The following is a 1,153,433-nucleotide window of genomic DNA, read 5'->3' on the forward strand; positions in this document are numbered from 1 at the left end:
TGCCAAATTGGAAGGTGCCATACAAGGAAAGGTTATGAAAAAGGAAAGGGGTGCACGGGGTTGTTACATCATAATATGCATCACTAATAGAGCAACCCTGTCCTTCTTATTATTGTGTCGACAACCGCCGGTGCATGAGAACCTCACCATTTGGTCCGCCTCACCATAGTGAGCAGGGAAATGGTTCTCTTTATCTGACACCCTTGGTATAGATACTGTCATCAACATAACCGATAGGTCGGAACTGTACCATGCCTTGCTCATGTCATTGCATAAAGGATCATCTGCTCGTAACACTCGATGCCTTGGAGGACCGGAAAATATCGACGGGATTACAAAGAGAACAAAAGACCCTGTCCAACGACAACCATGGAGAACCACCTTCATCGACAGCTCACCAGTTGAGAAGCTATGAGGGACTCATTCCAGCTCAACCCGAGTCATTTCAACAAACAATATTAAGAGACATAGCGACAACTAAAGAAGACCCAGAAGATTGAACGGACTCCTCTCCAAGACACGAAGTAAGCACGACTATCGAGTCTGAGAACCCCTAGGGTACGATGAGTTGTGTATCCCTTATGCGAAGTCGAGTCCGTCTGATGGTTCGAATGGAACCATATTGTGTGTTGCTTGTTTTTGTCTTGATATGAGTCGCACGTTTGCCCCAGGCAACAAGTACATGACTATATCACCAGCCTCATCTTGATGTTTGTGTTTGGCCTTCCGACACTTGTTTGATTACACTTGCACTATACCACCCCCTTAGGCACCCCCTGTGCTACTTTTCTCTCTCTCACCTTTCTCGACAACTGAAGACCAGCAAGACAAGATGCACCAAAGATCCACTGCGACACACAACTGGCACTGAAGACTCTGACTACAACATACTCAACCATACGCAACCCTGTAGAGTTATGCTTTTGTCTCAAGATTGGAAACCCTCCCTAGGCCAACCTAAACCCCACAAGTTTCCCCAACACAAACCTCAGATCTCATGTTTAATACATGGGTTTTCCAGAGCACCTGTTGACCTCCGATAACCCTTGCTTAGCACTGGGGTCATTATGGAACAAGTGATCACAGTGAACAAGTATCCTTCATTCTTAAGCTAGCACCGGAACCTTGATGCCATAGGAAGGATCATTTCAAGGATATACAATTGTAGACATTGATTTAAGGAGACTACAATAGGTGTATTGAGGATGTAGCGCACCCCCTCGGTGGATTACGGGGATTTTCATGTTGATGGGTGACTTGGTGGAACGAGTTTATAAGGTACCATAACCTACATATCCCTGGAGTAAATTTGGATTTAGTAGGACGATTATGATCACGAGAAAAAAATTCTTGGTGGTATGATAACTTGATTCTGTCGACTAGTGTCATGAATTGATGATGCTACAATAATGACTTAGAGTGACGAGTACGAGTTCTCCTTAGGGTTGCGATCTGGATTTAAATGGGTAGTCTTAATAGAGTGTCGATGGTAAATAAGATCACATGGTTCGAAGTAAATTGGATTTAGTCTGATAATCTTGATCATGATACCATGTTTCCCGGTGGATGACAAAGTAGAAGTAACTAGATGATGTCAGGATTGATTTAAGAATCAATATAAGCTTGACCTTGGAGTTTAGTTGGTCATGATATTGGCGGTTGGGGGATATACTGTGATATAGTCCGTTCAATAATTTGTGGACCATAGAAACTCTAGGTGATTATGTACAACCACATTGATATTGTATTTGTAGGAATGATGTGTCATGTAACGATTGATGGGATTGGTGAACCCCTTGATTGGATTTGTAAGAAGGAAACAAGATCTTAGATTGATGTACTACATATTTTCTTAGTATAGGGATATGTCAGCTGAGCCCTTGGATTGTAGTATCTTAGACAAGCTTAGTAACTTGCATGTTTCCCGAGGATTTTTACATAGGGATACACATGAGCTAGTTATAGTATACTTATGGGATTTTGGTTCAAATCCTCTTCCAAACCTCGTATGTGGATAGCATAAGTGATGTTGGAGATGACTTATATGACGTGGTACCTTTCGTGATAATTGATGCTATTGTTTGGTGGAATAGGTGGGACTATTGGCATCTACGAACTCTGCTCAAGGATAAGAGGATAAACGTTCACTCACATCCTAAGTTCCTTGAAACCTCGAAGCTCCACCGAGCCACAATAAGGTGGATTATGACCATAGGTCTTGACTCTAAGTCATTAGACTATGACCAATTCTCCACCATGAGCACCACCAATCATGTCGATGAGGAAGTGGGCATGAAGCACTAGATTATGTTGGACCTCCAAACCCCTTCACAAGTGACTACCCGGAACAAATCCTCGCTCCTTTTGCATATCCCATGATCAAGGTGCTTAGGTGGTGCTTGGAGAAATACGTTGTTGTCCTCAGGGATGGCATACTTATTTACCCAAAAGGAGAAGGATAAGCCGTCAATGTGTGATCACCTGGGCTGATTTCCAGCAAGGGTTCCACACTGCTCACATCCTTTCTGGGCTAACGGATATCAAGAAGCTAGAATTTCGAGCGTTGAAGCAAGGAAGTAGCTCTGTCAAGGAGTACATGCAGAAGTTCAACCTTCTGCCAAGGTATGCACCTGAAGACGTCAACACTGAGCCCCCAAGATAGAACGCTTCATGGAAGGGCTCTAGCAAGCCGTGTAGTATCAACTTGTTGTGTGTGACTGCCGGGCTTTCTCCGAGCTGGTGAACAAGGCTCTTATGCTTGAAGAGAAGCGTCGTGCCATGTAAGACACATGCAACGCAAGACGTGGTTCCAGCAACCAGAAGGCTCGCCCCTCGCAATCGGCCCAGCAAAGTCAACTTATTAGCCTCAACAAGTCAAGACTCGTGCGCCTCGTCCAAGCTACCGGCATCAGCAGTATGCCGGCCCCAGGCCAGCAGACAACAATCCCAACAACAGTAGTGCCAACAACTGCAACTCAGGCCAAGTCGCCTGCTTTGGTTGTGGTTAGCCAGGGCACTACTCGAGTTCGTGCCCGAATGAGAAGCCCAATGCGTTGTGCCCCAATGCACCAAACCAATGTAGCTTAGGCTTATTTGGATAAAGCTCCAGAAGCTCCGATTGCCACTGTTCTCAAGTGTAAAGTTTTTACCTTGAGAAGGTGGACCACCCCACTTGCCAAGCCATAGACCTTGGGGATTGGATGGCTCGTCTACACTTTTTTTGGGTAGCCAGCTGATCCAGGACCCTCAAAGACTCCCCTTGGTGGCAGAACCCATTCTAACACCGAGTCTTTAAGCTTATACATATGTTTGAGACCCAACCTTGAATTCCTCACAAGGAGCTACGAAGAGGCTAGAAGACCAAGCATCCGAAGACACGCCGAAAGTGTGCCTCCGTGATGGCAAAGATGAAGGGTTGATGACAAAAGAAGAACAGACCAGACCAGTGCTCAAGCAGAAGATCTCTATGAAAAGCCTACGACAACACACTTCTACACTCTTGAGGATGAAGACGACGTGCGACCGTAGCTTGCGTGCTATAAGGGAGTCAAGGACTTCCTCGTCGGCTGGGAGCTACACAAAGACCTTGTCCCTTCTATTCTAACACAAGACATATAGGTGTCACTAACCAAGGTGAGAAACCCTAGGACCAGCACCCAGACACACTACCTTGCCATGTATTCCGACTTTGGAGTACTCATGCAAGCTAGACCCTTGTCCAAACTTCAATCACCAAGCCCTTGACCCATAGTCAAGCCTAGCGTGTTGCAAGAAACCATTAACATTCAGACGAAGACGAGCGAACATTCGAAGCTATATCATCAAGCACTTTAAGACCCATAAGTTCAACCACATGGAAGACTGAGCAACATGGGAACGTGAAGACTACCTCAGACCCAAAGTTCTATATCTCTCCAACACCTAGCCTAGGAATCTCGGGGATGAGATTCTTGTAAGGGGGTAGGTCTGTCATACCCTGTGTTTTCTCTCCTTTGCTAAGTCATCATAGCTTGAAAATTAGGACCAATTAAAACTTTTTGTGTGTGATGTGACGCTTGAACTGAATGATGTTTGCTTGTGTTTTAATTCACTAAAGTTCCTACTACTCTCTAGACTCATCTCCTTGTCCCAAACCTTTGTACAATGACCATACCATGTGTATAGGACTAAAAACTATTTTTTACCAAATATTATTTTGACCAAAAGCAATTATTTAATTTAAGCCTTCAAAATCGCATGAGTTTAGATTTGTACTACAAGTCGTCAAATTAGGGAAGTTGTTTTGCCCCAAAAAAATTATTTGGGTCCTAGTATCAAAAAGACTTCCCAAATTTACAAAGTTATTATTTTAAAAGTTATTTTCCTTTTTTATTTAAATACCTTTTTTTGAGGCCAGAAATGTTCTTTTGTGGAAAAAAATATTTTCTTGCTTTGAAAATATTTGAGAAAATTAGGGAAACTCAGTGGACATATATATTCAATATATAAGGGTTTCAACACATGGTCATGTTCAAAATATTTGACAAAACCCTTCAAAATATTTTCTGCCTATTTTAAGCTTTTGAAATACTTCTACAAGAAATATTCTCAATAAATTCCAAGAAAATTCTAGCAAGTCACACATGATATTTTGATGATATTGCCAAGTTTCATCTCTATCCAAGTTCACTTGATTCACCTAAATATTCCAAAACCCTATATGTCCAAAACCAAATTTGAGCAACTCAACACTACCAGGTGTCTCCATTTGTGCTCAAATTTTGTGAACATGTTCTAATTACCCAATAATGCATCCACACCAAGTGGTGCATCAAGGCGAACATATGAACTTGCCCCAAGCCCGTGAAAACCACTTCTGGTAATTTCTAGAATTGGGAAATTTTACATCGTGAAGTTTCTCCAATTGATCCCAAAAGTTTTGGGAATGCTCTAGTACTCGAATAATGTCATCACACCAAGTGTTGCATTAGTGGGAATTAATTTGCATGGGTTTATCTTCAGAAAGCCATTTCTGCCCATTTATAAGGTTTTTCAAGTCTACATTGGAAATTTTCTCCAACAAATCCCAAATTTGGTGTCCAACCTTATTTATCACCACCATTTGATCCTGTTAAGTCTTAAAACCAATGGAACACTAGAGAGCCCAACGAGTGATCAAACACCTTCTGGTGGAATTCAAAGTCCAATAATAGAGGCCCCAAATAACTTCTCCTTGGCCTCCATTTTTTACCACACTTCACGCTGACCCCCACCTATCTCCAGTAAGTTTCCCAACGGCTAGATCCATGATTGAAGTGGGGGGGTGGAATCCCCACTTGCACCCCGTGGATAGCAAGATTTCCATCTTCTCTCTCTGCTCTCTCCTACCCATGGCCCTTCGAGAGCATCAAAATATCTTTCCTAATTATTTATGACCTCCTACGGTTGCTAGACACAAGTGACCGCACCCATCCTACTAAAGGCATGCATGGGCATGCAAAGTTCATGCTCTGGAGCATCCAAGAGTGGAGTCCCACACTGTAGCTTGCCATCCCGAGGCTACCGACATCTTTGGGAAGAGGGGTGGTGTCACCTCGAGACGCCCTCGACGTCTAGGACACTCCTCTCTGTCGCCCCCTCCTCTCTCTCTCTCTGATGGCCTCCCATGCATGCGCACCATGAGTGACCGAGCACTCCCATAAGTGCATTCGCACGCGCGCGCCTGTGGTGATTCCCCGCTCCCCTCTCTCTCTCCTTGGGCGTAGGCCATGCCCACGAAGCCCATTGACACACCCCCGTGCCCCCCGGTGTCCCCTAGTAACAACTCACCATGGTCATGGGCATGACCTACGGTGCACCATTGGAACGCTCATATAAGCCCTTCCCTGAGCCCCTCCTGCACCCTATGCACTCTCTCCCCCTCCCTTCAACCTCATGGAGCTCCCAATTGATGTTCTCATGTCCTCCATCGACGTCCATGGATGAATCCTTGCTGACGATCACTGCTCTAATTCAAGTTAACCTGGGGCCTTCCTATCCCACAGCTGTGCCAGGACCTCCCTTGAGCTTCCGCTCTCCTCCCTGTTCCGCTTATCCTCCTCCCGGTGGTTGGAGCGCCGTCCCCAAGACTATTCATCGTTTGTCTCCCCGCGGCCAAGGGCCCCCTCTTACCATCACTCCTTGCTAAGGGTTGGTCCCCTGTATGGGTGCGGGGCTTCTTCCCGAGCACTCCGATCGCCAGAGCTTCACTGGAGGTGGCCTAAGCCACCGATACAGCGCCCGCGAGCGTGCGACCGCGTCTCCCCTGTTTCTCCCCTGTCCGAGTGGGAGGTGGGGGATCAACCCAACAGGGGGGCGCCTATAAGCCTCCCGCCGGTCGGGTCGAGCACATAAGTGGAAACGGCTTCAACCGGCGTGCGTCTCCCCCACAGTGGAGGCACCTTTCCTAAAGACGCCTTCGACGTCACCCGCCCCTCGCGCGTGCAGCCGTGCAACTGGGATGACCCAGTGCGTCGCGACACTATATCTGCAACACGCTGATGCATGCATTTACAAGATTGATCATGTCATTGCACTCAAAATTAGCTTTCTGCAAATTACCTACTTAGTGTTATATTATGCTTTGCTATTGCCTTGATCCGAACATGGGTTGCTTGCGAGTACATTAAAAGTACACATTGGCTTGCCACTGGTTATTTTATTGGCGAGGCATGAGAGAAACAGGATATGATGAAGATTACCCCAATGACGAACGTGCGAGCTAGGACACTTCCCAGTCAGAATGCTTGTAGGGTTAAGGCAGATGGCATGGGTTAACACTATCGATGAAGACTTTTCGCTGCTATTTATAACAATACTTGGCCATGCATTCCACATCCGAGCTAAGTAGTACGTAATGGAAGTAAGACTCTTGTTATTTAGTTTCTGTGTGTTTAGTGAGCATTGATCTCTAGGATCACTATGCACGCTCATTTGGTGACCATGACATATGAGTTGGGCACTACTAGGAAAAGGCCTGCTAGTGGCGCACCTGTTTTGGCTACTAATGGCGCACTACAGGTGTGCCACTAGCATCACGCCATTAGAATTTTTTACTAATGGCGCACCACAGATGCGCCATTAGTATCTGGTATACTAATGGCGCACCAGGCAGTGCGCCATTAGTATAGCCCAGGGTGCTTCATTAGTATGCCTCCCAGGGGGCCATATTTATCCATGTGCTCTGGCTTACTAATGGCACACTAGTTGACGATGCGCCACTAGTGTGCTTTTTGCAGTGCGCCACTAAAGTGCTGAGTGGTGCGCCACTAGTATGAAATCTTTGCTGAGAGCCCCATGACATCAAAGATTATGGCATATATATGTTTTGTTTCAAAACCACAAATTCAACAGCACATAACATATATATCAAATATATAATACATAATATGTGCCCAATAGTTTTACTGATCCACAACACATAACATATATGCAAAGTTGCATAACAAATTTCATGATCCATATATCAAAATTCCATAGCATCCATACATCCAAAATTCCATAGCATCCATATATACATATAGTTCCATAGCATCCATACATACATAGCTCCATAGCAAATATAATACACAACGATACTTTGCGGGCATTTGTAAGTAATATTTGGCACTAAAACAAATGCCTTCATGTCCATGTCGTAGTCCAAAGAGCATCCGTGTGGCAACCTACAAGATGAAATCATGAACATGTCAAATTTAACACTCTAAATCATGAAGATTACGTGGCATCCGTGGAACATGAGAACAACAGTACAAAAGAGAGTTCACTTTTTTAGCTTAGAGTATATGACAAACGTAATATCTTGTTCAATGGCATCAACCTAAAAGTGTTACCAAATCTACGGTGAAATGAATAGAATAAAAGATGCATGATGTAAAATGAATAGATTTCATAAGGTTCTTTGGTGACAGTGGTAAATAGTTGCTCTCTACATGATAACCAGACTCGCAGGTTATGCTTAAAGATGTAAGATTAGTCAAATCATTATCAACTACAAAAGTTCCACATGAGCTTGCAAACAGAAAGGTAATACAACATGAAGTTCTCTTGAAGTAAATGTTTAGATGCATATTTTAAGTAGTCGAGAGAATAAGAGAAATGCTACGAAGACTACCTTTTTGCAAATGTCTGGACGATTTTAAGCCTGTGGAGACCATGTCATCAGGAGATGGTATATCAAACTTGAAAGGCATTGTAAACATAAAAATAATGCAGTCATGTTCCAGGTGTCTCCATAATTTATCCATGAGACAGAACGATAACAAGCAAACAGGATAATAATTAAGTACTCCATATCCTAACACATATTATAAAACTATAAGATATGGACCTCTTATGAGAGAACAACTAGTCCATTATATGAATGTTTACCCAAATTCCAAGCAACAAAATTAAACATTCACATTGATATTGAAATTATTCTAAAGGCCTAGAGGAAGCATATTTCATAAGTTGTGTATTAGACATAAAGCTCATATGTTCAATCTGCTAAGTTACTGTGTACCCTCTGAAGAAGTTCTGACAAATTTATCAAAAGAACCATAAACCACCACCCAGTTTCTTGCTACAACTCGTGTAGAAGAGGTAAGAAGGTCTGGCTTGAGCTGCTAGCTATAATCCAGAGCACATGACAGTATTAACACATAGACACACACATATGAAGCAGTCGTCATGGACAAGCAACAAATTTAGCAAGCTCAGATTTCTTTGTTCCTGAGAAAACTTCTCATAAGAGAGAAGAACATGTAGGGCAACTTTACCACGTAAAAGTGATAATTCTTCCTATTCAATTGGGAGTGCTTAAGAATGTAAGCTTCAAAACGAAAGAAAGTATCCTAGAACATGTTTATATGGTACACTATACTTCATATCTCAGATTGACTGATTCCCTATGAGATATGGCTTGTCCAGCACAGTATTCACCAAAGTTGTTCATGCTTTCACAATGATATCTCAAACACATTCTATTACTCTATGTAGTTATAAGTTGCCTAGGTGCTAGACTCCAACAGAAGTACTGAACCAAACATAAACACTTTTACTTGAAGGAAAGGACCTGGATGTACGAAAGCCAACAGAAATATTACTTATTTCGTTAAGATGCCTAGATGCTAGACTCAAGTGGAAGTATTGAACTAACAGAGACACTTTTGCTTGAAGGAAAGGTCCTGGATGCATGTATGAACACCCTCAGAAATATTTTCAAGTGTATGTACAAGCTAAGCCCACAAACACATTCGAAAGCAGGCAGGGAAATGGTATGTAAGGAAAATAAAATGATGCATTAGCATTAGCAGACCAAGATGGTGTGTATCTCATTGAAAACAGTGCAAATAAATAAGTCTTACGTGTAAAGCAGTCATGTCATCATTCCCAGGTAGAACACTTGTTCGGGAATCCTATATATTGAGTAAATGATATGTAAGCTGATAACTCAGCAGATAAGGAAATAGCATACTGGTATTGTATACATATGTGTATGAGATTACAACAGATCAAGCCATCAAATGTATCGACATCGACCAAGCCTTGTATCACTTGATCATATAATGTACAATCCTTTATGAGATTACAACAGAAGAGCGCAGGCAATGACGTGATCTATTCAAGTGCAAGATTGTACATTACCCACCACTGCGCATTGATGGGTGAAAAGCTAGAAGATAGATCAAGATCTCAAGGATAAAATTGCACAACATACCATGTTGGTTAATTTGTCATGTTGACCATTTGATACAGTTACCGAGGAAGCCGAAATATGGCGTGTTTGATCAACCGTCTTTGAGCCACGCCCTCGTCCTGTTCCACCACGTCCCCTTCCACGGCCTTGCTTTTTCCTGCTTGGGTTTTCTGAAGGCAGTCGTGCATCCATGACATCTAGTACTTTTGCTGCCGCATTAGCTGATCCCTGGAATTCACAATCATGAAAGAACGCACCAGACATAATTGTTATTACAAGTAATGGAAAGCAAGTGCAAAATAGAATTGTCCGTGTTTAATTCTATCCAATTCATGCCAGAAGATAACACCTCAAAATTTCCAAGAGCTAGGCCATGGTCATCATCCGGGGATCTCGGACGCTTCAATGTGTTCTTCTGTATCAAGAACTCCTCGTCATTCTTCTCAGCAAATACAGCAAACATTAGTCTAGGTTACATGAAATAGAATTATGAACTGAAATGCTCAACTAACCCGTAGTTAGCTATAGTTTGAAGCGACATGTGCAGGTTTACCGAAAGAGATATTAGAAATAGTTCTAACGAGCATGATTGTACCAACATAGGTAATATACAGGTTACTTGAGCAGTAAAAGGCGGAGCAAGAACAGGGGGTACGAGGTTTAGGGCTGACATCATCATCCGAAGAGGAGGAGGACTCAGGCAGCTCCTCCTGCTCCATGAAGGTGGGGGCGGAGGCGGCGGAGACCACCGGGTGGTGCTTCTGCGAGGGGGGCGGCACCGAGACGGCCTTGCCGGCCATGCGCGCCTCGAGCTTGGCGAGCTTGGACGAGGACGGGTTGGAGTTGGACGAGAGGTCCTGCACTATGTCCTCCCCCGCGGCCGACATTGCCGCCGCCTGCTCCCGGACCAAACCGGATCGGGCCGTGCCCACCGAAGCTTCGAGGAGAAGTAACCGCCGCAGGCACGCACGCGCCGGTCAGTGCGCCCTCCTCACCGCACGGAGCAGGCAAGCTCGCGGGTCGATCTATCATGGTTGCGTGGATCTGGGCATGCCATGGCCGCCGGCTGACCTGCTGGTTCGCGGTCGCGGTGGAACTCCCTCCCTCCTCTCTTCTGATGACGGGACGGGAGGAGGAGAAGGTGGTGGAGACCATGGCCGGCGGCGAGCTCCGTCGGAGGATGGCGGCGACGGCGATGTGCGTTGGGTGAGATGCCCTCCTGAATGGAGCTGGATATGCGTTGGGTGTCGACGGAAGAAACAAACTTGTTGGTTTGTTGCAGATCGATCCGTCCCGTCTGGTTACTAATGGCGCACCAGCTAGTAGTGCTCCATTAGTAGTTTTGCAAAAAAAATATAGTAGTGGCACACTGGGTGAGTGGTGCGCCATTACTAGTTAAACTAGTAATGTCGCACTCTGCCCTGGTGCGCCATTAGTACTTTTGGAAAAAAAGTTTGTTAGTAGTGGCGCACCGTGTGTGTGGTGCGCCGTTAGTGTCCATCACACTAATGGCGCACCTGCACATGGTGCGCCACTGCTATATAGTAGTGGTGCACCACCTGTCTGGTGCTCCATTAGTGTCTATATTATCTATAGCCCTTTTCCTAGTAGTGGGGGTCCCCACATGGATCCAATGTGGAACTTGCACATGCAAAGGCCTATGCGCCAGAGTTAGAGACAACAACTATGGAAGGCGGCTTCCCAAAGAGTATAAGATTGATAGCTCAGAGTTTTCGGAAATGACTATGCTTTGTGCATAAGGGAGACCGAGATGTTGGCGACTCAGCTTGTTGATGAGTTAGATTTGGCCAAATATCAATCCATCTACCCGAAGGAGAACAAACGCCTTAACCCACCTGAAGATAAACCCTTTGAGCTTGTCCCTCCATGTCGTAAGCAAACCATGGCTCCTGATGTTGACCCATCTCTTATTGTCCATGGTGATTCAAATTTTAAAGCTTTGACAACCATCCAGTGGACGCGAAAGGACCTCCAGACCTATAATGATGATCCAGGTCAGACAGATCCAGAAGCCACTATTGTAGAGGGCCATCAAAAGGAAACAGACCCGGAGGGTGCTCGTGGCGGCTTGCAGGAGTATTCATTTGTCCTTGTCAAAATTGTTTTGATGATTTTGTGGCCCTAATATGGGCTTGTAATAGGAGTAGAAAACTTGGGTCATCTGTCATCCATCGCGCATGTAATACTTTTGAGTTGTTATCCTTCACATATCGTGAGTTTGTGACGGTGCATAAATAGATTTGCTTTCCATATTTGTTCTTTAGATCTGAAGATAATAACCATCTCTCTACTATGTACCATGAGCCATCATAATGAGATCATGCTAAGATGTAGCAAAGTTCGTGATAGTTTTACCAAGAAAAAGAACTGGTCATCGTGTGACGTGGTGCCATAATTTTTCATAGGGAAAAATAATGTGTTTGGCTAGTGTTGATCCGACAAAATAATAAAAAATTGTACCAGCAAATCAGGATATATAGAAAGATATTTAATTTTGAAAATAAATTGTATAATTTATAAGTCGGCTTTTGAGGCTGAGCATTGAGAATGGCTTTCGAGGCTCAAGTATTGCTTCAATGAAGCTGGCGTGATAGCCCATGGTTTATTCTCGCTCTCTGTAATCGACTCTCACATGACTTAAGGCGATGTTTTAACCTCGATAAGTTCAGCGTCCATATGGATTGACTTATCGAGGGTACATCGGGTCACCTTTTTGGAGTAGCATCTTGCAAATAGGCAGGTTTAACCAAGTGTATAGTGGCATTTAGCTGAGTCAAGTGGTATATTATCGGCTAAATCGTTGAGTCGAGAGCCCACAAGTGACTTATGTTCAAAGAATAAAAACTCATGCACAATGTTTTTAGATGAAATGACAGAGACCCCGAGATTCATAGGTGTCGGCTTTATTATATTGAACACGAAGGTATATACATATGTATGTACAATTAGTTGGAGCCAATGTCTCTAAGTATAATAAGGCCGAAGATGAGCGATATTCCAAGGCTTGTTGGTCTCCTCTTGAGAGGTGTGTGATTTCTTGTGTTCACGTGTGTCAATCAGGTAATATGACCCTTTGTTGTGATTTTTGCTGATGACAAAAGGCCCTTCGCATGGTGGCAAAATCTTATGCATGTGTGTTGGTCTTGAATCAAACAGAGCACTAAGTTGCATTCCTGGAAAGTCTCGATGCAAACTCTATAGCTAGGATAGCCACATAGGTCTTGTTGGTAGATAGCTTATCGTGAGGCTGCGAGATCACGTTCCTCCTTCAACGCATCCAAGGAGTCCTGATGGGCTTGCTCATTATCAGCCTCGACATATGCGGTAAACCTTGGGGAGTCATGTTTGATGTCACTTGGTAAAACAACTTCTGCTCCGTAAACCAGAAAAGATGACATGTAGCTCGTTGATGTCTACTACACAACTTTATTCTTGTAGACTCGTGTTGGGCCTCCAAGCGCAAAGTTTTGTAGGACAGTAGCAATTTTTCCTCAAGTGAATGACCTAAAGTTTATCAATCCGTGGGAGGTGTAAGATGAAGATGGTCTGTCTCAAGCAACCCTGCAATCAAATACAAGAAATCTCTTGTGTCCCCAACACACCCAATACAATGGTAAATTGTATAGGTGCACTAGTTCGGCGAAGAGATGGTGATACAAGTGCAATATGGATGGTAGATATAGGTTTTGGTAATCTCAAAATGTAAAAACAGCAAGCTAACAAGTGGCAAACATCGAGAAAAACATTGTATTAATGCTTGTAAATAAGGCCTAGGGTACATACTTTCACTAGTGCAATCTCTCAACAATGCTGACATAGTTGGATCCCTCAACGTGCAACAAAGAATCACTCCAAAGTTCCTATCTATTGGAGAACAATAAGATAAAATTGTGTAGGTAGTAGAACCACCTCAAAGTTATTCTTTCCGACCAATCTATTCAAGAGTTCATATTAAGATAACATCAAGCTATCCTTTCAATTCAATCTATTCAAGAGTTTGTACTAAGATAACATCAAGCTGTCATTTCTGTTCGATCTATCTAAGAGTTCATACTATAATAACACAAACGACACATATCAATCGATCCTAATGTCACCTAGATACTCCAATGTCACCTCAAGTATCCGTGGGTAAATTATGCGACATGCATCAAACAATTTCAGAGCTATCCTATTCAATCCAAACAAAGAATGTGAAAGGAGCACCCCAAGATTTCTATCGGAGAACATGGTATGAGAATGTGCAATCAACCCCTACGCATAGATCCCCAAGTTCAACGGAACGCGCAAGTTGATGCCTCAACATATATCAAGTGTTGCCATACCAATATGCTCAATCCAACATGACGATATCTTAAAGGAAAAGACTCAATTCATCACAACTAGATGGTAAGGGACATACATCATATAATCCAACTTTGTTAACAAAGCCCATGTTCTTGAGATCGTGCCATCTCAAGAACACGAGAGAGATAGAAAGAGAGAGAGAGAGAGATAGAGAGAGAGAGAGAGATTGAACACATAGCTACTGGCATATACCCTCAGCCTCGAGGGTGAACTACTCCCTCCTCGCCACGGCCTCCACCGGGATGATGAAGATGGCCACCGATGATGGTTTTCCCTCTCCGGCAGGGTACTGGAATCGCTCGAGATTGGGTTTTTAGCGATACAGAGAGTTGCGGCAAAGAAGCAGAAGTTCTCCTTTTGTTTCTAGGGTTTCTGGGATTTATAGGATTCTTCAACGTTGGAATCATGCGCAACGGAGCCACATGGCCCCACAAGCCATCAGGGCGCGGCCAAGGCCTAGGCCGTGCCCTGTTGGCTTGTGCCTTTGTGGCAGCGCTCCTGCGGTAGTTCTTCGCTCCAATGTTGGTCAGATGTTCTAGAAAAAAATCATGAAAAATATTCGGGCGATTCCGAAAACTTCCATTTTGTGGACAAAAAACAACACCACGGTAATTCTGCTGAACACAACGTTAGTCCGGGTTAGTTATAAATAAATCATATAAAGTGCATCAATATCATATCAAGTTATTATAAACATAGGCAAATATGGCATGAATACTTCATAACTTATCGATACGTTGGAGACGTATCAGCATCCCCAAGCTCAATTCCTACTCGTCCTCGAGTAGGTGAAGGATAAAAGAAATAATTTATGAAGTGTCAATGCTAGCACAATGTATAATATTGATCAAGGATAATTTCAGCCATTTTTCTAGCATCATAACGAGCAAGTATTTCTCATAAAGCTTCCCAAGATCGAGTAGCAAGTTATTCACATGTTAAAGTATGGACCATAAACTTTGTTGAGAATTAGCAAACTTTGTTTTTAGTCATCAAACAATTACAATTCATCTTATTTTCAGGAAGGGTCTATGTAAGAGCTTTGGTTCAGCAAATTCCACTTACTCAACTATCATTTAGTCTTCCATGATTGCTGACACCCAAAATATATTTTTAGAACAAATAGTTTCAGTTAAACACAAGGAAGATAGGGGTTTAAAGTTTCGCCTCCCAACTTATTTATCTTGGGGATAATGTCAATAAATAATGAATCATGATCACCTATATTAAATTGGATATATCTGTCTGGATCTTTCCCCACCACATGATGCTTGCCAACTAAGGAATTAATAGATTGGAATAATAATTTGACTTGACATGAAAAGTAAAAGATAGGCCCTTCGCAGAGGGAATCAGAGGTTGTCACTTAATATTGCCCCTTGTGATGGCAACCTTTATTATGTAGTCCGTCGCTTTTATTTCTTCACCATATCAATTTTTTCCAAAGCTTATTTTCCCTTCCAATAAAATATCATACATATTTAGGAGTAATTTTTATTTCTTTTTGCACCGACGACAACTTACTTGAAGGACCTTATTCAATCCATAGGTAGATATGGTGGACTTTCATGGTAAGAAACTAGGTTCAAGGATTTGGATGCACAAGTAGTATCTCTACTTAGTATAAAGTTTTGGCTAGAAAAAGGTTCTAAACAAGCACCACATGTTAGAGGATCCATGACAATATAACTGCTATGCGAATATAAACAAACATAACCATTAAGTTGTCTTCCTTGTAAAATGTCAACTACTTGATCAAGTTTGAAAATAATTAATGGGGCTCAGAATCATAGATGATGTCCAAGATAGTATATCTATATGTGAAACCTCTCTTCCTTCAATGTTCTTTCATGAGTCGTTTAAATGACCAATGTTATGTTTGCTAACTTCCAATAAATTTTACCGCTTATACTCCTAGTATGTGATGTCACTACTCCCCATCGGATAAGCATATGAAGCATATTTCACATTTATGATATTCAATTCATTCAACGTTTTACTCTTAGGATATAAGTGAAGGACAAGAGTAGACATCAAACTACTCTCAAAAGATATAAGTGAAGATCAATGAGTAGTCAAACAATTAAGTAGCTATATGAGGACTTTCTCTCGGTAAAGATTTATAGATCCTGGTATTTTATTCAAACAACAAACAAAACAAAAATAAAACTCCAAGAATAGCATATATCATTTGAACGAATAAAAATTTAGGCTCAACATAGGCTAACCGATAGTTGATGAAGAGGGGTGGGATGCGTAGCATCCCCAAATTAGATGGTTGAGACTTCTTGTAATATTGTCTTCGGGTGGCTTGGGCATCCCCAAGCTTGAGATTTTGTATCTCGTTTAATCCTCTCATGTACAGGTTTCACCTATGTCTCAAAAACGTCATCCACACAAAACTTGAAAAGACCTCGTGAGATAGGTTAGTACACATAAGAATAAATCAACGCTTCATGTACTAACAAGACAAGTTGCATAATAATTCTCAAATATTATCTACTATATACTATCATTTACACAATTTATATCTACCAATAGAAGTCATGAAAGCTATAGAACAAGTAGATAACAAAATATGATAGCAATCTGTCTAAACAGGATAATCTGTAGTAATTTATTAAAATAGTGTACTTATGTATCTCCAAAAATTATGCAAACTTAGAACGCGATAAAGAATGTGTATGAACCTGCTGTGTAAAAATTTCAGAAACTTTCCACATACGAGTAAAATTACATAATTCAAATACTACAACAACATCTCTTGTTTTTATACATCACAAATCACACATGCAATTCAAGCATTATAGAGGTAATTCTTGGAACTTTTTTTATTGAAAAGCAATATTATAAAAAATATCTAACAGAGAACAAAAAAATAAAATGACGCTCCAAGAAAAACACATATTATGTGATGAATAAAAATATAGCTCCAAGTAAGATATATCGATAGTGTCGAAGGCGAAAGAGGGGATGCTTTGTGGGGCATCCCTAAGCTTAGTTTCTTGGGTCTTCCTTGAATATTACCTTGGGGGTATCTTGGGTATCCCCAAGCTTAGGGTCTTTCCACTCCTTATTCTCCTTATATCGGCATCTCACCCAAAACTTGAAAACTTCAATCACAGAAAACTTAACGGAACTTCGTGAGATGGGTTAGTATAATAAAGATAGATCATTCACTTAGGTACTATCAAGACATGATTAATAATTGTTAACACATGATACCTATTGTATTCTATCATTCCTATAATTTATATCAGTCAATATAAGCTATAGAAACACTAAAACAAGCAAACTATGCATGCAAAACAGAATCTATCAAAAACCGAACAGTCTGTGAAGATCTGACTGAACACCATACTCACCTAACTATAAAAATTATGGAAATTAGGACAACTCATATAATTTGCATATAAAAATTGTGTAACAATTTCAGAAGTTTTTGACTTTCTAGTAAAATCACATAATTCATATACTGGAGGCAAAAGTTTCTGTTTTTGCACAGATTCAAACTAACAAGTTTCCACACTATCCCAAAGGCTTTACTTGGCACTTTATTGAAATAAAATACACAAAACATGATTAATAAAGTAGATTAATCATGTTAACACACAAGAAAAGAATGTAAAAGTGTTGGGTTGTCTCCCAACAAGTGCTTTTCTTTAAAGCCTTTTTTGCTTGGCATGATGATTTCAATGATGCTCACGTAAAAATATTGAATTGTAACACAATGGGAGCATCATGAAGCATATGAAAAGCACATTTAAGTCTAACACTCTTCCTATGCATATGTATTTTTTGAGGAAACAATAAGAATCAACTAGCATAGGAAGGCAAAACAAGCAAAACTTCAAGATTTTGAACACATAGGGAGGAAACTTGATATTATTGCAATTCCCACAAACATAAGGTCCTCCCTCATAATAATTTTCAGTAGCATAATGAAGGAATTCAACAATATAACTATCACATAGATCATTATCTTCACGATGCACAAGCATATAATTTTCTTTATTCTCCACATAAGTAATTTTCTCCCCATTCATAGTAGTGGGAGCAAACTCAACAAAATAACAATCGTGAGACAATTGATTGACATAACCAAATTGAATATTAAAATCATGATGACAAGTTTCATGGGTATCATTACTCTTTATAGCATACATGTCATCATCATAATCATCATAAATAGGAGGCATGCCATCATCATAACAAATTTGCTCATCAAAACTTGGGGGACTAAAAATATCATCTTCATCAAACGTAGCATCCCCAAGCTTGTGGCTTTGCATATCATTTAAATCATGGACATTTATCAAATTCAAACTAACTAGATTGCAATCATGCTCATCATTCAAGGAATTCTCATTAAATATTCTCACAATTTCTTTGTCTAACAACCGAGCACAATTTTCCAAACCATTATTTTCACGGAATACATTAAAAAGACTAACCAATTGAGGCAATGTAAACTCCATTTTTTTAGTTTTATTTTATAAAACCAAACTAGTGAGAAACAAGAAACTAAAAGATTTATTCCCAAGATCTAAAGATATACATTCAAACACTCACCTCCCCGGCAACGACGCCAGAAAATAGTTTGATGTCTACTACACAACTTTATTCTTGTAGACTCGTGTTGAGCCTCTAAGCGCAGAGTTTTGGAGGATAGTAGCAATTTTCCCTCAAGTGGATGACCCAAGGTTTACCAATCCGTGGGAGGTGTAGGATGAAAATGGTCTCTCTCAAGCAACCCTGCAATCAAATACAAGAAATATCTAGTGTCCCCAACACACCCAATACAATGGTAGATTGTATAGGTGCACTAGTTCGGCGAAGAGATGGTGATACATGTGCAATATGGATGGTAGATATAGGTTTTTGTAATCTGAAAATATAAAAACAGCAAGGCAACATGTGGCAAACAGTGAGCAAAAGATTGTATTAATGCTTGGAAATAAGGCCTAGGGTACATACTTTCACTAGTGCAATCTCTCAACAATCCTAACATAGTTGGATCCCTCAACGTGCAACAAAGAATCACTCCAAAGTTCCTATCTAGCGGAGAAAAATAAGATGAAATTGTGTAGGTAGTAGAACCACCTCCAAGTTATTCTTTCCGATCAGTCTATTCAAGAGTTCGTACTAAGATAACATCAAGCTATCCTTTCCGTTCAATCTATTCAAGAGTTCGTACTAAGATAACATCAAGCTATCATTTCCGTTCGATCTATCTAAGAGTTCGTACTAGAATAACACCAATGATATATATCAATCGACCCTAATGTCACCTAGATACACCAATGTCACCTCAAGTATCCGTGGGTAAATTATGCGACATGCAATAAATAATTTCATAGCTATCATATTAAATCCAACACAAAGAACATGCAAGGAGCACCCCAAGATTTCTATCGGAGAACATGGTATGAGGACGTGCAATCAACCCCTATGCATAGGTCCCCAAGGTCACTGGAACCCGCAAGTTGATGCCTCAACATATATCAAGTGTTGTCATACCAATATGCTCAATCCAACCTTACGAGATCTTAAAGGAAAAGAATCAATTCATCACAACTAGATGGTAAGGGAAATACATCATATGATCCAACTTTATTAACAAAGCCCGTGTTCTTGAGATCGTGCCATCTCAAGAACACAAGAGATATAGATAGATAGATAGATAGAGAGAGAGAGAGAGAGATTGAACACATAGCTACTGGTATATACCCTCAGCCTCGAGGGTGAACTACTCCCTCCTCATCATAGCCTCTCCCCGATGATGAAGATGGCCACCGGTGATTGTTTTCCCTCTCCGTCAGGGTACTGGAATCGCTCCAGATTGGTTTTTCTACGATATAGAGAGTTGCAGCAGTGGAACGGAAGTTCTCTTTTGTTTCTGGGGTTTCTGGGATTTATAGGATTCTTCATCGTTGGAATCACGCGCAATGGAGCCACACGGGCCCCACAAGCCATCAGGGCGCGACCAAGGTCCAGGCCACGCCCTGTTGGCTTGTGCCTCTGTGGCAGCCATCCTCTGGTGGTTCTTCGCTCCAATGTTGCTCATATATTCCAGAAAAAATCATAAAAAAGTTTCGGGCGATTCCGTGAACTTCCATTTTCTGCACAAAAAACAACACCACAGTAATTCTACTGAAAACAACACCAGTCCTGGTTAGTTCTAAATAAATCATATAAAGTGCATCAATACCATATAAAGTTATTATAAAGATAGGAAAATATGGCATGAATACTTCATAAATTACAGATACGTTGGAGACGTATCACCTCTGGCTCTTTTAGGAGTAGTCCGTATGCTCCAAAGTAACGCGGGAAGTTCCTCAACCTAGTAGCCAGGGGTTCGCCCAAGGGGAACCATAAGCTTGGGTTTGATTCCACTTAGTATCTCTTGATTAGCTCGTTCGACTTGTCCAATAGACTGTGGGTGGGCAACTGAGGCTATGTCAAGATGGATATGTTTATGTTGACAGAACTGTACGTTGCTCCTTTGGATAAGTTGGTGCCATTATTTGTGATGATGCTAAGTGGATACCCAAAACAGAAAATCAGCTTTTTTAAACATTTCAACGCTATCTCAACATCACAATTACTCATTGGCTCCGCTTCAACCCACTTGGTGAATTTATCAACTACCACCAAAAGGTTGGTCTTCTGAGGACAGTTTGAACGGACTGGCCATGTCAAGCCCCCAAAGTGCAAATGGCCAAGTGATTGGGATCATCCACAATTCTTGAGCCGACACATGACCTTGTCGAGCATTTTTTTACAACCATCGCACTTGTGCACAATGTCTTTGGCATCAGCATGTGCGGTAAGCTAGTAAAAACCATGTCAGAAAGCCTTGGCAACCAATGATCTTGAGCTCACATGACGACCACAATCTTCCGCGTGGATTTCATTAAGGATGTCATGGCTTTCTGCATGGGTAACACAACATTGAAACACACCCGTAATGCTTCACCGGTGTAAATCGCCATTGACAATAGTCATAGATTTGCAACGCCTAATGATCTATCAGGCGATGATTTCCTCATTACGGAGCTCACCACGGGTCAAATAAGCCAAGTAGAGAATTGTCCAATCAGGGATAGCATGAAGATCCACCACCAGTTGTGCCTCTGGGTCAGGAATAGCTATATCTTCCCCTGATAGCAACTTGATAGAGGGGTTATGAAGCACATCAAGGAACACATTGGGAGAAACCAACTTACGTTGAGAGCCGGGTCGTGACAAAGTATATGATGCCTCGTTCTGCCGACGATCAATATGATCAACCTCGTAACCCTGAATAGGACCTGCAATGTTAGTAAGTGCACGCCGATAAGCCCCCATTAGAGGGTTCTTTGAATCCGAAGTCCCTGATACTTGTCGAGCCACCAAATCTGAGTCGCCCAAACATCTGACCTGGCTTAAGTTTATCACCTTAGCCATTGTGAGCCCATGAAGGAGATCCTCATTCTCAGCTTCATTGTTAGTACAAGGGAACATGAGCCATAAAACAGAACAAGATTTTTCACCTCGCAGGGAATATAGAATAACTCCAGCCCCCGAGCCCTCCAACTGCCTGGAACCATTGAAGTGTACTGTCTAGTATGTGTTATGTGGCCTCTCCTCTCGGATTTGTAGTTTGGTCCACTCATTAATGAAGTCCACCAATGCCTGAGATTTGATGGTTGTTCAAGGCACATACTTTAATTGGTGTGGTCAAAGCTCGACTGCCATTTAGCGCTCCGGCCAATAGCCTCTCGATTTTGTATGATATCTCGAAGAGGAGCTAAACTGACCATGGTGATTGCATGTTCTTGGAAATAATGCTTCAGCTTACGACTAGCCATGAAGACGCCAAATACTAGCTTCTCCCAATATGGCTATTGTTGATTCGATAAGGTCAAAACTTCGCTGACATAATTGACAGGCCGTCATATTGGATACTCTTTCCCTACCTCCTTGCGGTCCACAACGACTACTACAATCAATGACTTTTTATTTGCAGCGATGTACAGGAGCATAGGCTCTTTGTTAATTCGGGCAGCAAGGACGGGCAGCTCGATCAACTACTTCTTAAGAGCTTCGAAGGCATCGTTGGTGGCATCTATCCAAACAAAATTTTCAGTATTCTTCAATAACTGGTACAGAGGGATTGCCTTCTCCCCAAGGCAAGTTATAAATCGGCTTAATGGTGTTATGTGACCCGCCATGCGCTGAACGTCATTGATGTTGACCGGGTTAGCGAGCGAGGTTACTGCTTTTATCTTTTCCGGGTTAGCCTCGATACCATGCTCTGAAACCAGGAACCCCGACAATTTGCATGCAGGAACACCAAAGACACATTTGGCAAGGTTAAGTTTCATCCTATACACGTGAAGGTTGTCGAAAGTCTGCTTGAGGTCATCCAATAGAATCTCCTTCGTCTGGGATTTGACCACAATATCGTCGACATAAGCATGAACATGGTACCCAATCTGTTGGTGTAAGCAGCTCTCCAAACATCGTTGATATGTAGCTCTTGCGCTCTTAAGCCCAAAAGGCATAGAAAGATAGAATAAAGCTCCAAAGGGGGTGCTGAAAGTCGTCTTCTCTTGATCCTCAATAGCCATCTTAATCTGGTGATAGCCGGAGTAAGCATCCAAGAAACACAAATGCTCACAAGCAACTATAGAGTAAATAATATGGTCAACGCGAGGAAGAGCAAACGGATCCTTGGGACAAGCTTTGTTGAGATCTGTGTAATCAACACACATACGCCAAGTGCAATTCTTCTTCAAGACAAGCACTGGATTTGCCAACCACTCTGGGTGGAAGACTTCAATGATGAACCCGGAAGCTAGGTGTGAGGCCACCTCTTCGTCAATAGCCTTTTGTCCCTCCTTGCTAAAACAACGAAGGTATTGTCGGACCGGTTTCATATTCGGATCCACATTGAGGTGGTGCTCAGCGAGTTCTCTCGTCACACCAGGCGTGCCAGAAGTTTCCATCCAAATATGCCCCGATTCTCACGAATGAACTCGATGAGCCCGCTTTCCTATTTGGGATCCATGCATGTCCAAATGGTGAACTGTAGGGACGAATCAACCGGAGTAAAATCAACTTACTTGGTATCCTCGTTCGGCTTAAATATGAGCAAAGGGCCAGACTCCATGGTGGGTGTCACATCCTGTTTTCACTACACTTTTACTGTAATTCAAAAATCTGAGTTTATTAAAACTTTTCCAAAATCAATAATGTGAGTGCCATGGTTGTCTTTGTATGCTTGTATGCTTGATTGTGTATTATCAAAACCATATTTTTCATAACTTCAATATTCTCAAAATCCTTTTCTCATTTCTCGTTATTTCAAAACCCTACTTTGGGTTGCACTAGTAGTACTTGATGGCAAGAGAGTGCTCTTACCCAAAGTTGGTGATTTGGTTCTAAAATTATTTTAGTTTACCAAAACAATAAAATAATTATTTTATAAATTATTTTCCTATTTTATTTGCATATCCATTTCTGAGGATAGAATTGATATTCCCATATGGAAAAATACTTTTTTGCCTTAGAAAAATCTGAGAAAATTTGAAAATACTCACATGACATATATTTTCCATACATAAGATTTTAAACCCCTATTTATGTTGTAAATAATTGAGTAAAACCGTGAAAACCTATTCTGTCAGTTTTGACCTTTTGAAATATTTCCAAAGGAAATATTCTCAATAAATTCGTAGGAAATTCCAGTGACCTCCCTAAGCCATATTTGGTGCCCATATAAAGTATCACCTTGATCCAAGGTGGTTAGGGTCACCAAATAATTCCAAAACCCTTTATGTCCAGTAAGAAGTTAGAGCAACTATACATACCAAAGTTTATCCAATGGAGCTGAAACTTTGGAGGAGGGCCTAATACCTCAATTGAGGACTCCCTGCCAAAAATAGGATTTGTGGGACTTGTTTTGCCCACACTCCCTTTGGAAGGAACAAATCTAGCCATTTAGGAGTGATTTCAAGTTTACATAGCTAAACTTGTCCAATGGAGCCCAAACTTGGTGTAGCCTTATGTTTTTGCACCAAACCTAGTCCTGTTATGTTTCATAGCCATTGATGGGGCGTAACCACCCCAAACTACTGTCGAGCACCTTCTGACAGTTTGGCAAAACCCCTCTTAACCCCAGCTATATCCATTCCCTTTCTCTGAAACTCCTAAATTAGGTGGCCAGCATCAATGCCCAACTCCAATCAAGTGGCTCTTCTCTGGTTCTAAGTAGAAAATCCAAAAACCCCAATCTAAGCTTCCGCCCAAGGCTGACAGCATCTGGTTTCCACCCCACCTTTGACTAGCTAATGCTCCCACGGGATTCAAACGGCTAGGCATCTCCAAGCAAGGGCCCAGGACACGCCAGACGCGTCCAAGGCGCCTCAAAGCGCGCCAGCATGTCGTGGCATGCCAAAGTTGCGCTCTGGGCGCGCTAGAGAGAGTAACCGAGTGGAGGTGACCTCCCACGACCAGTTCCAGCCTCACTTCTGTGTCTCTCCTCTCCCCCGATAGCTCCTCTACATCACGCAGCCCCCAGGGTCCCTCCTTTCCCGTGCTAAGAGCCGGTGCGATGCGTGCCAACGCGCACCAGTATCGGCCAGAGGAACGCGGCGACGCAGGCGCGTCACTCCTCACTTCCCCCTCTCCCGCAGTGAGCTCGGAGGTCCAAAACCATGTCTTGAGACCTTGGTTTCGACCCCAGCCTCTCTCTTTGCTCCCGTGCACGCCACGGTGAAAACACTGAACCTTCCCGCCCGATGCACCGTCGCTGGCCTATATAAGGCCACCCCCTCGCTCCACCACCCCCCACTCCACTCCAACTAGACCCCAATCACCTCCCTATCCACCCCATTGAGCAAGCAGAGCCCTGGTGCTCGAGATCGACCGAGACCCCTCCGCCTCGGAGCTCTGGTCGATCTCCGGCTACACGTCGGTTCTCGCGACCCTCTGCCCACCTACTCACTCCCCATGACCCCAGCAACCTTTCCCCTCACTTCCCTGAGCGATTTCATGCATGTAGCCACCATCTCCACCGTTGACCGAAACGTCTTTGCCGCGGCCACCTTGTCGCTGGTGAACCAGGACCCCCCCCCCCCCCGTTGTCGACTCGACGACCAGCAGGTAGCTAACAACAAGATGGACCCATTCCCGCCGTTGTTAATGCCTGAGGACGTCGGTAGCCACGCCGACGTTCTCCTCCTCCTCTCTGTCCAGAGGTAGGAGACGACCCCGACAGGTGTGGCCCACCTGTCGGTGGCCCATCCACCTCTCTCTCGCTCCCCGCAGCCGTTGACCGCAGGGGCCCGCGCGTTAGGTTCAAATCTGACGGCGCACGCGCTTGGGCCGACTAGCTGGCGGGCCATCTGGGCCGGCCCAACGCCATGCCGAGCCAGGCCAGGGCTGTTGCCCTTTTTCTTTTCTTTTTAAAACTTTGTTTCAAATGATTTTTATAAAAAGATTTACCCAGTGGAAATTAATGATTCTTCCACCATTATTATTTTAAAAATGAGGAGTATTTAATAGAACTGTTAGAAATATTTTTAGGACAACTTATCTGTTTTATAATAATTAAAAATGCTATTTGGAATAGTTTTCTTATGTTAAATTGATTTTAAAAATATTCCTTTCACTAAAACGAGAGACACATATTTTTAAAATAATAATATGGACTTATCAGAATTAAACAACATTTTTGAAGTGACTTTGTGATATGTTTTTGAGTGAGCTACTTATTGCTTTTATTTACTACGACGATAGAAACCACGTTTGACGAAGGAGTTGGACTTGAAGTCCCCGAAGACCCCGAATACTTAGCTGACCAAGGCAAGCAGCCCTTTGACCATGTTTGAGCATATGTTATATTGCATGCTAGTGTAGCAAATATTTCCGTTGCATGTGATCATAAGTATCGGTAAATCTTTCAAGTGATGTTACCGATGGCTCCTTTGGAGCACTTACATTTTGAGCATGATCCTACCACCTATGAGGGTCACGCTAAATCATGTTGACAGCAGAGCTAAGCATAGTAGAAGCATGAGCACGATGTTGGTATAATTCAAAGGTTTATGAAAACCCGGTCGATTGCCACTAATGCCCGAGGGTGATGATGAGTTAGGTGGCCACTTTTGGTGAAGTGGTGCACCGGGCATTTCGTGTGTGTATTGTTTCGGAAATGGGATTAGATTTATGATGTGTCGACCGTCCCAACCTTACATGTGCGACCACATTACCCCTTTATGGGACGGGGCTTTGTTGATTACTCTGGTCGGTGCTAGCAAAGATCCACATTACTAGTGGCGGGAGTGATGTGTGGTCACTCTCGTGACGGGGTCGTGCCAGGTAGGACGACTATGCCGTTTTTACGTGTTCCGGGCACACCGTTGGTCCCCGCATGGTCGCTACTGTCCAAAGTCGGTGCTCGTAAGACGTACAACATGTGGGCTGGGTACCAATCGAGTGGACCTCTTTGTCTTGTATCGTCAAAGGAAAGGCATCGATTGGGTACTTACCTCGGGTATGTTATATACCACGAGTTGTGGATGACACAAAAGTTTCCCGGATCTCGTGGGTACAGCGTACAACCTCTGCAGAGTGTAAAACTATTTGCATAGCCGTGTCCACGGTCAAGGACAGTTGGGTAATCCTGCTTAAACTACGTCCAGTCGTTTCCGCATAAACCAAGTGTCTGTGTTTAATGGTGTTAATATGAAAGAGTTGATATGACCAAGTTTGGTGACTTGGCATATCGGGTGAACCCGGAATGTTCTGCCCTTAACAGATATATTGATATCTGTAACATGTTCTTCTAAACAACATCTAGCTTATGTTGCATATCCATGAACATGTTTATTTACAGTTAAGTTGCTATCCACCAAACTGCATAGTACTTGTCGATCTACCAATTGCATTGTTCATATCATGGGTTGTTTGCGAGTACATTCAAAGTACTCATTGGCTTTTCACTGGTTATATTATTTACCAGACATGGAAGGACCGGATTTTGGGGAAGAGTACATCTTCGGAGATGGCCCTGCGAACTAGGACGCTTCCCAGTCAGAATGCCTGTTGGTGTAGGATTATGGTATGGGAACCCGCTTAGCCCTAAGATTTCCGCTACTAGTTGTATCAATGTGATTTGGCCTTATAGGCCCTACCTTGTGAACTTGACCATTCGGTCATGAGTTGTAATAATTCGGTACTTGGATGTAAGACTCTTAATATTCAGCATATGTGTGTTCGGTAAGCATTGATCTCTGGGATCACTAAGCACGTTCATTCAGCGATCTCGACTCATAATTCGGGGTCCCCACAGTGGGCTTCTTGAGGGGGTCATGTCTGCCGGGTTGATACATCTTCAACGTATTTATAATTTTTCATTGTTCCATGTTGTTATATTATCATTCCTGGATGTTTTATAATAATTTTATAGCAACTTTATATCATTTTTTGGGACTAACCTATTGACATAGTGCCTAGTGCCAAATTTGTTTGCTATTTTTTACTTCACAGAAAATCCATATCAGATGAGGTCCAATTGCCACAAAACTTTACGGAGAATTTTTTGGACCAGAAGGAAACTTGGGATCAAACAATGAGCAACAGACGGGGCCCCACTAGACATGAGGGCGCGCTAGAGGCCCCTGGCACGACCTGGTGTCCAGTGGGGAGCTCGGGAACCTTCTCCACCGCCTCTGAGCTCTATAAATACCCCAATATTCACAAAACCCTAGAGGAGTCGACGAAAAATCATTTCAACTGTTGCAAGTTCCAAAGCCACGAAGTCCAATCTAGAGCCCATTCCGGAGAGGAACAAGATCACGGAGGGGCTCACCATCCTCATTGGTGCTCCTCCGATGATGTGTGAGTAGTTCATATCAGACATATGGGTCCGTAGGCACTAGCTAGATGGCTTTCTCTCTCGTTCTGTTTCTCAACACAATGGTCTCTTGGAGATCCATATGATGTAACTCTTTCTTTTACGCTGTGTTTGTTGGGATCCAATGAATTATGAGTTTATGATCAGATCTATGAAAACATATTCATGCTTAAATATTATAGCCTCGTATTTCTTCTCCGATATTTGGTTTTGGTCTGGCCAGCTTGATATTTTATCTTGCAATGGGAAGCGGTGCTTTCTGATTGGTTCGATCTTGCGGTGCTCAATCTATGTGACAGAAAGAGACATGACACGCATGTATCGTTGCTATCAAGGATAAAACGATGTGGTATATTCCTACATGCATAGATATTGTCTACATCATGTCATCATTTTTAAGGCATTACTCCGTTTCTCCATGAACTCAATACACCAGATGCATGTTGGATAGTGGTCGATGTGTGGAGTAATAGAAGTAGATGTAGGCATAACTCGGTCTACTTGTCTTGGACATGATGCGTATATACATGATTATTGTCTATCAATTGCCCATTAGTAATTTGTCTACCCACCGTTTGCTATTTCTCGAGAGAATCCACTAGTGAAACATACGCCCCCGGGTCTACTTCACGTCATCTATTTGCAATATCTACTTAGCTATTTGCGTCTCTACTTTATTTGCCCTTTTGTTTTTAGATCTATATTATCAAAAAACCCAAAAATACCTGGTTGCATTTTATTTTCTATCACTCTTATTTGCATCTACCAAACCCTCCACGTGTTGGGTTGCGAGGATTTGCTATTTGTGTGCACATGCTGCTTACATAGTCTTATGCATCTTCCTACTGGATTGATACCTTGGTTTCTTAACTGAGGGAAATACTTATCGTTATTGTGCTACATCATCCTTTAACCTTGGAGGGAAACCAACACATCAGCGAGGAGTAGTAAGACTTATGGCGCCGTTTCCATGGAAGATCAAGTCAAGATCTATCAGGTTCCTACACACAAATCTCATCTCCTTGCAATTACATTATTTCCCATTTGCCTCTTGTTATCCTCTCCCCCACTTCACAAAAAAATCCCTTTTTATTTTCCTTCTTTCCGTTTGCCGTTTTCTTGCCGGATCTCTTGTTTGCTTCTGTTTTTGCTGGGATAAGGGAATGTTATGGGAAAAGAAGCTATCCAAGAATTCTTTAATTGTGTTGGAACTTTGACTTGTGATAATACACCTTTACTTAAAAGAACCAAAACTTATGCGGAAGCTATGTCAGCACTAGTTCTGAAACTTGAGAATATATTTATCCATACTCATCCTACTTTGCAAAGATTGTTTTATGAACTACCTATTATAAAGGATCCTAAAGCTAAGAAGATAGCCACCCTTGCTCTTATGGATGGATTTGATCATATAGTACGAGAAGCTTGGGAAATCTTTCATTTTTATGTTATGAACCATGAAAAGCCGGTAGTAAATGAAATTCTCTATAATAGTGATTATGTTTTGACATATTTTCTCGGTGATAATAAAAACTTTGATGATAATCTTAAAATGGAAATTCCTCTTTTAGATATGATCCAACAAGTTTTCAACAATGTTAATCAACAATATTCTTGGATTGTTGCCGGTAATCGAAGGGGATACGTAGATGGGAAACCTGATAATGCTAAAAATTCTTTTGTATAATGTGTTTCAAATTATTTTTCATAAATCTCCTGATCAGAATGCATCTATGGAGACTAAAGATGACAATACTTAAAATCTATGCTATATGCCTAGCTAGGGGCATAAAACGATAGCGCTTGTTGGGAGGCAACCCAATGAATAAAAATTATTTTGACTTCTGCTTTTAGTTCTTGAGTGTTTATTTAATTATGCTACTATTATAATTGTGTTTGTGTTTTATTTAGAGTTTGTGCCAAGTAAATCCTTTGTGATCATGTGGGGTGTTAGTTGCTTTAATCTTGTTGAAAAAAACATAAACTTTTGCGTCCAGTAGAAAAATACTAAAAATCACAGAAACGTCAAAATTGTCTGAATATTTTACACAACATTAACATACAAATTCCCTATGTTTTCCAAAATTTTAAGAATTTTTTGAGCAACAAAAGTATAAGTAAATTTTGAATCTTTACATGTTGTTCTGTTTTTAACAGATTCTATTTTCTCTGTGTTATGTGTTTTTTAATGATTATATGGTCTATATCGGGGGCATAAGCCATGGTAAAGTTATAATGCAGTAGGAATAATGCAAAAACAAAATTGGAATAGGTTTATAACACTACCTATAGTATAGTTTGTTTTTTTTATACTAAGAGATCTCATGAAAATTTTGTTGATTTTTGTGTGATTGAAGTTTTCAAGTTTTGAGTGAGATCACGATGGATGAAGTAATAAGGAGTGTTAAAAGCCTAAGATTGGGGATGCCCCATGGCACCCCAAGGCAATATCTAAGGAATACCAATCAGCTAAGCTTGGGGATGCCCCGGAAGGCATCCCCTCTTTCTTCTAAAAATCATCGGTAATTTTACTTGGTGCTATTTTTTTATTCATCACATATCATGAGTTTTGCTTGGAGCATCTTGTATCATTTGTTTCTTTGCTTCCTTTGCTGGTTAGTTTGTCACAATAAATCTTGCTGAACAGACCCATTTGAGAGAACTAAATTATGTTATGATTTGCTAGAATCGCTCTCTATGCTTCACTTAAAACCTTTGAGCCAAGGAATTGCTGAAGTACTTCACTTATATAATTCTGAGCATGGTGGTGATATTATTTTGAAGAATTTTTCTCTCATGCTTCACTTAGATTATTTTGAGAGTTGCTGAAATTTTGAAGAAATTCTCTCTTGCTTCACTTATATAATTTTGAGAGTTGAAAATTTAAAGAAACTTGTGCTCTCGTTCTTCACTTATATTTGTTTGAGAGCTTGTTATTTGCATTGGCAATTTTCTTTAAATGAAAATTAGTTCCAAAGTGATGAATGTCCAGGAAAGATACAATAAAAACTTTCATCAACATCATAGGATATTAAGCTTGATTCTTTGCAATATTTTTGCGATAAGAGGATAGTGATATGTGAGTTATGCTGATGAGTAATTACGCTCTAGTAAGAATATTGGTGTTAAGGTTTGTGATTCCCTATGCATGCACATGAAGTCAAGAATTATGCTATGAAATTACATCCTACTTGTGTTGCATTATTCGGTGTTAATTATGTTTAATGTTCACTTATGATGATTTTCGTTCCTTGGTTGGGCGCTTCTCAATCCATTTGCTAGCCTTCACTTGTACTAAGCGGGAATACTGCTTATGCATCCAAATCCTAAACCCAAAAGTTGTGCCAAATGAGTCCACCATACCTACCTATGTGCGGTATTTCAATGTTGTTCCAAGTCAATTGGTATGTGCCAACTCTAATGTTCAAAATAAATTTCTGTTTTGTGTGCCCGTTCCGCTCATGAAGCGGCAAGGGGCGACTGGTATCTTCTATGTTAAATAGGTTATTCTCAAGATGAGTGTTTATTCACTTATCATTGCATGAGAGTATGGTGGTAATAGGGATACCCAGTCCCTAAATGCAATAAATAAATAAGTTTATCTTATGTTGTTAAATAATAAATTCCTTGGGAAGTGTTGGTGTAGACGGTACACGTGGATACGGCTAGCCGTGGCAGTAGCTAGATGGATTTCTCTCTTGTTTTGTTTCTCAATACAATGGTCTCTTGGAGATCCATATGATATAACTCTTTCTTTTGTGGTGTGTTTGTTGGGATCCGATGAATTGTTAGTTTACGATCATATCTATGAAAACATATTTATGCTTGATTATTATAGCCTCGTATTTATTCTATGATAGTTGGTTTTTATCTCGCCAACTTGATATTTTATCTTGCAATGGCAAGAGGTGCTTTGTGATGGGTTCGATCTTGCGGTGCTCCATCACAGTGATAGAAAGAGACATGTGTGACAGCCCGAGACCGACGTTCTAGAAGATTCCCCTTTATTTCCGTTTCCGTCGTGTGGTTACTTTATTTTGTGGCCTCTTCATTTAGTTTCCATCGTCGCATCATGCATGGCATCTTGCATCGTCTGTCACGTGTGGTGTGTTGAGTGTTGTGCTTCGAGTGATCACCGAGTCGTAGAGCGATAGTAGGTCCCTCTCTCTCCTCTTATTTCATTTTGTGGTTTTGCTAAAGTTTCCGTTTTATCCCCTTTTAAAAAAAGCTTCTTCTTTAAAAAAAAGGTCCTTATATTAAATGTGGGGGTAACCCTTGTGTTTTCTTTATTTTCTCCTTTGGTTTTATTTTAAAACCGTCTCATTTTATTTTCTCTTTTAAAGGGCTTTAATTTTATTGTTTAAATAAAGGAGGTTTTATTTTATTCTTCAAACGGGTTTAATTTTTAATTCTTCAAAATATTTTATTTTATTCGTTTGAGAAAAACGCCCGACTATTTCTTATAGTTGGGAATATTTGTTTTCAAAAGAGGTCAAAGGCATTTATTTTATTTTATTTTTGTTAAAAGCCTTTCTTTATTTAAAAATTTCTGTTTTAAAAGTTGTAAAAAAACCAAGGGGAGAGAGGCCCAGCCGGCCCAAGGCCAAACCAGGCCTCCAACCCTAGCGGCAGGGAGAGCCAGGCTTGATCCCATCTCCCTCCTCCCCGTCGTCCTCCCACCGCCTCCTCCCGTTCTGCCCGATCCCCCGCCGGCTAGTTCCCTGCGCACCGCCAGCCCCGCGCTTCGCCGCCTCCAGCGCGCCGCCATGCGCCGGGTCCCCTCGACCTTGCCTCTTCCCCGCCGCGCTCAACCCCGTTCCCTGCGTGCCGCTGCGCCGTCAGCCCGTGCCCAAGCCGCTGCCCGTCGTGGTGCCATGCCAACCTGCCGCCGTGCATGGCCCTCGCCGCGTTGCCGTGGCCTCGCCATTCCCCATCGCCCTGGCCTCCCGCATCCCCGCCGCGCTGCACTGCCATTTCCCCGCTCGCGGTGCCGCGACGCCGCGCTGCTGCCTGCCGGCCGGTAACCCGCGCCCCGTCGTGGCCCCTGCGCCGTTCGCTGCCACTCGGCCTCGCTTGTTGTCGCCGTGTTACTTGCCTGCTGGGGCTGATGCGTGCCCAAGCCGCCGTTGTAGCTGCTGCTCGCTGTTGCCATGTTGTTGTCACTGCCTGAAGATTGCTGTTGCTCCTATTGCTTGCGTGGCAGATGCTGCCGCTGATGCTAGTGCTATTGCCACTGTTTTGCTTGTTGTGCCTTGCTGCCCATGTCGTTGCTTGCTGCTATTTGTGCCTGCCTACCGCTGTATTGCTGCTGCTGCTATTAGCTAGTTGTAGCTTGCTGCTAGCCTGCTGCTCTTGCTAGTGCCTTCCTGCCGCCAATGCTAGATGCTTGTGTTGCTTGCTGCTATAGTTAGTTGCTGCTTAGCTGCTGTGTGATGATGCTTGATGTCGTCGTAGTTATGGTCCGCTAGTTGGCGTAGCGTGTTGCTGTTGCTATTCCGCCGTTGTTGCTAGCTGATGCTGTTGTGTCGACTACCATCTCTGCCTACCCTGGATCTGACAAGATCGGCGAGTACCACGACGTCCTCGACGACCCTCGGACCCGTGTTCGACTACCGTCGCCGAAGACCCGTCTTCCGACGCCTACTGCACGACTACCGACGAGAAGACCGGTGTACCGACGCAAGAGTACGACTACCGTCGACGAGGCCGTGTACGACTACTTCCACGACGTCCACGACTTCCACGACGTCCGCTACGAACCGAACCGCTCTGATGTTCACGCTCCGAAGGTATAACATTGAGACATTGTCGTGATCGTGTGCATGTGATGTATGAGTTGTATCGTGTGTTGCACCGTATGTATGCCCGTTGCACGTTGTCTTCTTTCGTCGTGCCTCGACACATGGGAACCCGAGATACGGGATCACCCCATCTTTATTTACCGTTGTCGCGCACGCTCCCTATACGTTGGCATGATATCTCGATGAGTTATCGGGATAGGAACGTTGTCGTAGCATCGTTTCCGTTTTTCCGTGGTGTTGATGAACTCGGATGCATGACGCATTCATGGCATATAATCTTGTGTTGCATGTCTCTTGTGCCGTAGCGTCCGTTCTAAGCCCCTCGTGTTAACCGACTAGGATGCCATGTAGGATCATCGCTTCACCCCTTGCCAGGTTAACCACACTTAATATTGCCGTGTAAAATAATCAACAGTGAATTAAATAATTTAATCGTGGAGTTTCGTCGATATGCAACCCACCCGTTGCATATTGAGCTTCACTTAATGTGTAGTGTTGGTGTGAGGTGAACTGCCATGCGATGCCTTGCATCTTCGAACTGATCATGCATCATATTAGGTTGTGCATCATGTTGTGCATTGTGTGGTTAATATGTGTGTTGATGTTTGTTTCCGGTTTGTTCCGGATCAATAGAGCTCCGCAAGCGTGTCGGAATGTGAGGACCCGTTGAACTACGTTGGTTCGCCGACTTCACGGAGTTGTTCTTCTTCCAAGCGGGATCTCAGGCAAGATGACCATTTCCCCAGATACCATTACTATCATTTCCATGCTAATTTTACCGTTTCTACCATTTACGTCTCGTTGCCTACCACTTGTTATATATGATCCTCTCAACAATGCCATGTTTACCTTCAACCTGTTCGACCTAGCAAACCACTGATTGGCTATGTTACCGCTTGCTTAACCATGTTGTTAGTGTTGCTAGTTGCAGGTGCAGATGCTTCCATGTGATAACATGGGCCCTTGTCATATCACCATATTTAAATGCTATTTAATTTAATGCACCTATATACTTGGTAAAAGGTGGAAGGCTCGGCCTTTCTAGCCTGGTGTTTTGTTCCACCTTTGCCCCCTTAGTTTTCAGCTAGCGGTGTTATGTTCCATAAATGAGCGCTCCTAACACGATATGGGTTGTTATGGGGACTCCCTTGATAATTCCTTTTAGATTAAAGCTTGTCTGGCAAGGCCCAACTTTGGTACTACATTTGCCTAATAACTAATGAACTACATAGGGAGTAATTAATCCGAGGAATTTAATCAACCCCCGGGCCAGTGCTCCTCATGAGTGTTGGTCCACCCACCTAGTAGTCGGCGGTGCCACCACGGGGCTACTCGAGGTTTGGTTCCCGTCCACTTTGCATAGACGGTGTGTCCTGAGAACGAGATACGCGGCTCCTATCGGGTTTGTCGACACATCGAGTGGCCTTACTGGATTAGTTTTACCTTTGACGAGATATCTTGTGCATCGGGATTTTTGTGATGCTTTGGGTAATCTCAGAGTTGAGGTTTTCCACTAGGGAATCCGACGAGATCGCGAGTTTCGTGATTGAGGATTTCTATGCGGCTTGTGGTAATTTGTGATGGACTAGTTGGAGAACCCCTGCAGGGTTAAATCTTTTCGGAAAGCCGTGCCCGTGGTTATGTGGCAACGTGGAAACTTTCTTTAACACTGGTTCTAGATAACTTGAATTTAACTTAATTAAAATATGCCAACTGAGTGCGTAACCGTGACTGTGTCTTTCGTGAGTTCCTTCTCCGATCGAGGACACGGTGGGGTTATGTCTGACGTAGGTAGGTGTTCATGATCATTCATTTGATCAACCGTAGTTCACGTCCGTTATGCATAGATCATCCCCCTCTTTATTCTTGTACTCGTAAGTTTAGCCACCAAATACATGCTTAGCCTATGATGCAACCTCACCACTTACCCATGCCTCGCCCATTAAGCTTTGCTAGTCTTGAAACCTTTGGAAATGAGATTGCTGAGTCCCCTGTGGCTCACAGATTACTTCAACGCCAGTTGCAGGTACAGCTAAAGGTTACTTGACACGAGCGCGTTGATTGTACATTTGGAGTTGCTTCTTCTTCTTCTTCATCATTGATCTAGGATGGGTTCCAGGCCGGCAGCATGGGATAGCAAGGATGGACGTCGTTCTTCTTTTCTCGTTTGTTTTCGTCCGTAGTCGGACCCTATTCTTCTTCATGATGATTATGTACGTACTGTTGTGACTCTGATGTAGCTTGTGGCGAGTGTAAGCCAATTCTATTATATATCTCTTCTTTTCAGTACATGTACTTGTAACGATATCCATTCTTGCGACACGATGAGATGTGCTTCTATCCCTGATGAGGCCCTCGTGCCAAATTGAGGATAGGGTCGCATCTTGGGCGTGACAAGTTGGTATCAGAGCAGTACCGTCCTAGGAGCCCCCTTGATTGATCAAACTTGGCCGAGTCGAGTCTAGTGAAAAACTATTTGAGTTTAGTTATATATCGGAGAGTAGGATTCTTTTTTTTCCTCTTCTATGCTCTAGTGAGGAATCTTGACATAATATTTTAATTCTACTTCTCTTCTCACTCAAATTTTTTTAGGATCACGCGGATATTTTTGGAATCTATATGATGCCGATGTGACGGAGTTCTGTATTGGTGCCTCCTATCTGCTTTGAGTTTCAGGGGAGTTGAGCTCCAGGGGATTCTTGAGCACATCGTTATCATTCAGATTTCTAAGTATCTCAGAACGAAGGATGTTCGTAATTGCTTCAATACTAGTAGTGGCGAGATAACCCCGATGTCCCCAGTACTGGTGCAGATTGTTCGGGAGTACTGCCATACTTTGTATCGTTGTTATCACGAGGGTCTGTTGTAGATGAAGGTCCGAGATTCTAGTTGTGTGTTGACGGATGTGATACAGGTGATAGGTTAGTAGTTGAGTGATATTACTCCTTGTATCCCTGTACCAGATTGCATGACCAGATATTTCGGGAATTCTTAGGTGGGAATTCAAGTAGTTGCTTATAGGACAATCTTCTAACAAAAGCATGATGTTAGGTTGGGGTTCAACATCTAGTGGATTCGTTGTTCACGGTCGACTTACAGCGGTACACGTTGTGTCTTAAAGAGTCCTTGTAGCTTGCTACGATTTGGGGACGCTTCGTATGTCGGGTGCACTGCCTTGCACTTGATGGCTACTGTAAAATCGAGCCCGTGCGATCCTGTCCACGAAAATATCGGACGAAATCTTTCTCATGAGTTTGTTCTTGCTTGTTTCATAAGCCTCTCCCTTTGTTTTGTTGATTTTGGTAATTCATGTTGCTTCGATGTGAAGTGGTGATTTCAGATCATTTCTAAGAGGTGTTCTCATATTTTTATGAGAGTATTAATTCTTTTGCTCTATCAATTGTCTTATCAATTCCTTTTCAACCGGAGTCATCGTATCAATTCTTTTCAACCGGTGTGCTTCTCTTCAACTGAATTCAATCTTATCTAATTTTGCAAGATCATTCTCTCTTTTATGCCGGAGTTCATCTCATCTGTTCCATGTTGTCTTTGTTTTCCCCCGCCCTCCCACCCTTTTCTTCAGTGATTCAATTTTCATCCAAGAGTTTTCTTTTCATTGTGCTTTCGGTATCTGTTCTTTTCTCTCTTACCCGGTGAATCATTGTGAAGATTCTCAGGAGCTTCATGTTCATCTTTATTCATTCTTGTCATCTTTTCCGATGAACTCAATTCAGTTACCCATGGTCATCATATCCTTTTCAACCATTAAATTCTTTCCGACGTTGGAAATTCTTTCAGCCTATCTTGTTTATTAATTCCTCTCTCTTTCTATACGGAGTGTTAAAGATATTTCAGAAGTTCTGGTTTTCAATCCTTCAGTTATTTCGAGGTGCTAACTTCATCTAGTTCTCTTCATACCGGTGCAATATCACTCTTCTAAGCAATATTTTCAATGGTGGTTTCTTTGAGTGGGTCGATAACCCACAGGTTCTTTCCCAGGATCTTTCCTGACGCTTTTAATATTTTCCCGGAGATCTCTAATTCTTTCAGCTATGACGTAAGTATGATTTCCATCAGTCATATTTAATTCTTCAAGTTATATTCGAATTAATTCTCATATTTGGCTCAACCTTTCATTCTTCTCTATTCCTGAGTGTCTCATTAATTCTTGGTGTTGTTCTCGTCATCATTCTCAGCTTGCAGTCTGAAGGAGTGTTTTCTCGAATCTTGGTCCGTTCTCTTGAAGATTTCATTTCAGCCTTGTGGCATCATCTTGAATTTTGTCAATCATGAGTGATCCCTTTCTTGCTATCCGGTGCATTTCTGAGTTGTTTTTATTTCTCGTTCCTCCGAGGGCCATCATTTTAGAAGATTCTTCGTTCTCAGCTTTCAGCTTTCATCCTCAATTCTTCTCAATTGTTGTCTCTTCGTTCGTCTCTCGATTATCTGGTGCCTTGTTCTAGTTTTCTCTCAGGTGGCTTGTGATCTCTTCGTTATCTTGCATCTCCATTAATTCTTGGTATTCCCATTCAATTATGAATTCTGACTGGTGCTTCCGTCAATTTTGTCTCAAGTGGTGTTTATCTCTCTATCTCTTCAAGATTCTTTCAAGAATAATAAGTTGTACGCTAAATCCGTTGTTTGTCATCAATTAAACTTGATGAAGGATGAGCATAACATAATTCTTATTCTTGTTCATAGTAATCTGAATTCTTCTTCCGGAGTGTCTCATGATATCAATTCCTTTTTATCAAGTGTTTTTTATCTTTTCTTTTCGGGAGTTCCAACTTTTATCAAGTATCTCTTAGTGAACCTTCATCTAAATCTTTGCAAGGCTTCAATCTTATTCTTTTCTACCTTCATATCTTTGCGTCGTTCATTTGTATACGGAGGTCCTTCTTGGTGGTTCATCAAGATTTCATTCATTCTCAAGTGTTCTTCAACATTCCTGTTGGTAATCTCAAGTATCCTTTCTCTTGCATTCATATCTGCAATTGTTCTCCTATATCCTTTGTGGTGGTATTATAGTATTCTTGTTAGTGTAGGAGCCTCGAAGAGTTTCCCTTTCAGGAATGAGATAATTAAATCCACCAATTCTATGATCATGAGACATTTTCCAACCCATGATTTCTTCATTGAGCTATCTTGGTTTGGACTTCACCTAAAGCTTTTCCTATGGATTGTGCTATCATGGTGCTGTCCTGAGAACGAGATACGCGGCTCCTATCGGGTTCGTCGACACACTGGGTGGCCTTGCTGGATTAGTTTTACCTTTGACGAGATATCTTGTGCATCGGGATTCCGGTGATGATTTGGGTAATCTCAGAGTTGAGGTTTTCCACTAGGGAATCCGACGAGATCGCGAGTTTCGTGATTGAGGATTTCTATGCGGCTTGTGGTAATTTGTGATGGACTAGTTGGAGCACCCCTGCTGGGTTAAATCTTTTCGGAAAGTCGTGCCCCCGGTTATGTGGCAAGGTGGAAACTTTGTTTAACACTGGTTCTAGATAACTTAAAGTTAACTTAATTAAAATATGCCAACTGAGTGCGTAACCATGACTGTCTCTTTCGTGAGTTCCTTCTCCAATCGAGGACACGGTGGGGTTATGTCTGACGTAGCTAGGTGTTCAGGATCATTCATTTGATCAACTGTAGTTCGCGTCCGTTATGCGTAGATCATCCCCCTCTTTATTCTTGTACTCGTAAGTTTAGCCACCAAATGTATGCTTAGCCGCTGCTGCAACCTCACCACTTAACCATGCCTCACCCATTAAGCTTTGCTAGTCTTGATACCTTTGGAAATGAGATTGCTGAGTCCCCTGTGGCTCACAGATTACTACAACGCCAGTTGCAGGTACAAGTAAAGGTTACTTGACGCAAGCGCGTTGATTGTACATTTGGAGTTGCTTCTTCTTCTTCTTCTTCTTCGATCTAGGATGGGTTCCAGGCCGGCAGCCTGGGATAGCAAGGATGGACGTCGTTCTTCTTTTCTCGTTTGTTTTCGTCCGTAGTCGGACCTTGTTCTTCTTCATGATGATTATGTATGTACTATTGTGACTCTCATGTAGCTTGTGGCGAGTGTAAGCCAATTCTATTATATATCTCTTCTTTTCAGTACATGTACTTGTAACGATATCCATTCTTGCGACACGACGAGATGTGCTTCTATCCCTGACGAGGCCCTCGTGCCAAATTGAGGATAGGGTTGCATCTTGGGCGTGACAACATGAAACGCATGTATTGTTTCTATCAAGGTTAAAATGATGGGGTCTATTCCTACATGAATAGATCTTATCTACATCATATCATCATTCTTAAAGCATTACTCTGTGTCTCCATGAACTCAATACGCTAGATGCATGTTGGAAACTGCTATCATGATGTGTGGAGTAATAGAAGTGGATGCAAGCAGAAGTCGGTCTACTTATGTTGGACATGATGCCTATATACATGATCATTGTCTTGAATATCATCATAATTATTTGATCTTCTATCAATTGCTAACAATAATTATTCTACCCACCGTTTGCTATTTCTCGAGAGAAGCCACTAGTGAAGCCTACGACCCTTCGGTCTACTTCTCATCATTCATTAGCAATCTCGACTTTGCTATTTTTGTTTCTACTTTATTTTTCTTAATTTTCCAGATCCATATTATCAATAAAACGCAAAAATACCTTGCTGCGTTCTATTTGATATCACTTTTATTTGCATCGATCAATCTATCCTTACTTTACACACGAGGGATTGACAAGCCCTCCACGCGTTGGGTTGCGAGGATTTGCTATTTGTGTGCAGGTGTTGCTTACATAGTCTTGCAGATCTTCCTACCGGATTGATACATTGGTTTCTTAACTGAGGGAAATGCTTGTCGTCACTGTGCTACATCACCCTTTAAGCTTGGAGGGAAACCAACACATCAGCGAGGTGTAGCACGGGTCAACATTAGTAGTGAAAAATTTCAACTCTTTTATTGCACAAGCTGACTCGGTGTAGGCTGCATCTCCTTCCTCACATTCCTCAGCAATTTTCCGACTACAATGAACAATAACGGTTCCATTTGGCCCGGGCATCTTGAGCTTGATATAAACATAACAAGGTCGCGCAATGAAGCGTGCATAAGTCGGTCATCCGAAGAGGGCATGCTAAGGGCTCTCGATTTTGACCACCTCAAAGGATAGAGAATCGCATCAGTAATTAAATATAATACCAAAAGTGACTTCAAGCGTGATCCACCAAATAGGATATGCTAACTTCTTAGCGAAAATTTTGTGTAAAACTGTGTAAGAGGGCTGCGATTTTCTCTCAGAGAGATTCATCTGTCGGAACATGTCATAGTACAAGATGTTGATACTGGTTCCCCCGTCCATGAGTACTTTTGTGAGCGTATAACCACCAACTTGAGGCGCCACCACTAAAGCAAGACCACCTAGGTTGTCAACCCTGGGAGGATCATCCTCTGTGCTCCAAGTCATTGCGTGCTCAGACCAGTTTGAATATGTCGGGATAGTCGGCTCGACCATATTGATGGCTCTATGCTGAATCTTGTGATCATCCGTGCAAGTGCTAGTGGTGAACACATCGTACTCCCCGCTGTTCAACTGCTTTGGATTGCTTTGAAAACTGGCTTGATCGTTCTTTTGCTAATTACCATGCCCGGAGCATTGATGACCACCATTATTATTGTCGTGATACTAAAAACTAGCTCCTAAGCCGCCCGATCCGTGGAAACCGTACCTGCGAAACCACAAGATGAGCCGGCCCCATACCCACCAGCGCCGGGATGACTCGGATTTCTGCCACCGCCACCTCTATGGCGACTCTGATATGCATGTTTGCAGAATTACTGCATGATGTAACAATTCTCCCAAGAATGAGTGGTCGGCTTATTTGCGAAACTATGTTTTGGACAAGGGGATTTAAGTGCTTCTACATAGTAGCAAGGCTTGTTCCCATTGTAAACCTCCATAGTTGTTCTGCCATTGATTCTTGAAGACAGTATGGGTGTTAGCAACAAAATTTGACCCGCTTTTAGGATGCTTGCGCTTACCACCGTTACCTTGATTGTTATAATTTTCGTTGTGTCCAGAGTGGTGTTGCTGGTGACCCTTACCACCGTTACCTTGAGCTTGCGTTGATTTTTCCCTTGAAGAGGAAAGGGTGATGCACCACAGTAGCAGTAAGTACTTCCCTTAGTTTTGAGAAACAAGGTATCAATCCAGTAGGTGAATCAAGCCAAGTGTCCAGAGTACCTGCGCAAACACAAACGAGCTTGCACCCAACGCTATAAAGGGGTTTTCAATCCCTTCAAGATTGATTGCAAAGTGAGATCTCAAGGCGGAAAGTGCAACGAAGTAAAAGTGTAAGGCTCAAAATATGATGTGAAGTAGACCCGGGGGCCATAGTGTTCACTAGAGGCTTCTCTCAAAATAGCAAATATAACGGTGGGTGAACAAATTACTGTCGAGAAATTGATAGAACCGCGCAAAGTCATGACGATATCTAAGGCAATGATCATACATATAGGCATCACGTCCGAGACAAGTAGACCGATACTTTCTGCATCTACTACTATTACTCCACACATCGATCGCTATCCAACATGCATCTAGTGTATTGAGTTCTTGACGATCAGAGTGACTCCTCAAGCCAGATGGCATGATGTAGAGGGATAAACTCAAACCAATGATGTAAACCCCATCTTTTTACCCTTGATGGAAACAACACGATGCATGCCTAGCTACGCCTTCTGTCACTGGGTGAAGTCACCGCACGGTATGAACCAAAAACCAAGCACTTCTCCTATTGTAAGAATCATAGATCAAGTTGGCCAAACAAAACCCACAACTTGAAGAGAATTACAAGGATATGAAATCATGCATATAAGAGATCAGAAGAAACTCAAATAAGATTCATAGATAATCTGATCATAAATCCACAATTCATCGAATCTCGACAAACACACCGCAAAAGAATATTACATCGGATAGATCTCCATGAAGATCATGGAGAACTTTGTATTGAAGATCCAAGAGAGAGAAGAAGCCATCTAGCTACTATCTATGGACCCGAAGGTCTATGGTGAACTACTCACGCATCATCGGAGAGGCAATGGTGTTGATGAAGAAGCCCTCCGCATCCGAATCCCCCCTCCGGCAGGGCACCAGAACGTGCCCCAAATGGGATCTTGCGGAGACAGAAGCTTGCGGCGGCGGAAAAGTATTTTCGTGGATCTCTCCCATAGTTTTGGATTTTTCGGGAATTTATAGGCGGAAGAGGTAGGGAGACGAGCCACAGGGGGGCCACAAGCCTACTAGGCGCAGGCCCCCTGGCCGCGCCTAGGGGGCTCGTGGCCTCCCCTGGTGGCCTCTGCCTTGGTTCTCACATCCCCTGCGTATCTTCTGCTCCGGAAAAATATCTTTTCCGAAGTTTTATTCCGTTTGGACTCCGTTTAATATTCTCCTCTGAAAAGGGTCAAAAACGCGGAAAAACAGGAACTGGCACTTGGCACTGAGTTAATAAGTTAGTCCCAAAAAAGATATAAAAGGCATACAAAACATCCAAAGTTTGACAAGATAATAGCATGGAACCATCAAAAATTATAGATACGTTGGAGACGTATCAAGCATCCCCAAGCTTAACTCCTGCTCGTCCTCGAGTAGGGAAGTGATAAAGATTGAATTTTTGATGTGGAATGCTACCTAGCATATTTGTTCTTTGTAATTTCTTTCATGTGTCATGAATGTTCAGATCCGTGAGATTCACAACAATAGTTTGCTATTGACATGAAAACAATAATACTTCAAGCAAACTAGCTAGATAATCATGAAATTTTGAAATAATAAGGCCTATGGCAATTTTGAGGAAGCCCATCATTGGAATATACAAGCCAAGTTATATAATGAAGATTCCCACTAGCATATGGTGGTGACAAAATGAGAGGCTCTCAGTCATGAAGAACATGGTGCTATTATGAAGCACAAGTGTGGAAAGAAATAGTAGCATTGTCCCTTCTCTCTTTTTCTCTCTCTTTTTTTTGTTTGGGCTCTTTGGCCTCTTTCCATATCTCTCCCCCCTTTTTTGTGTGGGCACTTTGGCCTCTTTTTTTTATTTCCTCACATGGGACAATGCTCTAATAATGATGTTCATCACACTTTTATTTACTCACAGCTCAAAGCTTAGAACAATGATGACTCTATAGGAAATGCCTCTGGCAGGGTACTGATGACACACAAGTATAGGAGATTTATCGTAGCCCTTTCAATAAGTAAGAGTGTCGAACCCAACGAGGAGCAGAAGGATCTGACAAGTGGTTTTCAGCAAGGTAATCTCTGCAAGCACTGAAATTATCGGTAACAAGTAGTTGTGTGACAAGATGATTCGCAGCAAGTAACAAGGAACAAAAGTAACAACGGTGCAACAAAGTGGCCCAATCCTTTTTTTAGCAAGGGACAAGCCTGGGCAAAGTCTTATAGGAGGTAAAGCGCTCCCGAGGACACATGGGAATTTCTGTCAAGTTAGTTTTCATCATGTTGATATGATTCGCGTTCGCTACTTTGATAGTTTGATATGCTTGTGGACCGGCGCTTGGGTACTCCCCTTACTTGGACAAGCATCCCACTTATGATTAACCCCTCTCGCAAGCATCCGCAACTACGAAAGAAGAATTAAGACAGAGTCTAACCATAGCATTAAACTAGTGGATCCAAATCAGCCTGATGTCCCACAAGCGTATGGGATCACAACAGTTTTCAAGGGTAGAGTATTCAACCCAAATTTATTGATTCGCTCACAAGGGGAAGCTAACGGATATTCTCAAGTATTAGCAGCTGAGTTGTCAATTCAACCACACCTGAAAGATTCGTGTCTTGAAGCAAAGTATCAGTAGCAAGGTAGTATGATAGCAACGACACCAGAAAAAGCCTTGGCAATTCCCAGCAATGGCGTCAGAAAAAGGCACGTTGACAGGATGTTAGCGCCAACAAAGTCTTGCAACAAGTAACAGTGGAGTAGAAAGGAATAGTAGTAGCAGCAGCAGCAAAGTAACAAGTAACAGCAGTAGCGACAGTAGCAGCAAAGTAACAGCAGTAGTGACAGCAGCAAAGTGGCCCGATCCCTCTTGTAGCACTGATCCTTGGGATCATTGGGCACGGCGATCTCGATTTACCAGTCGGGGTCCCCACAGAACTGGTATCACAGCCATCCTAACTATAGGAAGCCTTAGGTAGCATGGACGTTAGCCAAAAACGATTAGTACACCAGCCTTACACGATTTTGCACCTAAAACCTTCTGATTCTCTCTCTCCTATATCTTGTAGATGGCCGCCGTACCTGAGACGCTTCTGGAGACCGGCTTTCCCCTACTCCTAGCGGATAGTCTCGAGAAGTGCCACGTACGCCGCATGCCCATCTTCCTCTACCACGAGCACTGGGTCAACGCCGACACCAAGGAATATCACGTGGACGTGATAGTGAAGGCTAATGACTCCCCGTCTAGTTGGTTCTTTGAAGGACCACAAATGCGGGAACTCATGCTGGCAGTGGAGGCAGCCGCACGAGAGGCGCTCGTGCGTCTCCACGATATCCTCCCTGAGATGGCTGATGAGCCCTCTACTTGTCACCTACCTTTTCTTAAGGAAGGAGTGTACGGGAGTTGGATCCTCACCCCATCGTCTGAGGACGGGATGCCATTAAGGTTTCAGACCTACTCCAGTCTCTCATCCGACACCCTGGCACACCTTCTGGTTAAGGAATCAACGAAGCTTTGCCAAGAACTGCAGCAAGTCAAGGTCCTACTTCACACCGAGAAGATGAAGAATTGCAAGGTGAAGAAAGCAGGCACACCTGAAGGAAGGGCCGGTGTCGCTACCAGGGGTGGTGTGCTACCAATCCAGGCTGTCCCTCTTCAGAGTCGCCTCCTAACAGCGGAAGAGTATACTGAGCTCTTCGCCGCCTCACCTAAGATATGCCGTGATGTACTGCTTCTTTCTTCCACTCCTTTGAAGGAAGAAGACACCGACGAAGACGAAGATCCTGCCGAACCCACCTATGAGACCGAGCAGTCCGCCGCGTAGGATTTCAGCGTAGGCAACTAGGAGTACCCCTAAGCGTAGTGTATCCATGTATCCGATCTTTAAAATTATGAGTGTGTATGATGTAAGCTGCATTCTGCCTTAGGCAGCCTGTACGCGACTACGTCACTTGTTTTCAATGAATGCAAATTCCGTTTCCAGGATTTTGGTTTTAAAAACTCGCACTAGCACACATTTGGATCCCCCTCTTACTAGAGAAAACCCTTGTGGTTTCAAGCAAGGTAGATTTTTGACCTGTATGTTTCCATGACAGGATGGTGAACGCAACCCGCAACAGCAACCCCGGCGCCGCCTCCTGAGGTCAGCTGCAGGGAACTGAAGCTGAAGCTCACGTTGGAGATCACCATGAGCAGCCTGGCAATGTTCCTCTGCCACTTCCTGCCGAGAACTTGACTATGGCTCAGTTCCTTCATGCTCTTCGCGAGGAGCGTTAAGCCAACAATGCCGCTATTCAGCAGCTGGCTCAAGTCCTAGTGAACAACCCGCCACAGAACGGGAATGGCAATGGCCGCTCTACTCTATCAGAGTTCATGCGGACTACGCCTCCCATATTCACGGAGACGACTGAACCATTGGATGCCGATGACTGGATTCGCACTATTGAAGACCTCCTTGCGCTGGTCAAGTGCACTGATGAACGTGAGAAGGTCCTTTATGCCTCTCAGTGTCTCGGAGGCACCGCCAGGGCTTGGTGGGATGGTTTCCAGATCATGCGAGCTGGGCAAGTCATCACTTGGGCAATGTTCAAGGAAGGATTCCGCGCGGCTCATATTCCGCCAGGAATGATGACCATCAAGAAGCGGGAATTCCGAGCCTTGAGGCAGGGCAGTGGAACTGTTAAGGAATATCTGCAAAAATTTAACCTCTTGTCGAGGTATGCCCCTGAGGATGTTAACACTGAGACTGCTAAGGTGGAACGCTTCCTGGAAGGGTTGCAGCAGTCCTTGCAATACCAGTTGGTAGTTTGCGACTCCAAGACCTTCAGCGACCTGGTTAACAAGGCACTTATGCTGGAAGACAAGCGTCGTGCAATGGACGACACCCGCAAGCGCAAGCTGATAGGCAGTGGCGGACCCACTAATGCAAGACCGAGACCAAGGCAGTCAGCACCTCTGAGGCCCAACTATCAGCAGCAGCAGTACAAGACCCCGGTATTCCGTCAGAATTATCAGCCTCAAGTCAACACCAAGCCAGTTTCCAACCCGCTGAATAACTGTGGAGTCAAGACCAACCCTCCGGGTCAGGTCACTTGTTTTGGATGTGGACAAACCAGACACTATTCCAGGCAGTGTCCCAACAAGAAGCCCGATGCACCGCATCCCAATGCACCCAACCTAGGTCAAGGAGCACCAGGAAGAAACCAAGTTCTCCGCAATCAGCAGTTCAACAGCAGGGGCGGATCAACCTCATCACCGCCGAAGAGGCGCAGGAAGACCCGGACTTCATTCTGGGTACGTTCCTCGTCAACTCCACCCCAGCTACAGTGTTGCTTGATTGTGGTGCTTCCCATTCTTTTGTTACTCAAAGGTTTGCGTAGAAGTGTGGTTTAAAACCCACTCTGCTTTGCGGGCAGATGGCAATTCAAACCCCGGGAGCAGTGTTGAGGACCAATCTAGGGTGTAGAAGGGTCGAGATAGTTATCAATGGGACGAGCTTCTTGGCAGACCTCATTGTGCTTAAGTCACAAGGTTTAGAAGTAATTCTCGGCATGGATTGGCTGGCCAAGCACCAGAGTCTCTTGGACTGTGCCAACAGGGCCATTACCATGACAAGCGACCAAGGGGTCAAGGTCAAGTATGTCTCTGAGCCAGTATCAGCTCAAGTACCTCAAATCAACAACCTATCCGAGGTAGAGCTCGACCAATAGCCTTTAGTCTGTGAGTACCTGGATGTCTTTCCTGACGAGCTACCAGGAATGCCTCGTGACCGAGACATCGAGTTCATCATCGAGCTCATGCCCGGGTCAAGGCCTATTTATAAGAAGCCTTACACGATGGGATCCGAGGAGCTAGCAGAGCTGAAGAAGCAGTCGGATGAGCAACTCAGGAAAGGATTCATTCGACCGACTGCATCACCTTGGGGATCACCTGTTCTGTTTGTATCAAAGAAGGATGGTACCATTCGACTCTGCGTCGATTACCGTTCTCTCAACAAAGTCACAATCAAGAACAAGTACCCTCTCCCCAAGATATAAGACATGTTTGACCAGTTAAATGGAGCTAAGCTATTCTCCAAGATCGATCTTCGATCCGGATATTACCAGTTGAAGATTCGACCCGAGGACATACCCAAGACTGCATTCGTGACCCGATACGGTCTCTATGAGTGCAATGTCATGCCCTTCGGATTGACAAATTCCCCAGCTTACTTCTTGTACCTCATGAACAAGGTCTTCATGGAGTATTTGGATAAGTTTGTCGTCGTATTCATCGATGACATATTAATCTTCTCAAAATCCGAAGAAGAGCATGAGAAACACTTGAGGTTAGTTCTGGGAAGGCTTCGAGAGCACAAACTGTATGCCAAGTTCAGCAAGTGCCAATTCTGGCTGAGCGAAGTTGGATTTTTGGGTCATATCATGACGGCAAGCGGATTGGTACTAGATCCGTCCAAGATTACCACAGTGACCAACTGGGAATGGCCGAGAGACGTGAAGGATGTCAGGAGTTTCCTCGGACTCGCGGGATACTACCGCAAGTTTATAGAGGGATTCTCCAGCATCGCTCGACCTATGACTCATCTTTTGAAGAAAGGCCGGAAGTTTGAGTGGACACCGGCGTGTGAATCGAGCTTCCAAGAGTTGAAGAAAAGACTGACTACCGCCCCGGTACTAGCTACCCCGGACATCAACAAGGAGTTTGTGATTTACTGTGATGCCTCCGGAACCGGACTCGGTGGAGTCTTAATGCAAGATGGCAGAGTCGTGGCGTACTTGTCATGGCAACTGCGTCCGCATGAGGAGAACTACGCCACCCATGACCTCGAGTTAGCAGCCGTGGTGCATGCCTTGAAGACATGGCGAAATTACCTTCTGGGAAGCGATGTGAAATATACACGGACCACAAGAGTCTGAAATATATCTTCACCCAAACGGAGATGAATATGAGGCAACGAAGATGGCTTGAGTTAATCAAGGATTACGACCTCAGCATTTAGTACCACCCCGGTAAGGCAAACGTGGTAGCCGATGCTTTAAGCCGGAAGGCTGGCACCTTGAACGTCATGCTCAAGGAAAGGTTGCCCGCCTTGTATGAAGAGATGGAAAGCTTCGGGCTGGAGTTAGTCGAACCAGGATACCTGGTCAACTCGAAGTCAAACCAACTCTGGCTGATGATATCAAGGAAGCCTAGAAGGGACACAAGAGTATTGAAGGCCTCAAGAGGAAGATACGGGAAGGCAAGGCCCCAGGGTTCTCGGTTGATGATCAAGGAGTGGTGTGGTACGGGAAACGCTTATGCGTGCCCAACAAGGCCGAACTCAAGGACTTGATCCTGCAAGAGTCACATGACACGCCATACTCCATCCATCCCGGTGGTACCAAGATGTATCAAGACCTCCGAGAATGATTCTGGTGGCATGGCATGAAGAGAGAAATAGGTTCCTACGTCGCTAAGTGCAATGTATGCCAGCTGGTCAAGGCTGAGCATCAGCGACCTGTTGGGCTGCTACAGCCTCTTCAAGTGACAGAATGGAAATGGGACAAGTTCGGAATGGACTTTATCATCGGACTGCCCCGATCAAGCAGGGGTCATGACTCCATATGGGTCATCGTCGACCACTTAACTAAGGTGTCTCATTTCATTCCGGTCAACACCACCTACGGGGGCGACAAGTTGGCTAGCCTCTACATTGAGCGCATCGTTAGCCTCCATGGAGTTCCTAAGGAGATCGTGTCCGACTGCGGCACGCAGTTCACCTCAAGATTCTCGAAGAAGTTTCAAGAATCTCTTGGAACCAAGCTCTCTTTCAGCACGGCTTTCCACCCGCAGACGGGCGGACAAAACGAGAGGGTAAACCATATACTCGAGGACATGCTCCGCGCATGTGTCTTGGTTCATGGTGCCAAATGGGAAGAATGTCTGCCATTTGCTGAGTTATCATACAACAACAGCTACTAGTCCAGTCTTCAAATGGCCCCATTTGAGGTGCTATATGGGCGAAAGTGCCGCACCCCACTCAATTGGTCCAAAACCGGAGAAGGACTAGTTTTTGGGCCAGAAGCGTTGCAGGAAGCGGAAAGAAAGGTGCAGCTTGTCCAAGAAAACCTGAAGGCAGCTAAGTCACGACACAAGAGCTATGCAGACTCCCACCAAAAGGATGTGGAGTTCGTTCCCGGAGACCAGGTGTACCTGCGCGTTACGCCTCTTAAGGGAACCAAGCGTTTCCATGTCAAGGGTTAGCTAGCCCCAAGGTTTATTGGACCCTTCAAGATCGCGGCAAGGCGCGGGGAAGTGGCTTATCAGCTGGAGCTACACCCAGAACTTTTGGGTGTACACTACGTGTTTCACGTGTCACAACTCCGGAAGTGCTTACAAGTGCCGAACCTTTCCGATCCTTGCAAGGACATTAACCACCAAGCTGTTGACCTTCAACCGAACCTTACCTATCGCGAGAAGCTGATTCGCATTCTGGATGAAGCAGAGCGTTGCACCAGAAGCCGCACCATCAAGTATTTCAAGGTTCAGTGGAGAAACCATACCGAAGCAGAAGCAACATGGGAACGTGAAGACTATCTCCGATCAGAATTTCCAGAGCTATTTGACGCCTAGCTTAGGAATCTCGTGGACGAGATTCTTGTAAGAGGGATAGGTCTGTCACACCCTGTTTTTCACCACCAATGTTTTAAGTTGCAAAAATCAGAGCTTGTTAAAACTTTTTCTAATGATGTTGTGAATGCTATGAATGCCTTGTATGAATGTATGATTGTTTGCTTGATGATCCAAAACCCATGATAAATTTATTTATTTTTAAAATGAATTTCCAAAACTCATTTCTTTGACATCAGATCACCTCTGCCTTGCTTGGGTTACACTACTAGCTCATGCTGCCTAGTAGCACTCCCAACCAAAGTTGGTGATCTGAACTCAAATACTATTATTATTTACCAAAAACATTATTTAATGATTTAAAAAATTATTTTTCTATTTTAAATACATGTCTGTTTCTAAGGCCAGGAAAAATGCTTGTGTGCCTTAGAAAATTCTGAGTAAAATCATGGAAACTCAGAAGGACATATATTTTCCATATATAAGATTTTCAACCCTATTTTATATTATGTTTATTTGAGTAAAACCCTAAAAACCATTCCTGTCTGTTTTAACCTTTTTAGATATTTCCAAAGGAAATATTCTAAATAAAATCCCATTAAATTACAGGAGCCTCCCCAAGCCATATTTGGTGCCCACATAAAATCTCACCTTGATCCAAGGTGGGAAGGTCACCAAATGAGCCTAAAACCATCTCTGTCCAGAGTAGAGTTGGAACAACTCTACATAGCAAAGTTTGTCCAATAGGGCTGAAACTTTGCAGGGGTGTTTGGCACCTCAAATGAGGACTCCACACCAAAAATGAGATATGCTAGACTCTGTTTGGTCACACTCCCTTTGGAGAGGACAGATCTGGGCACTTTGATGCATTTTCAAGTTTACAAAGCTAAACTTGTTCAATGGAGCTCAAAATTGGTGGAAACCCCTACTTTAACCCCTAGACCAAACCTGTTAAGTTGCAGTTCCAGTGGTGGAGTGGAAGCACCCCAAGCCACTATCAAACACCTTCTGGCAGGAAGGTAAAAACCCACCTAGCCACTATTTTACCCAACGTCAAAGCCTCAAACTTGGTGTATTAGTGCCTCAGACCAACCTAAACACCCAGTCAACTGGCCCCTCCCTAGTTCAAAGCACAAGTGACAAGAACCCCAATTTGTGCCACAGATCAGGGCTCACAACACTAGTCAAGCCTGTCCCCCTTGACCAGTCAGTGCTCTCAGTAGCACACAATGGCTAAAACACTCCCAGCAACACCCAGGACATGAGGGACACATCTAAAGTACCCCAGAGCGCGCCGGCATGTCGTGGCATGCCAAAACTGCGCTCTGGCGCGCTACAGGGAGCAGCCGAGAAGGGGACGACGCTCCCGGCCGGTTCCAACCTCCCCCGAAGTGTCCAAGACCTCCCCCCACAACCCCTCTGTGTAAAGCAGCCGCCAGGGACCCTCCCCCACGCTAGAGCTCGGGCGACGCCTGCCCGCGCGCACCCGACTCACCTCGACCCCACACCTTCTACCTCTGCGGCCGATGCTTCAGAGTGTCCCAAACCACGTCCGCAGACCGTGGTTTCACGGCCAACACCCCACTGTGCATGCACGCGCGCCACGGTGAGTTAGTGGCGCACCGAGTCGGCACACCGTTGCGATCCTATAAATAGGCCTCCCCGGCACCTCAGCACCCCTCCAGCAGCCTCTGCACGACCACTAGCTCCCCCTAGCCACCCAATCGAGCTTGCAAAGCCCCGGTGCTCAAGATCGACCGAGGCCCCTCCGCCTCGGAGCTCCGGTCGATCTCCGGCTACACGCCGGCTCCTGCGACACTTGACCCACCAGAGCGCTCCCCTCGACACCAGGAGCCTTTCCCCCAACTGCCCCGAGCGATTCCGTGCCCCTAGCTACATGTTCAACCACATCCCGAAACCCCTCCGCAACGGCCACCTCGTCGCCGGCGACTCCGAGCCTCTCCGGCACTGTCCCGACCACCTAGAGGTTGGCGGAGGCACGCTGAACCCATTCCTGCCCTTAGCTATGCCCAAGGACGACGGTAGCGTCGTCGGAGTTCATCTCCTCCTCCCTGGCCGGAGGTAGGGGAAGAACCCGACAAGTGGGCTCCACCTGTCGGCGTCCTGGAGCAGCCCTGTGCGCAGCCACAGCCGCTGACCCCAGGGGCCCGCACGTGAGGTTCAAACTTGGCGCGCGCGCGCATGGCAGCCTGTTAGCTGGATGGGCCGGCCTGCTTCCCAGGCCAGGCTTTGGCCTTTTTATTTTACTTTTAAAATAGAGACCAAAATGATTTTTGTAAAAATAACTACCAAGCGGAAAAATATAATTCTTCCACTGATATTTTTCTAAAAATGAGTAGTATATGGTTCTACCATTGTTGACATTTTTCAAAAACAGAATCTGTTTTATAATAATATAAAGGCATTAAAGGCAATAGTTTGCCCCAGTTTAGTAATTATTAAAAATGCTTAGCTAGTAAAAACTAAGAGAAGATATTTTTCAAAGTAACAACCTGAATTTAACCAAGTTTTGCAACATTTTCAAAAGTGATTTGTGATCTGTTTTTGTGTGAGCTATTTCTTATTTATTCTATTCTCGACGATAGAATTACCGAGTGACGAAGGATACGGAGCGGAAGACCTCGAAGACCCCGGATACCTAGCTGACCAAGGCAAGCAACCCTTTGACCATGACTGAGCATATGTTACCTTGCATGTTATTAATAGCAAGTATTCCCGTTGCATATGATCATAAGTGTCGGTAATCATCTCATATTATTTTACTGAAGGCTCCCCGGCAGCAAATGCATTGAGCTTGACCCTACCCCTTGAGGGTCATGCTAATACCATGTTGACAAGTAAAGATAGAAGCATATTATCATGAGCATGTTGTTGTCATAAAACAAGAGTTTATGAAAACCCCGTCGGGTGCCACTAATGCCCGAGGGTGATGATGAGTTGGTGGTCACTTTTGGTGAAGTGACGCACCCGGTGTTTTGTGTGAGTAAGGTTTCGTAAATGGGATTAGATTTATGAAGTGTCGACCGTCCCAACCTTACTAGTACGACCACGTTACACCTTATGGGACGGGGCTATGTTAATTACTCTGGTCAGTGCTAGCAAAGAGCCACATTACTAGTGGCGGGAGTGATTGTAGTCTCTCTCGTGATGGGGTCGTGCCGGGTAGGACGACTATGCCATTTTTATGAGTTCTAGTCACACCGTTGGTCCCCCCATGGTCGGTACGGTCCAGAGTTGGTGCTCGTAAGATGTACGACATGTGGACTGGGTACCAATTGAGTGGACCTCTTTGTCTAGTATCGTCAGGGGAAAGGCATTGATCGGGTACTTACCTCGGGTATGTTAAATACCGCGAGTCGAGGATGACACGGAAGTTTCCCGGATCTCGTGGGTCCAGCGTACTACCTCTGCAGAGTGTCAAACTATTCGAATAGCCGTGTCCACGGTCAAGGATAGTTGGGTAATCCTACTTAAACTACGTCCAGCGTTTCCGCATAAACCAAGTGTGCCTGAGTGTGTGTGTGTGGTGTTGGAAAAGGTGTTTTTATGAGAGTAATCATATTGTGACCAAGTTCGATGACTTGGCATATAGGGTGAACCCGGATGGTTTAGCCCTCGACTGATATATTGAGGATATGACCAAGTTCAGTAACTTGGCATATATGGTGAACTCGGATGGTTCAGCCCTTAGCAGATATGTTGATATCTATAACGTGTTCTTCAAAAGTAATTCTTTAACTTGATGCATATTCATGATCATTCCACCCAGATGAGTTATACTAGAAAATGCATGATATTGTTATCCTTCACTTTCATTGTTCATATCATGGGCTGTTTGCGAGTACATTCAAAGTACTCATTGGCTTGCCACTAGTTATATTATTGACCAGACAAGGAAGGACCGGAGTTTGGCGATGAGTACGTCTTCGGAGACGGACCTGCGATCTAGGACGCTTCCAAGTCAGAATGCCTGTCGGTGTAGGCTTGATGGCATGGGCACCCACTTAGCCCTTATGAGTTTCCGCTACCCATTGTACCCGTTTTATTTGGCCTTAGGCCCTGTTTGTTAACCTGACCCTTCGGTCATCTGATGTAATATTCGGTATTTGGATGTAAGACTCTATTATTCAGTATCTTTGTTTAGTGAGCATTGATCCTGGGGATCACTGGGCACGGCGATCTCAACTTACCAGTCGGGGTCCCCACACAGATGAACTAGGGTTTGGAGATGAGATGGTGCCGATGAAGATGTTGATGGTGATGAGTCCCCTCCGCTGAGATGAGTGTTGGTGATGACGATGGCGATGATTTCCCCCTCCAGGATGGAAGTTTCCCCGACACGACGACCCTGTTGGAGCTCTAGATTGGTTGTGCTCAAGTTCCACCTCGTGGCGGCGGCGATTCCTCGCGAAAGCCTCCTATCGATTTTTTCGGAACGATACCCTTCTTGTAGACAAAGAGGGGGGGGCAGAGGGCCACCAGGGTGCCCACAAGCCCCCTAGGCGCGGCCAAGGGGACCGCGCCTAGCAGGCTTGTGGCCTCCTGCTGGCTCCCCTCTGGTACTTCTTCGGCCCAGTATTTTTTATAAATTCCAAAATAAATCCTCGTTGATTTTCACGGCTTTTGGAGTTGCGCAGAATAGGTATCTCAAACTTGCTCCTTTTTCAGGCCAGAATTCCAACTGCCAGCATTCTCCCTCTTCATGTAAACCTTGCAAAATAAGAGAGAAAAGGCATAAGTATTATACCATGAAGTGTAATAACAACCCATAAAGCGATAAATATCAACATGAAAGCATCACTACTGGAATCCAGAAATTTGCCGTCAGCCAGTTCTTTACCGTCTGCTGGCTGACAGCAAAGAACCTCTTTGCCATCAGTTGACACAATACAGACGGCAAAGAACTGACACATGGCAAAAATACTATTTGCCATGTGTGGGTCCTTTGCCGTCTGCCAGCAGACGGCAAAGAGCCCCAGGGCAGACGGCAAAGGGGACGCGTGGGTCCCATGCCTGCCGTGTCCGAAATCCGGGGGCCTTTGCCGTCCGCGGGCCTTTGTCGTCTGCCATACGGCCCTTTGCCGTCTGCCATACGGCCCTTTGCCGTCGGGGGGCGGACGACAAAGGGGCAGCCCTATAACAGCCGTTACCCCCCCCCCTCACTCACTGTCTCTCTCTCTCTCTCACCCCGACCACTCTCTCTCTCCACGGCGGTGACCCCCTCCCCGCGGCGAGCCCACCCCCCCCCCCCGGCGACCCCCTCCCCGTGGGATCCCCTCCCCGAGAGGGCACCTCCCCTGCGGCGCGCCCCCTGCCGCCGCCGCCCCCTGCCGCGCGCCCGCGCCACCTGCATTGCGCCCCCTGCCGTCGCCGCGCCCTGCCGCCGCCGCCCCTGCTGCGCGCCACCTGCATTGCGCCCCCTGCCGCCGACGCCCCCTGCGGCGAGCCCATAGCCGCGCGCCCCCTGCCGCCGCCGCCCCCTGCCGGTGAGTTTTCCTGTTTTTCTTTTTAAAAAAGTTAATTACTTTAGTTAGTTTATTAGGTTAGTTTTTTATTATATATAGGGTAATTTAGTTAGTTTATTTGGTTAGATTATTAGGCTAGTTAGGTTAGTTAGTTAGGTTAGAAGAAAAAAAGCACAAGGAAAAAAAGCAGGAGAAGAAGAAGAAGAAGAAGAAGAAGAGGAGGAGGAGGAGGAGAAAAAAGAAGAAGAAGAAGAAGAAGAAGAAGAAGAAGAAGAAGAGGAGAGGAGGAGGAGGAGAAAGAGGAGGAGAAAGAAGAAGAAGAAGAAGAAGAAGAAGAAGAAGAAGAAAAAGAATAGAAGGAGAAAAAGAGGAGGGGGAGTAGGAGGAGAAAAAAGAAGAGGAAGAAGAAGAAGAAGAAGAAGAAGAAGAAGAAAAAGAGGAGAGAGGAGAAGAAGAAAGAAGAGGAAAAGGGAACCCCGGCACCCCGAAACTGACCCTCGACCCCCAACCCCTGACGCCCGACGCCACTGACCCCCGACCATCGACCTCCGACGCCACTGACCCCCGACCCCCGACGCCACTGACCCCCGACGCCAATAACCCTCGACCCCCGACGCCACTGCCCCCGACCCAGACCCTCGGACCACGACTCCCGACTCCCGCTCCTTCTCCTTCTTCTTCTCCTTCTTCTCCTTCTTGTTCTCCTCCTTCTCCTTCTTCTTCTTCTCCTCTTCCTTCTCCTTCTCCTCCTCCTCCTCCTCCTCCTTTTTCTTCTTCTTCTCCTCTTCCTTCTCCTTCTCCTCCTCCTCCTCCTTGTTTTACTTCATCTTCTCTTTCTCTTCTCCTATAGTTAGCTAGGGTTCCACCTAAATGACATAATTAGCTTAGTTAGCTCCTAAATGGTCTATACTTAGCTAATTTCTCTCCGAAATAACCTATATATACACTACTTCATCTAGTATTATTTTTCTAACTTTCTTATTTGTCATTTTGCAGATTACCTTCACTTCACGGGAAGCTTGGTTGATGGAATGCTTGAAGATGATTTCTTGTACCATGGGTTGTATTGAAACTATTGTAGTATATGAATATATGAAACTTTGTATGCACGTGGATGAAACTGGTGTAATATATGGTTTGGTACGGATGTAACTTCCATAATATGTATGCACTATGGATGAGAGTTATTTTAATATGGTTATGAGTACGGAAAGAAATTTATTTATGTCAAATATATATATATATCTTGATTATTGTTAAAAATGCTGGATATAACAAAAAATAAATAAAAAAGGGGCTGGTTCCCCTCTTTGCCGTCTGCCAACACATGGCAAAGGGGTGGAGGCAGACGGCAAAGGGAGAATCTGCCCCCTCTCTCTCCGCTCTTTGCCGTCTGCCCCCACATGGCAAAGGGGGGAGGCAGACGGCAAAGAGAGAATCTGCCCCCTCTCTCTCCCCTCTTTGTCGTCTGCCCCCACATGGCAAAGGGGGGGAGGCAGATGGCAAAGAGAGAATCTGCCCCCTCTCTCTCCCCTCTTTGCCGTCTGCCCCCACATGGCAAAGGGGGGGAGGCAGACGGCAAAGAGAGAATCTGCCCCCTCTCTCTCCCCTCTTTGCCGTCTGCCCCCACATGGCAAAGGGGGGGAGGCAGACGGCAAAGAGAGAATCTGCCCCCTCTCTCTCCCCTCTTTGCCGTCTGCCCCCACATGGCAAAGGGGGGGAGGCAGACGGCAAAGAGAGGAGGCCTGCCGTTAACACTTAACGGGGACGTTGCAATATATGCCGTCCCACTTATTTTGCCGTCTGCCCCCCCATGGCAAAGATTCTTTGCCGTCCGCTTTGTGAAAGCAGACGGCAAAGGGCCTCTTCACCGGATTTTTTTTTACCGTCTACTTTGCCATGAGGGGGCAGACGGCAAAGCCTTTGCCGTCCATGGTTGCCCCCTTTGCCGTCCGCCTTGGCAGACGGCAAATTTCTGAATTTCAGTAGTGCATGATGCAAAATGGACGTATCAACTCCCCCAAGCTTAGACCTCGCTTGTCCTCAAGCGAAAACTAGATCAATAAATATGTCCACATGTTTAGAGAGAGAGGTGTCAACAAAAGAAGATACGGACATGCAGGCATCATGATCATAGTCAGAACAACAATACCATCATATGTACTCTTATGCTAAAGTGGCAATTCCTTCACAAGGTAAATTATGGATCAAGAACCTTACCGAGAATTAACAACTGATAGCCTTTAGTCATTGAAGCAATTGTAATTTATCACAACATCGGAAAGAGTCAAATAAGAGCTTGTAAAGCAAATCCACATACTCAATCATCCTTTTGTCTTCTACAATTACTACAACTCACGTGGTACTCATGAGATCAAAGTTTCAGTCGGACACAGAGAAAGATAGGGGCTTATAGTTTTGCCTGCCAACCATTTACCTCAAGGGTAATGTCAACAATAATAATTCATGAATACTTACTTCCAAGTTGACATATGAATATAGATCTTTCCCTAGCCTATGACATTAGCCAAGAAAAAGGTGAAATAAGGAATTGGTGTAGGTCACCATGACTCTTTCAAAGGCAAAAAGTAAAGGTACAAGATAGGCCCTTCGCAGAGGGAAGCAGAGGTTGTCATGTGCTTTTGATGTTTGGATGTGCGACCTCGAACGTCACTTAATATTGATTCATGTGATAAAGAACTTTATTATGCAGTCTGTCGCTTTTATGTCTTCCTCATCACAGGTTCGTACAAAGATTATTTTCCACACATAATAGATCATACATATTAGGGAGAAATTTTTATTGCTTGCACCGATGGCAACTTACTTGAGGGATCTTATTCAATCCATAGGTAGGTATGGTGGACTCTCATGGCAAAACTGGGTTGAAGGTTTATGGATGCACAAGTAGTATCTCTACTTGGTGTGGGAGTTTTGGCTAATATGAGATGGAAGCAATCGTCACATGCTAAGGGATCTCTAGTCATATAACATTGTTAGGAACCAAGAAAACACAATTCATTATGTTGTCTTCCTTGTCCAACATCTACTTCTAAGCATGTAATAGTTTAGTCAGTGTTCACAATCATAGATGGTGTCAAGGATGATATATTTATATGTGAACCTCTCCTTCTTTATCACTTCCTATTAATTGCAACAATGACTAAGGTCTACGTTTGTCCACCCTCAGCAAGTTTCAATCAACATTCTTTTTATATATGAAGCCATCACTTTCCATAAGATCATTACATGATCTTTCATGCTTTTGTTCTTTTATCATTCTCTTGATCATGGCATGAGGCAAGGCCCTTAACTAAGACACTCTTTATTATATGACTCACGAACTCGAATACATCGGGGGTGACACAAAGCAAAACCCAAGCCTAAAGCACTAAGAACTTTAATCTACTAGAGAAAGATAAAACTGAAAAGGAACAAACTAAGAAAGGTAAAGGAAAGAGATGTGATGATGATACGATATCGGGGCAATTTCCCCAAGCTTGGCATAAGCCAAGGGGATTGCCCATACCCGTGCTAAGTTGTCTTCCTTTGGAGGTGATGGTGGTGGAGTTGTTGCAACATGGGTTTGATCCTCCGTCTTCCAAGGCATAGGTGCTCCATCATGGAAAGATGAACGAGTCTCCGGAATCCTCAACTCTGCAGCCAACCGTATTGATTTAAATCTATACTCATACTCATAGTTTTGATTCTGCAAGTCATAGATCTCGGCTTAGAGGTGATCAATTCTGTCATAGAGCCTGGAGAGGTGCTTCCCGATGTCATTGGATCGATCTTGTGCTTGTTGGTGAACTCCGTGATCAGCATGTGGTTCGCATTGAGTAGACATTCCACCATCCCTTGGCACTTGAAGACTTGTTGCTCCATTGCTTCGAGCCTCGCCTCCATGCTTTCGGTCTTCTTGGGCCCCTCAACATCACGGATGTGCAGCATCCCCTCACACATCTCGATAAATTGAGGGTGTTGCAGCACTCCCGCGAGGTAGGGATTGATGACCTTCTCGAAGATCTTGTACTTTGGAGCTTTTGGGGACGCCATAACGATCTAGATCTACAACAGAAACAGGCTTGAAACGAAAATAGAGGAAAATTGCGTGATACGAGGGTCAGACCTTTCGGGAGAATATATAATGATTTTTTCCCGACTAGAAGGAGTACTCCGCAAGAAAACGGAGTCCGGGAGGCACACGAGGTGGTCACAAGCCCCACGGGCGCGGCCAGGGGGGTGGCCCGCGCCTGGCAGGCTTGTCGCCTCCTCGTGCGCTTTCCGGACTGCTTTAAATTTTTCTATTTTTCAAAAATTCCAAAACAGAGAAAAATTCGTACTGGAAAAGTTTTGGAGTCAGTTTACTTACCGAATCACATACCTCTTCGTTTTCGGAGTCTGAAACAGGCTGATAAATATCCCTTATGTACTCCTCCGGAGTTATGGTATTGATAATATTGCTGTCAACAATTATGGGAGTACCTGAGATATAATGCTTGATTCTTTGCCCATTTACCACTCTCGGAAAATTACCTTCCGTGTTGTTGATCTTGATGGCACCGGAATGATATACTTCCTCAACAATGTAAGGACCTTCCCACTTGGAGAGAAGCTTGCCTGCAAAAAATCTTAAATGAGAACTATATAGCAAGACATAATCACCTACATTGAACTCACGTTTTTGTATCCTTTTATCATGCCACCTATTAACCTTTTCTTTGAACAACTTGGAATTTTCATATGCCTGAGCTCTCCATTCATCAAGTGAGATAATATCAAATAACCTCTTCTCACCAGCAATTTTGAAATCAAAGTTGAGATCTTTGATTGCCCAATAAACCTTATGCTCTAGCTCAAGAGGTAAATGACATGCTTTGCCGTAAACCATTTTGTACGGAGACATGCCCATGGGATTCTTATAGGCAGTTCTACAAGCCCACAGTGTATCATCGAGCTTCTTAGACCAATTCTTTCTAGACCTATTGACAGTCTTTTGCAGAATTAGTTTAATCTCTCTATTGCTTAGCTCTACTTGACCACTGGACTGAGGGTGATAGGGAGATGCAATTCTATGATTGACATCGTACTTATCAAGCGTTTTACGGAAAGCACCATGAATGAAATGTGAACCACCATCAGTCGTTACATATCTAGGGACTCCAAATCTAGGGAAAATAACTTCTTTAAGCATCCTGATAGAGGTGTTGTGATCAGCACTACTAGTTGGGATAGCTTCTACCCACTTAGTGACGTAATCAACAGGAACTAGGATATGAGTATACCCGTTGCATTTTCGAAAAGGTCCCATATAATCAAAGCCCCAAAAGTCAAATGGTTAAATGACAAGTGAATAATTCATAGGCATTTCCTGATGTTTACCGATATTACCTATTCTTTGACATTCGTCACAAGACAAGACAAACTTACGGGCATCCTTGAAGAGAGCGGGCCAATAGAAACATGATTGCAATACCTTGTGTGCAGTTCTATCTCCCGCATGGTGTCCTCCGTAGGCCTCAGAGTGACACTTCTGTAGGATCTTTCCCTGTTCATGTTCAGGTACACAACATCTAATAGCACCATCTACTCCTTCCTTATAAAGGTGAGGATCATCCCAAAAGTAATGTCTCAAATCAAACAAGAATTTCTTCTTTTGTTGGTATGTGAAACTAGGTGGTATATATTTGGCAATGATATAATTTGCATAATCAGCATACCACGGTGCACTACGTGAAGTATTGATGGCATTCAGTTGCTCAGCAGAGAAGCTATCATCAATAGGTTGTGGGTCATCAAGAACATTCTCCAACCTAGACAAGTTATCTGCTACTGGGTTCTCAGCACCCTTCGTGTCGACAACATGCAAATCAAATTCTTGTAGCAAGAGAACCCATCTAATAAGTCTAGGTTTAGCATCGTTCTTCTCCATGAGGTACTTAATAGCAGCATGATCAGTGTGAATAGTGACTTTGGAATCACATATGTAAGATCTGAACTTTTCACATGCAAACACGACTGCTAAAAATTCCTTTTCAGCAGTAGCATAGTTTCTTTGGGCACTATCTAGAGTTTTACTAGCATAGTGAATAACATTCAACTTATTATCAACTCTTTGTCCTAGAACAGCGCCAACAACATAATCACTAGCATCACACATGATTTCAAAAGGTAAGTTCCAATCAGGTGGTTGAACAATAGGTGCAGTTATCAAGGCCTTCTTAAGTATTTCGAAGGCTTCCTCACAATCATAGTCAAAAACAAAAGGATTATCCTTTTGCAAGAGATTGGTAAGAGGCCTAGAAATCTTAGGGAAGTCTTTAATGAACCTTCTATAGAAACAAGCATGACCAAGGAAACTTCTTATACCTTTTATATCTGTGGTGCATGGCATTTTCTCGATCACATCAACCTTAGCCTTATCAACTTCAATACATCTTTTAGAAATTTTATGAACTAAGACGATGCCTTCATTGACCATAAAGTGGCACTTCTCCCAATTCAAGACAAGGTTGGTGTCTTCACATCTCTGCAAGACTCGATCAAGGTTGTTGAGGCAATCATCAAAAGAAGACGTGTAAACGGAGAAGTCATCCATGAAAACCTCAACAATCTTTTCACAAAAGTCAGAGAATATAGCCATCATACATCTTTGAAAGGTAGCAGGTGCATTACATAAGCCAAAAGGCATACGTATGTAAGCAAAGGTACCGAAAGGGCTGGTGAAAGTGGTTTTCTCCTGATCAGATTGTGCAACAGGTATTTGGGAGAAACGAGAATAACCATCTAGAAAGCAGAAGTCTGTATGTGTTAGATAGTCTTTCTAGCATTTGGTCGATAAAAGGCAAAGGGTAATGATCGTGTCTAGTGGCTTTATTCAATTTCCTAAAATTGAACACCATCCTATAGCCAGTAATAATCCTCTGTGGGATCAATTCATCCTTATCATTAGGGACAACGGTAATACCTCCCTTCTTAGGGACACAATGCACCGGACTTACCCAGTCACTATGAGCAACAGGATAGATAATACCCGCTTCGAGGAGATTTAGTATTTATTTTCTTACTACCTCTTTCATCTTAGGATTTAATCTCTGTTGATGATCGACAACAGGTTTGGAATCAGGATCGGTTTTAATCTTGTGCTGGCATCGAGTGGGACTAATGCCCTTAAGATCATCAAGAGTATATCCAATAGCAGCACGGTGCTTCCTCAGAGTTTTTAGTAACTTCTTTTCTTCATGCTCTGAGAGACTAGGGCTAATTATAACAGGATATATGATACTTCTCCGTCGTATCTACTTTTCCGAAATCTTTTGCCCTTGTTTTGGACTCTAATTTGCATGATTTGAATGGAACTAACCCGGACTAACATTGTTTTCAGCAGAATTGCCATGGTGTCGTTTTTGTGCAGAAATAAAGGTTCTCGGAATATCCTGAAAATTTAAAGAGAATTTTTCTGGAATAAAAGAAAAATGCCTGCGCAAAGATCCACCGGAGGGGGCGTGCCAGTGGGCCACATCCTGTTCTTCATCTGGAGGGCAGATCTGGGGTCCGTTTCGGGCTCCGGAGAGGGGAAATCGTCGCCATCGTCATCATCAACCTTCCTCCATCGACAATTCCAAGATGCTCTTAACCGTTCGTGAGTAATCTCATCATAGGCTTGCTGGACGGTGATGAGTTGGATGAGATCTATCATGTAATTGAGTTAGTTTTGACGGGGATTGATCCCTAGTATCCACTTTGTTCTAGATTGATGTTGCTACCACTTTGCCATGCTTAATGCTTGTCACTAGGGCCCAAGTGCCATGATTTCAGATCTGAACCTATTATGTTGTCGCCAATATATGTGTGTTTTAGATCCTATCTTGCAAATTGTAGTCACCTACTATGTGTTATGACCCGGCAACCCCGGAGTGACAATAGCCGGAACCACTCCCGGAGATGACCATAGTATGAGGAGTTCATGTATTCACCGCGTGTTAATGCGTTGGTCTGGTCCTTTATTAAAAGGGAACCTTAATATCCCGTACTTTCCATTAGGACCCCGCTGCGACGGGAGGGATGGACAATAGATGTCATGCAAGTTCTTTTCCCTAAGCACGTATGACTACATATGGAATGCATGCCTACATTAGATTGACGAATGGGAGCTAGTTACTTATCTCTCCGTGTTATAGCTGTTACATGATGAATCACATCCGTCATACTCATCCATCACCAATCAACTGCCTACGAGTCTTTTACTACTGGTCCTTTCTATGTTACTTTGTCTAGGCTTGTCCCTTTCTACAAAAGGGATTGGGCCACTTTGCTACTGTTGTCACTTTGCTGCTACTGTTGCTACTGCTGTTACTCTGCTATTGCTGCTGCTGCTGCTGTTCCTTGCTACTTCGCTGTTACTAGTTGCAAGATCCTTTTCCGACAATGTTGTCGGGGAAGAATAGTTACCCGCTCACGTGCAACCTACTAGCGCCATTGATACAACAGTTAGGAATAGTCTGTCGTCAACAGATCGTTTCTGGCACCGTTGCTATCATACTACTTTGCTACTGATACTTTGCTTGCAGAAAATAATATTTCAGGTGTGGTTGAATCTGACAAACTTAGCTGCAAATACTTGAGCATATTCTTTTGCTTCCCCTTTGGCGAACCAACAAATTTGGGTTGAATACTCTACCCTCGAAAACTGTTGCGATCCCCTATACTTGTGGGTTATCAAGACCTTTTTCTGGCGCCGTTTCCGGGGAAGCACATCTATATTCTCTGAGTCACTTGGGATTTTTGTCTTTTGGTCACTATGAGGAATCCAAAAGAACCAAGAACTAAAATCTTGCCTTCCACTACGAGGAGAGGTAAGGAATTGCCATCTAGCTTTGCACTTGATTCACCTTCAGTTTTGAGTAAGTTTGCGACTTCGCCTCCTGCTAGAAATCTTGATATGTCGTCTGTGCTTGATGATGCTACTTCTGCTGCCCATGATGCTTATGATGATGCTAAGCTTGATACTATGACTGATGATGCTATGCTTGATACTGCTTTGCCACTTGGTGCATTCCTTGATGCACATATTGCTAGAGTTGCTGCTAGATGTGATGATACTTCTGAAACTGCTGATGCAATTGAAGTAGAACCTACTGTTATGCCTGAATTGCCTGTTATGCCTGATACACGCTATGTTATGGAGGGAGAGATAGCTGACAATTTTCTTGTGTGTAAGGATAGCTATGATGTTGAGAAACTACTGCACAAGTGGAAAGAAAAATCTCTGAACGCTAGGATGAAATACGACCCGAAGTTTGCTACTTCGGCTATCTTTGTGACCGATAAGGATTATGAATTCTCTGTCGACCCTGAGTTAATCACTTTGGTCGAATCTGATCCTTTTCATGGTTATGAGTCTGAAACGGTTGTAGCCCATCTTACCAAACTGCACGATATAGCCACCCTATTCACTAATGAGGAAAAGATCCGCCACTACTACGTGCTCCAGCTGTTTCCTTTCTCGCTAGAGGATGATGCTAAGACCTGGTTCACTTCTCTTGCTCCTGGTTGTGTGCGTAGCCCCCAGGATATGGTCTACTACTTCTCTCAAAAATATTTCCCTGCCCATAAGAAGCAAGCTGCCTTGCAGGAAATATACAACTTTGCTCAAGCTGAGGAAGAGAGTCTCCCACAAGCTTGGGCGAGGCTCATCCAGCTACTGAATGCTTTGCCTGATCACCCTCTTGAGAAGAATGAAATACTTGATATCTTCTATAATGGACTTACTGATGCTTCCAAAGACCATCTAGATAGTTGTGCCGGTAGTGTTTTTAGGGAACGAACCATAGAACAAGCTGAGATTCTACTGAATAACATCTTGTGCAATGAGAATGCTTGGACCATTCATGAACCACCTCCTAATCCAACTCCGAAGAAAAGAGGTATTCTATTCCTCAGTCCTGAAGATATGCAAGAAGCCAAGAAATCTATGCGAGAGAAAGGCATTAAATCCAAAGATGTCAAAAATCTACCACCTATCGAAGAGATCCATGGTCTCGATAACCCGATACAGGTAGTCGAAGTAAATTCTCTGCGTAGGTTTGATGAGAGTGATATTCCTTTTGCTAAACCTGCTAGCCTATGCATGGATGAATTTGATAACTTTGTTGTCAAACAACAGAGTTTCAATGATTGTGTTAGCAGACAATTGGAATAGAATGCTCGTACGCTTAGTCATTTAAGTGCTTGTGTGGACACAAACGTGAATGATCTTAAGCTCTTGAGTAAACATGCCTCTATGGTTACTACTCAAGTAGAACAAGTACTTAAAGCTCAAAATGACTTGCTCAATGAGTTGAATGATAATTCTATCAGAGTCGTCACTAGAGGCGGTAGAATGACCCAGGAACCTTTGTATCCTTAGGGTCATCCGAAGAGAATTGGACAAGATTCTCAAGGAGTTAGCACTGATGCACCTAGTCATCCTAGAAAGAAGAAGAAAGATGATAGGAACCTGCACGCTAGCAACCCTATTGCTGCTACCCCTGAGAGTCTAAACGATGCCTCTGTTTCTCATGATGAAACACAATCTGGTGATGAACATGAGCTTAATGATAATATCAATAGTGATGTTCATGAAGATGCTCAACCTAGCAATGATAAGGATGTGGAGATTGAACCTGTTGATCTTGATAACCCACATCCTAAGACTAAGAGATACGATAAGAATGACTTCACTGCTAGGAAGCATGGAAAAGAAAGAGAACCATGGGTTCAGAAACCCATGCCCTTTCCTCCCAAACAATCCAAGAAAAAGGATGATGAGGATTTTGAGCGATTCATTGAAATGATTAGACCTGTCTTTTTGCAAATGCGTTTGACAGATATGCTCAAGATGTCTTCGTATGCTAAGTACATGAAAGATATTGTGACTAATAAGAGGAGGATACCTAAGGTTGAGATTTCCACCATGCTCGCTAACTATACCTTCAAGGGTGGAACTCCTAAGAAACTAGGTGATCCCGGTGTGCCCACTATACCTGGCTCCATTAAAGGCAACTACGTTCGAACTGCGTTATGCGACCTTGGCGCCAGTGTTAGTGTTATGCCTCTCTCTCTTTATCGTAGACTTGAACTGGATAAGTTAACACCCACTGAAATCTCTCTGCAGATGGCGAACAAATCAACAGCTTTCCCTATCGGCATTTCCAAGGATGTGCCTCTTGTGGTTGCTAACACCACTATCTTAACATACTTTGTTATCTTGGATATTCCCGAGGACGATGACATGGCTGTCATCCTCGGAAGACCCTTTTTAAACACTACAGGGGCTATTATAGATTGCAACAAAGGCAATGTCACTTTCCATGTCAACGGTAATGAGCATACGGTGCACTTTCCGAAGAAACAATATCGAGTACATTGCATCAATGCTATCGAACAAAATTCATCGGTTCTTATTAGGAGCTTTGAATGCCCTATTCCTCCTATCAAGATGAAGTATGATTTGCTTGTTGGGGAAATACACATCCCCATTGAGGTGACCTAGTGACTATTCGAAAATTCTCCGTTCTTTTTTGCGAATCGAAAAGGTTTGTTAAAGAGGCTTGATCAACCTCACTGACGGATTTCTTTCGATGACCATGAGATGGTTGAATCGAGGAGTCACAAACCTCTGTTCCAAGCTTTCACTTTAGGTTGCTTAGAAGAAAAATGATAGATTTAGTTTAGTTTTCCCTGTTTTCTGTTTTAGCGTCCGGTAGAAAAGTACCCCGAAAATAAAAGTTCTCCGAACGTCCTGAAAATCAAGTATGATTTTTTCAAGATTTTTTGAAAAATAGTGAGACGAAGAACTTATCTGGGGGCTGCACCAGTGGGCCACAAGCCCTTGGGGCGAAGGCACCCCCCTGGTCACGCCACCTAGGCTTGTGGGGACCACAGGCACCCCCTCCACTCATTCTTGCTCTCATCTGGTTCTCCTACCTCCAGAAAAAATCGTTTCGCAGCTCAAACCCGTGTTCTTGCTCCTCTTGCTGGGATTTTCGATCTCTTTGCTCAAATCACCATTCTCCGAACTGTTTTGGGGAAATTACTCCTTGGTAAGTGACTCCTCCATTGGTCCAATTAGTTTTTGCTCTAGTGCCTCATACTCCGCGTATTTTTGCTGCCTTGGTGACCCTGCTCTTGAGCTTTGCATGCTGATTTTAGCTGGTCCCATGTAGTTTTGATGCATAATATGGCCTCTAGGCACTTGTGGGAGTAGTTGCTACGAGTTTAGTTGAGCCTTATTCACTTTTCCTTAGATTTACTAAAAAATTCAAAAAAATTCAAAGATAGAAAAGGGAAAAGATGAGGAGGTTTTTAAGAGGCTCGTCAAGCCATGACCCCAAGGATGATGGGAGTGAGAAGAAGCCCAAGTATCTGGTCCCTCGGGTCGTAGAAGTTCGAGCGTGCGAGTGGCCAAGCGACGTGTTCTTACGCGCCGCTGGAATTTATGAGGACTTTTATCACTTGGTGGAAAACGCAGACCTTACCGCCTTCGTCAAAGATAAGTGTCCGCAATACCTCCTCCTCACTAATATCTTCGTACAAAGCTTTAACTTCTATCCGAGGAAGAATCCTCCTATGGTTGAGTTTAACTTTATGATATTCCCCAGCGCATGTCACTCCAGGATTTTTGCAATGTTTGCAAATTGCCTTTTGTTGGGGATATTCATGAACCTCGTCCACGGGACTTGGAAGCTTTCATCGGTACAATTGTTGTAGGAGAGGAGAGAGGAGTGTCTTGCGCTAGAGCTGCTAGCATTCATTTTCTCGTGCTTCGGTACTTCTCACTATTCGTGGGAAAACGTTTGATTGGCCGTGGGAAAGCTGGGTCACTTAGTTCCCCAAATCTTGCGGTCTTGCGCGAAGCCCTTTATAATGATAAAACTTATAGCTTGGATCTATAGTAGCTCAATGGTTGAACCTGAACCGTTCTAAAGGTGTTGTCTATGGAGGTATCTATGCTACTCGTCTTGCTAGACACTTTGAGATACCTATTAGACTGTAGGAGGAAGAAGAGGTTCTTCTTCCCGAGAGATATCTCGATTACGATAGCATGGTTCGCCATGACTTTCTTGATAGAGATATAAGTACAAGGATGATTTATAACATGGTATTTAGTCAAGGTACTCGTGAGACTATTACTTTGCTTGGTCCTTCTTTGTTCAATCTTCATGCAGGCAGGTACATTATTATGCCCTCGGACATCTACGCATATTGGGGCTTGGCCCAACCACAGGTGCCCGTGCCCGAGCCACCAGTCGAGTACCAAACACCAGTTTATCAGTGGGAGCCAGAGGAGCTCACACAGCAGTGGCATCCTCAGTCCACTCCGGAGTACCCTGGAGCTGGTTATTTCCCTCCTTGGAAGTAGACCAAGTTAGGCCAAAAGCCTAAGCTTGGGGGAGTACGTGTTCTCACCGACTTTACATTCTTGCTTATGCTTTCACTTTGTTAGCCGGTGTTCACACTTTGCCACTGTACCATCCATGCTAGTTTATTTTCTTTTTATCGTTTTCTTTTCGTGTGTCTATCTAGTTTGAGAAAAAACAAAAAAGATTTTCTTTTTCTTCTTTTTCTAGTTGGGAGCTTTCCCGTGTAAATAGTTTTCTTTTTCTTTGGGTCAAGGTAGAAGACCATGGTTACAATGTTTAGTGGCTCTTGCATGCATACCTGTTTAGCTTTCAAAGAGCCATATTACTTTGTCTTCACCTTTGTGTTTGCCTGTAGATTCCAGCATAGTCCAATGCACGAGCACACATATTATTGTTCACATCATTCGGTCGTGTAAGTGAAAGGCAATAATGATGATATATGATGAAGTGACTGAGCCTGGAAAAGTTGGTATGAACTCGATCTATTTTGTTTTTGTAGATATGACTAGCTCATTGTTCCTAGTTCAGCTTTGTTGTGAGAGAAACATGTTTGCAATGACAACTTAGAGATTATAGTTTCTTATGCCATGCTTACTTAGCTAGGAGCTTATAATGGTCTGTCCTGGTTGCCAACATGAATGTTGAGATGACTATGATGTAGTATGATAGGATGGTATCCTCCTTTGAATGTTTCAAGTGGCTTAACTTGGCGCATGTTCACACATCTAGTTGAAACAAAATCAACATAGCCTCTATGATGTTCATGTTCATGGTGATTTATGTCCTACTCATGCTTGCACTCAATGTTAGTTAATCTCAATTCATTTTGATGACTGTTGCTGCTCTCTAGTTGGTTGCTTCCCAGTCTTTTACTAGCCGTCACTTGTACTAAGCGGGAATACTGCTTGTGCATCCACTTCGATAAACCCGAAGTTGTTCCATATGAGTCCACCATACCTACCTATGTGCGGTATCTACCTGCCGTTCCAAGTAAATTTGCATGTGCCACTCTCTAAATCTTCAAGAAATAATCTGTTTTGCATGCCCGAACTGCTCATGTGGTGACAGGGGGCTATTGATATCTTCCATGCTAGGCGTGTTATCCTCGATATGTGTTTATTCACTATCATTCACGAGAAAGGGGCCGGTAATTGGAATTCCCAGTTCCATGCTCAAATCGAAAAGATAATTGCAAACAAAACTCCCCCAGGATTGATGTTGGTATGGACGGTACCCGAGGATTCGGCTAGCCGTGGATTGTGATTGATTGGTGGTGGGGAGTCAAAACTTTACTTTTCTGTTTGGGAACCGCCTATAGCATGTGTAGCGTGGAAGATGTTGAGAACTCTTAGTCATTGCGTTGACAATGAAAGCATGCCACCCAAAATTATTATCTCTGTTTTCAAAGCTTGAGCTCTGGCACCTCTGCAAATCAATGCTTCCCTCTGCGAAAGGCCTGTCTATTTATGTTCCTGTTGAGTCATCCTACTCTTATAAAATCACCAATTAGAGAGCACCTCTGTCATTTTTATGCTTTGCTTTTAACTGTGTTGAGTATGACTATTACTGGATCTTCATTGCCTTGAATTACAATGTTTAGTCAGCCCTTGTTCTTTGAAGGTGCTCTGCATTTATGTTTTGCCGTCTCACAAAGAGCTAGCGAGATACAATCTATTCGTACTGCTTCATGTTGTTTTGATTGAAGTGTTGACATTTGAGGCTTATTATTATTTGCTCGCTAGTTGATTATGCCATTGATATGAGTTTACCGTGAGACCTAGATGTCATTTGCTTATGTGGTTTGCTTGTGATCTTGCTGAAATTCTGGTTGTGAGTTAGACATAGTTGCAACAACAAGATCAAACAGAGTTCGCCAAAGTTTTTCTTTTGTCTCTTTCAGTTTGTCAACTGAATTGCTTGAGGACAAGCAAGGCTTTAAGCTTGGGGGATTTGATACGTCTCCGTCATATCTACTTTTCGGAACTCTTTTACCCTTGTTTTGGACTCTAATTTGCATGATTTGAATGGAACTAACCCGGACTAACGCTGTTTTCAGCAGAATTGTCATGGTGTTGTTTTTGTGCAGAAATAAAAGTTCTCGGAATGTCCTGAGAATTTACGGATAATTTTTCTGGAATAAAAGAAAAATACCTGCGCAAAGATCCACCAGAGGGGGCGTGTTAGTGGGCCACAAGCCCATAGTTCGCGGCCACCCGCCTAGGCGCTCTATGAGGGCTTGTGGGGACCTCGTGGCACCACCGCCCCCAATCTCAGCTCTATATCTTCCGTCTCGCTCGGAAAAAAAATCAGAGAGAAGGTTTCATCGCGTTTTATGATACGGAGGCGCAGCCACATCCTGTTCTTCATCTGAAGGGCAGATCTGGAGTCCGTTTCGGGCTCCGGAGAGGGGAAATCGTTGCGATCATCATCATCAACCTTCCTCCATCGACAATTCCATGATGCTCTTCACCGTTCGTGAGTAATCTCATCATAGGCTTGCTGGACGGTGATGAGTTGGATGAGATCTATCATGTAATCGAGTTAGTTTTGACGGGGATTGATCCCTAGTATCCACTATGTTCTATATTGATGTTGCTACTACTTTGCCATTCTTAATGCTTGTCACTAGGGCCCGAGTGCCATGATTTCAGATCTGAACCTATTATGTTGTCGCCAATATATGTGTGTTTTAGATCCTATCTTGCATGTTGTAGTCACCTACTATGTGTTATGACCCGGCAACCCCGGAGTGACAATAGCCGGAACCACTCCCGGAGATGACCATAGTATGAGGAGTTCATGTATTCACCGTGTATTAATGCGTTGGTCCGGTTCTTTATTAAAAGGAGAACCTTAATATCCCGTAGTTTCCATTAGGACCCCGCTGCCACGGGAGGGATGGACAATAGATTTGATTCAAGTTCTTTTCCCTAAGCATGTATGACTACATACGGAATACATGCCTACATTAGATTGACGAACGGGAGTTAGTTACTTATCTCTCCGTGTTATAGCTGTTACATGATGAATCACATCCATCATACTCATCCATCACCGATACACTGCCTACGAGTCTTTTACTACTAGTCCTTGCTACGTTACTTTGTCAAGGCTTGTCCCTTGCTACAAAAGGGATTGGGCCAATTGGCTACCGTTGTCACTTTGCTGCTACTGTTGCTACTGATGTTACTCTGCTGCTGCTGCTACTGTTGTTCCTTGCTACTTCACTGTTACTCATTGCAAGATCCTTTTCCGACACTGTTGTCGGGGAAGAATACTTACCCGCTCATGTGCAACCTACTGGCGCCATTGATACAACAGTTAGGAATAGTCTGCCGTCAACACATCGTTTCTGGCATCGTTGCTATCATACTACTTTGCTACTGATACTTTGCTTGCAGACACTAATCTTTCAGGTGTGGTTGAATCTGACAAACTCAGCTGCTAATACTTGAGAATATTCGTTCGCTTCCCCTTTGGCGAACCAACAAATTTGGGTTGAATACTCTACCCTCGAAAACTGTTGCGATCCCCTATACTTGTGGGTTATCAATATATCTCTTTTTCATCAAGATAAACATACTTAAGAGTATCATGCAACTGTTTAAGCTCGAACACAGGATCACCCTTTGGTGGGGGTGGATCTCCAAGCAGTTCAACAAGCAAATTATTCTTAAGGATAGGATATTGTTCAAAGATAACTCTATCTATCTCATCCCTTTCATCCATATGCATATCATTTTCATGCTCAAGCAAGTATTGCTCTAAAGGATCAGTAGGAGGCACAACAATAGAAGCTAGGGCAATAGTTTTGTCCTTACTAGACAACTCTTTTTCATGAGGTTGTCTACCAAACTTGGAGAAATTGAACTCATGTGACACACCTTCAAAGCCAACAGTGACAATTTGCTTCTCACAGTCAATATGAGCATTGACAGTATTGAGGAAGGGTCTGCCAAATATGTTGGGACAAAAGCTATCTTGGGTGGTAGCAAGAACAAGAAAATCAGCAGGATATTTTTTTTACCACACAAGACTTCACCATCTCTAACAATTCCCACAGTGCAGATAGTATCTCTATTGGCAAGCTGAATAGTGACATCAATAGGTTCCATCTCAACAGGTGCAATCTCGTCTTTAATTTCATCATATAAGGATTGAGGTATTGCACTAACACTAGCACCCACGTCACATAAACCATGATAACAATGATCTCCTATCTTAACAGAAACAACAAGCGTGCCAACAACAGGCCTATGTTTGTCTCTAGCGTGAGGTTTAGCAATTCTAGCAACAGGCCTATGTTTGATAATATCAATGCTAGGTTCAACTCTAATTTTCTCAGGGGGTGTAGATATTCTAATGTAGCCTCTATGTATCACAGTTGAAGCTTTAGAATGATCCTTTATCCTAACAGGGAAAGGTGGTTTCTCAATGTAAGCACTAGGAACAATAGGATCATTATAGGCAATGACTTTCTCTTCAACTGGATTGGGTTTAACTACATTGACTTCTAAGGGAGGATGATATTTAAACCACTTCTCTATGGGGAGATCAATATGAGCAGCAAATGATTCACACAATGAAGCTACTATCTCAGAGTCCGGTCCATACTTAGCGCTAAAATCACAAAAAGTATTTGTTTTGACAAAGGATTTAACGCAATCAAACTTGAAATTCATACCTGACTCCTTACCTTCATCAAGCTCCCAATCTTCAGAGTTGCGTTTAATTCTTTCCAATAAATTCCATTTGAAGTCAATATCTCTCTTCATAAAAGAACCGGTACAAGAAGTATCAACCATGGTGCGATAATCATGAGAAAGCCGAGCATAGAAGTTCTGAATGATAATTTCTCTCGAGAGCTCATGGTTGGGGCATGAATATAACATTGATTTAAGCCTCCCCCAAGCTTGAGCGATGCTTTCTCTGTCACGAGGCCAAAAATTATAAATATAATTCCAATCACGATGTACTAGATGCATAGGATAAAACTTTTGATGACATTCCAATTTCAACCGGTTGTAGTTCCATGATCCAGTATCATCACATAGCCTATACCATGTCAACGCCTTATCGCTCAAAGATAAGGGAAAGACCTTCTTCTTGACCTCATCCTCGGGCAAACCTGCAAGCTTAAATAAACCAGCATAGATTAGATGCAAGTCGGGATGTCATGTTCCATCTCCTGTAAAAGGATTAGCCAGCAGTTTCTCAAGCATACCCGGAGGAAATTCATAGCAAATACTTTCATTAGGTGCAGAAAGTTGAGGAGAAACTCCTTGTGCTTCCGTTCGAGGTGAAGATACCCCGAACAAGCTCCTCAAAGGATTAGTTTCCACAGTGACAAGTGACAATAAATTTCAGCACACTATATAAATGTTTCCTTACCAATTTCCACTTACCAAAGGGGCTTCACTCCCCGGCAACGGCGCCAGAAAAGAGTATTGATGACCCACAAGTATAGGGGATCTATCGTAGTCCTTTCGATAAGTAAGACTGTCGAACCCAACGAGGAGCAGAAGGATCTCACAAGTGGTTTTCAGCAAGGTAATCTCTGCAAGCACTGAAATTATCGGTAACAAGTAGTTGTGTGACAAGATGATTCGCAGCAAGTAGCAAGTAACAAAAATAACAACGGTGCAGCAAAGTGGCCCAATCCCTTTTGTAGCAAGGGACAAGCCTGGACAAAGTCTTATAGGAGGTAAAGCGCTCCCGAGGACACATGGGAATTTCTGTCAAGCTAGTTTTCATCATGTTCATATGATTCGCGTTCGCTACTTTGATAGTTTGATATGTGGGTGGACCGGCGCTTGGGTACTGCCCTTACTTGGAAAATCATCCCACTTATGATTAACCCCTCTCGCAAGTATCCGCAACTACTAAAGAAGAATTAAGACAAAGTCTAACCATAGCATTAAACTAGTGGATCCAAATCGGCACCTTACGAAGCAACGCATAAACTAGGGTTTAAGCTTCTGTCACTCTAGCAACCCATCATCTACTTACTACTTCCCAATGCCTTCCTCTAGGCCCAAATAATGCTGAAGTGTTATGTAGTCGATGTTCACATAACACCACTAGAGGAGAGACAACATACAACACATCAAAACATCGAACGAATACCAAATTCACATGACTACTTATAGCATGACTTATCCCATGTCCTCAGGAACAAAAGTAACTACTCACAAAGCATAATCATATTCATGACCAGAGAGGTAATGAGTAGCATCAAGGATCTGAACATATAATGTTCCACCAAGTAATCCAACTAGCATCAACTACAAAGAGTAATTAACACTACTAGCAACATTACAAGTACCAATCGGAGTGGCGAGACAGAGATTGGTTACAATATATGAACTAGGGTTCGGAGATGAGATGGTGGTGATGAAGATGTTGATGGTGATGAGTCCCCTCCGATGAGAGGAGTGTTGGTGATGACGATGGCGACGATTTGCCCCTCCGGGAGGCAAGTTTTCCTGGCAGGATGACCCTGTCGGAGCTCTAGATTGGTTATGCTCAAGTTCCGCCTCGTGGCGGCGGCAATTTCTCCAAAAAGCCTCCTCTCGTTTTTTTCGGAACGAAACCCTTCTTGTAGCAAAAGAGGGGGCCAAAGGGCCACCAGGGTGCCCACAAGACCCCTAGGCGCGGCCAGGGGGACGCGCCTAGCAGGCTTGTGGCCTCCTGCTGGCTCCCCTCTGGTACTTCTTTGGCCCAATATTTTTATAAATTCCAAAATAAATCCTCGTTGATTTTCACGGCTTTTGGAGTTGTGCAGAATAGGTATCTCAAACTTGCTCCTTTTTTAGGCTAGAATTCCAGCTCCCGGCATTCTCCCTCTTCATGTAAACCTTGCAAAATAAGAGAGAAAAGGCATAAGTATTGTACCATGAAGTGTAATAACAACCCATAAAGCATGATGCAAAATGGACATATCAGGTACCGGGATGTGCAACGGTCTAGCTTGGCGTATGACGTTGAAACATCTCGCTAGATATCTAATGATCATGCAATGGCAATATGAGAGTGACGGCACAAGTCATGAGACGGAACGGTGGGAGTTGCATGGCAATATATCTTAGAATGGCTATGAAAATGCCATAGTAGGTAGGTATGGTGGCTGTTTTGAGGAAGGCATATGGTGGGTTTGTGCAACGGCGAAAATTGCACGGTACTAGAGAGGTGAGCAATGGTGGAAGGTGAAAGTGCATCTATACCATGGACTCACATTAGTCATGAAGAACTCACATACTTATTGCGAAAGTTTTATTAGTAATCGAAACAAAGTGCTAAACGCATACTCCTAGGGGAAGGGTTGGTTGGTGTTAACCATCGCGCGATCCCGACCGCAACGCAAAGGATGACAATCAATAGATCAATTATGCTCTGACTTCCTAACATAGCGGTTCACCATACGTGCATGTTACGGGAATCACTAACTTCAACACAAGTATTTATAGATTCACAACACCCTACTAACATAACTCTTAATATTACCAAATCCACGTCTCAAAACTAATTGAGAGGAATCAAACTTCTCTTTCTATCCTCTTTGGGTACCTATCACCTTTGGGACTACTTCCATAGCACAAGCCAACTACCAAGTTACGTACCGCCGTGCTCTAAAACATCTAAGTGAAGCACATCAAGCAAAATTATCTAGCTCAAAAGATATAAGCGAAGCTCAACGAGTATTCTAGCAAATTCACGATGAGTGCATGTCTCTCTCCAAAGGTGTGCAGCAAGGATGATTGTGACACAACAAAAGGAAAAGACTCCTACGATACAAGACGCTCCAAGCAAAACACATATCATGTGGTGAATAAAAATATAGCTCCAATTAACCCTACCGATGGATTGAAGACGAAAGAGGGGATGCCTTCCCGGGGCATCCCCAAGCTTAGGCTTTTTGGTGTCCTTGAATTTGGCTTGGGATGCATTGGGCTTCCCCAAGCTTGAGCTCTTTCCACTCTTTATCCCTTTGTCCATGAGAACATCACCTAAAACTTGAAAACTTCACAACACAAAACTTAAACAGAAACTCGTGATATCATTAGCACAAGAAAACAAACTACCAGCTCTTGAGGTACTGTAGAAAACTTGATTTCTATTTATATTGGTGTTAGATTACTGTATTCCCACTTTTCTATCGCTAGTACCCCCCCGATACTATCCATAGTTTCCTCAAAACAAGCAACCAACACAACAAATACAAAATCTGTCAAAAACAGACCAGTTTGTAGCAATATGTATACTTCGTATACTTCTCGGATCTCACAAATTCTGAAAAGTTACGACAGCCTGGGAAAATGGCATATCAACCAGCAGCAAAAAGAATCAAATCAAAAGCTCTTTCTGGATAAAAATGAAAAATAATTTTATGAGCGAAAAGTTTCTGTCTTTTTCCAGGAGGATCAAACAACCATCACCAAAACTAGTCATAAAGGTTTTGCTTGGCTCAAACACAAAAGGAAACACAAAAGACACAATCATAACAGAATTATGATGGTGTGGACGCAACAAAACAGAAAGCAAAAGATAAATTCATTGGGATGCCTCCCAACAAGCGCTATTGTTTAACGCCCTTAGCTAGGCATAAGGTGATGGAATCACGTATCATCGTCTTTGGTACTCAAACCATAAGTAGACCTCATCATGGATTCATAAGGCAATCTTATTTTCTTTCTAAGAAAATGCTCCATGCCCTTCTTTAAAGTAAAATGAAATATAATATTCCCTTCCTTCATATCGATGATAGCACCAATAGTCCTTAGGAAAGGTCTACCAAGAATGATAGGGCATGTAGGATTGCAATCAATATCGAGCACAATGAAATCCACGCGTACATAGTTCCTATTTGCAATAATAATAACATCATTGATCCTTCCCATGGGTTTCTTGACAGTAGAATCCGCAAGATGCAAATTAAGAGAGCACTCCTCAATCTCATTAAAGCCTAGAATATCACATAAAGACTTTGGAATCGCGGAAACACTAGCACCCAAATCACACAAAGAATTGCATTCATAGTTTTTTATTTTGATTTTGATAGTAGGTTCCCACTCATCATGAAGCTTTCTAGGAATAGAAACTTCCAACTCAAGTTTCTCTTCAAGAGATTTTATCATAGCATCGACGATATGATTGGTAAAGGCCTTGTTTTGGCTATAAGCGTGTGGAGATTTTAACATGGATTGCATCAAGGAAATACATTCAACCAAAGAGCAATTATCATAATGGAACTCCTTGAAATCCAAAGTAGTAGTTTCATTACTACTCAAAGTTTTGATATCTTCTACTCCACTTTCAATGCTTTTAGCATCAAGATAGATGGACTCCGAATCATTTGGACGTTTTTCAACCAAAGTGGATTCATATCCAGCCCCATCATCATTAGGTTTGACACTAGAAAACAAGGATTCAATGGGAGTCACACCAAGCACTTTAAGATCTTCGTGATTCTTATCACGAGAACACGCCTTTTTAAGCCATTCATGTCTAACACGAATTTGGGCCATTCTTTCTTTGCTCTCATTCATGAAAACAGGTGTAGTTTTCGAAGTTTCATCCATATTGATCTTAGGAGGAGCACATCTAACTTTCAAAGCATCAATATCAATAGACATTCTATCAACGCTCCTAGCCAAATCATCAATTTTGAGTAGTTTTTCCTCTATGGACGCATTTAAAATCTTTTGCGAGTTGATAAACTCTTTGATATTACTCTCTAGATCATAGGGTAATTTATTGTAATTTCCATGAGTATTATTGTAGGAGTCGCCAAAGTTATTAGAGGGATTACTAGGAAAAGGCCTAGGAACATACTTTCCTCTTAAAGCATTGTTGTTGCCAAAATTATTCCTACCAACAAAATTAACGTCCAAGCTCGCGTTCCTACTCTCAATCAAGAAAGACAAGGCCATATCATTAGGATCTAAAGGAGCACCTTTACTAGCAACCAATTTCATTATATCCATCTTAGCACTCAGCGAGTTAAATTCTTTTATAGCGTGTACCTTTTTACTAGTAGGTGACCTTTCAGTATGCCACTGAGAGTAGTTTGTCATGATATTGTCTAGGAGTTTTGTGGCTTCTCCTAATGTGATTTCCATGAACGTCCCACCTGAGGCGGAGTCCAAGATATTTCTAGATGCGAAATTCAAACCAGCGTAGAAGATTTGTATAATCATCCAAAGGCTCAGGCCATGAGCGGGGCAATTTCTAATCATCAATTTCATTCTCTCCCAAGATTGTGCAACATGTTCATGATCAAGTTGCTTAAAATTCATGATATCATTATGGAGAGAGATAATCTTAGCTGGTGGAAAATACTTGGATATATAAGCATCTTTGCACTTGTTCCAAGAATCAATACTATTTTTGGGCAAAGATGAAAACCAAGTTTTTGCTCAATCTTGCAACGAGAACGGAAAAAGCTTCAATTTAATCACGTCATTATCCACATCTTTCTTATTTTGCATATCGCAAAGCTAAATGAAGGTATTAAGATGGGATGCGGCATCTTCACTAGGAAGGCTGGAGAATTGCTCTTTCATAACAAGATTCGGCAAAGCAGCATTGATTTCGTATGATTCCGCACTAGCGGTGGGAGCAATCGGAGTACTAATAAAATCATTATTATTAGTATTCGAGAAGTCACAAAGTTTGGTGTTTTCAGTCATGGTGACTTCAGCAAGCAAACAAGCACACAAGCGAACAGAAAGCAAGCGAGAGAAAAGGGCGAACAAAAAAGGAAAATATTTTTGTAAATTTTTGTTTTTCAGAAGTGGGGGAGAGGAAAACGAGAGGCAAAAAAGTAAATGCAAGAGATGAGTTTGCGACACTTACTTGGATGAGCTTCACTTAGAATAATCCCCGGTGCCGGAGATTGACACGTTGACGGGAGACTATTCTTGACTTGATCCTCCCCGGCAATGGCGCCAGAAATACTTCTAGCTACCTCTTGAGCTTGTGTTGGTTTTTCCCTTGAAGAGGAAAGGGTGATGCAGCACAGTAGCAGTAAGTATTTCCCTCAGTTTTGAGAACCAAGGTATCAATCCAGTAGGAGAATCAAGCCAAGTGTCCATAGTACCTGCGCAAACACAAACGAGCTTGCACCCAACGCTATAAAGGGGTTGTCAATCCCTTCAAGATTGATTGCAAAGTGAGATCTGAAGGCGGAAAGTGCAACGAAGTAAAAGTGTAAGGCTGAAAATATGATGTGAAGTAGACCCGGGGGCCATAGTGTTCACTAGAGGCTTCTCTCAGAATAGGAAATATTACGGTGGGTGAACAAATTACTGTCGAGCAATTGGTAGAACCGCGCAAAGTCATGACGATATCTAAGGCAATGATCATACATATAGGCATCACGTCCGAGACAAGTAGACCGATACTTTCTGCATCTACTACTATTACTCCACACATCGACCGCTATCCAGCATGCATCTAGTGTATTGAGTTCATGACGAATAGAGTAACGCCTTAAGCAAGATGACATGATGTCGAGGGATAAACTCAAACCAATGATGTAAACCCCATCTTTTTACCCTTGATGGCAACAACACGATGCGTGCCTCGCTACCCCTTCTGTCACTGGGTGAGGTCGCCGCACAGTATGAACCCAAAACCAAGCACTTCTCCTATTGCAAGAATCATAGATCAAGTTGGCCAAACAAAACCCACAACTCGAAGAGAATTACAAGGATATGAAATCATGCATATAAGAGATCATAAGAAACTCTAATAAGATTCATGGATAATCTGATCATAAATCCACAATTCATCGGATCTCGACAAACACACCGCAAAGAAGATTACATCGGATACATCTCCATGAAGATCATGGAGAACTTTGTATTGAACATCCAAGAGAGAGAAGAAGCCATCTAGCTACTAGCTATGGACCCGAAGGTCTATCGTGAACTACTCACGCATCATCGGAGAGGCAATGGTTTTGATGAAGAAGCTCTCCATATATGAATCCCCTCCGACAGGCCACCAGAACGTGCTCCAGATGGGATCTTGCGGAGACAGAAGCTTGCGGCGGCGGAAAAGTATTTTCATGGATCTCTCCCGTAGTTTTGGATTTTTTGGGAATTTATAGGCGGAAGAGGTAGGGCAGACGAGCCACAGGGGGCCCACAAGCCTGCTAGGCGCGGGCCCCCCTGGCCGCGCCTAGGGGGCTTGTGGCCTCCCCTGGAGGCCGTTACCTTGGTTCTCACGTCCCCTGCATATCTTCTGTTCCGGAAAAAATATTTTCGAAAGTTTTATTCCGTTTGGACTCCATTTAATATTCTCCTCTGAAAAGGGTCAAAAACACGGAAAAAACAGGAACTGGCACTTGGCACTGATTTAATAAGTTAGTCCCAAAAAGATATAAAAGGCATACAAAACATCCAAAGTTTGACAAGATAATAGCATGGAACCATCAAAAATTATAGATACGTTGGAGACGTATCAACCACCATCATGTTTCTTTCCCTTGCCATACTTCTCATCGTCTGAACTAGGATTTTTCATGTTGTCCGACTGAGCATACCTAGTGAGGACATCCACGAGATCTCCCATGTCTTGAACCTTTCACTTAAGGTGCCCAAGATTTTGAACAAGAGGCTGGAAGTGACAATTCTTCTCCAAAATTATAATAGATTAGGCAGCTATCATACCTTCTAAAGAGTGAATAATCTCTGCAACCTGATGAGTCCAGTGGTGGGCAGACTCATCCTTACATTGAATACAATGTTGTAGATCAGTGATCATCATTGGCCATTTGCAGCTTCCTTGAAAGTTTTTGATGAAGCACTCCTTCAGCTCCACCCAAGTATTGATTGAATTGGGAGGGAAGTTTTTCAAACATGTGTGAGCCAGTCCCACCAACATCATGCTTAGGTATTTGGCACACACCGCATCACTAACATCCCGCATGTCCATGGCTATATCGTAGATCTATATCCATGCACACGGCTCGAGATTAGCCGTGTAATTCACGACCTTGCGAGGACCCTTGAAATCCTTAGGCATATGCTTGTTGGGTAGAGCCGGTGCAAGGCAGGGTATTTCGATCGTCCTTCTACTTAGACCTGCCCCCGAAAAAACCGACTGGGTGTGGATGGTGGTACCTCACCCGCTATTGCAGCGGTCGCTTCTGCCTCGTGTCAGGCTCGAGCTGCATCGGCAATTGTCTACGCATTAGACACCATCGGCCGGTTTGGAGAATTCTGAGCCCGCTTCCTACAACCACTGCTAGAAACTACGGGGGACTCAGCGCCAACTTTTGCTGCAGCTTGCATAAGGGGTGGAGTGAACCCGGTCTTGACTATAGGAATATTGCGCCTGTTGGGTGATTGCGGTTTTCGATATCTCATTGGCGTTCCTGGCTTCAACTTTAATCGGAGTGTTTCTCATGATCGGGAGTGCCTCGAGGTTACGAGTCGCCACCAGCATATTATCCACGGGATTGGAGAAGTGGCCCGCCGGTGTCTTGAAGCGACGAGGCAGTGATTGAGCTGGCGGTGGTCGTACCGACTAGTGTTGTTGGGCCGGTTGAAGAACTTGATCCTCCTGTGATTCTCCGGTCCCTGGCGTGCATTGCGGAGTATCAAACAAACATGTCAGCTCAGGACTATGGGGTAGGTGGCTCTCGTGCCTCCTATGATGAACTACCTCTCACGCATCTCAAAGAAGACCTTGCTGCCAAGCTTCTGCCTTCAAGTCTTTAGCCTCATTGTGGATGCGAGCGTGTAAATCCACCATACGAGTATTCTCGATGTCGATCTCCTCCTGAACTTTAATAATCTGCCTGTGAAGTCTGGTTAACTCTGTGTTACGTTCCCCCTAATTTTCCGCGGTTATTGGCATCTCCAAAAGCTTCACCATCTCCACCAGCAAGCAGGCCATGGCTTGAGTCGGCGTCTTCCTTGACCCGACCGCATTTGGTGCTGGCGTCGAGCCGCTAGAACTGTTAGCCGCTCTAGCCAATGTGGACTCAATAGCCACCATGGTCACTATCATGTAAACAGTGGCCTCTCGAGGCGGCTCGAGTGACCCTAAGCAATATCACCACCAGCATAGCCCCAAAGCCTACCATCGAAAAGCAAGAAAATTGACTCGGTGTCTCCAACCAAGGACTCGCTATCAGAGTAGATGGAAGTGTCTTTGCTAGACGCAAAGTTACCCGCAAGTCGACCCCCTGACCGAAGCCAACGAAGACATGCCTCCGGCCGGCTTGGACCCGGTCGGATCGAGTGCGCCGAGTTGGCTCGACGATGTTGGTGCAGTTGTTTGGCTCGAGCCCTGACTCGCCAATCTAGCTGATGAAAACATGGATCTTGTTGAAGGGGACCCGGTACCCGTACTCAATTGAACATGACTTACCCATAATTTATCATTAGGAACAATAGTTATTCATCCTTTCTTAGGAACACAATGAACATGAATTACCCATATACTATCAACAATAGGATAAATTATACCTGCCTCCATAATCTTTAGTATTTCAGTTCTTACCACTTCCTTCATCTTAGGATTTAAGCAGCGTTGATGATCAATGACATGTTTAGCATCTGTTCCATATTAATCTCGTACTCTCATAGAGTGGGGCTTATGCCTTAAGATCATCAAGAGTATATCCAATAGGAGCCCACTGCTTCTTCAGAGTTTTAAGTAATCTCTTTTCTTCATGCTCTGCAAGGTTAGCACTGATAATAACATGATATATCTTCTATTCATTAAGATAATCATATTTCAAAGTATTCGGTAATTTCTTTAGATCAGACATGGGATCTCCCTTGGGTGAAGTAGGATCCCCTAAGATATCAACTGGTAAGTTGTGTTTAAGAATAGGTGTGTGTCTAAGAAATATATCATCTTTCTCATTTCTTACATTCGTATGCATATCATTTTCATGCTCTAGCAAATACTGTTCTGATGGATCGGTGGGAGGCACGACAATAGAAGAAAGACCAATTATTTCATACTTACTCGGTAATTCTTTACCATGTTGTTGTCCAACAAACTTAGATAAAATAAATTCATGAGACACATCACCAAAGCTTACTTTGACCTTGTGGGTAGCACAATTAATTTCAGCATTAACAGAAGTAAATAACCTTCCATCAATATTATCAACTAAGAGAACTTTAACCATTGTAATATTAGGCTCAAGATTTATTTTCTTAGAGGCGTTAGGTGTTCTAATCTAACTTTTATTAATCACGGTTGCAGCTTTAGCATGTTCATTAATTCTAATAGGAAAAGGAGGTTTCTCAATATAAGCAGTAGGTACAACTGAGTCAATATGATATACAATTGTTTCCTCTTTAACTTTAACATGTTCCTCCAATGGTTTTCCAATAGGTGTTCGATATTTAAATCACTTCTCCATAGGGAGATAAACATGAGTAGCAAATGATTCATAGAAACAAACTACTATCTTGGAGTCAAGCCTATATTTATTGCTAAACTCGTGGAAAGTATGAGTCTCCATAGAAGATTTAACACAATTCAACTTAAGCTTTATACCCAACACTTTACCTTTGTCAGATTCCCAATCTTCAGAGTTGCGTTTAATTGTTTCCAAAAGATCCCATTCGAATCCGGTAGTCCTCTTCATGCAGGAACCAGTAGAAGAAGAATCGAGTAGTAATTGACCATCATGAGAAAGCCAAGCATAAACAATTTGTATAATCATTTCTCTTGAGAGCTCATTGTTGGGGAATGTGTGCACCATAGATTTAAGCCTCCCCTGAGCTTGAGAGATACTTTCTCCTTCACGAGACCAACAATTATATGTAAAGTTCCGATCACGATGGACTAGATGCATAGGATAAAATTTGTGATGAAATTCCAGCTTCAAGCGATTCCAGTCCCATCATTCAATATCATCCAATAGCATGTACCATATAAATTCATTTCCCTCTAAAGCTAAATGGAAATCCTTATTCTTAAATTTTTCTCTCGATAAACATGCAAACTTAAATAATCCACAAATCTCATTGACATATATCAAGTTGGAATCCGGATGAGTTGTACCATCATAAGGACTAGCTAGTAGTTTCTCTACCATACCTAAAGGAATCTCATAGTAAATATTTTTAGTAGGTTCCGTAGGTTGAGATACAACCATTTCCACTTCCGTTTGAGGTGAATATGCCTCGAACAAGCCACTCAAAGGGTGACCGTCCATAGTGAAAAGCAACAGTAACTTTAGCACGGACCAAAAATGTTTCCTTACAAATTTCCACTTACAAAGGTACTTCACTCCCCGACAACAACACCAGAAAAGATTCTTGATGACCTCCAAGTATACCGGATCAATCGTAGTCCTTTCGATAAGTAAGAGTGTCAAACCAAATATGGAGCAGAAGGAAATGATAAGCAGTTTCAACAAGGTATTCTTTGCAAGTGTTGTGAGTAACAATGATAGATAGTTTGGTAGCAAGATAATTCATAACAAGTGACAAGTAAAAATAGTTGCAAGAATTTTGTATACCAAAGAACATGCCTCAAGGTACTCTTATATGAAGCAAGCGCTCCCGATGACACATGTGAATTTCTGTCTAGTCATGTTCATCATGTCGAGTTGATTCGCGTTCATTACTTTGATAATTTGATATGTGGGTGGACCAGTGCTAAGTGTTGTTCTTAATTAAACAGGAAACCCACTTACGATTACCCCCTTTCCCAAGCATCCGCAACTACACAAGAATAATTAAGATAAATCTACCATGGCATGAAACATGTGGATCCAAATCAGCCCCTTATGAAGCAATGCATAAAGTGGGGTTTAAGCTTCAGTCACTTCCGCAACCCATCGTCTACTTGTTATCCACAATTCTTTCTAGTCCCATAGCATGGTGAAGTGTTGTGTAGTTGACATTCACATGGCACCACTAAGAGAAGCAACATCATACACATTATCAAAATATCGAAAAAAATTCAACTTCACATGATTACTTATAACAGGACTTCTCCCATGTCCTCACTCCTCAGGAACAATAGTAACTACTCACACCTTATAAACACGTTCAAGATTATAGGTATAATAATGGTTATCAAGGATCTGAAGATAATATCTTCCACCAAGTAAACCAACAAGCATCAACTACAAGATGTAAACAACACTACTAGTAACCCATAGGTACCAGTTTGAGGTTTTGAGATAAACATTGAATGCAAGAAATGAACTAGGGTTTGAGATGAGACTGTGCTAGTGAATATGTTTATCAATATTTGTCCTCCCATGAAGGAGGAGCGTTGGTGATGATGATCGCTCCGTCCCCCTCCCGGAGGGAAGTTTCCCCGACAAAATCTCTCTGCTAAAGATCCAAAGGGCTTTTGCTCTGGTTTCTTCCTCAAGATGGCGATGCTTCGTCGTGATAGTATCCATAAGATTTTTTCTAGGATAAAACACGCCATATACGAGAAGAGGGGGGAGACCTGCTGCCCCCCATAAGGCAATAGGGCACGCCCAAGGGGTTGTCGCGCCCTGTTGGATTGTGGCCAGCGGGTGGCCCCCTATGATACTTGTTTGTCCCAATAACTATTATATATTTCATAAAAAATCTTTGTGAAGTTTTAAGTCATTTGGAGTCTAGTGAATTTTCAGCCATTTTTCTTGATTTTGAGGTCAAGAATTCCAATTTGTAGTATTTTTCCTCTTTGTGATGTACCTTGCATATTCACAAAGAAAAAGCATAATAATTGTATCATAATGAGGATAATGGACAAGAATAACATAAATATCAATAAGAATTCATCATACGAAATGGACGTATCAACCCTCTCTGACCCTACTGTTCCTTCTGTGTGCTAAGGGTTTCTCGTCTATGCTATATGAAGCTGAGAGGAAGGGCATCTTGTGTGGTATTAAACTTTGTAGAGAAGCACCAAGTGTGAGTCACCTCTTGTTCACACGTGATTTACTACTATTTTTCGAAGCTAATGTGAGCAATGCTAAAGTTGTGAGCTCCATACTGGGTAAATATGAAGCTTATTGAGGGCAAGTTATTAATAAAGAGAAATCATCTATCCTTTTCAGCAAGAGCACATATCCAAGTCATAAGAAAGAGGTGATGGAAATTATGCATATACTATGTGAATGTCTCAAAGGAAGATATTTGGGAATGCCGTCTTATGTAGGGAAGGCAAAGAAAAGAACTTGCATTTATACGGGGTGGAAGGAAAAAATACTTTCAAAGTCTGGTAAGGAGGTACTTGTGAAAGCGGCGGCCTAGGCTATAGCAGTGTACACAATGTCCTACTTCGATGTAACTAAATCATTATGTGAGGATTTAGTTCCATGATCTGCAAATATTGGTGGAGCCAAATGAATAAGGGTAATAAGATACATTGGGCAAGCTGGGAGAAGCTATCTAAACCGAAGATGGTGGAAGGTCTGGGTTTCACGGATCTACATCATTTCAACATGGCAATGTTCGCAAGACAAGCATGGCGCCTCCTCCAATCTCCTTCCTCCTTGTGTGCAAGAGTACTTGCATCAAAATATCATCTAGAGAGCAGTATAATCAAAGAAAAACTAAAGAACAAAATGTCGTACACATGGCGTAGCATCCTAAAGGAGTTGACCTTTTGAAAAAAGGATTTATTTGGGGAGTGGGATATGGTAGACGTATAAATATATGGTCAGATCCATGGATACCAAGAGGAAACACTAGAACAGTTACCTCTATGAGACACCTCGTCATAAGAGTTGTAGAACCCATTCATCCAGCAACATACACTTGGGATAAGAAGTTGGTGCAACAAGCCTTCAATATTGAAGACGCAGAGATAATTCTACAAATTCCAATCCAGGAGCACACTAGTGATTTCATCGCTTGGCATTATGACAAGGAAGGGATATTTTTGGTGAAATAGGCTTATAAGGTGGCTATGGACTATGCAAAACAAGAATCATCGTGAGGACATGCATCTAATACATCGAGTAATAATGAAGGTACAAATTTCAACTGGAAAAACTTTGGGCCCTACCCTTGCTAGGTAAGATCTTGCACTTTTTATAGTGTCTGGCAACTCACAAGTTTACTCTTGAGAATGACACTAAAGCAGCTGGGTTTGGAGGTTGCCCAGTTTGCTTTAGATTTAATGAGGATGGAGGGCATTGCTTCCTAAAATGCAAAACTATGAAAAATGGGGTTTATCCCAAATGGAACATATCATACTGAATTTGTTGTTGTGCATGAATACACTATGTCTACTGGAAGAGTGTTTCAACTGAATGGGTAGGAATTTGTGAAGGTTAGTACCTTACTTTGGTTAGTTTGGCATCAAAGAAACAAAGCCAATGCTAGAGATAAAATAAAATGCCCAAATGACATATTATCTTCTGCTCCCTCCGTTCCTTTATATAGGGTGTATTTGTTTTTTGATAAAATTCCACAATGTAAGGTGCATTTCTTGTAAATCCTTGTAATTCCCTTATTAGCCCTCCAGAAAAAGAAAAATATCTCTCTCACGATTGCATGTATCTTTAATTGCATCAGAAAAAGGAAACTATCTCTCTCTCGATTGCATATATCTCTTATTTTTCTAGACTCATTGATTTACTTGCCACTAACCAATAAATTTATCAAGGGTAAATTTGTCCTAACATCTTTATTATTATGTTCCTTGATCACCGTGCCAAAAATTATACACCTTACATAAAGGAATGGAGGGAGTATTAATTACCATACTTATGAATGGAGGAACCTGAAGAAGCTGAGGATGACCCCAAAGCAGACAAACACCCAAAAGTGGAATCCTCGACCAAGTGAGTTTTTGAAAGTAAATACTAATGGTGCATTTCACAAAGGAACACATGCTCGAGGGTGGGGGCTTACTGTAAGAGATGATATGGTATACTTTTGGTTGCAAATGCAGGAAACCTAGAAAACATATCGGATGCCCTTCATGTTGAAACACTAGCACTACTAAATACGCTCAATGCAACAGTGATACGTCTCCAACATATACTAAACACTAGCAGAAGTATGACCTCTAACTTGCATGTTTTGAATGAAACTAAGCCGGAGTGATGTTGTTTTCAGTACAACTACCTTGGTGTTATTTTTCTACAGATATAAAAGTTCTCAGAATTGGACGAAACTTTTTGTGAATTATTTATGGCATTTATAAGGAATTATGGAGCGAATACCTCTCGGAGAAAAGCTATCACGGGGCCACAAGACAACTAGGCACACCCCCCAAGCCGCGCCCTGATGGCTTGTGGGGCCGACGTGGTTCCTCCGACCCTAATTCTAGTCCTATAAAACCACATCTTCGGATAAAAAATCAGGGAGAAGGTTTATCACGTTTCATGAGACACAGCCGCCGCCACCTCATGTTCTTCCTCCGGAGGGCTGATCTGGAGTCCGTTTGGGGCTCCGTAGAGGGGGATTCGTCGCCGTCGTCATCACCAACCCTTCTTCATCAACACCATCATGATGCTCACCATCGAGAGTGAATAATTCCTTTGTAGGCTTGTTGGACCGTGGTGGGATTGGATGAGATTGATCATGTAATCAAGTTAAGTTCGATGGGGCTTAATCCCTAGTATCCACTATGTTCTGAGATTGATGTTACTATGACTTTGCTATGCTTAATGCTTGTCACTAGAACCCGAGTGCCATGATTTCAGATCTGAACCTATTATGTTTTCATGAATATGGGTGATTTGGATCTTATCTTGAAAGTTTTAGTTACCAATTATGTGTCTTGATCCGCATACCCCAAGGTGCCAATAATTGGGGTTCTTTCCGGTTATCGTGGCTTGAGGAGTTCATGTATTCACCATGTGTTAACGCTTTGCTCCGATTCTCTATTAAAAGGAGGCCATAATGTCCCTTAGTTTACAATAGGACCCCACTGCCACAGGAGGGTAGGACAAAATATGTTATGCATGTTCTTATCACAAGCATGTATGACTATATACGGAATACATGCCTAGATTATATTGATGAATTGGAATTAGTTCTGTGTCGTCCTAGTGTGTGATTGTTACATGATCACTGTCATCTAAATCATTATCCATCAACAATCCACATGGGTATGCTTTACATATATTGAATCTTGCCAAGTTACTATTGTTCTTGGTGCTGTCACACCTCCTACTCAATTGTTACTGTTACTACTATTACCAAAATTGTTCCTATCATTGTTACTGTTACGCCTACCATTTGCTGTGCTACTAAATCCTTGCTGCAGAAAGATATCCCAGGTGCGATTAAACTAACAACTCAACTGTTACGGTCGATAAATATTCTTTGGCTCCCTTTGTGTTAATCAATAAATTAGGGTGAAATACTACCCATGAGACTGTCACGATCCCCTATACTTGTGGGTTATCAAGACTTTTTCTGGCGATGTAAGTGGGGAGCATAGCTTTATTGTCTTGGCTTGAGAATGTCCAATTTCCACTATGAAGAAATTGAAATATAATCGAACTAAGATCATCTCCTCTCACACGAGAGGAGGTAAGGGACTGCTATCTAGCTCTGCTTTTGATTCACATACTGTTCTGAATCAACTTGTTACACCACCACTTGTTGATCGTTCTGGTATGTCGCATGAACTTGAAGATGCTACTTCTGAAATTGATCATGATACTATTGCTAGACATGTTGAAACTAAAACTATGCCACTGAGTGAATTACTTGATGCTCATATTGCTAGAGCTAGCAAAGTTGAAAATGCTGAAACTAATGAAGATTTTGGATCACCTCATACACCCATCCTCCTAATAGATGTGAATAAGCTTATGTACCTGAAGGTTATGTTATGGATGGTGAGGTAGCTAGAGACTTTCTTCTTGCAAAGATAGATAGATTTTAAAAAGTTACTAATTAAGTTGAAAGAAAAATGTATGATGGAGAAAATGAAACATGATCCTAAATTTGCTACTTCTCCTATATTTGTCACTGATAAGGATTATGAATTTGCTGTAGACCCTGAATTAATTCCTATAGTATAGTCTGGTCCTTCTCATGGTTATGAAAATGGAACTATGGTCGAACACATTATGAAAGTGAATGATATAGCTGCTTTGTTCACCAATGACGAAATGATACACTACTATTATATCCTTAAACTTTTTTTCCTTTATCGCTGAAAGACGAGGCCAAGGAATGGTTTCTTTCGCTTGCTTCTGGTTGTATGCATAGTCCCCAGGATATGCTTTATTACTTTTCTGAAAAATATTTTCCCGCTCATAAGAAAGAAGCTGCTTTAGAAAGAAGCTGCTTTGGAAGAAGAGAATCTCCCTCAAACTTGGGGGAGGCTTCTCCTGCTACTTAGAGCTTTGCATGATTACCCTTTTGAGTAGAATGAAATTCTTGATATCTTTTATAATGGACTAACCGATGTTTCTAGAGATTTCCTAGATAGTTGTGTTGGTTGTGTTTTTAGGGAAAGAATAGTTGCACAAGCAGAAGAGTTACTAAATAATATATTGCAAAATGTTGATGATTGGACACTCCATGAACCACCACTAGAACCAATTCAAAAGAAGAGAGGTATTCTATTCCTCAGCCCTCAAGATATGCAAGAAGCAACAAGATCTACGAAAGAGAAAGGTGTTAAAATTGAGGATGTCAAGAAATTACAATCGATTGAAGAAATACACTGACACAGGTAGTAGAGGTAAATTCTCTCCATTCCTTTACTAACAATGATATACCTTATGGTAAGACTCCTGATCAATGCATGGGAGAATTTGAAATTTGCATTGTGAAACAAGAACACTTCAATAACTATGTTAAGGATCAATTGAGTAATAATGCCATGATGATAGACCTCTTAAGTGACTTAATCTTTAGAATTGCTAATTATGTGAAGGGTCTGGGTAAACTTGCCTCTATGGTTCACACTCAACTAGATCAAGTAGCTAAGTCACAAAATGATTTGCTTGCTGATATGAATACCATTAATGATCATGTTGTTAGAGTAATGACTAGAGAAGGTAAAATGACTCAGGAACCCCTTTTTCCCGAAGGTCATCCTAAAAGAATAGAACAGGATTCTCAAAGAATTAATGATGATACTCCTAGTCCCACTAAGAATAAAAATAAAAATAAAAATGATAGGACTTTGCATGCCCCTGGTGAACCTGATATTGAGAAACCTACTAAGAATCATAATGATGTTTCTATTTCTGATGCTGAGACACAATCTGGTAGTGAAAATGAACTTAATGATAATGACAATGATAATAATGATGTTAATGTAGAAGACCCACCATGTAGTAATAAGGAACCTAATAATGATGTTGAGGTAAAACCTGTTAAGGGTCTTGATAACCCACCTTCTAAAATAAACATTATGATAAGGGAGACTTTGTTGCTATAAAACATGGAAGGGAAAGAGAGCCATGGGTTTAAAAACCCATGCCATTCCCTCAAAAATCTTCTAAAAGTAGGGACGATGAAGATTTTGAACGATTTTCTCAAATGATTAGACCTGTCTTTTTGCGCGCTCGCTTTACTGATATATTGAAAATGCCTCTATATGCTAAATACATGAAGGATATTATTACCAATAAAGGAAAGATACTCGAAACTGAAATTGAGACTATGCTTGTAATTACTCTTTTAGTGGTGGAATGCCTAAGAACTTGGGAGATCCGGGTCTACCCACAATACCTTGCTCTGTTAAAATAAATTATGTTAAAACCGCTTTATGTGATTTAGCAGCCGGTGTTAGTGCTATGCATTTCTCCTTGTATAAAAGACTTGAATTGGACAAGCTTACACCCAATGAGATATCTTTGCAAATGGATGATAAGTCTACTACTTTACCTATTGTAATTTGCGAGGACGTCCCCGTTGTGGTTGCAAATGCTACTATCTTAACATACTTTATTATTCTTGATATGCCTGACGACAAAAATATGTCTATCATCCTTGCTAGACCCTTTCTAAATACTGCAAGGGGCTGTTATTGATTGCAACAAAAGCAAGGTCACTTTCCATGTTAATGGCAAGCAACATACGGTGCATTTTCCGAAGAAGCAAACTTTCGCTAACAATATTAATGTCATTGAGCCTATTCTCACGGTCATCATTGGAGATTTTACCATTCCTCTACCTACTTCCAATAAAAAGAAACACTATAATCTTATTGTGGGTGATATGAAAAGCCCCATTGAGGTAACCTAGTGATATACAAAAATTCTTCGGTTTCATGTTTATAGAAAGCGATTGTTAATAAGACTTGATCAACCTTATTAATGGATCCTTTTTGAAAGACATGTGATTGGTGGATTGGGTATTCACAACTCTCTGTATCCCAATTTTATTTTCCGCTCTCTTAGTTAAATAAAAGCAAAAAGCCATGATTAATGTGTTTTCTGAGTTTTTTGTAACATAGAGAAATGACCAAAAAATAAAAGGTCCAGAATGCCATAAAAATTTAACATGATTTTTTCTCGAATAAATAAGAATTTTTGTCATAAAAATCATAGGAGTGAGACACACGTGTGGGCCACAAGGCTTGTGGAACCCATAGCCCCCCTACCTTATCCCTTTAGCTCACATCACCTCTACCTCCAGAAAAAATTTCGTAGATATCTCTCTCCCGTGTTCTTCCTCGAGGAACTGAAATTTTCAATCTCCTTGCTCAGAAACTCGTTTCCGAAACGGTTTTGAGGAAATTGTTCCTTGGTATGCGACTTCTTCTCCATCTCTTCAGTTAGTTTGTGCCTTAGTGTTCTATATCTCGCATAAATTGTTGCACTTGGTGCTACAAAAAATGAGCTTGTATGTTAAATTCTTTAAGTTTCAAGCAACATGAAGGCCTGATATAGCTTCTAAGTATCCATATGAGTAGTTGATATCATTCTCATAAAGTTTTATTGACATATTTTTGTGGTCCAAAATTTTCAGAAATTATGTGTAGGAAAATGAATTTCTTGAGGAGATGTTCTTCAAGGAAGGGTTCTTCGAGACGAAGCCCCAAGGGAGTTGCGAGGAAGGATTCACGATCGCAACATCAAGATCCTTCGCAACACGGAGGTTAGGCCTTGTGAACGGCCACATACACACCTCATGACTAAAGCTGGGTTTTATGAAGAATTCATGCAATTCGTTGCAAATGTCGGCCAGCCCAACTTCCTTACAGATAAATGTGATCAATAATACCTCCTTACTAATTCCTTCGTTCAAAATTTCTATTTCATAAACCCGCCCGATGCTCCCAAGTATGTTTTGAATTATATGCAACAAACTATGAATTGCTTGTGAATAGATTTTGTGAAATATGCTTGATTCCCCTGATGGGGGAATGTGTGATCCTAAGCATGACGAATTTGAGGACTTCCGTCTCACCTTAACTGTGGGGGAGACTAGGGGCGTATCAAACGCCACGTCCACTAGTTTGCATTTTCCTTCTATGCATTATTTCTATTTGTTTATAGGAAAATGCATAACTGCTATGGAGCAAGGTGGTGGTCTCAGTACCCCAACTCTGGCTATTTTGCCCCGCACACTTTATGGTGATAACACTACAACCTAGGAACTATTGTCGCACGCCGCTTGCATCTTAATCGAAGCAAAGGCAAGATTCATGGTGGTATTTATGCCACAAACCTAGCTAAGTATTTTCATGTGGCTATATGCCCCACTGATTATTTGTTGCCCCCGGTTTATCTCGACCACCAATCTATGATAGAACATCAATTCACTCATGAAACTGATATATTGTAGGGCATTCACTATAACATAGTATACACCAAGATTACTCGCGATATTATTGTGTTGCATGCACCCTCTTTCTCTTAACTTTCATGCGAGGAATAGGTGCACCGTCATGCCAGAGGACATAATAGCATACCGTGACAAGTTGGCTGTTGCGGAGGCCGAGGCCCAAGATTGGGTTGCTCGGGTGCCACCGCATGAGCACTTCCCTTGACCTGATGGTTACTACCAGTGGTGATTACCAAGCTAGGTAAAAGCCTAAGCTTGGGGGAGTACGTATTTCTCACCGACATTACATTCATGTTCACACACTTCATATAAATTGTCGGTGTTCATCCTCTTTCATTGTGTATCCATGTTAACTTTATTTTTCCGCTTTCTTCTTCTGTGTTTGAAAACTTTAGAAAATCCAAAAATATTTATCGCTTCTTTTTGGTTTTTATTTCTCGTTTAGTTAGCTGTAGTATTAGAAGAAAACCCAAAAATAGTTCATTTTGCTTGTCGTGAGCTTTCCCGTATAAATATTTTTTTCATTCTTGTTTTTTCTTAGTTTATTTTGTTTGCTTTAGAAAAACAAAAACTTTAAAAATATTTAGTGTGTTTCTCTGAATTTCTTTTCCTTCTATTGATTAATGCAAAGGGAAGACCACGATGAAAATAATGAGTGTCTCTCGTATGCTTTGTTGCTGACCTAACGAAGAGCCAATATTACCATGTCTTCCCCTTTGTTTAAAATCGCCCTGCAGATTCCAGCTTAGTCCACAACACCCTTGCACTTTTGTTATTATCACATCATTCGGCAATGCAAGTGAAAGGCAATAATGATGATATTTTATGAAGTGATCATGGAAAAAGAAACGGGTATGAACTATTCTTGTTTTTCATTTTTTGTAAATATGTTGGCTCATTCGATCTTGATTCAATATATCAATAGTGAACATGCTTGTGTTAACAATTAGAGATCATAGATTTTCAAGGCATGCTTAAATAGCTAGGAGTTGATAATGATTTACCTTGTGTGTCAACATGCATTAAAATGGTTACGACGTGCTATGGTAGTATGGTATTTTCCTCTTAGTGATTCGAGTTGTCTGACCTGGCCCATGTGCAAACATGTCACTACAGAAATCAGAGACTTTGTCCTCTGCCATGGCAGACGGCAAAGGGGAGCACCTCGGACGGCAAAGGCCTTTGTCGTCCGTCTGCAGACGGCAAACTGCACGACAAAGAAAAATCCGGTAAAGGGGTTCTCTGCCATCTTCCTTGGGCCTGCGGACGACAAAGAAACTTTGCCGTGAGGGGGCACACGACAAAGAACATGGACGGCAGATCCGCAGGGCAGAGCCGTCAAGTGTTAACGGCAGCCTTTGTCGTCTGCTAGGCCCACCGTCCCTTTGCCGTCTTCCCTCGCCCCCCTTTGCCGTCTGCCATGTCTGTGGGCGGACGGCAAAGGTGGCATCCAGTCTGCTGCAGTCCACGCATGTAGAGCCTTTGTCGTCTCGTGCAGCACCTTTGCCCTCTGCTGCATCCCCTTACCGTCTGTGGGTGGACGACAAAGGCTCCAAAATGCCCCTATTTATTTTATTTTTTATTATATCCAAAAAATTTCACTGGAATCAGGGATATATATATATATATATATATATATATATATATATATATATATATATATATATATATATATATATATATATATATATCAATGTCTTAAATAGCGGGCTACGGCAAATAGCGTCGAGCCTCTAAATCAGCTATAGCAAAGCTATAGCGGGCAATAGCGGCATATTTGTACATGATACCATTTAGCGGCACCTTGCTGAAAAGGCTATAGACAGGCTCTAGCGGGCTATTTAAAACTATGATATATATATATATATATATATATATATATATATATATATATATATATATATATATATATATATATATATATATAGGGATTGACTATTCGTCACCCTCGGTGAGAAATATATTTTATGTTTCGTAAATTTTGTCTTATTTCATACGTAAAAACAGATCGTAAAAAATATATAGTCACCGTAAAAAATATTGTATGTCATGTAAAATTACAAACACAAAAACATAGTGTAAAATAAACATAAAATGTGATTTTTCTGGTCTTACGACTTATATTTTTGTTTTTTTATGTCAAACTTTACGTAATGAATCAATATAAATGTAAATATTTGCATTCCAAATGTAATTTATTTATAAAACGATCGTAAGATTACCTCGGATGATGAATAACTTATTCTGCACCCTGAATGATGAATAGACTTTCTATATATATATATACAAATTTTATCTACCACCAGTGGTAGTTACCACCCCTTATGTTTTGTATGTTGTATGTAGTATCTATCAAATTGAAGAGTATGTAGGCGTAGCATGTAGTATATAATAATATTTAGGTAGTATATATACTATTTTTTGGTAGTAGGTATCATATTTTGTGTATGCTCTTTTTTATGTACAAATATATATGTATTTCACAAATATAATAAAAACTATGGATTAACTTGTAATTTTTTCATGTAACTAAATTTTAAAAATATTATATATAATATTTGAACATAATTAATATGATAAATTAGTATATATACTATCGCATGATAGTATATGAAACATGTGGAGTAACTACCCCTGGGTGGTAGGATTTATTTTTCCTATATATATATATATACACACACATATATATTTGACAGAAATAATGTTGTTGCCATACTGATAACCATATTAAAATAAGTTTCATCCATACATACATACATATTATGCAAGTTTCATCCGTACCAAACCATATATTACACTAGTTTCATCCATACATACAAAGTTTCATATCCATTGTCACATCCCTCACACCTTAAGCAAGTTAGTCTTGTGCCCATGTCTTCTTTGCATTGCATCTAAGAAATTGTCAACAAGAACAAAGAAAGAGATGAAGGAAAAAACTCAAACCCTAGCCACTTCTTCAAATAAAGGAAATCTCAAAACTAGTTAAAATCAATGAACCCAAAATGGCCTCAAGAAAAGTTCAAACTTTCTGATAAATCATGAAAGTAAATGAGCAATGAAGAAAACCATTTTCTTAACATCTTAAGCATTTTAAATAAATGCAAAATCTACTGGTTTCAAGTTTTTAATTTGAAATCAGAAACTTTAAATTTTCAAAAATGTTGAAAACATTGGAAATGGTTGGAAATATTCCAACAAGTATTTAGGTGTGTTTAAAATAGTTTTTACAAACCATTTTGGAGCTGAAATAAATAGCAAAACAGAAACAAAATAGAAAAGAAACAAGAGAAAGAAATGACTTACCTCTATTTGTCGCCGGCCCAGCCCACCAGGGGCTCCCCGGTCATCTTCCTCCTCCTGCCAGAAGGCAGGGGAGAAGATGAGCACGCGGCCGAGCCAGCCACCTCCTGCCTGCCTGCTCGCTGCTGGAGGCCTCCAGGAGCGCCAGCGCGACGCCTGCGTCTTCTTATCCTCCTCCCCGCGGCTCTATCCTCTCCCCTAGGCCTCTCGATCCCCTTTCCCTCTCGGATCTCTCTCTCCCCGAAGCTCCGATCGCCGTCGATCTGTCGTCTCCCGGTCCTCCCCGACCCTGCCGGCATCCTCACAAGATCCGCCGTGAGCTCCTCTTCCTGTTCCCCCTCTTCCCGAGGCCTTCCCCCTCCTTTAACCACGTTAGCCGCCGGAGCCCGACGGACCTCGTCGCCGGCCATGTCATTGCCGTCGTTGTGGTACTCGGCTCGCGAGGCCGAGCTCAGGAATGAGCTCCTCAAGCTCTGTAGATGGCATAGGGCCTCTCTCCGAGCTCGCTAGCCCCTGCATCGGCACTTTCATCGAAGCCCGAGCCGCAGCCGCCGCTGGCCTCATCGCCGGCAAGGATTCCGGTGACCACCGGGTCCAGCTCCACCCCAGATAGATGTGGCGTTTCACCAGCTGCCTGTAGCTCTCTTCTGCGCCCAAAACCGACGGCTGTAGCGCTGTCTGGCTCTCTCCGGCGAGCCCTCCGCCGCGCCCGTGGTCGCCGCCGGCCATACTCCGGTGGGGGCCGACGTGGCCAAGTTAATCCAGTACCTTAGAGGCTTAAACTCTCGCTTACAGTGGGCCCAAGGCCAAGTCAACTAAGTTAAGGGGCTGGTCAGCGCGGGATTAACCCCAGAGAGGCTGACCAGTGGGTCCCCCCTGTCAGGTTTGACCTGAACAGGTCGATTGTCCTGCAGATGTCAGGCTGACGCAATAAAGAGATTTTTCAGTATAAGAATAATTCCAGAAATGTTTAAAACTTCAAAAAATCATAGAAATTAATCTCTAACTCCAATGAAAATAATTTATATATGAAAAAGTATCAGAAAAATTCAAGGAATCTGAATATGCTATTTTCAACCATGTTTAAAAAAGTTATAGAACCCAAACATGTAGATTAATGAATAAGTCAATTCTTATAATTACTTTATAAATGGAATTTGGAAAATATTCAAATTTCATTATGAATGACATGATCACACACTGTCCTAATTACAAATCAGTACCTTAACATGACATCTCATGCATGTTAACATCAAGTTGATCTGAGCATCACGTCGAATCAATTAAATCGGTATCCGAGAATACCTCGTTTGAGGTGATATTTGAATTTAATTCAAATCAACTTCAAACCTAATAGATGTTGATTATAATAGTATATCACCTCGCATTCTCATGCCATGCTCATGCATCATCTTGATTACATATGCTTGATATTGATTGTTGTCATTTCCCTCGGTAGGCTCCGCTTCCCCGGATTCCACCGAATATCCGTCTGACGGATATTGTCCCTCCTCTGAGCAACAAGGCAAGCAACCATTTTGATCATCCCGATAAATCCCATGTTCTTGTCCCTGCACTTAATTATTGCATTAGGATCAAATGCTTCAGCTGCTTTTGCCACGTTAGTTGGACCCACTTCCTTTGCATGACCTAACTTTGTCACAGTAAATAGCCGAACCTTGCAACCTAGCATACCTGGTAGTTGCTTGAGCTATGTTGTGCCTTACCCTGCTATGCATGCTATGCTTAGAGTTGTGTATGGTCTGTCATCTGGGAGATGAACAGAATTGTGAGAATGTGTTCGGTAAGCAAAGGTTGTGTGTTGAACCTGATTTGGTAAAGGTACCGGTGAAAGGCTGTGTAGGAGTACATGGCGGGTTGTTTCATTGGAACCGTCCTTAGGAACTGAGTTCCGTGTATGTAATCCAAGACTAGATACTACCACACGTTGGGATACTTAATTGACCCTCTCGACTTATTAATCGCTTAGTACTCGGTCCAGGAGTTGCAAGTAGTTTCTGGTGTTTATAGTAATGCTGGAGGCCGTGCATGGTGCTGACCTGAGAGGTGGGCCGTGATGCGGTAGGCAGTGGCACGGTGTACCAAGTGGCACCCGGATGGTGGGCTTGGGAACCCTGCGCACATCGTTTGGGGCCGTGGCAGAAACCTCGGCCGGACTTCCGTACGGGTTACTCTCAGATAGGCGATAAACCTGGACTAGGCACTAGTGTGGTTAACGCTCGTGGCCGACTCCCTCGCTGGGCTTCCGCTTGAAGGTTGCCGAGGTGCATGACGTGCACATGGCGATAAGTGGCGAGAGCGTGTGTGACGAGGTACACCCCTGCAGGGTTGTGATCTATTTGAATAGCCGCGTCCGCGGATATGGACTACTTGGAGACATATGTTGTTCATAGATAACTTCAATGGCTACTCATAAAATTGTCAAGATAAGCGTGAGTGCCGTGGACGGCAATTCCGTATGGAGACGGAATGATTCCACGATAGTGTATTGTTGTGGTGTTAGTGGACTCGTGTGCGAGAAATCAAGTTGTCAAAATTATTTAAAAATGCAAGTTGTCTAGCCACGAGTCAAATGCTGGCTTTCCGCATGAAACCCCACCATACTCTTTTGATACCTTGCATGAGTAGTTAGATATCCTAAAGTCTTGCTGAGTACCTTCGTACTCATGTTTGCTTAATAAATGTTGCAGAGGTTGCTAATGACCCTAATGGAGGGTTCTTCGTAGACATCGACGACGACGAGTAGCTGGTGTCCCAGCTACGATCTGGCCCTACGTTGGATCTGTAGTATAGTCAGGCCATGTGCCTTCTAGTTGCCCTGTCTGTACTCAGACAGTTTAAACTCTTCCGCTGGCTTGTAACTGAATGACTGCTATTGTGGGTCGTGAGACCCTTAATGTGTAATATTATGTGTGTGGCTCTTCCGAGCCTCTTAAATAAAGCTTGTATGTTTATGGTTATGTTGTGATGCCATCGATGTATCTATACATATCGGTATGCCATGCGTACGTGTGTCGTACTTGATATGTATGGGGTTCGATTACCTAGTCGTGGACTTTAGTAGCACTCCTCACAAGGAAATGCCCCTTTGTGATCCAATGAGCCTTGGTAGTTCGCTACTGCTCCGGACACATTGGTTGACCGGCATGTGTCCTTCTTAGCTGTTGTGTCTGTCCCCTTGGGGAAATGTCACGCGATGTAATGGAGTCCTTGTAGCTTGCTACGACTCGTCTACACTCGCTGGTGACCGACACCTGCTTTGTTGGGTCATGTATGCCTGTCCTTGTGCGGTACTGCCACTTTGGTTTATGCCTACACATGTCGATCCGGGTTCTTTGACATTGGAATACTAGCGACACTATTGCATACGTGAGTCAAAAGACGCAAACGGTCCCGGCTAAGGTAAGGCTGCAGCCGTGGAGTTAACCGTGCGTGAGACCGCAAAGAGATGCGATGTGTTACAGGCTGGATTCCTATGACTTAGGATCGGGGTCCCGACATCCATATATTACAATAGTTTCATCCATACATATTATCCAAAAAAATACAAGTAACCCAAGCACTCCATCAATCCAAGCTTCCGTGAAGTGAATGTAATCTGCAAAATGGGAAATAAGAAAGTTAGAAGAAGAAGACTAGATGAAGAAGAGAAGTATAGGTAATTTCAGAGCTAATTTAGCTCACTATATCATTTAGGAGGAAACTAAGCTAAGTATATGTTATGTTGGAGCTACTTAGGTAAAAATAGGTCATTTAGGAGCTAACTATGCTTATTAAGCCATTTTGGAGCTAACTAAACTAATTATAGGCCATTTAATAGCTAAGTTAGGTACAATAGGTCATTTTGTAGCTATGTAAGCATATTATGTCATTTAGGAGAGAACTTAGCTAAGTATAGGTCATTTTTGATTAAATAGGCCATTTTGAAGCTAATTTAGCTTACTAGATCATCTAGGAGGAAACTAAGCTAAGTATATGTCATTTTGGAGCTACTTAGGTAAAAAAAATAGGTCATTTGGGAGCTAACTATGCTTATTATGCCATTTTGGAGTCAACTAAGCTAATTATAGGCCATTTAATAGCTACGCTAGGTAAAATAGGTCATCTTGGAGCTACATAATCTTATTATGTCATTTAGGAGAGAACTTAGCTAAGTATAGGTCACCTTTTATTAAATAGGCCATTTCAGAGCTAATTTAGCTTACTACATCATCTAGGCAGAAACTAAGCTAAGTATATGTCATTTTGGAGCTACTTACGTAAAAATAGGTCATTTAGGAGCTAACTATGCTTATTAAGCCATCTTGGAGATAACTAAGTTAACTATTGGGCATTTAATAGCTAAGTTAGGTAAAATAGGTCATGTTGGAGCTACATAAGCTTATTATGTCATTTAGGAGAGAACTTAGCTAAGTATAGGTCATTTTTTTATTAAATAGGCCATTTCGGAGCTAATTAAGCTTACTACGTCATCTATGAGGAAACTAAGCTAACTACATGTCATTTTAGACCTACTTAGGTAAAAATAGGTCATTTAGGAGCTAATTATGCTTATTATGCCATTTTGGAGCTAACTAAGCTAATTATAGGCCATTCAATAGCTAAGTTAGGTAAAATAGGTCATCTTGGAGCTACATAAGGTTGTTATGTCATTTAGGAGAGAGCTTAGCTAAGTATAGGTCATTTTTTATTAAATATGCCATTTAGGAGCTAATTAAGCTTACTACATCATCTAGGAGGAAACTAAGCTAAGTATATGTCATTTTGGAGCTACTTAGGTAAAAAAAATAGGTCATTTGGGAGCTATCTATGCTTATTATGCCATTTTGGAGCTAACTAAGCTAATTATAGGCCATTTAATAGCTAAGTTACGTAAAATAGGTCATCTTGGAGGTACATTAGCTTATTATGTCATATAGGAAAGAACTTAGCTAAGTATGGGTCATTTTTTTATTGAATAGGCCATTTCTGAGCTAATTAAGCTTACTACGTCATCTAGGAGGAAAATAAGCTAAGTATATGTCATTTTTGAGCTACTTAGGTAAAAATAGGTCATTTTGGAGCTAACTATGCTTACTAAGCCATTTTGGAGCTACCTAAATTAATTATAGGCCATTCAATAGCTAAGTTAGGTAAAATAGGTCATCTTGGAGCTACATAAGCTTATTTTGTCATTTAGGAGAGAGCTTAGCTAAGTATAGGTCATTTTTTATTAAATAGGCCATTTCGGAGCTAATTAAGCTTACTACATCATCTAGGAGGAAACTAAGTTAACTATATGTCATTTTAGACCTATTTAGGTAAAAAAAAAATAGGTCATTTAGGAGCTAACTATGCTTATTATGCCATTTTCGAGCTAACTAAGCTAGTTATGTCATTTAGGAGGAAACTAAGCTACGTATAGGTCATTCTAGAGCTAACTTGGGTAAAATATGTCATTTTGGAGATAAGGTAAGGTAAGTAAACATCATTATGTGGTTGTTAAGCAAAACACTAGAAAAGACATACCATTCTCATCATCACGACGGTGAAGCACGGTGGCTCTGGCTTGTTTCACCCGGAGAAGGCTGCCTTGGAGAAGGCTCCGCTGTAGAAGGGTCGTGCGATGCGTTTCAGGGGATATTCTGCACCAAACATCATTTGCAATGTGTCGTTAGCATGATGACACTCAAAAGATCACTTCATTGAAATGAAACTCACCGTCCCGCCATATTAATGACTGGCATCGCCGGAGGGACGTGGCCGGTCTTCTCGCACATAGACTATACATTAAGTTTCGACAAGTCAAACTTTTTAGTTATTAATGAAACAAACATTAAAATGCAAGATTTGACAAATATGAAGAAAAAACTTACCACGAAGAGCTCGTACATGGCCCTATTAGATGCATCATTCCGTGCCCTCTCCGCCTCCACCAACGCAGTCGTCCTCTCCTCTAGCTCCTTCATCTCCTTATCCTTCTCCACCAAAAGCGCATGCGTTGCCTCTCTCTCTCTCTCTTTCAGAATAGCTGCCTGCAACACAACTCAATGTTAGCACTGTAATCATATTGGTTCACACACACAATGTAATGCGGAAAGATAGTTGAGTCCATTAAACTAACCTCGATGGCGAGCTCGACTGACCATGGACGACGTGTTATCTCAGGACATGAGCTCGTTTGGCGTGCCTTTATCTGTCGGAGAGTGCTAGCACAACGTATAAAGCCATCTCCTATGGCGATCGAGCCATGGGGCCTCCCGTTGCCAGCTATCATCACCAGCTCTGGATCAATAGGCCCCTGGCTCGGGTTAAAGTCCTCCCCTTTCCTCACCTTCCCGTAATCTATGTACTTCACGAGCTTGTGGTGGGAGGAGATGTTGGTGAAGTTTTTAGGATGCTCCAGGTCAGACTCAGAGAATGCCTTGACCTTCTTGTACGAGGCAGTATGGGCCATCACATAGAGGTCGTACATCTGTGGCACCTCCGTCTTATTATGACGCGCCTAAAAGAGAGAAAGGGGAAAAATGTATTAATAAACGGCTCAAGCTAGCATTAAGAATGAATTGCATGATTCATGAAGCAAACCACATACCAAGTTCTCACCAAATTGGATTAAGTTGACACTCCCTTGATGGTGTGGCACACCAACCATTTTTCCACGCCTCTCCTTGGCGTTGTTGTGGTTGGCCTCCCACTTTTCGGAGCACCGCTGATCCACCAAGGCCTCCCAACAATCCATCTTATCCACACACCATCTCGGGGGCACCTAAGTTAATAAAGAGAAATTTGAGTGTTATGCATAAGAATCAAATCAAGGAAACTAACCACAAGGCCTTAATAATATGTAATTACCTTCATGTAATGATCCTTCTCCATCTTAGAATCGCGAAACTTTGCCTTTTCCTTCCTAATACGTCGCAAGGCGTAGTAGTTTCGAACAGCCTGCACCCGAGCCTCGTGCCGGAAGTTTTGAAGTAGGTGGCGGCATTCAGTTTCGATAACCTTTGCCACGTTCTCCTCATATCCATCCTCACACTTGTAGAAGGTGTGCAAACGAGACAACACTGATTAGTACAATAACTAGCTAGTGTTGATTTTTAAATGTGTAAAGGAGAAATTACCCAGAACTGTCTGATCACCATGTCGGCCTTCGTGTGGCACAAAACACCGTTGACCTCCACCTCCAGCGGGGCGAGGACAACTCTTCCATTTCATCTAGCATGCTAGGCGATAGTTCTTTCGCACAAAGAGAACGAAAGAAATAGCTCAACTCTGCCAGTACTAGCCATTCATCCTGAGGGATAAAGCCACGCAACATCACCGGCATTACCCGCTCAATCCATATGTGCCAATCATGACTCTTGAGACCAAATATTTTCAATTTCTCAAGACTCGATCCCCTCTTTAGTTTCGCAGCATACCCATCGGGGAACATCAACCGCATTTTCACCCACAATAGCATTTCCCTCATAGCTGGCCTTCCAAGATTGAACCATGCCATTGGCTTCGCTACGCTTTGCTTTCCTTTCCGTTGTCGCAAGTTTTGTAACGGTCTATCACATAGAGCCTCCTGGTCTATTCTAGCCTTAGGATTATCATTCGACTTCCCCTGTATGCCGAACAATGTACCAAAAATGGCCTCCGCAATATTTTTTCAGTGTGCATCACGTCGATGTTGTGTGGGAAAATGAGGTCTTTGAAGTAAGGCAGATCCCATAAGCATGACGTGTGAGTCCAGGCGTGTTCCGTATTATACCCTTTGAAATACCCTGGACGCAAAGGATCAGGCTCAAGAACGTTTAACTGATCAAGGGTCTGTTGGCCTGTCAATGCAGCTGGTCCAGTGTTTTTGACAACTCTACCTTTGATGAAATTCTTCTTGTATTTTCTGAACTTATGGTCAGGATCCAGGAACTGTCTATGCATGTCGAAGCAAGAAATCTTGTGAACCATCTTCAGCCAACGGAATTGAAGAGCTGCATTGCATGTGGTGCACGGGAAGCTTCCATGCACACGCCAGCCAACGGATAGCGCATACGCCGGATAGTCATGCGTCAAGTACATGTACCACACATGCATTTTGAACTTTTTTTGGTAGCGACGTCGTATGTCTTGATCCCATTATCCCAGGCTTCTTGCAATTCATCCTTAAGCAGATGCATGTACACATTCATATTCTTCCCCATATAGTTGGGCCCTGGAATTATCAACGTCAGCAAAATGTTCTTTATTTTCATAATCTCTCTCGGGGAGATTGAGTGGAATGACAAACACAAGACAACAACTATATTTTGTTGCCGTCATACCATACACATTGAACCCATCTGTGCTGATGGCAACTCGAGGATGCCTTGGATCTGTCTATTTATCCTTATGTAATGCATCGAAGTGCTTCCACGCAAAAGCATCTGAAGTGTGTACCAACATCTTGTTCCCATCCGCATCTAGTTCGTTTCTTTTGCCCAATTTGTGCCATGTCATATGTCTGGCCGTCTCTTCAACCATGAAAAGATGTTGAAGTCTTGGTACGATTGGCAGATACTGAATAACATTAATGGGGATTTTGGTCTGAATCTTCTCACTCATACCATTGTCTACCACAATATACCTAGAAAAATTGTAAATGGGGCAATAGTTCAAGGACACATACTCAAGCCTAAATAAGGCACATCCATTCTCACACGCACGTATCTTCTCATAGGGCATCTTAAGTACACGAAGGATTTTCTCTGACTGGTACATGTTTGCAGGCAGTACATGGCCTTTGGGTAGAAAGCATCCAAATATCGTCATCATCGCGTCGTAGCATTCTCTGCCTGGTTTGAATTGAGCCTTCAGAGCCATTACTTGCGCGATGGCATCCAGCTGACAAAGCTCAGTGTGCTCGTGGAGAGGACGTTTTGAAGACTCCAACATTTCATAGAAGGCCTTTGTAGATTCCTCCATCTCATTGTCCGAACCCCGAGCATCATCAAAGTCTTGCACCATGTCTTTGATCCCGGTACCATGCTCGTCGGTGCGACGACGAACCACCTCAGCTCTGGCACGTTGGTCCGACTCACCATGAAAAGTCCACACCGTATAATTAGGCGTAAAACCCCACTTCTGCAGGTGTTTACACATTTCAAACTTTGTCTGCTTTTTCCAGTTGTCAGAGTTGGGACAGTGGCACCATGTTTGTTGCTGGCCATTTGCAAATGCGGCTATCACAAACCCCCTGGTTTTTGCTACCCATTCATTGGTCATGTCTTTCTGACTAGGCTGACCAGTGTACATCCAAGCACGATTACTCATCTTGCCTAGCTACCTATGGGCCCACAAGAAATATGTATATAATTCATCATCTATATTCATCCGCTAATCAAGTTTGTCAGTTTTATTACGTCCATGCAACCTACACGCTGATAGGTAAAGATAGATCCTAATCCCTCCCCCCCCCCCCCCCGAGTATGTGTAGATTGGGTTCGTTTTCCCATGCTCTGCTCCAGATCCGACGCACAATTTCGGCAGCACCTTGCTACGGCAACATACAACAGCGCCAGAAATTGACACGTTGACGGAGACTGGACTTGCGTTGGTTTTTCCCTTGAAGAGGAAAGGGTGATGCAGTATAGGAGTAGTAAGTATTTCCCTCAGTTTGAGAACCAAGGTATCAATCCAGTAGGAGAATCTAGTCAAGTCCAGAGTACCTGGGCAAACACAAAAGAGCTTGCACCCAACGCTTTAAAGGGGTTGTCAATCCCTTCAAGATTGTTTGCAAAGTGAGATCTGAAGGCGGAAAGTGCAACGAAGTAAAAAGTGTAAGGCTGAAAATATGGTGTGGAGTAGTCCCGGGGGCCACAGTGTTCACTAGAGGCTTCTATCAAAATAGCAAATATTACGCTGGGTGAACAAATTACTATCGAGCAATTGATAGAACCACGCAAAATCATGACGATATCTAAGGCAATGATCATACATATTGGCATCATGTCCGAGACAAGTAGATCGATACTTTCTGCATCTACTACTATTACTCCACACATCGACCGCTATCCAGCATGCATCTAGTGTATTGAGTTCATGACGAACAGAGTAACGCCTTAAGCAAGATGACATGATGTAGAGGGATAATCTCAAACCAATGATGAAAACCCCATCTTTTACCCTCAATGGCAACAACATGATGCATGCCTCGCTACCCCTTCTGTCACTAGGTGAGGTCATCGCACGGTATGAACCCAAAACCAAGCACTTCTCCCGTTACAGGAATCATAGATCTAGTTGGCCAAACAAAACCCACAACTCCAAGAGAATTACAAGGATATGAAATCATGCATAAGAGAGATCAGAAGAAACTCAAATAAGGTTCATATATAATATGATCATAAATCCATAATTCATCGGATCTCGACAAACACACCGCAACAGAAGATTACATCGGATAGATCTCCATGAAGATCATGGAGAACTTTGTATTGAAGATCCAAGAGAGAGAAGAAGCCATCTAGTTACTAGCTATGGACCCGTAGGTCTATGGTGAACTAGTCACGCATCATCGGAGAACTCATGGTGTTGATGAAGAAGCCCTCTGTATCCGAATCCCCCTCCGGCAAGGCACCAGAACGTGCCCCAGATGGGATCTTGCGCATACAGAAGCTTGCGGCGGCGGAAAAGTACTTTCAATGATCTCCTGATTTTTTGTGGAATTTTTGGGGATATATAGGCGCAAAACCTAGGGCAAAGAGGCCTAAGGGAGCCCACAAGCCAGGTGGGCGTGGGCCCCCCTGGCCGCGCCGTGAGGGCTTGTGGGGTCCATGGTGGCCCCCTGCCCTGATTCTTCGGCTCTCCGATCTTTTTCTGTTCCCGAAAAAATCTTTTTGGCAGTTTCATTCCGTTTGGACTTCGTTCAAAATCCTCCTCTGAAAGGGGTCAAAAACATGGAAAAAACAGGAACTGGCTCTTGGCATTGAGTTAATAAGTTAGTCCCAAAAAATATATAAAAGGCATACAAAACATCCAAAGTTTGACAAGATAATAGCATGAAACCATCAAAAATTATAAATATGTTGGAGACGTATCAAGCATCCCCAAGCTTAACTCCTGCTCGTCCTCGAGTAGGGAAGTGATAAATAATGAATTTTTGATGTGGAATGCTACCTAGCATAGTTGTCCTTTGCAACTTCTTTCACGTGACATGAATGTTCAGATCCGTAAGATTGAAAACTATAGTTTGCTATTGACATGAAAGCAATAATACTTCAAGCAAACTAGCAAAGTAATCATGAACTTTCAAAATAACAAGGCCAAAGAAAGTTATCTCTACAAAATCATATAGTCTGGCTATGCTCCATCATCCTCACACAACTAATGTAAATCATGCACAACCCTGGTATTGGCCAAGTAATTGTTTTCGCACTCTTACTTTCTCAAACTTTTTATAACTATCACGCAATACATGAGCGTGAGCCATTGATATAGCACTATAGGTGGAATAGAGTGTGGTGGTGGTTGTGGGACAAAAAGGAGAAGATGGTCACATTGACTCGGCGTATCAAAGGTCTATGGAGATGCCCATTAATAGATATCAATGTGAATGAGTAGGGATTGCCATACAAGAGATGCACTAGAGCTATAAGTTATGAAAGCTCAAGAGGAGAACTAGTGGGTGTGCATCCAACTTGCTTGCTCACGAAAACCTAGGGCAATTTTGAGGAAGCCCATCATTGGAATATACAAGCCAAGTTATATAATGAAGGTTCCCACTAGTATATGGTAGTGAAAAAGCAAGAAGCTCTCAATCATGAAGAACATGGTGCTATTACAAAGCACAAGTGTGGAAAAAGATAGTAGCATTGTCCCTTCTCTCTTTTCTCTCTTTTTTTTGTTTGGGCTCTTGGCCTCTTTTTTTATTTGGGCTCTTTGGCCTCTTCTTTTTTTCCTCACATGGGACAATGCTCTAATAATGATGATCATCACACTTTTATTTACTCACAGCTCAAAGCTTAGAACGATGATGACTATATAGGGAATGCCTCCGGCAGTGTACCGGGATGTGCAACGATCTAGCATGGCGTATGACGTTGAAAACATCTCGCTAGCTATCTTAGAATTATGCAATGGCAATATGAGAGTGACGGCACAAGTCATGGGACGGAACGGTGGGAGTTGCATGGCAATATATCTCGGAATGGCTATGAAAATGCCATAGTAGGTAGGTGTGGTGGCTGTTTTGAGGAAGGCATATGGTGGGTTTGTGCACCGGTGAAAATTGTGCGGTGCTAAAGAGGCTAGCAATGGTGGAAGGTGAAAGTGCATCTATACCATGGACTCACATTAGTCATGAAGAACTCACATACTTGTTGCGGAAGTTTTTATTAGTAATCGAAACAAAGTGCTAAACGCATATTCCGAGGGGAAGGGTTGGTAGGTGTTAACCATCGCGCGATCCCAACCTCAACACAAAGGATGACAATCAATAGATCAATTATGCTCTGACTTCCTAACATAGCGGTTCACCATACGTGCATGCTACGGGAATCACTAACTTCAACACAGTATTTCTACATTCACAACACCCTACTAACATAGCTCTTAATATTACCAAATCCACGTCTCAAAACTAATTGAGAGGAATCAAGACTTCTCTTTCTACTCAATGCACATGAAGATGGAGGTTTTTGTATCCTCTTTGGGTACCTATCACCTTTGGGACTACTTTCATAGCATAAGCCAACTACCAAGTCACGCACCATCGTGCTCTAAAAGATATAAGTGAAGCACATAGAGCAAAAGTATCTAGCTCAAAAGATATAAGTGAAGCACTATGAGCATTCTAACAAAATCACGATGAGTGCATGTCTCTCTCTCTCAAAAAGGTGTGCATCAAGGATGATTGTGACACAACAAAAAGAAAAGACTCCTACGATACAACACGCTCCAAGCAAAACACATATCATGTGGTGAATAAAAATATAGCTCCAAGTAATGTTATCGATGGATTGAAGACGAAAGAGGGGATGCCTTCCCGGGGCATCCCCAAGCTTAGGATTTTTGGTGTCCTTAAATTTGGCTTGGGATGCCTTGGGCATCCCCAATCTTGAGCTCTTTCCACTCCTTATCTCTTTGTCCATGAGAACATCACCCAAAACTTGAAAACTTCACAACACAAAACTTAATCAGAAACTCATGATAACATTAGCACAAGTAAACAAACTACCACCTCTTTTTGTACTGTAGCAAACTTGAATTCTATCTATATTGGTGTTGGGCTAATGTATTCTCACTTTTCCATGGCTAGTACCCCCCGATACTAACCATAGTTTCATCAAAACAAGCAACCAACTCAACAAAAACAGAATCTGTCAAAAACAAACCAGTCTGTAGCAATCTGTATACTTCGTATACTTCTGGTACCTCATAAATTCTGAAAAATTATGACTGCCTGGGAAAATGGCATATCAACCAGCATCAAAAAGAATCAACTCAAAATCTATTTCTGAATAAAAATGAAAAATCATCTCGCGAGACAAAAGTTTCTGTCTTTTTCCAGCAGGATCAAACAACCATTACCAAGACTAGTCATAAAGGTTTTGCTTGGCTCAAACACAAAAAGAAACACAAAAAACGGAATCATAACAGAATTATGATGGTGTGGACGCAACAAAACAGAAGAAAAAAGATAAATCCATTGGGTTTCCTCCCAACAAAGTGCTGTTGTTTAACGCCCTTAGCTAGGCATAAAAGCGATAGAATCACGTATCGTCGTCTTTGGTGCTCAAACCATAAGTGGCCCTCATCATGGATTCATAAGGCAATCTTATTTTATTTCTAGGAAAGTGTTCCATGCCCTTCCTTAAAGGAAATTTAAATCTAATATTCCCTTCCTTCATATCGATGATAGCACCGATAGTCCTTAGGAAAGGTCTACCAAGAATAATAGGGCATGTAGGATTGCAATCAATGTCAAGCACAATGAAATCCACGGGTACATAGTTCCTATTTGCAACAATAAGAACATCATTGATCCTTCCCATGGGTTTCTTGACAGTAGAATCATCAAGATGCAAATTAAGAGAACACTCTTCAATCTCATTAAAACCCAGAACATCACATAAATACTTTGGAATCGCGGAAACACTAGCACCCAAATCACACAAAGCATTGCATTCATAGTTTTTGATTTTGACTTTGATGGTTAGTTCCCACTCATCATGAAGCTTTCTAAGGATAGAGACTTTCAATTCAAGTTTCTCTTCAAGAGATTTTATCATAGCTTCGACGATATGATCGGTAAAGTCCTTGTTTTGGCTATAAGCGTGTGGAGAGTTTAACATGGATTGCATCAAGGAAATGCATTCAATCAAGGAGCATCTACCATAATTGAATTCCTTGAAATCCATGGAAGTAATTTCATTACTACTCAAAGTTTTAACATCTTCTACTCCACTTTCAATGCTTTTAGCATCAAGATAGATGGACTCCGAATCATTGGGGCACTTTTCAACAAAAGTGGATTCATATCCAGCCCCATAATCATTAGGTTTGACACAAGAAAACAAAGATTCAATGGTAGTCACACCAAGCACTTTAAGATCTTCGTGATTCTTATCACGAGAACACGCCTTTTTAAGCCATTCATGTCTAGCACGAATTTGGGCGGTTCTTTCTTTGCTCTCAATCATGGAGACACACATAGCTTTCAAAGTTTCATCCATATTGATATTGGGAGGAGCACATATAACTTTCAAAGCATCAACATCACTAGACATTCTATCAACGCTCTTAGCCAAATCGTCAATTTTGAGTAGTTTTTCCTCTATGGACGCATTGAAAATCTTTTGTGAGTTGATGAACTCTTTGATATTACTCTCTAGATCAGAGGGTAATCTATTGTAATTTCCATGAGTATTGTTGTACGAGTTGCCGAAGTTATTAGAGGAGTTGCTAGGAAAAGGCCTAGGAACATAGTTTCCTCTAAAAGCATTGTTGTTCCCAAAGTTATTCCTACCAACAAAATTAACGTCCAAGCTAGCGTTGCTACTCTCAATCAAAGAAGACAAGGGCATATCATTAGGATCTAAAGGAGCACTTCTACTAGCAACCAAATTCATTAACTCGTCCATCTTAGCACTCAACGAGTTAATTTCTTCTATAGCATGTACCTTCTTACTAGTAGGTGACCCTTCAGTGTGCCACTGAGAGTAGATCGTCATGATGTTGTCTAAGAGCTTCGTGGCTTCCCCTAACGTGATTTCCATGAACATTCCACCTGTGGTGGAGTCCAAGATATTTCTAGAAGCGAAATTCAAGCCAACGTAAAAGATTTGAATAATCATCCAAAGACTCAAGCCATGGGCGGGACAATTTCTAATCATTAATTTCATTCTCTCCCAAGATTGTGCAACATGTTCATGATCAAGTTGCTTGAAATTCATGATATCATTACAAAGAGAGATGATATTTGCCGGCGGAAAATACTTGGATATATAAGCATCTTTGCACTTATCCTAAGAATCGATACTATTTTGGGGCAAAGAAGAAAACCAAGTTTTTGCGCGATCTCGCAACTAGAAAGGAAAAAAGCTTCAATTTAATCACGTCATTTGCCACATCTTTCTTCTTTTGCATATCGCAAAGCTCAATGAAGGTATTGAGATGGGATGCGGCATCTTCACTAGGAAGGCCGGAGAATTGCTCTTTCATAACAAGATTCAGCAAAGCACCATTGATTTCATATGACTCCGCACTAGTCGCGGGAGCAATCGGAGTACTAATAAAATCATTTATATTAGTCTTCGAGAAGTCACAAAGTTTGGTGTTTTCATTCATGGTGACTTCGGCAAGCAAGAAAGCACGCGAGCGAACAAAGAGCCAGCGAGAAAAAGGGTGAACGAAAAGGCAAACAGAAAAGGCAAACGAAAAAGGCAAATTGTGAAGTGGGGGAGAGGAAAATGAGAGGCAACTGGCAAACAAAGTAAATGCAAGAGATGAGTTTGCTTCAACTACATGGATGAGTTCTTCACTTGATCCTCCCCCGCAACGGCGCCAGAAATTCTTCTGCTACGGCAACACACAACAGCGCGAGAAATTGACACGTTGACGGAGACTGGGCTTGCGTTGGTTTTTCCCTTGAAGAGGAAAGGGTGATGCAGTACAGGAGAAGTAAGTATTTCCTTTAGTTTGAGAACCAAGGTATCAATCCAGTAGGAGAATCTCGTCAAGTCGAGAGTACCTGCGCAAACACAAAAGAGCTTGCACCCAACGCTTTAAAGGGGTTGTCAATCCCTTCAAGATTGTTTGCAAAGTGAGATCTGAAGGAGGAAAGTGGAACGAAGTAAAAAGTGTAAGGCTGAAAATATGGTGTGGAGTAGACCCGGGGGCCATAGTGTTCACTAGAGGCTTCTCTCAAAATAGCAAATATCATGGTGGGTGAACAAATTACTATCGAGCAATTGATAGAACCGCGCAAAATCATGAAGATATCTAAGGCAATGATCGTACATATAGGCATCACGTCTGAGACTAGTAGACCGATACTTTCTGCATCTACTACTATTACTCCACACATCTACCGCTATCTAGCATGTACCTAGTGTATTGAGTTCATGACGAACAGAATAACGCCTTAAGCAAGATGACATGATGTACAGGGATAATCTCAAACCAATGATGGAAACCCCATGTTTTTACCCTTTATGGCAACAACACGATGCGTGCCTCGCTACCCCTTCTGTCACTGGGTGAGGTCACCGCACGGTATGAACCCAAAACCAAGCACTTCTCCCATTTCAAGAATCATAGATCTAGTTGGCCAAACAAAACCCACAACTCGAAGTGAATTACAAGGGTATGAAATCATGCATAAGAGAGATGAGAAGTAACTCAAATAAGATTCATAGATAATGAAAGGACGTGGATGTCGCCTAGAGGGGGGTGAATAGGCGCTTTAAAATAATTATGGTTTAGGCTTGAACAAATGCGGAATAAAACTAACATTTAATTTGTCAAGCACAAAACCTACAACAAATAGGCTCACCAACGTGCACCAACAACTTATGCTAAGCAAGATAAACAACTAAGTGATAGCAAGATATATGACCATAAACAATATGGCTATCACAAAGTAAAGTGCATAAGTAGAGGGTTCGTGTAAGAGATAACCGAGGCACGCGGAGAAGATGATGTATCCCGAAGTTCACACCCTTGCGGATGCTAATCTCTGTTGGAGCGGTGTGGAGGCATAATGCTCCCCAAGATGCCACTAAGGCCACCGTAATCTCCTCACGCTCTCGCACAATGCAAGATGCCGTGATTCCACTAAGGGACCATTGAGGGCAGTCACCGAACCCGTACAAATGGCAAACCTTGGAGGCGGTCACCAATACCCGTACAAATTGCTCGGGGCAATCTGCACAACCTAATTGGAGACCCCGACGCTTGCCCGGAGCTTTACACCACAATGATTGAGCTCCGAGACACCACCAAGCTTCTAGGACGCCAAAGCATCCACGAAGAACAATATGTAGGGTACTAAGTACCAAAGGTAATAAGCTTCTCAAACTTCACTTCCACGTATCACAGTGGAGAACTCAAACCGATGCAACTAATGCAATGGCAAGGGCACACGGAGTGCCCAAGTCCTTCTCTCCCAAATCCCACCAAAGCAACTAATGCTAGGGAGGAAAATGAGAGGAAGAACGAAGAAGAACACGAAGAACTCCAAGATCTAGACCCAAGGGGTTCCCCTCACTTAGAGGAGAAAGTGATTGGTGGAAATGTGGATCTAGATCTCCTCTCTCTATTCCCTAAAGAACTAGCAAGAATCACTGGAGGGATTGAGAGTTAGCAAGCTCGAAGAAGGTCAACAATGAGGGAAGAACACGAGCTAAAGAGATAAGGTTCAATGGGGAAGAAGACCCCCTTTTATAGGTGGGGAAAAATCCAACCGTTAAGCCTCACAGCCCGCACAGAGCGGTACTACCACTCATGGAGCGGTACTACCGCTCGGTAGGTTCACCAACCATGCTGAGGCCAAAAAGGATGCAAAAACAGTCCGACGGAGCGGTACTACCGCTCCCGGAGCGGTACTACCGCTAGGGAGCGGTAGTAAAAAATTACTACCGCTCCGGGGGCGGTACTACCGCTACACGAGTGGTATTACCGCTCGCACCAGGAGCGGTACTACCGCTGGATACTGAAACTGTTGTAACTTTCGCATACGGACTCCGAATTCAACAAAACCAAGTTTGTTGGAAAGCTAACGACATGGGCTAACACAATACTGATAGAAATATCAATAAGAAGCAAGTGACAAAAGTACCATAAGAAACTGGTGAGAACCCTTCTTCAAATAAGACCGGTAAAAACTCCCAACATCAAAAACATCATAGAAGATGCATATGGACTCCGTTTTCGATGAACTCGAGCGTGTCATGAAGATGACCATAAGCTATAAAACTCACAAAGAGAAATACCAAACAAGAACCAAGAAGTATGATGCAAGGATGCAAATGGTTTGAGCTCTCAACGAATGATATGATCAAGCTACTCACTTGAGATCCCCCCTTGACAGTACGACAATCTATCCTAAAACAGAAAACCTATCAAGGGCAAACCTATACCTTGCACCTCGTCCTCTTGACCTAGATGACGATGATCTTGGCTTCCTCAATATGGACCACCTTTCTTGATTGTGTTGGCTTGATGAAGACTAGTTGTTTGCTCCCCCATACACACTATGGGTGAGCCGCTCTTCAGCATATCTTCACAAGTCCATTGCCACCATCCTCCACCACTTTACGTCATCCTCCATGGGTTGTATGAGATCTTTCTCTTGACGCAAGCCCATGGAAACACACCTAACCCTACATAGAACTCTCACGAAGACCATGGGTTAGTACACAAATACGTAATGGGCAATGCTTACCATACCATGGGATCACTTGATCCCTCTCGGTACATCTTGTACGCTTTGTGTGTTGATCATCTTGATTTACTCTTTGACTGACGATCTTGATCAACCTTGTGTCCCTATGTGACGCCCTCGATTTAATCGTACGCTAACCATACACGCAAATGCGTACGATCAAACCCAAGGACTCACGGGAAGATATCACAACACAACTCTAGACACAAATAAAATAACATCAGCTTCATATTACAAGCCAGGGGCCTCGAGGGCTAGAATACGAAAGCTCCATAAACACACGAGTCAGCGGAAGCAACAATATCTGAGTACAGACATAAACATGGGGTGCCTTAGAGAAGGCTAGCACAAAAGATACAACGATCGAACGAGGCGAGGCCTCCTGCCTGGGAACCTCCTAACTACTCCTGATCATCAGCGGCCTCCACGTAGTAGTAGGCACCGTCGGGGTAGCAGTCGTCGGCGGCGGGGACCTCCATCTCCTAGGCTCCATCATCTGGCCGCAGCAAACGGATCGAGGGAACAAGGGGGGATCAAAGCAGCAGTGAGTACTCATCCAAAGTACTCGCAACTCTTACATCAGAACTATTCTAAATATGCATCAGTATCAAAGAAGGGGGTTATATGTGGACTGACTGCAGCAATGCGAGAATAGAGAGAGAAGGCCTAGTCCTATCGAAGACTAGCATCTTCAGGGGTCTTGCAGCAATAGACGAGAGTAGAACAGGGGTAACACGTTAATAATCATATTGTTGCAGCAATATTAAAGTGAGGTCACACCTAAGGATCCTCCCTCGACTCCCTGCGAGGAAGCAATCCCGAGGCAAACTAATTCCAGTTAAGTAACAATTGTAGTTGTAAAAGATCGGGGCACAACTCCAAGTCGTCCTGTAACCGTGGACACAACTATCCGAATAGTTAATTTTCATCCCTGCAGGGGTGCACCACATGTCCCGTCACGCTCGATAACACTCTGGCCGGACATACTTTTCTGGGTCCTGCCCGGCCTCGGAATATCGACACGTCGCAGCCCCACCTAAGACTAATCAGAGAGGCCAGCCCGCCGGTCTAACTCCTAAGCACAAAGGGTTCGTGAGCCCAGTTCCCCTTCACGCTCCTGCACGTGGCGTGGGCGGCCGACGTCAGTCCTAGCATCCCTTAATCACAAGCGCGATGCATCTCGGGACCACTCGGGCGTGCGCCGCTACATTGCTGGCATCTGAAAAGCTTCGGCTGATACCGCGACGCCGAGTACCCATAATTCTTCCCGCGTAGCCGGTTAGTGCGAAAAGGTCTCCGACCAACCCAGATCAAATACCCAAATCCATTAGCATTTTAATTAGGCCATCAACACAGTCTCACGGGAATCCACCCGTCTTACAACTAATCACCAATGATCCCAGTAACATGGTCGAGTAACTGTCTGGTTGTAACATCGGGGGGAATCCGAGGTATCACCCTCGTTGGATTCCGAACGATGTACCCGTCAAGGTGGGCTTAGAGGAATCACCCTCGGGGGTCCCACACTCGCGGGGTGGCACGACAGAGGCGTCATCGGGAATGGTGAAAGAGGAATCACCCTCGATAACCACGACCGACCAGCTATACTACAGAGATATCATCAGGAGTACTTAGTGAGGTGTCACCCTTGGTACCCGATAGTATCTCTGTAGCATCGTACAACGAAGGGGGTGAATGTGATGTGTCGGGTCTGGCTCGTCGATCAGAGATCGAGATTTGAAAACAAGCGGGGCAACTGAACTACGGGGTCAGAGGGGATGACTGCTCCACCTATACTAAGCAGACTAAAGGTACAAGACTGAAAGTAGCAGTTCATCAAAAACAGGCTATGCATCAGATATAGGAGCTAGCTACAACAGTAGCAAAATACTAATGCAAGCAGTAGGAAGAAAGACATAGGTGATATAGGAATGATCAAGGGGGGTTTGCTTGCCTTGCTGCTCTGTGGCAAAGGACTGATCGGCAGGGTCGTAGATGTACCCGGCAGCAGCGTCAGTCTCGGGGTCTACCAGTAAGAAGAGGGGGAAGAAACAATAAATAATACCACCGATGCAACACAAAGCATGACATGGAAAGATGCAGGCTAAACATGAGCTAACGCAGCAACATCCGTCATAGACGGGTCGGAAGAATATCTGACGATATTTTTCCGGGTCTCGGGCTACTACCGGTAATACTGGAAACGATGGAAATGTTCCATGTTTGCTATGCTAGGGACGCGTGACAGACGAATGGACCGTGTATCCGGGTTCATCTCGTTCTGCTGATCAACTTTCATGTTGAAATTATTTCGATCTGACTTACGGATTATTAAATATTAATTTTTAAAGTTTTATTCAATAATTAGGAATTAAAAACAGATTTAAATATTTTAATAAAATCCTATTATGACATCATCGCGATCTCATGCTAACATCAACATTTGACTGGTCAACTGACCAGCGGGTCCCGAACGTCATAGGCACAAGTTTTAATTAAGACTAAATATTATTTAATCAGATTAATTTAGTGGGGGACCCACGTGTCATACTCTAATTATTCTAATTAATTAATTTAACTAATATATCTATTTATCTATTTAATAAAAACATTAACATTATTTTTATTATTTATATTATCTATCGCGTGGGGCCTCCCTCTCATAGACAGCGGGTGCGTTGGCCCCACCGGTAAGTGACCTAAGGCTATTTACTCATTTTTTTATAGATACCTAACCGTGCAAATATCGTATTCCTCCAAATATCCATATACGCAAATACATACATCGCATGTCATACATACATACATTCATACGCATCTAATACATCATATATTTTATTTCTTTTAACTCAACAACACTCTCATCTCTCTCCCTGTTAACAAAGAGACACAGAACACAACTCCCTGCTAACTCAACATAGGAGAACACGTTCTTCAAATCCTCCTACCGGCCACTACCGTCGACGGATCGGGGTCCCGTTTGCCGGAACGGAACCGGGACGGTGAGGGGAACGCGACGGTGGGAGGAGCCCGAGGAGGGGCTCACCAACGTTGACGGGATGGCCCGATGAAGCCGGAGTTCGCGGGAAGCGGAGGTGACGGCGGTGATGACGTGGTGGTGGTGATGCCGGTGAGGACGGTGGTGATGGTGGTGACGCGCCGGCGAGGGCCTCCCGGAGCCGTGGTGGTGGTGGTCGCCGGAGTTGGTGAAGGGGGGCCGGCCGATGGTGGTCCGGGGGATGGCCGGCCGAGGTGTGGGGGCTCGGGTTGGGGCCGAGAGGGGCCGGCCGACGGGATGGGGAGGGCCCCGGCCGCCGGATCCGGAGGGGTGGTGGCCGGCTCTAGGGGTGAGGCGAGGTGGCCGGTCGGGGTGGGGATGGAAGGCCGGCGAGGAGGGAGGCCGGTGGAGTGGGGAGAGGAGAGGGAGGCCGGCGGTGGAGGCGTAGGGGAGGGTCTCGCCGGCCCGGGGTAGAGGGGCCGACGGGGGGGCGCCGGCGGGAGGACCTGGGAGGGAGGAGGCGACGTGGGAGTGGAGGCCTCGGTGGGGGAGGGAGTTACGGGAGAGAGAGAGAGAGCCCCTCGTGGGGAGCTGTCGGTGGGGGGGGATCGAGAGGCAGGGGGTCGTGGGGGGTGGCGGCGCTAAGGGGAGGGAGGGAGCGAGGCAGAGGGAGCTCCCTCGCCTAGGGTTTGAGGGGTGGGGGCACGGGGGCCTGGCCGGTTGGGCCTCTTGGCCCAGCTGGGCCAGGGGGGTGGGGGTCCCTTTTTTTGTTTTTTTTTGTTTTAGGTTTTCTTTTTCTATTATTTCTAAGTCCTTTTAGTACCTAATTTTATTTACTATCTCTTATAATTTACTCTATATACTTTTACTTCTTTCTTTTATTTATTTATTTTACATTTAATATATTTCCTTTATTTATCTTATTCAAGATCCACTTTTAAATATATAACGTTTACCGATAATTCCTAAAGTGCCTGATTTGATATTATAATCTGCGAGGAAATTTTTATAACTCCCGAAGTTATTATTTCAACAAACGAATTATGTTCTCGTTCGACTTAATTTTAAAGCTTCGAATTTGATTCGGTTTCAACCAACACGAGATCATTGATATTACTTGCGATGACGTGGCATCATTAGCACGGGATCAGTGTCGCTTAATTACAATCATTAGTGTAGCAAAAGTCGAGGATGTCACACCCTATGACCATTCTTTGGATAATACCTTTAATACCACCTTGGTCATCATATAAACTCCTTGAACCCAACAGATGGACTTCAAGAAGTGCGTATGGACAAATCCTATAAATATAACTTAAAGCAACCATTAGTCCATAGGAATTGTCATCAATTACCAAAACCACATATGGAGATATATGCTCTAATAATCTCCCCAATTTTGGTAATGGATGACAACCACTTCAAGAGAGTTTATATAAGGAAATAGGCATAACCAAGCGCACACATACAAAGCAGTAATGCATGCGTGCAAGATGTAAATGCTTACGCAATAAAAGAAAAACCCTCTAAACATATCCAAAGTAAACTCTCTAAACTTATCCCCCATTGGCATCGATTGCCAAAATGGACGAAAAGTTTAGAAAGCCCATATATTTGGTGGTCCTCCAAAAGTGTGTACTTATCAACAAATGAGTGCAAAGAAATACACAAATACAATGATAAGAAGTTGGAGGAAAACAAACTATATTGAGGACCCAAAGATTGCAAATAAAAGGATCATATGACACAAAGACATACAAAAATAGAGGCAAGCAATCAAAAGATACCAGATGGAACAAACAACCATATGGTCCTTCGAACCACATGAATAAAAGATATTATGATAAAAGCAATAGAGTGTTTTATCAAAACTAGAGAAGCTCCCCATGATTTGTGCACTAATAAGAGATTTTTGTATTTGATACAAGTGCACAAAATAGGATCGTTGCTCCCCCAAAATTAATGAAATTACACAACGAGTGCAAGAAGATAAATGAGACAATAAGCATATCACTTGCACAAAACAAATGGTTGAGCAACATGTAAAGGAAGCAACTTAAGAATAGGCTCAACCAAAATAATGTGTGTGAGTCATGGCAAAGCACTTGAGAAGACTAAGATAAGGATGAGCATTACTCATCAACATAGTCTTGATGAAATGAGACACAAAGTGCAAGACATATCATTCCCACACACACATACTAGAAAATGGGTTCAGAAGCTTACTAGTAAACAAAATAAGAACCAACGCTTGTGACAACCCATGGTGAAGATAGGAAATAAGAACCTTCTCAAGAGGAGGGATACCAATCGAAATGGCAAAACCCTCATCAAGACAAGCATGAGGAAAAATAATCTTCACGGCCAAAGAGTGCATCAATATGTAGGAAAATAAGATACGCACTCAAGACAAATCCTTTCATGAAGCCACCAAAAACTAAAAAAGGAAATGCAACAGTGGACGTGAAAGAAAACAGGATATCAATTAGAGATGTAACTTCTCTCATGTGTAAAAGATTCTAAGTAGAAGACAATCATGATGATATATATCCACAAAGAAGGATGTACACACGAAATGGTTACAAGAAGGAACAAACAAGATATCCAAAAGGAAGTCATAAATATATCAATAAGATCTTTGTTTGGAAGCATAGCACATGGCCTAATATTTTGATTGTACAATATGAACTTCCAACATACGAACATCAAAGACATCCCAACTAGCAATAATACATCATCTTTCGGATGCTTTGAGAAAGGAAACAAGTACTACAAGGATGAATCAAGAGATTCATGACATGATGCAACCTGGAAAAGAAAAGACAGGTTTAGGCATTTGCAAGAAATGAATGCATGAAGTAGATACTTGTTACCGAGACAACATTGGATTGATGTAGTAGATAGTTGTTCGTTGATCATCCTAACTCGGCTCCAATAACCACATGGTCTCAACACCTTCCTTATAGGTGAGCCGAGCATCCAACGCATCTCCAATTGTTCCTGGAACAACAAAACAAACAAAATGGTGCCCAAGCTCATTGGGACCAAAGAGTTAGAAAACCAACAATACATGGGACAAACTCCACGTACATATGTGCACATATATATGAATTTGAATTTCATGCACACTTTAGCCAATATATGACAAGGTGGAGTTTCCCCTATATATTGGGTCAAAGAAAGAAAGCAAGCAAAACAAGCTATATATAGTAAATATGCATGCTCAAGGCTTTCAAGAATCAACTCAACACAAAGTTGATAATGCACCAAAAGACAAGGTATCAAGTGATAATAAGGTACCAAACGAAAAACTATCACTTGAAGGATATCAATTAAAAGATACCTCAAGGAATGAGATATCCATTTACGCATGCCAAATAAAAGGAAACAATATACCAATTGAAGGAAAACAAACACGAGGTATCTAGTTTCCAAAAGAGAGCTAGGTTCCAACAAACCAAACCCTCAACAAATTTTCTTGATGGCACAAAGCATCATAAAGAGCAAGACTTGCCTCCAATCAACACTCACTTGATGGGGATCAAAAGATTTTATGATGGGCGAATAAAGAGAGTGTTCTAAAGAAAATAGGATAGCTCCCCCAAGGGATGTGCATTATATAGAATTTGCATTTAAATACAAAATGCACAAGATGGGATCATCACTTTCTCTATATCTATAAAAACACTAGACATGTTAAAATAGATCCACAAGAGGCAAGGAAGACAAACAAAACACAAAATCCAATGTAAAGACGATTAGCAATTCCTACCACATGATGGGAATACCAATTGTCAAGGACAAGAAGTATTTTGGAAATGATACTCATTGGTAGATCGCAAATATATCCAAGATCATCTTTACCCATAAAACGCAAGCAAATGACACTTTTAGAGCAAACTTGCCACCTAGGAACAAGATAATTTATAACATCAACACTAAGTGGCAATACCTCAAATTTACACATTCTCTAGGCTTGTAATATGCACATAGCATATTACTCCCCCATAATGTGATAACCCCACAATATTAACAAGTGGCAAATTAAAACTAACAAGAGATAATTAATGGACCATATAGACTTTGAATTTCTCATGAGTAAGACATACCACATAGAAACTAGATAATCTTGAAATATCAATCCTAAGTGGTATTCCCCATGTATACACATTTATAGGATTGTGAGGTGTGCAAAGCACATAACTCCCCCACAATGGGATAATCCATTAATCTCTCACAAGAGCCAACAAAGATACAAACAAGATGCAAAAAAGGCTCAATACAAGACTCACATGTACATGATATGCAAACCAACATACACATACTCGATTACACAACATAAGCAAGTTGGAAGCACAACATGTACAAAAACATGCAAGGTACAAAACCACAACATGCAAAGGGCAAGCAACTAACAATGTAAATAGTTTAAGTACAAGTTACCCTAAGGAGGCACATTGGATATAAGATAGAAACTCGATAATCCAAATGACTTGGCTTGAGAAAATATGAGTGATGAAGACCCCTTAATTCTTCATTATGTATCCAATTCTCTAATGTCCTCCACAAACACCTATTGATCAAGTTTGAGCTTGTTGGTCCCCAACCACGTTGGGTCCTAAGAGGTTAGTCACAATAGGCTTGGCAACCCAAATGGTACTTTTCTTGACACCACTTTGAGTACCAACAAACTTGGCAAACACATTGCCAACCTTATCCTTCCCAAGTGAATAGATATCATCAATAATGATTGGGTTGGATAAATTACCTCTCGTGCAAGAAGAAGCGAAGTGACCCTTCTCACGACATAAGTAGCAACATCTACCCTTTAATTTCTTCCCTATTGATTTCTCAACATGAGAAGTGTTGGCTTGGGTCTTCTTGGGAAGGGGCCTTTCCTCAACTTGTAGTTGAGTATGTGAGGGCACTTGTGGCCTCTTCCCTTGTTGCTTGTGACTTTGGGGCTTCTTATTTAGTGGGCAAGATCTAACATGGTGCCCTTCAATTTTGCACTTGAAGCAAATAATCTTGGCTGAATTCTTGACTTGTTCTTGGCCCTTCTTCTTGAAGCTTTTGGACTTATTCTTCTTGTTGGAGTAGAATCCAAGTCCATATTTGTCATTTGGGGATTTTTGCCCACACAAGACATTGTTGAGTGTGGACATTCCTTCATGATTCTTTTCCAAGTCTTTCTTCAAGGAAGTGACTTGGGCCTTGAGCTCTTTGATTTCCTCTACATGGTTAGTATCAACACAAGTACTAGAGGAAGTATAAGCTTCATTGTTAGAGCAACAAGGCATGGAAAGTAATTCATCACAAGATGTAGCAACATTGTGAGTAGATGAATTACGAGGACTAGCACATGGCAATATAGCTTTTTGACTAGAAGTAGTGCTAATGTCCACATGAGGCTCACTCGATGTTACCTTGGTAGTAATAGCCTCATGAGCTAATTTTAGCACATTATGGGATACTAGAAGATCATCATGAGAGCTTGTGAGCCTTACATGACTTTTTTCCAATTTCCCATAATTTCTAGATAGCAACTCGAGTTGAGCCCTTAGCTCAACATTCTCCTTTAAAATGGATGCTTCACAAGAAGTAGAATTAGTAGCACAAGCATCATTATTAACAATAAGAGGAGAAGGCAACTTGTCAAGCTCTTTAGCATATGAAGCTTCAAGTTGAGCATGAGACTCAGTGAGTTCGATGAGCGAACTCTTAATAGCCTTTGAGCCATTTTCGAGGTGCTCATAATCCTCAACGAGTTTAGCATGTGCTTTTTAGTTCTAAAATCATTAGCCACCTCGAGAGTTCTATCATGGGATTACTTTAATCTAGATAATTCTATAGCAAAGGTTTCCTCAAGAGATTCCTTGGTGGTTTGTTCATTTTCAAGAGCTTGAGATATCTCCGCGATCTCGTTAGCGTATTCACGTTCATAACCTTCCATTGTCTCAATGGTGGCCTCATGCTCCTTGAGATGAGCTTTCAACTCGATGTATTTCTTGCCCTCAGTGGCAATAGACATGATTTCCAAGAAGTTGGAACAAGCAAGTTTATTCTTATAAAGAGATTTAAAAATCATTTCACCCTTAATTTTGAAGGATGCAATATTATCACTCTGTTCATCATTATTCTCATCCCCATTATCATCAACATCATCATCATGAGATATATTGGCATTCAAAGTAGGAGATACCTTTGAAGCCTTAGCCATAAGGCAAAAGTGAGTCACAATAGATGATGATGTAGGATCCCTTGAAGCATCATTCAAGGCCACATCTTGTTCCATGGAGTGATGAATTTCCTCTACATTGTTAGCAGAACAACTCGAGGAAATATATACATTTTTATCATGGCAACAAGATATAGGAAGCATATCATCATGATATTTAGTCAAGCAGTTTTTACATGATATGCAAGGACTATCAACACAAGCATGTAAAACATTTAGAGTGCTCGAAGTGTTAATGCCCAAAGATGAAGCATTGCAATAATATAGTGATGAAGGATCATCAACAATAAACCCACTATCATCGTTGCAATGATCACCACTACTCACCATATCATTACCTTGTGGCAATCGACATGTAAGTGAAGTAGATGAAGTTGAGAAGACCACACGACCGGAGGTGGAGGGAGAACAATCATTCCCACAAATCTTGGACATACCATATTTATCTTGAAGCTTTGTCCACAACTCATGAGCATCCCGGAATAGCATGAGTTGAAATATAACTACATTGCTCAAAGCATCAAAAAGCACATTAGAAGCTTGAGCATTGAGATAAGAGTTTTTCTCATCCTCTAAAGATATATTTTGACAATCCTTTGGCGGATAAAAACCCATATCTACAATTCGCTCTAAATTTGGGTCCAAGACCCGAAAATGATTAAGCATGCGAATTACCCAAACATCAAAATTTGTGCCATCGAAACTAAGAGTGTCAGTGAATCCTAAACCCCTAGTCGATATCCTTACTCTCTAGGTGGTTAAACCTAATAAAGAGAGACCTAGCTCTGGTACCAATTGAAAGGACGTGGATGTCGTCTAGAGGGGGGGTGAATAGGCACTTTAAAATAATTATGGTTTAGGATTGAACAAATGCGGAATAAGACTGACGTTTAATTTGTCAAGCACAAAACATACAACAACTAGGCTCACCTATGTGCACCAACAACTTATGCTAAGCAAGATAAGCAACTAAGTGATAGCAAGATATATGACAATAAACAATATGGCTATCACAAAGTAAAGTGCATAAGTAAAGGGTTCGGGTAAGAGATAACCGAGGCACGTGGAGACGATGATGTAATCTCCTCACGCTCTCGCACAATGCAAGATGTCGTGATTCCACTAAGGGACCCTTGAGGGCGGTCACCGAACCTGTACAAATGGCAAACCTTGGGGGCGGTCACCGATACCCGTACAAATTGCTCGGGGCAATCTCCACAACCTAATTGGAGACCCCGACGCTTGCCCGGAGCTTTACACCACAATGATTGAGCTCCGAGACACCACCAAGCTTCTAGGACGCCAAAGCATCCACGAAGAACAATATCTAGGGTACTAAGTACCAAAGGTAATAAGCTTCTCAAACTTCACTTCCACGTATCACCGTGGAGAACTCAAACCGATGCAACTAATGCAATCGCAAGGGCACACGGAGTGCCCAAGTCCTTCTCTCCCAAATCCCACCAAAGCAACTAATGCTAGGGAGGAAAATAAGAGGAAGAACGAAGAAGAACACGAAGAACTCCAAGATCTAGACACAAGGGGTTCCCCTCACTTGGAGGAGAAAGTGATTGGTGGAAATGTGGATCTAGATCTCCTCTCTCTTTTCCCTCAAGAACTAGCAAGAATCATTGGAGGGATTGAGAGTTAGCAAGCTCGAAGAAGTTCAACAATGGGGGAAGAACACGAGCTAAAGAGATAAGGTTCAATGGGGAAGAAGACCCCCTTTTATAGGTGGGGAAAAATCCAACCGTTAAGCCTCACAGCCCACACGGAGCGGTACTACCACTCATGGAGCGGTACTACCGCTCGGTAGGTTCACCAACCATGCTGAGGCCAAAAAGGATGCAAAAAACAGTCCGACGGAGCGGTACTACCACTCCCGGAGCGGTACTACCGCTAGGGAGCGGTAGTAAAAAATTACTACCTCTCCGGGGGCGGTACTACCGCTACACGAGCGGTACTACCGCTGGATACTGAAACTGTTGTAACTTTCGCATACGGACTCCGAATTCAACAAAACCAAGTTTGTTGGAAAGCTAACGACATGGGCTAACACAGTCCTGATACAAATATCAATAACAAGCAAGTGAGAAAAGTCCCATAAGAAATTGGTGAGAATACTTCTTCGAATAAGACCGTAAAAACTCCCAACATCAAAAACATCATAGAAGATGCATATGGACTCCGTTTTTGATGAACTCGAGCATGTCATGAAGATGACCATAAGCTATAAAACTCACAAAGAGAAATACCAAACAAGAACTAAGAAGTATGATGCAAGGATGCAAATGGTTTGAGCTCTCAACGAATGATATGATCAAGCTACTCACTTGAGAAAACCTATCAAGGGCAAACCTATATCTTGCACCTCGTCCTCTTGAGCTAGATGCAGATGATCTTGGCTTCCTAAATATGGTCCACCTTTCTTGATTGCGTTGGCTTGATGAAGACTAGTTGATTTCTCTCCCATACACACTATGGGTGAGCCGCTCTTCAGCACATCTTCACAAGTCCATTGCCACCATCCTCCACCACTTTACGTCATCCTCCATGGGTTATATGAGATGTTCCTCTTGACGCAAGCCCATGGAAACACACCTAACCCTACATAGAACTCCCACTAAGACCATGGGTTAGTACACAAATACGTAATGGACAATGCTTACCATACCATGGGATCACTTGATCCCTCTCGGTACATCTTGTATGCTTTGTGTGTTGATCATCTTGATTTACTCTTTGTCTGACGATCTTGATCAACCTTGTGTCTCTATGACCATTCTTTGGATAATACCTTTAATACCACCTTGGTCATCATATAAAATCCTTGAACCCAACAGATGGACTTCAAGACGTGCCTATGGAAAAATCCTATAAATATAACTTAAAGCAACCATTAGTCCATAGGAATTGTCATCAATTACCAAAACGACATATGGAGATATATGTTCTAACCGATAATCTGATCATAAATCCACAATTCATCGGATCTCGAAAAACACACCGCAAAAGAAGATTACATCGGATAGATCTACATGAAGATCATGGAGAACTTTGTATTGAAGATCCAAGAGAGAGAAGAAGCCATCTAGTTACTAGATATGGACCCCTAGGTCATGGTGTTGATGAAGAAGCCCTCCATATCCGAATCCCCCCTCCGACACGGCACCAGAACGTGCCCCAGATGGGATCTTGCGGAGACAGAAGCTCGCAGCAGCGGAAAAGTACTTTCGATGATCTCCTGATTTTCTGTGGAATTTTTGGGGATATATAGGCGCAAAACCTACGGCAAAGGGGCCTCAGGGAGCCCACAAGCCTGGTGGGCGTGGGCCCCCCTGGCCGCGCCGTGAGGGCTTCTGGGGTCCATGGTGGCCCCCTGCCCTGATTCTCCGGCTCTCCGATCTTTTTCTATTCCAGAAAAAATCTTTTTGGCAGTTTCATTCCGTTTGGACTCCATTCAAAATCCTCCTCAGAAAGGGGTCAAAAACATGGAAAAACCGGAACTGGCTCTTGGCACTCAGTTAATAAGTTAGTCCCAAAAATATATAAAAGGCATACAAAACATCCAAAGTTTGACAAGATAATAGCATGAAACCATCAAAAATTATAGATACGTTGGAGACGTATCACACCTCCCCGTTGTTCTCCTGATACACGTCTCGGCAATAAGCAGAGAGGATGTGTACCCAGAGAACAATAGGGAGGCACTGAAGAAATTCCACATCGGATCCGGAGCAGAGCATACAGGAAAACGAACCCAATCAACACATACTAGGGCTGTCCATGGATAATGTTGAACAATCCGAAAGGACGGTGGTTATAAATATGCAAGGACATGCATATTTAGAGATGTCGCCCTTTTGAACGGGAGATGCATACTGGTCACACATACTGATGATTGAAGAAACCTATAGCTAGCAAGTTTCATCGGCACGAAGACCGGAACAGAGCAAATTAAGGGGGTAGGAGGAGAAGTCATTTGTGCCCACCAACAAACGCAGGGGCGGAGCTCGTCCAATGCACAGGGAGGTCATCGAACAACTGCACATTGAAATTCACCCGATCAATATGTTTTTATAACATAATCGGAAAATATGTGACCTAACTCATAATTTAGAAAAATATGACCCCGTCGGCCTCTGGAAGACCGAAAAGCACCTTCTCGTTTAACAGTTAGAAGAAGAGGTGTCGGGGTTCGGGGGTTAGCGGCGTCGGGAGTCAGTGCCGTCGAGGGTCGATGGTGTCAGGTGTTGGTGGCGTCGGGGGTCGGGGGTTAGTGGCGTCAGTGGTCGGGGGTCAGTGTCATCGGGGGTCAAGGGTCAGTGGCCTTAGGGGTTGGGGGTCGGGGGCCATTCAGGTCAACAAGAGGCCGAATAGGTGTTGGGGGTCGGGGCTTGGGTGTCAGTGGCGTCGGGGGCGGCGTATTAACAGGTGCGCGGAGTTTTCTATCGGGGTGTCGCCAGGATGTCGTGTCGGGGCGTCGTGTCGGGGTTTCGGGGCATCGTGTCGGGATGCTGTGGTGTTAGGGTGTCATTTTCTTCTTCATCATCTTCTTTTTTTCCTCTTCTTCCTTTTATTCTTCTTCTTCTTCCTTCTTTTCCTTTTTCCTCTTCTTCTTCTTCTTCTTCTTCTTCCTTCTTTTCCTTTTTCCTCTTCTTTATTATTCTCCTCTCTCCTCTTTTTCTTCTTCTTCTTCTTTTTCTCCTCCTCCTCCTCTTCCTCTTCTTCTTTTTATTCTTCTTCCCTTATCTACTTATTCTTCTTTTATACTTCATCATTTTTCTACTTATTTCAATTATGACTATGTAACTAAACCTAGCACTAAACCTATCGCTAAACATATATAGCACTAAACAGCAAAAAAATAACAAAAACAGAATCTACCAATCATTAACTAAAAAAGAATCTACCACTAATTAACAAAACAGAATCTACCTCTAAATTAACAAATAACAAATAACCTAGCACTAATTAACTAAACCTAGGTCTAAATATACTATTTAACTAAATCAACTAACTAAACTACCACTAAATCAACTAACTAAATCTAATCAAATAACAAAAAAACAAACTCACCTAGCTTGAACCAGAGAGGACGGCAGTGGACAGCCGGGGCGGTGGGGGACCGGGCCGGTGGTGGTGGAGGGCGAGCTCCAGCAGCGCTGGGAGAAGGGGAAGCCGAGCTCCGGTGGCACGGGGAGAAGGGGAGGGCGAGCTCCGGCGGCGCGGGGAGGAGGGGCGTGGGGAGGAGGGGAGGGTGAGCTCCGGCAGCGCGGGGAGGAGGGGCGCGGGAGGAGCAAAGGACGAGCTCCGGTGGCGCGGTGGGGCGAGGTAGGAATGGGGAGAGAGAAGAGAGACGTTATGGGGGAGGGAGGGGTGGGGTGGGGCGACGACCGTTAGGGTTGTTTCTCTCTTTGTCGTATGCCCCTGACGGCAAAGAGGTGTAACGCAGACGGCAAAGAGAGAGGCCGTTATGGGGAGAGAGGGGTGCGGGGTGGGCCGCCCCGTGTTCTTTGTCGTCTGCCTGCATGCTCTTTGTCGTCATCTCGCACACGGCAAAGAGAAGACTGATGGCAAAGACCATCTTTGCCACCAGTATACTCTTTGTCGTTTGTTTTTTGGTAACTGACGGCAAAGAGGGTATTTGCGGTCTTTGCCATCAGCCAGCAGACGACAAAGAAGAGGCTGATGGCAAATTCTCTGATTCTAGTAGTGTGTAGTTCATTCAAAACCAATGCAGCCTTCATGATATTTAAATTCAAAGTGTTTATATCCTACTCATGCTTTCTCCAAAGTTGATTATTTTCAATCCATGTTCATGACCGTTGTTTCTCTCTAGATGGTCGCTTCCGAATATTTTACTAGCCCCCACATGTACTAAGCGGGAATGATGCTTGTGCATCCAATATCCTTAAAACCAAGTTATTCCACATTAGTCCACCATAACTACCTATATGCGGTATTACCCTATCATTCCAGGTAAATTTGCATGTGACACATCTAAAACGTTTAAATAAACATCCATTTTGTGCACTCATATAGCTCATGCAGTGACGGGGCAATCAATATCTTCCATGCTAAGTAAATTACTCTCACGATGAATGTTTATTCGCTGTCATTGCACGACAGAGATTTGTAACTAGGATGCCCATTGCTGCTTAATCAAAATTGAATTAATGCAAAACTCCTTGGGAAAGTTGATATGTTGGAGGGCACCTGTGAATTAGGCTAGCCATGGTTGACTACGGATGGTGGATAGGAGAAAAAGTGTACAATTCTGTTTGGGAACCACCGATGATGAGTTTAGCATGGAAGATATAGAAAACCTTTGTCGTAACATTGACACTAATAGAGCACCACTCAAAACTATATTTTCAATCCTGCTTTAAAAACTTGAGATCTACAACCTGTGGAGATCAATGCTTCCCTCTGCGAAGGGCCTATCTATTTACTTCTATTTTGAGTCATCACCCTCTTACTTACAACACGAGAGTGGAGAGAACTATTATCAATTTTATGCATTGAGTCTAGACAATGTTGGATATGAGTGTGACTAGGATCTTTTCTATTCTGAATTAAAATTTATATTCACTACTTGAATCTCAGAGGTGCTCTGCATTTATGTTTTGCGGTCACACAAAGGGTTAGCGAGATACCATGTCACGATATTATATCGTGATTGTTTTGACAAATTGTTGGCATGTGAGATATCTTATTATTGCTTTCTAGTTGGTTATGTATTGTCATGATTGGATATGATGCTTAAATTTTTATCATGGATGTATTTATGTATGATATATGCTGAAAATTTGAACACTAGCTAAGCATATGTATAACGACGAGAACAAAAGAGTTTGTAAAAGTTTTCTTTATCACTTTCAGTTTATCAACTGAATTGCTTGAGGACAAGAAATGACTTAAGATTGGGAGAGTTGACATGTATCCAACGCATCAACTTTTCCAAACACTTTTGCTCTGGTTTTGACCTCTAACTTGCATGATTTAAATGAAACTAACCCGCACTCGCACTGTTTTCAGCACAACTACCTCGGTGTTATTTTTGTGGGAAAATAAAAGTTCTCGGAATTGGACAATAATTTTTGTGAATTATTTCTAGCATTTATAAGGAATTGTGGAGTGAAGACCTGTCGGAGAAACGCTGCCAGGGGGCCACAAGCCAATAGCCCCCCCCCCCCCCCCGGCCGCACCTATTTGGTAACGTCGCATGGGAAACAAAAACAATTCTACGCTCACCAAGATCAATCTGTGGCGACCAACATCAACGAGAGGGGGTGTATCTATATACCCTTGTACATCGCTAAGATGAAGGGTATATAACGCGATTGATGTAGTCGTACGTCTTCGCGATCCAATCGCGATCCATCCCGATCAAGCGCCGAATGGGTGGCACCTCCGCGTTCAGCACACATGCGGCTCGATGATGTCTCCGCCTTCTTGATTGTAACATCCCAAATTTTGGAATGTTAATATAATTATTATATTGTTTGTTTGTTTGCTTGAGTGATTGAAACTTGAGTGAAATTTGAAACTTTTCAAAAACTTTTGAATGAGACATAATAAAATGACTTTCCCCATCTCCGATGAATTCAAATTCAATCTTTTAAAAGCAAAGAGAGAAGATGACATGACTTCTTCAACTATAAAGAATTTGAACAGAGTTTGCATTTGAATCCTTTCAAAATATTTGCCCTTGCTTCTATATTTTTCTTCCCCGAGAAAATGCCCCAAAAAAATGTGAGGCATTTCTGAAATATTTTGAGCCAAGAAGACCCAAGTTTATGGGGAAAATATTTTGCCAAAAGAAAATTTCGCATAAGGGGTTTTCTGAAAAAACATTTTTAAAAAGTTCTTATTTTGGTTTTGGATAAATGATAATCAATTAGGAAATATTTTTTGATCGATTTGGTATATAATACCCCATATTAATTATTTTGTTTCCTTTTATTTTCCTTCTCTTACTGTTTTAAAAAAATCTTTTAATAGGAAACCGCCCTAGGGCGTTTTTTTTCTTTTCTTGGGCCAGGATCCACCCCCCATCGCTGGAGAGATCTCCTACCCACCAGCGCACCCCCCACTTCTCTTTCTTTTTTCCTTTCTTTCATTCCTTCTTTCTTCTTCCTCCTACCTTTCTTCTCCCGTGCCATTCCTTCCCAGCGCCACTGCCCCCTCAGCCATGGCGTGACCTCCTGCCACCCAATGGATCACAGGATCACCTCCCCGATCTCGCCTCCCCTTCCTTCCCCCACGCCCCCTCGGCCCCCTATATAAGCCTCGCCTCCACCGCCGCCCCGTCCCCCCCCCCCCTCGACCCCTCGCTCCACGTCACCTCACCCACCCACTGTCCCTCGCCGGAGCAACATCGCAGAGCCGCCCCCGCCACCCTACCGCGCCACCGCCCGCCTCCTCACCCCAACCGAGACCACCATCGAGTTCCCCTCGTCCACCGCGCTCCATTTTCCCCCTTAGACAGCCCCCTCGCCGCTCCTCACCTCGCCGGAGACCGAGCTCCACAAGAACTTCCCCGACCGCCCCTCCTGTTCCCCGGCCACGAAGCACCCCGCCATCGCCGCCATCCGACGGAGGAGACCCGCCGCCGTCCTCCTCACGCCTCGGACACGCCGGATCCTCGCCGGAGCCACGCCCCCGACCACCGCCACTTCTCTGCCTTGCCGGAGAAGCCCCTGCAGACCCTCCCCATGGTGAGCCATTTTGTTTTTCTTTCAACCGTCCGATCTGCTCTAAACGGTATAGATTAGACACTAGGTACCCCTTCGGTTCTTCTAAAAGAACCGGCGGTTCTTTTTATTTAATTAGTAAGCCAACGCGGTTTGTCTAGTTTGCGGCCGTTCGCCAATTAGCACCGCAGCGCACACCTTCCTGACCAATCAGGAGCTCCCACCTACCCCCCGTTGACTAGTTAGTTCTTTGTTTTTTTCTGTTTAATTCAAAAACAGAGAAAGTTTTAATATTGTTTCCCCTATACCTTTTCATCTAGAGATCCAACGAGGTTGATTCTTTTTCGAGTAGTTCACAATTTTTCTGTAGTTTTCAAAAACATATAAATTGTCTATGTTTGAAAATTTCAAATTTGAATTAGATCAGATTTAGTTTATACCTTGTTTTGCTTATTCCAGGAGTTTAAAATAGATTTTAATTTAATTCTTTTTGCTACTGATCACTAGTTATCTTAATTATCAGTGGTAAAAATTTCAGAATTATTTGAGTATTTTAGCTCATTGTTTCTTGTGAAACAATTTCTGTTTCACCACTTTTAGGATTGTGACTAATTTCCTTTCCTTAGTTGTTTTTTTAATTATTTTTCTTTTATATTTCAGAAATATTATGTTTTGTTTCTGTTAGTTAACAGTAGGTTTGCAACAAGTTTTGATTTTTATTTTTATTTTTATATGTTATCATGAAATCAATTCTAGTTCTCTAGTAAATTGCAATTGGTTTCTCCACTGTTTCAAATCCCGTTTGGAAATAATTTCAAATAGTTTTGTGAAAAATACTTTATTTTATCTTAGCTAAATTTATATCTTAGTTCCCTGTTATTATTTTCCGTTGGACAAAAACTAATTAGTGTTTGATGTAGTAGAAGACTCCCTAGTCTTATTTGAAGTTTCCTTCGGATTCTTATTCACTCTCTCTTTTGTTTTGATTGCTAGAATGATTGATAGTATGAGTGCTTATGTGAATGATATGTTTGTTATATAGATTTCATCGGAGAGTGACGAGTAGTCTATCACGTTATTTCTCAAGAAATTCTTCTTCATCAACCTCACTAGGCAAGTCATTTGATCATGTATCACCTATGTTTTATGCATCGTAGTTCTACCATCCTATGCCCAATTGCATGCTGAGTAGGTACTTGGAAATTATGGTTACATATTGTAGTATCATGTGGTAGGAACCCAACAACCCCGTTACTTGGCCCGGGACGACAAATTTCATATTGCTATGCTTGAGTAGACGGGATTCTGGTTGAGAGTTTAGCACGAGTGATGCGAGAATAATTTAATAACCAAGACCGGTTAAGTCAAGACTTTTCAAGACCTCGTGATCCAATGCAACTCTGGGTGAAGGACGGTTGATCGGCTCCCTTGAGAAACCAATGGATGACCCGCGATGCTGGAGACGGCCATGACATCTTGCAGAAAGCTTCACCCAGGCTCAAAGAGACGGACGGAGATTTTCAAGACCCAAGGCTTACCTGCACAGCCACAAGTCATTATGGGCTCTGGCTTGGTTGGACAACGCGGCGACTCTGGATAGGCGGTGCTAGCAGATGTAGAAGAACAGTAGGAATGGATGGGCACCGACAGGGATTCAGAGGGACCCGTTGAAAGATCATGTTTTGATCATGCGGTCTTCAAACAGCCTGAAGTGCGAGGACATACACGGAGGCGATCAAATCTTGTGGGGAACGTGTGCAAAACTTTGCAGAGTACTCAAACCTAATCGATTAGCCGTGTCCATAGTCATGGACAACTTGAGCCAAAGGAACTGAAGTAATCTGAAATTCTCAACACAAATAATAATATTGATGTGGGTAATATTAATAACTTGGGTATGAGAACTGGTTGGCGGAACCATCTCATTAACAACCAACTATGTAGTAATATTTTGCTTTTAGCCCCTCTCTTCATGTAGGAGAAAAACTTGCTTTTTGTTAAAAACTTATAGCCCCACCTGGCATATATGCATATAGTATAGATGATTACTTTTCACCCCTCTCTTTTGTGACTTGCCGGCATATTCAATATGCTGACCTACACGGCTGCAACGTCTTATGTTGCAGATATTTTTCTTCGACGAGTAAGAGTACGATTCAGGGTTACGGTCTACACTCAACTTGCCGTTGGTGTTTATTGGGACTCCACTCCCTTGACTGCTTCCGCTGAGATATTTAAGGTATATATCAGTTTTACGCGATTTACATGTGATTGCACTTTGATATATACATTGATGTACTGTGTGTGCCAGCATACTGATCCAGGGATGGAACAGAAACACAGAGGCTTGACTCGTTTTGTGTCGGGTCGCTACAGAAATGGTATCAGAGCACATGTTGACTGTAGGACGTGACCCTAGAAACTGGAAATTTCTTAGGATAGGATCTCTCAAAAATCTCATTTTCGAAAACACCTTTCCCTTCTCATCTCTTCTGATTTCGTCGAATGTTCTCTCTCACCTCAAATAGTTATCAAATCCCCTTACCCCTTTGACCACATGAAGGATCAACTGAGTCCCACTTCATAGTAAAGAGGATTTCATCATGCATTTGAAGAATTGAAGCTGCACCAATTGAAGACTCTCAAGACCCAAAGAATTCGAAGACCTTGAAGCGTTCGAATATTTATATGACCATTAGAAGTCCAAACCCCTGTTATATACCCACGTTAGATACGATGATTTGTGAGCCGTCATTGGTGTGTGTTTTCCGACGGCCACAACTAAAACCTATTCTCAAAAATATTGTTTGTATTGTGTGTATCTTCCTCCCTCTCTTAACCGTCTCATCCCCAAAACCGCAACCCTACCAGATGGAGTATGAAGCTGGACTTGTAGTCTCTGGACCAATGACCCAGCTGGAGGCTGAAATATGGATTTAGAACATGGAGAACCACTTCGGGAGCAACTTGATCTCAAGGAAGTATGAAGTGGAACACGCTCTTCAATACTTTACACAAAGTGCTGCAATCTGGTGGAAAATGCACCATGTCATACAAGGATTTAGTGGAGCAGAAACTTGGGACAAATTCAAGAACACTTTGTTAAGATCCCGTCTTATTCAGAAGTGCTATGATAATCCGAAGGAGAAGACATGTGCATGCAAGATCTGTGGAGAAATAGGACACACCCAGGAAGAACACAAGGATGGATGCACTCATTGTGAAGAAAATCACCCGGCTGAGGAGTGCCCAAGTAGTCAGGTGACTTGTTTCCTTTGTGAAGGAACCACCCACTACCCAGCTCAGTGTCACATTTACCCCAAGGTGCAAAAAGTTGTCAAGCACCAGAAAGATGCAGTGAAGGAAACACTCAAGAAGAAGATTCTAGAAGAACCGGTGATGAACGAAAATATTGAAGACCCTGATGGACAAGGTCTGACCAGATTTTTCTCCAATGCATGCTACTCATGTGGAGAAGAAGGACATTATTCACATGATTGCACGAAGGGAAGCCAAGAGTATCTAGGAAACTTCCCGACGGAAAAAGTGGAGATTGATCCACTTGAAATAGAAGAACTCGCCAAAATAAAGGAGTCCGGAAAGAAGAAAAAGTACCCTCGGAAGAGCCAAATCTCTGTAGATATAGACCTGAGTCATTTCAGATGTTACAAGTGTATGGAATTTGGCCACCACAAATACATGTGCTCAGGAAGGAAGCCGAAAACCCAAGGAGCAAAAGCAAACACTAAGATGCCTCGAGACTTGTCAGAACTCATTTGCTTTCGTTGCAAGGAATAAGGACATTTTGCTAGCGATTGTCCACAAAGGAAGAAAGCTAAAAAGGAGTAGTTAAGTTTTGACCGCGGCAATTAGTGTAATCTGAAGAACTCTTGTTTTTCATGAGATCATGGAGTGAAATTTTTTGTAACAGAAGTCCCTGAGATTGTAATAACATCATAAATAAATGGAATTTATTGTCTCATGATTGCCTATGTTGAAACTGTATGCGTTGTTTCTCTACGAGAAAATATCTCTGAACATTTATGAGGATAAGAGAAAATATGGTCTATGCAGGCATGAGTATAATTCATTTTTAGTGTGGTAGTAATCGGTAAACCCACAGGATCCACTGAGTAGGAATGTACCATGATTACCAACGAGACACATACATTCCTCTGAGTACCTATTTACTGACACCTGTAGATGACAACTCTCTACGAGTCATTCCTCAAGGGCCCAGAAACGATCATGACCCTGACCAGTGATCATGATTACCCGAAAATCCTGAAGGACATGATGAAGCAAATTCATCTTGAAGGAGATGCAGTCTACAAAGGCTACCCATTCATGGAAAGTGGAGTAGAACTTTGGTATGTGGAAGTACACCTCCACCATGTGAAAGGAGTTTGTCCAAAGACTATGGGGCAATACTTTTTCATTTCACGTGTACCACGAGCAACCTTCTTTGATGTTGTTCGTGAAGCTGCCATGGAAGCCATACGTCAGATTGGAGAAATACTTGAAGCAAGACTCCGTCATACCCAGGAATACCTGAGTGAGGTACGTGCGGAGATGATGGAGATGAAGCTCATGGCCACCATGATGAAGCAAAAGATGGATGATTTCAAGGAGCACCTCGGAAAGTTCGAGTGGAACTAAAGTACCTCCAAGAGAGACGAATGAATAATACTGGCAGAAATGCTCGACCATACCGAACAATGTGGATGGCAGCATTTGTAATAGAGTAGTTTTGAATTGGAGTTTTTAAGAAGAAATTAAGGATGTAATAAAGGATTGATTATGAAATGAATATGATTTATGGATGAACCAATACATTTTCATGGTAAACACACCAGCGGAAAGCATCCCACCGAGTGGAGTGTGTACCAAAAATAGGTATGAGGATTTTTATTATATGATGGTTACCCCAAGAGTATGATGGAGGAAACACTATAGGATTTAAGGCGTAGTGATTCCAAGTATGCCTGCAACCCACAGACCCTGGGACTAATAAGGATCGAGTACTATCTTTTTGGAGAAGGAAACTTGTTTCAGCAAAAGTTTTCTTAGGAGCATACGAAAACCTGAGAGTTGTGAAGAAACGATAGATGTTTGTTCAGCTTGCAGAATCATTGGATTTATCTGAACTTTGTTCGTGGACAAGAGAAACTCTGCAACGCTTGTGAGGATGCCCAAGTGTTGGAATACGAGATTCACTAAACCTTATACAAGGTAATGATTTCAATGTGACATGGTTTGGCCACCATGACGACTTACTATTATCATTCTATTGCTATTCGGAATGGTAAATCTGAGAGACTTACCCATAGTGAGAGTCGACGCTCTTTGAAGCTTTTGTTTAAGCCTTAGAATGGTATGATGAAAGCCCCATGTACATGGCATGTGTTGTCACGCGTAGGAAATTTTACGGTGAGGATGAAGACAAGACCCCTCTCTCTGCAGGATAGCCACAACTGGTAGACCACCATGAGTATCATCGATAGGTTATTTAGAATTGATCACGAGACTGTCAGTTGAGAAGACCCAGTAACGGAAGAAGCTTGTATCAACAGAAGAACCCTCGATTTTGATGAGAACGTTATGAGCATAACGAAAGAGCTTCACTAGAGGAGTTAGTATGAAGACTGTGAGGACTCAGATGCCAAAACCCGAGAGGATTTCAAAATTTTGAGGGACCAGTAATCTTCATTTTAATTGTGGTAGCATCCCACCTTGCCGAAGGATGGATTTGACCCCAAACCCTAACCTTTCTTTCTAGCCCCTCCGAATCTCGAGGACGAGATTCATTTTAAGTGTGGTAGGTTTGTAACATCCCAAATTTTGGAATGTTAATATAATTATTATATTGTTTGTTTGTTTGCTTGAGTGATTGAAACTTGAGTGAAATTTGAAACTTTTCAAAAACTTTTGAATGAGAGGGAATAAAACGACTTTCCTCATCTCCGATGAATTCAAATTCAATCTTTTAAAAGCAAAGAGAGAAGATGACATGACTTCTTCAACTATAAAGAATTTGAACAGAGTTTGCATTTGAATCCTTTCAAAATATTTGCCCTTGCTTCTGTATTTTTCTTCCCCGAGAAAATGCCCCGACAAAATGTGAGGCATTTCTGAAATATTTTGAGCCAAGAAGACCCAAGTTTATGGGGAAAATATTTTGCCAAAAGAAAATATAGCATAAGGGGTTTTTCTGAAAAAAACATTTTTAAAAAGTTTTTATTTTGGTTTTGGATAAATGATAATCAATTAGGAAATATTTTTCTGATCGATTTGGTATATAATACCCCATATAAATTATTTTGTTTCCTTTTATTTTCCTTCTCTTGCTGTTTAAAAAAAAATCTTTTAATAGGAAACCGCCCTAGGGAGTTTTTTTTCTTTTCTTTTCTCGGGCCAGGATCCACCCCCCATCGCTGGAGAGATCTCCTCCCCACGCAGCGCACCCCCCACTTCTCTTTCTTTTTTTTCCTTTCTTCCTTTCCTTCTTTATTCTTCCTCCTACCTTTCTTCTCCCGTGCCTTTCCTTCCGAGCGCAACTGCCCCCTCAGCCATGGCGTGACCTCCTGCCACCCCCTGGATCACGGGATCACCTCCCCTATCTCGCCTCCCCTTCCTTCCCACACGCCCCCTCGACACCCTATATAAGCCTCGCCTCCACCGCCGCCCCGTCCCCCCCCTCGACCCCTCGCTTCACGCCGACTCGCCCACCCACTGTCCCTCGCCGGAGCAACACCAGAGAACCGCCCCCGCCACCCTACCGCGCCACCGCCCGCCTCCCCACCCCAACCGAGACCACCATCGAGTTCCCCTCGTCCACCGCGCTCCATTTTCCCCCTTAGACAGCCCCCTCGCCGCTCCACGTTGCCGCTCCTCACCTCGCCGGAGACCGAGCTCCACAGGAACTTCCCCGACCGCCCCTGCTGTTTCCCGGCCACGAACCACCCCGCCATCGCCGCCATCCGACGGAGGAGACCCGCCGCCGTCCTCCTCACGCCTCGGACACACCGGATCCTCGCTGGAGCCACGCCCCCGACCACCGCCACTTCTCTGCCTCGCCGGAGAAGCCCCTGCAGACCCTCCCCACGGTGAGCCATTTTGTTTTTCTTTCAACCGTCCGATCTGCTCTAAACGGTATAGATTAGACACTAGGTACCCCTTCGGTTCTTCTAAAAGAACCGGCGGTTCTTTTTATTTAATTAGTAAGCCAACGCGGTTTGTCTAGTTTGGGGCCGTTCGCCAATTAGCACCGCAACGCACACCTTCCTGACCAATCAGGAGCTGCCACCTACCCCCCCCCCCCCCCGGTTGACTAGTTAGTTCTTTGTTTTTTTCTGTTTAATTCAAAAAGAGAGAAAGTTGTAATCTTGTTTCCCCTATAACTTTTGATCTAGAGATCCAACGAGGTTGATTCGTTTTCCAGTAGATCAAAAAATTTCTGTAGTTTTTAAAAACATATAATTTGTCTATGTGTGAAATATTCAATTTTGAATTAGATCAGATTTAGTTTAAACCTTGTTTTCCTTATTCCAGGAGTTTAAAAATAGATTTTAATTTAATTCTTTTTGCTTCTGATCACTAGTGATATTAATTATCAGTGGTAAAAATTTCAGAATTATTTGAGTATTTTAGCTCATTGTTTCTTGTGAAACAATTTCTGTTTCACCACTTTTAGGATTGTGACTAATTTCCTTTCCTTAGTTGTTTTTTTTAATTATTTTTCTTTTATATTTCAGAAATATTATGTTTTGTTTCTGTTAGTTAACAGTAGGTTTGCAACAAGTTTTGATTTTTTTTATATGTTATCATGAAATCAATTATAGTTCTCTAATAACTTGCAATTGGTTTCTCCAGTGTTTCAAATCCCGTTTGGAAATAATTTCAAATAGTTTTGTGAAAAATACTTTATTTCATCTTAGTTAAATTTATATCTTAGTTCCCTGTTATTATTTTACGTTGGACAAAAACTATTTAGTGTTTGATGTAGTAGAAGACTCCCTAGTCTTATTTGAAGTTTCCTTCGGATTCTTATTCACTCTCTCTTTTGTTTTGATTGCTAGAATGATTGCTAGTATGAGTGCTTATGTGAATGATATGTTTGTTATATAGATTTCATCGGAGAGTGACGAGTAGTCTATCAAGTTATTTCTCGAGAAATTCTTCTTCATCAACCTCACCAGGCAAGTCATTTGATCATGTATCACCTATGTTTTATGCATCGTAGTTCTACCATCCTATGCCCAATTGCATGCTGAGTAGGTACTTGGAAATTATGGTTACATATTGTAGTAACATGTGGTAGGCACCCAACAACCCCGTTACTTGGCCCGGGACGACAAATTTCATATTGCTATGCTTGAGTAGACGGGATTCTGGTTGAGAGTTTAGCACGAGTGATGCGAGAATAATTTAATAACCAAGACCGGTTAAGTCAAGACTTTTCAAGACCTCATGATGCAATGCAACTCTGGGTGAAGGACGGTTGATCAGCTCCCTGGAGAAACCAGTGGATGACCCGGGATGCTGGAGACGGCCATGACATCTTGCGGAAAGCTTCACCCAGGCTCAAAGAGACGGACGGATATTTTCAAGACCCAAGGCTTACCTGCACAGCCACAAGTCATTATGGGCTCTGGCTTGGTTGGACAACGCGGTGACTCTGGACAGGCGGTGCTAGCAGATGTAGAAGAACGGTAGGAATGGATGGGCACCGACAGGGATTCAGAGGGACCCGTTGAAAGATCATGTTTTGATCATCCGGTCTTCAAACACCCTGAAGTACGAGGACATACACGAAGGCGATCAAATCTTGTGGGGAACGTGTGCAAAACTCTGCAGAGTACTCAAACCTAATCGATTAGCCGTGTCCGCGGTCATGGACAACTTGAGCCAAAGGAACTGAAGTAATCTGAAATTCTCAACACAAATAATAATATTGATGTAGGTAATATTGATAACTTGGGTATGAGAACTGGTTGGCGGAACCATCTCATTAACAACCAACTATGTAGTAATATTTTGCTTTTAGCCCCTCTCTTGATGTAGGAGAAAAACTTGCTTTTCGCTAAAAAGTTATAGCCCCACCTGCCATATATGCATATAGTATAGATCATTACTTTTCACCCCTCTCTTTTGTGACTTGCCGGCATATTCAATATGCTGACCTACACGGCTGCAACGTCTTATGTTGCAGATATTTTTCTTCAACGAGTAAGAGTACGATTCAGGGTTACGGTCTACACTCAACTTGCCGTTGGTGTTTATTGGGACTCCACTCCCTTGACTGCTTCCGCTGAGATATTTAAGGTATATATCAGTTTTATGCTATTTACATGTGATTGCACTTTGATATATACATTGATGTACTGTGTGTGCCAGCATACTTATCCAGGGATGGCACAGAAACACAGAGGCTTGACTCGTTTTGAGTCGGGTCGCTACATTGATCCAGCAAGCGAGGGTGGAGAAGTAGATGGGATCTCACGGCATAGTCGAGATGGTGGTGAAGCAGTCCCACGAGGGCTTCACCAAGCGCCTCCGGAACTACGAACGAGGAAGAACGGGAGAGATGGGAGGGAGAGGGCTGCCTCAAGGGAGAGGCATTGTTGTGTTCATCCCTCCCATCCCCTCCACTATTTATAGGAGTCAAGGGTTAGTAGGGGGCACAACCCTAACCCCTCCACCAAGGGAGGGGGCCGCGGCCAAGAGGGAGGAGTTCTCCCTCCCCAAGGCACCTCCTAGGTGCCTTCCCCTTTAGGGTTTCTTACCCCTTAGCCGCATGGGCCCTTGGGGGCTTACCCAACAAGGCTTGGACACTCCCTTACAGCTCATGGACGTCCTAGGGGCTGGAGGAACCCTTCCGGAATCCTCCACAACACTCTGTAACGTTCCGAAACCTTCTGGAAGCTTCCTGGTACAATACCGATAAAACCCATAACTTTTCTGGTAGCCAAAATATGACTTCACACACACACACACACACACACACACACACACACACACACATATATATATATATATATATATATATATATATATATATTTACCTATGGACCATTCGAGAGCTCCTCGTGACGTCTGGGATCTCATGTGGGACTCCGAACAACATTCGGTCACAGACGTACATATCCCGATACTACTCTAGCATCACCGAACGTTAAGCATGAGGACCCTACGGGTTCGAGAATGGTCTAGACATGACCAAGACACCGCTCCGGTCAATGAACAATAGCGGGACATGGATGCCCATATTGGTTCCTACATATTCCATGAATATCTTCATCGGTCAAACTACGATGGAAAGGATTCAATCAATCCCGTATGCAGTTCCCTTTGTTCAACGGTATGTTACTTGCCCGAGATTCGATCATCGGTATCTCCATACCTAGTTCAATCTCGTTATCGGAAAGTCTCTTTACTCATTTTGTAATACAAGTTCCCATGACTAACGCCTTAGCCACATTGCTTGCAAGCTTATTGTGATGTTGCATTACCGAGTGTGCCCCGAGATACCTCTCCATCATGCGGAGTGACAAATCCGAGTCTTGATCCATGCCAACTCCACAAACACCCTCGGAGATATCTATAGAGCATCTTTATAGTCACTCAGTTACATTGTGATGTTTGATACACACAAGGCATTCCTCCGGTGTCGGGGAGTTACATGATCTCATGGTTATAGGAACAGATACATTGATATGGATAAAGTAGTCGCAATAAATAGTACAATCAGATGATATGCTTACGATTGGGTCTTTTCCATCACATCATTCTCCTAATTATGTGACTGTTATAAAATGACAACTCATGTCTATGATTAGGAAACCTTAACCATCTTTGATCAACGAGCTAGTCTAGTAGAGGCTCACTAGCACACGGTGTTGTCTATCTATCCACACATGTATTTGAGTTTCCAATCAATGCAATTATAGCATGGATAATAAATGATTACCATGAAAAAGGAAATATGATAATAACTAATTTATTATTGCCTATAGGGCATATTTCCAATAGTCTCCCACTTTCACTAGAGTCAATAATCTGGTTCACGTCACCATTGGATTAACACCCAACAAGTGTTGGGGTGTGGGGACCCCGACTAGCAAGTCGAGTTCGCCGTGCCCAGTGACCCCAGGGATCAATGTTCACTGAACACAGATACTGAATAATAGAGTCTTACATCCAAGTACCGAATTATTACATCAAATGACCAGAAGGTCGGGTTCAAGAGCAAGGCCTAAAGCCAAATAAAACGGATACATCGAGTAGCGGAAACTCGTAAGGGGTAAAGCGGTGCCCATGCCATCAAGCCTACACCAACATGCATTCTGACTTGGAAGCGTCCTAGATCGCAGGTCCATCTCCGACGGCGTACTCATCGCCAAACTCCGGTCCTTCCATGTCTGGTCAATAACATAACCAGTGGCAAGCCAATGAGTACTTTGAATGTACTCGCAAACAGCCCATGATATGTATATGATAAGGAATAACAGTAACAGTTATCTTTAGTGGAATGCAATGTGGTGGTATGATCAAGTATGTGCAACAAGTTATAGAACTACTTTTGAATAACAGGTTACAGATATTGACATATCTGTCAAGGGTTGAACACACCGGGTTCACCCTATCTGCCAAGTCATCGGACTTGTCATATCTTAATGTATTAATGAGGGCTAAACCGTCCTGGTTTACTCTATATGCCAAGTCATCGGACTTGTCATAATCTTAATGTATTAATGAGGGCTAAACCGTCCGGGTTTTACCCTATATGCCAAGTCATCGGACTTGTCATAATCTTAATGTATTAATGAGGGCTAAACCATCCAGGTTTTACCCTATATGCCAAGTCACCGAACTTGGTCATAAATTATCATGATTATAACAACACCTCTTTAACACCACACACACACACACACACTTGGTTTATGCGGAAACTCTGGACGTAGTTTAAGCAGCACCACCCAACTGTCCTTGACCGTGGACACGGCTATTCGAATAGTTTACACTCTGCAGAGGTAGTACGCTGGACCCACGAGAAACGGGAAACTTCCGTCTCATCCACGACTCGCGGTATATCACATATACCCGAGGTAAGTACCCGATCATCATCTTTCCCCTGACGATACTAGACAAAGAGATCCACTCGATTGGTACCCAGCCCACATATTGTACGTCTTACGAGCACCGACTCTGGACTGTATCAACCATGCAGGGACCAACGGTGTGCCTGGAACTCATAATAATGGCATAGTCGTCCTACCTGGCACGACCCCATCACGAGAGTGACACCGATCACTCCCGCCACTAGTAATGTGGCTCTTTGCTAGCACCGACCAGAGTAATCAACTGTTGGGGAACGTCGCATGGGAAACAAAAATTTTCCTACGCGCACGAAGACCTATCATGGTGATGTTCATCTACGAGAGGGGATGAGTGATCTACGTACCCTTGTAGATCGTACAGCAGAAGCGATGTGAGATCGCGGTTGATGTAGTGGAACGTCCTCACGTCCCTCGATCCGCCCCGCGAACAATCCCGCGATCAGTCCCACGATCTAGTACCGAACGGACGGCACCTCCGCGTTCAGCACACGTACAGCTCGACGATGATCTCGGCCTTCTTGATCCAGCAAGAGAGACGGAGAGGTAGAAGAGTTCTCCGGCAGCGTGACGGCGCTCCGGAGGTTGGTGATGATCTTGTCTCAGCAGGGCTCCACCCGAGCTCCGCAGAAACACGATCTAGAGGAAAAACTATGGAGGTATGTGGTCAGGCAGTCGTGAGAAAGTCGTCTCAAATCTGCCCTAAAAGCCCCATATATATAGGAGGAGGGAGGGAGACCTTGCCTTGGGGTCCAAGGGACCCCAAGGGGTTCGGCCGAGCCAGGGGGGAGGACTCTCCCCCCCCAAACCGAGTCCTACTTGGTTTGGTGGGAGGGAGTCCTTCCCCCTTCCCACCTCTCCCTTTTTTTTCCTTTCCTTTGATATTTTCTCTTCCTTGGCGCATAGGATTTGGTGGGCTGTCCCACCAGCCCACTAAGGGCTGGTGTGACCCCCCCAAATACCTATGGGCTTCCCCGGAGTGGGTTGCCCCCCTCCGGTGAACCCCCGGAACCCATTCGTCATTCCCGGTACATTCCCGGTAACTCCGAAAACCTTCCGGTAATCAAATGAGGTCATCCTATATATCAATCTTTGTTTCCGGACCATTCCGGAAACCCTCGTGACGTCCGTGATCTCATCCGAGACTCCGAACAACATTCGGTAACCAACCATATAACTCAAATACACATAAAACAACGTCGAACCTTAAGTGTGCAGACCCTGCGGGTTCGAGAACTATGCAGACATGACCCGAGAGACTCCTCGGTCAATATCCAATAGCGGGACCTGGATGCCCATATTGGATCCTACATATTCTACGAAGATCTTTATCGTTTGAACCTCAGTGCCAAGGATTCGTATAATCCCGTATGTCATTCCTTTTGTCCTTCGGTATGTTACTTGCCCGAGATTCGATCGTCAGTATCCGCATACCTATTTCAATCTCGTTTACCGGCAAGTCTCTTTACTCGTTCCGTAATACAAGATCCCGCAACTTTACACTAAGTTACATTGCTTGAAAGGCTTGTGTGTGATGTTGTATTACCGAGTGGGCCCCGAGATACCTCTCCGTCACACGGAGTGACAAATCCCAGTTTTGATCCATACTAACTCAACTAACACCTTCGGAGATACCTGTAGAGTATCTTTATAGTCACCCAGTTACGTTGCGACGTTTGATACACACAAAGCATTCCTCCGGTGTCAGTGAGTTATATGATCTCATGGTCATAGGAATAAATACTTGACACGCAGAAAACAGTAGCAACAAAATGACACGATCAACATGCTACGTCTATTAGTTTGGGTCTAGTCCATCACGTGATTCTCCCAATGACGTGATCCAGTTATCAAGCAACAACACCTTGTTCATAATCAGAAGACACTGACTATCATTGATCAACTGGCTAGCCAACTAGAGGCATGCTAGGGACGGTGTTTTTGTCTATGTATCCACACATGTAAATGAGTCTTCATTCAATACAATTATAGCATGGATAATAAACTATTATCTTGATACAGGAATTATAATAATAACTATACTTTTATTATTGCCTCTAGGGCATAATTCCAACAGTCTCCCACTTGCACTAGAGTCAATAATCTAGCCCTCACATCACCATGTGAATTACATTGTAATAAATCTAACACCCATACAGTTCTGGTGTCGATCATGTTTTGGCCGTGGAAGAGGTTTAGTCAGCGGGTCTGCTACATTCAGATCCGTGTGCACTTTGCATATATTTACTTCCTCCTCCTCGACGTAGTCGCGGATGAGGTTGAAGCGTCGTTTGATGTGTCTGGTCTTCTTGTGAAACCTTGGTTCCTTTGCTAAGGCAATGGCACCAGTGTTGTCACAGAACAAGGTTATTGGATCCAGTGCACTTGGCACCACTCCAAGATCTGTCATGAACTGCTTCATCCAAACACCCTCCTTAGCCGCCTCCGAGGCAGCCATGTACTCCGCTTCACATGTAGAATCTGCTACGACGCTTTGCTTGGAACTGCACCAGCTTTACTGCACCCCCATTAAGAATAAATACGTATCCGGTTTGCGACTTAGAGTCGTCCGGATCTGTGTCAAAGCTTGCATCAACGTAACCTTTTACGGCGAGCTCTTCGTCACCTCCATACACGAGAAACATCTCCTTAGTCCTTTTCAGGTACTTCAGGATATTCTTGACCGCCGTCCAGTGATCCACTCCTGGATTACTCTGGAACCTGCCTGCCATACTTACGGCCAGGCTGACATCCGGTCTAGTGCACAGCATTGCATACATGATAGAGCCTATGGCTGAAGCATAGGGGACGGAGCGCATATGCTCTCTATCTTCATCAGTTGCTGGGCACTGAGTCTTACTCAATCTCGTACCTTGTAACACTGGCAAGAACCCTTTCTTGGACTGTTCCATTTTGAACCTCTTCAAAACTTTATCAAGGTATGTGCTTTGTGAAAGCCCTATCAGGCGTCTTGATCTATCTCGATAGATCTTAATGCCTAGAATGTAAGCAGCTTCTCCTAGGTCCTTCATAGAGAAACTTTCATTCAAATAACCTTTTATGCTCTCCAAAAGCTCTACGTTGTTTCCAATCAGTAATATGTCATCCACATATAATATTAGAAACGCCACAGAGCTCCCACTCACTTTCTTGTAAATACAAGATTCTCCAACCACTTGTATAAACCCAAATGCCTTGATCACCTCATCAAAGCGCTTGTTCCAACTCCGAGATGCTTGCACCAGTCCATAAATGGATCGCTGGAGCTTGCACACTTTGTCAGCATTTTTAGGATCGACAAAACCTTCGGGTTGCATCATATACAACTCTTCCTTAAGGAAACCGTTAAGGAACGCCGTTTTGACATCCATCTGCCAAATTTCATAATCGAAAAATGCAGCTATTGCTAACATGATTCTGACGGACTTAAGCATCGCTACGGGACAGAAAGTCTCATCGTAGTCAATTCCTGGAACTTGTGAAAAACCCTTTGCCACAAGTCGAGCTTTATAAACGGTCACATTACCGTCAGCGTCCGTCTTCTTCTTAAAGATCCATTTGTTCTGAATAGCCTTGCGGCCCTCAGGTAGTATCTCCAAAGTCCACACCTTGTTCTCATACATGGATCCTATCTCGGATTTCATGGCTTCTAGCCATTTGTTGGAATCTGGGCCCACCATTGCTTCTTCATAATTTGCAGGTTCATTGTTGTCTAACAACATGATTGTCAAGACGGGATTACCGTACCACTCTAGAGCAGCGCGTGATCTCGTCGACCTGCGTGGTTCAACAGAAACTTGACCTGGAGTTTCATGATCATCATCATTAACTTCCTCCTCAACTGGCGTCGCAATCACAGGGGTTTCCCCTTGCCCTGCGCCACCATCCAGAGGGATGAGAGGTTCGACAACCTCGTCAAGTTCTATCTTCCTCCCACTCAATTCTCTCGAGAGAAACTCCTTCTCGAGAAAAGTTCCGTTCTTAGCAACAAACACTTTGCCCTCGGATTTGAGATAGAAGGTGTACCCAACTGTCTCTTTTGGGTAGCCTATGAAGACGCACTTTTTCCGCTTTGGGTTCCAGCTTTTCAGGCTGAAGCTTTTTGACATAAGCATCACATCCCCAAACTTTAAGAAACGATAACTTTGGCCTTTTGCCACACCACAGTTCGTATGGTGTCGTCTCAACAGATTTCGATGGTGCCCTATTTAAAGTGAATGCAGTTGTTTCTAATGCATAACCCCAAAACGATAACGGCAAATCAGTAAGAGACATCATAGATCGCACCATTTCTAATAAATTACGATTACGACGTTCGGACACACCATTACGCTGTGGTGTTCCAGGCGGTGTTAACTGCGAAACAATTCCACATTGTTTTAAGTGAGTACCAAACTCGAAACTCAGATATTCACCCCCACGATCAGACCGCAGGAACTTGATCTTCTTGTTACGATGATTTTCTACTTCACTCTGAAATTGCTTGAACTTTTCAAATGTTTCAGACTTGTGCTTCATTAAGTAGACATAACCATATCTACTCAAATTGTCAGTGAAGGTGAGAAAATAACGATATCCGCCGCGTGCCTCCACGCTCATCGGACCACACACATCGGTATGTATGATTTCCAATAAGTCACTTGCACGCTCCACTGTTCCGGAGAACGGAGTTTTAGTCATCTTGCCCATGAGGCATGGTTCGCAAGTGTCAAGTGAATCAAAGTCAAGTGACTCCAAAAGTCCATCAGCATGGAGTTTCTTCATGCGCTTTACACCAATATGACCCAAGCGGCAGTGCCACAAAAATATGGCGCTATCATTGTTTACTCTTACTCTTTTGGTCTCAATGTTATGTATGTGTGTATCTCTATCGAGATTCAATATGAACAATCCTCTCACATTCGGTGCATGACCATAAAAGATGTTACTCATAGAAATCGAACAACCATTATTCTCAGACTTTAAAAGAGTAACCGTCTCGCAATAAACAAGATCCGGATATAATGTTCATGCTCAACGCAGGCACTAAATAACAATGATTTAAATTCATCACTAATCCCGATGGTAGTTGAAGTGACACGGTGCCGACGGCGATTGCATCAACCTTGGAACCGTTTCCTTCGCGCATCGTCACTTCGTCTTTCGCCAGCCTCCGTCTATTCCGCAGTTCCTGTTTCGAGTTGCAAATGTGAGCAACAGAACCGGTATCGAATACCCAGGCACTACTACGAGAGCCGGTTAAGTACACATCAATAACATGTATATCAAATATACCTGATTTTTCTTTGCCCGCCTTCTTATCTGCCAGATACTTGGGGCAATTGCGCTTCCAGTGACCCATACCCTTGCAATAGAAGCACTCTGTTTCAGGCTTAGGTCCAGCCTTGGGTTTCTTCGGCGGATTGGCAACAGGCTTGCCACTCTTCTTCGAATTTCCCTTCTTGCCTTTGCCGTTTCTCTTGAAACTAGTGGTCTTGCTCACCATCAACACTTGATGTTCTTTACGGAGTTCAGACTCTGCGACTTTCAGCATCGCAAACAACTCGCCGGGAGACTTGTTCATCCCTTGCATGTTGTAGTTCAACACAAAGCCTTTATAGCTTGGCGGCAGTGATTGGAGGATTCTGTCAGTGATAGCTTCTTGCGGGAGTTCAATCCCTAGTTCAGCTAGACGGTTTGAGTACCCAGACATCTTGAGCACATGTTCACTGACAGACGAGCTTTCCTCCATCTTGCAAGCATAGAATTTATCGGAGGTCTCATACCTCTCGATCCGGGCGTTCTTCTGAAAGATAAACTTCAACTCCTGGAACATCTCAAATGCTCCATGATGCTCAAAGCGACGTTGAAGTCCCGGTTCTAAGCCATACAAGACTGCACATTGAACTATTGAGTAGTCCTCCTTACGTGCTAGCCAAGCGTTCTTAACATCCTGATCAGCCGTAGCGGGTGGTTCATCTCCTAGCGCAGCATTAAGGACATAATCCTTCTTTCCAGCTTGTAATATTAGCCTAAGATTACGAGCCCAGTCTACAAAGTTGCTTCCATCATCTTTCAACTTAGCTTTCTCTAGGAACGTATTAAAATTGAGGATGACACTTGCGTGAGCCATGATCTACAACACAAATATATTCAAAGTGGACTTTAGACTATGTTCAAGATAATTAGAGTTCAACTTAATCAAATTATATGCTAAACTCCCACTCAAAAAGTACATCTCTCTAGTCATTTGAGTGGTTCATGATCCACTTACGCTATCCCAAGTCCGATCATCACGTGAGTCGAGAGTAGTTTCAGTGGTAAGCATCCCTATGCTAATCATATCAACTATATGATTCATGATCGACCTTTCGGTCTCATGTGTTCCGAGGCCATGTCTGCACATGCTAGGCTTGTCAAGCTTAACCCGAGTGTTCCGCGTGCGCAACTGTTTTGCACCCGTTGTATGTGAACGTTGAGTCTATCACACCCGATCATCACGTGGTGTCTCGAAACGACGAACTGTAGCAACGGTGCACAGTCGGGGAGAACACAATTTCGTCTTGAAATTTTAGTGAGAGATCACCTCATAATGCTACCGTCGTTCTAAGCAAAATAAGGTGCATAAAAGGATTAACATCACATGCAATTCATAAGTGACATGATATGGCCATCATCACGTGCTTCTTGATCTCCATCACCAAAGCACCGGCACGATCTTCTTGTCACCGGCGCCACACCATGATCTCCATCATCATGATCTCCATCAACGTGTCGCCATCGGGGTTGTCGTGCTACTTATGCTATCACTACTAAAGCTACATCCTAGCAAAATAGTAAACGCATCTGCAAGCACATATGTTAGTATAAAGACAACCCTATGGCTCCTGCCGGTTGCCGTACCATCGACGTGCAAGTCGATATTTCTATTACAACATGATCATCTCATACATCCAATATATCACATCACATCATTGGCCATATCACATCACAATCATACCCTGGAAAAACAAGTTAGACGTCCTCTAATTTTGTTGTTGCATGTTTTACGTGGTGACCAAGGGTATCTAGTAGGATCGCATCTTACTTACGCAAACACCACAACGGAGATATATGAGTTGCTATTTAACCTCATCCAAGGACCTCCTCGGTCAAATCCGATTCAACTAAAGTTGGAGAAACCGTCACTTGCCAGTCATCTTTGAGCAAAGGGGGTTACTCGTAACGATGAAACCAGTCTCTCGTAAGCGTACGAGTAATGTCGGTCCAAGCCGCTTCGATCCAACAATACCGCGGAATCAAGAAAAGACTAAGGAGGGCAGCAAAACGCACATCACCACCCACAAAACCTTTTGTGTTCTAATCGAGAAGACATCTACGCATGAACCTAGCTCATGATGCCACTGTTGGGGAACGTCGCATGGGAAACAAAAAATTTCCTACGCGCACGGAGACCTATCATGGTGATGTTCATCTACGAGAGGGGATGAGTGATCTACGTACCCTTGTAGATCATACAGCAGAAGCGATGTGAGATCGCGGTTGATGTAGTGGAACGTCCTCACGTCCCTCGATCCGCCCCGCGAACAATCCCGCGATCAGTCCCACGATCTAGTACCGAACGGACGGCACCTCCGCGTTCAGCACACGTACAGCTCGACGATGATCTCGGCCTTCTTGATCCAGCAAGAGAGACGGAGAGGTAGAAGAGTTCTCCGGCAGCGTGACGGCGCTCCGGAGGTTGGTGATGATCTTGTCTCAGCAGGGCTCCGCCCGAGCTCCGCAGAAACACGATCTAGAGGAAAAACTATGGAGGTATGTGGTCGGGCAGCCGTGAGAAAGTCGTCTCAAATCTGCCCTAAAAGCCCCATATATATAGGAGGAGGGAGGGAGACCTTGCCTTGGGGTCCAAGGGACCCCAAGGGGTTCGGCCGAGCCAGGGGGGAGGACTCTCCCCCCCCCCCAAACCGAGTCCTACTTGGTTTGGTGGGAGGGAGTCCTTCCCCCTTCCCACCTCTCCCTTTTTTTTCCTTTCCTTTGATATTTTCTCTTCCTTGGCGCATAGGATTTGGTGGGCTGTCCCACCAGCCCACTAAGGGCTGGTGTGACCCCCCCAAATACCTATGGGCTTCCCCGGAGTGGGTTGCCCCCCTCCGGTGAACCCCCGGAACCCATTCGTCATTCCCGGTACATTCCCGGTAACTCCGAAAACCTTCCGGTAATCAAATGAGGTCATCCTATATATCAATCTTCGTTTCCGGACCATTCCGGAAACCCTCGTGACGTCCGTGATCTCATCCGGGACTCCGAACAACATTCGGTAACCAACCATATAACTCAAATACACATAAAACAACGTCGAACCTTAAGTGTGCAGACCCTGCGGGTTCGAGAACTATGCAGACATGACCCGAGAGACTCCTCGGTCAATATCCAATAGCGGGACCTGGATGCCCATATTGGATCCTACATATTCTACGAAGATCTTTATCGTTTGAACCTCAGTGCCAAGGATTCGTATAATCCCGTATGTCATTCCCTTTGTCCTTCGGTATGTTACTTGCCCGAGATTTGATCGTCAGTATCCGCATACCTATTTCAATCTCGTTTACCGGCAAGTCTCTTTACTCGTTCCGTAATACAAGATCCCGCAACTTTACACTAAGTTACATTGCTTGCAAGGCTTGTGTGTGATGTTGTATTACCGAGTGGGCCCCGAGATACCTCTCCGTCACACGGAGTGACAAATCCCAGTTTTGATCCATACTAACTCAACTAACACCTTCGGAGATACCTGTAGAGTATCTTTATAGTCACCCAGTTACGTTGCGACGTTTGATACACACAAAGCATTCCTCCGGTGTCAGTGAGTTATATGATCTCATGGTCATAGGAATAAATACTTGACACGCAGAAAACAGTAGCAACAAAATGACACGATCAACATGCTACGTCTATTAGTTTGGGTCTAGTCCATCACGTGATTCTCCCAATGACGTGATCCAGTTATCAAGCAACAACACCTTGTTCATAATCAGAAGACACTGACTATCATTGATCAACTGGCTAGCCAACTAGAGGCATGCTAGGGACGGTGTTTTTGTCTATGTATCCACACATGTAAATGAGTCTTCATTCAATACAATTATAGCATGGATAATAAACTATTATCTTGATACAGGAATTATAATAATAACTATACTTTTATTATTGCCTCTAGGGCATAATTGCAACATCAACAAAGCCCCATCCCATAAAGGGGTATCATGGTCGTACTGGTAAGGTTGGGAGGGTCGACACATCATAAATCTAATCCATTTCCGAAACCATACTCACACCAAAATCACCGGTGCATCACTTCACCAGAAGTGATCACCAACTCATCATCACCCTCGGGCATTAGTGGCACCCGACGGGGTTTTCACAAACTCTTTATTTAACCCGACATTATGCTTGAGATAATATGCCTTAACATTACTTGTCAATATGATAATATCATGACCCTCACGGGGTAGGGTCAAGCTCAATGAAGTGATTATACTCTACTAGCCAACATGACAGTAGCATGATCCCCGTAGATGGTAGGGTCAGCTCATCATGTTTGTGCTCCGAGGAGCCATGTCAATATCACTACTATCAATGCAAGTGCTTCGAAGAAGCCTTCGGTACCATCACATCAATGATGAACCGGCATCGTGATCACATGCAACGGGAAATACTTGCTATTCTAGCATGCATCATTTTATATACTTAAGTCATGGCAAAAGGGCATGCTTGCCTTGGTTAGCTAGGTATCAGGGGTCTTTGAGGTCTTCCGCTCCGGATCCTCCGTCACTCGGTAACTCTACCGTCGAGAAAGGAATAAATAAATACTAGCTCTCACTAAAACAGATCACAAAGTGCTTTTAAAAATATTGCAAGGCTTGACTAAATTCAGGATATTATTTTGAAAAATGTTTCCTATTGTTTTATTAGCTAAGCATATTTATTTAAAAGCAAACAAAAGAAAACAAGTGCTTTTTAATATCATTTTATTATACCAAAATAGTTTCTATTTTTGATAAATGTCAACTATTACAGAATCAAATACTACTCATTTTTAGAAAAATACTGGTGGAAGAATTATATTTTTTTACTGGCTAAATCTTTTTATAAAAATCATTTATTTTCTGGATTTAAATAAAAGAAAAAGGTCAGGGGAAACAGATCCAGCCGGCCCAGCCAGCACGCCTGGCCACCAGGCGCGCGCGGGCCAGGCTCAAACCTGACCTGCGGGCCCCTGGGGTCAGCGTCAGCGGCTGCGCGCGCTGGCTGCCCTAGGAAACCGACAGGTGGGCTCCACTTGTCGGGTCCTTCTCCTACCTACAGAGAGGTGGAGATGGACGCCGGCGAGGCTGCCGTTGTCCTCAGGACTAGCTAGGAACGGGAACGGGTTCCTCGTGCCTCCGCCTACCTGCTCGTGGTCGGGACATGACCGGAGGTGGCCTGGGTCGCCGGTGACGAGGTGCTCGTGGCGGAAGGGTTTCGGGTTCATGTTGAACTAGGGGCTAGGGGTATGGATTTGCTCGGAGAGTTAGGGGAAACGTTCCTGGTGTCGAGGGGATTGTAATGAGAGGTCGGGCAGCGCAGGAGCCGACGTGTAGCCGGAGATCGACCGGAGCTCCGAGGCGGAGGGGCCTCGGTCGATCTCGAGCACCGGGGCTCTGCGAGCTCGATTGGGCGGCTAGGGAGTGTCTACTGGTTGTGCTGAAGCTGCTTGGAAGGTGCTGGAGTGTCGGGGGGACCTATTTATAGGCCAACGACGGTGACCCTACTCGGGGGCGCCGGTGACTCACCCTGGCACGCGTGCAAGCACAGTGAGGTGCTGGTCGCGAAACCACGGTTCCGGGACGTGGTTTAGGGCCTCCTGGTGCAACGGTCGCAGAGGGAAAGCGAGTGGGGACGAGCTGCAGCGACCGTGCATGCTCGGCCCTGTCGGGCGCGCACGGGCACGCGTCGCCTGAGCTCTTGCGCGAGGGGGAGAGGGTCCCTGGGGTAGCTTTGCACTGAATGGTTGTCGGGGGAGCGCTTGGACATAACTGGGGAGGCTGGGACCGGCCGGAGCGTCGGCCTCTTGCGGGTGGCTCTCTGCAGCGCGCCCAGAGCGCAGTTTTGGCATGCCACGGCATGCTGGCTCGCTCTGGGGCACTTGGGACGTGTCCTCCATGTCCTGAGTGTTGCTGGAAGTGTGCCAAGCCGTTGTGGTTTAGTGGGAGCTCGAGCTGGTCAAGGGAGCAAGGAACACTAGTGTTGCCAGTACTGCCCTGCAGCTCAAATTGGAGTTCTTGTCACTTGTGCTTGGAGTTGGGGAGGGGCTGATTGACTGGGTGTTCACGGTGTTCTGGTGCTCTAACCCACCAAGTTTGGGGCCTTGACATTGGGTAAAACAGTGGCTAGGAAGGTTTTTACCTTCCTGTCAGTAGGTGTTCGACAGTGACTTGGGGTGCTTCCACTCCACCACTGTAAATGAAACTTAACGGGTTTGGTCTTGGGGTAAAAACATGGGGTTCCACCAAATGTGAGCTCCATTGAACAAGTTTGGCTTTGCAAACTTGAAAATGTCTCAAAATGACCAGTACTGTCCTTTACAAAGGAAGTGTGGCCAAACAGAGTCTCACAAATCCCATTTTTGGTGTGGAGTCCTCATTTGGGGTGTTAAACACCTCTACAAAGTTTCACCTCTATTGGAGAAACTTTGCAATGTAGAGTTGTTCCAACTCTACTCTGGACACAGAGGGTTTTGGGCTCTTTAATTGCACTTACCCACCTTGGATCAAGGTGAGATTTTAGGTGAGCACCTAATATGGTTTGGGAGGGCTCCTGTAATTTTATGGGAATTTAGTGAGACAATTTCGTTTGGAAACATCTCAAAAGCTAAAACAGACAGAAATGGTTTTCAGGGTTTTACTCAAATAATATTAATATAAAATAGGGTTGAAAATCTTATATATGGAAAATATATGTCCTTCTGAGCTTCCATGAATTTACTTAGAATTTTCTAAGGCAGGAAAGTAATTTTCCTTGTGGAAATATCATTACTGGCCTTAGAAATAGACATAGATATAAAATAGGAAAATAATATTTTAAATCACCAATTAATGTTTTTAATGAATGAAAATAATATTTGGATCAGATCACCAACTTTGGTTGGAAGTGTCACTTGGCTTCATGAGCTAGTAGTGTATCCCAACATGATGAAGGTGATCTTGATATAAAGGAAAAAGGGTTTTTGAAGAGAGCAAAATAATAAGTTTTTCATGGGTTTGAGTCATCAAACAAGCAAGCATACACTCAAACAATGGCTGACATTGCACTCACAACATTATTTGAAAAAGTTTTAACTAGCTCTGATTTTTGCAACACAGAAAACTTGGGGTGAAAAACAGGGTGTGGCATGGGGTTTGATCATGTTTTGCTTGTGAGAGAGGTTTTAGTCAACGGGTCTGCAACATTCAGGTCCATGTGTACTTTACAAATCTCAATGTCATATTGTAGATGCTGATACTATGCTCCACTTGGAACAATTCCAAATGACTACTCCACTATACGAATTCGGTTTGCTACTCATAGTCATCTGGTTTGGTGTCAAAGCTAGCATCAATATAACCCTTGTCGACGAACTCTTTAATCACCTCCATATTCGAGAAACATTTCCTTAGTCCTGTAGTTTCTCAGGATAATTTTGAACGTTGTCCTGTGATCCACTCCTAGATCACTCTTGTACCCCTTGAGAAACTCATGGCAAAGCACATACCAGGTGCGGTACACAGCATGGTATACTATAGAGCCTACGGCTCAGGCATAGGGGACGACCTTCGTCCTTTCTCTTTCTTCCGTCATAGTTGGGCTTTGAGTCTTACTCAAATTCACACCTTACAATACATGCAAGAACTCCTGCTTTAACTGATCCATTTTGAAATACTTCAAAATCTTGTCAAGGTATGTATTCATTGAAATCTTTATCAAGCGGCTTCATCTATCTCTATAGATCTTGATGCCTAATGTTCAAGTAGACTAATCCATGTTTCCCTTTGAAAACTCCTTTCAAACAACCCTGTATGCTTTCAAGAAATTCTACATCATTTTCGATAAACAATATGTCAACCACATAAACTTATCAGAAATACTATAGTGTTCCCACTCACTTTCTTGTAAATACAATTTTCTTCATGAACTCTGTATAAACCAAAAGCTTTGATCACTCATCAAAGAACTTATTCCAACTCCGAGATGCTTGCATCGTTCCATAAATGGATCGCTAGAGCTCACATGCCTTTTAGCATCCTTAGGATCAAAAAAACATTCTCGTTGTATCACATACAACCTTTCCTCAAGGAAACCATTAAGGAAACAATGTTTTGACATCCATCTATGAGATTTCATAATTGAAAAATGCAGCAACTGCTAACATAATTCCAATAGACTTTAGAATCGCTATGGGTGAGAAAGTCTCATTGTAGTCAACTCCTCGAACTTGTCGGAAAACTCTTTGCAAAAAGTGGAGCTTTCTAAATGGTGACATTTACCATCACCATCTATCTTCCTTTTAAAGATCCATTTGTACTTAATTGCCTTACAACCATCAAGTAGTTCTTACAATGTCTACACTTTGTTTTCGTACATAGATCCTACCTCAGATTTCATGGTCTCCAGCCATTTGTCGAAATACGGGCCCACCAGCACTTCTTCATAGCTCGTAGGTTCATTGTTTTCCAACAACATGACCTCCAAGACAAGATTACCGTACCACTCTGGATAAGTATGTGTCCTTGTTGACCTACAAGGTTTGGTAGTAACTTGATCTGAAGCTTCATGATCACCATCATTAGCTTCTCTTCAACTGGTGTAGGCACGACAGGAACATCTTCCTTCGCCCTACTACTATCTGGTTGAAGTGACGGTTAAATAACCTCATCAAGTTCCACCATCCTCCCAATCAATTCTTTTTAGAGAGATGTTTTCTCGAGAAATGACCCGTTCCTAGCAACAAACACTTTGCCTTCGGATCTGAGATAGGAGGTATACCCAACTGTTTCCTTGGGTATCCTATGAAGATGCATTTATCCGCTTTGGGTTCGAGCTTACGAGGCTGAAGCCTTTTGAGAAAAGCATGGCAGCCCCAAACTTTATGAAACGACAACTTAGGTTTCTTGCCAAACCATAGTTCATACGGTGTCATCTCAACAGAATTTTATGGTGCCCTATTTAAAGTGAATGAGGTTGTCTCTAATGCATAGCCCCAAAATGATAGTGGCAAATCGGTAAGAGATATCATAGTACGCACCATATCTAATAGGGCATGACTACGACGTATGGACACACCACCACACTATGGTGTTCCCGGTGGCATGAGTTGTGAAACAAATTTCCACACTGTCTCAAATGTATACCAAACTTGTAACTCAGATATTCACCTCCACGTTCACATCGTAGAAATTTAATCCTATTATCACGACGACCTTCAACTTCACTCTGAAATTGCTTGAACTTTTAAACATTTCAGACTTGTGATTCATCAAGTAAATATACATGTATATACTCAAATCATCTGTGAGGTAACAAAATAACAATATCCAGTGCGTTCTTCAACACTCATTGGACTACATACATCAAAATGTATTATTTCCAATAACTCACTTGCTTGTTCCATGTTACTGGAAAATGAGGCCTTCGGTCATCTTGCCCATGAGGCATCGTTCGCATGTCTCAAGTGATTCAAAATCGAGTGAGTCCAAAGATCCATCAGCGTGGAGTTTCTTCATGCATTTTAAACCAATAGGCATGGTTTGCATGTCTCAAGCGATTCAAAATCGAGTGAGTCCAAAGATCCATCAGCATGGAGTTTCTTTATGCGTTTTACACCAATATAACCTAAGCGGCAGTGCCACAAGTAAGTGGTACTATCATTACTAACTTTATATCTTTTGGCATCAATACTATGAACATGTGCATTACTATGATAGAGATTCAATAAACCATCCATCTTGGGTGCATGATCATATAAGATATTATTCATGTAAACGGAATAACCCATTATTTTCTAACTTACATAAATAATCATCTCACAATAAACAAAATCAGTATAATGTTCATTCTCAACGCAGACACCAAATAACATTTATTTAGGTTTAATACTTATTCGAAGGTAGATGGAGCGTGTGATGGTGATCACATCAACCTTGGAAACACTTCCAACACACATCGTCACCTCACCCTTAGCTCAACTCCTGTTTTGAGTTACTAATGTTAACAACTAACCGGTATCAAATACACAAGGGCTACAACGAGCACTGGTAAGGCACACTTCAATAACATGTATATAAAATATACTTTTGTTGACATTGCCAGCCTTCTTATCTGCCAAGTATCTCGGGTAGTTCCTCTCTCAATGATCGTTTCCCTCACAACAGAAGCACTCAGTCTCAGGTTTGGGTTCAACCTTGGGTTTATTCATTGGAGAGACAACTGACTTGCCATTCTCAAAGTTTCCCTTCTTTCCCTTGCCTTTCTTGAAATTAGTGGTTTTATTAACCATCAACGCTTGATGCTCCTTCTTGATTTCTACCTTTGTGGTGTAAAACATCGAGAATAGCTCAGGGATCATCATCTCCATACCTGGCATGTTATAGTTCATAACGAAGCTCGAGTAGCTTGGTGGCAGTGACTTGGAGAACTATGCCAATCACTATCTCATCTGGAAGATCGATCGACTCCCACTTGATTCAAGCGATTGTAGCACCCAGACAATCTGAGCACATGCTCACCGATTGAGCTATTCTCCTTCATCTTGTAGGAAAACAATCTTGTGAGGTCTCATACCTCTCAACACGGGCACGATCCTGAAATCTCAATTTCAGCTCTTGGAACATATCATATGCTCCATTACGTTCAAAACATCTTTGGAGCCTCAATTCTAAGTCGTAAAGCATGATGCACTGAACTATTAAGTAGTCAACAAAACATGCATGTCTGATGTTCTCAACACCCAAAGATGATGTATGAGGGGGTGGCGCGCCAAGCGGTGCATCAAGGACATAAGCCTTTTGTGCATCAACTAAGGACAATCCTCAGATCACGGGCCTAGTCCGCATAATTGCTACCATCATCTTTCAACTTAGTTTTCTCTAGGAACGTATCAAAAATACAAGGGGAGCTACAGTGTGAGCTATTGATGTACAACATAATTTGCAAGTACATTTCGACTACGTTGATGATAATGAGTCTAGTTAATCATATTACTAAAGAACTCCCACTCAAATCAACATCCCTCAGGTTGTTCTAGTGTGACATGATCCAAATCACCAACCCAAGTCCGATCATCACGTGAGATGAGGTGGTTTTAATGGTGAACATCTCCACGTTGATCATATCTAGTATATTACTCGTGTTCTACCTTTCGGTATCTTGTGTTCCGAGGCCATGTCTATAGATGCTAGGCTCGTCAAGTTTAACCCAAGTGTTCTGCATTTGCAAAACTAGCTTACACCCGTTGTATGCGAACGTAGAGTCTATGGCACCGATCATCATGTGGTGCCTCGAAACGATGAACCTTCGCAATGGTCCACACTTGGGGAGAACACAATTTTATCTTGAAATTTTAGTGAGGGTTCATCATATAACGATACTGTTGTCCTAAGCAAAATAATATGCATAAAAAGAATTAACATCACATGCAAATCATAATAGTAACATGATATGGCCATCATCATCTTGTGCTTTTGATCTCCATCTCCAAAGCACCGGCATGGTCTCCATCATCACCGACATGACACCATGATCCCCATCATCATGATCTCCATCATCGTGTCGCTATCGGGGTTGTTGCACCAACTATGCTTTTACCACTATTGCTAACTCACAGCGATCAAGTAAAGCAAAAAAACGCACAAATAATTAAAGAAAACCATATGGCTCCTCGCGGCTGTCGTACTCATCGACATGCAAGTCGTGATAATTCTATACAAAACATGATCATCTCATACATCACATATATCTCATCATGCCATTGGCCATATCATATCACAACATACTATGCAAAAACAAGTTAGAAGTCCTCTACTTGTTGTTGCATGTTTTACGTGGATGCTATGGGTAACTAGCAAGAACCATTCTTACCTATGCAAATCCACAATAGTGATCTTCAAGTTTCTACTAAACCTTCTACAAGGACCGCCACTGTCGAATCCGATTCAACTAAAGTGGGAGAGACACACACCCACCAGCCATCTTTATGCAACAAGTTGCATGTCAGTCGACGGAACCGGTCTCTCGTACGTGGATGAGTAAGGTTGGTCCGGGCCGCTTCATCCCACAATACCGCCAAATCAAAATAAAACTAAGGAAGTAAGCAATCTGAACAACAACGCCCACAAACTCTTTTGTGTTCTACTCGTGCATGTTATCTACGCATAGACCTTGCTCATGATGCCACTGTTGGGTAACGTCGCACGGGAAACAAAAATATTCCTACACTCATCAAGATCAATCTATGGAGAACAGCATCCACGAGAGGGGGAGTGTATCTACATATCCTTGTAGATCGCTAAGCGGAAGCGTATATAGCGCGGTTGATGTAGTCATATGTCTTCACGATCCAATTGCGATCCGTCCTGATCTAGCGCCGAATGGACAACACCTCCGTGTTCAGCACACGTGTGACTCGATAACGTCTCTGCCTCGTTGATCAAGCAACTGATGGCGCAGAAGTAGATGGGATCTCGACCAGCACGATGACATGATGGAGATGGTGGGGTAGTAGTGCCAACAGGGCTTCGCCAAGCATCTCTGGAACTGCGAACGAGGAAGAACAGGAGATACTGGAGGGAAAGGGCTACCTCAAGGGAGAGGGATTGTTGTGTTCAGCCCTCCCCTCCCCTTCACTATTTATAGGAGGCAAGGGCTTGTAGGGAGGGCGCAGCCCTAACCCTTCCACCAAGGGAAGGACGGCAGCCAAGAGGGAAGAGTCCTCCCAACCCAAGGCACCTCCTAGGTGTCTTCCCCTTTAAGGTTTCTTATCCCTTAGCCGCATGGGCCCTTGGGGGCTGGCCCAACAAGGCTTGGACTCCCCCCTTTAAGGCCCATGCACGTACTAGGGGCTGGAGGGACCCTTCCGGACTCCTCCGGAACCCTCTCGAACCTTCCGGAAGCTTCCCGGTACAATACCAATAAAACCCAAAACTTTCCGGGTAGCCAAAATATGACTTACTATATATAAAACTTTATGTACGAACCATTCCGGAGCTCCTCGTGACGTCCAGGATCTCATGGACTCCAAACAACATTCAGTCATCAACGTACATATCCCAGTACTACTCTAGTGTCACCAAACATTAAGCGTGCAGACCCTACGGGTTCAAGACTCATGTAGACATGACCGAGACACCTCTCTAGTCAATAACCAATAGCGGGACCTAGATGCCGATATTGGTTCCTACATATTCCACGAAGATATTCATTGGTCGAGCCACGATGCTAAGGATTCAATAAATCTCATATGCAGTTCCCTTTGTTCAGTGATAAGTTACTTTCCCGAGATTCGTTCGTCTGTATCTCCATACCTAGTTCAATATTGTTACCGGCAAGTCTCTTTACTCGTTTTGTAATACAAGATCCCGTGACTAACTCCTTAGCCACATTGCTTGCAAGATTATTGTGATGTTGCATTACCGAGTGGGCCCCGAGATACTTCTCCGTCATCAGGAGTGACAGATCCGAGTCTTGATCCATGCCAACACCACAGACACCCTTGGAGATACCTGTAGAGTATCTTTATAGTCACTCAGTTACGTTGTCACATTTGATACACACAAGGCGTTCCTCCGGTGTGGGTGAGTTGCATGATCTCATGGTTATATTAATAGATACACTGACCTGGATAAAGCAGTAGCAATAAACTAATACGATCAGATACTACGCTTATGGTTGGGTCTTGATGGGGTTATAGTCCTAGGGGGGTCATAGGCCTGCCTTATAGGTCCTACCCAAGGACTACCCTTCATAAGGGACATGGCCCTTAGTCAGTTCCGACTGAACTAAGAAGTTCCCTTCATCCAGTCGGTAACACACCGTCGACCATCCAGTCGAAGACGAGCATTCGGAGCGTGTCGAACTGACCGACTGGATTCCACTCTGTACATCGTAACCCCCAGGAGGGAAACGGTCGTACGTTTCCACATGCCTTTATAAGCATTTAAGACGCACGTTACCTGTAACGTAGGCATTTATTCGCCACTACTCCACCCCTGCGCACCAAACCGTTGTAGAGGGTAGCGCACTCTTTATAAGCCACCCTCCTCCACTCGTGCAGGGGTTAGCAACTCATTGTATTCTATATTCTACTCGACAACAAGCTCCCAGAGCACTGAGACGTAGGGCTATTACCTCCACCGCAGAGGGGCCTGAACACATACAACCTCGCCGTAGCTAAGGCTCTGCCCATCCTTTTCGTACCCTACACATCTCCTGTCAGGCTTATACCCACGACAGTTGGCGCCCACCGTGGGGCAGGCGTCTAAGCGACTTCCCGCGAGTTTGCGACTACTTCCTTTCGTCATGTCGCCCGGTGGAGGTTCGAGCATGGGTCACCAGATCTTCGGCGCTCTCTCCTTCATCGTCGACGATTCGGCGTGGCTTCGGGATGCTCCTCTCGACGTCGAGGCGCTTCCCCGTCGTGGGGCTACGCACTTCCGTGCCGGCGCCCGCGGCATTCTTCTTCTCCAACAGTCGGCTCCGGTGTCGACCTGCACCACCGTCACGCGCCACATCAAGCGGTCTCGCCGTCCGCGGCTCCAGCGTTGGGTGCAACACGCCCAGGCGTGCCAGAACGCGTCTTCACAAGTGGCGGTTCTAGAGTCCGTTGTGGTTGCCCCGCTTTCCCAGCACTCGGACTCGGTTCTGACTGAGTTTCCTTCCGAGTATGCGAGTCACGGGCCCGCAGCAAAAGTACACATGGCCAACTCCCATGAAGATCCCCGTCAACCTGGCCGACAGCGAAACGTCCAGCGCGCGCCGTCCACCTCGTCGTTCTGCCAGTCGGCACACTCGGCGGAGCAACGTGGAGTTGTTCCGCACACCCCTCCTCAACTTGGCTGCGGCTGCCAAGATAGCCGATTCCCTCCAGCCGACTGATTCAGAGGCTGGTACAGCGATCGAGCAGATCCGAGCCCTGTTGCACACGGCGCAGCAGCAGAATTCGGCAGTCTCCCAGTCGCATAACAGGATCCATAATAGTTATGTTCATGCGAATACGCATCGGTCGGTTCACAGCCCTGGTTCCCATCAGCGGCACAGGGGAGGCAGTCGTTCCATAAATCACGAAGATCGCCGCCGTTCACGCACCCCTCCGCGGGGTGGGCCCTATGGGCCCCGACATCAGGATGATCGGCGTTCAGTCGGCGACACTTACGACCCAAGGCCCGACGCAAGAGGGCGTATCGCCTAGCGAAGGGTCGACAGGGGCCGAGCCCACCGCGATGGTCACGATATGGACCGTCCGAGTGGAAGCAGGACCATCGTGTCTGGTCCCGAGTGTTTCAGTCGAGCCATCCGTTCGGCTGACATCCTGCCCGACTTCCGATTCGCGACGGGAATCAGCAAGTTTACAGGAGAGTCCAAGCCGGAAACATGGCTAGATGACTACCGAGTGGCAGTCCAGATCAGAGGAGGAGACGACCATGTCGCCATGAAGCACCTCCTTCTGATGCTCGACGGCTCGGCGCGAGCGTGGCTAAATCAGTTGGCCCCCTCAAGCATCTACAGTTGGGCAGATCTGGCCCGAGTGTTCATCAAGACCTTCGAAGGGACGTGCAAGCGCCCTGCAGGCCTCTTGGAGCTCCAGCATTGCGTCCAGAAGCAGAATGAGCCCCTGCGTGACTTCATTCAGCGTTGGACAACTCTCTACCACACGGTGGAGAACGTCACCGAGCATCAAGCAGTCTGCGCCCTGAAGGCAAGCGTGCGGTACAGAGATCTGTACCTAAAGTTCGACCGAACAGGTGACATCTCCATGAGCAAGATTATGGAGATAGCAACACGCTACGCAAATGGCGAAGAAGAGGACCGCATCGGAAGCGGCAAGCACAAGACAGTCGGCGATGGAGATGGAAGCAACACTCGGAAGCAAAAGCAAAAAAGCTCCATCCACTTCACAGGCAGAAGCTGCAGTCGTGACCAATGCCAAGTTCAAGGGCAAAGGGAAGGCGCAGTTTACCCCCAAGAAGAAGCAGTTCAATAATCCCATCCTGGACCAGCCATGTCCGGTTCATACGAAGATGGACGAAGAGGGCAACCCCATATATCCAAAGCATACCACTCGACAGTGTCGCCTCCTGATCCAGGGGTTCGGCGAAGGGCAACCGAGTGAAAAGGTCAATGAACAGGATGAGGAGGATAAGGAGGATCCGTTCCCTCAAGTCCATGCGACACTCATGATTTTTGCTGACGTTGAGAGCAAGAGTCGACTGAAGCTGGTGAACAGGGAGGTGAACATGGCCACCTCTACTAGCCCCAAGTTCCTCAAATGGTCTCAGACTACGATCACCTTTGACCAGTCGGATCATCCAGCACACGTACCCACCCCAGGAAGACAAGCTCTGGTCGTCGACCCGGTGGTAGAAGGAGTCCGACTGCGCAAAGTCCTCATGGACAGCGGCAACGGTTTGAACATCATGTACGCCGACACTCTCAAGGGGATGGGCATTCCGATGTCCAAACTCAGCGAGAGCAGCATGCAGTTCCATGGAGTCGTCCGTGGACGGAAGGCCAAGTCACTCGGCCAGATCGCGTTGGACGTCGTTTTCGGCTCCGACAAGAACTTTCGCAAGGAAAAGCTCACGTTTGAGGTGGTGGATTTCCAGAGCGCTTACCACGCAATTCTGGGCCGCCCAGCGTATGTGAGTTTCATGGCCTGTCCATGTTACGTATACTTGAAGCTGAAGATGCCAGGCCCGAAAGGCGTGATCACCATCACGGGCAATCGACAGCGAGCCGAAGAGTGTCTGCAGCAGGGATCAAGAATCACCGACCAGCAGATGGCTGTCCTCGAGCTCGACGAATACAAGAAAACAGTCGACCCCGCCGACCTGATGCGCTCAAAGAAGCCAGCTTCAGAGTCCGCATTCCAGTCGGCGGGAGAGACGAAGAAGGTCAGCATTCACCAGACGGACGACACTGCTGCCCCGACGAACATCTCCACCACCCTCGATCCTAAATAGGAAGCCGAGCTCACCCAATTCCTCCGTGAGAACTGGGACATCTTCGCATGGAAACCCTCTGACATGCCAGGTGTACCTAGGGAGTTGGCTGAGCACCGACTGCATGTGGACCCCGTCGCTCGGCCCGTCTGAGAGCGCCTGCGCCGGTCTGCCGCGCACAAGAGGAAAGCAATCGGGGAGGAGGTGGCCAAGCTGCTGGCAGCCAACTTCATTCGCGAGGTTCACCACTCCGAGTGGCTTTCCAATGTTGTCATGGTTCCCAAGAAGGACAAGTCGCTCCGAATGTGCATCGACTTCAAGCATCTCAATAAGGTCTGCCCGAAGGACCATTTTCCGCTCCCCCGCATAGATCAAATTGTCGATTCGACTGCGGGTTCCGAGCGTTTCTTGATGCCTACTCGGGTTATCATCAGATCCGTCTGTATGGCCCCGATGAATTAAAGACAGCCTTTATCACCCCATTCGGGTGCTTCTGCTACATCACTATGCCATTTGGTTTGAAGAATGTAGGAGCTACCTTTATGCGCATGATCCAAAAATGCCTTCTCGACCAGATCGGTCGGAATGTGGAGGCATATATGGATGATATCGTAGTCAAGTCACACAAAGGTTCCGACCTGCTGACTGACTTGGCACAAACATTCGCCAACCTATATTCTTGTTATGATACCTATATGCTAAGTGTGAAAAGACAGTGCAAGCTCAATCCCGCCAAATGTTCATTCGGTGTTCCCAGCCGAAAGTTACTCGGCTTCTTCGTTTCCGAACGAGGGATCGATGTCAACCCCGAAAAGATCGGGACCATTGTCCGAATGGAGAGGCCGGTCAGAATACACGATGTTCAACGGCTCACAGGTTGCCTAGCGGCTTTGAGCAGGTTCATCAGTCGACTCGGCGAGAAAGCACTTCCTCTGTACCGACTCATGAAGAAATCAGATACTTTCGAGTGGACAGACGAAGCCCAAGTCGCATTCGACGACCTCAAAGTCCTACTTTCCACCCAGCCGGTTCTTACTGCTCCGCTCAGTAAAGAGCCCCTTCTTCTGTATATCGCGGCTACAAATCAAGTCGTCGTTACTGTTCTTACAGTCGAACGAGAAGAAGAAGGGAAAGCATACAAAGTTCAGCGGCCAGTGTACTACGTCTCCGAGGTCCTGACTCCTTCCAAGCAGAGGTATCCCCACTATCAAAAACTTATCTACGGGATTTACATGACTGCGAAGAAGGTGGCCCATTATTTCCAAGACCACTCGGTGTCTGTCGTTTCTGATGCTCCGTTGTCGGAAATTCTCCACAATCGAGACGCGTCAGGCCGAGTGGCGAAGTGGGCAATGGAGATGATGTACTGCGATATCAAGTTCGAGGCCAAGAAAGCTATTAAGTCTCAAGCTCTGGCTGACTTCATAGCAGAATTGGTAGAACAACAGCAACCGACCCACATCTACTCGGCCCATTGGACAATGTTCTTCGATGGGTCCAAGATGTTGAATGGCTCCGACGCTGGCGTTGTGATCATATCGCCAAAGGGCGACAAACTCAAGTACGTGCTACAGATACACTTCGATTCCTCCAACAACGAGGCAGAGTATGAAGCTCTCCTCTACGGATTGCGCATGGCCATCTCACTCGGCGTCCGTCGCCTGATGGTCTACGGCCATTCGGATTTGGTGGTCAATCAAGTGATGAAAGAGTGGGACGTCAGGAACCCCACCATGACCACATATTGCAATGCAGTGAGGAAGCTTGAGAAGAAGTTTGAAGGTCTAGAACTTCATCATGTTCCAAGACTGAAGAACCAAGCAGCTGATGAGTTGGCAAAACTCGGATCCACTCAGAGACCTGTCCCGAGTGACGTCTGCCTCGAGCACCTTCACCTTCCCTAAGTCAAAGAAGATCCTTTCACGGAGAAACCAGTACAACCAACGAGTTCAACAGATCCTATTGAAGTTGATGTACCTGCTGTGGTTGATCTGGTCATGGAGATTCTCGCTGTCATCCCCGATTGGACTGTGCCGATCATTGCATATATCCTGAGGCAGGAACTTCCAGAAGACAAAGTCCAGGCCAGGCAAATAGTCCGCAGGTCGAAGTCATTCACTGTCATTGATGGCCAATTGTACAAGGAGAGCGTTTCAGGCGTACTTCAACGATGCATCTCCCCAGAGGAGGGGCAGCTAATCCTGGAGGATATTCACTCGGGGACCTGCGGTCATCACGCCTCTTCGAGAGAAATCGTCGCCAAGGCATTCAGGGCTGGTTTCTTCTGGCTGCAGGCAAACGAGATGGCTAAAGATATGGTCGACCGATGTGAGGGCTGTCAGTTCTACTCCAACAAGTCCCACAAGCCGACATCAGCGTTGAAGACAATCCCTCTTGTGTGGCCGTTTGCAGTATGGGGATTAGATACAGTCGGTCCATTCAAGACAGGCCAAGGTGGATACACACATCTGTTGGTGGCAGTCGACAAGTTCACAAAATGGATTGAAGCCAAGCCCATCAAGAAGCTCGACGCCCTAACAGCCATCAAGTTTGTCAGGGACATCATCTCCAGATTTGGTGTGCCTCACAGCATAATCACGGACAATGGAACAAACTTCGACTCGGACAGATTCAAAGGTTTCTGTGCAAGCCAAGGTATCCGAGTGGATTTTGCTTCCGTAGCACATCCTCAATCCAATGGACAAGCAGAGCGGGCGAATGGACTTATTCTGCAAGGTTTGAAGCCCCGACTCCTGCGAGAGGTGGGACATGCCGCTCGCGCATGGGTCACTGAGCTACCTTCAGTACTTTGGGGTCTCCGCACAACCCCGAACAGATCTACAGGGCGATCACCGTTCTTCCTCGTTTATGGAGCACAAGCGGTCCATCCGAGTGACTTGCTTCACAATGCGCCTCGAGTCGAACTCTTCTTCGAAGCTGAAGCAGAACAAGCAAGGCAAGATGGAGTGGATCTTCTAGAGGAGGAGCGCGAGATGGTACTGACTCGCTCAACCATATATCAACAAGATCTTCGGCGCTTTCATGCACGCCACGTCAGGAGTCGCACGTTCCAAGCAGGCGACCTGGTGCCCCGAGTGGATCAGCAAAGACCCCCAAGTTGGCTCCTGCCTGGGAAGGACACTTCATCATCTCCAAAGTGTTGAACAACGGAGCATACAGACTACAACATCGACAGGGAGATAGACGAGCGCGAGCATGGAACGGAGATCTCCTGAAGCGCTTCTACACGTGACCGTCGGCTGAAGCAATGTAAAGAACAAGTATTGATGAAATAATATAAAGCAGAGTGAGCTTTTGCAGATTCAAAATTCGTCCGCGGTCGCAGACTCCGGTCTCAAAAAAAAAACTTAGCTGCGATCCAGAATCGCCTAAGTTCTAAATTTCTTCGAGTGTGCACTAAACGTCGCACTCGGGAACTTAGCTGCGATCAAGAATCGCCTAAGTATTAAATTTCTTCGAGTGTGCACTAAACGTCGCACTCGGGGACTTAGCTGCGATCAAGAATCGCCTAAGTATTAACTTTCTCCGAGTGTGCACTGAACGTCGCACTCGGGGACTTAGCTGCGATCACAAATCGCCTAAGTATTAACTTTCTTCGAGTGTGCACTTAACGTCGCACTCGGGGACTTAGCTGCGATCAAGAATCGCCTAAGTATTAACTTTCTCCGAGTGTGCACTACACGTCGCACTCGGGGACTTAGCTCCGATCAAGAATCGCCTAAGTATTAACTTTCTCCGAGTATGCACTAAATGTCGCACTCGGAGACTTAGCTGCGATCACGAATCGCCTAAGTATTAACTTTCTTCGAGTGTGCACTTAACGTTGCACTCGGAGACTTAGCTGTGATCAAGAATCGCCTAAGTACTAACTTTCTTCGAGTGTGCACTAAACGTCGCACTCGGGGACTTAGTTGTGATCAAGAATCACCTAAGGAATAACTTTCTCCGAGTATGCACTAAACGTCGCACTCGGGGACTTAGCTGTGACCAAGAGTCACCTAAGTAATAACTTTCTCCGAGTGTGCACTAAACGTCGCACTCGGGGACTTAGCTGTGTCCAAGAGTCACCTAAGTAATAACTTTCTCCGAGTGTGCACTAAACGTCGCACTCGGGGACTTAGCTGCGATCAAGAATCGCCTAACTAGTAACTTTCTTCGAGTGTGCACTTCACGTCACACTCGGGAACTTAGATGCGATCAAGAATCGCCTAAGTATAAACTTTCTCCGTGCGTGCACTCGGAAGTTTAGTTGCGATCCAGAATCGCCTAAATACAAGAGTAATACACCCTCATTAAGGCTCATGTGGATGTCAAGACTACTGACAATTACATGAAGTACCAACTCGCTTCGAGTGAGGCATGTCCGACGCACTCGACGACTTAGCTGCGAGCATGAATCGCCTAAACACTCTATTGCCCTCGAGTGTACCCTACAGATCCACTCAGAGACCCTGCAAGACCCTCACAGAGGCTCATGCAGATGTCAAGACAACTGACACTTACATGCTACGCATGTTTGCCATTGGCTTCACCAAGAAACGCCAAACAGAAAACTCGAGGCAAAATTGCAACACCAGAGCGAACGATTTGATTCAGATTCAAAAATTCAAACAAAGATAGTTCACTCGGTGCGGATCAAGCTTACCCGCACCGATCCAACAATGTGACGGCCAACAGCAGTGCCCAAAGTTCCTTACAGATCAACACTCGGCATACCGAGGATAAAGAATTCTTACGCATCATCTGGATTAGCGCCAGGACTGGAGGGCTCTACGAACGTATCCAGATCGATACCGTCGGTGATGCGGGTTGCACTCTCAAGGAAAGTTTCCATGAAGTCTTCGAATCAAAGTTTCTTCGTGTTGGCGACCTTCAATGTTTTCAGCTTCTCCTCGCGCACCTCCTTGCAATGAACTCGGACCAGGGAAAGAGCAACATCTGCACCACAACGAGCTACCGATTTCTTCCATGACTGCACTCGGTTCGGGATCTCCTCCAGTCGAGTCATCAAGTTTTCCATCTCTTGTCGCGACTCATCTTCTGGCCAAAGCTCCTTGTCGATTCGGCCGACGACTTCTCTCAGTCGACCGATGAAAGGGCCAACTTTGCACACGCGGATGTGCGCTCGGAGCAGATCTCGATTGGCGTCCTTGCCGAGTGGAGCGTTCTCGCGAATGGACCGATCCACGTCAACTGCTTCAGCTTCAACATCAATGCAAAAATCTGCAACAAAAGGACAAGCAAACAATAAGCGCCGAGTGTGACGCACATACCACAAGCACTCGGACAAAGCAGGACTTACCAGCCAGACGCGTCATCATCTGCCGAGCCCAGTCGCTGACGTATTTCTCCTGAGCTATGCACCGTTTGTTCAGCACGTCCATCTGTCCCATCAAAGCAGTCCTCTGTTTCCCCATCTTCTCGACTTCCTCAGTCAGCACTTTGTTCGCTTCACGAGCCTGCTCCAATGACTTCTCTCGTTCCGCCAGAACATCCTTCATGCCAGCCATTGCAAGCAGCGCTGCATCAAGCTCACCAGCTAATTGATTCCTCTCCGCCCTGAGAGTCTCATAGGCTGTCCCCATTTCACAAATTTTCTGCCAGCCAACACCAAGAGACAATCAGACAATTCAACAATAAAAGTCTAAGTTCTTCAGACCCCTGCCGACGCAAGCAGTCGGCAGCGGTCTCGGGGACTACACCCAGTGGGTTCACTAAGAGTGACCCCACTGGCATGCAACTCAAGCAGTCCCGCCCTATTGAGCTACATGTTACAACCTACGCCTACGAGGCTAATACTACCCGACCTGAGTACAAATTACTCTCGGGGACTCTTACAGTAAGTGCACCCCGAGTGCCACAACTGTTCGCAGTCGGTCATATTATTTACAGATCTGACCAAAGCAAAGACAATATGTATAAAGACAACTTCCGGTGCAAGCACTCGACAGAAGTCTCGGGGACTACACCCATTGGGTTCACTCAGAGTGAACCCATTGCAAACGTCATACGGTATCCAAGAACACCCAGTGGGTTACAAGAGAAAAGTAAATACTTACTAGCACACTTACTCGGATATCATCCCGCAGCTCCAAGCTCCGCTGGTACAGGGATGCGATGGAGTCATATGCCTTCTTGGCTTCTCCCGCCATCAGCTCCGCCTGCACCATGGCCCCCTTGGCCCCTCCCACCTGCTCCTCCGGGAGACGCTGGATGTTGAACTCGACATTCGACGAGCCTGGCATCGTCGGAAGTTCCTGGGGCATCCCAAGACCCGCTCCAGTCGGTTCATCAGCCACCAGCGCCGTTTCAGTCGGCAGCATCGCCTCAGTCGGCAACACGTCTGCGGCCAGAGCAGGGACTGGTGGGGCAGCCTCAAGAACGGGCTCCGCGGCTTGTTCAGCTCTCCCCTGGTCACCGTCGTCCACGCAAATCGCCCCTGATAGACCGAACGGCGCGGGATCTCAGAAAAAGAAAGAGGCAAGGCCTAAGATAGAATTTGCGACGCGATAATATAAAACTCTCGGGGTCACTACAACGCACCTGGCTGGGACGAGACGAAGTTGTCCGTGTCCATGGGGTCATCCTCCTGGCGGGCCGGAGAGGTGGCGGAGGTAGCGACTCTGTCGAGTGAAATCCATTCGACCAATAAATAGGAGTCCAATCGGGTATCAGAAGAAATTAGAAGATTATGGCACTTACGTGGAGGTGACGGGAACAGTAACCCTCATCCGCGGCAAAGCCTTCCGAGGTTTAGACCCACTCGGTTTGGCCGCCTTGGAAGACTGACCCGCAGGCTCAGCAGCAACATCCCTGGCCCTCTTGGTGCTCCGAGCACTCGGGACCACAGGGGCAGTGGGCGGAGCACTCGAGGATGCCGGAGGGACCGAGGGAACTGCAGGTTCATGTCGGCACTTGGTCCGATGCTCTAACTGCGGAGGCGGCGAGTCCTGCTCTTCATTTTCCTTCTCTTCCTCGCTAGTCTCTTCCTCCGATTCCCCGCTGTCGGAGACATACTCAGCGCTCTCCACGCTGCCTTCCTGGCTGCCTTCCTCCTCCTCCTCGGTCGGGTTCCCGTTCGAGACAGGAGAAAACCAGTTGGTCCACTTCTGCATAAAATTCAGTCGGCGACATCAGACGTCACACAGAGATTCAAGCAAACAATAAGATTAAGACAGTTACGTGCACTCGACAAATGTTACTCACCTGATTCAGAGGAGGATTATCCGCGCAGAAAGTCTTCACTCGCCGGGATCCTCTGGGATTCTCGCAGGGGCCTGTGATCTGGAGCACCCACGAGTCACCTTCTCCTCAGTCACGCCCACAACGATGGTCCGACTGGAATCTTCGGGCCCCGTATAGTGCCACATGGCGTGGTCGCGAGCCTGCAGGGGTTGGATGCGCCGACCGAGGAAGACCTCCAGCAAGTCTATGTCGGTGACCCCCCTCCTGACGACATCCACGAGTGCCTCGACCAGAGGCTGGATGTCGTTCTTCTCTGCCCTCGTGAGCGCAAGCTGCTTAGGTGGAGCGGGCCGATCTAAGCTAAAGGGAGGCAGCCCCGTCGCGGCATTCGGACAGGCAACGTCCTGGCAGTAGAACCACGTCGACGTCCAGTTCCTGACCGACTCACTTAGCTGAAGGGAAGGATAACTACTCCGACTCTTTCTCTGGAAACCTAAGCCCCCGCAGAGCTGGAGAAGATGTGTCTTATCGTCCGACTGGCTGAGTCGTTTGATGGTTTGAGATCTAGCAGAGAATATGTGCTTGAACAGCCCCCAATGGGGAGGACAGCCAATGAAGCACTCGCACAGGACTATGAAAGCAGAGAGATGGGCAATAGTGTTCGGGGGAAAGTGGTGGAGCTATGCCCCGAAGTGATTCATAATGCCCTTGAAGAAAGGATGCGGGGGCAAGGAGAAACCTCGATAGACGTGGCTGAGCAGCAGGACGCGCTCCCCCTCCCGGGGCGCCGGCTCGACCTCATTCTCCGCCGGCAGCCTCCAAGACTTGTGCACGATCATCCCGTGCTCCACCAGCTGTAGCAGATCCCCCTCCGTCACCGTGGAGGGGACGAAGTCGCCTCGAATCCATCCCGCCGGCAGCGGTCGCTGCCGCCGCTGAGCAGGAACCGCCGCCTTCCCCTTCTTCTTCCTCGCCTCCATCTTGCTGGTCTGACCCATGGTCATGGCGGAAGCTACGGATCCGCAGGGAGGAAGGAGGAGGAAGAAGTGTAGGTGCGCTGGAGGTGACGAGAAGGACAGAGCATGCGAAGGCAAGAGATTCGGCGAGCGTAACGAAAAACCCTCGCCGCCGAGATTTAAGTAAGGTTCCGACTGGGACGCTGGCAGGTGGCCCCGAAACCTTATCCCCCGACCAACCGCGGCGATATTAGTGGAGAGGTTGAAGGCGCGAGGATCGAGGCGTCAGGCGCTACTCGAGCGCGATGGCGTCATCCCCGTTGGGCGTGCGGTAACCGAAATTTGAGGATCCCGAAAAATCCGCCGCTGTCAGTTGACCGGTCACGTCAGAAGATACCGCGGAAGTACTCGGTTTCCGACAGTCGGTTTCACAAATACTTCCACTCGGATCGTTGATCAGAAAAGATAAAATGGATCGAGGCAAGCAACGCCAAAGTCACATCCGTGCCAGTCGGATCCAAACTTCAAGTGTCACTTCGTCGTTCCAACCCCAATCCATTCGGGGACTAGTGATGGGGTTATAGTCCTGGGGGGGGTCATAGGCCTGCCTTATAGGTCCTACCCAAGGACTACCCTTCATAAGGGACATGGCCCTTAGTCAGTTCCGACTGAACTAAGAAGTTCCCTTCATCCAGTCGGTAACAGACAGTCGACCATCCAGTCGAAGACGAGCATTCGGAGCGTGTCGAACTGACCGACTGGATTCCACTCTGTAAATCATAACCCCCCAGGAGGGAAACGGTCGTACGTTTCCACACGCCTTTATAAGCATTTAAGACGCACGTTACCTGTAACGTAGGCATTTATTCGCCACTACTCCACCCCTGTGCAACGAACCGTTGTAGAGGGTAGCGCACTCTTTATAAGCCACCCTCCTCCACTGGTGCAGGGGTTAGCAACTCATTGTATTCTATATTCTACTCGACAGCAAGCTCCCAGAGCACTAAGACGTAGGGCTATTACCTCCACCGCAGAGGGGCCTGAACTCATTCAACCTCGCCGTAGCTAAGGCTCTGCCCATCCTTTTCGTACCCTACACATCTACTGTCAGGCTTATACCCACGACAGGTCTTGTCCATCATATCATTCTCCTAATGATGTGATACCGTTATCAAATGACAACTCATGTATATGGTTAGGAAACCTTAACCATCTTTGATCAACGCTCTAGTCTAGTAGAGATTCACTAGGGACACAGTATTGTCTATGTATCCACACATTATTTGAGTTTCCAAGCAATACAAGTATAGCATGGATAATAAACGATTATCATGAACAAGGAAATATGACAATACCTAATTTATTATTGCCTCTAGGACATATTTCCAATAGTACCCTGATGGCTTGTGGGGCCCACATGTCTCCTCCAACCCTAATTCCAATCCTATAAAATCACATCTTCGGAGAGAAAAATTAGAGAGAAGTTTTCATCATGTTTCACGAGACGGAGCCGCCGCCACCTCTTGTTCTTCTTCCGGAGGGCTGATCTGGAGTCCGTTTGGGGCTCCGAAGAGGGGGATTCGTCACAGTCGTCATCACCAACCCTTCTTCATCAACACTGCCATGATGCTCACCATCTGGGGTGAGTAATTCCTTTGTAGGCTTGCTTGGATGGTGGTGGAATTGGATGAGATTGATCATGTAATCGAGTTAAGTTTGATAGGGCTTGATCCCTAGTATCCACTATGTTCTGAGATTGATGTTACTATGACTTTGCTATGCTTAATGCTTGTCACGGGCCCGAGTGCCATGATTTTTGATGTGAACCTATTAAATTTTCATGAATATGAGAGTGATTTGGATCCTATCTTGCAAGTTGTCGTTATCTATTACATGTCTTGATCCGCACAACCCAAGGTGACAATAATTCGGATTCATTTTGGTGATTGCCGTAGTTTGATGATTTCATGTATTCACCATGTTTAATGCTTTGAACCAGTTCTCTATTAAAAGGAGGCCTTAATATCCCTTAGTTTCCAATAGGACACCGCTGCCACGGAAGGGTAGGACAAAAGATGTCATGCAAGTTCTTATCGCAAGCATGTATTACTATATACGGAATACATGCCTACATTATATTGATGAATTGGAGCTAGTTCTATGTCGCCCTAGTATGTAAGTGTTACATGATCAATGTCATCTAAATCATTATCCATCACCGATCCATGTGCCTACACTTTACATATACTGAATCTTGCTAAGTTACTACTGTTGTTGTTGCTGTTGCACCTGCTACTCAATTGTTATCGTTACTACTATTACCAAAATTGTTGCTATCACTGTTACTGTTACTACTACCATTTGTTGTGCTACTAAATCCTTGCTGCAGAAAGATATACCGGGTGCGGTTGAACTCAAAACTCAACTGTTACGGCCAATAAATATTCTTTGGATCCCCTTATGTCGAGTGAAATACTACCCGTGAAGACTGTCGCGATCATCTATACTTGGGTTATCAAACAACCAAGATGGGTTTCAAGCAAGTCATCTTTCAAATGGATTCTGCGATGCTGAAGCAAGTGATTTCAAGCGAGGACTACGACCTAGCGCCACTCGGAGCCATGTTCCAAGAAATAAAATTTCAATCGAGATTCATTTTTGAGAATGTAAAGCTTTATGTTTAACCTAGGTCTTCTAAGAATGTAGCGGATGTCTTAGCAGCACATGGAGCTAGCTTAGGGGATGTCAAGTATGAAATCTGCATAGGACAATTTGTTGAACTTGTAATGAACTTTGTAGCTCGGGATCTAACCAACAGGTCTCCATAATGGAATAACAATTCTTCCCTTAAAAAATTGTGCTCGTTCAATGATGAACTGACATGCCTCTTGCAAATCGAGTCTGGTTCAAAAGTCGGTACGCCATCAAACCGCAACCTGAAGCGAAGGCGTGGACAAGGTTGGGCAAACCCACTCACGCGCGCTTAGATTGGTGGCACATATCGAACGGCCACAAAATCCGACCTAAAGCCAAATAAAAAATAGACGACTTGTGATAGATATTAATTACACTCACTTTCCCTACCATCAACGAAAGTTATCCGATCTATAAAACACAACTGCCTCCTAACCCTAAGCCACCGTCATCGCCACAACTCCTGCCACCGCCTCCCCCCCCTCTTCCATGTCCGGTGGCCTCGTCAGCAGCAAGAGGAGTGGGGACCCGTCCGTCTTGTTTTATTTTTCTTAGGGTTTTTTCTCCGATGACATCAACGAGGTGGTGGCGACGACGATTTTTTCGAATAAGGTCTCTCCCTACCTCGACCACGTCTGATCCGGTGTCGGGGAAGGGATAATGAGAGTTTGTGTCCCCATATCAGTTGATTTCCTTCCGATATAGGCACTTTTTGCGTCTTTCATGGAGCGCTTTTGGCTGGCATTTGGTGTGGCAACTTTGACATCTTCTTTTGTGTTATTATGTGATTTAACCCAGGTTCTTCAACTGTTTGGACTGGTGGTGGTGGATTTCAAGCCTATTCTTCTTGGGGTGATACTCGAGTCGATGTTGTTTCAATGATTTTTAGATCTCGTCTCAAGGGGTGAGTGGTTGTTACGGTCTTCAAAGCCTTGTATGGCTAGGGCGTTTACAAATGTCGTTTTCGTTGCTATTGGTTCAGTGCATTTTTCAATCTCCGGCAAACGGCATACAAAATTGAAGAAGAAGACCAATATGCTTTTAATGTAGTTTTATTTCGGGAACGACTATGTATCTGAATGATCATCCCACTTGTCCTGCTCCATTGATCCTTTCACTCGTCCTGCTTCCTAATTTTCTTCCCATCGACTCTTATTCCCTCCTCGGTTGACAGTTTTTTTACTAGTCCGGTGTTATATTAGTTAGTCTAGATAGGAAAGAAAATAAATAAAATACATAGACGGGGAATTGAACTTAGGCCTCCTCAAAAGCTACTAAACTCCCTAACCAACTCATCCACCTTTTCTTGTCGCACACAATACATAAACGAGGGGATTTCAACCCTTCTTCTTTCCACCATATTAGTAAAAAATAGTATTGATAACTTTGACATAATCAACGTGATAACTATGACATGACCATCCTAGTAAGTTCAACATTAGCGCCTTGATAAAAAATAAACATGATAACTATATCGTTAGAAGGCTGATAACTAGAACACGAGAAGCATGGTAATTTAGCATGATAAGGTTGATGAGTTCAACATTAGCACCCTCGTAACAAATAACACGGTATGGTTGATAACTATACCGTTAGAAGGTTGGTAACTAGAACGTGAGAAACATGCTAAATTTAGCATGATAAGATTGATAAATTCAACATTACCATCCTGGTAACAAATAGCATGGTAAGGTTGATAACTATATCGTTGAAAGGGTGATAACTAGAGCGTGAGAAGCATGGTAAGTTTAGCATGGGCAACATGATAACTTTATAGAGAAATTATCGGGCTATATTTCAATAACTATTTTCCCTATGAAAAATTACCATGGTGTTTGAGTGCAAGTTATTAGGTATATGATGTGAAAAAATACCATTCTTTCTACACATAACTTATCGGTGTAAGTTTTTAACTAATTATTTCCCTGGGTCAAAAGTTACCACGGAGTTTATACGTAAACTATCATGTTTACGGCACATATATTAGCATGTTATTTATATAGAAGTTATGAGGGTATATTTCAAAGGAAAAATATTCCAATCAAAGTTACTGTGGTGTTTATTATGTAAGTTTTTAGGTATTTATAATGTGTTTACAATGTTATTTATAAAGTTATTACAGTGTTTATATATAATCTATGAGGTATGTGACGTAAATCCATTTGTGAGCCTGGGCTCATCTCCATCCGTACTGAATACAAAAATCAAAACAAATACTAAAAAATTCCAAAAATAAATATGTGTGGTAGACAATTTGATGTGTGAGGTCCCCTCCAATTTTTGAATCATTTGGACATCTGAGCAGCTCTCGGCAAAAAAGGTAAATTCGGAATCTCTAAAAAAGTTTACTGTTCATGCACTTTTTTATCTAATTTGTCTTTTTTGCTGAGAGCTGCTCAGATGTTCAAATGATATCAAAATTGGAACAAACCTCACGCATCAAATTGTATACCACCGAAAAATGGAATTTTTTTAATTTTTCTAGTATTTATTTTGATTTTTTTAATCAGGTGCATATGAGCCTGGACAGTGAAACGCTGCACTAGGTATGTGATGCATGAATTACCATACTATTTACACAAAAGTTACCGACGAATGTTTCCAACTTCTTTCCTAGGTCAAAGCTATCACGGTGTCTGTGTTTGTTATCAGGTCTATGGTGCATAAATTATCATGTCATTTCTATTAAATTATCAATCCTATACTGAACTGGTATGGATCATGCAAAAAAGATGAAATTTATCCATATAGTTATTAAAACCATGAGGTTGTTGGTTCAAAATTTCACTGGAATTTTTTTTCAGTCTTATTTTAAGAAAGGTATAAAGAAAGTATAACTTGTGTCTAAACAACAAAATCACCTAGCCTAGCTACAGGAATTCATGCATGAGGTTGTGGGATCGAATCCATCCCAACATGCTAATTGTTGTCGTTTAAAACAACAGCATGCGGAGATAAAATCACGATGTTGATCGAGCGGTTGTTGGGTTGTTCGGATCTATATCTAAGATCTGAACGTTTGGAAAATACAAATTTTATTTTATTTTTAGGTGTCGGATCTATACCTAAGATCTGAACGTTTGGAAAATATAAATTTTATTTCATTCTTAGGTGTCTAGCTCTCAGCTAGATGAGACTTAACAAAGTTAAGTATAACTCCCACACCGTTTGATTTTGATGAAAATTTGTACGGGTTTATTATTTTTATTTTTTGTTTGATTACTCAAATGATGTATGTGAGTTATATGAGACTTTGTTATTTCTCGCCTAGATAATAAGATTTAGCAAATGATGTCCAATTGTCTATCCATTATACCGTTCTTTTCTATATTTATATTAATTATTTTAGCATCTTTATTAAAAAATTGAATTATCTAAGAAATAGCACCTCGGGGAAAGCTAATTTTTTTAATATTGCATTTTTTATTCTTTTTGAAAAATAATGCACCGAATTGAAAATTTTCAAAACTAAGCCGGCCTCGGCCACCCTCTAGCCGACTGGAGGATGTCGGCTTTGGTGCGGCCGACAGGAGGCAGTCGACCGGGCCTAGGCCGACTAGTTGCTCTCGGCCACGTGGGAGCCGACTAGTGGCCAGGCCACTGCCTGTTGACCTTGGGGAAGCCGATAGGGCAATCGGCCTAGCCGTGGCCGACTAGTGGCCAAGAGGCAACCCCAGCCCGGCCCTTCCCCCCTCTCCTTGTTCCTCCTTCCTTCTCCTTTCTCTATTTCTTATCTCCTTCCTTCTCCCATTCGACCTTATCTCCTTTCTCTATTTCTTTTCCTTCTTTCTCCCCCCACACAAAAATTCTTCCATTTCCACATTTTGAACCGTACATTTGTTGTGTAAGGAGGAGGGCATCCAAACTATCCGTCTCACTCGCGATGATATTTTATGTAAGAAACTTATGTGTATTCTATGTATCGAGTACTTTTATTTTGAAAGTTAGCTATTTTCCCAACTCCATTTCCCGCCCATATTCCCCCAATCGGCCACGCCATTTCGTTCCTTCCTCCGTTGCCGCAAATATTTTCACGTCTCCATTCCCGCCTAATTTTTTGCACCACCTTTCCCACCAAATTTTGCCCGTTTCTTTTCCCGTCACCTTTCCCGCCAACTATTTACCCTCTTATTTCCCGCCAAATATTTCCCGCCTCATTTCCCTCCTCGTTTTCCCACCATCTTCCTGGTCATCTAAGTCTATAAAAGGAGGCATTCGACTGCCTTCCTCCATCATCCAGCCTCAATTGAGAACACTAGCACTGCCTTCCTCCATCATCCAGTCAATATGAGTTTGCCTTCCTCGGATCAGAGCTTCAGGCCTAAGAAAATGCGGAGTGCGAGTTTGCCTCGGGGCCTGGAAGCAGTTCGATGTTGGTGCGGTGATCTCTGCAAGGTGAAGGAGGTGACAGATTTTTCAGATTGGTTGGGCATGAAGTTTTTCATGTGCGCCAATTATGAATCTGATCCGCCTGAATCTATTTCTGCATACCTCAGGCCTCTGGTATGCTCAAGTTATCCAGAGTAAATATGTTGTTGATATTATTATTTACTTGATATTTATATATATATATATATTGTAGTCTCCTCCTCCTCTCTGCATGTACTATCGTTGGATTGACACGGAAATGCCGGACTGGGCGGTGACCGAGATTCGTGAAAGAGGTCGCCGTGCATGGGCTAGCTTGGACTTGGAAGAGCGCCGCGCGAAGGCTGAAGCAGAGGAGAAAGCAGAGCAGAAGAAAGAATGGGAAGATTACTGTGTGGAGCAGAGGGCTTTTATTGATGAGATGAAAAGGAAGAACCAAGAAGAGAAACTTTGGTTGGAGGAGGTTTACAGACAGCGGGAACATGCCCGTGAAGTTGAGAGGGAGAGAAAGAGAGAAAGGGCTCGTGCGGCCAAAGCAGTAGAAGAAGCCGGTGATGGAAAAGGCAAATATCCACGGTGGACTCAGTAGATTTATTTTAATTTCAGCAAGTTGTATCTTAATTTCAGCAAGTTGTGTCAGCACGTTGTATCTTAATTTCAGCAAGTTGTATCTTAATTTCAGCAAGTTGTGTCAGCACGTTGTATCTTAATTTCAGCAAGTTGTATTTTAATTCTGGCAAGGTGTATCTTAGTTTGTCTGTAATCTCAAGTTATTGGTAGTATATGTGTTATCCACGAAGAACCAACTGAGCATTTTTGTTCCCGCCTTGCTTTCCCGCCATTTTGTTCCCGCCTTGCTTTCCCGCCATTTTGTTCCCGCCTCGCTTTCCCGCCATTTATTTCCCGCTCTTCGGCACCTATAAAACCCTCTCCACAGCAAGGTTGGTAAGGAATGTGCTCAAAATGTCTCATTATCCTTTCGATCGTAGTTTTCACAATGGTATGTCCAAGTGTCTTCTACGCTTGGCTAGCAATTTCAAGATAGACAATAGAATAGTTTCATGGGACGAACTCCTCAGTAGTGACACGCTACTGAATGAGGTTGCTCATGCATTAGCTAGGAAGGGGTGGCCTGCAAGGACATATGAGGAGATTCGGAAGGAACTTCTGTGGTTGAATGAAAGATGGAAGAAGAAAGCCAGCACATACGCGGTGGAGGTGGAGTAAAACATCCCTTTTTATGGATTGACGATAGCAAGGACGAAGACGATATCTTCATGCTGAGTAGCAAGGACAAGAGGGCAGCATCAATGAGTGCCAAGAGTATCGCTTCGTCGATGGGCCAGAGCTCTGCATCATCGAAGGATGACGACGACTTTATGTAATTTTTGTATGAACTCTGCATCTTAATGTATCTTATTTTATGTATCTTATTTCATGTATCGTATTTTATGTATCTCCAGAATCTTACTTTGTTTGTAATCTCAATTTATTGGTAGTATATGTGTTATCCACGATGAACCAACTGAGCATAGAAATAGATAGGAATATGTCTCATAGATAAAATACACATAAGTCTCATACATAAAATACACATAAGTTTCTTACATAAAATAGACATAAGTCTGAAGTGATACATAGCAGGGCAAAGAGTTTGCTTCACTCACAACGTCTCGGTTGGCGCTCTGGGGGTGTGGGGGTGTACTCCATCCCCACCTTTGGGGGGCCTAATTTTACGAGGAGGAATCTCGGATCCACCCTGGTCATACTGTGTATCTTGTGTGGGCCACGGTGGAGGAGTCGAAAACATGTCCAACCACATGTTTTGTTGCGATGGTGGCTCGTCTGGTTCACTCCCTAACCCGGATCCGGATGCCGACACATCATGATATGCAGGAGGGACCATACCTGTTGGATGTGGATGAAACATGAAACCAGGAGTAGGATTGTGATGTTGCGGAGTTGGCTGAAACATGAAGCTCGATGACGAAGCGTGGTGCTGTGGCTGATGCCACGCTGAACTGCGAGGCTGGTCAGGTGGGTTGGATGTGGCGTCGGTTCCACTCCTTGTAGACGTGGACGTGGCTGGTGTCGATGCACGGAGTGACGCGGCACCGGAGTAGGCTGCGGCTGGTGATGCACAACATCCGAAGCGCGCGTGCACGTGATAGCTTTATAGATATCTCTTATCCTCTGCTCGAGCCTCGTGAGCCATGGTTGAATCTGAGACCGGGGTACCATAAGAGGTGCAGATGACAATTGTCGATCAAAGTTCATCACGTCAGTATGAAGACTGTATGCCAACTCACCCTGAAATTGTCATTAAGAATAATAAGTACCGACGATGAAGCAAGTAACAACAACTTAAATGACGTAAAGAGAATAAATATTACCGCATACTGCCTGGAGCGAGAAGTATCATACGTCGGGTACGTATCAGACGTATGCGGGTCCGGAATCTCATCTATATTGGAGTGCTGAACAATGCGTAATCGTGTTCGTCTCATGTACCCCTCCAAATATGCATTGTATTCAGCAAGATCAAATGCTTGTTATTCATGCCACCTACGTTCAGTGGCAGTTTCCCATTCTAAAACGTACTCTTCAAGCCTTTGTAGCCACTGAGCCCGTGTCCTATTGGTTCCCTTCCTTGTCATCCTGTAATTTATGATGATGTTTAACCATAGCCCATAGAGAAAAAAATGTGATATATATAGTTAGCATAACATACATGTGGACTACTACTGACAGCAGGTTCTCTGTGTTGGGCGGAGGAGTCAACTGCCGAAGACCGAACTGTCTCATAATGCGCTGCTGCGCCATCTCCTCAACAAATACATCGAAGATAATCTTCGATTTCTTCATCCAGTAACCCTGATCTCTCGTGCATACCACAGAAATACCACCGGGATATCTAGAAATTCTGGCTGCTTCCGTGTACGGTTGCTAAATAACTCCCGTGTACGTATCAAACTGCTCATTTAGTGCAGTGTAGGCTCGCCTAGTCTGTTCACTAGCATACTGTCTCTGTGCAACACATAAGTTAGTTTCAACCATAGTGTAAACTAAGAAGGTGGATAACATTATACCAGGGGACATACCTTGCGACGCGTCCAACACAGGCCGAAAGTTGGCAAGTCGATGTCATCACCATCAAGCATGTTGCCCACATGATAACTGTGGTCCACATCTATGTTTGGTCGTCCAATAGAGAACCTCTCCCAGGACCACAGTTGTAAAAACAGCGGGCAACCAAGAATGGCCGACTTGGCCGTGGAAAGCTGACAACCGTTGCACATACCTCAGTAGGTAGCAGCTAATACCGCAGATCCCCAACTCCTCGGTGTGATCTGTTCAGCCAACTCAGCAGTCGCGATTTCCAGTGCAATGGGGATGTAACGCGCACTCAAAGTAGTGACATGGTTCTCTGTGAACATCACCTTCCCGAGAAGCCACAATAGGTACGCCTCCAGGCTACGAGTAATTTGTATAGCACTCAAAGGGACTTATGAATAACCTGGAAATCTCTCGATCTGCAATCATGTAAGGAGAAAGGGACTTGTGAATAACCTGGAAATATTGCAACTTGAAACATTTACCTTTGATAGATATGCGAGGTAAGAACTAACCCTGAAATGTTGTAACCAGCCATACTTAGGTCCGTGCGCCTCTGACGCCAGTATTGGAGCCCCATCATATATATTGAAGAAACGTGCTGCCAAAGTTTGTTGCCAATCTTGCGGGTCCTCCAACGGTCCTATCGCATTTCCCGCCAACGGAAGTCCGAGCAACATTGAGACATCTTCCAGAGTAGGAGCCATCTCACCCCATCTGAAGTGGAACGTGTGGGTCTCAGGCCTCCATCGGTCCACTAAGCAAGTGAGCAAAGAAGAGTCAATGCTGAGGTGTCGCGACGTCTCAGTGGCCTCAACTACACGTGCGAACGGTAAAAGCCCGGCCCATTTGAGTCTGCATATCCACCAATCATAAAATTTATGTTACTTACAATGCATATTTAATACAATGATTAAAGTTTAAGATAAAAACATTTACCTTTCAACCCATAGCGGATGTATACTCCAGTCCACCTTAGCAGTATGAGTGACTAGTGGTACGAGCTTCTGCTCAGTTAATAGCGAAGCACGATGCTTACTATGAACGTCCGGATTAAGAAGATACATTCCCTCCATTGCTATACAATACAAAACGTAGTGCAACACATAGTATAAAATTAAAACATAGTGGTAGTCCAAAATTAAAAATAGTGATAGTACAAACTTAAAACATAGTGATAGTACAAACTTAAAACATAGTGATAGTACAAACTTAAAACATGGTGATAGTACAAACTTAAAACATAGTGCTAGTCCAAAATTAAAACATAGTGATAGTACAAACTTAAAACATAGTGATAGTACAAATTTTAAACTCTTCCTCCTCCTCTTGCCCTCCCTCTTCCTCCTCTTCTTCCTCGGCTGCCTCGTCCACGCCTAGTGCCCCTTGCAGTGACGAAGCTGGGACAATCAGGATCCCTATGCCCAAATTCATTACATAGAATGCATTGCACGGTGCGCCCGCCGGCCTCATATTCATCCATGTCATTCCGGATGCGCTGACTCTGCAGCCTCCCTCTACTTGTACGCATATGCGCAGGATGTGGAATGTATCGCCTTTGAGCAGGCCCAACAGTGTTGAAGTTACACATTGATCGGAAACCCATCAACTCACCTGTCCAGGTATTGAGGACAGCCTCTTTCAGAAAATACGGAGACACAAAAGAGATTGCGTCAAGACCTATGAGCCCGCAAGCAGCAAGTACATGCGAGCAAGGTAGGTGAAGCAACTTTGGTTTGTTGCATGTGCATTCGCACGTTGGCCACAATTCATTTCCAATTTTCACCTCGTGTGTTCTCATCTCATTTGCACATCCGAATTTGTTGTTAGCTAAGCGAACCTCGAACCTTCGCTCTAGATTTCCAATGGCGACAACGTTGTGTGACCGGGCTTTCTTCGTCTTTTCATCCATGTACTTCATAACCCTTTCACAGTAACGTGTGTTCGGATTGTTTGTCATATGCTCCACAGCAATTTGACGTCTTTCCGTGAAATACTTCAATGTGCCATAGAAAATGCCCTCAACGATCGATGTAAGTGGCAAAGCTCTATTTCCTCTTAGGACAAAATTATATGTTTCAGCCAGGTTGGTAGTCATGACACCGTACCTGGCTCCATGTGTGTCATGCAAGAGAGACCACCTCTCCAATGGCTCATGCTCTATCCACTGATCGAAGGTTTTAATCGTCCTCGCTAGCCTTCTCCATGTACTAGGAGGGTCAAATCCTGGCAAGTCACAAAGCCCAATCGGCTCTTCCTCCACGGTAGCAGCTCCAGTTGCTAATTGTGCAGCTACTGCTTCAACATGTGCCCTGACAGCAGCATCTCTTGCAGCTCTCCTGTCCCTAACATGTCTCTGTGTGCAAACATTTAGTCTATTACGTATCAGCTCATATTTCCATTGTTGGTTCTGCTTGCAGAGTTTCTTGACTAGATTCATGAGGTTCTTATTTCTAAACTGCGAGAAGAAATTTGCCCCTAGATGGTGCATGCACCAACGACTCTGAATGTCCTGCCAAGGAGCTTGTTCACCGGGAGCAGGGTTTGACAATGTCTTGATCGCGCTGAGTATACCTGCATGCATATCATGAAGGATGCACACATTATGCTTATCTTGCACAACAGCTATTTTCAACTGCCTGAAGAACCATGTCCAACTCTCGATGTTCTCGCTCTCCACAAAAGCAAATGCAAGTGGGATGACTTGATTTTTCCCATCTTGACCTATGGCTGTGAGGATCTGACCCTTGTACTTGCCAATGAGAAATGTGCCATCAACACATATCACCGGTCGACAATGTCTGAAAGCTTCAATGCAGGCACCGAAAGAGAAGAACAACCGATGCAACACCCTAACCGTTGGGAACTCTAGTAGGTACAACTCTTGGATGTCAACATACGTGCCAGGATTCCGGTTCTGCAGTGTCTGCACGAGCCGAACAACAGAGTCATATGCATCAAAATATGAACCAAATCTGGTCTCCAGTGCCTTCTGCTTAGCCCTCCAAGCCTTGCCATGTGATATGTTGTACTTTAACCTGACGAAGACTTTTTTCTGGATAGCCTTCACTTCCATCGCCTTGCACTCCACAATCTCGTTGTAAAGCAAGCGAGCTATCACAGTGGAAGTAAGGTTGGGATGATCTTGAGGGATGCATGGAATAACACAATTATGACTAACTAAGTCACTTATGACCAAGCTTGTGTCGTACTTAGGAAGATATCCATGCACCCTTGCGGGACAACCCTGATTTCTACAAACCATTGTCAACTTATCCGGACAAGAAATTTGAGCTACAAATACCCTTTGAGTGGACATTGCCCAATTAAGGATGGCATCCTTCAGAGCTTGTTTGTTCGGGTAGAGGGCACCTGTTGCAATGTTGTTCTGGTGATACTGCCAGGCAGAATCATGACCGTCGTTCGCCAACATTGCAGATGAGAAGTCCTGATTCCATGATGCAGGAATAGGCACTTCATGTGCGTGCTCTTCTCCATCTGATTCGGCGGATTCATCGGAAATATCACCCGCTATATCTTCTTCATGCATCTCGTTTTGCATGTGCCCATCTATCTCGTCGGCATCCGCCTCACCGCTGAGATAATCATCTGCATCTCCCCCTTCTGCCTGACTACTCTGGCCTGCTTCGTAAAAATCATCCCCAGCATGGGACGCATGAATTGACTGCGACTCATGCATCCCTACACTGCTCTCACCATATTCATAGCTACGTTCCACTTCACGTTCAGTCACCGGCTTTAGCACAGGGAGAAGTAAGGCCACAGGATGACATCCCCTACGCTCGCAAGATTGTAACAAGTGCACCCACTGGTCGTCCCGCTCTATGTGCTTCAAATACCAGAAAATATTACCAGTGGACCGGGTCCATAATGCATGAACACCGACGGTGTGTGTTTCAGTATTGAACCCTAAACATCGCGCAAGCCATTCTATCAACTGACTAACAGACCATGTTTTAGGGGAGGACACCTGCACCTCTGTGTACTGAAATTCACTAAGATCAGCTCCCATCTCATTTATTTGAACGGTACCACGACCATAGTGCAAACATAACGTCACTAAATCAGACATCTCTGCTGACCTAACATATTATTCAACAAGGAAAAAAATTAGAAGAGCGACAAACCGAAATATATTTTCCAAATCTATCGGAGAACCTAAAAATAATTAAACTATTTCATTTACTAAACTAAATTTATACTAATCTACCGGAGCACCTAAAACTAGTTAAACAACTAAATTTATACTAATCTACCAGAGCACCTAAAACTAGTTAAACAACTAAATTTATACTAATCTACCGGACCACCTAAAACTAGTTAAACAACTAAATTTATACTAATCTACTGGAGCACCTAAAAGTTTAGAAACTACTTCATACACTAATCTACAAAAATATTTTACCCTTGAAGCGTGCGCGGAAATGATGAACGACGAACGACTCTTGACGAACACCGAGAATAATCCCACACCACCACCTCCAACTCCACCAAAACAACCAACTTCACCCACACCACCACCACCACCACCACCACCACTACAACCTCCACCACCACCACCAAAAATAGCTTCAAAACAAGCACCACAAACTACCCCCATCGCGAGTGAGACGGATAGTTCGGATGACCTCCTCCTTATACAACAAATGTACGGTTCAAAACGTGGAAATGGAAGATTTTTTGTGGGGGGGGAGAAGGTAGGAGGAGAAAGAGAGAAAGGAGATAAGGTAGAATGGGAGAAGGGAGAAGGAAGAAAGAGGAAGGAGGAAGAAAGGAGGAAGAGAGGGGGAAGGGGCTGCCTCGGCTGGCTAGTGGCCACTAGTCGGCCTCCCCCAGGCCGATAGCCTTATCGGCTTCACCAGGGCCGACAGGCAGAGCCGACAGGGCAATCGACGTGGCCTGGCCACTAGTCGGTCGCCACGTGGCCGAGAGCCACTAATCGGCCGGGCCTAGGCCGACTGGTCTCCTGTCGGCCACGCGAGAGCCGACAGCCTCCTGTCGGCCACGCCAGGGCCGAGGCAGGCCTATTTTTAAAAATATTCAAATCGGTGCATTATTTTCAAAAAAATAAAAAAAATGCAATATTAAAAAAAATTAGCTCGGGGAAAAGGGTGGCAAACCCCATCCGTCCGTCTCCGCCGGTGGTACCAACTCCGAGCAGATCTCGCATTCTTCCTTGGATTCGTGTGTCGAATTCGGTTCCGGAGCGGCCTTCTAACGATCATTAGAATCCCTAAGGTAACGAACTCGTCGCCGGATCTCCCCCGCCTCTATATGTATATCCCCGCCTCTCTCTCCCCTCACCTCATCCATCCCCGATCGACTCGTCTGATCTGCAGATCGCTTCTAGCTAGCTTTGTTCGTTCCCACCTCCACTCCAGCAAGCAAATGGAGCCTCTGCGGACAAGCCTCAAGCCTGGATCTTGCGATGACGGGCGCAGAAAGATGATGGAGGACTATGCGGCTGGACATGCCGACCACTTGGAGTTTCTCGCGCGCGAGCTCGAGATGCGCAAGCTTGTCCCCACAGCGGCCAGCGCAGCCGCGCTCCTGGCCACTCCAAGGGTGGGTGATACCAGGGAGACCTCCTGCCATGTCTGCCAGGATGATTTCGAGGAGGAAGACAAGCTGAGGGCGATGCCCTGCGCCCACACTTTCCATCAGCGCTGTATCTTCAGGGTGCTCAGTGTTAACCGTCTGTGCCCAGTCTGCGGCTACCAACTTCCGGCGGACGACGAGATGCCTTGAAACCGGTCATGAAAGATTGTTTCGTCTTATGCAGCCTTATATGTATAATTCATAATTGTGTGCTGCTTTATCTGTCCCTAGTGCAGATCAGCAACTTCTGTCATCTCGTTGGAGAATATTAATGTTACAACATTTAGGAAGTTCCTTTCTGCATAGACACCCTCCCAGAAGTTAGTGGCCTTTGTCTGCATTGGATCAATCAATTTATCTCAAGTAATGCTGGCAATTAAAAGTTTAAGTTCTGACTCAAGGTATCAAAAATTTTAGGTGTTTGTTAGCTATCTCAAAATTGAAGAATATATGCAGCTAACTAGTTTCTGTGCTAACATTATGCAATTAAAACATATCACATTTGTACTTCTCTTTTAGGGCATATCACGTTTGTACTTGAGCTACCCAAATCATCTTATCTTGCAAGTGTTGGACCAGAGCACCTATGCACTCAAGCCTATGCCATCTCTTATTAATATCTATTCCGCATCAGCTATTGCGTTTGTGAAATTATGTAGATAATGTACTTTGATGTTTTGCCATCGGCTGTTCTTGAAGCCTGCACTGGAGATATCTGGTGCAGAAAACCTTCTTATTTGCACTCTAGTCGAGACCCCTTGGATCAGTAAATAGTTCGGAGTATCTGTTCAACTAGAATTAGATGCAGGCTTTTCATCCAGCTTTGAAAGTTAGATGCATCCGGGGGTGATGGTTTCTATTGGAAATCTTCTCCTGGGGATGATTTAACTAGAGATTGGGGCGCGCAAAGGCGCACAGGATGTTACGTGTTGATCATATTACACCTCTTTTAAATCCAATGATGCTTCATTCCTTCATCTCAGGTTCTTCTAAAATCACCTTGAAGGGTTCCTTCACTTTTTCTTTATGTTGCTCGACAACTTGTTGCACCTTGGGGTAAATTTGGCACTAAGCTGGGTAGTGGGTGGTTCCTTGACACAAGAAACAAGTCACCTCACTAGTTGGGCATTCCTCAGCTGCGTGATTTTCTTCACAATGAGGGCATCATCCTTGTGTTTTTCATGTGTGTGTCCTATTTCTTCACAGATCTTGCATGCACAAAGTTTCTTCATATCGTTGTCACGAGACTTGGTGTTGGTGACCACATGAGATTTTTGCACAATCATCTTGAATTCTTCCCAAGTGATTTCTCCTTGACTTCCATGAACAACTTCATACATCTTTCACCAAGTTGCAGCACCTTTTGAAAAGTTCTAAAGAGCATGCTAAACTATCTTCTTTCTTTCGATATTGGTATTCCTCATGTGTTTCTCCATGTTCTTAATCCATTGTTCTGCCTCCAAGTAGGTCATTGATCCAGAAAATACAAGTCCACCTTTATTCATCATCTATTGGGTCCAAGGGTTTTGGGATGAGTTAAGAGAGATAGATAGAGGGAGATACACACAATACAAACAATAGTTTGAGAATAGGTTTTGTGTGTGGCTGTCGGAAAACACACACAAACGACAGCTCACAAATCATCATATCTAACGTGGGTATAATACATGGGTTTGGTCTTCTAAAGGTCATATAAATGGAAGTCTTCCGGGTCTTCAACTTCTTAGGGTCTTCCGAGTCTTCAATCATTGTAGTTTGAACTCTTCTAATGCCTGGTGAAATCCTGAAGTGGACATCATTTGTGTGATGTTTTCTCCTTCTCGGAGTTGTTTCAATTGATCCTCAGCATGGTCGAAGGTGAAAGGGTATTGTCTAACTATTTGAGGTAAGAGATATATTTTTTTATAAAGCTCGGATAAAATGAGAACTAAAATATCTTTTGTAAACAAAGTTTTTTGAGAAATCCTTTCATAAGGGCTTACAATTTCTAGGATTACGTCCTACAGTCAACATGTGATTTGATACCATCTCTGTAGCGACCCAACCCAAAACGAGTCAAGCCTCTGTGTATTTGTGTTATCCTTGGATCGGTATGCTAGCACACACACAGTACATCAATGTATACATCAAAGTACAATCACATGTAAATAACGTAAAACTAGTATATATACCTCATGAGTCTTAGTGGAAACAGACGGGAGTGGAGCCCCGCCAACGGCAAGTACAGTGTAGACCGTAAACCTATAACGTACTCTTACTTGACGTGGAAGTATCTGCAACATGAGACGTTGCAGCCGTGTAGGTCAGTACATTGAATGTACCGGCAAGATCACAATAGAAAAGAGATGAAAAGTCTATACTATCTCCAATAAGGCTTTGTGGCTCTATGTCTGAGTTTTTGCATAAAAGCTGATTTTATTTTCATTTTCCTACAACAAAGGAATGTCACGAGACTTCACTAGAGAGTTATCTAATATGACATGGTTTCACCAACCGATTTATCATATCCCACAAGTATCATAAGTTGGCCACAATTAGTTTTCAATCATGTGTTGAGAGTTCAATGATAGATCCAAGTTCACACGCTCAAATTGTCCCTACCCGGGGACACGGCTAATCTATTAGGTTTAACTCTGTAGAGTGTTGTGCAATTTACCCACAAGATTCGTTCCCACCTTGTAAGTCCTTGCATCGTCGGGTGTGTGAGAACAGGACGAACGAAACATGGACTTTCAAAGAGTTTCCCTAACCCACGCCAGTGCCCATTCAATCCTAACATCGACTACATCTCGTAGCACTGATCCGGCCAGAGTCACAACAAAGATCAACCAAGCCAGAGCCCATAATGACTTGTGGGTGCACAGGTAAGCTTCCGAGCATGAAGTATTCTTCCGTTTCTTTGAGTTTGGGTGGAGCTTTCCTCATGATGACTGGCCAATACCCAGCTCACTAGGCTAATCCCACATGGTAGATCTTCGGGGGTACCGTGGCAATCCCACATGGTAAATCTCCGGGGTGTCTGTTAGAGCATATCTCTCCATATGTGGTTTTGGTAATTGATGACAATTCCTATGGACTAATTGTTGCCTTAAGTTATATTTATACGATTTGTCCATAGGCACTTCTTGAAGTCCATCTATTGGGTTCAAGGAGTTTATATGATGGCCAAGGTGGTATTCAAGGTATTATCCAAAGAATGGTCATAGAGACACAAGGTTGATCAAGATCGTCACACAAAGAGTAAATCAAGATGATCAACACACAAAGCGTACAAGATGTACCGAGAGGGATCAAGTGATCACATGGTATGGTAAGCATTGTCCATTATGTATTTGTGTACTAACCAATGGTCTTCGTGAGAGTTCTATGTGGGGTTAGGTGTGTTTCCATGGGCTTGCGTCAAGAGGAAGATCTCATACAACCCATGGAGGATGACGTCAAGTGGTGGAGGATGGTGGCAATGGACTTGTGAAGATATGCTGAAGAACGACTCACTGATACGTCCATTTTGCATCATGTTTTCATGTTGATATTTATCGCTTCTTTGGCTGTTATTTCACTTCACGGTACAATTCTTATGCCTTTTCTCTCTTATTTTGCAAGGTTTACATGAAGAGGGAGAATGCTGGTAACTGGAATTCTGGCCTGAGAGTGCAGCAAAGTTGAGATACCTATTCTGCGCAACTCCAAACGCCGTAAAAATCAACAAGGATTTTTTCCCGATTTATCAAAAATACTGGGCCGAAGAAGTGCCAGAGGGGCACCAGGGGGTGCCCACAAGCCTGCACGGCGCGGCCACCCCCCCCCCCAAGCCGCGCCATGAGGGCTTGTGGGCAGCCCACTGGCCCACTTGCCCTCCTCTTTTGCTATATGAAGGGTTTCATCCAGAAAAAAATCGAGGAGGAGCTTTTTCGTGGATTCGCCGCCGCCACGAGGCGGAACTTGAGCAGAACCAATCTAGAGCTCCGGCAAGACGATCCTGCCGGGGAAACTTCCCTCCCGGAGGGGGAAATCATCGCCATCGTCATCACCACCACTCCTCTCATCGGAGGGGACTCATCACCATCAACATCTTCATCATCACCATCTCATCTCCAAACCCTAGTTCATCACTTGTAACCAATCTCCGTCTTGCGACTCCGATTGGTACTTGTAAGGTTGCTAGTAGTGTTGATTACTCTTTGTAGTTGATGCTAGTTGGATTACTTGGTGGAACAGTTTATGTTCAGATCCTTGATGCTACTCATTACCTCTCTGGTGATGAATATGATTATGCTTTGTGAGTAGTTACTTTTGTTCCTGAGGACATGGGATAAGTCATGTGAATTTGGTATTCGTTCGGTAATTTGATATGTTGTATGTTGTTTTTCCTCTAGTGGTGTTATGTGAACGTCGACTACATAACACTGCACCATTATATGGCCTAGAGGAAGGATTGGGAATTAGTAAGTAGATGATGGGTTGCTAGAGTGACCGAAGATTAAACCCTAGTTTATGCGTTGCTTCGTAAGGGGCTGATTTGGATCCACTAGTTTAATGCTATGGTTAGACTTTGTCTTAATTCTTCTTTCGTAGTTGCGGATGCTTGGGAGAGGGGTTAATCATAAGTGGGATGCTTGTCCAAGTAAGGGCAGTACCCAAGTGACGGTCCACCCACATATCAAACTATCAAAGTAACGAACGTGAATCATATGAACATGATGAAACTAGCATGACAGGAATTCCCGTGTGTCCTTGGGAGCATTTTTCCTCCTATAAGACTTTGTCCAGGCTTGTCCCTTGCTACAAAAGGGATTGGGCCACTTTGCTGCACCGTTGCTACTTTTGTTACTTGTTGCTTGCTACGAATCATCTCACTACACAATCACTTGTTACCGACAATTTCAGTGCGTGCAGATTTTACCTTGCTGAAAACCACTTGTCAGATCCTTCTGCTCCTCGTTGGGTTTGACACTATTACTTATAGAAAGGACTACGATTGATCCCCTATACTTGTGGGTCATCGGTATCTCAACTTTGCTCCATTTTCAGGCCAGAATTCCCATTGCGGCATTCTCCCTCTTCATGTAAACCTTGCAAAATAAGAGAGAAAAGGCATAAGAATTGTACCGTGAAGTGAAATAACACCCAAAGAAGCGATAAATATCAACATGAAAACATGATGCAAAATTAAATAACAGCCCAGCATCAAGTCCATTTTGCATCATGTTTTCATGTTGATATTTATCGCTTCTTTGGCTGTTATTTCACTTCACGGTACAATTCTTATGCCTTTTCTCTCTTATTTTGCAAGGTTTACATGAAGAGGGAGAATGCCGCAATGGGACTTCTGGCCTGAAAGTGGAGCAAAGTTGAGATACTGATGACCCACAAGTATAGGGGATCAATCGTAGTCCTTTCGATAAGTAAGAGTGTCGAACCCAACGAGGAGCAGAAGGATCTGACAAGTGGTTTTCAGCAAGGAAATATCTGCAAGCACTGAAATTGTCGGTAACAAGTGATTGTGTGGTGAGATGATTCGTAGCGAGCAACAAGTAACAAAAGTAGCAACGGTGCAGCAAAGTGGCCCAATCCCTTTTGTAGCAAGGGACAAGCCTGGACAAAGTCTTATAGGAGGAGAAATGCTCCCGAGGAAACACGGGGATTTCTGTCATGCTAGTTTCATCATGTTCATATGATTCGCGTTCGTTACTTTGATAGTTTATATGTGGGTGGACCGGCGCTTGGGTACTGCCCTTACTTGGACAAGCATCCCACTTATGATTAACCCCTCTCGCAAGAATCCGCAACTACGAAAGAAGAATTAAGACGAAGTCTAACCATAGCATTAAACTAGTGGATCCAAATCAGCCCCTTACGAAGCAACGCATAAACTAGGGTTTAAGCTTCTGTCACTCTAGCAACCCATCATCGACTTACTACTTCCCAATGTCTTCCTCTAGGCCCAAATAATGGTGAAGTGTTATGTAGTCGACGCTCACATAAAACCACTAGAGGAAAAGCAACATACAACATATCAAAATACCGAACGAATACCAAATTCACATGACTATTTTTAGCATGACTTATCCCATGCCCTCAGGAACAAAAGTAACTACAAACAAAGCATAATCATATTCATGATCAGAGAGGTAATGAGTAGCATCAAGGATCTGAACATAAACTCTTCCACCAAATAGTCCAACTAGCATCAACTACAAAGAGTAATCAACACTACTAACAACCTTACAAGTACCAATCGGAGTCGCGAGATGTAGATTGGTTACAAGTGATGAACTAGGGTTTAGAGATGAGATGGTGCTGATGAAGATGTTGATGGTGACGAGTCCCCTCCGATGAGAGGAGTGTTGGTGATGACGATGGCGACAATTTCCCCCTCCGGGAGGGATGTTTCCCCGGCAGGATCGTCCTACCGGAGCTCTAGATTGGTTCTGCTCAAGTTCCACCTCGTGGCAGCGGCGAAACCACGAAAAAGCTCCTCCCTAATTTTTTCCTGGACGAAACCCTCCATATAGCAAAAGAGGGGGGAAAGTGGGCCAGCAGGGTGCCCACAAGTCCCCATGGCGCGACCTGGGGGGTGGTCGCGCCGTGCAGGCTTGTGGCCACCCCCTGGCGCCCCTCTGGCGCTTCTTCGGCCCAGTATTTTTAATAAATTGGGAAAAAATCCCCGTTTATTTTCACGGCGTTTGGAGTTGCGCAGAATAGGTATCTCAACTTTGCTCCACTTTCAGGCCAGAATTCCAGTTGCCAGTATTCTCCCTCTTCATGTAAATCTTGCAAAATAAGAGAGAAAAGGCATAAGAATTGTACCGTGAAGTGAAATAACAGCCAAAGAAGCGATAAATATCAACATGAAAGCATGATGCAAAATGGACGTATCAACTCCCCCAAGCTTGGACCTCGCTTGTCCTCAAGCGAAAACCTAACTCAATAAATGTGTCCACGTGTTTAGGGAGAGAGGTGTTGACAAAACAAGATACGAACATGCATGCATCATGATCAAGCTCAGAACAGCAATACCAACATATAATCTCTCATGCTAAAGTGATAATTCCTTCACAAAGTAAAGCATGGATCAAGAACCTTACGGAGAAGTAACAACCGATAGCCTTTAGTCATTGAAGCAATTGCAATTTATCACAACATCAGAAAGAGTCAAATAAGAGCTTGTAAAGCAAATCCACATACTCAATCATTCTTTCATTCTCTACAATTGCTACAACTCACGTGGTACTCATGAGATCAAAGTTTCAGCTGAACACAGAGAAAGATAGGGGCTTATAGTTTTGCCTCCCAACTACTTACCTCAAGGGTAATGTCAACAATAATAATTCATGAATGCCTACCTCCAAGTTGACATATGAATATAGATCTTTCCCAAGCATGTGACGTTAGCCAAGATAAAGGCGAAACAAGGAATTGGTGAAGATCACCATGACTCTTTCAAGGGAAAAAGTAAAGGTACAAGATAGGCCCTTCGCAGAGGGAAGCAGAGGTTGTCATGCGCTTTTGAGGTTTGGATGCGTGTCCTCTTAGTGCGGAGGAACGTCACTTTATATTGCCTCCTGTGATCAAGAACTTTATTATGCAGTCTATCGCTTTTATGTCTTCCTCATTACAGGTTTGTATAAAGCTTATTTTCCACACACTAATAGATCATACATATTAGAGAGCAATTTTTATTTCTTGCACCGATGAAAACTTACTTGAGGGATCTTATTCAATCCATAGGTAGGTGTGGTGGACACTCATGGCAAAACTGGTTTGAAGGTTTATGGATGCACAAGTAGTATCTCTACTTGGTGCGGGAGGTTTTGGCTAATATGAGGTGGAAGCGATCGTCACATGCTAAGGGATCTCTAATCATATAACATTGTTCAGAGCCAAGCAAACACAACTCATTATGTTGTCTTCCTTGTCCAACATCTACTTCTAGGCATGTAATAGTTTAGTGAGTGTTCACAATCATAGATGGTGTCAGAGATGATATATTTATATGTGAATCTCTCCTTCTTTATCACTTCCTATTAATTGCAACCATGACCAAGGTCTATATTTGCCTACCCTCAACAAGTTTCAATCCTCATTCTTTTTATATGTGAAGCCATCACTTCCCAGAAGATCATTATATGATCTTTCATGCTTTTGTTCTATTCGCACTCTTTTGATCATAGCAAGAGGCAAAGCCCTTCAACTAAGACTCTCTTTATTATATGGCTCACGAGCTCGAATACATCAGAGGTGACACAAAGCAAAACTCAAGACTAAAACACTAAGACTTTTAAACTACTAGAGAAAAAGAAAACTGAAAAGGAAAACTAAAACAAAGGTAAAGGCATAAGATGTGATGGTGATACGATACCAGGGCAACTCCCCCAAGCTTGGCACAAGCCAAGGGGATTGCCCATACCAATGCTCAGTTGTCTTCCTTTGGTGGTGATGGTGGTGGAGTTGTTGCAACATGAGTTTGATCCTCCGTCTTCCAAGGCATAGGTGCTCCATCATGGAAAGATGAACAAGTCCCCGGAATCCTCAAATCTGCAGCCAACGTATTGATTTAAATCTATACTCATACTCACAGTTTTGGTTCTACAGGTCATAGATCTGGGCCTGGAGTTGATCAATCCTATCATAGAGCCTGGAGAGGTGCTTCCCAATGTCATTGGCATCAATCATGTGCTTGTTGGTGAACTCCGTGATCATCATGTGGTTGGAGTTGAGTCCACGCTCCACCATCCCTTGGCACTTGAAGACTTGTTGCTCCATTGCTTCGAGCCTCGTCTCCACGCTTCCGGTCTTCTTAGGTCCCTCAACATCATGGATGTCCAACATCCCCTCACGCATATCGATAGATTGAGGGTGTTGCAGCACTCCTGTGAGGTAGGGATTGATGACCTTCTCGAAGATCTTGTCCTTCGGAGCTTTTGGGGAAGTCATAGCGATCTAGATCTCCAACAGAAACAGGCTCGAAATGAAAAACAGAAGAGATCTGCGTGATGCAGGGGTCAGACCAAACGGGAGTATATATAATGATTTTTTCCAAACCAGAAGGAATACCCTGCACGAAAACGGAGTCCGGGAGGCGCAAGAGGTGGCCACAATCCCTCACGGCGTGGCCAGGGGGTGGGCCCGCGCCGTGCAGGCTTGTCGCCTCCTCGCGCACTTTCCGGACTACTTCCAATTTTTGTATTTTTTCAAATATTCCAAAACGGAGAAAATTTCCTACTAGAAAAGTTTTGGACTCTGTTTTCTTACCGAATCACATACCTCTTCGTTTTCGGAGTCTGAAACAGGCTGATAAATGTCCCTTAGGTATTCTTCCGGAGTTATGGTATTGATGATACTGCTTTCAACATTTATGGGAGTACCTGAGATGTAATGCTTGATTCTCTGCCCATTTACCACTCTCGGACAATTACCTTCCGTGTTGTTGATCTTGATAGCACCGGAACGATATACTTCCTCAACAACATAGGGACCTTCCCATTTAGAGAGAAGCTTGCCTGCAAAGAATCTTAAACGAGAGTTATATAGCAAGACATAATCACCTACGTTGAACTCACGCTTTTGTATCCTCTTATCATGCCACCTCTTAACCTTCTCTTTGAATAGTTTGGCATTCTCATATGCCTGAGTTCTCCACTCATCAAGCGAGCTAATATCAAATAACCTCTTCTCACCGGCAAGTTTGAAATCAAAGTTGAGCTCTTTGATTGCCCACTAAGCTTTATGCTCTAGCTCAAGAGATAAGTGACATGCTTTCCCATACACCATTTTGTACGGAGACATGCCCATGGGATTCTTATAGGCAGTTCTATAAGCCCACAGTGCATCATCGAGCTTCTTAGACCAATTCTTTCTAGACCTGTTGACAGTCTTTTGCAAAATCAGTTTAATCTCTCTATTACTTAGCTCTACTTGACCACTGGACTGAGGGTGATAGGGAGACGCAATTCTATGGTTGGCATCATACTTAGCAAGCGTTTTATGGAAAGCTCCATGAATGAAGTGTGAACCACCGTCGGTCATTAGATATCTAGGGACTCCAAATCTAGGGAAGATAACTTCTTTCAGCATCTTGATAGAGGTGTTGTGATCAGCACTACTAGTGGGGATAGCTTCTACCCACTTAGTGACGTAATCAACAGCAACTAAGATGTGAGTATACCCATTAGATTTTGGAAAAGGTCCCATATAATCAAAGCCCCAAACATCAAATGGTTCAATGACAAGTGAATAGCTCATAGGCATTTCCTGACGTTTGCTAATATTACCTATTCTTTGACATTCGTCACAAGACAAGACAAACTTACGGGCACCCTTGAAGAGAGTGGGCCAATAGAAAACCCATTGCAATACCTTGTGTGCAGTTCTATCTCCCGCATGGTGTCCTCCGTAGGCCTCGGAGTGACACTTCTGTAGGATATGTCTGTGTTCATGTTCAGGTACACAACGTCTAATAACACCATCTACTCCTTCCTTATAAAGGAGAGGATCATCCCAGAAGTAATGTCTGAAGTCAAAGAAGAATTTCTTCTTTTGCTGGTACGTGAAACTAGGTGGTATATATTTGGCAACGATATAGTTTGCATAATCAGCATACCACGGTGCACTACGTGAAGCATTGATAACATTCAGTTGCTCATCGGGAAAGCTATCATCAATATGTTGTGGGTCATCAAGAACGTTCTCCAACCTAGACAAGTTATCTACTACTGGGTTATAAGCACCCTTTCTGTCGACAACGTGCAAATCAAATTCTTGTAGCAAGAGAACCCATCTGATAAGTCTAGGTTTAGCGTCCTTCTTCTCCATGAGGTACTTAATAGCAGCATGATCAGTGTGAATAGTGACTTTGGAGTCAACTATGTAAGACCTAAACTTTTCACATGCAAACACGACTGCTAAAAACTCCTTCTCCGTAGTAGCATAGTTTCTCTGGGCGCTGTCTAGAGTTTTACTAGCGTAGTGAATAACATTCAACTTCTTGTCAACTCTTTGCCTAGAACAGCACCAACAACATAATCACTAGCGTCACACATGATCTCAAAAGGCAAGTTCCAATCAGGTGGTTGAACAATAGGTGCAGTTATCAAAGCCCTCTTAAGTATTTCGAAGGCTTCCTCACAATCCTCGTCAAAGACAAAAGGAATATCCTTTTGCAAGAGGTTGGTAAGAGGCCTACAAATCTTAGAGAAGTCTTTAATGAACCTTCTATAGAAACCAACATGACCAAGGAAAGTTCTTATCCCTTTGATATCTGTGGGGTATGGCATCTTCTCGATTGCATCGACCTTAGCCTTGTCGACTTCAATACCTCTTTCAGAAATTTTATGTCCTAAGACGATGCCTTCATTAACCGTAAAGTGGCACTTCTCCCAATTCAAGACAAGATTGGTGTCTTTACATCTCTGTAAGACTCGATCAAGGTTGCTGAGGCAATCGTCAAAGGAAGACCCGTAAATGGAGAAGTCATCCATGAAAACCTCGTTCACAAAAGTCAGAGAATATAGCCATCATACATCTTTGAAAGGTGACAGGTGCATTACATAAGCCAAAAGGAATACGTCTATAGGCAAAGGTACCGAAAGGGCAGGTGAAAGTGGTTTTCTCCTGATCAGATTGTGCAACTGGTATTTGGGAGAAACCAGAATAACCGTCTAGAAAGCAGAAGTGTGTGTGTTTGGACAGCCTTTCTAGCATTTGGTCGATAAAAGGCAAAGGGTAATGATCTTTCCTAGTGGCTTTATTAAATTTCCTAAAATCGATTACCATCCTATAGCCAGTAATAATCCTCTGTGGGATCAATTCATCCTTATCATTAGGGACAACGGTAATGCCTCCCTTCTTAGGAACACAATGCACTGGACTCACCCAATCGCTATGAGCAATAGGATAAATGATACCTGCTTCCAGGAGCTTTAGTATTTCTTTTCTTACCACCTCTTTCATCTTAGGATTCAATCTCCTTTGATGATCAACAACTGGTTTGAAATCAAGATCGGTTTTAGTCTTGTGCTGGCATAGGGTAGGACTAATGCCCTTAAGATCATCAAGAGTATATCCAATAGCAGCACGGTGCTTTCTCAGAGTTTTTAGTAACGTCTTTTCTTCATGCTCCGAGAGGCTAGCACTAATGATAACAGGATATATCTCTTTTTCATCAAGATAGGCATACTTAAGAGTATCAGGCAACTGTTTAAGCTCGAACACAGGATCACCCTTTGGTGGGGGTGGATGCCCAAGCAGTTCAACAGGCAAATTATTCTTAAGGATAGGATTTTGTTCTAAGACAACTCTATCTATCTCATCCCTTTCATCCATATGCATATCATTTTCATGCTTAAGCAAGTATTGCTCTAAGGGATCAGTAGGAGGCACGACAATAGAAGCAAAGGCAATAGTTTCATCCTTACTAGGCAACTCCTTTTCATCAGGTTGTCTACCAAACTTAGAGAAATTGAACTTATGTGACACACCTTCAAAGCCAACAGTGACAGTTTGCTTCTCACAATCAATATGAGCATGACAGTATAGAGGAAGGGTCTGCCAAATATGATGGACAAAAGCTATCTTGTGCGGTAGCAAGAACGAGGAAATCAGCAGGATACTTCGTTTTACCACACAAGACTTCAACATCCCTAACAATTCCCACAGGGCAGATAGTATCTCTATTGGCAAGCTGAATAGTGACATCAATAGGCTCTATCTCAATAGGTGCAATCTCATCTTTGATTTCATCGTATAAGGATTGAGGTATTCACTAACACTAGCACCCACGTCACATAAGCCATGATAACAATGATCTCCTATCTTAACAGAAACCACAGGCATGCCAACAACAGGCCTATGTTTGTCTCTAGCGTGAGGTTTAGCAATTCTAGCAGCATCTTCACAGGAGTGAATATCATGTACCTCAACTTGTTTAGACAGAAGATCTTTGATAATAGCAATGCTTGGTTCAACTCTAATTTGCTCAGGGGATGTAGGTGTTCTAATATAGCCTCTACGTATGACAGTTGAAGCTTTAGAATGATCCTTTATCCTAACAGGAAAAGGTGGTTTCTCAATGTAAGCACTGGGAACAACGGGATCATTATAGGCAATGACTTTCTCTTCAGCTGGAGTGGGTTTAACTACATTGACTTCTAAAGGAGGATGATATTTAAACCACTTCTATTTGGGGAGATCAATATGAGAGGCAAAAGATTCACACATTGAAGCTACTATCTCAGAGTCAAGTCCATACTTAGCGCTAAAGTCACAAAAAGTATTTGTCTCAACAAAGGATTTAACGCAATCAAACGTGAAATTCATACCTAACTCCTTACCTTATTCAAGCTCCCAATCTTCAGAGTTGCGTTTAATTCTCTCCAATAAATTCCATTTGAAGTCAATATCTCTCTTCATAAAAGAACCGATACAAGAAGTGTCAAGCATGGTGCGATCATCATGAGAAAGCCGAGCATAAAAGTTCTGAATGATAATTTATCTCAAGAGCTCATGATTGGGGCATGAATATAGCATTGATTTAAGCCTCCCCCAAGCTTGAGCGATGCTTTATTTGTCATGAGGCCAAAAATTATAAATATAGTTTCGATCACGATATACTAAATGCATAGGATAAAACTTTTGATGAAATTCCAATTTCAACCGATTGTAGTCCCATGATCCAGTATCATCACATAGCCTATACCATGTCAACGCCTTATCCTTCAAAGATAAAGGAAAGACCTTCTTCTTGACCTCATCATCGGGCACACCTGCAAGCTTAAATAAACCACAAACTTCATCTACATAGATCAGATGCAAGCCTGGATGTGATGTTCCATCTCCTGTAAAAGGATTAGCCAGCAGTTTCTCAAGCATACCCGAAGGAAGTTCAAAGCAAATATTTTCAGTAGGTGCAGCAGGTTGAGGAGCAACTATTTGTGCTTCCGTTCGAGGTGAAGATACCCCGAACAAGCCCCTCAAAGGATTAGTATCCATAGTGACAAGTGACAATAAATTTCAGCACACTATATGAATGTTTCCTTACCAAGTTCCACTTACCAAAGGTGCTTCACTCCCCGGAAACGGCGCCAAAAAAGAGTCTTGATGACCCACAAGTATAGGGGGTCAATCGTAGTCCTTTCGATAAGTAAGAGTGTTGAACCCAACGAGGAGCAGAAGGATCTGACAAGTGGTTTTCAGCAAGGAAATATCTGCAAGCACTGAAATTGTCGGTAACAAGTGATTGTGTGGTGAGATGATTCGTACCGAGCAACAAGTAACAAAAGTAGAAACGGTGCAGCAAAGTGGCCCAATCCCTTTTGTAGCAAGGGACAAGCCTGGACAAAGTCTTATAGGAGGAAAAACGCTCCCGAGGACACACGGGAATTTCTGTCATGCTAGTTTCATCATGTTCATATGATTCGCGTTCGTTACTTTGATAGTTTGATATGTGGGTGGACCAGCGCTTGGGTACTTCCCTTACTTGGACAAGCATCTCACTTATGATTAACCCCTCTCGCAAGCATCCGCAACTACGAAAGAAGAATTAATACAAAGTCTAACCATAGCATTAAACAAGTGGATCCAAATCATCCCCTTACGAAGCAACGCATAAACTAGGGTTTAAGCTTCTGTAACTCTAGCAACCCATCATCTACTTACTACTTCCCAATGCCTTCCTCCAGGCCCAAATAATGGTGAAGTGTTATGTAGTCGACGTTCACATAACACCACTAGAGGAAAACAACACACAACATATCAAAATACCGAACGAATACCAAATTCACATGACTATTATTAGCATGACTTATCCCATGTCCTCAGGAACAAAAGTAACTACTCACAAAGCATAATCATATTCATGATCAGAGAGGTAATGAGTAGCATCAAGGATCTGAATATAAACTCTTCCACCAAATAATCCAACTAGCATCAACTACAAAGAGTAATCAACACTACTAGCAACCTTACAAGTACCAATCGAAGTCGCGAGACGGAGATTGGTTACAAGTGACGAACTAGGGTTTGGAGATGAGATGGTGCTGATGAAGATGTTGATGGTGACGAGTCCCCTCCGATGAGAGGAGTGTTCGTGATGACGATGGCGACGATTGCCCCCTCCGGGAGGGAAGTTTCCCCGGCAGGATCGTCCTGCTGGAGCTCTAGATTGGTTCTGCTCAAGTTCCGCCTCGTGGCGGCGGCGAAACCACGAAAAAGCTCCTCCCTAATTTTTTCCTGGACGAAACCCTCCATTTAGCAAAAGAGGGGGGCAAGTGGGCCAGCAGGGTGCCCACAAGCCCCCATGGCGCGACCTGGGGGGTGGTCGCGCCGTGCAGGCTTGTGGCCACCCTCTGGCGCCCCTCTGGCGCTTCTTCGCCCCAGTACTTTTTATAAATTGGGAAAAAATCCCCGTTGATTTTCACGGCGTTTGGAGTTGCGCAGAATAGGTATCTCCTCTTTGCTCCACTTTCAGGCCAGAATTCCAGTTGTCGGTATTCTCCCTCTTCATGTAAACCTTGCAAAATAAGAGAGAAAAGGCATAAGAATTGTACCATGAAGTGAAATAACAGCCAAAGAACCGATAAATATCAACATGAGAGCATGATGCAAAATGGACGTATCAGATACCTATTCTGCGCAACTCCAAACGCCGTAAAAATCAACGAGGAATTTTTTCCCGATTTATCAAAAATAATGGGCCGAAGAAGTGCGAGAGGGGCACCACGGGGTGCCCACAAGCCTGCACGGCGCGGCCACCCCCCAGGCCGCGCCATGAGGGCTTGTGGGCAGCCCACTAGCCCACTGGCCCCCCTCTTTTGCTATATGAAGGGTTTCGTCCAGAAAAAAATCGAGGAGGAGCTTTTTCGTGGATTCACCGCCGCCACGAGGCGAAACTTGAGCTGAACCAATCTAGAGCTCCGGCAGGACGATCCTGCCGTGGAAACTTTCCTCCCGGAGGGGGAAATCGTCACCATCGTCATCACCAACACTCCTCTCATCGGAGGGGACTCGTCACCATCAACATCTTCATCAGCACCATTTCCTCTCCAAACCCTAGTTCATCACTTGTAACCAATCTCTGTCTCGCGACTTCGATTGGTACTTCTAAGGTTGCTAGTAGTGTTGATTACTCTTTCTAGTTGATGCTAGTTGGATTACTTGGTGGAAGAGTTTATGTTCAGATACTTGATGCTACTCATTACCTCTCTGGTCATGAATATGATTATGCTTTGTGAGTAGTTACTTTAGTTCTTGAGGACATGGGATAAGTCATGCTAATATAGTCATGTGAATTTGGTATTCGTTCGGTAATTTGATATGTTGTATGTTGTTTTTCCTCTAGTGGTGTTATGTGAACATCGACTACATAACACTTCACCATTATTTGGGCCTAGAGGAAGGCATTGGGAAGTAGTAAGTAGATGATGGGTTGCTAGAGTGACAGAAGCTTAAACCCTAGTTTATGTGTTGCTTCGTAAGGGGCTCATTTGGATCCACTAGTTTAATGCTATGGTTAGACTTTGTCTTAATTCTTCTTTCGTAGTTGCGTATGCTTGCGAGAGGGGTTAATCATAAGTGGGATGCTTGTCCAAGTAAGGGCAGTACCCAAGCGCCGGTCCACCCACATATCAAACTACCAAAGTAACGAACGTGAATCATATGAACATGATGAAACTAGCATGACAGAAATTCCAGTGTGTCCTCGGAAGCGTTTTTCCTCCTATAAGACTTTGTCCAGGCTTGTCCCTTGCTACAAAAGGGATTGGTCCACTTTGCTGCACCGTTGCTACTTTTGTTACTTGTTGCTTGCTACGAATCATCTCACTACACAATCACTTGTTACCGACAATTTTAGTGCGTGCAGATTTGACCTTGCTGAAAACCACTTGTCAGATCCTTCTGCTCCTCGTTGGGTTCGACACTCTTACTTATCAAAAGGACTACGATTGATCCCCTATACTTGTGGGTCATCACTCACCCATAGTGTGAATGGGGAGCAATCAACTATTCTTCATCAAGCCAACGCAATCAAGAAAGGTGGTCCATCTTGAGGAAGCAAAGATCATCGTCATCTAGCTCAAGAGGACGAGGTGCAAGGTATAGGTTTTCCCTTGATAGGTTTTCTGTTTTAGGATAGATTGTCGTACTGTCAAGGGGGCTCTCAAGTGAGTAGCTTGATCGTATCGTTCGTTGAGAGCTCAAACCATTTGCATCCTTGCATCATACTTCTTGGTTCTTGTTTGGTGTTTCTATTTGTGAGTTTTAGAGCGTATGGTCATCTTCATGACAAGCTCGAGTTCATCGAAAACGGAGTCCATATGCATCTTCTATGATGTTTTCGATGTTGGGAGTTTTTACCGGTCTTATTCGAAGAAGGGTTCTCGCCATTTTCTGATGGTCCTTTTCTCACTTGCTTCTTATTGATATTTCTATCAACATTGTGTTAGCCCATGTCGTTTTATTTCCAACAAACTTGGTTTCGTTGAATTCGGAGTCCGTATGCGAAAGTTAGAGCAGTTTCAGTATCCAGCGGTAGTACCGCTCCTGGTGCGAGCGGTAGTACCGCCCCCGAAGCGGTAGTAATTTTTTACTACCGCTCCCTAGCGGTAGTACCGCTCAGCATCCTTTTTGGCCTCAGCATGGTTGGTGAACCTACCGAGCGGTAGTACCGCTCCCATGAGCGGTAGTACCGCTCTGTGTGGGCTGTGAAGCATAACGGTTGGATTTTCCCCACCTATAAAAGGGGGTTTTCTTCCCCATTGAACCTTATCTCTTTAGCTCTTGTTCTTCCCCCATTGTTGACCTTCTTCGAGCTTGCTAACTCTCAATCCCTCCAATGATTCTTGCTAGTTCTTGAGGGAAAACAGAGAGGAGATATAGATCCACATTCCCACCAATCACTTTCTCCTCTAAGTGAGGGGAACCCCTTGGGTCTAGATCTTGAAGTTCTTCGTGTTCTTCTTCGTTCTTTCTCTCATTTTCCTCCCTAGCATTAGTTGCTTTGGTGGGATTTGGGAGAAAAGGACTTGGGCACTCCGTGTGCCCTTCCATTGCATTTGGTGCGTCGATTTGAGTTCTCCATGGTAATACGTCGAAGTGAGAAATTGAGAAGCTTATTACCCTTGGGTACTTGGTACCCCTAGAAGCTTCGTGATGCCTCAGAGCTCAATCATTGTGGTGTAAAGCTCCGGGCAAGCGTCGGGGTCTCCAATTAAGTTTTGGAGATTGCCCCGAGCATTTGTGATCACCTCGAAGCCATACGCCATTGTGGTGAAGCTTCGTGGTGTTGTTGGTAGCCTCCAATTAAGTTGTGGAGATTGCCCCAACCTTGTTTGTACGGATTCGGTGACCACCCTCAAGGGTCCCTTAGTGGAATCACGGCATCTTGCATTGTGTGAGGACGTGAGTAGATTACTATGGCCTTAGTGGCATCTTGGGGAGCATTGTCCCTCCAGAGAGCTCCAACAGAGATTAGCATCCGCAAGGGTGTGAACTTCGGGATACATCATCGTCTCCGCGTGCCTCGGTTATCTCTTACCCGAACCCTTTACTTATGCACTTTACATTGTGATAGCCATATTGTTTCTTGTCATATATCTTGCTATCACTTAGTTATTTATCTTGCTTAGCATAAGTTGTTGGTGCACATAGTTGAGCCTCGTTGTTTTAGGTTTTGTGCTTGACAAATTAAACGTTAGTTTCATTCCGCATTTGTTCAAGCCTAACCTGTAATGATTTTAAAGCGCCTATTCACCCCCCCCCCTCTAGGCGACATCCACGTCCTTTCAGTGTCGTTCGATACATTCCACCCAGTAGTGTGTATTGAAATCTTGTCTTGAGTCTTGAAGCCTTGAGGTCCTGAAGATGGAAGCTTTGAAGATCCCATCAAAAGTTGTCGTCATTAACGTAGAGTCCTCCTTGTCACACTACTCACGAACACTCGTACCAAACCCCGTCTACTTTAGTGTAGCATTAAAATAAATAACATTCCCGGGGCTTTAGTAACAAGGGGTGGGTTCCTACCTTATGCATTCTACTCAACTACAAGAACTCATTATCACTACTGGAGGGATTTGTTGGTTGGTGTCACTAAATGCAATAAAACATAGGTATGAAAATATGGTCAATGTGAACTTGCCTCGTAAGTTGATGAAGATAATATCGCTCTCAAAATAATAACTTGATAGAACTATTCGTCACTCCAAGAAAATCTATAATCAAACATAGTATTCACATAAGCAAGCAATTCTAGCAATCAATACTAATAGTCAAGAAGCAAAAACAATTACTAAACACTCTAGTATGGAGATGAAGGAAATACTTAAAACAAAAGTTAAAACAACAAAACTTTGTCAAAGCAACCAAGAATAGTTTTTCTTCTGAACAAACTATTATCAACATCAACAAAACATCAAAAACAAATACCTAACAGAAAATATATTAGTAAATATTTTACTAGCAAAAAGAATTACTTTTGAGGAACAAAAATAAAGAAACTATGAAAAGTAACACCTTAAACAATATAAGTTTTTGTCCTAACAAAACAAAATAGCAAATAAAACACTAAGGTAGTAAAATAACAGAAAACAAAATATAAAACAACTAAGATAACATAAAGTATTTTTCATAAAATTGTGTTAGCAAAAGGAACTAATTGAAAAGCTTTTACCAAACCCTACTTATGATCCAAACAAGATTAACCTTGAATTAAATAAAAAAATCAACTTTAATACAAATTGTTTCTAATCTGAAATAAAGTTAATAGAAAATAAAAACTTATAAAAATATTTATACAAAGTATTTTCCAAAAGGAATTAATTTAAGAATGGAATCGGTTGCAAACTATCATTAAACTAGAATTAATTCGATGCAATCAAATGATAATAAAAGAAATAAAAAAAAATCTTTGAAATACTACTACTAACTAACACAAAACAAAACTTGTCAACAAATACAAAAGAAAACAGATTAAAAACAACTGAAACAAAAGAAATGGCAATAACCCTAAAAAGAACTAAAATAGATTTTGTTTTGCTTAAAACGCAAATTTAAAATATCCAAATTTTTTCCCAAAACCTATTTATAAATTCAAATTATTCACAAAACAAGATTAAATCAAATCTATTTGAATTCAAATTTAAACTTCACAAATATGGACAAACTTGGTAACTACAGAAACTAGATAAAATTTGTGACACAATGGAAAAAAGAATTACTCAAAAACAATTAAATATATAAAATATATAAGAAATCTAAAAGAGAAACTATTTTTGAAATTAAAATGGAACTGAAAAAAAGCCTACGAATCGGACAGAGGGCGATGTGGAATGATGTGGTTGGCTGAGGCGTGTGCGTGCGCGAACAAAAGAGCGGACGACTGATAACTAACGGATACCGTTTCGTTTCAAAAGAACTTCTACTCCTAGACGTTGATCTAAGATCTAACGGACAGTGAGGGTTTCCGGTGACTTAAAATTGCGGGGTGCAACTCCAGTGAGGTCTGCAGCGAGGCTGAGGCGACGAGGTAGTGCGGGGCGGCTCTCTCGTGGCTCTCCGGTGATGGAGAAGAGCTCAGGTGATGCAGGCGAGCATGGAAAAGACAAATATGGCGTCGGCGAGGCACGGGGATGACCGGAGGGACGACAGTAAGCTTCGGGGCGGCGGTGGCGTTCGGGTGACGCCGGCGAGGTTGCTCCGGTGAGTGTGGGGCTCGGGAGAGGGCACAAGGAGGTGCAGGCGACGGTGGTGGGGCGAATGGTGGTGTTTACGAAGCTCAGCAGTAGTAAGATGGAGGGAATCGACGGCAATGGCAGAGATGGTCGGTGTCTGCTTCGACAAGGTTGCTCCGGTGGTTTCGGGCGTCGTTTCTTCGGTGTGAAAGGAAAAACGAAGGCGGCTGAGGCTGGGCTATTTATAGCCGAGGTTGGATCGAGAAAATAGGAAGGAAGTGATTCGGAATCGAGGCGAAAATGGCAACATATCGGGTCCGGCGAGCGCAAGGATGGAGATGATCTCCTCGAGACGATGATCGATTCGAGAGCGGCTTCGGTCGGGTGGGATCAGCTTGTCAGCGGGAGCGGAGGAAGGAAAGAGGGCGAACGACCGGGAAGGAAAGAAATCGGGCGCTAGTGCTGTCGGCTCGGCTCGCTGGCGCGGTGAGCCGTGGTGTTGTGCTGTTGGGCTGGTTTGTCGGCCATTTTTTTGAGAAAACCTTATTTCCTTTTTTTATTATAGAGAAAACAAAATTAATAAAAGACAATAAATGAAAATCATAAATATGCATATTATATATCAAAAATTTCATAAAAAGATACTGTACAGGGTGAACATATTTTCAATAATTTTAAAAATACTTTAAAAATTAATATTTTCCAAAATTTCCAAAATTACTTTGATCCAAAGATCAAATATTTTCCAAATATTTTCTGAGTTTATAAATTCAAATGACATTCAAAATTGCGTATGGTTTGAAGGTCATGTTGCTCCACTCACTATTTTTGAAATTGTTCAGAGCATTTGAATTCATCCAAACTTTAAAAAAGAACCAGCTATGAAATAAATTCCAAATATAAAATTTCAGTGGTTTTCAAATCCTTTATTTGAAGAAGTCGTGTCATCTTCTCTCTATGAAATTGGATTTTGAATTCAAAAGAAAGTTTTGGAAAAGTCCTTTTATTCCCACTCTTTAAAAGTTCCAAAAAAATCAAACTTCACTCAAATCCAATCAATCAAACAAGCAAACAATCATTCAATTAATTAATACTCCAAACACTCGATCAGATACTACGGCACTCAGGATTTGGGATGTATAAATTCAAAATTTGGGATGTTACAATGAGGCGAGATACCTACAGGCGGTCATCTCCAAACACTCGATGTCCTATCGATCTATAGCAATAACCTCAGACTTTTTGTCCCCCATCGAGCATTCCATGTACAAACAATTCAGATACTACGGCACCAGCGGATGGGGCAAAGGAACATCACCATGAACTTGAAAGGGTGTGTATGTACTACTCGGTGATTGCTGAAACTGTCTTCGGTTTCTGGGTATGGTTTGGAGCATTGTTTTTTTGGAAGATGGGGAGGCTTGCTTTCTTCAGCTGCGTCGATGCGCTGCACCAAAAGCTTTTACTAAAGACGAAGGGCACCTGAGAGTATGCTTGTCCTAGCGCTAGAGCGCCTCTTGAAGTTTCCTCAGACTTGCAGTACCTGCAATGGACATATATTGTATTGTCCATGATCCTGCTCTGTGTTTCTTATAACTTGTAATGATCTGTTCCTATGTGAGCAGAAGTTGCTTATATTTGTTCTGAGCTTCTCATGAGGCAGTTTTCTAGAGACTTGCGGTCATGTATGTTTCACTGTTCGTCACGTGTGTTAAAAGGTGTAACATATATCCGTGTAATATAAACGGTATATGATTGTGTTTAAGTTAGTTGTTGGAGATATGACTTGTATAGCAATCCAACAACTAATCTTGTAGATCTTTGTAACAACCTGGCCGGTGGCCTATATTAACATGTAAAGCGCCCCTGCAAGATGCAAGCGTTTATCTCATATTTTCCACATGGTATACAAAGCCTAAACTCTTCCAATCACATCTATGTATTCCTCCTCCACCGCCGCCGTCGCCATGGCCCTCCCCTCCATCGCCTCTCTCGGCCACACCATCGCCGAAAAACTTAACAGGGAGAACTTCCTTGTCTGGAGGGCGCAGGTGCTGCCCCATGTCCGGGCTGCCGGCATGATGGGTTACCTTGATGGTTCCCTCAAGGCTCCTCCCGCCGAGCTCATCTTGGAGAAAGATGTCGCCGGGAAGAAGGAGCTTACCGCCATGCCAAACCCTGAACATGCTGTTTGGGTAACGCAGGACCAGCAGGTGCTTACGTTCTTGCTTGCGTCCCTCTCCCGTGACATCCTTCTCCAGGTCAGCAACTGTGAGACGGCTGCAATAGCGTGGGAGGAGATTCTCCAAAGCTTCTCCTCGCAGTCACGGGCGCGCATCATCCAACAACGATCTCTGATCGGGAGTACCCGCAAGGGTGACTCCTCCGCCGTCGCCTACTTCACCAAGATGAAGGGCCTCGCCGACGAACTGGCAGCAGCCGGGAAGCCTCTAGACGAAGATGACGTCGTCTCGCATATTCTCCAGGGGCTGATGCACGAGCCTGAGTACAACGGGTTCGTCTCCGCCATCACCACTCGCACCGTCACCGACCAACCCATCGGCCTCGGTGAGCTCTTTTCCCTCCTCCTCGCAGCCGAAGCACGGATCACCTCCCAAACCAGCTTCTACACCGCCAATCTCGCTGCTCGAGGAGGTGGTCGTGGCCGTGGTGGCTACAACAACAACGGCTCCCGTGGTGGCTACAACAACAACACCACGGGAGGCCGCTTCCCTGACAACAACAACAACAACAACAACGCACCACGCCAAGGAGGAGACCGCGGTGATCGCAAGTTTAAGAACTGTCAAATTTGCAAGGAAAGTGGACATGGGGCATGGCGTTGTGCGAAGCGCTTTGATCGCAACTACAACAACAATGTCCGCAATCCAGCAGGGGGAGGAGGTGCCGGTGGACGTGGACAAAAATCTGCTAACGCCGCCCACTCCTATGGGATAGATACCAACTGGTATCTCGACACTGGTGCAACCGACCATGTCAATGGCGAACTTGAGAAGCTGGCTGTCCACAATCGCTACACCGGCAACGAGTAGATCCACACCGCCAATGGTCAAGGTATGAGCATTGCCCATGTTGGTCATTCAGTTTTATCTACCCCGCATGGTTCCCTCAGCCTTAACAACATCCTCCACTCTCCACAAGCCGAAAAAAGCCTTCTTTCCGCCTCGCAACTCATGCTTGATAACCATGCCTTTCTCGAAGTTTACCCTGAAATTGTTTTTGTTATGGATCGGGACACTCGGAGAACCATTCTTCAAAGCAAGAGTAAGGTTCGTTTGTTCCCAGTATCTGGTCATCACGAAGCCCCACATCCACAAGCTCTTGGCGCTGTCAAACCTTCCACCTCGCGATGGCACAAGCGCTTAGGACATCCAGCTTTACCGATGGTCCAGAAAGTTCATAGTAATTTTTCTCTCCCAGTGTCAAATAAAAAGGATCACTTGTTAGTTTGTGATTCCTGTCAAAAGGCCAAGAGCCATCAACTCCCATACTCTCGGTCTAGTAGTGTGTCGCATTTTCCTCTAGAACTTGTTTTCTCGGATGTGTGGGGTCCTGGACCCGTTTCTGTTGGCAGACAAAAGTATTATGTGAGTTTTATTGATGATTTTAGTAAGTTCACCTAGATTTACTTGCTCAAAAACAAGTCTGACGTCTTTGAGAAATTTCATCTCTTTCAACAACTTGTTGAGCGCCAGTTTGATCGCAAAATTCTAGCCATGCAAACCGACTAGGGTGGAGAGTATCAACACCTCAACACCTTCTTTGAGCGCATAGGCATTATCCACCATGTCTCCTGCCCTCACGCTCACCAGCAGAACGGATCCGCTGAACGTAAACACCGACACATTGTCGAAGTTGGTCTTTCCCTCCTTGCTCATGCGTGCATGCCCTTGAAATTTTGGGATGAAGCCTTTACTACTGCTGTGTACCTTATTAACCGTGTCCCAAGCAAAGTCATCCATGACCAAACACCTCTTGAACGCCTCTTTGACATTAAACCCAACTACAATTTCCTTCGTATTTTTGGTTGTGCGGTTTGGCCAAATTTACGTCCTTTCAATAAACACAAGCTTGAATTTCGGTCTAAGCAATGTGTTTTTCTAGGGTATAGCTCGTTGCATAAAGGTTACAAATGCCTTGATGTGGCCTCTGGTAGGGTTTATGTGTCTCGTGATGTGGTGTTTGATGAGAAAATATTTCCCTTCTCGCAATTACATCCAAATGCTGGTGCCCAACTTCGCAAAGAGCTTATTGTGCTGCCACCACATCTCCTTCCACCATCCCTTCCCTCCCCACGCGGTGGCAATAATACTGATGCTAGCATGACAATGCCTCATACTACTACACTTGATCATATCTCAGCTGAAAGTGTGCAGGAAAACAGTGCAGAAATTGGTGCAAAAACGGCTGCAAACAGTTGTGATTTTATGCTCTCCCACGGTGCAGAAAATCCGGCAGAATCCTCCTCGGGATCGGGCGCAGCAGGCCGCCCTGGCATATTGGGATCCGGCGCGGCAGGCAGATCCCCCTCGGGACTTGCGGCGCCAGGCGGGCCAGCAGCGGGCGCGTCTTCCCCGGGATCTGCGGCGCCAGGCGGGCCAGCAGTTGGCGCACTTTCCTCGAGATCCGACGTGCCGGGGCCTGCTTCGCTACGTGGCGTACCCAACACGACGCCAGGCGGGCGCACGGTTGGCGGCTCCTCGGGCGCGGGGCTGGGTGCGGGGACAGGAGGGTCCCCCGCACGTGACGCTGCGCCAGCCTCGGCCTCCCAGGCGCGGTCGATGTCGGTCGCGCCGACCGACGCTAACTCCCACGATGATGCTGGCGATTCTGGCGCTGACTCCCACGACGACTCCCATGCAGCGCATGCAGCTGTTGATGGTGCCGACACTGCCGCCGCCGCCTATCCACGGGAATCTTCCTCGGGATCAGGTTCTGCTCCGTCAAATCGCCTCCAACTGCAGCTCTCGCGCCCTGCGCCACCTCCACCTGCGCGTGCTCACACCAGGTCCCAGGGTGGTGTCATCAAACCAAAGGTATATCACGATGGTTGCATTCGTTGGGGTTCTTTTTGTGCCACAGGTGAACCACAAAACGTGACAGAAGCCCTTACCTCACCTCGGTGCAAAGAGGCCATGGATGAGGAGTATGGTGCCCTTATGCAAAACAAGACTTGGCGCCTAGTTCCTCCAGCTCGGGGCAGAAACATCATCGATTGCAAATGGGTGTACAAGGTAAAGAGGAAAGCTTATGGCAATGTTGATAGGTATAAAGCACGCCTGGTTGCCAAAGGTTTCAAGCAGAGGTATGGGATTGACTATGAGGACACATTTAGTCCTGTAGTTAAGGCTGCTACTATTAGGTTGATCCTTCCTGTTGCAGTCTCTCAAAATTGGTGCATGAGACAATTAGATGTGAAGAATGCGTTTTTGCATGGTGTTCTGGAAGAGGAAGTGTTCATGAGACAACCTCCTGGGTATGAGAGTTCTAACTCACCTAGACATGTGTGTAAACTTGAGAAGGCACTATATGGGCTCAAGCAAGCACCTAGAGCTTGGTACTCTCGGTTGTCCTCAAAGTTGCAATCCCTTGGTTTTGCTCCATCCAAAGGAGATACCTCACTTTTCTTCTACCATAAGCATGGTGTTACTATTTTTATGCTAATTTATGTTGATGACATCATAGTTGCAAGCTCCTCTCCCCAAGCGGTTGAGGCTCTCTTGAAGGATCTTGGCAAGGAATTTGCACTCAAGGATCTTGGAGGTTTGCATTTCTTTCTTGGCATTGAGGTAAAACAAGTACATACTGGAATTCTTTTGTCCCAAGAAAAGTATGTGCAGGAAATCCTTCAACGCATAGGGCTGATGGGTTGCAAACCCTCTCCCACACCATTGTCTACCTCTGAAAAATTGTCTCTTTATGATGGGGAAGTGTTAGGAGCAGAGGATTCGACAAAGTATAGAAGTATTGTAGGAGCATTACAATACTTGACCCTTACCAGGCCTGATATTTCATATTCAGTTAATAAAGTATGCCAGTTTTTGCATGCTCCCACTAGTGTGCATTGGACTGCAGTAAAAAGAATACTGAGATATCTGCAGGGAATAAAAAGTCATGGACTTAAGATTAGCAAAACTGATTCTATGCTGGTAAGTGCATTCTCAGATACAGACTGGGCTGGATGTCCTGATGATAGGAGATCTACTGGAGGCTTTGCTGTGTTTCTTGGAGGCAACCTTGTTTCATGAAGTGCTCGCAAGCAACCTACAGTTTTCAGGTCAAGCACTGAGGCTGAGTATAAAGCCTTAGCAAATGCAACTGCTGAAATTATTTGGGTTCAGAACTTGTTGACTGAACTAGGTATACGCCATCCAAAGGCAGCCTCGCTATGGTGTGATAATCTTGGTGCTACCTATATGTCTGCTAACCCTGTTTTTCATGCTAGAACGAAGCACATTGAAATTGATTATCATTTTGTTCGTGAACGAGTGGCAGACAAGTTGTTGAACATCAGGTTTGTACCAACTGGTGATCAAGTTGCAGATGGCTTCACTAAGCCACTCACCATTCGGCAGCTAGGAGCATTTAGAAACAATCTCAACTTAGATAGTTGTGATTGAGGGGGAGTGTTAAAAGGTGTAACATATATCCGTGTAATATAAACGGTATATGATTGTGTTTAAGTTAGTTGTTGGAGATATGACTTGTATAGCAATCCAACAACTAATCTTATAGATCTCAATCCAACAACTAATCTTGTAGATCTTTGTAACAACCTGACCGGTGGCCTATATTAACATGTAAAGCGCCCCTGCAAGATGCAAGCGTTTATCTCATATTTTCCACAGCGTGTATATTTTTTTGAACCTTACTAGTACCTATGATACAACTTCAATCTTTTAAGTAGTGCATAAACATGTCATATCTTTCCTGTTCATAGTTAACCTGCAGACTCAGTTATTCTACCACCATTCTCAACAAAAATATGATCAAAATAACGCTGGTTACAGATCACCAAAGAATAAGTTCAAAATCACATCATCCACCAGCAGTTTCCATACTCGCTGCGTTCAATCTAGCTGTTGACGACGGCGCAGTGCTTCCTGATCTCCCCCTGAGAGCCGGTCATGACCTGCACGGCGCCCAGCCTCGCCATGGACCGCGCGAACACCTGGAAGAACACCTCCGGCGGGCTGGCCACGACGCCGGCGATGTCGGCCCGCGCCGCGGCGTCGGTCACCAGCGCGGCGTCGGACCGGAACAGGGCCCTGTGCTTGAGCACGGTGTGGTAGTAGCCGAGGTCGAACGTCAGGTAGCTGCCGGGGTCCATCTCCACCGCGGCGTCGCGGCCGCCCATCCTGCACTTGCGCTGCCGCAGGTTGGCGGCGTACGCGGCGTCGAGGGGCGGGACGGCCCCGGTGCCGTTGCCGTTGCCGGCGGCGGGGTAGCTGTAGAGGCGGTCGGCGAAGGACGAGCAGTGGGCGATGCCGATGGTGTGCGCACCTGCATTTTTTTTAAGGACTTTTTTAGTGTGGAGTTTTAGTGGGGGGGGGGGGGGGGGGGAGGGGGAAGAGATGGTTTCTGGTGGATTCTCAGCATAGGGTTGGTAATAAAGTGTATTTCAAAAGTTCCCTAAAACAAAGTGTATTTCAAAAGTTGGCCCTACTATAAATATTAAAGTGTGGAATATCGGTTTGGACTTGATTGATAATACAGGTGAAGTAGAAGTAGACATGTAAGTGGTATGAGCTTGCCACCGTCAGAAAATGGATGCCGTTCATAGGCAAGCATCAGTGACTCGAACGGCTTCTAAAATTAGAGGAAGCAAAGGACAGTTAGGAGCAGGGTTTACATTTTACTGAAGTCTGGAAAGTGTCTAATTAGGCGTGGCAGTGTTCAGAAACTACGGTTGTTGGTGAGGGAATATCAGCCCATCTGGTTTGAGGCCGACAGATAAAAGCAACGATTCTTCGTGCTGCTTTGCTATGCCCGATCGTCACACAAAGAATGGGCGATAATTGACAGCCTTTCATCGTGTCGGTGGCTATCACTTCTTCATATAACACCGCAGATTGATTAGTCTGTAGCTAGTCGTTTGTCTCTGTTCTAGTATCTTTTTTGGAGATGTTTGATTTAATTATTCGTATGATCACGTACTACGTGCATGCAGAAGTGGTTGGTTGGTCTACGTGGCATGTGATTATTAAGCGTGTGTGTGTGTATGTTGTGCACGGACCTGACAGCCAGACGAGGTCGCGCACGTCGAGGCCCTTGCCGGCGAACAGGGCGACGAGCTGCGGGAAGGTCATCGACGGCGACGGCAGCTCGCGGACGGCGTCCTGCATGGTCGACACCGTGCCGTCCCTCCTCCCCGTCGGCACGCGCCACGACGGCCCGCCCTGCACCGGAGTACGTGTGCACGTCAGTCAGTGCTGGCTACAGATTGAGATGACTAGCTAGTCAGCAAGAGCTGAGCTGAGCTAATTAGCGGGGGCATACAATGGCGGCGACGGCGTCCCGGGCGGCGAGCGCGAGGACGTCGGCGCAGGAGACGACGCCCGGGCAGGCCTCCTCGACGAGGCCCTTGACGCGGTCGACGAGGTCGAACCCCCGCAGCGACAGGTTCGGCGGCGCGTCCTTCTCCGCCGCGCCGGCGGCCGTGGAGTTGAGCAGGATGGAGCCGTCGCAGCCCTGCATGCATGCATGTGCACCGACGCGGCGCGCGGTAAGTAAATCGACGTGCGTTGAGTGACCCGCACGCATGGTATGGAATGCTGGTGCGTGCGCGCGCGCGTACCCTGACGAAGCAGTCGTGGTAGTGCGTCCGGAGCAGCGCGGGCGCGACGGTGGGCACGCGGTGGACGTGCTGCCGGACGTAGTCGCCGACGATGCGCTCCGCCGCCGGGCAGCTCTTGTCGTAGAACCCCACCCTCAGCTGCCCCTGCCGCCGTCCGCCGCGCACCCCTGCCGCGCCGGCGCCGGAGCCGACGAGCATGACGGCCACTCCGACGAGGAGCATCACCGGCAACGGCACGGCGGATGCCATGGCGCGTCTGCCTGTTGATCACCGCTCACTCCGTTCCGTTCCCCAGTACCCTGCTCGAATCTCTGAAGTGGTGCAGTACAGTAGAGCCGGGTGAGTACGCCGATCGACGCTCGACTTGGGCTGCGTTATATACGCATACGCATGGCAGTGGAGGCAGCAGTACATCTGACTATCCGAGGGCATCGTTGTGTTGTGTAGGTCCCTTGGTTACTTGGGACTGAAACCAGTGGCGTGAGGCCAAGCATGGCGACGCGGCAAAGCGTGCGTGCTGCAAGCCTGCAACTAGTGTGTTGCACACATCCACCACTTGAGCCAATATCCAGTATCGGTGGAACCTTGAAATACAAGGAAATTCGAACTTGCTTGGCACGGCGAACAAAACCTGGCGATTAGTTCAGAATCATGCAAATGGAGGCTAAGCATCGTGATCTTATCTTCGTTAATTAAGATTTGATTGATCACATTGCGGAAACTGAAGGCCCATCTTAAGATTAAGACATTCTCGTGGTTGGCGCTTAAAAGTACAAGTAGCGTTTTAACCGAAGACAACTTTGCTTACGAGCGTTGATCTTATGTGGGCATTAGAGCATCTACACCCGGACTGGTTAAATTCCATCCCTTATACGTTCGCCGACGCGTTCGGACACACTCAGATGCATTGGGATGGTCCCTTTTAAGTCGATTCGTACATTCACATATTTCATATTCGGACTTTTAAATATATACAAAGGCATGCACATCGATCATGAAAACATACCATTGTCGAATGTAAATAACAAATGTTAGGTCTCGAACATAAATAGTGTTTACACAAAATTGTTTTAAGTGCATAATTAATTATATGCTCTTTGATTTTTATTGTGTGTCCATGTATGCTTCCCCAGATCATTTGGTAGTTACGTGTGCTTATCATGATCTCGAAGATTCTGATGCATCTGCATAAAGTTCATAAGTTGAGTTGCATCTTATTTTTTCGGGATTTTATAACTTGTTCGCTAGGTGCTTCAAAATCATTGGTTTGGGCAACATCATCACCCTCATCCTCGACAGTCATATCGTGCAAAATAACATAACATGTTATCAACTGCCACAAAGTTTCTGATTCCCACACAACTGTATCTTCACGGACAATTCTCCAACGCGCTTGCAACACTTCGAATGCCCTCCCCATATCCTTCCTAACTGATTCATGCATTGTTGCGAAGTGCTTTTGTTTTCTGTCATGTGGTTCGGATATGATCTTCATAAATGCAGTCCACTGAGGATATATGACATCGGCAAGATAGTATTCCATGTTATAGTCTCGGTCTTTCACGGTTTAGTTGCATGGAGGTGATTCCTCGTTGCAAAGCCTGCTGAACATCGGAGATCGCTAAAACACATTAATGTCGTTGTGAGAACCCAACATTCCAAAGAAAGCATGCCAAATTCATAAGTCATGTGATGTCGCTGCTTCTAGTATGATGGTGTCATCTTTGGTGTGACTTTGATGCATTTCATGCAAACCTTTGGACAGTTTTTTCATTGCCAATGCATGCAATCAATTGATCTGAGCAATCCTGGAAATCCTCTTGTCTCTTCAATAGCCAACAACTTCTCAGTGTCTTGCACATTTGGTTCTCTCACATAATCTGTTCCAAACAACTCGACCACAACACAAGCAAAATTGATAGTAATCTTCAGGCATGTGCTTTTCCCCATCCTGACCATCACAGCGCAGTATCAAGTGCAAGCATTCTCATAGCAGCCATGCACTTTTTTTTGGTACAGAAAGAGAGTTAACCGCAGCAATCCCTTGTCAGCTTGAAGTAGTCGTCGTGTGCCTCCACTGCCTTCACAATGCACAAAAACAATGGTTTTCACATGCGGAGAGAACGATGAAATCATGGATCATCCAAGAAAATTAGGTTCGGAGCAAAGTAATCCTTCTGCAGTAGCTTTGCTCCGGATATACTACCTCGATTGATCACTCTTCTTCCTTTGATTGAGCCCTTGAAATTGAGAATATGCTCCACTTGCCAGTTCATTTTCTCTTGTATGTCCATGAGCATGATCATGTCCGGTTCTCGTCCGAATCCGATGAATCGAAGAACTTGTGTTCAATCAGTTGGTCAAGCTCTGTCGGACCATACTCCTCGTCGGATGAAGCATCGGAATCCATCGTTTCCCTTAAAAAAATGTCCCAAAAAATTCGGTCAGACAAGAACAAATCCATCGCAAGACAGAGACAAAGAGTACTCCGAACGTACCGCGGTATCTTCCGGGTTGGCAAGGACGAAAAAGAAAACTCCTCTAACGGAGCTGGTGCCTGGTGGGGTATAGGCAACGAACGGCGGTGGGGCTGCGAGACGGACGACGCGAGGAGGAAGAAGAGAGGAAAACAACAAATGGGTTCGACTGGTTTGCGGGATGAATTTGGTCCAATTTGTGTTGGGGTCGGGATGTCGGGTCGGTCGTGACGGGCAATGCCCGGGCGCGCCTGAACTCCCTCATATCCATTCTATATTTGTGCTGGATATGAGAGGTGTCGGTCAGTCCGAACGTGTGAGACCTGTTGGAGGGGTCCGGTTGGGTCGCAATTTTGTGAGATGTTTGAGACAGATATATGATGTGTCCGGATATAGATGCTCTGACAGACTCCAGACGGGTTTTGTCCTATAGCCAAACGGATTTGGCAGGTGCAGATGTGAAGAACCAGCTTGGGGGCTCGGATCGGTTCGTTTCCAGCTTCCCGGAGAGAGCTGATGCTCTGCCGGGGAGCAAGAGCAACGCTCTGTTGGACGTTCAAGGAAACCAGAAAATGCGCCTTGTTCGAAATGCATGATTAGGCATGTTGTAAAGATGCATGCATGACAAGATCAAAGATATGGCCTAGATCAAGATGGTGACCTGGGAGCGACATGCTCCTGGCCCATGTCTTGCTCGGTTTAGATCCCCTGCGGCGCACAGCGGTGGCGCACCGAGAGCCCAAACCACGCAGCGGGGCGACCAATCATGTGAGGAGGAAAGGGGAGAAGCCAGACGCGACGCGCGGCCCGGGCGCGCACCAAGGGCATCGCCGTGCGCCCGCCTGCAAGAAGCGTGTGCGCGAGAGATTTCCTTCCATGTCCTCCGGATTCGCGTGCCCCCCATCCCCTTTCTTTCACCATCTTCCGCTTCCTTTCCATGTCTCTGTTGGTGCGTCGGCTTCGCTTTCCGTGGCGATGATTGACGCATCATGCCATGCCATGCCAGTCCCGGCGTCCGTCCGCGGACGCGAGCGTGGATGGCATGGGGCCGTGGACGGATGGAAGAAAATGCAAGGAAAGAACATATGCTTTCCCGCCTTCGCCCGAAAGCTCTCAGGCCCGGCCTCTGAAGCTTCCTCCCTTGCAAAGGCTTCGTTTAAACTTTTACAACTAGTAGTAGTAGGATAGATTCTCCTTCTTTTATTATGCTTCTTGGGCTCTATAGGGAGCGCGCTTTCACCGACCACGTACCTACCTACCTCGTGCTTCAGGTGTTACTAGCTTGTGTTCCTCATCAACGAGGCCGTGTTACTGTTTGGCATGTCACCGAAGATTCCAGTGGTAACATCCATTGCTGTCACTTGCATGTTGAGTTGGATTGCCGAACAAGCTTCACTGGAGTGGGGAAAAAAGGGGAAGAAGAGTGAGCTCAACAAAAGCAAAGATGTCCCTCCTCTTGCGAGTTCTGTTTTAGTTTAGGAAGCCTCTCCTGCAAGGAAAATGAACATCTTGGATGACTTGCTCCGAGGAGAAATGGATGAAGAATTTTGTGTATATATATATATTTTTTAGCCATCCAAAGGACAATTGGTTGCTAGCCTCACGCTCATGGAAAATACTCTTTGGCTTCCGTGTATAAAGGCATCTGATATGAAAAAGATAGTAATTTCTAAAGAAGTCAAAAAAATATAATGTACTCACATAAAAAGTTTCGCAAAGGAAAAAATAAAATCAAACATCAAGGAAAAAAAGGCGTAAGAGTGAAAAAGCATCTACAGACGAAACTTGCAAATCAGGTCCCTTAAACACCCGCGGACGCGTCCGTTCAATGATCAGACGTGTCCCTTATTTATTCGTTCGTGCAGCCACACTCCTCATTTTCTTTCTCATATGTCAGGTGACTTACACGTGATTGATGTAGAGGAAAAGAGAGAAAGAAAAAAATAAATAAATAAAAGAAAAAGGACAACCCGAACATATAGGGACGATACGATGGGTCATGTTAGGTCACTTTTTTCTTATCTCTCGTGACCGGACGCGTCCGCGTACGTATGAGAGGTCATTTGAGGGATCCGATTATAGATGCTCTTATATTGTTGTTGTTTTTCACCAACAACAGCATGGAATATTTTTCCTTTGCCAACTTTTTGTACGAATACAATAGAAGGTAATTTCTCCTTGGCCAACCTTTTTGTACTAATACAATAGAAGGTCAAGTATATTTTAGAAAGAACGCCGAAAACCATCACATGTGTGGTGGGGAGCAACAACTGACCACACGCTTCATGATTATATATTGGATCATGTCATCGCATACATGTAAGTAACGAAATTGATGATGTCAAGATGAATCTTTCGTCTTTTTAGTTTTTAGAATATTTTATCTTTTAATTAAAAATTCGATTGAAAAACCGTTTTTACCATTCAATTCGTTGCGATAAGATCTTCAAAATTAGATCTCATATCGATATGTTTTCGACGACTTTTTTGGGAGGATTAAAAGTTATCATGCTATTGCACATAAATTGTCATCATCATTACACTGAAGTTGTCATGGTATATTTGAACTATTTTTTTCTTCTACGTTTAAAGTAAATATTGATTTGTTATAAAAAGGAAATTAAGAAACTAAACTTGTCATTATGAGTTATTAAAAATTTCCATGATCAATGAGATAAATTTAACATGGTTCATAAGTAAAATAAAATATGTCGTCAATTACTTTAAAAGTGCGTTGTCAATGGATCAAATTTGTCATGAATCATAAACTAAAATTGTCATAATAAATTACTTAAATTTGCCATGATACATGGACTAAATTTTGCCATTATGGCAACTTTAGTGTAAACATCATGATAACTTTTAACCCTAAAAAAATCATCAAAACATATCAATATGGACCTAGTTTTGAAGATCTCATTGAGACGAATTTAATAATGAAAACATATTTTTTATTTAAAAGATAAAATATTTAAAAATTTAAAAATCCAAAAAGATTATGCTAAAGTCATATGTTTGATGTGGCAAGATGGATGGTTATAGAGCCATGTGGGTCATGTTGTCTCGTGCCACACGTGTTGACATTATCATTTAGATTTAAAAAAAATTATGATCTTTCTTGACATTTTTTTGTAATTACTAAAAGAATGCACACATGGTGTGTATATGTGCAAGAACCAATCAGCTTATATAAGTGCAATGTCCAAGTAGGATAAGAAGCTAGGAAATGAGTTAGAAGTTAGAACCTCTACATCAACTCTAGCAAGCATCTGCGAAATGAGCTCAAATGGTTAAGCTCAGGTGAAATCAGTCTAACTAGGGTTCAAGTACTAGACTTGGTATTGATGCTCACATATCGAAGTAGAATAAGAAGCTAGGAAATGAGTTAAGACCACGATAATTCAAGTCTGCTCCCAGGCTTATCTGCTCCCGCTGCTTAAAACCACTACTTCAACTAGCACGCATCTGCGAAATGAGTTCAAATGGTTAGGCTCAGGTGGAATCAGCCCTTCAGGGCTCAAGCACTTACTGGTGCTCATATTTTAAGTAGAATAAGAAGCTAGGAAATGAGTCACAACTTTTACATCAACTAGCACGCATCTGCCAAATGAGCTCAAATGTTTAGGCTTGAATTCAGCCCATCATGGGTGCTCACAATTTTTCTGCATGCGTGCGGTGTTCAAGAAAAAAAAAGTAGCGCATCTAACACGGACTACTTAGCTATCATACTTGTGCTCCAAAACAGAACCATCGGACGTCTATCTTTGCAGATACAACATCCAGATATTCAGCTCATGACAGTCCTCCCATTTCAAGAATAAACAGTTCTTCTCTCCAAAGAATCAGAAGAATTTACCACAAAAAGAGAGAACAAGCTGCCATAATTTCAAGAAAAGAATACTAGAAATGTAACAAGTAACAAAATTTGAATGAAACTTGCATCATAAAAATCTGATCGTTTCAGATACAGTATCGAGAAGACAGAAGTTGCATCATCACCTAACAAGTCCACATCAACATTCATGGCCCAGTTCTTTTCACCTAGGATTCTACAGAATCCGGATTCTAGAAAATTCTCTCAGAATCTGCTTCTCCCAGAATTTGTCCTCGAGTTCTTTTCGTAGATTGTAGTTTGAGATTCTAGAAAGTGTTGTGTGTTGAAATGTCAATACTACCCTTAGAATAATCTCAAGAGCTGGTGAGGTCGTCGGTGGCGGGCAGAGACAAACTCGAGCTCGCTGGTGAAGCCGCCGATGAAGGTAAAGGAGGTGATGGAGGGAGAGAAGGCCGACAGCGGCGGGAACCTGGCCGACAACGTAGGGCCGTCGGTGGTGGGCGGAGGGAGAGAACGCCGGCGGGGGCGGGGACCTGACCGGCAGCGGAGGGAGAGAAGCCCGCCGACGAAGGGAGATAACGCCGGTGGGGGCGGGGACCTGACCGGCGGCGGCAAAGGGGCTGGCGGCCGCGGCGCAACCCTAGCCGACGCTGCAACCCTGGCCCCCATCGCTGTGTTCCCTTGATGCGAACAGGACGGGTCCAGCGCTGGAGCCCTCGGTGGCATTTCGGCTGTAATTAGTTGATAGGATAGGGGTACACTTCCAATTCGAAACGTTTTCTTTTGAGGGACTCTCCATAATCTCGAGATTCTGGGAAAAACCAGGTATTTGAAGATTCTGAGATTGCACTAGGATCTCTGAGATTGCACTAGGATCTAGAGAATCTGACAGAGATTTTGGAAGCCTAGTCGAGTTCTTTTGGCTCAAGATTCTGAGACGGAGATTCTCCATAATCTCGTGAAAAGAACTGGGCCTTAGAATCCAACGTACACTAGGATCTACAGCCCAGAAAGGCAATCATAAAGCCACGATCATTAGCCAGATAATAAAACTGCAAAGGCAAAAAACAATTCAACAGAAAAATGAGCACAGGCAGATTACTTCAAAGTTGACTTATTCATACTTAACGGCACAGATGTACCAGAAACTGTTTGCACAAAACCACACATAAGGATGACTCGATGATCCATCAAACCAGACACAGTACGACTTCACTCAGACGAGACGACACTTGAACAAAGAGGCACACCCACCGGACGACACACGGCAATTACTGACCACCACGGAGGCGGAGCACCAGGTGAAGGGTGGACTCCTTCTGGATGTTGTAGTCCGCAAGGGTGCGACCATCCTCCAGCTGCTTGCCGGCGAAGATCAGGCGCTGCTGATCCGGGGGAATGCCCTCCTTGTCCTGGATCTTGGCCTTGACATTGTCAATGGTGTCAGAGCTCTCAACCTCCAGAGTGATGGTCTTCCCAGTCAGGGTCTTGACGAAGATCTGCATGCCACCACGGAGGCGGAGCACCAGGTGAAGGGTAGACTCCTTCTGGATGTTGTAGTCAGCAAGGGTGCGACCATCCTCCAGCTGCTTGCCTGCAAAGATGAGCCGCTGCTGGTCCGGGGGGATGCCCTCCTTGTCCTGGATCTTGGCCTTGACGTTGTCGATGGTGTCTGAGCTCTCCACCTCCAGAGTGATGGTCTTCCCAGTCAGGGTCTTCACGAAGATCTGCATGCCTCCCCGAAGGCGGAGGACAAGGTGGAGGGTGGACTCCTTCTGGATGTTGTAGTCAGCGAGGGTACGGCCATCCTCGAGCTGCTTGCCAGCGAAGATCAGGCGCTGCTGGTCCGGGGGGATGCCCTCCTTGTCCTGGATCTTGGCCTTGACGTTGTCGATGGTGTCGGAGCTCTCAACCTCAAGGGTGATGGTCTTGCCAGTGAGGGTCTTCACGAAGATCTGCATGCCACCCCTAAGACGGAGGACAAGGTGGAGGGTGGACTCTTTCTGGATGTTGTAGTCAGCGAGGGTACGGCCATCCTCGAGCTGCTTGCCGGCGAAGATGAGACGCTGCTGGTCCGGAGGAATGCCCTCCTTGTCCTGGATCTTGGCCTTGACGTTGTCGATTGTGTCAGAGGATTCCACCTCAAGGGTGATGGTCTTGCCCGTCAGTGTCTTCACAAAGATCTGCATGCCTCCGCGAAGACGGAGAACAAGGTGGAGTGTTGACTCCTTCTGGATGTTGTAGTCAGCGAGGGTCCTCCCGTCCTCGAGCTGCTTGCCAGCGAAGATGAGACGCTGCTGGTCCGGCGGGATGCCCTCCTTATCCTGGATCTTGGCCTTGACGTTGTCGATGGTGTCAGATGACTCCACCTCAAGGGTGATGGTCTTGCCCGTCAGTGTCTTCACAAAGATCTGCATCTGCAAAGAAGAATTACAGACAGGATGGTAAGCATAAAGAAGCAGATCACAATGATGGAACAACAAATAGTAATGCATGGACAAGCTTCTATGGCAGCAGCATATTTTTTCATTGAAGATATGTAAGACCATAGGTCCTTGTGTATATATAACAAAAAAGTCTACAGATTTCATTGATCTAATGATTCCACATAGGTGCCAGACATGCTTATTATCTATGAGAAACCTAGCTTCAGGGTAGTAAATCAAGCACATCTGACACTAATCTACATGTATTTGCTATCTCAATGATTCCACAAGCTTCAGGAGAAAAACAATCTACAATCCCAGGCCTATTAGGACGATCTTGGTACAAGAGCAATCTGATAAAGAGCGACAGATCAGGCAGTATCTGTGTCTGGAGAAAATTTTATCACACAGCTCACAAAATTCTTGTCTTAAATTTGTCTAGGTATGAATGTATCTAGTCATGTTTTAGTATTTAGATACATCCATTTCTAGACAAACCTACGACAAGAATTTTGGGATGGAGGGAGTACTATTTTGGTCCATAAAGATTTACCCAGAACTGTAATAGATGAAACATGCATAGGTTAACATATGAGACCATATGGCATCAGGAATTCACCCAGAAGACGGATAGACCAAACCCTTCAGTAAATATTAGTAAATAATCACAAAATCCCTACGATATTCGCTAAAGCTTAACCAATATAACAACGCAAAAGGATAAGCTTATACATCAGGCCACAGACTCAACAGACATATTTTCTTCATCAAAGAGATGCCAGCGACCAAATAGGTTCATGCACATCTAGATTATCAATTATCTCACGGATCCCCATATAGCCGTTGGCCATGCTTATCATCTAAGCAGAAAAGAAACCTATCTTCGGGTTAAAACCAATCTACAATCCTAGGCCTATTAGGGCGATCATGAGCGACAGATCAGGCAGTACACGGGTTTGAGAGAAAATTTTACATGGCATACAAGCTACATAGGCGAATCTATCAAGCAGGAACTGACGAACTAGTACTACATAAAACATGCATAGATTAACATACGAGACCACAAGTCATCAAGGAACTACAAATTAGTACACGCGAAATTCCTACGAATCCGCACAAGCATCACCGATCTAACAACAGATCGGAGCCAAATTCCACGGTAGTAGACGACCAATTATCACGGAGCACCACAGAAACGCAGAGGTGAAGGGATCGCCGTACCTTGAGGCGGCGGGGAGGGAGGATTCGACGAGCCTCGGGTCGATTGGAGACGAGATTGGTTGGGGATTTGTTGGTTCCGTTGCTTTGCTGGGAGCGGTGGTGAGGATTGGAGGCTGGGAGGGGGTCGGTATTTATGGCGACTGGACGACTAGGCACGGGCCCGGGTGGAGAAGGAATCCCGTGCCGTGACGGGTACCGTCTCCACAACGCGATCCGCACGAAATATCCGACGGGCGGAGGGTTCGAGAAAGGACGGCCGACTACCTCGCGTTTGCTTGGTGGCCGTTAGCCACCCGTTCACGCCGTTAGATGGATCGTTTAGGCCGTGTCCATGACGTGTATGACCCGTTGAGATTGGATGTATAGGTGCCCGTGCTTTGCTACAGAGTGCAAGGCACATACATTTTAATCGTAAGAGTAATATAACTACAAGTTTGTCAATGCAATGAGTAACACTAAACACTTGTTTAGGTTATAATTACGTTATCAATTGCCGTTGATTTTCTTTATATAAAACAATTATAGATGAAACACGTTTAATAGTCAAACGATATTATACCGCATACAATAATTTCCTTGGGAAGAATTGACGCTTGATAAAGAGATAAATCATTGAAATGCCTTGTTTCACTGCTCTTTGGAAATGGTGAAAAATGATTTGAGAAGTGAGATAAATAGTCATTTGATACTTCCTCATTTTACCATTGTATTGTATCTCAATTCTTTTTTCCACCCGTCCCGGCGAGTCAGTCTCCGGCCACGGTGTTCCTCGCCTTGGCTCGTCCCGGCGCCGCCCGCCTCGCCTCCGCCGCGTCCCAGTGCTGCCTTCCGGGCCATGCATGCAGTGGAGAAGCCTTTGATCGTCCGCCCCGACCGTGCGCTCCTTGTCGCGCCCGACCGTCCCCTATTTGAGCCCGGCACTGCCCGTCGTCGCGCGCGTCCCCTGACGTGGCCGCGCGAGCTCCCCCACCCCTGCCTCGCTCTTCTCCGGTGTGGCCCCATCCTGATTCGGGTCGTCGGTGGCCTGCTCCGCCCTGCCCATGGACGGCCTCGCCTCGGCAGTGGAGGTCGAACGGACCGCAATTCTGTCCGGCGGTGGAAAATTCTGGCATGAAGTGACCTCTTCCAACGTGCAGCGACGGATTCAGGTGAGTTTCTGGTACATTTCGGCCAGTTCGACGGCGACGCGTCTGCTCCGAGGAGGTTTCACCGGTTTATGGGTTGAACTGTATATAGCCTTCAAAATCATACATGTAAGGTTTTTGTGAATGGAATTACCGTGCCCCTTAAAAAGTTTAAGGGTCGAACAAGTTTTACGGGTCTGCTAGACGTCGTTTTTTTCGACCAAAATTACAAACACCTCGTTTTTACGGGTTTGACCAGTTTATGGGGGTCTGCTAGACGTCGTTTTTTCGACCAAAATTGTAAACACCTCGTTTTTTACGGGTTTGATCAGTTTATGGGGGTCTGCTAGAGACGTCTTAGCTAGCTTCGTGCGCCCGTCGTGTGGCTTGTTGTGGCGTGATGGGAGGGACTAGGCCGGGCTGCATAGAGGACTTAGAGCATTTATAACTAGACACATCATATCCATCTCAAACGTCTTGACAAGCCGTTTGATCGGTGACCGGTCACAAAAACGGGATTTAACCGGACCGCTCAAATCCATCTCAAACACCTCGACTGATGAACATCCCTCATATTCATCTTAAATATGAGGACGATATAAGGGCTTGCGGACACCTCCGCACATGTCCGGTCAGTCTGCCATTTAGAACACGATCCTATCTCGGACCATCTTTTCTCTCTTTATATTAATTATTTTCTCTCTCTTTTCTTTTCATCAATCACGTGCAACTAACCGGACATATAAAATTATAAAAAGTGCAATCACACAAAAAATAGGGGTTTAAAACGGACACGCCTCATCATTGACTGAACGCGTCCGCGGACGTTTGAAGGGCCAGATTTACAAATTCCGACTGTAGAGCTTCACACGACGGCATAGTGACGAACGGAATGTAGCCGAAATGACGAATGTTGCAAACGTATAGTCGGGATCTAGTTGTCCCGTTAGAGCTCACGTTATCACTAGAATGGGCAGGTGGAAAGGAGCTAGGACTGTTGGTTCTCGTCACACATACACGAGAGATTAATTAACAAAAGCAACGCTTGGTACTTGGAAGACGAGGAGGTTTTGGTCGGGTGGGAGCATTGTGACGTCCCAGTAGTTAAGCTACAATAATCACACGTTGATGGTGCCATGTCATCGAGATCAACTAAGACAAATTGCTACTTGTTAAAAACCAGAGCGAAATTTCAAATTTAAAAATAAAGTAAGATAAATGTTTTCTTCAAACTATAAAAGAAAATCTTGGTTAGGTTGCAAATATTGATTAACTAATTTTCATGTTAAACCCAACATTATTTCGCCCACCAAAAACATTGCACTATATAATAACAAACAAAAATAAAAGTAAGAAAATTACACAAGTATCTATCTAAATCGTACTAAGTAAGAACTTTTTTTTAGAAAGAAGATAAGAAGAAGAGGCTAACCACGGTGGTGCCGGCGCCGAGATGGGCGCGGGCGATCGACGGCAGTGAGGACGGGGACGGGATAGGACGGACTGCCAAACCTAGAAAAATCTTGAGAAAAATGGAGCTTGGACAAGAAGCTTCGAGAGGAGAAAGCTTAACTGTGACTCAAACATTTCATCGAACACGTCATGTGCATAGGAGGTGAGCTAGAGCACCACAAAGCTCTTCCACGGCCGACCAAAAAACAGAGTAGTGCACCACAAAGCTCGCGGACAGGGGCTATATATAGGCCAACCATTAGTCCCGATTTGTGATTGGAACTGGACTAAAGGACACCATTTGGTCCCGGTTCCAGACACAAATCGGGACCAATGATCGTGCGCCAGGAGCAAGGTTCATTGGTCCCGGTTCGTGTCTGGAACCGGGATCAACGGGGTCAGAAGAACCGGGACCAATGACCTACGAGGTCTGGCCGACGCCCTGTCTTCACGAACCGGGACCGGTGCCACTATTTGTCCCGGTTCATGAGTTTACCGGGATTAATGAGATTTTAGGCCTGGACCAAAGCTCTGTTTTCTACTACTTCAAATATTATTTTGGTGCTTCAAAACCACTCGACATCATATCACGAATATATTACTCCTATTTCTCCTAAGTTGATTATATTTTTGTATCTCTCACAAAAAATACAAAATTGGCAGGACTAGCACATACATGAATTATATTTGACTGAACTTTATGTTTATGAAGGAACGGATATCTCGTAGAGCAGAACATTATTTTGATCGGGACAGGAAGCTGCAATGTACTCCCTCCACAAAGAAATATAAGAATATTTAAATTATTATTTTAATAATCTAAACGTTTTTATATTTTTTTTCAAAGAGAGTATTCTAGAAGTAACGGTTTGGACTTTGGACCAACCGATGCACTGATGCTGACCATCTGGTGCTATGGACAGCTCAACTAACTATATGGGGGAAAATTAGCAGCCGGCGGCTAGTGATTGCCACTTGTTGGCAGCATAGACCAATGCGATAATAATATTCAAAAATTAATGCGTACTTTATGCGTGATATCTTTCCTAATAATAAAGCGCGGAGCGCTTCTGTCGTCCGTCGCGGTTATTTTACAAAAACACCCCTCGCTTTTCCAGTATTCAACCCGCAGTCCTTTTTGAGTCAAAAAACGAATCGTTTTTTGCATTTTACAGAAAACCCCCTTATGTTCTCCACCACCGGTCCCTTATCCGTGCGCGTTCTCCACCACAGGGGGCGGCTGGCCGCGGCGGGGGAGCTGGGCCACGCGCTGGAGGCCGTGAGCTGGCGCACGCCCGCCCCGACGTGCTCTACGTCAACGTCGGCGACGGTGACTCGGACCACGCGGGCGAGGGATGCGGCGCGCCAGAAGGCCCTGGTGGCCGGGTCGCCGAGGATGCGGCGCACGCCCCATGGCGCGCGGAAGGCGGCCTCCAACACGGCGCGGTCGGAGGTGATGGCGCGCTAGAGGCGGCAGACGCAGGCCGCCCGCGCGACGTCCACGGGCGGGAGCCGGTGCAGGACCGCCCGCAGGAGGTCGGGCAGGAAGTCGTGAGCGCTCATCGGGGACGGCACCTACGGATCGGGTTTGGCCGGGAGGGCGCGGTCTCCGGCGCGGCTGGTCATGGCGACCGGAAGGAGGAGGAGGAGGATCGCGCGGGTGGATGGATGAGGGGGAAGAAGGCGGCGTGTGCGGTGGCGCGGGGCGTGGTTGATTGGTTGGCAGGGGAGACGGAGATGTGGTTGGTCCTCAAGAGCGGTGCGTGAACAACTCCCGGACCGCCTGCTGCTGGCCACGGAGAGGCTCCAGGAGGGCGCCACTTCGGAGAGCAGTGCGGGCTCCCCGCTGTACACCTCCCTGAGGGCCATCATACTGTTGGGGAACGTCGCATGGGAAACAAAAATTTTCCTACGCGCACGAAGACCTATCATGGTGATGTCCATCTACGAGAGGGGATGAGTGATCTACGTACCCTTGTAGATCGTACAGTAGAAGCGTTAGTGAACGCGGTTGATGTAGTGGAACGTCCTCACGTCCCTCGATCCGCCCCGCGAACAATCCCGCGATCAGTCCCACGATCTAGTACCAAACGGACGGCACCTCCGCGTTCAGCACACGTACAGCTCGACGATGATCTCCGCCTTCTTGATCCAGCAAGAGAGACGGAGAGGTAGAAGAGTTCTCTGGCAGCGTGACGGCGCTCCGGAGGTTGGTGACGACCTTGTCTCAGCAGGGCTCCGCCCGAGCTCTGCAGAAACGCGATCTAGAGGAAAAACCGTGGAGGTATGTGGTCGGGCTGCCGTGGAAAAGTCGTCTCAAATCAGCCCCAATACCTCCGTATATATAGGTGGGAGGGAGGGGACCTTGCCTTGGGGCTCAAGCCCCAAGGGGGTCGGCCGAGTCCAAGGGGGGAAGGCTCCCCCCCCAAACCGAGTTGGACTTGGTTTGGTGGGTGGGAGTCCTTCCCTTCCTTCCCACCTCCCTTTTTTTTCTTTCTCTTTGATTTTCTTTTGTATGGCGCATAGGGCCCTTTTGGGCTGTCCCACCAGCCCACTAAGGGTGGTGCGCCACCCTCATGGCCTATGGGCTTCCCCGGGGTGGGTTGCCCCCTCCGGTGAACTCCCGGAACCCATTCGTCATTCCCGGTACATTCCCGGTAACTCCGAAAACCTTCCGGTAATCAAATGAGGTTATCCTATATATCAATCTTCGTTTCTGGACCATTCCGGAAACCCTCGTGACGTCCGTGATCTCATCCGGGACTCCGAACAACATTCGGTAACCAATCATATAACTCAAATACGCATAAAACAACGTCGAACCTTAAGTGTGCAGACCCTGCGGGTTCGATAACTATGTAGACATGACCCGAGAGACTCCTCGGTCAATATCCAATAGCGGGACCTGGATGCCCATATTGGATCCTACATATTCTACGAAGATCTTATCGTTTGAACCTCAGTGCCAAGGATTCATATAATCCCGTATGTCATTCCCTTTGTCCTTCGGTATGTTACTTGCCCGAGATTCGATCGTCAGTATCCGCATACCTATTTCAATCTCGTTTACCGGCAAGTCTCTTTACTCGTTCCGTAATAAAAGATCCCGTAACTTACACTAAGTCACATTGCTTGCAAGGCTTGTGTGTGATGTTGTATTACCGAGTGGGCCCCGAGATACCTCTCCGTCACACGGAGTGACAAATCCCAGTCTCGATCCATACTAACTCAACGAACACCTTCGGAGATACCTGTAGAGCATCTTTATAGTCACCTAGTTACGTCGCGACGTTTGATACACACAAAGCATTCCTCCGGTGTCCGCGAGTTATATGATCTCATGGTCATAGGAACAAATACTTGCACGCAGAAAACAGTAGCAACAAAATGACACGATCAACATGCTACGTCTATTAGTTTGGGTCTAGTCCATCACATGATTCTCCTAATGATGTGATCCCGTTATCAAGTGACAATACTTGCCTATGGCCAGGAAACCTTGACCATGTTTGATCAACGAGCTAGTCAACTAGAGGCTTACTAGGGACAATGTTTTGTCTATGTATCCACACAAGTATTGTGTTTCCAATCAATACAATTATAGCATGGATAATAAACGATTATCATGAACTAATAAATATAATAATAACTAATTTATTATTGCCTCTAGGGCATATTTCCAACACATACCCGCGGGGGAGCAGCAGCAGCAGCAGCAGGCGGTGGCGGCAACAGCGGCCTCTGTTGGAGATGACGCAAAGCGGAAGAGCGGGACGCGAAGCCGGATGATGGACCTGGGGAAGAAGATGGGGGACAAGCTGGAGGAGTTCGCGCCTTCGCTTGTGTCGGCCTTGACATCGACGGGGACTTCGGCGAGCTCCGCCTCCGTGTTCGCGACTTCGCCTGTGTCGTCCTCGACATCGACGGGGATTCTGGCCAGCTCCGCGTCTACTATTTCCTCCGTGCCCTTGGCTTCTGTGCTAGCTCCATCCTCCTACTCCGTGTCCGCGACTCACGCGCAGACATCCCCGGGATTGGCTTCCCCCTCTTACTGCTCGCCAGCACCCACCACGGTGGCGTTTTCTGCGCCGGCATCCACCACGGTTTCTAGGGCCGTCGTCGTCGCTCCCTTGGTGCCCGAGGCGTCGATATCCTTACGCCCCTCGACGACGCCCTTGGCTGCCCAAACGTGCTCGTCGTCCATGGCTTCCTCGGCCGCGGAGACACCGCTGATCACCTCGTTTGCGCCTCTGTCGTCCTGGACGGGTACTTCGGCAACCTCCGCTTCTGCCCTCGCTCCGTCAGCCTCTTCTTCTTCAGGTATGCTTTCTTGTTCCACCGAAAGAATCTGGTCATGCTCTGCTACTCGTGCTGTACTCTGTTTATTTTCCAGAAAATGGATGTGTTGCATTGTATTTGTACCAAGTATGCCTATTGCTTGCCTTGTTCTGTAGCCAAGGAAAACATATAACTGAATGAACTTGGGTACTAAAAGGAGAAACCAGTTCGTGCTTTGGTTATCGTCAGACTTTAGCTTGTGGGTTGGTAATAACTATACTGCTGTTAATTTGCCTTGTCTGATATTCCACTTGTAATTACTTGCCAACCTGTAGTGCTGGATTGCCTGCCTTAATTACATGATGTCGATCATATCTAATCAGTATACAACTATACATACACTGTTTTTCTGCAGTTATGCTACCAATTGGATTGGAAATGAACATAAATCAACCAAGTAGTATATGTTGACATGGCTTTATACTGCTTTTCAGCTAGGCAAGTACAAATCAGTGTCATCGTCATGCATGGAAGAAGCACTCGACCGACCTTAATTGCAGGCTTACACTAACATGTAAATGTTGGGGAACGTCGCATGGGAAACAAAAATTTTCCTACGCGCACGAAGACCTATCATGGTGATGTCCATCTACGAGAGGGGATGAGTGATCTACGTACCCTTGTAGACCGTACAGCAGAAGCGTTAGAGAACGCGGTTGATGTAGTGGAACGTCCTCACGTTCCTCGATCCGCCCCGCGAACAATCCCGCGATCAGTCCCACGATCTAGTACCGAACGGACGGCACCTCCGCGTTCAACACACGTACATCTTGACGATGATCTCGGCCTTCTTGATCCAGCAAGAGAGACGGAGAGGTAGAAGAGTTCTCCGGCAGCGTGACGACGCTCCGGAGGTTGGTGATGACCTTGTCTCAGCAGGGCTCCGCCCGAGCTCCGCAGAAACGCGATCTAGAGGAAAAACCGTGGAGGTATGTGGTCGGGCTGCCGTGGGAAAGTCGTCTCAAATCAGCCCTAAAACCTCCGTATATATAGGTGGGAGGGAGGGGACCTTGCCTTGGGGCTCAAGGAGCCCCAAGGGGGTCGGCCGAGTCCAAGGGGGGAGGACTCCCCCCCCAAACCGAGTTGGACTTGGTTTGGTGGGAGGGAGTCCCCCTTCCTTCCCACCTCCTCCCTTTTTTTTTCTCTTGATTTGTTCTTCTTGGAGCATAGGGCCCTTTTGGGCTGTCCCACCAGCCCACTAAGGGCTGGTGCGCCACCCTCATGGCCTATGGGCTTCCCCGGGGTGGGTTGCCCCCTCCGGTGAACTCCCGGAACCCATTCGTCATTCCCGGTACATTCCCGGTAACTCCGAAAACCTTCCGGTAATCAAATGAGGTTATCCTATATATCAATCTTCGTTTCCGGACTATTCCAGAAACCCTCGTGACGTCCGTGATCTCATCCGGGACTCCGAACAACATTCGGTAACCAACCATATAACTCAAATACGCATAAAACAACGTCGAACCTTAAGTGTGCAGACCCTGCGGGTTCGAGAACTATGTAGACATGACCCGAGAGACTCCTCGGTCAATATCCAATAGCGGGACCTGGATGCCCATATTGGATCCTACATATTCTACGAAGATCTTATCGTTTGAACCTCAGTGCCAAGGATTCATTTAATCCCGTATGTCATTCCCTTTGTTCTTCGGTATGTTACTTGCCCGAGATTCGATCGTCAGTATCCTTATACCTATTTCAATCTCGTTTACCGGCAAGTCTCTTTACTCGTTCCGTAATACAAGATCCCGCAACTTACACTAAGTTACATTGCTTGCAAGGCTTGTGTGTGATGTTGTATTACCGAGTGGGCCCCGAGATACCTCTCCGTTCACACGGAGTGACAAATCCCAGTCTTGATCCATACTAACTCAACTAACACCTTCGGAGATACCTGTAGAGCATCTTTATAGTCACCCAGTTACGTTGCGACGTTTGATACACACAAAGCATTCCTCCGGTGTCAGTGAGTTATATGATCTCATGGTCATAGGAATAAATACTTGACACGCAGAAAACAGTAGCAACAAAATGACACGATCAACATGCTACGTCTATTAGTTTGGGTCTAGTCCATCACGTGATTCTCCTAATGACGTGATCCAGTTATCAAGCAACAACACCTTGTTCATAATCAGAAGACACTGACTATCTTTGATCAACTGGCTAGCCAACTAGAGGCTTGCTAGGGACGGTGTCTTGTCTATGTATCCATACATGTAAATGAGTCTTCATTCAATACAATTATAGCATGGATAATAAACGATTATCTTGATACAGGAATTATAATAATAACTATATCTATTATTGCCTCTAGGGCATAATTCCAACAGTCTCCCACTTGCACTAGAGTCAATAATCTAGCCCTCACATCACCATGTGAATTACATTGCAATAAATCTAACGCCCATACAGTTCTGGTGTTGATCATGTTTTGGCCGTGGAAGAGGTTTAGTCAGCGGGTCTGCTACATTCAGATCCGTGTGCACTTTGCATATATTCACGTCCTCTCCCTCGACGTAGTCGCGGATGAGGTTGAAGCGTCGTTTGATGTGTCTGGTCTTCTTGTGAAACCGTGGTTCCTTTGCTAAGGCAATGGCACCAGTGTTGTCACAGAACAAGGTTATTGGATTCAGTGCGCTTGGCACCACTCCAAGATCCGTCATGAACTGCTTCATTCAGACACCCTCCTTAGCCGCCTCCGAGGCAGCCATGTACTCCGCTTCACATGTAGAATCTGCTACGACGCTTTGCTTGGAACTGCACCAGCTTACTGCACCCCCATTAAGAATAAATACGTATCCGGTTTGCGACTTAGAGTCGTCCGGATCTGTGTCAAAGCTTGCATCGACGTAACCTTTTACGGCGAGCTCTTCGTCACCTCCATACACGAGAAACATCTCCTTAGTCCTTTTCAGGTACTTCAGGATATTCTTGACCGCTGTCCAGTGATCCACTCCTGGATTACTCTGGAACCTACGTGCCATACTTATGGCCAGGCTAACATCTGGTCTAGTGCACAACATCGCATACATGATAGAACCTATGGCTGAAGCATAGGGGACGGAGCGCATATGCTCTCTATCTTCATCAGTTGCTGGGCACTGAGTCTTACTCAATCTCGTACCTTGCAGAACTGGCAAGAACCCTTTCTTGGACTGTTCCATTTTGAACCTTTTCAAAACTTTATCAAGGTATGTGCTTTGTGAAAGTCCTATCAGGCGTTTTGATCTATCCCTATAGATCTTAATGCCTAGAATGTAAGCAGCTTCTCCTAGGTCCTTCATAGAGAAACTTTTATTCAAGTAAACTTTTATGCTCTCTCAAAACTCCACGTTGTTTCCAATCAGCAATATGTCATCCACATATAATATTAGAAATGCCACAGAGCTCCCACTCACTTTCTTGTAAATACAAGATTCTCCAACCACTTGTATAAACCCAAATGCTTTGATCACCTCATCAAAGCGTTTGTTCCAACTCCGAGATGCTTGCACCAGTCCATAAATGGATCGCTGGAGCTTGCACACCTTGTTAGCATTCTTAGGATCGACAAAACCTTCGGGTTGTATCATATACAATTCTTCCTTAAGGAAACCGTCAAGGAACGCCGTTTTGACATCCATCTGCCAGATTTCATAATCGAAAAATGCAGCTATTGCTAACATGATTCTGAAGGACTTAAGCATCGCTACGGGTGAGAAAGTCTCATCGTAGTCAACTCCTTGAACTTGTGAAAAACCCTTTGCCACAAGTCGAGCTTTATAAACGGTCACATTACCGTCAGCGTCCGTCTTCCTCTTAAAGATCCATTTGTTCTGAATGGCCTTGCGGCCCTCAGGCAGTACCTCCAAAGTCCACACTTTGTTCTCATACATGGATCCTATCTCGGACTTCATGGCTTCCAGCCATTTGTTGGAATCTGGGCCCACCATTGCTTCTTCATAATTCGCAGGTTCATTGTTGTCTAACAACATGATTGATAAGACGGGATTACCGTACCACTCTGGAGCAGCACGTGGTCTCGTCGACCTGCGTGGTTCGACAGAAACTTGAACTGGAGTTTCATGATCATCATCATTAACTTCCTCCTCAACCGGCGTCGCAATGATAGAGGTTTCCCCTTGCCCTGCGCCACCATCCAGAGGGATGAGAGGTTCGACAACCTCGTCAAGTTCTATCTTCCTCCCACTCAATTCTCTCGAGAGAAACTCCTTCTCGAGAAAAGCTCCATTTTTAGCAACAAACACTTTGCCCTCGGATTTGAGATAGAAGATGTACCCAACTGTCTCTTTTGGGTAACCTATGAAGACGCACTTTTCCGCTTTGGGTTCCAGCTTTTCAGGCTGAAGCTTTTTGACATAAGCATCACATCCCCAAACTTTAAGAAACGATAACTTTGGCCTTTTGCCATACCACAGTTCGTATGGTGTCGTCTCAACGGATTTTGATGGTGCCCTATTTAAAGTGAATGCAGCTGTTTCTAATGCATAGCCCCAAAATGATAACGGCAAATCAGTAAGAGACATCATAGATCGCACCATCTCTAATAGAGTACGATTACGACGTTCGGACACACCATTACGCTGTGGTGTTCCAGGCGGTGTTAACTGTGAAACAATTCCACATTGTCTTAAGTGAGCACCAAACTCGAAACTCAGATATTCACCCCCACGATCAGACCGTAGGAACTTGATCTTCTTGTTACGATGATTTTCCACTTCACTCTGAAATTGCTTGAACTTTTCAAATGTTTCAGACTTGTGCTTCATCAAGTAGACATAACCATATCTACTTAAATCGTCAGTGAAGGTGAGGAAATAACGATATCCGCCGCGTGCCTCCACGCTCATCGGACCACACACATCGGTATGTATGATTTCCAACAAGTCACTTGCACGCTCCATTGTTCCTGAGAACGGAGTCTTAGTCATCTTGCCCATGAGGCATGGTTCGCACGTGTCAAGTGAATCAAAGTCAAGTGACTCCAAAAGTCCATCAGCATGGAGTTTCTTCATGCGCTTTACACCAATATGACCTAAGAGGCAGTGCCACAAAAATATGGCGCTATCACTGTTAACTCTAACTCTTTTGGTCTCAGTGTTATGTATATGCGTATCGTTATGAAGATTCAATATGAACAATCCTCTCACATTCGGTGCATGACCATAAAAGATGTTACTCATAGAAATAGAACAACCATTATTCTCTGACTTAAAAGAGTAACCGTCTCGCAATAAACAAGATCCAGATATAATGTTCATGCTCAACACAGGCACTAAATAACAATGATTTAAGTTCATCACTAATCCTGACGGTAACTGAAGTGACACTGTGCCGATGGCGATTGCATCAACCTTGGAACCATTTCCTACGCGCATCGTCACTTCATCTTTTGCCAGCCTTCGCCTATTCCGTAGTTCCTGTTTCGAGTTGCAAATATGAGCAACAGAACCGGTATCGAATACCCAGGCACTACTACGAGAGCTGGTTAAGTACACATCAATAACATGTATATCAAATATACCTGATTTTTCTTTGCCCGCCTTCTTATCTGCCAGATACTTGGGGCAATTGCGCTTCCAGTGACCCATACCCTTGCAATAGTAACACTCCGTTTCCGGCTTAGGTCCAGCTTTGGGTTTCTTCGTCGGATTGGCAACAGGCTTGCCTCTCTTCTTCGAATTTCCCTTCTTGCCTTTGCCGTTTCTCTTGAAACTAGTGGTCTTATGCACCATCAACACTTGATGCTCTTTACGGAGTTCAGACTCTGCGACTTTCAGCGTCGCAAACAACTCACCGGGAGACTTGTTCATCCCTTGCATGTTGTAGTTCAACACAAAGCCTTTATAGCTTGGCGGCAGTGATTGAAGGATTCTGTCAGTGATAGCTTCTTGCGGGAGTTCAATCCCCAGCTCAGCTAGACGGTTTGAGTACCCAGACATTTTGAGCACATGTTCACTGACAGATGAGTTTTCCTCCATCTTGCAAGCATAGAATTTATCGGAGGTCTCATACCTCTCGATCCGGGCGTTCTTCTGAAAGATAAACTCCAACTCCTGGAACATCTCAAATGCTCCATGACGCTCAAAGCGACGTTGAAGTCCCGGTTCTAAGCCATACAAGACTGCACATTGAACTATTGAGTAGTCCTCCTTACGTGCTAACCAAGCGTTCTTAACATCCTGATCACCCATAGCGGGTGGTTCATCTCCTAACGCAGCATTAAGGACATAATCCTTCTTCCCAGCTTGTAAGATTAGCTTAAGATTACGAGCCCAGTCTACAAAGTTGCTTCCATCATCTTTCAACTTAGATTTCTCTAGGAACGTATTAAAATTCAGGATGACTGTCACGTGAGCCATGATCTACAACACAAATATATTCAAAGTGGACTTAGACTACGTTCAAGATAATTAGAGTTTAACTTAATCAAATTATTCGCTAAACTCCCACTCAAAAAGTACATCTCTCTAGTCATTTGAGTGGTTCATGATCCACTTATGCTAGCTCAAGTCCGATCATCACGTGAGTTGAGTATAGTTTCAGTGGTAAGCATCCCTATGCTAATCATATCATCTATATGATTCATGATCGACCTTTCGGTCTCATGTGTTCCGAGGCCATGTCTGCACATGCTAGGCTCGTCAAGCTTAACCCGAGTGTTCCGCGTGCGCAACTGTTTTGCACCCGTTGTATGTGAACGTTGAGTCTATCACACCCGATCATCACGTGGTGTCTCGAAACGACGAACTGTAGCAACGCTGCACAGTCGGGGAGAACACAATTTCGTCTTCAAATTTTAGTGAGAGATCACCTCATAATGCTACCGTCGTTCTAAGAAAAATAAGGTGCATAAAAGGATTAACATCACATGCAATTCATAAGTGACATGATATGGCCATCATCACGTGCTTCTTGATCTTCATCACCAAAGCACCGACACGATCTTCTTGTCACTGGCGCCACGCCATGATCTCCATCAACGTGTTGCCATCGGGGTTGTCGTGCTACTCATGCTATTATTACTAAAGCTACATCCTAGCAAAATAGTAAACGCATCTGCAAGCACAAACGTTAGTATAAAGACAACCCTATGGCTCCTGCCGGTTGCCGTACCATCGACGTGCAAGTCGATATTTCTATTACAACATGATCATCTCATACATCCAATATATCACATCACATCGTTGGCCATATCACATCACAAGCATATCCTGCAAAAACAAGTTAGACGTCCTCTAATTTTGTTGTTGCATGTTTTACGTGGTGACCATGGGTATGTAGTAGGATCGCATCTTACTTACGCAAACACCACAACGGAGATATATGAGTTGCTATTTAACCTCATCCAAGGACCCCCTCGGTCAAATCCGATTCAACTAAAGTTGGAGAAACTGACACTTGCCAGTCATCTTTGAGCAACGGAGTTACTCGTAACGATGAAACCAGTCTCTCGTAAGCGTACGAGTAATGTCGGTCCAAGCCGCTTCAATCCAACAATACCGCGGAATCAAGAAAAGACTAAGGAGGGCAGCAAAACGCACATCACCGCCCACAAAAACTTTTGTGTTCTACTCAAGAAGACATCTACGCATGAACCTAGCTCATGATGCCACTGTTGGGGAACGTCGCATGGGAAACAAAAATTTTCCTACGCGCACGAAGGCCTATCATGGTGATGTCCATCTACGAGAGGGGATGAGTTGTAACGACCAAGATGCGGTCCTTTCCGATCTGGGGGTCGAGGCCCCCAAATAGGAAAGAAGCACATCTAAGTGTTTCGCAAGCAAGTAAACATAGCATATAATAATACTTACAGTAGACAATCTGGGATTCAACTGTCTTCTTATTAAAATACAGAGTACAACGCAGATACAAACAAGGTAGTTCCGGTACGGACTACAAAACAAGGAAAATGCTATGCTACCCGCTGCAGGCCCACGATCACGACCACGGCTCAGTCCTCTGGATAGTTCACGTAAAGGCGATCTGTCTCCTCGTCGTACTGCCACGCCAGCTGGGTGCCGTCGGGATCATCTGCCTCTGGGGTACCTGTACCTGCTGGGAGTTTCGGAGGAATCCGTGAGCCACGGGGACTCAGCAATCTAAGACCTTGGTGCCAGAACTAGTCATGTTATTTGGGTAAGGAAGGGGTGAAATGTTTCAGGCTGCTGCATCCTAAGGTTGAATAAGTGGCTAGCTTACGCAAAGGAGAATGGACAGTGTTCTATGCTAACGATCGTGAATACTTGATCAGAAAGTGATCCTGAACACCTACCTACGGCATTCATAACCCCACCGTGTTCCCGATCGAAGAGAGATCTTCGAAGGGACAGTCACGGTTACGCACACAGTTGACATGTTTTATTAGTTTATGGTTAAGTTTTCTAATACCGGATGTTAACAAAATATTCCAAGTTGCCACATAACCGCGGGCACGGCTTTCCGAAAGATTAAACCCTGCAGGGGTGCTCCAACTAGTCCATCACAAACGAACACAGGCCGCAAAGGCATCCTCTAACACGAATCTCGTGATCTCGTCGGATTCCTTAGAGGAAAACCTCGACTCTGGGGAAAACCAAAGCTTCACCGGAATTCCTATACGCAAGATATACCGCTAAGGCAAGACAAGACTAGCAGGACCTCCCGACGTGTCAACGACCCTGATAAGAGCCGCGTATCTCAGTCTCAGGACACGCCGGATGAGTCACACTACAGGTATACCAAACCTCAGGTTGCCCTGTGGTGGCCCCATAGTCTGCCCAGTTTGGACCAACACTCATGAAGAGCACTGGCCCGGGTTGTTGATTAGAATCCTCGGGGTAGCTATTCCCTATGCAGATTATTATTAGGTGATTAGCAAATAGTACCAAAGTTGGGTCCTGCCGGACAAGCCTTAACACTACGTGATTTATCAAGGGGGTCCCCATAACAACCCCGAACGTGTTAGGAGCGATCATTATGGAATCAAACACCGGTAACCGGTAACTAAGGCGGCAATAACGGAACAAGACACCCGGCAAAAGGCTAGGCCTCCCGTCATTTACCAAATATATAGATACATTAATTAAATAACAGAAATTAATATAATGATATCAAGCTCATGGCAACTCATGAGTTATAAACACCTGCAACTAACAATACTAACATTAGTAGCTGAGCAAGCCTACCTAGCCATGCAAATTTGCTAGGAAAGAGTAAGGTGTTTGGCCTCATGGCATATGAAGAGGCAATATATTTTCAATGGTAGGCCGCGAGCAATATGACGTGGAATTGAAACTAACATAACAAGTCTAGATATGGGATCAAGGTCATGTCATCTTGCCTGTGATATCCTGAGCTTGGAAAGGTTCTGGATCGTCCTGCACGTACTCTCCTGACTCCACGTATTCGGTCTCCGCTCCCTGTGCTACCCAACACAAGAGTAACAGCCAATGAACAGCAGCACCACAAAATGCAACAATCACATGATGCATGAGATGAAAGTTGAGCATGCACCACTATTTCTAACACTAGCACAAGCAAGATAAACTACAACAAGTTCCTGGACAGAACTTTGCACTAAACTATTTGGACATGCATGGGAATGATATGAACAGATGCATCTCGTAAAAACGGTGCAAAACCATGTAAAGAACTTTGCAAACGGAGCTACGGATCAACGGGAACCAACGAAACACGATATGAAGCCCTACGTGAAAGATTCATCACCACACACACCATTGGCACAAATCTGGTGTTCCCAGGTTGCCAAGACATATATTACCCCAACATGAATGAAATGGAGCAAGGTAGAACACCCCAACAACAATTAAACACAAACTTTGAACAAAATGGCAAAACTACGCAATCTGCCAGTTTCTGCATCTTAGCTGTTTGTGAGCCACATGCAACATAGCTACAAGTCTTCAAATATGACAAATAATATATGTGGCTGTTGCCAACAAAGAACACTACAAGCTCCAGAAAGAATCACAGCAAAAGGAATTAAACTCTAGAAGATACAAGGCCACAAACTTTCCCAAAACCATCAGTTCTCAGGGACTTGGTGAAAATTCCTGCACCTGAGATTCTGTTTCTGTTCTGAAGCTTTTTGACAGCAATCAAAACACAAGTTACTGGACTCCAAATGACTTGAAAATTGACAGGAAGCTTCACAAACATACCAGGTTCAAAACACTAGCACTGAACTAAGTCCAGTTCTCAACAGAATGACCAGCACATCCTTGTCTACAGGGGAAGAAAATGTTTCCAGCATTCCAGACTTAGTGAAATTTTCAGAGTTCAAAAATCTGGAATTTTTCAGCCACATGCCCACTTTGTCTAGGCATAGTTTGCACACACATGTCACCAAGAGGTGATTTACACCACTATGGTGTTGAGCACAAACCCCTACTACTAACACACAAAATTCATGCCCTTGGGCTCCATCTATACCATGGAAACAAAGCCCAAACTTTCAACAAAATGTAATGCAAATCCATAAGGTATGCTTCTAAGATGACAATTACATAGGAGGGTTTCATGTGCACAATGACAAAGTGACATGGGGGTTTGAACCCCATGTTTGTGTCATGCACATCAACAACACCAACACCCATATCACAATACTACTAGATTTCAAACACAACACAATGGGACTCTAAGCTAACAAGAGAGTATGCACACCCCCACATATGGGCATGTGATGGTGCACACTCTCACAAGCATCACTAGGATCTTCCTAGTATCCATGTCATCCTCAATATGCAACCACCACAACAATCCACACCCTCACATGCTAACATAGAGCTATCTAGAACATCACTTCACACCAAAACATGTGATGAGGGGGAGGCACCCACATCCCACTAAATCATTGCAAACAAATAAAACTACAAGATCACTTATCCCACACCAAAGTTCAAAAGTTGGGGCTATACAAGAGTGGCTAGTGCATCTTATCACCTCCAAGCACAACACACACAATTGTCAAGGCAGCTAGCATCATCCACTTATCAAGGCTAACTCCTCTATCACTAAGGTGCACCCACCAAAACCATCACAAGTATAGCAAGATCACACATCACCTCTTAGTGTGCAAAACACACACATAACTAAATCTACCCTATCTATATTAGCAGGAACAAAATCACCCCCACTGTGTAAAAGAGTTAGTTATCAGAAGAATTCACAAAACTAACAAACCACTTTGTATGGAGTTAGGGAAACAAAAATTAAAAGGCAGGAAAAGAAAAGAAAGCAAAAAAATAGAATCAGGGGCTGCTGGGATTCGAACTCAGGCCCCTGGTGTCCAGCACCACTATCTCACCACTGCGCTGCTGCACCAGTTGTGGTCAAGAGAAGAGAAAAGGCAAGGTAAGCTACCTGCAGGAATAAATCAAAACAAAAGGATAAAAAGCGCCGAGGGGGGGACTCGAACCCACGCCCTCCTACAGGCGCTAGAATAAGCCATCACAACACTACCATCGGGCTACGGATCGAGAACTGGTTTAGACAAGAAGGTAAAATAGAAAACCACTCCACTCACGAGATGAACTCCGCCGGCGGCCGGACCCGAGGGCGCTGGCGGCACCACTTCCGGCCACCACCGGCAGGGGAAACTATCGGCGGGGCCCGCGGGAATCTCAGGGGCTCCATTCCCGCCCTGAGCACGGGAAAAGGTTCCTCCTTTGGCTGCCCGGAACGGCACCGACGTTCCCTGCCGCTGCAGCTGCTAAGTTGCACCGGCTAGCTGCTGCTGCTACTGCTAGCGCCTGCTAGGCTACCGTCGAACTGCTACCAACACAAAGCTACACCACTACACCTCGCCTCTCCTCTCGACAACGCACGCACGAGCTCGGCACAGAACAGCCGCTACTACTGCTCCTCTAACATGCTGCTGCTACGAACAGAGGAAGCATGCGCCCGACGGGACCGAGCCGATCCGCGGCGGAGGAAGGACGGGGAGGACGCGGCCTCACCTTGGGAGAAGATGGGGCGCCGAACGGGGCGGAGGACGCCGAAGAAGCTCCTCCGACGTAGACCGAAGCAGGGAAGGAGACTCCCGGTTCGCCCCGTTGACGAGGACGAGCTCGACGGGGGGGGGGGGGGGGGGTCGCTCCTCGGGGTCCTAACGCCGGGAATGGGACGCGGGGAGGCGCCCCGAGGCCCCGGACATGGCGGCCGGTGCCGGGGACGACAGAACGGCGGGTTGAAGGAGGAGGCGCTGCACTCTCTCTCTCTCTGCTACCTCACAGAAGCTACCAGGGAAGAACGAGGACAGGAGGGAACTGGCGGCGCTGGGGGGGGGGAACGGAGAGGGAACCCTAGGGCGGAGGAGGCCCCGGGCTCCTTTTATCGTCTCGGGAGGCGAGCTCGAGCCGCTGGATTAAGGGAGAGGCGATCGAGAGGTGGAGCGTAGGTCGTACAGCATGACGTCGGGAGGAAGAAGGGAATGGCTCGCCAGCGGGCTCTGTCGCCAGGGGTGGAGTCCTACTGGGCCGCACGGGAGAAGACTTAATGGGCCAGGGAAAGAAATAACACACAGGAGGCTTAACCAATTAGATTAATTGAAAAACAATTGCACCCAGGGAAGGGAAAAAATATATTACCCAAAATAACTACTGGGTTAAAAAAATAAAAGGAAAATCCTGCTAGACATAAGAGATACTGGCCCAATAGGGAAAAATAGGAAAGCAATATTTGGTGATGTTTGAAATAAATGCAAAACAGTAATTAACCTACTGTTTTGAGTTTATTTGCACCTCTAAAAATCATAGAACAAACCAGAAAAATTGCACCCCCTCATAAGCACATTTTTATCTAACCACCAGACATTTTAGAATCATTTTTGGGAAGAGACATGAATAAAAATAGGAGGGAAAAGGAGTTTAAAAGGCAAGAGCTTAAAATGACTAGCACTCACTCCTACATCACACACACCATTATCACATGCATCACAAGGTAGTGCAAAACCACCACTTAACCCTAGCAAGATCACATGCACTCTCAACACCACAACACTACTCCTAGTAAATTCAAATGCAACATGATCATGGCATGCAATCATAAGGAATGGCAAGGAATGATATGCTATGCATGCATGCAAAGGAAGTAAGCACTAAGGAACACACATGAAATCATGGCACAAAATGATATCATCAAGATCTCTGACAAGGTGGCCCCACATGGAAGGTTACAAAAAGAGAAAGACCTACACTTGGGGCTTTACATGAGTGATCTACGTACCCTTGTAGACCGTACAGCAGAAGCGTTAGAGAACGCGGTTGATGTAGTGGAATGTCCTCACGTCCCTCGATCCGCCCCACGAACAATCCCGCGATCTGTCCCACGATCTAGTACCAAACGGACGGCACCTCCGCGTTCAGCACACGTACAGCTGGACGATGATCTCGGCCTTCTTGATCCAGCAAGAGAGACGGAGAGGTAGAAGAGTTCTCCGGCAGCATGACGGCGCTCCGGAGGTTGGTGATGACCTTGTCTCAGCAGGGCTCCGCCCGAGCTCCGCAGAAACGCGATCTAGAGGAAAAACCGTGGAGGTATGTGGTCGGGCTGCCGTGGGAAAGTCGTCTCAAATCAGCCCTAAAACCTCCGTATATATAGCTGGGAGGGAGGGGACCTTGCCTTGGGGCTCAAGGAGCCCCAAGGGGGTCGGCTGAGTCCAAGGGGGGAGGACTCCCCCCCCCAAACCGAGTTGGACTTGGTTTGGTGGGAGGGAGTCCCCCTTCCTTCCCACCTCCTCCCTTTTTTTTTCTTTTCTCTTGACTTTTTCTTCTTGGCGCATAGAGCCCTTTTGGGCTGTCCCACCAGACCACTAAGGGCTGGTGTGCCACCCTCAAGGCCTATGGGCTTCCCCGGGGTGGGTTGCCCCCCCGGTAAACTCCCGGAACCCATTCGTATTCCTGGTACATTCCCGGTAACTCCGAAAACCTTCCGGTAATCAAATGAGGTCATCCTATATATCAATCTTCGTTTCCAGACTATTCCGGAAACCCTCGTGACGTCCGTGATCTCATCCGGGACTCCGAACAACATTCGGTAACCAACCATATAACTCAAATACGCATAAAACAACGTCGAACCTTAAGTGTGCAGACCCTGCGGGTTCGAGAACTATGTAGACATGACCCGAGAGACTCCTCGGTCAATATCCAATAGCGGGACCTGGATGCCCATATTGGATCCTACATATTCTACGAAGATCTTATCGTTTGAACCTCAGTGCCAAGGATTCATATAATCCCGTATGTCATTCCCTTTGTCCTTCAGTATGTTAGTTGCCCGAGATTCGATCGTCAGTATCCGTATACCTATTTCAATCTCGTTTACCGGCAAGTCTCTTTACTCGTTCCGTAATACAAGATCCCGCAACTTACACTAAGTTACATTGCTTGCAAGGCTTGTGTGTGATGTTGTATTACCGAGTGGGCCCCGAGATACCTCTCCGTTCACACGGAGTGACAAATCCCAGTCTTGATCCATACTAACTCAACTAACACCTTCGGAGATACCTGTAGAGCATCTTTATAGTCACCCAGTTACGTTGCGACGTTTGATACACACAAAGCATTCCTCCGGTGTCAGTGAGTTATATGATCTCATGGTCATAGGAATAAATACTTGACACGCAGAAGACAGTAGCAACAAAATGACACGATCAACATGCTACGTCTATTAGTTTGGGTCTAGTCCATCACGTGATTCTCCTAATGACGTGATCCAGTTATCAAGCAACAACACCTTGTTCATAATCAGAAGACACTGACTATCTTTGATCAACTGGCTAGCCAACTAGAGGCTTGCTAGGGACGGTGTCTTGTCTATGTATCCATATATGTAAATGAGTCTTCATTCAATACAATTATAGCATGGATAATAAACGATTATCTTGATACAGGAATTATAATAATAACTATATCTATTATTGCCTCTAGGGCATAATTCCAATAGTAAACAGTTGTGTTGCTTTCATACTTTGATCAGGAAGTTAGTTGATTAGCCGGGAGCAGCAAGCGTGCATCATCTTATTCTTTCATGCATGCGCTGGAAATCCCGACTGAAAACATTTCCTCTACTTTGAGTTGCAGGTTTCCGATTCGCAAGTAGGCGGTATGTCTTGTTTCGCTCTTGATGATCTCACATTGTTGTAAATGGGGCTAATTTTGTGCTGTTTTTAACATGTGAACCGGATCGTCCATTTATGCATGCAGATCTAATGATCCGGAGGAGGAAATCGCTGCGCGATGCCACTATACATGTGCTTGTGTGGATGACGCAATCTTCAAGCTCAGTGATGATGTCTATGTGAAGGTGAACCATTTGCACTGAGTTCTAATGGTTATTACTTAGTTCGTTCACTATATTTATTACTTGTACCGATTATTAATGTACTGCCATTATCTTCTTAGCTAGAAGGTTTGTACATGATTGCAGCGTATTAACATGATTAATACAGTTTGTGTTGCCATTTTGGCTAAGTTGATTGATGAAATGTTGTGCTTCTTCTGTTTCTGGCATGCTGTTAGCTTCCACATTCAATTTGTGACAACAAAATGCATTCACTCAGGATACTGTACTATGTATACCAATAAAATTTGCATATAAACTAAATTCTGTTAGATGATGCATGGTGCGTGATTAAAGACGTGCATGTAATAAATCAACTTCTGAATTTATTGATTGTTGATTGTCAAGGTTCTAGGTTAGTACATTAGGACTACAAGTTTGTCTTCTCTGGTCTCTCTTGCACCATATATACCGAAAGGCTTTATCATTTACTCTGAAAGATTTTGTTAACCTTTTTCACGTGTTTGAATTCACTCTATGGTCATGTGTTCTTAAATTATATCTTGATCCTTCTAGCTATTAAGTGGTTTCTTCCTGATTTCGCACCATACAGCTCTCTTTTCTCGTGTTCATCCTTCATTTAAAATGTTTAAATTTATTCTCCCATATTAGTATGTGTGAATCTGATCTGTGTTTCTTCGAATTTTAAGAAATGTCATGTATAATGTTCAAGTTTTTTTTTTCGTTTGCATGAACGGTATAGTTCAAAATAGTTTGTATGCTATCATTTTCTCTGCATTCGCCTTCTAACAAGCTCTGTTTTAACGAAGTTTTCTAATCATGCTATTATTTTGAGTGACTGCAGGCTGGTCCGAATGAGGAAAACTACATTGGCCGGATTACAGAGTTTTTTGAAGGGACAGATAATGGATTATATTTCACATGCCGTTGGTTTTTCCGTGTGGAAGATACGATATGTGTCATGGAGGTGTTTTTTTCCTAAACAACAATTCAGAACCTGCCTAAGGCAAATTTGCAGGTTATCTCACAGGAGTTGCTGGATGTCCATGATCATAATCATGACCCAAAGCATGTATTCCTTTCAGAGGAAAAGAATGACAATGTCATTGAGTCAATAATTTCTAAAGTAAATATCATTTATGTTGATCCAAGCGTAAGTTATTTGTTCTTTCTTTCAAGCAAAAGAATTTTTACCACATAGTAGTTGTCATGCTACTACTGATCTTTTTGTTGTTATTTTGTGAAACATTTACAGAAGACACCTCAAGAAAGAGATCAGTTAATATCAAATTCGATTTGTATTACGAAATGTCTTACTCGGTTGCATATTCAACATTTGAAACTATTCCAGCAGGTAACCATCTCTGGAATTACTTAGATCTGTTGCAATCATAATATGTATACCACTTAGTTTATTTTTTATTACTTGTAAGCATCTTAAAAGATATATAGACTTGGATGGCGTGATCATGAACTTAACTGAACTTGTACAGGACAATACTGATTTAATACATCTCAATTAGTACAACTTGTACAGGACAGTATTGATAAACATTGTATACCATGAAAAATCATGTCATTTTTATTCTGTTGTAGAAAATGATGGTGCAACAGATAGTGAAGTAGCATCAGATATTTCCTGTGAAGAGGGGAAACCAGTGGCTGACCCTGCGGCATCATCTGGTGCATGAAGGGAAACAACAACTCTGCTGGATCTTTACTCTGGATGTGGTGCCATGTCAACCGGGCTTTGCCTGGGTGCTGCATTGTCCGGCATAAATATAAATACTGTACGTTTTGTGACTACGACGTCTTAATACTTTAGCTGACCCTGAAGGTATCATAACTGACAATCTTAATGTTGTTCTTGTGCAGAAATGGGCTGTGGACATGAATGAATATGCTTGTGAAAGTCTAAAGCATAACCATCCTAGCACCCAGGCGCCTAATGCAAACATATAGATACAAGTTCATAAGTCAGGAGCAAATCCTTTTTCCGGTCCTAAGATAAAATGTATATTTCCAATTGTTGCATCTATTACTTCTTCTTAGTAAGTTGTTGGTTATTTCCAAGAAGCAGTTTAAGTAGCAAGTTTTCTCGTTTGTTGGTTGTACAACACTAACACTAATTGACAGCCAGCCATGACCATCGATTTAATTTTATTTTTAGTTTCCTATTATTTTTCTAGCTAAGTGAAATATATCTAAAGCTATTTACACCCGACGCAACGCACGAGATCATTGCAATGTGGTTTTTAGTGGTATTATTTCAGGTGTCTAAGCCTATATTTATTTTTTTACACCCGATGCAACGCACGAGCCCTTTTGCTAGGATTGCAGCACTATGTTGTATCACCTATGTGTGAGATTGTAAATTTCCCTATTTTTCGTGACATTAGTTTAAAAACATTCATGGTTTTACACATGTTCACACAATTGTGTTTCAAAAAAAATATGTTTGCACTTGTTTTAAAATCATAAGAATTCTAAAAAATCCATTTTTACTAAAAATATATTTTAAAATGTACAAAAAAATTAAAACATTCTTTAAAGAAAAAACATATGTTGAAGGATGTTTTTTTAGAGAAATGTTCTGCTTTTCATAAACATTTAACATTATTAAAGAAGTGTTCCAATTTTGATGTAAACCTTAACTTCTATTAAAAATAAGGAAATTTTCATGTTTACAAAAAAAAACATTGACAAACTATTCCATGCAAAACTTCTCTTCCATATGATGAAGAACGCTAAGTTGGCTTCTTCACGTCCAAACTTAATTCTACAAAAAGCAATAATCACTTTTACCTTATTACCAATGTCTATTAAAATTGGATATATAAAATGGTGCACAATGAAATATAAAGCTGGTTGTGCCTCTTTCTTCGCCCGGTGCAACGCACGGGCATTTGTACTAGTATATAATAATAAAACATCAGCTTCTGTCGTCCGTCGTCGGCAGTATTGCACAAAAGCCCCTCTGTTTCTGGATATTTAACCCGCCGTCTAGATTTAAGTGAAGAAGAAAAACGTTTCAGTTTTATTAAAAAGAAAAACACCCCAGCTCACCTTACCCACCCCGTCCTCCACCGCGGGATCCTCTCTCCGGCGATTCGCCGCGCCGCCCCTTGCCATCGGCGTCCACGCCGCAGGAACAAAGGAATAGAAGGCGTCGTTGCGCCTCTTGCCGCCGGCGTCCCGCCGCAGCAGCCAAGGAAATGGGGAGGCGACACGGACAACCTCCTCCATCCCAGTCTGTGTCCAACACATCTCGATTTGGATGGCGACGGGCCGACGACGGGCGAGGAGGCGATGGACCGGCGACTGCCCGACGACGGCGCACGGAGGCGACGGGCCAGAGACGGGCCGGCCACTGCCGGCGCAATCTTTTGATAGCGAAGGCGGCGTGGAAGGCGCGGGTCTCTGCCCACGCGAGCATCCATTAGATCGGGGAGCGGCGGCGCGCTTCATTCCGGCCGTCTTCCCGAAGGACGGCGTCGTTCTTGTCGTGGCGAGCACGCACTGTGGTGGCCATGGTGAGCACGCACGGCGGCCGGCATCAACAACTTAAGTCACAACCCCTCTTTTCTTGAATCTCAACATTTTGGGCTTCGGATTTTCAGGGATTTCGATTTGCAAATTTTGGGGAAATTTCTAGGGTTACGGTTCTGGCCGAATTGGGGAAAATTTGGAGTTTTGCTTAAACATTCGACCCCCTACCTCTGAATCCATGTCTGAATCCTCTAATTCTGATTCTAATCCGATGGACCAAGTCAAGTAGATTTCTTTTTGGTTCAGTATACTGCCATGGTTACAAGTACATCTCTGAACTATAAAATTTTGATGCTAATCTGATGGACCAACTCGAGTTGATGCATGCATAGAGTTAAAAGTTTCAGTCAAATATTGCTCCATGCGTAGAGTTGATACTCTCTTCCAACTTTTAATGGGTTTGGTGGTGGTTTATCTATCTGATGCATGGCTTTATATCACTTGTCCGAAATCCATGTTGGTAATTTACCATGTGGAAACTACTTACTCTCAGAAACTGAACGCTTCTTTTGATGTGTGTGCAATGTTGTTGTGGACATGCTGATTCTGAATTTTGGCATTGATAGAATTCCTTGCAAGTTATATACAAGCAAAATATCGTGTGTTCTGAATTTTCTGAATTTACTCTGCGGCGTTGCTCTATTCTTTAATATATGTGTCTGAACTCAAGCAGCCAAACAATAGTATTGAGCGGCAGGAAGAAAAGCAAGATCCAACTTACTGATTAGCCTGATGGAATTGGACTTGGTAAATCGATCTTGGTTACCAGTTTGTCCGATGTAATCAATGAAGGACATGACATTGTCAGGAGCTACCCTACTCACAATGTGCATGGTGAGCAAATCCTTTTGTTTCTCAATGTGCTGGTTAAAAAAGCACAACCCTCTTATTACAAGGTTAAGATCAACTCGACGCCAACAATAACGGCTTGTAATGAGCTAGGTTGGCCAAGACTGGACATTATAGATTTGGTAGTGCATAACTATATACTGAAAAATGGTAGCATAATCATTATAAGCTTATTTTTTGAATCGACTACACTCTTACAGTGTTGGTGCTTAACTGTTGCTTTCGAATATTTGAATTGCATATTAAACTAAAGTTTCGTTGTTGAAATTTGACACCTTGCATCCGAGAGTTAAACACTAGACAACAATGTCACTTTGCTGCAAGCTAACTGTTTACATCAGGCTTCAGCGATTTGGATTCCAACTTACTTTGATGTTTACATGAGGCTATTTTCCAGCTTACCTAATCTAATATTTGTTGATTGTAGTGTGAGCCAGTGAAATCAGATGATGTTTCTCAATGGGGGAAATTTGGATGTTGTGTGTTATCTGTTGTTTCTTCATAACACACAGCTAAATTTCAGATTATCTTCATTGTATAGCTAATCCTTTTACCCCTCTGTATTAAGTCTAGAATCTGAATATTTTTTACTTTGATAGTTTAGCATATACCATCTTCTTACATTTCTTCTATTAATGTTAATAGAGTGTATAATCGTTTCCTAATCAGAATTAAGAGATGTTCCCGGCCAAAATTATTAAGCCCATATGTTCCATGCTAAGTAAGAGAGAAAATTTATATATAAAACAGTTGTTGGAAGGAGGCTTTGGTCTCCCTAGAGAGACACAGTAAAAAAAAACTGCTTGAAATCAGCCTAGCACGGAAATAGATGAAAATAAATAAATAAACAAAGGTTTGGAGAGAATAAGGAAGGAGAGGCTTTTGGTTGCCGATAAAGCGTTGGAGTACCAGTAAACACACTGCTAGGATAATGAGCGTGGTACGACAATATACGGGTAAGGAAGGAGGTGCTTTCTTATTTGAAAACAAGACGTGGCGAAGCAACGAAAATCAACCCGTAGCGCAATGGACCAACGAGAACAGCAGGACATCGCAAATCAATTGTTGATGATGCGGTGAGAGGGAAAGGTCCTTGCCAATGGTATAATCCTTTTTTTTATAACTGATGAAGCTCGTTCAGAGAGTGGAGAATTTTTGAGAACTGGTTGTTATTTAATCTCTTTGCAGCTAATGTTAAAGAGAAAGCAAGAAAAAAGTGTTGAGGTTTTAATCCTGTAAGTGTTATATTTGCCGATACACATGAGTTGTAGTTAGTTTTACTTGACCAAGAAGTTCTAGATGAGTTCCAGTTAGTTTTACTTGACCAGTTAGTTTGCTTCAGTTCCTTTGAGTGCACTGCGTGCTTATATTTTCTAGGAAATTATATCTGAAGCTGTGAATCGCCAACACTTCTGAACTCTGGTGCAATGTAATCAGATATGTTGCCACTTTCAAGGAATGTGTCAAGGATAAGACATGGTAGTTCTATGAAGTGAAAGAGTTACAATCTCTCTTTGCCATCTTTGAGGAAGGGCTTTTGCTGAACCATTTTATGTGGAAATGCCTAACGACCACCATGACAGTTTTTAGTCATGTAGGATAAGATCAATTACATTCTTAGCGAGTGCGTGCTCACAAGTTCGGCAGCTAACTTATGCCCCAGAACTATGGTGGTAACAAAATTAGTTTTCAGTGAACTACTGTGTCTGTCAATGATCGTTTATTGGACAAAATAATACAAGAAAGTGGCTTGTGATTTTGGTATATACCACATGCTTCTGTAACAATTAAACTTATTATTTATAATTTGGACATATCATATACTCATGTGAGTATACTATAAATCATGTTTCTGAGCTAGCTTGTAAATAAGGTATAAAATGACATCTTAAATGAAAAAAACACGATGTTTAATATCATTTGACAAGTTTTGTGTATGCAAGATTTGAACAGAAGGCTAAATGAATTACTTATCAAATGTTGAAGGGCTAAATAATTTGTTTCTTCCGTAGGAACCGTGCATGTTTGTCATCGGATGTCATCACCGTGCACCATGATATGTTCCTTTCAAGAGGCATCACCCATTAAAAATAGTCTCATAGCCCAAAAAAGATACTGTCAATTAATCACCATTTTTTCATCATCGAACTTATCCTTAACATGGCGAACATGGTTCATGACAATTGATATTAACTTCGCAACGAAAAATATATATTTTTCCGTTGCAACGCACGGACATATGTACTAGTTAAACCAACGTGAATAAGATGTGTTGTTGTTTTATAATTTCAGTTCGGTGCTCAGGCTGAAGCATTCTATATTCCCGCCTGTATAAATTCCTGGGGTGGAAATCCGTATTGCATCCCGCAAATATAAGTTAAGTATCTTTTACAATGACATGGAATATAAATTAAGTAGTATTTTTTATAACAACATAGATTCATGATGTTCCTGCAAACAAAAACATAGATTGATGTCGTGTTAATGTGCTAATTTTCTTTTCACTGGATTTATTTAGAAAAGGAGGCTCACTTTCAGTCTCTACATCACAAAGATGCATACGACCTTTTTATTAAAAATATGAAACGAAAAGTCTGCAATCCACTACAAGCTTACGATGAAGCTCCGACATAAAATTGTTTTTTTTGCCATGACCCGCGTAAAATAGGACTATAATCCTATCCATATATTTTACTATTGGATCGTCATCCAAACCAGTTGTAGATATCCTAAGCTACCATCTTTCATCGGGTAGATCTAGTAACCATAGGCCCTCTATTGTCCGCAGAAGTGACTAACGATCATGTACGGATCAAAGAGGTTGCCCTGTATAAAACCTGCAAAAAATTGGTATGATTTTGTGTGTTAAAGACCATGTCATTTCTGCAATTCCATATGGCCCAAAGTAATGCACATACTCCTATACGAATATGTCTCGCCATAAAATGGTCTACTCCATCTAGCCACGTTCCAAATAACGTGTGAATGCTATTTGGAGGTGTGATATTAAAGGCTATGAATAGATCTCCAAAGAATTCTTGCGAAAGGGCAGTTGAGAAAGAGGTGTTTGACAGTCTCAAGTTGATCACAGAAGCTACATCTTGTGTTTCCCGTCCAATTACGCTTTGCCAAATTATCCTTAGTGAGAATCACTTCCTTGTGAACAAACCACATGAAAATTTTGATTCTTAAAGGAACTTTGATATTCCAAATATGAATCGATTTGGAAATTGATCTAGAGTCAATGAGGTACAAATACATCGATTTCACCGAAAAGATGCCTCCTGACTAGATCAAGCCAAGTCAACCATCGATCTCCCAACAAAGTCCTTCAGAAATGTATGTTCAGAGAAACAGTGTCATGCCCAAGATGCGACCCTATCCTCAATTTGGCATGAAGGCCTCGTCAGGGATAGAAGCGCATCTCGTCGTGTCGCAAGAATGCATATCGTTACAAGTACATGTACTGAAAAGAAGAGATATATAATAGAAATGGCTTACGCTCGCCACAAGCTACATTAGAGTCACATCAGTACATTTCATAATCATCAAGAGTAAGAGCAGGGTCCGACTACGGACGAAAACAAACGAGAAAATAAGAACGACGTCCATCCTTGCTATCCCAGGCTGCCGGCCTCGAACCCATCCTAGATCGATGAAGCAGACGAAGAAGAGGCAACTCCAAATGAACAATCAATGTGCTCGCGTCGAGTAACCTTTACCTGTACCTGTAACTGGTGTTGTAGTAATCTGTGAGCCACAGGGGACTCAACAATCTCATTTCCAAAGGTATCAAGACTAGCAAAGCTTAATGGGTGAGGCATGGTTAAGTGGTGAGGTTGCAGCAGCGGCTAAGCATATATTTGGTGGCTAAACTTACGAGTACAAGAAATAAGAGGGGGAAGATCTACGCATAACGGACGTGTCTACTGATGATCAAATGAATGATCCTGAACACCTACCTACGTCATACATAACCCCACCGTGTCCTCGATCGGAGAAGGAACTCACGAAAGAGACAACCACGGTTACGCACACAGTTGGCATATTTTAATTAAGTTAACTTCAAGTTATCTAGAACCAGTGTTAAACAAAGCTTCGACGTTGCCACATAACCGCGGGCACGGCTTTCCGAAAGATTTAACCCTGCAGGGGTACTCCAACTAGTCCATCACAAATTACCACAAGCCGCATAGAAATCCTCAATCACGAAGCTCGCGATCTCGTCGGATTCCCTAGTGGAAAACCTCAACGCTGAGATTACCCAAAGCATCACCGGAATCCCGATGCACAAGATATCTCGTCAAAGGTAAAACTAATCCAGCAAGGCCGCCCGACGTGTCGACGATCCCGATAGGAGCCGCGTATCTCGTCCTCACGACACGACAGATAAGCGAAGCGTACGGTGGCCTGATAGACATCATCCGAGTTGCCCCGGGTTGGTCCCGCACGGTGCTCTGTTTTGGACCAGCACCATCAGCACTGGCCCTCCCTGAATTATGTGAAATTACTCCTCGGGTTCATGACGCCCTATGCTTTCAGTATTAACAAAATTATTATGTTGGGCAAATGTAGTACCAATGTTGGGCCTTGCCAGACCAGCTTTAATCTAAAACAAGTTATCAAGGGGGTCCCCGTAACAACCCCGATCGTGTTAGGAGCGCTCAATTATGGAACATAACACCGGTAGCCGAAACTAAGGGGGAAAGGTGGAACAAAACACCAGGCTAGAAAGGTCGAGCCTTCCACCTTTTACCAAGTATATAGGTGCATTAAATTAAATAGCAATTAAAATGGTGATATGACAAGGAACCCATGTTATCACATGGAAGCAACTACACCTGCAACTAGCAACGCTAACAACATGGTTAAGCAAGCAGTAACATAGCCAATCAGTGGTTTGCTAGGTCGAACAGGTTGAAGGTAATCATGGCATTGATGAGAGGCTGATATTTAACATGTGGTAAGCAACGAGACATAATCGATAGAAGCGATAAACTAGCATGGCAATGATAGTAATGGTATCTGGGGAAATGGTCATCTTGCCTGAGATCCCGCTGAGAAGAAGCAGGACTCCGTGAAGCAGACGAACCGACGTAGTCGACTGGTTCCTCACTTTCTGACACGCTTGCGGACTCTAACGAGACGAAGCAAACCGGAAACAAACATCAACACAAATATTCACCAAATGATGCACAACATGATGGAAACCTAATATGATGCATGGTCAGATCTATGATGCAAGGGATGGCATGGCAATTCACCTCACGCAAACACTACACATTAAGTGAAGCTCGATATGCAACGGGTTACATATCGATGAAACTCCACGATTAATCATTTAGTCCACCCCCGATTATTTACACGGCAATATTTAATTGTTGTTATCATGGCAAGGGGTGAAGCGGTGATCCTACAAGTCATCCTAGTCGTTCAACACGCGGAGCATAGAACGAAGCTACGACACAAGAGGCATGCAACACAAGATCGTATGCCATGAATGTGTCATGCATGCGAGTTTCAAACATCACGAGAAGAAGAGAAAGAAACAAGTGTCGCCATGGCGAGCGAGAGGGAACCATGGCGGCAAGATGGAAACGATGCCACGGCAACGTTCCTATCCTGATAACTCGTCGAGATATCGCGCCAACGTTTAGGAAGCGTGTGCGGGAACGCTAAATAAAGATGGGGTGATCCCGCTACCGGGTTCCTATGTGTCGAGGGCACAATGAAAGAGGAACACAACGTGCAACGGCCAACATACGGTGCAACACACGATACAACTCATACATCACATTCGTTCGTTACACGACACGTCTCATCGGTATACCTTCGAAGCGTGCAAATGGAGGGGTTCAGTTCGGTGAAGGAGAACAACGGTCGTCGTGGTAGTCGAGGTCATAGTGGAAGTCGTTGTGGTACACGGTCTTGTCGATGGTAGTCGTACTCTTGGCGTCGGTACACAGTCTTCGGCGTTGGTAGTCGAACATGTTTCGAAGATGGCCGGGGGTCGTCGAGGACGTCGTGGTCGTCGTGAGCTTGTCGACTCCACGGCGGCGGGGCTGGTGCACGCGGCGACGCAGGCGGCAGCACGAGCAAACAACACGGCAAGCAGGGCAAGCAAGCAACTAAACCTATCTGGTAGCCACAGCAATAAGCAGCGGCAACTTGCATCAGCCAGCCAAGGCATCGGGCAATAGCAAAGCAACTACCTAGCGGCGGCAGGAAAGCTTAGCAGCAGCTAAGCTAGCTGGCAGCGGCAGCACCAAGAGCAACAACTACACGCAAGCAAGCAATAGCATCTACATCAACTAGCTAACTAGCCAGGCAAGCAGCAGCTACAACTAGAACTGCTAGCAACAACAACTAACACATCTAGCTACAGCAAGCATGCACAACAGCTAGCAACGGCAAGCATTAGCAGCAAAGCAACAAGCAGCTATCGGCACAGCCGACGGCATAGCGCAGCAGCGGAACAACAACTACAGCAGCGATGCAGCAAGCATGCAAGCAGACAACCTAGCAGTCTAGCAGCAGCAATCGACCACGGCACAAGGTAAAGCGGCAGCAAACAGCAAAGGCAATAGGGCAAGCTATAGCGACTAGCGGCAACATAGCATCAGGCAAGCAAGGCAGCAACACTTGGCAAGCAGCTAAGCAACGGCAACTACAACAAAGCAGCTCGGCAGCAGGGCAACGACACGGCAACAACATGCATCGGCTGGTAGGCTTCAGACCAGCAAGCAACACCACAGCGGGCAAGCAACAGCGCAGCAAGCAGCAGCTAGCGCAAGGCAGCAGCAACGACAACGCGGCAACAACAGTTACAACGAGCAAAGGAGGCCCCGGCGCGGGAGCTTGGCATGCACGGCGGGGCCCTCGCGGCAGGCGAGGCTGTGGCGCACCGGGACGAGGCGGCGGGGACGCGAGCTTGGCAAGCTCCTGCGGCAGGGAGGCAAGCACACCGGCGGGGAGGCTCCGGCGAGAGGAGACGGCCGGCGGGGCTTGGCGGCCAAGGTGGGTGCGGCGACGGGAGGCGTGGGCGACTGTGACCACGGCGGGGCGGCGCCGGCGAGCAGCGAGGCGAGGTCGAGGCCATGGCATGCGTTGACGTGGGGAGGGGCGAGGTCGAGGGGCAAGGCCGAGGGGAGGTTCCGGCGCGGGAGGCGGCTCGACGGGGCACAGCGCGGGGAGGGCAGCTCGATGGCGGGGCAGGAGGGATCGGGGTGAGAGGCTAGGGAAGAGGAGGAGAGGAGCGCTGCGGGAGGAAGAACGAGAGGGGAAGACGACGCGAGGCGGATGAAAGGGAATGGGGTGGTGGGCGCTCCCTCATCCCTGTCGCTAGTGCAGGGGAGGGAGGCCGAGTGGGCACTTGGGCCGGTTGGCACAAGCTGGGCGTGGGCAGGCTCCTTTACTCTTTTGCTTTTTTTCAGAACTTGGTTTTCTTTTTTTTGAACAGAAAACAACCCCAAAAGAAAGGTTTTAACAAAAATAAAATAAATGCTTTTGACCCCTTTGAAAAAAATATTCCCAACTATAAGAAACAGTTGGGCATTTAAAAGAAATAAAATAAAACCTTTTGAAGAATTAAAATTAAAACCCATTTATAAAAGAATAAAAAAATCAAACCCCTTTTATAAATAAAAGGGTCTCTAGTTTTAAAAATAACAAAGGAAAAAATAAAGCAAAACCTAGGGGTTGCCCCCACATTTAATAAAATGATTTTCTTTAAAAGAAGACGAATCTTTATTTTTAAAATAGGGGTTAAAACTAAAGTCTTTAGCCAAACCACAAAAAGGAAATAAGAGGGGAGAGAGGGGGAGCTACTATCGCAATACGACTCGGTGATCGCTCGAAGCACAACACTCAAAACACCACACGTGACAGACGATGCAAGATGCCATGCATGATGCGACGATGCAAACTACATGATGATGCAACAAATAAAACTAACCACACAACGAAAACGGAAATAAAGGGGAATCTTCTGGAACGTCGGTCTCGGGCTGTCACAACTCTCCTACACTACAAGAGGATCTCGCCTCGAGATCCAAGAATGAAAGGGGGAAGAGGATGAGAAATAACAAGAGGTAAAAACTTAGTCGCTTCTTTGACAAACGAGTGAAACCAACGATCTTTGAAGGTTGCAAAGCGATGAGGAATGATATGAGAAAGACGCAAGAATTCAAGGAAATTTTCGGCAGCACTCCGGTAGGAAAATGGGACAAAAAAATTCGATTAGAAGAGAGAATTAGACAATATTCATAACAAACAAGTAAATAGAACAAGGGAACACCACAATCTTGACAGAACAAGATAATAGACCCAAAGGAGCAACATCATCATGCCTCTGGAACAAGAGAATATGAAGTAGCTCAAGCGGAAGAAGAGAATGAAGAAACAAATGACAACTATCATCACAATGGAATAGAAGAGCCTCCGGATAGAAGAATAGACGGGGTAGTTGGAAAACCCACAACGAAGAACAAGATAGTAGTGGGCTTATGAAAATCATATCAGCATTTATGAGGTGACAACCAACCACTAAAAAAACAAGGATAGATTGGGGGCAACAAGATATGAACAATTTCTTACACCAAGAGGGTGCATTGAGAACTAGGATTAATGACAAGCACCATGATAGCATAACCCATAGGAAAAGCTTTAGGTGAAAACCAAACCAAGATAGCTCAATGAAGAAATCATGGGTTGGAATATGTCTCATGATCATAGAATTGGTGGTTTTAATTATCTCATACTTGAATGGAAGTCTCTTCGAGGCTCCTACACTAACAAGAATGTTATAATACCACCTCAAAGGAAAAGGAAGAACAAATGCACTTGGAAATGCAAGAGAAGAAAACTTGAGGTTCTCCAATAAGATTCTTGAAGAACACTTGAGAATGAATTGAAACCTTGATGAACCACCAAGAAGGACCTCCATATCAAAAGGATGATGCAAAATATGAAGGATGAAAGAATAAGATTGAAGCCTTTCAATGATTTAGATGAAGCTTCACAAAGAGATACTGATAGACTTGGAACTTCAAAAAAAAGAAAGATAAGCACTTGAGAAAAGAATTGATATCATGAGCCACTCCGGAACAAGAATTGAAACCACTATGGAGAAGAATAAGAATTATGTTATGCCTATCCTTCATCAAGTTAAATTGATGACAAGCAACGGACTAATCATACCACTTATTCTACTAGAAATGAATCTTGAAGAGGCAGAGAAATAAGCACCACTTGAGGCATGTTTGAAGGACGCACTGGTAAGAATTCACAACTGAATGTGAATTCCAAGAATGCATGGAAACACATGAGAATGAAGAGATCATGATCCACCTAACAGAAAACTTGAATAAGGCACCGGAATAATCGAGAGACGAACGAATAGGCAACAATTGAGAAGATTTGAGGATGAAAGCTGAAAGCTGAGAACGAAGAAGTCTTCTAAAATGATGGCCTTCGGAGGAACGAGAAATAAAAACAACTCAGAAATGCACCGGATAGCAAGAAAGGAATGCTCATGATTGACAACAATAAGATGATGGCACAAAGCTGAAATGATGAATCTCCAAGAGAATGGACAAAGATTCGAGAGAAGCACCCCTTCGAATTGCAAGCTGAGAATGAAGACGAGAACAACACCAAGAATAACTAAGACACTCCGGAATAATGAAGAATGAAAGGTTGAGCCAAATTTGAGAATTAATTCAAATTGATCTTGAAGAAGGGATATGACTGATGAAATTCATACTTACATCATAGCTGAAAAGAATTAATGATCTCCGAGAAAAGATTACAAGAGCCAGATAAGATCCTGGGAAAAAATGGTGGGTTATGGGCCCACTCAAAGAAACCACCGTTAGAAAAGATTGCTTAGAAGAGAGACATTGCACCGGTATGAAGAAAACTAAAAGAGGTTGAGAACCTCGAAATAATGAAAGATCTGCAACAAGAAACTCTGAGATATCTTCAACACTCCGGATAGAAAGAGAGGAATGAATAAACAAGATAGGCTGACAAGAATTCCCAACATAGGAAGAATTTATAAGGATGAAAAGGATATGATGAACACAGATAACTGAATTAAATTCACCGGAAAAAGATAACCAGGTTGAATAATTATGAACACGAAGTTCCTAAGAATCTTCACAATGAATCACCGGGTAAGAGAGAAAAGAACAGACGGCGAAAGCACCATGAAAAGAAAACTCTTGGATGAAAATCCAATCACTGAAGAAAAGGGTGGGAGGGCGGGGAAAAACAAAGACGACTTGGGACAGATGAGATGAACTCCGGATGAAATGAGAGAACGATCTTGCAAAATTAGAAAGGATAGACTACACTTGAAGAGAAGCACACCGGTTGAATGGAATTGATACGATGACTCCGGTTGAAAGGAATTGATAAGACAATTGATGGAGCAAAAGAATTAATAATCTCGGACCTCCATCTACAACAGACCCTCGTGATCACAATTATACAAACTATGACAGTACTCCCGAACAATCTGCACCAGTACTGGGGACATCGGGGTTATCTCGCCACTACTAGTATTGAAGCAATTACGAACACCCTTCGTTCTGAGATACTAAGAAATCTGAATGATAACGATGTGCTCAAGAATCCCCTGGAGCTCAACTCCCCTGAAACTCAAAGCAGATAGGAGGCACCAAGACAGAACTCCATCACATCGGCATCATATAGATTCCAAAAATATCCGCGTGATCCTAAAAAATTTTGAGTGAGAAGAGGAGTAGAATTAAAATATTACGTCAAGATTCCTCACCAGAGCATAGAAGAGGAGAAAAAAGAATCCTACTCTCCGATATATAACTAGACTCAAAGCAGTTTTTCACTAGACTCGACTCGGCCAAGTTCGATCAATCAAGGGGGCTCCTAGGTCGGTACTGCTCTGATACCAACTTGTCACGCCCAAGATGCGACCCTATCCTCAATTTGGCACGAAGGCCTTGTCAGGGATGGAAGCGCATCTCGTCGTGTCGCAAGAATGGATATCGTTACAAGTACATGTACTGAAAAGAAGAGATATATAATAGAAATGGCTTACACTCGCCACAAGCTACATCAGAGTCACATCAGTACATTTCATAATCATCAAGAGTAAGAGAAGGGTCCGACTACGGACGAAAACAAACAAGAAAAGAAGAACGACGTCCATCCTTGCTATCCCAGGCTGCCGGCCTGGAAACCATCCTAGATCAATGAAGCAGAATAAGAAGAGGCAACTCCAAATGAACAATCAACGTGCTCGCGTCGAGTAACCATTACATGTACCTGTAACTGGTGTTGCATTAATATGTGAGCCACAGGGGACTCAGCAATCTCATTTCCAGAGGTATCAAGACTAACAAAGCTTAATGGGTGAGGCATGGTTAAGTGGTGAGGTTGGAGCAGCGGCTAAGCATATATTAGGTGGCTAAACTTACGAGTACAAGAAATAAGAGGGGGAAGATCTACGCATAACGGACGTGTCTACTGATGATCAAATGAATGATCCTGAACACCTACCTACGTCAGACATAACCCCATCATGTCCTCGATCGGAGAAGGAACTCACGAAAGAGACAGTCACGGTTACGCACACAGTTGGCATATTTTAATTAAGTTAACTTCAAGTTATCTAGAACCAGTGTTAAACAAATCTTCCACGTTGCCACATAACCGCGGGCACGGCTTTCCGAAAGATTTAACCCTGCAGGGGTGCTCCAACTAGTCCATCACAAATTACCACAAGCCGCATAGAAATCCTCAATCATGAAGCTCGCGATCTCGTCGGATTCCCTAGTGGAAAACCTCAACTCTGAGATTACCCAAAGCATCACCGGAATCCCGATGCACAAGATATCTCGTCAAAGGTAAAACTAATCCAGCAAGGTCGCCGGACGTGTCGACGATCCCAATAGGAGCCGCATATCTCGTTCTCAGGACACGACGGATAAGCAAAGCGTACGGTGTCCTGATAGACATCACCCGAGTTGCCCCGGGTTGGCCCCGCACGGTGCTCTGTTTTGGACCAGCACCATCAGCACTGGCCCTCCCTGTATTATGTGAAATTACTCCTCGAGTTCATGACGCCCTATGCTTTCAGTATTAACAAAGTTATTATGTTGGGCAAATGTAGTACCAATGTTGGGCCTTGCCAGACCAGCTTTAATCTAAAACAAGTTATCAAGGGGGTCCCATAACAACCCCGATCGTGTTAGGAGCGCTCAATTATGGAACATAACACCGGTAGCCGAAACTAAGGGGGCAAAGGTGGAACAAAACACCAGGCTAGAAAGGCCGAGCCTTCCACCTTTTACCAAGTATATAGGTGCATTAAATTAAATAGCAATTAAAATGGTGATATGACAAGGAACCCATGTTATCACATGGAAGCAACTACACCTGCAACTAGCAACGCTAACAACATGGTTAAGCAAGCAATAACATAGCCAATCAGTGGTTTGCTAGGTCGAACAGGTTGAAGGTAATCATGGCATTGATGAGAGGCTGATATTTAACATGTGGTAGGCAACGAGACATAATCGATAGAAGCGATAAACTAGCATGGCAATGATAGTAATAGTATCTGGGGAAATGGTCATCTTGCCTGAGATCCCGCTGAGAAGAAGTATGACTCCGTGAAGCAGACGAACCGACGTAGTCGAACGGTTCCTCACTTTCCGACACGCTTGCGGACTCTAACGAGACGAAGCAAACCGAAAACAAACATCAACACAAATATTCACCACACAATGCACAACATGATGTAAACCTAATATGATGCATGGTCAGATCTATGATGCAAGGGATGGCATGGCAGTTCACCTCACGCAAACACTACACATTAAGTGAAGCTCGATATGCAACGGGTTACATATCCACGAAACTCCACGATTAATCATTTAGTCCACTCCCGATTATTTACACGGCAATATTTAATTGTTGTTACCATGGCAAGGGGTGAAGCGGTGATCATACAATTTATCCTAGTCGTTGAACATGCGGAGCATAGAACGGAGCTACGACACAAGAGGCATGCAACACAAGATCATATGCCATGAATGCGTCATGCATGCGAGTTTCAAACATCACGGCAAGAAGAGAAAGAAACAAGTGTCGCCACGGCAAGCGAGAGGGAACCATGGCGGCAAGACGGAAACGATGCCACGACAACGTTCCTATCCCGATAACTCGTCGAGATATCGCGCCAATGTTTAGGAAGCGTGTGCCGGAACGCTAAATAAAGATGGGGTGATCCCGCTACCGGGTTCCCATGTGTCGAGGGCACAACGAAAGAGGAACACAACGTGCAACGGCCAACATACGGTGCAACACACGATACAACTCATACATCACATTCGTTCGTTACACGACACGTCTCATCGGTATACCTTCGAAGCGTGCAAACAGAGGGGTTCGGTTCGGTGAAGGAGAACAACGGTCGTCGTGGTAGTCGAGGTTGTAGTGGAAGTCGTTGTGGTACACGGTCTCGTCGATGGTAGTCGTACTCTTGGCGTCGGTACACGGTCTTCGGCGTTGGTAGTCGAACATGTTCCGAAGATGGCCGGGGGTCGTCAAGGACGTCGTGGTCGTCGTGAGCTTGTCGACTCCACGGCGGCGGGGCTGGTGCACGCGGCGACGCAGGCGGCAGCACGAGCAAACAACACGGCAAGCAGGGCAAGCAAGCAACTAAACCTATCTGGCAGCCACAACAATAAGCAGCGGCAGCTAGCATCAGCCAGGCAAGGCATCGGGCAATAGCACATCAACTACCTAGCGGCGGCAGGCAAGCTTAGCAGCAGCTAAGCTAGCTAGCAGCGGCAGCACCAAGAGCAACAACTACACGCAAGCAAGCAATAGCATCTACATCAATTAGCTAACTAGCCACGCAAGAGCAGCTACAACTAGAAATGCTAGCAACAACAACTAACACATCTAGATACAGCAAGCATGCACGAAAGCTAGCAACGGCAAGCATTAACAGCAAAGCAACAAGCAGCTACCGGCACAGCCGGCGGCATAGCGCAGCAGCGGAACAACAACTACGGCAGCGACACAACAAGAACGCAAGCAGACAACCTAGCAGTCTAGCAGCAGCAATCGACCACGGCACAAGGTAAAGCGGCAGCAAACAACAAAGGCAACATGGCAAGCTACAATGACTAGCAGCGACATAGCATCAGGCAAGCAAGGCAGCAACACTTGGCAAGCAGCTAAGCGGCGGCAACTACAACAAAGCAGCTCGGCAGCAGGGCAATGACATGGCAACAACATGCATCGGCTGGCAGGCTTCAGACCAGCAAGCAACAACACAGCGGGCAAGCAACAGCGTAGAAAGCAGCAGCTAGCGCAAGGCAGCAGCAATGGCAATGCGGCAACAACAGTTACGGCGAGCAAAGGAGGCCCCGGCGCAGGAGCTTGGCATGCACGGCGGAGCCCTCGCGGCAGGCGAGGCTGCGGCGCACCGGGACGAGGCGGCGGGGACGCGAGCTCGGCAAGTTCCTGCGACAGGGAGGCGAGCACACCGGCGGGGAGCCTCCGGCGAGAGGAGACGGCCGGCGGAGCTTGGTGGCCAAGGCGGGCGCGGCGACGGGAGGCCCGGGCGACGGCGACCACGCCGGGGCGGCGCCGGCGAGCAGCGAGGCGAGGTCGGGGCTATGGCACGCGCTGACGTGGGGAGGGGCGAGGCCGAGGGGAGACTCCGACGCGGGAGGCGGCTCGACGGGGCGCAGCGCGGGGAGGGCAGCTCGACGGCGGGGCAGGAGGGATCGGGGTGAGAGGCTACGGAAGAGGAGGAGAGGAGTGCTACGGGAGGAAGAATGAGAGGGGAAGACGGCGCGAGGCGGACGGAAGGGAATGGGAGGCTGGGCTCTCCCTGATCCCTGTCGCTAGGGCAGGGGAGGGAGGCCGAGTGGGCACTTGGGCCGGTTGGCACAAGCTCGGCCTGGGCAGGCTCCTTTACTCTTTTGCTTTTTTTTCAAAACTTGGTTTTCTTTTTTTTTTAAACAGAAAACAACCCCCAAAAGAAAGGTTTTAACAAAAATAAAATAAATGCTTTTGACCCCTTTGAAAAAATATTCCCAACTATAAGAAACAGTTGGGCATTTCAAAGAAATAAAATAAAACCTTTTGAAGAATTAAAATTAAAATCCGTTTACAAAAGAATAAAAAAGTCAAACCCCTTTTATAAATAAATGGGTCTCTGGTTTTAAAAATAACAAAGGGAAAAAATAAAGCAAAACCTAGGGGTTGCCCGCACATTTAATAAAATGATTTTCTTTAAAAGAAGACGAATCTTTATTTTTAAAATAGGGGTTAAAACTAAAGTCTTTAGCCAAACCACAAAAAGGAAATAAGAGGGGAGAGAGGGGGAGCTACTATCGCAATATGACTCGGTGATCACTCGAAGAACAACACTCAAAACACCACACGTGACAGACGATGCAAGATGCCATGCATGATGCGACGATGCAAACTACATGATGATGCAACAAATAAAACTAACCACACAACGAAAACGGAAATAAAGGGGAATCTTCTGGAACGTCGGTCTCGGGCTGTCACAAACAGACTGTAAGACAGTACAACATAGGCCTCCTTACGCTGCACAATATTATATAGAGCCGGATATTGCATGGCTAGCGGTGTCTCTCCCAACCACGTGTCTTCCCAAAACCTAGTAGACTCACCATTACCAACAATAAATTTAGATTTATGAAAGAAAGTTGTTTTCGTTCTCATTAGTCCTTTCCAAAAGAGTGAATCGTTGGGTTTCATAGTGACCCGAGCCAAGGTTTTAGCATGTAAATACTTATTTCTTAAAATTTGTACCCACATGCCTTCAGACTCCACACACAGTCTATACAACCATTTTCTAAGTAGGCATTTATTCTTGACCTTTAAATTCTCAATCCCGAGACCGCCCTGCTCTTTGGGCCTACAAATAATATCCATCGAGAGAGTCTATAATTTCTTTTGAACTCATCACTATTCCAAAAGAAACGGGATCTATAGAAGTCCATTTTTTCCGTACCCCAACAGGTATCTCAAAAAAGGAAAGAAGATACATTGGCATGCTTGTGAGTACTGAATTAATCAATACCAACCTACCTCCATAGGACAACAACTTGCCCTTCCAGCAACTCAGTTTTTTTCTTGAATCGGTCCTCTATACACTTCCACTCCTTGTTAGATAACTTTAGATGATGTATTGGTTTTCCTAGATAGTTGAACGGCAGGCTACCTAAAGCGCACCCGAACAGTTGTTTATACGTATCCTGCTCTTCTTTGACCTTTCCAAAGCAAAACAGTTTGCTTTTATGAAAATTTCAGCAACTCAGTTTTTTCTTGAACCGGTCCTCTATACACTTCCACTCCTTGTTAGATAACTTCACATGATGTATTGGTTTTCCTAGATAGTTGAACGGCAGGCTACCTAAAGCGCACCCGAACAGTTGTTTATATGTATCATGCTCTTCTTTAGCCTTTCCAAAGCAAAACAGTTTGCTTTTTTGAAAATTTATCTTCAAACCAGACAACTGTTCAAACAAGCAAAGGACTAATTTCATATTCCTAGCCTTTGCAACATTATGTTCCATAAACAGAATAGTGTCATCAGCATATTGTAGTATGGACACACCATCATCAATTAGGTGTGGCACAAGACCTCCTACTAGGCCTTCCTCTTTTGCCCTCCCAATCATAATTGCCAACATACCCACAACTATATTGAAAAGGATATGGGACAATGGGACCCCCCTTGCCTTTTTGCGTTTGGAAATAATGTCCAATGTCATCATTCCAACACTTTCCTTTTGTACAAAGGATTCAACGTGTTTCCTCCAAATGTCGTCAAAACCCTTCATACAAGGCGCTTCCTGAAGGAAAGGCCACTTTACTTTGTCATACGCTTTCTTAAAATCCACCTTGAAGTTAACTCCATCTAGTTTCTTTAAGTGAATTTCATGTAAGGTTTCATGAAGGATAACCACATCCTCAAGTATGTTTTTGCCCGACATGAAAGCCGTCTGACTTGGTTGCACAACCTCCTGTGCAATCCGTGTCAATTTATTCATGCCAACCTTAGTCAATATCTTGAAGCTCACGTTAAGCACACAAATATGAAAAAAATGTCTGATACACACAATCCCCTCCTTCTTTGGCAACAACGTGATTGTCCCGAAGTTAATGTGGAACAACTATAAGTGCCAATTAAACAAATCATGAAACATCGAAAGTAAATCATCTTTAATTATATGCCAACATTTCTTATAGAATTCGGCTGGGAACCCATCCGGTGTCGGTGCCTTGTTATTTTTCATTTGCGCAACAGCTTCAAACACCTCCTTCTCCGTGAAAGGCGCCGAAAGAACCTCATTCTCAGCCTCACCTAGCTGAGGTATATGTCCTCGTAAGCCTCGAACAACTGTTTATAATAATTAGAGATATACAATTTTAGGTTCTCGTGTCCTATGATTATACCCTCATCATATTCAAGCTGAAATATTCTTTTCACTAGATGCATAGTATGCACCATAAGCACCGGTGTACGTGCACGACAGCAGAAACTGCAAGAAAAGGACATACACGTATCATCCTCCTTCCCGAAAAGTCAAGCATGTATGAACCTTCTTTGCAAAAGCTTCGTACGTCCAGTATTAGTAGTAATTACTTTCACTTATATTCCCTTATTTTAAAATATGAAGTTTTAGGTTTATCCTAAATCGATCACCTCTAAGTTAATAGAAATAGAAGTATACTAACATCAACAATATCGAATTAGTCCCATTATATTGATCGTAAGCATATTTCTATTGTATATCTAGTTGTTACATATCCTTCCCTTCCGTCCGATCAAGGTCTTACTACCCCCATGCCGTCCCCGCTAGGGTGACTCGGCGGCGTCTAAACTCTAGCCGTCGGAGGCACCACTCCCTCCTCCCCTTCCTCTGTCGTCGTCCGGTTACGCCCGAGGGTCGAAGGTGGTGGCGGGGGACTCCCTCTCTCCCGCGTCTCAGCGGTGGTGCGGGGCCCCTACACGCATGGAGGCACGGCCGATCTAGCGGAGCAGTGGCGATGGTTACATCAACGATGGCTGTGGTCGGCCCTGCCTCAGGCGACAGCGACTGTAGGCTTGTAGGGCAGCCGGTCACCGGCAGAGGCGTGCGGCGGTTGGACTGGTTCGGGTGACGGCGTAATGCGGCCGGCAGTGGCGGCGCGCCATCTGTTTTTGGATCGGTGGTGGCATGGTGGGCCTGGTGGACAACTCGGCGGTACCTCCGGTTAGATCTGTTCAAGCCAATGCAGCCGACGATGGTGTTCATCTCCGTCAGAGGTGGTCGACCTAAGGCTGGATGGTCGGATCTCGTGATTGGTCATCTAGTCCCGGGTACGAGTTGGGGAGACATAGTTGCCGGTGAAAACCGAGCCGACAACAGGCGATGGAGGCATTCTGTGTTGTTACCTTGATGAAGGCATCATCATGTAACTATTATCGACCTGCTCGTGCTGCTCCGGGAGAAACCCTAGGATCTGGTATGCCATATCGGGCGATGGCGGTACTACGGTGTTGCTTCTCTCTTGAGAGCATCGTTTTTGGAGCAGGGCTTTAAGAAAAAGGAAGGAGGTGCAGTGGCTTCGTCTTAAATGGAGCTTCAATGGAGATGTCAAGTCATACGTGGCCGACATGTGCTACAATGTGTCATGCTTGTTCAACACGTGGTACACACGACAGATCTTCTAGAGTCTCCGTGTTGGGATGGACGAACGCAGGGCGGTGGCGCCATGGTGGCATGGACGGATGGCCGAACTGACAAGGATGATGCAGATCTCTCGTCTGAAGATGGGACAACGACTCGATGATGATGGCATCTTCTAAAACGTGTGCATGTGGTGTACACATTAGGTCAGCTGCTCCGGTTGTTAGAGCCGATATGTTATATGGATGGATCGGCGACAACATCGATTTTAGATACGGAGAGTGAGAGCACTCCACATGATGAAGGTTGTAGGTGTGAGTGATGGGTTTAGATGGCTTGATGTATGTTCTTGTTAGACCTTTATCGAATATTTAATAAAGGTGGTTGTATGCATCAATTGATGCAGAGGCTGTGGGATTAACCTCCATTTCTAAAAAAAGAAGTAGACCTCTTTTTCAATAGACTTGGTTAAACTTAAAATGGATTTAGAACAAACCAAATAATTTCAAATATTTAAAATGGAGAGATAAATGTATTCCCCTCATGAAATATATATGATATATAAGCTGGCAATATGCTTATATTTTGGTTTGATGAGAACGACGAGCATATTTTAAAACGGAGAGACAAATGTATTCCCCTCCGGTTAAAACGGGGTCACCCTCGATGACATCATGCCCCCGCAGTGTCGACCGACATGATTGCCCCTGCCTGAGGTGTCGTGCTCACCACAGTCATAACCACTCAATAAAAGCATCTCTAGCAGACCTCGTATAAAGCTGACCCGCAAAACTCGTTTGCAGTTCGTGGAAAAACGGTTTTGCGGGCCGATGTGGACGCGGACTGAGTCAGACCCCGCAAAACGGACCCGTAAAAAGGATATTCACAGAAGATGCTCTTTTACGGGTCGGCTAGGCGGGGTCTGCTCGGGCGTCGCCGCATCGCCCCGCAAACCGAGAACCCCGTAAATCAGAATTACTAATGTGCAATATAAGAAAAATGTTAATATTACAATACAATAATCATCCAAAGTACAATAATTATTCAAGTTATCGAAGCAAAATAAATAATTCAATACAAAACTTGTCACGTATACAAATCACACATGAATGAAATGAAAATGAATGGAAATTGGAATGTGTTACTGCCCAGCCCTTTGCCAATGGAGCTCAATGAGATCCTTCTGAAGTTGAGAGTGGTTCTTTGCATTTTCAATCTCCTTTTAGGTATGAAGAAAAGCTCTAATTCTGTTAGGGTGTCTACATGATTTGACACGACTACCCACATTGTCGTAGAAGAACTCCAAGTTCATGCCTCTCGCATCTTCGATAATCATATTGTGAAGAATAACACAACATGGCATGATGTTTTTCAAGGATAGCTTATCCCAAAACCGAGCAGGACCACAAATAATGGCAAACCTAGATTGCAAAACCCAAATTCTCTTTCAATGTATTTTTGGTATGCCTCTTGTGCCCTTGCGAATTCACACTCTTTCCTAGTTTGGGGGTCTTTGATGCTCTTGACAAATGTGCACCAAGAAGGGTATATACCATCTGCAAGATAGTACCCCTTTGTGTATTCATGCCCATTGATAATGTAGTTGCAAGTAGGAGCATCACCACTAGCAAGCCTAGCAAACAAATGAGACTGTTGTAACACATTGATATCATTGAGAGTACCCGACATACCAAAAAAGCAATGCCAAATCCATAAATCCTTAGATGCTACGACCTCTAGCACAATTGTTGCATCACGAGACTTGCCACAATACATTCCCTGCCATGCCTTTTGGCAATTTTTCGAAGTCCAATGCATACAATCTATGCTTCCTCGCATGCCAGGCCAACCTCCTCTATCATTAGATGCCATCAAGTTTTTTGTGTCTTCCTCGTTCGGTGGCCGAAGATATTCAGGACCAAAGAAACGTATGATCACTTTGGCAAACCTACGCACTGACTCAATTGTAGTATCTTCACCAATGCGAAGGTACTCATCGGCATAGTCAGCCGGAATGTCGTATGCAATTACCTGCATAGCTTCCAAGATTTTTTGATATGCACTAAATGCCATCAAGCCCGCGACATTTCTTCTTTGAGTAAAATATCGACAATTGGCCTCGCAAGGTTGAACAATTTTCACAAAGAGGGATCGACACATACGATACCTTCTCCAGAATAGGTGCGGTGGATATGTTGGATTGTCCGTGAAGTAGTCTTGCATCAACATCTCGTTCCCGAGATGGCGATTTCAAGGAATGCCAAGACAACCGACAGTCAATCCTCGCCGCCTCTTTCGGTTCTTGTCTTTATGCTCCATCACGGCAAGGGGCATCACCAACGTCTGCTCGCGAAAAGTGAGAAGCATCGTCTCAACATCCGAGTCGTCCGAATCGGATGAACCGTCGAGCAAAAACTTCTTGCACGGGCTCAATTCTATCTCTGGCGGTGGCTCTCCGGCCGCGGTGGATTGGCGAATCTGGGGAGCCGGTGCAGCGGCTCGGTGGAAGAGGTTAGGGGCGCCCCACCGGCGTGATTCTGCCCGTAGATTTGGCCAGAATCTTCGGCAACGGACTAGCGGAACCAATGGCGGGCGGGCGGTGCAAGGGGGTGGGGAAAGGGCGCGGGATGAAATGTCCATCCCGCTGATACGTCTCAAACGTATTGACTTTTCCAAACACTTTTGCTATTGTTTTGGCCTCATTATTGCATGATCTGAATGAAACTAACCCGGACTGACGCTGTTTTCAGCAGAGCTGCCTGTATGGTTTTCTTGTGTGCAGGAAAATGGATATTTAGACGTCTCGGAAAATTCCAATAAAAATAGAGAAAATCCATGCACGGGGAGGAACCTTGGGCCAGAAGATGGGCCAGAGGGGGGCCACAGGGCCTCCAAGCGACCTATGGGCGCGGCCTGCCCCCTGGCCGCACTGGGAGGCCGCCTGGGTGGGGTCCACCTCCTCTGGTGCCCTAATTTGGCTCCTATTTTTACCCGTGATGAGAAAATCCGAGAACAGAAGTCGTTTTGCGAGTTCTCGATGCGGAGCCGCCACCACCCTCGGTTCTTCTCCGGGAGAGCTAATCTAGAGGCTGCCTTGGCCTCCGGAGAGGGGAAACCGTTGCCATCATCATCACCATCACCACTCCATCATCCTCCATGGCTTCCCCCATCACATGTGAGTAATTCCCTACTGTAGGTGAAGGGGATGGGAGAGATTGGACGACTTGGATCATGTAATAGTTCGTCGGATTGTTGGGGGCATGTTGCCTAGCATCTACTATGGTGTTTATCATCTTTGCTGCTACTTGTTACTCTTCATGCTTGTCACTTCGGGCCCAAGTGCCACAATTTCAGATTTGAATTCATTATGTTTTCACGAATATATTTGTGTTCTAGATCCTATCTATGAGTAGTATGCACCTATTATAGTCCGGAACCGGCGATCCTAATGGTGACAGCTTGGGACATCAAAGGGGATAGACTATAGTTTGTGGATACCATGTATCCATTGATTGTTAATGCTTTGTTCCAGTGATCTTTGACACGAGCACCTTAATCTCCATAAGTTACTTTTGGTCCCATTGATAGCGAGATGGTTGGACAAAAGATGTTGTACAAGTTCTTATTGCAAGCATGCACAAGTACCTCGAGATTCATGCCTAATGTTTTATATTTTCCTAGATTATCATTACTTTTCTATGTGCCTTGCCCCAATTTAAATACATGATATCTCTCATCCATGACCAACCATCCATCTCCCTAGCCAACAATGTTTTAATCTTGCTAGTTACAAGTTGCTTTAGTTTGGCAGTTTTACTTTTGTTGCTTTGCCACTATTACTTCCGTTGCCACCATCACTTCCATATCACCGTTGCTACTAATACTTCATTGTCAAGCAAGTATCTTTCAGGTGTGGTTGAATTGACAACTCAACTGTTAAAGCTTATAAATATTCTTTGGCTCCCCTGGTGTCAAATCAATAAATTGGGTTATCTTACCCGCGAAGACTGTTGCGATCCCCTACACTTGTGGGTTATCACCCGCCAACCGCTTTCCTGGGATACGGGGAACCGTAAGGGCGAGGCAAAAACATGTGTTTTCGCGGGCTGGGGATGGGATTTTGCCGCGCCCCTCAATTTTTTTACGGTCATCACGTTAACTTGCAAGACCGATAAAATGGCATGTTAGACCGATTAATCGGTTATTAGGCCGATTAATCCTTATTGACCCGTTAACTCGTGGGCAAACAAAGCCCTATTATTTGGCCAGTAACCCCTCCCACACCTCCCCCACTTCTAAATAGCCAGGGTTTGGTCCTCCTTCTGTCCCTCCTGCTCAATTAATCTCCTCCTATCCTAGATGGAGTGGTCAGGTCCTCATTGGCCCACCATTGCTTCCCCTCCTCCTCTGACTTTTCATCTTCCTTTACGACCTCCCACATTTTGCAACCGACATATTTTAGATGCCCCTCATGGCTGAAAACACTTTTCCACTATGCGTTGCAGTTGCGTGGCCACCATCTCTCAGAGTTGCAACCCACACGGAAATCAACAAAAAGATGTTGTCATATACTCCCTCTGTACCTAAATACTTGTAGTTGTAGTTCTCCCCAACTAAGAATATTTAGATACAAAGGGAGTACCTGTTTGTTAATGATTTTCAACGCCCACATGGATGTTTGTTGACGATTGTTGTTGTATACATGCTCGTGGTCTATTGAGAAAAGAAAGCAGTGGCATTTGCTTCACATTTGTAATTTAGATTATTTTTATTATTATTATAGTTCTATTGTCTCAAAAAAATTCCTATTGGGTTTAATATTCCACTGGTTAATGGTATCCAATAGGTAGATTCACTGATTAATCGTTACTCTCAAGCCGAGCAAGCAGCTACCCGTTACCAATTTTCTCAACATTGGCAATGACAATGCAGTTTCCAAGAGAATGGTGTTGACAACTTATTTGCACATTCTCTCTAACTTTATGATACTATGTCTTCCATGTGAATCACATGGATTACTCATCATGGATACGCCCTGTAAAACAAATCATATGTCATATCAGGTGGCGTTATTCAATGTTTTTTGCATAACTAATTTTATACCCATATCATTCAAGATCAGTATGATACCCTTTTCTAAATGCAAAAGCAAAGCTCATATTATTTGCACATAGTATGATGCCCTAAGACCTAACCCATTTTCTAATAGACTTGGTCAAAGATAAGAAACTTTGACCTGCAAGAAAGCTAGAACTTCAACTAATATATATGGAGCACATAGAGTAATTCAAAATTATGCAATATACTCGAAGCATGTATGTTGGGTGTTTGCAAAGTGACTATTATGCAACTGGCAATTATATATGAGCTCCTTGGTTATATTAAAAGTAGATGCTTCGGACATCTACATATGCACTGCTATATGATTCCTAATACATTAATTGGGTGTTTGCAAAGTTACTATTATGCAACTGGCAATTATATATGAGCTCCTTGGTTATATGAAAAGTAGATGCTTCGGACATCTACATATGCACTGCTATATGATTCCTAATACATTAATTGAGTATAATTTAGGCTTCTAATATCTAATGTATGCATCAAAGCTTGATTTTGAACACATATATACAATTAAATACTTCATCCTTGATATGGGCAGCAACATGAACCGGAAACTGCACAACTTGTTGGAGATGAAGACTTTAGATATCTTGGTTACCTGCTGACCGTCATGTTCCTTTGCCCATGTTTGTGGTGGCGCTTCCCCTTCCCCTCCGCTCCCTGCTGTGCTAGATGTCAAACCATGTATATGATCAGAAGACATATAAATTTGCCATAGTAATATAGTCTTTTCATGTGAGAAACTAGGAAAATGATACAAAAATTAATCATAAGTAATTGAAAATGACATATAATAAAGAAGAGAGAGGTGTTGCTGCTCCGTGGTATAGGTGCACCTGGAATCCTGGATCAATAATAAATTCAAAAGAAAAAATACATGTTGCTAGCATTATTATCATGTATGAGGGGCAAAATTCACGAGCAACACATCAACCTATAGCAGCTTAACAAAATTACATCATGCATCTGCCCATGGACATAGTGTGACAATTGAGTTTACCAACAAGAATAAATCAAAAGCTAAGGCATGGTATTCTTACAGTTTTCAATTATCTAGGTATTTTCGTATTGGAAAAACACGAATTGCTTAACTCTTTTTTACTATAAATTACCTAATGCAAGCACGACCAACCTCCTATGCATCCATAACCTAAAGCCATTGTTGAATTGTCTGCATTGTTTTAGTGGATAATCCAATAAATTAAGAATTATTACATACAATCCTTAATTATTTCTACTACCATATCCATTTGGAGATTCTACATAATTAGCTCCATAGTGGCAGGAGCAATCTTAAGCCATGTTTTTTACTTGAGATTAGCTCTGGATATTGATGAGGTGATTTAATAAAGGTATCGCTTCAAATATAGAATGTAAGAAGACGAGATGGTTTGGTTTTAACATTGTTAACAATATTTTACAATGTTCGGCTTCTTTGTTTCAGTTGGACAGATATATGACCAAGGTGCAGCAAGTTCTTATAGAAAATGACTGTACAAGGCAATTCTTGATTCCTCTATCGAAATTCAAGGTTGAATATCTAGGAATACAAGATCAAAGAAGATATGAGAATTTATGGGAGCTTTTAGCAGATCGTTCGCGGTTTTGCTAGAACTCATCTAGCTGAGTTTTAGTTACGTCTCATTCACCTTTTTATAGCCATTGGATGTGATACTTGGAGATGAGTCTGTGCTGATGTGGTTGTATCTATTTTTGTTTTTCATGTGAATGAGACCAAATTATATCTAATCTAGATAAGTTCTAGGCACTACCATAGACTCGATATATATTTTGCGGAAGAATAGATTCGATATTTTGCATTGTGATATGCAAGGAAACTTCAGAATGATGTCTCCAGGGTTCAGGGTTACTACAATCATAATTTCAATCTTTAAGAGGTTCAAACACATAATGTCGCCGAGAAGATGATATTTTGCAAACTAAAATGTATGTTGTTTGGTTTTCGTCTGGTTTTTCGTTAATTAATTGGTCAATTCTTTTTTTAATTAATCGATGAGACAAAACTTTTGCCTCTGTTTTGAAAAAAAGTATGTTATAGTTTTCTATTTTGTGGGAAATGTATGTTGTAGTTAAAGTCACTTCTCTAATGGTCATTTTCAATTTCCAAGATGAATAGTGCATGGTTTTTCATCCAATTGTTCTATTTTCTTTGAGTGTTTATGTGTTACATGCTTACTACTAAGATTTTTTTTACCAATATTATCCAACTAATTCATGCAGTATCAATCTATGTAGCAAAGAACTCTTTCAACGTTAGTTGCTCTAGATTTTGTTATGTTTACTACTATTTTTTCTCTAGATTTTTCTAGCTATTCCTAAATTAGGATGATATACTATTTCATGTTGAATTGTTCTACCAGTAATATACATGTTTTGTCACACAAAATTGTGACATTAAAATAATTTTTGAAGGTGATACGGTTTGCTTGTCCATATCCCGAAAACATGAAATCTGTCGCATGACCATAACTAATTCCTAAATTATGTTCAGACTTCATGTTCGTTTGTTATTTTCCTGCCAGCAATTGCCGCAACGTGCCGCCACGCCTTCTGTCTGATGAAGAGTGCTCGGCTGAAGAACACGTGGCTAGCCACAAGTGCAATGTCGAATGGCAGTAAGCTACATCAACGAGATACTCCCTCCATCCCGTAATTCTTGTCGCAACGACATTCTTACAAAAAGGTCCTTCAGGTTTGTCCGACCAAACCCGCGGTCCAGTCGTCTCTGTAACTGCTCAGCTCCACCACTGTAACACCCAAGATGCACTAGTAGAAAATGGCTCATTTGTCCCAGTTACAAAGGCCCATTAGCCCCGGTTCTGTAACCGGGACTAAAGGGTCGGGACTAAAGCCCAAAACCTTTAGCCTCGGTTCACTTACCAACCGGGACAGAAGGGTATCCACATGGCCGCTGCGAGGAGCCCACGCAGGAGGAACTTTAGTCCCGGTTGATCACACCAACTGGGACCAAATGGAATCCACGTGTCAGCATCTGGCCGGAGCTGGGTTTTTTTTGAATGGGGTGGGGGGTTTTGGAGGGTTAATTTAGGGGGTTTTGGAGGTTTAATTTAGGGGGTTTCTCCGTGCTTGGTCGAACAACAAGTTTTTGTAAATATATCCAACGCTACTGCATATATACAATATAACATCTTTTACAATCCCTAACATCATCTAATTAAGATCCAATCACAAATCCACATGGTATTCTCCGTCTTTAGGTATGACCTGGTCAAGAAAGAATCCCGCCAATTCCTCTTGAATTTCTCGTATGCGATCATATGGTAGGAGTTCATCCCGCATCTGGCAGATCTAATTTAAAGAAGGGGCTCAATACATGCATATATATGAATAAAACTTAACACAATTGATGGTAATATATAAAATAATTTTTTGAATATTATTTACGTACTTCAAATAGTTCCTTAGAGAAGCACCGCTCACAGGTCGAGTGGCGAATGAACTCACATACGTAGTATCCACATAAAAAGTCCCTTCTTCCTCGTACATATACTTGACGAGAATAGAGTTCAATAAAACTGATAAGGAAGCATGGTGACGATATATTGATGAACATTTGAATCAATTAGAGATGCGCGGAACTAGCTAGTACTACTTACGTTGGGGTGCATAAATCACAACTCTTTGTTTAGACCGGGAACCTTATTGGCGAACTTCTTCCAAACCCTACGAGTCAAAGAAAATGATTACTTGATATCAGGAAATTAACGAAAGTTGCATGCCGATATGGTCCCGGTATTGACTGAACTTACTTCTTGAGCATTGCAGTCATGTCTGCATAATCCTCTTCGACTTTATGTTCCGAGTCTAAGACAGTTACTAATGCCCTCCAACATCAATGGATAGCAGAATAAAGTGGTATGTGCGCATGCATATATAACTCATCAATTACATTACTTAACCTCGAGTAAGCGAAACTGAGTATACAGAGACAACAACAGCACTCACTTGAAGTTGTAAGGAAAGATTATTTCCCTTTTGTTTTGATGTATAGGAATGAGTTTAGAAAGTTCTCCTTGGTCTCTTTGATTGAGTTTCGTACCGTCAATTCATTTATGACATTTGGGCTAATGAACCCAACGTCAATGATTCCTGCTTTTTTTAACTCGACGATCTTTAATCTGTATAATATATATAGTGAGGATAATTATATATACATGCAATGAACGAGCTGAGCTAGAGACTTAACTATAGAAGTATTACTTACACAGTAGGAAGTCTTGAGTTGCTTGTCGAGGGCCAGTTGATTGTATAACTGAAATAACTCGTGAAATTGAATAGGAATCACGGGAAGTCCAATGAATTCATTCTCTGGTTTCACTGCCACATACATAGTATCTTTCTCAGACTCCCTGCAGGTTTTCATGTACCACTCATGCAATTTGTGCATCATCGTTATTAGAGGAGGATGACCAGGTTTGACGAGAGGCTTCCCACACACATATTTATATTGTTCTTTTGTTACCTCAGCCGTTTCAAAAATCACATCATCCCCCAAGTAATCATCAGGATTGGTACTGGGCATCATCCCTGGATGATTAGCAACGACGATATCGCTAGACACCTTGAGCGGGGGGGGGGCATGATTGCTTCTCTTATTGCCCAAGATGGGGAATTGTTTTCCCACTTCTCCTTGCATCACTGGAAGTAGTTCCCGATTGCCGCGCTTGTGCATATGTCTTTTTTAAGAATGCGGACAATGTTGGAATCCGGCGGAGGCGGTGGTGGTCGCTTCAGTTGATTGATAGTTGATACGTCTCCAACGTATCTATAATTTTTGATGGTTCCATGCTATTATCTTGTCAAACTTTGGATGTTTTGTATGCCTTTTATATCTTTTTTGGGACTAACTTATTAACTTAGTGCCAAGTGCCAGTTCCTATTTTCCCGTGTTTTTGACCCTTTTCAGAGGAGAATATTAAACGGAGTCCAAACGGAATAAAACCTCCGAAAAGATTTTTCCGGAACAGAAGATATGCAGAGAGCGTGAGAACCAAGGCAGAGGCCACCAGGGGAGGCCACAAGCCCCCTAGCCATGGCTAGGGGGGCCGCGCCTAGCAGGCTTGTGGCCCCCCTGTGGCTCGTCTGCCCTACTTCTTCCGCCTATAAATCCCTGAAAAATCCAAAACCATGGGAGAGATCCACGAAAATACTTTTCTGCCGCCACAAGCTTCTGTCTTCGCAAGATCCCATCTGGGGCACGTTCTGGTGCCCTGCCGGAGGGGGGGATTCGGATACAGATGGCTTCTTCATCAACACCGTTGCCTCTCCGTTGATGCGTGAGTAGTTCACCATAGACCTTCGGGTCCATAGCTAGTAGCTAGATGGCTTCTTCTCTCTCTTGGATCTTCAGTACAAAGTTCTCCATGATCTTCATGGAGATCTATCCGATGTAATCTTCTTTTGTGGTGTGTTTGTCGAGATCCGATGAATTGTGGATTTATGATGAGATTATCTATGAATCTTATCTGAGTTTCTTCTGATCTCTTATATGCATGATTTCATATCCTTGTAATTATCTTTGAGTTGTGGGTTTTGTTTGGCCAACTTGATCTATGATTCTTGCAATGGGAGAAGTGCTTGGTTTTGGGTTCATATCATGCGGTGACCTCACCCAGTGACAGAAGGGGTAGCGAGGCACGCATCATATTGTTGCCATCAAGGGTAAAAAGATGGGGTTTATATCTATTGCATGAATTTATCCCTCTACATCATGTCATCTTGCTTAAGGCGTTACTCTGTTTGTCATGAACTCAATACACTAGATGCATGCTGGATAGCGGTCGATGTGTGGAGTAATAGTAGCAGATGCAGAAAGTATCGGTCTACTTGTCTCGGACGTGATGCCTATATGTATGATCATTGCCTTAGATATCGTCATGACTTTGCGCGGTTCTATCAATTGCTCGACAGTAATTCGTTCACCCACCGTAATATTTGCTATTTTGAGGGAAGCCACTAGTGAACACTATGGCCCCCGGGTCTACTTCACATCAGATTTTCAGCCCTACACTTTTACTTTGTTGCACTTTCCGCCTTCAGATCTCACCTTGCAATCAATCATGAAGGGATTGACAACCCCTTTGTAGCGTAGGGTGCAAGTCTGCTGTTTTTGCGTAGGTACATCGGTGCTTCATCTTGATACTCCTATTGGATTGATACCTTGGTTCTAAAAACTGAGGGAAATACTTACTGCTACTGTGCTGCATCACCCTTTCCTCTTCAAGGAAAAAACCAACGCAAGCTCAAGTGGTAGCAATAAGAATTTCTAGCGCCGTTGCCGGGGAGCATCAAGTGAAGCTTATCCAAGTAAGTGTCGCAAACTCATCTCTTGGATTTACTTTTTTTGCCTCTCGTTTTCCTCTCCCCCACTTCTGAAAAACAAAAATTTACAAACATATTTGCCTTTTTCGTTCGCCCTTTTCTTTCGCTTGCTTTCTCTTCGCTTGTGTGCTTGTCTGCTTGCTGAAGTCACCATGGCTGAAAACACCAAACTTTGTGACTTCTCGAATACTAATAATAATGATTTTATTAGTACTCCGATTGCTCCCGCCACTAGTGCGGAATCATATGAAATCAATGCTGCTTTGCTGAATCTTGTTATGAAAGAGCAATTCTCCGGCCTTCCTAGTGAAGATGCCACTTCCCATCTTAATACCTTCATTGATCTATGCGATATGCAAAATAAGAAAGATGTGTATAATGATGTGATTAAATTGAAGCTATTTCTGTTCTCATTGCGAGATCGAGAAAAAACTTGGTTTTCATCTTTGCCCAAAAATAGTATTGATTCTTGGAACAAGCACAAAGATGCTTATATATCCAAGTATTTTCCGCCGGCTAAGATTATCTATCTCCGTAATGATATCATGAATTTTAAGCAACTTGATCATGAACATGTTGCACAATCTTGGGAGAGAATGAAATTGATGATTAGAAATTGTCCCGCTCATGGCTTGAGTCTTTGGAAGATGATACAAATCTTCTACGCTGGTTTGAATTTTGCTTCTAGAAATATCTTGGACTCCGCCTCCGGTGGAACCCTCATGGAAATCACATTAGGAGAAGCCACAAAACTCCTAGACAATATCATGACAAACTATTCTCAGTGGCACAGTGAAAGGTCACCTACTAGTAAAAAGGTACACGCTATAGAAGAAATTAACTCGTTGAGTGCTAAGATGGATGAGTTAATGAAATTGTTTGCTAGTAAAGGTGCTCCTTTAGATCCAAATGATATGCCCTTGTCTTCCTTGATTGAGAGTAGCAATGAAAGCTTGGATGTTAATTTTGTTGGTAGGAATAATTTTGGCAACAACAACGCTTTTAGAGGAAACTATATTCCTAGGCCTTTTCCTAGTAATCCCTCTAATAACTTTGGCAACTCTTACAACAATGCTCATGGAAATTACAATAAATTACCCTCTGATCTAGAGAGTAATATCAAAGAGTTTATCAACTCGCAAAAGATTTTCAATTCGTCCATAGAAGAAAAACTACTCAAAATTGATGATTTGGCTAGGAGCGTTGATAGAATGTCTATTGATATTGATGCTTTGAAAGTTAGATGTGCTCTTCCCAAGATCAATATGGATGAAACTTTGAAAGCTATGCATGTTTCCATGAATGAGAGTAAAGAAAGAACCGCCCAAATTCGTGCTAGACATGAATGGCTTAAAAAGGCGTGTTCTTGTGATGAGAATCACGAAGATCTTAAAGTGCTTGGTGTGACTCCCTTATAATCCTTGTTTTCTAGTGTCAAACCTAATGATGATGGGGCTGGATATGAATCCACCTTGGTTGAAAAATTCCCCAATGATTCGGAGTCTATCTATCTTGATGCTAAAAGCAATGAAAGTGGAGTAGAGGATATCAAAACTTTGAGTAGTAATGAAACTACTACTTTGGATTTCAAGGAATTCAATTATGATAGTTGCTCTTTGATTGAATGTATTTCCTTGATGCAATCCATGCTAAACTCCACACGCTTATAGCCAAAACAAGGCCTTTACCGATCATATCGTCGAAGCTATGATGAAATCTCTTGAAGAGAGACTTGAATTGGAAGTTTCTATTCCTAGAAAACTTCATGATGAGTGGGAACCTAATATCAAAATCAAGATAAAAAACTATGAATGCAATTCTTTGTGTGATTTGGGTGCTAGTGTTTCCGCGATTCCAAAGTCTTTATGTGATGTTCTAGGCTTTAATGAGATTGATGAGTGCTCTCTTAATTGGCATCTTGCAGATTCTACTGTTAAGAAACCCATGGGAATGATCAATGATGTTCTTATTATTGCAAATAGGAACTATGTACCAGTGGATTTCATTGTGCTTGATATTGATTGCAATCCTACATGTCCTATCATTCTTGGTAGACCTTTCCTAAGGACTATTGGTGTTGTCAATGATATGAAGGAAGGGAATATTAGATTTCAATTTCCTTTAAAGAAGGGCATGTAACATTTTCCTAGAAAGAAAATAAGAATGCCTTATGAGTCCATGATGATTTCTACTTATGGTTTGAGTACCAAAGACGACGATACGTGATTCTATCACCTTATGCCTAGCTAAGGGCGTTAAACAGTAGCGCTTGTTGGGAGGAAACCCAATGAATTTATCTTTGATTTTTTGCTTTTTGTTTTGTTGCGTCCACACCATCATAATTCTGTTATGATTGTGTATTTTTTGTTTCTTTTTGTGTTTGAGCCAAGTAAAACCTTTATGACTAGTTTGGTGATGGTTGTTTGATCCAGCTGGAAAAAGACAGAAACTTTTCGCTAACGAAATTATTTTTCATTTTTATCCAGAAAGAGCTTTTGAGTTGATTATTTTTTCTGCTGGTTTATATGCCAATTGCCTAAAATTTCGTATTTTTTCAGAATTTTTGAGATACCAGAAATATACGAAGTATACAGATTGCTACAGACTAGTCTGCTTTTGACAGATTCTGTTTTTGTTGTTATGATTGCTTATTTTGATGAAACTATGGATAGTATCCGGGGGGGGGGGGTATTAGCCATGCGAACGTGCGAATATAGTAATCTTACACCAATATAAATAGAAGCGAAGTTTGCTACAGTACCTAAAGAGGTGGTAGTTTGTTTTCTTGTACTAATGATATCACGAGTTTCTGTTTAAGTTTTGTGTTGTGAAGTTTTCAAGTTTTGGGTGATGTTCTCATGGACAAAGGGATAAAGAGTGGAAAGTTCTCAAGCTAGGTGATGCCCAAGGCATCCCAAGCCAAATTCAAGGACACCAAAAAGCCTAAGCTTGGGGATGCCCCGGGAAGGCATCCCCTCTTTCGTCTTCAATCCATCGGTAACATTACTTGGAGCTATATTTTTATTCACCACATGATATGTGTTTTGCTTGGAGAGTCTTGTATCGTAGGAGTCTTTTCTTTTTGTTGTGTCACAATCATCCTTGCTGCAAACCTTTTGAGAGAGACATGCACTCATCGTGAATTTGCTAGAATACTCTTTGAGCTTCGCTTATACCTTTTGATTTAGGCAATTTAGCTCACATGTGCTTCACTTATATCTTTTGAGCTAGACAACTTTTCTCTAAGTGCTTCACTTAGATCTTTTAGAGCACGACGGTGTCATATTTTGGAGAAATAAGAATTCTCGATCTTCACTTATATCTTTTTGAGAGTGATCTCTTTGAGTAACTTGGTAGTTGGCTTGTGCTATGAAAGTAGTCCCAAAGGTGATAGACACCCAAAGAGGATACAATAAAACTTCCATATTCTTGTGCATTGATTAGAAAGAGAAGTTTAATTCCTCTCAAATAGTTTTGAGACATGGATTTGGTAATATTAAGAGTTATGTTAGTAGGGTGTTGTGAATCTAGAAATACTTCTGTTGAAGTTAGTGATTCCCGTAACATGCACGTATGGTGAACCACTATGTTAGGAAGTCGGAGCGTAATTGATATATTGATTGTCATCCTTTGTGTTGCTGTCGGGATCGCGCGATGGTTAACACGTACCAACCCTTCCCCTAGGAGTATGCGTTTAGCACTTTGTTTCGATTACTAATAAAAGCTTTCGCAATAAGTATGTGAGTTCTTCATGACTAATGTGAGTCCATGGTATAGATGCACTTTCACCTTTCACCATTGCTAGCCTCTCTAGTGACGCACAACTTTCGCTAGTGCACAAACTCACCATATGCCTTCCTCAAAACATCCACCATACCTACCTACTATGGCCTTTTCATAGACATTCCGAGATATATTGCCATGCAACTCCCACCGTTCCGTCTCATGACTTGTGCCGTCACTTTCATATTGCCATTGCATGATCGTAAGATAGCTAGCGAGTCATACACCAAGCTAGATCGTTGCACATCCCAGTACACCGCCGGAGGCATTTCCTATAAGAGTCATCATTGTTCTAAGAATTGAGCTTTGAGTAAATTAAAGTGTGATGATCATCATTATTAGAGCATTGTCCCATGTGAGGAAATAAAAAAAGAGGCCAAAGTTGCCCACAAAAAAATATATGGAAAGAGGCCAAAGAGCCCAAAAAAAGAGAGAAAAAGAGAGAAGGGACAATGCTACTATGTTTTTCCACACTTGTGTTTCATAATAGCACCATCTTCTTCATGATTTAGAGTCTCTTGTTTTGTCACCACCATATACTATTGGGAATCTTCATTATGTAACTTGGCTTGTATATTCCAATGATGGGCTTCCTCAAAACTGCCCTAGGTCTTTGTGAGCAAGCAAGTTGGATGCACACCCACTAGTTCTCCTTTTGAGCTTTCACACACTTATAGCTCTAAGTGCATCCATTGCATGGTAATCCCTACTCTTTCACATTGATATCTATTAATGGGCATCTCCATAGCCCTTTGATATGCCGAGTCAATGTGACCATCTCCTCCTTTTTGTCTCACAACCTCGACCACACTCTATTCCACCTGTAGTGCTATATCCATGGCTCACGCTCATGTATTGCGCGAGAGTTGAAAAAGATTTGAGAAAGTAAGAGTGCGAAAACAATTACTTGGCCAATACCAGATTTGTGCATGATTTAAATTAGTTGTGTGGGGATGATGGAGCATAGCCAAACTATATGATTTTGTAGGGATAATTTTCTTTGGCCTTGTTATTTCGAAAGTTCATGATTACCTTGCTAGTTTTCTTGAAGTATTATTGTTTTCATGTCAATAGCAAACTATTGTTTTGAATCTTACGGATCTGAACATTCATGTCACATGAAAGAAGTTACAAAGGACAAATATGCTAGGTAGCATTCCACATCAAAAATTCAGTCTTTATCACTACCCTACTCGAGGACGAGCAGGAGTTAAGCTTGGGGATGCTTTATACGTCTCGAACGTATCTATAGTTTTTGATGGTTCCATGCTATTATCTTGTTAAACTTTGGATGTTTTGTATGCCTTTTATATCTTTTTTGGGACTAACTTATTAACTTAGTGCCAAGTGCCAGTTCCTGTTTTTTCTGTGTTTTTGACCCTTTTCAGAGGAGAATATTAAACAGAGTCCAAACGGAATAAAACCTCCGAAAATATTTTTTTTCTGAAATAGAAGATACGCAGGGAGCATGAGAACCAAGGCAGAGGCCACAAGCCCCCTAGGCGCGGCCAGGGGGGTCCGCGCCTAGCAGGCTTGTGGGCCCCGTGTGGCTCGTCTGCCCTACTTCTTCTGCCTATAAGTCCCCGAAAAATCCAACACCACGGGAGAGATCCACGAAAATACTTTTCCGCTGCCGCAGGCTTCTGTCTCCGCAAGATCCCATCTGGGGCACGTTCCGGTGCTCTATTGAAGGGTGGGATTCAGATACGGAGGGCTTCTTCATCAACACCATTGCCTCTCCGATGATGCGTGAGTAGTTCACCATAGACCTTCGGGTCCATAGCTAGTAGCTAGATGGCTTCTTCTCTCTCTTGGATCTTCAATACAAAGTTCTCCATGATCTTCATGGAGATCTATCCGATGTAATCTTCTTTTGTGGTGTGTTTGTCGAGATCCGATGAATTGTGGATTTATGATCAGATTATCTATGAATCTTATTTGAGTTTCTTCTGATCTCTTATATGCATGATTTCATATCCCTGTAATTCTCTTCGAGTTGTAGGTTTTGTTTGGCCAACTTGATCAATGATTCTTGCAATGGGAGAAGTGCTTGGTTTTGGGTTCATACCGTGCGGTGACCTCACCCAGTGACAGAAGGGGTAGGGAGGCACGCGTCGTGTTGTTGCCATCAAGGGTAAAAAGATGGGGTTTATATCTATTGCATGAATTTATCCCTCTACATCATGTCATCTTGCTTAAGGCGTTACTCTGTTTGTCATGAACGCAATACACTAGATGCATGCTGGATAGCGGTCGATGTGTGGAGTAATAGTAGTAGATGCATAAAGTATCGGTCTACTTGTGTCGGACGTGATGCCTATATGTATGATCATTGCCTTAGATATCCTCATGACTTTGTGCGGTTCTATCAATTGCTCGACAGTAATTCGTTCACCCACCGTAATATTTGCTATTTTGAGAGAAGCCTCTAGTGAACACTATGGCCCCCGGGTGTACTTCACATCATATTTTCAGCCCTACACTTTTACTTTGTTGCACTTTCCACCTTCAAATCTTACCTTGCAATCAGTCGTGAAGGGATTGACATCCCCTTTGTGGCGTTGGGTGCAAGTTTGTTGTTTTTGCGCAGGTACATCTGTGCTTCATCTTGATACTCCTAGTGGATTGATACCTTGGTTCTCAAAGCTGAGGGAAATACTTACTGCTACTGTGCTGCATCACCCTTTCCTCTTCAAGGAAAAAAACCAACGCAAGCGCAAGAGGTAGCAATAGTGCGCTCCACTTTCACCGGATCTAGCTTCTCCTTCTGAGGTGGAGTTTTGTTTGCAAAATGGGCCCTCAATCGGCACGACATATGTTCTCGTTTTCCTTCTTGGTCCTCTCATATGGTAACTTTTCCACAGGCTTGAGAGATGGACTGTATTTCCCGCCTCTGCTTGTACTGCTAGCCACCAGAGAGAAGGAGGCGTATCTCTTCCGCTTGAGAGAAGGAGGCGGACTGCTGTGACGCGCTGGAGGAGCCGGAGTAGCGGCGTTTGTCTTCCTACGTTGCCGACGAGGCGAAGGAGGAGGTGGACTACTCTGTCACGCCGGAGTAGGCGAAGGAGGAGGCGAAGTGCCCTCACGCGTTGGAGGAGCCGGAGAGGGAGGAGGGGTGCCCTGATCACTCGCCGGAGAAGGAGGAGGAGGAGCGGGAGGAGGCAGAGTACCCTGATCACTCGCCGGAGGAGGAGGAGGACGAGGAGTAGGTGTCCAGTTTGGAAGCTTGATGAACTCCTTCTGCCATAGACATGTACTCCTCAGAGCACGAATGAGTTGATTCTCCTCTTCACCTGTATGGTGGTCAAGCTCGAGTTTCTCAAATCCCTCCATTACTTCATCCACCATCACAACAGCATAGCCATGTGGAATTGGAAGGCAGTGAAAAGTTCCGTTGGGTTGACGAGGTGCAACAGAGCCGACAACCCCTTGAAAGTGAGGTTCCGACATTTCATCATAAGCTCGCAATGTTGAGCCTCCATGACAGTATCCACGGGGTAGCTATGAGCCGTGAAGTCATGTTGAACGGGCTCCGTGGAAGCCACTCTGCTTCTCCACTGAGATGGCGGGGTAGATTCTTGGGTAGCTTCGTGCCACTGAGATGGTTGGCCGGTAGCTCGCTGGCTCTCAAATTCCTCAAGCTTTTGTAGTCTTGCATTGTTCTTCTGTATGTCTCTCAGCTCCACTTTCCTATTTCTCTCCCGACTTCTATAAGCGTCTGCGTCAGGAAACCCAACCTTCCACGGAACGGAGCCTGGTGTGCCTCATGTTCCTCCAGGGTGCTCAGCATTCCCTAGGGCCTCAGTCAGCTCGTCATTCTCTCTGTCGAGAATGAACGTCCCTTCCTGCGCTGCGGTGATATACTTCTGAAGTTTTTTGATGGGTATTGCAAGTTGCTCGTCCGTCCAACATCACTTCCCTGTTTCAGGGTCCAAAGTTCCCCCAACCCCGAAGAACCAAGTCCTCGAATAGTCTGGCCAGTTCAATGTCTGTGGTTTGACCCCTTTAGCAATTAGGTCTTTCTCAGCTTTGTCCCACAACGACCAGGCTTTGAGGTAGCCACCTGACCCCGTGTGAAGGTGAAACTGCTTCTTTGCGACATTGATCTTGTTTGTCTCTGACATTTTCGTACTCTTGTCCAATGTCTTGTAGGCCAGAAATGCGGGCCAGTGATCTCTTATCTTCTCAAATCGGGCGATGAATTCTGGAGTCTTCCCGTTGTCGACAAACATTGATTTCAAATCATTCTTCCACCTCCTGAATAGATGTGCCATCTTCTTAAGAGCACACGCCTTGACCAGTGGCTCTAAAACTGGCTTATTCGGATCCTCCTCTGGCGGTAGGGTGAAATTTTCCTTCAGCGGGGTCCAAAGATCATCTTTCTGCCTATCAGTGACATAATCACCTTCAGGGACGTCGTCGCCCTTAGGCTTATTCCATTGCTTGATGCTAATCGGGATTTTGTCCCTAACAGTAGCTCTGCACTAAGCAGAAAATGTGTCCTTGGTCCGCTTGGGTTGAATCGGTAGGCCATCATCCATGAGTGTTGTGATCGTGAACTTTTCATCCATACGCAACCTTCTCTTCGGGCCTCGTCTCTTTACCGAAGTTTGGCTCGAACCGGACGGCTATAAAAGAAGAAAGAAGAGTTAATATATGTACATACCTTCAGGCTTAATTAATATATATACCTCACCGGACTTTGCAACAGCTCCGTCCTTCGTTCGGTCACCGGAGCCGTCATCGTGGTCTCCTTCTTCATCCGACATTCGGTAACCGAAGCCATCATGATCATGTCCTTCCTCCTCACCCGAGCCGTCATCCTCTCCTTCCAGACCATCGGTGTCGTTGAGATACGACAAGAAATCACCTCCGCCGAGGATTATCTCCCCAACATCTGGTCTTGTTCCAAGTCTCTGATGACCCACAAGTATAGGGGATCTATCGTAGTCCTTTAGATAAGTAAGAGTGTCGAACCCAACGAGGAGCAGAAGGATCTGACAAGTGGTTTTCAGCAAGGTAATATCTGCAAGCACTGAAATTATCGGTAACAAGTAGTTGTGTGGCAAGATGATTCGTAGCAAGTAGCAAGTAACAAAAGTAACAACGGTGCAGCAAAGTGGCCCAATCCCTTTTGTAGCAAGGGACAAGCCTGGACAAAGTCTTATAGGAGGAAAAACGCTCCCGAGGACACACGGTAATTTCTGTCATGCTAGTTTTCATCATGTTCATATGATTTGCGTTCGTTACTTTGATAGTTTGATATGTGGGTGGACCGGTGCTTGGGTACTGCCCTTACTTGGACTAGCATCCCACTTATGATTAACCCCTCTCGCAAGCATCCGCAACTACGAAAGAAGAATTAAGACAAAGTCTAACCATAGCATTAAACTAGTGGATCCAAATCAGCCCCTTACGAAGCAACGCATAAACTAGGGTTTAAGCTTCTGTCACTCTAGCAACCCATCATCTACTTACTACTTCCCAATGCTTTCCTCTAGGCCCAAATAATGGTGAAGTGTTATGTAGTCGACATTCACATAACACCGCTAGAGGAAAAACAACATACAACACATCAAATTACCGAATGAATACCAAATTCACATGACTATTTATAGGATGACTTATCCCATGTCCTCAGGAACAAAAGTAACTACTCACAAAGCATAATCATATTCATGACCAGAGAGGTAATGAGTAGCATCAAAGATCTGAACATAAACTCTTCCACCAAGTAATTCAACTAGCATCAACTACAAAGAGTAATTAACACTACTAGCAACCTTACAAGTACCAGTCGGAGTCGTGAGACAAAGATTGGTTACAAGTGATGAACTATGGTTTGGAGATGAGATGGTGCTGATGAAGATGTTGATGGTGATGAGTCCCCTCCGATGAGAGGAGTGTTGGTGATGACGATGGCGACGATTTCCCCCTCCGGGAGGGAAGTTTCCCCAGCAGGATCGTCCTGCCGGAGCTCTAGATTGGTTCTGCTCAAGTTCCGCCTCGTGGCGGCGGCGAATCCTACGAAAAGCCTCCTCTCGATTTTTTCCAGACAAAAACCCTTCTTATAGCAAAAAAGGGGGGCCAGTGGGCCAGCAGGGAGCCCACAAGCCCCCTAGGCGCGACCAGGGGGGTGGCCGCGCCTATCAGGCTTGTGGCCACCTGCTGGCGCCCCTCTGGCACTTCTTTGGCCGAGTATTTTTTATAAATCCCGAAAAATATCCTCGTTGATTTTCACGGCATTGGGAGTTGCGCAAAATAGGTATCTCAAACTTTCTCCCTTTTCATGCCAGAATTCCAGCTGCCGGCATTCTCCCTCTTCATGTAAACCTTGCAAAATAAGAGAGAAAAGGCATAAGTATTGTACCGTGAAGTGAAATAACAGCCCAAAAAGCGATAAATATCAATATGAAAGCATGATGCAAAATGGACGTATCAACTCCCCCAAGCTTAGACCTTGCTTGTCCTCAAGCGAAAGCCTAGATCAATAAACATGCCCACATGTTTAGGGAGAGAGGTGTCGACAAAACAAGATACGAACATGCAGGCATCATGATCATGATCAGAACAACAATACCAACAAATAATCTCTCATGCTAAAGTGACAATTCCTTCACAAAGTAAAGTATGGGTCAAGAACCTTACCGAGAATTAACAACCGATAGCCTTTAGTCATTGAAGCAATTGCAATTTATCAAAACATCAGAAAGAGTCAAATAAGAGCTTGTAAAGCAAATCCACATACTCAATCATCTTTTCCTTCTCTACAATTGCTACAACTCACGTGGTACTCATGAGATCAAAGTTTCAGCTAAACACAAAGAAAGATAGGGGCTTATAGTTTCGCCTCCCAACTGCTTACCTCAAGGGTAATGTCAACAGTAATAATTCATGGATACTTACTTCCAAGTTGACATATTAATATAGATCTTTCCCAAGCATATGACGTTAGCCAAGATAAAGGCAAAATAAGGAATTGGTGAAGATCACCATGACTCTTTCAAGGGCAAAAAGTAAAGGTAGAAGATAGGCCCTTTGCAGAGGGAAGCAGAGGTTGTCATGCACTTTTGAGGTTTGGACGCGTGCCCTCTTAGTGCGGAGGAACGTCACTTTATATTGGCTCCTGTGATAAAGAACTTTATTATGCAGTCTGTCGCTTTTATGTCTTCCTCATCACATGTTCGTACAAAGCTTATTTTACACACACTAATAGATCATACATATTAGGTAGCAATTTTTATTGCTTGCACCGATGATAACTTACTTGAGGGATCTTATTCAATCCATAGGTAGGTATGGTGGACTCTCATGGAAAAACTAGGTTGAAGGTTTATGGATGCACAAGTAGTATCTCTACTTGGTGCGGGAGTTTTGGCTAATATGAGGTGGAAGCAATCGTCACATGCTAAGGGATCTATAGTCATATAACATTGTTCGGAACCAAGCAAACAAAATTCATTATGTTGTCTTCCTTGTCCAACACCTACTTCTAGGCATGCAATAGTTTAGTGAGTGTTCACAATCATAGATGGTGTCAAAGATGATATATTTATATGTGAATCTCTCCTTCTTTATCACTTCCTATTAATTGCAACAATGACCAAGGTCTACGTTTGTCTACCCTCAACAAGTTTCAATCATCATTCTTTTTATATGTGAAGCCATCACTTCCCATAAGATCATTACATCATATTTCATGCTTTTGTTTTTTTCTCAATCTTTTGATCATGGCAAGAAGCAAAGCACTTCAACTAAGACACTCTTTATTATATGGCTCACGAGCTCGAATACATCGGGGGTGACACAAAGCTAAACTCAATACTAAAACACTAAGACTTTTATTCTACTAGAGAAAGAGAAAACTGAAAAGGAACAAACTAAAACAAAGGTAAAAGCAAAAGATGTGATGGTGATACGATACCGGGGCAACTCCCCCAAGCTTGGCACAAGCCAAGGGGATTGCCCATACCCATGCTTAGTTGTCTTCCTTTGGAGGTAATGGTGGTGGAGTCATTGCAACCTTTGATTCCAAGAGGGCCATCAATCTTTGATTTATGCTTTGGAGATCTGTGATATGTTTCTCCAGCAAAACAACTTCACGAGTGAGATAAGTATTGCGAGCACAAGTTGTTTCAAAAAACCTCAAGAGTTCAATCAAGGATGGAGACAGTAGGTGGAGGTAGGGTTGGAGGAAATCCACTTCTTCAACTTCTTCCTTGTTGAGCACAGATTGCACTTCGTCCCATGCCTGATTCTTCTCCTTGGTTTTGCCCTTGGTTTCTTTAGGTAGCCTTTCCTTAGCCTCCATGACCTCCATCCTTTTCAGATCAAAACTTACTTCTCCATAAACTTGAGGGAGATTGTTCTCCTCCACAGATTCCTAAGACGACATCTTGCTCTAAATCTACGACAGAAAACAGGCTCGAAACGAAAACAGAGGAAATCAGTGTGATATGACGGTCAGACCTTTTGGGAGAATATATAATGATTTTTTCCAGACCAGAAGGAGTACTCCGCACGAAAACAGAGTCCGGGAGGAACACGAGGTGGCCACAAGTCCCCCAGGCGCGGCCAGGGGGTGGGACCGCGCCTGGCAGGCTTGTCGCCTCCTCGCGCGCTTTCCGGACTACTTCCAATTTTTCTATTTTTTCAAATATTCCAAAACGGAGAAAAATTTCTACTAGAAAAGTTTTGGAGTCTGTTTTCTTACCGAATCACATACCTCTTCGTTTTCGGAGTCTAAAACAGGCTGATAAATATTCCTTAGGTATTCTTCCGGAGTTATGGTATTGATAATGTTGCTTTCAACATTTATGGGAGTACCTGAGATATAATGCTTGATTCTCTACCCATTTACCACTCTCGGACAATTACCTTCTGTGTTGTTGATGTTGATAGCACCGGAACGATATACTTCCTCAACAATATAGGGACCTTCCCATTCAGAGAGAAGCTTGCCCGCAAAGAATCTTAAACGAGAATTATATAGCAAGACATAATCACCTACATTGAACTCATGCTTTTGAATCCTTTTATCGTGCCACCTCTTAACCTTTTGTTTGAACAACTTGGCATTTTCATATGCCTGAGTTCTCCATTCATCAAGCGAGTTATGTCAAATAACCTCTTCTCACCAGCAAGTTTGAAATCAAAGTTGAGCTCTTTGATTGCCCAATAAGCTTTATGCTCTAGCTCAAGAGGTAAATGACATGCTTTACCGTACACCATTTTGTACGGAGACATGCCCATGGGATTCTTATAGGCAGTTCTATAAGACCACAGTGCATCATCGAGCTTCTTAGACCAATTCTTTCTAGACCTATTGACGGTCTTTTGCAGAATCAGTTTAATCACTCTATTGCTTAGCTCTACTTGACCATTGGACTGGGGGTGATAGGGAGACGCGATTCTATGGTTGACATCGTACTTAGCAAGCGTTTTACGGAAAGCACCATGAATGAAATGTGAACTACCGTCAGTCATTAGATATCTAGGGACTCCAAATCTAGGGAAAATAACTTCTTTGAGCATCCTGATAGAGGTGTTGTGATCAACACTACTAGTGGGGATAGCTTCTACCCGCTTAGTGACCTAATCAACCGCAACTAGGATATGAGTATACCTGTTGGATTTTGGAAAAGGTCCCATATAATCAAAGCCCCAAACATCAAATGGTTCAATGACGAGTGAATAGTTCATAGGCATTTCCTGACGTTTACTGATATTACCTATTCTCTGACATTCGTCACAAGACAAGACAAACTTACGGGCATCCTTGAAGAGAGTGGGCCAATAGAAACTTCATTGCAATACCTTGTGTTCAGTTCTATCTCCCGCATGGTGTCCTCCGTAGGCCTCAAAGTGACACTTCTGTAGGATTTGTCCCTGTTCATGTTCAGGTACACAACGTCTAATAACACCATCTACTGCTTCCTTATAAAGGTGAGGATCATCCCAAAAGTAATGTCTCAAGTCAAAGAAGAATTTCTTCTTTTGCTGGTATGTGAAACTAGGTGGTATATATTTGGCAACGATATAGTTTGCATAATCAGCATACCACGGTGCACTATGTGAAGCATTGATGACATTCAATTGCTCACTGGGAAAGCTATCATCAATAGGTTGTGGGTCATCAAGAACGTTCTCCAACCTAGACAAGTTATCTGCTACTGGGTTATCAGCACCCTTCCTGTCGACAATGTGAAAATCAAATTCTTGTAGCAAGAGAACCCATCTGATGAGTCTAGGTTTAGAGTCTTTCTTCTACATGAGGTACTTAATAGCAGCGTGATCAGTGTTAATAGTGACTTTGGAATCAACTATGTAAGACCTGAACTTTTCATATGCAAACACGACTGCTAAAAATTCCTTTTCCGTAGGAGCATAGTTTCTTTGGGCAGTGTCTAGAGTTTTACTAGCATAGTGAATAACATTCAACTTCTTATCAACTCTTTTCCCTAGGACAACACCAACAACATAATCACTAGCATCACACATGATTTCAAAAGGTAAATTCCAATCAGGTGGTTGAACAATAGGTGCAGTTATCAAAGCCTTCTTAAGTATTTCGAAGGCTTCCTCACAATCGTCGTCAAAAACAAAAGGAATATCCTTTTGCAAGAGATTGGTAAGAGGCCTATAAATCTTAGAGAAGTCTTTAATGAACCTTCTATAGAAACCAGCATGACCAAGGAAACTTCTTATACCTTTGATATCTGTGTGGTATGGCATTTTCTCAATTGCATCAACCTTAGCCTTATCGACTTCAATACCTCTTTCAGAAATTTTATGTCCTAAGACGATGCCTTCATTAACCATAAAGTGGCACTTCTCCCAATTCAAGACAAGATTGGTGTCTTTACATCTCTGCAAGACCCGATCAAGGTTGCTGAGGCAATCGTCAAAAGAAGACCCGTAAATGGAGAAGTCATCCATGAAAACCTCAACAATCTTTTCACAAAAGTCAGAGAATATAGCCATCATGGATCTTTGAAAGGCAGCAGGTGCATTACATAAGCAAAAGGCATACGTCTATAAGCAAAGGTACCAAAAGTGCAGGTGAAAGTGGTTTTCTCTTGATGAGATTGTGCAACTGGTATTTGGGAGAAACCAGAATAACCGTCTAGAAAGCAGAAGTGTATGTGTTTAGACAGCCTTTCTAGCATTTGGTCGATAAAAGGCAAAGGGTAATGATCTTTCCTAGTGGCTTTATTCAATTTCCTAAAATCGATCACCATCCTATAGCCAGTAATAATCCTCTGTCGGATCAATTCATCCTTATCATTAGGGACAACGGTAATGCCTCCCTTCTTAGGGACGCAATGCACTGGACTCACCCAATCACTATTAGCAACAGGATAGATAATACCTGCTTCCAGGAGCTTTAGTATTTCTTTTGTCACTACCTCTTTCATATTAGGATATAATCTCCTTTGATGACCAACAACTGGTTTGAAATCAGAATCAGTTTTAATCTTGTGCTGGCATATAGTGGGACTAATGCCCTTGAGATCATCAAGAGTATATCCAATAGCAGTACAGTGCTTCCTCAGAGTTTTTAGTAACTTCTTTTCTTCATGCTCTTAGAGGCTAGCACTAATTATGACAGGATATATCTCTTTCTCATCAAGATAAGCATACTTAAGAGTATCAGGCAACTGTTTAAGCTCAAACACGGGATCACCCTTTGGTGGGGGTGGATCCCCAAGCAGTTCAATAGGTAGATTATTCTTAAGGATAGGATATTGTTCTAAGACAACTCTATCTATCTCATCCCTTTCATCCATGTGCATATCATTTTCATGCTCAAGCAAGTATTGCTCTAAGGGATCAGTAGGAGGCACGGCAATAGAAGCTAAGGCGATAGTTTCATCCCTACTAGGCAATCTTTTTCATGAGGTTGTCTGCCAAACTTGGAGAAATTGAACTCGTGTGACACGCCTTCAAAGCCAATAGTGACAGTTTGCTTCTCACAATCAATATGAGCATTGACAATATTAAGGAAGGGCCTACCAAATATGATGGGACAAAAGCTATCTTGTGCGGTAGCAAGAACGAGGAAATCAGCAGGATACTTTGTTAAACCACACAGGACTTCAACATCCCTAACAATTCCCAAAGGGCAGATAGTATCTCTATTGGCAAGCTGAATAGTGACATCAATAGGCTCTATCTCAACACGTGCAATCTCGTCTTTAATTTCATCATATAAGGATTCAGGTATTGCACTAACACTAGAACCCACGCCACATAAACCATGATAACAACGATCTCCTATCTTAACAGAAAAAACAGGCGTGCCAACAACATGCCTATGTTTGTCTCTAGCGTGTGGTTTAGCAATTCTAGCAGCATCTTCACAGAAGTGAATATTATGGCCATCAACATTGTCGGACAAGAGATCTTTGATAATAGCAATGCTAGGTTCAACTCTAATTTTCTCAGGGGGTGTAGGTGTTCTAATGTAGCCTCTACGTATCACAGTTGAAGCTTTAGAATGATCCTTTATCCTAACAGGGAAAGGTGGTTTCTAAATGTAAGCACTCGGAACAATAGGATCATTATAGGCAATGGCTTTCTCTTCAACTGTATTGGGTTTAACTACATTGACTTCTAAGGGAGGATGATATTTAAACCACTTCTCTTTGGGGAGATCAATATGAGCAGCAAATGATTCACACAATGAAGCTACTATCTCAGAGTCAAGTCCATACTTAGCGCTAAAATCACAAAAAGTATTTGTTTCAACAAAGGATTTAACGCAATCAAACTTGAAATTCATACCTGACTCCTTACCTTCATAAAGCTCCCAATATTTAGAGTTGCGTTCAATTCTTTCCAATTAATTCCATGTGAAGTCAATATCTCTCTTCATAAAAGAACCGGCACAAGAAGTGTCAAGCATGGTGCGATCATCATGAGAAAACCGAGCATAGAAGTTCTGAATGATAATTTCCCTCGAGAGCTCATGGTTGGGGCATGAATATAACATTGATTTAAGCCTCCCCCAAGCTTGAGAGATGCTTTCTCTGTCACGAGGCCAAAATTATAAATATAATTCCGATCACGATGTACTAAATGCATAGGATAATTTTTTTGATGAGATTCCAATTTCAACCGATTGTAGTCCCATGATCCAGTATCATCACATAGCCTATACCATGTCAATGCCTTATCCCTCAAAGATAAGGGAAAGACCTTCTTCTTGGCCTCATCCTCAGGCAAACCTGCAAGCTTAAATAAACCACAAACTTCATCTACATAGATTAGATGCAAGTCTGGATGTGATGCTCCATCTCCTGTAAAAGGATTAGCCAGCAGTTTCTGAAGCATACCCGAAGGAAATTCAACGCAAATATTTTCAGTAGGTGCACCAGGTTGAGGAGAAAATCTTTGTGCTTCCATTCGAGGTGAATATACCCCGAACAAGCCCCTCGAAGGATTAGTTTCCATAGTAACAAGTGACAATAAATTTCAGCACACTATATGAATGTTTCATTACCAATTTCCACTTACCAAAGGCGCTTCACTCCCCGGCAACGGTGCCAGAAAAGAGTCTTGATGACCCACAAGAATAGGGGATCTATCGTAGTCCTTTCGATAAGTAAGAGTGTCGAACCCAACGAGGAGCAGAAGGATCTGACAAGTGGTTTTCAACAAGGTAATATCTGCAAGCAATGAATCGGTAACACGTTGTTGTGTGGCAAGATAATTCGTAGCAAGTAACAAAAGTAAGAACGGTGCAGCAAAGTGGCCCAATCCCTTTTGTAGCAAGGGACAAGCCTGGATAAAGTCTTATAGGAGGAAAAACACTCCCGAGGACACACGGGAATTTCTATCATGCTAGTTTTCATCATGTTCATATGATTCGCGTTTGTTACTTTGATAGTTTGATATGTGGGTGGACCGGCGCTTGGGTACTGACCTTACTTGGACAAGCATCCCACTTATGATGAACCCCTCTCGCAAGCATTCACAACTATGAAAGAAGAATTAACACAAAGTCTAACCATATCATTAAACTAGTGGATCCAAATCAGCCCCCTACGAAGAACGCATAAACTAGGGTTTAAGCTTCTCTCACTCTAGCAACCCATCATCTACTTACTACTTCCCAATGCTTTCCTCTAGGCCCAAATAATGGTGAAGTGTTATGTAGTCGATGTTCACATAACACCACTAGAGGAAAAACAACATACAACACATCAAATTACCGAACGAATACCAAATTCACATGACTATTTATACCATGACTTATCCCATGTCTTGAGGAACAAAAGTAAATACTCACAAAGCATAATCATATTCATGACCAGAGAGGTAATGAGTATCATCAAAGATCTGAACATAAACTCTTCCACCAATTAATCCAACTAGCATCAACTACAAAGAGTAATTAACACTACTAGCAACCTTACAAGTACCAATCGGTGTCGTGAGACGAAGATTGGTTACAAGTGATGAACTAGGGTTTGGAGATGAGATGGTGCTGATGAAGATGTTGATGGTGATGAGTCCCCTCCGATGAGAGGAGTGTTGGTGATGACGATGGCAATGATTTCCCCCTCCGGGAGGGAAGTTACCCAGGAGGATCGTCCTGCCGGAGCTCTAGATTGGTTGTGCTCAAGTTCCGCCTCGTGGCGGCGACAAATCCTCCGAAAAGACTCCTCTTGATTTTTCCAGACCGAAATCCTTCTTATAGGAAAAGAGGGGGCCAGTGGGCCAGCAGGTAGCCCACAAGCCCCCTAGGCGCGGCCAGGGGGGGCGCCTAGCAGCCTGTTGACCACCTGCTGGCGCCCCTCTGGCACTTCTTCGGCCCATTATTTTTTTAAATCCTAAAAAAAAATCCTTGTTGATTTTCACGGCGTTTGGAGTTGCGCAGAATAGGTATCTCAAACTTGCTCCCTTTTCAGGCCAGAATTCCAGCTGCCGGCATTCTCCCTCTTCATGTAAACCTTCCAAAATAAGAGAGAAAAGGAATAAGTATTGTACCGTGAAGTGAAATAACAGCCCAAAATGCGATAAATATCAACATGAAAGCAGGATGCAAAATGGACGTATCAGTCTCTTTGATCCATAATTTCTGCAAATATTTCATCTCCTTGTATGAATAACCGAATTACACAAACTTCTATGTTTCTAACATGCACAATTTTTTTTATATTTCATTTCCAAATGTTGAATAGTTCATAGATGTATGTTATGATATATAATGCAATAGATCTCAAGAGGCAAAAAGGTTTTCTTTCAGTTACAACCAATAATCAACTTAATACATCTTGAATTTTATCGAATATAATCTTGAATACATCTCTAGTATAACCTCTTCCACTCGCGGTTCATCATCAAACTGATCACCCAAAGAGCTGTCGTTGTACTGAGGCACGGGCGGTGGAAACCCACAGAGAAGGAACCATAATAGGACCATACCTCGGGTGAGATCCCTGAAGAACCTGCAAGGTATTGGAGAACATGGCGTCCAACGCAACCAAGTAGCGACAGACGTGCTCGTCCTCCTCCCTCACACGGCGAAGTACCTCCTCATCGGGGGATGGCTGCGTCCGCACCGAAAGTGGCCCACGCGACCGCATATTTCCCTTACACGAGGACTGTAAGGTTTATCGAACCAGGAGGACTCCGAGGATCAACAAGTAGGTGTCCGCTGCTCTGGCGCTAGCAGAAGACGTGGACCTGCACACACAACAAATAACTTTGCTCCCAACGAGTATAGAGAGATTGTCACTCTCTCCGGCCTTGTAGTTTGCAAAGGATCAAAACACAAGCGAGAATAGTGATAGTGATTACAACGGATAAATAAATAAAAGCAGTACATGGTGGAGGTGTAAACAATGGTGGTAATATGTACCTGAGTCACATGATGTTCACTAGTGATGTCTCTCTCCCAAAAGACGATAAACAACTATGCATGGGTAAACAAATTACAGCTGGGCAATTGACAGAATTATAAACGCACCACAATGCTAATCATGCTACTAGAAAGTTAGAGGCTCAAAAGTAATGGGCAGTACGCCAAGACAAGTAGATTGTTTATTCATCAGCATCTACTTACTAATCATCCACCTTGAGATATATATCCAAAACATCTCGCTGGTATTAAGTTGCGAGCCCCACCCAAAGTGTAAACTCAAAGCAACGGACAAATGCATTAACGAACTTTGCATAAGGTAAACAATCCTTGCAACCGTGGTTACAAGCACCGTTGTTTTCTCCCTGGCAGCAACAACACATCCCCTAGTATCATGTTTTTGTCACTCAAGCTAGACATCAGGGGGCATGAACCCACAATCATGCATAACGCTCCCTCTTGGAGTTAGAATCTACTACTCGGCCAAAGCAATAAAAAGCAACGGAGAACATGCATGAATAACTAAAGAACATAATATAAAAGAATAATCAAATATATAATGCATCACAATTTAAACATAATCTCATAATCCATCGGATCCCAGCAAACCAAGCATAGGAATAGCAGGAAAATTACATAGATGCGTTGATCATGTACGGCAGCTCACAAGGGCTAAACATTGAAGCACAAGATTGGAGAGAAGAAATCACATAGCTACAGGTGTGTTATATCGACTAGAGTGGGGTGATAGAAGATTTTTATAATTTCATCACTGAGGAAATTCCTTTTGAGGAAATTCCTCACTGATGACTAACTTGCAGCGGAAACAGCAAAGGATCAAGGGTGCAAAGTATCACTACAACAATTTTCAAGATGAGGAATAAGAAAACAGTTTGCACAATACGTTGGCATAGAGAAAGCAGGTGAGGATTAACTCGCGTGAAGAATTTGAGGTTGAGGAATTTCAGAGAAAGTCTTCAGCAAATTCTTCAAACAATGACAATGAAAACTTCAACATACAATGTTGAGGAATTGAAAGAGTTGAAGAAATAGAACCCATATCAGAGTGAAGACAATGGTTGATGACCCAGTTCCAATTGTTAAGACAGTTGTATGTCTGGTTTGGAGCAGCTTGGTATTGAAACCAAAGGACACATAGTCCCGGGACACACAGTCCCTACTGTATTCTCCTTGAGCTAAGAACACACAGTCTTCGCCCAACACTCGTGGTAAGTCTTCAGGGCACACTTCCAAACCCTCACAAACTTGGTCACCTGGCGATCCACAATTGACTGCTCGATTGCTCTAGACCATGACGCCTAACCGTCTGGAGGATGCACAATCCTCAAAGGTAAAAGGCTTCAGTTCCACACAGGAACAAATTCTTCAGTGATGCTCAATCACTTGGTTTTTGGTTTGTGGTTTGGTGTTTGGGGTATTTCCTCACTGATGATTTACTCTCGAAGACTATGAGGAATTTGGGTTGCTTTCAATGACAAGTGTCAGTTTCTTGCGGAGCAGCCAACCAACTAATGGTTGCGGAGGGCGGCTATTTATAGCCTGGGAGCATCCCGACATGATTTGACATCAATGCGCTTAAATAATATGACCATTGGTGTGGATAAGATCGGTGATGTGGCGCGAATTGCGGCAACTGTGAGAGTCCTCATGTCTCTCATATTCCTCACTTGAGGCTTTTGGTAGGATTAGGCTTGGGTTGAGCATCATGAGGAAATTCATTCCGAAGTGTTACTTCGACCCCCTTTAACAGTACGGTGTTCCTATGACTCAAGAGTGAATAAAATGAAACAAAAAGAATAAATCTTCATGCTTCAAAGTCTTCGGATCATTTTTCTTCAGGACACACCGAATTCCTCATCTTCAATATCTTCATGAGGAATATCAATTTCATCACAATTTCTTCATGATCAAAGTCTTCAATAGAAGACCAGTTTCTTCAGCCGAAGATATCCATTTTTAGGGGTCGATATTCATCGTATATTTCAAACTCCGAGCGACTTATAGATCATGTGTACACTCATGAACATATGAGATACTTAACCTATAAGTCTTCAAACCACAAAAATCACTAAGGGGCACTAGATGCACTTACAATCTCCCCCTTTTTGGTGGTTGATGACAATTAGGTTAAGTCTTCAACGGGGATAAAAAAAATGAAGTGTAAATACTCATTTGAGGAATTTGAAATCAAGATACAGAGAGACTCCCCTGAAGATGTGCATATCTTGAGGATTTTGCTTTTCATAGCAAATGCACATTGATAATTTATATCATGGAGATCTCCCCCTGAGTCTTGTAAATCATGCATACATATGACATATAATATGAAGAGTTTGAAAATGCATGATGAGAGATGGTATGTGACGAATTTCAGCATGGGTGCATTAATATTTTGAGGAATAAGCATGTGGAGAAAAACGTTCAAAAGCGTGAGAGTACCATCGGGCTTAAGTTACAACTCATTACATAAAACACTTCAGAAGAACCAAGAGTTTGTAACTTAATAAAGTTCATAAGCCCCAAAATATATCCCGCGTGAAGACTAACTCTCAGATTTCTCCCCCTTTGTCATCAAGTGACGAAAAGGGACAAACCTAAGGACTAACGCCCCTTGAAGACTTTCACTTCTTGGGTGATGAAGAAGACGCGTGAGGATTCCTGGCGACGGGCTTCCTCCTTGGGCCGGTGGCAGTATCTTCTTGATCTTCATCAGATTCTACAGTGCAGAATGAAGAAAAGGAGCTATCCTCAAGATCTGGAACTAGGATTGGCTTGAATTTCCTCTTGGGAGGCCACGACCAGTTGAAGTCCTGAGTAAATTCCAATTCATCAAGTTCTTCTTGAGTCTTCAGATGAGCCAAAGTGGCCGAGGTGCGATCAAAAACCTCATGAAGATAATAGTGATTTTTCTTCACTCCATTCCGAGTCTCATTGAGGGTTTTCACAATGGCACTGAATTGACGTTTGACCCATTTGTGATTGCGATCGACCTTCTGATGAAGACTGAGGAGTAGTTCTCTGTTCGTCATTACCCTTGGGGCAACTGGGCTAGGTGGCTCGTGAGTTTCAGTATCATCCCATGAGGAATATGCATCTGGTTCACGAAACTGGCCATCAAGGGGCCGACTACCTTCATCAATGACTGATTTTCCTTTTCCTACAGCAGGCTCAAAAGTCTTTTTGTTGACTCTGGTAGGAGGCATATATCCAATGTGATTGTTGAAATTACCATGATGGTTCATGCCTGACCTGCGTCTGATGAATCTCATGATCCATGGAGCGTAAATCTTCAGGTCGAAGGGTGACATAGCATTGTGAGCTAGAGTCCTCAGGAAGAAGTTGTGAAGGTTTATTGGGATGCCATGGATGATGTTGAAGATGATATTCTTCATGATGCCTACAACATCTTCTTCATCATCCTTGACTGGAGCAATGACACTGTACAGAATCCTGTAGGCAGTCCTCGGTTCATACTTCAAGTCTTGAACCAGAAAAGTCATTCTTGGAGGTTGATCTTTGGCCAAAGGCTTCATGAGGACTTCCATCAGTTTGTTGGGCAACTCCCGTTCATCATACATCATCACAACATATTATGAGGGAATTGATATCGGAAGCACTCACAGCAGCTCAGTAGCAGGGGCTTTGTAATGTGTGTGTTGTGTCATCCAGTCCAGCACCCAAGTGTTGATATCCTTCGGGTCTCCAGAGATGTGCAAAGTTGCATAGGATTAAAGAATGATATCACTGTTCCAATCACAGATATCAGTGCAAAGAGGCAGCAGTCCGGCTTCATGAAGAACGTTGAGGACTGGGGCGAAGCAAGGAATTTCTTCCAACTCAACATGAGGAATATGCATGTGCTAAAATATTTTGTTTGTTCCATAGAGCACAGAGGCATAATAGTTTAGCTGAGTCCTTGTCCAAAACTTCCTGTGCCTAATGCGAAGCTTGTCATAAGGATTGTCGCTGATGAAATACATCTGTTCTTCATAGAACGCCTCCTTCTGAAACTTTGGCCTTTTTGAAAAAGGCTGATTTTGCACTAGCTGAAGGTTATGCTGCTTTTGTTGAGGAGATACAATCATTGTTGTTTCAGTGTTAACCACAACAATAGCAGTTTCAGTATTGGGTGTAGGAGCATTTTCTTCAGCATGTTCCTCAGGTTGAGGATTTTCTTCAGCCTGAACCTCAGGTTGAGGATTTGCTTCAGGTTGAGGATTTTCCTCGGGTTGAGGATTTTCTTTTGGGTTTTCCTCATCAAGTGGAATTTGCTTGGAGGAGAATGCGAAATCTTCAGCTGTTGCAGCTGATCCTTGTGCAGGTTCATCAGGCGTCTTGCGAGGAATGAAGGACTGAGGAATATCATGAATTTGAATTTCCTCATCCATGGTTTCGTCAGAATCAACATCTTTCATTTCCTCATCAACTGGAATCTCCTCATCTTCTTCAGGAATGACATGGTCAATTCCGAAGGGAATCCTAGTGTCTGATGGAGCTATCTTCAGAGGCACAACATCTAGTGGAGCAGTTTCATCAAGTGTCTTTTGACGCTTGGCCTGTGATGATTCTGGGGTCAAAGAAGCTTTTCTTTTCTTTGCTTCTTTCTCGGCATCCTTAGTTTTCTTCACGTCTGATGCAGACGGAACCATTTTCTTCACCTTTGAGGATTGAGGCAAAGGAATTTTCTCTTCAGGAGCTGGTGCAGTATCAGTCGTAGCAGTTTCCTCAGCCGAAGCATTTTCTTCAGCTGGAGCAGATTCATCAGCTGGCACAGATTCATCAGCTGCAATGTCCTTAGATATTTCCTCAATAACTGGTGCATCAGCACGACTTTCTTGAGGCATTTCCTCTGCAGGGGTTTCTTCTTCATCATCTTCCTTTATGAGCTGAACAGAATAGCTGGTCTCAGGCTGCTTTGGTTTTGCTGGAGGAGCAGCCTTCTTGTTGTATTCATGAACTGCATTGGTTGCAAACTTGATGAAACTGGACTTGAGACTTTGACGATCAGATATCTTGGTATACTTGTCGGTCAAAGTCTTTAGTTCCACCTGGGTTGACACAAGAGCATCAGGCGGCAGGTTTAGGAGATTCTGTCTGAGGAATTTCTCCTTCTTCAGCTTTGCAGGCTTCGCTTGCTTGGCTTGTGTCTCCTTCCATTTGGCCTCATTGATGAATGTGGCCACCATATGGCTGATACCAGGGGGAAGCTTCAAGTCATGAATGGGTGTGTTAGGGTTATCATACCAGACATTGATGTAGTCCAATAGGACCTTTGGGTCCATGGCAAGAGGAATAGCGCTGCCTGAAGCTTGTGCGACGCATTCCTGCTTGTTTCGGATGATGGCTTGAAGAGTTTCATCATCAAATTCATCACTTCCTTCTCATGCAGAAGGGACTCTGATGACTTTGCTTGGGCTGTTCTGATGCCTCTTCCAGTAGTCAGTTTAGTCTTCAATGGTGTTGGTGAAGACTTTGTTTCCGAGCTCGTGGCAGATGGTACAGAGGAGCTGGAGTGAGCAGGTTGTTGCTTGATAATCTGCTTGTGTTCAGGGTTTGAAGCCTGTGTGGCTGTTGAGGGTTTTGGCGCAGGCGCAACCTTCTGAACCAATTGCTCTTTAGGCTTTGAAGCCTTTGGTTTCTATGTCACAGTCTTCACTTGAGGAATAGCTATGCGAGAAGCTTCAGCAGCAGGAGAGGTGGCTGCAGTGGCAGCAACAAATTCCTCATTGAATTTCCTCACTGCAGCTTCTGCTTTCTTCTGAAGTTTAGACAAGTGTTTGTTTTTCTCCTCAGGATAATCATCAATAGTCTTGATGCTTGAAGGATGTGCAACCTGATGATCCTCGAGAGGAGGCCTTTTACCAGGTGGCTTGAGGGCAAATTTCTTCGCATACTTTGGAGTGATGAAGCGGTATTCCTTCCACTCCTTAGCCCACCTGCGTTCTATCTTTTGAAGCCTGATTTTCCTCTTAGCCATTGGTTCTTGCTCATCTGGCGTGCAATAGTCGAGGTATGTATCCTCAGGGATATCAATTGTAGTGTTTTGTTCGAGTTTCTTGCCACCCTTTTGCTTTCTGTCATCTTCCATTTTCTTCAGCTGAGGCTTTTGCTGAGGAATTTGCACTCTTGAGGATTCTAATGACACTGGCAAAGTTTCTTCGAGAAATGCTACAAATGAGTTAAGTTGATGAGAACCTAGAGATTCATCAGCTGACATTTTGTACCTGTGAACAGAGTATAGGTGCGAGGAATTTGGAGAGGTCATATGCGTTCTCAGATTTGAAGAAATTGAAATTTTAAATGTTGAGGAATTTCACCAGTGGGTTGAGGAATTTTTCTAAGCACTCTGATCTTGGGTTCCAGATTTGTACAGATTCAAAAATTTGCACAATTGAGGAATCACGTGAAGAATTTTAGTGTCTTAGTGAAATTCTTCAAGTGTTTGAGGAATAGAGTGTGAGAGGCTGATAAACAATGAGGAAAAACAGATTTCTCGAATCTAAGGTAAAATAGTAGATCGAAAGGGACAGTAAAAATCGAATTTTATTTACCCTATTTGGCAAGCACGAAGAATAGAGACAACAACAGTAGATGCTCGTCGGTTCGAGTCCACTCCGCCCTTACTTGGCGGCAGAACAAGGCTACATCGGCGGCGGATGAAGACGTTCCGCTTCCGGTGTGAGCTCGGCGACGGAGAGGTCGAGGCAGTGAAGATATTCCTCATCGGCGACGAGATTTCTAGCGGCGGCGCTAGGTTTTGCTTGTGGCGGAGAGAAGGTCGAGAGAGAACGAAGAGTTTGGACAGAAGGGGTAAGGGCATATTTATGCTCACGTGAAAGCTGTCCGGCCGATACTTTCGGACCGAACTGCCCTTGCCTATTCGTCTCCGCACGACACGTGTAGCCAGAGTTTAAAGCGGTGGAGATTGTGCGTATCTGATCATGGGAAGTGGGGTTCAGTTACTGTGTAACAATATAAAAATCATTTTTGAGGATTTGAGGATTTCGTTGCAAATCATGAGTGACAAGGACACTGTGAGGATTTTGAACAAAGTTTCAAGTAGAATGCATATGAAGAATTGAATAGACTGGGTGAGTAAAGCATAGGGGGGAGTAGGGTCCGATCACAATCACTTAGATGGAATATCAAATTGAAGAAATAGCTATAAGTGAATGCCGTTGAGGACTTTGAAATCACAGTCTATATATATATGTATATATATATATAGGCAAATATAAATCATCAAGTGTTTTGAAGATTTTGACTAACTTGAGGATTTTGTGACAAAGCGTCAGGTTGATGAATTTTAGCTTTGAAGAAAAACAAGTTTGAAGAAAAACAACTCTGTAGAAAATCAACTTTGAAAAAAATCAACTTGAGGAAAAACAACTTTGAAGAAAATCAACTTGAGAATTTCAAAGTTGGGTGGTGGCGTGACCCACACTATAAGAATGATGATTTCAGGCGCCGCGTACAATTATTGTAGGGCCGTGAGAACCAAATTCTTCATTAATTTCCTCACACTAAGAGTGATATTCTTCATTGGTTGAAGAAAATCGATTATTCGTAAGTCATCAATTTTGCATAAGTGTTAGGATGTGTGCATATTTTTACAAAATATTTGAAGATTCTAAGATATTTAGCTCACATGGTAACTTGCAAAACCTTTTCTCATCCAAGGGCTTAGTGTAGATATCAGCTAGTTGATCGCCAGTCTTCACATGGTCGATGATGCTATTGCCCTTGAGGACATGGTCCCGAAGAAAATGATGACGAATCTGGATGTGCTTACTCTTCGAGTGTTGTACTGGGTTGTATGCAGTCTTGATTGCACTCTCATTGTCGCAATAGAGAGGCATATTCTTCATGTTGATGCCATAGTCCTTGAGGGTTAGATTCATCCATAGCAATTGAGCACAGCATGATCCAGCAGCAATGTACTCAGCTTAGGCAGTAGAGAGAGAAACACAGTTCTGCTTCTTTGAGGACCAGCAGACTAATGATCTTCCGAGGAAATGACAAGTGCCAGAAGTTGACTTGCGATCCACACGGTCACCAGCATAGTCAGAATCAGAATATCCCACAAGATGAAGATTTGAGCCCTTGGGGTAACATAATCCTAGTGTTGGTGTGTGAGCTAAGTATCGAAGAATATGCTTCATAGCCTTATGGTGTGATTCCTTCGGTTTTGCTTGAAAACGTGCACACATGCAAACACTAAGCATTATATCTGGCGTAGATGCACATAAATACAGCAAAGAGCCAATCATTAAGCGATATACCTGCTGATCAAATTCTTTACCATTTTCGTTAGTGCAGAGGTGGTCGTTGGTAGGCATGGGAGTTTTGGCCCCTTTGCATTCATGCATGTCGAATTTCCTCAGAACATCTTTGAGGTATTTCTCTTGTGATATGAAGATGCCATTGCGTTGTTAACGAATTTGAAGACCTAAGAAGAATTTCAGCTCCCCCATCATAGACATCTGTTATTCTTCACTCGTCATGTAAGCAAATTCATCACTGTAATGTTTGTCAGTACACCCAAATATGATGTCATCGACATATATTTGGCACACAAATAGTTCATTGTCATAGGATTTTGTGAAAAGAGTTGGATCGAGTGAACCAGGTTTGAAGCCTTTCTTCATGAGGAATTCCTTCAATGTATCGTACCACGCCCGAGGGGCTTGCTTGAGACCATAGAGCGCCTTTTTGAGTCCGAAGACTTTGTCTGGATTCTTTGGATCCTCAAAACCTGGGGGCTGAGCAACATATACTTCTTCCTCAAGCTTACCATTGAGTGATGCACTTTTCACATCCATTTGATATAAGGTAATGTTATGATGATTAGCATGAGCAAGTAGTATTCGAATAGCTTCAAGTCTAGCAACAGGTGCGAAAGTTTCATCGAAATCAATTCCTTCAACATGTGTGTAGCCTTGGGCTACAAGTCGTGCCTTATTCCTCACCACTTGACCATCCTCATCTTGCTCGTTTCGGAAAATCCACTTGCTGCCAATGATATTGTGCTTGCAAGGATCTGGTCGTTTGACGAGCTCCCACACGTCATTCAGCTTGAATTGAAGAAGTTCGTCTTGCATGGCTTGAATCCACTCAGGTTCCATGAAAGCCTCAGCAACTTTTGAAGGTTCTGTGATAGACACAAAAGAAGAATGCCCACAAAAGTTAACTAAGTGTGAAGCTTTTGAGAGAATGAGAGGACCTCGCGCGTTGATGTCATCGAGGATTTTGTCAAGTTCTACTTCATTTCCAATCCTCGGATGAGCTGGTTGAGGATTTCGTCTGGCCTGAGGAATTTCTTCTGGAGCAATTTCCTCAGGAGCACCTTCTTGATTTTCATCAGTGCTGGGAGTGATTTCTTCAGCAATTTCCTCAGTAGGAACAATGTCTTCTGTAGCTTTGAGCTTTATTGCTTCCTCACGAGATAGTTTATCTGGATCAGGAGGCAATTGCTCTCTTTGCGAGCCATTTGTTTCATCAAACCGCACATCTACAGTTTCAACAACCTTCGTGTGATAGGTGTTGAAGACTCTGTAGGTGTGCGAGTCCTTTCCGTAACCAAGCATAAAACCCTCATGTGCCTTAGGTGCAAATTTTGAGCTATGGTGAGGATATCTAATCCAACATTTTGCACCGAAGACTTTGAAATAACTTAGGTTGGGTTTCTTGTCAGTGAGGAGTTCATATGAGGTTTTCTTGAGGAATTTGTGAAGATATACCCTGTTGATCATATGGCAAGCGGTGTTGATTGCTTCAGGCCAAAAATGACGAGGAGTCTAATATTCTTTAAGCATGGTCCGTGCCATTTCAACCAGACTCCTGTTCTTTCTTTCGATGACACCAGTCTGCTGAGGAGTATAAGGAGCAGACAATTCGTGAGTAATACCAAGTTCATCAAGATAATCATCAAGACTAGTGTTTTTGAATTCTGTTCCATTATCACTCATGATGTGTTTGATCTTGACGCCGAAGTTCGTCGAGGCCCTTGAGGAAAATCGTTTGAAGACTTCCTGCACTTCAGTTTTATACAGAATGATGTGCACCCAAGTGTATCTTGAATAATCATCAACTATGACAAAGCCATATAAATATGCTGCATTTGTTAGAGCGGTATAATGAGTAGGTCCAAATAGATCCATGTGAAGCAATTCAAATGGACGAGTAGTGGTCATGATAGTCTTCAAGGGGTGTTTGGATCTGGTCATTTTTCGAGACTCACAAGCACCGCAGAGGTGGTCCTTGAGGAATTTGACTGATTCGATGCCGATGCCATGCTTCTTCTTCGCCAGCGTGTGCAAATTCCTCATGCCTGCATGACCAAGTCTTTGATGCCATAGCCAGCCTTCTGAGGTTTTTGCTAATAAGCATGTGGCTGGTTGAGGACCTGTAGAGAAATCAACAATGTACAAATCCCCTCTTCTAACACCTTCAGAGACTTTGGATCTGTCAGATTCCATGATGAAAACACATCTATATTTTCCAAAGATAACAACCATATCAAGATCACAAAGCATTGAGACTGACATGAGGTTCAACAAGCATCACTTTGTCCATGTGCCTGTCCTTGGAAAAAGCCACTTTGCCAAGCCCCAATACCTTGCTTTTACCTTTGTTAGCATAAGTGATTTGCTTCAAGGGTGATGGAGTTAGTGGCATATTCATCACCAAGCTTTTGTCACCAGTCATGTGGTGTGTGCATCCACTATCTAGAACCCACTCAGTACTCTTGGGTTTGTCACCTTACAGATGAATTAATACATCTTACCATCTCATATGCTTCAGACTTAAGAATATGATATCAATTTCATCATAAACACTAATTTTGAGGACGTGTGAGATATTTTCATTTCTTCAATATTAGCTTGCGTCCTATCAAGCATTTTCCTCAGGTCTCCAGCAAATTCTTCAGATGATGATTTTCATCTGGAGACCTGTCCTGCAGGAGTGATTAGTTCAATTTCTTCACCACCCACATCTGAAGGGGTGGTAAAGAGTTCATCATCCTGCGAGCACCATATGAGAAAGGGGGCATTGAAGCTAATGCACTTCTCTTCACACTAGGGGGGTTAGAGTACTCATATGAATAGGTAGAGAAATTCTTTGAGGATTTATGGACATAATGATTTGAAGAGTAATACTCATATTCGTGCCCCTTGTAATTTCCTTGCATATTAGAAGCATTAGCACGGGTACGAGTATAGTTTTGACCAGTTGAGGATTTTGATCCTCTTGAAGACTTTGGTCCACCTGAGGAATTAGATCTGGGGTTCAAATTCTTCAGAGGTGGTGTCATGAGGACATTCGCCTGAAGATTTTCAAGGCAACTTTTGGGGACCCAGATTGTCCTCAGGGCTGGTCCATTCCTGCAGTTAGTTCCAACATATCAAGCAAATACTTCGCCAGATTGGTTTTTGAACAGTTTATAGTTGGAATCAAATGACTCATCTGAGGAATAGGATAATTCACATGCAAAGCCTGTTGGATTGGATGGATCAATAGGAGGCCCTTTAGCAGCAACCCATGAGGTTTTGGGGTACTGCTCAGGTTTCCAGTATGATCCATCAGCATTTAATTTCCTCTCAAAGGCAATTCCTTCTTTCCTCGGGTTCCTGTTCAAAATCTGCTTTTTGAGTACATCGCAAAGGGTTTGGTTCCCTTTGAGACTTTTGTACATGCCTGTCAAATACAATTCCTTCAACCCTGAATTTTCATCAGTGACATTTGTGGTTTCCTCAAGTGAGGAATTTGATACCACATGAGCAGTTAAAGAATTTGTAGCAATAGAAGCATTTGATGATTGTGGTGAAGTATTAGCAGTTTCACGTTCGATGCATTTAGGACATGGAGGAATGAATTCAACTTGAGTGGCACTGATCTGTTGAGCGAGTAATGAATCATTTTCCATACGAAGATCATCATGGGAAATCCTCAGCTTTTCAAGATCAAGTTTCCTTTGAAGAAATTCATAGAAAAGTTTCTCATGATCAGTGAGGAGTGTGCCATGACAATCTTGTAGATTATCAAATCTGGACTAAAGACTTTTCATATCTTCAGTGAGGAATTGGGTAAGATTCATTTCATCATTCAACAGATCATCGCTTCTATCTAGCAGTTTTTGAAGCTTTTCGAGGGCAGTTTGTTGTTTAGTTGCAATGATAGCAAGTTTACTGTAACTGGGTTTTTTATAATCATCAGGTTCACAGTCAGTTGAATCAGAGGAGGAAGCATCATTCGGTACCTTTGAACCTTTTGCCATGAAGCAATAGGTTGGAGCAAAGTCATCAGCATAGTCATCAGTGTGGATGGTGTTGTCATTTTCTTCAAGGTTGAAGATTGACTTGCTGATGATTGTGGTTTCTAGTGCAAGACTAGCCTCTCCAGATTCTGAGTCTTCTTCAGAACCCTCCTCTTCATCACATTCCTCAAATTCTGCCTCAGAATCCATTTCCTTGCCAATAAGTGCCCGAGCCTTTCTGAAACTTGCCTTCTTGTGCGATGAGGATTTTGAAGATTTCTTCTTTTTCTTCGAGTCATGAGAACTTTCATACTTGTATTTCTTTTTCTTTGATTCCTTCACCCAACGAGGACAGTCAGCAATATAATGACCTGATTTCTTGCATTTGTGGCAGGTTCTTTTCTTGTAGTCCTCACATGAAGATTCTGATTTCCTCATATCTCTTCTTGAAGATTTACCAAACTGGCCACGTCTTGTAAACTTTTGGAATTTCCTCACGAGCATTGCAAGCTCTTGTCCAAGTTCTTCAGGATCACCAATGCTGCAATCTGAGTCTTCTTCTTCAGATGAGGAAATTGCTTTGGCCTTCAGTGCATGAGGTCTAGAATAGCTTGGTCCATATAGATCTCTATTTTCTTCTTTTTGGAATTCATGAGTATTGAGTCTTTCGAGTATATCAGCAGGATCAAGCATCTTGTAGTCTGGCCTTTCTTGAATCATCAGAACCAAAGTATCAAATGATGAATCCAAAGATCTTAGCAGTTTCTTCACAACTTCATGGTCAGTAATGTCTCGAGCTCCGAGTGCTTGCAGTTCATTGATATGTCAGTGAGGCGATCAAAGGTATCTTGGCAGCTTTCATTGTCAAGCCTCTTGAAGCGATTGAAGAGATTGCGAAGACCATCAACACGAGAGTCACGCTGAGTTGATACTCCTTCATTTACTTTGGACAGCCTTTCCCAGATTAGTTTTGCTGAGCCCAAAGCACTTACTCTGCCATACTGACCTTTGCTCAGATGGCCACAAATGATATTCTTCGCTTGTGCAGCAATGACAGTAGCAGTGATGAGGGGAACACCATGTTCCACAATATACCAGAGATCATTGTCAATAGCTTGTAGATGCATCTGCATCTTGGTATTCCAGAAGGGAAAGTCCTTTCCTTCGAAAGTAGGACATCCTGCAGTAACCTTGATCATGCCTGAAGTCGACATAACTAAAACTCCAGGTGGTTAAACTAAAATCACACAGAACAAGGGAGTACCTTGCTCTAGTACCAATTGAAAGTGCGTTATATTGACTAGAGGGGGTGAATAGGAGATTTTTAGAATTTCATCACTGAGGAAATTCCTTTTTAGGAAATTCCTCACTGATGACTAACTTGCAACGCAAACAACAAAGGATCAGGGGTGCAAAGTATCACTACAACAGTTTTCAAGATGAGGAATAAGAAAAAGAGTTTGCAAAGTACGCAGGCACAGAGAAAGCAGGTGAGGATTAACTCGCTTGAAGTATTTGAGGTTGAAGAATTTCAGAGAAAGTCTTCAGCAAATTCTTCAAATAGTGACAATGAAAATCTTCGACATACAATATTGAGAAATTGAAAGAGTTGATTAAATAGAAACCATATCACAGTGAAGACAATGGTTGATGACCGAGTTCCAACTGCTGTGACAGTTGTACGTCTGGTTTGGAGCGGCTTGGTATTGAAACCAAAGAACACACAGTCCCGGGAGACACAGTCCCTACCGTATTCTCCTTGACCTAAGAACACACAGTCCTCGCCCAACACTCGTGGTAAGTCTTCAAGGCAGACTTCCAAACCCTCACAAACTTGGTCACCTGGCGATCCACAATTGACTGCTGGATTGCTCTAGACCATGACGCCTAACCGTATGGAGGATGCACAATCCTCAAAGGTAAAAGGCTTCAGTTCCACACAAGAACAAATTCTTTAGTGATGCTCAATAACTTGGTTTTTGGTTTGTGGTTTGGTGTTTGGGGTATTTCCTCACTGATGATTTACTCTCGAAGACTTTGAGGAATTTGGGTTGCTTTCAATGACAAGTGTCAGTTTCTTGTGGAGCAGCCAACCAACTAATGGTTGTGGAGGGCGGCTATTTATATCCTCGGATCATCCCAACATGATTTGACATTAACGCCCTTAAATAATATGACGATTGGTGTGGATAAGATCGGTGATGTGGCACGAATTGCAGCAATGGTTGGGACCCTCAACTGTGAGAGTCCTCATGTCTCTCATATTCCTCACTTGAGGCTTTTGGTAGGATTAGGCTTGGGTTGAGCATCATGAGGAAATTCATTCCAGTGTTACCTCGACCCCCTTTAACAGTACGGTGTTCCTATGACTCAAGAGTGAAGAAAATGAAACAGAAAGAATAAATCTTCATGCTTCAAAGTCTTCGGATTATTTTTCTTCAGGACACACCGAATTCCTCATCTTCAATATCTTCATGAGGAATATCAATTTCATCACAATTTCTTCGTGATCAAAGTCTTCAGCAGAAGACCAATTTCTCCAGCCAAAGATATCCATTTTCAGGGGTCGATATTCATCGTATATTTCAAACTCCTCAGCGACTTATAGATCATGTGTACACTCATGAACACATTAGATACTTAACCTATAAGTTTTCAAACCACCAAAATCACTAAGGGGCACTAGATGTACTTACAAGAACTCGCGGCATGTTCGGGAAGCGTCCATTGTGGTGGAGAAGCTCCTAGAGGTCAATCCTCCCTCCGTCATGGTGCCGGGAAGAGGTCTCCTTACACTCCCGATCTCGGAAGCGCTGCGGCGGCGGAACGATGGAGAAATTCGTGATTCTGGATCTCCTCGAAGGGTTTCCTATCAGGAGGTAAATATAGGCTGAAGGAGGGCACCAGAGGAGGTGGGACCCTCATGATCCACAAGTATAGGGGATCTATCGTAGACCTTTCGATAAGTAAGAGTGTCGAACCCAACGAGGAGCAGAAGGATCTGACAAGTGGTTTTCAGCAAGGTAATCTCTGCAAGCACTGAAATTAAGGGTAACAAGTAGTTGTATGACAAGATAATTCGTAGCAAGTAGCAAGTAACAAAAGTAACAACAGTGCAACAAAGTGGCCCAATCCCTTTTGTAGCAAGGGACAAGACTGGACAAAGTCTTATAGGAGGTAAAGCGCTCCCGAGGACACATGGGAAATTCTGTCAAGCTAGTTTTCATCATGTTCATATGATTCGCGTTCGCTACTTTGATAGTTTGATATGTGGGTGGACCGGTGCTTGGTTATTGCCCTTACTTGGACAAGCACCCCACTTATGATTAACCCCTCTCGCAAGCATCCGCAACTACGAAAGAAGAATTAAGACAAAGTCTAACCATAGCATTAAACTAGTGGATCAAATCAGCCCCTCACCAAGCAACGCATAAACTAGGGTTTAAGCTTCTGTCACTCTAGCAACCCATCATCTACTTACTACTTCCCAATGCCTTCCTCTAGGCCCAAATAATGGTGAAGTGTTATGTAGTCGACGTTCACATAAGACCACTAGAGGAAAACAACATACAACACATCAAAATATTGAACGAATACCAAATTCACATGACTACTTATAGCATGACTTATCCCATGTCCTCAGGAACAAAAGTGACTACTCACAAAGCATAATCGTATTCATGACCAGAGAGGTAATGAGTAGCATCAAAGATCTGAACATATAATCCTCCACCAGGTAATCCAACTAGCATCAACTACAAAGAGTAATTAACACTACTAGCAACCTTACGAGTACCAATCGGAGTCGCGAGACGGAGATTGGTTACAAGAGATGAACTAGAGTTTGGAGATGAGATGGTGCTGATGAAGATGTTGATGGTGATGAGTCCCCTGCGATGAGAGTATTGTTGGTGATGATGATGGCGATGATTTCCCCCTCCGGGAGGGAAGTTTCCCCGGCAGGACGACCCTGCCGGAGCTCTAGATTGGTTCTGCTCAAGTTCCGCCTCGTGGCGGCGGGGAATCCTCTCGAAAGCCTCCTCTTGATTTTTTCTGGAACGAAACCCTTCTTGTAGAAAAAGAGGGGGGGCCATATGGCCAGCTGGGAGCCCACACGCCCCCTAGGTGCGACCAGGGGGGCGCCTAGCAGGCTTGTGGCCACCTGCTGGCTCCCCTCTGGTACATCTTCGGCCGAGTATTTTTTATAAATTCCAAAATAAATCGTCGTTGATTTTCACGGCTTTTGGAGTTGTGCAAAATAGGTATCTCAAACTTGTTCCTTTTTCATGCCAGAATTCCAGCTGCCGGCATTCTCCCTCTTCATGTAAACCTTGCAAAATAAGAGAGAAAAGGCATAAGTATTGTACCGTGAAGTGTAATAACTGCCCATAAAGCGATAGATATCAACATGAAAGCATGATGCAAAATGGATTTATCAACTCCCCCAAGCTTAGACCTCGCTTGTCCTCAAGCGAAAGCCGAGATCTTTAAACATGCCCACATGTTTAGAGAGAGAGAGAGAGGTGTCGACAAAACAAGATACAGACATGCAGGCATCATGATCATAATTAGAATAGCAATATCATCACATAATCTCTCATGCTAAAGTGATAATTCGTTCACAAAGTAAAGTATGGATCAAGAGCCTTACCGAGAATTAACAACCAATAGCCTATAGTCATTGAAGCAATTGCAATTTATCATAACATCAGAAAGAGTCAAATAAGAGCTTGTAAAGCAAATTCACATACTCAATCATCGTTTGTCTTCTACAATTGCTACAACTCACGTGGTACTCATGAGATCAAAGTTTCATTCAGACACAGAGAAAGATAGGGGCTTATAGTTTTGCCTCCCAACTATTTACCTCGAGGGTAATGTCAACAATAATAATTCATGAATACTTACTTCCAAGTTGACATATGAATATAGATCTTTCCCTAGCATATGACGTTAGCCAAGATAAAGGCGAAATAAGGAATTGGTGTAGATCACCATGACTCTTTCAAGGGAAAAAAGTAAAGGCACAAGATAGTCCCTTCGCAAAGGGAAGCAGAGGTTGCCATGCGCTTTTGAGGTTTGGATGTGTGTCCTCTTAGTGCGAAGGAACGTCACTTTATATTGCCTCATGTGATAAAGAACTTTATTATGCAGTCTGTCGCTTTTATGTCTTCCTCATCACAGGTTCGTACAAAGCTTATTTTCCACACACTAATAGATCATACATATTAGGGAGCAATTTTTATTGCTTGCACCGATGATAACTTACTTGAAGGATCTTATTCAATCTGTAGGTAGGTATGGTGGACTCTCATGGCAAAACTGGGTTGAAGGTTTATGGATGCACAAGTAGTATCTCTACTTAGTGCGGGAGTTTTGGCTAATATGAGGTGGAAGCAATCGTCACATGCTAAGGGATCTCTAGTCATATAACATTGTTCGGAACCAAGCAAACACAATTCATTATGTTGTCTTCCTTGTCCAACATCTACTTCTAAGAATGTAATAGTTTAGTGAGTGTTCACAATCATAGATGGTGTTAAAGATGATATATTTACATGTGAACCTCTCCTTCTTTATCACTTCCTATTAATTGCAACAATGACCAAGGTCTATGTTTGTCTACCCTCAACAAGTTTCAATCAACATTCTTTTTATATGTGAAGCCATCACTTCCCATAAGATCATTACTTGATCTTTCATGCTTTTGTTCTTTTATCATTCTTTCGATCATGGCATGAGGCAAGGCCCTTAACTAAAACACTCTTTATTATATGGCTCACAAGCTCGAATACATCGGGGGTGACACAAAGCAAAACCCAAGCCTAAAACACTAAGAACTTTAATCTACTAGAGAAAGATAAAAACAAAAAGGAACGAACTAAGAAAGGTAAAGGCAAAAGATGTGATGGTGATACGATACCGGGGCAACTCCCCCAAGCTTGGCACAAGCCAAGGGGATTGACCATAACCATGCTTAGTTGTCTTCCTTTGGAGGTGATGGTGGTGGAGTTGTTGCAGAGGTCTTGAACTTGTTTAATTTCCTCTTGAGCATAAAATTCTGCTCCTTCAGATTATTAATTTCCTCTTCAAGCCTCTACACCTTTTGGCATAATTCCTGCTTACTCTCCTACAAAAGACGAGAAGGGATAAACAAAATCTTAGGCTTCTTCCTTGAGTCAGGGAGGCTTGACTTCTTGAACTCCGCATGCGTGTCTCCAAGTTGAGGCAGAGGAGCCTCCTCCTCATTGAAACTTGTTCCTACCATCCCCTTGGGATCATAATCTTCTTCCTCATTAGTGGTCCAGACATAAGGATCCAAGTCCCCATAGACCTTGGGGTTAGCAAGGTAATCGGCCACATAGCTCTCCCCCTCTGAATCTTGAGATGACATCTTGCTTTAAATCCGCGGCAGAAAACAAGCTCGAAATGAAAACAGAGGAAAATTTGCGTGATACGAGAGTCAGACCTTACGGGAGAATATATAATGATTTTTTTCTGACCAGAAGGGGTACTCCACAAGAAAACGGAGTCTGGGAGGCACACGAGGTGGTCACAAGCCCCCCAGGCGCGGCCAGGGGGGTGGCCCGCGCCTGGCAGGCTTGTGGCCTCCTAGTGCGCTTTCCGGACTGCTTTAAGTTTTTCTATTTTTTCAAAAATTCCAAAACGGAGAAAAATTCTTACTGGAAAAGTTTTGGAGTCGGTTTACTTACCGAATCACATACCTCTTCGTTTTTGGAGTCTGAAACAAGCTGATAAATATCCCTTATGTACTCCTTCGGAGTTATTGTATTGACAATATTGCTTTCAACATTTATGGGAGTACCAGAGAAATAATGCTTGATTCTCTGCCCATTTACCACTCTCGGAAAATGACCTTCCGTGTTGTTGATCTTCATGGCACCAGAACAATATACTTCCTCAACAATGTAAGGACCTTCCCATTTAGAGAGAAGCTTGCTAGCAAAAAATCTTAAACGAGAATTATATAGCAAGACATAATCACCTACATTGAACTCACGCTTTTGTATCCTTTTATGATGCCACCTCTTAACCTTTTCTTTGAACAACTTGGCATTTTCATATGCCTGAGCTCTCCATTCGTCAAGCAAGCTAATATCAAATAACCTCTTCTCACCAGCAAGTTTGAAATCAAAGTTGAGCTCTTTGATTGCCCAATAAGTCTTGTGCTCTAGCTCAAGAGGTAAATGACATGCTTTACCGTAAACCATTTTGTACGGAGACATGCCCAGGGGATTCTTATAGGCAGTTCTATAAGGGTGTGTTTCCTTTGAGGATATACTTGCACGAGACGGGTTGATTCCGTCCGCAGTCCACCATTCCAGTGTGTAGTTGGGGATGGAACCGGAACCGGGTGATCCTCAGAAAAGGAATATTCCCTATATATGCTTCATCAAGTGATTGCACCAAATTGAAGGAATCACCTGGTTATTCTTCTCTTATTGATAGAAGAAAAAAAGAAAACATCTATGATAATTGTTAAAACCAAAAATACAGTGGAAATGTTGCTGGATTTTATATAATATTTTGATAAAAGAAAAAGAAAACCTCACAAGGTGAGTTGAGTCATATTCTTCTCATTTCATATCACCAACCAAACACAAGAATGGAACGAACCCATAACATTTTTTATCTTCAACCGAACACAAGAATGGAACCAACCCATTCCTTCAGAACGAGACCATGACATGCCATGTCTTTTGGTTCTCAAACCAAACACACCCTAAGCCAACAGTGCATCATCGAGCTTCTTAGACCAATTCTTTCTAGACCTATTGACAGTCGTTTGCAGAATTAGTTTAATCTCTCTATTGCTTAGCTGTACTTGACCACTGGACTGAGGGTGATAGGGAGATGCAATTCTATGATTGACATCGTACTTAGCAAGAGTTTTACGGAAAGCACAATGAATAAAATGTGAACCACCATCAGTCATTAGATATCTAGGGACTCCAAATCTAGGGAAAATAACTTCTTTAAGCATCCTGATAGAGGTGTTCTGATCCGCACTACTAGTTGGGATAGCTTCTACCCACTTAGTGACGTAATCAACAACAACTAGGATATGAGTATACCCGTTGGATTGTGGAAAAGGTCCCATATAATCAAAGCCCCAAACATCAAATGGTTCAATGACAAGCGAATAATTCATTGGCATTTCCTGACGTTTACCGATATTACCTATTCTTTGACATTCATCACAAGACAAGACAAACTTACGGGCATCCTTGAAGAGAGTGGGCCAATAGAAACCTGATTGCAGTACCTTGTGTGCAGTTCTATCTCCCGCATGGTGTCCTCCGTAAGCCTCGGAGTGACACTTCTATAGGATATGTCCCTGTTCATGTTTAGGTACACAACATCTAATAACACCATCTACTCCTTCCTTATAAAGGTGAGGGTCATGCCAAAAGTAATGTCTCAAATCAAAGAAGAATTTCTTCTTTTGCTGGTATGTGAAACTAGGTGGTATACATTTGGCAACGATATAGTTTGCATAATCAGCATACCATGATGCACTACGTGAAGTATTGATGACATTCAGTTGCTCATCAGGAAATCTATCATCAATCGGTTGTGGGTCATCAAGAACATTCTCCAACCTAGACAAGTTATCTGCTACTGGGTTCTCAGCACCCTTCCTATTGACAACATGCAAATCAAATTCTTGTAGCAAGAGAACCCATCTGATAAGTGTAGGTTTAGCGTCTTTCTTTTCCATGAGGTACTTAATAGCAGCATGATCAGTGTGAATAGTGACTTTGGAATCAACTATGTAAGATCTGAACTTTTCACATGCAAACACGAGTGCTAAAAATTCCTTTTCAGTAGTAGCATAGTTTCTTTGGGCAGTGTCTAGAGTTTTACTAGCATAGTGAATAACATTCCACTTCTTATCAACTCTTTGTCCTAGAACAGCACCAACAACATAATCACTAGCATCACACATGATTTCAAAAGGTAAGTTCCAATCAGGTGGTTGAACAATAGGTGCAGTTATCAAAGCCTTTTTAAGTATTTCGAAGGCTTCCTCAGAATCATCGTAAAAAACAAAAGGAATATCCTTTTGCAAGAGATTGGTAAGAGGCCTAGAAATCTTAGAGAAGTCTTTAATGAACCTTCTATAGAAACCAGCATGACCAAGGAAACTTCTTATAACTTTGATATATGTGGGGCATGGCATTTTCTTGATTGCATCAAACTTAGCCTTATCGACTTCAATACCTCTTTCAGAAATTTTATGTCCTAAGACGATGCCTTCATTAACCATAAAGTGTCACTTCTCGCAATTCAAGACAAGGTTGGTGTCTTTACATTTCTGTAAGACTCGATCAAGGTTGCTGTGGAAATCATCAAAAGAAGACCCGTAAATGGAGAAGTCATCCATGAAAACCTCAACAATCTTTTCGCAAAAGGCAGAGAATATAGCCATCATACATCTTTGAAATGTGGCAGGTGCATTACATAAGCCAAAAGGCATACGTCTGTAAGCAAAGGTACCGAAAGGGCAGGTGAAAGTTGTTTTCTCCTGATCAGCTTGTGCAACTGGTATTTGGGAGAAACCAGAATAACCATCTAGAAAACAGAAGTGTGTGTGTTTAGACAGTCTTTCTAGCATTTGGTCGATAAAAGGCAAAGGGTAATGATCTTTCCTAGTGGCTTTCTTCAATTTCCTAAAATCGATCACCATCCTATAGCCAGTAATAATCCTCTGTGGGATCAATTCATCCTTATCATTAGGGACCACGGTAATACCTCCCTTCTTAGGGACGCAATGCTCCGGACTTACCCAATCACTATGAGCAACATGATAAATAATACCCGCTTCCAGGAGCTTTAGTATTTCTTTTCTTACTACCTCTTTCATCTTAGGATTTAATCTCCTTTTATGATCAGCAAGTGGTTTGGAATCAGGATCGGTTTTAATCTTGTGCTGTCACAGAGTGGTACTAATGCCCTTAAGATCATCAAGAGTATATCCAATAGCAGCACGGTGCTTCCTCAGAGTTTTTAGTAACTTCTTTTCTTCATGCTCTGAGAGACTAACACTAATCATAACGGGATATATCTCTTTTTCATCGAGATAAGAATACTTAAGAGTATCAGGCAACTGTTTAAGCTAGAACACAGGATCACCCTTTGGTGGGGGTGGACCTCCAAGCAGTTCAACAGGCAAGTTATTCTTAAGGATAGAATACTGTTCAAAGACAACTCTATCTATCTCATCCCTTTCATCCATATGCATATCATTTTCATGCTCAAACAAGTACTGCGATAACGGATCAGTAGGAGGCACAACAATAGAAGCTAGGGCAATAATTTCATCCTTACTAGGCAACTATTTTTCATGAGGTTGCCTACCAAACTTGGAGAAATTGAACTCATCCTCAGGCAAACTATTTTTCAAAGATAAGGGAAATACCTTCTGCTTGACCTCATCCTCAGGCAAACCTACAAGCTTAAATAAACCACAAACTTTATCTACATAGGTTAGATGCAAGTTTGGATGTGATGTTCCATCTCATGTAAAATGATTAGCCAGTAGTTTCTCAAGCATACCCAAAGGAAATTCATAGAAAATATTTTCAGTAGGTGCAGCAAGTTGAGGAGCAACTCCTTGTGCTTCCGTTCGAGGTGAAGATACCCCGAACAACCTCCTCAAAGGATTAGTTTCCATAGTGACAAGTGACAATAAATTTCAGCACACTATATAAATGTTTCCTTACCAAATTCCACTTACCAAAGGCGCTTCACTCCCCGGCAACGGCGCCAGAAAAGAGTCCTGATGACCCACAAGTATAGGGGATCTATCGTAGTCCTTTCGATAAGTAAGAGTGTCGAACCCAACGAGGAGCAGAAGGATGTGACAAGTGGTTTTCAGCAAGGTAATCTGTGCAAGCACTTAAATTAACGGTAACAAGTAGTTGTGTGACAAGATGATTCATAGCAAGTAGCAAGTAACAAAAGTAGCAATGGTGCAGCAAAGTGGCCCAATCCCTTTTGTAGCAAGTGACAAGAGTGGACAAAGTCTTATATGAGGTAAAGCGCTCTCGAGGACACATGGGAAATTCTGTCAAGCTAGTTTTCATCATGTTCATATGATTCACGTTCGCTAATTTGATAGTTTGATATGTGGGTGGCCCGGTGCTTGGGTACTGCCCTTACTTGGACAAGCATGCCACTTATGATTAACCCCTCTCGCAAGCATCCACAACTACGAAAGAAGAATTAAGACAAAGTCTAACCATAGCATTAAACTAGTGGATCCAAATCAGCCCCTCACGAAGCAACGCATAAACTAGGGTTTAAGCTTCTGTCACTCTAGCGACCCATCATCTACTTAATACTTCCCAATGCCTTCCTCTAGTCCCAAATAATGGTGAAGTGTTATGTAGTCGACGTTCACATAACACCACTAGAGGAAAAACAACATACAACACATCAAAATATCGAACGAATACCAAATTCACATGACTACTTATAGCATGACTTATCCCATGTCCTCGGGAACAAAAGTGACTACTCACAAAGCATAATCATATTCATGACCAGAGAGGTAATGAGTAGCATCAAAGATCTGAACATATAATCCTCCACCAAGTAATCCAACTAGCATCAACTACAAAGAGTAATTAACACTACTAGCAACCTTACGAGTACTAATCGGAGTCGCGAGACGGAGATTGGTTACAAGAGATGAACTAGGATTTGGAGATGAGATGGTGCTGATGAAGATGTTGATGGTGATGAGTCCCCTCCAATGAGAGGAATGTTGGTGATGACGATGGCGATGATTTCCCCCTCCGGGAGGGAAGTTTCCCCGGCAGGATGACTCTGCCGGAGCTCCAGATTGGTTGTGCTCAAGTTCCGCCTCGTGGCGGCAGCGAATCCTCCCGAAAGCATCCTCTTGATTTTTTATAGAAAGAAACCCTTCTTGTAGCAAAAGAGGGGGGGCCAGAGGGCCAGCTGGGAGCCCACAAGCCAACTACGCGCGGCCAGGGGGCGCGCCTAGCACGCTTGTGGCCTCCTGTTGGCTCCCCTCTGGTACTTCTTCGGCCTAGTATTTTTTATAAATTCCAACATAAATCCTCGTTGATTTTCACGACTTTTGGAGTTGCGCAGAATAGGTATCTCAAACTTGTTCCTTTTTCAGGCCAGAATTCCAGCTGCCGGCATTCTCCCTCTTCATGTAAACCTTGCAAAATAAGAGAGAAAGGCATAAGTATTGTACCGTGAAGTGTAATAACAGCCCATAAAGCGATAAATATCAACATAAAAGCATGATGCAAAATGGACGTATCAGACCCACCTAGGCGGCCTGGTGGCATGACTAGGGGGTGGGCCATGCACGGCGGCCGCCTGGGCGACACCTGACTCCCCTCTTGCCTCACTTGATGCTTCTCGAAGCTTCCGTCACGCTGATTTTTTATATATTTTTCTCGGGATTTTTGGGACTCTGTAAATTTGGGTAAAAGTCCCTGCAAAAAAGACATCAATAGACAGAAACTGGCACTTGGTGCACTGAGTTACTAGGTTAGTCCAAATATGTGTAAAAAGGTATGAAAGTGCAGCAAAACATATAACAATGTCACCCAAAAGATCATGGAACAAGCAGAAATTATAGATACGTTTGGGACGTATCAACATCCCCAAGCTTAATTCCCGCTCTTCCTCGAGTAGGTAAATGAGAACACAAATAAATTCTGTGGTGACATGCTAACACACATATAACAACTTCAAAGTAAAGGAAGTGAGATATGCAATTCAAGTCAAGACAATAACAAGAAAGAGTCTATATTTAGTATTGAAATTAGCAAAGTAAGAACATAAAGGTGCAGGAGCTCTCGCTGTTCGTGACTCGAATGTCTCCAAATGGTGTTTGCGTGCAAGAAATGGGAGATTGGTTTAGAGCATAAAAATAGTTTTTAATTGGGAACTCAATCTACTAAAACTTCACACTTGGTATCCTTTGGAATCTTATTTTGTCTTATCCCCAGACCACTAGTCTGGCACAAGTCAAAATGATCCTCTCCCTTTCGAATTTGAGCACTCATGCAATGGATGAGCGTAAGCAAGATATGCTGGCACTTAGGATGGAAAAGACAATAATGATGGGGAAGGAAGACAAAAAGGGTGTGAGAGGCTCACATCAATGAGGACAACCATAGGCAAGAGAAAGCCAAATGATAGATATGATGTGAGGAGTAGGGATTGTCATGCAATGGATGCACATATGAGCTAAGGTAAGCTCTCCAATGGAACTAGTGGGGGTGCATCCAACTTGCTTGCTCATGAAGACCTAGAGCTCATTTGAGGAGGCTCATCATTGGAATATACAAGCCAAGTTCTATAGTGTAAGGGTTCCCACATAGTTATGCATGAATGATAATCTCTATGGAGTACAAATATAACAAAGGAGTACGAGTGTGGATCTTACAAAAGGAATAGTAGTGTTGCCCCCTTCTCTCTTTTTTGTGTGGCCTCTTTGGCTCTTTCTATTTATCTCTAATTTGTCCTCTTTGGGATCTTTTCATTTGTCCTCTTTGGGATTTTTTAATTTCTCCTCTTTGGGATCTTTTCCTCAGTTAAGGGCAACATTCTATGTTTTATAGGAATAAAAGAAGATCTTCACACTTTATAAGAAGTACTCTACCATAAAGAAAAATGAAAACTATCATGATGTATGCAAATGTATGCCTCTGCCAGTGTAGCAGATATGCAATGAAAGTGCGTCATGTAGAAATAATAAGGGCAAGGCCCAACTAGCATGCGGCTCCTCGATCAAGCAAAAGCATGTATGACATGAAGATCAAGTCATGAGATGGTGGATGTTGCATGGAAATGTATCTCGGAAAGGCTATGGAAATGACTTAATAGGTAGGTATGGTGGTTGTTTTGAGGAAAGAAATAATGAGGCTTATGATAACACAGCGTATCATGCCAAGCGTTTGGATGCACCGGCGAAGTTTGCACCAACTCTCAAGATGAGAAATGGCAATGCACGGTACCGAAGAGGCTGGAAAAATATGGATGGTGGAAGTGCCAACAATCGAATACTCACATTAGTCCGAAGAACTCATGCACTTGGTATCAATAACTCTCTATCTAGTCACGAGATTCACAAAGAGACAAGTACCCCGGGGAGGAGTGTTTGGGGGTTTGGTTATCCTTGCGCATCCTCGTCCCATGATAACGTGAGGGTACTCTATATATTCCAACCCCTCCAGAGGTTAGCGATCCCTCTAGTAGCTAGAGTTCTCAATTAATTTTTTTAGTTTTGAAAAAAAACACAGATTTCCCAAAATACGAACCTATCACTAATAGGCTCAAGCTCTTGGCACCAATAGTCCAAATGTTACTCAAAACAATACCTCAAAACTATTGGAAGTTACTACTATACTTAAATAGCAACCTCAATTACCTACTAATGCAAGACACACAACTCAGTGCAACAAGCCAACTCTCTAAACAAGATAAGCATGGTAACTCAAGAGAGTTCCAAAAGAAACCTAAATAAAAGCTCTTAAAAAGATAAAGCATGAAAACTAAGAGAAGGGGATGCACGGGGGCATCTGATACGTCCCAAACATATCTATAATTTCTGCTTGTTCCATGATCTTTTGGGTGACATTGTTATATGTTTTGCTACACTTTTATATCATTTTACACATATTTGGACTAACCTACTAACTCAGTGCACCCAGTGCTAGTTTCTGTTTGTTGATGTCTATTTTGCACGGGCTTTTACCCAATTTTCCGAAGCCCGAAAAATCACAAGAAAAATATATAAAAATCAGCGCACCAGAAGCTTCACCAAGCATGAAAGGGGGACCAGAGGGGTTCCAGGGTCCGCCCAGACGACCTGTGAGCACGGCCCACCCCTAGGTCGTGCCATGAGGCCGCCTAGGTGTGGCCCACACCCTCTGGTGCCCTACTTTCTCCTATATTTACCCATTGATGAGGAAAACCCTATACAGAATCCAGAATCACGGATTTCTCCATCGTTCTGCCGCCCCATCACTTCCTAGATCGGGAGCACCAGAAGACCCCTTCCCGGCACCCTGCCGGAGGGAGGATTGTTTACCTTACGCATAGTTCATTAATGTAGTTGTCAGTTGCTTTGAGTTTACACTTTGGGTGGGGCTCGCAACTTAATACCGGCGAGATGTTTTGGATATATATCTCAAGGTGGATGATTAGTGAGTAGATGCTGATGAATAAACGGTCTACTTGTCTTGGCGTATTGCCCATTACTATTGAACCTCTAACTATCAAGTAGCATAATTAGCATTGCTGTGCGTTCATAATTTTGTCAATTGCCCAAATGTAATTTGTTTACCCAATCACAGTTGTCTCTCGTCTTTTGGGAGAGAGACATCACTAGTGAACATCATGTGACTCCGGTCCATATCACCATCATTGTTTACACCTCCATCATTTACCGATTTCCTTTACATTTCTGTTGCAATCACTATCACTATTCCCGCTTGTGTTTTGATCATTTGCAAACTACAAGGCCGGAGAGATTGACAACCTCTCTGTACTCGTTGGGATGAAAGTTATTTGTTGTTTGTGCAGGTCCATGTATTCCGCTAGCGCCAGGGTGGGAGACACCTACTTGTTGATCCTAGGAGTCCTCCTGGTTCGATAAACTTTACAGTCTTCGAGTAAGGGAAAACTTGTTGCTCACTACATCTTAACCTTCCACTTGGGGTAACCAACGAGGTGCGAGAAGTATATACATGATCTCGTCATCAAGCAAAGTTTTCTGGCGCCATTTCCGGGGACTCCAGTCTTCAAGATAGGGGAGTTGCACGCTATCTTTTACTTTTGCTTTTTAGTCTTGTTAGAGCATCTCTAGTGGAACGTGTAAATTTGGACGTGTATATCTTCATATACACGTCCATATACACCTTGGTAAATTTTACACGTCCCAGTTTTTCAGTGGAACGTGTATAGAGGACGTGGAAATCAGGACATGTATATTTCAACGGCTATATTTTCAAACGGCTATATTTCCAACGGCTATATTTTCAAACGGCTATATTTCCAACGGCCATATTTCTGATCTATATAAACCACCCCTATCACCTTTCTTCCAGCACACTTCTACCTGTGACTTCTCTTCTCACCTAGATTTCTCTATCGTCTCTCACGCAACACAATGAACACATCCACTTGGGACATGAGTTCTTCGTCATCTTCATCTGGCGACGATGAACTCATACTTGCAGCATTCGCCGAGCGCGAGGAGGAAGAGACGAAGAACGCTCGACGCCATGGCGGTTCCAAGCATGGACGTCAATCAATCGATCGAGGAAGAGATGCCGGATTTCTTCTTCTCTGGAACGACTACTTCAAAGAAGTTCCTCGCTTTCCCGAACATTTGTTTCGACGAAGGTTCGTAATTAGTACACTTCTCTGCTTTGGTTCTTTTTTCATTTCCCTAGTCTGATTGACTTTTTATGCATAGATTTAGGATGTCGCGTACTTTGTTCAACCGCATAGCTGATGGTATACTTGAGCATGACTATGATGGTTATTTTACGCAAAAAAGAAGTGCTTCTGGAGCTCTTGGGTTACATCCTCTACAAAAGATGACCGCGGCAATGCGGATCCTCACATATGGAATAGCAGCTGATGGTGTTGATGAGTACATTCGGTCCGCTGAGGCTACTAATTTAGAGTCTTGCCAGTAAACCCTAAGCAATCCATCCATACACAGTTATTTTAGACTCGGATATCAACTGAAAACCAAAGTAAACCCTAACTCAATATCTACACAATGCCAGTGCAAAGGAACACAAGAAGCCATTGTGTTGCAGTGCCATGAAATTTCATCTCCTAAACCAAACCAAAAGTCCAACACAACCCTGCCTGCAGCTGCAAACAGATGAAATTTCATCTCCTAAACCAAACCAAAAGTCCTACACAATGCCAGTGCAAAAGAACACAAGAAGCCAGCCATTGTGTTTACATATTCAGTCATATGACTGAATATTCAGTCGTATTCAACACAGCCCTGCAGCAGCTGCAACCCGCGCGCCTGCGCCGCCCGTCGCCCGCCTCTGCGCCGGCCGCCGCGCGCCCCGGCCGCCGCCCGCCGCGCGCCCCTGCCCCGGCCGCCGCCCGCCACGCGCCCCTGCGCCGGCCGCCGCCCGCCGCTGCGCCAGGCCGCCGCCCGCCCCTGCGCCATCCCGCCCGCCGCGCGCCCCTGCGCCAGGCCGCCGCCCGCCCCTGCGCCATCCCGCCCGCCGCAGGCCGCCGCCCCCATCCTGCCCGCCGCCGGCCGCCGCCCCCATCCCGCCCGCCGCCGGCCGCCGCCCCCATCCCGCCAGCAGCCGCCCCCATCCCGCCCGCCGCTAGCCGCTCCTCCCGCTCGTGAGCTCGTCCCCTCATCCCGCTCGTGAGTTGATGGATACCTTGGGCGGCCGGAGAAGAACGCGACGGCGCGACGGCGATCTGGGGCGAGGTAGCGCTGCGGGACGAAGCAGGCGAGCACGAGCGTGGGTTGGTCGTGGATGTTTCCACGCCGCGTACCGTCGTGGCTTGGTCGTGGATGTATCCACGCCTCGTTTACACGAGTCGCTGGGACTCTTTGGACAGTAAAAAACGGCTGAAGACTTGTATATTTACAATACATGTCCATATAGAGGATCCACTAGAGATGCTCTTAGTTTGCTTTCTAGTTTTTGCTTTAGAGTCTTATACCAAAAACCACAAAAAATTTAGTTACTTTGCTTTGTTTAGTCAGTATGCCTAAATCCTTTGCCTCTTGTGTTGCACCCAAAAGAGAGATTCTCACCTTCAAACAAATGGTTGGAGAAACTTTGAAAGATGCTTGGTATAGAATTAAAGATTCTCAAGATAGAGCCACCAAGAAGAAATCCACCACTATTTTGCTTAGAAATTTTTATGTTGGTATTACTTCTTGGAATAGGTTTGTTCTAGACACGGCGATAAGGGGGAATTTCTTGGAACCTCGCGTGAGGCTCTTAACGTTATGGAAAATCTTGTTGGAATCCCACGTATTGTTAACATAAATGATGATATCACTTAAGCTCACGTCATGAGTAAACTTGAGAATATAGAGCTAGATATGCCAAGCATGAGTAAAATAAATGAAGTTGATCATAGGATTCAAGGGAACTTAAATAGACTTGATAGCTCCATCACAAAATTTACAAAACTTTGGAGACCCTTAAATCCCATGATTTGGATCCTTCTAGGATTGATAAGATCGAGGATATTTTTGGAACTTTAGGAACTACTCTTTCCTCCATCAGGACTAAAACGGTAGAAACCCCCGCAAGGAAGGGACCTAGGTTCGTTAACGTACCCAAGGTTCCTCAACCCAAAACAAATATACCTATTGCTAGGGGTGTTAAAACTGTGAAGACCTTGGAAGAGATAACTCTCTTAAATAGAATTAGAAATGAAATTCCAATTGGTCGTACTACCTTTGCTTTTGTTCCTAGAAGTGTTGCCAGTAAGCCTCTCTTTGAGAGTTCTCTTAAGACTAGTTGTACTATTGAAGAGATCTTTGATGATCTTGATGATGGTTCAATTGATACAACTTGATATTTTTGCATTATGCCTAGCTCGAAGCCATAAAAGAAAGCACTTGTTGGGAGGCAACCCAATTTGTTCTTACTTTCAATTTTAGTGGTCTTGATGCTTGTTACTACTGTAGCAACATTATTGTATCTTTATTTTTAAGCTTTGTGTCAAGTTATAGCCTCTGATTGCAAGAAAGTTCAAAAATTGTGACATGCTGTCCAGAAACAGGTTATGTCTGCTTGACGGAAAAAATCACCAAAAATCACCAGATGATCTTTTTGATCTGAATGTTTTGGACAACATGCTCTATAATTGCCTTTCTGGCATCTGTCCTGAGTTTCTTGATTTGAGTTGCACAAGTGCCCCGAATAAATTATTTACTACCTCTGTTATGTTTTTCACAAATTCTGCCACGTTTTGCGTTTTCATCATTTTGCAAATCCTAAGCTTACATTTTATTTGCAAAAACCTTTTGGCAATCATGAGAAATAGTAGTTATTCATGAAAATCTTTATTTCTAGTAGGTAACAAATTATTTTATTAAGGGTACTAACCACTCTAATCGGCTTATGATGAGTTTCTTATGAAGGGAGTTTTCAAGTATGCGATGGGAGATGATGAAAGAAGATACAGGAGTGTAAGCGCTCAAGCTTGGGGATGCACCCATGCACCCCAAGAAATATTCAAGGAGACTCAAGCGTCTAAGCTTGGGGATGCCCCCGTGCATCCCCTTCTCTATCAACAATCATCAGTTCGTCCATCTCCATGCTATATTTGTATCACTTCATATGTTTTGTGCTATACTTGGAGCGTCCCATTCTTTACTTTTGAGTTTGCTTTAGTTTTGCTTGCTGTTCATAACAAGTCGGAACCTAGCCTACCTTGTTTGGGAGAGAAACACGCTCCATTCCACTCTAGAACACAACATAGGTTTTCATGCTTATTCTTTTTGTGTGTTCTCTATCTTTACTTAGCTACCGTCATGATTAGCTCTTATTTTTCATGCTATATCTTTTTAAGAGCTTTTATTTAGGTTGCCTTTGGAACTCTCATGAGTTATTATGCTTATCATGTTTAGAGAGTTGGCTTGTTGCAATGAGTTGTGTGTCTTGCATGAGTAGGTAATTCAGATTGCTATTTAAGTATAGTAGTAACTTGCAATAGTTTGAAGGTATTGATTTGAGTAATGTTTGGACTATTGGTTCCAAGAGCTTTAGCCTATTAGTGATAGGTGTCGTATTTTGGGAAATCCGTGTGTTTTTCAAAAACTAAAATTTGTTGAGAACTCTAGCTATGAAATTGATCGCTAACCTCTGGAGGGGTTGGAATATATAGAGTACCCTCACGTTACCATGAGTCGAGGATGCACAAGGATAACCAAACCCCAAAATACTCCTCCTCGGGGTACTTGTCTCTTTGTGAATTTCCTAACTAGATAGAGAGTTACCGATAATAAGTGTATGCGTTCTTCAGACTAATGTGAGTATTCAATTGTTGGCACTTCCACCATCCATATTTTGGTAGCCTCTTCGGTACCGTGCATTGCCCTTTCTCATCTTGAGAGTTGGTGCAAACATGATACGCATGAGGCTTATGTATGACCGTGCATTATATCTTTCCTCAAAACAGCCACCATACCTACCTATTAAGGCATTTCCATAGCCTTTCCGAGATAGATTGACATGCAACATCCACCATCTCATGACTTGATCTTCATGTTATACATGATTTTGCTTGATCGAGGAGCCGCATGATAGTTGGGCCTTTCCCAAATCATTGCTACATGATGTGCTAGTATCATTGCATATCCTGCTACACTGGCAGAGGCATACATTTGCATACATCATGATAGTTTTCACTTGTCTTCATGTTGAGTACTTCTTATAAAGTGTGATGATCTTCTTTTTATTCATGTAAAACATAGAGTCTTGCCCTTAAGTGAGGAAAAGATGCCAAAGAGGACAAAACAAAAGATCCCAAAGAGGACAAATGAGAGATAAAAGAAAGAGCCAAAGAGGCCACACACAAAATAAAAGAGAAAAAAACAAAAAAAAACAAATAAAAAGGGAGAAGTGGGCAACACTACTATTCCTTTTGAAGATCCACATTCGAACTCCATTGCTATATTTTAACTACATAGAGATTATGATTCATGCATAACTATATGGGGACCCTTACACTATAGAACTTGGTTTGCATATTCCAATGATGAGCCTCCTCAAATGAGCTCTAGGTCTTCATGAGAAAACAAGTTGGATGCACCCCCACTAGTTCCATTGGAGAGCTTACTTTAGCTCATATGTGCATCCGTTACATGGCAATCCCTACTCCTCACATCATATCTATCATTTGGCTTTCTCTCGCATATGGTTGTCCTCATTGATGTGAACCTTTCACACCTTTTTGTCTTCCTTCCCCATCATTATTATCTTTGCCATCCCAAGTGCCAACATATCTTGCTTACGCTCATCCATTGCATGAGTGCTCAAAGTCAAAAAGGAGAGGACCATTTTGACTTGTGCCTCACTAGTGGTTTGGGGATGAGTCAAAATAAGATTCCGAAGGAGACCAAGTGTGAGGTTTAGATTGAGTTCTCAATTAAAAATATATTTTATGACCTCAACCCATCTCCCACTTCTTGCACGGAAACACCATTTGGAGACATTCGAGTCACGCACAGCGAGATCTCTTGCACCTTTATGTTTTTACTTTGCTAAACTCAATACTAAATATAGACTCTTGCTTGTTATTGTCTTGACTTGAATTTCATATCTTACTTTCTTTACTTCGAAGTTCTTATATGTGTGTTACCATGTCACCACATAAATTATTGTGTTGTCATTTATCTACTCGATGACGAGCAGGAATTATGCTTGGGTATGTTGATACGTCCCAAACGTATCTATAATTTCTGCTTGTTCCATGATCTTGTGGGTGATATTGTTGTATGTTTTGCTACACTTTTAAATCATTTTACACATATTTGTACTAACCTACTAACTCAGTGCACCCAGTGCTAGTTTATGTGTGCTGATGTCTATTTTGCAGGGGCTTTTACCCAATTTTTCGAAGCCCGAAAAATCCCGAGAAAAATATATAAAAATCAGCGCACCAGAAGCTTCACGAAGCACGAAAGGGGTCACACGGGTGCCAGGGTGGGGCCCACGCCCTCTGGTGCCATCCTTTCACCAATATTTACCCCTTGACAAGGAAAACCCTATACGGGATCGAGAATCGCGAATTTCTCCATCATTCCGCTGCCACAACGCTTCCGAGATCGGGAGCACCAGAAGACCCTTCCCAGCACCCTGCCAGAGGGAGGATTGACCTCCGGGAGCTTCTCCACCGCCATGGACGCTTCCCGGACCTGTCGTGATTAGTCCTCCTTGGACCATGGGTCCATGACCAGTAGCTATGTGATGTCTTTTGTACAATCTTGTCCTTGCGATCTGCCCTACATGATCAAGGCATCTATGTAATTCTCTTGCTATTTCTATGCTCGGTTTGTTGGGATCCAATGGATTATGAGATTACATACAGATTGTTATGAGTTATATATTTGATTATCCTTTTATATTATGTTCCTCAGTGATTCGTGCATGATCTCCGTTGCTATTTGATGCTTTGGTCGAGTAGTAGATTGTAACTCCAAGAGGGAGCATTATGCATGATTGTGGGTTCATGCCCCTCGGTGTGCTGTTGCCACCAGGGACAAAACAATGATGATTGTGACCAAGGTTGCAAGGATTGTTTACCTTACGCATAGTTTGTTAATGCAGTTGTCCGTGGCTTTGAGTTTACACTTTGGGTGGGGCTCGCAACTTAATACCGGTGAGATGTTCTGGATAGATATCTCAAGGTGGATGATTAGTAAGTAGATGCTCATGAATAAACGGTGTACTTGTCTTGGCGTACTGCCCATTACTATTGAACCTCTAACTATCAAGTAACATAATTAGCATTGCGGTGCGTTCATAATTCTGTCAATTGCCCAACTGTAATTTGTTTACCCAAGCACAATTGTTTATCGTCTTTTGGGAGAGAGACATCACTAGTGAAGATCATGTGACTCCGGTCCATATCACCATCATTGTTTACACGTCCATCATTTACCGCTTTCCTTTACTTTTCAGTTGCAATCACTATTACTATTCCCGCTTGTGTTTTGATCCTTTGCAAACTACAAGGCCGGAGAGATTGACAACCTCTTTGTACTGCTGGGACCAAAGTTATTTGTTGTGTGTGATGGTCCACTTCTTCTACTAGCGCCAGGGTGGGAGACACCTACTTGTTGATCCTAGGAGTCCTCCTGGTTCGATAAACCTTACAGTCTCCAAGTAAGGGAAGACTTCCTGCGCACTACATCTCAACCTTCCAATTGGGGTAACCAACGAGGTGCGAGAAGTATATACATCATCTCATCATCAGCATCCCCAAGATTATACGCTTGAGTCTCCTTGAATATTTCTTGGGGTGCATGGGGATATCCCCAAGCTTGAGCTCTTGACACTCCTAGATCTTCTTTCATCATCTTCCATCGCACACTTGAAAACTCCCTTCATACGGAACTCATCATAAGCTGATTAGAGTGGTTAGTGCCCATAATAAAATAATTTATTATCTACGGGAAATAAAGATTTTAATGAAGAGCTACTATTTCTCAAGATTGCCAAAAGGTTTTTGCAAAGGAAAAGCAAGCTTAATATTTGCAAAATAATGAAACACAAAACGTGGTAGAATCTATGAAAAACAGAACATCAGGTAGTAAATAATTTTTTTCGGGGCACTTCTACAAATCAAATCAAAAAATACAGAACATACTCCAGAAATACAATTATATAGAGAATGCTTTCGAAAATATTCAAATCAAAAATATGATGTGGTGATGCAGTTTTGGAGAATTTTTCCGCCAAGCAGACATAATCTGTTTCTGGACAACATGTCACAACTTTTGAACTTTCTTGCAATCGGAGGCTGAAACTTGGCACGAAGCTTGAAAATACAGATACAATGATATTGCTACAGTAGTAACAAGCATCAAGAGCACTAAAACTGAAAGTAAAAGCAAATTGGGTTGCCTCCCAACAAGCGCTTTCTTTTATGCCTTTGAGCTAGGCATGATGCAAAAAGATCAAGTTGTATCAATTGGACCATCACAAAGATCATCAAAAAGCTCTTCAATAGTACAAGTAATCTTAAGACGACTCTCCAAGAGAGGCTTAGTGGCAACACTTCGAGGAAAAAAAAGCAAATGTAGTAATACCAATTCGAGTTTCATTTCTAATTCTATTTAAGAGAGGTATCTCTTCCAAGGTCTTCACGATTTCAACACCCCTAGCAATAGATATACTCGTTTTGGGTTGTGGAACCTTGGGTACGTGAACGAACATAGGTATACTAATCATGCTACTAGAAAGTTAGAGGCTCAAAAGTAATGGGCAGTATGCCAAGACAAGTAGATCGTTTATTCATCAGCATATACTTACTAATCATCCACCTTGAGATATCTATCCAGAACATCTCGCTAGTATTAAGTTGCAAGCCCCACCCAAAGTGTAAACTCAAAGCAACAGACAACTACATTAATGAACTTTGCGTAAGGTAAACAATCCTTGCAATCGTGGTTACAAGCACTGTTGTTTTCTCCCTGGTCGCAACAACACATCACCTAGTCTCATGTTTCTATCACTCAAGCTAGACATCGAGGGGCATGAACCCATAATCATGCATAACGCTCCCTCTTGGAGTTACAATCTACTACTCGGCCAAAGCAATATAATAGCAATGGAAAACATGCATGAATCACTAAGGAACATAATATAAAAGGATAATCAAATATATAACTCATAACAATCTGAACATAATCTCATAATCCATCGGATCCCAGCAAACCAAGCATAGCAATAGCAGGAAAATTACATAGATGCCTTGATCATGTAGGGCAGCTCACAAGGGCTAAACATTGAAGGACAAGATTGGAGAGAAGACATCACATAGCTACTCGTCATGGACCCATGGTCCAAGAAGGACTACTCACGACACGTCTGGGAAGCGTCCATGGTGGTGCAGAAGCTCCCGGAGGTCAATCCTCCCTCCGGCAGGGTGCCGGGAAGGGGTCTTCTGACGCTCCCGATCTCGGAAGCGCTGCGACGGCGGAACGATGGAGAAATTCGCGATTCTGGATCTCCTCGAAGGGTTTCCTATCGGAGAGATAAATATAGGTCGAAGGAGGGCACCAGAGGAGGTGGGACCCACCAAGATGGCCTGGTGGCGTGGCCAGGGGTGGGCCATGCAGGGTGGCCGCCTGGGAGACGCCTGGCTCCCCTCTGGCCCCACTTGATGCCTCTCGAAGCTTCTGTCACGCTGATTTTTATATATTTTTCTCGGGATTTTTGGGACTCTGTAAATTTGGGTGAAAGTCCCTACAAAATAGATATCAGCAGATAGAAACTGGCACTGGTTGCATTGAGTGAGTAGGTTAGTCCAAATATGTGTAAAATGTATGAAAGTGTAGCAAAACATATAACAACGTCACCCAAAAGATCATGGAACAAGCAGAAATTATAGATATGTTTGGGACGTATCAACCGCCACCAAAGAAGCTCCGGGTCGACGACGGGAGCCCTATTCCTCGCCAAGATGCGCGCCCTAGAAGGTAGCACCTCCCAGTGCCAGCCCAGCGGAGCCCAGTCCCGCACATGCTAGCGCCTATCAAGCAGGTGGTCGCCACCGAGTCGACGAAGAGGATGCGGGATGGGCATCGTCGACGTCGAGAACAATTTCTACAACTGTTTAAAGCCCTACTATTTAAAGAATAAATCTGGAATTAATATATGTCATTGATGATTTGTTTGCAAATTCCAATTTAATTACGTAGCAATGGACACGAATAGAGAAACAAATTTGCAAAAGCTTTGACTCATCTTTTACCGCAAAAAAGAAATCTAAAATAAAACTAAAATACATCAAAAACTAAAACACATGTGAAACTAAAATACATCTAAAACTAAATTTGCAAAAGCTTTGACTCATCTTTGACTCATCCAATTTAATATGAAATCTAAAACTAAAATACATCTAAAACTAGCAATTTAATTAGGTAGCAGAGGAGCTCACCGGGGCAATGGGCTCGGGGCGGCGACGACGATGGGCTCGGGGGGCGGCGATGTCGACGACGAGCTCAGGGTGACGGTGACGGGCTCGGGGGCGACGACAACGGGCTCGGGGCGACGACAACGGGCTCGGGGGTGACGACGACAGGCTCGGGGTGGTGACGGTGACTTGCTCGAGGGCGGTGACGACGACGGGATCGAGGACGGCGGCGGCGACAAGGAGGACTGGATCGGGGGCGGCGACGGTGACGGCTCGGGGGCGGTGGCGACGAGGAGGAGGAGGACGGGTTCGGGGCGGCGACGACGAGGAGGAGGAGGACGGGCTCGGGATGACAGCGACGAGGAGGAGGACGGGCTCGGGGCAAATGGGAGAGTTTGGGGGAAATTTCGACAACTCCTGCCTATATGCGAAAACCTTTGGTCCCGGTTGGAGGCACAAACCAGGACCAATGCCACCCTTTCGTCCCGGTTGGTGCTGCAAACTGGGACTAAAGGTCAATTTTCAGCAGCCCAAAGGGCGAGAAGAAGAGACCTTTAGTCCCGGTTTGTGCCACCAACGGACACGAAAGGGTGTCATTGGTCCCGGTTGGTGCCACCAACCGACACGTAAGGCTTGTGCCTTCCACAGCCACGGTGCAGTTGGATGTTTAGTCCCACCTCGCTAGCCGAGAGAGCTCGGGAGTGGTTTATAAGCACTGGTGCGCACACCCTGTCGAGCTCCTCTCAACTCCAGGCTTCCGGGCCTAATCTGCCAGTGCGTGTGGGCCTATTGAGCCTTCTGCGAGCGTGAATCCAGACCCAACTATGTGGTTGGGTTTCTAGTCGTATTCACGCGGTGGTGGCCCACTAGGTGGCATTTTTTAAAACAAAATCTAGTTTTTTTTGTTTCGTTTTATTTTGAGAATAACTTCACTACTTTATTTATTTTATTTTGTGAATAACTTTACTAAACAAATAGATTTTTGCGTGATTCTTTTTCCTGCTATTTAATATAACTCTATTTTATCATTATATTCAATATGACTGTTTTAGTCAAAAAATCATCTGTTACAAAAGAGATGTCATTTTTTTAACTTATTTGAAGTCCAGACTTTTTGTGTGTTCAAAATGCACCATTCAAGGCCACATCATTATTACATTCTGAGTTCATTTGGTATTTTTCATGCATTTACTGAAGTTTTTGAGCTAAATGACCCAAAAATTGAAAAGCACTACAAATGAACTCTGAATAGGTTGAAAACTGGCATGGCATCATCATTTCACCCACATAGCATGTGCTAAAAAGTTGAGAGAGTTGCGACAAAAACGGGATGCACTTCGTGTACAAATCGGACAATCTCTTTCGAAGTATCAGGATTTGTTACGAAAACTCATCTGTTACAAAAGGGATTTCATTTTTCTGAAGTTATCTGAAATCAAGACTTTTTGTGTGTTCAAAATGCACCACTCAAGGCCACATCATCAATTTTCAACACTTTCTAAGTTCATTTGGTATTTTTCATGCATTTACTGATTTATTTTTTGAGCTAAATGACCCATAAATTGAAAAGCACTACAAATGAACTCTGAATAGGTTGAAAGTTGGCATGGTATCATAATTTCACCCATATAGCATGTGCTAAAAAGTTGAGACAGTTGCGGCAAAAATTGGATGCCCTTCGTGTACAAATAACACAATCGCTTTCGAAGTATGAGGGTTTCTTACGAAAACTCATTTGTTACAAATGGGATTTCATTTTTTTGAACTTATTTGAACTCAAGACTTTTTGTGTGTTCAAAATGCACTATTCATGGCCACATCATCAATTTATGACACTTTCTCAATTCATTTGGTATTGTTCATGCATTTACTGATTTTTTGAGCTAAATGACCCAGAAATTGAAAAGCACTACAAATGAACTCTGAATAGGTTGAAAGTTGGCATGGTATCATCATTTCACCCACATAGCATGTGCTAAAAAGTTGAGAGGGTTGCCGCAAAAACTGGATGCACTTCGTGTACAAATCAGACAATTTCTTTCGAAGTATCAGGGTTTCTTAGGAAAACTCATCTGTTACAAAAGGGATTTCATTTTTCTGAACTTTCAAAACTTTTTGTGTGTTCAAAATGCACCATTCAAGGCCATATCATCAATTCTCAACACTTTCTGAGTTCATTTGGTATTTTTCATGCATTCACTCATTTTTTGAGCTAAATGACCCAGAAATTGAAAAGCACTACAAATGAACTCTGAATAGGTTGAAAGTTGGCATGGTATCATCATTTCACCCACATAGCATGTGGTAAAATGTTGAGAGGGTTGCGGCAAAAAACTGGATGCACTTCATGTACAAATCGGACAATCTCTTTCGAAGTATGAGGGTTTGTTTCAAAAACTCATTTGTTACAATAAGGATTTCATTTTTTGAATTTATTTGAACTCAAGACTTTTTGTGTGTTCAAAATGCACCATTCAAGGCCACATCATAATTTTTTAACACTTTCTGAGTTCATTTGGTATTTTTCATGCATTTACTGATTTTTTGAGCTAAATGACCCAAAAATTGAAAAGCACTACAAATGAACTCTGAATAGGTTGAAAGTTGGCATGGTATCATCATTTCACCCACATAGCATGTGCTAAAAAGTCGAGACGGTTGCAGCAAAAACTGGATGCATTTCGTGTACAAATTGGACAATCTCTTTTGAAGTATGAGGGTTTCTTAGGAAAACTCATATGTTACAAAAGGGATTTTTTTTTTCTGAACTTATTTGAACTCAAGACTTTTTGTGTGTTCAAAATGCACCATTCAAGGCCACATCATCAATTCTCAACACTTTCTAAGTTCATTTGGTATTTTTCATGCATTCACTATTTTTTTGAGCTAAATGACATAGAAATTGAAAAGCACTATAAATGAACTCTGAATAGGTTGAAAGTTGGCATGGTAGCATCATTTCACCCACATAGCATGTGGTAAAAAGTTGAGAGGGTTGCGGCAAAAACTCGATGCACTTCGTGTACCAATCGGACAATCTTTTTCGAAGTACGTAGGTTTCTTATGAAAACTCGTTTGTTACAAAAAGGATTTCATTTTTTTGAACTTATTTGAACTCAAGACTTTTTGTATGTTAAAAATGCACCATTCAAGGCCACATCAACAATTTCCAAAACTTTCTGAGTTCATTTGGTATTTTTCATGCATTTACTGATTTTTGGAGCTAAATGACCCAGAAATTGAAAAGCACTACAAATGAACTCTGAATAGGTTCGAAGTTGGCATGGTATCATCATTTCACCCACATAGCATGTGCTAAAAAGTTGAGAGGGTTGCGGCAAAAACTGGATGCACTTTGTCTACAAATCAGACAATCTCTTTCGAAGTATGAGAGTTTCTTACGAAAACTCATCTGTTACAAAAGGGATTTCATTTTTTCAATTTATTTGAACTCAGGACTTTTTGTGTGTTCAAAATGCACCATTCAAGGCCACATCATCAATTTTCAACACTTCCTGTGTTCATTTGGTATTTTTCATCCATTTACTGGTTTTTTGGGCTAAATGACCGAGAAATTAAAAAGCACTACAAATGAACTCTGAATAGGTTGAAAGTTGGCATGGTATCTGATATGTCTCCAATGTATCTATAATTTTTGATGGTTTCATGCTATTATCTTGTCAAACTTTGGATGTTTTGCATGCCTTTTATATATTTTTTGGGACTAACTTATTAACTCAGTGCCAAGTGCGAGTTCCTGTTTTTCCATGTTATTGACCCCTTTCAGAGGAGATTTTGAAACAGAGTCCAAACGGAAGAAAATCCCCGAAAAGATTTTTTCCGTAACGGAAGAAAATCGGGAAGCTTGAAAGCCAAGGCAGGGGAGCCTCAGGGACCCCACAAGACCCCACCCCGCGGTCAGGGGGGAGGCCTCGGCCCACAGGCTTGTGGGCCCCCTCGGCGCCCTCTGACCTAGGGGTGTGCCTATATATTCCCTAAAAATCCCAAAAAAATCAGGAGATCATCGAAAGTACTTTTCCGCCGCCGCAAGCTTCTGTCTCCGCAAGATCCCATCTGGGGCACATTCTGGTGACCTGCTGGAGGGGGGATTCGGACATAGAGGGCTTCTTCATCAACACCATGACCTCTCCGATGATGCGTGAGTAGTTCACCATAGACCTACGGGTCCATAGCTAGTAACTAGATGGCTTCTTCTCTCTCTTGGATCATCAATACATAGTTCTCCGTGATCTTCATGGAGATCTATCCGATGTAATCTTCTTTTGCAGTGTGTTTGTCGAGATCCGATGAATTCTGGATTTATGATTAGATTATCTATGAATCTTATTTGAGTTTCTTCTGATCTCTCTTATGCATGATTTCATATCCTTGTAATTTTCTTTGAGTTGTGGGTTTTGTTTGGCCAACTAGATTTATGATTCTTGCAATGGGAGAAGTGCTTGGTTTTGGGTTCATACCGTGCGGTGACTTCACCCAGTGACAGAAGGGGTAGCGAGGCACGCATCATGTTGTTGCCATCAAGGGTAAAAAGATGGGGTTTTCATCATTGGTTTGAGATTATCCCTCTACATCATGTCATCTTGCTTAAGGCGTTACTCTGTTTGTCATGAACTCAATACACTAGATGCATGCTGGATAGCGGTCGATGTGTGGAGTAATAGTAGTAGATGTAGAAAATATCGGTCTACTTTTTCGGACGTGATGCCTATATGTATGATCATTGCCTTAGATATCGTCATGACTTTGCGCGGTTATATCAATTGCTCGACATTAATTTGTTCACCCACCGTGATATTTGCTATTTTGAGAGAAGCCTCTAGTGAACACTATGGCCCCCGGGTCTACTCCACAACATATTTCCAGCCTTACAATTTTTACTTCGTTGCACTTTCCGCCTTCAGATCTCACTTTGCAAACAATCTTGAAGGGATTGACAACCCCTTTGAAGCGTCGGGTGCAAGCTTGTTTGTGTTTGCGCAGGTACTCTGGACTTGACAAGACCCTCCTTCTGGATTGATACCTTTGTTCTCAAACTGAGGGAAATACTTACTGCTCCTGTGCTACATCACCCTTTCCTCTTCAAGGGAAAAACCAACGCGAACAAGAGAAGTAGCAAGAAGAATTCCTAGCGCCAAGGAAGGACTTTTGTTACCGTAGAAGAAGAATTTCTGGTGCCGCTGCGGGGAGGAAGATCAAGTCAAGAACTCATCCAAGTAGGTGTTGCAAACTCATCTCTTGCATTTATTTTGTTTGCCAGTTGCCTCCCGTTTTCCTCTCCCCCACTTCACCAATTTGCCTTTTTCGTTTGCCTTTTTCGTTTGCCTTTTTCGTTCGCCCTTTTTCTCGCCTGCTCTTTGTTTGCTTGTGTGCTTGCTTGCTTGCTGAAGTCACCATCAATGAAAACACCAAACTTTGTGACTTCTCGAATACTAATAATAATGATTTTATTAGTACTCCGATTGCTCCCGCCACTAGTGCGGAGTCATACGAAATCAATGCCGCTTTGTTGAATCTTGTTACGAAAGAGCAATACTCTGGCCTTCCTAGTGAAGATGCCGCATACCATCTCAATACCTTCGTTGAGCTTTGTGATATGCAAAAGAAAAAAATATGTGGATAATGACATGGTTAAATTGAAGCTTTTTCCTTTCTCGTTGCGAGATGGCGCAAAAACTTGGTTTTCTTCTTTGCCCAAAAATAGTATCGATTCTTGGGATAAGTGCAAAGATGCTTATATATCCAAGTATTTTCCACCGGCTAAGATCATCACTCTCTGTAATGATATCATGAATTTCAAGCAACTTGATCATGAACATGTTGCACAATCTTGGGAGAGAATGAAATTGATGATTAGAAATTGTCCCGCTCATGGCTTGAGTCTTTGCATGATTATTCAAATCTTTTACGCTGGCTTGAATTTCGCTTCTAGAAATATCTTGGACTCCGCCTCAGGTGGAATGTTCATGGAAATCACGTTAGGAGAAGCCATAAATCTCTTAGAAAACATCGTGACAAACTACTCTCAGTGGCACACTGAAAGGTCACCTACTAGTAAGAAGGTACACGCTATAGAAGAAATTAATTCGTTAAGTGCTAAGATGGTCGAGTTAATGAATTTGGTTGCTAGTAGGAGTGCTCCTTTGGATCCTAATGATATGTCCTTGTCTTCTTTGATGAGAGTAGCAACGCTAGCTTGGACGTTAACTTTGTTGGTAGGAATAACTTTGGCAACAACAATGCTTTTAGAGGAAACTATGTTCCTAGGCCTTTTCCTAGTAACTCCTCTAATAATTTTGGCAAATCCTACAATAATACTCATGGAAATTACAATAGATTACCCTCTGATCTAGAGAGTAATATCAAAGAGTTCATCAACTCTCAAAAGATTTTCAATGCGTCCATAGAGGAAAAGCTACTCAAAATTGACGATTTGGCTAAGAGCGTTGATAGAATGTCTAGCGATGTTGATGATTTGAAAGATAGATGTGCTCCTCCCAAAATCGACATGGATGAAACTTTGAAAGCTATGCGTGTTTGCATGATTGAGATCCAAGAAAGAACCGCCCAAATTCGTGCTAGACATGAATGGCTTAAAAAGGTGTGTTCTCGTGATGAGACTCACGAAGATCTTAAAGTGCTTGGTGTGACTCCCATTGAATCTTTGTTTTCTTGTGTCAAACCTAATGATTTTGGGGCTGGATATGAATCCACTTTGGTTGAAAAGTGCCCCAATGATTCGGAGTCCATCTATCTTGATGCTAGAAGCATTGAAACCGGAGTAGAAGATGTTGAAACTTTGAGTAGTAATGAAATTACTACCGTTGATTTCAAGGAATTCAATTATGATAGTTGCTCCTTGATTGAATGAATTTCTTTGGTGCAATCCATGTTAAACTCTCCACACGCTTATAGCCAAAACAAAGCTTTTACCGATCATATCGTCGAAGCTATGATAAAATCTCTTGAAGAGAAACTTGAATTGGAAGTATCTATCCCTAGAAATCTTCATGATGAGTGGGAACCTACCATCAACATCAAAATCAAAAACTATGAATCCAATGCTTTGTGTGATTTGGGTGCTAGTGTTTCTGCGATTCCAAAGTCTTTATGTGATGTTCTGGGTTTTAATGAGATTGGAGAGTGTTGTCTTAATTTGCATGTTGCTGATTCTACTATCAAGAAACCCATGGGAAGGATCAATGATGTTCTTATAATTGCAAATAGGAACTATGTACCCATGGATTTCATTGTGCTTTACATTGATTGCAATCCTACATGCCCTATCATTCTTGGTAGACCTTTCCTAAGGACTATTGGTTCTATCATCGATATGAAGGAAGGGAATATTAGATTTCAATTTCCTTTAAGGAAGGGCATCGAACACTTTCCTAGAAAGAAAATAAGATTGCCTTATGAATCCATGATGAGGGTCACTTATGGTTTGAGCACCAAAGACGACGATACATGATTCTATCGGTTTTATGCCTAGCTAAGGGCGTTAAACAATAGCGCTTGTTGGGAGGCAACCCAATGGATTTATCTTATTCTTTCTGTTTTGTTGCGTCCACACCATCACAATTCTGTTGTGATTGTGTTTTTTGTATTTCTTTTTGTGTTTGAGCCAAGCAAAACCTTTATGACTAGTCTTGGTAATGGTTGTTTGATCCTGCTGGAAAAAGACAGAAACTTTTCACTCACGAGATGATTTTTCATTTTTATTAAGAAGGATTTTTTGAGTTGATTATATTTTCTGCTGGTTTATATGCTTTTTGCCCAGGCCGTCATAATTTTTCAGATTTTTTGAGGTATCATTAGTATACGAAGTATACAGATTGCTACAGACTGGTCTGTTTTTGACAGATTCTGTTTTTGTTGAGTTGGTTGCTTGTTTTGATGAAACTATGGTTAGTATCGGGGGGTACTAGCCATGGAAAAGTGAGAATACAGTAGCCCAACACCAATATAGATGGAAATCAATTTTGCTACAGTACCAAAAAAGGGTGGTAGTTTTTTTTCTTGTGCTAATGTTATCACGAGTTTCTGTTTAAGTTTTGTGTTGTGAAGTTTTCAAGTTTTGGGTGATGTTCTCATGGACAAAGAGATAAGGAGTGGAAAGAGCTCAAGCTTGGGGATTCCCAAGGCATCCCAAGCCAAATTCAAGGACACCAAAAAGCCTAAGCTTGGGGATGCCCTGGGAAGGCATCCCCTCTTTCGTCTTCAATCCATCGGTAACATTACTTGGAGCTATATTTTTATTCACCACATGATATGTGTTTTTCTTGGAGCGTCTTGTATCTTAGGAGTCTTTTATTTTTGTTGTGTCACAATGATCCTTGATGCACACCTTTTTGAGAGAGAGACACATGCACTCATCGTGATTTTGCTAGAATGCTCATAGTGCTTCACTTATATCTTTTGAGCTAGATACTTTTGCTCTAGTGCTTCACTTATATCTTTTAGAGAACGGCGGTGTGAGATTTGGTAGTTGGCTTATGCTTTGAAAGTAGTCCCAAATGTGATAGGTACCCAAAGAGGATACAAAAACCTCCATCTTCATGTGCGTTGAGTACAAAGAGAAGTTTTGATTCCTCTCAATTAGTTTTGAGACGTGGATTTAGTAATATTAAGAGCTATGTTAGTAGGGTGTTGTGAATCTAGAAATACTTGTGTTGAAGTTAGTGATTCCCGTAGCATGCACGTATGGTGAACCGCTATGTTAGGAAGTCGGAGCATAATTGATCTATTGATTGTCATCCTTTGTGTTGAGGTCGGGATCCCACGATGGTTAACACCTACCAACCCTTCCCCTCGGAGTATGCGTTTAGCACTTTGTTTCGATTACTAATAAAAACTTCCGCAACAAGTATGTGAGTTCTTCATGACTAATGTGAGTCCATGGTATAGATTCACTTTCACCTTCCACCATTGCTAGCTTCTCTAGTGCCGCGCAATTCTTGTCGGTGCACAAACCCACCAAATTCCTTCCTCAAAACAGCCACCATACCTACCTACTATGGCATTTTCATAGCCATTCCGAGATATATTGCCATGCAACTCCCACCGTTCCATCTCATGACTTGTGCCGTCACTCTCATATTGCAATTGCATGATTGTAAGATAGCTAGCGAGATGTTTCAACGTCATACGCCATGCTAGATCGTTGCACATCCCGGTACACTCTCGGAGGCATTTCCTATGGAGTCATCATCATTGTGATCTTTGAGCTGTGAGTAAATAAAAGTGGGATGATCGTCATTATTAGAGCATTGTCCCATGTGAGGAAAAAAAGAGGCAAAAGAGCCCAAAAACAAAAAAAATAGAAAAGAAAATAAAAAGCAAAAGAGCCCAAATGAAAAAAAAGGAAAAGAGAGAAAAAGAGAGAAGGGACAATGCTACTATGTTTTTCCACACTTGTGCTTCATGATAGCACCATGTTCTTCATGATTGAGAGCTTATTGCTTTGTCACTACCATATGCTAGTGGGAAAGTTATTATATAACTTGTCTTGTATATCCCAATGATGGGCTTCCTCAAAATTGCCCTAGGTCTTCGTGAGCAAGCAAGTTGGATGCACACCCACTAGTTTTCCTTTTGAGCTTTCACATACTTATAGCTCTAGTGCATCTGTTGTATGGAAATCCCTACTCATTCACATTGATATCTATTAATGGTCTCCATAGCCTATTGATACGCCGAGTCAATGTGACCATCTCCTCCTTTTTTGTCTCACAACCACCACCACACTCTATTCCACCTATAGTGCTATATCCATGGCTCGCGCTCATGTATTCCGTGATAGTTATAAAAAGTTTGAGAAAGTAAGAGTGCGAAAACAATTACTTGGCCAATACCGGGGTTGTGCATGATTTACATTAGTTGTGTGAGGATGATGGAGCATAGCGAGACTATATGATTTTGTAGGGATAACTTTCATTGGCCTTGTTACTTTGAAAGTTCATGATTACCTTGCTAGTTTGCTTGAAGTATTACTGTTTTCATGGCAATAGCAAACTATTGTTTCCAATCTTACGGATCTGAACATTCATGTCACGTGAAAGAAGTTGCAAAGCGCAACTATGCTAGGTAGCATTCCACATCAAAAATTCATTCTTTATCACTTCCCTACTCGAGGACGAGCAGGAGTTAAGCTTGGGGATGCTTGATACGTCTCCAACGTATCTATAATTTTTGATGGTTTCATGCTATTATCTTGTCATACTTTGGATGTTTTGCATGCCTTTTATATATTTTTTGGGACTAACTTATTAACTCAGTGCCAAGTGTCAGTTCCTGTTTTTTCCATGTTTTTGACCCCTTTCAAAGGAGATTTTGAAACAAAGTACAAACGGAAGAAAATCTCCGAAAAGATTTTTTCCGTAACGGAAAAAGATCGGGAAGCTTGAGAGCCAAGACAAGGGAGCCTCAGGTGTCACGCCCAAGATGCGACCCTATCCTCAATTTGGCACGAAGGCCTTGTGAGGGATAGAATCGCATCTCGTCGTGTCGCAAGAATGGATATCGTTACAAGTACATGTACTGAAAAGAAGAGACATATATATAGAATTGGCTTACACTCGCCACAAGCTACATCAGAGTCACATCAGTACATTACATAATCATCAAGAGTAAGAGCAGGGTCCGACTACGGACGAAAACAAACGAGAAAAGAAGAACGACGTCCATCCTTGCTATCCCAGGCTGCCGGCCTGGAACCCATCCTAGATCGATGAAGAAGAAGAAGAAGAAGCAACTCCAAATGTACAATCAACGCGCTCGCGTCAAGTAACCTTTACCTGTACCTGCAACTGATGTTGTAGTAATCTGTGAGCCACAGGGGACTCAGCAATCTCATTTCCAAAGGTATCAAGACTAGCAAAGCTTAGTAGGTGAGGCAAGGTTAAGTGGTGAGGTTGCAGCAGCGGCTAAGCATTTATTTGGTGGTTAAACTTACGAGTACAAGGAAATAAGAGGGGGAAGATCTACGCATAACGGATGTGAGATACTAATTATCAAATGAATGATCCTGAACACCTACCTACGTCAGGCATAACCCCACCGTGTCCTCGATCGGAGAAAGAACTCACGAAAGAGATAGTCACGGTTACGCACATAGTTGGCATATTTTAATTAAGTTAACTTCAAGTTATCTAGAACTAGTGTCAAAAAAAGTTTCCACGTTGCCACATAACCGCGGGCACGACTTTCCGAAAGATTTAACCCTGCAGGGGTGCTCCAACTAGTAAATCACAAATTACCACAAGCCGCATAGAAATTCTCAATCACGAAGCTCGTGATCTCGTCGGATTCCCTAGGTGGAAAACCACAACTTTGAGATTACCCAAAGCATCACCGGAATCCCGATGCACAAGATATTTCATCAAAGGTGAAACTAATCCAGCAAGGCCGCCCGACGTGTCGACGATCCCGATAGGAGTCACGTACCTCGTTCTCAGGACACGGTGGATGAGCTAGACGTCGGGATCGCTAAACCTCCGGGTGACCAGAGGGGCGCCGGACATCGCTCAGGTGGGACCAACACTCATGAGTAGCACTGGCCCGGGGGTTGATAAAATTATCCTCGGGGTCCGAAAAGTCCCTATGCAATTTTATTAGGTGTTTAGGAAAATGTAGTACCAAAGTTGGGCTTTGCCAGACCAGCTTTAATCTAAAACGAATTATCATGGGGGTCTCCATAACAACCCCGATCGTGTTAGGAGCGCTCATTTATGGAACATAACACCGGTAGCCGGAAACTAAGGGGGCAAAGGTGGAACAAAACACCAGGCTAGAAAGGCCGAGCCTTCCACCTTTTACCAAGTATATAGGTGCATTGAATTAAATAGCATATAATATGATGATATAACAAGGAACCCATGTTATCACATGGAAGCATCTGCACCTGCAACTAGCAACGCTATCAACAGGATTAAGCAAGCAGTAACATAGCCAATCAGTGGTTTGCTAGGTTGAACAGGTTGAAGGTTAACATGGCATTGTGGAGAGGCTGATATTTAACAAGTGGTAGGCAACAGGACATAATCGATAGCATCGAAATAACTAGCATGGCAATGATAGTAATGGTATCTGGGGAAATGATCATCGTGCCTGAGATCTTGCTTGGAAGAAGAACAACTCCAAGAAGTCGGCAAACCAACGTAGTCGAACGGGTCCTCACATTCCGACACGCTTGCGGAACTCTATCGAGACGGAGCAAACCGGAAACAACATCAACACAAATATTCACCACACGATGCACAACATGATGCATACCCTACTATGATGCATGATCAGTTCAAAGATGCAAGGCATGGCATGGCAATTCACCTCACGCAAACACTACACATGTCACATCCCTAACCCTTAAGCAAGATAGCATTGTGCTCATGTCTTCTTTGCATTTGCATCTAAGAAGTTTCAACAAAAGCAACAAAGTGGCAAAGGAAAAACTCAAAACCCTAGCCACCATTTCAATTAAAGGAAATCTCAAACTAGTTCAAAATCAATGAACCCAAAATGGCCTCAAGAAATGTTCAAACTTTCTGATAAATCATGAAAGTAAATGAGCCTTGGAGAAAACTATTTTCTTGACACCTTAAGCTTTTTGATTAAATGAAAAAGGCCACACGTTTCAAATTTTAAATTTGAAATCAAAAACTATAAATTTCCAAAAATGTTGAAAAGCTTGGAAATGGTAGGGCATATTATAACAAATATTTCAGGAGGTCTAAAATAGTTTTTCCTTTTTGTTTTGGAGCTGAATTAATTAGCAAAACAGAAAAACAAAAACAGAAAAAAATGGAAAAACCTTACCTGTCGCCTAAGCCTGGCCCGGCCCATCCCTGGCTCGTCCCCTCCCTCGCGCCAGTAGGCAGCAGGAGGTGGCCGCCGCCCCCTCCGGCGCAGCCACGCACCTGCTTGCCTGCCTGGCCGCCGCCTCGGACTGGCGGCGATGGGGATAAGCTCCCCAGAGCCTCCCCTATCCATTCCCCGCCTCGGTTCTCTTCCTCCGCCCGGATCTCTTCCTCCTCCTCGCTGCCGCCATTGGAGCCGAGCTCGAGCTCGAGCTGCCCGTGCCCCTGGCCATAGGATCCCCTCCCAGAGCACGCCATTAGCTCCGCCTCGTCGCCCTGGTCATCTCTGTAGAAGCCGAAGCTTCCTCGAGCCCCGCAACACCCGCAACGCCGTCGTCTTCCACCTCCGGCCGCCGGACCTCTCCCGTCGATTCGTCGCCCCCAGGCCTTCCCCGAGCCGTCTAAGCTCTGCTCTGCACTCCCCGTGAGCATGCGGTCGTTTCCCCTAAGTTTTCCCCGTCGATCCCCTCCTCTAGATCTAGTTTCACCGGAGCCCGACGAGGACCGCCGCTGCCGCTCGTCGCCGGTAGCCCTCCGATGATCAGCTCGTCCTTCCGAGGGCACCAGCAGCTCCAGGTCGACGCGTAGATGTTGTAGCAGCTAAGAACCAAGCGTAGATCCCTCTGATTCAAAGACCCCGATGACGCCCGAGCCTTGGCCGCCGCCAAGCTCGTCGCTGGCGTCATCTCCGGCCAGATCAGCCCCGGCTTGGTGCAGAAATGAAGCTGCGGGAGACGTGCCGTTCCTCTGGTGCTCTCCGCGCAGCATTTGGCCCTCTGTGCGCCGTTTCCGAGCCCCTCCGCCGTGCTGGTGGTCGCCGGAGGCTCCCCGCCGGCGTGGACGACCTCGCCGCCAGTGGGTGACGACGTGGCAAGCTAACCCAGCAGCTTAGTGACCTAATCACTCGCTGACAAGTGGGCCCAAGGCCAAGTCAAACCTCAGTTAGGGCTGGTCAGCGCGGGATTAGTCCCAGAGAGGCTGACCAGTGGGGCCCCCCTGTCAGGTTTGACCTGAACAGGTCGGCTGACCTGCTGACGTCAGTCTAATGCAATAAATAGAATTTCCAGTATAGAAATAATTCCAGTAAATTGCTAAAACTTGTAAAAATCATAGAAATTAATCTGTAACTCCAATGAAAAGAATTTATATATGAAAAAGTATCAGAAAAATTCAAGTATTCTGATTATGCTCTTTTCAACTATGTTTGAAAAAGTTACAGAACCCTAAATTGTGAAATAAGGAATAATTCAATTTTATAATCACTTTATAAATGGAATTTGCAAAAATATTCAAATTTCATTATATATGCAATGATCACACACTGGCCTAATTACAAATAAGTACCATAACATGACATTTCATGCTTGTTAACATCAAGTTGATCTGAGCATCAGGTCGAATCAATTAAACCGGTATCCGAGAATACCCCGTTTGAACTGCTATTCGAATGTGATTCAAATCAACTCTAAACCTATTACATGTTGAAAATAATAACTTATCACTTTGCATTCTCATGCCATGCTCATGCATCATTTTGATTGCATATGATTGTTATTGAATGTTGCCATTCATTTCGGTAGGCTCCGCACCCCCGGATTCCACCGAATATCCGTCTGACGGATATCGTTCCTCCTCTGAGCAACAAGGCAAGCAACCCTTTTGATCATCCCGATAAATCCCATGTTCTCGCTCCTGCACCTATTTATTGCATTTAAGATCAAATGCTTCAACTGCTTTTGCCACGATAGTTGAACCCACTTCCTTTGCATGACTTAACCTTGTCACAGTAAATAGCCGAACCTTGCAACCTAGCATACCTGGTAGTTGCTTGAACTATGATGTGCCTTATCCTGCTATGCATGCTATGCTTAGAGTTGTGTATGGTCTATCATCTGGGAGATGAACAGAAATGTGGAATGTGTTCGGTGAGCAAAGGTTGTGTGTTGAACTTGATTTGGTAAAGGTACCGGTGAAAGGTTGTGTAGGACTACATGGCGGCTTGTTTCATTGGAACCGTCCTTAGGAACTGAGTTCCGTGTATGTAATCCAAGACTAGATACTACCACATGCTGGGCCCTGAAATATGACCCCGCTCGGCCTATTAATCGCGTAGTACTCGGTCCAGGAGTTGCAAGTAGTTTCTGGTGTTTATAGTAATGCTGGAGGCCGTGCATGGTGCTGACCTGAGAGGTGGACCGTGATGCGGTAGGCAGTGGCACGGTGTACCAAGTGGCACCCGGATGGTGGGCTTGGGAACCCTTCGCACATCGTTTGAGGCCGTGGCGGAAACCTCGGTCGGACTTCCGTACGGGTTACTCTCAGATAGGGGATAAACCTGGACTAGGTACTAGTGTGGTTAACGGTCGTGGCCGACTCCCTCGATGGGCTTCCGCTTGAAGGTTGCCGAGGTGCATGTCGTGCACATGGCGATAAGTGGCGGGAGCGTGTGTGACGAAGTACACCCCTGCAGGGTTATGATCTATTCGAATAGCCGCGTCCGCGGATATGGACTACTTGGAGACATATGTTGTTCATAGATAACTTCAATGGCTACTCATAAAACTGCCAAGATAAGCGTGAGTGTCGTGGACGGCATTTCCGTACGGAGACGGAATGATTCCACGATAGTGTATTGTTGTGGTGTTAGTGGACTCGTGTGCGAGAAATCAAGTTGTCAAAATTATTTAAAAATGCAAGTTGTCTAGCCACGAGTCAAATGCTGGCTTTCCGCATGAAACCCCACAATACCTTTTGATACCTTGCATGAGTAGTTAGTTCTCCTAAAGTCTTGCTGAGTACCTTCGTACTCATGTTTGCTTAATAAATGTTGGAGAGGTTGCTAATGACCCTAATGGAGGGTTCTTCGTAGACATCGACGACGACGAGTAGCTGGTGTCCCAGCTACGATCTGGCCCTACGTCGGCTCTGTAGTATAGTCAGGCCACGTGCCTTCTAGTTGCCCTGTCTGTACTCAGACAGTTTAAACTCTTCCGCTGGCTTGTATTTGTATGACTGCTATTATGGGTCGAGAGACCTTAATGTGTAATATTATGTGTGTGGCTCTTCCGAGCCTCTTAAATAAAGCTTGTATGTTTATGGTTATGTTGTGATGCCATCGATGTATCTATACATATCGGTATGCCATGCGTACGTGTGTCTTACTTGATATGTATGGGGTTCGAATACCTAGTCGTGAACTTTAGTAGCACTCCTTACAAGGAAATGCCCCTTTGTGATCCAACGAGCCTTGGTAGTTCGCTACTGCTCCGGACACATTGGTTGACCGGCATGTGTCCTTCTTAGCTGCTGTGTCTGTCCCCTTTGGGGAAATGTCAGGCGACGTAATGGAGTCCTTGTAGCTTGCTACGACTCGTCTACGTTCGCTGATGACCGACACCTGCTTTGTTGGGTCATGTATGCCTGTCCTTGTGCGGTACTGCCACTTTGGTTTATGACTAGACATGTCGATCCGGGTTCTTTGACATTGGATTGCTAGCGACACTATCGCATACGTGAGTCAAAAGACGCAAACGGTCCCGGCTAAGGTAAGGCTGCAGCCGTGGAGTTAACCGTGCGTGAGACCACAAAGGGATGCGATGTGTTACAGGCTGGATTCCTATGGCTTAGGATCGGGGTCCCGACAACACATTAAATGAAGCTCGATATGCAATGGGTTACATATCGACGAAACTCCGCGATTAATTATTTAATTCACTCATGTTTTATTTACACCGCAATATTTAATGGTTGTTAACATGGCAAGGGTGTAGCGATGATCCTACATGTCCTAGTCGATTAACACGCGGAGCATAGAACAAGCTACGGCACAAGAACACGCTACACAAGATGTATATGCCATGAATGCGTCATGCATGCGAGTTACCACATCACAGCAAGAAGGGAAAGAAGCATATGTCGCCACGGCGAGCGAGAGAGAACCATGGCGGCAAATCGGAAACGATGCCACGGCAACGTACCTATCCCGATACTCAACGAGATATCGATGCCACTATCTGGAAGCGTGTGTGAGAACGATAAATAAAGATGGGGTGATCCCGATATCGGGTTCCCATGTGTCGGGCACAACATAAGAGGACAACGTGCAACGGGCAACAAACGGTGCAACAAATGATACAACTCATACATCACATGTACACGATACACGACAACGTATCAATGTTATACCTTCAAAGCGTGCACAACGGAGCGGTTCGGTTTGGTGAAGGGGAACAACGGTCGTCGTGTAAGTAGTCGTACACGATCTCGTCGATGGTAGTCGTTCGCTCGGCGTCGGCAGACGATCTTCGGTGGTAGTCGAACACAGGTCTCCGGCAACGTCGAGGAAGTCGAACTCGTTTTCGGGGTCGTCGAGGACGAGGTGGTGCTCGTCGAATTGTCGGCTCCACGAAAGAGGGAATGGTCTACGCGGCGACGGCAGGCGACACAACAACAACTAGCGGGCAGAGGCCGACAACAACTAAAACAACTAGCTTCGGCCACAACACAGCAAGCTCGGCAACAGCATGGGACAGCAACACCAACTAGCGGCGGCATAGCAAGCATCAAACTGCAGCACAACAACTAACTACAGCAACAGCAAGCGGCTCAGCTAGCAACAGCTGGCAAACAACAAGCACTAAGCCACCTAGCAGCAGCTAGCAGCAGCCGGTAGCAGCAGAACTAGCAGGTAGCAACGCAGCAGGCAGGCAATAGCAAGAGCAGCAACAGCAAGCAAACGACAGCAACCTACGCACAGCAACAGCAACAGGACGCAGCAGGCCAGCAGGCAGCAGCATCGGCAAGGCAACACGGTGCAGCAACAATCTACAGCCAGCATCGGCTAAGCAGCCACAAATAGCAACAGTTACAAAAAAACGGCGGGAACAACCTCGGCATGGGGGCGAGCACGGCGGGGCTCGGCAAACGGAGGCAGGGACGGACGAAGACCTCGGGCCGGCCGGCGACGCGGGGAATCGGCGACCGGCGAGCTCGCGACGGCGAGGCCATGGGTTCCGGCGGCGGGAACAGACGAGGTCGGCGGGGTCCTGGAGGCGAGGACGGCACGGGCAGAGCGACGAACGGAATGAGGCGGTGCGGCAGGGGAGCTACTGCCCGGCGAACTCCCACTCATGCGCGGGGCTGACGGCGACCACACCTGCTGTAGGAGGGCGGCGCGGCGTGGCACGGCGGCGGGGCTGTAGCTGGCGCACGGGGGAAGCAGGAGGCGGGTGGGGCGCTACTGGCGGCGGGGCTGCAGCAGCAGCTTGAGGCCGGCGAGGCAGAGGAGGTCGGGGGTGAGGGCGAGCAGGAGGGAACGGGATCGGGGCAGAGGAACCTGGGGCTCGAGGGGATTGGGCTTGGGAGGAAACGCTGGGGAGGACGAGGACGGCGCGGGAGGGGGAAGACGAGGAAGGACCGGGACGAGGGGGGCTGCCGCTAGGGTTGGGCCAGGTGGGCCTTGGCCGGCTGGCTCCCTCTCCTATTGGGTTTTTTTTCCTTAAAAAAACAGCAACTCAAACAAAACAAAGGAAATAGGTTTTAAACAAAAATAACAAAATAAATGTTGTTGACTCCTTTTGAAAAAAATATACCCCAATTATAAAATAGCTTGGGCATTTTTTAAACGAATAAAATAAAAACCTTTTTTAAGAATAAAACAAAACCCTTTTTAACAAAAGAATAAAATCAAACCCCTTTTAGAAATAAAAATGCAACCCTAGTTTGAAATGAAACAAAACAAGAATAAGAGAAAAACCCAAGGGTTGCCCCCGCATTTAATAAAATGATTTTCTTTAAAAGAAGACAAACCTTTTTTAAGTAGTGGTTAAAATAGAAACTTTAGCAAACCGCAAAAAGAAATACAAGAGGAGAGGAGGGGAGAGGTTCGCGGTGCAACATGGTTTAGCGGTGGCTCTCGCGCACCCTCTCTCAACGCTCCAATAAACAACGCCACTCACAAGGCACTAACACCCAACAACACGGCAACAAGCAACACCGACAAAACACAGTTGACATGATGCCATGCATGATGCGATGATGCAAACTACATAACAATGCAACGAATAAATCTAATCACATGACGGAAATGGAATAGAAGGGGGAATCTTCTGGAACGTCGGCATCGGGTTGTCACAACTCTCCTACACTACAAGAGGATCTCGCCCCGAGATCCAAGAATGAAAGGGGAGAGGATGAGAAAGAACACGGGGTAAAACTTAGTCGCTTCTTTGACAAACGAGTGAAACCAACGATCCTTGAAGGTTGTATAAAGAGATGAGGAATGATATGAGAAAGAAGCAAGAATTCACGGAAAATTTCGGCAGCACTTCGGTAGGAAAATGGGACAAAAAATTCGATAAGATGGAAGAAATAGACAATATTCACAACAAACAAGTAAATAGAACAAGGGAGCACCATGAACTTGATAGAACAACAAGATTGACCAAAATGAGCAACATCACAATGCCTCCGGAACAATAGAATAGGACTAGCTCAAGCGGAAGAAGAGAATGAAGAAAGGAATGACGACTATCATCACAATAGAATTGAAGAGCCTACGGATAGAGAATTGACAGGGTAGTTGGAAAACCAACAACGAAAAGAACAAGATAGTAGTGGGCTTAAGAAAATCCTCTCAACATCAATGAGGTGACAACCAACCACTAAAAGAAACAAGGATAGATTGGGAGATACAAGATATGAACAATTTCTTACACCAAGAGGATACATTGAGAACTTGGATTAATGACAAGCACCATAATAGCAACAATCCATAGGAAAAGCTTTAGGTGTAATCCAACCCATATAGCTCAATGAAGAAATCATGGGTTGAAATATCTCATGATCAAAGAATCGGTGGATTTAATTATCTCATTCTTGAAAGGAAATCTCTTCGAGGCTCCTACACTAACAAGAATGCTATAATACCACCTCAAAGGATAAAGGAAGAACAATTGCACATAGAAATGCAAGAGAAAGGATACTTGAGGTATTCCAACAGGAATCTTGAAGAACACATGAGAATGAATCACATCCTTGATGAACCACCAAGAAGGACCTCCGTATACAAATGAATGATGCAACGATATGAAGGTAGAAAAGAATAAGATTATGACCTTGCGAAGATTTAGATGAAGCCTCTCAAAGAGATACTTGAGAAAACTTGGAACTCGGGAAAAGAAAAGATAAGCATACTTGAGAAAAAGGAATTGATATCATGAGCCCTCCGGAAGAAGAATTCAGATTACTAAGAACAAGAATAAGATTTATGTTATGCTTATCCTTCATCAAGTTAAATTTATGATAAGCAACGGATTAAGCATACAACTTATTCTTCTTGAAAGAATTGAGGAGAGATATGAGCACAAACTAGAAGAATTGTTGCAAGAAACGTCGGTGAGAATTGAAATGAACGTGGCAACCATGATGACTGGAGATACAAGAGAACGAAGAGATCATGCGCCACCTGAGAGAAAAACTAGAACACGACACCAGAATAATTGAGAGACGAACGAAGAGACAACAATTGAGAAGAATTGAGGATGAAAGCTGAAAGCTGAGAACGAAGAATCTTCTGAAATGATGGCCTTCAGAGGATCGAGAATGAAAACAACTCAGAAAAGCACTGGGCAGCAAGAAAAGGGATTACACATGATTGGAAACAAATTCAAGATGATAACACGAAGCTGAAATGACAATCTTCCCAAGAATGGAGCAAGACTGAGAGAAACACTCCTTCGGATTGCAAGTTGAGAATGATGACGAGAACAACACCACCAAAAATTAATGAGACACTCCGAGATAAAGAAGAATGAAAGGTTGAGCCAAATATGAGAATTAATTCAAATAGATCTTGAAGAAGTAATATGACTGATGGAAATCATACTTACGTCATAGTTGAAAAGAATTAAAGACCTCCGGAAAGATTACAGAGCTATATAAGATCCTGGGAAAAACCTATGGGTTATGGGCCCACTCAAAGAAACCACCGTTACAAAAATTGCTAGAAAGAGAGATATTGCACCGGTATGAAGAGAACTAGATGAGGTTAGCACCTCGAAATAACTGAAGGATTGAAAACCAGAACTTGTGAAATATATTTAACACTCCGGATAGAAAGAGAGAGGAATTAATAACAAGATAGGCTCATAAGAATTTCCAATATAGGAAAGAATTAACAAGGATGAAAAGGACATGATGACACGGATGCTGAATTAAATTCACCGGTAAGGATGACACGAATGAACAAATGTGACACGAATCTCCTGATAATCTTCACAATGAATCACCTGGTAAGAGAGAAAAGAACAAACAGCGGAAGAACAACGAAAAGAAAACTCTTGGATGAAAATTAAATCACTCAGAAAAAGGGTGGGAGGGCGGGGAAAACAAAAGACAACTTGGGCTAGATGAGATGAACTCAGGAATAAAATGAGAGAAAGATCTTGCAAATATTAGAGAGGATGGAATTCACTTGAAGAGAAACACACCGGTTGGAAAAGAATTAACATGACGACTCCGGTTGACAAGAATTGACATAACAATTGAACGAACAAAAGAATTTGCATTCTCACATAAAAATATGAGAACACCTCTTAGGAAAGATCTGAAATCACCACTTGACACCGAAGCAACACAAATTACCATATTCAACAAAACAAAGGATGAGGCTTATGAAACAAGCCAGAACAAACTCACGAGAAAGATTTCGTCCGATATTTTCGTGGACAGTATCGCACGGGCTCGATTTTACAGTAGCCATCAAGTGCAAGGCAGTGCACCCGACATACGAAGCGTCCCCGAGTCGTAGCAAGCTACAAGGACTCTTTAAGACACAACGTGTACCGCTGTAAGTCGACCGTGAACAAACGAATCCACTAGATGTCGAACCCCAACCTAACATCATGCATTTGTTGGAAGATTGTCCTATAAGCAACTACTTGAATTCCCACCTATGAATTCCCGAAATTTCTGGTCATGCAATCTGGTACACGGATACAAAGAGTAATATCACACAACTCCTATACTAACCCGTCACCTGTATCACATCCGTCAACACACAACCAGAATCTCGGACCTTCATCTACAACAGACCCTCGTGATCACAACGATACAAAGTATGGTAGTACTCCCGAACAATCTGCACCAGTACTGGGGACATCGGGGTTATCTCGCCACTACTAGTATTGAAGCAATTACGAACATCCTTCGTTCTGAGATACTAAGAAATCTGAATGATAACGATGTGTTCGAGAAACCCCTGGAGCTCAACTCCCCTGAGACTTAAAGCAGATAGGAGGCACCAAGACAGAACTCCGTCACATCGGCATCATATAGATCCCAAGAATATCCGCGTGATCCTAAAAAAAATTGAATGAGAAGAGGAGTAGAGTAAATTATTACGTCAAGATTCCTCACCAGAGCATAGAAGAGGAGAAAAAAGAGTCCTACTCTCCGATATATAACAAGACTCAAAGCAGTTTTTCACTAGACTCGACTCGGCCAAGTTCGATCAATCAAGGGGGCTCCTAGGCCGGTACTGCTCTGATACCAACTTGTCACGCCCAAGATGCGACCCTATCCTCAATTTGGCACGAAGGCCTCGTCAGGGATAGAAGCGCATCTCGTCATGTCGCAAGAATGGATATCGTTACAAGTACATGTACTGAAAAGAAGAGACATATATATAGAATTGGCTTACACTCGCCACAAGCTACATCAGAGTCACATCAGTACATTACATAATCATCAAGAGTAAGAGCAGGGTCCGACTACGGACGAAAACAAACGAGAAAAGAAGAACGACGTCCATCCTTGCTATCCCAGGCTGCCGGCCTGGAACCCATCCTAGATCGATGAAGAAGAAGAAGAAGAAGCAACTCCAAATGTACAATCAACACGCTCGCGTCAAGTAACCTTTACCTGTACCTGCAACTGGTGTTGTAGTAATCTGTGAGCCACAGGGGACTCAGCAATCTCATTTCCAAAGGTATCAAGACTAGCAAAGCTTAGTAGTTGAGGCAAGGTTAAGTGGTGAGGTTGCAGCAGCGGCTAAGCATTTATTTGGTGGCTAAACTTACGAGTAGAAGAAAATAAGAGGGGGAAGATCTACGCATAACGGACGTGAGCTACTGATGATCAAATGAATGATCCTGAACACCTACCTACGTCAGGCAAAACCCCACCGTGTCCTCGATCGGAGAAAGATCTCACGAAAGAGACAGTCACGGTTACGCACACAGTTGGCATATTTTAATTAAGTTAACTTCAAGTTAACTAGAACCAGTGTTAAACAAAGTTTCCACATTGACACATAACCGCGGGCTTGGCTTTCCAAAAGATTTAACCCTGCAGGGGTGCTCCAACTAGTCCATCACAAATTACCACAAGCCGCATAGAAATCCTCAATCACGAAGCTCGCGATCTCGTCGGATTCCCTAGGTGGAAAACCTCAACTCTGAGATTACCCAAAGCATCACCGGAATCCCGATGCACAAGATATTTCGTCAAACGTAAAACTAATCCAGCAAAGCCGCCCAACGTGTCGACGATCCCGATAGGAGTCGCGTACCTCGTTCTCAGGACACGGCAGATGAGCTAGACGTCGGGATCGCTAAACCTCCGGGTGACCAGAAGGGCGCCGGACATCGCTCAGGTGGGACCAACACTCATGAGGAGCACTGTCCCGGGGGTTGATAAAATTATCCTCGGGGTCCGGAAAGTCCCTATGCAATTTTATTAGGTGTTTAGGCAAATGTAGTACCAAAGTTGGGCCTTGCCAGACCAGCTTTAATCTAAAACGAATTATCAAGGGGGTCCCCATAACAACCCCAATCGTGTTAGGAGCGCTCATTTATGGAACATAACACCGGTAGCCGGAAACTAAGGGGGCAAAGGTGGAACAAAACACCAGGCTAGAAAGGCCGAGCCTTCCACCTTTTACCAAGTATATAGGTGCATTGAATTAAATAGCATTTAATATGATGATATAACAAGGAACCCATTTTATCACATGGAAGCATCTGCACCTGCAACTAGCAACGCTATCAACAGGATTAAGCAAGCAGTAACATAGCCAATCAGTGGTTTGCTAGGTTGAACAGGTTGAAGGTTAACATGGCATTGTTGAGAGGCTGATATTTAACAAGTGGTAGGCAACGGGACATAATCGATAGCATCGAAATAACTAGCATGGCAATGATAGTAATGGTATCTAGGGAAATGATCATCTTGCCTGAGATCCTGCTTGGAAGAAGAACAACTCCGAGAAGTCGGTGAACCAACGTAGTCGAACGGGTCCTCACATTCTGACACGCTTGCGGAACTCTATCGAGACGGAGCAAACCGGAAACAACATCAACACAAATATTCACCACACGATGCACACCATGATGCATACCCTACTATGATGCATGATCAGTTCAAAGATGCAAGGCATGGCATGGCAATTCACCTCACGCAAACACTACACATTAAATGAAGCTCGATATGCAATGGGTTACATATCGACAAAACTCCACGATTAATTATTTAATTCACTCCTGTTTTATTTACACCGCAATATTTAATTGTTGTTAACATGGCAAGGGTGTAGCGATGCTCCTACATGTCCTAGTCGGTTAACACGCGGAGCATAGAACAAGCTACGGCACAAGAACACGCTACACAAGATGTATATGCCATGAATGCGTCATGCATGCGAGTTACCACATCATGGCAAGAAGGGAAAGAAGCATATGTCGCCACGGCGAGCGAGAGGGAACCATGGCGACAAATCGGAAACGATGCCACGGCAACGTACCTATCTCGATATTCAACGAGATATCGATGCCACTATCTGGAAGCGTGTGCAGGAACGATAAATAAAGATGGGGTGATCCCGATACCGGGTTCCCATGTGTCAGGCACAACATAAGAGGACAACGTGCAACGGGCAACAAACGGTGCAACAAAATATACAACTCATACATCACATGTACACGATACACGACAACGTATCAACGTTATACCTTCGGAGCGTGCATAACGGAGCGGTTCGGTTCGGTGAAGGGGAACAACGGTCGTCGTGGAAGTAGTCGTACACGATCTCGTCGACGGTAGTCGTTCGCTCGGCGTCGGCAAATGATCTTCGGTGGTAGTCGAACACGGGTCTCCGGCAACGTCGAGGAAGTCGAACTCGTTTCTGGGGTCGTCGAGGACGATGTGGTGCTCGTGGAATTGTCGGATCCACGAAGGAGGGAATGGTCTACGCGGCGATGGCAGGCGACACAACAGCATCTAGCGGGCAGCGGTCGACAACAACTACAACAACTAGCTTCGGCCACAGCACAGCAAGCTCGGCAACAGCATGGGACAGCAACACGAACTAGCAGCGGCATAGCAAGCATCAAACTGCAGCACAACAACTAACTACAGCAACATCAAGCGGCTCAGCTAGCAGCAGCTGGCAAACAGCAAGCACTAACCCACCTAGCAGCACCTAGCAGCAGCCGGCAGCAGCAGAACTAGCAGCTAGCAACGCGGCAGGCAGGCAATAGCAAGAGCAGCAGCAGCAAGCAAACGACAGCAACCTACGCACAGCAACAGCAACGGGGCGCAGCAGGCCAGCAGGGAGCAGCATCGGCAAGGCAACACGACGCAGCAACGATCTACAGCCAGCATCGGCTAAGCAGCCACAAACAGCAACAGTTACAGAAAAATGGCGGCAGCAACCTCGGCATGGGGGCGAGCACGGCGGGGCTCGGCAACCGGAGGCGGGGACGGACGAAGACCTCGGGCCGGCCGGCGACGCGGGGAGTCGGCGACCGGCGAGCTCGCGAGGGCGAGGCCATGGGTTCCGGCGGCGGGAACAGACGAGGTCGGCGGGGTCCTGGAGGCGAGGACGGCACGGGCAGAGCGACGAACGGAATGAGGCGGCGCGGCAGGCGAGCTACTGCCGGGTGAACTCCCGCTTGTGCACGGGGCTGACGGCGACCACGCCTGCTGTAGGAGGGCGGCGCGGCGTGGCACGGCGGCGGGGCCGTAACTCGCGCGCGGGGGAAGCAGGAGGCGCGCGGAGCGCTGCTGGCGGCGGGGCTACAGCAGCAGCTTGAGGCCGGCGAGGCAGAGGAGGTCGGGGGTGAGGGCGAGCAGGAGGGAACAGGATCGAGGCAGAGGAACCTGGGGCTGGAGAGGATCGGGCTTGGGAGGAAACACTGGGGAGGACCAGGACGACGCGGGAGGGGCAAGACGAGGAAGGACCGGGACGAGGGGGGCTGCCGCTAGGGTTGGGCCAGGTGGGCCTTGGCCGGCTGGCTCCCTCTCCTATTGGGTTTTTTTTCTTTAAAAAAAACAGCAACTCAAACAAAACAAAAGAAATAGGTTTTAAACAAAAATAACAAAATAAATGTTGTTGACTCCTTTTGAAAAAAATATACCCCAACTATAAAATAGCTTAGGCATTTTTTTAAACGAATAAAATAAAACCCTTTTTTTAAAGAATAAAACAAAACCCTTTTTAACAAAAGAATAAAATTAAACCCCTTTTAGAAATAAAAATGCAACCCTAGTTTGAAATGAAACAAAACAAGAAATAAGAGAAAATCCCAAGGGTTGCCCCCGCATTTAATAAAATGATTTTCTTTAAAAGAAGACAAACCTTTTTTTAAGTAGGGGTTAAAATAGAAACTTTAGCAAACCGCAAAAGCAAATACAAGAGGAGAGGAGGGGAGAGGTTCGCGGTGCAACAGGGTTTAGCGGTGGCTCTTGCGCACCCTCTCTCAACGCTCCAATAAACAACGCCACTCACAAGGCACTAACACCCAACAACACGGCAACAAACAACACCGACAAAACACAGTTGACATGATGCCATGCATGATGCGATGATGCAAACTACATGACGATGCAACGAATAAATCTAATCACACGACGGAAGCGGAATAGAAGGGGGAATCTTCTGGAACGTCGGCATCGGGCTATCACATCAGGCGCCCCACAAGCCCCCACCCCGCGGCCAGGAGGGAGGCCACGGCCCACAGGCTTGTGGCCCCCCTGGGCGCCCTCTGACCTAGGGGTTGCGCCTATATATTCCCTAAAAATGCCAAAAAATCAGGAGATCATCGAAAGTACTTTTCCGCCGCCACAAGCTTCTGCCTCCACAAGATCCCATCTGGGGCACGTTCTGGTGCCCTGCCGGAGGGGGAATTCGGACACCGAGGGCTTCTTCATCAACACCATGACCTCTTCGATGATGCGTGAGTAGTTCACCATAGACCTATGGGTACATAGCTAGTAACTAGATGGTTCTTCTCTCTCTTGGATCTTCAATACAAAGTTCTCCATGATCTTCATGGAGATCTATCCGATGTAATCTTCTTTTGTGGTGTGTTTGTTGAGATCCGATGAATTGTGGATTTATGATCAGATTATCTATAAATCTTATTTGAGTTTCTTCTGATCTCTCTTATGCATGATGTCATATCCTTGTAATTCTTTTCGAGTTGTGGGTTTTGTTTAGCCAACTAGATCTATGATTCTTGCAATGGGAGAAGTGCTTGGTTTTAGGTTCATACCGTGCGTGACCTCACCCAGTGACAGAAGGGGTAGCGAGGCACTCATCATGTTGTTGCCATCAAGGGTAAAAAGATGGGGTTTTTGTCATTGGTTTGAGATTATCCCTCTACATAATGTCATCTTGCTTAAGGCGTTACTCTGTTCGTCATGAACTCAATACACTAGATGCATGCTATTGGGGCATAGTTTATGCCTAAGTAATTTTGGTGATTGATGACAGTACCGTACAGGACTAACCGTGTGTGTCAAGGTTTCAGGTAACACACGTCAACGGCACAAGACGTCACGTCTCCTCTCTCCTGGAAAGGAAGCACGACGCTCTCTACGATTCTCTTTATTTGAGTCATAGGAAAGCCGTACTATTAAGAGGGGATCCGTAGTGGAAAGGTTTGGGTGGAATCTATCTTTACACACGCACACTTCACATTCTCCCTTTCCTTATCTTTTGGAGCGGCCCTCGCCTATTCGTCTAGTTATCTCTGCAAATTGGTCTCCAGCGGTAGTACCGCTGGACTGCTAGCGGTAGTACCGCTAGCCAGCGGTAGTACCGCCCCTGGTCAGCGGTAGTACCGCTCCAGGTGCTTTGTTCCACCTACCTAGCGGTAGTTCGTGGACGGACCCTTTTGCGAAGACTTTCCCGGCGGTAGTAGTGCTTGTGCACTACCAAGGGGCCAGCGGTAGTACCGTTGGTGTCAGCGGTAGTACCGCTGGAGTGCCAGCGGTAGTACCGCTGCAGCCAGCGGTAGTACCGCTCCTGCTCAGCGGTAGTACCGCTGGATCTCGGGCAGAGAGTGGGAAAACGGTCTTAATTTTCCCCCCACTATATAAAGGGTTCTTCTAGCTGAGGAACCCTATCTCTTACCTCTCTAAGCTCCATTGTTGCTCCACAAGCTCAAAAGTGCCCGATCTCTCTCCCTAGCCAATCAAACTTGTTGATTCTTTAGGGATTGGTTGAGAAGGCCTAGATCCACACTTCCACCAAGAGAAAAGTTGATTCCCCCACCAATCCCTTGCGGATCTTGTTACTCTTGGGTGTTTGAGCATCCTAGACGGTTGAGGTCACCTCGAAGCCATATTCCATTGTGGTGAAGCTTCGTGGTTTAGTTGGGAGCCTCCAAGCTTTGTGTGGAGTTGCCCCAACCTTGTTTGTAAAGGTTCGGTCGCCACCTTCAAGGGCACCTATAGTGGAATCACGGTACCTTGCATCGTGCGAGGGCGTAAGGAGAATACGGTGGCCTTAGTGTCTTTTTGGGGAGCATTGTGCCTCCACACCGCTCCAACGGAGACGTACTTCCTGTCAAAGGGAAGGAACTTCGGTAACACATCCTCGTCTCCATCGGTTCCACTTGTGGTTATCTCTACCCTTTACTTTGTATTTGCTTATGCTTGTGACTATATCTTACTTGTCTTAATAGCTCTCGTTGTTAGCTTCTATAGGGTTCACCTCATTTTCATATTATTTGTGAACCCATATAGTGTTTACCTTAACTTGTTAAGATTAATTAAAAAGTGGTGGTTGTCTATTCACCCCCCCCCCCCTCTAGCCAACCATATTGATCCTTTCAATTGGTATCAGAGCCAAGTCTCTTTATTAAGGGTTTAACCACCCGAAGAGTATGGAAGGCGGAGAGGAAGTTAACCGTGGGCAACCCGAGGACATGGACTTGACTTCGGTCACAAGGGACGACTTGAATACGGCTATGGCAGCCCTCAAGACGTCCTTGACGAGCGAAGTCAAAACCATGCTTAAAGAATTAATTGATGGTCTTAAAAGTTCACACGAACCGGCTTTAGTGGTTAAACCCACCATTTCCGATTCGAAGGCCAACTCCTCTAAGGAAGCGTCTAAAGGTATGCGACCTGCTTCACCTCACGAAAAGGATGGGACTGGAACATATGCTTCTGTTCCACCTCCCATGGCATATGGAGGACCCATTCTCACACCTCGTCTTAATCTTGTTGGTCCTCCTCCTAAGCTTGTGAAAAGTGACTTTGCTAACTGGGTATTTTCTATTAAGTCTCATTTGAATCACAGCTCAACAAACTTGTGTAGAATTATCGAGCAAGGATATTATCCCCATGACCCAAGCAACCTCACTCCAAGAGAAGATGCAGACAATCAATATAATCACTCTGCGTTGTTTATTCTCCAGTCTGCTGTGCCACCTGAAGATCTTCCCCACTTACGTCCCTTCACATTGGCCAAGGATTGTTGGGAGCACATTATGGTGTTGTATAAGGGAAGCTCAAGTATTCAACGATCCAACTATGAAGTGATACTTGATAAGGCCGATGAGTTTGTGATGAAGGAAGAAGAGGACCCTCGTGATCTCTATCGGAGGGTGACTGCTATTGCTGTGGCACTAAAGGACCATGGGAGTAAGGATGTGGATGACACATGGGTCAAGCGCAAGTTTCTCAAAGCCATCATGCCTTTCAATAAAGCCATGTCATCTGTCATTCGTCAGCGGCCAGACTTCCACTCCTTGTCTTCCAGTGAAGTGTTGGATGAGTTCATTGCAATGTCAATCATGAATTAAACAGCCGACAATGCACTTGCTCGTGTTCGATCAAAGACAACTTCACCAAACCTTGCGTTGAAAGCAAGAGCAATGCTTGAAGAAGAAGAAGAAGATGAGGAAGAGGAGAGCTGCCCTGAAGACACAAAGTATGCCTATCATGAGCACATGGCTCTTGCATCAAGGCAATTCTGGGGAAATAAAAGGAACTCAAGACCCACCTTCAACAAGAACAACTCGAGTGGATTCAAACCCAAACAACGAGTAAGCACATGTTATAACTGTGGCAACGTGAGTCACTTCGTGGCAGAATGTCCCTATGAGAAAAGGGAAGACAACGGAGGCAAGCTCATTCGCAAAGACAAAACCAAATCATTTCCTATCAAGAACAACTTTGTGAAGAAACCTCACCCAAAAGGGATGGTGGCCCTGGAGGAGTATCCTTCCGATGATGATGATGATGATGATACAGTGGCAACGGCGACTGTTGCTATTGCCACTACCTCTTCCCAGAAGGTGTCTCTCTTCAATGCCCCCAACGAGAACCACATCACCAAGTGCCTCATGGCAAAAGGTACCAATCAGGTAACTCCCATCATTAAGACCAACATTGCTTCTGCTCCTTCATTGTTAAATTATGTTGAAGATAGTGATGTTGGAGAACTTAATGAGCATGATCTTGATAAGTTTCTGTGCACTATTAAGGGAGAGCCCAAGAAGCACTTTGTTGCTCTCTTGGAACAACTGGGTGAGGCCACTCACCTCATTGAGTCTCATGAGGAGACCATCTCCGAGCTTCAGGGACATAGTCGTGACTATGCCGATGAAATTGCCGAATTATCTAGTGCTCTAGAAGAAGAGCGCACTCTTCGTTTGGCTCTTGAGGAGTCATATAACGATGACTGCGCTAAAATGCAAAAGAAACTAGATCATGATGTTGTTCTTACTCGCATGCTTAAATCTGAAAAGTATGCTCTTGAGGTTGGTCATGACAGACTCAAAGAAGAATTTGACATACTTGACAAGGCTCACAAAGCCTTGAAAGGAATTCATTTCTCTCTAAAAGAGTCTCATGATCAACTCCAGGCAAAGCTTACCAAGGAGATCTCTACTTGTCCTCCCTTTGTGTTAATTGATAATACTTGTGCAACTAACCCCTGTTGTGAGCATGTTCATCTTGTGGAGGAAAATGCCAAGTTAAAGGAGAAACTTGAGAAGGGCCTTGTGGCATGCAGACAAGGTGAGAAGAGTCTGAACGATCTCTTGAGCACTCAAAAGGGTGTTGTAGGAAAGGAAGGACTTGGACTTACCTCCAAGTCAAAAGGTAAAAGGAAGAACAAGAACAAACGATCTCTCACCCTCATGGACATCTTTGTCAAAGAGGGTGAGGGGACTCAGAAGGTGAACAGGAACAAGGTGGACTATGGGAACCCCAAGAAGGGCAAAACCGCTCCTACTAACACAGCCGGCAAACTCAACTCTTCTTATGTTTTATGTTGTGCTAGTGATGGGCATGTTTATGCCAGATTTGTTGGTTCCTACGATGAAGATATTGAATGGGCTATCTGGGTTCCTAAGACCCTTGTCTCTAACATGAAAGGACCCACTAAAAAATGGGTACCTAAAACCAAGCCTTGATCTATTGCAGGAGTTTGCTTCCGGTGGGGTGTCATGGTTGCTCGATAGTGGAGCAATAAATCATATGACCGGAAGCAAGGACTTAGTGGTGGATGTGCATCCTTCTCCATCTATGCCCACCCATGTCCAATTCGCCGATGCATCCTCGTCAAAGGTATTGGGATTTGGTAAGGTGGTCGTCTCTCAAGATTTATCTATTGAGAAGGTCATGCTTGTTGAGTCACTTGCCTACAATTTACTTTCGGTTCGTCAACTTGCAATCATGGGTTTCTCCACATTCTTTAATATTGACACTGTGGTCCTCCTAAGGAGCAAGACACTTAAAGTAGCCTATGTTGGACATGTCGAAAATCGTCTCTATGTGGTGAACTTCTCAAAGCGACCCACTAAGACTACGACATGTTTAATGGCTAAAGTTGACGTGGGCTGGCTTTGGCATCGCCGTTTAGCTCATGTCAATATGAGATCTTTGCAAAGTCTTCTGACAGGGGACCATGTTCGTGGACTAACAAATGTGAGCTTTGCTAAAGATCGTGTTTGCAGTGCTTGCATTGAAGGAAAGATTCATGAAACTACTCATCGTCCAACGATTCTTATCTACACTAAGAGGCCATTGGAACTTCTCCATATGGATCTGTTTGGTCCTCCAACATTTCATAGTCTTGGAGGCAGAAAATATTGCTTAGTGATTGTTGACGACTACTCAAGATATACCTGGGTATATTTCTTTAAAAGGAAGAGTGAAACTCAACAAATGGTCATCAACTTTGCTAATGAAGCGCAACGTCAACATGAAGCAAAGATCTTGATGATTAGGAGTGACAACGGCACCGAGTTCAAGAACTACACCCTAGATGAGTTTCTAGGTGATGAGGGAATAAAGCACCAATATTCTGCACCATATACCCCTCAGCAAAATGGCGTGGCAGAAAGGAAGAACCGGACCTTGATAGACGCTGCAAGAACAATGATGGCAAAATTCAAATCTCCATACAACTTCTGGGCAGAAGCCATCAACACAGCATGTCATGCGTCCAATCGGCTCTACATCCGTAAAGGCTTGAACAAGACTCCGTATGAGATTCTAACTGGAAACAAACCCAATCTCAAGTACTTCCGGCTATTCGGTTGTAAGTGTTTCATTCTCAAAAAGGGAGCTCGGTTAGCTAAATTTGATTCTAGAGCACATGAGCGTATCTTTGTGGGTTATGCTACAAACTCTCATGCTTACCGTGTCCTCAACAAGTCCACCGGACTAATTGAGGAGACGTGTAACGTAGAGTTTGACGAAAATAATGGCTCCCAAGTGGAGCAAAGTGGTCTTTGTGATATAGGTGATGAAACTCCTCCCGAAGCCATAAGAAGAATGGGGATTGGTCAAATACTCCCCATTGAGGAACCCCTTGTGGCCGAAGGAGAAGGACAATGCTCTACTCAAGTGGAGCCATCACCCCCACAAGCCCCACATGCTTCCGATGAACAAAGAGAAGACTCTCAACAAGTTGATCAAGCTCTTGGTCAAGATCAATTGCCTAACAATGGTGATGTGCCCCATGATATTCAAGCACTACCCAAGACCCCGAACCTACTCATGATCAAGATCAAGTGCAACCCTGAGATCCAGAACAAGTAGAAGCACAAGATCAAGATCAAGAGCAACCACTAATACAAGATCAAACTAGTGAACCTGCTCAAGTCGAAGGACAAGATGATCAGGAGACTGTCTCACAATTCCCGTCTGGAGCTCCAACAACCGGCTCAAGACGCAAGGGCAAACAAAAGCAACAAGTCGATGCTCCCCCGTTATCTAATGAAGAACTCTTGGAGCGTCGAGCAGCCAAGAATGCGAACAAGCTGAGAGTCAAGTCACATCTTATGAAGAATGTCCTTGGCAGCTTAAAAAGGGGAGTATCCACCCGTCAACAGCTTTGGAATTATTGTGAGCATCACGCGTTTGTCTCGTATTGTGAACCTCAACAGGTACATGAAGCGCTTGATGATGAGGATTGGCTTATGGCCATGCACGAAGAACTTAACAACTTCGAGCGCAACCAAGTCTGGGATTTAGTGCCTCGGCCAACGGAGGAACATAATGTCATCGGGACCAAATGGATATTCAAGAACAAGCAAGATGCAAATGGAATTGTGATTCGAAACAAGGCAAGATTGGTGGCTCAAGGCTACTCCCAAGTCGAGGGTATCGACTACGGTGAAACCTTTGCCCCTGTTGCTCGTCTAGAATCTATTTGCATGTTACTTGCATTTGCTTCTCATCATAACTTCAAATTACAGCAAATGGATGTGAAAAGTGCATTTCTTAATGGTCCTTTGAATGAGTTAGTATATGTCAAACAACCCCCGGGATTCGAACATCCCAAGCTCCCCAATCATGTGTACAAACTCAATAAGGCACTCTATGGCCTTAAACAAGCCCCACGCGCGTGGTATGAGTACCTTACTGAGTTGTTACAAGATCGTGGGTTTGAAATTGGGAAGATTGATCCCACTCTTTTTACTAAGAGGGTTAAAGGGGATTTTTTCATATGCCAACTATATGTTGATGATATTATCTTTGGCTCTCCTAACATTTCATTCAATGAAGAATTTGCTGCACTAATGACTGAGAAGTTTGAGATGTCCATGATGGGAGAGTTGAAGTTCTTCCTCGGGTTCGAGATTAAACAAGGTCTAGAAGGGACATTCATCAAACAAGCCAAGTACACTCAAGACATGCTCAAACGGTTCGAGCTCGAAGATGTCAAACCGGTCAAGTTCCCCATGCCAACCAGATGCAAGCTTGACAGTGATCCCAATGGTAAAGCAGTGGATCAAAAGGTATACCGCTCCATGATTGGATCCCTCCTTTACCTCTGTGCATCTAGACCGGATATTATGTTGAGTGTAGAGATATGTGCACGGTTTCAATCCGCACCAAAAGAAAGTCATTACATGGCTGTCAAACGAATCTTTTGATATTTGGCTCATACCCCAAACTTTGGCCTCTGGTATCCCAAAGGAGCAAACTTCAATCTAGTTGGCTATTCTGACTCAGATTGGGCTGGAGATTGTGTGGAGAGGAAGTCAACGTCTGGAGGATGCCAATTCCTTGGTCGCTCTTTGGTAAGTTGGTCTTCAAAGAAGCAAAACTGCGTCTCCTTATCATCCACCGAGGCTGAGTATGTGGCGGCTGCAAGTTGTTGTGCACAATTGCTATGGATGAGGCAAACTTTAAAGGATTATGGTGTCACTTGTGACAAAGTGCCTCTTCTATGTGACAATCAAAGCGCCATCAAGATTTCCCTCAACCCAGTGCAACATAGCGAAACCAAACATATTGATATTCGTCATCACTTCATTCGTGAACATATCAAGCTAGGTGATATTGAGGTTCACTTCATCCACACTGAAGAGCAACTTGCAGATATTTTCACCAAGCCACTAGATGAAGCAAAGTTCCGGGAGTTAAGGCATGAGCTAAATATCATTGATTCAAGTAATGTGGATTGAAACTAGGCATATTGCACCTCACTTTACATTTCATCTTGGTCTAGATGTAGGCATGGACATAGGGGGAGTGTTGTTCTCTCAATGAACTCTCCCTCCCCCCATTATGCGTAAATCAATCTAGTCTTTCACTTTAGCCATTGTAAAATGGCACTTGTGCTTCAAAGACGAGTATTGGTCATGAACCCAAGGATAATTCTTCGCGGTGTCATACCATTGTCTCAAACATAGGTGGCCTCGGCCACCGCCCCTCCATCCTCTCTTGCGTATAAAGGAGAGGATATACAATGACAAGTCAGTACGTTTTCTTGGATGCCATCTCTTTTTACTCACTTGTCATGTGCCCAAGTTCACCCTTTTCCTTAGCCGTGTTGAAACATGTCCAGCGGTACTACCGCCAGGGTAGCGGTACTACCGCCAGGACCCCAGCGGTACTACCGCCAGGGGTAGTGGTACTACCGCCAGGACCCCAGCGGTACTACCGCCAGGTATGGCGGTACTACCTCCAGGATTCAAAATCTAACACGACCGGCTAGAAAATTTTAGGGTTTCAAGGGGGAGCGGTACTACCGCCAGGGGGAGCGGTACTACCGCCAGGACCCCAGCGGTACTACCGCCAGGCAGCGGTACTACCGCTAGGTCCTCAGCGGTACTACCGCTGGCCCGTACCCCTTGGGCTATATAAAGGGAGGGGGAGCCCGATTTTCTCACCTGTTTCTTCTTCCTCGTGGCTCCTCCCTCCCCTAGCCCGAAAACCCCCTGATTGGATCTCACTTCGTGGAGCTCCTTCTCACCGTTGGTGTGGAAGGGTTGCTTCATCGCTTCTTCCTCCTCCAAAGCCATGAATCCCGGTAAAAAGGGCTCCTCCCTCCTTATATTTTGTTGTTGTTCGTGTTCTAGGGTTAGGAGCATTGGGGATTGGACTCATATTTTTGATCCTATGGCTAGTTCTTGGATGGCATGAAGGAAATATTTGAGGGGGTATCGGTCCGATGATTTGTTGTTGAGTTTGCTGCCATGTCCTGGGATTTACTCGTCCTAGATCGAACACTTGAACTTTTGGATTAGATCTAAAACGTGCTCTCTCTTGCCTAGGCATGTATGTATCTCTTGTTGCTATGTGTTCCTCATGACAGTAGGGCTGGGGTGTACGTCTTAGTGTACATATCCAGCCCATGCCCTCGAAAACGAGTCTTAGTTGTGAGATCTGAAAGTCAAACCCCCAGCGGTACTACCGCCAGGGGGTAGCGATTCTACCGCTATGACCCCCAGTGGTACTACCGCTAGGCCCCAGCGGTACTACCGCCAGGGGTGGCGGTACTACCGCCAGGAGCATTCACGGTGTATTTTTTGTGTTTTGTGCTTAGCAATGCGTGTTTACTTTTTCTGCGTTTTCAAGATTCATTGCCTTGACTTTTCTTGTCGCCACTTTTTTGCTTTGTGGTCTGTGTCACAGGTGGCTCTGCTCGCCGTTCGAACCCCCCACGGGACACGCAGTCCAAACAGTTTCGCAACCCAGAGGCGCCCGAGGGGTCTGCCACGTCCGGTCTGCCTCCCAAGAAGAAGTCCTTCAAGAAGGTCGCTCACAAGGATAAGAGGGTAAATGTCCGTTCAATGTCCCCCAAGGACTTTCTGCAATTTCGCACCAAGAACCTCTATCTCAAGGAGAGGGAAGTGATCGATGGTGTTGAAAATGTCTGGGCAAGGGACCAGTGCAGGATCTATCAGGATGTTATTGCTCACTTCAAGAAGAACTATGTCTCTGTTCAGTGGATTGATCTGGCACATCTTCAGCGGAACATGGACTACTTTGGTGATGCCCTCTCTCTGGTTGACAAACTAGGCATCAAAGACATCATCACCTTCAAGACGTACTTTGATCCCACTGCAGTTGCTCAGTTTTATGTCATAGTCCATTTCTCTCCTGATGCACAGCGTTCCATGATCTGGATGACTGGGTCAAAGAAGATGACCGGTTCCTGGACTGAGTTCATGCAGTTCCTTCACATTGACTTTCACGGTGCTGACACTCCTCTTGGGCTGCGTCCTCATGCTGCAGCCCCCACCGATAGGGCCCCCGCAAAGGACAGACTGCAGTCACTGTATCTGAAGAAGGGGGTGCTTCCCAAGCACCTGGACATCATGCATCGGATCTTTCGCAACACCCTCTTCCCTCGGAGTGGTAACTTCGATGAGGTCCATGGCTCCTTGGCTGAGATGTTGTTACTTTGTGAGGAAGCTACGTCTCAGGACTCAGCTCAGCTGGATATTTCTGATGTGATGTTCACAGAGCTCTGGAACTGCATCATCAATCGTAAGGTTCCTATCTACGGGCCTTACCTGTTCGCATACATTAGCCATAAGTGGCAAGAGGCTTTTCCGGATGAGATGCTCTACGCACAGTCTGATTACATTGTGCATGACCCGATCAGGCTTCGCGTCAAGGACAAGTGGGCCAACCCATCTACATCCTCTCAGCACATGGATACTGATACAGAGACCGCTGCTGACAGAGGAACTGCCTCTCAGTCCCGCTCGTCTGCCATGCCATCTTGGGCTATCAAACTGCAGGACAAGATGAAGGCACTTTTCTGTATGCAGGCCAAGGGTCAGTACCAGACACACGTGGCTCAGAAGCAGAGCCGCCAGAGGCATAAGCGTGTTCTCAGGACCTTGGATGTGGACATCTCCAGCGGCTCAGAGGACGACATCACTCCTGAGGCCACTTGGATGCAGGCTCAGGGGTACCAGTGGTCTGGCGATGAGGCGGAAGAGGAGGAGCAGACCGACCAGGAGGGGACAGACGAGTCTGGTGATCCTGAAGACGAGGAGTAGTTACCTGTGGCATTAGGTGTGCCCCTTTCTGATGTCTTGTGCCAAAGGGGGAGAGAGTCTAGGATTTGCTTTCATTTTCGAACTTTGCATTGCTTTGCTTTATTTCGTATGGTTTGCTTCGAACTTGGTTTGATTCTCGTTTGGTATCTTTTGTGAGACATGATCTTATGTGAGACTTATTTCCATCATATGCTGTGAGTCATATGCCCCGTATTGTCATATATCTCTATCTTTTTGTTCTCATATTATTCTCTGTGCAAATCCGGTATTGTCATCAATCCACCAAAAAGGGGGAGATTGTTGGGGCATAGTTTATGCCTAAGTAATTTTGGTGATTGATGACAGTACCGTACAGGACTAACCGTGTGTGTCAAGGTTTCAGGTAACACACGTCAACGGCACAAGACGTCACGTCTCCTCTCTCCTGGAACGGAAGCACGGCGCTCTCTACGATTCTCTTTATTTGAGTCATAGGAAAGCCGTACTATTAAGAGGGGATCCGTAGTGGAAAGGTTTGGGTGGAATGTATCTTTACACACGCACACTTCACATTCTCCCTTTCCTTATCTTTTGGAGCGGCCCTCGCCTATTCGTCTTGTTATCTCTGCAAATTGGTCTCGAGCGGTACTACCGCTAGCAGTCCAGCGGTATAGGAAAGCCGTACTATTAAGAGGGGATCCGTAGTGGAAAGGTTTGGGTGGAATCTATCTTTACACACGCACACTTCACATTCTCCCTTTCCTTATATTTTGGAGCGGCCCTCGCCTATTCGTCTTGTTATCTCTGCAAATTGGTCTCCAGCGGTAGTACCGCTGGACTGCTAGCGGTAGTACCGCTGCAGCCAGCGGTAGTACCGCTAGCCAGCAGTAGTACCGCCCCTGGTCAGCGGTAGTACCGCTCCAGGTGCTTTGTTCCACCTACCTAGCGGTAGTTCGTGGACGGCCCTTTTGCGAAGACTTTCCCGGCGGTAGTAGTGCTTGTGCACTACCAAGGGGCCAGCGGTAGTACCGCTGGTGTCAGCGGTAGTACCGCTGGAGTGCCAGCGGTAGTACCGCTGCAGCCAGCGGTAGTACCGCTCCTGCTCAGCGGTAGTACCGCTGGATCTCGGGCAGAGAGTGGGAAAACGGTCTTAATTTTCCCCCCACTATATAAAGGGTTCTTCTAGCTGAGGAACCCTATCTCTTACCTCTCTAAGCTCCATTGTTGCTCCACAAGCTCAAAAGTGCCCGATCTCTCTCCCTAGCCAATCAAACTTGTTGATTCTTTAGGGATTGGTTGAGAAGGCCTAGATCCACACTTCCACCAAGAGAAAAGTTGATTCCCCCACCAATCCCTTGCGGATCTTGTTACTCTTGGGTGTTTGAGCATCCTAGACGGTTGAGGTCACCTCGAAGCCATATTCCATTGTGGTGAAGCTTCGTGGTTTAGTTGGGAGCCTCCAAGCTTTGTGTGGAGTTGCCCCAACCTTGTTTGTAAAGGTTCGGTCGCCACCTTCAAGGGCACCTATAGTGGAATCACGGTACCTTGCATCGTGCGAGGGCGTAAGGAGAATACGGTGGCCTTAGTGTCTTTTTGGGGAGCATTGTGCCTCCACACCGCTCCAACGGAGACGTACTTCCTGTCAAAGGGAAGGAACTTCGGTAACACATCCTCGTCTCCATCGGTTCCACTTGTGGTTATCTCTACCGTTTACTTTGTATGACTCTATCTTACTTGTCTTAATAGCTCTCGTTGTTAGCTTCTATAGGGTTCACCTCATTGTCATATTATTTGTGAACCCGTATAGTGTTTACCTTAACTTGTTAAGATTAATTAAAAAGTGGTCGTTGTCTATTCACCCCCCCCCTCTAGCCAACGATATGGATCCTTTCACATGCTGGATAGTGGTCGATGTGTGGAGTAATAGTAGTAGATGCAGAAAGTATCGGTCTACTTGTCTCGGACATGATGCCTATATGTATGATCATCGCCTTAGATATCGTCATGACTTTGCGCGGTTCTATCAATTGCTCGACATTAATTTGTTCACCCACCGTGATATTTGCTATTTTGAGAGAAGCCTCTAGTGAACACTATGGCCCCCGGGTCTACTCCACACCATATTTTCAGCCTTACACTTTTTACTTCGTTGCACTTTCCGCCTTCAGATCTCACTTTGCAAACAATCTTGAAGGGATTCACAACCCCTTTGAAGCGTTGGGTGCAAGTTTGTTTGTGTTTGCACAGGTACTCTGGACTTGACGAGACCCTCCTTCTGGATTGATACCTTGGTTCTCAAATTGAGGGAAATACTTAGTGCTCCTGTGTTGCATCACCCTTTCCTCTTCAAGGGAAAAACTGACGCGAACAAGAGAAGTAGCAAGAAGAATTCCTAGCGCCAAGGCAGGACTTTTGTTACCGTAGCAGTATCATCATTTTACCCACATAAAATGTGCTCAAAAGTTGACAGGGTTGCGGTAAAAACTGGATGCACTTCGTGTACAAATCGGACAATCTCTTTCGAAGTATCACGGTTTCTTACAAAAACTCATCTATTACAAAAGGGATTTCATTTTTTTGAACTTATTTGAACTCAAGACTTTTTTTGTGTTGAAAATGCACCATTCAAGGCCACATCATCAATTTTCAACACTTTCTGAGTTCATTTGGTATTTTTCATGCATTTATTGATTATTTTTTGACCTAAATGACCCAGAAATTAAAAAGCACTACAAATGAACTCTGAATAGGTTGAAAGTTGGCATGGTATCATCATTTCACCCACATAGCATGTGCTAAAAAGTTGAGAGGGTTGCGACAAAAATTGGATGCACTTCGTGTACAAATCGGATAATCTCTTTCGAAGTATGAGGGTTTCTCAGGAAAATTCATGTGTTACAAAAGGGATTTCATTTTTCTGAACTTATTCGAACTCAAGACTTTTTGTGTGTTCAAAATGCACCATTCAAGGCCACATCATTAATTTTCAACACTTTCCGAGTTCATTTGTTATTTGTCATGCAGTCACTGATTTTTTTTGCGCTAAATGACCCAGAAATTGAAAAGCACTACAAATGAACTCTGAATAGGTTGAAAGTTGGCATGGTATCATCATTTCATCCACATAGCATCTGCTAAAAAGTTGAGAGGGTTGCGGCAAAAACTGGATGCACTTCGTGTATAAATCAGAAAATCTCTTTCGAAGTATTAGGTATTCTTACGAAAACTCATCTCTTACAATAGGGATTTCATTTTTTGAACTTATTTGAACTCAAGACTTTTTGTGTGTTTAAAATGCACCATTCAAGGCCACATCATCAATTTTCAACACTTTCTAAGTTCATTTGGTATTTTTCATGCATTTACTGATTTTTTGAGCTAAATGACCCAGAAATTGAAAAACACTACAAATGAACTCTGAATAGGTTGAAAGTTGGCATGGTATCATCATTTCACCCAGGTAGCATGTGCTCAAAAGTTGAGAGGGTTGCGGCAAAAACTGGATGCACTTCGTGTGTATATATATATATATATATATGTTCAAAATGCATGATACCATGAAAAGTAGCAAATGAAGTTAGAAAGGGCTAAACCTTCAAATTTGGAAACTATAATGGCACAAACAGAAACTAGACATATATAAATTGGTCCAAGCAGTACATAATAATACTCGTCCAAGCAGTACATAATAATAGCTAGCACAGATATATATACAAGTGTTCGCCGTTGTGAACACTACTCGTCTGAATCAGAATGTCCCCAAGCTGGTGTGAGGTGACGCTGGCCATAGTTCATGATTCAAATCTTGCAGTGCAACTCGTATGGAACATATGCATCTTTTGTTGCATACTCAATGGTGATAGGGTCAAGTGGGGTCCTCTCCCACTGTCTGTGCTGATACTTTGGGAATTTGGTCTTCATATTAGCGTACTCCTCGTCGATCAAGGCGACTGCCATATGAGCCATCGAAGTCCTGTCATGTTCAAGCCTGAATTTTTCTTGGATATCAATGTGGCAGTCAGCTGGTATCTCAATACCGAAGTTGTGCCTCATCTTCACCTTGTTGTTCCTTGTGTTAACACTAGTAAAACGTATGTCCTTGCGAAGGAAGTCCATGAGTTCTGTACAATGCTTGTCACTACTGCAACAACAAAAAATTAAAATGGAACAAATGTTACATATTGTTGCAACAAGGAAAAATGTTTCACTACAACTAAAGAGAAATTTATCTTTAGGATTCAAATGGAACATATTTCTATCCTATGCAATTTTCATATCCTATGAATTGATCAAGAAACCGTAAATTAACTATGAGATATACATATATTCTCCCACGGTTTGGCAAATATGCAACAAGGAAAATTGTTTCACTACAAGTAAAGAGAAATTGATCTTTATAGGATTCCAATGGAACATATTGCTATCCTATGCAAGAAACCCTCAATTAAATATCCAATTGAACATATGTAGAAACAACATATTGCTATACAATGGAACATAGAGAGATCACTATATGCAATTTTCATAACCTTGGATCAAAGAACGCTACGGAAAATTGTTTCACTACAACTAAAGAGAAATTGATCTTTATTGGATTCCAATGGAACATATTGCTATACTATGCAATTTTCATATCCTATGAATTGATCAAGAAACCCTCAATTAACTATCCAATGGAACATATATAGAAACTGCATATTGCTATCAAATGGAACCTAGAGAGATCACTATATGCAATTTTCATAAACTTCAATCAAACAACGCCGCGGAAAATTGTTTCACTACAACTAAAGAGAAATTGATCCTTATAGGATTCCAATGGAACATATTTCTATCCTATGCAATTTTCATATCCTATGAATTGATCAAGAAACCCTCAATTAACTATCGAATGGAACATATATAGAAACTGCATATTGCTATCCAATGGAACCTAGAGAGATTACTATATGCAATTTTCATAACCTTGGATCAAAGAAAGCCTCAAAACATACCTCGCCCATTGGAAGATCAATACATGGAGTTTGGAACATACTTGGATGACGGCAACACCTTGTTGATTGGCCGTGTACTCCAGATCAAGCCCCAAGAATTTCTCATGCTCCTCCGCGGCGTCAAGCCATCCCGACAACTGTCGAAGAAAATGCGGCACCTCACTGCTATCGTTCGTGTACACGACATCGAGTTTGGTCTTGCCATGTGTGACCACCTCTCCCAAGCGAGTTATTTTCATGGTGGAAGAAGAGAAGGGAAGAAGAGAGGAGAGCAAGAGAGGAGAAGAACAGAGAATGGCGAGAGACTCTGTTTTGGTTGTGCTTTTCATTGCTGGAAACGACGTGGGATGCAAACCGTTTGGGCCTTTAGTCCCGGGTTGAGCCACCAACCGGGACTAAAGGGTGATACGAACGGTTGCCACCACCACTTAGTCCCAGTTTGATCCACCAACCGGGACTAAAGGGGGATACGGACGGTCCACCTAGTCTCGGTTTGTTCCACCAACCGGGACTAAAGGGGGATACGAAAGGTTCATGTATGGAACCGGCCTATTGGTCCCGGTTCGTTTATGGAACCGGGCCCAAAGGGGTGACACGAACAAGGACCAATGGCCCACAATGCCCGGACGGCGCCCTGGCCTCACGAACCGGGACCAATGATACCATAGGTCCCGGTTCGTGTGTGAACCGGGACTAATGGGATTGCAGGCCCTGGACCAAAGCCCTCTTTTTTACTAGTATGTGGTCCTATCCTTATTTTGGCGCGAGGGCCTTGACAAGGATAGAAACGCATCTCGTCATTTTCCAAGAATGGATATCGTTACAAGTACATGTACTGAAGAGGTGAGTATAAGGGTTGGCTTACACTCGCCACAAGATACATCAGAGTCACATCAGTACAATACATACAATCATCATGAAGAAGAGCAGGGTCCGTCTACGGACGAAAAAAATGTTAAAAGAAACGACATCCATCATTGCTATCCCAGGTTGCCGGCCTGGAACCCATCCTAGATCGATGAAGAAGTAGAAGAAACTCCAAATAGCACAATCATTGCGCTCACGTCAAAGTAACTCTTTACCTATACTTGCAACTGGTGTTGTAGTGATCTGTGAGCCACAGGGACTCAACAATCTCATTTCTAAAGGTATCAAGACTACCAAAGCTTAATGGGTCACGTAAGGTTAAGTGGTGAGGCTACAGCATGCGACTAAGCATTTATTTGAGGTGGCTAACTTACGAGTACAAGAATAAAAGAGGGGGATGATCTACGCACAGCGGACGTAAACTACTGATGATCAAATGAATGGTCCTGAACACCTACTTACGTCAAACATAACCCCACCGTGTCCTCGATCGAAGAAAGAGCTCATGAAAGAGACAGTCACGGTTACGCACTCAGTTGGCAAATTTTTAATTAAGTTTACTTCAAGTTTTCTAGAACCGGATGTTAAACAAAGTTTCCATGTTGCCACATAACCGCGGTCATGGCTTTCCGAAAGATTTAACCCTGCAGGGGTGCTCCAACTAGTCCATCACAAACTACCACACGCTCCGATGGAATGACCTCGATTAGGGAAACCCGTGATCTCCTCGGGTTCCTATTGGAAAACCTCAACCTCGATATAACCCAAAGCATCCTCGGCATCCCTCACACAAGACGCTCAAGAAAGGTAAAACAAGTCCAGCAAGGCCGCGAGGCGTGTCAACGATCCCGATGGGAGCCGCGTATCTCGTTCTCAGGACACGACGGATAAGCACAGTGTATGGTGGCCTGATAGACATCACCCGAGTTGCCCCGGATTGGCCCAAAAAACAACTCTGTTTTGGACCAGCACTGGCCCTCCCTGTATTATGTTGAATTACTCCTCGGGTTCATGACGCCCTATGTTTTTCATTATTAACAGAATTACTATGTTGGGCAAATATAGTACCAATGTTGGGCCTTGCTAGATGAGCTTTATCCCAAAACGAGAACCAAGGGGGTCCCCCATAACAACCCCAAGCATGTTAGGAGCGCTCATTTATGGAACATAACACCGGTAGCTGAAACTAAGGGGGCAAAGGTGGAACTAAATAGCAAGCTAGAAAGGCTGAGCATTCCACCTTTTACCAAGTATATAGGTGTGTTAAATTAAATAGCAATTAATATGGTGATATAAAAAGGAACCCATGTTATCACATGGAAGCAACTGCACCTGCAACTAGCAACACTAACAAATAGTTAAGCGAGCGGTAACATAGCCAATGAGTGGTTTGCTAGGTTGTAGAAAGGTTGAAGGTTTTCATGGCAATGTCGGGAGGCTGATATTTAACCGATGGTAGGCAGCGATACATAACGATAGAAACAAAACAACTAGCATGGCAATGATCGTGATGGTATCTAGGGAAATGATCATCTTACCTCAGATCCCGCTTGGCAGAAGAACGACTCCGTGAAGCAGACGAACCGACGTAGTCGAACGGATCCTCACACTCCGAAGCGGATCGGAACTCTATCGAGACGAAGCAAACCGGAACAAGAATCAACACACGATATTCACCACGGCACATGCACGACATGATGCACAACACATATGATGCATGATGAGTTTAAATTATGCAAGGCACGGCATGACAATTCACAACAATCAAACACTACACATTAAGTGAAGCTCAATATGCAACAAGTCGCATATTACCGAAACTCCACATTCAAATATTTACTTCACTCATGTTTATTAACACGGCAATATTAAAGTGTTGTTAACATGGCAAGGGTGAAGCACAAACTAATCTACTTATCTAGGCATTTCAAATGAGGCCGGAAACGACATATAACATCTCCGAACTGACCCCATGTGTTAAATTCTACATCTGTCTAGATTTGTCCTAATCACCTTTTATGTTTGTTAAACGGCAAAAAAAAGTGGTTCAAGTGATTCCATACATCGTTCTAGTCCATTTACATATATGGCTCATCTCCAACGGAGCTACGGTTAATTAACTACGAACTAAACCGTTTTTATCACGTCGGCACGCAAACCAATGCAAACAGCATGCTAAACAGCTTTAAATATGCATGAGAGTTGGAAAATCTTAATATATGTGAAATTCTAATCACTTTACATATATAACTCTCTGCGATCCGACACGCGGATTAAAACTTACGGGCGTTTGAAAATTATGCATTTTTCTGAAAAATAATTTAATTTCCGGTTAAAAGAGAAAAACTACTCGGGCCGAATTGCTACTATTGGGCCCAACAGAGGCAAGCGCAATATATTAAGCAGCGCCTAGGGTGCGAAATAGAGGGTGACAAGGGCTCGGTGCAGCTCACCATAGCGGGCTTCGGCCTAGGCGGTGGGGAGGTGTTGCAGGCAGGGGCAGATGGGTGATGACCCACAAGTATAGGGGATCAATAGTAGTCCTTTAGATAAGTAAGAATATCGAACCCAACGAGGAGGAGAAGGCTCTAATAAGCAGATTTCAGCAAGGTAATAACTACAAGCACTGAAAGTAGCCGTAACAAGTGATGGTGTAGTGAGGTGAAATGTAGCGAGCAAAAAGTAATAAGTAACAAGTAGTAGCAACGGTGCAGCAAGTGGCCCAATCCCTTTTGCAGCAAGGGACAAGCCTGAACAAAGTCTTATAGGAGGAAAAACGCTCCCGAGGACACACGGGAATTTCTGTCATGCTAGTTTCATCATGTTCATATGATTCGCGTTCGTTGCTTTGATAGTTTGATATGTGGGTGGACCGGCGCTTAGGTACTGCCCTTACTTGGACAAGCATCCCACTTATGATTAACCTCTCTCGCAAGCATCCGCAACTACAAAATAAGAATTAAGACAAAGTCTAACCATAGCATTAAACTAGTGGATCCAAATCAGCCCCTCACGAAGCAACGCATAGACTAGGGTTTAAGCTTCTGTCACTCCAGCAACCCATCATCTACTTACTACTTCTCAATGCCTTCCTCTAGGCCCAAATATGGTGAAGAGTTATGTAGTCGACATTCACATAACACCACTAGAGGAAAAACAACATACAGCATATCAAAATACCGAACGAATATCAAATTCACATGACTATTATTAACATGACTTATCCCATGTCCTCACGAACAAAAGTAACTACTCACAAGACATAATCATAATCATGATCAGAGGTGTAATGAATATCATCAAGGATCTGAACATAAACTCTTCCACCAAGTAATCCAACTAGCATCAACTACAAAGAGTAATCAACACTACTAGCAACCTTACAAGTACCAATCGGAGTTGCGAGACGAAGATTGGTTACAAGAGATGAACTAGGGACTGGAGAGGAGACGGTGCTGATGAAGATGTTGATGAAGATGCCTCCCCTCTGACGAGAGGAGTGTTGGTGATGACGATGGCGACGATTCCCCCTCCGGGAGGGAAGTTTCCCCGGCAGGATCGTCCTGTCGGAGCTCTAGATTGGATCTGCTCAAGTTCTGCCTCGTGGCGGCGGCGAAACCACGAAAAAGATCCCTTACGATTTTTTCTGGACCAAAACCCTTCATATAGCAAAAGGGGGGAGCTAGTGGGCCGTCAGGCAGCCCACAAGCTTGACCTGCGCCACCACGGGGTGGTGGCGGTGGCAGGGCTTGTGGAGCCCTGGTGGCCCCCCTCCGATAGTTCTTTCGCCCAGTATTTTTTATATAATCCAAAAAAATCCACGTAACTTTTCAGGGCATTTGGAGATGTGGAGAATAGTGGACTAGGATTTGCTCCTTTTCCAGTCCAGAATTCCAGCTACTTGAATTCTCCCTCTTCAAATAAACCTTGCAAAATAAGAGAGAAAAGGCATAAATATGGTACCACAAGTAATATAACAGGCCAAAAAGCAATAAATATCAGCATGAAAGCATGATGCAGAATGGACATATCAACTCCCCCAAGCTTAGACCTCGCTTCTCCTCAAGCGAAAACCAAGTTCCATAAACATGTCCACATGTTGAGGAACGAAGGTGTCGATAAAACATAATACGGACATGAGGGCATCATGATCACACATAGAACAACAATACATCATAGAGATTCTTATGGGAAAGTAACAATTCCTTCACAAAGCAAAGCATGAAGCAAAAACCTTACCGAGAAGTAACCAACAATAAACCATAGTCATTGAAGCAATTGCAATTTATCACAACATCAGAAAGAGTCAAATAAGAGCTTGTAAGGCGAACCCACATACTCAATCATCTCTCTTGTTTTCCACAATTGTTACAACTCACGTGGTACTCATGGTGTCAAAGTTTCAGCTGGACACAGAGGAAGATAGGGGCTTATAGTTTTGCCTCCCAACCATTTACCTCAAGGGTAAAGTCAACAACAATAAAGCATAAGTACTCAACTCCAAGTTGATATATGAATATAGATCTTTCCCAAGCATGTGACGGTAGCCAAGACAAAGGCAAAAAGGGAATTGGTGAAGATCACCATGACTCCTACAAGGGTAAAAAGTAAAGGTACAAGATAGGCCCTTCGCAGAGGGAAGCAAAGATTGGCATGCGCTTTTGAGGTTTGAATGTGTGTCCTCTTAGTGCGGAGGAACGTCACTTTATATTGCCTCCTGTGATAAAGAACTTTATTATGCAGTCTGTCGCTTTTATGTCTTCCTCATCACAGGTTCGCACAAAGCTTATTTTCCACACACTAATAGATCATACATATTAGAGAGCAATTTTTATTGCTTGCACCGATAACAACTTACTTGAAGGATCTTATTCAATCCATAGGTAGGTATGGTGGACTCATGGCAAAACTGGGTTGGAGGTTTATGGATGCACAAGTAGTATCTCTACTTGGTGCGGGAGTTTTGGCTAATATGAGGCGGAAGCAATTGTCACATGCTAAGGGATCTCTAATCATATAACATTGTTTGGAACCAAGCAAACACAATTCATTATGTTGCCTTCCTTGTCCAACATGTACTCCTAAGCATGTAATAGTTTCGTGAGTGCTCACAATTGTAAAAAGTGTCTAAGATGATATATTTATATGTGAACCTCTCTTTACTTATTACTTCTTATTAATTGCAACAATGACTCAGGTCTATGTTGATTTATTCTCAACAAGTTTCAATCATCATACTTGTCATAAGTGAAGTTATCGCTTTCCATAAGATCGTCTCATGATCTTTCATGCTATCTTTCTTTTCATACTTTTGATCATGGCACAAAGCAAAGCCCTTGACTAAGAAACTCTTTATTATATTGCTCGTAAGCTCGAATACAACGGGGGAGAGACAAAAGCAAAAGACTCAAACTAAAAACTAAAGACTTATTCCTCTAAGAGAAGAAATAAAAACTGAAAAGGAAAGAACTAAAACAAAGGTAAAAGCAAAAGATATAAAGGTGATACGATACCAGGGCAACTCCCCCAAGCTTGGCAGAAGCCAAGGGGATTGCCCATACCAATGCTTAGTTGTCTTCCTTTGGTGGTGGTGGTGTTGTTGTCGGATTAGTCTGATCCTCCGTCTTCCAAGGCATAGGTGCTCCATCATGGCAGGATGAACGAATCGCCGAAATCCTCAAATCTGAAGCCAACCTTATTGATTTAAATCTGTACTCATACTCACAGTTTTGATTCTGCAGGTCATAGATCTGGCCCTGAAGTTGGTCAACCCTATCGTAGAGCCTGGAGAGGTGTTTTCCAATATCAATGGCAGCCATCTTGTTATTGCTAGTGAACTCCGTGATCATCGTGTGGTTGGCATTGAGTCCACGCTCCACCATCCCTTGGCACTTGAAGACTTGTTGCTTCATTGCTTCGAGCCTCGTCTCCATGCTTCCAGTCTTCTTAGGCCCCTCAACATCACGGATGTGCAACATCCCCTCGCTCATCTTGATAGATTGAGGATGTTTCAGCACTTCCGTGAGGTAGGGATTGATGACCTTCTCAAAGATCTTGTCCTTAGGAGCGTTTGGGGAAGTCATGATGATCTAGATCTCCGGCAGAAACAAGCTCGAAACGAAAACAGAGGAAAATTGCGCGATACGGAGATCAAAACCTCCGGGCAACTATATATTGATTTTTTTCTGGTCCAGAAGGAGTCCTCCGCAAGAAAACGGAGTCCGGGAGGCACACGAGGTGCCCACAAGCTTGCCCTCCACCACCAGGGGGTAGGGGGCGGTGGCAGGGCTTGTGGCTGCCTCGTTCGCTCTCCGGACTGCTTTTTATTTCTCTAATTTTCCAAAAATTCCAAAACGGAAGAGATTTCCTATTGGAAAAGTATCGGAGTCCAATTTATTACCGAAACAGACACATCTTCGTTTTCAAGGTCTGAAACAGGCTAATAAACATCCCTTATGTACTCCTCTGGAGTTATGGCATTGATGATATTGGTCTCAACATTTATGGGAGTACTAGAGATGTAATGCTTGATTCTTTGCCCATTTACCACTCCAGGAAAATTTCCTTCCGTGTTATTGATTTTGATGGCACCGGAATGATATACTTCCTCGATAACATAGGGAACTTCCCATTTAGAGAGAATCTTGCCTGCAAAGAATCTCAAACGAGAATTGTATAGCAAGACATAATCACCTACATTAAACTCCCGTTTCTCTATTCGTTTGTCGTGCCATCTCTTAACCTTTTCCTTGAACAACCTCGCATTCTCGTATGCCTGGGCTCTCCATTCATCTAACGAGCTGATATCAAAAAACCGCTTCTCACCGGCAAGTTTGAAATCAAAGTTGAGCTCTTTGATTGCCCAATAAGCTTTGTGTTCCAGCTCAAGAGGTAAATGACAGGCCTTACCGTAAACCATTTTATACGGTGACATGCCCATGGGATTCTTATAAGCAGTCCTATAAGCCCATAGTGCATCATCAAGTTTGCTAGACCAGTTCTTTCGAGATCTATTAACGGTCTTTTGTAGGATCAACTTGATCTCCCTATTACTCAACTCCACTTGACCACTAGACTGAGGATGATAAGGATATGCAACTCTATGGTTGACATCATACTTAGCTAGCATCTTGCGGAAAACACCATGAATGAAGTGTGAACCGCCATCAGTCATCAAGTATCTATGGACTCCAAATCTTGGGAATATGACTTCTTTAAGCATCTTAATAGAGGTGTGGTGATCAGCATTTTTAGTGGGGATAGCTTCTACCCACTTAGTAACGTAATCCACAGCAACTAAGATGTGAGTGTACCCATTGGAACTCGGGAAGGGTCCCATATAATCAAAGCCCCAGACATCAAATGGTTCAATGACAAGTGAATAGTTCATAGGCATCTCTTGACGCTTACCGATGTTCCCTATCCTTTGGCATTCGTCACAAGACAGGACAAACTTACGGGCCTTAAAGAGAGTGGGCCAATAGAAACCTGATTGCAATACCTTATGGGCAGTTCTATCTCCAGCATGGTGTCCTCCGTAGGCTTCGGAATGACACTTCTACAGGATCTGTCCCTGTTCACGTTCAGGCACACAATGTCTAATAACACCATCTACTCCTTCCTTATAAAGGTGAGGATCATCCCAAAAGTAGTGTCTCAAATCAAAGAAGAATTTCTTCTTTTGTTGATAGGTGAAACTGGGTGGTATGTATTTGGCTACGATATAGTTTGCATAATCGGCATACCACGGTGCACTATGTGAAGTGCGGATGACATTTAATTGCTCATCAGGAAAGCTGTCATCAATAGGTAGTGGGTCATCAAGGACATTCTCTAGCCTAGACAAGTTATCTGCTACAGGGTTATCAGCACCTTTTCGGTCAACGACGTGCAAATCAAATTCCTGTAGCAGGAGAACCCATCTGATCAGCCTAGGCTTAGCATCCTTCTTCTCCATGAGGTACTTAATAGCAGCATGATCAGAGTGAATAGTGACTTTGGAGTCAACTATGTAAGATCTGAACTTTTCACATGCAAACACCACTGCTAAAAATTCCTTCTCCGTAGTGGCATAGTTTCTTTGGGAATTGTCTAGAGTTTTACTAGCGTAGTGAATGACATTCAACTTCTTGTCAAATCTTTGTCCTAGAACAGCACCAACAGCATAATCACTAGCGTCACACATGATTTCAAAGGGCAAGTTCCAGTCAGGTGGTTGAACAATAGGTGCGGTTATCAAAGCCTTCTTAAGTATTTTGAAAGCTACCTCACAATCCTCATCAAAAACAAAAGGAACATCCTTCTGCAAGAGGTTGGTAAGAGGCCTAGAAATCTTAGAGAAGTCTTTAATGAACCTTCTATAGAAACTAGCATGACCTAGGAAACTTCGTATACCTCTGATATCTGTGGGGCAAGGCATTTTCTCAATTGCATCAACCTTAGCCTTATCAACTTCAATGCCTCTCTCAGAAATTTTGTGTCCTAAGACGATACCTTCATTAACCATAAAGTGGCACTTCTCCCAATTCAAGACGAGGTTGGTTTCTTCGCATCTCTGTAAGACTCGATCAAGGTTGCTGAGGCAATCATCAAAGGAAGACCCGTAAATGGAGAAGTCATCCATGAAAACCTCGATGATCTTTTCACAAAAGTCAGAGAATATAGCCATCATACATCTTTGGAAGGTGGCAGGTGCATTACATAAGCCAAAAGGCATACGTCTATAGGCAAAGGTACTGAAAGGGCAGGTGAAAGTGGTTTTCTCTTGATCAGATTGTGCAACAGGTATTTGTGAGAAACCTGAATAACCGTCTAGAAAGCAGAAGTGTGTGTGTTTTGATAGCCTTTCTAGCATTTGGTCGATGAACGACAAAGGATAATGATCTTTCCTGGTTGCCTTGTTCAGTTTCCCGAAGTCTATCACCATTCTATAGCCGGTAATAATCCTTTGTGGGATTAGTTCATCCTTATCATTAGGAACGACGGTGATACCTCCCTTCTTAGGTACACAATGTACTAGACTTACCCAATCACTATGAGCAACAGGATAAATGATTCCTACTTCCAGAAGCTTTAATATTTCTTTTCTAACGACCTCTTTCATCTTAGGATGTAATCTCCTTTGATAATCAGCAACTGGTTTAAAGTCAGGATCGGTTTTAATCTTGTACTGACATAGAGTAGGACTAATACCCTTAAGATCATCAAGAGTATATCCAATAGCAGCGCGGTGCTTACTAAGAGTTTTTAGTAACTTCTTCTCTTCGCGCTCTGAGAGGAGAGCACTAATAATGACAGGATATATCTCCTTCTCATCAAGATAGGAATACTTAAGAGTATCAGGCAACTGTTTAAGCTCGAACACAGGATCACCCTTTGGTGGGGGAGGATCCCCAAGCAGTTCAATAGGCAGATTATTCTTGGGAATAGGATATTGTTCTAAGACAATTTTATCTATCTCATCTCTCTACTCCATATGCATATCATTTTCATGCTCAAGCAGATATTTCTCTAATGGACCCGTAGGAGGTACGGCAATAGAGGCAAGAGCAATGATTTCATCCCTACCAGACGACTCTCTTTCATGGGTTTGTCTTCCAAACTTGGAGAAGTTAAATTCATGAGACACACCCTCGAAACTTACTGTGACAGTCTGCTTAATGCAATCGATGTGAGCATTGACAGTGTTAAGAAAGGGTCTACCAAATATGATGGGACAAAAGCTATCTCGTGCAGTACCAAGGACGAGGAAATCAGTAGGATACTTCGTCTTACCACACAGAACTTCTACGTCTCTCACAATTCCCAGAGGGAAGATAGTGTCTCTATTAGCTAGCATAATAGTGACATCAATGGGTTCTAACTCAGCAGGTGCAATCTCATCTTTGATTTCATCATATAGAGAACGGGGTATTGCACTAACACTTGCTCCTAGATCACATAAACCATGGTAACAGTGATCTCCTATCTTAACAGAAACAACGGGCAGGCCAACTACAGGTCTGTGTTTGTCTTCCACGTGAGGTTTAGCAATTCTAGCGGAGTCCTCACAGAATTTGATAACATGCCCGTCTATGTCTTCGGCTAAGAGATCTTTGATAATAGCAACACTAGGTTCAACTCTAATCTCCTCAGGGGATGCAAGTGGTCTAATGTAACCCCTACGTATCACAGTTGGAGCTTTAGAATAATCCTTTATCCTAGCAGGGTATGGTGGTTTTTCAGTGTAAGCACAAGGAACAACAGGATCACTAAAAGCAATGACTTTCTCCTCAACTAGATTGGTTTTGGCAATGTTGCTTTCTACAGGATGATGATATTTAAACCACTTCTCTTTGGGAAGATCAACATGAGGAGCAAAAGATTCACATAGAGAAGCTACTATCTCAGAGTCAAGTCCATACTTAGCGCTAAAATCTCTAGAAGTGTTTGTCTCAACAGAAGATTTAACGCAATCAAACTGGAAATTGATACTTGACTCCTTACCTTCCTCCAGCTCCCAATCTTCAGAGTTGCATTTGATTCTCTCCAATAAATTCCACTTGTGATCAATATCCTTCTTCATAAAAGAACAGGCACAAGAAGTGTCAAGCATGGTACGATCTTCATGAGAAAGCCGAGCATAAAAGTTTTGAGTGATGATTTCTCTCAAGAGATCATGATTGAGGCATGAATATAGCATTGATTTAAGCCTCCCCCAAGCTTGAGCTATGCTTTCGCTGTCACGACGCCAAAAGTTATAAATAAAGTTCCGATCACGATGTACTAAATGCATAGGATAGAACTTTTGATGAAATTCTAATTTCAATCGATTGTAGCCCCATGATCCAGTATCATCACATAGCCTATACCATGTCAACGCCTTATCCTTCAAAAATAAAGGAAAGACTTTCTTCTTTACCTCATCCTCAGGCAAACCTGCAAGCTTAAATAAACCACAAACTTCATCTACATAGATCAGATGCAAATCTGGATGTCAAGATCCATCTCCTGTGAAAGGATTAGCCAGCACTTTCTCAAGCATACCCGAAGAAAATTCATAAAAGATATTTTCAGTAGGTACCTCAGGTTGAGGAGAAACTCCTTGTGCTTCTGTTCGTGGTGAAGATACCCCGAACAAACTCCTCAAAGGAACAGTTTCCATAGTGACAAGTGACAATAAATTTCAGCACAGTATATAAATGTTTCCTTACCAATTTCCACATACCAAAGGCGCTTCACTCCCCAGCAATAGCGCCATAAAAGAGTCTTGATGACCCACAAGTATAGGGGATCAATTGTAGTCCTTTCGGTAAGTAAGAGTGTCGAACCCAACGAGGAGCAGAAGGCTTTGATAAGCGGATTTCAGCACGGTAATAACTGCAAGCACTGAAAGTAGCGGTAACAAGTGATGGTGTAGTGAGGTGAAACGTAGCGAGCAAAAAGTAACGAGTAACAAGTAGTAGCAACGGTGCAGCAAGTGGCCCAATCCCTTTTGCAGCAAGGGACAAGCCTGAACAAAGTCTTACAGGAGTAAAAACGCTCCCGAGGACACACGGGAATTTCTATCATGCTAGTTTCATCATGTTCATATGATTCGCCTTCGTTACTTTGATAGTTTGATATGTGGATGGACCGGCGCCTGGGTACTGACCTTACTTGGAAAAGCATCCCACTTATGATTAACCTCTCTCGCAAGCATCCACAACTACAAAAGAAGAATTAAGACAAAGTCTAACCATAGCATTAAACTAGTGGATCCAAATCAGCCCCTCACGAAGCAACGCATAGACTAGGGTTTAAGCTTCTGTCACTCCAGCAACCCATCATCTACTTACTACTTCCCAACGCCTTCCTCTATGCCCAAATATGGTGAAGTGTTATGTAGTCGACGTTCACATAACACCACTAGAGGAAAAACAACATACAGCATATCAAAATACCGACCGAATATCAAATTCACATGACTATTATTAACATGACTTATCCCATGTCCTCAGGAACAAAAGTAACTACTCACAAGACATAATCATAATCATGATAAGAGGTTTAATGAATACCATCAAGGATCTGAACATAAACTCTTCCACCAAGTAATCCAACTAGCATCAACTACAAAGAGTAATCAACACTACTAGCAACCTTACAAGTACCAATCGGAGTTGCGAGACGAAGATTGGTTACAAGAGATGAACTAGGGATTGGAGAGGAGATGGTGCTGATGAAGATGTTGATGAAGATGCCTCCCCTCCGATGAGAGGAGTGTTGGTGATGATGATGGCGATGATTCCCCCCTCCGGGAGGGAAGTTTCCCCGGCAGGATCGTCCTGCCGGAGCTCTAGATTGGATCTGCTCAAGTTCCGCCTCGTGGCGGCGGCGAAACCATGAAAAAGCTCCCTTATGATTTTTTCTGGACCAAAACCCTTCATATAGCAAAAGGGGGGAGCTAGTGGGCCGTCAGGCAGCCCACAAGCTTGCCTGCGCCATCAGGGGGGTGGTGGCGGTGGTAGGGCTTGTGGAGCCCTGGTGGCCCCCCTCCGGTAGTTCTTTCGCCCAGTATTTTTTTATATAATCCAGAAAAAATCCACGTAACTTTTCAGGGCATTTGGAGATGTGCAGAATAGTGGACTAGGATTTGCTCCTTTTCCAGTCCAGAATTCCAGCTGCCTGAATTCTCCCTCTTGAAATAAACCTTGCAAAATAAGAGAGAAAAGGCATAAATATGGTACCACAAGTAATATAACAGCCCAAAAAGCAATAAATATCAACATGAAAGCATGATGCAGAATGGACGTATCAATGGGCGTCGGCGCATGGCGGCTAGGCCGATGCGGGAGGCCGGCCCGCAGGGGCAACCCGGACGTCCTTAGGCAGGCAACGGCTGGCGATTGGGCACTGGCCGATGGCGGCTCGCTCGTGCGGCTACGGAGACGCGGCGGCGGAGCAGATGGCCGAAGACGATGCCTTGGGAGGCTCGGGCGTGGATCTGGAGGCTGCGGAGGCTCCGCGGTTGCCGGACGTGTCCGGTTTCACCGCGGACAAGACCGGTTGGTGGTGTTTTGGGCGATTTAGGGCCATCGGATGGGGGTCCAATGGTCCAGATTTGGACCTGGGGTAGGATTTCGGGGGAGAGAGAAGGTGGAGCTAGCAGATGGAGTTTTTGAGGGGGGTGACTGCAATTTTGGCTAGGGGGAAACCCTAGTGTAGTGAGAGAGCTCTCTCCACAAGGTGTGTTTATATAGGGAATGGTCTATGGAGGGATTGATCTCGTCCGTCCGATCGCAATCCAACGACCACGAACGGAGGAATTGGCTAGATGGCTCTAATGGGCTGTGTAGTTGGGCTCTCTAGGGATGAGAGGGAAATGGTGCGGCCCGTGACCGAGTTTTAGAACACCGAACGTCCGACAATTAAACCGGCTATAGTGTCGCTATATAATAAATGATACGGGTATCAAACGTACTCTCGTTGCGACGAAATTTGCCAGGCGGTCTACCTACACTATATTAAGACCGCACGCCAAGTTTTGACCCAATCCGAGAAAGTTTTATACATAGTTTTAAAAACAAGATTTTAACGATGTCGTGGGCGTGTGGGAGTGTGGTTGGTCTCAGAACGGTCAACGACGAACACGGAGAGAACCGGCAACTAATAACGGATGCAGTTTTTGAAAATTGGCGGCAACGGAGTGCCAATGCAATGCAGATGATGTGAATGATGCGATGATGAATACGGTAGACAATCTAATTGCACGGCGGCAACGGAATAAAAGGGGAATCTTCTAGAGTGTCGGTCTCTGGCTGTCACAACTCTCCTACACTAACAAGAGATCTTGCCCCGAGATCTAAGAATGAAAGGTGGGGAAGGAAGAGAAAGAGCAATGGGAAAAACTTAGTCGCTTCTTTGACAAACGAGTGAAACCAACGATCCTTGAAGGTTGCTAAGAGATGAAGAATGATATGAGAAACAAGCAAGAATTCACGCGAAATTTCGGCAACACGTCGGTAGGAAAAGAGGGAAAAAAATTGATAAGATGGAAAGATCTTGAGAAAATTCACAATAAACCAACTAATTGATAAGCAAGGACAAACAAGAAAGAAGACACAACACTCCAGAACAAGAGCATAGAAATTAAATCATTGGGGAGAAAAGAATGAAAAGAGAATGACAACTTCTACCACAATTGAATTGAAGAGCATCCTGACAAGTAGAATTGAATGGAGTTGTTGGAAAAACAACAACAAAAAGAACTAGCTTGTAATGGACTTATGAAACCATCTCAAATAATGAGGTGACAATCAGCCACTAACGGAAACAATGATTGATTGGGAGCAACAAGATATGCACAACTTCTTTCACCAAGAGGCAAGACATTTAGAACTTGGATCAACGATAATCATCATAATCGCAACAACCCTTAGGAAATGCTATAGGTGAACTTCCAAACCAAGACACCTCAATGAAGAAACCATGGGTTTGAAAATATCTCATGATCAAAGAATCGGTGGGTTTAAATATCTCATTCTTGAAACACATTCTCTTCGAGACTCCTCCACTAACAAGAATGTATAACACCACCTCAAAGGATAAAGGAAAAGAAAAGATGACGTAGTTGGGAAAAGAATTGATATCATGAGCCACTCCGGAAGAAGAATTGAAATCACTATGAAACAAGAATAAGATTTATGTTATGCTAATCCTTCATCAAGTTAAATTGACGACAAGCAACGGATTTAGCATACCACTTATTCTTATTGAAATGATTGAGGAGAGATATGAGCACAAACTTGAAAAAGTCTTGAAGGCGACACCGGTAAGAATTGGAATGAACGGGGATAACAAGAATGAATGGAGATATATGAGAATGAAGAGATCACGAGCCACCTGCGAGAAAAAACTTGAACAAGGCACCAGAATAGTTGAGATACGAACGAAGAGACACAATTGAGAAGAATTTGAGGATGAAAGTTGAAAGCTGAGAACGAAGAAATCTTCTGAAATGATGGCCTCCAAAGGATCACGAAAAGAAAACAAATCTGAAACACACCGGTTAGACATGGAGGGAATTACTCATGATCGAGAACAAATGAGAGGATAACATGAAGCTGAGATGACAATCTTCACAAGAATGGAGCAAGATTTAAGAGAAACTCTCCTTCGGTTTTCCAAGCCGAGAATGAAGTAAGGGACACCACCAAAATTACTGCGACACTCTGAAATGATGAACAAGGAAAATTTGAGCCAATGATGAGAAATAAATTTGAAGCGGTCTTGAAGAAGGAATATGACTGATGACATTCATACTTACACCATAGTTGACAATATTAGGAGAGCCAGATAAGATCCTCGGAGAAACCTGTGGGTTATGGGGCCACTCAAAAGAAACCACCGTTGAAAAGAATAGATTAGGAAGAGTGATATCGCACCAGTATAATTGGAAACTTGATGAGGTTGGGAACCTCGAAATAATTGAAAGGATTGAAAATAAGAAACTCGGAGATATCTAGAACACTCTAGATAGAATAGAGAGTGATGAAAAACAAGAAAGACTTGATAAGAACTTTAAACATGGGAAGGAATTTAAAGGATGAAAAGGCTATGATGAACACGGATAGCGTGAATTGAATTCACCGAAAAAGAGAACAAGAATGAAAAATGATGAGCTTAGAACTCCTGAGAATCTTCATAATGAATCATCGGATAAGAGAGAAAAGAAAAGATAGCGGAAGCAACAATGAAATGAAATGCACTTGGATGATGACTGAAACATTGAAGAAAAAGGGATGGCGGGCGGGGAAAAAAACAAACACAACTTGGGACAGATGAGATGAACTCCGGAAAGAAATGAGAGATTGATCTTGCAAAATTGGAGAGGATTGAATTGACTTGAAGAGAAGCACACCGGATGAAAAGAATTGATATGACGACTCCGGTTGAGAATAATTGAAAAGACAACTTGATTGAGCAAAAGAATTAGCATTCCCATAAAAAATATGAGAGCACCTCTTGGAAAAGATATGAATTCGCCACTTGACATCGAAGCAACTCGAATTACCATACTCCAACAAAACAAAGGATGAGGCTTACGAAACAAGCCAGAACAAATTCCTGACACAGATTTTGTCTGATATTTTCGTGGATAGGATCGCACGGGCTCTACCCTATAGTAGCCATCATGTACAAGGTAGTGCACACGACATACGAAGCATCCCCGACTCGTAGCAAGCTACAAGGACTCTTTAAGACACAACGAGAACCGTTGTAAGACGATCGTGAACAAACGAATCCACTAGATGTCGAACGCCAACCTCACATCATGCATCTGTTGGAATATTGTCCTATAAGTAACTACTTGAATTCAAACCTAAGAACTCCCGAAATTTCTGGTCATGCAATCGGGTCCACGGATACAAGGAGTAAAATCCATCACTCAACTCCTAGCAGTAACACTACTCGTCCAGTGTATCACATCCGTTAACACATAACCAGAGATCTCGGAAACTCATCTAACTTATATCCTCGAAAACACAATGATACTAAGTATGGCGGTACCCCCAAACTCTCGGCACCAGTACTGGGAATGTCGGGGTTATCTCGCCACTACCAGCATTGAAGCAATTTTGAACATCCTTTGTCCCGAGATACTAAGAAATCTGAATGATAACGATGTGCTCAAGAATCCCTTGGATCTCAACTCCTCGGAATAAAATCAACACAGCAGGAGGCACCAAGTCAGAACTCCGTCACATCAACATCATATAGATTCCAAAAATATCTGCGTGATCCTAATTTTCTTTGAGTGAGAAGAGGAGTAGAATTAAAATTATTACGTCAAGATTCCTCATCAGAGCATAGAAGAGGAGAAAAAAGAATCCTACTCTCCGATATATAACTAGACTCAAAGTATTTTTTTACTAGACTCGACTCGGCCAAGTTCGATCAATCAAGGGGGCTCCTAGGTCGATACTGCTCTAATACCAACTTGTAACGTTGATGATGCGGTCCTATCCTTATTTTGGCGCGAGGGCCTCGACAAGGATAGAAACTCATCTCATCGTTTCGCAAGAGTGGATATCGTTACAAGTACATGTACTGAAGAGATGAGTATAAGAGGTTGGCTTACACTCGCCACAAGCTACATCAGAGTCACATCAGTACAATACATACAATCATCATGAAGAAGAGCACGATTCATCTACGAACGAAAACAAACGATAAAGAACGACGTCCGTCCTTGTTATCCCACGCTGTCGGCCTGGAACCCATCCTAGATCGATGAACAACGAGAAGAAGAAACTATAAATAGCACAATCATCGCGCTCACGTCAAAGTAACTCTTTACCTGTACCTGCAACTGGTGTTGTAGTAATCCGTGAGCCATAGGGACTCAGCAATATCATTTCCAAAGGTATCAAGACTAGCAAAGCTTAACGGGTGAGGTAAGGTTAAGTGGTGAGGCTGCAGCAAGCGGCTAAGCATTTATTTGAGGTGGCAAACTTACGAGTACAAGAATAAAAGAGGGGGATGATCTACGCACAACAGACGTAAACTACTGATGATCAAATGAATGGTCCTGAACACCTACTTACGTCAAACATAACCCCACCGTGTCCTCGATCGGAGAAATAACAAGGAACCCATGTTAGCACATGGAAGCAACTGCACCTGCAACTAGCAACGCTAACAAATGGTTAAGCAAGTGGTAACATAGTCAATCACTGGTTTGCTAGGTTGTAGAAAGGTTGAAGGTTTTCATGGCAATGTTGGGAGGCTGATATTTAATCGATGGTAGACAGCGAGACATAACGATAGAAATGAAACAAATAGCATGGCAACGGTAGTAATGGTATCTAGGGAAATGATCATCTTGCCTGAGATCCCGCTTGGAAGAAGAACGACTCCGTGAAGCAGACGAACCGGCGTAGTCGAACGAATCCTCACACTCCGAAGCGGATTGGAACTCTATCGAGACAAAGCAAACCGGAACAAGAATCAACATACGATATTCACCACGGCACATGTACGATGTGATGCACAACACATATGATGCATGACGAATATAAATTATGCAAGGCATGACATGGCAATTCACAACAATCAAACACTACACATTAAGTGAAGCTCAATATGCAACGAGTTGCATATTGCCAAAACTCCACATTCAAATATTTAGTTCACTCCCATTTATTAACACGGCAATATAAAGTGTTGTTAACAGGGCAAGGGGTGAATCTCAAATTAATCTACTTATCTAGGCATTTTAAATGAGGTCGGAAATGACATATAGCATCTCCGAACTGAACCCATGTGTTAAATTCTAAATCTGTCTAGATTTGTCCTAATAACCTTTTATGTTTGTTAAACGGCCAAAAAAAGTGGTTCACATGCTTCTACTCGTGGTTCTAGTCCATTTACATATATGGCTTATCTCCAACGGAGCTACGGTTAATTAAGTACGAACTAAACCATTTTTATCACGTTGGCACACAAACCTATGGAAAGAGCATGCTAAACAGCTTTAAATATGCATGAGAGTTGAAAAATCTTAATCTACGCAAAATTCTAATCACTTTACATATATAACTTTGTGCGATCTGACGCGCGGATTAAAAATTACAGGCGTTTGAAAATTATGCATTTTTCTGAAAAAGAATTTAATCGTCGGTTAAAAGAACAAAATTACACGGGCCGAATAGCTACCATTGGGCCAACAGAGGAAAGTGCAATATACTAATCAGTGCCTAGGGCGCGAAATAGAGGGCGTCACGGGCTCGGGGCACCTCACCATAGGGGGCTTCGGCCCAGGCGGTGGGGAGGTGTTGCAGGTAGGGGCGGATGGGCCTCGACGACTGGATCGGCGGCTGGCGGCTGGGCCGACGCAGGAGGTCAGCCCGCACGGATGACCCGGTTGTCCTCCTCCTTGCTCGTGAGCGGGAGGCAGGGGCAGCGGCAGCGCAGGGCTTCGGCCATCGGGGCGACGGCGAGCTGCAGAACGCGGGCGGGGCTGATGGGATCCGGCTGACAGGCGCCGGATCCGGCCGAAGGTAGGAGGCATAGCGGTGGAGTAAACTCTGGGCGGAGTCTCTCGCGACGGCGCTCGGGGTCGTGACGGCCATGGAGGCGGTTGGGCAGGCAGCAGTTGGCGATGGGGCAGTGGCCGATGGCGGCTCGCTCGTGCGGCTACGGAGACGCGGCGGCGGAGCAGATGGCCGGAGGCGATGCCTTGGGAGGCTCGGGAGGCTGCGGAGGCTCCATGGTTGCCAGACGTTTCCGGTTTCACCACAGACATGACCGATAGGTGGAGTTTTGGGTGATTTAGGGCCATTGGATGGGGGTCCAATGTTCCAAATTTGGACCTGGGGTAGGATTTCGGGGGAGAGAGAAGGTGGAGCTAGCAGATGGAGTTTTTGGGGGGTGGCTGCAATTTTGGCTAGGGGGAAACCCTAGTGTAGTGAGAGAGCTCTCTCCACAAGGTGGATTTATATAGGGAATGGTCTACGGAGGGATGGATCTCGTCCATCCGATCGCGATCCAACGACCACGAACGGAGGAAGTGGCTAGATGGCTCTAATGGGTTGTATAGTTGGGCTATGTAGGGATGAGAGGGAAATGGTGCGGCCAGTGACAGAGTTTTTAAAACACCGAACGTCCCACAATTAAAACGGCTATAGTGCCGCTATATAATAAACGGTATGGGTATCAAACGAACTCCGGTTGCGACGAAATTTGGCAGGCGGTCTACCTACACTAAATTAAAACCGCACGCCAAGTTTTGACCCAATCTGAGAAAGTTTTATACACAGTTTTAAAAACAAGATTTTAACGATGCCGCGGGCGTGTGCGAGTGTGGTTGGTCTCAAAGCGGCCAACGACGAACACAGAGAGAACCGAAAACTAATAACGGATGCAGGTTTTGAAAACTGGTGGCAACGGAGTGCCGATGCAATGCAGATGATGCGAATGATGTGATGATGAATGCGACAGGCAATCTAATTGCACAGCGGCAACAGAATAAAAGGGGAATCTTCTGGAGCGTCGATCTCGTGCTGTCACAACGGCACAGGACCCCCGTGATGCCGGCGACGTCGTGTAGCTCGACCACACCACGTCGCCGCGCACCTCCTCCGCAATCGCACGTGGATCCACCTCTACCGCGCGCAGCTCCACCGCTCCACCGTGCAGCTCCACCACTCTCCTTTCATGCATCCCTAAATCTCCAAGCTTTTCCACCATCCCATTCTGCAAATCCGGATCTTCCTGCCAGTCGATTGGTCGCCCACCACAAATCCTGGCCACCGGAGAGGCGTCTGCGGCAGAGATTGTTGGTCCCGCTCAAGCAGCGGCTCCCCAAGGGCTCTGACGAGCGCACGGACGTGCACGTGGCATGCAGGGTGGCCGCAACATAGCTGGCCACCACGGCGACGTACCCGCAGGGCGTGTTGCGGCGACGGATGCAGCTCGGACTAGCAACCGGTGGCGTGCTGCAGTGCGTCTGTGCCATCCCGCGTGAGGAGGACTTGCGGCGGATGTACTCCAGGATGGAGATCGCGTACGTCAGCAGTGTCGTTGGTGTGGAGGCTGAGCAACACGTCCTCCGCCTCGTAGAAGACATCGCAGTCAGCACAGCCGCCGGTGTGGAGGCTGGCCTTCCTGGGTCATCTCAGTGTGTGTGAACTTAACTCAATTTACTGAATTTTATTGAATGTGTTGTGTGAATTTAACTGAATTTGCTGAATGTACGTAGTCTCTGAACCATTTCTTCTTTGTTTACTGAATTTTAGTGAATGTGTTGTCAATTTGTTGATTTTAGCGAATGTGTGATGGGAGAGAAGAGAGAGGATAAGAGAGGAAAGAGTAAACTTTTATAGTGGGTGGTTTAGTTCACAAATTACAGAGTAGTGAACTTTTAAATATGATGACAACAACAAAATTCAGTGTGGTTTAGTTTTACAACTCCATATGGTTCAAATGGTTTAGTTTCGCAGCAACTAAATTTAGCATGGTTCAGTTTCACAACTTCATATGGTTTAGTTGTTGTCACAAATTTAGTTGTTATCACAATAGTGGACTTCTAAACTTTTAAATTGAATTTGTTGAAAAAGGTTGTGATTTCTTACTACCAACCCTGTTGTTGTCACAATGCTGAACTTTTAAACTTATATCAACAGAAAACTTGCCTACTAGTAGTTCAATGCATAAGGCACGATTTGACTATTTCCTTTCTAGATTGATTGTTTTTTGAATCCACTATTTTCAAAAACATGTAGGGGCAAGCCTACGAGCGACGGGGAAGGAGCAGCTCTTGGTCGCACATGTGGAAAAGGCAGAAGCAACACTCGCGGCCCTCAGTCGAGCGTGCGGTCGTCTCGCTGCCGGGGAAGACCCGCATTAGCTAGCCTTTTTTACTGTAGTCAAAGAAGAAGACGAGAACCAACATAGGAACAAATTGAGAGGAGCAGCCAAAAAACAAGAGAACCAGCATAAGAACAAATTGAGAGGAGCAGTCCAACTTACATAAGTTCAGAAATGTTCAGTAGATTCAGAAATGTTTAAATATTCTCAAAATATGTTGTAAATTCATATGTTTACAAATTCAAGGAGTTCAATGTTTACTAGATTCAGATGTTTATTAGATTCGTCACTACTTAATGTCCCTATTTGCATTGATATTTGCTTCCATAACTCCAAATAAATCCAAATAATTCCAATAATTCAAATAATTTCAAATAAATCCAAATAATTCCAATAGCTCAAATAATTTCAAATAAATCCAAATAATTTCAAGTAAATCAAAATAATTCCAGTAACTCAACTAATTTCAAATAAATACAAATACACATGACATACACAAGGCATTCACAAGACATACACTTGATCGTTCTCTTTCCTTTGCTTTCTTTTTCTTTCTATAACTACTTCTTCCCTTCCCTTTCTTTTTCCTATTGCATTTCTTCTATAATGGCCCTGGTATCAGCAACTAGCTGACTGTCCCAATATACACTGATTATTTCTTTGTCGTCATTCTAAAGACGTTCTTTGTGTAAGTGGGGCAGCTTATATTGGTTTCTTCCTTGATCTTTCATAACTTCAAACATAACTGCTTGCAATGTGATGAAGCTGTCATACAACTTGTGATGATCATAATTCTCAAACTCCTCTTCCACACCCTGATCAGTTCCTAAATGTTTGTAGGTGACCTGCAATCGGTTAGAGACTCGAGAGAATTGTGGAAGAAGAGGTCCAAACAGTTCAAATCGGGGTTGTTTGGAGGTTGTTGCATCAATTGAATGTCGAGATCAGTTTCTTCCAGAGCTTCTCGAAAAGCTTCATCGTTGGAAAGGACGTGAGGCTTTGCATCATCTTGTTGGATGAATATTGTTGCACCCTCATCATCGTCGGGCCATTTATCTTGAATTGCTGGTATAACCTTATTGATCAGATATTCTCTGAACACAGGTCTCATTACTTTCACTGGTTTCAGCACTCTCGTTCCCCTTGCTCTGTTGTGTCTCGTTCGTACTGCCTCAGACTCTTCGATGAATGCCCAAATACCAATCTTCCCATCGAATGTTAGCTCTCCATCATAATTGTATTGAGGTTTGGCCACAACCGTTAGAAACATTACCTTCCCAATGTTGTTAATGTTTGTCATGGAGGCTCTCCTGGAAGTACATAGTAGTTGTTCTTTAGTCTTGTCGTGTCAAACCACTTTTCATCTATATGGACCATATTAGTCATTGGCTTGAATATAGCTTGGGAAGTTGAGATCCAATTGTCATCGAGCATGGACATACAAAACTTCAATCTCGCAATCTTGTTCTCTGGTTTGAGGTAAGGCTTGACTGTGTTTGTGATACGGTTGAGCTCATTTAACTCGAACCTCCTATATAGGGTCGAGCGGGACACACCAAGAGACCGTCTAGAGATCGAATTGTCCTTCTTCTATTCAATGGGATTGTTGAGGTCCTTGCAAGATCCAGCTCTTTTCTCTTTCTACCAGCTCTTCCTTTCTTCTTGTTGGAGACATCTACTTCTTGGCCCGCGGCAATATGCTTTTTGGCGTCCGACCAGATTCTCTCAACAGATCGTACATGTGTGTTCAACACGATTGAGACTAGCAGCTTGTCGTTTGGTTGAACAGATCCATCTCTGAGCTCGATTACTAGCAGAGCGAAGTAAATAGCATGCCTCTCCTTATTTGACATTTTTTTCTTTTTTCTTTACAGTAAACAGCATGCCTCTCCTTATTTGACAATTCTTTTCTTTTCTGTTTACCTGGTACACCTTCTTGACCTTGTTCATCTTATTGAAGTATCCAATTCATAACTTCATCCTCTTCCTCTTCATCTTCTTGAGGCATCCAATTCATAGCTTCATCCTCTCCCTGTTGAGCTTCTTCATCTTCCTCTTGAGGCATCATGTTCAAATCTATACCTTCATCCTCTCCCTCTTGAGCTTCTTCATCTTCCTCTTGAAGCATCATGTTCAAATCTATACCTCCATCCTCTCCCTGTTGAGCTTCTTCCTCTTCCTCTTGAGGCATCATGTTCAAATCTATACCTCCATCCTCTTCCTCTTGAGCCTCTTCATCTTCCTCTTGAGGCATCATGTTCAAATTTATACCTTCATCCTCTTGAGGCATCATGTTCAAGTTTATACCTTCATCATCTTCCTCTTGTGGTACCATGTTCAAATCCATACTCCTGTAATCAATGAAAAAAGATGAGTACACCATGGTACCGTAAGTCTGTAACAAGAATATATACACATGTAAAAAAGAATATTTAAGTCAGTGCCATGGCACCATTTCTAGTTTGGTTGCCACGGCAGCCAAACAAGAAATGCTACCATGGCACCATTTCTACAATTGGTTGCCATGGCACTATAGGATTCAAACTAGCACATATTGTGTGCCTAAAATTACCTTACCTGCGCAGATATTTGGTCATCAAATTTGTCAGCTCTATTAGGAAAACCACACATTTTTGGTGATAAAATTGGCTCTGTTTTATGAAGAGAACAAACTAGGTTGCCTCTTGGGCCTTCTTAATTTCTTGAAAAAAATTCATAATCCTGCAGGAATTCAACCGTTTCCTGTACAATATGCAGTGCTCCTATGATTCAAATAGTCAAGCTTTCCTGAACAGCAACAACACGAACAGAGGAGCAGCAGTAGCATCAGCAGCAACACGGACATATGAGCATCATCAGCAGCAGCAACACGACACTGTCAGTTGGATCAGCACCAGCAGAACGGGCAGAGGATAAAAAACACCAACACGAACAGCAGCAACATGGACAGAGAAGGAGCAATAGCATCAACAACAATGTTCATACTGACAGAATGAACTTCAGTTAACTGACAACAAGTAACAAGTACACTATGACGGTAAAACTGAAATCACTTAACTGACAGAATGTTCATACACTAATTTTGAGTTTGGTTTTGTAGTGATCCAGTTAACTGATAGCAAGTAACAACATGTTCTAACAACAACACAGAGCAGAGGAGCAATGCTCTGATTCAGTTAACAATACTCTGATAAGCAAATCAACTTCACTAATTTTCAGTTAACAACAATTTCCTTAGACCTACACTTACACTGCTCCTAAATGAACTTCGGTTAACAATACTCGATTTTCAACAGGAGTATGAACCGAAGGTGCCGGCTACTGTACAATTTTGAGTAAAATGTAAATGTACCTTCTTCAGAGAGCAGAGGAGCAACACCAACAGCAGCTCTGATCGGACGTAGAGGAGCAGCAGCAGCACGGGCACTTAAGCAAAAGCAGCACGGGTAGTGGAGCGGAAGCAGCACGGGCAGAGCTCCACCGGCTGCAGGGGAGAAGTTTTTTTTTTTAGAGATCCAGCTGATGGCTGGCATATATTGGAATAGCAGATAGCAGGGCGGGAATACAAAATAAGGGGGGCTGATCAAAAGATCAAGGACATAACAGGAAAAACTTCCGAAAAAGAAGTGAAAAAATATAGCATGCTACAAGCGTCGGACTCCTCATGTCAATTCCCCAAACGGGTGCTCAAGGAAAACTGCTCCTGCTTGCCTCCAAAACTCTAGCGTTGTTGTGATGGAGGTGGATATATTTGCTGCTCTTGTTGTTTTGTTTCTGAAAGTGCACTCATTTCTTTCCTTCCAAATTTATGACAGGATCAGCACGGTCATTGTTCTGGTGCCTCTGTTGTACCCTGGTCTTGCCTTGCTTATCATCTTGGAAATGATCTCTCTGGTGGATTTTTTGTGTGTCCAAATTGTTGGGCTTAGTGAGGCACATCCGGTGTGAGACGCTGCCTCCATCCATACTGTTGTTGCCACCTTGCATTCCCAGAAAAGATGAGCCGCTGATTCTAGATTTCTGAGGCATAGCTGACAGAAGTAACTGTTTTGCCATCCCCTCCTTTGCAATCTGTCGTTGCACCATGGCCTATTTTTGTCGAGCAGCCATGTGAATATCTTGAGTCTTTGCGGTGCCCAAGTTTCCCATATAAACTTGCTAATTTCTGATCTTGTGCTTCCTAGGAATTGAGCTTTATACGCTGAGTTAGCAGTGTAAAGCCCCGAGGCCTCATGTCTCCATTTGATTTTGTCACTTGTGTGCTCTATGAGCTGGATGTCCGTGTCCTGAATCCACCTGTGCAGGCGGAGGATATCCGCCCAAAGGTGTGTGGTGTCTCCGTGCGCAAGGTCGGCTATCCATGTGTTGCCTTGTAGCGCCTCTTTTACAGACCTATTTTTCGTACGGGAGTGCTTGAAGAGCGTCGGGTATGCCGTCTTTAGCGCCCCCGAACCTGTCCAGGGGAAGTTCCAGAAGGAGGCCGTGGCCCCATCTCCCAGGGTAACTATCGTGGAGGCGCTGAAAAGAGCTCTGTCACCATCGTCGCATGGCAGCTGCATGCCGTTCCATGGCCTTTGTGGACTTGTCCAAGACAGCCATAGCCATCTTAGCCGAAGCGCTCTGCAGAAGCGATTCATATCCAGCACTCCTAGCCCACCGCTCTCCGTTGGAGAGCATACTATTGGCCAGCTAACTTTGCATTTTCCTCCGCTGATTTATTCTTCGTGTGCCCATAGGAAACGTCTTCTAACCTTGTCTATCTCGTCGAGAAATTTCTTGGGCGCTCGTAGGACGGATAGGGCGAAAGTTGGCAGCGCGGTGAGTACGCTGCGAACCAGTACCCGTCTCCCTGCGATGTTCAGGAGCTTCCCTTTCCATCCTGCTAGTTTAGCCCTAATCCTATCTAGGATGAATTGAGTATGTACCAATCGGATCCTATCGAGGGTGAGTGGTAGTCCTAGATATTTCACTGGGAAACCGACCCTCTCCCCTCCGAAAGCTGCCAGCACGGCGTCTAGGTCTAAGTCTTCACAGCATATTGCCGAGACAGTAGACTTGGCAGGGTTGATATGAAGACCCGTGGCATTTCCGAAGTCTTTTAGGATGCCCATAAGCAAGTCGATTTCTTCCCGGATGGGGTTTGCGAAAATGATGGCATCATCTGCATAGAGGCTGAGCCGTAGCGTGATATCTCTGCCCAGCAGTGGCTGGAGCATGTTCATCTCGGTGTCTCTACACAGGAGCATGTGCATGGTGTCGATGGCTAAGATGAATAAGAGGGGGGACAGCGGGTCTCCCTGTCGCAGGCCCCTTTTGTGCCAGATAGGTCTGCCCGCGGAGCCATTTAGCATTACTGCAGACGACGCAGTGCTAAGGAGGAGCGCTATCCAGTCCCGCCATCTTGCTGGAAACCCTAGGTGTTGCAGTAGTTCTAATAGGTATTCCCAGGAGACGTTGTCGAAGGCTTTTGCGATGTCTAGCTTTAGCAGTAGCGCAGGGGTCTTCTTTCGATGGAGAGATCTAACGGCATTTTGCACGTAGAGGAAACTGTCTTGCATTGACTTGGCGCACAAGAAAGCTGATTGTGCTGGCGAGATTATGTTGTCGATGACCGTAGCTAGCCTTCTCGAGAGAACCTTAGCTATAAGCTTGGAGATCGAGTGAATTAGACTTATCGGCCTGTAGTCCTGCACATCGGAGGCTCCGTCCTTTTTTGGTACAAGAACTATCATGGTGGAGTTAAGCTTGGAAAAGTCTCCGCTAGTCAGGTGGTAGAAACTATGAAAGGCCTGCATAACGTCTTCCTTAATTTGGGGCCAACACGCTTTGAAGAAAGTCCCCGTGAAACCATCCGGTCCCGGCGCCTTCTCCGAAGGTGATGCCTTGACCGCGTCCCACACTTCCTCTTCTGTGAAGGGGTTGTCTAAACCTCTCCCCTGAACTGATGGTAAATCTAATGATGCCCAGTCTATTGTCACGGTGCGGGTAGCTTTCTTCCCTAACCCTTCGTTGAAATGCCTATAGATAACTTCGTCTTTGTGCTGGTGTGTCGTAGATATGCCGTCGCCAGCCTTTAGGGTGTGGATGAAATTCTTACGCCTCCTTGCTCTCATCTTGACGTGGAAGAATTTTGTTCCCGCGTCGCCAAGCCGCAGCCATGTGAGTCTAGATGCCTGTCGCCGGCGTGCACGCTCGACAGCGGCGAGGCCGAGCATGCGTAGCTTTAGTAGCTTTCTAAGGTCGAACTCTGCGTCTGATAGACGCCTGTTCTCTTGTGCTACATCGAGCCTAAGGACTAATTCGGCCACCATATGAAATTGTAGTTTTGCATCACTGAAAAAGGCTTTGCTCCAAATCTTCAGGTCTCGTGCAGTGCGCGTCATCTTTGTGGTGAGACGAGGGAAGGAGCAGGTAGACTGCACCGGTCTATTCCAAGCCCCTTCAACCGTGTCGTGGAACCGCGGGAACCTAGGCCAGAAACTTTCGAATTTGAACATGGCTGGGCGTGGAGTTGCTGTTGTGTCAGTGAGGACTAGCGGGCAGTGATCGGAGGTGGCCGTGGATGCCGCATGCAGTGATGCCGAGGGGAATCGGCATTCCCATGGTAGGTTGCAGAAGAACTTGTCGATGCTTACTAGCGTCAGGTTTTGTCGCTCGTTGCTCCACGTGTAGCGGCGGTTTCTAGATCTAATTTCCTTCAAACCGACGGCGTCGATGGCCTGCCTGAATTTGCCCATGAGCCTCCGGTTGAGGTTTAGGTTGTTTTTATCCCTAGCCTCGTAAAAAAGGTTGAAATGGCCGTTTATAAGCCACGGCTCTGCTGGCGGTGGCGTAGAAAAGGATAGCTCGTGGAGGAAAGCCGCCTTCCTGGCGTCGTCTACTGGTCCGTAGACCGACGATAGCCAGAAAGATTGGCTTTGGCCTAGCAAGGTGACCTTGGCAGTGATAGCAAAAATTCCTACAGCATGCGAGACTATTGTAGCAAGCTCTCTATTCCATAGGATTGCCGCCCCACCGCTCGTGCTGATCGCCGGGAGGGCGATGCATTCGGTGAGTTGAGTTCCTCCGATCTCCTGCACGAGCTGTGGAGTCCACGCGTCTATCTTCGTCTCCTGGAGGCATAGAATTGCAGCTCGCAGTGATGTTGCCATCTCACACACTGCTGCCCTCTTTGCTAGTTGGTTAAGCCCCCGTACATTCCAGCACATGATCGGTAGTTGCTTATCACTCATGGGAGAAACTAGCAAAGCTCCGGTGACTACATCTATTTGGCCTTGGGCCCAAAGCAAACACCACCAACATAACAGGGATCGCCGTCGCCCACCAATAGGCCCCAAGTTACGACGGCGATAGGATACGGCCTCGCTAACCTTACACAGAGAAAGGAAACCTAGCTCTAACTGGCTACCCGTCGGTCGCCACCGAAGTAGAACAAGGATGACTCCTAACATGACTAGACTACGGCCTTATCGGCCACTCCGTCGGGGCCGGCCATGCGAGCCATGACCGTTAGGGCCTCCCCGTCAAGGCGAGTGAGCTTGGCGATGACCGCAATGTCACTGTTTGAGAGAGGCTCGTCGAAGCGCCGAATAAGGGCCTTTGCTACGTCTTCCGTCATCTTCTCCCTTGGTCCTAGCAGACCTAGCTCCTTTACAAGGCGAAGGGAGGCACGCTGCGCGACCGGGACGGTGGACGTGTTCGCTGCCTGCCTCGCGCTGTGCCTGGTCGGAGTAGCCTGTGCCCTGCTCTTCGCCGGAGGCACGGAGCGCCTGGTGGGGGGCGCGGCCAGCAGTGTAGGCCTGCATTCGCGGAAGAGGCGAGGCTCCTTGCTGCCGCTCGCCTCCACGAGCTCGAGCTGGCTGACGCGGCTGGTGACCGCTCCCAGCTGGACCTCCATCGTGCGCGCGAAGGAGGGAGTTGCCCTGTTGAAGTGCCCGTAGTCCGACAGCGTGGGGCTGAAAGCATCTAGTTGCAGCGCCTCCCCTGCGGCCTCGAGGAGGGCTCCCTCATCGAACTGCAGCGGCTCGGCCAGCACTGCGTCAGCGGTCGCCTGCACATCGACTGCCATGTCGTCGACGACGGGGGAGGTCATCGACGGCTTCTTCGCCGTCTTGAAGAACTCGTCCACCGGGTCCTTGCCCCTGGTCTCGTCGTCAACCTCCCAAGCCTGCGCTGGCCTGGCAGTGGGTGGTTGTGGAGGCCTTGACCTGCCCCGCTGCGCAAGGTGCCGCCTCCCCACCGAAGCCCTCCTCTCGCCGCGGCGTCGACCAGAGGAATCCCGTGACCGACGCCTTGCCGCGGGAGAGCGGCTGCGCTGGCGTGGAGCCGGTGGTTGTGGAGGGACCACCGAAGCACGGCTGCGACAGAGAAGGACGTCCTTCCAGGAGTGCTGCTCTCCCCCCTCGGGTCACCGTCCCCGTCACCGTCCTGCTCCCGACCGCCGCGAGCCATGCCCCGGCAGCCCACATTGGCCACCGGCGCGCGAGCCTGGGCCTTCTTTGTTCCCCCGCGCTGGCTGTCCTCAGTCCCCATCATCCAAGACGCGGGCGCGACCGCCGGGAAGGGAGCGTCCTCACTGTCCGAGTCAGAGGATGGGATTCCACTCCGCCCGGAGTGGGAAGAACGGGGGGACGACGGAGTCCAGTCTTCTACCCGATCGACGTGGATGATCATGGAGTACTCGGCCGTGGCAGGAGGCGGAGCAACTCTTCTGTCTGGTGGGGAGAACCCCACCATCTCCTCGACGCGGCCTGCTCCCCTCGGCAGGACCCCGGGGGAGTGCCTGGTGGGTATGTTTCCGACATCGTCGGTCCAAACCCAGCATGCGAACGTCTTGGTGTGGCCGCGCTCGAGCGTCCTGCTGTCGAGGCGATCGACCCTGACCCGCCTCCCGAGGATCTCCTCCGCCCCCTCAACTGACCAGAAATGCATCGGGACGCCCTCGATGACGACCCGGACATGGAGCAGCAGCGAGCCGAAGGAGGCATGGTCGTGCTCGTGCCAGGAGGCGACGTTGAAAGCAGCTCCGTCGACCCGGATGGAGGCCCGACGCACCCGTTGACTTGGTGTGTCGGTTGGGTGAAGATCACCAGGTAGTGCTCCGGGTGGTGCGCCGTGACGCGCAGCGAGTGCTCCGGCACGGCGAGCTGCACCTCCAGGGCCCTTCCCACCGCCATGGGGGACGAGGCGTTGACGCCGTCGGCTGCAGCAAGGGTGACGGCGTGGCTCCTAAGGAAGAATATGGCCTGGTCTACGGCCGGCGAGGGAACGGCCACCGAGCGGCTCTCCCTAGGCCGCCTCGTTGCGTCGACGTGGTGCAACATCGCAGGCTTTAGTGGCGGCATGGGTGAGACAACAGGAGGTGGTGGGAAACGGACGCGCGCGTGCAGCGGTTGGCCAGGAGCAGGCGGGCCGAGCCGGCTGCGAGCCGAGGCAGGCGCGCCCGGAAGGAGGTGGCGCTGCGGGCAGCTCCTAGCTATGTGGTCGGCTCTTGTGCAAAGAACGCAGTCGATCGGGTCTCGGCACTCTGCCCTGCGGTGTTTACTACTGAGGCACCGAAAACATCTCCCCCTGAACTGGCTTAAGAAGGCGGATGGCGCCGGCCTGTCTGCAGCTAAGCCCGAGGGGCGGTTCGGCCTATTCCCCGCATGGTGCTGCTCGGCGACCATCGGGTCTGATGAGGCGCCCCGTCCCCTCCGGTGAACGACCTCGGTCCACTGCCCAACTGTACCCGAAATGGCAAGTGGCGGGGCGACGACTATGGACTTAATGCGACGGGACGGCTGAGGCGTCGCAGCGACCGCGGGGTCCGAGCACAGCTCGGTAGCGGCGGGCCCTGAGGAGGGCGACATCGGCCGGACCGGCGGGTGCGAGTGCGCAGGCGAGGGGGCCGCGCTAGGACCGGAGTGGAAAGAGGGTTAGCTCCTCTGCACCGACGAGGAGCATTCACCCCTCAGCAGGATCCGCGGCGGGGGGGGGGGGGGTGGATCTCGCAGAGACCGAGAAGCCGGAGGCCGAGGAGCCGGAGACGCGGCCCGACCCGCGGATCCCGCCCCGCGCGAGCTGATCGCGCAGGCAGGCGAGCGACCGGGGGATTTTGACGAGGTCCTTGGAGCCATGAAGGCTGGTGGTTGGCCGCCGCGGCCGGAGTGGCCCGCGGCGAGAAGGGGTGGAGGAGAGGCTCTCTAGCTCATGCGGAGGCTTCCCTTTCGATGATGCTCGTTCCAGTTATGTTGCTGCAGGGGAGAAGTAAAGGAGAAACAACAGATATAAAGTACTCAATCAATGTGAATAGCAGGAATGGTACTTGCAAAAAAAAACATATAGAACCAGAGAAATGGGAACGAGGCTGACCTATCCAGGTAGTGAAGTCTACCTATGCTAAAGAGCAAGTTCAATATTTGGTTCGAGTAGCCAGCCCATTTTCAGGAGTGGCTTATTATAGTATTCTGCAAAATCATACGAACAAAGAAAGCCTATTTTAGAAGTCCACCATATCAAGGGAAAGGGAGATCAGGCTTGGCCTTTGCTTGAGGACATAATCTCCCGGCCTTATTCATGCATGATAAAGGTAGCCTTTCATAGTCCAAAGCCTTTGTGTGCTTTTGTATTGAACTCTTTTCTACAACGTTGAAGGATTGCCTTACGGAATTAGCAATGGCTTAATAAAAGGATTCAAAAAGGGCTTCTCTTAGGTCCCATACTAGATGACCATCCGGAACTGGATGTACTCGTACTAGAACATTTGGTGATTACCCACCGGGACTTCCTACTAAGTATTTGACACTTCCATCAAGAAGAAAACTGCAGAGGATAAGGAGCACCACAGTGGCACACAAAGACACAAGCGCGAGCTCCTTGTCCAACGGCGCACGCGAGGCAGCTCAAGGAGGGCTAGTGGGAGCTCGAGGAGGATGAGTGGGAGCTCATGCTCCACTGGATCATGGTGGAAAATTCCGACGACACCCATAGGCAATCACGGCGGGAGGGAATCGCGGTGTCACAGATCTGAGCGACGGTGGCGGGGCAGGTACTTGGCGACGGAGTAGGTACGTGGCGACGAAGGCGGAGCACTTCCTGTATGGCGGCAAATAACGCAGCTTGGCGGCGCTGGCCCCTTGCGACGCACGGCCGAGGAAGATAGAGTGGAGGGACTTGTTTGTAACGGCTTTGAAACTGCAAGGGCTTTTTTGTAAAATTAGCATTAAACTGCACTTGCGAGTTGCGACCAGAATTACCGGACAAAGGGAGTACATCTCATGCAGCTGGGAAAGAATTTTAACCCAAGCCGGTCGCATCCTAACGCAACTCGCATTTATCCGTCTCCAGAAGGATTTTCAAAAACAATCAGCAACAGGATCCACAAAAGACAAAAGAATACATTGCACCATCCAAATCTGAACATTACAGCAACTATTTCACTGGAACATTCAGAACCCGGGAATTAGGATCATAGTCCAGAAAGGAAATCAGAGAAGGCAGTAATAGTAAGATCATTGCAAAACTGCAAGCAAGCAATTCAAGCACAAGATATAAACTAAATAGTACATGAGCGCAAGCAGATTTATATGAAGTTCACTTATTCATTAGTTGATGATACTGCTGTACCAGCAACAGTTTAAACCACACATAACACGGTGACTCTATAGTTCATTAAACCAACCACAGTAGGACAGACGCAAACGAGAAAACAGTTCAATTGAACAGACAGGGCACCGCCCACCGGACGACCCAGGACTTCCAACGCTAGGGCAATTACTGACCACCACGGAGGCGGAGCACCAGGTGAAGGGTAGACTCCTTCTGGATGTTGTAGTCCGCAAGGGTCCGACCATCCTCCAGCTGCTTGCCGGCGAAGATCAGACGCTGCTGGTCCGGGGGGATGCCCTCCTTGTCCTGGATCTTGGCCTTGACATTGTCGATGGTGTCTGAGCTCTCCACCTCCAGAGTGATGGTCTTCCCAGTCAGGGTCTTCACGAAGATCTGCATGCCTCCCCGAAGGCGGAGGACAAGGTGAAGGGTGGACTCCTTCTGGATATTGTAGTCAGCAAGGGTGCGACCATCCTCCAGCTGCTTGCCAGCGAAGATCAGGCGCTGCTGGTCCGGGGGAATGCCCTCCTTATCCTGGATCTTGGCCTTGACGTTGTCGATAGTGTCAGAGCTCTCAACCTCAAGGGTGATGGTCTTGCCGGTGAGGGTCTTCACGAAGATCTGCATGCCACCCCTAAGACGGAGGACAAGGTGAAGGGTGGACTCCTTCTGGATGTTGTAGTCAGCGAGGGTACGACCATCCTCGAGCTGCTTGCCAGCGAAGATGAGACGCTGCTGGTCCGGAGGAATGCCCTCCTTGTCCTGGATCTTGGCCTTGACGTTGTCGATTGTGTCAGAGGATTCCACCTCAAGGGTGATGGTCTTGCCCGTCAATGTCTTCACAAAGATCTGCATCTGCAAAGAAGAATCACAGATAGGATTGGTAAGCATAAAGAAGTAGACAAGGCAAACTCACAATGATAGAGCAGCAAATATTAATGCATTGACAAGCTTCTATGGCAACACAGAAATCTACAGATTTCATTGATATAATGATTACACATAGCTGCCAGACATGCATTTTATGTACTCTCTCCGTTCCTAAATATAGGTATTTTTAGAGATTGTACTAGTGGACTACATACGAAGCAAAATGAGTGAATCTACGTTCTAAAATATGTCTATGTACATCCGTATGTAGTCCTCTAATGAAATCTCTAAAACTACTTATATTTAGGAACGGAGGGAGTAAGAGAGAAACCTAGCTTCAGGGTAATAAATCAAGCACATCGGACACTACATGTATTTGCTATCTCAATGATTCCACAAGCTTCAGGAGAAAAGAAATCTACAATCCTAGGCCGGACGATCTTGGTACAACAGCAATCTGATAAAAGTGACAGATCAGGCAGTATATGTGTGTGGAGAAATTTTTATCACACATCTACTATTATGGTTCATAAAGATTTACCAAGCTGGAACAGAACTGTAATAATAGATAAAACATACATAGATTGACATATGAGACCATATGGCATCATGAATTCGCTTGGAAGACGGATATACTAACCCTTTAATAAAAAATAGAAAATAAACACAAAATCCCTACGAATTCGCTAAAGCTTAACAAAACTACCAACGCAAATAGAAAAGCTTATACATCAAGCCAGGGACTCAACAGAGATATTTTCTTCATCAAAGAGATACCAGCGAGCAAATAGGTTCATGCACATCTAAATTTCTCACGGATTTCCATATAGCTGTTGGGCATGCTTATCAGGACGAAACCTATCTTCGGGTCAAAATCAATGGCAGTACAAGCGTCTAGAGAAAATTTATATGGAATATAAAACATGCATAGATTAACATAAGAGACCACACGTTATCAAGGAATTCATCCTGATCATTCAATACAGATTAGCACACGCGAAATCCCTACGAATTCGCTCAATCTTCACCGATCTAACCACAGATCGGAGCCAAATTCCACGGCACTACACGCCCAACTACCACGGAGTAGCACAGAAACGCAGATCCAGACGATATGGGGAGAGGGGAAGGGATCGCCGTACCTTGAAGCGGCGGGGGAGGAGGATTCGACGAGCCTCGGGTCGATTGGAGACGAGATTGGTTGGGGATTTGTTGGTTCCGTTGCGGGGAGCGGTGGTGAGGATTGGAAGCTGGGAGGGGGTCGGTATTTATGACGACTGAACGATTGGGCACGGGACCGGGTGGAGAAGGAATCCCTTGCCGTGACGGCTCCGTCTGTTTGATGGGTACGTCTCCGCGAAGGATCCGACGACGGGCGCGGAGTGTTCGAGAGAGGACGGCTGTGTACCTCAGAAAATACAAAGGAGAATCCAGCGAATCTTTCTTTACCTGTATATATCTTTATCTTTACCTACTAATTCTTATCTTTACCTCTTTACGTACTACTAAAGCAAATAGTGCTTCTTCCGTACCTCATCCAAATTACCTTTAAAGTTGACTAAAATTACACACAAATGCCAGTTATAAATCATAAAAAACGCTTTAAACAGGAAAATCTCCGGATTGGACCGGCCCATGTAGGCACCTCCTATATTACGTTCTGGGCGTTGGAAAAAGATGCAGCACACCTGTTTCGGCCGGTCCATGCGTGGACGTCTGTTTTTTTAGTTTAGTTTTTTTATTTTTCTTTTCAGTTCCATTTTGTTTTCCTACTTTAAATAATTTAGAACTTCAAACAACTTTTCTCAAATTTAAGAAACTGAGAATTTCGAAATAAAATATTAAAAAAAACATATTCTTTTAGAATTCAAAAACTACTCAGGAGTTTTGATAAATGTTTGCATATAAAAAATGTTAAAACTTTGAGAAAATGTCCATAAAATAAAAAAGTCAACGACTTTAAACAAAAGCCCGTGTAAAAATCTTAAAAACAGTTCGTGCCTGTGTTTTTAGTCTCATTTTTTATTTTCATTTTTCTGTTCCATTTTTTAGTTTAAATAATTTAGAACTTTGAAAAACTTTTGCAATTTATAAAACTGGGAATTTTGAAATAAAAGTTTGAAGAAAATATAAAATGTTTGTGAATTCAAAAAATGCTCAGGATTTTTGTAAAAATATTCGCATATTCAAAAAAATGTTCATAATTTTTGGAACAATGTTGGTGAAAACAATAAAAGTCCATGATTTTGAAAAAAAGTTTGTGTGTTATTTTTTGAGTGCAATTGAAAAAAATGTTTGCTAATTCAAAAAATGTTCATGCATTTCAAGAAATGTCCTAAGATTTTAAAAACATAATATGATCAGCATGATTGGAGATTATAATTGTTTTTCTCCCGTCGCAACGCACGGGTCCTTTTGCTATATTAATAAAGCAGCTACTGCTTCTGCCGTACGTCATAATTTTTACCCCTAAAGTTGTTCTAAATTACCCACCATGCCATTCACAAGTTAAGAAAACGATTCAGATTTTCGCTCCTGTCAAAATCGCCGTGACGTATCGTTCTTACAAGTTTGGACAAGAAATTGGTACAAACGCATGGGTAATATAGTGGCTGAAGCCGCCCCCTGCTTAAGGGCAGACTCGGGTTCGATCGAGAGATCCTGCGGCTTTTTCCAGTCTCTCCTTTTTCTTTTTATTACAACTAGCATGCACATCCTCCTTTCCACTACGTTTTCATGGCCGGTCCATATTTTTCCTATCTTTAAATTATTTCGTAATTTCTCAAAAATCTAAATTTAAAAAGTTGTGAGTTCTAAAAAAATGTTCATGAAATCATACAATGTTTGTTATTCAGAAAATTCAGACTTTGTAAAAAAATAATGAATTTAAAAAATGTTTACGATTTCTAATAATGTTCGTTATTTCAAAAATGAATTGTGGATGAGACAAATGTTCATTATTTAAAAAATATTCAAAAATTTGGAAGAATTTAGGAAAATGAAAAAGAAATAAATAAAAAAGTAAATAGAAAAACTAAGAGAAAATGTGAAACCGAAAAGAAAACATAAAACATAAGATAATAAAAAATAAAAACCAGGCAAAAAGAGATTCATTTTGCAAAAGCGATGGACACTAAACTGTTGATATGAGGTTTATGTACGAGTGGTTTAATATTGATTTTCATATTGTTTGAAATTATGCTAATAATGATTATTATTTTCATACTGTCATGTGGTCTATTTTAGTAGTTCTTCATAAGATTGATCTAAATAGCTTTAGAATTTAAGCGGTTAAGTCTTTTAGGTTTAGGTTTTACTTAGTTCTTGAGAAGTGTTTATATGCCTAGGGGTTGGGAGTAGTTTGTGATCGACGAGATTAGTTGTTGAAGTTTTAAAAATCCCATTGTGCTACACAATAACAAGTGTGGCGTGCAATGGCTGGCTCATAGTCTTGAGATTTACCACGTCAAATGCATTGTAATTACATGGATACACCGGACATCATTAAAGAGCGTGGAAAAAATAAAGAAGTGTCAACATGATGAGCCACTGTGTTAAAATTAAAAAAATAGAGGACGCTCATACATCGAGGTATTGAGTCATACTTATTTGGTTAGGGCGTAATATTTTGACTCCTGTTGCAACGCACGGACATATTTGCTATTTAATAATAAAGCAAATAATGCTTCTGTCGTACGTCATAAACATTACCCCTAAAGTTGTTTGAAATTACCCACCATGCCATCCATAAGTCAAAAGAAAACGGTTTGTTGTTTATCACAAATCGCTCCGCCATGTATTGGTTTATAAGGGGCTAAACCACACTTTGGCACCTAAGTTCTCCTAGCATACTCGCTTGAGTGCGCTCCTTCTTTTTGGGAGACCTGAGTTCGAATATTGTCCTAGCATAATTTTTTCTTTTTTGTTTACCTTTTCTTCTTTTTCTCCTACCAGGCTTATTCAAATCAAGCAATTTTCGTTTATTTCCCCTTTTTTCTTACCTTTTCTTCTTTTCTTCTATCAAGCTGATTCAAATCAAAGCGATTTTTGTTTAATTGTTTTCCCATTTTTGTTTATCTTTTTTTTTTCATCACGTTGATTCAAATCAAGCGATAGGAATTGGGAGGAGAAGATGAAATGGACTATTTGTCGAAGAGCCCAACTATCTATGATAGGTTGTCAAATTGTATACCACTAACTAGACCGCGAACAAAAAAATTGCCCCAATGGCCTCTGGATTAGTTCATCTTGATTTCTTTCTGTAGTGCCCCAAGTGTAAAGATATCCCTTTTTGTAACCTTCCATCTGGGACCACCTTGACATTGTCATGAGAGCTATCTATGCATGCATGATTTTATGTGTCACCTTGTATTCCTTCTTTTCATGCATGCATCCATGCCATACCATTCTTAACATGCCTTGTTGTGCTTGCATCTATACCTTGCCATGTCTTAGTGTGGAGATTTGTGATTTCATGCTTTGTGTGGCTTGTGTGGAGTGGAGCATGTGATAGTAAGTGCTAGGTTTTAAAAAAAACCTCTTCACCCCCTCTCTCTCTCTATTTCCCCTATGTCAAATTTCACCTCTTCCTTCCCCTTTTAAAAAAATGCCCATGTTTTAGTTTAGAATTGTGGTGGATGAGTTATGTGAATTACTGTTTTGTTGGGTGTTTAAAAGGGTGCAAACAATTGCAAAACAGAACCCTATAAATCTGTTTTGCAAAATAATTACTTGCACCAAAAAAATCATTTTGGTATTTTAGAAATTTGGGGCATAATTCCCTTGTGCCCAGGAGTATTTGATTCTATTTTTCTTAGGCCTTAGATTTTCTTGGGGGTTTATTTGCTGTGGTGGTGTTTAAAAAAAATTAGCAAGGGCCAGGCTTCCCTCTTCTCTCTCTGGCGTTGTGGCCCAATTCCTCCCTGGCCCAAAGCCGCTTCGCGCCAGGAGCCCACACGCCGTCCCTCGTCTTCCTCCTGGCGACGTCACGGTGTACGACCGACGCTCCACCACTGATCTTCCTTTCCCCTCGATCTGGTGGCTCCAAGTGTGCCTCCCGGGGTTATTTAAGCGGCCGGCCCTCCTCCCCGCAACCCTAGGACGCCGTTTTCCCCTCCTCTCATCTCTGGCGCTGTCGGGAAGGATCCCGAGCAGAGCCACGCCATGGTCGGCTCCAGGTGAGCTCGACGCCGGTGGATCGGCGCCCCTCCTTCTGCCCCAATCGGTTCGAGAGGGTGCGGTGGTCCAGGTGAACCCATTCCCGTCAAGACCGAGTGGCGGGAGCGGCTACTTCATCGGCCTCGTCGTCCTCCTCTTCCTCCTCTACGGCGGCCGTCCTGCTGCACCTCATCGATGGCAGCTCCGCCACCACGACGAGGGACTCTCCTCCCAACACTAGGTGAGCGAGACCGTGCCCTCCTCCTCGTTTCCTCTTTGTTAGGCGCGCCGGGCCTCTTGCTCGAGGCCTGCCGGAGTTGCACCGGCAGGCTGTGTGGTGTTGCATCCTCGCTGGTGCTGCGACAGGGGAGTCCTCCCTCTGTTTGTGGAGACGTAGTCGCGGGTTTGATGAGGTAGCCCCGTGGCTATGTGTAGCTGTAGCAGGGGAGCTCTCCCCTTCGTGTTGCAACGTCGTGGTGCAGGGGCTCTCCTCCGGTAGCGCAGCGCAGCAGCAACCCCGGAGAAACACCCCAGCGATCTCCCTGTCGCTGGTGTTTCTCTGTAGGCAAAGAGGGTTTCCTGCTAGCTTACCTGTTTCAGTCCCCTGATCTGTCAATTATCATATCGTAGCACAGTGGTATAGCAGGTGTTTGTCTTCGAGAGGGTGTGGGTTCGAATCCCAGCTTGCCCCCTTTTTTAATTCCTGCTTCTTGGCATAGTGGTATGCAATAGCTGCGATTGCTCTATAACATGTTCTTTCCCTTGTTGTTGTCGAACTAGAGGCTGCAGTAGAGTGGTAATGCTGTTGGGTGTGCTAGCAGGGGATCGAGGGTTCGAATCCCTCCCCTGTCCCTTTTATTTTTTTTGTTTTGTTGCAATTCAGATCTGTTGCTATGTTTGCTTGCAAAGTTGCTGCACATGCTTGGTCTTTTGTGGGTATTCTTTTTCACTCACTTTAGCTTGTGTAGCCTAGAATATTTTGGTGATGGTCATATATGTTGTGTGTGTGTAGGTGATGCACATACATGTGGAACCTAGTAAGTGCATGTAAATGAAGCTTGCATAATACTTGCTTGGTAGTTTTCCCCTTATGTTGTCCTTGGGGTTTTAGAGCTTATGATGAGGTTTGTGGTGATGAGATATGTGTGTGTGTGGAACTTCCCCACCTTTGCAAACTATGCACCTTCACATGTCCATATGTGAGAGGGCATGGTGTTTCGTGTGTGGGGTGACTTAGTGAGAAGTATTTGTGTTGTTGATGTGCATGACACAAAAATGGGGTGCAAACCCCCATGTCACTTTGTCATTGTGCACATGAACTCAACCTTTATAGTTGTTGTCTTAGTAGGAACTACATGAAATGATGCACTAATTACTAGGCATGATTTGGAGTAGTTTCCTCTCCCTGAATTGTGGTCACTTGTTCCAAGTAAGTATCCACATATTATAGATGATTTTGGGGTAGAATCTCCCAAGGAATCCAGTGGTGAAGTTTGTTTTGCCATTAGGATACTTTATGGAGTTGACATATTCAGATTTGTTGCAAGTTTGATCCTTGATTCCATGGAATAGGTGGAGCCCAAGGGCATGAGTTTTTGTGTGATAGTAGTAGGGGTTTTGCTCTACACCATAGTGGTGTCATTTATCACTTGGTGTTATGTGTGTGCAAACTATGCCTAGACAAAGTGGGCGTGTGGCTGGAAAAAGTCCAGCTTAGTGCAATCTGAAATTTCACTAAGTCTGGGATTCTGGAAACATTTTCTTCTCTTATAGATGAGGATGTGCTGGTCATTGTATTGAGAACTAGCCTTAGTTCAGTGCTAGGATTTTGAACCTGATATGTTTGTGAAGCTCCCTGTCAAATTTAAAATCATTTGGAGTCCAGTAGGTTGTGTTTTGATTGCTGTAAAAAAGCTTCAGAACAAAGACAGAAACTCAGGTGCAGTAATTTTCACTGAGTCCCTGAGATCTGATGGTTTTGGAAAAGTTTGTGGCCTTGTATCTTCTAGAGTTTAATTCCTTTTGCTGTGATTCTTGCTGGTGCGTGTAGTGTTCTTGGTTGGAAACAACCACATATATTATTTGTCATGTTTGGAGGCCTGTAGCTATGTTGCATGTAGCTCCCAAAGTGCTAAGATGCAGATTATGGCAGATTATGTAGCGTTGTCATTTTGATCTTTGTGTGTGCTTAGTTGGTGTTGTGGTGTTCTTCCTTGATCCAATCCATTCATGTTGGGTTGTTACATGTCTTGGCAACCTGGGAATACCAGATCTGTGCCAATTGTGAGTGTGGTGTTGATTCTTCCACGTAGAGCTTCATATCTTCTTTCGTTGATTCCCGTTGATCCGTAGCTCCGTTTGCAATGTTCTTTATATGGTTTTGCATCGTTTTCACGAGCCGCATCTGTTCATGTCATTCTCATGCATGTCAAAATAGCTTAGTGTACAGTTCTGTCCAGAAACTTGCAGTAGTTTATTTTGCTTGTGCTAGTGATAGAATTAGTGATGCATGCCCATTTTTCATCCCATGCATCATGTGATTGTTGCATCTTGTGGTGCTGCTGTTCATTGGCTGTTATTCTTATGTTGGGTAGCACTAGGATCGGAGAACGAATACGTGGAGTCAGGATAGTACGTGTAGGACGAACCAGAACCATTCCAAGCTGAGGATATCACAGGAAAGATGATATGACCTTGATTCCATCTCTAGACTTGTTGTGCTAGTTTCGTTTCCTTGTCATATTGCTCGCTGCCTACCGCTGAAATTAAATTGCCTCTTGATATGCCATGAGCCCAAACACTGTTCTCCTTCCTAGCAAAACTTGTATGGCTAAGTAGGCTTTGCTCAGCTACTAATATTAGCGTTGCTAGATGCAGGTGCTTTGTCTCATGTGATAACATGAGCTTGATATCATTATCTTAAATTCTGTTATTTAATTAATGCACCTATATACTTGGTAAATGACGGGAGGCCTAGCCTTTTGCCGGGTGCTTTGTTCCGTTATTGCCGCCTTAGTTACCGGTTACCGGTGTTTGATTCCATAATGATCGCTCCTAACACGTTCGGGGTTGTTATGGGGACCCCCTCGATAAATCACGTAGTGCTAAGGCTTGTCCGACAGGACCCAACTTTGGTGTTAATTTGCTAATCACATAATAATAAACTGGATAGGGAATAGCTACCCTGAGGATTTTAATCAACAACCCGGGCCAGTTCTCCTCATGAGTGTTGGTCCAAACTAGAGCACCGTGCGGGGCCATCCCGGGGCAACTCGGGAGATTTCTCTGGACACCGTACGCTTCGCTTATCCGACGTGTCCTGAGACTGAGATACGCGGTCTTATCAGGGTCATCGACACGTCGGGAGGTCCTGCTAGTCTTGTCTTACCTTAGCGGTATATCTTGCGTATAGGAATCCCAGTGAAGCTTTGGTTTCCCCCAGAGTTGAGGTTTGCCTCTAAGGAATCCGACGAGATCACGAGATTCGTGATAGAGGATGCCTTTGCGGCCTGTGTTCGTTTGTGATGGACTAGTTGGAGCACCCCTGCAGGGTTTAATCTTTCGGAAAGCCGTGCCCGCGGTTATGTGGCAACTTGGAATATTTTGTTAACATCCGGTATTAGAGAACTCAAACATAAGCTAATAAAATTGCCAACTGTGTGCGTAACCGCGACTGTCCCCTCGAAGATCTCTCTTCGATTGGGAACACGGTGGGGTTATGAATGCCGTAGGTAGGTGTTCAGGATCACTTAGTGATCAAGTAATCCCAACCACTAGTGTAGACCACCTTCACAATTACTTCGCGTAAGTTAGCCACTTAATCAAGCTTAGGATGCTGCAGCCTGATACACCTCACCCTTACCCTACCTAATAACATGACTAGTTCTGGCACCAAGGTCTTAGATTGCTGAGTCCCCGTGGCTCACGGATTCCTCCGAAACTCCCAGCAGGTACACGTACCCCAGAGACAGATGATCCCGACGGCACCCAGCTGGCGTGGCAGTACGACGAGGAGACAGACCGCCTCTACGTGAACTATCCAGAGGACTGAGGCGTGGTCGTGATCGTGGGCCTACAGGCAGGGTAGCATAGCATTTCTATGTTTTGTAGTCCGTAGCGGAACTACTTTGATTGTATCTGTGATGTACTCTGAGTTATTAATAAGAAGACAGTTGAATCCCGAATTGTCTACTTTTATTATTATTTGTGCTATGTTACTTGCTTGCGAAACGCTTAGATGCGCTTCTTTCCTATTCGGGGGCCTCGACCCCCAGATCGGAAAGGACCGCATCTTGGTCGTTACAAGTTGGTAATCAGGGCCTTACGACCATAGGAGCCTTTGTGTGATCGTACCTGGCCGAGTTGAGTCTAGAAAATGTTTTGAGTCTTAGTTATATCGGAGAGTAGGATTCTTTTTTCTCCTCTTCAATGCTCTGGTGAGGTTCCCGTCTTAGGAAATCTTTAACTCTACTCCTTTTCTCGCTAATTTTTTTTTAGGATCACGCGGGTATTTGTGAAATCTATATGATTTTGATGTGACGGAATCCTGTCCTGGTGCCTCCTATCTGCTCTAAGTATCAGGGGAGTTGAGCTCCAGGGATTATCGCGCACATCGCCATCATTCAGATTTCTGAGTATCTAAGAACGGAGGGTGTTCGTTATTGCTTCAATACGGGTAGTGGTGAGATAACCCCGATGTCCCCAATACTGGTGTAGATTGTTCGGGGGTATTACCACACTTTGTATCGTTGTGATCACGAGGATCTGTTGTAGATGAAGGTCCGAGATGCTGGTTGTGTGTTGAAGGATGTGATACAGGTGACGGGTTAGTTTAGGAGTCGTGTGAAATACTCCTTGTATCCGTGTACCTGATTGCATGACCAGTTATTTCGGGAATTCATAGGTGGGATATCTAGTAGTGTCTTATAGGACTATCTTCCTACAGACGCTTGATTGAGGTTTGGGAAATCTCGGTCATATGTTTGTTCCGAGCAGTTCTAGCTCACACTTGTTTGCAGTGGTCCTTATCGGAATTTTGTCGTCTGTTACATTGAGGATGCACTCTTGCTATGTTGTTTGAGTGCAATGCTAAACTCTGTTCAGATATTCCTGTCTTTTGATTCAGCAATATCTTCAATTATTCTGTGGACTAATATGATGTCCGTCTTCAGGATGGCTCCACCGACTCGTCAGATCCCAGCACGTGAGGATATGCCGCCTCCACCTCCTCCTCCGCCGCCGCCGCCTCCTCCTGCAGAGGCCTGGCAGGCGATGATGGCAGCTACTAATGCAAACACTCAGATGTTGTTGCAGTTGATCCAGGAGAGAGCCAATCATCAGGAGGGCAATTTCCAGCAGGGTGGCAATCACTTCGCCAATGTGAGTCAGTTTCTGTCAAACCAGCCTAAGATGTTCACTTCTTGCGACCAGCCGTTTGATGCGGAAGATTGGATCCGTGATATGAACAAGCATTTTGAGTGTAGCAATGTGCGTCCGGAGGACTATGTCAAGTTTGCTACGTTTCAGTTGAAGGGGCGGGCTTCTATTTGGTGGCAGCAGCTTAAGGACTCCAGAGGTGGCAGGGTGATGTCTTGGGACGAGTTTTGTCGTGACTTCAGGTCCCACTACATCCCTTCCAGTTTTGTTGAGGAGATGCGTGAGAAGTTCAGGCGTTTGAAGCAGGGCAGCAATTCTGTGTACAAGTACAATGTCGAGTTCCACGAGCTGGCCCGTTACGCGCTGCAGGATGTCCCGGATCAGAAGAGCAAGATCTATCAGTTCAGGGGTGGCTTGAAGGAGGATTTGCAGTTAGCACTTGCTTTGCACGATCCTGAGGAGTTTGACAAGTTCTACAACTTAGCTCTCCGAGCAGAGGCAGCCTTGCTCAGGGTGGAAAACTCCAAGAAGCGCTTCAGAGATTCCAGCTCTTCCTCGACTCAGGTGGTTCAGAAGCAACAGAGGTTTTGGGTTTCTCCTCCTCCTCCTCGGCACTCACAGGAGCTGAAGCACTCAGGTGGACGTGGTTCTTACCACCCACCCAACCCTGGCTTCTAGCAGAGATACCAGCATCAGAAGCAAGGGCCTCCTCAGACTCAGTTCCGTCAGTCAGCAGATGTCACTTGTCACAAATGTGGGCAGAAGGTTCACTTTGCCAACAAATGCGCTTCTCAGCTCCGTCTGCCGCCTCCTCCTCCAGGCAAGCCTCCAAGCAACGCTCTTGTCAAATTCAACCCCAGATCAGCTCGAGTCAACATGGTGAATGCAGCTGAAGCAGACAACTCCTCTGATGTGATCATGGGTAATCTCCTAGTCAATGATTTTCCTGCTAAAGTCTTGTTCAATTCTGGTGCTTCGCATTGCTTTATGTCAAAGTCATTTTTCATCAAGCATGATTTTCCCTCGACAAGTTTGCATAGACCTTTGGGTGTTGTTTCTCCGGCTGCTCAGATGAGGTCAAATTGTAGAGTTCCCGATGTTTCTATCAAGATGGGCAATTATTCCTTTCTGGCGTCTCCGTATGTCTTGGGCAATTCCGACATTGACTTGATCCTTGGTATGGACTGGTTGGCCATGAACAAGGCGTCAATTGATTGTGAAGCTAAAGAAGTCAAGCTTACCCACTCTTCGGAGGATGTGATTATATTCGCGGCGGCGCACGATGATACAATCTGTTTGTTCTCCTTGAATGAAAAGTGTGAGATCAATCCTATTGAGCAAGTTCCAGTAGTCTGTGAATATCAAGATGTGTTTCCTGAAGAGCTACCAGGCATGCCTCCGCACCGTGAAGTTGAGTTCGTCATTGAGCTTGAGCCATTCATAGAGCCAGTGTGCAAACGGCCGTACAAGCTGGGTCCAGAAGAGTTGAAGGAACTCAAGAGGCAACTCGATGAGCAGGAGCGTTTGGGTTTGATTAGACCAAGCTCGTCTCCGTGGGGATGTGGTGTTCTATTTGTCAAGAAGAAGGATGGTTCGGACCGGCTGTGTGTCGATTACTGCCCATTGAACAAGAAGACAATCAAGAACAAATATCCACTTCCGAACATAACTGAGTTGTTCGAACAGTTGAAAGGTGCTAAAGTATTCTCCAAGCTTGATCTCAGAATGGGCTATCATCAGATTCGCATTCGCGAGGAAGACATTCCGAAGACGGCCTTCAGGACTAGTTTTGGCTCGTATGAGTATACGGTCATGTCTTTTGGTATGGCTAATGCTCCTCTGACTTTTTGTCGATTGATGAACTATATTTTCTCACCATACAAGAATGAATTTGTCTTGCTCTATCTCGACGACATTCTGGTCTTTTCTGAGGATGAGGAAGAACATGAGAGACATCTCAGGTTGGTGCTTGATAAACTGAGAGAATACAAGTTGTATGCCAAGTTTTCCAAGTGCGAGTTCTGGCTGAAAGAAGTGGTTTATTTTGGGCATATTATCTTTGCCGAGGGCATTAAGGTTGACCCGTCTAAGGTTCAAGCCATTGTTGAATGGGAGCCTCCGCAGAATGTGAAGCAGCTTCGAAGTTTTCTCGGGCTTGCCGGATATTGCAGAAGATTCGTTGAGAACTTCTCCAAAATCGCCAAGCCGCTCTCTAGTCTTCTTCAGAAGGGTGTCAAGTATGCTTGGTCTCCAGAGTGTCAACTGGCTTTCGATACACTCAAAGAGAAGCTTATCTCCACTCCGGTATTGGCCCCTCCGGATGATTCCAAGCCGTACCAGGTCTTTTGCGACACTTCTCTCCAGGGTCTTGGTGCAGTCTTGATGCAAGATAGGAAGGTGGTTGCTTATACCTCCAGGCAGTTGAAGCCTGCGGAGAAGAACTATCCTGTGCACGATCTCAAGCTAGCAGCTGTTGTGCACGCCTTGATGACTTGGAGACATCTCTTGTTGGAACGTAAGGTTGAAGTTTTCACCGATCACAAGAGTCTCAAGTATATCTTCACTCAGCCTAATTTGAATCTTCGGCAAACACGTTGGGTGGAAATGCTCCAGGATTTTAATCCGGGTGTTGAGTACACGCCAGGCAAGGCAAATGTTGTGGCAGATGCATTGAGCAGGAAGGCATATTGCAACAGTCTGATTCTGCAACCTCTCCAGCCGGGTCTTTCTGAGTCTTTCAGGAAGCTCAATCTTCAGCTAGTTCCTCAGGGTTTTCTTGCGAACCTTCAGATCTCTCCTACCTTGGAAGATCGGGTCAGAGCAGCTCAGCTACTTGACGCTATGGTGAAGAAGGTCAAGATTGGCTCATTTCCTTCCAGTCAAGGAGTCCATTTCAGCAGCTCAGCTGGCAGAGTTGTACACCTCCAGGATTGTCTCTTTGCACGGCGTACCTATGATGATCTCGTCAGATCACGGAAGTATCTTCACGTCCAAGTTCTGGGACTCCTTTCAGTCTTCTATGGGCACGAAGATCTGCTTCAGCACATCGTTCCATCCTCAGACTAGTGGTCAAGTGGAGAGAGTGAATCAAGTTCTTGAGGACATGCTGAGAGCCTGTGTTATCTCTTTTGGAATGAAGTGGGAGGATTGCCTGCCTTTCACGGAGTTTTCATATAACAATAGTTATCAAGCTAGTTCTCGCAAGGCTCCGTTTGAAATTCTCTATGGCAGGAAGTGTCGTACTCCGCTCAACTGGTCCCAGACAGGCGAGCGTCAAATCCTTGGCAATGATATGATAGAAGAAGCTGAGGAGATGTGTTGGATCATTCGCGACAACCTCAGAGCAGCTCAGTCCCGCCAGAAGAGCTATTACGATAGCAAGCACCGTGACATGTCCTATGAGCTTGATGACTTTGTCTATCTCAAGGTGTCGCCTATGAAGGCTATGCAGCGTTTTGGCATCAAAGGCAAGCTTGCGCCTCGTGTCGTTGGTCCGTTCAGAGTGATTGGCAAGAGGGGCGACCTTGCGTACTAGCTCGAGCTTCCGTCGACCTTTGCAAATGTCCATGATGTGTTCCATGTTTCTCAGCTTCGGAGGTGTTTCAAGACCCCCGAGTGCACTGTGCATCTTCAAGATATCGACCTTCAGCCTGACCTTTCTTATCGTGAGCATCTAGTTGCGGTTCTCGAGGCGACTGAGCGCAAGACCCGTAACAAGACTGTCAAGTTTCTCAAAGTGCAGTGGTCTCACCATTCCGATAAAGAGGCTACATGGGAACGCGAGGATCACCTCCATTCCGAATTTCCCGATTTCTTTCAGTCTTAGATCTCGAGGGCGAGATCTTCTTTGTAGTGTGGGAGAATTTGTAGTGCCCCAAGTGTAAAGCTTTCCCTTTTTGTAACCTTCCATGTGGGACCACCTTGACATTGTCATGAGAGCTATCTATGCATGCATGATTTCATGTGTCACCTTGTATTCCTTCTTTTCATGCATGCATCCATGCCATACCATTCTTAACATGCCTTGTTGTGCTTGCATCTATACCTTGCCATGTCTTAGTGTGGAGACTTGTGATTTCATGCTTTGTGTGGCTTGTGTGGAGTGGAGCATGTGATAGTAAGTGCTAGGTTTTAAAAAAAACCTCTTCACCCCCTCTCTCTCTATTTCTCCTATGTCAAATTTCACCTCTTCCTTCCCCTTTTAAAAAAATGCCCATGTTTTAGTTTAAAATTGTGGTGGATGAGTTGTGTGAATTACCGTTTTGTTGGGTGTTTAAAAGGGTGCAAACAATTGCAAAACAGAACCCTATAAATCTGTTTTGCAAAATAATTACTTGCACCAAAAAAATCATTTTGGTATTTTAGAAATTTGGGGCATAATTCCCTTGTGCCCAGGAGTATTTGATTCTATTTTTCTTAGGCCTTAGATTTTCTTGGGGGTTTATTTGCTGTGGTGGTGTTTAAAAAAATTTAGCAAGGGCCAGGCTTCCCTCTTCTCTCTCTGGTGTTGTGGCCCAATTCCTCCCTGGCCCAAAGCCCCTTCGTGCCAGGAGCCCACACGCCGTCCCTCGTCTTCCTCCTGGCGGCGTCACGGTGTACGACCGACGCTCCACCACTGATCTTCCTTTCCCCTCGATCTGGTGGCTCCAAGTGTGCCTCCCGGGGTTATTTAAGCGGCCGGCCCTCCTCCCCGCAACCCTAGGACGCCGTTTTCCCCTCCTCTCATCTCTGGCGCTGTCGGGAAGGATCCCGAGCAGAGCCACGCCATGGTCGGCTCCAGGTGAGCTCGACGCCGGCGGATCGGCGCCCCTCCTTCTGCCCCAACCGGTTCGAGAGGGTGCGGTGGTCCAGGTGAACCCATTCCCGTCAAGACCGAGTGGCGGGAGCGGCTACTTCGTCGGCCTCGTCGTCCTCCTCTTCCTCCTCTACGGCGGCCGTCCTGCTGCACCTCATCGATGGCAGCTCCGCCACCACGACGAGGGCCTCTCCTCCCAACGCTAGGTGAGCGAGACCATGCCCTCCTCCTCGTTTCCTCTTCGTTAGGCGCGCTGGGCCTCTTGCTCGAGGCCTGCCGGAGTTGCACCGGCAGGCTGTGTGGTGTTGCATCCTTGCTGGTGCTGCGACAGGGGAGTCCTCCCTCTGTTCGTGGAGACGTAGTCGCGGGTTTGATGAGGTAGCCTCGTGGCTATGTGTAGCTGTAGCAGGGGAGCTCTCCCCTTCGTGTTGCAACGTCGTGGTGCAGGGGCTCTCCTCCGGTAGCGCAGCGAAGCAGCAACCCCGGAGAAACACCCCAGCGATCTCCCTGTCGCTGGTGTTTCTCTGTAGGCAAAGAGGGTTTCCTGCTAGCTTACCTGTTTCAGTCCCCTGATCTGTCAATTATCATATCGTAGCACAGTGGTATAGCAGGTGTTTGTCTTCGAGAGGGTGTGGGTTCGAATCCCAGCTTGCCCCCTTTTTTAATTCCTGCTTCTTGGCATAGTGGTATGCAATAGCTGCGATTTCTCTATAACATGTTCTTTCCCTTGTTGTTGTCGAACTAGAGACTGCAGTAGAGTGGTAATGCTGTTGGGTGTGCTAGCAGGGGATCGAGGGTTCGAATCCCTCCCCTGTCCCTTTTATTTTTTTTGTTTTGTTGCAATTCAGATCTGTTGCTATGTTTGCTTGCAAAGTTGCTGCACATGCTTGGTCTTTTGTGGGTATTCTTTTTCACTCACTTCAGCTTGTGTAGCCTAGAATATTTTGGTGATGGTCATATATGTTGTGTGTGTGTAGGTGATGCACATACATGTGGAACCTAGTAAGTGCATGTAAATGAAGCTTGCATAATACTTGCTTGGTAGTTTTCCCCTTATGTTGTCCTTGGGGTTTTAGAGCTTATGATGAGGTTTGTGGTGATGAGATATGTGTGTGTGTGGAACTTCCCCACCTTTGCAAACTATGCACCTTCACATGTCCATATGTGAGAGGGCATGGTGTTTCGTGTGTGGGGTGACTTAGTGAGAAGTATTTGTGTTGTTGATGTGCATGACACAAAAATGGGGTGCAAACCCCCATGTCACTTTGTCATTGTGCACATGAACTCAACCTTTATAGTTGTTGTCTTAGTAGGAACTACATGAAATGATGCACTAATTACTAGGCATGATTTGGAGTAGTTTCCTCTCCCTGAATTGTGGTCACTTGTTCCAAGTAAGTATCCACATATTATAGATGATTTTGGGGTAGAATCTCCCAAGGAATCCAGTGGTGAAGTTTGTTTTGCCATTAGGATACTTTATGGAGTTGACATATTCAGATTTGTTGCAAGTTTGATCCTTGATTCCATGGAATAGGTGGAGCCCAAGGGCATGAGTTTTTGTGTGATAGTAGTAGGGGTTTTGCTCTACACCATAGTGGTGTCATTTATCACTTGGTGTTATGTGTGTGCAAACTATGCCTAGACAAAGTGGGCGTGTGGCTGGAAAAAGTCCAGCTTAGTGCAATCTGAAATTTCACTAAGTCTGGGATTCTGGAAACATTTTCTTCTCTTATAGATGAGGATGTGCTGGTCATTGTATTGAGAACTAGCCTTAGTTCAGTGCTAGGATTTTGAACCTGATATGTTTGTGAAGCTCCCTGTCAAATTTAAAATCATTTGGAGTCCAGTAGGTTGTGTTTTGATTGCTGTAAAAAAGCTTCAGAACAAAGACAGAAACTCAGGTGCAGTAATTTTCACTGAGTCCCTGAGATCTGATGGTTTTGGAAAAGTTTGTGGCCTTGTATCTTCTAGAGTTTAATTCCTTTTGCTGTGATTCTTGCTGGTGCGTGTAGTGTTCTTGGTTGGAAACAACCACATATATTATTTGTCATGTTTGGAGGCCTGTAGCTATGTTGCATGTAGCTCCCAAAGTGCTAAGATGCAGATTATGGCAGATTATGTAGCGTTGTCATTTTGATCTTTGTGTGTGCTTAGTTGGTGTTGTGGTGTTCTTCCTTGATCCAATCCATTCATGTTGGGTTGTTACATGTCTTGGCAACCTGGGAATACCAGATCTGTGCCAATTGTGAGTGTGGTGTTGATTCTTCCACGTAGAGCTTCATATCTTCTTTCGTTGATTCCCGTTGATCCGTAGCTCCGTTTGCAATGTTCTTTATATGGTTTTGCATCGTTTTCACGAGCCGCATCTGTTCATGTCATTCTCATGCATGTCAAAATAGCTTAGTGTACAGTTCTGTCCAGAAACTTGCAGTAGTTTATTTTGCTTGTGCTAGTGATAGAATTAGTGATGCATGCCCATTTTTCATCCCATGCATCATGTGATTGTTGCATCTTGTGGTGCTGCTGTTCATTGGCTGTTATTCTTATGTTGGGTAGCACTAGGATCGGAGAACGAATACGTGGAGTCAGGACAGTACGTGTAGGACGAACCAGAACCATTCCAAGCTGAGGATATCACAGGAAAGATGATATGACCTTGATTCCATCTCTAGACTTGTTGTGCTAGTTTTGTTTCCTTGTTGATGGGGTTATAGTCCTAGGGTAGGGTCATAAGCCTGCCTTATAGGTCCTACCCAAGGACTACCCTTCATAAGGGATAAGGCCCTTAGTCAGCTCCGACTGAACTAAGGAGTTCCCATCATCCAGTCGGTAACAGACATCCGACCATCCAGTCGAAGGCGAACATTCGGAGCGTATCGAACGGACCGACTGGATTCCACTCTGTACATCGTAACCCCCCAGGAGGGAAACGGTCGTACGTTTCCCATGCTTTTATTAGCATTTAGGCCGTACGTTACCTGTAACGTAGGCATTTATTCGCCATTATTCCACCCCTGTGCACCAACTGTTGTGAAGGGCAGCGCACTCTATATAAGCCACCCTTCCCCACTGGTGCAAGGGTTAGCAACTCATTGTATTCTATATTTCCACTCGACAACAAGCTCCCTGAGCACTGAGACGTAGGGCTATTACCTCCACCGCAGAGGGGCCTGAACTCATACAACCTCGCCGTAGCTAAGGCTCTGCCCATCCTTTTCGTACCCTACACATCTACTGTCAGGCTTATACCCACGACAGTTGGCGCCCACCGTGGGGCAGGCGTCTAAGCGACTTCCGGCGAGTTTGCGACTACTACCTTTCGTCATGTCGTCCAGTGGAGGTTCGAGCATGGGTCACCAGATCTTCTTCGGCGCTCTCTCCTTCATCGTCGACGATTCGGCGTGGATTCGGGACGCTCCTCTCGACGTCAAGGCGCTTCCCCGTCGTGGGGCAACGCACTTTCGTGCCGGCCCCCGCGGCATCCTTCTTCTCCAACAGTCGGCTCCGGTGTCGACCTGCACCGCCGTCACGCGCCGCAGCAAGCGGTCTCGCCGTCCGCGGCTCCAGCGATGGGTGCAACACGCCCAGGCACGCCAGAACGCTTCTTCACAAGTGGCGGTTCTAGAGTACGTTGTGGTTGCCCCGCTGTCCCAGCACTCGGACTCGGTTCCGACTGAGTTTCCTTCCAAGTATGCGGGTCGCGGGCCCGCAGCAGAAGTACACATGGCCAACTCCCATGAAGATCCCCGTCAAGCTGGCCGGAGCGAGCACGAGGTCGGCGAAACGTCCGGCGCGCGCCGTCCACCTCGCCGTTCTGCCAGTCGGCACACTCGGCGGAGCAACGTGGAGTTGTTCCGCACATCCCTTCTCAACTTGGCTGCGGCTGCCAAGATAGCCGATTCCCTCCAACCGACTGATTCAGAGGCTGGTAGAGGGATCGAGCAGATCCGAGCCCTGTTGCATACGACGCAACAGCAGAATTCGGCAGTCTCCTAGTCGCACAACAGGATCCATAATAGTTATGTTCATGCGAATACGCATCGGTCGGTTCACAGCCCTGGTTCCCATCAGCGGCACAGGGGAGGCAGCCGTTCCATGAATCACGAAGATCGCCGCCATTCACGCACCCCTCCGCGGGGTGGGCCCTATGGGTCCCGACATCATGATGATCGGCGTTCAGTCGGCGACACTTACGACCCAAGGCCCGACGCAAGAGGGCGTATCGCCCAGCGAAGGGTCGACAGGGGCCGAGCCCACCGCGATGGTCACGATATGGACCGTCCAAGTGGAAGCAGGACCATTGTGTCTGGTCCCGAGTGTTTTAGTCGAGCCATCCGCTCGGCTGACATCCCGCCCAACTTCCAATTGGCGACGGGAATCAGCAAGTTTACAGGAGAGTCCAAGCCGGAAACATGGCTAGATGACTACCGAATGGCGGTCCAGATCGGAGGAGAGGACGACCATGTCGCCATGAAGCACCTCCCTCTGATGCTCGACGGCTCGGCGCGAGCATGGCTGAATCAGCTGGCCCCCTCAAGCATCTACAGTTGGGCAAATCTGGCCCGAGTGTTCATTAAGACCTTCGAAGGGACGTGCAAGCGCCCTGCAGGCCTCGTGGAGCTCCAGCATTGCGTCCAGAAGCAGAATGAGCCCCTGCGTGACTTCATTCAGCGTTGGACAACTCTCTACCACACGGTGGAGAACGTCACCGAGCATCAAGCAGTCTGCGCCTTCAAGGCAGGCGTGCGGTACAGAGATCTGTACCTAAAGTTCGGCCGAACAGGTGACATCTCCATGAGCAAGATGATGGAGATAGCAGCTCGCTACGCAAATGGCGAAGAAGAGGACCGCATCCGAAGCGGCAAGCACAAGACAGTCGGCGACGGAGATGGAAGCAACACTCGGAAGCAAAAGCAAAAAAGCTCCATCCACTCCGCAGGCAGAAGCTGCAGTCGTGACCAATGCCAAGTTCAAGGGCAAAGGGAAGGCGCAGTTTACCCCCAAGAAGAAGCAGTTCAATAATCCCATCCTGGACCAGCCATGCCCGGTTCATACGAATTTGGACAAAGAGGGCAACCCCATATATCCAAAGCATACCACTCGACAGTGTCGCCTCCTGATCCAGGGGTTCGGCGAAGGGCAACCAAGGATAATGTCAATGAGCAAGATGAGGAGGATAAGGAGGATCCGTTCCCCCAAGTCCATGCGACACTCATGATTTTTGCTGACGTCGAGAGCAAGAGTCGATTGAAGCTGGTGAACAGGGAGGTGAACATGGCCACCCCTACCAGCCCCAAGTTCCTCAAATGGTCGCAGACTGCGATCACCTTTGACCAGTCGGATCATCCAGCACATGTACCCACCCCAGGGAGACAAGCTCTGGTCGTCGACCCGGTGGTAGAAGGAGTCCGACTGCGCAAAGTCCTCATGGACGGCGGCAGCGGTTTGAACATCATGTACACCGACACTCTCAAGGGGATGGGCATTCCGATGTCCAAACTCAGCGAGAGCAGCATGCAGTTCCATGGAGTCGTCCCTGGACGGAAGGCCAAGTCACTCGGCCAGATCGCGTTGGACGTCGTTTTCGGCTCCGACAAGAACTTTCGCAAGGAAAAGCTCACGTTTGAGGTGGTGGATTTCCAGAGCGCTTACCACGCAATTCTGGGCCGCCCAGCGTATGTGAGTTTCATGGCCCGTCCATGTTACGTATACTTGAAGCTGAAGATGCCAGGCCCAAAAGGCGTGATCACCATCACGGGCAATCGACAGCGAGCCGAAGAGTGCCTGCAGCAGGGATCAAGAATCGCCGACCAGCAGATGGCTGCCCTCGAGCTCGACGAGTACAAGAAAATAGTCGACCCCGCCGACCTGATGCGCTCAAAGAAGCCAGCTTCAGAATCCGCATTCCAGTCGGCGGGAGAGACGAAGAAGGTCAGCATTCACCCGACGGACGATACTGCTGCCCCGACGAACATCTCCAGCACCCTCGATCCTAAATAGGAAGCCGAGCTCACCCAATTCCTCCGTGAGAACTGGGACATCTTCGCATGGAAACCCTGTGACATGCCAGGTGTACCCAGGGAGTTGGCTGAGCACCGACTGCATGTGGACCCCGTCGCTCGGCCCGTCCGAGAGCGCTTGCGCCGGTCGGCCGCGCACAAGAGGAAAGCTATCGGGGAGGAGGTGGCCAAGCTGCTCGCAGCCAACTTCATTCGCGAGGTTCACCACTCCGAGTGGCTCGCTACTATTGTCATGGTGCCCAAGAAGGACAAGTCGCTCCGAATGTGCATCGACTTCAAGCATCTCAATAAGGTCTGCCCGAAGGACCATTTTTCGCTCCCCCGCATAGATCAAATTGTCGATTCGACTACGGGGTGCGAGCGTTTGGCATTTCTTGATGCCTACTCGGGCTATCATCAGATCCGTCTGTATGGCCCCGATGAATTAAAGACAGCCTTTATCACCCCATTCGGGTGCTTCTGCTACATCACTATGCCATTTGGTTTGAAGAATGTAGGGGCTACCTTTATGCGCATGATCCAAAAATGCCTTCTCGACCAGATCGGTCGGAATGTGGAGGCATATATGGATGATATCGTAGTCAAGTCACGCAAAGGTTCCGACCTGCTGACTGACTTGGCAGAAACATTCGCCAACCTTCGTAGGTACGATATCAAGCTCAACCCCGCCAAATGTTCATTCGGCGTTCCCAACGAAAGTTACTCGGTTTCTTTGTTTCCGAATGAGGGATCGATGTCAACCTCGAAAAGATCGGGACCATCGTCCGAATGGAGAGGCTGGTCAGAATACACGATGTTCAACGGCTCACAGGTTGCCTAGCGGCTTTGAGCAGGTTCATCAGTCGACTCGGCGAGAAAGCACTTCCTCTGTACCGACTCATGAAGAAATCAGATACTTTCGAGTGGACAAACGAAGCCCAAGTCGCATTCGACGACCTCAAAGTCTTACTTTCCACCCGGCCGGTTCTTACTCCTGCGCTCAGTAAAGAGCCCCTTCTTCTGTATATCGTGGCTACAAATCAAGTCGTCAGTACTGTTCTTACAGTCGAACGAGAAGAAGAAGGCAAAGCATACAAAGTTCAGCGGCCAGTGTACTACGTCTCCGAGGTCCTGACTCCTTCCAAGCAGAGGTATCCCCACTATCAAAAACTTATCTACGGGATTTACATGACTGCGAAGAAGGTGGCTCATTATTTCCAAGACCACTCGGTGTCTGTCGTTTCTGATGCTCCGTTGTCGGAAATTCTCCACAATCGAGACGCGTCAGGCCGAGTGGCGAAGTGGGCAATGGAGATGCTGTACTGCGATATCAAGTTTGAGGCCAAGAAAGCTATTAAGTCTCAAGCTCTGGCTGACTTCATAGCAGAATGGGTAGAACAACAGCAACCGACCCACATCTACTCGGCCCATTAGACAATGTTCTTTGATGGGTCCAAGATGTTGAATGGCTCTGGCGCTGGCGTTGTGATCATATCGCCAAAGGGCGACAAACTCAAGTACGTGCTGCAGATACACTTCGATTCCTCCAACAACGAGGCAGAGTATGAAGCTCTCCTCTACGGATTGCGCATGGCCATCTCACTCGGCGTCCGTCGCCTGATGGTTTACGGCGATTCAGATTTGGTGGTCAATCAAGTGATGAAAGAGTGGGATGTCAGGAACCCCACCATGACCACATATTGCAATGCAGTGAGGAAGCTTGAGAAGAAGTTCGAAGGTCTAGAACTTCATCACGTTCCGAGACTGAAGAACCAAGCAGCTGATGAGTTGGCAAAACTCGGATCCACTCGGAAACCAGTCCCGAGTGACGTCTGCCTCGAGCACCTTCACCTCCCTTCAGTCAAAGAAGATCCTTTTACGGAAGAACTAGTACAACCAAAGAGTTCAACGGATCCGACTGAAGTCGATGTACCTGCTGTGGTTCATCTGGTAATGGAGATTCTTGCTGTCATCCCCGATTGGACTGTGCCGATCATTGCATATATCCTGAGACAAGAACTACCAGAAGACAAAGTCCAAGCCAGGCAGATAGTCCGCAGGTCGAAGTCATTCACTGTCATCGATGGCCAATTGTACAAGGAGAGCGTTTCAGGCGTTCTCCAAAGATGCATCTCCCCAGAGGAGGGGCAGCTAATCCTGGAAGATATTCACTCGGGGACCTGCGGTCATCACGCTTCTTCGAGAGCAATCATCGCCAAGGCATTCAGGGCTGGTTTTTTCTGGCTGCAGGCAAACGAGATGGCTAAAGATATGGTCGACCGATGTGAGGGCTGTCAGTTCTACTCCAACATGTCCCACAAGCCGACATCTGCGTTGAAGACAATCCCTCTTGTGTGGCCGTTTGCAGTTTGGCGATTAGATACAGTCGGACCATTCAAGACAGGCCAAGGGGGATGCACACATCTGTTGGTGGCAGTCGACAAGTTCACGAAATGGATCAAAGCCAAGCCCATCAAGAAACTCGACGCCTCAACAGCCGTCAAGTTTATCAGGGACATCATCTCCAGATTCGTGTACCTCACAGCATAATCACGGACAACGGGACAAACTTTGACTCGGACAGATTCAAAGGTTTCTGTGCAAGCCAAGGTATCCGAGTGGATTTTGCTTCCGTAGCACATCCTCAATCCAATGGACAAGCAGAGCGGGCGAATGGGCTTATTCTTCAAGGTTTGAAGCCCCGACTCCTGCAAGAGGTGGGACACGCCGCTGGCGCATGGGTCACCAAGTTACCTTCAGTACTTTGGGGTCTCCGCACAACCCCGAACAGATCTACAGGGCGATCACCGTTCTTCCTCGTTTATGGAGCAGAAGCGGTCCTACCGAGTGACCTGCTTCACAATGCGCCACGAGTCGAACTCTTCTCCGAAGCTGAAGCAAAACAAGCAAGGCAAGATGAAGTGGACCTTCTGGAGGAGGAGCGCGAGATGGCACTGACTCGCTCAACCATTTATCAACAAGATGTGCGGCGTTTTCATGCACGCCACGTCAGGAGTCGCACGTTCCAAGCAGGCGACCTGGTGCTCCGAGTGGATCAGCGAAGACCTCACAAGTTGGCTCCGGCCTGGGAAGGACCTTTCATCATCTCCAAGGTGCAGAACAACAGAGCATACAGACTCTACAACATCAAGAGGGAGACAGACGAGCCGCGTGCATGGAACGGAGACCTCCTCAAGCGCTTCTACACGTGATCGTCGACTGACGCAGTGTAAAGAACAAGTATTGATGAAATAATATAAAGTAGATTCAGTTTTTGCAGATTCAGAATTCTTCCGTGGTTGCAGACTCCGGTCACAAAAAAAAACTTAGTTGCGATCCAGAATCGCCTAAGTTCTAACTTCCTCCGAGTGTGCACTAAACGTCGCACTCGGGGACTTAGCTGTGATCAAGAATCACCTAAGTAATAAATTTCTCCGAGTGTGCACTAAACGTCGCACTCGGGGACTTAGCTGTGATCAAGAATCACCTAAGTAATAACTTTCTCCGAGTGTGCACTAAACGTCGCACTCGGGGACTTAGCTGTGATCAAGAATCACCTAAGTAATAACTTCCTCCGAGTGTGCACTAAACGTCGCACTCGGGGACTTAGCTGTGATCAAGAATCACCTAAGTAATAAATTTCTCCGAGTGTGCACTAAACGTCGCACTCGGGGACTTAGCTGTGATCAAGAATCACCTAAGTAATAACTTTCTCCGAGTGTGCACTAAACGTCGCACTCGGGGACTTAGCTGTGATCAAGAATCACCTAAGTAATAACTTTCTCCGAGTGTGCACTAAACGTCGCACTCGGGGACTTAGCTGTGATCAAGAATCACCTAAGTAATAAATTTCTCCGAGTGGGCACTATACGTCGCACTCGGGGACTTAGCTGTGATCAAGAATCACCTAAGTAATAACTTTCTACGAGTGTGAACTAAACGTCGCACTCGGGGACTTAGCTGTGATCAAGAATCACCTAAGTAATAACTTTCTCCGAGTGCGCACTAAACGTCGCACTCGGGGACTTAGCTGTGATCAAGAATCACCTAAGTAATAAATTTCTCCGAGTGGGCACTATACGTCGCACTCGGGGACTTAGTTGTGATCAAGAATCACCTAAGTAATAACTTTCTCCGAGTGCGCACTAAACGTCGCACTCGGGGACTTAGCTGTGATCAAGAATCACCTAAGTAATAACTTTCTCCGAGTACGCACTAAACGTTGCACTCGGCGACTTAGCTGCGATCACGAATCGCCTAAGTACTAAAATTCTCCGAGTGTGCACTAAACGTCACACTCGGAGACTTAGCTGTGATTGAGAATCACCTAAGTATTAACTTTCTCTGAGTGTGCACTAAACGTCGCACTCGGAGACTTAGCTGCGATCAAGAATCGCCTAAGTATTCACTTTCTTAGAGTGTGCACTTCACGCCACACTCGGGGACTTAGACGCGATCAAGAATCGCCTAAGTACCAACTTCCTCCGAGCGTACACTCGGAGATTTAGCTGCGATACAGAATCGCCTAAATACATGACTAACACGTACATGCTGCGCATGTTTGCCTTTGGCTTCACCAAAAACGCCAAACAGAAAAACTCGAAACAACATTGCAACACAAGAGCAAACGCTTTGATTCAGATTCAAAAGTTCTAACAAAGATAGTTCACTCAGTGCGGATCAAGAATGTGACGGCCAACAGTAGTGGCCAAAGTTCCTTACAGATCAACACTCGGCATACCGAGGATAAAAGTCTTCTTACGCATCATCTGGATTAATGCCAGGACTGGAGGGCTCTACGAACGTGTCCAGATCAATACCGTCAGCGATGCGGGTAGCACTCTCAAGGAAAGTTTCCATGAAGTCTTCGAATCGAAGTTTCTTCGTGTTGGCGACCTTCAATGTCTTCAGCTTCTCCTCGCGCACCTCCTTGCAATGGACTCGTACCAGGGACAGAGCAACATCTGCACCACAATGAGCTGCAGATTTCTTCCACGACTGCACTCGGTTCGGAATCTCCTCCAGTCGAGCCATCAAGTTCTCCATCTCCTGCCGCGATTCATCTTCTGGCCAAAGCTCCTTCTCGATTCGGCCGACAACTTCTCTCAGTCGTCCAATGAAAGGGCCAACTTTGCCCACGCGGATGTGCGCCCGGAGCAGATCCCGATTGGCGTCCTTGCCGAGTGGAACGTTATCGCGAATCGACCGCTCCACGTCCGCCGCTTCAACTTCAGCATCAATGCAAAAATCTGCAACAGAAGGACACGCGAACAATAAGCGCCGAGTGTGACGCACATACCACAAGCACTCGGCAAAAAACAGGACTTACCAGCCAGACGCGTCATCATGTGCCGAGCCCAGTCGCTGACGTATTTCTCCTGAGCTATGCATCGTTTGTTCAGCATGTCCATCTGCCCCATCAGAGCAGTCCTCTGTTTCCCCATCTTCTCAACTTCCACAGTCAGCACTTTATTCGCTTCACGAGCCTGCTCCAATGACTTCTCTCGTCCCGCCAGAGCATCCTTCATGCCAGCCATTGCAAGCAGCGCCGCATCAAGCTCACCAGCTAACTGATTCTTCTCCGCCCTGAGAGTCTCATAGGTTGTTCCCATTTCACAAGTTTTCTGCCAGCAAACACCAAGGGACAATCAGAAAATTCAACAATAAAAGTCTAAGTTCTTCAGACCCCTGCCGACGCAAGCAGTCGACAGCGGTCTCGGGGACTACACCTAGTGGGTTCACTAAGAGTGACCCCACTGGCATGCAACTCAAGCAGGCCCACCCTATTGAGATGCATGTTACCACCTATGCCTACGAGGCCAATACTACCCGACCCGAGTACAAATTACTCTCGGGGACTCTTACAGTAAGTGCACCTCGAGTGACACAACTGCTCGTAGTCGGTCATATTATTTATAGACCTGACCAAAGCAAAGACAATATGTATAAAGACAACTGCCGGTGCAAGCACTCGACAGAAGTCTCGGGGACTACACCCACTGGGTTCACTTAGAGTGAACCCATTGCAAACAACAGATGCTATCCAAGAACACCCAGTGGGTTACAAGAGAAAAGTAAATGTTGGAAATATGCCCTAGAGGCAATAATAAATTAGTTATTATTATATTTCTTAGTTCATGATAATCGTTTATTATCCATGCTATAATTTTATTGATTGGAAACACAATACTTGTGTGGATACATAGACAAAACACTGTCCCTAGTAAGCCTCTAGTTGACTAGCTCGTTGATCAAAGATGGTCAAGGTTTCCTGGCCATAGGCAAGTGTTGTCACGTGATAACGGGATCACATCATTAGGAGAATCATGTGATGGACTAGACCCAAACTAATAGACGTAGCATGTTGATCGTGTCATTTTGTTGCTACTGTTTTCTGCGTGTCAAGTATTTGTTCCTCTGACCATGAGATCATATAACTCACGGACACCGGAGGAATGCTTTGTGTGTATCAAACGTCGCAACGTAACTGGGTGACTATAAAGATGCTCTACAGGTATCTCCGAAGGTGTTCGTTGAGTTAGTATGGATCGAGACTGGGATTTGTCACTCCGTGTGACGGAGAGGTATCTCGGGGCCCACTCGGTAATACAACATCACACACAAGCCTTGCAAGCAATGTGACTTAGTGTAAGTTGCGGGATCTTGTATTACGGAACGAGTAAAGAGACTTGCTGGTAAACGAGATTGAAATAGGTATGCGGATACTGACGATCGAATCTCGGGCAAGTAACATACCGAAGGACAAAGGGAATGACATACGGGATTATATGAATCCTTGGCACTGAGGTTCAAACGATAAGATCTTCGTAGAATATGTAGGATCAAATATGGGCATCCAGGTCCCTCTATTGGATATTGACCGAGGAGTCTCTCGGGTCATGTCTACATAGTTCTCGAACCCGCAGGGTCTGCACACTTAAGGTTCGACGTTGTTTTATGCGTATTTGAGTTATATGGTTGGTTACCGAATGTTGTTCGGAGTCCCGGATGAGATCACGGACTTCACGAGGGTTTCCGGAATGGTCCGGAAACGAAGATTGATATATAGGATGACCTCATTTGATTACCGGAAGGTTTTCAGAGTTACCGGGAATGTACCGGGAATGACGAATGGGTTCCGGGAGTTCACGGGGGGGGGGGGGGGCACCCACCCCGGGGAAGCCCATGGGTGTTTGGGGTGCCACACCAGCCCTTAGTGGGCTGGTGAGACAGCCCAAGAGAGGCCTATGCGCATAGGAAAGAAAATCAAAGAGGAAAGGAAAAAAAAGAAGGAGGTGGGAAAGGGAAGAAGGACTCCACCTTCCAAACCAAGTGGATTTCGGTTTGGGAGGGGGAGACCTTCCCCCTTGGCTCGGCCGACTCCCTTGGGAGTCCTTGGACCCCAAGGCAAGTCTCCCCCCTCCTCCTCCTATATATAGTGGGGTTTTAGGGCTGATTTGAGACGACTTTTCCACGACAGCCCGACCACATACCTCCACGGTTTTTCCTCTAGATCGCGTTTCTGCGGAGCTCGGGCGGAGCCCTGCTGAGACAAGATCATCACCAACCTCCGGAGCGCCCTCGCGCTGCCGGAGAACTCTTCTACCTCTCCGTCTCTCTTGCTGGATCAAGAAGGCCGAGATCATCGTCGAGCTGTACGTGTGCTGAACGCGGAGGTGCCGTCCGTTCGGTACTAGATCGTGGGACTGATCGCGGGATTGTTCGCGGGGCGGATCAAGGGACGTGAGGACGTTCCACTACATCAACCGCGTTCTCTAAACGCTTCTGCTGTACGATCTACAAGGGTACGTAGATCACTCATCCCCTCTCGTAGATGGACATCACCATGATAGGTCTTCGTGCGCGTAGGAAATTTTTTGTTTCCCATGCGACGTTCCCCAACAGTGGTATCAGAGCTAGGTTCATGCGTAGATGTCTTCTCGAGTAGAACACAAAAGTTTTTGTGGGCGGTGATGTGCGTTTTTCTGCCCTCCTTAGTCTTTTCTTGATTCCGCGGTATTGTTGGATCGAAGCGGCTCGGACCGACATTACTCGTACGCTTACGAGAGACTGGTTTCATCGCTACGAGTAACTCCGTTGCTCAAAGATGACTGGCGGGTGTCAGTTTCTCCAACTTTAGTTGAATCGGAATTGACCGAGGAGGTCCTTGGATGAGGTTAAATAGCAATTCATATATCTCCGTTGTGGTGTTTGCGTAAGTAAGATGCGATCCTACTAGATACCCATGGTCACCACGTAAAACATGCAAACAACAAAATTAGAGGACGTCTAACTTGTTTTTGCAGGGTATGCTTGTGATGTGATATGGCCAACGATGTGATGTGATATATTGGATGTATGAGATGATCATGTTGTAATAGTTAATATCGACTTGCACGTCGATGGTACGGCAACCGGCAGGAGCCATAGGGTTGTCTTTATAACTAACGTTTGTGCTTGCAGATGCGTTTACTATTTTGCTAGGACGTAGCTTTAGTAGTAATAGCATGAGTAGCACGACAACCCCGATGGCGACACGTTGATGGAGATCATGATGATGGAGATCATGGTGTGACGCCGGTGACAAGAAGATCGTGCCGGTGCTTTGGTGATGGAGATCAAGAAGCACGTGATGATGGCCATATCATGTCACTTATGAATTGCATGTGATGTTAATCCTTTTATGCACCTTATTTTGCTTAGAACGACGGTAGCATTATGAGGTGATCTCTCACTAAAATTTCAAGACGAAATTGTGTTCTCCCCGACTGTGCACCGTTGCTACAGTTCGTCGTTTCGAGACACCACATGATGATCGGGTGTGATAGACTCAACGTTCACATACAACGGGTGCAAAACAGTTGCGCACGCGGAACACTCGGGTTAAGCTTGACGAGCCTAGCATGTGCAGACATGGCCTCGGAACACATGAGACCGAAAGGTCGAGCATGAATCGTATAGTTGATATGATTAGCATAGAGATGCTTACCACTGAAACTATTCTCGACTCACGTGATGATCGGACTTGAGATAGTGGATTTGGATCATGTACCACTCAAATGACTAGAGAGATGTACTTTTTGAGTGGGAGTTCTTAAGTAATATGATTAATTGAACTAATTGTCATGAACATAGCCTAATGGTCTTTGCGAATTACGATGTAGCTTGCGCTATAGCTCTACTGTTTTTATATGTTCCTAGAGAAAATTTAGTTGAAAATTGATAGTAGCAAAACTTTGCAGACTGGGTCTGTAAAACCGAGGATTGTCCTCATTGCTGCGCAGAAGGATTATGTCCTTAATGCATCACTCGGTGTGCTGCACCTCGAGCGTCGTCTGTGGATGCCATGAACATCCGACATACACGTTTCTGATGACTACACGATAGTTCAGTGCAAAATACTTAATGGCTTAGAAGCAAAGCGCCGAAAACGTTGTAAAACGTCACGGAACATAAGTGATGTTCTAAAGAGATGAAATTGTGATTTCATGCTTGTGCCCTTGTTAAGAGGTACGAGACCTCCGACAAGATTCTTTGTCCACAAAGTAAAGGAGAAAGGCTCAATCGTTGAGCGTGTGCTCAGATTGTCCGAGTACGACAGTCGCTTGAATCAAGTGGGAGTTAATCTTCCAGATGAGATAGTGATAGTTCTCCAAAGTCACTGCCACCAAGCTGTGAGAGCTTCGTGATGAACTATAACATATCAAGGATACATACAATGATCCTTGAGTGATTCGCGATGTTTGACACTACGAAAGTAGAAATCAAGAAGGAGCATCAATAGTTGATGGTTTGTAAAACCACTAAGTTTCAAGAAAGGCAAGGGCTAGAAGGGATACTTCGTGAAACGGCAAAACAGTTGCTGCACTAATGAAGAGACCCAAGATTAAACCCAAACCCGAGACTAAGTGCTTCTGTAATGAGGGGAACAGTCACTGAGGCGGAGCAACTCTAGATACTTGGTAGATAAGAAGGCTGGCAAAAGTCAAGAGAAGTATATTAGATATACATGATGTTGATGTGTACTTTACTAGTACTCCTAGTAGCATGAAGGTATTGGATACCGGTTCGGTTGCTAAGTGATTAGTAACACGAAATGAAAGCTACGGCATAAACGGAGACTAGCTAAAGGTGAGGTGATGATACGTGTTGGAAGTGTTTCCAAGGTTGATATGATCAAACGTCGCACGCTCCCTCTACCATCGGGATTGGTGTTAAACGTAAATAATTGTTATTTGGTGCTTGCGTTAAGCATGAACATGATTGGATCGTGTTTATTGCAATACGATTATTCATTTAAAGAGAATAATGGTTACTCTATTTTCTTGAATAATCACCTTCAATGGTTTATTGAATCTCGATCGTAGTGTTACACATGTTCATAATATTGGTGCCAAAAAGATACGAGTTAATGATGATAGTACCACTTACTTGTGGCACTGCCGCTTGAGTCATGTTAGTATAAATTGCATGAAGAGGCTCCATGCTGATGGATCTTTGTACTCACGTGATTTCGAATCACTAGTGACATGCAAACCATACCACATGAGCAAGGCCTTGTTTTCATTGAGATGAAATAAGATAGTAACTTGTTGGAAGTGATACTTTTTGATGTATGCAGTCCAATGGGTACTGAGGCACGCAGTGGATATCATTATGTTCTTACTTCACTAGCGATTTGAGTAGATACAGGAGTATTTACTTAATGAATCACAAGTCTGAAATGTTGAAAAGTTCAAATCCGTTTCAGAGTGAAGTTCGTCGTAACAAGAGGATAAACTGTCTACGATATGATCATAGAAATGAATATCTGAGTTACGAGTTTTGGTACGCAGTTAAGACAATGTGGAAATTGTTTCGCAGTTCATGCCACCTGGAACATCATAGTGTGATGATGTGTCTGAACGTCATAGCCACGCACTATTTGGTATGTACATACTATGATGTCTCTTATCTAATTACCACTATCGTTTATGGGTTATGCATTAGAGACAACCGCGCTCACTTTAAATAGGGCACCGCGTATTTCCGTTGAGATGACACAGTATAGACTGAAGTTTAGAGAAATCTAAACTGTCGTTTCTTGAAAGTTTGGGGTTTCGACACTTATGTGAAAAAGTTTCAGTCTGATAAGCTCGAACCCAAAGCGGATAAATGCTTCTTCATAGGGTATCCAAAACAGTTGGGTACATCTCCTATCTCAGATCCGAAAGCAAAGTGTTTGTTTCTAGAAACGGATCCTTTCTCGAGGAAAGGTTTCTCTCGAAAGAATTGAGTAGGAGGGTACTAGAACTTGATGAGGTTATTGAACCATCACTTCAACCAGTGTGTAGCAGGGCGCAGGAAGTTATTCCTGTGGCGCCTACACCAATTGAAGTGGAAGCTGATGATGGTGATCATTGAGCTTCGAATCAAGTTACTACAAACCTCGTAGGTCGACAAGGTCGCGTACTGCTGCAGAGTAGTACGGTAACCCTGTCTTGGAGGTCATGTTGTTGAGCAACAGTGAACCTACGAGTTATGGAGAAAGCGATGGTGGGCCCAGATTCCGACAAATGGCTGGAAGCCATGAAATCCGAGAGAGGATCCATGGATGAAAACAAAGTGTAGACTTTGGAAGAATTACTTGATGGTCATAGGACTATTGAGTAAAGATGGATCTTTAAAGGAAAACAGACGATGATGGTGATAAGTCACTATTAAGAAAAGCTCGACTTGTCGCAAAGATGTTTTCGACAAGATCAAACAGTTGACTATGATGAGACTTTCTCACTCGTAGCGATACTAAAGGTCTGTTAGAATTATGTTAGTTGTTGATGCATTATTTATGAAATATTGCATGTAGGATGTCAAAACATTGTTTCCTCGACGGTTTCCTTGAGCAAACATTGTATGTGATACAACCAGGAGGTTTTGTCGATCCTAAAGATACTAGCAAGTATGCAAGCTCCAGCGATCCTTCAATGGACTGGTGCAAGCATCTCGGAGTTGGAATATGTATACTTTGATGAGATGATCAAAGATTTTGGGTTTGTACAAGGTTTATGAGAAACTTGTATTTCCAAAGAAGTGAGTGGGAGCACTATAGAATTTTTGATAAGTATATGTGGTTGACATATTGTGGATCAGAAGTAATGTAGAATTTCTGTAAAGCATACAAGGTTGTTTGAAAGGAGTTTTTCAAAGGAATACCTAGATTGCGCTACTTGAACGTTGAGCATCAAAGATCTATGGAGATAGATCGAAAGCGCTTAATAGAAGTTTCAACAAGATGCATGCCTTGACAAGTTTTTGAAGGAGTTAAAAATAGATCAGTAAAGAAGGAGTTCTTGGTTGCGTTGTAAGGTGTGAATTTGAGTAAGACTCAAACCCGACCACGGCAGAATAAAGAGAATAGACGAAGGTCGTCTTCTATGCCTTAGCCGTAGAATCTAAAGTATGCCATGCTGTGTACCGCACCTGATGTGTGCCTTGACTCAAAGTCTGTTGAGAGGTACAGAGAGTGATTCATGATTGAATCACTAGCAGCGGTCAAAATTTATCCTTAGTAACAAATGGACTAAGGAATTTTTCTCGATTGTGGAGGTGGTTAAAGAGTTCGTCGTAAAGGGTTACGTCGATGCAAGCTTTGACACTAATCCGAATAACTATGAGTAGTGAAACGGATTCATATAGTAGAGTAGATATTTGGAGCATTTCCGAATAGCACGTAGTAGCAGCATCTATAAGATGACATAAAGATTTGTAAAGAACGCACGGATCTGAAAGTTTCAGAACCGTTGACTAAAACCTCTCTCACGAGCAAGACGTGATCAGACCCCATAACTATATGGGTGTTGGATTCGTTGGAATCACATGGTGATGTGAACTAGATTATTGACTCTAGTGCAAGTGGGAGACTGTTGGAAATATGCCCTAGAGGCAATAATAAATTAGTTATTATTATATTTCTTAGTTCATGACAATCGTTTATTATCCATGCTATAATTTTATTGATTGGAAACACAATACTTGTGTGGATACATAGACAAAACACTGTCCCTAGTAAGCCTCTAGTTGACTAGCTCGTTGATCAAAGATGGTCAAGGTTTCCTGGCCATAGACAAGTGTTGTCACGTGATAATGGGATCACATCATTAGGAGAATCATGTGATGGAATAGACCCAAACTAATAGACGTAGCATGTTGATCGTGTCTTTTTGTTGCTACTGTTTTCTGCGTGTCAAGTATTTGTTCCTATGACCATGAGATCATATAACTCACGGACACTGGAGGAATGCTTTGTGTGTATCAAACGTCGCAACGTAACTGGGTGACTATAAAGATGCTCTACAGGTATCTCCGAAGGTGTTCGTTGAGTTAGTATGGATCGAGACTGGGATTTGTCACTCCGTGTGACGGAGAGGTATCTCGGGGCCCACTCGGTAATACAACATCACACACAAGCCTTGCAAGCAATGTGACTTAGTGTAAGTTGCGGGATCTTGTATTACGGAACGAGTAAAGAGACTTGCTGGTAAACGAGATTGAAATAGGTATGCGGATACTGACGATCGAATCTCGGGCAAGTAACATACCGAAGGACAAAGGGAATGACATACGAGATTATATGAATCCTTGGCACTGAGGTTCAAACGATAAGATCTTCGTAGAATATGTAGGATCCAATATGGGCATCCAGGTCCCGCTATTGGATATTGACCGAGGAGTCTCTCGGGTCATGTCTACATAGTTCTCGAACCCGCAGGGTCTGCACACTTAAGGTTCGACGTTGTTTTATGCGTATTTGAGTTATATGGTTGGTTACCGAATGTTGTTCGGAGTCCCGGATGAGATCACAGACTTCACGAGGGTTTCCGGAATGGTCCGGAAACGAAGATTGATATATAGGATGACCTCATTTGATTACCGGAAGGTTTTCGGAGTTACCGGGAATGTACCGGGAATGACGAATGGGTTCCGGGAGTTCACGGGGGGGGGGGCACCCACCCCGGGGAAGCCCATGGGTGTTTGGGGTGCCACACCAGCCCTTAGTGGGCTGGTGAGACAGCCCAAGAGAGGCCTATGCGCATAGGAAAGAAAATCAAAGAGGAAAGGAATAAAAAGAAGGAGGTGGGAAAGGGAAGAAGGACTCCACCTTCCAAACCAAGTGGATTTCGGTTTGGGAGGGGGAGACCTTCCCCCTTGGCTCGGCCGACTCCCTTGGGAGTCCTTGGACCCCAAGGCAAGTCTCCCCCCTCCTCCTCCTATATATAGTGGGGTTTTAGGGCTGATTTGAGACGACTTTTCCACGGCAGCCCGACCACATACCTCCACGGTTTTTCCTCTAGATCGCGTTTCTGCGGAGCTCGGGCGGAGCCCTGCTGAGACAAGGTCATCACCAACCTCCGGAGCGCCGTCACGCTGCCGGAGAACTCTTCTACCTCTCCGTCTCTCTTGCTGGATCAAGAAGGCCGAGATCATCGTCGAGCTGTACGTGTGCTGAACGCGGAGGTGCCGTCCGTTCGGTACTAGATCGTGGGACTGATCGCGGGATGTTTTGGCGCTGATGGTTTTGGTGTTGACGGTTTTGGAACCGAGGGTTTTGGAGCTGAGGGTTTGGTGACAGAAGTCTGTGCAAACTTCTCTTGGGGCTTTGAAGCTTTTGGCTTTGTTGGCACAGACTTTGGTTGAGGAATCTCGGAGCCTAAGGTTTCTGCTGCTGAGGAATGAGCAGCACCGGAGGCAGCAGCTGAGGATTCATGAAATTTCTTCACTGCTATTTCTGCTTGCTTCTTGAGCTTGGCCAGATGCCTTTCTTTTTCATCTGGGTACTCATCAAGTGTCATAAGACTTGAGGGATGAGCTACTTGATGATCCTCAAGTGGGGCCCTTCTGCCAGGAGGCTTCAAAGCGAATTTCTTCGCATATTTTGGAGTCACAAACCTGTACTCCTTCCACTCCTTTGCCCATCTGCGTTCAATTTTCTACAGCCTAATCTTTCTTTTAGGCATAGTCTCAGGTTCATCATCAGGCGTGCAATAGTCCAGGTATATGTCATCAGGAATATCAACAGCTGTGTTCTGCTCCAGTTTCTTTCCTCCCTTCTGTTTCCTTTCTTCCTCCATTTTCTTCAGACGAGGAATTTTCTGAGGATTTTGAACTCTTGAGGATTCTGATGAGCCTTGAAGAGTTTCTTCCAAAAACGCTGCAAATGAGTTAATGTGATGAGAACCGAGAGATTCATCAGCTGACATGTGTGTACCTGTGAACAGAGTATAGTTGCGAGGGATTTGGAGAGGTCATATGCGTTCTCAGATTTGAAGAAAATTGAAAAGTTTGACAGTTTGAGGAATATAACCAGTGGTTGAGGAATTTTCTTAAGCATTCTGTTCTTGGGTTCCAGAGTTGTACAGATCCGAGAATTCGCACAATTGAGGAATCTCGTGAAAATCTTAGATGCTTAGCTAGTTCATCAATGATTGTGGTGGTGGATAGTGTTTGAGGAATCATGTGCGCATCGTATCTTGAGGAAAAATAGATTTCACATGGGAGAGGTAAAATTTCAGATCTAATCTGTTGTAAAAATGGGATATATTTACCCTGGAAGGTGCGAACGAAAAACACAAAAAGGTGGCGTTGGAGAGGCTCTTCGGTCAAGTGTCCAATGCACCCTAACTTGGCAGTAGAGGACGTCTACGGTGGCGGCGGACGTAGATGTTCCGACTCCGGCGTGATCCTGGCGGCGAGAAGGTTGAGGCAGTGAAGCTCTTCCTTGCCGGCGACAAGACTACCAGCGGTGGCGCTAGGGTTCGGTGTGCTGTGGCAGGAGAGCAATGAGGCGAAGAAGATGATACCGAGGGGGATACGGACATATTTATAGCCCGAAAGTTACTGTTTGGCGCGAAAGTTGCGGACCGAATAGCCCTTGCCTCTACGTCTCCGCTGGACACGTGTAGCTCCCGTACGATGCGGTGAAGATAGTGGAGATCGTGGTTATCTGATCGTGGGAAGTGGGGGTTCAGTTACTGTTCCTTTTAAAGAAAACCAATTTTTGAAGATTTGAGGATTTTCGTTACAAAATCATCAGCTGACAAGGATGCAGTGAGGATTTTGAACAAAGTTTCAAGTAGAACGCATATGAAGAATTGAATAGACTGGGTAAGTATAGCATAGAGGGAAAGTAGGGTCCGATCACATTCACTTAGCAGAAACATCAATCTTGAAGAATTAGCAATAAGTGAATGCTGTTGAGGACTAGAAATCACAGTCTACCTAGGCAAATGAAAGTCATCAAGTATTTTTGAAGATTTTGTAGTAGATCATCACAATGAAGAACAGTTGTTTTGAAGAAAAATGCATTGTGAGGAAATTGATCATTTGAAGAAAATCAACTTGAGGAATTTCACATTGGGCGGTGGCGTTGCCCACCATATAAGAATGTTGATTACAGACACTGCGTACAATTGTCGTAGGGCCCTGAGAATCAATTTCTTCGTTAATTTCTTCACATTGAGAGTAACTTTCTTCATCGGTTGAAGAAAATCGTTTCATCATGTGTTGCACATCTAAGTCATCAACTTTGCATAAGTGTTAGGATGTGTGCATGTTTTTACAAAACATTTGAAGACTCTAAGATATTTAGCTCACACCGCAACTTGCGAAACCTTTTCTCATCCAAGGGCTTAGTGAAGATATCAGCCAGTTGATCATCAGTCTTCACATGGTCGATGAGGATATTGCCCTTGAGGACATGGTCCCGAAGAAAATGATGACGAATCTGGATGTGCTTGGTCTTCGAGTGCTGTACTGGGTTATAGGCAATCTTGATAGCACTCTCATTGTCACAGTAGAGAGGCACATTCTTCATGTTGATGCCGTAGTCCTTGAGGGTTTGCTTCATCCATAGTAGTTGAGCACAGCAAGAACCAGCAGCAATGTACTCAGCTTCGGCAGTGGAGAGTGATACGCAGTTCTACTTCTTTGAGGACCAGCAAACCAGTGATCTTCCGAGAAAATGGCATGTGCCAGAAGTTGACTTGCGATCCACATGGTCACCAGCATAGTCTGAATCAGAATACCCTACCAGATGAAGATTGGAGCCCTTGGGATACCATAATCCTAGTGTTGGTGTGTGAGCTAGGTATCGAAGAATATGTTTCACAGCCTTATGGTGTGATTCCTTCGGTTTTGCTTGAAAATGTGCACACATGCAAACACTAAGCATTATGTCTGGCCTAGATGCACATTGATACAATAAAGAGCCAATCATAGAACGGTATACCTGCTGATCGAAATCTTTACCATTTTCATCAGTGCCGAGGTGACTGTTGGTAGGCATTGGAGTCTTGGCACCTTTGCATTCATGCATGTCGAATTTTCTCAGAACATCCTTGAGGTATTTCTCCTGTGATATGAAGATTCCATTGCTTTGTTGACGAATTTGAAGACCTAAGAAGAATTTCAGCTCCCCCATCATAGACATCTGATATTCTTCACTCATCATATAGGCAAATTCATCACTGTATCTTTTGTCAGTACAGCCAAATATGATATCATCAACATATATTTGACATACAAACAGCCCATTATCATAAGATTTTGTGAAAAGAGTTGGATCGAGTGAACCAGGTTTGAAGCCTTTCTTCATGAGGAATTCCTTCAATGTATCATACCATGCCCGAGGGGCTTGCTTGAGGCCATACAGAGCCTTTTTGAGTCTGAAGACTTTGTCTGGATTCTTTGGATCCTCAAAACCTGGGGGCTGAGCAACATATACTTCTTCCTCAAGCTTACCATTGAGGAATGCACTTTTCACATCCATTTGATATAAGATGATGTTATGATGATTAGCGTAAGCAAGTAGAATTCGAATAGCTTCAAGTCTAGCAACCGGTGCAAAAGTTTCATCGAAATCTATTCCTTCAACCTGGGTGTAGCCTTGGGCTACAAGTCGTGCCTTGTTCCTCACCACTTGACCATCCTCATCTTGCTTGTTTCGGAAAATCCACTTGGTGCCGATGATGTTATGCTTGCGAGGATCTGGTCGCTTGACGAGCTCCCATACGTCATTCAGCTTGAATTGAAGAAGTTCGTCTTGCATGGCTTGGATCCACTCCGGTTCCAGAAAAGCCTCAGCTACTTTTGAGGGTTCTGTGATGGATACAAAAGAAAAATGCCCACAAAAGTTAACTAAGTGTGAAGCTTTTGAGCGAGTGAGAGGACCTGGCGCGTTGATGTCGTTGAGGATTTTGTCAAGTTCTACTTCATTTGCAATCCTCGGATGAGCTGGTTGAGGATTTTGTCTGGGCTGAGGAAGTGGTGCTGTTGCAATTTCCTCATTAGCATCTTCTTGACTTCCATCAACGATGGGGATTGTTTCTTCACCAATTTCCTCAGTGGGGACAATGTCTTCAAAAGGCTTAAGCTTTATTGCTTCCTCAGGAGACAACTTATCTGGATCAGAAGGCAATTTCTCTCTTTGCGAGCCATTAGTTTCATCGAACCGCACATCTACAGTCTCAACAACTTTGTTGTGATAGTTGTTGAAGACTCTGTAGGTGCGCGAGTCCTTTCCATAACCGAGCATAAAACCTTCATGTGCCTTAGGTGCAAATTTTGAGCTATGATGAGGATCTCTAATCCAGCATTTTGCACCGAAGACTTTGAAATAACTTACATTGGGTTTCTTGTCAGTGAGGAGTTCATATGAGTTTTTTTTGAGGAATTTGTGAAGATATACCCTGTTGATGATATGGCATGCAGTATTGATTGCTTCAGGCCAGAAGCGACGAGGAGTCTGATATTCTTCAAGCATAGTTCTTGCCATCTCAACCAGAGTCCTGTTCTTTCTTTCGACGACACCATTCTGCTGAGGAGTATAAGGAGCAGACAATTCGTGAGTAATACCAAGTTCATCAAGATAATCATCAAGACTAGTGTTTTTGAACTCGGTTCCATTATCACTCCTAATATGTTTGATCTTGATGCCGAAGTTCGTCGAGGCCCTTGAATAAAATCGTTTGAAGATTTCCCACACTTCAGTTTTATACACTATGATATGCACCCAAGTGTATCTGGAATAATCATCAACTATGACAAAGCCATATAGAGATGCTGCATTGGTTAGTGTTGCATAGTGAGTAGGTCCAAATAAATCCATATGAAGCAATTCAAATGGACGTGTAGTGGTCATGATGGTTTTGAAGGGATGCTTGGATCTGGTCATTTTCCCAGATTCACAAGCACCATAGAGATGATCTTTGAGGAATTTGACTGATTCTATGCCAATAACATGCTTCTTCTTTGCGAGTGTGTGCAAATTCCTCATGCCTGCATGACCTAGTCTTCGGTGCCACAGCCATCCTTCTGAGGTTTTTGCTAGTAAGCAAGTGGCTGGTTGAGGACCTGTAGAGAAGTCAACAATGTACAAATCCCCTCTTCTTACACCTTCGAAGACTTTGGGTCTGTCAGATTCCATGATGACTACACATCTATATCTACCAAAGATAACAATCATATCAAGATCACAAAGCATCGAGACTGACATGAGGTTAAAACCAAGGGATTCAACAAGCATCACTTTGTCCATATGTCTATCCTTGGAGATAGCTACTTTGCCAAGTCCCAATACCTTGCTTTTACCTTTATTAGCATATGTGATTTGCTTCAGAGGTGATGGAGTTAGTGGCATATTCATCAGTAGGCTTTTATCACCAGTCATGTGATGTGTGCAGCCACTATCGAGAACCCACTCAGTATTTTTGGGTTTGTCATCCTGCAGATGAATTAGTATAGCTTACCATCTCATAAGCTTCAGATTTGAAGAATATGATACTAATTTCATCAGTTCAGTGATTTCATCATAACAGAGATGTAAGGACGTGTGAAATATTTCTATTTCATCAATCATTAGCTTGCGTCCTATCAAGCATCTCCTCAGGTCTCCAGCAAATTCTTCAGATGATGATTTTCATCTGGAGACCTGACCTGCAGAAGTGATTAGTTTGATTTCTTCACCACCCACATCTGAAGGGGTGGCAAAGCGTTCATCATCCTGCGAGCACCATATGAGAAAGGTGGCATTGAAGCTAATGCACTTCTCTTAACAGTAGGGGGGTTAAAGTACTCATATGAGTATGCAGAGAACTGGTTTGAGGATTTATGAACATAACGATTTGAGGAGTAGCGCTCGTAATCATATTCCTTGTAGTTTCCCTGCATGTTAGACGCATAAGCACGGGTACGAGCATAGTTTTGATCAGTTGAGGATTTTGATCCTCTTGAAGACTTTGGTCCTCCTGAGGAATTTGATCTGGGGTTCAGATTCTTCAGAGGTGATGTCATGAGGACATTCACTTGAAGATTTTGAAGACAGCTTTTGGGAACCCAGATTTTCCTCAGAGGAGGGCCATTCCTGCAGTTAGTTCCAACATATCGAGCAAATACTTCACCAAATTGATTTTTGAACAGTTTATAGTTGGAAACAAATGACTCATCCGAGGAATAGGATAATTCACATGAGAAGCCAGTTAGATTAGATGGATCAAAAGGAGGCCAAGTAGCAGCAACCCATGTGATTTTGGGATACTGCTCAGGTTTCCAATAAGATCCATCAGCATCCAATTTCCTCTCAAAGGAAATTCCTTCTTTCCTCGGATTCCTGTTCAAGATCTGCTTTTTGAGCACATCACAAAGGATTTGATGTCCTTTGAGGCTTTCGTACAAGCCTGTCACGTACAATTCCTTCAGCCCTGCATTTTCATCAGTGACATTTGTGTTTTCCTCAAGTGAGGAAATAGACACAACAGGTGCAGTTGAAGAGTTTGTAGCAGTGGTAGCATTTGAAGATTCCGGTGAAGAATTAGCAGTTTCACGATCAATGCATTTAAGACATGGAGGAATAAATTCAACTTGACTAGCGCTGATCTGTTGAGCTAGTAATGAATCATTTTCCATACGAAGATCATCATAAGACATCCTCAGCTTCTCAAGATCAAGCTTCCTTTAAAGAAATTCGTAGGAAAGCTGCTCATGATCAATGAGGAGTGTATCATGACGATCCTGAAGAATATCAAATCTAGACTGAAGATTTTTCATGTCATCAGCGAGGATTTGATTAAGATTCATTTCATCATTCAACATATCATCACTTTTGTCTAGCAGTTTTTGAAGCTTTTCCAGAGCAGTTTGTTGTTTAGTGGCAATGATGGCAAGTTTACTGTAACTGGGTTTTTTGTAATCATCATGTTCACAGTCACTTGAATCAGAGGAGGAGGCATTATGTGATACCTTTGAACCTTTAGCCATGAAGCAATAGGTTGGAGCGAAGTCATCAGCATAGTCATCAGTATGGATGGTGCACTCATTTTCTTCAAGTTTGAAGATTGACTTGCTGACGAAATTGGTTGCTAGTGCAAGACTAGCCTGTCCGGATTCTAAATCTTCTCGAGAGCCTTCTTCATCATCACATTCTTCTGATTCTGCCTCGGAATCCATTTCCTTGCCAATAAGTGCCCGAGCCTTTCTGAAGCTAGTCTTCTTGTGTGAGGAGTACTTTGAAGATGAGGATTTTGAAGATTTCTTCTTCTTCTTTGAGTCATCAGAACTGTCATCCTTGTATTTCTTCTTCTTTGATTCCTTTCCCGAGCGAGGACAATCAGCAATGTAATGACCTGATTTCTTGCACTTGTGACAGGTCCGTTTCTTGTAGTCCTCAGATGCAGATTCTGATTTCCTCATGTCTCTTCTTGATGATTTACCGAACTGGCCTCGTCGTGTAAATCTCTGGAATTTCCTCACAAGCATTGCAAGTTCCTCACCAAATTCTTCAGGGTCACAACTGTTGTCATATGTGTCTTCTTCTTCAGATGAGGAAATTGCTCTTGCCTTCAGTGCACGTGGTCTGGAATAGCTTTGTCCATATAGATCTCTCTTTTCTTCTAGCTGGAATTCATGAGTATTTAGCCTTTCGAGGATATCAGCAGGATCTAGCATCTTGTAGTCTGGTCTTTCTTGAATCATCAGAACTAAAGTGTCAAATGAAGAATCCAAAGATCTCAGCAGTTTCTTCACAACTTCGTGATCAGTGATGTCTCGAGCTCCCAGTGCTTGCAGTTCATTTGATATGTGAGTGAGGCGATCAAAGGTGTCTTGGAAGCTTTCATTGTCATGTCTCTTGAAGCGATTGAAGAGATTGCGAAGAATATCAACACGAGAGTCACGTTGGGTTGATACTCCTTCATTTACCTTGCACAGTCTTTCCCAGATCAGTGTTGCAGAGCCTAAGGCACTTACTCTTCCAAACTGGCCAGGGCTCAGATGACCACAGATGATGTTCTTCGCTTGAGAATCGAGTTGCTTGAATTTCTTCACATCAGCTGCAGTGACACTAGCAGAAATGATGGGAATACCATTTTCCACAATATACCAGAGATCATTCTCTATAGCTTGTAGATGCATTTGCATTTTGTTCTTCCAGAAGGGAAAGTTCTTTCCCTCGTAGGTAGGACATGCTGCAGTCACCTTAAACATGCCCGCAGTCGACATAACTAAAACTCCAGGTGGTTAAACCAAAATCACACAGAACAAGGGAGTACCTTGCTCTGATACCAATTGAAAGTGCGTTATATCGACTAGAGGGGGGGTGAATAGGAGATTTTTAGAATTTCATCGCTGAGGAAATTCCTTTTGAGGAAATTCCTCACTGATGACTAACTTACAGCGGAAACGGTTACGGATCAGAAGTGCAGACTTTCACAATAGCAGTATTACAGAGTGAAGAATGTGAAAACAGATTGCACAGTAAGCAGGCACGCAGAATACAGATGATGATTAACTCAAGTGAAGAATTTGGGGTTGAGGAAATTCAGAGAAAGTCTTCAGCAAATTCTTCAAACAGTCACAGTGAAAGTCATCAACACATAATACAGAGAAAGTAAAGAGTTGAGGAATTAGAACCCGATTCTTGGTGAAGACTGTTGTTGATGACCCAGTTCCAACTGCTGTGACAGTTGTACATCTGGTTTGGAGCGGCTTGGTATTGAAACCAAAGGACACCCAGTCCCGGGACACACAGTCCCTACCGTATTCTCCTTGAGCTTAGGACACACAGTCCTCGCCCAACACTCGTGGTATGTCTTCAGAGCAGACTTCCAAACCCTCACAAACTCGGTCACCCGGCAATCCACAATTGACTGCTGGATTGCTCTAGACCATGACGCCTAACCGTCTGGAGGATGCACAGTCCTCAAAGGTAAAAGGCTTCAGTCCCACACAGGAACAACTTCTTCAATGATGCTCAATCACTAGGTTTGGTTTGTGGTTTCGGTGGGTGGTGTATTTCCTCACTGATGATTTACTCTCGAAAGCTCTGAGGAATTTGGGTTGCTCTTATGACAAGTGTCAGTTTCTAACGGAGCAGCCAACCAGCTAGTGGTTGTGGGGGGTGGCTATTTATAGCCTGGGAGCATCCCGACATGATTTGACATTAATGCCCTTAAATAATATGACCGTTGGAGTGGATAAGATCAGTGACTTGGCGTGGCTTATCGAAACGGTCGGGACCCTCAAATGTGAGAGTCCTCATGTCACTCATATTCCTCACTTGAGGCTTTTGGTAGGATTTGGCTTGGGTTGAGCATCATGAGGAAATCCGTTCCATAGTGTTACTTTGACCCCCTTTAACAGTACGGTGTTCCTATTCATCAAATGCGAAGAAAGTAAACCAGAAAACGTAAATCTTCATGCTTCAATTTCTTCAGAATGATTTTCTTCAGGAACCACCGATCTTCTCAATATCAATACCTTCATGAGGAATATCAATTTCATCGCAAATTCTTCGCGGTTCATTTCTTCAGCTTTAGACCAATTCCTTCAACTGAAGACATATATTTTTAGGGGTCGATATTCTTCAAATATCTCAAACTCCTCAATGACTTATAGATCCTGTATACACTTATAAACACATTAGATACTTAACCTATAAGTCTTCAAACCACCAAAATCACTAAGGGGCACTAGATGCACTTACACCTTTTTAGGTACTTCAAGATAGATTTCACCCCTCTGAGTGACCCTCTCCTAGGTCAGTCTGGTATCTTCTTGTTAAGATTATTGCATAGGCAACATCAGGTCGTGTACATAGCATGGCATACATGATAGATCCTATTGCCGAAGCATACGAAATCCTATTCATCCGGTTTCGCTCATCAGAAGTCATAGGACTCTGAGTCTTGCTTAGCCTTATACCATGTGAGGCCGACAATAACCCTTTCTTGGCCTCACTCGTGTTGAACTGCTTCAACACTTTGTCTGTGTATGTGCTTTGGCTTAAGCTGAGCAGCCTCCTCGATCTATCTCTATAGATATTGATGCCTAAAATGTACACTGCCTCTCCATGGTCCATTGAAAACTTGCCGTTCCATGATTCCTTGAATGAGTTCAACATCAAAACATCATTTTCGATCAGCAGTATGTCATCCACATACGAAATCAAAAGTACTACCGATAACCCACTAGACTTCTTGTATAAAGAATAGTCCTCTTCGTTCTTGATGAAACCAAGGTCAATGATGACTTCATCAAAATGAATATTCCAACTCCGATCTGCTTGCCTCAATCCATAAATGGATCTCTTGAGCTTGCATATTTTAGCAGCGTTAGGTGGATCAACAAAACCTTCGGGTTGTATCATGTATACATCCTCTTTTAAATTTCCATGAAGGAAAGACGTTTTGACATCCATATGCCATATCTCATAATCGAAATATGCAGCAATAGCTAGTATAATCCTCACCGACTTCACCATCGCTACCGGTGAGTAGGTCTCGTCGTAGTCAATTCCGTGAACTTGTCCATAATCTTTAGCGACAAGCCGAGCTTTGTGGATCTGAAAATTTCCATCCACATCGATTTTTTTTCTTAAAGACCCATTTGCAACTAATGACTACTATGCCAGGCGGCGGATCAACCAAGTCCCAAACTTGATTATCATCCATGGACTTTAACTCGGATCTCATGGCCTCGAGCCATGCCTCGGAATCTGGGCTTACCACCGCTTCCGCATATGTGACTAGCTCATCGCTTTCTAGCAACAAGACATCGTGCACTTTGCACAATCTATCCGACCTCCATGGCTCCGGTGCTGAGTCTACTACAGGTTCCTTGACCGACTCCGGTATGATCTCATCACCAGCTGAGTTATCCCCGAGAGGCTCTCGAATTTCTTCAAGCCTCACCGTTCTCCCACCGGCCTCCTGACTGAGAAACTCTTTCTCTAGGAAAACCTCGTTCCGAGCAACAAACACTTTGTTCTCGTCTCGGTTGTAGAAGCTGTATCCCAAGGTTTCCCTCGGATATCCCACGAATATGCATTTATCCGACTTGGGTGTAAGCTTGTTCGACATGAGTCGCTTGACAAATGCTTCACAACCCCAAATCCTTAGAAAAGACAAACTAGGACTCTTCCTAGTCCACATCTCATGTGGTGTCTTGTTTACAGGTTTTGATGGTACCCTATTAAGTGTAAAATCTCAAGTTTCTAGAGCGTTTCCCCAGAATGACAATGGTAAATCCAATTTGCTCATCATCGACCGGACCATGTCCAACAAGGTTCGATTTCTCCGATCTGACATGTCGTTAGTTGAGGTACTGTACCTCGGCTTTTCAGATGATCATCAAACTCATGGCTCATGTACTCACCTCCATGATGCCCCACAAGTATAGGGTATCAATCGTAGTCCTTTTGATAAGTAAGAGTGTCGAACCCAACTAGGAGCAGAAGGAAATGACGTTTTCAGCAAGGTAGTTTTTGCAAGCACTCAAACAAGCGATAACATATAGTTTGGTAGCAAAATAATTTGTAGCGAGTAAGTAGGGACAAATGTAAATAAAGTGCAGCAAGATATCCCAATCCTTTTGAGTGCAAAGGACAGGTCAGAACAAGTACTTATAGTGATGCAGACGTTCTTGAGGACACACGGGAATTTCATCTAGTCACTTTCACCATGTTCTTTTGATTTGCGTTCGCTAATTTGATGATTTGATATGTGGGTGGACCAGTGCTTGGGTGTTGTTCTTACTTGAACAAGCCTCCCACTTATGATTACCCCCTCTCACAAGCATCCGCAACTACGAAAAGAGAAATAAGACAAATTTTAACAATAGCAATAAATGTTTGGGTCCAAAGCAGCCCCTACGGAATAACGCATAAACTGGAGTTTAAGCTTCTGTCACTCTAGCAACCAATCATCTAATTACTACTCCACAATGAGTTCCCTTAGGACATGAATGGTGAAGTGTCATGTAGTCGACGTTCACATGACACCACTAAGAGAATCACAACTTACATATCATCAAAATATCGATCGAGAACCAAATTCACATGATTACTTATGACAAGACTTCTCCCATGTCCTCAAGAACAAAAGTAACTACTCACTCATCATCATGGTGTTCAAGGTCATAGGGGTATTGAATAGCACAAAGTATCTGAACATTTAATATCTCAAGAGGAAAACCAACTAGCATCAACTACGATAAGTAATCAACACTACAAGCCAATCACACGTACCAATCTGAAGTTCTCACACAAAGATTGAATACAAGAGATGGAAAAGGATTTGAGATGAGATGGTGTTGTTGATGGTGATAATGAAGATTTGTCCTCACACGATGAGAGGGTTGTTGGTGATGACGAAGGCTTCGGTTTCCCCCTCCAGGAGGGAAGTGTATCCGTCGGAATCTACCCGTCGGAGAGCAGAAGTTCTCGTGCTCTAGTTCCGCCTCGTGGCGGTGACGCCCCATCCCGAAAGTCTCCCCATAAAAGTTTTAGGATAAAATGACTTATATACCAGAAGGAGTAGGCCATACGTGGGCCAGGGGCTCCACACAACATCAGGGCGCACCCGAGGGGGGCTGGTGCTGTGTGGGCACCTGGCTTGCCTCCTCTAGTGGATCTTTGGACCAGTTTTTTTATATATTCCAAAATAATTCTCCGTGAAATTTTAGCCCATTTGGAGATGTGCACAATAGGTATCTCTGCCGTAGCTTTTTCAGGCACTGAAATCCAGCTGCCCGCATTCTCCCTCCTTGCGTAAATCTTGCATATTAAGAGAGAAAAGGCATTATAAATACTCCATGAAGTGTTATATTAATCAAAAACTTTGTAAATAGCAGGATAAAACATGATGCGCAAAATGGACATATCACTCCATGATCTAATCGCAGAAGCTTTATCATCTTGCCAAGCTGATTTTCAATCTCGTTCTGAAACTCTTTGAACTTTTCAAAAGTTTCTGACTTGTGCCTCATCAAATACATATGGAGCATCAAGTTTAAGCCAAACACAGAGGAAGATAGGAATGTTAACTTATTCACCTCAAGGGTGATGTCAACAATAATAACTCATGCTCACCCACATTCAACTGGATATATGTGCCTAGATCTTTCCCCACCACATGATGCTTGCCAAAGGATAAAATAAAAATGAATAGAGGGAAAGCTTTGACTCTTTGCATAAAATAAATGGTAGGCCCTTTGTAGAGGGAATCAGAGGTTGTCATGCGCTTTTAATTTTGGATGCACTCACTCTTAGTGCAAAGGAACGTCACGTGATATTGCCCCTTATGATAGCAACCTTTATTATGCAGTATGTCGCTTTCATTCTTTGCCATCACAAGTTCGTACCATGCTTATTTTCCCTTACAATAAAAGACCGTACATATTTAGGAGCAATTTTTATTGCTTTATTACACCGATGACAACTAACTTGAAGGATCTCACTCAATCCATAGGTAGGTATGGTGGACTCTTATGGCATGTATTTGGTTAAAGGGTTTTGGATGCACAAGTAGTATTTCTACTTAGTGCGGAGTTTTTGGCTAGCAAAGGTATTGGGAAAGCACCCTATGTGGGAGGATCCATGACAATATAACTTCTATGTGAATATGAACAAACATAACTCACTATGTTGTCTTCCTTTTCTAGCATAAACCGTTTAGTATGTAATATTTAATGGCTGGTCTCAATCATAAATATGTCCAATATAGTATATTTGCATGTGAATCTTTTCTTCCTTATTGACTTTTTCATGAATTGCATCATTGACCAATGCTATGTTTGTCAACCTTCAATAAATTTTACCACTTATACTCTTCCTTATGTGGTGTCATTACTCACCATAAGATTAGCATATGCTATTTTTATTTTCATTATTTCATTGATTTTGATTAGAACACAAGAGTAAAGAAGCAAAACTCAAACTACTCTTTATTATAGATGGAAAGAAACTAACACTCAAAGATAGATCATACTAAACTTTTATTCTACTTGATCACGAAATGACTAAGGGTCGAATTGAAAATAGGTAAAGATAATAAGAGTGACGGTGATACGATACCGGGGCACCTCCCCCAAGCTTGGCATAAGCCAAGGGGAGTGCCCATACCCATATGACCAAGCTTCCTCCTTAGGTGATGGTGGTGATGAAGAAATCCTGTCTTTTAGCTCCTTTAAAGCAATCAATCTACGGTTCACGCTTCTGAGGGCTGTGATGTGTTCCTCCAACAAAATAACTTCACGAGTGAGATAAGTGTTACGAATACGAGTTATTTCACATCACCTCAAGGCCCCAATAGGAGATGTGGGTAGAAGGTGATAGTAAGGTTGAAGGATATCCTCTTCTTCCACATCCTTTTCCTTCAAAGTAGATTGTCCTCCTTTTGGGTCTTGATTCTCCGCCTCCATCTTGCCCTTTGCTTTCTTGAGTAACTCTTCCTTGACCTCCATAACATCCACCTCTTCAGATCAACATCTGTTCCTTCATAAGATTGTGGAACATGGTTCTCCCCGATAGATTCCCGAGACGACATATTTTTGGAACTGCCAAAAAACAACAAGAAATAAAAACAGAAGATATCTTGTGATGCGGTGGTCAAATCAATTCGAGGAGTATATATAGATTTTTCATCTTGCATAACAAGTAAAACGAGAGGAAAACGGAGTCGGGAAGGTGCACCAGGGCCCCACACAGCATCACGGTGCGCCCCACTCGGGCGTGCCCAAGTGTTGTGTGGACACCTGGTGGACCCTCTTGGCTTCCTTTTATTTTTATATTTTTCTAAATATTCCAAAACTGACAGAATATATTTTTGTTGAATTTTCAGAGTCCGTTTACTTACCGAATCACGTACCTATTCCTTTTTCAGTATTCTGGAGTGTTCCGGAAGGACTTCTTGATATGTTCCTCCGGTGTAATAGTCTCAGTAATATTAGTTTGAACATTAATGGGTGTACCTAAAATGTAGTGATTGATCCTTTGTCCATTTACCACCTTCGGGTTAGTACCCGCGACATTATTGATCTTTATGGCTTCGGAACAATAAACTTCTTCGATAATACACGGTCCTTCCCATTTGGAGAGAAGTTTACCTGCAAAGAACCTAAGACGAGAATTATAAAATAAAACATATTCACCCACTTTGAATTCTCTCTTTTGGATCCTCTTGTCATGCCATTGTTTGACTTTTTATTTAAACAACATGGCATTATCATAGGCCTGGGTTCTCCATTCATCAAGTGAGCTAATATAAAATAACCTCTTTTCACTTGCAAGCTTGAAGTCATAGTTAAGTTCTTTAACAACCCAAAAAGCTTTATGTTCCAATTCAAGAGGTAAATGACATGCTTTTCCATAAAACATTTTATAAGGAGACATACCCATAGGATTCTTATAAGCAATTCTATAAGCCCACAAAGCATCATCTAATTTCTCAGACTAATTCTTTCTATATCTATTGACAGTCTTTTGCAAAATCAACTTTATCTCCCTATTGCTCAATTCAACTTGACCACTAGATTGAGGACGATAGGGAGAAGCAATTCTATGATTAAGATCATACTTAGCAAGCATCCTTCGGAAAGCACCATGAATAAAATGTAGACCACCATGAGTCATACTATCTAGGGACTCCAAACCTTGGAAAGATTACTTCCTTAAGCATTTTAATAGAAGTGTTGTGATCAGCACTACTAGTGGGGATAGCCTCAACCCACTTAGTGACATAATCAACAGCAACAAGAATATGTGTATACCCATTGGACTTAGGAAAAGGTCCCACATAATCAAAACCCCAAACATCAAACAGTTCAATAACAAGAGAATAATTCATAGGCATTTCCTCACGTCTAGTGATATTACCAATCCTTTGACACTCATCACAAGATAAGACAAACTTACGAGCGTCCTTGAAGAGAGTAGGCCAATAAAGACCGGATTGCAATACATTATGTGCGGTTCTATCTCCTGCATGGTGTCCTCCATAAGCTTCGGAGTGACACTTTCGAAGACTTTGTTCATGTTGATGCTCAGGTACACAATGTCTAACAATACCATCCACACCTTATTTATAAAGATGTGGGTCATCCTAGAAATAGTGTCTCATATCATAAAAGAACTTTTCTTTTGCTGGTAAGTAAAACTAGGAGGTATAAACATACCAACAATATAATTAGCATAGTCTACATACCAAGGAGTATTATGAGAAACATTAATAGCAGCTAATTGCTCATCAGGAAAACTATCATTAATAGGTTGTGGGTCATCAAGCACATTTTCCAATCTGGACAAGTTATCAGCCAGGGGTTTCTCAGCCCCTTTCCTATCAACAATATGAAGATCCAAATCTTGCAACAAAAGAACCCACCTAATCAGCCTAGGCTTAGCATCTTTCTTTTCCATAAGATACTTAATAGCAGCATCATAAGTGTGAATACTAACTTTGGAATCAACAATATAAGATCTAAACTTATCACAAGCAAACACAACTGCTAGAAACTATTTTTCAGTTTTAGCATAATTCCTTTGGGCAGTGTCCAAAGTCTTACTAGCATAATGAATAACATTCAGCTTCTTATCAACTCTGTGTCCTAGAACAACCACAACAACATAATCACTAGCATCACACATAATTTCAAAAGGTAAATCCCAATCAGGTGGCTGAACAATAGGTGTAGAAATTAAAGCTGACTTAAGAGTTTCAAAGACTCCTACAATCATCATCAAAAATAAAAAGGAACATATTTTTGCAAAATATTTGTAAGAGGCCTAGAAATTTTAGACAAGTCTTTAATAAATATCCTATAGAAACCAGCATGACCAAGGAAACTTCTTATACCTTTAATATCTTTCGGCATGTCATCTTCTCAATGGCATCCACTTTTGCTTTATCAACCTCAATACCTCTTTGAGAAATTTTATGGCCCAAGACAATACCTTCGTTAACCATAAAGTGGCACTTCTCCCAATTCAAGAGAAGATTAGTTTGTTCACATCTGTGCAAAACTTGGTCAACGTTGCTTAAGCAATCATCAAAAGAAGTTTTGTATACGGAGAAATCATCCATGAAAACCTCAAAAATATTTTCACAAAAATCAGAGAAGATAGCAATCATACATCTTCGAAAAGTAGTAGGTGCATTGCATAAACCAAAAGGCATATGTCTATAAGCAAAAATTCCAAAAGGGCAGGTAAAGGTGGTTTCCTTTTGATCAGACTGTGCAACAGGTATTTGAGAAAAACCAGAATAACCATCCAAGAAACAAAGGTGTGTGTGCTTAGACAACCTTTCCAACATTTGATCACTAAAAGGTAAAGGGTAGTGATCTTTCCTAGTAGCTTTATTCAACTTTCTAAAATGTATCACCATCCTATAACCACTTACTATCCTATGAGGTATAAGTTCATTCTTATCAGTAGGAACAACAATAATACCACCCTTTTTAGGAATACAATGAATTGGACTCACCCATCTACTATCAGCTATGAGGTAGATAATACCTTCTTCAAGAAGCTTTAATATTTTAGTTCTTACCACATCCTTCATCTTCGGATTTAAACGTTGTTGGTGGTCAACAACGGGTTTAGCATCTAGTTCCATATTAATCATTTGCTAACATTGAGTGGGACTAATGCCCTTAAGATCATTGAGAGTATATCCGATAGCAGCATGGTGCTTCCTTAGAACTTTTAATAATCTCTTTTCCTCGTGCTCTGAAAGGTTAGCACTGATAATAACATGATATATTTTATTTTCATCAAGATAAGCATATTTGAGAGTATCAGGCAATTGCTTCAATTCAAACACATGATCACTCTTAGGTGGAGGAGGACCTCCCAAAGTTTCAACAGGAAAATTATGCTTAAGGATAGGTGGCTGCTTAAACAAAATTGACAACCCAAGGCAGACGCTACAGAACATTCCCCTTTTGTTACGTTCTCGTCGTGTGGTTCGTTTGTCTATCACATTCACCATCGCATCATTCGCATCATCAGCATTGCATCAGCACTCCGTTGACGCCAGTTTTTAAAGCTTGCATTCGTTGCTCGTTGTTAGTTGCCGGTTCTCACCGTGTTCGCCGTTGACCGTTTTGAGCCCGACCACACACGCACGCCCCCGCGGCATCGAGAAAATATTGTTTTTAAAAGTGCGTATAAAATATTCTTGGATTGGGATGAAACTTGGCGTGCGGTCTTGTTTTACTGTAGGTAGGTCGCCTGCCAAATTTCGTCGCAATCAGAGTCCTTTTGATACCCGAATGGTCGACCGTAGCGGCACCGTCTTCGGTTTATTGGCGAACGGGTTTTCGGTGTTTTAAAAATATCATGCCGGGACGCACATTCCCTCTCATCTCCGCCTAGCCACTCTACACAGCCCACGTATCCATCCCCTCGACCAGGTCCGTCCGATTCCGATCCTACGGTCGAAATCACGATGAAAAAACCCTAACACAAGCCCCTGTCTAAAAATATACAACCCCACCTGCATAATCTAGCAAATCCTCTCCATTGCCTCGATTTCCATGCAACCCTAGCCGCCACCTCGCCAGCCTCCCCCACTCCTCCAGCCGCCGCGGCCCCTTCACCGCCACGGGCCCGTACAACCCAGATCGGGCCCTCCCGGGCCGGAATCCACCCGCTGTCGAGCCCGCTCTTCCCGTGAGTGAGCCACCAGGGAGCTCCTCCCGTTCCTGCTCCACGCTTCCGCCGCGACCCTTGTCCTCGCCCTGGAGCATGCTCCAGCCAGCCACCGGGGGGGTTGTCCCTACTAGTCGTAGCCGTCGGCATCCTCCACAGCGCCTCCCGACCTCGCTGCCTCATCGGCCCCTTGCCCGCCACTGCTGAAGTGCCCCGAGCCGCCGGCGGCGTTCTCTGCTCGCCCAACCGCCTTTCACTGGTGCGTCACCATCGTCTGGTCCGGATCCGGTGAGGTCCAGCCAGATCCAATGTCACATGGCCCCGCCGCCCAGCCTTGCGCCGGCCGTCGGCCGCCAGCCACCGTCAGCCTCGGCGGATCGCTGCCATCCCCGATCCAATCTAGATCGGGAGGATAGCGTTGACGAGGATGGGCTCCCTTCCGCCCCAGTGGGCCTCCTCCTTCGGGTTCTGGCCCAGCAAACCACTGCACCTCCAGGCCCAGCTCCAAGCCGGTCTGCCTCTTCGCCTCTCCTCCGACTAGGACAAGCCCATAGGTGAGCCCCTATTCCCCACCTGAGCATTTTATTGTTATGTCGCACCCGTGCACTGTAGGCCCATCTGATGGAATTCGGCCCATAGTATTTTAGGAATTTTTTGTGCGAATTAGTATTTTCACGATAATGCTAGATTTTAAAACGCCCGCATATTTTAATCCGTGCGTCGGATCACGGCGAGTTATATATGTAACTCGGCTAGAATTTCACGTAGATTATTATTTTACTACTTGCATGCATGTTTGAAGTGGTTTGACCTGCCATTTGCCTAGATTTGCATGCTGTCCTAATATGTTAGAATTTTCGTAGCTATTTTTGTGTGTAACCGGTTTGCTCGTTTTCATTAGGTAAAATTTTCATGTTGTTGCAACCCCTTGCCATGTATTTTAGAAATAGTGGTCTTTCTATTTCATATAGGTGACATCAATAGTTTGTTATTTCGTGTTTAGGACATGGTTTGCGCATATTTGTGTGGCATTAGTATTATTTTTGAACCCAACATATTATATATGTTTTTGGGGTAGAAAAATTCATAGAATTTAACTGGGCAATTAGTTTTGTCTTTTGAGTAAGTTAGTATGCATGATATTTTGCCATGTTGCCCTCTTGTTTATTTTGTGTGATTTATTCCGTGCATGATATGAATTACTTGTGAACATGAGATATGCCCTTGGATATGTATGCTAGCCCCTGATAATTTTGGTTGCTTTAGAAATCCATGTTTAGGTGTTGTTTTCTTGTTGCCAACATGCTAGAATATAGTGTCGTTTTGAGATGCTGAAATATTTCTAAGTCTGAGATCTGTAATATTTTGTTGATGTCTTGCCATGAGATTTGCTAGTGATCTACAGCTCCTTTGGGGTGGTGTAATGGAGTTATTTGTAGTCCTTCAGATTTTCTATCATGCTGTAAATTTTCATGCCATTCTATGCCCTGTAGCATATAGTTTTTCTGTTGTCAATATGCCTTCAGATCGAAAACTGCACTATCAAAGTGTGATTTCACTAAGTCTAAAACTGCTTGCTAGTTGCCATTTTGTGAGTTCTTTTCCTAGTGATCTATGCTTCCATGCTAGTTGTTTTAGTAGGGAGTTGTTGTGCATCTTGACCACTACTGCCTCATGTCTTGTTTGAGCATTTTAGAATTATTAAGCTTGTTGTTTTAGGGTGTAGAAAAATGCCATGTTGTTGTTTAGGGAAAATTGTACCTATTTCTTGGTTAGCTTGTATTTGTTGAACCGTTGCCCCGTTTTGATTGTGTCCTATACGAAACTTGCTTAGAATCTCGTGTAGGTTCATTTTATCTTGCTGTGTCATCCGCATACTTATTGGATACATGGCATCATATCTTGTGGTGATCATATCTTTTGTATCGTAGCTCTGATCAAATGAGCTATATGTGCAAACCAACTAGAATGACGTGTAGAATCCCATGCTTCACCTCTTGCCATGTTAAACAACATTTAATATTGCCGCGTAAATAAATGGGAGTGAACTAAATAATTAAATGTGGAGTTTGTCAATATGCAACTCGTTGCATATTGAGCCTCCCTTAATATGCAGTGTTTGCGTGATGGGAATTACCATGCCATGCCTTGCATATTTGAAACTGCTCATGCATCATATGCGTGTGTATCATGTCATGCATGTGCTGTGGTGAATATCGTGTGTTGATGCTTGTTTCCGGTTTGCTTTGTCTTGATAGAGTTTCGCAAGCGTGTCGGAATGTGAGGACCCGTTCGACTACGTCGGTTCATCTGCTTCACATAGTCGTTCTTCTTCCAAGCTAGATCTCAGGCAAGATGATCATTTCCCTGGATACCATTACTATCATTGACATGCTAGTTACATCATTTCTATCGTTATGTCTCGCTGCCTACCACGTGTTAAATATCAGACTCCCAACATTGCCATGAAAATCTTCAACCTGTTCACAACCTAGCAAACTACTGATTGGCTATGTTACCGCCTGCTTAACCATTGGATAGCGTTGTTAGTTGCAGGTGCAGTTGCTTCCATGTGCTAACATGGATTCCTTGTTATATCACCATATTAAATGTTATTTAATTTAATGCACCTATATACTTGGTAAAAGGTGGAAGGCTCGGCCTTTGTAGCGTGGTTTTTTGTTCCACCTTTGTCGCCTTAGTTTCGGCTACCGACGTTATGTTCCACAAATGAGTGCTCCTAACATGCTTGGGGTTGTTATGGGGACCCCCTAGATTCTATTTTTGAGATAAAGCTCGTCTGGCAAGGCCCAACATTGGTACTACATTTGCCTAATAACCTAATAAAATTGCATAGGGACTTTCTGGACCCCGTGGGTAATTAATCAACCCCCGGGCCAGTGCTCCGCATGAGTGTTGGTCCAACCTGTCAACCGCCGGTGTCTACGAGGGGCAACTCTGTCATTGGCCTACCGGAAGTTTGGACAATCCGTCGTGTCCTGAGAACGAGATATGCGGATCCTATCAGGATGTTGGCACGTCGGGCGGCCTTGCTGGACTTGTTTTACCTTTCTCGAGCGTCTTGTGTGAGGGATTCTGAGGACGCTTTGGGTTATCTTGAGGTTGAGGTTTTCCAATAGGAACCTGAGGAGATCACGGGCTTCCCTGATCGAGGTCATTCCATCGCAGCGTGTGGTAGTTTGTGGTGGACTAGTTGGAGCACCCCTGTAGGGTTAAATCTTTCGGAAAGTCGTGCCCGCGGTTATGTGGGAACGTGGAAACTTTGTTTAACATCTGGTTCTAGATAACTTGAAGTAATCTTAATTAAAACTTGCCAACTGAGTGCGTAACCATGACTGTCTCTTTCGTGAGCTCCTTATCCGATCCAGGACACGGTGGGGTTATGTCTGACGTAAGTAGGTGTTCAGGATCATTCAGTTGATCATCAATAGTTCACGTTTGCTATGCATAGATCACCCCCTCTCTTATTCTTGTACTCGTAAGATAGCCACCATAAATAAATGCTTAGTCACTGCCGCAGCCTCACCACTTAACCATACCTCACCCTTTAAGCTTTGCTAGTCTTGATACCTTTGGGAATGAGACTGATGAGTGCATGTGGCCCAGAGATTACTACAAAACTAGTTGTAGGTACAGGTAAAGCAATACTTTGACGCGAGCACATTGATTGTTCATTTGGAGTTTCTTCTTCTTCTTCTTCATCGATCTAGGATGGGTTCCAGGCCGGTAGCCTGGGATAGCAAGGATGGACGTCATTATTTTACCATTTGTTTTCGTCCATAGTCGGACCCTGCTCTTCTTCATGATGATTGTACGTATTGTACTGATGTGACTCTAATGTAGCTTGTGGCGAGTGTAAGCCAATTCTTTATACTCATCTTTTCAGTACATGTACTTGTAACGATATCCATTCTTGTGAAATGATGATATGCGTTTCTATCCCTGTCGAGGCCCTCGCGCCAAAATAAGGTTAGGACCGCATCTAGGGGGTTATTGAAAACCTCATCTATTTCATTCCTTTCATTCATATCCAAATCATTCTCATGCTCAAGCAAATACTGTTCCAAAGGATCATTAGGAGGCACATCAATAGCAGCAAAACTAACAATTTCATCTTTACTAGGCAACCCTATATCATGTGGTTGTCTACAAAACTTAAAGAAATTAAATTCATGAGACACACCACCAAAGTTGACACTGCCAATATCCTTAGCACAATCAATTTGAGCATTAACAATATTCAAGAAAAGTCTACCAAATATGATTGGACAAAAGCTATCTCGTGGAGAACCAAGAACAAGAAAATATGTAGGGTATTTGATCTTACCACATAAGACTTCAACATCTCTGACAATACCAAGTGGTGAAATAGTATTCCTGTTGGCAAGGTTAATAGTGACATCAATATAGTCAATCTTAGCAGGTGCAATATCATTCATGACTTCTTGATATAAACTAAAAGGAATAGCACTTATGCTATCACCCACATCACATAAACCATGATAGTAATGATCTCCAATTTTAACAGAAATAATAGCCATGCCAACTACGGGTCTATTTTTATTGTTAAGATCGGGAATAGCAATTCAAGAAGCATCATCATAAAAGGAAATAACATGTTCATTCAATTCATCAACTAAAATATCTTTAACTAAAGCAATGCTAGGTTCAACCTTAATTTGCTCAGAAGGTGTAGGTGTTCTAACATAACTTTTCCTAACTACAGAAGAAACCTTAGGGTGCTCTTTAATTCTAACAAGAAAAGGTGGTTTCTCAAAATAAGTAGTAGGAACAACTGGATCAACATTGTAGACAATAGTTTTCTCTTCTTTAATCTCAGGATGTTTTTCCTTAATTGCTATAGGAGGACGGTATTTAAACCACTTCTCCTTAGGAAGATCAACAAGAGTAGCAAAAGATTCACAAAAAGAGGCTACTATTTCAGAGTCAAGTCCATAATTGGTGCTAAGTTTCTGAAAGGCATCCATTTCCATAAAAGATTTAACACAATCAAACTCAAGATTTATACGTGCCTCATTACCTTTGTCGATCTCCCAATCCTCATGGTTGCGCTTAATCTTTTCAAGAAAATACCATTTAAATTCAATAGTCTTGTTTATAAAAGAACTAGTTGAAGAAGAATTAAGCATATTTCGATCATTATGAGAAAGTCGAGCATAATTTTTTTGAAGAATTATTTCTCTTGAGAGCTTGATATGTCTCCAACGTATCTATAATTTTGGATTGTTCCATGCTATTATATTATATCTTTTGGTTGTTTTATATGCATTAGTATGTTGTTTTATATTATTTTTGGGACTAACCTATTAATCTAGAGCCTAGTGCGAGTTTTCTGTTTTTTCCATGTTTTTGAGTATTGCAGAGAAGGAATATTAAATGTAGTCCAAACGGAATAAAATCTCTGGAATGATTTTTCTTGGACCAGAAGAAACCCAGAAGACTTGGAATAGGGGGCACGACAACTGCCGGGAGGCCACAAACCAGCACGGCGCGCCCTAGGGGGGCGCCCACTGGCTTGTGGGTCCCCTGCAGGCCTCCTAACCCTATTTTTCGGCCTAGAAATTCCCAAATATTCCCCCATTCCAAGAAAGAGCAACGAAAATACTTTCCGCCGCCGGGAGCCTCTGTTCCGGTCAGATCCAATCTGGGAGCCTTTCCCGGTAATCTGTCGGAGAGGGAATTGATCACGGGAGGCATCTATATCAACTCCATTCCCCCTCTGATGATGCGTGAGTAGTTCACCACAGACCTACGGGTCCATAACTAGTAGCTAGATGGCTTGTTCTCTCTCTTTGATCTTTGATACGTCTCCAACGTATCTATAATTTTTGATGGTTCCATGCTATTATCTTGTCAAACTTTGGATGTTTTGTATGCCTTTTATATCTTTTTTGGGACTAACTTATTAACTTAGTACCAAGTGCCAGTTCCTGGTTTTCCGTGTTTTTGACCCTTTTCAGAGGAGAATATTAAACGGAGTCCAAACAGAATAAAACTTCCGAAAAGATTTTTTCCAGAACAGAAGATACGCAGGGGGCATGAGAACCAAGGCATAGGCCACCAGGGGAGGCCACAAGCCTCCTAGGCGCGGCCAGGGGGGCCCGCGCCTAGCAGGCTTGTGGGCCCCCTGTGGCTCGTCTAACCTACTTCTTCCGACTATAAATCCTCGAAAAATCCAAAACCACGGGAGAGATCCACGAAAATACTTTTCCGCCGCCGCAAGCTTTTGTCTCCGCAAGATCCCATCTGGGGCACGTTCTGGTGCCCTGCCGGAGGGGGGATTCGGATATGGGCCCGCACCTAGGAGGCTTGTGGGCCCCCTGTGGCTCGTCTAACCTACTTCTTCCGACTATAAATCCTCAAAAAATCCAAAACCACGGGAGAGATCCACGAAAATACTTTTCCGCCGCCGCAAGCTTTTGTCTCCGCAAGATCCCATCTGGGGCACGTTCTGGTGCCCTGCCGGAGGGGGGATTCGGATACGGAGGGCTTCTTCATCAACACCATTGCTTCTCCGATGATGCGTGAGTAGTTCACCATAACACTTCGGGTCCATAACTAGTAGCTAGATGGCTTCTTCTCTCTCTTGGATCTTCAATACAAAGTTCTCCATGATCTTCATGGAGATCTATCCGATGTAATCTTCTTTTGCCGTGTGATTGTCGAGATCCGATGAATTGTGGATTTATGATCAGATTATCTATGAATCTTATTTGAGTTTCTTATGATCTCTTATATGCATGATTTCATATCCTTGTAATTCTCTTCGAGTTGTGGGTTTTGTTTGGCCAACTTGATCTATGATTCTTCCAGTGGGAGGAGTGCCTGGTTTTGGGTTCATACTTTTTTGCCTCTCGTTTTCCTCTCCCCCACTTCTCAAAAACAAAAATTTACAAAAATATTTGCCTTTTTCGTTTGCCTTTCCTTTGCTTGTGTGCTATGTGCCTTCAATATGCTTGCATCTTCGCTTGCTGAAAATCTATTGATATGGATCCTCATCCACTTGCTAATCTCTTTAAGAGGTCCAATTATGTTGATCCAATTGCTAGCGAGTTGAGTGCACTTGACTATCTTTATGGAGTTTTGCTTGAGATGCGTGAATCTGAAAATCATGATGAAGGAATTTATGAAGTGATTCACGAGGGCTCCTTGAATGAAAAGCATGATTGCAATGGTTTCACTATAAATCCTATTAGTGTCAATCATACTAAAAATATGCAAAACCCTAAGCTTGGGGATGCTAGTTTTGCCATGTCCACTAGTGGTTGCAATGATCATGATTGGGGTGATGATTTTTCTTATGACCTTGAAAATTTGTTCAAGACTCATGATGAATATGATGTTTGCAATGATATTTAAAGTGGGTTTGGAGAAGTCATGACTTTAGTGGATGATAATCTCACTATTTTTGGAGAGCGTAAACTTTGCATGCATGTGGATCATGAAAAGAATATCCTATGTGATAGCTATATTGTTGAATTTGAATATGATCCCACATGTAATTGTTATGAGAGAGGAAAATATTGTGGTAGAAATTTTCATATCACTAAATCACCTCTCGTTATGTTGAGATTGCTATTGTCTCTTTCTTCTTCCTTGCATATGGTAGTTATTGCTTGTCTTGATAATTTGTTTTCCTATAAAATGCCTATGCATAGGAAGTATGCTAGACTTAGATATGTTTGTCACATGTTTCATGATGCTCTCGTTGTGCTTCAATTCTTGTCTTTTGTGTGAGCATCATTGAATTATCAATGCCTAGCTAAGGGCGTTAAACAATAGCGCTTGTTGGGAGGCAACCCAATGAATTTATCTTTGCTTTCGCTTTTTGTTTTGTTGCGTCCACACCATCGTAATTCTGTTATGATTGTGTCTTTTGTGTTTCTTTTTGTGTTGGAGCCAAGTAAAACCTTTATGACTAGTTTGGTGATGGTTGTTTGATCCTGCTGGAAAAAGACAGAAACTTTTTGCTCACGAAATTATTTTTCGTTTTTATCCAGAAAGAGCTTTTGAATTGATTCTTTTTGTTGCTGGTTGATATGCCAGTTTCCCAAACTGTCGTAATTTGTCAGAATTTTTGAGATAACATAAGTATACGAAGTATACAGATTGCTACAGACTGGTCTGTTTTTGACAGATTCTATTTTTGTTGTGTTGATTGCTTATTTTGATGAAACTATGGATAGTATAGGCGGTACTAGTCATGGAAAAGTGAGAATACAGTAATCTAACACCAATATAAATAGAAATCAAGTTGACTACAGTACCTAAAGAGGTGGTAGTTTGTTTTCTTGTGCTAATGATATCACGAGTTTCTGTTTTAGTTTTGTGTTGTGAAGTTCTCAAGTTTTGGGATGTTCTCATGGACGATGAGATAAAGAGTGGAAAGAGCTCAAGCTTGGGGATGCCCAAGGCAACCCAAGCCAAATTCAAGGACACCAAAAAGCCTAAGCTTGGGGATGCCCCGGGAAGGCATCCCTTCTTTCGTCTTCAATCCATCGGTAACATTACTTGGAGCTATATTTTTATTCACCACATGATATGTGTTTTGCTTGGAGCGTCTTGTATTGTATGAGTCTTTTCTTTTTGTTGTGTCACAATCATCCTTGCTGCACACATTTTTAGAGAGACATGCACTCATCGTGAATTTGCTAGAATACTCTTTGAGCTTCGCTTATATCTTTTGAGTTAGGCAATTTAGCTCACATGTGCTTCACTTATATCTTTTGAGCTAGATAACTTTGCTCTTTGTGGTTCACTTAGATCTTTTAGAGCACGGCGGTGTTATATTTTGGAGAAATAAGAACTCTCGATCTTCACTTATATCTTTTTGAGAGTGATCACTCTGAGTAACTTGGTAGTTGGCTTGTGCTATGAAAGTAGTCCCAAAGGTGATAGGCACCCAAAGAGGATACAATAAAACTTCCATCTTCACGTGCGTTGATTAGAAAGAGAAGTTTGATTCCTCTCAAATAGTTTTGAGACATGGATTTGGTAATATTAAGAGTTATGTTAGTAGAGTGTTGTGAATCTAGAAATACTTGTGTTGAAGTTAGTGATTCCCGTAACATGCACGTATGGTGAACCGCTATGTTAGGAAGTCGGAGCATAATTGATTCATTGATTGTCATCCTTTGTGTTGCGGTCGGGATCGCGCGATGGTTAACACCTACCAACCCTTCCCCTAGGAGTATGCGTTTAGCACTTTGTTTTGATTACTAATAAAAACTTTCGCAACAAGTATGTGAGTTCTTCATGACTAATGTGAGTCCATGGTATAGATGCACTTTCACCTTTCACCATTGCTAGTCTCCCTAGTGCCGCACAACTTCGTCGGTGCACAAACCCACCATATGCCTTCCTCAAAACAGCCACCATACCTACCTATTATGGCATTTTCATAGCCATTCCTAGATATATGCCATGCAACTCCCACCGTTCCGTCTCATGACTTGTGCCGTCACTTTCATATTGCCATTGCATGATCGTAAGATAGCTAGCGAGTCATACGCCAAGCTAGATCATTGCACATCCTGGTACACTGCCGGAGGCATTTCCTATAGAGTCATCATTGTTCTAAGCATTGAGCTTTGAGTAAATTAAAGTGTGATGATCATCATTATTAGAGCATTGTCCCATGTGAGGAAATAAAAAAAGAGAGGCCAAAGTTGCCCACACAAAAAAAGAGATATGGAAAGAGGCCAAAGAGCCCAACAAAAAAGAGATAGAAGGGGCAATGCTACTATCTTTTCCACACTTGTGCTCCATAATAGCACCATGTTCTTCATGATTGAGAGTCTCTTGATTTTTCACCACCATATGCTAGTGGGAATCTTCATTATATAACTTGGCTTGTATATTCCAATGATGGGTGATACGTCTCAAACGTATGTATAATTTTTGATGGTTTCATGCTGTTATATTGTCATCTTTGGATGTTTTATGTACCTTTTATATCTTTTTTGCGATTAACTTATTAATTCAGTGCCAAGTGCCAGTTCTTGTTTTTTCTGTGTTTTGGCTCTTTTCAGATCTGATTTTGGAACGGAGTCCAAACGGAATAAAATCCCCGAAATTATTTTTTCCCGAACGGAAGAAGATCGGGGGGCCTGTTTTGGACACCGGAAATGTTTCGGGCATCACCAGTAATGTACCGGGACCACCGGGACCACCGGAAATGGTCCCGGGGGTCCACCGGGAGGGGCCACCATCCCCAAGAGGTAGCATGGGCCAAAAGAGGGAGGGCAACCAGCCCAAAGTGGGCTGGTGCGCCTCCCACAAAGAGGCCCAAGGCAAAGGAGGTGGAGAGGGGGGGGGGAACCGTGGGCGCTGGTGGGCCTAAGGCCCACATAGGGGTGCGCCACCCCCTTCCCCTGCCCTGGCCGCTGCACCTCCCATCTGTGGGGGCTGCCGCACCACCTAGGGTGGGAACCCTAGGGGTGGACAACCCCCTCCCCTCCTCCTATATATAGTGGGGGTTTTGGGGCTGTTTTACACACAGTTTTCCATCTCCCTCGGCGCTGCCCTGCCCCCCTTCTTCGTCCTCTCCCACGGTGCTTGGCAAAGCCCTGCCGGGAGAGCTCGTCTCTCCATTGACACCACGCCGTCGTGCTGCCGGAGATCTTCCCCAACCTCTCCCTCATCCTTGCTAGATCAAGGTGCGGGAGACGTCACCGGGCTGCACGTGTGTTGAACGCGGAGGTGCCGTGGTTCGGCACTAGATCAGAATCACACCGCGATCTGAATCGCCGCGAGTACAACTCCATCAACCGCGTTCTAGCAATGCTTCCGCTTAGCGATCTTCAAAGGTATGAAGATGCACTCACCCCTCTCTCGTTGCTGGTCTCTCCATAGGAAGATCTGAATATGCGTAGGAATTTTTTTGAATTTATGCTACGTTCCCCAGCAGTGGCATCCGAGCCAGGTTTTCTATGCGTAGATTATATGCACGAGTAGAACACAAAAGGTTGTGGGCGATGATTTGTCAATTGCTTGCCTCTACTAGTCTTATTCTTTTCCGGCGGTATTGTGGGATGAAGCGGCCCGGACCGACCTTACACGTACACTTACGTGAGACTGGTTCCACCGACAGACATGCAAACCATGCATAAAGGTGGCTAGCGGGTGTCTGTCTCTCCTACTCTAGTCGGATTGGATTTCATGAAAAGGGTCCTTATGAAGGGTAAATAGCTTTGGCACATCATCGTTGTGGCTGTCACGTAGGTAAGAAAGCGTTCTTGATAGAAACCCAAATCAGCCACGTAAAACTTGGAACAACAATTAGAGGACGTCTAACTTGTTTTTGCAGGGTTTGACATGTGATGTGATATGGACAAAGTTGTGATGTTGCATGTATGATGTATGAGATGATCATGTTATTGTAATAGGTTTCACGACTTGCATGTCAATGAGTATGACAACCGGCAGGAGCCATAGGAGTTGTCTTAATTTATTGTATGAGATGCAACGCCATGTGCTTACTACTTTCACTTCATTGCTAACGGTTAGCTATAGTTGTAGTGATAGTAGTAGTTGGCATGACGACTTCACGGAGACACGATGATGGAGATCATGGTGTCACGCCGGTGACAATGATGATCATGCGATGCCTGAAGATGGAGATCAAAAGAGCAAAGATGATAATGGCCATATCATGTCACTATATGATTGCATTGTGATGTTTACCATGTTTTTCATCTTATTGCTTAGAACGACGGTAGCATAATAAGATGATCCCTCTTAAAATTTCGAGAACGCATTCCCCTAAGTGTGCACCATTGTGAAGGATCGTTGTCTCGACGCACCACGTGATTATCGAGTGTGATAGATTCTAACGTTCGCATACAATGGGTGTAAGCCAGATTTACACACGCGAAACACCTAGGTTGACTCGACGAGCTTAGCATGTACAGACATGACCTCGAATACAAGAGACCGAAAGGTCGAACATGAGTCGTATGTTTGAATACGATCAACATGAAGTTGCTCACTATGGTGACTAGTCCGTCTCATGTGATGATCGGACACGGGTTAGTCAACATGGATCATGTATCACTTAGATGACTAGAGGGATGTCGATTTAAGTGGGAGTTCATACTTAATTTGATTAAATGAACTTAATTGTCATGAACTCAGTCTAAAAGTTGTCTTTATAAATATTGTAGATGTCCAATGTCAACCACAATTTCAATGCATTCCTAGAGAAAAACAAGCTGAAAGATGATGGTAGCAACTATGCGGACTGGGTTTGCAACTTGAAGCTCATCCTTGAAGCAGCTAGAAAGGCTTATGTCCTTGATGCGCCGCTAGGTGACCCTCCCACTCCCGCAGCAGCCCAGGACATTCTGAACGTCTGGCAAACGTGGAGTGATGACTACTCTCTGGTTAGGTGTGGCATGTTATACAGTTTGGAAATGGGGCTCCAAAGGCGTTTGGAGCAACACGGTGCATATGAGATGTTCCAAGAGCTGAAACTAGTTTTTCAAGCTCATGCCCGTGTCGAGAGATATGAAGTCTCTGACAAGTTCTTTAGCTGTAAGATGGAGGAGAACAGTTCTGTCAGTGAGCACATACTCAAAATGTATGGGTTACATGGTCGTGTGACTTCACTTGGATTCGAACTTCCGGATGATGCTATAATTGACAGGATCCTCCAATCTCTCCCACCAAGCTACAAAGGTTTTGTGCTGAACTACAACATGTAAGGCATGGAGAAGACCATTCCCGAGTTGTACTCGATGCTCAAGTCTGCAGAAGTAGAAATCAAGAAAGAGCATCAAGTGTTGATGGTCAACAAGACCACTAGTTTCAAGAAGGGCAAGGGTAAGAAGAACTTCAAGAAAGATGGCAAAGCCGTTGCCGCGCCCCGTAAGCCAGATGTCGGGAAGAAGAAAAAGAATGGACCCAAGCCTGAGACTGAGTGCTTCTATTGCAAAGGAAAAGGTCACTGGAAGCGGAACTGCCCCAAATACTTAGCGGACAAGAAGGCCGGCAACGTTAAAGGTATATGTGATATACATGTTATTGATGTGTACCTTACCAGCGCTCGTAGTAGCTCCAGGGTATTTGATACTGGTGCTGTTGCTCACATTTGCAACTCAAAGCAGGAATTGCGGAATAAGAAGAGACTGGCCAAGGACAAGGTGACGATGCGCGTTGGCAATGGCTCCAAGGTCGATGTGATCGCCGTCGGCACGCTACCTCTACATCTACCGTCGGGATTAGTTTTAAACCTTAATAATTGTTATTTAGTACCAGCTTTGAGCATGAATATTGTATCAGGGTCTTGCTTAATGCGAGACGGCTACTCATTTAAGTCAGAGAATAATGGTTGTTCTATTTATATGAGTGATATGTTTTATGGTCATGCTCCGCTGGTGAATGGTTTATTCTTGATGAATCTCGATCGTGATGTTACCAATATTCATAGTGTGAGTACCAAAAGATGTAAAGTTGATAATGATAGTCCCACATACTTGTGGCACTGCCACCTTGGTCATATCGGTGTTAAGCGCATGAAGAAGCTCCATACTGATGGACTATTAGAGTCTCTTGACTTTGAATCATTTGACACATGCAAACCATGCCTCATGGGCAAGATGACTAAGACTCCATCCTTAGGAATAATGGAGAGAGCAACCGACTTATTGGAAATAATACATACTGATGTGTGTGGTCCAATGAACGTTGAAGCTCGCGGTGGCTATTGTTATGTTCTCACTCTCACCGATGATTTGAGTAGGTATGGGTATATCTACTTGATGAAGCACAAATCTAAGACGTTTGAAAAGTTCAAGGAATTTCAGAGTGAGATCGAGAATCAACTTGACAAAAAAATTAAGTGTCTACGATCTGATCGTGGAGGAGAATATTTGAGTCACGAGTTTGGCACACACCTAAGGAAGTGTGGAATCATTTCACAACTGACGCCGCCTGGCACACCGCAACACAACAGAGTGTGTGAATTTCGTAATCGCACTTTATTAGATATGGTACGATCTATGATGTCTCTTACCGACTTACCGCTATCATTTTGGGGATACACATTAGAAACTGTAGCATTCACTTTAAATAGGGCATCGTCTAAATCCGTTGAGACGACACCGTATGAACTATGGTTTGGCAAGAAGCCTAAGTTGTCGTTTCTTAAAGTTTGGGGCTGCGATGCTTATGTGAAGAAACTTCAACCAGAAAAGCTCGAACCCAAAGCGGAGAAATGCGTATTCATAGGATACCCTAAGGAAACTATTGGGTATACCTTCTATCTTAGATCTGAAGGTAAAACCTTTGTTGCCAAGAACGAATTCTTTCTAGAGAAAGAGTTTCTCTCGAAAGAAGTAAGTGGGAGGAAGGTAGAAATTGATGAGGTAATTACACCCCCTCTCAAACAGGAAAGTAGCGCAACGCAGGAAATTGTTCCTGTGGCGCCTGCACCAACTAAAGAGGAAGTTAATGATAATGATCATGAAGCTTCGGATCAAGTTACTACTGAACCGCGAAGGTCCACAAGGGCACGCTCTGCACCAGAGTGGTACGGCAACCCTGTGATGGAAATCATGTTGTTAGACAACGGTGAACCTTCGAACTATGAAGAAGCGATGGCGGGCCCGGATTCCAACAAATGGCTTGAAGCTATGAAATCCGAGATAGGATCCATGTATGAGAACAAAGTATGGACTTTGGTGGACTTGCCCGATGACCGGCGAGCCATACAAAATAAATGGGTCTACAAGAAGAAGACTGATGCAAACGGTAATGTAACCGTTTATAAAGCTCGACTTGTCACAAAGGGTTTTTGACAAATTCAAGGAATTGACTACAAAGAGACTTTCTCTCTCGTACCGAAGCTGAAATCAGTCCGAATCATGTTAGCAGTTGCAGCCTTTTATGATTATGAAAATTGGCAAATGGAAATCAAAACAGCATTCCTTAACGGGAACCTTAAGGAAGAGTTGTATATGATGCAACCAGAAGGTTTTGTCGACCCTAAGGGCGCTAACAAAGTGTGCAAGCTCCAGCGCTCCATCTATGGGCTGGTGCAAGCATCTCGGAGTTGGAACATTCGCTTTAATGAGGTGATTAAAGCGTTTGGGTTCATACAGGTTTACGGAGAAGCCTGTCTGTACAAGAAAGTGAGTGGGAGCTCTGTAGCTTTCCTCATACTGTATGTGGATGACATATTATTGATGGGGAATAATATAGAGATGTTGGAGAGCGTAAAGGCCTATTTGAACAAGAGTTTTTCAATGAAGGACCTTGGAGAAGCTGCATACATATTAGGCATCAAGATCTATAGAGATAGATCGAGGCGCCTCATAGGTCTTTCGCAAAGTACATACCTTCACAAGATATTGAAGAAGTTCAATATGGAAAACTCAAAGAAAGGGTTCTTGCCAGACTTGCAAGGTATGAGATTGAGTAAGACTCAGTCACCGACCACGACAGCAGATAGAGAGAAGATGAGTATTGTCCCCTAAGCTTCAGCCGTAGGCTCCCTAAAGTATGCCATGTTGTGTACCAGACCTGATATAAACCTTGCCATAAGTTTGGTAGGGAGGTACCAAAGTGATCCTGGTATGGAACACTAGACAGCGGTCAAGAATATCCTTAAGTACCTGAAGAGGACTAAGGAAATGTTTCTCGTTTATGGAGGTGACGAAGAGCTCGTCGTAAAGGGGTACGTCCACGCTAGCTTCGACACAGATCCAGATGACTCTAAGTCACAGACCGGATAAGTATATGTTTTGAATGGTGGGGCAGTGAGCTGGTGCAGCAGCAAGCAAGAAGTCGTGGCAGCATCTACATGTGAAGCAGAGTACATAGCTGCTTCAGAAGCAGCTCATGAAGGAATTTGGATGAAGGAGCTCATCACCGACCTTGGAGTGGTTCCAAGCGCGTCGGGTCCAATGACACTCTTCTGTGATAACACTGGGGCCATTGCCATAGCCAAGGACCCCAGGTTTCACCGGAAGACGAACCACATCAAACGCCGCTACAACTCCATCCAGGACCATGTCCAGAGTGGAGTAATAGAGATTTGTAAAGTACATACGGATCTGAATGTTGCAGACCCGTTGACTAAACCTCTTCCACGAGCAAAACATGATCAACACCATAATGCTATGGGTATTCGATACATCACAATGTCACTAGATTATTGACTCTAGTGCAAGTGGGAGACTGTTGGAAATATGCCCTAGAGGCAATAATAAAATGGTTTTTATCATATTTCCTTGTTCATGATAATCGTCTATTGTTCATGCTATAATCGTTTTAACAGGAAACAATAATACATGTGTGAATAAATAGATCACAATGTGTCCCTAGCAAGCCTCTAGTTGGCTAGCTCGTTAGTCAATAGATGATCATGGTTTCCTGGTCATGGGCATTAGATGTCATTGATAACGGGATCACATCATTGGGAGAATGATGTGATGGACAAGATCCAATCCTAAGCATAGCACTAGATCGTATTGTTCATATGTTAAAGCTTTTCTAATGTCAAGTGTCTTTTCCTTCAACCGTGAGATTGTGCAACTCCCGGATACCGTAGGAGTGCTTTGGGTGTATCAAACGTCACAACGTAACTGGGTGACTATAAAGGTGCACTACGGGTACCTCTGAAAGTGTCTGTTGGGTTGGTACGAATCGAGATCGGGATTTGTCACTCCGCGTGACGGAGAGGTATCTCTGGGCCCACTCGGTAGAACATCATCATGAGCTCAATGTGACTAAGGAGTTAGTCACACGATGACGTGCTACGGAACGAGTAAACAGACTTACCGGTAACGAGATTGAACAAGGTATAGGTATACCGACGATCGAATCTCGGGCAAGTTCTATACCGACAGACAAAGGGAATTGTATACGAGATTGATTGAATCCTTGACATCGTGGTTCATCTGATGAGATCATCATGGAGCAAGTGGAGCCACCATGGGTATCCAGACCCCGCTGATGGTTATTGGCCGGAGAGGTGTCTCGGTCATGTCTGCCTGTCTCCCGAACCCGTAGGGTCTACACACTTAAGGTTCGATGACGCTAGGGTTATAGGGAATGGATATACGAGGTTACCGAAAGTTTTTCGGAGTCCCGGATGAGATCCCGGATGTCACGAGGAGCTCCAGAATGGTCCGGAGGTAAAGATTGATATATAGGATGGATGGTTTTGGACACCGGAAATGTTTCGAGCGTTACCGGTAATGTACCGGGACCACCGAAAATGGTTCCGGGGGTCCACCAGGAGGGGCCACCAGCCCCAAGAGGTAGCATGGGACAAAAGAGGGAGGGCAACCAGCCCAAAGTGGGCTGGTGCGCCTCCCACAAAGAGGCCCAAGGCGCATGAGGTGGAGAGGGGGGGGGAAACCCTGGGCGCTGGTGGGCCTAAGGCCCACCTAGGGGTGCGCCACCCCCTCCCCCTGCCCTGGCCTCTGCACCTCCCATCTAGGGGGCTGCCGCACCACCTAGGGTGGGAACCCTAGGGGTGGCCAACCCCCTCCCTCCTCCGATATGTAGTGGGGATTTTGGGGCTATTTTACACACAGTTTTCCATCTCCCTCGGCACAACCCTGCTCCCCTTCTTCCTCCTCTCCCACGGTGCTTGGCGAAGCCGTGCCGGGAGACCCCTTCTCTCCATCGACACCACGCCGTCGTGCTGCCGGAGATCTTCCCCAACCTCTCCCTCCTCCTTGCTGGACCAAGGTGCGGGAGACGTCACCGGGTTGCACGTGTGTTGAACGCGGAGGTGCCGTGGTTCGGCACTAGATCGGAATCACACCGCAATCTAAATCGCCGCGAGTACTACTCCATCAACCGCGTTCTAGCAACGCTTCCGCTTAGCGATCTTCAAAGGTATGAAGCTGCACTCACCCCTCTCTTGTTGCTGGTCTCTCCATAGGAAGATCTGAATATGCGTAGGATTTTTTTTGAATTTATGCTACGTTCCCCAACACTATTCACATCTATCGTTTCCACCTCCGCTTTTACTTTGCTTTGTTAGTTTGTTGCTTTCAGTTCTCACTCTGCGAACAATCTATAAGGGATTGATAACCCCTTCATAGCGTTGGGAGCAGGTTCTTTGTGTTTGTGCAGGCACTTGTGATACTCCTTCACTGGATCGATACCTTGGTTCTCAAAACTGAGGGAAATACTTACCACCGCTGCGCTACATCACCCTTTCCGCTTCGAGGGAACACCAACGCAAGGCTCTAAGGCCATGGGGAAATCCTTTGCATATTTTCCTAAGAAGTCCCTAAAGGCGTAGCCGTAGCAGAAGGATTCCTGGTGCCGTTGCTGAGGAGAATCAAGACAAGAACAGTCTCCAGTCAGCACGTGTTTCTGGCGCCGTTGGAATGTCTTTTGTTGCAGTATCTATGGGCTTCCTCAAAATTGCCCTAGGTCTTCGTGAGCAAGCAAGTTGGATGCACACCCACTAGTTCTCATTTTGAGCTTTCACATACTTATAGCTCTTAGTGCATCCATTGCATGGTAATCCCTACTCTTTCACATTGATATCTATTGATGGGCATCTCCATAGCCCTTTGATACGCCGAGTCGATGTGACCATCTCCTCCTTTTTTGTCTCACAACCTCCACCACACTCTAATCCACCTATAGTGCTATATCCATGGCTCACGCTCATATATTGCGTGAGAGTTGAAAAAGGTTTGAGAAAGTAAGAGTGCGAAAACAATTACTTGGCCAATATCGGGGTTGTGCATGATTTAAATTAGTTGTGTGGGGATGATGGAGCATAGCCAGACTATATGATTTTGTAGGGATAAATTTCTTTGGCCTTGTTATTTCGAAAGTTCATGATTACCTTGCTAGTTTGCTTGAAGTATTATTGTTTTCATGTCAATAGCAAACTATTGTTTTGAATCTTACGGATCGGATGGCTTCTTCTCTCTCTTGGATCTTCAATACCATGTTCTTCATGATCTTCATGGATATCTATGTGACATAATACTCGTTTGCGGTGTGTTTGTCGAGATCCGATGAATTGTCAGTTTATGTTCAGATTACCTATGAATATTATTTGAATCTCTTCTGAATTCTTATATGCATGATTTCATATCTTAGCAAGTCTCTTCGAGTTATTGGTTTGGTTTGCCCAACTAGATTGGTAATTCTTGCAATGGGAGAAGTGCTTAGTTTTAGGTTCAATCTTGCGATGTCCTCACACAGTAACATAGTAGGGGTAGCGAGGCACGTATTGCATTGTTGCCATCGAGGATAAAAAGATGAGGTTTTCATCATATTGCTTGAGTTTATCCCTCTACATCATGTCATCTTATTTAATGCGTTACTCTGTTCTTCATGAACTCAATACTCTGGATGCAGGCAGGAGTCGGTCGATGTGTGGAGTAATAGTAGTAGATGTAGAATCATTCGGTCTACTTGACACGGATGTGATGCCTATATGCATAATCATTGCCTTAGATATCTTCATAATTATTCACTTTTCTATCAATTGCTCGACAATATGTTGTTCACCCACCGTATTATTTTCCTTTATGAGAGAAGCCTCTAGTGAAACTTATGGGCCCCGGGTCTATTTTCCATATTATACTTTCAGATCTATAAACCAAAAATACCAAAAATATCTTACTGCAATTTATTTACTTTTGTTTCCGCAATCTTTTAAATCTATCTCTATCAGATCTCATCCTTGCAAATAACTCTGAAGGGATTGGCAACCCCTTTTTAGCGTTGGGTGCAACAGTTTGATTATTTGTGTAGGTACTACAATTGGGACCTTGCTTGTTCCTCCTACTGGACTGATACCTTGGTTCTCAACAAACCGAGGGAAATACTTATCTACTTCGCTGCATCACCCTTTCCTCTTCAAGGGAAAACCAACGCATGCTCAAGAGGTAGCAAGAAGGATTTCTGGCACCGTTGCTGGGAGGATACATAGCAAGATCAAGCCTACCAATTACCCATCACAAACTCATCTCTTTCATTTACTTTATTTGCCATTTCCCTCTCGTTTTCCTCTCCCCCACTTCCAAAATGATTTTCGGAAAATACCAAAAATATTTGCCTTTTTATCGCCCTTTTTCAGTTCGTCTTTTCTTTTGCTCGCTTGCGTGCTAGATTGCTTGCTTTATCACGATAACTCAAGAGAATACCAAGTTATGTGATTTTTCCACTACTAATAATAATAATTTTATTAGTACTCCGATTGCTCCCACCATGTAACGACCAAGATGCGGTCCTTTCCGATCTGGGGGTCGAGCCCCCGAATAGGAAAGAAGCGCATCTAAGCGTTTCGCAAGCAAGTAACATAGCAAAAATAATAATACAAGTAGACAATTCGGGATTCAACTGTCTTCTTATTAATAACTAAGAGTACATCACAGATACAATCAAGGTAGTTCCGCTATGGACTACAAAACATGGAAATGCTATGCTACCCTACCTGCAGGCCCACGATCACGACCACGCCTCAGTCCTCTGGATAGTTCACGTAGAGGCGGTCTGTCTCCTTGTCGTACTGCCACGCCAGCTGGGTGCCGTCGGGATCATCTGTCTCTAGGGTACCTGTACCTGCTGGGAGTTTCGGAGGAATCCGTGAGCCACGGGGGACTCAGCAATCTAAGACCTTGGTGCCAGAACTAGTCATGTTATTAGGTAGGGTAAGGGTGAAGTGTATCAGGCTGCAGCATCCTATGCTTGATTAAGGGGCTAACTTACGCAAATAGAAGTGAAGGTGGTCTACGCTAGCGGTCGGGATTACTAGATCACTAAGTGATCCTGAACACCTACCTACAGCATTCATAACCCCACCGTGTTCCCGATCGAAGAGAGATCTTCGAAGGGACAGTCACGGTTACGCACATAGTTGGCAATTTTATTAGCTTATGTTTAAGTTCTCTAATACCGGATGTTAACAAAATATTCCAAGTTGCCACATAACCGCGGACACGGCTTTCCGAAAGATTAAACCCTGCAGGGATGCTCCAACTAGTCCATCACAAACGAACACATGCCGCAAAGGCATCCTTTATCACGAATCTCGTGATCTCGTCGGATTCCTTAGAGGAAAACCTCAACTCTGGGGGAAACCAAAGCTTCACTTGGATTCCTATACGCAAGATATACCGCTAAGGTAACACAAGGCTAGCAGGACCTCCAAACATGACAAATAATATATGTGGCTGTTGCCAACCAAGAACACTACAAGCACCAGCAAGAATCACAACAAAAGGAATTAAACTCTAGAAGATACAAGGCCAGATCTCAGGGACTTAGTGAAAATTCCCGCACCTGAGTTTTTGTCTTTGTTCTGAAGCTTTTTGACAGCAATCAAAACACAACCTACTGGACTCCAAATGGTTTGAAATTTTACAGGGAACTTCACAAACATACCAGGTTCAAATTCCTAGCACTGAACTAAGGCTAGTTATCAATACAATGACCAAAACATCCTCATCTATAAGAGAAGAAAATGTTTCCAGAATCCCAGACTTAGTGAAATTTCAGATTTCACTAAACTGGAATATTTCAGCCACATGCCCAATTTGTCTAGGCATAGTTTGCACACACATAACACCAAGTGATAAATGACACCACTATGGTGTAGAGCAAAACCCCTACTACTATCACACAAAACCTCATGCCCTTGGGCTCCACCTATACCATGGAATCAAGGAACAAACTTGCAACAAATCTGAATATGTGAACTCCATAAAGTATCCTACTAAGACAACAACTACAAAGGTTGAGTTCATGTGCACAATGACAAAGTGACATGGGGGTTTGAACCCCATGTTTGTGTCATGCACATCAACAACCCAAACACTACTACCACATAGATCTTACACACACCTCATGCCCTCTTTCATATGAACATGAGGAGGAGCACAAGTGTTGCAAAGTGCGGCTGCCACACCACACACATATCACCACCACTACCTCAAGGCAGCACTTACTCCCAAGAACCAAAATGAAGCGGATCTATTAAAGAAGAAAAACATGGAACCATCATATCACCACACTATCTTCACATGCACATGAATCTACTAGAACACACATCACAAGGCTCATCTCAAGTGCTTGTGCAATTGCACAAGCATGTGTGTGGAGCCACACACACACTTGCACACACACTCACCCTCAAGCTCTCTCACACACACACATAAACACAAAACACACTACATACATGCTCTCTGCCAATAATTCTATAGCATACAAAAGGAACATAAACTGCCCCTTTAATACCTATTGGATTAGGCACAAAGGGTAGATTCAACATAAAGGGAAAACACAAAAGAAAGAAAGAAGAAAAAAAATAAAAATAAAATGACAACAGGGCTGCTGGGATCGAACTCAGCACCTCCTGGTTCTACCACACACACGCTACCACTCCCCTACTGTCATCGTTTTGACAGAGGAAGGGACGCTTAGCAGGTTAAACCTCCTGGTGTGCTACTGAAGTTCTGCCCAAATAAAAAGGGAGGGGTGCGCCGAGGGGAATCGAACCCTGCACCGACGGCCAACCAACAGAGACAACACGACTGCGCTACGAGACGTTTACTGACAAAGTTAAAGCCTGAATCTAGGTGAGCTACTACGCTGCGCGCTCTGCTCTGCACCGAGATGCACCGGCGACAGGAAGGCCGCCATGGCTCTACTCTGCTGTTGCTGCTGCGCCGCGTCAGGGAGGCCGACGAAGGCCTCCACTAGCTACGGCGCTGCTGCCCTAACTGCACCTGCACATCCACTAATTCAACAGCAACCCAACAGCTTACACCACATCTACCATGCTACTACACCACATACTCACAATCGGCTGCCGAACTACTACGTACAGAGAGGCTGACGAACACTACGACGGATCCGGGCCAAACCAGGGTGGAAGAAGGAAGGGGATGACGTCCTCACCTAGAGAAGGAAGGAAAAGAGGCCACCCGATCGAAGGAGTAACCATAGGGGAAGAAGACGCCGGCGGTTCCCTGCTGCTGACGGGGTGGAGGAAGACGTCGGTGCTCCGAGGCCGAGGTGATGATGCGCTGGTGGCCGTCGCTGTGGTCGTTCCGTGGCCTTCCCGAGGACGGGAATGGAGCGCGGGCTCCTACTCCGTCCACCTGGACATGGCCGCCGGCGCTGCTCGACATAGACGGCGGGGTAGACGCGGCGGCCGAACTCTCTCTCTCTCAGCTACTCGTACAGAGGCTTACCAGATGGGGAGGAAGAAGAAGAGAGAAGGTGGCGGCGCACTGGAGGAAGGAGAGGGAGACCTAGGGAAGGAGGAGGGTTCCCTCCGTCTTATATTACCTCGGGGGAGGCGCTCGAGCCACATGATCGAGGCCATGGAGAATCGGTGCACGAGGTGGAGTCATACACAGTGACGTAGACGGAGGAGGAAGAGGGACGCGGGATGGGCTGCGCTGCGCGCTGGAAGGGGAGAGATGGGCCTCTCTGGTGGGAGGAAGCCCACCAGAGCGCATCATAAGAGAAAAAAATAACTCGGGCTATTTCCTATTTAACTAAAGCACAGAGAAAATAAAAAGCCAACACGTCTAACTACTGAATATTAAATCAAAACAAAAATGCCCCTGGATCTGAAAATACATGAGCTATTTAAATAAAATGCAAAAGGAATTTTTATGGGGCAATTAAATAAATACAAAACAGCAATTATAATAGCTGTTTTGTGATTTATTGCACCTTTTGAACACCTAACAGAACACCAAATCTTGCAGCGCCGGTATGGAATCACAAGATCACTAAATCACACCTGGCAAGATCACATGCAATCATAACATGACATAGAATCATAAGGTATGGCAAGGATGGTATGGCATGGATGCATACATGCAAAAGAAGAACACAAGGTAACACATGAAATCCCACATGCATAGATAGCTCTCATGACAATGTCGAGGTGGTCCCACATGGAAGGTTACAAAAAGGGAAAGCTTTACACTTGGGGCACTACAAATTCTCCCACACTACAAAGAAGATCTCGCCCTCGAGATCTAAGATGGAAAGAAATTGGGGAATTCGGAACGAAGGTGATCCTCGCGTTCCCACGTAGCCTCTTTATCGGAATGGTGTGACCACTGCACTTTGAGAAACTTGACAGTCTTGTTACGGGTCTTGCGCTCAGTCACCTCGAGAACCGCAACTGGATGCTCACGATAAGAAAGGTCAGGCTGAAGGTCAATATCTTGAAGATGCACAGTGCGCTCGGGGGTCTTGAAACACCTCCGAAGCTGAGAAACATGGAACACATCATGGACATTTGCAAAGGTTGACGAAAGCTCGAGCTGGTATGCAAGGTCGCCCCTCTTGCCGACCACTCTGAACGAACCAACGAAACGAGGCGCAAGCTTGCCTTTGATGCCAAAACACTGCATATCCTTCATAGGCGACACCTTGAGATAGACAAAGTCATCAAGCTCATAGGACATGTCACGGTGCTTGCTATCGTAATAGCTCTTCTGACGGGACTGAGCTGCTCTGAGGTTGTCGCGAATGATCCGACACATCTTCTCAGCTTCTTCTATCATATCATTGCCAAGGATCTGACGCTCGCCTGTCTGGGACCAGTTGAGCGGAGTACGGCACTTCCTGCCATAGAGAATTTCAAACGGAGCCTTGCCAGAACTAGCTTGATAACTATTGTTATACGAGAACTCCGCGAAAGGCAGACAATCCTCCCACTTCATGCCTAAAGAGATAACACAGGCTTTCAGCATATCCTCAAGAACTTGATTCACTCTCTCCACTTGACCACTAGTCTGAGGATGGAACGCTGTGCTGAAGCGGATCTTCGTGCCCATAGCAGACTGAAAGGAGTCCCAGAACTTGGAAGTGAAGATACTTCTGCGATCTGACGAGATCATCATAGGTACGCCGTGCAAAGAGACAATCCTAGAGGTGTACAACTCTGCCAGCTGAGCTACTGAAATGGACTCCTTGACTAGAAGGAAATGAGCCACTTTACTCAATTTGTTGATGACGATGAAGATAGCATCATTTCCCTTTTTGGACTTCGGAAACCCGGTGACGAAGTCCATCTCAATGTGATCAAACTTCCACTCGGGAATCGACAAAGGCTGCAAGAGGCCCGCTGGTCTTTGATGTTCTGCTTTCACCCTTCGACATACATCACACTCGTTTACAAATTGTGCAATTTCACGTTTCATGTGAGTCCACCAGAAAGTCTGCTTCAAGTCATGGTACATTTTGGAACTTCCAGGATGAATAGAGAGCAGAGAGTTATGAGCTTCTTCCATGATCACCTTCCTGAGATCCCCTTTCGGGACGACAAGGCGATCCTCGAAAAACAATGTGTCCCTGGCATCAACAGTGAAACACTTATACTTGGGGAGACTCTTTCCCACGCCAATCTTGACCTTCTTCACCATAGCGTCAAGTAGCTGAGCTGCTCTGACCTGATCTTCCAAGGTAGGAGAGATCTGTAGGTTCGCAAGAAAACCCTGAGGAACTAACTGAAGATTGAGCTTCCTGAAAGACTCAAAAAGACCCGACTGGAGAGGTTGCAGAATCAGACTGTTGCAATATGCCTTCCTGCTCAATGCATCTGCCACAACATTTGCCTTGCCTGGCGTGTACTCAACACTCGGATTAAAATCCTGGAGCATTTCCACCCAACGTGTTTGCCGAAGATTCAAGTTAGGCTGAGTGAAGATATACTTGAGGCTCTTGTGATCGGTGAAAACTTCAACCTTACGTTCCAACAAGAGATGTCTCCAAGTCATCAAGGCGTGCACAACAGCTGCTAGCTCGAGATCGTGCACAGGATAGTTCTTCTCCGCAGGCTTCAGTTGCCTGGAGGTATAAGCAACCACCTTCCTATCTTGCATCAAGACTACACCGAGACCCTGGAGAGAAGCATCGCAAAAGACCTGGTACAGCTTGGAATAATCCGGAGGGGCCAATACCGGAGTGGAGATAAGCTTCTCTTTGAGTGTATCGAAAGCCAGTTGACACTCTAGAGACCAAACATACTTGACACCCTTCTGAAGAAGACTAGAGAGCGGCTTGGCGATTTTGGAGAAGTTCTCAACGAATCTTCTGCAATATCCGGCAAGACCGAGAAAGCTTCGAAGCTGCTTCACATTCTGCGGAGGTTCCCATTCAACAATGGCTTGAACCTTGGACGGGTCAACCTTAATGCCCTCGGCACAGATAATATGCCCAAGAAAAACCACTTCTTTCAGCCAGAACTCACACTTGGAAAACTTGGCATACAGCTTGTATTCCCTCAGTTTATCAAGCACCAACCTGAGATGTCTCTCATGTTCTTCCTCATCCTCAGAAAAGACCAGAATGTCGTCGAGATAGAGCAAGACAAATTCATTCTTGTATGGTGAGAAAATATAGTTCATCAATCAACAAAAAGTCGGAGAAGCATTAGCCAGACCAAAAGACATGACCGTATACTCATACGAGCCAAAACTGGTCCTGAATGCCGTCTTCGGAATGTCTTCCTCGCGAATGCGAATCTGATGATAGCCCATTCTGAGATCAAGCTTGGAGAATACTTTAACACCTTTCAACTGTTCGAACAACTCAGTTATGTTCGGAAGTGGATATTTGTTCTTGATTGTCTTCTTGTTCAATGGGCGGTAATCGACACACAGCCAGTCCGAACCATCCTTCTTCTTGACAAATAGAACACCACATCCCCACGGAGACGAGCTTGGTCTCATCAAACCCAAACGCTCCTGCTCATCGAGTTGCCTCTTGAGTTCCTTCAACTCTTCTGGACCCAGCTTGTACGGCCATTTGCACACTGGCTCTGTGCCTGGCTCAAGCTCAATGACGAACTCAACTTCACGGTGCGGAGGCATGCCTGGAAGCTCTTCAGGAAACACATCTTGATATTCACAGACTACTGGAACTTGCTCAATAGGATTGATCTCACCCTTTTCATTCAAGGAGAACAAACAGATTGTATCATCGCGCGCCGCGAATATAATCACATCCTCCGAAGAGTGGGTAAGCTTCACTTCTTTAGCTTCACAATCAATTGATGCCTTGTTCATGGCCAACCAGTCCATACCGAGAATCAAGTCGATGTCGGACTTGCCCAAGACATAAGGAGAGGCCAGAAAAGAATAACTGCCCATCTTGATAGAAACATCCGGAGCAACCCAATGAGAACTCATAAGCATACCCGGAGAAACAATGTCCAGAGACCTAGCCAACTCTTGAAGATGGAAATCATGCTTTGCCGCAAAAGGATATGACAAGAAAGAATGCGATGCACCAGAATGGAATAACACTTTAGCAGGAATATCATTGACGAGGAGGTTACCCATGATCACATCAGAGGAGTTGTCTGCTTTAGCTGCATTCACCATGTTGACTCGAGCTGATTTGGGGTTGAATTTGACAAGAGCGTTGCTTGGAGGTTTGCCTCGAGGAGGAGGCGGCAGACGGAGCTGAGAAGTACATTTGTTGGCATAGTGACCCTTCTGCCCACATTTGTGACAAATGACATCTGCTGGCTGCCGGAACTGAGTCTGAGGAGGCCCTTGCTTCTGATGCTGGTATCTCTGCTAGAAGCCAGGGTTGGGTGGGTGGGAAGAACCACGTCCACCTGAGTGCTTCGGCTGCTGCGAGTGCCGAGGAGGAGGAGGAGAAACCCAAAACCTCTGTTGCTTCTGAACCACCTGAGTCGAGGAAGATCTGGAATCTCTGAAGCGCTTCTTGGAGTTCTCCACCCTGAGCAAGGCTGCCTCTGCTCTGAGAGCTAAGTTGTAGAACTTGTCAAACTCCTCAGGATCGTGCAAAGCAAGTGCTAACTGCAAGTCCTCCTTTAAGCCACCCCTGAACTGATAGATCTTGCTCTTCTTATCCGGGACATCCTGCAACGCGTAATGGGCCAGCTCGTGGAACTCGACACTGTACTTGTACACAGAATTGCTGCCCTGCTTCAAACGCCTGAACTTCTCACGCATCTCCTCAACAAAACTGGAAGGAATGTAGTGGGACCTGAAGTCACGACAAACCTCGTCCCAAGACAACACCCTGCCACCTCTGGAGTCCTTAAGCTGCTGCCACCAAATAGAAGCCTGCCCCTTCAACTGAAACGTTGCAAACTTGACATAGTCCTCCGAACGCACATTGCTACACTCGAAATGCTTGTTCATATCACGGATCCAATCTTCCACATCAAACGGCTGGTCGCAAGAAGTGAACGTCTTAGGCTGGTTTGACAGGAACTCACTCAGATTGGAGACGTGATTGCCACCCTGCTGGAAATTGCCCTGCTGATGATTGGCTCTCTCCTGCATCAACTGCAACAGCATCTGAGTGTTTGCATTAGTAGCTGCCATATCGCCTGCCAGGCCTCAGCAGGAGGAGGCGGCGGCGGAGGAGGATGAGGAGGTGGAGGCGGCATATCCTCACGCGCTGGGGTCTGACGAGTCGGTGGAGCCATCCTGAAGACGGACAGCATATTAGTCCACAGAATAATTGAAGATATTGCTGAATCAAAAGACAGAATATCTGAATAGAATTTAGCATTGCACTCGAACAACATAGCAAGAGTGTATCCTCAAAGTAATAGACGTCAAAATTCTGATAAGGACCACTGCAAACAAGTGTGAGCTAGAACCGCTCGGAACAAACATATGACCGAGATTTCCCAAACCTCAATCAAGCGTCTGTAGGAAGATAGTCCTATAAGATAATACTAGATACCCCACCTATGAATTCCCGAAATAACTGGTCATGCAATCAGGTACACGGATAGAAGGAGTATTTCACACAACTCCTAAACTAACCCGTCACCTGTATCACATCCTTCAACACACAACCAGCATCTCGGACCTTCATCGACAACAGATCCTCGTGATCACAACGATACCAAGTGTGGTAATACCCCCGAACAATCTACACCAGTACTGGGGACATCGGGGTTATCTCACCACTACCCGTATTGAAGCAATAACGAACACCCTCCGTTCTTAGATACTCAGAAATCTGAATGATGGCGATGTGCGCGATAATCCCTGGAGCTCAACTCCCCTGATACTTAGAGCAGATAGGAGGCACCAGGACATGATTCCGTCACATCGAAATCATATAGATTTCACAAATACCCGCGTGATCCTAAAAAAAATTTGAGCGAGAAAAGGAGTAGAGTGAAAGATTTCCTAAGACGGGAACCTCACCAGAGCATAGAAGAGGAGAAAAAAGAATCCTACTCTCCGACATAACTAAGACTCAAAACATTTTCTAGACTCGACTCGGCCAAGTACGATCACACAAAGGCTCCTATGGTCGTAAGGCTCTGATTACCAACTTGTAACGACCAAGATGCGGTCCTTTCCGATCTGGGGGCCGAGCCCCCGAATAGGAAAGAAACACATCTAAGCGTTTCGCAAGCAAGTAACATAGCACAAATAATAATACAAGTAGACAATTCGGGATTCAACTGTCTTCTTATTAATAACTCAGAGTACATCATAGATACAATCAAGGTAGTTCCGCTACGGACTACAAACATGGAAATGTTATGCTACCCTGCCTGCAGGCCCACGATCACGACCACGCCTCAGTCCTCTGGATAGTTCACGTAGAGGCGGTCTGTCTCCTCGTCGTACTGCCACGCCAGCTGGGTGCCGTCGGGATCATCTGTCTCTGGGGTACCTATACCTGCTGGGAGTTTCGAAGGAATCCGTGAGCCACGGGGGACTCAGCAATCTAAGACCTTGGTGCCAGAACTAGTCATGTTATTAGGTATGGTAAGGGTGAAGTGTATCAGGCTGCAGCATCCTATGCTTGATTAAGTGGCTAACTTACGCAAATAGAAGTGAAGGTGGTCTACGCTAGCGGTCGGGATTACTTGATCACTAAGTGATCCTGAACACCTACCTACGACATTCATAACCCCACTGTGTTCCCGATCAAAGAGAGATCTTCGAAGGGACAGTCACGGTTACGCACACAGTTGGCAATTTTATTAGCTTATGTTTAAGTTCTCTAATACCGGATGTTAACAAAATATTCCAAGTTGCCACATAACCGCAGGCACGGCTTTCTGAAAGATTAAACCCTGCAGGGGTGCTCCAACTAGTCCATCACAAACGAACACAGGCCACAAAGGCATCCTCTATCACGAATCTCGTGATCTCGTCGGATTCCTTGGAGGAAAACCTCAACTCTAGGGGAAACCAAAGCTTCACTGGGATTCCTATACGCAAGATATACCGCTAAGGTAAGACAAGGCTAGCAGGACCTCCAAACATGACAAATAATATATGTGGTTGTTGCCAACCAAGAACACTACAAGCATCAGCAAGAATCACAGCAAAAGGAATTAAACTCTAGAAGATACAAGGCCACAAACTTTCCCAAAACCATCAGATCTCAAGGACGTAGTGAAAATTCCTGCACCTGAGTTTCTGTCTTTGTTCTGAAGCTTTTTGACAGCAATCAAAACACAACCTACTGGACTCCAAATGGTTTGAAATTTTACAGGGAGCTTCACAAACATACCAGGTTCAAATTCCTTGCACTGAACTAAGGCAAGTTATCAATACAATGACCAGCACATCCTCATCTATAAGAGAAGAAAATGTTTCCAGAATCCCAGACTTAGTGAAATTTCAGATTTCACTAAACTGGAATATTTCAGCCACATGCCCACTTTGTCTAGGCATAGTTTGCACACACATAACACCAAGTGATAAATGACACCACTATGGTGTAGAGAAAAACCCCTACTACTATCACACAAAAGCTCATGCCCTTGGGCTCCACCTATGCCATGGAATCAAGGAACAAACTTGCAACAAATCTGAATATGTCAACTCCATAAAGTATCCTACTAAGACAACAACTACAAAGGTTGAGTTCATGTGCACAATGACAAAGTGACATGGGGGTTTGAACCCCATGTTTGTGTCATGCACATCAACAATCCAAACACTACTACCACATAGATCTTACACCCACCTCATGCCCTCTTTCATATCAACATGAGGAGGAGCACAAGTGTTGCAAAGTGGGGCTGCCACACCACACACATATCACCACCACTACCTCGAGGCAGCACTTACTCCCAAGAAACAAAATGAAGGGGATCTATTAAAGAAGAAAAACATGGAACCATCATATCACCACAATATCTTCACATGCACATGAATCTACTAGAACACACATCACAAGGCTCATCTCAAGTGCTTGTGCAATTGCACAAGCATGTGTGTGGAGCCACACACACACTTGCACACAAACTCAACCTCAATCTCTCTCATACACACACATAAACACACAACACACTACATACATGCTCTCTGCCAATAATTCTATAGCATACAAAAGGAACATAAACTGCCCCTTTAATACCTATTGGATTAGGCACAAAGGGTAGATTCAACATAAAGGGAAAACAGAAAAGAAAGAAAGAAGAAAAAAATAAAAATAAAATGACAACAGGGCTGCTGGGATCGAAGTCAGCACCTCCTGGTTCTACCGCACACACGCTACCACTCCCCTACTGTCATCGTTTTGACACAGGAAGGGACACTTAGCAGGTTAAACCTCCTGGTGTGCTACTGAAGTTCTGCCCAAATAAAAAGGGGGGGTGCGCCGAGGGGAATCGAAACCTGCACCTGATGGCCAACCAACAGAGACAACACCACTGTGCTACGAGACGTTTACTGACAAAGTTAAAGTCTGAATCTAGGTGAGCTACTACGCTGCGCGCTCTGCTCTGCACCGAGATGCACCGGCGACAGGAAGGCCGCCGTGGCTCTACTCTGCTGTTGCTGTTGTGCCGCGTCAGGGAGGCCGACGAAGGCCTCCACTAGCTACGGCGCTGCTGCCCTAACTGCACCTGCACATCTACTAATTCAACAGCAACCCAACAGCTTACACCACATCTCCCAAGCTACTGCACCACATACTCACAATCGGCTGCCGAACTTCTACGTACAGAGAGGCCGACGAACACTACGACGGATCCGGTCCAAACCAAGGTGGAAGAAGGAAGGCGACGACGTCCTCACCTAGAGAAGGAAGGAAAATAGGCCACCCGATCGAAGGAGTAACCGTAGGGGAAGAAGACGCCGGCGGTTCCCTGCTGCTGACGGGGTGGAGGAAGACGACGGTGCTCCGAGGCCGAGGTGATGACGCGCTGCTAGCCGTCACTGTGGTCGTTCCGTGGCCTTCCCGAGGACGGGAATGGAGCGTGGGCTCCTACTCCGTGCACCTGGACATGGCCGCCGGCGCTGCTCGACGTAGACGGCGGGGTAGACGCGGCGGCCGAACTCTCTCTCTCTCAGCTACTCGTACAGAGGCTTACCAGAGGGGGAGGAAGAAGAAGAGAGAAGGTGGCGGCGCACTGGAGGAAGGAGAGGGAAACCTAGGGAGGGAGGAGGGTTCCCTCCGTCTTATATTACCTCGGGGGAGGCGCTCGAGCCGCATGATCGAGGCCATGGATAATCGGTGCAGGAGGTGGAGTCGTACACAGTGACGTAGACGGAGGAGGAAGAGGGACGCGGGATGGGCTGCGCTGCGCGCTGGAGGGGGAGAGATGGGCCTCTCTGGTGGGAGGAAGCCCACCAGAGCGCATCATAAGAGAAAAAAATAACTCGGGCTATTTCCTATTTAACTAAAGCACAGAGAAAAGAAAAAGCCCACAGGTCTAACTACTGAATATTAAATCAAAACAAAAATGACCCTGGATCTGAAAATACATGAGCTATTTAAATAAAATGCAAAAGGAATTTTTATGGGGCAATTAAATAAATACAAAACAGCAATTATAATAGCTGTTTTGTGATTTATTGCACCTTTTGAACACCTAACAGAACACCAAATCTTGCACAACAATATACCCACAATATTTAGTAAACAGAGGACATTTTAAAACCAGGTAAAGAGCAAGTGAAATTTTTGAGCTTGGGAATAAAAGAGAGAAAAGGTTTCAAACTAACAAGGGGGGTTTGAAAACAATGCCAAGCACCACACTCCACAACTTCACACCACATCATCACATGTGCATCAACACATGAAATCACAAGATCACTAAATCACACCTAGCAAGATCACATGCAATCATAACATGACATAGAATCATAAGGTATGGCAAGGATGGTATGGCATGGATGCTGCATGCAAAAGAAGAACACAAGGTAACACATGAAATCAAACATGCATAGATAGCTCTCATGACAATGTCGAGGTGGTCCCACATGGAAGGTTACAAAAAGGGAAAGCTTTACACTTGGGGCACTACACACCACTAGTGCAGAATCTTGTGAAATTAATGCCGCTTTGCTCAATCTTGTTATGAAAGAACAATTTTCCGGCCTTACTAGTGAAGATGCTGCATCCCATCTAAATACTTCCGTTGAGTTGTGTGATATGCGAAAGAAGAAAGACGTGGATAATGAAATTGTTAAATTGAAGCTATTTCCTTTCTCACTACGAGATCGTGCCAAAACTTGGTTTTCATCTTTACCTAAAAATAGTATTGATTCATGGAAAAAGTGTAAAGATGCTTTTATTTCCAAGTACTTCCCGCCTGATAAGATTATCTCCCTTAGGAACGATATAATGAATTTTAAGCAACTTTATCATTACATGTTGCACAATCTTGGGAGAGGATGGAACTAATGATTAGGAATTGCCCCGTGCATGGTTTCAGTTTATGGATGATTATACAATTTTTTATGCGGGATTGAATTTTCCTTCTAGAAATATTTTAGATTCCGCCATGCGTGGTACTTTTATGGAAATCACATTAGGAGAATCTACTAAAGTCCTAGATAATATTATGGTAAATTACTCTCAATGTCATACCGAAAGATCTCCTACAAGTAAAAAAGTGCACGTTATTGAAGAAATAGATACTTTGAGTGAAAAGATGGATGATTTGATGAAATTGTTTGATAGTAAGAGTGCTCCTGTTTATCCCAATGATATGCCTTTGTCTTCTTTGATTGGAAATAATAATGAATCTATGGATGCTAATTTTGTTGGTAGGAACAATTTTGGCAATAACGCGTATAGAGGTAATTTCAATCCTAGTCCGTTTCCTAGTAATTCCTCTAACAATTATGGTAATTCCTACAACAATTCTTACGGAAATGATAATAAGATGCCCACTGATCTTGAGAATAATTTTAAAGAATTCATTAGCTCGCAAAAAGATTTCAGCGCTATGATTGAAGAAAAAATGCTCAAGATTGATGGTTTGGCTAGGAACGTTGATAGAATTTCTCTTGAGATTGATTCTTTTGAAATTAGACCTATTCCACCCAAGCATGATATTAATGAGTCTTTAAAATCTATGAGAATTTCTAATGATGAGTGTAAGGAAAGAACCGCTAGAATACGTGCAAAGCATGAATGGCTTGAAAAGGTGTTTTCTTGTGATAATAATGATGAAGATCTTAAAGTGATTTATGTGAAACCTATTAAATCTTTGTTTTCTAGTATAAATCTTGAAAAAGATGGGACTGTAGATGAGTAAACTTTAGTTAAAAGGCGTCCCAATGATTCGGAGTTTATAGATCTTAATGATCAGATTGATAAAAGTGGGATGGAAGAGGTCAAAACTTTAAATAGCAATAAGCCCACTCTTTTGGATTTCAAGGACTTTAATTATGATATTTTCTCTTTGATTGATTGTGTTTCCTTGTTGCAATCCATGTTGAATTATCCGCACGCTTATAATCAAAATAAAGCTTTTACTAAACATATTGTGGATGCTATGATGAAATATTTTGAAGAAAAACTTGAGTTGGAAATTTCTATACCTAGAAAGCTTTATGATGAGTTGGAACCTACCATTAAGATTAAATTTAAAGATGATTAGTGCCATGCTTTTTTTGATTTGGGTGCTATCGTTTCCACGATCCCAAAAAACTGTATGCGATGTGCTAGGATTCCGTGAATTTGATTATTGCTCTTTAAATTTGCATCTTGCGGATTCTAGAGTCAAGAAACCTATGGAAAGGATTAATGATGTTCTTATTGTTGCAAATAGGAATTACGTGCCTGTAGATTTCATTTTTCTTGATATAGATTGCAATCCTACACGTCCTATTATTCTTGGTAGACCTTTCCATAGAACGATTGGTGCAACTATTGATATGAAAGAAGGAAATATTAGATTCCAATTTGCATTAAGAAAAGACATGGAGCACTTTCCTACAAATAAAATAAGATTACCTTATGAATCTATTATGAGATCTACTTACGGATTGCATACCAAAGATGACAATACCTAGATCTATTGCATTATGCCTAGCTAGGGGTGTTAAACAATAGCCCTTGTTGGGAGGCAACCCAATTTTATTTTTACGATTTTGTTTTTGTTTATGTTTTTGAGTGCTTCACACATTATTACCTCTTTAATCATTGTGCTTTCTTGTTTTATTTAGTGTTTGAGCCAAGTAAGACCTTTGGGATGGTCTACGGTGTTTGCAACTTGATTTTGCTGAAATAACAGAAACTTTCTCTATCAGTACATGAATTTTGTAAATTCACTGGCAGGTGCTTTTGATCTGATTTTTTTACACAAGATGTTTTTACAAATTTCCCATTTTTTCCAAATTTTTAATAATTTTTGGAGTTACGGAAGTGTTCTAAGTAAACAAGTTATTATAGACTATTCTGTTTTTGACAGATTCTGTTTTCTTTGTGTTGTTTGCTTATTTTGATGAATCTATGGGTTGTATCGAGGGGTATGAACCATGGAGAAGTTGGAAAACAGTAAATATTAAATAAATATAAATAAATAATGAGTTCACAACACTACCTAAAGTGGTGATTTATATTTCTTATACTAACGAATCTCATGAGTTTTCTGTTGAGTTTTGTGTTGTGAAGTTTTCAAGTTTTTGGTAAAGATTTGATGGACTACGAAATAAGGAGTGGAAAGAGCCTAATATTGGGGATGCCCAAGGTACCCCAAGCCATATTCAAGGATACCAAAGAGCCTAAGCTTGGAGATTCCGCGGAAGGCATCCCCTCTTTCGTCTTCAATCCATTGGTAAATTTACTTGAGGCTATATTTTTATTCACCACATGATATGTGTTTTGCTTGGAGCGTCTTGTATGATATGAGTCTTTACTTTTTAGTTTGTCACAATCATACCTTCTGCACAAATCTTTTGAGAGAGACATGCTGAATCATGAATTTATTAGAATATTCTTTGTGCTTCACTTATATCTTTTGAGCTAGGCAATGTTGCTCTAGTGCTTCACTTATATCTTTTAGAGCACGGCGGTGTGGTGTTTTATAGAAATTACTAAACTCTCGTATCTCACTTTTATTATTTTTAGAGTTCTTTAAAAAGCATGGTAATTGGTTTAGGTTATGAATTTAGTCCTAATGTAATGGGCATCCAAGAGGGATATAATATAAACTTTCGTACTAAGTGCATTGAATATGATGAGAAGTTTGATTCCTTGCATGTAGTTTTGAGATATAAAGATGGTAATATGAGAGTCATGCTAGTAAGTAACTGTGAATTATAAGAAATAGTTGTGTTAAAGCTTGTGATTCCCGTAGCATGCACGTATGGTGAACTGTTATGTGATGAAGTCGGAGCATGATTTGTTTAATGAATGTCAACCTTTGTGTGGAGGTCGGGATCGCGTGATGTTTTACTCCTACCAATCCTTCCCCTAGGAGCATGCGTCTAATACTTTGCTTCGATAACTAATAGGCTTTTGCAATAAGTATGTGAGTTCTTTATGACTAATGTTGAGTTCATGAATTATACGCACTCTCACCCTTCGACCTTTGCTAGCCTCTCTAGTATCACACAACTTTCACTGGTACATTAAACCCACCTTCCTCAAAACAGCCACCATATATTTTCCTCAAAACAACCACCATATCTATATGGCATTGTGATAGCCATTCCGAGATATATTGCCATGCAACACCACCATCTCGTTTTTATGACACACACCATCACTTCCATATTGCTTATAGAGTCATATTTTGTTCTAGATATCGAGTTGTAATCTTTGAGTTGTAAGTAAATAAAATTGTGATGATTTGCATTATTAGAGCATTGTCCCGTGTGAGAAAGGGATGATGGAAGCTATGATTCCCTCACAAGTTGGCATGAGTCTCCGGACTTTACAAAAAATAAAAGAGCCCAAAGAACCCACCAAAAAAATGAGAAAAAGAGAGAAGGGACAATGCTACTATCTTTTTCTACACTTGTGCTTCAAAGTAGCACCATGTTATTCATAGAGAGTCTCCTATTTTGTCACTTTCGTATAACTAGTGGAATTACATCTTTTGCACAACCACTTAGTTTCCTTTTTGAGCTTTCATGCACTTATAGCTCTAGTGCATTTGTTCCATGGCAATCCCTACTCACTCACATTGATATCTATTGATGGGCATCTCCATAGCAAGTTGATATGCCTAGTTGATGTGAGACTATCTTTTTTTTGCAACCTCCACCATACTCTATTCCACGTATATGTTGGAATTATGCCCTAGAGGCAATAATAAATGTATAGTTATTATTATAATTCATGTATCAAGATAATAGTTTATTATCCATGCTATAATTGTATTGAATGAAGGCTCATTTACATGTGTGGATACATAGACAAAACACCGTCCCTAGCATGCCTCTAGTTGGCTAGCCAGTTGATCGATGATAGTCAGTGTATTCTGATTATGAACAAGGTGTTGTTGCTTGATAACTGGATCACGTCATTGGGAGAATCACGTGGTGGACTAGACCCAAACTAATAGACGTAGCATGTTGATCGTGTCATTTTGTTGCTACTGTTTTCTGCGTGTCAAGTATTTATTCCTATGACCATGAGATCATATAACTCACTGACACCGGAGGAATGCTTTGTGTGTATCAAACGTCGCAACGTAACTGGGTGACTATAAAGATGCTCTACAGGTATCTCCGAAGGTGTTCGTTGAGTTAGTATGGATCAAGGCTGGGATTTGTCACTCCGTATGACGGAGAGGTATCTCGGGGCCCACTCGGTAATACAACATCATACACAAGCCTTGCAAGCAATGTAACTTAGTGTAAGTTGCGGGATCTTGTATTACGGAACGAGTAAAGAGACTTGCCGGTAAATGAGATTGAAATAGGTAGGCGGATACTGACGATCGAATCTCGGGCAAGTAACATACCGAAGGACAAAGGGAATGACATACGGGATTATACGAATCCTTGGCACTGCGGTTCAAACGATAAGATCTTCGTAGAATATGTAGGATCCAATATGGGCATCCGGGTCCCACTATTGGATATTGACCGAGGAGTCTCTCAGGTCATGTCTACATAGTTCTCGAACCCGCAGGGTCTGCACACTTAAGGTTCGACGTTGTTTTATGCGTATTTGAGTTATATGGTTGGTTACCGAATGTTGTTCGGAGTCCTGGATGAGATCACGGACGTCACGAGGGTTTCCGGAATGGTCCGGAAACGAAGATTGATATATAGGATGACCTCATTTGATTACCGGAAGGTTTTCGGAGTTACCGGGAATGTACCGGGAATGACGAATGGGTTCCGGGAGTTCACCGGGGGGGGGGGGGGGCAACCCACCCCGGGGAAGCCCATAGGCTTTGGGGAGACACACCAGCCCTTAGTGGGCTGGTGGGACAGCCCCAAGGGGGCCTATGCGCCAAGAAAAAGAAATCAAAGGAAAAGAAAAAAAAAGAGGGAGGAAGTGGGAAGGGAGGGGGACTCCTCCCACCAAACCAAGTCCAACTCGGTTTGGGGGGGGGGAGTCCTCCCCCCCTTGGCTCGGCCGACCCCTTGAGGGTCCCTTGGACCCCAAGGCAAGGTCGCCCTGCCTCCTCCTATATATATGGAGCAATTAGGGCTGATTTGAGACGAATTTCTCACGGCTGCCCGACCACATACCTCCATAGTTTTTCCTCTAGATCGCGTTTCTGCGGAGCTCGGGCGGAGCCCTGCTGAGACAAGATCATCACCAACCTCCGGAGCGCCCTCGCGCTGCCGGAGAACTCTTCTACCTCTCCGTCTCTCTTGCTGGATCAAGAAGGCCGAGATCATCGTCGAGCTGTACGTGTGCTGAACGCGGAGGTGCCGTCCGTTCGGTACTAGATCGTGGGACTGATCGCGGGATTGTTCGCGGGGCGGATCGAGGGACGTGAGGACGTTCCACTACATCAACCGCGTTCTCTAAACGCTTCTGCTGTACGATCTACAAGGGTACGTAGATCACTCATCCCCTCTCGTAGATGGACATCACCATGATAGGTCTTCGTGCACGTAGGAAATTTTTTGTTTCCCATGCGACGTTCCCCAACAGTGGTATCAGAGCTAGGTTCATGCGTAGATGTCTTCTCGAGTAGAACACAAAAGTTTTTGTGGGCGGTGATGTGCGTTTTTCTGCCCTCCTTAGTCTTTTCTTGATTCCGCGGTATTGTTGGATTGAAGCGGCTTGGACCGACATTACTCGTACGCTTACGAGAGACTGGTTTCATCGTTACGAGTAACCCCCTTTGCTCAAAGATGACTGGCAAGTGACGGTTTCTCCAACTTTAGTTGAATCGGATTTGACCGAGGAGGTCCTTGGATGAGGTTAAATAGCAACTCATATATCTCCGTTGTGGTGTTTGCGTAAGTAAGATGCGATCCTACTAGATACCCTTGGTCACCACGTAAAACATGCAACAACAAAATTAGAGGACGTCTAACTTGTTTTTGCAGGGTATGATTGTGATGTGATATGGCCAACGATGTGATGTGATATATTGGATGTATGAGATGATCATGTTGTAATAGAAATATCGACTTGCACGTCGATGGTACGGGAACCGGCAGGAGCCATAGGGTTGTCTTTATACTAACATATGTGCTTGCAGATGCGTTTACTATTTTGCTAGGATGTAGCTTTAGTAGTAATAGCATAAGTAGCACGACAACCCCGATGGCAACACGTTGATGGATGATCATGGTGTGGCGCCGGTGACAAGAAGATCGTGCCGGTGCTTTGGTGATGGAGATCAAGAAGCACGAGATGATGGCCATATCATGTCACTTATGAATTGCATGTGATGTTAATCCTTTTATGCACCTTATTTTGCTTAGAACGACGGTAGCATTATGAGGTGATCTCTCACTAAAATTTCAAGACGAAATTGTGTTCTCCCCGACTGTGCACCGTTGCTACAGTTCGTCGTTTCGAGACACCACGTGATGATCGGGTGTGATAGACTCAACGTTCACATACAACGGGTGCAAAACGGTTGCGCACGCGGAACACTCGGGTTAAGCTTGACGAGCCTAGCATGTGTAGACATGGCCTCGGAACACGTGAGACCGAAAGGTTGATCATGAATCATATAGTTGATATGATTAGCATAGGGATGCTTACCACTGAAACTATACTCAACTCACGTGATGATCGGACTTGGGGTAGTGTAAGTGGATCATGAACCACTCAAATGACTAGAGAGATGTACTTTTTGAGTGGGAGTTTAGCATATAATTTGATTAAGTTAAACTCTAATTATCTTGAACATAGTCGAAGTCCACTTTGAATATATTTGTGTTGTAGATCATCGCTCACGCGAGTGTCATCCTGAATTTTAATACGTTCCTAGAGAAAGCTAAGTTGAAAGATGATGGAAGCAACTTTGTAGAATGGGCTCGTAATCTTAAGCTAATCTTACAAGCTGGGAAGAAGGATTATGTCCTTAATGCTGCGCTAGGAGATGAACCACCCGCTACGGCTGATCAGGATGTTAAGAACGATTGGTTAGCGCGTAAGGAGGACTACTCAATAGTTCAATGTGCAGTCTTGTATGGCTTAGAACCGGGACTTCAACGTCGCTTTGAGCGTCATGGAGCATTTGAGATGTTCCAGGAGTTGAAGTTTATCTTTCAGAAGAACGCCCGGATCGAGAGGTATGAGACCTCCGATAAATTCTATGCTTGCAAGATGGAGGAAAACTCGTCTGTCAGTGAAACATGTGCTCAAAATGTCTGGGTACTCAAACCGTCTGGCTGAGCTGGGGATTGAACTCCCTCAAGAGGCTATCACTGACAGAATCCTTCAATCACTGCCGCCAAGCTATAAAGGCTTTGTGTTGAACTACAACATGCAAGGGATGAACAAGTCTCCCGGCGAGTTGTTTGCGATGCTGAAAGTCGCAGAGTCTGAACTCCGTAAAGAGCATCAAGTGTTGATGGTGAGCAAGACCACTAGTTTCAAGAGAAACGGCAAAGGCAAGAAGGGCAATTCGAAGAAGAGCGGCAAGCCTGTTGCCAATCCGCTGAAGAAACCCAAGGCTGGACCTAAGCCTGAAACAGAGTGCTTCTATTGCAAGGGTATGGGTCAGTGGAAACGCAATTGCCCCAAGTATCTGGCAGATAAGAAGGCGGGCAAAGAAAAATCAGGTATATTTGATATACATGTTATTGATGTGTACTTAACCGGCTCTCGTAGTAGTGCCTGGGTATTCGATACCGATTTTGTTGCTCACATTTGCAACTCGAAACAGGAACTGCGGAATAGACGAAGGCTGGCGAAAGACGAAGTGACGATGCGCGTAGGAAATGGTTCCAAGGTTGATGCAATCGCCATCGGCACAGCGTCACTTCAGCTACCATCGGGATTAGTGATGAACTTAAATCATTGTTTAGTGCCTGCGTTGAGCATGAACATTATATCTGGATCTTGTTTATTGCGAGACGGTTACTCTTTTAAGTCTGAGAATAATGGTTGTTCTATTTCTATGAGTAACGTCTTTTATGGTCATGCACCGAATGTGAGAGGATTGTTCATATTGAATCTTGATAGCGATACGCATATACATAACATTGAGACCAAAAGAGTTAGAGTAAACAATGATAACGCCATATTTTTGTGGCACTGCCGCTTGGGTCATATTGGTGTAAAGCGCATGAAGAAACTCCATGCTGATGGGCTTTTGGAGTCACTTGACTTTGATTCACTTGACACGTGCGAACCATGCCTCATGGGCAAGATGACTAAGACTCCGTTCTCCGGAACAATGGAGCGTGCAAGTGACTTGTTGGAAATCATACATACCGATGTGTGTGGTCCAATGAGCGTGGAGGCACGCGGCGGATATCGTTATTTCCTCACCTTCACTGACGATTTGAGTAGATATGGTTATGTCTACTTGATGAAGCACAAGTCTGAAACATTTGAAAAGTTCAAGCAATTTCAGAGTGAAGTGGAAAATCATCGTAACAAGAAGATCAAGTTCCTACGATCTGATCGTGGGGGTGAATATCTGAGTTTCGAGTTTGGTACTCACTTAAGACAATGTGGAATTGTTTCGCAGTTAACACCGCCTGGAACACCATAGTGTAATGGTGTGTCCGAACGTCGTAATCGTACTTTGTTAGAGATGGTGCGATCTATGATGTCTCTTACTAATTTGCCGTTATCATTTTGGGGTTATGCATTAGAAACAGCTGCATTCACTTTAAATAGGGCACCATCAAAATCCGTTGAGACGACACCATACGAACTGTGGTATGGCAAAAGGCCAAAGTTGTCGTTTCTTAAAGTTTGGGGATGTCATGCTTATGTCAAAAAGCTTCAGCCTGAAAAGCTGGAACCCAAAGCGGAAAAATGCGTCTTCACAGGTTACCCAAAAGAGACAGTTGGGTACACCTTCTATCTCAAATCCGAGGGCAAAGTGTTTGTTGCTAAGAACGGAACTTTTCTCGAGAAGGAGTTTCTCTCGAGAGAATTGAGTGGGAGGAAGATAGAACTTGACGAGGTTGTCGAACCTCTCATCCCTCTGGATGGTGGCGCAGGGCAAGGGGAAACCTCTGTCGTTGCGGCGCCGGTTGAGGAGGAAGTTAATGATGATGATCATGAAACTCCAGTTCAAGTTTCTGTTGAACCCGGCAGGTCGACGAGATCACGCGCTGCTCCAGAGTGGTACGGTAATCCCGTCTTATCAATCATGTTGTTAGACAACAATGAACCTGCAAATTATGAAGAAGCAATGGTGGGCCCAGATTCCAACAAATGGCTAGAAGCCATGAAATCCGAGATAGGATCCATGTATGAGAACAAAGTGTGGACTTTGGAGATACTACCTGAGGGCCGCAAGGCTATTCAGAACAAATGGATCTTTAAGAAGAAGACGGACGCTGACGGTAATGTGACCGTTTATAAAGCTCGACTTGTGGCAAAGGGTTTTTCACAAGTTCCAGGAGTTGACTACGATGAGACCTTCTCACCCGTAGCGATGCTTAAGTCCGTCAGAATCATGTTAGCAATAGCTGCATTTTTAGATTATGAAATCTGGCAGATGGATGTCAAAACGGCGTTCCTTAACGGTTTCCTTAAGGAAGAGTTGTATATGATGCAACCCGAAGGTTTTGTCGATCCTAAAAATGCTGACTAGGTGTGCAAGCTCCAGCGATCCATTTATGGACTGGTGCAAGCATCTCGGAGTTGGAACAAACGCTTTGATGAGGTGATCAAAGCATTTGGGTTTATACAAGTGGTTGGAGAATCTTGTATTTACAAGAAAGTGAGTGGGAGCTCTGTGGCGTTTCTAATATTATATGTGGATGACATATTACTGATTGGAAACAACGTAGAGCTTTTGGAGAGCATAAAAGGTTACTTGAATAAAAGTTTCTCTATGAAGGACCTAGGAGAAGCTGCTTACATTCTAGGCATTAAGATCTATAGGGATAGATCAAAACGCTTGATAGGACTTTCACAAAGCACATACCTTGATAAAGTTTTGAAGAGGTTCAAAATGGAACAGTCCAAGAAAGGGTTCTTGCCAGTTTTACAAGGTACGAGATTGAGTAAGACTCAGTGCCCAGCAACTGATGAAGATAGAGAGCATATGCGCTCCGTCCCCTATGCTTCAGCCATAGGTTCTATCATGTATGCGATGCTGTGCACTAGACCGGATGTTAGCCTGGCCATAAGTATGGCAGGTAGGTTCCAGAGTAATCCAGGAGTGGATCACTGGACAGCGGTCAAGAATATCCTGAAGTACCTGAAAAGGACTAAGGAGATGTTTCTCGTGTATGGAGGTGACGAAGAGCTCGCCGTAAAAGGTTACGTCGATGCAAGCTTTGACACAGATCCGGACGACTCTAAGTCGCAAACCGGATACGTATTTATTCTTAATGGGGGTGCAGTAAGCTGGTGCAGTTCCAAGCAAAGCGTCGTAGCAGATTCTACATGTGAAGCAGAGTACATGGCTGCCTCGGAGGCGGCTAAGGAGGGTGTCTGGATGAAGCAGTTCATGACGGATCTTGGAGTGGTGCCAAGTGCACTGGATCCAATAACCTTGTTCTGTGACAACACTGGTGCCATTGCCCTGGCAAAGGAACCAAGGTTTCACAAGAAGACCAGACACATCAAACGACGCTTCAACCTCATCCGCGACTACGTCGAGGAGGAGGACGTAAATATATGCAAGGTGCACACGGATCTGAATGTAGCAGACCCGCTGACTAAACCTCTTCCACGGCCAAAACATGATCGACACCAGAACTGTATGGGTGTTAGATTTATTACAATGTAAATTCACATGGTGATGTGAAGGCTAGATTATTGACTCTAGTGCAAGTGGGAGACTGTTGGAATTATGCCCTAGAGGCAATAATAAATGTATAGTTATTATTATAATTCCTGTATCAAGATAATAGTTTATTATCCATGCTATAATTGTATTGAATGAAGGCTCATTTACATGTGTGGATACATAGACAAAACACCGTCCCTAGCATGCCTCTAGTTGGCTAGCCAGTTGATCGATGATAGTCAGTGTCTTCTGATTATGAACAAGGTGTTGTTGCTTGATAACTGGATCACGTCATTGGGAGAATCACGTGGTGGACTAGACCCAAACTAATAGACGTAGCATGTTGATCGTGTCATTTTGTTGCTACTGTTTTCTGCGTGTCAAGTATTTATTCCTATGACCATGAGATCATATAACTCACTGACACCGGAGGAATGCTTTGTGTGTATCAAACGTCGCAACGTAACTGGGTGACTATAAAGATGCTCTACAGGTATCTCCGAAGGTGTTAGTTGAGTTAGTATGGATCAAGGCTGGGATTTGTCACTCCGTATGACGGAGAGGTATCTCGGGGCCCACTCGGTAATACAACATCATACACAAGCCTTGCAAGCAATGTAACTTAGTGTAAGTTGCGGGATCTTGTATTACGGAACGAGTAAAGAGACTTGCCGGTAAACGAGATTGAAATAGGTATGCGGATACTGACGATCGAATCTCGGGCAAGTAACATACCGAAGGACAAAGGGAATGACATACGGGATTATACGAATCCTTGGCACTGAGGTTCAAACGATAAGATCTTCGTAGAATATGTAGGATCCAATATGGGCATCCGGGTCCCGCTATTGGATATTGACCGAGGAGTCTCTCAGGTCATGTCTACATAGTTCTCGAACCCGCAGGGTCTGCACACTTAAGGTTCGACGTTGTTTTATGCGTATTTGAGTTATATGGTTGGTTAACGAATGTTGTTCGGAGTCCTGGATGAGATCACGGACGTCACAAGGGTTTCCGGAATGGTCCGGAAACGAAGATTGATATATAGGATGACCTCATTTGATTACCGGAAGGTTTTCGGAGTTACCGGGAATGTACCGGGAATGACGAATGGGTTCCGGGAGTTCACCGGGGGGGGGGGGGGGGGGGCAACCCACCCCGGGGAAGCCCATAGGCTTTGGGGAGACACACCAGCCCTTAGTGGGCTGGTGGGACAGCCCCAAGGGGGCCTATGCGCCAAGAAAAAGAAATCAAAGGAAAAGAAAAAAAAAGAGGGAGGAAGTGGGAAGGGAGGGGGACTCCTCCCACCAAACCAAGTCCAACTCGGTTTGGGGGGGGGGAGTCCTCCCCCCCTTGGCTCGGCCGACCCCTTGAGGGTCCCTTGGACCCCAAGGAAAGGTCCCCCTCCCTCCTCCTATATATATGGAGCAATTAGGGCTGATTTGAGACGACTTTCTCACGGCTGCCCGACCACATACCTCCATAGTTTTTCCTCTAGATCGCGTTTCTGCGGAGCTCGGGCGGAGCCCTGCTGAGACAAGATCATCACCAACCTCCGGAGCGCCGTCACGCTGCCGGAGAACTCTTCTACCTCTCCGTCTCTCTTGCTGGATCAAGAAGGCCGAGATCATCGTCGAGTTGTACGTGTGCTGAACGCGGAGGTGCCGTCCGTTCGGTACTAGATCGTGGGACTGATCGCGGGATTGTTCGCGGGGCGGATCGAGGGATGTGAGGACGTTCCACTACATCAACCGCGTTCTCTAAACTCTTCTGCTGTACGATCTACAAGGGTACGTAGATCACTCATCCCCTCTCGTAGATGGACATCACCATGATAGGTCTTCGTGCTCGTAGGAAATTTTTTGTTTCCCATGCGACGTTCCCCAACAGTATAGTGTTATATCCATGGCTCACGCTCATGTATTGCGTGAGAGTTGAAAAGGTTTGAGAACATAAAAAGTATGAAACAATTTCTTGATTTTCATGGGGTTGTGCATGATTTAGATACCTCGTGTGGTGAAGATGGAGCATAGCCAGACCATATGATTCTGTAGGGATAACTTTCTAAGACCATGTTATTTCGAAAGGAAGCAATTGCCTTATTAGTATACTTGAAGTATTGTTGTTTTTATGTCAATATTAGACTTTTGTTTTGAATCTTATGGATCTGAATATTCATGCCACAATAGAGAATATTATATGGATCAATATGTTAGGTAGCATTCCACACAAAAATTCTATTTTTATCATTTACCTACTCAAGGACGAGCATGAATTAAGCTTGGGGATGCTTGATACGTCTCCAATGTATCTATAATTTTTGATTGTTCCATGCTATTATATTATCTGTTTTGGATGTTTTATTGCATTAATATGTTGTTTTATATTATTTTTGGGACCTATTAATCTAGAGCCTAGTGCCAGTTTATGTTTTTCCATGTTTTGAGTATTGCAGATAAGGAATATTAAACGAAGTCCAAATGAAATAAAATATCCGGAATGATTTTTCTTGGACCAAAAGAAACCGAGAAGACTTGGAGTAGGAGCAGGGCACCTGCCGGGAGGCCACAAGCATGCAGGGCGCACCCTAGGGGGGGCGCCCCCTGGCAGACCGCCTCGTTCACATCGAGCATATCCATTGGAAGCTCTTAACTCTCGATCCATGACCGTGGCTCGAGATCTGGTGTGTAATTGGGTACCATCCTCGGTCCCTTGAAAGCCTTTGGCATTCGCTCGTTGCGCAGAGTGGGCATGAGACAGGGCACCCCAATGTGCCTGCCGCCTGTATCGAGCGACGCGGGAGGGGTCTGGGTATAAGCCGGATAGCCCTGACCCACCGCGGCCACCGTCTTTATCAGGCGGGCGGCTCGCGGTGCATCCACGATGTCTTGGGCGCGAGTATCGTGCATCCCGGGTGAGTTGGTTTCTGGTGGACGTCGTTGCCCACAGGTAACTGCGGGTTGGTCCTCATGGCGTGACTTGCCTGGGGTGTTGAGTGCAACTGGTCAAGACTGTGTGAATATTGCGCGTGTTGGACCACCGCCGTTTTGAGCATCTCAATTAAGTTTCTCGCCTCCACTTCAGCCGGGGAGTTTCCATAAATTGGGAGGGACTCCAAGTGGCATGTTTCCGCCAGCACGTTATCCACGGGATTCGAGAAGTGGCCTCGTGGTGTCTGGAAGCGAGGTGCGTGGGCCTCTGCTGGTTGAGGTGGGGGCGGCTTAGGCAGCGGTTGAACCGGACCCTCCCATGGAGCGGCCTGCAAAGGCTGATCAGGTCCCATCCCAGGAGTGTGTGGGGGTGTCGAAGAGGCGGGTCGGATGTAGATCGGCTGGGAGGTGACTATGATGCCTCCTGTGGAGAATAGCATCGGACGCGCGCTGTTGTCTCTCGAGCCGCCAGCCTTCGGTGTTCAACCGTTTTGTCCCCGCGGTGATCCGGGCGTGCTGTGGCGCCATCCTGGCGGCTTCCGCTTCCATGTCCCACTGAGTCTTGAGCATCTCCTCCGGCAGCTTCGCCAGTTCGGTATTGATCGTTTCTTGATTCTCCGCTGTCACAACAATTGCCACGAGTTTGGTGATTTCCGCCGCCAAGTCCACCATGGATTGAGCTAGAGTTTTCGACGACCCGCCAGTCTCATTGTTGCCGGCCGGGTTTGGCTGAGGTTGTGCCGCCCCCGCCATGTAGATGACAACTTGTCGACGGGGTCCTGCAAAGTCCTCGGAGTTTGCCGCCAGTGGCAACCCTATGAGTTGTCCTTCATAGAGAGGGTGGATTGAATCTGTGTTGCCCATGGATGACTTACCGTTAGAGTTGACGGGGGTGACCTCCTGGACCACCGACTCGTCCTGCAAGCCGGTTCCCTATGTGAAGCCAACGAAGACGTGGCGTCCCCTATCCTGACGTGTGACGGGGTAGGCGTACCGGGCCGGCTCGACGATGTCGGTGAAGTTGTCCGGCTCAGGTATGGGTGCCCCAATTTTGCCGATGAAGACGTGGATCTTGCCAAAGGGGACCTTGTAACCCGATTCGACCGAATCGGCTTCATGCCCCCACTACGAGTTGTCGATGTAGTATTTTCCACGGCAGCTTTTCATCATGATGCCGACCGCATAGCTTCCTGACCCTGGAAGGGCTCCCTTTGAGAACTCAACTCCAACATGCGCTAACCCCACGGTGGGCGCCAACTATCGTGGTTTTGTCACGGCAGATGTCCTTGTGAAAGGACTTAGTGAAGGAGCCACCGCACCTTGGTGGCGACCCAAAGGGGTTAAGCGAAAGCGAGTCTCGGATTTACCCAGGTTCGGCCCGTCGTGTGGAGGTAAAAGCCTACGTCCCGCTTTGTGTAGATTCATGATGGATTCGATTGCAAGGAGGGCGTAACTCGCCTGACCTAGCTCTCGATGATTTCTAACCCGCCCTATCTGACCAGAGACTCGCCTTTATATACAGGTTGAGGCCCTAGGGTTTAAAGAGTCCTATCCACACTACAGATCGTGGTCTTCCATATCTCTAAGTCGCCGTGCTTTCCAAGATTAGAAACCTCCTTGGCGGCTTATCTTCTGCATCAATCCTGAACCGCCATCCGGTTCATGGGCCCCTGGGCTAAGGCTTGTATTAACAAAGTATGAGTCGCCCCCCTTTCGTGACCCGGCCTAGTTGGGGCGGGTTACACAACAGGTAATATCCCCAACACTGATGTGCTCAAAAAGAAGATTTTAAACAGGAACCCGATGAAAGAAGGAATTGCCTTTGAGAGGAAATTGAATGCTGATGGATCATACGGGAAACCTGAGCAGTATCCCAAAACCTCATGATTTGCTGCTAAAGGGCCTCCTATTGATCCATCCAATCTAAAAGGCTTTGCATGTGAATTATCCTATTCCTCAGATGAGTCATTTGACTCCAACTATAAACTCTTCAAAAATCAATCTGGTGAAGTATTTGCTCGATATGTTGGAACTAACTCTAGGAATGGACCACCCCTGAGAAAAATCTGGGTCCCCAAAAGTTTCCTTGAAAATCTTCTGGTGAATGTCCTCATGACACCACACATGAAGAATCTGAACCCGAGATCAAATTCCTCAGGTGGACCAATGTCTTCAAGAGGATCAAAAGCCTCAACTACTCAGAACTATGCTCGTACCCGTGCTAATGCTTCTAATGTGTAGGGAAATTACAAGGGACATGAATATGAGTATTACTCTTCAAATCATTATGTTCATAAATCCTCAAAGAATTTCTCTACCTATTCATTTGAGTACTCTAACCCCCTATTGTGAAGAGAAGTGCATTAGCTTCAATGCCCCCTTTCTCATATGGTGCTCATAGGATGATGAATTCTTTACCACCCCTTCAGATGTGGGTGCTGAATAAATTGAACTAATCACTTCTGCAAGACAGGTCTCCGGATGAAAATCATCATCTGAAGAATTTGCTGGAGACCTGAGTGATGGGGTTATAGTCCCAGGGTAGGGTCATAGGCCTGCCCTATAGGTCCTACCCAAGGACTACCCTTCATAGAGGGAAAGGCCCTTAGACAGTTTTGACTGAACTAAGGACCCCCCATCATCCAGTCGGTGATGAGCATTCAGAGCGTATTTATCGTACCGACTGAATTCCACTATGTACATCGTAACCTCCCAGGAGGGCAACGGTCATACGTTTTCATACACCATTATTAGCATTTAAGGCATACGTTACCTGTAACGTAGGCATTTATTCGCCACTATTCCACCCCTGTCCACCGGGCCGTTGTGGAGGGCAGCGCACTCTATATAAGCCGCCCTTCCCCACTAGTGCAGGGGTTGGCATTTGCTGTAATCTTATATTCCACTCGACACTAAGCTCCCAAGAGCACTGAGACGTAGGGCTTTTACCTCCACCGTAGAGGGGCCTGAACTCATACAACCTCGCCGTAGCTAAGGCTCTGCCCATCCTTTTGTACCCTACACATCTACTGTCAGACTTATACCCACGACAGTTGGCGCCCACCGTGGGGCAGGCGTCCAAGCGACTTCCGGCGAGTTTGCAACTTCATATTTTCATCATGTTGTCCGACGGAGATTTATGCATGGGTCGTGAGATCCTCTTCGGCGCACTCTCCTTCATCGTCGACGATTCGGCATGGCTTCGGGATGCGTCTCTCGACGTCGACGCGCTCCCCAGTCGCGGGGCTACGCACTTCCGTGCCAGTGCCCGCGGCGTCCTTCTTCTCCAGCAATTGGCCCCGGTATCGATCTTCGCCCCGTCACGCGCCGCAACAAGCGGTCCCGCCATTCGCGGCTTCAGCGTTGGGTGCGACACGCCCAGGCCCGACAGAGCGCGTCTTCTCAAGTGGCGGTCCTCGAGTCGGTTGTGGTCGCGCCACCGTCCCAGTGCTTGGACTCTGTTCCGACTTAGTTACCTTCCGAGCACTTGGGTCGCGGACCTGCAGCCAAAGTTCTCATGGCCAATTCCCATGAAAGTCCTCACCAGACTGGTCAGAATGAGCACGAGGTCAGCGAATCATCCGGCGCTCGCCGTCAACACCACCGTTCTGCCAGTCGATGCACTCGTCCGAGCAACGTCGAGGTGTTCCGCACACCCGTCCTCAACCTGGCTGCCGCTGCCAAGATAGCCGATTCCCTCCGACCGACTGATTCAGAGGCTGGTAAAGGGATCGAGCAGATCCGTACCCTGTTGCACACGGCGCAGCAGCAGAATTCGGCGGTCTCCTAGTCGCACAACAGGATCCACAACAGTTCTGTTCACGCGAACACGCATCGATCGGTTTTCAGCCCCGACTCTTATCAGCGACGCAGAGGGGGCAACCGTTCCATGAATCCCGAAGATCGTCGCCGTTCACGCACCCTCCGCAGGGTGGGCCTTACGGGCCCCGACATCACGATGATCGGCGTTCAGTCGGTGACACGTATGATCCAAGGCCCGACGCAAGAGGGTACATCGCCTAGAGGAAGGTCGACAGGAGTCGAGCCCACCGCGATGGTCACGATAGAGACCGTCCGAGTGGAAGCATGACCATGGTCTCTGGCCCCGAGTGCTTCAGTCGAGCCATCCGTTCAGCTGACATCCCTCCCAACTTCCGGTTGGCGACGGGGATCAGCAAGTTCACAGGAGAATCCAAGCTAGAAACGTAGCTGGACGACTATCGAGTGGCGGTCCAGATCGGTGGCAGAGATGACCAGGTCGCCATGAAACATCTCCCCCTGATGCTCGACGGCTCGGCACGAGCGTGGCTGAACCAGTTGGCTCCATCAAGCATCTACAGCTGGGCAGATCTGTCTCGAGTATTCATCAGGACCTTCGAGGGCACGTGCAAACGCCCTGCTGGTCTCGTGGAGCTCCAACACTGTGTCCAGAAGCAGAATGAGCCCCTGCGCGATTTCATCCAGCGCTGGACGACCCTCTACCACACGGTGGAGAACGTCACAGAGCACCAAGAAGTCTGCGCCTTCAAGGCACGCGTGTGGTACAGAGATCTGTACCTGAAGTTCGGTTGGACAGGCGACATCTCCATGAGCAAGATGATGGAGATAGCCGCATGCTATGCAAATGGCGAAGAAGAGGACCGCATACGTAGCGGCAAGCATAAGGCAGTCGCCGACGGAGATGGGAACAACAATCGGAAGCAAAAGTAGAAAGCTCCGTCCACTCCGCAGGCAGAGGCAGCAGCCGTTACCAATGCCAAGTTCAAGGGCAAGGGGAAGGCTCAGTATACCCCCAAGAAGAAATAGTTCGGGAATTCCATCCTAGATCATCCATGTCCAATCCACACAAAGATGGACGAAGAAGGCAACGCCATATTCCCGAAGCAGACCACCTGGCAATGTCGCCTCCTGATCCAAGGGTTCGGCGAAGGGCAGCCGTGTGAAAAGGACAACGAGCAGGATGATGAGGACAAGGAGGATCCGTTCCCCCAAGTCCATGCAACATTGATGATTTTTGCTGACGTGGAAAGCAAGAGTCGATTGAAGCTGGTGAACAGGGAGGTATGGCAACCCCAACCAACCCCACGTTCCTCAAATGGTCTCAGACTGCGATCACCTTTGATCAGTCGGATCATCCAGCACACGTGCCCACCCCAGGGAGGCAAGCTCTGGTCGTCGACCCGGTGGTAGAAGGAGTCCGACTGGGCAAAGTGCTCATGGACGGCGGCAGCGGATTGAACATCATGTACGCCGACACTCTCAAGGGGATGGGCATTCCGATGTCCAACCTTAGTGAGAGAAGCATGCAGTTCCACGGAGTCGTCCCAGGATGAAAGGCCAAGTCATTCGGCCAGATCGCGTTGGACGTCGTTTTCGGTTCCGACAAAAACTTCCGCATGGAAAAGCTGACATTCGAGGTGGTGGACTTCTAGAGTGCATACCATGCAATTCTGGGCCGTCCGGCGTATGCACGTTTCATAGCCCGTCCATGTTACGTGTATTTGAAGCTGAAGATGCCGGGTCCCAAAGGTGTGATCACGGTCATGGGCAATCGGCGGCGGGCCGAGGAGTGTCTGCAGAAGGGGTCGAGGATTGCCGATCAGCAGATGGCTATCCTCGAGCTGGATGAGTACAAGAAGACAGCCGACCCCGCTGACTTGATGCGTTCGAAGAAGCCAGCTTCGGAGTCCGCATTCCAGTCGGCGGGCGACACGAAGAAAGTCAGCATCCACCCGACGGACGACACCTCCGACCCGATGAACATCTCCACCACCCTTGATCCAAAATAGGAAGCCGAGCTCATCCAATTCCTCTGTGAGAACTGTGACATTTTCGCATGAAAGCCCGCTGACATGCCAGGTGTACCCAGGGAGTTGGCTGAGCATCGACTACATGTGGATCCTGCTGCTCGGCCAATCCGAGAACGCCTGCGTCGGTCCGCCGCGCGCAAAAGGAAGGCAATCGGAGAGGAGGTGGCTAAACTTTTGGCAGCCAACTTCATTCGCGAGGTACACCACTCCGAGTGGCTCGTCAATGCTGTCATGGTGCCCAAGAAGGACAAGTCTCTCCGTATGTGCATCGACTTCAAGCATCTCAATAAGGTCTGCCCGAAAGATCATTTCCCGCTCCCCCGCATTGATCAAATTGTTGATTCGACTGCGGGCTGCGAGCGTTTATCATTCCTTGATGCCTATTCGGGCTATCATCAGATCCGTCTGTATGGTCCGGATGAATTAAAAACAGCCTTCATCACCCCATTCGGGTGTTTCTGCTACATCACTATGCCATTCGGTTTGAAGAATGCAGGAGCAACTTTTATGCGGATGATCCAAAAATGCCTCCTTGACCAGATCGGTCGAAATGTGGAGGCATATATGGACAATATTGTAGTCAAGTCACGCAAAGGTTCCGACCTGCTGACTGACTTGGCAAAAACATTCGCCAACCTTCGTAGGTACGATATCAAGCTCAACCCTGCCAAGTGTTCATTCGGTGTTCCCAGCGGAAAGTTACTCGGTTTCTTTGTTTCCGAACGAGGGATCGATGTCAACACCGAAAAGATCGGGACCATCGTCCGAATGGAGCGGCCGGTTAGAACACATGATGTTCAAAGGCTCACAGGTTGCCTAGCGGCTTTGAGCAGGTTTATCGCTCGACTCGGCGAGAAGGCGTTACCTCTGTACCGACTCATGAAGAAATTAGATACTTTCGAGTGGACAGACGAAGCCCAGATTGCATTCGACGACCTCAAAGCCCTGCTTTCCACCCAGCCGGTTCTTACTACCCCGCTCAGTAAAGAACCCCTTCTTCTGTATATCGCGGCTACATATCAAGTCGTCAGCACTGTTCTCATAGTCGAACGCGAAGAAGAAGGCAAAGCGTACAACGTTCAGCGGCCAATATATTATGTCTCCGAAGTCCCGACTCCTTCCAAGCAGAGGTATCCCCATTATCAAAATCTTATTTATGGGATCTACATGACTGCAAAGAAGGTGGCTCATTATTTCCAAGACCACTCGGTGTCTGTCATTTCCGACGCTCCGTTGTTGGAAATCCTCCACAATCGAGATGCATCAGGCCGAGTGGCGAAGTGCGCTATGGAGATGTTATACTGCGACATCAAGTTCGAAGCCAAGAAGGCTATAAAGTCTCAAGCTCTGGCTGACTTCATAGCAGAATGGGTAGAACAACAGCAACCAACTCACATCTACTCGGCTCATTGGACTATGTCCTTCGATGGGTCCAAGATGTTGAATGGCTCCGGCGCTGGCATAGTGATTATATCGCCAAAAGGTGATAAACTTAAGTATGTGTTGCAGATACATTTCGATTCTTACAACAATGAGGCAGAGTATGAAGCTCTCCTTTATGGATTGCGCATGGCCATCACACTCGGCGTCCGTGGCCTGATGGTCTATGGCGATTCAGATTTGGTGGTTAATCAAGTGATGAACGAGTGGGATGTAAGGAACCCCACCATGGCTGCATACTGCAACGCAGTAAGGAAGCTCGAGAAGAAGTTTGAAGGTCTCGAACTTCACCACGTTCCGCGACTGAAAAACCAAGCAGCCGATGAGTTGGCAAAACTTGGATCCACTCGGAGACCGGTCCCGAGTGATGTCTGCCTCGAGCACCTACACCTTCCCTCAGTAAAAGAAGATCCTTTCACAGAGGAACCAGTACATCCGAAAAGCTCAACAGATCCGACTGAAGTCGAGGTCCCTGCCGTGGTTGATTTGATCATGGAGATTCTTGCTCTCATCCCCGAATGGACTGTGTCGTTCATTGCGTACATCCTAAGGCAAGAGTTACCAGAAGACGAAGTCCAAGCTAGGCAGATCGTCCGCAGATCGAAGTCCTTCACCGTCATCGATGGCCAGTTGTACAAGGAAAGTGTTTCAGGCGTCCTTCAGCGGTGCATCTCCCCTGAGGAGGGACAGTTAATCTTGGAAGAAATTCACTCGGGAACCTGCGGCCATCATGCCTCCTCAAGAGCAATCGTCGCCAAAGCATTCAGAGCTGGCTTCTTCTGGTTGCAGGTGAACGAAATGGCAAAAGATATGGTCGACCGATGCGAAGGCTGTCAGTTCTATTCGAACAAGTCCCACAAGCCAACATATGCGCTGAAGACAATCCCTCTTGTTTGGTCATTCGCCGTCTGGGGATTAGATACAGTCGGACCATTCAGAATAGGCCAAGGGGGATTCACTCATCTGTTGGTAGCAGTCGACAAGTTCACCAAGTGGATTGAAGCCAAGCCCATCAAGAAGCTTGATGCCCTTACAGCCATCAAATTTGTCGGAGACATCATCGCCAGATTCGGAGTCCCGCACAACATAATCAGTGAAAATGGTACAAACTTTGACTCGGACAGATTCAAAGGTTTTTGCACAGGCCAAGGTATCCGAGTGGATTTTGCATCTGTGGCGCACTCCCAAACAAACGGGCAAGCAGAGCGGGCGAATGGACTTATTCTTCAAGGGATGAAGCCTCGACTCCTGCGAGAAGTTGGTCATGCCGCCGACGCATGGGTCACCGAGCTGCCTTCGGTGTTGTGGGGCCTCCGCACAACTCCGAATAGATCTACAGGGCGATCCCCGTTCTTCCTCGTTTATGGAGCCGAGGCAGTCCTTCCGAGTGACTTGCTTCACAACTCTCCACGAGTCGAACTCTTCTCCGAAGCCGAAGTAGAGCAAGCCAGGCAAGACGGAGTGGATCTACTAGAAGAAGAACGCGAGATGGCACTGACTCGCTCAACAATTTATTAACAAGATCTGCGTCGATTTCACGCGCGGCACGTCAGGAGTCGTACATTCCAAGCAGGCGACCTGGAGCTCCGAGTGGACCAACAGAGGCCTCACAAGTTGGCTCCCGCCTGGGAAGGACCCTTCATCATCTCTAAGGTGGTGAACAACGGAGCATATAGACTCTACAACCTCGACAGAGAAACGGACGAGCCGCGAGCATGGAACGGAGATCTCCTGAAGCGCTTCTACACGTGACCGCCGACGGGGGCAATATAAAGAACAAGTATCATTGAAGTAATACAAAGCAGATTGATTTCTTGCAGGTTCAAAATTCTTCCGCGTTCGCAGACTCCGGTCTAAAAAATTCGCTCCGAGTGCGCACTCAAAGTCGCACTAGGGGACTTAGCTGCGACCCAGAATCGCCTAAGTACAAATTCGCTCCGAGTGCGTACCAAAAGCCGCACTCGGGGACATAGCTGCGACCCAGAGTCGCCTAAGTTCAAACTCGCTCCGAGTGCGCACCTAAAGCCGCACTCGGGGACTTAGTTGCGACCCAGAATCGCCTAAGTACAAACTCGCTCCGAGTGCGCACCAAAAGCCGCACTCGGGGACTTAGCTGCGACCTAGAATCGCCTAAGTACAAACTCGCTCCGAGTGCGCACTAAAAGTCGCACTCGGGGACTTAGCTGCGACCCAGAATCGCCTAAGTACAAACTCGCTCCGAGTGCGCAATAAAAGCCGCACTCCGAGACTTAGCTGTGACCCAGAATCGCCTAAGTACAAACACGCTCCGAGTGCGCACTAAAAGTCGCACTCAGTGACTTAGCTCCGACCCAGAATCGCCTAAGTATAAACTCGCTCCGAGTGCGCACTAAAAGTCGCACTCGGGGACTTAGTTGTGACCCAGAATCACCTAAGTACAAACTCGCTCTGAGTGCGCACTAAAAGTCGCACTCGGGGACTTAGCTGCGACTCAGAATCGCCTAAGTACAAACTCGCTCCGAGTGCGCACGAAAAGCCGCACTCGAGGACTTAGCTGTGATCCAGAATCACCTAAGTAAAAAAGCTTCCTTCGAGTGTATCCTCGAGATCCACTCGGAAGTTTAGCAGACCCTCATTGAGGCTCATGTGGATGTGAAGACAACTGACAACTCCATGAGTAAAAAACTCTCTTCGAGTGTGCCCTAAAAGTCACACTCGGGGACTTAGCTGCGACCCAGACTCGCCTAAGTAAAAACTCTCTCCGAGTGTGCACTAAAAGTCACACTCGGGGACTTAGCTCCGACCCAGAGTCGCCTAAGTAAAAAACTCACTCTGAGTGCGCATTAAAAGCCGCACTCGGGGACTTAGCTGCGACCCAGAATAGCCTACGTACAAACTCGCTCCAAGTGCGCACTAAAATTCGCAATCGGGGACTTAGCTTCGACCCAGAGTCTCCAAATAAAAAAATCGCTCCGAGTGCGCATTAAAAGCCGCACTCGGGGACTTAGCTGCGAACCAGAATCGCCTAAGTACAAACTCGCTCCGAGTGCGCACTAAACGTCGCACTCGGGGACTTAGTTGCGACCCAGAATCGCCTAAGTACAAACTCGCCGCGAGTGCGAACTAAAAGTCACACTCTGGGACTTAGCTGCGACCCCGAATCGCCTAAGTACAAAATCGCTCCGAGTGCGCACTAAAAGCCGCACTCGGGGACTTGGCTGCGACCCAGAATCGCCTAAGTACAAATTTGCTCCGAGTGCGAACTAAAAGTCGCACTCGGCGACTTAGCTGCGACTCAGAATCGCCTAAGTACAAACTCGCTTCGAGTGCGCACGAAAAGCCGCACTCGGAGACTTAGCTGCGAAACAGAATCGCCTAAGTAAAAAGCTTCCTTCGAGTGTATCCTCGAGATCCACTCGGAGGCTTAGAAGAGCCTCATTGAGGCTCATGTGGATGTGAAGACAACTGACAACTACATGAGTTCAAACTTGCTCCGAGTGCGTACTAAAAGTCGCACTCGGGGACTTAGCTGCGATCCAGAATCGCCTAAGTAAAAAGCTTCCTTCGAGTGTATCCTTGAGATCGACTCGGAGGCTCAGCAGACCCTCATTGAGGCTCATGTGGATGAGAAGACAACTGACAACTACATGAGTATCAACTCACTCCGAGTGTGCACGAGATGCCGCACTCGGGCACTTAGCTGCGATCCAGAATCGCCTAAGTAAAAATCTTCCTTCGAGTGTATCCTCGAGATCCACTCGGAGGCTTAGCAGACCCTCATTGAGGCTCATGTGGATGTGAAGACAACTGACAATTGCATGCTCCGCATGTTTGCCATTGGCTTCACCAAGAAATGCCAAACAAAAACCACGAGCCAAAATCGTTACAAAAAAAAACTTGGTGAAAGAAGAGCAAAATATTCGATTCAAAATCAAAGTTGGATCGGCTCGGTGTGGATCAAGCTTATCCACACCAAACCACAAATGTGAAGGCCAACAGCAGTGGCCAAAGTTTGATACAGATAACACTCAGCATTCCGAGGCAAAAGTGCGTTCACCATAAAGTTTTTCAAGTGTCACCAGGACTGGAAGGCTCCACAAAGGTGTCAAGGTCGATCCCATCTGTGATGCGAGTGGCTGTGTCGATGAAGGTCTCCATGAAATCTTCGAATCTAAGCTTCTTGGTGTTCGCAACCTGCAACGCCTTCAACTTTACTTCGCGAGCTTCTTTGCAGTGCACTCGGACCAGAGATAGCGCCACGTCCGCACCACAGCGAGCAACAGACTTCTTCCATGCCTGCACTCAGTTCGGGACGTCCTCCAGCCGAGTCATCAACCCTTCTATTTCTTGCCGGGAATCGTCTTCGGGCCACAGCTCCTTGTCGATCCGGCCGATGACTTCTCTCAAGCGGCCAATGAAAGGTCCCACTATGCCAAGGCAAATATGCGCTCGGAGCATGTCCCGGTTGGCTTCGTTGCCGAGTGGAACATTCCAAACAACCGACCGTTCAATGTCGGCTGCTTCAGCCTCAGTGTCCAGACAAAAATCTGCTAAGAAAAGACAAGCAGAAAGTAAGCGCAGAATAAACTCCAAAGACAAGAAGCACTCGGCAAAAAACTTACCACCAAGCAGTGCAATCATCTTCCTTGCCCAGTCGCTCACGTACTTCTCCTGCGCCATGCACCGATTGTTCATCACATTCATCTGACCCATCAGTTCAGTTCTTTGCTTGCCCATTTTCTCAATTTCGGCCACCAATGCCTTGTTGGTCTCCCGGGACTCCTCCAAAGACTTCTCTCGGTCAGCAAGAGCCCCCTTCACACCAGCCAAGTCATTCACAGCCGTCTCCAATTCCGCAGCAAACTGAACCTTTTCAGCCTTCAGAGCATTGTACGCGGATCCCATTTTGCAAGTCTTCTGCCAAATCAGCGCAAAGGGAAGATCGGACACATTCAACAAGGAAAAAAAACGAAGCTCAAAGTTCTTTAGACCCCTGCTGATGCAAGCAATCGACAGCGGTCTCGGGGACTACACCCAGTGGGTTCACTAAGAGTGACCCCACTGGCATGAAGCTCGAACAGGCCGGCCATATTGAGCTACATGACAAAGAGACAAATCTATGACAGTACTATCACCCGACCTGAGTAACACTACTCTCGGGGACTACACCCAGTGGGTGCACTCGGAGTGCCCCCACTGGAACCATTCGGGCAGATCAGCTCTGATCCGCTCAGGTAACGGAAAATACATATAAAGACAACTGCCGGTGCAAGCACTCGACAGAAGTCTCGCGGACTACACCCACTGGGTTCACTCGGAGTGAACCCACTGCTAAAACATCCTACTGTATCCGAGTCTATCAGTAAAACCCCCAGTGGGTAACAAGAGGAAAGTAAACACTTACTAGCCTACTTACTCGAATATCGTCCCGGAGTTCCAAGCTTCTCTTGTACAAAGACGTGATGGAGTCATACGCTCCCTTGGCGTCACCCAGAATCAGCTCCACCTGCATCATGGCCTCCTTGGCGGCCCCCACTTGGTCTTCCGGAAGGTGTCGGGCGTCGTACTAGACGGTCGACGGACCCGACACGACAGAAGACTCCTTGGGCATCCCAAGTTCCGCTCCAGTCGGTTCTGCCGCGAGGGGCACCGTCTTAGTCGGCGGCATCGTCTCGGTCAGCGACACGTCCATGATGGGAGCAGCAGCAGATGGGACAACCTCAAGGACAGGCGCCAAAGCTGGCCCTGACCCCCTTTGGTCTTCGTCCTCCAGGTGAATCACCTCCGAAGGAAGCCCGACTGAACAACATGAAATTACAGAAAAAGGGCAAGATTAAAGTCAACGCTCGCAAAACAATAATACAAACTCTCGGAGTCGTGACAGCGAACCTTGCTGGGATGTGGCAGCGTTATCCGTGTCCATAGGATCATCGCCTTGGCGCGGCAGCGAGGTGGCGGAGGTAGCAGCTCTGTCGAGTAAAATCCACTCGACGGATAAGCATGAGTTTAACTAGATACTGAAGCAAGATGGGAGAACAAGACACTTACGCTGAGGCGACTGGAACAACGATCCTCATTCGAGGCAAAGCTTTCCGAGGCTTGGGCCCGCTAGGTTTTTCCACCATGGATGGTTGTTCCGTGGGCTCGGCAGCAGTGTCCCTAGTCCTCTTCACGCTCCGAGCACTCGAAGCCACGGGAGAGGCTGGCGGAGCACTCGGGGCTGCTGGAGGAGCCGGCGGAGCCGTAGGTTCGTGACGGCGCTTAGTTCGAGCCTCTGATGGTGGAGGTGGCGAGCTCTGCTCCCCAACCTCTCCCTCCTCCTCTTTAGTCTCCTCCTCCGTCTCCCCACTGTCAGAGACGTACTCGGCGCTATCCATGCTGCCTTCCTGGCTGCCCTCCTCTTCCTAAGCTAGATTCCCGTTTGAGATGGGAGAATACCAGTTAGTCCACTCCTGCACAAAACACAGTCGGCAACGTCAGACGTCAAGCGGCGGTACAAGAAAAGCGATAAATCTAAGAAGATTGAAAGCACTTGACAAGAGGTGCTCACCTCATTCGGAGGAGGATTATCAGCGCGGAAGGGCTTCACCCGTCGGGCTCCTCTGGGGTTGTCGCATGCACCTGTGATGCCGCAGAACCACGCCGTCACAACCTCCCGGGTCACGCATTCTGGATGAGTCCGAGTGGAATCCTCAGGCCCCGCATAGTGCCACATGGCGTGGTGTCGGGCTTGCAGCAGCTGGATGCGCCGACCCAGAAAAGTCTCCAGCAAATCTGTGCCGCTGTCTCCCTTGCGGACGACAGCTATCAGCGCGTCGACCATAGGTTGGATCTGGATCTTTTCCACCATTGAGAGCGCAAGCTGCCTGGGAGGGGCCGGACGGTCTAGGCTAAAGGGTGGCAACCCAGTCGCGGCATTCGCACAAGCGATGTCTTGGCAATAGAACCAGGTCGACTGCCAGTTCCTAATTGACTCGGACAACTGGAGAGGGGGGGTAGCTACTCTTCGTTTTCTTCTCGAAGCCTAAGCCCCCGCAGAGCTGGAGGAGATGGGTTTTATCGTCCGACTGGCTAAGCTTTTTGACGGTCTGGGACCTAGCGGAGAAGATGTACTTAAAGAGCCCCCAATGGGGGGGACATCCAATAAAGTACTCGCAAAGGGTGACGAATGCGGCAAGATGGGCTATCGCCTTTGGAGGAAAATGATGGAGCTGCGCCCCGAAGTGATTTCTAATACCTCTAAAGAAGGGGCGGGGAGGCAAGGAGAAGCCCGTGAACACGTGGCTGAGCAGCAGGACGCACTCCCCCTCCTGCGGCGCTGGCTCCGTCTCGCCCTCCGCCGGCAGCCTCCACGACTTGTTGGCGATCATGCCGTGCTCCACTAGCTCCAGCAAATCATCCACCGTCACCGTTGAGGGGAGGAAATCCCCCTGAATCCACCCCGCCGGCAGTGCCCGCTGTCGCTGCTGAGTAGGGTCCGCCCCCTTCTTCTTCTTCTGTGACTCGAGTTTGCTGGTCTGCCCCTTCGTCATGGTGAAGGCAACAGATCCGGCGAGGAGGAGAGGAAGGAGGAGGCTTGGAGCGTGCAAGGAGCTACGGGAGGAGCGAGGTGAATGCGAGTAACAAGGGCAGCGCAACAAGAAACCCCCGCCGGAGAGACTTAAATAAGCTTCCGACTGAGTCACTAACAGGTGGCCCCGAAATCTTATCCCCCGACCGGCTGCTGCGATGTTAGTGGAGAAGATAACGGCGCGGTAATCGAAGCGGCAGAAACTACTCGATGGCGATGTCGTCATCCCCGCTAAGCGCGCGGCAACCGAAATTTGAGGATCCCGGAAAATCCGCCGCTGTCAGTTGGACTGGTCACGTCGAAAGATTCCGCGGAAGCACTCGGTCCCTGACGGTTCGTTTCACTGATATATTCACTCGGATCACTGGTTGAAAGGATAAAATGGATCAAGGCAAACAACGCCAAAGTCACATCCATACCAGTCAGATCCGTACTCCAGGCATCACTTCGTAAGATTTCGCGGAAGCACTCGGTCCCTGACGGTTCGTTTCACTGGTATATTCACTCGGATCGCTGGTCGAAAGGATAAAATGGATCAAGGCAAACAACGCCAAAGTCACATCCATACCAGTCGGATATGTACTCCACGCATCACTTCGTCATTCCAACCCCGATCCATTCGGGGACTAATGATGGGGTTATAGTCCCAGGGTAGGGTCATAGGCCTGCCCTATAGGTCCTACCCAAGGACTACCCTTCATAGAGGGCAAGGCCCTTAGACAGTTCCGACTGAACTAAGGACCCCCCATCATCCAGTCGGCGACGAGCATTCGAAGCGTATTTATCGTACCGACTGAATTCCACTCTGTACATCGTAACCTCCCAGGAGGGCAATGGTCATACGTTTTCATACACCATTATTAGCATTTAAGGCATACGTTACCTGTAACGTAGGCATTTATTCGCCACTATTCCACCCCTGTCTACTGGGCCGTTGTGGAGGGCAGCGCACTCTATATAAGTCGCCCTTCCCCACTGGTGCAGGGGTTGGCATTTACTGTAATCCTATATTTCACTCGACGCTAAGCTCCCAAGAGTACTGAGACGTAGGGCTTTTACCTCCACCGTAGAGGGGCCTGAACTCATACAACCTCGCCGTAGCTAAGGCTCTGCCCATCCTTTCGTACCCTACACATCTAGTGTCAGACTTATAGCCACGACACTGAGGAAAATGCTTGATAGGACGCAAGCTAACATTGATGAAATGAAAAATATTTCACACGTCCTCATAATTAATGTTTATGATGAAATTCCTATCTGATGAAATTGATATCATATTCTTCAAGTCTGAAGCATATGAGATGGTAAGATGTACTAATTCATCTGCAGGATGACAAACCCAAGAGTACTAAGTGTGTTCTTGATAGTGGCTGCACACACCACATGACTGGTGACAAAAGCTTGCTGATGAATATGCCACTGACTCCATCACCCCTGAAGCAAATCACTTATGCTGACAAAGGTAAAAGCAAGGTATTGGGACTTGGCAAAGTGGCTATTTCCAAGGATAGGCAGATGGACAAAGTGATACTTGTTGAACCCCTTGGGTTTAACCTAATGTTAGTCTCAATGCTTTGTGATCTTGATATGGTTGTTATATTTGGGAAATATAGATGTGTTGTCATCATGGAATCTGACAGATCCAAAGTTTTCGAAGGTGTTAGAAGAGGGGATTTGTACATTGTTAATTTCTCTACAGGTCCTCAACCAGCCACATGCTTACTAGCAAAAACCTCAGAAGGGTGGCTGATACGTCTCAAACGTATCTATAATTTTTGATGGTTTCACGCTGTTATCTTGTCTTCCTTGGATGTTTTACCTTTTATATCTTTTTTGGGGACTAACTTGTTAATTCAGTGCCAAGTGCCAATTCCTGTTTTTCTGTGTTTTTGACTCTTTTCAGATCTGATTTTGGAACAGAGTCCAGACGGAATAAAAACCCCGAAATGATTTTTTCCCGAATGGAAGTAGATCAGAGTGCCTTTGGGCCAAGCCAGGTGGGCTCTAGGGAACCCACAAGCCCCCACTCTGCCACTAGGGGGGAGGCGGTGGTGGCAGGGCTTGTGGCATCCCTGGCCGCCCCCTGACCTAGATCTTGCGCCTATATATTCCCAATTATTCAGCAAAAAATCAGGGGAGCCTCGAAAATACTTTTCCGCCGCCGCAAGCTTCCGTTTCTGCGAGATGTCATCTGGAGACCCTACCCTACACCCTGCCGGAGGGGTCTATGGAGTTGGAGGGCTTCTTCATCATCATCATCGCCCCTCCAATGACTCGTGAGTAGTTCACTTCAGACCTACGTGTCCGTAGTTAGTAGCTAGATGGCTTCTTCTCTCTCTTGGATCTTCAATTCAAAGTTCTCCATGATCTTCATGGAGATCTATCAAATGTGATCTTCTTCGGCGGTGTGTTTGTCGAGATCCAATGAATTGTGGATTTGTGATCAGATTATCTATGATATATATTTGAGTCTTTGGTGATTTCTTATATGCATGATTTCATATCCTTGTAAGCCTCTCCGAGTCTTGGGTTTTGTTTGGCCAACTAGATCTATGATTCTTGCAATGGGAGAAGTGCTTGGTTTTGGCTTCTACCATGTGGTGACCTTTCCCAGTGATAGTAGGGGAAACAAGGCACCCATCAAGTAGTTGCCATCAAGGGTAAAAAGCCGGGGTTTTTATCATTGGTTTGAGATTATCCCTCTACATCATGTCATCTTGCTTAAGGCGTTACTCTGTTCTTATGGACTTAATACACTAGATGCATGCTGGATAGCGGTCGACATGTGGATTAATTGTAGTAGATGCAGAAAGGATCGGTCTACTTGTTTTGGACGTGATGCCTATAAATATAATCATTGCATAGATATCGTCACGACTTTGCGCGGTTCTATCAATTGCTCGACAGTAATTTGTTCACCAACCGTCTACTTGCTTTCATGAGAGAAGCCACTAGTAAACACTACGGCCCCCGGGTCTATTCACATCCATCGTTTACATCTCCGCTTTTACTTTGCTTTGTTACTTTGTTGCTTTCAGTTCTCACTTGGCGAACAATCTATAAGGGATTGACAACCCCTTCATAGCGTTGGGAGCAAGCTTTTGTGTTTGTGCAGGATCTTGTGATACTCCTCCACTGGATTGATACCTTCGTTCTCAAACTGAGGGAAATACTTACTACCACTGTGCTACATCACCCTTTCCGCTTCGAGGGAACACCAATGCAAGGCTCCAAGGCCACGGGGGATATCCTTTGCATAATTGCCGAGGAAGTCCGTTAATGCGTAGCCACAGCTGAAGGATTCCTGGTGCCATCGACACGACAGTTTCTAGCGCCGTTGCAAGGGAACCAGAGCTGACATCAGTGGCTATGGCATCGAAGACTTGGTCATGCATTCATGAGGAATTTGCACACGCTGGCGAAGAAGAAGCATGTCATTGGCATCGAATGAGTCAAATTCCTCAAGGACCACCTCTGCAATGCTTGAGAGTCTGGAAAAATGACCGGATGCAAACACCCCTTGAAGACTATCATGACCACTACTCGTCCATTTGAATTGCTTCACATGGATCTATTTGGACCTACTCATTATGCCACTCTAACAACTGCTGCATCTTTATATGGCTTTGTCATAGTTGATGATTATTCCAGGTACACTTGGGTGCACATCATTTTGTATAAAACTGAAGTGCAGGAAGTCTTCAAACTATTTTCCTCAAGGGCCTTGACAAACTTCGGCGTCAAGATCAAACACATGATGAGTGATAATGGGACAGAATTCAAAAACACTAGTCTTGATGCTTATCTTGATGAACTTGGTATTACTCAGGAATTGTCTGCTCCTTATACACCTCAACAGAATGGCGTCGTCGAAAGAAAGAACATGACTCTGGTAGAAATGGCATGGACCATGCTTGAAGAATATCAGACTCCTCGTCGTTTCTGGCCTGAAGCAATCAACACTGCTTGCCATATCATCAACATGGTATATCTTCACAAATTCCTCAAAAAAACCTCATATGAACTCCTCACTAACAAGAAACCCAATGTAAGTTATTTCAAAGTCTTTGGTGCAAAATGTTGGATTAGTGATCCTCACCATAGCTCAAAGTTTGCACCTAAGGCACACGAGGGTTTTATGCTTGGTTACAGAAAGGACTCGCACACCTACAGAGTCTTCAAAACCTATCACAACAAGGTTGTTGAGACTGTAGATGTGCGGTTCGATGAAACTAATGGCTCGCAAAGCAAGCAATTGCCTCCTGATCCAGATAAGCTGTCTCCCGAGGAAGCAATAAAGCTCAAAGCTACTGAAGACATTGTTCATACTGAGGAAATTGCTAAAAAAATCACTCCCATCACTAATGAAAATCATGAAGATGCTCCTGAGGAAATTTCTCCAGAACAAATTCCTCAACCCAGATGAAATCCTCAACCAGCTCATCCGAGGATTACAAATGAAGTAGAACTTGACAAAATCCTCGATGACATCAACGCGCCAGGTCCTCTCACTCGCTCAAACGCTTCACACTTAGTTAACTTTTGTGGGCATTCTTCTTTTGTGTCTATCACAGAACCTTCAAAAGTTGTTGAGGCTTTCATGGAGCCTGGGTGGATTCAAGCCATGCAAGACGAACTTCTTCAATTCAAGCTGAATGGCGTATGGGAGCTCGTCAAACAACGAGATCCTCGCAAGCACAACATCATCGACACCAAGTGGATTTTCCAAAACAAGCAAGATGAGGATGGTCAAGTGGTGAGGAATAAGGCACGACTTGTATCCCAAGGCTACACACAGGTTGAAGGAATTGATTTCAGTGAAACTTTTGCACCTCTTGCTAGACTTGAAGCTATTCGAATACTACTTGCTTATGCTAATCATGATAACATCATCTTATATCAAATGGATGTGAAAAGTGCATTCCTCAATGGTAAGCTTGAGGAAGAAGTATATGTTGCTCAGCCCCCAGGTTTTGAGGATCCAAAGAATCCACACAAAGTCTTCAGACTCAAAAAGGCGCTCTACGGTCTCAAGCAAGCCCCTCGGGCGTGGTATGATACATTGAAGGAATTCCTCATGAAGAAAGGCTTCAAACCTGTTTCACTCGATCCAACTCTTTTCAGAAAATCTTATGACAATGAACTATTTGTGTGTCAAATATATGTCGATGGCATCATATTTTGCTGTACTGACAAACGTTATAGTGATGAATTTGTTTACATGATGAGTGAAGAATATCAGATGTCTATGATGGGAGAGCCGAAATTCTTCTTAGGTCTTCAAATTCGTCAACAGCGCAATGGCATCTTCATATCACGGGAGAAATACCTCAAGGATGTTCTGAGGAAATTCAATATGCATGAATGCAAAGGTGCCAAGACTCCCATGCCTACCAACAGCCACCTCTGCACTGACGAAAATGGTTAAGAATTCGATCAACAGGTATATCGCTCAATGATTAGCTCTTTACTGTATTTATGTGCATCTAGGCCAGATATAATGCTTAGTGTTTCCATGTGTGCACGTTTTCAAGCAAAACCGAAGGAATCACACCAAAATGCTGTGAAGCATATTCTTCGATACTTAGCTCACACACCAACACTAGGATTATGGTACCCCAAGGGCTCAAATCTTCATCTTGTGGGATATTCTGATTCCGACTATGCTGGTGATCGTGTGGATCGTAAGTCAACCTCTGGCACTTGTCATTTCCTCGGAAGATCATTAGTCTCCTGATCCTCAAAGAAGCAGAACTGTGTTTCTCTCTCCACTGCCGAAGCTGAGTACATTGCTGCTGGGTCATGCTGTGCTCAATTGCTAAGGATGAAGAAAACCCTCAAGGACTACGACATCAACATGAAGAATGTGCCTCTCTACTGTGACAATGAGAGTGCAATCAAGATTGCATACAACCCAGTACAACATTCGAAGACTAAGCACATCCAGATTTGTCATCATTTTCTTCGGGACCATGTCCTCAAGGGCAATATCATCATCGACCATGTGAAGACTGATGATCAACTAGCTGATATCTTCACCAAGCCCTTGGATGAGAAAAGGTTTTGCAAGTTGCGGTGTGAGTTAAATATCTTAGAATCTTCAAATTTTTTGTAAAAACATGCACACATCCTAACACTTATGCAAAATTGATGACTTAGATGTGCAACACACGAAGAATCATTTTCTTCAACAAATGAAGAATATCACTCTTAGTGTGAGGAAATTAATGAAGAATTTGGTTCTCACGGCCCTACGACAATTGTACGTGGTGCCTGAAATCATCATTCTTATACGGTGGGTCACGCCACCACCCAACTTTGAATTTCCTCAAGTTGATTTTCTTCAAAGTTGTTTTTCCTCAAGTTGATTTTCTTCAAAGTTGATTTTTTCTTCAAACTTTTTTTCTTCAAAGCTGAAATTCATCAACCAGACGCTTTGTCACAAAATCCTCAAGTTAGTCAAAATCTTCAAAACACTTGATGATTTACATTTGCCTATATATATATATATATATATATATATATATATATATATATATATATATATATATATATATATATATATATATATAGACTGTGATTTCAAAGTCCTCAGCAGCATGCACTTATAGCTATTTCTTCTAAGTGAATGTGATCGGATCCTACTCCCCCCTATGCTTTACTCACCCAGTCTATTCAATTCTTCATATGCATTCTACTTGAAACTTTGTTCAAAATCCTCACTATGTCCTTGTGAGCTGATGATTTTGCAACAAAATTATCAAATCGTCAAAAATGAGTTTTATATTGTTACACGGTAACTGAGCCCCACTTCCCACGATCAGATAAGCACGATCTCCACCACTTTAAACTTTGGCTACACGTGTCGTGCAGAGATGAATAGGCAAGGGCGGTTTGGTCCGAAAGAATCGGCCGGACAGTTTTCACCTGAGCTATAAATATGCCCTTACCCCTTCTGTCCAAACTCTTCGTTCTCTCTCGACCTTCTCTCTGCCACAAGCAAAACCTAGCGCCACCGCTAGAAATCTCGTCACCGGCGAGGAAAAGCTTCACTACCTCGACCTCTCCATCGTCGAGCCCACGCCGGAAGCGGAACATATTCATCCGCCGCCGCCGTAGCCGTCTTCTGCCGCCAAGTTAGGGTGCAGCGGACTCGAACCGAAGAGCATCTACTATTGGTTCCTCTATTCTTCATGCTTGCCATATAGGGTAAATAAAAACCTATTTTTACTGTCCCTTTCGATCTACTATTTTACCTTAGATTCGAGAAATCTGTTTGTCCTCAGTGTCTATCAACTTCGCACACTCTATTCCTCAAACACTTGATGAATTTCACTAAGCCACTAAAATTCTTCACGTGATTCCTCAGTTGTGCAAATTTTCGAATATGTACAACTCTCGAACCCAAGATCAGAGTGCTTAGACAAATTCCTCAACCCACTCGTCAAATTCCTCAACTTTTAAAAAAATTCAATTTCTTCAAATCTGAGAACACATATGACCTCTCCAAATTACTCGCACCTATACTCTGTTCACAGGTACAAAATGTCAGCTGATGTATCTCTAGGTTCTCATAAACTTAACTCATTTGCAGCATTTCTCGAAGAAAAATTGCCAGTGTCATCAGAATCTTCAAGAGTGCAAATTCCTCACCAAAAGCCTCAGCTGAAGAAAATGGAAGATGACAGAAAGCAAAAGGGTGGCAAGAAACTTGAACAAAACACTGCAAGAACCAATGCCAAAGAGGAAAATCAGGCTTCAAAAGATAGAACGCGGGTGGGCTAAGGAGTGTAAGGAATACCGCTTTGTCACTCCAAAGTATGTGAAGAAATTCGCTCTCAAGCCACCTGGCAAAAGGCCTCTTCTTGAAGATCATCACGTTGCACATCCTTCAATCCTCAAAACTGTTGATGATTATCCTGAGGAGAAAGACAAACACTTGTCTAAGCTTCAGAAGAAAGCAAAAGCTGTAGTGAGAAAATTCAATGAGGAATCTGCTGCTGCCACTGCAGCCACCTCTTGTGCTGTTGAACCTTCTGGCACAACTATTTCTGAAGTGAAGCTTGTGCCACCGAAACCAAAGGCTTCAAATCCTAAAGATCAATTGCTTCAAAAGGCTACGCCTGCGCCAAAACCCTCAACAACTACACATGCTTCAAGGACTGAACACAAGCAGATCACCAAGCAACAACCTGCTCACTCCAGCTCCTCTGTACCATCTGCCACGAGCTCACAGACAAAGTCTTCACCAACACCTTTGAAGAGTAAAATGACTGCTCGAACATGCATGAGACCCAGCCCAAGCAAATTCATCAAAGTCCCTTCTGCATCAGAAGGAAGTGATGAATATGATGATGAAACTCTTCAAGCCATCATCCGAAACAAACAGGAACGCGTCGCACAAGCTTCAGGCAGCGCCATTCCTCTTTCCATGGACCCAAAGGTCCTTCTGGACTCCATCAATGTCTGGTATGATGACCCTAACACACCCATTGATGACTTGAAGCTTCCCCCTGGTATCAGCCATATGGCGGCCACATTCATCAATGAGGCCAAATGGAAGGAGACACAAGCCAAACAAGCAAAGGGTGCAAAGCTGAAGAAGGAGAAATTGCTCAGATAGAATCTCCTAAACCTGACCCCTGATACTCTTGCGTCAACCCAGGCAGAACAGAAGACTTTGACCGACAAGTATACCGAACTATCTGATCGTCAAAGTCTCAAGACCAATTTCATCAAGTTTTCAACCAATGCAGTTGATCAATAAAACAAGAAGGCTGCTCCTCCAGCAAAAACAACGCAGCCTGAGCAGTCTGAACCCAGCTATTCTGTTCAGCTCAGGAGGAAGATGAAGGAAAAGACACCCCTGCTGAGGAAATGCCTCAAGAAAGACGTGCTGATGCATCGGTTATTGAAGAAATAGCTAAGGACATTCCAGCTGATGAATCTGTGCTAGTTGATGAATCTGCTCCAGCTGAAGAAAATGCTTCAGCTGAGGAATTTGCCAGGACTGATACTGCACCAGCTCCTGAAGAGAAAATTCCTTCACCTCAATCCTCAAAGGTGAAGAAAATGGTTTCGTATGCATCAGACGTGAAGAAAACCAAGGTTGCCGAGAAAGAAGCAAAGAAAAGAAAAGCTTCTTTAACTCAAGAATCATTACAGGCCAAGCGTCAAAAGACTCTTGATGAAACTGCTCCACTGGATGTTGTGCCTTTGAAGATAGCTCCATCATACACTATGGTCCCTTTCAGAATTGACTATGTCATTCCTGAAGAAGATGAGGAGATCCCAGTTGATGAGGAAATGAAGGACGCTGATTCTGACGAAACCATGGATGGGGAAATTCAAATTGCTCTGTCATTCGTTCCTCACAAGACGCCTGATGAAACTGCACAAGGATCATCTACATCAACTAAATATTTTGCCTCCTCCTCCAAGCAAATTCCTCAAGCTGAGGAAAACCCAGAAGAAAATCCTCAGCCCGAGGAAAATCCTCAATCTGAGGAAAATCCTCATCCTGAAGCAAATCCTCAACCTGAGGTTCAGGCTGAAGAAAATCCTCAACCTGAGGAAAATCCTCTTCCTGAAGCAAATCCTCAACCTGAGGTTCAGGCTGAAGAAAATCCTCAACCTGAGGTACAGGATGAAGAAAATGCTCCTGCACCCAATACTGAAACTTCTATTGTGGTGGTCAACACTAAGACTGCAATGATAGTATCTCCTCAAGAGAAGCAGCATAATCTTCAGCCTATGCAAAATCACCGTTTTTGAAAGAGGCCAAATTTCAGAAGGAAACGTTCTATGAAGAACGTATGCATTTCATCGGCGACAATCCCTATGATAAGCTTCACATCAGGCACATGAAGTTTTGGACAAGGACTCACCTCAACTATTATGCATCTGTGCTCTGTGGAAGAAACAAAATATTTCAGCACAAGCATATTCCTCATGTTGAGCTGGAAGAAATTCCTAGCTTCGCCCCAGTCCTCAACGTTCTTCATGAAACCGGACAGCTGCCACTTTGCACTAATATCTGTGATTGGAATAGCGATATCATTCGTCAATTCTATGCAACTTTGCACATCTCTGGAGACCCAACAGATATCAACACTTGGGTGCTGGACTGGATGACTCAGCACACACACTACAAGGCCCCTGCTAATGAGCTGCTGCGAGTACTTCCGGTTTCAATTCCCTCAGAACATCCTGTGAAGATTTATGATGAATGGGATCAGCCTCATGAAGCCTCATGAAGCCTTTGCCCAAGGATCAGCCTCCAAGAATGACTTTTCAGGTTCAAGATTTGAAGTATGAACCCAGGACTGTCTACAGAATTTTTTGCAGTGTCATTGCTCCAATCAAGGGCCATGATGATGAAGAAGATGTTGTATGCATCATGAAGTATATCCTGTTCAACATCATCCATGGCATCCCTATAAACCTTCACGACTTCTTCCCGAGGACTCTGGCTGACAATGCTATGTCACCCTCCGACCTGAAGACTTACGCTCCATGGATCATCAGATGCAGGTCACGCATCAACTATCATGCTGATTTCAACAATCACATTGGATATATGCCTCCTATCTGAGTCAACAAAAAGACTTTTGATCCTGTTGAAGGAAAAGGAAAATCAGTCATCGATGAAGGTAGTCGTACCCTTGATGGCCAGTTTCGTGAACCAGCTGCATATTCCTCATGGAATGATACTGAAACTCAGGAGCCGCCTAGCCCTGTTGCCCCAAGGGTGATGACTAACAGAGAACTACTCCCCAGTCTTGATCAGAAGGTCGATCGCAATCACAAGTGGGTCAAACGACAATTTAGTGCCATTGTGAAAACCCTCAATGAGACTTAGAATGCAGTGAAGAAAAATCACTATTATCTTCATGAGGCTCTTGATCGGACCTGGGCCACTTTGGCTCATCTGAAGACTCAAGAAGAAATTGATGAATTGGAATTTACTCAGGACTTCGTCTGGTCGTGGCTTCCCAAGAGGATATTCAACCAATCCCAGTTCCACACCTTGAGGAAAACTCCTTTTCTTCATTCCGCACTGTAGAGTCTGATGAAGATCAAGAAGACACTACCACCGGCCCAAGGAAGAAGCCCGCCAAGAATCCTCATGCGTCTTCTTCATCAGCCAAGAAGTGGAAGTCTTCATGGGGTGTTAGTCCTCAGTTTTGTCCCTTTTCGTCACTTGATGACAAAGGGGGAGAAATCGGAGAGTTAGGCTTCACGCGGGATATATTTTGGGGCTTATGAACTTTATTAAGTTACAAACTCTTGGCTCTTCTGAAGTGTTTTATGTAATGAGTTGTAACTTAAGCCCGATAGTACTCTGACGCTTTTGAACGTTTTTCTTCGCATGCTTATTCCTCAAAAATTTAATGCACGCATGCTAAAATCGTCAGATACCATTTCTCATCATGCATTCTCAAATTCTTCATTATATGTCATATGTATACATGACTTACAAGACTCAGGGGGAGATCTCCATGATATAAATAATCAATGTGCATTTCCTGTGAAAAGCAAAATCCTCAAGGTATGCACATCTTCAGGGGGAGTCTCTCTGTATCTTCATTTCAAATTCCTCAAATGAGTATTTACACTGCATATCTTTATCCCCGTTGAAAACTTAACCTAATTGTCATCAACCACCAAAAAGGGGGAGATTGTAAGTGCATCTAGTGCCCCTTAGTGATTTTGGTGGTTTGAAGACTTATAGGTTAAGTATCTAATGTGTTCATGAGTGTACACATGATCTATAAGTCGCCGAGGAGTTTGAAATATTCGATGAATATCGAGCCCTAAAAATGTATATCTTCGGCTAAAGAAATTGGTCTGATGCTGAAGAACTGGATTGCGAAGAAATTGCGATGAAATTGATATTCCTCATGAAGATATTGAAGATGAGGAATTTGGTGTGTCCTGAAGAAAATCAATCCGAAGACTTTGAAGCATGAAGATTTATTCTTTATGTTTTATTTTCTTCACTCTTGAGTCATAGGAACACCTACTGTTAAAGGGGGTCGAAGTAACACTTCGGAATTAATTTCCTCATGATGCTCAACCCAAGCCTAATCTTACCAAAAGCCTCAAGTGAGGAATATGAGAGACATGAGGACTCTCACAGTTGAGGGTCCCGACCGTTGCTGCAATTCACGCCACATCACCGATCTTATCCACACCAACGGTCATATTATTTAAGGGCATTAATGTCAAATCATGTCGGGATGCTCCCAGGCTATAAATAGCCGCCCCCACAACCATTAGCTGGTTGGCTCCTCAGCGAGAAACTGACACTTGTCATTTGGAGCAACCCAAATTCCTCAGAGTCTTCGAAAGTAAATCATCAATGAGGAAATACCCCAAACACCAAACCACAAACCAAAAACCAAGTGATTGAGCATCACTTAAGAATTCGTTCCTGTGTGGGACTGAAGCTTTTACCTTTGAGGACTGTGCATCCTCTAGACGGTTAGGCGTCATGGTCTAGAGCAATCCAGCAGTCAATTGTGGATCGCCGGGTGACCAAGTTTGTGAGGTTTTGGAAGTCTGCCCTCAAGACTTACCACGAGTGTTGGGCGAGGACTGTGTGTGCTTAGCTCAAGGAGAATACGGTAGGGACTGTGTGTCCCAGGACTGTGTGTCCTTTGGTTTCAATAGCAAGCCGCTCCAAACAAGACGTACAACTATCATAGTAGTTGGAACAAGATCATCAACTATTGTCTTCAGTGTGATACGGGTTCTATTTCTTCAACTCTTTCAATTCCTCAATATTGTATGTTGAAGATTTTCATTATCGCTGTTTGAAGAATTTGCTGAAGACTTTCTCTGTAATTCCTCAACCTCAAATTCTTAACGCGAGTTAATTCTCACCTGCTTTCACTGTCCCTACGTACTGTGCAAACTGTTTTTCATATTCCTCATCTTAAAAACTGTTGTAGTGATACTTTGCACCCCTGATCCTTTGCTGTTTCCGCTGCAAGTTAGTCATCAGTGAGGAATTTCCTCAAAAGGAATTTCCTCAATGATGAAATTCTAAAAATCTCCTATTCACCCCCTCTAGTCAATATAATGCACTTGCAGGTAGCCATACCTTTTATTCTTATAATGCTATGACAAATCTGGTAGGTTCACCCCCACTCAAAGTTAATGAAACAATCTTAACCTTGGAACATGTGGTGCGAAGGCTTGATGCTATTGAAAATAAAGTTGCTACCATAGAGCTCATTGAAAACTTGGACAAAAATATTCATAATCGTATTATTCAATTTGGATCTAAAGTAGGAGTTACTTTAAAAACCTAACGGAAAAGGAAACCATAGTTAACTAAAAATTAGATCAAGATTCTTCTAGAATTGGAAAGCTTGAGGACATTATTACCAACTTGGGTTCCGTCTTTGCCTCTATTCAAACCACTCCTCCTCCTAAGATTGCCAAGTTTGTTTGTGTTCCTAAAAATAAGGGTGAATCCTCTACAAAAAGTGATGAAGATCTTAAGATGATAAGCGTTCACCCTAGCTTTATTAGGGAAGTCATTACTACAAGTGAAATTCTGGATTTCTCACCTAGGAGTATGATTATTGATAAAACGAAAGGATCTCCTACGGTTCACAAGTATGCAATTGAGGAATTGCATACCAAATATAATAATACCTACTCCCTCCGTCCCAAAACCATAGTACTAAGCTTGAGACACTTATTTTGGGACGGAGGGAGTAGATCTTTTGCATTATGCCTAGCTAGGGGTGTTAAACAATAGCGCTTGTTGGGAGGCAACCCAATTTTATTTGTTTTTCTTCTGTTTTTGAGTGTTGCATACATTATTACCTCTGTAATAATTGTGTTTTCTTGTTTTATTTAGTGTTTGATCCAAGTAATACCTTTGGGGTGGTTTATGGTGTTTGCAAGTTGATTTTGCTGAAAAATAGAAACTTTCGCTCAGGAATTTTATGAATTCACTGGAACATGCTTTTGATCTGAATGTTTTACACAATATTGGATTACAAATATCCCATATCGCCCTAATTTTTTAGAATTTTTGGAGTTACAGAAGTATTCAAAGTAAACAGATTGCTACAGACTTTTCTGTTTTTGACAGATTCTGTTTTCATTGTGTTGTTTGCTTATTTTCATGAATCTATGGATTGTATCGCGGGGTATGAACCATGGAGAAGTTGAAATAAAGTAGATATTATATCGATATAAATAAATAACGAGTTCACAAGAGTACCTAAAGTGGTGATTTATTTTTCTTATACTAACGGATCTCACGTGTTTTCTGTTGAGTTTTGTTTTGTGAAGTTTTCAAGTTTAAGGTAAAAATTTGATGGATGATGGAATAAGTAGTGGCAAGAGCCTAAGCTTGGGGATGCCCAATGTACCCAAGGCATATTCAAGGATACTAACGAGACTAATCTTGGGGATGCCCCGAAGGCATCCCCTCTTTCGTCTTCAATCCATCGGTAAATTTACTTGAGGCTATATTTTTATTCACCACATGATATGTGTTTTGCTTGCAGCGTCTTGTATGATATGAGTCTTAACTTTTTAGTTTGACACAATCATCCTTGCTACACACATCTTTTGAGAGAGAGGCATGCTGAATCGTGAATTTATTAGAATACTCTTTGTGCTTCACTTATATCTTTTGAGCTAGGCAATGTTGCTCAAGTACTTCACTTATATCTTTTAGAGAACGGCGGTATTGTGTTTTACAGAAATTATTAAACTCCCGTACTTCAATTATATTATTTTGAGAGTTCTTGAAACATCATGGTAATTGGTTTAGGTTATGAATGTCGTCCTAATATAATAGGCATCTAAGAGGGATATAATAAAAACTTTCATATTAAGTGCATTGAATATAATGAGAAGTTTGATTCCTTGCATATAGTTTTGAGATATGAAGATGGTAATACAAGAGTCATGCTAGTAAGTAATTGTGAATAAGAATAAATACTTTTGTTAAAGCTTGTGATTCTCGTAGCATGCACGTATGGTGAACCATTATGTGATAAAGTCGGAGCATGATTTGTTTAATGATTGTCAACCTTAGTGTGGAGGTCGGGATCGCGAGATGGTTAACTCCTACCAACCCTTCCCCTAGGAGCATGCGTCTAATACTTTGCTTCGATAACTAATAGGATTTTGCAATAAGTATGTGAGTACGTTATGGCTAATATTGAGTTCATGGATTATACGCACTCTCACCCTTCGACCTTTGCTAGCCTCTCTAGTACCGTGCAACTTTAGCCAGTACATTAAACCCACCTTCCTCAAAACAGCCACCATATATTTTCCTCAAAACAGCCACCATATCTACCTATTATGGCATTTTCATAGCCATTCCCAGATATATTGCCATACAACACCACAATCTCGTTTATATGACAGGCGCCATCACTTCCATATTGCTTATAGAGTCATACTTTGTTCTAGATATCGAATTGTAATCTTTGAGTTGTAAGTAAATAAAAGTGTGATGATTTGCATTATTAGAGCATTCTCCCGTGTGAGAAAAGGATGATGGAAGCTATGATTCCCTCAATAGTTGGGATGAGTCTCCGGACATTACAAAAAATAAAAGAGGCCAGCGAAGCCCATAAAAAATAAAAGAGGCCACACAAGCCCATCCACAAAAAGAAAAAATGAGAGAAAGAGAGAAGGGAGAATGCTACTATCTTCCACACGTGTGCTTCAAAGTAGCACCATGTTCTTCATAGAGAGTCTCCTATTTTGTCACTTTCATATATCTAGGGGGATTACATCTTTTGCACGACCACTTAGTTTTCTTTTTGAGCTTTCATACACTTATAGCTCTTGTGAATTTGTTGCATGGCAATCCCTACTCACTCACATTAATATCTATTGATGGGCATCTCCATATCCCATTGATATGCCTACTTGACGTGAGACTATCTTCTCCTCTCTTTTATTGCAACCTCCACCACACTCTGTTCCACCTATAGTGCTATATCCATGGCTCACGCTCATGTATTGCGTGAGAGTTGAAAAGGTTTGAGAACATAAAAAGTGTGAAACAATTGCTTGATTTTCATCGGGGTTGTGCATGATTTAGATACTTTCTGTGGTGAAGATGGAGCATAGCCAGACCATATGATTTTGTAGGGATAACTTTGTAAGACCATGCTGTTTTGAAAGGAAGCAATTGCCTTATTGGTATGCTTGAAGTACTATTGTTTTTATGTCAATATTCTACTTCTTTGAATCTTATGGATCTGAATATTCATGCCACAATAGAGAATATTACATGGATAAATATGTTAGGTAGCATTCCACATCAAAAATTATGCTTTTATCATTTACCTACTCAAGGACGAGCATGAATTAAGCTTGGGAATGCTTGATACGTCTCCAATGTATCTATAATTTTTTATTGTTCCATGCTATTATATTATCTGTTTTGGATGTTTTATATGCAATTATATGTTGTTTTATATTATTTTTGGGACTAACCTATTAATCTAGAGCCTAGTGCGAGTTTCTGTTTTTTCCACGTTTTTGAATATTGCAGATAAGGAATATTAAACGGAGTCCAAATGGAACTAAATCTTCGGAAAGATTTTTCTTGGACCAGAAGACATCGAGGAGACTTGGAGTAGGGGGCAGGGCAACTGTTGGGAAGCCACAAGCCTGCAGGGCGCGCCCTAGGGGGTGGCCGCGCCCCCTTGCTTGTGAGCCCCTTGTAGGTCTCCTAACCCTATTAATTGGCCTATAAATTCCCAAATATTCCCGTATCGCCAAAAAGAGCCACGAAAATACGTTTACGTCATTGGGAACCTCTATTCCCGTGAGATCCAATCTGGGAGCCTTTTCTGGTAATCTTCATGAGAGAGAATTGACCATGGAGGGCATCTACATCAACTCCATTGCCCCTCCGATGATGTGTGAGTAGTTCAACACAGACCTACGGGTCCATAGCAAGTAGCTAGATGGCTTCTTCTCTCTCTTTGATCTTCAATACTATGTTCTTCATGATCTTCATGGAGATCTATCCGATGTAATACTCTTTTGCGGTGTGTTTGTTGAGATCTGATGAATTGTGAGTTTATGTTCAGATTATCTATGAATATTATTTGAGACTCTTCTGAATTCTTATATGCATGATTTCATATCTTCGCAAGTCTCTTCGAATTATTGGTTTGGTTTGGCCAACTAGATTGGCAATTCTTGCAATGGGAGAAGTGCTTAGTTTTGGGTTCAATCTTGTGGTGTCCTCACCGAGTGAAAAAGTAGGGGTAGCGAGGCACATATTATGTTGTTGCCATCGAGGATAAAAATATGGGTTTTTCATCATATTGCTTGAGTTTATCCCTCTACATCACGTCATCTTACTTAATGTGTTACTCTGTTCTTCATGAACTTAATACTCTAGATGCAAGCAGGAGAGAGTCGATGTGTGGAGTAATAGTAGTAGATGCAGAATCATTTCGGTCTACTTGACACGGATGTGATGCCTATATGCATAATCATTGCCTTAGATATCTTCATAATTATTCGCTTTTCTTTCACTTGCTCGATAGTAATTTGTTCACCCACCGTATTATTTTCCTTTATGAGAGAAACCTCTAGTGAAAGCTATGCCCCCTGGGTCTATTTTCCCTATTATATTTTCAGATCTATAAACCAAAAATACCAAAAATACTTTATTGAAATTTATTTACTTTTATTTCCGTAATCTTTTATACCTATCTCTGTCAGATCTCATCCTTGCAAATAACTGTGAAAGGATTGACAACCCCTTTATAGCGTTGGTTGCACGTGTTTGATTGTTTGTGTAGGTACTACTATTGGGGCCTTGCTTGTTCCTCCTACTGGATTGATACCTTGGTTCTCAACAAACTGAGGGAAATACTAATCTACTTTGCTGCATCACCCTTTCCTCTTCAAGGGAAAACCAACGCAAGATCAAGAGGTAGCAACTAGCAGTGTCTCTGATACCACTTTTGGGTTCTACCGTAGGTGCAACCCATGCGAACTAAAATTTTCCTACATGTAGAACATCCCAAAACATTCTACGGAGATGGATCACACATCGTTACCACTAGACGCGTAGTGCCCTGCACCGGAAGTAGAGTTGGGGCAACACGTCCGTGTGGTACGTCTCCTCATCTGATCTCCCTCGAAGAGTCGATCGCCGGATAGTCTCCCTCGAACAGCCGGCCGTCGGATCCCACGTACAGGTTCACCGGGGCAGATGCACCACCTCTAACGGTATCCGCGCGTGCAGGAGGAACACCGTGTGATGGACTGCTAGGTCTGGATCACACAGTCGGCGTCGGCGAGTGGAGGTGGCTAGATGCAACACATGCACAACCCAAATGACGACACCAAAGCGATCAACTCGATAAGAGTGCCACACCTCCATTATATAGAGGCGTCTGGCACGGGCTCAACTCTTGGGCCTCGCATGGACCCTAAAGACCATGTGTTCCTTCCCTTAAGCGGCGACCCCTTAGGTTCTTGTTCACTTGGTCATGAGTCAGGCCACGTTCGACTGGGCTAGTCGGTAGTGGCCTCTAGCAAGGCGTGCCGACTCCAAGTGTTCGATGAAGCTGGTTAGGCGAACCCGCAGTTCATACTTCTATTCCCTTTGCCACACGATATATGTTGTTGTGATCAAGGCGACATGACCATCCTTGTTGCCGCACGAGCTCTTTCTCGTTCCGGTGAATCTGACCAACATTCGGATTATCTCATAATCCTCATTGCATGGCCATGCTTATCCAGGTCAGGTCATGTGAGAGGCCGAGAGTATATCTCTCCTAGTTGGAGGGGCAAATCTTATCTTGCTTGACCACGTCTCGCAGCATGGGTCTGGACAAGCCCGACACCTACCTTTGTAACTACCCAATCATGGAATAATGTTTGCTCGGCCTAAAGCAAGTATGTCACCATCCCGTGTACATGCGCCAGCTCAGGTCTTAGGACATAGAACATATGTTGTACTAGAGACTCAAAGATGACCTATCGCTGCGTCCCATAGTTGGGTTTGTCCAACTCAGACCTTATCTCCACTCGAATCCGACCAGATCTTTCTGAGTCCATATTATCCGGCTAGCATCCAATGCTACATGGTCAGTGAGAACGAACCATCCACTGTGTCATATACTAGTCTAGTTGGTTGCGTGTCCACACAACTCTTTCGACCAGGGACCATTTAGAACAGTCATCATACAATGTATAGTCTCACAAACAAGTGACGTACTTGTTAATACACATCACTGATAATGTCCAATGACTATATTTATTCATAAACACATAGAAAATATCATCATACATCATTGCCTCTAGGGAATATCTCCAGCACAGGGAGTGTGGGCGAGAGTGGAGAGGGAAAGAGTGAGGAGAGTGTGAGAGGGAGCGACAAAGAAGAAGAACATATGGTACGACTTAGCAGTAGTGCGTGTTGGGGACAAACATTACAGCTAAGTTGGGCATGGGAGTGGTGGGCCTAGGCTACCACAGTAACAGTGCTGGACAAAAGCAAGCACTACTGCTAATACGATTAGGAGTAGTTCCGGTCGCTTGCCAACGCTGCTACCATGGCTAGCCCGTGGGTGTACGGTGTGCCTTCGATATTAGTAGCACAGGGCATGGTGCAACACGCTACTGCTCTAATTTACCCATAGCGCTTGTCGTCCCTGAGCGCTACAACTAATTAACAGTAGCACCGGCCATATTAAAACCACTAGAGGTAATATTCTACCTATAAGGTTTTTCCCAGTAGTGTAGGTATACATCACCTCTTGCTTTCCTCTCTACTGGACCGCCTCCTCCTTGTCACTATTTTCTCCCCCGTCATTGCTGCCTACTAGATTACCAAAACATTCTTCGAGATGATTGCTATTGGTTGACTTGGGTGATTTTGTATAATGCCCCATATTACTTTCAACGGTGCAACCATAATATTGACACAGTGCTCCAAACAGAGTGTTTCTGCTCCTTTCACATGTTCTAAGAGTATATACGTGATTTACGTTATAATATGCATATATTTTGGTTTGATGAGAATGTTGTTAATTCACCGCTAATCAATTGATGTAAGAAGCTGTATTTCAGAACTTCTGTTCGTGATATTTTTATTGCCAGATTATCTTGCTAATGTGAATGGTTCATGCTTCTACATGTAGGTTTTGATAAACGCATGTCTCTTTGAAGCAAATAACTGATTTATGGATATCTTCTTACTCTAATTCATTACCAGTTACTACTTCTGAAGCTGATCATATTTGTGCATCACAGTTCCATTTCTTGTGGGAGGCTAAGGTGCACATTATTATCCATCTTTAACTTCTCCACATGTGATTCGGTGTGTTTCTTCCCTTCTACCTTACTTTATCAGTTGTGTTGATCCATACACTATATGTTGTAGTCATATTTATTTGTAGCATTTTCCTGGTGTCCCTAGTGTGAGAATTATTATTTATATTTCACGTTGTGTATTTACTTTCTTTAAGATTCACTTGTCGAATTTGGCACCATAATTTTGTATCAATTGTATGATTTACCTATGTTCATAAACGCATGCAAGATATATGCATGTGTATATTATTCTTTTTGTAGCGAACACTTTTCAATAATTCATTTGATTAACTAGTTACGGACAGTTAATCGTTACTCATAGGGTGACCAACTCGAATAACAATTATTCGTCGCATCAACTTGCAAGGCGGATAAAATGGCATGTTAGACAGATTAATCGGTTATTAGGCCAATTAATCCTTATTGATCCATTAACTCGTGGGGAAATAAAGCCCGATTGTATGGCCACTAACTCCTCCCAGACCTCTCCCAGTTCTAAATAGCTAGGGTTTAGTCCTCCTTTCGTCCCTCCTGCTCATCTCATCTCCTCCTATTCTAGATGGTGTTGCTAGGTCCTCATTGGTGCGTCGTTGCTTCCCCTCCTCCCTCTGACTTTTACTCTTCCTTTGCGACTTTCCACATCTTGCAAACGACATATTTTAGACACCTCTCATGACTGCCAACACTTATCCACTGTGTGTCGCAGTCACATGGCCGCCATCTCTCGGAGTTGCAGCCCACACAGAAATTCGCAAAAAAATGTTGTCATATACTCCTTTTGTACCTAAATACTTTTAGTTGGGAATAACTAGTGTAAGGGCATATTTCTACCCTAGTGGTTTTGGTGATTGATGACAATGCTTTTGCGGACTAATCGTTTACACTAAGCCTTTCAGGTATTTCTTCATTTAGCACAAAGACGATTCATGCCCCCTTGGTGTATTGATATGAAGACGACTTTCTCTCTTACGTTTGGTTGCCGGTGGACTTGAGTCGTAGAAAAATCCATACTATTAAGACAGGGTCCTCTTCGGAAATGTTTCGGTGGAATCATCATGTACACGTTCCCTCGCACCCTGTTTTCTGCCTCAATGGAGCTTCCTTCCTTGCCCAACCCTGCCCAAAAGGACCCAAGCGGTAGTACCGCTCTGGTGAGTGGTACTACCCCTTATCATCGGTAGTAACACCCAGGCCGACGGTAGTACCGCTCCAAGGCAGAAGTAGCCTAGCTTGTACCGCTCGCTCGTGCCGCTACCTGTGGGTCTTGACACGTTTTGTATCGGACTTAGCGGTTTTTGGAGCTATGGTATAGGGCGGTAGTACCGCCCAACGTGCGGTAATATGATGACCCACAAGTATAGGGGATCAATCGTAGTCCTTTCGATAAGTAAGAGTGTCGAACCCCACGAGGAGCAGAAGGATTTGACAAGTGGTGTCGTGGGTATAAGCCTGACAGTAGAAGTATAGGGTACGAAAGGATGGGCAGAGCCTTAGCTACGGCGAGGATGTATGAGTTCAGGCCCCTCTACGGTGGAGGTAAAAGCCCTACGTCTCAGTGCTCTTGGAAGCTTAGTGTCGAGTGGATTATAGGATTACAGCAAGTGCCAACCCTTGCACCAGTGGGGAAGGGCGGCTTATATAGAGTGCGTTGTCCTTCATAATGGCCCGGTGGACAAGGGTGGAATAGTGGCGAATAAATGCCTACGTTACAGGTAACGTAAGCCTTAAATGCTAATAATGGTGTATGAAAACGTATGACCGTTGCCCTCCTGGGAGGTTACGATGTACAAAGTGGATTCCAGTCGGTACGTTAAATATGCTCCAAGTGGATCGTCGCCGACTGGATGATGGGGGCGTCCTTAGTTCAGTCGGAACTGTCTAAGGGCCTTGTCTTCTATGAAGGGTAGTCCTTGGGTAGGACCTATAGGGCAGGCCTATGACCCTACCCTGGGACTATAACCCCATCATTAGTCCCCGAATGGATCGGGGTTGGAACGATGAAGTGATGTCTGGAGTATGAAACCGACTAGTATGGAGGTGACTTTGGCGTTGTTTGCCTCGATCCATTTTATCCTTTCAACCAGTGATCCGAGTGAATATACCAGTGAAACAAACCGTCAGGGACCGAGTGCTTCCGCGGAATCTTTTGACGTGACTGGTCAAACTGACAGCGCCGGATTTTCTGGGATCCTCAAATTTTGGTTGACGCGCGCTCGGCGGGGATGACGACATCACCATCGAGTAGGTTTTGCCTCCTCGATTACCGTGCCTTTATCTTCTCCACTAACCTCGCAGTGGCCGGTTGGGGGGATAAGATCTCGGGTCCACCTGTTAGTGACCCAGTCGGAAGCCTATTTAAGCCTCTCCGGCGGGATTTCCTGTTGCGCTGCTCAACGTCCTCTCATTAATCTCGCTCCTCCCGCAGCTCTCTGCACAGCTCAAGCCTCCTCCTTCCCCTCCTCCTCTGCGAATCCGTCGCCTTCGCCATGACGAAGGGGCAGACCAGCAAGCTCAAGTCGCAGAAGAAGAAGAAGAAGAAGGGGGAGGCCCCTACTCAGCGGCGGCAGCAGCCGCTGCCGGCGGGTTGGATCTAGGGGGATTTCCTCCCCTCCTCGGTGACGGAGAACGACGTGCTGGAGCTGGTGGAGCTTGGCATGGTCGTCAACAAGTCCTGGAGGCTGCCGGAAAGCGAGACGGAGCCGACGCCGAAGGAGGGGGAGCGCGTTCTGCTGCTCACCCATGTGGCCGAAGGCTTCTCCTTGCCTCCTCATCCTTTCTTCTGAGGTATCATGACTTACTTCGGGGCGCAGCTCCATCACTTTCCTCCGAACGCAATAGCTCACCTTGCTGCATTCGTCACCCTCTGCGAGTGCTTCATTGGATGTCCTCCCCACTAGGGGCTCTTTAAGCATGTGTTCTCTGCTAGATCCCAAACCGTCAAAAAGCTTAGCCAGTCGGACGATAAGACCCACATCCTCCAGCTCTGCGGGTGTTTAGGTTTCCAGAAGAAAACAAAGAGTAGCTATCCCTCTCTCCAGCTATCCGAGTCAGTGAGGAACTGGCAATCGTCCTGGTTCTATTGCCAAGACATTGCTTGTCTGAATGCTTCGAGTGGGTTGCCACCTTTTAGTGTAGACCGTCCGGGCCCTCCCAGGAAGCTTGCGCTCTCTAAGGGGGAAAGGATCCAGATCCAACCTTTGGTCGACGCGTTGATAGCCGTCGTCCGTAAGGGAGTCACCAGCACGGACCTGCTGGAGACTTTTCTGGGTCGCGACATCTAGCTAGTGTAACATCCCAGTTTTTGGCCTTCCTGATTAAGTAACTTATTTCAAAATTTAGGACCAATTAATTTTTTTTTTGTGAATGTTTGTGATGCTTGGAGTGACTATTGTTTGCATGTTTGTTTAATTGCATGTGATTGATCCCCATTAATTCTTGCCATCCTCCTAATCACCTCCTCACTCTATGACCTCCTGCCTAATGATCATGCCATGTGTTTAGGACAAATATCTATTTTTACCAAATAATATTTTCACCAAAAAGCTTTTCTTTGAATTAAACTTTCAAACCCCTAAGATGAGGTTTGTACTACAAGTCCTCAAATTAGGGAGTTTCTTTTGCACCAATTGTTTTTTTTAAAACCATTATTAGAACGACTTTCAAAAACCACCATATTATTATTTTAAAAGTTATTTTATTATTTTATTTAAAAGCCCTTCTATGAGGACAGAAATGGTCTCCTATGAAGGAAAGTTATTTTTATTGCCTTCAAAATATTTCAGAAAATTTAGGGAAACTCAGTGGATATATTTATTCCATATTTATGAGTTTCAACACATGGTCATGTTCAAAATATTGGGCAAACCCCTCCAAAACCATTCCTGCCTATTTCAAGCTTTTAGAATATTTCTATAAGAAATATTCTCAATAAATTCCAGTAAAATTCTAGCATGTCATCTATGATATTCTTGATGATATTGCCAAGTTTCATTTCAATCCAAGTTGATTTGACTCCCCCAATCACTCTAAAACGTTGTCTGTCCAGAATCAAATTTGAGCAACTCTACATTGTGAAGTCTCTCCAATTGTTCTCAAATTTGGTGGACATGTTCCAGTACTCCAATGAGGCATCCACACAAAGTGGTACACCAAGGAGAATAGAGGAACTTGTCCTAAGACCCTCAAAACCCTCTCTGTTGATTTCTGACTTTGGTAAACTTTACATTATAAAGTTTCTCCAATTGACCTCAAAATTTTTGTGCATGCCTTAATGCTCAAATAATGCCGCTACACCAAATATTGTATTTGTGGGAATTTATTTGAATAGGGTTCTAAGCAGAAACCCATTTCTGCCCCTTTCTATGGTTTTTCAAGTCTACATTGGAAAACCTATCCAGGAAATCCCAAATTTGGTGTGCAAGCCTATTTTCATATATTATTTGATCTTGTTAAGTTTTATAGCCATTGGAATCCATCTCGTAGCCTAACCATAGATCAAACACCTTGTGTGCACTCACTAATTTGGCTTCTTTTGCCCCTTCCACTTTATTCCTTGAGCTCAACTTTCTACCACAGCCTCACATAGTTACATTTCACCTTCCATTAACTTTCCCATGACCACTCGTCAATTATTTGCGAAGGACCCTTTGTAACTTCTCTCATTTTCACCCATGGAATCACAGTTTTTACCCTCTTCTTTCACTTCTACTTAACCCAAGACCCCCAATTATTTCCAGAGCCTCCCTTGTGTGCCAAGGCTTCATTTAGAGCAAAGGTATGGCCTGCTCATGTGGGAAAAATGAGCAGCACTTCTTCAAATGGATTTCTAGCTGAATCATGGCTTTGAACAACAAGTAGTAGCTATCCTCCCTTGTTTGAGCTAAAACTTTGCAGTATTAACGTCTTTCCATGCCTAACATTGCCAGACATAATTTCTCCCCGAGGATCCCCATCTAAGACCCCCTGTTGTGAGCTCTAAGTTTGTTGTTAGGAACTTTGCAGCAGTCAAAGCTAGTTCAAACCAACCCTACTAGCCTCCAAACTCCAGAGTTCCCTTTCTGCAGGTGTGCCCCACGTGCTAGACATGTTTGACTGGCCATTTGGACCATGTAGACACGGGTTGCCATGGTGACCACGCTCACAACCTGCAATAATGGTGCTCTAACCCTTGTCCTCTTGTTGCAGCTTGTTTTCAACTGTTGCAGCATGTCTCAGGGCACCAGGGTATCCCAATTGACTGGTCCAACCTCCTCCCAACACTAGCTAGCCTCCAAGACGTCCCAGGGACGCGTGTCTACCCCGTGCTCTCAGAGCTCCAGAGAGCTCCCGAGCTCTCTCGGCTCCTCCTCCCCCACTTAAAGCCTCCCGAGCATCTCTAGCTCCCTCAAAACCTCCTACTCTCTCCCTGGAACCCCTCTCCTCCTCCCTGCTCTCTCCCCAAGCCTCCCCCTCCTCCTGCCATAGCCATGGCCGAAGGGGTAGACCTTCGGCCTCTGCGGGATGGCATGCGCAGGACCTCTCTTCGCCTCCCTCTTCCCTGCTGGTGGTTCCCAGGCTGCCGCACCCCCTTCCCTCGAGCCCCTCCGGGCCCTCCTCCTCGATGCAGGTGCCGAGGGCAACGACGTCGTCGGCCTCCCGCGGGTGTGCGACGGCTCCCCATTGCAGCCCTCCGCAGGTGCCGTGTGTGGGGGAATGGAGACGGTGAAGTGTCTTGAGCTCGCCGACGCTCCTCCTTGGGTCGGGAACGGCCGGAGACGCAGCGCCGCGCGGCCTCCTCTTCCTCTCCTCGCGGTTCCCCTGCGCGTCTCCTGCCAGATGTGGCGAGAGGTTGAAGAAGGGGCCAGCGGGCCCGCACGTCAGTGGGTGGCCAGACTGCCAGGTGGGCTGCGCCACTTATGTGGCCGCGCCTCGCTAAGAAACCGTCTCCCCGCGAGAGAAGCGCACTTTGGAAAGACGCCTTCGGCGTGGCCTCCTCCCTGGCCAGACCGAGTTGCTGGGCCGGCCCGAAGGCCTACCCAACGCTGTGAGCGTTATTTAACCTAAAGCTGAGTCCTTTTCCCTTTTTCAGATTTGGCTAAAGTTACAAATTCCACCATAAATTCATACTAACTCCAATTTCATTGATTCGAATTTCTGCAGGATCCTAAAAATGAGGCCTATCCAAATAAGTGCTTTGCACATTTTCCCTCCCAACTTTCTGTGGTGCTTTATTTAAAATCCCAATCTGGATATAAAATACCCCACCTTTCAAAACTCCTAGAAGCTTCAAATCAACTCCAAATGGAGTTATTCAAACTCCGAGAGCCTTATAAAATCTTTCTCTATTTTTAGAACCCTGGTCAACCTTTTTGTGTGACTTACTTCTGTTGCAATAAATAAATAGCTCCTATTGCTATTTATTACTCATTGTAAAATCTCTAGAATGTTCATACCATCTCCAAATCCAGTGAAACCACTTCCTAAATATTTCTAAAATCATTCTCTGTTAAATGGGTGCCTCCACTCATTTTTAACACAATGATTTCTGTTGGCTTATTCATCGGCCACCTATTGCTCCTTTCACCTATTCAAAAATCCTTGATGATTCAAATCTCCTGTGAGAAGCTTCAGGTATTTTTCTTATGACGAGAGAGGTCCAAGAAAAATAAAACTTCTATTTATAGAACACTTTTATTCTGCTTGCTATATGGCTTACTATAGTTGTTTCCGATGATAGTTGACGATAGACGGAGTATTCAGAGTTGGAGCGGAAGACCTCGAAGACCCCGAGGACTTACGTGAGCAAGGCAAGCAGCCCTTTGACCATGACTTGATCATAAACATTGTTGCATGCTATTATAGTTGGTACTTTTCCTATTGCATGTGATCATAGCGTCGGTTCATCATTGGTGTGATGGTACCGAAGGCTTCATCGAAGAACTTGCATCAGAGTGATGTTATACATATGGCTCCTCGGAGCACAAGCATGATGAGTTTGACCCTACCATCTATGAGGATGATGCTACTGTCATGTTGACTAGTAAAGTTATAGGATCAATGCACTGAGCTTGACCCTACCCCTTGAGGGTCATGCTAATACCATGTTGAGAAGTAAAGATAGATGCATATTATCATGAGCATGATGATGAGTTAAATCAAGAGTTTATGAAAACCCCGTCGGGTGCCACTAATGCCCAAGGGTGATGATGAGTTGGTGATCACTTTTGGTGATGTGATGCACCGGTGTTTTGTGTGAGTATGGTTTCGGAAATGGGATTAGATTTATGATGTGTCGACCATCCCAACCTTACCAGTACAACCACGATAACCCTTTATGGGACGGGGCTTTGTTGATTACTCTGGTCGGTGCTAGCAAAGAGCCACATTACTAGTGGCGGGAGTGAATGTCGTCACTCTCGTGATGGGGTCGTGCCAGGTATGATGACTATGCCATTATTATGAGTTCCAGGCACGCCGTTGGTCCCCGCATGGTTGATACTGTCCAGAGTCGGTGCTCGTAAGACGTACAACATGTGGGCTGGGTACCAATCGAGTGGACCTCTTTGTCTAGTATCGTCAGGGGAAATATGATGATCGGGTACTTACCTCGGGTATATGTGGTATACAGCGAGTCGTGGATGACACGGAAGTTTCCCGTTTCTCGTGGGTCCAGCGTACTCCCTCTGCAAAGTGTAAACTATTCGAATAGCCGTGTCCACGGTCAAGGACAGTTGGGTGGTGCTGCTTAAACAACGTCCTAATATTTCCGCATAAACCAAGTGTGAGTGTGTGTGTGTGTGTGGTGTTAAAAAAGGTGTTGTTATAATCATAATAATATGACCAAGTTCGGTGACTTCGCATATAGGGTAAACCCGGATGGTTTAGCCCTTAGTTGATACATTGAGGTTATGACAAGTCCGATGACTTGGCATATAGGGTGAACCCGGATGGTTCAACCCTTAGCAGATATGTTGATATCTGTAACCTGCTCTTAAAGAGTAATTCTTTAACTTGATGCATATACACGATCATTCCACCCAAATGAGTTATACCAGAAATGCATGATATTGTTATCCATCATTTTCATTGTTCATATCATGGGCTGTTTGCAAGTACATTCAAAGTACTCATTGGCTTGCCACTGGTTATTTCATTGACCAGGTATGAAAGAACAGGATATGGTGAAGATTAACTCGGTGACGTTCTTGCGAGCTAGGATGCTTCCCAGTCAGAATGCCTGTAGGTTAAGGCTGATGGCATGGGTTCACGCTTTCAACCAATAATTCCGCTATTGGTCTAGTTTGGTGCTTTGGCCTTTAAGGCCCTATATATGTAAGACTTGACCAAAGTGGTCATTTATTGTATCAAATGGTATGTATGGATGTAATACTCTATTATTCAGTATCTGTGTTCAGTGAGCATTGATCCTTGGGATCACTGGGCACGGCGATCTCGACTTACCAGTCGGGGTCCCCACAGCCGCTGCAGGCCCGACACCATGCCATGTGGCACTACGCGGGGCCTTCGGATTCCACTCGGTCTCATCCAGAGGATGTGAGCGGGGAGACTGTGAGTGCGTGGGTCCGCGGCATCACAGGCGCGTGTGATAACCCCGTGGGAGCCCGGCGGGTGAAGCCCTTCTGCGCCAAAAATCCTCCTCCAAATGAGGTGAGTACATCTTGTCGAGTGCTTTTAATCTTCTTAGCTTTATTGCTTTTCTTGTCCCGCTGACTGACGTTGCCGACTGTGTTTTGTGCAGGAGTGGACTAACTGGCATTCTGCAGTCTCGAACGGGAATCCAGCCGAGGAAGAGGAGGGCAGCCAGGAGGGCAGCGCGGATAGCGCCGAGTACGTCTCTGACAGTGGGGAGACGGAGGAGGAGTCGGAAGAGGAGGATGGGGAGCAGAGCTCGCCACCCTCACCACCAGAGCACCGAACCAAGCGCCGTCACGACCCCACTGCTTTGTCGGCTCCTCCCGCAGCCCCGAGTGCTCCACCAGCTCCTCCCGTGGCTCCGATTGCTCGGAGCGTGAAGAGAGCCAGGGGTGCTTCTGCCGAGCCCGTGAACCAGCTGTCCAAGGTGGCCAAATCTAGTGGGCCTAATCCTCGGAAAGCTTTGCCTGGGATGAGGATCGCTGTTCCGGTCGCCTCAGTGTAAGTGTCTTGTTCTTCTATCTTCCTTCGGTATCCGATTGAACTTCTCTTTTTGGGAACTCATGCTTATCCGTCGAGTGGATTTCACTCAACAGAGCTGCTACTTCTGCCACCTCTCTGTCGCGCCAGGACGATGATCCCATGGACATGGATAATGTCGCCACATCCCAGCAAGGTACATTGTCATGATTTCGAGAGCTGTATTACTGTTTCGCGAGTGATGTCTTCAATCTTGACCATTTTCTGTAATTTTATTTTTTTTAGTCAGGCTTCCTTCGGAGGTGATCCATCTGGAGGACGACGACCAAAGGGGGTTGGATCCGGCTTTGGCGCCTGTCCCTGGGGTAATCCCATCTGCTGCTAATCCCACCATGAACGTGCCGCCTACTGAGACGGTGGCCCTCACGGCGGAACCGACTGGAGCGGAGCTCGGGATGCCCAGGGAGTCTTTTGTTGTGTTGGGTCCGTCGGCTGTTCAATATGATGCCCGAAGCCTCCCGGAGGATCACGTAGGAGCTTCCAAGGACGCCATGGTGCATGTGGAGCTGATGGTGGGCTACGCCAAAGGGAGCGTATGATTCCATCGCGTCCCTATACAAGAAGAGCTTGGAGCTTCGGGACGACATCCGAGTAAGTGCACTACTAAGTGTTTACATTCCTCTTGGAACCCACTGGGTGTTACAGTGAGGTACTCGGATGCAATACGTTGCTTGTGCAGTGGGTTCACTCGGAGTGAACCCAGTGGGTGTAGTCTCCGAGACTTCTGCCGAGTGCTTGCACCGGCAGTTGTCTTTATATGTATTTTCCGTAATCTGAACAGATCAGAGCTGATCTGCCTGAATGGTACCAGTGGGGGCATGCCGAGTGCACCCAGTAGGTGTAGTCCCCGAGAGTAGTGTTACTCGGGTCGAGAGATAGGAATGTCATAGTGTTGTTGGTTTGATATGGAGCTCAATAGGGCCGACCTGTTCGAGCTTCATGCCAGTGGGGTCACTCTCAGTGAACCCACTGGATGTATTCCCCGAGACCGTTGTCGATTGGTTGGATCGGCAGGGGTCTGAAGAACTTTGAGCTTTGATAGTTTTGTCATATCTATCGAGCCTTTTTTCCTTGTTGAATGTGGCTGATCCTTCCTTTGTGTCTCTTTGACAGAAGACTTGTGAAATGGGATCTGCGTACAATGCTCTGAAGGCTGACAAGATTCAGCTTGCTGCGGACTTGGAGGTGGCTGTGAATGACCTGGCTGGCGTGAAGAAGGCTCTCTCTGACCGAGAGAAATCTTTGGAGGAATCCCTGGAGACCAACAAGGCACTGGTGGCCGAGGTTGACAAAATGAAGAAGGAGAGATCTGACTGGATGGCTCAGCTAAAGGTGATGAACACTCGGTGTGGAGCGCAGAAGAACTACGTCAGCGACTGGGCGAGGAAGATGGTCGCACTGCTTGGCGGTAAGTTTTTGCCGAGTGCTTTTTGACCTTGGAGTTCACTCCGCGCTTATTTTCTGCTTGTCTTTTCTTTGCAGATTTCTGTCGGGACGTTGAGGCTGAGGCAGCCGAAATCGAACGGTCGCTTGTTCCGAATGTTCCACTCGGCGATGAAGCTAACCGGGACATGCTCCGAGCGCATTCTCGCCTTAAGAGGGTGGGCCCTTTCATTCGCCGCGTGAGAAAAGTTGTTGGCCGAATCGACAAGGAGTTGTGGCCAGAAGACGACTCCTGGAGCGAAATAGATGGGTTGATGACTCGGCTGGAGGACGTCCTGGCAGAGTGCAGGCATGGAAGAAGTCTGCCGCTCAGTGTGGTGCAGACGTGACGCTATCTCTGGTTCGAGTGCACTGCAAGGAAGCCCGCGAAGAAAAACTGAAGACGTTGCAGGTCGCTAACACCAAGAAGCTTCGATTCGAAGATTTCATGGAGACCTTCCACAACACAGCCACTCGCATTGCAGACGGAATCGACCTCGACACCTTTGTGGAGCCTGCCAGTCCCGGCGACGCTTGAAAAAACTTTATGGTGAATGCACATTTACCTTGGTATGACGAGTGGTATCTGTATTAAACTTTGGCCACTATTGTTGGCCTTCACATTCGTGGTTCGGTGTGGATAAACTTGATTCACACCGAGCCGACTGATCGTGGGTCCAACTTGAATTCGAATCGGATCTTTTGCTCTTCTTTCGCTGAGTTTTTTTTTGACACGATTTTGGCTCGTGGTTTTTGTTTGGCGTCTCTTGGTGAAGCCAATGGAAAACATGTGGAGCATGTAGTTGTCATTTTGTCTTCACATCCACATGAGCCTCAATGAGGGTCTGCTAAGCCTCCGAATGTGCACTCGGAGCGAGCTTTTAATTAGGCGACTCTGGGTCGCGGTTAAGTCCCCGAGTGTGACTGTTAGTGCGCACTCGGAGCGAGTTGTTACTTAGGCGACTCTGGGTCGCAGCTAAGTCCCCGAGTGTGACTGTTAGTGCGCACTCGGAGCGAGTTGTTACTCATGTAGTTGTCAGTTGTCTTCACATCCACATGAGTCTCAATGAGGGTCTGCTAAGCCTCCGAGCGTATCTCGAGTATACACTCGGAGCAAGCCTTTTACTTAGGCGACTCTGAGTCGCAGCTAAGTCCCCGAGTGTGACTTTTCGTGCACACTCGGAGTGAGTTGTTACTTAGGCGACCATGGGTCGCGGCTAAGTCCCCGAGTGTGACTGTTAGTGCGCACTCGGAGCGAGTTGTTACTCATGTAGTTGTCAGTTGTCTTCACATCCACATGAGTCTCAGTGAGGGTCTGCTAAGCCTCCGAGTGTATCTCGAGTATACACTCGGAGGAAGATTTTTACTTAGGCGACTCTGAGTCGCAGCTAAGTCCCCGAGTGTGACTTTTCGTGCACACTCGGAGTAAGTTGTTTACTTAGGCGACTCTGGGTCGCAGCTAAGTCTCCGAGTGTGACTTTTAGTGCACACTCGGAGTGAGTTTGTACTTAGGCGACTCTGGGTCGCAGCTAAGTCTCCGAGTGTGACTTTTAGTGCACACTCGGAGCGGGTTTTTACTTAGGCGACTCTGGGTCGCAGCTAAGTTCCCGAGTGTGACTTTTAGTGCACACTCGGAGCGAGTTTGTACTTAGGCGACTCTGGGTCGCACCTAAGTCTCCGAGTGTGAATTTTAGTGCACACTCGGAGCGAGTTTGTACTTAGGCGACTCTGGGTCGCAGCTAAGTCTCCGAGTGTGACTTTTAGTGCACACTCAGAGCGGGTTTGTACTTGGGCGACTCTGGGTCACAGCTAAGGCTTCGAGTGTGACTCTTAGTGCACACTCGGAGTGAGTTTGTACTTAGGCGACTCTGGGTCGCAGCTAAGTCTCCGAGTGTGACTTTTAGTGCACACTCGGAGTGAGTTTGTACTTAGGCGAATCTGGGTCGCAGCTAAGCCTCCGAGTGTGACTTTTAGGGCACACTCGGAGTTAGTTTTTTAGACCGGAGTCTCCAAACGCGGAAGAATTTTGAATCGGCAAGAAATAAATCTGCTTTGTATTACTTCAATGATACTTGTTCTTTACATTGTCTCCGTCGGCGGTTACGTCTAGAAGCGCTTCAGTAGATCTCCATTCCATGCTCGCGGCTCGTCCGTTTCCTTGTCGAGGTTGTAGAGTCGATATGCTCTGTTGTTCAGCACCTTAGAGATGATGAATGGTCCTTCCCAGGCGGGAGCCAACTTGTGTGGTCTCTGCTGATCCACTCGGAGCACGAGATCGCCTGCTTGGAATGTGTGGCTCCTGACGTGCCGCGCGTGAAATCGCTGCAGATCTTGTTGATAAACTGTTGAACGGATCAGTGCCATCTCGCGCTCTTCTTCTGGAAGATCTACTCCGTCTTGCCTGGCTTGCTCTGCTTCGGCTTCGGAGAAGAGTTCGACTCATGGAGAGTTGTGAATCAAGTCACTCGGAAGGACTGCCTCTGCTCCATAAACGAGGAAGAACGGGGATCGCCCTGTCATTCTATTCGGAGTTGTGCGGAGGCCCCACAGCACCGAAGGCAGCTCAGTGACTCATGCGCCGGCGGCATGTACAACTTCTCGCAGGAGTCGAGGCTTCAACCATTGAAGAATAAGTCCATTCGCCCGCTCTGCTTGCCCGTTTGTTTGGGGGTGCACCACGGATGCAAAATCCACTCGGATACCTTGGCCTGTGCAAAAACCTTTGAACCTGTCCGAGTCAAAGTTTGTGCAATTGTCGGTGATTATGCTGTGCGGAACCCCGTATCTGGCGATGATGTCTGTGATAAATTTGATGGCCATAAGGGCATCAAGCTTCTTGATGGGCTTGGCTTCAATCCACTTGGTAAACTTGTCGACTGCTACCAGCAGATGAGTGAATCCTCCTTGGCCTGTTCTGAATGGTCCGACTGTATCTAATCCCCACACGGCGAATGGCCAAGCAAGAGGAATTGTCTTCAGCGCAGACGTTGGCTTGTGGGATTTGTTTGAATAGAACTGACAGGCTTCGCATTGGTCGACCATATCTTTTTCCATTTCATTGGCCTGCAACCAGAAGAAACCAGCTCTGAATGCTTTGGCGACGATTGCCCTTGAGGAGGCATGATGTCCGCAGGTTCCCGAGTGGATTTCTTCCAAGATTAACTGTCCCTCCTCAGGAGAGATACACCGCTGAAGGACGCCTGAAATACTTTTCCTGTATAACTGATCATCAACGACGGTGAAGGAGTTCGATCTGCGAACAATCTGCCTAGCTTGGAATTCGTCTTCTGGTAACTCTTTCCTCATGATGTACGCAATGAACGACACAGTCCGTTCGGGAATGACAGCTAGAATCTCCATGATCAAATCAACCACAGCGGGGACCTCGACTTCAGTCGGATCTGTAGAGCTCTTCGGTTGTACTGGTTCCTCTGTAAAAGGATCTTCTTTCACCGAGGGGAGGTGTAGGTGCTCGAGGCAGACATCACTCGGAACCGGTCTCCGAGTGGATCCAAGTTTTGCCAATTCATCTGCTGCTTGGTTTTTTAGTCGGGGTACATGGTGAAGTTCCAGACCTTCAAACTTCTTCTCGAGCTTCCTTATTGCGTTGCAGTATGTAGTCATGGTGGGGTTCCTTACATCCCATTCCTTCATTACTTGATTAACCACCAGATCTGAGTCGCCATAGACCATCAGGCGACGGACGACGAGTGTGATGGCCATGCGCAACCCGTAAAGGAGAGCTTCGTACTCTGCTTCATTGTTGAAAGAATCAAAATGTATCTCCAACACATACTTGAGTTTATCACCTTTTGGGGATATGATCACGACGCCGGCGCCGGAGCCATTCAACATCTTGGACCCATCGAAGAACATGGTCCAATGAGCCGAGTAGATGTGAGTCGGTTGCTGTTGTTCTACCCATTCTGCTATGAAGTCAGCCGGAGCTTGAGACTTTATAGCTTTCTTGGCTTCGTACTTGATGTCGCAGTATAGCATCTCCATTGCCCACTTTGCCACTCGGCCTGATGCATCCCGATTGTGGAGAATTTCCGACAACGGAGCATCAGATCTGACAGACATCGAGTGGTCTTGGAAATAATGAGCCACCTTCTTTGCAGTCATGTAGATCCCATAAATAAGCTTCTGATAATGGGGATACCTCTGCTTGGAAGGAGTCAGGACTTCGGAGACATAATATACTGGCCGCTGAACCTTGTACACTTTGCCTTCTTCTTCGCGTTCGACTGTCAGAACGGTACTGACGACTTGATTTGTAGCTGCGATGTACAGAAGAAGGGGTTCTTTACTGAGCGGGGCGGTAAGAACCGGATGGGTGGAAAGCAGGGCTTTGAGGTCGTCGAATGCAATGTGGGCTTCGTCTGTCCACTCGAAGGTATCTGACTTCTTCATGAGTCGGTACAGAGGTAACGCCTTCTCGCCGAGTCAAGCGATAAACCTGCTCAAAGCCACTAGGCAACCTCTGAGCCTTTGAACATCATGTATTCTTACCGGCCGCTCCATTCGGACAATGGTTCCAATCTTTTCGGGGTTGACATCGATCCCTCGTTCGGAAACGAAGAAACCGAGTAACTTCCCGCTGGGAACACCGAATGAACACTTGGCTGGGTTGAGCTTGATATCGTACCTACGTAGGTTGGCGAATGTTTCTGCCAAGTCAGTCAGCAGGTCGGAACCTTTGCATGACTTGACTACGATATCGTCCATATATGCCTCCACATTTCGACCGATCTGGTCAAGGAGGCATTTTTGGATCACGCACATAAAAGTTGCTCTTGCATTCTTCAAACCGAAAGGCATAGAGATGTAACAGAAACACCCGAATGGGGTGATGAAGGTTGTATTTAATTCATCCGGACCATACAGGCGAATCTGATGATAGCCCAAATAGGCATCAAGGAAGGATAAACGCTCGCAACCCGTAGTCGAATCAACAATTTGATCAATGCGGGGGAGCGGGAAGTGATCTTTCGGACAAACCTTATTGAGATGCTTGAAGTCGATGCACATACGGAGAGACTTGTCCTTCTTGGGCACCATGACAACATTAGCGAGCCACTCGGGGTGGTGTACCTCGCGAATGAAGTTGGCTGCCAAAAGTTTAGCCACCTCCTCTCCTATTGCCTTCCTGTTGTGCGCGGCGGACCGACGCAGGCATTCTCGGACAGACCGAGCAGCAGGATCCACATGCAGTCGGTGCTCAACCAACTCCCTGGGTACACCTGGCATGTCAGTAGGCTTACATGCAAAAATGTCCGAGTTCTCACGGAGGAATTGGATGAGCTCGGCTTCCTATTTTGGATCAAGGGTGGTGGAGATGTTTGTCGGCGCGGCGGTGTCGTCCGTCGGATGGATGCTGACTTTCTTCGTGTCTCCCGTCGACTGGAATGCGGACTCGGAAGCTGGCTTCTTTGAACGCATTAGGTCAGCGGGGTCGGCGGTCTTCTTGTACTCATCAAGTTCGAGAATGGCCATTTGCTGATCGGCAATCCTCGACCCCTGCTGCAGACACTCCTCAGCCCGCTGCTGATTTCCTGTGACCGTAATCACGCCTTTGGGACCTGGCATCTTCAGGTTCAAATAGACGTAACATGGACGGGCCATGAAACGCGCATATGCTGGACAGCCCAAAATCGCATGGTATGCACTCTGGAAGTCCACCACCTCGAATGTCAACTTCTCCTTGCGGAAGTTCTTGTCAGAGCTGAAGACGACATCCAACGCAATCTGGCCGAGTGACTTGGCCTTTCTTCCTGGGGCGACTCCGTGGAACTGCATACTGCTCTCGCTAAGTTTGGACATCGGAATGCCCATCCCCTTGAGTGTGTCGGCGTACATGATGTTCAAGCCGCTGCCGCCGTCCATGAGGACTTTGCGCAGCCTGACTCCTTCCACCACCGGGTCGACGACCAGAGCATGCCTCCCTGGGGTGGGTACGTGTGCTAGGTGGTCTGACTAATCAAAGGTGATCGCAGTCTGTGACCACTTGAGAAACGTGGGAGTGGATGGGGTTGCCATGTTCACCTCCCTGTTGACCAGCTTCAGTCGACTTTTGCTTTCCACATGAGCAAAAATCATGAACGTTGCATGAACTTGGGGGAACGGATCCTCCTTGTCCTCATCATCCTGTTCGGTATCCTTCTCACTCGGCTGCCCTTCACCAAATCCTTGGATGAGGAGGCGACACTGCCGAGTGGTATGCTTCGACAATATGCCATTGCCTTCTTCGTCCATCTTTGTGTGGATTGGACACGGTTGATCCAGGATGGAATTTCCTGGCTGCCTCTTCTTGGGGGCGTACTGAGCTTTCCCCTTGACTTTGAACTTGGCATTTGTAACGGCTGCTTCCTCTGCCTGCGGAGTGGATTGAGCCTTCTGCTTCTGCTTCCGATTGTTGTTCCCATCTCCATCGGCGACTGGCTTATGCTTGCCGCTACGTATGCGGTCCTCCTCTTCGCCATTTGCATAGCGCGCGGCTATCTCCATCATATTGCTCATGGAGATGTCGCCTGTCCGACCGAACTTCAGGTACAGATCTCTGTACCGCACGCCTGCCTTGAAGGCGCAGACTGCCTGATGCTCAGTGACGTTCTCCAACCTGTGGTAGAGGGTCGTCCAGCGCTGGATGAAATCGCGCAAGGGCTCGTTCTGCTTCTGGACACAGTGTTGGAGCTCTACGAGACCAGCAGGGCGTTTGCACGTACCCTTGAAGGTCTTGATGAAGACTCGGGACAGATCTGCCCAGCTGTAGATGCTTGACGGAGCTAACTGGTTCAGCCAGGCTCGCGCCGAACTGTCGAGGATCAGTGGGAGATGTTTCATGGCGACATGGTCATCTCCGCCACCGATCTGGACCACCACCCTGTAGTCGTCCAACCAAGTTTCTGGTTTGGACTCTCCTGTGAACTTGCTAATTCCCGTTGCCAATCGGAAGTTGGGAGGGATGTCAGCTGAGCGGATGGCCCGACTGAAGCACTCGAGGCCAGAAACGACGGTCCTGCTTCCACTCGGATGGTGTCTATCGTGACCATCACGGTGGGCTCGACTTCTGCCGACCTTCTTTTGGGCGATGTACCCTCTTGCATCAGGCCTTGGATCATGCGCGTCACCGACTGAACGACGATCATTGTGATGCCGGGGCCCGTAAGGCCCACCTCGTGGAGGGGTACGCGAACAACGACGATCTTCTGGATGAGACCGAATGGGAAGCGAATTCCGACTCGGGTCCCTGGAACGGCTGCCCCCTCTGCGTCGCTGATGAGAGTCGGGAATGAAAACCGACCGATACGTGTCCGCGTGAACATAACTGTTGTGGATCCTGTTGTGCGACTGGGAGACCGCCAAATTTTGTTGCTGCGCCGTATGCAACAAGGCACAGATCTGCTCGATCCCTCTACCAGCCTCTGAACAAGTTGGCTGGAGGGAATCGGCTATCCTGGCGGCCGCAGCCAAGTTGAGGATGGGTGTGCGCGACACCTCGACGGTTCTTTGGCGAGAGCGTCGACTCGAAGAACGATGGTGTTGACGACGAGTGCCGGATGTTTCTCCGAACTCACGCTCGTTCCGTCCAGTCCCGAGGGGAGCTTCGTGGGAATCTGCCATGAGAACTTCGGCTGCAGGCCCGCGACCCGGATACTCGGAAGGTAGCTCAGTCAGGACTGACTCCGAGCACTGGGATGGCAGCGGGACCACAACCGATTCGAGCATCACCACTTGAGAGGACGCGCTCTGTCGTGCCTGGGCGTGTCGCACCCAACGCTGGAGCCGCGGACGACGGGATTGCTTGTTGCGGCGCGTGACGGGGGCGAGGATCGACACCGGGGCCGATGGCTGGAGAAGAAGAACACCGGAGGAACTGGCACGGAAGTGCGTAGCCCCGCGACTGGGAAGCGCCTCGACGTCGAGGGGCGCATCCTGAAGCCATGCCGAATCGTTGGCGATGAAGGAGAGGGCACCGAAGAGGATCTCATGACCCATGCACAGATCTCTGCCGGACGACATGACGAAAAGATGAAATCGCAAATTCGCCAGAAGTCGCTTAGACGCGTCCCCACGGAGGGCGCCAACTGTCGTGGGTATAAGCCTGACAGTAGAAGTATAGGGTACGAAAGGCTGGGCAGAGCCTTAGCTACGGTGAGGATGGATGAGTTCAGACCCCTCTACGGTGGAGGTAAAAGCCCTACGTCTCAGTGCTCTTGGGAGCTTAGTGCCGAGTGGATTATAGGATTATAGCAAGTGCCAACCCTTGCACCGGTGGGGAAGGGCGGCTTATATAGAGCGCGCTGCCCTTCATAATGGCCCGATGTACAAGGGTGGAATAGTGGCGAATAAATGCCTACGTTACAGGTAACGTAAGCCTTAAATGCTAATAATGGTGTATGAAAACGTATGACCCTTGCCCTCCTCGGAGGTTACGATCTACAGAGTGGATTCCAGTCGGTACGTTAAATATGCTCCGAGTGGATCGTCGCCTACTGGATGATGGGGGCGTCCTTAGTTTAGTCGGAACTGTCTAAGGGCCTCGTCTTCTATGAAGGGTAGTTCTTGGGTAGGACCTATACGGCAGGCCCATATCCCTACTCTAGGACTATAACCCCATCAAGTGGTTTCCAGCAAGGTAAAATGTGCAAGCACTGAAATCATCGGTAACAAGTGATTGTGTGGTGAGATGATTCGTAGCAAGCAACAAATAACAAAAGTAGCAACGGTGCAGCAAAGTGGCCCAATCCCTTTTTTAGCAAGGGACAAGCCTGGACAAAGTCTTATAGTAGGAAAAACGCCCCCGAGGACACACGGGAATTTCTGTCATGCTAGTTTCATCATGTTCATATGATTCGCGTTCGTTACTTTGATAGTTTGATATGTGGGTGGACCGATGCTTCGGTACTTCCCTTACATGGACAAGCATCCCACTTATGATTAACCCCTCTCGCAAGCTTCCGCAACTACGAAATAAGAATTAAGACAAAGTCTAACCATAACATTAAACTAGTGGATCCAAATCAGCCTGTTACGTAGCAACGCATACACTAGGGTTTAAGCTTCTGTCACTCTAGCAACCCATCATCTACTCACTACTTCCCAATGCCTTCCTCTAGGCCCAAATAAAGGTGAAGTGTTATGTAGTCGACGTTCACATAACACCACTAGAGGAAAAACAACATACAACACATCAATTTACCGAAGGAATACCAAATTCACATGACTACTATTAGCATGACTTATCCCATGTCCTCAGGAACAAAAGTAACTACTCGCAAAGCATAATCATATTCATGACTAGAGAGGTAATGAGTAGCATCAAGGATCTGAACATAAACTCTTCCACCAAGTAATCCAACTAGCATCAACTACAAAGAGTAATTGACACTACTAGCAACCTTACAAGTACCAGTCGGAGTCGCGAGACGGAGATTGGTTACAAGTGATGAACCAGGGTTTGGAGATGAGATGGTGCTGATGAAGATGTTGATGGTGATGAGTCCCCTCCGATGAGAGGAGTGTTGGTGATGACGATGGCGACGATTTCCCCCTCCGGGAGGGAAGTTTCCCCGGCAGGATCGTCCTGCCGGAGATCTAGATTGGTTCTGCTCAAGTTCCGCCTCGTGGCGGCGGCGAATTCTCCGAAAAGCCTCCTCCTGATTTTTTTTCCAGACGAAACCCTTCATATAGCAGAAGGGGGGATCCAAAGGGCCAGCTGGGTGCCCACAAGCCCCCTAGGCGTGGCCAGGGGGTGGCCGCGCCTAGCAGGCTTTTGGCCACCTGCTGGCGCCCCTCTGGCACTTCTTCGGCCCAGTATTTTTTATAATTCCCGAAAAAAACCCTCGTTGATTTTTATGGCGTTTGGAGTTGCGCAGAATAGGTATCTCAAAGTTGCTCCTTTTTCTGCTAGAATTCCAGCTGCCGGCATTCTCCCTCTTCATGTAAACCTTGCAAAATAAGAGAGAAAAGGCATAAGTATTGTACCGTGAAGTGAAATAACAGCCCAAGAAGCGATAAATATCAACATGAAAACATGATGCAAAATGGACGTATCAACTCCCCCAAACTTAGACCTCGCTTGTCCTCAAGCGAAAGCCTAGCTCAATAAATATGTCTACATGCTTAGGGAGAGAGGTGTCGACAAAACAAGATACGAACATGCATGCATCATGATCATGATGAGAACAACAATACCAACATATAATCTCTCATGCTAAAGTGACAATTCCTTCAGAAAGTAAAGCATGGATCAAGAACCTTACCGAGAAGTAACAATCGATAGCCTTTAGTCATTGAAGCAATTGCAATTTATCACAACATCAGAAATAGTCAAATAAGAGCTTGTAAAGAAAATCCACATACTCAATCATCTTTTCATTCTCTACAATTGCTACAACTCACGTGGTAGTCATGAGATCAAAGTTTCAGCTGGACACAGAGAAAGATAGGGGCTTATAGTTTTGCCTCCCAACCATTTTCCTCAAGGGTAATGTCAACAATAATAATTCACGAGTACTTACTTCCAAGTTGACATATGAATATAGATCTTTCCTAAGCATATGACGTTAGCCAAGAAAAAAGGCGAAAAGAGGAATTGGTGTAGATCACCATGACTCTTTCAAGGGCAAAAAGTAAAGGTACAAGATAGGCTCTTCCTAGAGGGAAGCAGAGGTTGTCATGCACTTTTGAGGTTTGGATGTGTGTCCTCTTAGTGTGGAGGAACGTCACTTTATATTGCCTCCTGTGATTAAATACTTTATTATGTAGTCTGTCGCTTTTATGTCTTCCTCATCACAGGTTCATACAAAGCTTATTTTCCACACACTAATAGATCATACATATTAGGGAGCAATTTTTATTGCTTGCACCGATGACAACTTTCTTGAGGGATCTTATTCAATCCATAGGTAGGTATGGTGGACACTCATGGCAAAACTGGTTTCAAGGTTTACGGATGCACAAGTAGTATCTCTACTTGGTGCGGGAGTTTTGGCTAATATGAGGTGGAAGCAATCGTCACATGCTAAGGGATCTCTAATCATATAACATCGTTCAGAACCAATCGAACACAATTCATTATGTTGTCTTCCTTGTCCAACATCTACTTCTAGGCATGCAATAGTTTAGTGAGTATTCACAATCATAGATGGTGTCAAAGATGATATATTTATATGTGAACCTCCCCTTCTTTATCACTTCCTATTAATTGCAACAATGACCAAGGTGTACGTTTGTCTACCCTCAACAAGTTTCAATCATCATTCTCTTTATATGTGAAGTCATAACTTCCCATAAGATCATTACATGATCTTTCATGCTTTTGTTCTTCTCTCACTCTTTTTATCATGGCAAGAGGCAAAGCCCTTCAACTAAGACACTCTTTATAATGGCTGACGAGCTCAAATACATCAGGGGTGACACAAAGCAAAACTCAAGACTAAACACTAAGACCTTTACTCTACTAGAGAAATAGAAAACTGAAAAGGAACAAACTAAAACAAAGGTAAAGGCAAAAGATATGATGGTGATACGATACCAGGGAAACTCCCCCAAGCTTGGCACAAGCCAAGGGGATTGCCCATACCCATGTTTAGTTGTCTTCCTTTGGTGGTGATGGTGGTGGAGATGTTGCAACGGTCTTGAGCTTGTTTAATTTCCACTTGAGCATAAAATTCTGCTCCCTCAAATCATCATTTTCCTCTTCAAGCTTCAACACCCTTTGGCATAATTCCTGCTTACTCTCCTGCAAGAAACGAGAAGGGATAAACAAAGTTTTAGGCTTCTTCCTTGAGTCAGGGAGGCTCGACTTCTTGACCTCTATATGCGTGTGTCCAGGTTGAGGTAGAGGAGCCTCCTCTTCATCGGAACTTGTTTGTTCCTTCCCCTTGGGATCATAATCTTCTTCCTCATCAGTGGGCTAGCTATAAGGATCCAAGTCCCCATAGGTAATCTGCCACATAGCTCTCCCCCTCTGAATCTTGAGAAGACCTCTTGCCCTAAATCTGCGGCAAAAAACATGCTCGCAAAGAAAACATAGGAAATCTAAGTGATACGAGGGTCAGACCTTTCGGGAGAATATATAATGATTTTTTCCAGACCAGAAGGAGTACTCCACACGAAAACGGAGTCCGGGAGGCACATAAGGTGGCCACAAGCCCCCCAGGCGCGGACAGGGGGTGGGCCCGCGCCTGGCAGGCTTGTCGCCCCCTCGCGCATTTTCCGGACTACTTCCAATTTTTGTATTTTTTCAAATATTCGAAACGGAGAAAAATTCCTAATGGAAAAGTTTTGGAGTCTGTTTTCTTACCGAATCACATACCTCTTCGTTTTCGGAGTCTGAAACAAGTTGATAAATGTCCCTTAGGTATTCTTCCAGAGTTATGGTATTGATAATATTGCTTTCAACATTTATGGGAGTACGTGAGATATAATGCTTGGTTCTCTGCCCATTTACCACCCTCGGACAATTACCTTCCGTGTTGTTGATCTTGATAGCACCGAAACAATATACTTCCTCAACAACATAGGGACATTCCCATTTAGAGAGAAGCTTGCCTGCAAAGAATCTTAAACGAGAGTTATATAGCAAGACATAATCACCTACATTGAACTCACGCTTTTGTATCCTCTTATCATGCTATCTCTTAACCTTCTCTTTGAACAGCTTGGCATTCTCATATGCCTGAGTTCTCCACTCATCAACCGAGCTAATATCAAATAAACTCTTCTCACCGGCAAGTTTGAAATCAAAGTTGAGCTCTTTGATTGCCTAATAAGCTTTATGCTCTAGCTCAAGACGTAAATGACATGCATTACCGTACACCATTTTGTACGGAGACATGCCCATGGGATTCTTATAGGAAGTTCTATAAGCCCACAGTGCATCATCGAGCTTCTTAGACCAATTCTTTCTAGACCTGTTGACAGTCCTTTGCAGAATTAGTTTAATCTCTCTGTGGCTTAGCTCTACTTGACCACTGGACTGAGGGTGGTAGGGAGACACAATTCTATCGTTGACATCGTACTTAGCAAGCGTTTCACGGAAAGCACCATGAATGAAGTGTGAACCACCGTCGGTCATTAGATATCTAGGGACTCCAAATCTAGGGAAGATAACTTCTTTCAGCATCCTGATAGAGGTGTTGTGATCAGCACTACTAGTGGGGATAGCTTCTACCCACTTAGTGACGTAATCAACAGCAACTAGGATGTGAGTACACCCGTTGGATTTTGGAAAAGGTCCCATATAATCAAAGCCCCAGACATCAAATGGTTCAATGACAAGTGAATAGTTCATAGGCATTTCCTGATGTTTGCAAATATTACCTATTCTTTGACATTCGTCACAAGATAAGACAAACTTACGGGCATCCTTAAAAGAGTGGGCCAATAGAAACCTGATTGCAATACCTTGTGTGCACTTCTATCTCCCGCATGGTGTCCTCCGTAGGCCTCGGAGTGGCACTTCTGTAGGATCAATCCCTCTTCATGTTCATGTACACAACGTCTAATAACACCATCTACTCTTTCCTTATAAAGGTGAGGGTCATCCCAAAAGTAATGTCTCAAGTCAAAGAAGAATTTCTTCTTTTGCTGGTATGTGAAACTAGGTGGTATATATTTGGCAACGATATAGTTCGCATAATCAGCATACCACGGTGCACTACGTGAAGTATTGATGACATTCAATTGCTCATCAGGAAAGTTATCATCAATAGGTTGTGGGTCATCAAGAACGTTCTCCAATCTAGACAAGTTATCTGCTACTGAGTTGTCAGCACCCTTTCTGTCAACAATGTGCAAATCAAAATTCTTGTAGCAAGAGAACCCATCTAATAAGTCTAGGTTTAGCGTATTTTTCCTCATGAGGTACTTAATAGCAGCATGACCAGTGTGAATAGTGACTTTGGAATCAACTATGTAAGACCTGAACTTTTCACATCCAAACACGACTGCTAAAAATTCCTTTTCCGTAGTAGCATTGTTTCTTTGGGCGTTGTCTAGAGTTTTACTAGAATAGTGAATAACATTCAACTTATTGTCAACTCTTTGCCCTAGGACAGCACCAATAGCATAATCACTAGCGTCACACATGATTTCAAAAGGTAAGTTCCAATCAGGTGGTTGAACAACAGGTGCAGTTATCAAAGCCTTCTTAAGTATTTCGAAGGCTTCCTCACAATCATTGTCAAAAACAAAAGGAATATCGTTTTGCAAGAGATTGGTAAGAGGCCTAGAAATCTTAGAGATGTCTTTAATGAACCTTCTATAGAAACCAGCATGACCAAGGAAACTTCTTATACCTTTGATATCTGTGGGGTATGGCATTTTCTCGATTGCATCAACCTTAGCCTTATCGACTTCAATACCTCTTTCAGAAATTTTATGTCCCAAGACAATGCCTTCATTAACCATAAAGTGGCCCTTCTCCCAATTCAAGACAAAATTGGTGTCTTTACATCTCTGCAAGACTCGATCAAGGTTGCTGAGGCAATCATCAAAAGAAGACCCGTAAACGGAGAAGTCATCCATGAAAACCTCAACAATCTTTTCACAAAAGTCAGAGAATATAGCCATCATGCATCTTTGAAAGGTGGCAGGTGCATTACATAAGCCAAAAGGCATACGTCTGTAAGCAAAGGTACTGAAAGGGCAGGTGAAAGTGGTTTTCTCCTGATCAGATTGTGCAACTGGTATTTGGGAGAAACCAGAAGAACCGTCTAGAAAGCAGAAGTGTGTGTGTTTAGACACTCTTTCTAGCATTTGGTTGATAAAAAGGCAAAGGGTAATAATCTTTCCTAGTGGATTTATATTCAATTTCCTAAAATCGATCACCATCCTATAGCCAGTAATAATCCTCTGTGGGATCAATTCATCCTTATCATTAGGGACAACGGTAATGCCTCCCTTCTTAGGGACGCAATGCACCAGACTCAACCAATCACTATGAGCAACAGGATAGATAATACCTGCTTCCAGGAGCTTTAGTATTTCTTCTCTTACTACCTCTTTCATCTTAGGATTTAATCTCCTTTGTTGATCAGCAACTGGTTTGGAATCAGGATCGGTTTTAATCTTGTGCTAGCATAGAGTGGGACTAATGCCCTTAAAGCATCAAGAGTAAATCCAATAGCAGCACGGTGCTTTCTCAGAGTTTTTAGTAACTTCTATTCTTCATGCTCTGAGAGGCTAGCACTAATTATAACAGGATATATCTGTTTTTCATCCAGATAAGCATACTTAAGAGTATCAGGCAACTGTTTAAGCTGGAACACAGGATCACCCTTTGGTGGGGGCGGATCCCCAAGAAGTTCAATAGGCAGATTATTCTTAAGGATAGGATATTGTTCCAAGACAACTCTATCTATCTCATCCCTTTCATCCATATGCATATCATTTTCATGCTCAAGCAAGTATTGCTCTAAGGGATCAGTAGGAGGCACGGCAATAGAAGCTAAGGCAATAGTTTCATCCTTACTAGGCAACTCTTTTTCATGAGGTTGTCTACCAAACTTGGAGAAATTGAACTCGTGTGACACACCTTCAAAGCCAATAGTGACAGTTTGCTTCTCACAGTCAATATGAGCATTGACAGTATTGAGAAAAGGTCTGCCAAATATGATGGGACTAAAGCTATCTTGGGTGGTAGCAAGAATGAGGAAATCAGCAGGATACTTCATTTTACCACACAAGACTTCAACATCCCTAACAATTCCCACAGGGCAGATAGTATCTCTATTGGCAAGCTGAATAGTGACATCAATAGGTTCTATCTCAATAGGTGTAATCTCGTCTTTGCTTTCATCATATAAGGATTGAGGTATTGCACTAACACTAGCACCCACGTCACATAAACCATGATAGCAATGATCTCCTATCTTAACAGAAACAATAGACGTGCCAACAACAGGCCTATGTTTGTCTCTAGCGTGAGGTTTAGCAATTCTAGCAGCATCTTCATAGAAGTGAATATTATGTCCCTCAACATCGTCGGACAGAAGATCTTTGATAATATCAATGCTAGGTTCAACTCTAATTTGCTTAGGGGCTGTAGGTGTTCTAATGTAGCCTCTACGTATCATAGTTGAAGCTTTAGAATGATCCTTTACCCTAACAGGGAAAGGTGGTTTCTCAATGTAAGCACTGGGAACAATAGGATCATTATAGGCAATGAATTTCTCTTCAACTGGATTGGGTTTAACTACATTGACTTCCAAGGGAGGATGATAGTTAAACCACTTCTCTTTGGGGAGATCAATATGAGCAGGAAATGATTCACACAATGAAGCTACTATCTCAGAGTCAAGTCCATACTTAGTGCTAAAGTCACAAAAAGTATTTGTTTTGACAAAGGATTTAACGCGATCAAACTTGAAATTCATACCTGACTCCTTAACTTCTTCAAGCTCCCAATCCTTAGAGTTGCTTTTAATTCTCTCCAATAAATTCCATTTGAAGTCAATATCTCTCTTCATAAAAGAACCGGTACAAGAAGTGTCAAGCATGGTGCGATTATCATGACAAAGACGAGCATAGAAGTTCTGAATGATAATTTCTATCGAGAGATCATGATTGGGGCATGAATATAACATTGATTTAAGCCTCCCCCAATCTTGAGCGATGCATTCTCTGTCACGAGGAAAAAATTTATAAATATAATTCCGATCACGATGTACTAAATGCATACGATAAAACTTTTGATGAAATTCCAATTTCAACCGATTGTAGTCCCATGATCCAGTATCATCACATAACCTATACCATGTCAACGCCTTATCCTTCAAAGATAAAGGAAAGACCTTCTTCTTGACCACATCCTCGGGCAAACTTGCAAACTTAAATAAACCACAAACTTCATCTACATAGATTGGATGCAGGTCTCGATGTGATGTTCCATCTCATGTAAAACGATTAGCCAGCAGTTTCTCAAGCATACCCGAAGGAAAGTCAAAGCAAATATTTTCAGTAGGTGCAGCAGGTTGAGGAGCAACTATTTGTGCTTCCGTTCGAGGTGAAGATACCCCGAACAAGCCCCTCAAAGGATTAGTATCCATAGTGACAAGTGACAATAAATTTCAGCACACTATATGAATGTTTCCTTACCAAGTTCCACTTATCAAAGGCGCTTCACTCCCCGACAACGGCGCCAGAAAAGAGTCTTGATGACCCACAAGTATAGGGGATCAATCATAGTCCTTTCGATAAGTAAGTGTGTCGAACCCAACGATAAATAAGCACTCAAATTATCGGTAACAAGTGATTATGTGGTGAGATGATTCGTAGCAAGCAACAAGTAACAAAAGTAGCAACGATGCAGCAAAGTGGCCCAATCCCATTTGTATCAAGGGACAAGCCTGTACAAAGTCTTATAGGAGGAAAAACGATCCCGGGGACACACGGGAATTTCTGGCATGCTAGTTTTCATCATGTTCATATGATTCGCGTTCGTTACTTTGATAGTTTGATATGTGGGTGGACCGACGCTTGGGTACTGCCCTTACTTGGACAAGCATCCCACTTATGATTAACCCCTCTCGCAAGCATTCACAACTATGAAATAAGAATTAAGAAAAGACTAACCATAGCATTAAACTAGTGGATCCAAATCAGCCCCTTACGAAGCAACGCATAAACTAGGGTTTAAGCTTCTGTCACTCTAACAACCCATCATCTACTCACTACTTCCCAATGCCTTCCTCTAGGCCCAAATAAATGTGAAGTGTTATGTAGTCGACGTTCACATAACACCACTAGAGGAAAAACAACATACAACACATCAATTTACCGAACGAATACCAAATTCACATGACAACTATTAGCATGACTTATCCCATGTCCTCAGGAACAAAAGTAACTACTCACAAAGCATAATCTTATTCATGACCAGAGTGGTAATGAGTAGCATCAAGGATCTGAACATAAACTCTTCCACCAAGTAATCCAACTAGCATCAACTACAAAGAGTAATTAACACTACTAGCAACCTTACAAGTACCAATCGGAGTCATGAGACGGAGATTGGTTACAAGTGATGAACTAGGGTTTGGAGATGAGATGATGTTGATGAAGATGTTGATGGTGATGAGTCCCCTCCGATGAGACGAGTGTTGGTGATGACGATGGCGACGATTTCCCCCTCTGGGAGGGAAGTTTCCCCGGCAGGATCGTCCTGCCGGAGCTCTAGATTGGTTCTGCTCAAGTTCCGCCTCATGGCGGCGGCGAATCCTCCGAAAAGCCTCCTCCTAATTTTTTTTCCGAATGAAACCCTTCATATAGCAGAAGGGGGGAGTCAGAGGGCCAGCTGGGTGCCCACAAGCCCACTAGGCGCGGCCAGGGGGGTGGCCGCGCCTAGCAGGCTTGTGGCCACCTGCTCACGCCCTTCTCGCACTTCTTCGGCCCAGTATTTTTTATAATTCCTGAAAAAATCCTAGTTGATTTTTACGGCGATTGGAGTTGCGCAGAATAGGTATCTCAAACTTGCTCCTTTTTCAGGCCAGAATTCTAGCATTCTCCCTCTTCATGTAAACCTTGCAAAATAAGAGAGAAAAGGCAAAAGTATTGTACCGTGAAGTGAAATAACAGCCCAAGAAGCGATAAATATCAAGATGAAAACATGATGTAAAATGGACGTATCAACTCCCCCAAGCTTAGAGCTCGCTTGTCCTCAAGCGAAAGCCTAGCTCAATAAATATGTCCACATGTTTAGGGACAGAGGTGTCAACAAAACAAGATACGAACATGCATGCATCATGATCATGATCAGATTAGCAATACCAACATATAATCTCTCATGCTAAAGTGACAATTCCTTCAGAAAGTAAGGCATGGATCAAGAACCTTACCGAGAAGTAACAACCGATAGCCTTTAGTCATTGAAGCAATTGCAATTTATCACAACATCAGAAAGAGTCAAATAAGAGCTTGTAAAGCAAATCCACATACTCAATCATCTTTTCATTCTCTACAATTGCTACAACTCACGTGGTACTCATGAGATCAAAGTTTCAGCTGGACATAGAGAAAGATAGGGGCTTATAGTTTTGCCTCCCAACCATTTACCTCAAGGGTAATGTCAACAATAATAATTCACGAGTACTTACTTCCAAGTTGACATATGAATATAGATCTTTCGCAAGCATATGACCTTAGCCAAGAAAAAAGGCGAAAAGAGGAATTGGTGTAGATCACCATGACTATTTCAAGGGAAAAAGTAAAGGTACAAGATAGGCCCTTAGCAGAGGGAAGCAGAGGCTTTCATGCGCTTTTGAGGTTTGCATGCGTGTCCTCTTAGTGTTGAGGAACGTCACTTTATATTGCCTCCTGTGATAAAGAACTTTATTATGCAGTCTGTCGCTTTTATGGCTTCCTCATCACACGTACATACAAAGCTTATTTTCCACACACTAATAGATCATACATATTAAGGAGCAATTTTTATTGCTTGCACCGATGACAACTTAGTTGAGGGATCTTATTCAATCCATAGGTAGGTATGGTGGACACTCATGGCAAAACTGGGTTGAAGGTTTATGGATGCACAAGTAGTATCTCTACTTTGTGTCGGAGTTTTGGCTAATATGAGGTGGAAGCAATCGTCACATGCTAAGGGATCTATAATCATATAACATTGTTCGGAACCAATCAAACACAATTCATTATGTTGTCTCCCTTGTCCAACATCTACTTCTAGGCATGCAATAGTTTAGTGAGTATTCACAATCATAGATGGTGTCAAAGATGATATATTTATATGTGAACCTCTCCTTCTTTATCACTTCCTATTCATTGCAACAATGACCAAGGTCTACGTTTGTCTACCCTCAACAAGTTTCAATCATCACTCTCTTTATATGTGAAGCCATCACTTCCCATAAGATCATTACATGATCTTTCATGCTTTTGTTCTTTTCTCACTCTTTTGATCATGGCAAGAGGCAAAGCCCTTCAACTAAGACACTCTTTATTATGGCTCACGAGCTCAAATACATCGGGGGTGACACAAAGCAAAACTCAAGACTAAACACTAAGACCTTTACTCTACTAGAGAAATAGAAAACTGAAAAGGAACAAACTAAAACAAAGGTAAAGGCAAAAGATGTGATGGTGATACGATACCGGGGCAACTCCCCCAAGCTTGGCACAAGCCAAGGGGATTGCCCATACCCATGTTTAGTTGTCTTCCTTTGGTGGTGATGGTGGTGGCGATGTTGCAACGGTCTTGAGCTTGTTTAATTTCCATTTGAGCATAAAATTCTGCTCCCTCAAATCTTCATTTTCCTCTTCAAGATTCAACACCCTTTGGCATAATTCCTGCTTACTCTCCTGCAAGAAACGGGAAGGGATAAACAAAGTTTTAGGCTTCTTCCTTGAGTCAGGGAGGCTCGACTTCTTGAACTCCACATGCGTGTGTCCAGGTTGAGGTAGAGGAGCCTCCTCTTCATCAGAACTTGTTTGTTCCTTCCCCTTGAGATCATAATCTTCTTCCTCATCAGTGGTCCAGTGATACGTCTCAAACGTATCTATAATTTCTTATGGTTTCATGCTCTTATCTTGTCATCTTTGGATGTTTTATGTATCTTTTATATCTTTTTTGGGACTAACTTATTAATTCAGTGCCAAGTGCCAGTTCCTGTTTTTTCTGTGTTTTTGGCTCTTTTCAGATCTGATTTTAGAACGGAGTCCAAACGGAATAAAATCCCCGAAATAAATTTTTCCCGAACGGAAGAAGATCAGGGGGCTTGAGGGCCAAGGCAGGAGTGCTACAGGGGCCCACAAGCCCTGTAGCCACCACCGGGGGGGCAGCTACCAGGCTTGTGGCCTCCCTGGCGCCCCCCTGACCTAGCTCCTTCGCTTATATATTCCCTAAAATACAGAAAAAAAATGAGGGAATCCATGAAAACACTTTTCCGCCGCCGCAAGCTTCCGTTTCCTCGAGATCTCATCTGGAGACCCTTCCTGGTGCCCTGTCGGAGGGGACTTTGGAGTTGGAGGGCTTCTACATCAGCATCATCACCCCTCCAATGAATCATGAGTAGTTCACTTCAGACCTACGGATCCGTAGTTAGTAGCTAGATGGCTTTTTCTCTCTCTTGGATCTTCAATAAAAATTTCGCCATGATCTTCATGGACATCTATCCGATGTAATCCTCTTTGGCGGTGTGTTTGTCGAGATCCGATGAATTGTGGATTTGTGATCAGATTATCTATGATATATATTTGAGTCTTTGCTGATTTCTTATATGCATGATTTGATATCCTTTTAAGTCTCTCCGAGTCCTGGGTTTTCTTTGGCCAACTAGATCTATGATTCTTGCAATGGGAGAAGTGCTTGGTTTTGGGTTCATACCGTGTGGTGACCTGTCCCAGTGACAGTAGTGGCAGCAAGGCACGCATCATGTTGTTGCCATCAAGGGTAACAAGATGGGCTTTTATCGTAGATATGAGATTGTCCATCTACATCATGTCATCTTGCTTAAGGCGTTACTCTGTTCTTTTTGACTTAATACACTAGATGCATGCTGGATAACGGTCGACGTGTGGAGCAATAGTAGTGGATGCAGAAAGTATCGGTCTACTTGTTTTGGATGTGATGCCTATAGATATAATCATTGCCATAGATGACGTCACGACTTTGCGTGGTTCTATCAATTGCTCGACAGTAATTTGTTCACCCATCGTCTACTTGCTTTCATGAGAGAAGCCACTAGTGAACACTACGGCCCCCCCGGTAAGTATTTCCTCTCACTTGGCAAGCAATCTATAAGGGATTGACAACCCCTTCATAGCGTTGGGAGCAAGATCTTTGTCTTTGTGCAGGTACTTGTGATATTCCTTCACTGGATCGATACCTTGGTTCTCAAAACTGAGGGAAATACTTACCGTCACTGTGCTACATCACCCTTTCCGCTTGGAGGGAACACCAACGCAAGGCTCCAAGGCCACGGGGGAAATCCTTTGCATACTTGCCTAGGAAGTCCCTTAAGGCATAGCCGTAGCAGAAGGATTCCTGGTGCCGTTGCTGAGGAGTATCAAGACAAGAATAGTCTCCCGTCAGCACGTGTTTCTGGCGCCGTTGGAATGTCTTTTGTTGCAGTAGCAGAAGTATTTCTGGCACCGTTGCCGGGGAAGGAGAGATCTATCCAAGTAGGTCTCACAAACTCATCTCTTGCATTTACTTTTTTGCCAATTGCCTCTCGTTTTCCTCTCCCCCACTTCACATTTGCCGTTTACTTTTGCCTTTTTTCTTTGCCGTTTTCTTTTGCCTTTCTCCTTTGCCGTTTTCTTTTGCCTTTTTGCCTTCTTTTTTTGCCCGTTTTCTCGCTTGCTTTCTGTTTGCTTGTGTTGCCATGTGCCTTCAATATGCTTGCATCTTCGCTTGCTGAAAGTCTAGTGATATCGATCCTCATCCACTTGCTAATCTCTTTAAGAGATCCAATTATGTTGATCCAATTGCTAGTGAGTTGAGTGCACTTGACTTTCTCTATGGAGTTTTTCTTGAGATGCGTGAATCTGAAAATCGTGATGAAGAAATTCATGAAGTGATTCATGAGGGCTCCTTGAATGAAAAGCATGATTGCAATGGTTTCAGTATAAATTCTATTAGTGACAATCATACTAAAAATATGCAAAACCCTAAGCTTGGGGATGCTAGTTTTTCTATGTACACTACTTGTTGCAATGATCATGAGTGGGGCGATGATTTTTCTTATGATCTTGAAAATTTGTTTAAGCCCCATGATGAATATGATATTTGCCATAAGATTGAAAGTGGGTTTGGAGAAGTCATGACTTTAGTTGATGATAATCCCACTATTTTTGAAGAGCGTCAACTTTGCATGCATGTGGATCATGAAAAGAATATCCTATGTGATAGTTACATTGTTGAATTCGAATATGATCCCACATGTAATTATTATGAGAGAGGAAAATATGGTGGTAGAAACTTTCATATCACTAAGTCACCTCTCGTTATGTTGAGATTGCTCTTGTCTCTTTCTTCTTCCTTGAATTTGGCAGTTATTGGTTGTCTTGACAATCTGTTTTCGTATAAAATGCCTATGCATAGGAAGTATGTTAGACTTAGATGTGATTTTCACATGCTTTATGATGCTCTCGTTGTGCTTCAATTCTTGTCTTTTGTGTGAGCATCATTGAATTATCAATGCCTAGCTAAGGGCGTTAAACAATAGCGCTTGTTGGGAGGCAACCCAACGAATCTATCCGTTTTCTTTCTGTTTTTTGTTTTCCACACTTTCATAATTCTGTTATTATTGTTTTTTTGTGTTCCTTTTTGCGTTTGTGCCAAGCAAAAACGTTATGATTAGTCTTGGGGATGATCGTTTGGTCATGCTGGAAAAGACATAAACTTTCTTCTCACTAAAATAATTTTCATTTTTTTCTGTAAGAGATTTTGAGTTTATTATTTTTTCTGCTGATTTCTACACAAATTCTTCAGACTGTCATAATTTTTCAGAATTTTGGAAGTAACATAAGTATACGAAGTATACAGATTGCTACAGACTGGTCTACTGATTACATATTATGTTTTTGTTGAGTTGGTTGATTATTTTGATGAAACTATGGATAGTATCGGGGGGTATTAGCCATGGAAGATTGAAAATACAGTAACACAAGATCAACATAAGTAGAATTTAAGTTTTCTATAATAGCTAAGGAAGTGGTGGTTTGCTTTCTTATACTAATGTTATCACGAGTTTCTATTTAAGTTTCGTGTTGTGAAGTTTTCAAGTTTTGGGTGAAGTTCTGATGGACAAAGAGATAAAGAGTGGCAATATCTCAAGCTTGGGGATGCCCAAGGCACCCCAAGAGATTCAAGGATGTCGTAAAATCCTAAGCTTGGGGATGCCCTGGGAAGGCATCCCCTCTTTCGTCTTCAAATACATCGGTAACGTTACTTGAGGCTATATTTTTATTCACCACATGTTATGCGTTTTTCTTGGAGCGTCTTGTATCGTAGGAGTCCTTTATTTTTCTTGTGACACAATCATCCTTGCTGCACACCTAGAGAGAGAGACATGCACTCACCGTGATTTTGTCGAGCTTCACTTATATCCTTTGGTAGACAATTCAGCTCACATGTGCCTCACTTATATCTTTTTGAGCTAGTTGATTTTGCTCTATGTGCTTCACTTATATCTTTCAGAGCACAGCCGTGCTTGTCTTGGTAGTTGATCTATGCTTTGAAAGTAGTCTCAAAAGGGGTAGTTATCCAAAGGGATATGAAAACTTCCACCTTCATGTGCATTGAATAGTTAGAGAAGTTTAATTCATCTCAATAAGTTTTGAGTTGTGGTTGTGGTAATATTGAAGTTATGCTAGTAAGGTGTTGTGGATCTAGAAATACTTGTGTTCAAGTCAGTGATTCCCGTAGCATGCACGTATGGTGAACCGCTATGTGATGAAGTATGAGCATGATTAGTCTATTGATTGTCATCCTTTGTGTGGCGGTCGGGATCGCGCGATGGTTTATACCTACCAACCCTTCCCCTAGGAGTATGCGTTGAATGCTTTGTTTCGATTACTACTAAAACTTTTGCAACAAGTATATGAGTTCTTCATGACTAATGTTGAGTCCATGGTTTAGATGCACTTTCACCTTCCACCATCACTATCTTCTTAGTGCCGTGCAACTTTCGCCGGTGCACAAAACCCACCATTAGCCTCCCTCAAAACAGCCAACATAGCTACCTACTATGGCTTTTTCAAAGTCATTCCGAGATATATTGCCATGCAACTACCACCATGACATGTGCCACAACTTCTACATTGCCATTGCATGATCGTAATATAGCTAGCATGATGTTTCCATTAATGTCTATGCCATGCTAGATCATTGTCACGGTACACTACCGAAGGCATTCCATATAGAGTCATCGTTGCTCTAAGTTTTGAGTTGAAAGTGTGATGATCATCATTTATGGAGCATTGTCCCATGTGAGGAAATAAAAGAGGCCAAAGATGCCCACCCAAAAAAAAGGAGGCCAAAGAGCCCACCAAAAAAAATGATGATGAGAGAAAAAGAGAGAAGGGACAATACTAATATCCTTCCACACTTGTGCTTATTAAGCACCATGATCTTCATGATTGAGAGTCTCTAGTTTTTTCACCACCATATAGCTAGTGGGAAATTTCCATTACATAACTTGGCTTGTATATTCCAATGATAGGCTTCCTCAAATTTGCCTTAGGTCTTCGTGAGCAAGCAAGTTGGATGCACACCCACTAGTTTTCTTTAAGAGCTTTCACATACTCTTAGCTCTAGTGCATCATTTGTATGGCAATCCCTACTCATTCACATTGATATCTATTGATGAGCATCTCCACAGCTCATTGATATGCCTAGTTAATGTGATCATCTTCTCCTTGTTTGTCTTGCAACCTCCACACCACTTATAGTGCTAAAACCATGGCTCACGCTCATGTATTGCGTGAGAGTTGAAATGGTTTGAGAAAGTAAAGGTGTGAAAACAATTACTCGGGCAATACCGGGGTTGTGCATGATTTAAATTCATTGTGCAATGATGATAGAGCATAGCCAGACTATATGCTTTTATAGGGATAATTTTCTTTTGGCCTTGTTATTTTGAAAGTTCATGATTACATTTCTAGTTTGCTTCAAGTATTATTGTTTCCACGTCCATAGCAAACTATTGTTTTGAATATAATGGATCTGAACGTTCACGTCACATAAGAGGAGTTACAAAGGACATCTATGCTAGGTAGCATGAAAGCATCAAAAATTCATTCTTTATCACTTCCCTACTCGAGGACGAGCAGGAGTTAAGCTTGGGGGTGCTTGATACGTCTCAAACGTATCTATAATTTTTGATGGTTTCATGTTGTTATATTGTCATCTTTGGATGTTTTATGTATCTTTTATATCTTTTTTGGGACGAACTTATTAATTCAGTGCCAAGTGCCAGTTCCTGTTTTTTCTGTGTTTTTGGCTCTTTTCAGATCTGATTTTGGAATGGAGTCCAAACGGAATAAAATCACCGAAATAAATTTTTCCCGAACGGAAGAAGATCAGGGGGCTTGAGGGCCAAGGCAGGAGAGCTACACGGGGTCCACAAGCCCCATAGCCGCCACCAGGGGGGCGGCAGCTACCAGGCTTGTGGCCTCCCTGGCGCCGCCCTGACCTAGCTCATTCGCCTATATATTCCCTAAAATACAGAAAAAAATGAGGGAACCCACGAAAACACTTTTCCGACGCTGCAAGCTTCCGTTTCCGCGAGATCTCATCTGGAGACCCTTCCAGGTGCCCTGCCGGAGGGGACTTTGGAAATGAAGGGCTTCTACATCAACATCATCGCCCCTCCACTGACTCGTGAGTAGTTCACTTCAGACCTACGGGTCCGTAGTTAGTAGCTAGATGGCTTCTTCTCTCTCTTGGATCTTCAATACAAAGTTCTCCATGATCTTCATGGACATCTATCCGATGTAATCCTCTTTGGCGGTGTGTTTGTCAAGATCCAATGAATTGTGGATTTGTGATCAGATTATCTATGATATATATTTGAGTATTTGCTGATTTCTTATATGCATGATTTGATATCCTTGTTAGTCTCTCCGAGTCTTGGGTTTTGTTTGGCCAACTAGATCTATGATTCTTGCAATGGGAGAAGTGCTTGGTTTTGGGTTCATACCGTGTGGTGACCTTTCCCGGTGACAGTAGGGGCAGCAAGGCACGCATCGTGTTGTTGCCATCAAGGGTAACAAGATGGGCTTTTATCGTAGATATGAGATTGTCCATCTACATCACGTCATCTTGCTTAAGGCATTATTCTGTTCTTTTGGACTTAATACACTAGATGCATGCTGGATAGCGATCGACGTATGGAGTAATAGTAGTAGATGTGGAAATTATCGGTCTACTTGTTTTGGACATGATGCTTATAGATATAATCATTTCCATAGATGACGTCACGACTTTGCGCGGTTCTATCAATTGCTCGATAATAATTTGTTCACCCACCGTCTACTTGCTTTCATGATAGAAGCCACTAGTGAACACTACGGCCCCCGGGTCTATTCACACATATCGTTTCCACTTTTGCTTTCACTTTGCTTTGTTACTTTGTTGCTTTCAGTTCTCACTTGGCAAACAATCTATAAGGGATTGACAACCCCTTCATAGCGTTGGGAGCAAGATCTTTGTGTTTGTGCAGGTACTTGTGATATTCCTTCACTAGATCGATACCTTGGTTCTCAAAACTGAGGGAAATACTTACCGCCACTGTGCTACATCACCCTTTCCGCTTCGAGACACCAACGCAAGTCTCCAAGGCCACGGGGGAAATCCTTTGCATATTTGCCTAGGAAGTCCCTTAAGGCGTAGCCGTAGCAGAAGGATTCCTGGTGCCGTTGCTGAGGAGTATCAAGACAAGAATAGTCTCCCGTCAGCACGTGTTTCTAGCGCCGTTGAAAGGTCTTTTGTTGCAGTAGCATCCAGCCATAAGGATCCAAGTCCCAATAGACCTTGGGGTCAGCAAGGTAATCTGCGACATAGCTCTCCCCCTCTGAATCTTGAGAAGACATCTTTCCCTAAATCTGCGGCAAAAAACAGGCTCGAAACGAAAACAGAGGAAATCTGCGTGATACGAGGGTCAGACCTTTCGGGAGAATATATAATGATTTTTTCTAGACCGGAAGGAGTACTCCGCATGAAAACGGAGTCCGGGAGGCACACGAGGTGGCCACAAGCCCCCGACGTGCGGCCAGGGGGTGGGCCCGTGCCTGGCAGGCTTGTCGCCTCCTCGCGCGCTTTCTGAACTACTTCCAATTTTTCTATTTTTTCAAATATTCCAAAACGGAGAAAAATTGCTACTGGAAAAGTTTTGGAGTCTGTTTTCTTACCGAATCACATACCTCTTCGTTTTCAGAGTCTGAAACAGGCTGATAAATGTCCCTTAGGTATTCTTCCAGAGTTATGGTATTGATAATATTGCTTTCAACATTTATGGGAGTACCTGAGATATAATGCTTCATTCTCTTCCCATTTACCACCCAAGGACAATTACCTTCCGTGTAGTTGATCTTGATAGCACCGGAACGATATACTTCCTCAACAACATAGGGACCTTCCCATTTAGAGAGAAGCTTGCCTGCAAAGAATCTTAAACGAGAGTTATATAGCAAGACATAATCACCTACATTGGACTCACGCTTTTGTATCCTCTTATCATGCCACCTCTTAACCTTCTCTTTCAACAGCTTGGCATTCTCATATGCCTGAGTTCTCCATTCATCGAGCGAGCTAATATCAAATAACCTCTTCTCACCGGCAAGTTTGAAATCAAAGTTGAGCTCTTTTGATTGCCCAATAAGCTTTATGCTCTAGCTCAAGAGGTAAATGACATGCTTTACCGTACACCATTTTGTACGGAGACATGCCCATGGGATTCTTATAAGCAGTTCTATAAGCCCACAGTGCATCATCGAGCTTCTTAGACCAATTCTTTCTAGACATGTTGACAGACTTTTGCAGGATTACTTTAATCACTCTGTTGCTTAGCTCTACTTGACCACTGGACTGAGGGTGGTAGGGAGACGCAATTCTATGGTTGACATCACACTTAGCAAGTGTTTTACGGAAAGCACCATCAATGAAGTGTGAACCACCGTCGGTCATTAGATATCTAGGGACTCCAAATCTAGGGAAGATAACTTCTTTCAGCATCGTGATAGAGGTGTTGTGATCAGCACTACTAGTGAGGATAGGTTCTACCCACTTAGTGATGTAATCAACAGCAACTAGGATGTGAGTATACACGTTGGATTTTGGAAAAGGTCCCTATAATCAAAGCCCCAGACATCAAATGGTTCAATGACAAGTGAATAGTTCATAGGCATTTCCTGACGTTTGCTAATATTACGTATTATTTGACATTCATCACAAGACAAGACAAACTTACGGGCATCCTTGAAGAGAGTGGGCCAATAGAAACCTGAGTGCAATACCTTGTGTGCAGTTCTATCTCCCGCATGGTGTCCTCCGTAGGCCTCGAAGTGACACTTATGTAGGATCTGTCCCTGTTCATGTTCAGGTACACAACATCTAATAACACCATCTACTCCTTCCTTATAAAGGTGAGGATCATCCCAAAATTAATGTCTCAAGTCAAAGAAGAATTTCTTCTTTTGCTGGTATGTAAAACTAGGTGGTATATATTTGGCAACGATATAGTTTGCATAATCAGCATACCACGGTGCACTATGTGAAGTATTGATGACATTCAATTGCTCATCAGGAAAGCTATCATCAATAGGTTGTGGGTCATCAAGAACGTTCTCCAACCTAGACAAGTTATCTGCTACTGGGTTGTCAGCACCCTTTCTGTCAACAACGTGCAAATCAAATTCTTGTAGCAAGAGTACCCATCTGATAAGTCTAGGTTTAGCGTCTTTCTTCTCCATGAGGTACTTAATAGCAGCATGATCAGTGTGAATAGTGACTTTGAAATCAACTATGTAAGACCTGAATTTTTCATATCCAAACACGACTGCTAAAAATTCCTTTTCCGTAGTAGCATTGTTGCTTTGAGCATTGTCTAGAGTTTTACTACCATAGTGAATAACATTCAACTTGTTGTCAACTCTTTGCCCTAGGACAGCACCAACAGCATAATCACTAGCGTCACACATGATTTCAAAAGGCAAGTTCCAATCAGGTGGTTGAACAATAGGTGCAGTTATCAAAGGCTTCTTAAGTATTTCGAAGGCTTCCTCACAATTATCGTCAAAAACAAATGGAATATCCTTTTGCAAGAGATTGGTAAGAGGCCTAGAAATCTTAGAGAAGTCTTTAATGAACCTTCTATTGAAACCAGCATGACCAAGGAAACTTCTTATACCTTTGATATCTGTGGGGTATGGCATTTTCTCGATTGCATAAACCTTAGCCTTATCGACTTCAATACCTCTTTCAGAAATTTTATGTCCCAAGCTGATGCCTTCATTAACCATAAAGTGGCACTTCTCCCAATTCAAGACAAGGTTGGTGTCTTTACATCTCTTCAAGACTCGATCAAGGTTGCTGAGGCAATCATCAAAAGAAGACCCGTAAACGGAGAAGTCATCCATGAAAACTTCAACAATCTTTTCACAAAAGTCAGAGAATATAGCCATCATGCATCTTTGAAAGGTGGCAGGTGCATTACATAAGCCAAAAGGCATACGTCTGTAAGCAAAGGTACCGAAAGGGCAGGTGAAAGTGGTTTTCTCCTGATCAGATTGTGCAACTGATATTTGGGAGAAACCAGAAGAACCATCTAGAAAGCAGAAGTGTGTGTGTTTATACACTCTTTCTAGCATTTGGTCGATAAAAGGCAAAGGGTAATGATCTTTCCTAGTGGCTTTATATTCAATTTCCTAAAATCGATCACCATCCTATAGCCAGTAATAATCCTCTGAGGGATCAATTCATCCTTATCATTAGGGCAACGGTAATGCCTCCCTTGTTAGGGACGCAATGCACCAGACTCACCCAATCACTATGAGCAACAGGATAGATAATACCTGCTTCCAGGAGCTTTAGTATTTCTTTTCTTACTACCTCTTTCATCTTAGGATTTAATCTCCTTTGATGATCAGCAACTGGTTTGGAATCAGGATCGGTTTTAATCTTGTGCTGGCATAGAGTGGGACTAATGCCCTTAAGATCATCAAGAGTATATCTAATAGCAGCATGGTGCTTTCTCAGAGTTTTTAGTAACTTCTTATCTTCATACTCTGAGAGGCTAGCACTAATTATAACAGGATATGTCTCTTTTTCATCCAGATAAGCATACTTAAGAGTATCAGGCAACTGTTTAAGCTTGAACACAGGATCACCCTTTGGTGGGGGCGGATCCCCAAGCAGTTCAACAGGCAGATTATTCTTAAGGATAGGATATTGTTCTAAGACAACTCTATCTATCTCATCCCTTTCATCCATATGCATATCATTTTCATGCTCAAGCAAGTATTGTTCTAAGGGATCAGTAGGAGGCACGGCAATAGAAGCTAAGGCAATAGTTTCATCCTTACTGGGCACCTCTTTTTCATGAGGTTGTCTACCAAACTTGGAGAAATTGAACTCGTGTGACACACCTTCAAAGCCAACAGTGACAGTTTGCTTCTCACAGTCAATATGAGCATTGACAGTATTGAGAAAAGGTCTGCCAAATATGATGGGACAAAAGCTATCTTGGGTGGTAGCAAGAACGAGGAAATCAGCAGGATACTTCGTTTTACCACACAAGACTTCAACATCCGTAACAATTCCCACGGGGCAGATAGTATCTCTATTGGCAAGCTGAATAGTGACATCAATACGTTCTATCTCAATAGGTGCAATCTCGTCTTTGATTTCATCATATAAGGATTGAGGTATTGCACTAACACTAGCACCCACGTCACATAAACCATGATATCAATGATCTCCTATCTTAACAGAAACAAGAGGCGTGCCAACAACAGGCCTATGTTTGTCTTTAGCATGAGGTTTAGCAATTCTAGCAGTATCTTCACAGAAGTGAATATTATGTCCCTCAACATCGTCGGACAGAAGATCTTTGATAATAGCAATGCTAGGTTCAACTCTAATTTTCTCAGGGGGTGTAGGTGTTCTAATGTAGCCTCTACGTATCACAGCTGAAGCTTTAGAATGATCCTTTATCCTAACAGGGAAATGTGGTTTCTCAATGTAAGCACTGGGAACAATAGGATCATTATAGGCAATGACTTTCTCTTCAACTGGATTGGGTTTAACTACATTGACTTCTAAGGGAGGATGATATTTAAACCAGTTCTCTTTGGGGAGATCAATATGAGAAGCAAATGATTCACACAATGAAGCTACTATCTCAGAGTCAAGTCCATACTTAGCGCTAAAGTCACAAAAAGTATTTGTTTCGACAAAGGATTAAACACAATCAAACTTGAAATTCATACCTAACTCCTTAACTTCTTCAAGCTCCCAAGCTTCAGAGTTGCGTTTAATTCTCTCCAATAAATTCCATTTGAAGTCAATATCTCTCTTCATAAAAGAACCGATACAAGAAGTGTCAAGCATGGTGCGATCATCATGAGAAAGCCGAGCATAGAAGTTCTGAATGATAATTTCTCTTGAGAGATCATGATTGGGGCATGAATATAACATTGATTTAAGCCTCCCCCAAGCTTGAACGATGCTTTCTCTATCATGAGGCCAAAAATTATAAATATAATTCCGATCACGATGTACTAAATGCATAGGAGAAAACTTTTGCTGAAATTCCAATTTCAACCGATTGTAGTCCCATGATCCAGTATCATCACATAACCTATACCATGTCAACGCCTTATCCTTCAAAGATAAAGGAAAGACCTTCTTCTTGACCACATCCTCGGGCAAACCTGCAAGCTTAAATAAACCAAAAACTTCATCTACATAGATTAGATGCAGGTCTAGATGTGATGTTCCATCTCGTGTAAAAGGATTAGCCAACAGTTTCTCAAGCATACCCGAAGGAAATTCAAAGCAAATATTTTCAGTAGGTGCAGAAGGTTGAGGAGCAACTCTTTGTGCTTCCGTTCGAGGTGAAGATACCCCGAACAAGACCCTCAAAGGATTAGTATCCATAGTGACAAGCGACAATAAATTTCAGCACACTATATGAATGTTTCCTTACCAAGTTCCACTTACCAAAGGCGCTTCACTCCCCGACAACGGCGCCAGAAAAGAGTCTTGATGACCCACAAGTATAGGGTATCAATCGTAGTCCTTTCGATAAGTTAGAGTGTTGGGGATATTACTTGTGGATGACCCGCCCTAGTTGGGCCGGGTCATCCATTGGGCGATTCACCCAAACATTTAGTTGGGCCTCGTTGTGGCCGAATCAAGGTCGTATGACGGTTGTGGCTCTTGGAAGGTCTCCAAGCTTTGGAAGATGGCGACTTAGAAACCACAGGGGTCACGAGTTGTAGGAAGGAAAGAATCCTTGTAAACCCTAGGGGATCGACCTGTATATAAAGGCGAGTCCCGCGGGACAGAGTACGGGTTAGAAATCATCGAGTGCTAGGTTTAGGCGAGTTACGCCTTCCTTGTAATCAGATCACCATCAATACACACAAAAGCAGGACGTAGGCTGTTACCTCTTCTCGAGGGGCCGAACCTGGGTAAATCGCCGCGTCTCTCCCGCTTAACCCTTTGAGTCGCCACCAAGGTGCGATGGCTCCAGTATCAAGTCCTTTCACGAGGACATCTGCCGTGAAAAAACCACGACAGTTGGCGCCCACCGTGGGGCCTATGCACGGTGGAGTTGAGTTCTCAAAGGGAGCCCTACCAAGGTTTGGGAGTTATGCGACGGCGCTCATGACTCGGAGCCGCCGTGGGATAACCTACATCGACAACCAGCGATGGGGACCTGAAGCGAATTCAATTGAATCTGGCTACAGGATCCCCTTCGGCAAGATCAACATCTTCATCGGCATGATCGGATCATCCGTTCCTGAGCCGGACATCTCCACCGACATCGTCGAGCCGGCCAGGTACGTCCGCCCAGTCATAACACAGAATTTAACTCGCCCGGTCTTTGTGGGGTTCACGCACGGATCGGAGGAACCAGAACACTTGGCGACTCAGGAGGTTACCCCGGTCAACTCTGACGGCGAGTCATCCATGGGCGACTCAGATTCCATCCGATCTCTCCATGGGGATGGTCTCGGAGGCTTGTCGCTGGCCATGGATCCGGAAGTCCTTGACCGAACCCACCGCCAGATCGCCATTTACATGGCTGGGGCAACTCAACCCGCGCAAAACCCTACCGGAGGCGATGGGACCGGCGGGACATCCAGAAGTGCATCTGCAGTCCTGGTGGATTTAGCGGCGGAAATCACGAGACTAATGGCGACTCCCCTCACGCCAGAAAACCAAGAGGAGATAAACGCAGAGTTAGCAAAGCTCAGAGAGGCGGTGGCAAAGGCCCACCAGGATGCTGAGATAGAGTCCGCCAAGATCGAGAAGCCCAAATCGCGGCCGAAAGGATGCGATTAAACACTGACAACTGGCGGCTCGAAAGACAGCAGCGCGCGTCCAACGCCATCCATCAGCGGAGACACCAGGGTCGCCTGCCCCATGACCTCAACCCGACCCGTCTGTTCGACACTCCACGAACCCCCGCGATGGGAGCCGCCTCGGCAGGAGGACCAGGCCGCCCACCTAACCCGCCGGTTCAGCCGATTGAGGGTCAAATCCCTCGTTTCCGGACCCCTCAAGGCCACTTCTCCAACCCGGTGGATAACGTGCTTGCCACAACTCGCCACCTGGAGTCCCTTCCGATTCACGGCAACACCCCAGCTGAGATTGAACCGAGGAACGCCATCGAGATGTTGAAAACAGCGGTGGTTCAAAACGCCCAGTTCTCGCATAGCCTCGAGAGGTTGTACTCCACCCCTCAGGCAAGTTATACCAGGAGCAGGCCGGAGGACCAGCCTGCCGTAAACAGTGGGCCGCGACACTTCCCGCAGGACAACCCGCCCGAGCGGAACCCGCCGGGCTGAGATCTCCCGAATATCCAAGACGCTCCGGCCCCCTCGTAGGGGGCGGAGGGCGAGTTGGGGTACCATGCTTATCCCCGGCCCTTCGGAACGAAAGGATGCCCAAATACTTTAAGGGACCAGGGAAAGTGCCTAATTACACACCAGACCTCGAACCAACGTCATGGATCGAGGGTTACGAGATTGCCATGGACATGCTCGACGTAAACGAGGCGGTTTGCGCCCGATACTTCATGATGATGCTCGAGGGGTCGGCACGCACCTGGTTGAAAAATTTGCCTCCCAATTCTATCCAGTCCTGGGCCGAGTTAAAAGAGCGTTTCATCAAAAACTTCCGGGGAACCTGCAAACATCCAATGACGATTGTAGATCTACAACACTGTGTTCAGCGCCCGGACGAATCGGCCAACCATTGGTCGCGGCGGGTGGCAGAAATTATTCATTCGTCAGATGGTATTACGGCGGCTCAAGTTGTGCTCATCCTCGAGCACAATTGTCATTAAGAGCCCTTAGTACAGAAGTTGGGGCGACTCAAACGGGAGGTCCAAGACATGGGCGAACTAATGGACACCCTCACTAGGTATGCCGAGGCCGATGATACTAAGGATCCCGACGAGGATGGCAAGGTTAATTCGCCCAAAAAGGGTGAGTCGTCCAAGAATCATACCCGTTTCCAGGGGCGCAACCGTCACAATCAGGGGACCAATGGCAAGCATAGACCGCAGGAGGAGCCCTCGGACTTGGTCTCCAACACCAATGCTAATGATGGCAAAAAGACGAACCGAGGCTTCAGTGGGAAAAGGCCACGTAATTATGAAGAGTTACTCAAGGGCCCTTGCCCGCACCACGCCACGGCTGACGGTCCGGCGAGTCATTCTTGGGAAAACTGTTTCGTGATGCGAGAATTTCGGGCGGAGGCAATCAAGAAGAGCCAAAACGAAGATCCAAACCGGCGCCAGGACCAACTCGCCGTGTCCAACCAAAGACAGAACCCCTTCGGCGGCTTTCCCGAACAGGGCGCTCAGGGAGGCCCGCAACCAGGCGGCGGCCAGTACCCGGTGCACCACCAGTGGCGGTACAACCCGCCGGGAGTTTTCCAGCAGCCGCCCCCACAGGGGGCTCCACAGGACCAGGATGACAATGGGGGCTTCCGCAGCAATCCCAAACAACTAAGTAATGGGCAGTACCACATTTTCACCACTAATGCTTGCAGGCGTGATAAAAAGGTAAGTCATCGGGCGTACAGTATAACTGAGCCGGCGATTCCTAGATATCTCCACTGGTGTGAGCAGACCATAACATGGAGCAGGGAGGATCACCCGCCAAGAATAGATAACCCGGGCGACCTGGCGTTGGTCGTGGCTCCCCAAGTGGGGGGTTACACCCTATCAAAAGTGTTAATGGATGGTGGCAGCATCATCAATATCCTATACTTCGACACCTTCCAGAGGATGAATCTATTGGAGAAAGACTTGATGCCTTCGACCACGGTTTTCCATGGAATTGTCCCGGGCAAGTAGGCTTATCCCATAGGCCGGGTCAGGCTCTCAGTAGCATTTGGAACTGCGGAGAATTACAGGTCGGAGTCTCTAATCTTCAAGGTGGTCAAGCTGAAAAGCCCATACCATGCGCTGTTCGGGCGACCGGCTTACGCCCGCTTCATGGCCCGCCCGTGCTATGTCTACTTCAAGCTCAAAATGCCTGGTCCTAAAGGACCCATCACGGTCGATGGAGATAGAAGGATTGCAAAGGAATGTGAAGAAGGGGATGCGGCTTATGCGGAAGTCGCCTGTGCGGCGGAAGAGCTCAAGCACCATCGGGCCAATGTTGACCCGGCGGGCATGTCACCACTCAAGAAGCCGACTACAGATTCTGAGTCGCCCCTCAAGTTCAAACCGACGGATGACACTAAGACAATCAATTTCGTGTCTGGCGATTCATCCAAGCAGTTTACCATTGGAACAGGTCTGGACCCCAAATAGGAAAGCGCGCTCATCGAATTCATCCGTGAGAATCGGGACATCTTCGCATGGAAACCTTCTAACATGCCTGGTGAACCGAGAGAATTCGCTGAGCACCATCTTAACATTGACCCAAAATGCAAACCTATCCAGCAGTACCTTCGCAGATTCAACGAGGAACGACGCAAGGTGATTGGAGAAGAAGTCGCCCGCCTTTTAGCCGCCGGGTTCATCGTGGAAGTTTTTCACCCCAAATGGTTGGCTAACCCGGTGTTGGTACTCAAGAAGAATGGCACTTTCCGTATGTGCATTGACTATACAGACCTCAACAGAGCTTGTCCCAAAGATCCATTCGCTCTTCCCCGCATCGATCAAATCATTGACTCGGTGGCGGGATGCGAATGATTGTGTTTTCTGGACGCCTATTCAGGATATCACTAGATCAAGATGGCCGTGGAAGATCAGGAGAAGACGGCCTTCATAACCCCCTTCGGGGCCTTTTGCTATGTGTCCATGCCTTTCGGACTCAAAAGCGCGGGGGCGACTTATAAACGATGTATCCAGAATTGTCTTCGTAACCAAATTGGTCGCAACGTCCATGCCTATGTCGACGATATTGTGATCAAGACCCGCCAGGGGGAGACACTATTGGAAGACCTTAAGGAGACTTTTGATAATTTACGGGTATATCAGATGAAGTTAAATCCTACCAAGTGCGTTTTTGGTGTACCTGCAGGAAAATTGCTGGGTTTCTTGGTATCGGAGCGCGGCATCGAGGCTAACCCGGACAAGATCGAAGCGGTTACCTCTCTCGGAAAGCCTGCGAATGTTAATCAAGTTCAACGGCTGGCAGGTCGCATTGCGGCTTTAAGTCGTTTTGTGATTCGCCTAGGGGAAAAGGCGATTCCTCTTTATCAATTATTAAGGAAGTCTAATCGATTCGTGTGGACAAATGAGGCAGACCAGGCGCTTGAGGCCCTAAAACGCCAATTGGTTAACCCGCCGGTCCTGGCAGCCCCGACTGAAAAGGAGCCTATGCTTCTGTATATCGCGGTGAATTCCAAGGCAGTAAGTGTGGCCGTGGTCGTTGAAAGAAAGGAAGAAGGGAAGGAATACCCAGTGCAACGCCCAGTATATTTTATCAGCGAGGTGTTAACTCTCTCCAAACAGCGATACCCGCATTGTCAAAAACTGGTCTATGGGGTGTTTATGGCGAGTCAAAAACTTAAGCATTACTTCCAGGAGCACCCGATCACAGTGGTAAGTTCTGCTCCCCTTGGTGACATTATCCAGAATCGGGAGGCAATAGGGCGAATCGCCAAATGGGCGATAGAGCTTGGGTCTCATCACATATAGTATACTCCCCGCACAGCTATCAAATCCCAGGCACTAGTTGATTTCGACAACGACTGGACCGAGCTACAGGCCCCAGAAGACCAGCCTGACCTTACCTACTGGACTATTTACTTTGATGGATCTAGGCAGCTGGAAGGCTCGGGGGTTGGTGTGGTGTTAGTATCCCCTCAAGGAGATAAGTTTTGTTACATTCTCCGACTCATGTTTCCCTGCACTAATAATGCGGCGGAATATGAAGCTTTGCTTCATGGCTTGCGACTCGCAAAAGAGATGAACCTAACACGAGTCAGGTGTTTTGGCGACTCCGATTTGGTGGCGCAACAAGTTTCGGGTACCTCGGACTCTTGGGATCCCATGATGGCGGCTTACAGACGAGCTGTGTCTGATGTGGCGGGTTATTTTCATGGCTATCAGGTGGACCATATTGACCGGCGACTCAACGAGGCAGCTGATGCCCTCTCGAGACTCGGCTCACAGAGAAAACCGGTTCCCCCTAATGTTTTTCTGGATATCTTGCATAAGCCATCCGTGGTCTTACCCTCAGAGGAGGAATTGGCGATACCAGATCCCGAGTCTCAGCTCGTGGCAGCTCTCCATGTCATTCCGGATTGGGTTCTCCCTTATCTGGCTTATCTCACTCGCGGCGAGTTACCCACCGACGAAGTTTTGGCTTGCCAGATCGTTCGGGCAGCAAATCCATAGTCATCATTAATGGCGAGTTGTATAAACGGAGCGCTTCTGGGGTTTTTCAGCGATGTGTCTCCCCCGAAGAAGGATGCGCGATCCTAAATGACATTCATTCCGGAGACTATGGACATCACGCCGGGTCACGTTCTTTGGTATCAAAGGCTTTTCGTCATGGTTTCTTTTGGCTGACGGCTCATGCAGATGGAGAAGACGTAGTTCGTCGGTGCGAAGGGTGCCAACGTTATGGGAGGCAGGCTCATGTGCCGGCTCAAGAATTGAGAATGATTCCCATTACTTGGCCTTTCGCAGTCTGGGGGCTGGACATGGTTGGTCCCTTTAAAATGTCCTCCAACAAGAAGACCCACCTATTGGTGGCGGTTGATAAATTCACCAAGTGGGTTGAGGCGGAACCTGTTGGAGCTTGTGATGCGGAGACAGCGGTCAAATTTTTTAAGAAGCTGATTTTCCGGTTTGGATATCCGCACAGTATTATTACTGATAATGGTACTAACTTGTCCCAAGGGGCGATGCAGGATTTTTGTCGTCGAGAACATATCCGACTTGATATTTCTGCGGTTGCTCACCCGCAATCTAACGGGCAAGCAGAACAGGCGAATCAGGAGGTCTTGCGAGGGATCAAGCCCCGACTCATGGTTCCCCTGGAAAGGACTCCAGGGTGTTGGGTTGAAGAGTTACCTTCGGTACTGTGGAGTATTCGGACTACTCCGAACCGGTCCACGGGATTCACCCCTTTCTTTTTGGTCTATGGAGCAAAGGTTGTTCTTCCTACGGGCATAAGGCATGACTCCCTTAGAGTCGCCGCATATGTGGAGCAAGATAATGAGCTTGCGCGTCAAGATTCTTTGGATGCCTTGGAGGAGGCGCGTGACCTGGCTGCGGCCCGTTCGGCTATCTACCAGCAAGATCTGCGGCGTTATCATAGTCGCCGGGTTAAGAGTCGGACCTTTCAGGAAGGCGACTTAGTGCTTCGTCTAATACAAGATCGAGCAGGCATGCACAAGTTGTCACCCCCTTGGGAAGGGCCGTTCGTCGTCAGCAAGAACCTCCGCAATGGCTCTTTCTATTTGGTGGATCTTCGGCCTAATCGACCGACCACGGAGGCTGAGTCAACTCGCCCCTGGAATATTGCCCATTTGCGGCCTTACTAGACTTAAGCTCTTAAGCTTTACTCTTTGTAAGTTTTTCAGTTTCATTATGAAGTAATAAAATATTCCCCGACTTGGGGGCTTCTCTATTAAAATACAAATTGTGTCATCCTGATTGCGGCCGTATGAGTCGACAGAATCTGCATTTAGGGGGGGTGCATGAGCTTTCTGACTCGCCTCCCCCTGTCGCGACGTTATGAGCCGACGAAACCTACATTTAGGGTGGGTGCACGAGCTTTCTGACTCGCCTCCCCCTGTCGCGACCTTATGAGCCGACGAAACCTGCATTTAGGGTGGGTGCATGATCTTTCTGACTCGCCCCCCCCTGTCGCGACCTTATGAGCCGATGAAACCTGTATTTAGGGTGGGTGCACGAGCTTTCTGACTCGCCTCCCCCTGTCGCGACCTTATGAGCCGACGAAACCTGCATTTAGGGTGGGTGCACGAGCTTTCTGACTCGCCTCCCCCTGTCGCGACCTTATGAGCCGACGAAACCTGCATTTAGGGTGGGTGCACGAGCTTTCTGACTCGCCTCCCCCTGTCGCGACCTTATGAGCCGACGAAACCTGCATTTAGGGTGGGTGCACGAGCTTTCTGACTCGCCTCCCCCTGTCGCGACCGTATGAGCCGACGAAACCTGCATTTAGGGTGGGTGCACGAGCTTTCTGACTCGCCTCCCCCTGTCGCGACCTTATGAGCCGGCGAAACCTGCATTTAGGGTGGGTACACGAGCTTTCTGACTCGCCTCCCCCTGTCGCGACCTTATGAGCCGACGAAACCTGCATTTAGGGTGGGGTCACGAGCTAGTTGACTCGCCCCCCCTGTTCCGACTTTATGAGCCGACAAAATTACTACTGCTATTTTTTGTTGTGGCATAGCCCTGAAGGTTTTAAGCCTTTTCTTTTTGATGCTTGTTGAAAATATCTAGTTTGTTTGTTTTCACATATGCTATTTTCAAGGCTTAAGACAGGAGGGTGATAAGAATTGTTTCATCCATGGCGAATTAAGCGCTATAAAAGACTCTTATAAAAGGCGGGTCAAATATTTCAAATCGCCTTAAGGGCGATATAAAGGTTCTTGCAAGAGGTATCATCAAAAACAGTACTGACTTATGGAAAAGGGACCTATTACATGGCTCTCAGGCCAAACTTGATAAAATTTACTTTGCTGGCGCTTCGGGATCATCCTGATGTGAGCTCTGGCCGACTTCGATTTGCAAGTCGCCTAATACCCAATTGCACTTGGCCAAAGCAGCAAAGTCATCTTCATCAGTCAGAATTGATGCCAGGTCTGCTTCCAAGTCGAAAGGTTTCTTGGGTCGCCGAGGAGTTAGACTGGTCGTCACGAAGGTTGGCGGGTTGACCTTCTTATTTCTGCTATCATAAGCCGCCTGGTATTTTGTTAAGTCAAGGCTTGCGGCAAGTTGAGTCGTAGCGAGCCGAGAGTCCTTGACGACTCGCTGATAGTCCTCTTCAACAAATTCGGACCCATTGTCCTTGAGCTGAGGAAAGCCTGCGGCTACTTCTTCTACGTTGATCTCTGGGGCATATGCCAAACAGCGACTCAGGGCAGTCAGAATACCTCTCCGGGCGGCTGACCGAGTTAACTCGCCAATCTGGGGGGGAAGTGTGGATAAGCAGCCAATCACCTTCTTGATGGAAGTGATAGGTTCTTTGGCACCCATCACAGCTTTAACTGTCAAGACACTGCCTGTGTATAATTGCTCTGTCAGCGTGTAAATCGCCTTCAGCATCAACACACAGTCTTCTTGAAGGTTGGCGGCTCTTGGACCTGAATCATGATGATTAGCGACTTATCATAAGTAAAACAAAAAAAGAGAGGAGGAGATCAAAGGTTTAAGTAAAGCTTACCAAAGACGGCTTGCGTCATGTTGGAGATATGACGCTTTAAGCCGGACAATTCTTGTTGTACAGTGGCCAGCCTAGCTTCAGCCTTCTGTGCCCTCTTCAAGGCGGCATTTTGTTCAGCCTGAGCTTCTTTCAACTCGGCCTTCAGTTGTACCAGTTCGGTCAAGGCCAATTGACATTTTTCCTCCGACTTAGCTCGGGCGTCTTGTTGTCCAGCTAAGTTTTTCCTTAAATCGCCCAGCACCGATTCGGTCTGAGCAACGTGTTACTATTGAAAGTTTCAAATAAGGGCAAGTCTCAGAAATACTACAAAGCAATATCCCTGACACTTGGGGGCTAATGTATAATTTTTTCAGGTGAAATTATACAAAAATCGAGACCCGGCTCATCTTTTTACTGATGACCCGGTCCTTGGGGGTTACTGGTCGGGAAGTTTTTTCTTAATTTTCAAGACCAGGCTCATCTTTTTACTGATGACCCGGCCCTTGGGGGTTACTGGTCGCGAAGTTTTTTCTAAATTTTCAAGACCCGGCTCATCTTTTTACTGATGACCCGACCCTTGGGGGTTACTGGTCGCGAAGTTTTTTTCTAACTTTTCAAGACCCGGCACATCTTTTTACTGATGACCCGGCCCTTGGGGGTTACTGGTCGTGAAGTTTTTTATAAATTTTCAAGACCCGGCTCATCTTTTTACTGATGACCCGGCCCTTGGGGCTTACAGGTCGTGAAGGTTTTTCTAAAATTTTCAAAGACCCGACTCATCTTTTTACTGATGACCCGGCCCTTGGGGGTTAATGGGAATAGTATAAGTATAACAAAATTTACCTCATGTTTGTTGTTTAACATCTTCAGCAGTTTTTTCTCCATCTCATAGCTCGCCTCCAGGCGACTTGCAAAGCCAGAGCAGAGTTCCTTAAACTCCAAATTTGCATAGTCGGAAAGTTTCGCCTTGGAGAGCCCAGACTCGGGAATGGCCTGAGAGGAGGATGCTACATGTTTGGACAAAACTGTCGCCGCCGGCTTAGAAAAGCCAGAGCCAGTAATAACTACAACATCTGGGTCTTCTGTTGTCATCAATGGGTTCGGTGATTTAGAGGCATCCATTGTTTCCTTCGGCGACTCAGGAAGATCCACTTGAATCGCAGGCTCAGCCTGATCCGGATTGTCTTGAGTCGGAGTTGATTTCTTCAGGGGTTCTGAAGTTGCATCAGGAGTTGATCCACTAGTTTTTCTTTTCTTGGCTTGTGCCCTGACAAAAGGGAATAAGCACGTTAAGGAATTGAAAAGATCGTTATTCTCAAAAGTCGAGGCAAGGTTATCAAAAGACTTACCCCGGAACTCGAATCATTGGTGGAAGTGTTGACATCACTGAGTCGCCGGAAGTGGGAGGAGAGTTCTGCAAGAGTTATACATCAATAATACAGGCGGGTTACAAATGTGATCCAAAGAAGCATGAATAATGGTTACTCATAAAAGTACCTCGCTTGGCTTTCTTTTGTTCGTTGCTGGTAAGCCAGATTCCAGATCGCCAGAGTGACTTCGTGTTTTCCGGTTTGAGGCGTGTTGTGCTTTCTTAAGTAGGAAATTTGGGTCCAAATAAGCATTTGGATGTGAGAAGGGAACTTTCCCACATATTCGCCAGGCCGGCTTAGGTGGAGAAGGAGATGAATCGGAGGAAACAGAAATTACCTCAATAGAGTCTTCTTGGCTTTCGTTATCTTCATTCTATTACAAGGAGAGGGAGAGATATGAATACGAAGGTTAACAGCAATGAATGGCGAGTGAAAGGAGGATAAATTTTTACCTCTCAAAGTGCATCGCCGACTTGAGATTCGTCAACTTCGGATGGCTCAGCTGCGGCAGATTTGCCCTTACCCTTGGTTTTCTTTGAGGGCGGCTTAGCACTTTTCATGGCTTGTTTTTTGGGCTTCCTGGACGAGAACTTATCGCCTTTCTGAAATGGCATATGTTACAAAACTAGAAACACAAATGAAGCATAAAGCATAAAGACCAAGGGCGGTTTAGGTTTGTTTACCTTGGGTGCCGGGTTAGTTTTGCAGAAAGGCTTGAGGCCGATTTGGCCACATTTTCCCGCAGGCTCGCCAGTCAGCTTTTTGATAATGGTAACAATGTCCTTCTCCGTTAAAGACGTATGGAAGTAGCATTGAGGATGATCCAGGGTACCATCAAATTCACACATCAGCCCGTCCCGGCGGCTCAGAGGAAGGATGCGCCATTCGACCGAACAGCGGATTAGGTCGATCCCGGTAAGCCCGTTGTTCGTCAAGGATCTTAACTCGGACAATATTGGGATCAACTCCGATTCTTCCTCCTCGGTGAGCTTGTCTGGGAGCTTGAAATTGGTTGGAAGGCGAGTTGGCCTGTAGCCCAGAAGCTTGTTCTCGCCAGCAGGAGATGTCTCTTGACAGTAAAACCAAGACTCGCCCCAGCCTTTGGGATGGCTAGGCATGATAAGTGAGGGGAATGGGCTATCCCTGCGGCGCTGGACGTTGACACCACCAAGTTCCAAGCTGGGGCCGTTGTGGAATTCCGTTTGGTGATTCAGATGGAAAAAATGCCAGAATAAGGGGACAGAAGGCTCGATCCGCAGATAAGACTCAGACAGAACTTGGAATTGGCACAAATTACTTATAGAGTTGGGTCCCAGATCCTGGAGGCGGACGTTCATGAAAGATAAGGCGTCTCTAAGAAACTTTGATCCGGGCGGCTTAAAACCTCGCTCCAGGTGTTCAACCAAAACGACTATCTCCCCTTCTTTGGGGTTAGGGAGGTCTTCTCCAAACCCGGTGCGCCAGCCAATAACGTCCTGAGGATCCAAGCTGCCCGTTTTCACATAATCGGCTAAAATGGAGTCATCAACCTTGGTAGGAAGCCAGTCACTCTTGAAGACGGCGCCCATGCTACAAATAAGTAAAGTATGATATTACCTGTCTTGGACGCTTATTGTATGGGATAAAATCAGTTCATTTAACCCGCCGGGTGCTTTGGTTAAAAAAGGGTTTTTGACCCGCCAGATCAAAGGGGCGGGTTGGATCACTACGGCGACTTATGGAAGGATGGCTATCCCTAAGGGTTGCATTCTACGGACGGTGAAGGCATTCGTTTGAAGTACCAGGAGATGAAGACTATAAACAACTTTTTGCGAATAGTAAAAAAGGAGTGGATCTATCAGACAGACGCGAAAACCTAGAGAAAATGACTAGTCGCGACAGTTTATTATCAGATGATGCCCATCGCTTGGTGAAGATGTTGTTTTCAAGGATTCACAAGTACAGCGGATAAGTGAAAGTATTCGGGGCATTAAGCTATTCCACCGACTCTCGTGTTAATCGATTCGAAGCAGATAGCATCTATATGCAACGAGCTTCAAGAACACGGCAATGGCGGAAGCTCGAATAGAAAGTAAATCTACTCCTAAAGATAGGAGGAAGCCTAACCTGATGTTGTCGGGAGAGAAGAGTCAACGGAGATGGGGTTCGCTGGTGAAGCGCGGGCGTCCCGTCGAGCAGAGAAGTTTCCGGCGGCGGCAAGGTTAGAAGTGAATGGCGAGGTGGCCGACGGCGATGCAGTCGACGATGCCGATGGCGGATATGTTGATTGCGGCGCGAGGGTGGACGACGGCGAAAGCTCACAGGAGGCACCGGAGCTCCTCCCGTGAAGGCCGAAGGCACGGTCGCCGGCGGATTCCTCGGGGCGATGCGGTTTTCTCGCTGTGCCGGTGGGGAGGAAGGTGACGGGACTGGTAGGTGAGAAGCGACAGTTCTGTCCCCCCCCCCCCTCGGTCTATTTATCGAGGCAAGTGCAAGAATCGAGGCACCATGAGCGGGAACCGCCGGGAGATAAAAGATTCACTATAAATGCGCGCCGAAAATTTCGGGATAAATGATGCGCTAAAAGATCTGTTGGAGTTGTGGCTATCTTCCCAAAAATCGAGGAATAAGAAGAGGCCAATCAGTAATGGTTTGGCGGCTTAAGGGATTTTCAGTGCCCAATGGTGGGTGTACAATTTTTGACATATGAAGAAAAGTGAGGGATGAATCGCCTTCAATGGAGCAGAGGTATTGGCATGAAAAAGAAAAAGTTCAAGTCAATTTGGGGCCTAATGTTGGGGATATTACCTGTGGATGACCCGCCCTAGTTGGGCCGGGTCATCCATTGGGCGATTCACCCAAACATTTAGTTGGGCCTCGTTGTGGCCGAATCAAGGTCGTATGACGGTTGTGGCTCTTGGAAGGTCTCCAAGCTTCGGAAGATGGCGACTTAGAAACCACAGGGGTCACGAGTTGTAGGAAGGAAAGAATCCTTGTAAACCCTAGGGGATCGACCTGTATATAAAGGCGAGTCCCGCGGGACAGAGTACGGGTTAAAAATCATCGAGTGCTAGGTTTAGGCGAGTTACGCCTTCCTTGTAATCAGATCACCATCAATACACACAAAAGCAGGACGTAGGCTGTTACCTCTTCTCGAGGGGCCGAACCTGGGTAAATCGCCGCGTCTCTCCCGCTTAACCCCTTTGAGTCGCCACCAAGGTGCGATGGCTCCAGTATCAAGTCCTTTCACGAGGACATCTGTCGTGAAAAAACCACGACATAGAGTGTTGAACCCAATGAGGATCAGAAGGATCTGACAAGTGGTTTTTAGCAAGGTAAAATATGCAAGCACTGAAATTATCGGTAACAAGTGATTGTGTGGTGAGATGATTCGTAGCAAGCAACAAGTAACAAAAGTAGCAACGGTGCACCAAAGTGGCCCAATCCCTTTTGTATCAAGGGACAAGCCTAGACAAAGTATTATAGGAGGAAAAATGCTCCCGAGGACACACGGGAATTTCTGTCATGCTAGTTTTCATCATGTTCATATGATTCGCGTTGGTTACTTTGATAATTTGATATGTGGGTGGACCGGCGCTTGGGTACTGGCCTTACTTGGACAAACATCCCACTTATGATTAACCCCTCTCGCAAGCATCCGCAAGTACGAAAGAAGAATTAAGACAAAGTCTAACCATAGCATTAAACTAGTGAATCAAAATCAGCCCCTTACGAAGCAACGCATAAACTAGTGTTTAAGCTTCTGTCACTCTAACAACCCATCATCTACTCACGACTTCCCAATGCCTTCCTCTAGGCCCAAATAAAGGTGAAGTGTTATGTAGTCGATGTTCACATAACACCACTAGAGGAAAAACAACATACAACACATCAATTTACCGAACGAATACCAAATTCACATGACTACTATTAGCATGACTTATCCCATGTCCTCAGGAACAAAAGTAACTACTCACGAAGCATAATCATATTCATGACCAGAGAGGTAATGAGTAGCATCAAGGATCTGAACATAAACTCTTCCACCAAGTAATCCAACTAGCATTAACTACAAAGAGAAATTAACACTACTAGCAACCTTACAAGTACCAATCAGAGTCGCGAGACGGATATTGGTTACAAGTGATGAACTAGGGTTTGGAGATGAGATGATGCTGATGAAGATGTTGATGGTGATGAGTCCCCTCCGATGAGAGGAGTGTTGGTGATGACGATGGCGATGATTTCCCCCTCCGGGAGGGAAGTTTCCCCGGCAGGATCGTCCTGCCGGAGCTCTAGATTGGTTCTGCTCAAGTTCCGCCTCGTGGCAGCGGCGAATCCTCCGAAAAGCCTCCTCCTGATTTTTTTCTGAATGAAACCCTTCATATAGCAGAAGGGGGGAGCCAGAGGGCCAGCTGGGTGCCCACAAGCCCCCTAGGCGCGGCCAAGGGGGTGGCCGCGCCTAGCAGGCTTGTGGCCACCTGTTGGCGCCCCTCTGGCACTTCTTCAGCCCATTAGTTTTTATAATTCCCGAAAAAATCCTCTTTGATTTTTACGGCGTTTGGAGTTGCGCATAATAGGTATCTCAAACTTGCTTCTTTTTCACGCCAGAATTCCAGCTGCCGGCATTCTCCCTCTTCATGTAAAACTTGCAAAATAAGAGAGAAAAGGCATAAGTATTGTACCGTGAAGTGAAATAATTATAACAGCCCATGAAGCGATAAATATCAACATGAAAACATGATGCAAAATGGACGTATCATAGTACCGCTTGTTAGGACTGCTCCAGAACTCCTTGGTTCTTCTCAGTTGGGACCGCAACTTATCCTGAGCAGATATAGGAGGCGGTAATACCTCTTATGAGCGGTAGTACCGCTCGTGGGAGCGGTAGTCCCGCTCTAGCCATACTACCGGCTCCTGCCTTTCGCTCGGGATGTTGCCCTCGGTCTCAGCGGTAGTACTGCCCTCTCTAGAGCGGTACTACCTCTTTTCATCGGTCGTACCACTCCCTAGAGCGGCAGTACCACCCTGGTGGGGGCACAGCAAGTGAGTAACGGTTGGATTCGTTCCCCCACTACATGAAGGGGTTCTTCTTCCCAGAGAACTTTGCCTTTTCCAACCCTATGCTCCATTGTTGCTTCAAGCTTGATTTAAACCTGATTTCTCTCCCTAGCAAACAAAACTTGTTTATACTCTAGGGTTTGCTTGAGAGGTCTTTATCTAGACTCGCACCAAGAGAAATTTGATTCCCCCCACCAATCCCTTGCGAATCTTGTTACTCTTGGGTGTTTGGGCAACCTAGACGGATGAGGTCACCTCGAAGCCATATTCCACTACGGTGAAGCTTCATGCTCTCGTTAGGAGCCTCCAATTCAGTTGTGGAGATTTCTCGGACCTTGTTTGTAAAGGTTCAGTTGGGCCTTCAAGGGCACCACTAGTGGAATCACGACATCTCGCATTGTGTGAGGGTGTGAGGGGAATACGGTGGCCTTAGTGGCACCTTGGGGAGCATTGTGCATCCACACCGCTCCAACGGATACGTACTTCCCCTCAAAGCACTACAGGAATCAGCTTCTTTGCCGTCTGCCATCACAGACGGCAAAGACTAAATCCCGGACGGCAAAGAGAAAACCACAGACGGCAAAGAATCTCACGGCCGGCAAAATTTCTGCGTCAGCCTACGACGGCATCGTACCTTCTTTGTCGTCTGTCCCCCCAACGCGGATGGCAAAGCTCTTTGCCGTCAGCTTTCCATAGGAGCAGTCTGCAAAGTGCTCGAGACGGCAGCCGACAGGCGTTGCCTCCATTAGGGGTTAACGGAGGCTTTGCCGTCTGCCTCCCCCTTATTCTTTGTCGTCTGCCTCCCCCTTATTCTTTGTCGTTTGCCTCCCCTTATACTTTGTCGTGTGCCTCCTCCTCCTCCCTCCCTCCACTCTTTGCCGTCTGCCTCCTCCTCCCCCCCTCCTCTGTACCCTCTTCTTTGCCGTCTGCCCACCCTGGAGGCAGACGACAAAGAGCCTATATAGACACCCCAGGATGCACAGCTGGGTGCCATGTGGCACCTTTGCCATCTGCCAACTGATGGCACATGTCTTTGCCATCAGCTGGCAGACGGCAAAGAGCCCATATAGTACCTGTTTTTTTGTTTTATATTATTTCACAACACACATATATATATATACATATATATTTGACAGCACATTTATATAATCCACCACACATATACTTGCCAACACATATATTTAATTCACCACACATATATGATATACATATAAATCAATGTACATCCCCATATATCAAAAGAACCAACATATAAAGTATTGCACTGTTTATCCATATATACATATACATACAGTTCGCCATTGTTCATCAACTCAAATGAAAACTAGATGATATACATATAAAGTTCATCCATCGACATTGTTCAACTCCATCAATGCCAGCTTCCATGCATGTAGTATATCCAATCTGCAAAAATGTGAATAAGAAAGTCAGAAGAAGAAAAAAATATGATGTTTTTGAGCTAATTATGTCATTTTAGCGGAAAACAAGCTAAGAATATAATATTCATGAGCTAACCAAGGTTTTTATGCCATTTTTAGCTTATTATGGCATTTTGGAGCTAAATGGGTTAATTATGTCATTGTTGGGGAAACTAAAGCAAGGATAATATGAAAGAGGAGAAGAAAGAGGAGGAGGAGGAGAAGAAAAATAAATCAAGAAGAAGGAGGAGAAGGAGGAGAAGGAGGAGGAAGAGAAGGACTAGAAGGTCCTTGGCCTTCTCCTCCTCCTCTTCCTCCTTCTCCTTCTTCTCTTCTTCTTCTTCTTCTTTCTTTTCATTTTTCCTATTTCTTCTCCTCTTCTCCTCTTGTTGGAGCTAAATTACCTAATTATGTATTTTTGGAGCTATATGGGCTAATTATCCCATTTTAGAGGAAAACAAGCTAAGAATATAATATTCATCAGCTAACCAAGGTTCTTATGCCATTTTGAGCTTATTATGGCATTTCGGAGCTAAATGGGCTAATTATGTCATTGTTGGGGAAATTAAAGCAAGGATAATATGAAAGAGGAGAAGAAAGAGGAGCAGGAGGAGAAGAAGAAGAAATCAAGAAGATGGAGGAGAAGGAGGAGAAGGAGGAGGAGGAGAAGGACTAGAAGGTCCTTGGCCTTCTCCTCCTCCTCCTCCTCCTTCTCCTTCTTCTCTTCTTCTTCTTCTTCTTCTTCTTTCTTTTCATTTTTCCTATTTCTTCTCCTCTTCTCCTCTAGTTGGAGCTAAATTACCTAATTATGTCTTTTTGGAGCTAAATGGGTTAATTATCCCATTTTAGAGGAAAACAAGCTAAGTATATAATATTCATGAGCTAACCAAGGTTCTTATGCCATTTTGAGGATATTATGGTATTTTGGAGCTAAATGGGATAATTATGTCATTCTTGGGGAAATTAAAGCAACGATAATATGAAAGAGGAGAAGAAAGAGGAGGAGTAAGAGCAGAAGAAGAAATCAAAAGAAGGAGGAGAAGGAGGAGAAGGAGGAGGAGGAGGAGGACTAGAAGGTCCTTGGCCTTGTCCTTCTCCTCCTCCTCCTCCTCCTTCTCCTTCTTCTCTTCTTCTTCATCTTCTTCTTCTTCTTGTTTCTTTTCATTTTTCCTATTTCTTCTCGTATTCTCCTCTTGTTGGAGCTAAATGACCTAATTATGTCTTTTTGGAGCTAAATGGGCTAATCATCCCATTTTAGAGGAAAACAAGCTAAGTATATAATATTCATGAGCTAACCAAAGTTCTTATGCCATTTTGAGCTTATTATGGTATTTTGGAGCTAAATGGGCTAATTATGTCATTGTTGGGGAAATTAAAGCAAGGATAATATGAAAGTGGAGAAGAAAGAGGAGGGGAGGAAAAGAAGAAGAAATCAAGAAGAAGGAGGAGAAGGAGGATAAGGAGGAGGAGAAGAAGGACTAGAAGGTCCTTCTCCTTCTCCTCCTCCTCCTCCTCCTTCTCCTTCTTCTCTTCTTCTTCTTCTTCTTATTTCTTTTCATTTTTCCTATTTCTTCTCCTATTCTCCTCTTGTTGGAGCTAAATTACCTAATTATGTCTTTTTGGAGCTAAATGGGCTAATTATCCCATTTTACAGTAAAACAAGATAAGTATATAATATTCATGAGCTAACCAAGGTTCTTATGCCATTTTGAGGTTATTTTGATATTTTGGAGCTAAATGGGCTAATTATGTCATTTTTGGGGAAATTAAAGCAAGGATAATATGAAAGAGGAGAAGAAAGAGGAGGAGGAGGAGAAGAAGAAGAAATCAAGAAGAAGGAGGAGAAGGAGGAGGTGGAGAAGGACTAGAAGGTCCTTCTCCTTCTCCTCCTCCTCCTACTTCTCCTTCTTCTCTTCTTCTTCCTCTTCTTCTTCCTCTTCTTCTTCCTCTTTCTTTTCATTTTTCCTATTTATTCTCCTCTTCTCCTCTTGTTGGAGCTAAATTACCTAATTATGTCTTTTTGGAGCTAAATGGGCTAATTATCCCATTTTAGAGGAAAACAAGCTAAGTATGTAATATTCATGAGCTAACCAAGGTTCTTATGCTATTTTGAGCTTATTATGGTATTTTGGAGCTAAATGGGCTAATTATGTCATTGTTGGGGAAATTAAAGCAAGGATAATATGAAATAGGAGAAGAAAGAGGAGGGGGAGAAGAAGAAGAAGAAATCAAGAAGGAGGAGAAGAACAAGAAGAAATCAAGAAGGAGGAGAAGCAGGAGAAGCAGGAGGAGGAGAAGGACTAGAAGGTCCTTCTCCTTTTCCTCCTCCTCTTCCTCCTTCTCCTTCTTCTCTTCTTCTTCTTCTTCTTCTTCTTCTTTCTTTAAATTTTTCCTATTTCTTCTCGTCTTCTCCTCTTGTTGGAGCTAAATTACCTAATTATGTCTTTTTGGAGCTAAATGGGCTAATTATCCCATTTCAGAGGAAAACAAGATAAGTATAAAATATTCATGAGCTAACCAAGGTTCTTATGCCATTTTGAGATTATTGTGGTATTTTGGAGCTAAATGGGCTAATTATGTCATTCCTGGGTAAATTAAAGTAAGGATAATATGAAAGAGGAGAAGAAAGAGGATAAGGAGGAGAATAAGAATAAATCAAGAAGAAGGAGGAGAAGGAGGAGAAGGAGGAGGAGGAGAAGGACTAGAAGGTCCTTGGCCATCTCCTCCTCCTCCTCCTCCTCCTCCTTCTCCTTCTTCTCTTCTTCTTCTTCTTCTTCTTTCTTTTCATTTTTCCTATTTCTTCTCCTCTTATCCTCTAGTTGGAGCTAAATTACCTAATTATGTCTTTTTGGAGCTAAATGGGTTAATTATCCCATTTTAGAGGAAAACAAGCTAAGTATATAATATTCATGAGCTAACCAAGGTTCTTATGCCATTTTGAGGTTATTATGGTATTTTGGACCTAAATGGGCTAATTATGTCATTCTTGGGGAAATTAAAGCAAGGATAATATGAAAGAGGAGAAGAAAGAGGAGGAGTAAGAGCATAAGAAGAAATCAAGAAGAAGGAGGAGAAGGAGGAGAAGGAGGAGGAGTAGAAGGACTAGAAGGTCCTTGGCCTTGTCCTTCTCCTCCTCCTCCTCCTCCTTCTGCTTCTTCTCTTCTTCTTCATCTTCTTCTTGTTGTTGTTTGTTTTCATTTTTCCTATTTATTCTCCTCTTCTCCTCTTGTTGGAGCTAAATGACCTAATAATGTCTTTTTGGAGCTAAATGGGCTAATCATCCCATTTAAGAGGAAAACAAGCTAAGTATATAATATTCATGAGCTAACCAAGGTTCTTATGCCATTTTGAGCTTATTATGGTATTTTGGAGCTAAATGGGCTAATTATGTTATTGTTGGGGAAATTAAAGCAAGGATAATATGAAAGAGGAGAAGAAACAGGAGGGGGAGGAGAAGAAGAAGAAATCAAGAAGAAGGAGGAGAAGGAGGAGAAGGAGGAGGAGAAGAAGGACTAGAAGGTCCTTCTCCTTCTCCTCCTCCTCCTCCACCTTCTCCTTCTTCTCTTCTTCTTCTTCTTCTTCTTCTTATTTCTTTTCATTTTTCCTATTTATTCTCCTCTTCTCCTCTTGTTGGAGCTAAATTACCTAATTATGTCTTTTTGGAGCTAAATGGGCTAATTATCCCATTTTAGAGTAAAACAAGATAAGTATATAATATTCATGAGCTAACCAAGGTTCTTATGCCATTTTGAGGTTATTTTGATATTTTGGAACTAAATGGGCTAATTATGTCATTGTTGGGGAAATTAAAGCAAGGATAATATGAAATAGGAGAAGAAAGAGGAGGAGGAGGAGAAGAAGAAGAAATCAAGAAGAAGGAGGAGGTGGAGAAGGACTAGAAGGTCCTTCTCCTTCTCCTCCTCCTCCTACTTCTCCTTCTTCTCTTCTTCTTCTTCTTCTTCTTTCTTTTCATTTTTCCTATTTCTTCTCCTCTTCTCCTCTTGTTGGAGCTAAATTACCTAATTATGTCTTTTTGGAGCTAAATGGGCTAATTATCCCGTTTTAGAGGAAAACAAGCTAAGTATGTAATATTCATGAGCTAACCAAGGTTCTTATGCTATTTTGAGCTTATTATGGTATTTTGGAGCTAAATGGGCTAATTATGTCATTGTTGGGGAAATTAAAGCAAGGATAATATGAAATAGGAGAAGAAATAGGAGGGGGAGAAGAAGAAGAAGAAATCAAGAAGGAGGAGAAGGAGGAGGAGGAGAAGGACTAGAAGGTCCTTCTCCTTTTCCTCCTCATCTTCCTCCTTCTCCTTCTTCTCTTCTTCTTCTTCTGCTTCTTCTTCTTTCTTTATTTAAATTTTTCCTATTTCTTCTCGTCTTCTCCTCTTGTTGGAGCTAAATTACCTAATTATGTCTTTTTGGAGCTAAATGGGCTAATTATCCCATTTCAGAGGAAAACAAGATAAGTATAAAATATTCATGAGCTAACCAAGGTTCTTATGCCATTTTGAGGTTATTTTGGTATTTTGGAGCTAAATGGGCTAATTATGTCATTCTTGGGTAAATTAAAGCAAGGATAATATGAAAGAGGAGAATAAAGAGGATAAGGAGGAGAATAAGAATAAATCAAGAAGAAGGAGGATAAGGAGGAGAAGGAGGAGGAGGAGAAGGACTAGAAGGTCCTTGGCCTTCTCCTCCTCCTCCTCCTTCTCCTTCTTCTCTTCTTCTTCTTCTTCTTCTTCTTCTTCTTTCTTTTCATTTTTCCTATTTCTTCTCCTCTTCTCCTCTTGTTGGAGCTAAATTACCTAATTATGTCTTTTTGGAGCTAAATGGGCTAATTATCCCATTTTAGAGGAAAACAGGCTAAGTATATAATATTCATGAGCTAACCAAGGTTCTTATGCCATTTTGAGCTTATTATGGTATTTTGGACCTAAATGGGCTAATTATGTCATTCTTGGGGAAATTAAAGCAAGGATAATATGAAAGAGGAGCAGAAAGAGGAGGAGTAAGAGCAGAAGAAGAAATCAAGAAGAAGGAGGAGAAGGAGGAGAAGGAGGAGGAGTAAGAGCAGAAGAAGAAATCAAGAAGAAGGAGGAGAAGGAGGAGAAGGAGGAGGAGTAGAAGGACTAGAAGGTCCTTGGCCTTGTCCTTCTCCTCCTCCTCCTCCTCCTTCTCCTTCTTCTCTTCTTCTTCTTCATCTTCTTCTTCTTCTTGTTTCTTTTCATTTTTCATATTTCTTCTCCTCTTCTCCTCTTATTGGAGCTAAATGACCTAATTATGTGTTTTTGGAGCTAAATGGGCTAATCATCCCATTTTAGAGGAAAACAAGCTAAGTATATAATATTCATGAGCTAACCAAGGTTCTTATGCCATTTTGAGCTTCTTATGGTATTTTGGAGCTAAATGGGCTAATTATGTTATTGTTGGGGAAATTAAAGCAAGGATAATATGAAAGAGGAGAAGAAACAGGAGGGGGAGGAGAAGAAGAAGAAATCAAGAAGAAGGAGGAGAAGGAGGAGGAGAAGAAGGACTAGAAGGTCCTTCTCCTTCTCCTCCTCCTCCTCCACCTTCTCCTTCTTCTCTTCTTCTTCTTCTTCTTCTTGTTCTTCTTCTTATTTCTTTTCATTTTTCCTATTTCTTCTCCTCTTCTCCTCTTGTTGGAGCTAAATTACCTAATTATGTCTTTTTGGAGCTAAATGGGCTAATTATCCCATTTTAGAGTAAAACAAGATAAGTATATAATATTCATGAGCTAACCAAGGTTCTTATGCCATTTTGAGGTTATTTTGATATTTTGGAGCTAAATGGGCTAATTATGTCATTGTTGGGGAAATTAAAGCAAGCATAATATGAAAGAGGAGAAGAAAGAGGAGGAGGAGGAGAAGAAGAAGAAATCAAGAAGAAGGAGGAGGTGGAGAAGGACTAGAAGGTCCTTCTCCTTCTCCTCCTCCTCCTACTTCTCCTTCTTCTCTTCTTCTTCTTCTTCTTCTTTCTTTTCATTTTTCCTACTTCTTCTCCTCTTCTCCTCTTGTTGGAGCTAAATTACCTAATTATGTCTTTCTGGAGCTAAATGGGCTAATTATCCCATTTTAGAGGAAAACAAGCTAAGTATGTAATATTCATGAGCTAACCAAGGTTCTTATGCTATTTTGAGCTTATTATGGTATTTTGGATCTAAATGGGCTAATTATGTCATTGTTGGGGAAATTAAAGCAAGGATAATATGAAATAGGAGAAGAAATAGGAGGGGGAGAAGAAGAAGAAGAAATCAAGAAGGAGGAGAAGGAGGAGGAGGAGAAGGACTAGAAGGTCCTTCTCCTTTTCCTCCTCCTCTTCCTCCTTCTCCTTCTTTTCTTCTTCTTCTTCTTCTTCTTCTTTCTTTATTTAAATTTTTCCTATTTCTTCTCGTCTTCTCCTCTTGTTGGAGCTAAATTACCTAATTATGTCTTTTTGGAGCTAAATGGGCTAATTATCCCATTACAGAGGAAAACAAGATAAGTATAAAATATTCATGAGCTAACCAAGGTTCTTATGCCATTTTGAGGTTATTTTGGTATTTTGGAGCTAAATGGGCTAATTATGTCATTCTTGGGTTAATTAAAGCAAGGATAATATGAAAGAGGAGAACAAAGAGGATAAGGAGGAGAATAAGAATAAATCAAGAAGAAGGAGGATAAGGAGGAGAAGGAGGAGGAGGAGAAGGACTAGAAGGTCCTTGGCCTTCTCCTCCTCCTCCTCCTTCTCCTTCTTCTCTTCTTCTTCTTCTTCTTCTTCTTCTTGTTTCTTTTCATTTGTCCTATTTCTTCTCCTCTTCTCCTCTTGTTGGAGCTAAATTACCTAATTATGTCTTTTTGGAGCTAAATGGGCTAATTATCCCATTTTAGAGGAAAACAAGCTAAGTATATAATATTCATGAGCTAACCAAGGTTCTTATGCCATTTTGAGCTTATTATGGCATTTTGGAGCTAAATGGGCTAATTATGTCATTTTTGGGGAAATTGAAGCAAGGATAATATGAAAGAGGAGAAGAAAGATGAGGAGGAGGAGAACAAGAAGAAATCAAGAAGAAGGAGGAGAAGGAGGAGAAGGAGGAGGAGGAGAAGGACTAGAAGGTCCTTGGCCTTCTCCTCCTCCTCCTCATCCTCCTCCTTCTCCTTCTTCTCTTCTTCTTCTTCTTTCTTTCTTTTCATTTTTCCTATTTCTTCTCATCTTCTTGGAGCTAAATTACCTAATTATGTATTTTTGGAGCTAAATGGGCTAATTATCCCAGTCTAGAGGAAAACAAGCTAAGTATATAATATTCATGAGCTAACCAAGGTTCTTATGCCATTTTCAGCTTATTATGGCATTTTGGAGCTAAATGGGCTAATTATGTCATTGTTGGGGAAATTAAAGCAAGGATAATATGAAATAGGAGAAGAAAGATGAGTATGTGGAGAAGAAGAATAAATCAAGAAGAAGGAGGAGAAGGAGGAGAAGGAGGAGGAGGAGAAGGACTAGAATGTCCTTGGCCTTCTCCTCCTTCTCCTCCTCCTTCTCCTACTTCTCCTTCTTCTCTTCTTCTTCCTCTTCTTCTTCTTCTTTCTTTTCAATTTTCCTATTTCTTCTCATCTTCTCCTCTTGTTGGAGCTAAATTACCTAATTATGTCTTTTTTGAGCTAAATGGGCTAATTATCCCATTTTATCGTAAAACAAGATAAGTATATAATATTCATGAGCTAACCAAGGTTCTTATGCCATTTTGAGGTTATTTTGATATTTTGGAGCTAAATGGACTAATTATGTCATTGTTGGGGAAATTAAAGCAAGGATAATATGAAAGAGGAGAAGAAAGAGGAGGAGGAGGAGAAGAAGAAGAAATCAAGAAGAAGGACGAGAAGGAGGAGGTGGAGAAGGACTAGAAGGTCCTTCTCCTTCTCCTCCTCCTACTACTTCTCCTTCTTCTCTTCTTCTTCTTCTTCTTCTTCTTCTTTCTTTTCATTTTTCCTATTTCTTCTCCTCTTCTCCTCTTGTTGGAGCTAAATTACCTAATTATGTCTTTTTGGAGCTAAATGGGCTAATTATCCCATTTTAGAAGAAAACAAGCTAAGTATGTAATATTCATGAGCTAACCAAGGTTCTTATGCTATTTTGAGCTTATTATTCTATTTTGTATCTAAATGGGCTAATTATGTTATTGTTGGGGAAATTAAAGCAAGGATAATATGAAATAGGAGAAGAAAGAGGAGGGGGAGAAGAAGAAGAAGAAATCAAGAAGGAGGAGAAGGAGGAGAAGGAGGAGGAGGAGAAGGACTAGAAGGTCCTTCTCCTTTTCCTCCACCTCTTCCTCCTTCTCCTTCTTCTCTTCTTCTTCTTCTTCTTCTTCTTCTTTCTTTAAATTTTTCCTATTTCTTCTCGTCTTCTCCTCTTGTTGGAGCTAAATTACCTAATTATGTCTTTTTGCAGCTAAATGGGCTAATTATCCCATTTCAGAGGAAAACAAGATAAGTATAAAATATTCATGAGCTAACCAAGGTTCTTATGCCATTTTGAGGTTATTGTGGTATTTTGGAGCTAAATGGGCTAATTATGTCATTCTTGGGTAAATTAAAGCAAGGATAATATGAAAGAGGAGAAGAAAGAGGATAAGGAGGAGAATAAGAATAAATCAAGAAGAAGGAGGATAAGGAGGAGAAGGAGGAGGAGGAGAAGGACTAGAAGGTCCTTGGCCTTCTCCTCCTCCTCCTCCTCCTTCTCCTTCTTCTCTTCTTCTTCTTCTTCTTCTTATTGTTGTTGTTTGTTTTCATTTTTCCTATTTCTTCTCCTCTTCTCCTCTTGTTGGAGCTAAATTACCTAATTATGTCTTTTTGGAGCTAAATGGGCTAATTATCCCATTTTAGAGGAAAACAAGCTAAGTATATAATATTCATGAGCTAACCAAGGTTCTTATGCCATTTTGAGCTTATTATGGCATTTTGGAGCTAAATGGGCTAATTATGTCATTTTTGGGGAAATTGAAGCAAGGATAATCTAAAAGAGGAGAAGAAAGATGAGGAGGAGGAGAACAAGAAGAAATCAAGAAGAAGGAGGAGAAGGAGGAGAAGGAGGAGGAGGAGAAGGACTAGAAGGTCCTTGGCCTTCTCCTCCTCCTCCTCATCCTCCTCCTTCTCCTTCTTCTCTTCTTCTTCTTCTTTCTTTCTTTTCATTTTTCCTATTTCTTCTCATCTTCTTGGAGCTAAATTACCTAATTATGTATTTTTGGAGCTAAATGGGCTAATTATCCCAGTCTAGAGGAAAACAAGCTAAGTATATAATATTCATGAGCTAACCAAGGTTCTTATGCCATTTTCAGCTTATTATGGCATTTTGGAGCTAAATGGGCTAATTATGTCATTGTTGGGGAAATTAAAGCAAGGATAATATGAAATAGGAGAAGAAAGATGAGTATGTGGAGAAGAAGAATAAATCAAGAAGAAGGAGGAGAAGGAGGAGAAGGAGGAGGAGGAGAAGGACTAGAATGTCCTTGGCCTTCTCCTCCTTCTCCTCCTCCTTCTCCTACTTCTCCTTCTTCTCTTCTTCTTCCTCTTCTTCTTCTTCTTTCTTTTCAATTTTCCTATTTCTTCTCATCTTCTCCTCTTGTTGGAGCTAAATTACCTAATTATGTCTTTTTTGAGCTAAATGGGCTAATTATCCCATTTTAGAGTAAAACAAGATAAGTATATAATATTCATGAGCTAACCAAGGTTCTTATGCCATTTTGAGGTTATTTTGATATTTTGGAGCTAAATGGACTAATTATGTCATTGTTGGGGAAATTAAAGCAAGGATAATATGAAAGAGGAGAAGAAAGAGGAGGAGGAGGAGAAGAAGAAGAAATCAAGAAGAAGGACGAGAAGGAGGAGGTGGAGAAGGACTAGAAGGTCCTTCTCCTTCTCCTCCTCCTCCTACTTCTCCTTCTTCTCTTCTTCTTCTTCTTCTTCTTCTTCTTCTTTCTTTTCATTTTTCCTATTTCTTCTCCTCTTCTCCTCTTGTTGGAGCTAAATTACCTAATTATGTCTTTTTGGAGCTAAATGGGCTAATTATCCCATTTTAGAAGAAAACAAGCTAAGTATGTAATATTCATGAGCTAACCAAGGTTCTTATGCTATTTTGAGCTTATTATTCTATTTTGTATCTAAATGGGCTAATTATGTTATTGTTGGGGAAATTAAAGCAAGGATAATATGAAATAGGAGAAGAAAGAGGAGGGGGAGAAGAAGAAGAAGAAATCAAGAAGGAGGAGAAGCAGGAGAAGGAGGAGGAGGAGAAGGACTAGAAGGTCCTTCTCCTTTTCCTCCACCTCTTCCTCCTTCTCCTTCTTCTCTTCTTCTTCTTCTTCTTCTTCTTCTTTCTTTAAATTTTTCCTATTTCTTCTCGTCTTCTCCTCTTGTTGGAGCTAAATTACCTAATTATGTCTTTTTGCAGCTAAATGGGCTAATTATCCCATTTCAGAGGAAAACAAGATAAGTATAAAATATTCATGAGCTAACCAAGGTTCTTATGCCATTTTGAGGTTATTGTGGTATTTTGGAGCTAAATGGGCTAATTATGTCATTCTTGGGTAAATTAAAGCAAGGATAATATGAAAGAGGAGAAGAAAGAGGATAAGGAGGAGAATAAGAATAAATCAAGAAGAAGGAGGATAAGGAGGAGAAGGAGGAGGAGGAGAAGGACTAGAAGGTCCTTGGCCTTCTCCTCCTCCTCCTCCTCCTTCTCCTTCTTCTCTTCTTCTTCTTCTTCTTCTTCTTATTGTTGTTGTTTCTTTTCATTTTTCCTATTTCTTCTCCTCTTCTCCTCTTGTTGGAGCTAAATTACCTAATTATGTCTTTTTGGAGCTAAATGGGCTAATTATCCCATTTTAGAGGAAAACAAGCTAAGTATATAATATTCATGAGCTAACCAAGGTTCTTATGCCATTTTGAGCTTATTATGGCATTTTGGAGCTAAATGGGCTAATTATGTCATTTTTGGGGAAATTAAAGCAAGGATAATCTGAAAGAGGAGAAGCAAGATGAGGAGGAGGAGAACAAGAAGAAATCAAGAAGAAGGAGGAGAAGGAGGAGCAGGAGGAGGAGGAGAAGGACTAGAAGGTCCTTGGCCTTCTCCTCCTCCTCCTCCTCCTCCTTCTCCTTCTTCTCTTCTTCTTCTTCTTTCTTTCTTTTCATTTTTCCTATTTCTTCTCATCTTCTTGGAGCTAAATTACGTAATTATGTATTTTTGGAGCTAAATGGGCTAATTATCCCATTCTAGAGGAAAACAAGCTAAGTATATAATATTCATGAGCTAACCAAGGTTCTTATGCCATTTTCAGCTTATTATGGCATTTTGGAGCTAAATGGGCTAATCATGTCATTGTTGGGGAAAATAAAGCAAGGATAATATGAAATAGGATAACAAAGATGAGTATGTGGAGAAGAAGAATAAATCAAGAAGAAGGAGGAGAAGGAGGAGAAGGAGGAGAAGGAGGAGGAGGAGAAGGACTAGAATGTCCTTGGCCTTCTCCTCCTTCTCCTCCTCCTTCTCCTTCTTCTCTTCTTCTTCCTCTTCGTATTCTTCTTCTTCTTTCTTTTCAATTTTCCTATTTCTTCTCCACTTCTCCTCTTGTTGGAGCTAAATTACCTAATTATGTCTTTTTGGAGCTAAATGGGCTAATTATCCCATTTTAGAGGAAAACAAGCTAAGTATCTAATATTCATGAGCTAACCAAGGTTCTTATCCCATTTTGAGCTTATTATGGCATTTTGGAGCTAAATGGGCTAATTATGTCATTGTTGGGGAAATTAAATTAAGGATAATATGAAAGAGGAGAAGAAAGAGGAGGAGGAGGAGAACAAGAAGAACTCAAGAAGAAGGAGGAGAAGGAGGAGAGTGAGGAGGAGGAGAAGGACTAGAAGGTCCTTGGCCTTCTCCTCTTTCTCCTCCTCCTCCTCCTCCTCCTCCTTCTCCTTCTCTTCTTCTTCTTCTTCTTTCTTTTCATTTTTCCTATTTCGTCTCCTCTTGTTGGAGCTAAACTACCAAATTTTGTCTTTTTGGAGGTAAATGGGCTAATTATCCCATTTTAGAGGAAAAACAAGGTAAGTATATAATATTCATGAGCTAACCAAGGTTCTTATGGCATTTTGAGATTATTATGGCATTTTGGAGCTAAATAGGCAAATTATGTCATTGTTGGGGAAATTAAAGCAAGTATAATATGAAAGAGGAGAAGAAAGAGGAGGAGGAGGAGAAGCAGAAGAAATCAAGAAGGAGGAGGAGGAGAAGGACTAGAAGGTCCTTGGCCTTCTCCTCCTTCTCCTCCTCCACCTCCTTCTCCTTCTTCTCTTCTTCTTCTTCTTCTTCTTTCTTTTCATTTTTCCTATTTCTTCTCCTCTTCTTGGAGCTAAATTAGCTAACTATGCCTTTTTGGAGCTAAATGGGCTAATTATCTCATTTTAGAGGAAAACAAGCTAAGTATATAATGTTCATGAGCTAACCAAGGTTGTTATGCCATTTTGAGCTTATTATGGCATTTTGGAGCTAAATAGGCTAATTATGTATTTTTGGGGAAATTCAAGCAAGGATAATATGAAAGAGGAGAATAAAGAGGAGGAGGAGGAGAAGAAGAAGAAATAAAGAAGAAGGAGGAGAAGGAGGAGAAGGAGGAGGAGGAGAAGGACTAGAAGGTCCTTGGCCTTCTCCTCCTTCTCCTCCTCCTCCTCATCTTCCTCCTCCTTCTTCTCTTCTTCTTCTTCTTCTTTCTTTTCATTTTTCCTATTTCTTCTCCTCTTCTCCTCTTCTTGTAGCTAAATTAGCTAACTATGTCTTTTTGGAGCTAAATGGGCTAATTATCTCGTTTTAGAGGAAAACAAGCTAAGTATATAATATTAATGAGCTAACCAAGGTTCTTATGCCATTTTGAGGTTATTATGGCATTTTAGAGCTAAATGGGCTAATTATGTCTTTTTGGAGCTAAATGGGCTAACTATGTCATTGTTGGGGAAATTAAGGCAAGGAGAATATGAAAGAGGAGAAGAGAAACTTACCGTAGTGGTCATCTAGGAGGAGAAACACCTGGAGAAGGGTCGTGCGATGCCGCTCGGGAGTTATTCTGCAGAATAGATATTTTGCAATGTCTCAGTTAGCATGATGACACTCAATTATTAATACTAGTTTATAATGAAACTCACCGTGCCAATCGAAGAGAAGACGAGCATCGGCGGAGGGACTTGACCGTTCTTCTCGCACAGACCGTGAAGAGTGGGTCCTATTAGTTAGTAATGAAACAGACATTACACACATGATTTGGCTAATGTGAAAAAAACTTACCACAAAAAGCTCGTACAGGGCCCGTTGACCCGCCTCATTTCGGGACCTCTCCTCCTCAATCAATCGTGCTGTGTTCTGGTCCCTCTCATCAAGAGCACCCTGACTTGCCAATCTCTCTTTCTCAAGAGTAGCCTCAAGAGCAGCCTCGCTTGCCAATCTCTCTTTCTCAAGAGTAGCCTGGTTTGACAATCTCTCTTTCTGAAGAGCAGCCTGAAACACCACTCCTCGTTACCACAGTAATGATCTATGGTGACACACATAATGAAATGGATGAAAGTGTTCTTAGTCCATCCAACTAACCTCGATGGCAAGTTCGACTCGCCGTGGACGACGCATTATCTCAGGACAGCTGCTCGACTGGCGTGCCTTGATATCCGGGAGAGTTAGTGGACAACGTATTATCCCATCTCCAATGGCTATCGAGCCATGGGGCCTCCCACCACCAGATATCATCACCAGCTCTGGATCCAAAGGTTCCTGGCTAGGGTTAAAGTCATCCCCTTTCATAGCCTTCCCCGCGTCCCTGTATGCCACGAGCTTCTGGTGGGTAGGTTGGTGAAGTTATTAGGATCATCTAGGTCAGACTCAGAGAATGCATTCGCCTTCTTGTACGAGGCAGTATGGACCATGCCATAAAGGTCGTACAAGTGTGGCATCTCCGTCTTATTGTGATGCGCCTAAAAGAGAGGAACAAAATATTAGCATCAAGAATGAATTGCATGAATCATGAAGCAAATCACATACCCAGTTTCGTCCAAACTGAAGTAAGTTGGCGCTGCCTTGATGGTGTGGCACACCAACCATTTGGCTACGTCGATCCTTCGCATTCTCGTGGACGGCTCGCCAGCTCCCTGTGCACCACTCATCAACCAACGCCTCCCAACAATCCATCTTATTCGCACACCATCTCGGGGGCACCTGTAAGTTATTAGAATGAATTTTCAGCGCTACGCCTATGCATGAAATCAAGAAAACTACGTGGAAGGACTTAAGAATAGGTAATTACCTTCATGTATTGCTCCTTCTTCAGAAACTTTTCGCGGCAATCCTTCTTCTGCTTCTTAATACCACGCGTGGTGTAGTAATCTCGAATAGCCTGCGGCCGAGCCTTATGGCGCAAGTTCTGTAGTAACCACCTACACTCGGCCTCGAGAACCCTGGCCGCCTCCTCCTCATATCCATCCTCACACCTATAGAAGGTCTGCAATCAAACGTGACAACACCGATTAGTACAATAATTAGCTATATTGTTAATTTCTGTAAAAGGATAATTTACCCAAAAGCTCTTGATCACCATCTCGGCCCTCGTGTGGCACAAGACACCATATATATAATTTAAGTTTTGATTCTTACAAACTAATAATCATCATCAATAAATGCATCATCATCATCACTATCACGCATGTCTTTATGAATGACGTTCTCGTCGGGTTCAACGACGTGAAGTTATGAAATGCCTTCCTTTAATCGTTGAAACATTGACAGGTAATCTGCATCAGTAACCTCTACGAGTTCCAGGTCTTCTGGTTCCGGCTCAGGGCTGGAGTCGGATTCATTGTCGCTGTCTACTTCCATGTTCTTGGGTGAAGCATGACGGTTCTTGAAACGTTTCTTGGAAAGACGTGTTTCTTGGAAGAATTCTCCATCATATGTGTCTGGGTTAATGTGAGGTTCATAATCCTGTTCATTTGGGAGAGGTGGTCTGACATGTGGAGGCACTTCATAAACAACATACCAACCTTCCAGATTCTTATCCGTTTGGCATGCCCACGGTAGATAGAAAACTTTCGTCGCTTGTTGAGCCGTAATATAGACATCGGGAACATCTAAATGGGTGTTTGGATTGATTTCGACTAGTCCTATATGTTCATGAGTCCTTCTAGTCTTCTTCGGCTGGAACCAATAACATTTGAAGACTACGACGTTCGGTGGGTTTTCACCATAGAATTGAAGTTCATAAATTGCTTCAACTCTTCCATAATACTCGATAACACCTTCGCCGATAGCAGAGACACCACAATTTGTAGATTTCCGGTCGGGCATAGATAGCTCTTTGCCAAAGGTACCAAAGACATACCTGTTGATGTTGTATTTCTCAAATGAACGGTCCTTATAGTCAAAACCATTAGCGACTTGTCTCAATTCGGCGTCCATAGACTCTGAATTAGCCTACAAGTTTAATACGAAACGATTGTTGCATTAGCCGCAAGTTAGACCAAGAATGAAATGGTCCATTATTGATAATTACCGTTTGTTTGAACCAAGAGATGAAACCGGGATAGCCGCCTCCTGTCTTTGACAGAAGCTCATACTCTTCGACGGAATCATTTTCGATCACCGCTCCATCCGAGGATTTGGCGACGTAACGGCTATTTGAAATATCCGGGAATAAGAGTAGTTCAAATGAATTAGAAGTTACGGGAAAATGTGCCGAGAACTCACTCGATGTACGGCCGCACTTCTGTTAGGTTGTTGAAGATATACAACGAAATGTTCTGCCATTCTTCGACATCCAACGTTATTGGTTTCAAAGCACCGGCTGGTGCGAGCTTCCCTTTGAATAGGCTGAGGTTGGACCCACCATTTTTAGGGTCTGCATCATTGTGCTGAGGCTTCGGATTATGCAAATGATGATTTTTCGCTTCGTAGTGTGCTGTCACAAAGTTTGCCACCTCCTCATTAATGAATGCCTCAGCCATCGATGCTTCAATTCTACGCTTATTTTTACATTTAGCTCGAAGGGTCTTCTGCATCCTCTCAGTTGCATAGCACCAACGATCTTGCACGGGCCCACCCAATCTTGCCTCGGTCGGTAGATGTAAAATCAAATGCTGCATTGGATTAAAGAAGCCCGGTGGAAAGATCTTCTCTAACTTGCACAATAACTCCGGTGCAAACTCCTCCATGTCTTCTACCACGCCAGGCGACAATTCTTTCGCACAAAGAACACGGAAGAAATAGCTCAGCTCCGCCAGTACTAGCCATTCATCCTCAGGAATAAAGCCACATAACATCACCAGCATTACTCGCTCTAGCCATATGTGCCAATCATGACTCTTGAGACCAAAGATTTTTTATTTTTCAAGACTCGCTCCCCTCTTTAGATTCGCTGCATACCCATTGGGGAACAGCAAGTGCATTTTGACCCACAAGATAATTTCCCTCATAGCTGGCCTTCCAATATTGAACCAGGCCTTTGGCTTCGACCACTTCTGCTTTCCTTTGCCTTCTCGCATGTTTTGTAACGGTCTATGACATAGTGTCTCTTGATCTACTCTAGCCTTAATATTATCCTTTGTCTTCCCATCTATGTCGAACAATGTACCAAAAATAGCCTCTCTGATATTCTTTTCAGTGTGCATCATGTCGATATTGTCTGGAAGAAGGAGGTCTTTGAAGTAAGGTAGATCCGAGAAGCATGGCTTGTGAGTCCATGCGTGTTTTGAATTATACCCCTTGAAATACCGTGCATGCACTGGATCAGGCTGGAGGGCGTTTAACTGATCCAAGATCTGTTGCCCTGTGAACGCAGGTGGTGCCAAGTTTTTGACAACTTTACCTTTGGTAAAGTTCTTCTTTCTTTTCTGAACTGATGGTCAGGATCCAGGAACTGTCTATGCAAGTCAAGGCAAGAATACTTCTGACCCTCCTGCAACCAATGAAACTGAAGAGCTGCCTTGCATTGGGGGCACGGGGACCTTCCATGCACACACCATCCAGAGAATAGCGCATACGCTGGCAAGTCATGCATAGAGTACATGTACCACACATGCATTTTGAAGTTTTCTTTTCTAGCGGCATCGTATGTCTTGACCCCATTATCCCAAGCTTCTTCCAATTCATCCTTAAGCGGTTGCAGGTACACATTCATATTCTTCCCCGGATAATTGGGCCCTGGAATTATCAACGTCAGAAATATGTTCTTTCTTTGCATAATCTGTCCAGGGGGAGATTGAGTGGAATGACAAATACAGGCCAACAACTGTATTGGGTTGCCGTCATGCCGAAGGGATTAAAACCATCTGTGGCGGCGCAGACTCGAGGATTCCTTGGATCTGCCGCTTTATCCTGATGCAATCCATCGAAATGTTTCCACGCTTCCCCATCCGATGTGTGTACCATCATCTTATTCCCATCCGCATCTAGTTTGGTTCTTTTGCCTAATTTGTGCCATGTCATCTGTCTGGCTGTCTCTTCGACCATGAAAAGACGTTGAAGTCTTGGTACGATTGGCATATACCAAAGAACACTAACTGCGATTTTGGTCTGCCTCTTCTCACCCATACCATTGTCTACCACAAGATACCTGCAAGACTCGCAATTGGGACAATAGTCCAAGTGTGCATACTCCTTCCTAAATAAGACACATCCTTTCTCACATGCATCTATCTTCTCATAGGGCATCTTAAGTACACGAAGTATTTTGTCTGACTCGTACAGGTTTGCAGGCATGACATGGCCTTTGGGTAGGAAGCGTCCAAATAGTGTCATCATCGCGTCGTAGCATTCTCTTCCGAAGTTGAACTGAGCCTTCAGAGCCATTACTTGTGCAATTGCATCCAGCTGACAGAGCTCAGTGTGCTCATGGAGAGGACGTTTTGAAGACTCCAACATTTCATAAAAGGCCTTTGCAGATTCCTCCATCTCATCTTCTGAATCCCGAGCATCATCAAAGTCTTGCACCATGTCTTCGATCCCGGTACTATGCTCGTCCGTGCAACGACGGACCACCTCAGCTCTTGTGCGTTGTATAGACTCACCATGAAATGTCCACACCGTATAATTAGGCTTGAAACCCCTCCTCTGCAGGTGTTTAATCATTACAGCCTCTGTCGTCTTTTTATAGTTGTCGTATCCAGGACAGGGGCAATAGTTTCTTTCCTGGACATTTGCGAATGCGGCTTTCACAAATTCCTTTGTTTTTACAAAGCATTCTTTCGTCATCTGTTTCTGACTAAGGTGACCGGTATACATCCACGCAAGATCACTCATCTTGCGTAGCTACTAAAGACAGAAGAAATATATTTATATATAATTTAGCATTTATATTCATCGGTTAATCAGGTTCGCCATTTTTATTACGTCGAGGCAACCTACATTCTAATATGTAAAGATAGGTCCTAATCCCACCCGAGTATGTGTAGATTGGGTTCATTTTCCCATGCTCTGCTCCGGATCCAACGCAAAATTTCGGCAGTACCTCCCCGTTGTTCTCCTGATACACGTCTCCGCAATAAACAGAGAGGATGTGCATCCGGAGAACAACAGGGAGGCACTGACGAAATTCCGCATCGGATCCAGAGCACAGCATACGGGAAAACGAACCCAATCTACACATACTCGGGCTGTCCATGGATAATGTTGGACAATTCGGAAGGATGGCGGTTATAAATATGCAAAGACATGCATATTTATGGATGTTGCCCTTTCGAACGGGAGACGCATACTGGTCACGCATACTCATGATTGAAGAAACCTATATATAGCTAGCAAGTTTCATCGGCACGAAGACCGGGACAGAGCAAATTAAGGGGGTAGGAGGAGAAGTCATTTGTGCTCACCAACAAACATAGGGGCGGAGCTCGTCCAACGCACGTGGAGGTCGTCGAACAACTGCACATTGAAATTCACCCGATCAACACAAATATGATGTTTTTATAAGATAATCAAAAAATATGTGACCTAACTATTATTTTCTTTTTTCTTTTTTCCTCTTATTCTTCTTCTTCTTCTTATTCTTATTTTCTGTTTTCTTTTTTCCTCTTATTCTTCTTGTCCTTCTTCTTCTTTTCTTCTCTTCTTCTTCTTCTTCTTCTTCTTCTTCTTATTTTCTTTTTTTCCTTTTTCCTCTTATTCTTCTTCTCCTTCTTCTTCTTTTCTTCTTCTCTTCTTCTTCTTCTTCTTATTTTCTTTTTTATTTTTTCCTCTTATTCTTCTTCTCCTTCTTCTTCTTTTGTTCTTCTTCTTCTTATTTTCTTTTTTCCTCTTATTCTTCTCTTCCTCTCCTATTTTTCTTCTTCTTCTTCTTCTTCTTTCTTCTCCTTCCCTTCCCTTCCTTTTCCTTCTTCTTCTTTTCCTTCTTCTTCTTCTTCTTTTCTTCTCATTTCTCCATCTTCTTCTTCTCCTTTCCCCGTCTTCTTCTTCTCCTTTCTCCATCTTCTTCTTCTCCTTTCTCCTTCTTGAAAGTGCGTTATATCGACTAGAGGGGGGTGAATAGGAGATTTTTAGAATTTCATCACTGAGGAAATTCCTTTTGAGGAAATTCCTCACTGATGACTAACTTACAGCGGAAACAGTAAAGGATCAGACGTGCAAACATTCACACCAGCAGTATTTCAGAGTGAAGAATGTGAAAACAGATTGCACAGTAAGCAGGCACGCAGAATATAGATGATGATTAACTATTGTGAAGAATTTGGGGTTGAGGAAATTCAGAGAAAGTCTTCAGCAAATTCTTCAAACAGTCACAGTGAAAGTCATCAACACATAATAAAGAGAAAGTAAAGAGTTGAGGAATTAGAACCCGATTCTTAGAGAAAACAGTCGTTGATGACCCAGTTCCAACTGCTGTGACAGTTGTACATCTGGTTTGGAGCGGCTTGGTATTGAAACCAAAGGACACCCAGTCCCGGGACACACAGTCCCTACCGTATTCTCCTTGAGCTAAGGACACACAGTCCTCACCCAACACTCGTGGTAAGTCTTCAGGGCAGACTTCCAAACCCTCACAAACTTGGTCACCCGGCGATCCACAATTGACTGCTGGATTTCTCTAGACCATGATGCCTAACCGTCTGGAGGATGCACAGTCCTCAAAGGTAAAAGGCTTCAGTCCCACACAGGAACAACTTCTTCAGTGATGCTCAATCACTAGGTTTGGTTTGTGGTTTCGGTGGGTGGTGTATTTCCTCACTGATGATTTACTCTCGAAGGCTCTGAGGAATTTGGGTTGCTCTTATGACAAGTGTCAGTTTCTAACGGAGCAGGCAACCAGCTAATGGTTGTGGGGTGGCTATTTATAGCCTGGGAGCATCCCGACATGATTTGACACTAATGCCCTTAAATAATATGACCGTTGGAGTGGATAAGACCAGTGACTTGGCGTGGTTATCGAAACGGTAGGGACCCTCAACTGTGAGAGTCCTCATGTCACTCATATTCCTCACTTGAGGCCTTTGGTAGGATTAGGCTTGGGTTGAGCATCATGAGGAAATCAATTCCATAGTGTTACTTTGACCCCCTTTAACAGTACGGTGTTCCTATTCATCAAATGCGAAGAAAGTAAAACAGAAAACGTAAATCTTCACGCTTCAATTTCTTCAGAATGATTTTCTTCAGGAACCACCGGTCTTCTCAATATCAGTATCTTCATGAGGAATATCAATTTCATCGCAGATTCCTTGCGATTCTTTTCTTCAGCTTCAGACCAATTTCTTCAACTGAAGATATACATTTTTAGGGGTCGATATTCTTCAAATATCTCAAACTCCTCAATGACTTATAGATCCTGTGTACACTTATAAACACATTACATACTTAACCTATAAGTCTTCAAACCACCAAAATCACTAAGGGGCATGAGATGCACTTACACTTCTTCTTCTTCTCCTTTCTCCTTCTTCTTCTTCTCCTTTTCTCCTTTACTAAACAGGAAACTAACCTAACTAAACCTAAACTAAAACTGAACCTAAACTAAACTAAAACTAAGCCAAAACCTCACTAAAACATATAACTAATTAAACAAAAACTATTAAAAAAAGAAGAAAAAACTAACCGAAAGGGGGAGGAGGGCCGCAGGGGGAGGAGGGCCGCAAGGGGAGGAGAGGCCGCACGGGGAGGAGGGCAGCAGGGGGAGGAGGGGCACGGTGAGGGGCGCGAGAAGTGCGGCGTCGGTGGGGTGGGGCGCTGGGGTGGGGGTGGTGGCGGCGGCGGCGGCGGTGGGGCAGGGAGGCCGGAGGATAGCGCGGCGGCGGTGGTGGTGTCGGGGTGATAGAGAGGGGTGTCGGGGTGTTGGAGGGGGTGCAGGGCAGCGGTGGAGGAGGGTGTAGGGCGGCCGGGGAGGAGGAGGGGGCGCAGGGCGGTGGTGGAGGAGGGTGCAGGGCGGTCGGGATGGAGGAGGGGGCACAGGGCTGCGGTGGAGGAGGGTGCAGGGCGGCCGGGGAGGAGGAGGGCGCAGGGCGGCCGGGGAGGAGGAGGGCGCAGGGTGGCGCAGGGAGGCCGGAGGAGGGCGTGGCGGCGGTGATGGTGTCGGGGTGAGAGAGAGGGTGTCGGGGTAGCCGTTAGGGGGAGAGAGAGGCGCCTGGGGGTGGGGCTAACGGCCGTTAGGGGGCACCCTCTTTGCCGTCCGCCTCCCAACGGCACAGAGCACTCAAGCAGACGGCAAAGAAAGAGGTCGTTAGGGGGGAGAGAGGGGCTGCGGGGTGGGCCGCCCATGCTCTTTGCCGTCTGCCTGAGGGCTCTTTGCCGTGAGCTGGCCGACGACAAAGAGCTGGCTGATGGAAAATAGTACCTTTGGCATCAGCCTGCTCTTTGCCATCTGGTTTCTGGTAGCTGATGGCAAAGAGGGTCTTTGCCATCAGCCAGCAGACGGCAAAAAGAAGCAGCAGATGGCAAAGAACTGTTTTCCAGTAGTGAAGGGAAGGAACTTCAGACACACATCCTCGTCTTCATCGGTTCCACTTGTGGTTACTTCTTACCTTTACTTGTATTTGTTATTTACTTGTTATTTTGTTTCTAGCATCATATAGGTTGCTCACTTGGTTGCATTTCTAGACAACCTATTTGTTGCTACACTTAATCTGTTTAAGAAAAATTTAAAGATTCTTAGTTGCCTATTCACCCCCCATCTTATCAACCATATCGATCCTTTCAATTGGTATGAGATCCAGGTTTCTTTATCAAGGGTTTCACCACCCAAAGAGTATGGCTGACGACGAGGTTAGGGATGTGGAGTTGCTCGAGGTGGCTGTTGCAAACTTGGTCACCCGAGAGGATCTAAATGAGGATATGTCCACCTTTAGATCCTTAGTGCCTATTCAGGTCAAAAACATGCTCAAAGATTATGTTGATGGCTTCAAATCGTCAATCGATCCATTGCGTATAGTTAATTCCACAACTTCAGACACGGGGACCAACTCCGAAAAGTAAAATGCTAGTGGTGATAAAAATAAATTACCTCAACCAACGAGTGGGGCAAATACCTTTGCCTCGGTTCCTCCTCTTGTGGTCTACCAAGGACCGGTTCATCCACCGCATATTATTAACCTCGGTCCTCCTCCTAAGCTTGTTAAGAATGATTTTGCTAACTGGGTTTTTTGTATCAAGGCTCATTTGAATCACAGCTCAACACAACTTTGGAGAATCATTGAGCAATGTTACTACCCACATGATGCAAGAGACGCCACTACAAGAGAAGATGTCGATAATCAGCTCAATCACTCCGTCTTGTTCATCCTTCAAGCTACAACTCCCATTGAAGATCTTACTCATTTGCGTCCCTTCACTTGTGCCAAAGAGTGTTGGGAGCACATCATTTCCATGTACAAGGGAAGTTTTAGTATTCAACTATCTAACTATGAAGTGATACTTTATGAGACCAAGGAATTTGTCATAATTGAGGATGAGGAACCTCATGAGCTCTACCTAAGAGTGACAATGCTTGTCGTTGCTCTTCAAGACCATGGAAGCAAGGGTGTAGATGACAATTGGATCAAGTGAAAGTTTCTCAAGGCTATCATGCCTTTCAACAAGTCCATGTCCTCCGTCATCCGTCAAAGATCGGACTTTCACTCCATGTCCTCAAGCGATGTGTTGGATGAGATCATTGCCATGAACATATTGAACAAGCCCGCTGACAATGCTCTAACTCGTGTCCAACGGTCAAGAAAGGACTCTCCCGACCTTGCTTTGAAGGCCAATGTTGCTATGGAGGAAGATGAAGAAGAAGAAGAACAAGAGTAAATGTGCCTTGAAGACATCAAGTATGCTTATCACGAGCATATGGCTCTTTTATCAAGGTAGTTTTGGGGAAACAAGAGAAACTCAAAGCCCAATTTCTCCAAGAACAACTCAAATGGGTCCAAAGGAAAGAAACACGTGAGGACTTGCTACAACTGTCGCAATGTGAGTCACTTTGTGGCAGACTGTCCCTATGAGAAGAGGGAAGACAATAGTGGCAAGCTTATTCGCAAAGACAATGACATGCCCTTCCCCAACAAGAACAACTTCTCCAAGAAAATACCCCAAAAAGTGTTGGTGGCTCAAGAAGAGTATCTCTCCGATGATGATGCTGACAATGATGCAAGTGGTGAAGTAATGGGAATGGCCATGATGGCCATTGCATCTTCTTCCCCAAACAAGGTCTCCCTCTTCAACGCCCCCAACGAGAACCGCATTGCCAAGTGCCTTATGGCCAAAGCATCCAACAAGGTAACCTCCAACATCAAAACTTTCATTTCATGTACCCCTTCTCCTATGGTTAGTGAAGATGAACTAGAGGAGGTAAATGATAAATAAAATTCCTTTGATAGATTCATCAGAAAAGTCAAGGGTAAAACCAAAAAGCATTTTGTTGCTCTCTTGGAACAATTAGGAGAGGCTAATGATCTCACTGAAACTCGTGAAAAAACTATCTCTATGTTACAAGGACATAGTCGTGACTATGATGATGAGATAGCACATCTTTCCGTTTCTCTTGAGGAAGAGCAAGAGCTTCGTTTGGATCTTAAGGAGTCACACAATGATGACCTTTCTAAAGTACACAAAGATCATGATCATGCTCTTGTTCTTTCTCGTGTGCTTAAATCCAAAAAGATTGCACTTGGGGTTGACCATGGTAGACTCAAGGAAGAGCTTTCCATACTTGACAAGGCTCACAAGGCTTTGAAGAGTTCTCATGCCTCTTTAAAAGAGTCTCATGCTCAACTCCAAGTAAAACTCAGTAAGTAAATAGCCACATGTTCTTCGTTTGTTTTAATTGATAATGCACATGCTACTAACCCATGTTCTGAACATGTACATCTTGTGGATGAGAATGACAAATTAAAGGAGCAGCTTGAGAAAGGCCTACTGGCATGCATTGAAGGCGAAAAGAATCTCAATGTACCTTCTAAGCAATCAAAGGGAAGTGGTTGGAAAGGAAGGAGTTGGTTTTGCACGCAAGGCAAAGAAGAACAAGACTAAGCAACCTCCCTTGATTAAAGAAACCTTTGTCAAGGCTAGGGAGGGTACTCATGACAAGAAGAACAAGACTAAGCAACCTCCCTTCATTAAAGAAACCTTTGTCAAGGCTAGGGAGGGTACTCACGACAAGAAGAAGAGCAAAGCTAAGGGTGGTAATGCCAAGAAGGGCAAAACCCTCCCTCCCAACAATGTCGACAACTTTAACCCATCTTATGTTTTATGTCGTGCTACCGATGGAAATGTCTTTGCTAAATTTGTTGGTTCCCGTTATGAGTACATTGAATGGTCTATTTGGGTTGCTAAGACCCTTGTTACTAACCTAAAAGGACCCATTAAAGAATGGGCACCTAAATCCAAGCATTGATCTTATGCACGAGTTTGCCTCCGGTGGAGTGTCATAGTTGCTTGATAGCGGAGCGACAAATCATATGACCGGAAGCAAGGACTTGGTGGTGGACTTTTATCATGACCCATTCGTAGGCGCCCAAGTCTCCTTTGGTGATGATGCAATTTCAAAGGTATTGTGTCCCAGCAAGGTGGTCATTTCTCCAGAACTTACCATTGAAAATGTCATGCTTGTTGAGACCCTCACATACAATTTACATTCCGTTCATAAACTTGCACTCATGGGTTTTAGTACTTTCTTTGGTATTGACTTTGCGGCCCTTTTGTGGAGCAAAATTCTTAAAGTAGCCTTTGTTGGGCATGTCAAGAATGGTCTCAATGTGGTTAACTTTTTGGAGCGATCCACTAAGACCGCGACTTGCCTAATGGCTAAAGCTGATGTGGGATGGTTGGGGCATCGCCGGCCACCCATATCAATATGAGATCTTCGCAAAGTCTCCTCAAACGGGATCACGTTCTTGGACTAACAAATGTGAGTTTTGCCAAAGATCGCGCTTGCAATGCATGCATTGAAGGAAAGCTACATGAGACAGCTCACCGCCCCATGACTACCATATACTTTAAGAGGCACTTGGAGCTCCTCCACATGGATATATTTGGTCTTCCATCTTTCTGTAGTCTTGGGGGAAGAAAGTATTGCTTGGTGATAGTGGATGATTACTCAAGATATACTTGGGTGTACTTCTTCAAGAGGAAGAGTGAGACCCAACAAACTATCACTGACTTTGCCAATGAAGTTCAACATCAACATGAGGCAAAGATAATAATGATTAGAAGTGACAATGGCACCGAGTTCAAGAACTAAACCTTAAATGAATTTCTGAGTGACAGGGGAATTAAGTATCAATACTCCGCACCATATACCCCTCGACAAAATGGTGTAGTGGAAAGGAAGATCCGTGCGTTGATGGACGCGGCAAGAACCATGATGACGGAGTTTAAATCTCCATACAACTTTTGGTCTGAAGCCATAAACACTGCATGCCATACATCTAATCGGATCTACCTCCACAAAGGCTTGAACAACACTCCTTATGAAATTCTTACCGGTAACAAGCCCAACCACAAGTACTTCCAGGTGTTCGGTTGTAAGTGTTTCATTCTTAAAAAAGGTGCTCGTTTGTCTAAATTTGAACCTGGAGCTCAAGAGGGCACATTTATTGGTTATGCTACAAACTCTCGTGCTTATCGTGTCCTCAACAAGTCCAATGGACTCATTGAGGAGATGTGTAATGTGGAGTTGGATGAGAATAATGTCTCCCAAGTGGAGCAAAGTGGTCTTTGTGATGTAGGTGATGAAAATCCTCCCCAAGCCATAATTAGAATGGGTGTGGGACACTTCCTACCCGTTGAGCAACCCCTTATGGCAGAAGGAGAATGGCAATGTTCCACTCAAGTGGAACCACCACCAACGCAAGACCCACACGGTTCCGAAGAACAAATTGAAGGCTCTTAGCCCTGTGATCAAGATCAAGGAGAAGATCAACCTCATGATAGTGCTTCACCAAGTGATGTCATTGATCAAGCTCACACCTCCAAGCAAGCTCAAGATCAAGAGAATGCTCTAGATCAAGACCAAGTTCAAGATAAAGATCAAGCTCGCAAAGGCGTAGAAGTCACAAAAAGGTTCTTCCTCAACTTAGTCCGAAGGAGATTCGAGAAAGACGTACCGCCAGGGATGCTGCCAATCTCATAAAGAATTCTCATGTGTTAGGAAATGTCTATGACGGGTTGATGAGAGGGGTAACCACTTGCCGTCAATTAACAAACTTTAGTGCACATCATGTGTTTGTTTATTGCATTGAACCCCTAAAGGTACAAGAGGCACTCGAAAACATGGACTTGGTTGAAGCCCTGCATGACGAACTCAACAACTTAGAGCGCAACAAGGTGTGGTGATCGGTGCCAAGACCAAAAGAGAACCACAATGTCATTGGGACTAAGTGGATCTTTAAGAACAAGAAAGATGCAAATGGTTTCATCATTCGTAACAAGGTAAGATTGTTAGCACAAGGCTACTCCCAAGTCGAGGGTATCGACTACGGTAAAACCTTTGCTCTTGTTGCTTGCCTTAAATCTATTTGCATGTTGCTTGCATTTTCTTCACATCATAACTTCAAATTATATCAAATGGATGCGAAGAGTGCATTTCTTAATGGTCCCCTTAAGAAGTTGGTATATGTCAAGCAACCCCCCGGTTTCGAGGATCCCAAGTTCCCCAATCATGTTTACGTTCTCGATAAGGCACTCTACGGCCTTAAACAAGCCCCACAAGCGTGGTATGAGCACCCCACTGACCTGCTACATGATCGTGGGTTTGAAAATGGGAAAATTGACACCACTCTTTTTACTAAGAAGGTCAAAAGGAGTTTGTTAATATGCCCACTATACGTTGATGATATCTTTGGTTCTCTTAACAAACCTTTTAATGAAGAGTTTGTCGCACTAATGACAAAATAATTTGAGATGTATATGATGGGAGAGTTGAAGTTTTTCCTTGGATTCGAAGTCAAGCAACAAAGTCAAGAAACCTTCTGATGACCCACAAGTATAAGGGATCTATCGTAGTCCTTTTGACAAGTAAGAGTGTCAAACCCGACAAGGAGAAAAAGGAAATGACAAGCGGTTTTCAGTAAGGTATTCTCTCGAAGCACTGAAATTATCGGTAACACATAGTTTTGTGATAAGGTAATTCCTAATGGGTAGCAAGTAACAAATGTAAGAAAGGTGCAGCAAGGTGGCCCAATTCTTTATGAAGTAAAGGACAAGCCTGGACAAACTCTTATATAAACAAAGCGCTCCCGAGTACACAAGGGAATTTCTTTCAAACTAGTTTTCATCATGCTCATAAGATTCAAGTTCGTTACTTTGATAATTTGGCATGTTGGTGGACCGGTGCTTGGTGCTGCCCTTACTTGGACAAACATCCCACTTATGATTAACCTCTCTCGCAAGCATCTGCGACTACAAAAGAAGAATTAAGATAAGTCTAACCATATCATGAAACATATGCATCCAAATCAGCCCCTTACGAAGCAACGCATAAACTAGGGTTTAAGCTTCTTTCACTCTAGCAACCCATCATCTACTTATTACTTACCAATGCCTTCCCCTAGGCCCAAATAATGGTGAAGTGTCATGTAGTCGACGTTCACAAGACACCACTAGAGGAGCGACAACATACATCTCATCAAAATATCGAACGAATACCAAATTCACATGATTAATTATAGCAAGACTTATCCCATGCCCTCAGGAACAAACATAATTACTCATAAAGCATATTCATGTTCATAATCAGAGAACTATTAATAATCATTAAGGATCTGAACATATGATCTTCCGCCAAGTAAACCAACTAGCATCAACTACAAGGAGTAATCAACACTACTACCAACCCCTAGGTACAAATATGAGGTTTGAGACATAGATCGGATACAGGAGGTGGACTAGGGTTTGGAGAGGAGATGGTACTGATGAATATGTTGATGGAGATTGACCCCCTCTCGACGAGAGGATCGTTGGTGATGACGATGGCTTCAATTTCCCCCTTCGAGAGGGGAGTTTCCCCGACAGAATAGCTCCATCGGAGCTATAGATTGGTTATGCCGAAGTTCTGCCTCGAGACGGCGGCGCTTCGCCCCAAAAGTTCTGATATGATTTTTTCCAGGTCAAAACCCTTCATATAGCAGAAGATGGGCAGTGGAGGCCTGCCACGGGGCCCTCAAGCATGCAGGGCGCGCCCCGTGCCTTGTGGCCACCTGGTGGGTCCCCTGATGTATTTCTTTCACCAAATATTTTTTACATATTCCAAAATAATTCTTCATAAGTTTTCAGGACTTTTGGAGTTGTGTAGAATAGGTCTCTCAGATTTTCTCCTTTTCTGGTCCAGAATTCCAGCTGCCGGCATTCTCCCTCTTCATGTAAACCTTGTAAAATAAGAGAGAAAAGGCATAAATATTGTACCATAATGTGTATTAACAGCCCATAATGCAACAAATATCGATATAAAAGAATGATGCAAAATTAATGTATCAACTCCCCCAAGCTTAGACCTCGTTTGTCCTCAAGTGAAAGCCGAGATCGATAAATATTCCCACATGTTTAGAGACAGAGGTGTCGATAAAATAAAATATGGACATGAGGCATCAGGATTATCTTTAGAATAGCAACACATATTGACGTAGAATATCTTATGCTAGAGTAATAATTCATTCACAAGGTAAAATATGAACAAGAACTCTATTGATAACTAACAAACTATGATTTCGGTCATTGAAGCAATTCCAATTTATCAGAACGTAGGAAAGAGTCAAAATAAGAGCTTGTAAAGCAAAACCACATACTCAATCATCTTATGGTCTTTCATAATTGCTAACACTCACGTGGTACCTATGAGGTCAAAGCTTCAAACGGACACAGATAAAGATAGGGGCTTATAGTTTTGCCGCCCAACTATTTACCTCAAGGGTAATGTCAACAATAATAACTCATGATCACCCACATCCGAGTGGATTTATTTGTCTAGATCATTCCCCAACACATGACGCTTGCCAAAAGATAAAGGTGAAATAAACGAAATATTGAAGATCACCATGACTCTTACATAAAGGTAAGTACTAGAAAGTAAAGGTAACAGATAGGCCCTTCGCAGAAGGAAGCAGAGGTTGTCATGCGCTTTTATAGTTGGATGCGCAATCTGAAAGTGCGTTATATCGACAAGAGGGGGTGAATAGGAGATTTTTAGAATTTCATCACTGAGGAAATTCCTTTTGAGGAAATTCCTCACTGATGACTAACTTACAGAGGAAACAGTAAAGGATCAGACATGCAAACGTTCACACGAGCAGTATTTCAGAGTGAAGAATGTGAAAACAGATTGCACAGTAAGCAGGCATGGAGAATATAGATGATGATTAACTATTGTGAAGAATTTGGGGTTGAGGAAATTCAGAGAAAGTATTCAGCAAATTCTTCAAACAGTCACAGTGAAACTCATCAACACATAATACAGAGAAAGTAAAGAGTTGAGGAATTAGAACCCGATTCTCAAAGAAGACAGTCGTTGATGACCCAGTTCCAACTGTTGTGACAGTTGTACATCTGGTTTGGAGCGGCTTGGTATTGAAACCAAAGGACACCCAGTCCCGGGACACACAGTCCCTACCGTATTCTCCTTGAGCTGAGGACACACAGTCCTCACCCAACACTCGTGGTAAGTCTTCAGGGCAGACTTCCAAACCCTCACAAACTTGGTCACTCGACGATCCACAATGAACTGCTGGAACGTTCTAGACCATGACGCCTAACCGTCTGGAGGATGCACAGTCCTCAAAGGTAAAAGGCTTCAGTCCCACACAGGAACAACTTCTTCAGTGATGCTAAAAACCTAGGTTTGGTTTGTGGTTTCGGTGGGTGGTGTATTTCCTCACTGATGAATTACTCTCGAAGGCTCTGAGGAATTTGGGTTGCTCTTATGACAAGTGTCAGTTTTTAACGGAGCAGCCAACCAGCTAGTGGTTGTGGGGGTGGCTATTTATAACCTGAGAGCATCCCGACATGATTTGACACTAATGCCCTTAAATAATATGACCGTAGGAGTGGATAAGACCAACGACTTGGCGTGGCTATCGAAACGGTCGGAACCCTCAACTGTGAGAGTCCTCATGTCACTCATATTCCTCACTTGAGGCTTTTGGTAGGATTAGGCTTGGGTTGAGCATCATGAGGAAATTCATTCCAAAGTGTAACTTCGACCCCCTTTAACAGTATGGTGTTCCTATTACTCAAATGCGAAGAAAGTAAAACAGAAAGTGTAAATCTTCACGCTTCAAATTCTTCAGAATGAATTTCTTCAGGAACCACCGGACTTCTCAATATCAGTATCTTCATGAGGAATATCAATTTCATCGCAGATTCCTCGCGATTCATTTCTTCAGCTTCAGACCAATTTCTTCAACTGAAGACATATATTTTTAGGGGTCGATATTCTTCAAATATCTCAAACTCCTCAATGACTTATAGATCATGTGTACACTCACAGACACATTAGATACTTAACCTATAAGTCTTCAAACCACCAAAATCACTAAGGGGCACTAGATGCACTTACAATCTCCCCCTTTTTGGTGGTTGATGACAATTAGGTTAAGTCTTCAACAGGGATTAAAAATATGAAGTATAAATACTCATTTCAGGAATTTGAAAACAAGATTCACAGAGACTCCCCCTGAAGATGTGCATACCTTGAGGATTTTGCTTTTATAGCAAATGCACTATGATTTATATCATGGAGATCTCCCCCTGAGTCTTGTAAATCATGCATACATATAACATATCATATGAAGAAAATGAAGATGCATGATGGCAAATGGTATCTGACGAATTCCAGCATGCGTGCATTAAAACTTGAGGAATAAGCATGCGAAGAAAAACGTTCAAAAGCGTCAGAGTACCATCGGGCTAAAGTTACAACTCATTACATAAAAACTTCAGAAGAGCCAAGAGTTTGTAACTTAAATATAGTTTATAAGCCCCAAAAATATCCCGCTCGAAGACTAACTCTCGAGTTTCTCCCCCTTTGTCATCAAGTGACAAAAAGGGACAAACTGAGGACTAACGCCCGTGAAGACTTCATTTCTTGGCGGTCGAGGAAGAGCCGCGATGCTTCTTGGGAGTAGTCTTCTTCCTGGGGCCGGTTGCAGTATCGAGCTGTTCTTCATCAGATTCAGCAGTGCAGAATGAAGAAAAAGAGTTGTCTTCAAGGTCTGACACTGGGATGGGCCCGAACTTCTTCTTGGGAGGCCACGGCCAATCAAAGTCTCGCTCAAAGTCCATTTCTTCAAGCTCAGTCTGAGTCTTCAAATGTGCAAGTGTAGCCCAGGTGCGATCGAAAACCTCGTGCAAATAGTGATGATTAATCTTAAAGAGTTTTGAGTTTCAGTGAGGGTTCTCACAATGGCACCAAACTGGCGTTTGACCCATTTGTGGTTGCGATCCACCTTCTGGTGAAGACTGAGGAGGAGCTCTCTGGTGTTTAGCACGCGAGGAGGAACTGGGCTTGCTGGACGAGTCTCAGTATCGTGCCATGAAGAATATGCTTCTGGCTCTTGGAACTGGCCATCAAGGGGCCTGTTGCCTTCTTCAATCACAGATTTACCTTTTCCTTCAATGGGCTCGAAAGTCTTATTGTTGACCCGGATAGGAGGCATATAACCCATGTGGTTTTGGAAATCAGCGTGGAAGTTGATGCCTGTCCTTGTCCTGATGAATCTCATGATCCACGGGGCATATATCTTGTGATCATAGGGGCACATGGCATTGTCGGCCAAAGTCCTCACGAAGAAATCATGGATATTAATAGGAATACCGTGAATGATGTTGAAGAGGATATTCTTCATGAGGCCTACAACATCTTCTTCATCGTCATGGACTTTGATTGGTGCGAGCACACTGCAGAGGATTCTGTAGACAGACCGGGGTGTGTACTTGAGCTCATGGACGAGGAAGGTTGTTCTTGAGGGTTTTCCTGCAGCCAAAGGCTTGATGAGGACTTCCATCATACCATTTGGTAGCTCACGCTCACCATAAAGCTTCACTGCCCCATCTGAGGGAATTGGTACGGGCAGTTCTCTGAGGAGTTCAAAAGCAGGAGCTTTGTAGTGAGTATTTTGGGACATCCAGTCAAACACCCAAGTGTTGATGTCATCAGCATTACCAGATATGTGCAGACTGGCATAGAACTGAAGAATGAGCTCGCTATTCCAGTCTGATATGTCTGAGCACATGGGAAGCAAACCTGCATCATGGAGTACACTGAGGACTGGTTCCAGGCAGGGTATTGCTTCAAGCTCAACATGAGGAATATGCCTGTGCTGGAATATCTTGTTGCGTTCACAGAGCACAGAGGAATAGTAGTTCATCTGAGTCCTTGTCCAAAACTTCATATGCCTCATTTGAGGCTTGTCATAAAGGGTTCTCTCCGATGAAATACATGCCTTCTTCAAAGAAATCTTCTTTATGAAACTTTGGACGCTTGGCGAATGGTTGGCGTTGAACTGGCTTAAGATTTTGCTGAGGAATGGGGGAGGAGACAACAATGGCAGTCTCTGGGTTGAGCACAATGAATTCATTGTCTTGGGCGCGTACATTTTCTTCAGCATTTTCCTCAAGGTGAGGAATTTCATCAGCTGGTACTTCTTGCTGGGGAGATGATGCTTGCTCTGGCTGAGCTTCTGGCTGAGGAATTTCTGCTTCTTTCTCATTTGGAGGAGTTGGGTCAGCCTGTTCCTCATCTTGAGGAGTCTGCTCAGAATGTACATTTTCCTCAGCTTGTTTTTCTTCAGCTGGCTTTGTGGCAGAAGCAGTTTCATCAGCTGGTGCAGCTGATGCTTGAGCAGTCTCTGTGTGAGGAATAAGAGGTTGAGGACTGTCATCAATCTGGATTTCCTCATCAGTGTGTTCCTCAGAGGCGACATCCTTCATTTCCTCATCAGCCCTTGTAGTTGGGTCATCAATGACGACCATCTCATATGAGGGGGCGACATTTAGAGGTACTGGATCCAGAGGTGCAGTTTCTTCAGGTTGTTTGATGCGCTTTGCCTCTGTCTCTTCTACTGCTGAGGAGGCTTTTCTCTTCTTGGCTTCCTTTTCAGGAGCCCTTGTTTTCTTCACGTCTGATGCAGACGAAATTATCTTCTTCACCTTTGAAGCTTTGGGTGAAGGTGTTCTTCCTTCAGATTCTTCAGCTGGTAGTGAGGAACCAGCTGGAACAGAGTCATCAGCCTGCTTTGATGAAGCAGCTGGATCAGGAGCAGTCTCATGAGTGGTTGCAATTTCATCAGTTGCATTTTCCGTGATGATTTCTTCAATGGCCGGTTCATCAACACGGCGCTCTTGGTGTTCTTCCTCAGCTTGAGGAGTTTCCTCCTCGTCAGGAGATGCATCTGCTGGCTGCTCAACCAAGGGCTGAGGAGTTGGTGCTGGTGGTGCGGTTCTCTTTTTGTTGTCATTAACGGCACTAGTGGCTAGCTTGATGAAATTGCTCTTGATGCTTTTGCGATCTGACAGCTTGTCATACTTGTCAGTCAATACTTGCAGCTCTGCCTGGGTTGTCACCAGTGCATCAGGAGTAAGTTTGAGGAGATTCTGCCTGAGGAATTTCTCCTTTTTGGCCTTTGCAACCTTTGCCTGCCTGGCCTGCTGTTCTATCCACTTGGCTTCATTTATGAAGGTGGCCACCATGTGGCTGATGCCAGGAGGAAGTTTCAAATCATCAATGGGAGTGTTTGGATCCTCATATCAGATATTGATGTAGTCAAGGAGGACCTTGGGGTCCATGGCCAGAGGAATAGCACTGCCTGATGCTTGAGCTACCCTTTCTTGCTTGTTTCTGATGATGGCTTGCACGGTTTCATCATCATATTCATCACTTCCCTCTGATGCAGACGGGACTGCGATGAGTTTGCTGGGGCTGGGCAGAGGTGCACGTTCAGCAGTTGCCAAAGTCTTCATAAGTGGTGTTGAAGACTTTGTCTCCGAGCTAGTTGCAGCTGGGAGTGAGGAGCTGGAGCTGGCGGTCGTAGATTTCACGACATGCTTCTGTACTGGTTTCTCTTGAGGCTTTGGTGGGGGAGCTGAGGATTTTGGTGCTGAGGAGATTGGTGCAGAGGGTTTTGGCGCTGATGGTTTTGGTGTTGAAGGTTTCGGTAATGACGGTTTTGGAGCTGAGGGTTTTGTGACAGAAGCCTGAGCAGACTTCTCTTGAGGCTTTGGAGCCCTTTGCTTTGATGGCACAGACTGCTGGTGAGGAATTTTGGAACCTGAGGTTTCTGCCGCTGAGGAATTTGCACCACCGGAGGCAGCAGCTGAGGATTCATTAAATTTCCTCACTGCAGCTTCTGCTTGCTTCTTGAGCTTGGCCAGATGTTTTTCTTTCTCATCTGGGTAGTCATCAATTGTCATGAGGCTTGATGGATGTGCTACTTGATGATCCTCAAGTGGGGCCCTTCTGCCATGAGGCTTCAAAGCGAATTTCTTTGCATATTTGGGAGTCACAAACCTGTACTCCTTCCATTCCTTCGCCCATCGGCGTTCAATCTTCTGCAGCCATATTTTTCTCTTGGCCATTGACTCATGTTCATCAGGCGTGCAATAGTCCAAGTAAATATCCTCAGGGATATCAATAGTTGTGTTTAGCTCAAGCTTCTTTCCTCCCTTCTGTTTTCTGTCTTCCTCCATTTTCTTCAGTTGAGGATTTTGATACTGATGATTTTGAACTCTTGAGGATTCTGATGAGCCTTGAAGAGTTTCTTCTAGAAACGCTGCAAATGAATTAATGTGATGAGAACCGAGAGATTCATCAGCTGACATGTGTGTACCTGTGAATAGAGTATGGTTGCGAGGAATTTGGAGAGGTCATATGCGTTCTCAGATTTGAAGAGAATGAAAAAGTTTGACAGTTTGAGGAATATAACCAGTGGTTGAGGAATTTTCCTAAGCATACAGTTCTTGGGTTCCGGTGTTGTACAGATCCGAAAATTCGCACAATTGAGGAATCTCGTGAAAATCTTAGATACTTAGATATTCATCAATGATTGTGGTGATAGGTAGTGTTTGAGGAATCATGTGCGCATCGTATCTTGAGGAAAAACAGATTTCACATAGAAGATGTAAAATTTCAGATCTAATCTACTGTAAAAATGGGATATATTTACCCTGGAAGGTGCGTACGAAGAACACAGAAAGTAGTGTTGGAGAGGCTCTTCATTCGAGTGTCCAATGCACCCTAACTTGGCGACAGAGGACGTCTACGGCGGCGGCGGATGAAGATGATCCGACTCCGGCGTGGTTCTGGCGACGAAGAGGTCGAGGCAGCAAAGCTCTTCCTCACCGGCGACAAGACTACCAGCGGTGGCGCTAGGGTTCGGTGGAGTGTGCTGTGGCAGGAGAGCGATGAGGCAAAGAAGAGGATACCGAGGGGGATCGGGACGTATTATAGCCCAAAAGTTACTGTTTGGCGCGAAAATGTCGGACCAAATAGCCCCTGCCTCTACGTCTCCGCAGGACACGTGTAGCTACCGTACGATGCGATTGAGATAGTGGAGATCGTGGTTATCCGATCGTGGGAAGTGGGGTTTAGTTACTGTGCCTTTAAAGAAAACAATTTTTGAAGATCTGAGGATTTTCGCTACAAAATCATCAGCTGACAAGGATGCAGTGATTATTTTGAACAATGTTTCAAGTAGAACGCATATGAAGAATTGAATAGACTCGATAAGTATACCATAGAGGGAAAGTAGGGTCCGATCACATTCACTTAGCAGAAACATCAGCTTCAAGAAATAGCAATAAGTGAATCATGTTGAGGACTGGAAATCACAGTCTATCTAGGCAAATGAAAGTCATCAAGTATTTTTGAAGATTTTGTAATAAATCATCACAATGAAGAACAGCTGTTTTGAAGAAAATTGCATTGTGAGGAAATTTATCATTTGCAGAAAATCAACTTGAGGAATTTCACATTGGGCGGTGGCGTTACCCACCATATAAGAATGTTGATTACAGACGCCGCGTACAATTGTCGTACGGCCCTGAGAATCAATTTCTTCGTTAATTTCTTCACATTCAGAGTGACTTTCTTCATCAGTTGAAGAAAATCGTTTCATCATGTGTTGCACATCTAAGTCATCAACTTTGCATAAGTGTTAGGATGTGTGCATGTTTTTACAAAACATTTGAAGACTCTAAGATATTTAGCTCACACCGCAACTTGCAAAACCTTTTCTCATCCAAGGGCTTAGTGAAGATATCTGCCAGTTGATCATCAGTCTTCACATGGTCGATGAGGATATTGCCCTTGAGGACATGGTCCCGAAGAAAATGATGACGACTCTAGATGTGCTTGGTCTTCGAGTGCTGTACTGGGTTGTATGCAATCTTGATAGCACTCTCATTATCACAGTAGAGAGGCACATTCTTCATGTTGATGCCGTAGTCCTTGAGGGTTTGCTTCATCCACAGCAATTGAGCACAGCAAGAACCAGCAGCAATGTACTCAGCTTCGGCAGTGGAGAGTGATACGCAGTTCTGCTTCTTTGAGGACCAGCAAACTAGTGATCTTCTGAGGAAATGGCATGTGCCAGAAGTTGACTTGCGATCCACACGATCACCAGCATAGTCTAAATCAGAATACCCTACCAGATGAAGATTGGAGCCCTTGGGATACCATAATCCTAGTGTTGGTGTGTGCGCTAAGTATCGAAGAATATGTTTCACAGCCTTATGGTGTGATTCCTTCGGTTTTGCTTGAAAACATGCACACATGCAAACACTAAGCATTATATCTGGCCTAGATGCACATAGATACAATAAGGAACCAATCATAGAACGGTATACCTGCTGATCGAAATCTTTACCAGTTTCATCAGTGCCGAGGTGGCCGTTGGTAGGCATTGGAGTCTTGGCACCTTTGCATTTGTGCATGTCGAATTTCCTCAGAATATCCTTGAGGTATTTCATCAGTTGACATGTGTGTACCTGTGAACAGGGTATGGTTGCGAGGAATTTGGAGAGGTCATATGCGTTCTCAGATTTGAAGAGAATGAAAAAGTTTGACAGTTTGAGGAATATAACCAGTGGTTGAGGAATTTTCCTAAGCATACTGTTCTTGGGTTCCAGTGTTGTACAGATCCGAAAATTCGCACAATTGAGGAATCTCATGAAAATCTTAGATGCTTAGCTAGTTCATCAATGATTGTGGCGATAGGTAGTGTTTGAGGAATCATGTGCGCATCGTATCTTGAGGAAAAACAGATTTCACATAGAAGATGTAAAATTTCAGATCTAATCTGCTGTAAAAATGGGATATATTTACCCTGGAAGGTGCGTACGAAGAACACAGAAACTAGTGTTGGAGAGGCTCTTCGTTCGAGTGTCCAATGCACCCTAACTTGGCGACAGAGGACGTCTACGGCGGCGGCGGATGAAGATGATCCGACTCCGGCGTGGTTCTGGCGACGAAGACGTCGAGGCAGTGAAGCTCTTCCTCACCGGCGACAAGACTACCAGCGGTGGCGCTAGGGTTCGGTGGAGTGTGCTGTGGCAGGAGAGCGATGAGGCGAAGAAGAGGATGCCGAGGGGGATATGGACATATTTATAGCCCAAAAGTTACTGTTTGGCGCGAAAATGTCGGACCAAATAGCCCCTGCCTCTACGTCTTCGCAGGTCCCATGTAGCTACCGTACGATGCGGTGGAGATATTGGAGATCGTGGTTATCCGATCGTGGGAAGTGGGGTTCAGTTACTGTGCCTTTAAAGAAAACAATTTTAGAATATTTGAGGATTTTCGTTACAAAATCATCAGCTGACAAGGATGCAGTGAGGATTTTGAACAAAGTTTCAAGTAGAACGCATATGAAGAATTGAATAGACTGGATAAGTATAGCATAGAGGGAAATTGGGTCCGATCACATTCACTTAGCAGAAACATCAGCTTGAAAAAATAGCAATAAGTGAATGTTGTTGAGGACTGGAAATCACAGTCTATCTAGGCAAATGAAAGTCATCAAGTGTTTTTGAAGATTTTGTAATAAATCATCACAATGAAGAACAGCTGTTTTGAAGAAAAATGCATTGTGAGGAAATTTATCATTTGAAGAAAATCAACTTGAGGAATTTCACATTGGGCGGTGGCGTTACCCACCATATAAGAATGTTGATTACAGACGCCGCGTACAATTGTCGTACAGCCCTGAGAATCAATTTCTTCGTTAATTTCTTCACATTCAGGGTGACTTTCTTCATCATTTGAAGAAAATCGTTTCATCATGTGTTGCACATCTAAGTCATCAACTTTGCATAAGTGTTAGGATGTGTGCTTGTTTTTACAAAACATTTGAAGACTCTAAGATATTTAGCTCACACCGCAACTTGAAAAACCTTTTCTCATCCAAGGGCTTAGTGAAGATATCTGCCAGTTGATCATCAGTCTTCACATGGTCGATGAGGATATTGCCCTTGAGGACATGGTCCCGAAGAAAATGATGACGAATCTGGATGTGCTTGGTCTTCGAGTGTTGTACTGGGTTGTATGCAATCTTGATAGCACTCTCATTGTCACAGTGGAGAGGCACATTCTTCATGTTGATGCCATAGTCCTTGAGGGTTTGCTTCATCCACAGCAATTGAGCACAGCAAGAACCAGCAGCAATGTACTCAGCTTCGGCAGTGGAGAGTGATACGCAGTTCTGCTTCTTTGAGGACCAGCAAACTAGTGATCTTCCGAGGAAATGGCATGTGCCAGAAGTTGACTTGCGATCCACACGGTCACCAGCATAGTCTGAATCAGAATACCCTACCACATGAAGATTAGAGCCCTTGGGATACCATAATCCTAGTGTTGGTGTGTGAGCTAAGTATCGAAGAATATGTTTCACATCCTTATGGTGTGATTCCTTCGGTTTTGCTTGAAAACGTGCACACATGCAAACATTAAGCATTATATCTGGCCTAGATGCACATAGATACAATAGGGAACCAATCATAGAACGGTATACCTGCTGATCGAAATCTTTACCATTTTCATCAGTGCCGAGGTGGTCGTTGGTAGGCATTGGAGTCTTGGCACCTTTGCATTCCTGCATGTCGAATTTCCTCAGAACATCCTTGAGGTATTTCTCCTATGATATGAAGATTCCATTGCTTTGTTGACGAATTTGAAGACCTAAGAAGAATTTTAGCTCCCCCATCATGGACATCTGATATTCTTCACTCATCATGTAGGCAAATTCATCACTGTATCTTTTGTCAGTACAGCCAAATATGATATCATCAACATATATTTGACATACAAATAGCTCATTATCATAGGATTTTGTGAAAAGAGTTGGATCGAGTGAACCAGGTTTGAAGCCTTTCTTCATGAGGAATTCCTTCAATGTATCATACCATGCCCGAGGGGCTTGCTTGAGACCATACAGAGCCTTTTTGAGTCTGAAGACTTTGTCTGGATTCTTTGGATCCTCAAAACCTGGGGCCTGAGCAACATATACTTCTTCCTCAAGCTTACCATTGAGGAATGCACTTTTCACATCCATTTGATATAAGGTGATGTTATGATGATTAGCATAAGCAAGTAGTATTCGAATATCTTCAAGTCTAGCAACAGGTGCAAAAGTTTCATCAAAATCTATTCCTTCAACCTGGGTGTAGCCTTGGGCTACAAGTCGTGCCTTGTTCCTCACCACTTGACCATCCTCATCTTGCTTGTTTTGGAAAATCCACTTGGTGCTGATGATGTTGTGCTTGCGAGGATCTGGTCGTTTGACGAGCTCCCATACGTCATTCAGCTTGAATTGAAGAAGTTCGTCTTGCATAGCTTGGATCCACTCCGGTTCCAGAAAAGCCTCAAGAACTTTTGAGGGTTCTGTGATGGATACAAAGGAAAAATGCCCACAAAAGTTAACTAACTGTGAAGCTTTTGAGCGAGTGAGAGGACCTGGCGCGTTGATGTCGTTGAGCATTTTGTCAAGTTTTACTTCGTTTGCAATCCTCGGATGAGCTGGTTCAGGATTTTGTCTGGGCTGAGGAAGTGGTGCAGTTGCAATTTCCTCAGGAGCATCTTCTTGGTTTTTATCAGTGATGGGGATCGTTTCTTCACCAATTTCCTCAGAGGGGACAATGTCTTCAGTAGGCTTAAGCTTTATTGCTTCCTCAGGAGACAGCTTATCTGGATCAGAAGGCAATTGCTCTCTTTGCGAGCCATTAGTTTCATCGAACTGCACATCTATAGTCTCAACAACTTTGTTGTGATAGTTGTTGAAGACTCTGTAAGTGTGCGAGTCCTTTCCATAACCGAGCATAAAACCTTCATGTGCCTTAGGTGCAAATTTTGAGCTATGATGAGGATCTCTAATCCAGCATTTTGCACCGAAGACTTTGAAATAACTTACATTGGGTTTCTTGTCAGTGAGGAGTTCATATGAGGTTTTCTTGAGGAATTTGTGAAGATATAGCCTGTTGATGATATGCCATGTAGTGATGATTGCTTCAGGCCAAAAGCGACGAGGAGTCTGATATTCTTCAAGCATAGTTCTTGCCATTTCAACCAGAGTCCTGTTCTTCCTTTCATCGACACCATTCTGCTAAGGAGTATAAGGAGCAGACAATTCGTGAGTAATACCAAGTTCATCAAGATAATCATCAAGACCAGTGTTTTTGAACTTGGTTCCATTATCACTCCTAATGTGTTTGATCTTGATGCCAAAGTTCGTCAAGGCCCTTTAAGAAAATCGTTTGAAGATTTCCTGCACTTCAGTTTTATACACTATGATATGCACCCAAGTATATCTGGAATAATCATCAACTATGACGAAGCCATATAAAGATGCTGCATTGGTTAGTGTGGCATAGTGAGTAGGTCCAAATAAATCCATATGAAGCAATTCGAATGGACGTGTAGTGGTCATGATGGTTTTAGAGGGATGCTTGGATCTGGTCATTTTCCCAGATTCACAAGCACCGCAGAGATGATCCTTGAGGAATTTGACTGATTCGATGCCGATGACATGCTTTTTCTTTGCAAGCGTGTGCAAATTCCTCATGCCTGCATGACCTAGTCTTCGGTGCCACAGCCATCCTTCTGAGGTTTTTGCTAGTAAGCAAGTGGCTGGTTGAGGACCTGTAGACAAATCAACAATGTACAAATCCCCTCTTCTTACACCTTCGAAGACTTTGGATCTGTCAGATTCCATGATGACTACACATCTATATCTACCAAAGATAACAATCATATCAAGATCACAAAGCATCGAGACTGACATGAGGTTAAAACCAAGGGATTCAACAAGCATCACTTTGTCCATATGCCTATCGTTGGAAATAGCTACTTTGCCAAGTCCCAATACCTTGCTTTTACCTTTGTCAGCATATGTGATTTGCTTCAGAGGTGATGGAGTTAGTGGCATATTCATCAGTAAGCTTTTATCACCAGTCATGTGATGTGTGCAGCCACTATCGAGAACCCACTCGGTATTTTTGGGTTTGTCATCCTGCAGATGAATTAGTACAGCTTACCATCTCATGTGCTTCAGATTTGAAGAATATGATACTAGTTTCATCAGTTCAGTAATTTCATCATAACAAAAATGTAAGGACGTGTGAAATATTTCTATTTCATCAATTATTAGCTTGTGTCCTATCAAGCATTTCCTCAGGTCTCCAGCAAATTCTTCAGATGATGATTTTCATCTGGAGACCTGACCTGCAGAAGTGATTAGTTTGATTTCTTCACCACCCACATCTGAAGGGGTGGTAAAGCGTTCATCATCCTGCGAGCACCATATGAGAAAGGTGGCAATGAAGCTAATGCACTTCTCTTAACAGTAGGGGGATTAAAGTACTCATATGAATATGCAGAGAACTGGTTTGAGGATTTATGAACATAGTGATTTGAGGAATAACGCTCATATTTGAAAGTGCGTTATATCGACTAGAGGGGGGTGAATAGGAGATTTGTAGAATTTCATCACTGTGGAAATTCCTTTTGAGGAAATTCCTCACTGATGACTAACTTACAGCGGAAACAGTAAAGGATCAGACGTGCAAACGTTCACACCAGCAGTATTTCAGAGTGAAGAATGTGAAAACAGATTGCACAGTAAGCAGGCACGCAGAATACAGATGATGATTAACTATTGTGAAGAATTCGGGGTTGAGGAAATTCAGAGAAAGTCTTCAACAAATTCTTCAAACAGTCACATTGAAAGTCATCAACACATAATACAGAGAAAGTAAAGAGTTGAGGAATTAGAACCTGATTCACAGAGAAGACAGTCGTTAATGACCCAGTTCCAACTGTTGTGACAGTTGTACATCTGGTTTGTAGCGGCTTGGTATTGAAACCAAAGGACACCCAGTCCCGGGACACACAGTCCCTACCGTATTCTCCTTGAGCTAAGGACACACAGTCCTCGCCCAACACTCGTGGTAAGTCTTCAGGGCAGACTTCCAAACCCTCACAAACTCGGTCACCCGGCGATCCACAATTGACTGCTGGATTGCTCTAGACCATGACGCCTAACCGTCTGGAGGATGCACAGTCCTCAATGGTAAAAGGCTTCAGTCCCACACAGGAACAACTTCTTCAGTGATGCTCAATCACTAGGTTTGGTTTGTGGTTTCGGTGGGTGGTGTATTTCCTCACTGATGAATTACTCTCGATGGCTCTGAGGAATTTGGGTTGCTCTTATGGCAAGTGTCAGTTTCTAACAGAGCAGCCAACCAGCTAGTCGTTGTGGGGGGTGGCTATTTATAGCCTGGGAGCATCCCGACATGATTTGACACTAATGCCCTTAAATAATATGACCGTTGGAGTGGATAAGACCAGTGACTTGGCGTGGTTATCGAAATGGTCGGGACCCTCAACTGTGAGAGTCCTCATGTCACTCATATTGCTCACTTGAGGCTTTTGGTAGGATTTGGCTTGGGTTGAGCATCATGAGGAAATTCATTCCATAGTGTTACTTTGACCCCCTTTAACAGTACGGTGTTCCTATTCATCAAATGCGAAGAAACTAAAATAGAAAACGTAAATCTTCACGCTTCAATTTCTTCAGAATGATTTTCTTCAGGAACCACCGGTCTTCTCAATATCAGTGTCTTCATGAGGAATATCAATTTCATCGCAGATTCCTCGCGATTCATTTCTTCAGCTTCAGACCAATTTCTTCAACTGAAGATATACATTTTTAGGGGTTGATATTCTTCAAATATCTCAAACTCCTCAATGACTTATAGATCCTGTGTACACTTATAAACACATTAGATACTTAACCTATAAGTCTTCAAACCACCAAAATCACTAAGGGGCACTAGATGCACTTACAGTATTCATATTCCTTGTAGTTTTCCTGCATGTTAGACGCATAAGCACGGGTATGAGCATAGTTTTGACGAGTTGAGGATTTTGATCCTCTTGAAGACTTTGGTCCTGGTGAGGAATTTAATCTGGGGTTCAAATTCTTCAGTGGTGGTGTCATGAGGACATTCACCTGAAGATTTTCAAGACAACTTTTGGGAACCCAGATTTTCCTCAGAGGAGGGCCATTCCTGCAGTTAGTTCCAACATATCGAGCAAATACTTCACCAGATTGATTTTTGAACAGTTTATAGTTGGAATCAAATGACTCATCCGAGGGATAGGATAATTCACATTAGAAGCCAGTTAGATTAGATGGATCAAAAGGAGGCCCAGTAGCAGCAACCCATGAGGTTTTGGGATACTGCTCAGGTTTCCAATAAGATCCATCAGCATTTAATTTCCTCTCAAAGGCAATTCCTTCTTTCCTCGGGTTCCTGTTCAAGATCTGCTTTTTGAGCACATCACAAAGGGTTTGATGTCCTTTGAGGCTTTTGTACATGTCTGTCACGTACAATTCCTTCAACTCTGCATTTTCATGAGTAACATTTGTGTTTTCCTCAAGTGAGGAAATAGACACAACAGGTGCAGTTGAAGAATTTGTAGCAATGGTAGCATTTGATGATTCTGGTGAGGAATTAGCAGTTTCGCGTTCAATGCATTTAAGACATGGAGGAATAAATTCAAATTGACTAGCGCTAATCTGTTGAGCTAGTAATGAATCATTTTCCATACGAAGATCATCATGAGACATCCTCAGCTTCTCAAGATCAAGCTTCCTTTGAAGAAATTCAAAGGAAAGCTTCTCATGATCAGTGAGGAGTGTATCATAACGATCCTGAAGATTATCAAATCTAGACTGAAGACTTTTCATGTCATCAGTGAGGATTTGGGTAAGGTTCATTTCATCATTCAACAGATCATCACTTTTGTCTAGCAGTTTCTGAAGCTTTTCCAGAGCAGTTTGTTGTTTAGTGGCAATGATAGCAAGTTTACTGTAACTGGATTTCTTATAATCATTAGGTTCACAGTCACTTGAATCAGAGGAGGAGGCATTATTTGATACCTTTGAACCTTTTGCCATGAAGCAATAGGTTGGAGCGAAGTCATCAGCATAGTCATCAGTATGGATGGTGCAATCATTTTCTTCAAGATTGAAGATTGACTTGCTGAGGAAACTGGTTGCTATTGCAAGACTAGCCTGTCCAGAGTCTGAGTCTTCTCCAGAACCCTCTTCTTCATCACATTCCTCTGATTCTGCCTCGGAGTCCATTTCCTTGCCAATAAGTGCCCGAGCCTTTCTGAAACTAGTCTTCTTGTGTGATGAGGGCTTTGAAGATGAGGATTTTGAAGATTTCTTCTTCTTCTTAGAGTCATCAAAACTGTCATCCTTGTATTTCTTCTTCTTTGATTCCTTTCCCCAATGGGGACAATCAGCAATGTAATAAACTGATTTCTTGCACTTGTGACAGGTTCGTTTCTTGTAGTCCTCAGATACAGATTCTAATTTCCTCATGTCTCTTCTTGAAGATTTACCGAACTGGCCACGTCGTGTAAATCTCTGGAATTTCCTCACAAGCATTGCAAGCTCCTTTCCAAATTCTTCAGGGTCACAAATGTTGTCATCTGTGTCTTCTTCTTCAGATGAGGAAATTGCTCTAGCCTTGAGTGCACGTGGTCTCGAATAGCTTTGTCCATATAGATCTCTCTTTTCTTCTAGCCGGAATTCATGAGTATTTAGCCTTTCAAGGATATCAGCTGGATCCAGCATCTTGTAGTCTGGTCTTTCTTGAATCATCAGAACTAGAGTGTCAAATGAAGAATCCAAAGATCTCAGCAGTTTCTTCACAACTTCGTGAGCAGTGATGTCTCGAGCTCCCAGTGCTTGTCGTTCATTTGATATGTCAGTGAGGCGATCAAAGGTGTCTTGGCAGCATTCATTGTCATGTCTCTTGAAGCGATTGAAGAGATTGCGAAGAATATCAACACGAGAGTCACGCTGGGTTGATACTCCTTCATTTACCTTGCACAGTCTCTCCCACATCTGTGTTGCAGAGCCCAAAGCACTTACTCTTCCAAACTGGCCAGGGCAAATGGCAACAGATGATGTTCTTCACTTGAGAATCGAGCTGCTTGAATTTCTTCACATCAGCTGCAGTGACACTGGCAGAGATGATGGGGACTCCATTTTCCACAATATACCAGAGATCATTATCAATAGCTTGTAGATGCATTTGCATTTTGTTCTTCCAGAAGGGAAAGTTCTTTCCTTCGTAGGTAGGACATGCTGCAGTCACCTTAAACATGCCTGCAGTCGACATAACTAAAACTCCAGGTGGTTAAACAAAAATCAAACAGAACAAGGGAGTACCTTGCTCTGATACCAATTGAAAGTGCGTTATATCGACTAGAGGGGGGTGAATAGGAGATTTTTTAGAATTTCATCACTGAGGAAATTCCTTTTGAGGAAATTCCTCACTGATGACTAACTTACAGCGAAAACAGTAAAGGATCAGACATGCAAACGTTCACACCAGCAGTATTTCAGAGTGAAGAATGTGAAAACAGATTGCACAGTAAGCAGGCACGCAGAATACAGATGATGATTAACTATTGTGAAGAATTTGGGGTTGAGGAAATTCAGAGAAAGTCTTCAGCAAATTCTTCAAACAGTCACAGTGAAAGTCATCAACACATAATACAGAGAAAGTAAAGAGTTGAGGAATTAGAACCCGATTCTCAGAGACGACAGTCGTTGATGACCCAGTTCCAACTGTTGTGACAGTTGTACATCTGGTTTGGAGCGGCTTGGTATTGAAACCAAAGGACACCCAGTCCCGGGACACACAGTCCCTACCGTATTCTCCTTGAGCTAAGGACACACAGTCCTCACCCAACACTCGTGGTAAGTCTTCAGGGCAGACTTCCAAACCCTCACAAACTTGGTCACTCGACGATCCACAATGAACTGCTGGAACGAACTAGATCATGACGCCTAACCGTCTGGAGGATGCACAGTCCTCAAAGGTAAAAGGCTTCAGTCCCACACAGGAACAACTTCTTCAGTGATGCTCAATCACTAGGTTTGGTTTGTGGTTTCGGTGGGTGGTGTATTTCCTCACTCATGAATTACTCTCGAAGGCTCTGAGGAATTTGGGTTGCTCTTATGAAAAGTGTCAGTTTTTAACGGAGGAGCCAACCAGCTAGTGGTTGTGGGGGGTGTCTATTTACAGCGTGGGAGCATCCCGACATGATTTGACACTAATGCCCTTAAATAATATGACCGTTGGAGCGGATAAGACCAGTGACTTAGCGTGGCTATCGAAACGGTCAGAACCCTCAACTGTGAGAGTCCTCATGTCACTCATATTCCTCACTTGAGGCTTTTGGTAGGATTAGGCTTGGGTTGAGCATCATGAGGAAATTCATTCCGAAGTGTAACTTCGACCCCCTTTAACAGTACGGTGTTCCTATTACTCAAATGCGAAGAAAGTAAAACAGAAAGTGTAAATCTTCGCGCTTCAAATTCTTCAGAATGAATTTCTTCAGGAACCACCGGACTTCTCAATATCAGTATCTTCATGAGGAATATCAATTTCATCGCAGATTCCTCGCGATTCATTTCTTCAGCTTGAGACCAATTTCTTCAACTGAAGACATATATTTTTAGGAGTCGATATTCTTCAAATATCTCAAACTCCTCAATGACCTATAGATCCTGTGTACACTCACAAAAACATTAGATACTTAACCTATAAGTCTTCAAACCACCAAAATCACTAAGGGGCACTAGATGCACTTACACAATCCATTAATGTAAAAGAACATCACTTTATATTACCCCTTGTGATTAAGAATTTTATTATGCAGTCTGTCGTTTTTATTTCTTCCATATCATATGTTCGTAAAGTTTATTTTCCTCACACTAATAGATCACACATATTTAGAGAGCATTTTTTATTGCTTGCACTCATGACAACTTACTTGAAGGATCTTATTCCATCCATAGGTAGGTATGGTGGACTCTCAAGGCAAAACTGGGTTAAAGGTTTTTGGATGCACAAGTAGTATCTCTACTTGGTGCAGGATTTTCTGGCTAATATGAGGTGGAAGCAAGCAACACATGTTGAAGGATCTATGACCATATAATTTCTATTTAGAAATAAGCGAACATAACTCATTATGTTGTCGTCCTTATCCAACATCAACCTTTTTGCATCTGATATTTTAATGAGTGCTCACAATCATAAAAGATATGCAAGATAATGTATTTATATGTGAACCTCTCTTTCTTTTTTACTTCCTTTTTAATTGGAGCAATGACCAATAGCTTTATTTGTCAACTCACAACAAATTTCGATCAACATAATTTTTATATGTGAAGTTATCACTCCCCATAAGATCAATATATATACTCGTTTGCTTTTATTCTGTACTTCTTTCCATTTCTATTTCTCAAGATCATAGCAAGCAAGCAAAGCCCTCAACTCAAAACTACTCTTTATTATATAACTCTCAGACTTGCTTAGATAGGGGGAACATAAAGCAAAATTCAAAACTAGATCACACTAAAACTTTATTCTACTAGATCAAGGTATTACCAAAAATATCGAACAGACAAACAAGAAGAAAGTAAAAGATGTGATGGTCATACGATACCGGGGCAACTCCCCCAAGCTTGTCACAAGCCAAGGGAAGTGCCTGTACCCATGTGTTTAGTTGTCTTTGTTCGGAGGTGGTGGTTTTATATTCTTGGTAATGACGCCCCTCAAAATGTGATTCTCCTCCTCAAGCTTATTATTTCGCTGTTTGAGATCCATTATTTCCTTGCGAAGTTTTCCAGTGACGATTAGAGCTCCCATAACCCATGGATGTTCCATTGCTGTGGGGGAAAAGGCAACACACTTTTTCATATTTTCATAAGTAAGAAATTTAGCATTAGGAGGGATAACCGAACTCAGAATTGCTGAGATCTGAAGTTCTTCCAATATGGCTCTAGGTTGTAGACGAGAGGTAACTTCTTGGTCTTCCTCCATAGCATCTATCATTTTCAAATCAACCTCCATCTCTACCTCAGTGGCGTGCCCGAAGTGGTTGGCTTTGCTGAATGCTCCGGAACCGGTGTCAGGTGAGAGGCACAGCTCTCCCCGACCGACTCTTGCAAAGACATCTTGCTCTGAATTTGCTGCACAAACAACTCAAAACGAAAACAGGAGATACTGTCGTGATACGAAGGTCAAAACTTTCGGGAGATTATATAATGATTTTTTACCGACCCGAAGGAGTATTCCACAAAAAAACAGAGTCCGTAGGGTACACGGGGTGGCCACAAGCCTGCAAGGTGCGCCCCCCTGGCTTGTCGCCTCCTCGTGCACTTTACGGGCTGCTTTGAATTTTCCTAATTTTTTAAATATTCCAAAACTGATAAAAATTGCCAGTGGAAAAGTTTTGGAGTCGGTTTGCTTACCGTAACACATACCTATTACTTTTTCGAAGTCTGAAACGTTCTTATAGGCCTCCCTAATGTACTCTTCCGGAGTTATGGTATTGACAATATTGGTTTCAACATTTATGGGAGTATGTGAGATATAATGTTCGACTCTTTGCCGATTTACCACCTTCGGATTTGTCCCTTCGGCGTTGTTGATCTTGATGGCACCGGAACGATATACTTACTTTATAATGTAAGGCCCTTCCCATTTAGAGAGAAGTTTTCCTACAAAAAATCTTAAACGAGAGTTGTATAGCAAGACATGATCACCTACATTGAATTCACGCTTTTGTATCCTTCTATCATGCCATCTCTTAACCTTTTCTTTAAACAACTTAGCATTCTCATAGGCTTGGGTTCTCCATTCATCAAGCGAGCTAATGTCAAATAACCTCTTCTCACCAGCAAGTTTGAAATCATAATTAAGCTCTTTAATTGCACAATAAGCTTTATCTTCTAGCTCTAGAGGTAAGTGACATGCTTTACCATAAACCATTTTATACGAAGACATACCCATAGGTTATTTTAAGTGGTTCTGTAAGCCCATAATGCATCATCAAGTTTCTCAGACCAACTATTTCTAGATCTATTAACGGTCTTTTGCAAGATCAATTTAATTTCCCTATTGCTCAATTCTACTTGACCACTAGACTGAGGATGATAAGGAGATGCAATTATATGATTAACATCATACCTAGCAAGCAATTTATGGAAAGCGCCATGAATAAAGTGTGAACCACCATCAGTCATTAAATATCCAGGGACTCGAAATCTAGGGAAAATAACTTCTTTCAGCATTTTAATAGAAGTGTTATGATCAGCACTACTAGTTGGAGTAGCTTCTATCCACTTAGTAACATAATCAACACCAACTAGAATATGAGTATACCCATTGGGCTTTGGAAAAGGTCCCATATAATCAAAAACCCAAACATCAAATGGTTCAATAACAAGAGAGTAATTCGTAGGCATTTCCTGACGTCTACTAATATTACCAATTCTTTGATAGTCATCACAAGACAAAACAAACGTAAGAGCATCCTTGAACAGAGTAGGCCAATAAAAAATAGATTGTAATACCTTGTGTGTAGTTCTATCTCTAGTGTGGTGTCCTTAGTAGGCCTCGGAGTGACACTTGTGTAGAATATGTCCCTGTTCATGCTCAGGTACACAACATCTAATAATACAATCTACTCCTTTATAAAGGTGTGGATCGCCCCAAAAATAATGTCTTAAATCATAGAAGAACTTTTTCTTTTGTTGGTATGTGAAACTAGGCGGTATAAATTTAGCAACAATGTAGTTAGCATAATCAGCATACCAAGGAGCATTCCACGAAGCATTTATGACAGCTAATTGTTTATCAGGATAGCTATCATCAATAGGTAGTGGGTCATCGAGAATATTCTCTAGTCTTGACAAGATATCTGCTACAGGTTTATCAACACTCTTTCTATCAATAATATGCAGATCAAATTATTGTAGCAGAAGAACCCATCTAATAAGTCCAGGTTTAGTGTCTTTCTTTTCTGTAAGGTATTTAATAGCAACGTGATCAGTGTGATCAGTTACTATGGAATCAACAATATAAGGTCTGAACTTATCACAAGCAAACACAACTTCTAAAAATTCTTTTTCAGTGGTAGCGTAGTTTCTTTGAGCACTGTCAAGAGTTTTACTAGCATAATGGATAACATTTAATTTCTTATCAACTCTTTGTCCTAGAACAACACTAATAGTATAATCGGAGCATCACACATAATTTCAAATGGTAGGTTCCAATCAGGTGGTTGAACAACAGGTGCAGTGATCAAGGCTCTCTTAAGAATTTCAAATGCTTCTACACAATCATCATCTAAAACGAATGGAACATCCGTTCGCAAAATATTAGTGAGAGGCTTAGAAATCTTAGAGAAGTCTTTAATAAACCTCCTATAGAAACTAGCATGACCAAGGAAACTTCTTATACCTTTGATATCTGTTGGACATGACATTTTTTCAATAGCATCAACTTTAGCTTTATCAACTTCAATACCTCTTTTGGAGATTTTGTGTCCCAAGACAATGCCTTCATTAACCATAAAGTGGCACTTCTCCCAATTCAAGACAAGATTAGTTTCTTCACATCTCTGCAAAACTCGATCAAGGTTGCTCAAGCAATCATCAAAATAAATTCCGTAAACGGAAAAATCATCCATGAAAACCTCAACAATATTTTCACAAAACTCAGAGAATATAGCCATCATACATCTTTGAAAGGTAGCAGGTGCATTGCATAAACCAAAATGCATATGTCTATAAGCAAAGGTACTGAAAGGGCATGTAAAAGTGGTCTTCTCTTGATCCTCTTTTGATAGAGGTATTTGAGAGAAACCGGAATAACCGTCTACAAAGCAAAAATGTGTATGTTTGGATAGTCTTTCTAGCATTTGATCAATAAAAGGTAGAGGGTAATGATCTTTCCTAGTAGCTTTATTTAATTTCCTAAAATCAATTACCATTCTATATTCTATAACAATTATTTGTGGGGTCAATTCATTTTTATCATTATGAACTACGGTACTACCTCCCTTTTTCGGGACACAATGAACGAGACTAACCCATCTAATATCAGCAATAGGATAAATTATACATGCCTCGAGAAGATTTAGTATTTCATTTCTTACCACTTCCTTCATTTCAGGATTTAACCGTCGTTGGTGATCAACAACTGGTTTAGCATCACACTCCATATTAATTTTGTGCTGACATAGAGTGTGACCAATGCCCTTAAGATCATTAGGAGTATATTCAATAGCAGCACAGTGCTTCCTCATAGTTTTCAATAATCACTTTTCTTCATGCTCTGAAAGGTTAGCACTAACAGGATATATCTCCTTTTCATCAAGATAAGCGAACTTCAGAGTATCAGGTAATTGTTTAAGCTCAGACACGGAATCACCCATGGGTGGAGGAGGATCCCCAAGTATTTCAACACGTAGGTTGTGTTTCAAAAAAGGTTGTTGATCAAATAAAATCTTATCTATTTCATTCCTTTCATTCATATGCATATTATTTTCAACGCCTAGCAAATATTGTTATAAGGGATCACTAAGAGGCACAATGATAGAAGTGAGACCCATAATCTCATCTTTACTAGGCAACTCTTTGTCATGGGTTGTCTACGAAATTTAGAGAAATTGAACTCATGAGGCACATCCCCAAAACTTACAGTAATCGTTTCTTTCTCACAATCAACCTTAGCATTAACAGTATTCAAGAGGGGTCTAACGAATATAATGGGACAAAAATCATCCTGTGGGGAACCAAGAACAAGAAAATCAGTAGGATACTTTGTTTTCCCACACAAGACTTCAACATCTCTAACAATCCCAATTGGTGCAATTGTATCTCTATTAGCAAGCTTGATGGTAACATCAATTTCTTCTAATTCAGCTGGTGCAATATGATTCATAATTTCTTGGTATAAGGTAAAGGTAATTGCACTCACACTAGCACCCACATCACATATGCCATGATAACAATGATCTCCTATTTTAACAAAAACAAGAGGCATGCCAACAATAGGTCTATGTTTACTTTTAGTATCAGGTCTAGCAATTCTAGAAGCTTCATCACAAAAATGAATGACATGCCCATCAATATTATCAAACAAGAGATCTTTAACCATAGCAATATTAGGTTCAACTTTAGTTTGTCCAGGAGGTGTAGATGTTCTAGTACAATTCTTACGAACCACAGTTGAAGCTTTAGCATGTTCCTTTATTCTAACAGGAAAGGGTGGTTTCTCAATATAAGTAGTAGGAATAACAAGATCAACATTATAAATAATAGTTTCTTATTCAAATTTAATAGTTTCAACTACTTTAACTTCAATGGGAGGATGATATTTAAACCACTTCTCCTTGGGAGATCAACATAAGTAGCAAAAGATTCATATAATGAAGCTACTACCTTAGTGTCAAGTCCATATTTAGTGCTAAAATCACAAAAACAACAGTGTCTATAAAGGATTTAACACAATCAAACTTAAGGCTTATACCTGACTCATTAACTTCGTCGAGTTCCCAATCTTTAGAGTTGTCTTTAATTCTTTCCAATAAGTCCCATTTGAATTCAATATCTTTGCTCATAAAGGAACCAACACAAGAAGTATCGAGCATGGATTGATCATTACGAGAGAGCCGAGCATAAAAATTCTGAATAATAATTTCTCTCGGGAGCTCATGATTGGGGCACGAATATAACATTGATTTAAGCCTTTCCCAAGCTTGAGAAATTCTTTCTCCTTACGAGGCCAAAAATTATAAATACAATTCCGATCACGATGAACTAGATGCATAGGATAAAACTTCTGATGAAATTCCAATTTCAATCGGTTGTAGTACCATCATCCAATATCATCACGTGGCCTATACCACGTCAATGCCTTCTCCTTCAAAGATAAAGGAAAGACCTTCTTCTTGACATCATCCTCGGGCAAACCTGCAAGCTTAAATAATCCACAAGCTCCATCCACATAGCTTATATGCAAATCAGGATGTAGTGTTCCATCTCGTGCATAAGGATTAGCTACCAGTTTTTCTATCATACCCGAAGGAAATTCATAATAAATATTTTCAGTAGGTGCAGTAGGTTGAGAAGCATATATTTGTGCTTCCAATCGGGGTGAAGATACCCCAAACAAGCCCCTCAAAGGATTATTTTCCATAGTGACAAGTGACAGTAAATTTCAGCGCAATATATAAACTTTTCCTTACCAAGTTCCACTCACCAAAGGCGCTTCACTCCACGGCAATGGCATCACAAAAGAGTCTTGATGACCCACAAGTATAGGTGATCTATCGTAGTCCTTTCGATAAGTAAGAGTGTCAGATCCAACGATGAGCAGAAGGAAATGACAAGCGGTTTTCACTAAGGTATTCTCTGCAAGCACTGAAATTATCGGTAACAGATAGTTTTGTGATAAGGTAATTCGTAACGGGTAGCAAGTAACAAACGTAATAAAGGTGCAGCAAGGTGGCCCAATCCTTTTTGTAGCAAAGGACAAGCCTGAAAAAACTCTTATGTAAAGCAAAGCACTCCCGAGGACACATCGGAATTTCTGTCAAACTAGTTTTCATCATGCTCATATGATCCGCGTTCGTTACTTTGATAATTTGCTATGTGGGTGGAGCGGTGCTTGGGTGCTTCCCTTACTTGGACAAACATCCCACTTATGATTAACCTCTCTCTCAATCATCCGCAACTACGAAAGAAGAATTAAGATAAATCTAACCATAGCAGGAAACATATGGATCCAAATCAGCCCCTTACGAAGCAACGCATAAACTAGGGTTTAAACTTCTGTCACTCTAGCAACCCATCATCTACTTATTACTTTACAATGCCTTCCACTAGGCCCAAATAATGGTGAAGTTTCATGTAGTCGACATTCACATGACACCACTAGAGGAGAGACAACATACATCTCATCAAAAATATCGAACGGATACCAAATTCACATGATTACTTATAGCAAGACTTATCCCATGTCCTCAGGAACCAACGTAATTACTCACAAAGCATATTCATGTTCATAATCAGAGGATTATTAATAATCATTAAGGATCTGAACATATGATCTTCCACCAAGTAAACCAGCTAGCATCAACTACAAGGAGTAATCAACACTACTAGCAACCCCTAGGTACCAATCTGAGGTTTGAGACAAAGATCGGATACAAGAGACGAACTAGGGTTTGGAGAGGAGATGGTGCTGATGAAGATGTTGATGGAGATTAACCCCCTCTCGATGAGAGGATCGTTGGTGATGAGGATGGCTTCAATTTCCCCCTCCGGGAGGGAAATTTCCCTCGCAGAATAGCTTCGTCGGAGCTCTAGATTGGTTATTCTGAAGTTCCACCTCGAGACGGCGGTGCTTCGCCCCAAAAGTTCTGATATGATTTTTTCCAGGTCAAATCCCTTCATATAGCAGAAGATGGGCACCGGAGACCTGTCAGGGGGGCCACAAGCCTGTAGGGCTCGCCTAGGGGGGTAGGGCGCGCCCCTTGGCTTGTGGCCACCTGATGGGTCCCCTGATGTATTTCTTTCGCCCAATATTTTTTATAGATTCCAAAATAATTCTCCATAAGTTTTCAGGACTTTTGGAGTTGTGCATAATAGGTCTCTCAGATTTGCTCCTTTTCCGGTCTAGAATTCCAGCTGCCAGCATTCTCCCTCTTCATGTAAACCTTGTAAAATAAGAGAGAAAAGGCATAAGTATTGTACCATAATGTGTATTAACAGCCCATAAGGCAATAAATATTGATATAAAAGCATGATGCAAAATGGACATATCACCTTCATCAATCAAGAAAAATATACTCAAGACATGCTCAAGAGGTTCAAGATGGATGATCTCAAACCAGCCAAGGCAAACACTCCCATGCCTCTCAACTCCATCTTGACCTGGATTCCAATAGTAAAGTTGTGGATCAAAAGGTATGTAGCTCTGTGATTCGCTCTTTGCTTTACCTTTGTGCATCTAGACTGATATTATGTTGAGTGCGGGCATTTATGTACGATTTCAATCCGCACCTAAGGAAAGTCACTGTGTGGCTGTCAAACGAATCTTTCGATATTTGGCTCATACCCCAAACTTTGGCTTATGGTATCCCAAAGGTGCTTCATTTGATCTCATAGGATACTCGGATTTGGATTGGGCGGGAGACTTTCTAGAAAGTAAGTCAACTTCCAGAGATTGCCAACTTCTTGGTCGCTCTCTGGTAAGTTGGTCTTCCAAGAAACAAAATTGTGTTTCTCTCTCATCCACCGAGGCCGAGTATGTCGTTGGTGCAAGTTGTTGTGCTTAGTTACTTTGGATGAGGCAAACTTTAAAGGATTACGGTGTCACGTGTGACAAAGAGCCTCTTTATTGTGATAATGTAAGTGCAATTTCGATCTCCAACAACCCGGTTCAACACTGCAAGACGAAGCACATTAGTATTCGTCACCACTTCATCCGGGATCATATAAAGCATGGGGAAATTTATCCCATTTACCTCAACACTAATGATAGACTTGCAGATATTTTCACGAAGCCATTGACGAAGCAAGATTTCGCGATTTAAGGCATGAGCTAAATATCATTGGTTTGAGCAATGTGAATTGAAATCAGCCACACCCCACCATTCTCATCATACTATCTTGTTTAGATGTAGGCATGGATTTAGGGGGAGTGTTGTTCTTTGATACGTCTCCAACGTATCTATAATTTTTTATGGTTGCATGCTATTATCTTGTCAACTTTGGATGTTTTGTATGCATGAATATGCTATTTTATATCTTTTTGGGACTAATCTATTAACTGAGTGCCAAGTGCCAGTTTCTGTTTTTTCCGTTTTTTGACCTTTTTCAGAGGAGAATATTAAATGGAGTCCAAACGGAATAAAACCTGCGAAATGATTTTTTCCATAACAGAAGATACGCAGGAGACTTGAGAACCAAGGCAGGGGACCTCAGAGGAGGTCACACGCCCCCTAGGCCCGGCCTAGGGGGTGGCGGGCCTAGCAGGCTTGTGGGCTCCGTGTGGCTCCTCTACCCTACTTCTTCCGCCTATAAATCCTCTAAAAATCCAAAACCACCAGAGAGAGCCACGAAATTACTTTTCTGCCGCCGCAAGCTTCTGTCTCGGCAAGATCCCATCTGGGGCACGTTCTGGTGCCGTACCGGAGGGGGGATTCGGGTACAGAGGGCTTCTTCATCAACACCATTGTCTCTCCGATGATGCGTGAGTATTTCACCACAGACCTTCGGGTCCATAGCTAGATGGCTTATTCTCTCTCTTGGATCTTCAATACAAAGTTCTCCATGATCTTCATGGAGACCTATCCAATCTAACTTTCTTTTGCCGTGTGTTTGTCGAGATCCGATGAATTGTGGATTTAGGATCAGATTGTCTATGAATACTATTTGAGTCTCCTCTGATCTCTTATATGCATGATTTCGTATCCTTGTAATTCTCTTCGAGTTGTGGGTTTCGTTTGGCCAACTTGATCTATAATTCTTGCAATGGGAGAAGTGCTTGGTTTTGGGTTCATACCGTGCGGTGTCCTCACCTAGTGACAGAAGGGGTAGCAAGGCACGCATCATGTTGTTTCCATCAAGGTTAAAAAGATGGGGTTTATATCTATTGCATGAATTTATCCCTCTACATCATGTCATCTTGCTTAAGGCGTTACTCCGTTTGTTATGAACTTAATACACTAGATGCATGTTGGATAGCGTTCGACGTGTGCAGTAATAGTAGTAGATTCAGAAAGTATCGGTCTACTTGTCTCGGACGTGATACCTATATGTATGATCATGCCTTAGATATCATCATGACTTTGCGTGATTCTATCAATTGCTCGACAGTAATTCGTTCACCCACCATAATACTTGCTATCATGAGAGAAGCCTCTAGTGAACACTATGGCCCCCGGGTCTACTTCACATCATATTTTCATCTCTACACTTTTACTTTGTTGCACTTTCCACCTTCACATCTCACCTTGCAATTAATCGTGAAGGGATTGACAACCCCTTTATAGCGTTGGGTGCAAGTTTGTTTGTTTTTGCGTAGGTACTTTGGAGACTTGTCTTGATACTCCTACTGGATTGATACCTTGGTTCTCAAACTGAGGGAAATACTTACTGCTACTGTGCTGCATCACCCTTTCCTCTTCAAGGGAAAAACCAACGCAAGCTCAAGAGGTAGCATTATTTCAATGAACTCTCCCTCCCCCTATTATGCACAAATCGATCAAGTCTTTCACAGTAGTCATTTTAGATGACACTTGTGCTTCAAAGTCGAGTTTTGGTCATGGGGTCAAGGTTAAAATGTTTGTGGTGCCATATCAGTTGACTCAAACATAGGTGGCTTCGACCACCACCCCTCCTCCTTGAGGCATTTGCCTCTCGACAACATGCTATTTTTCATTTGTATCACTCCAAGTTTATTTCTCTCTGCTTGTGTTTCTTCGCAAGTTGGAGTTTCGCCATCTCCATGACGTGTTTTACGTCTCATGTCACCTTTTGGTACCAAGTATGATATTTTTCTACATGTTCTTTGGCCAACTAGGGCGGTACTACCGCTGCCCTGAGTGGTACTACTCATGATAAGAGGTAGTATCGCTGGTCGCAGCGGTACTACCCCCTGTGGTACTACCGCTCGGGCGCGGTACTACTGCTTAGATGCCTCCGTGAGGGGGTTATGGGCACGGGAGGGGCAGTTTCCACTCCCCATAACCATTCATCCCGACTCCTCCTCGTGGGTGTCTCTCTCACTACTGAAATTCAGAAATTTGTCGTCTGCAATGGCAGACGGCAAAGGGAGGAACCACGGACGGCAAAGGCTTTGCCGTCGGTCAGCAGACGGCAAAGGCTTTGCCGTCGGTCAGCAGACGGCAAAGTAGACGGCAAAAAAATCTGGTGAAGAGGTTATTTGCCGTCTCCTTTTTTAAAGCAGACGGCAAAGAATCTTTGCCATGAGGGGGCAAACGACAAATTAAATGGGATGGCAGATACACCAATTGTCCCGTTAAGTGTTAACGGCAGGCCTCCCCTCTTTGCCATTTGCCCTCCCCCCCCTTTGCCATGAGGGGGCTGACGGCAAAAGGGGGAACTAAGCCCCTCTCTCTCCCCTCTTTGCCGTCTACCATCCCCCCTTTGCCATGAGGTGGCAGACGGCAAAGGGGGGAACCAAGCCCCTCTATCCCCCCTCTTTGTCGTATGTCTTCCCCCCCTTTGCCATGAGGGGGCAGACAACAAAGGGGGGAACTAAGCCCCTCTCTCTCCCCTCTTTGTCGTCTGCCATCCCCCCTTTGCCATGTGGGGGTAGACAGCAAAGGGGGGAACCAAGCCCCTCTCTCTCCCCTCTTTGCCGTCTGCCATCCCCCCTTTGCCATGTGGGGGCAGACGGCCAAGGGGGGAACCGGCCCCTTTTTATTTTATTTCTTATTATATCCAGCATTTTTCACAATAATCAGGATATATATATATATATATCACAAAAATAAATTTGTTTTTGTACTCATAACCATATTAAAATAACTTTAATCCATAGTACATACATATTATGCAAGTTCCATCCATACCAAACCATATATTACACCAGTTTCATCCACATGCATACAAAGTTTCATATATATCCATATACTACAATAGTTTCAATACAAGCTTCCGTGAAGCCATAGTACAAGAAATCATCTTCAAGCATTCCATCAATATAATCCAAGCTTCCCATGAAGTGAATGTAATCTGCAAAATGACAAATAAGAAGGTTAGAAGAATAATACTAGATGAAGAAGTATATAGGTTATTTTGGAGAGAAATTAGCTAAGTATAGGCCATTTAATAGCTAAGTTAGGTGGAATAGGTCATGTTGGAGCTACATAGCCTTATTATGTCATTTAGGAGAGAACTTAGCTAAGTATAGGTCATTCTAGAGCTAACTTGGAAAAAATATGTCATTTTGTAGCCAACTATGATTATTAATCCATTTTGACCTTATTATGTCATTTTGGAGCTAAATTAGTAATTTTAATGAGCTAACCAAGGTTCTTATGATGTTTTTACCTAACTATGCTAATTATGTCATTTTGAGGGATAATTAGCTAAGTATGTCTTTGTTGAGGAAAATAACCTACGTAGAAGAAGAAAGAGAAGAAGCAAGAAGAGAAGAAGCAAGAAGAGAAGAAGAAGGAGAAGAAAAAGAAGAAGAAGGAGGAGGAGGAGGAGAAGGAGGAGGAGAAGGAGAAGGAAGAGGAGAAGAAGAAGAAAAGAAGAAGGACAAGAAGAAGGAGAAGAAGGAGGAGAAGAAGGAGAAGGAGCTACTCTCCTCCTTCTCCTTCTCCTTCTTCTTCCTCCTTCTCCTTCTTCTTCCTCCTTCTCCTTCTTCTTCTCTTCTTCTTCTTCTTCTTCCTTCCTTTCATTTTTCCTCTTTCTTCTCCTCTTGTCCCCTTCTTCGGGCTAAATTAGCTAAGAATGCCTTTTTGTAGCTAATTATGTCATTTCGAGGATAATTAGCTAAGTATAGGTCATGTTTTATTAAATAGACCATTTTGGAGCTAACTAAGCTAATTATGTCATTTAGGTGGAAGCCTAGCTAACTATAGGTCATTTCGGAGCTAACTTGGGTAAAATGTGTCATTCTGGAGAAAACTATGCTTATTAAGCCATTTTGGATCTAGCTAAGCTAATTATAGGCCATTTAATACCTAAGTTAGGGGAAATAGGTCATCTTGCAGCTACGTAAGCCTTATTATGTCATTTAGGAGAGAACTTAGCTAATTGTAGGTAATGTTTTTATTAAATAGGTCACTTTGGAGCTAACTAAGCTAATTATGTCATTTAGGTGGAAGCCTAGCTAACTATAGGTCGTTTCAGAGCTCACTTGGGTTAAATATGTCATTTTGGAGCTAACTATGCTTATTAAGCCATATTGGAGCTAAATTGGCTAATTATATCATTTAGGTGGAAGCCAAGCTAAGTATATAATATTCATGAGCTAACCAAGGTTCTTATGTCATTTTTTAGCTCAATTGGTCATTTTAATGAGCTAACCAAGGTTCTTATGATGTTTTCACCTAACTAAGCTAATTATGTCATTTTGTAGGATAATTAGCCAATTTAGTCTTTCTTGGATGAGTTTAAGCTACGTAGAAGAAGAGAAAGAGAAGAATCAAGAAGAGAGGAAGAAGTAAAAGAAGAAGAAGGAGGAGGAGGAGGAGGAGATGGAGAAAGAAGAAGGAGAAGGAGAAGGAGGAAGAAGGAGGAAGAAGGAGAAGGAGGAGTGTGACAACCCGAGACCAACGTTCCAGAAGATTCCCCTTCTATTCCGTTTTCGTCGTGTGTCTATTTTCTTTTGTCGCATCATCATCGCATCATGCGCATCATCAGCATTGCATCGGCATCTCCGTTGCCTCCCGTTTTCAAAACTTGCATCCGTTGTTAGTTGCCGGTTCTCGTCGTTGTCCGTTCTGAGTCCGACCGCACACGCACGCGCCCGCGACATCGTCTAAATCTTGTTTTTAAAAGTGTGAACAAAACTTTCTCTGATTGGGTTGAAACTTGACGTGCGGTCTTATTTAGATATAGGTAGACCGCTTGCCAAATTTCGTCGCAATCGGAGTCCGTCTGGTACCCGAACGGTGGACCGTAGCGGCACCATATTCGGTCTATCGTCGGATGTTTTCGGGGTTTTAAATATCGTGTTGCCGCGCCGCGCTATTTCCCTCTCACCTCCACCTAGCCACTCTACACAGCCAGTCTAGCCTTCTGTTGCATTCCCGAGTCCGTGACCGCCCGATCGCGATCCCGTGGTCCAAAACGGAAGTAGATTCGGGTAACCCTAACCCCCTTTATTATTTAATCTTCCCCTCTTATCCATTTTGGGACAGCCACCATCCCCACCTACCGAACATGTCCGCGGTCAAACCGGACACGTCCGGATGACCGCGGTGCCCGTTCTGCCTCGAGCTCCCGAGCTCCCCGTCCATGGCTGCATGTGCCCGAGGCCGCAGCCCCGAGCCACCATACCCCGCCGCCTCCTCGTCGCTGCCCCGCATCTCGCGCCGGCTCGCCTCGTCGTCACCCCTCGGGGAGCCTACCGCCGCCTTCCTCCGATCGTCCCCGACATCGCCGGAGATGCAGCAGCAACCGGTCGGAGATCGTGCGCCTTGCACTGCCGCCCCCCCCCCCGAACTACACCGGTCTCGGCTCGCCGTGGCCGTCCTCGCCGCGCCCCTATGCCCCTCGCCGCCCGTTGGTGTCCCGCTGTGGCCCTGTGCCCGCCCCGGCCGCCGGAGTGCGCCGCCTCTGCTCCCCCCCACGCGATCCCGATCTGGATTGGGGACGGGGACGAGCGAGCCTCGCATCGCCCCGCGTGGGCCTCCCACCTCGCCTGGGCCGACTCCCTCGCCCTCGGCCCAGCAAGAGCAGCAGCTCCATTCTCCATCGACCCCGGCCCATCTCCACAGCCCCTCCAACCGGCCCAAGGTGAGGCTGAGATCCTCCCCCCCCCCCCCCCCGCATGTGCCACTTTTAACTATGTTGCGCCCCTGCTAGGCCCATTAGTAATTTAGGAGTTTTCGGAATTAATAAATTCTAGAAAAATAGACGTATTTTAAAACGACCGTAGTTTCTATTCCGTAAGTCGGATTGCTATGAGTTGTATATGGTTTTGGCGTAGAATTTCGTGTAGAATACGATTATCCAACTTGCATAATTGTTTGACGTCGTTTAGCGTGACTAACGCCTAGTTTAGCATGCTGTCTAGATAGCATAGTGCCCGTATTTAATTTTCGCGCAAGTCCGGATTGCTCATATGCCGTAGGTTAAATGCCCATGTTTTAGGAACCATTTTTCCATGTATTTTAGAGTAGTCATTGGTACTTTTGTGTGTAGGGATTTGCCGCTAGATTATTTTTCGTGCTTAGGACGTTATCTCGCATTTACGTGTGGCATTAAATTTTGTTATGCAATTAGTTTTAGCTTTTGAGCAAGTTAGTTCGCGCGATATTTTGGCATGTTACCCTCTTGTCTTTTTCGTAGGATTTATTTCGTGCTTCGTTTGAAGGAGTTGTCAACTAGAGAGTTGTTCTTGGATGTTTTGTCTAGCCCTTGGTAATTTTGATTGCAATATAAATGCATGTTTAGGTGTGGTTTGCTTGCTCTCAAGTTGCTAGAAATAGTGCTGATTTCTAAGTCTGGATTCTGTTATATTTTGTTCTTGTTTTGTTTTGCTTCTATCTTGTGATCTGTAGCTCTTTTGAGGTTGGTGCAATGGAGTTAGTTGTAGCCCTTGTGATTCTCTAGCTTGCTGTGATTTTAATGCCATTTGGAGTCCTGTAGCTTATGATTTAGCTGCTGTCAATATGGCTTCAGATCAAAAACTGCACTTTCATGAAGTGTAATTTTCGCTAAGTCTGAAATAGTGTGTGAGAAGCCATTTTGTTACTTCTTTTCCTAGTGTTCCTTGTTGCCATGCTAGTTGTTGTTAGTTGTTTGTTGTAGTGCTTCTTACCCTCTTCCGTGTCATGCATAGGTTGATTATATTTGAGTTGAGTAGCTCATAGTTATGGGGTATAGAAAATGCTATGTGGCTGATTTTGACAAATCGTAGTGATTTCTTGTTTTGCTCGTAGTTGTTGAACCGTAGGTCCGATTTGATCGTGTCCTACATGAAACTTGCTTAGAATCTTGTGTAGTTTCATTTTCTCTTGCTGGTTGTATGTTTTGAAGTGCTTGTGACCGCCGTTTCACACATATTGAATTCAAGCCATCATATCTTGTGGTGCTTGTATGTTTTGATCCGTAGCTCCGTTGGAGATGTTCTTTATGTGTAGATTGCTTGACATGATGCGTGGAATCACGTGAAACTATTTGTTTTTCTCTTTAACAACTACTTAAATGTGTTAGTTCAGATCTGGACAGAATTGTAAATTAACATGTGAGGTCGTCTCGGAGATGCTATATGTCATTTTCGACCTCATTTAAAATGCCTAGATAGGTAGTTTAATTACGCTTCGCCTCTTGCCATGTTTAACCACATTTAATATTGCCGTGCATCTAATCGGGATAGAACTAAATAATTAACGTGGAGTTTCGTCAATATGCAACTCGTTGCATATTGAACTTCACTTAATGTGTAGTGTTTGATTGTGTGAATTGTCATGCCGTGACTTGCATGTATTCAGCTGCTCATGCATCATTTGTGTTGTGCATCGTGTGGTGAATATCGTGTGCTGATGCTTGTTTCCGGTTTCCCCCGTCTCGATAGAGCTCCGCAAGCGTGTCGGATGTGAGGACCCGTTCGACTACGTCGGTTCGTATGCTTCACAGAGTCATTCTTCTTCCAAGCGGGATCTCAGGCAAGATGACCATTTCCCCAGATACCATTACTATTATTGCCATGCTAGTTTTACCGCTTCTATCGTTATGTCTCGTTGCCTACCACATGTTAAATATCAGCCTCTCAACAATGCCATGTTAACCTTCAACCTGTTCAACCTAGCAAACCACTGATTGGCTATGTTACTGCTTGCTTAACCCTGTGTTAGCGTTGCTAGTTGCAGGTGCAGTTGCTTCCATGTGAAAACATGGGTTCCTTGTTATATCACCCTATTAAATGATATTTAATTTAATGCACCTATATACTTGGTAAAAGGTGGAAGACTCGGCCTTTCTAGCCTGGTGTTTTGTTCCACCGTTGCCCCCCTTAGTTTCGGCTACCGGTGTTATGTTCCATAATTGAGCGCTCCTAACACGATCGGGGTTGTTATGGGGACCCCCTTGATAATTCGTTTTAGATTAAAGCTGGTCTGGCAAGGCCCAACTTTGGTACTACATTTGCCTAATCACCTAATAAAATTGCATAGGGACTTTCTGGACCCCAAGGATAACTTAATCAACGCCCGGGCCAGTGCTCTTCATGAGTGTTGGTCCAAAACAGAGCAACTTATTAACGCTACCCGGGGCAACTCGGCGTTTGGTGTGGTAACCATCGCTCATCCGTCGTGTCGTGAGAACGAGGTACGCGACTCCTATCGGGATCGTCAACACGTCGGGCGGCCTTGCTCGATTAGTTTTACCTTTGACGAGATATCTTGTGCATCGGGATTCCGTTGATGCTTTGGGTAATCTTAGAGTTGAGGTTTCCCACTAAGGAATCCGACGAGATCGCGAGCTTCGTGATTGAGGATTTCTATGCGGCTTGTGGTAATTTGTGATGGACTAGTTGGAGCACCCCTGTAGGGTTAAATCTTTCGGAAAGCCGTGCCTGCGGTTATGTGGCAACGTGGAAACTTTGTTTAACACTGGTTCTAGATAACTTGAAGTTAACTTAATTAAGATATGTCAACTGTGTGCGTAACCGTGACTGTCTCTTTCGTGAGTTCCTTCTCCGATCGAGGACACGATGGGGTTATGTCTGACGTAGGTAGGTGTTCAGTATCATTCATTTGATCATCAGTAGTTCACATCCGTTATGCGTCGATCTTCCCCCTCTTATTTCTTGTACTCGTAAGTTTAGCCACCAAATATATGCTTAGCCGCTGCTGCAACCTCACCACTTAACCATATGTCTCCCATTAAGCTTTGCTAGTCTTGATACCTTTGGAAATGAGATTGCTGAATCCCCTGTGGCTCACAGATTACTACAACACCAGTTGTAGGTACAGGTAAAGGTTATTTGACGTGAGCGCGTTGATTGTTCATTTGGAGTTGCTTCTTATTCTTCTTCTTCATCGATCTAGGAAGGGTTCCAGGCCGGCAGCCTGGGATAGCAAGGATGGACGTCGTTCTTCTTTTCTCGTTTGTTTTCGTCCGTAGTCGGACCCAGCTCTTCTTCATGATGATTATGTATTGTACTGCTGTGACTCTGATGTAGCCTGTGGCGAGTGTAAGCCAATTATATATATATATATATATATATATATCATCTTTTCAGTACATGTACTTGTAATGATATCCATTCTTGCGACACGATGAGATGCGCTTCTTTCCCTGATGAGGCCTTCGTGCCAAATTGAGGATAGGGTCGCATCTTGGGTGTGACAAGTTGGTATCAGAGCAGTACCGACCTAGGAGCCCCCTTGATTGATCAAACTTGGTCGAGTCGAGTCTAGTGAAAAACTATTTGAGTCTAGTTATATATTGGAGAGTAGGATTCTTTTTCTCCTCTTCTATGCTCTGGTGAGGAACCTTGACGTAATAATTTATTCTACTCCTTTTCTCGCTCAAATTTTTTTAGGATCACACGGGTATTTGTGAAATCTATATGATTTCGATGTGACGGAGTCTTGTCCTGGTGCCTCCTATCTGCTTTGAGTTTCAGGGGAGTTGAGCTCGAGGGGATTCTTGCGCACATCGCCATCATTCAGGTTTCTGAGTATCGAAGAACGAAGGATGTTCGTAATTGCTTCAATACTAGTAGTGGCGAGATAACCCCGATGTCCCCAGTACTGGTGCAGATTATTCGGGAGTACCGCCATACTTTGTATCGTTGTGATCACGAGGGTCTATAGTAGACGAAGGTCCGAGATTCTGGTTGTGTGTTGACAGATGTGATACAGGTGACGGGTTAGTATAGGAGTTGTGTGATATTACTCCTTGTATCCGTGTACCAGATTGCATGACCAGATATTTCGGGAATTCATAGGTGGGAATTCAAGTAGTTGCTTATAGGACAATTTTCCAACAAATGCATGATGTTAGGTTGGGGTTCGACATCTAGTGGATTCGTTTGTTGGTCGACTTACAACGGTACACGTTGTGTCTTAAAGAGTCCTTGTAGCTTGCTACGACTCGGGGACGCTTCGTATGTCGGGTGCACTGCCTTGCACTTGATGGCTACTGTAAAATCGAGCCCGTGCGATCCTGTCCACGAAAATATCGGACGAAATCTTTCTCATGAGTTTGTTCTGGCTAATTGCAAGCCGCATCCTTGTTTTGTTGGAATATGATAATTTAAATTGCTACAATGTCAAGTGGTGATTACAGATCTTTCCTAAGAGGTGTTCTCATATTTTTATGTGAGAATGCAAATTCTTTTGTTCGTTCAATTGTCATGTCAATTCTTGTCAACCGGAGTCGTCATGTTAATTCTTTTCCAACCGGTGTGTTTCTCTTCAAGTGAATTCCATCCTCTCCTATTTTGCAAGATCATTCTCTGAATTCTTTCCGGAGTTGTCTCATCTAGCCTAAGTTGTCTTTGTGTTTCCCCACCCTCCCGCCCTTTTTCTCAGTGATTCAATTTTCATCCAAGAGTTTTGTTTTCATTGTGCTTCCGCTGTCTGTTCTTTTCTCTCTTACCCGGTGATTCATTCTGAAGATTCTCAGCAGATTCGTGTCATATTTGTTCATTCTTGTCATCCTTACCGGTGAATTTAATTCAGCTATCCGTGTTCATCATATCCTAATTATCCTTGTAATTATTTTTCATGTTGGAGATTCTTTCAGGCTATCTTGGTTATTCATTCCTCTCTTTTCATCCCGAGTGTTGAAGATATCTCGGAAGTTTCTTGTTTTCAATTCTTTTAAATATTTCGAGGTTCTCAACCTCATCTAGTTCTCTTCATAACGGTGCAATATCTCTCTTCCAAGTAATCTTTCCAACGGTGGTTTCTTGGAGTGGGCCCATAACCCACAGGTTCTTTCCCAGGATCTTTCCTGGCTCTTTTAATCTTTTCCCGGAGATCATTAATTTTTTCAACTATGACGTAAGTATGATTTTCATCAGTCATATTCCTTCGTCAAGATCAATTTAAATTAATTCTCATATTTGGCTCAACCTTGCATTCTTCTTTATTCCGGAGTGTCTGAGTTATTCTTGGTGTTGTTCTCGTCATCATTCTCAGCTTGCAAATTCGAAGGAGTGTTTCTCTCAGTCTTGCTCCATTCTTGTGAAAACTGTCATCTCAGCTTCGTGTATCCTCTCATTTGTTGTCAATCATGAGTAATCCCTTTCTTGCTATTCGGTGCATTTCTGAGTTTTCATTCTCGATCCTCCGAAGGCCATCATTTTAGAAGATTCTTTGTTCTTAGCTTTCAGCTTTCATCCTCAATTCTTCTCAATTGTTGTCTCTTCGTTTGTCTCTCGATTATCCGGTGTCTTGTTTAAGTTTTTATCTTAGGTGGATCATGATCTCTTCGTTATCTTGCATCTCCATTAATTCTTGGTATTCCCATTCAATTATGAATTCTGACTGGTGCTTCCGTCAATTTTGCCTCAAGTGGTGCTTATCTCTCTATCTCTTCAAGATTCTTTCAAGAGGAATAAGTTGTATGCCAAATACTTTGCTTGTCATCAGTTAAACTTGATGAAGGATAAGCATAACATAATTCTTATTCTTGCTTCATCAAATGGTCTCAATTCTTCTTCCGGAGTGGCTCATGATATCAATGCTTTTCTCAAGTGCTTATCTTTCTTTTCCGAAGTTCCAATTTCTATCAAGTATCTCTTTGAGAAGCTTCATCTAAATCATTTCAGGGCCTTTAATCTTATTCTTTCATCATTTCATTCTGGTGTTCCCCGAGAGGTTCGTCATGGTGGTTCATCAAGGTTTCAATTCTTTTTCTCAAGTGTTCTTAAAGATTCTTGTTGGAGAAACTCAAGTATTCTTTGTCTTGCATTTGAAAGTGCAATTATTCCTCCTTTATCCTTTGTGGTGGTGTTATAACATTCTTGTTAGTGGAGGAGCCTCGAAGGGAGTTATTTCAAGAATGAGATATTTAAACCCACCAATTCTATGATCATGAGATATTTCAATCCATGATTCCTTCATTGATGCTATCTTGGTTTAGTTTTCACCTAAAGCTTTTCCTATGGAATGTTGCTATTATGGTGATTTTCATTGATCCAAGTTATCAATGTTTCCTCTTGCTGTAAGAAGTTTTGATATCTTTGCTCTTAAACTATGCTTGTTTCTTTTAGTGGTTGGTTGTCACCTCATATTTGTGGAGTTGATTTTCATAAGCCCATTACTGTGTTGTTCTTCGTTGTTTGTTTTCCAACTACTATGTCAATTCTCTGTCCGGAGGCTCTTCAATTCTATTGTGATGATAGTCGTCATTCTTTTCTTCATTCTCTCAATCCGTATGAGCTAGTTCCTATTCTCTTGTTCCGGAGGCATTGTGATGTTGCTCTTTTGGGTCTATTATGTGTTCTATCAAGATCATGGTGTTCCCTTATTCTATTTAGTTGTTTGTTATCTATATTGTCTAATTCTCTCTTCTTATCGAATTTTTTATCCCATTTTCCTACCAAAGTGCCGCCGAAATTTTCCGTGAATTCTTGCTTCTTTCGCATATCAGTCCTCATCTCCTTGCAACCTTCAAGGATTGTTGGTTTCACTCGTTTGTCAAGAAGCGACTAAGTTTTACCTCTTGTTCCTTCTCATCCTCTCCCCCTTTCATTCTTGGATCTTGAGGCGAGATCCTCTTGTAGTGTAGCAGAGTTGTGACAGCCCGAGACCGAAGTTCCAGAAGATTCCCCTTCTATTCCGTTTTCATCGTGTGTCTATTTTCTTTTGTCGCATCATCATCGCATCATGCGCATCATCAGCAATGCATTGGTATCTCCGTTGCCGCCCGTTTTCAAAACTTGCATCCGTTGTTAGTTAGCGGTTCTCGTCGTTGTCCGTTCTGAGCCCGACCGCACACGCATGCGCCCGCGACATCGTCTAAATCTTGTTTTTAAAAGTGTTAATAAAACTTTCTCTGATTGGGTTGAAACTTGACGTGCGGTCTAATTTAGATATAGGTAGACCGCCTGCCAAATTTCGTCGCAATCGGAGTCCGTCTGGTACCCAAACGGTCGACCGTAGCGGCACCGTATTCGGTCTATCGTCGGATGTTTTCGGGGTTTTAAATATCGTGTTGCCGCGCCGCGTTGTTTCCCTCTCACCTCCACCTAGCCACTCTACACAGCCAGTCTAGCCCTTGTGTTCCATTCCCGAGTCCGTGACCGCCCGATCGCGATCCCGCGGTCGAAAACGGAAGTGGATTCGGGTAATCCTAACCCCCTTTCTTATTTAATCTTCCCCTCCTATCCATTTTGGGACATCCACCATCCCCACCTACCGGACATGTCCGCGGTCAAACCGGACACGTCCGGATGACCGCAGTGCCCGTTCTGCCCCGAGCTTTCGAGCTCCCAGTCCATGGCTGCCCGTGCCCGAGGCCGCAGCCCCGAGCCGTCGTACCCCGCCGCCTCCTCGTCGCCGGCTCGCCTCGTCGTCAGCGCCTCCCGCAGCCTCGCGCCGCCTTCCTCCGGTCGTCCCCGACATCGCCGGAGAGGCAACAGCAACCGGCCGGAGATCGTGCGCCTTGCACCGCCGCCCCCCGAACTGCGCGGTCCCGGCTCGCCGTGGCCGTCCTCGCCGCGCCCATGTGCCCCTCCCCGCCCGCCGGTGTCCCACCGTGGCCGTGTGCACGCGCCGGCCGCCGGAGTGCACCGCCTCTGCTCTTCCCCCCGCGATCCCGATCTGGATCGGGGACGGGGACGAGCGAGCCTCGCATCACCCCGCATGGGCCTCCCACCTCGCCTGGGCCGGCTCCCTCGCCCTCGGCCCAGCAGGAGCAGCAGCTCCATTCTCCACCGACCCCGGCCCATCTCCACAGCCCCTCCAACCGGCCCAAGGTGAGGCTGAGATCCTCCCCCCCCCCCCCGCCCCGCCTGTGCACCTTTTAACTATGTAGCGTCCCTGCTAGGCCCGTTAGTAATTTAGGAGTTTTCAGAATTAATTAATTCCAGAAAAACAGACGTATTTTAAAACGACCGTAGTTTCTATTCCGTAAGTCGGATCGCGGTGAGTTGTATATGGTTTTGGCGTAGAATTTTGCGTAGAATACGATTATCCAACTTGTGTAATTGTTTGACATCATTTAGCGTGCCTAACGCCTAGTTTAGCATGCTGTCTAGATAGGATAGTGCATGTATTTAATTTTCGCGCAAGTCCGGATTGCTCGTATGCCGTAGGTTAAATGCCCATGTTTTAGGAACCATTTTTCCATGTATTTTAGAGTAGTCATTGGTATTTTTGCGTGTAGGGATTTGCCGCTAGATTATTTTCCGTGCTTAGGACGTTATCTCGCATTTACGTGTGGCATTAAATTTTGTTGTGCAACCCCACATATTTTATATGTTTTCGGGTATTTTTCAGTGCATTTAGTTTTAGCTTTTGAGCAAGTTAGTTCGCGCAATATTTTGCCATGTTGCCCTCTTGTCTTTTTCGTAGGATTTATTTCGTGCTTCGTTTGAAGGAGTTGTCAACTAGAGAGTTGATCTTGGATGTTTTGTCTAGCCCCTGGTAATTTTGATTGCAATAGAAATGCATGTTTAGGTGTGGTTTGCTTGCTCTCAAGTTGCTAGAAATAGTGCTGATTTGGAGGAGCTGAAATATTTCTAAGTCTGGATTCTGTTATATTTTGTTGCTCTTTTGTTTTGCTTCTATCTTGTGATCTGTAGCTCTTTTGAGATTGGTGCAATGGAGTTAGTTGTAGCCCTTGTGATTCTCTAGCTTGCTGTGAATTTTCATGCCATTTGCAGTCCTGCAGCTTATGATTTAGCTGCTGTCAATATGGCTTCATATCGAAAACTGCACTTTCATGAAGTGTAATTTTCACTAAGTCTGAAATAGTGTGTGAGAAGCCATTTTGTGACTTCTTTTCCTAGTGTTCCTTGCGGCCATGCTAGTTGTTGTTAGTTGTTTCTTGTAGTGCTTCTTACCCTCTTTCATGTCATGCCTTGGTTGATTATATTTAAGTTGAGTAGCTCGTAGTATTGGGGTATAGAAAATGCTATGTGGCTGATTTTGGCAGATCGTAGTGATTTCTTGTTTTGCTCGTAGTTGTTGAACCGTAGCTCCGATTTGATCGTGTCCTACATGAAACTTGCTTAGAATCTCGTGTAATTTCATTTTATGTTGCTGGTTGTATGTTTTGAAGTGCTCGTGACCGTCGTTGCACACATATTGCATTCATGCCATCATATCTTGCGGTGCTTGTATCTTTTGATCCGTAGTTCCGTTGGAGATGTTCTTTATGTGTAGATTGCTTGAAAAGACGCATAGAATCACGTGAACCTATTTGTTTTTCTCTTTAACAACTAATTAAATGTGTTAGTTCAGATCTGGACAAAATTGTAAATTAACATGTGAGGTCGTCTCGGAGATGCTATATGTCATTTTCGACCTCATTTAAAATGCCTAGATAGGTAGTTTGATTATGCTTCACCTCTTGCCATGTTTATCCACATTTTATATTGCCGTGTATCTAATCGGGATAGAACTAAATAATTAACGTGGAGTTTCGTCAATATGCAACTCGTTGCATATTGAACTTCACTTAATGTGTAGTGTTTGATTGTGTGAATTGTCATGCCGTGACTTGCATGTATTCAGCTGCTGATGCATCATTTGTGTTGTGCATCGTGTGGTGAATATCGTGTGTTGATGCTTGTTTCCGATTTCCCCCGTCTCGATAGAGCTCCGCAAGCGTGTCGGATGTGAGGACCCGTTCGACTACGTCGGTTCGTCTGCTTCACGGAGTCATTCTTCTTCCAAGTGGGATCTCAGGCAAGATGACCATTTCCCCAGATACCATTACTATCTTTGCCATGCTAGTATTACCGCTTCTATCGTTATGTCTCGTTGCCTACCACATGTTAAATATCAGCCTCTCAACAATGCCATGTTAACCTTCAACCTAGCAAACCACTGATTGGCTATGTTACTGCTTGCTTAACCCTGTGTTAGCGTTGCTAGTTGCAGGTGCAGTTGCTTCCATGTGAAAACATGGGTTCCTTGTTATATCACCCTATTAAATGCTATTTAATTTAATGCACCTATATACTTGGTAAAAGGTGGAAGGCTCGGCCTTTCTAGCCCGGTGTTTTGTTCCACCTTTGCCCCCCCCCCTTAGTTTCGGCTACCGGTGTTATGTTCCATAAATGAGCGCTCCTAACACGATCGGGGTTGTTATGGACACCCCCTTGATAATCCGTTCTAGATTAAAGCTGGTCTTGCAAGGCCCAACTTTGGTACTACATTTGCCTAATCACCTAATAAAATTGCATAGGGACTTTCCGGACCCCGAGGATAATTTAATCAACCCCCGGGCCAGTGCTCCTCATGTGTGTTGGTCCAAAACAGAGCGGCTTATTAACGCTACCCGGGGCAACTCGGCGTTTGGCGTGGTAACCATCGCTCATCCGTCGTGTCCTGAGAACGAGGTACGCGACTCCTATCGGGATCTTCGACACGTCGGGCGGCCTTGCTGGATTAGTTTTACCTTTAACGAGATATCTTGTGCATCGGGATTCTGGTGCTGCTTTGGGTAATCTCAGAGTTGTGGTTTTCCACTAAGGAATCCGACGAGATCGCGAGCTTCGTGATTGAGGATTTCTATGCGGCTTGTCGTAATTTGTGATGGACTAGTTGGAGCACCCCTGCAGGGTTAAATCTTTCGGAAAGCCGTGCCCGCGGTTATGTGGCAACGTGGAAACTTTGTTTAACACTGGTTCTAGATAACTTGAAGTTAACTTAATTAAAATATGCCAACTGTGTGCGTAACCGTGACTGCCTCTTTCGTGAGTTCCTTCTCGGGTCGAGGACACGGTGCGGTTATGTCCGACGTAGGTAGGTGTTCAGGATCATTCGTTTGATCATCAGTAGTTCACGTCCGTTATGCGTAGATCTTCTCCCTCTTATTTCTTGTACTCGTAAGTTTAGCCACCAAATATATGCTTAACCGTTGCTGCAACCTCACCACTTAACCATACCTTACCCATTAAGCTTTGCTAGTCTAGCTACCTTTGGAAATGAGATTGCTGAGTCCCCTGTGGCTCACAGATTACTACAACACCAGTTGCAGGTACAGATAAAGGTTATTTGATGCGAGCGCGTTGATTGTTCATTTGGAGTTGATTCTTCTTCTTCTTCTTCATCGATCTAGGAAGGGTTACACGCCGGCAGCCTGGGAAAGCAAGGATGGACGTCGTTCTTCTTTTCTCGTTTGTTTTCGTCCGTAGTCGGACCCTGCTCTTCTTCATGATGATTATGTATTGTACTGCTGTGACTCTGATGTAGCTTGTGGCGAGTGTAAGCCAATTATATATATATATATATCTCATCTTTTCAGTACATGTACTTGAAACGATATCCATTCTTGCGACATGACGAGATGCGCTTCTATCCCTGACGAGGCCTTCGTGCCAAATTGAGGATAGGGTCGCATCTTGGGCGTGACAAGGAGCTCCTTCCCCTTCTTCTCCTCCTTCTTCTCCTTCTTCTTATCCTTCTTCTTATCTTCTTCTTCTTCTCTTCTTCTTCTTCTTCCTTCCTTTCATTTTTCCTCTTTCTTCTCCTCTTGTCCCCTTCTTCGGGCTAAATTAGCTAAGGATGCCTTTTTGGAGCTAATTATGTCATTTCGAGGATAATTAGCTAAGTATAGGTCATGTTTTATTAAATAGACCATTTTGGAGCTAACTAAGCTAATTATGTCATTTGGGTGGAAGCCTAGCTAACTATAGGTCATTTCGGAGCTAACTTGGGTAAAATGTGTCATTCAGGAGCGAACTATGCTTATTAAGCCATTTAGGATCTAGCTAGGCTAATTATAGGCCATTTAATACCTAAGTTAGGGGGAATAGGTCACCTTTCAGCTACGTAAGCCTTATTATGTCATTTAGGAGAGAACTTAGCTAACTATAGGTCATTTTTTATCAAATAGGTCATTTTGGAGCTAACTAAGCTACTTATGTCATTTAGGTGGAAACCTAGCTAACTATAGGTCGTTTCGGAGCTCACTTGGGTTAAATATGTCATTTTGGAGCTAACTGTGCTTATTAAGCCATATTGGAGCTAAATTGGCTAATTATATCATTTAGGTGGAAGCCAAGCTAAGTATATAATATTCATGAGCTAACCAAGCTTCTTATGCCATTTTGAGCTTATTATTTCATTTTTTAGCTAAATTGGTCATTTTAATGAGCTAACCAAGGTTCTTATGATGTTTTCACCTAACTAAGCTAATTATGTCATTTTGTAGGATAATTAACCAATTTAGTCGTTCTTGGATGAGTCTAAGCTACGTAGAAGAAGAGAAAGAGAAGAAGCAAGAAGATAAGAAGAAGTAAAAGAAGAAGAAGGGGGAGTAGGAGGAGGAGAAGGAGAAGTAAGAGGAGAAGAAGAAGAAAAGAAGAAGGAGAATGAGAAGGAGGAAGAAGAAGGAGAAGGAGAAGCTCCTTCTCCTTCTTCTCCTCCTTCTTCTCCTTCTTCTTATCCTTCTTCTTCTCTTCTTCTTCTTCTCTTCTTCTTCTTCCTTCCTTTCATTTTTCCTCTTTCTTCTCCTCTTGTCCCCTTCTTCGGGCTAAATTAGCTAAGAATGCCTTTATTGAGCTAATTATGTCATTTCGAGGATAATTAGCTAAGTGTAGGTCATGTTTTATTAAATAGACCATTTTGGAGATAACTAAGCTAATTATGTTATTTAGGTGGAAGCCTAGCTAGGTATAGGTCATTTCGGAGCTAACTTGGGTAAAATGTGTCATTCCGGAGCAAACTATGATTATTAAGCCATTTTGGATCTAGCTAAGCTAATTATAGGCCATTTAATACCTAAGTTAGGGGAATAGGACATCTTGCAGCTATGTAAGCCTTATTATGTCATTTAGGAGAGAACTTAGCTAACTATAGGTCATTTTTATTAAATAGGTCATTTTCGAGCTAACTAAGCTAATTATGTTATTTAGGTGGAAGCCTAGCAAACTATAGCTCGTTTCGGAGCTCACTTGCGTTAAATATGTCATTTCGGAGCTAACTATGCTTATTAAGCCATCTTGGAGCTAAATTGGCTAATTATATCATTTAGGTGGAAGCCAAGCTAAGTATATAATATTCATGAGCTAACCTAGGTTCTTATGCCATTTTGGGCTTATTATTTCATTTTTTAGCTAAATTGGTCATTTTAATGAGCTAACCAAGGTTCTTATGATGTTTTCACCTAACTAAGCTAATTATGTCATTTTGTAGGATAATTAGCCAATTTAGTCTTTCATGGATGAGTCTAAGCTACGTAGAAGAAGAGAAAGAGAAGAAGCAAGAAGAGAAGAAGAAGTAAAAGAAGAAGTAGGAGGAGGAGGAGGAAAAGAAGGAGAAGGAAGAGGAGAAGAAGAAGAAGAAAAGAAGAAGGAGAAGGAGAAGGAGGAAGAACGAGGAAGAAGAAGGAGAAGGAGGAGCTCCTTCTCCTTCTTCTCCTCCTTCTTCTCCTTCTTCCTATGCTTCTTCTTATCTTCTTCTTCTTCTCTTCTTCTTCTTCTTCCTTCCTTTCATTTTTCCTCTTTCTTCTCCTCTTGTCCCCTTCTTCGGGCTAAATTAGCTAAGAATGCCTTTTTGGAGCTAATTATGTCATTTCGAGGATAATTAGCTAAGTATAGGTCATGTTTTATTAAATAGACCATTTGGGAGCTAACTAAGCTAATTATGTCATTTAGGTGGAAGCCTAGCTAACTATAGGTCGTTTCGGAGCTAACTTGGGTAAAATGTGTCATTCAGGAGCAAACTATGCTTATTAAGCCATTTTGGATCTAGCTAGGCCAATTATAGGCCATTTAATACCTAAGTTAGGGGGAATAGGTCATCTTGCAGCTACGTAAGCCTTATTATGTCACTTAGGAGAGAACTTAGCTAACTATAGGTCATTTTCGAGCTAACTAAGCTAATTATGTAATTTAGGTGGAAGCCTAGCTAACTATAGGTCGTTTCGGAGCTCACTTGGGTTAAATATGTCATTTTGGAGCTAACTATGATTATTAAGCCACATTGGAGCTAAATTGGCTAATTGTATCATTTAGGTGGAAGCCAAGCTAAGTATATAATATTCCTCAGCTAACCAAGGTTCTTATGCCATTTGAACTTATTATTTCATTTGTTAGCTAAATTGGTCATTTTAATTTGCTAACCAAGGTTCTTATGATGTTCACCTAACTAAGCTAATTATGTCATTTTATAGGAAAATTAGCCAATTTAGTGTTTCTTGGATGAGTCTAAGCTACGTAGAAGAAGAGAAAGAGAGGAAGCAAGAAGAGAAGAGGAAGTAAAATAAGAAGGAGGAGGAGGAGAAGGAGAAGGAAGAGGAGAAGAAGAAGAAAAGAAGAAGGAGAAGGAGAAGGAGGAAGAAGGAGGAAGAAGAAGGAGAAGGAGGAGCTCCTTCTCCTTCTTCTCCTTCTTCTTATCCTTCTTCTTCTTCTTCCTTCCTTTCATTTTTCCTCTTTCTTCTCCTCTTGTCCCCTTCTTCGAGCTAAATTAGCTAAGAATGCTGTTTTGGAGCTAATTATCTCATTTCGAGGATAATTAGCTAAGTATAGGTCATGTTTTTTTAAATAGACCATTTTGGAGCTAACTAAGCTAATTTTGTCATTTAGGTGGAAGCCTAACTAACTATAGGTCGTTTCGGAGCTAACTTGGGCAAAATGTGTCATTCAGGAGCAAACTATGCTTATTAAGCCATTTTGGATCTAGCTAGGCTAATTATAGGCCATTTAATACCTAAGCTAGGGGAAATAGGTCATCTTGTAGCTACGTAAGCCTTATTATGTCATTTAGGAGAGAACTTAGCTAACTATAGGTCATTTTTTATTAAATAGGTCATTTTCGAGCTAACTAAGCTAATTATGTCATTTAGGTGGAAGCCTAGCTAACTATAGGACGTTTCGGAGCTCCCTTGGGTTAAATATGTCATTTTGGAGCTAACTATGCTTATTAAGCCATATTGGAGCTAAATTGGCTAATTATATCATTTAGGTGGAAGCCAAGCTAAGTATATAATATTCATGAGCTAACCAAGGTTCTTATGCCATTTTGAGCTTATTATTTCAATTTTAGCTAAATTGGTCATTTTAATGAGCTAACCAAGGTTCTTATGATGTTTTCACCTAACTAAGCTAATTATGTCATTTTGTAGGATAATTAGCCATTTTAGTCTTTCTTGGATGAGTCTAAGCTACGTAGAAGAAGAGAAAGAGAAGAAGCAAGAAGAGAAGAAGAAGTAAAAGAAGAAGGAGGAGGAGGACGAGGAGGAGGAGGAGGAGGAGGAGAAGGAAGAGGAGAAGAAGAAGAAAAGAAGAAGGAGAAGGAGGAACAAGGAGGAAGAAGAAGGAGAAGGAGGAGCTCTCCTCTTCTCCTCCTTCTTCTCCTTCTTCTTATCCTTCTTCTTCTCTTCTTCTTCTTCTTCCTTCCTTTCATTTTTCCTCTTTCTTCTCCTCTTGTCCCCTTCTTCGGGCTAAATTAGCTAAGAATGCCTTTTTGGAGCTAATTATGTCATTTCGAGGATAATTAGCTAAGTATAGGTCATGTTTTATTAAATAGACCATTTTAGAGCTAACTAAGCTAATTATGTCATTTAGGTGGAAGCCTAGCTAACTATAGGTCATTTCGGAGCTAACTTGGGTAAAATGTGTCATTCCAGAGCAAACTATGCTTATTAAGCCATTTTGGATCTAGCTAGGCTAATTATAGGTCATTTAATGCCTAAGTTAGGGGGAATAGGTCATCTTGCAGCTACGTAAGCCTTATTATGTCATTTAGGAGAGAACTTAGCTAACTATAGGTCATTTTTTATTAAATAGGTCATTTTTTATTAAATAGGTCATTTTGGAGCTAACTAAGCTAATTATGTCATTTAGGTGGAAGCCTAGCTAACTATAGGTCGTTTCGGAGATCACTTGGGTTAAATATGTCATTTTGGAGCTAACTATGCTTATTAAGTCATTTTGGAGCTAACTTGGATAAAATATATCATTTTTTAGCCAACTATGGTTACTAATCCATTTTGACCTTATTATGTCATTTTGGAGCTAAATTAGTCATTTTAATGAGCTAACCAAGGTTCGTATGATGTTTTTACCTAACTATGCTAATTATGTCATTTTGGAGGATAATTAGCTAAGTAAGTCTTTGCTCGGGAAAATAACCAACGTAGAAGAAGAAAGAGAAGAAGCAAGAAGAGAAGAAAAAAGAAGAGAAGGAGAAGGAGAAGAAAAAGAAGAAGGAGGAGGAGGAGGAGGAGGGGGAGAAGGAGAAGGAAGAGGAGAAGAAGAAGGACAAGAAGAAGGACAAGAAGAAGCAGAAGAAGGAGAAGGAGCTTCTCTCCTTCTTCTCCTTCTCCTTCTTCTTCCCCCTTCTCCTTCTTCTTCTCTTCTTCTTCTTCTTCCTTCATTTCATTTTTCCTCTTTCTTCTCCTCTTGTCCCCTTCTTCAGGCTAAATTAGCTAAGAATGTCTTTTTGGAGCTAATTATGTCATCTCGAGGATAATTAGCTAAGTATAGGTCATGTTTTATTAAATAGACCATTTTGGAGCTAACTAAGCTAATTATGTCATTTAGGTGGAAGCCTAGCTAACTATAGGTCATTTCGGAGCTAACTTGGGTAAAATGTGTCATTCCAGAGAAAACTATGCTTATTAAGCCATTTTGGATCTAGGTAAGCTAATTATAGGCAATTTAATACCTAAGTTAGGGGGAATAGGTCATATTGCAGCTACGTAAGCCTTATTATGTCATTTAGGAGAGAACCTAGCTAACTATAGGTCATTTTTATTAAATATGTCATTTTGGAGCTAACTAAGCTAATTATGTCATTTAGGTGGAAGCCAAGCTAACTATAGCTCGTTTCGGAGCTCACTTGCGTTAAATATATCATTTTGGAGCTAACTATGCTTATTAAGCCATATTGGAGCTAAATTGGCTAATTATATCATTTAGGTGGAAGCCAAGCTAAGTATATAATATTCATGAGCTAAACAAGGTTCTTATGCCATTTTGAGCTTATTATTTCATTTTTTAGCTAAATTTGTCATTTTAATGAGCTAACCAAGGTTATTATGATGTTTTCACCTAACTAAGCTAATTATGTCACTTTTAGGATAATTAGCCAATTTAGTCTTTCTTGGATGAGTATAAGCTACGTAGAAGAAGAGAAAGAGAAGAAGCAAGAAGAGAAGCAGAAGTAAAAGAAGAAGTAGGAGGAGGAGGAGGAGAAGGAGAAGGAAGAGGAGAAGAAGAAGAAAACAAGAAGGAGAAGGAGAAGGAGGAAGAAGGAGGAAGAAGAAGGAGAAGGAGGAGCTCCTTCTCCTTCTTCTCCTTCTTCTTATCCTTCTTCTTATCTTCTTCTTCTTCTCTTCTTCTTCTTCTTCCTTCCTTTCATTTTTCCTCTTTCTTCTCCTCTTGTCCCCTTCTTCGGGCTAAATTAGCTAAGAATGCCTTTTTGGAGCTAATTATGTCATTTCGAGGATAATTAGCTAAGTATAGTTCATGTTTTATTAAATAGACCATTTTGGAGCTAACTAAGCTAATTATGTCATTTGGGTGGAAGCCTAGCTAACTATAGGTCGTTTCGGAGCTAACTTGGGTAAAATGTGTCATTCAGGAGCGAACTATGCTTATTAAGCCATTTCGGATCTAGCTAGGCTATTTATAGGCCATTTAATACCTAAGTTAGGGGGAATAGGTCATCTTTCAGCTACGTAAGCCTTATTATGTCATTTAGGAGAGAACTTAGCTAACTATAGGTCATTTTTTATCAAATAGGTCATTTTGGAGCTAACTAAGCTACTTATGTCATTTAGGTGGAAACCTAGCTAACTATAGGTCGTTTCGGAGCTCACTTGGGTTAAATATGTCATTCTGGAGCTAACTGTGCTTATTAAGCCATATTGGAGCTAAATTGGCTAATTATATCATTTAGGTGGAAGCCAAGCTAAGTATATAATATTCATGAGCTAACCAAGCTTCTTATGCCATTTTGAGCTTATTATTTCATTTTTTAGCTAAATTGGTCATTTTAATGAGCTAACCAAGGTTCTTATGATGTTTTCACCTAACTAAGCTAATTATGTCATTTTGTAGGATAATTAACCAATTTAGTCGTTCTTGGATGAGTCTAAGCTACGTAGAAGAAGAGAAAGAGAAGAAGCAAGAAGATAAGAAGAAGTAAAAGAAGAAGAAGGGGGAGTAGGAGGAGGAGAAGGAGAAGTAAGAGGAGAAGAAGAAGAAAAGAAGAAGGAGAATGAGAAGGAGGAAGAAGAAGGAGAAGGAGAAGCTCCTTCTCCTTCTTCTCCTCCTTCTTCTCCTTCTTCTTATCCTTCTTCTTCTCTTCTTCTTCTTCTCTTCTTCTTCTTCCTTCCTTTCATTTTTCCTCTTTCTTCTCCTCTTGTCCCCTTCTTCGGGCTAAATTAGCTAAGAATGCCTTTATTGAGCTAATTATGTCATTTCGAGGATAATTAGCTAAGTGTAGGTCATGTTTTATTAAATAGACCATTTTGGAGATAACTAAGCTAATTATGTTATTTAGGTGGAAGCCTAGCTAGGTATAGGTCATTTCGGAGCTAACTTGGGTAAAATGTGTCATTCCGGAGCAAACTATGATTATTAAGCCATTTTGGATCTAGCTAAGCTAATTATAGGCCATTTAATACCTAAGTTAGGGGAATAGGACATCTTGCAGCTATGTAAGCCTTATTATGTCATTTAGGAGAGAACTTAGCTAACTATAGGTCATTTTTATTAAATAGGTCATTTTCGAGCTAACTAAGCTAATTATGTTATTTAGGTGGAAGCCTAGCAAACTATAGCTCGTTTCGGAGCTCACTTGCGTTAAATATGTCATTTCGGAGCTAACTATGCTTATTAAGCCATCTTGGAGCTAAATTGGCTAATTATATCATTTAGGTGGAAGCCAAGCTAAGTATATAATATTCATGAGCTAACCTAGGTTCTTATGCCATTTTGGGCTTATTATTTCATTTTTTAGCTAAATTGGTCATTTTAATGAGCTAACCAAGGTTCTTATGATGTTTTCACCTAACTAAGCTAATTATGTCATTTTGTAGGATAATTAGCCAATTTAGTCTTTCATGGATGAGTCTAAGCTACGTAGAAGAAGAGAAAGAGAAGAAGCAAGAAGAGAAGAAGAAGTAAAAGAAGAAGTAGGAGGAGGAGGAGGAAAAGAAGGAGAAGGAAGAGGAGAAGAAGAAGAAGAAAAGAAGAAGGAGAAGGAGAAGGAGGAAGAACGAGGAAGAAGAAGGAGAAGGAGGAGCTCCTTCTCCTTCTTCTCCTCCTTCTTCTCCTTCTTCCTATGCTTCTTCTTATCTTCTTCTTCTTCTCTTCTTCTTCTTCTTCCTTCCTTTCATTTTTCCTCTTTCTTCTCCTCTTGTCCCCTTCTTCGGGCTAAATTAGCTAAGAATGCCTTTTTGGAGCTAATTATGTCATTTCGAGGATAATTAGCTAAGTATAGGTCATGTTTTATTAAATAGACCATTTGGGAGCTAACTAAGCTAATTATGTCATTTAGGTGGAAGCCTAGCTAACTATAGGTCGTTTCGGAGCTAACTTGGGTAAAATGTGTCATTCAGGAGCAAACTATGCTTATTAAGCCATTTTGGATCTAGCTAGGCCAATTATAGGCCATTTAATACCTAAGTTAGGGGGAATAGGTCATCTTGCAGCTACGTAAGCCTTATTATGTCATTTAGGAGAGAACTTAGCTAACTATAGGTCATTTTCGAGCTAACTAAGCTAATTATGTAATTTAGGTGGAAGCCTAGCTAACTATAGGTCGTTTCGGAGCTCACTTGGGTTAAATATGTCATTTTGGAGCTAACTATGATTATTAAGCCACATTGGAGCTAAATTGGCTAATTGTATCATTTAGGTGGAAGCCAAGCTAAGTATATAATATTCCTCAGCTAACCAAGGTTCTTATGCCATTTGAACTTATTATTTCATTTGTTAGCTAAATTGGTCATTTTAATTTGCTAACCAAGGTTCTTATGATGTTTTCACCTAACTAAGCTAATTATGTCATTTTATAGGAAAATTAGCCAATTTAGTGTTTCTTGGATGAGTCTAAGCTACGTAGAAGAAGAGAAAGAGAGGAAGCAAGAAGAGAAGAGGAAGTAAAATAAGAAGGAGGAGGAGGAGGAGGAGAAGGAGAAGGAAGAGGAGAAGAAGAAGAAAAGAAGAAGGAGAAGGAGAAGGAGGAAGAAGGAGGAAGAAGAAGGAGAAGGAGGAGCTCCTTCTCCTTCTTCTCCTTCTTCTTATCCTTCTTCTTCTTCTTCCTTCCTTTCATTTTTCCTCTTTCTTCTCCTCTTGTCCCCTTCTTCGAGCTAAATTAGCTAAGAATGCTGTTTTGGAGCTAATTATCTCATTTCGAGGATAATTAGCTAAGTATAGGTCATGTTTTTTTAAATAGACCATTTTGGAGCTAACTAAGCTAATTTTGTCATTTAGGTGGAAGCCTAACTAACTATAGGTCGTTTCGGAGCTAACTTGGGCAAAATGTGTCATTCAGGAGCAAACTATGCTTATTAAGCCATTTTGGATCTAGCTAGGTTAATTATAGGCCATTTAATACCTAAGCTAGGGGAAATAGGTCATCTTGTAGCTACGTAAGCCTTATTATGTCATTTAGGAGAGAACTTAGCTAACTATAGGTCATTTTTTATTAAATAGGTCATTTTCGAGCTAACTAAGCTAATTATGTCATTTAGGTGGAAGCCTAGCTAACTATAGGACGTTTCGGAGCTCCCTTGGGTTAAATATGTCATTTTGGAGCTAACTATGCTTATTAAGCCATATTGGAGCTAAATTGGCTAATTATATCATTTAGGTGGAAGCCAAGCTAAGTATATAATATTCATGAGCTAACCAAGGTTCTTATGCCATTTTGAGCTTATTATTTCAATTTTAGCTAAATTGGTCATTTTAATGAGCTAACCAAGGTTCTTATGATGTTTTCACCTAACTAAGCTAATTATGTCATTTTGTAGGATAATTAGCCATTTTAGTCTTTCTTGGATGAGTCTAAGCTACGTAGAAGAAGAGAAAGAGAAGAAGCAAGAAGAGAAGAAGAAGTAAAAGAAGAAGGAGGAGGAGGACGAGGAGGAGGAGGAGGAGGAGGAGAAGGAAGAGGAGAAGAAGAAGAAAAGAAGAAGGAGAAGGAGGAACAAGGAGGAAGAAGAAGGAGAAGGAGGAGCTCTCCTCTTCTCCTCCTTCTTCTCCTTCTTCTTATCCTTCTTCTTCTCTTCTTCTTCTTCTTCCTTCCTTTCATTTTTCCTCTTTCTTCTCCTCTTGTCCCCTTCTTCGGGCTAAATTAGCTAAGAATGCCTTTTTGGAGCTAATTATGTCATTTCAAGGATAATTAGCTAAGTATAGGTCATGTTTTATTAAATAGACCATTTTAGAGCTAACTAAGCTAATTATGTCATTTAGGTGGAAGCCTAGCTAACTATAGGTCATTTCGGAGCTAACTTGGGTAAAATGTGTCATTCCAGAGCAAACTATGCTTATTAAGCCATTTTGGATCTAGCTAGGCTAATTATAGGTCATTTAATGCCTAAGTTAGGGGGAATAGGTCATCTTGCAGCTACGTAACCCTTATTATGTCATTTAGGAGAGAACTTAGCTAACTATAGGTCATTTTTTATTAAATAGGTCATTTTGGAGCTAACTAAGCTAATTATGTCATTTAGGTGGAAGCCTAGCTAACTATAGGTCGTTTCGGAGATCACTTGGGTTAAATATGTCATTTTGGAGCTAACTATGCTTATTAAGTCATTTTGGAGCTAACTTGGATAAAATATATCATTTTTTAGCCAACTATGGTTACTAATCCATTTTGACCTTATTATGTCATTTTGGAGCTAAATTAGTCATTTTAATGAGCTAACCAAGGTTCGTATGATGTTTTTACCTAACTATGCTAATTATGTCATTTTGGAGGATAATTAGCTAAGTAAGTCTTTGCTCGGGAAAATAACCAACGTAGAAGAAGAAAGAGAAGAAGCAAGAAGAGAAGAAAAAAGAAGAGAAGGAGAAGGAGAAGAAAAAGAAGAAGGAGGAGGAGGAGGAGGAGGGGGAGAAGGAGAAGGAAGAGGAGAAGAAGAAGGACAAGAAGAAGGACAAGAAGAAGCAGAAGAAGGAGAAGGAGCTTCTCTCCTTCTTCTCCTTCTCCTTCTTCTTCCCCCTTCTCCTTCTTCTTCTCTTCTTCTTCTTCTTCCTTCATTTCATTTTTCCTCTTTCTTCTCCTCTTGTCCCCTTCTTCAGGCTAAATTAGCTAAGAATGTCTTTTTGGAGCTAATTATGTCATCTCGAGGATAATTAGCTAAGTATAGGTCATGTTTTATTAAATAGACCATTTTGGAGCTAACTAAGCTAATTATGTCATTTAGGTGGAAGCCTAGCTAACTATAGGTCATTTCGGAGCTAACTTGGGTAAAATGTGTCATTCCAGAGAAAACTATGCTTATTAAGCCATTTTGGATCTAGGTAAGCTAATTATAGGCAATTTAATACCTAAGTTAGGGGGAATAGGTCATATTGCAGCTACGTAAGCCTTATTATGTCATTTAGGAGAGAACCTAGCTAACTATAGGTCATTTTTATTAAATATGTCATTTTGGAGCTAACTAAGCTAATTATGTCATTTAGGTGGAAGCCAAGCTAACTATAGCTCGTTTCGGAGCTCACTTGCGTTAAATATATCATTTTGGAGCTAACTATGCTTATTAAGCCATATTGGAGCTAAATTGGCTAATTATATCATTTAGGTGGAAGCCAAGCTAAGTATATAATATTCATGAGCTAAACAAGGTTCTTATGCCATTTTGAGCTTATTATTTCATTTTTTTAGCTAAATTTGTCATTAATGAGCTAACCAAGGTTATTATGATGTTTTCACCTAACTAAGCTAATTATGTCACTTTTAGGATAATTAGCCAATTTAGTCTTTCTTGGATGAGTATAAGCTATGTAGAAGAAGAGAAAGAGAAGAAGCAAGAAGAGAAGCAGAAGTAAAAGAAGAAGTAGGAGGAGGAGGAGGAGAAGGAGAAGGAAGAGGAGAAGAAGAAGAAAACAAGAAGGAGAAGGAGAAGGAGGAAGAAGGAGGAAGAAGAAGGAGAAGGAGGAGCTCCTTCTCCTTCTTCTCCTTCTTCTTATCCTTCTTCTTATCTTCTTCTTCTTCTCTTCTTCTTCTTCTTCCTTCCTTTCATTTTTCCTCTTTCTTCTCCTCTTGTCCCCTTCTTCGGGCTAAATTAGCTAAGAATGCCTTTTTGGAGCTAATTATGTCATTTCGAGGATAATTAGCTAAGTATAGTTCATGTTTTATTAAATAGACCATTTTGGAGCTAACTAAGCTAATTATGTCATTTGGGTGGAAGCCTAGCTAACTATAGGTCATTTCGGAGCTAACTTGGGTAAAATGTGTCATTCAGGAGCGAACTATGCTTATTAAGCCATTTCGGATCTAGCTAGGCTATTTATAGGCCATTTAATACCTAAGTTAGGGGGAATAGGTCATCTTGCAGCTACGTAAGCCTTATTATGTCATTTAGGAGAGAACTTAGCTAACTATAGGTCATTTTTTATTAAATAGGTCATTTTGGAGCTAACTAAGCTAATCATGTCATTTAGGTGGAAACCTAGCTAACTATAGGTCGTTTCGGAGCTCACTTGGGTTAAATATGTCATTTTGGAGCTAACTATGCTTATTAAGCCATATTGGAGCTAAATTGGCTAATTATATCATTTAGGTGGAAGCCAAGCTAAGTATATAATATTCATGAGCTAACCAAGGTGCTTATGCCATTTTGAGCTTATTATTTCATTTTTTAGCTAAATTGGTCATTTAAATGAGCTAACCAAGGTTCTTATGATGTTTTCACCTAACTAAGCTAATTATGTCATTTTGTAGGAAAATTAGCCAATTTAGTCGTTCTTGGATGAGTCTAAGCCACGTAGAAGAAGAGAAAGAGAAGAAGCAAGAAGATAAGAAGAAGTAAAAGAAGAAGAAGGGGGAGGAGGAGGAGGAGAAGGAGAAGGAAGAGGAGAAGAAGAAGAAAAGAAGAAGGAGAATGAGAAGGAGGAAGAAGGAGGAAGAAGAAGGAGAAGGAGAAGGAGCTTCTCCGTCTTCTCCTCCTTCTTCTCCTTCTTCTTATCCTTCTTCTTCTCTTCTTCTTCTTCTCTTCTTCTTCTTCCTTCCTTTCATTTTTCCTCTTTCTTCTCCTCTTGTCCCCTTCTTCGGGCTAAATTAGCTAAGTATGCCTTTATTGAGCTAATTATGTCATTTCGAGGATAATTAGCTAAGTGTAGGTCATGTTTTATTAAATAGACCATTTTGGAGATAACTAAGCTAATTATGTTATTTAGGTGGAAGCCTAGCTAGGTATAGGTAATTTCGGAGCTAACTTGGGTAAAATGTGTCATTCCGGAGCAAACTATGATTATTAAGCCATTTTGGATCTAGCTAAGCTAATTATAGGCCATTTAATACCTAAGTTAGGGGAATAGGACATCTTGCAGCTATGTAAGCCTTATTATGTCATTTAGGAGAGAACTTAGCTAACTATAGGTCATTTTTATTAAATAGTTCATTTTCGAGCTAACTAAGCTAATTATGTTATTTAGGTGGAAGCCTAGCAAACTATAGCTCGTTTCGGAGCTCACTTGCGTTAAATATGTCATTTCGGAGCTAACTATGCTTATTAAGCCATATTGGAGCTAAATTGGCTAATTATATCATTTAGGTGGAAGCCAAGCTAAGTATATAATATTCATGAGCTAACCTAGGTTCTTATGCCATTTTGGGCTTATTATTTCATTTTTTAGCTAAATTGGTCATTTTAATGAGCTAACCAAGGTTCTTATGATGTTTTCACCTAACTAAGCTAATTATGTCATTTTGTAGGATAATTAGCCAATTTAGTCTTTCTTGGATGAGTCTAAGCTACGTAGAAGAAGAGAAAGAGAAGAAGCAAGAAGAGAAGAAGAAGTAAAAGAAGAAGTAGGAGGAGGAGGAGGAGAAGAAGGAGAAGGAAGAGGAGAAGAAGAAGAAGAAAAGAAGAAGGAGAAGGAGAAGGAGGAAGAACGAGGAAGAAGAAGGAGAAGGAGGAGCTCCTTCTCCTTCTTCTCCTCCTTCTTCTCCTTCTTCTTATGCTTCTTCTTCTCTTCTTCTTCTTCTCTTCTTCTTCTTCTTCCTTCCTTTCATTTTTCCTCTTTCTTCTCCTATTGTCCCCTTCTTCGGGCTAAATTAGCTAAGAATACCTTTTTGGAGCTAATTATGTCATTTCGAGGATAATTAGCTAAGTATAGGTCATGTTTTATTAAATAGACCATTTGGGAGCTAACTAAGCTAATTATGTCATTTAGGTGGAAGCCTAGCTAACTATAGGTCGTTTCGGAGCTAACTTGGGTAAAATGTGTCATTCAGGAGCAAACTATGCTTATTAAGCCATTTTGGATCTAGCTAGGCTAATTATAGGCCATTTAATACCTAAGTTAGGGGGAATAGGTCATCTTGCAGCTACGTAAGCCTTATTATGTCATTTAGGAGAGAACTTAGCTAACTATAGGTCATTTTCGAGCTTACTAAGCTAATTATGTAATTTAGGTGGAAGCCTAGCTAACTATAGGTCGTTTCGGAGCTCACTTGGGTTAAATATGTCATTTTGGAGCTAACTATGATTATTAAGCCATATTGGAGCTAAATTGGCTAATTGTATCATTTAGGTGGAAGCCAAGCTAAGTATATAATATTCCTCAGCTAACCAAGGTTCTTATGCCATTTGAACTTATTATTTCATTTTGTAGCTAAATTGGTCATTTTAATTTGCTAATCAAGGTTCTTATGATGTTTTCACCTAACTAAGCTAATTATGTCATTTTATAGGATAATTAGCCAATTTAGTGTTTCTTGGATGAGTCTAAGCTACGTAGAAGAAGAGAAAGAGAGGAAGCAAGAAGAGAAGAAGAAGTAAAATAAGAAGGAGGAGGAGGAGGAGGAGAAGGAGAAGGAAGAGGAGAAGAAGAAGAAAAGAAGAAGGAGAAGGAGAAGGAGGAAGGAGGAAGAAGAAGGAGAAGGAGGAGCTCCTTCTCCTTCTTCTCCTTCTTCTTATCCTTCTTCTTCTCTTCTTCTTCTTCTTCTTCCTTCCTTTCATTTTTCCTCTTTCTTCTCCTCTTGTCCCCTTCTTCGAGCTAAATTAGCTAAGAATGCCGTTTTGGAGCTAATTATCTCATTTCGAGGATAATTAGCTAAGTATAGGTCATGTTTTATTAAATAGACCATTTTGGAGCTAACTATGCTAATTATGTCATTTAGGTGGAAGCCTAACTAACTATAGGTCGTTTCGGAGCTAACTTGGGCAAAATGTGTCATTCAGGAGCAAACTATGCTTATTAAGCCATTTTGGATCTAGCTAGGCTAATTATAGGCCATTTAATACCTAAGTTAGGGGAAATAGGTCATCTTGTAGCTACGTAAGCCTTATTATGTCATTTAGGAGAGAACTTAGCTAACTATAGGTCATTTTTTATTAAATAGGTCATTTTCGAGCTAACTAAGCTAATTATGTCATTTAGGTGGAAGCCTAGCTAACTATAGGACGTTTCGGAGCTCACTCGGGTTAAATATGTCATTTTGGAGCTAACTATGCTTATTAAGCCATATTGGAGCTAAATTGGCTAATTATATCATTTAGGTGGAAGCCAAGCTAAGTATATAATATTCATGAGCTAACCAAGGTTCTTATGCCATTTTGAGCTTATTATTTCATTTTTAAGCAAAATTGGTCATTTTAATGAGCTAACCAAGGTTCTTATGATGTTTTCACCTAACTAAGCTAATTATATCATTTTGTAGGATAATTATCCAATTTAGTCTTTCTTGGATAAGTCTAAGCTACGTAGAAGAAGAGAAAGAGAAGAAGCAAGAAGAGAAGAAGAAGTAAAAGAAGAAGGAGGAGGTGGAGGAGGAGGAGGAGAAGGAGAAGGAAGAGGAGAAGAAGAAGAAAAGAAGAAGGAGAAGGAGGAAGAAGGAGGAAGAAGAAGGAGAAGGAGGAGCTCCTTCTCCTTCTTCTCCTCCTTCTTATCCTTCTTCCTCTCTTCTTCTTCTTCATCCTTCCTTTCGTTTTTCTTCTTTCTTCTCCTCTTGTCCCCTTCTTCGGGCTAAATTAGCTAAGAATGCCTTTTTGGAGCTAATTATGTCATTTCGAGGATAATTAGCTAAGTATAGGTCATGTTTTATTAAATAGACCATTTTGGAGCTAACTAAGCTAATTATGTCATTTAGGTGGAAGCCTAGCTAACTATAGGTCATTTCAGCGCTAACTTGGGTAAAATGTGTCATTCCGGAGCAAACTATGCTTATTAAGCCATTTTGGATCTAGCTAAGCTAATTATAGGCCATTTAATATCTAAGTTAGGGGAATAGGTCATCTTGCAGCTACGTAAGCCTTATTATTCCATTTAGGAGAGAAGTTAGCTAACTATAGGTCATTTTTAAAACACTACAAATAACATACCATTATCGTCATCACGGCGGTGAAACACGGTGGCTCTAGCTTGTTGCACCTGGAGAAGGCTGCCCTGGAGAAGGTTCCACTATAGAAGGGTCGTGCGATGCGTTTCGAGAGATATTCTGCACCAAACATCGTTTGGAATGTGTCGTTAGCATGAGGACACTCTTAAGATCACTGCACTGAAATGAAACTCACCGTCCCCGTCATGTTAATGACTCGCATCGATGGAGGGACTTGGCCGCTCTTCTCGCACATAGAGTGTACATTTGGTTTCGACAAGTCAAACTTTTATTTATTAATGAAACAGACATTAAAATGCAAGATTTTAAATAACATGAAGAAGAAACTTACCACGAAGAGCTCGTATATGGCCCTGTTAGACGCATCATTCCGTGCCCTCTCCGCCTCCACCAATACAATCATCCTCTCCTCTAGATCCCTCATCTCCTTATCCTTCTCCGCCATAGCCGTCTGCATTGCCTCTCTGTCTTTCTGAATAGCAGCCTGCAACATAACTCATTGTTAGCATTGTAATCATATTGGTTCCAAGGCACAACATAATGCGGAAACATAGTTGAGTCCATTAAACTAACCTGATGGCGAGCTTAACTGGCCGTGGATGAGGTGGACATGAGCTCGTTTGGCGTGCCTTTATCTGCCGGAGAGTGCTAGGACAATGTATAAGGCCGTCTCCAATGGCGATCGAGCCATGGGGCCTCCCGTTATCAGCTATCATCACCAGCTCTGGATCAATAGGCCCCTCGCTCGGGTTAAAGTCCTCCCCTTTCCTCGCCTTCCGTGATCTCTGTACTTCACGAGCTTGTGGTGGGAGGAGATGTTGGTGAAGTTTTCTGGATTCTCGAGGTCAAACTCATAGAATGCCTTGACCTTCTTGTACGAGGCAGTATGGGCCATCGCATACAGGTCGCACATCTATGGCACCTCCGTCTTATTGTGGCGCGCCTAAAAGAGAGTGAGAGGAAAATTGTATTAGTAAAGGGCTCAAGATAGCATTAAGAATGAATTGCATGAGGCATGAAGCAAACCACATACCCAGTTCTCACCAAATTGGATTAAGTTGACGCACCGTTGATGGTGTGGCACACCAACCATTTTCCCACGCCTCTCCTTGGCGTTGTTGTGGCTGGCCTCCCACGTTTTGGAGCACCACTGATTCACCAAGGCCTCCCAACAATCCATCTTATCCACACACCATCTCGGGGGCACCTAAGTTAATAAAGAGAAATTTGAGCGCGTAAGAACCAAATCAAGGAAACTAACTACAAAGCCTTAATAATATGTAATTACCTTCATGTAATGCTCCTTCTCCATCTTAGAATCATGGCACTTCGCCTTGTCCTTCCTAATACGCCGCATGGCATAGTAGTCTGGAACAGCCAGCACCCGAGCCTCGTGCCGAAAGTTTTGAAGCAGGCGGCGACATTCGGTTTCGATAAAATTTGTCGCGTCCTTCTCATATCCCTCCTCACACCTGTAGTAGGTATGCAAACGAGACAACACCGATTAGTACAGTAACTAGCTATTGTTGATTTATAATTGTGTGAAGGAGAAATTACCCAGAACTATCGGATCACCATGTCGGCCCTCGTGTGGCACAAAACACCGTCGATCTCCACCTCCGGCGGGGCCGGGGCACCCAAGTAGTGCTCCCAGGTCATTCCTACCTCTCGCTCCCGACCGGGCAACGTAACAAACCCTGGGAAGTTTTTACGGCAAAGCACACCAAGGACGCTGTTGGGATTGCGGACACCCTTGGCAACAATCCAAACCCTACGGTATGACAAATTAAAGCCAAAACATTAGATATTTGAGAAAATGTGAAGGCAAAAGGTTAACTAAGAGTAAATTAATTACTTGTCCCCATTTGGCCTAATCGACCACCTCTGCTCGGGGGTCGCCGGCATGAGCGGGAGCCCCGAACTACCACGCTGGTAGACGGCAGCCCCTCACCCAACTCCTCGTCGCTGCCAGCATGGCCATGTGGCTCAGCCTAGGTATCCCACTAGGTATCTGGGGACGTACCCTCGTCCCTGCTTTGCTCCGAAGTCGCCTGGAACAAAGCCTCTGGGACACGAGTCTCGTGGGTCGAAGGCTCGTCGACCCAAGGCTCGTGAACCGGAGACCATGTAGCCTCCACCTTAGAAGAATCCACCCTAGAAGTCATGTGCTCAGGTGAATCAGCTTGGGGTGGTGGCGGAGACCGGGTAGCCTCCACCTCAGAAGGTGTGGCAGCCAACGCCCTACCTCTCCCGCGGCCACGTGTCCCTTTAGTACAACATAAATACCAACATGAGTAATAAAATGTATATAAATACCAATATGCATACAACATGAGTACAACATAAATACCAACATGAATACAACTTGTACCTTTAGTACCTCTCGGCTTCTCGGGGGGTCGACCTCCTCTCACGGGGGGCGCTCCTTGCATAGTAGAGAGCAACACTCTCCGAAGAGGCAAGGCAGGAATGGAAGTACCCATCCCATCACCCGCCGACGAAGAAGGAGCAGCGGAGTGCTTTCGACCCTTTCCCACCATCTTTCAACACCTGTCATGACAAAGAGTAAATGAAATTAGTACAACATAAATACCAGCATGAGTAATAAAATGTATATAATTTAAGTGTATCATCGTCATAAATACCAACATGACTAATAAAAATTGAATTCCTAACATGAACTCAAAATTTATATATACTATAATAGTTGAATACCTGACATGAACTAATAACAACCGTGCTCGTCTATATATGCTTCGGGGTCAATAAATGCATCATGATCATCACTATCATCAATAAATGCATCATCATCATCACTATCACTAAGAACATGTGGAAAGCCACCATTATGTAATCGGTCAAGAAGTGACAGGTCACCCGCAGCAGTAACCTCTTCTTCTTCCAGCTCTTCCTGTTCGGGCTTAGGGGTTAAGACGGATTCACTGTCGCTGTCTACTTCAATGTTCTGGGGTGAAGTAGAGCGGTTCTTGAAACGTTTCTTGTACATACGTGTTTCTTGGAAGAATTCTCCTTCATATGTGTCTGGGTTAATGTGAGGTTCGTAATCCTCTTCATTGAGGGTAGGTGGTCTAAAATGTGGTGGCACTTCATAAAGGACATCCCAACCTTTGAGATTTGGATCAGTTTGGCAGGCCCATGGTAGATAGAAAACTTGTGTCGCGTGTTGAGCCGTAATATAGACATCGGGAACATCTAAGTGGGTGCTTTGGTTGATTTCGACTAGTCCTATATGTTCATGAGTCCTTGTAGTCTCCCTCGGCTCAAACCAATAACAATTGAAGACTACGACGGTCGGTCGGTTTTCACCATAGAATGGAAGTTCATAAATTGCTTCAACTCTTCCATAATACTCGGTGCCTCCTTCGCCGATAGCAGAGACAGAACAATTTGTAGTCTTTAGGTCGGGCATAGATAGCTCTTTGCCAAAGGTACGAAAGTGATACCCGTTGATGTTGTATTTGTCAAATGAACGGACCTTATAGTCAAAACCATTAGCGACTTGTCTCAACTCGGCGTCCATAGACTCTGCATCAGCCAACAAGTTTAATACGAAAGAATGGATGCATTAGCCGCAAATTAGACCAAGAAATCAAATGGGCCCTTAATGGTAATTAATTACCCTTTGTTTGAACCAAGAGATGAAACCGGGATAGTCGCCTCCATGCTTTGCGAGAAGCTCATACTCTTCGACGGAATCCTTTTCGATGACCGCTCCATCCAGAACTCGGCGACGTATCGACTATATCAAATATCCTAGAATAAGAGTAGTTCAAAGCAATTAGAAGTTGCGGAACAATAATTTACCGAGAACTTCCTCGATGTACGGTTGCACTTCTGTTAGGTTGGTGAAGATATATAATGAAATGGTCCGCCATTCTTCGACATCCAATGATTTCCCTTTCGAAGCACCAGATAGTGCGAGCTTACCTTTGAATAGGATGAGGTTGGGTCGAACTTTTTTGGATCGCCATCATTGTACCGAGGCTTCGGGTTATGCAAATGATGATTTTTGGCTTTGTAGTGTGCTGTCACGAAGTTTGCCGCCTCCTCAGTAATGAATGCCTCGGCCATCGATGCTTCAATTCTACGTTTATTTTTACACTTAGCTCGAAGCGTCTTCTGCATCCTCTCAGTTGAGTAGCACCATCGATTTTGAACGGGCCCCCCCATTCTTGCCTCGGTCGGTAGATGCAAAATCAAATGTTGCATTGGATTAAAGAAGCCCGGTGGAAAGATCTTTTCTAATTTGCAGATCAAATCCTGCGCCAACTCTTCCATTTCATCTAGCACGCCAGGTGATAGTTCTTTCGCACAAAGAGAACGGAAGAAATAGCTCCGCTCTGCCAGTACTAGCCATTCATCCTCAGGGATAAAGCCACGCAACATCACTGGCATTACCCGCTCAATCCATATGTGCCAATCATGACTCTTGAGACCAAATATTTTCAGTTTCTCAAGACTCGCTCCCCTCTTTAGATTCGCAGCATACCCATCGGGGAACATCAACCGCATTTTCACCCACAATAGAATTTCCCTCATAACTGGCCTTTCAAGATTGAACCATACCTTTGGCTTCGCTATGCTTTGCTTTCCTTTCCGTTGTCGCAAGTTTTGCAACGGTCTATCACATAGAGCCTCCAGGTCGATTCTAGCCTTAGCATTATCTTTTGACTTCCCCTCTAAGCCGAACAATGTACCAAAAATGGCCTCCGCAATATTCTTTTTAGTGTGCATCACGTCAATGTTGTGTGGGCAAAGGAGGTCTTTGAAGTAAGGCAGATCCCATAAGCATGACTTGTGAGTCCAGGCGTGTTCCGTATTATACCCTTTGAAGTATCCTCGACGCAAAGGATCAGGCTCGAGAGCGTTTAACTGATCAAGGGTCTGTTGGCCTGTCAACGCAGCTGGTGTAGTGTTTTTGACAACTCTACCTTTGATGAAATTCTTCTTGTCTTTTCTGAACTTATGGTCAGGATCCAGGAATTGTCTATGCATGTCGAAGCAAAAATACTTGCGACCAGCCTGCAACTAACGGAACTGAAGAGCTGCCTTGCATGTGGTGCACGGGAACCTTCCATGCACACAGCAGCCAGCGAATAGCGCAAACGCCGGATAATCATGCGTCGAGTACATGTACCACACATGCATTTTGAAATTTGTTTTGGTAGCCGCGTCGTAGGTCTTGATCCCATTATTCCAGGCTTCTTGCAACTCATCCTTAAGCGGTTGCATGTACACATTCATATTCTTCCCCGGATAGTTGGGCCCTGGAATTATCAATGTCAGGAAAATGTTCTTTCTTTTCATAATCTCTCCGGGTGGCAAATTTAGTGGAATGACAAATACAGGCCAACAATTGTATTGTGCTGCCGTCATACCATACACATTGAAACCATCCGTGCTGATGGCACCTCTAGGTTGCCTTGGATCTTCCGATTTATCCTTATGTAATGCATCGAAGTGCCTCCACGCAAAACCATCTGAAGTGTGTACCAGCATCTTGTTCCCATCCGCATCTAGTTCGGTTCTTTTGCCCAATTTGAGCCATGTCATCTGTCTGGCCGTCTCTTCGACCATGAAAAGACTTTGAAGTCTTGGTACGATTGGCAGATACCGAAGAACACTAATGGGGATTTTGGTCTGATTCTTCTCACCCATACTATTGTCTACCACAATATACCTAGAAGAATTGCAAATGGGGCAATAGTTCAATGCCGCATACTCAAGCCTAAGTAAGGCACATCCATTCTCACAGGCATGTATATTCTCATAGGGCATCTTAAGTACACGGAGGATTTTCTCTGACTGGTACAGGTTTGCAGGCAGTACATGGCCTTTGGGTAGAAAGCTTCCAAATATCGTCATCATCATGTCGTAGCATTCTCTGCCTAGGTTGAATTGATCCTTCAGAGCCATTACTTGCGCGATGGCATCCAACTGACAAAGCTCAGTCTGCTCGTGGAGAGGACGTTTTGAAGACTCCAACATTTCATAGAAGGCCTTTGCAGATTCCTCCATCTCATCGTCCGAATCCCGAGCATCATCAAAGTCTTGCACGATGTCTTGAATCCCGGTACCATGCTCGTCGGTGCAACGACAAATCACCTCAGCTCTGGCACGTTGGTCAGACTCACCATGAAAATTCCCCACCGTATAATTAGGCGTAAAACCTCACTTCTGCAGGTGTTTACCCATTTCAAACTTTGTCTGCTTTTTCCAGTTGTCGCAGTTGGGACAAGGGCACCATGTTTTTTGCTGGCCATTTGCAAATGCGGCTCTCATAAACCCCCTGGTTTTTGTTAACCATTCATGGGTCATGTCTTTCTGACTAGGGTGACCAGTGTACATCCAAGCACGATCACACATGTTGCCTAGCTACCTATGGGGCACAAGAAATAAATATATAATTCATCATCTATATTCATACGCTAATCAAGTTAGTCAGTTTTATTACGTCCATGCAAACCTACACGCTAATATGTAAAGATAGGTCCTACTCCCACCCGAGTATGTGTAGATTGGGTTCATTTTCCCATTCTCTGCTCCAGATGCGATGTAGAATTTCGGCAGCACATCCCCGTTGTTCTCCTGATACACGTCTCGGTAATAAGCAGAGAGGATGTGTACCCGGAGAACAACAGGGAGGCACTGATGAAATTCTGCATCGGATCCAGAGCATAGCATACGGGAAAACGAACCCAATCTACACATACTCGGGTTGTCCATGGATAATGTTGGACAATTCGAAAGGATTGCGGTAATAAATATGCAAAGAAATGCATATTTATAGATGTCGCCCTTTCGAACGGGAGACGCATAGTGGTCATGCATACTCATGATTGAAGAAACCTATAGCTAGCAAGTTTCATCGGCACGAAGACCGGGACAGAGCAAATTAAGGGGGTAGGAGGAGAAGTCATTTGTTCTCACCAACAAACGCAAGGGCGGAGCTCGTCCAACGCACGTGGAGGTCGTCAAACAACTGCACATTGAAATTCACACAATCAACAAAAATACGATGCTTTTATAATTAACATAATTATGTGACCTAACTCATAACTATGTGGGTCAGTGTCGTCGGGGGTCGAGGGTAACTGGCGTCGGGGGTTGGGGTCTTTTCGGTCAACAAGAGGCCAAAGTGGTGGCGGGGCTCGGGAGTTGGGGGTCAGTGGCGTCGGGGGTCGGGGTAGGGGTAGGGGCTCGGGAGTTGGGGGTCAGTGACCTCCCACTAATTAACTAACCTACAGAATCTACCACTAAGTAACTAAAAAATAATCTAGCTACCACTAATTAAAAAACAGAATCTACCACTAAACTACCTACTAAATCTACTAATTAATAGAATCTACCACTAGTCAACACTCGGTCACATTCTGGCAACTGATGAAAGAGGAGCTGGGCGTGATGGTGGCTAGTCCACCGGTTAATTTGACCTCCCAGAAGGCTCTCTTATCTTGGTTGCTTGAATGGTCGTTGCCGCTGCTGACCATGAGAAGGAGCTCATGCTACAGGCTACTTACGGGCTATGGCTCGCCAGAAACAACACAAGGGAGGGGCGGAAGCTGCAGCAGCCACATGAAATAATAGATTCTCTGAAGGTGTAACTGTCAGATTGGAAAGCAGCGAACGAGACAAGGGTGTCACAGCCGGAGCCAAAAACCTTCCAGAAATGGGAGCCTCCTGTCAATGGATGGGTAAAAATAAACTCTGATGGCGCGGTCTCGAAGCAAGGAACAAACGGTGGTGGTGGGGCGGTATTCCGGGATCATAATGTGATGTTCTTGTCCGTAGTTAGCCATTTCTTCCCAGGCATTGCCGATCCCAAAGCGGTAGAAGCGTTGGCGTGCAGAAGGGCACTATAGGTAGTTGTTGGTCCTAACATCCAACGAGCACATTTGGAACTGGATAGCAGGGCACTGGTGGTGAAGATTAATCATCCAGATAGGAACTTGTCTGTTGTCGGGCCTTGGGTACAAGATATCCAGACAATGCTTAATTCTTTCGATGAGTTCAAGGTCAGTTGGATTTGTCGTTCGGGTAATATGGTCGCGCATAAGCTAGCTAGGGTAAGTGTAGGGGAGCTTCGTAGTGAAACTTGTCTGCTGTCGGGCCTTGGGTACAAAAACTCTACCAATTAACTAACTAAATATAACAACTAACTAAACTACCAACTAACTAAATAGAATGTACCAACTAACTAAACTACCACTAAATCTACTAATTAACTAACCTACAAACTAACAACTAACACGGACAAAATCCAAAATCTGAATGGGCATTACCACTAACAACAAACCTAACTAACCTAATTAACAGTAGGTAATTAACAACTAACCTAACTAACCTGATTAACAAACTGTACAAAAAAGGAAAAAAATAGGGACTCACGGGAGGGGGGCGGCCAGGCGATGAGGACGGCTCAGGGAGGACAACCGTAGAGGAGGAGGGGGCGCGGGGAGGAGGCGGTGCGCTGGTTGGAAGGGGTAGTGGTGGAGGAGGGGCGGCGCAGTGGTGAAGGAGGGGGTCGTGGGGAGGAGGAGGGCGCGGTGGTGGAGGAGGGCGCGATGGTGGATGAGGGGGCGACGCGGCACAGCCTCCTTGGGCCGGAGCAGCGGGACGACGGGGCGGCGTGGCATGCCGGACGGCGGGATTCGAGCAGCGGGACGACGGGGTGACGCGGCGTGCCGGACGGCGGGATTCGAGTAGCGGGACGTCAGCAGGCGGCGCGGGGCAGGGTGGGGGATTCGAGTAGCGGGACGTCAGCAGGCGGCGCGGGGCAGGGTGGGGGATTCGAGCAGATGCACGCGCTATGTGGGAAGCCACGGTTGGAGGGGGCGGGTGTGAGTGTGGTTGGTGGGCCGCCCCTTTTCCGTCCATCATGCTCCCAGGCAGACGGCAAAGGCCTCCAGGCAGACGACAAAGTGGCGGGGTGGGGGAGGCATCGGGTGGGGGCAGCCGTTACTGTGGTTGGTGGGCCGCCGTCCCCTTTGCCCTCGGCCGTGCTCCCAGGCGGACGGCAAAGGAGTCCGAGGCAGACGGCAAAGGGGAGGGGTGGGTGGGGGTGGGGTTTCGGCCGTTTGGGGGGATGGCTTTGCCGTCTGCCCACCCTTTGTCGTCCGCATAGGGCTTCTTTTTCGTTTGCCAGCGGACGGCAAAGAGGTGGCCGACGGCAAAATAAACCTTTGCCATCAGCCACCTCTTTGCCGTCAGCACTATGCCAGCTGACGGCAAAGAGTACCTTTGCCATGCGTCAGCAGACGGCAAAGGCCAGGCAGACGGCAAAATTCTGAATTCCAGTAGTGTCTCGAGGCGACCCAAGGGCTCCGGTGGCCATTGTTGATCTCCGTTTTCGGACATTAGTTCATGATTTCAATCAGTGGAATCGATCCCCACCCCTTCCTCTTGACATGGATACTGGTATTGCCCTGTTCTTCTCCTTGCTTGGTCTATTTTTCAGATCTAGGTTTTGGGCAATGTGGGTTGTATCCCTCATTTATTAGTCCCGAATTGTGGCATGTGAAGGGTGTGGAAGGTGGCTAGGGAATCGACGCGATGTTATTGTTGGAATTTAGTGCTCGTGGCATCTTGATAACCAACAAGTATAGAGGATCGCAACAGTTTTCGAGGGTAGAGTATTCAACCCAAATTTTTCGACACAATGGGAGCTAAAGAATATTTGCAAGTATTAGCAATTGAGTTATCAATTCAACCATAGCTGGAGATTAATTATCTATAGCAATAGGATCAGTAGCACGATAATATGATAGTTTTGTCAGTAGTGATAACAGTAGAAGCAATGGTAACAGTGATAGCACTAATTTTGTAGCAATGGTTATAGTAGCATCAACAGTAGTAACTTAGCAAGAACAATATAGTGGAAAATCGTAGGCATTGGACCGGTGGAATTGTTGGATGATATTCATTATATAACAGTTATAACTTAGGGTGATACAAAACTAGCTCAAGTTCATCAATGTAATGTAGGCATGTATTCCGTAAATAGTCATACGTGCTTATGGAAAGAACTTGCATGACATCTTTTGTCCTATCCTCCCATGGTAGCGGGGTCCATAAGGAAACTAAGGGATATTAAGGCCTCCTTTTAATAGAGAACCGGAACAAAGCATTAACACATAGTGAATACATTAACTCCTCAAACTACGGTCATCACCGGAAAGTATCCTAAATACTGTCACTCCGGGGTTTACGGATCATAACACGTAGTAGGTGACTATAACTTACAAGATTGGATCTAGAACATAGATATCATGGTGATAACATAAACGGTTCAGATCTGGAATCATGGCTCTCGGGCCCAAAGTGACAAGCAATAAGCATGGCTAAGTCATAGAAACATCAATCTAAGAACATAATGCATACTAGGGATCAAGCCCTAACAAAACTAACTCGATTACATGATGAATCTCATCCAACTCCACACCGAACAGCGAGCCCACAAAGGAATTACTCACTCCCGGTGGGGAGCATCATGTAATTGGCATTGGAGAAGGGTTGGTCATGATTGAAGATCGAAGATTCCCCTCTCCGGAGCCCCAAACGGACTCGATATCTGGCCTCCCAATGAAGAATAGGAGGTGGCAGCAGCTCCATCTCATGAAATGTGATAATTCTTTATCCTTGATTTTTCTCTCCGAAAATAGGATTTTATAGCATGAGAGATAAGGCGATTCGGGCCACCAGGTGAGGACCACCCACCAAGGCGCACAAGGAGGGGGGCGCGCCCTGGTGGGTGGTGCCCTCCCAGGTGGCCCCCTCCAGTGGTTCTTGGCTCCAGTAATTTTCTTTTATTCCAAAATAATTGTCCAGAAAGTTTTGTTTCATTCCAAGAACTTTTTATTTCTACACAAATACAACACCATGGTAGTTATGTTAAAAACAGTGTTAGTCCAGGTTAGTTTCATCCAAATCATGCAAATTAGAGTGCAAAACAAGGGCAAAAGCATTAGGAAAAGTAGATACGATGGAGACGTATCAACTCCCCCAAGCTTAAACCTTTGCTTGTCCTCAAGAAATTCAGTTGGTCAACTAGAAATGAGAAAGAAAAACTTTTACGAACTCTTTTGCTCTTGTTTACATAAATAAGCTTAGGTAGCACCTAGGTTTTCAGCAAAGATTATGACTAACCATGTCAACAATAACTCTTAGAAACTATATTAACTCATATCAATAGCACAAGTAACTAGCGAGTAATAATAAAATATCTCAAACAACAACACTTAGTCAAAACAATCATGATATAATATGACAATAGTGGTATCTCGCTAACCCTTTTCTGAGACCGCAAAACATAAATGCAGAGCACCTCCAAATTTTAAATAACGACTAAACGTTGTAATTCATGGTAGAAAAGATCCAGTCATGATGCATCCAACATTAATTATACATAATGCATGAGGATGACAATAGTGCTCTCAGATCTGGCGCTTGTTCGAGAAGGTGATGACACAACATAAACGTAAATAGATAGTCCCTTTGGAGAGGGAAATAGTGATTTGCAGCGGTGCCACAACTCAGATTTTTAAAATAGAGGTAAATGTAATTTTGAGAAGTACACCCTTCTTATTTAATTTGCGACTATCAGTTATTGACATATTCCATGCTAAACATATAAGTAGCGGTTCCCAAGTGATAAAGTAAAGGTTTACTCCCCCTCCACCAACAATTACACTCCACGGCTAGCCGAATCCACGGGTACCGTCCATACCAACATCAATCCTGAGGGATTTTGTTTAATTATTTGTAATTTTCTTTTGATTTCGGGACTAGGAACACCTTTTACCACTCCTCTCGTGCAAGGACAAGTGAGTAAACACTCATCATGAGAATAACCTTCTTAGCATGGAAGCTATCAACTACTTCCTATCACTCTATAAACTATCCACGCATACAAAAGCGGATATTTATTTGAAGTTTTTAGAGGTGGCACTTGCAAATTTACTTAGGATGGCAGGCTAACACCGCATATAGGTAGGTATGGTGGACTCATCTGGAGTACCTTGGGTTTTAGGATTTTGATGCACAAGCAGTATTCCCGCTTAGTACAGGCGAAGGCTAGCAAATAGATTATTCACAAAGATGAAAAAATTATTCACATGGGAGAGCTCCCAACAAGCAAAAGAAGAACAAGGAAATCTTTTTGGGTTTCCTCTTAACAATACAACTACATTAAACTTAGAAAAAACCCAAAAATAAGCAAGAAATATATTTTTGGATTTTCTCAAAGTTTTTCAAATGCACAAGAAGAAAACGAGAAAATAAATATAACATGAATGATACAATGAAAAGGTGTGAACACCGACAACTGGAATGAAATGTTCGAACATGAATGTCATGTCGGTGGTAATACGTACTCCCCCAAGCTTAGGCTTTTGGCCTAGCTTGGTTATGGCCGACCGTGGCCTGTATAGAAGTCGAAGTCGTAGCTCATGGAAGCTCGTCGTGCAGCCTCCTCAGGCTGTCGAGCAGACACAACCACCGTGTTATACAAACGGTCCTCGTCCTCAAAAACAAAATATCTTCCTTTGTTGTGAAAATCAAAGAGAGCAGGTGAAGGCAAATAGGTAGGCACAATGGGTTTTTATATTGAACCGCACGTTATAAGTGTAATCACTGATCTTGCCCTTAAGGAACTTATGGAACTTCATGGCCTCAAAGTATAAATACTGAGTGGGTAAGATGGGGTCATATGGCCAAGGTGACACACCTAATTCCTTGGCTAAACATGAAGCATAAATCCCACCCTAGAAGTACCCACTACGAGCATTATGCTGCAATCTATGTGCAACAATCGCTCCAAGGTTATAATTCTTAATACCAGTGAGGGCAGTGCAAATGAGTCTCAAGTCTGGAGCACAAAGTGTACTACAGACTTGTTTGCCTACATTGCATTTGCCATTGAATAGTGCAAAGTATTGGATTGATGGGAGATGAATGCTTTTTATTCTCCCATGTGTCACCCCCTGTCTTCACCGAGGCAATGGCTGGATAAGAATGCCTCATACTCAGCTCTTGGTGGTTCGTCAAACGAACCCCAAAACGGAATTTTGCATATGTTAGAGAACGTATCTAGAGGTAAAGTAAAAGGCTCTTCATACGGTTTGAACGAAACTCTAGACTCTCGAGGATAAAATTAAAAATCCTTAGTGAATGATTCAGTGAGACTGAGATGTTGTTGGCACTTATTTGTGATGTAAGGACCAAGCTCGGTGTTATGAATATAGCACTCAAACTCTTCCTTAATACGTTCCATTACCATGAACTTGTTGCACGGCCATAAGTAGGATTTGGTGGAAGCTTCTCGTATTGAGCTTGCACTTGGTTCCACATAAGATTGGTGTACCGTAACACTACTGGATGATGCCTCCGAGGAACTCTTCCTCGAAGATCTCCTCCCAAAAAGATACACTTTATTTGCATACAATTCCTGAAACTCTAGGTCCACCAAATTTTGTCAACAAAACTTTGCAAGATTGACAGCAACTACTCATAGGGATGCATAAAGGCTATATTAAGCATTCAAACTACTTAGAACTCTAGGAATTCAACATGAAAGCTCATCTACAGCAGCACCAAGAGCAGCTAATTATTCAAAATATAAATAACTAAAACAGAAACTAATTGGATGAACGGAGGAGTCACATACTAAGCAACAATCCCCCGAAACAGTTTTGGAAACGGAGCTTCGAGCAAAGAGATTGAAATCCACGGGTTTGAGAGCAAGAACACGAGAGAGAAAGCAATGGTGATTTTTTTTCTGGAGGTAGGTGATGACTAGAGCTAAAGAGATAAGCAAGAGGGGCCACATGGAAACCACCACCCACCAGGGCGTGCCTGGGGGTGCTGGTGCGCCCAGGTGGGCACCACCCACCTGGTGCAGCTACCTCTAAAGTTATTTGTCCTAGAAATTCTGAAATATTCAAAAAAACATATCAAATTTTTATGACATACTCAGCACTTTTATTTTTGGGTCATTTTTTTATTGCACGGGAAAAAGAGACAAAACATGGCATTTTATTTTATCTAGCTAAAGAAAACAGAAAACAAACTTAGTACAGAAAGTTTGTGCTCACTAAATTCATCAACCTCATACTCTCTCAAAGATGATCCATTAATAAGGTTGATCAAGTCTTATTAACAACCACCTTCGATTAGCATGAATCCGAAGAACTTTCATGAAACACTAAGTTACCTCAAGGGGGATATGCATGTCCCCAATAATAAGCATTTCATATTCTTTTTGGGAGTAGGTAGAGGTAGATGAAAACTTCCAATAGTGAGTGTTGGAGATTTTTCAATAACATTTATACCATTCACTTGGAATTGTTTCTTTGGAAAGTGCACCGTATGCCCATTACCATTGATATGAAAAGTGAGCTTGCTTTTATTGCAATCAATAACAGACCTGTAGTTTTAAAGAATAGTCTACCAAGGATAATAGACATGTTGTTGTCCTCGATCATCTCAAGTATAACAATGTCAGTTCAGATAGTAACATTAGCAACAACAACGGGCACATCCTCACAAATACCGATAGGTATGGCAGTTGATTTGTTAGCCATTTGCAAAGATATTTCAGTAGGTGTAAGTTTATTCAAATCAAGTCTTTTATATAAAGAGAAAGGCATAACACCAGCACCAGCTCCTAAATCACACAAAGAAGTTTTCACATAATTTCTTTTGATGGAGCATGGTATAGTTGGTATTCCCGGATCTCCAAGTATTTTAGGTACTCCATCCTTCAAAGAGTAATTAGCAAGCATATTGGAGATTTCAGCTTCCGGTATTTTCCTCTTATTAGTGATGATGTCTTCCATATATTTTGCATAAGGGGCCATCTTCAATATATCAGTTAAGCGGGTGCGCACAAAGATTGGCCTAATCATTTCAGCAAGGTGTTCAAATTCTTCATCATCCTTTTCCTTAGTAGACTTAGGTGGAAAGGGCATGGGTTTTTGAACCCATGGTTCACTTTCTCTTCCATGTTTTCTCGCAACAAATTATTTTTTATCATATCTTTTATTTTTGGGTTGTGGGTTATCAAGATCGACAGTTGGTTATATCTCAACATCATTATCTGGTTCTTTATCTTTGTATGGTTGACTACTTTCATGAACGTCTTCATTATCTTTCTCATTATCACTAGATGAATGCTCATTACTAGATTGAGTTTCACCATCAGAGATAGATATATCATTATCATTGTCATTTCAGGAGGTTTATCTATTTTAGGTTCACTAGAGGTATGCACAGTCCTATCATTCTTCTTTTTATTTTTCTTTTTAGAAAGACTAGGTGTATCAGTGTTAACTCTTTGTGAATCTTGTTTAGTTCTTTTAGGATGTCCCTCAGGATAAAGTGGTTCCTGAGTCATTGTACCTCTTCTAGTTACTACTCTAATAGCATGATCATTCATATTGTCATTCATTTCATTAAGCAATTCTCTCTGAGATTTAGCAACTTGTTCTAACTGAGTTTGAACCATAGAGGCATGTTTTCCTACACCTCTAACATCATTGGTGATTCTAAATAACAAGTCACTCAAGCGATCAATCATATCAGAGTTATGTTTCAATTATTTCTTGACATTGGCATTGAAGTGATCTTGTTTCATCATGTAGTTATCAAACTCATATAAGCATTGGTTAGGATATTTATCATAGGGGGTATCTTTCTCACTAAACTTTAATAAAGAATTTACCTCTACCACCTGTGGGGTGGTGCGTAAAGTCCATGTATTTCTTAAATAGGTAGTAAATTCTTAACATCCTCAAATTTAATACCTTTTTCCTTCATAGATTTATTTGCCTCTTGCATATCTTTGGGACTGAGATATAAAATACCCCTCTTCTTAGGAGTGGGCTTGGGCGGTGTGACAGGAAGAGTCCAATCATCATAATTTTCAATATAATATTAAATAGTTCCTCGGCTTGTTCAACAGTTCGTTCCCTGAAAACACAACCAGCACAACTATCTATGAAATCCCTAGAAGCATCGGTTAGTCCATTATAAAAGATATCAAGTATTTCATTTTTCTTAAGTGGATGATCAAGCAAAGGATTAAGCAATTGGAGAAGCCTCCCCCAAGCTTGTGGGATACTATCTTCTTCAATTTGCATAAAGTTAAATATCTCCTGTAAGGCAGCTTGTTTCTTATGAGCAGGAAAATATTTTTTAGAGAAGTAATAAATCATATCAAGGGGACTACGCACACAACCAGGAGCAAGAGTGTTGTATCAAGCTTTAGCATCACCCTTTAATGAGAACAAAAATAATTTGAGGATATACTAAACGCAAATCTTCTCATCATGAGCAAATAGGGTAGCTAAATCATTCAGTTTAGTAAGATGTGCCACTATGCTTTCAGCTTCATTGCCATGGAAAGGATCAGATTCAACCAAAGTAATTAACTCTGGATCGACAGAGAATTGATAATCCTTATCGGTAACACACATAGGTGAAGTAGCAAACTGAGGATCACGTTTCATTCTAGCATCAAAAGATTTTTTTTTCTTTCAATACGCATAATAATTTCCTTAGATCATATCTATCTTTCCAAGCAATAATGTCTCTAGATATATGTGCATCCATAACATAATCTTCGGGCACCTTAAGCAATTCATATCTAAGAGCACTAGATCTAGCAGGGGTTTCAAGATTTTCAACTTCAAGCACTTCATGAGTTTCAACAATTTCATCAGTTTCAGCATTCTCTATATTTTTAAGTTTAGCAAGTTGTTCATCACGTAGTTTGCCTAATGGCACCGTTTTATCACGCAAGGTACTAGCATCATTGTGACATCCTCAACTTTTGCTAAAGTGTTGATTGTAATTAAGCTACAGTGAGCACACGCTAATGATGCCACGTCACCGTGTTTCTATCGTTGATCTCATGATAGTCGAGACCGAGTCAAATTCAGAATTTAAGACTAAGTCAAGGGATACAGTTATCGGATGCGAAAATAAAGATGTCGGGTGAGCTATAAAAATCCTCTAATGATTTATAAAACTGAATCGGGCATTTTTAGAATTTCTTGAAACCTTATATACTTAAAACAGAAATAATAAAAGAATATATAAAAAAGAATTAAAAAACACCCCTGGCCGAACTGGGCCAAGTCGCCCAGCCGGCCAGCTACCGGCCCAACCGCGCCCAGGGCCAAACCCTAGCGCACCCCCCGCGACTCCCAACTCCCTCCCCGCCGCCAGCGCTCGCACCTACCGTCGCTGCCTCACCTACCCCTCGCACGCCCCAGATCCCACCTACCGCCCACGCCCACCAACCGCACCGATGCCTCATCCCCCACCTACCCCCGTTGCTCGCCCAAATCCCTGTCGCTCCACTCGCCAGCGCCTGTCCCCGCCTCCCGTCCCGCTCGCCCCCGCCTCCCCTCGGATCCTGTCGGACTCCTCACCCACCAAGCGCCCGAGCGCCCGTGTGTTCCCGTCGCCCCGCTCCAATCGTTGGCCAAAGCCCTGCACCAACCGGCCGGCCCCGGCCCCTCTCCTCACCGGCCGGCCCTCCGGTGACCTCCGCAACCGGCGCCCTCGGTCGCCCCCCCCCCCCTCGTCACCTCGGCCGACCCTCCTCGTCATCAATGTCGCCGGAACCGCGCCACCGCCACCGCCATCATCTCGGTCTCCTCCTCGCCATCTGCTCCGTCCCTCCCCGAGAACTCCGGCTACACCGGGCCTTCCCGTAAACACCGGTGAGCCCCTTTTTCAGGCTCCTCCCAGCCTCTCGTTCCTTTCACCGTCCCGGTTCCATTCCGGCGATCGTCGCCGCGTTCCGACATCGTTAGGATACTGTAGGTGGAGGTGGAGATTGCCTCCTCTCCCTCTGTGTTGAGAGTTGTCTATGACACCACAGACATGTGCACAGAGATGTGTTAGAGAGAAAATAAAATAAAAGATGTATGTATGTATGTATTAGATGCCCGTATGTATGTATGTATGTATTGGATACATATGCATGTATGTAGAGAAAATAAAAAGAAAAAGAAAAATATATATATGTTTTTATTAATAAAATAAATAAATAAAATAATTAGATATGTTATTTAATTAATTATTTAAATAGATAATTAAGCTAATCTGTTAATTAGGATAAATAATTATCCTATTAGAATATGACACGTGGGTCCCTCACTAAATTAATCTAATTAATTAATATTAAACCTAATTAAAAACTTGTGTCCATGACACACGGGGCCCGCTGGTCAATTGACCAGTCAACTCCTAATGTCAGCATGACATCATGCTGATGTCATAATTGCATTAAATCAAATTAATTAAAGCTATTTTTAATTCCTAAATATTGAATAAACTTTAAAAATTAATATAAAATAATCCGTAAGTCAGATCAAAATATTTTCAACATGAAAATTGATCAGCAGAACGAGACGAACCCGGGTACGCGGTCCATTCGTGTGTCACGCGTCCCTAGCATAGCAAACGTGGAACTTTTCCATTGTTTTCCGTCCGACCGGTAGTAGCCACAGACCCAGAAAATATCGTCACATATTCTTCCGACCCGTCTATGACGGATGTTGCTGTGTTAGCTCATGTCTAGACTGCATCTTGCCATGCAATGCTTAGTGTTGCACATGTTGCTATTATTCATTGTTTCTCCCCCATCTTCTTACCGGTAGACCACGAGGCTGATGCTGCTGTCGGGTACATCTACGACCCTGCCGACCATCCATTTGCCGCTGAGCAACAAGGCAAGCAAACCCCCCTTGATCATCCCTATATCGCCTATGTCTTTATCCCTCATGCTTGCATTAGTATTTTTCTACTGTTGTAGTTAGCTCCTATATCTGATGCATAGCCTGTTTTTGATGAACTGCTACTTTCAGTACTGTACTTTAATTCTGCTTAGTATAGGTGGAGCAGTCATCCCTTCTGACCCCATAGTCTAGTTGCCCCGCTTTGTTTTCAAATCTCGATCCCTGATCGACGAGCCAGACCCGACAAAGCACATACACCCCCCCTTAGTTGTACGACGCTACAGAGATACTATCGGGTACCGAGGGTGACACCTCGCTAAGTACTCTTGATGATATCTCTGTAGTATAGCTAGTCGGTCATGGTTATCGAGGGTGATTCCTCTTTCACCATTCCCGACGATGCCTCTCTCGTGCAACCCCTCAAGTGTGGGACCCCCGAGGGTGATTGCTCTAAGCCCATTTTGACGGATACATCGTTTGGAATCCAACGAGGGTGATACCTCAGATTCCCCCCGATGTTACAACCACACAGTTACTCGACCATGTTACTCAGATCATTGGTGTTTAGATGTTAGGCGGGTGGATTCCTGCGTGTTTGTGTCGATGGCCTAATTAAAATGATAATGGATTTGGCTATTTGATCTGGGTTAGTCGAAAGGCCTTATTACGCACTAACCGTGTGCGTGGGAAGAATTATGGGTACTCGACATCGCGGTATCAGCTGAAGCTTTTCAGATGTCAGCAATGTAGCGGCGCGCGCCCGAGTGGTCCCGAGATGCATCACGCTTGTGATTAAGGGATACTAGGACTTACCTCGGCCGCCCACGTATCATGCAGGAGCGTGGAGGGCAAGTGGGCCCATGAACCCTTTGTGCTTAGGAGTTAGACCGGCGGGCTGGCCTCTCCGTTGAGTCTTAGGTGGGGCTGCGACGTGTTGACATTCCGAGGCCGGGCATGACCCGGAAAAGTGTGTCCGGCCAGAGTGTAATCGAGTGCGTCGGGGAATATGTTGTGCATCCCTACTGGGAAGAACTTATCCATTTGAATAGCCGTGTCCACGGTTACAGGACGACTTCGAGTTGTGCCCTCATCTTATACAACTACAATTGATACTTAACTAGAATTAGTTGCCCTGGGATTGCTTCCTCGCACGGAGTCGAGGGAGGATCTCTGGGCGTGACTTCTGTTGGGGAACGTCGCAAGGGAAACAAAAAATTTCCTACGCGCACGAAGACCTGTCATGGTGATGTCCATCTACGAGAGGGGATGAGTGATCTACGTACCCTCGTAGACCGTACAGCAGAAGCGTTAGAGAACGTGGTTGATGTAGTGGAACGTCCTCACGTCCCTCGATCCGCCCCGCGAACAATCCCGCGATCAGTCCCACGATCTAGTACCGAACGGACGGCACCTCCGCGTTCAGCACACGTACAGCTCGACGATGATCTCGGCCTTCTTGATCCAGCAAGAGAGACGGAGAGGTAGAAGAGTTCTCCGGCAGCGTGACGGCGCTCCGGAGGTTGGTGATGACCTTGTCTCAGCAGGGCTCCGCCCGAGCTCCGCAGAAATGCGATCTAGAGGAAAAACCGTGGAGGTATGTGGTCGGGCTGCCGTGGAAAAGTCGTCTCAAATCAGCCCTAAAACCTCCGTATATATAGGTGGGAGGGAGGGGACCTTGCCTTGGGGCTCAAGGAGCCCCAAGGGGGTCGGCCGAGTCCAAGGGGGAGGACTCTCCCCCCCCCAAACCGAATTGGACTAGGTTTGGTGGGAGGGAGTCCCCCTTCCTTCCCACCTCCTCCCTTTTTTTTCTTTCTCTCTTGATTTTCTTCTCCTTGGCGCATAGAGCCTTTTGGGCTGTCCCACCAGCCCACTAAGGGCTGGTGTGCCACCCTCAAGGCCTATGGGCTTCCCCGGGGTGGGTTGCCCCCCCCCCCCCGATGAACTCCCGGAACCCATTCGTCATTCCCGGTACATTCCCGGTAACTCCGAAAACCTTCCGGTAATCAAATGAGGTCATCCTATATATCAATCTTTGTTTCCGGACTATTCCGGAAACCCTCATGATGTCCGAGATCTCATCCGGGACTCCGAACAACATTCGGTAACCAACCATATAACTCAAATACGCATAAAACAACGTCGAACCTTAAGTGTGCAGACCCTACGGGTTCGAGAACTATGTAGACATGACCCGAGAGACTCCTCGGTCAATATCCAATAGCGGGACCTGGATGCCCATATTGGATCCTACATATTCTACAAAGATCTTATCGTTTGAACCTCAGTGCCAAGGATTCATATAATCCCGTATGTCATTCCCTTTGTCCTTCGGTATGTTACTTGCCCGAGATTCGATCGTCAGTATCCGCATACCTATTTCAATCTCGTTTACCGGCAGGTCTCTTTACTCGTTCCGTAATACAAGATCCCGCAACTTACACTAAGTTACATTGCTTGCAAGTCCTGTGTGTGATGTTGTATTACCGAGTGGGCCCCGAGATACCTCTCCGTCACACGGAGTGACAAATCCCAGTCTTGATCCATACTAACTCAACTAACACCTTCGGAGATACCTGTAGAGCACCTTTATAGTCACCCAGTTACGTTGCGACGTTTGATACACGCAAAGCATTCCTCCGGTGTTAGTGAGTTATATGATCTCATGGTCATAGGAACAAATACTTGACACGCAGAAAACAGTAGCAACAAAATGACACGATCAACAAGCTACGTCTATTAGTTTGGGTCTAGTCCATCACGTGATTCTCCTAATGACGTGATCCAGTTATCAAGCAACAACACCTTGTTCATAATCAGAAGACACTGACTATCATCGATCAACTGGCTAGCCAACTAGAGGCATGCTAGGGACGATGTTTTGTCTATGTATCCACACATGTAAATGAGTCTTCATTCAATACAATTATAGCATGGATAATAAACGATTATCTTGATACAGGAATTATAATAATAACTATATTTATTATTGCCTCTAGGGCATAATTCCAACAGTCTCCCACTTGCACTAGAGTCAATAATCTAGCCCTCACATCACCATGTGAATTACATTGTAATAAATCTAACACCCATACAGTTCTGGTGTCGATCATGTTTTGGCCGTGGAAGAGGTTTAGTCAACGGGTCTGCTACATTCAGATCCGTGTGCACTTTGCATATATTTACGTCCTCTTCCTTGACGTAGTTGCGGATGAGGTTGAAGCGTCGTTTGACGTGTCTGGTCTTCTTGTGAAACCGTGGTTCCTTTGCTAAGGCAATGGCACCCGTGTTGTCAGAGAACAAGGTTATTGGATTCAGTGCGCTTGGCACCACTCCAAGATCCGTCATGAACTGCTTCATCCAGACACCCTCCTTAGCCGCCTCCGAGGCAGCCATGTACTCCGCTTCACATGTAGAATCTGCTACGACGCTTTGCTTTGAACTGCACCAGCTTACTGCACCCCCATTAAGAATAAATACGTATCCGGTTTGCGACTTAGAGTCGTCCGGATCTGTGTCAAAGCTTGCATCGACGTAACCTTTTACGGCGAGCTCTTCGTCACCTCCATATACGAGAAACATCTCCTTAGTCCTTTTCAGGTACTTCAGGATATTCTTGACCGCTGTCCAGTGATCCACTCCTGGATTACTCTGGAACCTACCTGCCATACTTATGGCCAGGCTAACATCCGGTCTAGTGCACAGCATCGCATACATGATAGAACCTATGGCTGAAGCATAGGGGACGGAGCGCATATGCTCTCTATCTTCATCAGTTGCTGGGCACTGAGTCTTACTCAATCTCGTACCTTGTAAAACTGGCAAGAACCCTTTCTTGGACTGTTCCATTTTGAACCTCTTCAAAACTTTATCAAGGTATGTGCTTTGTGAAAGTCCTATCAGGCGTTTTGATCTATCCCTATAGATCTTAATGCCTAGAATGTAAGCAGCTTCTCCTAGGTCCTTCATAGAGAAACTTTTATTCAAGTAACCTTTTATGCTCTCCAAAAGCTCTACGTTGTTTCCAATCAGTAATATGTCATCCACATATAATATTAGAAATGCCACAGAGCTCCCACTCACTTTCTTCTAAATACAAGATTCTCCAACTACTTGTACAAACCCAAATGCTTTGATCACCTCATCAAAGCGTTTGTTCCAACTCCGAGATGCTTGCACCAGTCCATAAATGGATCGCTGGAGCTTGCACACCTTGTTAGCATTCTTAGGATCGACAAAACCTTCGGGTTGCATCATATACAACTCTTCCTTAAGGAAATCGTTAAGGAACGCCGTTTTGACATCCATCTGCCAGATTTCATAATCGAAAAATGCAGCTATCGCTAACATGATTCTGACGGACTTAAGCATCGCTACAGGTGAGAAAGTCTCATCGTAGTCAACTCCTGGAACTTGTGAAAAACCCTTTGCCACAAGTCGAGCTTTATAAACGGTCACATTGCCGTCAGCGTCCGTCTTCTTCTTAAAGATCCATTTGTTCTGAATAGCCTTGCGGCCCTCAGGTAGTATCTCCAAAGTCCACACTTTGTTCTCATACATGGATCCTATCTCGGACTTCATGGCTTCTAGCCATTTGTTGGAATCTGGGCCCACCATTGCTTCTTCATAATTTGCAGGTTCATTGTTGTCTAACAACATGATTGATAAGACGGGATTACCGTACCATTCTGGAGCAGCACGTGATCTCGTCGACCTGCGTGGTTCAACAGAAACTTGAACTGGAGTTTCATGATCATCATCATTAACTTCCTCCTCAACCGGCGTCGCAACGACAGAGGTTTCCCCTTGCCCTGCGCCACCATCCAGAGGGATGAGAGGTTCGACAACCTCGTCAAGTTCTATCTTCCTCCCACTCAATTCTCGAGAGAGAAACTCCTTCTCGAGAAAAGCTCCGTTTTTAGCAACAAACACTTTGCCCTCGGATTTGAGATAGAAGGTGTACCCAACTGTCTCTTTTGGGTAACCTATGAAGACGCACTTTTCCGCTTTGGGTTCCAGCTTTTCAGGCTGAAGCTTTTTGACATAAGCATCACATCCCCAAACTTTAAGAAACGACAACTTTGGCCTTTTGCCATACCACAGTTCGTATGGTGTCGTCTCAACGGATTTTGATGGTGCCCTATTTAAAGTGAATGCAGCTGTTTCTAATGCATAACCCCAAAATGATAATGGCAAATCAGTAAGAGACATCATAGACCGCACCATCTCTAACAAAGTACGATTACGACGTTCGGACACATCATTACGTTGTGGTGTTCCAGGCGGTGTCAACTGTGAAACAATTCCACATTTTCTTAAGTGATCACCAAAATCGAAACTCAGATATTCACCCCCACGATCAGACCGTAGGAACTTGATCTTCTTGTTACGATGATTTTCCACTTCACTCTGAAATTGCTTGAACTTTTCAAATGTTTCAGACTTGTGCTTCATCAAGTAGACATAGCCATACCTACTCAAATCGTCAGTGAAGGTGAGAAAATAACGATATCCGCCGCGTGCCTCCACGCTCATCGGACCACACACATCGGTATGTATGATTTCCAATAAGTCACTTGCACGCTCCATTGTTCCGGAGAACGGAGTCTTAGTCATCTTGCCCATGAGGCATGGTTCGCACGTGTCAAGTGAATCAAAGTCAAGTGACTACAAAAGTCCATCAGCATGGAGTTTCTTCATGCGCTTTACACCAATATGACCTAAGCGGCAGTGCCACAAAAATATGGCGCTATCATTGTTTACTCTAACTCTTTTGGTCTCAATGTTATGTATATGCGTATCACTATCAAGATTCAATATGAACAATCCTCTCACATTCGGTGCATGGCCATAAAAGATGTTACTCATAGAAATAGAACAACCATTATTCTCTGACTTAAAAGAGTAACCGTCTTGCAATAAACAAGATCCAGATATAATGTTCATGCTCAACGCAGGCACTAAATAACAATGATTTAAGTTCATCACTAATCACGACGGTAGCTGAAGTGACACTATGCCGATGGCGATTGCATCAACCTTGGAACCATGTCCTACGCGCATCGTCACTTCATCTTTCGCTAGCCTTCGTCTATTCCGCAGTTCCTGTTTCGAGTTGCAAATATGAGCAACAGAACCGGTATCGAATACCCAGGCACTACTACGAGAGCCGGTTAAGTACACATCAATAACATGTATATCAAATATACCTGATTTTTCTTTGCCCGCCTTCTTATCTGCCAGATACTTGGGGCAATTGCGCTTCCAGTGACCCATACCCTTGCAATAGTAACACTCCGTTTCAGGCTTAGGTCCAGTTTTGGGTTTCTTTGGCGGATTGGCAACAGGCTTGCTGCTCTTCTTCGAATTTCCCTTCTTTCCTTTGCCGTTTCTCTTGAAACTAGTGGTCTTATTCACCATCAACACTTGATGCTCTTTACGGAGTTCAGACTCTGCGACTTTCAGCATCGCAAACAACTCGCCGGGAGACTTGTTCATCCCTTGCATGTTTTAGTTCAACACAAAGACTTTATAGCTTGGTGGCAGTGATTGAAGGATTCTGTCAGTGATAGCCTCTTGCGGGAGTTCAATCCCCAGCTCAGCTAGACGGTTTGAGTACCCAGACATTTTGAGCACATGTTCACTGACAGACGAGTTTTCCTCCATCTTGCAAGCATAGAATTTATCGGAGGTCTCATACCTCTCGATCCGGGCGTTCTTCTAAAAGATAAACTTCAACTCCTGGAACATCTCAAATGCTCCATGACGCTCAAAGCGACGTTGAAGTCCCGGTTCTAAGCCATACAAGACTGCACATTGAACTATTGAGTAGTCCTCCTTACGTGTTAACCAAGCGTTCTTAACATCCTGATCAGCCGTAGCGGGTGGTTCATCTCCTAGCGCAGCATTAAGGACATAATCCTTCTTCCCAGCTTGTAAGATTAGCTTAAGATTACGAGCCCAGTCTACAAAGTTGCTTCCATCATCTTTCAACTTAGCTTTCTCTAGGAACGTATTAAAATTCAGGATGACTGTCGCGTGAGCCATGATCTACAACACAAATATATTCAAAGTGGACTTTAGACTATGTTCAAGATAATTAGAGTTTAACTTAATCAAATTATATGCTAAACTCCCACTCAAAAAGTACATCTCTCTAGTCATTTGAGTGGTTCATGATCCACTTACACTATCCCAAGTCCGATCATCACGTGAGTTGAGTATAGTTTCAGTGGTAAGCATCCCTATGCTAATCATATCATCTATATGATTCATGATCGACCTTTCGGTCTCATGTGTTCCGCGGCCATGTCTGCACATGCTAGGCTCGTCAAGCTTAACCCGAGTGTTCCGCTGTGCGCAACTGTTTTGCACCCGTTGTATGTGAACGTTGAGTCAATCACACCCGATCATCACGTGGTGTCTCGAAACGACGAACTGTAGCAACGGTGCACAGTCGGGGATAACACAATTTCGTCTTGAAATTTTAGTGAGAGATCACCTCATAATGCTACCGTCGTTCTAAGCAAAATAAGGTGCATAAAAGGATTAACATCACACGCAATTCATAAGTGACATGATATGGCCATCATCACGTGCTTCTTGATCTCCATCACCAAAGCACCGGCACGATCTTCTTGTCACCGGCGCCACACCATGATCATCCATCAACGTGTTGCCATCGGGGTTGTCGTGCTACTCATGCTATTACTACTAAAGCTACATCCTAGCAAAATAGTAAACGCATCTGCAAGCACAAACGTTAGTATAAAGACAACCCTATGGCTCCTGTCGGTTGCCGTACCATCGACGTGCAAGTCGATATTTCTATTACAACATGATCATCTCATACATCCAATATATCACATCACATCGTTGGCCATATCACATCACAAGCATACCCTGCAAAAACAAGTTAGACGTCCTCTAATTTTGTTGTTGCATGTTTTACGTGGTGACCAAGGGTATCTAGTAGGATCGCATCTTACTTACGCAAACACCACAACGGAGATATATGACTTGCTATTTAACCTCATCCAAGGACCTCCTCGGTCAAATCTGATTCAACTAAAGTTGGAGAAACCGACACTTGCCAGTCATCTTTGAGCAAAGGGGGTTACTCGTAACGATGAAACCAGTCTCTCGTAAGCGTACGAGTAATGTCGGTCCAAGCCGCTTCAATCCAACAATACCGCGGAATCAAGAAAAGACTAAGGAGGGCAGCAAAACGCACATCACCGCCCACAAAAACTGTTGTGATCTACTCGAGAAGACATCTACGCATGAACCTAGCTCATGATGCCACTGTTGGGGAACGTCGCATGGGAAACAAAAAATTTCCTACGCGCACGAAGACCTATCATGGTGATGTCCATCTACGAGAGGGGATGAGTGATCTACGTACCCTCGTAGACCGTACAGCAGAAGCGTTAGAGAACGTGGTTGATGTAGTGGAACGTCCTCACGTCCCTCGATCCGCCCCGCGAACAATCCCGCGATCAGTCCCACGATCTAGTACCGAACGGACGGCACCTCCGCGTTCAGCACACGTACAGCTCGACGATGATCTCGGCCTTCTTGATCCAGCAAGAGAGACGGAGAGGTAGAAGAGTTCTCCGGCAGCGTGACGGCGCTCCGGAGGTTGGTGATGACCTTGTCTCAGCAGGGCTCCGCCCGAGCTCCGCAGAAATGCGATCTAGAGGAAAAACCGTGGAGGTATGTGGTCGGGCTGCCGTGGAAAAGTCGTCTCAAATCAGCCCTAAAACCTCCGTATATATAGGTGGGAGGGAGGGGACCTTGCCTTGGGGCTCAAGGAGCCCCAAGGGGGTCGGCCGAGTCCAAGGGGGAGGACTCTCCCCCCCCAAACCGAATTGGACTAGGTTTGGTGGGAGGGAGTCCCCCTTCCTTCCCACCTCCTCCCTTTTTTTTCTTTCTCTCCTGATTTTCTTCTCCTTGGCGCATAGAGCCTTTTGGGCTGTCCCACCAGCCCACTAAGGGCTGGTGTGCCACCCTCAAGGCCTATGGGCTTCCCCGGGGTGGGTTGCCCCCCCCCCCCCGATGAACTCCCGGAACCCATTCGTCATTCCCGGTACATTCCCGGTAACTCCGAAAACCTTCCAGTAATCAAATGAGGTCATCCTATATATCAATCTTTGTTTCCGGACTATTCCGGAAACCCTCATGATGTCCGTGATCTCATCCGGGACTCCGAACAACATTCGGTAACCAACCATATAACTCAAATACGCATAAAACAACGTCGAACCTTAAGTGTGCAGACCCTACGGGTTCGAGAACTATGTAGACATGACCCGAGAGACTCCTCGGTCAATATCCAATAGCGGGACCTGGATGCCCATATTGGATCCTACATATTCTACAAAGATCTTATCGTTTGAACCTCAGTGCCAAGGATTCATATAATCACGTATGTCATTCCCTTTGTCCTTCGGTATGTTACTTGCCCGAGATTCGATCGTCAGTATCCGCATACCTATTTCAATCTCGTTTACCGGCAGGTCTCTTTACTCGTTCCGTAATACAAGATCCCGCAACTTACACTAAGTTACATTGCTTGCAAGTCCTGTGTGTGATGTTGTATTACCGAGTGGGCCCCGAGATACCTCTCCGTCACACGGAGTGACAAATCCCAGTCTTGATCCATACTAACTCAACTAACACCTTCGGAGATACCTGTAGAGCACCTTTATAGTCACCCAGTTACGTTGTGACGTTTGATACACGCAAAGCATTCCTCCGGTGTTAGTGAGTTATATGATCTCATGGTCATAGGAACAAATACTTGACACGCAGAAAACAGTAGCAACAAAATGACACGATCAACAAGCTACGTCTATTAGTTTGGGTCTAGTCCATCACGTGATTCTCCTAATGACGTGATCCAGTTATCAAGCAACAACACCTTGTTCATAATCAGAAGACACTGACTATCATCGATCAACTGGCTAGCCAACTAGAGGCATGCTAGGGACGGTGTTTTGTCTATGTATCCACACATGTAAATGAGTCTTCATTCAATACAATTATAGCATGGATAATAAACGATTATCTTGATACAGGAATTATAATAATAACTATATTTATTATTGCCTCTAGGGCATAATTCCAACAACCTCATATTAATATTGCTGCAAAAATATGACTATTATTTGTGCTCCTTGCTCTACTCTCATTTATTGCTGCAAGACCCTGAAGATGCTAGTCTTTGATAGGACTAGGCCTTCTCTCTCTATTCTCGCATTGCTACAGTCAGTCCACATATAACCCCCTTCTTTGATACTGATGCATACTTAGAATAGTTCTCATGTTATACTTGCGAGTACTTTGGATGAGTACTCACCGTTGCTTTGCTCCCCCTTTGCCCCCTTGATCTGTTGTTGTGACTAGATGATGGAGCCCAGGAGATGGAGGTTCCCGCTGACGACGACTGCTACCCCGACTGTGCCTACTACTACGTGGAGGCTGCTGAAGACCAGGAGTAGTTAGGAGGTTCCCAGGCCGGAGGACTCGCCTCGTTCGATCGTTGTATCTTTTGTGCTAGCCTTCTCTAAGGCACCCCATGTTTTAGGTCTCTACTCAGATTTTGTTGCTTCCGCTGACTCGTGTGTTTATCGACCTTGCATATTCTAGCCCTCGAGGCCCCTGGCTTGTAATATGAAGTTGATATTGTTTTATTTGTGTCTAGAGTTGTGTTGTGATATCTTCCCGTGAGTCCTTGAGTTTGATCGTACGCATTTGCGTGTATGATTAGCGTATGATTAAATCGAGGGTGTTTCTACTGCAACAAAAGACCTTCCAACGGCGCCAGAAACAAGTGTGCTGACGGGAGACTATTCTTGTCTTGATACTCCTCAGCAACGGCACCAGGAATCCTACTGCTACGGCTACGCTTTTAGGGACTTCCTAGGCAAATATGCAAAGGATTCCCCCGTGGCCTTGGAGCCTTGAGTTGGTCTTCCCTCTAAGTGGAAAGGGTGCCTTGGGCATCACCAAGCTTGAGCTCTTTCCACCCTTTATCTTTTTGTCCATAAGAACTTCACCCAAAACTTGAAAACTTCACAACACGAAACTTAAACAGAAAATCGTGATAACATTAGTATAAGAAAACAAACCACCAGTTCCTTAGGTACTGTAGCAAACTTAAATTCTACTTATGTTGATGTCGGGTTACTGTATTTTCAATCTTCCATGGCTAATACCCCCCGATACTATCCATAGTTTCATCAAAATAAGCAACCAACACAACAAAAACAGAATCTGTTAACAGCAGACCAGTCTGTATCAATCTGTCTGTTTCGTATACCTATGTTACTTCAAAAATTCTGAAAAATTACTACATTCTGAATAATTTTCTTAGTAATCAGCAGAAAAAAGAATAAACTCAAAATCTCTTACAGAAAAAAAACGAAAATTCTTTTCGTGAGCAGAAAGTTTATGTCTTTTCCAGCGTGACCAAACGATCACCCCCAAGACTAATCATAACGGTTTTGCTCGGCACAAACGCAAAAAGAAACACAAAAGGCACAATCATAACAGAATTATGAAAGTGTGAAAAACACAAAGCATAAATAAAAAGGATAGATTCGTTGGGTTGCCTCCCAACAAGAAGCTTTTGTTTAACGCCCTTAGCTAGGCGAAAGTGATGGAATCACGTATAGTCATCTTTGGTGCTCAAACCATAGGTAGCCCTCATCATAGATTCATAAGGCAATCTTATTTTCTTTCTAGGAAAGTGCTCCATGCCCTTCTTTAAGGGAAATGGAAATCTAATATTCCCTTCCTTCATATCGATGATAGCACCAATAGTACTTAGGAAAGGTCTACCAAGAATAATGGGACATGAAGGATTGCAATCTATGTCAAGTACAATGAAATCCACGGGTACATAGTTCTTATTTGCAACAATAAGAACATCATCTATCCTCCCCATGGGCTTCTTGACGGTAGAATCCGCAAGATGCAAATTAAGAGCACACTCTTCAATCTCATGAAAACCAAGAATATCACATGCAAATTTGGAATCGCGGAAACACTAGCACCCAAATCACACAAAGCATTGCACTCACAGTTTTTTATCTTGATTTTGATAGTAGGTTCCCACTCATCATGAAGTTTTCTAGGTATAGAGACTTCTAGTTCGAGCTTCTCTTCAAGAGATTTCATCATAGCATCTACGATATGCACGGTAAAGGCTTTGCTTTGGATATAAGCGTGTGGAGAGTTTGCAATGGATTGCATCAAAGAAATGCATTCAAACAAGGAGAAACTATCGTAATTGAATTCCTTGAAATCCAAAGTGGGAGTTTCATTACTACCCAAAATTTTGATTTCTTCTACTCCACTCTCCACACCTTTATCATCAAGATAGGTGGACTCCGAATCATTGGGGCGTTTTTCAACCAAAGTGGATTCATATCCAGCCCCTTCATCAATAGGTTTGACACGCGAAAACAAATATTCAAGACGAGTCACGCCAAGCACTTTAAGATCTTCGTGATTTGCATCACTAGAACGCACCCTTTTAAACCATTCATGCCTAGCGCGAATTTGGGCGATTCTTTCTTTGCTCTCATTCATGGAGACATGCATAGCTTTCAAAGTTTCATCCAAGTTGACCTTGGGAGGAGCACATCTAACTTTCAAAGCATCAATATCACAAGACATCCTATCAACGCTCTTAGCCAAATCGTCAATTTTGAGTAGTTTTTCCTCTATGGACGCATTGAAAATCTTTTGAGAGTTGATGAACTCTTTGATATTACTCTCTAAATCAGAGGGTAATTTGTTGTGATTTCCATAAGTGTTGTTGTAGGAATTGCCATAATTGTTAGAGGAGTTACTAGGAAAAGGCCTAGGAACATAGTTTCCTCTAAAAGCATTGTTGTTGCCAAAACTGTTCCTACCAACAAAGTTAACGTCCAAACTAGCGTTGCTACTCTCAATCCAAGAAGATAGTGGCATGTCATTAGGATCTAAAGGAGTGTTTCTACTAGCAACCAAATTCATCAACTCGTCCATCTTAGCACTAAGCGAGTTAATTTCTTCTATAGCGTGTACCTTTTTGCTAGCGGGTGACCTTTGAGTGTGCCACTTAGAGTAGTTGGTCATGATATTGTCTAGGAGTTTTGTAGCGTCTCCTAACGTGATTTCCATGAACGTTCCACCTGAGGCGGAGTCCAAGATATTGCAAGAGGCATAATTCAAGCCAGCGTAAAAGATTTGTATAATCTTCCACAAACTCAAGCCATGAGCGGGACAATTTCTAATCATTAACTTCATCCTCTCCCAAGATTGTGCAACGTATTCATGATCAAGTTGCTTTAAATTCATGATATCGTTACGTAAGGAGATAATCTTAGCCGGGGGAAAATACTTGGATATGTAAGCATCTTTGCACTTATCCCAAGAATCGGTACTATTTTTACGCAAAGAAGAAAACCAAGTTTTTGCACGATCTCGCAACAAGAAAGGAAAAAAGCTTCAACTTAATCATGTCATTATCCACATCTCTTTTCTTTTGCATATAGCAAAGCTCAATGAAGGTATTGAGATGGGATGCGGCATCTTCACTAGGAAGGCCAGAGAATTGCTCTTTCATAACAAGATTCAGCAAAGCTGCATTGATTTCATACGATTCCGCACTAGTGGCGGGAGCAATCGGGGTACTAATAAAATCATTATTATTGGTACTCGAGAAGTCACAAAGTTTTATGTTTTCAGCCATGATGACTTCAACAAACAAACAAGCAAACAAGCAAGCAAGAAAACTGGCAAAGGAAAATGGCAAAAAGGCAAAAGAAAAAGGCAAAGGAGAAAGGCAAATGAAAACAGCAAATGTGAAGTGGGGGAGAGGAAAATGAGAGGCAACTGGCAAAAAAGTAAATGCAAGAGATGACTTTGTGAGACCTACTTGGATAGATCTCTCCTTCCCCGGCAATGGCGCCAGAAATACTTCTGCTACTGCAACAAAAGACCTTCCAACGGCGCCAGAAACAAGCGTGCTGACGGGAAACTATTCTTGTCTTGATACTCCTCAGCAACGGCACCAGGAATCCTTCTGCTACGTCTACGCCTTGAGGGACTTCCTAGACAAATATGCAAAGGATTCCCCCGTGGCCTTGGAGCCTTGTGTTGGTGTTCCCTCTAAGCAGAAAGGGTGATGTAGCACAGCGGTGATAAGTATTTCGCTCAGTTTTGAGAACCAAGGTATCGATCCAGTGAAGGAATATCACAAGTACCTGCACAAACACAAAGAGCTTGCTCCCAACGCTATGAAGGGGTTGTTAATCCCTTATAGATTGTTTTCCAAGTGAGAACTGGAAGCAACAAAGAAACAAAGCAAAGTGAAAGTGAAAGTGGAAACGATAGGTGTGAATAGACCTGGGGGCCGTAGTGTTCACTAGTGGCTTATCTCATGAAAGCAAGTAGACGGTGGGTGAACGAATTACTATCGAGCAATTGATAGAACCGCGCAAAGTCATGACGTTATCTATGGCAATGATTATATCTATAGGCATCACGTCCAAAACAAGTAGACCGATACTTTCTGCATCTACTACTATTACTCCACACGTCGACCGCTATCCAGCATGCATCTAGTGTATTAAGTTCATGAAAACAGAGTAACGCCTTAAGCAAGATGACATGATGTAGATGGACAATCTCATATCTACGATAAAAGCCCATCTTGTTACCCTTGATGGCAACAACACGATGCGTGCCTTGCTGCCCTTTTTGTCACTGGGAAAGGTCACCACACGGTATGAACCCAAAACCAAGCACTTCTCCCGTTGCAAGAATCATAGATCTAGTTGGCCAAACAAAACCCAAGACTCGGAGAGACTTACAAGGATATCAAATCATGCATATAAGAAATCAGCAAAGACTCAAATATATATCATAGATAATCTGATCACAAGTCCACAATTCATCGGATCTCGACAAACACACCGCCAAAGAAGATTACATCGGATAGATCTCCATGAAGATCATGGAGAACTTTGTATTGAAGATCCAAGAGAGACAAGAAGCCATCTAGCAATGACTATCTACTCTTTTCTACTAAATATATATTGCACACACTGTCATTTGACATCCGTCAATCTTAATTTCAGATGTGTTCCGCAAGACAGCACGTGCGCTTGACACAAGCCACTGAGACGACTGGGTTCCCGGCCATTTTGGTCGACCTCCTGACCAGGATGGGACATCGCTCGTACCCCGACTACACTGTGTACGAGGACTTCCGCGAGTACAACCAGTACCAGTACCAGGCTGAGGTTCGCCTCTTCGACGAGATGGGCGGCGACACCCTCCAGCCCCACGTCTTCTGCGGTATTGGAGTGTCCGTTGAGATGGTCGTCCATGATGCGGCCTACATCGCTATCACCTGTCTCCGTGGAGCGTACCCTCACCTGGAGGAGAGTGCTTTCAGATACATCCCGCATGCTCCTGCTGGGGATGAGACTCGGTCTGATCTCACTGTCTACACTGCAAGCGTTCGGGAGCGCAACGACCGATCCTACGTCGTTGTCTGCGCCCCCTACGTGACGCGTCACTACGCCGCGCGGGTTCTGGTGCAGTACACTGAGGCGCTGGATCGTGCTTTTCGAGCTCTGACTGTGGAGCTGTACGCTACACGTGCTCATCTTTACGACGCGTTAACAGAGCTGGAGCCAACACACCACCCAAGGGTTCCCCCTATGCACATCCGCGAGCCGAGCAGGACAGAGCTACCATCAGGTCTCGAGTGGACTATTGTTGGGGGTAGAACCCCTGCACTTGGACCTCAGCTCCTCGAGTGGATGCGGTACCCTCACCAGAGTCACCACGGGACACAGGGTCGTGTTCCTACCTTCTATCACCGCCAGCTACCAGGATTCGTTCGTCCTCTCCGACGTTGATGTAGCCTTATCGCTATATATCGGTGTGGTACTCTTCCACCGCGTGCCTGCGTGCTGCCTAGTGAGTCCAGGGTATCGTCTAATGCGTCCAGGCTATCGCCAAATTTCGAATTTGTAATCGTTGGTCTGTAATTGAACTTATCTATGGGTCTGTATGTCGAACTCAACTACTATGAAGTATCTATCGCATTTCCCTTTCATCATGCTTGATTACTTCATGAATGTGAGCAATGCCTTTGCAATTATTTTAAGCTAAACTACCCATGTTAAATATTTAGCAGGATGGTTAGACCAGTTGGCCGCCCGCGTGGCCCTGCCAACGATGCACCACCCCCGCCTCCTGAGTATATGGCGGGGATGATCCAACAGTTTGAACTAAACCTCCAGTTTATGCAAGGACTCATGGATCAGTTCCAAAGGCCGAACATGAACCAACAGCAAGGCGTGACACTACAAGACTTTGCCGCCTCAAACCTGCGATCTACTGCAGCTCAACTCAGCCTCTTGATGCCGATGACTGGCTCCGTGACATTGCTTATGAGCTGGAGTCTGCCAATGTGCCCCTAGCGAGCTATGTCAACTTTGCCGCCTACTTCCTGAAGGGTCCCGCTGCTCAATGGTGGGACAGCCATAGGCGCTCTTAGCCCGCTGGAACTGTCATCACTTGGGCAGAGTTCAAGGCTGCTTTCCATGCTCGCTACATTCCTCAGGGAATCATGGACCGGAAGAAGCGTGAGTTCCGCTACCTGGTCCAGGGCAGCAAGACTGTGGATGCTTATCAGCGGGAATTTTTGGACTTATCTCGCTATGTTGAAGAAGACATTGCAACTGATGCACGCAGACAAGAGAAGTTCCGTGAAGGCCTTCACCCTGATATCAAGCTGACACTCCTCGTTCAGGACTATGTTGATTTCGCCACCCTGGTGAACAAGGCTATTCAGGTTGAGACTGGTCTGTAGGAATACAAGGATAGCAGCAAGCGCAACTGTGACATGGGCTCATCTTCGGGCTCATCTACACAGAAGCGGAAGATCTGGATTGCCAACAACATGTACCATGCACCTGCTCATGCTCCGAGGCCATCCTATGCTGCACCTCGCCTGCCTCCTCGGCCACCTAGGCAGCCGAGGCTTCCAGCACCACCGCCTCGAGTTCCTCCTTCCCGCCCTGAGGACGGGTTGTGCTTCAAGTGTGGCCGTGCAGGTCACCGTGCTAGAGACTGCAGGCAGAATCCGAATCAACTAACACTTCCCTCAACTGGCAGTGGCAACAACCAGAACCGCAACTACAACGCTAAGCCTACTTATGTTCGTGGTCAGGCCAACAACATTGAGATGGGTCAAGCTCAAGACCAGCCTGCTACCGTGATGGGTACACTTCTCGTTAACTCAGTACCTGCTTATGTATTGTTTGATACAGGACCATCGCATTCCTTTATGTCAGAAAATTTTGCATACATGCATGACATTAGAAGCGAAGAGATGAACATCCCGGTAGTGGTAAACACTCATGGGGCCGAATGTCGAACCTCTGTGGTTTGCCCCCATGTTTCGGTTGAAATTGAAGGATTAGAATTCCTTATCAACTCCATCCTACTAAAGTCATCCAACAGTGATCTCATATTGGGGATGGACTGGTTGAAAGCTCATATGCATCGATCGTTTGTGACACGAAGACCGTCCACCTCCTACACCCTTCAGATGAATTAATAAGCTACCATGCTCATCTCGTCTGAAATGCTAAGGCACGGCTATATGCCTTGAATGCATTAAATGTGTCGCCTCTTGAAGAGATTGAAAACATTCCGGTGGTCCGAGAACTCGAGGATGTCTTTCCAGAAGAACTTTCGGGGATTCCCCCTGCTCGAGCTGTCGAGTTTGTCATTGACTTTGTACCCGGTACCACTCCTATTGCCAAGCGTCCTTATAAAATGCCACCACATGAACTCCTTGAACTTAAGCAAGAAATTGACAACTCGCTTCGTCTAGGTTTCATTCGTCCAAGTTCCTCTGCTTGGGGAGCACCTTCTCTCTTTGTTAAGAAGAAGGATGGGACTTATCGATTGATTCAAGACTATCGTCCTATCAACGAGGCCACTATTCAAAACAAATATCCTCTCCCTCGAATAAATGATTTGTATGATCAACTTGTTGGTTCCACCTTCTTCCCTAAGCTCGACTTGAGGTTGGGATACCACCAGATCCGTGTTCGCAAAGAGGATATTCCGAAGACCGCCTTTGTTACTCGATATGGATCGTATGAGTACACCGTCATGTCATTCGACTTAACCAATGCACCGGCAACCTTCTCTCGATTGATAAATTATATATTCATGGACTACCTCGACAAATTCGTCGTGGCGTATCTGGATGATATTCTGGTGTTTTCGAAGAACAAAGAAGAACATGCCGAACATCTTCGTCTTGTACTGGATAAGCTTCGGAAGCATAAACTCTATGTGAAGTATTCCAAATGTGAATTCTGGCTTCACGAAGTGAGATACCTTGGTCATGTGATTTCCAAGGATGGTAGTGCAGTCAACCCCGAACGAATTCAAGCTATTCTGGACTGGACTCCCCCGAAGAATGTCAAGCAAGTCAGGAGTTTTCTCGGACTCGCCAGCTATTGTCGTTGATTCGTCGAGAACTTCTCCAAGATTGCGAAGCCCTTAACCAACCTGCTTCACAAAGGTGTTAAGTATGAGTGGACTGATAAATGTCAGGAAAGTTTCCAGGCACTCAAGGACAAACTGACATCCGCTCCAGTACTTGCTCCTCCGGATACAAAAAGGCATTTCGTCATATATTGTGACGCTTCTCGTCAAGGAATAGGTTGTGTCCTGATGCAAGATCGCAAGGTGATTGCATATGCTTCACGTCAGTTGTGTGCTCATGAAGGGAACTACCCAGTTCATGATCTCGAGCTTGCCGCAGTTATTCATGCACTGAAAGAATGGCGACAATACCTTGTTGGTAATCACTCTGAAATCTACACCGATCATCAAAGTCTGAAGTACTTGTTCACTCAGGCTGAGCTGAATCTACATTAACAAAGATGGATGGAGCGTATAGCAGATTTTGACTGTAGTATATCATATACTCGTGGCAAGGCTAACATAATGGCTGATGCCTTGAGTCGCAAGTCATACTGCAACCACCTCCAGGTTCATAAGGTTCACTATCGTGTGCAAGAGGAATTCCGTAAGTTCAACCTCCATATCGTTCCTCGGGGTTACCTTGTTCCCCCTCCTGAAGAGTATCGAAAGATGAACCTTTGTGTTGTTAATCAGGGTTCCCTCGGTAACCTAGTTGTTGAACCAGATCTTGTGGGCACCATCAAAAATCTGCAATGCTTTGACAATGATGTCGATAGGATTAAGAGCTATATTGCGAAGGGTAAACCCTCCTTTTTCACTGTTGCTGAAGATGGGGCCTTGTACTTCAAGGGTCGCCTATTCGTCCCAAATAAGAAGGAAAATCTCAGAATGACCGGAAAGGTGATGAAAGAAGCTCACGACACACCATTGTCTATTCACCTGGGTAGTACCAAGATGTACCAAGACATACGACAAAGATTCTGGTGGCCCAATATGAAACAAGACATTGCACGCTATGTGGCAGAATGTCATATTTGCCGGCGTATCAAAACAGAACATCAAAAGCCTGCTGGGACACTGCAACCTATCTCTATTCCTGAGTGGAAATGGGACCATGTTGAAATGGACTTTGTCACTCGTTTTCTCAAATCTCAGAAAGGTAATGATGCTATTCTTGTCGTCATTGACCGACTGTCCAAAGTTGCACATTTCCTAGCCATCAAAGAAACAATTAATGCTAGTCAGCTGGCAGATCTTTATATGTCAAGGGTTGTTTCACTTCACGGTATTCCATTGATAATCAGCTCGGACCGTGGCAACTTGTTCACTTCAAAATTCTGGGAAAGTTTTCAAAAGGCTATGGGGACTCATCTGTCCTTCAGCACTTCATTTCATCCTCAATCCCACAGACAAGTAGAACGAGTAAACCAAATTCTCGAGGACATGCTTCAAGCTTGTGTCATTTCTTTCGGTAAGAAATAGGAGGAATCTATCCCGTATGCCGAGTTCTCTTACAACAATAGCTATCAAGCTAGTCTGAAGATGGCCCTTTCGAAGTATTGTATGGACGTAGGTGTCGAACTCCTCTGAATTGGACAGAAACTGGGGAACAATCACTCTTCGGTCTGGATATTATTCAACATGCCGAAGATCAAGTCCGCATTATTCATGAGAATCTAAAGGTTGCTCAGTCTCGTCACAAGAGTTAGTATGACCGTCATCATCAAGATATGATCTATCAACCTGGCGAAAAGGCTTATCTTCGTGTCACACCAATGAGAGGTGCACATCGTTTTGGAATCAAGGGCAAGTTAGCTCCTCGCTATATTGGTCCTTTCACTGTTCTCGAAAGGCGTGGAAGAGTGGCTTATTAATTGGAACTGCCGGCGAACCTTTCTCAATATCACGATGTCTTTCATGTTTCTCAGCTCCGACGCTGCTTCAAGGATCCTATTCGAGCAGTGGATCATGATATGCTTGAGCTGCAACAAGACCTCTCTTATAAAGAGAATCCGGTCCGCATTCTCGACCAAGCTGAACGTAAGACTCGTCGCAAAGTCACCAAGTTTCTTAAAGTGCAGTGGTCAAATCATTCTAAAGATGAAGCCACTTGGGAACGCGAGGATCATCTTCGTGATGAATACCCGGAGCTCTTTCCTACTACCTCTTAATTCTCGGAACGAGAATTCTTATTAGTAGGGGAGAGTTGTGACATCCTCAACTTTTGCTACAATGTTGATTGTAATTAAGCTACAGTGATCACACGCTAATGATGCCACGTCGCCGTGTTTCTATCATTCACCTCGTGATAGTCGAGACCGAGTCAAATTCAGAATTTAAGACTAAGTCAAGCGATACAGTTATCGGATGCGAAAATAAATATGTCGGGTGAGCTATAAAAATCCTCTAATGATTTATAAAACTTAATCGGGCATTTTTAGAATTTTTTGAAACCCTATATACTTAAAACAGAAATAATAAGAGAATATATAAAAAAAGAAGAAAAAAAGAAGAAAAATAAAAATAAAACACCCCTGGCCGAACTGGGCCAAGTGGCCCAGTCGGCCAACTAGCAGCCCAACCGCGCCCACGAGCAAACCCTAGCGCGCGCCCTGCACCTCCCAACTCCCTCCCCACCGCCAGACCCGCACCTACCGTTGCTGCCTCACCTACCCCTCGCACGTCCCAAATCCCACCTAGCGCCCACGCCCACCAACCGCACCGACGCCTCATCCCCCCACCTACCCCAGTTGCTCGCCCACATCCGTGTCGCTCCCCCCGCTCCACTCGCCAGCGCCTGGCCCCGCCTCCCATTCCGCTCTCCCCCGCCTCCTCCTCCCTGGCGCCAGCGCCCGCGCCTCCCCTGGGATCCCGTCGGCCTCCTCACCCACCAAGCGCCCGAGCGCCCGTGGGTCCCTATTGCCCCACTCCAACTGTCGGCCGACGCCCTGCACCAACAGGTTGGCCCCGGCCCCTCTCCTCGTCGGTCGGCCCCTCCGACGACCCCCTACGGCGACCTCCGCAACCGGCGACCTCGCCCCCCCCCCCCCCCCCCCCCGTCACCTCGGCCGACCCTCCTCGTCATCAACATCGCTAGAACCGCGCGACCGCCAGCGCCATCACCTCGGGCTCCTCCTCGCCATCTCCTCCGTCCCTCCCCGAGAACTCCGGCTACACCAGGCCTTCCCGTCAACGCCGGTGAGCCCCTTTTCGGGCTCCTCCCACCCTCTCGTTCCTTTCACCGTCCCGGTTCCATTCCAGCGATCGCCGCCGCGTTTCGACGTCGTTAGGATCCTGTAGGTGGAGGTGGAGATTGCCTCCTCTCCCTGTGTATTGAGAGTTGTCTGTGAGAGTGGAGAGATGTGCACACAGATGTGTTAGAGAGAAAATAAAATAAAGACGTATGTATGTATGTATGTATTAGATGCCCGTATGTATGTATGTATTGAATATGTATGTATGTATGTAGAGACAAGAAAAAGAAAAAGAAAAATATATATATGTTTTTATTAATAAAATAAATTAATTAATAATTAGGTATATTATTTAATTAATTAGTTAATTAGTTAAATAGATAATTAAGCTAATCTGTTAATTAGGATAAATAATTATCCTTTTAGAATATGACACGTGGGTCCCCCACTAAATTAATCTGATTAATTAATATTAAACCTAATTAAAAACTTGTGTCTATGACACACGGGACCCGCTGGTCAGTTGACCAGTCAACTGCTGATGTCAGCATGACATCATGCTGATGTCATAATTGCATTTAATCAAATTAATTAAATATGTTTTTAATTCCTAAATATTGAATAAAACATTAAAAATTAATATCAAATAATCTGTAAGTCAGATCAAAATATTTTCAACATGAAAGTTGATCAGCAGAACGAGACGAACCCGGATACGCGGTCCATTCGTCTGTCACGCGTCCCTAGCATAGCAAAGGTGGAACTTTTCCATCGTTTTCCGTCCGACCCGTAGTAGCCAGAGACCCGGAAAATATCGTCAGATATTCTTCCGTCCGTCTATGACGGATGTTGTTGCGTTAGCTCATGTCTAGACTGCATCTTGCCATGTCATACTTAGTTTTGCACGTGTTGCTATTATTTGTTGTTTCTCCCCCCCCCCCACCCCCTCTTCTTACGGGTAGACCCTGAGGCTCACGCAGCTACTGGGTACATCTACGACCCTGTCGACCAGCCCTTTGCCGTAGAGCAACAAGGCAAGCAAACCCCCCTTGCTCATCCCTATATCGCCTATGTCTTTCTCCCTCATGCTTGCATTAGTATTTTGCTACTGTTGTAGTTAGCTCCTATATCTGATGCATAGCCTGTTTTTGATGAACTTCTACTTTCAGTACTGTACTTTAATTCTGCTTGTATAGGTGGAGCAGTCATCCCTTCTGACCCCGTAGTCCAGTTGCCCCGCTTTGATTTCAAATCTCGATCCCTGATCGACGAGCCAGACCCGACACAGCACATAACCCCCCCCCCCTTAGTTGTACGACGCTACAGAGATACTATCGGGTACCGAGGGTGACACCTTGCTAAGTACTCCTGATGATATCTCTGTAGTATAGCTAGTCGGTCGTGGTTATCGAGGGTGATTCCTCTTTCACCACCCCCGACGATGCCTCTGTCGTGCAACCCCTCAAGTGTGGGACCCCCGAGGGTGATTCCTCTAAGCCCACCTTGACGGATACATCATTCGGAATCCAACAAGGGTGATACCTCGGATTCCCCCCCGATGTTACAACCACACAGTTACTCGGCCATGTTACTGGGATCATTGATGTTTAGATGTTAGGCGGCTGGATTCCCGCGTGTTTGTGTCGATGGCCTAATTAAAATGATAATGGATTTGGGTATTTGATCTGGGTTGGTAGGAAGGCCTTATTACGCATTAACCGTCTGCGTGGGAAGAATTATGAGTACTCGACGTCGCAGTATCAGCCGAAGCTTTTCAGATGTCAGCAATGTAGCGGCGAACACCCGAGTGGTCCCGAGATGCATCGCGCTTGTGATTAAGGGATGCTAGGACTGACCTCGGCCGCCCACACATCATGTAGGAGCGCGGAGGGCAAGTGGGCCCATGAACCCTTTGTGCTTAGGAGTTAGACCGGCGGGCTGGACTCTGTGTTGAGTCTTAGGTGGGGCTGCGACGTGTCGATATTCCGAGGCCGGGCATGACCCAGAAAAGTGTGTCCGTCTAGAGTGTTATCGAGCGCGTCAGGGAATATGTTGTGCACCCCTGCAGGGAAGAACTTATCTATTTGAATAGTCGTGTCCACGGTTACAGGACGACTTCGAGTTGTCCCCTGATCTTATACAACTACAATTGATACTTAACTAGAATTAGTTGCCCCGGGATTGCTTCCTCGCAGGGAATCGAGGGAGGATCTCTGAGCGTGACCTCACATTAATATTGCTGCAACAATATGGCTATTATTTGTGCTCCTTGCTCTACTCTCGTCTATTGCTGCAAGACCGTGAAGATGCTAGTCTTCGATAGGACTAGGCCTTCTCTCTCTGTTCTCGCAGCAGTCAGTCCACATATAACCCCCTTCTTTGATACTGATGCATACTTATAATAGTTCTGATGTAAGACTTGCGAGTACTTTGGATGAGTACTCACCGTTGCTTTCCTCCCCTTTGCCCCCTTGATCCGTTGTTGCGACCAGATGATGGATCCCTGGAGATGGAGGTTCCCGCCGACGATGACTGCTACCCCGACGGTGCCTACTACTATGTGGAGGCCGCTGAAGACCAAGAATAGTTAGGAGGTTCCCAGGCAGGGGGGGCTCACCTCGTTCGATCATTGTACCTTTTGTGCTAGCCTTCTCTAAGGCACCCCATGTTTTATGTCTGTACTCATATTTTGTTGCTTCCGCTGACTCATGTGTTTATCGAGCTTCCGTATTCTAGCCCTCGAGTCCCCTGGCTTGTAATATGAAACTGATATTGTTTTATTTGTGTCTAGAGTTGTGTTGTGATATCTTCCCATGAGTCCTTGAGTTTGATCGTACGCATTTGCGTGTATGATTAGCGTACGATTAAATTGAGGGCATCACAATCATCATAAGCATTACGAGCATCATTCGTAGCAGAAGCAGCATCATCAATAGCTTGTGACATATCAAGATTAGTAGCAGATAGTGGTGTTGCAAGTTTACTTATAACCGAAGGAGAATCAAGTGCAAAGCTAGATGGAAATTCGTTACCTCCCCTCGTCTTTGAGGGAAACATCTTGGTTCTATCGTCCTTAAGATTCTTCATAGTGATAAATATATAATAATCCCAAGTGACTCAACAAATATAGCTATGCTCCTTGACAACAGCGCCAGAAAAAGGTCTTGCTAACCCACAAGTATAGGGGATCGCAACAGTTTTTGAGGGTAGAGTATTCAACCCAACTTTACAGATTCGACACAAGGGGAGCCAAAGAATATTAGTATTAGCAATTGAGTTGTCAATTCAACCACACCTGAAGATTAATTATCTGCATCAATAGGATCAATAGCATAGTAATATGATTGTTTTGACAGTACTGATAACAGTAGCAGCAATGGTAACAGTGATAGGAGCAATTTTGTAGCAATGGCCACAGTAGAAGCAACAATAGTAACTTAGCAAGAACAATATAGTGGAAAATTGTAGGCATTGGATCGGTGGATTTGTTGGATGATCTTCATCATATAACAGTAATAACCTAGGGTATTACATAACTAGATCCAGTTCATCAATGTAATGTAGGCATGTATTCCGTAAATAGTCATATGTGCTTATGGAAAGAACTTGCATGACATCTTCTGTCCTACCCTCCCGTGGCAGCAGGGTCCATAAGGAAACTAGGGGATATTAAGGCCTCCTTTTAATAAAGAACCGGAACAAAGCATTAACACATAGTGAATACATGAACTCCTCAAACAACGGTCATCACCGAAAAGTATCCCGAATACTGTCACTCCGGGGTTTACGCATCATAACACGTAGTAGGTGAATATAGCTTGCAAGATCAGATCTAGAACATAGATATAATGGTGATAACATACACGGTTCAGATCTCGAATCATGGCACCCGAGCCCAAAGTGACAAGCATTAAGAATGGTAAAGTCATAGCAACATCAATCTAAGAACATAGTGGATACTAGAGATCAAGCCCTAACAAAACTAATTCGATTACATGATGAATCTCATCCAACTCCTCACCGACCAACGAGCCCAGGAAGGATTTACTCACTCCCGGCGGGGAGCATCATGGAATTGGCGATGGAGAAGGGTTGGTGATGATGAAGATCGAAGATTCCCCTCTCCGAAGCCCCAAACGGACTCCAGATCTGGCCTCCCGATGAAGAACGGGAGCTGGCGGCGGCTCCGCCTTGTGAAACGTGATAGTTCTTTCTCCTCGATTTTTATCTCCAAAAAAATGATTTTATAGCGTCGGAGATAAGGAGATTGGGGCCACCACGTGAGGACCACCCACTAGGGCGCACCAGGAGGGGGCGCCCTGGTGGGTGGTACCCTCCCAGGTGGTCCCCTCCGGTGGTTCTTGGCTCCAGTAATTTTAATTATTCTAAAACAATTCTCCACAAAGTTCTGTTACATTCGGAGAACTTTTATTTCTGACAAAAACAACACCATGGTAATTCTGCTAAAACAACGTTAGTTCGGGTTAGATTCATCCAAATCATGCAAATTAGAGTCCAAAACAAGGGCAAAAGTGTTAGGAAAAGTAGATACGACGGAGACGTGTCACATCCCCGGTAGTACCGGATCTGACCAGTGGTGGTTTTCACCCCACGGTCCCTACCCTGAGCGGTACTACCGCTCTTCGGGGCGGTACTACCATTCATAAGAGGTAGTACCGCTCCTGGTAGTGGTACTACCGCTCTCAGCTCGCATGTGCACTTCATTCCCACTAGTTCATCACCTCTTTCTTCCGATTCTTGGTTTCTTCTTATCTTATGCACCTCGTTTACTCGTGTTTTCCTCTCGTTATGCTTTGGATCTCAGGAGGTGGCATCTCTGCACGTCAAGAGCATAGGACAAACCCCAGCCGTGGAAGCACGAAGCGTTACCGTTCCTCTCAGGCGGATAGCTCAAGTCAACCGCACGGGTCTGTTCCTGAAGCAAGTGCTAGCCAAGTTGCTTCCAAGTCCAAGGGGATGCGCCCTACTGTCAGGCCCTCAAAGTCCCAATCCATGGCCTGAGTGAATGCCAAGGACTTCTGGATGTCCCGAAGGCCTATCCCTATGGCGAACCCAGGAGCCTTCTATGCGCAACTGTCCCTTCTGGAACAGGAAGCCACTGTCAGTCTACAATGACATTTTGTAGCCAAGGGAGAACCTTTATGTTCCACATGTCAAATCCATTGACGTTGAATATTTGCAACTGAATGTCAGGTACTTCAGGACTGCTCTTTCTCTCTGTGAAACACTAGGTATTCTCAACATTATGCAGTTCAACAAACACTTTGATGCCGAGATTATTGTTGTCTTATTTGCCGGTGCATCTCGGAAATGATGAGGACATGACTTTTACTTGGATGACAAATGGTAGGATACTTTCTGCTCCGTGGATGACCTTTATGAACATGCTTGACATTGAGGACAAGGGACTCGAGACCCCTCTTGGTTTCCGTACCCACAAATAAAATGTCGCCACCCACAAGCAAGCACTTTACAAGTACAGTACTAAGAAGATCTCCTCTACAACAGGCAAGTACACTTGGGTGTTGGAACCATTCTTAGATATCATGCACCATATCTTCTGCCACACTTTGTTTCCTCGAGTTGGGAATCTGGATCAGGTCCACTCTTACTTGGTGGATATGCTTCTTTACTGCGAGTTTCATAAATTCAAGTTAATGTGAAGCCACTCGATGTTTCTCATCTCATGTGGTCTGAGCTCTATTATACTATTTCTAAGCGTAAGTGCTCCATCTATGGGCCCTTCCGTACGCATCTGATTGAGAAGACATGAGCAGAAACCTTCTGTGGCAAGTTGTTTGAGGCTGGGGAGATGGTATATTACAAGGTCGTGTAGCTTTGGCAGAAGGACAAGTGGGTTACTCACACAACCCTTGAGCAAGATGTGCCGGAAAGCATGGATGAGGATTCTGATGATGAAGAGGCTAATGAGGATTTTGTGGCTGAAGATGACAATGCTTCCCGTGTTGTGCCCCCTACTTCATAACCTTCTTGGGCTAACAAGATCAAGGAGAAGATGAAGAAGCTCTTTTGTCTATAGGACAAAGGTCAGTACAAGGCTCATGCTGCTGAAAAGGCGGCTATCAGTCGTCACAAGGATCTTGGTAGGCATGTTGGTTTAATGATTAAGAGCGGTTCTGAGGATAGACTCACTAATAAGGACAACTAGATTGCTCGTCACTGCCCATGGGATTCCGATGCTCAGTTGCCTGTCTCCCCTGCTCCTCCTGGCACAATTCAGCACAGCTCCGAGTCTCGTGAATATTGATGTTTCAGTGTTACCACCCTTCCTCGATCCTTGCTATTTTCTCTATCCTTTTGGCGTCTTGTTGTCAAAGGGAGAGAGAGTTTGGATTTGCGAGAGTCGCGAGTGTTCTTTCGTTGCCCATCTTGCATCATGTGGTATGGGACATATGTTGCTTTGCTTTTTATGTGTGTGAGACTCTTGTGAGACTACGTCATATGGTGTGAGACATATGCTACCTTAGTTTTATCATATGTCTTAAACTTTGTGAGATGCTTATCTTGTGCCCTATTATTAATGCTCACATCACTTCTTGCAACTTACTTTAAGTTTTCCCCTAAGTGCAAGTAGTGTCTGTCTATAAAATATAGGGGGGTGTTGATGCTATTTCGTGCACTTTACATTCCAAAAGCATATTTAAATAGTGCACACGTCTAGGGGAGCCTATCTATATTTTGTAGATAGTGGGGTTTTCATTATATCTCATATTTATCTTCTATGCAAATCCCGTGTTGTCATCAATCCACCAAAAAGGGGGACATTGTAAGGGCATATTTCTACCCTACTAGTTTTGGTTATTGATGACAATGCTTTTGCAGACTAACCGTGTGCACTAATCCTTTCACGCATTTCTTCATTTGGCACAAAGACGATTCATGCCCCTTGGTGTATTGATATGAAGACGACTTTCTCTCTTACGTTTCGTTGTCGATGGACTTGAGTTGTAGGAAAATCCATACTATTAAGAGGGAGTCCTCTTCAAAAAGGTATGGGTGGAATCATCACGTACACTTTCCCTCGCACTCTCTTTTCCTCCTCAATGGAGCTTCCTTACTTGCCCAACCCTGCCCAGAAGGACCCAAGCGGTAGTACCGCTCTAGTGAGCGGTACTACCCATTATTATCAGTAGTACCGCCTAGGCCGGCGGTAGTACTGCTCTAGGGCGAAAGTGGCCTAGCATGTACCGCTGGCTAGTGCCGCTGCCCGTGTGTCTCGACACTTTTTGTGTCAGACTTAGCGGTTTCTGGACGGTAGTACAGGGCGGTAGTACCGCCTAGCAGGTGGTACTACTGCTTGTTACTACTGTGCCAGAAACCCTTGGTTCTTCTGGGCTAGGACCGCAGCTTATCCTGAGTGGATATAGGAGGCGGTAGCGGTACTACCTCTTATGAGCGGTAGTTCCGCTCCTCGCAACGGTAGTACCGCTCTGGCCATACTACCGGCTCCTGTCTTTCTCCCGGGTTGCTGCCCCTTGTCTCAGCGGTAGTACCGCCCTCTCTATAGTGGTACTACATCTTATCATCGGTAGTAATGCTCCCTAGAGTGGTAGTATCGCCCTGGTGCGGGCAGAGCAAGTGGGTAATGGTTGGATTCGTTCCCGCACTATATAAAGGGGTTTTTTTCCCAAAGAACTTCATCTTTTCCAACCCTAAGCTCCATTGGTTCTCCAAGCTCCATTTTTGCTCGATCTCTCTTCTTAGCCAACAAAACTTGTTCATACTCTAGGGTTTGCTTGAGAGGGCCTTGATCTACACTTCCAACCAAAGAAATTTGATCCCCCCACACCAAACCCATACGGATCTTCTTACTCTTGGGTGTTTGAGTACCCTAGATGGTTGAGGTCACATCGAAGCCATATTCAATTGTGGTGAAGCTTCGTGCTCTCGTTGGGAGCCTCCAATTCAGTTGTGGAGATTGCCCAACCTTGTTTGTAAAGGTTAGGTCGTCGCCTTCAAGGGCACCACTAGTGTAATCACGGCATCTCGCATTGTGTGAGGGCATGAGAAGAATACGGTGGCCTTAGTGGCATCTTGGGGAGCATTGTGCCTCCACACCGCTCCAACGGAGACGTACTTCCCCTCGAAGGAATGGAACTTTGAAACACATCCTCGTCTTCATCGGTTCCACTTGTGGTTACTTTTTCCCTTTACTTGTATTTGTTATTTACTTGTTATTCTTGTTGCTAGCATCATATAGGTTGCTCACTTAGTTGCATTTCTAGACAACCTATTTGTTGATATACTTAATCTGTTTAAGAAAAATTTAAAAAGTTGTTAGTTGCCTATTGACCCCCCCCCCCCTCCCTCTAGTCAACCATATCGATCTTTTCAACTAGCTATATGTTTGTTAATGATTTTCGACGACCACATGGATGTTTTTTGATGATTATTGTTGTATAAATGCTTGTGGTCTATTGAGAAAAGAAAGCAGTGGCATTTGCTTCATATTTGCAATTTAGATTATTTTTATTATTATTCAAGTTTTATTGTCTCCAAATTTTTTTGCCTATTGGGTTTAAAATTCCACCGATTAATGGTATCCAGTAGGTCTATTCATCGATTAATTGTTACTACCAAGTCGAGCGAGCCGCTACCCGTTAACAATTTTCTCAACATTGGCGATGACAATGCAGTTTCCAAGAGAATGGTGTTGACAACTTCTTTGCAGATTCTCTAACTTTATGATACTATGTCTTTCATCTGAATCACATGGATTACTCATATTGGATACGTCATGTAAAATGAATCATATGTCATATCAGGTGGTGTTATTCAATGTTGTTTACATAACTAATTTTATATCGAAATCATTCAAGATCAGTATGATGCCCTCTTCCAAATGCAAAAGGGGAGCTCATGTTGTTTGCAGACAGTATGATGCCCTAAGACCTAACCCATTTTCTAATAGACTTGGTCAAACTTAAGAAACTTTGACCTGCAACAAAGCTATAACTTCAATTAATATATATGGAACAAACAGAGTAATTCAAAATTATGCAATATACTCCAAGCATGTATGTTGGATGTTTGCAAAGTGACTATTATGCAAGTGGCAATTATATATGAGCTCCTTGGTTATATGAATAGTAGATGCTTTGTACATCTACATATGGAGTGCTATATGATTCCTAATACATTAATTGGGTGTTTGTAAAATATATACTATATAATTCAGGTATCTAATATCTACGGTACGCATCAAAGCTTGATTTTGAATACATACATACACTTAAATACTTCATCCTTCATATGGGTGGCGATGTCTACTACGCAACCTTCTCCTTGTAGACGTTGTTGGGCCTCCAAGTGCAGACGGTTGTAGGACAGTAGCAATTTTCCCTCAAGTGGGTGACCTAAGGTTTATCAATCCGCGGGAGGCGTAGGATGAAGATGGTGTCTCTCAAGCAACCCTACAACCAAATAACAAAGAGTCTCTTGTGTCCCCAACACACCTAATACAATGGTAAGTTGTATAGGTGCACTAATTCGGCGAAGAGATGGTGATACAAGTGCAATATGGATGGTAGATATAGGTTTTTGTAATCTGAAATTACAAAAACAGCAAGGTAACAAGTAACAAAATTGAGCACGAACGGTATTGCAATGCGTGGAAACAAGGCCTAGGGTTCATACTTTCACTAGTGAAGTTCTCTCAACAATAATAACATAATTGGATCATATAACTAGCCATCAACATGCAACAAAGAGTCACTCCAAAGTCACTAATAGCGGGGAACAAACGAAGAGATTATTGTCGGGTACGAAACCACCACAAAGTTATTCTTTCTGATCGATCTATTCAAGAGTCCGTAGTAAAATAACACGAAGCTATTCTTTCCGTTCGATCCATCATAGAGTTCATACTAGAATAACACCTTAAGATACATATCAACCAAGACCCTAATGTCACCTAGATACTCCATTGTCACCTCAAATATCCGTGGGCATGATTATACAATATGCATCACATAATCTCAGAATCATCTATTCAACCAACACATAGAACTTCAAAAAGTGCCCCAAAGTTTCTACCGGAGAGTCAAAACGTGTGCCAACCCCTATGCATAGGTTTCCAATGTCACGAACCCGCAAGTTGATCACCAAAACATACATCAAGTACTCACATGAATCAAACATGTGCCAACCCATATGTATAGGTTCCCAATGTCACAAACCCACAAGTTGATCACAGCAGATAGACACGTGCAAGACATACATCAAGTGTTCTCAAAGACTCAATCCGATAAGATAACTCCAAAGGGGAAACTCAATTCATTACAAGAGGGAGAGGGGGAAGAACATAATAAGATCCAACTATAGTAGCAAAGCCCATGGTACATCGAGATCAAGACATCTCAAGAACACGAGAGAGAGAGAGAGAGAGAGAGAGAGAGATCAAACACATAGCTAATGGTACATACCCTCAGCCCCGAGGGAGAACTACTCCCTCCTCGTCATGGAGATCGTCGGGATGATGAAGATGGCCACCGGAGATGGATTCCCCCTCCGGAAGGGTGCCAGAACGGGCTCCAGATTGGTTTTTGGTGGCTATAGAGGCTTGCGGCGGCGGAACTCCCGATCTAGGTTTCTTTTGGGGGGTTTCTGAATTTATAGGAATTTATGGCGGTGGAATTACGTCGGTAGGGCACACGAGGAGGTCACAAGCCTGCCCTGCGCCACCTAGAGGGGCGGTGGCGGCGTCAGGGCTTGTGACTCCCTCGTGGCTCTTCTAGCCTTCTTCCAAAGCTTCGGGGGTCTCTTTTGGTCCAAAAATCATCGTAAAGTTTCATTCCATTTGGACTCCGTCTGAAAATGGGCCAAAAACACGGAAAAAACATAAACTGGCACTTGGAAGTGAGTTAATAGGTTAGTCCCAAAAAAGATATAAAATAGCATATTCATGCATATAAAACATCCAAAGTTGACAAGATAATAGCATGGAACCATCAAAAATTATAGATACGTTGGAGACGTATCAAGCATCCCCAAGCTTAACTCGTGCTCGTCCTCGAGTAGGGAAGTGATAAAGAATGAATTTTTGATGCTTTCATGCTACCTAGCATAGATGTCATTTGTAACTCCTCTTATGTGACATGAATGTTCAGATCCGTTAGATTCAAAACAATAATTTGCTATTTATGTGGAGACAATAATACTTCAAGCAAACTAGCAAGGTAATCATGAACTTTCAAAATAACAAGGCCAAAAGAAAGTTATCCCTACAAAATCATATAGTCTGGCTATGCTCTGTCATCCTTGCACAACAAATTTAAATCATGCACAACCCCGGTATTGGCCAAGTAATTGTTTTCACACCTTTACTTTCTCAAATTTTTTCGACTCTCACGCAATACATGAGCGTGATCCATGGTTTTAGCACTATAAGTGGTGTGGAGTGTGGTGGAGGTTGCAAGGCAAACAAGGAGAAGATGATCACGTTGACTAGGCATATCAATGAGCTATGGAGATGCACATCAATAGATATCAATGTGAATGAGTAGGAATTGCCATACAAATGATGCACTAGAGCTAGGAGTATGTGAAAGCTCTTAAAGAAAACTAGTGGGTGTGCATCCAACTTGCTTGCTCACGAAGACCTAAGGCATTTGAGGAAGCCCATCATTGGAATATACAAGACAAGTTATATAATGAAAATTTCCCACTAGCTATATGGTGGTGACAAAACGAGAGGCTCTCAATCATGAAGATCATGGTGCTTAATAAGCACAAGTGTGGAAGGGTGGTAGCATTGTCCCTTCTCTCTTTTTCTCTCATTTTTTTTTGTGGGCTCTTTGGCCTCTTTTTTTTGGTGGGCATCTTTGGCCTCTTTTATTTCCTCACATGGGACAATGCTACATCAATGATGATCATCACACTTACAACTCAAAACTTAGAGCAATGATGACTCTATATGGAATGCCTTCGGTAGTGTACCGTGACAATGATCTAGCATGGCATGGACATCAATGAAAACATCATGCAAGCTATCTTATGATCATGCAATGGCAATGTAGAAGCTGTGGCACATGTCATGGTGGTAGTCGTATGGCAATATATCTCGGAATAGCTTTGAAAAAGCCATAGTAGGTAGGTATGGTGGCTGTTTTGAGGAAGGCTATATGGGTGGTTTTGTGCACCAGCAAAAGTTGCACGGCACTAAAAAAAGATAGTGATGGTGGAAGGTGAAAGTGCATCTAAAACATGGACTCAGCATTAGTCATGAAGAACTCATATAGTTGTTGCAAAATTTTTAGTAGTAATAGAAACAAAGCATTCAACGCATACTCCTAGGGGAAGGGTTGGTAGGTATAAACTATCGCGCGATCCCGACCACCACACAAAGGATGACAATCAATAGACTAATCATGCTCAGACTTCATCACATAGCAGTTCACCATACGTGCATGCTACGGGAATCACTACCTTCAACACAAGTATTTCTAGATCCACAACACCATACTAATATAAATTTAATATTACCACAACCACAACTCAAAACTAATTGAGATGAATCAAACTTATCTAACTATTCAATGCACATGAAGGTGGAAGTTTTCATATCCCTTTGGATAACTACCCCTTTTGAGACTACTATCAAAGCATAGATCAACTACCAAGCCATGCACCGCTATGCTCTAAAATATATAAGTGAAGCACATAGAGCAAAAGCAACTAGCTCAAAAGATATAAGTGAAGCACATGTGAGCTGAATTGTCTAACCAAAGGATATAAGTGAAGCTCGACAAAATCACGGTGAGTGCATGTCTCTCTCTCTAGGTGTGCAGCAAGGATGATTGTGACACAAAAAAAAAGACTCCTACGATACAAGACGCTCCAAGCAAAACACATAACATGTGGTGAATAAAAATATAGCCCCAAGTAATGTTACCGATGGATTGAAGACGAAAGAGGGGATGCCTTCCCGGGGCATCCACAAGCTTAGGCTTTTACGGCATCCTTGAATCTCTTGGGATGCCTTGGGCATCCCCAATCTTGAGCTCTTGCCACTCTTTATCTCTTTGTCCATAAGAACTTCACCCAAAACTTGAAAACTTCACAACACGAAACTTAAACAGAAACTCGTGATAACATTAGTATGAGAAAGCAAACCACCACTTCCCTAAGTACTGTAGCAAACTTAAATTCTACTTATGCTGATGTTGGGTTACTGTATTTTCAATCTTCCATGGCTAATACCCCTCGATACTATCCATAATTTCATCAAAATAAGCAACCAACACAACAAAAACAGAATCTGTTAACAGCACACCAGTCTGTAGCAATCTGTATATTTCGTATACCTCTGGTACTTCAAAACTTCTGACAAATTACGACAGTATGAATAATTTGCGTAGGAATCAGAATCAAAAAGAATCAACTCAAAATCTCTTACAGAAAAAAATGAAAATTATTTTCGTGAGCAGAAAGTTTCTGTCTTTTCCAGCATGACCAAACGATCATCCCCAAGACTAATCATAACGGTTTTGCTTGGCACAAACGCAAATAGAAACACACAAAACACAATCATAACAGAATTATGAAAGTGTGGAAAACACAAAATAGAAAGAAAAAGGATAGATTCGTTGGGTTGCCTCCCAACAAGCGCTATTGTTTAACGCCCTTAGCTAGGCATTGATTTCAATGATGCTCACATAAAAGGTAAGGATTGAAACCCAACGAGAGCATCATGGAGCAAATGGCTAGCACATTTAAGTCTAACCCACTTCCTATGCATAGTGATTTTGTGATCAAACGATTTATTGGAGCAAGAATCAACTAGCATAGGAAGGCAAAACAAGCATAGCTTCAAAAATTTCAACATATGGAGAGGAAGCTTGATACTGTTGCAATAAGTAGAAGCATATGATCCTCTCTCTTAGTAATTTTCAGTAGCATCATAAATGAATTCAACAATATAACCAGTACCTAAAGTATTCTTTTCATGATCTACAAGCATAGAAATTTTACTACTCTCCACATAAGGAAATCTATTCTCAAGAATAGTAGTGGGAGTATCGTAAAAGACTTGAGCACTACAAATTGTGTCCACAATGAAAAAACAAGATTTAGCAAAAGGGTTCTTGAGAGTATGACAAGTTTTATCATCCCTCTTCTTTAAAGCATAAGTATCCTCACAATAATCATCATAGATAGGGGACATTCTTTCATCAAAATGATTTTGATCATTCAAAGTGGAAGAACTAAAAAGATCATCTTCATCAAATATAGCATCCCCAAGCTTGTGGCTTTGCATATCGTTAGCATCATGGGTAATCATAGAATTCATGCTAACAACATTGCAATCATGCTCATCATTCACATATTCTATGCCAAGAATTCTATGTAATTCTTCTTTCAGCACTTGAGCACAATTTTCCTTCCCATCATGCTCACGAAAGACATTGAAAAGATGGAGCATATGAGGCATCCTCAATTCCATTTTTTTGTAGTTTTCTAGCGAAAGAACAAGAAACAAAAAAGATTCGACTTCAAGATCTAAAGATATACCTTCAAGCGCTAACCTCCCCGGCAACGGCACCAAAAAAGAGCTTGATGTCTACTACGCAACCTTCTCCTTGTAGACGTTGTTGGGCCTCCAAGTGCAGAGGGTTGTAGGACAGTAGTAATTTTCCCTCAAGTGGGTGACCTAAGGTTTATCAATCCGCGGGAGGCGTAGGATGAAGATGGTCTCTCTAAAGCAACCCTGCAACCAAATAACAAAGAGTCTCTTGTGTCCCCAACACACCTAATACAATGGTAAGTTGTATAGGTGCACTAGTTCAGCGAAGAGATGGTGATACAAGTGCAATATGGATGGTAGATATAGGTTTTTGTAATCTGAAATTACAAAAACAGCAAGGTAACAAGTAACAAAAGTGAGCACGAACGATATTGCAATGCGTCGAAACAAGGCCTAGGGTTCATACTTTCACTAGTGAAGTTCTCTCAATAATAATAACATAATTGGATCATATAATGATACGTCTCAAACGTATCTATAATTTTTTATGGTTTCACGCTGTTATCTTGTCTTATTTAGTTGTTTTATGTACCTTTTTATATCTTTTTGGGACTTACTTATTAATTCAGTGTCAAGTGCCAGTTCCTGTTTTTTCCGTGTTTTTGACTCTTTTCAGATCTGATTTTGGAATGGAGTCCAAACGGAAGAAAAACCCCGAAATGATTTTTTCCCGAACGGAAGAAGTCCAGGGGGCTTTTGGGCCAAGCCAGGTGGGCTCCAGGGAGCCCACAAGCGCCCACTCCGCCACCAGGGGGAGGCGGCGGTGGGCAGGCTTGTGGCCTCCCTGGCCGCCCCCTGACCTAGGTCTTTGGCCTATAAATTCCCAAATATTCCGCAAAAAATCAGGGGAGCCTCGAAAATACTTTTCTGCCGCCGCAAGCTTCCGTTTCCGCGAGATCTCATCTGGAGACCCTTCCCGGCACCTTGCCAGAGGGGACTTTGGAGTTGGAGGGCTTCTTCATCATCATCATCGCCCCTCCAATGACTCATGAGTAGTTCACTTCAGACCTACGGGTTCGTAGTTAGTAGCTATGTGGCTTCTTCTCTCTCTTGGATCTTCAATACAAAGTTCTCCATGATCTTCATGGAGATCTATCCGATGTAATCTTCTTTGGCGGTGTGTTTGTCGAGATCCGATGAATTGTGGACTTGTGATCAGATTATCTATGATATATATTTGAGTCTTTGCTGATTTCTTATATGCATGATTTGATATCCTTGTAAGTCTCTCCGAGTCTTGGGTTTTGTTTGGCCAACTAGATCTATGATTCTTGCAATGGGAGAAGTGCTTGGTTTTGGGTTCTGCCATGTGGTGACCTTTCCCAGTGATAGTAGGGGCAGCAAGGCACACATCAAGCAGTTGCCATCAAGGGTAAAGAGATGGGGGTTTTATCATTGGTTTGAGATTATCCCTCTACATCATGTCATCTTGCTTAAGGCGTTACTCTGTTCTTATGGACTTAATACACTAGATGCATGCTGGATAGCGGTCGACGTGTGGAGTAATAGTAGTAGATACAGAAAGTATCGGTCTACTTGTTTCGGACATGATGCCTATAGAAATAATCATTGCATAGATATTGTCACGACTCTGCACAATTCTATCAATTGCTCGACGGTAATTTGTTCACCCACCATCTAGTTGCTTTCATGAGAGAAGCCACTAGTAAACACTACGGCCCTGGGGTCTATTCACATCCATTGTTTACATCTCCGCTTTTACTTTGCTTTGTTACTTTGTTGCTTCAGTTCTCACTTGGCAAACAATCTATAAGGGATTGACAACCCCTTCATAGCGTTGGGTGCAAGCTTTTGTGTTTGTGCAGGATCTTGAGATACTCTTCCGCCGGATTGATACCTTCGTTCTGAAACTGAGGGAAATACTTACCGTCGCTGTGCTACATCACCCTTTCCACTTCGAGGGAACACCAACGCAAGGCTCCAAGGCCACGGGGGAAATCCTTTGCATACTTGCCTAGGAAGTCCCTTAAGGCGTAGCCGTAGCTGAAGGATTCCTGGTGTCGTCGACACAACTATTTCCGGTGCCATTGCAAGGGATACACAGCAAACATCAGAAGTATTTATGGCGCCGTTGCCGGGGAGGAGAAATCAAGATCTATCCAAGTACGTCTCACAAACTCTTCTCTTGCATTTACTTTTGTTGCCAGTTGCCTCTCGTTTTCCTCTCCCCCACTTCACATTTGTCGTTTTCATTCGCCTTTCTCCCTTGCCGGTTTCCTTTGCCGGTTTCTTGCTTGCTTGTGTGCTTGTTTGTTTGTTGAAGACATCATGTCTGAAAACACCGAACTTTGCGACTTCTCGAGCACTAATAATATTGATTTTATTAGTACTCCAATTGCGCCCGCCACTAGTGCGAAATCGTATGAAATCAACGCAGCTCTGCTGAATCTTGTTATGAAAGAGCAATTCTCTGGCCTTCCTAGTGAAGATGTCGCATCCCATCTCAATACCTTCATTGAGCTTTGTGATATGCAAAAGAAAAGAGATGTGGATAATGACGTGATTAAGTTGAAACTTTTTCCTTTCTCGTTCCGAGATCGCGCAAAAACTTGGTTTTCTTCTTTGCCTAAAAATAGTATCGATTCTTGGGATAGGTGCAAAGATGCTTACATATCCAAGTATTTTCCGCCGGCTAAGATCATCTCCTTACGTAACGATATCATGAATTTCAAGCAACTTGATCATGAACACGTTGCACAATCTTGGGAGAGGATGAAGCTTATGATTAGAAATTGTCCTACTCATGGCTCGAGTATGTGGATGATTATACAAATCTTTTACGCTGGCTTGAATTTTGCTTCTCGCAATATCTTGGAATCTGCCTCAGGTGGAACGTTCATGGAAATCACGTTAGGAGACGCTACAAAACTCCTAGACAATATCATGACCAACTACTCTCAGTGGCACACTGAAAGGTCGCCTGCTAGCAAAAAGGTGCACGCTATAGAAGAGATTAACTCGCTTAGTGCTAAGATGGACGAGTTGATGAATTTGGTTGCCAGTAGAAATGCTACCGTAGATCCTAATGACATGCCACTATCTTCTTTGATTGAGAGTAGCAACGCTAGTTTGGATGTGAATTTTGTTGGTAGGAACAATTTTGGCAACAACAATGCTTTTAGAGGAAACTATGTTCCTAGGCCTTTTCCTAGTAACTCCTCTCACAATTATGACAATTCCTACGGCAACACATATGGAAATCATAACAAATTACCCTCTGATCTAGAGAGTAATATCAAAGAGTTCATCAACTCTCAAACGATTTTCAATGCGTCCATAGAGGAAAAACTACTCAAATTAGACAATTTGGCTAAGAGCGTTGATAGGATGTCTTGTGATATTGATGCTTTGAAAGTTAGATGCACTCCTCCCAAGATCAACTTGGATGAAACTTTGAAAGCTATGCGTATCTCCATGAATGAGAGCAAAGAAAGAACCGCCCAAATTCGCGCTAGACATGAATGGTTTAAAAGGGTGCGTTCTAGTGATGCAAATCACGAAGATCTTAAAGTGCTTGGTGTGTATCCTCTTGAATCTTTGTTTACACGTGTCAAACCTACTTATGAAGGTGCTGGATATGAATCCACTTTGGTTGAAAAACGCCCCAATGATTCGGAGTCCACCTATCTTGATGATAAAGGTGTGGAGAGTGGAGTAGAAGAAGTCAAAATTTTGGGTAGTAAAGAAACTCCCACTTTGGATTTCAAGGAATTCAATTATGATAATTTCTCCTTGTTTGAATGCATTTCTTTGATGCAATCCATTGCAAACTCTCCACATGCTTATAGCCAAAGCAAAGCCTTTACCGTGTATATCGTAGATGCTATGATGAAATCTCTTGAAGAGAAGCTCGAACTAGAAGTCTCGATACCTAGAAAACTTCATGATGAGTGGGACCCTACTATCAAAATCAAGATCAAAAACTATGAGTGCAATGCTTTGTGTGATTTGGGTGCTAGTGTTTCCGCGATTCCAAAGTCCTTATGTGATATTCTTGGTTTTCATGAGATTGAAGAGTGTTCTCTTAATTTGCATCTTGCGGATTCTACCGTCAAGAAGCCCATGGGGAGGATAGATGATGTTCTTATTGTTGCAAATAAGAACTATGTACCCGTGGATTTCATTGTACTTGACATAGATTGCAATCCTTCATGTCCCATTATTCTTGGTAGACCTTTCCTAAGTACTATTGGTGCTATCATCGATATGAAGGAAGGGAATATTAGATTTCCATTTCCCTTAAAGAAGGGCATGGAGCACTTTCCTAGAAAGAAAATAAGATTGCCTTATGAATCTATGATGAGGGCTACCTATGGTTTGAGCACCAAAGATGACTATACGTGATTCCATCACTTTCGCCTAGCTAAGGGCGTTAAACAAAAGCTTCTTGTTGGGAGGCAACCCAATGAATCTATCCTTTTTCTTTATGTTTTGTGTTTTTCACACTTTCATAATTCTGTTATGATTGTGCCTTTTGTGTTTCTTTTTGCGTTTGTGCCGAGCAAAACCGTTATGATTAGTCTTGGGGATGATCGTTTGGTCACGCTGGAAAAGACAGAAACTTTCTGCTCACGAAAAGAATTTTCATTTTTTTCTGTAAGAGATTTTGAGTTTATTCTTTTTTATGCTGATTACTAAGAAAATTATTCAGACTGTTGTAATTTTTCAGAATTGTTGAAGTAACATAGGTATACGAAACAGACAGATTGATACAGACTGGTCTGCTGTTAACAGATTCTGTTTTTGTTGTGTTGGTTGCTTATTTTGATGAAACTATGGATAGTATCGGGGGGTATTAGCCATGGAAGATTGAAAGTACAGTAACCCAACATCAGAACAAATATAATTTAAGTTTGCTACAGTGCCTAAGGAAGTGGTGGTTTGCTTTATTGTACTAATGTTATCACGAGTTTCTGTTTAAGTTTCGTGTTGTGAAGTTTTCAAGTTTTGGGTGAAGTTCTTATGGACAAAAAGATAGAGTGGCAAGAGCTCAAGCTTGGGGATGCCCAAGGCACCCCAAGAGATTCAAGGATGTCGTATAAGCCTAAGCTTGGGGATGCCCCGGGAATGCATCCCCTCTCTCGTCTTCAATCCATCGGTAACGTTACTTGGGGCTATATTTTTATTCACCACATGTTATGTGTTTTTGCTTGGAGCATCTTGTATCGTAGGAGTCTTTTATTTTATTTTGTTGTGTCAAAATCATCCTTGCTGCACACCTAGAGAGATATACATGCACACACCGTGATTTTGTCGAGCTTCACTTATATCTTTTGGTAGACAATTCAGCTCACATGTGCATCACTTATATCTTTTGAGCTAGATACTTTTGCTCTATGCGCTTCACTTATATCTTTTAGAGCACAATGGTGCGTGGATTGGTAGTGGATCTATGCTTTGAAAGTAGTCTCAAAAGGGGTAGTTATCCAAAGGGATACGAAAACTTCCACCTTCATGTGCATTGAATAGTTAGAGAAGTTTGATTCATCTCAATTAGTTTTGAGTTGTGGTTATGGTAATATTGAAGTCATGCTAGTAAGGTGTTGTGGATCTAGAAATACTTGTGTTGAAGTTAGTGATTCACGTAGCATGCACGTATGGTGAACCGCTAGTGATGAAGTCTGAGCATGATTAGTATATTGATTGTCATCCTTTGCGTGGCGGTCGGGATCGCGCGATGGTTTATACCTACCAACCCTTACCCTAGGAGTATGCATTGAATGCTTTGTTTCGATTACTAATAAAACTTTTGCAACAAGTATATGAGTTCTTCATGACTAATGTTGAGTCCATGGTTTAGATGCACTTTCACCTTCCACCATCACTATCTTCTTAGTGTCGTGCAACTTTCGCCGGTGCACAAAACCCACCATTAGCCTCCCTCAAAACAGCCACCATACCTACCTACTATGGCTTTTTCAAAGTCATTCCGAGATATATTGTCATACAACTACCACCATGATATGTGCCACCACGTCTACATTGCCATTGCATGATCGTAAGGTAGCTAGCATGATGTTTCCATTGATGTCTATGCCATGCTAGATCATTGCCACGGTACACTACCGAAGGCATTCCATATAGAGAGGTATAGTTGCTCTAAGTTTTGAGTTGAAAGTGTGATGATCATCATTATTGGAGCATTGTCCCATGTGAGGAAATAAAAGAGGCCAAAGAAACCCATAAAAAAAAGAGGCCAAAGAGCCCACCAAAATAAAAAATAAATAAATAATATGAGAGAAAAAGAGAGAAGGGACAATGCTACCACTTTTTCCACACTTGTGCATTTTGAGCACCATGATATTCATGATTGAGAGTCTCTCGTTTTGTCACCACCATATAGCTAGTGGGAAATTATCATTATATAACTTGGCTTGTATATTCCAATGATAGGCTTCCTCAAAATTGCCTTAGGTCTTCGTGAGCAAGCAAGTTGGATGCACACCCGCTAGTTTTGTTTAAGAGCTTTCACATACTTGTAGCTATAGTGCATCATTTGTATGGCAACCCCTACTCATTCACATTGATATCTATTGATGAGCATCTCCACAGCTCATTGATATGCCTAGTTAATGTGACTATCTTCTCCTTTTTGTCTTGCAACCCCCACCACATTCCACACCATCTATAGTGCTATAACCATGGCTCACGCTCATGTATTGCGTGAGAGTTGAAAAGGTTTGAGAAAGTAAAGGTGTGAAACAATTACTTGGCCAATACCGGGGTTGTGCATGATTTAAATTCGTTGTGCAATGATGATAGAGCATGGCCAGACTATATGCTTTTGTAGGGATAACTTTCTTTTGGCCTTGTTATTTTGAAAGTTCATGATTACTTTGCTAGTTTGCTTGAATTATTATTGTTTCCACGTCAATAGAAAACTATTGTTTTGAATCTAATGGATCTGAACATTCATGTCACATAAGAGGAATTACAAAGAACACCTATGCTAAGTAGCATGAAAGCATCAAAAATTCATTCTTATCACTTCCCTACTCGAGGACGAGCAGGAGTTAAGCATGGGGATGTTTGATACGTCTCAAATGTATCTATAATTTTAGATGGTTTCACGTTGTTATCTTGTCTTCTTTGGTTGTTTTATATACCTTTTTATATCTTTTTGGGACTAACTTATTAATTCAGTGCCAAGTGCCAGTTCCTGTTTTTCCGTGTTTTTGACTCTTTTCAGATCTGATTTTGGAACGGAGTCCAAACGGAAGAAAAATCGTGAAATGATTTTTTTCCCGAACGGAAGAAGACCAAGGGGATTTTGGGCCAAGCCAGGTGGGATCCAGGGAGCCCACAAGCCCCCACTCCGCCACCAGGGGAGGCGGCGGTGGGCGGGCTTGTGGCCTCCCTGGTCGCCCCCTGACCTAGGTCTTTGGCCTATAAATTCCCAAATATTCCGCAAAAAATCAGGGGAGCCTCGAAAATACTTTTCCGCCGCCGCAAGCTTCCGTTTCCGCGAGATCTCATCTGGAGACCCTTCCCGGCACCCTGCCGGAGGGGACTTTGGAGTTGGAGGGCTTCTTCATCATCATCATCGCCCTCCCCCCCCCAATGTCTCGTGAGTAGTTCACTTCAGACCTACGGGTCCGTAGTTAGTAGCTAGATGGCTTCTTGTCTCTCTTGGATCTTCAATACAAAGTTATCCATGATCTTCATGGAGATCTATCCGATGTAATCTTCTTTGGCGGTGTGTTTGTCGAGATCCGATGAATTGTGGACTTGTGATCGGATTATCTATGATATATATTTGAGTCTTTGCTGATTTCTTATATGCATGATTTGCTATCCTTGTAAGTCTCTCCGAGTCTTGGGTTTTGTTTGGCCAACTAGATCTATGATTCTTGCAATGGGAGAAGTGCTTGGTTTTGGGTTCTGCCATGTGGTGACCTTTCCCAGTGACAGTAGGGGCAGCAAGGCACACATCAAGCAGTTGCCATCAAGGGTAAAAAGATGGGGGTTTTATCATTGGTTTGAGATTATCCCTCTACATCATGTCATCTTGCTTAAGGTGTTACTCTGTTCTTATGGACTTAATACACTAGATGCATGCTGGATAGCGGTCCACGTGTGGAGTAATAGTAGTAGATGCAGAAAGTATCGGTCTACTTGTTTCGGACGTGATGCCTATAGAAATAATCATTGCATAGATATCGTCACGACTCTGCACAGTTCTATCAATTGCTCGACAGTAATTTGTTCACCCACCGCCTACTTGCTTTCATGAGAGAAGCCACTAGTAAACACTACGGCCCCTGGGTCTATTCACATCCATCATTTACATCTCTGCTTTTACTTTGCTTTGTTACTTTGTTGCTTTTAGTTCTCACTTGGCAAACAATCTATAAGGGATTGACAACCCCTTCATAGCGTTGGGTGCAAGCTTTTGTGTTTGTGGAGGATCTTGAGATACTCTTCCGCCGGATTGATACCTTGGTTCTCAAACTGAGGGAAATACTTACCGTCGCTGTGCTACATCACCCTTTCCGCTTCGAGGGAACACCAACGCAAGGCTCCAAGGCCACGGGGGAAATCCTTTCCATACTTGCCTAGGAAGTCCCTTAAGGCGTAGCCGTAGCTGAAGGATTCCTGGTGCCGTTGACACAACTATTTCTGGCGCCATTGCAAGGGATACACAGCAAACATCATATAACTAGCCCTCAACATGCAACAAAGAGTCACTCCAAAGTCACTAATAGCGGGGAACAAACGAAGAGATTATTGTCGGGTACGAAACCACCACAAAGTTATTCTTTCTGATCGATCTATTCAAGAGTCCGTAGTAAAATAACACGAAGCTATTCTTTCCGTTCAATCCATCATAGAGTTCGTACTAGAATAACACCTTAAGATACATATCAACCAAGACCCTAATGTCACCTAGATACTCCATTGTCACCTCAAGTATCCGTGGGCATGATTATACGATATGCATCACATAATCTCAGAATCATCTATTCAACCAACACATAGAACTTCAAAGAGTGCCCCAAAGTTTCTACCGGAGAGTTAAAACGTGTGCCAACCCCTATGAATAGGTTCCCAATGTCATGAACCCGCAAGTTGATCACCAAAACATACATCGAGTACTCACATGAATCAAACGTGTGCCAACCCATATGCATAGGTTCCCAATGTCACAAACCCGCAAGTTGATCACAGCAGATAGACACGTGCAAGACATACATCAAGTGTTCTCAAAGACTCAATCCGATAAGATAACTCCAAAGGGAAACTCAACTCATTACAAGAGGGAGAGGGGGAAGAACATCATAAGATCCAACTATAGTAGCAAAGCCCATGGTACATCGAGATCAAGACATCTCAAGAACACGAGAGAGAGAGAGATCAAACACATAGCTACTCGTACATACCCTCAGCCCCGAGGGAGAACTACTCCCTCCTCGTCATGGAGATCGTCGGGATGATGAAGATGGCCACCGGAGATGGATTCCCACTCCGGCAGGGTGCCAGAACGGGCTCCAGATTGGTTTTTGGTGGCTACAGAGGCTTGCGGCGGCGGAACTCCCGATCTAGGTTTCTTTTTGGGGGTTTCTGAATTTATAGGAATTTATGGCGGTGGAATTACGTCGGTTGGGCCCACGAGGAGGTCACAAGCCTGCCCTGCGCCGCCTAGGGGGGTGGCGGCGGCGTCAGGGCTTGTGACTCCCTCGTGGCTCTTCTAGCCTTCTTCCAAAGCTTCGGGGGTCTCTTTTGGTCCAAAAAATCATCATAAAGTTTCATTCCATTTGGACTCCGTCTGAAAATGGGCCAAAAACACGGAAAAAACAGAAACTCGCACTTGGCACTGAGTTAATAGGTTAGTCCCAAAAAGGATATAAAATAGCATATTCATGCATATAAAACATCCAAAGTTGACAAGATAATAGCATGGAACCATCAAAAAATATAGATACGTTGGAGACGTATCAGGCGGCAACATGAACTGGAAAGTGCACAACTTGCTAGAGATGAAGACTTTAGATATCTTGGTTACGTGCTGCCCGTCGTGTTCCTTTGCCCATGTTTGCGGTGGCGCTTCCCCTTCCCCTCCACTCCCTGCTATGCTAGATGTTGAACCATATACATGATGAGAAGACATATAAATTTATCATAGTAATACAATCTTTTCGTGTGAGAAACTAGGAAAAGGATTCAGAAATCATAAGTAATTTAAAATGACATATAATCAAGAAGAGAAAGGTGTGGCTGCTACCTGGTATAGGTGCACCTGGAATCCTGGATCAACAGTAAATTTTGAAGAAAAAATACAAGTTTCTAGCATTATTATCATGTATGAGGGGCAAAATTCACGAGCAACACACCAGCCTATATCAGCTTAACAAAATTACATCATGCATCTCCCCATGGACATAGTTTCACAATTGGATTTAGCAACAAGAAGAAATCAAAAGCTAAGACATGGTATTCTTAAACTTTCCAATTATCTAGGCAATTTTGTATTGGAAAAAACATGAATTGTCAACTCTTTTTTACTATAATTTGCCTCATGCAAGCATGACCAACCTCCTAGCCATCTTTGAATTGTCTCCATTGTTTTGATGGATAATCCAACATATTATTAATTATTACATACAATCCTTCATTATTTCTACTACCATATCCATTTGGAGATGTCTACATAACTAACTCCATAGCGGGAGGAGCAATGTTAAGCCATGGTTTTACTTGAGATTAGCTCCGCATTTTGATGAGGTGGTTTAATAAAGGCATCGCTTCAAATATAGAATGTAAGAAGATGAGAAGGTTTAGTTTTAAAATTGTTCACAATAGTTTACAATGTTCGGCTTCATTGTTTCAATTAGGCATATAGTAAGACTAAGGTGCAGCAACTTCTTATAGAAAATGAGTGTACAAGGCAATTTTGGATTCCTCTGTTGAAACTAAAGGTTTAAATATCCATGAAAATATCTAGGAAGACAAGATCAAAGAATTTAGGAGAATTTATAGGAGCTTTTAGTTACGTGTCATTCACCTTTTACAGGCATTGGATGTGATACTTTAAGATGCGTGTGTGCTGATGTGGTTGTATCTGTTTTTGTTTTTCATGTGAATGAGACCAAATTATATCTAATGTAGATGAGTTCTAGGCACTCCAATAGATTTGATATATATTTTGCGGAAGAATAGATTCTATATTTTGCATTGTGATATGCAAGGGATCTTCAGAATGATGTCTCCAGGTTTCACGGTGACTACAATCATAATTTCAAGCTTTAAGAGGTTCAAACACATGGCGTTGGTGAGAAGATGATATTTTGCAAATGAAAATGTATGTTGTTTGGTTTTCGTCCGGTTTCTCGTTAATTAATGGGACACTGTAGACCGGATCCCGTGGAAGACCTACTGTAGATGAAATCATTGTAGACCGGGTTTGTTTCTGCGGATCCGTCCGTTGATCCTTGATCCGACGGTCTGGAGAAGGGAGCTAGTCACCGTATTGTTCATCGGTGACTTGTTCACAGCAAGTCACCGGATCTCAATCCAGCATGCGTGGGGAGGTATTTTTTGAGCCTCGACTGAGTATACAAGTTGTAGCATTTGTTTAGACGTACACAGTCACACACATCACACACACGCACACCACAACTCACGCCCCGACTATGCATCTAAATCAGACCTACAACATACATCTCCAAATACGTCTAGTAAGACTTCCAAAATCATGGACTCCACGAACGACCGACACATCGTCCTCGTCTATGGCTCGTAGACGCCGTGAGGCACCTACATAATTTATTTGGTGAGACGCCTGCAAATTCGTCCCTGCTGAAGATCGAACTCGGTTGGCAGACGTCGAAGCAGTAAGGAATTAGCGTTTCATTAGTGTTGTTTTTGATCATTAGGTTAATAATCAAACGGCTAATGTGTTTAGCTGGATCTATGCTTTCTTCCTTTTATAGTGATAGTAAATGATTAGTGCATGGTTTGTCATTTAGTTGTTCTCTTTTTTTGAGTGTTTGTGTGTTACATGCTTACTACCCAAAAAAAATTACCGTTAACCAACTAATTCATGATTACCATTATTTTTGCTCTAGATTTTTCTAGCTATTCCTAAATTAGGATGATATACCATTTCATGCTGAATTGTTGTAGCAATAATATACATGTTTTATCACACAAAATTGTGACATTTAAATATATTTTGAAGGTGATACGGTCTGCTTGTCCATATCTTGAAAACATAAAATATGTCACATGACCATAACTAATTCCTAAATTATGTTCATACTTCATGGTCGTTTGTTATTTTCCTGCCAGCAATTGCCGAACGTGCTGCCACGCCTTCTGTGTGATGAATAGTGCTCGTCTGAGTGTTACATCAACGAGATATATTCCATGCAGCTGGGAAAGAATTTTAACCCAAGCCGGTCGCATCCTAAGAGCAACTGTAGCAGACCCCGCATCCCGTCCCGATCCGCAAAATAATCATCAAAGTACGGGTCGGGATGAAAAAACCTGTCCGATCAGACCCCGCATCCCGCCTCGGTTCGCAAATATTTTTGCGGGGCGCGGCAAACCCCCCCCCCCCCCCCCCAACCTTTAGTTTTACGGGCCGGGAGGCCGACCCGTGCTCAGCCTCTATCCGCAGCAAGATTTGGCGGGAGGGATATTTCCGCGCGGTCTTTCCCGCTCCTCCCACCCGCCGCCACCATTGCCTCGCCACCGCACGCTCCCGTGCATCCTCCGCGGCCGTCCCTCGCCGCCATGGACGCCTCCTTGCTGCCCCCCCCTCCCCCGTCACCGTCGAGGTCGCGCACGCTCCTTCCCCTCGGGTGGATATCGTCGCCGGCCATGTTGGCCCCGCCGTCGCCGGCCATGTTGGCCCCGCCATCGCTCAAGCTAGCGTCGCGCCTGCCCGCAAGCGGCAGGGCAACGTGGTCGTGTCGGGCGGAAATCTGACAGCTCCCGCCGCAAAGGCTCGCGCTCCGGGCGCTAAGGCTGTTGTGCGATCTCGGCCGGTGGCGAAGAAGGTCACCAAGGCCGCGGGCGTCAAGAGGAAGAGGATTCAAGTTCCTCCTTCATCCTCTCACTCCATCCCGGAAAGAGATGCCCCGGCGATGCCGTTCAACGGTGTCGCTCACCCCGCAAGCGAGGTGTTTAACGAAATGGCCGAAAGGTATGCGTCTTCGGTCATGGTCATTTCCTTCGTTTTCGCCATTTGTTGCGATAGCTCGTGGCTTGTCAATCGTTCAATATAGCCAAAGATCGAAGAACTATACGATCTTGGAAGATCAAGCTGTGATCAAGCATGGAGTGCGTTGTCTCTTGATGTATGCACGGATACATTTCAAACCGCCAAGAGATATTGGCAAAGGATCGAAAATCAATACTTTCGCATTATGGCAAAGTATTCCAATACGATTTCACGCACATTTCGGTTGCTTGAAGGGCGTTGGAAGAATATTAAGCCTATGTGCAGTCGTTGGGCAGCTTGCTTGGAGCAAGTACGCAATGCACTTTTAAGTGGGACCGTTGAATCCGACTATGTGAGTTCGTTTTGCCTTTGTTCAAGTTGTGTGTAGTCATATTTGCGTCATATTTGCATCATGAGAATTGATTACATCACTTTGTTCATATTGTGTAGGACAAGATTGCCCAACATAGATACAAAGACATGGAAGCTTCGGAAAGCAAATTCTTCAAATTAGAGCATTGTCGGGAGTTGCTCCAAACGTGCGAGAAGTGGAAGTTAATCAACAAAGAATCTTTCTTGCTCACCAAAGAGAACAAGATCATGTCAATGAACCGCGATGACATGGACGACCTCACCAAAACATGGCATGATATGGCAAGAAGAGAGATCTTGAAGAGGATAATGGAAGACTCTGCTCCATATGGTGGCATGATATGGCAAGGAGATAGATCTTGAACATGGCATGATATGGCAAGGAGTGAAGATCGACCACGATGATGCAAGACCATCATTTACGTTTGTCGTACTGAACTTGGCTTTTATTTCCGTGTAAAACTGTGTTATGTTTGTTTCAATTTGAACTTATTTATGAGAACTTATGTCAAATGCAAGAATTGAGTGTTTCCTGTTTTCGGGACGACGCGACCGTGTCCGAACAGACCCCGCAAAAGCTGACTCGTATAAAACCATATTCAGCGAATATACTTTTATACGGGTTCATTTGAGGGTCTGCATCCATACCAAACCGCGTCGGCCCGTAAAAGGGGTTTTACGTGAACTGCAAACGCATTTTACGAGCCGGTATTATGCGGGGTCTGCTAGAGTTGCTCATTTATCCGGCTCCAGAAGGATTTTCAAGAAAAAGAATTTTAACCCAGCCGGTCGCATCCTAATCAACAAAGTCGAAGAATACATCGCACCATCCAAATCTGAACATCACAGCAACTACTCCTTTCTATCCAAAATAATTGTCTTAACTTTGTAATAGCTCTAGTACAAAATTATACTAAGATTAAGACACTTATTTTAAGACCAAGATCAAAATAACTGTCTTAACTTTGTAATAGCTCTAGTATAAAGTTATACTAAGGTTAAGACACTTATTTTGGGACCGAGGAGTATTTCACAGGAACATTCAGAACCCGGAAATTAGGGATCCATAGTCCAAAAAGTAAATCACAAAGGCCGCAATAGTGAATGAGTGCAAGCAAATTTACCCGAAGCGCAAGTTAGAAAATCAACAGTAAATTTCAAGCGAAGATCAAAACTGCAAGCAGTAAATTTCAAGCGAAGATCAAAACTGCAAGCAAGCATTTCAAGCGCAAGTTAGAAAATCAACAGTAAATGAGTGCATGCAAATTTACCGGATGTTCGCTTATTCATTACTAAATAATACTGCTATACCAGCAACTGTTTAAACCAACACATGACTCGATAGTTCATCAAACAAACACAATAGGACTGACACGAACGAGATAACAGTTCAATGATCCGCCGGACGAACGACCACCAGGATGTCCAACGCCAGGGCAATTACTGACCACCACCAGGATGTCCAACGCCAGGGCAATTACTGACCACCACGGAGGCGGAGCACCAGGTGAAGGGTGGACTCCTTCTGAATGTTGTAGTCCGCAAGGGTGCGGCCATCCTCCAGCTGCTTGCCAGCGAAGATCAGGCGCTGCTGGTCCGGGGGGATGCCCTCCTTGTCCTGGATCTTGGCCTTGACGTTGTCAATGGTGTCGGACGACTCCACCTCAAGAGTGATAGTCTTGCCAGTGAGGGTCTTGACGAAGATCTGCATCCCTCCCCGAAGGCGGAGGACAAGGTGAAGGGTGGACTCCTTCTGGATGTTGTAGTCAGCAAGGGTGCGACCATCCTCCAGCTGCTTGCCAGCGAAGATGAGACGCTGCTGGTCCGGAGGAATGCCCTCCTTGTCCTGGATCTTGGCCTTGACGTTGTCAATGGTGTCAGAGCTCTCAACCTCAAGGGTGATGGTCTTGCCGGTGAGGGTCTTCACGAAGATCTGCATACCACCACGAAGGCGGAGCACAAGGTGGAGGGTGGACTCCTTCTGGATGTTGTAGTCCGCGAGGGTGCGGCCATCCTCCAGCTGCTTGCCGGCAAAGATGAGGCGCTGCTGGTCCGGGGGGATGCCCTCCTTGTCCTGGATCTTAGCCTTGACGTTGTCGATGGTGTCAGAGCTCTCAACCTCAAGGGTGATGGTCTTGCCAGTGAGGGTCTTCACAAAGATCTGCATCTGCAGAGACATCCAAAACAGAATGGTGAGCTTCAAGAAGCAGTCAAAAGCAAACTAGGAGAAATATTTATTGTAAGCTTCTACTATACACCAACAGCGTAGAGAATAAACAAACAGGCAGTAGCATATTTCTTTTCATTCAAGAGAAAATAACAGATGGTGCATGCTCATGACCGGAACTAAAGATTGTGATTCCACGTTGCTGACAGACATGCGCATCATCAAAGCTTTTCCAAGAAAAATAAATCTACAGACGTTAGAGAATAAACAAACAACAAGCATATTTTCTTCATTTAAAAGAAACAAATGACGGTAGGAACATACAGGTGCACCAAAAAAAATATCTGAAGACCATTTGTCTCAAGGATTCGACATAGCTGGCGGACATGCTTATCAAGATGCCTAGAGGAAAACCAACCTACAATCCTAGGCCTATGAGGACGATCACGTTACAACAAGAATATGAGCACGAGCGACACATCAGGCAGGCAGTATACGTGTCCTGAGAAAAAGAATTACGACAAGGCTACTACTGAATTCGATCATAAAGAGTTAGGCGAATCTAGCACGAAGGAACGGACGAACCAGTTACATAAATCATGCATATGATAACGAGTTGACCCCGAACACGAACAGATCTACCCTTCAATCTACACGGAAAAATCTCTAAAAATTTGGCAAAGCTTCACCGCCCTAGCTGCCGGATTAAGGAATTAATTGAAGCGAGAACACGAACGGATCTGCCCCGACAACCTAAACGCAAAAAATCCCTAATAATTCGCCAGAGCTTCTCCTACCTAAGGTGCGCGAACAGATCGGACAACAAACCGTTCCCGCAACATCAGATCGGAGCAGAAGCCGACCAAATTCCACAGAACTACACCTCCAACAATCTAATGAACGAAGATCTAGACGAAAGGGAGAGAGGGGAAGCAAGCACCGTACCTTGAGGCCGCGGGGAGGAGGATTTGACGAGCTCTCGAGTCAATCGGAGACGAGATTGGGTGGGGATTTCTTGGTTACGGGGAGCGGTGGTGAGGATTGACGGGAGGGGAGGGGGTGGGTATTTATGCCGGCTGGTGACGGGCCGGGGTGGAGAAGGAATCCGCTGCCGTGACGGCTCCGTCCGTTTGCTGGGTACGTCTCGTGCTCGCCGTGCGTTTTACGTGGGCTCGTTCGTTGCCAGGTTCTTTTTATAAACTGTGAACATTTTTTAATATAATAAACTTTTAGTAATATACAACGATCTATACCTATTAATAAAATAAATAGGTATTTTTATTCTGTCATATGTTTTTATAAAAAAGTTCTTCATATTTCTATACTCAACCCGCAACCCTGTTTTACTCGTTGGTTTCGTATTATTTATACGCCCATGGATGGGCCGTGTAATGTTTCTGTGTTCTTTTCTGTTAATCTATCTATACCTAATAATAAAGCGGCTATTGCTTTTGTCGAAAAACCCACCACGGCATTTACAAAAAAGCCCCCAACGTTTTCTAAAATCAACCCACAGTCTGAATTTAAGTCAAAGAACAAATCGTTTTTTACATTTTACACAAACCACCCTATATTTAATCCAAACTAACCCGCAGTCCAGGGGCCTCTTTCTTCAATCTCCACCAACTCCCCTTGCCGAACCCCAGCTCGCCAAGCCAACCAGCAGCCATGCCGGCGGTGGTCACCTGCTCCGTCAAGTGCCGCCCCCACCACCGCCTCTCGACGCCGCAGCTCCCCGCCGCGCTCGAGCTCCTTCCCCGCGGCGCCCCGGCCTTCACCGACGAGCTGCAGGCGACCCGGTGCCGGACCCCGCCCTCCCTCTCCTTCGCGCGCGCCTCCGACCAAGGGGGAGCCCTCCCGTGCCCCTGCCGAAGCCCGCCGTCCGCGAGACAGGCCCGCGCCGCCGTGGCGGGGCGCGAGGAAGCCGGCCCCGCCGCTCCCATGGCCGCGGCCGCCGTGCTCGCCGGCGCGCAGTCGCGGCACGCCATCTTCCGCGAGGAGCTCGTGAGGAGAACCTACTACACGGCCGATGAGGCCCACCGCGGGCACTCGAGCCAGCCCATGGCTACAGGTTCTGGTCTCCTCTGAAGTTCAGCTAGCACTGAATTGGAGAACAGCGCACAACTACTTGAGGATGTCGATAAGAGTGGCTACTGAAGCAACCCCCGCCGGCGCCACTAGGCTGCTTGCTGCTCGCGCCGTCTCCGCGCGCGCCATAGCTGCACAGCCCGCCGTCCTGCTCGGGACGCTGAGAATATCCGCGGCATGCGACGTCTAGACTCTAGACGATCTGCGACACTCTGCGTCAAGGAGATCGGTGAAGCAGTCTGCATTGACGAGATCACCCGGTATTCTAGGTGGCCGGTACGCTGTCCTCTGCTTCAAAGTGTCAACTGAAATTTGGATAGTACGCGTATATGCATCAGGGCTGGTTTGGTGTTTTCCAATGCTTATAAATGTTAAAGGAAAATGAAAATCAAAAGTAGGAGGAAAGTGGCATGATAATCAAGGAGCCAACGAGCTGAGTGGCAAATGTGCGAAGCCAATCTTGAAAATGACAATTTTAAGAACCCATATATTGAAAGTGGCAAATTTCCAATTCTCTCCTCGGTAATTGGTGCAGATTGCGGTTTTGATATTTTCTCGAGAAAGCTAGCTACTATTGTTTGCTATTTTGTTAGTCCAACAACGATTCCACAAAAAAGGAAATCCGAGTAAACTTCCATCAGTTAATGAGTCTTAGTTTTGCTCTGTTACAGTTCTGTTTTACTTTTATGGTTACAACTGAACTAGAGGATTTGATTCACACTTTAGTTAATGCAGATGAGATGACAAGGTTGACTGCATGAGTTTTTCTCATTACAGTGATGTGGTCCTTTGTTAAAGGATTCAATGCATCTCGATAAATTCTAAGCTATACTGTATTTTTGATGTTCCTAGATACCCAAGCAAGGGAGACAAAGATAATGGATGGAGTAAGAAGAAGAAAAGTGAGAACGTGAACAAAAATCCGTAATGCTATCTGACATGCACAAGGATCCTAAGGGTACATATTTGACATGTTCGATAATACTGCACCATTAGAATATCTATGCCTTCGAGTCCGATTCTCAGGCCTTGCATTCTCCCGTTGCAACGCACGGGCTCTTTTGCTAGTCTATATCTATATCTATATCTATACCTAATAATAAAGAGGTTATTGCCTCCGTCGGAAAACCCACCGCGGCATTTTTATAAAAAAATCCTATAACTTTTGTTATTCAACCAGCGGTTCATCATTTATCTGCAACGTAAAAGGAAAAATCGATTCACTGTAAAAATTATACCCGTACACATCGCCTCCTCCCGTCGACCCTGGGCCACCCTGGCCTGTGCCCAGGCCGCCGCCACACCACTCGCCGCCGTGGCCGACCTCAACCGCCACCGATGCCGATCTCAACCCACCCGCCTCCGCGTCCGTACCTCTCCCCGCTCACTGCCCCCGTTGCGATGCTCGAGCGGATCGCGTCGACCCTGGTCCATCCTGGCCTGTGCCCAGGCCGCTGCCACACCACTCGCCGTCGCGGCCGACCTCAACCATCACTGTTGTCGACCTCAATCCACCCGCCTCCGCTGTCGTACCTCTGCCCGCTTGCTGCCCCCGTTTCGACGCTCGAGCACAACTTCTGGATCAAATCAACGCGACAGCTACAGTGACTGGGGATGATGCGTCTGCTCGATGCAGAACGGCGGCGGCGCGCGGATAAGGCGCGGCGGAGTGAAGTACTTGCTGGTGGAGGCGGGCCTCCATGGCTCACACGGGAACTCCGAGGTTATGGCGCGGCAACGACGACTCCTTATGGCCAGATAGAGGCGCCTAACCCTTGCTCCCCTTATCGTATCCCCTCCTCCGGCAGGAACTCGTCATCTGGTGAGATCCCCTCCCCATGCCTCCAACCGTGTGCCAAGCACCGGCAAGAATTTTTGTTTTGTGGGGATTTGTTTGCTGATGAATGAATGTGATCTGTGGGGATTTGTTTAGAAATAGACCTTCGGACGGTAACTACGCGATCTGTGGGGCTCATGAGGATGCTAACCACATTTTATTCAATTGCCACCTCGCTCATTTTGCTTGGAGTGCGGTCCGGGAAGCCTTTGGGCAAAACTGGAGCCCTCACTCCGGTAGGGAGTTGCGCGCCATTCTCAGTGTCCATAGGGGTGGTTTCCATAGGATTCTTTGGCTTGCGTAGGGGCGCTGTTGTGATCTCTTTGGACCACCCGTAACAAGATTACTATCGAGCAAAAGTTTCCTTCACATACTCCCACATCATTTTCAAATGCCATTTGTTCCTTCACACCTGGATGTCGTTGGGGAAACGACGGGGCACTGAGCGGATGGAGGAGGCCATGGAGCGGATCCGCGCTATTCAGATCACTGCTCGTCATTGATCCCCATGGTGTTTTGCTGGTTTTGGACTCCTCCCGGCCAGCAGTTTAGGCTGCTCCTAGTTTCTTATCACGCTACGGTCGGTTGCATGTTCTAAGACTTTTGGCTTCGGTCGTGTGTGTTGTTTTCCGTACCGTTCCGAACTTGGACGCTGCTTGTTGGTGGGCTTTATTAATTTAAAGCCGGACCCATCTTGCGTCTCCGTTCTAAAAGGTCTTATTTGTACAAGGCAATTATGGACTCCTCTATCAAAATTAAAGGTTTGAAATCTAGGAAGACAAGATCAAAGACGATATGAGAATTTATGGGAGCTTTCAGCGGATGGTTAAGGCAACTAAATCTAGGTTCTATGAGCAATAGATTTGCGGTTTTGCTAGAACTCATCTAGTTGAGTTTTTACCTCTCATTCACCTTTTTATAACCATTGGATGTGATACTTTAAGATGCATGTGTGCTGATGTGGTTGTATCTGTTTTTGTTTTTCATGTGAATGAGACCAAATTATATCTCATCTAGATGAATTCTAGGCACTCTCATAGATTCTATATAGGTTTTGCGGAAGAATAGATTCGATATTCTGCATTGTGATATGCAAGGGAACTTCAGAATGTTGTCTCGAGGGTTCCGGGTTACTACAATCGTAATTTCAAGCTTTAAGAGGTTCAAACACATGGCGTTGGTGAGAAAATGATATTTTGCAAATGAAAATGTATGTTGTTTGGTTTTCGTTCGGTTTTTCATTAATTAACTGAGTAATTCTCTTTTTCTTGATTAATTGATGAGACAACTTTTTCCTCTCCTTCGGAAAACAAATATATATTATAGTTTTCTATTTTGTGGGTAAATTTATATTGTAGTTAGTCACTTATCTTATGAACATTTTCACATTCCAAGATGAACAGTGCATGGTTTGTCATCCAATTGTTCTCCCTTTTTTTGAGTGTTTGTGTGTTACATGCTTATTACTACTAAGAATTTTTTTACCAATATTAACCAACTAATTCATGCAGTATCAATCTATGTAGCAAAAAACTCTTTCAACGTTAGTTGCTCTAGATTTTGTTATGTTTAGAAGTACTATTTTTGCTCTAGATTTTTCTAGCTATTCCTAAATTAGGATGATATACCATTTCATGCTGAATTGTTCTAGCATAATATACATGTTTTGTCACACAAAATTGTGGTACTTAAATATATTTTGAAGGTCATATGGTCTGCATGTTCATATCTTGAAAACATGAAATCTGTCACATGACCATAAATAATTCATAAATCATGGGTTCTGTTGAGTTCTGTTTAGAGTTCCTAAATCTGGCAGTGACTTGATGAAACCAAGTCTCATTGTAACTTAACCTTCTCTATCAGTCATTTCATATAGATCCGGCGTACCAAACTGATCCAAATTTTAAGGGAGCTGCTACGCGTCAGCCGACGGATTCTTTAAAAAGATCCGCCACCTCCTAAGTCGTCGAATCTCATGAATCGAGTGACCGAACGTCATCATGTACTACTGCAACATAGGTTGTGTTGAGGAAACATGGGTCATGTTGCAGATTTTTTTACGACATAGATCAAGTTGCAGATTTTTTTTATTGCAATAAAGGTCTTGCTATAATTTTTTCTTGCAACAACAATCTTGTCAAAGAAATTTCTGTAATAGAAGTCTTCGTTACAGAAACTTTATAAAAGTGAGAAAATTTACAGAAACATTTTACAACAAAGGTCTTGCCGCAGAATGATTCTGCAACTAAGATTTTGTTGCAGAAATTTGTATCCTTTTCATAATCGATGTCCGTGCGAACCGTGGCCCTGTTTCTGGATAAGATAAAGATATTTCTAAGAAAAAATGGACACGTGGTAAACGATGAAGGCGATTGACGCGTAGGAGCGATCCGCCAGTAATCATTTCCCAAATTTTAAACAATTTTATTTGAAGTGTTAAGAAAAAATTGAGAAGAATCCAATTAATTATAAATGTTTCATTTTGTATTCTGTGGAAAATTCAATTCATTTGGATGTATCATTTGTGAAGCTGCATCCAGCCTGCTCAGGGGAAAAATTGATGAAGAATGCTCGTGTGAAGAACAGATGGCTGCTGCCACAAGTGCAATGTCGAATGACAGTAAGCGAGTTAGCACCACTACATCAACGAGATACATCCCATGCAGCGAGTCCTCTTATGCACGACTGCAAAAATTGGGAGAGAATTTTAAGCCAAACCGGTCGCATCCTAAAACAACTTGCATTTATTCGGCTCCAGAAGGATTTTCAAGAAACAATCAGCAGCAGGATCCACAAAAGACAATACATGCACCACCCAAATCTGAACATTACAGAAACTATTTCACAGGAACATTGAGAACCCGGAAATTAGGATCATAGTCCAGAAAGAAAATCGCAAAAGGAAATATTAGTAAGATCATTGCAAGATCTAGACTGCAAGCAAGCAATTCAAGCACAAGTTATAAAATCAACAGTAAATGAGCGCAAGCAAAAGCAAATTTACCCGAAGTTCACTTATTCATTACTCAATAATACTGCTGTACCAGCAACTGTTTAAAACCCATAGGTGACTCGATAGTTCATCAAACAAACACGATAGGACTGACGCGAACAAGATAACAGTTCAAATTATCGAAACAGGGCACCACCCGCAGGACGAACCAGGATGTTTACTGACCACCACGGAGGCGGAGCACCAGGTGAAGGGTGGACTCCTTCTGAATGTTGTAGTCCGCGAGGGTGCGGCCATCCTCCAGCTGCTTGCCGGCGAAGATCAGGCGCTGCTGGTCCGGGGGGATGCCCTCCTTGTCCTGGATCTTGGCCTTGACATTGTCAATGGTGTCTGACGACTCCACCTCAAGAGTGATAGTCTTGCCGGTGAGGGTCTTCACAAAGATCTGCATGCCACCCCTAAGACGGAGGACAAGGTGGAGGGTGGACTCCTTCTGGATGTTGTAGTCAGCCAGGGTGCGGCCATCCTCCAGCTGCTTGCCAGCAAAGATCAGGCGCTGCTGGTCCGGGGGGATGCCCTCCTTGTCCTGGATCTTGGCCTTGACGTTGTCAATGGTGTCAGAGCTCTCAACCTCAAGGGTGATGGTCTTGCCGGTGAGGGTCTTCACGAAGATCTGCATACCACCACGCAGACGGAGGACAAGGTGGAGGGTGGACTCCTTCTGGATGTTGTAGTCAGCAAGTGTGCGGCCATCCTCCAGCTGCTTGCCTGCAAAGATCAGGCGCTGCTGGTCCGGGGGGATGCCCTCCTTGTCCTGGATCTTGGCCTTGACGTTGTCAATGGTGTCAGAGCTCTCAACCTCAAGGGTGATGGTCTTGCCAGTGAGGGTCTTCACGAAGATCTGCATGCCACCACGCAGACGGAGGACAAGGTGGAGGGTGGACTCCTTCTGGATGTTGTAGTCCGCGAGGGTGCGGCCATCCTCCAGCTGCTTGCCGGCAAAGATCAGGCGCTGCTGATCCGGAGGAATGCCCTCCTTGTCCTGGATCTTGGCCTTGACATTGTCGATGGTGTCAGAGCTCTCAACCTCAAGGGTGATGGTCTTGCCGGTGAGGGTCTTCACAAAGATCTGCATACCACCACGCAGGCGGAGCACAAGGTGGAGGGTGGACTCCTTCTGGATGTTGTAGTCCGCAAGGGTGCGGCCATCCTCCAGCTGCTTGCCGGCAAAGATGAGGCGTTGCTGGTCCGGGGGGATGCCCTCCTTGTCCTGGATCTTGGCCTTGACGTTGTCGATGGTGTCAGAGCTCTCAACCTCAAGGGTGATGGTCTTGCCGGTGAGGGTCTTCACAAAGATCTGCATACCACCACGCAGGCGGAGCACAAGGTGGAGGGTGGACTCCTTCTGGATGTTGTAGTCCGCGAGGGTGCGGCCATCCTCCAGCTGTTTGCCGGCAAAGATGAGGCGCTGCTGGTCCGGGGGGATGCCCTCCTTGTCCTGGATCTTGGCCTTGACGTTGTCGATGGTGTCAGAGCTCTCAACCTCAAGGGTGATGGTCTTGCCAGTGAGGGTCTTCACGAAGATCTGCATCTGCAGAGAAGAATCGCAAACAGAATGGTAAGCTTCAAGAAGCAGCCAAAGCAATCTAATATTTATTGGAAGTACTAATTCACAGATAAACAGAATGGTATTCTTCAATAAGCAGTCAAAGCAAACTAATATTTATTGGAAGTACTAATTCACAGATAAACAGAATGGTATTCTTCAATAAGCAGTCAAAGCAAACTAGTAGCAATATTTACGGTAAACTTCTATACATCAAAAGCTATTTATGGTAAACTTCTATACATCAACAGGCAGTGGCGTATTTCTTTCATTCAAGAGAAAATAACAGACGGTGCATGCTCATGACCAGAAAGAAACTAAAATTGTGATTCCACGACGCTGACAGACATACTTATGATCAAAGCTTTTTCAAGAGAAATCAATCTACAGACATTAAGAGAGAGAAAATATATGAAGACCATTTATCTCAAGGATTCGACATAGCTGGCCGACATGCTTATCATCCAAGGAAAGAAGCCTATCTTTTGCAGAGGAATATCAACGTACAATCCTAGGCCTATTAGGACGATTTCGCTACAACAAGAATATGAGCACGAGCGACAGATCAGGCAGGCAGTATAACCGTCCTGAGAAAAAGAATTACGACAAGGCTACTACTGAATTCTATCAATAAGCAGTCAAAGCAAACTAGTAATATTTATGGTAAACTTCTACACATCAAAAGCTATTTATGGTGAACTTCTATACATCAACAGGCAGTGACGTATTTCTTTCATTCAAGAGAAAATAACAGACGGTGCATGCTCATGACCACAAAGAAACTAAAGATTGTGATTCCACAACGCTGACAGACATGCTTATGATCAAAGTTTTTTCAAGAGAAATCAATCTACAGATGTTAAGAGAATAAACAAACAACAGCAGCATATTTTCTTCATCTAAGATAAACTAACAGACGGTAGGAGCATGCAGGTGCACCCAAAAAAACAATCTGAAGACCATTTATCTCAAGGATTCGACATAACTGGCCGGCATGCTTATCATCCAAGGAAAGAAACCTATCTTCAGCAGAGGAAAACCAACCTACAATCCTAGGACTATTAGCACGATTTCGCTACAACAAGAATATGAGCACGAGCGACACATCATGCAGGCAGTATACGAGTCCTGAGAAAAAGAATTACGACAAGGCTACTACTGAATTCTATCATAAAGAGTTGGGTGAATCTAGCGCAAAGGAGCGGACGAACCAGTAGACAGATCATGCATACGGCTTAATGAGTTGACCCCTTCAATCTACACGCGAAAATCTCTAAAAATTCGGCAACGCTTCACAGAGCTAGCTGCCGGCTTAAGGAATTAATTGAACCGAGAACACGAACAGATCTGCCCCGTCAATCAACAGTTGTACACGGAAAGTCATCACTAAATAATTCGCCAGAGCTTCACCGACCTAACATGCGCGAACAGATCGGACAACAATAACCGTTCCCGCAACATCGGATCGGAGCAGAAGCCGACCAAATTCCACAGAACCACACCTCCAACAATCTAATCAACGCAGATCTAGACGACAGGGAGAGAGGGGAAGCAAGCACCGTACCTTGAGGCGGCGGGGAGGAGGATTCGACGATCTCGCGAGTCGATCGGAGACGAAATTGGGTGGGGATTTGCTTGTTCCGGGGAGCGGTGGTGAGGATTTGAGGGAAGGGAGGGGGTCGGTATTTATGCCGGCTGGTGACGGGCCCGGGTGGAGAAGGAATCCGGTGCCGTGACGGCTCCGTCCGTTGGACGCGTACGTCTCGTGCTCGTCTCGGCCACGCGATCCCCACGAAGTATCCGACGGGCGCGGAGGGTTCGAGAAAGAGTGGATGGCTCCGTTTGGCCCCGTCTACCTCGCGTCGGGCGTTGGGGTTGGTGGCCGTTAGGCACCCCCTCACGCCGTTAGGCGACTCGTTGGCCTGAGCCGCTGACGCGTATGGCCCGCTTTCCGCGTAGTTCCGTGTGATCGTAGCTTGAGTGGTACGCGATGTTTTCGCAATCGATCTCAACTCAGCTCGGATGACTAATGAATTTTAAAAATATATAAAAATAATTTAGAAATTTAAATTTCTTATTGATAAATATTTCAAGATGTCATAAATTTCAAAATCATATTTTTCGGAAGTCGTGGTAAAAAAATTGAAACTATAAAAATGCTACTTTCGAAAGCATTTTGAAGAACTGATTTTGTTTTTTTTCACGAAACAAAGGTGATTCCATGCTGAAATTTTGCAAGCTTTTAGAACATTTGTCAAAGTTTGCTGTAAAAAACATTCAGATTTTTAAAATATTAATTTGAATTTACTGTTCACTCGAGCTCGGCACTTTTCACTTGAGTGTTCCTTTTGCTGACTGCTCTGTAGGTTTTTGGAAAAAATTCCGTCTCTCTTTGCAAAGTTTGATTTGACCAAAATCTAATACTTGGAGTAAAAAGGACCGGAGGGATTACAATGTAATAGTGGTGATTTTTTTTACTTCCTAGTTATTTTTCTAAGGCGGGGTTAATTCATGATCGACTGTGTGGCTGCACACACTCAGTTCGAGACATTGGATAAAATATTATTGAAACCTTCCCTCGTGGTTGACTACATCAATAGGTCGAGCTAGCGAAATGTACTAATCAAAACATACGAGCGGATCATTTAATGGGTGCTATCATGATTTCTCCCATAAGTGAATTGTGTGTGTCATCGTATGGAGATTCGGGGAGGGTCGGATGGTGGTTTACCGCCAGTGGAGACGGTTTGGACTGGACAGGCGGCGAAGTTGTGATGTGACAACTCCGACAGAGGGAGGCGGAAGATAACCGATTGGGCTAGGACGGGTTGATGGTTGAGGATGATGTCGTCAAAGGCCGAGAAGGGATCAAGATAACTGGGGTGCTTTAATGGTGGTGGCACAGTCGTGGTCTTGATGCATTGATGATGGATCCAAACAGCAAAATTCGATCACAATTTTTTTTTGACAATCCAAAAGAAGGCGACCAAATAGGTTATGTGCATGTTGCTACATGGTCAATCGTGAATTTTGCCTCGCCCATACTACTATTGCTCCTTTTTATATCTTCGTGTGTGCTTCTTTATCTTTTCGATGAAGACATACAAAATTGACATGATCATTAAAGTTGTTTTACTATGTTCTTTTTTGAGTCAACATTTTGTTCATTACAAGTTACATATATCTTCCTAAAGTGAAACATATATGACAAGTATTGGCGGAACTACACAGGGTCTTTGTGGAAGCCCAACATAAACTATAGATGTTTTGAGGGATTGTGGAGACATCATCTATTTATATTTTTTCCCGACCTAGCTAGTCCTAAAAAAACTTTTTCATGTTTTCCACCGAGGCCTAAAGGGAATGCCCCCTGCAGAGCTGAAACATAGCTCCGCCCCTGATGGTAGGAAGCTGCAACGCCCTCAAATAATATTAGTTTGAATTTGGACGAACCAATGCACTAGGCCGGAACCTTCTAATGCTTTGGACAGCTAGACTAACTATATTGTGCAGATTAGCAGTTAGCGACTAGTGGAACAATAGTATTTCAAAACTAATACAGATATAAGTGGAATCAATGTGAATGAGGCATGTTGCACTTTTATAATCTCTTGGCTTGGCGCCACCACTTGGATTCTATAAACCCCACTCATAATTTCCGATGATGACTCTGTCTACCGGGTCAACACTCAAGAAACTGATCATTTGTTTTTACAAGGTGGGATGCCTTCTTGATAAGATTGATGGACGGTGTCGGCTTCTAACTCATATCTATGTATCTATATATAACTATATATACATATGCGTATTAATAAATCATGGTGTGTTTCTTTGACTTTTTTGTCCATCCATCCTACTCCCTCCGTCACAGTTTATAAGGCGTGCATGTGTATCTAGATCGTCAATTTAACTTATATAAAATATATTGTTTAACATAAAAATTATATCATTAAAAAATAGAACATCTAAACTTTTCAATGATATATTTTTTGTAATATATGCCTCTTATTAAGTTGGTCAAATTAACGACCTAGATACACGTGTCGGACTTATAAACTGAAATGGAGGGAGTAACTTTTTGTTTGTCTATTTATTACACTAGGTGACACCAATAATTCAGTAATCAATTTGCATTAAAGAAAGGGTTCATCGAAGCCCTCCTAAAATTTATATTTTTAGGGAGGGCGGGCGGAAATTGCGTAAATATATGTATTTCCCGATCTAAATAGTTCCTAAGAAAATTTTATTATGCTTTTTACCAAGGCTGGGAGGGCATGGCCCCTGTAGGGCTGAATATAGCTCGGCCCTTTTAGAACCGGGCTTTCTCCCCTTTCCATTACTTTCATAACGGAAATACAATGTCTTAGGGCCAGAAAAAGAGAGGGAAAGGAAAAAAAGCGAGTTCAGAGCAATATCAGGAAACCCGCCATTCATGCCTGTCATCGGGAACATGAATTGCGGGGCAAAAACCTGATATCACCCAAAACCACACTACAGGAGATATAAGTATCATTACCACCACATCTATCATGAGACCAGGCTCACCAAAAAGAGCACAAAATACCAAACTAAAAACAAGTGTTGCTCCCAGCAGATCAAAAGAAACTCGCGCACCACCACGGACAACAGATCGCCATCATCGTAAAACAACATCACCATTCATCCCAGATTCCTTCACCCTCAGCCCGCTCGGTTGCTTCTGCCCTCGGCGGTTCGCACAGATGTAGCATTTGAGCTGCACTTCTCTTCAGCATTTGGGCCCCCTTTTTTACATTATCTGCCATCTCTGGTTTCTGCATACCTGCCCAGTAATCAAAAAATGCACTTGTTGTGAAAGCAATTTCAAAAGGAGTATTGATAAATTTCTTCTCAAAGGTAGCCCTATTCCGGGCCAACCAAATGGACCAACAAATTGCAGCTAAGCCAACAGTGTATATTTCATAAAGGCCTAGCAAAAAAGCATATAACCACGAAAAGACCTGCCAGATTGTTCTCGGAACATAACTAGTACCAATAACAGCACCTATTGTTCTTCATACAATCTTGGCCACAGAGCAACCGAAGAAAAGGTGTTGTGCCGATTCAAGTTCACTACAAAAAGAACATTTTATATCTCCCTGCCACTGTCTTTTTTTCATATTATCTCTAGTAAGAATAGAATTTTGAAATAGTTACCACAGGAAAATTTGTATTTTCAGAGGAATTTTAGCCCCCCAAATCCACTTATAATGAGCTCCTGCAAGGTTTCTCTCCAGCCATCTGTACATAGACTTAGTGGAATAAACTCCGGAGTTATCCAACTTCCAGTAAACCTCATCATTTTGATCTGCACAAATTTTGTCTAACACCAATTGCTTTATATTTTCCCAATTCTGAAGCATAGCTGGAGATAACCTCCTCCTAAAGGAGGTAAGATGATTCATACTTTCCAATTTTTCCACAGTACAATCTTTATCTAAACAAATTTCAAAGAGATCAGGATATTTATCTTTCAACAGAAAATTCTCACCCAGATCATCTAGCCAGAGACTAGCAATGTTACCTTTCTTAAGCACCACCCCTCTACCAGCCATATAGTATTCTTTAACTTTCATAATATTCTTCCAACAAGGAGAATCAGAAACTTTCTGTTTAACTTTAGCTACAGATGTCCTTTGGAGGTACTTAGCTTTCACAATATCTTGCCATAAACCTTCCTTCTTTTCCAATTTCCACCACCATTTGGTTAACAGGCTAATATTCTGTTTCCTCAGATCTTTAACCCCCAAGCCCCCTTTTGATTTAGATCTACAAACACGTGACCATTTCACCATACTATAACCTCTTCTTCCTTTGCGATGCCAGAAGAATTTTCTTCTCGGCTTGTCCCATTTTTCCAGCGTTGATTTCTTAAGCAACGCCATGGACATATAGTACGAGGGGATGTGAGACAGTACCGCATTAACCTTAATAAGTCTACCCCCACTAGATAAAGACTCACTGATCCAGGATTCCCCATGACTGATGAACTTGTCATCAACAAAAAACGAGTCACTGCATTTAAGCCCAGCATAACTGACCGGCATACCTAAGTATTTAATAGGAAAGGTCCCAATCTCACAGTTGAACATATCAGCATATTTTCTCATAATATCATCATCAGCACCAACCGAGAAAATCTCACTTTTCACAAAATTAATCTTCAGACCAGACATGATCTCAAAAAGATAAAGCAGCAGTTTAATACTCAAGGCATTCTTAATATTGTCTTCAAAACACAAGATAGTATCATCTGCATACTGGAGGATAGCCACTCCATTTTCAACCAAGTCTGCTGCTAGCCCAGTGAATAAGCCATTATCTTGTGCTTTCAAGACCATCTTAGTAAGGCAGTCAGCAGCAAGATTAAAAAGGAAAGGTGATAAAGGATCCCCCTGTCTCACTCCCTTAGCACTTTGGAAATATTCTCCCACCTCATCATTTAGTTTCACACTGACAGTACCACCCACCAGAATTCTTCTAATCCATTCAATCCAGCGTGGGTTAAAATTTCTTTTAGTATGACATTCCAATAAGAAGTCCTAGTTGACTTTATCATATGCTTTCTCAAAATCAAGTTTAAGGACAATCCCTATTTTTTTCTGAGCATAAGTATGATGCAGGATCTCATGTAATGACATGATCCCGTCCATAATATCTCTATTTTTAATAAAGGCATTCTGGTGTCGACTAAACAAGATGTCCACATGGGGTTCTAATCTAATAGTTAACACCTTAGTAATCAGCTTGTAGATACATCTAAGTAAGCAGATGGGTCTGAACTGTTGCATTTTATCAGCTCCAACAACTTTAGGTAACAGCGTTATTATACCATAATTGAGTCTCTCCACATCAAGCTTATTTTCATGGAACCAATGAAAAAGGGGCATCACATCACCCTTAACAATGTCCCAGCAAGATTGAAATAATTCTATAGGTATATTATCAGGCCCAGGGGCTTTGTTATGTTTCATAGAAAACAGAGCATTTTTCACTTCTGTATCAGAAAATGGTCTAATTAAGAGAAAGTTTTCAACATCACCCAATTTCTCTTTATCACACCACATATCTTCATCAATCTTGCACAAGTTCCCAGGGGCAGGACCAAAGAGTTTTTTATAAAAATCAGTAGCATGTTTAAGCATGTTCTTATTTTCTTCTATAATCATATTTCCACAGCTAAGAGACACAATAGTGTTTCTTCTCCTCCTTCCATTCATAATCCTATGAAAATACTCAGTATTACTATCCCCCATTAGCAACCAGTTGTCATGTGATTTCTGCATCCAAGCTACCTCCTCTTCTAGTAGCAAATCATTTAACTCAACCTGCATTTCCACTTTCTTGAAATATAGCTCAGGATTCAAATATAGTAACAATGCAATGCCCTCCACTTTCTGATGGCAGGAAGCTGCAATGCCCTCCAAGTAACATTTGTTTGGAACTTGGACCAACCAATGCACTAGCGCGGAACTTTCTAATGCTTTGGACAACTAAACTAACTATATATTGTGATGATTAGCAGTTGGCTACTAGTGGGACAATAGTATTTCAAAATTAAGTGGAACCAACACAAATGATGCATATTGCTCTTTTATAATGTCGCGTGTTTGTGCCACCACTTGGATTCTATAAGCTCCACTCACAATGTCGGATTTCGAGCTCCGCAAAACTCTAAAGGTTCGAACTCAGGGGCGTGCACGAAGATCTCTCGCTGACTCGTCTCACCTAACCCACCACTCGCTAGAGACGGCACATAACTCACTCGATGGTGAGGAAGGCACAGAACACCTCGGTTTACCCTACTCCTGCTTTGATGGATTGCCTCTCATCTCTATTATTAAAAGCACGAAAGGACAGATCCAAATTTCAATCTGAACCGTCTAATCAGGTGATCAATGAACCAAAATATCCTTTTAACAAAAATGACTTACCAACGAAACGTTAATCCCCGCTTCCGCACGTCCTCTGTCAACCAACCCCACAACCGCACACCCGCACGCGCCCTGGATCCCGCCCCCGCCCCCGCTCCATCGCGCCCGTGCGCCGCCACCTCTCCTGTGTCACCGCGCCCGTGCGCCGCCACCACTCCTGCGCCACCGCGCCCGCACGCTGCCACCGCTTTCGCACCACCGCGCCCGCTCCCCCGCTCCATCGCGCCCGTGCGCCGCCACCCCTCCTGCGCCACCGCGCCCGCACGCCGCCACCGCTCTCGCACCACCGCGCCCGCTCCCCCGCCACCACACCCGTACGCCGCCACCTCTCCCACGCCACTGCGCCCGAGCCCCCCTCGGCAATCTCGTATCCGCCCCCGTCGGCCGCCCCGCCGCTCTGCGACGCCCCATGCTTACCGCTCCTCTTCCCCTGTCGCCAACTTCGGCGCCGCCTTGCTTCCCCCATGTCGCGCTACCGCCTCGTTCCCCACTGTCAAGTGCCGATTTTGTGTCGATCTGCGGCGAGCCGGAGCAGCAGGAGCGTGCCGGAGCAGAGGGAGCTGCACGGGAGCGGACACAGCGACCGTGATAGCTAGAGTAGAGCGAAGCCGGCGCCTACGCACAGCGACCGCCTCGTTCTTCCCCACGGCTGCCAGCGGCCGGAGCTTCCGCCCGTCCATGATTCATGCTCAGGTGAAGCTGCAATCTCCTCTTTTTTTCCGGAATCAATGGAAGGCACAAGAATTTGGGATTCCAGGTTCAATCTGTGTTCCGTACTGTAACATGTTCATTACTGTAACTTTTTACTCCAAAGTTCAGAATTTTGGAGTAGGTCATGATGTTTCCTGATCAATGATTTGCTATAGAAAATTTAGAAATGTCATGAAATGAAATTTGATCAGTGTAAATGTTGTGACCTGTGTAAATGTTCATGGAAATGTTGTGACATGTTCAGACTAAATTAGTAATTCAAAAATGTTCAGTGTAGAAATTCATAATGTTTTCGACAAAATCTGTCGCCTAGATTTTGGATTCATGGTGTTTTTTAAAAGAGCATGCCTCTCCGACTGAAATTTTGTGGACACTTTCCAAGATTTTTTTGTATGGTGCAAACAGTTTTCAAGTGCTAAAGATTATTGTCTTACTAAAGATTATCTTGCTAAGGATTATTAGCAAGATTTTTGTTTGCTCTAACTGAATCATTTGATCTGAGTAGGAAAAAGATTTGAGGCCACTGAGAACAGTGGTACTTCGGCTAATCATTACTGGTTATCTAATCAAGCTGGTCACTGTTGTTATCTAATCAAGCTGATCACTACTGAATTTCATGTATAGTACCAACAATTTTCTGAAGCTAGCAGCAACAAGTTAGGGAGAGAGGGAGATATGGAGAGAAGTAGGACTACAGTGGTAGGCTGGCAGGGGAGCAGATGGCAGTGCTCTTTCAAGTACTGTTTTTCAGTTGGAAAGAGATCTCCAACCAAAATTCAGAGTTGGGACTTGGGAGTATCTACCATAATAAATTCACATTTTTTCACTTAAATAACTGGAACATCCTCAAGCCCATGTTCTTATTCTTATTCTTCAATCTTATTTACACACTTATTTTTTTCCTTTTCTTACTGTCAAAATTCAGAGTTGGGAGTAGTTGTTGTTGATTCAGTTTACTGCATTACCTTGAACATTTTCAGTTTACTTTATTCTCATTTGTCTGCTTGAAACAACATTGAGAAAACGACGTTGATTCAGTTTATTGCAGTACCTTGAACATTTCGTGTCTACTGCAGTACCTTGAACATTTTCAGTTTATTGACATGGTGTACAAGATTGTTTGCTCTACTCCTTCCTACTTATGTGGGGGATTGTTGTGCTATGGCTCATATATGTTCATAGTAAGCCTAATGATAATTGTTGATCAATTCTGCATCTTGTTTCACAGATAATAAAATGACTCAATTCTTCATTTGTTGGACAATGAGCCAGATGTGGTTGCAGATTCTCGCGCAACCATTGTTGTTCTTATATCAGCGCAACACAAAATCTTTGCGAGAATTGCACTCATGTTTGCACCTTAATTATATCCAGGGATCAATTTTCACTTTGGAAAATTCTGATTGTTTCCAATATCATTGAAAAATTTGGAGTAATTGATTGTTTCCAATATTACAGTGCAAAAATTCAGTCCAAAAATAATGATTGTTTCCAAGAATTGATTGATTGACTGTTTATTTCTTTCCAAAAATCAGCAGATCATCATGATCAGTTTCCAGATTTACTGTGTGATTGTTTCCAGAAACTGGTAGATCATGATCAATTACATTGTGCCATTTGCAGGAGCAACTACCATAACAAATTTGCAGGAGCAACAGAAACAGTGACGGGGCGCGGGGAAGGAGCTCGGGGACCAGCAATGGCGATTCCACCAGCTCGGGCTTGGTGGCGATTCCACCAGCGACGGGGAAGGAAACACAAGCACCCTGGTCGGGGACTTGCCCAGGTCTTGTACCGGAGTGGGCGGCTGTAACGCCCCGGAAACACCCGCCGGCGGTCGTTACTAATAAGCCAGGCTATCACAACGCCAGCGGGGAAGGAGCAGCGGTTGTCTGGGGTACTTTGGGCGGACGCGATGGCAAAGAAACACTCGGGGTCATCGGAATTGATGACGGAGTGGGCCGACGGTCCCACGGCTCCACCGCCGCCAGCTACATGTCCGAGATCATCGGGGAGGGGACGGGACTGGGAGGAGGACGAAGCAGAGGGGGTAGGGGGTGTTATTCGCAGAGACGGCGAGGCAAGGCGCATGGGCGGCGACACGCTGGGCTCTATGATAGTTGCCGGCGGTGGCCGAAATTGGTTCCTGCTACGAGCGAAGCTAAAAGGAGGAAGAAGCAGAGAGGGGTGGGGGTCGATTAGAAGTAGATTTTAAATCACAAGGTTGTTTTTAGAGAACTACAAATGAACTAAGCGTTGGACAAGCTTTTTCGGACGGAGGGAGTATGCGCTAATTGCAACTACATGCTGCAAGAATTCATTTGCATAATTCATCCTGGAAAATCGTAGAAACAGAAGAAATATGTGCAACCAAGAGATCTTTTTGGGTGGATAGAGTAGGGAGAATGTAGGGCGAAGCCTAAGATGGTCGAGATGTGTCGTCGCCTTCCACACACATGTGACTCCTCTTTTAAACGCCGCTGGTTTCGGATGCAAACGTCATCATGTCTAAGAGGTCCGTGGAGATGTATGATGTGAAGGATAGAGGGCGCCATGAAAATGGTGAGGTGAATGTCATCTAGTTTTAAAGGGGAGGGATCCATCAAGAAATGTCCCACTACGATGAAAAACTTAGCAGGAAGTGGACAACCCGACATGAAAAGGGAAGGGTGCAAACATGAGGTGGGATTTTTGGGTTGGGGCAAGCATTGGGGATAACAAGACGTATAGTCTGGACAACCACATTTCTCCCACACATTTGGAATGTATTTGGAGAACTCGGACTGCCCACACAATTGAGTTTTGGGTAGCCCACTAGCGTCCATTTGATGTTCTCATTGTTTGATGGCTGGTCTGGGATAGACAACAACATCTCATCGTGCAACATGGTTAGTATGCTTTGACATCATGATTTGTAGTTGTCAAGGACGTCATTACATGATACGTCTCCAACGTATCTATAATTTTTGATGGTTTCATGCTATTATCTTGTCAAACTTTGGATCTTTTGTATGCCTTTTATATCTTTTTTGGGACTAACTTATTAACTCAGTGTCAAGTGCCAGTTCCTGTTTTTTTCGTGTTTTTGACCCTTTTCAGAGAAGGATTTTAAACGGAGTCCAAACGGAACGAAACTTCCAAAAATATTTTTTCCGAAACACAAGAAGATCGGGAAGCTTGAGAACCAAGGCAGGGGGTCTCCATGGACCCCACAAGCCCCCTAACCGTGGCCAGGGGGCCCGCGCCTCCCAGGCTTGTGGGCTCCCTGGGCCTCCTCTGCCCTAGGTTATCCGCCTATATATTCCCATAAATTCCAGAAAAGATCAGGAGATCATCGAAAGTACTTTTCCGCCGCCGCAAGCTTCTGTCTCCGCAAGATCCCATCTAGGGCACGTTCTGGTGCCGTGCCGGAGGGGGGATTCGGATACGGAGGGCTTCTTCATCAACACCATGACCTCTCTGATGATGCGTGAGTAGTTCCCCATAGACCTACGGATCCATAGCTAGTAGCTAGATGACTTCTTCTCTCTATTGGATCTTCAATACAAAGTTCTCCATGATCTTCATGGAGATCTATCCGATGTAATCTTCTTTTGCGGTGTGTTTGTCGAGATCCGATGAATTGTGGATTTATGATCTGATTATCTATGAATCTTATTTGAGTTTCTTCTAATCTCTGTTATGCATGATTTCATATCCTTGTAATTCTCTTCGAATTGTGGGTTTTGTTTGGGCAGCTTGATCTATGATTCTTGAAGGGATTGACAACCCTTTATAGCGTTGGGTGCAAGCTCGGTTGTGTTTGCGTAAGTACTCTGGACTTGATGGAATTCTCCTACTGGATTGATACCTTGGTTCTCAAACTGAGGGAAATACTTACTGCTCCTATGCCGCCTCACCCTTTCCTCTTCAAGGGAAAAACCGACGCAAGCAAGTCTCCGTCAACGTGACACTTTTTGGCGCTGTTGTTTGAGAAGTAGCAAGAAGGATTTCTGGCGCCGTTGCCGGGGAGGATCAAGTCAAGAACTCATCCAAGTAAGTGTCGCAAACTCATCTCTTGCATTTACTTTTTTGCCTCTCGTTTTCCTCTCCCCCACTTATGAAAAACAAAAATTTATAAAAAGATTTGCCCTTTTCTTCGTTTGCTTTTTTGTTCGCCCTCTTCTCTCGCTTGCTCTTTGTTCGCTTGTGTGCTTGCTTGCTTGCTGAAGTCACCATGACTGAAAACACCAAACTTTGTGACTTCTCGAATACTAATAATAATGATTTTATTAGTACTCCGATTGCTCCCGCCACTAGTGCGGAGTCATACGAAATCAATGCCGCTTTGCTGGATCTTGTTATGAAAGAGCAATTCTCCGGCCTTCCTAGTGAAGATGTCGTGGATAATGATGTGATTAAATTGAAGCTTTTTCCTTTCTCGTTGCGAGATTGAGCAAAAACTTGGTTTTCGTCTTTGCCCAAAAATAGTATCGATTCTTGGATAAGTGCAAAGATGCTTATATATCCAAATATTTTATGTCGGCTAAGATTATCTCTCTCCGTAATTATATCATGAATTTTAAGCAACTTGATCATGAACATGTTGCACAATCTTGGGAGAGAATGAAATTGATGATTAGAAATTGTCCCGCTCATGGCTTGAGTCTTTGGATGATTATACAAATCTTCTACGCTGGCTTGAATTTCGCTTCTAGAAATATCTTGGACTCTGCCTCAGGTGGAACGTTCATGGAAATCACGTTAGGAGAAGCCACAAAACTCCTAGAAAATATCATGACGAACTACTCTCAGTGGCACACTGAAAGGTCACCTACTAGTAAGAAGATACACGCTATAGAAGAAATTAACTCGTTGAGTGCTAAGATGGATGAGTTAATGAATTTAGTTGCTAGTAGAAGTGCTCCTTTAGATCCTAATGATATGCCCTTGTCTTCCTTGATTGAGAGTAGCAACGCTAGCTTGGACGTTAATTTTGTTGGTAGGAATAATTTTGGCAACAACAATGCTTTTAGAGGAAACTATGTTTCTAGGCCTTTTTCTAGTAACCCCTCTAATAACTTTGGCAACTCCGACAACAATACTCATGGAAATTACAATAGATTATCCTCTGATCTAGAGAGTAATATCAAAGAGTTTATCAACTCGCAAAAGATTTTCAATGCGTCCATAGAGGAAAAACTACTCAAAATTGACGATTTGGCTAAGAGCGTTGATATAATGTCTAGTGATATTGATGCTTTGAAAGTTAGATGTGCTCCTCCCAAGATCAGTATGGATGAAACTTTGAAAGCTATGCATGTTTCTATGATTGAGAGCAAAGAAAGAACCGTCCAAATTCGTGCTAGTCATGAATGGCTTAAAAAGGCGTGTTCTCGTGATAAGAATCACGAAGATCTTGAAGTGCTTGGTGTGACTCCCAATGAATCTTTATTTTCTTGTGTGAAACCCAACGATGATGGGGCTGAATATGAATCCACTTTGGTTGAAAAACGCCCCAATGATTCGGAGTCCATCTATCTTGATGCTAAAAGCATTGAAAGTGGAGTAGAAGATATTAAAACTTTGAGTAGTAATGAAATTACTACGTTGGATTTCAAGGAATTCAATTATGATAGTTGCTCCTTGATTGAATGCATTTCCTTGATGCAATCCATGCTAAACTCCCCACACGCTTATAGCCAAAACAAGGCCTTTACCGATCATATCGTCGAAGCTATGATAAAATATCTTGAAGAGAAACTTGAATTGGAAGTCTATATCCCTAGAAAGCTTCATGATGAGTGGGAACCTACTATCAAAATCAAAATCAAAAACTATGAATACAATGCTTTGTGTGTTTTGGGTGCTAGTGTTTCCGCGATTACAAAGTCTTTATGTGATGTTCTGGGTTTTAATGAGATTGAAGAGTGTTCTCTTAATTTGTATCTTGCAAATTCTACTGTGAAGAAACCCATGGGAAGGATCAATGATGTTCTTATTATTGCAAATAGGAACTATGTACCCGTGGATTTCATTGTGCTTGACATTGATTGCAATCCTACATGCCCTATTATTCTTGGTAGACCTTTCCGAAGGACTATCACTGTTATCATCGATATGAAGGAAGGGAATATTAGATTTCAATTTCCTTTAAGTAAGGGCATGGAGAACTTTCCTAGAAATAAAATAAGATTGCGTTATGAATCCATGATGAGGGCCACTTATGGTTTGAGCACCAAAGACGACGATACGTGATTTTATCGCCTTATGCCTAGCTAAGGGCGTTAAACAATAGCGCTTGTTGGGAGGCAACCCAATGAATTTATTTATTTTTCTTTCTGTTTTGTTGCGTCCACACCATCATAATTCTTTTATGATTGTGTCTTTTGTGTTTCTTTTTGTGTTTGAGCCAAGCAAAACCTTTATGACAAGTCTCGGTGATGGTTGTTTGATCCTGCTGGAAAAAGACAGAAACTTTTCGCTCACGAGATGATTTTTCATTTTGATTCAGAAAGAGATTTTGAGTTGATTCTTTTTGCTGCTGGTTGATATGCCTTTTTCCCAGGCAGTCGTAAGTTTCCAGAACTTTTGAGGTACGAGAAGTATACGAAGTATACAGATTGCTACAGACTGGTCTGTTTTTGACAGATTCTGTTTTTGTTGAGTTGGTTGCTTGTTTTGATGAAACTATGGATAGTATCGGGGGGTACTAGCCATGGAAAAGTGAGATTACAGTAGCCCAACACCAATATAAATAGAAATCAAGTTTGCTAAAGTACCTAAAGAGGTGGTAGTTTGTTTTCTTGTGCTAATGTTATCACGAGTTTCTGTTTAAGTTTTGTGTTCTGAATTATTCAAGATTTGGGTGATGTTCTCATGGACAAAGAGATAAGGAGTGTAAAGAGCTCAAGCTTGGGGATGTCCAAGGCATCCCAAGCCAAATTAAAGGACACCAAAAAGCCTAAGCTTGGGGATGCCCCGGGAAGGCATCCCCTCTTTCGTCTTCAATCCATCGGTAACATTACTTGGAGCTATATTTTTATTCACCACATGATATGTGTTTTGCTTGAAGCGTCTTGTATTGTAGGAGTTTTTTATTTTTGTTGTGTCACAATCATCCTTGCTGCACACCTTTTTGAGAGAGAGACATGCACTCATCGTGATTTTGCTAGAATGCTCACCATGCTTCACTTATATCTTTTGAGCTAGATAATTTTGCTCTATGTGCTTCACTTAGATCTTTTAGAGCACGGCGGTGCGTGACTTGGTAGTTGGCTTATGCTATGAAAGTAGTCCCAGAGGTAATAGGTACCCAAAGAGGATACAAAAACCTCCATCTTCATGTGCATTGAGTAGAAAGAGAAGTCTTGATTCCTCTCAATTAGTTTTGAGACATGGATTTGGTAATATTAAGAGTTATGTTAGTAGGGTGTTGTGAATCTAGAAATACTTGTGTTGAAGTTAGTCATTCCCATAGCATGCACGTATGGTGAACCGCTATGTTAGGAAGTCGGAGCATAGTTGATCTATTGATTGTCATCCTTTGTGTTGAGGTCTGGATCGCGCAATGGTTAACACCTACCAACCCTTCCCCTAGGAGTATGCGTCTAGCACTTTGTTTCGATTACTAATAAAAACTTTCGCAACAAGTATGTGAGTTCTTCATGACTAATGTGAGTCCATGATATAGATGCACTTTCACCTTCCACCATTGCTATCCTCTCTAGTGCCGCGCAACTTTCGCCGGTGCACAAACCCACCATATGCCTTCCTCAAAACAACCACCATACCTACCTACCATGGCATTTTCATAGCCATTCCGAGATATATTCCCATGCAACTCCCACCGTTCCATCTCATGACTTGTGCCGTCACTCTCATATTGCCATTGCATGATCATAAGATAGCTAGCGAGATGTTTTCAACGTCATACGCCAAGCTAGATCGTTGCACATCCCGGTACACTGCCAGAGGCATTTCCTATAGACTCATCATCGTTCTGAGCTTTGAGCTGTGAGTAAATAAAAGTGTGATGATCATCATTATTAGAGCATTGTCCCATGTGAGGAAATAATAATAAAAAAGAGGTCAAAGAGCCCAAATAAAAAAACAAAAAGAGTGTTGAGACCCCGATCCTTGGCCATAGGAATCCAGCATGTAACACATCGCATCTCTTTGCGGTCTCACGCACGGTTAACCCCACGGCTGCAGCCTTATCTTAGCCGGGACCGTTTGCGCTTTTTGACTCGCGTATGCAATTGTGTCGCTAGCAATCCAATGACAAAGAACCCGGATCGACATGTCTAGTCGTAAGCCAAAGTGGCAGTTCCGCACAGGGACATGCATACATGATCCAACAAAGCAGGTGTCGGTCACCAGCGAATGTAGACGAGTCATAGCAAGCTACAAGGACTTCATTACATTGCGTGACATTTCCCCAAAGGGGACAGACACATCAGCTAAGAAGGACACATGACGGTCAACCAATGTATCCGGAGCAGTAGCGAACTATCATGGCTCGTTGGATCACAAAGGGGCATTTCCCTGTAAGGAATGCTACTAAAGCATACGGCTAGGTAATCGAACCCCATACATATCAAGTATGACACACATACGCATGGCATACCGATATGTATAGATACATCGATGGCATCACAACATAACCATAATCATACAAGCTTTATTTAAAAGGCTCGGAAGAGCCACACACATAATATTACACAGTAGGGGTCTCATGACCCATCATAGCAGTCATTCAAGTTACAAGCCAGCGGAAGTAATTAAACTGTCTGAGTACAGACAGATGAAACTAGAAGCCACATGGCCTGACTATACTACAGACCCACCCTAGGGCCACATCGTAGTTGGGATACCAGCTACTCGTCGTCGTCGATGTCTAGGAAGAACCCTCCATTAGGGTCATTAACAACCTCTGCAACAAATATTAAGCAAACATGAGTACGGAGGTACTCAGCAAGACTTTAGGATAACTATCTACTCATGCAATGTATCAACAAGGAACTGTGGGGTTTCATGCGGAAAGCCAGCATCTGACTCGTGGCTAGACAACTTGCATTTTAAAACAATTTTTGACAACTTGATTTCTCGCACACGAGACCACTAACACCACAACAATACTCCATCGTGGAATCATTCCGTCTCCATACGGAAATGCCGTCCACGATACTCACGCTTATCTTGACAATTTTATGAGTAGCCATTAAAGTTATCTATGAACAACATATGTCTCCAAGTAGTCCATATCCGCGGACGTGACTATTCAAATAGATCATAACCCTGCAGGGGTGTACTTCATCACACACGCTCTCGCCACTTATCTCCATGTGCATGTCATGCACCTCTCCAACCTTCAAGCGGAAGCCCAGCGAGGGAGTCGGCCACGACCGTTAACCACGCTAATACTTAGTCCAGGTCTATCGCCTATCTGAGGGTAACCCGCACGGAAGTCCGGCCGAGGTTTCCGCCACGGCCCCAAATGATGTGCGCAGGGTTCCCAAGCCCACCATCCGGGTGCCACTTGGTACACCGTGCCACTGCCTACCGCACCACAGCCCACCTCTCAGGTCAGCACTATGCACGGCCTCCAGCATGACTATAAACACCAGAAACTACTTGCAACTCCTGGACCAAGTACTAAGCGATTAATAAGTCGAGCGGGGTCATATTTCAGGGCCCAACATGTGGTAGTATCTCGTCTTGGATTACATACACGGAACTCAGTTCCTAAGGACGGTTCCAATGAAACAACCCGCCATGTACTTCTACATAGCCTTTCACCGGTACCTTTACCAAATCAGGTTCAACACACAACCTTTACTTACTAAACACATTCTCACAATTCTGTCCATCTCCCAGATGACAGACCATACACAACTCTAAGCATACCATGCATGGCAGGATAAGGCACATCATGGCTCAAGCATCTACCAGGTATGCTAGGTTGCAAGGTTCAGCTATTTACTGTGACAAAGACAGGTCATGCAAAGGAAGTGGGTTCAACTAACGTGGCAAAAGCATTTGAAGCATTTGATCCTAATGCAATAAGTAAGTGCAGGAGCGAGAACATGGGATTTATCGGGATGATCAAAATGGTTGCTTGCCTTGTTGCTCAGAGGAGGGACAATATCCGTCAGTCGGATATTCAGTGGAATCCGGAGGAGCGGAGCCTATCGAAAGAAATGACAACAATCAATAACAATCATATGCAACAAGATGATGCATGAGCATGGCATGAGGATGCAAGGTGGTATGCTAATATAGCTAACATTTATTAGGTTTGAAGTTGATTTGAATCAGATTCAAATATCACTTCAAACGAGGTATTCTCGAATACCATTTTAATTGATTCGACCTGATGCTCAGGTCAACTTGTTTTTAACATGCATGGAAATGATATGTTAAGTTGCTGGTTGTGATTGAACAATGTTTGATCATAGCAATTGAAGTGGAATTCAAATGATTTTCAAATTCCATCTCCATAGCATTTATAAAATTTAACTTATTCATTATTCTACATGTTTGGTCCAGTAACATTTTCAAACATGTTTGAAAATGACATATTAAGATTCCTTGGATTTTTCTGATACTTTTTCATATATAAATTATTTTCATTGGAGTTACAGATTAATTTCTATGATTTTTAAAAGTTTTGGCATTTTTCTGGAATTCTTTTAAATCAGAAATCCACTTATTGCGTGAGCATGGCATCAGCAGGTCTAACTGGCTGTTGAAAGTCAAACCTGACGAGTGGGACCCACTAGTCAGTGACTCTAATCAGATTTAGTTTAGATTTAACTTAATTAGCTAATTAACCACACTGGACCCACATGTCAGTGACTTATTAGTTTATTTAATTTTATTTTTTATTAACTAAATCATCCAGAGGCTGGCCCCACGCGTCAGTGGCTCAGGCCAGCTGAGATCCACCGGTGGCGAGGTCGTCCTCGCCGGCGGTGAGCCTCCGACGACCACCAGTACGACGGAGGGGCTCGGAAACGGCGCTCAAGCGGCCAAACTCTGCGCGGAGTGCACCAGAGGAACGACACGACTCCCGCAGGTTCATTTTTGCACTTAGCCGGGGCTGATCTGGCCGGAGATGACGCCGGCGACGAGCTTGGCGGCGGCCAAAGTTCGGGCGTCATCGGGGTCATCGAAACAGAGGGAGCTACGCACGGGACTAAGCTCCTACGGCATCTACGCGACGGCCTGAAGCTGCTGGTGGCCTCAGAAGGACGAGCTGTTCACCGGAGGGCTACCGGCGACGAGCTCCCGCGGCGGATCTCATCGGGCTCCGGTGAAATCAAGGCTAGAGGAAGGGATCGAATGGGGAAACTTGGGGGAAAGCTACGCAAGCTCACGGGGAGTGCAGTGGTGGCGCTAGCTTGCTCGGGGACGACCTGGAGAGGGAGAGCGCTGGTGATGAACTTCGGTGACCCGAGGAAGAAGACAATTGCGACTCGTCGTTTCACTACGTCTCAGCGTCGGGCTCGTGGCTAGGAAGCTTCAGGGAGCTGCGACGGTTCTATTGCGCGGCTTAGGAGGGAAAGAGGCAGGCTAGAACGACGGCGAGCTCGAGCTCTGCTCGGGCTCCAATGGCGGCAGTGGGGAACGAAGCAGAGGGCGAGAATGAGGAGAGGATGAGCTCGGGCACGCCTCGGGAGGGTTATCCCCTCGCATGCCAGCGCAAAACGGCGGCCAGGAAGGCGCATAGGTGCGTGGCCGCGCCGGAGTATGTGGCGGCCACCTCCTGCTGCCCACTCGCGGGGGAGGAAGACGACAGGGAAGAAGCTGGGCCGGGCCAGGTGAGCGACACGTAAGTGTTTCTTCCTTTTTTTCTGTTTTGTTTTCTGTTTTACTAACTATCTTGGTTTGCTATTTATTTCAGCTCCAGAATAGTTTACGAAAAATATTTTGAATACACCAGAATATTTGTTGGAATATATCCAACCATTCCTGAAGTTTTCAGCATTTTTGAAAACTTAAAGTTTTTGAATTCAAATTTAAACTTGAATCCAGTAGCTTTTTGCATTTAAATAAAATGCCAAATGTGTTATGAAAATAGTTTTCTTCACTGCTTACTTGCTTCCATGAATTATCAGAAAAGTTGAACTTTTCTTGAGGCCATTTTGGGTTCATTGATTTGAACAAGTTTATAAATTCTTTGAATTTGAGAAGTGGCTAGGGTTTTTGAGTTTTGCTTCACCACTTGCTTTGATCTTGTTGAAATTTCCTTTGATGCAATGCAAAGAAGATATGAGCACAATGATATACTTGATTAGGGTTCCAGGGATGTGACAACTCACCCCCACTCAAAAGAATCTCGTCCCGAGATTTAGAAGTCGTTGGGAATAACGCACGATACTCAAGTCGGAGACGATCCTCTCTTTCCCAAGTGGCCTCCTTCTCAGAATGATTTGACCATTGAACTTTAAGAAACTTGAGGTTCCGACGTCGAGTGGTACGCTCAGCTTGATCAAGAATACGCACAGGGTATTCTTGGTATGAAAGGTTATCTTGGAGATCAAGCGTTTCGTGGTCCACTTCACGGATAGGATCCGAAAAGCAACGGCTGAGTTGTGAGACGTGGAAGACATCATGAACCTTGGAAAGATGCGGAGGAAGTTCCAACTAGTAGGCAACTTCTCCTTGTTTGGCAAGAATGCGAAAAGGGCCAATGTAACGAGGAGCCAACTTGCCCTTGATACCGAATCGATGGGTACCCTTAAAAGGTGTAACCCGAAGGTAAGCCTTCTCGTCAACTTCAAAGGTCACAGCCTTATGATGACGATCATATTGGCTCTTTTGACGAGACTAGGCTGTTTTCAACTTTTCACGAATAATGCAAACCTGCTCTTCTGCATCCTGGATCATATTCGGGCCAAAGAGTTGCCTCTCTCCGGTTTCTGACCAATTAAGAGGTGTTCGACATCTTCGTCCATAGAGAACTTCAAAAGGGGCTTTGCCCAAACTTGATTGATAACTATTGTTATAAGCAAATTCGGCGGATGGAAGGCACTTCTCCCAATTCATACCGAACGATATAACACAAGCTCGGAGCATATCTTCTAGGATTTGATTCACTCTTTCTACTTGACCACTTGATTGAGGATGGAAGGCAGTGCTAAAAGATAAGTGAGTCCCCATAGCATTCTGAAAACTTTTCCAGAAGCGAGAAGCAAAGATACTCCCACGGTCTGAGTTAATCTCCAGGGGAACACCATGAAGAGTCACTATTCGAGAGACATATAACTCTGCTAGCTGGCTAGCTGTTATACTCTCACGATCTGGAAGAAAATGAGCTACTTTGGAGAGACGGTCAATGACCACAAAGACAGCATTATTTCCTTTCCTGGTCTTGGGAAATACGGTAATGAAATCCATACTAACTTTATCCCATTTCCATTCAGGAATAGCTAAAGGTTGAAGGTGCTGGGGAACGTCGCATGGGAAACAAAAATTTCCTACGCGCACGAAGACCTACCATGGTAATGTCCATCTACGAGAGGGGATGTGTGATCTACGTACCCTTGTAGACCGTACAGCAGAAGCGTTAGTGAACGCGGTTGATGTAGTGGAACGTCCTCACGTCCCTCGATCCGCCCCGCGAACCGTCCTGCGATCAATCCCACGATCTAGTGCCGAACGGACGGCACCTCCGCGTTCAGCACACGTACAGCTCGACGATGATCTCGGCCTTCTTGATCCAACAAGAGAGACGGAGAGGTAGATGAGTTCTCCGTCAGCGTGACGGCGCTCCGGAGGTTGGTGGTGATCTAATCTCAGCACGGCTCCGCCCGAGCTCCGCAGAAACGCGATCTAGAGGAAAAACCGTGGAGGTATGTGGTCGGGCTGCCGTGGCAAAAGTTGTCTCAAATCAGCCCTAAAACCCCACTATATATAGGATGGAGAGGGGGGAGCCTTGCCTTGGGGTCCAAGAACCCCCAAGGGGTCGGCCGAGCCAAGGGGGGAAGGATTCCCCTCCCAAACCGAGTCCTACTTGGTTTGGAAGGTGGAGTCCTTCTTCCCTTTCCCACCTCCTCCTTTTTCTTTTTCTTTTTCTTTTTCTCTTTGATTTTCTTCCCAATGCGCATAGGCCCATTTTTGGGCTGTCCCACCAGCCCACTAAGGGCTGGTGCGGCACCCCCAATACCCATGGGCTTCCCCGGGGTGGGTGGCCCCCCCGGTGAACCCCCGGAACCCATTCGTCATTCCCGGTACATTCCCGGTAACTCCAAAAACCTTCCGGTAATCAAATGAGGCCATCCTATATATCAATCTTCATTTCCGGACCATTCCGGAAACCCTCGTGACGTCCGTGATCTCATCCGGGACTCCGAACAACATTCGGTAACCAACCATATAACTCAAATACGCATAAAACAACGTCGAACCTTAAGTGTGCAGACCCTGCGGGTTCGATAACTATGTAGAAATGACCCGAGAGACTCCTCGGTCAATATCCAATAGCGGGACCTGGATGCCCATATTGGATCCTACATATTCTACGAAGATCTTATCGTTTGAACCTCAGTGCCAAGGATTCATATAATCCCATATGTCATTCCCTTTGTCCTTCGGTATGTTACTTGCCCGAGATTCGATCGTCAGTATCCGTATACCTATTTCAATCTCGTTTACCGGCAAGTCTCTTTACTCGTTCTGTAATACAAGATCCCGCAACTTACACTAAGTCACATTGCTTGCAAGGCTTGTGTGTGATGTTGTATTACCGAGTGGGCCCCGAGATACCTCTCCGTCACACGGAGTGACAAATCCCAGTCTCGATCCATACTAACTTAACGAACACGTTCGGAGATACCTGTAGAGCATCTTTATAGTCACCCAGTTACGTTGCGACGTTTGATACACACAAAGTATTCCTCCGGTTTTAGTAAGTTATATGATCTCATGGTCATAGGAATAAATACTTGGCACGCAGAAAACAGTAACAATAAAATGACACGATCAACATGCTACGTCTATTAGTTTGGGTCTAGTCCATCACGTGATTCTCCTAATGACGTGATCCAGTTATCAAGCAACAACACCTTGTTCATAATCAGAAGACACTGACTATCGTTGATCAACTAGCTAGCCAACTAGAGGATTGCTAGGGACAGTGTTTTGTCTATGTATCCACACATGTATATAAGTCTTCATTCAATACAATTATAGCATGGATAATAAACGATTTTCTTGATACAAGAATTATAATAATAACTTTATTTATTATTGCCTCTAGGGCATAATTCCAACAAAAGGGTTCCAGCAAGCCTTTGATGTTCTGCCTTAACTCGACGACAAACGTCGCAATTAGTAACGAACTCAGCAATTTCTCTCTTCATCCTAGTCCACCAGAACCTCTGCCGTAGGTCCTGATACATCTTAGTACTACCGGGATGAATGGTGAGAGGAGAATCATGAGCCTCCTTAAGGATTAACTGCCTTAGATGTGGATTCTTAGGAACCACTAGACGATTCTGGAAGAACACAACACCTTGATCATTCATGGAGAATTCGTTAGCGTTTCCGCTAATGATATTCTCCTTGATCCGTGATATACCCTTATCACGCTTCTGGCCAGTTATAATTTGATCCTTAAGGGTAGGCTTCGCCACCAGGGTAGAAAGGAATCCTTGAGGAACAATATGAAGATTCAACTTCCGAAATTCCTCATAGAGATGTGGTTGACCCTGTTGTAGCATCAAGTTGTTACAATAAGATTTACGACTTAGTGCATCAGCCATAACATTGGCCTTCCCCGGGGTGTAAGTTATCCCTAAGTCGTAATCCGAGATCAACTCAACCCACCGTCTTTGCCTGAGATTCAAATCCGGCTGGGTGAAGATATATTTCAGACTTTGGTGCTGAGTGAATATTTCACAACGATTACCGATGAGGTATTGTCGCCATGTTTTTAGTGCATGGATTACAGCTGCAAGCTCAAGATCATGTTTGGGATAATTATCCTCATGTGGACGCAACTATCGAGATGCGCATGCAATCACATGACGATCTTGAATGAGAATGCAACCTAATCCTTGTCGTGAGGCGTCGCAATAGATAACAAAGTCCTTAGAAAAATCTGGTGGTAGCAACACAGGTGCGGAAGTCAGGCGTCTTTTCAGTTCTTGAAAACTATGCTCACATTGTGGTGTCCACTCGAACTTTTTATCCTTCTTGAGGAGTTCAGTTAGAGGCTTTGCAACCTTGGAGAAATTCTCGACAAAGCAGAGACAATAGCTCGCTAGACCAAGAAAACTCCTAACTTGCTTAACCGATTCAGGTTGAGTCCAATCAAGGACGGCTTGAACTCTCTCGGGATTGATAGCAATACCCTTACCAGAGATTACGTGACCTAGATAGGTCACTTCTGGTAACCAAAATTCACATTTTGAAAACTTGGCATAAAGGCGATGCTCTCGAAGTTTCATCAATACCAGCCTTAGATGCTCGGAATGTTCCCGTTCGTTCTTCGAGTAGATGAGAATATCATCGAGGTATACCACGATGAATTTATCCAAATACTCCATGAAGATTGAATTCATCAGACGAGAGAAGGTGGCTGGGGCATTGGTTCAACCGAAGGACATGCCGTTTTTGTAATGTCCCCGTTCTTGATCTTGATTTGATGGTATCCCAACCTCAAATCCATTTTTGAGAAGACTGAGGATCCAGCGAGCTGATCATACAGGTCATTGATCCTGGGGAGCGGATATTTGTTCTTTATGGTGACCAGATTAACTGGTCGGTAATCTACAACCATCTGATCCGTTCCGTCTTTCTTCTTGACGAAGAGGACGGGGCAAGCCCAGGGAGAAGAGCTAGGACGAATGAAACCTTTATTCAAGGCCTCATATAGTTGCTTTTTGAGTTCGGCTAGCTCCAGGGGTGCCATCTTATATGGTCTTCTGGCTATTGGAACAGTTCCCGGAACAAGATCTATCATAAACTCTACATCTGTGTCAGGTGGAATTCCTGGCAGTTCCTCTAGAAAAACATCCGGGAAGTCACGGAATACCAGAATGTCTTCAAGTTCCGGAAGGGGGTTGGCATTGAGGGAATAGAGTTGGCATTTGGCAACTCGAGTAGAGACATTGACTATCTCACCCAAGGGATGGGTAAGCTGAACATTTCTAGAATGAGTATCAATCTTGGCATAGTGAGCTGACATCCAGTCCATACCCAAGATGATATTAATATCCGAATATTTCAGGGCTATCAATGAGGCTAGAAAAACTAGCCTGTCTACTAGAATTTCATTGTCATAGGTTATCCTAGAAGTTTGCCACTTACTACCAGGAGTTTGGACAACCAATGGAATTGGCATATCACAGAAAGACATGTTATGCAACTGTGCATAGCTTTCTGAAATGAAGGAATGAGAAGACCCAGTATCAAAAAGAACAGACGCTGGGTGATGATTAACAAGAAGCGTACCCAGTATGACGTCGGGATCCTCTGCAGCTTCTTCTGCTGAGACATAGTTTACACGGCCACGTGCAGGAGTTGGCTTCACTTAGAAAGCTTTGCCTGACTTGCCTTGCCCGACGGACTTTCCGGGTTGCTTGACACCCACATTCAGAGGACACTCACGGGAATAGTGCCCTGGTTCTCCACACTTGTAACAGATCACTTGGTTGGCACGTGGTGCAGCATTGCTAGCTGGTCCACCATAAGTTTTTGCTGGAGGGTTGGACTAATTCATCTGAGGCGCCACATAGGATGGCCTCAGAGTGTATCTTGGCGACAGAGAACTGTTTGGAACCCACAGCCTGCGTTTTGGAAACGCAGAACCAGATGACGAGCCAAAGTCACGGGAGTGCTTCTTTGTGGCTTCGAAGTCGGTATGACCAGTCTCGGCACTGATCGCCTTGTTAACCAGGGATTGAAAGCTTGTACACTCGTGGAGGCACAAATCACGACGAAGCTCAGGGCTCAGACCCTTACGGAATCTTGCTTGCTTCTTGGCATCAGTAGACACCTCCTCTGTTGCATAGCGGGCGAGGTTACCGAACTCGCAGCTATAGGCATCCACGGTCAACTTTCCCTGGGTGAATGCACATAACTCCTCTCTCTTTCTGTCCATCAGGCCCTCTAGAATATGGTGCAGACGGAAGGCTGCACTAAAGTCTGCCCATGTGGCTGCTGGTTCAGCAGGACGCATAGCTTCAAAGTTCTCCCACCACAGATTGGCGGGTCCTTCCAGAAAACACGCCGCAAAGGTCATCTTGTCGGCCTCAGAAACATTCGCAGAGCGAATCTTACGTGAAATACTACACAACCAATCATTAGCGTCAAGGGGATTGAGGGAGTGATGGAACTTTGGAGGATTCAGCTTCACAAAGTCATTGAGGGACACTGCAGCATTCCTAGGCTGACGAGCCGTATTCTGCTCAATACACTCTAACAGTCGGTTGGTCTCCCTTTTGTTCCTCTTTGCCTCAAGCATCACTTCCGCCAGAGAGGGCGGGTGAGGCAGGTCTTCCTGCGACGCTTGACTACCCTCGCCTTGCTCATGAGCAGGGGCACGGTTCAACCTGGTGAACACCATCCTGACAAACAAACCCACAACTTAGACCAATATCATCATCAATACTATCTATGGATTAAGAGTGCACTGAACACATGGAATGTGGAAATGAATATCCGAACAACATGGTAACAAGCAACTGCTATATATACACCATGGTTCATACATACCCTTACATAGTTCAGTACAACCTTAACCGAAGAGCAAACTACTGAAATTATGAAACTACTCATTAGAGGCTTACAAGCTTCCTATACATTATTTATCTAGGCCTCCGGAATTCATTCCACATCACAAGCATACTTCACAAGTCATACAGGACTATGAACGTACATCTACTACCATAACATCCTTCCACTCACAGCTCAGGCATCCGCATAGAACATCTCATAAAGATTGCCTCCATGGCCTGGAAGCTCAACCTGTGGATCAGGACATACTCTGGCCTGAGATCCCTGGGATCCGTAAGGACACGGATGTGGCCTTGGTCCCCTGACTCGTGGTAGTAGGGGTCCCCGAAGAGGGGTGACTCCTCCTATAGCTGGCCAGTCAACATGGGCCGGAAGATGGTTTCTAACAGGGTTCAGCATCTCCATATCTCCGTACCCTGTCTGGACTACCGGTGCCAGCTGCGTCAAAGCCGTCACAGACGGGCACGTGTAGCATAAAGCTCCATGCGGAGAGCACGAGCATCCGTGTCTCTGTTCTCTAGCATCTCAGCAGTGGACTGCAATAGCGGATCCTCCATAGAGGAATCAAAATAGACCCCGCTGAGGTATCCCTCTTCACCAGGCTGAGAGGCACGAACATAGCAGAACTCTGAGTTCTACAGCAGTGCATGTCTCGCCCTCATAATGGTCAGCATTGAATAGGCAGCATCTTGTACTGCCATGTCAATAGTGACCCCCAATCCATAGGACCAATGGATTGGCTCCTCAGCTCCAGGGTAGTCTGGAAATACCCTAACAGTGCAGATATACTGGCTCTGGTTGAAGTCTTTGTACTGTTCCTCCACTGTGTACTCTGGGTACCAACGGTAACCGCACACCGACATCACCCTGACCAGCATGGCCGTATGACCCGGCACATCAATGCACCTGGTCAGACAAACCACCTGATGAGAAGGACGGCCAAGCATCTGAAAATAGAGAGTAATGCAAAAGCATTAGAGCTCTGAATGCAAAATTGGGCAGCATAACGGCTGTAAATGCTCAAAAACAATTTTGAGACAACCCCAAAAATAGGATAGCGTAACCACTCAACTATCAAGTTCAATTCTATGATCATCAAACTTACTTCCTTTTTCCTAGGGATAAAAGAAACCCAAATATCTCTCGGCCCGTAGTCCTATAATCTACCGATCAGAAACACGAGCCTAGAAGAAGATGAGTAACCTAGTCCTTAATTCCCGCAGAAAAGACGAGGATGACCAGAATAGAATAACTTGAGAAGAGAACACGAGTCTTACGTTCCCTTCCACAAACAATTCCCTTATATCTAACTAAAGCAATGTTGGAAATATGCCCTAGAGGCAATAATAAATTAGTTATTATTATATTTCTTAGTTCATGATAATCGTTTATTATCCATGCTATAATTGTATTGATTGGAAACACAATACTTGTGTGGATACATAGACAAAACATTGTCCCTAGTAAGCCTCTAGTTGACTAGCTCGTTGATCAAAGATGGTCAAGGTTTCCTGGCCATAGGAAAGTGTTGTCACTTGATAACGGGATCACATCATTAGGAGAATCATGTGATGGACTAGACCCAAACTAATAGACGTAGCATGTTGATCGTGTCATTTTGTTGCTACTGTTTTTTGCGTGTCAAGTATTTGTTCGTATGACCATGAGATCACATAAATCACGGACACCGGAGGAATGCTTTGTGTGTATCAAACGTCGCAACGTAACTAGGTGACTATAAAGATGCTCTACAGGTATCTCCGAAGGTGTTCGTTGAGTTAGTATGGATCGAGACTGGGATTTGTCACTCCGTGTGACGGAGAGGTATCTCGGGGCCCACTCGGTAATACAACATCACACACAAGCCTTGCAAGCAATGTGACTTAGTGTAAGTTACGAGATCTTGTATTATGGAACGAGTAAAGAGGCTTGCCGGTAAACGAGATTGAAATAGGTATGCGGATAGTGACGATCGAATCTCGGGCAAGTAACACACCGAAAGACAAAGGGAATGACATACGGGATTATATGAATCCTTGGCACTGAGGTTCAAACGATAAGATCTTCGTAGAATATGTAGGATCCAATATGGGCATCCAGGTCCCGCTATTGGATATTGACCGAGGAGTCTCTCGGGTCATGTCTACATAGTTCTCGAACCCGCAGGGTCTGCACACTTAAGGTTCGACATTGTTTTATGCGTATTTGAGTTATATGGTTGGTTACCGAATGTTGTTCGGAGTCCCGGATGAGATCACGGACGTCACGAGGGTTTCCGGAATAGTCCAGAAACGAAGATTGATATATAGGATGACCTCATTTGATTACCGGAAGGTTTTCGGAGTTACCGGGAATGTACCGGGAATGACGAATGGGTTCCGGGAGTTCACCGGAGGGGGCAACCCACCCCGGGGAAGCCCATAGGCCATGAGGGTGGCGCACCAGCCCTTAGTGGGCTGGTGGGACAGCCCAAAAGGGCCCTATGCGCCATACAAAAGAAAATCAAAGAGAAAAAAAAGGGAGGTGGGAAGGAAGGGAAGGACTCTCACCCACCAAACCAAGTCCAACTCGGTTTGGGGGGGGGGGAGCCTTCCCCCCTTGGACTTGGCCGACCCCCCCAAGGCAAGGTCCCCTCCCTCCCACCTATATATACGGAGGTATTGGGGCTGATTTGAGACGACTTTTCCACGGCAGCCCGACCACATACCTCCACGGTTTTTCCTCTAGATCGCGTTTCTGCAGAGCTCGGGCGGAGCCCTGCTGAGACAAGGTCATCACCAACCTCCGGAGCGCCGTCACGCTGCCGGAGAACTCTTCTACCTCTCCGTCTCTCTTGCTGGATCAACAAGGCCAAGATCATCGTCGAGCTGTACGTGTGCTGAACGCGGAGGTGCCGTCCGTTCGGTACTAGATCGTGGGACTGATCGCGGGATTGTTCGCGGGGCGGATCGAGGGACGTGAGGACGTTCCACTACATCAACCGCGTTCTCTAACGCTTCTGCTGTACGGTCTACAAGGGTACGTAGATCACTCATCCCTTCTCGTAGATGGACATCGCCATGATAGGTCTTCGTGCGCGTAGGAAATTTTTTGTTTCCCATGTGACGTTCCCCATCAGTGGCATCATGAGCTAGGTTCATGCGTAGATGTCTTCTCGAGTAGAACACAAAAGTTTTTGTGGGCGGTGATGTGCGTTTTGCTGCCCTCCTTAGTCTTTTCTTGATTCCGCGGTATTGTTGGATTGAAGCGGCTTGGACCGACATTACTCGTACGCTTACGAGAGACTGGTTTCATCGCTACGAGTAACCCCGTTGCTCAAAGATGACTGGCAAGTGTCGGTTTCTCCAACTTTAGTTGAATCGGATTTGACCGAGGAGGTCCTTGGATGAGGTTAAATAGCAACTCATATATCTACGTTGTGGTGTTTGCGTAAGTAAGATGCGATCCTACTAGATACCCATGGTCACCACGTAAAACATGCAACAACAATATTAGAGGACGTCTAACTTGTTTTTGCAGGGTATGCTTGTGATGTGATATGGCCAACGATGTCATGTGATATATTGGATGTATGAGATGATCATGTTCTAATAGAAAATATCGACTTGCACGTCGATGGTACGCAACCGGCAGGAGCCATAGGGTTGTCTTTATAACTAACGTTTGTGCTTGCAGATGCGTTTACTATTTTGCTAGGACGTAGCTTTAGTAGTAATAGCATGAGTAGCACGACAACCCCGATGGTGACACGTTGATGGAGATCATGATGATGGAGATCATGGTGTGACGCCGGTGACAAGAAGATCGTGCCGGTGCTTTGGTGATGAAGATCAAGAAGCACGTGATGATGGCCATATCATGTCACTTATGAATTGCATGTGATGTTAATCCTTTTATGCACCTTATTTTGCTTAGAACGACGGTAGCATTATGAGGTGATCTCTCACTAAAATTTCAAGACGAAATTGTGTTCTCCCCGACTGTGCACCGTTGCTACAGTTCGTCGTTTCGAGACACCACGTGATGATCGGGTGTGATAGACTCAACGTTCACATACAACGGGTGCAAAACAGTTGCGCACGCGGAACACTCGGGTTAAGCTTGACGAGCCTAGCATGTGCAGACATGGCCTCGGAACACATGAGACCGAAAGGTCGAGCATGAATCGTATAGTTGATATGATTAGCATAGAGATGCTTACCACTGAAACTATTCTCGACTCACGTGATGATCGGACTTGAGATAGTGGATTTGGATCATGTACCACTCAAATGACTAGAGAGATGTACTTTTTGAGTGGGAGTTCTTAAGTAATATGATTAATTGAACTAATTGTCATGAACATAGTCTAATGGTCTTTGCGAATTACGATGTAGCTTGCGCTATAGCTCTACTATTTTTATATGTTCCTAGAGAAAATTTAGTTGAAAGCTGATAGTAGCAAACTTTGCAGACTGAGTCTGTAAAACCGAGGATTGTCCTCGTTGCTGCACAGAAGGCTTATGTCCTTAATACACCACTCGGTGTGCTGCACCTCGAGCGTCGTCTGTGGATGCTGTGAACATCCGACATACACGTTTCTGACGACTACACGATAGTTCAGTACAAAAATACTTAATGGCTTAGAAGCAAGGCGCCGAAAACGTTGTAAAACGTCAAGGAACATAAGTGATGTTCTAAAGAGATGAAGTTGTGATTTCATGCTTGTGCCCTTGTTAAGAGGTACGAGACCTCCGACAAGATTCTTTGTCCACAAAGTAAAGGAGAAAGGCTCAATCGTTGAGCATGTGCTCAGATTGTCTGAGTACGACAATCGCTTGAATCAAGTGGGAGTTAATCTTCCAGATGAGATAGTGACAGTTCTCCAAAGTCACTGCCGCCAAGCTATGAGAGCTTCGTGATGAACTATAACATATCAAGGATACATACAATGATCCTTGAGCGATTCGCGATGTTTGACACTGCGAAAGTAGAAATCAAGAAGGAGCATCAATAGTTGATGGTTTGTAAAACCACTAAGTTTCAAGAAGGACAAGGGCTAGAAGGGATACTTCGTGAAACGGAAAAACAGTTGTTGCACTAATGTAGAGACCCAAGATTAAACCCAAACCCGAGACTAAGTGCTTCTGTAATGAGGGGAACAGTCACTGAGGCGGAGCAACTCTAGATACTTGGTAGATAAGAAGGCTGGCAAAAGTCGAAAGAAGTGTATTTGATATACATGATGTTGATGTGTACTTTACTAGTACTCCTAGTAGCATGTGGGTATTGGATACCGGTTCGGTTGCTAAGTGATTAGTAACACAAAATGTAAGCTACAGCATAAACGGAGACTAGCTAAAGGCGAGGTGACGATACGTGTTGGAAGTGTTTCCAAGGTTGATATGATCAAACGTCGCACGCTCCCTCTACCATCGGGATTGGTGTTAAACCTAAGTAATTGTTATTTGGTGCTTGCGTTAAGCATGAACATGATTGGATCGTGTTTATTGCAATACGATTATTCATTTAAGGAGAACAATGGTTACTCTATTTTCTTGAATATTCACCTTCAATGGTTTATTGAATCTCGATCGTAGTGTTACACATGTTCATGATATTGGTGCCAAAAGATACGAGTTAAATGATGATAGTACCACTTACTTGTGGCACTGCCGCTTGAGTCATGTTAGTATAAATTGCATGAAGAGGCTCCATGCTGATGGATCTTTGTACTCACCTGATTTCGAATCACTAGTGACATGCAAATCATACCACATGAGCAAGGCCTTGTTTTCATTGAGATGAAATAAGATAGTAACTTGTTGGAAGTGATACATTTTGATGTATGCAGTCCAATGGGTGCTGAGGCACGTAGTGGGTATCATTATGTTCTTACTTCACTGACGATTTGAGTAGATACAGGAGTATTTACTTAATGAATCACAAGTCTGAAATGTTGAAAAGTTCAATTCCGTTTCAGAGTGAAGTTCGTCGTAACAAGAGGATAAACTGTCTACGATATGATCATGGAAATGAATATCTGAGTTACGAGTTTTGGTACGCAGTTAAGACAATGTGGAAATTGTTTCACAGTTCATGCCACCTGGAACATCATAGTGTGATGATGTGTCTGAACGTCATAGCCACGCACTATTTGGTATGGTGCATACTATGATGTCTCTTATCGAATTACCACTATCGTTTATGGGTTATGCATTAGAGACAACCGCACTCACTTTAAATAGGGCACCGCGTATTTCCGTTGAGATGACACAGTATAGACTGAGGTTTAGAGAAATCTAAACTGTCGTTTCTTGAAAGTTTGGGGCTTCGACACTTATGTGAAAAAGTTTTAGTCTGATAAGCTCGAACCCAAAACGGATAAATGCATCTTCATAGGATATCCAAAACAGTCGGGTACATCTCCTATCTCAGATCCGAAAGCAAAGTGTTTGTTTCTAGAAACGGATCCTTTCTCGAGGAAAGGTTTCTCTCGAAAGAATTGAGTGGGAGGGTAGTAGAACTTGATGAGGTTATTGAACCATCACTTCAACCAGTGTGTAGCAGGGCGCAGGAAGTTGTTCCTGTGGCGCCTACACCAATTGAAGTGGAAGTTGATGATGGTGATCATCAAGCATCAGATCCAGTTACTACAAGCCTCGTAGGTTGAAAAGGTCGCATACTACTACAGAGTGGTACGGTAACCCTGTCTTGGAGGTCATGTTGTTGAGCAACAGTGAACCTATGAGTTATGGAGAAAGCGATGGTGGGCCCAGATTCCGACAAATGGCCGGAAGCCATGAAATCCGAGAGAGGATCCATGTATGAAAACAAAGTGTAGACTTTGAAAGAACTACTTGATGGTCATAAGACTATTGAGTAAAGATGGATCTTTAAAAGAAGACAGACGATGATGGTGATAAGTCACTATTAAGAAAAGCTCGACTTGTCGCAAAGATGTTTTCGACAAGATCAAACAGTTGACTATGATGAGACTTTCTCACTCGTAGCGATGCTAAAGGTCTGTTAGAATTATGTTAGTTGTTGATGCATTATTTATGAAATATTGCACGTAGGATGTCAAAACATTGTTTTCTCGACGGTTTCCTTGAGCAAACATTGTATGTGATACAACCAGAAGGTTTTGTCGATCCTAAAGATACTAGCAAGTATGCAAGCTCCAGTGATCCTTCAATGGACTGGTGCAAGCATCTCGGAGTTGGAATATACACTTTGATGAGATGATCAAAGATTTTGGGTTTGTACAAGGTTTATGAGAAACTTGTATTTCCAAAGAAGTGATTGGGAGCACTATAGAATTTCTGATAAGTATATGTGGTTGACATATTGTGGATCAGAAGTAATGTAGTATTTCTGTAAAATATACAAGGTTGTTTGAAAGGAGTTTTCAAAGGAATACCTGGATTGAGCTACTTGAACATTGAGCATCAAAGATCTATGGAGATAGATCGAAAGCGCTTAATGGAAGTTTCAACAAGATGCATGCCTTGACAAGTTTTTGAAGGAGTTCAAAATAGATCAGCAAAGAAGGAGTTCTTGGTTGCGTTGTGAGGTGTGAATTTGAGTAAGACTCAAAACCCGATCCCGGCAGAATAAAGAGAATAGACGAAGGTCGTCTTCTATGCCTTAGCCGTAGAATCTAAAGTATGCCATGCTGTGTACCGCACGTGATGTGTGCCTTGACTCAAAGTATGTTGAGAGGTACAGAGAGTGATCCATGATTGAATCACTAGCAGCGGTCAAAATTTATCCTTAGTAACTAGTGGACTAAGGAATTTTTCTCGATTATGGAGGTGGTTAAAGAGTTCGTCGTAAAGGGTTACGTCGATGCAAGCTTTGACACTAATCCGAATAACTATGAGTAGTGAAACGGATTCGTATAGTGGAGTAGATATTTGGAGCATTTCCGAATAGCACGTAGTAGCAGCATCTATAAGATGACATAAATATTTGTAAAGAATGCACGGATCTGAAAGTTTCAGAACCGTTGACTAAAACCTCTCTCACGAGCAAGACGTGATCAGACCCCATAACTATATGGGTGTTGGATTCGTTGGAATCACATGGTGATGTGAACTAGATTATTGACTCTAGTGCAAGTGGGAGACTGTTGGAAATATGCCCTAGAGGCAATAATAAATTAGTTATTATTATATTTCTTAGTTCATGATAATCGTTTATTATCCATGCTATAATTGTATTGATTGGAAACACAATACTTGTGTGGATACATAGACAAAACACTGTCCCTAGTAAGCCTCTAGTTGACTAGCTCGTTGATCAAAGATGGTCAAGGTTTCCTGGCCATAGGAAAGTGTTGTCACTTGATAACGGGATCACATCATTAGGAGAATCATGTGATGGACTAGACCCAAACTAATAGACGTAGCATGTTGATCGTGTCATTTTGTTGCTACTGTTTTCTGCGTGTCAAGTATTTGTTCCTATGACCATGAGATCATATAAATCACGGACACCGGAGGAATGTTTTGTGTGTATCAAACGTCGCAACGTAACTGGGTGACTATAAAGATGCTCTACAGGTATCTCCGAAGGTGTTAGTTGAGTTAGTATGGATCGAGACTGGGATTTGTCACTCCGTGTGACGGAGAGGTATCTCGGGGCCCACTCGGTAATACAACATCACACACAAGACTTGCAAGCAATGTGACTTAGTGTAAGTTACGGGATCTTGTATTACGGAACGAGTAAAGAGACTTGCCGGTAAACGAGATTGAAATAGGTATGCGGATACTGACGATCGAATCTCGGGCAAGTAACATACCGAAGGACAAAGGGAATGACATACGGGATTATATGAATCCTTGGCACTGAGGTTCAAACGATAATATCTTCATAGAATATGTAGGATCCAATATGGGCATCCAGGTCCCGCTATTGGATATTGACCGAGGAGTCTCTCGGGTCATGTCTACATAGTTCTCGAACCCGCAGGGTCTGCACACTTAAGGTTCGACGTTGTTTTATGCGTATTTGAGTTATATGGTTGGTTACCGAATGTTGTTCGGAGTCCCGGATGAGATCACGGACGTCACGAGGGTTTCCGGAATGGTCCGGAAACGAAGATTGATATATAGGATGACCTCATTTGATTACCGGAAGGTTTTCGGAGTTACCGGGAATGTACCGGGAATGACGAATGGGTTCCGGGAGTTCACCGGAGGGGGCAACCCACCCCGGGGAAGCCCATAGGCCATGAGGGTGGCGCACCAACCCTTAGTGGTCTGGTGGGACAGCCCAAAAGGGCCCTATGCGCCATACAAAAGAAAATCAAAGAGAAAGAAAAAAAAGGGAGGTGGGAAGGAAGGGAAGGACTCCCACCCACCAAACCAAGTCCAACTCGGTTTGGGGGGGGGGATTCTTCCCCCCTTGGGGCTCCTTGAGCCCCAAGGCAAGGTCCCCTCCCTCCCACCTATATATACGGAGGTATTGGGGCTGATTTGAGACGACTTTTCCACGGCAGCCCGACCACATACCTCCACGGTTTTTCCTCTTGATCGCGTTTCTGCAGAGCTCGGGCGGAGCCCTGCTGAGACAAGGTCATCACCAACCTTCGGAGCGCCGTCACGCTGCCGGAGAACTCTTCTACCTCTCCGTCTCTCTTGCTGGATCAACAAGGCCGAGATCATCGTCGAGCTGTACGTGTGCTGAACGCGGAGGTGCCGTCCGTTCGGTACTAGATCGTGGGACTGATCGCGGGATTGTTCGCGGGGCGGATCGATGGACGTGATGACGTTCCACTACATCAACCGCGTTCTCTAACGCTTCTGCTGTACAGTCTACAAGGGTACGTAGATCACTCATCCCCTCCGGTAGATGGACATCACCATGATAGGTCTTCGTGCGCGTAGGAAATTTTTGTTTCCCATGTGACGTTCCCCATCAAGCAATTCTAGACTCAACTTGGACCAGTTTGGCTTAGTAGTCCTACAGTCAGTCACGCCCTCGTACCAACGCTGTTGGGACCCCGATCCTAGGCCATAGGAATCCAGCCTGTAACACATCGCATCTCTTTGCGGTCTCACACACCCCATGACTGCAGCCTTACCTTAGCCGGGGCCGTTTGTGCCTTTTGACTCGCGTATGCAATTGTGTCGCTAGCAATCCAATGATAAAGAACCCGGATCGACATGTCTAGTCATAAACCAAAGTGGCAGTTCCGCACAGGGACATGCATACATGACCCAGCAAAGCAGGTGTTGGTCACCAACGAATGTAGACGAGTCGTAGCAAGCTACAAGGACTCCATTACATTGCGTGACATTTCCCCAAAGGGGAGAGACACGTCAGCTAAGAAGGACACATGATGGTCAACCAATGTGTCCGGAGTAGTAGGGAACTACCATGGCTCGTTGGATCACAAAGGGCATTTCCCTGTAAGGAATGCTACTAAAGCCTACGGCTAGGTAATCGAACCCCATACATATCAAGTATGACACACGTATGCATGGCATACCAATCTGTATAGATACATCGATGGCATCACAACATAACCATAATCATACAAGCTTTATTTAAAAGGCTCGGAAGAGCCACACATATAATATTACACAGTAGGGGTCTCACGGCCCATCATAGCAGTCATTCAAGTTATAAGCCAGCGGAAGTAATTAAACTGTCTGAGTACAGACAGATGAAACTAGAAGGCACATGGCCTGACTATACTACAGACCCACGCTAGGGCCACATCATAGGTGGGATACCAGCTACTCGTCGTCGTCGATGTCTAGGAAGAACCCTCCATTAGGGTCATTAACAACCTCTGCAACAAATATTAAGCAAACATGAGTACGGAGGTACTCAGCAAGACTTTAGGATAACTATCTACTCATGCAATGTATCAACAAGGAACTGTGGGGTTTCATGCGGAAAGCCAGCATTTGACTCGTGGCTAGACAACTTGCATTTTAAAACAATTTTTGACAACTTGATTTCTCGCACACGAGTCCACTAACACCACAACAATACTCCATCATGGAATCATTCCGTCTCCATACGAAAATGCCGTCCACGACACTCACGCTTATCTTGACAATTTTATGAGTAGCCATTAAAGTTATCTATGAACAACATATGTCTCCAAGTAGTCCATATCCGCGGACGTGACTATTCAAATAGATCATAACCCTGCAGGGGTGTACTTCGTCACACGCGCTCTCGCCACTTATCGCCATGTGCACGTCATGCACCTCGGCAACCTTCAAGCAAAAGCCGAGCGAGGGAGTCGGCCATGACCGTTAACCACGCTAATACTTAGTCCATGTCTATCGCCTATCTGAGGGTAACCCGCACAGAAGTCCGGCCGAGGTTTCTGCCATGGCCCCAAACGATGTGCGCAGGGTTCCCAAGCCCACCATCCGGGTGCCACTTGGTACACCATGCCACTGCCTACCGCATCACAGCCCACCTCTCAGGTCAGCACTATGCATGGCCTCCAGCATGACTATAAACACAAGAAACTACTTGCAACTCCTGGACCGAGTACTAAGCGATTAATAAGTCGAGCGGGGTCATATTTCAGGGCCCAACATGTGGTAGTATCTCGTCTTGGATTACATACACGGAACTCAGTTCCTAAGGACGGTTCCAATGAAACAACCCGCCATGTACTTCTACATAGCCTTTCACCGGTACCTTTACCAAATCAGGTTCAACACACAACCTTTACTTACTGAACACATTCTCACAATTCTGTCCATCTCCCAGATGACAGACCATACACAACTCTAAGCATAGCATGCATGGCAGGATAAGGCACATCATGGCTCAAGCATCTACCAGGTATGCTAGGTTGCAAGGTTCAACTATTTACTGTGACAAAGACAGGTCATGCAAAGGAAGTGGGTTCAACTAACATGGCAAAAGCATTTGAAGCATTTGATCCTAATGCAATAAGTAAGTGCAGGAGCGAGAACATGGGATTTATTGGGATGATCAAAATGGTTGCTTGCCTTGTTGCTCAGAGGAGGGACAATATCCGTCAGTCGGATATTCAGTGGAATCCGGAGGAGCGGAGCCTACCGAAAGAAATGACAACAATCAATAACAATCATATGCAACAAGAAGATGCATGAGCATGGCATGAGGATGCAAGGTGGTATGCTAATATAGCTAACATTTATTAGGTTTGAAGTTGATTTGAATCGGATTCAAATATCACTTCAAACGAGGTATTCTCGAATACCATTTTAATTGATTCGACCTGATGCTCAGATCAACTTGTTTTTAACATGCATGGAAATGATATGTTAAGTTGCTGGTTGTGATTGCACAATGTTTGATCATAGCAATTGAAGTGGAATTCAAATGATTTTCAAATTCCATCTCCATAGCATTTATAAAATTTAACTTATTCATTATTCTACATGTTTGGTCCAGTAACATTTTCAAACATGTTTGGAAATGACATATTCAGATTCCTTGGATTTTTCTGATACTTTTTCATATATAAATTATTTTCATTGGAGTTACAGATTATTTCTATGATTTTTAGAAGTTTTGGCATTTTTCTGGAATTCTTTTAAATCAGAAATCCACTTATTGCGTGAGCATGGCATCAGCAGGTCCAACTGGCCGTTGAAAGTCAAACCTGACCAGTGGGACCCACCGGTTAGTGACTCTGATCAGTTTTAGTTTAGATTTAACTTAATTAGCTAATTAACCACACTGGACCCACATGTTAGTGACTTATTAGTTTATTTAATTTTATTTTTTATTAACTAAATCATCCAAAGGCTGGCCCCACGCGTCAGTGGCTCAGGCCAGCTGAGATCCACCGGCGGCGAGGTCGTCCTCGCCGTCGGTGAGCCTGCGACGACCACCAGTACGGCGGAGGGGCTTGGAAACGGCGCACAGGCGGCCAAACTCTGCGTGGAGTGCACCAGAGGAACGACACGACTCCCGCAGGTTCATTTTTGCATTTAGCCGGGGCTGATCTGGCCGGAGATGACGCCGGCGACGAGCTTGGCGGCGGCCAAAGTTCGGGCGTCATCGGGGTCATCGAAACAGAGGGAGCTACGCACGAGACTGAGCTCCTACGACATCTACGCGACGGCCTGAAGCTGCTGGTGGCCTCAGAAGGACGAGCTGTTCACCGGAGGGCTACCGGCGACGAGCTCCCGTGGCGGATCTCGTCGGGCTTCAGTGAAATCAAGGCTAGAGGAAGGGATCGAAGGGGGAAACTTGGGGGAAACCTGCGCAAGCTCACGGGGAGTGCAGTGGTGGCGCTAGCTTGCTCGGGGATGGCCTGGAGAGGGAGAACGCCGACGATGAACTTCGGTGACCCGAGGAAGAAGACGACTGCGACTCGTCGTTTCACTGCGTCTCGGCGTCGGGCTCGTGGCTAGGAAGCTTCAGGGAGCTGCGACGGTTCTATTGTGCGGCTTAGGAGGGAAAGAGGCAGGCTAGAACGACGGCGAGCTCGAGCTCTGCTCGGGCTCCAATGGCGGCAGTGGGGAACGAAGCAGAGGGCGAGAATGAGGAGAGGATGAGCTCGGGCACGCCTCGGGAGGGTTATCCCCTCGCATGCCAGCGCAAAACGGCAGCCAGGAAGGCGCATAGGTGCGTGGCCGCGCCGGAGTATGTGGCGGCCACCTCCTGCTGCCCACTCGCGGGGGAGGAAGACGACAGGGAAGAAGCTGGGCCGGGCCAGGTGAGCGACACGTAAGTGTTTCTTCCTTTTTTTTCTGTTTTGTTTTCTGTTTTACTAACTATTTTGGTTTGCTATTTATTTTAGCTCCAAAATAGTTTACCGAAAATATTTTGAACACACCAGAATATTTGTTGGAATATATCCAACCATTCCTGAAGTTTTCAGCATTTTTGAAAACTTAAAGTTTTTGAATTCAAATTTAAACTTGAATCCAGTAGCTTTTTGCATTTAAATAAAATGCCAAATGTGTTATGAAAATAGTTTTCTTCACTGCTTACTTGCTTCCATGAATTATCAGAGAAGTTGAACTTTTCTTGAGGCCATTTTGGGTTCATTGATTTGAACAAGTTTATAAATTCTTTGAATTTGAGAAGTGGCTAGGGTTTTTGAGTTTTGCTTCACCACTTGCTTTGATCTTGTTGAAATTTCCTTTGATACAATGCAAAGAAGATATGAGCACAATGCTATACTTGATTAGGGTTCCAGGGATGTGACAAAGAGGCCCAAGCGCCCAAATAAAATAAAAAAAAGAAGAGAGAAAAAGTGAGAAGGGAGAATGCTACTATCTTTTTCCACACTTGTGCTTCATAATAGCACCATGTTCTTCATGATTGAGAGCCTCTCGTTTCGTCACCACCATATACTAGTGGGAATCTTCACTATATAACTTGGCTTGTATATTCCAATGATGGACTTCCTCAAATTGCCCTAGGTCTTCATGAGCAAGCAAGTTGGATGCACACCCACTAGTTCTCCTTTTGAGCTTTCACATACTTATAGCTCTAGTGCATCCTTTGTATGGCAATCCCTACTCATTCACATTGATATCTATTAATGGGCCTCTCCATAGACCTTTGATACGCCGAGTCAATGTGACCATCTCCTCCTTTTTGTCTCACAACCACCACCACACTCTATTCCATCTATAGTGCTATATCCATGGCTCACACTCATGTATTGCTTGATAGTTGTAAAAAGTTTGAGAAAGTAAGAGTGTGAAAACAATTACTTGGCCAATACCGGGGTTGTGCATGATTTACATTAGTTGTGTGAGGATGATGGAGCATAGCCAGACTATATGATTTTGTAGGGATAACTTTCTTTGGACTTGTTATTTTGAAAGTTCATGATTACCTTGCTAGTTTGCTTGAAGTATTATTGTTTTCATGTCAATAGCAAACTATTGTCTTGAATCTTACGGATCTAAACATTCATGTCACACAAAATAAGTTGCAAAGGACAACTATGCTAGGTAGCATTCCACATCAAAAATTCAGTCTTTATCACTTCCCTACTCGAGGACGAGCAGGAGTTAAGCTTGGGGATGCTTGATACGTCTCCAACGTATCTATAATTTTTGATTGTTCCATGCTATTATCTTGTCAAACTTTGGATGTTTTGTATGGCTTTTATATCTTTTTGGGGACGAACTTATTAACTCAGTGCCAAGTGCGAGTTCCTGTTTTTTTTCGTGTTTTTGACCCTTTTGAGAGGAGGATTTTAAACGGAGTCCAAACGGAACGAAACTTCCAAAAAGATTTTTTCCGAAACAGAAGAAGATCGGGAAGCTTGAGAACCAAGGGAGGGGGTCTCCAGGGACCCCACAAGCCCCCAAGCCGCGGCCACGGGGCCCACGCCTCCGAGGCTTGTGGGCTCCGTGGGCCTTGTCTGCCCTAGGTTATCCACCTATATATTCTCATAAATTCCAGAAAAATCAGGAGATCATCGAAAGTACTTTTCCACCGCCGCAAGCTTGTGTCTCCGCAAGATCCCATCTGGGGCACGTTCTGGTGCCCTGTCAGAGGGGGGATTCGGATATGGAGGGCTTCTTCATCAACACCATGACCTCTCCGATGATGCATGAGTAGTTCACCATAGACCTATGGGTCCATAGCTAGTAGCTAGATGGCTTCTTCTCTCTCTTGGATCTTCAATACAAAGTTCTCCATGATCTTCATGGAGATCTATCCGATGTAATCTTCTTTTGGAGTGTGTTTGTCGAGATCCGATCAATTGTGGATTTATGATCAGATTATCTATGAATCTTATTTGAGTTTCTTCTGATCTCTCTTATGCATGAGTTCATATCCTTGTAATTCTCTTCGAATTGTGGGTTTTGTTTGGCCAGCTTGATCTATGATTCTTGCAGTGGGAGAAGTGCTTGGTTTTGGGTTCATACCGTGCAGTGACCTCACCCAGTGATAGAAGGGGTAGGGAGGCACGCATCATGTTGTTGCCATCAAGGGTAAAAAGATGGGGTTTTTATCATTGGTTTGAGTTTATCCCTCTACATCATGTCATCTTGCTTAAGGCGTTACTCTGTTCGTCATGAACTCAATACACTAGATGCATGCTGGACAGCGGTCGATGTGTGGAGTAATAGTAGTAGATGCAGAAAGTATCGGTCTACTTGTCTCGGACGTGATGCCTATATGTATGATCATTGCCTTAGATATCGTCATGACTTTGCGCGGTTATATCAATTGCTCGACAGTAATTTGTTCACCTACCGTAATATTTGCTTTTTTGAGAGATGCCTCTAGTGAACACTATGGCCCCCGGGTTTATTCCACACCATATTTTCAGCCTTACTCTTTTACTTCGTTGCACTTTCCGCCTTCAGATCTCACTTTGCAATCAATCTTGAAGGGATTGAAAACCCCTTTATAGCGTTGGGTGCAAGCTCGTTTGTGTTTGCGCAGGTAGTGTGGACTTGACGAGATTCGCCTACTGGATTGATACCTTGGTTCTCAAACTGAGGGAAATACTTATTGCTCCTGTGCTGCATCACCCTTTCCTCTTCAAGGGAAAAACCGGCGCAAGCAAGTCTCCGTCAACGTGTCACTTTTTGGCGCTGTTGTTTGAGAAGTAGCATTACCCAAGCCGTTCCTAAGCTTTGGTGAGTGGTACTTCTCTCCCACCCCACAAATTACAATCATTTCTATCCGCACAAGGGAGGCTTACATAGGAGAACAATATGTCTTGCCGCTGTGAATACCCAACATTGGTTCGACTTTCCACACATCAGACAAGGGGTGGCACATTACTAACCACAGAGTCTCGCACAATCATTCATTCATGCCCACATGTGGCGAGAAGGTTCATTAGCAGTCGTGCAAGGAGATATATTAGTACACAAAGAACTTGGTAAAACTGCTAAGGCAAAACTTTCTTTGACTATGAATTCAAGGCCATATTTTGCTCCTTCTTTTCCTCCAATTATTCGTTCCAGTTTGATTAGGATGAGGCGTGTTTCGGTTAGCATGATTGTTTGTAAATGGTCACCACCCTCCTTGTACTTTTGTTGTTGTCACTTCATTAATTATTTCCCCAAAAGAGAACATTGTAGAAATCGGGTGCATTTTATTAAATATGATGGACAAGTTCTTATGTCAACTCTCGGGGTGTAGAATCTATTTCATAAAGGTCGGTTATCCTATCTTTGTATTGTTTTCTCTTTCCATGGATGAAGGTATTTTTCGAAGAATCCTTCTTATGCTTGTTTGGAGTTTAACTCGAGGTAATTTTGGAGTGTGTTATGAAGATTGCTCCATAGGAACTTTGATCAAATTGTTTGATGACATATCACTATCATTCTTCTGATACTTGACAAAAATAAAGTTTGGGTTGATAGGGTATATATAATTTCTCAAAATGAATACCAATGTTAGTGTTCTCGGAATATCTAGGTACACGACAACAAAAAAGAATCTATGCCCTTTAGAGTATGATTAGAAAGTAAATCTCTTAAGAACAACATTCAATAAATTAAATTGGAGAGAAGAGAACATGAACAGAAGCAGTGACATAAAAATCAAAGATAAAAAACTAGGTAATTCATACAATTGATTTTTCAGCTTATGTTATCTGTGCCCTTTAAAGTATGGTCTTCTTCCACAGGCAGTGAGCATATTATTTACACCCTGTTTTTTTGTCCATGCGGTTTATTTTCTCTTCCAGCCATACAAATACTCCCTCTGTTCATTATTATAAGGCGTTGTAGAAATTCCAGACAACGTGCAAATTAGCTTAATCTTAGTTGTTGAAAACGACTTACAAAGGTGAATAGAGGGAATACTATTTTTAGTGAACATGTGCAGATGAAAACTATGTAAAACCACACAACTATTTTCATAATTATCTGCTGGAGTTAAGACGTGCATTGCACGTGCAAGATTACTAGTAGAGGTTGGTGGATGAACCAGTACAGTGTTCGGGAGCGTCCGGAGGCTGGTTGGGCCTTGTGTGATACCGGTGGGCGAATGAATGAATCGGATCCGCCCTACGAAGTAACCTATCCTCTATATATAGTGGCGGTCCCGCTCCTCTTCCCTTATCGTTTCGGCGGGAAGGGATCCCACAACGACCAATTTCAAAGGGGGACAGGGGAACATGCTCCCATGCCCAAAAGTAGTCTTCGCATGCAAAGTGGCTGCCTGCACAGAGGGGACGGGTCCAGGGATGATGTCTGTCCTGCCGGCGGGCGGTGGTGGCCTTGTTGCACGAGAATGAAACCTTTGGGAGATGCCTTGGGGATCCCTCGTACGTCCTTGCCCTGTTTGCATTAAAGGGGAAACTGCACCTTCCTGCTGTATCCTACTCACCCGTCCTTCCCCCACGTCACCATTTTCCTGAGGCTGGGTCTTGCCTTGGAATATCCGCTGCTCCGGAGGGGTCTTCAGGAGCCCCCTGCGGGTCTTGATATTGTTCCTCCTCACGTGGCTTGGTCCCTCAGGAGGGCCTTGCCTTGAGTGATGCCGGGCCTATTGGTTTTCGATCGATGAAGTGGGTCAACCCTGTGCTGTAGGCACGCAGGTCTGGGTACCCCATTCCTAGAATGCCGACAATAGCCCCCGTGCCCAAGGCATGCTCGGGTTGGCTCCTTGGCGAAGCCTTGAGGGCGGCCTAAAGCGTCGCATGCCCTAATTGCCTGCAGGCCAGGCGACACACGTGTCCAGCCGCCATGCGGCGACGCTCTCGCTCCCCGAGGCGTCTGGGGCGCGACAAACCACGATGGCACGATCCCCAAGAGTCATGTAGGCCATCATTGTTGCTCTTTGAATGGCATCGGCACGGCCAACCCACGTCCAACGGCCCTCACGGACGTGACTGCTCGGTTGTCAGGTGAGGCGACGTGGGCGGCAACGCGCCTGCCGGCCCACCTCACGGCACCCGAGGGGTGCGCGATGCTCGTGTTCCCACGACGCTTGATGGCTGCAGTTCGCCTATAAATCTGCCCCGACGCCGGCAAGGGGGAGGCATTGCGATCTTGAGCTTCCTCGCTTCCTCTGCTCCGTCGAGAAAAACCTCTTCTCCCCTTCATTTCTTCGTTTTCCACGGCGTCTCTAGGAGGCGACCCCGGCAGGGGAAAGCGCGCGGCTTCGTCCGCGCCCTCATCCGTCCTGTGGAGCAGCGGCGGAGGGCCCTCAAGGTCGCCGCGCACAGGGCCGGGCCAACAAAATTAGGGGCTCTATGCGAAACTCTAATATGAGGCCTAATTTAAGTGCATTTTTTTCTTCGAGGATGCACATAGAAATTCCGTTAAACTGAATCATAAGAACCGAAATTAGGTAGCTTAATCTCCAACTGGTTCTAGATTTAATACTTTACTACTCTTATGTATTCAGTCATGCAGAAATGAGATGTGCTTAAATAAAGGTCAAGTTGTTAGGTAAATGAAAATAGAGATACTCAAGATAGCATAAATTAATCAAATGAGGTAGTTATCAATTAAGCTGTGGTTATGAGAGAAAATGACATTTACTCAAACTAAGGTAAAACAATTTACAGTTGGAGACAAAATAGGCCTCTATGATTATGTTGGAAAATTAATCATGTGCACCCGTGCCGGGGTCGATGCTAGCAGGAGGAGGATGTATGTGTTAGGGGAAGTAAGTCTTGAGCCATGTTTATTGGACTAGAGGTTTGAAAAATTAAATTCATTGCAAGCACGGGCATATTTGTGAGTTTATAAAAATGGAAATTCATTAGGATGACCTGAATGGGCGAGCAACGGCGATCCATTGAATACCACTAACAGATAGTGCAAGGCTCATTGGTTGGTATGGAAAAAAATTGAGCTGTTAAAAATATGTTGTACATTTTGTGTTAGTGTTGCAAGTGCCAAAAACTATTTTTTTGAAATATAGGCAAAGATTGCCTCATCTATTAAATAAGCAGAAGAGAATTGTCCAGTTAATTACGAAAAACTGGGCAAAAACTGGTACAACAAGGGCCTAGCCCACTCCCATAAACTGACACACTAAGGGCAAAGCCCACCCTTATCGACGACACGTTGACCTATGACCAAACAACGCAGCTCCAACTCTGACGGAGAACTCTGTAGGACAAAACCAGGCACGCCTCGCGTCACGAAAGATCGTCAGACGGGCTATTTGCAGCCAGTCATCGTATACCGCAGGGCCCCGCCACTGCAGCTTCGACTCCATAGCAACAAACAAACCAAGGCAAAATTGTGAACACGCCGAAGAAGAGCCGACTACCACAACCATTGTCGTGTCGCCAACATCGCTCTCACCATCATCATTGCCATAGAAGTCTTGATGCCACACCCGCCACCAATCGCCGAAAACTATTTGGTTATTTATACATACAATTTATATAATGCAAACGTGAATATAGTGGTACTTGGGAGTTGGGAGTATTACATCTACTGGTCGAGTGGGCATATTAATTTTCCTTGGTGTAACATACACTACTAGAATTCAGAAATTTGCCGTCTGGCTTTCCTTTGCCGTCTGCTGACACATGGCAAAGAGCTTCTTTGCCGTGAGCTGGCACAAAGCAGACGGTAAAGACAACACCTAAGGCAAAAGTTTTCTTTGCCGTCGGCCTTCCCTTTGCCGTTGGCCAGCGGACGGCAAAAGAACCACAGGCGGACGACAAAGGGAAGGCAGACGACAAAGGGGGTGCCACCCTAGCGGCCGGAGCCCACCCCACCCCACCCACCCCTTTGCCGTCTGCCACCCAGCCTTTGCAGACGGCAAAGGGGGCTCCCTCTCTAACGGCGCATAGCCCCCCACCCCCTCCGCTAACGGCTCTCGCGCCCATTGCTCGCTCTCTCTCTCTCACCCTGCCCTCTCTCTCTCTCTCTTGCCTGGCCACCTCCCGCTGCCGCCGTCGTCGGAGCCGCCCCGCCCCCTGCCTCCCCTGCCGCGCGCCCCTGCCCCCCTGCTGTCGTCCACCGCCGCCGCCGCCGCCCCCGGCCGTCGTCCACCGCCGCCCACACCACCCCGCCGGTGAGTTCTTCTTCCTTTTCTTTTTTAATAAGTTAACTACTTTAGTTAGTTTATTAGGTTAGTTTTTTTTATTATATATAGGGTAATTTAGTTAGTTTATTTGGTTAGATTGTTAGGCTAATTAGGTTAGTTAGTTAGGTTAGAAGAAAAAAAGAGGAAAAGCAGAAGGAAAAAATGAAAAAGAAAAAAGGAAAAGAAGAAAATAATTAGAAGAAGAACGAAAAGAAGAAGGAGAATAATAAGAAGAAGAGGAGGACGAGGAGGAGGAGAAAGAAGAAGAAGAAGAAGAAGAAGAAGAAGAAGAAGAAGAAGAAGAAGAAGAAGAGGAGGAGGAGGAGGAGGAGGAGGAGAAAGAATAATAATAATAATAATAATAATAATAATAATAAGAAGAAGAAGAAGAAGAAGAGGAAGAAGAGGAAGAGGGGAGAAAAGAAGAAGAAGAAGAAGAAGAAGAAGAAGAAGAAGAAGAGGAGGAGGAGGAGGAGAAAGAAGAAGAAGAAGAAGAAGAAGAAAAAGAGGAGAGAGGAGAAGAAGAAAGAAAAGGACCCTGACCCCCGACCCCCCGCCCATGACCCCCGACGCCACCAACCCCCAAGGCCCGACGCCACCAACCCCGGACCCTCGACCCCCGACCCCCGACGCCACTGACACCTGACTCCCGACCCCCGACACCCGACACCACTGACCCCCGACACCCGACTCCCGACCCCCGACGCCCGACGCCACCAACCCTCGACGCCCGACGCCACCAACCCCCGACCCTCGACCCCCGACCCCCGACGCCACTGACACCCGACTCCCGACCCCCGACCCCCGACGCCCGACACCACTGACCCCCGACGCCCAACCCCCAACTCCCGACACCCGACACCACTGACCCCCGACCCCCGACCCCCGACTCCCGACCCCCGACGCCCGACCCCACTGACCCCCGACGCCACTGTCCCTCGACCCCCAACCCCCTGCCCCCTACCCCCGACCCCCGACGCCGTAACCCCCAACCCGGGGCCCCCGACACCTCTTTGGCCTCTTGTTGATCGAAAAGACCCCAACACCCGATGCTAGTGACCCTCGACCCCCGACGACACTGACCCCCGACCATCGACGCATTTAACCCGACTCCCGACCACCGACACCTGACACCACCGACCCTCGACGGCACTGACTCCCGACGCCACTAAGCCCCGCCCCCCTACACCTCTTCTGCCTTCTTTTGAACGAGAAGGTGCTTTTCGGCCTTCTAGAGGCCCACGAGGTCTTAGTTTTGTAGATTATGAGTTAGGTCACATATTTTCCGATTATGTTAATTATAAAAACATCGTATTTGTGTTGATCGTGTGAATTTCAATGTGCAGTTGTTCGACGACCTCCACGTGCGTTGGACGAGCTCCGCCCTTGCGTTTGTTGGTGAGCACAAATGACTTCTCCTCCTACCCCCTTATTTTGCTCTATCTCGGTCTTTGTGCCGATGAAACTTGCTAGCTATAGGTTTCTTCAATCATGAGTATGCGTGACCAGTATGAGTCTCCCGTTTGAAAGGGCGACATCTATAAATATGCATTTCTTTGCATATTTATAACCGCCATCCTTTCGAATTGTCCAACATTATCCATGGATAGCCCGAGTATGTGTAGATTGGGTTTGTTTTCCCGTATGCTGTGCTCCGGATCCGATGCGGAATTTCGTCAGTGCCTCCCCTATTGTTCTCTGGGTACACATCCTCTCTGCTTATTGCTGAGACGTGTATCAGGAGAACAACGGGGAGGTGTTGCCGAAATTCTGCGTCGCATCTGGAGCAGAGCATGGGAAAACGAACCCAGTCTACACATACTCGGGTGGGATTAGGACCTATCTTTACCTATTAGCGTGTATGTTGCATGGACGTAATAAAACTGACAAACTTGATTAGCGTATGAATATAGATGATGAATATTATATTTATTTCTTGTGCCCCCATAGGTAGCTAGGCAACATGAGTGATCATGCTTGGATGTACACTGGTCACCCTAGTCAGAAAGACATGACCCATGAATGGTTAACAAAAACCAGGGGGTTTGTGAGAGCGGCATTTGCAAATGGCGAGAAAAAAACATGGCGCCCCTGTCCCAACTGCGACAACTGGAAAAAGCAGACAGAGTTTGAAATGGGTAAACACCTACAGAAGTGGGGTTTTACGCCTAATTATACGGTGTGGACTTTTCATGGTGAGTCTGACCAACATGCCAGAGCTGAGGTGATTCGTCGATGCACCGACAAGCATGGTACCGGGATTGAAGACATGGTGCAAGACTTTGATGATGCTCGGGATTCGGACGATGAGATGGAGGAATCTGCAAAGGCCTTCTATGAATTGTTGGAGTCTTCAAAACGTCCTCTCCACGAGCAGACTGAGCTTTGTCAGCTGGATGCCATCGCGCAAGTAATGGCTCTGAAGGCTCAATTCAACCTAGGCAGAGAATGCTACGACGCGATGATGACGATATTTGGACGCTTTCTACCCAAAGGCCATGTACTGCCTGCAAACCTGTACCAGTCAGAGAAAATCCTCCGTGTACTTAAGATGCCCTATGAGAAGATACATGCCTGTGAGAATGGATCTGCCTTATTTAGGCTTGAGTATGCGGCCTTGAACTATTGCCCCATTTGCAATTCTTCCAGGTATATTGTGGTAGACAACGGCATGGGTGAGAAGAATCAGACCAAAATCCCCATTAGTGTTCTTCGGTATCTGCCAATTGTACCAAGACTTCAACGTCTTTTCATGGTCGAAGAGACGGCCAGACAGATGACATGGCACAAATTGGGCAAAAGAACCGAACTAGATGCGGATGGGAACAAGATGCTGGTACACACTTCAGATGGTTTTGCGTGGAGGCACTTCGATGCATTACATAAGGATAAATCGGAAGATCCAAGGCAACCTAGAGTTGCCATCAGCACGGATGGGTTCAATGTGTATGGTATGACGGCAACACAATACAGTTGTTGGCCTGTATTTGTCATTCCACTAAATTTGCCACCCGGAGAGATTATGAAAAGAAAGAACATTTTCCTGACGTTGATAATTCCAGGGCCCAACTATCCGGGGAAGAATATGAATGTGTACATGCAACCGCTTAAGGATGAGTTGCAAGAAGCCTGGGATAATGGGATCAAGACCTACGACGCGGCTACCAAAACAAATTTCAAAATGCATATGTGGTACATGTACTCAACGCATGATTATCCGGCGTTTGCGCTATTCGCTGGCTGGTGTGTGCATGGAAGGTTCCCGGGCACCACATGCAAGGCAGCTCTTCAGTTCCGTTGGCTGCAGGCTGGTCGCAAGTATTCTTGCTTCGACATGCATAGACAATTCCTGGATCCTGACCATAAGTTCAGAAAAGACAAGAATAATTTCATCAAAGGTAGAGTTGTCAAAAACATTGCACCAGCTGCGTTGACAGGCCAACAGACCCTTGATTAGTTAAACGCTCTCGAGCCTGATCCTTTGCATCCAGGATACTTCAAAGGGTATAATACAGAACACGCCTGGACTCACAAGTCATGCTTATGGGATCTGCCTTACTTCAAAGACCTCCTTTGCCCACACAACATTGACGTGATGCACACTGAAAAGAATATTGCGGAGGCCATTTTTGGTACATTGTTCGGCATAGAGGGGAAGTCAAAAGATAATCCTAAGGCTAGAATCGACCTGGAGGCTCTATGTGATAGACCGTTGCAAAACTTGCGACAATGGAAAGGAAAGCAAAGCATAGCGAAGCCAAAGGCATGGTTCAATCTTGAAAGGCCAGCTATGAGGGAAATGCTATTGTGGGTGAAAATGCAGTTGATGTTCCCCGATGGGTATGCTGCGAATCTGAAGAGGGGAGCGAGTCTTGAGAAATTGAAAATATTTGGGCTCAAGAGTCATGATTGGCACATATGGATTGAGCGGGTAATGCCGGTGATGTTGCGTGGATTTATCCCTGAGGATGAATGGCTAGTACCGGCAGAGCTGAGCTATTTCTTCCGTTCTCTTTGTGCAAAGGAACTATCGCCTGTCGTGCTAGATGAAATGGAAGAGTTGGCGCCGAAGTTGATCTGCAAATTAGAAAAGATCTTTCCACCGGGCTTCTTTAATCCAATGCAACATTTGATTTTGCATCTCACGACCGAGGCAAGAATGGGGGGCCTGTTCAAAATCGATGGTGCTACTCAACTGAGAGGATGCAGAAGACGCTTCGAGCTAAGTGTAAAAATAAACGTAGAATTGAAGCATCGATGGCTGAGGCATTCATTAATGAGGAGGCGGCAAACTTCGTGACAGCACACTACGAAGCCAAAAATCATCATTTGCATAACCTGAAGCTTTGGTACAATGATGGTGATCGAAAAAAAGTTCGATCCAACCTCAACCTATTCAAAGGTAAGCTCGCACCATCCGGTGCTTCGAAAGGGAAATCGTTGGATGTCGAAGAATGGCGGACCATGTCATTGTATATCTTCACCAACCTAACAGAAGTGTGGCCGTACATCGAGTAAGTTCTCGGGAATTTATTGTTCCGCAACTTCTAATTGCTTTGAACTACTCTTATTCCCGGATATTTGATATAGTCGATACGTCGCCGAATTCTCGGATGGAGCGGTCATCGAAAAGGATTCCGTCGAAGAGTATGAGCTTCTCACAAAGCATGGAGGTGACTGTCCCGGTTTCATCTCTTGGTTCAAACAAAGGATAATTAATTACCATTAAGGGCCCATTTGATTTCTTGGTCTAATTTGCAGCTAATGCATCCATTCTTTCATATTAAACTTGTAGGCTGATGCAGAGCAAAGTTTTGGATTTCGTCCGGAAAAAACAATTTTCGTCCGAAATCCATCCATTTCGCTTGGGCCTGGTACTAGTGTAAGCCCGGTTAAAAATTTCGGCCGTTTTTGAATTTTCGGCCCAGCCCAAGGTCCAAACTAGCCCACAGATATCCCTTATAGTATAAGAACTGCCACCAGCCTTCCCTAACCCTAAATCTCGTTTTCCCCGTCACCAGTTTTCTGTGCGGCAGCTACAGGCAACCCAGGCCGAGCCGAGGGAGACGGGGCAGCGCCGCCTCTGCCCAGCCTTGTCCTCCTCCTCTTCCAGCTCTCCATGTCTGCCCAGCCTTGTCCTCCTCAAGCACCCCTCTTCGTTTTTATCTTTCCCATGGAGGATGAAGGTCCTGGCCATGGTAACGTCCGTCCTTGGCCCTGCCCTATCGATCGCAGCAACTCCATGGAGCGCGGCTACATGAGGTTGAGGCTGCCGTGATGCATAGATTCTACTGGAGTTTTATCTGATGTTCTAGTCTAGATGGTTAATATTGTTAATCTAATGTTCAAGTCTGATATATAGTGTTTTGATACGTAGATGCTGTTGTATGGCTTTACATGTATATGTTGATAAAAAATCTGCTGTATATTATTGTTCTAGTTTATATAAAAAAATGTTGTGCAAATTTTGGTCAGATTTTATTCAAATTTTGGTTTGCCATTTCGTCCGAAATTTTCCAAAAAACCGAATTTCGCCCATTTCACCCCCGGCCGGTAAATTTTGCAAAACGAAATCCAAAATCTTGATGCAGAGTCTATGGACACCGAGTTGAGACAAGTCGCTAATGGTTTTGACTATAAGGTCCATTCATTTGACAAATACAACATCAACGGGTATCACTTTCGTACCTTTGGCAAAGAGGTATCCATGCCCGACCTAAAGTCTACAAATTGTTCTATCTCTGCTATCGGCGAAGGAGACACCGAGTATTATGGAAGAGTTGAAGCAATTTATGAACTTCTATTCTATGGTGAAAACCCACCGACCGTCGTAGTCTTCAAATGTTATTGGTTTGAGCCGAGGGAGACTAGAAGGACTCATGAACATATAGGACTAGTCGAAATCAACCAAAACACCCACTTAGATGTTCCCGATGTCTATATTACGGCTCAACACGCGACACAAGTGTTCTATCTACCATGGGCCTGCCAAACTGATCCAAATCTCAAAGGTTGGGATGTCGTTTATGAAGTGCCACCACATTTTAGACCACCTACCCTCAATGAAGAGGATTACGAACCTCACATTAACCCAGACACATATGAAGGAGAATTCTTCCAAGAAACACGTATGTCCAAGAAACGTTTCAAGAACCGCTCTACTTCACCCCAGAACATTGAAGTAGACAGCGACAGTGAATCCGTCTTAACCCCTGAGCCCGAACAGGAAGAGCTGGAAGAATAAGAGGTTACTGCTGCGGATGACCTGTCACTTCTTGACCGATTACATAATGGTGGCCTTCCACATGTTCTTCGTGATAGTGATGATGATGATGCATTTATTGATGATAGTGATGATCATGATGCATTTATTGACCCCGAAGCATATATAGACGAGCACGATTGTTATTAGTTCATGTCAGGTATTCAACTATTATACTATATATAAATTTTGAGTTCATGTTAGGTATTCAATTTTTATTAGTCATGTTGGTATTTATGACGATGATACACTTAAATTATATACATTTTATTAGTCCTGTTGGTATTTATGTTGTACTAATTTCATTTACTCTATGTCCTGACAGGTGTTGAAAGATGGTGGGAAAGGGTCGAAAGCACTCCACGGCTCCTTCTTCGTTGGCGGGTGATGGGATGGGTACTTCCATTCCTACCTCGCCTCTTCGGAGAGTGTTGCTCTCTACTATGCAAGGAGCGCCCCCCGTGAGAGGAGGTCGACCCCCCGCGAAGCCGAGAGGCACTAAAGGTACACGTTGTATTCATGTTGTACTCATGTTGTATGCATATTGGTATTTATATACATTTTATTACTCATATTGGTATTTATGTTGTACTAAAGGTACACGTGGCCGCGGGAGAGGTAGGGCGGTGACTGCCATGCCTTTTGAGGTGGCGGCTACACGGTCTCTGGTTCACGAGCCTCAGATCGACGAGCCTTCGACCCACGAGACTCGTGTCCCAGAGGCTTCCTTCCAGGCGACTCCGGAGCAAAGCAGGGATGAGGGTACGTCCCAAGAGACCCAGTGGGATACCTGGGCTGAGCCAAGTGGCCATGCTGGTAGTGACGAGGAGCTGGGTGAGGGGGCTACCGTCTACCAGCGTGGTAGTTCGGGGCTCCCGCTCGTGCGAGCGACCCCTGAGCAGAGGTGATCGATTAGGCCAAATGGGGACAAGTAAGTTAATTTACTCTTATTTAACCTTTTGCCTTCGTGTTTTCTCAAATATCTAATGTTTTGGCTTTAATTTGTCATACTGTAGGGGTTGGATTGTTGCCAAGGGTGTCCGCAAGCCCAACAACGTCCTTGGTGTTCTTTGCCGTAAAAACTTTCCAGGGTTTGTTACGTTGCTCGGTCGGGAGCGAGAGGTAGGAATGACCTGGGAGCACTACTTGGGTGCCCCGGCCCCACCGGAGGTGGAGATCGACGGTGTTTTGTGCGACACGAGGGCGGACATGGTGATCCGAAAGTTCTGGGTAATTTCTCCTTCACACAATTATAAATCAACCATAGCTATTTATTGTACTAATCGGTGTTGTCTCGTTTGCAGATCTACTACAGGTGTGAGGAGGGATACGAGGAGGATGCGGCAAAGGTTATCGAAACCGAATGTCGCCGCCTACTTCAAAACTTTCGGCACGAGGCTCGGGTGCAGGCTGTTCGAGACTACTATGCCACGCAGCGTATTAGGCTTGACGAGGCGAAGTGCCGTGATGCTAAGATGGAGAAGGAGCATTACATGAAGGTAATTACATATTATTAAGGCTTTGTAGTTAGTTTCCTTGATTTGGTTCTTACGCGCTCAAATTTCTCTTTATTAACTTAGGTGCCCCCGAGATGGTGTGTGGATAAGATGGATTGTTGGGAAGCCTTGGTGGATTAGTGGTGCTCCGAAACGTGGGAGGCCAGCCACAACAACGCCAAGGAGAGGCGTGGCAAAATGGTTGGCGTGCCACACCATCAAGGGAGCGTCAACTTAATCCAATTTGGCGAGAACTGGGTATGCGGTTTCCTTCATGCCTCATGCAATTCATTCTTAATGCTATCTTGAGCCCTTTACTAATACAATTTTCCTCTCTCTCTCTTTTAGGCGCGTCACAATAAGACGGAGGCGCCACAGATGTACGACCTGTATGCGATGGCCCATACTGCCTCGTACAAGAAGGTCAAGGCATTCTCTGAATCTGACCTCGAGCATCCAGAAAACTTCACCAACATCTCCTCCCACCACAATCTCGTGAAGTACAGAGATCACGGGAAGGCGAGGAAAGGGGAGGACTTTAACCCGAGCGAGGGGCCTATTGATCCAGAGCTGGTGATGACAGCTGGCAACGGGAGGCCCCATCGCTCGATCGCCATTGGAGACGGCCTTATACGTTGTCCTAGCACTCTCCGGCAGATAAAGGCACGCCAAACGAGCTCTTGTCCGGAGATAACACGTCATCCACGGCCAGTCGAGCTCGCCATCGAGGTTAGTTTAATGGACTCAACTATCTTTCCGCATTATGTTGTGCGTTGGAACCAATATGATTACATTGCTAACAATGAGTTGTGTTGCAGGCTGCTATTCAGAAAAAGAGAGAGGCAATGCAGGCGGCTATGGCGGAGAAGGATAAGGAAATTAGGGAGCTGGAGGAGAGGACGGCTGCATTGGTGGAGGCGGAGAGGGCATGGAATGATGCGTCTAACAGGGCCATATACGAGCTCTTCGTGGTAAGTTTCTTCTTCATGTTATTTCAAATATTGCATTTGAATGTCCGTTTCATTAATAAATAAAAAGTTTGACTTGTCGAAACCAAATGTACAGTCTATGTGCGAGAAGAGCGGCCAAGTCCCTCCGCCGATGCCAGTCATTAACGTGGCGGGGACGGTGAGTTTCATTTCAGTGCAGTGATCTTAAGAGTGTCCTCATACTAACTACACATTGCAAACGATGTTTGGTGCAGAATATCTCCTGAAACGCATCGCACGACCCTTCTACAGTCGACCCTTCTCCACGTGAAACAAGCCAGAGCCACCGTGCTTCACCGCTGTGATGACGATAATGGTATGTTATTTCTAATGTTTTAATAAAAAATAGCTAGACTTCCATCTAAATGACATAATTACCTTAGTTAGCTCCAAGAAAGGCTAAATTGGCTAATTATCCTACGAAATGACATAATTAGCTTAGTTAGCTCCAAAATGACCTATTTAATAAAAAATAACCTATAGTTAGCTAAGTTCTCTCCTAAATGACATAATAAGGCTTACGTAGCTTCAAGATGACCTATTCCCCCTAACTTAGGTATTAAATGGCCTATAATTAGCCTAGCTAGATCCAAAATGGCTTAATAAGCATAGTTTGCTCCGGAATGACCTATTTTACCCAAGTTAGCTCCGAAACGACCTATAGTTATCTAGGGTTCCACCTAGATGACATAATTAGCTTAGTTAGCTCCTAAATGGTCTATTTAATAAAACATGACCTATACTTAGCTAATTATCCTCGAAATGACATAATTAGCTCCAAAAAGGCATTCTTAGCCAATTTAGCCCGAAGAAGGGGACAAGAGGAGAAGAAAGAGGAAAAATGAAAGGAAGGAAGGAAGAAGAAGAGGAGAAGAAGAAGAAGGGGAGGGAGGAGGATAAGAAGGAGAAGAAGGAGAAGGAGCTCCTCCTTCTCCTTCTTCTTCCCCCTTCTTCCTCCTTCTCCTTCTCCTTCTTCTTTTCTTCTTCTTCTCCTCTTCCTTCTCCTTCTCCTCCTCCTCCTCCTCCTCCTCCTCCTCCTCCTTCTTTTACGTTTTCTTCTCTTTCTCTTCTTCTACGTAGCTTAGACTCATCCAAGAAAGGCTAAATTGGCTAATTATCCTACGAAATGACATAATTAGCTTAGTTAGCTCCAAAATGACCTATTTAATAAAAAATGACCTACAGTTAGCTAAGTTCTCTCCTAAATGACATAATAAGGCTTACGTAGCTGCAAGATGACCTATTCCCCCTAACTTAGGTATTAAATGGCCTATAATTAGCCTAGCTAGATCCAGAATGGCTTAATAAGCATAGTTTGCTCCGGAATGACCTATTTTACCCAAGTTAGCTCCGAAACGACGTGTAGTTAGCTAGGGTTCCACCTAGATGACATAATTAGCTTAGTTAGCTCCTAAATGGTCTATTTAATAAAACATGACCTATACTTACCTAATTATCCTCGAAATGACATAATTAGCTCCAAAAAGGTATTCTTAGCCAATTTAGCCCGAAGAAGGGGACAAGAGGAGAAGAAAGAGGAAAAATGAAAGGAAGGAAGAAGAAGAAGAGGAGGAGAAGAAGAAGGAGAGGGAGGAGGATAAGAATAAGGAGAAGAACGAGGAGAAGAAGGAGAAGGAGATCCTCCTTCTCCTTCTTCTTCCACCTTCTTCCTCCTTCTCCTTCTCCTTCTTCTTTTCTTGTTCTTCTCCTCTTCCTTCTCATTCTCCTCCTCCTCCTCCTCCTCCTCCTCTCCTTCTTCTTCTCTTTCTCTTCTTCTACCTAGCTTAGACTCATCCAAGAAAGGCTAAATTGGCTAATTATCCTACGAAATGACATAATTAGCCTAGTTAGCTCCAAAATGACCTATTTAATAAAAAATAACCTATAGTTAGCTAAGTTCTCTCCTAAATGACATAATAAGGCTTACGTAGCTACAAGATGACATATTCCCCCTAACTTAGGTATTAAATGGCCTATAATTAGCCTAGCTAGATCCAAAATGGCTTAATAAGCATAGTTTGCTCCGGAATGACCTATTTTACCCAAGTTAGCTCCGAAACGACCTATAGTTAGCTAGGGTTCCACCTAGATGACATAATTATCTTAGTTAGCTCCTAAATGGTCTATTTAATAAAACATGACCTATACTTAGCTAATTATCCTCGAAATGACATAATTAGCTCCAAAAAGGCATTCTTAGCCAATTTAGCCCGAAGAAGGGGACAAGAGGAGAAGAAAGAGGAAAAATGAAAGGAAGGAAGAAGAAGAAGAAGAGAAGAAGAAGGAGAAGGAGGAGGATAAGGAGAAGGAGAAGAAGGAGGAGAAGAAGGAGAAGGAGCTCCTCCTTCTCCTTCTTCTTCCTCCTTCTTCCTCCTTCTCCTTCTCCTTCTTCTTTTCTTCTTCTTCTCCTCTTCCTTCTCCTTCTCCTCCTCCTCCTTCTTTTACTTCTTCTTCTCTTTATCTTCTTCTATGTAGCTTAGACTCATCCAAGAAAGGCTAAATTGGCTAATTATCATACGAAATGACATAATTAGCTTAGTTAGCTCCAAAATGACCTATTTAATAGACAAATGACCTACAGTTAGCTAAGTTCTCTCCTAAATGACATAATAAGGCTTACGTAGGTGCAAGATGACCTATTCCCCCTAACTTAGGTATTAAATGGCCTATAATTAGCCTAGCTAGATCCAAAATGGCTTAATAAGCATAGTTTGCTCCGAAAAGACCTATTTTACTCAAGTTAGCTCCGAAACGACCTATAGTTAGCTAGGGTTCCACCTAGATGACATAATTAGCTTAGTTAGCTCCTAAATGGTCTATTTAATAAAACATGACCTATACTTAGCTAATTATCCTCGAAATGACATAATTAGCTCCAAAAAGGCATTCTTAGCCAATTTAGCCCAAAGAAGGGGACAAGAGGAGAAGAAAGAGGAAAAATTAAAGGAAGGAAGAAGAAGAAGAAGAAGAGAAGAAGAAGAAGGAGAAGGAGGAGGATAAGGAGAAGGAGAAGAAGGAGAAGGAGCTCCTCCTTCTCCTTCTCCTTCTTCTTCCTCCTTCTTCCTCCTTCTCTTTCTCCTTCTCCTTCTTCTTTTCTTGTTCTTCTCCTCTTCCTTCTCCTTCTCCTCCTCCTTCTTCTTTTACTTCTTATTCTCTTTCTCTTCTTCTACGTAGCTTAGACTCATCCAAGAAAGGCTAAATTGGCTAATTATCCTACGAAATGACATAATTAGCTTAGTTAGCTCCAAAATGACCTATTTAATAAAAAAATGACCTACGGTTAGCTAAGTTCTCTCCTAAATGACATAATAAGGCTTACGTTGGTGCAAGATGACCTATTCCCCCTAACTTAGGTATTAAATGGCATATAATTAGCCTAGCTAGATCCAAAATGGCTTAATAAGCATAGTTTGCTCTCGAATGACCTATTTTACCCAAGTTAGCTCCGAAACGACCTATAGTTAGCTAGGGTTCCACCTAAATGACATAATTAGCTTAGTTAGCTCCTAAATGGTCTATACTTAGCTAATTTCTCTCCGAAATAACCTATATATACACTTCTTAATCTAGTATTATTCTTCTAACTTTCTTATTTGTCATTTTGCAGATTACCTTCACTTCACGGGAAGCTTGGATTATATTGATGGAATGCTTGAAGATGATTTCTTGTACCATGGCTTGTATTGAAACTATTGTAGTATATGGATATATATGAAACTTTGTATGCGTGTGGATGAAACTGGTGTAATATATGGTTTGGTACGGATGCAACTTGCATAATATGTATGCACTATGGATGAGAGTTATTTTAATATGGTTATGAGTACGGAAAGAAATTTATTTATGTCAAATATATATATATATATATATATATATATATATATCCTGATTATTGTTAAAAATGCTGGATATAATAAAAAGTAAATTAAAATGGGGCAGGTTCCCCTCTTTGCCGTCTGCCCCCACATGGCAAAGGGGGGTGGGCAGACGACAAAGGGGGGAATCTGCCCCCTCTATTTCCCCTCTTTGCCGTCTGCCCCCACATGGCAAAGGGGGGTGGGCAGACGGCAAAGGGGTGAATCAGCCCCCCTCTCTCCCCTCTTTCCCGTCTGCCCCCACATGGCAAAGGGGGGTGGGCAGACGGCAACGGGGTGAATCAGACCCCCTCTCTCCCCTCTTTGCCGTCTGCCCCCACATGGCAGGGGGGGGGGACGGCAGACGGCAAAGAGAAGACGCCTGCCGTTAACACTTAACGGGGACGTTGCAGTATATGTCGTCCCAGTTAATTTGCCGTCTGCCCCCTCATGGCAAAGAATCTTTGCCGTCCGCTTTACAAAAGCAGACGGAAAGAACCTCTTCACCGGATTTTTTTACCGTCTAGTTTGCCGTGTGGTGACCGACGGCAAAGCCTTTGCCGTCCGTGGTTGCCCCCTTTGCCGTCTGCCATGGCAGACGGCAAATTTCTGAATTCCAGTAGTGATAGTACTAGAGTTCATTATTAAATGGCTATGACTGTGAAAGGAAACAAATAGGTTACCGTCGCAACTTATCTATCCCGACTTCAAATATCACATTAGACAATTGAGAAAATTATGAGTCTAATCTAGAAAATATTAATCAGACTGAGTTCGAATATAAGCATTGTTGAATTTTTAGTATATATTCTTCATAAAAACACGATAGTGCGGGAGAAGGAAACTCAGTATGGAGGACACATGCATGCAATTAATTGCTAAAACTATTTCTTCACAGGGAAATTGCTGATAGAGGCGAAGTTGTCCGTGTCTTTCGATGAGATCGTGGGTATCATTTTGGTAGAGTCAACTTTGACGATCCAACTACAAACGTGTGAGGACATCGCGCCTTAGCAATCGCTAAACCAACTCCGAGAGGTTATTGACCACGCCGGAGCACGATCAACCTGACCACGAGGGTCTGTTTCCTGCACGCAAACGAAGAACGAGCAAGAAACTAAGATGCAACCAAGATATTGCGAATATAAGAGGGAAGCTTTATTGATGAAGGTGGGGTTCTGTGACGTCTTTGTCTGGTCGTAGAACACAAACGAAGAACGCAAAGTTGCAGCTATGGCGAACTTGTAATCTAAACAAAACCCAAGTCTAAACGGTGCCCTAAAGGCTGTATATATGAGGGAATAGAGAGGCAATTTCATGACCCTTGGAGGAGGGGTCCGAAAACAGCCCTAAACTCGGTTTCCCCACACATACGGACTCTAAAAATAGGCTATATTACGGTACTTCGAAATTACACGGGCCTGGCTCAAAAATAAGGTGGCACAACACCTATAATAGCCTATGGACGAAATTTATAAAGTGGCGTCTTGAATATTTCGTCCAAAGCCCTCATGCTATACTTATGGTGGCTTTAAAGTGCGAAAATCACCAGTGGAAGCTCCATTGTTCTTTCCCGCGCGTGCACCTTTGATACGTCTCCTTCGTATCTACTTTTCCGAACTCTTTTGCCCTTGTTTTGGACTCTAATTTGCATGATTTGAATAGAACTAACCCGGACTAACGATGTTGTTAGCAGAATTGCCATGGTGTTGTTTTTGCGCAGAAATAAAAGTTCTCGGAATGACCTGAAAATTTACAGAGAATTTTTCCGGAATTTATGAAAAATACTGGTGCAAGAATCAGCGGAGGGAGTGGAGCTGTGAGCCCACAAGCCCACCAGGCGCGGCCCCCCTGGCCGCGCGTGGCAGGCTTGTGAGGCCCACAAAGCTCCACCGCCTCCAAATCCAGCCCTATTTAGCCTCTTTCGTCCGAAAAAAAATCAAGGAGAAGAGTTCATCGCGTTTTACGATACGGAGGCGCCGCCACCTCCTGTTCTTCATCTGGAGGGCAGATCTGGAGTCCGTTCTCGGCTCCGGAGAGGGGATATCGTCGCCATCGTCATCATCAACCTTCCTTCATCGCCAATTCCATGATGCTCTTCACCGTTCGTGAGTAATCTCATCGTAGGCTTGTTGGACGGTGATGGGTTGGATGAGATCTATCATGTAATCGAGTTAGTTTTGACGGGGATTGATCCCTTGTATCCACTATGCTGTGAGATTGATGTTGCTACTACTTTGCCATGCTTATTGCTTGTCACTAGGGCCCGAGTTCCATGATTTCAGATCTGAACCTATTATGTTGTCGCCAATATATGTGTGTTTTAGATTCTATCTTGCAAGTTGTAGTCACCTACTATGTGTTATGACCCGGGAACCCGAGAGTGACAATAGCCGGAACCACTCCCGGAGATGACCATAGTATGAGGAGTTCATGTATTCACCAAGTGTTAATGCGTTGGTCCGGTTATTTGTTAAAAGGAGAACCTTAATATCCCTTAGTTTCCATTAGGACCACGCTGCCACGGGAGGGATGGGCAATAGATGCCATGCAAGTTCTTTTCCCTAAGCACGTATGACTACATACAGAATACATGCCTACATTGGATTGACGAACTGGAGCTAGTTACATATCTCTCCGTGTTATAACTGTTACATGATGAATAGCATCCGGCATAATCATCCATCACCGATCCAATGCCTACGAGTCTTTCCTACTGGTCCTTGCTATGTTACTTTGCCGCTACTGCTGTCACTTCTGCTACTATTACTCTGTTGCTACTGCTGTTACTTTGCTGCTACTGCTGTCACTTTGCTGCTGGTGGTTACTGTTGCTACTCCTGCTATCATACTACCTTGCTACTGATACTTTGCTGCAGATACTAAATCTTTCAGGTGTGGTTGAATTGACAACTCAACTGCTAATACTTGAAAATATTCTTTCGCTTCCCCTTGAGTCGAATCAATAAATTTGGGTTGAATACTCTACCCTCGAAAACTGTTGCGATCCCCTATACTTGTGGGTTATCAACCTTCTTCTCCATGATTGATCCCGCTCCAACGGATATCCTTTTTGTCCATTCTAGGTCCTTCATTCATGAGCACAACAAAAGTATCTAACTTAGGCAGCAGCATATGTTCGTGAACATTAGAAGTATTCCCAAGAAACGAAAGTACGTGGTAATTCAATTGGCGTGCACGAGCTCTAGTAACTCGTACAGTATGTATAGCAGCTAGGGCTGTGGGTGTAACAATGGTGTTGATGTCCTGATCATCCTCCCCTTCTTGAACTAAAGTCATCCTCGACGGAAGGTCATCTTACTCACCCAAATATGGCTTCAAATATGCAATGTTAAAAGTGGGACTAACCCCAAAATCTGTAGGCAGCTCAAGTCTATATGCATTATCATTTATTTTCTCTAACGCTCTGAAAGGACCATCAGCACACAACATTAGCTTTGACTTGCACAAATCAGGAAACCTATCCTTACGCTAATGCAACCAAACAAGATCTCCAGGTGCAAAGACAATATGTTTTCTACCCTTATCTTCAGCAAGTTTATATTTATCATTCATGCACTTAATGTTTTCCTTAGTTAACTCATGCATCTTTAATATCAAATCAGCACATTCTTTAGCATCAAAATTAACCTTCTCCGAACATGGAAGAGGTAACAAATCAATAGCTGCACGAGGTAGGAAACCATACACAACTTCAAAAGGACACATCTTTGTAGTAGAATGCAGCGAACGATTATAAGCAAATTTAATATGTGGCAAGCATTCTTCCCACATTTTTAGATTGTTCTTCAAAACAGCCCTAAGCATAGTAGACAAAGATCTATTGACTACTTCAGTTTGTCCATCAGTTTGGGGATGACATGTAGTACTAAAAAGCAATTTTGTCCCCAACTTAGCCCATAAACATCGCCAAAAGTGGCTAAGAAATGTAGCATCACGATCTGAAACAATCGTATTTGGCACACCATGCAAGCGAATAATTTCACAAAAGAACAAATCAGACACATTAGCGGCATCATCACTTTTATGACAGGGTATAAAGTGTGCCATTTTAGAAAATTTATACACGACAACAAATATGCTATCCCTCCCCTTCTTTGTTCGAGGTAAACCTAAAACAAAGTCCATAGATATATCCCCCCAAGGAACGCTAGGTGCAGGCAAAGGCATATATAAACCATGAGGATTGAGTTGTGACTTAGCTTTTTGACATGTCGTGCAGCGAGCAACAAAACGCTCAACATCCCGTCGCATCCTTGGCCAAAAGAAATGTGTAGCAAGTACATCCTCCGTCTTCTTTACGCCAAAGTGTCCCATCAATCCTCCTCCATGCGCCTCCTGTAACAACAAAAGATGAACGAAGCTAGCTGGAATGCATAGCTTGTTAGCATGAAACACAAATCCATTATTAATGATGAACTTGTTCCATGTTCTCCCTTCTTTACAATTCTCCAACACATCTTTGAAATCAACATCATACACATATTGATCTTTGATGGTCTCCATACCAAATATTTTAAACTCAAGTTGTGAAAGCATAGTATAACGACGAGACAAAGCACCAGCAATAACATTTTCTTTACCCTTGTTGTGTTTAATGACATACGGGAAAGTCTCAATGAATTCAACCCATTTAGCATGTCTACGGTTTAGTTTTGCTTGACTTTTAATATGTTTCAAAGATTCATGATCAGAATGTATGACAAATTCTTTGGGCCATAAATAATGTTGCCATGTTTCCTTATCATAAGTAGAATAATTCAGACTAGGCCCACTTAATTTTTTAGAAAAGTATGCAATAGGTTTACCATCTTGTAATAAGACACCTCCTAATACAATTGCACTAGCATCACATTCAAGCTCGAAAGTCTTATTAAAATCAGGAAGTTGGAGTAAAGGAGCATGTGTTAGCTTATCTTTCAAAACCGTGAAGGCTTCTTCCTGTGCAGTACCCCAAGAATAAGGCACATCCTTCTTTGTAAGCTCATTGAGAGGTGCAGCAATGGTGCTGAAATCTCTCACAAAACGCCTATAAAACCCGGCGAGTCCAAGGAAACTCCTCACTTGGGTGACCGTTTTGGGCTGCGGATAACTCTCAATAGCTTCAGTCTTGGCTTTATCAACTTCAATTCCATGTGGAGTCACAACATAGCCAAGAAAAGATACTTGGTATGTGCAAAAGGTGCACTTCCCAAGGTTAGCAAACAAACATGCATCACGTAGAGCAGTAAAAATAGCACGCAAATGATCCAAGTGTTCCTCCAAAGATCTACTATAAATCGGTATATCATCAAAGTAGACTACCACAAATCGTCCAATGAAAGCACGTAAAACCTCATTCATTAATCTCATGAAAGTGCTAGGTGCATTAGTCAATCCAAAAGGCATAACTAACCACTCATATAAGCCAAACATAGTTTTAAATGTCGTTTTCCATTCATCTCCCAATTTCATGCGAATTTGATGGTATCCACTACGCAAATCAACTTTGGAGAAAGTTATAGAGCCACTTAATTCATCAAGCATATCATATAGCCTAGGAATAGGATGACGATAACGAATAGTAATATTATTAATGCCTCTACAATCAACACATATACGCGATGTACCATCCTTTTTCGGCACTAGAATAATAGGAACAACACAAGGACTAAGAGATTCACGTATATAACCTTTGTCGAGTAGCTCTTGTACTTGACGCATAATCTCATTCGTCTCCTTTGGATTGTTACGGTATGGTGCATGGTTGGGTAGCGATGCATAGGGAATTAAGTCAATCTGATGCTCAATCCCTCTAATATGTGGTAATCCCGGTGGCACGTCTTGTGGAAAGACGTCAGCGAACTCCTGCAAAATGTTAATGAAAGCAGGAGGCAAAGAGGATGGCATGTCCTCGAATGAAAATAATACCTCTTTGCATACAGAAGCATAGCAAATAGATGTAGTAATATCCAAATCAGTAATATCAGATTTAGTGGCAAGTAAACAACCACTCTTCAGTTTTATTTCAGAGGCAACACTAGATGATGATTTAGTAGGCTTATTGTGTTGCTCAAATTCCTTTGCTACAATCTGATTTTCACTCTTATGTAGGTCTTGTTTTGCTTTACTAGCTATAGCAATGTCATCTTTCATAATATGTTCAGGAGACATAGGAAGCAAAGTAATATTTTGCTCCTAATGAACAAGAGTATACTGATTTGTTCTACCATGGTGTACAAATTTTTTATCAAATTGCCATGGTCTACCAAGTAAAACAGAGCATGCTTGCATGGGTACCACATCACAATCAACAAAATCAGAATATGTAGCAATGCTAAAATGCACACGAACAATACGTGTTACCTTAACCTTGACACTGTTGTTGAACCACTGGATATAATAAGGATGAGGATGTGGTCTCGTGGTGAGAGACAGCTTCTCCACCATCTCCATGCTAGTTAAGTTGTTGCAACTCCCTCCATCGATGATTACGCGAACAGAACGCTCCTTTACCACTCCCTTAGTATGGAATAAGTTGTGCCTCTGATTTTGCTCAGACTGTGTTACCTGCACACTTAAAACACGTTGAGCAACTAAGCTTTCATATCTGTCAGCGTAGTCAGCAGCCATGTAATGTGTCTCTTGTTCAGTATCATCAACACCCCGTTCTTCACTTGCAATAAGAGCTAGGGTCTCCTCGTCATAATCACTCGCGGAGTCATATCCACCATCCTTAGTAATAATCATCACGCGCTTCAATGGGCACTCTCTCGCATAATGACCTCCACCCTTGCAACGACGACATATAACCTCATGTGTTTGACCTGTGGATGCCATGGATGAAGAAGAGTTCTGTGCGGGCCCGGAAGGTGTGCTCTTGGTGAAGTGTGGTGCAGGGGCTTGATTCGTGGTATCTCTGGTTGAATTGGCGGCTGAAGGAGGCGATGATGATGCAGGAGGACGTGTGGAAGTAGATGTGGTTCGTGGCATCCATGAGGAAGTGCGACCTGTAGAAAAATTAGTTCTCGCCAATGCCTCTGGATCCTGCACTTCATGTTCACCTTTGCAAGCAAGATGGAATAAACGGGTGATATTGTTATAATCCTTATATTCTAGAATAGTCTGAATATCTCTATTTAATCCACCCATAAAACATGCAAGCATAGCCTCATTGTCCTCAACAATACCACATCTAATCATGCCAGTTTGTAATTCCTGATAATATTCTTCTACACACTTTTTCCCTTGTCTTAAACGCTGCAAGTTTTGAAGTAATTCACGTTGATAATATGGTGGAACCCAACGAGTACGCATAGCAGTTTTGAAAGAAGGCCAAGTAGTTGGAATATCAGCATGATGTATTCTACAATACTCAGACCACCAAACACAAGCAAAACTAGTGAAAGAACAAACATCAGCAACAACACGTCTATCTTCAGGAAATTGCAAGCATGTAAAACGTTGCTCTGTTTCTAACTCCCAAGTAAGATATATATCAGGAACATATCGACCATCAAAAGTAGGAATATTCAATTTAAGTTTAGGGAGATGGTCATGATCCCGTACCTGAGGGTGTGGTGCATCCCTACCGTTGCGATTGTATCCATGCGGACGTTCGGCGGCTTGTCGTGGTGGTTATTGTTCCTGGTGCTGAACTGGAGCAACCTCTCCCTCATAGTTGTAATCACCATCATAATCATCATCATACTCCTCATTCCGCTCAGCCGTAGAAACATCGATGGTAGCATAAGGAGGAGCAGCAGTAGGACCAGCTGCAGTAGTAGGAGCTACAACACCAAAATTCTGCACTTGGCCGACAGGCACGCGTCGCGCTCGTAGTCGTTGTTGTGGTTGAAGAGGGACAACAACTGCAACTGGTGGTGGTAATCGGGCCAACACCTCACTGAACTTGGCGTTCATCTTGGTGTCGAATTTCTTCATACATTCGAGCTTGTCCATGGCCTCTCCAAAGGTGGTCACGAAATCCTGTACCTGGTCTGACATCATTTGCTGAAATTTATCATGGAGCTCCCGGTTGGTCAGTTTCTCCCAGTCGATCTCCTCGTCGTGTGATCCTCGCATGGTTAGCAGCAATAGGAACACAGAAGAATATGAACCTACAAACTACTAGGAAGTGGTGGTGGTGGTGTGTCACAAATCCGTCAAGCAAATCTCAATTTCTTACCAATTCTTACCCAACAGCAGGTGGCGATCGGCAACCGGTGTAGTCAAACTCTCAAATCTTGGATAGAGCGATTGCCAAGTGGTGTCAAACACACGATGTAGATGTATGTGGAGCCGGGAAGGCTTATAATATGGTAGCAAGAAGGGTCAGCAATAATCAGTTCAGAGATGCAAAATTGAAAAGACGCTCAACGACGGTACCGTGCTGGTCCTAGGCTAGACCGTACTAGAGACGCGAGCCTAGAACACCAACGAAGTCACGACGATACGTACTAATGAAGGGAAGAGCCACTCTGATTTTTTTTCTCTCTCCTTTTTTTGCACTCTTTTTTTTCTACGTTTTTTTCCAGAAAATCACTAGAATGGCGAGTGTCTCAAAACTCTTCCCAAGCACAAAAAAAGGATAGGCACAAAAAATTGACATTTTTTTAAATTTCTGGAGCAATTCGGAGCTGCGACGACCAAAAATTGCGACAAAAATCACTATGATGGCGAGTGTCTCAAAACTCTCTAAAAAAGCCTAATAAAATGATAGGGAAAAAATCACCACTCAAAATTTTAGCATAAAAAGAGCTCTGGAAAGCGTGCCAGACTCTTATTTTCTTTTCCGAAACCTACTCGGGTAAGGAAACGCGAAACCGAAATCAAACAGATCTCGAAATTAACCTAAGACGAAAAGGATGCAGACTAGGATTGTGGTGGGGGTATATGGTGGTGGTATATGGCAACAAGGATAATGGTGGCGTGGTGGTGGTATATGGCAGCAGCGAAATACGGTGCGGCGGCGGCGTGACAACTTGTGAACATAACTCGAAACTTTAAAGGACTAGACACTAAGACCAGCAACTCGACACGATGATGTAACCACAAATTCAACTAAGCAAACTACTGAAAAGACTATGCAAAGGCTCAGATTGGTTCGGATATGATGATCTAACCCTAACTTTTTTATGGCTTTTTCGTGGATGATAGGTATGAAGAACAAATGCGATCTAACTACGAAAAACTGGTAAAATCTCACCGAGCAACCTGGAAATCTGATACCACTTGATAGAGGCGAAGTTGTCCATGTCTTTCAATGAGATCGTGGGTATCGTGTTGGTAGAGTCGACTTTGACGATCCGACTACGAACGTGTCAGGACGTCACACATTAGCAATCGCTAAACCAACTCCGAGAGGTTATTGACCACGTCGGAGCACGATCAACCTGACCACGAAGGTCTGTTTCCTGCACGCAAACGAAGAACAAGCAAGAAACTAAGATGCAATCAAGATATTGCGAATATAAGAGGAAAGCTTTATTGATGAAGGTGGGGTTCTATGACGTCTTTGTCTGGTCGTAGAACACAAACGAAGAACGCGGAGTTGCAGCTATGGCGAATTTGTAATCTAAACAAAACCCAAGTCTAAACGGTGCCCCAAGGGCTGTATATATGAGGGAATAGAGAGGCAATTTCGTGACCCTTGGAGGAGGGGTCCGAAAACAGCCCTAAACTTGGTTTCCCCACACATACGGACTCTAAAAACAACCTATATTATGGTATTTCAGAATTACATGGGCCTGGCCCAAAAATAAGGTGGCGCAACACCTATAATAGCCTATGGACGAAATTTATAAAGTGACGTCTTGAATATTTCGTCCAAAGCCTTCATGCTCTCCTTATGGTGGCTTTAAAGTGCGAAAATCACCAGTGGAAGCTCCATTGTTCTCTCCCGCGCATGCACCTTCTTCTCCATGATTGATCCCGCTTCAACGGATATCCTTCTTGTCCATGCTAGGTCCTTCATTCATGAGCGCAACAAAAGTATCTAACTTAGGCAACATCATATGTTCATGAACATTAGAAGTATTTCCAAGAAACAAAAGTACGTGGTAATTCAATTGACGTGCACGAGCTCTAGTAACTGGTCCAATATGTATAGCAGCTGGGGTTGTGGGTATAACAATGGTGTTGATGTCCTCATCAATTGCTACAACTAATTAGTGTATGCATATGTGTTAATTGAGGTGAGATGGCATACTTACATATAGTCTAAATAAGTTTTGTCGCAAAATAGACGATACTATGTGTTTTGTCCCAAAATTGAATTGGGGAGTATTTTCTTAATATTACCTAGAATTCAAACTCAGTCTTTATGATTTAAATTATGTGAGAAAATTTGACATAAACAAAAAACACCTTCACATGAAAAATTGTAAACTAATGTGATTAAAACCCATTTACAGTGCGCATGTACGTTCCATACTAGAGAGGTTCTAATTTCTAAATAGGAAGGATGTGAGTGGACTAAAAGCATCTTCTATTATAGGGCAGGCAAAATCAAAATTTAGGGCAGCAAAACAACATCTACTTTATCAACAACCCAACATAGGGCACCTCTTTCTCAGCAGCTGCCTTATATAGGGTACGGCTGCACAAAACTCTCTCCCTATTTTCCACATCTTTGCACCTATATCTCATTTTTTTGATAAATAAGATAAAATAAAATTCAAACAAATAATAATTCAATAGTACTGATTATTACAACAATAGTTCATCAAATGGTTCACGAAGTTGCTCACAAATCATCACACAATAGCAAATATATCATGCACGAGATTAGCCGGTATACCATATGCTATCTGCCTCGATGCGGCAATCACCTTATGAAATATGCTATGCCCGAGATCTCCGGAGGCATTCCTCTTTTGCACGAAGAACCTGTCATGAACCTTCAAACGCTCGGCGATTTGGTTGAACAGTCTGAGAGACATCCGAAACCGGCGCCGGAAGAAACACTCGGGGTAAATCAGATTGGGATTGAAGCAGTTGCACATGAGCTTGTTGTCGGCATCAATGCGTTCCCTCCAAATCACCTCACGACCATAGACCGAATTTCTTCTTCATTCTCCAAATCGTACTTCTCATTGGATGAATCCTCAATCAAAACCATCTACAAACAAACTACACCGTATTAAAAGTGTAATCCTAAAGCTACAACCAAAAACATGAGAAAATTTTTGACAACACATTACCTCGAACACCTTGCGGGCGGCCGGGCCGGTGGGTGGCAGCTGCGTCGCTGGAGCAAACCACTCCTAGGTGCTGCTGTCATCACGGGGTGTTGCAGGCGGCCTAGGGGATGCGTAGGAGTGGCGGCGGGGTCGCGGCGGCAGCAGAATCGACGTCAGTGTCCCGAGTCCAGTAGCGGCTGCGGTTGCGGCAGATCGACGATTTTGATGACGGGCAGCGATATTCCGACGGCAACGAGCTGCGGGAGGGTCCGGCGGTGGACGGACGGTGTTTTTTGGGCGGGGGCGCGGCATACGGGCGGGGGATTGACGCCGACGGCGGCGCGGTGGTTCGGCTGGTGAAAAGACCTCGGTGATGCCTAGAGGAGGGGGGGGGGTGAATAGGCTATTTAAAAACTTCTTCGGATTTGGCTTAAAACTAATGCGGAAATAAACTAAGAGGATATTTGTCAAGCACAAATCCTAAACGCACTAGGCACTGCAACGTGTATCAACAACACGATCTACCAAGATGGACACAATCCAGTTACTAACAAGCACAAGTAAGTTACACAAACTTACTTGAGCTATATCACACGACAAGTAGGTGAACGACACAAGATACTAGATCACACTATAGCACACGATATATCAAAAGCTGCAAGTGTGAACGTGTGGATATAGAGGGTATGCTTGAATGATTAATCTTGTACAAAAAATAGCCAACACAATATAATGAGCACAAACAATATGCAATGTATGTATGCTCAAGTAACACAAGTAAACCACAAGTAAGGAGTTAGGGTTAAGGATAACCAAGGTCACTGAGACAAAGATGTATCCCGATGTTCACTTCCTTGGAGGGAAGCTAGTCACCGTTAGAGAGGTGGATGTTACCACGAAGGCACACCAACGCCACGAAGGCTCACCCTATTCTCCCTTTGAGATAACACCACGAAGGCGTTTCTCAACCACTAGTGGTAAGCCTTTGAGGTGGCTTCCAAACCCTCACAAACTTTTCTGGGGGTAATCACACGGATTGATTCCTCTCCAAAGAACTCCTACCGCCTAGGAGTCTCCAACCTCCAAGAGTAACAAGATCACGGGGAATGCTCAAAACTTGCTCAAATCTCAAATAGCTTGGGTTGAGAGGAGGAGAGGGAGACGATCTATCTTTTGATTGGAACAACTCTCAAAGGGGCTCACAAATGCTCTTGGGATCTAAGATTTGGTGTGAGAAAATGTGTGTGAGGTAGAAATGTGTTCTTATGAGGATATGGCTGTGTTGGGCACCCTCTCACGAAGTGGGAGGGGGTATATATAGTGGGGAGAGTAAAATAGCCGTTGGGGACACTTTAAGTCACACAGGGGTCGGACATCCGGCAGTTCACGGATGTCTGAGCGTCCACAAGGAGTCGGACATCCGACAGGGGTCGGTTGTCCGAGGGATGTAAATATATCTGGACCTACTGGGTAGTTGAACACGGACCGGACGTCCGGAGAAAGCCGGAAGTCCGAGTTATTCGACTCAAACTACTCTGGTGCACGATTCCGGATTTCCGAAAGTGGACGGACGTCCGGCCCTCGGATGTCCGGAGGGAGCCGGAAGTCCGAGTTATATGGCTCAAGTTTCTCTGGTGCGAAGCTCCGGATTTCCGAAGCTGGTCGGACGTCCGGGCCTCGGACGTCTGGAGGGTGCCGGAAGTCCGAGTTATATGGCTCTCATTTCTCTGGTGTAGGATTTTGGATTTCCGAAACAGTCAGTCGTCCGGCCCTCGGACGTCCGGAGGAAGCCGGATGTCCGAGGCACTAGTCTTGTTTTCTGATAACAACAGAGCAGTGGAGATGTGGTATGAGCCGAACAGTGGATATCTAGTTTGAGCAAGTTCATCACAAAACCTGCGATCCCCTCTTAATAGTGCGGGATCCCTAAAGACTCAAGAATTGTAAAAGGGGTACCGATGATCCATACTTGAGTGTATACTTTTATTCACTGATCATCACTCCGCACCGCTAACTTCAAAGAAACTGATACCTTTGAGTTAGCCCTTTCACTTGAGCTTGATGTTGTTGTTCCTTCTTGGCTCAATATTGAAAGCAAGACATGATGAAATCTTCAAGTAGCTCTCCCATACACAATGTGGAAAGCCTAGCTTATATATTCATCTTCATTTGTCCACCATGTGAACATCCACAAGGATCAATCATGTAGTGCTCAGGAATGCTTATCTTGATCTTGTCCTTGTTAGCACATGAGCTTGTCCTTATCAACACATGATTATTCACAATAGCTTAAAAGGGGATTAGTGATTAATTATCTATATGTGTGTTGTCAGCAACACCAAAACACGATTAAGGGCATGACTGCACTTTCAACGGGGTCGGAGGCGGGAGCGGGGATGAAGCTTCCGGATGGCAGTTGGGCTGCGCGCGTGTGCTTTCAGATTTGAGGAAGGCACGTGGGTATTCCAAATATGCCACAGTTGTCCCAAATTTGAGGCAGTGTTGTAAATTTTTTGGGGCATTTGATGAAGATGGGGCAGCGTTGGAGCTTGTTTTGGGGCTAAAACTGTCCTATTTGACAGTTTTTATGCAGCACTGCTCTATATAAGGCAGCTGTCAGAGATGCTCTAAGCTAGCAAATCTACAGCAATTTTGATGACGTGGAAGCACTCTGCGCAAAAAAATAACTACTTAATATATGTGTGGATATGTCTAGGGTTCATCTAAATGTGACACAAATATGTCACATCTAGAAAATGCATCAGCCCATCTCACCCAAAAACAAACAGCGCCATTGTTCCTTTTTTTTTGTTATTTGTTGTGCTTGTTCAGGAACTGTACCTCACGTTTGTTGTTGTTGCAAAGGACAACAAAACAATGGATAAAAAACATGGACCAAAAAATGAACGTCAACACGTCATGTGAATGGAGAAGAGGCGGTTGCAAGGATGACTTGTGCGTATGTCCACATAATAATACATGTACATGTTGTACTCCCTTCGTTCCAAAATATAAGACCTTTTAGGGATTTCAATAGAAGACTACATACGGAGCAAAATGAGTGAATCTATACTCTAAAATATGTTTATGTACATCCGTATGTAGTTTATAGTGCAATCTCTAAAAGGTCTTATATTTAGGAACGAAGAGAGTAGTAAGCAATCCAAACAATTTAAAAATAATAGTGCATGGACATGTCCTCGTAAAATGATGTTTTCCCCTTTCCATACAAATTAGTGTATAGGGGTAAACAAAGTTAAAATTTTAATAAAAGTTTGTGAATTTTGGAAAAAAATGAATTTTAAAATATGTTCGCCAATAACAAAAAACTCATAAATTTTAACAATATCTTTAAAAAAAACTAAGAATTCGATTTTTTTTACAATTTTTTCATCGATTCTAAAAAGTGGCCATGAGTTTAAAATATTCAAGATTTGAAAGAAAATTGTAATTAAAAAAATGACAATGAATTTTAAAAATATTTGAAAACTTAAAAAAGGTTGACAAAATTACGATATGTTCATGAATATAAGAAAATGTTCATGAATTCTAAATACTTTACAAATTTTAAAAAATCTGTGTGGATGTTTATACAAACCAACACTCAATCTGCGTGTGTCCACGCTTTCGTTGAGACTGTGAAAGCTGGCTTTGCATCACTAGCTCTGGGCATTATCTGCATGCATGCACACTTGCACGTTCGCTCATTTTATTCACTAGCTCAGCCACCCATTAGTTGCCTCTGCATGCATGCATCACACTAACACAATCACTAGATACAAATTTCCAAAAGGTGACCAAATACAAAAAAGTTCATGAAATTAAAAGATGTCCTCAAATTTGAGAAATAAACCATGAATTTTATTAAAACCACAATTTTGAAAAACATTATTTAAAAAAAGGTTCATAATTTGAAGTAAACAATTCATGCCTTTTTGTAGAAAAGATGTAAATAAAACTAACATGAATATTTTTTAAAGGGTTCAACTTGCAACTAGGAGCAAAGAACAAAAAAGGGTTGATGCTAAGGCGAGGGTAAACTTGTAAAGTGAGGCGACAAGAAAAACTTCGATCCCATTTATGAGTTGAGGGTGGACTTGCAATTGGAATGAAAATAGAATTATGGACCTAGTTGCGAGTCGAGGGTGGACTTACAACTGAAATAACTACACAAAACTACGAGACCAGTTGCGATACGAGGATGGACTTGCAACTGGGACAATTATGAGCCTAGTTGCGGGTCGAGGTGAACTTGCAATTGAGATGAAAAGAAACTAGAATCTTAGTTGTGAGTCAAGAGTGGACTGGCAATCGAGGTGAAAAACAAACTTTGGGCTCGTAACCCGTATCATAATTGTGTGTAGTTATATCAATTTCAAGTCCACCCTCGATTAAAAGTCCACCCTCAACTCACAAAGTTTGTTTTCGTCTCGAGAGTGGACTTGCAATTGGGACACCTATGAAACTAAGAGCCCAGTTGTGAGTCAAGGGTCAACTTGGAACTGGGCTGAAAGAACCATGTCCTCATTTGCATGTCAAGGGTGATCATGCAACTGTGATGGAAAACAAAAGACATGCTTAGTTACGAGTTAAAGGCAGGCTTGCAATTGGGATGAAACAAACTACTGGCCTAGTTGCAAATCAAGGATGGACTTGCAATTGGAACAACTATACAAAAGTACGATATGAGTAGGTTCGAGGATGGACTTACAACTGGAACAACTAAGCGAAATTACGATATGAGTTGCGAGTCAAGGTCGGACTTGCAACTAGGACAATAGTAAAACTATAGGCTCAGTTGCGAGTCGAGTGTGGACTTGCAACTGGCACAACTACAAAACTATGGGCCTAGTTATGAGTTAAGGATGGAATTGGATGACACAAGCTATGAGCTTAGTTGTGAGGATAGACCTGTAACTTGAACAACTACACAAAAACTATGATACCATTTGAGAGTCGAGAGTGTTCTTATAACTAGAACATTAACAAACTACGAGCCTAACCGCAAGTAAAGTGTGAACTTGCAAGTGGGATAAAAAATAAAATACATGCCGAGTTACAAATCAAGGGTGGACTGGAATAAACAAAAACAAAAAAATAAGAAGACATATGACCATTCAAAACAAAACTGCAGCCACAAAAACAAAGATAAACCCAATACACAAAATATAAAAACAACCCATTAAAAAGTCATTGTCGGGCCTCATGACTTCATGAGGAACGAACAAAAACACGACACAACGATAACGATCATGACTCAAAAGCACCACGACTGAGAAGCACATATATCTAACTATGTATGAGTTAGACGAGAAATTGTTAACTCTCCTCTAGATGGAATTTAACAAAAACAAACTGAAACGAGACCTCAAGATCGTACTGTGAAAATGACCCAACAAAAGACGCACACGCAATCAGGCCGACAAATAGATACCAGACGCGACACGGAACAGGCGCGGCAAAACAACCCGTGATCAAGATTTATGACATTTAAAGCGAACAAATGACAAAGTGACAAAAGTTCATGAATTTAAAATAATAATAATAATAATAATAATAAAGAAGAGAAAAAAGAAAAAAAAGAAAATGGAAAATATAAATGGAAAAAAAATAATGATTTTAAGAAGTTTACAAGTTAAAACAAATAATGGAACTGAAAAAGAAAAAAAACATTACAATCCATCTAGAAATAGGAAAAGACATTAGCCCATAAGAAGATATGAAAAAGAGGAGAGCTCATACGAGCCCAATACAGCTGCCTAACTTAGAGCATCTTCAGCCACGACTTATAAATTGGGTTCTCAAACGTCCGTGAACGCGGCTGGTCAGTGATCAGACTTGCCTCATATTTGTCCATCTGCGCAGCCATATTCCTCATTTTTTCCTTTATATGTTCGGTCATTTGCATGTGATTGGTGGAGAGGAAAAAAGAGAAAGAAAAGAATGCATAAAGAAAAGAGAAATATGATCCGAAGTGGGATCGCGTCTTATATGGTAGACTTAGTGGGCGCGTGTGGACGCATCCGCAAGCCATTATGCCCTTCACATATTTGAGATGAATATAAGGGTTCGCGGATAGCTCCGGTCTATAGGGATGATATAAAGGGTCCGGTTGGGTTACTTTTTTCCTCATTTCTCTTGTACGGTCACTGATCGGACGCGTCCGCGGACGTATGAAGGATTATTTGAGGAGTCCGCTATAGATATTATTAACTCGTAAGGGACATTATATCATTCTCATATTTGAGATGGATATAAGGATTCGCGGATGGCTCCGGTGTATAGGGATGATATAAAGGATTCAGTTGGATTACTTTTTTCCTCGTTTCTTTTGTACGGTCACTGATCGGACGTGTCTGCGGACGTATGAAGGATTATTTAAGGAGTCCGCTATAGATATTATTAACTCGTAAGGGACAACGAGATAACGTACGGGACGAGAAACACGTTATGCGAGCACACGCTTCAAAGAACATGAATCCTAAAGTTTTTCCTCAAACGACTTAGGACTTAGATGTGAGATAATTAAAGCTTATCTAGATGTGATTTAACAAATTCAATTTAGTAATTTTGTTGAAAACAATTCAGATTTTATTTTAGGCAATGAAAACAGTTTAGATGACAAACAGTTATGTCCCCCATCACAAATCTAGAGTCGAGTTGAAAAACATGCAACTGTAGTCAAGAGATGGCGTTCAAAGTTACATCTCTATTATTAAAGTAGGATGTGCCATCGTGATGGTTCAACCTCGCTTATGATTCGACCTCGCAGCTCGATCTCCACCCCTCGTACGAAAACAGCCCACGATTCCATCCCCCACGCACGTCTCCCTCTTCCCCAACTCCCAACTCGCTTTCGCTCTCCATCTCGTCCCCCCCCCCCCCGCCCACCACCGGTTCCCCCTCCAACGCCGCACCTGCCTCCCCCCACGCTCTCATGATCCCCCCCGAGGGGAACCCTAGCCGCCGCCACGCGCAGCCACCGTCGTGGCCTCCACTCCACCGCCGGCGTCGCCTCCCCTCCTTTCCCTGCTCGTAGATCCGCTCGAGCAGCGAAGCCCACGGTTAAATCCTCCATCTCTCCTCTCGACAGGAACCCTAGCCGCCGCCACGCGCAGCCACCGTCCTTCGCTTTTGTCCCCTCGTGCTCGGCCCGCTCCCCGTGGGCGCGTGGGCTTTCGTCGGCCTCACCACCGCCGTGGCCACGCAGACGCTCCCCTTCGAGGCCGCCTTCTCCGCCTTCACCAACGAGGTCATCTGGCTCATCGTCATCTCCTTCTTCTTCGCGCGAGGCTTCGTCAAGACCAGACTCGGCGACCGCATCGCCACCTATTTCATCAAGTGGCTCGGTGGCAGCACGCTGGGGCTCTCCTACGGGCTCACCGTCAGCGAGGCCTGCATCGCGCCGGCCATGCCCAGCACCACCGCCAGGGCCGGGGGCGTCTTCCTGCCTATCATCAAGTCGCTCGCGCTCTCCGCGGGCAGCAAGCATAACGACCAGTCGTCGCGGAATCTCAGCTCCTATCTTGTGATGACCCAGTTCCAGGTAAGTGATGTAAATTGATTTTCATTATTCAACGTTCGTTTGATGAACCTGCTGATGATAACTGTGGTGCACCATTTCTTTGTTACTATTAGGAGATGTGTGTGTTAGTATGATTTTCCTAGGCGGAATTAGTGCAAGAACCTGTAATCCCGTATGTGCCAAATCGATGCTTGCTTGGTCAGAAGTTATTTAGTGTACACCATCCACTGCTAAAATTAATTTTGGAGCTCTAGCATGTCAGTCTGTTATTTTGTGCATTTCAGTTTCGTATCTATTGACAGCTTTTCTAAAGGGGGTATCCTATTCTTGTCGGTTGGAGGGTTCTACGGTGAAAATATAGTAGTGCATTGTTCATCTACTACCCGCTCTCCCGCAACCACCCAGCGCTTCCGGCCTCCCTGTCCACCGGGCGCCGGCCTACACCGCCTCCCCCTCCATCGGATGACCTCCTCTCTCCGTGATTACACATGCGCCTCACAGACACGGGCCTGCACTAGAGAGCACCACGCCAAAACAGACTCGTCCGTCGGGCGAGATGGAGCGGAGACAGCGGGGCTGGAGGAGCAGCGCTGGGTAATATGTCAGCTTTGTTTCTGAATTAATATTTAGGAGCTCACTTCCTCTGTCTTTCGTGTTGCGACCATATGGGAGTATGGTGTTCCCTGCACATGCTGAAAATTGTCGGCCTCAAAAGTTAAAATGCTGGCATGATCCCTCTTCAGTGTTGCATGGTATACCCAGGTTGCTGAATATCAGTTATACTTGTTTCTTTTTTCTCTCACACTTCTTCGTAATTAATAGCAGCATCATTATACGAATTGCTAGGATTTTCATGCATTTTTCATACCCCCTTCGTTTCTAAATATAAGATCTTTTAGAGATTTCGCTATAAACTACATATGGAGCAAAATGAATGAATCTACACTATAATATGTCTATGTACATCCGTATGTAGTCCATAGTAAAATCTCTATAAGGTCTAATATTTAGGAACGGAGGGAGTACATCTCTAGCATTAGTTGCTTGTTTGGTAGATGGTATTTATATATGGGTTTGTTCTGAAATTAATGCATATGTTAGATAATTAAGTGCTCATGGGATGTAATCATCTAAACATGTAGTTGCTCTTGTAGATTTTTACTATATAGTAAGGCTTAAACCAGTGCTTAAAATATTTTACAAGGCCCTTTTCTTCTATGAACATGTGAGTTTAATCAACACTATTGTGTTCATTTGATAAATTTGTATCCAATACACTCAATTTTCAGCATAGCTAACTACAGTTTGGCAAGAGTTGTCCATATCTGCATTCAAGAATAGAATGGAAATGATTACACGCTATAAACTCTTTCTTGCTACACAATCTAACAACTGGATATATCTCGGACATATCGGTTACAACACAATAAAATTAGTGATGGTTCTCGAAAGAAAACAATACTTCACTGGATAGAAAATCAGAGATGCAAATCTCCGACATGTTGTCTATCAATAATAGATGTGGATCTCCAGTATCATTACTTCTCTATTATACCAAGAAAAGCTAACTGAGTGTTATGTTCTTCTGTAGGTAGTGAGAAGACTGTTGTTACTGCTGAAAAATAGAGCTTTCTTAATATACCCAAAGATAGTGGTATTTCGTATTAGCTAGCTCACTGCATCAAATGGTACTTTCTAAACACAGCCCTTTGTGACCTATGCAATGACTTTGTACTTCTCTTACCGTTTAGGTTAATAATTCAACACAAACCGTTGCTTACATAATGTACTTGTGATGCTCCATCCATAATAGTATGGAATTCAGTATCACAAACTATTGCTCACATAATGTACTTGTGATGCTCCATCCACAACAGTATGGAATTCAGTATCCGGTTATCCTTGTGCACAGGAACTTTTTAGGCTAATAGTAGTGCATATTTAATTTAGGGATTGGAAATTTTCTACAACAGGTTGAACAAAATTGTTTTTCCAGAACTTGGTTGACACCAAGGCCCTCACTAAATTGGTTGTGTGTTTTAATCTCAATAAGACGATGAACAATGACTGGTTATCTTTATCTTTTGTTTGAGAATATTCTGTTATATTATTGTTATTGCTCCATTATTTAGCATGTTTGTATTTGTGTTCAACAATATAAGAACTGAACGATTATGTATTCTTCATGTGAGTTGAACTCTGCACAACATTCAGGTTAGAGAGGTCGATATGATCAAGTTATGAACCTGACGGGCCCTTGAATTCCATGGACAGCGGTTGTGCAGCGGCAGACCATGTCTTCAATAGCAACCTTGAATGGGAGGGACAAGCCATCCCTACTGACATAGGGGGTTATGTCTGTGTGTAAATGACGCCAATGGTTAACAATGGTAGCCGCTGACGTCGGTGACAGACGCAGACACATGAGACTGATCAGGGACAAGTGCTCCAATGAGCTCATCACTATGAAGTACATTAAGAGGTAAGAACGTGTGCGCCTTGGTTTTTGGCTCTATTCCCGTCTATAAAGTTTTGGAGTTTGGTCGTTGGGGGTTCATCCTGCTGGTGGCTGGTGGATTTGGTTTCTTGGTGATGAATTGATCCTTGATGGAAGTATGCTGATGATTACTATATGTTTTTGTTGCTCGATGGATGAACCTAGATTGCTATATTCTAAACTAAAATCAACTATTTATACTCCAGCATACATAGCGCCAGAATTTTTTACGAGAAAAGAATAACAAGTTAAGCTCTGCGTGTTACAATATGCGGTTATTTTCTATAGATGTTACTAAAATTCTAATGCAATTTAGAATTGCATTGAAGGAGATTTTCACCTCACAGTTTTTATTCAGATATGATTATCTTGCTTGCTTTCCATATAGGCAATACACTCTATCAGATTATCGTCATTATATTTTTTCGTTGAAAAAGAGGAGCATCCATTGGATTATGTGCAATTCTAAAAGGAAAATAATTGAGTAAACTTAACTATTGTCAAAAGAAGTAGTTCAGTCATTATGTTATCATAAGAAATAGTTTAGTCATTGTGTTGTTCAGAATTGGAGTGGACTTATCATCGTGAAAGAAGGGGAATACAACAAGACAGAGTTTTGGATGTGCCCATCACTTGCATCTGACTCCATTGCAAAAGAAAAGAAAACTTATATAAATATTGGAGAACAAACAGACATGTAAAGTCTATGCTAAGTAATCACCGGGAAGAAGTAGAACATGCAGTCAAAGATTGTCTCATCTTTTTTCACATGCTTCATGTTATTAGGGTGCTGGGAAATTTAAAAGATTATGCTGTCAAGGTCCTGGTCAACGTTGTTGACCATCTTGGCGTTGTAGGCTACAAATTGACACACCTGTATGAACAACACGAGATAATCGGAGCCGCCACAATAAGCCGAAAACACATCGTACCATGTAGAATATGTGTTATAAAGATGTAATTCTCATTTCTCGGCCCAAAATAGGATTTACACCTAAGTTAACTTCTATTTTATTTTTGAGCTAGCTGCAGGAAACAAAAGAACGCAAGCCTTCTCTCATGTGCAAATTAACAAACCCCAGGTTTGACTTATGCTCACAAAAAAGAATATGACCTATTTAGTAGCTGTTATATTGTTTGATGGAAGTTCTTATCTTATCTACAATTTTTTTATATGCAAGCTCAATAATTTTAACCCTTTTTCTATTTTCAAGAGAACTTATCATGTATGCACGTGCCTATATTTGTTTTCAGGACTTTTTGGTTTACTTGACATCTGGATCAAACACTGGGAGAACCTCACTATTGCATAGCTTGCCAATTGTATTTTGAATCTTGCTGATTATGTTTAAGGTCTTGCACATACTCCTCCGGTTTCTCCATTGACAGTCAGCATAGATTAACAGATAAATTAGATCAAACATGAAGTGCAATCCTGCACCTACCACCATGTAACTAAATACAGTTACAAGCCAGAATTGCATACATGTTTTTTTTTGCTTTATGAGCCAAAATGAAAAAGCAAAAGTTAAGCCCAACAAAACAAACCCTTTGTTTTACTTAGATATTTTTCTTGTGACGGCCAGATCATATTTAAGGTGTATCACCTAATTACTTCTTTATGCAACATGATGCATTCATAAGTCTAAGAGAATGGAGAACTCGAGAAGAATTCATGAAAGGACGAGGTCATCATCACACAACTAGGTAAACATTCTTCTTTGTGCCACTGTGTGCAATAATACCATATTGTATTGCTGATATGGAGCAGCAAAAATTCAAGTTGATAATGCATTGATATATCTTAGAAACTAGATTACCGCCTTCAATATGTTAACTTGTTAATTGTGCGTAGATGACAGTGGAAGGATCTGTGAAGATGTCGCCTTCACGATAAAAAGGTAAAAGATTTTTCAAACAACCGCTAGCTTGATAAGTACCAGTCACTTAAACTTTTTGTTTATCTGATTGTTTTTTATTTTTCTTAACCAGATGTCTTATTTCTTAAAATCAAGTTAGGAGTTATTTTTTAGCCAAGCTCTTTGTAATGGTTAGAACTTTTGTTTGGGCCAAAAGTGCATGGAAGAAAATTTATCTGCTCAATCTGCGAAGTCAGGATAGATCCAGTGGCCGTCCTCATCCCCGGCATGGAAGTGGGTCTAGATCGAGGGGGTTTTGGCACTGCTCTGACCCCCTTTGCCAATGGTAAGGTTGCCACCTCTGATGTCTCTCCCTCGAGGATCATGAAAGAAGAATTATGCGATTGTGCTTCTCTAGACCATCATAAATGTTTGTGATGAATCGGATGTATAGGGAAATATATAAAGAAATATGTAAGTGAAAGCAATCTTTTTGCAAGTCCAATATGGTGGTATCTTATAAGATGTTTTAGTACATATTGTTCGTATCATAAGATATTTAGGAATACATATATGTGAAGAAAGATGTCATTCTACGAATAAATGGTGCAGTTTTCTTAGATTTTTCCACAACTGAAGTGTTTACTACGTTTGACGATTTACAAGAACAAAGACTGCACAGGCATTCAACCATATAGTTAATCTTTTGTAGTTGCCTTCAAGAACTATCCATCTTCTTGATAGCTATACTCATGAGTTTACCTTCTCACCTAAAATATGTGTCAACAGTTTGAGCCTTATTTCACATCATTTTCATTAAGATAGGAGAAAGAAAAATATATCTTAATTACTTTTATTATTACTATCATTTTATATTGTTAGCAGTTTTCGTATGTGAGCACCGCAAGTTGCTCTACTGAAATACTAATGGACACTTTTCAAAGCCACTATCTTGAAAACCTGGATGTGAAGCTTCTATACCTTCTTTTTCACTTTCCCTTTTTCTTCATGTCTCTGTTTATCTTCCTATAATCTTAGTGTTTGATCTGCAGGTTTCCCCCACTTCCAGCCTAGAAGATATAAGGCATAAGCACATATTTCGTTTCTTTTGTTCATGCTTATGAAAATTCTTCAATGATGCTTGCGCAGACAAGGGTCAACAATAGCAATGAAGGAGAACTCCACAAGTTGTAAATGGAGGTGATTTTGAGAAACATGATATTCAATTTCAGTTTTACTAATTGAAAGCTACTTTGTTTCATGACTACTAAAACATACAAAACTCAAATCTCATTGTTTGTTTTCCAAAATCAGATTTATGTCATCGAGGTACAAAGGCATCAAATATCTACGTATTTGCATTCATAGACACGTGCATAAAATATCATGTGATGGTCATATTATTTTTAGAAGGAAGGTAATCTGTTTATATTGCCAGAGGTACACTTGTGAAATGTAGCAACAACATGATCATTATATAGCAGAGCTGCCGCTTACCATCTTGTGTAAGTTTGTAAAATATAATCCGAAGAAAATAAATGCATTGTTCGTATGTTCGAGTGAGGTAGTATATTCACATTACTTATTTCTAGAAACTTCTATGAAATTAAACTTCTTGTTTTAACCTTTCCTTCTTAAAGAAATGACTCGAGCAAAGATAGTTGACAACTTCTATATTGTAAAGTTAGTTATAGTTCCAAATTCAGCATTTAGTATCCTGCAAAAATTTACACACCATGTCAACTTCCTTGTCATGTACAACGTGGGGCAAGGGAAAATTTTGAACCCCTTTTGCTACTCATTTTCTATAGCTAACTTGTGATTGGAGGGATGCTGCTCGGTATTTTAGGTATGAGGTAAAAATGACCAATATTCATCACGGTCTGGCTGGCGACTGCAACCTCCATGGGGTACATGCTTGCAACCATGGCTTTAGGTGGATGGGCGCAAATTGAGAACAACAGTAGTAAAATAATAGTTGAATGCATGATGTATCAGAATAATGAATGTAGGTTTCGATACAATTTTTATCCTGGAATGTAAACTATGTTGTTGATTTTGTAGCTGGTATAATGGTATTACATCATGGAGAATAATTGGCCTTCTTTTTTGCTTCCCACCTCTCATTATATTGAGATGAGATACACAGCTAGCTCAAAATTAGGTTTATCTATCTGTCTCTTTTCCCTTTGAAGATACTGAGGGAAAAAACAAGCATTAATGATCGTTTTAATATTAGTTCTAATTGTTTGATCAGGTAGCATGTACCACTTATAATGTATTATACTCCATATTTCTTACAAATTTGTGAGGTGCGGTTTCCATTATTTTTTACTTGGATATAAATATTCTGTTCTGTGAATGGAGCTAGGATGATTCCATCTTATTTGTTTAAAAAAACAAGCTAATATTAAATAGTACCATTTGCATCACTATTCACTTGCATATAAGTATCTTATGAAAGGATGTTGATTAAGGAGATAGAAATGTCTATTAAAGAGTTCTATTTATGTGTATATATTATTTGCTATTTCGTGGCAAAGCACGGGAATCCAGCTAGTGTCTAGTAAAAAAATATAAAAGTGTCCTCTCAGACAAAACACTTTCACCCTCAAGTTACAGTTGTGTTCAAGACATACAGTTGCAAGGCGGGGTTCCACTTGAAGTTGCACGTTTTATAATGAACATGCAAGTGACACCGACAAAAGAACTCTTATTTTTCTAAAGCTCGCAAATTTAAAAAGAATAATGAAAAATAGAAAAAAATGAAAATGAAAGAAACAATGATTGAGAGATAAATAGGTGAGGTTGCATGTACGCACGTATAAAATGGTTCCTTGACCTTCAACCCGTCTCTTTTTAGCAGAGTATAGTCGAAGTCGTTCATATACACGAGCGTACACTCACCCTTATGAACGCACGCACACACACCCTATCCCTATGAGCATCTTCGAGAGACTAAGCCGGTGCATCATCTTGAGATTGACGAAGTCGCCACTGACGCCTTCGTTGTCGACGAAAACGTTTCCTCCCACTGAAAGCACATCGTCGGAAGACCTGAAATAAATCCAGAAAAATAGAAGCACCAACGTCAAATCTGGTACTTGGACTTTAGTGGACAGGGGATATCACAATCCTCCTAACCATCCAACCACATGTTGGTTTGTCCTTCAACTCGTCGCCGTGTGACTTTGTTGCAAAAAAAAAAAGAACAGCCAGAGAAACACATGTGAAATAGCCTCAACGCGGGCCATATGAGCAACCACACCGCATGCGGACCAGGGATGCAAATGCAACACAGCTGTGGCCCAGGACAACAAAGAAACACCACACAAACAATTTTAATTTGTCTCAAAAAAACACAAACAATTTTAATATCATAGAGTTTAACTAGTATGCTAGGGAGGTCAATATGGCGGCAGAAGTGCTAGCTAGAAACTCGGAGACGTCTTGAACTATTGTGAGGAAGTCAGGGCCTCCGGGGTTTTCAGTTGATGTTCTTTCAAATGATGTATCCTTTCTCTCACATGAAATATAAACCGTCATGATGTCATTTCTTCACAAAAAATAATAACTAACCGTGTGGTTGAAGACTTAGATGTGACATAGGTAATTCACATCTACTCTCTTCGTTCTTAAATACTTTAAGTCTTTATAGAGATTTTACTAAAAACTACATACGAAGCAAAATAAATCAATCTATATTTCAAAGTATATATATATACATCCATAAATATTGGTACTAGCTCCCCTGATCACTCCCGCGAGCGGCCCGGGAGCCAACCCTAACTGCCGCTAGCGAGCCCCCTGTCCTCTCCTTCCCTCGTTGTCGCCGGCGTGTCGTCGGGCGAAGCCCGCGCGGCTCGGCGGCTGCAGGGCCCTTCCCTCCTCCAGCTTGGCACGGGGTGGTGTGGGTCGTCCGCTCTGGCAGGAGATCGGCGTTGCGCTCACGTGTGTGCGCGCACTGGCGTGGGCGGTTGCGTTCGGGGCGACGCGGGTGGGCGCGCGGGGTGAGGCGCGGCTCGGGTGCGCGGGGCTTCTGGCAACGTATATCTAGCGCCTTGCGGGAGCTTGCGGCGGGGGAGGCTTCCCTCCTTGTGCGGTGCTCCGGCTCCGGCGAGTGGGGCGGCGAGGCTGCGTCTTCAGTGGGTGGCGGTCACGGTGGTGTCGTCAGCAGGATCTGGGGCTGCAGCCCGGCGGCTCCTTCCCGACGAGTGGGGGTGGGGTGACGCCCCCCTTTCCATGTCTTCGGGTCCTTTATCACTATGTGGGTCAGCTTCTTGATGACTCATGGGGGCTATTTGCAGTGCTGTGTGGAGGTGGTGCCGGACCCGGTTGCTTTTCGGTCGGTTCCGGCTCGTCTGCGGCTGTCGGCGACGTGGGTTGGTGGTGACGTGACGATGGTTTGAAGTGGCTGTCGCATGCTGGCGGCGAAGCAGCTGCGCAGGAGGTGTGCGGGCTGCGGACGTGCAATGCATGGGGGTGTGGTGTTGGGCGATGGTCCGACCGAAATCTTGCTAGCCGACGACATTAGCGTCCGTGGATGTCGTTTCATCTCCTTGGAGGCGCCGTCGAGGAGTCCATCCCTTGAACACCCTCGGTCCCAAGGCTTCGGGTGAAAACCTAAAGCCCGGTCGGGCTGGGAGTCGGTGTCGGCATCGTCGCTTCCTCCTTTGGGGCGTCGTCTTGAAGGCCATGGGGTCGGGTTTGCGCTTTTCATGGGCTAGACGCTCACGACACTGCAGTCAACAGGTGCCCGTCTGGCAGTGTGGAGGTTCTGGCTTCGCGACTTGTGTGGCGGCGATGATGATGGCAAGATGTGCAGGGTTGTGGCTAGTCTTTGTTCCTCGACAGTCGGGCTGCTCCTGAGCATGAAGTCGGAGCTGCGGCGTTGCACGGTGACACGGCGGCAACGATGCTAGGTGATGGGCATTCCAGACTCTATCGGCGCCATACGTGCTTCTATTCCCTTGTGATGCTCGCCATCAAGGGCGGAGTTGCCCGGTTGTAATGCCCGAGATGTAATCCTTGCCATATTGGGATCCTTTCCTTTTGTGGAACCATGTTGTGGATGTAATTTAAGTTATCATTTCATGTGGATCATTTCATGTCATCATTTTTTTGCATCATGGCATCCTCTTCATTTGTTTTGCTTTCTTCTCGTGTTGCTAGTTGTTCCATCATGGCTTGCTAGCTTGATTGAGAGTGGTGTGTGATGATGTGATGCTTTCAAACTATGATGCCTTTCAATCTATGTTAACAACCTTCTCCTCCTTTGCATTTTAAAAACTTGTGTGTCAAACCTTGATTGAACCTGTTTTAAAAATGTTATACTTTTAGAGTATTTAATTCTGTTTGAGGGGGCTACTCTCATTGTTATATTAGCCTTTAGGTTCATAGGGTTTTTGTTTGAAACAACATATTAAAACCCTGTTTTGGAATATAATTTAATTGTCCTAAAAATCAGGGTTGCATTTTATTTAAATAGGGCATAATTCCCTCATTCCCTAGGTGTTTTTATTTTTAATTTTCAAAACCCTGTGTTGCTCTCGGTATTTTGATTTGCTGTGATGTTTATTTTAAAAGAAAAACCCCTTTGTTTCTTTTGTTTAGTCGGCTCCAGGGAGAAGCCCAGGTGGGCCTCGCCTCTCCCTCTCGCGCAGCAGCCCGCTCCGCGTCCCTCTCTTCTTCTCTGACGCCCTTCCCCCCTCCTCCCTGCTTTTCGTCAGGTTCAAAGAGAGAGCGCTCGCGTCCGTCGTCTCACGGAGGTCGAGGCCGTCCCATCCGCCTCAATTTAGTGCCTCCCCCTTCGGCGCGTGTCTAGGGTTCCTCCTCCGCCGCCACCTCGTTCCCATCTCTCTCCCTCTCCCTCTGCAGTAAGGTCCAGAGAGATTCAGAGAGTTCAGAGAGAGCGCCGCCCGTCGCCATCGTCCCTCCCCTTGTCGCCGGTGCGTCCCTGTGGAACCCGAGCATGCAGGGAGGATGTTGGATCCTCCCTCGACCCGTTCCTGGCACTAGGAGGGTCGATCCCCTCCTCTGCCGTCCCCTCCTCGCCGTCGTCGTCTCGGGCGGAAGGAGCAGTGCGTTGGGTCGCCTCGTCTCTTCTTCCTCCTCGTCGGGTCTTCCTCTCCTCCTCGTCGTGTAGGGTGAGCAGCTCCTCCCCCTCCTTCCTCTTCCCCTCGCGTAGAGTCTCCGGATGCGCGCAGCGTCGCCATAGTCCTCTGCTGTTGCAGCCGTCGCCGTAGTTAGGTGCTCCGTTGCGCCGCCGCCATGGGTCTCCTCCTGCTGCGTTTGGCTCGGGAATGGAGTCCCCATAGACCCCGTGTTCTGCGCCGTAGCCTGCCGGCCCGATTAGTTCGCCGGATGGTCGCCGAGGCGTTTCCCCTGTTCCGGCCGCCGCGTGGTTGTGCTAGTTGCAGAGGGGCTGATCAAAAGAGCATGCTCCCCCTCTCCGTCGAGTTCCGATGCGATAGCGCAGTGGCAACAGGGCGCGCGCCAGTGCAGGGCATCGTGGGTTCGATCCCCCCGCAGGCCCCTTTTCCTTTTCCTGTTTTTCACTAGTGGCAGGTGCTGCGCCACAGAGAAGCTTAGCCTGCTTCTTTCCCCCTCTCTGTCAAGCGCTAAAACCCAGTGGTTGTGCCGTGGTGGCACCAGGAAGGGGTTGTGGGATCGACTCCCACTCCCACCCCTTTTATTTTTGTTGATTTCATTTTTTTTGTTTCTTTCTTTTCCTTTTGCTGCTTAGTTTTGTTTTGTTTCTTTTAAAAACCAGGGTGTTGTGTTGGTGTTGTTTTATTCCTTTGAGCACATGAGTCTGTGTGGTGCACATGAGTGTATGTGTGTACACATGTGAGTGTGTGTGTGTGCATAAGGGTGCACATACACATGTGCAAGAGGGCCTAACCCCTCATGTTGCACCTAGTCATGTAGTGTATGTGTGAGTGTATGCACTTGAGTGTGTGTGTGAGCACATGTATGGGTGTGTGCTCATGTATGTGAGTGTGTGTGCATGGGTGCATATGCACTTTTGACGAGGGCCTAACCCCTCATGCTTGCCACTATGCAAGTGGTGTTGTTGTAAATAGTGCTTGTGTGTGTGCATGTGTAGGTGTAGATGTTGCAATATGTGCTAGTTTTACATGTGATTATAGTCATTTGTAGTTATAGGATTCTATGTGTTATTTTCGAGCTAGCTTTGTGCAATGTTGTTACATGGAAGTACCCATGCATTATATATGATTTTGGGGTAAAATCATCCCAGGAATCCATTGGTGCAATCAGATTTCACTTTAGAGCAACTTCATAAAATTGTTATTTTCTGATATGATGCCATGTTGAGTGCTTTACATTAGGTGGCGCCTTGACCCTTTGAGGTTGCTTCCTTGATGTAGTGGTAGTGGGTGAACCCCTCTACAACGTGGGGTCTTTGTTTTGTTTCTTTCTTTTCCTTTTGCTGCTTAGTTTTGTTTTGTTTCTTTTAAAAACCAGGGTGTTGTGTTGGTGTTGTTTTATTCCTTTGAGCACATGAGTGTGTGTGGTGCACACGAGTGTATGTGTGTACACAGGTGAGTGTGTGTGTGTGTGCATAAGGGTGCACATACATATGTGCAAGAGGGCCTAACCCCTCATGTTGCACCTAGTCATGTAGTGTATGTGTGAGTGTATGCACTTGAGTGTGTGTGTGAGCACATGTATGGGTGTGTGCTCATGTATGTGAGTGTGTGTGCATGGGTGCATATGCACTTGTGCACGAGGGCCTAACCCCTCATGCTTGCCACTATGCAAGTGGTGTTGTTGTGAATAGTGCTTGTGTGTGTGCATGTGTAGGTGTAGATGTTGCAATATGTGCTAGTTTTACATGTGATTATAGTCATTTGTAGTTATAGGATTCTATGTGTTATTTTCGAGCTAGCTTTGTGCAATGTTGTTACATGGAAGTACCCATGCATTATATATGATTTTGGGGTAAAATCATCCCAGGAATCCATTGGTGCAATCAGATTTCACTTTAGAGCAACTTTATAAAACTGTTATTTTCTGATATGATGCCATGTTGAGTGCTTTACATTAGGTGGCGCCTTGACCCTTTGAGGTTGCTTCCTTGATGTAGTGGTAGTGGGTGAACCCCTCTACAACATGGGGTCTTTGTTTTGTTTTAGGAATTTGTATGCATCTATTGTGCCCTGTCAAAGTGGACACTTGGCTGAAACTGATAGATTTGTGAAACCTTGTGATTTTCACTAAGTCTCGGAATCTGATGTTATTTTCTTCCCCCGTTGTCTTGGACGAATTAGCTCCTGTGTTGGGAATCAGCCCATGCAACAAACTAAAGTTTGTGAGATTTTATGTTTGTTTAGCTCCCTGTTAAATTTCATACTTATACACTTCCTGTAGATATCATTTTAGAGGCTGCCAAAATGCTTAGAGCATAAGCAGCTGGTGAAAATCTGTGATTTTCACGAAGTCCCAGAATCTGTGATATTTTGTCCAAGTTAGTGTCTCTAGATCTGCTCATGGGTGATTCCTTTGCATTAGCTTCTTGTACAGGGTTGCAGAGATTTTGGATGGCTTTTGCCTCATATCTTGTTTGAATCATTTAGATGGCTGTAGCTACTGTAAATATTGTAGACAAACTGTTATGTTGCTGTTGAAAACAGATTGTATGTTTGTGTTGATTTAAAGCTCGTGTGGGCATTGTTGATGGTGTGGAGTGTGCCCATGTACCACCCCACTTATATTTTGTTGCTTGATCATGTGGAAACCTAGTAATACGTACCAGGGAGTGGCCATTAGAGTGTGTTTGTGGCTGATTTGAACCGTAGGTCTCCATAACTTATTTCGTAGTTTCCGGGTGATCCGTGACTCCGTTCTCTACGTTATTTATATGTTTTTGCATCGTTTTCTCGTGATGCAATGCCATATTCATGCATGTCAAGATAACTTAATATGAAGTTCTGTCCAGAATTCAATTAACTCAACTAATGCATATGAAAGTGACTAGAATAGTGATGCATGCTTCCTTCTTCACACATGCATCATATTGGTTGTTGCATTATGTTTTGCCGGTGTTCATTGGCTGTTATCTTATCTTGGGTAGCATCGGGAACGGAGAGCGAGTACGTGGATTTTGGAGAGTACGTGCAGGAAGAACAAGAGCAGTTCCAAGATGAAGAAATCACAGGCAAGATGACCGTGACCTTGACACTGTATCTAGCTTTGTTATGCTTAGAATCATGTTTCCTTCGTTACATGCTCGCTGCCTACCACTTGATATAATGCCACCTGTCTTTGCCAATGAACCCAAACACCTCCCTCTCCTAGCAAATGTTGTTTGGCTAAGTAGGCTTGTTCAACCTCTAATGAGTAGCTTTGCTAGTTGCAGGTGCCAGCTGTCTCATGTGATAACATGAGTATTTTGTTATCATTATAATAAACTGCTATTTAATTAATGCACCTATATACTTGGTAAATGACGGAAGGCCTAGCCTTTTGCCGGGTGATTTGTTTTGTTGTTGCCGCCTTAGTTTCGGCTACCGGTGTTTGATTCCATAACTGATCGCTCCTAACACGTTAGGGGTTGTTATGGGGACCCCCTTGATAAATCGTGTAGTGTTAAGGCTTGTCCGGCAGGACCCAACCTTGGTTTTAATCTGCTAATCACCTAATAATAATTTGCATAGGGAATAGCTACCCCGAGAAATTAATCAACAACCCGGGCCAGTGCTCCTCATGAGTGTTGGTCCAACCCAGAGCAGCTTATTACGCTCCCGAGGCAACTCGGTGTTTTTGCATGGTAACCATCACTCATCCGTCGTGTCCTGAGACTGAGATACGCGGCTCTTATCGGGGTCGTCGACACGACGGTAGGTCCTGCTAGAGTTGTCTTACCTTAGCGATATATCTTGCGTATAGGGATTTCGGTGAAACTTTGGGTCTCCTCAAAGTTGAGGTTTTCCTCTAAGGAATCTGACGAGATCACGAGTTTCGTGATAGAGGATTACTTTGCGGCCCGTGGCAGTTTGTGATGGACTAGTTGGAGCACCCCTGCAAGGTTTAATCTTTCGGAAAGCCATGCCCGCGGTTATGTGGCAAATGTGGATATTTTGTTAACATCCGGTTCTAGACAACTTGAAGTAACTCTAATAAAACTGCCACCTGTGTGCGTAACCATGACCATCTCCTTCGGAGATCGTTCTCCGATCGAGAACACGGTGGGGTTATGTTTGACGTAAGTAGGTGTTCAGGATCACTTAGTGGTCACCTAGTCTTTGATCGCTTGCGTAGACCACCATACGATACTCTGATCAACGTAAGGTAGCCACCGTATATGCTTAGGTTGCTGCAAACCCATACACTAAACCTTCCTCACTAATAACTTGGCTAGATACGATACCAAGGTCATTAGATTGCTGAGTCCCTGTGGCTCACAGATTCCTACAAACCCCAACAGGTAAAGGTACGCCCGACGCAGGAGATCCTGATGACAACCAGCTGAAGTGGGAGTTCGATAAGGACTCTGGTCGTCTGTATGTGAACTATCCGGAAGACTGAGGCCGTGGTCGTGATCGTGGGCCAGCATACCGGATGTCTTTAGTTCATCTGTTTTCTGTTTAAGTCCGTAGCCGGACCTTCTGCTACTCTGAATAATGTGTGTCTGTAAGCTATATGGTATAACAGATGGCAAGTGTATGCCCTACTTGTTACTCTTTTAATTATGTAATGTGATGATTATCCCGTTTGCGAAACACATAGATGCTCCCCTTTCCCCTTTTGAGGCCTCGCCCCCAAATAAGGAAAGAGCCGCATCTTAGTCGTTACACCGGTCTTCATCGCCGTCGATAGATTCTTTGGCTTTGGCCAACATGGTTTCCGCTTGTTGCTCATTTGGAGGGGCCTTGATGGGTCGTCCGCGCTGAAGTCGGAATCATTTGCTTGGAGAGAGGTGATGACGATGACATTGTTGGCAATCTCGACGATGTTGTAGGATCGTTAGAAGGTGTGTCGAGAGGGGGGTGAATAGTCTACTTGTCAAGATTAAAATCCTAACCTTTTCTCAATTTTATGGTTGACAGATTTTAGCAATTCTAACAAGTCTAGTACACCCTACACATGCTAGTCGACATATATGGCAGCAGAGAAGTAAATACTTTGCACATGCAAAGGAGTGGAGTTTAGGAGATCAAACGCAAAGAAATTTACACGGCGATTTTTGGCATGATTGCGATAAGTGGCGCTATCGTACGCCCATGTTAGTGGAGGCTTCAACCCACGGAGGGTAAAGGCTGCGAGAGTCCACGGAGGGGTCCACCCACAAGGGGTCCATGAAGAAGCGGCCTTGTCTATTCCACCAAGGATTCCGTCCACACAGGACTAGCCTCACTCACGATAGATATTCATGAAGTAGGCGATCTCCTTGCCCTTACAAACATCTTGGTTCAACTCCACAACACGAAGTAGGAGGCTCCCAAGAGACACTAACCAATCTAGCAGGCACCACCCTCCAAAAGGTAATATATGTGGTAGAACGATGAACTCCTTGCTCTTATGCTTCTAAAGATAGTATCCTCAACACAAAATCACTCTCTCACAGAATAGGCATGGGTAGGAGAGATTGATTTGGTGGAAAGCAACTTGGGGAGGCTAGAGATCAAGTTTCAAATGATTGGATTGGATCATTGGAATATCTTGGTCCCAACACATGAGTAGGTGGCTCTCTCTCAGAAAAATGGATTTGGCAATGAAGTGTGTGTTCCGAGTGCTTCCTCTACGAATGAGAGGTAGGTGAAGTGGTATATATAGGCTGTCCTCAAAATCCAACTGTTACACCTAAAGTGGCCAGCTGGGTGACATCGAAATCATGAACTTGGTGTTACCGATTTGCACTAAAGGCAACAACTTTTGAATCTCGTTGGAACCGATATACACAACTCGGTGGCACCGAAAAGGTAGCTAACGGTCAGATGACACAACTCAGTGACACCGATACTCATACTCGGAAATTCCGATTTTTGTGTACCGAGGCAACAGAAAGTTGGTCACCCAAACTCGGTAGCACCGATTTGGTGGGTTTCGCTAGGGTTCTGTCTGAGATGAAACTCGGTAGTGCCGAATCTGAAAACTTGGTGGCACCGAATTTGAGTGTATGGTTTTGGACAGAATGGTTATGTGGGAAAAATGATTGAGTATTTTTGGTGGCTATCTTTGAGCACTTGAGCAATCAGTTCATTTTAATACTCAACCCCTTTTAATAGTATTGCCTTTCCTATGGACTCAAAAGTGATTTCTCACAAATATAAATTGAAGAGTCTTCTAGCTTGAAGCTTGAGCCAATCTTATTCCTTTCTTGCATGAAGGAGCATCTTCACATAATCCTTTAGCCAATGCTTTCTATGGACTATTTCTGAAATATATACTAGGTAAAAGTGTTAGTCCAAGAGATAATGTATGTTGTCATGAATTATCAAAACCACCAAGGGAGCATATGTGCTTTCAAATGTCCTCGCCTCGGTGGTGTGTGTGGGTCTTGTAGGTGTGAGGTCAGCGTGGGATGTCCTTCTCGTTGAACGTGTTGTAACGGTTTTGGCCTGGTTTTTCGTAAATTAACTAAACAACTCTCTTTTGCCTTTTTTAAGAAATTGAGATCCTCAGGGGCTCAGTTTCGAAAAATAATAATATACATCCATATGTAGTTCATAGTGGAATCCGTAAAAAAGACTTATATTTAGGAACAAAGAAAGTAGATGTGAATTAGCAAATTCGTCGATGTATTTTTTTCCTTTTTTTTCTCTTTGAGTTGGAACTATTTAATGCCTTGAAGTAGGATTTGTCTATTTAAGATGTACAGAACACTACTATTTCCTTGATACAAAAATAGAGTACTACTTAATTCCTAATGCAAATCATGTCTTTAGAAAAAAATCCCCTTCACTTTTGTGGGGAAAAAAACTTCTAATTTTCCTCGTCTAACTGAATTACCAAGTTATGCAACTTGGATTGAGTAGGGAGTTTTGATGACCGAGCTTCATGAAGCCTTTTATTTTTAAAACTTTTAAAATTCAAACATTTTGATTTTAAAAAATTCTAAAAAAATATATGCAACTAGACGAGGATGAAATGTATGTGTGTGTAAAAATTCAGAATGAAATACCTTTAAATGCGACCTGTAAAAAAAGATAAATTTATGAACTTTGAGAATGAATTGTATCATGTGTTAAAAAGCCTCAAATTTGTTTTCTTTTTGCTCATTTTAACGCTTTTCGTCCTAAAATTTACGTACATGTATGTTATGCCTTCATGTATATCTGTATTTTTTTCATTTTTTTTTGAATTATAAAAATATGAATTTTGGGTTTTTCTGAAACTGGCCTCCATGGAGGGAGGCCGAGCTCCAAAAGGCATTTTGGCCTTGAATTTCAGGTTACATGAACGCCATGCCTGTTGTTGGCAGCCAATAGAGCAATACGAAGGCTGCACTGGAGCACGGACCAATGGAGTATATAGTTAGTTCGAGCTCAGAACAAATACCATGTCAGAAGCTGAATGTTGATCTTATTTCCCACTACCGTAGAACATTTGGAAACATGGAAGCGCCCAGCTCTAAAACAGCACAGTAGAGGCAGAACAGAACAGGGCAGCTCACCCTGTTCGGGCAGATAATAACTTAAAACCACTACAGAGTCATATGGCCGAACACCTTGCGTGCACGCACCACCGGCACCGCGCCACGGCCCGCTGCCACGATCCTCCCCTCACTCGGCACCGCGCTCGCCGCAGATCTCCTTGAGACGCCCTGCCGCCTCGGCGGCGTCGATGGAGTACTGCAAGGGCAAGCCCCGCGTTAAACAGCCAGCCAACCAAGAACAGTGAAATACTAGCGAATAGCAAATAGGTCGATGGAGTACGCCGCGAATGAAACGAACGGTACGATGAACACACGCAGGGTGAGAAGGAGCAGAACCGCATTCGGTTGACGTGATGGTACCTTGGAGAGGACCCAGGCGGAGTGGGCATGCGCGCGGCGGAGGAGGCCGGCGAGGTCGTCGTCGGTAGATAGGTGGCGGTAGTTGACGAAGTTCTCGCGGGCGTACTTGGCGTAATAGGGCCGCGCGTCGGCAGGCAGCCGCCGCACCAGCCGCAGCACCTCCCGGTAGGCACGCAGCCCGGCGTTCGCCATCGACTCCGATCGAATCTAGGCCTGGTAGAGCAAGGCGCACAAGCGCTAGGAAGTACTCCCACCGTAAAATGCTGTTATGTTAGTTTACGGACAGAATATAATAGTACATGTTTGTGCGCGATCGTACTATACTAAACTCACAACGAAAGAAAAACAACTGTAATTAACTACACCCTCCGTTTCAAAATAAAATATAAGTCTATTTAAAAATTTCAATATAGATTACATACGAAGTTAAATGAATGAATCTACTGATGGATACTATTTGGGATTTAACTCTTTCAAATACCCAAATTACTCGTGGTTACAAGCTTATCGGGCTAAATGGATGAAGACATGAGAAGGGGAAAGGGAAGAGAGCCCCTGCCGTGAGTCCTAATCCTTCCTCGGATAACCCTAACGAAGCACTAGGGTGCCTTAAGTGCTTGGTCTCATCTTGGTTGCTCAGCTGTCGACCCACACATGGCATGTCACCCTAGAGTTGGGCTTCTTAGTGCGCACAGGCCTATCTCGTTCCTCCTTCGTAGTCACACGAAACGCCTTGTTTTGACATGTAGTTGGAGTGTCGTTGACAATCACCTCTTCTTGAAAAACGGATTGTCCATAAACCAACGAATCAGGAAAGCATAGTCGAAGACGGCTGCTATCTTCCCATTTGGCCTTGTCCTCAATAGAGTGCGACCAATGGACGAGGCCTTGCTGGACTATCTTGCGTCCGGTGTGCTTGTCGCGGAGGCGCGGGACACACAACGGCACCCACGTTGGAGCGCGCGGGAAACACCTGTGAAGGTCCTCCAAATCCTCCCAGATGGTGTCATCGCCCGATGCCCCCATCCACCGTATCCTGCCTTTACGAACCATTTTGTTGGACACCTTGCGCCAACTGTAGTGGAGCACTTTGAGTGGAACCTGAAAGTCCAACACATTAGTAGGAAGAAGAGCCACCGGTTGCTCCGGTCGAAGATTGGTCGCCTTGAGGTGCGAGAGATGGAAAACCGGGTGAACCAAGGAGCCCACGGGTAATTGAAGACGGTATGCAACAGCTCCAATCTTGGCCAAAACTTGGAAGGGTCCATAAAACTTGAACGCCAACTTGTGGCAAGCCCTTTGGGACACCGAGGTCTGCTCATATGGTTGTAGCTTTAAAAATACTTTGTCCCCTGGTTGGAAAGAACGATTAGAGCGTTTTTTGTCGGCTTGGTCTTCATTCATTGTTGCACTCTGTGTAAGTGCTGCTTGACAAGATCTAACATCAACGAGCGTTCTTCCAGCCAGACTCAGACATCCAGAGGTCGGCAATCATCAATCGTGGCCATTGCCAAGGGTCGGGGGTCTCTACCATACAGGACTACAAAGAGTGATTTACCTAGGCTGGAGTGAGTGCTTGTGTTATACCAGAACTCCGCGAGGGACAACCACTTGCTCCATTGTCTGGGAGATGCTTGTGAATAGCAGCACAGGAAGGTTTCGTGGCATTGATTAACTCGCTTAGTTTGCCCATCCGTCTACAGGTGTCGTGCTGTGCTCAAGAACAGTTCATTGCCAGTTAGCTTGAAGAGGTGTTGCCAAAACTTACTTATGAAAACAGGATCCCTGTCCGAGATTATGTATCTGAGCATTCCATGGTGCTTGTAGACATGATCCATAAACTGTTGAGCCACTATTTGAGCGGTGAAGGGGTGCAACAGAGGGATAAAGTGGGCGTACTTGGTCATCTTGTCGACCACCACCATGATGCAATTGTGTTGGCCCGACGGTGGCAGTCCGTCGATGAAGTCCATGGTGGCCATCTCCAAGGGCTGGTTTAGGATCGGTATTGGTTGGAGCAGCCATAGATACTTCTTGGGGATATTATCCCGCCATGAGACCCGCCCTAGGGGGCACGGTCAAGATGATGTCGGCTCAATATTCATACTCAAGACAGGCCCTTGACCTATGAAGCAGAAGGCACAAGGTGTTTACCGATGAGAGCCGGCTGTGGCCCAAGACATGAAGAGGGCGAATCATGGCCCATGCAGGAGAAGGGTCACCCGAAGTTTTCTTGCTTAAGGGGTAAGGCGAGTTAGAAACATACCAGGTCACAAATTGTATCGTGACCCACACTCTTGTAAACCTAGGACCTCGACCTGTATATAAAGGCGAGTGAACGGATCGATATGGTTGACTAGATGGGGGGGGGTGAATAGGCAACCACCACTTTTTAATTAATCTTAACAAGCTAGGGTTAGCAACATAGAGGTTCTCTAAAATGAAAAGTAGGTGAAGAACCTATATGATGCTACCAACTATAATCTCTAAGGCAAGTAAGAAATAGTCTACAACAATAGCAAACGCAATGTAAAGATTAGAGATAACCACAAGTGGAACCAATGAAGACGAGGATGTGTTACCGAAGTTCCTTCCCTTTGACAGGAAGTACGTCTCCGTTGGAGTGGTGTGGAGGCACAATGCTCCCCAATAAGCCACTAGGGCCACCGTATTCTCCTCACGCCCTCACACAATGCAAGGTGCCGTGATTCCACTATAGGTGCTCTTGAAGGCGGCGACCGAACCTTTACAAACAAGGTTGGGGCAAACTCCACACAAAGCTTGGAGGCTCCCAACAAGACCACGGAGCTTCACCACAATGGAATGTGGCTCCGAGGTGACCTCAACCGTTTAGGGTGCTCAAACACCCAAGAGTAACTAGATCCGCAAGGGATTAGTGGGGGGAATCAATTTTCTCTTGGTGGAAGTGTAGATCTAGGACTTCTCAACTAATCCCTAGGAAATCAACAAGTTTGATTGGCTAGGGAGAGAGATCGGGAACTTTTGAGCTTAGGGAGCAACAATGGAGCTTGGGAGGGTAAAAGGTAGAGTTCTTGAGCAAGAAGAACCCTTTATATAGTGGTGAAAAAATCCAACCCTTTTCCCACTCACAGCACGAGCCCAGCGGTACTACCGCTGGCTGCAGCGGTACTACTGCTGAGCCCATGGTAACGCAAAGATACTACCGGGCCAACCACCGCCAAGAAAGTCTTCGCAAAAATTCTGACGTAGTAGAGCCGCAAGGATGACGGTACTAAAGTCCTCGAGTGGTACTACCGCTGACCAGAGGCGGTACTGCCGCCAGCTCTAGCGGTACTACCGCTAGGGCTAGCGGTACTACCGCTAGGTCCAACAGTACTACCGCTAGGGGACCTTTTTGCAAGAGGAGAAAGACGAGAGAGGGGAAAAGCTCCATAGTTGCAGGGGAAAGGGGATCGAGAAAAAGTGTGTGCGTGCAAGATTGATTCCACTCAAACCCTCCCAACACGGATCCCCTCTTAATAGTACGACGTTCATACGACTCAAAAACCACCAAAGAGAATCGTAGAAGACACCGTGCTTCTATTCTACCGAGGGTGCCGAATCGTCTTGTGCCTTTGTCATGTATTATCTGAAATGCTCAATGCACACGATTAGTCCATTAAGGTACTGTCATCAATCACCAAAATTACTTAGGCATAAATATGCCCTAACAATCTCCCCCTTTTTGGTGGATTGATGACAATACCGGATTTTCATAGTAGAAAGCATGTGATCATAAATATAATTTAATAAAGATAATTGAAGAGCATATGACTCACATCATATGATTAAAATAGGTCTCACAATATGAACAAGTCTCACATCACACCTAGTAAAGATAGAAAATACGATCAAACCAAGTTCAAAGCAAACACGATAAAGATAAAGCAAGCAAATCCAACTCCTAGACTCTCTCCCCCTTTGGCACCAAGACACCAAAAAGGGGCACACCTAAGACACAGGTGGTCACTCCTCATCCTCAGACTCATCCGTGGCATCCGGATCCTGCTCGTCCTGCTCCTCCTCAATGTCCTCATCAGAAACCTCCTCCTCAGCATCACACCCATTCCATTGGTAACCTTGAGCTCTCATCCAGTCAGTCTCTGGGGTGACGTTGTCCTCTGAGCCGCTTGAGATTGCCACATCAAGTGTCCTTAAGACACGCTTGTGCCTCTGACGGTTCTCCTTCTGGGCCACATGAGGCTGATACTGCCCCTTGGCCTGCATACAAAAGAGAGTCTTCATCTGATCCTTCAGCTTCACATCCCAAGATGGCATAGCAGAAGAGCGGGTATGCGAAGCAGGTCCTGCTCCAGTAGCAGTCTCTATGTCCATATCCATGGGCTGAGAAGAAGTGGGGGTGTTGGCCCATTTGTCCTTTAGACGCAACTTGATATGATCATGCACAATATTGTCAGCTTCAACAGGGAGGGGCTCTACCAGATAGGTATCTCTCCACTTCTTCTGAATAAAGGCAAAAAGGTAAGGCCCGTAGATGGGAACCTTACGGTTCATGATGCAATTCCAGAGCTCACGGAACATGACATCAGATATGTCGAGAGGCGCAGTGTCCTTATTCCTTGCCTCCTTACACAGCAGAAGCATCTCAGCCAGATGTCCATGCACCTCGTCCTTGTTGCCAATACGAGGGAACATGGTGTTGCGGAAGATCCGATGCATGATATCCAGATGCGTGGGGAGCACACCCTTTTTGATGTAAAGATGTTGCAGCCTATCCTTGGGGGTGGAAGTAGAGGTAGCTGGAGCATGAGGACGTAGCCCAAGAACAGTTTCTTGCCCTGGAAGTCGACGTTGAGGAGCTGCATGAACTCCGTCCAGGTACCAGTCAGCTTCTGACTACCTGTCATCCAGGTCATGGTGCGCTCGTCATCAGGTTGAAAGTGAACGGTGACATAAAACTGGGCCACAACATATGGATCGAAGTCCTTTCTAAAGGTGATGATATCCGTAATGCCAAGCTTGTCAACCAAGGGGAGAGCCTCGCCAAAGTAGTCCTGATGCCGCCGAAGGTGAGCAAGGTCGATCCACTGCACTGGGACATAGATCTTCTTGATGGGCACGATGATGTCAGGAAAGATCATTGCCTGTTCCCGTGACCAAACATGATCGACGCACCTGAGCTGAACCTTGTCATCATCATAGGGATCATGGGTGCGGAGTGCCACAAAGTCCTTAGGAGGCATAGTGCGGACGTTGAGCCCTTTGGACTTGGTGGCAACCTTCTTGAAAAACTTCTTTTTAGGGTTCAGACTGGAAGTTGCGGAACCTTCTGGAGCCTCTGGATTGCGGTACTGCTTTGATTGGGTGTTACGTGCAGGATTCGAGCGACGAGAACCACCTGTGACACACAAGACACACACACAAAAAGAGCGACAAAAGGTGTCATGGCAATGCTAAAAAAAGACAAGAAGAAACACACATTGCCAAGGGAAATCAAAATAAAAAAATGTCCTCTTGGCGGTAGTACCGCTGGGGTCATAGCGGTAGTACCGCGGGGCTACTACCTCTGCCCCTCAGCAGTAGTACCGCCAGGATGGCGGTAGTACCGCTGCCTCCTTAGCGGTAGTATCGTCCGAGTGGAGCGGTAGTACCGCTAGGGGCTGACTTTCAGATCTGGACATATTTGAACCAACTAAAATTACTAGATTCGTTTAAAGAGATCCACGGCTAATAAATAAACTCATCACAAGAATCACCATAGCCCTAAAACATTTGGAACTCGAGATCATATAGATGGAGACAAGCCTAGTCAATGGGATCCAAGTTTTAGATCAAATCCATGAGATGTATGATAAGAGCTACTAGATCTAAAACATGGAGAACTAGGGCATGACAAAAATATTTGCAATGAAGAACATTAGACCTAAAATCCCCTAAGATTTCTCCCTTGTTCCATCCAAAAACTAAGCACAAAGCATATCCATGGATCCAAATCAACAAGCTCCTAACCCTAGAAACAAACACACCAACCAAGAGAGGAAGGGGAGGAGCTTTACCGGACTCCATGGCACTAGACGGAGGAAGGAGGAGGGGAGCAAACCCTCCAACTAAAAAGAGAGGAGAGGCTCCGCAGAGAGAGATCTAAACTGGGGGGATTCAGTGTAGAGGGAGAGAGAGCCACGAGGAAGAAGAAGCAGGGCAAGGAAAAACGGCTCCCCCTCCCTTTATATAGTCCAAGGGGTACGGGCGCAGCGGTAGTACCTCTTGGTCATAGCGGTAGTACCACTCCCCCTGGCGGTAGTACCGCTGGGGCCCTAGCGGTAGTACCGCCATCCTCGCGGTAGTGCCGCTCCCCCTTGAGACAGACCTAAAAATCCCTAGTAAACCCATGATAGGCTGGGGTCCTGGCGGTAGTACCGCTGGGGTCCTGGCGGTAGTACCGCTGGGGTCCTGGCGGTAGTACCGCTACCCCTGGCGGTAGTACCGCTGGGGTCCTGGTGGTAGTACCGCTACCCCTGGCGGTAGTACCGCTCCAAACAGGCACCAAGAGACTTAGGACTTCGTGAAAATGATGTGGGCAACGACTAGTCAGTGTAGAGAAAAAGGTAACACCAGCAAGATATACTGACTAGTCATTTTGTATCATTTCTACAATAAGAGAGAAAGGTGGGCGGTGGCCGGAGCCACCTATGTTTGAGACAAAGGTATGACACCGTGAAGAATTATCCTTGGGTTCATGACCAACGCTCGTCTTTGAAGCACAAGTGCCATTTAATAATGGCCAAAGTGAAATGCTTGATCGATTTATGCATAATGGGGGGAGGGAAAGTTCATTGAGAGAACAACACCCCCCTATGTCCATGCCTAGACCTAGAACAAGATATAATGCAAAATGAGGTGCAAAGTGCCTAGTTTCAATCCACATTACTTGAATCAATGATAATTAGCTCATGCCTTAACTCCCGAAACCTTGCTTCATCTAGGGGCTTAGCGAAAATATCTACAAGTTGCTCTTCAGTGTTGATGAAATGAACCTCAATATCACCTCTCTTGATATGTTCACGAATGAAGTGATGGCGAATATCAATTTGCTTGGTCTTGCTATGTTGCACCGGATTGAGGGAAATCTTGATAGCACTTTGATTGTCACATAGAAGAGGCACTTTGTCACAAGTGACACCGTAATCCTTTAAAGTTTGCCTCATCCATAGCAACTGGACACAACAACTTGTAGCTGCCACATACTCAGCTTCGGTGGAAGATAGTGAGACACAATTCTGCTTCTTTGAAGACCAACTTACTAGTGAACGACCAAGGAATTGACATCCTCCAGAAGTTGACTTCCTCTCCACACAGTCTCCCGCCCAATCTGAGTGAGAATAGCCCACTAGGTTGAAGTTTGCTCCTTTGGGATACCATAGACCAAAGTTTAGGGTATGAGCCAAATATCGAAAGATTCGCTTAACAAGCATATAATGGCTTTCTTTTGGTGCATATTGAAACCGTGCACAAATCCCTACACTCTACATGATATCCATTCTAGATGCACAAAGGTAAAGAAGGGATACAATCATGGAGCGATATACCTTTTGATCCACAACTTTACCATTGGGATCACTGTCAAGCTTGCATCTTGTTGGCATGGGAAACTTGACCGGCTTGACATCCTCTAGCTCTAACTTCTTGAGCATGTCTTGAGTGTACTTGGCTTGTTTGATGAAGGTCCCTTCTAAGCCTTGTTTAATCTCAAACCCGAGGAAGAACTTCAACTCACCCATCATTGACATCTCAAATTTCTCGGTCATTAGTGCAGCAAATTCTTCATTGAAAGATTCGTTAGGGGAACCAAAAATGATATCATCAACATATAGTTGGCATATGAACAAATCCCCTTTGACCTTCTTGGTAAAAAGAGTGGGATCTATCTTCCCAATTTCAAACCCACGATCTTGTAACAACTCAGTAAGGTACTCATACCACACACGTGGGGCTTGTTTAAGGATATATACTGCCTTATTAAGTTTGTACACATGATTGGGGAGCTTGGGATGTTCGAACCCTGGGGGTTGTTTGACATGGACCAACTCATTTAAAGGACCATTAAGAAAAGCACTATTTACGTCCATTTGTTGTAATTTGAAATTATGATGAGAAGCAAATGCAAGCACCATGCGAATAGATTCTAGATGAGCAACAGGGGCAAAGGTTTCACCGTAGTCGATACCCTCAACTTGGGAGTAGCCTTGAGCCACCAATCTTGCCTTGTTTCGAACCACAATCCCATTGGCATCTTGCTTGTTTTTGAAGATCCATTTGGTCCCGATGACATTATGTTCCTCCTTTGGTCTTGGCACTAAATTCCAGACTTGATTACGCTCGAAGTTGTTGAGTTCTTCATGCATGGCCATAAGCCAATCCTCATCATCGAGCACTTCCTGTACCTGTTGAGGTTCACAATACGAAACAAATGCGTGATGCTCACAATAATTCCAAATTTGTTGACGAGTGGATACTCCCCTTTTCAAACTACCAAGCACATTCTTCATAAGATGTGAGTTGACTCTCAACTTGTTTGCAATCTTGGCTGTGTGACGCTCCAAGAGTTTTGCATTTGATAACTGGGGAGCATCGACTTGATTACTTTGCTTGGCCTTGCGTTTTGATCCTCCCTAGGCACCAGTAGCCCTCTTAGGTGCTGCAGTAGGAAATTGAGAGACAACATCCTGATCAACTTGATTTTTGACTTGAGCAGGCTCACTGGTTTGTCCTTGATCTTGTGGTTGTTCTTGATCTTGATCTCGTGCCTCTATTTGGTCTGGATCTTGTAGTTGCACTTGATCTTGATCTTGAGTAGATTCAGAACCTTGTGTAAGCACTTGGACATCATGGGGCACATCACCATCCTTGAGCAATTGATCTTGTCCTTGAGCTTGTTCAACTGGTTGAGGGTTTTCTCTTTGTTCATCGGAAGCGTGTGGTGCTTGTGAGGATGATGGCTCCACTTTAGTAGAGCATTGTCCTTCTCCTTAGGCCACAAGGGGTTCCTCAATGGGGAGTATTTGACCAATCCCCATTCTTCTTATGGCTTGGGGAGGAATTTCATCACCTACATCACAGAGACCACTTTGCTCCACTTGGGAGCAATTATTTTCATCAAACTCCATGTTACACATTTCCTCAATGAGCCCGGTGGACTTGTTGAGGACACGGTAAGATGAGAGTTTGTAGCATAACCAACAAAGATGTCCTCTTGAGCTCTAGAATCAAATTTAGCTAAACGTGCACCTTTCTTGAGAATGAAACACTTACACCCGAATACCCGGAAGTACTTGAGATTGGGTTTGTTTCCGGTGAGAATCTCATATGGGATCTTGTTCAAGCCTTTGCGGATATAGAGCCGATTGGATGCATGACATGCTGTGTTGATGGCTTTGGCCCAAAAGTTATATGGAGATTTGAATTCCGCCATCATTGTTCTTGCCGCGTCCATCAACCTCCGGTTCTTCCTTTCCGCCACACCATTTTGTTGAGGGATGTATGGTGCTGAATATTGATGTTTTATTCCCTCGGCACCTAGAAACTCATCCAAGGTTTAGTTCTTGAACTCGGTGCTGTTGTCACTTCTAATCATCAAAGTCTTTGCTTCATGTTGACGTTGAGCTTAATTAGCAAAGTTGATGACAGTTTGTTGAGTTTCACTCTTCCTCTTGAAGAAATATACCCAGGTGTATCTTGAGTAGTCATCAACAATCACTAAGCAGTACTTTCTGCCCCCAAGACTATCAAATGATGGAGGACCGAAGAGATCCATATGAAGGATCTCCAACGGCCTCTTAGTGTAAATGAGAGTCATTGGACGATGAGCAGTTTCATGAATCTTCCCTTCAATGCAGGCACTGCAAGCACGATCTCTAGCAAAACTCACATTTGTTAGTCCAGGAATATGGTCCCCTTTGAGGAGACTTTGCAAAGATCTCATATTGACATGAGCTAGTCGGCGATGCCAAAGCCGGCCCACATCAACTTTAGCCATTAGACAAGTCGCAGTATTAGTGGGTCGCTTTGAAAAGTTCACCACATAGAGACCATTTTCGACATATCCAACATAGGCTACTTTAAGAGTCTTGCTCCACAAAAGGACCACAGTATCAAGATTAAAGAATGTGGAAATGCCTATAATTGCAAGTTGATGAACTGAAAGTAAATTGTAAGCAAGGGACTCAACAAGCATGACGTTCTCCATAGATAACTCTTGAGAGATGACCACCTTACCAAATCCCAATACCTTTGACGATGACACATAGGCGAATTGGACATGGGTGGGCATAGATGGGGAAAGATGCATATCCTGTTGGGTAACGCAGCATAAATTCAAAATTTTCCTACGCATAATCAGATCTTCCGATGGAGAGACCAGCAACGAGAGAGGGGTAAGAGCATCTTCATACCTTTGAAGATCGCCTAGCGGAAGCGTTGCTAGAACGCGGTTGATGGACTCGTACTCGCAGTGATTCCGATCTAGTGCCGAACTACGGCACCTCCGCGTTCAACACACGTGCAGCCCGGTGACGTCTCCCGCACCTTGATCCATCAAGGAGGAGGGAGAGGTTGGGTAAGAACTCCAGCAGCACGACGGCGTGGTGTCGATGGAGAGACGAGGTCTCCCGGCAGGGGTTCGCCAAGCACCAGCAGAGAGGAGGAGAAAGAAGAGCAGGGCTGCGCCGAGGGAGAGGGAAAAGTCTGATCCCCAATGGCCAAAAGTGCCCAATATATATAGGGGGAGGGGAGAGGGGTGCCACCTCTAGGGTTCCCACCCTAGGGGGTGCGGCAGCCCCCCCAGATGGGAGGTGCGGCGGCCAGAGGGGGGAGGAGGGGGTGGCGCACCACCTGGTGGGCCTTAGGCCCAACTGGCTTAGGGTTTGCCCCCCTTTTTCTCTCCCCTGCGCATTGGGCTGAGTGGGGAGGCGCACCAGCCCACCTAGGGGCTGGTTCCCACCCCACTTGGCCCACCTTACCTCCCGGGGTAGTTGCCCCCCTTCGGTGGTCCGCCGGGTCCACCTCCGGTGGTCCCGGTACGTTACAGGTGATGCCCGAAACACTTCCGGTATCCGAAACCATCCGTACTATATATCAATCTTTACCTCCGGACCATTCCGGAGCTCCCCGTGATGTCCGTGATCTCATCCGGGACTCTGAACAACTTTCGGTAACCTCGTATAACAATTCCCTATAACCCTAGCGTCACCGAACCTTAAGTGTGTAGACCCTACGGGTTCGGGAGAGAGGCAGACATGACCGAGACACCTCTCTGGCCAATAACCATCAGCGGGGTCTGGATACCCATGGTGTCTCCCACTTGCTCCACGATGATCTCATCGGATGAACCATGATGTCAAGGATTCAATCAATCCCGTATACGATTCCCTTTGTCTGTCGGTATAGAACTTGCCCGAGATTTGATCGTCGGTATACCTATACCTTGTTCAATCTCGTTACCGGTAAGTCTCTTTACTCGTTCCGTAGCACGTCATCGTGTGACTAACTCCTTAGCCACATTGAGCTCATGATGATATTCTACCGAGTGGGCCCAGAGATACCCCTCCGTCACACGGAGTGACAAATCCCGATCTCGATTCGTACCAACCCAACAGACACTTTCGAAGGTACCCGTAGTGCACCTTTATAGTCACCCAGTTACGTTGTGACGTTTGATACACCCAAAGCACTCCTACGGCATCCGGGAGTTGCACAATCTCACGGTCGAAGGCAAAGATACTTGACATTAGAAAAGCTTTAGCATACGAACAATACGATCTAGTGCTATGCTTAGGATTGGGTCTTGTCCATCACATCATTCTCCCAATGATGTGATCCCGTTATCAATGACATCTAATGCCCATGATAAGAAAACCATGATCATCTATTGACTAACGAGCTAGCCAACTAGAGGCTTGCTAGGGACACATTGTGATCTATTTATTCACACATGTATTACTGTTTCCTGTTAATACAATTATAGCATGAACAATAGACGATTATCATGAACAAGGAAATATGATAATAACCATTTTATTATTGCCTCTAGGGCATATTTCCAACAGTCTCCCACTTGCACTAGAGTCAATAATCTAGTTACATTGTGATGTATCGAACACCCATCGCATTATGGTGTTGATCATGTTTTGCTCGTGGAAGAGGTTTAGTCAACGGATCTGCAATATTCAGATCCGTGTGTACTTTACAAATATCTATCACTCCACTCTGGACATGGTCCTGTATGGAGTTGTAGCGGCATTTGATGTGCTTCGTCTTCCGGTGAAACCTGGGCTCCTTGGCTATGGCAATGGCTCCAGTGTTATCACAGAAGAGTGTCATTGGACCCGACGCGCTTGGAACCACTCCAAGGTCGGTGATGAGCTCCTTCATCCAAATTCCTTCATGAGCCGCTTCTGAAGCAGCTATGTACTCTGCTTCACATGTAGATGCTGCCACGACTTCTTGCTTGCTGATACACCAGCTCACTGCCCCACCATTCAACCCATATACGTATCCGGTCTGTGACTTAGAGTCATCCAGATCTGTGTCGAAGCTAGCGTCGACGTAACCCTTTATGACGAGCTCTTCGTCACCTCCATAAACGAGAAACATTTCCTTAGTCCTTTTCAGGTACTTAAGGATATTCTTGACCGCTGTCCAGTGTTCCATACCGGGATCACTTTGGTACCTCCCTACCAAACTTATGGCAAGGTTTATATCAGGTCTGGTACACAGCATGGCATACATTAGAGAGCCCACGGCTGAAGCGTAGGGGACATAACTCATCTTCTCTCTATCTGCTGCCGTGGTCGGGGACTGAGTCTTACTCAATCTCATACCTTGCAAAACTGGCAAGAACCCTTTCTTTGAGTTTTCCATATTGAACTTCTTCAATATCTTGTCAAGCTATGTACTTTGCGAAAGACCTATGAGGCGTCTCGATCTATCTCTATAGATCTTGATGCCTAATATGTATGCAGCTTCTCCAAGGTCCTTCATTGAAAAACTCTTGTTCAAATAGGCCTTTATGCTCTCCAACATCTCTATATTATTCCCCATCAATAATATGTCATCCACATATAGTATGAGGAAAGCTACAGAGCTCCCACTCACTTTCTTGTACAGACAGGCTTCTCCGTAAACCTGTATGAACCCAAACGCTTTAATCAACTCATTAAAGCGAATGTTCCAACTCCGAGATGCTTGCACCAGCCCATAGATGGAGTGCTGGAGCTTGCACACTTTGTTAGCACCCTTAGGGTCGACAAAACCTTCTGGTTGCATCATATACAACTCTTCCTTATGGTTCCCGTTAAGGAACGCTGTTTTGACGTCCATTTTCCAAATTTCATAATCATAAAAGGCGGCAATTGCTAACATGATTCGGACTGATTTCAGCTTCGCTACGGGAGAGAAAGTCTCTTCGTAGTCAACTCCTTGAATTTGTCGAAAACCCTTTGCGACAAGTCGAGCTTTGTAAATGGTTACATTACCGTTTGCATCAGTCTTGTTCTTGAAGATCCATTTATTTTCTATGGCTCGCCGGTCATCGGGCAAGTCCACCAAAGTCCATACTTTGTTCTCATACATGGATCCTATCTCGGATTTCATAGCCTCAAGCCATTTGTTGGAATCCGGGTCCGCCATCGCTTCTTCATAGTTCGAAGGTTCACCATTGTCTAACAACATGATTTTCGTCACAGGGTTGCCGTACCACTCTCGTGCGGAGCGTGCCCTTGTGGACCTTCGCGGTTCAGTAGTAACTTGATCCGAAGCTTCATAATCATCATCATTAACTTCCTCTTCAGTCGGTGTAGGCGCCACAGGAACAACTTCCCGCGCTGCGCTACTATCCTGTTCGAGAGGGGGTGTAATTACCTCATCAAGTTCTACCTTCCTCCCAGTTACTTCTTTCGAGAGAAACTCTTCGTCTAGAAAGGATCCGTTCTTGGCAACAAAGGTTTTACCTTCGGATCTAAGATAGAAGGTATACCCAATAGTTTCCTTAGGGTATCCTATGAATACGCATTTCTCCGCTTTGGGTTCGAGCTTTTCTGGTTGAAGTTTCTTCACATAAGCATCGCAGCCCCAAACTTTAAGAAACGACAACTTAGGTTTCTTGCCAAACCATAGTTCATACGGTGTCGTCTCAACGGATTTAGACGGTGCCCTATTTAAAGTGAATGCTGCAGTTTCTAATGCGTATCCCCAAAATGATAGCGGTAAGTCGGTAAGAGACATCATAGATCGTACCATATCTAATAAAGTGCGATTACGACGTTCAGACACTCCGTTGCGTTGCGGTGTGCCAGGCGGCGTCAGTTGTGAAACGATTCCACACTTCCTTAGGTGTGTGCCAAACTCGTGACTCAAATATTCTCCTCCACGATCAGATCGTAGACATTTAATTTTTCTGTCACGTTGATTCTCAACCTCACTCTGAAATTCCTTGAACTTTTCAAACGTCTCAGATTTGTGCTTCATCAAGTAGATATACCCATACCTACTCAAATCATCGGTGAGAGTGAGAACATAACGATAACCACCGCGAGCTTCAACGTTCATTGGACCACACACATCAGTATGTATTATTTCCAATAAGTCGGTTGCTCTCTCCATTATTTCTGAGAATGGAGTCTTAGTCATCTTGCCCATGAGGCACGGTTCGCATGTGTTAAATGATTCAAAGTCAAGAGACTCTAATAGTCCATCAGTATGGAGCTTCTTCATGCTCTTAACGCCGATATGACCAAGGCGGCAATGCCACAAGTATGTGGGACTATCATTATCAACTTTACATCTTTTGGTACTCACACTATGAATATGTGTAACATCACGATCGATATTCATCAAGAATAAACCATTCATCAGCGGAGCATGACCATAAAACATATCACTCATATAAATAGAACAACAATTATTCTCTGACTTAAATGAGTAGCCGTCTTGCATTAAGCAAGACCCTGATACAATGTTCATGCTTAAAGCTGGTACTAAGTAACAATTATTAAGGTTTAAAACTAATCCCGATGGTAGACGTAGAGGTAGCGTGCCGACGGCGATCACATCGACCTTTGAACCATTCCTGACGCGCATCGTCACCTCGTCCTTGGCCAGTCTCCGCTTATTCCGCAGTTCCTGCTTTGAGTTGCAAATGTGAGCAACAGCACCGGTATCAAATACCCAGGAGCTACTATGAGCGCTGGTAAGGTACACATCAATAACATGTATATCACATATACCTTTAACGTTGCCGGCCTTCTTGTCCGCTAAGTATTTGGGGCAGTTCCGCTTCCAGTGACCCTTTCCCTTGCAATAGAAGCACTCAGTCTCAGGCTTGGGTCCGTTCTTTTTCTTCTTCCCGGCATCTGGCTTACCAGGCGCGGCAATAGCTTTGCCATCTTTTTTGAAGTTCTTCTTACCCTTGCCTTTCTTGAAACTAGTGGTCTTGTTGACCATCAACACTTGATGCTCTTTCTTGATTTCTACTTCTGCAGACTTGAGCATCGAGTACAACTCGGGAATGGTCTTCTCCATCCCTTGCATGTTGTAGTTAAGCACAAAGCCTTTGTAGCTTGGTGGGAGAGATTGGAGGATTCTGTCAATTATAGCATCATCGAGAAGTTCGACTCCAAGTGAAGTCAGACGATCGTGTAACCCAGACATTTTGAGTATGTGCTCACTGACAGAACTTTTCTCCTCCATCTTACAGCTAAAGAACTTCGGAGACTTCATATCTCTCGACACGGGCATGAGCTTGAAAAACTAGCTTCAGCTCCTAGAACATCTCATATGCCCCGTGTTGCTCAAAACGCCTTTGGATCCCCGTTTCTAAACTGTATAACATGCCACACCTAACCAGAGAGTAGTCATCACTCCGCGTTTGCCAGACGTTCAGAATGTCCTGGGCTGCTGCGGGAGCGGGAGGGTCACCTAGCGGCGCATCAAGGACATACGCCTTTTAGCTGCTTCAAGGATGAGCTTCAAGTTGCGAACCCAGTCCGCATAGTTGCTACCATCATCTTTCAGCTTGTTTTTCTCTAGGAATGCGTTGAAATTGAGGTTGACGTTGGCCATCTACAATATTTATAAAGACAACTTTTAGACTAAGTTCATGACAATTAAGTTCATTTAATCAAATTAAGTATGAACTCTCACTTAAATCGACATCCCTCTAGTCATCTAAGTGATACATGATCCATGTTGACTAACCCGTGTCCGATCATCACGTGAGACGGACTAGTAACCATGGTGAGCAACTTCATGCTGATTGTATTCAACCATACGACTCATGTTCGACCTTTCAGTCTCTTGTATTCGAGGTCATGTCTGTACATGCTAAGCTCGTCGAGTCAACCTAGGTGTTTCGCATGTGTAAATCTGGCTTACACCCGTTGTATGCGAACATTAGAATCTATCACACCCGATCATCACGTGGTGCTTCGAGACAACGAACCTTCGCAACGGTGCACACTTAGGGGAATACGTTCTCAATTTTTTTTGAGAGGGATCATCTTATCATGCTACCGTCGTTCTAAGAAATAAGATGAAAAACATGATAAACATCACAATGCAATCATATAGTGACATGATATGGCCATTATCATCTTTGCTCTTTCGATCTCCATCTTCAGGCATCGCATGATCATCATCTTCACCGGCGTGACACCATGATCTCCATCATCATGATCTCCATCATCGTGTCTCCGTGAAGTCGTCACGCCAACTACTACTATCACTACTACTATAGCTAACCGTTAGCAATGAAGTAAAAGTAGTGAGCACATGGCGTTGCATCTCATACAATAAATTAAGACAACTCCTATGGCTCCTGCCGGTTGTCATACTCATCGACATGCAAGTCGTGAAACCTATTACAATAACATGATCATCTCATACACCATACATTCAACATCACAACTTTGGCCATATCACATCACATGTCAAACCCTGCAAAAACAAGTTAGACGTCCTCTAATTGTTGTTGCAAGTTTTACGTGGCTGATTTGGGTTTCTAGCAAGAACGCCTTCTTACCTACGTGATAGCCACAACGATGATATGCCAAAGCTATTTACCCTTCATAAGGACCCTTTTCATCAAATCCAATCCGACTAGAGTAGGAAGACAGACACCCGCTATCCACCTTTATGCACGGTGTGCATGTCTGTCGGTGGAACCAGTCTCACGTAAGCGTACGTGTAAAGTCGGTCCGGGCCGCTTCATCCCACAATACCGCCGGAAAAGAATAATACTAGTAGCGGCAAGCAAATTGACAAATCATCACCCACAACTTTTGTGTTCTACTCGTGCATAGAATCTACGCATAGAAAACCTGGCTCGGATGCCACTGTTGGGTAACATAGCATAAATTCAAAATTTCCCTACGCATATTCAGATCTTCCTATGGAGAGACCAGCAACGAGAGAGGGGTAAGAGCATCTTCATACCTTTAAAGATCGCCTAGCGGAAGCGTTGCTAGAACGCGGTTGATGGAGTCGTACTCGCAGCGTTTCCGATATAGTGCCGAACTACGGCACCTCCGCGTTCAACACACGTGCAGCCCGGTGACGTCTCCCGCACCTTGATCTAGCAAGGAGGAGGGAGAGGTTGGGTAAGAACTCCAGCAGCATGACGGCGTGGTGTCGATGGAGAGACGAGGTCTCCCGGTAGGGCTTCGCCAAGCACCGGCAGAGAGGAGGAGAAAGAAGAGGAGGGCTGCGCCGAGGGAGAGGGAAAAGTTTGATCCCCAATGGCCAAAAGTGCCCAATATATATAGCGGGAGAGGAGAGGGGTGCCATCTCTAGGGTTCCCACCCTAGGGGGTGCGGCAGCCCCCCAGGTGGGAGGTGCGGCGGCCAGAGGGGGGAGGAGGGGGTGGCGCACCACCTCGTGGGCCTTAGGCCCACCTGGCTTAGGGTTTGCCCCCCCCTTTTCTCTCCCCTGCGCATTGTGCTGAGTGGGGAGGCGCACCAGCCCACCTAGGGGCTGGTTCCCACCCCACTTGGCCCACCTTACCTCCCGGGGTCGTTGCCCCCTTCGGTGGTCCCCCGGGGCCACCTCCGATGGTCCCGGTGGTCCTGGTACGTTACCGGTGATGTCCGAAACACTTCCGGTATCCGAAACCATCCGTCCTATATATCAATCTTTACCTCCGGACCATTCCGGAGCTCCCCGTGACATCCGGGATATCATCCGGGACTCCTAACAACTTTCGGTAACCTCATATAACAATTGCCTATAACCCTAGCGTCACCGAACCTTAAGTGTGTAGACCCTACGGGTTCGGGAGACACGCAGACATGACCGAGACACCTCTCTGGCCAATAACCATCAGCGGGGTCTGGATACCCATGGTGGCTCCCACTTGCTCCATGATGATCTCATCAGATGAACCACGATGTCAAGGATTCAATCAATCCCGTATACGATTCCCTTTGTTTGTCGGTATAGAACTTGCCCGAGATTCGATCGTCGGTATACCTATACCTTGTTCAATCTCGTTACCGGTAAGTCTCTTTACTCGTTCCGTAGCACGTCATCGTGTGACTAACTCCTTAGCCACATTGAGCTCATGATGATGTTATACCGAGTGGGCCCAGAGAGACCTCTCCGTCACACGGAGTGACAAATCCCGATCTCGATTCGTACCAACCCAACAGACACTTTCGGAGGTACCCGTAGTGCACCTTTATAGTCACCTAGTTACGTTGTGACGTTTGATACACCCAAAGCACTCCTACGGCATCCGGGAGTTGCACAATCTCACGGTCGAAGGAAAAGATACTTGACATTAGAAAAGCTTTAGCATACGAACAATATGATCTAGTGCTATGCTTAGGATTGGGTCTTGTCCATCACATCATTCTCCCAATGATGTGATCCCGTTATCAATGACATCTAATGCCCATGATCAGGAAACCATGATCATCTATTGACTAAGGAGCTAGCCAACTAGAGGCTTGCTAGGGACACATTGTGATCTATTTATTCACACATGTATTACTGTTTCCTGTTAATACAATTATAGCATGAACAATAGACGATTATCATGAACAAGGAAATATGATAATAACCATTTTATTATTGCCTCTAGGGCATATTTCCAACATATCCACCACTAAGTCCTTGCTTCCGGTCATATGATTTGTTGCTCCACTATCGAGCAACCATGACACCCCACTGGAAGTAAACTCTTGCAATAGATCAAGGCTTGGTTTTAGGTATCCATTTTTGAATGGGTCCTTTAATGCTAGAGACAAGGGTCTTAGGAACCCAAATAGCCCATTCAATGGACTCATAGTAAGAACCAACAAATCTGGCATAAACATGCCCATCACCAGCACGACATAAAACATAGGATGGATTGAGTTTGCCGGCTGTGTTAGTAGGAATGCTTTTTCCCTTCTTGACGCTACCATTCCCCACCTTGTTCCTGTTCTCCTCCTGAGTTCCTTCGCCCTCTTTGAAAAGATGTCCATGAGGGTAGGGGATCGTTTGTTCCTGTCCTTCCTTTTTCTTTTCGACTTGGATGTAAGTCCAAGTCCCTCCTTTCCCACAACACGCTTTTGATTGCTCAAGAGGTCGTCCAGGTTCTTCTCGCCTTGGATGCATGACACAAGGTTGACATTTTCCTCCACAAGATGTACATGCTCACAACAAGGGTTAGTTGTACAAGCATTATCAATTATAACAAAAGGAGGACAAGTAGATATCTCCTTGGTAAGCTTTGCTTGGAGTTGATCATGAGACTCTTTCACGGAGAAATGAGCACCTTTCAAGACCTTTTGAGCCTTGTCCAGTGTGTCAAACTCCACTTCGAGTCTATCATGGCCAACCCCAAGTGTAGCCTTTTCAGACTTAAGAACACGAGTAGGAACAATAGCATGATCTAGTTCCTTTTGCAATTTAGCACAGTCATCGTTGTATGACTCCTCAAGAGCCAAATGAAGAGTGTGCTCCTTTTCTAGTGCAATAGATAATTCAGCAATCTCATCGACATAGTCACGACTATGTCCTTGCAGCTCGGAGATAGTCTCCTCATGAGACTCGGTGAGGTCATTAGCCTCACCCAGTTGTTCCAAAAGAGCAACAGAGTGCTTCTTGGGTTTTCCTTTGATCTTACACAGAAATTTGTCAAGATCATGCTCATTAAGTTGCACAACATCACTATCATCAACACAATTCAACAATGAAGGAGCAGTAGTGATGTTGGTCTTAATGCTGGGTGTTACCTGATCGATACCTTTGGCCATGAGGCACTTGGCGATATGGTTATCGTTCGGGGCGTTGAAGAGAGACATGATCTTGGGAGAAGGGGTGGCAATGGCGACAGTCGCAGTTGCCACCATATCATCATCGTCATCATCATCGGAGGGGTACTCTTCAAGTGCCACCATACGCTTTGGGTGGGGTTTCTTGACAAAGTTGTTCTTGTTTGGGAATGACTTGGTTTTGTATTTGGGAATGAGGTTGCCCCCGTTGTCTTCCCTCTTCTCATAGGGACATTCTGCCACGAAGTGACTCACATTACCGCAGTTATAGCATGTCCTCACACGTTGCTTGGATTTGAACCCACTTGAGTTGTTCTTGGAGAAGTTGGGTCTTGAGTTCCTCTTGTTGCCCCAGAATTGCCTTGCGCAAGAGCCATGTGTTCGTGATAAGCATACTTAGTGTCTTCAGGGCAGCTCTCCTCTTCCTCATCATCTTCTTCTTCTTCAGAAGCAGCCTTTGCCTTTAACGCAAGGTTGGGTGAAGTTGTCTTTGACCGAACGCGAGCAAGTGCATTGTCAACGGTCTCGTTCATGATTGACATTGCAATGAATTCATCCAACACCTCACTGGAAGACAAGGAGGGGAAATATGGTCGTTGGCGAATGACTGATGCCATGGCTTTGTTGAATGGCATGATGGCCTTGAGAAACTTGCGCTTGATCCATGTGTCATCCACATCCTTGCTCCCATGATCCTTGGGAGCAACAGAAATAGCAGTCACCCTTCGATAGAGATCACGAGGGTCCTCATCTTCCTTCATCACAAACTCATCGGCCTTATCAAGCACCACTTCATAGTTGGACCGTTGAATGCTTGAGCTTCCCTTGTACAACACCATAATTTGCTCCCAGCAGTCCTTAGCCAGAGCGAAGGGGTGCAAGTGAGGAAGATCTTCAGGAGGTACTGCGAACTGGAACAATGCAGAGTGATTATATTGATTGTCCGCTTATTCTCTTGGAGTGAGGTTTCTTGGGTCATGAGGATAGTAGCCTTGCTCAATGATTCTCCATAAATTTGTTGAGCTGTGATTCAAATAAGACTTAATAGAAAATACCTAGTTAGCAAAATCACCCTTAACAAGCTTAGGAGGAGGACCAACAGGGTTAAGACGCGGTGTAGGAACTGGTCCTCCATAGACCATGGGAGGTGGAGCTAAGGCATCGGTTCCAGCCCCATTATTTTCGAGAGGGGAAGAAGGTTGCATACCTTTAGCCGCTTCCCTAGAGGAATTGGACTCCGCATCCGTGTTGGCGGGTTTAACCACCAACGCCGGTTCGGGAGAACTTTTAATTCCCTCAATTAACTCTTTAAGCATGGTCTTGACTTCGTTCGTAAAGGACGTCTTGAGGTGGGTCATAGCCGCATTCAAGTCGTCCCTTGTGACTGAAGTCAAGGCCTTGGCCTTGGGTTGCCCATGGGTTCCTCCCTCATCATCCTACATACTCTTCGGGTGGTGAAACCCTTAATAAAGAGACGTGGTTCTGATACCAATTGAAAGGATCGATATGGTTGACTAGGGGGGGGGGGTGAATAGGCAACCTCCACTTTTTAATTAATCTTAACAAGTTAGGGTTAGCAACATAGAGGTTCTCTAAAATGACAACTAGGTGAAGAACCTATATGATGCTACCAAATATAATCTCTAAGGCAAGTAAGAAATAGTCTACAACAATAACAAACACAACGTAAAGATTAGAGATAACCGCAAGTGGAACCAATGAAGACGAGGATGTGTTACCGAAGTTCCTTCCCTTTGACAGGAAGTACGTCTCCGTTGGAGTGGTGTGGAGGCACAATGCTCCCCCATAAGCCACTAGGGCCACCGTATTCTCCTCACGCCCTCACACAATGCAAGGTGCCATGATTCCACTATAGGTGCTCTTGAAGGCGGCGACCGAACCTTTACAAACAAGGTTGGGGCAAACTCCACACATAGCTTGGAGGCTCCCAACAAGACCACGGAGCTTCACCACAATGGAATATGGCTCCGAGGTGACCTCAACCGTCTAGGGTGCTCAAACACCCAAGAGTAACAAGATCTGCAAGGGATTAGTGGGGGGAATCAATTTTCTCTTGGTGGAAGTGTAGATCTAGGCCTTCTCAACCAATCCCTAGGAAATCAACAAGTTTTATTGGCTAGGGAGAGAGATTGGGCTCTTTTGAGCTTAGGGAGCAACAATGGAGCTTGGGAGGGTAAAAGGTAGAGTTCTTGAGCAAGAAGAACCCTTTACATAATGGGGGAAAAATCCAACCATTTACCCACTCACAGCACAAGCCCAGCGGTACTACCGCTGGCCCTCGAGCGATACTACCGCTGGCTGCAGGGGTACTACTGCTGAGCCCATGGTAGCGCAAAGATACTACCGGGCCAACCACCGCCAAGAAAGTCTTCGCAAAAAGTCTGACGTAGTACAGCCGCAAGGATGACGGTACTAAAGTCCTGGAGCAGTACTACCACTGACCAGGGGCGGTACTACCGCCAGCTCTAGCGGTACTACCACTAGGGCCAGCGGTACTACTGCTAGGGGACCTTTTTGCAAGAGGGGAAAAGATCCATAGTTGCAGGGAAAAGGGGATGGACAAAAAGTGTGTGCGTGCAAGATTGATTCCACCCAAACCTTCCCAATATGGATCCCCTATTAATAGTACGCCGTTCCTACGACTCAAAAACCACCAAAGAGAATCGTAGAAGACACCGTGCTTCTATTCCATGGAGGGTGCCGAATCGTCTTGTGCCTTTGTCATGTATTATCTGAAATGCTCAATGCACACGATTAGTCCATTAAGGTACTGTCATCAATCACCAAAATTACTTAGGCATAAATATGCCCTAACACCGAGTCTCTAGGGACGGTAGTTTTTAAGTTGACATCAATATCGAGTTAGGTCAAGAGAATTCACACCCTTGTAATCGATTTCCACAGCAATATACACATAGTAGGACGTAGGCTTTTACCTAAATCTGAGGGGCCGAACCTGAGTAAAATCGTCTCTTGCTCCCTGCTAAACCCGTTGAGTCGCCACATGGTGGCGATGCCCCCATCTCGAAGTCCTCTCAGGAGGACATCAGCCATGACAAGACCATGACAGTTGGCTCCCACCATGGGGCCAGCGCACGATGGAGTTGAGTTCTCAAAGGGAGCCCTTCCAGGGTTTGGGAGCCACACGGTTGGCCTCATGACTAAAAGTCACCGCAGAAGGTACTACATCGACAATTGAAGCTGGGGTCACGAGGTCGGTTCAGTCAGATCAGGATACCGGGTCCCCTTCGACAAGATTCACGTCTTCATCGGCAAGACCGAAACATCGGTTCCCGAGCCGGACATCTGCACCGACATCTTTGAGCCGGCTCCGCTCGCCCTACCCACCATGTCCCGAGTTGGATGGTGTAGCGCCTTCATCGAATCTACACAGGGCGCTAGCCTCCCCGATGAACCTGAAGCTGGGGGAGATACCCTTGTCAATTCTGATGGCAAGTCCTGCCTCTTGAGCTTGCGTTGGTTTTTCCCTTGAAGAGGAAAGGGTGATGCAGCACAGGAGCAGTAAGTATTTCCCTCAGTTTTGAGAACGAAGGTATCAATCCAGTAGGAGAATCGCGTCAAGTCCAGAGTACCTGCGCAAACAGAAAAGAGCTTGCACCCAACGCTATAAAGGGGTTGTAAATCCCTTCAAGATTGATTGCAAAGTGAGATCTGAAGGCGGAAAGTGCAACGAAGTAAAATAGTAAGGCTGAAAATATGGTGTGAAGTAGACCCGGGGGCCATAGTGTTCACTAGAGTCTTCTCTCAAAATAGCAAATATTACGGTGGGTGAACAAATTACTGTCGAGCAATCGATAGAACCGCGCAAAGTCATGACGATATCTAAGGCAATGATCATACATATAGGCATCACGTCCGAGACAAGTAGACCGATACTTTCTGCATCTACTACTATTACTCCACACATCGACCACTATCCAGCATGCATCTAGTGTATTGAGTTCATGACGAACAGAGTAACGCTTTAAGCAAGATGACATGATGTAGAGGGATAAACTCAAACCAATGATGAAAACCCCATCTTTTTACCGTTGATGGCAACAACACGACACGTGCCTCGCTACCCCTTCTGTCACCGGGTGAGGTAATCGCACGGTATGAACCCAAAACCAAGCACTTCTCCCATTGCAAGAATCATAGATCAAGTTGGCCAAACAAAACCCACAACTCGAAGAGAATTACAAGGATATGAAATCATGCATAAGAGAGATCAGAAGAAACTCAAATAAGATTCATAGATAATCTGATCGTAAATCCACAATTCATCAGATCTCGACAAACACACCGCAAAACAATATTACATCGAATAGATCTCCATGAAGATCATCGAGAACTTTGTATTGAAGATCCAAGAGAGAGAAGAAATCATCTAGCTACTAGCTATGGACCCGAAGGTCTATGGTGAACTACTCACGCATCATCGGAGAGGTCATGGTCTTTATGAAGAAGCCCTCTGTATCCGAACCCCCCTCCGGCAGGGCACCAGAATGCGCCCAGATGGGATCTTGCGGAGACAGAAGCTTGCGGCGGCGGAAAAGTATTTTCGTTGCTCTCTCTCGTAGTTTTGGAATTTTTCTGGATTTATAGGCGGAAGAGGTAGGGCAGACGTGCCACAGGGGGCCCACAAGCCTGCTAGGCGCGGGCCCCCTGGCCGCACCTAGAGGGCTTGTGGGGTCCCCTGCTGGCCCCTGCCTTGGTTCTCGAGTCTGGCGCGTATCTTCTGTTCCGGAAAAAAATCTTTTTGGAAGTTTTATTCCGTTTGGACACTCTTTAAAATCCTCCTCTGAAAAGAGTCAAAAACACGGAAAAAACAGGAACTGGCACTTGTCACTGAGTTAATAAGTTAGTTCCAAAAAAGATATAAAAGGCATACAAAACATCCAAAGTTTGACAAGATAATAACATGGAACTATAAAAAATTATATATACGTTGGAGACGTATCAAGCATCCCCAAGCTTAACTCCTGCTTGTCCTGGAGTAGGGAAGTGATAAAGACTGAATTTTTGATGTGGAATGCTACCTAGCATAGTTGTCCTTCGTAACTTCTTTCATGTGACATGAATGTTCAGATCCGTAAGATTCAAAACAATAGTTTTCTATTGACATGAAAACAATAATACTTCAAGCTAACTAGCAAGGTAATCATGAACTTTGGAAATAACAAGGCCAAAGAAAGTTATCCCTACAAAATCATATAGTCTGGCTATGCTCGATCATCCTCATACAACTAATTTAAATAATGCACAACCCCGGTATTGGCCAAGTGATTGTTTTCTCACTCTTACTTTCTCAAACCTTTTACAACTACAACACAATACATGAGCGTGAGCCATGGATATAGCACTATAGGTGGAATAGAGTGTGATGGTGTTTGTGAGACAAAAAAGGAGGAGATGGTCACATTGACTCGGCGTATCAAAGGGCTATGGAGATGCCCATTAATAGATATCAATGTGAATGAGTAGGGATTGCCATACTAAGGATGCACTAGAGCTACAAGTATGTGAAAGCTCAAAAGGAGAACTAGTGGGTGTGCATCCAACTTGCTTGCTCACGAAGACCTAGGGAAATTTGAGGAAGCCCATCATTGGAATATACAAGCCAAGTTATATAATAAAGATTCCCACTAGTATATGGTGGTGACAAAGCAAGAAGCTCTCAATCATGAAGAACATGGTGCTATTATGAAGCACAAGTGTGGAAAAAGATAGTAGCATTGTCCCTTCTCTCTCTTTCTCTTTTTTTATTTGGGCTCTTTGACCTCTTTTTTTCTCTTTTTTTTATCTGGGCTCTTTGGCCTATTTTTTATTTCCTCACATGGGACAATGCTCTAATAATGACGATCATCACACTTTTATTTACTCACAGCTCAAAGCTTATAACAATGATGACTCTATAGGAAATGCCTCCGACAGTGTACCGGGATGTGCAACGATCTAGGTTGGTGTATGACGTTGAAACATCTCGCTAGCTATCTTACGATCATGCAATGACAATATGAGAGTGACGACACAAGTTATGAGACAGAACGGTGGGAGTTGCATGGCAATATATCTCGGAATGGCTATGAAAATGCCATAGTAGGTAGGTATGGTGGCTGTTTTGAGGAAGGCATATAGTGAGTTTGTGCACCAGCGAAAATTGCGCGGCACTAGAGAGGCTAGCAATGGTGGAAGGTGAAAGTGCATCTATACCATGGACTCGCATTAGTCATGAAGAACTCACATACTTGTTGTGAAAGTTTTTATTAGTAATCGAAACAAAGTGCTAAACGCATACTCCTAGGGGAAGGGTTGGTAGGTGTAAACCATCGCGTGATCCCGACCGCAACACAAAGGATGACAATCAATAGATCAATTATGCTCCGACTTCCTAACATAGCGGTTCACCATACGTGCATGTTACGGGAATCACTAACTTCAACACAAGTATTTCTAGATTCACAACACCCTACTAACATAACTATTAATATTACCAAATCCACGTCTCAAAACTAATTGAGAGGAATCAAACTTTTGTTTCTACTCAACACACATGAAGATGGAAGTTTTTGTATCCTCTTTGGGTACCTATCACCTTTGGGACTACTTTCATAGCACAAACCAACTACCAAGTCACGCACCGCCGTGCTCTAAAAAGATCTAAGTGAAGCACATAGAGCAAAATTATCTAGCTCAAAAGATATAAGTGAAGGACGATGAGCATTCTAGAAAATTCATGATGAGTGCATGTCTGTCTCAAAAGGTGTGCAACAAGGATAACAAAAAGAAAAGACTCCTATGATAAAAGACACTCCAAGCAAAACACATATCATGTGGTGAATAAAAATATAGCTCCAAGTAATGTTACCGATGGATTGAAGACGAAAGTGGGGATGCCTTCCCGGGGCATCCCCAATCTTAGGTTTTTGGTGTACTTGAATTTGGCTTGGGATTCCTTGGGCATCCCCAAGCTTGAGCTCTTTCCACTCTTTATCCCTTTGTCCATGAGAACATCACCCAAAACTTGAAAACTTCACAACACAAAACTTAAAAAAAACTCGTGATATCATTAGCACAAGAAAACAAACTACCACCTCTTTAGGTACTGTAGCAATCTTGATTTCTATTTATATTGGTGTTAGATTACTGTATTCTCACTTTTCCATGGCTAGTACCCCCCGATACTATCCATAGTTTCGTCAAAACAAGCAACCAACTCAACAGAAACAGAATCTGTCAAAAACAGACCAGTCTGTAGCAATATGTATACTTCGTATATTTCTGGTACCTCAAAAATTCTAAAAAGTTACAACTGCTTTGGAAAAAGGCATATAAACCAGCAGAAAAAAGAATCAACTCAAAATCTCTTTTGAATAAAAATGAAAAATAATATCGTGAGCGAAAAGTTTTTGTCCTTTTCCAGCAGGATCAAACAACCATCACCAAGACTAGTCATAAAGGTTTTGCTTGGCTCAAACACAAAAAGAAACACAAAAGACACAATCATAACAGAATTATGATGGTGTGGATGCAACAAAATAGAAAGAAAAAGATAAATTCATTGGGTTGCCTCCCAACAAGTGCTATTGTTTAACGCCCTTGGCTAGGCATAACGATTTCAATGATGCTCACATAAAAGATAGGAATCAGACACGAAGAGAGCATCATGAAACATGTGAAAATCACATCTAAGTCTAACATACTTCCTATGCATAGGCATTTTATAGGAAAACATCTTATCAAGACAAGCAATAGCTACCATATGCAAGGAAGAAGAAAGAGATAATGTCAATCTCAGTATAAAGAGAGGTGATTTAGTGATATGAAAGTTTCTACCACAATATTTTCCTCTCTCATAACAATTACATGTGGGATCATTTTCAAATTCAACAATATAGCTATCACATAGGATATTCTTTTCATGATCCACATGCATGCAAAGTTGACGCTCTTCAAAAATAGTGGGATTATCACCAACTAAAGTCATGACTTCTCCAAACCCACTTTCAATATTATTGCAAATATCATATTCATCATGAGGCTTTAACAAATTTTCAAGATCATAAGAAAAATCATTACCCCAATCATGATCATTGCAACAAGTAGTGGACATAGCAAAGCTAGCATTCCCAACCTTAGGGTTTTGCATATTTTTAGCATGATTGTCATTAATAGAATTTATAATGAAATCATTGCAATCATGCTTTTCATTCAAGGAGCCCTCGTGAATCACTTCATAAATTTCTTCATCACGATTTTCAGATTCACGCATCTCAAGCAAAACTTGATAGAGAAAATCAAGTGCACTCAACTCACTAGCAAATGGTTCAACATAATTGGATCTCTTTAAGAGATTAGCAAGTGGATGAGGATCCATATCAATAGATTTTCAGCAAGCGAAGATGCAAGCATATTGAAGGCACATACCACACAAGCGAACATAAAGCAAGCGAAAGAAAAGGGCGAACGAAAAAGGCAAATGTTTTTGTAATTTTTTGTTTTTTAGAAGTGGGGGAGAGGAAAACGAGAGGCAAAAAAGGAAACACAAGAGATGAGTTTGCGACACTTACTTGGATGAGTTCTTGACTTGATCCTCCCCGGCAACGGCGCAAGAAATCCTTCTGCTGCCTCTTGAGCTTGCGTTGGTTTTTCCCTTGAAGAGGAAAGCGTGATGCAACACAGGAGCAGTAAGTATTTCCCTCAGTTTTGAGAACCAAGGTATCAATCAAGTAGGAGAATCACGTCAAGTACAGAGTACCAGCGCAAACACAAAAGAGCTTGCACCAACGCTATAAAGGGGTTGTCAATCCCTTCAAGATTGATTGCAAAGTGAGATATGAAGGCGGAAAGTGCAACAGAGTAAAAGAGGAAGGCTGAAAATATGGTGTGAAGTAGACCCAGGGGCCATAGTGTTCACTAGAGGCTTCTCTCAAATAGCAAATATTACGGTGGGTGAACAAATTACCGTCGAGCAATTGATAGAGCCGCGCAAAGTCATGACGATATCTAAGGCAATGATCATACATATAGGCATCACGTCCGAGACAAGTAGACCCATACTTTCTGCATCTACTACTATTACTCCACACATCGACCACTATCCAGCATGCATCTAGTGTATTGAGTTCATGGCGAACAGAGTAACGCTTTAAGCAAGATGACATGATGTAGAGGGATAAACTCAAACCAATGATGAAAACCCCATCTTTTTACCCTTGATGGCAACAACACGATACGTGCTTCGCTAGCCCTTCTGTCATTGGGTGAGGTCACCGCACGGTATGAACCCAAAACCAAGCACTTCTCCCATTGCAAGAATCATAGATCAAGTTGGTCAAACAAAACCCACAACTCGAAGAGAATTACAAGGATATGAAATCATGCATAAGAGAGATCAGAAGAAACTCAAATAAGATTCATAGGTAATCTGATCATAAATCCACAATTCATCGGATCTCTACAAACACACCGCAAAAGAAGATTACATTGGATAGATCTCCATGAAGATCATGGAGAACTTTGTATTGAAGATCCAAGAGAGAGAACAAGCCATGTAGCTACTAGCTATGGACCCGAAGGTCTATGGTGAACTACTCACGCTTCATCGGAGAGGTCATGGTGTTGATGAAGAAGCCCTCCGTATCCGAATCCCCCCTCCGACAGGGCACCGGAACGCGCCCTAGATGGGATCTTGCGGAGACCGAAGCTTGCGGCGGCGGAAAAGTATTTTCATTGATCTCTCTTGCAGTTTTGGAATTTTTCTGGATTTATAGGCGGAAGAGGTAGGGCAGACGTGCCACAGGGGGCCCACAAGCCTGCTAGGCGCGCCCAGGGGCCCGCACCTAGGGGGCTTGTGGGGTCCCCTGCTGGCCCCTGCCTTGGTTCTCAAGTCTGGCGCATATCTTCTGTTTCGGAAAAAAAATCTTTTCGGAAGTTTTATTCCATTTGGACACCGTTTAAAATCCTCCTCTGAAAATAGTGAAAAACATAGAAAAAACAGGAACTGGCACTTGGCACTGAGTTAATAAGTTAGTCCCAAAAAAGATATAAAAGGCATACGAAACATCCAAAGTTTGACAAGATAATAGCACGGAACTATAAAAAAATATAGATACGTTGGAGACGTATCAGCAAGTCATCAATCGGAGATACTGACTCGATCTGCCCTCTCTACTAGGGAAGGCTTGGCGGTTTCCTTGAGGCGACAATCTCTGAAGGGCCACAGGAACCACCGCGCCAAGTCGCCATCTATATGGCGGGGGTGACGGTGGCTCAGAACCAGCCAAACACGACAACCGCCAATGGGGCCAGCGGGTCAGGGAAGACGCCGGCCAGGCCATGACAGATTTAATGGTTGAGATGTCAAAACTTATGGCAGTCGCCGTGACGGATGATAACCAAGAGGAAGTCAATGCAGAACTGGCCAAACTTCGGGAGGAGACGACATAGATACAACGCGAGATCGGTGCTGAGCCTGCATGGCGGATCTGGAGGCTCGGATCGGCGAAGAGGTGGAGCGCTTGAAGTTGGAGGTGTGCCGACTTGAGCGCCAGCGAGTCGCGTCGGATGTTGTTCATCAGAGGAGGCATCATAGTCGTATCCCGACCAACCTTAACCCTACTCGCCTGTTAAGCAGCCCGCAAATGCCTGGCACGAACCATAACCTGCCACGTGAGAGCAATCCACAGGTTGAGATTGTCTAGCAGTCAATCCAACCCCTGTTGATTCGCAGATGGCTCAACACTTCCAAACACCTCAAGGTCACTTCTCCAACCCGGTGGATAATGTGTTGGCTGCGACCCGCCACTTGGAGTCTCTTCCTATTCATGGGAACACCGCGCTAAAGGTGGAGGCAAGGAACGCCATCGAGATGTTAAAGACGACGGTGGTCGAGCAAGTGCAATTTTCATACAGTCGTGATCGTCTTTACTCCACGCCACATGCAAGCCATACGAAGAGTCGCCGAGATGATCCCCCGGCGGTTTCCAGCGACGGCCATCGACACCATCCTCAAATCAATCCACCGGAGCTACCGGCATCAAATGCTCACGCGCTTGTCAATGCTGCACGAGCTGCCTGGCACGCACAAGCATAGGCAACAACGACATTGGCGGGTCAGGGAGTTCCACCGTATGCCCAACTGGCTCCTGGGTACAGTGGGCAGGGAGAAAGGAACCTAGGCGTCCCCTGCCTATCTTTTGCGCTGCGCAATGAGCGCATGCCCAGAGACTTCAAGGGCCCTCGTAAGGTACCCAACTACAGACCCTACCTTGAGCCAGGGCCGTGGGTTGAGAGCTATGAGCTGGCTATGGACATGCTTGATGCTAGTGATACGATTTGTGCCATGTATTTCACCATGATGTTAGAAGGACCGGCTCGCGCGTGGTTGAAAAATCTACCACCCAGCTCCATCAACACTTGGGCGAAAATCAAGGAGCGCTTCGTCAAAAACTTTTGAGGGACCTGCAAGTGTCCGATGACCATTGTAGGTCTACAACATTGTGTTCAGCGGGCGGATGAATCGGCTCATCATTGGACGAGGCAGGTCACAGAGATCATCCACTCTTCGAATGACATTACGACGGCTCAGGCCGTGCTGATCTTGGAGAGGAACTGTCATTTTCAGCGCCTGGTGTTGAAACTCGGCCGCCTTAAGCGAAAGGTGCAAGATATGGACGAGTTGATGGACACCCTCACCAGGTATGTCGAGTCAGACAGACCGAAGGATGCTGGCTTTGATGATGAGAAGACCAGTGAAGTTAGAAGGGGAGATGGAGCTAAGGGTCACTTCCAGACTCATGGGCGCAACAATAGCCATGGAGGCCAAGGAAAAATGAGGCAACAAGATGGCGTGTCTGATTTTGTTGCTAACGCCAGTGCCGGGTCTAGAAACCAGTGCCAAAACTTTGGTCAGGATCGTGGTTTTAGCGGGAGGAAGCCACGCAACTACGAAGAGCTGCTTAAGGGACCTTGTGCTAAGCATAGTACCCAGGTGCCCCGTCTTCTCACTATTGGGAAAACTGTTTTGTAATGCAGGAATTCTGTCTGCAAGCATCCAGAGACCATCAAGGAGGTAACGAAGGCGCCCAGGTGGGTCAATTTGGCTCGGGCGGATCACGAGGCGGCTCGTTCGGTGATTTTCCTAACCCGGGCTGTCAAGGGCGAGGCGACTCACATAACAATGGTGGACAATCTTCTGGCCAAGGCAATCAACAGTATAATTACCAAGGCTGTGTTCAGGAGGCAAACAACCAGGGCGGCTTCCAGAGGCAACTGATGAAATTTTTGCTAGACAAATCGTGCGGCGGTGCAAGTCCATGGTTATACATAAAGGCGAGTTACACAAACGAAGTACCCGTGGGGTTTTCCACCGCCGTGTTTCACCGGAAGAAGGGTGAGATATTCTCAATGAGATACATGCGGGCGACTTTGGACATCACGCCGGGTCACGATCTTTGGTGTCAAAAGCTTTTCGCCATGGTTTCTACTAGTTGACGGATCATGCCGATGTAGTAGAGGATATAGTGCAACGATGTGATGGATGTCAGAAGTTTGGATGTTGATACGTCCATTTTGCATCATGTTTTCATGTTGATATTTATCGCTTCTTTGGCTGTTATTTCACTTCACGGTACTATTCTTATGCCTTTTCTCTCTTATTTTGCAAGTTTACAAGAAGAGGGAGAATACCGGCAACTGGAATCCTGGCCTGAAAGTGGAGCAAAGTTGAGATACCTATTCTGCGCAACTCCAAACACCGTAAAAATCCATGAGGATTTTTTTCCTGTTTTATCAAAAATACTGGGCCGAAGAAGTGCCAGAGGGGCACCAGGGGGTGCCCACAAGCCTGCACGGCGCGGCCACCCCCTAGGCCGCGCCATGGGGGCTTGTGGGCAGCCCACTAGCCCACTTGCTCCCCTCTTTTGCTATATGGAGGGTTTCGTCCAGGAAAAAAATCAGGGAGGAGCTTTTTCGTGGTTTCGCCGCCGCCACGAGGCAGAACTTGAGCATAACCAATCTAGAGCTCCGGCAGGACGATCCTGCCAGGGAAACTTCCCTCCCGGAGGGGGAAATCGTCGCCATCGTCATCACCAACACTCCTCTCATCTAAGGGGACTCATCACCATCAACATCTTCGTCAGCACCATCTCATTTCCAAACCCTAGTTCATCTCTTGTAACCAATCTCCGTCTCGCGACTCCCATTGGTACTTGTAAGGTTGCTAGTAGTGTTGATTACTCTTTGTAGTTGATGCTAGTTGGATTACTTGGTGGAAGAGTTTATGTTCAGATCCTTGATGCTACTCATTACCTCTCTGATCATGAATATGATTATGCTTTGTGAGTAGTTACTTTTGTTCCTGAGGACATGGGATATGTCATGCTAATAGTAGTCATGTGAATTTGCTATTCGTTCAGAATTTTGATATGTTGTATGTTGTTTTTCCTCTAGTGGTGTTATGTGAACGTCGACTACATAACACTGCACCATTATTTGGGCCTAGAGGAAGGCATTGGGAAGTAGTAAGTAGATAATGGGTTGCTAGAGAGACAGAAGCTTAAGCCCTAGTTTATGCGTTGCTTCGTAAGGGGATGATTTGGATCCACTAGTTTAATGCTATGGTTATACTTTGTCTTAATTCTTCTTTCGTAGTTGCGGATGCTTGCGAGAGGGGTTAATCATAAGTGGGATGCTTGTCCAAGTAAGGGCAGTACCCAAGTGCCGGTCCACCCACATATCAAACTATCAAAGTAACGAACGCGAATCATATGAACATGATGAAACTAGCATGACAGAAATCCCCGTGTGTCCTCGGGAGCGTTTTTCCTCCTATAAGACATTGTTCAGGCTTGTCCCTTGCTATAAAAGGGATTGGGCCACTTTGCTGCACCGTTGCTACTTTTGTTACTTGTTGCTTGCTACGAATCATCTCACCACACAATCACTTGTCGCCCACAATTTCAGTGCTTGCAGATATTTCCTTGCTGAAAACCACTTGTCAGATCCTTCGGCTCCTCGTTGGGTTCGACACTCTTACTTATCGAAAGGACTACGATTGATCCCCTATACTTGTGGGTCATCAAGACTCTATTCTGGCGCCATTGCCGGGGAGTGAAGCGCCTTTGGTAAGGAAACATTCATATAGTGTGCTAAAATTCATTGTCACTTGTCACTACGGATACTAATCCTTTGAGGGGCTTGTTCGGGGTATCTTCACCTTGAACGGAAACACAAATAGTTTCTCCTCAACCTGCTGCACCTACTGCAAATATTTGCTTTGGATTTCCTTCGGGTATGCTTGACAAACTGGTGGCTAATCCTTTTATAGGAGATGGAACATCACATACAGACTTGCATCTAATCTATGTAGATGAAGTTTGTGGTTTATTTAAGCTTGCAGGTCAGCCCGAGGATGAGGTCAAGAAGAAGGTCTTTCCTTTATCTTTGAAGGATAAGGCGTTGACATGGTATAGGCTATGTGATGACACTGGATCATGGGACTACAATCAGTTGAAATTGGAATTTCATCAAAAGTTTTATCCTATGCATTTTGTACATCGTGATCGGAATTATATTTATAATCTTTGGCCTCGTGATAGAGAAAGCATCGCTCAAGCTTGGGGGAGGCTTAAATCAATGCTATATTCATGCCCCAATCATGAGATCTAGAGAGAAATTATCATTCAGAACTTCTATGCTCGGCTTTCTCATGATGATCGCACCATGCTTGACACTTCTTGTACCGAAGAGAGATATTGACTTCAAATGGAATTTATTGGAGAGAATTAAACGCAACTCTGAAGATTGGGAGCTTGAAGAAGGTAAGGAGTCAGGTATGAATTTCACGTTTGATTGCGTTAAATCCTTTGTTGAGACAAATACCTTTAGTGATTTTAGCGCTAAGTATGGACTTGCCTCTGAGATAGTAGCTTTATTGTGTGAATCCTTTGCTTCTCATATTGATCTCCCCAAAGAGAAGTGGTTTAAATATCATCCTCCTTTAGAAGTCAATGCACTTAAACCCACTCCAGTTGAAGAGAAAGTCATTGCCTATAGTGATCCTGTTGTTCCCAGTGCTTACATTGAGAAACCACCTTTCCCTGTTAGGATAAATGATCATTCTAAAGCTTCAACTGTGATACGTAGAGGCTATATTAGAACATCTACACCCCTTGAGAAAATTAGAGTTGAACCTAGCATTGCTATTATCAAAGATCTTCTGTCTGAAGAAGTTGAGGGACATAATATTCACTTCTGTGAAGATGCTGCTAGAATTGCTAAACCTCACGTTAGAGACAAACATAGGCCTGTTGTTGGCATGCCTGTGGTTTCTGCTAAGATAGGAGATCATTGTTATCATAGTTTATGTGACGTGGGTGCTAGTGTTAGTGCAATACCTCAATCCTTATACGATGAAATCAAAGATGAGATTTTACCTGTTGAGATAGAGCCCATTGATGTCACTATTCAGCTTGCCAATAGAGATACTATCTGCCCTGTGGGAATTGTTAGGGATGTTGAAGTCTTGTGTGGTAAAACGAAGTATCCTGCTGATTTCCTTGTTCTTGCTACTGCACAAGATAGCTTTTGTCCCATCATATTTGCAGACCTTTTATCAATACCGTCAATGCTCCTATTGATTGTGAGAAGCAAACTATCACTGTTGGCTTTGAAGGTGTGTCACATGAGTTCAATTTCTCTAAGTTTGGTAAACTACCTCATGAAAAGGAGTTTCCTAGTAGGGATGAAACTATTGCCTTAGCCTCTATCGTCGTGCCTCCTACTGATCCCTTAGAGCAATACTTGCTTGAACATGAAAATGATATGCATATGGATGAAAGGGATGAGATAGATAGAGTTGTCTTAGAACAATATCCTATCCTTAAGAATAACTTGCCTGTTGAACTGCTTGGGCATCCACCCCACCAAAGGGTGATCCTATGTTCGAGCTTAAACAGTTGCCTGGTACTCTTAAGTATGCCTATCTTGATGAAAATGAGATATATCATGTTATTATTAGTGCTAGCCTCTCAGAGCATGAAGAAAAGAAGTTACTAAAAACTCTCAGGAAGCACCGTGCTGCTATTGGATATACTCTTGATGATCCTAAGGGCATCAGTCCTACTCTATGTCAGCACAAGATTAAAACTGATCCTGATTTCAAACAAGTTGCTGATCATCAAAGGAGATTGAATCCTAAGATGAAAGAGGTAGTAAGAAAAGAAATACTAATGCTCCTGGAAGCAGGTATCATCTATCCTGTTGCTCATAGCGATTGAGTGAGTCCGGTGCATTGCGTCCCTAAGAAGGGAGGCATTACCGTTGTCCCTAATGATAAGGATGAATTGATCCCACAGAGGATTATTACTGGCTATAGGATGGTGATCGATTTTAGGAAATTGAATAAAGCCACTAGGAAAGATCATTACCCTTTTCCTTTTATCGACCAAATGCTAGAAAGACTGTCCAAACACACACACTTCTGCTTTCTAGATGGTTATTCTTGTTTCTCCCAAATACCAGTTGCACAATCTGATCAGGAGAAAACCACTTTCAGCTGTCCTTTCGGTACCTTTGCTTATAGACGTATGCCTTTTGGCTTATGTAATGCACCTGCCACCTTTCAAAGATGTATGATGGCTATATTCTCTGACTTTTTTGAAAAGATTGTCGAGGTTTTCATGGATGACTTTTCCGTTTATGGGTCTTCTTTTGATGATTGACTCAGCAACCTTGATCGAGTCTTACAGAGATGTAAAGACACCAATCTTGTCTTGAATTGGGAGAAGTGCCACTTTATGGTTAATGAAGGCATCGTCTTAGGACATAAAATTTCTGAAAGAGGTATTGAAGTCGATAAGGCTAAGGTTGATGCAATCGAGAAAATGCCATACCCCACAGATATCAAAGGTATAAGAAGTTTCCTTGGTCATGCTGGTTTCTATAGAAGGTTCATTAAAGACTTCTCTAAGATTTCTTGGCCTCTTACCGATCTCTTGCAAAAGGATATTCCTTTTGTCTTTGACGATGATTGTGAGGAAGCCTTCGAAATACTTAAGAGGGCTTTGATAACTGCACCTATTGTTCAACCACCTGATTGGAACTTGCTTTTTGAGATCATGTGTGATGCTAGTGATTATGCTGTTTGTGTTGTTCTAGGGCAAAGAGTCGATAAGAAGACGCTAGTAAAACTCTAGACAGTGCCGAGAGAAACTATGCCACTATGGAAAAGGAATTTTTAGCACTCGTGTTTGCATGTGAAAAGTTCAGGTCTTACATAGTTGATTCCAAAGTCACTATTCACACTGATCATGCTGCTATTAAGTACCTCATGGAGAAGAAGGACGCTAAACCTAGACTTATCAGATGGGTTCTCTTGCTACAATAATTTGATTTGCATGTTGTCGACAGAAAGGGTGCTGATAACCGAGTAGTAGATAACTTGTCTAGGTTGGAGAACGTTCTTGATGACCCACAACCTATTGATGATAGCTTTCCCGATGAGCAATTGAATGTCATCAATACTTCACGTAGTGCACCGTGTTATGCTGATTATGCGAACTATATCGTTGCCAAATACATACCACCTAGTTTCACGTACCAGCAAAAGAAGAAATTCTACTTTGACTTGAGACATTACTTTTGGGATGATGCCCACCTTTATAAGGAGGAGTAGATGTTGTTATTAGACGTTGTGTACCTGAACATGAACAGGGACAGATCCTACAGAAGTTTCACTCCGAGGCCTACAGAGGACACCATGCGGGAGATAGAACTGCACACAAGGTATTGCAATCAGGTTTCTATTGGCCCACTCTCTTCACGGATGCCCGTAAGTTTGTCTTGCCTTGTGACGAATGTCAAAGAATAGGTAATATTAGAAAACGTCAGGAAATGCCTATGAACTATTCACTTGTCATTGAACCATTTGATGTCTGGGGTTTTGATTATATGGGACCTTTTCCAAAATATAATGGGTATACTCACATCTTAGTTGCTGTTGATTACGTCACTAAGTGGGTAGAAGCTATCCCCACTAGTAGTGCTGATCACAACACTTCTATCAAGATGCTAAAAGAAGTTATCTTCCCTAGATTTGGAGTACCTAGATATCTAATGACCGACGGTGGTTCACACTTCATTCATGGTGCTTTCCGTAAAACGCTTGCTAAGTACGATGTCAACCATAGAATTGCGTCTCCCTATCACACTCAGTCCAGTGGTCAAGTAGAACTAAGTAATAGAGAGATTAAACTGATTCTGCAAAAGACTGTCAACAGGTCTAGAAAGAATTGGTCTAAGAAGCTCGATGATGCACTATGGGCTTATAGAACTGCCGATAAGAATCCCATGGGCATGTCTTCGTACAAAATGGTGTATGGGAAAGCATGTCACTTACCTCTTGAGCTAGAGCATACAGCTTATTGGGCAATCAAAGAGCTCAACTTTGATTTCAAACTTGCCGGTGAGAAGAGGTTATTTGACATTAGCTCGCTTGATGAGTGGAGAACTCAGGCATATGAGAATGCCAAGTTGTTCAAAGAGAAGGTTAAGAGATGGCATGATAAGAGGATACAAAAGCGTGAGTTCAATGTAGGTGATTATGTCTTGCTATATAACTCTCGTTTAAGATTCTTTGCAGGCAAGCTTCTCTCTAAATGGGAAGGTCCCTATGTTGTTGAGGAAGTATATCGTTCTGGTGCTATCAAGATCAACAACACAGAAGGTAATTGTCCGAGAGTGGTAAATGGGCAGAGAATCAAGCATTATATCTGAGGTACTCCCATAAATGTTGAAAGTAATATTATCAATACCATAACTCCGGAAGAATACCTAAGGGACATTTATCAGCCTGTTTCAAACTCCGAAAACGAAGAGGTATGTGATTTGGTAAGAAAACAGAGTCCAAAACTTTTCTAGTAGGAAATTTTCTCCATTTTGGAATATTTGAAAAAATACAAAAATTGGAAGTAGTGTGGAAACTACGTGAGGAGGCGACAAGCCTGCACGGCACGGGCCCACCCCCTGGTCGTGCCGTGAGGGCTTGTGGCCACCTCGTGCGCCTCCCAGACTCCGTTTTCGTGCAGGGTACTCCTTTTGGTCTGAAAAAAATCATTATATATACTGTCGTTTGGTCCGACCCGTGCATCACGCAGATTTCCTCTGTTTTTCGTTTCGAGCCTGTTTCTGTTGCAGATCTAGATCGCCATGACTTCCCCAAAAGCTCAAAAGGACAAGATCTTCAGGAAGGTCATCAATCCCTACCTCACGGAAGTGCTGCAACACCCTCAATCTATAGAGATGTGTGAGGGGATGTTGCACATCCGTGATGTTGAGGGGCCTAAGAAGACCGGAAGTGTGGAGACGAGGCTCGAAGCAATGGAGCAACATGTCTTTAAGTACGAAGGGATGGTGGAGCGTGGACTCAACGCCAACCACATGATGATCACGGAGTTCACCAACAAGCACATGATTGATGCCAATTCCAGGGCCAGACCTATGACCTGCAGAACCAAAACTGTGAGTATGAGTATAGATTTAAATCAATAAGGTTCGCTACAAATTTGAGGATTCCGGAGACTCGTTCATCTTTCCAAGGTGGAGTACCTATGCCTTGGAAGATGGAGGATCAAACTCATGTTGCAACAACTCCACCATCACCACAAAAGGAAGACAACTGAGCATTGGTATGGGCAATCCCCTTGGCTTTTGCCAAGCTTGGGGGAGTTGCCCCGGTATCGTATCACCATCACATCTTTTGCCTTTACCTTTGTTTTAGTTTTCCTTTTTAGTTTTTTCTTTTTCTCTAGTAGTTTAAAAGCCTTAGTGTTTTAGTCTTGAGTTTTGCTTTGTGTCACCCCCGATGTATTCTTGCTCGTGAGCCATATAATAAAGAGTGTCTTAGTTGAAGGGCTTTGCCTCTTGCCATGATCAAAAGAGTGAGAATAGAACAAAAGCATGAAAGATCATGTAATGATCTTATGGGAAGTGATGGCTTCACATATAAAAAGAATGATGATTGAAACTTGTTGAGGGTAGACAAACGTAGACCTTGATTATTGTTGCAATTAATAGGAAGTGATAAAGAAGAAGAGGTTCACATATAAATATATCATCTCTGACACCATCTATGATTGTGAACACTCACTAAACTATTACATGCCTAGAAGTAGATGTTGGACAAGGAAGACAACGTAATGAATTGTGTTTGCTTGGCTCCGAACAATGTTATATGATTAGAGACCCCTTAGCATGTGACGATTTCTTCCACCGCATATTAGCCAAAACCTCCCGCACTAAGTAGAGATACTACTTGTGGATCCATAAACCTTCAAACTAGTTTTGCCATGACAGTCCACCATACCTACCTATGGATTGAATAAGATCCCTCAAGTAAGTTGTCATAGGTGCAAGCAATAAAAATTTCTCTCTAATATGTATGATCTATTAGTGTGTGGAAAATAAGCTTTATACGAACCTGTGATGAGGAAGACATAAAAGCGACAGACTGTATAATAAAGTTCTTTATCACATGAGGCAATATAAAGTAACGTTCCTCCGCACTAAGAGGAAACGCATCCAAACCTCAAAAGCGCATGACAACCTCTGCTTCCCTCTGCGAAGGGCCTATCTTGTACCTTTACTTTTTGCCCTTGAAAGAGTCATGGTGATCTTCACCAATTCCTTATCTCGCCTTTATCTTGGCTAACGTCATATGCTTGGGAAAGATCTATATTCATATGTCAACTTGGAGGTAGGCATTCATGAATTATTATTGTTGACATTACCCTTGAGGTAAGCAGTTGGGAGGCAAAACTGTAAGCCCCTATCTTTCTGTGTGTCCAGCTGAAACTTTGATCTCATAAGTACCACATGAGTTGTAGCAATTGTAGAGAACGAAAGAATGATTGAGTATGTGGATTTGTTTTACAAGCTCTTATTTGACTCTTTCTGATGTTGTGATAAATTGCAATTGCTTCAATGACTAAAGGCTATCGGTTGTTACTTCTCGGTAAGGTTCTTGATCCATGCTTTACTTTGTGAAGGAATTATCACTTTAGCATGAGAGATTATATGTTGGTATTGCTGTTCTAATCTTGATCATGATGCATGCATGTTCATATCTTGTTTTGTCGACACCTCTCTCCCTAAACATGTGGACATATTTATTGAGCTCGGCTTTCGCTTGAGGACAAGCGAGGTCTAAGCTTGGGGGAGTTGATACGTCCATTTTGCATCATGTTTTCATGTTGATATTTATCGCTTCTTTGGCTGTTATTTCACTTCACGGTACTATTATTATGCCTTTTCTCTCTTATTTTGCAAGGTTTACATGAAGAGGGAGAATACCGACAACTGGAATTCTGGCCTGAAAGTGGAGCAAAATTGAGATACCTATTCCGCGCAACTCCAAACGCCGTAAAAATCAACGAGGAATTTTTTTCCCGATTTATCAAAAATACTGGGCCGAAGAAGTGCCAGAGGGGCACCAGGGGGTGCCCACAAGCCTGCACGGCACGACCACCCCCCCAGGCCGCGCCATGGGGGCTTGTAGGAAGCCCACTGGCCCACTTGCTCCCCTCTTTTTCTATATGTAGGGTTTCATCCAGGAAAAAATCAGGGAGGAGCTTTTTCGTGGTTTCGCCGCCGCCACGAGGCGGAACTTGAGCAGAACCAATCTAGAGCTCCGACAGGACGATCCTGCCGGGGAAACTTCCCTCCCGGAGGGGGAAATCATCGCCATCGTCATCACCAACACTGCTCTCATCGGAGGGGACTCATCACCATCAACATCTTCATCAGCACCATCTCATCTCCAAACCCTAGTTCATCTCTTGACTCCCATTGGTACTTGTAAGGTTGCTAGTAGTGTTGATTACTCTTTGTAGTTGGTGCTAGTTGGTTTACTTGGTGGGAGAGTTTATGTTCAGATCCTTGATGCTACTCATTACCTCTCTGATCATGAATATGGTTATGCTTTGTGAGTAGTTACTTTTGTTCCTGAGGACATGGGATAAGTCATGCTAATAGTAGTCATGTGAATTTGGTATTCATTCGGTATTTTGATATGTTGTATGTTGTTTTTCCTCTAGTGGTGTTATGTGAACGTCGACTACATAACCCTAGTTTATGCGTTGCTTCGTAAGGGGCTGATTTGGATCCACTAGTTTAATGCTATGGTTAGACTTTGTCTTAATTCTTCTTTCGTAGTTGTAGTGCTTGCGAGAGGGGTTAATCATAAGTGGGATGCTTGTCCAAGTAAGGGCAGTACCGAAGCGTCGGTCCACCCACATATCAAACTATCAAAGTAACGAACGCGAATCATATGAACATGATGAAACTAGCATGACAGAAATTCCCGTGTGTCCTCGGGAGCGTTTTTCCTCCTATAAGACTTTGTTCAGGCTTGTCCCTTGCTACAAAAGGCATTGGGCCACTTTGCTGCACCGTTGCTACTTTTGTTAGTTGTTGCTTGCTACGAATCATCTCACCACACAATCACTTGTCATCGACAATTTCAGTGCTTGCAGATATTTCCTTGCTGAAAACCACTTGTCAGATCCTTCTGCTCCTCATTGGGTTCGACACTCTTACTTATCGAAAAGACTATGATTTATCCCCTATACTTGTGGGTCATCAGATGTCAAGTACATGTGTCGGCTCAGGAGTTGTGCATGATCCCAATTACATGTCCTTTCGCAGTTTGGGGACTTGATATGGTTGGCCCGTTTGAAATGTCTTCCGACAAAAAGAACCATCTGTTGGTGGCGGTTGATAAATTTACCAAGTGGGTTGAAGAAGAGCCGGTCAGCAATTGTGAGGCAGAGACGACAATCAAGTTCCTCAAGAAGCTGATTTTCCGTTTTGGTTATCCCCACAACATCATTACTGATAATGGTACTAATTTGTCTAAGGGGGCAATGAAGGAGTTTTGTCAACGAGAGCACATCCGGCTTGATGTATCTGAAGTGGCTCACCCATAGTCCAATGGTCAAGCTGAGCGGGCTAACCAGGAAATATTGCATGGAATCAAGCCCCGGCTCATGGTTCCTTTGCAGCGCACTCCGGGTTGTTGGGTCGAAGAGCTTCCTTCCGTACTTTGGAGCATCAGAACAACACCAAATAGATCCATTGGTTACACTCCTTTTTTCCTCGTCTATGGGGATGAGGCGGTTCTTCCAAGCGATATAAGGCATGATTCTCCCAGAGTCACTGCATATGTAGAAGCAGATAATGAGCAAGCACGTCAGGATTCTTTGGATGCTCTGGAAGGGGAGCGTGATTTAGCCGCAACACGATCGGCTATCTACCAACAAGACTTGCGCCGTTACCACAGCCGATGGGTCAAGATTTAGGTCTTCCAGGAGGGCGGCTTAGTGCTTCGACTGATTCAAGATCACACTCGCATGCGCAAGCTCTTGCCTCCATGGGAAGGACCTTTCGTCGTCAGCAAAAACATTCACAATGGATCTTATTACTTGATTGATCTTCGTCCTGACAAGCCATCCTCGGAGGAAGGGACAACCCGCCCGTAGAACATTGCTCATCTGTGGCCTTACTACACTTAGAGTCATTGGCTCCTTATCCATGTACATAGTTCAGTATTTGTGTACTCTTTATATCACATCAATAAAGCCGACGCCCACGAAATTTGGGGTCTCTGTCGTTTCAGCCTATATGTTGAGCATGAGTCTTTATTGATTAATAAGCGGCCCAAGAGGATGAGTCGTCGCCAAGGAGGCCATTCAAACATGGACACTATTAGTATCAAAGAGAACGAACTGCCCTATTGTGATCGTTCAAACATAGATACTAGTAAGCCAAAGAGGACCAAGTGCCATAATGCACGGTTCAAACATAGGCCCAATGTATGATCATGAACGATAAAAACCGACTTACTTGGGGGCTACTAGTCCCCAGGTTGTTTAGCAGTAATAACATTGTCTTCTACAATCCTATGCCCGTTTTTCATTGATCATAGGTCATTTGGGGGCTTCTGACTCATTGAGTCCCGCCTTAATACCCTCTTGGCCAACGAAAAATTAACGCATTACAATGGTTATACTGGACTGCATTTTTTGCGACTCGCCGATAAGCCCCGTGTACTCTTGGGGAGTCAATCCAATCTTGGACCCTGAACTTCCAAAGTTGAAACATTGAGGTGCTTGCGAGAGCCAACATATGAAAAATAGACAAACCATGGGTTCACCAAACCTGCTTCACTGAAGCTTGACTTGAGCCTGATCCGCCAGTCTAAAAACATAAAGGTTTTTGCAAAAACCTCTTATGGTATGACTAGAGCCTTGCAAGCTCGTCTACCCGCCATGACTCAATGAGCCTACTTATTTGTCACCTCATTGGTGATATATTTTCCGGCAGAGACCCAATAACTTTACTGACTCATCCAAAATTTGGTGATACGACAGGTATTTCTTTTCAAAGAGAGGAGCAAAATATGCTTCTTGACCAATGATAGTTCCAGTAGGCAACTTATATTACAAAGTAACGCCACAAAGTTTGGGCATCCATACTCATGGAATACATAGTAGTTTGAGCATACTTAAAAGAAATTACATGGCTCGTGAAGGCCAAAGTTTTTTCATTTTAACCCGGTGGTAAGTTTCCTCCAGGATCAACTACTTTCTTCAGGTTGCAGCTTCGGAAATCGCCTCGTTTAAGCCGCCTCCGGGTCACCCTGTACCGAGCTTTCGGAGTCTTGGATCTGGAAGTTGTCCACTGATACGTCTCCGTCGTATCTACTTTTCCAAACTCTTTTGCCCTTGTTTTGGACTCTAATTTGCACGATTTGAATGGAACTAACCCGGACTAACGCTGTTTTCAGCAGAATTGCCATGGTGTTGTTTTTGCGCAGAAATAAAAGATCTTGGAATGACCTGGAAATTTACGAGGATTTTTTGTGGAATATATAAAAAATACTGGGGCAAGAATCAACCGAAGAAGTGGAGCGTGGATCCCACAAGCCCACCAGGCGCGCCCCCCCTAGCCGCGCCTAGCAGGCTTGTGGGGCCCACGTTGCTCCACCGCCTCCAATTCCAGCTCTATTTAGTCCCTTCCGTCCGGAAAAAAAATCAAGGAGAAGAGTTCATCGCATTTTACGATACGGAGGCGCCGCCACCTCCTGTTCTTCCTCTGGAGGGCAGATCTGGAGTCCGTTCTGGGCTCCGGAGAGGGGAGATCGTCGCCATCATCATCACCAACCTTCCTTCATCACCAATTCCATGATGTTATTCACCGTTCGTGAGTAATCTCATTATCGTAGGATTGCTGGACGGTGATGGGTTGGATGAGATCTATCATGTAATCGAGTTAGTTTTGACTAGGATTGATCCCTAGTATCCACTATGTTCTGAGATTGATGTTGCTACTACTTTGCCATGCTTAATGCTTCTCACTAGGGCCCGAGTGCCATGCTTTCATATCTGAACCTATTATGTTCTCGTCAATATATGTGTGTTCTTGATCCAATCTTGCAAGTTGTAGTCACCTACTATGTGTTATGACCCGGCAACCCCGGAGTGACAATAGTCGAAACCACTCCCGGAGATGACCATAGTATGAGGAGTTCATGTATTCAGTAAGTGTTAATGCGTTGGTCCGGTTCTCTATTAAAAGGAGAACCTTAATATCTCGTAGTTTCCATTAGGACCCAGCTGCCACGGGAGGGATGGACAATAGATGTCATGCAAGTTCTTTTCCCTAAGCACATATTACTACATACATAATACATGCCTACATTACGTTGACGAACTAGAGCTAGTTACATATCTCTCTGTGTTATAATTGTTGCATGATGAATACCATCCGGCATAATCATCCATCACCGATCCAATGCCTATGAGTTTTTCCTACTGGTCCTGGCTACGTTACTTTGTTACTACTACTGTCACTGCTGCTACTGTTACTCTATCACTACTGCTATCACTGCTGCTACTGTTACTCTGTCGCTATTGCTGTCGCTGCTGCTACTGTTACTCCGTTGCTACTGATGCTATCACACTACTCTGCTACTGAAACTTTGCTGCAGATACTAAGTCTTTCAGGTGTGGTTGAATTGACAACTCAACTGCTAATACTTGAGAATATTCTTTGGCTTCCACTTGTGTCGAATCAACAAATTTGGGTTGAATACTCTACCCTCGAAAACTGTTGCGACCCCCTATACTTATGGGTTATCAAGACCTTCAGTTATGAGTAAGTTTGCGACACCACCTCCTGCTAGAAATTTTGATATGTCGCCTGTGCTTGATGATGCTACTTCTGCTATCCATGATGCTTGTGATGATGCTATGCTTGATACTGCTTTGCCACTAGGTGTATTCCTTGATGCATGAATTGCTAGAATTGCTGCAAGATGTGATGATACTTCTGAAACTGCTGAGATTATTGAAGTAGAACCTGCTATTTCGCCTGTTAGAACTAGCTCTCCTAGATATGAATTGCCTGATATGCCTGAGGGTTATGTTATGGAGGGAGAGATAGTTGAGGACTTTCTTGCTTGTAAGGATAGCTATGATGTTGAGAACTTACTGCGCAAGTGGAAAGAAAAATCTCTGAACGCTAGGATGAAATACGACCCGAAGTTTGCTACTTCACCTATCTTTGTGACCGATAAGGATTATGAATTCTCTGTCGACCCTGAGTTAATCACTCTGGTCGAATCTGATCCTTTTCACGGTTATGAGTCTGAAACGGTTGTAGCACATCTTACCAAACTGCACGATATAGCCACCGTATTCACGAGTGAGGAAAAGATCCGCCACTACTATATCCTTAAGTTGTTTCCTTTCTCACTAAAGGATGATGCTAAGACTTGGTTCACTTCTCTTGCTCCTGGTTGTGTGCATAGCCCCCAGGATATGATCTACTACTTCTCTGAGAAATATTTCCCTGCCCATAAGAAGCAAGCTGCCTTGCAGGAAATATACAACTTTGCGCAAGTTGAAGAAGAGAGTCTCCCACAAGCTTGGGGGAGGCTCGTCCAGCTACTAAATGCTTTGCGTGATCACCCTCTTGAGAAGAATGAAATACTTGATATCTTCTATAATGGACTAACCGATGCTTCTAGAGACCACCTAGATAGTTGTGCTGGTTGTGTTTTTAGGGAACAAACTGTAGAACAAGCTGAGATCCTATTGAATAATATCTTGTGCAATGAGAATGCTTGGACTATTCCCGAACCACCTCCAAAGCCAACTCCTAAGAAAAGAGGTATTCTATTCCTCAGTCCTCAAGATATGCAAGAAGCTAAGAAATCTATGAAAGAGAAAGGCATTAAATCTGAAGATGTCAAAAATCTACCACCTATCGAAGAGATCCATGGTCTTGATAACCCGATACAGGTAGTAGAAGTAAATTCTCTTCGTAGATTCAATGAGAGTGATATTCCTTTTGATAAACCAGCTAGCTTATGCTTGTATGAATTTGATAACTTTGTCACCAACCAACAAAATTTCAATGATTATGTTAGCAGACAATTGGAACATAATGCCCGTATGCTTAGTCATTTAAGTGCTTGTGTGGACAGAAACATCAATGAGCTTAAGCTTTTGAGTAAACATGCCTCTATGGTTACCACTCAAGTAGAACAAGTACTTAAGGCTCAAAATGACTTGCTCAATGAGTTGAATGACAATTCTATCAGAGTCATCATTAGAGGCGGTAGAATGACCCAGGAACCTTTGTATCCTCAGGGTCATCCTAAGAGAATTGAACAAGATTCTCAAGGAGTTAGCACTGATGCACCTAGTCATCCTAGGAAGAAGAAGAAAGATGATAGGAACTTGCGCGCTAGCAACCCTGTTGTTGCTACACCCGAGAATCCAAACGATGTCTCTATTTCTGATGCTGAAACACAATCTAGTGATGAACATGAGCCTAATGATAATATCAATAGTGATGTTCATGTTGATGCTCAACCTAGCAACGATAAGGATGTGGAGATTGAACGAGTTGATCTTTATAACCCACAACCTAAGAATAAGAGATACGATAAGAATGACTTCGTTGCTAGGAAGCATGGTAAAGAAAGGGAACCATGGGTTCATAAATCCATGCCCTTTCCTCCCAAACCATCCAAGAAAAGGGATGATGAGGATTTTGAGCGATTTGTTGAAATGATTAGACCTGTCTTTCTGCAAATGCGTTTGACAGATATGCTCAAAATGTCTCCGTATGCTAAGTACATGAAAAGTATTGTGACTAATAAGAGGAGGATACCTGAGGTTGAGATTTCCACCATGCTAGCTAATTATACCTTCAAGGGTGGAACTCCTAAGAAACTAGGTTATCCCGGAGTGCGCACTATACCTTGCTCCATTAAAGGAAACTACGTTAGAACTGCTTTATGCGACCTTGGAGCCGGTGTTAGTGTTATGCCTCTCTCTCTTTATCGTAGACTTGAACTGGATAAGTTGACACCCACTGAAATCTCTGTGCAAATGGCCGACAAATCAACTGCTTTCCCTGTCGGCATTTGCGAGGATGTGCCTGTTGTGGTTGCCAATGTCACTATCTTAACAGACTTTGTTATTCTGGATATTCCCGAGGATGATGCCATGGCGGTCATCCTTGGAAGACCCTTTTTAAACACTTTAGGGGTTGTTATTGATTGCAGTAAAGGCAATGTCACTTTCCATGTCAATGGTAATGAGCATACGGTGCAATTTCCGAAGAAACTATATCGAGTACATTGCATCAATGCTATCGAAAAAACTTCATCGATTCTTATTGGGAGCTTTGAATGCCCTATACCTAATGTTAAGATGAAGTATGATTTGCTTGTTGGGGATATGCACATCCCCATTGAGGTAACCTAGTGAATATTCGAAAATTCTCTGTTCTTTTTTTTATGTGATTCTAAAAAGTTTGTCAAGGAGACTTGATCAACCTCATTGACGGATTTCTTTTGATAACCATGAGATGGATGAATCGAGGAGTCACAAACCTCTGTTCCAAGCTTTCACCTTTGGTTGCTTAGAAGAAAAATAATAGGTTTAGCTTTAGAGTTTCCTGTTTTCTGCTTTTTGCGCCCCGTAGAAAAGTACCCCGAAAATAAAAGTTCTCCGAATGTCCTAAAAATCAAGTATGTTTTTTCTGGAATTTTTGAAAAAATCTGAGATGGAGAGCTAGTCAGGGGGTTGCATGAGTGGGCCACAAGCCTTGGAGGCGAGGGCACCCCCCTGGCCGTGCCTACCAGGCTTGTGGGGCCCACGTGTACCCCCTCCACTCATTCTAGCTCCCATCTGCTTCTCCTACCTCCAGAAAAAATCGTTTCGCAGCTCAAACCCGTGTTCTTGCTCTTCTTGCTGCGATTTTCGATCTCCTTGTGCAAAGCCCCATTTACCAAACTGTTTCGGGGAAATTGCTCCTTGGTAAGTGACTCCTCCATTGGTCAAACTAGTTTTTGCTCTAGTGCCTTATTTGTTGGGTATTCTTGCTGCCTTGGTGACCCTGTTCTTGAGCTTTGCATGCTAATTTTAGCTGGTCTCAAGTAGTTTTGATGTGTGATATGGCCTCTAGGCACTTGTCGGAGTAGTTGCTATGAGTTTAGTGGAGCCTTGTTCACTTTTCCTTTGAGTCACTGAAAATTTCAGAAAAGGAAGATGTTCAGGAGAAACTATTATGGTGGTTCCTCAAGCAAGAAGGGTCCCCGTCTCACGATTCGGGAGCCCGATCCTTGCCAACAGAGGAACGCACATGTACAACCATGTGAATGGCCTTTTGATGAATTCATGATTGAGGCAGGTTTCAAAGACGAGTTTGATACACTTGTTCACAACGTCGGACTCGAAGAATTCATCTCCGATAAATGTGAACATTATGTTACTCTCACTACCTCTTTTGTTCGTAGATTCAAATTTTCAACTAGCCATGATACATCTATACTGTTTGATCTCTATGACAAATCGTATACCACGGATTTAGAGGATTTCAATAGAATTTGCAAGATACCAGGTTGGGGTAGTCTCAATGATCCTCCTACATCTTCGGTTAGGGATTTTTCCTCTAGTATAATTGTTGGAGAAACTAGAGATATTACACAGGCTACCATGGGGAGCATTCATTTTCCTGCCTTGCATTACTTTTCCCTCTTCATAGGAAGATGCATTAACGGCAATATTAAGCATTGTCACCTCTACACACCCAACCTTAGTATTCTTAAGAGCGCAGTAACGGGTGATAGAAGTTTCAACTTGGAAGCTATAATAGCAAGGAGGCTGAATAATAATGCTGATGAAGGGGATTTCTTTGGTGGGATCTATGCCACTCGCATAGCAAATTTTCTTGGAGTACCCATCCGCGAAGGAGATCCCCCGCTCCATACAGCTTTCCTTGATCGCGCCGCTATGGCACGCTATCATTTCCTTGAGAGGGATAATGAATCCCTCCTATACCGGTTAATATTTAACCGATAGTGTGTTTTCCATATTACGCTTCTTGCTCCTGCCTTCTTTGACTTTCAGGTAAAACGGAGATATCACATAACCAGAGGAGAGGCAGAGGAGTATGAGAGGGAGGCAAAGGCTGCTCGCCTCCGTGAGGCAGCTATTCAGGCGGTAGCTGCAGCGCTCCCATACAACCCCCATTATGATTTTGGGTATCGTCCGGACCAGCCATGGGAGTAGACCAACTTAGGCCAAAAGCCTAAGCTTGGGGGAGTACATATTTCTCACCGACTTTATATTCTTGCTTACGCTTTCACTTTGTTAGTCGGTGTCCACACTTTGCCACTCTGTCATCCATGCTAGTTTATTTCTTTTTCTTGCTTTCTTCTCGTGTGTTTGTCTAGTTTGAGAAAACCCAAAAGATTTCTTGTTCTTCTTCTTCTGCTTGTTGGGAGCTTTCCCGTGTAAATAGTTTTCTTTTTCTTTGGGTCAAGGTAGAAGACCATGGTTACAATGTTTAGTGGCTCTCGCATGCATATCTGTTTATCTGTTAAAGAGCCTTATTACTTTGTCTTCTCCGTTGTGTTTTCTTGCAGATTCCAACTTAGTCCAATGCACATCACTCTTATTGTTGTTCACATCATTCGGTCGTGCAAGTGAAAGGCAATAATGACGATATATGATGAAGTGATTGAGCCTGGAAAAGCTGGTATGAACTCGATCTATTTTGTTTTTGTAAATATGACTAGCTCATCGTTCCCAATTAAGGTTTGTTGTGAGAGAAACATGTTTGCAATGACAACTTAGAGATCATAGTTTCTGATGCCATGCTTAATTAGCTAGGAGCTTATAATGGTTTGTCTTGGATGCCAACATGAATTTTGAGATGATTCTGATGTAGTATGATAGGATGGTATCCTCCTTTGAATGATTCAAGTGGCTTGACTTGGCACATGTTTACGCATAGCCTCTATTATATTCATGTTCATGGTGATATATGTCCTACTCATGCTTGCACTCAATGTTGGTTAATCTCAGTGCATATTGATAACTGTTGTCGCTCTCTAGTTGGTCGCTTCCCAGTCTTTTGCTAGCCTTCACTTGTACTAAGCGGGAATACTACTTGTGCATCCACTTCCATAAACCCAAAGTTGTTCCATATGAGTCCACCATACCTACTTATATGCGGTATCTACTTGTCGTTCCAAGTAAATTTGCATGTGCCACTCTGTAAACCTTCAAGAAATAATCTCTTTTGCATGCCCGAACCGCTCATGTGGTGACAAGGGGTGATCAATATCTTCCATGCTAGGCGTGTTATCCTCGATATGTGTTTATTCACTATCATTCACGAGAAAGGGGCCGGTAATTGGAATGCCCAGTTCCATGCTCAATTCGAAAAGATAATTACAAACAAAACTCCCCCTAGATTGTTGTTGGTATGGACGGCACCCGACTATTCGGCTAGTCCTGGAGTGTGATTGATAGGTGGTGGGGGAGTCAAAACTTTACCTTTCTGTTTGGGAACCGCCTATAGTATGTATAGCATGGAAGATGGTGAAAATTCTTGGTCATTGCGTTGACAATGAAAGCATGCCACCCAAAATTATTATCTCTGTTTACAAAGCTTGAGCTCTGGCAGCTCTGCAAATCAATGCTTCCCTCTGCGAAGGGCCTATCTATTTACGTTTCTGTTGAGTCATCCTCTTCATATAAAAGCACCAATTAGAGAGCACCTCTATCATTCTTATGCTTTGCTTTTAATTGTTATTGAGTATGACTGTGACTGGATCTTCTTTGCCATGAATTACAACGTTCAGTCAGCCCTTGGTCTTTGAAGGTGCTCTGCATTTATGTTTTGCGGTCTCAGAAAGAGCTAGCGAGATACCATCTGTTCGTACTGCTTCATGATTGTTTTGATTGAAGTGTTGACGTTTGAAACTTATTATTATTGCTTGCTAGCTGATTATGCCATTGATATGAGTTTACCGTGAGACATAGATGTCATTTTCTTATGTGGTTAGTTTATGATCTTGCTGAAATTCTGGATATGAGTTAGACATAGTTGCAACAACAACATCAAACATAGTTCGTAAAAGTTTTTCTTTTGTCTCTTTCAGTTTGTCAACTGAATTTCTTGAGGACAAGCAAGGTTTTAAGCTTGGGGGAGTTGATACGTCTCCGTCGTATCTACTTTTCCAAACTCTTTTGCCCTTGTTTTGGACTCTAATTTGTATGATTTGAACGGAACTAACCCGAACTAACGCTGTTTTCAGCAGAATTACCATGGTGTTGTTTTTGTGCAGAAATAAAAGTTCTCGGAATGACTTGGAAATTTACGAGGATTTTTTGGTGGAATATATAAAAAATACTGGCGCAAGAATCAACCGAAGAAGTGGAGCATGGAGCCCACAAGCCCACCAGGTGCGGCCCCCCCTTGCCGCGCCTAGCAGGATTGTGGGGCACACGTTGCTCCACCGCCTCCAATTCCAGCTCTATTTAGTCCCTTCCGCCCGGAAAAAAATCAAGGAGAAGAGTTCATCGCGTTTTACGATACGGAGGCGTTGCCACCTCCTGTTCTTCCTCTGGAGGGCAGATCTGGAGTCCGTTCTGGGCTCCGGAGAGGGGAGATCGTCGCCATCGTCATCACCAACCCTCCTTCATCGCCAATTCCATGATGCTCTTCACCGTTCGTGAGTAATCTCATTGTAGGCTTGCTGGACGGTGATGGGTTGGATGGGATCTATCATGTAATTGAGTTAGTTTTGACGAGGATTGATCCCTAGTATCCACTATGTTCTGAGATTGATGTTGCTCCTACTTTCCCATGCTTAATGCTTGTCACTAGGGCCCGAGTGTTGGAATTATGCCCTAGAGGCAATAATAAATATAGTTATTATTATAATTCCTGTATCAACATAATCATTTATTATCCATCCTATAATTGTATTGAATGAAGACTTATATACATGTGTGGATACATAGACAAAACACTGTCCCTAGCAAGCCTCTAGTTGGCTAGCTAGTTGATCAAAGATAGTCAGTGTCTTCTGATTATAAACAAGGTGTTGTTGCTTGATAACTGGATCACGTCATTAGGAGAATCACGTGATGGACTAGACCCAAACTAATAGACGTAGCATGTTGATCGTGTCATTTTGTTGCTACTGTTTTCTGCGTGTCAAGTATTTGTTCCTATGACCATGAGATCATATAACTCACTGACACCGGAGGAATACTTTGTGTGTATCAAACATCGCAACATAACTGGGTGACTATAAAGATGCTCTACAGGTATCTCCGAAGGTGTTCGTTGAGTTAGTATGGATCGAGACTGGGATTTGTCACTCCGTGTGACGGAGAGGTATCTCGGGGCCCACTCGGTAATACAACATCACACACAAGCCTTGCAAGCAATGTGACTTAGTGTAAGTTGCGGGCTCTTGTATTACGGAACGAGTAAAGAGACTTGCCGGTAAACGAGATTGAAATAGGTATGCGGATACTGACGATCGAATCTCGAGCAAGTAACATAACGAAGGACAAAGGGAATGACATACGGGATTATATGAATCCTTGGCACGAAGGTTCAAACGATAAGATCTTCGTAGAATATGTGGGATCCAATATGGGCATCCAGGTCCCTCTATTGGATATTGACCGAGGAGTCAGTCGGTCATGTCTGCATAGTTCTCGAACCCGCAGGGTCTGCACACTTAAGGTTCGACGTTGTTTTATGCGTATTTGAGTTATATGGTTGGTTACCGAATGTTGTTTGGAGTCCCGGATGAGATCACGGACGTCACGAGGGTTTCCGGAATGGTCCAGAAACGAAGATTGATATATAGGATGACCTCATTTGATTATCGGAAGGTTTTCGGAGTTACCGAGAATGTACCGGGAATGACGAATGGGTTCCGGGTGTTCACCGGGGGGGGGGGGGGGGGGGCAGCCCACCCCGGGGAAGCCCATAGGCCTTGGGGGTGGCGCACCAGCCCTTAGTGGGCTGGTGGGACAGCCCAAGAAGGCCCTATGCGCCATAGAAAGAAAATCAAAGAGAAAAAAAAGAGGAGGTGGGAAAAGGGGGAAGGACTCCTCCTTCCAAACCTAGTTGGACTCGGTTTGGAACGGGAGGGTTGCCCCCCTTGGCTCGGCCGACCCCCTTGGGAGTCCTTGGACCCCAAGGCAAGGCCCCCTCCTCCCCCTATATATACGAAGGTTTTAGGGCTGATTTGATATAACTTTGCCACGGCAGCCCGACCACATATCTCCACGGTTTTACCTCTAGATCGCGTTTCTGCGGAGCTCGGGCGGAGCCCTGCTGAGACGAGATCATCACCAACCTCCGGAGCGCCGTCACGCTGCTGGAGAACTCATCTACCTCTCTGTCTCTCTTGCTGGATCAAGAAGGCCGAGATCATCGTCGAGCTGTACGTGTGCTGAACGCGGAGGTGTCGTCCGTTCGGCACTAGATCGTGGGACTGATCGCGGGACGGTTCGCGGGGCGGATCGAGGGACGTGAGGATGTTCCACTACATCAACCGCATTCACTAACGCTTCTGCTGTACGGTCTACAAGGGTACGTAGAGCGAATGTCCCCTCTCGTAGATGGACATCACCATGATAGGTCTTCGTGCGCGTAGGAAAATTTTTGTTTCCCATGCGACGTTCCCCAACACCGAGTGCCATGATTTCATATTTGAACCTATTATGTTCTCGTCAATATATTTGTGTTCTTGATCCTATCTTGCAAGTTGTAGTCACCTACTATGTGTTATGACCCGGCAGCCCCGCAGTGACAATAGCTGGAACCACTCCCGGAGATGACCATAATATGAGGAGTTCATGTATTCACTAAGTGTTAATGCATTGGTCCGGTTCTCAATTAAAAGGAGAACCTTAATATCCCGTAGTTTCCATTAGGACCCCGCTTCCACGGGAGGGATGGACAATAGATGTCATGCAAGTTCTTTTCCTTAAGCATGCATGACTACATATGGAATACATGCCTACATTACATTGACGAACTGGAGCTAGTTACATATCTCTCTGTGTTATAACTGTTGCATGATGAATACCATCCGGCATAATGATCCATCACCGATCCAATGCCCACGAGATTTTCCTACTGGTCCTTGCTACGTTACTTTGTCGCTACTGCTGTCACTGCTGCTACTGTTACTCTGTCACTACTGTTGTCACTTCTGCTACTGTTACTCTGTCGCTATTGCTGTCGCTGCTGCTACTGTTACTCCGTTGCTACTGTTGCTATCACACTACTCTGCTACTGATACTTTGCCGCAGATACTAAGTCTTTCAGGTGTGGTTGAATTGACAACTCAACTGCTAATACTTGGTAATATTCTTTGGCTTCCCCTTGTGTCGAATCAACAAATTTGGGTTGAATACTCTACCCTCGAAAACTGTTGCGACCCCCTATGCTTGTGGGTTATCATCCACATCCCAGGTGCAATTGACTAAATCATGAAATTCAGCTTCCTTTGTCAAGATGGTTGACGGGTCAGCATCATAGGCAAAAATATGCTTACGACGCTGATGTGTCAAATTTATTGGTGCAAAACTGGGAGGCGCCACACGTTTATGGTTATCATCATATCACGACTGATACTTGGACAGGTCAAGACTCTCGGCAAGCCGGCTTGCTACAGGCCGAACATCCCTTATGCACTGGGCGTAATCTTCTTGCATTAATTCTGAGCCATCATCCTTATACTCAGGAAACCCACCGGCTATTTCGTCCGGCTTAAGTTCTGGAGCATAGGCTAATGACCAGCTCATAGCTGTGATCACGCCTTTCCGTGCGGATGATTTCTTTATTTCCTCTATATGTTGGGGTATGGTTGAGAGCCACATCAACATGTCCCTGATGTATTTTACCGGTCTTTGTCACCCCATACAACCTTGATGGTGAGTAAGTCACCAGCATAGAGTTGTTCTATCAGGGTATATAGCGCCTTTAGCTTCAGCACACTTTCATCCTGAAGATTGGTGGATCGAGGGTCTGCAAGGAGAAAATGAAACATAAGTCTCCTGTCACCTTGTGTCCTTTACAATGGTTATAATAGGCACTATCTCACAGACTTACCAAAGACAACACTGGTCATCTTGGAGATGTGTCGCCGAAGACCAGTCAATTCTTCACTAACTAGTTTCAGCTGACCCTCGACATTTTTAGCATGTTTCAACAGGGCGGCTTTCTCAGCTTCAGCTAACTCTTTGTATAGTATGTGCTCAGCCTTGACTTTTTCAAGTTCTGCCAAAGAGACTCAATATTTTTCTTCAGCTGTAGCCGTGGCATCCTGTTGACGTCCCAAACTTTTTTTCATACCACTCAAGGATGAGTCAACTTGACTTATAATTTCCTACATAATCAAGCAGGGTGGATAAGTTACCTTGGTCGGATTGATCATTTGACATCAAGTCTCAAGCATATTACAAGCAATACACTTGACACTTGGGGGCTAATGCACTTGCTTTTTCAAAGTTATTAAACAAGACCCAACTCATCTTCAAAAAGATGACCCGACCCTTGCGGGCTACAGGTTAAAGTTTTCAAGATTATTAAACAAGACCCGGCTCATCTTCAAGAAGATGACCCGGCCCTTGGGGGCTATAGGTTGAAGTTTTCAAGATTATTAAATAAGACCCGGCTCATCTTCAAGAACATGACTCGGCACTTGGGGGCTACAGGTTGAAGTTTTCAAGATTATTAAACAAGACCTGACGCATCTTCAAGAAGATGACCCGACCCTTGGGGGCTACACATGGATATATGGGGTAATTTATTACACAACACCATACCTCGTATCTTTTCTTCATCATATTTACCAGGCCAGCTTCTAGGTCCCGGCTAATGGAGAGGCGGTTTAGATATCCCGCATGCAACTCTTTAAAGTGTAGTTTTTCAATATTGGGAAGCTCAAGTTTAGCTTTCCCTTTGTCTATTTCGGTTGAGACGTCCTTGGCAGTATGCTTAGCTAACACATTACGGACGGGCGTCGCATGACCCGTCCCAGTAATGAGGATAACATGTTCTTCAAGCATGGCATCTTTTGATGACTTCAGGGGGCTTGGCAGGTTGAGACTTTCTTTCTGACTCGGATCCATGGTCACATCGTCGGTTTTTGCCTGGTCGGCTTGAATGTCAGTGCTTTGAGGAGGTTCAACATAAGTTTCAGCTGGTTCAACTGGAGTATCATGGATAGAGGCATCTGTTTCTTCCACTTCAGGCGTTTCACTATTTGGAATTGACTCGCCGGTTCTCCGTTTCTTCGCTTGAGCCCTAAAAAATGAAATGTTAAGGTATGTATAATGACATGTGAAATATTGAAGCAAGCACTGATTAAACAAGTAGTAATGTACCCTGGGAGATGAACAAGGGGAGGCAATTTTGAAGATGCTGAATCCCCATATGAAGGAGGAGACACCTACTACAGTGGAAAAATCTTGTGAGCTTAAGTAAATTGACAAACAAGATACATTTGATAAAGAAAGAGAAGGTACCTTAGTGCAGCGTTTACGACCAGATGTTTTCTCTGGAAGATCCGCCATAAGATCACGTGAGGAGCTGCGGCTGTGGCGTTTTGGAGTATATAAAGCCTTCTTCAAAAAGAAGTTAGGATCCAAATGATCATATAGATGATTCATATGAACTTTCCTACAAACCCGCATTCGAGGTCTTTCCAAGGAAATATTTGAGTAAGAAAATATTGAAATTACCTCAGCATCTTCAATGTCACTTTCAACGTCATCCCCGAGAGAATAAGTTGAGTGATTATAACAACATGTGGCACAATAAGGGGACAGTCTAGACATTTACCTCAGATAGTTCTTCAATGTTTTGTGACTCGCCCACAATGGATGACTCGCTTGCACCTATTTTGGTTTTGTTCTTCTTTTTGCGGCAGTCTTGCCCCTTTTAACAGGCAACTTTGCTGGTCTACATTTCTAGAAGGGCGTGTCTTTCTACAAGAGGGGAAGTTAGTTTTACAAAGAACAAAGGGAATACCAAATAAGGTGGGTGATGGTTGGATATATTTACCTCAGGAGCCGGATTTTGAATGCAGAATGGTTTCAAACCAACTTTTGAACATACTTCTTTGGGCTCACCACATAATTTCTTTACAAGGCTATTAGCTTCTTCAGAGTCAAGCATTACATTGGTTAATCATTGAGTATTGTTCAAATCGCCATTATAATGGCACATCTTCCCATCACGATGGCTTAAGGGCATAATGCGCCATTCCAGCGAGCATCGGATCAAGTCAATCCCGGTTAAGCCACTGGCGTTTAAGGCTATTAGTTTTGCCCAGACAATGGTGTGGCCGCCTTGTTCTTTCGGGGTCAATGCACCGTGGAGGTGGAATTCTATTGGAAGAAGCTGTTCTCTGAAGCCCGACAGGGGATTTTCTTGAGCCGGTGCGGTATTCTTACAATAAAACCAAGTTTCCCCAACCCTTGGGGTGACTGTGCAAGGTGACAGCAGTGAAACTGCACTCGCGCCGCCTATGGATGTTAACTCCACCGAGTTCAAAGCTGGGGCCATCGGCCCATTCTATCTGGCGGTTCAAGTAGAAGAACTCCCTAAATATGGGAATGGCAGGTTCTATTCCTAGGTACGCTTCACAGAAGACTTGAAACTGACATAAATTACTCATTGAATTGGGACCTAGATCTTGGGGGTGAAGGTTGTAAAAGTTGAGAGTGTGCCGAAATGTTTTTAAACCAGTAGGCGAGAAGCCTCGTTCTAAATGATGAACGAAAACCACAACCTCTCCTTCGACGGGTTGAGGTCGGACTTCTCCAGCGGCGGCTCTCCATCGAATTATCTCCTTAGTAGACAAGGTCCTTACTAAGACGCATCGTTGCAAGGCGGCATCACCAATTTCTGAGGGTAAGGAGTCGCATTTTGATGGTTTCGACATGACTGACAGATTCAGGAAGGAGCGAGCTGCATAAGTATGATTGGCGGGTTATTCTAGCAAGTAAAAATCGTTTGGAGAAACGAGGAGTCCAAGAAATAAGCAATAAAGAAGTTCATAATACTTGATTCGCCTTAATATAAGGCAGCTCACGGAGATGGTGAGTTACAAAATGTCTAACACGTGTGTGTGAGAGTAAGAATAGTTTACGAAGGAAGTGTGATATCGGATTCCACTAAGTATTGGATAAACAGTTTTCTACCAAAATATATATAGAAGGATGGATCTACCAATGGTATGAAAAAGGAATTTAATAGCTCCAGATGGCAGTAAAATATGGGGAAATAACGGCTAATATTCATGAGGTTCCCGCAAAATATCCATGAAGTTTATGCGAGATTTATATTCATATTCATTCCGAAACCTATCGTCGGGGAAAGTTTTCATCAAGGGGTCGAATAGATATGTGCTGGCAATGGCGGTAGGACGAACCCTAAGAACTCCGTTGAACTATGGTGGGTGAGCTAAGCAGATCTAGTGCGAGAAATGAAGTCTTACGTGATGGCGTCGACGGAGGCGGAAGGAATTTACGGTTCGAAGCAGAAAACGCGCGGCGGTGGAGCCCTTGTACCGGAATGCTCATCGATGGGAGGCACAACAGCGGTGTGTCGCAGACTTGAGCTCGAGGTAGAAGACGAAGAATAGGAGCGGGGTAAAGGTAAAAGAGATGTCCCTGTCGTTATTTAAAGGCCGAGAGGAGAAATGGAAACGACAGTCGCGTGAATCTAGGGGGCACAGTGAATTTTGGAATTGATGGTGCCAAAATTATCGGGCTAAACAGATAGGCTAAAGAAGCCGATGGAGTGACGTCATGAAGATTCCTAAAATCTCAGGATAGTTGACGTCATTAACAGAGGAAACAGAAAATCAAGGGGAGTTTACAAACCGGTATTTTTTCCATTGGGGACAAGTTGGGATTATATTTGACCCGCCAAGAGTGTGAGACATATTTATTGACGTGAACGAGTTCAAGTCAATCTGGGGCCTAATGTTGGGGATATTATCCCACCATGAGATCCGCCCAAGGGGGTTGGGTCATGATGATGGTGGCTCAATATTCATACTCAAGACAGATCCTTGTCCTATGAAGCAGAAGGCACAAGGTGTTTACCAATGAGAGCCGGCTGTGGCCCAAGACATGAAGAGGGCGAATCATGGCCCATGCAGGAGAAGGGTCGCCCGCAGTTTCCTTGCTTCAGGGGCAAGGCGAGTTAGAAACATACCAGGTCACGAATCATATCGTGACCCGGACTCTTGTAAACCTAGGACCTCGACCTGTATATAAAGGCGAGTCTCTAGGGTTGGTAGTTTTTAAGTTGACATCAGTCGATAGCTAGGTCAAGCGAATACGCACCCTTGTAATCGATTTTCACGGCAATATACACATAGCAGGACATAGACTTTTACCTCAATCTGAGGGGCCGAACCTGGATAAAATTGTCTCTTGCTCCCTGCTAACCCCTTTGAGTCACCACATGGTTGCGATGCTCCCATCTCGAAGTCCTCTCAGTAGGACATCTACCATGACAAAACCACGATCGATACCGTGCCCTGTCTCACTTAGCTTGCTGGCATACCATACATGTATGGACATATTCTTAGAGTGCGACGCATCCCAGGCTACACGAAGTGTTGTTTGATGCAAGCCAATGTAACCGGAAAGCCTGAGTGCCCTCGTGTCGCCGAATCATGCAAAGCTGAGGTAACCTTGTGCTGATGTCCTTTGTTTTGTCCCAACCATACCTTCCCCTTATCGAGAAGCACTCCTTATACCAAAGAAAATGGGCCTTGCTGGTTCTCTGCGGCTAAACTGACCACTAACTTCTGACACTCGGGATCCTGGGCATAATCCTGCTGCAACTACTCGAGCGAGGATGCATTGCATTTTGTGAGCGCTGCTGCCTCTTCCCGGGAGTCATGGGCACGACAAGAGAGGTCGCCAGTTGCCTTATTGTCCTCGTATTTTTTATAATAGATTTTGTAGCGCATGCCCAACAGCTTGGTAAAGCCTTTGTGTTGCCATACTATAGAGAGGCGTTGTTCCTCAAGATGTATCAAACTTTTGTGGTCGGTGTGGATCTCGAATTCAGCCATTTGCAGGTATGAAAGCCATTGGTCGACGACATGCAATATGGCCATGCATTCCTTCTCATAAGTGGAAAGGCGTTCAGACTTAGGGCCTAGGGCCTTGCTCAAGTAGGTAATCAGGTTCCATCCTGTTGTAGCACAGCCCCGATCCCCTTGTCACATGTGTCCGTCTCCACCACGAACAACTTGGAAAAGTTGGCTAATGCTAACAACGGGGCGACGATCAGCGCTGCTTTGAGAGCCTCAAACGCGCCCTGACATTCGGCTGTCCATACGAACAACACTCCTTTGCAAACGAATATGGCCATTACAAAGCAGCTGTGTCAATGTCCTACTGATCATGCAAAGTGATGCACGAACTTTCGGTAGTACCTGGTCAGGCCGAGGAACCCCCGCAACTCTTTGACAAAGGTTTGGGTTGGCTAGTTACACACTACTTCAATCTTCTCTTCCTGTGTGGCCACAGCCTCCGCGCTGATGCTATAGCCTAGGTAAGAAATTTGTTGTTGCACGAAAAGGCACTTTGACTCTTTGACTTGCCACCGGACCTTTTTAGCAACCCCAATACTTGGTCGAGATGTTGCAGATGCGCCTCCAAGGTGGCGCTAAAAATCAAGATGTCATGAAAGAACACAAGAGCACACAATCACAACACCGGAGACATAGTGATGTTCATCGCTCCCTGGAAAGTGCATGGTGCATACACGGGCCCAAAAGGCAGCACGTTATATTCATAGTGGCCGCTTTGGGTTTGGAATGCTGTTTTTGATGCTTCGCCTTCCGCAAGACGGATTTGATGGTAGACGACCCATAGGTACAGTTTAGAGAACCAACATGCTCCAAACAATTCATCAAGCAGCTCATCAATTACTAGCAGGGGGTACTTGCATGTCAGGGCATTGAGTCGTTTGTAGTCGACACAGAGTCTCCAGGTCAAATCCTTCTTCCTAACCAAGACTATTCGCAAAGAGAATGGGATCTTGCTCAATTCTATGATGCCTTTCCTTAGAAGTTTAGCCACCTGGTTCTCGTTCTATGTCTTGAGTGTTGTGGGTACCGATATGGTCAAATAGAAAATGGTTGTGCCCCTGGCAACAGCTGAATACGGTGGCCGCACGCTCGGATGGGTAGCATACTGTAACGTCCAAGATGCGATCCTATCTTTATTTTGACGCAAGGGCCTCGACACAGATATAAGCGCATCTCGTCGTTTCGCAAGAATGGATATCGTTACAAGTACATGTACTGAAAAGATGAGTATAAGGAGTTGGCTTACACTCGCCACAAGCTACATCAGAGTCACATCAGCACAATACATACAATCATCATGAAGAAGAGCAGGGTACATCTACGGACGAAAACAAATGGTAAAAGAATGACGTCCACCCTTGCTATCTCAGGCTGCCGGCCTGGAACCCATCCTAGATCGATGATGACGAAGAATAAGAAGAAACTCCAAATGGCACAATCATCGCGCTCACGTCTTAATATCACTTTATGTGTACCTGCAACTCGTGTCGTAGTAATCTGTGAGCCACAACGACTCAGCAATCTCATTTTCAAAGGTATCAAGACTAGCGAAGCTTAATGGGTGAGGTATGGTTAAGTGGTGAGGCTCCAGCAAGCGACTAAGCATTTATTTGAGGTGGCTAACTTACGATTACAACAACAAGAGGGGTATGATCTACGCACAATGGACGTGAAGTACTAATGATCAAATGAATGATCCTGAACACCTACTTACGTCAGACATAACCCCACCGTGTCCTCACACGAAGAAGGAGCTCACGAAAGAGATAATCATGGTTACGCAATCGGTTGGCAAATTTTAATTAAGCTTACTTCAAGTTATCTAGAACCAGATGTTAAACAAAGTTTCCACGTTGCCACATAACCTCGGGCACGACTTTCTGAAAGATTTAACCCTGCAGGAGTGCTCCAACTAGTCCATCACAAACTACCACACACTGCGATGGAATGACCCTGATCAGGGAAAACCCGTGATCTCCTCTGGTTCCTATTGGAAAGCCTCAACCTCGAGACAACCCAAAGCATCCTCGGAATCCCTCGCACAAGATGCTCAAGAAAGGTAAAACAAGAACAGCAAGGCCGCCGGCGTGTCGATGATCCCGATAGGAGCCGCGTATCTCGTTCTCAGGACACGGGAGATAAGCACAGCGTACGGTGGCCTGATAGACATCTTCCGAGTTGCCCCGGGTTGGCCCCGCAAACGACTCTAGTTTGGACCAGCACCACCAACACTGCCCCCTGTATTTTGTTGAATTACTCCTCAGGTAGCGCTAACTCCCTATGTTTTTAGTATTAACAGAATTATTATGTTGGGCAAATATATTACCAATGTTGGGCCTTGCCAGACGAGCTTACCCCAAAACGAGAATCTAGGGGGTCCCCATAACAACCCCAAGCATGTTAGGAGCTCTCATTTATGGAACATAACACCGGTAGCCGAAATTAAGGCGACAATGGTGGAACAAAACACCTGGCTAGAAAGCCAAGCCTTCCACCTTTTACCAAGTATATAGATGCATTAAATTAAATAACATTAATAGGGTGATATAACGAGGAACCCATGTTATCACATGGAAGCAACTGCACCTGCAACTAGCAAAGCTAACACATGGTTAAGCACGCGGTAACATAGCCTATCATTGGTTTGCTAGGTTGTGAACATGTTGAAGGTTTCATGGCAATGTTGAGGCTGACATATAATAGGTGGTAGGCAACAAGACATAACGAAAGAAACGAGACAACTAGAATGGCAATGATAGTAATGGTATCTAGGGAAATGATCATCTTGCCTGTAATCCCGCTTGGAAGAAGAACGACTCCATGAAGCACAAGAACCGACGTAGTCGAACGGATCCTCACATTCCGACACGCTTGCGGAACTCTATCGAGACGAAGCAAACCGGAAACAACAATCAACACACGGAAACACCACCACAAAAGCACGATATGATGCACCTCCTAATATGACGCATGATCAGTTTCAAATATGCAAGGCAGGGCATGGCAATTCACACAGTCAAACGCTACACATTAACTGGAGCTCAGTATACAACGAGTTGCATATTGAAGAGACTCCATATTTAATTATTTAGTTCACTCCTGTTTATGAACACAACAATATTAAAATGTTGTTAACATGGCAAGGGGTGAAGCACAAATTAAACTACCTATCTAGGCATTTTAAATGAGGTTGGAAACGACATATAGCATCTCCGAAACGACCCCACACATTAACTTTGTAATATGTACAGATTTGTTCTAATTACATTTAATGTTTGTTAAACGACTAAACAAAGTGGTTCACGTGAGTCTACTGATGTCCGTTATGCTACTGCACAAAAGACCTTCCGGTGGCGCCAGAAATGGGCACGTTGACGGCACCAGGAATCCTTCTGCGTTGGTATTCCGTCGAAGCGGAGAGGATGATGTAGCACAGCGGAGGTAAGTATTTCCCTCAGTTTGAGAACCAAGGTATCAATCCGGCGGAGGAGTATCTCAAGATCCTGCATGTCGTGGGTATAAGTCTGACAGTAGTAGTGTAGGGTACGAAAGGATGGGCAGAGCCTTAGCTACGGCGAGGATGTATGAGTTCAGGCCCCTCTACGGTGGAGGTAAAAGCCCTACGTCTTAGTGCTCTTGGGAGCTTAGTGTCGAGTGGATTATAGGATTACAGCAAGTCCCAACCCCTGCACCAGTGGGGAAGCGCGGCTTATATAGAGTGCGCTGCCCTTCATAATGGCCCGGTGGACAGGGGTGGAATAGTGGCGAATAAATGCCTACGTTACAGGTAACGTAAGCCTTAAATGTTAATAATGGTGTATGAAAACGTATGACCGTTGCCCTCCTGGGAGGTTACGCTGTACAGAGTGGATTCCAGTCGGTACGTTAAATATGCTCCGAGTGCTCGTCACCGACTCGATGATGGAGGCGTCCTTAGTTCAGTCGGAACTGTCTAAGGGCCTTGTCCTCTATGAAGGGTAGTCCTTGGGTAGGACCTATAGGACAGGCCTATGACCCTACCCTGGGACTATAACCCCATCATTAGTCCCCGAATGGATCGGGGTTGGAATGATGAAGTGATGTCTGGAGTATGGAACCGACTGGTATGGAAGTGACTTTAGCGTTGTTTGCCTCGATCCATTTTATCCTTTCAACCAGTGATCCGAGTGGATATACCAGTGAAACGAACCGTCAGGGACCGAGTGCTTCCGCGGAATCTTTCGATGTGACTGGTCAAACTGACAACGCCAGATTTTTTGGGATCCTCAAATTTCGGTTGCCGCGCGCTCAGCGGGGATGGCGACATCGCCATCGAGTAGGTTTTGCCTCCTCGATTACCGCGCCTTTATCTTCTCCACTAACATCGCAGCGGCCGGTTGGGGAGATAAGATTTCGGGTCCACCTGTTAGTGACCCAGTCGGAAGCTTATTTAAGCCTCTCCGGCGGGATTTCCTGTTGCGCTGCTCATCTTCCTCCATTAATCCCGCTCCTCTCGCAGCTCTCTGCACGCCTCAAGCCTCCTCCTTCCCCTCCTCCTCTGCGGATCCATCGCCTTCGCCATGACGAAGGGGCAGACCAGCAAACTCGAGTCGCAGAAGAAGAAGAAGAAGGGGCGGCCCCTACTCAGTGGCGGCAGCGGGCGCTGCCGGCGGATTGGATCCAGGGGGATTTCCTCCCCTCCTCGGTGACGGAGGACGACTTGCTGGAGCTGGTGGAGCACGGCATGATCGTCAACAAGTCATGGAGGCTGCCGAAAGGCGAGACGGAGCCGGCTCCGAAGGAGGGGGAGCGCGTTCTGCTTCTCAGCCACATGTTCAGAGGCTTCTCCTTGCCTCCCCATCCTTTCTTCTGAGGTATCATGACTTACTTCGGGGCGCAGCTCCATCATTTTCCTCCGAACACAATAGCCCACCTTGCTGCATTCGTCACCCTTTGCGGGTGCTTTATTGGATGTAGCCCCCAATGGGGGCTCTTTAAGTACGTCTTCTCCGCTAGATCCCAAACCGTCAAAAAGCTTAGCCAGTCGGACGATAAGACCCATATCCTCTAGCTCTGCGGGGGTTTAGGCTTCCAGAAGAAAACAAAGAGTAGCTACCCCCCCTCCAGTTGTCCGAGTCAGTTAGGAACTGGCAATCGTCCTGGTTCTATTGCCAGGACATTGCTTGTCCGAATGCTTCGAGTGGGTTGCCACCTTTTAGCCTAGACCGTCTGGGCCCTCCGAGGAAGCTTGCGCTCTCTAAGGGGGAAAGGATCCAGATCCAGCCTTTGGTCGACGCGCTGATAGCCGTCATCCGCAAGGGAGTCACCGACACGGACCTACTGGAGACTTTTCTAGGTCAGCGCATCCAGCCGCTGCAGGCCCGCCACCACGCCATGTGGCACTACGTGGGGCCTTCGGACTCCACTCGGTCTCATCCAGAGTGCGTGAGCGGGGAGAATGTGAGAGCGTGGGTCCGCGGCATCACAGGCGCGTGTGATAACCCCGAAGGAGCCCGGCGAGTGAAGCCCTTCCGCGCCGACAATCCTCCTCCGAATAAGGTGAGCACATCTTGTCGAGTGCTTTTAATCTTCTTAGATTTATTGCTTTTCTTGTCCCGCCGACTGATGCTGCCGACTGTGTTTTGTGCAGGAGTGGACCAACTGGTATTCTGCCGTCTCGAACGGGAATCCAGCCGAGGAAGAGGAGGGCAGCCAGGAGGGCAGCGTGGATAGCGCCAAGTACGTCTCCGATAGTGGGGAGACGGAGGAGGAGACGGAAGAGGAGAAGGAGGAGGATGGGGAGCAGAGCTCGCCACCTTCACCACCAGAGCACCGAACTAAGCGCCGTCACGATCCCGCTGCTCCGCCGACTCCTCCAGCGGCCCCGAGTGCTCCGCCAGCCCCTCCCGTGGCTCCGAGTGCCCGACACCACGCCATGTGGCACTATGCGGGGCCTTCGGACCCCACTCGGTCTCATCCAGAGTGCGTGAGCGGGGAGACTGTGAGAGCGTGGGTCCGCGGCATCATTGGCGCGTGTGATAACCCCGAAGGAGCCGAGCGGGTGAAGCCCTTCCGCGCCGACAATCCTCCTCCGAATGAGGTGAGCACATCTTGTCGAGTGCTTTTAATCTTCGTAGATTTATTGCTTTTCTTGTCCCGCCGACTAACGCTGCCGACTGTGTTTTGTGCAGGAGTGGACCAACTGGTATTCTGCCGTCTCGAACGGGAATCCAGCCGAGGAAGAGGAGGGCAGCCAGGAGGGCAGCGTGGATAGCGCCGAGTACGTCTCTGACAGTGGGGAGACGGAGGAGGAGACGGAAGAGGAGGAGGAGGATGGGGAGCATAGCTCGCCACCTTCACCACCAGAGCACCAAACTAAGTGCCGTCACGATCCCGCTGCTCCGCCGGCTCCTCCAACGGCCCCGAGTGCTCCGCCAGCCCGTCCCATGGCTCCGAGTGCTCGGAGTGTGAAGAGGACCAGGCACGCTGCTGCCGAGCCCGTCAACCAGCCGTCCAAGGTGGCCAAACCTAGTGGGCCTAAGCTTCGGAAAGCTTTGCCTCGGATGAGGATCGTTGTTCCAGTCGCCTCAGCGTAAGTGTCTTGTTCTTCCATCTTCCTTCAGTATTCGATTGAACTCATGCTTATCCGTCGAGTGGATTTTACTCAACAGAGCTGCTACCTCCGCCGCCTCTCTGCCGCGCCAGGACGATGATCCCATGGACACGGATAACGCCGCCACGTCCCAGCAAGGTACGTTGTCACGACTCTGAGAGCTACATTACTGTTTCGCGAGTGCTGTCCTTGATCTTGACCTTTTTCTGTAATTTCATTTTGTTCAGTCAGGCTTCCTTCGGAGGTGATCCATCTGGAGGACGACGACCAAAGGGGGTCGGAGCAAGTTTTGGCGCCTGTCCATGAGGTTGTCCCATCTACTACTGCTCCCACCGTGAACGTTCCGCCGACTAAGATGGTGCCGCCGACTGAGAGGGTGCCCCTCACGGTGGAACCGACTAGAGCGGAGCTCGGGATGCCCAGGGAGTCTTCTGTCGCGCCGGGTCCGTCAACCGTTCAATATGACGCCCGACGCCTCCCGGAAGACCAGGTGGGGGCCGCCAAGGACGCCATGGTGCAGGTGGAGCTGATGGTGGGTGACGCCAAGGGGGCGTATGACTCCATCGCGTCTTTGTACAAAAAAAGCTTGGAACTCCGGGACGATATCCGAGTAAGTGCGCTAGTAAGTGTTTACTTTCCTCTTGTTACCGACTGGGGGTTTCAGCGATATACTCGGATATAGTAGGATGATTTTGCAGTGGGTTCACTCCGAGTGAACCCAGTGGGTGTAGTCCCCGAGACTTCTGCCGAGTGCTTGCACCGGCAGTTGTCTTTATATGTATTTTCCGTAATCTGAATAGATCAGAGCTGATCTGCCCGACTGGTACCAGTGGGGGCACTCCGAGTGCACCCACTGGGTGTAGGCCCCGAGAGTAGTGTTACTCGGGTTGAGTAATAGTAATCTCATAGTGTTGTCTGTTTGCTATGGAGCTCGATAGGGCCGACCTGTTCGAGCTTCATAACAGTGGGGTCACTCTTAGTGAACCCACTGGGTGTAGTCCCCGAGACCGCTGTCGATTGCTTGCATCGGCAGGAGTCTGAAGAATTTTGAGCTTTGATTGTTTTGTCGTATCTGACGAGACTTTTTCCTTGTCGAACATGGCTGATCCTCCCTTTGTGTCTCTTTGGCAGAAGACTTGCGAAATGGGATCTGCGTACAATGCTCTAAAGGCTGAGAAAATTAAGCTTGCTGCAGACTTGGAGGCAGCTGTGAATGACCTGGCCGGTGTGAAGGAGGCTCTTGCTGACCGAGAGAAGTCTTTGGAGGAGTCTCGGGAGACCAACAAGGCATTGCTAGCCGAAGTTGAAAAAATGAAGAGTCAGAGATCTGAATGGATGGGCCAGCTGAAGGTGATGAACACTTGGTGCATGGCGCAGGAGAACTACGTGAGCGACTGGACGAGGAAGATGGTCGCACTACTTGGTGGTAAGTTGTTGCCGAGTGCTTCTTGACTTTGGAGTTCACTCCGCGCTTAATTTCTGCTTGTCTTTGCTGTGCAGACTTCTGTCGGAACGTTGAGGCTGAAGCAGCCGAAATTGAGCGGTCGATTGTGCCGAATGTTCGACTCGGCGACGAAGCTAACCGGGACATGCTCCGAGCGCATTATCGCCTTAACAGGGTGGGCCCTTTCATTGGCCGCCTGAGAAAAGTTGTCGGCCGGATCGACAAGGAGCTGTGGCCTGAGGACGACTCCCGGCAAGAAATAGATGGGTTGATGACTCGGCTGGAGGATGTCCCATGCAGAGTGCAGGCATGGAAGAAGTCTGCCGCTCGCTGTGGTGTGGACGTGGCGCTATCTCTGGTCCGAGTGCACTGCAAGGAAGCTCGTGAAGAAAAGCTAAAAACGTTGCAGGTCGCCAACACTAAGAAGCTTCAATTCGAAGATTTCATGGAGACCTTCCTCGACACAGCCACTCGTATTGCAGACGGAATCCACCTTGACACCTTTGTGGAGCCTGCCAGTCCCGGTGGCGCTTGAAAAAACTTTATGGTGAACGCACATTTACCTCGGTATGCCGAGTGGTATCTGTATTAAACTTTGGCCACCGCTTTTGGTCGCCACATTCGTGGTTCGGTGTGGATAAGCTTGATTCACACCGAGCCGACTGATCGTAGATCCAACTTTGAATTCGAATTGGATCTTTTGCTCTTCTTTCGCTAAGTTTTTTTTGACACGATTTTGGCTCGTGGTTTTTGTTTGGCCTTTCTTGGTGAAGCCAATGGAAAACATGCGGAGCATGTAGTTGCCAGTTTTCTTCACATCCACATGAGCCTCAATGAGGGTCTGCCAAGTCTCCGAGTGCGCACTCGGAGCGAGCTTTTACTTAGGCGACTCTGGGTCGCGGCTAAGTTTCCGAGTGTGACTGTTAGTGTGCACTCGGAGCGAGTTGTTACTTAGGAGACTCTAGGTCACGGCTAAGTCCCCGAGTGTGACTGTTAGTGCACACTCGGAGCGAGTTGTTACTCATGTAGTTGTCAGTTGTCTTCACATCCACATGAGCCTCATTGAAGGTCTGCTAAGCCTCCGTGCGTATCTTGAGTATACACTCGGAGGAAGCTTTTTACTTAGGCGAATCTGAGTCGCAGCTAAGTCCCCGAGTGTGACTTTTCGTGCACACTCGGAGTGAGTTGTTACTCATGTAGTTGTCAGTTGTCTTCACATCCACATGAGCTTCAATGAGGGTCTGCTAAGCCTCCGAGTGTATCTCGAGTATACACTCGGAGGAAGCTTTTTACTTAGGCGACTCTGAGTCGCAGCTAAGTCCCCGAGTGTGACTTTTCGTGCACACTCGGAGTGAGTTGTTACTCATGTAGTTGTCAATTGTCTTCACATCCACATGAGCCTCAATGAGGGTCTGCTAAGCCTCCGAGTGCATCTCGAGTATACATTCAGAGGAAGCTTTTTACTTAGGCGACTCTGGGTCGCGGCTAAGTCTCCGAGCGTGTATTTTAGTGCACACTCAGAGCGAGTTTGTACTTAGGCGACTCTGGGTCGCAGCTAAGTCCCCGAGTGTGACTTTTAGTGTACACTCGGAGCGAGTTTGTACTTAGGCGACTCTGGGTCGCAGCTAAGTCTCCGAGTGCGACTTTTAGAGCACACTCGGAGCGAGTTTGTACTTAGGCGACTCTAGGTCGCAGCTAAGTCTCCGAGTGCGACTTTTAGAGCACACTCGGAGCGAGTTTGTACTTAGGCGACTCTGGATCGCAGCTAAGTCTCCGAGTGCGACTTTTAGATCAGACTCGGAGCAAGTTTGTACTTAGGCAACTTTGGGTCGCAGCTAAGTCTCCGAGTGTGACTTTTAGAGCACAGTCGGAGCGAGTTTGTACTTAGGCGATTGTGGGTCGCGGCTAAGTCTCCGAGTCCGACTTTTAGAGCACACTCGGAGCGAGTTTGTACTTAGGCGACTCTGGGTCGCGGCTAAGTCTCCGAGTGTGACTTTTAGTGCACACTTGGAGTTAGTTTTTTAGACCGGAGTCTGCAAACGCGGAAGAATTTTGAATCGGCAAGAAATCAATCTGCTTTATATTACTTCAATTATACTTGTTCTTTACATTATCTCCGTCGGCGGTCATGTGTAGAAGCGCTTCAGGAGATCTCCATTCCATGCTCGCGGCTCGTCCTTTTCCCTGTCGAGGTTGTAGAGTCGATATGCTCCGTTGTTCAGCACCTTAGAGATGATGAAGGGTCCTTCCCAGGCGGGAGCGAACTTGTGTGGTCTCTGCTGATCCACTCGGAGCACCAGGCCGCCTGCTTGGATTGTGCAACTCCTGACGTGCCGCTCGTGAAATCGCCGCAGATCTTGTTGATAAATTGTTGAGCGAGTCAGTGCCATCTCGCGCTCCTCTTCTAGAAGATCCACTCTGTCTTGCCTGGCTTGCTCTGCTTCGGCTTCGGAGAAGAGTTCGACTCGTGGAGAGTTGTGAAGCAAGTCACTCGGAAGGACTGCCTCTGCTCCATAAACTAGAAGAACGGGGATTGCCCTGTAGATCTATTCGGAGTTGTGCGGAGGCCCCACAGCACCGAAGGCAGCTCGGTGACCCATGCGCCAGCGACATGTCCAACTTCTCGCAGGAGTCGAGGCTTCAACCGTTGAAGAATAAGTCCATTCGCCCGCTTTGCTTGCCCGTTTGTTTTGGGGGTGCGCCACGGATGCAAAATCCACTCGGATACCTTGGCATGTGCAAAAACCTTTAAATCTGTCCGAGTCAAAGTTTGTGCCATTGTCGGTGATTATGCTGTGTGGAACCCCGTATCTGGCGATGATGTGTGTGATAAATTTGATGGCCGTAAGGGCGTCAAGCTTCTTGATGGGCTTTGCTTCAATCCACTTGGTAAATTTGTCGACTGCTACCAGCAGATGAGTGAATCCTCCTTGGCCTGTTCTGAATGGTTCGACTGTATCTAATCCCCACACGGCGAACGGCCAAACAAGAGGAATTGTCTTCAGCGCAGATGTTGGCTTGTGGGACTTGTTTGAATAGAACTAACAGACTTCGCATCGGTCGACCATATATTTTGCCATTTCATTCGCCTGCAACCAGAAGAAACCAGCTCTGAATGCTTTGGCGACGATTGCTCTTGAGGAGGCATGATGACCGCAAATTCCCGAGTGAATTTCTTCCAAGATTAACTGTCCCTCCTCAGGGGAGATGCACCGCTGAAGGACGCCCGAAACACTTTCCCTGTACAACTGGCCATCAATGACGGTGAAGGACTTAGACCTGCGGACGATCTACCTAGCTTGGACTTCGTCTTCTGGTAACTCTTGCCTCATGATGTACGCAATGAATGGCACATTCCACTCGGGGATGACAGCAAGAATCTCCATGATCAAATCAACCACAGCGGGGACCTCGACTTTAGTCGGATCTGTTGAGCTCTTCGGTTGTACTGGCTCCACTGTAAAAGGATCTTCCTTCACCGAGGGGAGGTGTAGGTGCTCGAGGTAGACATCACTCGGGACCGGTCTCCGAGTGGACCCAAGTTTTGCCAATTCATCTGCTGCTTGGTTTTTCAGTCGGGGAACATGGTGAAGTTCCAGACCTTCAAACTTCTTCTCGAGCTTCCTTACTGCATTGCAGTATGCAGTCATGGTGGGGTTCCTTACGTCCCATTCCTTCATTACTTGATTAACCACCAGATCTGAGTCGCCATAGACCATCAGGCGACGGACGCCGAGTGTGATGGCCATGCGCAATCCGTAAAGGAGAGCTTCGTACTCTGCTTCATTGTTGGAAGAATCAAAATGTATCTCCAGCACATACTTAAGTTTATCACCTTTTGGGGATATGATCACTACGCCGGCGCCGGAGCCATTCAACATCTTGGACCCATCGAAGAACATGGTCCAATGGGCCGAGTAGATGTGAGTCGGTTGCTGTTGTTCTACCCATTCTGCTATGAAGTCAGCCAGAGCTTGAGACTTTATAGCTTTCTTGGCTTCGAACTTGATGTCGCAGTATAGCATCTCCATTAGCCACTTTGCCACTCGGCCTGACGCATCCCGATTGTGGAGAATTTCCGACAATAGAGCATCTGATATGACAGACACCGAGTGGTCTTGGAAATAATGAGCCACCTTCTTTGCAGTCATGTAGATCCCATAAATAAGCTTCTGATAATGGGGATACCTCTGTTTGGAAGGAGTCAGGACTTCGGAGACACAATATACTGGCCGCTGAACATTGTACGCTTTGCCTTCTTCTTTGCGTTCGACTGTCAAAACGGTGCTGACGACTTGATTTGTAGCCGCGATGTACAGAAGAAGGGGTTCTTTACTAAGCGGGGCAGTAAGAACCGGCTGGGTGGAAAGCAGGGCTTTGAGGTCGTCGAATGCAATTTGGGCTTCGTCTGTCCACTCGAAGGTATCTGATATCTTCATGAGTCGGTACAGAGGTAACGCCTTCTCGCCGAGTCGAGCGATAAACCTGCTCAAAGCCGCTAGGGAACCTGTGAGCCTTTGAACATCATGTATTCTTACTGGCCGCTCCGTTCGGACGATGGTCCCGATCTTTTCGGGGTTGACATCGATCCCTCGTTCGGAAACAAAGAAACCGAGTAACTTCCCGCTGGGAACACCGAATGAACACTTGGCTGGGTTGAGCTTGATATCGTACCTACGTAGGTTGGCGAATGTTTCTGGCAAGTCAATCAGCAGGTCAGAACCTTTGCGTGACTTGACTACGATATTGTCCCTATATGCCTCCACATTTCGACCCATCTGGTCAAGGAGGCATTTTTGGATCATGCGCATAAAAGTTGCTCCTCCATTCTTGAAACCGAATTGCATAGTGATGTAACAGAAACACCCGAATGGGGTGATGAAGGCTGTTTTTAATTCATCCGGACCATACAGACGAATCTGATGATAGCCCGAATATGCATGAAGGAATGATAAACGCTCGCAACCCGCAGTCGAATCAACAATTTGATCAATGCGGGGGAGCGGGAAGTGATCTTTTGGACAGACCTTATTGAGATGCTTGAAATCGATGCACATACGGAGAGACTTGTCCTTCTTGGGCACCATGACAACATTAGCGAGCCACTTGGAGTGGTGTACCTCGCGAATGAAGTTGACTGTCAAAAGTTTAGCCACCTCCTCTCCGATTGCCTTCCTCTTGTGCACGGCGGACCGACGCAGGCGTTCTCGGACGGGCCGAGCAGCAGGATCCACATGCAGTCGGTGCTCAGCCAACTCCCTGGGTACACCTGGCATGTCATCGGGCTTCCATGCAAAAATGTCCCAGTTCTCACGGAGGAATTGGATGAGCTCGGCTTCCTATTTTGGATCAAGTGTGGTGAAGATGTTTGTCGGAGCAGCGGCGTCGTCCGTCGGGTGGATGCTGACTTTCTTCGTGTCTCCCGCCGACTCGAATGCGGACTCGGAAGCTGGCTTCTTCGAACGCATCAGGTCAGCGGGGTCGGCTGTCTTCTTGTACTTATCGAGCTCGAGAATAGCCATCTGCTGATCGGCAATCCTCGACCCCTGCCGCAGACACTCCTCGGCCCGCTGCCGATTGACTGTGACCATAATCACACCCTTGGGACCTGGCATCTTCACCTTCAAATAGACGTAACATGGACGAGCCATGAAACGCGCATATGCCGGACGGCCCAGAATCGCATGGTGTGCACTCTGGAAGTCCACCACCTGGAATGTCAGCTTCTCCTTGCGGAAGTTCTTCTCAGAGCCGAAGACGACATCCAACGCGATTTGGCCGAGTGATTTGGCCTTTCGTCCTGGGACGACTCCGTGGAACTGCAGACTGCTCTCGCTAAGTTTGGACATCGGAATGCCCATCCCATTGAGAGTGTCGGTGTACATGATGTTCAAGCCGCTGCCGCCGTCCATGAGGACTTTGCGCAGCCTGACTCCTTCCACCACTGGGCCGACGACCAGAGCTTGCCTCCCTGGGGTGGGTACGTGTGCTGGATGGTCCGACTGATCAAAGGTGATTGCAGTCTGTGACCACTTGAGGAACGTGGGGGTGGTTGGGGTTGCCATGTTCACCTCCCTGTTAACCAGCTTCAGTCGACTTTTGCTTTCCACATCAGCAAAAATCATCAACGTTGCATGGACTTGGGGGAACGGATCCTCCTTGTCCTCATCATCCAGCTCGGTGTCTTTTTCACTCGGCTGCCCTTCACCGAATCCTTGGATCAGGAGGCGACACTGCCGAGTGGTATGCTTCGGGAATATGGCATTGCCTTCTTCGTCCATCTTCGTGTGGATTGGGCACGGCTGATCCAGAATGGAATTTCCTGACTGCCTCTTCTTGGGGGTGTACCGAGCTTTCCCCTTGCCTTTGAACTTGGCATTGGTGACGGTCGCTACCTCTGCCTGCGGAGTGGATTGAGCCTTCTGCTTCTGCTTCCAATTGTTGTTCCCATCTCTGTCGGCGACTGACTTATGCTTGCCGCTACGTATGCAGTCCTCCTCTTCGCCATTTGCATAGCGTGCGGCTATGTCCATCCTCTTGCTCATGGAGATGTCGCCTGTCCGACCAAACTTCAGGTACAGATCTCTGTACCGCACGCCTGCCTTGAAGGCGCAGACTGCTTGGTGTTCTATGACGTTCTCCACCGTGTGGTAGAGGGTCGTCCAGCGCTGGATGAAATCGCGCAGGGGCTCGTTCTTCTTCTGGACACAGTGCTGGAGCTCTACGAGACCAGCAGGGCGCTTGCACGTACCCTCGAAGGTCTTGATGAAGACTCGGGACAGATCTGCCCAGCTGTAGATGCTTGACGGAGCTTACTGGTTCAGCCAAGCTCGCGTCGAGCCGTCGAGCATCAGGGGGAGATGTTTCATGGCGACCTGGTCATCTCCGCCACTGATCTGGACCGCCACTCTGTAGTCGTCCAACCAAGTTTCTGGCTTGGACTCTCCTGTGAACTTGATGATTCCCGTCGCCAATCGGAAGTTGGGAGGGATGTCAGCTGAGCGGATGGCCCGACTGAAGCACTCGGGACCAGAGACGACGGTCCTGCTTCCACTCGGACGGTCTCTATCGTGACCATCACGGTGGGCTCGACTTCTGTCGACCTTCTTCTGGGCGATGTACCCTCTTGCGTCGGGCCTTGGATCACGCGCGTCACCGACTGAACGACGATCATCGTGATGCCGGGGCCCATAAGGCCCACCCCGCGGAGGGGTGCGCGAACGGCGACGTTCTTCGGGATTCCTAGAACGGCTGCCCCCTCTGCGTCGCTGATGAGAGTCGGGGCTAAAAACCGACCGATGCGTGTTCACGTGAACAGAACTGTTGTGGATCCTGTTGTGCGACTGGGAGACCGCCCAATTTTGCTGCTGCGCCGTATGCAACAGGGCACGGATCTGCTCGATCCCCCTACCAGCCTCTGAATCAGTCGGCTGGAGAGAATCGGCTATCCTGCCAGCCGCAGCCAGGTTGAGGATGAGTGTGCGGAACACCTCGACGTTGCTCTGCCGAGTGCGTCGACTGGCAGAACGATGGTGTTGACGACGAGCGCTAGATGATTCTCCGACCTCATGCTCGTTCCGACCAGTCCGGAGGGGACTTTCATGGGAATCGGCCATGAGAACTTCGGCTGCAGGCCCGCGACCCAGGTACTCGGAAGGTAGCTCAGTCGGAACTGAGTCCAAGCACTGGGATGGCGGCGCGACCACAACCGATTCGAGCATCGCTACTTGAGAGGACGCGCTCTGTCGCGCCTGGGCGTGTCCCACCCAACGCTGGAGCCGCGGACGACGAGATCGCTTGTTGCGGCGCGTGAAGGGGGCGAAGATCGACACCGGGGCCGATGGCTGGAGAAGAAGAACGCCGTGGGAACCGACAGGAAGTGCGTAGCCCCGCAACTGGGGAGCGCCTCGACATCGAGGGGCGCATCCCGAAACCATGCCGAATCGTCGACGATGAAGGAGAGTGCGCCGAAGAGGATCTCATGTCCCATGCATAGATCTCCGCCGGACGACATGATGAAAAGATGAAATCGCAAACTCGTCGGAAGTCGCTTATACGCCTGCCCCACGGTGGGCGCCAACTGTCGTGGGTATAAGTCTGACAATAGAAGTGTAGGGTATGAAAGGATGGGCAGAGCCTTAGCTACGGCGAGGATGTATGAGTTCAGGCCCCTCTACGGTGGAGGTAAAAGCCCTACGCCTCAGTGCTCTTGGGAGCTTAGTGTCGAGTGGATTATAGGATTACAGCAAGTGCCAACCCTTGCACCAGTGGGGAAGGGCGGCTTATATAGAGTGTGCTGCCCTTCATAATGGCCCGGTGGACAGGGGTGGAATAGTGGCGAATAAATGCCTATGTTACAGGTAAGGTAAGCCTTAAATGTTAATAATGGTGTGTGAAAACGTATGACCGTTGCCCTCCTGGGAGGTTACGCTGTACAGAGTGGATTCCAGTCAGTACATTAAATATGCTCCGAGTGCTTGTCGTCGACTGGATGATGGAGGCGTCCTTAGTTCAGTCGGAACTGTCTAAGGGCCTTGTCCTCTATGAAGGGTAGTACTTGGGTAGGACCTATAGGACAGGCCTATGACCCTACCCTGGGACTATAACCCCATCACTGCACAAACACAAAAACTTGGACCCAACGCTATGAAGGGGTTGTCAATCCCTTATAAATTGTTTGCCAAGTGAGAACTGAAAGCAACAATGTAACAAAGCAAAGTAAAAGCGGAGTTGTAAACGATGGATGTGAATAGACCCGAGGGCCGTGGTGTTTACTAGTGGCTTCTCTCATGAAAGCAAGTAGACGGTGGATGAACAAATTACTGTCGAGAAATTCATAGAACTGTGCAGAGTCGTGACGATATCTAGGCAATGATTATTTCTATAGGCATCACGTCCGAAACAAGTACACCGATACTTTCTACATCTACTACTATTACTCCACGCGTCGACCGCTATCCAGCATGCATCTAGTGTATTAAGTCCATAAGAACAAAGTAACGCCTTAAGCAAGATCACATGATGTAGAGGGATAATCTCAAACCAATGATAAAAACCCCATGTTTTTACCCTTGATGGCAACAGCTTGATGTGTGCCTTGTTGCCCCTACTGTCACTGGGAAAGGTCACCACATGGCAGAACCCAAAACCAAGCACTTCTCCCATTGCAAGAATCATAGATCTAGTTGGCCAAACAAAACCCAAGATTCGGAGAGACTTACAAGGATATCAAATCATGCATATAATAAATCATCAAAGACTCAAATATATATCATAGATAATCTGATCACAAGTCCACAATTCATCGGATCTCAACAAATACACCACCAAACAAGATTACATCGGATTGATCTCCATGAAGATCATGGAGAACTTTGTATTGAAGATCCAAGAGAGAGAAGAAGCCATCTAGCTACTAACTACGGACTCGTAGGTCTGAAGTGAACTACTCACGAGTCATTGGAGGGGCGATGATGATGATGAAGAAGCCCTCCAACTCCAAAGTCCCCTCCGGTAGGGCGCCGGGAAGGGTCTCCAGATGAGCTCTTGCGAAAACGGAAGCTTGTGGTGGCGGAAAAGTGTTTTCGAGGCTCCCCTGATTTTTTGCTGAATATTTGGGAATTTATAGATCAAAGATCTAGGTCAGGGGGCGGCTAGGGAGGCCACAAGCCTGCCCACCGCCGCCTCCCCTGGTGGCGGAGTGGGGGCTTGTGGGCTCCCTGGAGCCCACCTGGCTTGGCCCAAAAGCCCCGTGGACTTCTTCCGTTCGGAAAAAAAAATCATTTCGGGGTTTTTCTTCCGTTTGGACTCCGTTCCAAAATCAGATCTAAAAAGAGTCAAAAACACGGAAAAAACCAGGAACTGGCACTTGGCACTGAATTAATAAGTTAGTCCCAAAAAGATATAAAAAGGTACATAAAACATACAAAGAAGGCAAGATAACAGCGTGAAAACATCAAAAATCATAGCATCCCCAAGCTTAACTCCTGCTCGTCCTCGAGTAGGGAAGTGATAAGAATGAATTTTTGATGCTTTCATGCTACCTAGCATAGGTGTCCTTTGTAATTCCTCTTATGTGACGTGAATGTTCAGATCCATTAGATTCAAAACAATAGTTTGCTATTGACGTGGAAGCAATAATAATTCAAGCAAACTAGCAAGGTAATCATGAACTTTCAAAATAACAAGGCCAAAAGAAAGTTATCCCTACAAAAGCATATATTCTGGCTATGCTCTATCATCATTGCACAACGAATTTAAATCATGCACAACCCCGGTATTGGACAAGTAATTGTTTCACACTTTTACTTTCTCAAACATTTTCAACTCTCATGCAATACATGAGCGTGAGCCATGGTTATAGCACTATAGATGGTGTGGAATGTGGTGGAGGTTGCAAGATAAAAAGGAGAAGATAGTCACATTAACTAGGCATATCAATGAGCTGTGGAGATGCTCATCAATAGATATCAATGTGAATGAGTAGGGATTGCCATACAAATGATGCACTAGAGCTACAAGTATGTGAAAGCTCTTAAAGTAAACTAGTGGGTGTGCATCCAACTTGCTTGCTCACGAAGACCTAAGGCAATTTTGAGGTAGCCTATCATTGGAATATGCAAGCCAAGTTATATAATGAAAATTTCCCACTAGCTATATGGTGGTGACAAAACGAGAGACTCTCAATCATGAAGATCATGGTGCTTAATATGCTCAAGTGTGGAAAAAGTGGTAGCATTGTCCCTTCTCTCTTTTTCTCTCATTTTTTTTATTTTGGTGGGCTCTTTGGCCTCTTTTTTATGTGCTTATTTGGCCTCTTTTATTTCCTCACATGGGGCAATGCTCCAATAATAATGATCATCACACTTTCAACTCAAAACATAGAGCAACTATGACTCTATATGGAATGCCTTCGGTAGTGTATCATGGCAATGATCTAGCATGGCATAGACATCAATGGAAACATCATGCTAGCTATCTTACAATCATGCAAAGGCAAAGTAGACGTGGTGGCACATGTCATGGTGGTAGTTGCATGGCAATATATCTCGGAATGACTTTTGAAAAAGCCATAGTAGGTAGGTATGGTGGCTGTTTTGAGGGAGGCTAATGGTGGGTTTTGTGCACCGGCGGAAGTTGCACGACACTAAGAAGATAGTGATGGTGAAAGGTGAAAGTGCATCTAAACCATGGACTCAACATTAGTCATGAATAACTCATATACTTGTTGCAAAAGTTTTATTAGTAATCGAAACAAAGCATTCTACGCATACTCCTAGGGGAAGGGTTGGTAGGTATAAACCATCGCGCGATCCCGACCGCCACGCAAAGGATGACAATCAATATACTAATCATGCTCATATTTCATCACATAGTGGTTCACCATACGTGCATGCTACGGGAATCACTAACTTCAACACAAGTATTTCTAGATCCACAACACCTTACTAGCATGACTTCAATATTACCATAACCACAACTGAAAACAAATTGAGATGAATCAAACTTCTCTAACTATTCAATGCACATGAAGGTGGAAGTTTTCGTATCCCTTTGGATAAGTACCCCTTTTGAGACTACTTTCAAAGCATAGATCAACTACCAAGCCACGCACCGCTGTGCTCTAAAATATATAAGTGAAGCACATAGAGCAAAAGTATCTAGCTCAAAAGATATAAGTGAAGCACATGTGAGCTGAATTTCTACCAAAAGATATAAGTGAAGCTCGACAAAATCACGGTGTGTGCATGTCTCTCTCTCTAGGTGTGCAGCAAAGATGATTGTGACACAAAAAAAATAAAAGATTCCTACGATACAAGACGCTCCAAGCAAAAACACATAACATGTGGTGAATAAAAATATAGCCCCAAGTAAAGTTACCGATGTATTGATGACGAGACAGGGGATGCCTTCCCGGGGCATCCCCAAGCTTAGGCTTTTACGGCATACTTGAATCTCTTGTGGTGCCTTGGGCATCCCCAAGCTTGAGCTCTTGCCACTCTTTATCTGTTTGTCCATAAGAACTTCACCCAAAACTTGAAAACTTCACAACACGAAACTTTAAACAGAAACTCGTGATAACATTAGTACAAGAAAGCAAACCACCACTTCCTTAGGTACTGTAGCAAACTTAAATTCTACTTGTGCTAATGTTGGGTTACTGTACTTTCAATCTTTCATGGCTAATACCCCCCGATACTATCCATAGTTTCATCAAAATAAGCAACCAACACAACAAAAACATAATATGTTAACAGCAGACCAGTCTGTAGCAATCTGTACGTTTCGTATACCTCTGGTTTTTCAAAAATTCTGCAAACTTACGACAGTCTGAAGAATTTGCGTAGCAATCAGGAGAAAAAAGAATCAACTCAAAAGATATTATAGAAAAAAAATGAAAATTCTTTTCATGAGCAGAAAGTTTCTGTCTTTTCCAGCATGACCAAACGATCATCCTCAAGACTAATCCTAACGGTTTTGCTTGGCACAAACGCAAAAAGAAACACAAAAAACACAATCATAACAGAATTATGAAAGTGTGGAAAACACAAAATAGAAAGAAAAAGGATAGATTCATTGGGTTGCTTCCCAAGAAGCGCTTTTGTTTAACACCCTTAGCTAGGCGAAAGGCAAACATATCTAAGTCTAACATACTTCCTATGCATAGGCATTTTATAGGAAAACAGATTGTCAAGACAACCAATAGTTGCCATATGCAAGGAAGAAGAAAGAAACAATAGCAATCTCAACATAACGAGAGGTAATTTGGTAACATGAAAGTTTCTACCAAAATATTTTCCTCTCTCATAGTAATTACATGTGGGATCATATTCAAATTCAACAATATGGCTATCCCATAGGATATTCTTTTCATGATCCACATGCATGCAAATTTGATGCTCTTCGAAAATAGTGGGATTATCATTAACTAAAGTCATGACTTCTCCAATCCCACTTTCAGTATTGTTGCAAATATGATATTCATCATGAGGTTTGAACAAATTTTCAAGATCATAGGAAAGATCATCACCCCAATCATGATTATTGCAACAAGTAGTGGACAAAGCAAAACTAGCATCCCCAAGCTTAGGGTTTTGCGTATTTTTAGCATGATTGTCACTAATAGGATTTATAGTGAAACCATTGCAATCATGCTTTTCATTCAAGGAGCCCTCGTGAATCACTTCATAAATTTCTTCCTCACAATTTTCAGATTCACTCATCGTACGCAAAACTCCAAAGAAATAGTCAATTGCCCTCAACTCACTAGCAATTTATTCCACACGAGTGGGTCTTTAAAGAGACTAGCAAGTGGATGAGGATCCATATCACTATATTTTCAACAAGCGAAGATGCAAGCATATTGAAGGCACATGGCACACAAGCGAACAGAAAGCAAGCGGAAGAAGGGCGAAAAGAAAAAGGCAAATGAAAACGGCGAAGGAGAAAGGCAAATGGAAACGGCAAATGTGAAGTGGGGGAGAGGAAAACGAGAGGCAACTGGCAACAAAAGTAAATCCAAGAGATGAGTTTGTGAGACCTACTTGGATAGATCTTGATTTCTCCTCCCCGGCAACGGCACCAGAAATGCTTCTGATGTCCGTTATGCTACTACACAAAAGATCACTGGTGGCTCCAGAAATGGGCACGTTGACGGCACCAGGAATCCTTCTGCATTGGTATTCCCTCGAAGTGGAGAGGATGATGTAGCACAGCGGAGGTAAGTATTTTCCTCAGTTTGAGAACCAATGTATCAATCCGGCGGAGGAGTATCTCAAGATCCTGCACAAACACAAAAACTTGCACCCAATGCTATGAAGGTGTTGTCAATCCATTATAGATTGTTTGCCAAGTGAGAAATGAAAGCAACAAAGTAACAAAGCAAAGTAAAAGCGGAGTTGTAAACGATGGATGTGAATAGACCCGGGGGCCGTAGTGTTTACTAGTGGCTTCTCTCATGAAAGCAAGTAGACTGTGGGTGAAGAAATTACTGTCGAGCAATTGATAGAATTGTGCAGAGTCGTGACGATATCTAGGCAATGATTATTTCTATAGGCATCACGTCTGAAACAAGTAGACCGATACTTTCTGCATCTACTACTATTACTCCACACGTCGACCGCTATCCAGCATGCATCTAGTGTATTAAGTCCATAAGAACAGAGTAACGCCTTAAGCAAGATGACATGATGTAGAGGGATAATCTCAAACCAATGATAAAAACCCCATCTTTTTACCCTTGATGGCAACTGCTTGATGTGTGCCTTGCTGCCCCTACTGTCACTGGGAAATGTCACCACATGGCAGAACCCAAAACCAAGCACTTCTCCCATTGCAAGAATCATAGATCTAGTTGGCCAAACAAAACCCAAGACTCGGAGAGACTTACAAGGATATCAAATCATGCATATAAGAAATCAGCAAATACTCAAATATATATCATAGATAATCTGATCACAAGTCCACAATTCATCGGATCTCAACTAACACACCACCAAAGAAGATTACATCGGATAGATGTCCATGAAGATCATGGAGAACTTTGTATTGAAGATCCAAGAGAGAGAAGAAGCCATCTAGCTACTAACTACGGACCCGTAGGTCTGAAGTGAACTACTCACGAGTCATTGGAGGGGCGATGACGATGATGAAGAAGCCCTCCAACTCCAAAGTCCCCTCCGGCAGGGCGCCGGGAAGGGTCTCCAGATGAGATCTTGCGGAAACGGAAGCTTGCAGCGGCGGAAAAGTATTTTCGAGGCTCCCCTGATTTTTTGCGGAATATTTGGGAATTTATAGGCGAAAGATCTAGGTCAGGGGGCGCCCAGGGAGGCCACAAGCCTGCCCACCGCCGCCTCCCCCTGGTGGCAGAGTGGGGGCTTGTGGGCTCCCAGGAGCCCACCTGGCTTGGCCCAAAAGCCCCCTGGACTTCTTCCGTTTGGGAAAAAATCATTTCGGGGTTTTTCTTCCATTTGGCCTCCGTTCCAAACTCAGATCTGAAAAGAGTCAAAAACACGAAAAAACAGGAACTGGCACTTGGCACTGAATTAATAAGTTAGTCCCAAAAAAGATATAAAAAGGTACATAAAACATACAAAGAAGGCAAGATAAGAGCGTGAAAACATAAAAAATTATAGATACGGTTGAGACATATCATCTACTCGTTGTTCTAGTCCATTTACATATATGACTCATCTCCAACGGAGCTACAGTTAATTAACTACGACCTAAACTGTTTCTATCATGTCGACACGCAAACCGATGCAAACAATATGCTAAACAACTTCAAATAGGCATGAGAGCTGGAAAATATTGATCTATGCCAAATTCTACATGTTCTACATATCTAACCCTCTCTCATCCATTGCACGGATTAAAACTACGACCGTTTTAAAATCATGCTTTTTCTAAAATTAAAGAAAAGCGAAGGCGCTTAAAAAACCTACACAGGCCGAATCTGTCCTAATTGGCCTAACAGAGTTACGAGGCGTAGTATAGTTATACTGCGCCGAGGGCGGCCGATAATGGGCTGGGCTGGCTCACCTTAGGAGGCCGAGGCCCGGCTCGATGAGGAGGTCGCTGGGCAGGCGGTGGTGCTGTGCTCGGGGCTGGGCAGGCCCACGTGGTGACGGAGCAGAGGCATGCTCGCTGGGGTGCTGGGCCACGGGAGGTCTAGCGCGGAGGCTGGGCGTGCTCGGCCGCATGGGGGGGGGCGAGGCCCACCATGACCAGCACGAGCAGGCAGGTGTTCCTACTCGTCCTCGACACTGAGGAACGAGACCATTGCTGGCCGACGCGGATGCACGGGGGGACACGCCGGAGCTTGGTGGCGACAGATCCGGCTGGGCCGGCCACAGATTCGGTCAGATCTGGAAGGGCTCGGGCCCCGGCGGCCGGTGGCGAGGCTAAGGTAGAGGTTGTGGTTGGCTCGCGCGGGAAGAGGATGCTTGACTGGCTGCCTCGTGCAGCTGCTCGGGGAACTGCGGGGGCTGGTGCTGCCGGTGCCGCTGGAAGGCGGCGACGGGGCATGGGCGGCTCGATGGCTGGCATCTGGCGGTGGCTGGCGGTGGAACCCGACGGGGCAAGGCGGCGGCGCTCGCGGGAGCAGCTCGGGTGTGGGATCCGGATCCTCTCCTCGGGTGCTGGAGGTGGCTGGACGACGCTGGCGATTCGGGCTCTGGAGGGCCTGATCCGGGCCACTGTGGGCCTCGGCGGCAGCTGGTGAGAGAGAGAGGTGGGGGGTGGCCGCTGGGTGGCGGTTTCGAGGCAAAGCTAGGGTTAGGTCCAAATTAGGAGGTGGGGCTGTTTAAATAGGATTGGGGGCTAGGTTAGGGGGATTTTACATCCGATTTCGACCACGTGATCGCGATCATACGACTCCGGTTGCGCCCTAGGATTGGATAGGCTACTGGGCTGTGTAGAGGGGTGATACGTCCATTTTGCATCATGCTTTTATGTTGATATTTATCGCTTATTGGGCTGTTATTTCACTTCACGGTACAATACTTATGCGTTTTCTCTCTTATTTTGCAAGGTTTACATGAAGAGGGAGAATGTCGGCAGCTGGAATTCTGTCCTGAAAGTGGAGCAAGTTTGAGATATCTATTTTGCGCAACTCCAAACACCGTAAAAATCAACGAGGATTTTTTTCCGGATTCATAAAAAATACTGGGCTGAAGAAGCACCAGAGGGGCGCCAGTAGGTGGCCACAGGCCTGCTAGGCGCGACCACCCCGCTGGACGCGCCTAGGTGGCTTGTGGGCAGCCTGCTGGCCCACTGACCCCCCTCTTCTGCTATATGAAGGGTTTCGCCCGGAAAAAAAAATCGAGGAGGAGCTGTTTCGTGGTTTCGCCGCCGCCACGAGGCGGAACTTGAGCAGAACAAATCTAGAGCTTCGGCAGGACGATCCTGCCGGGGAAACTTCCCTCCCGGAGGGGGAAATCATCGCCAGCATCATCACAAACACTCCTCTTATCGGAGGGGACTCATCACCATCAACATCTTCATCAGCACCATCTCCTCTCCAATCCCTACTTCATCTCTTGTAACCAATCTTCGTCTCGCAACTCCGATTGGTACTTGTAAGGTTGCTAGTAGTGTTGATTACTCTTTGTAGTTGATGCTAGTTGGATTATTTGGTGGAAGAGTTTATGTTCAGATCCTTGATGCTACTCATTACCACTCTAGTCATGAATATGATTATGCTTTGTGAGGAGTTACTTTTGTTCCTGAGGACATGGGATAAGTCATGCTAATAGTAGTCATGTGAATTTGGTATTCATTCGATATTCTCATGTGTTGTATGTTGTTTTTCCTCTATTGGTGTTATGTGAACGTCGACTACATAACACTTCACCATTATTTGGGCCTAGAGGAAGGCATTGGGAAGTAGTAAGTAGATGATGGGTTGCTAGAGTGATAGAAGCTTAAACCCTAGTTTATGTGTTGCTTCGTAAGGGGCTGATTTGGATCCACTAGTTTAATGATATGGTTAGACTTTGTCTTAATTCTTATTTCGTAGTTGTGGATGCTTGCAAGAGGGGTTAATCATAAGTGGGATGCTTGTCCAAGTAAGGACAGTACCCGCCGATCCACCCACATATCAAACTATCAAAGTAACGAACGCAAATCAAATGAACATGATGAAAACTAGCATGACAGAAATTCCCGTGTGTCCTCGGGAGCGTTTTTCCTCCTATAAGACTTTGTTCAGGCTTGTCCCTTGATACAAAAGGGATTGGGCCCCTTTTCTGCACCGTTGCTACTTCTATTACTTGTTGCTTGCTACGAATCATCTCACCACACAATCACTTGTTACCGATAGTTTCAGTGCTTGCAGATATTTCCTTGCTGAAAACCACTTGTCAGATCCTTCTGATCCTCGTTGGGTTCGACACTCTTACTTATCGAAAGGACTACGATTGATCCCCTATACTTGTGGTTCAACAAGACTCTTTTCGGGCGCCGTTGTCGGGGAGTGAAGCACCTTTGGTAAGTGGAACTTTGTAAGGAAACATTCATATAGTGTGCTGAAATTTATTGTCACTTTGTCACGATGGATACTAATCCTTTGAGGGGCTTTTTCGGGGTATCTTCACCTCGAACGGAAGCACAAATAGTTGCTCCTCAACATGCTGCACCTACTGAAAATATTTGCTTTGAATTTCCTTCGGGTATGCTTGAGAAACTGCTGGCTAATCACATCCAGACTTGCATCTAATCTATGTAGATGAAGTTTGTGGTTTATTTAAGCTTGTAGGTTTGCCCGAGGATGAGGTCAAGAAGAAGTTCTTTCCTTTATCTTTGAAGGATAAGGCGTTGACATGGTATAGGCTATGTGATGATACTGGATCATGGGACTACAATCAGTTGAAATTGGAATTTCATCAAAAGTTTTATCCTATGCATTTAGTACATCGTGATCGGAATTATATTTATAATTTTTGGCCTCGTGACAGAGAAAGCATCGCTCAAGCTTGGGGAGGCTTAAATCAATGCTATATTCATGCCCCAATCTTGAGCTCTCGACAAAAAATATCATTCAGAACTTCTATGCTCGACTTTCTCATGATGATCACACCATGCTTGACACTTCTTGTACCGGTTCTTTTATGAAGAGAGATATTGACTTCAGATGGAATTTATTGGAGAGAATTAAACACAACTCTGAAGATTGGGAGCTTGAAGAAGGTAAGGAGTCAGGTATGAATTTCAAGTATGATTGCGTTAAATCCTTTGTTGAAACAAATACTTTTTGTGACTTTAGCGCTAAATATGGACTTGACTCTAAGATAGTAGCTTCATTGTGTGAATCATTTGCTGTTCATATTGATCTCCCCAAAGAGAAGTGGTTTAAATATCATCCTCCTTTGTAAGTCAATGTAGTTAAACCCAATGCAGTTGAAGACAGAGTCATTGCCTATAATGATCCTGTTGTTCCCAGTGCTTACATTGAGAAACCACCTTTCCCTGTTAGGATAAAGGATCATTCTAAAGCTTCAGCTGTGATACGTAGAGGCTACATTAGAACACCTACACCCCCTGAGCAAATTAGAGTTGAACCTAGCATTTCTATTATCAAAGATATCCTATCCAACGATGTTGAGGGACATAATATTCACTTGTGTGAAGATGCTGCTAGAATTGCTAAACCTCACGGTAGAGACAAACATAGGCCTATTGTTGGCATGCCTGTTGTTTCTGTTAAGATAGGAGATCATTGTTATCATGGCTTATCTGACGTGTGTGCTAGTGTTAGTGCAATACCTCAATCCTTATATGATCAAATCAAAGATGAGATTGCACCTATTGAGATAGAGCCTATTGATGTCACTATTCAGCTTGCCAATAGAGATACTATCTGCCCTGTGGGAATTGTTAGGGATGTTGAAGTCGTGGTCAAACGAAGTATCCTGCTGATTTCCTCGTTCTTGCTACCACACAAGATAGCTTTTGTCCCATCATATTTGGCAGACCTTTTCTCAATACTGTCAATGCTCATATTGACTGTGAGAAGCAAACTGTCATTGTTGGCTTTGAAGGTGTGTCACATGAGTTCAATTTCTCCAAGTTTGGTAGACAACCCCATACAAAAGAGCTGCCTAGTAAGGATGAAACTATTGCCTTAGCCTCTATTGCCGTGCCTCCTACTGATCCCTTAGAGCAATACTTGCTTGAGCATGAAAATGATATGCATATGGATGAAAGGGTTGAGATAGATAGAGTTGTCTTAGAACAATATCCTATCCTTAAGAATAACTTGCCTGTTGAACTGTTTGGGGATCCACCCCCACCAAAGGGTGATCCTGTGTTCGAGCTTAAACAGTTGCTTGATACTCTTAAGTATGCTTATCTTGATGAAAAAGAGATATATCATGTTATTATTAGTGCTAGCCTATCAGAGCATGAAGAAAAGAAGTTACTAAAAACTATGAGGAATCATCATGCTGCTATTGGATATACTCTTCAATATCTTGAGGGCATTAGTCCTACTCTATGCCAGCACAAGATTAAAACTGATCCTGATTTCAAACCAGTTGCTAATCATCAAAGGAGATTAAATCCTAAGATGAAAAAGGTAGTAAGGAAAGAAATACTAAAGCTCCTGGAAGCAGATATCATCTATCTTGTTGCTCATAGCGATTGGGTGAGTCTGGTGCATTGCGTCCCTAAGAAGGGAGGCATTACCGTTGTCCCTAATGATAAGGATGAATTGATCCCACAAAGGATTATTACTGGCTATAGGATGGTGACCAATTTTAGGAAATTGAATAAGGCCACTAGGAAATATCATTACTCTTTGCCTTTTATCGACCAAATGCTAGAAAGGATGTCTAAACACACACACTTCTGCTTTCTAGACGGTTATTCTGGTTTCTCCCTAATACCAGTTGCACAATCTGATCAGGAGAAAACCACTTTCACCTGCCCTTTCGGTACCTTTGCTTATAGACGTATACCTTTTGGCTTATGTAATGCACCTGCCACCTTTCAAAGATGTATGATGGCTATATTCTCTGACTTTTGTGAAAATATTGTCGAGGTTTTCATGGATGACTTCTCCGTTTACGGGTCTTCTTTTGATGATTGCCTCAGCAACCTTGGTCGAGTCTTGCAGAGATGTAAAGATACCAATCTTGTCTTGAATTGGGAGAATTGCCACTTTATGGTTAATGAAGGCATCATGTTAGGACATAAAATTTCTGAAAGAGGTATTGAAGTCGATAAGGCTAAGGTTGATGCGATTGAGAAAATGCCATACCCCACAGATATCAAAGGTATAAGAAGTTCCCTTGGTCAAGCTGGTTTCTATAGAAGGTTCACTAAAGACTTCTATAAGATTTCTAGGCCTCTTACCAATCTCTTGCAAAAGGATATTCCTTTTGTCTTTGACGATGATTGTGAGGAAGCCTTTGAAATACTTAAGAGGGCTTTGATAACTGCACCTATTGTTCAACCACCTGATTGGAACTTGCCTTTTGAGATCATGTGTGATGCTAGTGATTATGTTGTTGGTGCTGTTCTAGGGCAAAGAGTTGACAAGAAGTTGAATGTTATTCACTATGCTAGTAAAACTCTAGACAGTGCCGAGAGAAACTATGCTACTACGGAGAAGGAATTTTTAATAGTCGTGTTTGCATGTGAAAAGTCCAGGTCTTACATAGTTGACTCCAAAGTCACTATCCACACTGATTAAGCTGCTATTAAGTACCTCATGGAGAAGAAGGACCCTAAACCTAGACTTATCAGATGGGTTCTCTTGCTACAAGAATTTTATTGGCACGTTGTCGACAGAAAGGGTGCTGATAACCGAGTAGCAGATAACTTGTCTAGGTTGGAGAACGTTCTTGATGACCCACAACGTATTGATGATAGCTTTCCTGATGAGCAATTGAATGTCATCAATACTTCATTTAGTGCACCGTGGTATGCTGATTATGCAAACTATATCGTTGCCAAATATATACCACCTAGTTTCACATACCAGCAAAAGAAGAAATTCTTCTTTGACTTGAGACATTACTTCTGGGATGATCCTCACATTTACAAGGAAAGAGTAGATGGTGTTATTTGACGTTGTGTACCTGAACATGAACAGGGACAGATCCTACAGAAGTGTCGCTCCGAGGCCTACGGAGGACACCATGCGGGAGATAGAATTGCACACAAGGTATTGCAATCAGGTTTCTATTGGCCCACTCTCTTCAAGGATGCCCGAAAGTTTGTCTTGTCTTGTGACGAATGTCAAAGAATAGGTAATATCGGTAAACGTCAGGAAATGCCTATGAACTATCCACTTGTCATTGAACCATTTGATGTCTGGGGCTTCGATTATATGGGACCTTTTCCAAAATCCAATGGGTATACGCATATCCTAGTTGCTGTTGATTACGTCACTAAGTGGGTAGAAGCTATCCCCAGTAGTAGTGCTGATCACAACACCTCTATGAGGATGCTTAAAGAAGTTATTTTCCCTAGATTTGGAGTCCCTGGATATCTAATGACCGACGGTGGTTCACATTTCATTCGTGGTGCTTTCCGTAAAATGCTTGCTAAGTACAATGTCAACCATAGAAATGCATCTCCCTATCACCCTCGGTCCAGTGGTCAAGTAGAGCTAAGTAATATAGAGATTAAACTGATTCTGCAAAAGACTGTCAACAAGTCTAGAAAGAATTGGTCTAAGAAGCTCGATGATGCACTGTGGGCTTATAGGACTGCCTATAAGAATCCCATGGGCATGTCTCCGTACAAAATGGTGTATGGTAAATCATGTCATTTACCTCTTGAGCTAGAGCATAAATCTTATTGGGAATCAAAGAGCTCAACTTTGATTTCAAACTTGCTCGTGAGAAGAGGTTATTTGACATTAGCTCGCTTGATGAGTGGAGAACTCAGGCATATGAGAATGCCAAGTTGTTCAAAGAGAAGGTTAAGAGGTGGCATGATAAGAGGATACAAAAGCGTGAGTTCAATGTAGGTGATTATGTCTTGCTATATAACTCTCGTTTAAGATTCTTTGCAAGCAAGCTTCTCTCTAAATGGGAAGGTCCCTATGTTGTTGAGGAAGTATATTGTTCCGGTGCTATCAAGATCAACAATACGGAAGGTAATTGTCCGAGAGTTGTAAATGGGCAGAAAATCAAGCATTATATCTCAGGTACTCCCATAAATGTTGAAAGCAATATCATCAATACCATAACTCTGAAAGAATACCTAAGGGACATTTATCAGCCTGTTTCAGACTCTGAAAACGAGGAGGTATGTGATTCGGTAAGAAAACAGATTCCAAAACTTTTCCAATAGGAATTTTTCTCCGTTTTGGAATATTTGAAAAAAATACAAAAAATGGAAGTACTCCAGAAAGCGCACGAGGAGGCGACTAGCCTGCCCGGTGCTGGCCCACCCCCTGGCCGTGCCTGGGGGCTTGTGGCTACCTTGTGCGCATCCCGGACTGTGTTTTCGTGCGGAGTACTCCTTCTGGTCTGGAAAAAATCAATATATATATTCCCGTTTGGTCTGACCCCTATATCACGCAGATTTCCTTTGTTTTTCGTTTCGAGCGTGTTTCTGTTGCAGATCTAGATCGCCATGACTTCCCCAAAAGCTCTGAAGGACAAGATCTTCGAGAAGGTCATCAATCCCTACCTCACGGGAGTGCTGCAACATCCTCAATCTATCGAGATGCATGAGGGGATGTTACACATCCGTGATGTTGAGAGGCCCAAGAAGACCGGAAGCATGGAGACGAGGCTCAAAGCAATGGAGCAACAAGTCTTCAAGTCCCAAGGGATGATGGAGCATGGACTCAACGCCAACCACATGATGATCACGGAGTTCACCAACAAGCACATGTTTGATGCCAATGACATTGGGAAGAACCTCTCCAGGCTCTATGACATGATTGATCAACTCCAGGCCCAAATCTATGACCTGTAGAACCAAAACTGTGAGTATGGGTATAGATTTAAATCAATAAGGTTGGCTGCAGATTTAAGGATTCCGGAGACTCGTTCATCTTTTCATGATGGAGCACCTATGCCTTGGAAGACGGAGGATCAAGCCTATGTTGCAACAACACCTCCACCATCACCACCAAAGGAAGACAACTAAACATGGGTATGGGCAATCCCCTTGGCTTGTGCCAAGCTTGGGGAGTTGCCTCGGTATCGTATCACGATCACATCTTTTGCCTTTACCTTCGTTTTAGTTTGTTCCTTTTCAGTTTTCTTTTTCTCTAGTAGATTAAAAGTCTTAGTGTTTGTTCTTGAGTTTTTGCTTTGTGTCACCCCTGATGTATTCGAGCTCGTGAGCTATATAATAAAGAGTGTCTTAGTTGAGGGCTTTGCGTCATGCCATGATCAAAAGGTTGAGAATAGAACAAAAGCATGAAAGATCATGTAATGATATTATGGGAAGTGATGGCTTCACATATAAAAGGGATGATGATTGAAACTTGTTGAGGGTAGAAAAACGTAGACCTTGGTCATTGTTGCAATTAATAGGAAGTGATAAAGAAGGAGAGGTTCACATATAAATACATCATCTCTGACACCATCTATGATTGTGAACACTCACTAAACTATTGCATGCCTAGAAGTAGATGTTGGACAAGGAAGACAACATAATGAATTGTGTTTACTTGGTTCCAAACAATGTTATATGATTAGAGATCCCTTAGCATGTGACGATTGCTTCCACCTCATATTAGCCAAAACTCCCGCACCAAGTAGAGATACTACTTGTGCATCCACAAACCTTCAACACAGTTTTGCCATGAGAGTCCACCATACCTACCTATGGATTGAATAAGATCCCTCAAGTAAGTTTTCATCGGTGCAAGCAATAAAAATTGCTCTCTAATATGTATGATCTATTAGTGTGTGGAAAATAAGCTTTGTACAAACCTGTGATGAGGAAGACATAAAAGCGACAGACTGCATAATAAAGTTCTTTATCACAGGAGGCAATATAAAGTGAAGTTCCTCCGCACTAAGAGGACACGCATCCAAACCTCAAAAGCGCATGACAACCTCTGCTTCCCTCTGCGAAGGGCCTATCTTGTACCTTTAATTTTTGCCCTTGAAAGAGTCATGGTGATCTTCACCAATTCCCTATTTCGCCTTTATCTTGGATACTGTCATATGCTTGGGAAAGATCTATATTCATATGTCAACTTGGAGGTACGTATTCATGAATTATTATTGTTGACATTACCCTTGAGGTAAGCAGTTGGGAGGCAAAACTATAAGCCCTTATCTTTCTCTGTGTCCAGTTGAAACTTTGATCTCATGAGTACCACTTGAGTTGTAGCAATTGTAGAGAATGAAAAGATGATTGAGTATGTGGATTTGCTTTACAAGCTCTTATTTGACTCTTTCTAATGTTGTGATAAATTGCAATTGCTTCAATGAATAGAGGCTATTGGTTGTTACTTCTCGGTAAGGTTCTTGAGCCATGCTTTACTTTGTGAAGGAATTGTCACTTTAGCATGAGAGATTATATGTTGGTATTGCTGTTATGATCATGATCATGATGCATTCATGTTCGTATTTTGTTTCGTCGACACCTCTCTCCCTAAACATGTGGACATATTTATTGAGACAAGCTTTCGCTTGAGGACAAGCGAGGTCTAAGCTTGGGGGAGTTGATACGTCCATTTTGCATCATGCTTTTATGTTGATATTTATCATTTCTTGGGCTGTTATTTCACTTCATGGTACAATACTTATGCCTTTTCTCTCTTATTTTTCAAGGTTTACATGAAGAGGGAGAATGCCGGCAGCTGGAATTCTGGCCTGAAAGTGGAGCAAGTTTGAGATACCTATTCTGCGCAACTCCAAACACCGTAAAAATCAACGAGGATTTTTTTTCCGGATTTATAAAAATACTGGGCCGAAGAAGTGCCAGAGGGGCGCCAGCAGGTGGCCACAAGCCTGCTAGGCGCGGCCACCCCCTTGGTCGCGCCTAGGGGGCTTGTGGGCAGCCTGCTGGCCCACTGGCCCCCCTCTTCTGCTATATGAAGGGTTTCGTCCGGAAAAATATCGAGGAGGAGATTTTTCATGGATTCGCCGCCGCCACGAGGTGGAACTTGAGCAGAACCAGTCTAGAGCTCCGACAGGACAATCCTGCCGGGGAAACTTCCCTCCCGGAGGGGGATATCGTCGCCATCGTCATCACCAACACTCCTCTCATCGGACGGGACTCATCACCATCAACATCTTCATCAGAACCATCTCATCTCCAAACCATAGTTCATCACTTGTAAACAATCTCCGTCTCGCGACTCCGATTGGTACTTGTAAGGTTGCTAGTAGTGTTGATTACTCTTTGTAGTTGATGCTAGTTGGATTATTTGGTGGAAGAGTTTATTTTCAGATCCTTGATGCTACTCATTACCTCTCTGGTCATGAATATGATTATGCTTTGTGAGTAGTTACTTTTGTTCCTGAGGACATGGGATAAGTCATGCTAATAGTAGTCATGTGAATTTGGTATTCGTTCGATATTTTGATGTGTTTTATGTTGTTTTTCCTCTAGTTTAACCATATCATTAAACTAGTGGATCCAAATCAGTCCCTTACGAAGCAACGCATAAACTAGGGTTTAAGCTTCTGTCACTCTAGCAACCAATCATCTACTTACTACTTCCCAATGCCTTCCTCTAGGCCCAAATAATGATAAAGTGTTATGTACCACTAGAGGAAAAACAACATACACCACATCAAAATATCGAATGAATACCAAATTCACATGACTTATCCCATGTCCTCAGGAACAAAAGTGACTACTCACAAAGCATTATCATATTCATGACCAGAGAGGTAATGAGTAGCATCAAAGATCTGAACATATAATCTTCCACCAAGTAATCCAACTAGCATCAACTACAAAGAGTAATTAACACTACTAGCAACCTTACAAGTACCAATCGGAGTCGCGAGACGGAGATTGGTTACAAGAGATGAACTAGGATTTGGAGATGAGATGGTGCTGATGAAGATGTTGATGGTGATGAGTCCCCTCCGATGAGAGGAGTGTTGGTGATGACGATGGCGACGATTTCCCCCTCCGGGAGGGAAGTTTCCCCGGCTGGACAACCCTGCCGGAGCTCTAGATTGGTTCTGCTCAAGTTACGCCTCGTGGCGGCGGCGAATCCTCCTGAAAGTCTCCTCTTGATTTTTTCGGAACGAAACCCTTCTTGTAGCAAAAGAGGGGAGCCAGAGGGCCAGCTGGGAGCCCACAAGCCCCCTAGGCGCGGCCAGGGGGAGGTCGCGCCTAGCAGGTTGTGGCCTCCTGCTGGCTCCCCTCTGGTACTTCTTCGGCCTAGTATTTTTTATAAATTCCAAAATAAATCATCGTTGATTTTCACGGCTTTTGGAGTTGCGCAGAATAGGTATCTGAAACTTGCTCTTTTTTCAGGCCAGAATTCCAGCTGCCGGCATTCTCGCTCTTCATGTAAACCTTGCAAAATAAGAGAGAAAAGGCATAATTATTGTACCGTGAAGTGTAATAATAACCCATAAAGCGATAAATATCAACATAAAAGCATGATGCAAAATGGACGTATCACTCCTCCACTAACAAAAATGCTACAACACCACCAGAAAGGATAAAGGAGGAAGAATAGCTCTTCAAAATGCAAGAGATGGAATACTTTAGGTACTACCACAAGAATCTTGAAGTAGACCTTGAGACTGAAGAGATCTTGAGCCGCCTAACAGAAAACTTGAATGAGGCACCAGAATAATTGAGAGACGAACGAAGAGAGAACCATTGAGAAGAATTTGAGGATGAAAGGTGAAAGATGAGCACGAAGAAATCTTCTGAAATGATGGCCTTCGGAGGATCAAGAATGAAAACAAATCTGAAATGCACCGGATAGCAAGAAAGGGATTACTCATGATTGGAAACGATTGGAAATAATAGCACCAAGCTGAAATGACAATCTCACAAGAATGAAGCAAGATTTGATAGAAAAACTCCTTCGGTCTTCACAAGCTAAGAACGATGCAAGAGAAACCACCAAAATTACTTAGACACTCCGGAATAACGAAGAATGAAACGTTGAGCCAAAGATGAGAATTAATTTTGAAGCAATCTTGGAGAAGGAATATGACTAGTGAAATTGATACTTACGCCATAATTGAAAAGAATAAGAGATTTCCGGAAAAGATTAGAAGAGTCTGATAAGATCCTGGGAAAGAACTTGTGGGTTATGGGCCTACTCAAAAGAAACACAGTTGAAAAGCTTACTCAGAAAGAGATATACTGCACCAGTATAACTGAAAACTTGATGAGGTTGGGAACCTCGAAATAATTGAAAGGATTGAGAACAAGAAACTTCTGAGATATCTTCAACACTCTCGATAGAACAGAGATGAATGATTAACAAGAGAAGCTTGAATAGAATTTTCCAACACTAAAAGCATTGAACAAATGAAAGAATGTGATGACACCAAAATCTTGAATTGACTCCACCGGAGAGAAAACAAAATGAAGAAGTGATGAACTCGAAACTCCCGAGAATCTTCACAAAGAGTAACTGGATACCACACAGAAGAGAAGATAGCGGAAGGAAAATGAAAAGAAATGCACTTGGGTGATAGTTGAATCACTGAAGACAACTTGGGACAGATGATATGAATTCTGGAAGAAATGAGAGATTGATCTTCCTAATATTGGAGATGATTGAATTACTTGAGGAGAAGCACACCGGTTGAAAAAGAATAGATATGACAACTCCGGTTTAAAAGAATTGAAAAGACAACTTGATTGAGCAAAAGAATTTGCATTCCCATAAAAAATATGAGAACACCTCTTACAAAAGACATGAAATCATCATTTGACATCCAAGCAACTCGAATTACCATATTCCAACAAAACAGATAATGAGGCTTACGAAACAAGTCGGAACAACTTCATGACAGAGATTTCTTCCAAAAATTTTGTGGATAGGATCGCATGGGCTCTATCCTACAGTAGCCATCATGTACAAGGCAGTGCACACGACATACGAAGCATCCCCGAGTCATAGCAAGCTACAAGGACTCTTTAAGACACAACAAGAACCATTGTAAGACAATCGTGAACAAACGAATCCACTAGGTGTCGAACCCCAACCTCACATCATGCATCTGTTGGAAGATTGTCCTATAAGTAACTACTTGAATTCCCACCTAAGATCTTCCGAAATTTTCTAGTCATGCAATCGGGTCCACGGATACAAGGAGTAAAATCCATCACTCAACTCCTAGCAATAACACTACTCGTCCAGTGTATCACATTCGTCAACACATAACCAGAGACCTCGGAAACTCATCTATCTCAGATCCTCGTAACCAAAATGATACTAAGGATGGCGATACATCCGGACCTATGTGCACCAGTACTGGGGAAGCCAGACTCCTCTCGCCTCTACTAGTATAGAAGCAATTTGAGCATCCTTTGTCCAGAGATACTAAGAAATCTGAATGATAACGATGTGCTCAAGAATCCCCTGGAGCTCAACTCATTGGAATAAAATCAAAACAACAGGAGGCACCAAGACAGAACTCCGTCACATCAACATCATATAGATTCCAAAAATATCCACGTGATCCTAAATTTTTTATGAGCGAGAAGAGGAGTAGAATTAAAATTATTACGTTAAGATTCCTCACCAGAGCATAGAAGAGGAGAAAAGAGAATCCTACTCTCCGATATATAACTAGACTCAAAGCAGTTTTTTACTAGACTCGACTCGGCCATGTTCGATCAATCAAGGGGGATCCTAGGTCGGTACTGCTGTGATACCAACTTGTAATGCCCAAGATGCGATCCTATCCTTATTTTGGCGTGAGGGCATCGACAGCGATATAAGCGCATCTCGTCGTTTCGCAAGAATGGATGTCGTTACAAGTACATGTACTGAAAAGATGAGTATAAGGAGTTAAATTACACTCGCCACAAGCTACATCAGAGTCACATCAGCACAATACATACAATCATCATGAAGAAGAGCATGGTCTTTCTACGGATGAAAACAAATGGTAAAATAATGACGTCCATCCTTGCTGTCCAAGGCTGCCGGCCTGGAACCCATCCTAGATCGATGATGATGAAGAAGAAGAAGAAGAAGAAGAAACTCCAAATGGCACAATCATCACGCTCACGTCTTAATATCATTTTACCTATACCTGCAACTGGTGTCGTAGTAATCTGTGAGCCACAGGGACTCAGCAATCTCATTTCCAAAGGTATCAACACTAATAAAACTTAACGGGTGAGGTATAGTTAAGTGGTGAGGCTGCAGAAAACGACTAAACATTGATTTGAGGTGGCTAACTTACGAGTACAAGAACAAGATGGGGATGATCTGTGCACAACGGGCGTGAACTACCGATGGTCAAATGAATCATCCTGAACACCTACTTATGTCAGACATAACCCCACCGTGTCCTCGGACGGAGAAGGAGCTCACGAAAGAGACAGTCACGGTTACGCACTCAGTTGGCATATTTTAAATTAGCTTACTTCAAGTTATCTAGAACCGGATATTAAACAAAGTTTCCATGTTGCCACATAATCGCGGGCATGGCTTTCCGAAAGATTTAACCCTGTAGGGGTGTGATATGTCTCCAACGTATCTATAATTTTTGATGGTTCCATGCTATTATGTTGTCAACTTTGGATGTTTTATATGCATGAATATGCTATTTTATATCTCTTTTGGGACTAACCTATTAACTCAGTGCCAAGTGCCAATTTCTGTTTTTTCCTTGTTTTTTACCCTTTTTCAGGTGGAGTCCAAACGGAATAAATCTTTCGCGATGATTTTTTATGGAAAATATCAAAAATACCGGAAGAAAAAGATACCGGAGAAGAGTCCCGAGGAAGCCACAAGCCTGTGGGGCGCCCCCACCCCCCTGGTCGCACCCCAAGGGCTTGTGACCTCCTCGTGGGTCCCCCTGACTTGTTCTCGATGCCATCTGGTCTTATAAATACGGAAACCTCCAGAAAGAAACCTAGATCGGGAGTTCCCCCGCCGCAAGCCTCTGTAGCCACCAAAAACCAATCTGGAGCCTGTTCCGGCACCCTGCTGGAGGGGGAATCCATCTCCGGTGGCCATCTTCATCATCCCGGCGATCTCCATGACAAGGAGGGAGTAGTTCTCCCTCGGGGCTGAGGGTATGTACGAGTAGCTATGTGTTTGATCTCTCTCTCTCGTGTTCTTGAGATGTCTTGATCGCGATGTACCATGGCTTTGCTACTATAGTTAGATCTTATGATGTTCTTCCCCCTCTACCTTCTTGTAATGGATTGAGTTTCCCCTTTGAAGTTATCTTATCAGATTGATTCTTTGAGAACACTTGATGTATGTCTTGCATGTGTCTATCTGCTGTGATCAACTTGTGGGTTTGTGACAATTGGGAACCTATGCATATGGGTTGGCACACGTGGATTCATGTGAGTACTCGATGTATGTTTTGGTGATCAACTTGCGGGTTCGTGACATTGGGAACCTATGCATAGGGGTTGGGACACGTTTTGAATCTTCGGTAGAACCTTCGGGGCACTCTTTGAAGTTCTATGTGTTGGTTGAATAGATGATTCTGAGATTGTGTGATGCATATCGTATAATCATGCCCACAGATACTTGAGGTGACAATGGAGTATCTAGGCGATATTAGGGTCTTGGTTGATATGTATCTTAAGGTGTTATTCTAGTACGAACTCTTCAATGGATTGATCAGAACGAATAACTTTATGGTTGTTTCGTACCCGACAATAATCTCTTCATTTGTTCTCCGCTATTAGTGACTTTGGAGTGACTCTTTGTTGCATGTTGAGGGCTAGTTATATGATCCAATTATGTTATCTTTGTTGAGAGAACTTCACTAGTGAAAGTATGAACCCTAGGCCTTGTTTCCACGCATTGCAATACCGTTCGTGCTCACTTTTACCATTTGTTTCCTTGCTGTTTTTTAATTTCAGATTACAAAAACCTATATCTACCATCCATATTGCACTTGTTTCACCATCTCTTCGCCGAACTAGTGCACCTATACAACTTACTATTTTATTGGGTGTGTTGGGGACACAAGAGACTCCTTTTTATTTGGTTGCAGGGTTGCTTGAGAGAGCCATCTTAATCCTACGCCTCCCGCGGATTAATAAACCTTAGGTCACCCACTTGAGGGAAAATTGCTACTGTCCTACAAACCTTTGCACTTGGAGGCCCAACAACGTCTACAAGGAGAAGGTTGCGTAGTAGACATCAGGGTGCTCCAACAAGTCCATCACAAATCACCACACGCTGCGACGGAATGACCCCGATCAGGGAAAACCCATGATCTCCTCTCGTTCCTGTTGGAAAACCTCAACCTCGAGATAGCCCAAAGCATCATAGGAATCCCTCGCACAAGATGCTCGAGAAAGGTAAAACAAGTCCAGCAAGGCCGCCCAACGTGTTGACGATCCCGATAGGAGCCGCGTTTCTCATTCTCAGGACACGACGGATAAGCACAGTGTACGGTGGACTGATAGACATCTCCCGAGTTTCCCTGGGTTGGCCCCGCAAATGGCTCTAGTTTGGACTAGCACCAGCAGCACTGGCCCCTCCGTATTATGTTGAATTACTGCTCGGGTAGCGCTAACTCCCTATGTTTTTAGTATTAACATAATTATTATGTTGGGAAATATAGTACCAATGTTGGGCCTTGCTAGATGAGCTTTATCCCAAAACGAGAATCTAGGGGGTCCCCATAACAACCTCAAGCATGTTAGGAGCGCTCATTTATGGAACATAACACCGGTAGCCGAAACTAAGGCGGCAAAGGTGGAACAAAACACCAGGCAAGAAAGCCAAGCCTTCCACCTATTACCAAGTATATAGGTGCATTAAATTAAATAGAATTAATAGGGTGATATAACAAGGAACCCATGTTATCACATGAAACCAACTGCACCTGCAACTAGCAACGCTAACACATGGTTAAGCAAGCGGTAACATAGCCAATCAGTGGTTTGCTAGGTTGTGGACAGGTTGAAGGTTTCATGGCAATGTTGAGAGGCTGACATATAACCAGTGGTAGGCAATGAGACATAACGAAATAAATGAGACAACTAGCATGGCAATGATAGTAATGCTATCTAGGGAAATGATCATCTTGCCTGTAATCCCGCTTGGACGAAGAATGACTCCGTGAAGCAGACGGACCGACGTAGTCGAACGAATCCTCACATTCCGACACGCTTGCGGAACTCTACGGAGATGAAGCAAACCGGAAACAAGAATCAACACAAGCACGATATGATGCACCTCCTAATATGATGCATGATCAGTTTCAAATATGCAAGGCAGGGCATGGCAATTCACACAGTCAAACGCTACACAATAAGTGAAGCTCAACATGCAACGAGTTGCATATTGACGAGACTCCACATTTAATTATTTAGTACACTCCTGTTTATTAACACGTCAATATTAAAATGTTGTTAACATGGGACGGGGTGAAGCACAAATTAAACTACTTATTTAGGCATTTTAAATGAGGATGGAAACGACATATAGCATCTCCAAAACGACCCCACGCATTAACTTTGTAATCTATCCAGATTTGTCCTAATCACATTTTATATTTGTTAAAGGCAAAATAAAGTGGTTCACGTGATTCTACTCATCGTTCTAGTTCATTTACAGATTTGTCCTAATTAACTATGACCTAAACCGTTTCTATCACACCGACACGCAAACCGATGCAAACAACACGCTAAACAGCTTTAAATATGCATTAGAGATGGAAAATATTAATCTATGTGAAATTCTACACGTTCTACATATCTAACTCTCTATGATCTGACACACGGATTTGAAACTACATCCGGTTTAAAATCATGTTTTTCTGAAATTAAAGAAAATCGCACACGCTTAAAAAACCTAGAAAGGGCGAATCTGTCCTAATGGGCCTCATAGAGTTACCGGGCACAATATAGTTATACTGCACCGAGGGCGTCGGATAAGTGCTGGGCTAGCTCACCTTAGGAGGCCGAGGCCCGGCTCGATGAGGAGATGGCTGGGCAGGCCGGGGTGGTGCGCTCGGGGCTGGGCCGGCCCACGTGGCGTTGGAGCGAAGGCAGGCTCACTGGGCCGCGGGAGGCTGGGCCTACTGGGCTGAGTGGGGGGAGGCCCACCACGGCCAGCACGAGTGGGCAGGTGCTCCTGCTCGTCCTCGACGCTGAGGAAGGAGGCCATGGCTTGCCGACGCGGAGGCACGGGGCGCCACGCCGGAGCTTGGTGGTGGCAGATCCGACGTGGCCGGCCTCGGATTTGGTCAGATCTGGCAGGGCTTAGGCCCCGGTAGTCGTTGGCGAGGCTGAGGTAGAGGCGGCGGTTGGCTGACGCGGGAGGAGGCCACTCGGCTGGCTGCCTCGGGCAGCAGCTCGGGGAACTGTAGCGGCTGGAGCTGTCGGTGCCGGCGGAAGGCGGCGGGGGCATGGGAGGCTCGGTGGCTGGCATATGGCGGAGGCCGGCGGTAGAACCTGGCAGGGCAAGGCGGCGGCGCTCGCGGGAGCTGCTCGGGTGCGGGATCTAGCTCCTCCCCTTGGGTGCTGGAGGTGGCTGGGCGACGCTCGTGATTCGGGCCCGGGAGGGCCCGATCCAGGCCACTACGGTCCTCGGCAGCGGCTGGTGCGAGAGAGAGGTGTGAGGTGTCCGTGAGGCATGGGTTTCGAGGCAAAGCTAGTGTTAGGTCCAAATTAGGATTGGGGGCTAGGTTAGGGGGATTTTACATCCGATTTGGACCATGCGATCGCGATCGGACGGCTCCGGTTGCGCCCTAGGATTGGATAGGCTAGTGGGTTGTGTCTAGGTGGGCAGGTGGAGATGATAGGGAAAACGGGCACCCGGCGACAGTGTTTCAAACAACGAAAACCATCCGACGATAAAGCGAAGACGGTGCCGCTACGGTCGACCGTTCGGGTATCAAACGAACTCCGACTGGGATGAAATTTGGCAGGCGGCCTACCTACATTATAATAAGACCGCACGCCAAGTTTCAACCCAATCCGAGAATATTTTATACCACTTTTGAAAACTATATTTTAACGATCCTGCGGGCGCGTGCGTGTGTGGTCGAGCTCAAAACGGACAACGACGAACATGGAGAGAACCGACAACTAATAACGGATGCTGGTTTTGAAACTGGCGGCAACGCAATGCCGATGCAATGTGGATGATGCGCATGATGCGATGATGAATGTGACAGACAACCTAATCGCACAACGGCAACGAAATACAAGGGGAATATTCTAGAGCGTCGGTCTTGGGCTGTCACACATACCTTGGAGTTTAGCAAAAACCTCACGGTATCGGTCTAGCAGTTCTTGGACATGAGGTGGTAACAACTTATGTTCTCAAAGATCCAATTGGTACAAATGCAGGATGTGGAGACTCACATTATCTTTGCATAGAGCTTGCAGTTACATTAATAATGCCGGTGAACATTATGGTTCACTATTTGGAAGGCCCTGTAGCTTGACCACATCCCCTTGTCGCTAGAACTCAATATAACATGCCACCCACTCCAGTCGCATCGGCTGTACGTGTTTCTCCAACCAATGCATACCAAGAATTATATCGTAGCTTCCTAGTGGTAGAAATTTCAAATTGCTGCACAATTGATGTCCTTGGCTCCACCAAGCGCAGTCACTCACCTCATGAGTGCACATCAGTTCACGGCCATCGGCCACCTTTACTCGAAAGCGGCACACGAGGGGTAGTGCATTTGTATCGCCCCTAACAAACTCATGTTTGATGAACGACGACGAGCTACCTGAAACAATGAGTAGCCACTAGTAGAAAAAGGGTCTTTCGGCCGAGGGCCAAAGACCATTAGTCCTGGTCCAAACCAAAACCGGAACCAATGCCAGGCATTGGTCCCGGTTCGGTTTGCCAGGGCATTGGTCCCGGTTCGGTTCACCTCATTAGTCCCGGTTCTATGAAAAACCCGGTACTAAAGATCCACCGACTGCCACGTGGCGTGTTGTGGATCATTAGTCCCGGTTTGTGGCACGAACCGGGACTAAAGTGTAGGCTATTAGTCCCGGTTTTAGAAAAAAACCGAGACTAAAGTTCTGCCTATATATACCGTCGCCCCTACCCACACTCTCTATTTTTTGGCTGTAGTGTGCCCATGCAATATGCCACCCTTGCCACTATAGTTCATGCACTTTACGTGCTCGATGAAATGCCCGAGCCACACTAGTTAAGCTTTCTCCTCTCCAAACTCGACCTCCAAACTCCATTTTCCTCAATATTTGTCTACGTTTGGCCGTGCACCAACCCCACAAGTGTTTTAAAAGGTTAGATACTTCATCCTTTCATGTGTCACTGCTAGTTTGGCTCATTTGAAATGCTCAAATTAACTTCTTAGGGTCTGCACATGTGTAGGGTGTCGTCCCGTGCCCGTCCTCACCGTTGTCGATCGCCCTGCGCCAATCTCGTCGCGTGCACCACCGTAGTGAGCCTCTGGTTCTTGTCTTGCTTTTAAAAGAAAAAAATCATACTTGTATGATTTAGATACATACTTGTATAAAGTACTTACTTTTATTATTTTTTGTTATTATATAGTACGATGGTTTTGGTATCCGCCTCCGTCGGCCCTCGTCCTGTCTATGATTCGGATGTGGTATATATTATCTTTTATAACTATTTGTTTTATTTATTGTTGATGACAATTATGACGACAAACGTGACATATATTTTTTAATCTAGGAGGTATGTGAACCAGAAATTCCAACCCACATAGAAATTCTTCTCGAGAAGTTAAATTTGGTTGAAAAAGAAAACAAATACTTGAAGGAAAAATTGAAAATAATTGAGGACAAGAATATGGAACTGAAGTTTCATGTCGCCGATGTCATCGATGATCGCAACATGAAGATTGATGCGATGTTGTTGAAGATGGATGCAATGCGCTCAAAGATGGATGAAATGCGCTTGAAGATTAGGAATATTAGAAAATATGCCATTGATAAAGAGGATTGGTATCATTATGCTGTTGGGTCAATTGTTACCTTAGTTGCGATTTTGATCGCATTTGTTGTTGTATTTAAATGTTTTACATACTTGTATGTTGTTTTATGAGAGAACTTTATGTATTTATTTTTGCAATAATAACGTTTGATCACTACTGAGCTTTGGTTTTAATGTGATGATGAACTTGTATTAATTTGGTCATTTCTTTATTCATGATGTTCTGCAATGGTTTTTTGATATACTTAATTTCATAATAGAGATGAACCGCTAATGGATGTACGGTGACCGGCGCACTTCGGAGTACATTACGAACTAGGACTAATTAATGTCCGAGTCACACTAAAGTTCACACGAAATGGTATCATCAACCGAGGTTAGCAACCTTCTTCATGTGTAAGTGATACAAAAATATTGCATGTGTCAATGTACGGTGGTCATTTCACTTTTCATGTATGATGCCAGATCGATGCACGAAAGCGATGGATTTACGGCGAACGACGCGGTTCCGGATTTATTGCAGGCCTGCATAAATTTATCGATGTGGCTGAGGCAAACAAAGTGGATAATTTTATGCCTTGCCCATGTGTTTGTTGTCGAAACGGGAAGGAGTGTTCTAGCTCGAAAGTCATTCATCTCCACTTGCTTTAGAGAGGTTTCATGCCCACATATTATTATTGGACCATGCACGGAGAAAGAGGGGTTACGATGGAAGACAATGAAGAAGAAGATGATGATGACAACTATCATATGTTCACTGAAGAACACGGTGATACTACAATGGAAGACAATGAAGAAGAAGGAGTTGAAGAACAACCGGCATCAGATGAGCCCGCTGATAGTCTTGGTCGGGTCATTTCTGATGCAAAGAGAGAATGTGATACAGAAAAGGAGAAGCTGAAGTTGGAGGCCATGCTAAAGGATCATAAAAAGTTGTTGTACCCAAATTGCGAAGATGGCAGCACAAAGCTCGGTACCGCACTGGAACTGTTGAAATGGAAGGCAGAAACTGGTTTATCTGACAAGGGATTTGAGAAGTTACTGAAAATATTGAAGCCGAAGCTTCCAAAGGATAACGAATTGCCTGAGACTACGTACGAAGCAAAGAAGGCTATCTGCCCTCTTGGATTAGATGTGCAGAAGATACATGCATGAATTAATGACTGCATCCTGTGACGCGGTGATAAGTACGAGAATATGGATAACTTAAGGTTGACGGTGGCGGTCGGCATGGCCTTACCAATTGGACCACATCCAACTTGGCATTGCTCTTCGATTCCACAAGGGTACGCTGTCGTCGCGGTGGATAAAGTGATGAAAGATTATGAGGAGCTGAAGCTCGACCACCCTGCAGGTGAAGATATGGATTTGACTCAACTGGGAGAAGTCAAATCCCAAACCGTTGTATGGCCAAAGGAGGACATCTTCCTTCCAAATTGGACGCCAAGGCCACCGACTCCTCATAGCAGCAATCCTTCTTCGCCTCCACCTCACTAGTCTCCAGCGCAACCGTTGTCTTCGCCGCCTCACCAATCTCCAGCGCAGCCGTCGTCTTCGGCGCCTCACCAGTCGCCAGCGCAGCCATCTCCACCCCTAGCGCAACAGTCATCTTCGTTGCCTCACCAGTCTCCAGCACAGCCGTCTCCACCGCCCCGTCAGCCGTCTCCACCGCCCCGTCAGCTGTCCCCATCCACTCAGGATCAGAGCAAAAGCGAAAACAGACCACCGCTAGTAGTGGCGGCAGAAAGAGGATCCGATCACCAAAACGTAAGATGTCGCCCATCCCAACAGTACCTCATAAGAATATGGTGAAGAGACCTTGGGACTATACTGGAGAGGAAAATATTAAGAGGGCAGACGCCCATCATGAACAGTGGAAGGCTAAAGTGGCTAACAAGAATAAATCGAAAGAGCCAGAGTACCCGGCCACCCTAGGAGAGCACGCCGCGGTAGTGAAAATGCTGAAAAACCTTGAAGACACCCCGCCACCGTTGCCAGCAGACTATGAACGCTCTATTATCAAGTCGGATCAGGCAAAAAAGCAGCGGTTCAAGAGTAGTATGTCCAGCGGGAAATCAGTTTCCCAGCTCGGACAACAGAAAAATCAATCGTGCCCCTCGGTCAAAGTGTATTCCGATACAAATGTGTGTTCGAGCGGAGCTGTAGTCCAGTAGAGGAATGATAAAACAGATGTCATCGATCCGGAATTTCTTGCACCCTACGGAGAAGCGGCCAAGGCTCAAGGCATGTCTATTGATGAGTACTTGATACGTCTCCAACGTATCTATAATTTTTGATGGTTTCATGCTATTATCTTGTCAAACTTTGGATGTTCTGTATGCCTTTTATATCTTTTTTGGGACTAACTTATTAACTCAGTGCCAAGTGCCAGTTCCTATTTTTTCCGTGTTTTTGACCCTTTTCAGAGGAGGATTTTAAACGGAGTCCAAAAGGAATAAAACTTCCGAAAAGATTTTTTTCGAAACAGAAGACGATCGGGAGACTTGAGAACCAAGGCAGAGGGCCACCAGGGACACCACAAGCCCCCTAGCCACGGCCAGGGGGGCCGGGCCTCCCAGTCTTGTGGGCTCCCTGGGCCTCCTCTGCCCTAGGTCTGTTGCCTATATATTCCCTAAAATCACAGAAAAAATCAGGAGATCCACGAAAATACTTTTCCGCCGCCGCAAGCTTCTATCTCCGCAAGATCCCATATGGGGCACGTTCTCGTGCCCTGCCGAAGGGGGGATTCGGATATGGAGGGCTTCTTCATCAATACCATGACCTCTCGGATGATGCGTGAGTAGTTCGCCATAGACCTACGGGTCCATAGCTAGTAGCTAGATGGCTTCTTCTCTCTCTTGGATCTTCAATACAAAGTTCTCCATGATCTTCATGTAGATCTATCCGATGTAATCTTGTTTTGCGGTGTGTTTGTCGAGATCCGATGAATTGTGGATTTATGATCAGATTATCTACGAATCTTATTTGAGTTTCTTCTGATCTCTCTTATATGCATGACTTCATATCCTTGTAATTCTCTTCGAGTTGTGGGTTTTGTTTGCCCAGCTTGATCTATTATTCTTGCAATGGGAGAAATCTTGGTTTTGGGTTCATACCGTGCGGTGACCTCACCCAGCGACAGAAGGGGTAGCGAGGCACACATCATGTTGTTGCCATCAAGGGTAAAAAGATGGGGTTTTCATCATTGGTTTGAGTTTATCCCTCTACATCACGTTATCTTGCTTAAGGCGTTACTCTGTTTGTCATGAACTCAATACACTAGATGCATGCTGATAGCGGTCGATGCAGAAAGTATCGGTCTACTTGTCTTGGACGTGATGCCTATATGTATGATCATTGCCTTAGATATCGTCATGACTTTGCGCGGTTCTATCAATTGCTCGACAGTAATTTGTTCACCCACCCTCATATTTGATATTTTGAGAGAAGCCTCTAGTGAACACTATGGCCCCCGGGTCTACTTCACATCATATTTTCAGCCTTACACTTTTACTTCGTTGCACTTTCTGCCTTCAGTTCTCACTTTGCAATCAATCTTGAAGGGATTGTCAACCCCTTTATAGTGTTGGGTGCAAGCTCTATTGTGTTTGTGCAGGTACTCCGGACTTGACGCAATTCTCCTACTCGATTGATACCTTGGTTATCAAACTGAGGGAAATACATACTTCTCCTGTGCTGCATTGCCCTTTCCTCTTCAAGGGAAAAACCAACGCAAGCTCAAGAGACAACATAAGATTTATGTCGCCGTAGTAGAAGAATTTCTGGCGCCGTTGCCGGGGAGGATCAAGTCAAGAACTCATCCAAGTAAGTGTCGCAAACTCTTCTCTTGCATTTACTTTTTTGCCTCTCGTTTTCCTCTCCCCCACTTCTGAAAAACAAAAATTTACAAAAATATTTGCCCTTTTCTTCGTTGCCTTTTTCGTTTGCCCTTTTCTCTCGCTTGCTTCCTGTTCGCTTGTGTGGGATACTCTACCTGTCCTCATGGCTAGACCCACCGCTCCGAACGATACTCCCGAGAAAGAAGTTCTCAATTTCAAGCAAAATGAGGAAGAAAACTTAAAGGATGCTTGGTATAGGATTTGCAATGCTCAGAGTAGATCTACTCGTAAGCAATCTACTATTGTCCTGCTTCGCAGTTTTTATGTGGCTATTTCTCCTTGGAATAGGTATATTCTTGACACCATCGTGGGCGGAAATTTCTTGGGTAGCCATATCGTTGATTCTTACGGAGTTGTAATAAATTTGGTAGGCTCACCCCTACTCATGGTTAATGGAACTACCTTAACTCTCGAACATGTGATGCGTAGGCTTGACGTCATTGAAAATAAAGTTGCTACGATCGAATTCATTGAGAATTTGTATAAAGAGATCCACAATCAAATCACTCAGTACAGATCCAAGGTGAGAATGGTTTTGAAAAATTTAAAGGAGGAGGAACCCACAGTTAACGAAAAACTAGGTCATGATTCCGCTAGGATTGGCAAACTAGAGGATGTTATAACCAACTTGGGTTCCCCTTTTGCCGCTATAAAGAATACTCCAAACTTTGCCCACAATAAGGCCACCAAGTCTATTTTTCTTCCTAAAAATAGCGGTAAATCATCTAGTAAGAAATATGAAGACCTTAAGATGATGAGTGATCACAATACTTATGGATTGAGCACCAAAGACGACGATACGTGATTCTACCGCTTTATGCCTAGCTAAGGACGTTAAACAATAGCGCTTGTTGGGAGGCAACCCAATGAATTTATCTTTTTCTTTCTGTTTTCTTGCGTCCACACCATCATAATTCTGTTATGATAGTGTCTTTTGTGTTTCTTTTTGTGTTTGAGCCAAGCAAAACCTTTATGACTAGTCTTGGTGATGGTTGTTTGATCCTGCTGGAAAAAACACAGAAACTTTTCGCTCACGATATTATTTTTCATTTTTATTCAGAAAGAGATTTTGAGTTGATTCTTTTTGCTGCTGGTTGATATGCCTTTTTCCCAGGAAGTTGTAATTGTTTAGAATTGGTGAGGTACCAGAAGTATATGAAGTATACAGATTGCTACAGATTGGTCTGTTTTTTGACAGATTTTGTTTTTGTTGAGTTGGTTGCTTGTTTTGATGAAACTATGGATAGTATCGGGGGTACTAGCCATGGAAAAGTGAGAATACAGTAATCTAACACCAATATGAATAGAATTCAAGTTGCTACAGTACCTAAGGAGGTGGTAGTTTGTTTTCTTGTGCTAATGATATCACGCGTTTCTGTTTAAGTTTTGTGTTGCGAAGTTTTCAAGTTTTGGGTGATGTTCTCATGGACAAAGGGATAAAGAGTGGACAGAGCTCAAGCTTGGGGATGCCCAAGACATCCCAAGACAAATCCAAGGACACCAAAAAGCCTAAGCTTGGGGATACAACGGGAAGGCATCCCCTCTTTCGTCTTCAATCCTTCGGTAACATTACTTGGAGCTATATTTTTATTCACCACATGATATGTGTTTTGCTTGGAGCGTCTTGTATCGTAGGAGTCTTTTCTTTTCGTTGTGTCACAATCATCCTTGTTGCACACTTGTTGAGAGAGACATGCACTCATTATGAATTTGCTAGAATGCTCATCGTGCTTCACTTATATCTTTTGAGCTAGATAATTTTGCTCTATGTGCTTCACTTAGATCTTTTAGAGCACGGCGGTGCGTGACTTGGTAGTTGGCTTGTGCTATGAAAGTAGTCCCAAAGGTGATAGGTACCCAAAGGGGATACAAAAACCTCCATCTTCATGTGCATTGAGTAGAAAGAGAAGTTTTGATTCCTCTCATTTAGTTTTGAGACGTGGATTTGGTAATATTAAGAGTTATGTTAGTAGGGTGTTGTGAATCTAGAAATACTTGTGTTGAATTTAGTGATTCCCGTGGCATGCACGTCTGGTGAACCGCTATGTTAGGAAATCGGAGTATAATTGATCTATTGATTATCATCCTTTGTGTTGAGGTCGGGATCGCGCGATGGTTAACACCTACCAACCCTTCCCCTAGGAGTATGTGTTTAGCATTTTGTTTCGATTACTAATAAAAACTTTTGCAACAAGTATGTGAGTTCTTCATGACTAATGTGAGTCCACGGTATAGATGCACTTTCACCTTCCACCATTGCTAGCCTCTCTAGTTCCGTGCAACTTTCGTCGATGCACAAACCCACCATATGCCTTCCTCAAAACAGCCACCATACCTACCTACTATGGCATTTTCACAGCCATTCCGAGATATATTGCCATGCAACTACCACCGTTCCATCTCATGACTTGTGCCATCACTCTCATATTCCCATTGCATGATCGTAAGATAGCTAGCGAGATGTTTCAACGTCATACGCCAAGCTAGATCGTTGCACATCCCGGTACACTGCCTGAGGCATTTCCTATAGAGTCGTCATCGTTCTAAGCTTTGAGCAGTGAGTAAATAAAAGTGTGATGATCATCATTATTAGAGCATTGTCCCATGTGAGGAAATAGAAAAAAGGAAGAGGCCAAAGAGCCCAAATAAAAAAAAGAGAAAAAGAGAGAAGGAACAATGCTACTATGTTTTTCCACACTTGTGCTTCATAATAGCACCATGTTCTTCATGATTGAGAGCCTCTCGTTTCATCACCACCATATGCTAGTAGTAATATTTATTATATAACTTGGCTTATATATTCCAATGATGGGCTTCCTCAAAATTGCCCTAGGTCTTCATGAGCAAGCAAGTTGGATGCACACCCACTAGTTCTCCTTTTGAGCTTTCACATACTTATAGCTCTCGTGCATCCTTTGTATGGCAATCCCTACTCATTCACATTGATATCTATTAACGGGCATCTCCATAACCCTTTGATACGTCGAGTCAATGTGACCATCTCCTCATTTTTGTCTCACAACCACCACCGCACTCTATTCCACCTATAGGTCTATATCATGGCTCACGCTCATGTATTTCGTGATAGTTGAGAAAGTAAGAGTGTGAAAACAATTACTTGGCCAATACCGGGGTTGTGCATGATTTAAATTAGTTGTGTGGGGATGATGGAGCATAGCCAGACTATATGATTTTGTAGGGATAACTTTCTTTGGCCTTGTTATTTCGAAAATTCATGATTACCTTGCTAGTTTGCTTGAAGTATTATTGTTTTCATGTCAATAGCAAACTATTGTTTTGAATCTTACGGATCTGAACATTCATGTCACATGAAAGAAAATACAACGGACAACTATGCTAGGTAGCATTCCACATCAAAAATTCAGTCTTTATCACTTCCCTACTCGAGGACGAGCATGAGTTAAGCTTGGGGATGCTTGATACGTCTCCAACGTATCTATAATTTTTATGGTTTCATGCTATTATCTTGTCAGACTTTGGATGTTTTGTATGCCTTTTATATCTTTTTGGGACTAACTTATTAACTCAGTGCCAAGTGTCAGTTCCTGTTTTTTCCGTGTTTTTTGACCCTTTTCAGAGGAGGATTTTAAACGGAGTCCAAACGGAATAAAAATTCCGAAAAGATTTTTTCCGAAACACAAGACGATCGGGAGATTTGAGAACCAAGGGAGAGGGCCACCAAGGACCCGACAAGCCCCCTAGCCGCGGCGAGGGGGCCCGTGCCTCCCAAGCTTGTGGGCTCCCTAGGCCTCCTATGCCCTAGGTATTTCACCTATATATTCCCTAAAATCCAAGAAAAAATCAGGAGATCAACGAAAATACTTTTCCGCCGCCGCAAGCTTCTGTCGCCGCAAGATTCCATCTGGGACACGTTCTGGTGCCCTGCGGGAGGGGGGATTCGGATACGGAGGGCTTCTTCATCAACACCATGACCTCTCCGATGATGCGTGAGTAGTTCACCATAGACCTACGGGTTCATAGCTAGTAGCTAGATGGCTTCTTCTCTCTCTTGGATCTTCAATACAAAGTTCTACATGATCTTCATGGAGATCTATCCGATGTAATCTTCTTTTGCGGTGTGTTTGTCGAGATCCGCTGAAATGTGGATTTATGATCAGATTATCTACGAATCTTATTTGAGTTTCTTCTGATCTCTCTTATGTGCATGATTTCATATCCTTGTAATTCTCTTCTAGTTGTGGATTTTGTTTGGCCAGCTTGATCTATGATTCTCGCAATGGGAGAAGTGCTTGGTTTTGGGTTTATACCGTGCGGTGACCTCACCCAGTGACAAAAGGGGTAGCGAGGCACGCATCTTGTTTTTGCCATCAAGGGTAAAAAGATGGGGTTTTCATCATTGGTTTGAGTTTATCCCTCTACATCATGTCATCTTGCTTAAGGCGTTACTCTGTTCGTCATGAACTCAATACACTAGATGCATGCTGGATAGCGGTCGATGTGTGGAGTAATAGTAGTAGATGCAGAAAGTATCGGTCTACTTGTCTCGGACGTGATACCTATATGTATGCTCATTGCCTTAGATATCGTCACGACTTTGCGCGGTTCTATCAATTGCTCGACGGTAATTTGTTCACCCACCGTAATATTTTCTATTTTGAGAGAAGCCTCTACTGAACACTATGGCCCCCGGGTCTACTTCACATCATATTTTCAGCCTTACACTTTTACTTCGTTGCACTTTCTGCCTTCAGTTCTCACTTTGCAATCAATCTTGAAGGGATTGACAACCCCTTTATAGCGTTGGGTGCAAGCTCTTTTGTGTTTGTGCAGGTACTTTGGACTTGACGCAATTCTCCTACTGGATTGATACCTTGGTTCTCAAACTGAGGGAAATACTTACTGCTCGTGTGCTGCATCGTCCTTTCCTCTTCAAGGGAAAAACCAACGCAAGCTCAAGAGACGACAGAAGATTTCTGTCGCACTAGCAGTACTTAACCCATTTGGATGTATCCACCGACTTAGAATACACGTACCAGTACGGGCGTCCTCTGGTCAAACCTGAGTTAGTCAAAGAGCTACCAACAAAAATGTGAAGAGTGCATGACTAGTACATGCAAGCATCTGATCAATCGAAAAGCTGGCTCTACTTAGCATATGAAGACGAGCATTTCGGGACTGGACGAGGCGTGATGTTGATTCAATTCAAAGAATTATTTCAGTTATACAAACAAGACGTCCTCGACAAAACTATCATCAGTGCCTATTGTTTGGAAGCATTATTAATTTATGTCATTAAGTCTTACTCAGCTCGTTCTTGCATGTATAATCTTACTCATCACTATATCAATTTTGCAGAATGAAGATTCTCGAATGCAAAAGAGGACAAATCTATGACATTGGGTTCAATTACCCAAATTACAATCATCACCAAAATGTCAAATCGAATGCCCGCGAGATAGAGAACAACTTGGTAAAAGCGTTAAGGTTTTGCAGTACCAAAAGGGAAATACTATTTCCTTACAACTTCAAGTGAGTGTTATACTATACACACATTCTATTTTCGCTTACAGTGTTATTATAAGTGTACATATAATTGACTCGTTATGCGTGCGCAGGTTCCACTTTATTTTGTTAATCATTGTACCTGGCAAGGGACAAGTAATAGTCATGGACCCGAAACACACACCCCTCACTGCATGGACGAACATGCAGGAATGCCTCCAGAAGTAATTTTAATCATTATGGCACTACATCGGCAACTTCTCGTTCATTTCATCATAGCAACAGGAATTAATATAGAACTCCTTTATTCATTTCCTTTTCTTGGTAGGGCTTGGAAACGGTTCACCGCCAAGACTCGGGGTGAGTGGAAGCCAGAGCTTACATTTAAACAAATAAATGTAAGTAACTACTAGCTAGATCCGTGCATCTCTTTATTCTAGTTTCAATACCATTACAATTCTTGATTATGTTTTTGATTGAACTCTATTCTCATAAAGTGCTTGAGGCAGGAACACGGGAACAATTTATGTGGATACTATGTTCGCGAGTTCATTCGCCAGACGACCCATGCGAAGGGCAAAACCCGGGACCTCAAAAAAATCGAAGTACGATAAACAATACTCACAACTTTATTTTATTACCGTGAATTGTGTTCGGTTTCATTGATATATATATTGACCCATTCTTTAAATTAGATCGAACGGTTGCGGGACGTTCTTCTACCACAGGAACGTATACGAGCAATTCAAGAGGAAATTGCCGGATTCTTTGATGCAGAGGTCCTAGATCCTATGGGAGAATACTATTGCCATTCGATGGAAAATATATGAAATGATATAGTGTAAAAAGATGCATATGTGGATGTAACTCGTGTCTACATTTTGTAAGTATGTTCGACAATGCACGACGGATGAGATGCATGGTGCAATATATTCGTGATGATGTGCAATGTAGTTGTTCCTTTATTGGTGTGTATGTGCAATCCAATTTAGTGCAAAACAAAAATTAAAAAATGCCCAAAACAAATAAATGGGAAAATAGGGTGCAGAAAAATAGCCCCATCCAATTTAGTGCAAAACCCTAAACCCAAAAATTGCTCAAAAAACAACGAAGAAATAGTCCCGGTTCGTAATACGAATCGGGACTAATACCCCTCCCCCCTCGCTCCCAGCCCCGCCACATGGAAGGCCATTAGCCCCGGTTTGGGGCCGAACCGGGGCTAGCATTAGTCCCGATTCGAGAACCGGGACTGATGGCCCAACCGAACCGGGGCTAAATGCCCTTTTTCTTCTAGTGAGCAGTACAAGGTCGGCCCCTATCCATCCCTGCGACTGCAATGCCTTGGGTGTCACGGTTCCGTCCACAGCATGGCAAGATATCGCTGCACAATTAGCTGCATCACCTTGTTCTTTTCCGTCGCCTTGGTGGTTTCCTGTGGCATGTCGATGACGACATGGGGTTGGTATGCCAGTGCCGCCTTCTGGAGTGCACTAACCGCCTCGTGCAGGTCGGCGATGCGAGCCTCCAGCTACGAGTTCCAAGCCTGGATGGCATCCACCTTGGTGCTTAGGTCGCCGATCGATCCCTTGAGGTTGGATCAGAACACGCCCATGAGCTCGCGCATGAACTGCTTGGCCTCATCATCCATGGCTAACCGCCGCTACTTCTCTCGTTGAGTTTCGATGATGGATCGGAATGTAGGGTCCAGATTTGTGGTGGAAGCGGATCGGAAATGGCTCTAAATAGCAATTGATAGGTACTGCTTGGGATTCAACTCTGTGAGGTAGGTAAAGATTTTACTCACCCATAGCAATTGAATGGTCACTAGGTAAAGATTTATATATAGGAAGATGTATTTTGACTACTGAAAAAGTTTTGGGTTTTTTCGGGTATTGTATCACGAAGCTTCTAGAAGGTTTCAGATATTTTCGGAGGAGTCTAAAAGTGCATCAAGAATTACACCACGTCCCAAGGTCCAACATGGCGTGAGGGGAGGCGTCATGGCCTTATTGGACCAGACGCACAGGTCTCTCAAGGCCCATGTGGCTGGGAAATATGGAAAATCCACCTATGTATGAAAAGGAAGAAGGAGGACTAGGAGTCCCACTCCCCCCACCCCCTGGTCGCCGACCCTAGGAGTGGAGGCGCTAGACTCCTAGACCCTCCACCTATATAAATAGAGGGGAGGGGCGCACCAAAGGCACATGAGCCCGTTGGTGTCTCCTCTCTCTCGTTACTCCTTTGCTCCTCCATTCATTGTTCCAGCAGTGTGCAGCGAAGCCGTGCAAGCTCTACTCCACCACCATCTCAGCCACGCCGTCGTATCATCGGAGATCCCATAGACTACACCTCCATTCTTTGTTGGATCAAGAAGGTGGATATATCATCTAGTTGCGCATGTGCTAAACATGAAGTAGCCATTCGTTCGCCGCTATATCGGGACGGATCGCGATTGGATCATGCACTATACCACGATAGAGTTTAAATGACTCGATTCTGTGGGCAAAGGTCCACTCTTGTCCACAAAATAACTGTCGGTGTAGCTTTTAAGTTTTTTGTCTTCAAACCATGTGTCGGTGAACATATGTCATTGTTGACGCAATAAGTGTCAGCAACCACAAAGTCACAAGGCATCTCTGAGCATTTTTTAACAACACGTTATCTCTCGGCACATGTATGATGCTTGGCAATTTACATGTCGGCGTAGATACGCAATTAACAACGTCAAATATGTCAGCGTATGTAGGATGTATAGATACTGACTAAGTGTCGGTGTAAGTGGACACATGTCAATCGACCAGAGGTCAGAGACTAGGTGCGTGATTTAGGCGCGAAGAGGAATTTTCTTGGCTATTATGTCGCCTACCCGGGCGAATTATCCTTTTCTCGACAAATCGTACATCGATAAAAAACAAAACCCAATCCACCGCATGCTCGTGCGTGCCGTCGCTGCTCCTCACGAGATCCGGCCTGACGCCCAGCCACCGCCCTCTCCAGCCCAAGGCCCAGCCGCCGCCGCCATCGCGCTCCGCCCCATCGCCCAACCGCCGTCGCCGCCACGCTCCACCCCATCGCCCAGCCACCTCCATCCCTCTCCTCCCCGAAGCTCAACCACCACTGCTCTGCCCCGACGCCCAGCCGCTGCGCTCCGCCCCGACAATCGACCATTGTTGCTCCGCCGTCGTCGCTCTCGTCCCCGATGCCCAGCCTCCGCCTCGACACCAAGCCGCCGCCATCCTGCTTTTTCCCGATGCCCAACATGACACTCATCTGCCCCCAAGCTCCACCGCGACGCTCACCATCCGTTGATTCGTCCATTTTGCATCATGCTTTCATGTTGATATTTATCGCTTTATGGGCTGTTATTACACTTCACGGTACAATACTTATGCCTTTTCTCTCTTATTTTACAAGGTTTACATGAAGAGGGAGAATGCCGACAGCTGGAATTCTGGCTTGAAAAAGGAGCAAGTTTGAGATACCTATTCTGCGCAACTCCAAAAGCAGTGAAAATCAATGAGGAATTATTTTGGAATTTATAAAAAATACTGGGCCGAAGAAGTTCCACAGGGGAGCCATCAGGAGGCCACAAGCCTGCTAGGCGCGGCCTACCCCCCTGGCCGCGCCTAGGGGGCTTGCGGGCTCCCTGTTGGCCTTCTGGCTCCCCTCTTTTTCTATAAGGAGGGTTTCGTTCCAGAAAAAAAATCAAGAGGAGGCTTTCGGGAGGAATCGCCGCCGCCACGAGGCGGAACTTGAGCAGAACCAATCTAAAGCTCTGGCAGGGTCGTCCTGCCGGGGAAAATTCCCTCCCAGAGGGGAAATCATCGCCATCGTCATCACCAACACTCCTCTCATCGTAGGGGATCATCACCATCAACATCTTCATCAGCACCATCTCATCTCCAACCCTAGTTCATCTCTTGTAACCAATCTCCGTCTCGCGACTCCGATTGATACTTGTAAGGTTGCTAGTAGTGTTAATTACTCTTTGTAGTTGATGCTAGTTGGATTACTCGGTGGAAGATTATATGTTCAGATCCTTGATGCTATTCAATACCTCTCTAGTCATGAATATAATTATGCTTTGTGAGTAGTCACTTTTATTCCTGAGGACATGGGATAAGTCATGCTGTAAGTAGTCATGTGAATTTGGTATTCGTTCGATATTTTGATGCGTTGTATGTTGTTTTTCCTCTAGTATGTGAACGTCGACTACATAACACTTCATCATTATTTGGGCCTAGTGGAAGGCATTGGGAAGTAATAAGTAGATGATGGGTTTCTAGAGTGACAGAAGTTTAAACCCTAGTTTATGTGTTGCTTCGTAAGGGGCTGATTTGGATCCACTTGTTTAATGCTATGGTTAGACTTTGTCTTAATTATTCTTTCGTAGTTGCGGATGCTTGCGAGAGGGGTTAATCATAAGTGGGATGTTTATCCAAGTAATGTCAGCACCCAAGCACCGGTCCACCCACATATCAAACTATCAAAGTAGCGAACGTGAATCATATGAACATGATGAAAACTAGCTTGACAGAAATTCCCATGTGTCCTCGGGAGCGTTTTACCTCCTATAAGATTTTGTCCAGGCTTGTCCCTTGCTAAAAAAGGGATTGTGCCACTTTGCTGCACCTTTGATACTGTTGTTACTTGCTACTTGCTGCGAATCACCTTATCACACAACTATCGGTTACCGATAATTTCAGTGCTTGCAGAGAATACCTTGCTGAAAACCACTTGTCAGATCCTTCTGCTCCTCGTTGGGTTCGACACTCTTACTTACCGAAAGGACTACGATAGATCCCCAACACTTGTGGGTCATCAAGACTCTTTTCTGGCGCCGTTCTCAGGGAGTGAAGCGCCTTTGGTAAGTGGAATTTGGTAAGGAAACATTTATATAGTGTGCTGAAATTTATTGTCACTTGTCACTATGGAAACTAATCCTTTGAGGAGCTTGTTCGGGGTATCTTCATCTCGAACGGAGGAACAAGGAGTTGCTCCTCAACCTGCTGCACCTACTGAAAATACTTGTTATGAAATTCCTTCGGTTATGCTTGAGAAACTGCTGGCTAATCCTTTTACAGGAGATGGAACATCACATCCCGACTTGCATCTAATCTATGTACATGAAGTTTGTGGTTTATTTAACCTTGCAGGTTTGCCCGAGGATGAGGTCAAGAAGAAGGTATTTCCCTTATCTTTGAGGGATAAAGCATTCACATGGTATAGGCTATGTGATGATACTAGATTATGGAACTACAACCGATTGAAATTGGAATTTCATCAAAAGTGTTATCCTATGCATCTAGTACATCGTGATCGGAATTATATTTATAATTTTTGGCCTCGTGACGGAGAAAGCATTTCTCAATCTTGGGGGAGGCTTAAATCAATGTTATATTCATGCCCCAACCATGAGCTCTCGAGAGAAATTATAATTCAGAACTTTTATGCTCGGCTTTCTCATGATAATCGCACCATGTTTGACACTTCTTGTACCGGTTCTTTTATGAAGAGAGATATTGAATTCAAATGGAATTTGTTGGAAAGAATTAAACGCAACTCTGAAGATTGGGAGTTTGAAGAAGGTAAGGAGTTAGGTATAAATCTCAAGTTTGATTGCGTTAAATCCTTTGTTGAAACAAATACTTTTTGTGATTTTAGCGCTAAGTATGGACTTGACTCTGAGATGGTAGCTTCATTGGGGGAATCATTTGCTGCTGATATTGATCTCCCTAAATAGAAGTGGTTTAAATATCATCCTCCCTTAGAAGTCAATGTAGTTAAACCCAATCCAGTTGAAGAGAAAGTCATTGCTTATAATGATCCTATTGTTCCTAGTGCTTACATTGAGAAACCACCTTTCCCTGTTAGGATAAAGGATCATTCTAAAGTTTCAACTGTGATACATAGGGGCTACATTAGAACACCTACACCCCCTGAGAAAATTAGAGTTGAACCTAGCATTGCTATTATCAAAGATCTCTTGTCCGACAATGTTGATGGCCATGATATTCATTTCTGTGAAGATGCTGCTGGAATTGCTAAACCACATGCTAGAGACAAACATAGGCATGTTGTTGGCACGCCTGTTGTTTCTGTTAAGATAGGAGATCATTGTTATCATGGTTTATGTGACGTGGATGCTAGTGCTAGTGCAATACCTCAATCTTTATATGATGAAATTAAAGACGACATTGCACCTGTTGAGATGGAACCTATTGATGTCACTATTCAGCTTGCCAATAGAGATACTACCTGCCCTTTGGGAATTGTTAGAGATGTTGAAGTCTTGTGTCGCAAAACTAAGTATCATGCTGATTTTCTCGTTCTTGCTACCACACAAGATAACTTTTGTCCCATCATATTTGGCAAACCTTTCCTCAATACTGTCAATGCTCATATTGACTGTGAGAAGCAAACTGTCACTGTTGGCTTTGAAAGTGTGTCACATGAGTTCAATTTCTCCAAGTTCGGTAGACAACCTCATGAAAAAGAGTTGTGTAGTAAGGATGAAATTATTTCTCTATATTCTATTGTTGTGCCTCCTACTGATCCTTTAGAGCAATATTTGTTGAGCATGAAAATGATATGCATATGGATGAAAGGAATGAGATAGATAGAGTTATCTTTGAACAACATCCTATCCTTAAGAGTAATTTGCATGTTGAACTGCTTGGAGATCCACCCCCACCAAAGGGTGATCCGGTGTTCGAGCTTAAACAGTTGCCTGATACTCTTAAGTATGCTTATTTTGATGAAAAAGAGATATATCCTGTTATTATTAGTGTTATCCTCTCAGAGCATGAAGAAAAGAAGTTACTAAAAACTCTAAGGAAGCAATGTGCTGCTATTGGATATACTCTTGATGATCTTAAGGGCATTAGTCCCACTCTATGCCAGCACAAGATTAAAACCGATCCTTATTCCAAACCAGTTGCCGATCATCAACGGAGATTAAATCCTAAGATGAAAGTGGTAGTAAGAAAAGAAATACTAAAGCTCCTGGAAGTAGGTATTATCTATCCCGTTGCTCATAGTGATTGGGTAAGTCCGGTGCATTGTGGCCCTAAGAAGGGAGGTATTACCGTTGTCCCTAATGATAAAGATGAATTGATCCCATAGAGGATTATTACTGGTTGTAGGATGGTGATTGATTTTAGGAAATTGAATAAAGCCACTAGGAAAGATCATTACCCTTTGGCTTTTATTGACCAAATGCTAGAAAGACTGTCTAAACACACACACTTCTTCTTTCTAGATGGTTATTCTGGTTTCTCCCAAATACCAGTTGCACAATCTGATTAGGAGAAAACTAATTTCACCTGCCCTTTTTGTACCTTTGCTTCCAGACGTATGCCTTTTGGATTATGTAATGCACCTGCTACCTTTCAAAGATGTATGATGGCTATATTCTTTGACTTTTGTGAAAAGATTGTTGAGGTTTTCATGGATGACTTCTCCGTTTACGGGTCTTCTTTTGATGATTGCCTCGGCAACCTTGATCGAGTTTTGCAGAGATGTAAAGATACAAATCTTGTCTTGCATTGGGAGAAGTGCCACTTTATGGTTAATGAAGGCATCGTCTTAGGACATAAAATTTCTGAAAGAGGTATTGAAGTCGATAAGGCTAAAGTTGATGCGATCAAGAAAATGCCATGCCCCACAGATATCAAAGGTATAAGAAGTTTCCTTGGTCATGCTAGTTTCTATAGAAGGTTCATTAAAGACTTCTCTAAGATTTCTAGGCCTCTTACCAATCTCTTGCAAAATGATATTCCTTTTGTTTTTGACGATGATTGTGAGGAAGCCTTCAAAATACTTAAGAAGGTTTTGATAACTGCGCCTATTGTTCAACCACCTGATTGGAACTTACCTTTTGAAATCATGTGTGATGCTAGTGATTATGCTATTGGTGATGTCCTAGGACAAAGAGTTGATAAGAACTGAATGTTATTCACTATGCTAGTAAAACTCTAGACAGTGCCCAAAGAAACTATGCTACTACCGAAAAGGAATTTTTAGCAGTCGTGTTTGCATGTGAAAAGTTAAGATCTTACATAGTTGATTCCAAAGTCACTACTCACACTGATCACGCTGCTATTAAGAACCTCATGGAAAGAAAGATGCTAAACCTAGACTTATCAGATGGGTTCTCTTGCTACAAGAATTTGATTTGCATGTTGTTGATAGGAAGGGTGCTGAGAACCCCGTAGCAGATAACTTGTCTAGGTTGGAGAATGTTCTTGATGACCCACAACCTATTGATGATAGCTTTCCTGATGAGCAATTGAATGTCATCAATGCTTCACGTAGTACACCGTGGTATGCTGATTATGCAAATGATATCGTTGCCAAATATATACCACCTAGTTTCACATACCAGCAACAGAAGAAATTCTTCTATGATTTGAGACATTACTTTGGGGATGATCCTCACCTTTATAAAGAACGACTAGATGGTGTTATTAGACGTTGTGTACCTGAGCATGAACAGGGACAAATCCTTCAAAAGTGTCACTCTGAGGCTTACGGAGGACACCATGCGGGAGATAGAACTGCACACAAGGTATTGCAATCAGGTTTCTATTGGCCCACTCTCTTCAAGGATGCCCGTAAGTTTGTCTTGTCTTGTGACGAATGTCAAAGAATAGGTAATATCAGTAAACGTCAGGAAATGGCTATGAATTATTCACTTGTCATTGAACCATTTGATGTTTGGGGTTTTGATTATATGGGACCTTTTCCAAAATCCAACGGGTATACTCATATCCTAGTTGATGTTGATTACGTTACTAAGTGGGTAGAAGCTATCCCAACTAGTAGTGTTGATCACAACACCTCTATCAGGATGCTTAAAGAAGTTATTTTCCCTAGATTTGGAGTCCCTAGATATCTAATGACTGATGGTGGTTCACATTTCATTCATGGTGCTTTCTGTAAAACGCTTGCTAAGTATGATGTCAACCATAGAGTTGCATCTCCCTATCACCCTCAATCCAGTGGTCAAGTAGAGCTAAGCAATAGAGAGATTAAACAAATTCTGCAAAAGACTGTCAATAGGTCTAGAAAGAATTGGTCTAAGAAGCTTGATGATGCACTCTGGCCTTATAGAACTACCTATAAGAATCTCTTGGGCATGTCTCCGTACAAAATGGTTTACGGTTAAGCATGTCATTTACCTCTTGAGCTAGAATATAAGGCATATTGGGAAATCAATGAGCTCAACTTTGATTTCAAACTTGCTGGTGAGAAGAGGTTATTTGATATTAGCTCACTTGATGAATGGAGATCTCAGGCATATGAAAATGCCAAATTGTTCAAAGAAAAGGTTAAGAGGTGGCATGACAAAAGGATACAAAAACGCGAGTTCAATGTAGGTGATTATGTCTTGCTATATAATTCTCGTTTAAGATTTTTTGCAGGCAAGCTTCTCTCTAAATGGGAAGGTCGTTACATTGTTGAGGAAGTATATCGTTCCGGTGCCATCAAGATCAACAACATGGAAGGTAATTTTCCGAGAGTGGTAAATGGGCAAAGAATCAAGCATTATATATCACGTACTCCCATAAATGTTGAAAGCATTATTATGAATACCATAACTCCGTAGGAGTACATAAGGGATATTTATCAGCCTGTTTCATACTCCAAAAACGAAGAGGTATGTGATTCAGTAAGTAAACTGACTCCAAAACTTTTCCAGTAGGAATTTTTCACCGTTTTGGAATTTTTAGAAAAATAGAAAAATTTGAAGTAGTCCGAAAAGCGCACGAGGAGGTGACAACCCTGCCAGGCGCGGGCCACCCCCTGCCGCGCCTGGGGGGCTTGTGACCACCTCGTGTGCCTCCCTGACTCCGTTTTCTTGCGGAGTACTCCTTTTGGTCGGAAAAAAATCATTATATATTCTCCCGAAAGGTCTGACCCTCGTAGCACGTAATTTTTCTCTGTTTTCGTTTCGAGCCTATTTCTGCCACAGATTTAGGGCAAGATGTCTTCTCAAGATTCAGAGGGGGGGAGCTATGCGGCCGATTACCTTGCTAACACCAAGGTCTATGGGGACTTGGATCATTATGGTTGGACCACTGATGAGGAAGAATATTATGATCCCAAGTGGAAGGAAGGAAGAAGTTCCTATGAAGAGGAGGCTCCTCTACCCCCACCTGGAGACACACATGTGGAGTTCAAGAAGTCGAGCCCCCCTGACTCAAGGAAGAAGCCTAAGATTTTGTTTATGCCTTCTCGTCTTTCGCAGGAGAGTAAGCAAGAATTATGTCAAAGGGTGTTGAGGCTTGAAGAGGAAATCAATGATCTAAAGGAGCAGAATTTTATGCTCAAGAGGAAATTAAACTAGTTCAAGACCTCTGCAACAACTTCACCACCATCACCTTCGAAGGAAGACAACTAAGCACGGGTATGGGCAATCCCCTTGGCTTGTGCCAAGCTTGGGGGAGTTGCCCCGGTATCGTATCACCATCACATCTTTTGCCTTTACCTTTTTCTTAGTTCGATCCTTTTTGGTTTTATCTTTCTCTAGTAGTAGAATAAAGTCCTTAGTGTTTTAGGCTTGAGTTTTGCTTTGTGTCACCCCCGATGTATTCGAGTTCTGAGTCATATAATAAAGAGTGTTTTAGTTAAGGGCCTTGCTTCATGCCATGATCTAAAGAAAAGAATGATAAAAGAACAAAAGCATGAAAGATCATGTAATGATCTTATGGGAAGTGATGGCTTCACATATAAAAACAATGTTGATTGAAACTTGTTGTGGGTGGACAAACATAGACCTTGGTCATTGCTGTAATTAATAGGAAGTAATAAAGAAAGAGAGGTTCACATATAAATATAACATCTTGGGCACCGTCTATGATTGTGAACACTCATTAAACTATTACATGCTTAGAAGTAGATGTTGGACAAGGAAGACAACATAATGAATTATGTCTTCTTGGTTCAGAACAATGATTATATGACTAGAGATCCCCTAGCATGTGATTATTGCTTCCACCTCATATCAGCCAAAACTTCCGTACTAAGTAGAGATACTACTTGTGCATCCATAGACCTTCAACCCAGTTTTGCCATGAGAGTCCACCATACCTACCTATGGGTTGAATAAGATCCCTCAAGTAAGTTGTCATCGGTGCAAGCAATAAAAATTGCTCCCTAAATATGTATGATCTATTAGTGTGTGGAAAATAAGATTTATACGAACCTGTGATGAGGAAGACATAAAAGCGACAGACTATATAATAAATTTCTTTATCACATGAGGCAATATAAAGTGACGTTCCTCCACACTAAGAGGTCACACATCCAAACCTCAAAAGCGCATGACAACCTCTGCTTCCCTCTGCGAAGGGCCTATCTTGTACCTTTACTTTTTGTCCATAAAAGTGTCATGGTGATCAACACCAATTCCTTATTTTGCCTTTATCTTGGCTAACATCATATGCTAGGGAAAGATCTATATTCATATGTCAACTTGGAAGTAAGTATTCACGAATTATTAATGTTGACATTACCCTTGAGGTAAGTAGTTGGGAGGCAAAACTATTAGCCCCCATCTTTCTCTGTGTCCGACTGAAACTTTGATCTCATGAGTACCACGTGAGTTTTAGCAATTGTAGGAGACGAAAGGATGATTGAGTATGTGGATTTTCTTTACAAGCTCTTATTTGACTCTTTCCGATGTTATGATAAATTGCAATTGCTTGAATGACTAAAGGCTATCGGTTGTTAATTCTCATTAAGGTTCTTGATCCATACTTTACTTTGTGGAGGAATTATCACTTTAGCATACAAGATTATATGATGATATTGCTGTTCTAATTATGATCATGATGCATGCATGTCCGTATTTTGTTTTGTCTACACCTCTATCTCTAAACTCGTGAGCATATTTATTGATCTCGGCTTTCGCTTGAGGACAAGCGAGGTCTAAGCTTGGGGGAGTTGATACGTCCATTTTGCATCATGCTTTCATGTTCATATTTATCGCTTTATGGGCTGTTATTACACTTCATGGTACAATACTGATGCCTTTTCTCTCTTATTTTACAAAGTTTACATGAAGAGGGAGAATGCCGGCAGCTGGAATTCTGGCCTGAAAAAGGAGCAAGTTTGAGATACCTATTCTGCGCAACTCCAAAAGCCGTGAAAATCAACTAGGAATTATTGTGGAATTTCTAAAAAAAAACTGGGCCGAAGAAGTACCAGAGGGGAGCCACCAGGAGGCCACAAGCCTCCTAGGCGCGGCCTACCCCCCTTGCCGCGCCTAGGGGGCTTGTGGGCTCCCTGTTAGCCCTTTGGCTCCCCTCTTTTGCTATAAGGAGGGTTTCGTTCCCGAAAAAATCAAGAAGAGTTTTTCGGGAGGAATCGCGGCCGCCACGAGGCGGAACTTGAGCAGAACCAATCTAGAGCTCCGACAGGGTCGTCCTGCTGGGGAAACTTCCCTCTCGGAGGGGGAAATTGTCGCCATCGTCATCACCAAAACTCCTTCATCGGAGGGGACTCATCACCATCAACATCTTCATCAGCACCATCTCATCTCCAAACCCTAGTTCATCTCTTGGAACCAATCTCCGTCTCGCGACTCCGATTGGTACTTGTAAGGTTGCTAGTAGTGTTAATTACTCTTTGTAGTTGATGCTAGTTGGATTACTCGGTGGAAGATTATATGTTCAGATCCTTGATGCGATTCAATACCTCTCTGGTCATGAATATAATTATGCTTTGTGAGTAGTCACTTTTGTTCCTGAGGACATGGGATAAGTCATGCTATAAGTAGTCATGTGAATTCGGAATTCGTTCGATATTTTGATGCGTTGTATGTTGTTTTTCCTCTAGTGGTGTTATGTGAACGTCGACTACATAACACTTCATCATTATTTGGGCCTAGAGGAAGGCATTGGGAAGTAATAAGTAGCTATGGGTTGCTTGAGTGACAGAAGCTTAAATCCTAGTTTATGTGTTGCTTCGTAAGGGGCTGATTTGGATCCACTAGTTTAATGCTATGGTTAGACTTTGTCTTAATTCTTCTTTCGTAGTTGCGGATGCTTGCGAGAGTGGTTAATCATAAGTGGGATGTTTGTCCAAGTATGGGTAGCACCCAAGCACTGGTCCACCCACTTATCAAACTATCAAAGTAGCGAACGCGAATCATATGAACATGATGAAAATTAGCTTGACAGAAATTCCCATGTGTCCTCGGGAGCTCTTTACCTCCTATAAGAGTTTGTCCAGGCTTGTCCCTTGCTACAAAAGGGATTGGGCCACTTTGCTGCACCTTTGATACTATTGTTACTTGCTACTTGCTACGAATCATCTTATCACACAACTATCTGTTACCGATAATTTCAGTGCTTGCACAGAATACCTTGGTGAAAACCACTTGTCAGATCCTTCTGCTCCTCGTTGGGTTCGACACTCTTACTTATCGAAAGGACTACGATAGATCCCCTACACTTGTGGGTCATCATCCGCCGTCCTTAACTCCCCTCACATCCACGGTACGTCTGTGCCCCCTCCCCTCTCCTGTTAGCAGTTAATCCCAGAGGTGGAGCCGATGCAAATGGAGGCTGGACAATCGCGGACTTGAACCATATGTAGTTGCTCAACTTGAACCATATGCAGTTGCCTGTTTGTGCATTTCTCATTTCCTATGTATCGCTACCTGTTTGCGCATTGGTGAACTTCAACCATATGTAGTTATATTTTGCTTGAATAATGATTATTTTGTATTTATATTGCTTGAATAATTGTTATCAATTCACCGATGCAAAGCTAACACTACCGCACTGGCCAAATTCAGGTAGTTGGTGAATTTGATATTAATGGTGCATCATGGACAAGACATGGTTGTAAGACTAGGTATATCAAGTTTTTTTCTTGCCAACTAATAAGCGGTATAACTATCTTATGAACTGTTCTGATATCTAAAAAAATTGCACGTAGGCACACAAATGAGTAGTGCACGGGTAGACAACTGAAGATATGTTTGAACTCTAAATGGAGAACCACAAATGAAGTGCCTGAACATTTGATATGGGAGGGTTTGATGGAGGGGTATCATACATGGTTGTTTCATCGAAAATATAGCCACACTTGCCCTAATATTGCGGAGGTAGAAGTAGAGAGTTCACCGGCAGATAATGAATTAGCTGATTTCTTGCGAGACAAAGCTTGTGGATTAGATGATAGAGGGGTGTTGGAAGAGAATAATGAGGACAATAACAACCCTAGGACGGATGTTGATGCTCATACCAAGGCTTATTTGCATATGGTTGATGACGACAATAAATAATTATACGCCGGGTGTAAAAACTTCTAAAAATTGCGGTTTATTGTCAAATTGCTCCATATCAAACTTCTTGGGTGATGGAGTGACAAAAGTTTTGACATGGTGCTTGAGTTACTTAGTTATGCATTCCCCGAAGGTTCAGTAATCCCTAGAAAAATCATACTTTGGTGTTGGCATTAGTTGAAAAGGTGTAGAAGTATCAGAAGAAATCAAATTTTAGCCCAAGAGCCTTTAATGATTGTTAGAAAATTTAACAGTTATACTACTAATGGGTTCAATTTCAATACACACTCAAGTGATGACGGTAGACCTATTAAAAATAGTGGAGTAGTTATAGCTACAAAAAATTCAAGAGGGGTAGAGATATATTATGGCACTATTAGGGAGATAGTTGAGCTAAACTACCGCCAAAAAGGATATATGGTGTTATTTTGATGTTATTGGGTTTACAATCATGAACAAGACAAATGGGTAAAAACCGATCAGTTTGGGGTTACTACTGTTAACTTCAACCATTTATTCGGTAGTGGTGATAAGTTATCAGATGAACCTTTCATCTTAGCATCACAAGCTACACAAGTTTTCTATGTTCCAAAGGTTGATGATAAGGGCTGGTGTGTAGTTGTCCAAAACAAAAAAACCACATGGCACCTACTCTATGGTCGCTATGGATGATGAAAATGTGGATGATAAAAACTTAGAACTTGGCATTGCTAATAAGGGGTTGTTAATAGATCTACACACAGATGTTGATCCCAAAACATAGATTATAACAATTTTTCTCATGTAAGGACAGATATAGATGGAATAATTGTTGCTGCACCAAAGAGGAAGTAGGTGTGATAATGATTTTTTGCATTTTATTTGGTAGTTGTGTAAAATTTGGTTGTTCAGTTGAGATACTTGCATGTTTTATAGATACTAACTCATTTGTAAACACTTACACGAGCAGGAGCAAAAATGGAAACTGCAACAAGAAGCATAGAAAGAACTGCTGAATATGAATTGAAAAGAACAGAAATGTAATTGAAGTACTAGAAAACAAAACAAGAATATGAAGAGAACTTTGAATATTAAAGGTGTATCAAATGCATTTGAGTTGGTGAGCCAACCTACTCCTTGAGAGAAGAAAACATTATTGCTACTACACATGACATAACTAAAATAAGAGAACTACATTTCATTTTTCATAGTTAACACTCATTTATGTGGTTAATTGTAGCGACAAAAGCAAACTGTTGTTGCACAAACTCAAGCTTCAGACCGGCAATTGCGGTTTAATTCAAGAGTAACCACTAAAATTTCAACTGAACCTGAGATCGTATTGAATGAGCCTGAAGGTACGCTTTTTAACTTTGATGTGTGAACCTTGCAATTGAATGATAATGCATTTGTAGTACTAACCTATTTTATGCAATTATTGTATATCAGTCCATGAAAGGGACGTTAGGAAAGTTACTCTATGAAAAGCATATGGGGAAGGCAAAACAAGCCTAAACTCAAGTTGGAAATCAATGAGTATGGTCAGCCTTGTGGTGAATCTTCTACACAGTTCGCTACCTTTGTTGGAACATAAATAAGAACCAATGGCTTTTCGATTGAATTTGATGATTGGAGGAAGGTTGATCTGTCAAAAGCCTTGCTTTGTGGACCGGACCGATGCAAAGGTAATGAGATTTTGCTAAGAATGGAACCTTTCAATACTTCGTTTAGTCTGCTATATTGTTATTGGTTGATGTCGTGTTGCTATATTTATATTGGTTACTGCTGCTATATCTTAGTGAGTTCATGGATGATATCTAATGCCTATTTCCAAATGCCTATATTTTTATTGGTTATTGCTGCTATGTATTACTGTTTTCTATTTTTCAGTTGTTTTGGGAATTAAACGAACGAGTTTTCCAATGGTATATGAAAATAACACAAATTAAATGGAAATACTTCAAATGAGACCAAAAGACGGATTATTATGATGAATCATATGAATATGATGAACTTATAGCATCATGTGATGCTAGAGTTCTTCGTGACCAATGGAAGTTGCTTGTTGCATTTTTGTTAACTCCAAAATATAAGTTATGCTCTTTGTTGCGTTGGTATGGACCTTTGATTCTATTTGTGTGACATTATCGCTCGTGTGGCATAATCTTTATCAAAACATTTGGTAGACTCGCTCAATAAGAGGTAAAAATAATCGAGCACGTCACATGCAAAATAACACATCTCAAAGTAAGTGTTTTTCTCAGGTTGACACTAAAATGGTATGAAATCATGCAATTCTTGTTGTAAACTAGGATGTTTGTATATTTTGCTCATTGTTTTAATCTTTATATCACTTGACATAGACCGAGGATCTCAAGTGTCGCCCACATAGACATTATTTTTTTATTAAAACACATACACATTGATTTAGTGGACTTCCTCAAGAAGGGTCTGAAGTAAGAATTCTAACTTCATATGCACTTGAATTTTTGGATGCCTTTCATTTTTTTATGAAGTCAATACTAGCAAGACATAAGAATTCCTGAAACTTACAGAAAGAACTTCACGATGAAGCATTAAAGCACCTAGAATTGTTGGAGAATGGTATTAAGGATGGTGATTTGTTTGCATTTGTTTGTGGAAAACAAAAAAATGCATATGTTCGTGGTGTCGGTTTGGGGCCAACTCCATCTGACCTCGAGTTGCCAGGAACCCAGCAGTATAATTCTACAAAGCTTCAAATAGCGATGGAAAAGTGGCGTGTATCTAACCAAAGAGTAGAACATATGCAAGACCAAGTGGATGACATGAAGAAGTAAATGGCTGAGATGAGGCAACTTTTTCTATCTTCATAGGGGCAGCAAGCTGAAACCAATAGCACGCGTGGGCACGAATCAAATACTCCACACGAGGTAGCACTAGTCCTATTATATTGTGGAACGTGTAGTGCTATGATCTTGTTATATTTAACATCTACAATGCTTGATTTTGATGTAGAACATAAGGACAAGAGAAGCTATTAATACTGAAAAAGGTGATGCTATTCTAGAAAAAGTGTCTGAGTCAAATGCTTCTATGCAGAATGATGAAACTCTTACTGGAAGAAGAATTGTTCATATTGAGAAACATAACAGACAACAAGGGGTAAATCTTTCCTTTCCTTTTAGCCTTTAATTGTCAATATGCTTCTTTATGAACTTGCTTCTTTATGAACTTGCTTCTTTATCAAAAAATGATTATACTCTTTTCCATAAGGTGGAAGATATGTGGTAGTATATAGCATCACTAGACCTTGCAATGCCATTGTTGCCAAAGGAACAATTCAAGCAACTAATCCGAAGGTTGTGGTAGGGGTGAGCCTCTAGGTTCTCAATATGTCGAAATTGTCGTCTATTTGGTGTTCCAAAGGGAAACTCAGTTGCCTCGTCCATATGGGAATGTGTTGACCATGGGAGATGCTAAGGGCAAATCGATTGCATGGCCATCTACTATGGTAATAATCTAGAGCATTTGGTTTCTTCACTTCTACGCTAATCGGTCACCTATTAAGTAGTGATTGCTGTTGCAGATCAAAGATCCCAAGAAGACAACTAATGCGCCAGGAGGTGCACGTATTATGATATTCTCACTTTTGGCAACAAATACTCCAGTTTTAATATTCATAGTTTTTCTCGGTTTTGGTAAACTTGCTGAGACGTTTGGCAATTGGCAGTTTTTTCAATACATGGGCAACAAATACTTAGTTTTAAATATTCATAGTTTTTTGTGAGTTTTGATAAACTTCCTCAGGCGTTTGGCAATTGGCAGTTTTTCTTGGGTTTCTCTGGTTTTGGTGGATTGTTACTTTGTTGCATGCATACTCAGCTACAGTCAGGATCAACTTGTGTTAGTGCCTAGAATACCATGGTTTGTTAAACTACATTATTAGTTTCCGAGGCATAGCTCCTACCAAACTGTAGGTCCACGTGTAGCTTGGAGTTCACTTTGTGCTAGCTTCTGTTCTTATGCATCCATTATTTGAACAACTTTTCGGTTCATTACACTTTCTTGACAAATTCGTGTGGAATATTTTCACGTAGTTCGGTTCATTACACTTTCTTGACAAATTCGTGTGGAATATTTTCACGTAGTTAGCCACCTAGCATTGGATGTGAGGAGGACTTGGATACCATGGAACACACATATGGCTGTTCACAATATCTTGGAAGCCAACTTCAATAATGTCAAGAATTTTATGTGTGTTTTGGACCATTTGATGCTTCAATTATTTTGGAGCAGAAACTTTGTGCTCATGGATATGACTTGTGTGCTCTGGACGAGTGTATGTCTGTTTGTGAACCAATTTCAATATATATGTCTGTTTGTGAACCTATGTCATATGTCTGTTTGTGAACTTAAGTCATATGTTTGTGTGTTGAACAATGTGTCCATCTTGATGCTGTTTGTGGATTTCTTTTTAGTATATATATTGGTTGTGTACTACTTACCAGCAATATATCTGTTGGTCAACAAATTCTTGCACAACAACTGTCGGCCATGGTTACTAGCTAGCTAGACAGAAAAAGCATCAGCAAACATACATGCCTAGACGAACACATTATGTATCGGCCAAGATATATATCTATATAGACAACGCAAGTGTCGGCAAAGGTGTAAATCTATCGAAACATAATATGTGTCGGGATAGATATATCCCTATGAGAATAACCTATGTGTCGGCAAAAATAGGGTGTAAGTTCATACCCCAACCGTCGGCATACCTAGGGGGTATGCCCACAAATAATCTCTCGGGGTAGGTAGGGTGTATGTACACAAGAAAATTGTTGGCATAGGTAGGGTGTGAAAGGACGTAGATGTCGCCTAGAGGGGGGTGAATAGGCTCTTGAAAATAATTACAGCTTAGGCTTGAAAAAATGTAGAATAAAACTAACGGTTAATTTATCAAGCACAAAACCTAAAACAACTAGGCTCACCTATGTGCACCAACAACTTATGCTAAGCAAGATTAAACAATTAAGTGATAGCAAGATATATGACAAGAAACAATATGGCTATCACACAGCAAAGTGCATATATAAAGGGTTAGGGTAAGAGATAACCGAGGCACTTGGAGACGACAATGTATCGCAAAGTTCACACCCTTGGGGATGCTAATCTCTATTGGAGCTGTGTGGAGGCGCAATGCTCCCCAAGATGCCACTAAGGCCATTGTAATCTCCTCACGCCATCGCACAATGCAAGATGTCGTGATTCCACTAAGGGACCCTTAAGGGCGGTCACCTAACCCATACAAATGGGAACCCTTGGGGGCGGTCACCGATACCCGTACAAATTGCTCGGGGCAATCTCCACAACCTAACTGGAGATCCCGACGCACGCCCGGAGCTTTACACCATAATGATTGAGCTCGGAGACACCACCAAGCTTCTAGGGCGCCAAATCATCCACGAAGAACAATCTCTAGTGTACTAAGTACCAATAGGTAATAAGCTTCTCAAACTTCACTTCCACGTATCACCGTGGAGAACTTAAACCTATGCACCAAATGCAATGGCAAGAACACACGAAGTGGACAAGTCCCTCACACTCAAATCCCCCCGCAACAACAAAAGCTATGGAGAAATATGAGAGGAAGAAGAAGTAGCTCACAAAGAACTCCAAGATCAAGATCCAAGGGGTTCCCCTCACATAGAGGAGAAAGTGATTAGTGGAGATGAGGATCTAGATCTCCTCTCTCTTTTCCCTCAAGAACTAGCAAGAATCATTCGAGGGATTGAGTGTTAGCAACCTCGAAAAAGGTCAACAGTGGGGGAGAACATGAGCTGAAGAGATAAGGTTCAATGGGGAAGAAGACCCCCTTTTATAGGTGGGGAAAACCAACCGTTATGCTTCACAGCCCGCACAGAGCGGTACTACCGCTCATGGGAGCGGTACTACCGCTCGGTTGGTTCACCAGCCATGCTGAGGCAAAAAAGATGCGCAAATAAAGTCCGACGGAGCGGTACTACCGCTCGGTAGGTTCACCAGCCATGCCGAGGCAAAAAGGATGCAGAAATAAAGTCCCACGGAGCGGTACTACCGCTCATGGGAGTGGTACTACCGCTCGACACAAGCGGTACTACTACTCTCCACAGAAACTGCCTTAACTTTCGCATACGGACTCCGAATTCAACGAAACCAAGTTTGTTGGAAAGCTAACGGCATGGACTAACACAATCTTGATAGAAATATCAATAAGAAGGAAGTGAGAAAATTCCATAATAAAATGGTGAGAACCCTTCCTCGAATAAGACCGGTAAAAACTCCCAACATCGAAAACATCATAGAAGATGCATACAGACTCTGTTTTCGATGAAATCGAGCTTGTCATGAAGATGACCATGAGCTCTAAAACTCACAAAGATAAACACCAAACAAGAACCAAGAAGTATGATGCAAGGATGCAAATGGTTTGAGCTCTCAACGAACAATACGATCAAGCTACTCACTTGAGCGCCCCCCTTGACAGTACGACAATCTATCCTAAAACAGAAAACCTATCAAGGGCTAACCTATACCTTGCACCTCGTCCTCTTGAGCTAGATGACGACGATCTTGGCTTCCTCAAGATGGACCACCTTTCTTGATTGCGTTGGCTTGATGAAGACTAGTTGATTACTCCCCCATACACACTATGGGTGAGGCGCTCTTCAGCATATCTTCACAAGTCCATTGCCACCACAATGGACGACAAGCTTCAAGCATGATATCTTCGTGATGATCCATTTGAACTTGCACACCACAATTTTGATGACGATCACCACTTGATGTCATACTCCATGGGTCGTATGAGATGTTCCTCTTGACGCAAGCCCATGGAAACACACCTAACCCCACATAGAACTCTCACGAAGACCATGGGTTAGTGCACAAACACGTGATGGACAATACTTACGATACCATGGGATCACTTGATCCCTCTCGGTACATCTTGTATGCTTTGTGTGTTAATCATCTTGATTTACTCTTTGTCTGACGATCTTGATCAACCTTGTGTCTCTATGACCATTCTTTGGATAATGCCTTGAATACCACCTTGGTCGTCATATAAACTCCTTGAACCCAACAGATGGACTTCAAGGAGTGCCTATGGACAAATCATATAAATATAACTTAAGGCAGCCATTAGTCCATAGGAATTGTCATCAATTACCAAAACCACATATGGAGAGATATGATCTAAAAATCTCCCCCATTTTGGTAATTGATGACAACCACTTCAAGAGAGTTTATATAACGAAATAAGCATAACCAAGCGCACACATACAAAGCAATAATGCATGCGTGCAAGATGTATATGCTTACGGAATAAAAGCAAAACCCTCTAAACATATCCAAAGTAAACTCTCTAAACTTCTCCCCCATTGGCATCGATTGCCAAAATGGACGAAAAGTTTGGAAAGCCAATATAGTAGGTGGTCCTCCAAAAAGTGTGTACTTCTCAGCAAATGAGTGCAAAGAAATATACAAATACAATGTTAAGTAGTTGGAGGAAAACGAACTATATTGAGGACCCAAAGATTGCAAAAAGAAGGATCGTATGGCACAAAGACATACAAAATAGAAGCAAGCAATCAAAAGATACCATGTGGAACAAGAAATCACATGGTCCTTCGAACCACATGAAAAAACGATATTATGATAAAGGCAAAGTAGTGTTTTATCAAAACTAGAGAAGCTCCCCATGATTTGTGCACTAATAAGACATTTTTGTATTTGATACAAGTGCATGAAATAGGATCGTTGCTCCCCAAAATTAATAAAAACACAAAACGAGTGCAAGAAGATAGATGAGACAATAAACATATCACTTGCACAAAACAAATGGTTGAGCAACATGTAAAAGAAGCAACTTAAGATGGGCTCAACCAAACTAATGTGTGTGAGTCATGGCAAAGCACTTGAGAAGACTAAGATAGGGACGAGAATTACTCATCAACATAGTCTTGATGAAATGAGAAACAAAGTGCAAGACATATCCTTCCCACACACACACACTACTAGAAAATGGGTTCACAAGCTTACTAAAAAACAAATTGAGAACCAACGCTTGTGACAGCCCATGGTGAAGATAGGAAATAATAACCTTGTCAAGAGGAGGGATACCAATCGAAATGGAAAAACCCTCATCAAGACAAGCATGAGGAAAAATAATCTTCACAACCAAAGAGTGCATCAGATGCAAGAATATAAGATACGCACTCAAGACAAATCCTTTCACGAAGCCACCAAAAACTGAAAAAGGAAATGCAACGATGGACGTGAAAGAAAAGAGGATATCAATTAGAGATGTAACTTTCTCATGTGTAAAAGATTCTAGGTAGAAGACAATCATGATGATATATATCCACAAAGAAGGATGTACACACGAAATGGTTACAAGAAGGAACAAACAAGATATCCAAAAGGAAGTCATAAATATATCAATAAGGTCTTTGCTTGGAAGGATAGCAAATGGCCTAATATTTTCTTATTGTACAATATGAACTTCCAACATACAAATATCAAAGACATCCCAACTAGCAATAAGACATCATCGTTTGGATGCTTTGAGAAAGGAAACAAGTACCACAAGAACGAATCAAGAGATTCATGCCAAGATGCAACCTGGAGAGAGAGACAGAACCACGAGAGGAGGGTATAACCCCCCGCGGTCCCGACGGCGCGGTAGTACTGCCTAGCCAGTGGTTGTAAAATTTTACTCCCGCTCGTTGGGCAGTATTACCGTTCGTCCAGCGGCAGCAGCAAAATACTGCCATGCTGGATGTGGTAGTACAGTGTCGGTGCTGCTACTGCATGAGTGCACAGTAACACATCTCCAGTGGTAGTACCGTGGCTATCCACGGTAGTACCGCTCAGCCAAGAGAAGACATGTTCGGGCCTTGCAAGGAATGTGTGCATGAAGTAGATACTTGTTACCGAGACATCATTGGATTGATGTAGTAGATAGTTGTTCGTTGATCATCCTAACTTGGCTCCATTAAGCACACGGTGTCACCACCTTCGTTGTAGGTGAGCCGAGCATCCAATGCATCTCCAATTGTTCCTAGAACAACAAACAAACAAAATGGTGCCCAAACTCATTGGGACCAAAGAGTTAGAAAACCAACAATACATAGGACAAACTCCACATAAGTATGTGCATATAGATATGAAATTGAATATCATGCACACTTTACCCAATTTATTACAAGATGGAGTTTCCCCTATATATCGGGTCAAGGAAATAAAGCATGCAAAAGAAGCTATGTATAGTAAATATGCATGCTCAAGGCTTTCAAGAATCAACTCAACACAAATTTGATAAGTCACCAAAAGACAAGGTATCAAGTGATAATAAGATCCCAAACAAAAAATTATCACTTGAAGGATATGAATTAAAAGATACCTCAAGGAATGAGATATCCATTGACACATGTCAAATAAAAGGAAACAAGATACCAATTGAAGGAAAACAAACACGAGGTATCTAGTTTCCAAAAGAGAGCTAGGTTCCAAACAAACCAAACCCTCGACAAATTTTCATGATGGCACAAAGCATCATAAAGATCAAGACTTTCCTCCCATCAACACACTTGATGGGGATCAAAAGATTTTATGATGGATGAATAAAGAGAGTGTTCTGAAGAAAATAGGATAGCTCCCCCAAGGGATGTGCATTATATAGAATTTGCATTTAAATACAAAATGCACAAGATGGGATCATCACTTTCTCTATATCTATAAAAAACACTAGTCATGTTAAAATAGATCCACAAGAGGAAAGGAAGACAAACGAAACACAAAATCCAATGTAAAGATGATTAGCAATTTCTACCACATGATGGGAATACCAATTGTCAAGGAAAAGAAGTATTTTGGAAATAATACTCATTGGTAGATCGCAAATATATCCAACATCATATTTTACCCCTAAAACGCAAGAAAATGACACTTGTAGAGATAACATGCCACCTAGGAACAAGATAATTTACAATATCAACATTAAGTGGCAATACCTCAAATGTACACATTTTATAGGCTTGTAATATGCACATAGCATATTACTCCCCCATAATGTGATAACCCAACAATATTAACGAGTGACAAATTAAAAACAATAAGAGATAATTAATGGACCATATAGAATTTGAATTTCTCATGAGTAGGACATACCACATAGAAACTAGATAATCTTGAAATATCAATACTAAGTGGTATTTGTAACATCCCAAAATTATAAATTTTGGAATGTTAATATAATTATTCGATTGATTGTTTGTTGTTTGAGTGACTGAAACTTGAGTGAAATTTATAACTTTTTAAAACTTTTGAATGAGAGGGAATAAAATGACTTTCCCCTTTTTCCTGTGAATTCAAATTCATCTTTTTTTAAAAATCAGCGAGAGGAGATAGCATGACTTCTTCAACTATAAAGAATTTGAATCAAGGTGGCATTGCAATTCCTTTCGATTTTGCTTTGCATTTTGTTTCTTCCACACTCACGGAATGCCGGAACCATATCTTGTCAAGCAAGAAAAAGAGAGGAGAAACATGACCCTCCAAAACCCGGGAATATTCTTTGAAATATTTGAGCTATGAAACCCAAGATTTATTTGAGAAAATATTTGCAAAAAGAAATAAAGCATTTAGGGATTTCCTAAAAAAACATTTTTTTTCAAGTATTTATTTTGGTAGTGGAAAAATGCCCATCTTTTTGGATTTATTTTTCTGAAAATTTTAATATATTATACCCCTATATTCCAAGGATATTCTATTTCCTTTTAATCCTATTAATTCCTGTTTTAATAAAAAGGGAAAGAGATCTCTTATTTTAGGAATGTACTTGGGCCACGTTAGGAAATACCCCTGGCCCATTAAGAGCTTTCCAAACTTGGCCCAAGAAGATCATCTTCTTCCTCCTCCTCCTTTCACGTGACAGAGAAACTTTCCCTCCATGGATTGGAGATCCCCTCCTCCGGGATTCGCGACGCACATACCGTCCCGACACCTCCCGTCGCCTCTATAAGAAGCCCCTACCTCTCCTCGTTCCATTCCCGTCGAAAAGTTCACCTCTCCTCGCCCTTAGCTCGTGCCCCACCTCGTCGGAGTCGGCACAGGAAACTCACCGGAGAGCACCAACAGGAGCTTCCTCCTCCACCTCGCCGGCCCCTCCACCTCTCCTCCCTCGCGGCACCCCCCTCCTCCACTTCGGCCTCCTCCACCGCCGCCCCCTTGCCACCCCGCCACCCCTCCACCCCCTGCTGCACCTCCCCATCTCCATCACCAGCGAACAGAAGCAGCCCCTCTCCACCTCGCCCCCCTGCAGCCCCCCTCCACCTCGCCTCCCCACCCCCCACCTTCGGCCCCCCCTTCCCCACTCCCGTCGGCCCCTCTCCCTTCCCCACCGACGACCCAGCCCCCCCCCCCTCGGCCACCATTGGCAGCCACGGGAGCACCTCCAGCCATGGTAAGTCTCCACCACCCCTCCTGTTTCTTTTTGTTTTATGTAGTAGCCCTTAGATCTTTAACCAGTGGTGTAGATTAGATCTTTTAGTACCCTTTCGGTTTAGTTGAGTAAACCAGCGGTTTATATTCACTTATACTATTAGCCAGTGGTTTTTGTTAAGCCTAGGCCGTTTGCTCCTAAGTTAGCAACAAACGCCCTCCGCAGCCAATAGCAACCTGCCACGTGTACCCCTCTGTTAGTACTAGTTAGCTGCAGTTTTCTGTCTAAATTACAAAAAACAGAAAGTTTCAATTTTTTTGGCCACAACTTTTGATCCCGAAGTCCAATGATAGTGATTATTTTTCCAGTAGCTCACAAATTTCCTGTAGTTTTTAAAAACATATAATTTCTCTATGTTTGAAATTTTCAAATATAAGTTAGATCAGATTTAGTTTAAACCTTGTTTTGCCTATTCCAGGAGTTTAAAAATAGATTTTAATTTGATTCCTTTTGGTACTGATCACTAGTGATCGTATTTATCAGTGGTAAAAATTGCAGATTTGTTTGAGTATTTTAGCTCACTGTTTCATGTGAAACAATTTCTGTTTCACCTCTTTTAGGATTTCGGCTAATTCCTTTTCTACTTTTGTTTTAAAATATTTTCTTTATTATTTCAGAAAGATTATTATGTTTTGTTTCTGTTAGTTAAACAGTAGTTTTGCAACAAGTTTTTATTTTATATTTATTTGTTTTCATGAAATCAATTCTAGTTCCGTAGTAACGTGCAATTGTTTTCACCATTGTTCAAATCCCGTTTGGGAATACTTTCAAAAAAGTTTTGTGAAAAATACTTTATTTTATCTTAGTTGAATTTATATCTTAGTTCCTTGTTATTATTTTTCTGTTAGACAAAAACTATTTAGTGTTTGACGTAGTAGAAGACTCTCTAGTCTTATTTGAAGTTTCCTTCGGATTCCTATTCGCTCTCTCTTTTGTTTTGATTGCTAGAATGATTGCTAGTATGAGTGCTTATGTGAATGATATGTTTGTTATATAGATTTCATCGGAGAGTGACGAGTAGTCTATGAAGTTATTTTCTCGAGAAATTCTTCTTCGTCAACATCACCACGCAAGTCACTTTGATCATACTATCACCTATGTTTTATGCATCGTAGTTCTACCATCCTATGCCCAATTGCTTGCTGCTTAGGTACTTGGAAATTTTAGTATAGATTGTAGTATCATGTGGTAGGCACACAACAACCCCGATACTTGGCCCCGGGACGACAGATTTCATATTGCTATGCTTGAGTAGACGGGATTTCGATTGAGTGCATAACACGAGTGATGCGAGGTTGATATAATAATCAAGACCTGCTAAGACAAGATTTCCAAAACCTCGGACGAAATGCAACACTGGGTGAAGGACGGTTGATCGGCTCCCTGGAAAACCCAGTGGATGCCCGGGATGCTGGAGAGGCGATGACATCCTGCGGAAAGCTTCACCCAGGCTCAAAGAGACGGACGGATATTTTCAAGACCCAAGGCTTACCTGCACAGCCACAAGTCATTATGGGCTCTGGCTTGGTTGGACAACGCGGCGACTCTGGACAGGCGGTGCTAGCAGATGTAGACGAACGGTAGGAATGGATGGGCACCGACAGGGATTCAGAGGGACCCGTTGAAATACCATGTTTTGATCATCCGGTCTTCAAACACCCTGAAGTGCGAGGACATACACGGAGGCGATCAAATCTTGTGGGGAACGTGTGCAAAACTCTGCAGAGTACTCAAACCTAATCGATTAGCCGTGTCCACGGTCATGGACAACTTGAGCCAAAGGAACTGAAGTTATCTGGATTTCTCAACACAATTAAATATATTTGATGAGGGTAATTATTGACAACTCGGGTACGAGAACTGGTTGGCGGAACCATCTCGTTAACAACCAACAATGTAGTAACATTTTGCTTTTAGCCCTCTCTTGATGTAGGAGCAAACTTGCTTTTCGCTAAAAAATTATAGCCCCACCTGCCATATATGCATATAGTATAGATGATTACTTTTCACCCCTCTCATATGTGACTTGCCGGCATATTCAATATGCTGACCTACACGGCTGCAACGTCTTATGTTGCAGATATCTTTCTTCGACGAGTAAGAGTACGATTCGGGGTTACGGTCTACACTCAACTTGCCGTTGGTGTTTATTGGGACTCCACTCCCTTGACTGCTTCCGCTGAAATATTTAAGGTATATATCAGTTTTGCGCTATTTACATGTGATTGCACTTTGATATATACATTGATGTACTGTGTGTGCTAGCATACTGATCCAGGGATGGCACAGAAACACAAAGGCTTGACTCGTTTTGAGTCGGGTCGCTACAGTATTCCCCATGTATACACATTTATAGGATTGTGAGGTGTGCAAAGCACATCACTCCCCCACAATGGGATAATCCATTAATCTCTCACAACATCCAACAAAGATACAAACAAGATGCAAAAAGGCTCAATACAAGACTCATATGTGTATGATGTGCAAACCAACATACACATACTCGATTACTCAAGATAAGCAAGTTGGAAGCATAACATATACAAACACATGAAAGGTACAAAACCGCAACATGCAAAGGGGAAAGTAACTAACAATGTAAACATTTTCAGTACAAGTTACCGTAAGGAGGCACATTAGATATAAGATAGATACTCGATAATCCAAATGACTTGGCTTGAGATAATATGAATGATGAAGACCCGATAATTCTTCATTATGTATCCAAGTCTCCATTGTCCTCCACAATCACCTATTTATCAAGTTTGAGCTTGTTGGTCCTCAACCATGTTGGGTCCTAAGAGGTTAGTCACAATAGGCTTGCCAACCCAAATGGTCCTTTACTTGACACAACTTTGAGTACCAACAAACTTGGCAAACACATTGTCAACCTTATCCTTCCCAAGAGAATAGATATCATCAATAATGACTGGGTTGGATAAATTACCTCTCGTGCAAGAAGAAGTGAAGTGACCCTTCTCACAACAACATAAGTAGAAACATCTACCCTTTAATTTCTTCCCTATTGATTTCTCAACATAAGGAGTGTTGGCTTGGGTCTTCTTGGGAAGAGGCCTTTCTTCAACTTGTAGTTGAGTATATGTGATTGAACTTGTGGCCACTTCCCTTGTTGCTTGTGACTTTGGGGCTTCTTCTTTAGTGGGCAAGATCTAACGTGGTGCCCTTGAATTTTGCACTTGAAGCAAATAATCTTGGCCGAATTCTTGACTTGTTCTTAGCCCTTCTTCTTGAAGTTTTTGGATTTCGTTGGAGTTGAATCCAAGTCCATCTTTGTCATTCGGGATTTTTGCCCACACAAGACATTGTTCAGTGTGGACATCCCTTCATGACTCTTTTCCAAGTCTTTCTTCAAAGAAGTGACTTGGGCCTTGAGCTCTTCGATTTCCTCTACATGGTTAGTATCAACACAAGTACTAGAGGAAGTATAAGCTTCATTGTTAGAGCAACAAGGCAAGGAAAGTAATTCATCACAAGAGGTAGCAACATTATGAGTAGAAGAATTACGAGGACTAGCACATGGCAATATAGCATTTGGACTAGAAGTAGTGCCATTTTCCACATGAAGCTCACTTGATGTTACCTTGGTAGTAATAGCCTCATGAGATAATTTAGCACATTATGGGATGCTAGAAGATCATCATGAGAGCTTGTGAGCATTACATGACTTTCTTCCAATTTCCCATAATTGCTAGATAGCAACTCAAGTTGAGCCCTTAGCTCCATATTCTCCTTTAAAATGGATGCTTCACAAGAAGTAGAGTTAGTAGCACAAGCATCATCATTAGAAATAAGAGGATAAGGCAACTTGGCAAGCTCTTTAGCATATGAAGCTTCAAGTTGAGCATGAGACTCAGTTAGTTCGATGAGTGAACTCTTAATAGCCCTTGAGCCATTTTCGAGGTGCTCATAGTCCTCACGGAGTTTAGCATGTGCAACTTCAAGATTATCATTTTTAGTTCTAAAATAATTAGACACCTCAAGAGCTCTATCATGAGATTCCTTTAATCTAGATAATTCGAGAGCAAAGGTCTCATAAAGAGATTCCTTGGTGGTTTGTTCATTTTCAAGAGCTTAAGATAGCTCCGCGATCTCATTAGCGTAATCACGCTCATGACCTTACATTCTCTCAATGGTGGCCTCATGCAAATCAAGATGAGCTTCCAACTCCTCAATATATTTCTTGCCCTCAGTGGCAATAGACATGATTTCCATGAAGTTGGAACACGCAAGTTTATTCTTATAAACAGATTTAAAAATCATTTCACCCTCAATTTTTAAGGATGCAATATCATCACTCTCTTCATCTTTATCCTCATCCTCATTATCATCAACATCATCATCATGAGATTTATTGGGATTCAAAGTAGGAGATACCTTTGAAGACTTAGCCATAAGGCAAAAGTGAGAAACAATAGATGATGGTGTGGGATCCCTTGAAGCATCATTTAAGGCCACATCTTGTTCCATGGAGTGATGGATTTCCTCTACATTGTTAGCACAACAACTCGAGGAAATAGATACATTTTTATCATGGCAACAAGATATAGAAAGCATATCATCATGAGATTTAGTCAAGCAGTTTTTACATGATATACACGGACTATCAACACAAGCATGTAAAACATTTAGAGTGCTCAAAGTGTTAACGCCCAAAGATGAAGCATTGCAATAATATAGTGATGAAGGATCATCAACAATAAGCCCACTATCATCATTGCAATGATCTCCACTGCTCACCATATCATTACCTTATGGCAATCCACATGTAGGTGAAGTACATGAAGTTGAGAAGACCACCCGACTAGAGGTGCAGGGATAACAATCATTCCCACAAATCTTGGACATACCATATTTATCTTGAAGCTTTGTCCACAACTCATGAGCATCCCAGAATGGCATGAGTTGAAATATAACTACATTGCTCAAAGCATCAAAAAGCACATTAGAAGCTTGAGCATCGAGATAAGAGTTTTTCTCATCCTCTAAAGATATATTTTGAGAATCCTTTGGAGCACAAAAACCCATATCTACAATTCGCTCTAAATTTGGGTCCAAGACCCGAAAGTGATTAAGCATGCGAATTACCCAAACATCAAAATTTGTGGCATTGAAACTAAGAGTGTCACTGAATCCTAAACCCCTAGTCGACATCCTTACTCTCTAGGTGGTTAAACCTAATAAAGAGATACCTAGCTCTGATACCAATTGAAAGGACGTGGATGTCTCCTAGAGGGGGTGAATAGGCGTTTTAAAATAATTACGGTTTAAGCTTGAACAAATTCAGAATAAAAATAACAGTTAATTTATCAAGCACAAAACCTAAAAAACTAGATTGACCTATGTGCACCAACAACTTTTTCTAAGCAAGATTAAACAACTAAGTGATAGCAATATATATGACAAGAAACAATATGGCTATCACAGAGTAAAGTGCATATATAAAGGGTTCGGGTAAGAGATAACCAAGGCACTTGGAGACGACGATGTATCCCAAAGTTCACACCCTTGAGGATGCCAATCTCCGTTGGAGCGGTGTGGAGGCACAATGCTCCCCAAGATGCCACTAAGGCCACCGTAATCTCCTCACGCCCTCGCATAATGCAAGATGTCGTGATTCCACTAAGGGACCCTTGAGGGCGGTCACCGAACCCGTACAAATGGCAACCCTTGGGTGCAGTCACTGGTACCCGTACAAATTGCTCGGGGTAATCTCCACAGCCTAACTGGAGACCTCGATGCTTGCCCGGAGCTTTACGCCACAATGATTGAGCTCCGAGACACCACCAAGCAACTACCACCGTTCCATCTCATGACTTGTGTCGTCACTCTCATATTCCCATTGCATGATCGTAAGATAGCTAGCGAGATGTTTCAACATCATACGCCAAGCTAGATCGTTGCACATCCCGGTACACTGCCGGAGGCATTTCCTATAGAGTCGTCATCGTTCTGAGCTTTGAGCAGTGAGTAAATAAAAGTGTGATGATCATCATTATTAGAGCATTGTCATGTGAGGAAATAAAAAAAAGGAAGAGGCCAAAGAGCCCAAAAAAGAGAGGCCAAAGAGCCGAAATAAAAAAAGAGAAAAAGAGAGAAGGGACAATGCTACTATGTTTTTCCACACTTGTGGTTCATAATAGCACCATGTTCTTCATGATTGAGAGCCTCTCGTTTCATCACCACCATATGCTAGTAGTAATATTTATTATATAACTTGGCTTGTATATTCCAATGATGGGCTTCCTCAAAATTGCCCTAGGTCTTCATGAGAAAGCAAGTTGGATGCACACCCACTAGTTCTCCTTTTGATCTTTCACATACTTATAGCTCTCGTGCATCCTTTGTATGGCAATCCCTACTCATTCACATTGATATCTATTAACGGGCATCTCCATAACCCTTTGATACGTCGAGTCAATGTGATCATCTCCTCATTTTTGTCTCACAACCACCACCACACTCTATTCCACCTATAGTTCTATATCCATGGCTCACGCTTATGTATTTCGTGATAGTTGAAAAAGGTTTGAGAAAGTAAGAGTGTGAAAACAATTACTTGGCCAATATCGGGGTTGTGCATGATTTAAATTAGTTGTGTGGGGATGATGGAGCATAGCCAGACTATATGATTTTGTAGGGATAACTTTCTTTGCCCTTGTTATTTCGAAAGTTCATGATTACCTTGCTAGTTTTCTTGAAGTATTATTGTTTTCATGTCAATAGCAAACTATTGTTTTGAATCTTACGGATCTGAACATTCATGTCACATGAAAGAAGTTACAAAGGACAACTATGCTAGGTAGCATTCCACATCAAAAATTCAGTCTTTATCGCTTCCCTACTCGAGGACGAGCATGAGTTAAGCTTGGGGATGCTTGATACGTCTCCAACGTATCTATAAATTTTTTATGGCTTCATGCTATTATCTTGTCAGACTTTGGATGTTTTGTATGCCTTTTATATCTTTTTTGGGACTAACTTATTAACTCAGTGCCAAGTGCCAGTTCCTGTTTTTTCCGTGTTTTTGACCCTTTTCAGAGGAGGATTTTAAACGGAGTCCGAACAGAATAAAACTTCCGAAAAGATTTTTCCGAAACACAAGACGATCGGGAGACTTGAGAACCAAGGCAGAGGGCCACCAAGGGCCCCACAAGCCCCCTAGCCGCGGCCAGGGGGGGCGCGCCTCCCAGGCTTGTGGGCTCCCTAGGACTCCTCTGCCCTAGGTCTTTCACCTATATATTCCCTAAAATCCCACAAAAAAATCAGGAGATCCACGAAAATACTTTTCCGCCGCCGCAAGCTTCTGTCGCCGCAAGATTCCATCTGGGACACGTTCTGGTGCCCTGCCGGAGGGGGGATTCGGATACGGAGGGCTTCTTCATCAACACTATGACCTCTCCGATGATGCGTGAGTAGTTCACCATAGACCTACGGGTTCATAGCTAGTAGCTAGATGGCTTCTTCTCTCTCTTGGATCTTCAATACAAAGTTATCCATGATCTTCATGGAGATCTATCCGATGTAATCTTCTTTTGCGGTGTGTTTGTCCAGATCCGATGAAATGTGGATTTATGATCAGATTATCTATGAATCTTATTTGAGTTTCTTCTGATCTCTCTTATATGCATGATTTCATATCCTTGTAATTCTCTTCTAGTTGTGGGTTTTGTTTGGCCAGCTTGATCTATGATTCTTGCAATGGGAGAAGTGCTTAGTTTTGGGTTCATACCGTGCGGTGACCTCATCCAGTGACAAAAGGGGTAGCGAGGCACGCATCATGTTGTTGCCATCAAGGGTAAAAAGATGGGGTTTTCATCATTGGTTTGAGTTTATCCCTCTACATCATGTCATCTTGCTTAAGGCGTTACTCTATTCGTCATGAACTCAATACACTAGATGCATGCTGGATAGCGGTCGATGTGTGGAGTAATAGTAGTAGATGCAGAAAGTATCGGTCTACTTGTCTCGGACGTGATACCTATATGTATGATCATTGCCTTAGATATCGTCACGACTTTGCGCGGTTCTATCTATTGCTCGACAGTAATTTGTTCACCCACCGTAATATTTGCTATTTTGAGAGAAGCCTCTACTGAACACTATGGCCCCCGGGTCTACTTCACATCATATTTTCAGCCTTACACTTTTACTTCGTTGCACTTTCTGCCTTCAGTTCTCACTATGCAATCAATCTTGAAGGGATTGACAACCCCTTTATAGCGTTGGGTGCAAGCTCTTTTGTGTTTGTGTAGGTACTCTCAACTTGACGCGATTCTCCTACTGGATTGATACCTTGGTTCTCAAACTGAGGGAAATACTTACTGCTCCTGTGCTGCATCGCCCTTTCCTCTTCAAGGGAAAAACCAACGCAAGCTCAAGAGGCGACAGAAGATTTCTGTCGTAGTAGCAGTACTTAACACATTTGGATATATTCACCGACTTAGAATACATGTACCAGTACGGGCGTCCTCTGGTCAAACCTGAGTTAGTCAAAGAGCTAACAACAAAAATGCGAAGAGTGCATGACTGGTACATGCAAGCATCTGATCAATCGAAAAACTGGCTCTACTTAGCATATGAAGACGAGCATTTCGGGACTGGACGAGGCGTGATGTTGATTCAATTCAAAGAATTATTTCAGTTATACAAACAAGACGCCCTTGACAAAACTATCATCAGTGCCTATTGTTTGTAAGCATTATTAATTTATGTCATTAAGTCTTACTCAGCTCGTTCTTGCATGTATAATCTTACTCATCACTATATCAATTTTGCAGAATGAACATTCTCGAATGCAAAAGAGGACAAATCTATGACATTGGGTTCAATTACCCAAATTATAATCATCACCAAAATGTCAAATCGAATGCCCGCGAGATAGAGAATAACTTGGTAAAAGCGTTAAGGTTTTGCAGTACCAAAAGGGAAATACTATTTCCTTACAACTTCAAGTGAGTGTTATACTATACACACATTCTATTTTCGCTTACTCGATGTTATTATAAGTGTACATATAATTGACTCGTTATGCGTGCGCAGGTTCCACTTTATTTTGTTAATCATTGTACCTGACAAGGGACAAGTAAGAGTCATGGACCCGAAACGCACACCCCTCACTGCATGGACGAACATGCAGGAATGCCTCCAGAAGTAATTTTAATCATTATGGCACTACATCGGCAACTTCTCGTTCATTTCTTCATAGCAACAGGAATTAATATAGAACTCCTTTATTCATTTCCTTTTCTTGGTAGGGCTTGGAAACGGTTCACCGCCAAAACTCGGGGTGATTGGAAGCCAGAGCTTACATTTAAACAAATAAATGTAAGTAACTACTAGCTAGATCCGCGCATCTCTTTATTCTAGTTTCAATACCATTACAATTCTTGATTATGTTTTTGGTTGAACTCTATTCTCATAAAGTGCTTGAGGCAGGAACACGGGAACAATTTATGTGGATACTATGCTTGCGAGTTCATTTGCCAGACGACCCATGCGAAGGGTAAAACCCGGGACCTCAAAAAATCGAAGTACGATAAACAATACTCACAACTTTATTTTATTACCGTGAATTGTGTTCGGTTTAATTGATATATATATATTGACCCATTCTTTAAATTAGATCGAACGGTTGCGGGACGGTCTTCTACCACAGGAACGTATACGAGCAATTCAAGAGGAAATTGCCAGATTCTTTGATGCAGAGGTCCTAGATCCTACAGGAGAATACTATTGCCATTCGATGGAAAATATATGAAATGATATAGTGTAAAAAGATGCATATGTGGATGTAACTCGTGTCTACATTTTGTAAGTATGTTCGACAAAGCACGACGGATGAGATGCATGGTGTAATATATTCCTGATGATGTGCAATGTAGTTGTTCCTTTATTGGTGTGTATGTGCAATCCAATTTAGTGCAAAACAAAAATTAAAAAATGCCCAAAACAAATAAATGGGAAAATAGGGGGCAGCAAAATAGCCCCATCCAATTTAGTGCAAAACCCTAAACCCAAAAATTGCTCAAAAAAAACAACGAAGAAATAGTCCCGGTTCGTAATACGAATCGGGACTAATACCCCTCCCCCCCTCGCTCCCAGCCCCGCCACGTGGAAGGCCATTAGCCCCGTTTTGGGGCCGAACCGGGGCTAGCATTAGTCCCGGTTCGAGAACCGGGACTAATGGCCCAACCGAACCGGGGCTAAATGCCCTTTTTCTCGTAGTGAGCAGTACAAGGTCGGCCCCTATCCATCCCTGCTACTGCAATGCCTTGGGTGTCACGGTTCCGTCCAGAGCATGGCAAGATATCGCTGCACAATTAGCTGCATCACCTTGTTCTTTTCCGCCGCCTTGGTGGTTTCCTGTGGCATGTCGATGACGACATGGGGTTGGTATGCTGGTGCCGCCTTCTGGAGCGCACTAACCGCCTCGTGCAGGTCGGCGATGCAAGCCTCCAGCTCCGACTTCCAAGCCTGGATGGCATCCACCTTGGTGCTTAGGTCGCCGATCGATCCCTTGAGGTTGGATCAGAACTCGCCCATGAGCTCGCGCATGAACTGCTTGGCCTCATCATCCATGGCCAACCGCCGCTACTTCTCTTGTTGAGTTTCGATGATGGATCGGAATGTAGGGTCCAGATTTGTGGTGGAAGCGGATTGGAAATGGCTCTAAATAGCAATTGATAGGTACTTCTTGGGATTTAACTCTGTGAGATAGGTAAAGATTTTACTCACCCATAGCAATTAAATGGTCACTAGGTAAAGATTTATATATAGGAAGATATATTTTGGCTACTGAAAAAAATTTGGGTTTTTTCGGGTATTGTATCACGAAGCTTCTAGAAGGTTTCAGATATTTTCGTAGGAGTCTGAAAGTGCATCAAGGATTACACCACGTCCCAAGGTCCAACATGGCGTGAGGGGAGGCGTCATGGCCTTATTGGACCAGACGCACAAGTCTCTCAAGGCCCATGTGGCTGGGAAATATGGAAAATCCACCTATATATGAAAAGGAAGAAGGAGAACTAGGAGTCCCACTCCCCCCCACCCCCTGGTCGCCGACCCTAGGAGTGGAGGCGCTGGACTCCTAGCCCCTCCACCTATATAAATAGAGGGGAGGGGCACACCAAAGGCACACGAGCCCGTTGGTGTCTCCTCTCTCCCGTTACTCCTTTGCTCCTCCATTCATTGTTCCAACAGTGTGCAGCGAAGCCGTGCAAGCGCTACTCCACCACCATCTCAGCCACGCCGTCGTATCGTCGGAGATCCCATATACTACACATCCATTGTTTGTTGGATCAAGAAGGTGGATATATCATCTAGTTGCGCATGTGCTAAACATGAAGTAGCCATTCGTTCGCCGCTATATCGGGACGAATCGCGATTGGATCATGCACTATACCATGGTAGAGTTTAAATGACTCGATTCTGTGGGCAAAGGTCCACTCATGTCCACAAAATAACTGTCGGTGTAGCTTTTAAGTTTTTTGTCTTCGAACCATGTGTCGGTGAACATATATCATTGTTGATGCAATAAGTGTCAGCAACCACAAAGTCACAAGGCATCTCTGAGCATTTTTTAACAACACGTTATCTCTCGGCACATGTATGATGCTTGGCAATTTACATGTCGGCGTAGATACGCAATTAACAACGTCAAATATGTTGGCGTATGTAGGATGTATAGATACTGACTAAGTGTCGGTGTAAGTGGACACATGTCAATCGACCAGAGGTCAAAGACTAGGCGCGTGATTTAGGCGCGAAGAGGAATTTTTTTGGCTATTATGTCGCCTAGTCGGGTGAAATATCCTTTTCTCGACAAATCCTACATCGATAAAAAACAAAACCCAATCCACCGCATGCTTGTGCCTGCCGTCGCTGCTCCTCACGAGATCCGGCCTGACACCCAGCCGCCGCCCTTTCCAGCCCAAGGCCCAGCCGCCGCTGCCGCCATCGCGCTCCGCGCCATCGCCCAGCCGCCGTCGCCGCCACTCTCCACTCTGTCGCCCAGCCGCCTCCATCCCTCTCCTCCCCGAAGCTCAACCACCACTGCTCTACCCCGACGCCCAGCCGCTGCGCTCCGCCCCGACACTCTACCATTGCTACTCCGCCGCCGTCGCTCTCGTCCCCAATGCCCAGCCTCCGCCTCGACACCAAGCCGCCGCCATCCTTCTTTTTCCCGATGCCCAACATGACACTCATCTGCCCCCAAGCTCCACCGCGACGCTCACCATCCGTTGATACGTCCATTTTGCATCATGCTTTCATGTTGATATTTATCGCTTTATGGGCTGTTATTACACTTCACGGTACAATACTTATGCCTTTTCTCTCTTATTTTACATGGTTTACATGAAGAGGGAGAATGCCGGTACCTGGAATTCTGGCCTGAAAAAGGAGCAAGTTTGAGATACCTATTCTGCGAAACTCCAAAAGCCGTGAAAATCAACGAGGAAATATTTTAGAATTTATAAAAAATACTGGGCCGAAGAAGTACCACAGGGGAGCCATCACGAGGCCACAAGCCTGCTAGGCGCGGCCTATCCCCTGGCCGCGCCTAGGGGCTTGTGGGCTCCCTGTTGGCCTTCTGGCTCCCCTCTTTTTCTATAAGGAGGGTTTCGTTCCAGAAAAAAATCAAGAGGAGGCTTTCAGGAGGAATCGCCGCCGCCACGAGGCGGAACTTGAGCAGAACCAATCTAGAGCTCTGGCACGGTCGTCCTGCCGGGGAAACTTCCCTCCCGGAGGGGAAATCGTCGCCATCGTCATCACCAACACTCCTCTCATCGGAGGGGATCATCACCATCTACATCTTCATCAGCACCATCTCATCTCCAAACGCTAGTTCATCTCTTGTAACCAATCTCCGTCTCGCGACTCCGATTGATACTTGTAAGGTTGCTACTAGTGTTAATTACTCTTTGTAGTTGATGCTAGTTGGATTACTCGGTGGAAGATTATATGTTCAGATCCTTGAATACCTCTCTATTCAATACCTCTCTAGTCATGAATATAATTATGCTTTGTGAGTAGTCACTTTAATTCCTGAGGACATGGGATAAGTCATGCTGTAAGTAGTCATGTGAATTTGGTATTCGTTCGATATTTTGATGCGTTGTATGTCGTTTTTCCTCTAGTATGTGAACGTCGACTACATAACACTTCATCATTATTTGGGCCTAGTGGAAGGCATTGGGAAGTAATAAGTAGATGATGGGTTTCTAGAGTGACAGAAGTTTAAACCCTAGTTTATGTGTTGCTTCGTAAGGGGCTGATTTGGATCCACTAGTTTAATGCTATGGTTAGACTTTGTCTTAATTATTCTTTCGTAGTTGCGGATGCTTGTGGGAGGGGTTAATCATAAGTGGGATGTTTGTCCAAGTAAGGGCAGAACCCAAGCACCAGTCCACCCACATATCAAACTATCAAAGTAGCGAACGTGAATCATATGAACATGATGAAAACTAGCTTGACAGAAATTCCCATGTGTCCTCGGGAGCGTTTTACCTCCTATAAGATTTTGTCCAGGCTTGTCCCTTGCTACAAAAGGGATTGTGCCACTTTGCTGCACCTTTTCTACTATTGTTACTTGCTACTTGCTGCGAATCACCTTATCACACAACTATCTGTTACCGATAATTTCAGTGCTTGCAGAGAATACCTTGCTGAAAACCACTTGTCAGATCCTTCTGCTCCTCGTTGGGTTCGACACTCTTACTTGTCGAAAGGACTACGATAGATCCCCTACACTTGTGGGTCATCAAGACTCTTTTCTGGCGCCGTTCTCGGGGAGTGAATTGCATTTGGTAAGTGGAATTTGGTAAGGAAACATTTATATAGTGTGCTGAAATTTATTGTCACTTGTCACTATGGAAACTAATCCTTTGAGGAGCTTGTTCGGGGTATCTTCACCTCGAACGGAGGAACAAGGAGTTGCTCCTCAACCTGCTGCACCTACTGAAAATACTTGTTATGAAATTCCTTCGATTATGCTTGAGAAACTGCTGGCTAATCCTTTTACAGGAGATGGAACATCACACCCCGACTTGCATCTAATCTATGTAGATGAAGTTTGTGGTTTATTTAACCTTGCAGGTTTGCCCGAGGATGAGGTCAAGAAGAAGGTATTTCCCTTATCTTTGAGGGAGAAGGCATTCACATGGTATAGGCTATGTGATGATACTAGATCATGGAACTACAACCGATTGAAATTGGAATTTCATCAAAAGTGTTATCCTATGCATCTAGTACATCGTGATCGGAATTATATTTATCATTTTTGGCCTCGTGACGGAGAAAGCATTTCTCAATCTTGGGGAGGCTTAAATCAATGTTATATTCATGCTCCAACCATGAGCTCTCGAGAGAAATTATAATTCAGAACTTTTATGCTCGGCTTTCTCATGATAATCGCACCATGTTTGACACTTCTTGTACCGGTTCTTTTATGAAGAGAGATATTGACTTCAAATGGAATTTATTGGAAAGAATTAAACGCAACTCTGAAGATTGGGAGTTTGAAGAAGGTAAGGAGTCAGGTATGAATCTCAAGTTTGATTGCGTTAAATCCTTTGTTGAAACAAATACTTTTTGTGATTTTAGCGCTAAGTATGGACTTGACTCTCAGATGGTAGCTTCATTGTGTGAATGATTTGCTGCTCATATTGATCTCCCTAAATAGAAGTGGTTTAAATATCATCCTCCCTTAGAAGCAATGTAGTTAAACCCAATCCAGTTGAAGAGAAAGTCATTGCTTATAATGATCCTATTGTTCCTAGTGCTTACATTGAGAAACCACCTTTCCCTGTTAGGATAAATGATCATTCTAAAGTTTCAACTGTGATACGTAGGGGCTACATTAGAACACCAACACCCCCTGAGAAAATTAGAGTTGAACCTAGCATTGCTATTATCAAAGATCTCCTGTCCGACAATGTTGATGGCCATGATATTCACTTCTGTGAAGATGCTGCTAGAATTGCTAAACCACATGCTAGAGACAAACATAGGCCTGTTGTTGGCATGCCTGTTGTTTCTGTTTAGATAGGAGATCATTGTTATCATGGTTTATGTGACATGGATGCTAGTGTTAGTGCAATACCTCAATCTTTATATGATGAAATTAAAGACGAGATTGCACCTGTTGAGATGGAACCTATTGATGTCACTATTCAGCTTGCCAATAGAGATACTATCTGCCCTTTGGGAATTGTTAGAGATGTTGAAGTCTTGTGTGGCAAAACTAAGTATCATGCTGATTTTCTCATTCTTGCTACCACACAAGATAGCTTTTGTCCCATCATATTTGGCAGACCTTTCCTCAATACTGTCAATGCTCATATTGACTGTGAGAAGCAAAATGTCAGTGTTGGCTTTGAAGGTGTGTCACATGAGTTCAATTTCTCCAAGTTTGGTAGACAACCTCATGAAAAAGAGTTGTGTAGTAAGGATGAAATTATTTCTCTATATTCTATTGATGTGCCTCCTACTGATCCTTTAGAGAAATATTTGCTTGAGCATGAAAATGATATGCATATGGATGAAAGGAATGAGATAGATAGAGTTATCTTTGAACAACATCCTATCATTCAGAATAATTTGCATGTTGAACTGCTTGGAGATCCACCCCCACCAAAGGGTGATCCGGTGTTCGGGCTTAAACAGTTGCCTGATACTCTTAAGTATGCTTATTTTGATGAAAAAGAGATATATCCTGTTATTATTAGTGTTATCCTCTCAGAGCATGAAGAAAAGAAGTTACTAAAAACTCTGAGGAAGCACCGTGCTGCTATTGGATATACTCTTGATGATCTTAAGGGCATTAGTCCCACTCTATGCCAGCACAAGATTAAAACCGATCCTTATTCCAAACCAGTTGCCGATCATCAACGGAGATTAAATCCTAAGATGAAAGAGGTAGTAAGAAAATAAATACTAAAGCTCCTGGAAGCAAGTATTATCTATCCTGTTGCTCATAGTGATTGGGTAAGTCCGGTGCATTGCGTCCCTAAGAAGGGAGGTATTACCGTTGTCCCTAATGATAAAGATGAATTGATCCCATAGAGGATTATTACTGGCTATAGGATGGTGATTGATTTTAGGAAATTGAATAAAGCCACTAGGAAAGATCATTACCCTTTGGCTTTTATTGACCAAATGCTAGAAAGACTGTCTAAACACACACACTTCTGCTTTCTAGATGGTTATTCTGGTTTCTCCCAAATACCAGTTGCACAATCTGATTAGGAGAAAACTAATTTCACCTGCCCTTTCTGTACCTTTTCTTATAGACGTATGCCTTTTGGATTATGTAATGCACCTGCTACCTTTCAAAGATGTATGATGGCTATATTCTTTGACTTTTGTGAAAAGATTGTTGAGGTTTTCATGGATGACTTCTCCGTTTACGGGTCTTCTTTTGATGATTGCCTCAGCAACCTTGATCGAGTTTTGCAGAGATGTAAAGATACCAATCTTGTCTTGAATTGGGAGAAGTGCCACTTTATGGTTAATGAAGGCATCATCTTAGGACATCAAATTTCTGAAAGAGGTATTGAAGTCGATAAGGCTAAAGTTGATGCGATCAAGAAAATGCCATGCCCCACAGATATCAAAGGTATAAGAAGTTTCATTGGTCATGCTAGTTTCTATAGAAGGTTCATTAAAGACTTCTCTAAGATTTCTAGGCCTCTTACCAATCTCTTGCAAAATGATATTCCTTTTGTTTTTGACGATGATTGTGAGGAAGCCTTCAAAATACTTAAGAAGGTTTTGATAACTGCGCCTATTGTTCAACCACCTGATTGGAACTTACCTTTTGAAATCATGTGTGATGCTAGTGATTATGCTATTGGTGATGTCCTAGGACAAAGAGTTGATAAGAACTGAATGTTATTCACTATGCTAGTAAAACTCTAGACAGTGCCCAAAGAAACTATGCTACTACCGAAAAGGAATTTTTAGCAGTCGTGTTTGCATGTGAAAAGTTAAGATCTTACATAGTTGATTCCAAAGTCACTACTTACACTGATCACGCTGCTATTAAGTACCTCATGGAAAAGAAAGATGCTAAACCTAGACTTATCAGATGGGTTCTCTTGCTACAAGAATTTGATTTGCATGTTGTTGATAGGAAGGGTGCTGAGAACCCCGTAGCAGATAACTTGTCTAGGTTGGAGAATGTTCTTGATGACCCACAATCTATTGATGATAGCTTTCCTGATGAGCAATTGAATGTCATCAATGCTTCACGCAGTACACCGTGGTATGCTGATTATGCAAACTATATCGTTGCCAAATATATACCACCTAGTTTCACATACCAGCAAAAGAAGAAATTCTTCTTTGATTTGAGACATTACTTTCGGGATGATCCTCACCTTTATAAAGAACGACTAGATGGTGTTATTAGACGTTGTGTACCTGAGCATGAAAAGGGACAAATCGTTCAAAAGTGTCACTCTAAGGCTTACGGAGGACACCATGCGGGAGATAGAACTGCACACAAGGTATTGCAATCAGGTTTCTATTGGCCCACTCTCTTCAAGGATGCCCGTAAGTTTGTCTTGTCTTGTGACGAATGTCAAAGAATAGGTAATATCAGTAAACGTCAGGAAATGCCTATGAATTATTCACTTGTCATTGAACCATTTGATGTTTGGGGTTTTGATTATATGGGACCTTTTCCAAAATCCAACGGGTATACTCATAATCTAGTTGTTGTTGATTACGTTACTAAGTGGGTAGAAGCTATCCCAACTAGTAGTGTTGATCACAACACCTCTATCAGGATGCTTAAAGAAGTTATTTTCCCTAGATTTGGAGTCCCTGGATATCTAATGACTGATGGTGGTTCACATTTCATTCATGGTGCTTTCTGTAAAATGCTTGCTAAGTATGATGTCAACCATAGAGTTGCATCTCCCTATCACCCTCAGTCCAGTTGTCAAGTAGAGCTAAGCAATAGAGAGATTAAACTAATTCTGCAAAATACTGTCAATAGGTCTAGAAAGAATTGGTCTAAGAAGCTCGATGATGCACTGTGGGCTTATAGAACTACCTATAAGAATCCCATGGGCATGTCTCCGTACAAAATGGTTTACGGTAAAGCATGTCATTTACCTCTTGAGCTAGAACATAAGGCATATTGGGAAATCAATGAGCTCAACTTCGATTTCAAACTTGCTGGTGAGAAGAGGCTATTTGATATTAGCTCACTTGATGAATGGAGATCTCAGGCATATGAAAATGCCAAATTGTTCAAAGAAAAGGTTAAGAGGTGGCATGATAAAAGGATACAAAAACGCGAGTTCAATGTAGGTGATTATGTCTTGCTATATAATTCTCGTTTAAGATTTTTTGCAGGCAAGCTTCTCTCTAAATGGGAAGGTCGTTACATTGTTGAGGAAGTATATCGTTCCGGTGCCATAAAGATCAACAACATGGAAGGTAATTTTCCGAGAGTGGTAAATGGGCAAAAAATCAAGCATTATATATCAGGTACTCCCATAAATGTTGAAAGCATTATTATGAATACCATAACTCCGGAGGAGTACATAAGGGATATTTATCAGCCTGTTTCATACTCCAAAAACGAAGAGGTATGTGATTCGGTAAGTAAACTGACTCCAAAACTTTTCCAGTAGGAATTTTTCACCGTTTTGGAATTTTTAGAGAAATAGAAAATTTTGAAGTAGTCCGAAAAGCGCACAAGGAGGCGACAAGCCTGCCAGGCGCGGGCCACCCCCTGGTCGCTCCTGGGGGGCTTGTGACCACCTCGTGTGCCTCCCAGACTCTGTTTTCTTGCGGAGTACTCCTTCTGGTCGGAAAAAAAACATTATATATTCTCCCGAAAGGTCTGACCCTCGTAGCACGCAATTTTTCTCTGTTTTCATTTCGAGCCTGTTTCTGCCGCAGATTTAGGGCAAGATGTCTTCTCAAGATTTAGAGAGGGAGAGTTATGTGGCCGATTACCTTGCTAACCCCAAGGTCTATGGGGACTTGGATCATTATGGTTGGACCATTGATGAGGAAGAAGATTATGATCCCAAGTGGAAGGAAGGAAGAAGTTCCTATGAAGAGGAGGCTCCTCTACCCCCACCTGGAGACACACATGTGGAGTTCAAGAAGTCGAGCCTCCCTGACTCAAGGAAGAAGCCTAAGATTTTGATTATCCCTTCTCGTCTTTTGCAGGAGAGTAAGCAAGAATTATGCCAAAGGGTGTTGAGGCTTGAAGAGGAAATCAATGATCTAAAGGAGCAGAATTTTATGCTCAAGAGGAAATTCAACCAGTTCAAGACCTCTGCAACAACTTCACCACCATCACCTTCGAAGGAAGAGAACTAAGCACGTGTATGGGCAATCCCCTTGGCTTGTGCCAAGATTGGAGGAGTTGCCCCGGTATCGTATCACCATCACATCTTTTGCCTTTACCTTTTTCTTAGTTCGATCCTTTTTGGCTTTATCTTTCTCTAGTAGTAGAATAAAGTCCTTAGTGTTTTAGGCTTGAGTTTTGCTTTGTGTCACCCCCGATGTATTCGAGTTCTGAGTCATATAATAAAGAGTGTTTTAGTTAAGGGCCTTGCTTCATGCCATGATCTAAATAAAATAATGATAAAAGAACAAAAGCATGAAAGATCATGTAATGATCTTATGGGAAGTGATGGCTTCACATATAAAAACAATGTTGATTGAAACTTGTTGTGGGTGGACAAACATAGACCTTGGTCATTGCTGTAATTAATAGGAAGTAATAAAGAAAGAGAGGTTCACATATAAATATAACATCTTGGGCACCGTCTATGATTGTGAACACTCATTAAACTATTACATGCTTAGAAGTAGATGTTGGACAAGGAAGACAACATAATGAATTATGCCTTCTTGGTTCCGAACAATGAGATCCCCTAGCATGTGATGATTGCTTCCACCTCATATCAGCCGAAACTTCCGCACTAAGTAGAGATACTACTTGTGCATCCATAAACCTTCAAACCAGTTTTGCCATGAGAGTCCACCATAGCTACCTATGGATTGAATAAGATCCCTCAAGTAAGTTGTCATCGGTGCAAGCAATAAAAATTGCTCCCTAAATATGTATGATCTATTAGTGTGTGGAAAATAAGCTTTATACGAACCTGTGATGAGGAAGACATAAAAGCGACAGACTACATAATAAAGTTCTTTATCACATGAGGCAATATAAAGTGACGTTCCTCCACACTAAGAGGTCACACATCCAAACCTCAAAAGCGCATGACAACCTCTGCTTCCCTCTGCGAAGGGACTATCTTGTACCTTTACTTTTTGTCCTCAAAAGTGTCATGGTGATCAACACCAATTCCTTATTTTTCCTTTATCTTGGCTAACATCATATGCTAGGGAAAGATCTATATTCATATGTCAACTTGGAAGTAAGTATTCACGAATTATTATTGTTGACATTACCCTTGAGGTAAGTAGTTGGGAGGCAAAACTATTAGCCCCCATCTTTCTCTGTGTCCGACTGAAACTTTGATCTCATGAGTACCACATGAGTTTTAGCAATTGTAGGAGACGAAAGGATGATTGAGTATGTGGATTTTCTTTAAAAGCTCTTATTTGACTCTTTCCGATGTTATGATAAATTGCAATTGCTTGAATGACTAAAGGCAATCGGTTGTTAATTCTCATTAAGGTTCTTGATCCATACTTTACTTTGTGGAGGAATTATCACTTTAGCATACAAGATTATAGGATGATATTGTTGTTCTAATTCTGATCATGATGCATGCATGTCCGTATTTTGTTTTGTCTACACCTCTATCTCTAAACTCGTGAGCATATTTATTGATCTCGGCTTTCGCTTGAGGACAAGCGAGGTCTAAGCTTGGGGGAGTTGATACGTCCATTTTACATCATGCTTTCATGTTGATATTTATCGCTTTATGGGCTGTTATTACACTTCATGGTACAATACTGATGCCTTTTCTCTCTTATTTTACAAAGTTTACATGAAGAGGGAGAATGCCGGCAGCTGGAATTCTTGCCTGAAAAAGGAGCAAGTTTGAGATACCTATTCTGCGCAACTCCAAAAGCCGTGAAAATCAACTAGGAATTATTTTGGAATTTATAAAAATACTGGGCCGAAGAAGTACCACAGGGGGCCACCAGGAGGCCACAAGCCTCCTAGGCGCAGCCTACCCCCCTGGCCGCGCCTAGAGGGCTTGTGGGCTCCCTGTTAGCCCTCTGGCTCCCCTCTTTTGCTATAAGGAGGGTTTTTTTCCCAAAAAAATCAAGAAGAGGCTTTCGAGAGGAATCTCGGCCGCCACGAGGCGGAACTTGAGCAGAACCAATCTAGAGCTCCGATAGGGTCGTCCTACCGGGGAAACTTCCCTCCCGGAGGGGGAAATTGTCGCCATCGTCATCACCAACACTCCTCTCATCGGAGGGGACTCGTCACCATCAACATCTTCATCAGCACCATCTCATCTCCAAACCCTAGTTCATCTCTTGTAACCAATCTCCGTCTCGCGACTCCGATCGGTACTTGTAAGGTTGCTAGTAGTGTTAATTACTCTTTGTAGTTGATGCTAGTTGGATTACTCGGTGGAAGATTATATGTTCAGATCCTTGATGCTATTCAATACCTCTCTGGTCATGAATATAATTATGCTTTGTGAGTAGTCACTTTTGTTCCTGAGGACATGGGGTAAGTCATGCTATAAGTAGTCATGTGAATTCGGAATTCGTTCGATATTTTGATGTGTTGTATGTTGTTTTTCCTCTAGTGGTGTTATGTGAACGTCGACTACATAACACTTCATCATTATTTGGGCCTAGAGGAATGCATTGGGAAGTAATAAGTAGATTATGGGTTGCTTGAGTGACAGAACCTTAAATCCTAGTTTATGTGTTGCTTCGTAAGGGGCTGATTTGGATCCACTAGTTTAATGCTATGGTTAGACTTTGTCTTAATTCTTCTTTCGTAGTTGCGGATGCTTGTGAGAGTGGTTAATCATAAGTGGGGTGTTTGTCCAAGTATGGGTAGCACCCAAACACTGGTCCACCCACTTATCAAACTATCAAAGTAGCGAACGCGAATCATATGAACATGATGAAAATTAGCTTGACAGAAATTCCCATGTGTCCTCGGGAGCTCTTTACCTCCTATAAGAGTTTGTCCAGGCTTGTCCCTTGCTACAAAAGGGATTGGGCCACTTTTCTGCACCTTTGATACTATTGTTACTTGCTACTTGCTACGAATCATCTTATCACACAACTATCTGTTACCGATAATTTCAGTGCTTGCACAGAATACCTTGCTGAAAACCACTTGTCAGATCCTTCTGCTCCTCGTTGGGTTCGACACTCTTACTTATCAAAAGGACTACGATAGATCCCCTACACTTGTGGGTCATCATCCGCCGTCCTTAACTCCCCTCACATCCACGGTACGTCTGTGCCCCCTCCCCTCTCCTGTTAGCAGTTAATCCCAGAGGTGGAGCCGATGCAAATGGAGGCTGGACAATCGCAGACTTGAACCATATGTAGTTGCTCAACTTGGACCATATGCAGTTGCCTGTTTGTGCATTTCTCATTTCCTATGTATCGTTGCCTGTTTGCACATTGGTGAACTTCAACCATATGTAGTTATATTTTGCTTGAATAATGATTGTTTTGTATTTCTATTGCTTGAATAATTGTTATCAATTCACCGATGCAAAGCTAACACTACCGCACTGGCCAAATTCAGGTAGTTGGTGAATTTGATATTAATGATGCATCATGGACAAGACATGGTTGTAAGCGTAGGTATATCAAGTTTTTTTCTTGCCAACTAACAAGCGGTATAACTATCTTATGAACTGTTCTGATATCTAAAAAAATTGCATGTAGGCACAGAAATGAGTATGTACACGGGTAGACAACTGAAGATATGTTTGAACTCTAAATGGAGAACCACAAATGAAGTGCGTGAACATTTGATATGTGAGGGTTTCATGGAGGGGTATCATACATGGTTGTTTCATGGAAAATATAGCCACACTTGCCCTAATATTGCGGAGGTAGAACTAGAGAGTTCACCGGCAGATAATGAATTAGTTGATTTCTTGCGAGACAAAGCTTGTGGATTAGATGATAGAGGGGTGTTGGAAGAGAATAATGAGGACAATAACAACCCTAGGACGGATGTTGATGCTCATACCAAGGCTTATTTGCATATGGTTGATGATGACAATAAATAACTATACGCCGGGTGTAAAAACTTCTGAAAATTGCGGTTTATTGTCAAATTGCTCCATATCAAACTTCTTGGGTGATGGAGTGACAAAAGTTTTGACATGGTGCTTGAGTTACTTAGTTATGCATTCCCCGAAGGTTCAGTAATCCCTAGAAAAATCATACTCGGGTGTTGGCATTAGTTGAAAAGGTGTAGAAGTATCAGAAGAAATCAAATTTTAGCCCAAGAGCCTTTAATGATTGCTAGAAAATTTAACAGTTATACTACTGATGGGTTCAATTTCAATACACACTCAAGTGATGACGGTAGACCTATTAAAAATAGTGGAGTAGTTATAGCTACAAAAAGTTCAAGAGGAGTAGAGATATATTATGGCACTATTAGGGAGATAGTTGAGCTAAACTACCGCCAAAAAGGATATATGGTGTTATTTTGATGTTATTGGGTTTACAATCGTGAACAAGACAAATGGGTAAAAACCGATCAGTTTGGGGTTACTACTGTTAACTTCAACCATTTATTCGGTAGTGGTGATAAGTTATCAGATGAACCTTTCATCTTAGCATCACAAGCTAACAAGTTTTCTATGTTCCAAAGGTTGATGATAAGGGCTGGTGTGTAGTTGTCCAAAACAAAAAAACCACATGGCACCTACTCTATGGTCGCTATGGATGATGAAAATGTGGATGATAAAAACTTAGAACTTGGCATTGCTAATAAGGGGTTGTTAATAGATCTACACACAGATGTTGATCCCAAAACAAAAATATTAACAAATTTTCTCATGTAAGGACAGATATAGATGGAATAATTGTTGCTACACCAAAGAGGAAGTAGGTGTGATAATGATTTTTGCATTATATTTGGTAGTTGTGTAAAATTTGGTTGTTCAGTTGAGATACTTGCATGTTTTATAGATACTAACTCATTTCTAAACACTTACACGAGCAGGAGCAAAAATGGCAACTACAACAAGAAGCATAGAAAGAACTGCTAAATATGAACTCGAAAAGAACAGAAATGTAATTGAAGTACTAGAAAACAAAACAAGAATATGAAGAGAACTTTGAATATTAAAGGTGTATCAAATGCATTTGAGTTGGTAGGCCAACCTACTCCTTGAGAGAAGAAAACGTTATTGCTACTACACATGACATAACTAAAATAAGCGAACTCCATTTCATTTTTCATAGTTAACACTCATTTATGTGGTTAATTGTAGCGACAAAAGCAAACTGTCGTTGCACAAACTCAAGCTTCAGACCGGCAATTGCGGTTTAATTCAAGAGTAACCACTAAAATTTCAACTGAACCTGAGATCGTATTGAATGAACCTGAAGGTATGCTTCTTTGCTTTGATGTGTGAACCTTGCAATTGAATGATAATGCATTTGTAGTACTAACCTATTTTATGCATTTATTGTATATCAGTCCATGAAAGGGAGGTTAGGAAAGTTACTGCTATGAAAAGCATATGGGGAAGGCAAAACAAGCCTAAACTCAAGTTGGAAATCAATGAGTATGGTCAGCCTTGTGGTGAATCTTCTACACAGTTCGCTACCTTTGTTGGAACATAAATAAGAATCAATGGCTTTTCGGTTGAGTTTGATGATTGGAGGAAGGTTGATCTGTCAAAAGCCTTGCTTTATGGACCGGACCGATGCAAAGGTAATGAGATTTTGCTAAGAATGGAACCTTTCAATACTTCGTTTAGTCTGCTATATTGTTATTGGTTGATGTCGTGTTGCTATATTTTTATTGGTTACTGCTGCTATATCTTAGTGAGTTCCTGGATGATATCTAATGCCTATTTACAAATGCCTATATTTTTATAGGTTATTGCTGCTATGTATTATTGTTTTCTATTTTTCAGTTGTTTTGGTAATTAGACGAACGAGTTTTCCAATGGTATATGAAAATAACACAAATTAAATGGAAATACTTCAAATGAGACCAAAAGACGGATTATTATGATGAATCATATGAATATGATGAACTTATAGCATCATGTGATGCTAGAGTTCATCGTGACCAATGGAAGTTGCTTGTTGCATTTTTGTTAACTCCAAAATATAAGTTATGCTCTATGTTGTGTTGGTATGGACCTTTGATTCTATTTGTGTGACATTATCGCTTGTGTGGCATAATGTTTATCAAAACATTTGGTAGACTCGCTCAATAAGAGGTAAAAATAATCGAGCACGTCACATGCAAAATAACACATCTCAAAGTAAGTGTTTTGCTCAGGTTGACACTAAAATGGTATGAAATCATGCAATTCTTGTTGTAAACTAGGATGTTTGTATATTTTGCTCATTGTTTTAATCTTTATATCACTTGACATAGACCGAGGATCTCAAGTTTCGCCCACATAGACATTAATTTTTTATTAAAACACATACACATTGATTTAGTGGACTTCCTCAAGAAGGGTCTGAAGTAAGAATTCTAACTTCATATGCACTTGAATTTCTGGATGCCTTTCATTTTTTTATGAAGTCAATACTAGCAACACATAAGATTTCCTGAAACTTACAGAAAGAACTTCACGATGAAGCATTAAAGCACCTAGAATTGTTGGAGAATGGTATTAAGGTTGGTGATTTGTTTGCATTTGTTTGTGGAAAAGAAAAAATGCATATGTTCGTGGTGTCGGTTTGGGGCCAACTCCATCTGACCTCGAGTTGCCAGGAACCCAGCAGTATAATTCTACAAAGCTTCAAATAGCGATGGAAAAGTGGCGTGTATCTAACCAAAGAGTAGAACATATGCAAGACCAAGTGGATGACATGAAGAAGTAAATGGCTGAGATGAGGCAACTTTTTCTATCTTCATAGGGGCAGCAAGCTGAAACCAATAGCACGCGTGGGCAGGAATCAAATACTCCACACGAGGTAGCACTAGTCCTATTATATTGTGGAACATGTAGTGCTATGATCTTGTTATATTTAACATCTACAATGCTTGATTTTCATGTAGAACATAAGGACAAGAGAAGCTATTAATACTGGAAAAGGTGATGCTATTCTAGAAAAAGTGTCTGAGTCAAATGCTTCCATGCAGAATGATGAAACTCTTACTGGAAGAAGAATTGTTCATATTGAGAAACATAACAGACAACAAGGGGTAAATCTTTCCTTTCCTTTTGGCCTTTAATTGTCAATATGCTTCTTTATGAACTTGCTTCTTTATCAAAAAATGATTATACTCTTTTCCATAAGGTGGAAGAGATGTGGTAGTATATAGCATCACTAGACCTTTCAATGCCATTGTTGCCAAAGGAACAATTCAAGCAACTAATCTGAACGTTGTGGTAGGGGTGAGCCTCTAGGTTCTCAATATGTCGAAATTGTCATCTATTTGGTGTTCCAAAGGGAAACTCAGTTGCCTCGTCCATATGGGAATGTGTTGACCATGGGAGATGCTAAGGGCAAATCGATTGCATGGCCATCTGCTACGGTAATAATCTAGAGCATTTGGCTTCTTCACTTTTACGCTAATCGGTCACCTATTAAGTAGTGATTCCTGTTGCAGATCAAAGATCTCAAGAAGACAACTAATGCGCCAGGGGGTGCACGTATTATGATATTCTCACTTTTGGCAATAAATACTCCAGTTTTAATATTCATAGTTTTTCTCGATTTTGGTAAAATTGCTGAGACGTTTGGCAATTGGAAGTTTTTTCAATACATGGGCAATAAATACTTAGTTTTAAATATTCATAGTTTTTTGTGAGTTTTGATAAACTTCCTCAGGCGTTTGGCAATTGGCAGTTTTTCTTGGGTTTCTCTGGTTTTGGTGGATTGTTACTTTGTTGCATGCATACTCAGCTACAGTCGGGATCAACTTGTGTTACTGCCTAGAATACCATGGTTTGTTAAACTACATTATTAGTTTCCGAGGCATAGCTCGAACCAAACTGTAGGTCCACGTGTAGCTTGGAGTTCACTTTGTGCTAGCTTCTGTTCTTATGCATCCAGTATTTGAACAACTTTTCGATTCATTACACTTTCTTGACAAATTCGTGTGGAATATTTTCACGTAGTTAGCCACCTAGCATTGGATGTGAGGAGGACTTGAATACCATGGAACACACATATGGCTGTTCACAATATCTTGGAAGCCAACTTCAATAATGTCAAGAATTTTATGTGTGTTTTGGACCATTTGATGCTTCAATTATTTTGGAGCAGAAACTTTGTGCTCATGGATATGACTTGTGTGCTCTGGACGAGTGTATGTCTTTTTGTGAACCTATGTCAATATATATGTCTGTTTGTGAACCTATGTCATATGTATGTTTGTGAACTTAAGTCATATGTCTGTGTGTTGTCCAATGTGTCCATCTTGATGTTGTTTGTGGATTGCTTTTCAGTATATATATTGGTTGTGCACTACTTACCAGCAATTTATCTATTGGTCAACAGATTCTTGCACAACAACTGTCGGCGATGGTTACTAGCTAGCTAGACAGAAAAAGCATCAGCAAACATACATGCCTAGACGAACACATTATGTATCGGCCAAGATATATATCTATATAGACAACGTTAGTGTCGGCAAAGGTGTAAATATATCGAAACAGAATATGTGTCGGGATAGATATATCCCTATGAGAATAACCTATGTGTCGGCAAAAATAGGGTGTAAGTTCATACCCCAACCGTCGGCATACCTAGGGGGTATGCCCACAAATAATCTCTCGGGGTAGGTAGGGTGTATGTACACAAGAAAATTGTCAGCATAGGTAGGGTGTGAAAGGATGTAGATGTTGCCTAGAGGGGGGTGAATAGGAACTTTAAAATAATTACATTTTAGGCTTGAAAAATGTAGAATAAAACTAACGGTTAATTTATCAAGCACAAAACCTAAAACAACTAGGCTCACCTATGTGCACCAACAACTTATGCTAAGCAAGATTAAACAACTAAGTGATAGCAAGATATATGACAAGAAACAATATGGCTATCACACAGCAAAGTGCATATATAAAGGGTTAGGGTAAGTGATAACCGAGGCACTTGGAGACGATGATGTATCCCAAAGTTCACACCCTTGGGGATGCTAATCTCCATTGGAGCTGTGTGGAGGCGCAATGCTCCCCAAGATGCCACTAAGGCCATCGTAATCTCCTCACGCCATCGCACAATGCAAGATGTCGTGATTCCACTAAGGGACCCTTAAGGGCGGTCACCTAACCCGTACAAATGGCAACCCTTGGGGGCGGTCACCGATACCCGTACAAATTGCTCGGGGCCATCTCCACAACCTAGTTGGAGACCTCGACGCTTGCCCGGAGCTTTACACCACAATGATTGAGCTCCGAGACACCACCAAGCTTCTAGGACACCAAAGCATCCATGAAGAACAATCTCTAGGGTACTAAGTATCAAAAGGTAATAAGCTTCTCAAACTTCACTTCCACATATCACCGTGGGGAACTCAAACCTATGCACCAAATGCAATGGCAAGAACACACGAAATGGACAAGTCCCTCACACTCAAATCCCCCCACAACAACAAAAGCTATGGAGAAATATGAGAGGAAGAACAAGGATCTCACAAAGAACTCCAAGATCAAGATCCAAGGGGTTCCCCTCACATAGAGGAGAAAGTGATTGGTGGAGATGTGGATCTAGATCTCCTCTCTCTTTTCCCTCAAGAACTAGCAAGAATCGTTGGAGGGATTGAGAGTTAGCAACCTCGAAAAAGGTCAACAATGGGGGAAGAACATGAGCTGAAGAGATAAGGTTCCATGGGGAAGAAGTCCCCTTTTATAGGTGGAGAAAAAACCAACCGTTATGCTTCACAACCCGCACAGAGCGGTACTACCGCTCATGGGAGAGGTACTACCGCTCGGTAGGTTCACCAGCCATGATGAGGCAAAAAGTATGCGCAAATAAAGTCCGACGGAGCGGTACTACCGCTCGGTAGGTTCACCAGCCATGCCGATGCAAAAAGGATGCACCAATAAAGTCCGACGGAGCGGTACTACCGCTCGTGGGAGTGGTACTACCGCTCGGTACAAGCGGTACTACTGCTCTCCACAGAAACTGCCTTAACTTTCGCATACGGACTCCGAATTCAACGAAACCAAGTTTGTTGGAAAGCTAACGGCATGGACTAACACAATCTTGATAGAAATATAAGAAGGAAGTGAGAAAAGTCCCATAATAAAATGGTGAGAACCCTTCCTTGAATAAGACCAGTAAAAACTCCCAACATCGAAAACATCATAGAAGATGCATACAGACTCCGTTTTCGATGAACTCGAACTTGTCATGAAGATGACCATGAGCTCTAAAACTCACAAAGAGAAACACCAAACAAGAACCAAGAAGTATGATGCTAGGATGAAAATGGTTTGAGCTCTCAACGAACAATACGATAAAGCTACTCACTTGAGTGCTCCCCTTGACAGTATGACAATCTATCCTAAAACAGAAAACCTATCAAGGGCAAACCTATACCTTGCACCTCGTCCTCTTGATCTAGATGACGATGATCTTGGCTTCCTCAAGATGGACCACCTTTCTTGATTGTGTTGGCTTGATGAAGACTAGTTGATTGCTCCCCCATACACACTATGGGTGAGGCGCTCTTCAGCATATCTTCACAAGTCCATTGCCACCACAATGGACGGCAAGCTTCAAGCATGATATCTTCGTGATGATCCATTTGAACTTGCACACCACAATTTTGATGACGATCACCACTTGACGTCATACTCCATGGGTCGTATGAGATGTTCCTCTTGACGCAAGCCCATGGAAACACACCTAACTCCACATAGAACTCTCACGAAGACCATGGGTTAGTACACAAACACGTGATGGACAATACTTACGATACCATGGGATCACTTGATCCCTCTCGGTACATCTTGTACGCTTTGTGTGTTGATCATCTTGATTTACTCTTTGTCTGACGATCTTGATCAACCCTGTGTCTCTATGACCATTCTTTGGATAATACCTTGAATACCACCTTGGTCATCATATAAACTCCTTGAACCCAACAGATGGAGTTCAAGAAGTGCCTATGGACAAATCCTATAAACATAACTTAAGGCAACCATTAGTCCATAGGAATTGTCATCAATTACCAAAACCACATATGGAGAGATATGATCTAACAGTTTGTATACTCCTTAAGAAAGCGTCAGCAAGTGACCTTCTGTTGGCAATACCTTTGCCCACAACAAGTCCTCTGACTCTTTCATCTTCTGTTAGTAATGATGTTAGCTACAACTTATGTGTCGGCAAAAGTACCCTATGCCGACACATTGGTGCGTCATGTAAGCTCTACCGTGGTGTAGTGATGAAGAAGTACGACTACATCAACCGCGTTATAAATGCTTCCGCTCGTAGACATACTCTCCCTCTTGTTGCTATGCATCTCCATAGATAGATATTGGGTGTTTGTAAGATTTTTTTTTCCCGTGCAATGTTCCCCAACACCCCGCTCTCTAGCAACAACACTCTGTTAGAAACTTTCCCTACCAAATTTTGAGTCGCCTGGCCATGGACATTAATCATACCATCCTCTCGGACCAACCTTTTGCGAGCACTTTTACCATCATCCCCTGCATCCAGATCATTCACCTCCTCCATGTCGTCCCTACTCATAGCACCCGGGGCACAATTCTTCCACCGCAGTCGCCCCTCGCACCACCTCTAACCCCGTGATTAGAGCTGATAAAAGTACCACGCCCGCCAACAGGATTATCCCAGCCCCCTCCTCTTCCACCCTCACCCCCGTACCAACCGGTTCGCTGCTCCAATGTAGCCAATCTCCCCACTCACAAGAACTTGGCTCATGAATACCATCACTATACTACTTCACAACATGTCCCATGCATCCACAGTAAAAGCAAAAATCTGGTAGTTTTTCATAGCTAACCAGATACTTCTTCCTCTCCTTGAGAGTAATAGGAATAAATCTAACCAAAGGATTGAGCACATTAACAAAAACTCTAACCCTCAAGTGAATAGACAGATTCATCTTCCCTTCATTAACCACAACTGTCAATGAGGGGTCCCCAACTTCCTTTGCCACTTTCTCTACCAAATCTTTCTTCCCCGTTAGTCCAATAGGTAGTCCTTTAACCCTTGCCCAAAGGGGATACATATTCAAAGCATAATCACAGACATTCGTGAAGCCATCATGATCAACTAGCACAACCAGATCTCTATGGAATTGCCATGGCCCTCCCTCCATCACATGCTTCCAATCCCCTAGACAATGCCATTCGGAAAACAAAAGATTCGGATCTTTGATATTGAATGTTACCCCTTGAGCACAAGACCATGCATTCCTCATAGAATTTAGGAGCAACACATGGCTAAATGGATGCATTGTATGAACCCTAAACAGGGCTAGCCATCGAACTTCCTTGATCAACTCCTCCACCTCTCTCGACAGATCCGGATCCCCCTCCTCTTCATGCAATTTCAGTCCATAAAACATGTTCTCTAGATGTGGCCCCGGACCATACCGATCGCATCCTCCGCCTCCTCCTCATTGATTTCCCCATCCACGTGCTCCTTCCTTTACTCCTCCTTATTCTCCACCCCTGGCTGGGCGGATTCCACACTACTCAAACTCCCATGAACGTGTGTCTTTGTATTCTCCCATCCTTCCCATTGTTCCTCTCCACCAGTGTGAACGGTAGATCCATGCAAGTACGTCACAACTATCCCTCCAAGAAGTGTACCCCATCACAGGTTGAGAACCAGTGAAGATCTGGCGAAGTTACGTGGACTCTGGTGGCATCGCTACAGGAACAGGTAGTCACTAGGAAAATCCTAGGGGAAAAATATACCAATTTGAGAGAAACCTCTGGTAGGTAGTAGCGTCGAAGAGTATAACCTGTTAATGCCTGCTTTGGAATGGAGTATTTTTGTGGAATTTTGGGTCTGAATCCTAAGGAAGACCTTTGAATCATAGGATTGGAGTTCCTAAATTCCTACGAAATTCTTTCCTATGTCCCTCATTCCATAGGTATATCAACATGAGCTCAAAACTTTTTTTAATTTTCTTTGGAGAATCTCAATGCATCTACATACACGGTCTCTCTATTCTCTCTTCTCGGTCCTCTAAGAGCATCTACTCCTCGGTACCTCAAATCGATCTCAAACGCATGGGTAGCCAGATTGATCTGTCAAAAAATAATAACTCATCCGGGACCTTAAACCGGCCTCGAATGCCCAATGTCCAATGCCCCTCATATCTAGCCCAAATGTAGGGAGAAAATGGACGGACCGTGCACGTTTGAAACATTAGCCCGACCCTGCATCGACCCCACCCCGTCCCCACAAAAAACCTCAATCTGAATCCTAGCTCACTTCATTCTTCTCTCTCGCCCCGTCCCCTCTTCTTCCCTTTATTATTTGGATCGAGTCCGACAACTCCTGCGAGATGTCGAGCTCCGATCACTCCGGCTCTGACCTTCGTGTCGACAAGGAGTTGGCCCTCCGCATTGCGCCGGAGCAGTCCAAGGTGGATAGCTCTAGATCTGCCCCATCGTCGCTCACGCGAGCACAACATAGGCGTCGGTGTTGGCCCCTCTCGCCCACTAGACTACCCCGTGAGGGCTAAACAGTCTGCGCCGCCCCCACGTCGTCCCTTTCCCCCGTCGTCCGAAGCTCCACATGTACATTGATGGGTTCTAACGCCTGCTCTGCCAACCCAGGCATGCACGTTGAAATTGGCGGCGCACATCACCCACTACGAGAGGCAACGAGCAAGGGAGAGGGACACGATGGAGCAATCCATGCGCCGCTGCCGCTTGGTCGCTGATGACGACAAAGATGGACGCTTGTCGGTTACGTAGTAATAATTCGAAGGCACTCTGACTTGCCATTGAGCAGTCGTAGCGCGAGGCGGCGAAGGCGGCTCAGGTGGCGAAGTTGAAGCGGCAACATGACATGGACGTCCCACGGCCGAAGGGGCTCATTGTCATCTCTGACTCCTTGACGTACGATGATGACCACCACAACTCCACCTCCGATGATTTCGATGATTCACTACCTGTTGCGGACACCTACAACTACACCGTCGACCGAAAAGGCAAAGGCCGGCGAGGAAGCAGCGAATCTTCGACGTCTTCGTCATTAATTTCTAGTTATTTAGTACTATAGTTAGAAACTTTTTTTATTTTTTAAATTGTTTGGATTGCTTACTACATGTGTCATGTGGTGACTCTAGTTAGAATATGTTCATCGTGTATGTGGATTATGTAAGCCTTGACTAGTTTTTAGAGATCCCTTGGTGATCTTTTGATGATTGGAATATGTATATCTATGCCTATTTCATAGTCCATGCGATGATATATGGATTTTTTATTCATATTGCATTTTTAGTATGGAGAGTAGACATATGTGAAGGACAAAAATTACGGTGCCCGCTAACACACCTGGCACTCGTTGCAACATTTCCCGTGTTTTGGCATCCCGCTGGATTTCACGATACGTGACATCTCAATTTTGTCTTTTTCTATGTGTAGTTCTTTTAGAAGATTTTCTATGTGTATGTATATCTTCGTATTACAAATTTCTTTTGGAGGGGTATATATGTCGGTAGGCACAGTTGGCCCATCTACAACGACCAAGGTTAGGGTCGAGAGCCGGTTGCAAATCAACTTGTGGTTGGATGGTTAGAGGGACCGTAGTACCCTCATTTTATCAGGGTTCAAGTTCTGATGCTTGCATTATTTCTTGACTAATTTTAAGATTTCGAGCGATACGTTTTTAATGGGAGGAGACGTTTCCGTCGACGACGAGGCGCCTACGATGACTTCGTAAATCTCAAGATGACTTGCCGACTCAGTCTCTTGAAAGTGCTCATAAGGATATGGTGTGCGTATATGCATTCATAAGGATGAATGTATGCACGTGTATATAAACACTTGCGTATGTATTGTGTTAAAAAAGTTCCACGGCAGGTTATCATTGGGCGTACGCGGCCCCGACTCCGGAGCCGCACAAGAGATAGAGAACGCACCCGCGGTCCCGGTCGACTCGGTATCGGGTCCCGGATGAGAAGCTATAAATAACCCCGACCCCGCTCTATGTTCACAACAATCCAACGGCCGCCGCCACACATACACATCCAGATTCATCAATAGCATGGGGAGAGGTGAAGGAAGGTAGATCAAGGAGTCGATGGACTTCAGCAAGTTGGATCTCTTGGAACCGAAGGCTGCGATCACGGGAGTCGAGAAGGTGCCGAAGGCTGGAGCCGGCGACAAGGGGAGAGTGATCGTATTCAAGAACGGGAGGAAGATGGAGCTGGTCAGATAGAAGTTCATCGATTCGCTCCTGGCGCTTCCGCCCCGCAAGCCCATCCGCCGGGTCGACCACAAGGTTATAGACAGTTGGACCTCCATAGACCCTGAGATCCATGAGGCTTATCGCTGTTGTATTGTCTCCCTCTTCAAGTCCCTCTAGGCGGTGCGAGACTGCGAGGACGACATTCTTCGGTAGTATGAAGCCACGGGACAGGCTTTTTTTGAGTACGACAATCAAGACGATGACCACGATGACGATGATGAAGATGTTGACATGGAGCTCTAGATCTTGATCTAGTTACTAATGTTATCGTTGTCCGCTATAGTTGTGTAACGCCCAACATGCGATCCTATTCTCAATTTGGCACGAGGGCCTCGTCAGGGATAGAAGCGCATCTCGTCGTTTCGCAAGAATGAATGTTGTTACAAGTACATGTACTAAAGAGAAGAGTATATGGAATTGTCTTACACTCGTCACAAGCTACATCAGAGTCACATCAGTACAATACATAAACATCATGAAGAAGAGCAGGGTCTGACTACGGACGAAAACAAACGAGAAAAGAAAATGACATCCATCCTTGCTATCCAAGGCTGCCGGCCTGGAACCCATCCTAGATCGATGACGAAGAAGAACAAGAAGCAACTCCAAACGAACAATCAATGCGCTCGCGTCAAGTAACCTTTACATGTACCTGCAACTGGTGTTGTAGTAATCTGTGAGCCATAGGGGACTCAGCAATCTCATTTCCAGAGGTATCAAGACTAGCAAAGCTTAATAGGTGAGGTATGGTTAAGTGGTGAGGCTGCAGCAAGCGCCTAAGCATATAATTAGTGGCTAACTTACGAATACAAGAATAAGAGGGGAATGATCTATGCATGACGGACGTAAACTACTAATGATCAAATGAATGATCCTTAACACCTACTTACGTCAAACATAATCTCACCGTGTCCTCGATCGGAGAAGGAACTCGCGAAAGAGACAGTCACGGTTACGCACTCAGTTGGCATATTTTAATTAAGTTAACTTCAAGTTATCTAGAACCAGTGTTAAACAAAGTTTCCACGTATCCACATAATCGCGGACACGGCTTTCCGAAAGGTTTAACCCTCCAGGGGTGCTCCAACTAATCCATCACAAATTACTACAAGCCGCATAGAAATCCTCGATCATGAAGCTCGCGATATCGTCCAACTCCTTAGTGGAAAACCTCAACTCTGAGATTACCCAAAGCTTCGCCTGAATCCCGACGCACAAGACATTCGTCAAAGGTAAAACTAATCCAGCAAGGCCGCCCGGCGTGTCGATGATACCGATAGGAGCCGCGTATCTCGTTCTCAGGACACGACGGATGAGCGCAGCGTACAGTGGCCTGATAGAAATGTCCCGAGTTGCCCCGGGTTAGCCCCGCAAATGGCTCTGTTTTGGACCAGCACCATCAGCACTGGCCTTCCCTGTATTACGTAGAATTACACCTCGGGTTCATGACGCCCTATGCGTTCAGTATTAACAAAATTATTATGTTGGGCAAATGTAGAACCAATGTTGGGCCTTGCCAGACCAGCTTTAACCTAAAACAAATTATCAAGGGGGTCCCCATAACAACGCCGATCGTGTTAGGAGAGCACAATTATGGAACATAACACCGATAGCCGAAACTGAGGGGGCAAAGGTGGAACAAAACACCAAGCTAGAAAGGCCGAGCCTTCCATCTTTTACCAAGTATATAGGTGCATTAAATTAAATAGCATTAATATGGTCATATAACAAGGAACCCATGTTATCACACGGAAGCAACTGCACCTACAACTAGCAACGCTAACACATGGTTAAGCAAGCAGTAACATAGCCAATCAATGGTTTGCTAGGTTGTGCACAGGTTGAAGGTTTTCATGGCAATGTTGAGAGGCTGAAATTTAACAGGTGGTAGGCAACGAGACATAATCGATAGAAGCGATAAAACTAGCATGGCAATGATAGTAATGGTATTTGGGGAAATGGTCATCTTGCCTGAGATCCCGCTTGGAAGAAGAATGACTCTGTGAAGCAGACGAACCGACGTAGTCGAACGGGTCCTCACATTCTGACACGCTTGCGGAACTCTATCAAGACGAAGGAAACCGGAAACAAGAATCAACACACGATATTCACCACAAGACGCACAACACAAATGATGCATGAGCGGTTGAATATATGCAAGACATGGCATGTCAATTCAAAACACTCAAACACTACACATTAAGTGAAGTTCAATATGCAACGAGTTGCATATTGACGAAACTCCACATACGAATTTATTTAGTTCTATCCCGATTAAGTACACGGAAATATTAAATGTTGTATAAACATGGCAAGAGGTGAAGCATATTTAAACTACCTATCTAGGCATTTTAAATGAGGTCGTAAATAACATATAGCACCTCCGGAACGACCTCACATGTTAATTTACAATTCTGTCCAGATCTGAACTAACACGTTTAAATAATTGTTAAACAGCAAAATAAATAGGTTCACATGATTTTATGCTTCGTTATAATCAAGTTACACATAGAGAACATCTCCAACGGAGCTACGGTTCAAAAGATACGAACACCGCAAGATATGATGGCATGAGTGCAATATGTGTGCAACGACAGGCGCAAGCATCTCAAACCATACAACCAGCAAGTTAATATGAAACTAAACGAGATTCTAAGAAAGTTTCATATAGGACACAAATAAAATGGAGCAACGGTTCAACTAATACGAGCTAAACAAGAAATCACTACAACCTGCCAAAATCAGCCACATAGCATTTTCTACGCCCTCGAACAATTAGCTAGACAAATCCAAAATGCTCAAACAAGGCATGAGACGATAGAGGTCAAGATGCACTACAACATACAACTAATAACATTTAGCATGGAAGCATGGATCACTATGAAAAGAACTCACAAAATGGCATCTCACACACAGTTTCAGACTTAGTGAAAATATCAGTTTTAGACAGTGCAATTTTCAATTTGAAGGCATATTGACAACAACAAAACTATATGCTACAGGCCTTCAAATGGCATGAAAATTGACAGCATGCTAGAGAATCTTAAGATCTACAACTAACTCCATTGCACCAACCACAAAAGACATATAGATCACGAGATAAACTCATGTAAAGACAACAACAAAATATAACAGATTTCACACTTAGAAATATTTCAGCATCTCCAAATCAGCATTATTTGCTAGCAAGTTGAGAGCAAGCAAACCACACCTAAACATGGATTTCTATTGAAACCAAAATTACCAGAGGCTAGCCTACACATCCAAGGGCGTATCTCTAGTTGACAACTCCTTCAAATCATGCACGGATTAAATCACACAAAATAAACAAAAGGCAACATGGAAAAATATCACGCGCACTAACTTGCTCAAAAGCTAAAACTAAATGCACAGTTAAATTCTATGGATTTTTCTACCCCGAAAACATATATTACATGTGGGGTTGCAAAATATAAATAACGCCACACAAATATGCGAAATTATGTCCTAACATGATATAATAAACTAGCGACGGAATCCTACATGCAAAATACCTACAACCACTCTAAAATACATGGCAAAAGGTCCCTAAAAACATGAGCATTTCATCTACGGGGTTTGAGCAATCCGGACATGCACGAAAATAAATACGGGACAATCCCCCATTAGGACAGCATACAAAACTAGGCATATGGCAAGTGAAATCACTTCAAACATGCATGCAAGTTGCAAATTATTAATCCACGCGGAAAACTACACAAGTTACATATTTTATTCGCTGCAATCTGACGCACGTTTTGGAATCTACGCTCGTTTGAAAATCAACTATTTTTCTGAAAACGAAATAATCACAGGCTAAATAGAAAAACCTATCGGGCCGAAACTGATAGGCGCAGAATAGCTATCTCTCGCCCGAGGCGAAGAATAGCGGGCTTGGGCGGGAGCTGCTCACCATGGGCTCGGCCCAAGAGGCTTGGAGAGGAGGAGCTCGAGGGGCCGGCGGATCTGGGGGAGGCCGACCAGGCCTGGGTCACTGCGACGCTGACGTGGGCCGGCTGGAGGCGCTCTGGGCCTGCTGGCGCTAGCCCACACGGGCGACCACGCGCTGGCGAGCAGTCAACGGGGCGCTGCCCGATCCATATCAGATCGGAGTGAGCGGAAGCAGCTCCAGCGAAGGGCGGTGTCACACGCAGCCGGGGGCGATGGAGCGACGGGGAACCGGCGGGCTAGAAAGATCTGGCCGTCGGGGTCCCATTCCCGACGGCGGGCGGCCTCCGGGGAGCTTCGCGAACTCCGGCCATGGCGCGGTGACCTGCAGGGGAGAGAAAGGAAGCCGGTCAGGGGAAGAGAAGTAGAGGGAGGAAGAGGGAGAGGAGCGGGGGAGCCTCCGGCTGGGGCTCTGGCCGGCGCGGTGACTGCTCCGGTGAAGGCTCCGGGGACCTGCGGGGGAGATGTCGTGCAGCACGGGGATGCAAGGAGGTTCGCGAGGACCTCGGGAGCTCGGGCTGAGCGGGGCAGCGGCCGATCCGGGCCTGGAGGGCCTGCCTCGGGCTCGGGCGGGCCGCGGCGGCTGCAGGCGCTGGAGGGGAGAGAGTGCGGCGGTTGGGGGTAGATGGGGCGCACATCTCGAGGCGACGGCTAGGGTTTGGAGGCTAGGTCTCTATTTATAGACTAAATAGGCTTGGGTTATCCGAATCTGGCCCCGTTTTCGCCCACGCGCTCGGAGTCGAACGAACTCGAACGCGGGGTTGGCTAAGTGAACGTGTAGAGTAGTTTAGCCGGGGAAGAGAGGGAAACAGTGCGGCGCGACAACGCAATTCTAAAACACCGAAAAACGTCCGACGAATAACCGAAGACGGTGTGGTTACGGACGACCGTTCGGGTACCATACGGACTCCGATTGCGACGAAATTTGACATGCGGCCTGCCTACGTCTAAATAAGACCTCACGTCAAGTTTCAACCCAATCAAAGAAAGTTTTATACACACTTTTAAAAACAATATTTAATCGCTGCCGCGGGCGCTAGCAAGTGTGGTCGGGCTCAGAACGGGCAACGGCGAACACGGAGAGAACCGGCAACTAATAACGGATGCAACTTTTGAAAACTGGCGGCAACGGGATGTCGATGCAATGTGGATGATGCGCATGATGCGATGATGATGCAACAAATAAAATAAACACACGACAACCAAGGACTAAAGGGGGAATCTTCTCGGGCGTCGGTCTCGGGCTGTCACAACTCTCCTACACTACAAGAGGATCTCGACCCGAGATCCAAGAATGAAAGGGGAAGAGGAAGAGAAAGCAAGAGGTAAAACTTAGTTGCTTCTTGACGAACGGGTGAAACCAACAATCCTTGAAGGTTGCAAAGAGATGAAGAATGATATGAGAAACCAGAAAGAATTCACGGAAAATTTTAGCACCACTTCGGTAGAAAAGGGGACAAAAATTTGATAAGATGGACAGACCTTGATACAATTCACAACAAATTAACTAAAGTGAACTAGGGAACAACATGACCTTGAAAGAACAAGATGGTAGATTGAAGAAACCAACATCACAAGGCCTCCGTTAGAAAGAATAGAAACTAGCTCTTACAAGAAAGAACGAAGAAGAATATGAGAACTACCACCACAAGAATCTTGAAGGACACCTTGAGACAAAGAATTGATATCATGAGCCACTCCAGAAGAAGAACTCAGATCACTATGAACAAGAACAAGAATTATGTTAAGCTTATCCTTCATCAAGTTTAATTGATGACAAGCAACGGATTTAGCGTACCACTTATTCTTTTAGAAAAGATTGAGGAGAGATATGAGCACAAACTTGAAGAAGTCTTGAGGTGACACCGGTAAGAATTGGATTGAATGGTATATAACAAGAATGAATGGAGATACATGAGAACGAAAAGATTATGAGCCACCTAACAGAAAACTTGAATGAGGCACCGGAATAATTGAGAGACGAACGAAGAGATGACAATTGAGAAGAATTGAGGATGAAAGTTGAAAGCTGAGAACGAAGAATCTTCTGAAATGATGGCCTTCTGAGGATCGAGAAATGAACACAACATTGAAATACACCGAATAGCAAGAAAGGGATTACTCATGATTGGGACCAATCCAAGATGATGCCACAAAGCTGGAATGATTAATCTCCAAGAGAATGAACCAAGATTTGAGAGAAACACCCCTTCGGTCTTCAAAGCTGAAAATGATGAAGAGAACACAACCAAGAACTACTTACACACTCCAGAATAAAGAAGAATGAAAGGTTGAGGAGTGATGAGAAACAATTCAAATTGATCTTGGAGAATGAACATGACTGATGGAATCCATTCTTACGTCATGATTGAGAAGAATTAGAGATCTTCAGAAAGATTATAAGAGCCAGATAAGATCCTGGGAAAGAACCTGTGGGTTATGGGCCCACTCAAAGAAACCACCATTGAAAAGATTGCTTAGAAGAGAGATATTGCACCGGAATAAGAAAACTTGATGAGGTTGAGAACCTCGAAATAATTAAAAGAATTGAAAACAAGAAACTTCTGAGACAACTTCAGCACTCCGGATATAAAAGAGAGGAATGAATAACAAGATAGGCTGATAAGAATTTCCAACATAGGAAAGAATTACAAGGATGAATAGGACATAATGAACACGAACAACTAAATTGAATTCACCGGAAAAAGATAACCAGATTGAAGAATGATGAACTAGAACTCCTGAGAATCTTCACAATGAATCACCGGCTACGAAAGGAAGAAGAGTTAGTGGAAACAACAATGAAATGTAATGCACTTGGATGAAATCCAATCACTGAAGAAAAGGGCGGGAGGGCGGGGAAAAACAAAGATAACTTGGAACAGATGAGACAACTCCGGAAAGAAATGAGAGAATGATCTTGCAAAATTGGAGAGGATAGAATTCGCTTGAAGAGAAGCACACCGGTTGAAAAGAATTGACAAGACGGCTCCGGTTGAAAAGAATTGATACAACAATTTGTTTGAGCAAAAGTATTTGAATTCTCATAAAAATTATGAGAACACCTCTTGGAAGGAGATGAATTCACCACTTGACATTGAAGCAACTCGAATTACCATACTCCAACAAAACAATGGGGTGAGGCTTATGAAACAAGCCAGAACAAATTCATGAGAGAGATTTCGTCCGATATTTTCATGGACAGGATCGCACGGGCTCGATCCTTACAGTAGCCATCCTGTGCAAGGCAGTGCACACGACATACGAAGCGTCCCCGAGTCATAGCAAGCTACAAGGACTCTTTAAGACACAACGAGAACCGCTGTAAGTCGACCGTGAACGAACGAATCCACTAGATGTCGAACCCCAACCTAACATCATGCATTTGTTGGAAGATTGTCCTATAAGTAACTACTTGAATTCCCACCTAAGAACTCCCGATATTTCTGGTCATGCAATCTGGTCCACGGATACAAGGAGTAATATATCACACAACTCCTATACTAAACCCGTCCAGTGTATCACATCCGTCAACACATAACCAGAATCTCGGAAACTCATCTATCTCAGACACTCGCAATCACAACGATACTAAGTATGGTGATACATCCGGAACTCTCGGCACCAGTACTAGGGAAGCCAGACTCCTCTCGCCACTACTAGTATTGAAGCAATTTCGAACATCCTTCGTTCTGAGATACTAAGAAATCTGAATGATAAGGATGTGCTCAAGAATCCCCTGGAGCTCAAGTCCCCGGAAGAAATCAAGTCAGACACGAGGCAACAAGACAGAACTCCGTCACATCGACATCATATAGATTCCAAAAATATCCGTGTGACCCTAAAAAAAATGAGTGAGAAGAGAAGTAGAATTAAAATTATTACGTCCAAATTCCTAACCAGAGCATAGAAGAGGAGAAAAAAGAATCCTACTCTCCAATATATAACTAGACTCAAAGCAGTTTTTCACTAGACTCGACTCGGCCAAGTTCGATCAATCAAGGGGGCTCCTAGGTCGGTACTGCTCTGATACCAACTTGTAACACCCAAGATGCGATCCTATCCTCAATTTGGCACAAGGGCCTCGTCAGGGATAGAAGCGCATCTCTTTGTTTCGCAAGAATGAATATCGTTACAAGTATATGTACTGAAGAGAAGAGTATATGGAATTGGCTTACACTCGCCACAAGCTACATCAGAGTCACATCAGTACAATACATAAACATCATGAAGAAGAGCAGGGTCCGACTACGGAAGAAAACAAACGAGAAAATAAAATGACGTCCATCCTTGCTATCCCAGGTTGCCGTCCTGGAACCCATCCTAGATCGATGACGAAGAAGAACAAGAAGCAACTCCAAACGAACAATCAATGCGCTCGCGTCAAGTAACCTTTACATGTACCTGCAACTGGTGTTGTAGTAATCTGTGAGCCATAGGGGACTCAGAAATCTCATTTCCAGAGGTATCAAGACTAGCAAAGCTTAATAGGTGAGGTATGGTTAAGTGGTGAGGCTGCAGCAAGCGACTAAGCATATATTTAGTGGCTAACTTACGAATACAAGAATAAGAGGGGAATGATCTACGCATGACGGACGTAAACTACTAATGATCAAATGAATGATCCTTAACACCTACTTACGTCAAACATAATCTCACCGTGTCCTCGATCGGAGAAGGAACTCGCGAAAGAGACAGTCACGGTTACGCACTCAGTTGGCATATTTTAATTAAGTTAACTTCAAGTTATCTAGAACCAGTGTTGAACAAAGTTTCCACGTATCCACATAACCGGGGGCATGGCTTTTCGAAAGGTTTAACCCTGCACGGGTGCTCCAACTAATCCATCACAAATAACCACAAGCCGCATAGAAATCCTCGATCATGAAGCTTGCGATCTCGTCCGACTCCTTAGTGGAAAACCTCAACTCTGAGATTACCCAAAGCTTCACCGGAATATCGATGCACAAGACATTCGTCAAAAGTAAAACTAATCCAGCAAGGCCGCCCGGCGTGTCGATGATCCCGATAGGAGCGTGTATCTCGTTCTCAGGACACGACGGATGAGCGCAGAGTACAGTGGCCTGATAGAAATGTCCCGAGTTGCCCCGGGTTGGCCCCGCAAACGGCTCTGTTTTGGACCAGCACCATCAGCACTGGCCTTCCCTTTATTATGTAGAATTACTCCTCGGGTTCATGACGCCCTATGCATTCAGTATTAACAAAATTATTATATTGGGCAAATGTAGAACCAATGTTGGGCCTTGCCAGACCAGCTTTAACCTAAAACGAATTATCAAGGGGGTCCCCATAACAACCCCGATCGTGTTAGGAGCGCTCGATTATGGAACATAACACCGGTAGCCGAAACTGAGGGGGCAAAGGTGGAACAAAACACCAGGCTAGAAAGGTCGAGCCTTCCATCTTTTACCAAGTATATAGGTGCATTAAATTAAATAGCATTAATATGGTGATACAACAAGGAACCCATGTTATCACATGGAAGCAACTGCACCTGCAACTAGCAACGCTAACACATGGTTAAGCAAGCAGTAACATAGCCAATCAGTGGTTTGCTACGTTGTGAACAGGTTGATGGTTTTCATGGCAATGTTGAGAGGCTGAAATTTAACAGGTGGAAGGCAACGAGACATAATCGATAGAAGCGATAAAACTAGCATGGCAATGATAGTAATGGTATCTGGGGAAATGGTCATCTTGCCTGAGATCCCGCTTGGAAGAAGAATGACTCTGTGAAGCAGACGAACCGACGTAGTCGAACGGGTCCTCACATTCCGACACGCTTGCGGAACTCTATCGAGACGAAGGAAACCGGAAACAAGAATCAACACACGATATTCACCACAAGACGCACAACACAAATGATGCATGAGCGGTAGAATATATGCAAGACATGGCATGTCAATTCAGAACACTCAAACACTACACATTAAGTGAAGTTCAATATGCAACGAGTTGCATATTGACGAAACTCCAAATACGAATTTATTTAGTTCTATCCCGATTAAGTACATGGAAATATTAAATGTTGTATAAACATGGCAAGAGGTGAAGCGTATTTAAACTACCTATCTAGGCATTTTAAATGAGGTCGTAAATAACATATAGCACCTCCGGAACGACCTCACATGTTAATTTACAATTCTGTCCAGATCTGAACTAACACGTTTAAATAATTGTTAAACAGCAAAATAAATAGGTTCACGTGATTTTACGCGTCGTTACAATCAAGTTACACATAGAGAACATCTCCAACGGAGCTACGGTTCAAAAGATACGAACACCGCAAGATATTATGGCATGAGTGCAATATGTGTGCAACGACAGTCGCAAGCATCTCAAACCATACAACCAGCAAGTTAATATGAAACTACATGAGATTTTAAGCAAGTTTCATATAGGACACAAACAAAACGGAGCAACAGTTCAACAAATCCGAGCTAAACAAGAAATCTCTATAACCTGCCAAAATCAGCTACATAGCATTTTCTACGCCCTCGAACAATTAGCTAGACAAATCCAAAATGCTCAAACAAGGCATGAGACGGTAGAGGTCAAGATGCACTACAACATACAACTAATAACATTTTGCATGGAAGCATGGTCACTATGAAAAGAACTCACAAAATGGCATCTCACACACAGTTTCAGACTTAGTGAAAATATCAGTTTTAGACAGTGTAATTTTCGATCAGAAGGCATATTGACAGCAACAAAACTATATGCTACAGGTCTTCAAATGGCATGAAAATTGACAGCATGCTAGAGAATCTTAAGGTCTACAACTAACTCCATTGCACCAACCTCAAAAGAGCTATAGATCACGAGATAAACTCATGTAAAGACAGAAACAAAATATAACAGATTTCAGACTTAGAAATATTTCAGCATCTCCAAATCAGCATTATTTTCTAGCAAGTTGAGAGCAAGCAAACCACACCTAAACATGGATTTCTATTGAAATCATGCACGGATTAAATCACACAAAATAAACAAAAGGCAACAGGGCAAAATATCACGCGCACTCAATTGCTCAAAAGCTAAAACTAAATGCACAGTTAAATTCAATGGATTTTTCTACCCCGAAAACATATATAACATGTGGGGTTGCAAAATAGAAATAACGCCACATAAATATGCGAAATTATGTCCTAACGCGATATAATAAACTAGCGACGGAATCCTACATGCAAAATACCAACAACCACTCTAATATCCATGGCAAAAGGTCCCTAAAAACATGAGCATTTCATCTACGGGATTTGAGCAATCGGGACACGCACGAAAATAAATACGGGACAATCCCCTATTAGGACAGCATGCAAAACTAGGCATATGGCAAGTCAAATCACTTCAAACATGCATGCAAGTTGCAAATTATTAATCTACGCGGAAAACTACACAAGTTACATATATTAGTCGCTGCGATCCGACGCACGGTTTGGAATCTACGCTCCTTTGAAAAATAACTATTTTTCTGAAAACAAAATAATCACCGGCTAAATAGAAAAACCTATCGGGCCGAAACTGATAGGCGCAGAATAGCTATCTCTTGCCCGAGGCTAAGAATAGCGGGCTTGGGCGGGAGCTGCTCACCATGGGCTCGGCCCAAGAGGCTTGGAGAGGAGGAGCTGGAGGGGCCGGCGTGTTGGAAATATGCCCTAGACGCAATAATAAAATGGTTATTATCATATTTCCTTGTTCATGATAATCGTCTATTGTTCATGCTATAATTGTATTAACAGGAAACAGTAATACATGTGTGGATAAATAGATCATAATGTGTCCTTAGCAAGCCTCTAGTTGGCTAGCTCGTTAGTCAATAGATGATCATGGTTTCCTGATGATGGACATTGGATGTCATTGATAATGGGATCACATCATTGGGAGAATGATGTGATGGACTAGACCCAATCCTAAGCCTAGCACTAGATCGTATTGTTCGTATGCTAAAGCTTTTCCAATGTCAAGTATCTTTTCCTTCGACCGTGAGATTGTGCAACTCCCGGATACCGTAGGAGTGCTTTGGGTGTATCAAACGTCAGAATGTAACTCGGTGACTATAAAGGTGCACTACGGGTACCTCCGAAAGTGTCTGTTGGGTTGGTACGTATCGAGATCGGGATTTGTCACTCCGTGTGATGGGGAGGTATCTCTGGGCCCACTCGGTAGAACATCATCATGAGCTCAATGTGACTAAGGAGTTAGTCACACGATGACGTGCTACGGAACGAGTAAAGAGACTTACCAGTAACGAGATTGAACATGGTATAGGTATACTGACGATCGAATCTCGGGCAAGTTCTATACCGACAGACAAAGGGAATCGTATACGGGATTGATTGAATCCTTGACATCGTGGTTCATCCGATGAGATCATCGTGGAGCAAGTGGGAGCCACCATGGGTATCCAGACCCCGCTGATGGTTATTGGCCAGAGAGGTGTCTCGGTCATGTCTGCCTGTCTCCCGAACCCGTAGGGTCTACACACTTAAGGTTCGATGACGCTAGGGTTATAGGGAATTGTTATACGAGGTTACCGAAAGTTGTTCAGAGTCCCGGATGAGATCCCGGACGTCACGAGGAGCTCCGCAATGGTCCGGAGGTAAAGATTGATATATAGGACGGATGGTTTCGGACACCGGAAGTGTTTCGGGCGTCACCGGTAACGTACCGGGACCACCGGGACCACCGGAGGTGGCCCCGGGGGACCACCGAAGGGGGGCAACGACCCCGGGAGACAAGGTGGGCCAAGTGGGGGTGGAAACCAGCCCCTAGATGGGCTGGTGCGCCTCCCCACTCAGCCCAATGCGCAGGGGAGAGAAAAAGGGGTTGGGGCAAACCCTAAGCCAGGTGGGCCTAAGGCCCACCAGTTGGTGCGCCACCCCCCTCCTCCCCCTCTGGCCGCCGCACCTCCCATCTAGGGGGGCTGCCGCACCCCCTAGGGTGGGAACCCTAGGGGTGGCACCCCCTATCCCCTCCCCCTATATATATCGGGCACTTTTGGCCATTGAGGGACACGGTTTTTCCTCTCTCTCGGTGCAGCCCTGCTCCTCTCCCTCCTCCTCTCTGTCGGTGCTTGGCGAAGCCCTGCCGGGAGACCTCGTCTCTCCATCGACACCACGCCGTCGTGTTGTTGGAGTTCTTACCCAACCTCTCCCTCCTCCTTGCTGGATCAAGGTGCAGGAGACGTCACCGGGCTGCACGTGTGTTGAACGCGGAGGTGCCGTAGTTCGGCACTAGATCGGAATCGCTGCGAGTACGACTCCATCAACCGCGTTCTAGCAACGCTTCCGCTTAGCAATCTTCAAAGGTATGAAGATGCTCTTACCCCTCTCTCGTTGCTGGTCTCTCCATAGGAAGATCTGAATATGCGTAGGAAAATTTTGAATTTATGCTACGTTACCCAACAGTGGCATCCGAGCCAGGTTTTCTATGCGTAGATTCTATGCACGAGTAGAACACAAAAGTTGTGGGCGATGATTTGTCAATTTGCTTGCCGCTACTAGTATTATTCTTTTCCGGCGGTATTGTGGGATGAAGCGGCCCGGACCGACTTTACACGTACGCTTACGTGAGACTGGTTCCACCGACAGACATGCACACCGTGCATAAAGGTGGATAGCGGGTGTCTGTCTCTCCTACTCTAGTCGGATTGGATTTGATGAAAAGGGTCCTTATGAAGGGTAAATAGCTTTGGCATATCATCGTTGTGGCTATCACGTAGGTAAGAAGGCGTTCTTACTAGAAACCCAAATCAGCCACGTAAAACTTGCAACAACAATTAGAGGACGTCTAACTTGTTTTTGCAGGGTTTGACATGTGATGTGATATGGCCAAAGTTGTGATGTTGAATGTATGATGTATGAGATGATCATGTTATTGTAATAGGTTTCATGACTTGCATGTCGATGAGTATCACAACCGGCAGGAGCCATAGGAGTTTTCTTAATTTATTGTACGAGATGCAACGCCATGTGCTTACTACTTTTACTTCATTGCTAACGGTTAGCTATAGTAGTAGTGATAGTAGTAGTTGGCGTGACGACTTCACGAAGACACGATGATGGAGATCATGATGATGGAGATCATGGTGTCACGTCGGTGACGATGATGATCATGCGATGCCTGGAGATGGAGATAGAAAGAGCAAAGATGATAATGGCCATATCATGTCACTATATGATTGCATTGTGGTGTTTATCATGTTTTACATCTTATTGCTTAGAACGACGGTAGCATAATAAGATGATCCCTCTTAAAATTTCGAGAACGTATTCCCCTAAGTGTGCACCGTTGCGAAGGTTCGTTGTCTCGAAGCACCACGTGATGATCGGGTGTGATAGATTCTAACGTTCGCATACAACGGGTGTAAGCCAGATTTACACACGCGAAACACCTAGGTTGACTCGACGAGCTTAGCATGTACAGACATGACCTCGAATACAAGACACCGAAAGGTCGAACATGAGTCGTATGGTTGAATACGATCAGCATGGAGTTGCTCACCATGGTGACTAGTCCATCTCACGTGATGATCGGACATGGGTTAGTCAACATGGATCATGTATCACTTAGATGACTAGAGGGATGTCGATTTAAGTGGGAGTTCATACTTAATTTGATTAAATGAACTTAATTGTCATGAACTTAGTCTAAAAGTTGTCTTTATAAATATTGTAGATGTCCAACGTCAACCTCAATTTCAACGCATTCCTAGAGAAAAACAAGCTGAAAGATGATGGTAGCAACTATGCGGAATGGGTTCGCAACTTGAAGCTCATCCTTGAAGCAGCTAAAAAGGCTTATGTCCTTGATGCGCCGCTAGGTGTCCCTCCCGCTCCCGCAGCAGCCCAGGACATTCTGAACGTCTGGCAAACGCGGAGTGATGACTACTCTCTGGTTAGGTGTGGCATGTTATACAGTTTAGAAACGGGGCTCCAAAGGCGTTTTGAGCAACACGGGGCATATGAGATGTTCCAGGAGCTGAAGCTAGTTTTTCAAGCTCATGCCCGTGTCGAGAGATATGAAGTCTCCGACAAGTTCTTTAGCTGTAAGATGGAGGTGAACAGTTGTGTCAATGAGCACATACTCAAAATGTCTGGGTTACACGATCGTCTGACTTCACTTGGAGTCGAACTTCCGGATGATGCTATAATTGACAGAATCCTCCAATCTCTCCCACCAAGCTACAAAGGCTTTGTTCTTAACTACAACATGCAAGGGATGGAGAAGACCATTCCCGAGTTGTACTCGATGCTCAAGTCTGCAGAAGTAGAAATCAAGAAAGAGCATCAAGTGTTGATGGTCAACAAGACCACTAGTTTCAAGAAAGGCAAGGGTAAGAAGAACTTCAAGAAAGACGGCAAAGTGGTTGCCGCGCCCGGTAAGCCAGATGCCGGGAAGAAGAAAAAGAACGGACCCAAGCCTGAGACTGGGTGCTTCTATTGCAAGGGAAAGGGTCACTGGAAGCGGAACTGCCCCAAATACTTAGCGGACAAGAAGGCCGGCAACGTTAAAGGTATATGTGATATACATGTTATTGATGTGTACCTTACCAGCGCTCGTAGTAGCTCCTGGGTATTTGATACCGGTGTTGTTGCTCACATTTGCAACTCAAAGCAGGAACTGCGGAATAAGCGGAGACTGGCCAAGGACGAGGTGACGATGCGCGTCGGGAATGGTTCAAAGGTCGATGTGATCGCCGTCGGCACGCTACCTCTACATCTACCGTCGGGATTAGTTTTAAACCTTAATAATTGTTATTTAGTACCAGCTTTAAGCATGAACATTGTATCAGGGTCTTGCTTAATGCGAGACGGCTACTCATTTAAGTCAGAGAATAATGGTTGTTCTATTTATATGAGTGATATGTTTTATGGTCATGCTCCGCTGGTGAATGGTTTATTCTTGATGAATCTCGATCGTTATGTTACACATATTCATAGTGTGAGTACCAAAAGATGCAAAGTTGATAATGATAGTCCCACATACTTGTGGCACTGCCGCCTTGGTCATATCGGCGTTAAGCGCATGAAGAAGCTCCATACTGATGGACTATTAGAGTCTCTTGACTTTGAATTGACACATGCGAATCGTGCCTCATGGGCAAGATAACTAAGACTCCATTCTCAGGAATAATGGAGAGAGCAACCGACTTATTGGAAATAATACATACTTATGTGTATGGTCCAATGAACGTTGAAGCTCGCGGTGGTTATCGTTATGTTCTCACTCTCACCGATGATTTGGGTAGGTATGGGTATATCTACTTGATGAAGCACAAATCTGAGACGTTTGAAAAGTTCAAGGAATTTCAGAGTGAGGTTGAGAATCAACGTGACAGACAAATTAAATTTCTGCGATCTGATCGTGGAGGAGAATATTTAAGTCACGAGTTTGGCACACACCTAAGGAAGTGTGGAATCGTTTCACAACTGACGCCGCCTGGCACACCGCAGCGCAACGGAGTGTCTGAACGTCGTAATCGCACTTTATTAGATATGGTGCGATCTATGATGTCTCTAACCGACTTACCGCTATCATTTTGGGGAGACGCATAAGAAACTGCAGCATTCACTTTAAATAGGGCACCGTCTAAATCCGTTGAGACGACACCGTATGAACTATGGTTTGGCAAGAAACCTAAGTTGTCATTTCTTAAAGTTTGGGGCTGCGATGCTTATGTGAAGAAACTTCAACCAGAAAAGCTCGAACCCAAAGCGGAGAAATGCGTATTCATAGGATACCCTAAAGAAACTATTGGGTATACCTTCTATCTTAGATCCGAAGGTAAAACATTTGTTGCCAAGAACGGATCCTTTCTAGAGAAAGAGTTTCTCTCGAAAGAAGTAAGTGGGAGGAAGGTAGAACTTGATGAGGTAATTACACCCCCTCTCGAATAGGATAGTAGCGCAGCGCGGGAAGTTGTTCCTGTGGCGCCTACACCGACTGAAGAGGATGTTAATGATGATGATCATGAAGCTTCGGATCAAGTTACTACTGAACCGCGAAGGTCCACAAGGGCACGCTCCGCACCAGAGTGGTACGGCAACCCTGTGATGGAAATCATGTTGTTAGACAACGGTGAACCTTCGAACTATGAAGAAGCGATGGCGGGCCCGGATTCCAAGAAATGGCTTGAGGCTATGAAATCCGAGATAGGATCCATGTACGAGAACAAAGTATGGACTTTGGTGGACTTGCCCGATGACCGGCGAGCCATAGAAAATAAATGGATCTTCAAGAAGAAGACTGATGCAAACGGTAATGTAACCGTTTACAAAGCTCGACTTGTCGCAAAGGGTTTTCGACAAATTCAAGGAGTTGACTACGAAGAGACTTTCTCTCCCGTAGCGAAGCTGAAATCAGTCTGAATCATGTTAGCAATTGCCGCCTTTTATGATTATGAAATTTGGCAAATGGACGTCAAAACAGCGTTCCTTAATGGGAACCTTAAAGAAGAGTTGTATATGATGCAACCAGAAGGTTTTGTCGACCCTAAGGGTGCTAACAAAGTGTGCAAGCTCCAGCGCTCCATCTATGGGCTGGTGCAAGCATCTCGGAGTTGGAACATTCGCTTTAATGAGGTGATTAAAGCGTTTGGGTTCATACAGGTTTACGGAGAAGCCTGTCTGTACAAGAAAGTGAGTGGGAGCTCTGTAGCTTTCCTCATACTGTATGTGGATGACATATTATTGATGGGGAATAATATAGAGATGTTGGAGAGCATAAAGGCCTATTTGAACAAGAGTTTTTCAATGAAGGGCCTTGGAGAAGCTGCATACATATTAGGCATCAAGATCTATAGAGATAGATCAAGACGCCTCAGAGGTGTTTCGCAAAGTACATACCTTGACAAGATATTGAATAAGTTCAATATGGAAAACTCAAAGAAAGGGTTCTTGCCAGTTTTGCAAGGTATGAGATTGAGTAAGACTCAGTCGCCGACCACGGCAGCAGATAGAGAGAAGATGAGTTCTGTCCCCTACGCTTGAGCCGTGGGCTCTCTAATGTATGCCATGCTGTGTACCAGACCTGATATAAACCTTGCCATAAGTTTGGTAGGGAGGTACCAAAGTGATCCAGGTATGGAACACTGGACAGCGGTCAAAAATGTCCTTAAGTACCTGAAAAGGACTAAGGAAATGTTTCTCGTTTATGGAGGTGACGAAGAGCTCGTCGTAAAGGGTTACGTCAACGCTAGCTTCGACACAGATCCGGATGACTCAAAGTCACAAACCGGATATGTATATGTGTTGAATGGTGGGGCAGTGAGCTGGTGCAGCAGCAAGCAAGAAGTCGTGGCAGCATCTACATGTGAGGCGGAGTACATAGCTGCTTCAGAAGCGGCTCATGAAGGAATTTGGATGAAGGAGCTCATCACCGACTTTGGAGTGGTTCCAAGCGCGTCGGGTCCTGTGACACTCTTTTGTGATAACACTGGAGCCATTGCCATAGCCAAGGAGCCCAGGTTTCACCGGAAGACGAAGCATATCAAATGCCGCTACAACTCCATCCAGGACCATGTCCAGAGTGGAGTGATAGATATTTTTAAAGTACATACGGATCTGAATATTGCAGACCCGTTGACTAAACCTCTTCCACGAGCAAAACATGATCAACACCATAATGCTATGGGTGTTCGATACATCACAATGTAACTAGATTATTGACTCTAGTGCAAGTGGGAGACTGTTGGAAATATGCCCTAGAGGCAATAATAAAATGGTTATTATCATATTTCCTTGTTCATGATAATCGTCTATTGTTCATGCTATAATTGTATTAACAGGAAACAGTAATACATGTGTGGATAAATAGATCACAATGTGTCCCTAGCAAGCCTCTAGTTGGCTAGCTCGTTAGTCAATAGATGATCATGGTTTCCTGATCATGGACATTGGATGTCATTGATAACGGGATCACATCATTGGGAGAATGATGTGATGGACAAGACCCAATCCTAAGCCTAGCACTAGATCGTATTGTTCGTATGCTAAAGCTTTTCCAATGTCAAGTATCTTTTCCTTCGACCGTGAGATTGTGCAACTCCCGGATACCGTAGGAGTGCTTTGGGTGTATCAAACGTCACAACGTAACTGGGTGACTATAAAGGTGCACTACGGGTACCTCCGAAAGTGTCTGTTGGGTTGGTACCAATCGAGATCGGGATTTGTCACTCCGTGTGACGGGGAGGTATCTCTGGGCCCACTCGGTAGAACATCATCATGAGCTCAATGTGACTAAGGAGTTAGTCACACGATGACGTGCTACGGAACGAGTAAAGAGACTTACCAGTAACGAGATTGAACATGGTATAGGTATACTGACGATCGAATCTCGGGCAAGTTCTATACCGACAAACAAAGGGAATCGTATACGGGATTGATTGAATCCTTGACATCGTGGTTCATCCGATGAGATCATCGTGGAGCAACTGGGAGCCACCATGGGTATCCAGACCCCGCTGATGGTTATTGGCCAGAGAGGTGTCTCGGTCATGTCTGCCTGTCTCCCGAACCCGTAGGGTCTACACACTTAAGGTTCGATGACGCTAGGGTTATAGGGAATTGTTATACGAGGTTACCGAAAGTTGTTCGGAGTCCCGGATGAGATCCCGGATGTCACGAGGAGCTCCGGAATGGTCCGGAGGTAAAGATTGATATATAGGACGGATGGTTTCGGACACCGGAAGTGTTTCGGGTGTCACCGGTAACGTACCGGGACCACCGGGACCACCGGAGGTGGCCCCGGGGGACCACCAAAGGGGGGCAACGACCCCGGGAGATAAGGTGGGCCAAGTGGGGGTGGGAACCAGCCCCTAGATGGGCTGGTGCGCCTCCCCACTCAGCCCAATGCGCAAGGGGAGAGAAAAGGGGGGGGGCAAACCCTAAGCCAGGTGGGCCTAAGGCCCACCAGTTGGTGCGCCACACCCCTCCTCCCCCTCTGGCCGCCGCACCTCCCATCTGGGGGGGCTGCCGCACCCCCTAGGGTGGGAACCCTAGGGGTGGCACCCCCTCTCCCCTCCCCTTATATATATCGGGCACTTTTGGCCATTGAGGGACACGGTTTTTCCTCTCTCTCGGCGCAGCCCTGCTCCTCTCCCTCCTCCTCTCTGCCGGTGCTTGGCGAAGCCCTGCCGGGAGACCTCGTCTCTCCATCGACACCACGCCGTCGTGTTGCTGGAGTTCTTCGCTAACCTGTCCCTCCTCCTTGCTGGATCAAGGTGCGGGAGACGTCACCGGGCTGCACGTGTGTTGAACGCGAAGGTGTCGTAGTTCGGCACTAGATCGGAATCGCTGCGAGTACGACTCCATCAACCGCGTTCTAGCAACGCTTCCGCTTAGCGATCTTACCCCTCTCTCATTGCTGGTCTCTCTATAGGAAGATCTGAATATGCGTAGGAAAATTTTGAATTTATGCTACGTTACCCAACACGGCAGACCTGGGGGAGGCCGACCTGGCCTGGGTCACTGCAACGCTGACGTGGGCCGGCTGGAGGCGCTCTGGGCCTGCTGGCGCTGGCCCACGTGGGCGACCAGGCGTTGGTGAGGAGTCAACGGGGTGCTGCCCGATCCAGATCGGATCGGAGCGAGCGGCAGCAGCTCCAGCGAAGGGCGGCGCCACAGGCAGTCGGGGGCGGTGGAGCGACGGGGAACCGGCGGGCTAGACAGATCCGGCCGTCAGGGTCCCATTCCCGACGGCGGGCGGCCTCCGGGGAGCTTCGCGAACTCCGGCCATGGCGTGGTGACCTGCGGGGGAGAGAAAGGAAGCCGATTAGGGGAAGAGAAGCAGAGGGAGGAAGAGGGAGAGGAGCGGGGGAGCCTCCGGCTGGGGCTCTGGCCGGCGCGGCGACTGCTCCGGTGAAGGCTCCGGGGACCTGCGGGGGAGATGTCGTGCAGCACGGGGATGCAAGGAGGTTCGCCTCGGACCTCGGGAGCTCGGGCTGAGCGGGGCAGCGGCTGATCCGGGACTGGAGGGCCTGCCTCGGGCTCGGGCAGGCCGCGGCGGCTGCAGGCGCTCGAGGGGAGAGAGTGCGGCGGCTGGGGGTAGGTGGGGCGCGGATCCTGAGGCGACGACTAGGGTTTGGAGGCTAGGTCTCTATTTATAGACTAAACGACCTAGGGTTATCCGAATCCGGCCCCGTTTTCGCCCACACGATCGGAATCGAATGAACTTGAACGCGGGGTCGGCTAAGTGACCGTATAGAGTAGGCTAGCCGGGGAATATAGGGAAACGGTGTGGCGCGGCAACGCGATTTTAAAACACCGAAAAACGTCCGACGAATAACCGAAGACGGTGCCGCTACGGACGATCGTTCGGGTACCAAATGGACTCTCATTGCGACGAAATTTGACACGTGGCCTGCCTACGTCTAAATAAGACCGCACGTCAAGTTTCAACCCAATCAGAGAAAGTTTTACACACACTTTTAAAAACAAATTTAAATGTTGTCGTGGGCCCGTGCAAGTGTGGTCGGGGGGCTTAGAACGGGCAACGACGAACACGAAGAGAACCGGCAACTAATTACGGATGCAACTTTTGTAAACTGGCGGCAACGGTATGTCGATGCAATGCGGATGATGCGCATGATGCAATGATGATGTGACAAATAAAATAAACACACGACAACCACATACTAAATGTGGAATCTTCTCGGGCGTCGGTCTCGGGCTGTCACAACTCTCGTGCACTACAAGAGGATCTCGACCCTAGATCCAAGAATGAAAGGGGAAGAGGAAGAGAAAGCAAGAGGTAAAACTTAGTTGCTTCTTGACGAACGAGTGAAACCAACAATCCTTAAAGGTTGCAAAGAGATGAAGAATGATATGAGAAACAAGAAAGAATTCAGAGAAAATTTCGACAACACTTCAGGGAATCTTCTCGGGCGTCGGTCTCGGGCTGTCACAAGTAGTTCATGCGACTCTCTTGTAGTATTTGTTTAAAAAAGAGCAGAAAAAATCTTATATATTGATATATTGGGAGTAGTATTCGCAAATGATCGGTGGAGGCCGGGCTTCATGAAGCTCGTTTTTTTTAAAACACATTTTTATAACGCAATTTTTTCAAAATTTGTATATACACAAATACATATTTAACATGTCCAAGAAAAGTCTCAGGACAATTTACTTTCATACGTGTTGTACACAAAAGAACAAATTCGTAAATGAAAATGGGCCAAAAAAATTGGTGTTGGGCCTAGATTTTTTAATTACTACGTGCAAATTATTATATTTTTAAACAAAAAATTTCAGATCCGTCAAGAATGTGTATATGTTTTCACAGGATTTCCTTACAAATTTCTTTGGAACTCATAAAAATCATCTTCAAAGATTTTGAAAAAAATGGCTTCATGGAGCCCGGCCACCAAAAATTCGCACTCGAGTAGTATTATGCTATTACGCGTGATGACCCCATGTGTCCACCGGCTCATGCAAGACTAAACCGGGCAGTCCGCACCAGCAGGCGCTGCGACTGTGACTCGGCCCTAGCGCACCCACTTGTGACGACCGCACATCAATGGGTAGGCTTGGGTGCAATTCATGGGAGCTCCTAGTCGGGGCCTTAAGCACCGGCTAAGAGAACCAGCGCCCACCTTTCCTGCAAAATGGGCCGATCCAGTTTCAGGGCTGATTTTTTTGTAAGAAAGGGGAAAATCCAAAAAAAATGAACACAAAAAGTTTATAAAGCGAAAAATGGCTCACAAATTTTGAAAGAAAAGTTCATGAATTTGAAAAAATGGACTATGATCTAAAACAAAGTTCACAAAGTTTTAAAAAGTTCACAGATTCTGAAAATTAATTTATGAATTATAAAACGTTTTAAAAAAGTTCGTTGAACTGGAAAAAAAGTTCACAAATCTTTAAAAGTCCCTCATTTTGAAAAATGTTCATCCATTTCAAAAAAGAAGCTCATCAAATTTCAGAAACATTCATCAATATTCAAAAAAGTTCAAAGAATTTTAATAAAAATCGTAAAATTTTGAAAAGGGTTCGTTGATTTGGAAAAAAGTTTGTTCGTTTGAAAAAAAGTTAACCAAAAAAAGGCTGCGCTTTTTCAAAAATATTATATAGAAAATAACATGAAAATGAAAAAGTAATAAAAAGAGTAAAGAGAAAAAAACAGTCCTGAAAAACCTGAATTAAAAACCCATTTAGAAAGCTTTCGGAAACTTCACAAAACCAGAAAAACCTCTCTTTCATAGGGCCGGCCCATGACTGAATGCTGCAGGCCCGGTTAAGAAAAATGCACTTTAACTTTAACCGGCACCTGCAGCGCCAAATAGGATTTGCTGCAATTCATCCGCAGGGCAGCGCGCGATAAGTAAGAAACAGTGTATAATCCTTTCATGTACTATTAGCTTGTGCATTTTGCACTCTTTATTTTCGGGGCTTCAGCCTGAAATGTGCATGAACTGGCTTGCATACAGATCAAACGTAAAATACGGCATGATCCCTAAAAGGCACACGTATACCAAGAACGCATATTCGATATTTGAACATTTTTGCTGTCAGATCAGGTTCGCTCACATCAGGTGCCCACAAAAACAAACAAAAGGAGAACTAGAAAGGCATCCACTGATGGAACTTTGATAGCATTATTTGTGCAACTAAAAAAGACGTCACGGGCTCATAACTTTCGAACAGCAAAATCCTTTCAAAGAACCACTATCATGTCAAAGTACTGAGCCAACAGCAAAGCCACTCAAGGTCACTGCTTTTTCCCGATACCGTGAGACATGTTGTAGACACCACGACCCTGTTTGCACAACAAGATACATGTCACTGGCTAAACGGAAACAAGAATAGGTAGAAAAAAAATTACAATCATGAACAGACAAAAATCCAAACTCACAATCAAGAATAGGCTCGAGGCAGCGAGCGCAAGGGGGATGCCGACTGAGATGATCGCGTCGTGACGCCCTTTCAGGTGAGTGTGCTTGCTCAAGCTCTGGAAATACTGCTGCTGTTTAAAAAGCCTCTCACGTGGCAGAAACGGTGATTCTGTCATCTGCATTAGTGCATCACCAGAAAAGAAACTAAGACAGCATGTTGCAAGGTGGAAAAAAAGAGAGTGACAAATCTTGGGAGGGAACTGAGCAGTGTAAAAGATACATAATCTTTTTCTTTTGCAAGGAGGATGCTATAATATGAAGGGCGCTGGGCTGTAAGGTGTAAGCATAAGAAATGTAATCGGGAATCAGCACTGTTGGGATCATTGATATGAATCACTCTACTGACTTAATTTGAAGTTTCAAAAAACCTTCTAGTAGTTCCTAATAATCGCTCTACTCGATACATAATAGGAACCAGACAGTACCCTAGTCCCCTCAACCCTCCCTCCTCTAAACTAGCACACCCCAACATTTCTTGAAATGTTGCTAATCTTGTTCAAATGTCCACTTTTGACACGTAAGCGCATCATCTCCAGGTGGATCAAATTTGAGAATTTGTATGGCATCAACAGCGTGCACTTGAATGAAGACAGGAGCAGAAAAACATGCAAACTAGATAAACTATAAGTTTTTGTCAAAAAAACCACATGCACAATCGAATTGGCATAAAATATCCCCTGGGCCGTGGCGGCAGGCGTTCCAGACGACACGTGGCACCTGCCGCCACGGCCAAAAGGTGGCAGCACTGTTTATCCGGGTGCGGCGGCATCAATGCTCATCCAAAATGAACCGTATTAAAAAAAATCAAAAAATAGCAAAAAAACACAAAAAATTCTGAAATTTTGCACCCATCTAGAACACTCGATCATCTGTGCTACCAAAAAAATTCAGTTTTTTTGAATTTTTTTGCTATTTTTTTATGTTTCTCAAAAACATTGTTCAGTCGTAGTGAATCATTCCTCACGTGAACAGTGTTGCCGACTCCGGCAGTTGCGGCAGGTGCCACATGTCGGCTGACGCACCTGTCGTTACGATTCGGGAGTCTTTTCTGTCAATTTCAATCGAAATTGATCCTTTTTAGCAATTCTGTTGATCATGTCGTCTTTTTGACGAAAAATCGATAAACTACCACACCTAAGGTAATTTAGAAGAAGCTAGGAACAGCTTGTGGACCGTAATGGCATCATAATCGACAATTATATGGCTGATCATGGCTAGAACCCATACTCATATCACCATATCAGAAATAAAAGGAGTCTTAACTCTTAAGCAGGCAATGAAACAAGGAGCTCGCTTCGTAGCGGTCCCGCACGGTTGCCTTCCCATGTGGCGGCTGGCTGGCCACGGCGCAAATCGCGTTTAAGTGCATGTTTCAGGATTAAAAAAGTATACAAGAACGGCTTTTAGGTCCAAGAATGTAGTAACATCAAAAAATTATACTGTCGAAAAAGAGCATTTTGGCAGCGCATGCATGCAAAACATTTTCCAGTCCTAGTCAACATCTTATGCATATTTATTGTCAATCTTAAAAATGTTTTATCTCAGAAATTAATAATTTTATTGGAGATTCATCTTCACCGTTAGGTTCGTCTCGACAAAACTTTCAAAATAAGATCTCGTGTTGACATGTTTCGTTGATTTTTTTTGTCGTTCCTAATTACCACATTTATGTCATCATATTTGTCATCTTACAAATGTACAGTTGTCACAAAAATTATACATAGTTATCGTGATAATAATTTTATACTTTTTAAGTATTACAATGTTCTGTGAAGCTAAAAAGTGTGTATTAAAGCATTAATAATAAACAAGCAAATGCTTGAACCAGCATAAGTATAATGAATCAAGTTTTTTACTCATTCATGAAGGTGATAACCAAGTTGATTTAATGTGAGAACTATATAACAAATAATATGACAAGTAAGTCATAGTAATCTGACAAGTACCGATGAAAATAAAAATTATCAAAACATGTTAACATGGGATCTAGTTTTGAAGATCTCGTCGCAATAAAGTCAGTGATGAAAATGGATCATTAATTAAGATACCGGTTTGGAAGATAAATCATTTTTAAAATGCAACTAGCTACTATAACTCAGCAGCGTGTAAGTGCAAAAAATAGATTCCCTCTTATACTCCTATTAAACTAACCAGTACTACATTATGTTAATCGGTAAATCATCTCCGTCTTTTTAAGATCTGACACATGTGTGCGTAGGAAGCCCATTAGATTTTCCCATGAATCAATCATATATTCAAAAAATAAAAATGCCACACATATATTGAAAGCCGAACGCTTCTGTGACTCCTCCGCACAATGACATTAATTGTAATACCCCGCATCCACCATTTGGTCTCTCGGCGTGTGTCGTCATGTAACCTTGCCATTCCAATTCAGCATGCGTCGTCCCGTTCTAATTATCTCCAAGGTGTTGAGATCGCAGCACGGATGCATGGCACCAGAATCCGACGCGTGTCCAGGCGGCCAGAATCATGCATGGACGAACTGCACCACACGCGCGCCCAGCGGCTAAGCTCCGACAGGCCGGCGCCAGGGATCGTCGAACCAACGTCGACTAGATCCTAGACGCACGCGGCGATCCACATATCACGCGAGAGGCCGCACATCGTCAAACATGCGATCGAGAGCGTGGCGAGGCGGGACAGGCGGCGGGGAAGGAGAGCGCGCACCTTGGCGACGACGAGGAGGACGACGACGATCTTGCGATGGTTCGGGGAGTGGAGTGGCGGAGAGGAATTGTGGGGAATGAGAGAGACGTGAGAAGAGGACAAGAGCAGCAGCACCGCTTATATGGGCCTAAAGAGTGGTACGTGTGAGATGCGACCCATTCAACGGGCGGAGTGCGCCCATTAGCTTGCTCCTCCTCCGGCAGCTCTTATTCATGGGCCAGCCCAGGTAGCGGCCACTCAAGAAAAAAAAAACAGCTGGTGGCTCGGGTATCCGTAAAGAAAAATCTCTTGGCTCAGATTTTTTTTAAAGATCCATATATATGTTGTTGCAAAACCATATTTATTTACATTTTAAAAATATTCATTTTTTTAAAAATTCCATGGATTATAAAAAATTGTTCAGAAATTATGAAAAAGCTAAAGAGGAAAACAACCAGAAAAATTAATATTAAAAAAAGGCATATAAAATAGAAACCTAACAAGAAAATTGGTATAAAAATAGAAAAGAGAGACACCGGAGGAGAATCGCTGAAAACCAATTATTGCTCAACGCCGGAGTTGGGTCGACCCATCACACTCGCTTTATATTATTTCCTCCATCCGAAATTATTTATCATATAAACATATATAAATGAATATATCTACAACTAAAATACATCTAGATATATTTATTTCTGTAACATGACGAGTATTTTTGGACCAAGGGAGTATTTAGCACTTGTACATTGCAACTAGAAATCCATGCTTCCTCATGGCTTGCGAGTTGTATTGGAAGGGGCATGCAGAGTTTGAATAGCTTCAATAATCTATACTAGCATTTTCAGGCCCATGGGGAACCTTTCTTTCGTGTTCCTCTAGAAGAGGGGAATTTAATTATTTACTTCAATCAGTTTTTCATATTTATGTGCACATTTATCCCTAACCTTGCCTCGTATATGCATGGGACACAAAGAGAGTCCTGATATTGACGTGTTGCCAAAATGCCATTATGCCAACAGCCTCCAGACCCCCTCCCCCACATTGTCGTCGACAAGGCAGTTCAAAAAAAAAAAAAATCACCATCGATAGAGGGAATGCCAACAAAGTCTATACATGCCGTGGAAAGATGGTGGTGGGGCGTTTTATTTTCCTTGGACATCAGAGTTAAAGTGTCATGTCATGACTCTTGTGGCATCCTCCTTGTGCTCCCGCGAATAAAGGTTTTCTTGGCTCTGATGAGGGAGGGCGATCACGGCAGCATGCCTTCAACTTGATCCAATGTTTGCAGTCGCCGTTAGATAGTCTAGAGACCTGGATGTGATTTTTCTTACTTTTAATGTTCTTTGTACTGTCTTGACAATTGATGAACAAATCAAAAGTTTTTAATGCGGAAAAAATATCGGAGGGTGGCGTGGCTTCAAATCCACCTGGAAGGAAGCAATTTAGGTGGAGTTTTAGAGTTCAGGGATGGAAGAGGCATTTTTTCCGTGTTTTTTTAAACAGGGCAGATAACGAGGGGCGAATGAGATGGGTTGACCCAAAGTGTGGTTCGGCGAGGTGGCCTCATAGAACACAAATCACGACAGTCTTTGTCATTTTTATATTTCAAAAACAGGTCCTTTGCCATATGAAAAAGGAAGCATCACATGGCTTCCATCGTAATCTTATCGTGATCGGCGAGCCGTCAACTTTACCCTTCTCGTGAGATTCGTACCAAACCGGTCCGTAAAAAAAGAAAGTTTCGTATCAAATTTCCTATCCAAAACGCGATTCTGAACCTCTGAAAGAAGATCTCCAACACCTCAGCCCCCCCAACCTCCATGGGGATCTTTGTTTTTGACTCGACAGAAGAGCTCCAAGACCGCAACAGCTCCTCGCCGATCACATGACGATCATGCCACGATCTCAACAGCTCCCAGACCGCCAACGGTGCCAATCCGGGTAGGTGCGAGGCATGACCGGATCCTGTCCGATCTGGGCCAACCAGTGCACATAGACATATGTTTCTGCGCCGATCTCACGATCCAACAGGCAACAGCTTATCCACACGACATGTCTGCAACACTCCCGAAATATGTTTGTTATTAGACAAGAAAAGGAAGTGTTTAGCTGTGCCCATTTCTCTGCCAAAAGAAACAGTTAATTTGCTTAGCTTGTATCGATGAGTTCGTAGCGCATTACAGTATTTTTATATGCGCCATAATTGAGGGTCTTTGTGCTGCAGGAACTCGGAAAAATACGGCGGTTCTGCGTCACTAGGCGTATCGGAGGAGACGGGGCCAATTCAGAATGACAGGTGGTGGTGGACACCTGGTATTTCTAGTTTCTTTTTTTTCTTTTTGGTAACGGGACACCTGGTATTTCTCCATTGATGAAATGGCTGCTGACCTTGTGTGGAGTTAAGAAAATGGAGAGTTCTGGAATATTGTAAATGGACATTGACATCAGGTTCTGGTTTCTGTTGCTGAAATGTTGTAAACGGAGTTAAGAAAATGGAGAGTTCTCAAATATTGTACTGTAAATGGTAGTAGTAGTGATGTCTCTTTCTGGCTGAGCCTGCAAATGATGGTATTATCTGTTTGGAGAACTGGTAAGACAAGCAAGCCATGGAGATTGGTTTCTGATGCTGCACTTGCTGCATGGTAGGAAAATTTCAAGGCACAAGCACACAAGCAAAGGAAGATAATATAAGTTTTATGTCACAAAAGTAAGCTACTAGGAACAAATATATGTAAATAAAATAGATCTTCAAACACATATCTTTGCATTGATGGAATGAGACACATCACCATTCCTCAAAGAAATAGGTCAGATGTATGCTTCGCAGGAAAGGAGGTCACTTCATAGATGAAGGTCTATTATCTTCTTTCTCTTCTTCTTCGCAAGATCAAATACCAAGTACAAAACTAGCTGTGGGTGGCATTTCAGCTGGTCCTAAGTTGCTGTTGTGCTCTTAACTGCACACCTCAATGCTACCTAATACCAGCAAGACTACATAATATCCTTTCAAGTCACTAGGATTAAGGACCATGAGCCACATGCCTGATCTTAAGCTGACAGACATGGGCAACCATTAATTGGACCTGAAGCTTTCAAGGAATTTAACAGTGGGCAGTCCAAGTTGTATGCATAGTAAACAGCCAGCCTTTTTCCAGAGCAAGCTCCGCAAAACATTCAGTTTACTAATAAGAAACTAATGCAGGAAAATAAAATTCAACTTCTTGTTAAGAATATTCTGATACTAACAGTTCGAGTTCCCTATTTTTTTATGGTGGAACATAAAAAGTACAAGGAAATGATTGGCAGAGGAACACAATCCAAGTACAGCTAAAACAGCAACAAGTTGGTGTTTATCAGCAGGCATGAATTGGCCCCTAGAGAATAAAAAAGGAAAAAAAAGTCGACGACGACGAAGAAGAAGAGGTGCAGCCAACTAACTTGCCACCATATTTAAGAAGTTGTCATGCTACCCTCTCAGAAGATTTAGCTCCCTCTTCCTCTCTCCTCCCTCCAAACCAAACTCTTGTTCTTCATCACCATCATCAGGCCCTAGCTTGCTTTCTTGATTCCTGTACAGACTGAAACTGGTTCCGAAGATTCAGAAATAAAGTCGGGTTTACGAAGTTTTTGGGCAACTTGAAAGTACTTTCTCTTGAGGTAAGCTGCCTTCTGTCCTTCTATACATGTCGTGCCGATATGTATATGATTCTGAGCCTCTGAGAATCTTTTGTTTAGCATGTCATGAGAGCTGAATTTCCCGAGAAGGCGAAAACTGCTAATCCTAGCATGCATTTGTTCTGAAGCATCTGTGATCTTATAGGACATTTCCATTCTTGTAGGAACTTTTCTTTGTGTAGGCCCTCACAAATGGCGGTAAAGATGAAGGGAATCTTCAAAGGGCTGAGGATATTCTCGCACATGTTTGGTAATTATCCCATCTTTCTTTGTTGCTCTTCTATTTCAAGCACAACTTCAAATGCAGTTATGTTTAATTTCTTTTGAGACATAAATGCAGTCAAAATACTGCGCCTATGGCTATGCACATCTCAGAAATTAATGAATGTAACTTCTACTTACACATGAACTGTTGTTCTCCAGCAGCTCAAAAGGAGCATGAGATGGAAATTGGGTTCCCTACAGATGTAAAGCATGTGGCTCACATAGGTTTGGGCACCAGTGACACATCTCCAAGCTGGGTAAATACACAAATAACTTGGAGGCCTTTCAAATTATCTTTTTGTAGATCACACTTATTATGCCATCATAATATAAGTCTATCTATTGTCTTCTAGTATTGTCACTGATGGGTAATGTGCATTGTTCATTTTAGATGAATGAGTTCAAGTCATCAGAAGATTTATCTGCAGGCTCTCTGAGCACAGCTGAGCAGTCAAGGCAGACTTCTTGGACCTCTACAGGTAATTAGCATCCTCTCATACATATATCTCAGGACCTAAATATAGTCAACATTCAAAAAACACCTAAATATATTCAAAAAAGGGATAAAGTTTCATTCAGGGGGGATCCCTAATTTTTCCACTGTAGAAGTTTTACATGCCTTATATGCCACTCACACATTGGCCTGGACCGGACCCACCTTGTCAGTGCCTCGATGACAGATTTGGATATAAATTAAAACATATCGAGACATTACCTATATAAGATCATGTCTCTATTGGTGCAAAATCTGCATGACTAATGATTAATGTGCATAAGCGTGAGAATCTTCTTCAGCAGTTTTCTAACAATTAATCAGTAGTGGCACAGCACTACACAATTCTCCCATTGGTTGCCTCCATGTTTACTAGGTGCTGACCAGTAGTATTACTATTATATATCTGCAGACTTTGAGCCAGCAAGATCCATGCTGCCAACTGAGATTAATTTCCCAGACAGACCAGCGCAGGAGTCCTCCTCCTGCCCCCCAAGAGGCCCCAGGAAGGCAAGGAGGAAGAAGACCAGGACATCGTCCCCTACCTCCTCGGCAAGATCGTCTTCGTCGAGGTCGAGGGCCTCCTTCGCGACGGCGTTCGATGATTTCAACGAGTCGCAAAGAGGGGTTCGAGTCGTCTAGAAACCTTGTGTGACCACCTTGCATATACATACATGTTTCTGGTTTAGGGAGGGAAATGATTTGTGAATTGCTTTATTCTTTGTCCAGTTTATTAACAGTTGGAGCCATGGTTGGAAATGCAAAAGTAAGTTGGAAGGTCGATCGATGTTTTGTCCATAAAGCTTTGGTATCACACAATCGCACATCTTGTTTCGCATTGTTTTTTCAAGACAAGTAACTGTAAAACTGCTGATCAAAGGCATGCATGCCTGCCAGAGTAATGTCAATGATCATGACATGTTGTGGATTAAGACCAGGACAAACGTGCTACTGACATGATGAGAGGCAGAGATGGTTCATCATGCCCATGGTTGGCACTTTGTTCAAGAGCCATGTAGTACTTCCATCAGAGAACATCATGGATGATATTATGGGCTGCTATATTTGGCCAGCTAAGTTTGATCAGCATTTTTGCAATTCGGTCAGTAATTATCTGCCTGAAGTGATTATGCAGCTGCAGCCTGTATTCCTTGAACATGTGCGGGGCGTATTTTTTGGATATATATTACTCAAAAAAGTGATGGTTTATAAGGTCAGGGAGATACACAAAGATAGGTAATGATAGAGGCGAGGGTGTCCCGATCTTTCGATAAGATGGTGGCTATCAATTTGGTGGAGACGACATTGACGATCCGACTATAAACGTGCACAACGTTGCGCCTTAGCAATCGTTAAACCAACTCCAAAAGGTTATTGACCACGCCGGAGCATGATCAACCTGACCACGAAGGTCTCTTCCTGCAAGCAATCGAAGAACCAGCAAGAATATGATAAAAGCAATCTAAATATTGCGAATATATATGAAGTATTGATAAGTTTGGAGATCTGAAAGCGGTCTTGGTCTGGTCGTTGGACACAAACAAAAAACACGAAGTTGCAATGGCTAACTTTTAACTAAACAAATCCCAAGCAAAAAAGCTAATAGGTTGATCTATTTATATAGGAGCAAGGGATGGTGGCCAAGGAGGTGGAAGGACGTCCCAAGACAGCCTAAAACTAACCCTAGGTCGTAGAAGGCCTATGGGCCCAAGTGAAGGTGATGCAACACCTTTGGACTTATAGTTTGACTCGGATTCTGGTGCAACTTCAGATTGTTTCGTCGATATCTCCACGCTCTGAACGAATTTTAAAGTGAATCCAATTGAGCTGAAACGTACATAAAATCTACTTTTCATAAAAAAATAATCACCCAATTCGGAGTCCGTATGAAAAAGTTGTTGACGTTTTAAGACAGGTATGTCTGTGCAGTTCGAATTTGGGTCTAGAACGTGAGAAACTTAGACTTTATCTTCCCTTAAGCTAAAAGTGACTTAAGAAACCTTTTTGAACAGAACATAATCGTTTCCTTCGATGTGAGAGGACTTCTTGAACAACACCTAATCATTTCCTCTTCCTTTATCTTCACACGTGATTCATGCAAGCGTTCGACAATTCTGCATTTAGGCATGGAGTAAAAATAGGTGAAGTATTTTTGTTCCAGATAACATAAATAAATTATTGCATAATTATTATAAGAAATCACCTCAAAAATATGCAAATATAAAATATTTTTGCTCATATCTGTTAGACTAATTCTATTGTAACGTTGTACACCATGTTTATAGGATCTGGGAAGAGACCACGTCGGCCCTTGGCACATGTATAGGATGTGGCCACTCTCCCCATATAAACCCATCCATGTAATCCTTGTATCGATCAACAATTATTCTCTCCAACTTGGTATCAGTCTCCAAAAACCCCATGGCCGAGCACGACGCCTCCTCCTCCTCCTCTTCCGCTGGTCCGAGCTCCGACTCCACGCCGGCCGCCGCCTCCTCATGGCGTCCCACGCAGCCTCCGCCTCTCCCGCGGCGCCACCGCCTCCCTTCATCTTCCAAGGTTCCTCTCCGGCAACCGGATCTCAGTTCGCACCCCTCTTCACCTCACCACCGCCGCCATCCACGCCGGCGCCACCGACACCTCGCCACCCCATTTTCTCCGACCATATCACCAACCACATCAAGTTTCTTCTCAACCCCTCCGATCACAATTACCACAAGTGGAAATCGTTCTTTCTCATGGTCTTGGTCCGCTACGGCGTCCTCTATCTCATCGAACACCCACCGCCGCCCAACGCCGATGCCGCCTACCTTGAGCTCGACGCCCACGTTGCCCTCTGGCTCTATGCCACTCTCGCCGATCCCATGATCGATCATGTTGTCGGCGCCACCACCACCTACTCCATCTAGAAGAAGATCCGCGACTTCTTCCTCGCCAATCGCGTCGCCCGGTTCATGGTTCTCAACCGACAATACCGCAACCTGAAGCAGGGCGATCTCTCCGTCTCTGAGTACGCGCGCTGCATGAAGCTCCTCACCGACGGCCTCGCCTACATCGACCACGTCGTCAGCGAAACAGATCTCACCACTCAGTTTCTTCATGGCCTCGACAAGCGCCTCGACACCATTCGCGTCGTCCTCGGTGACGAGGAGCTGCCCTTCGACACCGTCCTCTCCCGCACCGTCCTCGCCGAGGAATCGCAGGCGCAGCACGCCGCCGAGGAGAGTGCCTCGGCCTTCGCCCTGCCCGGCGGTGACCGTGGCTGTGGTGCTGCCTCCGCCGATCGTGCCCCGGCCGACCGCACTGGTGGTGACCGCCCCCAGGGTCCTCCGCATCCACCCGAACAGCCCTCTGGCCGTGGTCGCGGTGATCGTTCCGCCGATGGTGATCGTGGTCGCGGACATGGCCGTGGTCATGGGCGCGGTGACTCCTCCGGTCGCGGCCATCCATCCCAACTGGCGTTCTCACCCTTCATCGGCTACTTCGCGCCCTACGGCATGGCATTGCCGTCGCCACGCCCCGGTTGGGTCACTCCCAATGCAGCTGGCGTTCTGGGACCCCGGCCCGGCGCGCACGCCCACGCCTACCCCATGTACTCGCCGGCACCGCCACCCTCACCGTACCCTCCGCCGTCGTGGGAACACCTCGCCATGCTCAACGCCGTCTTCAGCAACTCCGGCATCACCAACCAATCAACCCCGAGTGGTACATGGGCAGTGGCGCCTCTTCGCACGTGACCGGCAGCCAAGTAACCTGACCTCGTCTAGTCATTCGTTACGGCATGTTCCATCTAGCATACTTGTTGGCAATGGCCACCACCTTCCCGTCACGGCAACCGGCTCCACCACTCTCCCACCTCATGATTTTCGCCTCACCGACATTCTCGTCTCTCCTAATGTTATTACCAGCCTTATCTTCGTCCACAAGTTTACTAAAGATAACTCATGTTCTGTTGAATTTTTTCCTTGTGGTTTTCTTGTGAAGGATCTTTGCACTCAACAAGTACTCATGATCTCCGCTAGCACCGGTGATCTCTACCCCTTCATTGGCAACCCTCTGGCCCGGGCGTTCGCACTCCTCACCACCACCTCGGATCTATGGCACCGCCGCCTCGGTCACCCTAGTGCTCACACCCTCTCCTTCCTTTCTCGTGATTTTCTTAGTGATCGTAATAAGGCTCCTCATGTTCCATGTAGTGCTTGTCAACTCGGGCGCCAGCCACGCCTCCCTTTCCCTTCTTATCATAGCAAAACATTTGCTCCTTTTGATTTAATCCATTGTGACTTGTGGACGTCACCGATTGTAAGATTTTCCGGATATCAATATTATCTTGTCATTTTAGACGACTACGCCCATTTCTCATGGACATTTCCCCTACGCCACAAATCCGAGACATCCCCCGTCCTCCAACGCTTCTTTACCTTCGTTCACACCCAATTCAACGTGATTATCAAAAGCATGCAATGTGACAATGGCGGTGAGTTTATCAACACGTCACTCCGCACCTTCTTCTCCTCTAATGGCATTATGTACCGGTTCTCCTGCCCTCACACATCCCCTCAAAACGGTAAAGCGGAACGGCTCATTCGAACCACAAATGACATTGTGCGCTCTCTCCTCTTCCAAGCAAACTTAACACCTCCATTTTGGATAGAGGCTCTTCACACCGCGACATATCTTCTAAACCGACGACCATCCCGAGCCATCATGCCCTACACACCATACTATCTTCTCCACGGCGTGCAACCCAAGTACTCCCATCTTCGTGTCTCTGGATGTCTTTGTTTTCCAAACCTACATGCCACCATGGACAACAAACTATCCCCACGCTCATCACCTTGTGTTTTCCTCGGCTATCCCCTCGAACACAAAGGCTACAGGTGCTACGACCTCACCACTCGCCGCGTCATCGTTTCCCATCACGTTGTATTTGACGAATCCATTTTTCCATATCACCAGCACATACAGGGCCACTCCATCCCCACGTACACAAAAGATCCCCATGGAGCTCCACCAACCCGCCCGTATCTCTCGGATCTAGCGCCCTCCTCGTCGTCAACGCCCCACGCGCCACCCCCACCTGATCCGCCGCGCAGTCACCCCACCACCGATTCACCCGCTGCTGCGTGTCCATCCCCCACTGGCCCGTCCGCCACCCACGACCGCACTACATCGATACCCACGCCTGTCACCCATGACTCGCCTGCCTCCCACCAACCCTCCGCTTCGCCTGCCGCGCCTAACACCCGAGATTCTCCCGCCTCCTCCTCAGAATCCTCGTCCGATTCGCCTGCCAACGGCCTAGGCGACCCTATCGAATCCATCTCGCATTCCGTTCCGGCCACTCCCACTCCGCCACCTATGCCTCCCCATGCACAACCGGTACAGCCACCCTGCAACGCACACACAATGCCCACTCACGCAAAAGCAGGCTACCTCATGCCCCGAAGCCTATTCCTTACGGTTGCACCATCTACCACTATTTCACCTATTCCTCCCACATATAAATCCGCTCTCAAAAACCCCCATTGGCACCAAGCTATGCTAGATGAATATCATGCCCTGATGGATAACTCTACTTGGTCTTTGGTTCCTAAGCCTGCAGGTGTCAACGTTGTCACGGGCAAGTGGATTTTTGTCACAAGTTTCACCCTAACGGCTCCCTTGCACGGTACAAGGCTCGATGGGTTGTACACGGATTCACTCAAAGAGAGGGGGTGGACTATGGCGAAACTTTCAGCCCCATGGTGAAGCCTTCTACCATTCGCGTCGTGCTCAACATTGCAACATCTTAGTCATGGCCAATCCATCAACTGGATGTCAAAAATGCATTCCTTCACGACGACCTCAATGAGACGGTCTACTACTCACTACCATCTGGCTTTGTCGATGCCACTCGCCCCGACCATGTTTGCCTTCTTCGCAAATCACTCTACGGGCTCAAGCAAGCTCCTCGCACATGGTTTCTTCGGTTCCAAGCATTCCTCCTGTCCTTGGGCTTCCGCGCCTCCAAGAGTGATTCCTCCTTATTCATCATGCATCATGGTAACTCCCTTTCCTATCTACTTGTCTACGTGGATGACATCATTTTGACGGCGAGCTCCCCCACCATTCTCTCCTCCGCCATCCACTCCCTAAAATCCGAATTCTCCATGTCGGATATGGGTCCACTACACCACTTCTTAGGCGTCAATGTTACCAGCAACACCTCCGGTCTCTTCCTATGCCAGCAACAATACACACTAGAGATCCTTGAGCGTGCAAAGATGCTAAACTGCAAACCAGTCTCCACACCAATAGACATCAACTCCAAAACATCTTCCCAGGACGGCCACCTGCTCTCCAACCCCACACAGTATCGCAGCATAGCTGGTGCACTATAGTATCTAACCCTTACTAGGCCGGACATCGCCTATGCAGTTCAACAAGTTTGCTTATTCATGCATGCTCCACGCGACGCTCACATGACACTTGTTAAACGCATACTCCAGTACTTACAGGGCACCTCCCACTACGGTCTCCAACTCTACAAATCACCCTCCATGGATCTTGTTGCTTACACGATGCAGATTGGGCAGGTTGCCCGGACACACACAAGTCCACGTCTGGCTTTTGTGTATTCCTTGGCTCCAACCTTGTCTCCTGGTCTTCCAAGAGGCAGCCCACTATCTCACGTTCTAGTGCGGAGGCCGAATACCGTGGTGTGGCAAACTGCGTCACTGAATCTTGTTGGCTACGTCAACTATTGCATGAGCTTCATCTACCACCAACAAGAGCAACGGTGGTGTATTGCGACAACATCAGTGCATCTTATCTTGCTTGCAATTCAGTGCAACACCAACGCACCAAGCACACAGAGATTGACTTACACTTTGTCAGAGATCGGGTCGCAATTGGTGAAGTTCGCGTCCTTCACGTCCCTACGAGCTCACAGTTTGCCGATGTGTTTACCAAGGGACTACTGTCACAGGTGTTCAACGACTTTCGCTCCAGTCTAAACATCCATCCACATGGAGTTCCGACTGAGGGGCTGTTAGACTAATTCTATTGTAACGTTGTACACCATGTTTATAGGATCTGGGGAGAGACCACGTCGGCCCTTGGCACATGTATAGGATGTGGCCACTCTCCCCATATAAACCCATCCATGTAATCCTTGTATTGATCAACAATTATTCTCTCCAACCATATCCAAGGTAGTCATGTCCTCATCAAACCTCGCCAAAAACATTACGAGAATCTTATCATCGGCCTCACTAGACCTATGAGTGATTTGTGCCGAAATCATACTTTGTACCTCTTGCTTGGGATATCAAAAGCAAAGAAGGCGCAGCTATTGACCAAAGTCCATCACGTCATGAGGGTCAAATTCAATCTTTGTCGATGGCTAACATCCTTTGCGGAATTGCTTTGACGCCTTTCAATCCCAATCCCCAGTCTCCGCGCGGAAAGGAGATTGTTCGTACCATGGCTGTCGCTGTATCCGTTGGTTATGGTGGAAACACGCTGGAGTCGAGAACACTTACTACCCATGCGCTCGGTACCCAGGCTGGTCACGGTATCACTGCAGCCTCTTGCACATCTCACACCAGCGCACCGGTTGTGCTTGCTTTGCAATAGGCTAGGATGTCTGTGCATGACGCTCGCAGCTCGACGGCACCTGCGGCAGCTACTGCTCCAACCGTGTGTGGCCTGCACCTTACCTGGGTTGATGCGCCTTCACACGAGGCTGACGGATTTGGCGGAGATTGGAAGTACTGCAGCTGCTGCGGCAACCAGGGGTGGACTACCCCATGCCGGGGAAGATGTGCCTCCACATGAGGATGGCGGACCTGCGTCGACTGCTCCTGCTACAGCTGCTGCTGCAACCGAAGGGCACCTGCACCACACCGTGGTTGTTGTGCCTCCACGTGTGGATGGCGGCTTGGCGGCGCCTCCAACTGATGCATAAGCCACTGCAAACGTGGCTGGCCTGCCTCACACTAGCGAAAAACAGGGCTTTCGTCCTAGCCGGATCGGAGCAATAGTCCCGGTCACGTTACAAACGGGGACTAATGTGAGCATTAGTCCCGGTTCGAGCGGCTAGGACGCCGGACGAAGCTCAGTAGGCATTAGTCCCGGCTAGGATACTTCGAAAAAGATTATCCAGTTTATACACAAAGTTCATACAGTTTTAGCCGCAACCCTCTCAACTTTTTAGCACATGCTATGTGGGTGAAATGATGATACCATGCCAAGTTTCGACCTTTTCGGAGTTCATTTGTAGTGCTTTCCAAATTAACGGCCCATTAGCTTAAAAAATCATTAAGTGCATGAAATATTGCAAATGAAGTCAGAAAGGGTTGAAAATTGATGACCTGGATTTGAATGGTACATATTGAAAGCGCAAAAAGTATGGAGTTAAAATAAGTTTGAAAAATAAAATGTCTTTCTAAAATCTAAGTTTTCGTCCGAAACCATGATAATTCGAAAGAGATTGTCTAGTTTGTATACGAAGTGCATCCAGTTTTTGCCGTAACCTTGTCAACTTTTTAACACATGCTATTTTGATGAAATGATGATACCATGCCAAGTTTCTGCCTTTTCAGAGTTCATTTGTAGTGATTTTCAATTTAACCGTCATTTAGTTCAAAAAAATCATTAAATGCATGAAATATTGCAATGATACATATAACTCAAATGGTGAAATGTGTGACATCATGCTCAAGGGATTAATAGTATTGATATGATACATATAACATAAATTAATTGAATAAGTAGTTTATTTTTTTAAATGTTTTTTATTCTTTTAGATTTTTGAAATTTGAAAGAATAAAAATTCTGATTTTATTTTTTCAAATATATGATGTCATATTTGTATTCGTCTTATTTTTCTCATAATAATGGATATATTATTTGTTGAATTTTGATTTATAGATTTAAAGATATTAATTATGCCACATTAAATGAATAAACGGAAAAATGAATAAAATAATATTATTACTTGTTTTATTTTCATTGAAATTCAATATTATTATTACTTATTTATTTTTGAACTTTTTAGTTATTTTGGGTTTTTTGTTTTTATGTTTTTTTAGAATTATTTGAGTGTTTTTGAAAATTTTGCCTTTTTTGATTTTTTTTGAAATTAATTAATGTTGTTTTTGTAATAATTGTTTGGAATTGAAAAAATTAAATCATGTGACATCAAGACCTAAGGGTTAATAGAATTGATACCTTAATATTATCAAGAAAACAACCAAGTGCAGACTTGGAAACTTGTGAAGATAGAACTTGAAAGTTAAGCGTGCTTTCGGTGGAGCAGTGAGAGGATGGATGACAGGCCGGGAAGTTGGACGATTTGAAATGAGTACTTCACGCTGGAGCAGTGAGTAGGGTGGGTCGCCAATGATGCGTCATGTGGCGGCTATGCTGAATGATGGGCTTGCTCAGGAGATATCGGCGATCGCGAACGCGATGAATGGGGTCTATCGACCACACGAGGATGCCAACATCGATGGGGCTGCTACTTCATCCTTTCCTCCTCACACAGCGAAGCAAGGGTTGGGGCCTCGCTCACAGGCGACTGTACCAAGGCGCAGTGAGCGTCACCGTACCACGGTCGACGGCACTTCCGTCACTGACAATGACGCGCTAGCTAAGGCCATGCAGCGAAAGGAGGCGCTCCTATCATCTACTCTTATCGGTACGTGTCCCACTAACAAGTTTTCCTCTTTCTTATTCAAATTCTAAATTATCATCAACTTTGAAGAATGTTGGAGTCTCTTTAGGTAGAAATGAGAAAGAAATTGTTGTCTCGGCCAAGATGTTGAAGCATGTGGAGTATGATGGTTTAAAGGTTTGTCCAGGTGCGTCCAGTAGGCTGGTTACCGCACCTGAAGATGATGATGAAGCAAATGCCTATGTGGATGGACGACCTTTATTTCATCTTGTGGGGGCGGTAATGTAGGTGCGGATGTATGAGGTTGAGCTAGGATCTATTTATGATCTTTGTGCTTCAGGACGGAAATCTAATTCTGCCAAAGGCAAAAAACATAAAAAACGCGGAAAAACGCAAAAATGTCAAAATCTCCAACTGTTTCCCAATGAATGGCATGTTCATGAATAGCAGAGGTCTTGGCGACTTGGCTAAACATTTGAATATTGCACAACATATTTTGGATCATAGGTTGGAGTTCGTGGCTATTTCCAAAACGGGGAGACGTGGTTTTCCAGTGAGTGTCCTAGACTGAATGTCTAGCGGTATGGACTTTACTTGGCATTCTATTCCCCCGCGCAGTAGGTCGGGTGGCATCTTTCTTGGCTTCAAATCAGATTTCATGGAGGTGTTAACTTTTTCGGATGTTGAATTTCATATTAAATTCAACATTTGTAACAGAGTTGATAACTTTATCTAGAGCCCGGTTGCTGGGTATGGTGGTGCTCAGGAAGCTCATAAAGTTGCCTTCCTCCGTGAAATGGTTAACTTGGCTAATAATAACCCACATTCTATTCTAATAGGTGGGGATTTTAATATGCTAAGGTTCCCACATAAGAAAAGTAAAGGGAGGTTTGATAACCATTGCCCTTTTTTATTCAATGTTGTCATCGACAGCTTAGATTTAAGAGAGGTACACATGACGGGTAGGCAATTCATTTGGGTGAATAGACTCCCCGATCCAACATACGAAAAACTGGATCGAGTACTAATGAGTACCGATTGGGAGGAAAAATTCCCGTTGGTAACATTACGCGCTCTTGAACTTATTGAGGCATTATTTGACCATGGCCCATCCTTTTATCTACTCGCACATTGAAACCATCTACACAACACCCCTTCAAATTCGAGTTGGGGTGGTTGGAACCTGATGGGTTTGATAAGTTAGTTAAAAAGATTTGGTCCAAACCGGTGTGTGGTGACTCTCCTATTCGAAGATGGAATAATAAAATGCATAATCTCCGCATCTATCTTCGAGGTTGGGCACCCCACACACCTGATATTCTTAAAAAATAAAAAGAACGCATGTGCTCCATCATTGACGAGCTTGTCCGACAAGCAGAAGTGTGTGTTCTATCATCGCGGGAGATTGAGCTTCAAATCCAATCTAACGTGAAAATAGCACGTATGTTGCGTGAGGAAGAACTCAAATGGTACCCGAGATTTAAGGCACTAACCTTGCTGAAAGGGGACTCGAGCACGAGATATTTCCTCAATGTCGCAAATGGCAAATATAGGAAAAAGCGTATTCACTCCCTTAATCAGGAGGAAAGCCGAATCGAAGGACAAGAGCAACTCAAGGAATATATTTCTAAATATTATAAAGGTCTTTTCGGTGCTCCACGGGAAGGAAATATTTCCATGGATGAGTCACGAACAACGGATATCCCCCAAGTATCCGTTGAGGATAACTCCTTTCTAAATGCTCCCTTCAATGAAGAGGAGATCAGAAAGGTGGTCTTCCAAATGGAGCATAACAAGGCACGAGGCCCAGATGGCTGCCCTGTTGAGTTTTATGAGCACTTATGGGAAGTCATTAAGTCGGATCTTCTAGATTTATTCGGATGCTTGCATGCCATACAGCTAGAATTGTTCCGCCTAAACTTTGGGGAGATCATTTTGTTACCAAAAATTTAGAGGAAGAAAGGATTCAACAATATAGACCTATTCGTCTTCTAAATGTTAGTTTCAAAATCTTTACCGAAGTAGCAACCATTAGGTTAAATTCGGTGGATGACCATGTGGTTAAACCCACTCAGACTACTTTTATGCAAGGTAGGAATATCCTGGATGGGGTCGTTATTCTACATGAAACTGTACATGAGATGCATACCAATAAACTTAATGGTGTAATATTCAAGATTGACTTTGAAAAAGCCTACTATAAGGTTAATTGGTCGTTCCTACAAGAGACTCTGAGAATGAAAAGGTTCTCAAAAGAGTGGTGTGCCTTGATCCAGAGTTTTGTTTCTGGAGGTAGCGTTGCAGTAAAAGTCAATGATGACATAGGACGATACTTTGAAACAAAAAAGGGGTTAAGGCAAGGGGTGTTGGTGAACGTCGCATGGGAAACAAAAAATTTCCTACGCGCACGAAGACCTATCATGGTGATGTCCATCTACGAGAGGGGATGAGTGATCTACGTACCCTTGTAGACCGTACAACAGAAGCGTTAGAGAACGCGGTTGATGTAGTGGAACGTCCTCACGTCCCTCGATCCGCCCCGCGAACAATCCCACGATCAGTCCCACGATCTAGTACCGAACGGACGGCACCTCCGCGTTCAGCACACGTACAGCTCGACGATGATCTCGGCCTTCTTGATCCAGCAAGAGAGACGGAGAGGTAGAAGAGTTCTCCGGCAGCGTGACGGCGCTCCGGAGGTTGGTGATGACCTTGTCTCAGCAGGGCTTCGCCCGAGCTCCGCAGAAACACGATCTAGAGGAAAAACCGTGGAGGTATGTGGTCGGGCTACCGTGGAAAAGTCGTCTCAAATCAGCTCTAAAACCTCCGTATATATAGGTGGGAGGGAGGGGACCTTGCCTTGGGGCTCAAGGAGCCCCAAGGGGGTCGGCCGAGTCCAAGGGGGGAGGACTCCCCCCCCCAAACCGAGTTGGACTTGGTTTGGTGGGAGGGAGTCCCCCTTCCTTCCCACCTCCTCCTTTTTTTTTCTCTTGATTTTTTTCTTCTTGGCGCATAGAGCCCTTTTGGGCTGTCCCACCAGCCCACTAAGGGCTGGTGTGCCACCCTCAAGGCCTATGGGCTTCCCCGAGGTGGATTGCCCCCCCGGTGAACTCCCGGAACCCATTCGTCATTCCCGGTACATTCCCGGTAACTCCGAAAACCTTCCGGTAATCAAATGAGGTCATCCTATATATCAATCTTCGTTTCTGGACTATTCCGGAAACCCTCGTGACATCCGTGATCTCATCCGGGACTCCGAACAACATTCGGTAACCAACCATATAACTCAAATACGCATAAAACAGCATCGAACCTTAAGTGTGCAGACCCTGCGGGTTCGAGAACTATGTAGACATGACCCGAGAGACTCCTCGGTCAATATCCAATAGCGGGACCTGGATGCCCATATTGGATCCTACATATTCTACGAAGATCTTATCGTTTGAACCTCAGTGCCAAGGATTCATATAATCCTGTATGTCATTCCCTTTGTCCTTCGGTATGTTACTTGCCCGAGATTCGATCGTCAGTATCCGTATACCTATTTCAATCTCGTTTACCGGCAAGTCTCTTTACTCGTTCCGTAATACAAGATCCCGCAACTTACACTAAGTTACATTGCTTGCAAGGCTTGTGTGTGATGTTGTATTACCGAGTGGGCCCCGAGATACCTCTCCGTCACACGGAGTGACAAATCCCAGTCTTGATCCATACTAACTCAACTAACACCTTCGGAGATACCTGTAGATCATCTTTATAGTCACCCAGTTACGTTGCGACGTTTGATACACACAAAGCATTCCTCCGGTGTCAGTGAGTTATATGATCTCATGGTCATAGGAATAAATACTTGACACGCAGAAAAGAGTAGCAACAAAATGACACGATCAACATGCTACGTCTATTAGTTTGGGTCTAGTCCATCACGTGATTCTCCTAATGACGTGATCCAGTTATCAAGCAACAACACCTTGTTTATAATCAGAAGACACTGACTATCTTCGATCAACTGGCTAGCCAACTAGAGGCTTGCTAGGGACGGTGTTTTGTCTATGTATCCACACATGTAAATGAGTCTTCATTCAATACAATTATAACATGGATAATAAACGATTATCTTGATACAGGAATTATAATAATAATTATATTTATTATTGCCTCTAGGGCATAATTCCAACAGTCTCCCACTTGCACTAGAGTCAATAATCTAGCCCTCACATTACCATGTGAATTACATTGTAATAAATCTAACACCCATACAGTTCTGGTGTTGATCATGCTTTGGCCGTGGAAGAGGTTTAGTCAGCGGGTCCGCTACATTCAGATCCGTGTGCACTTTGCATATATTCACGTCCTCTCCCTCGACGTAGTCGCGAATGAGGTTGAAGCGTCGTTTGATGTGTCTGGTCTTATTCTGAAACCGTGGTTCCTTTGCTAAGGCAATGGCACCAGTGTTGTCACAGAACAAGGTTATTGGATTCAGTGCGCTTGGCACCACTCCAAGATCCGTCATGAACTGCTTCATCCAGACACCCTCCTTAGCCGCCTCCAAGGCAGCCATGTACTCCGCTTCACATGTAGAATCTGCTACGACGCTTTGCTTGGAACTGCACCAGCTTACTGCACCCCCATTAAGAATAAATACGTAACCGAGTCGTCCGGATCTGTGTCAAAGCTTGCATCGACGTAACCTTTTACGGCGAGCTCTTAGTCACCTCCATACACGAGAAACATCTCCTTAGTCCTTTTCAGGTACTTCAGGATATTCTTGACCGCTGTCCAGTGATCCACTCCTGGATTACTCTGGAACCTACCTGCCATACTTATGGCCAGGCTAACATCCGGTCTAGTGCACAACATCGCATACATGATAGAACCTATGGCTCAAGCATAGGGGACGGAGCGCATATGCTCTCTATCTTCATCAGTTGCTGGGCACTCAGTCTTACTCAATCTCGTACCTTGTAGAACTGGCAAGAACCCTTTCTTGGACTGTTCCATTTTGAACCTCTTCAAAACTTTATCAAGGTATGTGCTTTGTGAAAGTCCTATCAGGCGTTTTGATCTATCCCTATAGATCTTAATGCCTAGAATGTAAGCAGCTTCTCCTAGGTCCTTCATAGAGAAACTTTTATTCAAGTAATCCTTTATGCTCTCTAAAAACTCTACGTTGTTTCCAATCAGTAATATGTCATCCACATATAATATTAGAAACGCCACAGAGCTCCCACTCACTTTCTTGTAAATACAAGATTCTCCAACCACTTGTATAAACCCAAATGCTTTGATCACCTCATCAAAGCGTTTGTTCCAACTCTGAGATGCTTGCACCAGTCCATAAATGGATCGCTGGAGCTTGCACACCTTGTTAGCATTCTTAGGATCGACAAAACCTTCGGGTTGTATCATATACAATTCTTCCTTAAGGAAACCGTTAAGGAACGCCGTTTTGACATCCATCTGCCAGATTTCATAATCGAAAAATGCAGCTATTGCTAACATGATTCTGACGGACTTAAGCATCGCTACGGGTGAGAAAGTCTCATCGTAGTCAACTCCTTGAACTTCTGAAAAACCCTTTGCCACAAGTCGAGCTTTATAAACGGTCACATTACCGTCAGCGTCCGTCTTCCTCTTAAAGATCCATTTGTTCTGAATGGCCTTGCGGCCCTCAGGCAGTACCTCCAAAGTCCACACTTTGTTCTCATACATGGATCCTATCTCGGACTTCATGGCTTCCAGCCATTTGTTGGAATCTGGGCCCACCATTGCTTCTTCATAATTCGCAGGTTCATTGTTGTCCAATAACATGATTGATAAGACGGGATTACCGTACCACTCTGGAGCAGCACGTGGTCTCGTCGACCTGCGTAGTTCGACAGAAACTTGAACTGGAGTTTCATGATCATCATCATTAACTTCCTCCTCAACCGGTGTCGCAATGACAGAGGTTTCCCCTTGCCCTGCGCCACCATCCAGAGGGATGAGAGGTTCGACAACCTCGTCAAGTTCTATCTTCCTCCCACTCAATTCTCTCGAGAGAAACTCCTTCTCGAGAAAAGCTCCGTTTTTAGCAACAAACACTTTGCCCTCGGATTTGAGATAGAAGCTGTACCCAACTGTCTCTTTTGGGTAACCTATGAAGACGCACTTTTCCGCTTTGGGTTCCAGCTTTTCAGGCTTAAGCTTCTTGACATAAGCATCACATCCCCAAACTTTAAGAAACGACAACTTTGGCCTTTTGCCATACCACAGTTCATATGGTGTCGTCTCAACGGATTTTGATGGTGCCCTATTTAAAGTGAATGCAGCTGTTTCTAATGCATAGCCCCAAAATGATAACGGCAAATCAGTAAGAGACATCATAGATCGAACCATCTCTAATAGAGTACGATTACGACGTTCGGACACACCATTACGCTGTGGTGTTCCAGGCGGTGTTAACTGTGGAACAATTCCACATTGTCTTAAGTGAGCACCAAACTCGAAACTCAGATATTCACCCCCACGATCAGACTGTAGGAACTTGATCTTCTTGTTACGATGATTTTCCACTTCACTCTGAAATTGCTTGAACTTTTCAAATGTTTCAGACTTGTGCTTCATCAAGTAGACATAACCATATCTACTTAAATCGTCAGTGAAGTTGAGAAAATAACGATATCCGCCGCGTGCCTCCACGCTCATCGGACCACACACATCGGTATGTATGATTTCCAACAAGTCACTTGCATGCTCCATTGTTCCTGAGAACGGAGTCTTAGTCATCTTGCCCATGAGGCATGGTTCGCACGTGTCAAGTGAATCAAAGTCAAGTGACTCCAAAAGTCCATCAGCATGGAGTTTCTTCATGCGCTTTACACCAATATGACCTAAGCGGCAGTGCCACAAAAATATGGCGCTATCATTGTTAACTCTAAATCTTTTGGTCTCAATGTTATGTATATGTGTATCGCTATCAAGATTCAATATGAACAATCCTCTCACATTCGGTGCATGACCATAAAAGATGTTACTCATAAAAATAGAACAACAATTATTCTCTGACTTAAAAGAGTAACCGTCTCGCAATAAACAAGATCCAGATATAATGTTCATGCTCAACGCAGGCACTAAATAACAATGATTTAAGTTCATCACTAATCCTGACGGTAACTGAAGTGACACTGTGCCGACGGCGATTGCATCAACCTTGGAACCATTTCCCACGCGCATCATCACTTCATCTTTCGCCAGCCTTCGCCTATTCCGCAGTTCCTGTTTCGAGTTGCAAATATGAGCAACAGAACCGGTATCGAATACCCAGGCACTACTACGAGAGCCGGTTAAGTACACATCAATAACATGTATATCAAATATACCTGATTTTTCTTTGCCCGCCTTCTTATCTGCCAGATACTTGGGGCAATTGCGCTTCGAGTGACCCATACCCTTGCAATAGTAACACTCCGTTTCCGGCTTAGGTCCAGCTTTGGGTTTCTTCGTCGGATTGGCAACAGGCTTGCCGCTCTTCTTCGAATTGCGCTTCTTGCCTTTGCCGTTTCTCTTGAAACTAGTGGTCTTATTCACCATCAACACTTGATGCTCTTTACGGAGTTCAGACTCTGCGACTTTCAGCATCGCAAACAACTCGCCGGGAGACTTGTTCATCCCTTACATGTTGTAGTTCAACACAAAGCCTTTATAGCTTGGCGGCAGTGATTGAAGGATTCTGTCAGTGATAGCTTCTTGCGGGAGTTCAATCCCCAGGTCAGCTAGACGGTTTGAGTACCCAGACATTTTGAGCACATGTTCACTGACAGATGAGTTTTCCTCCATCTTGCAAGCATAGAATTTATCGGAGGTCTCATACCTCTCGATCCGGGCGTTCTTCTAAAAGATAAACTCCAACTCCTGGAACATCTCAAATGCTCCATGACGCTCAAAGCGACGTTGAAGTCCCGGTTCTAAGCCATACAAGACTGCACATTGAACTATTGAGTAGTCCTCCTTACGTGCTAACCAAGCGTTCTTAACATCCTGATCAGCCGTAGCGGGTGGTTCATCTCCTAACGCAGCATTAAGGACATAATCCTTCTTCCTAGCTTGTAAGATTAGCTTAAGATTACGAGCCCAGTCTACAAAGTTGCTTCCATCATCTTTCAACTTAGCTTTCTCTAGGAACGTATTAAAATTCAGGATGACTGTCACGTGAGCCATGATCAACAACACAAATATATTCAAAGTGGACTTAGACTATGTTCAAGATAATTAGAGTTTAACTTAATCAAATTATTCGCTAAACTCCCACTCAAAAAGTACATCTCTCTAGTCATTTGAGTGGTTCATGATCCACTTACACTAGCTCAAGTCCGATCATCACGTGAGTTGAGTATAGTTTCAGTGGTAAGCATCCCTATGCTAATCATATCATCTATATGATTCATGATCGAACTTTCGGTCTCATGTGTTCCGAGGCCATGTCTGCACATGCTAGGCTCGTCAAGCTTAACCCGAGTGTTCCGCGTGCGCAACTGCTTTGCACCCGTTGTATGTGAACGTTGAGTCTATCACACCCGATCATCACATGATGTCTTGAAACGACGAACTGTAGCAACGGTGCACAGTCGGGGAGAACACAATTTCGTCTTGAAATTTTAGTGAGAGATCACCTCATAATGCTACCGTCGTTCTAAGCAAAATAAGGTGCATAAAAGGATTAACATCACATGCAATTCATAAGTGACATGATATGGCCATCATCACGTGCTTCTTGATCTTCATCACCAAAGCACTGGCACGATCTTCTTGTCACCGGCGCCACGCCATGATCTCCATCAACGTGTTGCCATCGGGGTTGTCGTGCTACTTATGCTATTACTACTGAAGCTACATCCTAGCAAAATAGTAAACGCATCTGCAAGCACAAACGTTAGTATAAAGAAAACCCTATGGCTCCTGCCGGTTGCCGTACCATCGACGTGCAAGTCGATATTTCTATTACAACATAATCATCTCATACATCCAATATATTACATCACATCATTGGCCATATCACATCACCAGCATACCCTGCAAAAACAAGTTAGACGTCCTCTAATTTTGTTGTTGCATGTTTTACGTGGTGACCATGGGTATCTAGTAGAATCGCATCTTACTTACGCAAACACCACAACGGAGATATATGAGTTGCTATTTAACCTCATCCAAGGACCTCCTCGGTCAAATCCGATTCAACTAAAGTTGGAGAAACCGTCACTTGCCAGTCATCTTTGAGCAACGGGGTTACTCGTAACGATGAAACCAGTCTCTCGTAAGCGTACGAGTAATGTCGGTCCAAGCCGCTTCAATCCAACAATACCGCGGAATCAAGAAAAGACTAAGGAGGGCATCAAAACGCACATCACCGCCCACAAAAAATTTTGTGTTCTACTCGAGAAGACATCTACGCATGAACCTAGCTCATGATGCCACTGTTGGTGAACGTCGCATGGGAAACAAAAAATTTCCTACGCGCACGAAGACCTATCATGGTGATGTCCATCTACGAGAGGGGATGAGTGATCTACGTACCCTTGTAGACCGTACAGCAGAAGCGTTAGAGAATGCGGTTGATGTAGTGGAACGTCCTCACGTCCCTCGATCCGCCCCGCGAACAATCCCGCGATCAGTCCCACGATCTAGTACCGAACGGACGGCACCTCCGCGTTCAGCACACGTACAGCTCGACGATGATCTCGGCCTTCTTGATCCAGCAAGAGAGACGGAGAGGTAGAAGAGTTCTCCGGCAGCGTGACGGTGCTCCGGAGGTTGGTGATGACCTTGTCTCAGCACGGCTCCGCCCGAGCTCCGCAGAAACGCGATCTAGAGGAAAAACCGTGGAGGTATGTGGTCGGGCTGCCGTGGAAAAGTCGTCTCAAATCAGCCCTAAAACCTCCGTATATATAGGTGGGAGGGAGGGGACCTTGCCTTGGGGCTCAAGGAGCCCCAAGGGGGTCGGCCGAGTCCAAGGGGGGAGGACTCGCCCCCCCAAACCGAGTTGGACTTGGTTTGGTGGGAGGGAGTCCCCCTTCCTTCCCACCTCCTCCTTTTTTTCTTTTCTCTTGATTTTTTTCTTCTTGGCGCATAGAGCCCTTTTGGGCTGTCCCACCAGCCCACTAAGGGCTGGTGTGCCACCCTCAAGGCCTATGGGCTTCCCCGGGGTGGGTTGCCCCCCCGGTGAACTCCCGGAACCCATTCGTCATTCCCGGTAACTCCGAAAACCTTCCGGTAATCAAATGAGGTCATCCTATATATCAATCTTCGTTTCCGGACTATTCCGGAAACCCTCGTGACGTCCGTGATCTCATCCGGGACTCCGAACAACATTCGGTAACCAACCATATAACTCAAATACGCATAAAACAGCGTCGAACCTTAAGTGTGCAGACCCTGCGGGTTCGAGAACTATGTAGACATGACCCGAGAGACTCCTCGGTCAATATCCAATAGCGGGACCTGGATGCCCATATTGGATCCTACATATTCTACGAAGATCTTATCGTTTGAACCTCAGTGCCAAGGATTCATATAATCCCGTATGTCATTCCCTTTGTCCTTCGGTATGTTACTTGCCCGAGATTCGATCGTCAGTATCCGTATACCTATTTCAATCTCGTTTACCGACAAGTCTCTTTACTCGTTCCGTAATACAAGATCCCGCAACTTACACTAAGTTACATTGCTTGCAAGGCTTGTGTGTGATGTTGTATTACCGAGTGGGCCCCGAGATACCTCTCCGTCACACGGAGTGACAAATCCCAGTCTTGATCCATACTAACTCAACTAACACCTTCGGAGATACCTGTAGAGCATCTTTATAGTCACCCAGTTACGTTGCGACGTTTGATACACACAAAGCATTCCTCCGGTGTCAGTGAGTTATATGATCTCATGGTCATAGGAATAAATACTTGACACGCAGAAAAGAGTAGCAACAAAATGACACGATCAACATGCTACGTCTATTAGTTTGGGTCTAGTCCATCACGTGATTCTCCTAATGACGTGATCCAGTTATCAAGCAACAACACCTTGTTTATAATCAGAAGACACTGACTATCTTCGATCAACTGGCTAGCCAACTAGAGGCTTGCTAGGGACGGTGTTTTGTCTATGTATCCACACATGTAAATGAGTCTTCATTCAATACAATTATAACATGGATAATAAACGATTATCTTGATACAGGAATTATAATAATAACTATATTTGTTATTGCCTCTAGGGCATAATTCCAACAAGGGGACTCCATATCTCCCATACTATTTAATTTAGTGGCGGATTTGTTAGCGATCATGATTGATTGGGCTAAACAATATGGTCAGATTGAGGGAGTGGTCCCACATCTAGTGGATGGAGGACTATCAATCCTGCAATACGCAAACGACACGATTCTATTTATGGAACACGACCTAGATAAAAACAATGAATCTGAAATTAATATTGCCAGCTTTCGAGCAATTATCTGGACTGAAAATTAACTTCCATAAAAGCGAATTGTTTTGATCCGGATAGGCCCAGGACACATCTACTCAATATGCCGAGTTATTCAGATGCGAGCAAGGGAAATTTCCTATTAAGTATTTGGGCATTCCAATACATTACAGGAGATTAAGTAATGCAGAATGGAAGCACATTGAAGAATGTGTGAAAAAATACTGGCAAGTTGGAAAGGAAAACTACTATCCCTGGGAGGAAGATTGGTACTCATAAATTCAGTGCTAACTAATATGGTACTTTATGTGATATCTTTCTTTAAGGTATCCAAAGGAGTCTTACAAAAATTCGATTATTTTCGATCGAGATTTTTTTGGCAAGGGGATAGTGAGAAAAAGAAATATCGACTGATTAAATGGAATGTCGTTTGCCGACCAAAAGACCAGGGAGGACTGGGTATTCATGACCTACAGGTTAAGAACTCAACCCTCTTGGGTAAGTGGATTTTCAAGTTACTTACACAAGATGGTATGTGGCAAACACTCCTTAAACAAAAATACATAGACACAAAACTGTTATCACATGTCATCTGGAAACCTGGGGATTCACATTTTGGGCCAGCCTAATGGTGACTAAGAAAAATGTCTTTCGCTTTGGTGTATTTAAGATTAAGGATGGATCGCAAATAATATTCTCGGAGAATAAGTGATTAGGGAATACCACCCTCAGTGAGCAGTACCCATCCTTATACAGTATTGTGTGCCACAAAGGTGCTACACTTGCGTCTATTATGCAAGTCTCACCACCAGATGTGACGTTCACACGAGACATAATCGGTACGAGGATGCAGTCATGGAATACCTTGTTAGGCCACCTAGCATCGGTCCGGCTGTCACAAGGTACTGATGAGTTTTGTTGGAATCTATGTGGGAATGATAAATTCTCGGTGGATTCCATGTATAGGGTGATGGTACAGTCCGACGTCCCAATCGATAATAACAAAAAATTTGGCAGATGAAGGTACCACTGAAATTAAAGATCTTTGCGTGGTACCTTCGCAAACGAGTCATTTTAACTAAGGAGAACCTCGTCAAATGCAACTGGCATAGAAATTGTCCTTAAGAAGAAACAATAAAACACTTACTCTTTGATTGCCAGTTCACACGTTTTACCTGGTCGGTTATCTAAATGGCTTCCAACTTGTATCCACCCACTTCCGTTGCCAATGTTTTTGGCAATTGGTTTACTAGGATTCATACTAAGTTTAGAATCATTCTTCGGGTAGGAGCGCTTGTTGGGGAACGTTGCATGGGAAACAAAAAATTTCCTATGCACATGAAGACCTATCATGGTGATGTTCATCTACGAGAGGAGATTAGATCTACGTACCCTTGTAGATCGCTAAGCGGAAAGCGTTAAGAAACGCGGTTGATGTAGTGGTACAGCTTCGTGATTCAAATCACCGTCGTCCCACGATCCATTCCGATCTAGCGCCGAACGGACGGCACCTCCGCGTTCAACACACGTACAACTCGATGACGATCTCGGTCTTCTTGATCCAGCAAGAGAGATGGAGAAGTAGATGAGTTCTCCGGCAGCTGATACGTCTCCATCGTATCTACTTTTCCAAACTCTTTTGCCCTTGTTTTGGACTCTAATTTGCATGATTTGAATGGAACTAACTTGGACTGACGCTGTTTTCAGCAGAATTGCCTTGGTGTTGTTTTTGTGCAGAAATGGAAGTTCTCAGAACGTCCTGAAAATTTATGGAGAATATTTCTGGAAAATATGAAAAATACCTGCGCAAAGATCCACCAGAGGGGATGGGCCAGTGGGCCATAAGCCCTGTAGCCGCCACCCCCTGGTGGTGGCTAGCAAGCTTGTGGGGCCCACGTGGCTCTGCTGCCCCCAAACTCAGCTCTATAAATTCACTTTTGTCCCAGAAAAATCAAGAGAGAAGACTTTGTCGCGTTTCCGATAAGGAGGCGCCGCCACATCCTGTTCTTCATCTGGAGGGCAGATCTAGAGTCCGTTTTGGGCTACGGAGAGGGGAAATCGTCGCCATCGTCATCATCAACCTTTTCCCTCCCCAATTCCATGAAGCTCTTTGTCGTTCATGAGTAATCTATTCGTAGGCTCGCTGGGCGGTGATGAGTAGGATGAGATCTATCATGTAATCGAGTTAGTTTTGACGGGGATTGATCCCTAGTATCCACTATGTTCTGAGATTGATGTTACTACTACTTTGCCATGCTTAATGCTTGTCACTAGGGCCCGAGTGACATGATTTCAGATCTGAAATTATTATTTTGTCACCAATATATGTGTGTTTTAGATCCGATCTTGCAAGTTGTAGTTACCTACTATATGTTATGACTCGACAAACCCGGAGTGACAATAACGGGAACCACTCCCGGTGATGACCATAGTTTGAGGAGTTCATGTGTTCACCAACTGCTAATGCGTTGGTCCGGTTCTTTATTAAAAGGAGAACCTTAATATCCCGTAGTTTCCTTTTGGACCCCGCTGCCACGAGAGGGATGGACAATAGATGTCATGCAAGTTCTTTTCCCTAAGCACGTATGACGACACACGGAATGCATGCCTACATCACATTGACGAATGGGAGCTAGCCACATATCTCTCCGTGTTATAACTGTTGCATGATGAATATCATCCAAACAAATCACCAACCCATGGCCTACGAGTTTGTCCCACTGCTGCTGTTACTTGTTTTGCTCTACTGCTGTTACTACTGTTGCTGCTGTTGTTACTTGCTACTATTGCTACTTGCTACTGCTGTTACTTGCTACCGTTGCTATCATACTACTTTGTTGTTGATACTTTGCTTGCAGATATTACTCTTTCAGGTGTGGTTGAATCTGACACATTCAGCTGCTAATACTTGAGAGTATCCTCTCACTTCCTATTGGCGAACCAACAAATTTGGGTTGAATACTCTACCCTCGGAAACTGCCTCGATCCCACGCGCTGGTCGGCTATTGCAAGACAATTTCTAATTATTGAGCAATCGAGAATAGCATTCGTCTATCCATTGCGAGAGAGTGCCAATAACATTTTTCTGGCGCCGTTGCCGGGGAAGGATTCCTATATTCTCTGAGTTACTTGGGATTTATATCTGCTGATCACTATGAAGAATCTGAAGGATCCGAAAACCAAAGTCTTGCCCTCAACTACGAGGGAGGTAAGGAATTGCCATCTAGCTCTGCACTTGATTCACCTTCAGTTATGAGTAAGTTTGCGACATCACCTCCTTCTAGAAATCTTGATATGTCGCCCGTGCTTGATGATGCTTATGATGCTGCTATGCCTGATACTGCTAGAGATGCTATGCCTGATACTGCTAGAGATGCTATGCCTGATGATTCTAGAGATGCTTTGCCTGATACTGCTTTGCCTGATGATGCTAGAGATACTACTTTGCCTGATGTTCCACTAGGGGTATTCCTTGATGCTCATATTGCTAGAGTTACTGCCAATGCTCGTGATGCTTTTGAAACTGTCGATACTATTGAGATAGAACATGCTTTTGCTCCTGCTAGATCTAGCTCTCCTAGATATGAATTGCCTGATATACCTGAGGGTTACGTTATGGAGGGAGAGATAGCTGAGGATTTTCTTGCGTGTAAAGATGCCTATGACGCTGAGAAATTACTTCTCAAGTGGAAGGAAAAATCTCTGAAAGCTAGGATGAAATACGACCCGAAGTTTGCCACTTCACCTATCTTTATCACCAATAAGGATTATGAATTCTCTGTCGATCCTGAGATAATCTCTCTAGTCGAATCTGATCCTTTCCACGGTTATGAGTCTGAGACGGTCGTAGCCCATCATACCAAACTACACGATATAGCCACACTTTTCACTAGTGAGGAGAAGATCCGCCACTACTACATCCTTAGGTTGTTTCCTTTCTCTCTAAAGGATTACGCTAAAGCCGAGTTCACCTCTCTTGCTCCTGGATGTGTGAGTAGTCCCCAGGATATGGTCTATTACTTCTGTGAGAAATATTTCCCTGCCCATAAGAAGCAAGCTGCCTTGCACGAAATATACAACTTTGCTCAACTCCAAGAAGAGAGTCTCCCACAAGCTTGGGGAGGCTCATCCAGCTACAGAATGCTTTGCCTGATCACCCTCTTAAGAAGAACGAGATACTTGATATCTTCTATAACGGACTTACCGATGCCTCTAGAGACCACCTAGATAGTTGTGTCGGTTGTGTTTTTAGGGAACGAACTGTAGAACAAGCTGACACCCTTCTGAATAACATCTTGATCAATGATAATGCTTGAAATATTCCCGAACCACCTCCTAAGCCAACTCCTAAGAAAAGAGTTATTGTATTCCTCAGTCCCGAAGATATGCAAGAAGCCAAGAAATCTATGCAAGAGAAAGACATTAGATCTGAAGATGTCAAAAATCTACCACCTATCAAAGAGATCCATGGTCTCGATAACCCGATACAGGTAGTAGAAGTAAATTCTCTGCGTAGGTTTGATGAGAGTGATATTTCTTTTGACAAACCTGCTAGCCTATGCTTTGATGAATTTGACAACTTTGTTGCCAAACAACAGAGTTTCAATGATTATGTTAGCAGACATTTGGAACAAAGTACTCGTATGCTTAGCCATTTAAGTGCTTGTGTAGTCAGAAATGTCAATGATCTGAAGCTTCTGAGTAAACATGCCTCTATGATTACTACTCAGGTAGAACAAGTACTTAAAGCTCAGAATGACTTGCTCAATGAATTAAATGAAAACTCTGTCAGAGTCATTACTAGAGGAAGCAAAATGACTCAGGAACCTTTGTATCCTGAAGGCCATCCTAAGAGAATTGATCAAAATTCTCAAGGAATTAATGCTGATGCACCCAGTCATCCTAAGGAGAAGAAGAAGGATGATAGAAACCTGCATGTTAGTTCACCAAATACTATCACACCTGAAGAACCTAATGATATTTATGCGTCTGATGCAGAAACACAATCTGGTGATGAACATGAACCCGGTGACAATATGGACAGTGATGTTCATAATAATGCTCAACCTAGCAATGATGAGGATGTGGACATTGAACCTACGGTTAATCCTGGTAACCCACAACCTAAGAGATACGATAAGAATGACTTCATTGCTAGGAAGCATGGTAAAGAAAGGGAGCCATGGGTTCAGAGATCTATGCCCTTTCCTCCTAAGCCATCCAAGAAAAAGGATGATGAGGATTTTGAGTGCTTCGTTGAGATGATAAGACCCATCTTTTTGCAGATGCGGTTAACTGATATGCTCAAAATGTCTCCGTATGCCAAGTACATGAAAGATATCGTGACCAATAAACGGAAGATACAAGATCTAGAGATCTCCACCATGCTTGCCAATTACACTTTCAAAGGTGGAACTCCTAAGAAGCTTGGTGATCCCGGGGTGCCCACTATACCTTGCTCCATTAAAGGAAACTACGTAAGAACTGCCTTATGTGAGCTTGGGGCCGGTGTTAGTGTTATGACGCTCTCTCTTTATCGTAGACTTGAATTGGATAAGTTGACACCCACTGAAATTTCTCTACGAATGGCCGACAAATCAACTCCTTTCCCTATCGGCATTTGCGAGGATGTGCCTGTTGTGGTTGCTAACACCACTATCTTAACAGACTTTGTTATCTTGGATATTCCCGAGGACGATGCCATGGTCGTAATCCTCGGAAGACCCTTTTTAAACACTGCAGGGGCTGTTATAGATTGCAACAAAGGCAATGTCACTTTCCATGTCAACGGTAATGAGCACACAATGCACTTTCCGAAGAAACGATATCAAGTACATTGCATCAATGCTATCGAAAAGACTTCATCGATTCTTATTGGGAGCTTCGAATGCCCTATTCCTTGTGTCAAGATGAAGTATGATTTGCTTGTTGGGGAGATACATATCCCCATTGAGGTGACTTAGTGGCTATTCAAAAATTCTCCGTTCTCTCTTGCGATTCGAGAAGGTTTTGTCATGAGGACTTGATCAACCCCATTGACGGATTTCTTTTGATGACCATGAAATGGATGAATCAAAGAGTCACATACCTCTGTTTTGAGATTTCATTTTCTGTTGCTTAGAAGAAAAATGATAGACTTAGTTTAGTTTTTCCTGTTTTCTGTTTTAGCGTCGCGGAGAAAAATACCCCGAAAATAAAAGTTCTCCGATGGTCCTGAAAATCTAGTATGATTTTTTCTAGAATATTTGAAAAATACTGGGCCTGAGAGCTGGCCTTGGGGCCAGACCAGTGGGCCACAAACCCTGCAGGCGCCGCCCCCCTGATGGAGGCTAGGAAGCTTGTGGGGCCCACAGGGACCCCATCCACTCATTCCAGCTCCCATCCTCTTCTTCCACCTCCAGAAAAAATTGTTTCGCAGCTCAAACCCGTGTTCTTGCTCATTTGGCTGTGATTTTCGATCTCCTTGCTCAAAGCACCATTCTTCGAACCGTTTTGGGGAAATTACTCCTTGGTAAGTGACTCCTCCATTGGTCCAATTAGTTTTTTCTCTAGTGCTTTATCTTTCGCGTATTCTTGCTACCTTGGTGACCCTGTTCTTGAGCTAGAAATGTTGATTTAGCTGGTCCCAAGTAGTATTAGCGCGTGATATGGTCTCTAGGCACTAGTAGGAGTAGTTGCTACGAGTTGGGTTAATCTTTATTCACTTTTCTTTCGAAGTCTCTAAAAATTTCAGAATTTTTCAGAGCTAGAAAAAGGAAAAGACGAGGAGGTTCTTGAGAGGCTCTTCAAGCCGTAACCCCAAGGAGGATGAGAAGAACCACCCCAAGTACATAGTCCCTCGAGTCACAGAAGTTCGAGCATGCGAATGGCCAAGTGATGAATTTTTGTGCGCCGCTGGCTTTATGAAGACTTTTATTACTTGGTGGAGAACGCATGTCTTACTGCGTTCGTTGAAGATAAGTGCTCGCAATACCTCCTCCTCACCAATATTTTCGTTCAAAGCTTCAACTTTTATCCGAGGAAGAATCCTCCCATGGTTGAGTTCATGATATACGATGTCCCCCAGTGCATGATGCTATAGGATTTTTGCAATGTATGCAAATTAACTTATGTTGGGGATATCTGTGACCCTCGTCCACGGGGCTTGGAGGATTTCATTGGTACTATTGTTGTTGGAGAGGAGAGAGGAGTGTCTCGCGCTAGAATTGCTAGCATTTATTTTCCTGTGCTTCGGTACTTCTCATTATTTGTGGGAAAATATTTGATTGGCCGTGGGGAGGCTGGATCACTTAGTTCTCCAGACCTTGCGGTTTTGCGCGAAAGCCTTTATAATGATAAGACTTATAGCCTAGGTGCTATAGTAGCCCAGCAGTTGAACACCAACCGTTCCAAGGGTGTCGTCTATGGAGGTATCTATGCTACCCATCTTGCCAGACACTTTGAGATACCCATTAGACTGGGAGAGGAAGGAGAGATGCTTTTCCCTGAGAAATATCTGGATTATGACAGCATGGTTCGCCATGATTTTCTCGATAGAGATGCTAGTAGAGGATGATTTATAACCTGGTATTTAGTCAGGGTACTCGAGAGACTATTACTTTGCCCGCTCCTTCTTTGTTCGATCATCATGGATGCAGGTACACTATTATGCCCTCGGACATCTATGCATATTGGGGCTTGGTCCAACCACAGGTGCCCGTGCCCGAGCCGCCAGTCGAGTACCAGACGCCAGTTTATCAGTGGGAGCCAGAGGAGCTCACACAGTAGTGGCATCCATAGTCTGCTCCAGAGTATCCCGGAGCTGGTTATTTCCCACCTTGGGAGTAGACCAAGCTAGGCCAAAATCCTAAGCTTGGGGGAGTACGTGTTCTCACCGACCTTACATTCATGCTTATGCTTTCACTTTGATTAGCCGGTGTTTACACTTTGCCACTGTATTATCCATGCTAGTTTATTTTCGTTTTCTTGTTTTCTTGTTTTGTGTCCTTTTGAGAAAACCCAAAAATATTTTCCTTTCTTCTTTTGCTTGTTGGGAGCTTTCCCGTGTAAATAGTTTTCTTTTTCTTTGGGTCAAGGTAGAAGATATTGGTTTCAAAGTTTAGTGGCTCTTGCATGCATACCTGTTTAGCTTTCAAAGAGCCATATTACTTTGTCTTCTCCTTTGTGTTTGCCTACAGATTCAGCTTAGTCCAATGCACGAGCACTCTTATTATTGTTCACATCGTTCGATCGTGCAAGTGAAAGGCAATAATGATGATATATGATGAAGTGACTGAGAGTGGAAAGCTGGTATGAACTCTATCTATTTTGTTTTTGTAAATATGACTAGCTTGTCATGCCTAATTCAGCTTTGTTGTGAGAGAACCATGTTTGCAATGACAACTTAGAGATCATAGTTTCTGATGCCATGCTTAACTAGCTAGGAGTTTATAATGGTTTGTCTTGAATGCCAACATAGATTTTGAGAAGACTATGATGTAGTATGATGGGATGGTATTCTCCTTTGAATGATGTAGCTTGACTTGGCGCATGTTCATGCATGTAGTTGAAACAAAATCAACATAGCCTCTATGATGTTCGTGTTCATGGTTATTTATATCTTGTTTATGCTTGCATTCAATGTTAGTCAAACTCATTGCATCTTGATGAATGTTGTCGCTCTCTAGTTGGTCGCTTCCCAGTCTTTTGCTAGCCTTCACTTGTACTAAGCGGAATACTGCTTGTGCATCCACTTCCATAAACCCAAAAGTTTTTCCATGAGAGTCCACCATACCTACCTATTTGCGGTATCTACCTGCCGTTCCAAGTAAATTTGCATGTGCCACTCTCTAAACCTTCAAGAAATAATCTGTTTTGCATGCCCGAACCGCTCATGTGGTGACAGGGGGCTATTGGTATCTTCCATGTTAGGAGTGTTATCCTCGACATGTGTTTATTCACTGTCATTCACGAGAAAGGGGTCGGTAATTGGAATGTCCAGTTCCACACTTAAATCGAAAACATAATTGTAAAACAAGACTCCCCCCGGATTGATGTTAGTATGGACGGTACCCGAGGATTCGGCTAGCCGGAGTGTGATTGATTGGTGGTGGGGGAGTTAAAACTTTACTTTTTTGTTTGGGAACCGCCTATAGCATGAGTAGCATGGAAGATATTGAGAACTCTTGGTCATTGCGTTGACAATGAAAGCATGCCACCCAAAATTATTATCTCTGTTTTCAAAGCTTGAGCTCTGGCACCTCTGCAAATCAATGCTTCCCTCTGCGAAGGGCATGTCTATTTATTTTCCTGTTGACTCATCCTCCTCTTGTATAAGCACCGATTAGAGAGCACCTCTGTCATTTTTATGCTTTGCTTTTGATTGATATTGAGTATGACTATGACTGGATCTTCATTGCTATGAATTATAATGTTTAGTCAGCCCTTGATCTTTGAAAGTGCTCTGCATTTATGTTTTGTGGTCTCAGGAAGAGCTAGCGAGATGCCACCTATTCATATTGCTTCATGCTTGTTTTGATTGAAGTGTTGGTATTTGAAACTCATTATTATTTGCTCGTTAGCTGAATATGCCATCGATATTAGTTTACCGTGAGATCTTTGCGTCACTTGCTTATGTGGTTAACTTGTGATCTTGCTGAAATTCTGGTTATGAGTTAGACATAGTTGCAACAACAAGATCAAACAGAGTTTGTCAAAGTTTTTCCTTCTCTCTCAGTTTGTCAACTGAGTTGCTTGAGGACAAGCAAGGTTTTAAGCTTGGGGGAGTTGATACGTCTCCATCGTATCTACTTTTCCAAACTCTTTTGCCCTTGTTTTGGACTCTAATTTGCATGATTTGAATGGAACTAACCTGGACTGACGCTGTTTTCAGCAGAATGGCCTTGGTGTTGTTTTTGTGCACAAATGAAAGTTCTCAGAACGTCATGAAAATTTACGGAGAATATTTCTGGAAAATATGAAAAATACCTGCGCAAAGATCCATCGGAGGGGATGGGCCAGTGGGCCACAAGCCCTGTAGCCGCCACCCCCCTGGCGGCGGCTAGCAAGCTTCTGGGCCCGCGTGGCTCTGCCGCCCCCAAACCCAGCTCTATAAATTCACTTTCGTCCCAGAAAAAATCAAGAGAGAAGATTTTGTCGCGTTTGTGATATGGAGGCGCCGCCACATCATGTTCTTCATCTCGAGGGCAGATCTGGAGTCCGTTTTGGGCTCCGTAGAGGGGAAATCGTCGCCATCGTCATCATCAACCTTCTTCCCTCTCCAATTCCATGAAGCTCTTCGTCATTCGTGAGTAATCTATTCGTAGGCTCGCTGGGCGGTGATGAGTAGGATGTGATCTATCATGTAACTGAGTTAGTTTTGACGAGGATTGGTCCCTTGTATCCACTATGTTCTGAGATTGATGTTGCTACTACTTTGCCATGCTTAATGCTTGGAACTAGGGCCCGAGTGCCATGATTTCAAATCTATTATGTTGTCACCAATATATGTGTGTTTTAGATCCGATCTTGCAAGTTGTAGTTACCTACTATGTGTTATGACCCGGCAACCCCGGAGTGACAATAACCGGAACCACTCCCGGTGATGATTATAGTTTGAGGAGTTCATGTGTTCACCAAGTGCTAATGCGTTGGTCTGGTTTTTATTAAAAGGAGAATCTTAATATCCTGTAGTTTCCTTTTGGACCCCGCTGCCACGGGAGGGATGGACAATAGATGTCATGCAAGTTCTTTTCCCTAAGCACGTATGACGACACACGGAATGCATGCCTACATCGCATTGACGAACGGGAGCTAGCCACATATCTCTCCGTGTTATAACTGTTGCATGATGAATATCATCCAAACAAATCACCGACCCATTGCCTACGAGTTTGTCACACTTCTGTTGTTACTTGTTTTGCTCTGCTGCTGTTACTACTGTTGCTGCTACTGTTACTTGCTACTGTTGTTACTTGCTACTGCTGTTACTTGCTACCGTTCCTATCATACTACTTTGTTGTTGATACTTTGCTTGCCGATATTAATCTTTCAGGTGTGGTTGAATCTGACACATTCAGCTGCTAATACTTGAGAGTATCCTCTCACTTCCTATTGGCGAACCAACAAATTTGGGTTGAATACTCTACCCTCGAAAACTGCCTTGATCCCACGCGCTGGTGGGTTATTGCAAGACAAATTGTTCAGCAATCGAGAATAGCATTCGTCAAGCAATTGCCAGAGAGTGCCAATCAGCAGCGTGACTGCACGTCGGTGTTGGTGATGATCTATTCCTGCAGGGCTCCGCCCGAGCTCCGCATAAATCTAATCTAGAGGAAGAATTACAAGGTGTAGGTTTGAGTTGCACGTGGCAAAGTTGTGTCTCAAAAGCCCTAAACCTCTAGTATATATAGGAGGAGGGGAGAGGCAGCCTTGGGCAGCCTTGGTGCACCAAGGAAACCCTCCTTGGGTCGCCCAAGTGGGAGGGAGGAGTCCTTCTCCAATCCCACTTGGATTAGGACTCCTTCCTTATATTGCCACCTCTTTTGGTTTTTCCACTTTTTCCTCACGGGATTTCCTTGGATGACTTGGTCAGCCCATTATACCTTATTGTACATCCAATAAACCCACGTGGACCCCTTGGGGCGTGGTGGGCCCACCCAGTGGGCCCTCGAAACCCATTCATCACTCCCGGTACACTGTCAGTAATGCCTGAAAACTTTCCGGACTCCAAACACCAACTTCCTATATATAAATCTTTGTTTCCGGACCATTCCGGAAACCCTCGTGACGTCCGTGATCTCATCCGGGACTCCAAACAACCTTCGGTCACCAACACATGTAACTCAATTATACTAAAACATCATCGAACCTTAAGTGTGAGACCCTGCGGTTTCGAGAACTATGCAGACATGACCTGAGACACTTATCGGTCAATATCCAATAGCGGGACCTGGATGCCCATATTGGATCCAACATATTCTACGAAGATCTTATCGGTTGAACCTCTATGCCAAGGATTCATATAATCCCGTATAACATTCCCTTTGTCCTTCGGTATGTTACTTGCCCGAGATTTGATCGTCCGTGTCCCTATACCTATTTCAATCTCGTTACCGGCAAGTCTCTTTACTCGTTCCATTATACAAGATCTCGTGACTCACACTTGAGTCACATTGCTTGCAAGGCTTATATGTGATGTTGTATTGCCGAGTGGGCCCCGAGATACCTCTCCGTCACACGGAGTGACAAATCCCAGTCTTGATCCATGATAACTCAACAGACACCTTCGGAGATACCTATAGAGCACCTTTATAGTCATCCAGTAACGATGTGACGTTTGATACACACAAGGCATTCCTCCGACGTCAGTGAGTTACATGATCTCATGGTCATAGGAATGAATACTTGACATGCAGAAAACAATAGCAACAAAATAACACGGTCACATGCTATGTTTACAATTTGGGTCTTGTCCATCACATGATTCTCCTAATGATGTGATCCCGTTATCCCGTGACAACACTTGTCTATGGTGAGGAAACCTTGACCATCTTTGATCAACGAGCTAGTCAACTAGAGGCTTACTAGGGACAGTGTTTTGTCTATGTATCCACACATGTATTTGTGTTTCCAATCAATACAATTATAGCATTGATAATAAACGATTATCATGAACAAAGAAATATAATAATAACTAATTTATTATTGCCTCTAGGGCATATTTCCAATAGTCTCCCACTTGCACTAGAGTCAACAATCTAGTTCACATCACTATGTGATTTTAACGAATCCAACACCCATACAGTTCTGGGGTTTGATCACGTCTTGCTTGTGAGAGAGGTTTTAGTCAACGGTTCTAAACCTTTCAGATCCTGTGAGCTTTACAAATCTTCATGTCATCTTATAGATGTTGCTACTACGTGCTATTCGGAAATATTCCAAATATCTACTCTACTATACGAATCCGTTTTACTACTCAGAGTTATTCGGATTAGTGTCAAAGCTTGAATCGACATAACCCTTTACGACAAACTCTTTAACCACCTCCATAATCGAGAAAAAATTCCTTAGTCCATTAGTTACTAAGGATAACCTTGACCGCTGTTCAGTGATTCAATCCTGGATCACTCTCTGTACCTCTTACACACTTGTGGCAAGGCACACATCAGGTGCGGTACACAGCATGGCATACTTTAGAGTCTATGGCTAAAGCTTTGATCATCTCATCAAAGTGTATATTCCAACTCCGAGATGCTTGCACCAGTCCATAGAAGGATCCCTGGAGCTTTGCATATTTGTTAGCATCCTTAGGATCGATAAAACCTTCTGGTTGTATCACATACAACCTTTCCTCAAGGAAACCGTCGAGGAAACAATGTTTTGTCATCCTACGTGCAATATTTCATAAATAATGCATCAACCGCTAACATAATTCCAACAGATTTTTAGCATCGCTACGACTAAGAAAGTCTCATCATAGTCAACTCTTTGAACTTGTCGGAAACATCTTTGCGATAAGTCGAGCTTTTCTTAATGGTGACTTTTCACCATCAACGTCTGTCTTTCTTTCAAAGATCCATATTTACTTAATATTCCTACGACCATCAAGTAGTTCTTCCAAAGTCTACACTTTGTTTTCATACATGGATCCTCTCTCGAATTTCATGGCCTCCAGCCATTTGTCGGAATCCGGGCCCACCATCGCTTCTCCACAGCTCGTAGGTTCATTGTTGTTCAACAACATGACCTCCAAGACAGGGTTACCGTACCACTCTGTAGTAGTACGCGACCTTGTCGACCTACGAGGTTTGTAGTAACTTGATCCGAAGCTCAATGATCACCATCATCAGTTTCCACTTCAATTGGTGTAGGCGCCACACGAACATCTTCCCGCGCCCTGCTACACACTGGTTGAAGTGACCGTTTAATAACCTCATCAAGTTCCACCACCCTCCCACTCAACTATTGCGAGAGAAACCTTTTCTCAAGAAAGGACCCGTTTTAGAAACAAAAACTTTGCTTTCGGATCTGAGATAAGAGATGTACCCAACTGTTTTGGATATCCTATTGATACGTCTCAAACGTATCTATAATTTTTGATGGTTTCACGCTGTTATCTTGTCAACTTTGCATGTTTTGTTTACCTTTTATATCTTTTTTTGGGACTAAGTTATTAACTCAGTGCCAAGTGTCAGTTCCTGTTTTTTCTGTGTTTTTGACTCTTTTCGGATCTGATTTTGGAACGGAGTCCAAACGGAATAAAATCCCCAAAATGATTTTTTCGAGAACGGAAGAAGATCGGGAGGCTTGAGGACCAAGCAAGTGGGCCCACAGGGAGCCCACAAGCCCCGTTGCCGCGGCCAGGGGGAGGCCGCGGCAACCACGCTTGTGGCCTCCCTGGCGCCCCCTGCCCTAGGTCTTTGGCCTATAAATTCTCTAAAAATCCAGAAAAAATCAGGGCGTCCACGAAAACACTTTTCCGCCGCCGCAAGCTTCAGTTTCTGCGAGATCTCATGTGGAGACCCTTCCGGGTGCCCTACCGGAGGGGACTTTGGAGTTGGAGGGCTTCTTCATCAACATCATCGCCCCTCCAATGACTCGTGAGTAGTTCACTTCAGACCTACGGGTCCGTAGTTAGTAGCTAGATGGCTTCTTCTCTCTCTTGGATCTTCAATACAAAGTTCTCCATGATCTTCATGGAGATCTATCCGATGTAATCCTCTTTGGCGGTGTGTTTGTCGAGATCCGATGAATTGTGGATTTGTGATCAGATTATCTATGATATATATTTGAGTCTTTGTTGATTTCTTATATGCATGATTTGATATCCTTGTAAGTCTCTCCGAGTCTTGGGTTTTGTTTGGCCAACTAGATCTATGAATCTTGCAATGGGAGAAGTGCTTGGTTTTGGGTTCTTACCGTGTGGTGACCTTTCCCAGTGACAGTAGGGGCAGCAAGGCACACATCGTGTAGTTGCCATCAAGGGTAACAAGATGGGCTTTGTTGTAGATATGAGATTGTCCGTCTACATCATGTCATCTTGCTTAAGGCGTTACTCTGTTCTTTTGGACTTAATACACTAGATGCATGCTGGATAGTGGTCGATGTGTGGAGTAATAGTAGTAGATGCAGAAAGTATCGGTCTACTTGTTTTGGACGTGATGCCTATAGATATAATCATTGCCATAGATATCGTCACGACTTTGCGCGGTTCTATCAATTGCTCGACAGTAATCCGTTCACCCACCGTCTACTTGCTTTCATGAGAGAAGCTACTAGTGAACACTACGGCCCCCGGGTCTATTCACACCTATCGTTTCCACTTTCGCTTTTACTTTGCTTTGTTACTTTGTTGCTTTCAGTTCTCACTTGGCAAACAATCTATAAGGGATTGAAAACCCCTTCATAGCGTTGGGAGCAAGCTCTTTGTGTTTGTGCAGGCACTTTTGATACTCCTTCACTGGATCGATACCTTGGTTCTCAAAACTGAGGGAAATACTTACCACCGCTGCGCTACATCACCCTTTCCGCTTCGAGGGAACACCAACGCAAGGCTCCAAGGCCGCGGGGAAATCCTTTGCATATTTGCCTAGGAAGTCCCTAAAGGCGTAGCCATAGCAGAAGGATTCCTGGTGCCGTTGCTGAGGAGTAAAGAACAGTCTCCCGTCAGCACTGTTTCTGGCGCCGTTGGAAGGTCTTTTGTTGCCGTAGCAAGAAGAATTTCTGGCGCCGTTGCCGGGGAAGGAGAGATCTATCCAAGTAGGTCTCACAAACTCATCTCTTGCATTTACTTTTTTTGCCAGTTGCCTCTCGTTTTCTTCTCCCCCATTTCACATTTGTCGTTTTCATTCGCCTTTCTCCTTTGCTTTTCTCTTTTGCCTTTTTGCCTTTCTCTCTTGCCGTTTTTCTTTTGCCCGTTTCACTCTCCCTCTTCCTCCTCGTTTGTGTGTGAGATAGTCCATCAATGGCTAGACCTACCACTCCGAATGATACCCCTCAGAATGAAGTTCTCAATTTTAGGCAGAATGAGGAAGAAAATTTAAAGGACGCTAGGTATAGGATTTGCAATGCTCAAAGTAGATCTACTCGTAAGCAATCCACTACGATTCTTCTTCGCAGTTTCTATGTTGGAATTTCTCCTTGGAATAGGTATATCCTTGATACCATTGTAGGCGGGAATTTTTTGGGGAGCCATACTGTTGACTCCTATGGAGCTATCATGAATTTGGTAGGCTCACCCCCGCTCATGGTTAATGGAACTACCTTAATCTTGGAACACGTGATGCAAAGGCTTGCCGCTATTGAAAACAAAATTGCCATAGTTGAACTTATTGAGGGTTTGGATAGAAAGATCCACAATCAAATTACTCAGTACGGATCCAAAGTGGGAATTTTTTTGAAAAAATTAAGGGAGAAGGAACTTATAGTTAATGATTCTTCTAGAATTGGCAAACTAGAAGATGTCATAACCAACTTGGGTTCTGCTTTTGCCGTTGTGCAAAATACTCCAAATCTCACTCTCAAAAAGACCGTCAAGTCTATTTTTGTTCCTAAAGCTAGTGGTGAGTCATCCAATAAACATGAAGATCTTAAGATGATAAATGATCACACTACTTATGGTTTGAGCACCAAAGATGACTATACATGATTCCATCACCTTTTGCCTAGCTAAGGGCGTTAAACAATAGCGCTTGTTGGGAGGCAACCCAACGAATCTATTTTTTTTTCTGTTTTGTGTTTTCCACACTTTCATAATTCTGTCATGATTGTGTTTCTTTTTGCGTTTGTGCCAAGCCAAACGTACCGTTATGATTAGTCTGGAGGATGATCGTTTGGTCATGCTGGAAAAGACAGAAACTTTCTGCTCACGAAAAGAATTTTCATTTTTTTATTTAAGAGCTTTTGAGTTGATTGTTTTTGCTGATGATTGCTACGCAAATTCTTCAGACTGTCGTAATTTGTCAGAATTTGTAAAGTACCAGAAGTATATGAAGTATACAGATTGCTACAGACTGGTCTGCTGTTAACAGATTCTGTTTTTGTTGTGTTGGTTGCTTATTTTGATGAAACTATGGAGAGTATCGGGGGGTATTAGCCATGGAAGATTGAAAATACAGTAACCCAACATCAACATAAGTAGAATTCAAGTTCCCTACAGTACCTAAGGAAGTCGTGGTTTGCTTTCTTATACTAATGTTATCACGAGTTTCTGTTTAAGTTTCGTGTTGTGAAGTTTTCAAGTTTTGGGTGAAGTTCTTATGGACAAAAGGATAAAGAGTGGCAAGAGCTCAAGCTTGGGTATGCCCAAGGCACCCCAATATGATTCAAGGATGCCGTAAAAGCCTAAGCTTGGGGATGCCCCGGGAAGGCATCCCCTCTTTCGTCTTCAATCCATCGGTAACATTACTTGGGGCTATATTTTTATTCACCACATATTATGTGTTTTGCTTGGAGCGTCTCGTATCGTATGAGTCTTTTATTTTTGTTGTGTCACAATCATCCTTGCTGCACACCTAGAGAGAGAGACATGCACTCACCGTGATTTTATCGAGCTTCACTTATATCCTTTGGTTAGACAATTCAGCTCACATGTGCTTCACTTATATCTTTTGAGCTAGTTGATTTTGCTCTATGTGCTTCACTTATATCTTTTAGAGCACGGCGGTGCGTGGCTTGGTAGTTGATCTGTGCTTTGAAAGTAGTCTCAAAAGGGGTAGTTATCCAAAGGGATACGGAAACTTCCACCTTCATGTGCATTGAATAGTTAGAGAAGTTTGATTCATCTCAACTAGTTTTGAGTTGTGGTTATGGTAATATTCAAGTTATGCTAGTAAGGTGTTGTGGATCTAGAAATACTTGTGTTGAAGTTAGTGATTCCTGTAGCATGCACGTATGGTGAACCGCTATGTGATGAAGTCTGAGCATGATTAGTCTATTGATTGTCATCCTTTGTGTGGCGGTCGGGATCGCGCGATGGTTTATACCTACCAACCCTTCCCCTAGGTGTATGCGTTGAATGCTTTGTTTCGATTACTAATAAAACTTTTGCAACAAGTATATGAGTTTTTCATGACTAATGTTGAGTCCATGGTTTAGATGTACTTTCACCTTCCACCATCACTATATTCTTTAGTGCCGCGCAACTTTCACTGGTGCACAAAACCCACCATTAGCCTCCCTCAAAACAGCCACCATACCTACCTACTATGCCTTTTTCAAAGTCATTCCGAGATATATTGCCATGCAACTACCACCATGACATGTGCCACCACCTCTACATTGCCATTGCACGATCGTAAGATAGCTAGCATGATGTTTCCATTAATGTCCATGCCATGCTAGATCATTGTCACGGTACACTACCGAAGGCATTCCATATAGAGTCATTGTTGCTCTAAGTTTTGAGTTGTAAGTGTGATGATCATCATTGATGAAACATTGCCCCATGTGAGGAAATAAAAGAGGCCAAATATGCCCACCAAAATAATAAAAAAATAAAAAAAGAGGCCAAAGAGCCCATCCAAAAAAATGAGAGAAAAAGAGAGAAGGGACAATGCTACCACTTTTCCACACTTGTGCATATTAAGCACCATGATCTTCATGATTGAGAGTCTCTCGTTTTGTCACCACCATATAGCTAGTGGGAGATTTTCATTATATAACTTGGCTTGTATATTCCAATGATAGGCTTCCTCAAATTTGCCTTGGGTCTTCGTGAGCAAGCAAGTTGGATGCACACCCACTAGTTTTGTTTAAGAGCTTTCACACACTCTTAGCTCTAGTGCATCATTTGTATGGAAATCCCTACTCATTCACATTGATATCTATTGATGAGCATCTCCACAACTCATTGATATGACTAGTTAATGTGACCATCTTCTCCTTGTTTTTATTGCACCATCCACCACACTCCACACCACTTATAGTGCTAAAACCATGGCTCACGCTCATGTATTGCGTGAGAGTTGAAAAAGTTTGAGAAAGTAAAGGTGTGAAAACAATTACTTGGCCAATACCGGGGTTGTGCATGATTTAAATTCGTTGTGCAATGATGATAGAGCATAGCCAGACTATATGATTTTGTAGGGATAACTTTCTTTTGGCCTTGTTATTTTGAAAGTTCATGATTACTTTGCTAGTTTGCTTGAAGTATTATTGTCTCCACATCAATAGCAAACTATTGTTTTGAATCTAATGGATCTGAACATTCACGTCACATAAGAGGAGTTACAAAGGACATCTATGCTAGGTAGCATGAAAGCATCAAAAATTCATTCTTTATCACTTCCCTACTCGAGGACGAGCAGGAGTTAAGCTTGGGGATGCTTGATACGTCTCAAACGGATCTATAATTTTTTATGGTTTCACGTTGTTATCTTGCCAACTTTGGATGTTTTTTTTACCTTTTATATCTTTTTTTGGGACTAACTTATTAATTCAGTGCCAAGTGCCAGTTCGTGTTTTTTCTGTGTTTTTGACTCTTTTCAGATCTGATTTTGGAACGAAGTCCAAACGGAATAAAATCCCCAAAATGATTTTTTCCAGAACGGAAGAAGATCGGGAGTCTTGAGGGCCAAGCAAGTGGGCCCATCGGGATTCTTCATGCATTTTACACCAACATGACTCAAGTGGTAGTGCCACAAGTAAGTGGTACTATCATTATTACCTTGCATCTTTTGGCACCAATATTATGAACATGTGTAACACTACGATTAGATTCAATAAACCATTGAGGGTAATTATTCAAGCAAATAGAATAACTGTTATTCTCTTTAAATGAATAATCATATTGCAATAAACACGATCCAATCATGTTCATGCTCAACATAAACACCAAATAACAATTATTTAGGTTTACACAATCCCGATGGTAGAGGGAGCGTGCGATGTTTTTGATCATATCAACCTTGGGAACACTTCCAACACGTATCGTCACCTCACCTTTAACTAGTCTCTGTTTATTCCGTAGCTTTCATTTCGAGTTACTGATCACTTAGCAACCGAACCAGTATCCAATACCCTCGTGCTATTAGGAGTACTAGTAAAGTACACATCAATATCATATATATCAGATATACTTATGTTGACTTTGTCAGCCTTCTTATCTACCAAGTATCTAGGGTAGCTCCGCCTCAGTGACCGTTCCCATCATAAGAGAAGCACTTAGTCTCGGGTTTGGGTTCAATCTTGGGTTTCTTCATTAGAGGAGCAACTGGTTTGCCTTTTCATGAAGTATCCCTTCTAGCCCTTCCCCTTCTTGAAACTAGTGGTTTTACTAACCATCAACAATTGATGCTCCTTCTTGATTTCTACTTTTGTAGTGTCAAACATTGCGAATCGCTCAAGGATCATCATACCTATGCTTGATATGTTATAGTTCATCACGAAGCTCTAGCAGCTTTTTGGCAGTGACTTTGGAGAACCATCACTATCTCATCTGGAAGATTAACTCCCACTTGATTCAAGCGATTTTTGTACTCAGACAATCTCAGCACATGCTCAACGATTGAGCTTTTCTCCTTTACTTTGTAGACAAAGAATCTTGTCGGAGGTCTCATACCTCTCAACAAGGACACGAGCATGAAATCTCAATTTCACCTCTTAGAACATCTCTTATGTTCCTTGACGTTTCAAAAACGTCTTCGGCGCCTTGCTTCTAAGCCATTAAGTATTACACACTGAACTATCATGTAGTCATCAAAAACATGTATGTCAGATGTTCGCAACATCCACAGACGATGCTCGAGGTGCAGCACACCGAGTGGTGCATTAAGAACATAAGCCTTCTGCGCAGCAATGAGGACAATCCTTAGTTTTACAGACTCAGTCCACAAAGTTGCTACTATCATCTTTCAACTAAATTTTCTCTAGGAACATATAAAAAACAGTAGAGCTATAGCGCAAGCTACATCATAATTCACAAAGACCTTTTGACTATGTTCATTATAATTAGTTCAATTAATCATATTACTTAAGAACTCCCAATCAAAAAATACATCCCTCTAGTCATTTGAGTGGTGCATGATCCAAATCCACTAACTCAAGTCCGATCATCACGTGAGTTGAGTATAGTTTCACTGGTAAACATCTCTATGCTAATCATATCAACGATACGATTCATGCTTGACCTTTCGGTTTCTTGTGTTCCGAGGCCATGCCTGCACATGCTAGGCTCATCAAGTTTAACCCGAGTGTTCCACGTGTGTAACTGTTTTGCACCCGTTGTATGTGAACGTTTAGCCTATCACACCCGATCATCACGTGGTGTCTCGAAACGACGAACTGTCGCAACGGTGCATAGTCGGGGATAACACAATTTCATCTTGAAATTTTAGTAAGAGATCACCTTATAATGCTACTGTCGTTCTAAGCAAAATAAGGTGTATAAAAGGATTAACATCACATGCAATTCATAAGTGACATGATATGGCCATCATCTTGTGCTTCTTGATCTCCATCACTAAAGCACCGGCATTATCTTCTGGTCAGCGACGCCACACCATGATCTCCATCATCGTGCCACCATCGAGGTTGTCGTGATATCTATGCTATTACTACTAAAGCTACGACCTAGCAATATAGTAAACGCATCTGCAAACACAAACGTTAGTCTAAAGACAACCCTATGGCTCCTGCCGGTTGCTGTAGCATTGACGTGCAAGTCGATATTAACTATTACAACATGATCATCTCATACATCCAATATATAACATCACGTCATTGGCCATATCATATCACAAGCATACCCTGCAAAAACAAGTTAGACGTCCTCTAATTTGTTGTTGCATGTTTTACGTGGCTGCTATGGGTATCTAGTATGATCGCATCTTACTTACGCAAAAACCACAACGGAGATGTGCAAATTGCTATTTAACCTCTGTTCAAGGACTGCCTTGGTCAAAACCAATTCAACTAAAGTTGAAGAAACCGACACCCGCCAGTCATCTTTATGCAACGAGTTGCATGTCAGTCGATGAAACCAGTCTCTCGTAAGCGTACGAGTAATGTCGGTCCGGGCCGCTTCAATCCAACAATACCGCCAAATAGAGAAAAGACTAAGGAGGGCAGCAAATCGAACATCAACACCCACAAAACCTTTTGTGTTCTACTCGAGATAACATCTACGCATGAACCTAGCTCTGATACCACTGTTGGGGAACGTTGCATGGGAAACAAAAAAATTCCTACGCACACGAAGACCTATCATGGTGATGTTCATCTACGAGAGGAGATTAGATATACGTACCCTTGTAGATCGCTAATCGGGAAGTGTTAAGAAACACATTTGATGTAGTGGTACAACTTCGTGATTCAAATCACCGTCATCCCACGATCCGTTTCGATCTAGCGTCGAACGGACGGCACCTCCGCGTTCAGCACACGTACAACTCGATGATGATCTCGGTCTTCTTGATCCAGCAAGAGAGACGGAGAAGTAGATGAGTTCTCCAGCAGCGTGACGGTGCGCCGGTGTTGGTGATGATCTATTCCTACAGGGCTCCGCTCGAGCTCCGCAGAAATCTAATCTAGAGGAAGAACTACGAGGTGTAGGTTTGAGTTGCACGTGGAAAATTTGTGTCTCAAAAGACCTAAACCTCTAGTATATATAGGAGGAGGGGAGAGGCAGCCTTGGGCAACCTTGGCGCACCAAGGAAACCCTCCTTGGGTCGGCCGAAGTGGGAGGGAGGAGTCCTTCTCCAATCCCACTTGGATTAGGACTCCTTCCATATTTTCCCACCTCTTTTGGTTTTTCCATTTTTTCCTCATGGGCTTTCCTTGGATGACTTTGTGAGCCCATTATACCTTATTGTACATCCAATAAGCCCACGTGGACCCCTTGGAGCGTGGTGGGCCCACCCAGTGGGCCCCGGAACCAATTCGTCACTCCCGGTACAATGCTGGTAATGCCTGAAAACTTTCCGGAATCCAAACACCAACTTACTATATATCAATCTTCGTTTCCAGACCATTCCGGAAATCCTCGTGACGTCTGTGATCTCATCCGGGACTCTGAACAACCTTCGGTCACCAACACATGTAAATCAATTATACGAAAACATCATCGAACCTTAAGTGCGCAGACCCTGCGGGTTCGAGAACTATGCAGACATGACCCGAGACACTTATCGGTCAATATCCAATAGTACGACCTGGATGCCCATATTGGATCCTACATATTCTACGAAGATCTTATCGGTTGAACCTCTCTGCCAAGGATTCATATAATCCCGTATAACATTCCTTTGTCCTTCGGTATGTTACTTGCCCGAGATTTGATCGTCGGTATCCCTATACCTATTTCAATCTCGTTACGGGCAAGTCTCTTTACTCGTTCTGTAATACAAGATCCCGTGACTCACACTTGAGTCACATTGCTTGCAAGGCTTATATGTGATGTTGTATTACCGAGTGGGCCCCGAGATACCTCTCCGTCACATAGAGTGACAAATCCCAGTTTTGATCCATGCTAACTCAAAGGACACCTTCGGAGATACTTGTAGAGCACCTTTATAGTCACGCAGTAACGTTGTGACGTTTGATACACACAAGGCATTCCTCCGGCGTCAGTGAGTTACATGATCTCATGGTCATAGGAATGAATACTTGATACGCAAAAAACAATAGCAACAAAATAAACGATCACATGCTACGTTTATAATTTGGGTCTTGTCCATCACATGATTCTTCTAATGATGTGATCCCGTTATCCTGTGACAACACTTGTCTATGGCTAGGAAACCTTGACCATCTTTGATCAACGAGCTAGTCAACTAGAGGCTTACTAGGGACAATGTTTTGTCTATGTATCCACACATGTATTTGTGTGTCCAATCAATACAATTATAACATGGATAATAAACAATTACCATGAACAAAGAAATATAATAATAACTAATTTATTATTGTCTCTAGGGCATATTTCTAATAGCGCTTGCCGTTACATAGTCGCTTTGGCTGAGTAGAAATGACAAGGTTTTCAATGATAAAAATCACTCTCACTTGGAGGTTCTATTGCGATGACAAGTATTTTCGTTCGTGGTCCACCTTACAGTGGCCGGAGTTTCGAGACCTTTTTATGGTGGCTACTGGATGACCGGAGAAGGTGACGAGGGATATTTTTATCCCACATGGGTGACAGCGTGATCTCCGGATCGGACCTCCATATGCAACGATGATTTAGGTCTACATGATCGTATTACGTCTGTTGCTTCTTTCGGTTACCGTATTTTTGAAATGTGGTTGTGTGCATCTTAGCTATGCAGAGGCCGGATATAATGCTTAAACATTTTAAGTAATAAAGCCTTTTATAAAAAACAATGAGTGCGACCATAAGGTAAAGTGAGGCAAGTAATATATTACTCCCTCCGTTCTAAAATAAATGTATTAGGCTTGATATAATTTTATATTAAAGCTAATATAAAATTAAGACCGTTATTTTAGAACGGAGCGGGTATATATATCAGCATCAACTATCAATATCAAGTAGACAGCAAGAATCCTGTGCCATGCGGCACTTACCGAAAAGAAAAGCCTTACAAGGAGATCAAAAGAAGAATTTCTGAAGGATTCTTTTTTCAGTCATTTTTTGGGAGAAGCATGGAGTTTCACGCTGAAGCTGGGTTTTTTTTTTTTTGAAACAGGGACGCTGAAGCTGGCTTCACGCTCCATTAGGGCATCTTCAATGATCGTATGATCATCGTTGGTAAAATTGCCACATAGATGATTTTGATGACATGGCACATAATAAAAGAAGAGAGAGAATGAAACCGTATGAACTTGAAGCAACAGTTCATGCACAAGCTCCGAGGCAAACATGGTTATTTCTTCAACATTTAATGGACCCACTTAGTTATTTTACATACGGTTAACATACACTCTATTGAAGAGCTTGTATGATGTGTTGTTGGTTGATGATGTGGACACTTATACCAACGATTGAACATACGGACTATTGGAGATGCTCTTACCATTGGTGCTCGCATCGTGGGCCATGCTCTGGCACGTTTAGCTAGGAGTCTTTATTACCTGGATATAAAAAAGTAGCTAGTAGTACTGATCCAACGCTGTATTGTTTTTTTTCTTTCATTTAGAGAAACGCACTAGTTGGATCGAACACTGTGCATTGTTCATCGACAACGTGCTACTCCCTCCGTCCCTGACCTTTTATAAATTGTACTATGAACTACGTACGGATGTATGTAGTCATATTTTAAAATATATATTTATACATTTTACTTTATATCTAATTTATAGTAAAAAAAATGAAAAAGTCTTATATTTAAAAACAGAGGGAGTAGTAAATTGCCCTGCAAAAAATAGACACTGACCCGTTGTTTGGAAGAAAACTTCCTTTTTCTCTATTCCCCTCGCCCTTGGGGAGTTTCATCAGAATTCTGTAGAAAAAATAAATTAAAAGTTATTTGCAAATAATTAGGAAAATGGACTATGCAGAGAGTATGGGCTGATTTTTTTGGAAAGTTTCAGTCAGTTTTTGTCCTCACCATTACATACAACACTAAATAGGAATAAACTAGCAAAAGGGCACGTACGTTGCAACAGGAGAAAATAATTATAATCTTTAATGATGATGATCACTTTATATCGGGGTGCTGATCCTCAAGACCTAAGTTGACAGACTTCCCGTATGCTATGGAGATTCGCAGGCGGTCATGTATAGCGGTGACGACGACGGTGCGTCCTCGGCTCATTCCGGTGGATGCGGCAGTTGAATGGCCCCTTAGGAACTTCGTAGTAATTATTTATCTTTGTGGGGAGCTATTTTGTATCTTGTTGGGTTTATTAATAGATTTATGGGCCTGTTCGCAAAGAAAAATATGATAAATGATGTTGGACAAAAAATAAAGGTGGGGTGATTTGTTTGTGTGCTCAAGGTGTTTCTAAAAATCTTCATGGACACAATTTTAAACAATATGAAAATCAAATTAAGCCATTTATTTACATAAATGGCGAAGGAAATATATACAATAGGCAACCTAAATGTTATTTCAGAAACAAGCAACATAGAAGATAATAGCATATTTAAAATCTACATATTTTTTTGATGGATTTTTTATGTAATACGTTAGATTTAGAATTGATATTTGAATAGCAATTTAAAATCTACATATTTTTCTGATGGATTTTTATATGTAATATGTTAGATTTAGAATTGTTATTTGAAAGATATGAATATTTAAAAAGGTATTTTAATCTGCCGAAAAAATAAACAAAGAATTACTCGCCCAATACAGTCCTATGGATTCGTAGAGAAAAGGGGGTAAAAAGATAGTGAAGGAAAAAAGATGGTGGTAGCTGGGATCAAACCATGCTCTCCCGTGCAGGTAAGAGAGGCGTTAGCCACCAGGCTGCCCGTGCGCCTGTTATTTTCTATGGAATTTTCATGTATATGAACCAAAGAGGATGGCTAATGTTTCAACCCGAACCGTTTTTCTACTTACTCGCGGCATGGTGGTTAATTATTTGTAACTTTGGAGGCAATCTCATTATAGGACGACAGAAGCAATATCTGTTTTATTATTAGGGAGAGATACATTAAAAATTAAGTAAAATCATGATAAGGGTCACACGAATGACATGAAGCAAGTCCACCGTGGCAAGTTTAATTACCTGAAGATGGCACTTTAGTTATGAACATTGACAACTTTCTATTTGGATGGTAAGTTTCATTTTCTTTTTGTAGTTTTTTATGTAATTTTAGTGTAAAAACACCGGAACGATCGTGTTACACGTATGACACTTATCATTTAAAATAAAAAAAATACTATTTTAGTAACATAATACAGTATAGGACTTTCCTAATATTGTTAAAGTATCAAAGAACGTCTTATATTATACTCCCTTCGTCTTAAAATAAGTGTCTTAAGCTTAGTACAACTTTGTACTAGATACATAGAGAATACTCTTTGAAAATAACTGAAACGCCATTGCAGAAAAAGTGGCTGGAACCTAAAATAATAACGAGACACCTGCATTTTATTAAGTGAGTTATGGAAAAACAAATCGTATGTTTCAAAGTTCAAACAGGGCATGAAAAAGATTTCTACATATCCCATCAAATTGATCAAGCCTTCTCTGATCAGCATCTGGCATCTCGTCATGGCTGGGCTGTGTTCCTCCTTTAAAAAAAAAGCAATCTGGCATCTCGTCGACCAACTTAACGGGACCCTGGCGGCAATGCATCACATTCCTCCTCGTCGCCGTTGCACGGTGACCGACCGACCGACCACCATAACGTGTCGCGCCCCTCGTGCCAAAGCACAAAACCCGCCATGGAGAACGACGTTGCCCATATGCACGAGCCAACGCCCACGGACTTTTACCGGCGCACAAAGCCATGAATATATGCCTGTGGCAACTCCTCCGCAAAGCCTCCTCAGCTCAGCTGCAGCAGAGCAGAGCACAGCAGAGAGGACGCCATTGCAGCCAGGGCAAGCACAAAGACAGCTCGAAAACTTGGCACACACATAGCTGAGCTAGCTCAAGGTGTCCATCGAAAGCAAGGCACCCTCGTGAAGCCCCCGGCGTCGATCTCGGGACCTACAAATACCCGGCGGCATCAAGCTCTTCCATCTCATCAAGCACTTGTGCAATCTTGATCTGATCGGTCGTGTGAGTGTCTAGCTAGGGATTGAGTTTGGTTTTGCAGCTGGCCATGGCGAAGGGTGGTGGTTACGGGCTTGGGCTCGCGTGCTTCGCTCTTGTGGCGGCAGTGGCCGGCGCGGCGCAGTTCAAGGTCGGCGGCGACAACGGGTGGAGCGTGGCCGGCGCCAGCGCGGAGTCGTACAACACTTGGGCGATGAAGAACAGGTTCCAGGTCGGAGATACGCTAGGTAATCCAAACACCTTCGCCACGTACGAATCAATATTTCGTCTGCCGTGGCCATGGTCAGATCTTCGATCTCTTCTTCTTGATGTAGTGGTGTTATTAATGGTGGTTTTGTCGCTTGTGCAGTGTTCGTGTACCCCAAGGACAAGGACTCTGTGCTGCTGGTGCAGCCGGCGGACTACAACGCCTGCAACACATCGTCCTACGACAAGAAGTTCGCCGACGGCAACACCGTCTTCGCCCTGGACCGCGCCGGCGCCTTCTTTTTCGTCAGCGGCGTCGAGGCCAACTGCCGCACAAACGAGAAGCTCATCGTCATGGTCCTCGCCAGCCGCAACGGCACAGGCACCGGCGGAGCGCCGCCGCCTTCGTCGCCCGCCGCTCCGGCACCGGCAGCGTCATCTCCACCTCCGGCCGCTTCCAGCCCACCTCCGGCCACGCCACCCTCACCACTCCCCGCGGCGCCCAGTCCCACCTCGGCTCCTCCTCCGGCCTCCGCTTCCGCCCCGCCACCGGCCTCTTCCCCTGCAGCTGCTCCTCCGACCTCGTCGCCAACTGCTCCGGCGTCCCCGCCTCTGCCCACTCCGTCGTCCCCGACCGGCGCCCCGCCGATGACGCCCTCAGCGAACGCTCCAGCCGGCGCAGATGGAGGAAGTACGAACTCAACGGGCACGTCATCGTCCCCGCCTCCCGCGGGCTCCAACGACCGGAACGGCGCCGCGCTCACGGTTACCGGCGCAGCGGGTCTCGCCGGCTCGGCAGTGGCCTGCATCGTCGGCTACGCCATGCTCGCTGTGTGAAGCGTGACCGGAGAAGGACGACTACTACAGTACTATAGTAACTACTAGCTAAGAGTCTAAAATGCGTGATCTGTGTCTGCATCGACTATGGATTGACCTCTTTGTAAGTAATAATCATTTTCCATCGGATGAAATAAGAAAGAAACGACGAGATTCTTGAGAAAGGGAATTGAGCTCGCACGGCCATGCCAGAGCGCGCGACCGCACCGGCGACGCAGCGGAAGCCGGGAAAGAGAGGGCAAGCGGTTGTCGCGGTGTGCTGATGGCCGTGTTGGCGCAGCTATCCGTTGATTACTTCCGATGGAACGACAAGCGACGAACGGCAGACTAGACTGGAGACACGAAGCGTAGCAAAGCTAAACACACAAACTAGCACCTCGATGGATTTTCTCTATGCAGCACACGTCAACAGGGAGACGGCGACTTGATTGCCAGATGCTCGTATCGACCTTTGATTGTATTGCTTTGATCTAAATATTACAAAAAAAACTAGTACATATATATAGTATTCAGACTACGTAGTACAAGCCGACTCTGTCAGGGGATTGAATCCGTGTCGGACTGAGTTTTGGCTAATCATGATTAGTTCCAATAATCATCCCCTAAACACGATATCCTTATTTTAGAGCTTGGACACCTATCCTTCTTCGCATCTTCGTGAACTTCTGTCGTCTCAAAGACTTGATCAGTATATCTGCAAGCTGGTCGTCCGTGCAAACATAGTTGACTTCAATCTTGCCTTCTTCCACGCACTGTCGTATGTAGTGATACCTTATATCGATGTGCTTTTTCCTGTCATGATGCACTGGATTCTTACACAGGGCAATCGCAGACTTGTTGTCAACATTGAGCACCACTCTTTCTGGTTCTTTATCTGTGAGGTCACCGAGTAGCCTTTCTAGCCACACACCTTGACCCGCCGCGGTTGCAGTTGCTATATTCTCTGCTTCGTAGGATGATAATGCGACCACCTTCTGCTTTCATGATAGCCAAGTCACTATGCTCCTGCCCAAGAAATATGTCAGACCCGAGATAATTTTACGGTCATCCACATCTCCTGCCAGATCGCTATCACTATAGCCAAGTAGTTCCACCATCTCCTTCTTTTTCTCTTTCAAATAGACACAACCGAAGTTTGTTGTCCCTTTGATGTACCTGAGTATATGTTTGACAGCTGTCCAATGTTCAGTCGTGGGCGCTTCCATGAAGCGACTCACTATGCCAACGGAATAGGCCAAGTCCGGTCGTGTATTCACAAGATACCTTAGGCTTCCGACCACACTTCTATAATCCGTTGCATCAACCACGGGGGCTTCACTCCTTTTGCTAAGTTTAAGTCGAGGCTCCATTGGAACATAAGTTGGATTGCAATCCTCCTTGCTACAGCTTTCAAGAATCTTCTTTGCATATGCCTCTTGGCATAGTGTGATCCCATCCGGCTTTTGTTGCACCTCGATCCCGAGGTAGTAAGTCAAGAGCCCAAGATCACTCATCTTGAATAGATCTTTCATTTGTAGCTTTAATCTTGCAATCTCCTCTTCATCTGCTTCGGTTATCAAAAGATCATCAACATAGATGCTCACTAAAAGACAATCTTTCCTTTGCCTCGCTTATACATAGCGTGCTCCAGCGGACTTTTGTCAAAACTAAGAGAAACCAGTGTACGGTCAAGCTTGATGTTCCATGCCCGAGGAGCTTGATGTAACCTGTACAATGCCTTGTGTAGCTTCAACACCTTGTGTTCTTCTCCTTCTTTGATGTACCTGGTGGTTGCTTCACGTATACATCTTCTTCCGACTCCCCGTTCAAAAACGCGGATTTTACATCCATGTGATGTAGCTTCCAAGACTCTTGAGCTGCGAGAGCTATAACTAGCCTCACCGATTCCATCCTTGTGACTTGAGCGAACACTTTCTTGAAGTCCACACCTTGCTCTTGCATGAATCCTTTAGCTACGAGCCAAGCTTTATGCTTGACCAAGTTTCCTTCGGCATCCTTCTTGACTTTGTACACTCACTTGAGCCCTATAAATTTCTGACCGTTGGGAAGATCAGCGAGCTCCCATACTTTGTTGTCTCGTATTGATACCAACTCTTCATCCATGGCACGACGCCAACACTCCTCAGTATTTGCTTCTTCAAATTACGTCGGTTCCTCGACGCTAAGCAAACATTGTCGTCCTCTTCTTATAATTTTGACATGATTAATAGTACAAAGTGCTTCCTTCGGATATAAATCCACCACTGGTCGAAGACGAACTGGTGTCGGCGGACGTTCCCTTGTCTCCTGTTATGTCGAAGACGAGGAATTTTCATCTTGTGGAGTTGCCAAACTCCTGTTTTCTGGCGATCTAGGTTCTCCAGAATTAGTTGCACGTACATGTGAACCTTCAAGTCCACGTGCATGCCTTCCTGTCTCACAACTAGCTTGAGTTGGAGCCATATTCTGGCCGCGCCCAGCCTACTCCCCTGTGGTATGCAGTCACTTGGTCGAGCGCTTCGAGCATTGCTTGGTGTGCTGCACGAGCCATTGCACGCCTCGTCTGCTCTGTCCTCCTGCGTGCCTTGGCGCGCCTCTGTCGCTGCTTTATCTGGCGTGTTCGGCTGCGCTCCGTTGTCCGGAGAATCACTTGGCGACGTTGTAGGCTCCGGTTGATTATCTGCATGCTCGTATTCGTTGTAAACAATGTGAAAGATCTCATCAGAGATCGGGTATACCGGCTCGGTAGAGTTCCAATTCCATGGCCTTGCTTCATCAAAGACCACGTCACGCGTCACAACCACCTTATTGGTCGAGAGGTTACATGCACGATAGGCCTTCGTACCCGCTTCATAGCCAACCAATATCATTGGAGTACTCCGATCCACCAACTTATTTGTATGCTCGGCCACCGTCATCACATGCGCCACACACCCGAAAGTACGAAGATGATCAACCGCGGGCTTATGTCCGTACCATGCTTCGTACGGCGTCATCCCAACCACACTTTTAGTTGGAGCCCGGATCAACAAATAAACGGCCGTATTGACCGCCTCACCCCAAAACTTGCCCGACATCCCTTTGCTCTTCATCATGCTTCATGCCATCGCAACCACGGTTTGATTCCTCCGTTCCACAACACAGTTTTGCTGTGGTGAATATGGCACCGTAAGATACCACTTGATCCCATGCGCTTCGCAAAATTCTGTGAATTCATGAGACTTGAACTCACCCCCCCGATCGGTGCGGAGGGCCTTCAGTTTGGCTTCGGATTCTACCTCGGCCGCCATCTTTACTCTCCTGAAGGCTTGCAAAGCTTGGTCCTTCATCTTCAACAACACAATCTACATGTATCTGCTGAAGTCGTCGACGATGAGTAAGAAGTATTTGTTCCCAGCTAGGGTAGCCAGTGTAATGGGTCCGCACAAGTCTCCATGGACCAACTCAAGAGCTTTACTTGCTCTAAAGTTTCCCTCTCTCGAGAACGAGGCCCGCCTTTGTTTCCCAACAAGGCAACCGTCACACACTTTCTCAACATGATCAATGCACGGTAGGCCACGTACCATCTCCTTTTGTCCAAGTTGCCGAAGAGCCTGGAAATTTAGATGACCGTAGCGCGCGTGCCACTTCCATGCCGAGTCCTCCATGCTTGACAAGAGACATACTGGATCCACACGATCCAAGTTGAGGACATAGAGTCTGTTTGGCGACCTCTGCACCTTCATGATCAACATCCTGTGACGGTCATACCCCCATAGATAGCCATCTTCGAGCACAATCTTGCAACCACGATCCTCGAGCTGGCTAAGACTTATGATGTTGCTCTTTAGCTTGGGAATATAGTACACATATGTGAGTACCTTTGTGACCGCCATTCTTCAGCTCAAAAAGGACAGTACCTCACCCTGTGATGTCAACGGTCCGTCCGTCACCGAATCGAACCGTGCCTCCAACCGAGAGATTTAGCTCAGAAAATTGGTCCTTGTCACCGGTCATGTGGTTGCTTGCTCTCGTGTCGAGGTACCACACGTGCCTCGCCGTGTTCACCCTCTTCTTGTCATGAAGGTAAACCTTCTCTTCGTCGAGCGTGACAACCTCGGTAGCCGGTGCCTTCGGAGCTGGACCATCCTCGTCCATAAGCTCGCATACTTCGACCATGAGCATCATATCTCTATCATCACCTCCCTTGGCCATGAGAGCTTGACAACCCACAAGCGTATGGGATCGCAACAGTTTTCGAGGGTAGAGTATTCAACCAAAATTTGTTGGTTCGCACGACGGGAAGCGAAAGAATATTCTGAAGTATTAGCAGCTGAATGTGTCAGATTCAACCACACCTGAAAGATTAGTGTCTGCAAGCAAAGTATCAGTAGCAAAGTAGTATGATAACAACAGTGCCAGAAACGATCTGTTGACGGCAGACTATTCCTAACTGTTGTATCAATGGCGCCAGTAAATTGCCCGTGGACGGGAAATATTCTTCCCCGGCAACGGTGTCGGAAAAGGTCTTGCACTAAGTAGCGGAGTAGCAAGGAACAACAGTAGCAGCCACAGCAAAGTAACATCAGTAGCAACAGTAGCAGCAAAGTGGCCCAATCCCTTTTGTAGCAATGGACAAGCCTAGACAAAGCAACATAGTGAGGGCCAGTAGTAAAAGACTCGTAGGCAGTGGATCGATGATGGATGAGTATGACGGATGTGATTCATCATGTAACAACTATAACACGGAGAGATATGCAACTAGCTCCCGTTCGTCAATAGGCATAGATTCCGTATCTAGTCATACGTGCTTAGGGAAAAGAACTTGCATGACATCTATTGTTCATCCCTCCCGTGGCAGCGGGGTCCTAATGGAAACTACGGGATATTAAGGTTCTCCTTTTAATAAAGAACCGGACCAACGCATTAACACACAATGAATACATGAACTCCTCATACTATGGTCATCTCCGGGAGTGGTTCCGACTATTGTCACTCCGGGGTTGCCGGGTCATAACACATAGTAGGTGACTACAACTTGCAAAATAGGATCTAAAACACACATATATTGGCGACAACATAATAGGTTCAGATCTGAAATCATGGCACTCAGGCCCTAGTGACAAGCATTAAGCATAGCCAAGTAGTAGCAACATCAATCTAGAACATAGTGGATACTAGGGATCAATCCCCGTCAAGAACTAACTCGATTACATGATAGGTCTCATCCAACTCATCACCGTCCAGCAAGCCTACGATGAGATTACTCACGAACGATGAAGAGCATCATGGAATTGTCGATGGAGAAAGGTTGATGATGACGATGGCGACGATTTCCCCTCTCCGGAGCCCGAAACGGACTCCAGATCTGCCCTCCAGATGAAGAATAGGATGTGGCGGCGCCTCCGTATCGCAAAACGCGATGAAACCTTCCCTCTGATTTTTTTCCAGGCGAAACGGAAGATATAGAGCTGAGTTTGGGGGCGGTGGTGCCACGTGGGCCCCACAAGCCTGCACGGCGCGGCCTAGGGAGGTGGCCGCGGCCTGTGGGCTTGTGGCCCACTGGCACGCCCCCTCCGGTGGATCTTTGCGCATGTATTTTTCTTTTATTCCAGAAAAAATCTCCGTAAATTTTCAGGACATTCTGAGAACTTTTATTTCTGCACAAAAACAACACCATGGCAATTCTGCTGAAAACAACGTCAGTCCGGGTTAGTTCCATGCAAATCATGCAAATTAGAGTCCAAAACAAGGGCAAAAGAGTTCGGAAAAGTAGATATGACGGAGACGTATCAACCCCCCAACCTTAAAGCCTTGCTTGTCCTCAAGAAATTCAGTTGACAAACTGAAAGAGACAAAAGAAAAACTTTGACGAACTTTGTTTGATCTTGTTGTTGCAACTATGTCTAACTCATATCCAGAGTTTCAGCAAGATCACAAGCAAACCACAAAAGCAAATGACATCTAGGTCTCACGGTAAACTCATATCAATGGCATAATCAACTAGCGAGCAAATAATAATAAGCCTCAAACGTCAACACTTCAATCAAAACAACATGAAGCAGTACGAATAGATGGTATCTTGCTAGCTCTTTCTGAGACCGCAAAACATAAATGCAGAGCACCTTCAAAGACCAAGGGCTGACTAAACATTGTAATTCATGGCATTGAAGATCCAGTCATTGTCATACTCAACACAGTTAAAAGCAAAGCATAAAAATGACAGAGGTGCTCTCTAATTAGTGCTTTTGTAAGAGGAGGATGACTCAACAGGAACATAAATAGACATGCCCTTCACAGAGGGAAGCATTGATTTGCAGAGGTGCCAGAGCTCAAGGTTTGAAAACAGAGATAATAATTTTGGGTGGCATGCTTTCATTGTCAACGCAATGACTAAGAGTTCTCAACATCTTCCACGCTACACATGCTATAGGTGGTTCCCAAACAGAAAAGTAAAGTTTTGACTCCCCCACCACCAATAAATCACACTCCACGGCTAGCCGAATCCTCGGGTACCGTCCATACCAACAACAATCCTCGGGGAGTTTTGTTTGCAATTATCTTTTCGATTTGAGCATGGAACTCGGAATTCCAATTACCGCCCCCTTTCTCGTGAATGATAGTGAATAAACACATATCGAGGATAACACGCCTAGCATGGAAGATACCAATAGCCCCCTGTCACCACATGAGCGGTTCGGGCATGCAAAACAAATTATTTCTTGAAGGTTTAGAGAGTGGCACATGCAAATTTACTTGGAACGACAAGTAGATACCGCACATAGGTAGGTATGGTGGACTCATATGGCACAACTTTGGGTTTATGGAGGTGGATGCACAAGCAGTATTCCCGCTTAGTACAAGTGAAGGCTAGCAAAAGACTGGGAAGCGACCAACTAGAGAGCGACAACAGTCATCCAAATGCATTGAGATTAACTAACATTGAGTGCAAGCATGAGTAGGACATAAATCACCATGAACATGAACATCATAGAGGCTATGTTGATTTTGTTTCAACTACATGCATGAACATGCGCCAAGTCAAGCCATTTGAAACATTCAAAGGAGGATACCATCCTATCATACTACATCATAGTCATCTCAACATTCATGTTGGCAACCAAGACAAACCATTATAAGCTCCTGGCTAAGTAAGCATGGCATAAGCAACTAT

At 44.1% G+C, this 1,153,433-nt stretch overlaps 9 protein-coding genes and 2 pseudogenes across 12 annotated transcripts; 3 read left to right on the top strand and 8 right to left on the bottom strand.

Annotated features, from left to right (window-relative positions):
* Positions 1-221,245: 221,245 nt before the first annotated feature.
* LOC123403404 (peroxidase 3-like) lies at positions 221,246-223,795 on the bottom strand. Its single transcript, XM_045097339.1, has 4 exons — positions 223,139-223,795; positions 222,841-223,032; positions 222,578-222,740; positions 221,246-221,844 (listed from the first exon to the last, which is right to left on the bottom strand). Exons 1-4 carry the CDS (start codon positions 223,385-223,387, stop codon positions 221,417-221,419), a joined length of 1,032 nt encoding a protein of 343 aa, XP_044953274.1. The 5' UTR covers positions 223,388-223,795; the 3' UTR covers positions 221,246-221,416.
* A 5,840-nt stretch (positions 223,796-229,635) lies between these two features.
* Positions 229,636-230,224, bottom strand: LOC123406378 (annotated as a pseudogene).
* A 324-nt stretch (positions 230,225-230,548) lies between these two features.
* Positions 230,549-233,181, bottom strand: LOC123406377 (polyubiquitin). The gene is made up of 2 exons (XM_045099887.1): positions 233,098-233,181; positions 230,549-231,867 (listed from the first exon to the last, which is right to left on the bottom strand). Exon 2 carries the CDS (start codon positions 231,865-231,867, stop codon positions 230,722-230,724), a length of 1,146 nt encoding a protein of 381 aa, XP_044955822.1. The 5' UTR covers positions 233,098-233,181; the 3' UTR covers positions 230,549-230,721.
* Positions 233,182-424,179: 190,998 nt separating this feature from the next.
* On the bottom strand, positions 424,180-426,343 carry LOC123401361 (polyubiquitin 11). The gene is made up of 2 exons (XM_045095149.1): positions 426,219-426,343; positions 424,180-425,061 (listed from the first exon to the last, which is right to left on the bottom strand). Exon 2 carries the CDS (start codon positions 425,059-425,061, stop codon positions 424,372-424,374), a length of 690 nt encoding a protein of 229 aa, XP_044951084.1. The 5' UTR covers positions 426,219-426,343; the 3' UTR covers positions 424,180-424,371.
* Positions 426,344-782,054: 355,711 nt separating this feature from the next.
* LOC123401305 lies at positions 782,055-784,008 on the bottom strand (annotated as a pseudogene). The gene is made up of 2 exons (XR_006611068.1): positions 783,901-784,008; positions 782,055-782,955 (listed from the first exon to the last, which is right to left on the bottom strand). The product of XR_006611068.1 is annotated as a polyubiquitin 11-like (transcript).
* A 5,874-nt stretch (positions 784,009-789,882) lies between these two features.
* On the bottom strand, positions 789,883-793,094 carry LOC123401304 (polyubiquitin). Its single transcript, XM_045095079.1, has 2 exons — positions 793,007-793,094; positions 789,883-791,427 (listed from the first exon to the last, which is right to left on the bottom strand). Exon 2 carries the CDS (start codon positions 791,425-791,427, stop codon positions 790,054-790,056), a length of 1,374 nt encoding a protein of 457 aa, XP_044951014.1. The 5' UTR covers positions 793,007-793,094; the 3' UTR covers positions 789,883-790,053.
* A 77,154-nt stretch (positions 793,095-870,248) lies between these two features.
* On the top strand, positions 870,249-879,850 carry LOC123405155 (dicarboxylate transporter 2.1, chloroplastic-like). The gene is made up of 3 exons (XM_045098957.1): positions 870,249-870,260; positions 870,663-871,106; positions 879,749-879,850. Exons 1-3 carry the CDS (start codon positions 870,249-870,251, stop codon positions 879,848-879,850), a joined length of 558 nt encoding a protein of 185 aa, XP_044954892.1.
* Positions 879,851-888,972: 9,122 nt separating this feature from the next.
* Positions 888,973-889,679, bottom strand: LOC123401901 (LYR motif-containing protein At3g19508). Its single transcript, XM_045095761.1, has 2 exons — positions 889,423-889,679; positions 888,973-889,258 (listed from the first exon to the last, which is right to left on the bottom strand). The coding sequence occupies exons 1-2, from the start codon at positions 889,612-889,614 to the stop codon at positions 889,190-889,192; spliced, it is 261 nt and encodes an 86-aa protein (XP_044951696.1). The 5' UTR covers positions 889,615-889,679; the 3' UTR covers positions 888,973-889,189.
* Positions 889,680-1,088,988: 199,309 nt separating this feature from the next.
* On the bottom strand, positions 1,088,989-1,092,225 carry LOC123404689. Of its 2 annotated transcripts, XM_045098627.1 has the most exons (3): positions 1,092,150-1,092,225; positions 1,089,419-1,089,574; positions 1,088,989-1,089,322 (listed from the first exon to the last, which is right to left on the bottom strand). In XM_045098627.1, exons 2-3 carry the CDS (start codon positions 1,089,572-1,089,574, stop codon positions 1,089,275-1,089,277), a joined length of 204 nt encoding a protein of 67 aa, XP_044954562.1. In that variant the 5' UTR covers positions 1,092,150-1,092,225; the 3' UTR covers positions 1,088,989-1,089,274. The 2 variants fall into 2 exon arrangements, with proteins under 2 accessions (XP_044954562.1, XP_044954561.1); XM_045098626.1 differs by lacking the exon at positions 1,092,150-1,092,225 and having other exon boundaries at positions 1,089,419-1,089,580.
* A 3,305-nt stretch (positions 1,092,226-1,095,530) lies between these two features.
* LOC123402600 (CRIB domain-containing protein RIC10-like) lies at positions 1,095,531-1,097,384 on the top strand. 2 transcript variants are annotated; one of them, XM_045096532.1, is made up of 5 exons: positions 1,095,531-1,095,785; positions 1,095,968-1,096,053; positions 1,096,227-1,096,324; positions 1,096,459-1,096,546; positions 1,096,973-1,097,384. In XM_045096532.1, exons 2-5 carry the CDS (start codon positions 1,095,996-1,095,998, stop codon positions 1,097,200-1,097,202), a joined length of 474 nt encoding a protein of 157 aa, XP_044952467.1. In that variant the 5' UTR covers positions 1,095,531-1,095,785; positions 1,095,968-1,095,995; the 3' UTR covers positions 1,097,203-1,097,384. The 2 variants fall into 2 exon arrangements, with proteins under 2 accessions (XP_044952467.1, XP_044952468.1); XM_045096533.1 differs by having other exon boundaries at positions 1,096,230-1,096,324.
* A 47,511-nt stretch (positions 1,097,385-1,144,895) lies between these two features.
* LOC123402001 (early nodulin-like protein 2) lies at positions 1,144,896-1,146,465 on the top strand. Its single transcript, XM_045095853.1, has 2 exons — positions 1,144,896-1,145,505; positions 1,145,628-1,146,465. The coding sequence occupies exons 1-2, from the start codon at positions 1,145,328-1,145,330 to the stop codon at positions 1,146,299-1,146,301; spliced, it is 852 nt and encodes a 283-aa protein (XP_044951788.1). The 5' UTR covers positions 1,144,896-1,145,327; the 3' UTR covers positions 1,146,302-1,146,465.
* The last annotated feature ends 6,968 nt before the right edge of the window (positions 1,146,466-1,153,433 follow it).

The sequence above is a fragment of the Hordeum vulgare genome, chromosome 6H (assembly GCF_904849725.1).
Source record: "Hordeum vulgare subsp. vulgare chromosome 6H, MorexV3_pseudomolecules_assembly, whole genome shotgun sequence".
NCBI lineage: Eukaryota > Viridiplantae > Streptophyta > Magnoliopsida > Poales > Poaceae > Hordeum > Hordeum vulgare.

Excerpts from the sequence above, each read along its gene's own strand:
- LOC123403404 (XM_045097339.1), bottom strand. The coding sequence starts at position 223,387 with ATGGCATCCGCCGTGCCGTTGCCGGTGATGCTCCTCGTCGGAGTGGCC. Across the intron at positions 223,033-223,138 it reads ACCACGACTGCTTCGTCAGG|GGCTGCGACGGCTCCATCCT; the intron begins GTACGCGCGCGC and ends GCATGCATGCAG. Across the intron at positions 222,741-222,840 it reads GGGACGCCGTCGCCGCCATT|GGCGGGCCGTCGTGGCGCGT; the intron begins GTATGCCCCCGC and ends ACTCCGGTGCAG.
- LOC123406377 (XM_045099887.1), bottom strand. The coding sequence starts at position 231,867 with ATGCAGATCTTTGTGAAGACACTGACGGGCAAGACCATCACCCTTGAG.
- LOC123401361 (XM_045095149.1), bottom strand. The coding sequence starts at position 425,061 with ATGCAGATCTTTGTGAAGACATTGACGGGCAAGACCATCACCCTTGAG.
- LOC123401304 (XM_045095079.1), bottom strand. The coding sequence starts at position 791,427 with ATGCAGATCTTCGTGAAGACCCTCACTGGCAAGACCATCACCCTTGAG.
- LOC123405155 (XM_045098957.1), top strand. Across the intron at positions 871,107-879,748 it reads TTGTGATGACCCAGTTCCAG|TGCTGTGTGGAGGTGGTGCC; the intron begins GTAAGTGATGTA and ends GGCTATTTGCAG.
- LOC123401901 (XM_045095761.1), bottom strand. The coding sequence starts at position 889,614 with ATGGCGAACGCCGGGCTGCGTGCCTACCGGGAGGTGCTGCGGCTGGTG. Across the intron at positions 889,259-889,422 it reads CCGCCTGGGTCCTCTCCAAG|TACTCCATCGACGCCGCCGA; the intron begins GTACCATCACGT and ends TTGCCCTTGCAG.
- LOC123404689 (XM_045098626.1), bottom strand. The coding sequence starts at position 1,089,580 with ATGCAGATGACAGAATCACCGTTTCTGCCACGTGAGAGGCTTTTTAAA. Across the intron at positions 1,089,323-1,089,418 it reads CCTCGAGCCTATTCTTGATT|GGTCGTGGTGTCTACAACAT; the intron begins GTGAGTTTGGAT and ends TTGTGCAAACAG.
- LOC123402600 (XM_045096532.1), top strand. The coding sequence starts at position 1,095,996 with ATGGCGGTAAAGATGAAGGGAATCTTCAAAGGGCTGAGGATATTCTCG. Across the intron at positions 1,096,054-1,096,226 it reads GATATTCTCGCACATGTTTG|CAGCTCAAAAGGAGCATGAG; the intron begins GTAATTATCCCA and ends GTTGTTCTCCAG. Across the intron at positions 1,096,325-1,096,458 it reads GTGACACATCTCCAAGCTGG|ATGAATGAGTTCAAGTCATC; the intron begins GTAAATACACAA and ends TGTTCATTTTAG.
- LOC123402001 (XM_045095853.1), top strand. The coding sequence starts at position 1,145,328 with ATGGCGAAGGGTGGTGGTTACGGGCTTGGGCTCGCGTGCTTCGCTCTT. Across the intron at positions 1,145,506-1,145,627 it reads CCAGGTCGGAGATACGCTAG|TGTTCGTGTACCCCAAGGAC; the intron begins GTAATCCAAACA and ends TCGCTTGTGCAG.